This window comes from Lissotriton vulgaris, chromosome 3_2 (assembly GCF_964263255.1).
Source record: "Lissotriton vulgaris chromosome 3_2, aLisVul1.2, whole genome shotgun sequence".
NCBI lineage: Eukaryota > Metazoa > Chordata > Amphibia > Caudata > Salamandridae > Lissotriton > Lissotriton vulgaris.
The window spans coordinates 85,360,707-86,218,984 of NC_141690.1; the positions used below are offsets into that span (position 1 = coordinate 85,360,707).

Consider the following 858,278-nt stretch of genomic DNA (forward strand, 5'->3'; position numbering starts at 1 on the left):
AAATGCAACTCAGCAATAAGCCTGTGAGAAAAGCCAGGTTTTGAGGGAGTGTCTGAAGCTAAGAAGATTACCGCTCAATTTCAATTGTAGAGGAAGGGAATTCCAGGAGGTGGCTGCAAGATGGTCAAAGCAGCAGCCTCCTAGACGCTTCCTTTTATAAGAAGGAACACTCAGTAGAGATTTTTGAGCGGAACGAAGATTTCGGGAAGGATTGTATCTGAGGAACAGATCTTTTATGAACTTTGGGCCAGAATCTTGTAAAGATTTAAATAGGATACACCCTGTTTTGAATGCAACTCGCTGCGCAACAGGCAGCCAATGTAAATGTTTCAACCCAGGTTTATTAGACTGCCTTTTTGGAAGGCTCAGAATTAGTCTGGCAGCCTGATTTTGGACTAGCTGAAGACGTTTAACTCTCCAATTTGGAGCCCCAAATAGAGACTATTGGAGAAATCTAGTTGAGTCAAAACCAAGGCAATTATGACCTGGATGAGGGCAGCCTGTGAGAAAAAACAAGCAATTTTTCTTATTTTCTTTAATTGAAAGAAGCTAGAGGACACTACCGCGCCTACCTGTCTTTTCAAAGAGAGATCCTCACTAATTAGTACTCCCAGACTTTTAACTGAGGACGAACTAGAAGGTGGAGCCCCCATGCCAGATGGCGAAAGGCATGGGCTCCAACTTAATATGCTCTGCCCAGGCAAGACCAATTCAGTCTTGCCTGGGTTGAGTTTCAGATGGTTGCAACTCATCCAAACCTGGATATGTGACATGGTGTTTTGGAATTCCTCCACAGAGTCCTTGGTGTTCAGAGGGAAGATGAGTTGCAGATCGTCTGCATAGTTAAAGATGGTAACTTTCGCATTTCTTAGGGAGTACAGTAGCGGGCGTAGGTACAAATTAAAGAGTAAAGGTGACAAAGATGAGCCCTGAGGTACTCCACCTTTATATCCTTGAATAAACAGTTGAGGTAAGGGTTGTGAGCCGGTGTTCCTCCTTTCCAAAGAAATATTGTGGTTGAAGGGTAATTCCTTGTTCAAGTAACACACATTAATCTGGGTTGGTTTGAGTAAAAATATTTATTTTTATTCACCACATTATTGCGTTCATTTCCCTAGTTTTTAGTTTTTCATAAACAAAATTGTTGGAAAAGTGAGTAGCCAACAGGTGTTTCGCCCTATGTGGTTGATAGAGCCAGGGCTTTCTCTAGGCTAGTCTTTACATTCTAACATCATGATATTACCGATGAGTATGGATATTGTAATTAAAAATCCAAATTCTTTCCATGTGCTGGCTTTTCGGTTGCCGATCAGTAGGAGCAAGCAGCCACTCTGCAGTGGGAGCCAAGGCTCTGGGTCACATGCCGCGCTGCCCCGTGCTCTTCTCCCGGGAGTACTCCCGGTGCAGCGATGTGCACACGCTCAGGACTGGGCTGGGCTGGGCGCGCGTGTCCACCCTGAGTTGGGGTTAGCTGGCCGGATGTGTACTTGTCCAATTTACTTCAAAGGGGTGGTCTCTGTCATAAGCAAATGTTAGGTGACAACTAGAAAGGACTTAGCTTTTGTCCTCACAGCCAAGACAGGCACCAAACTCATTGGAGGGAGCGCTACCCTGAGAACTGGTTTGAAGTGATCAAGGAGAATAGCACTGTTCATTACACAGGCCATACATCTGGATGGATACACAGGCCCTGCATAAGGGGGGGAGGTTTTTAACATCTTTGATTTTAGATGTGAGGGGCACTATGGTTGTATATGTGGTAGGGCATACAGGAACTGCTGCAAAAGCTTGTAGAGTTACCACTGGGGAGTTTTACCTAATTGGTAATAGAGAGGCCAGGTGTCATCTGACCCACTAGCAACTGCAAGGCTGAAACATAGCATCCCCTAGCACCTTCCTCAGAACACAATCTGGACCTGTGGAAGAACAGAAGAGGATGGGGCCTGCTATTTGTGATCTGAGAGGAGCCCTGAAGGACTGAACCTGCCCCCTTGTGCCCAGGACAAAGAAGTGGACTCCAAAGGTCAGTTGTCTGACCTCCTGTGTGGCAACAGGGCTACCAAAAGCTGCAAGAAGCCTTTTCCTGAGGTTCCCATCTGACCAGCACCAACTGGACCTTACCTGGACACTGATGGTTGCCTCTGCTGTAGTTATTCTTGGCCCCCAAGTGCTGATCATGAGGTCCTGGAAGATGGTCAAAGCAGCAGCCTCCTAGACGCTTCCTTTTATAAGAAGGAACACTCAGTAGAGATTTTTGAGCGGAACGAAGATTTCGGGAAGGATTGTATCTGAGGAACAGATCTTTTATGAACTTTGGGCCAGAATCTTGTAAAGATTTAAATAGGATACACCCTGTTTTGAATGCAACTCGCTGCGCAACAGGCAGCCAATGTAAATGTTTCAACCCAGGTTTAATAGACTGCCTTTTTGGAAGGCTCAGAATTAGTCTGGCAGCCTGATTTTGGACTAGCCTTGCTGATTTTGGCTGTGTCTAATTGCACTTGTACCATCACTCCTAAAAACCTGAGAATTAGAAAATGTTGATCTTTCAGACCTCTGTAGGTCCAGGACCAATCATCCCAGACTATCTGCCCAAGGCGCAACCTTGCTAGGCTGAGAAATCTGGTTTCTCTTACTTGGTGCATCTATACAGTAGTTAACTCGGTGAACCCTCTACCAAAAAGTGACATGCTATGTAGAACTCAATGTCAGATACAGCTAGCCTTGCCCTACTGAAGGATTTGAGATCAAAAAAGAGACTAATAGCCTAATTTAATGTTGGGGGTACAGTCTGCCATTCATCCGTCATAGAGCAGTTCATCCGTCCACTAGGCGATGATGTATGACCACAGCATTTAGAGTTTAATCTTAATGTCTGGCATAATGGAGGTGTTACCACCAGTAGACATAGAGTACACTGTTCCTCCATTGACCTCGGTCTGGAGGTTATCCGTCTGTCCGATTTAGAGTTGTACACTGTCGCATATGGACTAAGAGAAGAGTGTAAAAATGCCAGACACTCCATCAAGTCTGATTGGAACATGTTCATGGCTGAAGCATAAGTCCTTGTTCACACATTCTTGATTTGTATCACCTAATACTTTCACCTGAACTAACCACTATAAAAGTGAATCCCCTACCCAGACTTCTCTTGTATCTCTCATATCAGGGCAAGTTACGTGCAGCAGCATGACTCCCGTTACCTTTTCTTATTTGTAATCGAGTTAGATAGTACTCCTAGATTTTTTATACTACCTGACAAAGATTTTAAGAGGACAAATTAACTGTTATTGTAGATGAAATTCTCAAAGCACATCAATATTTATTTGATTCCCTAGTCCAAACCACAAATGTGAATTAGAGAAGGCTAATGTGTGCACTTCCAGTACGTAATACTCCACAGACAGAAGCACAGGCCTAATAGGAAACTTATGAGGGTTTCTTTACTTAGACTGGCTGGGAGTGGTCAACTATATAGATGGCAAATCTAACTTTCTCAGAATGTTCATGTCCAGTTATAGGACGGGAGGTCAATATTCTAAAATTGAAGTACGACTAGTTTGGACATATTCGATTCAATTGGAACATTAAGAGCGTAGAACATTCTGCAAATTACCGACTCTTCAACTATATGTATTATTTCTTAAGCCACTTTTCGTAACCTTTGACAAATCAAATGTGAATTTAGCTTTGAAGAAGTCGTCTTGTGACGAAATACATGTCGGCTGGTTTTCCTGGTTCTAACATGGTATAGAGTCAAAATATCGAGTTTTTATTATTGACTAGACATAATATCGAGTAAAAATAATAGAATAGACATAATATCCACTAGACATAATATAGACTACCAAAATATCGACTAGAAAATTTTAATATCGAATAGAATGGACATAATATCGAATCAAACATATAGAATGGACATAATATCGACTAGACATAATATAGACAACAAAAATATCGAATTTAAGGTAAGTTAACATTAATTTTACATTTTTGTGTAATATAATTCTGTAGCGGGTTGTGGAGAAGTAATTTAATTATTATTAATTAAATGTTATTTTATTTATTTAGAATTAATTGTTAATTAATTATTAATTGGTAATTAATTAAAATATAATTGGTAAATAAGTTTAATTGATAAATATGTTAATTCTAGTAATGTATTATCTGTAGCGGGTTGTGAGATGATAGGGGAATAGGGTGGGAAGTAATTTAATAATAATTAATTAAATATGGTATTTTATTTATTGTTATTTATTTAGAATTAATTGTTAATTAAATATTCATTGGTAATTAATTAAAATATAATTGGTAATGCATTTTAATTGATTAATTGATTAATATGTTAATTTTAGTAATGTATTTTCTGTAGCGGGTTGTGGGTTTATAGAGGAATAGCTTGGGAAGTAATTTAATTGTAAGTAATTACATTTTTTAAATGTTTTTTGTGGGTCTAATTTTTATTTATTTTTATATTGTAAATTAATTTATTTTTAATTGATAAATAATTTGTATTAATAGGTAATTTTTATTATTAGTTAATTTTTATTTGAAATTTTAATTGATTAATTAATATATTTTATAAAATTGTAAAATATTTAAATTATTTTGTAATTGGTATTATTATTTATGTTATTTATATTTCTATATGAAGTATTTACTTTCCCTACTATTGCACTCACTGGAGTGGGAATAGTAATTTTTACCCCCATGCTATCCAACACTTTCCCTACTGTTGCACTCTCCAGAGTTAGAATAGTCATTTTTACCCCTATGCTATCCAACGCTTTCTCTACTGTTGCACTCTCTGGAGTAGGAATAGTAATTTCTACCCCTACGCTATCCAACGCTTTCTCTACTGTTGCACTCACTGGAGTGGGGACAGTAATTTTTACCCCTACGCTATCCAACGCTTTCCCTACTGTTGCACTCTCTGGAGTTGGAATAGTAATTTTTACCCCTACGCTATCCAACGTTTTCCCTACTGTTGCACTCACTGGAGTGGGAATAGTAATTTTTATCTCTACCCTATTCCAACGCTTTCCCTACTGTTGCACTCTCTGGAGTAGGAATAGTAATTTTTATCCCTACGCTATCCAACGCTTTCCCTACTGTTCCACTCACTGGAGTGGGAATAGAAATTTTTACCCATACGCTATCCAACGCTTAACCTACTGGTGTACTCTCTGGAGTTGGAATAGTAATTTTTACCCCTACGCTATCCAACACTTTCCCTAATGTTGCACTCATTGGAGTGGGAATAGTTATTTTTACCCCAAGCTAACTAATGCTTTCCCTACTGTTGCACTCACTGGAGTGGGAATAGTAGTTTGTACCCCTACGCTATCCAACGCTTTCCCTACTGTTGCGCTCACTGGAGTTGGAATATTAATTTTTAACCTTACGCTATCCAACGCTTTCCCTACTGTTGCGCTCTCCGGAGTGGGAATAGTAATTTTTACCCCTACGCTATCCAACGCTTTGCCTACTGTTGCACTCCCTGGAGTGTGAATAGTAAATTTAACCCTCTTGCTATCCTACGGAAAAAATATTGGATATGTTTTGTTAATAATATGTATATATATATATATTTCACCTACCGTACTGATTTTGCGGTTTATGTGCTCCAGTGTACTTGTGGACTCAAGTACATTGGAAGCACTAAATTGCAGGCTTTTAACCGTATCCTTCAGCATCTCAGAGCCATAGTCAATTCAAATGCAAACTATCCTGTGGCACGCCACTTTGAACTGGTCCATAAAAAGTACTTAAATGACCTCAAGTACTTTATCATAGATGCAGTACCCAAGAACATCAGGGGAGGTAATAGGGAGAAAACCCTAAGACAATTGGAAAGTAAATATATTTTGCTTTTAGACACCAGGATTCCGAATGGGATGAATACAAGGGAAGAATTCCACTGTTTTCTATGATTTCATTTAAGATCAGAGTGCTGAGAATCCCCTGTTTTTATAATCAAAGAGTTATTTTTCTACTGTTTTTAGCTACATCCCGATTAGGTTTTCCTGATGTTTACCAATTACCTAACCTCTGTCTGTGTTGGCAATTTTTTGTCTTTGCTGAGAGTATTCCACGCTCCTGCTCGTTCATTAGTTACCTATTAGAGGTCTTGTCATCCATCTCACCTACATTTCAGCCAGCTTCTGTTTTTAGTTGTGCTGTTAATGGATTGGTTATTGGTCTCCGTTTACATCATCATTCTCCTATGGAATTAGGGCACTATGCCATAATTTCTCTAATTCGATAGGCCACCTTGAATATACCCTGTGTCAGTAGTTTAATGTGTTCTCTATAAACAATTGTTTTTTAGCGTCATGTAACCCTCCTTAATAGGGGTTCCAACGTGCTGTCCCAATTGCGTCCCTTATATTCATGAATTGAAATCCTATTTATGGGTTAGGACATTTTGCACTTTGCACGTTTTTGCACTTTATTATTGTTTTTGCACTTGCACTTTCTTACTCAGATTGATTTATCAATAAATCTTCGAGTCAGCATTTTATGAATTGACTGTTTCCACATCAACTAACATAAGTTTTAATATACCTTCCGTTGTATTAGCCATGGTAGGACATTTATATTGAATGTACATTGATGGTCCATGTATTTTGATAGGATCTAATTTTATTTATTATACCTGGTGTACTTGAAGAATTGTATCTTCGGAGGGTGATTTGAAGTCCGTTTTTCATGTCTATTTATTGTTGACGCCCCTTCAATCTGATCATGCACTGTATTTAAAGCACAAATTGTTGGTTCCTACGGTCATGTGATCAAGGCTACCGTGACGTAGCCGAAATGCGTCATGCTGGTGACAAGGGAGCAATAAACCACCTTTGAAAAGTACTCTCTAGCGCTGTTGTGGTCTGTACCTGCGTTGGTTGGATCGGCGCCAAGAGCCGATTAGTAGGAGTTTTGAACGGATATATATATATATATATATATATATATATATATATATATATATATATATATATATATATATATATATATATATATATATATATATATATATATATATATATATATATATTACCTACTGGCGGTCGCCAGTAGGTAGTTATAGTTAGGATTTTTTTCAATGTTAAATCTCATAATTCTATTTGGAATAACTTTGGCGCCGGTTGACAAATCTGCCTCAAAAATTTCTCAAAATAGCCTCGTCGAGCTCCGGTCCTTCCCTGAAACTTTGGGGGGGATTCGTCAAGCGGGGGCTGAGATAAAAGGGGGGTCCCAAAACGTGTTTTCCCCATGTTAATTTCCATAAGGCGGTCGACCTCACTTTTAGCCCGAACGGCTGAATGGATTTCCACCAAACTTGGCAAAATTGTAGGGACTGGTAGCCCGATGTGCCTTTGCTATGTCTCAAGATATGTGGTTCAGTGGATTTGGAGTAATTTAGGTTAAAAAAAATATATATATCTATGGCAGCGCCCCGGTACGCGCACCGGGGCGCGCACCGGGAGCGCCACGCGACTTGCGCACGGAAAGCTGATTGGCTGTCGGGTGTCTGTAAACATTCTAAACAGTCTGGAGCGCCCGCCATCTTGTGTCTCGGTAGGATCGAGACACAAGAGGTGGCAAAAACAAAGGGGGAATTGACCATAAGGGGGCAGAGTAGACCCTCCCTGACCCCCTAGGTTTGATGTGTTTTTTTTTTCGATTTTTGCGGGGGGAGCACCCGGTATGCGCACCAGGGAGCGTACTATGGGGAAAAAGAGTTACAGACTTTTCAAAAATTGTATGTTTATTAATTGCTCTTTTTGTTGTTTTTTTTATTTTATTTTATTTAAGTACCAACATGTAGGTACCAATGCAGAGTCTAAAATTTAATATACACCGTCTCCTTTGTAGATATCTTGCATGTTGTTACAGAAGTTATTGTGGTATATGGAATTCATACCATAGTCTGTCAGGTAAGCAGAAACAATATGGAGGCAGGAGATGATAAAGAGATGTTAAATACACATTGGAGATAATATAGTGGGAGAAAGGAAGTAACTATGAGCAAACTTACTACGTAACACAAAAAAGTTGCACAGTATATTTTAAGTCTCACTTTATATTATATCTATTTTGGTACTATTTCATAATTTACATATAAAAAAGAATAATGTCTCAAACAATTTTTAATTTTTAAATAAAAATTTATTGTTGCAATTTTTCAAAATCTAAAAGAATTTGCAACATTAATTCATCAGGTATGTCCTCCTTTTCATTCCATGATTCAATTTCTTCTACACAATTAATTAAGTCTTGGTCCAGAGAGTGATCCAAAAAGTCTATTTCATCTTTGTCTTCCTTAGGATTGTTTTCCATATTAATTTCAAATTAAATATTAATTTCATTTTGTTGTCCTTCTATTTTCTTGCTGTAAATTGCATAAAAAATAAATATATCCGTAGAGATAGGGCACTGTTGGGTTTAAGTTCAGATAGGTTCTAGTGAGTTTTTATGGAAAGGGGCGACCAACTTGGTCCCCCCGAACGTATGGCTGAGTGCCTCGATCCCCCCAGGAAGCCATTTTTGGGCGGGAGGCGCGTCTCGGCTGGTATGCCCGAAGCGGCGTAGCCGGGGCGCGCCTGTTCCCGCCCTAGAGTGGGCTGGCCTAGACACTGACGCAGCCAGCCACGCCCTCGGGGCAGGCAGAGGCGGGTATACGCCCGCCCTGAAGACGGATAAAAAGGGACGCAAGTCCAGAAGACAGCCTCTTGTTCTTGTGCTCTGAAGCTGCACCTCCTCGCTGCACGTGAGCTCGGGACAGAACGAAGAGCCAATTTTGACCCACCCACCAGCCCCTGAAGACAGCCAGTTGTTTGTAATAAAGTTGATTAATTTTGCTTGTGTTCTCGTTTCCAGGTTGGAGTATCATGTTGATATTGAGTTAATAAAGAATGGTCTGTTTGAGTACGTTTTACCATTAAAGAGATTCAGATTTAGTGTTGAATTTTATGCATGCCCTTTCGGTCATAGTGGCCAATGTATTCTGAGTTTTAGTCAGCACTGTCGTATTTATTTGGTAGGCGGTAAGGTCATGATCGGTGAGCACTAATTAGTAGATCCCTATGAGTGGGCGTCACCCAACACGGATGGGAGCGCTCGGGAGAGGTGGCCATTGGCCCCTCAATGGGGAGGCGGTCCCTTCTAAGGATGGGTCGCCGGAAGTAAAGGAAAGGCGGTCAAGGCCCCTTCCTTTGTAGGAGGGGTTACAGCCCCCTCCTGGGGAATTTCCCGGGGCCAGTGACATCTGCGACGGCAGATGCGGTAAGTTGTGTGGGGTTGGGATAAGGTCTACGGTACCTTCTAGATACCTCACACGAGTATTCGAACGACCTTTAACTGGCGTCGAGTCTTTAGGTGCCCCCGTCAAGTCAAGGGAAATTGGTAATAGTTGCACTTGAGGTACGCCTCCGTGCTGTCGCCCAGCCCAAGTGGGAGGGGTAAGTCTGGTTAGGGATCTTGACACCGGTTATGACCTTGCCGTTGGCCCTTAAACGTTAGGTTGTACAATTTCAATATGTCAAGAAATGTTTTGTAGGATGCTAGTTCGGCTAGGAGAACCTCTGTATTAGAGAATCTGTTAAGGTTAGCCAAACATCGCAATATGGTAATGAAATTGTACATAACATGAAACGTTTAATGTTTTAATTTTTGTTTTAATAAATACGGCCGGGATGGTCACTCCATCCCACTTCCAAAAACTCAAGAACTGTTTCCGGTTTCCCTCCTTTGGGGATTGTGTTGAGAGGGGGTGGCGGGTATCTCGGCCATAACAGTGAAGTTATCTTTGGGCAGTGTATGGTTTCAGGCAAAAAGTAGAACTATTAAAAAGTGCCTGTGATGAAGCCTAAGTAAATTCATAATTATACCAGAGAAGCCTAACTCAATCCATAATTATAATAGTCAAGCCTATCTCAATGTCTAACTCTTACAGAGGGACAGTATATAACTATCTGAAAACGTTTCCCAAATTAACTTAAAGTGCATAACATAGTTCTCCTTTTAAATTAACAACTTACCTTTTTCAAATTAGTTGAAGTTTTCTGTCAAAAATTTTTCCAAATGTACCTTAGGTAGTGTTAGTCAAAATGGCTGTGTTTCCCTCTCATTTTTCATATATATTCATGTACTTAACCAATCAAATGTCAGCACATAAAAGTCCAAAATGTAAGTAACATTTTAATTGGTTGAAAATTCAAACAGTTTCATATGTGTTTGTGTCATGTAATTTACCTCAGGATATTTAGACAGGGCTACAGCCCAAATGGCTCAATGGAATACCACCAAATTTTGGTAAATGGTAGGGACTGCTATGTAGTAGGGCGTATTCTATATTTGGTGTAAGTGTCTCCAGTGTTTTTTCTGTAAATTACTTTCCCACCTTTTTTTTGGGAGCGCTTACCGGTGCGCACCCCGGTACGCGCACCGGCAGCGTTACGGGAGTCCGCCATTTTGTGTTTCGGTACAATTGAGACACAAGATGGAGGACAAACAACGTTGGGAATGAGTAGAAGGGGGCACGGTAGACACTTCCTGACCCTCAGGTTTTTAGAGGGGGGTTTAGAAGGCCCATTTATGTCCCCCCCAAAAGATATTTTAACATTTTTGGCGGGGGGAGCGCCCGGTACGCGCACCAGGGAGCGTACCGGGGAGCGTACTTTGGTGAAAAATAGTGAAAAAAGTTTGAAAAAGAAAATCATTATGAGTGATCAGAGGTAGGGTAGCTCTGAAAAGAGCTTTTGGGTTCTGTGGCTGATTTAAGTACCTACAAGTAGGTTCCAATGCACAGTCTTAAATTCAGGAGGAATATTCTATTCCCCTCATCTGAGAAGTGCACACAATCTCCTCTGTGATGTCTTGCATGTTGTAATGCAAGTTGTTGCTGTATATTGAACCCATTCCATATTCTCTCATGTAAGCAGAAACAGATTTATTCACATGTTTCTGTGCTTTCTCAAATTGTGGACAAAATTGGTTGGACCAGTTCCATTTCTGTCTTTGGCAGATATTGGAATATACCAAGGCAGTTTGTGGAAAAAGTGTCATCAATTGATCAAAGGTGTCCTTTAAAAGCATTTCCAGACCTACCCTAGTCATAGTGCCAAAATCATTTCCACCACAGTGCACTATTAAGAGGTCAGGGTTTTGCAGATGCAAAAAGGTTTTCACCAATGGTATCAATTGGTGACATCTCAATCCTCTCTGGCCAATTCACTTGATTTCCACATTTGATAAATCAAGGTTGTGATAATTTCTGCTTGCTGCATACCTTTGAGCCCAGTGGATGTAGCTATGTCCAATAATCCATACAGAATATATGATGAGAGAAGGTTCTGGTGCAGTCAGATGAAGTGTGGGAATGAAATGGCAGTTGGAATAGTAGGAGTTTACAAAAAAAATTGTGGAGTTTCCCTGCTGTTGAATCACAAGCAATGATTGGTGGATTCTGATAGTTGAAAACTGAAAGTTAGGGTGCATGGTTGTGTTGTGTGTAAGAAGCAATTTGAATGGTTAAGAAAAAGTCACTAAAAGCAATAATGCCCTGGATAAGCTGGTGTATTGAGAGGTCAAACATCCTTGCTGACTTAATTTGCAACATTGTAGAATAAACTTTTGAACCTGAGAGTTCAGGTAGGAGGGAGTTGCTATGGTAACAGATAGAAAGGTCTGAGAGGGGGAAGGGTGTTGGTTTGAAAATAGTGAGGGAAGACTTTTGATTGGTTGAAATAAGGCATATGTGTGTAGAATTAGAGATTTTCTCTGCCAGTCTTGGTTTCAGTGTATTGAGTGCACACCTTTTGCTCTGCTAAAGAAAAATTGGTGTGTGTGTCTGACACTGTTCTCAATCTCCCAAAGCATTTGTAAAGGTAAGTAATGATTCATTTAATTTAGATAGAGACTTGTTTGCTCTATGGAGAATATTTGGAAGCAGATAGTGAAGTTTCAGTAGTGAAATTGATTGCTTGTACATAGGACTTGTGCTGTGTTTGTAAAAAGTTATTTAAAAAACGATTTTGGGGTAAAAGAATGGCTTTTATACTTTTGAGAAGTAATTAATAGTGTTTGCCTCATTAAATAAATCTATTTGAACCTTTTAGAATGATGTCACTTGCATTACCTCAGATTTGGAAGCAGATTGAGATTCTTTTTTATTTGTTTGTGGCATGTTTTTGGGAAATGCTTGCTATGAACATTTGCAAGATAGGGGATTTGTATTTTGTGAAACATTGAGGTTTCAGTAGTGAAATTGAATGCTTGTACATAGGTCCTGTGTTGTGTTTCTAAAATGTTATTCAAAAAACGATTTTGGGGGGAAATCAATGGTATTTACATTTGGGCTTTATTTATGATTGCTTTGTGCTGCCAGTGCATCACTTTAAACATGGGAAAAAAGTGACCCTCTGGTGGCGCACGGCCTTCATAAATAAGGCCCTGCATTTCTTTGCTGTTGGTTTGTGTCTTGCTTTTTGATAATGCTTGCTATGAACATTTGCAAGATAGAGGATTTGTACTTTGGGAAACAGTGAGGTTTCAAAAGTGAAATTGAGTGCTTGTACATAGGTTCTGCGCTGTATTTCTTAAATGTTATTCAAAAAACGATTTTGGGGGAAATCAATGGTATTTACATTTGGCTCTTATTTATGATTGTCTTGTGGCACCAGTATGTCACTTTTAACATGGGAAGAAAGTGATGCACTGGTGGCGCAAGGCCTTCATAAATAAGGCCCTGAGTTTTTTTGTTGGTTTGTGTCTTGCTTTTCGATAATGCTTGATATCAACATTTGCAAGATAGAGGATTCGTATTTTGTGAAATAGTGAGGGTTCAGTAGTGAAATTGAGTGCAATGGTGTCCTTGCCCCGAACCTATTTAATCTATGTATGGCAGACATCAGTAAACACATGCAATCAGACAACTGCCACCCACCGCATCTAGTCAAGGAGCCAATACCCTTCCTACAGTACGGAGACGATATTGTGGTACAGAGCCAAAGCCCTATCGGCTACAAAGAGCGATTAACAACCTAGTAACCTATCTAGACAGAGACAGATTGGAAATAAATAAAGAAAAAAACAAAGTTGTACGTCTTGCTGACCCAAAGAAAAACAAGTTTATATGGCACATAAAAGGACTCCAATAGAAGAACAGGTGGCCTACAAATACCTTGGCTTAAAACTAGGGCGAAGCTCAACATACAAAGAACATAAAATGGACTTAAAGGCAAAAGCACATTCGTTAATCTTTGCGTACAAACTCCTGAATAAAAAATGGGCTGCCCGAGCTATGCACATCTTCTAAAAGTAATGGCAGAACAAATCATACCGACATTGTCATAAGCCCTAGTAGTTTGGCGCGGGAAAGAGGCGGAACTGCTAAATGATCTTCAGACAAGGGTTTGCAAACCTGTTTTTAATTTACCAAAGTCCTCCGCTCCAGCTCAGGTCCAACTGGAGTTCAGCCTTCAGAATCAGAAATTCCGGAGCATGAGCGGCTTCGTGAAACAATGCTACAAATTCCGCGCATCTGAGCAAGGATCATTGAACAACATTTTCAGGCAAGAAATCAAAAGCCAGATGGACCAAGACATGCCACATTCGTGGGGAGCATACCTGACAAAATCACTAGCAGAACTTGATATACAAACAACGTGGGATAGTCCGTTAGAGTGGGTAGCTTTTGGTAAATTGGTAAATAAAACATCAAAGAAGAAGTCCTTCCTGGAAGACAAAATCGCAACTTCAAAATGCAGACATGGGTGGACTGTGAGTAGATCTTATATATCAACAAAGCCTCAGGCATACTTATTAACACATTTTAATACTGAGATAAAAAAGAATTTCCAAAATACCACTTGGGTATGAATGACTCGAAAGATCTACAACCGTCCTGGCGAAGAAACCATCAAACCGCACATGGTCGACTATGCGGCTTCCGTAATGAAACGCTAGCATACCTGCTGTGTGCTTGCCCAGCAGTCAAGGACATAAGGAGGGGGCTTTTAAGACCAATTTTTAACTAATGTAATATTCGCACTTGTAGGCAAGCAGTGATATGTTGGCTGGAATTATCCTCAATTATCTTGGCTTGCCGGGGTGTCAAATACCTAGCAAAAGTAAGGAACCTTTTAATGCAAGCCGATCTAGAGGCCACAAATACAGCATAATCAAGGACGGCAGGGCGCCGCATACATGACAAAGATAAATTGGACATTATATCGCGAATAGGATCTAGCTGAAAGTAAACCAGGACTTTTTCGGACACTACGCAATTCTAAAAGTTTTTTATTAGAATCCCCATAGATCGTTTTAAACTGTTGGATTACATTTTAGGTGTACTATAATGTTGTTTCATATTTTAAAATCTTGGCAACCATGACACTGAAAAGAAGTATTTAATGGAAGATTATGTTAAAAAATGTCTGTTTTGAAAAATGTACATTGTAACGATTTGAATTAATCATATACAATAAACTATTTGACTTGACTTGGCTAGTTATTGGTTAGGCAGGACTGCTAGTTCAAATTGTGAATGTTATATGGGCCCAAGGTGAGTATGGAAAAATTGAGCTAGTTGGTCCCTGCGCGCTCTGTCAGTACCATACTAATTTCAGGAATTGTGGTGTGTTCTAAGGTGATTTTACCATATGAAAACGTTCTTCTGGGATATCATGAAAAATGATTGAGAGAAAACTATTTTCACATGCTTGTCCCATAGAGGTTTGGAAGGTGCTCCAGAAGCTAAAAAATGAAAGCATATTTTCTGTAAATTCACATTATCTTTCTCAGTCATGTGAGAATGAAGTCTGACATTCTCAGTAAAACATGTACATCCAACAAGGGCAGAGGCTGTCACATGATTCCTTGGTGTTTCCATCTTGATTGGAATAAACTGGTAACACTTAAAACATTTAATTTAACACCTTGCCTGCGATACCGATTCTCCCCCGGTGCTGAACATTCCATTTGCGGTTGTGGTCATGACGGAACTGTTCCGTCATGAACACAGCGCAACCAATGCTCATGATGAAACCGTTCCGTCATGAGCATCGAAGGCGTTAAAAAGGAACAAAATGATGGGGTTCATTTTGTCATAGAAATGATTGTTAGTGCTGTAGAAAGAAAAACTAGAACATGTTTCAAGTATGATCTCAAATATCTTCCTGTTATATTTCAACAGGAGCCCGTGGTCAGTTGATGCCTTTGTGTTCTACTGCAGCTTCCCAGAGTGTTCTAAAGAACAACTAGAGAGCTAACAGTTTTACTTATGACGAAATTATGGCACACCTGAAACCATCTTGGTTCGAATAAACTGATAACACCTAAAACATTTAATTTAAAAAAGGAACAAAATGAGGAGGTTCATTTTGCCATAGAAATGATGGTTAGTGCTGCAGAAAGAAAATGTAGGGCATGTTGTAAGTGAGATCTCAAATCCTTTTCTATTTCATCAGAAAATTCTGACATGCAGACTGAAAGAAAAACTTTGAATACCTGCAGTGGACTTCCAGTTAACTCCCCAGTGAGCAGTAGCTTTACTACAGTGATCTAACGAACAACTAGAATGCTAACATTCTGAATTTATGGCAAATGTGTGACACATCTGAATGCCTTCTCGATGGAATCAAAGTAAAAAACGGAGAGCATTTTCTACTAAGGAGACTGCAGTAAATGAGGAAATTAGGAAACTTCATAACAAATAAGTTTTCCAAGATGGCCACCAGAGAAAAAAGAGCCCAAATAGTTTGAAGTTTGAAGTTTTATTAATTTAGCACAGTTACTTAAAACCATTGCTATAAAAACAGCATTATCACATTTATAAAAATAAGCTTTAACACATTTGTCATGTTTTAAAAGAAAGAAACACAAAGATGAGAAACAGCTCTCAAGGCTTAATGTCCGTTGTGCTTCTAAGAAAAACAGTCTTATAGTTGCCGTGTAAACATTTAGCTACGCTAGACCAAAGAAAAAGATGATAAAACCGAAAGGTGCTAAACCACGGGAGAGAAAAAATCTGTAATGAGTTTTTGAGGGGGAGGAGGTGGGAGAGTAGGGGCCGAAGAAGGTGACAGAAGATTGTCCAAGAGTCTCACAAATTTTCCAGACCTTGCGAGCACCTGAGTGTCAGTAGAGGCAAAACAAAGGGCCGAAGCCTCCCAGCATGACCTAATGCCCCATCTTAAGTACAAGGGTTTTAAGAGAGACTTTCTTGGGGCAGCTAGGGCCGGGCAACAACACAGGAGATGCAGCCATGATTCAGAGTGGTAATTGCCCCCCCTCCCTTGTTGGAGCCCATCTGTTAAAAGCTGTCGAACGCAAGCCTAGAAGTCGCATGAACATTATGTTCTTCAGTGCCACTGCGTTTAAGTTTTCCTGGAAATAGGCCTGCGGTTTCCCGGGAAGATATGAAGAGTTCAGGGGAGCAGAATGGTTTTTACGGAGTGCAGATCCATACGATGGGAAATTAATTTGACCTGCCTGTTGATGGCATTTTTCCAGGCTGAGTATGGAATAGTGTCTGAAAAAAGAGATGCATTGTCCATCTCTAACTCTCTTATGGCCTTTGCAATCTGAGTGTTCCAAGGGTTGCCAGGACTGGAAAAGGTTTCTTTTAGCTGGGCTTTTAAAGTATTGTCACCGGCTTTTAATAACCTTATAAAATATGTCAGCGTATCGGCCTCGCAGTAAATTGATTGTCTTTGTAGGCCCAGCTCCAAACTTAGTCTTGCCCGCTTAATGAAGCTTGGAAGGTTGAAGATTTTTTATAGGTGGAGATTTGGGCGAGATCAAGACTGGCAGAGGCCTGATGCCCGTAGGTTAAGGCAGGAAGAAGAGTAGCTTTGATCACCTTCAAAATGGCTTCTGCAGAGGGACTGCTCAGGGACAGGTTCAACTGGGTCAGGGAGTATGTGATTGCTCCTGCTCTCTTTTGCAAGGCAGCTGGGTGAGCTGCAGGTCTAGACGTCTCATTGAACCAGACTCCCAGATAATTATATTTTACGGTTGTATTGATCCAGGCAGGCCCAATATTCCACCTTAAACTTTTCTTATTCTTACATCTGCCAAATATCAGTACCTTAGTCTATGCCTGATTGATTTTCAGGGCATTAGCGATGTTTTATATATGGAGCGTACTTAAAGCTCGTTGGAGACCCGATTTAGCTTGGTCCATTATTACAATGTCATCCGCATATTGTAAAATATGCAAGGACTTTTTAGCAGGGCCCTGTTTTGGCGGGAGAAGATTGCTGTTCTCTAGAAATGTTCTGAGATCGGCTGTATAAAGATTGAACAAGAGAGGGGCAAGAACGCAGCCTTGCTTTAGCCCATCATCAACACTAATTCTTGAAGAAACTGTCTTTGGGCCTGTTTTGATTTGCACCCATGTGTTCTTGTGCAGGGATATGAGTGCTCCTAGGAGGCTCTGCGGAATCCCCCACTTATTCAGTTTCCTCCATAAGATATTCCGAGACTATTTATCGAATGCCGCACTGTAGTCAATAAAACAGCAATAAAGTGGAAGATGGATTTTTTGGGCTGCTTGTTGACTCAGGATGGCTAGAGTGGTGATATTGTCTATTGTGGAGGCCGATGCCCGAAACCCTGTTTGGTAGAATGGTATTATTTAGAATGTTTAGAATGCCCTTCTAAAGGCTGCGGATGACATCAGACCCATACGAGACCAGGAGGGGACAGCACTCCTGGTACTGCTGGATCTTTCGGCGGCCTTCGACACGGTCGACCACAAGATCTTAGTCGACCGTGTCGAACGACTGGGGGTCCAGAAAACTGCTCTGGACCTGCTTGTATCGTTTCTGGCCAATAGATCACAAGCAGTATCTCTAGGACCCTACCAATCATCGAAGGTGTCTCTGCCGTGTGCGGTCCCTCAAGGCTCATCCCTGAGTCCGACACTATTTAATATCTACGTGTCGGACCTTGCAAATGTCATCAAAGCATTGACACCCAATTGGTACTGGCTATCAAAGGGGACGGGGAGGAAGTGGCCAATCGATTCACGAGAGGAATGATGGCAATAGGTGACTGGATGGCCACGAATTGTCTGAAACTCAATTCAGAAAAAACTGAAGTGGTCATCTTCGGTCACCTCTCCCCGGGCTGGTCACCTGTCTGGTGGCCACCATCTTTCGGTCCCCCGCCGAGTCCAGCTAGCAAAGTGAGAAATCTAGGCGTCATCTTCGATGCTGGCCTCAATTTTATGGCACATGCGAATAAAACTGCGGCTTCAGCTCATATGAAATTGAGAATGATTAGGAAAATACTACCTTTCCTACCGAACACGGCCGGGAAAACACTGGTCAGCTCATGGGTATTCGCCGAGCTCTACAAATGTCAATAAATAAATAAATAAATAAATAAATAAATAAATAAATTATGTTAGTGTCTGTGACCCATTTTTCAAGTAACCTAAGAATACATTGTGCATATGCCTTTGCCTCAAGATCTAGCAGTGCGATGAGTCGGTAATTAGCCGGATGCGTGAGTTCTCCTTTCTTGAGTATGGGGCATAGAATCAAACCTAACCATGAGTCTGGTAGCTGGCATGTCGTATACACGTTGTTGTATAGGGGAGTCAAGAGGTCCGCCCACTCTTCCAAGGCACATTTGAATACCCCAGCTGGATGACCGTTGGGCCCTGGAGCACCGCCGTTTTTCATGTTTCGCAGATGCATAGAGACCTCAACTACAGTGGTCAACTCATAAGTTTCTGTTTGAGTGGATTCAGCACGAGCTCGTAATTCAATCACCACGGGGCCCGGGGTATCACTGCGGTATAGTTGGGACATGTGCAGGGCCCAATCTTCTTCACAAACCGCGTTTCCTCTCATCTTGTTCGTGGAACGGAGTTTGTTCATATAACTCCAAAACTGGGACTGGCTGTTGCCCTTGAGCAGGTCGAGTATTTTTAGCCACTCAGTGTGTTCTTTTAGTCTCTTGGTTTCCCATAAAGATTTCTTGAAAGTCTTTCGCAGCGATGCCACGTTATTAGTCGTATGTACAGTTCCGCAGATGATGTGACTCTGTGGGGCCCTCAAGCCTGAAGTTAGGTATTTCTTCCTTAAGCCAAATTCCCACCTTAACAGAACCTAGTGAGTCCCATTTAATTCTTCTAGCCAAGGTGTGGAGTTCGGCCCGCGATGATTGCCCCACTGCTGTTATTTCAGTGGCAACTGGCGTTTGCAAATGCATTGTTACCGTTAGGGGGTTGTGGTCGCTCTCCATACGATCGAGTATTTCCATCCTGGCCAGATTATTGCCCAGAAGCGGTGATAGGAAAATATAATCAATAGTTGAAATGTTTCTAAACGTAGGCAAAAAATGAACACCCGGGTGCTGTTCCAGTGTAATTTGCTGAGCTGACCGGAGGCTTTAAGTTGTTAGAAAAATGGTCATCGCTTCCTGCTCTTTGGTTTTCCTTGCTAAGAGGCTGTTAGTTGCAAGGTATTTGATGTTAAAGTCTCCTAATAACAGTACCTCCGTAATTGCGAATTCCAGTAGAAGATCTTTCAGATGTTTTACTAGTACCTGGTGAAAGGCAGGCTGAACTTTTAGTGACTGGGCTGACACAAGCGAAAGTATTTATTCTCTCTGGGGGTGGACTGGGTACTGTAACAGAGCATGAAGGCTCTTCAACTGTGAATGAAATTTGAGACTCTTGCGGCGGCTCTAGTGGCCCTTCTCCGTTGTTGCGGCACTTCACACTTTTCAGAATTGCACCCAGAATTTCAGGAAGAGACGAAAGTTTGTTGATTATTGGAGAGCAAGGGCAGGAATTTGAGTTGCCCATTAGCGCCGCCAAGCCTTCAAGAGAGGTTATTCTGGAGCCCAAGTCTAATAGTGCTGAGGCCAGAGTTTGCATTAAGTCGATCTGCAGCTCCATTTTCTGCAACTGCCATAACGTGGCTTTAGCAAATGCATCTTGCTTAGCATGAAGAGATGACAGTGAGACCGAGATAGAGTTTGTGGTGTCCGAAGAGGGAAACACTGTAGATTCCCGGTCCTCTAGTAAAGTTCTAAATGAGTTTGAGAGCGGGCTGAAGCCCGGTGAGTGGGCAAGTGATTCTTTGTTTCGTGCTTCTAAGGAGGCCAGGAATCGATTGGATAGTTTGTTGGGTAATGAAAATCCATCGTAATTGAAACTCCTATTTAAAGATGGATGGTCATTATGGCCGGTTAAGGGAGCCCCTGAACATTAACTTGGGCTGTGTTGAGATTGGGGCTTCAGGGTTGGATCAGATGCGTTGCAGTTTTCAGGATGATCTGGAGGTGTTGACTGAACACTGCCGTAGACCTGGGCTTGAACATGCAGCTTAGTCGCGGTGTTTAATACAGTGATGTTTAAAGAGTCTGAGCTAAAGACTGGTGAGGATGAATTTCCCAGGGCTGCAGAGGAGGCACTTAGTGAAACGGAAAGGCTGTCCTGGGTCGTAGTAGCGACCTCCTGAGAAAACCTATGCAGCTGGTATGTCTCAAGTGAGGCAGGGGATTTGGGCGAGGATAGAGAAGGTTTCTCCAGAATTGGGTTTGTAATGTGAGCGGGGCTAGGAGAGCAATGGATTTCACCCTGAGTGTCTGCTTTTAAATCCGCGATGAGCCGTAGTGGATGTGTGGAAGGAGAGCCCTTTTGGAGAGGAATTTTTCCGAAAAAGTCGCTGATCCGAGAGTGCGATGGGGGGCCGCCTGAGTGTAACGTTGTGTCTTGAGGTGGTGGCGACTCCTGTTGAACCTCCCCGGGCGAGGCAAAGCGGAGAGTAGTGCCCTTTCTCCGTGGCAATTTTCTAAGCGGCTTGGTGACTTCCATAGTGAGACCACAGGGTATTGTTTGCGGGCTTGACGGGGCCGAGCCTTACACACCTCCTGTCCCCTCTCGTGAGTGTTGGATGCCCTGAGGTGATGGAAAGGAGCTGCGAAGCTGCAAAGATAGCGACAGCCCAGGAGCAGTCTTAGCAGCTGGCAGTTTGCACCAGGCTCCGCGGCGAACGTCACACCCCCGAGCGACCAATGCAATACCGGCCTGAGCCAACAACCTAGTCACAGATTACACCCCCCGGGCAGCACCGAGCGCCGTACCTTGCCGCCTTAGCGCTGACTCACCGGCTCGCAGATGCTCTTATCCCCTGGCTCCTGGTTTCACCGGACTTTTTCAGTTTATCAGCGGTGGAGCTGGTAAGGGGGCCAAACGCGATGAGGCAAGGCTGCAGCGGTGTTGTTATCACAGCGCTTAGCTCAGCGCTCACACCCGCCTACAGCTGCTGTTCCTCTCGCATATGGCCAGTCGGCTACACTGCTGTACTGCAACCAAAGCGGGTTCGACTCCTTCAACAGCTGGTAGGTTTGGTGGGGGGGCCAGGTGTTGTTGCAGCAAGGTTACAGCGGTGTTGTTATCACAGCACCTGCTCCTCTCGCGCATGGCAGTCGGGTGTGCTGCTTCGAAAGCTTCAAAAGCGGATTCAGCTGCTTCGGCGAGCTGGTAGGTCTGGTGGGGGGACTAAGCGCGGCAAGGCAAGGCTGCGGTGGTGTTGTTATTGCAGCGCTTGACTCAGTGCTCACGCCCGCCTGTAGTTGCTGCTCCTCACGCACGCTGGCTGGTCAGCTGCAACGCCACCACAAAAACGGACCCAACTGCCCTGTCAGCACAGACAGCAGAGCCGACAGCCGAGCCGACAGGCAGCAAATGAAGCCAACGACCGACCGGCCGGCCGACCGGCTGGCAACCAGCTTTCTTTTTTGGTGTAGCGGCTATTCCATTTTCCGTTTCCCTCTGCAGCAGCAGCAGCGGCAACGGTGGAGACTGCATCTGCCTTGAGGCAATGGTGTTCTGGCGTTCTGTCAATTCACTGCTTACGAGCACCCTCTACAGTGCCACTGGAAGAAGCTATAGTGTTGCACCGACTGCTTTCCTTATTGTGCAGGACTGTTTTCTAGGATCTTTAAGGTTGGGGTAATTATTTGATGGAATGAGGTGGCCTTCTTCGCTTCTTTGCTTCCTTAGACTGTCTTTCTCAGTTGTAGTCAGCGTAGTGTAAGCAAGGCAGGATAGCTTTTGTTTTCCTATTGGTAAACCCTTCCCTTGCCCCACCAGGTTCCAATGATGCCTGCTAGCGCCTCACCGCAAGCTGCCTGTACTGGAGATCCACAGGGGTGCCCAAGCGTCCTCCGGTAGCAGTAGCAGCAGCCTGTCTGATCTCCCGCTCCTCGCCTGCTCCTCGCCTGCTCCTCGCCTGCTCCTTCCTCCTTGCAGTCCAGCAATTCGGTTGTTCTGCAATCCTGCAGTGCCACCTAGCGTTCCTGCGGCAACTGTACAACTGTAGCACAAATATCACCCAGATGTAGCCCAATGACAGAAGTGTGCAAAACCCTTTTTAGTTTTAGTTTTTCTGCAGTTTTATATAGTGCAGACTGGTCAGGTATTGGAGCGTTACATCTTACTTTGATCCCTTATTGAGTATTTTGCACAAAGTACATGAGAGTGATCTTGCAAAACATTGAACTTTACAATTGTGTTAACCTGAAGTTGCCCTGAACCGGGCTTTGTAACACCCGTTTTTATTAATTCTCACTGAGTTGTGTTAGGAAAGAGGATTTTCTGTTTTTAGGTACACTTTTATGATCTATGTTTCTAAATCTGATTGAATAAAGTTTAATGAATTCTATGGCAGGACGGAGTCAAGGATTATGCATATCTTTTCTCTCTTAATTTGCATAGCAGTTCAAAGAAAACGTAACACAACAATCATTAAACAAAAGAATACACAGCCCATGAACAATTAGGGCGGTAGTCTCCAAGGCAACTATAGTCCAATCATATCACAGCCCATCATATATAATATTGTGAGGTCCCTTCCGCTTCCTCTTTTTTCACTGCTCGTCAGTCCTTACATTCTTGACTTAATCTGACGTTGTTGCTGTTTGTATAGCGGTTTCCTGTGCACTTTATTAGTATTACTGCCTTGGTATTGTTTCATATTCCCTGTGCAGCAGGCTCTTGCCCGAGTGCGTTCTCCCCCTCACAGTTTCTCCTGCTGTGCGCTCTGCACGCGGAGAGATCCTGTCAGGCATGTCTGATCCGAGCGAGGCAGCTCCATCGAGCGCTCCCGCTGGTCTTTACGCGTGTTTCGGAATACAGCCACTCCTTTAGTGTCCGCTTGATTCCTGACCAACCCTCACCTAATTTTAACACCGCTACGTGGTGATTTCCCCACACGGCCACGTTAGTGACCAGTGCCACCTGGTGATGGTTATTGGTAATGCGCCTCAGTCTATTCGTATAACAGCTTCGGGAAAAGCCCAGCTGTTGGAGGACCGGCGAGGGGGCTGCCTTAAAGATTTTAAGGGCATTTGTTCTGTGCTCACACCCTCTGAAATCATGTCTTCTCCAGAAGACCATTTTTACTCCTCCTACCAGGAAGTGGAGGAGGAATGGCCCCCCAACTTCTACCTCAAGCAATGGACCAAGCCCTTTCTCTGGCTATTTCTAGGGTGCGGGCTCCTTTAAGGGATCAGGTTGATAAGCTGGCGATAAGCATCCCTGGGGTGTTCAGTGACCCAGATCTGGTGGTGGCAGTCCCAGTAGCTCCCAGATGGGGAATAAAAGGGCCGTTAAGCATAACGCGGGGCACTTGGAAGGATTTGATAAACTTATGGAGAGTGCATGAGCGCTAGAAAATGCACCCTGCCAGGAGGAGGAGGAACCCGGAGAAAATTGCGACGCTGTCACCACTATTGCAGACCCTGATGGGGGGTTTCCCTTAGAGGGAGAGGGTGTATTGGAGGACGATTTCTCCTCCGATGAGGATAAGGACTTGGGGTGTCCCTGGCGTCCAGAGTCCCACTCCTCTCAGTCCCCGGTTGGTGACGGGGTCCACTCGAACATGTTCGAGTCTACCTAAATTTACCATCCTAGGTCAGCGGAGTGGACCCCTGACGCCAAAGTGGCAGAGTACGTGGTGTGAAAAATCCATCCACCCCATGAAAGGGAGGTCAGGAATAGGATGAGGGGAGAATGGCCGAGGCCCCCACTGAAGGCGAAGGTGGCACACATGCCTGAAATTGATGAGGAACCAATTACTTTTTTCTCTAAGTATATGAGGGATCCCAAGAAAAGAATTGATAGGTCTTGGACGTGGTAGGGCCCTTGACCCAAATTATTCAATGGGCGGAACGTTCAAAAGAGTCAGTATCCCCTTTGTCCAGGGATATTGTGGCTGGTTGGGCACACTACCCTAAACCCTAAAACACTACCCCCTCCACTAACCAAACACCACTGCACGACCCTAAGCCCTAAAACACTACCCCCAGCAGGACTCCCTACACTACCCAAACACCAATGCACTACCCTAAACCCGAAATCTACCCCCAGCACAACCCCCTTCCCTACACAAACACCACTGCACTGCCTTAAACCCTAAAACACTACCCCCAGCACGACCCCCTTCACTACCTAAACACAACTGCACTACCCTAAACCCTAAAACACTACCCCTAGTACGACTCCCGACACTACCCAAACCCCACTGCACTACCCTAAACCCTAAATCTACCCCAGCACAACCCCCTACATTACACAAACACCACTGCACTACCCTAAACACTAAAACACTACCCCCAGCTTGACCCCCTACACTACACAATCACCACTGCACTACCCTAAAACCTAAAAACTACCCCCAGCACGACCCCCTTCACTACCTAAACACAACTGCATTACACTAAACCCTAAAACACTACCCCCAGCACAACCCCCTGCACTACCCAAACACCACTGCTCTACCCTGAACCCTAAAACACTACCCCAGCACGACCTCCGACACTACAGAAACACCACTGCACTACTATAAACCCAAAACACCACCCCAGCACTACCCCTACACTACCCAAACACCACTGCAATTCCCTAAACCCTAAAACACTACCCCCAGCATGACCCCCTACACTACCCAAACACCACTGCACTACCTGAAACCCTAAAACACTTCTCCCTAGCATGTCTTCCTACAGTACACAAACACCACTTGACTACCCTAAACCCTAAAACACTACCCCCAGTACGACTCCCTACACTACCCGAACACCACTGCACTACACTAAACCCTAAATCTACCCCCAGCATGACCTCCTACACTACACAAACACCACTGCACTACCCTATACCCTAAAACACTACCCCCAGCATGACCCCCTAAACTACCCAAAGACCACTGCACTACCCTAAAACCTAAAACACTAACCCCAGCATGACCCTATACACTACCCAAACACCATTGCACTACCCTATACCCTAATCATGACCCCCAGCACAACCCCCTACACTACACAAATACCACTGTACCACCCTCAACCCTAAATCACTACCCCCAGCAAGACTCCCTACACTACCCAAACACCACTGCTCTACCCTGAACCCTAAATCTACCCCAGCACAACACCCTACACTACACAAACACCACTGCACTACCCTAAACCCTAAAACACTACCCCCAGCTTGTCCCCCTACAATACACAAATACCACTGCACTACCCTAAAACCTAAAACACTACCCCCAGCACGACCCCCTTCGCTACCTAAACACAACTGCATTACCCTAAACACAAAAACACTACCCCAGCACAGCCCATTACACTACCCAAACACCACTGCTCTACCCTAAACCCTAAAACACTACCCCCAGCATGACCCCCACACTACACAAAGACCACTGCACTACCCTAAACCCTAAAACACTAACCCCAGCATGACCCCATACACTACCCAAACACCATTGCACTACCCTATACCCTAATCATGACCCCCAGCACAACCCCCACACTACACAAATACCACTGTACTACCCTACACCCTAAAACACTACCCCTAGCACTATCCTAACCCCTAAATCTACCACCAACACGACCCCCTACACTACGCAAACATCACTGCACTACCCTAAACCATAAAACACTACCCCCAGCATGACCCCCTAGACTACACAAACACCACTACACTACCCTAAACTAACCCTGGGCGGAGTTCGCGGAGTGGGGCTTCGCGGAGCTACGCGAAGTGGGCGAGAAACTACGCCCACCTCCGCACTCCGCGTAGCCCCACTCCGCAAAACCACTGGCCGCCAGCCCCGCCACCCGCCTCCATCCCGCCCTCCCTAAATACTTTAAAATAAAGGAATGCTATAATTTAAAAAGCACTTACCTTGCCGCCGCTGGCCGCCGCGTTCCCCGGGGCTCGTTATCTTCCGTCTTCCGTCTTTGTCAGTAATGCGCATGCGCGGGCGGCCGCGCATGCGCATTTTCTCGTGAAAATGCGCATGCGCGGCCGCCCGCGCATGCGCATTACTGATAAAGACGGAAGACGGAAGATAACGAGCCCCGGGGAACGCGGCGGCCAGCGGCGGCAAGGTAAGTGCTTTTTAAATTATAGCATTCCTTTATTTTAAAGTATTTAGGGAGGGCGGGAGGGAGGCGGGTGGCGGCCAGCTACGCTCCGTCTGCGGAGCGTGCGTAGCGCCGCCTGGCTCCGCCAGCTCCGCAAAATGCGGAGTGGGCGGCACTACGCACACTCCGTGCACGGAGCGTAGCTGGCCGCCCACCCCTACCCTAAACCCTAAAACACTACCACCAGCACAACCCCTACACTCCTCAAACACTACTGCACTACCCTAAACCCTAAAACACAACCCCAGTACAACCCCCTACACTACCCATACACAGCTGCACTACCCTAAACCCTATAACACTACCCCCAGCACGACCACCTACACTACTGCACGACCCTAAACCCTAAAACACTACCCCCAGCATGACCCCCTATACTACCAAACACCACTACACTACCCTAAACCCTAAAACACTACCCCCAGCATGACCCCCTACACTACACAAACACCACTCCACTACCCTAAACTCTAGAAAAGAAACCCTCACCCCATGCCAAATTCCCCTTACCTCTCACTCCTCGTGGTTCCTCTCACCTCATGGTTCTTGCTTCACGTTGTCTCTTAGGGGCAGTGCATGTCGTTGTGAGGAAACAAACAGCCTCTGTTTCCTTACATTGACGTGGATCGTCTACTTGTTTTTTAGAACGCATGGTCATTTACCATACATACCGTTACAACAAAATTTGTTGTAAAGGCATGCGTGGTAAGTAAATGACCATGCGTTCTAAAAAAATACGTAGTAATGACTTCGCGATGTACAACGCGTGCGTGGTAATGCATGCGTTGTAATGGTATCGCAAAGTAAAAAGTTGTTGTAATGGCTGTTTACCGATCAAAGCTGGCCCCTGTTCTTCAGTGAGACGTTTATTTGATTAGTTAGGAGGAAGGAATATGTTTTTTTTTTACCGAAAAGTGCATTCCCAGCTGTTGTATTGTGAAAGTGTCCGTGTGGCCTGGTCTCACTTCCGCTGAGAGAGTGGAGAAGTCTGTTTGGATCTAAAGGAGTTCTGTTGTTGGACAGGGCCAGCGCGACAAGTCATCAGAAAATTATAGCTAATGGAAAGCGTCCTCCCTAAAGTGTGGAGCAGTGCCATGAGAGGTTAATAACTGTTCGTCCCAGTGCAGTATGACCGTACCGCGTGACCCATGTGCTGCCTCCAGGGTATGGGAGGCAGAAGCGGTATTGCAGTTCCTCTTGAAGACCATTGTAACACTTATTCTACATTTTGGTACTAGGGCATTTTAACTTTGTTGTTCCTGCCAGATACAAAGAGAAGATCTTGTATTATTCCATGCCCTCATTACCTTTTTTGTGGGTTGTGGTGCTTCTCACTTCTCTGCCCAGCTGGTGCACCCGGCTAGGCACCCCACCTCGTGTGCCATCTGCAGGGCCTCTGCACTTGGATCACTGGTTTCGGTTTCTGGAGTGACAACATGAACAGTTTCTCCCAAAGGACTAGCCTGAACACTTAGTTGAATATTCCCTGCACCAGCACTCCACAGAAATTCTTTCCTAGCTCTCCCACGTTGACGAGGACATCATAATAGCACAGCTCCGCTCAAGACACCGTATAACGCCATCGGAGCCATAAGAGGACCTCGTCGGCATGCTGACATCAGTTCCACCCATTTTTTCCATGCCACCGAGACAAACAGGTGGACCGAGACATTTTCACATGTATACATAGTATAATAAATACATATATATTCACTGACAAAAACATAGGTTTCAGGCACGTTTTAGTTAGAAATTAGCATTTAAAAACCTTAGAAATTCACTGAAAAAAACAAAGGTTTCAGGCACGTTATAGTTAGACATTAGCATTTAAAAAACCTTAGAAATTCACTGAAAAAACAATAGGTTTCAGGGGCGTTATAGTTAGTTGGACATTTCACTCGTACAAAACCATAGAAATTCCCCCGTTATAGTTAGTTCAGCTAACTATAACTTGTGCGCCCGCAATGCACTGCTGCACTCATGACATGGTCAGTGACATCACTGATGACATCACTGATGTCATGAGTGATGTAATATGTGACGTCATCGGGGGGGCGAGTTATATTTAGCTCAACTAACTAAAACAGGCGAATTTCTCTGGTTTTATTTGTGTCAAATGTTCAACTAACTATAACGTCCTTTGAAACCTATGTTTTTTTGTGATATATATATATATATATATATATATATATATATATATATATATATATATATATATATATATATATATATATATATATATATATATATTATATATATATGCATATATATATGTATATATATATATCCTGGAAACTCGAGCCACTTCCCAATACCACACTTGGCGGTTTTAGGCGAGGAAAGAGACACAGACCTCTGAAAGTTTCTTCTGGGCAGAAATCTTATTTATTAGAGAGACCCAAACACACAACGCGTTTCAAGCCCGTAAGCCCTTGTTCATCTACCATTTAAAGTAAAAACAACCACTCCCCTTGTCTGACATCATAGGTCACATGGTGATAGGTATAGACAACAGACTTTTTATACCACAAAAATAGTTTTGTAGTTCCATACTTAATAGGCAGGATAGCAGCATATGACACACTCTTTATGTATATTCATGTTATTAAAATTGTAAAACATGTAAAGTGCATAAATGTCATAGTATTTATATATATAAAAAAATAAACACTAATTTTCATAAAATTCTCATTGGATAAATCCAAGATTGCCTACATTGTCATTTGAGTTGTCATCAGTGATGTCATCAGTAATGTCACTGACCATGTCATGAATGATGTAATATGTGACATCATCAGCAGTGGATTGCGGGTGCGCGATATATAGTTAGTGCAACTAACTATATATGCGAATTTCAATGGTTTTGTGCAAGTAAAATAAGGTTTTGAAAATGCTAATCCCTAACTATATATGGTGTATAACCTATGGTTTTTTCAGTGAATTTTCAAGGTTTTGTAAATGCTAATTCCTAACTATATATGGTCTATAACCTATGGTTTTTTCAGTGAATTTCAATGTTTCTTTAATAGAAAATATCAAAAGCTGTAAAATGTATTTATTTTTTTTCACCAAAGTACGCTCCCCGGTTCGCTTACTGGTGCGCGTACCGGGCGCTCCCCCGCGAAATTTTAAAATTTTAATTTTTTTTATTTTTGCATGTATCAGCATCCTAATCCCCCCTCTGAAAACCTAGAGGGTCACAAAGTGTCTACCGTGCCCACTTCTACCCATTCCGAACATTGTTTGTCCTCCATTTTAGTCTCAATTCTACCAATACTCAAAATGGAGGACTCCCGTAACGCTGCCGGTTCGCTTACCGGGGAGCGCACCGGTAAGCGCTCGATAAAAAAAGGTGGGAAAGTAATTTACAGAAAAACCACTACAGACACTTTCATCAAATATAGAATAGCCCCTACTACATAGCAGTCCCTACCATTTCCCCAAATTTGATGGAATTTCATTGAGAAAATTATGCTGTAAGCCTGATTAAATATCCTGAGGTAAATTACCTAACCAAAACACTTATGAAGTGTTAGAATTGACAACCAATCAAAATGCTACTTTCAATATCTTCTTTTATTTCATGACATTTGATTGGTTATGTACCTGAATATATATAAAGAAAGAGAGAGAAATACAGCCATTTTGACTACTACTTCTTGAAGTACATATCAAGTGCATTTCAACTGAGAACTTAAACTTCTATTTGAAAGGTAAGATGTTATTTTAAAAACTGAAGTATGTTCTGTACTTTAAGTTAATTAGGAAAACATTTTCTGATAGTTATATACTATCCCTCTGTAATACTTATAGAATAAAATAGACTTCTCTGTTTTAGTTATGGATGGAGTTAGGCTTGTCTTGTATAATTAAGAATTGACTTAGACTTTATCACATACATTTTTTGATATTTCTACTTCCAGTCTGATACCATACACTGCCCAAAGAAAAAATCACTGTTTAAAAAACCAAACTACCTGTCTGTACTTAAACCCAATAGTGCCCTATCTGTACTGATATATTTTTTTTAAATTCATTTTACAGCACAGAAATGGAAGGAGAGCAAAAAAATAACGTGGAAATTGTTGCAGAATGCAACCAAGATACAGAAAATGAATCAGAATTCTTTGATGAATCAATGGACATAGAACTTCTGCAATGTGTTGAAGCTGTGGATTTCTTAATTGAAAATGAGACAAAATCTGACCAAGAATTATTAGAAGTTCTTTTTAATTTTGAAAACAAATCAGAAAAATAAATTTATATATAATAATTCAAAAATTGTTTGAGACATTATTCATTTTTATATGTATTTTTTAAACTAGTAGCAAATTGATTATAATGTAAAATTAGACTTTAAATATACTGTGCAACTTTAAGTTTGCTCATAGTTACTTCCTTTCTTCCACTATATCTTCTCCAATGTGTATTTAACATCTCTTTATCATGTCCTGCCTCCATTGTGTTTCTGCTTTCCTGACAGACTACGCTATGAATTCCATGTACCACAATAACTTCTGAAACAACCTGCAAGATATCTACAAAGGAAACAATGTATTTTTATTTTTAGACTCTGCATTTGTACCTACCAAGCCAATTCTTCACCAGAAAGGAGACAAGCTACCGGGGAAATGCCAGAAACCGGTCCCCGGTAGCTTGTTTCCTTACCAGTATAAGAATTGGCTTGGTAGTTTGGTCTGCCCTGTTCCCATGATGCACTGTGCCAGGGTCAGACTAATTTGCATATAGCCAAGTTCTGAGCAGGGATGGTGCAGTGAGCTAAAAAACGGTGATGGATCAAGCCCTGATCTTTTGACTGGGTAAGAGTGGTCTGCTTAATTCAGACACTCTGTTCATCACCACCCCCTTTTCTGAATCATTTTTGTCCACCATAAGCGTGGAAGGGTATACTCAGATGTGAGTCCCTAGCTCATTGCACCATCAGGATTCAAGCAAGCCGGGCCGAAGACGGCTGAAATGCCAGAAACCGGTCCCCAGTAGCTTGTTTCCTTCCCAGTATAAGAATTGGCTTGGTAGTTTGGTCTGCCCTGTTCCCATGATGCACTGGGCCAGGGTCAGACTAATTTGCATATAGCCAAGTTCTGAGCTGGGATGGTGCAGTGAGCTAAGAAACGGTGATGGATCAAGCCCTGCTCTTTTGACTGGGTAAGAGTGGTCTGCTTAATTCAGACACTCTGTTCATCACCACCCCCTTTTCTGAATAATTTTTGTCCACCATAAGCGTGGAAGGGTATACTCAGATGTGAGTCCCTAGCTCATTGCACCATCAGGATTCAAGCAAGCCGGGCCGAAGACGGCTGAAATGCCAGAAACCGGTCCCCGGTAGCTTGTTTCCTTCCCAGTATAAGAATTGGCTTGGTAGTTTGGTCTGCCCTGTTCCCATGATGCACTGGGCCAGGGTCAGACTAATTTGCATATAGCCAAGTTCTGAGCTGGGATGGTGCAGTGAGCTGAAAAACGGTGATGGATCAAGCCTTGATCTTTGGACTGGGTAAGAGTGGTCTGCTTAATTCAGACACTCTGTTCATCACCACCCCCTTTTCTGAATCATTTTTGTCCACCATAAGCGTGGAAGGGTATACTCAGACATGAGTCCCTTTCTTACTGCACCATCAGGATTCAAGCAAGCTGGGCCGAAGAAGGCTGAAATGCCAGAAACCGGTCCCCGGTAGCTTGTCCCCTTTCTGGTGAAGAATAGGCTTGGTAGTTTAGTCTGCCCTGTTCCCATGATGCACTGGGCCAGGGACAGACTGATTTGCATATAGCCAGGTTCTGAGCTGGGATGGTGCAGTGAGATAAATAACGGTGATGGATCAAGCCCTGATATTTGGACTGGGTAAGAGTGGTCTGCTTAATTCAGACACTCTGTTCATCACCACCCCCCTTTTCTGAATCGTAAAAGATGAAAGGAAGCCCAGCCCAGAGCCACATCTGTATGACAACTGATACAATGGAGCCAAAGATCATGCAGCTCAAACCCCCAACACTTCTCTGCCACCCCCGCCACCAGCCCCTTTTCCACCAAACCCCCCTCATCCCACCACAATCAAATGTGACAGCAACCTTAGGAAATCGGGAAAGTAACAAATTGGCTGTTTTGACACAATTATAATTAAGAAGATGCTTGTGAGATTGGACAAAAAAGTATCACAGTCATCTATGGATTTACATATAAAACGTTTTATTTAAACAAAACTAGGCACAGCCATTTGTGAATCACAGCCTGCAAGACAAAAAGCTAAATAAGATTGTGCATCATGCGTCCATCAAAGGAGAGCGAGAGGGAGAAAGAGAAGAAGAGTGAGAGAGAGGAAGAGAGAGAGAAAGAAGGAAATACAGAGAGAGTGAGAGAGAGAGAGGAAGACAGAGAGTGAGACAGAGAGTAAGAGAGAGAGATAAAGTAAGAATGAGTGAGAAAGGAAGAGACAGAGAAAGAGAGAAAGAGTGTGAGAGAGAGAAAGGAAGAGGTAGAGAGTGAGAGAGAGAGAAAGAGTGTGAGTGACAGAAAGGAAGAGATGGAGAGGGAGAGTGAATGTTGACACTGTGGAGAAAATCCTCACAGCTCACCTTTCTGCCAGTGGTGTGCCTCCAAACACGTGCCAGGATATAGTGCAGCCCTCAAGCTTAGTAATCTGAAACATAGTAGGGAATCAGTAATGGCAGAATACATAAAACTGTGCACACCTAAATCGCTGTCCCTCCTTTGTCCCGCCTTTGTGTATCCAGGCTACTGCACCCCATCCACTTCCACAGGGCAGAGGTGTCTGCCCGCTACTGTGCACCCAGGCTGCTGCATCCCATTCACTTCACTGCCCAGAGGTGTCTGGCCGCTGCTGTCCACCCAGGCTGCTGCACCCCATCCATTCCCACTGCCCATAGGTGTCTGCCTGCCGCTGCGGACCCAAGCTGCTGCACCGCATCCACTCCCACTACCCAGAGGTGTCTGCCCGCTACAGCGCACCCAGGATGCTGCACCCCATACACTCCCACTGCCCGGAGGTGACTTCCTGCCGCTGTGCACCCAGGCTGCTGTACCCCATACACTCCCACTGCCCGGAGGTGAATGCCCGCCACTGTGCAAATAAGCCTCTCTGCTCACCATCTCCCACGGGCCTGTGTCAAAGGGGGTCCACCATGCACCAAAGCAACCTCCCCACCCATTGTGTGCACGCGGTCAAGCGGAGCTCGCAATTCAAAATAGATGTTGATTGCCAGGATGGCCATGCATCATCGCAGGCTGCACACACGCTCAGCTCCGGTGGCAGTAACTCAGTAGAACTGAATTCATCTCCTCGTGGCAGGAGGTCCGTGTCGGGGAGGGTCGTCAATCTGTGAATCACAGCCTGCTAGACAAAAAGCAAGATAAGATTGTGGGTCATGCATCCATCAAAGGAGAGAGAGAGAGAGAGAGAGAGAGAGAGAGAGAGAGAGAGAGAGAGCAAAAGAAAGAAAGAGTGAGAGGAAGACAGAGAGAAAGATAGAAAGAGTAAGAGAGAGGAAGAGAGAAACAGTGAAAGATAAGAAGAGAGAAAGAGACAAACAGTGTGAGAAAGAGGAAGAGAGAAACAGGAAGAGTGAGAGAGAGAGAGAGAGAGAGAGAGAGAAAGAGTGAGAGGAAGAAAGAGAGAGAGAAACAGTGTGAGAGAGAGAAAGAGAAAGAGTGAGAGAGAGAGGAATAGAGGAAGAGAGAGAGAAAGAGTGTGAGGGAGAGAAAGGAAGAGATGTAGAGGGACAGTGAATGCCCACACTGTGGACAAAACCCTCACAGCTCACATTTCCGCCACTGGTGTGTCTCCAACCAAGTGCCAGGACATAGTGGAGCCCTCAAGCTTACTCATCTGAAATGTAGTATGTAATCAGTAATGGCAGAGTACATACAACTGTGCACGCCTAAATCGTTGTCCCTCTGCTGGACACCCAAGCTGCAGCACCCCATCCACTTCCACTACCCAGAGATGTCTGCCCGCTGCTGCGCACCCAGGCTGCTGCACCCCGTCCACTCCCACTGCCCGGAGGTAACCGCCAGTCGCTGCGCACCCAGGCGGTTGCACCCCATGCATTACCATTGCCCGGAGGTGACTGCCCGCCGCTGCGCAAACAAGCCTCTCTGCTCACCCGTACCTCATTGGACCGAAAGTCAACATCCCATGCCGGTGTGCCTGTGCCGGCTGCAGTGAATCCAGTGCGAGCAACTCTACAATGGAGTAGAGCACATGCACCCAGTCTTTTTTATTGGCAGGGTCATGTATCCTGTGACGTCTGTGCTGGATCGGTGTGGTGTGGGTGTATACCAGCCGTGAGGGTGTGGCTGTGGCGTACTGACAGCTAAGCCTGTGACCATCAGATCACTGCAATGAAAACCTGGGCCATGTAGCATTGTTGTCCTTCCCTGTAAGCGTAAGCGGAGTGGGCTGGCCAGGCGTATGACTCCGGAGCTATGGGCGTGGCTCCATCATGAGCTGTATGTGGAATCACTGATGCAGGTGTCCGTGTTGTAGTGCTGCCGTCACCCAGGTCGCACGCGCCAATGTATCACTCTGTGAGCCAAGTCCCACAACATGGCCAACATGGAAGGTATGGGGAATCACTGACCCTACATTCATCTATAGTTCCACACATGAAAGATGGTGGATATGACACATATGTGTGGATATGAATGTTTATTGCAGTGAAGTGTTGCAGTTGTAGCAATACAGCAAAACCAAAGGGGATGATGGACGTAGTGTTGAACATTGCAAGCACTCACCCCCAGTCAACTGATCTGGGTTTAATTCATCATCATTCTTTAGCTCACTCCATCACCCCAGTTCAGACATGGCTATATGCAAATCAGTCTGACCCTGTGCCTCATGGGAACAGTCCAGCCCGAACTGCTAAGCCATGTCTTCCCTGGACCAGAAACAAGCATCCTAGGACCAGTTTCTGGCTAATCAGCCACCATCAGCCAGGCTAGCTTGAATCCAGTGGCAAAGTGAGCAAGGGACCCACCTCTATTCATACACTGCCAACTTAGGTTTTGTTTGCCCCAAGGAGTAATCCTCACAGTAGTGAAAAATGAATGTGGGAGTTTGTTACTACAGGATATTCAAAACTTAAAAGGTGCATGTCTTTCCTTTTACTTACACAGTACTCTGCCCAGTGGACTACCTAGAGCCTACCTTAAGGGTGACTTATCAGTAATAGCAGAGAAGTTTAAGGCTAAGCAAAGGGTCTTTTAAATGCCAAGTCAAAGTGGCAGTAAACTGCACACTCAGGCCTTGCAGCTGCAGACCTGAGACAGGTTTTTAATGCTGCTTGTGTGGGTTGTAGAATCAGTGCTGCAAGCCCATTAGTAGCATTTAATTTACTGGCCCCAGATATATGGTATACCATTATACAAGGGAATTACAGATCAATTAAATATGCCAAGCAGATATAAACCAATCATACCATGTTTAGAGAAGAGAAGCACATGTGCTTGAGCACATGTCAGCAGTGGTAAAGAGCTCAGAGCCAACAAAAAGGTCAGAAAAAAGAGGAAAAAGAAGGAAAAAAGATTGGGGTCACCCTTCAGAGAGGGACTTTTTTCATCTGAGTGCCTTTTCATTTGCGAATGCAAAGTTATTTGGTAATCTGCCCCAATTTATTTATTTATTTTCAAGGCAGACTAGCTGACAAGACGGTAGCTTTTTAAGATAGGAAGGGCAGATTCATCAGAGTGTTTAAAGTGAAAAGCTGTGAAAGTTGTATTGTTCTTGGTTGATTTATAAAAAAAAATGTAAACACATGGGGGCATTTCAGCAAGGGCTGGCGATAATTAGCGCCGGCTAACACTGAATTCTATCGCTGAGATAGCGTGCTATCAGCAACGCTCATCTCCAAAGTGATAGAATTCCATGTGCAAGCTGCCAAATGTGCGATTATCGCTGGAAATCCAGCGATAATCGCACAACATTTGGCAATAGCTTGATGATAGGGCTGGGCAGACTTAGCCATTATACCATGTTCCATTGGATATAATGGCCAAGTCAGATGAAAAGCAGACGTAAGAAAAGTGGCGATTAGCGCGGTTAGCGCTACTTTTCTTATCGCTCTGCGGGTTAGCGTGAAGTCAGATAATTGATGATATGCCCCTTCGATTGTTTTATTTGAATTAGCGCTATATTCAGGTTTTAGGGATGCTTTAACACATTTGAAGTAGTGACGTCTTTTCAAATCTTCCCCTAAAAGTTCACTTATCACCTTTCTAGAAGTACTCCCTGCTCTGTGGTGAAGGTGCTCATGATGGGATAGACTAAGTGAATATGCGGTGTTCGAATATCAATAACCACATGAGTTCTTGGGACATCCCCTTCCACGGTGTAGAGCGTACATGAATAGTGGAGATAGATAAGACGAGAACTTAAAGTGCATCTGTTTTACAATATTGCCAGACTGCCTGGTGGAACTGTAAGTGAACCTATCTAAAAAAACACATGCACGCTTGCAAGAATGTGACTAATACCGGAAGGAATGATTGTTTACAAATGTGTGGTAATTTGTAAGGCTAATTTTCCCAGCTGCATTACTTACTACTTTTATTCGAAAACAGCAGGTGAAAGTGTGAACGGAAAATATTTAGCCTCAAACTATTACACAGATTGTTTTGCATCCAAGTAATTGCAAAGGAATGCTTTGGTCGAACATCCTCCTCATTTTTTATGGCTAATTTTGGCACTAAACCTGCTAATGAGTTAATTGAAAAACATTAGTGGATCAAGCAATAAGAATCCATCTGCTTATAAAACCTCCAAGACTTCTCTAGGGCATACTACACTGAAGACGGAGCTGCTAGTGACTGTACAAACTACCTTCTGAAAATCTGCAATTTTCTGAAGCTTGTAGAGCAACACATGGTATATATTATGCAGAGAAATGTCGAGGAAGCCCGCTGAGTCTCGGTACATGAATATCATATGAAGGCTTTCAAAATTATTATGTGATCTATTTTAGAAAACAAAACCATTCGTATTTCATGATCATATCCCATGACTCCCTCCCTTCTTTAAATGTTGGTTGTCTTTTTATTTGCGTTACATAGCCGGTTAAATACGTAGAGTTACGTAAGAAACGTATTATGAGGCAGAATATGTGTTTCAGGTTCGATGTTTATCAGGGGCGTATGAAAATATAGGCCACAGGGACTCACAGAAGACATGTTCAACTAATGACGTACATAATAAGTGCATGACGAAATAGGGCATTTTAAAATCCCCAAAGCAGGAGTCCTCAATATTATGATTTTTTTTGTCTTTTGATGGCAGTCAACAATATGTTGAAGCACCACTGAGATCAAGACAATAATAGAACATCTGCCAAAATTAGAGGATGCACCCTCCACTCTCCACTTGGTCCTGTGCCCCAAAAGGAAAGTTTAGCCTTGTCTCACCCCTCCTAATGAGCTATGCATATTTGGCGAAGGGTGTTAATAATAAGACAAACCTTATCAACAGAGAACCTACGTCTATTAGTGTAGGGAAGCCAAATAATCACGCAGGAGAAGAGTTAAAGATGGACGAGGGTTTATTTAGATGCTCTCGTCTTAAGTCTCAAGCTTGTAATGCCAATAACAGTTCTCAGCATTTTACTCCCCACATTCCACATATTCAAATAACAACACAGTATCCCAATGCACAAGCTTGTCACGAGCTACCAGACACCTGAGCGCTCGTGACAGCTCACATGAACATATATACATACCCAACACACCTTCCCCCCTTAAAATGAAAACAAAACAAAAAAAAAAACTAGTTCATCACAAAATCATTAAACCGAACTGGTAAACGATGAGAACGTGTAACTCTAGTGTGGTCCGAGTTACATTCAGCATGTACACATTCCCCTTTATCACTCTGTTCCCCAACATCCAAAAAAACATTGCTGTCAAAATCATCCACCGATTGACTAATCCCATTAAACAGAGAAACTCTGGTCAAATTCCACACAGAACCACCATCAACCCTGACCGCATTCCTAAAAACTTCAATCACTTTCCTTGGACTTGACGACACAGGAAAACCTTTACTCACACCCTCTTTCTTTCTAATGCGAACAAGATCACCCACCTTAATAGAATGACTGGACGTAGAGCCAATTCTCTTAACCATATCATGTTTCATCTTATCCTTGTATAACTGAACCCTGTGTTGAACCGCTTCAAAATCCACTTTCAAACAATTCTCAAAACCAGCTAAATTTGTTTTTTAACCACCAAGGAACTAACTTTGTACTGGGCTTCCGTCCTCTTAAAAGCTCAAAAGGAGTGACCAATGTCACTGAGTTAGGTGAAGTCCTGTAAGCTAACAACATAGATTGTAATGCATTTCTCCAATTCAAATTACCCTTGATAGAAAGTTGAATGCCTTCTTTGATCACACGGTTGAACCGTTCAACCTGGCCATTTGCTTCAGGATGGAAAACCGCACTCTTTCTATGAATGATACCACATTTAACAAAAAACTGTTCCATTTCCTTGCTCACGAACTGCGGACCATTGTCAGTTACAACTTCCTGAGGAATGCCCTCTCTGCAAAAAATCGTATCCAAAAACTCTATCACCTGATGAGAAATAACCTCTTTAACCATCTTGACCTCCGGGCATTTGGAATAATAGTCAATAAGGACAATACCAAAAGCTTCCTGTTTGGGTAAACAACCAAACGGGCCAATAATGTCTATCCCCAGTTTCCGCCAAGGACCTGAAGGTAAGTCAATAGGGCAGGGTTCTGGACGTAAAGCAACAGCTGTTTTGTCACTGTTAGAACAAAAAGAACATGAACACACAAAATGGTCCACACAAGAGTCAATCCCTGGCCACCAGAAAGACTCCTTTAAACGTCTTCTGGTGAAAGATATCCCCAAATGTCCCTCATGGGCAATCTCAAGTAGAGTGTTTCTAATAGAAAAAGGTGGGACAATCTTGTCTCCCCGAAGAATTAAATCACTCTCCACAGCAAGTTCTTCCTGAACCTTAAAAAAACCCATCATATTTCCAGATAATTTCCTCTGTTCCGGCCAACCATGCACAAGATACTTCTTGACACTACACAATTCCAAATCTTTACTCATTTCTTCCATCCAAACATCCTCCTGCAAGGGAAACCGTTCACCACACACTAAATTGACATCATGGAAAGTGAAAGCAACCTCACATTCCTCTTCGTTAACCACTTCAGGAGAATTCGTATCAGAAATCAGTCTGGACATGCAATCAGCATGTACATTCGCCTTACCCTGAACATACTCAATACTAATCTTGAAGCTAGTCTTGCAAGACGCGCCGACATAGTTCTGCCTCCACCTGGAGCCATGAGATACACCAGGGGCTTATGATCAGTTTTTATCAAAAATCTAGTACCCCATAGGAAAGGTCTAAAGTGCTCAGCTCCCCAAACACAAGCCAGCAACTCTCTTTCTATGACAGAATAATTCTTTTCGGCATCTCTCAAGGCTCTTGACGCATAGGCAACAACCCATTCTTTATCACTATCCTTCTGCAGAAGTACTCCACCCAGACCAGAAGAACTTGCATCTCCCATAACAATACATCTCACGCCAACCACAAAGGGTTTGAGACACGGAGCATTCACAACAAACATTTTCAAAGACCCAAAAGCCTCTGTCATTTCATCAGTCCAAACGAACTTAGCATTTTTCTTCAATAAACATCTGAAAGGGTCAACCTTAGCTGAAAAATTTTGGATAAACTTAGCATAAAATTCGATAAGACCTAAAAAAGCCACCAGTTGTTCTTTCGATGTAAGCACGGGAGCATTCGTGATACTTTCAAAATGATTTTTCTTCGGTTTGATTCCCATTCCACTAATAGTGTGACCTAGGTATTCCACCTCTTTTTGCCTAAATTTGCATTTGTCAAGACGTAGAGTAAGCCCTTTCTCCGCTAAAGCAGCAATCACACACCTCAAATTATTGTCATGTTCTATGTCATCTTTTCCATGCACCAAAATGTCATCTTGAAATGCTATAGCACCATTCAATCCCTCCAAAGTATCCTTCATAAGCCTCTGGAACACTGAGGCAGCGCTCGCCAACCCAAAAGGCATGCGACAAAACCTGTATAAACCCTCAGGCGTGATAAATGCAGTTATGTTCTTAGACTCCTCAGCTAATACCACCTGATGATAAGCACTGGCCAGATCAACACACAAGAAAACCTGTGCACCAGCCAGGGTCGAAACCATTTCATGAAGGTTAGGTAAAGGATGCGAATCCACCCAAATGGCACCATTAACACTGCGGAGGTCAATGCATAATCTAAGTTCGCCAGAGGACTTAACCGAAATTACAATAGGGGAAACCCAAGGTGAAGATTCTATTGGCTCAATTATGTTTTTTTCACATAAATCTTTCAGCATTTCTTTAAGTTTGATCCTATAAGATAGAGGGACATTTCTTACTCTATGCCTAACAGGAATGGCATCCTCATTTAATTTAATTTGATGACATGTTCGAAACCTTTATACCGACCCAAAATGCCACTAAAAACATTAGGAAAAGATTTACGTAAGCTCTCTACCAGCAGTGAACTATCACCAGAAACACTTGACACATTCAACGGTTGCACAACATAAACAGGAAGATCAGCTCTGGGATCAATTTTCATCCCCAATTGGTGTTGGTGTGGCCAACTTAAAAGTGATAACCCAGATCTTGACACATAAATTTTCCCAGATGTGTGTCGGTAATGTTTTGAACTCTTTTAATGCTATTCCACCCAAACAGTGTTTTAAGAGTGATAATTTCCTTTCTGGTTCACACTCACCCTCTTTTAGGTGTGGAAGCGATGGACACTTAGCGGATTGTAAGAATTGTCCAGCCTTAGGGAAAACATGTTCGAAATGCTACAAGAAAGGCCATTTTACAAGATTTTGTAGGTCATTACCGGGGAAGATGAATTGTATACATGAATGTTGTGAAGGTTATCAATTGGATGATGAAGAAACATTTCAAGTTAATACTGTTATCAACGTATGTGAGGATGGAGATTGTACTAAATTTCCATCTTGTATGATAACTATTGATGATGTGAGATTGGAAATTTTCGTAGATTCATGTGCATGGTATACCATCATTTCTTTAAGTGTTTTTCGGGAAAAATTCCCGAATAGGAAGTTACTCGAATCTGATGTATCCCCTGGTGGCTACACAGGCCACAAGATTGATCTAATAGGTTATTTTATTGCAAATATACAATTTTCTGACCGACACACATCTGGGAAAATTTATGTGTCAAGATCTGGGTTATCACTTTTAAGTTGGCCACACCAACACCAATTGGGGATGAACATTGATCCCAGAGCTGATCCTCCTGTTTATGTTGTGCAACCGTTGAATGTGTCAAGTGTTTCTGGTGATAGTTCACTGCTGGTAGAGAGCTTACGTAAATCTTTTCCTAATGTTTTTAGTGGCACTTTGGGTCGGTATAAAGGTTTCGAACATGTCATCAAATTAAATGAGGATGCCATTCCTGTTAGGCATAGAGTAAGAAATGTCCCTCTATCTTATAGGATCAAACTTAAAGAAATGCTGAAAGATTTATGTGAAAAAAACATAATTGAGCCAATAGAATCTTCACCTTGGGTTTCCCCTATTGTAATTTCGGTTAAGTCCTCTGGCGAACTTAGATTATGCATTGACCTCCGCAGTGTTAATGGTGCCATTTGGGTGGATTCGCATCCTTTACCTAACCTTCATGAAATGGTTTCGACCCTGGCTGGTGCACAGGTTTTCTCGTGTGTTGATCTGGCCAGTGCTTATCATGAGATCTGCTCCAAAAGTCTCTAATGCTCCTACGCTGCGTGAAGGTCGCGCGATGATGTCAGAGGTGGTGCTGGGTCAAAGGTCGTCTCTAATGCTCATGCGCAAACTCTTGCGCGGACCCTGGAAACCAAAGAATGCTCACGAGTCCACAAGATTCGAAGTTGGCAATTTTCAAATAATGCCACCAAAAGTAAGTAAATTTACTTCAATTTTCCTGCTTTAAAAGGAATCAACTTTCCGCTTCCCAAAATATTCCGCTGTTCCGTGGTAATCCTGAAAGAACAAAACGAGTCTCACTACGGAGGTAAAATTCAGGAAAAAAAATCAAAAAAAAAAAGAAATCTTGTTCCTCTGATGCAGGTAACGAATCCCGCCCGTCGCCAGTGTAGGGAAGCCAAATAATCACGCAGGAGAAGAGTTAAAGATGGACGAGGGTTTATTTAGATGCTCTCGTCTTAAGTCTCAAGCTTGTAATGCCAATAACAGTTCTCAGCATTTTACTCCCCACATTCCACATATTCAAATGACAACACAGTATCCCAATGCACGAGCTTGTCACGAGCTACCAGACACCTGAGCGCTCGTGATAGCTCACATGAACATATATGCATACCCAACAATTAGTAAGATATTTTGTTAATGAAGAACAATATTTTAGTCTGTTTCTGTAGATGATATTCTGATAATGAACCCTTATTATGAGTTATTTTCAGTCAAATAATATGAATAGGAATTATTGTCATAATCTTTATTAACTCAGTAAACAAAATGAAGAAAAGATTGAACCCTAACACGCTCCATTGTTGTTATCACACATCTCTAACCAATGTCACACAACACTAACTCCTAAATATCATACCGCTAGCTGATATAAAGCATAGTTTGTCCTGGAATATTCATGCTGATTTACATATTATCCTATATACCTTTATGGCATAAGGCCTAAAGTTGAAGATTCGAATGTTAACACTTTTCCAACATCAGGTCAATTGTTTTTGCTCCACCCTGTTACCATTGTTCAACTGTTCTTTCTGTTTTACTGAACTATGAACAATAATTGTTTCAGGTTTAAGTAAATACACAAAAGTGATTTGATCTTGTCAGTTCTCCTGAAATTGAGCAATGCTGTTTATAGTTGTTGAGCCCTTCGCAAATGCTAGCCATGGCAAAGAGTGGAAAAAGCTTTTTCTCTAACTTCTTAACACAAGCTAAAGAAAAATATAAAAATATGTGGAAATTCAGTACATAAAATGCTAAACATCTTAAGATGCAGCAAGGCAAGTGGTATACATAACATTGTCTGTGTTCTGCTTTTGAAAATGATATCAAGAACTGCAGGTTCTCCATGCTGTTGTGGAAGGTAGGCCAGCAATTATGATTTGTTCTCCTGAACTGGCTTCCCCATAGGACACAGGGACAAGTTGAAGGAAAAGGTCTGCCAAAAAGGTGGTCAGCTCTACATTCTATAGGTGGACATTTGCTGCTATGGACAAGTTATTTTGTCCTTAGCATTGTCCCACTTGTTTAAAGAAAAAAAACAGCTTCTCGGTGCACCAACTGCGGGGAATCGCTCTGGTGCGTGTGCCAAAGTGAATTGCTTTTTCGGTCTCGCCTACACAGCGCGCATGCGCTGATAGGCAAAAATACCTTTTCCGATCGCTTTGGCTTTTCAGCCAAAATCGTGTACGCGTTCCATTGCCATCAATGGCAACGCATGCACGTGATGCAATCTACTTGCGGGAGCGCGCGCCACCATATGGCAGCAATTATCGCTCCCGCAAGTGCAGGCCCCTGCGCCCCCTGCTGCTGCGCCTCCTCCTGCTGCCGCACAAGCTTTTTTTTTTGCTGTCAGTTCCCACGGGGCACCAGCAGGCATCCACTTCTGTCTTTTTGCTGCGATCAGCTGTCCTTACAGAAGTGGATGCCTGTTTGAGCCCCGTGGGAACTGCAGGACTGCTCATCGGCACTGAGTCTCTTGTTTAGGTTGGAATGCCTCCATTGTTTCTTTCCACTCCAGCTTGTCTCCCCTTCTCCCTAACCTCATTTAGATTTCAGTCTCCCCAAAACTCTTTTCTCAGCTACTCCCCAGGGTCTCCCTTCACCACGTCGCTGCTCCCGTGATCACCACTAAATTTAGCGCTTCCATTTTCCAAATACTCCGGAGTGATTATGGCGCTGTATGACCCGTCTGCTACGGCTCAGTATTACCCATGCATTATTCGTTTCATGCTCTCCCAGAGAACCCCAAAACAGACGATAGACACAGAAAACTGAGACATTTCAGAGAGCAATAAACAAACCCAACCCCTCCCAGCCAGATCCTTCTGAGAAGCATTATGCTAATATCATATTTGTATATTGACATGACGGGGCCTTAGCCAAAAAATATACATTACTCACCCGCAGATTACCCATGCTGAAAGATACAAATGCAAATATGCAGATGCATTTGTGCATAAATGGCAAGTTTTTATGTTGGTAAATCATTGATCTCTTTTACATAATTTACCGTTATCCCAAATACGTTTTCAGTGCCATGTCTTTTAGAATAATAAAAGTTAATTTTGCTGCCACCATTAAAGCTATGTAAGAATCTCTTTGTTTGCCCTAGTAGGACCAAGTTTCAGTACAGAGAACTGTGAATATGATCCTTGCTTCTCTTTCAAACCAGAAGAGAGCTTTATAGGATGGGTTTGATGTGTCTATGTTGTGGAGATTTGAGCATAGTCTGGGTGTCTGATTTTGTAGCCTTTGTAGTGTTTTAGTGAGTTTCTTGTGGAGACCAGTGTAAGTGACGTTGAAGTAGTCAATGGGAGCCATGATTTTAGCTCCAGTCATCCTCAATATATCATTGGTTTGTAGAAGTGGAAGGATTTTATGAAGTACAGAGAGCTGTATGTTGATGCTTTTGACTAATGCATTGACTTGGAGAGATGAATCCAAAAGTATTCCTAGGGTGCTGGAGTTTGGGCAGTTGACGCATGGATTCCAAGGTTTCAATGTTGGACAAATGGTGTGAGAGTGGCACTGGCTCAGGTCCACCCATCGCAGGGGGCTAGGTTTTCATGCTGTTCATGCAGAGGACGGTAGTATATAGAGTACATGTTTCAAGCACAAGGAGATATTGGTAGGATTATTTGGTTGGTAGTCTAGGCACAAATGACATATGCTCACTTTTGGCAGTGCTTGGGGTACAACCATAGATGTTAAACAAGAGGCAATAGAAGGATGATCCTTTGAGAATGCATTTGGTCAGCCAGTGTATGGACCTTTCAACTGACCCAGCTCTGATTTGTTTGGGCTGCACTTAGAAAGAACCCAGAACTGAGCATATCCAGATATGGCTGCCCACTGTTCCAGGTTTCCACCAGTGGTATATAGTCAACAATAGGATGCAGGTAGGCAAGGAGTTTCCCATCTTTGCTCATGGAAACAGAGAGCTCATCCTTTATTTTGCTTAGGAATGACTCAGTCAAATAAGTGATTACAGTTGAGCGCCTATGTCATCTCCTTATTACAGGTGACTAAGGATGTCACAACTCACCTATAATAAGGAAAATAGAAACAGGCTTTTATACATGGATGGCAGGCTCCAATGCATTATATACATATAAAGATGTAGTCAAAGTCTGTAAAATGCACTAAGACTTTTTCCCCAGGGAAGAATGCAAAACCTGTATGCCCTGGTTTAGTGTAAGTACCCCAGCCATTTAAAGGATGTCTGTCTCCATTTGTGATACCACACATAATTCTGGGATGTGTTTGGTCAATTAGCTTAAACATTTTCCTGTTCATGTCACTGCTACAGAGCAGCAGATAATTACCTACAGTCATATACCACATATATATTGTAATATTTAATGTATTAAAGGGGAGAAGATGTGTCTTAATTCTTACAGTTGCCAACTTTGGAATTGGGGACCTAGGTTGAGTCCCGCCTTTGTTCACCATCCTCCAATTCTGGGAAAATCACTATCTCCCATACCTAACAATATCTCACTCTCATTTAAAGCACTCAAATATCCTTGGTTCAAGTCACACTATATAAAAACTTCTGAAAAAATAAGAAAAAGATCACATTAGTATGAGAGGGTGTCACTGCTTTCTGAAATATTCACCTCACTTCTGAATCCTTTCGCAATAGAATGAAGAAAATGAATGCACTTAAAGCATACACTTAGCAAGTGTAAGATATTGCCTAAACCTTACCCATTCTGCAACTCTGGTCCACTCTCCAACCATTGCCTGCAAGTATGTGATGCCCGTCTTTGCAAAATCAAGTAAATCATCTGTGGCCTTGATGTGCTCCATTCGTGAAAGCGGCCTCAGGTTACAGCATCATTGATGTCACTGGGATTAACAGTTAAATTCAGAGCTCGCGAAACATGGATTCCCACAACCAGAAGGCACAAACCCATGACCCAAGACGCAATGCGCAAGTGATACAACTGAATGTTCTTCACCCTAAAAGACTTGCACAGACACGTCACGCCAATGCCCATACCGACAGAGACCGGACCAATCACTTTTTGGAAGCACGCCATCCATCCACGGCGTTCCAGTGGACACTGATTGAGCAGCCCGACATTCCTGCACATACTACTGATGTGTCAAAGTATCTTCTAGTCAAAGAGCAGAAGTGGGTCTTTAAATTGGGGACCAATCGGTTGGGTCTGAACGATGAAATATCCGGGGCCCCCCGTTAAACTGGAGGGGTATACTTTCAATAGGTATTAGCCTCTGTAAAAACGTCAAGGGGTTTGTGCTTCCATCTTCTATTGATGGGTACAGTCTGCCATGGTTAGTTTGAGTAAAGCGAGCTTTATCAACACTAGTTTAACTAGTTTAACTGTAGTATGTAAGTATTGTGCTAATTACACTAGCAACCTTGGCATAGTTCTCAGATTTTTTGGAAGGATGTGACAGTAGAATAATCCAGGCGATCTTGTTGGCCACATTCACAACATCAGGGCTTTATAATTTTCAGGTTAGTCATGGCGTCCTTTTTTGCCATGGACACACTAGTGAATAGCACGTGGTGGCAATTGTCTGACGAACCTGTACAACACTGATTGGGTGTGTGATCGCTTTGAAACCTAAGTATTAATAAAGTTTCCTTGTAAAAAATAACAGACTCCGATGGAGCAATGGAGGTTTGTTTGTGGGTTTCCCAGGCAACCTATCAAATGGCAAGTATTCACTTCTTTGTCTGTTGATAGGATAGTCCCTTGGACTATTAGCCAATCAACTTCGACCACATTGTTCGATTTATGCAATGGGTCATGTGATCGGCTTCTAGCCAATGATGCATGGCTTCATATACCGGAGCCAATGCTTGGCTCGGTACATCCCCTGTCGGCTCGGATGCCGGTTTTGGTGTACCGACGGACAGGTAGGCTCTAGGTGTATGAATGCGATGGCATTTTCTGGCATTTTTAAACTTTGTAGAGTGGTAACCGACAGGCATCTTTAATGTTGTAACTTTGCGACACGCTCAGTACCGATGCCTGATAAGGCGTGGCTCTCATGACCCTGGAGCCATCTTTCAGAGCATTGAGCGTTAACTTTCCCAGGCAGGAGGCATAGTCTTGGCAGGGGTTACAAAGGGGAGGTCTCAGTGGTTAGCGTACAGAGGATTATTCTGAGTAACAGAGAGGGGCTCATTCTCATATTGTTTGTGTACTTGTCCCCTTTTCTTCTATAGAGCGGTGCTTCCCTCTTTTCCTGAGCCGTGGCCAGGTGGAGTGAGGTCTGTACCTCTTACGAGTCTGGTAAGACGGTTTTTTTTTTCCATCTTGGAATTTTAAAATTGATCCAGTGATGAGATACTAGCACGCAGGGTTGCAGTGCGCTTGATGTACATGAGTATGGTACACAATACTAAGGTTGATGCACAGGAACCTTGTATTTTTGTGATGTGTACGCGATGTTGATTGACAGGCACCCATATTGATCTCCACTTTTCTTACTGTTTCTGTAGTGGATACACACGACTTAAGAGACGAGAAACAATGTGGACACCTAGTGGATTCTGGTGATCTCTGTATTCGGTTCTTTATTGTTATTTTGATCACTTTTCTTATGTTCAATATCACCACGTTGCATCAGTTGATTGGGTCCTGAAGAAAGCAAAGACATAATATGTCGACAATTGCTGAAACATGTTGACCTCCTAGTACATCTGGGCAGTTAATTTTTGAAACTGTCACAGACTACATTTCAATGTTGGAAGAGTGGGTAGCACCAGAATAAATATGACTTTCAGTACCGCCTCATCCAATTTTATGACACTTTTTTTCTTGTTTTACACACACTTTTTCTGCACTGCGACATCAGTCACTCGTTGTATTAACACCCTCACAACCGAGCAGCAAGACCATAGTGAGACCTGTCTGACCGGATGAGGGCTTTCCTCACCATCTGGGCCCTCCTCTATGAAAGCTAGGGGCACTCCTAGTGGTGGTCTTAAGGAATCCCAAATGATGAAGGGCGGTTCCGTGTGGGACTGATGGGCATCCTTGCCTGACCATTACGTGGGTCTGTCAAAGGGATGACCCTAGATAGAGATACACGTGGTAGGATGTTTAGGTGTTCTTCTTAATTTACACTTTGCGTACACACCAGTTTCTTTTTAGACCCTCTGACATTTTTGTGTAGTTCAATTTGTGCAGGGATCATGTTAGAGCACGGTCTTTAAAAACTCCCTTTGGCCCTAATTAATTGGTTGTGTTTGATAGGGTACAGTTCCCACATCCGACCTGACTAGCTGCCTTTGAGCCTTGCTCCTAAGGTTTTTATTTTCAATTTAACTGAGGGCCATGTTCCCGCAAAGCAAATTACAGGGTTAGTCTATGCCAGGCTTTTCATGGCAGTTATGCACACAGAGGGGCATAACATGTGCCCTCTGTGTGCATGCACATAGGTTCCTTCACGACATGGACTTATAAGTCCATGTCATACAGGAACCTTGTGAGGCAATCCCATTGTGGTGAATTTAAAGTGCATCTCAGGGGGGACTGCAACGCTGCCCCCTCGCCAGACTATGAATACATTGTAATCTGGTGGGTAGCACAAGCTCTGGTGGAGCTGCGGTGCCATTGCGTCACAACTCTGCTAAAATCGCATAATTTGGTCCATAGTGAAAAAAATGCACCATGTCTACTAAGATATGGTGCACTTCTGCTCTCTAATAGTGCAAGTGTGCTTCAGGCAGCCAGCACCAACGCAGGCAACCTTGCACCACGATGCAAGGGTGCCTGCGTTACAAGGCACATTGGCTATGTTCAGTAGAGGATACCTTCCTGCACAAAAACAATCCCTCACGGCATTTCCTCTTTCTATGTGTGCTGCAAAATGTAGCCCACATAGAAAGAGAGAATAACGAGGGGAAAAAAGATTGTTCTCCTTATTACGCCAACCTCTGTGAGATGTGATTTCACGTAATCCCAGTCATTTTCAAATCTCTGAAACGCCCATGCTCCACCCGGAACACAGTGTAATGCAAGGCAGCGAAAGCTGCTGCGCTCCATTTCTTTATAATGCCACACAAAGTAGTGCAAGTCACCCCTTGCGTGGCTTGGTAAATATCTACTACCTGCATCAGTGCATTGTAGTATTCTTTTAGCATAGGGTTTGAATGTTGAAATGTCGACTACTGAAAAATTGTTCTAATAAAATATTGTGGCCAACATAATGAGGACCAGAATATAGAGAAGGTGAGTGTAGAGTTACTACACTTGCCTGGTAGTTCCTATAAAACATATATAGGATCTGCACACTTAGACAACATAGACTGTAGGATGGGTGTCAGATTGATTATAGACACCCCCACCGGGTATTTTAGCTTGTATACCAGCTAGCTCACAGTGCCACTGGTAACCCTTCTTAACAAGGAGAGAATAGTTATTGGCAACTATCCGAACATGACAACCCTGATCTATAAGGACCATGGAAACAGTACAGCTCAGTCCCTAGTGCTTACTGTGTGCAGTGTTGTATCTAGGTAAAAGGTCAGTCCCCAAGAACCGTTATGTGTGTATTGTTGGAAAGAATACAGGTGAAAGGTTAGGATGTTACCTGAGCCCATATTGGCGTACCTATATGGAATATAATGTCCACAACTCATCCAACTGGATGACAATTTTAAATTCTAACGTACAATTTGGCTGTCTAGGCACTGGTACGCAAACAACTATAGTAAAAACAATAATTTTGATAAAACAAATGTTATAAAACTCTAAAAAGTGCTAAAGTAAATTGTCACTCAAGCAATAGCTCTAATGAGTTGGTATATAGTTTGAACAACTACAAGCATCGGAAAGCCATGCAGGTCATAAAAAAGTGTCAGTTGTTTTAGTGTTCCATTTTGAGTTTGTTTAAAAAAGGGCACGTTTTTCCCAGCACACGACGAGCCAAAAGCTTTTGTGTCCTGGTTGGTAGACGCAACATTGCTGTTGCCTTCCTTCGCAGACAATGGCCCTTATAACACCTCGCAGATCACGTCAATTGAGGACAGATGATCTTCCGTACTGACTGCAGCTGATGCTGGGGCAGCCTGTGCGCCATCCAAGGCCTGGGTGTTAGTGAAGATGCTGGTATCCATTCCGACAGGAGCAGAGACTTCCTGTGGTGGCTCTAAGAATGCCGCCATCAACATGAGAATACGCTGGGGACACTGCAGCACAGGCGTCGTTATTAGGTCCAGTAAAGCATCCAAGTCCGGTTGCACAACTGATGGAAGTGTCAGACACTGTTCCAACATGCATTCTTCTCCTCAGAACAGGCATCGGAGAACAGGTAAGACACAGTCCATCCAGACTGGTCTAAATGCCAGGACCCAAGAGGCACCTAGGGCTATATGTAGGTAATTTACAATTACCGATTCGAAAATACAGAATTTTACTGATTCGGTATTTTCGAATCGGTAATTGCAATGTAGATAAAAATTCTGTAACAAATACTGAATCGGTAAAATTCAGTATTTACCTAATCGGTATTTACTTTATTTATTTGCCATTGATTCCTATGGGCCTGGAGGCCCATAGGAATGAATGTCAATTACTGAATCAGTAATTACCGATTCAGTAAAATTGTGAATTAGTCAAGGGTGGCAGGGTGTCACTTTGACACCCTGTTGCACCCCTAATTAGTGTTGGTGTGCACATGTGGCATACATACATGCCCTAAGGGCATGTATGTCTGTCACATGGCACAGGTGTAAATGCGCATTTATGCATTTACATAGGAATTCCTTATTTACCACCAACTAATAGTTGGTGGTAAATAACAAATTCTTAAAGGCCAGAAGCACTCTGTTAAGTGCTTCCTACATCTTATTTACCAATTCGGTAAATTCCGAATCGGTAAATGTTGATTTTGTATTTACCGAATTGGTAAATACAGATTCGGTAAATACAAAATAAACATTTACAGATTCGGGAATTTACCGAATCGGTAAATAAGCCTCTTACATAGGAAAAGGCTTTTACCAGTCGGTAACAGCCAAAATCAGTAAAAGCATACCTACATCTGGCCCTTAGTTCCCATAGGCAAGGTATGCCCAGATTTTGCACCATGTGGTCACAGTATTTACACTCCAGGAGTCCTTTTTCCATCTCCTTGGTGACTGGGATGCCCATTGCGTGGCAGAAAAATTACAATCAGGATACCTGCTATTAGAAACAGGATCAACAGAAGTCCTCCAAAAATGCTTCTGAATATAGAGTGTATAAACTTCGGTATAACTCCCAGGACCATCTGAAAGGTGCTTAACAGTCCCAAACCTATGTTCTTAAATAGGTGAACTATAATTGTCTTATCAGACATGTTAAAGATACGATTAACCATTTCTGTAAAATGGGAGGGGCATTTCGTACATATCAGTGCCTGGATTTCAGCTGAGGACCTTGCGATCTGGAGATCAAAAGTCTCCTGGGCGGAGTTTAAGGACATAGTTTTCTGTAGAAGCATGGCTTTCATTCTGCTTAGAGTATCAAACCGTATAAAGGATACACTCAACGAAGGCCATAGCCGCACCACCCTGACTGTGTGTGTTGGTGGAAACAATACTTGCATCAGCAAGTAACCCTGAAGTTCACTGTGACTAGGAATGCGGTGCCCGGAAGCCTTCCACAACAACCTTGATCGTTCAGCATCAAGTAACGCCTATTTAAAAGCAGCTTGAATACCGGAGTAATCATAATTGCTGGGGTACCTATCAAGTGACAGGAAAGGTTCACCACTGAACCGTTGCAGGCTGCGTGCAGCATAATATCCTGGTATATGAGAGATCCACTTAAGCGTTCTCCTAGTTTGTACCGCTTAGAAACTCTCCTAGATCCCCACTCCTGCATTGATATCTGTACGGGAATTCCCAAGATTCCTTGAAGAAATCCCTACCTATGTCTTCATATCTGCCTGCCTGTTGTGGCTCTAGGAAATACTGAAACTGGAAAGTTGTGAATGGCGGTGTTATAAGGCCATGGATTAACCACTCGGTGCATGGCGATTTTGCCACAGTAAAAGGTAACTTGTTCAATTTTTCAATATGCAGCATTGTATATTTTGCTCCTTTTTGTGCCATTCCTATCAGTTTTTTCGTTAAATTGTTTGCAGAAAACAAGGACGTACTATTGATAAAACACCAAGGCACGTAACCAGTGTGCAATGATTGCAGCGTCCAGCTAGTAGCATAATAGAACGTAGTTGTGATTGCCTGTGCTGTAATATGGACAAATTTTCTTCTAGTACTTCAATAGCAGAAGACAGATGTATGACAGTACGACGCGTACCGTCACAACGCGTGCTTTTACAACGCGTCCCTTACAACGCAAGTCGTTACCACGACTTGCAATAGGGGCGCGGATTGAGAATAGTATAATTTACTATTTTAACACCAGCCCCTGTGGACACGAGGGAAGGTGTTGGAATAGTAAATATACTATTCTTAATCCTGTAGCGCCCTCCAGCTCAAGTCGTGGTTACGACTTGCATTGTAACGGACACGTCGTAAAAGCACTGCGGAGTAAAATCTGCGTCATAAAGGATGTTCCCCCAGAAGACACAATGTTGCCCAGTGAATAAATCCTGGGTGTTAACATAGTCATACCATTGTCAACTACTGCTAACGCCTTCTCTAGGTTAATTCTATCTATTCCTCAAAGTCTCTCCGCTGCTTCTTGTTGGGAGATTTTCCAGATTTACTTATCGACAGCATATGAGAAACGTTTCTGATGTGGCTTTCTGGGACTTAATAACAAATCCTGTAGGTCCACATCATCTGTTAGTAAGGATAAGTAGTATCACCTGGGGTAGGGCGAGGTTTGTACCCTAGCGAGTCATGACTTCCCAACACTCTCTTTGTACGTAGCGTGGGTCTGGCCTATGGACACAGAAGCCTTCGGTGGTATCTCTGAATCTTACTTGACATCTGTTTATCTCTGTGGGCCAAACCGCAATCCCTTCCATTTGGGGTCTGATCTATGGTATTGTAAACGTCATCTAATATAGCCCCTTCTTGTGATGTGAAATTTGCCTCAGTATGTGATGATGTTGGAACCCTAGGTGTGCTCAAATCCTTGTTCTTGGCTACTTGAAGACAGGAAGTCTGTTGAAAAGTATCATTCAGAAAAATTATCTGCTGAGGAATGAGGCATGCTCGAAATAGCACTTCTGTTCCCTGGACTTGCCAGTCTCTACAACCCCAAAACTGATTTTAAGTCTATAGTTACCGTCCATAAGTCGAAACCCTATGCAGACAGTTGGATAATGAATGAAGCAGAATAAATCTGTTTGGTGTTAGTCAGCATATTTTTCTGTGTCGATGTAGGTGAAACCTTATAGTAATATGAAGTTGTGTCTGAAATGTTAAACTTTGAAAAATATGAAAATGTCTCTGCAAAAGTTTTCAAACTACTTTTCGGTGGTGTATGGCAATGTTAGCATTGATGATATGTGAAAAAAATGTCTAGGGGTACAGGATTTGTTTAGAAAATGATAACCATAGTGTTGAGCTTTCACCACGACACTGCTGAGGTTGTTTCCTTTTGTTGCTGCAAACCCCCAACTCCCCCTCGAACAAAACCAAGCACCAAGGATATGAACTCTTGAGTACCTGAATTTATCCGCAAGGGAAAAGGGGAAGTGGATTGAGAAACAAAGAGATAAACACAGGAGCTCTTCTGATCCCGCGTTGTTTCTCAGATAAGTGTGCCGGGCCTTCATAAACTGTAGCGTTGCTGAGTTTTTTCCAGAATTTAGCTACAAATTGAGGTCCTCTGTCTGAAATAATTTTATCTGGTAAACCATGTAGTTTCACTATTTGTTGCAAAAATATCTGACTAAATTCTTCTGCTGATGGGAGTTTCCGTAATGGAATAAAATGCCCCATCTTTGATAGTAGATCCACCACTACCAAGATTGTAGTAAAACCATTAGAGTTTGGCAAGTCCGTGATAAAATCTAGACTAATAGTATGCTAGGGGTATGGTGGTATGGTCATTGGTTGTAGATATCCTCTCGGAGCAGAGTGTAAAGACTTTTGACGAGAACAAACTGGACATGTGTCAATGTATTGTTGTACATCAACAGACATATTTTTCCACCAGAAATGTCTCTGACAAAGTTCCAGGGTCTTGTTGATTCCTGGATGTGCCACAATTCCTAAATAATGATTTCACTTAATTATTAATTGACGTAATTCCTTATCAGGAAGAAACAATTTTTTTTATGAAAGAATAAATCATTATCTATGGAATTGTGTTTTTGAGATAACCAATCTTTTTGATCGAGTGATTGTACTTTATTTTTAAAAGTTCAAGGAAGGTATCAGATGAAATTTCTGCACAGACTTTAACCATTGGAATTATGCTCTGTGAGTTTTTGACTGAATCTTTTTGTTTATCACATACTGGTCTGGAAAGAGTATCTGAAAGTAATTGCTTCTCCCCAGGATGATAAGTGATTATAAAATCAAATTCACTGAAGAATTGTACCATCTCATCTGCCTTGGAGTAAAAGCTTTCACTGTGGAATAAAATTGCTAATTTTTGTGGTCTGAATAATTTGTCACAGTGTGTTTTGCTCCTAAAAGATGATGTCTCCATTCCTGGAAGACTGCTTTAACAGCTAGCAATTCTCTCTCTGCGATAGTATAATGTTGCTCAGCTGGTAATAGTTTTCTTGAATAAAAGGCAATTGGATGTAAATGGCCTGTCTTATTATCCTTTTGCATTAAAACTCCCCCGATTGCTGTTTGGGAAGCATCAGCCTCAACAAAGAAAGGTTTGTCTGGATCTGGGTGAGCCAAAATGGGAGCTGAGGTAAATGTCTTTTTTAAAATTAAAAAGGCTTTTTCAGCTTCCGGAGTCCAAGAGAAAGTTTTCCCTTTTTTTAACAAAGAAGTGATTGGTACCACAATTTCAGAAAATTTTGCAATAAAACGTCTGTAAAAATGTGCAAATCCTAAAATGCGCTGAACATCCTTTACAGATTTTGGTGAAGGCCAATTAAGAATTGCATCTACCTTTTTAGGGTCCATTGTGATACCTTCTGGAGATAACCAGTATCCCAGAAATTTCACTTTAGAGGAATTGAATACACATTTCTCCTGTTTAACAAACAGAGCATTGTCTCTGAGTTTTTTCAACACTAACCATACATGTTCAGTGTGTTCTTCTTGATTTTTTGAGTAAATTAAAATATCGTCAATATATACTATGACGCAGATGTCTAATAGTTCATGCAACACTTCATTAATGAAATATTGAAACGCTGCAGGAGCGTTACATAAGCCGAAGGGCATGACTGTATACTCAAAAAGCCCAAACTTGGTGCGAAAAGCGGTTTTCCACTCGTCGCCCTCTTTTACGCGTTTTAGGTGATAAGCACCGCGTAAGTCCAATTTAGTGTTTATACTTGAGCCTTTTACTTGATTTAGAAGTACAGGGATCAAAGGCAAAGGGTATCGGTTTTTATTGGTTGCCTTGTTAATTGCGCAGTAGTCGATGCAAGCGCGCAAATCACCAGTCTTCTTCACCACGAAGAAAAGAGGCGACAAGACTGGTGAAGTAGAATGCCTTATGAAGCCTAGTTCCAATAACTCATCCAAGTATTTTCTTAAATACTGGTTCTCTGTTTCAGTTAATGCATATATTCTACTACATGGTAGTTTTGCCCCTGGGACCAGATCAATCCTAAAATGGTAGATTCTATGAGGCGGAAGTGTAGTTGCCTTTACTGGGTCAAATACATCACTAAAATCCTGGTACTCAACTGGTAATTCAGGGTTTGAGAACTTTAAAGCAGCACACCATAATGGCATGATAGGCTCTTTGGTATCTTGATAACAGTGTAATCTACAGTGAGCAGAATCTAAAGTCACTGTTCGTTTTATCCAGTCTATTTTAGGATTATGAAACTCCAACCATGGAATGCCAAGGATTACTCAAAAAGATGGAGTATCAATCAAATCGAACACAACATACTCGGAATGAACATTTTCGGCATCAAACAATAATGGTGTGGTGTTAAACCTAATCAGCACTGAAGATAAGGCCGATCCATCTACTGCCCTTACTGGTTCTGGTTCCTTTTTAGGTATCTGGGGTAATTGCAGAGATCTAGCTAAGGTTATGTGAAAGAAATTTACTGTAGCTCCTGAATCAATTAGCACAGGAATACTGTGTCTTTGTTGAGTGGTCAGAATAAGTAGTAATCTTACAGTAAAATGTTTAGGAACTCGAGTTGATGCACAATGTGCATATTGTGGGACCTGATTTAGTGGTCTTCTCAAAGAATCGGTCTCAACATTCTCTGAGATGATTAGTTTTCCGATTCGCAATCGGTATTAACAACCAAAACCTTCTTTTTAACTGGTCGTACCGGACAGTCCTTTGCAAAGTGTCCTGCTTTACCACAATATAAACAAAGATTTCCTTTCCTACGTCTTTTTTTTTCATCATTTGACAATGGTCCTTTTATTCCACCAATATGCGTTGGCTCTATGGGAGAGGATTTATTATCTATATCCTTGCTTTCTGATTTAAAATGAACATTCTTAATATCGTGGGTAGATTTTCGCCTTTACGCTCTCCTAATCTGTGATCCAACTTAACTACAAACTCCTGAAAATCTCTGAAATCATTTGGCAACTCAACAACATGGGCAAGTGAATCTTTAATCTCATCTTTCAAACCCCTGTAAAAAAGTGAAATTCTTTTGTCAACTGGCCAGTGAGTCTCTGCAAGTAACCTATTAAAGGTTGTGATATAAGTCACTAAATCTTTTGATCCCTGACGTAGGCTTAGTAACTCGTTATCTGACGCTTGAAGGAAAACATGTTTAGCAAACAAATTAGTCATAGCTATTTTAAAATAATTTAAATTATGCAAAAGAGGATCATTATTATCTACGAGGGGCATGGCCCAATGAGCAGCCACACCACCCAGGTTTGAAATAATAAAAGAAACCTTAGCTGTATCATTTATAAAAACCTGTGGTTTGCACAAGAAATGAAGATGACATTGGCTCATAAAGGTTGCAAATCTGTGTGAGTCTACAGTGAACCGTTCAGGATTTGCCAAGGGAACAGGAGTGGGAGTTACCACTGTTAATTGTACTGGCTGATCAGAATCCGAAGATGATTGCATTCGAGATGTCTGAGAACCAAACATTGTTGCACCAAATTTAGGTGCTGCTAAAACAGGGCGGCGCCCTTCATCTGAAGAATCTCTCCAAGTCGTGAAACCTGATTTTGTCTTGTCTAATTCTTGTCGTAACAACTGGTTCTCTGAACGCAATTCCTGCATTTCAGTATTCAACCTTTGCACTAACTGAGTCAGTTGCTCAACATCCATGTCTCAAAGTCTTCTTGGTTTGCAGCAATCAAAGGAAACAGTTTTATGGCTTCACTTTCTGTTGAGCTTTCACCACAACACTGCTGAGGTTGTTTCCTTTTGTTGCTGCAAACCCCCAACTCCCCCTCCAACAAAACCAAGCACCAAGGATATGAACTCTTGCGTACCTGAATTTATCCACAAGGGAAAAGGGGAAGTGGATTGAGAAACAAAGAGATAAACACAGGAGCTCTTCTGATCCCGCGTTGTTTCTCAGATAAGTGTGCCGGGCCTTCATAAACTGTAGCGTGAATTATGACATTGATCAATACACTTGATTGTCCCTTAATCTTTACCAGTCATTAAGAATTATTCACATTGAACATTCCTTGTTATTTTCAGCCCTTGCTTACACTTCAACAACAATTCCAAACTCTTCCTTTCTTGAAAAGCCTTTAAATAAAATAAACATTCATGACACTTTGTTCCAATTGCAATTATGAAAACCATCAAGAATTAGTGTATTAGTAGTAACTTTCAACTGTTGTCAACAACTCGGCATACCTGAATTGTTGTTGTCATATTCTGGATTTGGGTTCTGATCTGGAAAAAAAATAAGAACACAACAAAAAAAATATACTGCACCTTAAAGATGCCTGATTACTTGAATGGCCTTGCTTTTAACAATGATTGTTGTTAACCCACAACACTGATTCTAAGTTAGGCTATATTGGCATTCGTTTCTTTCTTTAAATGTTCCAATGCTTATCGTCTATTTTTTGCATTAGTCTAACTTCGACTTTCGAGGAATTAGTCCAAGTCCTCGATCGTTTTTTCAAATGTTAATAAATGTCTTGCGATTTTCTCACCACGAAATCTTTCAAGATGAGCAATTCAAGGAAACTTTGTTCTTTATCTTTCCACAGGAGCTGAGGGGTTAAGAAAACCTTACTTGGGTTCCGGGCGGGGATGACGCACTGGATCGTGGAGAGGGAAGGAAGGAGTCGGAAGGCGGAAATGAAGTGCTCAGTGCAGGGAGATGAGCCTCCAGAGAATCACCGGGAAAGGCAGGAGCCGAAAACACCGTCCAGAGTCTTCGCGAAATCAGGTAAGCTGCCAGGAAGGGAGCGGAAGGCAGGGAACTGCTCCGAGAGGGGCCAGAGCTCAGGATACCAGCTGTGGTATGAAACGAAGTTCAGGAACCAAGACGCGGGTTGCGGGTCCTCCCGAGATGCTCGCGCTGAAGCTCTGATGAAGCGAAGCGTCGTCTCGAACGCCGAGCCAACTTTTATACCTGTTGTTATGTAAATGAGCACATGCTGCATGCGCAGAGCCCCTGACGGTTTACACGTGTTGGTAATCAACGTATTCCCGAACCTTTCAATAGTTTCTTCAGCCAGCAAATCAACAATCATTGGTAAATGCATTCATAAATATAATAAGAAACCACTGTACTTCAGTTTTTTATAAAACAGTGAACATTTGCTGGTTTTATGTTCTTGTACAAATTATAACCTTCATCAACTCAGACTTCCCATTGTATACCTTGAATCCCTAACCACATATTAACCTTTAACACATAGTGTTGACAACAATACATGGTGTTATAGTGTGACGTGTCTCCTAACATTACATTGCTTGAAAATTAGGCAGATTGTTTTAAATCGGACAGCATATTATTTACGGTTTGAAAATCCCAATTATCAGAAAATGTGCTCAAGGTAATGATATAATTTAAGAACATTTTAAATAAATGAGGTTTTTTTAAAAGTTCTGTTAAGACAAATCTATTGGGGCTGATTAACAGAGCTAATCTGAGACAAAATCCTAAACGTACTACTTCTGGTATTCACAGAAGGCACTCACAATTTTTGGTATTCATAGAAATCACTTATGACTCCTAACTTTACGTCCAGTCAGGCTGGAATCTCCGCACCTGGACTATACTCTCCACACCCGGACTGCACTCTTTGCACCCAGACTGTACTTTTCGGCAAGGGCCGTACTCTCCGGCTCGAGCCGCAATCTCCGGCTTGGGCCGGATAAAGTGTAATCAATGGGCTGGAATGCACTTTTTAGAAAAAAAGGACATTAGGAATGTGTGATAAATAGAGGAGGAGGTCATGAAAAATTGTCTGGGAAGGGAAAAGGGTATGGCTGGACACAACATCATAACCCAGAAACATTTGTATCATGGTACATGCAGTGCACAATTTGTTCTCCCCTCAGTGTTGACTGTAGTGTCAACACCACAGTCAACAGTAAGGGCGCTCGGGATGGAATGGAGAGGAGTACTGCAATGCAACACTCAACCTTCCCATGCTTTCCTATAAAGACTCTCAAATCTTTGTGAACAATTCGCGTGTCAGCCGAGCGCTGAGGGCATACCCAGGGGAACTTTGAGCAGGGATCCACTTGGATGTACTTGTGAGCCCCAACAGATTGTAAGAAGCCATAGTGGTCCAAATATATACACTGGAGGGGTCTGTCTGATATTATTGAAGGTGTCCACGCTGGGCATGCTATGGTGGACCCCTTCATCTGCTGACAGATGTTGCACATTAAGGCAATATCTTTGGTCTGCTTTTTAACCCTGGCAACTAGTAGCGTTGTTTTCAGGAAATAAATTGTTGCAGTAACTCCTGCTTGTGCAGAACCCAGACTCTTGTGTGAAGCTCGTATTCAACCTAACCTGCTATCCATGTTTGGTAATACTATATTCCCCACTCCTGGAATGTGAGCAAATGGAACGTTATTTGCACCTAACTTGCAGGAGTACTTGAGTGGAAAACCTTTCAGCATGGCCTTATTGTCTTTGCGTGAAGCAATGACAGCTACCATTTTCACTTCATCTATTCTCGTTTTTGAAGGAGTGATTGCAGCTACGGAAGCAGTTTGTCCTACGCCCTTTGCAGCTTTATCAGCCAATGAATTCCCTTCAACGTGAACGCCATCACGTTGATTGACATATCGTGTACATCACATGAGCTCTTGGCAGTGTGTTTTTCAACTCAGCTACCTGCTCCCATAGCATTTTATGCTTAATTGTGCCACCTTTCGAGTCCTTAAACCCATTTCGTTCCCTGTAGGGAAAATATTCATTGTACGACTGGACACAGTAAAAACAATCGCACATAATTAGTGTGGGGAATTTCTCGATCCGTATTTTCAGTTCCAGTAAAAAGCTTGTAATTCTGCCAGCTGAGCTGTGCAGTCTCCTAGAGACTGTGTTTTTGTACAGCTTGGATGGAACTTGCCGTCCTGCATACGACCTTTTACAATTGCATATGCAGGGCTGTTTTGTTGTTTACTTGCAATGGCAAGCTGAGCAGATTTGTGAGTGTAAATTATGTATTGATACTGATCTAGAGGCATTATTTCATTTGAGGGATCAGATAGATCATCATTGAAATGCATGTTGAAATCACCCAGGATTGTAAATTTGGGGGAGGCACTGGCTAAATTTGCTGCTACATCCGATAGATTCTTCCTGAAAAGACTAGAAGGGCCAGGTGTGCAGTAGATCAAAATCCCCGAAAAGGTATATGTGGGGGTTAGCTCAATCACAAAGGACATACTTTCACAATCCATGACAGGGTTTGCAGTTGTCCTGCAAATGAATTTGTCCTTGTGTATTATGCTAGACCGCCTCCACGGCCTACATTGCGGTCAAGACTTTGAATAGCATAATTTGGGGGAAGTGATTGAACACTATCAAAGTCCATACCCACATTCAACCAAGTCTCAGTTAAAAATAGAGCATCAGGCTTTTTCTCTTCCAGAAGAAGATAAATTTCACTTGAATGTTTGGGAGCGATCGACAGTTAATTAGTAGCATCTTAATCTTTCTTTCAGTGGGAATATCTTGAGTGGAGATTTGAAGGCTAAATTTACAATTGGGGCAACGTGAGCAAATAGTATCAGGCAGCATAACATGGGCACACTTACTATCTGCCTCTGGGCATAAAGTTGTACGGCATTAAAGGTGATTGTTCCCCTCTCTGGACCGGCAGAGATTCCAGCCCCTGGCCCCATAAGGGCGCGGACAGGCGCAGACGGGGTTGTCTTAGGTGCGCCTTCGGCGCGCCAGCGGCACGTCCGCTGTGCGGTCGTGTCTGCTACGCGGTTGCGTCATCTGTCAATTTATTGATGGTCACCCGGGTACTGTATTTCTTTGTGTTAGGGGGAACCTGGGCCTCTGGGACCATCTCACTGTCCCCTAGTGAGACAAGGGTAATTTCTGCGGGGTCCTCACCCTCCTGTGGGTACTGTTTCTCCTCCCAAAGCATTACACTAGCCAACACCTTGGACTGCCCACCAGTGGGTGGCTGTGCCCCCTTGGAGTACCTGGGGTCCCCCTACATATGCCCTTCCTGGTCACAGGCAAAACATTTGAGGGGCAGATCTCAGCAGGCTTTCCTGATGAGACGCCTGTTTCTTATCTCCGGGAGAATAGGAACCTTTACCCTGGGTGTTAGTTTGAGGCCTTTAGAGAACTCCTGTGCTTTACCCTTGTTTCCCCCATTTGTCTGCTGGAGACCCTGCCCACCTTTGGATGAGTCTCCCCAAATGCTTTCTTGTGGACCCTGGTACTCACCCATTGTTCCACTTCCATAGAAAGCTTCCTATGGTCAATCAGCTTACTATCATCTAGGTGCTGCTGCAGATCTGCAAGACATAGACTGGACAAGTGTTCCCATGCAATCAAATTGTAGAGCCTCAGGTAATCTGTCACATTACTGCCCTTAACCCAGCCATCCAGTGACTAGCAAAACACATCCACCCATTCCAACTATCAGACTTCTTACTGGACCTGAACTGATCCCTGTACTTTTCAGGAGTAAGACCATACTTAATGAGGAGGGCATCCTTCATATCTGGATAGGTGAGGTGATACCCCTTACCTAAAGCTCGCTTCTTCAGGGAAGAGAGGCCACAATCCTGCTCCCCAATTCTCCTCAGGGACTCCATTCATGTGGATTGCTGCCTCATACCCCTGAAACCCCCTTTGTATGTCATCTCCCTTCTTGAATTCCTTGCCCACATTCTTAGGGATGTGCACAATTCAGTCTGCTTGTCTTGACGGGTTACTGCCACCATCTGAGCCGGGCTGACTTCTTAGCTCCAGCTCCTTAAAACCTTGTTCATAGTCTAATATCATCTTCCTCTCCCTCATTTCTAGCCTGAGTTTTTCCAACTCGAACTTCCTTGATTTCCCCTTGTCCTCCAGCTCCTCTGGGGACAGGCTACTGCTGCCTGGCCAGAATGGTTCCCCCCTCCCAAAAGCACATCCACCCTAAGAATAGGCCCTTCCGCCACTTCACTAAGATTGCCAGATTGCCCACTTGCATCTCTGGCTGCTACCCAGGCCCTCAGTGCCTTTTGTAGCTCGTCCTTCTAAGTGAGGCCTCTGACTTGAAATTTTAGGCTCTTGCAAATGGATTTCAATTCCCTAATATTGTAGAGTTCCAACCTATCCTCCTCAAAGGCAATTTCCAGGGATGCAACAGATGATGCTCTTGATTCCGGCATGACGAAGTAGCAAGTTCAAACTGGCAAGATCCAAAAATAGGCCAAAAAAAAAAAGACTAGTATGTGGCACGTAATGGTCTGCGATATGGTAGTATTGCACACCAATCACTGTAAGTCAATTGCAAACGCAAGTCCTATCCTTACCGCTGACAACCAGGCAAAAATCTCCACTCTAGTCAGGATAAGGGAGTTACACTCCTAAAACAACCCCTGTTCACCCCCATGGTAGCTTGGAACGAGCAGTCAGACTTATCTTAGAGCCAGTGTGTAAAGCAATTGCACATAGCCCCCAGTAACAGTGTACGCACTACAAAAAGACACCACACCAGTTTAGAAAAATTTCCCATATTTTGATATAATTAAAACAAGACCAAAAACGTCAAAAATCCGCAATACAGTCCTTAAAAATCTACAATCATCAAAATACGCTCTAAAAACAGTTCCTTGAGGTCGATAGCTCCGTGCAGGACTATCACGGCGTCGAGAACAAACAAATCCAATCAGATGCGACTGGTCGCAGCATCACGGATCTGCTATGGTGTCCAAAAGACCCACAAACAATACCTGTTAGAGATGCAGGGTGCTGAGGCCCTTGAGGTCACTCATGTTGCTGGTCGAGCTCCTTTCTGTTGGATCAGGAGCGCTGGCGTCGGCAGGTGTCAGGTGCTGCAGTGCAAAGTGCAGTAGTGCGGGTGCGGTGCCCTCAGGTCGCGGTGCAAGCAGCGGCTTGGTGGTTGTGTCAGATGGTGTCGTCGGTGAGACCAAGGTCGCGGTGCAAGGTGAAGACAGTGCTCGTCATGGTGCTGGCAGCGGCGTTGTCGTTGCTGAAGCACTGTTGTCAGCTGATGAACGGGAGTCAATGGTGCCAGTGTCACTAGGCCAAGGCTGCGGTGCGGGATGAGGGTGGTGCTTCATGTGACATACGAGCAGTGCCCTCGCATCACGGTGCAAGCAGGGGTGTCAATTTTGGCATGGAGTGGCAGCGTCAGAGAGTCCAAGGCATCCTTTTGAAGCAAGGTGTTGCGGAGTGCAGTGCCCACAGGTCGCGGTGCGAGCAGCGGCTCGGTGGCGGCATCAACAGGTATTGTTGGTGAGACCAAGGTCGCAGTGCAGCATTGCGGCGGTGCTCTCTGCGGTGCCAAGGCTTTGGCGTGAAGCAAGGCGGTGTTGAGTGCGAGGCCCACAGGGTGCGGTGCAAGCAGTGGCTCAGTGGTGGCACAGACTCGCATCGTCAGTGAGACCAAGGTTGCGGTGCGGCATTGTGGCGGTGCCCTCTGCGGTGCCTTCAGGACACGGAGTCGGCAGTAGCGTTGTAGACATCATCGGGTTACTTTTCCTCTGATCCGGCACAAAACACACAGTCCCCAGTGCTGTGGGCAGAAGAGCTTGAAGTCTTTGCTGTTCCTGAGACTTTGTGAACAGGGGGCAAGCTCTACTTCAAACCCTTGGAGAGACTCACAAAAGAGGTTGCAGAAAGTCCAGTGCAGGGCTTTCACTGCCCAAGACAGAAGCAGCCACTGCAAGTCAGCCCAGCAAAGCACACAGCAAAGTGATAGTTTCTCCTCACAGCTCCTCCATCTCTTCTTCTTGATCCAGATGAGTTCTGAAGTTCAGGGGTCTGGGCCCCAGTATTTCTACACAAAAATCCTTTGATCTGGCAGGCAGAGGGTATCTGTGCCTGGCCAGAACCAGTTCGGCCTTCTCTGGTGTAATTTCCTGGCAGGGGGTGGAGACGGCATTGTCAGAGGCAGACCAGGCCCTTTGAGGTGCAAGGAAATCTCCTCCCCCTTCTCCCATCACAGCCCAGGTCTATTCAGCCTTTTACTGACCTACCTAGACTGTCTGGAGCCCCTCTGACTCCCCAGTCTTCTGTCATTCAAAGACTCAGACAGGCCATTTACATTCCTGAAGAGGCACACAGGATGACTAAGCAAGAAAATACCTGCTTTCTAAAAGTGGTATTTTCAAACACAGAATGTAAAAATCACCTTAACTAAAAGATGCATTATTATATTCTGAGTTCAGGCATACTATTCGTCTACCTAATTCCTTGGGCCTGTTACGTTTATAAGATGTTATAAACAAACCTTCCATTCTCTCCTATGGAGAACCTGTAGCCTTGCAATAGTGAAAAACAAATTGCCTGTAATTCACTATCAGGATATACGACGCACACACGGGCATGTCCCACCTTTCACAAACACTGCACCCTTTCCACAGGAGTACCTTGGGCCTACCTTAGGGGTATCTGATATGTAAGAAAAGGGAAGATTAGGGACAGGCAAGTGTGTGCACTGGCCAAGACGACATGGCAGTTACAAACTGTGCGCAGACTCTGCAATGGCAGGTCTGAGGTACCTTTACAGGGCTACTCACATGGGTGGCACAATCAGTGCTGCAGGCCCACGAGTAGCATTTGATTCAAAGGCCCTGGCACACTCAGTGCACTTTGCTAGGGACTAACAAGTAAATCAAATATCCAATCGTGGAAACAACAATTCATAACACAATTGACACAGAGAGCGCCTGCACTTTACCACTGATCAGCAGTGCGAAAAGTGCACATAAGCGGTACGCCTGCAAAAACAGAGTCAAAACCGGGAGGTCAGAAAGCAAAAACTCAGGGAAAACACGCCAAAAGATGCCAAGTATAAAAGAAGTAAAATTTGATTTTTGCAAATATTAGATAATCTGCACTAACTGTCAAGGAAAACTAGACCACAACTGCACACTTTCACATCGGATTCACAACATTTTGGAAATGTATCTACTTCCATCAGCACAAAGCCAACTTAATTCACATGAAAGCATTTTAATTTGAACTCTACACCCTTTTCAAAGTATTGTTAGAATGCAATTAAAATCTGGAAGATTCCAGCCACATGAATGGGTATGTGCACTCAAGGAAAAGTTGTGTTTCTTCCATTAGATTGCACTAAAAACATAAACACTTGTGAGATACATCGCAAAAAAATTGGCAACAACTAATAAGCATAGACAATGTTCAGAAAGCTAGAACTTACCTTCAGAAAAACAACACACTACAAAGATTTGAACATGTCTAACTCCATCTCTTCTACCTACCTATCCTTTGAGAAAGAAATTGAAAGTAGACTATTTGAACTAATCAATCAGTAAGAAGCAGAACAAATATATGAACATTACAGTATACACCTACTACACTCAAGAGCAATGATCAGTGATTCTTTAAAACTTTATCAGATTTGGGAAGACAGAGGAAGCCAGAGGAGAGTCTATTAGTGTCTGTGAATACATTTTAGAAGCCAGGTGATATCCATATTTATTTCTGCACCAGAGTACTGAGCAACCACATTATATTCAGAAGATCTTTGCTTTCATCAAGACATTTCTTTACATTTTCACACTGCTGTATTATAGTGAACATTCTGACACGTCTTATGCTGTTGTACATGTTGTGCAATCTACCAGTGCAGGATCTTATTTCAAAGTTGCACAACAAACACGAGAATCTGAAAAATACCTTGAACAAGATTATGGCATGTCAGAAAGAGACAAATGGATATTGTTGTGGAAGACATGGAATATTGAAATTTAGGACCAACTACATCATTTAAGCTGCACAGAATATGCAGGGAGGATTTGTATCAATTTCTACCAGAGCAAATGATAATATTGCAGATATTGACACAAAAACTCCTGCAGAATTATGTTCCCTAAAACCTGATAATGTTAGCATGTTTCAAACACAAATTTCAATACTTAATAATAATGAAGAACCCTTTAGAGAGGTACTTAATTTCTTTTGGAGAGCAAAAGCTGCACAACATATTCATATGCTTCCATTATTCAAAGATGCACCAACGTTTTGAAATGACTCCGATGATTCTGTTCTACATTTTTTTGAATGTTTTGTCATTTGTGATGTACCAAACAAACAATATAATCAGAAACCATTTCAACAAGTGCTACATTATCAGTCACATATGTGTGAACCATACTGCTTAAGGAAATATGATAACAAATTAAAACATTACTGTAAATGTTGGTTAGTATTTACCAGACCGAATCTACAGAAAGGAAGAGTGAAAAATTTCATGTTATCAGTAGCACATGCTGTTGCAGGGAAATCACAAAGGAATACTTACAATCTTAAGAGATCCTTAGGATCGCAATAGATCAAAGAATACAACCCTTTAATTCTTCATATGTTAGATACTAACATGGATAAACAATTTGTTGCAGATAACTGTACAGCAGTTACATGCTATGTGCCTCCCTATATTACAAAAGCTGAAAAGACAGATATGAAGGAAGTGTGGAAGAAATACCTGCTGAGAAAACTTAACATTACAGGTTGTACCAATTTGGTCATAAATGGTATCTCACGAAGAGGTCAGTGGCTATGAAGCATGTGACTGATTAAGTTCTTCAAATGTATACAGTAAATCCCGGGCAAATCTGTGGCTTAGCTGTAGGCTGTCACTAGTACATTGAAGATTTCTCAAAAGCCTTCCTGAAATTGATGATACCTTGCACATTTTGATCTAACAGAGACATTTTAAAAACAAATAATTTGGACACATATTAGAAGTCTTTTGTTAGATCAAAATAATGTAGCAGAAGATCTCAACTATGAAAAATTCCAAATTCAAGGGACCAAGGAACGTTTAATACATCAATCTAAGCCTTCTCTTATTAATCTTTGGAAAATGAGTAGTGGTATAGGAGAAAAGAAAGAAATCCCCTATTTAGTACTCCTACAAACGTTTAAACCATGGGGGAAAGAAGACTTTATAGGTCTCTTTGAATCCCATGAATATGCCTTTCATGTATATAAATTCACACACTTTTGGGGTCGAATCGTTTACGGCTTGTCACAATTCTGACCCTATTCTTTCTGCTCCACGTCAAAAGTAAATTCGAATTGAAAGCGGACTGGAGATTTATATATCTAAGGATGGATGACCTCTGAATGATCAATTTTAACTAGCAACGCATCACTGTATATATATCTTGCTCACTACTAACACTTTTTTGCACCGTCACCTTATCACTTGCGTAGTTTTGTTTATTACTCATAGCAGCTTTTTAGTGTCATTTATACACTATAAAATGTAAAAAGGAAAAACAGTGATTTTCCCTTCAATATATTCTTTTGATCTATTCATGATTGGTGTGTTCCCTTGATTTCTTTTTTTCCATTAACTGTCATGACACAGATGTTTGAGTAATTGTTTATTTCACTAATGTTTTTTATTCAGTAAGCAAAAAAGCATTTTTGTACCCGACAGAACCAACATTACTCCATAATCTTCTTCTTTTTTAGACACCACCCCGATTGGAGACACAACAAGGTTCTCCATAGGCCAATCATTGAATGGTCCTGCCATACTCTTCTTCCTCGCCTCCTTTTCCAATTTGTACCTCACTACCTGCTTGTGATCAGCCAATCAATGGAAATTTTTGGCCCATCTTCGAATCTGTGGAGCCTTGTACCTCAACCTGAACCTGCTCCGCATCTCCCGTTCACCCGTAGAATCACAACCACTACTTCAATGTCTCCAGATTAACCGGAGTATGAGCCCTTCGGACCAGGTCCTTGGCCCCCTCTACCTCCTCTATACCCATACGCTGTTGCTGATGACCCCGTATTTATTTATTTTTATTTATTTTAGGTTTTTCTAGAGCGCGTAGTCACCCAGCGGGTATCCCAGCGCTGAACCTCGTGCTCCCAAGGGATGAAGGTCGGGAATGAAGACGGCTCAAGGGAAGAGTAAGGTTTTAAGAGACTTCCTGAACCGTAGGAGATTAGGTTCTGCTCTGAGGTTCGAGGGGAGTGCGTTCCATTTTTTTCCCGTATTGACAGAAACGGCGGCCACCTGCACGGGCCTTTTTCACCCTGGGGATCATGATGAAGTTTCCATGTTCGGATCGAAGCGCTCTCGTGGGTCTGTAGGGTGTGATCCAGTTGTTGAGGATTGGGGGGCCTGTGTTGTTCAGTACCTTGTGGGCCAGACAGAGGGCCTTGAAAGTTACCCTTTCCCTGATTGGGAGCCAGTGCAGCTTCCTCAGTGTCTGCTGCCAATTTCCTTCTTTTGGTTGCTGAAATGCTCCCCTTGCAAAATAGCAAATGACCAGGTGATGTCTGCCAGAAAACTTAAAGCATTTATGGTGGGATTTGGAATATTCCCACATACACAGCCCTTTGTTAATATCTCTACATGCCCCTCCTGACCCTGACAAAGTCTTTGATGGTCCACCCACCCCTCCATGGGTGGGCCACAGTTGAAAGTGCCGATATATGATGGGCAGCCGCTTGCCATAAATATAATCTTCCCCACTTTTGCAACCCCCATAGTGTGCTGCCAAAGACCAGAGTCCAACTCGCCCCACTTGGCCTCTGGGTCCCACACAAAATGTGCCTGAAACTCATCGTTGTACTTTGGCCACGGGTATCCTCCATTGATTTGCGCCTTCCTAATCATGTCCGTGGACTTAAACATCGCCACACAGTGAACTGGATATTTTTTGCAATAAACACTAGCCTATATTAAGAATGCAGCTGTTCAATTCTCTATTGTAAGGGAAACCTTTGGCCGCTTGGCCAATTCGTATTCCTCCTCCTTAGAGCCCTCTTTCGACTGCTCTTCTCTATGTAGGAGTTTTAGCATTTCAACATACTCCCCTTTCCAAATGCGCTCTTTTGTCGCTAGCATTAAATGGGCACGCAACGGTTTACTCATATATTTGGTAACTTCTGAAACTTCAATTCTTTGCTGTCAGGGCTGTCCTTCTTCCCTTCCCACATGGCAGCCCCCCAAGATCCTTCATTTTGCTGGGCCCCAATGCCTACATTACCTGCCTGTTTCTCTGTGCCCACTCCCACATCAGTCACGTATTTGCCTTTGTGCAGCCTCTCGCCCCCGGCCGCACCAGCACTAGCATCCACGTCTGTGAAAACCATTATAGGAGCTGCAACCTCTTTTACCGCATTACCTGGCACCAAGGTCGGGGCCCGTGCTGGGGCTATCAGCCTCGCCACTCCATTCCATAATGGTCTTCCTGCATAAGTTAGGCCTCTACAAAACAGTACACACTTTCTTAGACGGCCCTGCCCCCCCCACCATCCTCTGGCTCCTCCTCCCGGAGCTCCCCATCCTCCAAGCTGCCCTCCTCATCCAATGTAACCTCCACAAACTCACATTCTTAGTGCCGCACCACAGGTGCCTCACGTGCTGCAAACTTCAACGTGGCACCAAGACGCCTAACATCTGGGGGGCCAAAGTGACCCTGCCCTGCTGGTTTACCGCTGCCCTATGCTCCTTCCCGGTCACTCATGTCCTAGAGGTCATGCGTGTCCTACCAGCGCTGGGGCCAACAAAGTCGCCCAGGGACATTTTGTGTTGACCGCGTCAGGATCCCTTGCTGGTTTCAGGTAGAACATGCAGGGCCCAACCCTCTATTCCCCTTTGTGTGTGGGAGCCTTCCACTGAGCCACTGAGTCTGCTCCTGAGCCCCATCCCTGTCCCTTTTTATGAAGAAAACAGGACTGGTGTGCTGGCTCCCTGAAACCTGCCCCTTACTTCATCTATCCCCCAAGACTCCTTCCCTTCCAAACTCCCACCCTGACTGTGAAACTTCCCTTGGCCCACTGCCAACTCTCCCCAGGGACTAGCCTCCAATGGTGGGTCCCTTGCATATTCCAAAATCCGTGTCTCCTAAATCCTCCCTCCCTGAGCTCTCATACCCAAGATCCTCGCTCCAGTCCAACATTGCTGCGACCATGGCAGATGGTGGACCCCACCCTACACTCTCCTCTCCAACCCTGCATTTTGCCCCCTTTGGACACACCGCCCCAGATTCCCGACTCCGGCAGACCAACCTCTACTGGTGTAGGCATCAAGGCTGGACCCTAAGTCCCCCTCTTTCTATTACTGTGCCCCCCAGACCTCGAAAATGTCCAACTTAGCCCAGTCCTTGCTGGACTCTCCCACATCACAGCCCTCCCTCCTCCCCTTCCTCCTCCGACTCATTTTCCACATCCTAGCATGTCCCCTCTCAATCCCGGGGCCCCTCCTCACCTCCCTTGGTCATTGCCCTCCTGAAACACTTGATCTAGACTAGCCCCCTCAGTCCTCCTGCCCTCTTGCGACTGCTATTTCACATTCCCAGGGCTCCCAGAGGCTGCCTGCCTCATGGATTCCCTCCTTGCCACAAGTGCATGTACAGGGGTGGCTCCTCAGACGCCACCCACTCACTTCTGCTTCTGGCAACTGCAGCCCCGTAAATGTGCACCACACATGCTGGGGCTGCACCTCCCTGCCTCGGCCACTCAGGATCAGCCGCAACCGACACTTGGTCTCCACGTGGACTGGCCAGAACATCGTCAGCCGCATGCGGGCCTACTGCCCTCCCCCTCCTCCCCTGCCCAGCCTTCCCAAAAGAACACGCTGACACAGGCCCAGACTTCCCTGCTCCCATGGCCGCTCCCCGCTGACCAGGGTGGCAGCGAGCACTCACCACCACCACTGCCGCCGGCAGAGTCTGCCCCGACGGGATGGCGAGCAGGCTAAAACTGCTGCAGCCACACCCGCAGTGGCCGTGCTGGGAACACAAGCTGAGCCAGACGACACCTCCGGAACTATGAGGTCTACGCAGCCAGCATCCCTCAAAAAGCGCATTGCCTCAGCCACCAATGCTTCACTATCAATGGTAGTACAAAAGGGGGTGGTGATGGACGGAGCATCTGAATCAATCAAACACTCACACCCAGTCAAAAGATCTGGGTTTCATCCATCACCGTTCTTTAGCCCACTCTACCCCCCCCAGTTCAGACATGGCTATATGCAAATCAGTCTGACCCTGTGCCTCATTGGAACATTCCAGCCCGAACTGCCAAGCCATGTCTTCCCTGGACCGGAAACAAGCTTCCGAGGACCGGTTTCTGGCATTCCAGCCGTCTTCAGCCCGGCTTGCTTGAATCCAGTGGCAAAGTGAGCAAGGGACTCACGTCTGAGCATGCCCTGCCACACTTATGGCGGCCAAAAGCGGTACAAAAGGGAGTGGTGATGGACGGAGCATCTGAATCAATCAAACACTCACACCCAGTCAAAAGATCTGGGTTTAATCCATCACCGTTCTTTAGCCCACTCTGCCACCCCAGTTAAGACATGGCTATATGCAAATCAGTCTGACCCTGTGCCTCATGGGAACAGTCCAGCCCGAACTGCCAAGCCATGTCTTCACTGGACCGGAAACAAGCTTCCGAGGACCGGTTTCTGGCATTCCAGCCGGTCTTCAGCCCGGCTTGCTTGAATCCAGTGGCAAAGTGAGCAAGGGACTCATGTCTGAGCATGCCCTGCCACACTTATGGTGGCCAGAAGCGGTATAAAAGGGGGTGGTGATGGACGGAGCATCTGAATCAATCAAACACTCACACCCAGTCAAAAGATCTGGGTTTAATCCATCACGTTCTTTAGCCCACTCTGCCACCCCAGTTCAGACATGGCTATATGCAAATCAGTCTGACCCTGTGCCTCATGGGAATAGTCCAGCCCGAACTGCCAAGCCATGTCTTCCCTGGACCGGAAACAAGCTTCCGAGGACCCGTTTCTGGCATTCCAGCCGTCTTCAGCTTGGATGCTTGATTCCGGTATAGGAAAGACATGGCTTGGTAGTTCGGGCTGGACTGTTCCCATGAGGCACAGGGTTAAGGCTGATTTGCATATAGCCATTGTCTGACCTAGGGTGGTGTGGAGTGCAAAAAAACGATGGATTTAGGCCCAGATCTTTGTACTGGGGTGAATATAAGACATTGTTCTGCATTCTGTCCATCAACTGTGTTTTTTGCAATTTTCACCCGAGGGGGCTGGGTATGCTCAGACGTGAGTCCCAGGCTCTCCACTTCACTGGAGTCAAGCTATCCAGGCTGAAAAAGGCTGATACCAAGAAACCGGTCCTTGGATGCTTGATTCCGGTCTAGGAAAGACATGTCTTGGTAGTTCGGGCTGGACTGTTCCCATGAGGCACAGGGTCAAGGCTGATTTGCATATAGCCATTGTCTGACCTAGGGTGCTGTGGAGTGCAACAAAACGATGGATTTAGGCCCAGATCTTTGTACTGGGGTGAATGTAAGACATTGTTCTGCATTCTGTCCATCAACTGTTTTTTTTGCAATTTTCACCCCGAGTGGGCTGGATATGCTCAGATGTGAGTCCCAGGCTCTAAACATCACTGGGGTCAAGCTATCCAGGCTGAAGAAGGCTGATAGCCAGAAACCGGTCCTTGGATGCTTGATTCCGGTCTAGGAAAGACATGGCTTGGTAGTTCGGGCTGGACTATTCCCATGAGGCACAGGGTCAAAGGCTGCTTTGCATATAGCCATTGTCTGACCCAGGGTGGTGTGGAGTGCAAAAAAACGATGGATTTAGGCCCAGATCTTTGTACTGGGGTGAATGTAAGACATTGTTCTGCATTCTGTCCATCAACTGTGGATTTTGCAATTTTCACCCCGAGTGGGCTGGGTATGCTCAGACGTGAGTCCCAGGCTCTCCACATCACTGGAGTCAAGCTACCCAGGCGGAAGAAGGCTGATAGCCAGAAACCGGTCCTTGGATGCTTGATTCCGGTCTAGGAAAGACATGGCTTGGTAGTTCCGGCTGGACTGTTCCCATGAGGCACAGGGTCAAGGCTGATTTGCATATAGCCATTGTCTGACCTAGGGTGCTGTGGAGTGCAAAAAAACAATGGATTTAGGCCCAGATCTTTGTACTGGGGTGAATGTAAGACATTGTTCTAAATTCTGTCCATCAACTGTGTTTTTTGCAATTTTCACCCCGAGTGGGCTGGGTATGCTCAGACGTGAGTCCCAGGCTCTCCACATCACTGGAGTCAAGCTATCCAGGCTGAGGAAGGCTGATAGCCAGAAACCGGTCCTTGGATGGTTAATTCCGTTCTAGGAAAGACATGGCTTGGCAGTTCAGACTGGACTGTTCCCATGAGGCACAGGGTCAAGGCTGATTTGCATATAGCCATTGTCTGACCTAGGGTTGTGTGGAGTGCAAATAAACGATGGATTTAGGCCCATATCTTTGTACTGGGTTGAATGTAAGACATTGTTCTGCATTCTGTCCATCAACTGTGTTTTTTGCAATTTTCACCCCGAGTGGGCTGGGGATGCTCAGACGTGAATACCAGGCTCTCCACATCACTGGAGTCAAGCTATCCAGGCAGAAGAAGGCTGATAGCCAGAAACCGGTCCTTGGATGCTTGATTCTGGTCTAGGAAAGGCATGGCTTGGTAGTTCGGGCTGAACTGTTCCCATGAGGCACAGGGTCAAGGCTGATTTGGATATAGCCATTGTCTGACCTAGGGTGGTGTGGAGTGCAAAAAAAACGATGGATTTAGGCCCGATCTTTCTACTGGGGTGAATGTAAAACATTGTTCTGCATTCTGTCCATCAACTGTGTTTTTTTACAATTTTTACCCCGAGTGGGCTGGGTATGCTCAGACGTGAGTCCCAGGCTCTCCACATCACTGGAGTCAAGCTATCCAGGCTGAGGAAGGCTGATAGCCAGAAACCGGTCCTTGGATGGTTAATTCCGTTCTAGGAAAGACATGGCTTGGCAGTTCAGACTGGACTGTTCCCATGAGGCACAGGGTCAAGGCTGATTTGCATATAGCCATTGTCTGACCTAGGGTTGTGTGGAGTGCAAATAAACGATGGATTTAGGCCCATATCTTTGTACTGGGTTGAATGTAAGACATTGTTCTGCATTCTGTCCATCAACTGTGTTTTTTGCAATTTTCACCCCGAGTGGGCTGGGGATGCTCAGACGTGAATACCAGGCTCTCCACATCACTGGAGTCAAGCTATCCAGGCAGAAGAAGGCTGATAGCCAGAAACCGGTCCTTGGATGCTTGATTCTGGTCTAGGAAAGGCATGGCTTGGTAGTTCGGGCTGGACTGTTCCCATGAGGCACAGGGTCAAGGCTGATTTGGATATAGCCATTGTCTGACCTAGGGTGGTGTGGAGTGCAAAAAAAACGATGGATTTAGGCCCGATCTTTCTACTGGGGTGAATGTAAGACATTGTTCTGCATTCTGTCCATCAACTGTGTTTTTTTACAATTTTTACCCCGAGTGGGCTGGGTATGCTCAGACGTGAGTCCCAGGCTCTCCACATCACTGGAGTTAAGCTATCCAGGCTGAAGAAGGCTGATAGCCAGAAACCGGTTCTTGGATGCTTGATTCCGGTCTAGGAAAGACATGGCTTGGTAGTTCGGGCTGGACTATTCCCATGAGGCACAGGGTCAAAGGCTGATTTGCATATAGCCATTGTCTGACCTAGGGTGGTGTGGAGTGCAAAAAAACGATGGATTTAGGCCCGGATCTTTGTACTGGGGTGAATGTAGGACAGTGTTCTGCATTCTGTCCATCAACTGTGTTTTTTTGCATTTTTCACTCCGAGTGGGCTGGGTATGCTCAGACGTGAGTCCCAGGCTCTCCACATCACTGGAGTCAAGCTACCCAGGCTGAAGAAAGCTGATTGCCAGAAACCGGTCCTTGGATGCTTGATTCCGGTCTAGGAAAGACATGGCTTGGTGGTAATCAGACATAATATCGAAAAAATAATATCGACAAGACATAATATTGAAGTTTTTATATCGAAGGTAGATAATATAGAAATATAAAAATATCGAATACAAAAATATCGTAATCAGTAAGTATAATAAAATATCGAAAGCAAGAATATCGTTAGACAAAATATCGACTATAAAAAATATCGTTTTATAGTGAAAAAAAAATTAAAGTACTAAAAAAAGTTAGGAGATTAGAAAAAAGTAATATTCAAAAATATTTAAAAACTATAAAAAAATATATAATAAATAAAATAATTATTAAAAAAACATATCTAGTTTTAAGGAGCAGGTTATTGGGTTTATAGAGGATAAGGGTGGGGAGTGTTTTAAAATATATGTAAAAAAAATATAAAACAAATTAAAAAATAATTATTTAATATTATTATATTTATTATTAAAAATATTAATAAAAATACATATCTAGTTTTAGGAGCGGGTTATTGGGTTTATAGGGGATAAGAGTGGGGAGTAATTTCAAATATATGTAAAAAAAATTAAAATAAATGTTAAAAAAATATTAATAAATAATATTATATTTATAATAAAAATATTATTAAAAAATCATATCTAGTTTTAGGAGCGGGTTATTGGGTTAATAGGGGATAAGGGTGGGGAGTGTTTTAAATATATGTATTAAAAATATTAATTATTTATTAAATTTAATAATTGTTTTTATAATATTTTATTACAAATGTATAAATAATCATATGTATTGATGATAAAAGACATTTCCATTAATTAATATTTTATTCATTAATATGTATTAATATTACATACAAATCATTAGGGGAGGGTAATTGTGTTTATATGGGATAAGGGTGGTAGTGTAATATAAAATATTTACTAAAAATATCTTTAATAAATTATAGTAATTATTATTTAATTAGTGTCCAGCACCTACTTCAATTTAATGTAGACTGGAGTTGGAATAGTAATTATTAATTAATTAGTGTCCAGCACCTACTTCAATTTAATGTAGACAGGAGTTGGAATAGTAATTATTAATTAATTAGTGTCCAGGACCTACTTCAATTAAATGTAGATTGGAGTTGGAATAGTAATTAATAATTAATTAGTGTCCAGCACCTACTTCAATTTAATGTAGACTGGAGTTGGAATAGTAATTATTATTTAATTAGTGTCCAGCACCTACTTCAATTTAATGTAGACTGGAGTTGGAATAGTAATTAGTAATTAATTAGTGTCCAGCACCTACTTAAATTTAATGTAGACTGGAGTAGGAATATTAAATATTAAATAAATATTGTCCAGCACCTACTTAAATTTAATGTAGATTGGAGTTGGAATAGTAATTAATAATTAATTAGTGTCCAGCACCTACTTCAATTTAATGTAGACTGGAGTGGGAATAGTAATTATTATTTAATTAGTGTCCAGCACCTACTTCAATGTAATGTAGACTGGAGTTGGAATAGTAATTAGTAATTAATTAGTGTCCAGCACCTACTTAAATTTAATGTAGACTGGAGTAGGAATATTAAATATTAATTATTAGTGTCCAGCACCTACTCAAATTTAATGTAGATTGGAGTTGGGATAGTAAATATTAATTAATTAGTGTCCAGCACCTACTTCAATTTAATGTAGAGTGGAGTTGGAATATTAATAATTAATTAATTAGTGTCCAGCACCTACTTCAATTTAATGTAGACTGGAGTTGGAATAGTAATTAAAAATTAATTAGTGTCCAGCACCTACTTCAATTTTATGTAGACTGGAGTTGGAATAGTAATTATTATTTAATTAGTGTCCAGCACCTACTTCAATTTAATGTAGACTGGAGTTGGAATAGTAAAGATTATTTAATTAGTGTCCAGCACCTACTTCAATTTAATGTAGAATGGAGTGGGAATAGTAAGTAATATTTTTTTAGTGTTTAGCACCTATTTCTATATTAAGTAGAGTGGAGTTGGAATAATTATTTTTATTACGTTAGTGTCCAGCATAAATTTTAATTTAATGTAGATTGGAGTGGGAATAGTAAGTTACATGTTATTAATATCCTGTACCTAATTGGTATGTGAATAATAATATTGTGAGATTATAGTAATAACAAAATAGAAAAAGTTAAACATGTTTGAAAAAAAATATTTTTAGCAGACATAACATTTTACATCATAATTAATTCACTTTTATGAAACATTTATATTTCTGCTAATAATTTGCAAACACAATTACAATAAAATTAACAGAAGAAGAAGATATAATAAAATGGTTATATCTAATATGTAATATTATTCCTTTATAGTATTACATATTATATAGCAAATAAAATAAAAAATTATTAATACAATAATAATATTATTACTAATATTTTAAACAATTACTTTTGTACATTTAAGTTTCTCTTAAAAAGGGATATTTTTTGTAAACATAATTAGTTCATTTAAACATTGTGTGACATTTTTTTTACATTTCTATACATTGTTGTAATAAATATTATTTCTTTCATAATATTTATTTTTAAAGTTTTTATACATATTTGTAAGTAATTTCATACTAGCAAAAAAGTAACATTTTTTAGCAAATATTAGCAATTTTAAAATGAATTCAGGTAATTTTATATATAATTTCTAATATATTTCTAACTTTGGACTATTTTATTACTTTTGGGTTCTTTATTTTGTAACAGGGTTAGGTCGTTTTGGGTCATTTGGATGAAGAGCAGCTCGGGGTTGGGAGACACTTCACGTCCCTTCAGGTAAGGTTTATTTTATATGTTTTATGTGTATTTTAATGTACTTTTGAGAGTAGTGTGCTGCTATTTAGTGTTCTTACATGTGAGTGAGTTGTGTTTTAGATTTGTAAAACGATTATTTCCGTGTGGTAGATACACGTACTTTTACTTTGTTATAGGATTTTTTACAGAGTAACTTTATCTTGGTTTTAAGTTTATGTGTAGTAGCAAAATTGTGTTTTTACTAATGTTAGTTGTTATTTATGTGTTGGTTAATCTGGGTGTGAATGTCTGTTTTCTATGTTTTTGTTATAGGTGTTCGCCATATCGGAAGTTCCGTTTTTTTTTTTAAAGGAAGGGTTTGTTGGTTTTATTCACCACTGCTTTGCAAACACTTCTTTTAATTTTTCGGTTTTCCTGGAGCGTTTCTTTAACTTTTTACTATTTTTCTGGTTTTTTATGGTTATTCGATGGCTCTTCACACCGTGGATTTGGATATTTTGGTACAGTTGTATTTTTGCATTTTATTTTGGGTTTCATTTGCACTACCTGGATTACTTTGGTGGAGAAGGACGTTATTGGATTTACAACATGATTGGTAAGTCATTTATGTTTGATCTTTTGTGGGTGGGTAATGTGATTATTAATATTGCATTGTTTAATAGTTCTTATTTTTATTTAATGTGTGCATATATGTGATTAATATCTATATATATTGCAGACATTAAATACTTTTAAACATCAAGTTTGAAATGTTATGCATATTTAGGTGATAGTTTTAGTGATTGCTTTGGTGTTGTTATTTATTCAGAGTAGGGTTTTGGCAATGATGTTTAAGTATTCAATGCCTTTTGTACTGGGGTATAATTTCACTTGCTCTTCTAGGTATTTGTGCATTTGGCTTATTTTGTTTTGATGTTTTAGGGACTAGTTCAGTTATGGATTGGTCCATTCTGAATTCCTGGTAGCTTTGTACTTTCTGTAGGCACTTAATAAAATGTTTAGAGAAAAGAACAACAGTGGAGGATTCCCAAAGGAACAGCACCTAGTCAAATATTCTCCAAAAAATGTTTTCTTTTTGACCCACCCTCTAGTACATGGGGCAGTCTGTGTGCACACTTCAAAACACCCACCGTTACAGTGTAGGTTCAAAACATGAACTGTGAAAGGATTTGAAAAAGGTCAAGGTGCACCACTTCAACGTTTTCAGAGACTGTTAACTCTGATAAGGTCAACAGAAATGATCACATCAGCTATTACTTGTATTCTTGAAAGTTCTTTATTCAATTCAGTTGAAAAGATAAGATATACACAGGATCTACAGCCGACGCGTTTCGTCCTCAAGGGACTTCTTCAGGGCAAAATAGTCACTACAGATGATGTTCTTGGATCTTCTCCCGTAGTTATGGGATGCGTAAGTGTGTCCGTTAAATTCTATTGTGGTACAAGTGGCATCCCGTTTTTCAAACAATTATCCGTTGAGGGTTCCATTCTGGCAGATCAGTTCTTATTGATAGGCGGTATATGTCTATTCATAGTCGAGTTCAACCAAATCACACCCGTAATGAGAGGTATTTCAATATTATGCATACAAGCCTCATCAAAGTGAAGGTAATAATCCAATAATGATGGAACCAGGGTAGAAAAAGTGGAAGGGGAATTCCGTCTGTCGTCTACTAATATTTTCTTGTTGTAGGGGGAATATATAATGATCCTCTTGCTTAGACACTCTTGATAAAGTGAGCTACAGCATCCCCTGGTTCCTACGTGGACTGATGAATCAGCGTGCAAAACGACGTCCTCCTCCGTCAAGTACTTAATAAAATGTTCTAGAGTTGGTTTTGTTCTGCCAGTTGATTGTATAAAGGCATTGTGCCAACCTTCTACAGCGTTGTTAGTTTTAGATTCTCCATTTAAGGTGCTTCTGTAAACGTTCCACCAGGGTATTAGGAATTTTGGGTTTCTTCTGTGGCCAGATCTATGGAGTCTGCCTACCCAGGTGTCTTCAAAGTAGTCCAGAAATGGACTCAACTTTGCTTCATTTTGTTTGTAGAAGGGGCTGTCTATAAGAATGTTGTAGTGTTCTGCTACGTCTGTTTCAGGAACATAAGCCAGTGCTATGAGTTTTTTAATTTGGTATGCAAAAGATGAGTTAGTTGAATATTCTACACTTAAGGTAGTTTTTGTAGATGTCTCCATAGACACTGGTTTAAATGATAGTAGCAGCCTTGAATGCAGGTATGGGGTGGATTTTTAGGATGGTTGAAAGCATTGCTTGCTCAAAATCTAGAAATATTTTTTCTGGAGAATAATCATTAGTTTTTTGTTTAATTATATTTAATAATTCCATATATGTGGAACTATTTTTGTTTGGTAGTAGTGCATATAGTAGTGGTATGTTGCAGTTTTGGTAGAGGCCATGTACAGTGTATAATTGGAAAAATGGTTTGGGACAGATGTTAAAAGTCCCATCCATCATCCAATATTGGCTTTGCTGAAGTTTTACTTGATTCATATTGGTCCCAAAAATAATAAGTCTTTTGTCATTGTTTTCATTGTCGTAAATTATATATGGTTGCTTGTTTAAAGTTATAATTTGGTTGGCATCTAAATTGATATCATGATATGTTCTGGGAGCTGGTGTGGTAGCAGTAGTAGCTTTTTTAGTTCGTGCAATAGTTATTTTTAGGGAAAGAATATTTGGCATTTGTGTTGTGGCAGTTTTAGGGATTTTAGGAATAGCTTCTTTTATGACGTTGGTTTGTTTTTGGGAACCTGTACTTGCCTCTTTTATATTTTCCAATGCTGTTCTAACTTCAATTTCAGTTACATTTGGTGGATGATTGTGTTCCCTAGTATACAGTACAGTAGCTTCTCTTGTTGTTGCCCTTCCATAACACTTGTTAGAATAATATTTACAACATTTCCAATTAACTTTCATGCCATATTGCTTTTCTTGTGTATAAGTGTAACCCATGTAGCACAGTAATAGCTTTACTTTCTGGCTGGTTACAACTTCTGCTCCTTCTGTCATTTTGTTGTTTGTATATCTAGAAAATATATATATAATAGTTAATGTCAAGGAAAATGTGTTTATAATTCTAAGTCAGTGATTATTAGTACGTGTTTTAGAAATCAGTGAAATCCTTTGATATGCTTTATTCTTTCGTTGTGGATACTGTTTTCTGATGTTGTTAGAGCTGTTAGGAAAAACATAAAAAGACAATATTATTAACAAATTTTGTGTATGTTTACAATGTTACACCTAATTTCTACTACAAAAGTGGATACTAATAAGTGTAGGATTTTATTTTACATTGTCAAGATACTTACTTATTTTGTTTTAGGTAGGGTTTTCCAGTATAGTTGTATCTTCTTTTTGTGGAAAGTAGATTGTAGTGTTATCTAAAAAAAAAGGTACATATGTGTTAGAAAATTCACCATATTTGTAGGTTTTCAACAACTTAGCAGTTAATTATGTTCTTTAATATACTTACTTAGTGAGTTGTATTTTTGGTATTCCGATTTTGGAGATCTGAATATTTCCAGTATATTTTTCTGTAGTGTTAGCTGTTTTAAAAAAAATAGATAATAGCAACTAATTAGAACAAGTGCTAATGTTTGTCGTTTTTACCACATTGACTTCTGTTTACATATACTTACTTAGTAATATTTCATATAGAAATAGGAATAATGTTCTTGGTTCATTTGTAGTGTAGTTTTCAGTACTAGAATCTGGAGAAAAAAAGTACATATGTGTTTTAAATGTAATTGTTTGTTTGTCTTTAGAATATTTTACAAGTAAATTAAAAGTTACAATTTACTTACTTAGTTATTAGTATCTTTAGTTTTTGGATCTTGTTCACAGTAGTTTTTTGTAGAATTGTCTCTAGTTGTAGTATCTATAAAAACATTTGTATATATAAATAATTACAACATGTGCTGAATTGTGGGGATTGTCACAGTTAATGTAGTGTTAAACCATACTTACTTTGATATTTGTATATTTCTATAAAACGTTAGTAGTATAGTAGTAAGTAGTAGAATTATCTGTAGTGTTAGGAGAGAAATAAAAGAGTTAGGATATGCACATAAGAAAAATATTTTTAAAAAGTTTACAACATTAATGTCATATAGAGATAATTTTAACATTTTTAGTAGTTGTGTGTTTTCAGAAATCAGTGATCTGTTAATTATTATTAGCATGTTCAGTAGTAGTAATAGAAAAGGAGCAGAGGGTATTTAGCTGGTAAGTAATGTTGTAGCAGTTATTTACTTAGTGTTTAATGTATGTACTTACTTGGAAGATTTGATTATATGTTGATAGTCTTGATGTTCTTGTTGGTGTGCTGCAATTCATCCAGAGAAGTATCTCCTTCCGTGACTTTTAGCAAGTAGTTTGTGTTTTGGGTTTAATTGTTTATATAGAGGAGTGTCATTAGTACTTAGTTTGCTATTGGTTGGTTGAAAAAATCTGTGTCTTCATTGGTTAGTTAGTATTTTTGAATTTCAGTTGTGAGTATTATGTAGTAGAAGGGAAAAGAAAAATAATTATATAATGATAAAAGTAGCAGACAATAATTTTCTATGTGTAGGTTATATAATAGATAACATAGAATAGTTTTGAATATTTTATAAGAAAAATAAAAATGTTTAATTAAGTAGTGTGTATTTAATTGGAAATAAAATAATAATATGTTAAATAAATATGCAAATTTATGTATATAAACTGTCGATATATCAGAAAATACGATATTATTGTTGACGATATTATTGATGTCAATATTTAATTTAATGTGTATGTATTTTTAAGAAATTGATATTTATGTACACCGATATCAATGTAGTCGATATTAATGAAAACGGTGTTTTTGTATTTTGATATTAAGTATCCAATATATTTGTATATCTATAGTTAAGTATAGGAAGTCGATAATAGTGTAGTCGATATTTTTGTTCCGATATTAGTGTACAACGATATTCTGTATTTCGATAATATGTCAGACATTCGGCTTGGTAGTTTGGGCTGGACTGTTCCCATGAGGCACAGGGTCAAGGCTGATTTGCATATAGCCATTGTCTGACCTAGGGTGGTGTGGAGTGCAAAAAAACTATGGGTTTAGGCCCAGATCTTTATACTGGGGTGAATGTAAGACATTGTTCTGCATTCTGTCCATCAACTGTGTTTTTTGCAATTTTCACCCCGAGTGGGCTGGGGATGCTCAGACGTGAATCCCAGGCTCTCCACATCACTGGAGCCAAGCTATCCAGGCTGAAGAAGGCTGATAGCCAGAAACCGGTCCTTGGATGCTTGATTCTGGTCTAGGAAAGACATGGCTTGGTAGTTCGGGCTGGACTGTTCCCATGAGGCACAGGGTCAAGGCTGATTTGGATATAGCCATTGTCTGACCTAGGGTGCTGTGGAGTGCAGAAAAACGATGGATTTAGGCCCCGATCTTTGTACTGGGGTGAATGTAAGACATTGTTCTGCATTCTGTCCATCAACTGTGTTTTTTTGCAATTTTTACCCCGAGTGGGCTGGGTATGCTCAGACGTGAGTCCCAGGCTCTCCACATCACTGGAGTTAAGCTATCCAGGCTGAAGAAGGCTGATAGCCAGAAACCGGTTCTTGGATGCTTGATTCTGGTCTAGGAAAGACATGGCTTGGTAGTTCGGGCTGGACTGTTCCCTTGAGGCACAGGGTCAAGGCTGATTTGCATATGGCCATTGTCTGACCTAGGGTGGTGTGGAGTGCAAAAAAATGATGGATTTAGGCCCGGATCTTTGTACTGGGGTGATTGTAAGACATTGTTCTGCATTCTGTCCATCAACCGTGTTTTTTGCAATTTTCACCCCGAGTGGGCTGGGTATGCTCAGACGTGAGTCCCAGGCTCTCCACATCACTGAGTCAAGCTACTCAGGCTGAAGAAGGCTGATAGCCAGAAACCGGTCCTTGGATGCTTGATTCCGGTCTAGGAAAGACATGGCTTGGTAGTTCGGGCTGGACTGTTCCCATGAGGCACAGGGTCAAGGCTGATTTGCATATAGCCATTGCCTGACCTAGGGTGGTGAGGAGTGCAAAAAAACGATGGATTTAGGCCCAGATCTTTGTACTGGGGTGAATGTAAGACATTGTTCTGCATTCTGTCCATCAACTGTGTTTTTTGCAATTTTCACCCCAAGTGGGCTGGGTATGCTCAGACGTGAGTCCCAGGTTCTCCACATCACTGGAGTCAAGCTATCCAGGCTGAAGAAGGCTGATAGCCAGAAACTAAAGTTAAAGCAGGAGAGCAGCTAATTCGCAATGTAATACGATCAATGTAGATACTTCATACTAAGCTCTACTCCAGAGAGGGAAACTCAACGCCACATGGGACTTTCCACGACTACCAGCTAATTCCCAAGTTCATCAAGCTCAGAATACAAAACACTTGACCAAACTGCCAAGGCTGGGTCACATACCATTGAATATCTTCATTTAGCCCCTGTTTCAAGCTGTTAAGGGTGCAAATCTAAAAGGTTTCTCTTTTCTTACGCAATACATCAGTGGGGAAACCTGTTTTGCTTTTTATTTTCTCTAAGACGCACCACGTCATTTTCAGAGCTATCTTTGTCCACACAATGTTCGACAATAGGTGCTGACAGTTTCCTAGTACGTACGGCTGATTTATGCTTGCTAAAGCGTACTTGGAGTTCATGTGCAGGCTCCCCAATGTAGGCTAACCCACATGGACACAAAAGCAGATAGACTATGTTCTGACTTCTACAGTTGGTAAGGTCATGCTGACTAATGTCGCGGCCATTATAGCTTAATTTGTCAGTAACAATGGCAGCCTCACAGGCATGACACGAACCACACTTGTGGTTGCCTGAAATAATCGGTAAACCTGTGATTGAGGTCTGACAAGAGTTACTAACCACAGGTCTCGAGTGAACCAAGATGTCCCGCAGATTCCTGTTTCAATGGTAGGCAACTAAAGGTTGTTCCAATCGGGACGCCTCCCCATCACTATTCAAGATTTTCCAGTTCCTCTGAATGATGTTTTTAATCTTATAGTTGAGGGTGGAATGATTCACAACACAAACGAACGAAGCATCACGGTTATAATACTTGGCTCTTTTATACGCATGACGTACCAGCCTGCGAGGATACCCTCTAGCCAGAAGGCGTGTCCTTAAAGCATCGCCATGTTTGTGGAATTCTGTCATATTCGAGCAATTACGCCGAACCAGCAAGAATTCTCTAAAGGGGATGGAGTCCTTTTGACAGGTCGGATGGTAACTACTGTATTCCAAGATGGTATTCTTAGCAGTGGGCCTCCTGAACAAGCTCACTTCCAGGAAGCCACCGACACCTGATATTACAATATCAAGAAATTCCACACCGAGGGAACTGCTGTTTGAAGTGAATTTCGAAGTTAGGATCACTCACATTCAGCCACAGGATAAACTCCTGTAGTGATGTGTTGTCTCCCTTCCAGATGAAAAAATATCATCAATGAAGCGCCTCCAATGACCAACCTGGTCAAAGAAAGGAGACACTTCATTGAAGATATGTTTAATTTCCCACTCCCCCATGTAAATATTGGCTACGCTAGGAGCGCAAGATGCTCCCATGCTGGTCCCCTTTAATTGTTGAAAAATGATACCATTGAACAAATTTTTTTGAGCACTACTTCCAAGCACTTGAGAATAAAACCATCAGGGCTGTCTCCAACCGATCTTCGTAGTAAGGCAGCGACCGCTTGTAACGCCTGACATTGAGGGATATTCATATATAAAGCCTCAATGTCAAGCGTTACAAGGATCTCAGTGTCTTGATTAAATGGCATGCCCTCAATCTTACTGATAATGTCACCCGTATCGCAGATGTATGAAGCATACGTCTGTGTTAAAGGACACAGATGCGCATCCAACAACTTGGACAGCGGTTCCTTACTGGAACCAATGGTGGAGATAATAGGGCGCATAGGGGGACTTTCCACACTTTTGTGGGTCTTTGGGAGCCCATACAGGCCTGGTGTTTTGGGACATGTTTTGCTAAGGAAATTAAATTCCTCTTCACAGATATATCCAGCTCCAGAGCTCTAGTTGTCATTTCCCCAATAGTGGTTCTCAATTTAATAAGTTCCCTCGGATGTGATCTTTTATAGTGTTCAGGGATTAATTAATTGTGGGGATAGCCAGCATTTGAAGCATCCTATCATTATAGTCTGTCTGTTTCATGAGGACTATCCCCCCACCCTTATCACATGGTTTCACAACAAGATCTTTATTTTCCTGAATATTCTAAATAGCTGTATTCTCAATATGCAATAGATTACCACGCATAGATAGGGGGGGATTCACAATGCGGGCGATCTCTTGGATCGCGTTTTGTTCAAATATCTTTACTTCTGGCGCCACCATATCAAGGGTCAGAGTAAATTGAGACGGAGGCTTGCACTGAGAGTGGTTATCCTCATTGGGCTCAAAGGGTCGGTCGAGGAATAATTTCTTCAATCTCACTTTCTGAAAAAAGGAGAATAAGTCCTCATGTAATTTAAAGACATTAGGGTGGGTGAAAGGAACAAAGGAGAGGCCCAGGCTAAGAACAGATAATTCATCTGAACTCAGGTTGATGGAAGAGCGATTGTAAATCGGCAAAATGTCTTTATTCACTGATCCAGCAACGTGGGGAGGGTCACCTACCACCAGTACTGCTGGTTCCGGGTCTTTAAGTATGGTTGCTGATGTGGAGGGACCATCTGTTGGGAGCCCCCCGAGTCTGGTGCCCATCTCCGATTCCTGCCCATCTCCGATTCCTGCCTCTGTACTGGTCCCTCGGTAAAGAAGGAGATTGGCCACAAAATGGACGTTGGCCTGTTTGCCTCCCTCTAAACTGACGTGAGTCAAAACGATCCCCACCCATCTCATGATCATTTTTATTATCAGGGTCAGATGAGTACGTATCGGAAAAATTATTAACCTTTTTCCTAAAGTTGTTACCTTGAAATCCCTGAGCGTGAACAGGGTCTTAGTTCCACTCTTGGTAGTAGGAAGTTTAAAGGTAGGGGTAAGCTTTCTCCTGGGAGTTCCATCTAATATCTTTCCTTAGTTTTTTCGTTTTTTATTCATCAGGTAAATTTCAAAGTCCTGCATGTCTGTGTTAACATTAGCCAACTTTGTGGTTGCCTCTTTTAAAGCTGTAGAGGCTTTTAATTTGTCTTCCAAGGCCACAATTTCTTGGCTTAAAGCCGCCATGATTTCCTTCACAATTACACTTATGAGAAGCATCCAATCCCTGGAGCAGCGGTTCACAATATAGGACTACCGCTCCAGGAATTTGTGAATTTCCACAAACAATGCAGGAGCATTGCCTACCCTAAGACCCGATGTAATGATACCCGCTCTCAAGTATTTGCGCATGAAGTTCTCATAGGACTCCATACGTTTAAGTTTCTTCCTTAGAGTAAGAAGATGGTTTCATTCAGTATTGGCCCTTTGGTGTGCAGAGGATGAGTTATCACTCAAGATGACCTGGCCCATTAATGCCTAAAAATCTTCATCCGTGAAGCCGAATGTTTTTAGTCCTTTCATAATATTTACTTACCAACACGTCAGGAGATAGCTAAATTCAAGAGAAAGGCCAGAACACCAACACAAAAACTCACTAATATGGACACACAACAAATTCTAAAGAAAAAAACAAAAACCACAACACTAATAAAACATACTTGAAACACAAAATAACCTTTTTACAGACAAAATGCAACAATTAACAACACATAAATAACACTGCAGTGAAACACTAATAAATGCCAAAACAACAGAATAAAGCTGAACCCAATCAATATACTCACCAAAGATAAGAAATGTCCCACAGCTAAAGAACCATGTATGCCAATGCAGTCTGTGGGGCTACAGGATTTTTCCTTGACTGTACAGTGTGTTCCTGGCGCAGGCAACCTTTCAGTGGATTGCCTATCTAGGCATGTTGATTTAGACTATGTTCAGTCTGATTGCTGTGATGATCTGGACCTAGAGGAAGGAGTGAGTGCGTGTTAAGTGACAGAGGGATCCATTAGCGAATCAGAGTGGTTGGATGATCTGATTAAGGATACCACCCTAGTCAAGATTAGAGACATCGTTGCCTCTGGTACAAGGTGTGGTTCCCAATTTAAGGAATTTTCAGGATGCTGGGAAAAGATCTGGGGCAAACTTGCTGTTGATAGAGGGTTCCTGTTGAGGGGGATAAGATTAATTCCACCTAAAAATTTGAGAAGAGTTTTTTTTTAAAGATTAGCCCATGAAGGACACATGGGCATTGTTAAGACTAAAGGAAAGCTCTGGGGAGATTTTTGGTGGCCTACACTTGATCACGATGTAGAGTGTTTGATTAGGGATTGTGTGGAGTGTGCTGTCTCTGATAAGGGACTTAAGACTAATCAACTTCCCATGGTTTTCAGAACTTTACCCAAATATCCTTGGGAAGAAGTTGCAATGGATATTCTAGGACCCATAAGGGTGAGCATGCCACACCTTATGTCATCGTGCTCATGGATTTGTACTCCAGGGGCCTCATTTATGAGGCCTTGCGTCAGTTTTGCGCTGCGGATGCGTCACTTTTCGTGACGCATCTGCGGCGTAAAACATGCGCCTTGTTGCGCCATATTTAAAAAGTGACGCATCTAGGTAGATGCGTCACTTTTTAAACCCCTGCGCCACATTATACCTGCGTCAGGTATAATGTATGCAGAGGGGGCGTTCCCCCGCAAAAAGCCTCGTAATAGTGACGCAGTGAAATCTATGAGATTTCACTGCGTCACTTTTAGGATGCGGTTGCGTCAAAATCTTGCGCCTGCCTCACAGCAGGCGTAAGACTGACGCAAGCCCTTTCACATGGGGCTCTCCCCATGTGAAAGGACGCATTGCTGGAGATGCGTCACTTTTGTGACACACTCCAGCAATGCGTCACTTTTGCGCTTACAGATGCGCCAGAAATACTGACGTATCTGTACGTCCTTGCGACATGATGCGTCATACATTAAATATGACGCATCATTGGTGTCGCAAGGAGTGCGCACTGAAAAGTGACGCATCGCTGTTTTCACGCAGCGATGCGTCACTTTTCATAAATGAGGCCCCAGGTGCGGTGAAGTTTCGTGTGTGCAGGATATCTCTTCGTCAGCAATCATTAGGTTTCAGGAGAATGTATTTATGAGGGAAAGTTTTCCCAGATATCTGCTCACTGATAATGGCATGCAGTTCTGTTCTCACTAAACAAAATTGTTTTTGTAGAAGTGTGGCATTGCTCACAAAAAATCAGCTCTGAATCATCCTCTGACCAATGGTGCCATTGTAAGAGTTATCAAAACTTTAAAGGAGGGTATTCAATTAGCCAGAGCGAATGGACTAGACTGAAAAAAAGAGTTGTCCAAAAGACTTCAGGGTTCTAGATTCTCTCCCCATAGTTCTACCGGGAAGATGCCTTTTGAACTATTCAAAGGTACATCACCTTCCACCTTTGTGTGTCCTGGGTGGATGAAGTGGAGTAAGGTTTGTGTGATTACGAGTGGCTACTGGTGGTACGCCTATGACAAGTATTACTTTTACTAAGTTTGCTTTGTGATGGTTCTCACAGTGGTCCAGTTGGCCATGTCAGGTGTAAATAAACCCTTGTAGATATGACCCAGTGCCAGGTGGCACCATGTATATTATGTATTTACCATTCTAATGTGTTATGAGAATAAAAAGGCTATTTTAGATATAACCTTGTGGGAGTTCCTTTTGTAGTGTGCCTTGGATGTTGTTGCTGTGTGCGTGAGCAAATGCTTTACACATGGCCTCTGGGATAAGCCTGACTGCTCGTGCCAAGCTACCAAGGGGTGAGCAGGGGTTATTTTCAGCGTGCAACTCCCTTGCCCTGACTAGAGTGGAGGTTTCTGCCAGGCTTTGATGCAAGCCTTAGCCAACCAGAAATCCCATTTCTAACAGTGTTTCAATCAGATTTTCACAAATTGGAAGATCAATCGATGAAGTACTCGCCTCAACTTCCGATCCATTGACATTCCTGGCATTATTCAATGGAATTGTCAATTCATGTACTCTCGATATATTCTGATTCTCACTATACAATGGAACTATTGGACCAATTGTTACTGGTACCGATAATGCTTCTGCATTCAAACTCATTTGTCTAATTCTCTGAGTTGACTCCTCTCTCGCCTTATTCAACAAATCAATCTCATTCTCCTGCAACACTCGTGGTCCTGACGAAACTTGTATACTACTGAAACTTGTGTAACCTGTGAAGTATGTGGAGCTTGTGGAACTTCTGGAGCTTGTGGTACCTGAGGAACTTGTATTTCAATCAATGGTTCATTTGAAACTGTTTTCCCCTAAACCTTCCTGTTATGGTGGAGATCTTTTGAAAAATATTTCATCCATTAACTCATCATCAATCTCATCGGGGTCTACATCTTGTCTGCAGGCTCTATGTTATTCTTCTTTTCTTTACATTTACCTCCTGGCTGATCTTCAGCAACTATTATTGGATACTATCCATCTGCACACACATCTCTCCTCCATCTCTTCATTTGATCATCCCATCTAGCCTCAGAATACCTCGAAAATATATTTCTGTACTTCATTCCATTCCTGTCTCTCTCCCTTTTATAAGCCTCATGTTCCCACTCCTCAAGTGCTTCATACTGTGTAGGTCTAGGATTTGGTTTCAATAACTTCATTTGCGCTCTCAAATTCTCCATTAAATGTATCATGCTCCAGAAAAGCTAAACCTCCATCATCTTCTGTATAACTCATCCAATTTTCTAGCCATAAGCACGTATGATATCCATGCTCTAACGACATAAAAGAAGCAGGCGTTCTCAGAGGATGTACAGGAAGTCCCTCTGTAGTAACTATTGACTTCTCTTTTTTAAATAAATCTTTTATTCTATTTACCATCTTAATTTTTAACTATTTTACACTAAATATCTTAGCAAACAAAAATGATTTTGTAATTCTTCTCTTCCAATGCCAAGCAACTCACACCAGCCAACCAATCAGAGCTCTCTACGTATCTCCTATTCTGACCAATAGCAGCACAGCTCAGAGCCACCAACAAATCACAGCTCACTTTATGCCTGATGTCTGACCAATGCCAGCGCAGCCTTTTTGTGACGTCAGTATTACTGTTACTGACCCTCCCATTACAAAATATTACGGCAATGTATTTCTAGGTTTTCTCAACTAATTTCTTGTTAGAAACAACAAACAACAATGCTACTTTGTCTGCTTCACTAATATAAAGATAGTTTTACCTCTCAAAAAGAGATTTCTTTTGTTTCTATTAAAAATAATGACCAGCGCTACTCTATCCTCAATCAAGTTAAAGCAAGACTTGGTACTCCTCTAGGGATACTAGCCAACGTTTCGGAAGAGGACTTTTCATTCAGAAAGAAGTCTTGGTACTCCTTTGGGGATGTAAGGCCAGAGTTTCTGAAGTGGACTCCTCGCTATTTCAAACAGTCTGCTATCAAACGAAAAAGTCCCTAAAATAACATCAACAGCCTTTTGCTGTCCAATATTACAACAAGTTCTTCTACAGTGTGTATAGTTTTCCACACTATTCCTCTGCCACATAGGCTAAAATAACATCATCCTGGGATCTTAGGTAACTCCGTACTGCCAAACAAAATACTAACTATTCATGTTAATAACCAATAAATCAATTATCAATCATTATTACCAAACTAATCAATAATAATTAACCATCCTCTGCTATCAAAACTGATCCAGCGATCAGGGATCGATAATTTTCATAAGCACAGGCCCATTTACAATACCCAACTAGTCCCTTCACGCTGGGGTTCAGTGTGATGCAATTTTAAACCTAACTTACCAATTACACGTTTAGAACTTGCATTTGTCTATACAGTACATTTGTGGCTATGGATACTGTAGTTGACGAGTTGATGGTAATAATTATATATTCATCTATTTAATAATTACAGACTCTGTATGTATATTGTACGACACGCAAAGTAGAACGGATGGAGCAGCAGGTATTATAGAGTAGTTTCACGCGCTCTTGGCAGACTGAAGAATGAAGGGCGGCTGCAAGTAAGCGATCCCGTGCTGATTGAAGTGCTGAGTTCGTGATCGTGTAAAAGAACAGCCGCGTTCCTGACTGTACAAAGGTACCAGTCTCCGCTTCAAAGAAATAAGGTAACGCTTGCCGTCTGCCCTCAGGCGTGTTGTGTTCTTTGAAGAACTGTCACTGGGGGAGAAGAGGAACGTGTGCGGCGAACATGCTAGCAAAAAGCTGATTAACATTACAAGGAAGCGCGAGCAAGGAGCGTGAGGAGGAGTGGCAGCGGCTTAGTGAGGGTTAATTTCTCCGTCCCAGAAGAAGAAGGAAAGGGACGCCTGCCGGCTGTCTGTATCGCGCTGTGGTGAACACGCACGCACGAACTGCCAGTAGTGAACCTGTGACGGGGAATTTTGTGTGCGAGCGAGCGGCTGCTACAGTGGGTGTCTGACTGACATTCTGGACACGCCGGCTAGTAGTTTCCTCAACCAGCTTGTGACGGTCTGTGGGCAGGTAGTGCCGGGTGCGCTTTGACAACACCCTCGAGGGAGGACTGGTGTGGGCTCGTGACAGCCAGTCAGGGAAGCATACTGGGTGCACCCACGTCCAACTTACATGCAGTGCAGCGCCAACGTCAGAGGAAAAGAAAAAGAGATGCACAGAAGGGTTTGAAGTTTCCGCTTTTGTGGGAAGATTACCTGAAATAGTGACTGTAGCGGCGCTATGTTTACCTAACTACCCTCCACTCTCCTCCAGCGGTTGTTGTCCTCACCTGCAAGCTGTCAGAGTGCCTGAACGATTTTCTTTCAGTCATCACCTCACCCTGTAATACGCATTAATGAGACTGTCAGAGTAGCAACGCTTCTCCCCCTGGCGTTTCACTCTCACTAAAAGGATAGCAGTTGCGCCCACCCCGTCGTGAATTGCGTTTTGGGTTTTGGCTTCCTGAATTGTCAGCCTTGGTACAATCCTGAAACTAGCCTGTGGTATTCTGCCCTTAGGGGGGTGCTGGCTGCGTTTGATACTGTAAGGGGACTAAGAAGTTTAAAACTGGGGCCTTCCACTTGTAAGAGAGTGTACTGTGAAAACCCCACAAGAATAACGCTGTCATTTTGTGTGCAAATCAGATATCCACCCTTACTGGCATACTCACCTCTGTTCCTACCAATTCATTTATATGCTCACCGAATGCAAAAGTAGTATTGAGTGCAAATGTATAAAATGCATTTTTGTTATATTTAGTGACTGAAAACAACATTCTGCCATACGTGTACACTTTATACCCACACTTGCTCTCTTGGTTTTCGTTCTGCCTTTTCGCTCAGTGACAATATACCATGCAGAGTGTGACCCCTCCACCTTTTTTCTGACTAACCCAGGTGATCCCACTATTCAATGGAAAAATGGAAAAAAGTGTTTTTGAATTATGCTACTGTGTGTGGGCCAAACCTTGGCCTGAAAAGGAAGATAGCATTATTAGCATATTACCTAGGTGCAGAAGGGGAAGAGGTTTTAGATCACCTCCCAGATTTAGGGACGCAGGAAGCGAGGGATCTAATGAGCTAGAAGTAAGTCTAAAGAAATTGGATTTCCACTACCTCCCCAAGACGAGCACCATTATGGAGAGGTACCACTTTGGGAAAAGAGCACAGAAGGAGGGGGAATCTATTGAAGATTTTTGTCTCTGAATTGAGGAAACTAGCAGCGACATGCAAGTTCGGAGGGGCAAGCGAGGAAAGGATCAGGGATCAGTTTGTATTGGCTTGCAGGATGGAGCGTGTGCGTGAAGAGTTATGGCTTAAGGAAGACCCACCGTTGAGGGAGGGTCTTATTAGAGCAAAACAGGTTGAGCACATGTTACAGTGCGTCAAGGAAATAAAGCAAGACACTGGGGAGAAAAGAAGCGAAGATAAACCCAATGTCAGTGAAGTGGTGACCGAATGTGAGGCTGTGTCGGTGATCAAAGGCCAGAAGATAGCGGGTAGAGAGCAGAAGAAGAGCAAATTGGGAGGATCATTCAAGGGCACCTGCTATAGATGTGGCAAGCAGGGGCATTTTGCTAATGACAAAGAGTGCCCCGCCCTCAGGTTTACATGCAACAAGTGCGGCAAGAAAGGTCACTTCAAGCAGTATTGCAAGAGTGGGCAAGGGTTCAGTAGACAGAGTAGAGACAGGACGAATGTAGTTTGTGACGAAATTGTAGTGCATGTTAAAGAGATGCAGGTCCAAAATCTTAATGACACCACGTGCGAAGAAATTGTGGTGCAGGTTGATGAGGGTCAGGTCAGCAGCCCAAAAGACACCATAAAAGTGGGGAGCACTGTGTTAGAAGCATTGTTCGATTCCTGTTCTAGGATAACAATTATTAATGCAAAATAATTCTCTCGTGTGTCCAAAGGGAAGATGATTTTGAGAAAAATGGACTTGAGGCCTGGAGGGTATGCTGGTCGCCCTATCTCTATGAAAGGTTATTTTTTAGAAAAAATTGAATACAGGAACAGGACAAGAGTGTCCAAAGTGTATGTGTCTACAGTTGGGGATAACATCTTGGGGTGGCAAGCACAGAAGGAGTTGGGGGTCTATCTCAATCCCAATAGTAATCCCCAGATCCTGATACAGGAGATACAGGAACACAAGACAGGCGTAGTGACCGAGTTCAAAGAAGTGTTCAGAGAGGAGCTAGGATATTTAAAAAACTACTGTCACAAGATAAAATTGAAAGAGAACGCAAAGCCGGTCATGGCCAAGGTCAGGAAGCTTCCCATCGCCATCCAAGAAGAGGTGAAGGCTGAACTAGAGAAATTGTGCAAGGCTGGAGTCATCGAACCTGTGGAAGCGACGGAATGGTTAGCACCCATCGTGGCCGCAAAGAAGAAGGATGGGTCGGTTCGGCTCTGCATCGATCTGAGGGCATTGAACAAGGAGGTTGTGGTCGATCGATACCCTCTGCCGAACATCACCCAAATGATGAGCATGCTGGAAGGGGCAAAGGTGTTTTCCACACTCGATCTCACCTCGGCCTACTTTCAGATAAAACTACACGAAGAGTCACAAGAACTCACAGCATTTGTGACACCGATGGGCGCGTACAAGTTCAAAAGGATGCCCTTCGGGTTAGTCTCGGCAGCCGCCGTATTTCAGAGACTAATAGGGAACATTTTGAAAGACATCCCAGGTGTCATGTGTTACCAGGACGGCGTGCTTATATTTGCAAAAAACCATGAAGAGCATGATGAGAGGCTGAGACGCGTGTTGGGAATATTCAGGTCGCAAGGACTAATGGTAAAAAGAGATAAGTGTGTGTTTGGCTGCGCAGAACTGGACTTCTTGGGACACAAGGTGACTGCTGAAGGAATATGTCCCAAAGCTGAGCTACAAAACACCATTGTAAATTTGGCTCCCCCCACAAGCAAGGACGAAATCAAGTCATTTATGGGGATGTTGGAGTTCTACAGAAAATTCATAAAGAACCTGGCAGGAAGGACTTACGCCATCAGGCTGCTGCTAAAGAAAGAGACGGAGTTCAACTCGGGTCAGGAGTGTCAGAGGAAGTTTGAAGATGTAAGGAGGGCACTTGCAGAAGCCCCCAGCTTACAGTCGTACATACCCAACCGGGCAACTGTGGTCACTACCGATGCAAGCGCTAAGGGGCTGGGAGCAGTCCTCACTCAAGTAGGCAAAGACGGAGAAGAAACTATTGCTTTCGCCTCAAGGTCACTCCAGAAGTCCGAAAACAACTACTCGGTGATCGAAAGAGAGGCCCTGGCAGTATCCTGGGCATTGGGGAAATTCAGAGACTTCCCGTGGGGCACACAGTTCACTCTTCGTACTGATCACAAGCCGTTGGTGGAAGTCTTCAGCAAAAAAGGCCTGGATGCCATCTCCAGTAGGATCAGGCGTTGGGTGGTCGGCCTCCAAGAATACACCTTCGGTGTCGAGTACGTCCCGGGAACGCGTAATTTTGCAGCAGACTGTCTGTCAAGACTTGTTAGTGAAAATGAGGCGAAGGAGAAGCAAGGAAAGGTAGAAGATGAAGGGGATGAACATCAGATGGAAAGTGTCTGCGCTATCCAGAGAGCGTTAGGAGAGGAAACATGGAAAACCGCATTGAAGGAAGATGAGATCTTGGAGGAGGTGTCCAAAAGAATAAAAGACAGGTGGAAACACGAAGATAAACGGGAGGAAAATCTGTGGCCATACTGGGTTGTCAAAGATGAGCTGTCCATAGTAGATGAATGCCTGTTCAGGGGGACGAGACTAGTGCCACCCGCATCGGTGAGAGACAACCTTGTTGAGATAGCCCACGAAGGACACATGGGTATCACCAAGACAAAACAAAGACTCAGAGAGAACTATTGGTGGCCAAGCATGGATCTCGCCATTGAAGGGAAAATTAGAGACTGCATTCCGTGCAGTAACAGCGACAAAGTCTTGAAGCAACTGACGCCCCCAATGGTATGCAGGTCGCCACCGTCAGGACCCTGGGAGGAGTTGGCACTGGACATCGTGGGCCCATTGTCTGGGGAACTGCGCACGCGGTATATCCTGGTGCTCATGGACTTGTATTCTAGGTGGCCCGAAATGAAGTTAGTAGGTGAAGTCACTACTAAAACAGTCATTGGGTTCCTGGAAGAGGTGTTCATCAGGGAAGGGTTACCTAGCAGCATACTCACGGATAATGGGGTGCAATTATGTTCAAAAGAAATGGAAGACTTCCTTGGAGAGAGAGACATCAAACACAAGCGTTGCGCTTTGTATCACCCAGAAACAAATGGCATGGTCGGGCGATTTAACAAAACCCTCAAGGAGTGTATCCAGTTAGCCAAGGCCAGTGGCATAAGCTGGAAAGAAGAAGCATGGAGGCGGTTAGAAGCATACAGATTCACACCGCACCAAACGACGGGAGTCACCCCGTTCGAGTTGCTCTGTGCAAGGACACCTAACACCAAGTTATCCCCAGGGTGGATGGGGTGGCACAAGGGATGGTCAGACTGCTCAAAGGAAGCTAAGAGTTTGGTGAAACAAGAGGGGGCCATGGTGGGGAGAAAAGAAAGATACGACAGACTCAACTCTACACAGGAGGCCGGGTTCAAGGTAGGGGATGACATTAAGATCAGGACCCCCACCGGTAGAGCAAATTGGTCAGGATATAGTAGCCCCACCAAGATCACTAAATTGTTCAGGAATGCTGTGAAGACTCAGGAGGGGGAGATCTGGAACCTTGGTAGAGTAGTGAGATTTCACCCACCCGGGCAGGATCCCTGTAGGGGAAAGGTGGTTGGAGACAACACAGTGGAGAGTAAAGATTCAGACGCCAAGAAGCCATTACCGGCTCCCCACCCGGGTGGTAGGTCTAACCGGAGAGTGACCAGACCCCCCAGACATTTTGATCAATATGTAATGATGTGATTCTTTGCAATTCTGTGTTCCTCGTTTACATTTATATGTTTGATTCCACAGGGAAGGGGGATGTGTGGTATCTCCCATCTCCTCGCCCCCGGCGCCTCCGCATGTAATGGTGCTGCTCGCGGTGACATCATTTCGAATGTCACCGCGACCAGCATTCCAAGGCGAGCGCCCGGAGGTCAGAGCGGTACTGCTGTGGGTTGAAGTTGTTGTGGCTGAGGTCGTAAAGATGTATACTTATTAAACTCCCCATGTTTATTACAACTCATCGTCCTGGTATAATTGGCCACTTTCACAGTAAGTCCATCTGTTTGAGTCACTTCTTTCTTAAATATTTCATTTCTTTGTGACTCATTGTATCCTTTGGGATCCAGATTTCCTGCCTGTCCATTTTCCCACCTGATATCCAATGATGTTAGTGGCTAAACCTGGTGAGTTTGTACATGGAATTAGAGATGTAGCAAACATGGGTTGGGGCACACTTTTTACGTTGCATTATATATAGCTAGATACAGTTGTAGGTGTGGGCTAGAGATCATGAAATCCCCAAAGAACAATATAGATAGAAGGGTTATTGACTCAGCCTCTTTGTTGATCCTTTGTAAGGGTGCTTGATTGGGCAGTAGTTGTGTTAGCTCAGCTATGAGTCAGTTCAACTTCTTATGATTGATGGAGGCTTTGTCAAAACAAGTAGGACATGTATTTGCTTAGTGAAATCTTGTGAAAATGTACCATGAAGGGGTTTACATTGTAGATGCTCTGAGAAATACAATAGGGAAGGGTTTTTGTATTGTGAAAAACAGTGATATACACCATAGGAAGGGGCATTACATTTTTTAACATTGAGAGACCATTTAAAGTCGGCCTAAAGAGCCATTGTTTTCATTTGGTACATTTGTAGCATGTTTAATATTTAATTATTGTGATAAAATGTCCTCTTTATTTTTACACAATTGACTGGATATGTTAAAGGTGCTCTACAGATTTATCAGTTTCTAACCAATACCACCTCCCGAAGAAATCTTTGGACTACTCAGCCTCGCTAAAAATGAAAGTCAAGTTCTAATGAGAGGGACTTGCTGCTCAGTTTGAGTCCAATGGTAAGGTAGACCTGAGGACAACAGTGATAAAACACTACAAGTGACACAACTGTAGATCAGTAACCCCTCTTTGCCCTGAGCCACCCCCAAACATGCTATCAATTTCCCACCTGAACTGAAATAGACGTTCATGGTTATAGGCTACTGCTTTAAAGTTAATCAGCCCTGCTTTTCCACACTTCTCCCAGATTCCCCTGCTGTGACACTGTAACTCCAACAAATGCACTCACTGCTGTATGCCACTGAAAAAACAGCAATACCATATGATGTCACCTTTGCCAGCAGCAAGCAGCATGTACAGTACAACATGCAAAAACAACAGTTGATGGACAGAATGCAGAACCATGTCATACATTCACCCCAGTACAGAGATCTGGGCCTAAGTCCATCATTTTTTTGCACTCCACACACCCCAGTTCAGACATGACCATATGCAAATCAGCCAGAAATCGGTCCTAGGATGCTTGATTCCGGTCCAGGGAAGACATGGCTTGGCAGTTCGGGCTGGACTGTTCCCATGAGGCACAGGGTCAAGGCTGATTTGCATATGGCCATGTCTGAACTGGGGTGGTGTGGAGTGCAAAGAAACAATGGATTTAGGCTCAGATCTCTGTACTGGGGTGAATATATGACATTGTTCTGCAATCTGTCCATCAACTGTTGTTTTTGCATTTGTCACCCTGAGTGGGACGGGTATGCTCAGACTTGAGTCCCATGCTCTCCACACCACTGGAGTCAAGCTATCCTGGCTGATGACGGCTGATAGCCAGAAACCGGTCCAAGGATGCTTGATTTCAGTCCAGGGAAGACATGGCTTGGCAGTTCGGGCTAGAATGTTCCCATGAAGCACAGGGTCAAGGCTGATTTGCACATGGCCATGTCTGAACTGGTGTGGTGTGGAGTGCAAAAAAAGGATGGATTTAGACCCCGATCTCTGTACCGATGTGAATTTATGTCATTGTTCTGCATTCTGTCCATCAACTTGTTTTTGCATTTGTTACCCTGAGTGGGACAGGTATGCTCAGACATGAGTCCCATGCTCTCCACACCACTGGAGTCAAGCTATCCTGGCTGATGATGGCTGATAGCCAGAAACCGGTCCTAGGATGCTTGATTCCGGTCCAGGGAAGACATTGCTTGGCAGTTTGGGCTGGACTGTTCCCATGAGGCACAGGGTCAAGGCTGATTTGCATATGGCCATGTCTGAACTGGGGTGGTGTGGAGTGCAAATAAACGATGGATTTAGGCCCAGATCTCTGTACTGGGGTGAATGTATGACATTGTTTAACATTCTGTCCATCAACTGTTGTTTTTGCATTTGTCACCCGAGTGGGACGGGTATGCTCAGACGTGAGTCCCGTGCTCTCCACACCACTGGAGTCAAGCTATCCTGACTGATGACGGCTGATAGCCAGAAACCGGTCCTAGGATGCTTGATTCCGGTCCAGGGAAGACATGGCTTGGCTATTCGGGCTGGACTGTTCCCATGAGGCACAGGGTCAAGGCTGATTTGCATATGGCCATGTCTGAACTGGGGTGGTGTGGAGTGCAAATAAACGATGGATTTAGGCCCAGATCTCTGTACTGGGGTGAATGTATGACATTGTTCTGCATTCTGTCCATCAACTGTTGTTTTTGCCTTTGTCACCCCGAGTGGGACCGGTATGATCAGATGTGAGTCCCGTGCTTTCCACACCACTGGAGTCAAGCTATCCTGGCTGATGACGGCTGATAGCCAGAAACCGGTCCTAGGATGCTTGATTCCGGTCCAGGGAAGACATGGCTTGGCAGTTCGGTCTGGACTGTTCCCAAGAGGCACAGGGTCAAGGCTGATTTGCATATGGCCATGTCTGAACTGGGGTGGTGTGGAGTGCAAAAAAACGATGGATTTAGGCCCAGATCTCTGTACTGGGGTGAATGTGTGACATTGTTCTGCATTCTGTCCATCAACTGTTGTTTTTAGATTTTTCACCCCGAGTCGGACGGGTATCCTCAGACGTGAGTCCCGGGCGCTCCACACCACTGGAGTCAAGCTATCCTGGCTGATGACGCTGATAGCCAGAAACCGGTCCTAGGATGCTTCATTCCGCTCCAGGGAAGACATGGCTTGGCAGTTCAGGCTGGACTGTTCCCATGAGGCGCAGGGTCAAGGCTGATTTGCATATGGCCATGTCTGAACTGGGGTGGTGTGGAGTGCAAACAAAACAATGGATTTAGGCCCAGATCTCTGTACTGGGGTGAATGTATGATATTGTTCTGCATTCTGTCCATCAACTTTTGTTTTTGCATTTGTTCAGTATAACATGGCATGATCCATTGCTGCTTGATCATGTGTTGTACTTGTTCCTGCTACTTATGACAATTCTCTCGACTGACGTTCGTTAGCTAAGCAGGAGTTCTCAGAAGTAGGTCACCTGCCTTCTTTTGTTCCACTATTTGTTTGAGGATGGGCTGCTTTGCTTTCTCTGGGGACTATTCTCTACTCTGCCATGTTGTGCACAGTCACAGATACAGTTCACGATTGATTTCACAGTGGTGGTCGGTTGTATTCTCTCCACTTATGTTTTGTTGTATCTCTTTAAGACTTACATTCTATGTTCCTGATGTCATATTCTACTGTGCTTAGTTTAGATTCTTTCTGGTCAGTTAGCTCCCTGGCTTTCTGATGGGAACACCAGTTATTCTCTGTAGTGCATAATAAATACTTATTATTCCTTTATTTGCCTCACTACTTTATTTACAACACATGGCGACGATGAGCAGAGGGAGCTGAACAACTACAGAGGGAGAGGAACTCCACTGGTGAGAGAAGAACCACTCAAAATCCCTTGGTTAAATTTTGCAACTGAAAGAGCAGTTGACAAGAAGAGAAAATGTTATGCTGAGAGAAATTGTTCTAAAGAAAAGAAAATTACCGAGAGGAGAATCCGAAAGAAATTGTTTTCAAGATTAAGATACTTCAAGTAAAGTGTAGCAGTGAACAAGGAACCGATTTGACTAACCAAAAGAACAGTAGCCCAAGAAAAGAAAGGAAAATCAACCTTTGGAATTTACGGCTTTCCCAAACAACCGGTGAGTTTGAGAGACTTTCCGTTTTATTGCTTACTGGTACTTCAATTGTGACTGTAGTGCTTAAAAAATAAGGAAAAACGCTTATTTAAGGAACTGTAATTATTTTCAAATTACGAAGCGGACCACTACAGTGTTGCCGATTTCAAAGCGAACCACTACAGTGTGCCTAAGCATCTTTCAAGGTTGACTTGCAGTTCGAGCGAAAAGAGAAAAACATTTGAGCAATTTGACGCATCTTTTAAAATGTGCAGCATCTTTTGAAGTTCTGCGCGAGCAGAGAAACACGAGCCTACTTACTGTTGGAACTCTCCTTGTGATACCGTCCGAACGGAGCCATCTGCACTTCTTGACGTCACACAGGAAGAGGAAGCGTACCAGCAATTGGAAACAACGTCAGGCGGAAGTGAAGTAATGACGCTACGTGGTGGCCATTTTGAGTTTAGTTTCCAGTTACTAGGCAACCAATCTTACCCGAGCAAAACGTTGTAGGAGATCTACTGCGTGTTTGGATATAAAAAAAAAGGAGCAACGTGCCAAACAAAACGGAACCATAGGAACAACAAATTTTGCAAAGTTCAGAGTGACTCGAACGGTAAGCAGTATCTGGCGCTATTCACTGAAGTAAACAACTTGTTTTATTTGCTTGATGGGTGATGCGGCAATGAATTGTATTGTCTACTTCAAGTATTATATTGAGACATTGTGAATAGTATTGTAGCATAGTGAACAGTGCTTACAGTATTGAAGAGTGCTTCATTTTAAGGAGGTCCGCATCAAAGACTATAGACCACCAGTGTGCAAACAGGAGCAGCGCCTGCACTATATTAAAAGAGATAGACTGTGAGTGTGTAAACTAGAGGAAGTTTCTTCTTAAAAAAAAAAGAAAAGAAGGACTATTAAAATGGAAAACCTTAATGTTATTGTACCTCCTATGTTCCTACAAACCACTGGAGATCCACCCATTGAGTGGGATGAATGGATATACATTTTTGAAAACTACATAGAAGCACTTGATGGGAAGGCTTTCAGTGCCACAAGAAAAAAAGCTCTTTTATTAAGCGCTTTAGGGAAAGAAGGCCAGCGCTCTTTCAAATATTTACCAGTAGGACTAAACCAAGATGGTAGAGCAATAACTAACGTTTCCACAGAGGCAAAGGCGGGAATGAAGAAACAATATGCAAAGGAAGTAAATATCGTCATGGCGAGACACAAATTCTACACACAACGGCAAAGGGCTGAAGAATCAGTAGATCAATTTGTGGCCAGATTGCGTGAACTGTCTATTAAATGTAATTTCGGGGAAATAAGAGATGAAATGATAAGGGACCAGTTAATAGTACAATGTAGGAATAAAAAAATGCAGGAAAAACTGTGGGCTGTGAAAAACCCTACCTTGCAAATGGCTATCGACATAGCAAAAGTAGTTGAAGAATCGAATGCATGTATGAGAGAGATGGAAAAAAAGGATAATGTAAAGGAGAGCGGGCAAGGGAATGGAGTTTCTTGTGTTGAACAAGATGAAGTTGCTGCTGTAAATAGGAAAAGTGTAGACTCAGGAGAGAGGGGTCCTAGGAGATTTAACACCTGGTTTTCAAGCAGCGAGAGGAATAGATTCCAAGGGAGGATGTGCAGTAGGTGTGGGAGTACTTTTCATACCTCAGATTTCAAGAAATGCTTTGCCATTGACAAAGTGTGTAGAAAGTGTGGGAGGAAAGGTAATTTCTTTAAAATGTGTAGGGGTGTAAATACTGATAAAGTGGCTGTTGTGAAGAAGAGGGAGATAGAGAGAGACGGCGTTGGTGTTGAGGGCGTCAATAAAATACTGTGTTTGGGTGAGGATGGTATGAGTGAAGGTGAACCAGGTAGAAGGCAGAGGCCTAAAGCCCAATTTCTTATTGACCAAAAGGAGGTCCAGTTGATGGTTGATCCAGGGTCGTTTTGGACTATTATCCCTAAAGATATGTACTTGGAAAATTGGAAAGATGTGCAATTACTGACCAGTGATATTAGTCCCTGTGGTTATCAGGGAGAAAGTATAGAACTGATTGGATATATGGTATGTGAAATATCATTTAAGGACCGTTCCGCAAAAGGGAAGGTTTATGTAGCCAAATCGGGTCCTGTGATTTTGGGTTGGGGACAACAGTATGACCTCAGCATTGTCAACCCTAGGGCTGTACAACAAGTGATGGTAGTTGATAGCATAACCACTGAGTCAATTGTTGAAGGGATGACTGGTTTGTTTGATGAGCACATTGGGGAGTTGAAAGGTTACGTGCATAAGATTGTACTGCGTGATGATGCCGTACCTATGCAACACAGGGTGAGGAAGGTTCCATTTATTGCACGTGAAGAAATGAAGAAGATGTTGAAGGAGATGTTAGACCAAGGGGTGATAGAACAGATCGAAACGTCACCCTGGATTTCTCCCGTGGTTATCACGACCAAATCCGACGGAAAATTCCACTTTTGTGTGGACCTTCGCACCTTGAACCAAAACATCGTAGTGGACAACTTCCCGTTACCGAATATCAATGAGTTAGTTTTGTCACTAAAGGGGGGAAAGTATTTTTCTAAGCTGGATCTCCGCAGCGCTTATCATCAAATTAAATTGCATCAAGACTCTAAGGCATTGACAGCTTTGATAACAACTGAGGGAATATATCAGTTCACGCGTATGCCTTTTGGACTTGCCTCTGCAGCTGGGGTATTTCAACGAATGATGGGGGCTGTATTAAAGGGAGTGAACAATGTAGTGTATTTCCAGGACGATGTCTTGATATTTGGAGAGACTGTAGAAGAACACAATTTAATTTTGAAAACTGTTTTGGAGAGGATGGAACAAGCTGGGTTGACTCTAAAGAAGGAGAAATGTAAATTTGCGGTGGAGGAAGTCGAATACCTTGGATATACTCTGTCTGTTGATGGGGTTAAACCCAAGAGAGATTTATTAGAGTCAATTAGAAATGCACCAGCTCTGTCTGATAAAGATCAGTTGAGGTCTTTTCTTGGCCTCATCGAGTACTACGCTAAGTTCGTAAGAAATTTTGCAGGGAAAACTGAAAAGATTAAGGTGTTGTTGAGGAAAGGATGCAAGTTTGTGTGGGATGTGGAACAAGAAGATTGCTTCCAAAAGATCAAAACAGAAATTTCTGAAGCTGGTATCTTAACACCGTTTGATACCAACCGTAAGTCAGTTTTGACAGTGGATGCGAGTGCTGTGGGGGTTGGTGCGATGTTAGCTCAAGTCCATGAGTCTGGACTCAAGACTGTGGCTTTTGCGTCGAGAACGCTCACAACGGCGGAGAGGAATTACTCTATAATTGAGCGGGAAGCTCTAGCAGCAGCATGGGGTTGCGAGTATTACAGAATGTATCTGTGGGGGTTCAAGTTTACGTTGTTGACAGATCACAAACCCTTAGTTAAAATTCTATCACCTGGCGGGGCTGGCAAGGGTTCAGCGAGGTTAGCTAGGCTGGCTGCGAGAATTCAGGAGTATTTGTACACTCTAGAGTATATTCCGGGTTGGAGGAACTGCCAAGCTGATGGTCTTTCTAGACTTCCACTACCTTGGGAGATGGTAGACAAGTTGAGGGTGGAATCACTCAATTCAGAAGGGTCTGTGGCCGCTGTGGAGGAGGTGGTGGATATGTGTGCTGGGGCAGTTAGCAGGAGTTGGTGGAATACCTCCATGGCTAAGGACGAGGTGTTGAGAGAGGTGAAAGACCTAATTGTGAAGGGTCCAAGGAGAGAGAGTTGCTTATCTCCCGCTCTTCGTCCATATCTGAAAGTTCTGGAACATTTGTCTGTCTTGGACAAAGAAGGTCTCATTATTTTAAAGGAGGATACGTTTATTCCTCCGCAGGAGGTGAGGTTTACTCTATTCAAGTTAGCTCATGAGGGTCATCTAGGACAGTCCCTCACTAAGGGGAGAGTGAGAGAGAATTTTTGGTGGCCCGGTATGGACTTGGAGATTTCTCAGTGGGTGGAAAGATGTACAGATTGTGTGGAGAGCGAGAAGAGGCTTAAAGTTGGTAGTCAGTCTGGTTGTGGCACAATAGTAGACCCAGGGTGTCCATGGCACACTATATGTCTTGATTTCATTGGGCCGTTCTACCAGTTGAGTCAAGACATGAGGTTTGGTTTAGTGATTGTTGATGTTTCTTCAAAGTGGTTGGTAGTTAAGTTTACGAAGGAGATCACTACGAGCAGCACTATTACCATGTTGGGTGATATTTTCAGAGAGGAAGGTTTTCCCACGAGGATTATCACTGATAATGGGACGCAATTGACTTCTTTGGAGATGGCTAATTTTTTGGAAAAATGTGGTATTGCACATTCAAGGACCTCACTTTACAACCCGCAGGGGAATGGAATAGTTGAGAGGGCGAACCGGATGGTTAAAGGTGCGATCCAGGTGGCCATTTCATCTAGGGCAGATGTGAGAGGATTGGTCAATGACCTGGTTTGGGCCTATAGAACTACTGAAAATGGTGTGACTGGGAAGATTCCCTTCAGTGTCATGAGAGGGCGTTCAGCTGGTACCAAACTTGTCGCTGCATGGATGAAAGAGTATTTGGGCACTGGCGTCCCTGTGGGCCCTGGTAATGAGAATGAACCAGCCAGTAGGTGTAATTTTGCAGTGAATGAGTGGGTGAAAGTAAAACCTGGACGAGTCATTGTTGGGTTGACGAAGTTCAGGGGGCCGTTTAAGGTCAAGTCTGTCCATAAGAGGTTTGAGACTTTATTTAATGGAGAAAGTTGGAATTTGAGGCGAGTGGCACTGTATAAGAAGGCTGAATGTGGGGTTGGTTTGTCTCCGTCTAACCGCGGGTTGGAGTCAAACAATGGTATTGGTGCTAGTAGAGGTCAGAGAGAGAGGAGACCTCCGAGTTATTTTTTATGCGAAGGGAAGAGGATATGTTGTATTCTCTCCACTTATGTCTTGTTGTATCTCTTTAAGACTTACTTTCTATGTTCCTGATGTCATATTCTACTGTGCTTAGTTTGGATTCTTTCTGGTCAGTTAGCTCCCTGGCTTTCTGATGGGAACACCAGTTATTCTCTGTAGTGCATAATAAATACTTATTATTCCTTTATTTGCCTCACTACTTCATTTACAACATGGTCCCTGGGCTACATGTAGAACACTTACTCCACATTACATGCCTGAAGCAGTGGGGAAGCTGACGACCCATTTTCGGCCATGCAAGGGTATCTGGACTGTCACCTTGTCCGCTAGTCTTTTCACAAGTTTTGTTCTCAACAGTTTTTTTTCTATTCTTTCTTTTCTAACAGCTGCAAAAGCCATTTTTAGGTTTGCTTATGGCTGTATTGTTTTTAATTTGGCCTGTTTTGTTAGTTGATTTCAGATGCTGAGGTGGCTGAACATTTTTAGAGACTGTTGCCATTGTGGGTGATCTATTGTTGTCTTCCTATGGGGTTGTTTTGTCCATCAACTGTGAGATAGTTCCTCAATGCGTAAAGACTCTGTGTGCAGAGTTAAATAAACAGCAATAATATCTAGCAATAAGTGGAGATGACCACACAAAAAGGGCATTTTTCTAGTTAGCAGTCCCAAAATTGGTTAAAGAACACTAAATTGCGCTTTTCAAATGCACAAAAGCCCCTTCAGCGTTTACACAAGATGCACAAGATCAGGAGAAGCAAAACAACTACCTCAGAGTTCAGCGTTCAGCGTTTACAAATAGTGATTCGGTTATATACTGATTAGTTTCATTAACGTTTCCAAATAGTAATTTCTTATTTTCAATTCACAAATAAGGAAGCTCTATTTCAATGTATCAAAATTTCACAATTACTATTTGGAATGGACTTTTTGCACATCCAATTTACGACCAAATGGAATCAGGCGGTAAGCAACTGCGTACTAGAAAAGCAGGGTATATCTGCAGTAGCTGGAGGAATATAGCAATGTGCTGTCACATGTTTCAAAAAATCTCTATAAGCACTTTTAAATACAATTATCTTGTGTAGAACAATTTAAGAAAATGATTGTATCCATTTATGGAACACATGTTTTGATATGTCTTTCTTGTGACATTCGCTTACTACTCAGGTGGTTTACAATTCTGTGCGTTTTGAGTGCACCCTGAGATCCACTCATGTCAAATGCTTAAGCTTGTTCCTTTTAGATTCAGAACTAGAGGTGGCAATTCATTTGCAGTTCTACACACTAAGGCCTGAACCCCCTCCTTAGCCCTTTAACATTAATGGCCTCAGAAACAACCTTTATAAAAGAGCTAAAGATGTGGATCTTTGCAGTCCCCATTACTCTGAGGTAGTTGTTTTGCTTCTCCTGATCTTGTGCATATGTCCCAGTCCTGAGTGATGTGTCAACACCTGCGGGTGTTCTTGGTCAATCATGTGCATGTAACACCATGGTGTATGTATTGTTGACTATGTCACTGTAGAATGTAGGCTTTATTCATGTGGTTATACACTCTTGTTGCTACCAATGCTTGCTCTTTCTTCCATTTCTTGCTGTTGCAGTCAAGCCCGTGCATGTGCACATTCCTAGAGTACTTTGTGTGTTGTCATTGACTTTGGGATCGCGCTAGTGTTCTGGTGAAAGTGCTTGAACTGGTATTGTTTTGAAGCCTGCTGTGAAGCGCTGGACTTGGCACTTTAGGCAGACATTCAAATGACAAAAACTGTAAATATTTAGTGCTTGGCTCTTATACTATTGTGCAAAACATGTTAGATAGTTCACCTCAGTGCCTGTTATCTCCTTGGTATTATAGTGCAGAGCTTACTGACAATTACCATTTGTTTTCCAGGGGGGCACCTACTTGCTAATGTGGGGAACTGTCGCGAGTTCTGCCAATTAACTCTCAGTCCAGAAAGCAATCCGAACTTCTCCAGTAGTCCCTGAGTGCCCACAAGAGCCTCTGTCCTATTTTGTAGGAACCTCAGGAGATCGTCTGCATATAAGGCAATATGGTGAGTTTGTCCGCACATCACTAAGGCCTGATAATTGTTCCCGCCCTGGCACAGCAGGCCAGAAGCTCCATTGCCAAGGAGAACAATAGAGGTGACAGAGGGCAGCCCTGTCTGGAACCTCGTCCCAACCGATATCTCTCCAATATAAACCACCCTGTACTGAGTCTGGCCATGGGTTACGCAAATAGCAACCAGGTCCCGGTTACAAATACTTGCTACATGACACTGTTGGCGAAAGCCAATTCCAGGCTATTGAAAGTCTTCTCTATATCCACTGTGAAGATAGCTGCATCCGGAATAGTGCGGTGAATGAGAATCCTATCATCCCGTCACCGCTGTGAATTTATTTTTCAGAAAAAGGACAACATGTTTCTGCCAGTTGTCCCTATGGGTACATGGCTTTCGTCAGGACCAGATCAAGGGGGGCTCCGATCTTACCAAACATTATTGGCAGAACCGCTGTGTGGGCGTGATCGCTAATCGCACTCCACTGGCTGGGTCCATGGACCTGTAGCAATATATACAAGAGAAAAGTGCATTTTACTAAAAACTTGTGATTAATATATTCGGTCTGAGAATTTTGTAATCCACATTTCTAATTTTGGAATACAATGATGAAAATCAGTTATCAATTATAGTGCTGAAAACTGGAGAGATTTCTTGTTTGAATGTCTTACCCTTCAAAAAGGACGACTTGCCCCATGGGAGGGGGGGAGTTTTCGGAAAATCCCCGTGGTCACACTATGTTGGAGAGAGAAGACGAGGTATAGTATATGCAGAGTTTAAAATATCTAGATGGTAATAATTACCGGTTTCGACTTGTGAGCCCTTAACCCCCTGCATGCTCATGACGAGCTCGTTATGGCCTTTAGACTGCTCGCACGCTGGGCTAATTCCCCTGCGGTGCTGAACGTTCTAAAGAAACAGGTGTGGCCGTGACAAGCTCAGCTCGTCATGAGCACAGGAACACTGTAGCTCATGACGAGCTGAGCTCGGGCGACATGCGCGCTCTATCAGTAATTTTTTGGTAGCAGTAGAATGGTTAGGACTAGTTAAGATAGGTAGATAAGATAGTTGTGAAAAATAAAATGTGCTGCTAAAATATATTGCTGCTAAAATAAGTTTTCTAATGTTGCATTTAAATGTTATAAAGGTTTTGAAATAAGATTTATGAATTGCTGCTATATTATTGCATGTAATTAACATAATTGTCCGTGATTGTTTTATGTTGTGTGGAATCCCCGGGGAAATAGAATAGCAAGTGGTGAGTAGAATCCACTTGGCTGTGAGGTCACTGGCTGGGAGGGAGATTAGTGCATGGTTAGGTAGAACTGGAAGCACTAGTTAGGATTTTCCTGAATGAATTATTGAAAAAATGATAGCTACGAGTCCACTGTTGAAACTCCCGTTGTGATATCACCTAGTAAGGGTCACATGCGGAAGGAGTAATAGGTTCTTCAGAGCTTGAGTGATAGCAGAGCAGTCCACTGGTGAAACTTATGACTTAGTATATATCCCGGAAAGAAGTGGATGAGTCAAAGAAGTAGCAGGAGTGAGAGGATAGGCAGAAAAGGTCTATCAGTGGTGAATGAAAAGTAGACAGAAGTGGTTAACTTGCAGTAAGAGAAAAACCCTTTTTCTTTTTAAAACCCTCAAGTACAGTGGCGAATGTTATACGTTGTTAACTAAATTGAGCACTTTGCACTTTAAGAAAAATTCAAAGTTTCCGTTACCTTGTGAAGGAGGGAGTCGGTCGCAAGGCTGCACTGACGTCACTCCGTGCCACGCTGGTATTGGTGGAGCCAGCGGGTGTGTAGCGAAGCTAGAATTGTAAGGGAGGGGTGAGTGCCGAAGAGTGAGACCGTGTCTAACGAAGGGGCCGCGCACCCATTGGTCAAGAGTGTTTTGCAACCTCTGTGCTGATTGGTTGCTGTGAATTGAAAGACGCGCTAGCATTGGAAGCACCTTAGTAAACAAAATTAATCAATCCGAGCTTGAAGACAGTTTGGAGAGGTGTATGTGGTATCCTGAATTTTTACCTGATCCGAAAAATCTAGGTTTTCATAAGGAGCAGATGCTAAGAGGTAGACCTTACAATATGTACGGAAGCAAGAGAAAAATGTCATTTGCCGAAAAGATTAAGAACTATTTCAAGAAAGACAAGCCCATCAGAACTAGAGAGGGTGTGATCATTCCACCACCTAATACTCCCGCATCATTTATGATGTTTGATAAAGGGTATCATACCTGTGTATGGTTGGAAAATTGGGTAAAATATACTAAAGATGACGGAGTCTTAGCATTTCCCCTCGATGGTACCTTTAATGGTAGAATCCTATTTAATTTGAGAACCCGAATGAATGAACTACACCCCAGACCCAGATTAACGCAATATGAAGCTTTAGAGGAATGGGAGATTGAGGCTCTAGAGCGAGACAGACCCCGAATGGATAAGGGAGTGAGCAAATGGTACCCAAAATTGCAGAGGGAAACAAAGGAGAAAAAGATGAAACAGTGGAGACAGAATATGATGGTTGAGGGACTATTTCCAATGTTTGGGGTAACTGAACACGGGGGAGGAAAAAGGACAGAGAAAACCCAATACTTAATGGCTATGGGGGACTCAGAGGATGAATACCTGGAAGATTTGCTAATGAAAAATCCACCTCCCTATGCTGAAGAGTCTGGGCCCCTAAGCTCGAAAAATCAATTTTTCCGACAACCTAGAAGTAGAAGAGCCAGTGAGACAGATGTAGCTGGTACCGGTAGCAAAGTCAGTGGTAGTGATGGATTCTGTAGGCCTGGCACAGCGGTCCCAAATTATCGACCCTTTGATGATGAACGACCAGGTTTGGCAATCCAACTGCCCCGAGTATATACCCTCCATTAGTACCCCAAGTAATGCATGACAACTCTATGGAAAGAGTTTTGCACGAACGAGAAAAAGAAGCATTGATTAAACAGTGAAATGAATTAATTCAGACTATAGCTCAGATAAACCCCAGTCCTGAAGCATTGACAATTCCAGTCACTATTGGTCCAGTTGTTCCTCTTTATGGGGATAGACAGGCTAGTTCAAGAACTCCAGTTATTACACCGGTTGTAGCACCGCCGAGAAAAGAGCGCTCATAGTTGATGATCAGGCAAGTGATTGTGAGTCTGTGATCTCCCTGATGGACCTGCCCATAAGGGAACCAGGAACCAGTGTACCACGGTCAGGAAATCAGACTAGGGCCAAAGAAGTCCTAATTGAAACAGCTTCAGGGACCCGGAGTGCCACAGTAGTGACTCCAGAGGAACTAGATCGATGGACCCGAGAAATAGAAAAGGAAGCTCCCCAGCCCAAACCTTTAAATATCTACAAACTAAGGATAGAAATGAAGGAACTAATAGCCGGAAATGTGGGATTAGACAGATTGAATACTCTTAGTGAGGAGGAGTTACTGTTTATAAGCAAAAGCCTTACCCGAAACACCAGAGTGTTCCATGAGAAACTAATGGACACTGCAGCCAATATGGGAATAGACGTTAGCAAATCCAAAGTCTTACAAAAGCCCTACAGAGCCGAATTTTCAGATAAAGACCTGGAGAACATGAATGTGTCAGGGAAAAAGGTACAGATAAAAGAATTGTTGAAATTGCTGCAGAAATGGGGGGACTTAGAGAAATGGAAAACCAGGTGGGCAAAGAAAAAGGAAGATAGTAAGGCCAGACCAAAGACTTCTGAATATGTCTTACAAGAAGTTGACAAGGCAGAAAAATTGTGTCCCATGAGAGAAGTACCAGGTGGGAAATATGTACATGTCCCATGGTCCGGACAGGATATTGTGTCCTTTACTAATGATTTCCCAAAATTAAGGGAGAAACCCGTAGAATGGTATAGGCAGGTAGAGCGATTTGTTAAGGTCCAAAAATGTCTCCTGAAGGACCTGGATGGGTTCTTTGACATTGTAGTACCTGTAGATTTGTGGACAGAATGCAAAATTGCCGTAGATTGGCCTAGTGAAGAATATGAGAGAGACTCCAGAACCAGAGCTACCTCGCCAGATGTACTAAGAAAGTATGATAAAGTCATACAATACCTAAAAGAGAAAGTGCCAGCAAAGGAAACTAATTGGACCCGAATTGATAGAACTACCCAAATTTGTGATGAAACCGTGCACTCCTACTATGAACGATTACTACAGGTGTTCAAAACCTACAGTGGAATCGATAATATTGAAATGAAGGATATGACCCATTTCATTTATCGATTCGTGTTGGGGTTGAGGCCTGAAATATCCCAGTGGATCAGAAAACCCATAGATGAGGTCCTAAAGTACGCTAAGTACTGTGAGGATGAGTTGGAGAACAAAAGAAAAGCCCTGAAGGAAAAAGTGATGTTGGCACAAGTAAAATTGGCTGAACAACAGGAGAAACAGTTAAGTAAAATGAATAATAATACTCAAAACGCTACCTCTGGGGGAGGGGGAAAGCCTCGGGTAAAGATGAGTAAAGAAGAGGCCAAGAAGAAGTTTCCTTGCCATGGGTGCGGTCAGATAGGGCACTGGAGAGACGAGTGTCCACATTTGCAGGCTGGTAATGCCCCCATAAATGGTTTAAACCACAGGTGCAGAAAGAGGGGCCACGAAAGAACCAGCAACAGGTAAAACAGCATCCGTTGCCTCGAGCTCCTAGACCTAACTATAAGAATCAGGCTCTGCAAAATGAGGGGGTCGAGGTATGGGAAGGAGGGGATGAGAGAAATGCAGCAACTTCGCAATTCCTGTTAAATGATACATTCCTCTGTGATGAACCATACTGACGGGGCCTGAGGGGGGAGGACGAGGAGTGCGTGTTTGGCGCCTCCTTACCGGTAGACCAGACAGGGCCATACATTGAAGGAAAGGTTGAAGGAAATTATGTCACCTGTCTGTTGGACACTGATGCTACCCGTTCTACTGTGAGAACAGTAGACGTTCCAAACCTCTCGGGAGAAGCCATCCAAGTAGTGGGTGTGTCAAATCAAATAATAAGTACTCCAGTAACTGAACCAATGGAGATTTCTATAGGAAACTTCAAAGAAATGCACAGATTTGTTGTCTGTGACTCTAGTCCAGTGAACCTACTGGGACGTGATTTGTTGTGCAAAATGAACTGTACCATCTTTTGCACACCAAAGGGCATCGAAATTCAGACCCCAGAAGAATATGGACTGTACAAATTGATGTTACTAAGGCCCGACACAGAAATTAAGACACTAACAATACAGGACTTACCTGAAGAGCTCCAACAAAAGTTGATACCAGATGTGTGGGATTTCACTGGGAGAGATGTGGGATTAATGGCAAATGTAGACTCAGTTAAAATAGCCATTAAAACAAATGCTGTTTACCCGAAAACCAGACAGTATAAAATGAGTGCAGAAGTGAAAGCTGGAGTTGCAATTGAAGTGAAAAGGTTGCTAGAGGCAAACATAATACAGGAAGTGATGAGCAGTCCTTGTAATTCACCCATAATTGGAATTAAAAAGCCTAGCGGAAAGTACAGGTTAGTACAGGACCTGCGAAAGATAAACCAGATTGTTGTACCTTGCTGTCCTATTGTGCAGAACCCTGCAGTGATCTTGTACCAGATTCCATGGAATGAGGAATGGTTTACCGTTATTGACTTGTGTCACGCATTCTTTTCCATCCCATTACATCCAGAAAGCAAATTTCTTTTCTCATTTGAATTTGACAGTCATGTCTACGTCTGGAATCGTGTCCCTCAAGGGTGCACAGAAAGTCCTTCGATTTTCAATCAGATTTTAAAAAGATGCCTTGAATCACTAATCTTGCCTAAAGAATCAGTTTTGGTCCAGTACATAGACGACCTTCTGGTGGCGTCTAAAAGTCGGAACGACTGTGTTACTGACACCATTGCCTTATAGAATCATCTAGGTAAAAGAGGACATAAAGTATCACCTGACAAATTGCAGTTCTGTAAGAACTCAGTGAAATATCTGGGGCACCAGATAGAAAAAGGTATCCGAAGGGTCACTTCAGAAAGAATTAGAATAATTTGAGATATGGAGTTACCTAGAACCCAGAAAGAAGTCAGAATGTTCCTAGGAGTTGTAGGGTACTGCAGACAGTGGATTGTGGGATTTGCTGTTTTAGCCAAACCAAGTATAACAGCCTGGATAAAATTGCGGAACTGTCTATGTTCAGCTCCTGCATTAGGAATGCCTGATTATTCCAAGAACTTTGAATTATTTTGTGATACACAAGATAATTGTGCACTCTCAGTCCTAACACAAGAACATGGTCTGACCAGACGTCCGGTGGCCTATTTTTCGGCTACTTTAGATCCGGTGGCTGCTGGATTGCCTGGATGCCTGAAAGCAGTAGCTGCAACTTGCACTAGTCTAGAACAAAGTGAAAACATTGTTATGGGACATCCTGTAACAGTATATGTTCCACATTCAGTTGTGATTCTGCTGGCCCGAACTAAGACTCAGTATCTCACACCCAGTCGGCTGAATAAGTATGAGAGAATTCTTATAGGTGCAGAAAATGTGATAATTTCCCGATGTAATATTCTCAATCCAGCAACCTTGTTACCAAACACCCAAAGTGCAGAAATTGGGGGTGATATGGAGCATAACTGCATTGACTTAACTGAATTTAGCACTAAACCACGTCCTGATATAAAAGAAACAGCCTTACCTGTAGAAGACCTTGTGATGTTTGTGGATGGCGCCTGTTTGAGACATGAGGACAGAGGTCTGAGTGCTGCCTATGCAGTAGTCACTCTAGAAACGACCCTAGAAGCATCCTACTTAAGTGAAATAACATCTGCCCAAGTAGCTGAATTAATTGCCTTGGCAAGAGCTTGTAAACAAGGGAAAAATAAGAGGGTAACCATATATACTGACAGTCAATATGGTTACAGGGTTGTGCATGACTTTGGCCAGTTATGGTTGCAAAGAGAATTTATGACTTCCTCAGGTACCCCTATCAGAAATGGAAAAGTGGTACAGAACCTACTGGAAGCAATCCAGTTGCCCAAAGAATTGGCGGTGGTCAAGTGTGCTGCTTACAAATCTGGCAACGACGATGTGGCAGCCGGAAATCGATATGCTGACCAAATTGCCCAATATTGTGCCCGATACAAAATGTCCCTAAAAATCCAATTATGGGGATGCTGAAACAGCTGCCAACTTATGGTGTTTGAGAATGTATCTACTTGGAGGGAACTGAAAGAGTTGCAGCAAGCAGCAGAACAAGAGGAAAAGGAGAGATGGGAAAAAGATGGATGTCAACCTAGAGATAGGGATGGTGTTGTTGTCTGTGGGAAGGGTATGCCTGTATTGCCAGACAGTATGGTTGCTCCAATGGCCCGATTAATACACGGAGACACACACATAGGAAGGGATGCAATGTGCCGTGTTTTTCAAGAAGTGTGGAACAATTCAAAGTTCAGAAACATTGCAGAGGCAATTTGCCAGTGGTGTTTGATTTGTCAGCAATTTAACCCGGGGAAAAGAACAGTAGTGGACCAAAGTACAATTGGGAAGGCAGAAGGTCCCTTTGTTAGACTACAGGCTGATTTTATTCAATTGCCCATTTGCAAAGGATATAGGTACGTTCTGGTTATAGTCTGCCTGTTTTCAAGATGGGTGGAGGCCTACCCAGCAAAGAAAAATAATGCCATTACTGTAGCCAAATTGTTACTAAGGGAACCAATACCTAGGTACGGTTTTCCAGAAACAATTGAAACAGACAGAGGTGGGCATTTTGCCAACGAAATCTTAGATGATCTTTATAAAGCCTTCAAAATTACCGCAAAACTGCACTGTGCATATCATCCAGAGGCTTCTGGAGTAGTCGAACAGCACTATAAAGTCAAGATTGGCCAAAATGTGTAATTCTACAGGATTGAACTGGATAGAAGCTTTGCCCCTTGTCCTGATGGGATTGAGAAGCATTCCAGACGAAACACAGGCCTGAGTCCCCATGAGATACTAATGGGAAGAGTGATGCGACAGGCATGGGTACCTGGACACAAACTGCTAAGTATTTCTGATGATTTCGTATTAGAATACTGCAAGCAGCTGGGTGACCAAGTGCGTTCTATCTCTCACCAGATTGGGGAGGACGCTGTCGCCTGGCCTACAACTCCAGCTCATAAACTGAAACCTGGTGATTGGGTTGTGTTAAAGAAACACACCCGGAAGAGTTGCCTCGGACCGAAGTGGGGAAAACCGAGACAGGTGATCCTTGTCACTACAACTGCAGTGAAGTGTGCAGGCGTGCCAAAATGGATCCATGCCAGTCATATTAAGCGGGTGACCGGAGAAGAAGCGACTGAAGCTGAAGGTGGTGCAGCTGAGGAATCTCCAGAGGAGGGTCCGGAACTAGCTGATATCGAACTACCGAGCACCAGTCAAGACGTCGAATGGTTCCCAGCAGACGATCTGATTCTTGATCCAATAAGAACCAGAAAGTATTCTTACCTAGATAGAGAGTGGGATAGTGAGGATGAGACAGAAATAGACGGAGAAGATCAGGTTATCGAGAGTCACATCAGACCTGATCGGGAAATAGGTCAAGTAGGGACAGACCAAGTTATCGACACTCCTCCGAAAACTCCAGAAACTGAAAAGGGACAGATAGTAATTAGGGCTGAAGTTCATGCAGAAGAAAATCAAGGGTTCGAAGTGCATGAACAGGAACAGATAGAAATAGACAAACGTGTTCAGGAGGCAGAGCCTGAAACAGTTGAAAACTAAAGACAAATCCAAAATATACCTGAACAAGGCCAGCCTAGAAACCAGGCAGAAGAAACTGAGGAAAGACCTGGGACTAGTCAGACAGGAAGGGAAAAAGATACCGTCAAAGTAACAGTGCCACAACTGAAGGAGAATAAAAAGGCTCGTGAGGAGAGCCAAACTACAGTGACAGCTAAAAGGCTCAAGAAGAAGAGTGAACCCAGATACATAAAAAGACTGAAACTAAGATTAAAGACAGTAGAAGAGAAATTAGAAGACCGAAAAAGGGCTGCCAGTGAAAGACAGACAACAGGAACTCAGCCAAACAGACGAAGTACCAGAATAAAAAGACAAAACAAAAATTATCGGAGTCCTGAATGGACTTACCTGGTATTGGAAGAAATTGAAGATCTCGAAATAAGCGACAAAAGTGACAAAGAATCAATTTCTGATCAGGGTTCCGAAGAAGAAGACCCAACCTGAAAGTGAAACTACGTAAGCCTCTTGTGTAAAGTTACACAGAGGGGTTGGAAAGCTTCTTGTGAGCCAACATTTCTGATTCAAATGTGAATGGAAGACCTAGAGGAAACTGTTGTAAAACATGTTGTAAAATATTCTTATGTAGCGTAGCAATAGTACTGATAGTATGGATAGGACTAACAGTCTTTATACCTTTTATGATAAGTAAAGATACTAACCTGTACCCTACTAAACCAGTGACGCCTGACACAGAAGTTGTACAAACCGAAGAAACACCACGAAGTGTAGAAAGACGTGAGAATGCAGTTAGCCTGAAACAAACTAGACCTGACTTAGATGCATCAGATGAGGGAGGACTATATTATCACAGAATCAAAAACAGAACACATTTAAATGTCTTTGCAAATCTCTTAGTACACTATGTAGAAGCCTTGGAAATAGAAGATTGCTATGTCTGCATGAAGCTACCTACTTCTGTAGCTGAAGGTGTGACCTATCACCATCTACCCCTGACCTATGGAATTTCCTGTAGTATATTAGCAAGCTTATTTTATAGAAGCACCTTACAGTACTACTATTCAAACTCTGACGTAATCTTTTCTGAACTTCCTATTCGGGGAAACCTGAACATTGTACACATTAGAAGTGACGTGACTTGTTATATGGGAGAATATTTTCTGACTATAGGTGACATAGATTTAAATGAAGCACGCAGAAGTAATTTAACTTGTTCATTACATGAACAAGAGAAAATGTTCTTGAAAATGGCAGAAAAGAAAAGGGAGAGTTTCCAGAAAAAGGCAGATGATAAGAGACAGAAAACGCCTAAATGGGCTGAAAACATGGAAAGCACCTCAAATGGTGAAGCTAATCCTGCACTGTTGCTGGACTTCGAACGAAAAGGGAAACTCTGTCTTCGTAGAGCTTTGGTAAGGTGCCATTTGGTGCATTGTTGCTGTTGGAACTGCAGCGCGCTGCGCTTGTCTTATTTTAAAAAATATCCTGTTTTTGCATTTCTGTTCAAATTATTTAGTATTGCCTTGTTTTTAATCTGCATCTTGTCCTGGCCCTATACTTGCACTATAATTGTGCCCCCACTGCGTTTTGGACGGAGTTACTCACCTTCTTGTTGCCTGCTCGTGGCGCCGGTCGCCATCTTGGGGGTGACTATTGAATCACGCGCCACTTGCCTGAGCGTTCTAGCGCTTTGCAGGAGTTCAGGTGAGCTCCTATTTAAGGCGAGCACTTCTGCTGCTCTGCCTTTGGTAAGGTGCCATTTGGTGCATTGTTGCTGTTGGAACTGCAGCGCGCTGCGCTTGTCTTATTTTAAAAAATATCCCGTTTTTGCATTTCTGTTCAAATTATTTAGTATTGCCTTTTTTTTAATCTGCATCTTGTCCTGGCCCTATACTTGCACTATAATTGTGCCCCCACCGCGTTTTGGACGGAGTTACTCACCTTCTTGTTGCCTGCTCGTGGCGCCGGTCGCCATCTTGGGGGTGACTATTGAATCACGCGCCACTTGCCTGAGCGTTCTAGCGCTTTGCAGGAGTTCAGGTGAGCTCCTATTTAAGGCGAGCACTTCTGCTGCTCTGCCTTTGGTAAGGTGCCATTTGGTGCATTGTTGCTGTTGGAACTGCAGCGCGCTGCGCTTGTCTTATTTTAAAAAATATCCCGTTTTTGCATCTCTGTTCAAATTATTTAGTATTGCCTTGTTTTTAATCTGCATCTTGTCCTGGCCCTATACTTGCACTATAATTGTGCCCCCACCGCGTTTTGGACGGAGTTACTCACCTTCTTGTTGCCTGCTCGTGGCGCCGGTCGCCATCTTGGGGGTGACTATTGAATCACGCGCCACTTGCCTGAGCGTTCTAGCGCTTTGCAGGAGTTCAGGTGAGCTCCTATTTAAAGCTCACACAACTCGCGCAGCGGTGATGCCCAGCGGTAGCGCCTGACTCGCGCCGGAGTCAAGCCAGAGTCCTGCCCGTCTGCGCCCGTCCGCGTCTTGGCGGCGGGTGGGGCTCTGTTCACCGAGAATGAGTAATCTGGGCGCTCATTTGGTGCGGTACTCCTCTACGGAGTGGCGCTCCTTGAATTCTAGGGAGAGCTGCTGTTGCACTGTCTTTCCAGGCCACCATAGGGGTAAGTCGCGTTGTCCGGGTTGTGGCTGGCATCCTACCCGGGTTCTGTCATCAGCCCCGCCTATTGACATAGCTGGTGCAGAGTATGCCTGCATGCTGTTAAACACCAGATCAGCTCGCAGCCATGCGCAACACATCTTTGAGCTCCTCGAGACCGAGAAGCCACTTTGTCTTATGTTGATGGAGACTTGGTGGGGTGAAGCTTCTAATCCCGATGTGGCTATGGCCATTCCGCCTGATTTTGACATCTTCAGGAAGGACAGAGCAAAGGGCAGGGGTGGCGGGGTCGCATTGGTGGTAAAGAAGGGCATGCCCTGCACCATCTTGCCTACTGAGGACATCCGCGGCTCGGAATCGCTGGCTTTTTCAATCGTGCTAGCGCCGCATCAATCAGTGAAGGGACTGTTAGTCTACCGCCCCCCTGGTCCGCTTGGGACGTTTTTTGCTGACCTTGATTTGGTGCTGGTGGGTCTAGCCCTGAGAGCAGAACACTGCTTAGTGGCGGGGGACTTTAACATCCGGATGGATGATCCGTCGGACCCCGCCGCTATTAAGCTCTTGGAGGCTATGACTCCGTTGGGTCTTACCCCGCTTTTGCAGGGCCCGACCCACGATAAGGGGCATACCCTTGACCAGGTCTTCTCGACCTCTCCTTTGGTAGTGAAAGAGATTATCCCGGTCCTGTGGTCGGATCATTGGCTTGCCAAATTTGTAATCAGCGGCAATGTCAGGGCGCCTAACCCTGTCTCACAGCAGCGGGGATGAGCCTTTAGAGCATTTAGCAGGGTGACCCCTGAGATGCTGGCTCAGGCTGCTGCGACTCACCCTTGCCCTCTGTCTGGCGAGCTAGAGAGAGACTTGGAGTCCCTGCAAAAATGGCTGACGGAGAGGCTGAATGACCTGGCCCCAGTTCTGCCCCCCCGCCCAACATCTAAGCGGGTCTCGGCCCCTTGGTTTACCACTGCTCTGTGGGCTACGCGGCAGCAGTGCAAGGTAGCCGAAAGGGCCTGGCGGGCACATTATGACAGCAAGGACAGGTCTGCCTACAAGGCTGTGGTTAAAGCTTACCACCGAGACATCCGCCTCGAAAAGAAAGCCTATCTTGCGGGGAGAATCGAAGCAGCTTCGAACTCCAGTAAGGAGATTTTTACCATTGTTCTAGAATTCATCTCACCTCGGACTACCGCCTCGGAAGAGGGCCCCGTAGAATCCTGGGCGGCGGATCTTGCGTGTTTTTTTACAGGCAAGATCAAACTCATCCAGGACTCCTTTCTATCGAGTGGACCGGTCACTTTGCCGATGCCCGAGGCGGGTACGCCTCCCCCAGTCATGCAGGGCACCATATTGGCTGAGTTTCCATCTCTGCCAGCCTCCGCTTCCCTAGCGCTTATGGGCAATTTAAAATCTGGGTCTCCGCTTGACCCCTGCCCAGCTAAGCTCCTGGGTAAATTGGCGGAGGTGGTTAATCCGCTGGCTCACCCTCTTCTCAACCTTTCGTTGAGTCTGGGAGAGGTGCCGCCAGCATGGAAGCAGGCAATGGTCATCCCGTTGCTTAAAAAGCCGGGACTTGACCCGAAAGCCCCAGCCAATTACAGGCCAATTTCGCTGCTGCCGGCTCTTGTAAAAATTTTGGAGAAGCACGTTCAGTCTTACATGACTCCCAGTCGGGCTTCCGTTCAAATCGCAGCACCGAGACCGTGCTCCTGGAGGTTTCTGAAACCATTAAAGGGGTGTTGGATACCGGGGGCAAAGTCATGCTGGTGTTGTTGGACTTGTCGGCGGCTTTTGACACCGTCCCCCATGAGGGCCTGCTCGCAAGACTCTTTGAGATTGGCCTGCGGGGGACGGTGCTCAAATGGTTTTCTTCCTTCTTGGCCGGCCGCCGGCAAACGATCTGGACATCATCTGACACCGCTGTAATGCCGCCTTTGGAAGTCGGGGTCCCTCAGGGCTCTATATTGAGCCCGACCCTTTTTAATATCTATATGACCCCTTTGGCGGCGGTGGCGGAGTCATTTGGTGCCCGGATCGTGTCGTATGCCGACGACACCCAGCTCCTCTTCTCTTGTGAGAGGGGGGCTGACTTTGATGGGGAGAGTATCCAGAATTGCCTTTGGGCTGTGTTCGCATGGTTCCAACTGAACAGCCTCAAGTGCAATTCCGACAAATCGGAGGTACTCTTCTTCGGGTGCGATACGGAGCCCAGCTGGCAGGCCTGGTGGCCCATCGACATGTTCCCTCCGTCCGGCTCTTCTCCCATGGCTAAAAACTTGGGGGTTAAGATGGACAAGGGGCTGACGATGAAAGCCCAGATCCTGGGGGTAACCGGCACCTGCTTCGGCCTTTTAAAAATGTTGCGGAGGTTTCTGCCTCTCTTGTCCGAGGAGCACAGGAGGCTGACGGTGCAGGCTCTGATAGGCTCCAGGTTGGATTATGCCAACATTCTTTACCTGGGCCTGCCAGAGTATCTGCTGCAGAGGCTTCAAGTTGCACAGAACGCAGTGGCCAGGGCCATCTTTGGCCTAAGTAGACGCACCAGCGTCTCTGGGTTGTTGGTGACGCTACACTGGCTACCCATCCGCAAACGGATTGCCTTTAAGGCTCTGACCTTGGCCTACAAAGCGCTCCATGCTGTGGGAGCTAAACATCTCCAAAAGAGACTGACCTTTTACCACCCTACTCGTTCGTTGAGGTCGGAATCTCTACTTTTTGCGGCTGTTCCGCGTGTGAAGAGGGCTCGCCTAGGGGGCCGCTCTTTCAGTCTGTTGGCCCCACAGATGTGGAATTCATTACCGCTCCCTTTGCGGGGGGCGACTACTCTCCTTGATTTTAGAAGAGGTCTCAAAACCTGGCTGTTTTCCCAAAAGGTCTGCCAGTAGTTCCGCTTTTTTTCTGTTTACTTAACCTCTTTTATCTGTGTTGTGTTATTCTGAAATCTGCCCGCCTTACCTAAAGCGCCGGGACACTCTTTTTGAGTAACCGTTGCGCTATACAAAAGAATAAATAACATAACATAACATAACATAACATAGAGAAAAGACTAGTTATTATAACAATGTATTCATCGGTTCCAGTGAATGCGAACACAATTATAAGGTAATTGGAGGTTGGGGTTTCAAAAATGGGTCAGAACCTGTGTTTCCCGAAATTTATTATATATGTGGAAACAAGGCTTATTTCAAATTGCCGGATCACTGGTATGGAAGCTGCTATTTTGGCATTGTCTTCCCGAAAATATACCATGTGAACAACGCCGCTGGAAGCAATGAAAATACTAATGGTTTGGTACGTAGTAGACGAGAAAGTGTAGGAGAAATTATAGGTGATATATTTAGTGCACTGATACCTGGAGTGGGAGTGGTTCTGAATACGCAACAAATTTGCAAATTGTCTACAGTAGTGGATCGGTTATCAACTGACACTGCTGCTGGATTCCTGCTGGTTAATACTGAAATGGTTGCGATCAGATCAATGGTTTTAGAGAATGGACTTGCTCTTGATACCTTATTGGCAAAAGAGGGCTGAGTCTGCAGGATGTTGAAGGCGCAACATTGTTGCACTTACATTCCTGATAAGAGTGTTGAGATTAAGAAATATGTAAGAAAAATTACTAATCTGGAAAAAGAACTCAAACCACTGGAGGTTGATAGTGCCTGGAAGAGACTAACTGATGGTCTCTCCTCTGTAGGTAGTTGGTTTTCTAACATAGGTAGGAGTCTTGTGGGAAAAACACTGATGCCAATGGCTGGAATAAGGTTGATTGTGCTGATTATAATAATTTGCTGCAAATGTCAAAAATGCAGAAAGAAGTACACTGTAAATAGGAGAGGAGTGAAACGGAATGTTGATGAGCAGGAATTAGAAGAGTTAAGAAATCAAATCTATAAAAAGGCCAAAAGTTTCCATCCCAATAAGGATGCTGAGAAGAGGCTCAACAACAAATTTGTAGAGATTGAGATGAATGAGATGTGAGAAAGGAAGTTGGCATCTGTTTCCATTAATAGTGATGATAGTAAATATCATCAAAGAGGGGATTGATGGAGCAAGGATTCGCACGTAAAGCGACTTGCTCGCATTCAAGAACCTCACATAACCATAATGTCATTAACCAACCTGTTTTGTCATTAATATTGCACTTTCACACAACACGTGGGTGTCCCAGAGATGCTTGCCTATATGTCTATTAATCATAACGAAGCTTGCATACTACAGAATCGCTGCTTTGCAGAAATCCAGTCTGCGCATGCGTCGGTCATACCCATGTGATGTGACGCACTCGTAGTTCGGGAGGGATATTTCGCTCATGCTCAGTATTGCTAATATGGCCGCTTTGTTCTTTAACATGCTCTCCGCTTGCTACTGCCGCTTTTGCTCAGCTGTCTATTTCTGCCTAAAACCCTAATGCTATAGATATTATAAAGTAAGGGGTGCAGTGTAGCTAATCATGGTGTACAGTGTATTCATTTTTTCTGTGTTTCTAATTTGTTTTCGCTTACTTTTCATGTACCGCGTATCTGTGGGCCTGGGAGTGGGGAGCCACTCCATCTTTGAAACCCATGTCACCCTAATCACGTGATGAGGGAAAAGCCGAACTGCGCAGAATTGAAACCAGCTGGCTTCTGAATCTGAGATGCGCCTGGGAATGTCACCCTTGCACCAGGAGAAGATTTTGGTTGTACCTAAAATTGATACAAATGTACATATTTTATGTGTGTTCTATTGTATTACACCTTCCACATGCCATGGGAACTGGAATGTAAGGGGTGGGTACGAAAATTAAATATTCATTGTAGGAACACAATTTTTTAGGTGGTGACAATGACCTAACCACCTCTCTTGACCAACCCAAAGTTGGGTATCCTGTCACTTGCAACATTTGTGGGTAGTTTAGGGACCCGAAAATAGTATAACTAGCCTAGTTTTAGCTAGAGAAGTTGTCCGACTTGTCCGAGTAGCAGACCTGTCACCCACCCTACAAACTCTATAGGTGATTGATACAGAGAGCTGCAGAGCACTCTGTCCGTAACTTCCACAAACTCCAAGGGGTGGAATAGTCCTAAGTGCTGGTGGAGCACTTTGCTGGGAGATTCGAGAACCCAATCGGGGTTACCGGCGGATTCCGTGCAGAGAGGGAGTAGCGCAGGCGTTGCATCCGAAGCTGCAGGTGTTGGTCGTGCCCTTTGGTGAGCCCAGTCCCTATCCAAATCCTGAGGGGAATCCTGTCCTGAATGTCCATGAGCAGTACCTGCTCGCCTACTGGTATCCTAAGTCCTTGAGGGTCCTGGTCCTCGCCTTTTCCCAAACTGACCCTTGGCCAGGGTTAGTCTTCATTCCCGTCCTAGGTAAATATCTATTTGTGGGTATTCGTCTATCTATTCTGTTTCTGTCTTTTCCTTTTTAATAAAGCATTCTTGCCCATGGTATTTTCCCTGTCCTCTTCAAAGACTTATGTGAAAAATGTTTATTAGCTATGTTCCATTTTTCCCCTTACCTGTAGGTCATTATTGAAACGGTTTTACTTAAATTAGAGTGATCTAATGTTTCTTGTGTTTAGAATCTAGGTTTAAATTAGCAGTTAGACTAAGATCAGTTTGAAACACTTGTAGGAATTTAGCAATCCACTGACTAATGTTTTAAACTCACTTGCCTTAGTATAAGCCTGAAAACTGAATAGCATGTTCCTTGTTACCCTTACCCTGTAGTTTTCCCTCGCACTCAATGGTACTTGCTCTTATTCATAGTTACATTATAGTTATAATCCTGATTATTGACATTCTAATCTGTATCAATTTTATTCTCATGGCATTTGGATTTTAAACTTACTATATAAAGTCTTTAAACCTTTCAGGTGTCTGTGGTTATTACAAGAAGTATAAAGTGTTATTAAATGTATAAGGTATATTTGCTAGTCTTATGTCTTATCCACTGATAGCTCCTGATCAATCGGAAACATAGGTACCTGTGTCAAGGCGGTAAGTCAGGTACTCTGGTAATAGTGATAAGAAAAACACATTGAATTACTGATGGTGTCGTGCAAACTCGCCCGATTCACAAAACACAGTCTTAAGCACGTCATGGGCCCAATGCATGTAAATTGGTAAATCAAGGAGTCGGGCGACCTGCGCGCTCTATCATCTCCACCTCCCCGACGATACAATGGCTCAGCGGTAGGCGGTAGGCGGTTTTATAGTCATGCCCCAAATTTCAGCGGGATCGTTAAAGGGCTGCAGTCGATCACTAAAAGGCTGCAGCTGAGTGCACGCGCACGGATGATGTTGGGTTTCCTGTGTCCGTACACAGGCCCTCTCCGGAGCCTATATAATCTCTGCACATGCCTGGTAAGGGGCGTATGTGTATGTAAACCCCTGCTGAAGGTGACGCTCCGTCGCACAAAGGTATCACACAAAGGCGTCCGGTGTCCCGTGGTTGTACGCCTGGCGTGCCTGATTCTGCAAAAACCTGGTGTGATTGGCCTGAAGTAACCACGTGGTCTATTACGTGTGTACAGTGTGTTGTGTTAGTGATGTAACCACAGTAACCAGGAGATGCGGTTGCCTAAATGTTATTGGCTGCAGGAGACAGTGGGGCGTATACCATTCCTTCGTCAACTCCCGCGTTCTATTAATCAACTCTGATGATCAGTTGGCGTTTGACGGTAGCCTAAATGTTTTTGGCTACAGGAGACAGAGGGGCGTATAACATACATTCACCACCTCAAGCGTTCTTTTTATAAACACTGATGATCAATTGGTGCTTGACGGTAGCTAATATATACTGCACATAGTCCTGTTCAAATGGAGTAAGGGTTGTGCTCAAGTGTATATGTTATTATCATTATTAATGGGACTATTGAACTTCACTTAACATGTTAGACGAAGGCCCCCGTGTATTAGTGAGCCTTCCAAATGAAAGTGGATGACAACGGGTGAAAAAATAAAGATAATCATGCCTGTTTTTGTAATCAGAAGGGACGTGCATTATGTATTGTTTCAGCCCCCAGAGATTGAAGGTAATTGTCATGACTCTGATAAATCGACAGGCCCTCACCGTCGTTCTAGTAGATAAAGGGGCTCATGGGTACTGTTCTTTAATTCATTTGGAGCCATGGTATGTCATCATTTAATCTGTTTTTTGCGGTATCAAGTCTATATACCCATCGTTGTTCTCTGACATGCAGGGCATGGGCCAGATTGGTTTCTCTTCTCTTTAGCACTTCCAGGATTGTCCATTTCAGATCACATTCTGTGTGTTTCATCTCAAGGAAGTGTCTGGTTAGCTTGCTGTTATCTTTTTTGCACCTGAAGGTGCTGCGGTGTTTATTGATGCGAAGCCTTACTTTCCACGAGGTCATGCCAATATACATCTTCTTGCATGGACAAGTTAACAAGTAAATCACATTGTCAGTGTTGCAGTTACTGAAATTGTCCACGGTCGGCTGGTGCCTATGTCCACTTCTTTCGTCGTGTTGGTGAATTGGAATGCAACGCAGTTCCCACATGGGTAGTGACCCACAGAGTGTTAGTTGGCTTTCTCTTTCTTTGGTTATATTTTTAGTATGCACTAGTTCATCTTGATATTGCGACTCCTTTTGAAAGCAAAGAGTGGTTGCGCCCATTCCTTCTGGCTTGTGTTTAAGATGTACCATTTTTTCCTGATGATATTTTGAATTCTATTTCAGGCCGGAGTGAATGTTGTCACACACACAAGTCTGTCCGCTTTCTCTTTCTGTGTAGTTTCTAAGAGAGCTTCACGATGATTGTTCTTAGCTCGTTTCTTTGCTTTGGTGATTAATTTTTTTGCGTAGTGTCTCGCCAAAAGTTTCCTCTCTAGATCCATTGCTTGTGTATTGTAGTCTGTCAGTTCTGAGCAATTTCTTTGTATTCTCAAGAATTGGCCTACAGGTAGGTTTTGTCTCAGGGACGTAGGGTGATAGCTTTCAAATAGAAGCAGACTATTTTTGTCTGTAGGTTTATTGTGAACTTTAGTCCGTATCCCTTCCGGGGTAAGGGTAATGTCTAAATCCAGGATAATTGCATAGAACGCGGGAGTTGACGAAGGTATGGTATAGGTCCCGCTGTCTTCTGCAGCCAATAACATTTAGGCAACCGCATTTCCTGGTTAACGTGGTTACATCATTAACACAACACACTTTACACACGTGATAGACCATGTGGTTACTTCAGGCCAATCACGCCAGGTTTTTGCAGAATCAGGCACGCCAGGCGTACAACCACGGGACACCGGACGCCGTTGTGTGATACCTTTGTGCGACAGAGCGTCACCTTCAGCAGGGGTTTACATACACATACGCCCCTGACCAGGCAGGTGCAAGGATTAGATAGGCTCCGGAGAGGGCCTGTGTACGCACACGGGAAACCCAACGTCATCCGTGCACGTGCACTCAGCTGCAGCCTTTTAGTGATCAACTGCAGCCCTTTAACGATCCCGCTGGAGGCGGGGAGTAGACGGAGTGTTTTGCATTATAAAAAGTAATTTTGACTTGTAACTAACTGCATGTGAACAAGGGCGGCTATGCCCGAAACGCGTCATTGCTGTTTTTACTACAATTCGTATGCTGCAGTAAAAGAAACTGTTACCTGAATCGTGGTCTGTCTCTGTCTTCGCTTCGCTGTTCCTAGGGGATTGGAAGTAGCGACTGGGAGCTTCATTCTATATATATATATATATATATATATATATATATATATATGGGGTGGCACAATGCCAGTGGAGTACGCCAGTAATTAATAATACAGAAGAATTGAATCCCAATTGTGCGCTCGGATGCCATGCATAAATCACCAAAAGCCAAGGATCATTCAAAGGGCTTTATTGTTGTCATAAACCCAACGTGACACGTTTCACCCTCTGGGGGCTTGTTCACACACCGATATGCCCACCGGCCCATGCTTACATACATTTCTGGTTTTCGCATGAGCATAGACAGAGGACTAGGGGGTCCGTTTCAGGCACCATTGTACAGTGGTAACATTTTGCATGTGGATACAATTATTGCATCTTCGTTTGTTATAATACAGTGGTATCATTTTGCATGTAATTACAATGCTCGCATCTTCATTAGTTACAGGTGCCGTTTAGCGGCGTTAGACTTTGTGCATATTGAATTACAGTTCTCAAACATGACAGCGTTTTGATGCAAATGGATCGTATAACCCTTATATGTACTCCTGTGTCCTAGCTCGTGTTGACAATGTGTGATGAGGGGAGCTATCCATGCACACTGATCTCACCTTGCTGCTTGTGTTGCCCTGCACTGCATGCTGTGTCCCCTGGGAATTGTAGTGCTGAATCACTCTGCTACCCTAATTAGTGGTGAGGTCTATTCCGTTATGTGCACATTTGACGTCTTGTCAGGGTGTTGCCGTGGTGCTCTAGGTGTAGCGTTCTCCCTGGATATGTCAACTGAACTTGTGCGGAAGGATTATTGCTAAGGATTTAGCTCCTGCACGTATATCGATAAAGTGCAACTATGTGACCCTGGTTAGTGGGTAATGCTGGTCTTGCCTTCCGGATGTGTCTATTCGTGACCCTGGTTAAGTCAATTGGATATATCAACTTAACTTGGGCTGAAGGATTTTGCTCCTGCACGCATTATGGTGCAGTGCAACTAGGTGACCCTGGTTAGTGGGTAATGCATGTATTCCCATCCTGGTGTGTCTACTCATGACCCTGGTTAGTGGGTAATGTATGTTTTGCCATCTAGATGTGTCTATGCATTGTCATGTTTGCTTGTCGTTGGCCTCCCTCCATCTGGCTTGAGATGCAGTACGACTAGATTCATGTATGCCTATTGCGGTTGCGCACCCCTTTCTCCCAAACAAAACAAAAATGTGCTGAAGCAATATAATTTAACTTGAATAAAATTTGAGTGAGATCTTATCTGTTCCCTGGGATACAGCCGAAGAAAAGGGTAGACATCCTTGTGTCACGAGCCTGAGACATAGTCCCTTCCTTTCCTCCTGTCAAGATAAAAACATAACACAAAATGTATGTATAAATGTACAGAGCAGCTCAACATCAGCACATAAATATGATTCCATGGTTACCAATACCTGGACACATTTCCACATGAACTGAAATTATGAACTAACACATTTCTGAGAAATTCATTGGAAACACAATAAGAGCTTATGCCAAGATAAAATCTAAACAGGGTCAATTCATTCTGCAATAACTATTCATTCTGTAGGTGTATGGCCATCTTATCATCAATGTTGTGCACATTAGGATGTCGTGTCCCCATCCCTATGATGTGTCTTGACTCACAGTGCCTCATTCTCAATTTCCTATTCCCACCCCTTCTATTGAGCATTACTTGTTTGATCACAAAAAGTAGGAGTTTGGTACAATCTGAGAAATGGTTGGTCTAAAAATGTCGGGCAATAGGATTCTGTCAATCTCTGTTAGTAATGGCCCTCATGTGTTCGAGGACTCTTTTCTTCGCCATGTGTTTTGTGCTCCCTACGTTTCTAAGCTTGCATGGGCATTCAAGTGCATAGATAACGTTGGTGCTGCTACATGTGAGAAATTGTGTGATGCTGACCATTCTAATGGTACTGCTATTCCAAAATTCTTTCTGCATGCGGCTATTACTGCAGGCATTACAATGGCCAAACAGAAAAAAGCCCTGGAGGTCTATGTGTCTTATGTCATTCTCAATGGACAGATCACTGTGCACTAGAAGATCTTTAAGGTTGTGCCCCCTCCTGTAGCTTATCTTCGGTCATATGGGTAGAGAGTTCCCTATGATAGGGTCTCCCCTGAGTAAGTTCCAGTTGCGGGTGACAGTCTTGAGGATTTGGTTGGAGTGCCCATTGAATGTCAAGATCATGCAGGTGTCTAAGTTATCAAGGTCATCAGTCAAATCTGCGGTGGATGGGGTCTCTAATATTGTGTCCCTGTTGACTGTTTTCACCCTCTCAATAGCTTTTCTGAGCACCCAAGAGGGATACCCCATATCCTTGAATCTCATCTATCATGGCTGTTTGTTCCTTTTGGAAACCTGCCTCAGTGCTGCAATTCCATTTGGCTCTGAGCAATTCCCCCCATAGGGGATGCTCCATTTAAATGTGTTCGGGTGGCTACTTAAGGCATGCAGCAAGGTGTTGCCTGCCGTAGTTTTCCGAAACAGAGTTGTGGTTACCTTGTTGTGTACTATCTCCACACATGTATCAAGGTACTCTATCTTGTGTTCGCTGATGGTACAAGTGAGAGTCAAGTTTTTAGTATTCTGGTTGAGTTTGTTGATGAAGGTGAGTGCTTCCTGTTTGCTGCCTTTCCAGACAACAAACACGTCGTTGCTGTATCGTAACCAGAGTTTGACCCTTGCAAACTCATCCTGTAGAATAACCTCCTTACTGATGTCCTCTTCCCAGGCTCCCATGAAGAGATTAGCGAAACTGGGTGCAAAGCTAGTTCCCATTGCAGTACCAAGGGGCTGCTGGAAAAACTTGCTATCGAACATAAAGAAAATATTGACAAGACAGTGTCTGATAATGTCAAGTACCATTTGTGTGTGGTCCCAGTGTCTTATATGTCTGCGTTTGAGGAATATAGTGCAGGCCTCTATACCCTGGTCATGGTTAATAAACATATAGAGGGAGTTGACATTCATTGTTACTAGGAGAAGGACTGATTCCCATTTCAGATAATGTATTTTACCCAGGAAATCTGTTGTGTCTTTTACTTATGAGGGCAGGGTGACTACAAATTCCCACAAGAAGCAATCAGTGTATCAAGAAAGATTCTCCAACACGCACCCCCTGAAAGAAATTATATGCCTATCCGGTGGATTGTCTCTGTTTTTGTGTATCTTAGGGAGCAAATACATCCCTGGGAGGATGGGAAAATCTTTTTTGAGATAATATTCCTCCCACTCTATCAGCCGCTTGTTTTTCCACTCACTCAATGTCTCCCAAATGTTTGTGATGCTGTTGTTGTAATCTAGCCTACTTTACTTAGCGTATGTGTTGGTGTCACTCAATTGGCGTGTTGCTTCTGCTACGTATATCTCTCTGGACTATTGCCATCTTTATCAGCGGGTCTAAGAACAATGTTATAATCCTTGGCTAGTTCTTATATGGATTTCTTCTGGAAGAGGCTTAAGTTATGATTAAATCATTTCCTTTTCCTAGCCCAATTTTTCTGTCTAAAATCCAGTAACTCCCTTCCCATCTGTTCTTGGAACGTATCTCTGTTGTCATGGCTCATAGTTGGTAAAAAAAGTTGACTTGGATTTGAAACTTGAGCAGGCAGCCGTGTCATATCTGATTTCCATTTCATCTAAAATGCGATGGGCCTCATTGCTCGTGCTGGCATCTTCAATGTCATTTTGTAATTCATGTAGTGCCACCAACGTATCAATGTCAACTATTGTGACCTCCTCATTCAACCCTGGTCTTACTCCATGAGGAGTGACCCTGCTCCTGGCTGGTTTCAGTTTATGCCATTTCCTTCATTTCAATTTTCTACAAAATTTAAAAACAGCAATTTAGTCATCAACATAGTTCATAGAGTTAGCTGGGCAGAATGAGAGCCCTAGACAGAGTGTTCTTTTGTCTTTGTTACTGATATGTTTTGTGGAAAGATTGATAATAGTCTGATCTACCGTGCTTTAATCCATTATTGATTCTTCCTGGAGCGTGTTTGTTGTCTTCCCGTTTGCTTTGAGTCATTCTCTTTTCTTTCTCCTCTGTTGGACCCTCTTCCGCCTCTTCCTCTTGCACCCTTTGCTCTTCCTCTTCCCCGTCCTCTCCTTGTTGGTGTATCCTCCCTCTGGCTCACATTGGGAGATGCTTTTTAAAGTTTGCCAGCTCCATCTCAGCAGCCGGTACTCGTCTAAAAAAATCTTCGGGCGGGTTGTGCCATCTCCTTCCGATAGTGATCCCTCGGATGTTGGTGTTTGTTCTGATCCTTCGGTGTTGGTGTCACCCGAGTATTCTGCTTCCTCTTCTTGCCGAATTTATGGTGTTACCTTGATTGGGGCACTACTCTTGTTGCTTTCATAAAGGTGGTCATATTTCCTACTATGAGTCAGGATTCTACCCGACTCGTAGTCGCCACAGTCTCAGTGTATTTTCCGTTGTTTCCTGGATTTTATGTCCTCTTCCACCATTCTTAGCTGTTTCTTCATTTCCTCCAAGAACTTTGTTATCAGTTCTTGTTCAAGATGAGAATTGAGTTCTTCTTTGATGTGTCCTATTTCTTTCTTAATGTTGTCCCTATCTGACCAAGCATATTTGACTAGGATTTTTAACATGTTGCTGGAGCTCTTGGCAGAATTCGCAGACCACTCCTCCAACATGTGTGGATGTAGCGAGTCGTAAGAGGGAGTGATGTAAATTCGCAGCCCGCGAGGCACCATCTCTTCGTCCAGATAGTCTTGAAGGGATGTCACTTCCCACCACTTCGCCATCTCTTGTTTGTACAATTTTTCGTATTTCTTCAGTTTGTCCATAATGGTAGATTCAGTTTGTGTTGTGATGGTGGGTAAGCTGCATCCTACCCCCGGTGCTCTGGCAAACAATGCTTGTGCTGCTGCCCTGCGTTTGCTCTCATCTTCCATATTTACTGGAGTTTAGGTGATCCCAGTAACAGACCCTTGTGTTTGGTGGTACTTGATCCCCCTGTCTTTGTACAGGGTTCCCCTTGCCGTAAAAGTGGTAAATTGCCTGTTTTTATTGTACTTCCCCATTTGGATTCTGCATACGGTTCGACAAGTAGACACTGGCAAATCGGTTGATCCCAAAAGTGTGCGTTCTCACGGGTGTGTTTCTGAGATGTGCACAAAGATCTCCTGTCCAGACATATGCCTGGATGGCTTTGTGCTGGCTCACGGCCTACCTGCCATCATAGTAAATCCCGAGCCTGGGATAGCGTGAGTCAGGGCAGTGTGAGCTTCACTTGCAACCTGTAGCAGACAGATTCTCTGTGTTAGCTCCACACGTGTGTTTGCAAGTGTCAGTCTTGTAATCCTGCGCTCACAACGTGTGTTAACAAGAAACAATCCTGTGTCCCTGCGATGGGGAGTAGGGAGTGTGGGGGGGGGGCAACTGTAACAGCACCTGGTTAGCGTCCCAACCTCTCCTCCCTCCGCTGACCCTGGATTCTTACCTTCACTGTGTATCCCGCTCCTGGTATGGCGTGAGGCTGGGTCCTCCGGATGGGTGTTGGATGTACCACTGCTATGTTTTGTGGAGAATAATACCCTACAAACACAACTGTATAGAAAGCCCACTGCGGACAATGCTGTGTTACACGCAGCAAGCCATCATCCTAAAAGCCTAGTACAAAATATTCCTTTTGGGGAGTTTCTTCGTCTAAAACAGAATTGCTCAGATGTGGGAGACTACCAAAGGGCAAAAGATGAGGCCGATGCTAGGTTCAAGAACAGAGGTTATTCAGGTACCACCTTAAGGAAGGCTGCTGAAAAGGTGGCAAAGGTAGATAGCAAAAATCTACTGGCGGTAAAACCTAAAACTAAAAAAGATGAACCTGCCAGAATGACTACCGATTTTAATATAAAATCAGGGAAAATAGTGCATATCTTTAACAAGAATTGGCATATATTAAAAACGGACAATGTCCTAAGGAAACATCTCCCTGATCACCCTTCTATTACCTACAGATGCTGATAATCTCTTGGGGATCATCTTGTCCATAGCCACTTTAATACTCTGCCGAAACCTTGCAATACAATCAATGTCAAGGGCTTTTATTCTTGCCTTCACTGTAAGGTTTGTAAAAACAGTAAAAAGGTACTGACATATAAAGGAAGACCAGATGACACAAGACCAATAAGAGAAATCAGAAGATTCTTAAACTGTAATTCTGATTTCACGGTATACTGTTTAGAGTGCCCAAAACCATGCATTGGCAGCACAATTCGCCCCACAAAAAAACGAATACTCGGATGTATGAGCGCTATAACAAATAAGGACAAAACATACCCAGTTGCGCAAGACTTTGAACAACATCATCAAAGTAATAGGGACCTACTGACCTTTTATTGTCTAGATCAGGGACAGAAAGGAAAAGGGAGGAGATAGAGTGAAGACACTCAGGATTTTAGAATCCAAATATATTATAGATCTCCAGACAGAGGCCTCTAAAGGGTTGAATACTGATGAAGAATTGTGGGTACATCTATAAGGGGATAAAATAGAGAGAAATAAACATCAAGACTCCTCAAAGAACAAATACCAATACATGTTGGATATAAAAAGTGACATTAATGATATGATATAATTTAAGATCTATTGCTCTTATTGTCACTAATGAGGTTGGCGTTGAAATAATACAAAGAAATTTAAGGATAAGAATATGAACATTATGGTCCATCGTTCTCGATTAGAGACTGAGTTGTTAGCCCATTCAGGGCTAGATAATAAAGTTGGGGAGAACAATATGGTGGACGCTATTGATAAAGGATATATTGCAAATTGCCAAATGCAACTGGTCAAATGTAATATATGAAATGTTAATGCAAAAATTGGTTATATAACAATAGCATTTTCCGCCCAATGAATTTAATAACATATATGTTTTTTTCTCCCCATAATTTACAATTTGTTGTTTTTATCACAATTACACATAGCACTTTCACAAACAACATTTCAATGATTTGCACTAAGATGGCCGCACTATTTGGGAAATGTATTGGAGTCCATCATTACTGTTTACATGGATCTCGTGAGGCTTCACAATATGAAATTGTCATTTGTTTTGCACAGAAACCTAACACTGACGAGGCCATAAGGCAAAACGCGTCTGTTGGGGGGTTGAGGGCGTCTGCAATAAAGCACTTTGCAAGGGATACAAGAGTGCTCTCCTTATTCAGTGATGAGAAAAATACGCTGAAAGTTTTATATATATATATACATTCTATTGGGAATAACTTTGGCGCCGGTTGAGGAATTTGCGTTTAATTTTCCAAAATTTTGGCCAGCTCTGCTCCGCTCCTTCCCTGAAAGTTTTGAGGAGATTCGTGAAGTGGGGGCTGAGAAAAAAGGGGGGTCCCAAAACATGTTTTCCCCATGCAATTTTCCATAGGACGATCTGACACAGCTCGAACCGCTGAACGGATTTACGCCAAAATTTGCAAAATTATTGGGACTGGTACGCAGATGTGCCTTTGCTATATTTGGTGAAATTTGCTCCAGTGGTTTTTAGGAAAATGAACTTCAAAAACACATATATATCTATAGGCGCGCTCCCAGCGCTCACCGGTACGCATACCGGGGAGCGCACCCGGCGCGCTACGGGAGTGCGCGAGCGGAAAGGTGATTGGCTGTCGGATGTCTGTCAACATTCTAAACAGTCCGGAGAGTCTGCCATCTCGGTAAAATCGAGACACCTGAGGTGAAAATAAAAATGGGGAACTGATTAAAAGGGGGCAGGGTAGACACCCTCTGACCCCCTAGATTTTCTAAGGGGGGCCTAGAAGGACCCTGAAGGGCAAAAAAACTATTATTATTCTTTTTTTAATTTTCGCTGGGTAAGCGCTGGGTGCGTTCCCATGTACGCTCACGGGTACACGCACCCTGAGTACAGCACAGGGTAAAACAGTGAAAGAAAATAGTTTTTAATAAGAATTTGGATTGCTTAGAGATAGGGTAGTTCGAAAAAGAGCTGTTGTGTTATGTGGGTGATTTAAGTACCTACAAGTAGGTAGCGATGCAGAGTCTAAAATTCAAGAGAAAGACTCTGTTCTCCTTATCTGAGAAATGTATACCGTCTCTTCTGTAGATTTCTTGCATTTTGTAATGCAAGTTATTGTGGTATATGGAACTCATACCATAGTCTTTCAGGAAAGCAGAAAGAGATCCTTTTGGGACCCCCTGAGAAGGTCTAGGGGGTGAGGGGCAGTCTGCCCTGCTCCCTTTTCACGTTTTAAACTATTATATTTCACTCTCTTCTGTAACTACACAAAATGGCGGCGATAGGGTGTTTCAGAGACAGACAGTGAGAGAAAGGAGGCAGGAGATGAAGAAGAGAGGTAAAATAAACATTGGTAAAAATACAGTGGGAGAAGGGAAGTAAATATGAGTAAAGTTACTATGTAACATAAAAATGTTGCACTCTATACTATAAGTATCACATTATACTGCAATCACTTCGGTTCTACCTCATAAATTAGAAATAACAATGAATAATATGTCAACTAATTTTTAATCTGAAATTAATAATTTATTGTTCATAATTTTCAAAATATACTAGAACTTGTAGCATGTCCTCATCTGGAATTTTCTCTACAATCATATAATTGATCTCCTCATGAAAAGTGTTCATTGATGTTTCTTGGAATTCTATTGTTTCCAAACATTCAATTAATTCTTCATCTAGAGATTCATCCAAAAAATCATTAATGTGTTAAAATGGTGCTTTCAATATCCATGACATTTTCAATTTCAAGATATGTTGTTGTAATTTCAAAAGAAATTTCTTTGGTCTCCTCATTCAGAGCCATTTTAATTTCAAATTTCTTGCTGTGAATTGCAGAAAAAAGTAATCACTTTCATCTATCGTTTATATAAATACATAATATAAAAGTAGCTTCATCAAGTATTTTTTTTTATTAATTGGTAGTGTATAGTATGAGGCAGGAACTAGAATTATAAAGCACTGCATGTGATTAAGTCTATCTTAATCCATAATTATAACAGAATGACTGTAAATAGCTAACAGAAAACATTTTCCAAATTATCTTAAAGTGTACAACATAGTTCCTCTTACATATTAACAACTCATCTTTTTGTAAGTAGGAGAAGAGTTAAAACTGAGTAATTCCAAGTCCAGAAATTGAGCACCCAATATTCTTCTCAAAAGTACCTCAAACAGGAGTATCACAAAATGGCCGTGTTTTCCACTCATTTAAGATATGTACATAACCAATTATTCTTCATCACATACAAATTCAAAACGTAAGTAACATTTTGATTGGTTCTAATTTTCAATAGTTTCAAATGTCTTTTTCCCATGCAGTTTGTCATAGGACATTTACACACGGCTACAGCCCGTAATACTGAATCTAAGTACACCAAACTTAGCAAAATGGTAGGGACTGGTACGTAGTAGGGCCTTTTCCATATTTGTTTAAATTTGCTCCAGTGGTTTTTTTGAAAATTAACTTCAAAAACACATATATATCTATAGGCGCTCCAAGCGCTCACCGGTACGCGTACCGGGGAGCGCACACGGCACGCTACGGAAGTGTGCGAGCGGAAAGCTGATTGGTTGTCGGATGTCTGTCAACATTGAAAACAGTCCGGAGAGTCCGCCATCTTGTGTCTCAGTAGAATCGAGACACATGAGGTAAAAATTATAGGGCGGAAATGATTAAAAGGGGGCAGGGTACGCACCCCCTGACCCTCTAGGTTTTTAGAGGGGGGCCTAGAAGGACCCTGAAGTGCCCAAAAACAATTTTTTTTTTATTTCTCGGGGTGAGCGCTGGGTGCGTTCCCATGTGCGCTCTCCGGTGCACGCACCCTGAGCGCACCAAGGGGAAAAACAGTGTAAAAAATTATACTTAAAAAATAATTTAGAGTGCTTAGAGGTAGGGTAGCTCTGAAAAGAGCTGTTGTGTTATGTGGGTGTTTTTTGTACCTACAAGTAGGTACCAATGCAGAGTCTCAAATTCAAAAGGAAGACTCTATTCCCCTCATCTGTAAAATGGACACCATCTCTCCTATAGATGCCTTGCATGTTGTAACGTAAGTTGTTGTGGTAAATGGAACCCATACCATAGTCCCTGAGGAAAGCAGAAACAGATTTATTCACATGTTTCCTTGCTTTCTCAATCTGTGGACAAAATTGGTTGGACCAGTTCCATTTTTGCCTTAGGCATATATTAGAAAATGCCAAGGCAGTTTTTGGAAAAAGTGACATCAATTGCCCAAAGATGTCCTTTAAAGGCATTTCCAGGCCTACCCCAGTCAAAGTGCCCAGGTCATTGCCACCACAGTGCACAATTATGAGGTCAGGCTGTGGTAGATGCATAAATGATTTTATCAATGTTATCAATTGGTGACTTTTTAATCCTCTCTGTCCAATCCACTCAATGTCCACATTTGGGAAATCAAGGTTGTAAATACCTCTGTTACTTGCAAATTTTTCACTCAGGAAGACAAAACTATGACCCACAAACCAGACGTTTGGCATCTTGAAGGTAAATGTGCTTCTATTCAGATGAGTTGTGGAAATGAAATGGCAGTTTGAAAGTAGGAATTATGAAACAAAGTGGTTGAGATTCAGTGCACTTGAAAAACAAGAAAAGATTGGTGCTTTCTTTAAATTCACCACTGAAAATTAGGGTGCATGTTTTTTTTTAAAGAAGTCATTTAATTGGTTGTGAAAAATTCATTGAAAGATACATTGCACATGATTAGCTAGTACATTGGGAGGTCAAACACCCTTGCTGGATTCTTTTGCAACATAGTATGATGAACTTTTGAACTGTGTGCTGGGTAAGGTGGGAGTTACCATGGTAACAGGGTGAATGAGCATTGGGGGGATGGGTGAATATTATGTGAGTTTCAATGTTTTGAAATGTACAACCAATTACAATGTGCAGTTTGGTTTTGAATTTGTGTGGGGAGAAATTTGATTGGTTGTGTACAAGAATATGGGTCTGAAATGAGAGGTAATCTCTGCCATTATTCTGAGGCTACAGTGACAGAAGCATTATTCAGAGATTCTGCTTAAGAAAATCTGGTGTGTGTGACTGACACTGTTCTACATCTTCCAAAGCATTTTTAAAGGTGAGTAATGATTCTTTTAATAAAGATAGACTGCTGTATGTAGTTTGGGGAAGATTAAGAAGCATATTGTGCTTCTTTATTCCTGCATTGTGTGTCATGTTTTTTTTTAATGCAGTTAAAAAAATGTATAGGGCATATTTGAAATGTATTTTGGAAATGAGTTAGGTTTCTGCCTTGTTTTGTAGAGGTTATTCAATTGGGCTGTGCTCTGTTTTAAAAATAATTTACTATGGAAACATTTTTCTGGTAAACGCCTGGCTTTTAAAATGTGGTCAAAGATGTAACATCCTGGTCATGTGCCTAAGATCACACTGTGAATCAAGCTTGATTTTAAATGGATCTGGGTGAATAATTTGCTTATTTGATGTGTTTAAAAATATGGAAGTACATGTTTTCTTAAACTCAGTTAGGCTTTAGCATATGTAGTAGTAGGGAATCTAAGATAGCATGTCTGTTAGGCGTCTTACTTCTCAAATAGGGTCAGAGCTGTCCAATCAAGATCCAGGGTGTGCTGTTGAAATGAAAAAGGAATGTTATGTCTTGCTTATATATATGTGGTCTGTTTTTTGCCAGTAGAGACAGTGAAATAGTATGAGCAGAGACTCACATACTGCATGTAGAGACAGACTTGGTAGATTACATGTAACATCCTGGTCATGTGCCTAAAATCACACTGTGAGTCAAGCTTGATTTTAAATGGATCTGGGTGAATAATATGGTTAGTTGATGTTTGTAAAAATATGGAAGTACATGTTTTTAAAAGACATGGTAGATTACATGTAACATCCTGGTTATGTGCCTAAGATCACACTGATGGGTGAATGAAGCTTGACTCACAGTGTGATCTTATGCACATGACCAGGATGTTACATGTAATGCGAAATGAATGTTATGTCTTGCTTTCACTAAATAGAAGAACAGAAAGGAACAGGTCTTGCTGTCTCCAAAGTGAAAGAAGAAGTGAAGGAAATGGGTGGGGTTTTCATTAGTTGTAAAAAAAACTGTTAACAACCAATGAAAAGAGTTATTGTAAGGTCACATGACTTGATGCACTGACGCTGCGCGCACCGGAGCGCTTCCGGGGGCGCTTACGCGGCGCGAACATAGGTGCTTCCAGGGGCGCTTACGCGGTGCGAACGTAGGCGCTTCCTGGGGCACTTACGCGGCACGCCTGAATGAAAATTTGCCAGCTTTTCGGAAATGCATTTAATGTTAAAATACGGTTATTTAAAATCAAAAATACTAATTGTATAAGTATGCCACTGAATATCTTGCATTACCATTTAGTATAAATACATACTTTTTTTTCCGCACGCGGAAATAGCGCTCTCGCTGCGCTCTCGGGTGAGCTTACCGGTGCGCACACCCTGAGCGCTACAAGACAAAATAATTTTTTTAAAAACCTTCATGAAAAATACATTGAAAAAAGAATTTTTGAAAAAAAAAATAATAATAATTAATAGTTAAAAAAACAGCTAATAAAAAAAATTCAATTTAAAAATCGTAGGTTACAAACTCGACATACAAAGGAATTAGCTTTTAAAAAACCTTTGAAATTCACAGAAAAAACCATAGGTTTCACAATCGTTATAGTTAGGAATTAGCATTTAAAAAACCTTTGAAATTCACTGAAAAAACCATAGGTTTCACAATTGTTATAGTTAGGAATTAGCATTTAAAAAACCTTTGAAATTCACTGAAAAAACCATAGGTTTCACACCAGTTATAGTTAGCTGAACATTTTACTCATACAAAACCATTGAAATTCCCACGTTATAGTTAGTTGGACTCACTATAACTCGCGCGCCCGCAATCCACTGCTGATGATGTCACATATTACATCATTCATGACATGGTCAGTGACATCACTAATGACATCACTGATGACATCTCAAATGACATCACTGATGACATCATCCATGTGATAATATATTGCACCTCCTCACACTCTAATCTAACCTTTGATACATCCAGTGTTGAATACAGACTACCATTCCTGAAACCATTGACACACCAATACTAGTTACTACATACACAGTCACTGATTCCTAAGTCTACACACACATCCACTCATTCACCCATACAATCACTCATACATACAGTCACTCATCAATACAACACTATCATATGCACTCATACTCCTATACAGACACTGACACACCGCCACTCATCCATGGAGTTACTCACAAACCTAGTCAGTCATGCAAAGAATCAATCACATTCCGATTTCCTCATCTATACAGTTATACACACATAACCTTACTTATTCAAACATATACTAACACATACTTACTCTCTTACAATCACTGATACAAGTACACATTGATCCATACAGTCACTTACGCAATCACAGACTCTCATGTATAGTCATTGATATATGCCAACTCTCACATGCACTGTGTTTTACATATGTACTTACTTGGACATGTAGCACTGAGATATCCATTCACTCACCAACACATCCATGCACACAGTCAACCGCCCATACAGCTGTTTCCACATGCACTCTTGAACCGATACACCAAGTGAATCAACTGCTCACACATCTATGCACAGAGTCACACACCTCCCAGCCACTCCCACACACACTCACCCTCACTTACAAATACTTTGGCAACCAATCAATAACCCATATAGCCACTTATATAGCTACTAATCAACACATGCAGCACCTTACACAACAACAGACATAATGATGTACACATACAGACAGTTTAGTCACTAACCCATGCATTCAGTAAGACACATTTAATCACTTGAATATGTAAAACATATTTAAACTTTACAGTAACACACAAATGATGTATAGAAGTTTACAGAAACACACAGGCACTGGATGATGTCATCAGTGATGTCATCAGTGAGGTCATTTGAGATGTCATCAGTGATGTCATCAGTGATGTCACTGACCATGTCATGAATGATGTAATATGTGACATCATCAGCAGTGGATTGCGGGCGCGCGAGTCATAGTGAGTCCAACTAACTATAACGTTGGAATTTCAATGGTTTCGTATGAGTAAAATGTTCAGCTAACTATAACTGGTGTGAAACCTTTGGTTTTTTCAGTGAATATATATATATATATATATATATATATATATATATATATATATATATATATATATATATATATATATAAAACTATTCACAAAATTCACAATGTAATATTTAATTTCCAATTGAAATATAATTGTTGTTTAATTATTGCTCAATTAACTTGCCGCCCTGTGCCCCTGCAAACCGAGCAACCCACACCTAAACTATAAAAATATATAATAATTACGCTTTACATAATTATTCATCAATTAAATATTGAAGTATACATTAATATTTATTATCATTTATTACTTAATTTCCCATTCTATACCTCTACAAACCTCTTCAATACACCTTGGCGTGTATATATATATATATATAACATTCTTAAACTTTTCACAAACACTCAGTCACTGGATGATGTCATCAGTGATGTCACTGACCATGTCATGAGTGATGTAATATGTGACGTCATTAGCAGTGCATTGTGGGGGCACGAGTTATAGTTAGCTCAACTAACTATAACCAGGGTCCTACTGGCTGTAGCCGGCACCGGGCATTTACCCAGTGGGCCGCCAGGGTGGGGGCCGGTTTTATGTCCTTGGGGGGCTGTTTTTGTCACCAGGAGCCGGCAATATCGGCCCCCTGTCAGAAAATCAGCCAAAATTGGTCCTAGCAAATTGCTCGGCCCACCCCGCAGGGGGGCAGGCTGAACAGTTTGCCAGAGTCAGTTTCGGTTCCTACCCAGGCCCTGACTATAACGCTTAATTTCTCTGGTTTTGAATGAGTGGAATGTCCAATTAACTATAAAGTCCCTGAAACCGGTGTTTCATTCAGTGAATTTCTAAGGTTTTATAAATGCTCATTTCTAACTATAAACTTCCTGAAACCTATGGCTTTTTCAGAGAATTTCAAAGGCTTTTTAAAAGCTAATTACTAACTATAATGTCCCTGAATCCTATTGTTTTTTTAGTAAATTTCTAAGGTTTTTTAAATGCTTATTTCTAACTATAACGTAGTAGTCGAGTTTGCAGAGTGGTGCAGAAAGGAGGTTGGGCCACTGACCAGTGCTCAGGAATTCCACTGAGTAGGACTTACAGGAGGTACCAGGAGGGCTTCTTGGCCACCAAAGTCACTCAGGGGTAAAGTGGACTTCTTCCTCTAATACGTAGTGTGGCAGAAGGCGCATTTGCAGAGTGGTGGAGAAAGGGGGCGTGGCCTCTGAAGACCTCCTACTACCAATACCACGGTGTGGGACTTACTGGAGGTAACAGGAGGGGTAGTTGGCCGCAAGGACATTCTTGGGGGCCAATTATCCCTCCTTTTACCTCCAGTAAGTCGTACACAGCAGCATTGTTAAGTTCACATAGCAGACTATACCCCCTTTGCCCACCACTCTGAAAATGCGCTCCCTGTCATGCTCTTGGATGTGGATTGAAGTCCCCCTCACTGCAGGGGGTCCTTAGGGGCCAACTAGCCTACCTGTTACCTCCAGTAAGCCCCAGATAGTGAGATTGCTAGACAGAGGGACAGGGGCGGTGGGTGACATTTGAAAGTGGTGGGGCGCAAAGTGATTCACATACAGCACTGTAGCGAGCGAGCGCAGCGAGCGATCCCGAACCCCAAAAGGGGAGTTTGGGGGGTCCCCCCCACAAAAATTTTGAAAAAAAAGAAGAAAATCGTGCATTTTCAAGCAAATTTGAGAAAGCAGGAAGGTTGATAAAGCAATTGTGAAAGTGCAGTTATTACATTAATAGATGTCATAACATAGGTAGCTGCTTATTCAGTATAACCACAGAGCTTCATACATTCCGGTCCTATTACGCTCAGGTGCTGAATTCAGACTATAAGACTTTCATGAAAATCTCAGCTCTAAGAGTAGAAGAAGTTGTACAGCAGTTGGGAAACAGCCTTCACAAAGCATTGGTGACGGAAAAGTGCTGACGCAAATGGCGTCTCCTGCGTCCAGGCCCCATTCTGAGATGGGGGCAATCCGTGAGCACAAATACTAGTAGGAGTGCACGTTGCCAGTGATGCTTATCCAATACCTGATTGATAAGCATACCATATGATCATCTGTACAAAAGTTGAAAGAGAGGTGAAGAATGATGCAGATGGAGGCTAAGTGGTTATGGTGGAAAGTGCCTATGAAGTCAGATATGTGTTGATTCTGTCTAAGTAGACTGAACTCTGGGAGATTTCAGTCACACTGTGTAGAGTAGTCGGTGCGCCTCCAGCGGTTCAGCGGCGCATGGTGTTGGAGAGGCAGGTTTGGTGAACAGCAAACAAACACCTACCAGCATCCTGCAGTAGACATGCAACGGCAAGGGCTTTATCAAGGTTACTTCCTTAAAGGAAGGTAAAATTAGGAATTTTCGGTTCCATCTATAGGCCTGGCTGGTGGCTGTGAGGATGGGGTGATGGTTGCACAGTCTCCCGTTGGTCAGTGTCTTGCTTTGAGCAGTAGAAACTTGCTCGTTGAGACCCACAGGCAGCACGCAGTGGCAAGGCACTTCAAAGAAATATTGAAATCCTTAGTAGCAGAAGTAAGGAATTAAAATACACCCTCAAGTCAAATGCAGAGCAATAATATTGTGAACATGAAAGAACCAAGAATACTGCTACTTATGGCATAAAGCACATACACGTGGAAATTAGAGTGCAATATTAAACATAACTTCCAACACTCCATGAAATAAACTATGGAGATTTTATACAGCTCATAAAGTGTCAAGCATTCCAAGACACTTCCAATCTGTTGAAGGAATTTCGCCTTAGGAGCAACTCTTGTTCCCCAGACAATGATGGGTCAATTCAAAGGACGTGGGATGCTACGTTAGGTTTCTAAGACATACTTCCAGAAAACACAGGTAGTATTTTTTATTTTCCCTTGACAAAGCATCAAAAACACTTATTTTCGAGCAGTGATATGCATGACTCCACTCCCTATTTAGCTTTCTGTGCCCATCTGTCCTTGTGGACAAAGATCTAAAGGAACAATGGAATAGGTTTGTCCATGGCAACCACAAAGAGCCTGTTGTGAAATCACAACCTAGGACAAAAGGCCACAAGCTTCTACACAACAAGATGTAAAAACAATGGCAGCCTCCCAGTGCACATCTTCTGAGACCACCGGGCACACACAACCTTTTAGGAAGAATATTTTTGTGTGTGCGAGAGAAATATCAGACTCTGTTCCTCATTCCTGTACACACGCTTTCACAAGAAGGGTGCAAATTGCAAAGCCTTTTTTTCTGTGAATAGTTGTGTCTATGTCTATGTTGATTCCACATAGTTACACAGCTATATATGAGTGAATCTGTTTTCTCTCAGTGCGAGACCTATCAATTTAGCGACGCAATACTTGACACCTGAATGTGCTGTAAGTAAATAAACATTACCATGAAAATGCAAAGCATTCTTGGGGGGTCCATTTTATTTTGTTGTAGTAGAGCCTCATGAGCATTCCCCAAAATTCTAGACAATAAAAGCATTGCAAAGAATACCTCGACAATGATTCACATTTCAGCACCCACCGATGCATGAAATTAAAACAAAAATAAACAAATTAAATACAATTCACATATTTTGTTTTGAGATGCGCAAAATTACAACCGTGGCCTTTGCAGTCAGAGCTTTTATAACCTGCGTGCCTCATAAAACAACATCCATTGTCAGTCGTTGTCACTTTGGTATGTTTGAAAGGCTCCCTGACCTTCCCACGCACCAGAGGGCACTCACCGTCTTCGACATTTCTTGGTAACTTTCCACAACTTCTGCCAGCGGCTCCTGCTGCTCCTCTCGCAGCCCGTCCGGGGGCAACTGGCACCGGGAGGCTGTGGGGGGGGGGGGTCACACACCGGGCCTGGTGGTGAACAGGCTAGTGGGGGCTACAATTTCCATTCACACCTACACCTGCCCTGCATATCTTATCAAGGACACCAGCTCCATTTTTCAGTCTCAAACCACTCATCTCTTCCCAGGTTTCACCCAAACCGATTGCCTCCCATTCTCACAACTAAAGTGCTACCAATTAGCGAACCACTCATTTGTTAAAGGGACACTTTCCAGTGTCAAAGGCCTTTTCCTCAACCACACCCCTTCCTGCACAAATCCATCATTTCTCCTAAACAGGCTCAGTTTCCATTGCCAGACCCAAGCTAGTTTGATATAGTAAATAAAAGCATTTGGAAGTCTCACTGGGAAAGAGGGGAGGTTTAAACATTACCTAAACTCAAGAGCAGATACTGAATATTAATTACCCTTGCGCCACGCAATGTAACTGCTTCAACAAAGCTGTAGATTTTACACTTTAATCAAAGAAGCACGACCAGCCAGCTGACAGATTAAGCAATATTTCATAAACCAAAATCCAGCAACAGACTTTCTCTTCTACCATTTAAATAACAAGATCAAACGGAAGATGTACTGGAATGGTAATGTTGGTATTTTTCAAGGAGGTAGCATTTCAGCAAACACTTAAGGTACTGGTGACGTCCGTCTCAGGGGGGCAACTAGAGCATGTCGGGACTTGGGTGCAAAGCCTGAGAAAGCCCTAAAAGCGGAGGATCGCAAACTTTACTGTTCGCCAATCAGAGCCCCGGAAACGGTCAGGTTATTTTTGAGATAATTACTATTTCCGTTTATCGAGGCATAGAGTCATGCAAGTTAGATGTTATGTTTTATAGATGCATCTCACCTTTCAATGGAGCCACAGAAGACACGTGGGATGGCATTTTTTTTTAAACTCCGGCAGGAGGTGGGGGGAATCTTTCGAGGGAGAACTGGGGTGTGGGGGTGCATTTAGGCGAGAGCAGTGCACAGGCTTGCAGGGTGGCGGGTGTTTGTTCTCCTACCCTTCCATGTCTCCGGTTGCTCTTCAGATCCTGGTTCCTCGGTTCCAGACAGTCCCCTCTCTCCTAACCCGCTGCTTCGGGGCTCTCGCCGGTGTCTGCTTCTCCTCCTGCCCGGGGTCGCGCCACTCTGCCTCCGCCCACCCACGCGTGGCATCCAATAATGGATGTTGCGTAGTGGACCAGCCAATCCTGGCGCTGCATGCGCACCAGGATAAACTATGCAAAAGAGATCAAACCATGAGAATAGCCCACAACAATGAAGGGCAGGTGCCACCTTTTTACATTTAAAATGTTGATGAAACAATCAGGCCCAAGAGGGCTATTATTAACAACAGTGTTTTCCCTCAGGGGTGAGATGCTGGTCCTCTGGGGGACGGGGAATGAGAGGTGGGAAGAATAGCAACCTAATTGACTGCTGCAACACAAAAGAATCGACAGTCCATGACGTGATAATTCAAACGTGAAACTAACAGAATAAATGAATCTATTAAACTATTAGAAAAAACAAATCTATCTCATCTGAGTGGTGCACTAACACCCTCTATGAAGAATGTGAAGAAAAGGGTAGTCAAACCCGTCTGGCTGATTCGGGTAATTTTCTTGAGAACCCGTTTCTTTCCTCCTGTAACAAAATATACAAAAAAAGCATGTTATAATGTTAAGAATCGACAATATGGAAGCAGTCAAGATACTCAGAAAAGCAACCAGGGGGAAAGAGAAGAGAGGAACGAGTGAAGGGGAGTGGGTGGGAAGAGGAGGAAGAGAGGGTAAACAGAAGAGGAGAGGGAAGAGAAAGGGGGAGGGCAGAGGGAAAGGTGGGGGATTAAAGTAGTGGCTGCTGAAAAAAGGGAGCAATCATGTTAGACCAGGCATCATTTAGTGTGGATTTCACCTGTATGTGTTCCTTTGCCTCCTGTTATTTTGATGCTTGTTGGACTTAGTTTTTGCTGGTCTGGATGCTTTCAGCACTTTGCCACTGCTGTTCTGGGCTCCCTCTGTAAATCGTTGTTATGGATTACTGATTCAATGATTAGCAGATTTGATTTATTGGTAAGTCCCTAGTACAGTGCACTGTATGAGCCCAGGGCATATAAATCAAACATTGCTAGTGGGCCTGCAGCACTGATTGTGCCACCCACATGAGCACCCACTGCAGTGGCTGTGCGCTGTTTGGTATTGCCATGTCGACCTGGGAAGCGCACCAAATTGCCAGGCCCTGACCTTCCCTTTTCTTACTTGTGAGTCACCCCTAAGGTAGGCCCAAGATAGACCTGTGGGCAGGTTCCAGTGTAAGTGAAATGTAGGACATGCCCTGATATGAGTGGCATGTCCTGATATTAAAATACTACCAATTTAATTTTTTACTATTGAAAGACTACCTGTCCCATAGGATAGAATGGAAGTTTATTTATAAAATTGTTGTGAAGATATTCAGGTAGGCAACAGGACACTTATTAGTAGTTACAGGATAGGTTTATTAAGTTACAGCAGAGCAACACAACTCCCCAGCTGACCAGACCATCAACTGACAAGTGTGGAACATTCAAGTACAACATAGAATGTATTCAGGCATTCTGGGAGGCTAGTAGGTAGGAGCACAGAGGAAAGTGTGATGACAGCAGGTGACCATGTTGGGAGGAGAACCAGTTTACTCACATCTTCCTCCTTTATCTAGAAAAGACTAATGACCACAGATGGCCATGTTGGGAGGAGCACATGCTTACTACAAAATCTTATAAATATAACTTCCCATTGGGACAAGATAAGAAAATGGAGTTTAGTATGCCTGAACTCAGAATATACAGATTCATCTTTTAGTAAGGATATTTTTTATATTCTGGGTTTTAGAAAGTAGGTATTCTCTTGCTAAGCCATCCAGTGTGCCTGTGCTTTGTTTGTGTATTGACTGTCTGGCGTTGGAGTGGCAGGGGATGGGGATGTGCATTCTGTTCAGACAGCCACTTGGGGGTGAGGTGTGGCCTGCCTTTCCAGGGTAAGTCAGGGCTGGGCTGAATAGGCCTGGCTGCATTCAGAGTAGGGGGAGGAGATTTCTTTTACACCTGAATGAGCCTGGTCTGCCTTGGACAATGCTGCCTCCACGGCTTGCCGGGCAGCTGCACCAGAGAGGACAGAACTGGTTCTGTCTGGGCGAAGACACTCTCTGCCTCCAGAACACAAAGGATGTTATACTATAAAAATTGGGGCCCAGACCCCAGACTTTTAGATCACTTTTGGACTTCAAGAGGAAATTCTGCCAAGGAGAACAGCTGTAAGAAACTGGAGGAGTACTGCCCCTTTGCTGTGTGCTGTCTGGGGTTGGCCTGCAGTAGCTGTTTTTGCCAAGGAGAGGAACTGTGTTTGTATCCTGCTTGGGAAAGTATCTCCAAGGGCTTGGAAGTGGAGCTTGCCCCCTGTTCAAGAGGTCTCAGGAACAGCAAAGACCTCACCATCCTTCTGGGCACTGTCTCTGGAACCACTGGTTTCAGTCGCCGTAGATGAAAAGAGCAGCCGATTCAGCCATCAAGTCCGTGGCAGGTTTTCGTGTCATGAAGGCACTGCAGAAGGCCTGCCACACTTTGCACCTCATCCTTGTTCTCACCGATGCTGTTGGACGAGCATCATCGAGCTGTTGCTTGCACTGCGTCCTGGGGCACCGCACTCTGCACCGCCCGCCTCACCCTGCCTGGACATCCCCAACACTGTTGCTGCACGACCTGAACATCAACCGGCTCCGTCACCTGCACCGCAAAATTTACAGCCTCCCATTGAGCAACGCCTGACCCTACACTGTAAGCCTTGGTTTCACCAACGCCGTCTGGACAATCGTCACCGGGCCGTTGCCTGCACCGCATCGTGAGGGCACTCCTTCCATTTTGCAACGCCACTGCGACAGTTGCCCCAACCGACTCGCACCAAAGTGTTGGCCACAACAAGAAAGGTAATGTTCACAAGTCTGTCAACGCTTTAGCTGTCCTGTACTGACGGAGTCGGCTGGAACTATTAGACTCTGTTGTTTTCAGCATCGAGTTAGCCCCAGATGGAACTACCGACTCAGACGAACTGTGTGTTTCAGCTATTTCTGCAATTTAAAAGGTTATCTTGCTAAGTAACTATTTTTACAGTATTGTATGTTGGATTTTTGTTCTATGTTGTTTTGTTGGAAAGATAAAGTTTTGCTTTTTTTTAACTGATGTGGTATCCATTTGTAGTGTTTTCACTGTGTTACATCATGCATGCACAAATTCTTTACACACTGCCTCTGATATAACCTGACTGCTCATGCTGAGCAACCAAGGGGGTGAGAAGGGGTTATTTTAGATGTGTACCCCCCTTACTTTGACTAGGAAGGACAAAGGTGCAAAGCATTGCCAACTAGAGACCCCCATTTCTAACAATCATCATACAGATACACACTAAGGGCAAGATGTATGTAATTCCCATTTACAGACTCTTAAATACCGAATTTTACCGAATCGGTATTTAAGAGTCTGTAAATGGGAAGGGGCAGATTTAGGTAATTACGAATTTAGGAATACCGAATCTGTAAGATTCGGTATTTACCGATTCGGTAAGTACCGAATCGGTATTGCCCATTGATTCCCATGGGCCTTGAAGCCCATAGGAATCAATGGGAAATAGCGATTCGGCATTTACCGAATCGGTAAATACCGAATCCTGCAAGGGTGCAGGGGGTGTCACTTTGACACCCTCTAGCACCCCAAGTGCAGGCTTGTGTGACATGTGGCACACATACATGCCCTAAGGGCATGTCTGTGTGTCGCATGGCACAGGTGTGCATGCACAGATGTGCATGCACACCTGCATTCGGTATTTTACCACACAATAGGATTGTGTAGTAAAATACAGACTCTTAAGGGCCTGTGGCACTCTCAGGAGTGTCAGCTACATATGGATTTACCATTTCGGTAAATACACCGATTTGGTAGGCCTCCTACATCTGAAAAGCCTAATACCGGTCAGAAACGGCTGAAATCGGCCGTTTCCGACCGGTATTAGGGCTCCTACATCTGGCCCATAGTTCCTTATTAAGGTACAAACCTCCTTTTGGTATTGAGTTCAGTATATACCTGGATTTCCTTTTTCCTAAGTCTCAGTATTCCGTCACCCCCTCTGAAGTTGTGTGGTATTTGCATGATGGCAAAGAAAGTGAGTTTGTTCTAGTCACTGAAATCTTTTTCTTTGAAAAGTCTGACTAAGGGATAATGTGCGTTGCAGCTGTCGATAGCTCTGAGGTGTTCAAGAGCACGTTTCTTGACCATTTGAGTGGTGCTGGCCATGTTTCTCAGGTTACAGTTGCATTAAAGGGCCTAGACCACAAATTTATAGCTACTGGTGAGAAACTGGGTATTTTTGTGGTTCCTCTCCCAATTGGTGAACTTATAATTCTATTTGCTGCCACTATTCTTGAAGGCTTTGCAATGTCCACAAGGAAAAAAGTCTGTAGGCTCAATTCCTTGGTCACGGTGAGTGTGATGCTCGCTATGGACTAGCATGTCTCTCAGGCAGCATCCCTTCCTGTAAGTGATCTTCGGCCTATCACATACCGTGTGGTCTACAGTGGGGTAACTCTTGAAGATATCCCAATTTTTGGTAAGTATCTGATGTCTGGTTTTGGAGATGTTGTTATGTCATCACAACTCTCAGATGAATGGATTCACTGGGAGCAGCGGTTCTGTTATAAAAAAGGGTCTTCATCCTGTTGTTGGCTTTATTGAGAACGTATTGGGGGTAACCTCGTTCACTGAATCGGTTCATAACTACCCTCTCTTCTCTCTTGTAGTGTTACAGTTTCTTCTTGTCCTCAGTAGTTACCCAAAGAGATTACTTCACTTGAGGGTATTGGGGTGCCCACTGAGGGCATGAAGAAGCCTGTTATCGGCTGTGGGTTTTCTGAAGAGACATGTGTGCATCTCATGCTCTATGATCTCGACTCTGACAACTAGGTACTCTACAATGGTTTTACAAGTGGTGAGTGTGAGTACAAGTTTGTGGGTGTTGTCATTGAGTTTGCCGACAAGACTGGTGGCAGACTCAATGGTCGTCTACCAAATGCTGAACGGGTCATCAATGTACCTGAGCCACAGAATAACCTGCTCAAATTTGTGGAAGAGGTGTGGCGCCGCAACCAGGATGACTGATGCTGGACGCTGGGGATCACGGTTCAATCCCTGGCTCTGGCGGCAGGGGTCTTGCCCAGCACCATACGATTCTGGGCAATAGCTCGCTCAATCTTCCCAACGGCCCCCAGTGCCGAGATACCCCCTCAGGGGTGATTCGTGTGCTATACAAATACTAGATAAAAAAATTCAGGAATGTTTTCATTGTCACTGAACACTTGCTCCTACCAGCCTAGGAGCACGTTTGCAAAATTGGGAGCAAAACATGTACCTGTGTAAGGTGAAATTAAAAAGGAAAATGTCATTGAAAAGGCAATGATGGATCATTTAAATGATCATCTCATAATGCACAAGGTATCTGGTGGGCCTAGCCCTTAGGAAGTGTTGCCATGTCATGATGCCATCCTCATGCTCTATAATAGTATGAGTTCAGCTGACATCAAATATCATCAGGATGTTATCATCTGCCCAGCAGAGACATTCAAGCTTACCCAGGAAGTCCTTGGTATCCCTAATGTAATAAGGGAGACTGGTGACAAAAACCCTCAGGAAATTGTAACCCTATTTGGACATGCTCTGTAGGGCATTGCCTTAGGAAGACACAATGGGCCTGCCTGGGGATTTGGCTTATCCTTGTGAACTTTGGGCAGGAGATAAAGGACAAGTAACTTGAGAAATTTTTAGCTGAGGTATCATTACTCTTCCCACTCCAAGAGACGCTTGTCTCTCCAAATGATTAGTTTGTCCCACAACTCAGTGACACTCTTGGAATAGGTATCTCTATTGATGATTTCTTACAAGTGCTGTCACTGAGTTAATGATCCATCCCCAACCCCTTTTCTGAATCGTTTTGTCCACCATAAGTGTGGAAGGGAATACTCAGATGTGAGTCCCTTGCTCATTGCACCATCAGGATTCAAGCAAGCCGGGCCGAAGACGGCTGTAATGCCAGAAACCCGTCCCCGGAAGCTTGTTTCCTTCCCAGTATAAGAATTGGCTTGGTAGTTTGGCCTGCCCTGTTCCCATGATGCACTGGGCCAGGGACAGACTAATTTGCATATAGCCAGGTTCTGAGCTGGGATGGTGCAGTGAGCTAAAAAACGGTGATGGATCAAGCCCGGATCTGTTGACTGGGTATAAGTGTTCTGTTTAATTCAGATACCCTGTCCATCACCACCCCCTTTTCTGAATCGTTTTGTCCACCATAAGCGTGGAAGGGTATACTCAGATGTGTGTCCCTTGCTCATTGCACCATCAGGATTCAAGCAAGCCGGGCCGAAGACGGCTGTAATGCCAGAAACCGGTCCCCGGAAGCTTGTTTCCTTCCCAGTATAAGAATTGGCTTGGTAGTTTGGTCTGCCCTGTTCCCATGATGCACTGGGCCAGGGACAGACTAATTTGCATATAGCCAGGTACTGAGCTGGGATGGTGCAGTGAGCTAAAAAACGGTGATGGATCAAGCCCTGATCTGTTGACTGGGTATGAGTGTTCTGTTTAATTCAGATACTCTGTCCATCACCACCCCCTTTTCTGAATCGTCACTGAGTTAATGCACAGCTTCTTTGATGTACATGTCTCTTGTGCATAAAACTATATTCTCCCCCTTGTTGCCAGGACGTATGATGATATTGGTATTGCTTGCCAATGTCTCCGTAGCCTGCCATTGATCTGAGGAAAAATTGTGTTGCATGTTCCTCAGTTTTTCCTCCTAAGGTTTTTCAGGTCTTTATTGAAAACCTTGTAAAAAAGTGTTGATGTTGTCACGTGGCATGATGGGTGGAAACGTGGATCAAGGATTGAAAGTATTTGAATAGGCATTATCAAATATAATCCCTAAACCAACTAAAATGGTGCAAATATCTTTAGGGACATTATCCTCATTCCCACACATTTCTAATTCATGCAAGGTCAACCGTATGTCCAGCGCGGCTGCTGCAGGTAAGAGCGGTGGGGCCAGGTGAAGGAGGATTTCGAGAGACGATCACAAGGGAAAATGTAATAAATATTTAACTTTCCCTCATGGTCATCTCTCGAAATCCCCCCTCACCTTGCCCCACCGTTCTTGCCTGCAGCGGCCGTGGCTGAGTATGTCAGTGTCATCAATGGTTAGATCACATGCAACAGTACTACCCCGTCAACCTGCGCCATATTTGAGTTTGAGTTTCCTTACAAATTTGCACATGTCTACACATGTTTCAGCATAGTTAAATAATCCTAGAGGACAAAAGGAGAGGCCAAAACAGAGGGCATTTTTTTCAATGTCAGACAGTTTCTATCTGTTAAGTTGATAATGGTTCTGTTTATCATCTCCATGCCCATTAAATTCCTGAATTGGGGCTCCTTGGGCTGGTTCCCATGCACCCTAGTAGTCTTAGTCCACCTCTTCTGTTTCCTCTGGCGGAGTCTTTGTTGTCCCTGCCTGCTCCTCCCCAACCTCTTTCTCTTACACTGCTTTTTGGCCTTGTTTCCCTGCCTCTGTTCTTTAGAGTAGTCAAACTCTGTGCAGTCTATCGGCCTCTTCTGAGAAGCCGGTAAATTAATTCAGAAAGTTACGTGTTTAAAGTGGCGTTCACTTACAGAGGATTAGCTATTCACCATTCCTGATGTATCTGTGTCACTGCCAGTTGCTGTGCCAGTCTCAGAGATAGTAGAGTCATATTGTGCAGCAAGGACTGATGTATCCTTGTTGATGGCATTGTCGTACTTATAGTTGAAAGTCAGAATTCTTCCTCTCTAATAATCATCATTATCCCTTTGGAGTTTCTGTTGTGTGCTTGTTTTTATGTCCCCCTCATGTTTGTCAAGTCTGGTATTCATTGGTGTCATGAATTTATAAATTGTGTTTCTTTAGATCTCAGACTTAATTCGTCCTTGAATGATTTGATCTATTGGAGTAGTAGCTCCCCGTCTGACCAGGCACACATTATCAGTAATTCTGATATGCATTTGGAGCTAACCACGGAATTGTTGGCCCATTCTTCTAGCATTTTGGATAGGTGAATCATAGGATGGGACAGTATAAATATGTGTTCTCCTAGGTACCATCCCTTTATCCACATTAATTTGTAGGAATATTGCCTCATACTAATTTGACAGTTCAGACCTGAATATTTGTCCCTAATCTTTTGAGTTTGTCCTCCAAGTCATGTTCTTTGCTGATGTCTTTCAATAGGCCACTGTCTCTGGGATGTATTTTGCAAAGAGAGCTAGTGCCACTACTCTCCTCTGGGAATCTTGACCCTCTGCCATGCTGACTGAGAAACTGGTCAGTAAACCTCTGAAAAAAGGTAAACAAAATGCATACGCTGTACCCCTGTCAAGTGACTGGTTCCCCTTGTAGCTGAACTAGAGGTAATAATTAAAGCTTAGTCACTGAAGAAAACACAAGCAGAAATGTCAATTAAAAAATCACAGGTATAGGGACTGCTTAGAGACATGAAAACACTCACCAGGGGCCGAACCATCAGAACGGTCAGTCGCTACCTGTCTTTCAACACACTGAGACCTCCTCCCAGGCAGCGTTGCCCAGAAAGGATCACCTCTGTCAGTCGATTGACATTCCCCTGGGCGTTACAATGCAAGAATTTTCTGGTGAAATGCATACGGCGTGTCTAGGTGTGTGCTGCAGTAAGGCCTGTTCCTTGAATAATCTCAGAAAGGCAGCAGTGCCAACATATACTGTTAATCCCATCTCTGATATTCTACTCGTGGACTACACCCCACTATTACTTGATAGTGGGTAAATGAGGTGTGCCTCAATTGACTGAGGATTATGTCTCATTCTCAGAAAAAAAACAGGGCAGTAGCCCCTCATTAGATGCCTTGTATTCATTCCGGTTACAATGCACTGCGCTGTTTGTTGACCTTTGGTCACTGTACATACTGCTGTGGCCAGGACACCTGCCCCATTTATTAATTTGCATTTACACGTCATTCCATTCACGTTTGCATTTCAGTGGATCCGATTGTTATGTCCAAGGACCTCATTGTTATACCTGCTGCTCAGCCAGTGTGACTGTGTTGATAAAATGTTGATGTGTGAGGTGGCAGTGGAATGTCAGTGAGTGAGAGTCAGTTGATGGATGGGCTGCACAGCAGGAAGGCTGCTCCTGGTGGGGTTTCTCTACATTGTAACATCTATACTGAATAAATCAACCATCTTAATATCTACATGGATCAGGCGTGTTTTATTCACAACATTTTGATGACGAGGGTGGGATTTGTTTTCCTCACTTTCCACCATTACTATGGGTAAGGGTGAAGGGTAGTTAGATGCCACATGGTCCGTATGGGGTGGTATCCCACACATACTTGTTTTGGACCCGTCCCCTACCGCGCCTTGTGGTTGGTTCCAGATTTACTCCTTGTGTGTTAGCCTGGCCAGCTGGTATGTGAGTGGCAAAGGGGTTCGGTAGAGTATATGGTTTGTTTTCTTGCATGGTGGAAAGGGAGAAGAGGTGAGTGTTGTGGTACTTATGTGTTTAGAGAAGTTGTGGATTGCATGGGTGTTTTATTCTTTTCCTTAGTTATTTATTGTTATCTTTGCATACATGTATTTCCTCCATCCTTACATGTACTACATTATATTCTCTTGTTGACATTTACCATCTTTACATTTAATATATTATTCATAGTTGCATGCAGTGTCTATTATCATATTTGTATTTAATATGTCAACACGTAACTCCCGTTCATTCAGTACCTTGACGTGTGAGTTGTACATGTTGTAGTAATAATGTTATCTTTGTTTATTTAAAGAAAGGTGATGTTTGATACCTTCTGCTCAGCCAGTGTGACTGTGTTGATGGAGTGTTGGTGTGTTAGGTGGCAGTGGAATGTTGGTGAGTGAGAGAATCAGTTGGTAGATGGGCTGAACAGCAGAAAGGCTGCTCCTGGTGGGGTTACTCTACATTGCAACATGTATCCTGAATAAATCAACCATCTTAATATCTACATGGACCAGGTATGTTTTATTCACAACACTCATGCTATGATATGGACATTCCCAGCATTATGTCCCAGCATTGCATTTACTTGACTCTGGATAGCCAGCAAACCATGCTGCATCACATTTGATGATACATTTTCCTAAATTACACTCTATGCCAAGTTGTACTATACTGTGGGAAACAATGTTTTTTTACAGGAGGATGCGAGCAGCACACAAGTTACTCTTTTGTCCCTAGGGTAATTTTGTTGATCAAATTGTATGTTATTTTAGTTGTGATTACATACATGTTTTAGCATTGAATGTTTCCTGTGTGTACTTTGTCAGTCTAAAAAATGGCCATGTTCGTAGCTCTTTCCAGGTCTTATTCTGGGCTTGACCTTCTTTTATATTATATGGTACTTAACACACACCCTTGTGGTCTGTAAAACTATCATGTGAGCAAGGCTGCTCGCCGGTAAAACGTGTCAGGGTGTTGCAGTAAACTTCTGCTTTTCACTCCAACCTGTTCCTAGTGATGATTTTTTTTAATTTGCTTTATGCTTTTGCCCGTGTACTTCGCTGGCTTGGCGGTCCACCCCTCATGGGTCGGGGTATCCCACAGGAGCTGCTGCCTTTCGAGTATTATTCAAGGAACCTGTTTGACCCCCCACATGCAAGTTGACACATCGCATTTCACCATGAAATGCCTGCATTTCAATGTTCATAATGTGCTTTTCATAGAAGTTAATAATAAAAATGAAACAAAAAAAATGACAATATATTAATAGTCTATATTAAAAATATTTGATTTACTACTTTAAACTATATATATATTCACAGAAAAAAACAGAGGTTTCAGGGGTGTTATAGTTAGCTGGACATTTCACTTGTGCAAAACCATAGAAATTCCACTGATGGCATTACTGATGACTTCATTCAGTGAATGTGGTTTAGTTTGAAATGTAAATATGTATTATATATATACACCAATCTGTATTGAAGATTGAGTGGATATATAACTGTCTGGATGGAGGATTTAGTAGCTGTCTGACTGTTTAAGTGAGTAATTAAAAGTGTCTCACTTAATACATGGATTAGTTACTAAACTATGTGAATGTGTGCATCACTGTCTCTGTTGTTTTTTAACATGCTGCATCAGTTGGTTACTAACTACATGAGTGTTAGTTATTGATTAGTTGGGTGAGTATTTGTATGGGACACTGAGTTTGTGTGTGGATGGATGGGGTGTGTGTGTTATGATAAAGTCCTCAGGATCGGTTTGTTGATTGGTATGCCCACCTCTAGATCGAATCAACGCCTGAATTGCTGTAATGGCACAGAGCATTGAGAAGATCAAGCGAGGGGAAAAATGAACTGATCAGGGAAGGAAAGGAAGGGGACAGCAGGGAGGGAGATCTGAAAGACATAAACAGAGCACACGCATAAGACTATGTTTGCACTCCTTAGAACCAATAAGACATATGAAACAACCATCTAGGAGATATACCTGTAAAGGAAAATATAACTCTTTGTAGATGTGTAGAGGTATCTGGCAGCATAGGAGTTGTTGTGGTGTAACTATAGTAATACAAAAGGCATGTAACCGTGATATGATAATTGTCAATACCTTACAGTGTATCATATATAGCCTGTGTCACATATATATATATAGGAACCTACCTAAGTATCACTCTACTAAACATCACAGGGGAAGAGTGTAAACCATACACCTCCAGAACCCCTGTTAAATAGAAGAGGTAAATACCACAGCTAACACCTATGTATAGTACAATGCACGCTGCCACTCATAGATGATATATCCAGTTCAAAAGAAATCAAACAGAAGAATACCCCTGGAACTCTTGGCAATTCTTAGCACCCAAATAATGCCTCTTAGATGGGTATGGGGGCAGAATCCAATGTTACTAAAAAAACAACCTCACGCTGAGTGTCCTAAACGCTGCTAGTACATAGCAGTATTCTCACCGTTGACCGAAAATGACAACCAAGCAAAATCCTAAATGTTCGAGGTCACAAAACCAGTACCACGGTAACAGCCGTTACGGCGGATCCCAAAGTACTACAAACACGCAGTAATCAGCGATCCCGCTGAAAATGCGCTGTGGTGCAAAGCACCCTTACCGCACCAAGTAATCCCGTTCCTCAGTTACCAAAAACAAGTTCTCTGATGGAATTCCCGACACCGATCCCCAGCCGCCATCCTCCTTATATGTTGTCTCGTGAGAACGCGGCCCGCCGCTAAGGATCACGGGAATTGTAGTTCCGGCCCAGGGCATGCCGGGAAACGTAGTTAAATCATGTTGTGATCGTGACAGTGTGTAACTGTATGCATAGACGTGTGAATGGTTGATTGACTAGGTTTATAGGTTTAAGAGTGCATGTGGAAACATTTGTTTGGGTGACTGAGTATATTTATTTATGTGTTGGTGAGCGAATATATGTTTTAGTTATACATATTCAACAAAGTAAAAAAATAAAAGGCATTGTACGTGGGAGTTGGTGTATATAAATTAGTATATGTATGAGTCAGTGATTGTGAGAGTAACAATATGAATGAGTGTATAATTGTAATGGTGATTTTTTAACATACTAACTATGAGTTACTATGTGTTTAAATAAATGAGGTGTTGTGTATATAATTGTGTAAGTGAGTAAATGTAAGTGTGATTAACTTTTTTTCATGAGTGAGTAGGATGATTGCATAACCGACTAAGATGACTGCTGATGTGTCAATGTCTATATATGTGTATAAGTGCATTTGATAGTGTTCTATTAATTAGTGACTGCATGTATAAATTATTCTGTTGTTGAATGGGTAGTTGTGTGTGTAGACTTAGGAATCAGTGAGTGGATATGTAGTAACTGGTAATGGTGTATCAATGGTGTTAAATATGGTACTCTGTATTTTACAGTGAGTGATGAAAGGTTATACTAGTGTATGATGAGGTGTATCAGATTATCACGTGGATGATGTCATCAGTGATGTAATTTGAGATGTCATGAATGATGTCACTGACCATGTCATGAATGATGTAATATGTGACATTATCAGCAGTGCATTGCAGGCGCAGGCGCGCAAGTTATAGTTAGCAGAACTAACTATAACGGAGGAATTTCTATGGTTTTGTAAGAGTGAAATGTCCAGCTAACTATAACACTTCTGAAATCTATGGTTTTTCCTGTGAATTTCGAAGGTTTTTTAAATGCTAATTTCTAACTATAGCGTCTCTGGAACCAATAGTTTTTTCACTGAATTTCAAAGTTTTTTTAAATGCAAATTTCTAACTATAGCGTCTCTTAAATCTTTGTTTTTTTCAGTGAATTTTAAAGGTTTTTTAACTGCGATTTTTTACTTGTAATACTAGTAATACCTATTTTTGTACTGATTTTCTACAGTTTTTAACTGTTTATTTATTAATATTTTATTCATTAAATAACATTATATATTTTTCTGAAAATTGCAAAAAGATTAATAAAGAAATTCAAACTGAAATATTGATTACTTTTTTGTTTTATTTTTTTATTTTAATATATTGATATTTTCTTTTTTTTTTTTTTAATAAAAAAAAAATCGGAGTCGCGCACCCAAAGCGCACACATCACTGTGGGTGCACGGATTCTAGCCACCATTTTAGAAAAGTGGTGAAGGATCCGCATACGGTGTGTGACGGCTGTGAGTTTTTCAGTTACATCATATACATTTAATATTACGTGATATGCGTGATTGGTATGAGTTCAGTCCGCGACTCCTGAGCATTCACGACACATGCTCATTACGGTACACCACGCTTGCGGGGTGGCAGGTCCCGTGTACCGTCATATATGTGCTGGGGCGCGCTTGGTGCGCGACTCCCGCAAACATTTTTTATGTTTTAAAATGATATGTATGTGTCTTTAATATACATATTAAGAGATTATCTAAGATATTCATAACAATAATATACTTGTACTTATAATAAACTTATATTATTTTTAAATATATTTTCGCGGAGTCGCGTCTGGTGCGTGCATCGTGAGAGCAAAGTGCGCGGGTCCCATGTGACCTCAAAGGAAAGATTTCATTGGTTCATAACATTTCCCGCTGTAACTATTGAAGGACCCCACCCATTTTAATCATTCTTGTTGGAGCATCTTTAGAGAGACATCTCTTTTCCTACAAACCCTTTTTGCTTGTTTTTTTTGGTGTTTTTCAATAAAATATCAAAAAAATTGCATCTGGACAGCAGCAGCAGCAGGAGGAAGTCTCTTCTGAAGAAGAATTCTTGCAGGAGGCACCACGTCCACAGAGGCCGGAATCTGTCGTGTGGAAATTCTTCACTTTTCCACCTGAAGAGAAGAAAGTTAATGCGAGAAAGGTGACGTGCAAAATTTGTGACCGAGTCCTGTCAAGAGGCAGTGAAAAAAAAATACTCTTGTGGCACTGCTTCTATGTACAAGCATCTCCGGACCACACATCCTCTCAATCTTGCTCTGGCGGAAATGAGGCGAGCTACTTTGAACCCCTCACCTGCTGTGGCAAGTACGTTTGGAGCGTCCTCAGGAACCCCTGCAATGGACATTAGGCCAGAATTTGCCTTCCTCGAGCGACACTGCGTGAAGAGTAAGAAACTTATATGTTTCAGTGAGCAGTCGGTGGATGCAGTTTGTGCTGCTCAACGCAACCATCGTTGTTAATTTTTTTGTTTTGTTTTTGGAATGATAAGTAATTCCGAGAGTTTCCTGTTTTATTCGTTCATTTTTTGTTGATTTTGAAAAAAAAAAAAATACAAAATTGTTTAAAAAAAATACAAAGGAAAAAAGAGGGAAAAAAGTTCTTAACAGAACTACCGTATCTGGTTAAAGAAAGAACTATAATTGCAAGGTAAAGTGTGAAAGTTTGGTTGAATATATGTATACAGCATGATTGACTGAAAGAATGCATTAGTAGTGTATGGTGAATTTATAGGTGAAGATTTATGAGGAAGTACTGCAGCGTGACACTGCAAGCTCTTTAGCTGCACTGCACTGTGGCACTTCCGAAGCACAGGGATGTGACATATGTACATGAATATGTTGCAACTCTGTGCTTCCCTCTGCACTGCTGCACAAACTGCAGCCACGCGGTGAGTGACACAGGCACCCTGGCACCATGGTGCAAGGATGTCGGTGTCGTGCGGAGATTGTTTTTGTGCAGGAAGGGACACCTTCCTGCACAAAAACAATCAGTAAAGGTATTTTCCTCTTTCAATGTATGCTGTGGAATGCAGCATTTTGCATTCCACAGCATACATTGAAAGCAGAAAAAATTAGGAGAAATGAAAACAATTCTCCTCGTAGCGCCTTGCAACACTAACTCTAGAACGGCACAGCATTCACACACATCTCCAGATTTACAATTTCTCATAAATCTGGAGATGTGTCTTGTTCTATGGGCGTTGCGTGGGAACATCCACAGCAACACCTAGGAAACGCCCCTTCAACGCAAAGTTCTGTGTATGAAGGGGTCATATTTACAAGGAGAGGAAAAACCACGCAGGGTGGCTTTTCCTCTCCTTGTAAATATGAAGGAGTGCCTGGTGCCATCACTACCTTACAAAAAGGGATTTACTGGTGCTTGTAAATCTGCCCCATAAGTGCTTAGGTATTGGCAGACTGATATAATAAGAACATAGTGCTGGATGGGTGATTGATATTGCATAAGGCTGACAGGAGGTATCCTAAGCTGCATGGGTACTACTTCAGCATTTAATGGAGTGGACCAGTAGTATGTATCTGCTTAGAGATTTGTAGGGATTATGCACAGAATATTTTATGTGTACTTTTGTTGGTGCCTAGGTCATTTTATAAGAATACAACTAGTAATTGGAATGATGACAGTGCTGCAAACACAGTGAACATTTAATTTGTAAGTGTTTACGTATTGGTGAAGTGATAGGATAAGTAGATAGTAGTAGATAAGTGATTAAAGAAGAGCATGGGACAGACTGGACGATTCCTACACTGCATGAGTACTAGCTGGGTATTTAGAAGAGTGTATCATTAGTATGTAGTTAGTTAGAGGTCTGCTTGGATAGTGCACAAAATATTATAGCTGAATGTACTTGTGTTAGTAGCTAGGCCATTCCATAAGTTCATGACTAGTAACTAGATTAATTACAGTATTACAAACAGAGTGTATATTGAATTTATAAGTGCTTACGTATTGTTGGAGTAATAGGATAAGTAGATAGTGCTGGATTAGTGATTGGAGAAATGCATGGGAAAGACAGAAGGATTCCAACACTGCATAGGTATTAACTTGGTATTTAGAAGAGTGTATTAATAGTATGTAGCTTGTTAGAGATCTGCATGCATTGTGTACAAAACATTGTACCTGTACTTGGGTTAGTGTCTAGGCCATTCCTTAAGTATATGACTAATAACTGGAGTAATTTCAGTGCTGCAAAGAGAGTGCATGCTAAATTTATAAGCGCTTAGGTATAGACAGAGTGATAGGATATGTACATAGTGCTGGATCGTTGAATGGACAAGTGCATGGGACAGGCAGAAGGATTCCTAGACTGCATAGGTACTAACTGAGTATTTAAAAGACTGTATTAGAGGTCTGCATGCATAGTGCACAGAATATTGTAGCTGTACTAGTATTGGTGTGTCTATGGTTTCGAGAATGGTAGTCTGTATATTAGGGTGTGAGGAGGTGCATCAGATGTTCACCTGGATGATGTCATCAGTGATGTAATTTGAGATGTCATCAATGATGCCATCAGTGATGTCACTGACCATGTCATGAGTGATGTACTATGTGACATCATCAGCAGTGCATTGCGGGGCGTGAGTTATAGTTAGCACAACTAACTATAACGGCCGAATTTCTCTTGTTTTGTACGAGTGAAATGTCCAACTAACTATGATGTCCATGAAACTTGTGTTTTTTTCTGTGAATTTCTGAGGTTTTTTAAATGCTAATTTCTAATTATAATGTCCCTGAAACTTGTGGTTTTTTTAAGTGAATTTTATATATATGTATTAATCTACTCTCACTCTTACAAGGAAGGAATCAGCACTCAGGTTGTAGTTTGGAAGTATTTAATCTGCAAAGGACGTGATCCACGTGGTTCGGCTCGTCCGAACCTTGATAACGATACAAGATGTCATTGTAGTATTCTTATTTAAATGTACAAATGCCTCCAGTTGCCAACATTAACAAAGGACTACATATTACTTTAATCCAAAAAGCTAGCAGTCATATTGGCCTGGTCAAGATGTGAAAATTCAGGAATTGATACAATAAAGAAAAGAAAACAAGTGTTAATATGCACACAATGTCATTTCAGCATATCTTGCCCTGTGACCGCCATACCTGTATGTTCGTCAACGTGACTTATTCATAATAAACATACTTAGAATTGCAAACATCAACATAAACAATGGACTACACATTACTTTAAAGTGGAAAGCTATCGGCCATATTAATCTGGGCATTTTGCGTCCCTCACCAACGACCCCGCGACCGCCAGAACCAACCTACGCGAAGGGATGAAAGACGTAGCCGAGTGGATGAAGAACAGCCGCCTGAAACTGAATTCAGACAAGACGGAAGTCCTCATCCTGGGATCATCACCCTCTGCCTGGGACGACTCCTGGTGGCCCCCCGCCCTGGGCAGCGCACCCAAACCAACGGACCACGCACGCAACCTGGGCTTCATCCTGGACTCCTCCCTCTCATTGACCAGACAAGTCAACGCCGTCTCATCGTCATGTTTCAACATCCTACGCATGCTCCGAAAGATCTTCCGATGGATTCCCACCGAAACCAGGAAGACGGTCACTCAGGAGCTCGTCACCAGCCGACTGGACTACGGAAACACCCTCTACGCCGGAACCACAGCCAAACTGCAGTAAAGACTCCAACGCATCCAGAACGCCTCAGCACGACTCATCCTGGACATCCCCCGACACAGCCACATCTCCAGACACCTGAGAGACCTGCACTGGCTCCCCATCAGCATTAGAATCACGTTCCGACTCCTCACCCACACAAGCAAGGCCCTCCACGACCTGGGACCCAGGTACCTCAACAACCGCCTGACCTTCTACACTCCCACCCGCCAGCTAAGATCAACCAGCCACTCCCTCGCCGCCGTTCCACGCATCCGAAGAGCCACCACGGGAGGAAGATCTTTCTCCTACCGGGCTGCCAAAACCTGGAACTCCCTCCCCATCCACCTCCATCTGACCCAAGACCACCTCTCCTTCAGGAAGCAACTCAAGACCGGGCTGTTCGAGCAGTAGCGGACCCCCCCTCCCCCAAGCGCCTTGGGACCGTCCAGGTGAGTAGCGCGCGATACAAATGTTATGATTGATTGATTGATTGTATTATAATGGTTCTTAAACGAAAGAAAAGAAGAAAAAGGGGTGTTAATATACACACACTATCCTAAATAAAGTTCTAGTGATTATAATTCCATTCCAGTCACTGTAAAGTGTCCCTGCCACCTCCACCCTGCCTGTCCACATTCCATGCCCTTATCCCCTTCCTCCTGTCCTCCATGGTGCATTTTACTGCCACACTGTTCTGCCCTCCCTGGTCTGTTGTGCTGCAACTGCTCCTCCTGCCTGCCCCGCATGGTATGTTGTGAGGCCCCCTTCCCTTGAACTCTCTTGTCTGTGCCCAGGTCTTGACCCTCCCTTCTATCCTCCATGGTCCTTTGTGCATGCCCCTGCACCCTCCTTTTTGCCCATCATAGCCATTGTGCTTCCACTAACCCTCCCACTTGCCATACATGATCTTCTGTGCTGCCACAGCCCCTCCCACCTTCTCTGTGTGGTCAGCTATCTTCCCCTGACCCCCTCCCACCTTCCCTCCATGTCTGTGTGTATGTCATTATAGTCTCACTGTTGCTCTCCATTGTGTGTCTTGCTTCTAGTGCCCATCCTGCCTGACCTCCATGGTCATCGTACTGCTGCTGCCCTGCCCCCTTGCCCCCAGCTTCCATGTGCAGACCCCTATTCCCTCCCTCCTGGCTTGTCTGTTCCATTGTAATGCCCCTGATTCGTCCCTCCTGCCCTTTATGGTCTGTTATGCTGCAGCTTTCTCTCCTTTCTGTCCATTATGGTCAGCTAGCTACCATTGCCTCTTTGCCCTCTGGTCTCTGTTGTCCATGTGCATGGTCCTGTCCCCTCCCTATTGCTTTCTATGGATTGTTGTGCTGCACTCCCATCCCGCATGCCCTGTGTGGTGTACTGTGCTGCTGCAAACCCTGATGCCTGCCCTGTAGGGTCAGTTTGGTGCACCTCTCCATGTCCCTCCTGTCCGCTGTTATCCGAGTCCATGTCCCTAACCCAATTCCTCCTGCATTCCATAATCCAATGTACCACACTTGCTAACATTTTGAACTTGGTAAGAGGGAGATTTTGAAAACAAACTGGGGTATTGATTTTCCCCTTTGACTTACATTGAGAAAGAGGAGATTGTAGACAGGAAACAGATCAAAATAAGCCCATTTGGGCTTAAAAACATTGGACGTTTCCTGGTTGAATCGGGTCTGTTGGCATGTATGGTTATACTACCACTGCCTCTTCCTTCTGCCCACAATGATCTATTATATTGCCACAGCATCTCTTGCCAGGCCTGTATTGTTGGTTTGTTGCCCCTGCCCCCCTTTCCACTGCCCTCTATACTCTGTTGTGCTGCCACTTCCCTTCCTGCCTGCCCAGTGTGGTCAAATTGTTCCTCTGCACCCTCCTACCTGCCTTCAATTTTCAGAGTCCGTGCCCCTGGTCTCTGCCACTCAACAGTATCCTAATGAACAACTAGATTGCTAACGCTCTATATTTATTACAAAAGTGTGCAACGCCTGACGTCATCTTGATGTATTCAAAACTGTAATACCTAGAGCATTTCCTTTAGAAATTACATATATGAGAAGGTCTTATTTGGATCAAAATTATATGTAGTGCTCTAAAAAACTAAAATGAGTACATATTTTCAATTAGCGACAAAGCACTTTTAAATTATTTGTTCTCTTTATTTTTTTTTATCCAGTTGACCACTTGATTAAATGTTGCACTTAGAGGAGAGGATGTGGTGTTACTTCCAGAGCTGTAGACTTTGGAACTGGGGAACCAGGTTGGCGTTTCTGCTTCAGCTCGACATTCTGAGATTCTGATCAAATCACTTAATCTCCCCATGTCTACAACCAAAATGAATTTGTTCTTGTGTGATGTTACCAATGCTCAAGTAAAGCGCTCCTATACCTGACAAGTCTGCACTATATAAACTGCAAAAACACAAAAAATAAAAAGTGGTTTGCACACTTCTGTCATTGGGCTACATGTGGGCTACATCTGGGTGATATTTGTGCTACATTTAGGCTTTTTGTCTCTGGCCATCTTGGGAGATTTATTTGTTATGAAGTTTCCTAATTTCCTCATTTACTGCAGTCTCCTCAGTAGAAATTTCAGCCGCATTAATCATATTTTCTATGGCACAATGAACCCCCTCATTTTGTTCCTTTGCAAATTAAATGTTTTAAGTGTTACCACTTTATTCCAATCAAGATGGCTTCAGGTGTGCCATACTTTTGTCATAAGTAAGACTGTTAGCGCTCTCGTTCTTTAAAACACTCTGGGACAGTCTGTCATTAGGCTATACTTGGGCTACATCTGGGTGATACTTGTGCTACATTTGGGTTCTTTTGTCTCTGGTGGCCATCTTGGGAGACTTATTTGTTATGAAGTTTCCTAATCTCTTCATTTACTACAATCTCCTCAGTAGGAAAAACTTTCAGTTTTTTTACTTTGATTGCATCAAATAGGCATTCAGATGTGTCACACATTTGCCATAAATTCAGAATGTTAGCACTCTAGTTGCTTATTAGATCACTGTAGTAAAGCTACTGCTCACCAGGGAAGTCTGCTGCTGGTATTGAAAGTGCATGTTTCAGTCTGCATGTCAAAATGTTTTAATGAAATAGAAGAGGATTTGAGAAGTCACTCAAAATGTGCCCTAATGTTTCTTTCTGCAGCACTAATCATACTTTCTATGGCAAAATGAACCCTCTCATTTTGTTCCTTTTTAAATTAAACGCTTTAAGAGTTACCACTTTATTCCAATCAACGTGGCTTCAGGTGTGCAATACGTTTGTCATAAGTAGGACTGTTAGCGCTCTAGTTGTTCTTTAGAACACTCTGGGAAGCTGCAGTAGAACACAAAGGAATCTACTGACAGTCTATTTCCTTGTTGGATGTACATGTTGTACTAAGAATGTCAGACTTCATTCTCACATGACTGAGAAAAAATAATGTGAATATGCTCTCAGTTTAGCTTACAGATCACCTTCCAAAGCTCTATGAGAAAATAGTTTTCTCTCCAACATGATTCATGATATCCCAGCAGAAGACTTTTTCACATGGTAAAATCATCTTAGAACACACCACAATTTCTAAAATGAGTATGGTACCATCAACAAATGATTTATAATGTAACTAATGTCTGAAAACATTCTATTAACTGCAATGCTTTTTAATGAGTGCTATCATGTATATTGGTCCCAAGATGGCTGCCAACACTTCTTGGATGAAGTGCTGACAGCCAGTCAGATCTCACGATGAGATGTGTGGTTAGGCTCCGCCCAGATATATATATTTCTTATCCCAATAATATTTAAAAAACTACTAAACAGATTTACACCATTTAACAAAAAGGACTCTTTCTGAACCAAGGACTACCTTTTTGGCAAATTTGGTGTAATTTCGTTCAGCAGCTGTAGTCGTGTCTAAAGTTTCCTATGGAAAATTGCATGGAGAAAACACGTTTTGGGACCCCCCTTTTTTCTCAGGCCCCCGCTTGCCGAATCACCCCGAAACTTTGACGATAGAAGCGGACCGGAGCGGGCCATAAGTTTTGAAAATTTCGCGAAGATTCGTCAATCGGTGCCAACGTTATTTGGAATAGAATATTGCGATTTTACTATGGTAACTAGGTCCTAACTATAACTACCTACTGACGACCACGAGTAGGTAATATATATCCTGTGAGCAAGGGCGGATGCCCGAAACGCGTCAGATTGTTTGGTTCAGCTCTGAATAAAACCTGTGCCTGAAGTAAGTTATTGGATCTGCGTGATTTCCTGGGTCGCTGCGGTCGGAGCCTGGGAGGTTGCACTTGCTGGATATATACATATATATATTACCTACTGGCGGTCGCCAGTAGGTATATATAGTTAGGATTTTTTCCCTATGGGATTTCTGAAAATTCTATGTCTAATAACTTTGGCGTTTGTGGACGGAATCGGCTGACATTTTCAGGAAAATGGCACATTTTGTTTCTGAGCAGCTCCTGGAAATTTGGGGGGGTTTCGTCAAGGGGGGGCTGAGAAAAAAGGGGGGTCCCAAAACACGTTTTTAACATTGACTTTTCCATAGGGCGGTTGGACTCACTTTTAGCTCGAACGGCTGAATGGATTTGCACGAAACTTGGCAAAATTGTAGGGACTGTTAGCCCGATGTGCCTTTGCTAGGTCTCAATATATGTGCTTCAGTGGATTTTGAGAAATTAACGTTTAAATCAAGATATATATCTGTAACAGCGCTCCGGGCAGCGATCCGGTTCGCGTACTTTTCGCTTATCGGAACTTTGCGAAGCGAAGCTGATTGGCTCTCCGGTGTCTGTCAACATTCTAAACAGTCCGGTGCGGCCGCCATCTTGTCTCTCGGTAGGATCGAGAGACAAGAGGAGGCCAAAACAAAGGAGGAAATGAAGGAAAGGGGGCAAGGTAGACCCCTTCTGACCCCCTAGGATTGATGAGGGGATATTATAGAGCCACGCTGGGCCCAAAAAAAAATTCAGATTTTTTCGCCGTAGAGACGCGTCTTGGTACGCGAACCGGGCAGCTAACCAGGAAGCTAACCGGCAGTGTAACGGGAGTCTGACGAGTAGCTGATTGGCTGTCAACATTGTAAACAGTTCGGAGCGGCCGCCATCTTGTCTCTCGGTAGGATCGAGAGACAAGAGGAGGCCAAAACAAAGGGGGAAATGAAGGAAAGGGGCAAGGTAGACCCCTTCTGACCCCCTAGGATTGATGAGGGGATATTATAGAGCCACGCTGGGCCCAAAAAAAAAATTCCGATTTTTTCGCCGTAGAGACGCGTCTTGGTACGCGAACCGGGCAGCTTACCGGCAGTGTAACGGGAGTCTGAGGAGAAGCTGATTGGCTGTTATCTTTGTAAACAGTCTGGAGCGGCCGCCATCTTGTCTCTCTGTGGGATCGAGAGACAAGAGGTGGAAAAAAGGTGTAAATGAATGAAAGGGGTAAGGCAGACCCCTCCTGAACCCCTAGGATTGATGAGGGGGCTATTAAAGTTCCCTGGGGGGAGAAAAAAAAAATGCGATTTTTCGCGGTAAAGGTGCTTCCTGGTACGTTAACCGGGCAGCTAACCGGCAGCGTAATGGGAGTCCGACATATTGTGTTTTTTGAACGTTTGTGATATGTGCACGTGTGGATTTTGTCTAATTAAGGTTAAAAAAATATATATATATCTTTAAGCGTGTTTTGGCGCGCTTACGTCTTGGGTTTGGTTTGCGCTGCAGAGACGATACGTCACGGTTATGCGATGCATCATGAGGCGTCTCACGGGCTACGTGATACGTCACTTAATAAAGAATATATTTTACAGCTATAGATATTAGCTTTTAAAAAACCAATGAAATTCACAGAAAAAACCATAGGTTATAGACCATATATAGTTAGGAATTTGCATTTACAAAACCTTGAAAATTCACTGAAAAAACCATAGGTTATAGACCATATATAGTTAGGGATTAGCATTTAAAAAACCTTATTTTATTTGCACAAAACCATTGAAATTCCATATATAGTTAGTTGCACTAACTATATATCGCGGACCCGCAATCCACTGCTAATGATGTCACATATTACATCATTCATGACATGGTCAGTGACATCACTGATGACATCACTGATGACATCTCAAATGACATCACTGATGACATCACTGATGAGATCTCAAATGACATCACTGATGACATCACTGACATCTCATTTGACATTACTGATTACATCACTGATGATATCATTTATGTGATAATACATCTTCAGACTCTAATATAACGTTAGATACACTCATTGTAAACAGGCACTCACAGACTGTCACACATCCATGGAGTTACTCACACACCTAGTCAGTCATGCAAAGAATCAATCACACCTCCATTTCCTCAACTATACAGTTATACACACCTTACTTATTCAAACATATACTAACACATATTTACTCTCTTATACAATCACTGATACAAGTTCACAATGATTCATACAGCCACTCTCACATTCACTGGCTCTTATGTTCAGTTATTTATATATGTCAACTCTCACATGGAGTGTGTTTTACATATGTACTTACTTTGACATGTAGAACAGAGATATCCATTCACTCACCAATATACTCATGCACACAGTCAACTGTCCATACAGCTGTTTCTACATGCACTTTTGAAGCCCTACACCTAGGGAATCAACTGCTCACACATCTATGCACAGAGTTATACACCTCCCAGCCACCCACACACATACTCAGTCTCCCATACAAATACTTGGGCAACCATTCAATAACCCATATAGTTACTGATATAGCTACTGATTTAAACATGCAGCAGTTTACAGAAGAACATAAATAATGATTGCCAAATTAAGACACTTAAATCACTAACCCATGCACTCAGTGAGACACATTTAATCATTCTCTCATACAGTCAGTCATGCACCTACTAAATCCTTCATCCAGACACTTATACATCCACTCATTCTTCAATATGTAAGACATATTTTAACTTTACAGAAACATACAGTCACTGGGTGTTGTCATCAGTGATGTCATCAGTGATGTCATTTGAGATGTCATCAGTGATGTCATCAGTGATGTCACTGACCATGTCATGAATGATGTAATATGTGACATCATTAGCAGTGGATTGCGGGTCCGCGATATATAGTTAGTGCAACTAACTATATATGGAATTTCAATGGTTTTGTGCAAATAAAATAAGGTTTTTTAAATGCTAATCCCTAACTATATATGGTCTATAACCTATGGTTTTTTCAGTGAATATATAGATATATAGATATATATCTATATATCTATATATATATATGTGTTTGTGTGTGTGTGTTATGTAACAATATTTACAATGTTTTTCACAATAGTGTGAAACAATATTTCTTTTATATATTTGTGTACTTATAAGGATAGGGACAAGAAATGTTTTAAATAATTTTTTTGACACAATACTTATGTTACATAATATTATTGATTTTGATATTGTGCCGGTGATTCTATTCTTTGGTGGTAAGAGACGGAGATAGCATCTATGAAAGTGTTTTGAACACTTTCTGCTATTCCCAGTGGGTCGCAAATGACCTATCTTATGAACATTAATGAGGTAGGTCGCATTTTACTACCAATTAGGAATCTCAAAAATCACATTGATGTTGGCCTACTAAGGTCAGCGGACCACCATGTCTGTGATTGCTTTTAAATAAAGTAATCTTTCTTTTTGTAAAGCAGCCCATTTTCCTTTACCTTAGGGACCCCTTCCCATTTTTGAATGGGTTACCACCTACTTGAAGTAAGTGGTAAAATGTGAATGTTTTGCGATCTCATTTCAGTCGCAAAACATTCATACTTATCAATGCAATTTGGTACTAGGAAGGGACACCCCTTCGTTATACAGAATCGCAAACCCAAATTGTGATTCAGTAGCAGGTTACGGAATCACAATTTGGGTTTCAGACATGTGAAAGCCTTATTTGCATTTGCAAACAGGTGATTCTGCGAATCGCTCCGTTTGCGACCTCAAAAATGCTTTATACATGCGGCCCTCTGTTATTTACTGGCCTGTGGGTAAACAGCAGACATTTAGCTCTATCTTGCTGGCAGGGCGGCAAAGAAAGTTTGCTATTTAACCAGCCTGTGGCTAAATGGAAAAGATTATGCACTATTTGTCCAGCGACTATGCGAGTTGGCAAGAAACGTCACTCTATACATGGCTGCTGCTAAAATAGCAGACATTATGTACAGTTTGGCATACAGCTATGCAAATAGCAAATAAACTTCATCATACACCTGGCTGAATAGCAGACTTTATGTATTATTTGGCTGGTGCAGTTGCAAATGGCAGACATTTCACTATTTACCTGTCTGCCGGCTAAACAGCAGACATTACGTACTATCTGGATGGCAGTCTTGCAAATAGCAAAAAAAGTCATGCTTTACCTGGTCATTGAGTAAATAGCATAAATCATATACTGTTTGTTATATTAAAAATGAATTTTTTGCGCGCACAGCTACTGAAAAGAGTGTCCCAGTGCGTGCAATGGTAAAGGCAAAAGGTCCCAGAAACATGTCTAAAAGAGGAATGTTTTTAGTTTTTTTTTAAACAGTGCGTGAACTTGAATGCTCCGGAGCGCCAGAGGTAAGGCATTCCACACCAGACTAGCTTTCCTGACAAGTGAACAACCACCAAGCCTATGAAGATTAAATCTGGGGGTCTGCAACAGACGTTGCGAGGAAGAACGCAGCTGACTAGCAGAAGAATAGAAAACAAATCTTTTCTGAAGATAGCTAGGACCTGTATCGTAAAGGGCCCTCTGAGCAATGGAAAGCATCTTAAATTGAATTCGGGAAACCACCGGAAGCCAGTGCAGGGAACGTAAGTGCACACGCACACTACACCGCTTGGACAAGCCTAACAAAAGTCTAGCGGCAGAATTCTGAACAACCTGCAGTTTGCCCAAAAGAAAGCCAGGAATGCCCACATACAGGGCATTCGCGTAGTCCAAGCAAGATAGAATCAGTGCGCGGACCACTGTTTCTTTGGCTAGTCCCGTAAGCAAGGGAAGACATTTTTTCAGAGCTTTCAAGGTCCCAAAGCACGTCCCAACAAGTTTTTTAACTTGTGTTGCAAAATTCAAATTTCAGAAAACCAAATGCCAAGATTTTTCGCAGTAATATTCCCTGCACTAGGCATGGGAAATCCAGGGGGCCATAGCTTCGCTCTGAAGTCGGCTGGGAAAGACCCATACAAGAGCACCTCAGACTTCCCTTCATTGCACTTCAACTGTGCCTGAGCCGGCCACTGAAAAACAGAAGCGAGGCAGTGTTGAGCAGACTGGGTCGAATTATTATCCCTTTCCCAAGAGAACAGCAGTTGGGTGTCGTCAGCATAGGCCATCACCTTAGCCCCCAAAGACTCCGCCAGATACACCAGCGGAGTAACATAGATGTTGAATAACAGGGGGCTAAGCGATGACCCTGTGGGACGCCTGTAGCCAGCTGCTGGGGCTCTGACACAAACGGAGGGTGACAGACCTGTTGCGTTCGAGCATCCAGGAAGGACCTGATCCACTCCCAGACGGCACCAGCGACGTCGATCTCCGAAAGGCGATTAAGAAGCAGCGAATGAGGCACTGTGTCGAACGCCGCCGAGAGGTCAAGCATCCCCAATGCTGCCATCCCGCCGGCGTCCAGGCACTCCCGAATTGCCTCAGCCACCTCTACCAGAGCTGATTCCGTGCTATAGTTCGCCCAGAAACCAGATTGAGCTGGATGCAACAGGCCAAATGACTCCACAAAGTTGGTAAGCTGGTTATTGACCACTTTCTCACAAACCTTAGCTAAACTAGGCAGGAGAGAAATAGGCCTATAATTCTCGAGTATAGAGCGGTCTAGCGACGGTTTCTTGAGGAGAGGGAGAATCAGTACTTTCTTCCATAACGTTGGAACGGTAGCCTCTCTGAGGGACCTATTAATGATTTGGTTGACTTCTGGATTTGGCTAGTAGCCATGCAAATAGCAGAGAAACTACTTACCGGCTGCTTTCTAAAGAGCTGAAATTAGGCATTATTGTGCCGGTCAAGTACTCCACACTTCTTTAGGTGTAACTGAAGATATGTCTAATGAGAAAGACGATTAGATGCTTTGCAGGTGAGGTTGTTTGCCATTCTAAAGCTATGAAGTTGCACTTACTCACAAAGTCATGGCAATGCACCAGGGAAAGATCTAATAATATACAAAAGCTCAGTGTTATGCGAATACTGCTTTACTATCATAAAATAAATCAGTTCATTCTGGTATTAATAATTCTAGTTCATGTCAATTTAACAATTTAGTCTAAAACATCTGAAAAAGTTGAATCCCAGCAACATAGTGCAGTTTGATATGGGGTGGATCTATTAAAAATATAAACAATTGCTTTCGGCTCCTTATGCAGGTCAGCAATGCAGTGTAAATGAGAGGCTTCATTCCAATATCATGACAGAAGGATAAAAAACAGTTTATCTTTAAAATGATAAAAGCTATGTACCTAGTCAAATGTCAGTCAGTGATTTTGTCAGATGCCTTTGAGCTATGTTAGACAAGGAAATGTGGTTGATAATGATATCGTCTTTTGAGTCTATCTCATTTCAAAAGGAGTGCCAAAAACCGTGTATCATGACTATATGCTGTGTAAACTAATTCCAAATATGTGATTCTTGAAGGACATGCACTATGCATTGTCTTTTTACAGCTGTTGACGCAGATGATGTTCCAAACATGTTAGTTGGGATTATACTCTTGTTAAAAACTTTATAGAACATTAACAAATAGTATAGCATTGATTTCATACAGCCAGTACTCAAATTACAGGGTAACACGTATGACTACATAGATGCTCTGTGATTGAGTCTCAGCTTCTCTTATACTTTTTGCTTGTAAATCAGGAGTATTGAGTCATTCGATACGCCAAAGTTAGACCTGACATCCTTGGTGTGGTCTTCCTCCAAACATGTTGCCTTCACTCATATTGCATTCTGACCTTGTTTTTGTTGGCATCAGTACTCTTTGCACTTTACCACTGCTAATCAGTGCGAAAGTGCTTGTGCGCTCTCCCTTAACCCCTTCCAAGCTGATGACGAGCAGGGCTCGTCATGGTGTAGCCTCCTCGTACACTGATGACGAGCCCAGCTCGTCATAAAATAATGTGAAATAGCAATTCCCAGCACAGGAGGGGAATTGCCTTAGCAGCCATGGAGTTAAAGGTGGCAAGAATGGCCTACACCTGTCTGGCACATTTAATTTCCTAGTATATGGCACTACATTGTACAAAGGACCTTTTATTTAAATGCTACTAGTGGGCCTGCAGCACTCATTGTGCCACCCACTAAAGTAACACTTTAAAACATGTATCAGGGCCCGCCATTGCAACCTGTGGTGCAGTTGTAACCTGACAATACAACCTACCAAAATAAACCTTTTGCTAGACCAACTCCTTCCTTTGTAATCTATTTAAGTCACCCCTAAGGTAGGCCCTAAACAGCAAAAGAATAAGGGCTGCACAACATTTAAAAAGTAGGATATCGGTTTTTAGATTTTACATGTCCTGGTAGCGAAAACCTCTTAAATTTGTTTTTCACTACTGTGTGGCCTACCTCTCCATAGGAAAAGATTGGGTTACAATATTACATTCAATTAGTGCTAACTTTTAATTGGCAACAGGTTGAGATATCATGTTTCAACTAAAATAAATTACAATTTAAAATCCCCCTTCATGGTAAAGCATCAGATTTTAAGTCACATTTTTGAAAATTCTACTTTTAGATAGTTGGCATTTTTTGTTGTAACAATTTGGTGCCAGCTGTCAGTGTCCTGGGTCACATGACTGTGAATAGCATAGCTGTGGGGCTTTGTGTATTCCTCTAGACAGTGAGACAACATGGGAGTAAGTGTTGGCAGGGTAAGCCATCCTGCCAGGAAAGCTGGGGGTTGAGCTGTTCCCTGCCCTGCTTAAACTTCCAAGAGATGCCTTCAGCCCACCCACGTAGGAACCTGCCACTAGTCTTTAGTAACTTTAGACTTCTTGAAGCCTTGACAGGGCAAGGGAAGAACTTTCCAGAACCAGATGTGGGTGTAGTCTAGGAGATTCCAATGTTGGCACCAGGAATAAATAATCGACCGTCAGAGCAACTCTTCAGTACATTCTTGGACTTATGGACATTAAAGAAGAAGAACTGCCTCATTCTCCAGAACACAGCCCTGCTGCTTGAAGTCTGTGTTGCTCCTCAGAGGACTGTTCTGCTGCTTGAAGCTTCCATGCTGCCTTGTAAGAAGGAAGCTGGATCTGCTCCCTTCATCCTAGGCTAACATGAGTGACTCGTAGGGAGAGTTGGAAGACCTCCTGTTCTGAGCTACAGGAACACAACAAGCTCCAGAGGCCTCCCTGCACATACTCAGCTGACCTGCTGCACTGGACCTGCCTTGACCTAAATCTGGACCTGGAGTGAGTCCATGATCCCCGTGAGGAGCCTCCCCTGGTCCTGGACTCTTGGTTGATATCAAAGAGCACTCCTCTTTGCTTAAGTGAAGGTTCCATCAAATCCAGCATGAAGAGATGTGAAGCTCCGCAAAGCCTTGCAGCACAGGTGAAAACGTAATCGGCACTGACGCTGAGAGATACAATGCATCAAGAAGCCTCGCCATACAGCTAAAAACATCACTGTAACTGATGCTGAGTCACGCAAGGCACCTCAATCCCTCACTGCACAGCTGCAAGCTTCTTAGGCACTGAAGCTGAGCGACGCAAAGATTCGCCACGCAACTTTATCAGAACCAATACCAGATAACGCAAAACCTTGCAAAATAACACAGAACAGATCTTGCACCAAAGAGATAAGGTACAAATCTCAGCAGGCCCAACCTGGTCCTGTGCCCCACCTACCCTCCATTGCAGTTGTTCTGAACTTGTGACTTTGTCCCTGTCCCAGATACACACAGTTTGCACTTTTTGCTTCTTGTCGCTATTTTTATTTACAAATTTGGGATTGTATATCTCCGGTCTTGCTGATTGGATTTTTGCCATTCTGGTATCATTATATTTATTACAATTGGTCTCTATTTTTCTAAATTGGTTTAAGATTTTTCTTGTGTTGTGTTTCTACTTTATTGCTGTTTGTTTACTGCATAGATACTTTATACATTTCCTATAAGTTGAGCAGGACTTCTTTTGTGCCAGGCTACCAGAGGGCTTAGCACAACTTTATTTACTGTATTTTGTGGTTCACCCTGACAAGATTAGTGGTTGTTGCTTGAGTAGAGTTTTTACCCCCCTCAACCAATAACCCAATTTCTTAGAGCCACTTTCAGTGTCCCATGGACCGACAATGAAATTATTCTTCCATCACTACACCAGTGTTGTGATATTAAGAATGAATGCATTGGGGAAACTTATAGAAACATTTGAAATGTTTTCAGAATAATCATCATGAGGGGTTGAAGCAGGGTGACTATTTCACTAATTATTTCCTTGCACTTCAGAGATCAGAAATGTTTAACTAAATTCATGGAAAGAAAGTCCTCTGCATGGCCCGGAAATGCTGTGCTATCCTGCCCTGCCGCTTATTATGGCTCTTCTCTGTACAATCTTGCATGCCGTCTACAAGTGCTCCATCCATTTGTTTTTCTATGTGGCGGGCTGTGGTGGCTGAGGGATATCCAAACTGTATCCATTCTGAGTGAGACTGGCTACCAATCAATCAACTCAGGCTATTCTGTGACAGGTCCCAGTAGAAACAGATTCATATGGCCCCAGCATTAAACTTAGCCTGTGTCACTGTGGGGAGATACTGACTGTTCAAATTCCCAAACAGTGGTTGCTTGCCTTCTTCATGTATGGAAGCTCAGTATGTGTGCATTACTGATACTGAATAGATGGTGGTGCATATATGAGCTCTGGTGGGTACAGCACAAGTTGGTGGCCCTCTTCCAGCAGACCCACTTTAGTCCATTGGGTGGCATGCTGGCTGGCATTCCCGCTTTCTAAGCCCATCTTTCTGAAATCGGTTGTAGCTGGTGAATGAAGAGAAAATTGCCTTTATATTCCCTTTGTCAAAATAGAACATATTGTGCTGTAGTGAAATCCACCTATGATGGCCTCAGTCTTTGAGGCAATGAGAATGAGACCAGATTGAGAGAGCTGCCTGGCCTGAAGTCAACAAAACACTCTTGGCCAGTTCATAGTAGTCTGAGCAGTGATTCTTGGCAGAGAACCCAGGACAACAAAAGGAAGAAGCATTGCTCCTTGATTGTACAACTTTCTATTGCCAGATTTGCAGAGTGCTACTTGCCCGTGATAAGGTCTCAAAGCACCTCTGGGGTCGTCAGTCAGAAACAGCTCTCCACATAGGGCCAATGTGTGCCCTATGTGGAAACACTGGGTATCATACATAGGGGTTGGAAATGAGCTGACATCATTTCATAGCAATCTTGGGTTTGCACATCAGCATGAAGTCAAGTAAAGAGCTTTAGGAGAGACTGGTTTACATGCATGTTCAGACGTGTCTTCTTGGTGGTTGTGCTTGGTTGGTAGGTTGTTGGTTTGAAGACTGGCCTATATGAAAAGTATCAGGTATGACATAGGAGGCTCAGAGAAACGCTCAATCGAGTGACAACAATTTTGAAGGTACATTTATACATGGAGGGTGACAGAAAAGAGTAAGATGGACTGAGTCATAATTTTGTTTACATATGTCATCCTCACCTATGTATGATCATCTGTATGGAAAAGCAATGGTAATCCCTCTAATAATAAGTGGAGCAACACCATTCAATAATTCAGATTCTTATAATGTAGCCATAAAAGTGGGATTTCAATGTAAAATAATTGTACTATCTGACCAACAATACGCTCGCCATGGCTCACACACCATGTATACATACAAAGAATGAGATGGGTGGCAAAATAGCCTGGTCCTCAGCCAATTACATTGCTTACATATCTCATAGTAACTGACTCAGTTGCACTTCTAGTTAGCAGTTATTCTTATTATGGCAGTAAATATTCCATAATAGATCCTTAAAAAAATTCTCTTTAAAACAGTTGATAATAATTGAAACTATAATCACTTTGTTACAAATATTAGTCTATTTGTGCAACATAATCAACTTAAATTCAGGAGGGTCTTTGGAAATATTGAAACAGATGGTGTAACATTCATGTATGCAACCACACAATCAACAATTCTCAAAAGGATAATCTTTAAAAGTAGAAGCTAAACACTTTTTAAAATATGTATCTTTTATTGTGATTATACTGTAATTGCAAACATGTACACAGTTTACAGGATCATAAAGAAAATGTATTCATTTAAACCTTATTTAAATGTGATGGACATTATACATCGGTCTTATTTCTGTATGAAAACTCTCACCAAAAAGAGCTCAGAACTTAACAGTTAACCAACAGATACAATACTATTTTGTCCAGACCGATGCAAAAAGAAACTGCTTTAATCTCACCACAAAATGAAATATTACACAGATACGAATAACGTTACTGGGCTGTATGGTTCTTAGAGAAACCCTGCAGCCCAACAACATCCTCCTCCACATCTAAATACCACTTGTTCTGTTACATACGGGCTAACGGTGTACCAGGCCATTTCTAAAACTCTCCTGCGGAGCAGGGTACCACATGTAGGAACTTGTAATTTTTCATTGATTCCTGCATGTTTTCCAATTTAAAATTCCCATTTTCATCTAAACATTTACCTGCTTTTAGCAAGTGAAATTTGATGAGAAATCAAACTGGATTCGTGTTTTCTCATCACATTTTGCAATTCCTGATTCAGCGGGAAACAACACCTGTCGCCAGACTAATCTAAAAGTGTAGGCCTTTTGTAATCGGACCCTAAGTCATTCATTGACTTATACTGGTTAATATAGTTGATACTATATGAATAAACGTTTCTCTCATGAATATAATCACAAATTGAGAGTGGAAAGGGGATTTTTGGAAAATGACATGATCCCAGGACTGCACTTTCATGGGAGGGTAAGAATTCATGAGGTAAACTGCTCAACAAGAAAGTCAGACAATCGCGTAAAAGTCATACTTTCACAAGTATGTGCATCTGACATATGCCACGTCCATTGTTCCAATAGGTTAGGAACACATAATGTGAAGAACTTCAGCAGACATTTCCCCAGAGTGCAACCATAACAATCCTAGTTCTGGGGATTTGGATGATCCAGGAGTAAATGTGACCCTGCTCCAAAGCTGTGAAGGTATCACTATTCAACTCCATCATATCAGTGTGCCAGTACCCAAAGAAATGTGGCTGCCACAACAGATAATAAGACACTAGGTCATAAACACATAGGTGACTTCATAGAAACACATGTTCACTAGCATTGAAAAAGACTGACTAGCTTAATAAGAAAAAAACATAACCTACTGAATATAAATGTGAGAGCTGTCATTTGTGCTGTCATTTATTTCAAAATTTGCAGTTACTATAAGGTATATCAGAATTTGCATTTGCTTCATGTTAAGAGAACATACATAAGACTTTTCCAAGATATCAGAAAACACCCCATCCCAAAAAAAGTATGGATTAATACTGTTCAAACATGTGAGGCTTGGTGATTTTAGAGAATTGAACCTATAACAGCTTCAAAAAAGAGATGCAACATTTAATTAGTAAAGAAGGCATGTTTACAATCATATAAATCATCATTGTTTATTTTATCACAATCTTTATTTTACTTGTTACGGAATTCACTAGTTGTAGAACTACATTGGTCATTTATTTTTTTTCATCATCAGACTCTCCTAAACCATTTTGACTAACAACTTTTTTGTATTCCAATGCTGATTTGTATGGAGTTCGTGGCAATTCTGGACTTTCAAAATCCACGTGGTAAAGACCAAATCGTTGATTGTATCCGTAAATCCACTCAAAGTTGTCAAGAAGAGACCAAACAAAATATCCTTTTACATTTACTTCATCAACATGGATACCTGTGAAGATAAGTTAAATCCATTTTAGTTCATGTTAAACTCATGCTAAGTAAGACTATTTTATTATTCTTTTTTAATCGATTTCTGTTTTTCTAAATATTTTATCTTTTAGATAATATGTCTAGTAATAAAAGTGTGGAAGCAAAATGCAATTCATGCAGATTGGCATTCTCAACGGTACACAGAAATGCGAAAAGGATGATAATTCTAGTCAATTGCAGTGTGACGGTTCTATTTTAGTTACTTTTGAGGAAAAAGGGAACACATTCTTTATCTGTGTTTGATCACATGACCTTCATAGCATTTTCTTGGCAGCAACAGCAAATATCCACTCACTACGCATGTCCTTGATCTCTCATCACCATACTAATAAAGCAAAACACCTCAGGCTTGAGGACTTGATAACATCCTACACTCAGTCCTTTTTTTCGATCCGTAAATCTTCAGGATAAAGTACATTGTGCTGCACACAATCATGTTTTTGCGGCATATATGCCCAGCTGTATTTTAATAACATTTATTTGGTTTGCATTCTTCCCAGCTGAAAAAGGTGGAGGATGCCCCATGGGACTACTGTACATTTAAACAAGCATAAGTAAAGTAAGTTGGAACAATTTAGCTATGTACCCTCTAATTATAGGTTCATCTGTAGCTACTCTGATTTGGCTAGCAAGATTTGGCACCAAGGAACCCACGTGTTGAGAAGTGGGTATTGAAGTTCCCGGAAATGACTGCATAACAAAAACTCAAACACCCTCTGAGGCAGGGTGTCATCTGCAGCCCACCATCTTCCAATGCTATCCACCAGTTCTTCCATCACTCACTTTAAGATGGACAAAGGAGAGCCCAGGGTGTATCTTCCTCTGGAAAGTGACAGAAAGGAAGTCAGGTGCATTATATGATCATACACAGATCATTGGACGATGGTCAGGCCTGCCTCCTAGACTTCTCGGCTGCCTTTGGCATGTTAAACCACAGCATCCTGCTAAACACTCTCACAACAGACAGGCATCAACAGCTCTGTCCTTCAGTTGTTCTCCTCCTTTCTAACAAAACAGGTCCTAGTTCTCACTGCAATATTTTATTGATATATAGAAGTCGCTGGTTGCTTATAAATCACACCAGGGAGTTCCTTAATCTAGGGATACTCATGACCTCTCAATCTATTGCTTGAAAAAAAAGCAGCCTCGCTCTGATCTCGACAATACAGGACAACACAAGACTCACATACACTTTGAATGGACCAAAAAAAAAATTTGTGAAGAGCGAGATGGCACCTCACGGGCGCACCACCAATGGGACCCCTGGTTGGTACTCACCAGGATGGCCCTGTTATCATCATTGGTGCCATCAAGCTTTAACGGAAACGTGTCTCAAACCCAAAGTAGAACGACAGTGCGTGGTGCAGTGAACACAACTTATATGTAACAAAAACTAACAACATTAAACATTTAAACATATAAGATACTGTGCAGCCAGGACATTAAACTTTAATTCTGTTCCCATCTTTGTTGCAAACAGTAAAACACTTAATTATAAAAAAGGAGAGTGTGAAGACTACCTATCACTTCACACCCCACTTACAGCCGACATGCCGACATGTTTCATTGCCGTGGTATAAATCAGGCAATTTCCTCAGGGCCACTCAATTTGAATGCCACTGCTAGAGACACTGTGCTGCCAATGCCTTTGCGTGGTTTAACCCCTCATACCAGCCGAGAGGAAAACAAGTAGGAAATATGCCCCCTTTGGTGAGCGAAGTCCTATCTCCCTTCAGTAAGGTTGCAGTGGAGAATAATCGTTCGGCGTCTTCTCATTAATCGAGTAATGAGAAGACGCCGAACGATTATTCTCAAAATTGTATCAGCAAACTCCCCACAATGTCCTTGAACACCTGTCACATAATTTCACCACATATCTATTTGTCCCCCAAATGTACCTTACATATTTCGGCTTATGCATTTTCATACCTTGTTTATCTCATCACTTTCTATCACTATGTATCTGCTTGTACTCCAAAGGTACCTCAAGTATATGCCGCTAACTTTATGAAGCGCTCTGACACAATCGGATCAAATTCGTGCAATTTAAAACTCAGTAAATAAATAAATAAATAAATAAAATTAAAAAAAAAATAAAATAAAGAAGTGATGAAACACCTGAAGCAGACTTTGAATGTAAAAGAATTTGGGAAAAACTCTCCATACACGTTGTGTACGCGCAGCCACTTACACCAACTGACATAGAACACTCATCACAACCTGCTTAGGAACATTCCAAACCCCACATTCCACTTCACTCATCCACCCCCAACATTCTACCAATATACCTATGTGTTCAGAACATCAGGATTGTTGTTAAACAAGTCAAATCAAATCAAACGAAATAAATCTTTATTCGGTTAACAAGTAACTATAAAATATAAAAATAATTCTATAAATACGTAAAAACACCACAGATCAATTTCAGAGAAAAAAGTATACACAGTAAAATACATTACACTCTCTGTGTTACTTCTGTTTAAGATTTTCTAAGGTCCTATGATTCAAACTTTAAAATGCAGAGAATGTAATATATTTTAATATGTATACTTTTTTCTCTGAAATTGATCTCTCAACAGTGGCAAAATATATTTGTGTAGCAAGTTCACAAGATAATCACAAACGTGAGAAAATGCAGCGAGTTCTGGTAGGAAAAAGAATCCCAGCTCAAGGCCCTACATTTTCCACTCTTTGCAGCACTTTGGAATAGCTAAGATGCGAAGTATCTTGTTTAGCCTGAATGTTGTTGATGCAAATCTGTGGTTCGGGTTGGACACTAGCATTAGATAAGATTCTGTGTACGATGTCCCTTTTAACATAGCATGTCTTCGTACAGTTAATTTACACAGTTCTCTCACATCTCTGTTTGCTTGTGCCATACCCATAAAGAGCATTTTCACCCAAGCCGGATCTGACTTCACCATAGATTCAGGGGCGCCAGATAACTCAGGATGGCCCACATCTTTGAGTGCATATTTAACATACTTAACCCAGAGAGAACATTGTTCTTCCTTCTTCCAGGTTCATACACTCGCTTAGGATCAGCAAATTAAGCCCAATCTCCTTGTTCAGCCAAACCGAGATTCATCTGATAATGTGCGGAAAGGCAACCAGGTCTTTGATGAATCCCATGCCCCCTTCCTAATGTAGAATAAAAGAAGGGGTGCATTATGGTAATGATAAGAAGCGCATCAGAAAGTTATTCTCGATCAAAACTCCCAGATAAATGAAGGACTTTACCCTGGTGATTTCAGTTTCGTATGCAGAGTTTTCTGGTTTTAGTGGGCCTTGAGCTTGTTATTAGGGCATGAGATTATTTTTTAACTTAGTGCTTTTATCCAAATTATTAGGAAAACACACACATTAATCTAACAATTTTTGAAGTATGAAGGCAGTTCCTGCTATGAGCAACTCATCAACGGTGAAAAAAAGGCCGGGAATAAGTTGCGAGCCTGCTTGTGGAATATATACACTAGCTGAAGTATTGAGGGCCCAGTTGATTAACATGCAAGGTAAATAGCAGTGGGACAAGTATAAACCTCAATCTCCCTCCTTGTTTAACCTTAAAATCAATAATGCAACTACCATTAGCCAATATCTAACCCCTACAGTGAGGTCCCTATGGTAATAGTGGAAGACATTTATCCCCCAGGTCAAGTAGAATGTCCATAACTTGCATCTATTAACCCTATCAAATGTAGAGGTTAAGTCCATAAATGCCATATGAAGTGAAATACCCTTTGCCACTACATACTTTCCTATAAGCATGTGTAAATTCACACATTGGTCTGAATCCCTGTTGGTGATGTATCTTTTTGGTTTTCTAGGATAGGATCTGATCAGAAGCCAGATGTCCAAATACAAAGAATGGAAGAATCTCTATTGTACGAAGAAAGAGGAAGTACCGTTACTTAGTGGATGCCTTATATGGTTGACTCTATGTTTGGACTGTCGAAAGTTTAGAACAAAGACTGAAGGGATTTGTAGTCTTTATTGTTTTTGTGTTAATGTTATTTTTTCGCTACTGAGCAATAAATGGAGAAAGCTATTGTGTATTGTGTATTGTGTGCCTCCGCGCCCTTAATAGAATTTCAACTTTCCTTCATAATCACTATGAAATTTTACATTCACCAGTTATAGCTACCATAACTTGTGCCCTAAGGAAACCATAAATGGCACCCACCATGCACAGTCTTGTCATCATTGATGTCATTGCAAATATTACAGTGATGTTATCAACAGGTAGACCATGTCATGAGTGATATAATATATGGGGTAGTTAGCTGTGCATGCAGGGGGAGTGCATTAGGGCACAAGTTATAGTTACTAAAGATAACAATAACTGGGGAATTTCAGGGTTTTTTGTTTTTGTTTACAATGTTCAAACAGTAGTCCCTTTCAGATATTGGAATGATGGCCTGGGTGGTAAATAGAGGTCCAACAGCTTAGATATTCAGCAGATAACTCACATAAGGTAATCCCTTAGGGTAGCTGTCTTCTGAAGATCTTTAGGCTTAATACGCCAGTATTTCCAAACCCCGTTCTAACTTGGAACGTTGCAATTGATCTGACATAATTACAAGAACCACCATTTGAATCACTGAAATCAGATCTGTTTGTGTGGCTTTCTTTACAGTCAAAAGTCTTATTTCGGTTTTTTACAGTACCATAAAAGAAAGAAGGACAAAGATCATGCATGGCAATAATCAGAATAAAAGGCACTGTAGATTAAAATACTTCCTATACAGGCTTTTGATAATTTAAAAAAAGGTACAAATTTGGATAAAAAGCTTATCACAAAGATACAATATGTACATAGTGCAAATATAAGCCTATTTCAATATTTAAAAGATGTATCTTAACATCAAATTTAAGATAGCGAGCAATCCAAATATTTACAATCCAAAGTGCTAGTACGAAATACACGCCCATCTGTTCAGATCATTTGGGTTTCAATTCATTTACTTCCTTCAAGTCGATAGGGCCCTCGTTCTAATGGACCATGATTTACCCAGAAATTTTGCTGTTGCACAAGCAAAGAATGGTCTTGTGTCTGACTTCAGAATACGTAGGGCTTCTTTATGACTATGTGTCCCTAAGTATCTACATACAGGGGTAAGTCAGTTCCTTCTGGGTCTGGTGTAGGCAGGACGAGCAAAAAATACATGGCCTATTGTTTCTTTAGGGCAAGAAGGACAGCACTTGGGCTGTGATATATTTGTCCTCCAGGTATTAGTGAAGGCATTGATAGGAAGGCAACCGAGTCTAAATTGAATGTACAATTTCCTATCTTCTGGCACTTTTATTAAATCAAGGAAGCTTTCTAGCTGTCTGCTAGATTTAATATCAAAGAACAGGTCAGTTAAGCAGCCATGTTGTGTATTCATAAAGTTCTTCTGTTCTACCCAAGCCCAAAACTGTGATTTTAGTCTGTCCATAGAGTATGTGGGAGGGTGACCTTCTAGCTCCTTGGGAACACCTATGCCCGCCCGGATGGTATTTATGTAGTTGATACACCCAATTTTATGGGTTTTTTCCGGGGCAGAAACTTCATTAAAAGCAGCTGCGTAGGACATCAGTTCTGGAGTTGTAACTAATCTGTGCCAAAAAAGCAAAGGGTGTAAGCTCAACAGATCATTAATCGAGTTTCAAGGGAAGGAGGGGGTACTCTGTGGGAGCGATAGCAGACTTCTAGGAAACTCATTTTCTATTATCGAAAGAATGTTAACGTTTATAGAGCCCCACAGTTCGGCTCCATAGAGTACACTGCTTACTACCTTCCTGCTATACAGCTTCAGTGTAGGGACTACAGGCCTAGTGTACGAGAGAAAATGTTCCCGTGGCAGGGCCCCAGTTAGCTGGGAAAATTTCAGGGATGCCCTCTCTAGATGTTTCTTTTATACCATACCCTCAGATAACTTGATTCCCAGATAATCAAAGGAGCTCACTCGTTCGACCGGGACTCTGTCAAGAACCAAGTTACCCTTAAAGGATTTGTGAGGATTTAGCATCATCAACTTAGTTTTAGTTGTGTTGATGACCAAACCCCTCTCGTCACAAAAGTTCTTAAAGCAATTTAAAAGCTTCTGTAAGCCAATGGGGGGTTTAGACACTAAGAGAGTGTCATCTGCAAACAACAGAATAGCTATTTTATAATTAGCCAGCAATGGGGCATCGGCCGGAGTAGAGCACAAGAAGTCAGCCACCTGATTTATGTATAGGGAGAAGAGGGTGGGGGCCAAAACACACCCTTGGCGTACCCTCCGCCTGATTTTAAATAGCTCAGTGTTTTGGCCCTGGTTTCCCCACCTTACACAGGCAAAGTTATCCTCGTGTAACCTAATGAGTGGCTCTAAAAGTTCCAGAAGCATACCCATGTCCCGAAGCACCTGCCAAAGCAGATCCCTGGGAACTAGGTCGAAAGCTGTTTTCAAGTCAATAAAGGCAAGTTATAAACTGCCTTTGCCCAACAAAACTACCTTCCAATACAGCAAGATCAGGCGAAACGCCTGATCGGTCGTACCGGTCTTCCGCCGAAAGCCCGCCTGGAGTGGAGAAAGGATGTTATTCTCCTCCATCCAGGTCTGGATTTTAACAAGGAGTGAGCGGCAGAATACCTTCTGGGCACAATCCATCAGGGTAATAGGATGGTAGTTGGTGGGTTTCGACCTGTCCCCTTTCTTGAAAATGGGTACTACCTCTGCCCCCTTCCAGGTGTCCGGGATGCTCCCCCGCTTGAGATGTCATTGGCCAATCTCATAAAATAGGTTGCCCAGTGTTCCCTATCAGCGCGGAAAAGGTCTCCGGGGATGCCATCGGGCCGGGGGCTTTTGCTGGAATAATGGCATCAAGTGAGCACAATTTCTCCTCCTTAGTGAATGTAAGTGTACAAACAGGGAGAGCCATATCATAGAGTATCTGGGAACTGTCAATGTGTGGACCGTTAGAGTATAACTCACTAAAGTGTTTATGCCATTCGACGGCCGGAATGTTATTTGCCAAGGGAGGGGAACGTTCAAAGTTGTGTTTAGATACCAAAGACTAAAGCATCCGACTATCAGGATGCCCAATGGCCTCCCTAACTCCTCCCATCTCCTCTCATCCCATTCTTTTTTTGCTATACACTGTGCCTGTTTGTAGTCTTTCCTAGCCTTCCGAATACTAGTAGGCTCTCGATTTTTGATGGCAACAGTCAAACTCCATCTCAGGGTACTGCACTCTTTGTTGAACCATGAATCTCTTCCCAAGCGTCTTCCCTGGCATAACCTCGGTTTTTTGTTTGGAGCATAGAAAAAACAAGCCAGATGGTCAATGAATTCCATGTGGAGGGTGCTACAACTACTTTGGTTAGATGGATCTGTGGTCACTGGTGCCAAAATTGCTAGGTGCTTTGTAAGGACATTCTTAATCAGTTCGATCTTTAATTCATCTGCCGAAACCACAGGCCATTTGAGGAAACGCTTATCGCTTGTAGGTATTAAAAATGTTGTGCTTAATGGTATCGGCGGCTCTCTCCCAATACCGCCCCAGGGATTTTGGATAGACAGGACGAGAGGGTTATGATCACTGTCACACAATGTAATTATGGCCATTTCCTGTATCAACGGCCAGAATGTGAGGTCCACTAATAAATAGTCAATCCTACTTGACCCATTTGGCCCCACAAAGGTCATTCCTCCTCCTCTATCTATAATTGTTCTTCCATTAGCAGCCCTTAACCTATATTCTAAGGTTAGCGCACTGAGCTGAAGGGCAGCCTGCGACCATTTTCTTTATCGGGGTAAGTTCCAATGGGGGTACCCTCCAAAATGTGTCCTCTTCATTCACATCATTGTCCTCTGCCAAGTCAAGGGGTTCAAAAAAGACATTGAAATCCCCGCCAACTATAAGTGGGTAACTATCAACCCTAGCTTCCAATAGATTATCTAGGGATTGGAGTGTTGGGGAGCTGCCACCTCTGGTACTCCTAGCATATACATTATATATGTCAACCGTCTTGCCCTTACCATTGCTTATCCTGATCCCGAGGATATCTGGGCTGTTCGTAGCCAGCTCTTCAACGTCACAATTTACCGTCAGATTTACAAATATGAGCAGCCCTCCTGACGGCCGGCCGTGATTGGATGGAATAGCTGGACTATGAAAGGTCATAAAGTCTAGTATAAACGTGGTGGAGTAAGCAGATCCCAGTCTGTGCAATGAGTTCTAGCCAGTATGGGTGGTCGAGCATCCTTCTAACACCTGCCTTATTCCATGACGGGATTCTTAACATTTGCCCACTATCTTGTGGAGTGGAAACTAAGGGAAGTATAAAATCATTAAATTTGGGCAATGCTTGGCAATCAATAGCTGGATCTGGACAGCTGGCCCGAGTATGATAATTCATCACTGGAGGCGAGTCAATGGCTAGAGCCGACGGTATAAGACATGGCATACGCTCTTGCTCTCTACATGTCACAACGAGATCAGGAAGTACACAGTTGATGGTGGTCATGGAGCTACTAATAATACTAATAAGTTTGCATTGGGGGACCTTATTTGAGGCCAGAGTTAGTCACTCAACCTGGGATAATGATGAGATGGAAGGGTCCCCAATAAGCAAACGCGTGTTCCCTGCTTGGGCAGGTGTTGGAGGGGTGCATAGTCTCAGCCTAATTTTCGTGGCAGAGTTTGGATGGAATCTAATCTCCAAAGCAATCAGATCGTGCACCAGATGTTCAGACGCTAGTCTTAGCTCAATCACGTCGTCTGAATTTGAGTGTGAAGAGTGCCTTTTAGCATATACAATGTCATCTCTGATTACTGACCTACATCCCCTAGTGTGCCACAACCAGTGTATGGCCATATTTTTTAATACATAAACATTCTCATACTTCATTTGGTGGGAACATTAATCATGTAGATTGACAATGCTAGTGGGTTGCTCTGCTTATTATATATAGATAAGGGAGACTGGCGAGATTAGGACACTCCATTGAATCTTGTGGCCATATTCGGTGCAGATAACCCTGACATTGGACCGTGTCCAACTCGATCCTGGGGCAAACCCATACTTGTCCTACAATGCTCGACATTTGGCCTACGTGACTCCAAAGGTGGACCTTTGAAAGCTCTTGAACTACAAAGTTGTCGATAGTCGGTGGGCAGTGACAAAGCATTGTAATCCAATTGCTTCCCATTAGATGCTAAAGGTTCCTTACTAGGTACAGCATTGGTGGATACAGAAGATGATTGTAATGACTGAGATGGTTGGTGTGAGTGTGATCTAGTGTAGCCATCTAGCTGCTCATTGAGTTTGAATACTAGGGTAGATAGTGCCTCAACACTATTTCTTAAGGCTGCAATTTCCATGTGAAGATCAAGGATCGAAGGTGCAAACCACAATTTCCTTCTCTTTCCCTCTCCCCCTGCAATTTATTTGGACTTGAATCGTTATTGTTAATTACGTTTGTGCTGGAATTAATAATATTGCGCTCTTTGACTGGGCGTGAATCGTCAGCAAGGGGGGCAAATCGATTACTAAGTGGAAACCCATCGGATATAACGCTATCAGAGGGACTTGCTTTCTCTTGGGCAGGTGAGGTGCTTGGTGCATTACTGTTACACATTTCCGCAACTGGGATCGTTTTCTTTTTTCTTGCTGCTTTCTTAAATAGGTTAGGGATATTCCCATATCCTGCAATAGTAGACACGGTAGAGCTAACAAGACATGGGGTCTTGTGGTTTCCTTGGTGGGCGTGGAGGCAATAGGTACAGGTGTGAGTAGTAAATCTTCGCAGTCTGCAACAATGTTCGCTATGCGATCGAGAACGTCTTCCTCTGTCCCTCCATCACACCCAGCTCCCTTTGCCAGCAATTGGTGACGTTTTTTATATTTTTTCCTAATGGTACCTCCCGTCCACGTCTCAGACTCTTTTCTTTTTCCCATTTCGCTAATTAAGCAGTCAACCTCAGCAGGAGCAGGAGTGTAGCAGACAATGCTGACAACCTGAAACAGCAGTGGCCAAAGGCTGTTCAAGAACAGATTAATAGTCCAGTATTAGAGTCCAGTGTCACTAGAGGTTGCAAGGTAGTATGACGTTTTATGCCTCAGAGCAGGGGCCATTCAACAGTACGTAGTTCTCCAACAGTGCTTAATGTCACGCTATCACACCGCACTGCATCTCCCCTTGACGCTTGCCGTGCGTCAGTTTTTTCCCTCAGTGCCTTCTTTCTTCAATGTCCGTTACCGGGGCCCAGACATCAGCACAACACAGGCCCCACAGAGCTCAGCACCTTACCGTGTGGCTTTCTGTAAAAGTGGTATTTGTAATAGCAATCACCTCAGCTAGGTGGCTTGGGGAGCGGGAAGCATTATGTCATATCTATCCATATATGAAATTCTTTGCTGATAGAATGGTTTAAGGCTGGACCCCAAAGTTGTTCCCAAAATCGATTTTTCCTCTCTAAAGCGACAGTACTTTTCTGATTCAGGTATTCCCTTAACAATGGATGTCAGAAAAGCCTATTGGTTTATATTGACTATACAAGAGATTTTTAAGTTTCTAACTCTCTTTTTATTTCATGTGGCGCATACAAGGTCCAAAAGATTTTAGCCCCCACACTAAGTAAATGGGTGATGCAGCCAATAATCCAGTAATGCTGATCAGTTGGTTACAGGATGTTCAGGAGTGATCAACAAGGTTGATTTCAGCTTCCTGGGCTGAAGCTGGAGGTGCATCTTTGCCAGAGATTTGTAGGGCAGCGACCTGGTCACTACTCAAACCTTTGTGAAACATTACAGACTGGATTTATGTCAATCCTCGGAGAACAATTTTGGATCTGCAATAATTGATTCAGCAATTAAGAAACTTTTATTGAGTACATATGTACTTTGTTTCTGCATCACTTTCATGTTGAAGCAAATGTTGTGCTTAGTATATCTCAGTATGGTTAGGGCTGGGATAAGGAAGACTGATGATGATAAATGAAAGAATTACTTATAGTTAATCATCATTACCATGAATCATAGTCCTCCTCGTCCTAGTTCAAGATACCTCCCTCCCTCACTCCGATGTTGGCAATTTTAAGTGTTTTTTATGTGTGCCTTACAGGAGGATGGGATGGGATGGGATGGGAAGAAAAGTGGGAGACTTTTTTTGCCGATGTGATTATAGGCATGAAAAGAAGACTAGTGCATGTGAATGCTCTATCTGTGCATGTTTACAACTCTGTAAGGGAATCGGGACTCTAAATATGCTTAGGACTGAGAGGAGGAGGACTATGATTCAGGGTAATGAAGATTAGCAGTAAGTAATTATTTCATTTAAAATTTTCCCACCGGAGCTTAATGTGACTAATTCATGCACTTTTATTGACATACGTAGCCTACTAGGCAGTAAGATGTATGCGTTCTATCATTAGCTGCCTTTGATACGGTAGATCACGGCATGCTAATCGATCGACTCTGTGAGTCTGGTGTTGGTGGCACGGCCCTCGCATTACTGTAATCATTCCTGCAGGGTAGAGAGCAATTTGTTCAATCGGGTGGCTTTATATCAAAATCTTTTAGAATCCCATGCGGGGTCCCCCAGGGCTCTTCATTGAGCCTCATCCTTTTCAACATTTATGTTTCTCCACTGGCTCGTCTGATAAAAAAGCACGGGTTCAAATTGGTGTCATACACAGATGACACACAGATAATTATTACAATCTCAAGTAACAAGCAGGACACAGCATTAAAATTTAAGGGCTGCACGAGAAGTGTCAGTGAATGGATGGACAAAAACTGCCTCAAATTGAATTAAAATAAAACGGAGGTGTTGCTTTTTGGCAAAAACACTACATTTTGGTCCGCAGATTGGTGGCCTTCAGAACTGGGAGCGGTTCCCACTACAGTGGCCAAAGTTAAAAATCTTGAAGTTATAAAGGATTCCACTCTCTCATTCTCCCTGCACATAAAACGGCTTACCTCATCTATTTTCTTCATCCTGAAAATCTTAAGGAAAGTGCTTCCTTTTATTCCAGGAAACCTACAAAAAACAGTGATGTCAGCCTTAGTCCCATCAAAACTCGACTATTGCAATGGGCTTCTGGTAGGAGTAAACAAATCCGTGTTGATTAAGCTTCAGTTACTTCAGAACTCTGCAGCAAGGCTGCTTTTTGGATTAGCCAAATCCACATCAGCAAAACATGCTCTCAAAACGTTATATTGGTTACCCATGGAAAAGCGCATAATGTTCAAGGCCTTGTGTATTGCCTTCAAGTCATTGCAAAGCTCTGGACCTTGCTATGTGATGAAGCCTTTTGAATTGTATACCCCCTGTCGAACCCTGCGCTCGACCTCATTGAAGCTAATGGAGGAACTCACGTTTCGTCTTCAGAGATGGGGTGGTAAAAGTTTTTTTAGTATTTCCACTAGATGGTGGAATAAGCTACCATTTGATCTTCGAAATGCCCTGATTTGCTATCTTTTAGGAGAGGCCTAAAGACTTGTCTCTTTACCCTGTAACCAGGAGTTGGTCTGAGCTGATGACAGTCAACGTTCACCAGATGTAGTCTCCTCAAGCGCCTTGACGCCTTCTGGTATATGTTGCGCTATATAAATACTTAAATAAAAAGAAATAAATAAATACATTATAAAATACTGAATAAAATACAAAGGCTCATTCAACATGCTGTTCAATGGAAAGGAAAGGCGAACAGTGTTTTTTGTTTAGGCCATCTGCATATCCAGCACCCAAAAGTGCTGACTATGCAATCTGTGGCAATATTTCGATTTGGACTTATCTGTCACTGGCTAGTAATTCCTGTCTACAAAATTATCTGTATAAATCCAGTAATAGACACCGGAAGACCTGCTCAAGGAAAAAAGGCAAAGCTTATCAGAATACCCAGCCATACACTTAAAACTACAAAGAACATTATCTCCATGGATGCTATTTTACTTTCTCGTTAACAAATATTTACAGAAGTAAATTTTCCTTGAAAAATATCTGAAAGGGGCGTGGCAAAAGCAGTTGGAGTAGGATGTGTCTACTGTAGCTCCACATCTATCTGATCAATATAAGCTATATTTGCACCTGCATGTGTCCCACACTCCTGCTGGCATTACCAAGTCGTGGAGTTGCACTGCCTGCAACTGTGGGAAACACAGAGGGGTAAAGGGAGGTCTGCTAAGGAACTGAATGAGCCACAGAGGCTATTTTGAAAAAGCAGAAGTCTGCCTGTATGGCCACCGATGATTGGCTAGACTGGCCGTGGAAAAGGAAAGAAGGCAGGTCCGGACTGGGAACTCAAAGCAGCCAGGGCAATTTTGTGTGAACAGCCCCTGGGGGTATGCGGGGTGGTGAGAGGTGGGGGAGGGGGGTGCAAGTGTGAAGCACTGCTGCTTTTGGTATTGGGAGGGGGGCAATATTGCAGCATCAATGTAAAACCGGCCCCTAGTAACAGAAAACCAGCTCCCTCTGATGCAAAACTGCCCCCTACCCAACCAGCCTCTGGGAAAAATGCCCAATGCCCAGCCCTGAAAGGAGGAAGCAAATTAGGACCGAAAGAATGAATGAATCCCCCCCCCCCAATACTTAAGCGGAAATGGCAGAATGCTGCCAAATCACATTAGATTGTCATATTATCGAGATTGCACGTGTGCATAGTATGTTTATGAATACATATTCTGAGTATGAGAGTTGGTATTCCAATTGACAACAGACATGCTATAAACTGCAGCAGTACTGGAGCAGCTCTTGCATATAACTCAGCTCCTCAAACTAAGGAAATGCTATTTAAGTGGCGTGCCATTTAACCTGTTTGTTTCTAAAACATACATTGGCCCAAAGCACTTCTTCACCACTGCTGGGAGAGGGAGTTTAAAAATGAGAGACTGGGGTCAGACTTGCAGTACACGAGTTAATTGAATATTTAAGTCTCTGGAGCCTGATTTCTATGGTCATATGTGACAATGTAGAGAGGTCCTTTGCACTTGAGAATTAGGTGACAATGAAACAGGTTAATAATATTCCTGAGAACCTGGAAATAAAAAGAAGTTGATACTTGTGACTCTTTGAGGTAGATACTTTCTCAGACTGCAAATTCATCACCTTTTGAATTCCACAGTTGTCTGACTGGATCTTAAACTTTAGAGGCATTTGCGCCCGAAGGCTGACAGGTGCCCCCATCAGAATCCCTGGTGGAATTGCCCCACTGCCTAAAATAATGGCACACAGCCACATATTGGTACCACCCATGTACACTGATTATTATCCAACTCTTCAGAGCCCCGAGATACAGCTCTTCTTTAGTAGTTTACAAACCTGACAGTGTGCAAAACCTAACTTGGAAACTTTTAGAGAATCCTAAAAGACCAGTTTACAGAACGGGGAGGAGGAGGTAAGGATTCTCTGATTAGATTGTGCATCCACCAGTAAAAGCATTTCCGAAGTTAATTAATTTGTTCTTCTGCTGAATGCTTCTAACCACAGGCTACTCATCTCTTGAATAGATACCAAAGCAGTACTTCCCAAAACCTGGAGTGACTGAGGAGTTGAATTGTACCAGGAAGTCCTGCACAATCGAGCAGGCAAAAGGGACCTCTTTGTGAATTTGATAATGGAGAGTAATGCCTGGTGAAGATTTAGAATGAGTCCATACTCCCTCAAGTAGCTCTTTATTGGCGAAGGAAAATCAAATTCATTACATACGGCACATTCAATTTGAACAAGGTGTACATCCTTTGCTACACCAGCAAAACAAATAGCCAGTCCTCCATATGGTATTCTTGAATCTGCTTGTTGTAAAAGTTAAGGGTGCACATGGGACCTAACCGGTGAAGCCTCACAATTTCCTCAGCGGCAGATGGCAGAAAGAAACAAACATAGGAAGGATTATGGGTTGTCTCAGGCAGAACTGAGATACCACCCTTGACAGAAAGGAAGCACAAGACCACAACACCACTTTGTCAGGGAAGAAGGTACCATATGGAGGTTGCACTGACAGCGCCTGCAATTCGTTCTCACAACACAAAAAAGTAACGGAAATATGAAAGGTAGAGTTAGTGGTCAACAGCATCAGAGGACAGCAGTGCTTAGGTTCATAAGATGTTCAAAGAAAAAAGGTGGGAACTAAATGATGGTCACACAATCGTATAACAAATAATGGTAAGTTGGCAAGTGCAGTGAGGAAAATCCAATTCTAGACACTTCCCAGCGAGATTTCTCAATGCGGGCAGTCGCAACCGCTCAGGTTTAGAAACCATCCACTCGCAATGAGGAAGCTGCCGCTCAAGTAGAAATTCTACTTGAGCGGCAGAAAGAAGCATTGCCCTCTTGCGCTGCACATAGTGCTGTTTGCACTGATTTTCCAGCATGAGACATACACCCTGCGCTAAAAATTGGTCATGTAGTGCGGCATAGTTTTTGGGTTTTCCAGGCCTAGGAATAGCATTTAAAAACGCATCAATAAACTGAAAAAAATGAAGATTAAATTTAATTCATGCTCAGTCTAAAGAAAGTTACTTAAAACACAGTAAAATGAAGCTGTGTTTACAAATTAAAACAAAAAAAAACACTGACAGTCACAAGTTATTGTGAGGACCAAAATCCGTATCTTTCACAACAGGCATACAAACCATAACTCGCACACCGAATGCAAAGCTTATGACCTCACAACACTAATGACAATAAATGACAAAACTTGAAAGCAAAATGGAATTAAACAACAACAGCTACTTATAGAAATACATGATAATACATTCATAGTTGTCTCTGTCAAAGCGGTAAGGGTTGTGAGAAGTTAGCCAGGTATATGATGTCCCCTATTCTAGTGGGCGTCTTGCACCAGTCTAATCAAAACTTATTGATGGTAGGTTATAAAGTCAACCTTATAGAAAGCTATCCTTAGTGGTAGCTGTGGAGAGCAGCCTTCAGGCTAAGGATGGAGACCAGTTAAGCAAGTTGTTTTACCATTTATAGTCTCTTGAGTACCAAATTAAAGCACACCACAAGGTATATATCAAATATATATGTATTTATTCTAAACACAACCTCTCTGGACTCTTTATGAGGTCAGAGGGGTAAGTACAATACAAGGAACTTAATTAGCATACGATAAGTTGCACAGTATACGTTTTGCCCTAGGGCCTCACAAACCATCCATACTAATATAATAAAGAGAGAGCCCAAAGCTTTGAGGCGGGTAATGTCAGGAACCACAGCACCAATCACAACACCCAATACAGCGTTGGAAAGGGCAGTTGCAGCAGAAGGACATAGGCTATGCAGACGCCCACCATATACATTTAAAGGGTAAAAGAACCGTGCCAGCAAAGTAGTACCTTGTGGGCGTGTCTGCGTTGTGCTGTGGGCGTGTGTTGGGGCCTGACAAATGTTGGGGGCGTGTGGTATGTTCCGCCCTTCATGCCATGTCTCATATCGTGTGCTAATCCCACCCTGCTCCCTTTAAATACCCCTGCACCCCATAATCATAACCCACCCTTACTTCTTAAAATACCCCAACACTCTTAAACACTAACCCATCTTAATCCTATAAATATACCCTGTACCCCAAAACCCAAACCTACCCCTAAACCCTAAAAAATACCCCTGTACCCCAAAACCCAAACCTAGCCCTGAACCCTATAAATCCCCCTGTACCTCAAAACCCAACCCTACCCCTGAACCCTAAAAGTACCCCTGTACCCCAAAACCCAAACCTAGCCCTGAATCCTAAAAATACCACTGCACCCCAAAACCCAAACCTACCCCTGAACCCTAAAATACCCCTGTACCCCAAAACCCAAACCTAGCCCTGAACCCTAAAAATAACCCTGTACCCCAAACCTAACCCTAAAATACCCCTGTACCCCAAAACCAAAACCTAGCCATGAACCCAAAAATAGCCATGTACCCCAAAACCCAAATCTAGCCCTAAACCCTAAAATACCCCTGTACCCCAAAACCCAAACCTAGCCCTGAACCCTAAAAATACCCCTGTACCCCAAAACCCAAAACTAGCCCTAAACCCTTAAAATACCCCTGACTCCAAAATCTAAACTACCCCTGAACCCTAAAAATATCCTTATACCCCAAAACCCAAACCTAGCCCTGAACTCTAAAAATACCCCTGTACCCCCAGACCATACCTATCCCTAAACCCTAAAACTACCCCTGTACCCCATAACCCAAAACGATATCTGAACCCTTAAACACCCCAAAACATATACCTCAGTACCCCAAAACATACACCCCTATACCCATACTTACCTTATCCAAACATTAAAAAAAAAAACATGCTTTTACCATTCATGCATTTACAACGAATTTCGTTGTAAATGTATGCGTGGTAAAAGCATATAAAATGTAATGCCGTGCGTTATAATGGCATTGGGGTGTCATGGTACTTTCCTAATGAAAGTATGCGGAGTGATGGTATGCGGAAAGAAAGTTGCGGAATAATGGGTGTTTACCCTCTCCCGCTAAGTACATTGGTGGCATGGCGGCCCACATCTCCAGCAACATACTCATATTTTTTCACCACCCATTTGATGGGTATTACAGATAATTTACGACGGCACATATGGTGTTAAAGCACACTTGCCCAGCCTTGACCGTGCTCACTAATGTTTTGGACTGATTAAAACGTTACTGAATTTGAGCTTCAACTCGGGCACCTGCTTTATTTATATCTGTAAGTGCTTCCTGTTGAGGTTTAATTTTTGGCCCACAGGAAGCACTTACAGAGTTAAGGCAGATGCCCGAGTTGAAGCTAACTTTGTAACCATTTTAGAATGGCGCCAGCAAGCACTCTGGCAGCTTGCCGGCGCCATTCTAAAATGGTTACAAAGTTAGCTTCAACTCAAGCACCTGCCTTAACTGTGCTTCCTGTGGGCCCAAAAAAAATCCGCCAGCTCACGAATTTGCAAATTTTTCGGCAATTTCGCGAGATTCCCGGATCGCGAAATTGCCGAAAATTCGCAAATTTCGCGAGCGGAGCGGATTTTTCCACAAACTTATCCTTTACCCATTGGTCACGTAACTTCTGCAGCCGTGGCAAGCCCTACTCAAGCATACGTTTATATAAGCAGGTGACGGCCTTATAAGTGCCGCTGCCATCACTACATACTGGCACGCTGCACTCACCGGTGGTTCCGATAGTCCCTTACCCCAGTACTTTTGGATGGCAGCTATTAAGGCTGTATGGATTAGATAGTGCCCCCGTGAGATCCCAAAGCTCTCCCGCAGTTCACTAAAGTGTAATAAAGCGCCATCTCGATTATAGGTCTCCCACAACCTGCAGTCCAAGGGACTCCCGGTCCGCAAGGGCTGACCAATCCCCACCATGCAATTTTCTCTGACCTGTTGTTGGCTGTTTTATGACTCTGGGCACTTTGCCACTGCTGATCAGTGCTAAAGTGCATATGCTCTCCCTATTGTAAATTGATGTATGGATTAGTGATTCCATGATTGGCTTGTTTGGTTTACCTGTCAGACCCTAGTACAGTGCACTTGTAAATCCAAATGCGGCTGGTGGGCTTGCAGCACTGGTTGTGCCACTCACAGAAGCAGCCTTGTAAAATGTGTCTAAGGTCTGCCATTGCAGAGCCTGTGTGCAGTCTGGTACTGTCATGCTGACTGGGCAAGTGCACCCACTTGCCAGTCCCTGAACCTTCCCTTTCAGACACCCCTATGGTAAGCCCAATGGCAGGGTGCATTGTAAGCATAAGGTAGGACAAGCCCTGATGTGTGTGGCATGTCCTAATAGTGAATTACAGCCATTTCTTTTCACTATTGCAAGGCTACCTGTTCTCCATAGGCCAGAATGGGCAGTAAGATTATTACATCTTATAATCCTAACTGACTCAGGGAACATAGTAGAAATTCAAGTTTAGTATGCCTGAACTCAGAATGATAAAATGCATTTTTTAGTGAAGTTGGTTTTAACATTCTGTGTTTGAAAATACCACTTTTAGAAAGTAGGTATTTTCTTGTCTAACTATCCAAAGCCTGCCTCTGCTAGATTGTGTATTCCTGGGCTGGAGGATTCCAGGAGACAGAATGAGTCTGCCCAGTGGTTAATAGAGAGATCTGCATCTAGATCGGTGGGAGGAGTTGCACCTGGGACCTGAATAGGACAGTACCTGTCCCCCACAGTGCTGGCTCCACCCCCTCTGGTGTGGCTGATGTCTCTGCCCTGCACTGTGAAAGGAGAGAAGGAATCATGTCAACAAAGTGCTCCAGGGCTGTGCTTTCCCTCCATAATGCTGGCTCCACCTCCTTTGATGCATCTGATGTTTCCGCCCTGCACTGTGAAAGGAAAGAAGGAGTCTTGTAAACAGAGTGCTCCAGAACTGGTTTTGACTGGGCAAAGGCCCCTCTGCCCTCAGAGGATAAAGGATTTTGAGGTATAAAATATTGGGACCCTGATCCCAAGAAATTAGGTCACTTTTGGACTACAAGAAGAAACCTCTGCTGGGGAGAGGAACCTGAAGAAACTGAGGAGAGACTATTCCTAAGCTGAAGTGCTGCTTAGGGGATTGGCCTGCAGTGGTTGCCTGGCTGCCAAAGAGAGGAGAAAGAACTTTGTGTGCTTTACTTTCAACTTGTGAAGGATCTCCAGGGGCTTGGAAAAGAGCTTGCCTCCTGCTGAAGTCTCAGGGACAACAAACTTCAACCCCCAGCTACCAAGAGTTCTTTGGAAGTGCCTGCTGCTGTTTTTGGGCCTTCTAAAGGACTGCGTGTCGCAAGGAGTTGGAAGAGCGACTCAGCGAGAAAGAAGCGTGTCGCCATCGCTGCTGCTGCCTTCGCATCTATGAACAAGGGTGTCGCCGCTGTAGCTGTCGCATTGCACTGCATCGACAGAAGTGTCTCGCAACGAGGAAGAAGCGTGTCGCTGTCGCTGCTGCTTCCGTCGCATCTCTGAACAAGGGTGTTGCCGCTGTAGCTGTCGTATTGCACCGCATCGAGAGAAGTGTCTCGAAACGAGGAAGAAGCGTGGCACTGGCACTGCTGCTGCCGTCGCATCTCTGAACAAGGGTGTCTCCGCTGTGGCTGTCGTATTGCACCGCATCGAGGAAAGGGCCTCGCATCCCCGGAGAAGCACGCCTCCGTCGGAGCTGCAGCCGTCGCATTGTGCATGTCGCCAGTGTAGTTGTCGCATTGTGCGGAAGCTTCTCGCAAATGTCGGAGAAGAGTGTTGCCATCGCATCGCTGAACAAGGGTGTCACCGCTGCAGTTGACGCATCTAACCGAGACTTCTCGCATCATCTGAGAAGCATGCCGCATCTGAAAGACCTTCACGTCTTTATTTCTTTGCACTGGAACTTTGCCGCATTTCCATTGCTGCAACATTACTTGTGGAAGAGCAACGCATCGTAAGGTATATTGACGCAAAGTGTCGCATTTTAAGAACTGAACTGAACTAAGCTAAAACTACAATTTTTAAGTATTGTACTGTGGATTTTTGTCGTTTGTGGTCTTGTGTTAAGTCTATATAAAGAATACTTATTTTTAATATACAACTGTGTTGTGTCCATCTGTAGTGTTGTCACTGAGTTACTGTATGTGGTCACAAATGCTTTACACACTGCCTCTGAGATAAGCCTGTCTGCTTGTGCCAAGCTACCAAGGAGGTGAGCAGGGGTTATTTTAGGAGTATAGCCCCTTACCCAGACTAGAGGCAAGGGTCCTTCTTTGTCACAAGTACCTACCTGTGCCAACTAGAGACCCCCACATCTAACAGGCAGTATATGAGGGAATGAATCTGTGGGGGGGCGTGGCTAAGAAGCCGATGGAGCAGGCTGTGTGAGCGCCGAGCTAAACACGGATCCCCACATTAATCCTGAACAAGCATGGTATTCTGGCATGTCGGACGGTGCTGGGACCGATCCGAGGGGTGCTGAGCTTACCTGGCACTCGCACAGATGAAAATTGGGCTCCGAGTTGTACTCTGGGCCGATCTCTCGATGAAGGTTGCTGGCTCCGGTTCGATGCAAAATGGGGGTGGCTCTACTGAAGAATACCCGAGCCCGGACCGGTGGATGGTGAGATCTACCATCTGAAGACAGGAAACCGAGTGAATCGGGGAGGACCTTGCTGGGAATCCTGCGGCGTGCTGGGCTGCACCAGGGAGTTGGAGCATTGAAGGAGGAAGCTCCGTGCACCATGGAGGCATCCAGCGGGAGCTGACTGTTGGGCGGAGCAGACTGAGTCCTGCTGCGAGGTGCCGGGGATCAGGAAGCCTGAGGCTGTGCCGAGCGGACAGGGGAAGGTGTCGCGGAATGACTGGTCCCGGATGCCATTGCGGAGGCTGCGGTGCTACCAAACCTGCTGCAGTGAGTGGGGCGCAATTTAACCCGGGCCCCCGGGGAGTGGTCGCAGCCTGCAAGCTTAGGCGTGGTCGGGGAGCACGTAAAATCGGGAGAAGTGGGCCCTGAGCGGGGGGGACTTCAATTACACAAAGACCCCGCGGATTCCACGTACTTTGGCTGGGCTGCCTTTGGCCCCGTGCAATTGACTGTTGGTGTAAGCCCTGAAGCTCATTTGGAAATTTTATTGCACCGGGTCTGTCCTCCTAGGAACCGGAGATGCCTGATGGGCCTGAGCTCCACTCCCGGACGACCCCCGGTGGAGCTGGAGCAGTGACTGAATCAGGGTTTATTGACATACGCCAGATCTAGGTGCATGGCTCCTTGGTAGTGAACTCTTTTGATGTATGGTGCTGGGTGATCTCTGCGCAACTAAAGTTCCCTGCCCTGATACTAGCTAGAAGCGATTGACACGCCGGTGTACCACCAGGGCTGGGTCTTAAAAACAGCAACCACGTGGCAGATCCCATAGATAGGTTTGAGCCCTGGACTCAACCGCGGTGCTCCCGGCCACTGGATGACCCCTGGATGCTGAGCAAGGTGGCAAGTCTTTAAATATTCGTACATTGTCCGAAGAGTCAAACCATGGGGAAACCCAGAGGGAAACAGGGAGGCGCACCACAAACATCCGACAGCGAAGCACCAGAGACTGACAAATTGAACAACCTGGAGACGCCGCAGGACCCCGCGATGCAGCATGTTGGCTGCTACCTGCCCTTTGTCTATAGATTTACTGTTGTTTTGTCTGGACACACTCTGGTCCTGCTGAAGTTTTCTGATACACTCCTGGAACTTTTGGAGAATCACATGGACACTGAATTCTGTTATAATTGACATTTTAAGAACCTTGCCGACACAATGCAATGCGCCTACTCAAACTGCTGAATGATATTGTCATTGATTGCTTATGTACCTGCTTGCTTAATGATTGTCCAGATGTAGGACAATGTTTATGCTGTATGATTTTTTGGAAAAGCTTAAAATAAATTTTGAAAAAACACAAAAGAAACAATTTGATCGGATACTAGCAGCAATTGCTGATTCTCGCACTGCCTTATAACAAGATATTGCACAGGTGGCAACAGGGCTTGGCCTACTGCGAGCGGATCACTCTAAACTATCAGATAGGGTAAAACAGGTGGAGGCGACACTACAAGAAGTAGCACCGGCTCAGAGTGTGCTGGAGAATAAAATTACGGATGCCCTAGATCGAATACAGTCCTTAGAACGACGTGCCGAGGACGTGGAAAGCCGAAATAGGCACAACAACATTTGCGCGGTTGGTCTGCCCGAAAAGGTAGAGGATACGGACATGGTGCGTTATCTGGAGTACTGGCTGAAGACCGCGGTGGCCGCTGAGGGACTGTCGCCCTTCTACACCTTAGAATGAGCCCACAGAGTACCTGCGAGACCTCCGCAGCCGGGCCGTCCCCCCCCGTCCGATAGTAGCAAGGCTACTGCACTACAAGGATAGAGACTTTTTACTCCAAAAAGCATGAACAGAAGGCCCGTACCACATTGAGAATGGCAAAGTGACTATCTTTCCGGATTATACCCTGGAGACTCAGCGCCGCCGCGCATCTTTCCTGGCAGTTAAGAAAGAGCTGAGGTTAGAGGGCCTCCAATCTACATTGTTATTCCCAGCCAGATTGGAAATAATGTTGGACGGTAGCACCCACTTTCATGATAGCCCGGAAGAAGCCTGTACCTGGTTGACAGCCTATTGATCTGGAACTGAGCTGATGACACAACACCTCCGAGAGCCTGATGTATGTCATTACATCGCATACTAATAACACGCATACCATTACAACACGGGTATTAGTACGCAATGTCAATGACATCGCATGCCATAACATCGCATACTTTTACCACGAGTATGCTTTTACCACGCATGCCATTACAACGCAAAGGCATGCGTGGTAAAGCTATACTTGTGGTAAAAGTATGCAAGGTAAGTACCATCCCTAACACTACACCTACACAACAGACTTCTCCCACCCCTACACTACCCCAACCCAAAAACACTGCCACACTACTACACTACCCACACTACTCCCACCCATACACTACCCTAAAACACTACTACACTACCCACACTACTCCCACCCTTACACCCTTGGGTGAGATATTCGACACAGAGGACATGGAGATAGTAGCCACAAAGATCAACAAGTGGCTTTTAGGAGCCTTAGACACATGTCTGCCACTGGCTCACAAACAAAATAAAACCCATAATTCTCCAGCGCTATGGTACAATGAGTCATTGAAGGCTGCAAAATCCAAGTGTAAACGTCTGGAACGCCTCTGGAGGAAAGATTATTCCCCTGCAGCCTGCTCGACTTATAGAATTGAACTTAAGCTCTACCACAAAGCCCGCACTACAGCTAGAGCCAATTACGTGGCGAAGACAATTTCTGAGGCAACAAGTAAATCAAAAACATTGTTCGATCTAGTAAAGGAGTTAGCAGGCTCCAACACCACAGCCAAACCCCTTCCTTTGAATAATGTTCAATGTGAAGAATTGGCGCAGTTCTTCACAAATAAGATTGAGACCATATATCAGGACATTGTCAAACAGCACCAGGCACAAGCCGCGAGGAATCCAGATCTTGGCCCGAGTGAGGAGGACATCTCCCTTCCGCCAGATCTGTCCTATGAGCCACTTACATCCTGGCCTGGGATAAACGTTCAGGGCCTTCAAGATATCTTAGGGAAAGTAATATCCGGCTCTCCAATCGACCCCCTCCCAATCTCTGTACTCAAACTCCTGGACACTCCACAACTTTCCGTAATCTGCCGGACTTTGAATTTATCCCTCTCCATGGCAAAGGTCCCATCCATGTGGAAACACGCCATGGTCTCACCACTGCTTAAGAAACCATCGGCAGATCCTAAAATCCTGGCCAATTTTCGTCCTATATCCCTCCTACCTGCTTTCTCCAAAGTCTTGGAGAAACAAGTCCATGGTCACTTTGCTAGGTACACGGAGGTTAATGACATACTTCACCCTTCACAATCGGGTTTTCGCCCTGGCTTTTCGACACAGACGACATTGCTTGGGGTGATGGAAAATCTTCGCCTCCTGGTAGACAGAGGGGATTCCGCAGCGCTGATTCTTCTTGACCACAGAGCAGCGTTCAACACCATCTCCCACAACATTCTGTTAAAATCGCTCTCTGCCATGGGCATCAGGGGCAAAGCATTGGACTGGATTGCATCATTTCTGACACTAAGGACATTTCAGATCACTTCCAACACCTCGGCCTCAAATGTCCATCTATCCCCCTACGGAGTCCCCCACGGCTCGGTGTTGAGTCCTTTACTTTTCAACTTATACGTAACCCCTCTCGCCCAGATCGCCCAAGCAGCAGGTCTAAACATGTTCACCTATGAGGATGATTCACAGATTGTTTTTTCACTCTCTAACGGAGATCATGACTCCTCCTCTCTCCTACAATTAGGCCTTAGGAAAATTGCAACTTGGATGAGTGACAATCTGCTCAAACTGAATGGTAGTAAAACGGAGGTTTTAATACTGGGTCCAAATCAGAATCTCTGGAACCCAAGACACTGGCCCTCTGAAATGGGTTCCTTACCCACTCCGTCGCACCAAGTACTCAATCTGGGCATTATCATCGACAATGGCCTAACCATGGAGCCCCAAGTCACTAATTTAACATCTACCTGTTTCACCATTCTGAGGTGGCTCAGGAAAATCATCTGGATGTTGCCTGACGATACACAGAAGTCCGTGGTCAACGCTCTAATCACCTCCCGATTAGACTACGGAAATGTCCTCTACTTGGGGGCATCACAGGCAGTCATGAGACGCCTTTAACTTGTACAGAATGCCGCTGCAAGACTTCTCTGCAAGTGTCACAGAATGGAACGCATGTCCGGTCATCTTAAGGCACTCCACTGGCTAAGAATTGAAAACAGAGTCAAATTCAAGACATTGAGCCTTATGCACAGAATCAAATGGGGAAATGCCCCCAGATACCTACAAGCCCTCGTGCCCTCCTACACGCCGGCTCGTTGCCTGAGATCTTCATCTCAAGGCCTTTTCCGTGTGCCAAAAGTGCGCCGAGCTAAGATCGGGGGAAGATCTTTCTCCCTATTGGGCCCCAAGCTCTGGAATTCTCTCCCTCTGAATATACGCTTGGAAACCCGCTACATCCACTTCCGCAGAGCCATCAAAACATGGCTTTTTAATCAGTAACTTGCTCCCGCCTCTCCTCTGAGCTTTATGATCTGCTCACTGGGTTAGTATCTGTCAGCGCCGGGAAACCCTTGTTGGGTAGCTGTCGTGCTTTAGAAGCCCATTAAATAAATAAATTACACTACCCTAAACCCTAAAATACTACTACGCTACCCACACTACTCCCACCCTTACACTACCCTAAACCCTAAAACACTACAATGATACCCACTACTCCCACCCCTACACTACCCTAAACCCTAAAACACTACAACGCTACCCACACTACTCCCACCCCTACACTACCCTAAACCCTAAAAGACTACTACGCTACCCACACTACTCCCACCCCTACACTAGCCTAAACCACTACTAAGCTACCCACACTACTCGCACCCCTACATACCCTAAAACACTACTAAGCTACCCACACTACTCCCACCCCAACACTACCCTAAACCCTAAAACACTACTACGCTACCCACACTACTCCCACCCCTACACTAACCTAAACCCTAAAACACTACTACACTACCCACACTACTCCCACCCTTACACTACCCTAAACCCTAAAACACTACTACACTACCCACACTACTCCCACCCTTACACTACCCTAAACCCTAAAACACTACTACGCTACCCACACTACTCCCACCCCAACTCTACCCTAAACCCTAAAACACTACTACGCTACCTACACTACTCCCACCCTTACACTACCCTAAACCCTAAAACACTACTACGCTACCCACACTACTCAAACCCCTACACTACCCTAAACCCTAAAACACTACTACGCTACCCACACTACTCCCACCCCTACACTACCCTAAACCCTAAAACACTACTACACTACCCACACTACTCCCACCCTTACACTACCCTAAACCCTAAAACACTACTACGCTACTCACACTACTCCCACCCCTACACTACCCTAAACCCTAAAACACTACTATGCTACCCACACTACTCCCACCCCTACACTACCCTAAACCCTAAAACACTACTATGCTACCCACACTACTCCCACCGCTACACTGCCCTAAACCCTAATACGCTACAATAAACAAACACTACAACACTACACTACCCTAAAACCTAAATCACTACACTACATAAACACTACACTAAACAAACACCACAACACCACAACACACACTAAAACATTTTTAAAACACACACACGCAACACAAACATTACCACACTACATTTAAACTACCCTACACCCTACAAAAGTAACCCCCACCCCACGCACAAACCCCCTTACCTCTTTCCTCTCCAGCATCCCCGTTGGATCCTGCTTCCTCCTTCCAGCTTGCTTCACGTCGTTGTGACGAAACAGCCTGTTTCCTCACAACGACGTGAATAGCCGCCCCGCCGCCGCCATTACACATTACATCGCATGCGTTGTAAAAGCACATCCGATGCATTGGTATGCATGGTTTTACCACGCGTTGTAACATCGCATGCGTTGTAATGCATGCGATATAAAAGCAACACGTGGTAAAACCCGCGTTGTAATGGCTGTTCCCCCCCAAGAGCCATCCGGGGAACCTCTTTGTCACAAGTCACAGCGTATTAGACGCCGCCGGCAGGGTATGTAGAAACCATCTCCGTCCCAGACAGCGATGGAGAGGCAGGAGTTGCTGAAGGTAGTGACGCTTTGTCGGGGGAACAGTCGTTGCAATTACCTGAGAGCACTGATTCGGAGAGTGACAAGGCACAATCTGACACTGAGGCTTCAGAAGCAGGAAGCCTACGGATGCCGCAGTCACCCCGGCCACAGCTGATGGACTTATGGATGAATGAGGTTTGGAGGACTGATCAGGGAGCTGCTAAGGGGGAAGACATGGAATTAGAGACTATCCAAGAGGGAGAATATTATCAGTTTACTGAGCGAGGGGAGCATTGGGAAGTGGAGCCATGATGGACCACTAGAACAGTATCCAATAGCTTAGCACTTTGTGTGGGGGAAAACTGGTATGCCAGAGGAACAGTGTAAAATTAGGGGATCGAAGCGGGAATACTCATTGTGCTTGAGTGGTCACCCGTTGGCTCTAGGCCCCCCCATTGTCCTTCAGGCACAACCACAGTAACTACTGGTGGACATAGGAGTAAATTAGTTTTTGTTTTGAAAAGTTTTGATGGGAACTAGCTATTTTGTTCTAGGGCCTGTTCTTGGGGGTTGGGGGGAAGGAGGGGTTGTGGGAACAGTTGGGACTTTGGGATCGCCGGTGTGTTCAAACAAGTAAAGGAAGGGTCGCACAAGATGATTTACTATGATGGGGACAATACCTGAACTACGATGTATTACTTGGAATGTAAGGGGACTACACACAATGACAAAGCACCATAAGGTCCACACGTATTTGGTCAGGAGAGGGGTACATATTGGATTGCTCCAAGAAACACACTTCACTAAATCAGAGGGTCAAGCTTTGCAGAGAAGGTGGAGGGGGCAGCTATTTAGTACATCCTTCTCTGCATTTGCAAGAGGGAAAATTATTAGGATTAGAGCTGGGGTCCTCTTTCCGGTAACCAAACAAACCATAGATCGGAAGGAAGATTTGTAGCGGTCGAGGGGCATTTATATGGGAGAGACATAGCACTGTGTAGCATCTATGCCCCAAATGTAGATCAGGCGCGATTCCTGGAGCATATATCTGGCACTTTAACACATTATTTTACTGGCCCATTATTGATGGGAGGGGATTTTAAATCAATAACAGAAGTCATTCAAGATAGTTCACATCCTCCCTTATCAGACTCCCCTGTTCATAGGTTATCCAAATATAGACAGGATTGGCAAAATAGATGGAATTTAGTGGATGCATGGAGACTGCACCACCCGCGGGATCGGAATAATTCCTACTTCTCGGCATTACACGAACTTCATATTCGGCTAGATGCGATATTATGTTCGGAAACCATAATGTCCTCCATAATTCACTCTGAGTATCTCACTAGAACACTGTCCGACCACAACCCGTTGTTGATTAGTATGCATTGGACACTAGGAAAGTCGGAAATCCCTACTTGGAGATTACGTCCCAAAACATTAGATGACCCGGTTTTTCAAGAGGAAGTTGGTGAAGGGATAGTGAATAATTGTAATGAAAATGCAGGGACAGCTTCTACTAGAGCAATGGCATGGGACGCCTTCAAGGTTGTAGTGAGAGGGTTGTGTAATAAAATGTATGTAGGAGTGAGGAAAGTATTGATACAGGATGTGGAAAGAGCAGAAAATAGGTTGAGAACAGCAGAAAGAGCTAGACCCGAGCACCCGGAAAAGCAAAGGGAGGTAGTAGAATCTAAGGAGGCGGTCGCTGCAGAAATAGAAAGACCCCAGTGCTTCGATTATAAGAAATATGTTGTAAAGGCACATGTGGAGGGGGACAAAGCGGGGAACTTGCGGGGAACTTGTTGGCATGGTTGGCCAATACCTCCCCGCGTGGCACCCCGATCTTGGCGTTGACGGCACGGTACGGATGTCCAATATATACTCAGAGGGAGATTAATGCACGGTTTTAGAGTATTATGCAGCCTTGTATGAGAGTACACTGGACACGGGGATGAAGACATCGAGTCCTTCCTACAGAACATACCGCTCCTGCAGTTAGAGGAGGAACACATGGCCCATAATAAAACACCGGGAGTAGATGGGTTACCAATAGAATTTTACTCACATTACTTAGATTTGTTGGCCCGAGGATGCAGGAGGTCTATAGGGAGGCGCGCGACCTTGGCCATCTCCCTGTGAGCATACGAGAGACCCTTATTATTCCATTATTAAAGCCAGGGAGAGAGAGCACAGACGCTGTGGCTTATCGCCCATTGTCCATGATGTCCACTGACTATAAGATTTTAAGTCGGATCTTGGCGTCACGCTTGCTTCAGTATATGACCAGATTAGTTTATGGGGACCAGGCTGGGTTTATCCCAACTCGAAATACAGCTACAAATACGCGGAGGTTACTACGAGTTCTGGGCGAGGACCACCTTGTCTACCTACAGGCCTGGGTACTTTCCGTGGATATAGAGAAGGCTTTTGACAGCCTAAAATGGCCCTACCTGTATAAAGCAATGGGCCGTTTTGGGTTGGGGAGACGTTCATAGATTGGACGAAAGTGTTGTATACCTCGGCAGAGGCAAGGGTGAAAGTTGGAGCGGTGATTTCTCCCCGGTATCAAGTGTCCTGTGGGACGAGGCAGGGCTGCCCAATCTCCCCGTTGCTATTTGCGTTAGCCATTGAACCTCTGGCTATGAGGGTTTGCCTTTCAGAGGCGATCAGCAATATATCTCGCTATATGCGAGTGATCTGCTGATGTTCCTGGCTGATACTGAGGGGGCGCTGGTGGGTGCGGCAGAACTGCTCTCGGAGTTTGATGATATACTGGGGTTAAGAGTGAATTGGACTAAGACGTGCTTGTTTACCGTGAACCCCGGAAGAGTAGTACCTGCCTTAACGCGAAGATACCCTGGGAACCCACCTCCTACACATATTTACCATGAAGCCAGTGCTATTCTGGAAGGGAACATTGGTAGGTGTATACGAGCACTTAGAGGTAGCATTCTGGAGTACGCTTCCTTTGTCAGTGACGGGAAGGGCCGCCTTCCTGAAGATGGTGGCATTGCCACGGCTACTATATTTTTTGCGGACTTTACCCATATGGATACTGAGCTCGTTGTTTAGGTTGCTCAATACTATGATAGTAGGATTCCTTTGAGGAACTGGTAGACGAAGAGTGGAGCTAAAAACAATGATGAGACCGAAGCAGAGGGAGGTCTCGCGGTCCCTGACCTAGAGCTTTATTATATAGCAGCCCAGCTACAGGTCCTTACGCATGCAGTTGCAAGAGAATTTAGGGGCCCAGAGGACATGAAAGGTAAAGGACTACCAAGACACATCATATCTTTTATAATATTACAACAAAGGCTTGACCTTAGGGATCTATCCCTGGAAGAGAAAACATTAAGATTATGTTGGAATCTAAATCAGCGGAGAGCAGGAGTGACACATCCATATGCCCCTGAAACACCGTTGGGGATGGTTACAGCACTGCCCCATGGTGGAGACTGAACGACCTTGCTTGAGTGGGAACAGGCTGGGGTGCAGGTACTGGGAGATTTATAGGAGGGCGGTGAATTATTAACGTACCAGGCCTTACAGGAACGATTTGACCTCCCCAGATTCCTGGTACATGATGCCCTGGGGTGCGCACTTCAAAATCATTGGAAGGAGGGATTAGCTGAGTCCAAAACAACGATGGCATGTCAATATGTTGTGATGGCAGCAGGTACATTTAAGGCAGTTACATGCCTATATGGGCGAATGCTGGATGAGGGGTTGGCTCCACTAGAAACATTACGATTGAAATGGGAGGTTGGATTCGGGAAGCCCATCCCAGAATCGGACTGGGGACATATCATTCGCAAGACCTTGAAAAGCTTTAGGAATCCACGATTCCAGCTGGTGCACTTTTTCATATTGAACAGAGCGTATCATACCCCTGGTAAGATTAAAAAATACTTCAAGGTTGACAGTGCTGTATGCCCCAGATGCACAAAGGAGGCAGTGGAACTTGAACATATGTTATGGGACTGCCCTAAACTGGGGAATTATTGGTCTGAAATAGGAGACTTATTAAATTCAGTTACTGATCACCAGATAGATTTTGACATAGCCACATGTATATTGCACTGGTTTCCCCATACCTCTAAGACTAAGGTAACAAGTAAATTCGTAGATATGGGTCTGCAACTGGCAAAGCGCGAAACACCACACACTGGAAGTCAAAAGAGGGACCTTAGCGGCAGGAGATGGAAAGCAGAACTAATTAAATGGGCAGGCAGTGAAAGTAGCGTTCGGTTTCAGCAGGCGAGACGCTTTAATAATGAGAAAGCTCTGGAATCTGCGAGTGCGTGGGAGGGGCTGGTGCAAGCCATGACTGACCTGCAATAAGTGGGGGATGCAATTCAGGGGGGTCCCAACCGAGACAAATGGTAAAATAGCCACTGCAGGAAGTTCTGGTATTTGACTATTATGTGATAAACGATGTAGACGCAATGAAAGTTTCGAACACACCGGTAAAAGAGGGAGGGGGAGGGCTGTTGCATGGTTTTGGGGGTAAATAACTGATTTTGTTGATTATTGTAACGCATTGGGCTTGGGTTTTATTATAGGATGAGAGCGGTGGGAACATCTCCTTTCTTTCACCTTGGGGAGGTGAATTGTTGACATATTCTATTTATGTTGCCTGGCTCGTTTGGGTCAGGACCACAGCGGGGGGGGGGGTTATAGATGTAGGAGATGTCATTAATTACTGCTCAGTGATTTAACATGTTGTAAAATCAATAACATTTGTTTTAAAAAAAATTGAGGAAATGTCTCTGTCTATGTGTCATCAAGAAACCATACACAGAGCGCATTTTTTGTAGGCCAAAGCACAGCAACAACCCACTTGCACACATTGACTGGTGTTGGCTGATTTACCTGCTCTGCACCATTCCAAATGGGGAGAGAAAACAAAACGCATGTGACAGAGAGCATATTATAATTAAGTGTAAAAGTTATGCCTCCTCTCAATGCCTACCTAATTCTTCCCCTTGAAACAATGCAAACCTGCTGCTTGACATCAAGCTTCTGTGTCTGTTTATGGCAAGAAAGTTACTGAGATTTCATGGAATGGGTAAACTATTATATTTTACATCTTACCTTTCCACTGGAAAAGAGATACCCACATCAATGGTGAAATAAAACACTTTTACACAGCATGCAGCATCGATATTTGTAGTTAGTATGTTAATGAGAGTGTTCTGTATGATTATATTAATCTCAAATGGGACTGGTACTAGTTATACCACCAGGAAAAATTGGATGGCTACAAGGAAAATTATAAATCACAGAAACGCAATATAATGTGGAACAGTAAATGAGTATGCAAATTCAGGCAGGCCACGATAGGATTGATAGGAAGTTACAATGCTTCCACATGAATGCACATAATTCGCCATTGTCCCTGTAAGATTTCGAACTGAGGCAGACTTCAAAAGATAAAACATGCAATATTGTCAAAGGTAAGCAAAATTCACTGGCAAATTTGAAAATCCCTTGTCCAAATGCCTTAGTATAAAGAAGGGTAAATATAAAAGATCAACGTTATATTGCAGCCAATAGGTATCTAATGCCCTGTCAAATTACTCATAATATTGAAGGATAATGTTCTCGTGATGTAAGTCCATGACTGCTGCTTGGAGTATATTACATTTATTGTCCAGTGCCAAATAAATTATGGACCCCAAGGATGTTTTACTTCGCTATAAAATGCATTGCTGCAGCTCGGACAAGTGTAATTCAGAACACAATCCTGCATCTCATGGTGAGTCTAACCGATTTTCCAATGAAGCGTGATTTTAATTTACTGTCAAAGAAGTTTTGTACCGTAGGATAATTTAAGATGCTGCCAAATGCAGGCAAAAAATGATTGACTGTGCTGCACATCAGGAAAAAACTGCTCCTGAATCAGTGAGCAAACTGAACACCGTATATTACAAGGGTTTTAAAATTTGAATTATCAACTACATAGTGTTGCCTATACAGATATGGGGTTGATAAGCTGAACATATGCAAACCTACGACAATGCACCACCGTCAGTCACTCCAGAAAATAGCATCTAGCGGCTTGAAGCATGTCAACACTGGAATCAGCAAGCAAGGGGCAAAGTTTGCTTGAGATGTCATGAAGGTACAGCCACTCTGCACACTTCTCAGCTCTGCTCCAAAGTTTCCTTTTAAACTGGGAAAATTCTTGGTCACCGCCTCATAATAACTAGGAGAGGTAAGTGATGGCGTGAAAAACGTGACAAAAGGCAACCCTACTGTGAAAAGACACAGTCGCGACCACACGCTGGATGGAGAAAAGCCTGAGAGGCCAGGAGTGGACTTTGAAGGGAGGAGGCTTTGGGAGTGGATAATGGGTGTGACACAAGATGATCTGTCTTTCGGTATTTCATGGTGTGTAGTGGCGTAACTGGAGAGGTTGCTTTACAGTGCACCGAGTTCATACTGGCAATGACCGGGGGAAGAGGAATAGGAGGGTCTTTCTGGACCAGCGCAGCTTTCTAGCTGCTCCTGACCTGGGGACTGGGGCAGAAGATAGTAAAAGTTGGGTTCTTTAATACATCGCAATGTCTGACAAGCACCAGCAGTGAGATAAACAAGACCAACAGAGGAGGACGTGTGGACATAAGTAGATGTTGAAGTGAAGTCATTTGTAGAAAGAGATGATGGCAGCACTGGAGGCAATCATTAAAAACTGGATAAAGTTGAGCTGTGAAATCATATTTGCTGACTCTGATGCGTCTTAAGAGCAGAAGCGGAAGGTGCTGTGACTGAAACCTATAGTGGGAAATATGGAGGCCATGCTGCATGTTTCCGGTACTATGGTTGAGTGTGTGGCATTGGATGGGTTTGCATTTACAATATAATTTGCTTCATTATTGTCTTAGTACACTAACCACTAAACAGGGACCTTGTATTGAGCCTTTTTATTGCACATTTTGTTTCTACCCACCTTAAGATTGCCTCTGTTCCCACTGAACTGTCTTGCTGTATCACTGAACTATCATCCTTCCATCCTTGCCTTCTGCAAGCTCCAATGCTTCTCAGAGTCTCTACCTTCTGCAGGGGTTAAGTGGGGGTGGACATTTCGAGAAGTGGAACCCTCTGACCAACATAAGCAAATCATCTCCCCACCCCTGGTCCATCCCCCCTCACAGCACCTTGGACTTTTGAAGATAGTGACTTCAAATGGTCACTGGCCACAGCACTCTCTGAGCCATAGGCCTGCCCCTAAATGCAATTGCCAAACTGGTTCATTTCCAAGAAAATGTTAAAAGGGATTTCTGGAGAGAACGGGAGCAGACGTCAAACATTGTAAAAACATAAAATCTGGAGAAGAGTGAAAATATGGCCAAATTAAAATATATTTGCACCTGTGAACTTTGTAACCACAGAGAAGCAAATGCTAAACTCTTTGAAGGGAGGAGGCTTTGGGAGTGGATAATGGGTGTGACACGAGATGATCGGTCTTTCGGTATTTCATGGTGTGTAGTGGCGTAACTGGAGAGGTTGCTTTACAGTGCACCGAGTTCAGACTGGCAATGACCGGTGGAAGAGGAATAGGAGGGTCTTTCTGGACCAGCGCAGCTTTCTACCTGCTCCTGACCTGGGGACGGGGGCAGAAGATAGTAAAAGTTGGGTTCTTTAATACATCGCAATGTCTGACAAGCACCAGCAGTGAGATAAACAAGACAGACCAACAGAGGAGGACGTGTGGACATAAGTAGATGTTGAAGTGAAGTCATTTTTAGAAAGAGATGATGGCAGCACTGGAGGCAATCATTAAAAACTGGATAAAGTTGAGCTGTGAAATCATATTTGCTGACTCTGATGCGTCTTAAGAGCAGAAGCTGAAGGTGCTGTGACTGAAACCTATAGTGGGAAATATGGAGGCCATGCTGCATGTTTCCGGTACTATGGTTGAATGTGTGGCATTGGATGGGTTTGCATTTACAATATAATTTGCTTCATTATTGTCTTAGTACACTAACCACTAAACAGGGACCTTGTATTGAGCCTTTTTATTGCACATTTTGTTTCTACCCACCTTAAGATTGCCTTTGTTCCCACTGAACTGTCTTGCTGTATCACTGAACTATCATCCATCCATCCTTGCCTTCTGCAAGCTCCAATGCTTCTCAGAGTCTCTACCTTCTGCAGGGGTTAAGTGGGGGTGGACATTTCGAGAAGTGGAACCCTCTGACCAACATAAGCAAATCATCTCCCCACCCCTGGTCCATCCCCCCTCACAGCACCTTGGACTTTTGAAGATAGTGACTTCAAATGGTCACTGGCCACAGCACTCTCTGAGCCATAGGCCTGCCTCTAAATGCAATTGCCAAACTGGTTCATTTCCAAGAAAATGTTAAAAGGGCTTTCTGGAGAGAATGGGAGCAGACGTCAAACATTGTAAAAACATAAAATCTGGAGAAGAGTGAAAATATGGCCAAATTAAAATATATTTGCACCTGTGAACTTTGTAACCACAGAGAAGCAAATGCTAAACTCTTTTATGGGCTTAACCAATGCCAATTGTTTTTTTAATACAGGTTTTACCTACAGTCTGAATACAGTAAAGCACTACTGTAAGAAATTGGATTACTGGTTGAAGACTGTGAAACCCTACTTGAGCAGCAACCAGAGAAGAATGTAATAAATGATTTAAGACCAGAACAACAAAAATCTAATCACGAGGACTGGAGATATCTAATTTGAAAGATTTAGGTGAAAACAGCACCGAAAAGCACCCCCTGTGGCTATCTGGTCACACCAGACTAAGACAAAGGCATACGTTTTGGCCAATTGCGATGGAGTGCAGACTGACTACAGGGATCCAGTTAGGCTCGCTGAACAAAAGTACCTTAAGTGCTGGCTGAGGAGTGCTGCGTAGAGGATACGTTGCACAGCATCAATTCCTACGAGTTGTGAAGCTGAGATGCGGGGTCCTGCATCATCGCTGACAATGCCCGCGCTGGGTGGGTGGGGGGCTTGTGCTGCAAAGTCCTGCGTCCTGCAAAGCTGTGGGAGGCGAAGTCCTGCACTGGAGATGAACCACACAGTGGTCCTGACATGGAGTTTGATAAAGCAATGCATCGCACAGAGGCTCAGATGCGGAATTTCTAGTTGGTGATGTGTTGCACTGGAGCTCTGATGCATCAGTTCTGCTGGGACCATATTTGGAGCTAGTAGAGTACCTTCAGGTCCATATCCAAGGGTCCAGGGCTGGGGTAGCACCACTTGGGAGGGTAGGACTCACAGCTGGCAGGTGCTGAGTAGAACATGGAGGAAGCCTGCTCTGTCCCTGAACCTTCTGATCAGGAGGACAGGCAGACACACCTTGGAGCCACTGTAGTTGTCCTTGTTTCAAGATACACATCAAGTCCTTCACTCAGGCAGGAGGAAAACAGGGAAGCACAGCATGGCAGCAGACAATCAGCTGTTGCTTTCTTCTTATTTAGACACAGAATAACTTTGCGGCACCTAGTAAAATCGAGTGACTGAATCAGATTGTTTTTGCTATGAGTAGGTGTAACTAGTTCTTATACTACCGCCCGGTTTAACCTCCCGCTCCTGCCCCGTCACTTCTCCTGCTATATCACTTCTCCTGCTTCATCACTTCTCCTCCCAGTCACCTCTCCTGCCCCGTCACTTCTCCTGTCCGGTCACTATTCCTGCCCATCATGTCACCTGCCTGTCACCTCTCCTTTCCTGTTGCCTCTTCTGTCACTGCTCCTGCCCAGTCACTGCTCCTGCCCCGTCACTTTTCCTGCCCTGTCACTTTTCCTGCCCTGTCACTTTTCCTGCCCCGTCACCACTCCTGCCCATTCACTGCTCTTGCCCGTTCACTGCTCTTGCCCGTTCACTGCTCCTGCCTGTTCACTGCTCCTGTCTGGTCAGCACTCCTGCTCATGCCCGATCAATTCTCATGCCCCGCTCACTGCTCCTATCAGTTCACTGCTCCTGTCCGTTCACTGCTCCTGGACTGTAACCGCTTATGCTCATGCATAATCACCGCTCCTGCCCATCACTTATCCTCCCCCTTCACTTCTCCTGCCCGGTCACCTCACCGGCCCCATCACCTCTCCTTTCCTGTTGCCTCTCCTGTCCCGTCACTGCTCCTGCCCTGTCACCTCTCCTGCCCTATCACTTCCCCTGCCCGGTCACCTCTCCTGCCTGATCCCCTCTCCTGTCCTGTCGCCTCTCCTGTCCCGTCACTGCCCCTGCCCCATCATCTCTCCTGCCCCATCACTTCTCTTGCCTGGTCACCTCTCCTGCCCCATCACCTCTCCTTACTGTCGCCTCTTCTGTCCTGCCACTTCTTCTGCCCAGTTCACTCTGTGTACAATACTAACAAACTACACAAGGGGGCAAGTTCCCCACAGTACTCTGTTTGGGCACAGCTCTTCTGTAATCTCTAACTACGATCTCACTGGCACATGATATGCTTTCGCATTGTCATTCGAAAGCAGGGGATAATCGGCCTCAGTCAGAATTAAATGAAATGAAATTAAAAATGATATTTGTATAGCGCGTAACTACCCGGAGGCCTCGCCTCCACAGTCTGCTCTGCCCACAGTCTGTGAGAGCTCAGGGAGGGGCTGCTGCAGCCTCAGAAGTTCAACAGAGAAGTGCAAGCTGGCCCTTGAGAATTTTAAATCTCTTGGGGCTTCTCGCAGGGTACTATGTAATTAATGTCCAAAATTACGGACACAAGGCATCCGTAAAAGGAATGATTACAACCAACGGATATCACACCAAAATGACGGACGGTTGGTCACCCTAACGTAAGATGCTCTTAAAAGCGACCTCTGTGATTCCCGGCATATATAGTATTGGGACTGCCTAACTCCTTAATGTTCCTGTTGAAATCTCTCAAGGGGAAACAGATGGGAATGGCCTTGGGGCAGTGCTCTAAAATATACTGAAATACTGGGGTACGCAAACTATACCTACATTCCTCGTTTGGCTAAACAGAGTATGGTATATCATGGGGATGGAGCGAATACACGCCTCCCTCACAAATTCCTAAGAAGCATTTAAGGAAGTGTGGGAGCCGCTCATTGGGCTGCTATCAATGGAATTCCACGAAATCACCTGTTTGAAATATCTCCGCCTCCTTTGGATAACAAACATTGGAGAACCCCCTGAGACCCACAGATGCAGACAGAAGAGTACCAGTGGGGGATGGGAGGGGGTAGGGAACTGTTTGAAGTCTGGTTTTGTTGTACCTTTTTCTTAGGTTTTTGCTTGTTTCATATAAGACATATATGATGTATAAGCTGTATGACGTAAAAGGCAGATGCCAGTAAAAAAAAATCTAATTTGAGTTGAGCAATGCCGTAGAACGGGTGTGTACTACATATTGTGAAAAGTGTCATAAAATGACTATTATTGCTAAATAAAAAACAAAGTTAAACAAAAAAAAGACCACTGTGGAGTTCTCCGAGGTTGTGTTGCCTAAGAAGCCCCTCATTCTGAGCTGCTCAGAATTCCAAATTGGGTGAAAACTACTGTAGTACTGGGTCACGGCCTACCATGACTGAGTCCACCTTTTCCCAGAAAATAGAGAAAAGGTCCAGTAAAGGGCTACACATGTCTAAACAGGAAGGTGGAAAGCAATAGAGAGGGACAAATGCAACTAGGTATAGCCATCACAGCAGGGTGCCTGCCAGCATATGCATGTCATGGTGGTCTTCTTACAGTGAGAAGGTCTAGAACCTTTGAAATGACTCCCCTAGGCAACCTCACCTTCCTGTGAATGTACACTGCCTGCACTACTGTAAAACAATAAGGTCTAGTCTTAATGAACTAGAAACGTATCAGGAGCATTAAAACATGGTACTTAACTATAAATCCTAAAATAGATATTGAAAAGTGGGTGTCAGGGCAAGTAAATAAAGACTTCAAAGAGGAATTAGATATGTGTCCTATGACCAAGGGCTTAGGTTGAGGATTAGGGGATAACAAGAAAACACATACGTTAAAGTATAGTTATACATAATTTACACATTTAATTTAAAAGTACTTTTTCTTACAATTGTCTAATTTACTCTTTTAAGGCTGAAAGTAAATGTAACTTTAGCTACATAGTACAATGCTTGGATTTACAGAATGATGATTCACAAATATTTCAGAGAACTGGCTTTTGGTGTATGCAATGTTTGATATGCATAGCTTTAGAGGTTTTTTAATATTTCAATTCTTTATTGGGTATATTTAAATTCAAACATATACTGAATTTAATGGTAAACGACAAAATAATCTGTCTATTACAGTACTACTGATACTGAAAGAGCCGCCATCTGTGAGACAGACAGGCTTATCAAAGGCAATGTGCCAACACTCTAATCCATTACCATGAGAATCAAAGGATTCCAAGGGGATTGCGAATAGCCCTCAAACCAATGCTTTGCAAGAATAGCAAGAAATATATCAAAAAGTGGTACCAAATTCTCAATAAATGTTCACTGGACCTCATTCTCTTAATTATAGAAGAATGAGCCAAAGTACTCAAAGAGCTAGAGGAAGAACTAGCAAATATTAAAAGAGAACTTAACAAACACCAAGATCTTCAAACACTTCTTGAGGACATCAATAACAAATTAGAAAAATACACCAAAGAAGTAAATTACCGAAAAGTGAGGAAGTATTGTCGCGATACTATAGATTATAAACTTGAAGAAGTGTACACGTGGGCAGAAATTTACAATCAAAAGAAATGGCAACAGCCTCAACAAAAATCAAACATGGGCTCTTCGCAGGAAAGTGTAGTATCAGAATCAGACATCACCCAGGCAAAAGAAAACAATCTCTATCACATCAAAACCAACAGAGAAACAACTGCAACCAAGTCAGATTCAACAACCAGCTTTTTTAGAAATAAGCCCTGCAGCCAACGCACCTCCTCATTTAGAAAAACAAGGAGAGGAAAGGGAAACAGAAGAAGAACGAGTCAGGAGAGTTACAAGAAGCCAAACGAAGGTGACCTAGTCATCAACATCTCTACAATAGAACTCACTAAACCACAAATCGCGGTTTTAAATAAAGGCACTTTGTTTGTCCTCACTTACAAATCTAACTTACCTGAAACTGAAATAGCCCTTTTCAAATTTTTCAGGACACTGAAACTACGCTACTTCTTTAAAGAGAATCAAAATATTCCAGAGAAAGAGCCAGACTCTACCCTCAAAGAATTTAAACCCAAAAGCTCTTTGTGTGCACCATTTACCTACAAAACGATTGAAGCCTTCGAAAGAACAGTCCTCACAGAAGTTCAACAGATCAATTTCACTAAACCGAAGACGTCAAATCTGTCTAAACACGAATGGAATACTCTGAAAAATTTAAGTCAAGACAGTGATCTAACCTTCCAACGAGCAGACGAGTTAGGTGCACTCATAGTGATGGACACCAATTTCTTAAATCAGACCCTACCAATGAATATCAAAAAACTTTACAATCAATAGTGGACCACGCTCTTGAAATGAATCGGAACAAAAAAACACATGCATTTTTTAAGGCCAAATTTCCACGTCGTCCAAAACTTTATATGCTACCAAAAATTAATAAAGAATCGACAAACCCTCCATTCAGACCCATAGTCTCAGCCTGTGGCTCCTTCTCCGAACCTATCAGAAAATACATAGATTGGTATCTACAACCTATAGTACAAAAGGCAGTACATACATCAAGGATACCACAGCTTTTCTCAACCTCCTCAAAGATGTAACTCTTGATCCAGGATCAGAATACTGGCTGTGTACTGTGGTTGTCACAGCATTATACACTTCAATCCCTCACAACGAAGGACTTGAAGCCCTAGAATGGGCTTTACTCAACGAAGATATTGAAGACACTCAAAACATCTTTTTACTTGAACTTATGCATTTCGCGTTATTCCACAGTTATTTCGAATGGCAAAGCAACTTTTTCAACCAATGTAATGGAACATCCATGGGCTTCGGAGCGGCCCCTTCGTATGCCTGCATCTATATGTCTAAATTGGAAACCGATCACATTCTCCACAATCCAGATTGGACAGAAAATTTGATTATCTATAAACATTATATCAATGACATTTTCATCCTTTGGAAAGGTGATAAAAATAAACTTGAAAGAAACATTGTCAGAATCAACACAGTGAATGAATTAAATTCACGCACAACATAGATGACCAAACATTAGCATTTCTGGATGTAAAAGTCAATATAACCGATGACAAACTGATCACTCGAGTACACACAAAAACAACAGACAGAAATTCGAGCCTACTCTACCAAAGTTTCCATCCCGATACATTGAAGAAACGTCTTCCAACCTCTCAATTCATTAGACTTAAGAGGATTACATCTGACCCAAATATCCTTCAAGAAGCGTTCACTGAACAGACTATAAAATACCATCAGAGAGGATATCCCCAGGAAGTCTTACAAGAATCGATAAAAAGAGTTACCAATATCTCAAGAGAACAATTGCTAACACCGAGACCCGTTACACCAGAACATAAAACAGTTTATGTATTAAAATTCTCTACAGATGCGTTTAAAATCAAAAGAATAATTAACAATCACTGGTCTCGAATCAACATGGAACCTGATCTTAAAGGCTTGTATACTGATCATATAACTTATGCTTTCCAAAGGTCAAAAAATTTGAAAGAAATTTTAACTACGACATAAAAGAACAAGATTGTCCACAGGGGGATGTCAAGATGTTTAAACTGTGTGCATTGCAATAACGTTATGGTAGGCAAAATCCTCATGCACCCTAAGCTCGTCATGAATAAAGGGGAAAATCACTTTTCAGCACAGGAGGGGAAACGTCTTAGCAGTCATGTGGTTAATCCTTCTTGTTCCGTGTTTCATTTATGCCTGTTACGATCTATATTGATTGTACATTCCACGTCACTCTTACTAAACGCTCACTCATATCATATTTTTTTCTTTTTCTTTTTCACCATTAATTCATCGCCCTTTATGCGTTTTTCCGCTTCCGTACAAAGCCCCATGACCTTTGATCACGTGATTAGCCCCTAGGCTACTTCAGTCTTGTTCAGTCACTTTCCGGTAGCTTCCCGCATTTCCACTTCATTTTGAGCATCGGACGCGATCTTTCAGACTTATCCTGAGTAAGTCTACGATTTCATCTAACAGCTTTACCGCTTCACCGTTAATTTTGTGCCCCCACCTAATCGCTTCCCACGTCAGTTATTTTGCTTTCTATCTCTGTTTATTCACCTCCTGTCTTTTGTTTCTCTCACGGAACACTGCCCTACCACCCTCTTTTATTGATCCGAGTACTATTTCTGATGACACTTATTCTTTACCGCGTTTATCTTCACTGATAGCTTTTTTGTATCTTGGCCATTATCTCTCCATTACCGAAAGCATGCCCTAATCACTAATCACATACAAGGCATGTTCACTTTTACTGTAATATGTATTCAGCAGTTTCTCCATAATCGTGTTTGCTAAGGTCCTGTATTATGTTATTTGTAGGCCCCTGAAGAAGGGTAATTTCGACCCGAAATGCATCGGGCAAAGGATTAAACATTGATGTGGAAAAAAAGATGAAAAATGTGTTCTTATGAAGTACAATAAGAAATAAATATTTGGATGCAATAAACATCTGATAAACTATGGAAAAAGCCTCATTGATTAATCTTTGAATTGTTCACCATCATAGAAGAGAAGAAACCTAGCAGTTTCGTGTTGATTGAGCGCACGTCTTCGTGAAAGGGTCACCCCCTATCACATATAAGTATTTCATACGTATAAGGCACGGTAAGGCACCGTGTGTCAGACGCAGCACCCACCCAAGTAGGATTATCTTTGGTAACTTGGATCACCAAAGTGCAAAGGGATCACAATTCTATTAAGTATTGACAGAGCGCCATGTTCTTTTGAAAATTGTAAATTGTAGGGGTGCACCATAATCCCAAGTAGTCAGCACCCGCATATTTAGAGGGCCATGTTATTGTGTGATTTTATAATGTAGTACTAGGCTGGGCATCAGTGCAATAGGTAGTTGTGTGCTTATATCATTTGAATACTAATGTAGTGCCATGTTCGAGAATATGCCTTAAATAACATAAAATTATTGATTTATGTTTAAAATGTTGTATTAGATTTGAACGTGCCATATTAAAGCTGCACGTGTAGGTTGCTTATTATTAAACGTGTGATGCTCTAACATGAAAAGGAATAATGTTTAGAAATGTAATGAAATACTGCTTTAGAGTGGTTTAAATGTAATGTTAGGTCTGATTAATGATCGTCTATGTTGTAGTTTTAAAATTGCGTTTAAATGTGCAAGGGCCTTGACATGAAATTGCGAGCAGAGGCCTAACTGAAGTTTTCTTAGCATAACTAGAAAGGCAGCAGTGAATGTTTCACTTGGGAAAAGGCTCCTGTTCGCAGATGAATTTCGAAATGTAACTTAGAGCGTGTACAGGATTGTTTCTCATATATTTCTTTTGCAGGTGCAAGGCCATGTAGCTCGTTAGGTAGAATAATTCATTGTTTTAGGAGTTAGGTTGGTAGGAGTGAGAACGAAGGGAGTCTACTGGTATGCAAAACTGCAACATTTGGCGGAGAAGGTGCCTGGGACCCAAGGACACAGCAACGGTTTTTGGACAAGGATGGAATTGTGGTGGAAAACTCCAAAAGCAGACACCTGCCCAGAGTGGGTGTAACAAGGGCGTGTCTACTGTTTTGGGATTTTGTATTAGGGAAAGTACCCCGAGGGTGGAGAGTCAGTTGCAGTCGCAGGCGTAGTAGCAGGTAGTCGTGGAGGGAGTTAATATAAGTGCTGTCTAAGGCAGTACAATTGGAAATGCAGTTAGACAGGGGTCTCAGTGGGAAATAGGCAGCAGAAATTAAGGAGCATCTTAGAACGAGCTTGGTAGCTTGGGTTATTTACCTGGAAAAAGTGAATGTGCTTTATAGGGAGCCTTCACAGCTGACACCTTTTCTCTTGCCTGGGAGATATGCTAAGTAGGGATGTCATCTTACAGTTAGTGAAGGGACAGACTAATCTTTTCTTTTCCTTTGGAGCAGATGCACTTGAGACGTCCAGTGGGAACTGGTATTGCCTGCCTAATACTTCTTGAACTTATGTTGCTTTTTATTCTGAGTCATCTGAGACTTCTGCGTAGGACTATGTTTGTATTAGTGCCAGTTTATTTCTTGAACCTCTTGCTGAGGTGCTTGTATGTTCAGTTATTTTTGGCTTTGTAATAAATCTTTAAACTTTACTTCGTAGCCAGTGGTCCTTTGGATTGGGATGTATTTGGTCTTTGGGAAATTGTCATGAGTGTGAAAATAAAGAACTTCCCGTTACACTTCTTTGCAGACTAAAGAGATTCAATCGGCCAGGAACTCCAAGGATTGGTAAGGAAAAATCTGTATGTGAATCCCAGCGTCATCAGTGTTTATACCAACACTCACAGTAACACAGTGAAAACACCACAAATGGACTCCACACCAGTTTAGAAAAATAAAGTATCTTTATCTAAACTACACAAGACCAAAACGACAAAAATCCAACATACACTGTTCCAAAATAAGTCTTTAAAAAGAGTTCAAAGGTTTGCACCAAAATAATCCACAGTTGCATCACTTTTAGCCCAAAGTACCAGTAGATGCAACAAAAGTCCCAAGCGGCAGCTGCAGCATCAGAAAACAAGCAATGCGTCACTCCTGAGACCCTGGGGAGGCAATGTGACAACATCGCTGCACGCAGTGGGTGGGTTGCGTCGAATCCGGTCTGTATGGGGAGCGATACAATACCTTGTATGGATTCCGGTTAGCAGGTTCTCCGGTAAGAAGCATCTCGCACAGTCATGCTGCGACGCTCTTTGGGACAACGACAATCTTCGGTGCAGCAGCGATGCGCGGCACAGCGTTCATCCTCTTCTGTTGTGGCCCCTCGATGCGTTGGTGCTGTACTCTGCGACGATGTTCGCAGTGACGAGATACGGTCCACAAGCAAGCGGTGCGACGGTTCTCACAGTGACGACAGGCTCTGCGACGATATTTGCAGCGACAGGAATCTTCCCGCACTGGGGCGATGCGCTCCGCAGGCGAACGAGGCGTTGGTTCTTGCAGCGGCAACAGGCGCTGCGACGATCTTCGCGGCAACAGAAATCTTCTCACACTGTCGACGATGCGCTCTGCAAGTGAGCGATGCATGCAAAATTGTAGTTGTTCTTTTCCAGCTCCCCAAACAGCAGGAAACAACCCCCAGAGGCCCCACAAACGGATCAAGCACTCTAGGCAGGTCAGAACTCACACAGCAGAGTTCAGGGGGGAAAGCTGGGGGTGAAGTCCTTTTGTTCCTGGGACTGCATAACAGGTGGCCAACTCTCCTCAGGCCCTTGGAGATCTCTTCAAGCAGGGGACACAGCAACAGCAAAGTCCTTCCCCTCTCTTTGGCAGAATAGCAACTGCAGGTCAGCCTACACACACAGCAGGGCAGTGCTTCCTCTTCAGTCGTCCAGATTTTCTCCTTGGCAGAGGTTCCTTCTTGATTGAAGGATGATCTAAAGTTCTTCGGTCTGGGTATCCCTTTTTATACCAATATTTTCTTTGTTCTGTAAAGGCAAAGAGGCTTTTGCCTAGTCCAAACCAGTTCTGGTCAGTCTTCGAGCACTCTGTTTCCCATGACTCCTTCTTTCCTTTGAGAGAGAGGGTAGGGTCGTCAACCACCCAGCAGGAGGTGGAGCCAGCATTGTGGAAGGCAGGCACTGCCCTATACAGGTCTAAGTGCTATCCCCTCCCACCTCTCAAGATGCAAATGGAGCTATTCAGCCCAGTGCTGACTCATCCAGCCTCCTGGAGCCACCCCAGCCTCTGTCACTCACAAACCAGACAGTCAATTCACAAACAGGCAGAAGCACACAGAAACGTTAGACAAAAAAACAGTCACTTTCTAAAAGTGTTGTTTTCAAACACATGATTTAAAAAACATCCTTCCTAAAAGATGGGTTATTAAATTCTGAGTTCAGGGATACCAGACTTCAACTTTCTATCTTGTTCCTATGGGAAGATATACAGGTAAACATCATGCACAGCATTTCCCATTCTAGCCGATGGGCAAGATAGCCTTTCAATAGTGAAAAACGAAATTGGCAGTATTTCACTATCAGAGCATGTCACTCACACTAGTACATGCTCTACCGTTCACATACACTGCACTCTGCCCAGGGGGTACCTGGGGCCTTCCATAGGGGTGTCCAATGTGTACAGAAAGGGAAGGATTAGGCCTGGCCAGTGGGGACACTGGTCAGGTTTGCATGGCAATTAGCAACTACACACACTCACTGAGGTAGCAGGCCTGGGAGACCATTTTAGGGCTACTCATGTGGGTGGCACAATTAGTGCTGCAGGCCCACTAGTAGCATTTGAATCACCAGCAATGGCACACTCAGTGCACATTACTAGGGACCTACTGATGAAACAAATCTGCCAATCATGGATAACCAATCATAACAGCAATTTACCCAGGGAGCACTTGCACTTTGACACTGATCAGCAGTGGCAAAGTGCCCAAAGCATCTACACCAGCAAAAACGAAATCCAGCACAGCATCAAAAATACAGGAGCCAGAGACAAAAAGTCAGGGGAAACCACGCCGAAGATGCCAGGTCTAACAGAGGCATAAAACAAGTGGGTGGAAAAAGAGGGGAAGGGGGCAAGTGTGGGTGGGGAGTGAAATGAAGGGGCAGGTGGGGATTGTGGGCTTCTAGAATCCCCTGTTGCCCAGTATGAAAACACTCTTCCTCACAGTGACTGCCTTGAAATCTTAAAACACAATGCTAATTACAGGGTCTACACATGTCCTGTATGCTTAAAGAGAGGTAGGTGGGTCTCATCCTGCCTGGAACATGTAAATGCATTGGAGCGAGTGACCTCGGTTACTCAATGTCAGCACTATTCCACCATCTCGGGGTGTGCCTCAGGGCTCTTTGGTTCAGAAATGGACACAGTTCTATGTGCCTCATTGACAAAAACGTAGGTAGGTGATTTCAGATCCTTGTGTACAAAAGAGACGCATACTTCTTCGAATATGTGCATTTTGTTGCTAAATTTGAATATAATCTCTTCGTAGGAAGACATGTCAAACATATCGGATAGCAAAAGACAGACAGATGATGGACGGAATGCAAAGCAAATCAAACATTCGTCCCCAGTCAAGAGATCTGAGTTAAATCCATCATTATTTTGTGCACCATGCCATCCTAGTTGAGACCCAGCCATATGCAAATCAGTCTTGACCCTGTGCCTCATGGGAACAGTCCAGTCCAAAATTGCCAAACCAGGTCCTCCCTGGACCGGAAACAAACATCACCCGTCATCAGCCATGATAACTTGACTCCAGTGTCATGGAGAGCACTGGACCCACATATGGGCATACATGTCCCACTCGGGTGACACACGCCTCAAGAGAAAAGTAAGATCAAAATGCAAACGCCTCCTCCTAACAAAAGGATCTGAAGTTGGGCTGCCTTTCTGTCCGAAATCTTGATTTATGTGAGGACAATCAGATACATACTAAATTTTCAAAATTATGTGTAAGTTCTTAGTATTTCAGTTTGGAACATAAATGCAGCCCAAATTTCCTGGAAATCTGCTTTATAAATTCTGCGGCACAGCATCAACATTCTAAAAGACATTTTTCTAAGCTTGGTTAAAATGAATATACAGATCTCAATTATTAGAAAGATGGGTTGCACTGGCATTAGATTTTGTAACCATCCTTAATAAACACTACCTTATTGTGACTTGTGCGTACCCCCCTGTTCTAACTGCTCAACAGGCAAACAGTAGAGTGTGGTATTTACCAGGTGTGTAATCACTTGATCATTCAAGATTCAGACCAGAGAATGGGTTAATAATATGACAATATCGAATCCTGTCTTACTTGTGTTGAGGTTCAGGGAAGACCTGGCATGGTTATTCAGGCTGGAATGTTCCTATGAGGAGCAGGGTCAAGACTGATTTGCATATAGCTGAACCAAACTGAATTGGCATGGTGGGCGAAAACCAATAGATTGTGATGTGGCCCAAGCCACTGACTGAGGTTAATTCAAAGATTCCACCCATCACCCTGTTGCTTTTGCATATATTGCGCTTTCACTCATTCTGAGGGAGCCAATTTGGAAACAGCTGTGTTTGCTAGCAAGATTTTATCCAGTTGTTACCTTGTGATAATCTAGCAGGCAAGACCTTGAGGAGATTGGCACTACCAGGCCAGCTAGAGTCCTGTTTCAGGCGCAAAGGCACCTAAATATACAAGAAGAAAGATGGCAATACTGTTAAATTATCTGGAAAATTAAGAGATATGAGAAGTGTCGAATTGAGAAAGATTTGTAAGACGGTGTGTTATTTTAACTTCGCACTGCTTGCATGGGAGGACACATTGAAGTCAATTATAAAAGAAAGTAGAAACGCCCCATTTAAATTTTGCAAAATATACAGAAGAAACCAGCTATAGAAATGCAAATACATCCTTAACCTTTTGCCTAAGTCTTCTGTTGGGGATGTCATTTACTTGCTCACTGTTACAAAGTGATCCTCCATAAATAGACACCACCATGTCTCACGACTTTAATGTCATCATTTGAAATAGAATTGTCCTTCACTAGAACTGTTATCTGTGGCCAGGTCACCTTTCATGTGTTTGACAAAGTGGTCAGAGTTTGAAAGAAATAGATCTTGAAAGCTGCCAATAATTGAAAACTTCTTGTCCTGGGGGCAAAGTAACATGATCATTCCACACAAAAATAAAATGTGTGTAGAAACTGCAAGGGGAGCAAACGTAAGATTGACAGTGATGGATTAGGGAGGGTTTGTAGAAAATCTGTCACTGGAAGAGTAATCCATGGAGCACCGCTATCATTAACGACCTAAAAAATATCTGATTTATTGTCTCGAGACACTGGGATAGGAATAGATATCACTGGCAACGACGAAACACCGCGATGTTTCTACGCATAAGCAGTGTACTTCTGATGAGGCTACTGTTGTGGCCAGCAAGAGGCAAATATACTTATAACCCGTGCTCCAATAAATGTCCCATATGTCAATATAAAAAACATAATTACATTAAAAAAAGGGAAAAAAGAAACAGATGCGCGAGGAAGAGCGCTTCACAATGCATGAACATCGCCTCTATTACGTCAACAATATTCAAGACTGTAACTCCAGGCAGACCCTGAATCCAGATATGTGCTTTATCTTCAAACAAAAGACGGCGACCAGTTCATGCACAATCTAAACACATTTAAAAGGTTTAAAGTCAACATGCTGTAAGTGACTATGAAAGCACAATAGCCAGGACAACCGCCCTCAAATCTGGGGAACCGCGTTCGAGTCTCAGCACTAACGCTGAACATCCTGTGATTCTGGGCAAGTCACTTAATCTCCCTTTGCCTAACAAAAATGAATGCGTCCACATGTAACGCAACTGGGGCTCGAGTAAAGTGCTCTGATATCCAGTACCCTCGTGTTAAGTTTGCGCTATTCAAAACCTCAGCAACAAAAAACGAATATATGATTATACAACGCTTACCTGTACCACACATGGCTTTACCACGCGAATTTTACTTCGCATGTGTCTTTACCACGCAGCAATTGATAACGCAGGATTCTACTCCGCAAATTTTACGTTAACTAACCTCTTACGTCCCTTCTAAATTTACATAATGATGCTGATAGCTACAAAAACATTTTCAAAACTGCTGAACAAAGTAAGTAAAATATTGTTTATATCAAACCAATACTACATATTACCTTACATTTTAAATTTGTTTCAATTTACAATGCGCTTAATTTATTTTTTAAGTTTTAACTTTTGATCCTTATCTCACCTCTCCATGCCTTTCACCAGCAGCCCTTCACGGAAACGAGTGTAAAAAGTAACACGTCTTTAAGAATAGAGATAGGACTTCTATAATGACGTACACGCCATGTCACTGGGTCGGCTCTTTCCTTGATCGTCAGAGACACTTATTATCGTTTTTTTTCTAAGTTTTCTTCTTTTTTTTTTACATTCTGCTTGTTCATTTTGGGAGGGGGGGGGGGGAAACACCCCCAGCCCCCTCAAGCCTCCTTTTTTTATTTTTCCTTTTTCTAAATTATGAACACGCAGGATGAAGGAAGACTGGAAGGATTGATCGTTGCGTGGTAAAGACGGTCGTGGAATGCACCCGCATTGAAAAGACGTTTGCGTGGTAAGTTACCCATAGTAAACGTAACGCGTGGTAATGACTTCGTAGTAAATGATGTTTCCCCAAAAGACAGTGCACAACATTACCATGCAATGCCATTTACAATAATTAAAACTACCTTTACTACACATAACTTTACATCTGTACAATGCAATTTATTTTCCTACTAAATTCAAATTTTAAATATTTTTAAACTTATTAATTAAATTAATCAGTCACTCAAATCATAATTTAATGAAATAAGCAAAAGTAACTAATTTTGTGACATCGAAAATCGCCCCAACCAAGTTGGCTAACCACTTAACATGAGAAGGTCACAATTTAAACATTAACATCCATTCAGTGTTTAAATTACAAGTGTAGTCCTATATAAGAAGGATTAATGCACATTTCAAGTTATAAATACACGTTTTTTGACAAAAGTACCATGAAATGGGTGTCACCATTTAGTGATCACTAGGACAATAACCACAGAAATGACCATACACACAGAACAGAAAAGTAGATAATAACAGACAGACTTCATTCCCACACTGCCATCTACTGCTTTATGTGAGTATTACTACAGTAAAAATATAAAAAATATGAGTAATACTGAAGTAATTTGTTGAAATTATTTATACTAACAATAAACATATCTTTTTTATTAGTACTCTATACAAATTACCTCAAAACCTGTTGCTCAGAACGCACAGTAGTATGAGTCCTATGGTGTGTGCTTTGTACATACTTTTATTGCCTGATTCAAACTGGGGCAGTTTTTAACTTTGTTTTTAACTCGGCCTCACTGGGGTAGTATTTGAAATTTTAAAACGGTAATTTGCTCATTTGCACAATATCTTTTGCACGTATTGTCTGTTATTGCTGCTATTTCCTGTGCTAGAGTGCTAACGTGGTGCCTGGGACGTTTTCCCGACCTGCTAGAAGATTAGCACTCTAGTTATTCAGGGCTGACTCGGCTCTCTGACTCCCCCCCCCCCTACACTTCCGGTTTTCTACTTAGACCAGGATGCTGCGACCGCGCAGCGGGCGCGCCCGGCGGCGCTGAAGGCGCGCCCAAGGCAAGCCCGTCTGCGTCCGTCCGCGCTAAGATTGCGACAGGCGCAGGCCATGCTTGTAAAAATTCCCCTCACCTGAGCTATCAGGCGAATGTACTTAGAGAGTTTAATGACGACATCAAGTGCGAGTGCCTTCTCCCTATGACGAACTTATGGGGCCCTATCACCTGTAGAACTTGTGGATGGACAAAGTCCTGGCAAGTATCTGAAAGGCAGACCCATACCTCCCCTTCTCAATGTAGCATCAAAGGAGGGCTTATAAATGCTCGATCTTTGTGTAAACATAGCGAAGATATTAAGGACCTGATTTTGAAGCATCACCTTGACTTTCTTTTTATAACTGAGGCTCAAAGAATGGAGCGCCCCGACCTATCTGTTGCCCTGCCACCTGATTATTTCATATTTGGAGTGGACAGGCTGAAAGACAGGGGAGGAGGGTTAGCTATAATAATTAAAAATTATTGGAAGTGTCATACGTTCAGCCTTGATCATATCAAAGGGGCGGAAAGCATTGGCTTTTCCATCTCCCTCCATGCCTTGTTGTCTTTCACAGGCGGACTGATATATCATCCCCCGGGCAGCGCCTCTGGATTTATGGAATCTCTGGGCGAATTCTTAGGCCAGCAGCTACTTCGGTACCCTCATTTTACTCTCCTGGGAGATTTCAATTTGCATCTTGAATCGAAGACTGATCCCCAAGTTGAAAATTTTCTACACACCCTTGCAATTTTGGGACTTTCTCAAAGAATAGTAAATGCAACGCATTTAGCTGGTCACACTTTGGATGGTATATGTTCCAACTTGCCATCATTAGTAGATCATCCTCCTATACCCCAAATATGGTCTGATCATTGCTTTATTCCTTTTAGCATAACTGTCTATCGTCCGCCTAAAGTCGGAAAAAAAATAATCCGACAACTTATCACCACCTCACAAAATTGGACAGCTATTGCCAAGAGTACCTAACTTATGCAATCAGCCCAGGCACAAGCCTATGATCGGCGACATTGAGCAAGACTCCAAAAGCTTTCATACCTGGATACAGTCTGCAACGTACGATCTGGTACCACCAAAGCACCTTAGGAAAAATGATAAGCGCACCATGGTACTCGCTGGCCCTTTCTGAAATTCGTCTCCATTGTAGAAAAAGCGAACGGAAATGGAGAAAGGACTATGACCCTGCAGCAAAAGATCTTTTTATAAAAAAAAGGAATTAATATTTTGCACATATAAAAACGGGCAAGAAAAATTACTACATTAAAATGATTTCTGAGGCCCAAAAAAAATAAAAAAACGTATTCGCTATAGTGAAATCTTTTACACATCCAAAAGCTTCTTCAAACAGAAATTCCTCCCTCTCAGGTTCTCTGCGACCAGATCGCGGATTACTTTGAGGAGAAAATAAGTCTCATCCAGAAGGACTTTCCTCAAATAACCTTGTCTAATTTAAAAGAAATAACCTGAGGATGTTTAGGCCTGCCACTCTTGCCCTTACAAGGGATGCCATCATATCCTGTAAATCGGGATCACCTTTAGACGTTTGTCCTCCGTTTATTCACCATCAAATTGTGGACATAGTAAATCCTTACATCAACAGAATAGTTAACGCTTCTTAGAGTTCAGGTACTGTATCCAGAGATTGGAAAAAAGCTACAGTTAAAACTTTAATGAAAAAAACAAATAAAAATATGACCGAGCTCTCCAATTTACGTCCCATTTCCCTCCTGCCAATACTTGGTAAGATAACTGAAGCCATGGTGCATCAAGAACTTTCAAATTTCATGGAAACTCATAATATCCTTCATCATCAACAATCTGGCTTCCGGTCCAAGCATTCCACGGAAACTGCTCTCATGGAATTAACCGATTCCATAAAATTCATTCAAGATGAGGGAATGACAAGCGCAAGCCTAAACAAGCGCGCACTTAGGACCCGGCCCCCCGGCCCTCGCCCCTACCTCATCTAGAGTTCCTGGCGGCTGGTCAGCCCAGCGAGGTGGCCGGCCGCGTAAGTCCTTCCGGGGTATCCGGTGACACTTTTCCTGTGAGGCAGAGGGCCGGGACTGGGGACCTATTTAGGTCCCTGGGGCAGGGACCTCAGTCTCTTTGCCCTCTGTTACACCGGACCGGTTGCTGGTCGCAAAAGCGTCCCCCCTCACTTCCTGCCTTTTCCAGTTTAACTTACTTCCCGCCTTTCTTAAGTTTAACTCCCCCCCCCATGCGAATTGAAGCGGAGGTCGGGGGATCCTCGTGTGGCGGCGATTCGGCGCAGCAGAGTCCATGGAGAGGGGCGAGGAGGAGAAGAGCGTCAGGGTCGAAGGCCGTCCATCTCGCCAGGTAGGGAGTCAGGTGTGCTCGGGGGGCCTGGGTGCAGCCGCGGAGTATTGGTATGTGGTGCGGGGTTTGGGGTTTGCTTCGGTGGTCTGCGGCTGCCAGCAGGGCCCCTGGGCTCGCGGGCTCCTTCCTGGGCGACGTGGACGGGCCGGGGTAGGGACCGGGTGCGGGGATCTCCTTCCATCGTGGGCTGGCGACATCATCTCCAGCGGGGGAACTTTCTCTAACTCGGGCAATTTTAGCAGTCAGATAAGGGAGCGCTGCAATGTTTCTGGCGGCGCTCTATTAGGAGAGGTTAGCAGATTTGGGCCCGGCATGGGGCTCGTGCAGTCAGAACTTTATGCTGAAAGTAGACATAAGCATGGTTACCGAGCTAATGAGCCATTGTATAGGTTACGAAACTAAGAAATTTAATTATATACTCCACTGATTTTAACACTTCCATTCATTTTAACACGTCTATCAATGTCAAAGGGGAAGGATTGAATCGATTAAGTGGCGTCCGCTTTTAAGTCACCTGGATGTTTAACTGTAAGCTATCTGTGGTGATGCGTTACAATCTTTTGACCGGAGTGCTGCAGAACAGCACTCAGCTGAAGGTTATTGAGAAGGTTACAACACCTTTCTGAAGTTGACAAAAATGTCCGAGACCAATAATGTGGATCGTCAACGTTAGATGTCGATAGTTATTTGAGTATTCGTTTTTTCCTTAAAATGCCACTAGGGGACGCCCATGCATTGTTAGGGGCCTGCCAAGAAGCCTGAAATGACGGACAGCCAGGCTGTACTAATCGTAAAGTGTGGTATGGGCCACGAGCTTGCACAAGCCTGACAACTTCATAAAAAATTACAGGGGTAAATAACAGACCATTCAATGGCCCTAATTTTAATCTCTGAGAGATAAGCGGTATCCTCATCATTTTCATTTAAAGATAACTGCGTTGTGTGGCGTTTCTGCACTGAATTGCAGAAATTTACAAAGACGAATTCGGCAGAAGCCAAACACAGGTACCGCAGCGGCCATATTGCGGAGAAGGAACTTCCCTGGTGCCGTCCTTTGTGCTGGTAAAAACGCAGTCAACAGGGAAAACAAAAGATGGTGTGTTAGGGCGGTAAGGACACGAGAGTAGAGCAGTGCTTCTGTGCCTCCACATTCCATCAGTCCTTTCACCCGGCCAATATTTGCCACAGTTATGAGAGGCTCCATCAAGGTCAGGGGAAGAGTGTCCTTTGAGAAAGGCTCGAGCGCGACCACACGACCGAGACTTCAGCCCAAGGCTTTTAATTGAGATATATGGGAGGGTGGTGGTGGCGTGTGGAATTGAAAAGGGTGTGGCTTGTGTGTAGTTATAGGGGGGCTTAAACATAAGCACTACATTCCTGTGTTTCCTGCAGCGGTGTCTTTCTTAAAGTGATGGTATTTGCATTCAGATATACAACACGATAACTGACGCACCTTAAACCAGTCTGCACTGGGGGCCTAGTCAAGGGTTAGTGGTGCCTTTGTACACACATGTAGTGATGGTGATGCGATGCACCAATGTTACGTACAAAATAATTTAACACACTAGAATATCGTCTATATGCTTCTTGAGCAAGCCACATTCCCCTACTCACTTACTTGCGAACTTACAGGGTTTTAAAGGCTGGCAACTTATGCCTCCGCCAACAGGTGGAACCTGTAGCGCGATGCTTAGCTGTTTGATAAATGAAACGAGAAATGTTACGACACCATTACACAGCTTTCTGCCGGTTGGAAAGTGCCCGGTGCGAGTTTAATGGCAAAAAGGGCATACCAGAGACCACTTTCATCAAACAATACTGTCCCTAGTCCCCAACTGTACCAGGCCAAAAAAGGCCGGTTTAACCTTCAGACAGTGCCCTATAAATCGTATTTAGGGGTATTACAGTGACTGTTATACCTGCCTTGAGGGATGACACTGTGCCCGATTGACACCCGTTTGTGGTGGTGAAGGGCTTTCCTGACGCGGCTTGGGAGAGAACAAAGTGCACAAAAAACCCCTTGCTTGGGAATGATGGGTGTGCTATTGGCAATCCGAATAAGTGAAGGAAAACTGGGAGTGTGAATTTTTCAGTGGGAAAAGTGCACCATGACAGGATGGCTCTACTCCTAGTCATAAATCAGGGAAAAATGCCCCAGTCAATAGTCATTAATAGGACTCCCATAGCGGGATAGGCCACTGCATTACCCTTAGGTCAAACACAACTACAAGAGAAAAAAGTCTTCAGTTTTCAAATAGCGCCTGGTTAGCACTGTTTCAAATAGCGCCTGGTTAGCACCGTAGCGGGATAGGCCCTTGCATTACCCTTAGGTCAAACACAACTGCAAGAGAAAAACGTCTTCAGTTTTCAAATAGCGCCTGGTTAGTACTATAAATCGAACTAGGGTTAAATACAGTGAGCGGCAGCTCTCTTACCACATGTGTGTGTGGTTAGAATATCTCGCACAAATATATGGCACTACCTATTTGTCTTGAGTAACTTAAGGGGGCAACGAAACTCACATTTCTAGAGACATAGGTTTGCACGGCAGGGAACTCCAGTGACGGCAGAGTTGTGTTTAATAATACAGCCCCCCCCTTTACACATTAAAAAACGTTTCAGAGAGATTCCCGCATCGGTGCGTTTGCACTGCTGGGCTTTGCTCCATTGAACCCCATGCAATCATAGTATACGCGGTACTGCATTTCATTTAATAGTTCCTTAGGGCCCTGGTACAATATTGTTGGGTCTGATTGAACTCTCAGGTTTGTTATGCTAGAGGCATGTAGTGACTATCGCGCTGGGTCTGACCGAACCTGTGAGGTCATAGTTAGCATAGTAAAGCTATGTATCACATTTACTACTGTAACCGGCGGAACCCGCTGTGATCATAGTTGATACATGGTCGGGTCATGACTTGCATGGTAATGATTGTAACACAATACTGTGTCCAATCGAACCCGTGGGGGGTATTTTACACAACAGAGCCGTGCAATCCACAATGTGCTTGGTGGAATACCGAGGCTATATAATAATACTGTGCTGGGTGGTTTCAGTTTACTGCATGTCCGTGTGGCACGGACAGAACCCGGTGTATTAACAGTATGCCTGGGAAGAGTCCGTTACGATAGCACAGCGCCTCACGGCCCGGCGGAGTCCTGTGTGATACTATTGTGCCTGGCTTAGTCCTGTATGATGACAACACAGCTACATACCTGGTGGTCAGCTGCATCCTTAACACGGGGTTTAGAGCTCTGGTCGTGCAAACCAAGGGTAGAGACTTCAGATCTCACTGGGGGCCTCACTTACCTTTGGACCGGTGTACGAATACTATGCCTCAGTGCCCAAAGTGGGTCCGGCACGACGACTCTGCCTCACTGCCTGGGGGCGTCCTGAGTGATTATACGGTGCCGGGTGGAGTCAGTTATGATAACACTGCGCATATATACATAGAACTGGACGAACAATGGTACGATTATAGTAGCGCATCTTTTAGGTTTGAATTACACAAGCCAGTCCTTGCCGTTTGAGGGTCAGGAGAACCTAGCACTCTACTCCAGCAGATGCTTCAGTCTGCGGGGGCGCACAACTTTGCACTAATGAGCCGACGGCCCCGGGGCATTCTGTTAGAATTGGGGCGGCTGCTCTGGCGGCAAGGCGGGACCAGCATCCGTCACCGGGATGAAATTGGGGGCTGGTGTTCGGCTTGTTTTGCCACATATCAAGCCAGGGTGACGGGTAAACAATGGTTGCGATTTGGTCATGACTGTGCCTGAATGTCTATTTCTCTCCTGTGCATTAGTGTGCCTGGTCGAGGCGGAAGAGTTACTGGAGAGCCTGGCGGTCAAAGAGGCGCTGCTGAATGAGTATGCCCTGTAAGTGCAGCCAGGAGCCGTGAGGGTTTCCTTGAAGCAACCCATGGGGGAATGGGCCAAGTTGCGCTCAGAGAAGGGCCACTTGCGTCACTTTCCGCACCGAATGAATTTTGGTAAGTTGAGGTATCACAAGGAATGGCCCGTAGCACGGCCAAGAGCCTGGAATGTCTCGAGGGAGGCGGCTCAAGGGGGAATAGGCCGGGTTGTGCTCAGTGAAGGGCCGCCTGTCGCGCGTTCCACACCTAATGGTCTACAGTGAGGTGATGCATCACAAAGATGGAGTACAGTTAGCGGGCATTTCTACGGATACTGGGATTAAAGACTGTAGGTCTTTCATTTAGAGCGCTGGTGGGGAAGGTGACGGACCTGTGGGCCCTGGTCACCTTTGTGGCGGTAGAAAGACCTTGCAACAGTAAAATTGACCGACGAATGGACGGAAGTCCGCCTTGCGTACTCCCTAGGCCAGCACTGAGGGGGGGAGACGGTAAGCTCTCCGGTGGAAAATATGACCCCGGCTGGGGAGGCTAGGGCAACAGGTTACGAGCCTCCTGGGTCCCTGGGCAGCCTGGTGGTCTGAGGGCGGGCCCCTGGTGAGAACGGACAAGGATCAGAGGTTTGGGGCCCAATCCTCATGGGCGCAGGTGCGTTGCACCTTGGGTGGATGCTCGGCAGGGAAGATGCGAGCTCGATGGCCCCTTAGTGCTGGAGGATTAGAATCTTGCTGAAGAAGATAGGGAAAGTCAATAATAAAATTATGTTGATATAAATAATAAAATTATGTTGATATAACTGTGCATAATGGATTTGAAATGCATTGTCATGTTTATGAAATGTCAAATAATAAACATGGCCGTTTTACACCCACGCAAATCTCTGTCGATGATTTAATGTGGGTATCAGGTTATCAGAAGGGAGCGGGGAGCATGCTGGGGGATCCGGGTCCTATGACAAGCGCAAGCCTAAACAAGCGCGCACTTAGGACCCGGCCCCCCGGCCCCCGCCCCTACCTCATCTAGAGTTCCTGGCGGCTGGTCAGCCCAACGGTGTGGCCGGCCGCGTAAGTCCTTCCGGGGTATCCGGTGACGCGTTTCCGGTGAGGCAGAGGGCGGGGACTGGGGACCTATTTAGGTCCCTGGGGCAGGGACCTCAGTCTCTTCGCCCTCTGTTACACCGGACTGGTTGCTGGTCGCAGAAGCGTCCCCCCTCACTTCCCGCCTTTTCCAGTTTAACTCCCACCCACCCGTCCCTTTAGCTCAGTAGTTTAGACGGGCGTATTGCGGTAGAAAGACCTTGCAACAGTAAAATTGACCGACGGAATGGACGGAAGTCCGCCTTGCGTACTCCCTAGGCCAGCACTGAGGGGGGGAGACAGTAAGCTCTCCGGTGGAAAATATGACCCCGGCTGGGGAGGCTAGGGCGACAGGTTACGAGCCTCCTGGGTCCCTAGGCAGCCTGGTGGTCTGAGGGCGGGCCCCTGGTGAGAACGGACAAGGATCAGAGGTTTGGGGCCCAATCCTCATGGGCGCAGGTGCGTTGCACCTTGCGTGGATGCTTGGTAGGGAAGATGCGAGCTGGATGGCCCCTTAGTGCTGGAGGATTAGAATCTTGCTGAAGAAGATAGGGAAAGTCAATAATAAAATTATGTTGATATAAATAATAAAATTATGTTGATATAACTGTCAATAATGAATTTGAAATGCATTGTCATGTTTATGAAATGTCAAATAATAAACATGGCCATTTTACACCCACGCAAATCTCTGTCGATGATTTAATGTGGATATCAGGTTATCAGGAGGGAGCGGGGAGCATGCTGGGGGATCCGGGTCCTATGACAAGCGCAAGCCTAAACAAGCGCACACTTAGGACCCGGCCCCCCAGCCCCCGCCCCTACCTCATCTAGAGTTCCTGGCGGCTGGTCAGCCCAACGGGGTGGCCGGCTGCGTAAGTCCTTCCGGGGTATCCGGTGACGCGTTTCCGGTGAGGCAGAGGGCGGGGACTGGGGACCTATTTAGGTCCCTGGGGCAGGGACCTCAGTCTCTTCGCCCTCTGTTACACCGGACCGGTTACTGGTCGCAGAAGCGTCCCCCCTCACTTCCCGCCTTTTCAAGTTTAACTCCCACCCACCCGTCCCTTTAGCTCAGTAGTTTAGAGGGGCGTATTGCGGTAGAAAGACCTTGCAACAGTAAAATTGACCGACGGAATGGACGGAAGTCCGCCTTGCGTACGCCCTAGGCCAGCACTGAGGGGGGGGCGGTAAGCTCTCCGGTGGAAAATATGACCCCGGCTGGGGAGGCTAGGGCGACAGGTTACGAGCCTCCTGGGTCCCTGGGCAGCCTGGTGGTCTGAGGGCGGGCCCCTGGTGAGAACGGACAAGGATCAGAGGTTTGGGGCCCAATCCTCATGGGCGCAGGTGCGTTGCACCTTGCGTGGATGCTCGGCAGGGAAGATGCATGATGGATGGCCCCTTAGTGCTGGAGGATTAGAATCTTGCTGAAGAAGATAGGGAAAGTCAATATTAAAATTATGTTGATATAAATAATAAAATTATGTTGATATAACTGTGAATAATGAATTTGAAATGCATTGTCATGTTTATGAAATGTCAAATAATAAACATGGCCGTTTTACACCCACGCAAATCTGTGTCGATGATTTAATGTGGGTATCAGGTTATCAGGAGGGAGCGGGGAGCATGCGGGGGGATCCGGGTCCTAAGAACGCTGTCTTGATACTGCTTGACTTATCGGCGGCATTCAATACCATCTTCCACGACATACTCATTGACAGATTGAGAGGAAATGGTATAACTGACAGAGCTCTTGATTGGATCGGCTTTTTCCTCTCGGAGAGAACACACATTATATCATTAGGATCTTTTTCCTCAAAGGAGAAACAAATTACTGCAGGAGTCCCTCAGGGCTCTATTTGGAGTCCCCTGCTTTTAATATATATGTCACCTCTCATTACTCTCATTGAATCACGTGGTATATGTGTCACTTCATATGCAGATGACACGCAAGTGATTGTTTCCCTTGAAAAAAATTCAACCAGACTTGAACGAAATTTCCAAATTTGCTTGACAGAGATTTTCCAGTGGATGGAAAATAACCATCTAAAATGTAATTCAAGCAAAACGGAAATCTTGCCTATTGGAAAAACCATTGAGTTCTGCCCCAGCAAATGGTGGCCTGATGGCACCACTCCGCCTCCTGTCTCGGTGGAGTCGGCACGGAATCTGGGTATCTTCTATGATTCCTCACTATCTTTTGACCTCCATGTAAGAAATTTGGCAGGCTGCTGCTTCAATATCATAAAATCCTTGAAGAAATATTTTGATTTTCTCCCTATCAAAGCTAGAAAGTCTGTCGCAGTCTCTTATAGTCTCTCGCCTTGATTATTGTAACGGGCTGATGGCATGGGTAAAGAAACAAACACTTAAGAAGTTAGAGAGCGTCCAGCATGCAGCAGCGCGGCGGGTGCTCAAACTTCCTAGAAAATCTTCAGCGTCTGCAGCTCTCAGAACTCTGCATTGGCTGCTGATCCACAAAAAAATTCTTTTTAAGATTCTACTGGCCATTTTTAGATCTCTAAATGATATCGGACCAAGGTATCTAATAAATAGGTTTACCTGCTATAATCCCACCAGAGCTTTGTGGTCAGCAGGGCATAATCTTTCTAACATCCCGAAATTTCTTCGCAAAACGAAAGGCGGCAAAACACTAGGGCCCAGATGTAGGTAAATCTGATTTACCGACTCTAGAATACCGAATTTTACCGATTCAGTATTCTAGATTCGGTAAATCAGATGTAGGTAAAAATTCAATAATTTTTACCCAATCTGTATGATTCGGTAATTACCGAATCGGTATTTACCGATTCGGTAATTGCCATTGATTCCTATGGGCCTACAATTGACATCAATGTCAATTGTAGGTAAATACCGATTCGGTAAAATTACCGATTTTGCAAGGGTGACAGGGTGTCACTTTGACTCCCTGTTGCACCCCTGATTTTGCCTTGTGTGCCATGTGACACACATACATGCCCTTAGGGCATGTCTGTGTGCCACATGGCACAGGTGTACATGCACAGATGTGCATGTACACTGGAATTCGTTATTTACCATGTAATAGAATTACATGGTAAATAATGAATCGGTAATGGCCTGTGGCACTGTTTTCAGTGCCACCTACATCTGTATTTACTGATTCGGTAAATTTACCGATTCGGTATTTTACAGAATCGGTAAATTTACAGAATCGGTAAATATACCTATTCTGTAAATTAAGCCTACCTACATGTCAGATCCCAAATACCGGTCGGTAACGGCCGAAATCGGCCGTTACCGACAGGTAATTGGCGACCTACATCAGGCTCTAGGGTTTTTGGCCTCCAAGACCTGGAATCTGATGCCAAATGATCTTAGAATGCAACCTACGGAGGCCGCTTTCAGGAAAAGGCTTAAAACTTGGCTATATAATCTGACAGACACCTATGTACTGACCATCATCTAGTGCCTTCTCACAGTTCTTCTCTACCTTTCCATAGCGCCAGGATGCTCCTTTCAGAGCAACAGTTTTGCGCTTTAAAAATACCACATAAGGTTAACATTAACATTAAAACATCCAATTTACATTTTCAACCTTTTGGAAATTGGTTTACTGGTTGAGGGAGGTGAAACCCAATTCAAGCCGAAACCGCAATCTCTGTCAGGGTGAAACACAAGCCATTCCCAAATTAACCAGAGCTTAACCTTGTGGTAGCTTGGCACAAAGCAGTGAGGCTTAACTTAGATGAAATGTGTAAAGTATTTATGCAGCACTTCAAACAGTAAAAAGCAAAGACACAACACAAGAGAAAACCCATACCAATTTAGAAAACTAGATTTAAATTTACTAAATTAGTTGTGACCAAAACAACAGAAAAACAATCCGTAAAACCAGAGATATGCAGCTGCAAGGTTTTCAGTAAAAACAGTGATTAGAAATGGTGATCTGGTCACGTCGGACCGGGACAAAGTACCAAGTTCAGGCCAGTTGAAATAGATTTAGGATTTTCGTAAGTCTTCAATGAAGTTAGGTCCTCTGAACAATGTAAGGTAAAAACTGATTTGAGGAGCATTGCAAGATCCAGCAATTAGGTTGAATTGTGCAGCGGATGTTCTGAAGAACTACGAGACTGCGATCCTAGGTCTGCATCGTCTTCAAGGATGCCGTCGATGAGGGTCTTGCGAAGCAAAGTTCTGCATCAAAGATGCGCAGCACACCATTAGTTCTGATGAAGCGGTAGACATGTGATGCGAAGTCCTGTGTCATCATCCATAATGCAATCGACAAGGGGTTTGTAATGCGAAGGCCTGCATTGAGGATGCATTGTGCAGCAGCGGTTCCAAGGAGGCTGCATTGCAAGGTTCAGTGCTGCAAGGAAAAACAAGGAATTGCGTTGTGCTGCTATGGTGCCAGCCACAGCTGGACTGGCAGAACCCCTTCAGGCCCACTTTCAAGGGTTCAGGACTGGGGTGGCACTACTTGGTGGGGGTGGGAGGTATAACCAAGAGCAGACAGGAGTCCAGGTACGGGGCCCAAGGTGGCACGGGCTGTTCATTCTTTTTGCCTTGGTCACCCTTATTTTTTGACTTATACTGGTGGTAACTGACCTTGACCGCGGTCTGGGCTCTGCAAACTAGGACCAGGGCCAGTGCTCTAATTAAAAAGGTATATTATAATTAGGTGTAATTGTAAATGCCACTGCCAACCTACCTGTAAGTAGCTAGTATACAGTAGGGCATGTAGATATAAAGACCCAAACCTTTTCTGCACTTAAGTGTGCTCTGCTGCGATGCCTGCTATCATTCTAAAAAATCAGCCCTGCTGTGCCAACTGCTTTAAAATTAAAATTACATACAAATTCAACTTTGGATGTAGAGGTACATCCAAAGTATTAAACTAATGTATATATATATATTCACTTAAAAACACATTTTAATCATTCTTCAATATGTAAAACATATTTAAACTTCACAGAAACACAGGGCCCGATTCACAGAATGAACTTAAGACTAAATCCTAAACTTACTACTATTTGGTATTCACAGAATGCACTTACTACTTTCGGGATTCACAGAGTGAACTTACTACTTTCGGGATTCACAGAATGAACTTACTACTTTCGGTATTCACAGAATAGACTTAAGACTACTAACTTTACGTCCGAACTCGGGCCGTAAATTACGGCCCCGGGGCGGAATTTCCGGCTTGGGGGCGGAGCTTGCGGCCCGGAGGCGGAGCTTCCGGGCCGGAGGCGGAGCTTGCGGCCCAGAAGTGGGGATTTAGGCATGGCTGAAATGCCCACCTCTGGGCCGCAAGCTCCGCCTCCGGCCCGGAAGCTCCGCCTCCAGCCCGGAAGCTCCGCCTCCGGGCCGCAAGCTCCGCCCCCACGCCGTAAATTCCGCCCCCGGGCCGTAATTTACGGCCCGAGTTCGGACGTAAAGTTAGTAGTCTTAAGTCTATTCTGTGAATACCGAAAGTAGTAAGTTCATTCTGTGAATCCCGAAAGTAGTAAGTTCACTCTGTGAATCCCGAAAGTAGTAAGTGCATTATGTGAATACCAAATAGTAGTAAGTTTAGGATTTAGTCTTAAGTTCATTCTGTGAATCGGGCCCCAAGTTATTGGATGATGTCATCAGTGATGTCAAATGAGATGTCATCCGTGATGTCATCAGTGATGTCATTTGAGATGTCATCAGTGATGCCATCAGTGATGTCACTGACCATGTCATGAATGGATGTAATATGTGACATCATCAGCAGTGGATTGCGGGTGCACGAAATATAGTTACTACAACTAACTATATAGGAGCAATTTCAATGGTTTTTTAAATGCTAATTAATAACTATATAAGGGCTGAAACCTATGGTTTTTTAAAGTTAATTTGCAAGGTTTTTAAAATGCTAATTCCTAACTATACAAGGCTTGAAAGATATGGTTTTTTAAGTGAATTTGCAAGGTTTTTTAAATGCTAATTCCTAACTATATAAGGCCTGAAACCTGTGGTTTTTTAAGTGAATTTGCAAGGTTTTTAAATGCTAATTCCTAACTATATAAGGCTTGAAACCTATGGCTTTTTCAGTGAATTTGCAAGGTTTTTTAAATGCTAATTCCTAACTATATCAGACGTGAAACCTATATTTTTTTTCAATAAATTTCAAAGGTTTTGTAAATGCTAATTCTATTAGCGGATAACGTTTATATAATGTTATTATCCTTCTGGGACCACCTGAGCAGCCATCTTGTTTCTCAGGAAAAGTGAGGCACAAGAAAGCACAAAACAAGAGTGGAAAACGCGAAAAGAGGGCAGGGTTGAGACCCCCTGACCACCTAGCCCTTCTCAGGGGGTCCCAGAAGGGGTACGCGCACGGTACGAGTACCGTACGTGTACGGTGCGCGTACCCTGCGATTTTTTTGAATTTTTATTTTTGAATTTTGCCCTTGGGTGTCCTTTTGGAACCCCCTGAGAAGGGCTAGAGGGTTGGGGGTCTCTACCCTGCCCCCTTTTCGTGTTTTCCACTCTTGTTTTGGGCTCTTGTGTGCCTCAGTTCTCCTGAAAAACAAGATGGTGGCCAACACTTCCTGGTTTGGACAGTTTGGAATGTTGACAGTCGACTGCCAGCCAATCAGAAACTCGCTCGCGCACGTAAGGGTACGCGCACGTATGCGTACTGTATGCTTACGGTGCGTGTACGGTGAGCGCATATAGATATATAATTTGCTCAAATTCAATTTTCTCAACAACTACTGGAGGGATTTTCACAAAATATAGAAAAGGCACTACTGCATACCTGTCCCTACCTTTTTGCCAAGTTTGGTGTAATTCCGTTCAGCCGTTCGGGCTGTAGCCGTGTCTAAAGGTCCCATAGAAAATGCCATTTGAAAAATTTCTAATTCGATTTTCTTAAGAACTACTGGAGGGATTTTCACCAAACATAGCAAAGGCATATCTGCATACCAGGCCCTACCATTTCGCCAAGTTTGGTGTATTTCCATTCAGCTGTTCGGGCTGTAGCCGTGTCTAAAGGTCCCTATGGAAATTAACATGGGGAAAACACGTTTTGGGACCCCTCTTTCGGCCCCCGCTTGACAAATACCCCCGGAACTTTCAGGGAAGGAGCGGAGCGGAGCTGGCCAAAATTCTGGAAAATTACACACATATTCCTCAATCGGCGCCAAAGTTATTCCCAATAGAATGTTGAGCGCATATAGATATATAATTTGCTCAAATTCAATTTTCTCAACAACTACTGGAGGGATTTTCACCAAATATAGAAAAGGCACTACTGCATACCTGTCCCTACCATTTTGCCAAGTTTGGTGTAATTCCGTTCAGCCGTTCGGGCTGTAGCCGTGTCTAAAGGTCCCATAGAAATTGCCATGTGAAAAATTTCAAATTCAATTTTCTCAAGAACTACTGGAGGGATGTTCACCAAACATAGCAAAGGCACATCTGAATACCAGGCCCTACCATTTTGCCAAGTTTGGTGTAATTCCATTCAGCCGTTCGGGCTGTAGCCGTGTCTAAAGGTCCCTATGGAAATTACCATGGGGGAAACAAGTTTTGGGACCTCCCTTTTTTCTCGGCCCCCACTTGAGGAATCCCCCCAAAACTTTTAGGGAAGGAGCAGAGTGGAGCGAAGCAATTTCAAATAAAATGACACGCAGATTCCTCAATCGGCGCCAAAGTTATTCCCAATAGAATGTTGGGGATTTCCTTTGGTAACTAGGTCCTAACTATATATACCTACTGGCGACCGCCAGTAGGTAATATATATATATATATCCCCTAAGGCCTACCCTAGGTGCCCTCAAGGTAGGGCACCATGTAAAAACAAGCAGAGACATTTTAAAAGATGTTTTATATGCCCTGGTGAGGGAAAGACTACCAATATAGTTTTTTCCCCATTGTAGCCTCTTGGCTCCATAGGCTAACATGGGAATCATTAAATATACTGTTGATAGGAGTGAGCTAAAATAATATTTCATTCAAGTAAAAGATTGGTAATGATAAATCCAACAACTTGCCACCGTTCAATCTCTCATAACTAGTACAGAGAAGGTGTTATCAAACTTTCTTTCCTGTGAATCAAATTCCAGCCTTCTAGCAGCCTCTCATGATTGGCCAGTCTTGCCAGGCGGAGCCAAACTGATTTTATGAGGTGATAAGTAGCCTGCATGGAGACAGAGGTAATCTGCAGAAATCAGGAAGGAGGCAGGGTAATCAAAGTGATACCCTTTCTTCTTAGGACAAATGAATTTAACCCAAATTTATTCAGAATTCATTGTTTGTTTGCGTAGCACTTTTCATCCTAAGTGGGATGGGTATGCTCAGACGTGGTTCCCTTGATCCCTGTGCCACTGGATTCAAGCTAGCCTGGCTGATGAGGGTTAATACTGCGAAACCAGTCTAGGATGCTTGTTTCCAGGGCAAGGAAGGACCTGGCTTGGCAGTTCAGATTGGACTGTTCCCATGAGGAAGAAGGGTCAAGACTTATTTTCGTATGTCTGGGTCTAAACTGGTATGGAGTGGTGCTCAAAAGAACAATGGATTTAACCCAGATCTACCCCAGATGTGACTGGGGTAGAATGTATGATTTATTTAACATTCTGTCAATCATTTGTTTGCGTAGCACTATTAGAACGTTGCAATTTTCCGGTCCCAACTATTTGGTGCCTGCAGCCAGTTGACTGGGTCATATGACTAGGTGTAGTTTCAGTTGGTTCTTTGTATATTGCTCCCAGAGAGTAAGACAAAGGAGCATAGGTGTAGGCAGGATAATTTATTATTACCAACTCCACCTGCTGCAAATTTGAGGAAGGTGCTAGACACTGGTAGGGGGAAGATGTACTATTCACAACTCCACCCTGTGCCAACCCGAGGAAGTTGGTGAACACTAGGATAGGGGCAGATTTACTATTCCTAACTCCTCCCTGTGCCAACTCAAGGAAGGTGCTAGACACTGGAAAGAGGATAGATTTACTATTCCCATTTCTATACTGTGTGAACTTTGGGGATGTACTGAAAACTGTAAAACATAAACATATTAAACATGTCAGTAAAAAAGGATAACGTTTTCTTTTTTTAAAATACTAGGTTCTAACAATCCAGACACAAACATTGAGAAAACCAACATTGAAATTAAATTAACTTTCACATCAAATTGCAAATCACTAAATCATCAGGTAAACTATTTCTCAAACAGTTCCAATATTCACTTTCTACGAGCAGAATAAAAACACAAACATAAAATATTTATTTTTGCATACTGTGGTTCAAAATTAGAACATAATATTTAATTTCAACTGTTTAACTAGCATAACTAGCATAAAAGAAACTTATCGAAAGCTTTTCAACTTTAAATTATTTATCAACAGCAACCTCTTAAAACCTGAAGAAAACCAATCACCAACTTTCTAAGAAGAATGCAGAAGAAGATTCTCATCTAACAGCAAAACTCAATTCCAAAAGGTAAACATCTTCACATTTCAATCAAGAGAACAAAATGATTACTTTTTTCAAACAAAAAAAAGGCAGCCTTTAAAATCTTTCCTCCTACAGAATTCCAGCAACTAACAATTTTAATTCCACAAGGACAGTTTGAAAAAACTAACTTGTTTCATTTTCCAGGGGATAACGCAAAACATATTAAACACTTCCATAACATATTACTAACATATTGATTTTCTGTATCTGAGAACAAAAACATGGAAAATGCAAGACAGTTACATACATTTTATGTAAAACAGGCATTAAACTTCTTAAATATGTTGGGTACCTTTATTGTAAGAAGAAACATACTAAGCCCAAGGGTCATTAAATGTAAATGTATTGGCATTTATATAGCGCACTACGTACCCGTAGGGTCCCAAGGCGCTTCGACCTCTGCGAAACCCTTCCTGGCTTCCCTGAGAGATGGTCCCTTAATGGGTATCTCCAGGGTGAGACCAGGCATCCCCGGCGGTCTGGTGGGGCCATTAGTGAAGATGAGGCAAGCTAATGCCCAGAGTTGCCGAGTGTGATCGCTGATCAGAGTGGGCACCGAGGCGAGAGAATTATCGAGTCCGCTGACCCTGGTCCAGAAACCTGCCGCGCTGGGAATCGACCCCTGGTCCCGGGCCGTCCTCTGCTCTCGGGTCTGCCGCCTCTAACCAGTGAGCCACACTACTTCACTCTTCACTCACTACTTCATTGGAGGTATGTGGACTATTTCTCAACCTGTTGTAAAGGCAGAGCTGTTACAGTTGGTGGTATAATTAAAAAACTACATAGCGAGCAACTCCACCTTTACAATGGAGGTAGAAGTGAGAGAAAATGTATAGCACACTAAAGTACTTAGTGCAACCTCCAATGTACCCTGTGGCTCAATATGGAGGGAGGTAGCCCAGAACATCCAAATGCGTGTTGCTAGCCATATGGCCACAATCCTAAATTTAAGAAGAATGGTGCAACATCAGAAGCCACATGAAGGCTTGGCTGATTATGGGTTTGAGGTTGCAATAAGAACTTCAGCTAGGTCAGGCCTCAGACTTGAGCCAAGCTTGAGCTCTCAGTGGCTCGCCCACCTCTACATAAAACAATTACTCGAAAGACAGTTATCAAGACCAAGATTGCTGAATAAGAGCAGATGTCAATCCAAGTAGTAGTTAAAAATAAGGCGCCTACGGAAAATAAATAAAGTGAGAAGAGTAGTGTACCATTGATAGGGAAACAAGCTCTGTAATATAGCACCAACAAACTCTTGGATAAACTCTGGTGCACATTTTCTCTTGTGAGTGGCCGAAAACAGTGGCATACTTGGCTGATGTGCTTTGAATTTATGTTCTGCGTATTCCTTCTTCCTACTAGTCTCTCTGTTTCCCTAGCTTCATAGAGGATACTATGCTTGCTGCAGACAGCACAGTGTTATATTTTAAGGTGCCTGGGTTGCAGAGTGATGTTGGTCTAGGAATGGGTTCTGCCACGGTACTAGAGTGACAGTGTTGAGGAGTGATGCAAGGTAGGAAGGATTCCAAGTGTACTAGAAGCCTGAAAATAGGCAGAACTAGCGTCACCTGATCCACAACTCCGCACTGCATATTTACTTAGTGTTGTGTGGTGCACTGCAAATAAGTTCTAGTGAAGTGGGTAGTTCTTAAATTGCTGGGTTAGGAAGACACTTTTTTCCTCAGCTCAGCATTATATCCCAATATACGTTGTCTCAGTCCCAATCCTTTTCTGTATACTGCTGTCTTTCCTGGTCAACACCCCGGAGCAGTATTTTCTTCTATGTGCAGCTGTGTTTCATAGTTACAGTTGTCTCAGCTCTCATTCCCTCCTCGTCACTGCTACTTTCCAGGCAAGGTTTCTTTCCTTGCGGTCTCATTTTCTTTGTGCAACAACCTCTCACAATTAAAGCTCTCCTATCTTCAGTTCCCTAATCACTACAGACTACAGTGACCATTATACACTTAAGAAAGTCTCTTGATTCTCTGCCTGGCTCTCAGACCCAATGCCCTCTGTCACCGGTGTCCCACCAGGCAGACCCTCCTAGCACAGTCTCTTCTTGTTGTAATGTTACTTTGCCAACATTTGGAAGGCTTGCTTCAAACTACCTGCTTGCCTCACATACACTGTCCTTCCTTACTGCCTGGAATATCAAAGCTGCCCTATATTTTAATTTCTTCATTATCTGTCTTAGCACCATCGCTGCTGATGGTATCCTCCTCCTGTGCCGGACCCTAATGTAAATGGGTGTGGTCATGACGAGCTCAGCTCGTCATGAGCACAAGAGAACTGTGCCTCATGACGAGCTGAGCTCGTCATGAGCATCAAAGGGGTTAATTCCGTTTTTTCTCATGCATCCACTTAAGCCTAAGAAGGATGGGGAAAGGGGTGAGAATGCATTCTCCTTGGCAGCACTCCTACTCCTACAGGTTGGGCTTTACAGGTCCTATTCTGTGTCTAGTTCTCCCCAAAGACTCTGCCTGAGGGTAAGGTGAGGTCTGTGCCTCTGAAAAAGGGGGGGGGGCGTATATTTATGTTAGTGTAGGGTGAGAGCTGTTTCTGTGTGAGTGCACATAAGCAGTGTGCATGTTTAAGGGCAGGGTGAGCAGTGTACCTGAGTATAGGGTGAGGAATGCATTTTTGAGTGGAGGGTGAGGTGTGTCCCATTGTGAATTTACAGTGAGTACTGGGTTAGTGGTGTGAATAGTGAATGCCAGAGGATGTGAGTCAGTACAACTGCATAGTGAAGGGATTTTCGACATGGGTGTCATTTGGGTATAGTCAGTGGTCACAAAGGAAGTGCCAGGAATAGCAGGGAGCAAGCTAGTAGTCACAGCTCGGACCCCTGACTACTCCAAATGACGTCCATGATTTTCGATTGTCTGTATACTTGCAAGGTAAGCAGTCTGTCTATGTGAGAATAAGAAGTGTTCAGTCTGTAAGCTAAGTGTATTTTGAGTGCAGGTTGAATGGTGTGTATTGTGGGGTTTAGGTCTACCTTTGTGAGTATAAAATTAGCAGTCTGCTTGCATGAGTGCAGTGAGAGCAATGTGAGTCCAGGGTGAATTTTGTACATTGGGAGTTCAGGGTGAGGAATTGTTTGCGGGGTATCGCATAAGTGGTGTGCATGTTTGAGTGGGGTGACTCTGTTCTGTGTGAGAGTAGAATCAATGGGGTGTGTGTGTGTGTGTGTGTGTGAGTACAGTGAATAATGTGCCTGAATGCAGAGTTTTGATGTGTTTATGAGTGCATCTATGCGGGGTAAGCACAGTGTTTGAATGTGGGGTAAGCAATGTGTCTGTGTGAATGTAGGGTAGGTGGTGTATCTTTGTAAGTGTAAGGTGAGTGGTGTGCTTTGTGATTGCACAGTGAGTAATGTGCCTCAGTGCAAGTCCTTAGTGTGTATTGGGAGTGCAGGATGAGTGGTGTGCCTGCTTAAGTACAGGGTGCAGTACATTAAACACAGACCTATTGGGATTACAAATACTTGTTAAACAATTTAGCAGGGAAATGTGCTTTCAATTCACTCTTTAATTTTTAAATATTTGGGTAGGTGTCTTTTCGAATATATACTGCTACTTTTCATACTTTACATCGCTTGCTTTTACAATGAGGTCGTTACAACAACCGGGTTGTTACAACGCGAGCCATTACATGGCAAGTAGTTTAAACAACTTGCTGTAGGGGGCGCACTGGACTTAGGAATAGTTTCATTTATTATTCCTACTCCTGTTTGCGCTACAGCGGGGAGGTGTTGGATTGTACATCCAACACCAGTGCGGCCCCTACAGCAAGTCGTTGAAACGACCTGCGACGTAATGGCTCACGTTGTTGTAACGACCATGTTGTTAAAGCATGGGATTTAAAAGCATGCAATGTTATGGCTGTTTCCCGTCCTTTCTAGTCTCAATAGAAAGTGGTATAATTTTTGCTAGTATCACTCAGTTGTGCCCACAAACAAGAACTATGTGCACACAAACAAGTCACTGCTACACAAATATACAAATAATTAGAGGGAACACTGCCTGGAGTCCAAAACAATTGTGGCTCTACTTAAATAATTTCATGCTCCAAGAATGACAATTCTCCCTCAGTAAAACCGGTATTTCTCCTCAGTACCATTATCAATTAATAAACTTAAATAAATTTAATAACCCAAAAGAAAATACATTGAAAAATAAAAAAATAAAATCTGACTTCACTGAAAGATTTCTCATGAACAATGTTCTGCTGCTGTGCAATGGCAAAGGATCATTGTCTGAAATGGAGTTTGTTATAAAGTGCAGTATTCAGGTAAAAACAACTAGCTAAAACACATCAGGTGGGTGAAGCTAGCATCCATCCAAAAGCCACAGGAATAGAATGATGTTGAGCGTGTACTGTGATGCAATCCTGCCATCAGGAATCGGCCGCTAGGACAACACCAAGACAGCTGAGAAATTAATCAATCAGGATTTATAAAGCATGGATAATTACCCGATAGGGTATCCAAGAGCTTGCATGCCCCGGAGGCGTATTCAACAGCCATGTCTTGAGGGCCATTCTGAATTCTGGAAATGAGGTGATGGTCCAGGAGTGTGTGGGGACGCTGCTTTAGGTCTTTGCTGCAATGTTAGAGAAGGAGCATCCTCACTTCTGCTTTGTTAGCGTGGGGAGTATGGGCATGTGAAAGGGAGGTGGTGCCTAGCCTTTCCAATGGTTGTTGGAATGTTAAGCGGGGGTTTATGTAGGCGGGTTCTTGGTTGTGTAGAGCCCTGTGTGGTTGGGTCAGCAGCTTGAATTTGTATCTCTTCTGTATGGGGAACCAGTGAAGTTTTCTGAAGTGGGATTTGATAAGGGTTCATCGGAGAAGGCCAAGGATGAGCTAGGCTGCGGTGTTCTGTACGGTCTGAAGTCTCTGTATTAGGTGTGCAGTGATTCCTACGTAGAGGGCGTTGCGTTAGAATAGTCATCTGGTGATGGTGGCTTGTGTCACGGTGCACCTTGTATGTAGGGGTAGCCACTTGAAGATCTTACGTAGTGTCTACTACATGCAAGCACGACGGCAAGGTATATGATGCTGCACCGACTACCAGTGTTTGTTATAAACAATAAAAAAAAATACTCCATATAATTGCTAACGATCAATGCCCTCCTCCCGAAACCTGCCACCGACTAAGGTTTCAAATACAACAGAAAAACAAAAAAGATGAGCGAGGCATTGTTACAAAGGCAAAAAAATTATCGGGTTCAAATCCCACAAATGATGAAGGATGGTGATAACAGAAATGGTCAATCTTTCAACTAGATGGTTTTGTGGATTATTTTATTCACGATTTGATGCACAACAGCCAACACGTTTCACCCTGGCGGGCTTCTTCAGGGTGAGTAAATAGTTCACAATGTCGAAAAAGGTGTCCAATTCGTTCGACACTTTCTTAAGTGTTTAACTTCAATTGCAGAGTTTGAAAATGTGTTTTCAATGTGCACTGATTCGTAGTAACTTATCCCATTCAGGGACTAAGGTGTTTTGCGCTCTCTATCGCCTGCCTATTCACGCGGCCATCTGAGAAATCGCGGCGTGAATATGCTGGCGAGCGTCTAGCATTTGCTCAGCTCCACGCGGCTGATGTCCAGCAGCGATAGTGATGGACTGTGTGATTGTGGACTAGTACACATTTACAAGTAAAGGAGGTTGCAGGTATGCTCATGATGGGCAACTACCCGGTATAAAAAACAGATAAAAATTGGTGCAGTGTGGTGAAAACTGACCCTCTTTGGCAATGAAACATGTTGGCCCTCGATAACTAAGTAGATAGTAGGCAACAGTGTGTCCTGGTTTTAAAGTGAGCAGACCCACAGCACATAATAAAATAATATAGCCTGTGGTTGTCTAGCTCGTTTTTAGATTAGGAATAGCGGTACTTAAGTCCAGATCCCGCTACTCCTCACAGGGTTGGTACCGCCGAATGCCCATATAAGCTATCCATGCACTGGCAACACACAATACCACACTGAGCACTTTGTTTCTTTTTCTTATTTCTCCACAATTTTTTGTGGGTTGGCAGTCGGTGATGATGAGAACCTCAGGATGCAGGCGAGTACCAGTCTGCAAACTCTCATGGTGTTACTCCTGTGAGTCACTGCCAACCTTTTTCACCACTTTTTCTTCTCCATCAATGTTTGGTCATTAACATTAGAGGGTGGTACAGACCATGGGAGACAGAGCCCATCGACACATCTTTTTTTAAAGAATAGCAAGTGACCTAGGACTCCCTAGGAAAGACTGCATAAGTATAGCCACTGTTCAGTCACACAAAGTTGGGTGACCTTAGACTTATGGAGAGATCTCCGAACATTTAATTCACCTACAGAACAGGTCTATTTTTGGTTATAATTCAGTGAGTGGGGGGCGACCTGTTCTTTACCCCCTTCACCTCCTTTGTGTATATAACTACACTGATAAGACTTTAGCTTAATTCAATTAGGTGGCAGAAAGTTGGGAGGATATCACAGATTTTAGGTATTAGCGTTTACAACAGTGACGCAACAAAATCTAGAAAAACTCTAATAAATGATTTTGGAAGAATATTCTGCATCGCTCTCAGGGCAACCAGTCAATAGTTTGTTAAAAAGATACACCTAATGCCAGGTTTGTTTATCTGTCCATCTAGACTCCCATAAATACACATTTAGAAGTATACTACTCAGTTAAAATCTGACTGATGTAGGATAAACAAGTTTGTAGTAGATGTAAGCTACAATGAAAGTCAAGCAAGCATTCAGGCGTTGGATGCCTTCACATGGACATGTCTAATATGTATAAATACACCAGCCATTTAATCTAAAGCAATATTGCAAACCTTATCAAAGATGTGATGCAGTCAGGATAGTAAAAAAAAACAAAGAAATTGCTAGTCGGTGGCAGAGGTGTGAACTCAAAGTGAAAATATTTTTAAGTTGTAAATTTCTTGCTGCTATGCAGAGTTGCTTGCCTGTTTACTAATGTCTATTTCTAATAGACAAGTGCAAGACATTTCTGGCGACTATGTGGCGTGCTACATTGGAATTACATTGAAACAATCAGTAATTAATCCCGTAGCTTTATAAAACATCTCTGTTGCCCATTCACCCTCTTCTGAATAAAGTGTTCCCCAATGTCCAACCCCTCCTTGGCAGTAAGGGCCCTATAATCGAGTCAACATCATCTGTAGCGCATAACTGTAAAGGGGCAGTATTAAAGTCTAAACATCACTTTTCCCGAACACATAATATGAACATCCTAAAGGGTCCGGCAGATATACAGATGAACATGGTGGATCCATTGCCAGTCCCGCCTCAGCCCTTCCCCCTCTCTGTTCCTCGCACCATAAATCTTTAAAGTGGCTTAGAAATGCCGTAGTCTTATTTAAAAAAATTAAAAAAATACATAAGCAATTAGTTCCAATATTTCCTTGATGCAATGATATCTTTTTTTTTAGATCAACAGAGGTTTACTTAGGCACATTTCGCTAAATTCAAACACATTTCAGCAACCACATCCCCAAGTATTCTCAGCACCTTCAATAACAGAACAAAGAATTTTAACTTTTGTTAGTGTCATCTAGAAGAGATACTGATGCTATGATACCCCTTCTACAGCCTCTGATGAGATCGGGGCCCCCCCATTCTAAAGAATACATTCAGAGTAATCAGGTACAGACTACAATTATCCTTACTTGAGAACAAGGGCCACAGAATGTGTAAGCGAACCCAGCTGAACAACACCGCTGCACAGCACGGTGCCAGTGATGACTCGGTAACATGCCCAGAGCCCTCTTGCCAGTTAGGCAATAACTGGGCACTTGCAAATAGCAGATGGTTACATGTTTACATACTGTTACAATTGAATTCATATTTTGCCTCTATTATGAAATGAAGTAGTGCCTGTGTTTAAGATACATAGATTAATGGAACCACCATATGAAACAATGTGTGTGGAAGAATAATAAAGATGCAAGGCAGACGTGTTGCATCTGCCAATGTTTTTTACAGTTTGTTAGCTTTATTTTCATCTATTAAAGCGTCCCTCAGGAATACGATGGCAGATCTCTGCAATTTAAGAAAGCTAAGATTTATTTTTGTATGTTCAATACAACAAAGACAGTTTTGCAATCAATTTCGAAGAACTAGTTAAATGATTCCTAAATCAAAAGAGACAATACACTTTAAGCGGAATGTAGCAGATACCAACGCACGCTCTTGTTATAAAGACAGGTGGAAAACACAAAATGTGACAGCTGTAAGAAGGAGAAGGAAAGAAAATACAAAATGAATAACTACTTTCGTAAATCGTTTTTAAAAATAGAAATTGCAGATACATTCTTAAACTAAACGTTTAGGATAGAATGTAAAAAATCGGAATAAAAGAGCTGTTCTTAAAACACCGTAATATTTTTTTTAATTAAAAATCGTTATTAAACTTCTCTAACACAAGCTCTTGAAACCAAAGCTAATCAAAAAGTGTTCTTATAGAGACAGAATACATTGTCTTCATTGTCAATAAATAGTGGGTACTGTACCAGTGCACCAAAGTTCTACCAGTTCACGGCACTAAAACAACAATCTATGAATGCAAAGTTGACATTCTTAGTAGGACTTTACATTCATTAATTGCCCTTAGGAATGTAGAAAATCTGTCAATTTGACCGAATTGCCTCATTTACTGATTAGTGATTATGGAAGCGTCAGCCGGTATTCGGGGTTTCCCATAACAATAAAGTAATGCTAGGGAAGCATAGAGGATAGCAAGTAGGTGTTTACCTCTTTCCCACCCTCCCAGCATTGGGTGAACTGATGTATTATTCTGAACACTACCTACATCTTGTTTTCTTGAGAGTGCAGATTTGGTAAGTTAACAAAGTAACATGAGAATTTAAGCTTAGTAATAAACTCCAGATGGACCCCAGGGGGACTCCAGCCCACGTTATGCATACCTAGTAAGGTAAAGGTGAGTTCTTGTTTATAAAGAATTGTGTCAAGTGCATGGAGAATGACAGAAACAGCTAATTTTCTGAAGACAGTACCTTTAAAATCTAACTCATAAATGATCTTCAAAGAAAACGTAAAACAAACCAAGAATAAAACCTCCCAAAAAGAATGTCTGTCTTTCCAGAATTGGCATGAGGAGGCCTAAAATCGCTCACAAGAATCTCAGGTAAATGATCTTAAAGACACCCACGAGAAATTGAGGAACCAAATGTGTCATATTTTGGCATATGAAAGATAGGCCACAACCTTACTTACACATGGCAATGCTTCCTCGTGTTTTTTTCCCAAATCACCAATGAAGTTAAAAAGGATGGGGAGGAGGGTCTTCTAGATATTCTACATTTTAGTATCCCAGGAGACTGAGTGGAAGGCGCACTAGCTAGAGCACAGCTACATGTGCAACACCAGCCAGTGGGCAAATTGACAGTTCACAAGCAGGGGCAGCAAGGGGGAAAATTAGTGTAGTGGGTGGGGTGAGAGGCAGCACAGCTGATAGCATTGCGATGAGCGCGAGAGTTATAAGGAAAGCTGATGCTATGATACCCAATTTACAGCCGAACCCAAAGGGGATAATGGACGGAGTGTTAAACATTGCAAGCACTCACCCCCAGTCAACTGATCTGGGTTTAATCCATCGTCATTCTTTAACTCACTCCGCCACCCCAGTTCAGACATGGCTATATGCAAATCAGTCTGACCCTGTGCCTCATGGGAACAGTCCAGTCCGAACTGCCAAGCCATGTCTTCCCTGGACCGGAAACAATTGCTTCCCTGGACCCAACAACAAACGGTGCATTACATGAGGAAAAAGTGGCGGGTAGGAGATGTGAGCGTAGATGAAATACAGGCGGGGAGGAGCAGTGAGCATTAAATGAAGCAAAAGAGGTAGCAAACCGTGCATCACAAAAGTGAGTGCATTACAAAAGTGAGAATTGCTAGCAAACGGTGCATTACATGAGCAAAATGTGACGTGTGCAGGTTACAAAAGCGTACAAAGTAAACATAGAGGTATAATACTGCAATATATGAAGGAAGGATCCGGGGGACCCACGGACAACGTTGGGGTGGGCGGGGGCCCTGAAGCATGATTGCTCCCAGACAAGGTCGGGACGGGCTGGGCTGCTAGTATATATATATATATATATATATATATATATATATATATATATATATATATATATATATATATATATATATATATAGATAGATAGATATATAGATAGATAGATAGATAGATAGATAGATAGATAGATAGATAGATAGATAGATAGATAGATAGATAGATAGATAGATAGTTGATAGATAGTTGATAGATAGGTTTTTATTGTTTCCAGTTGTTTAAAACCATCACATTATAGCAAACGCCTGTAGAAGAACAGTTAAAACAGCAGGAAGTCAGATGATGTCTTGCTTAGCTCAATCATGCTTATTCCTATCAATTAAATGCATTCTCAAAGTGTTTGTACCTTGTGTCTCTAAAATATGATTCTAAAACAACAACAACAGATCCGTGTACTATACCTAAATACTCGCTCTCTGGTCAGGCATCAAGCCGACATCTTTCATTTACTCATGACTGAGAGACCAGACGTTCTCCTACTATCTGAGACCTGGTTTACCGACGATTCCCTTCCCGATATCCTGGCAGCGTTACCCCCAGATTACTATCTGTTGAACACCAACCGTCCGGGGGGCCGCCCCGGGGGAGGGGTGGCAGCGGTAATACGTAAGAATCTAAAGATTATCGCCTCCGCTTCCATGACTCTCCCTGAAGTAGACAACCTGGTTCTCAATCTTGGGACTGAGGTGGGTGCAGTTACCCTTATGGTACTCTACCGCCCCCCTCACCCCATGCCTTCCTTCCCTTCATCTTTTATCGAACAGCTGACTAATCTCGCCACTTCCTCCCCCCGCATTGCTATTGTCGGTGACTTCAATTACTGGTTCCAGCACAAGGACGCTGGTCCCCATGCCTCCGAACTGTTCGAGCTTGAACTTCACTCAATTAGTTAGGTCCGCCATTCATAGTGGTGGCCACATTCTTGACCACATCTGGGTCCACGGGGTTAAGTCCTCCTGTCCGCTCATAACACCTTGTGTGTGGTCTGATCATTTTCTGATTGACACCACAATTTCGGCTGTCGGCCAGATCAGGATCCCCCCGCGGGAGGGCGGTACCGCCCGTAAGTGGAGGGCCGCTGACTCCTCTAAATTGTTATCTCACCTATCACAAACCTGCCCCCTCTTTCCCAATGATATCGGTACCAACGAGCTTTATGGTCATATCTCTGACTGGCTTACGACAGCCAGCGATATCTTTGCCCCCCTTACTAAGTTCCCCCGATCCCGACACAGCAACTCCCACAAATGGTTCACCCCCCAACTTAAAACCCTACAATTGGAACTCCGCCAATTAGAGCGCAAGTGGAGGAGAGACTATTGCTCGTCAAGCAGAGACGTCTATGTGGCCGCCCGCAACAAGTACAAAACAGCCATCTCTGCAGCCAAAAAAGCTTACGCCTCAGAGAGAATCTTATTAGCCCCTTGCAAGTCAAAAGAGATTTTTAAAGTTCTCAACGAATTCACCTCCGACCCCAGGACGCTCCCGACTCAGGCCCCCACACAGGAATCTTGTAATGCGCTCAGTACATTTTTTATTCAGAAAATTGTTTTGATTAAGGACACTATCCCGGTCACCCCCCCTGGCGCTGATTCTGTCTCTCCCCCTCACAACGCCCTTTCTTTCACACAGTTCCCTCCTTTAGATCCCGCATCCTTGGCTACACTGGCCGTCCGCATTAAGTCCGGATCTCCAGACGACTGCTGTCCCCCTTCCATACTTAGGGACATCTGCCATTCTTTACCCGACTGCATCCTTCCCTTGCTGAACTCCTCTCTTTCCTCCGGTACGGTGCCCAGCTCCTTCAAGGAGGCCGTTTTGGTGCCTCTATTGAAGAAGCCTGGAGCTGACCCCGCCGTTCCGGCGAACTATCTTCCCATCTCCCTCCTGCCCTCCTTCTCTAAAATCTTGGAAGCTCACGTCACCGCCTGTCTCTCACAGTTCATCGAGAGCTCCAACTTTCTCGAGGCCAACCAGGCCGGCTTTAGACCCGGCCACTCTACGGAGACTGTGATCTTGGCCGTGTTGGATGCCTTGAGAGACGGCGCTGACAAGGGTACCCCCCAGGCCTTGGTATTATTAGATCTGTCAGCCGCTTTCGACACGGTGGACCACAACATCCTCCTCCACCGTGTCGAGCAGGCTGGCATCCAGGGCCTGGCGCTGGCATGGGTCAAATCCTTCCTGACCGGGAGGTCTCAGACCCTCAGCCTGGGCACTTTCAGGGCTCCGAGGGAGCACTCGCCCTGTGGGGTCCCCAGGGCTCCTCCTTATCCCCTCTTCTCTTTAACCTTTATCTTCGACCCCTTCTTTCTTCTCTGAGGCAGTGGGACGTCACCGTCTTCAACTACGCGGACGACCTGCAACTCATATTTCCTCTCAACTCCCCTTCTGCTATCCCCAATTTCCAGGCAGCTATGTCCCACATCCTCCAGTGGATGTGTCAAAACCAACTTAAATTGAACCCCGGAAAGACGGAGCTCCTTCTCCCTGGCAGGAGCTCTACCCACTGGGGTCCGCACTTTTGGCCGGCAGAACTTGGCCCCCCTCCCACCCCCGTGGCCACGGTGAAAAGTCTCGGGGTCATTATCGACTCCGGCCTATCTCTTGGGCCCCAGGTGGGGACGGTGGTCTCCTCCTGCATGTACCAGCTGCGCAGGATCAGGAAGGTGGCTTATCTCCTTACTCCTGAAGCCCTACTGCAAGTCATCATGGCCCTTGTCCTCTCCCGCTTGGATTTTTTGAACTCTATCTACCACGGTCTGCCCAAATCATCTCTCTCCAGACTGCAATCTGTTCAAAACCAAGCGGCGAGATTGGCCTTTGGGATCCCGAAATGGCAATCTGCCAAACCCCTCCTTTCCAAACTGCACTGGCTCCCTGTCATTTCGAGGGCAGCCTTTAAGATCTGCTGCCTCACTTTCAAATCTTTATCTGGTTCTTGCCCCGCCTTTCTGAAATCCCTCATCAGGCCCTACAGTCCATCACGCAATCTGAGATCTTCTCACCTTCACCTCCTGGTCGTCCCCCCTATCAAACTCTGCAGATCTGGAGGCCGGAGATTTGCTTACCTGGCCCCTAAACTCTGGAACACCTTTCCTCCCTCTGTCAAAACCTCTAATTCTCTTATCCTTTTTTGTAAATCCTTAAAAACATGGCTCTTCCCTCAATCCAGCTAAGTTCCTCTGTCCCCTCTGCATCCGACCAGCGCCAGGAAACCCATGGTGACAGTGCGCTTTACAAGCACCCCTTAACATAACATAACATAACATAACAAAAAGTCCTGCTTCTTTAAATGGGTTGGAAGTAACACGAGGATCACTGGGTCGCGGAAGGCAGAGTTAACCCCCCTCAAGTCATATGGGGACATAGGCCATGGAATAAGATGGCAATTACAATAAAAAAAATTAATGAAGAGCATATTGAATCCTGCAGATTTTGACTAAATCTGGTCCTTACTGTCTTGGAGCTGCATGTTCTTAAGCCAGTTGCTACTGCGTGCAGTGCATTACCTGTGGCTTCACAGACTGGAACACTGGCCAGGGAGTAAAGTGCAGACTGCAGTCAACATAACTATAATAACGAGTCTCTTGTAACACTGTGTGATGTGTTCATTTTCGCTTGCTCCAATGCCAGCGTCCTGGGTGGGCCAGATCATGAAGGGCCAATTGGTGCGATGTGCAAGACGATTTTATTTAGCTCTGCAAGCCAAGATGATTCCTATTTAGTCTGCAAGGTTCTTTTATACTGGAGACCAGGAAATAAAATGCAAAAGAGCAAACAGATTCAATTTAAGAAAGTGCATGTTGCAATGTCATCTGACATGTTAATTTGGATGGGCTCCATTGAGTAGAGGCCAGTAGCTAAAGTCCAGACTGCAATCTGCTTGATTTTAATAGAGTGAAAATGTGACATGTGGCAGATTAGTTTTGGCTTGCTCTAACAGTGTGATTCTTTTGAGATGAAATAGGGCCAGCTGTGCCTTAACTCGACTAGACTAGGCCAGCACGGACCAGGCCACTGCATGCCACAAATGGAAATACCTCATAAGATTGATATGGGTGGCACTGCTTCATAATGCTGTGAAGCCAAGAAACTTTTACACTTTTAGCTGCTGGCAGGTCATGAATCCTGTAGCTTGAGTGCTTCTCTGAGGAATTTCAGACACCCGGCTGAAAGCTGTGCATCAGTTCCACTCAGACACGTGATAATGACAGCATTGCATTGTGTGATAAACTCAAGACCTGGCTGTTCGAGCAGTAGCGGCCCCCTTCCCCCAAGCGCCTTGAGACCCTTCCGGGTGAGTAGCGCGCTATACAAGTGTTATGATTGATTGATTGATTGTGATACCCAAGTGATGGAATATTGGTTTCAACCAGTAGCACCTTTAGCTCTTTAATCTGTGACAGATGCAAACCACATGCATCATTGATTCTGTCTTATAGTCACACAATCGTCAGTTGTGTTCTGAAGATAGCGCTAAATGCTAAAATGTATGTCCTTTTAAGGGAATTAGCCCGCATCCCAGCCTCATGAGCTCTTTTTGAAGGCCAGTTCCATAGGGCTGGATAGGTGTAATGTTTTTCCCTGTTCTTGGCACAGGCTACCACACCAGTCGGAACAGGCCTTAGTTGAAAGCTCTTTCCTTTTTTTGTCTCTAGATTTTAGTGATGCAATTTTGGCCAGCAATTTTGTGGTTAACTTTACAGTCAGATTTTTTTTGTAGATATTCTGGGGGTTCAATGGATTAGATTGAGTCCTCACGTAGGGATCCCACTGGAGATTTTTTTTATCTTGAATGTTTGTCTTATCCCTTCTTTAAGCGACATTCTGGGGGTGGTCTTGAGCTTCGCATAATATCGGAAGAACAGTATTTTTAGCACTTGCGATTGTTTACAAACGCCGAATTCCAGCTGTACTTGGGACGACGGTGCAGTGTCAGGCAGGTTGACGGATGTCTATAGCAACTTGTTTGGGCTTTGTCCAGTCATATGTGGCCTGTATGTGATAGTTTGCATTAGTTTGGCATTGATTAATTTACAGATGCCAGTAAGGTCTGGACCGTGCATCTTTTTCTGTCAATTCTTTAAGCTTATTATCATGGACATGGTGGTTTCTTTTAGGCTGGAGAGTTGTGTTACATGAGAACCCCGCTGATTGAAGTAGATGCCTAGATTTTTAAGGCTCGCCACTTGTTCCAGAATCACATAGCTCACAGAGAATTTAAATTTGGGGGCGTGTTTGTTTCCTGCTCGGCATACCATGATTTTCTTTTTGGCGTGATTATCTGCGCCAACATTTCTTCGCAATAGAGTATTTGTGTTCCCATTGATCGCGGATCTCTATTGCCATATGGTCGAATAATAGCGTGTCGTCTGACTGGAGGCATTGAATAGGTGTGCCAGCGAGTTTGGGAGGAAAGGCATAAGAGAAAGCCAGTGCCTTATTCATGTCCACCAGATAAAGGTTAAACAGAATTGGGGGTTGTATGATGTTACAACGCGAACAAAATGATCGTGGTACATCACAACACATCTTTTACAACGCAAGTCGTTACCACGACTTGCGCTGTAGAGTGCTGGACTTAGGAATAGTAAGATTTACTATTTCAACTCCAGCCTACGTACAGTAGGGAAAGTGTTGGAATAGTAAATCTACAATTCCTTAGTCTAGAGCGCCCTCCAGCCCAAGTCGTGGTAACGACTTGCGTTGTAAAAGACGCGTCGTAATGGCACTGCGGTGTTTTGGCCGCGTTGTGAAGGATGTTCCCCGAATTGGGTCTAGGATGCAGCCGTGTTCTACACCCGAGTTAGTCCAGATCTTATGGTATGTGACTCTGTTGGCCGTGGTTTTCACCTTTACCCACGTCCTGGTGTATAGGCTCCTAATGGCTCTTAGTAGATTTTTCACAATGCCCGAGCTGAACAACTTCTGCCAAAGTCTCTGTCTGTCCATTGTAGCCAATGCAGTGGTAAAGTTTAGCGGAGGAGTCATTTTCATGTTAGCGGCTTTGATCAAGAAGCAAAAATGATCAAGTTGTCCTGTGTGACATGACCTCACCTGAAATCAAATTGAGTGATGGGTGTTAGACCATTCCTCTAGCTCCCTGTTCAGGATTTTTGTGAAGCATTTGCCTCAATATCAAGAAGGTCAGTAAGCCTAAAGTTGGCTGGGTTGTTACTTGTAATACACAAAGTGTGGCCTCACCCTCAAGACACTAATAAATGTGTTACTGCTGGACCTAAGAAGTGGGACTGCCCAATTTCATACAGTACCCGTACTCTTGTGTAGTACAACAATACACTTAGGTCGCGGTATCTTACTTTATAAAAAATAGAAATGGAACATGTCAACTACCATCCAAAAATCCCACTCAACATATAATAAAGAAAATATGTGGGAAAAGAGAGAGAGTACCTCACAGTAGAACCACTGAACGGGTCGCTGGCTAACAATTTGCCAATTTTGGAACTTCCTTTACATTCTTCCAAATATATGTATGCACCAGAATATGCGGAGAGCACAAATCTGACCACATGGATACTTGTAACCCTTCACACCTACCACACATTTGGGAGGATGATACAGATCATCCCTGACTCACTCTGATTCACACTCCTTGACACCACATACCACTAAACCACCTACAAAATTACTGTCATTATCACTTTCTTCATGTGCATCTCCACTTACACGTGCTCTTATCAAATTACTCTTATTCTTGCTCGTGCTCCTGTGCTCCTGTTTTCCATCCTGCACACCCATGGAAAATGGCCTTTCTTCCTTCATTTATAGAAACGAGTATTGATAGCTGTACCTCTAGTAGACTCAGCCAAATAGTGCGTACTACCACACCTAAAAAATTGCTTCCTAAAACCCTCCCTTTGTAGTTCTTTGTTAATCTTGATGTCACCCTTTTGTTTGATCCCCCTTGGTCCCGCTTTTCTGCACAGCACTCATGTTTTATTCATCTGCTTTATACTTGTCCTTACTATCTTTCAACACCGACATACCGACATGTGTCCCCAATGTGACGTGTTAAATTTGTATCTAATGACAGATCCTTCATTTGGAGTAATTTTTCTTGGATCTTCAAGTTACTCATCCTATTTATTAACTGGTCCTTTATTATTTCTTCTTGCAACTCCCTAAATTTGCAAGAAACTGAAACCTCCTCAACACAGGCACATACTGTTCGATCGTTCCACTGGTCATATGTTCTATTGTTTTGCCAGGATTTTGATCTGGTGAACAAAACATATGGCGTTCTACCACAGTACTCAACTATTTATCATAGTTATCCTTCAAGGCCCTCATAGCCATTACATTTACATCTTCAGAACTTTCCTACACATCACACGTCACCTACATTTTCCCCTTCATCAATAGGTACAGGTAAAGTCTTCAAAACCTTCCTTCCCTCAACCTCAAGACTATTTTTCATCAGAGCAAGCTTCCTTTTTGCTACAAATGCATGGCCACCTATCCCCTCAAATATGTCTCAAACAATTAAGCATAAACATAGGAGGAGCCGGTATCGTTTGCACAGCTATACGTAGACATTTGAATGGACAAATGTGTACAGAATTGCACCTATTGGAATGTATAATGTCACACCCGGAACACAATTACCTAACAAAACAAAAGTAGTCACAGTTATCAAATTGAACAAAACAAGTTAACATAAGAAAAGTGGTCACTGTTGTCAATGCTGAATCCTTCCTTCACAAAAAGTACAGCTATATTTTGAACTTCACAGCATACAATGTCAGAAGCTTATTTCTTCTATTATTCCAGCTGCCTAAAGTAATAAAGTCCTTCTTTAGTTCAAATGACTCACAGAACAAGTCAGTTCTCTTTTTCAATGTCCCAGGACTTTTCAACCAATCAGGAAGTTGCTTCCACTCCCCTTTATTGCCTACTACACTTGACGCTTCCCTCACTGCTATCTGGATATAAATGGCAACCCAAAGCTTCCTAAATGCTGCATATATCCAACACTACAAGTAAGTGCTGCAACTCCAGCTGGCTGATCCCTTCCTTTTAGTCCAACTAGAGTTGTTCCTTATTTGCTGTCCAACAGCTACACTAATGTGGGGACTGAGATATACTCCGACACTTCGAGGGTACACACACTTGTAACATCAAAGGGGTCAAGGATCGATTGGGCCACACACGCAAGTAGCCAATAGAGGGCCAACCACACAGTAGCTTGGTAGTGTGGACCGGAAGTCTCGAGCGACCCCGGCCAGTTTATTTAAGCTCTCTTGATACACTGTTGGGGTTTGCTTCCTGTTCTCTGCCGGAGGGCAGAAACACTAGAGTGCTACATCCCATCCCAAATCAGTCTTTTATTTACATCTCGAATATTAGTTATTTAGCACATTAAGTTTGCAAGTCTCTGGCTGGGTAGAGGGTTCGTCCTGAGATGGTACGGTCGTTGACGTTCTTCGCCACGCTGTCCAGAGCTCGCTTCTCCGCCTGAAGGCACTGACCGCACAGGGCTGGCTGTCAGAGATTCACTACCGCCAGCGTCCGAGATGTTCCAGTCAGGTTTGGCACTTGCTGGTGGATCACCTGGTTGAGGTACGCCGGATGTCAGTGGTATTTGCTTGAACAAGGACACCTTGCGCGTCACTACTTCTCCATCCCTCTCTGCAGTGACAGTTGTGCCTTATGTGGATCTCACAGTCTATGGTCCCGCCTCATAGGGGGTGCGGAACTTTTCGCCAGGTCGCCGGGTGCGTATCAGTACGGAGTTCCCGGGGACCAACAACCGGGAGCGAGCCCTCAGTCGCTGACTGGCTTTGTCGTCGGTGTTGCGTCTTCTCTCTTGGGTTGCCTGTGGGTCGTACAGTTCCACGATCCATGTATCTGCCATGGGTAGCATGTCCCGCCGAGGACCGGCTAATATGAGTGACCAAGGAGATCGTTGCGTGGTGCAGTGCGGGGTGCTCCTGTATTCCCATAGGAAGTTTTGGAGAGCTGTCTCTGGGTCCTTTTCCTCTGCCGTTCTGATGCGTAGCACCTTATTAATGGTTCGCATAAACCGCTCGACCTCCCCATTTGCTTGGGGCCATTGCCGCGTGATTCAGTGGTGCTTGATTCCAAGGTTTCCCACAAAGTCTCTGAATTCGCTGCCCTGGAACGGGGGCACGTTGTCCGTCTTGATAACCTGTGGTATTCCGAATAGCTCAAACGACTTGGCCAGGATCGGTTGCACGTTGGTGAAACTTGTTGATGGGGCAACCTCCACTATTGGATACTTGGTGTAGCTGTCGACCAAAACAACGGTGATCCTCCCATCACGGAAGCTTCCGAAGTCAAGACTCACCCACGACCATGGTGACGGCGCTGGATCCTCTGTGATGACGGGGGCTGGGTTTTCTGAGCTGCTGGTGAGTTGGCAGGACCCGCAGTTGCGAACCACGGTGTAAACACTCTCTTCGAGATTGGGGAACCACACCTTCTCCCACATCCTTGACTTCATCCGTCTTGTGCCTTGGGGGCCTTCATGAGCAAGGATCGTGGCTTGTTCTTGCAAATCATTAGGGATCACAATTTGCGCCCCTCTCAGGATGATGCCATTGTCAGCGACGCTGAGTTAGTCATGAACCTTCCAGAATTGTGCCAATCGGTTCCTTTCCGCTTCGCTCCAGCCATGGACGTTCTTGAGGAAACCTTCCCACGAACCGCTGGTGAGGGCTTGAGCAACTCTCGTGAGTATAGGGTCGGCGTCGAGGTGTGCTTTGATCACTTCGATGCCCGAGGTCACGCACATTGGGACACCATGTTGATGAACTCCTCAGTTCTCGACTCTTGATCAGCGTCCGATTCACTCGTCTGAGTAGGGTGGCAGGACAAGAAGTCAGCTGAGTTCTTGGCTCCCGGGCGGTACACCAAGTCCATTTGGTATTGTTGCACCTGTATCGCCCATCACTCTATTCTGGGAGCAGGATGGCGAGCTGTCCCTTTGAACAATGGAAAAAGCGCCTGATGGTCGGTCACCACCCGGAATGGGTGTCCGCTTACATAGAGGTGAAAGTGGTTGCACGCCCACATCACATCGAGCGCTTCCCTCTCAATCTGCGAGAACCGTGACTCCGTTGCGGTGAGAGCCTTGCTCGCAAATGTCAAGGGGGCCCACATTCCTGGCTCTGTCTCTTGGATGAGTAGCGCTCCCAAGCCAACTGGGCTGGCATTGACTAGGATCTCCGTGGGTTTGGAAGTGTCATAGTAGGCCATTGTGGTGCTGTCTAGCAGCGCTGACTTCACCTGCTTGAATGCCTTGCTCTCAGCAGGAGTCTATTTCCACAGGGTTTTTTTCTTCATGAGGTTGTGGAGTGGCTCAGCGATGGTTGCCAGATTCGGGAGGAACCTTGCGCAATAAGTTGCCATCCCCAGGAAACTCCTGACTTCAGATGCGGTAGTCGGGGCAGGGGCGCCCTGGATTGCTTGCGATTTTCTGGGGACTACCTTGACTCCGTTGGAGCTGAACACGTAACCAAAGAAATCAATGGTTTTCTGGAAAAACTGACACTTCTCCTTGTGGAGGTCACTCCATGTTGCGCCAGCCATTGCAACGTGGCTCTGAGTCGCCGATGATGTTCTTCGACTGTCTTTGAGTGGATCAGGATATCTTCGCTCACGTTGAGTACGCCTTGGAGGCCTGAAAGGATCTCTTTCACAGTGTTATGGAATATCTCGGCGGCCGATGAAATACCAAAGTTGAGCCGTCTTGTAACGGCGGAGTCCGAGATGGGTTGAGAATGTCGTAATATATCTACTCTCTTCCGCTAGTCTCAGTTGGTGATAGCCGGCATTGAGATCCAGCTTGGAGAACCATTGCGAGCCATTCAGGTCGGCAAGGATGTCATCTACTGTTGGTGTGAGGTGTCTCTCCCGTTTGATGGCTCTGTTCGGCATTCATATGTCAATGCAGATTCTAATCTTGCCTTGCTGCATCGGTTTTTCGGCGATGACCATGGGCGATACCCATGTGGTGGGGCCGGATACCTTTTCAATCACGCCTTGCTGTTCTAGTTTCAGTAGCTCCTGCTCGACTAGCGGTCTCGGATGAAATGGGACTCGTCGGTGTCGTAGTGCCACTGGCTGCACTGCTTTGTCGATGTGGAGATTCACTGTTTTTTTTTTGATGGTTCCTAGCCCTTCAAAGAGTTGCGGGTATAACTCTAAGATGTCTCCCGTCTGGAGCATCTTGACCGCATTTGCGAATGCTATTAGTTGGAGGTCTTCTGCGGTGTGGCTCCCTACCAGTAGGTCTGCCTCTCTGTCTACAACGTGGAATGTTGTTGTGACTTCTTTAGCTTCCGCTTTCACTTGGACTAACATTTTTCCTCGGAAGGGAAGCGGTTTCTGGCATCCATATGTTAAAATCCGGGTTTTGGACGGTGTGAGCTGCGGTCTTGGGTTTAGGCTTTTATAGTGTTGCAGGCCCATCACATTGACGGTGGCTCCCGTGTCAATCTGGCCTGTTACTGATGACCCATCTATTTCAATGTTGTATTTTGGCTGCAGCCTCCGTTTTCTCTTTAGATCACTTGCGAATGACACGAAGTAGCATTCTCCTTCTTCATCAGACGAGGAGTCATCAAGGCGCTGATAGTTCCAAGATGGTGCCTTCGATGACCGTGATGTTGTTGGTTCCTCTAGCGACAGGTGCCTCACTGAGCCTGCTGCTGACTTTCTCCCCACGGTGTTCTTGCCTTGGAATCCTCTCCGGCACACACTTGCGAAATGATTAGGGATTCCGCACTTGGAACACGTCTTGCCTCGCGCAGGGCAGCCGTCTGGATTGTGTTCCTCCTTCCCACAATACCCACACGGGGTACGTCGCGTCGCTTTGCTGGGCCACAGTCCTCGTCCGCTACGAGTTGGAGTGCGAATGGCATCTATTCCCTCTGTCTTCACGTGGGTGTTCAGATCTATCTGCTGATTGAGCGCGGCTTCCATTGCCATCACGCGAATATCAGATAATTCATGCGATCGTGCAAGGAGCAGGATCTCATCTAGGGTGATGTGCGGTTGCCTGAGTATGAGTGTCCTCAATGCCTTATTGTGGCATCCTTGGTCGGGTCATCTTCAGTGCACGTGCTCACTAGTTCCCTGAGCCGGGCGTGGAATGCGTCCATCGACTCCCCTTCTCTTTGCCTGGACTACCTAAACTTGAAGCGTTCGTAGTGAGGGTTGAGGTGCGGGTCAAAGTGAGCATTTAGGGCTCTGACCGCTGCGTCATAGTTATTTGGTGCACCGGTATTCGGGAGGTGTGTGAATAGCTTATAAATTTTGTGTCCTCCAAAGTGTAGAAGTAGCGACCTCTTCACGGTGTCGTCTGTTTCCCTGGTGGCAATGAAGTAGTTGTTAAGGCGCCCAATCCAGACTGCCCACCTCGGGCTGCGGTCGACGGGTCAATTCGTTCACTGAAGGGTGGCAGTGCATGAATATGCGAGTGCGCCGGTGGAGGGGGCGGATGAGCAGGTGCTGCATCTTGCTGCTGCGCAGCATTTGGGGTTGGCTGGTTTGACATGGCGTGACCTTCTGTCGCTAGCACTTCCCTGTTCGGTCAGCCGTCTTGTTCTGTTCCAATACTTGTTATTGATGCCCCCCTTTTGTGAGAATGACTGCTTTGCCTTTGCCACTGCTTGTTGTATCTGTGTTGCTGGTCGCTTTGGCGAACGACTGCTTGCCTTTGCTACTGCTTGTTATGTTCGTGTTGTTGGTCGCTTTGCCTTTACCACTGCTTATTGGGTTCTAGCATTGGCTCACTGTTTTGTTCTTTTGCATTAGCCCGTGCTTGTTGGGTGCTGGCCTTATGCTTTATCTGAGTCCCTCTGCCGGCAGATGACAGTTCAGCCTGTCCGGTGCCTGGGGAAGCCTCTCTCCCGTCCCAGACTGCTTCGGTTGCACGTGGTGGTGGGCGGCTTGAATGCCCGGCCTTTCGCGCTCTCTTCGTGCTTCCCCTAGATAGCTGGTGTCAGCTCCTCACTGCGCATGCGCGCATTCTTTGGTTGGGCCGCAGAGCGTCTCGGCCTAATTACGGGCTCTTCCGCGCAGTGCACGCGCTCTTCATCCGCTGCCCCAGGTGAGCCTCTGCAGTCTGTTGTTTCGCGCACAGCTTACCGGTCTCGCTACTGCTGATTTGGGGCTTCGGGTCTCACCCCTTGCGGGCGCCAGTCTTGTCGGGCGTGTCCTGCTTTCCGCGGCGCTATCACACGGTCTTGTGTGGTAGCGGGACAGTTGCGGGTGACGCGGCTTGCTGCATCCCACCCTCGTCGCCAGTGTGGGGACTGAGATATACTCCGACACTTCGAGGGTACACACACTTGGAACACCAAAGGGGTCAAGGATCGATTGGGCCACACACGCAAGTAGCTAATAGAGGGACAACCACACAGTAGCTTGGTAGTGTGGACCGGAAGTCTCGAGCGACCCCGGCCCATTTATTTAAGCTCTCTGGTCACGCCTGGCCAGAGAGTGATACACTGTTGGGGTTTGCGTCCTGTTCTCTGCCCGAGGGCAGAAACACTAGAGCGCTACAACTAACACCGCACACAACACCAGGGAGCTTCCTAACACAATAAAAATGGTTCTTGAAATTGCTCCTTAACCCGCTACACATACAAGTTTGTTGTCATTGCGCCACATACATTACAAAAGTGACTCAACTCATGTTGCTAAGTACTCATTAATTCATGTGGCCTTGGTCTATGCCTTGGGGCTGCTGCTTGAGCCAATACAAGCGGCTCCACAAGCGTTGCTAGGCGGCAGGCTCAGTAGTTTACAAGGCCTTGATCTATGCTCCGTAGCTGCTGATTGAGCCAACACATGGAAGCAGAAGATTTGCAGGTCACGTGCATGAACAGCAGCCCGCTTGTTCTCAAATGTTTTAAATCAATTAAGGAAAGGGACTCCTAATTAAGGTAAAAAGCTTTACCTTTACTTGTGCCGCTTCAGGCTAGAACACTGACCATTTTCCAATTAAAAAACAGTATTTTCTCCTGCGTCTGCCCTTATCTTGTTACTCCTCCATGGGTAACTCGATGGGGTTGATCCTTTCTGTACTCTAATTAAGAGAATCCCATCCTCGTTGGCAGTTAGTTTTAAGACTACACAGAGATGTGGTTGAAGTGATTTATTTGAAAGATAAGCTCACACAACCAACCCTAGGTAGGCCGGACTCCAAATGACCTGCCCTGGAAACTACTGTCTCCAAGGAGACACAAAGAACTATTACACAGAACACAGAATGGAACAACAGTGTCCCCCTTTGGTTGATGGTTCGACTGCTGATAACAATTCATTATGGTCCTGCTAGGCTATGGTGGCCAACTGCCAAGTTTCTTGTAGACAGATTATATACTTTTTCCGATTTTCTTCCATCGCGTCAATGTTGCTCAAGAGGATGTTTAAGCCATGGATGTTCCAGGAACAGATTTGCAAGTCACAATTGTGTATTTGAGAATTTGTGGTACTACCATTAATGTTCCTTTGTATTGCTCTATGGTTTGTCGAATTTCAGTTGGAGCTACCGGATAACCAGCACACCCTTTTGTTGGTGACATGTTCCTTTGTGATTGTGATTAGTTCTACTATATGTCGTGAATTTTGGGGGCCAGTGGAGCAGCAGAGAACATAGTTTTGCTGGCAATGCTAATGGGTGTTTTTTGCCAGGAACCAAGGATACTTTGGTTTTGACACTTTGCTTATGCTTCCCCATTCATGGAGTGTCTCTCCACCCACCTGACTAACCCCACATTTCCGAACCGTACTTTCGTGGCCTCCTTGGGACTGCCTTTTTTACCAGAGATGAATGCAATGTAGACCAGGTCTTTAGATTCCAAGATGCCAAACCGCGGAGAGCCGAGAGGGTTTTGAGTATATTACACCTATTCAGGATGTCTTCCTGGCCATGGGAGATGTATTCAGGGTGGGATAGCAGAATCTCCTTGCCGGTTCTCTATTTTATGTGTTAGATTCCGCTTCAGTGGCAAGGGCACTTCGTCCCACTGTGTTACGATCGCGGAGGTACCGCGAACTACAATTTCCGGCATCCTCCGGGTAAGAACTACAGCTCCCGGCATCCCTTGCGGCGCATCACGCTTCCGCGATGCTGTACAAAAGGGGAATGGCGGCCGGAGCGAGTTGTCGGTGATTCCGGACCTGTAGCTGTCCTCGACCTCGGAGTTCTGTTCTGCTTGGTGTGGTAAGAGTGTTGTTACCGCGACGCTGTGTGTCTGAACTCAGTGGCGGTTTGTATCCTACCCACCTCCGGCTGTGATGTCATATTTTGGAGACCTTGTCTAGTTCTGGTGTTTTGCTTTGGGGATTATATTGGATTTGTCCCGGTTGGTATTTTCGGCCAACGGCGGTGTTTCTGTTGTAACTATCGAACATTGGATAGTTACTCCTTTTGGGGTGCTTTTTTTTTTTTGTACATAAGACTATTCCTGGAACCCAGCTAAGAGACATTAGTTGGGGATTCCACCTTGGGATCTCCAGAGGAGCTTTGTGAGACATAAAAAACACTGTGTGTGAAAGGGTATCACGGAGTATATATGTACAGATGTGTAACTTGATGTTTGACTTTTCTATCAACAGGGGATTAGGAGGTGTGGATCACATTCTACCCCTGTGAGGTTTAGTGGAGTCTTATCTAGTTACAGCATATCCAACCCTACGTTGCCTCTACACATCCATAAGGCTTTGTCTTTTCTTTTACAGGTATGAACCCTCATAGCAACAGTTATAGAAGCTAAACGTTACCGTGTAGGGATTTAGTCTTATGCCTGTGTTTTGTTTATGTCTTTCAGATCTCCCTCCCTGCTGTCCCCATCCTTTCCTTCCTTGATATTCCTTATTTTTTCCCCTCACTTAATCCTGGCAACACTCTGTGCTATAAAGGCTATCCAGGTGTTGGCTAGATTTAGAGGTGGGTTTACCTTTCAACAAACCGATCCTGAGGACTATTCGTAACACACTGCGGGTTCCTCGGTCTGGGCCCGAGTAGTCACTGTTCCCTTTAGGACACTTGGCAGATGGCGGATTACAGCAATGCCCCTTTTAGTGTTTTCTATTGCTCTCATTGGTCCAATACTTGGGGGAGTTTGAGTTACTTTGCAAAAAAGTTGTAAGTCCCTTGGCAAGATGCTGTCCTGATCCAGGTTACCTTCAGTGGACTAGCGGTCCTTTCCTTGTGCCCTTGCGAGGTGTTTCCGAACATGGGAAAGAGTTTGGATTTTGGATGATATTTTTGTTTTTTGTTTAGCATTTTCTGTTCTTCTTCAAAGCTTAATTGAGGGTGGATTACTACTTGCAAAATTGGATGATTCTATGCTTGAAGGGTCTAATACGCTCTCTTTCAACGGAAGAATTGAAGCATTTTGGTCAGAGGTCAAGTCCGGGGTGAAAATATGGAATGGGGAGGGCAATGCCCTGTTGTTAGTGGCCAGGTTTTCTGATAAGGATCTTGACCTACAATTGTTGTTTCTCGCTTTGTATTCTGTCAATAAATCTGACATGACTCAAGGCTAAGCCAAGATTATTTCTAGGAGTAGTAAGCAATAACAAGGGTTGGTGGACTTGTTCACCGACTGCTGTGCTTTCATTATTGGAGATGAGTAGGAGAGCTAGTGTCTTGATGCCTTCTTATGGCCAAATCCCTGTGTGGCTTCCTGTGGAAACCAACTTGATTTGATTGCTGCAGTGAAAGTCGAAAGGGCCCGTTGCCTTGAGGAGCTCCGCATCCTTTATACAGAGCTCCTCCAACTTTATGCACTCTGATTGTATTGTGACAAGGGCTTGCATGTTTCTGATATTCTAGCCATAGCTTAGTCTCCATTAGGCGTACTGGTTTCACTAGTATAGGTGCCCCAAAAGGCCTTGTCATGATCACAGTTGGTACTGCAGGTTGTCTTTGGTTCAGTAAAATCCTGAATGAATTCGCCTCTTGCTGGATCCATCCTCTCTGGAGGTCAGCATGTAAGCGTTGGCATTGTTATGACCTCTGCTGCCCAATTTGTAGCTTGGTGGGTGAGCGTGTGACCTGTACCGGAGAGACTGCAGTTTGGGGCTTCCCCTCCTGGCGTCACCATGTCGTGTTCTATCTAGGACCCCGATCAATATTGTGACCTTATGCCCCTATACAGCTATAATCAATACATACCCCTATAATGGCATAAACGATCAGAGCCATATTTCAGAAACTCATCTCTGCAGCTCATTACAGTATATTACACAGCAGAAGCCTCTATCTTAGATTCTTAGATTACACACCGGGTTCTTTCAACAGATAAAACCCCCAGCATCCTGGGAAAGACCCGCTTGCTATGTTTTGATTAGTAATAGAACTCTAATGAGCACTGTAAGAACGACCGGTTCTTAGTGACATCTTTATTGACGTCTTATGTCCAAAAACTTACGTCAAACAAGGCACCTTCCAGGTATAAATATTACCAACGTTGCCTTAAGCAAACACAGCGGTGGTGGTTGTGAATACAGGAGCAGAACAGTTGTCCCTTGCAGAGCCCAGCAGATGTGAGAAGCCCACGGACGCTGCCCCTCCTCCTCCTTGACGCGCTGAGAAAGACGCTGTCTTTTCTCCTGCCGATAAATTCCACCTCTGGCGTTTCCAGCCTACCCTTGCGGGTAACTGGGATATCGAGTCCTGAGGGGAGATACCAGACCTCCAACATTCTATTCCAGAGGTACAGTGTTGACTAAACCCTTAGAGAGAATTCTTGAAGCAAACCCTTGGCAAAACCAACTTAACTTAAATTGCTACTTACTTACTCCCTCCCAAGTATTAGGCTTAGGTCAGGTACACTGGGGTAGGCGTAGTTAGAAGCACCAGTTGAGGACGTTAGCTAAATGTATATATGAATGTATATATTTTACTCATTTTAACCATTGTATGGCTAAGAAACCATATCAATGCTTTTACAGTATTATTTCGCAATCCTCCTTTTACTGTACGCACTTTTTATAATAACAAGTCTTGCAATTGTGGCAATTCATTTCTCTTGCATGAGAAGAAAGACTGTTCAATAAATAATACCTTTTATTGAAAACGCCCGTCTCTCTATTCTCTGCATACTGGTGAAAGTAATTCTTGCACAACTGACTGAGTGAAATAGCTGTCTTTTGTTTCACACGACTCTAGAGATTGACTCTTATTCTAAGGAGCAAAGTTGTCATGTTTATGCGGTTGTTGGAAAACTGAATCCCTTCTTGTCTGAGCCAGGGAAGCTGATCACTTCCTATTCAGTCAAGAAAGTTTCCAGTGACCTCTGAGCTAGTTGGTACAAACCCAATTAAGTCTAACATAGTCAGTAGAGACCTGGAAGACCGCACTTCTACGTCTACACTGCTGTTTATGTTATTCCAATGCGCAGGGCCTATAGGGAAAATAGGAACTACACTACAACCACTGGTGGCTGCCTCCTTGTAGGTGCATTGAGTCCCTTCCTGGGATGTGAGTAAGCGGCGCACTTCCTCCTTTGATTGAGGTCTTAAGTTCCCACCAACCACTTGGTGGGCATAATCCGCTTGAATGAAGAGTCCATCAATAGCTTTAAGGTTTTGTATGGCAGGTGATAAGTGCAAGTTGGGATCTGTGTCAGGAGATCCTGTGAAGTCTTTTTTGCTTAATAATATTTTATTTTCCCACCCGGGGTATTAACCAGGATCTCCACTATTTTGCTTTTTTTAAAAGGTTGTCTCGGTGCCCTGATTCACTTCAAAGAGGCCTCCCCAGTCACAAGCAGATGTCATATTACACCTGGACCTTAATACACCTCAACTAATTAACCACTTTCTCACACCTCTGTTAACAAGAATGCTCAAATATTTCAGGAGAGATTTCAGACATTTAAAAAGTGTGGCATGTAGTGAGGCCCTAGTGGTACCTTTAATCTTTGAGAATCCTTGATATTTTATACTACATCCCAAAAATATGGAGAAGGCAGAGATTTAAGAAATAAGACATGTAACAGAAATGTCAGATATTGTTAATGCAACTAATACGCCATCAGCATACAACATCATCTGCTCTTGCCCACTGCGGTTTGAACCCCATGTATTTCTTTATTCTGACCAATCACTGCTGGCCATTTGACTTTCAACAGGACAAGAAACAACGATATTCAATTCTGCCATGTTCATAACTGTGGTAATTGATATACATTATTCCCTGGGTCTTTTGATGTTCATTACTATCTGGGTCAATGATGTTCTCATTGATATACGTACTACCTGATTCCACTGACGGGGTTGGATCGGCCCAACCTGTTCCTGCATGGAGGTAAAAATGTGCTGTGTGGTCTTTTCTCCTTGTAGAGCATGTAACCAAGGAAAAGTAAGAAACACAAATGTTGGCTCATGGCCATAGCTCTTCTAGCTTCCACAACGCTTCTCCCCCCACTAAACCTTCCACTGAATCTTTAACCATTTGTTATCCTGTGGTTCTGATTAAGATAATAGTCCCTGTTTCCATGATTAGCTCATTGCCTACTTCATAAGTACTTTCAACCCACTCGGAAATAACAAATCTTCCAATCTGAAGTTTCACTTAGGCACCAGTAGAGCAACAGTAACCCACTTGTTGAGCGAGCAATGTACGTCTTACCATACTCACCCCACTCTTTCTTGTTTCCCAACCCCTACTTGCTTGTTTTGTCCGACTCTTCATTTTTCCCCCACCACTAACACATGTATGCTAACAATGACTGCAAAATTGTAATGTATTAATTACTATGCAGCACATCTGGCCAATATGATAAAATAAATTAATAAAAGCACATGTTTAGGACACCTCATGTGGGTTGATTTTGTTTGAATAAAGACGGTCTTTTATAGCATAAGATGGTACACGCCTTAAATGCACTGTAACCCAAGTATAAGCCTGGGTCAAAAAAGCGTATGGCTTTAAACTGTATTTTATTTAGAATTAATAGGATTTATAAAGTTCAAAATAACTTTAAGGACAATTCATATAAAGAAAATATGTAATTCTTCAAAGCAAGTGAGGACAGAGAAAGAGAGAGAAATAATCCAGGCTGCACAATTACATTTTCTAAGGAAGCCAGTATTCTCCCAACTCCCAAAAATCTGAATTACTCCCCCTAAAATTTGACCTTTATTTTGTAGGCAATTCAATGGCGATTTTAAATTATATTCGTTTACTAACTTGTACCACATGCATGTATTATCATTTTATTTGGAATACAAATTATATGAGTTTCCTAACAAAATGTTTTATCATTTTCTCCACTGCCAGTCCTACATATTTACAGGACAGCATTACAAACACACCCAGAATAACAGGTTTAAGTATGGATGTGTCAAATGCATTAATTCAGCAATTAGTTAAAATATGCAATGTCACAAATGAGCTAACATTACAGTACCAAATTGTTTCTCTTGAACTACAGAAAATGACACTTTGCATGCATCCATATATTACCTTTCAAAACACACATACCTAAACGAATACATTTAAATGGTACCTTTTAAAACTTCCAACAACGTCTGCCTGAAGTACTCCCAGCGCTGAGAATCATCAAGTTGGGCTGGATCACTTTGAGCAAACCCATTCTCAGTAATATATATTTCAGGGTCATTGAAGGTGTCCTACAAAGAAACAACAGAGCTTTCCTTAAAGAAACACAACCATTTGATCATCCTTTACTGTTCTTGTTTAAGAACCGATTGGGATACATGCAGAAGTCGAAGAAAGTTATGGGCATTTGTTGCCAAGTATATTCAGGAACGTGCACTATTACACAGTTAAGCCTTCGCTGGTATTCATTCCATTAACAATGCATTTGGTTGTCTCATTCTGGAATCTTCATCCCTAACATTTACACACCAACCTTTTGCCTCCCAATATTTCTGTCACAATCAGAAGATTCTTTTGCGAGGTTTGCTAAATTCGTTGTTTTATGTTTTGAAAATAAGTTTTAGATCTTTTGGGGATGTCCTGAAGGTGTTGCACTAATCCCAATAGAGATTTGTCTATGTGCAAAATGCCTGCTTGATGAGGTCTTACCTATAAACCGCTTTAGCTGCCTGGTGAGAGGTATTGTCAACACACAATAAACAACACAAAAGAAAACACACAATCTGCACATATATCTAGAGGAGGGGGTTTAGACGGCCCCTGTCAGCCATTGGCTACTTTGTTTTAGTTGGTTTAGGCACTGGCTCACAGGGCTGTCCATGAGTACTGGTGTCAGACCTCGGCAGTAGGCAGGTGTGAACATCCAATAAATTGTGCCTCTTGTCATTGTTATACACAAAGGCAGGGTACCTGGCCAGGAGCCCTTCAAAACCCAATATCTGTCCCTCTCTTCATGTTCCTCTGCTAGGCCACTCCTCCTCAGGAGCCGCAGTGGATCCCTTCAAGCAGTTTCCACGAGCTCTCCTTCCACCCACCGACCGATTGACAGCTCACTTCACGAATGCCCAGCAGGGCCCTCGAAGAATCTTTGGCTGCTCTCTTTGCTCCTGCTGGACTGTTTCACTCCAGACAAGTCTGATGGTTCTTTTAATCACCTTTTATTTTAAAGATTTCTATGTAGCGCAAACTAGACCCGAGACACCAGGTTTAGGAGCGCTTTACATGAGCACCGTTTTGTTACAGATGGACACATTCATTATTGTTATGCACGGGGAGGTAAAGTGGTTTGCTCAAAATCACAAGATGTTGAGCTTCGTTGCGGAGGCTCGAACCCGGTTCCCCATCTCCGAAGTTGACTGCTCTAGCTGTAAGGCTACATCCTCTCCCTTCCGCGGGTTTCCTTCCAACTATCAAGCAACTCCTTTCATGAGAACCTAGAGGGGACCTTTAAAGAACCTCCGGAATGCTCTTTTTGTGCATGCTTGGAGTGTACCTTTGCTCTCCTTCCTCTCACTAGACCACTCCATTGATGTACACCTAAATCCCACCATACAATATCAAAACATACATCTATGATCACAAGTATTGTTCTAGAATTCTCCTATAAATCACTGATACCTCCAGCCAATTGTCCCTGTGATCCAATCGCTGGCAACAAGGAGTCTAGCTGCAGCACCTAAACATGTTGGTTGCCCAGAAAGGGACACTTTAAAACAATGAACTTATACTCCATGAAACCAATATGACCACCACCCTTGTAAGACTTGTGAGTCCTGTGTAGTTTTCCCAGGCTCCACTTATATGTTTCGCATAATTTAACACTTCCAAACATGAAGCCTCACACTAAGCCATCACCCACACTTGGCACATACTGTTTACTTCTGCAGCAACTAAAAGCTCAAACAACTAAGAAGTTAGGACGAGCGCATCTCCCTGTCTCCTCAGTGGATACAGGTGAATACGGGCCACACATCATGACACACCGCCTGTTACATCGTTTGCCAGTAACAAGAGAAGTAAATCAGTCAAGTGTGATTTTAGACAAAGAATCCTCAACAATAAGATTACTAATCAGTCTATATTACTATACAATGGTTATTTTTTTAATTGGTAAGTATACAGTCCACAATTTGCCATTAGTTTATAAAACAAGTGGCAATGCCATTAAAAGGTGCTAAATATTTCATCGAGTAAATGTAATTACTATTTCATTAATAATGCTTTATTTGCTTTGGTTTCATATGACTGAAATATTGTTTTCCTAATATATGTTGTTGGAAATGGCACTTTTTGTCTTCCTCCTCCTACTTTTTGCTGAATTCGTTTTTGTGGGCTTAAGGACTTGAAGCAGTTTGCCACTGCTAACCAATGCTAAGGTCCATTTGCTCTCTCCTCTAAACATGGTAATATTGGCTCATCCCCAATGGGCATATTTGATTTACTTACAAGTCCCTAGTAAAGTAGTTCTGTGAGTGCACCAGGCCTGTAAACTAATTGCTATAAGTGAGCCTGCAGCACTAATTGTGCCACCCACTTAAGTAGCAAGCCCAAACCTTCCTTTTTAATACATATAACTTACTCCTATGGGAGGCCCTTGACAGCCCAGAGAGCAAGGTGCATTGTTTGAAAAAAAAAGCAGGATATATATTTTTCAGTTTTACATATCCTGGTAGTGAAAAACACTTAAATTAGATTTTCACTACTGGAAGGCCTAAAACGCCCATAGGGTATCATTGGGATTACTTCATTACACTTTATAAGTGTGATTTCCAAATGGGAAGATATACTTGGTACAAGTTTGGTGTCACTGGAATCCTAATTTAAGATCCTAATGTATTGTCTAATCTGATCTTAAATTACAATTCTGAAAATTGCACTTTAGAAAGTTGGCATTTTCTTACCGTAGCCATTTGGGGCACCCAACGTGTATCTGGTCACATGACTGGATGTAGTTGGCAGTTGGGCTTTGTGTATTCCTCCTAGACAGCCAAACACTAAGGGAGCTTAGGTGTGACTTAGTGGGCCATCATTGGCAGGATGGGAGAGAGGAGCTGGGCCCAGCCTCACTTATACCTGAATAGGCTGTGTATTGTTCTCACACAAGGGGATGCATAATTCCAGTAGTTAGTCTGGAGCCGAAGCAGGGAAGGTAAGGCATCTGTGCTATTCAAAAGCAATCTTCTAGAAGCATGCCCCAACTTCAATTGCACAACTGTTTATGAAAGAAAGGACCTCAGACGCCATCACTTTAGTACACTTCTGGATCTGTGAACACTCTGCCAGGAAGAAGGAATGCTGTGCTACTGAAGGACTCTGGTACACTTTACACTACTGGACTGCTGCTTTGCTGTGCTGACCTGCTGCCCTCTTGCCTGGGTGAGAAGGACTGGACCTGCATCTCTTGATTCCAAAGTGACTCCAAGGTATAGCTGGTTGGCCTCCTGATCTAAAGCCTCGGGGACATAACAGGTGTTCAACAACCTTGCACCGGCACCTGGACTGTGAGTCTACCCTGCCAACTGGAGCGACCCCAGTTCTTCACCCCTTGGCAGTGGGCCTAAAGTGCTTGCCAGTGAAACCGAGGCATCTTCACTGCTGAGCGACGCATCCCATAGCAGATACGATGTATCTCCTTGGCTGAGCGACGCATCTCCAAGCAGAACCACTGCATTGCAGCTGCAGCATGAATGGTTCCATCGCAAAGACCGGTATCGCCCACGCAGTCCTAAGAACCAATACATTGCCTGATAGCGTCCTACATCAACCTTTCAGGTCCTCACATCTCTTGTCAACAGCAGCCTCGATGACTATGCCAGACTCCGCATCGCAGCTCCTCAGAACCGACGTGTCGCCAACTGCATGCCACTGGGCTGACACCGGACTTCCCATAGCAAGCCCCGTCGACAGGATCATCGACGATGATGTACCAGGACCTCACACAGCAGCATCACCGCATCTTGGAACCGATGCATTGCTCAGGCTGAGCAGCACATCTTCGACACAGTTCTGTGCAACGCTCTGCAACCAGTACTTAGTCAGCTGGCCCAACTGGGTCCCTGTAACTAGCCCACGCTCCATCGTGGTCAGACTGAACTTGTGACTTTGTCCCAGGCCAACACACCCAGATATCCACAGTTGGCACTTTGTGGATCTATTTTGACCTAAAACTTTCAAATTGGACATCTCTTGGATTTTTATTGTCTTGGTCTTGTTTTATTTATTACATTAAGCTTTGTTTTCCTAACCTGGTGTGGGATTTTTGTGTGCGGCCCTTTCACTGTTGAACTGTTTGAAGTACCTAGTAGCATGATTCACCAGAACCAGGGAAAACCTATTATATGATGCAGTCTGGGGATTCATTAGACCTACAATGTCGATGCCCAACCTCTCAAAGGGGGTGCTAATGACAGGCAAGGGATTAAGGAAGCACAGGGTCAAAACTGATTTGCTTATGGCTGGGTTCAAACTGGAATGGCGAGCAAAAAAACGATGGATTTAGGCCCAGGTCTCTGCACCGGGGTGAATTTTTTACATTGTTCTACCTTCTGTCCATCAATTGTTCTTTTTTGCATTTGTCACCCCTAGTGGGACGGGTATGCCCAGACTTGGGTCCGATGCTCTCAATGCCACTAGAGTCAAGCTATCCTGGCTGAGGATCACTGAAATAATATCGAGGGACAAAATATCGACTTGCCAAAATATCGTGGACAAAATATCGACAGTCAAAATATCGAGTTTGTATCTACAAACAGGTAAGTACAAAAATATCGAGTACAAAATATCGTTAACAATAATATAGATGTAAAAAATATCGACTTTATTAAAAACAGTGTTAAATTAAATTAATATTACATTTTAATTACTAAAATATACTTGAAAATACTTAAATTAAATTATAATAATTAAATAATAAATGAAAATAATAAAAATAATGTTTTACAATCTTATTTGTTGACCCTGAACCCTAAAAATACCCCTTTACCCAAAAACCCAAAACTGACCCTGAACTCTAAAAATACCCCTTTACCCAAAAACTGAAAACTGACCCTGAACCCTAAAAATGCCCCTTTACCCAAAAACTGAAAACTGACCCTGAACCCTAAAAATACCCCTTTACCCAAGAACTGAAAACTGACCCTGAACCCTAAAAATAGCCCTTTACCCATGAACTGAAAACTGACCCTGAACCCTAAAAATACCCCTTTACCCTAAAACTGAAAACTGACCCTGAACCCTAAAAATGCCCCTTTACCCAAAAACTGAAAACTGACCCTGAACCCCAAAAATACCCCTTTACCCTAAAACTGAAAACTGACCCTGAACCCTAAAAATGCTCCTTTACCCAAAATGTATCAATATTATTTAATTACCAATTAATTATTAATTAACAATAACAATAAAGTAAATATATTAGCACATTAGCTGTAATTATTTTAATAATTAATATTATTTTTTCCCAATTAATTACTTAACAAAATAACACAAAATTATATATATTAAAATTTTACTCTAATTAATGTAATTAACTAATTACAATGAATCAATTACCAATTAATTACTAATACAAAATATGTTCAAAATTATATTAATTAATTAACTAATTAATATTAATTAATTATCAATTAATTATTAATTAAAAATATTAACAAACATATATTAATTAATTAATTATTATTAAATTACTTCCCACCCTATTCCCCTATAAACCCACAACCCGATACAGAATTACATTACGCAATTATTATAAAAACAAAATTCATTTAATAAAATATTTTATAACATTAAGACACACTTTTCACACATATTATTACATAAAAATACACTATAAAATATTATATATTATTAAAAATTCGATATTTTTGCTATCTATATTTTATACAGTCGATATTACTTCACTTACCTGAAAAACGATATTTTTGTAGTCGATATTATGTCCAGTCGATATTTTGTCCAGTCTATATTTAAAACTTGATATTATGTCCAGTCGATATTTTGGAGTCGATATTTTGTCTGTACACCCCTGGCTGATGAGGGTGGAACCCCAAAACAGGTCCTAGGACGCTTGTTTCCAGTCCAGGGAGGCCTGGCCTGGCAGTTATGGCTAGACTGTACCCAAGAGGCACAGGGTTAAGACTGATTTCCATTTGGCTGAGTTCAAACTGGAATGGCATGGTGAGCAAAAACACAATGGATTTAGGCCCAGATCTCTGCACTGGGATGAATGTATGACATTGTTCTTCATTCTGTCCATCAAGTGTTCTTTTTGCAAGGGATTAAGGAGGCCTTTAAGCCTCCGCGATGCCTTCCTGTTAGCCTGGTAGGTCACACAAGGCCTGCAGAATGCATCTGAGGAATGCTTGATCCTAGGCCATAGAAATGGGGGACAAGCCTTTGAAAGGACTTGCATTGGCCTTGGTGTCATGCCAAGGGAATCTCGTGAGCCAGATCCAGTATGAAGGCCCTATATCATTGGAGGACCACTGGGGTCTTGTTGTCCCATGCCCATTAGTCTTAGGCTCACTGTACAGGAGGTTGTCTGCCCTGTAAATGTGGTGACTGCCAGCAGCATTACCTGCTGCAAGGGCTTCAGCCAGTTGCCTCATGCTGTCAAGGGTTGGGCACTCCCTTTGTGCCCTACAGAACTCCTCCTTGTGGGTCCTCCTCCCTCATGCCATCCAGTAAGCTCAGGAGCGTCACCAAGGGAAGCAATTTCCTCTTCAGTGGACTCTGGGAAGGCCACAGCAAGTGTAGCATCCCTCTCACTGGAGGTAAATTCAGACCCCCTACTCAAATGGAACAAGGGCCACAGGAAAGTGACCCTCTCTGTTGTGGAATGCATTAGTAATTACCTGCTTTGGCAACACCAGCTGGCTCCTTACCATAGTCATACTGTTTCCAGTATCCCTCAGAGCCTCCACACCATGCCCAGTGCTGGTGACCTATTGTCTATACTTAGTAGTATTTGATGGCATGTGGATCTTAAGAACCATCTCACTGTCACCCAGGGACACTAGGCTAACCCTTGTAAACCTCCCTCCTACATTACCTGGGACAAACTCCTCCCCCAGCACCACGCTAGCTACTCCTGGAATCTTTCATCCAGTGAGAGGGGCTGCTCTTTTTGGACACTCTGAGTGCCCTTGTAGTGTCCATACTCATAGCACTTGATGGGCTTGGGCTGCTGTCAGTTTTCTTCTGGTGGGAAGATTGGAAATGGGAACCAGTCCCTTTTCCCTCTGAGCCCTTTTTATCTCCCGCCTCCTTCTTCTGGTTAGGACCCTACCTACCCTTTTGGGAGTCCCCCCCAGATACCTTTTTGGACACTCTGCTGTTGGCCAAGTGGTCCGCCTCCTCAGCAAGCTTCCTGGCATCAATAAGCTTGCTATCAACCAGGTGCTGGTGCAGCTCTATAAAACAAGTATCATGAATGTGCTCCTTCAATACAACCCTTCATAGCCCTTCATAATCATTATTATGGGCCCCTCACCCAGCCCTTCAGTGATTTAACAGCATAGTCTAAGAAATCCAACCATGTTTGAATAGTGAGTTTGTGACTAGGCTTGAACTGTTGCTTGTACTTCTCAGGTGTCAAGCCAAACTTCGGATTAAATTGGTCTTCATGGCAGTGTAGTTTGTCTGGTCCCCCACCTCTAGTGTAAGAAGTGTGTCCCTCCCTACTGTGGGCATGTTCCACCAAAGACTAACCCCTCCCTCCGAACTCTTCTGGGACCCCATACACTTACAAATCCACTTTACAGTGACAACCATTTATCTATGTCATCCCTCACATTGTAACTGGGTACCATATCTTTTGGTATATGCCATTTGGACTCAAGTGCAGACATTGCAGATATGCTGCCACCCTTATTTTTGTCGCTGGCCCCCAATTGGAGGGCTCTGAATAGTCCTGTGTGGTGAACTTTGCAGCAGAGTTTTTCACCGCCCGCAATAGTAAATGGTAATTTCCTGATCGCTAATGGTAAGTTTGCGAGCACGAACTGCCGGTCGGGTAGAATTTCTACCCGAGCTGCAGGAATACCAGTACAAATTGCAGTCCGCCCTGCAATCTGCCACTCGCGGAACTTCGCTGAGTTTTTTTGTAACTTTGCAGAGTTCTGCATAGCAAAACCCAGCGAACTATGCCCAGGCCTAGCTCTGATATGCAGTTCTCTGAGGCTTAACTCATGGGCCATATTCTGTTCTTCCATGGCTAGCCTCCTCTTTTCTAGAGCTTGTTCCTTCTCAAGCTTAGCAAGGGCTTGCTCCCTGTCAATCTTATCAAGCTCTAGTTTGAGTCTCCTCTCCTCCCTCCTCTCCGCCAGCTCCTCTGGAGACAAGCTCTTTAAGGACAGACTGCTGCCCGCTCTAGAGTGGACTACCAGTTCTAGGACGAAATAGCTCCCCCCTCTGTAGGCTGTATTTCAAGATCCTCTGTAAGGTGCCTCTCTGATCCTTTGTCAGAAACAGATCCCTTCTCATCCATTTCTCCTGGTTGGGCCTCTGCCATGCTCTCAAGGCTTTCTAAAGCTCTGCCTCCCTAGCACTTCCCTTGTGTAACACTCCTTTTTCCTGGCAGAACCCCTGAAGTTGAACCACTGTGTATGCTTTTAGGTTGGCAAGTCTGAATTCCATCTTGCCAGGTGGGACCACTGATGTTGCAGAGAAAAATGGGACATGGGCATCAGGACTTTGAGAAAATCAAAAGATATCAGAATAGGGAGAGTTGAAAAAAGGCTCGAATTGGTCTAAGCAAAGAGTTGTAGTGAACAATGAGTTACTATTTGGTTTTGCACAAACCCAAGTCCAATCCTCACCACTGATCACCAATGTTAGAAATGGGATTTCCAGTAGGCTGAGGTATGCACCCAGGCCAGGCAGGAACCATCACTCTATTTGCAGTAAGCTGGATAAACACTAAAAGATAACTTGTGCTCACCCTCTGGTAGCTTGGCACAGAGCAGTCAGGCGTATCTAAAGAGACAATGTGTAAAGTATCTGTGCAACACACACACACATAACACAATTTAAACACCACAAAAAACTCCACACAGGTTTAGATAAAAAGAGAACAGTCATCTGACCAAAATTACACCAAAACAACATAAACATAATATGAATCTGTAAGGATTAAATGAAAATATAGTGCTTAGAAGTCACTTGCGGTGAAAAGGTTATTTGAGGTCGCGAGGGACCGGTGCAAATCAAAAGTTTAGGCGGATCGCAATCGACAGCAGGCTGGCTACAAGACCTCGACAGGTCCCGCTGAAAAAAATACCTTAGCTGGAGCAAGTGTTGATGTTGCGAGTCTACTGAGCCATCATTAGCCACGCAAAGAAGTCCTAAATTGTCGTTGAGCTCCGTTGAAGTGAATGCGACGTGTCATCGTTGAGCCATGCCTCTACTTCAGTATCAAAGAGCGATGCAGCGGTTTTCTCACAAGGACGATGCAATGCGATTTGTTAGCAGAAATCAGCTGCAGAACCCACTTCTAAGGCCCAGAACTTGGGGGCACCTCAGGCAAGGGTATGTCTCACAGACAGCCCAGTCTAGCAGAACCAGAAAAATTGCAGGAAGTCTTTTGTGTCCCTGAGATGTCAGAAAATTGAATCAAGCCAGCATGCCCTTGGAGAGCTCTTAGAGGTAAGGTAGAGTCCTTATAGTAGAGTCAGGGAGTGGCAGGCAGCAAACAGCAGGACAAAAAGCAGAAAAGCAGTCCTTCCAGAAAAGCAGTCCAGTTAAGCACTTTAAGCAGCTTAGCAGTCCTTCTGACAGAGGTTCAATTGAAGGTCCAGAAGTGCCTGATTCTAGGGGGTCAGAGACCCAGTACTTATACCTAAAAGTATCTTTGAATTAGGGGGCTGCCCATTTCTTTTAGCCCCATTGTAGGTACTTCAAGGACTTAAAAGATTGGCATTGATGAATGCAACAACTTGCCTCTGTTGAATTTGTCATAACCAGTACAGAAAAATTGTATAAGACTTTCTTTTATGTGATCCGACATACAGACTTTTGGCAGTCTCCCATGATTGATCAGCTCTAGCAGGCTTAGTCAAGCTATTTTGATTAGATGATAAGTGCCTTGGCCGGAACAGAGATTATCTGATGGTGGGAGTTCTGCAGCTGCATAAACCAGTCCAGGCAGCAGGATGGGTAATAAAACCTGGGCTTCAAAGAGAGGACAGTTAAGGAATGCCAGGCCTACCTACCCCCTCATCCTGTACCCCAAGCAAGATAGCAGGCCTAGGACAGGGATTTGCAGAGGTCAAAAGGAGAGGAGCTGATGGAAATGAGCCACACTGTGGGTTGGTTTAGCTCTTACTCCTCTGGAGAGAATTTACCCTGCATCTGACTATTCCCAATATTTTACTGTGAGCGCAGTACATATTTTTAATATTTTTTTACGATTGAGTGAGCACCTTTAATCTTTTACTTTGTCTCTTACCTCATTTCTCTCTGGACACTTTGATCCCCCGCGGGACAACCGTTTGTGTGGAGAGAGTTCCTTTAATTTTTAACTCTTACCTCGGGCTGGCCACCAACTTGGAAGATGGCAGTGCAACCCGTTTTGCACTTCCGGCTTCGGGGGGCATTAAAAGAACATTCATTCCCGAACGCGCAGAGGACACATGGAGCAGTAAGACGCACCCTGCATTGGACTATTCCTCATATTTTACTGTGAGCATAGCACATATTTTTTATATTTTATTACGATTGAGTGAACATTCTAATCTTTTGCTTTGTCTCTTACCTCATTTGTCTCTGGACTCTTCAGTCCACTGCTGGGCAACCCATTTGTGTGGAGTGAGTACATTTACTTTTTTAACTTTTACCGCAAGCTGGCTGGCATCTTGGAAGTTGGCAGTCCAGGCTGTTTTGCACTTTCGGCTCCGGGGGGGGGGGGGCATTATAAGAGCATGCATTCCCAAGCGCGCAGTGGTTGTGCTGCGCCCGTCCACACCTGGATGGTGCCAGGCATGCTGCCTATTTTCTCTCAGGATACAAAAGTATCCTCGAAAGAACCTACTATAGGACACAAATGCTTGAGCTGCACCCTACACTTCAGCATGGGGGTTGCACAGATAGGGTCAACCTCAACACAGGGGAGGCAGGGCATCATCGGCACTGTAACTTCTGCCCTATTAACGGTTTGGCTTCCATCCAGGGCTCCCTCGGATGGTCTCAGAAGCCAGGAGTAGAAAAGGCAAACGAGTACAAAAGCAAGGTTGGGCTTGGATCCAGCTCAATCAGGGGGGCATTGATAAATGCTCACTCAATGCCCAAACGCAAAAATGAATTTGCCCTTACCATCCAAACACTCAACTTGGACTGTATTTTAATCACTGAGACATGGGCCACGAACAACTCAAGCCCTGACTTGGCAGACGCTGTCCGGCCAGGCTACATTATTCTTAGATGGGAACGCCTTGACAGAAGAGGAGGTGGCCTAGCCCTGGTGGCCAAAGACTCCATTAGATATACCCTTAGCAATGTGGAAGGCTCTCTACTGGAAGCAGCCATGTTCGGAAGTAAGCTATCCAAGAACTGTAACCTTTCAGGCCTTCTGGAATATCGTCCTCTAGGGCCAAGAGCCAAGCTTTTGGAGATATGGTACAAAACTCTAGAACCATTTGTTATCACAGCTCATTACACCATCCTTGGGGATTTCAATTTTCATCTTGAAAACAAATAAGGCAATGACTCTCCTCACCTTTTAGATCTCGGAGTTTGAGCAACTAGTTCGCTCTCCCACCCATAGTGCCGGCCACACCTTGGATGGCATTTTTGCTAACCATAATAATTTAACAATCGAGGCAGTTCAGCCGCTTAGCTGGTTTGAACACTGGCTAGTAGAGTTCAAAATAATTTTTTCCTCATCTCACTATAGCGAATAAGGGTTCCCCTGAAAACGTATACATTGCAGAGGACTGAACAAGGTCACAGCCACCAACTGAAAGGCCATCTTAGCTTCAGTTTCTGATGGGAATAACATCACTCATCCTCCCATGGCAGAGGGCTTTCGCAGTTGGATCACAGAGGCTTTAGACATAGTTGCTCCATTCAAAAACGGTGTCATTAAAAGAGCAAAATTCTCGACTCCATGGATCTCGGAAGAGCTCATAGCTCTCAGGTGTCAATGCAGTAGATAAGAACTAAATGGCATCCTGACCCTTGCTCTAGGAAAAACAGCCAAGCAGAAATCTTTTCTATGGAAATAGAATCATGCCATCTTCCAGGCCAAATTCTGTTCCTTACTGAAAAGATTGTGTCGGCAGACAAATCCACCAGCATGCTATTCAAAGTCGTAAGGGAGATTGCTGAGCCACCAGGACAAAGCTGTTGAGCCCCTCCCAAGACTTTTGTGACAGAGTAGTAATCTACTTCCAGGACTAGGGGCCATATGTATCAAAATCTTCTTTTTAGATTCTCAAATAGCGATTTTTTTGAGAATCGCTATTTGAGAATTGCAAAATGCAATGTATGTAGGATTTGCAATAAATTTTGCGAATCCTACATATTCCTTCATTGCGAATCTCAAATTGCGATTCGCAATTAAGGAATACCTCCCCATTCATTCCTATGGGCCTAGAGGCCCATAGGAATAAATGGTAAGACATTCTCAATTTGCGTTTAGCAATTAGAGAATCGCAAATTGAGAATGCAATTTCAAGGGTGCAAGGGTGTGAAAAGGACACCCTATTTGCACCCCTGAAATAAGCATGGGTGCCCATGTGGCGCACAAACATGCCCTAAGGGCGTGTATGTGCTTCACATTGCACGTTGAAAAATGCAAAACAGTGCATTTTTCTAAGAAATCGCAAGTTACCATCAACCTGAAGTTGGTGGTAATTAGCGATTCCTTAAGGCCAAATTGCACTTTTTTGGTGCTTCTTACATTGCATTTAGGGAATCGCAAAATTTGTGATTCCGTAAATGAAATCGCAAAATAAGGAATCGCAAATTTTCCGATTCCTTATTTTACACGCAGTTTTACCTTAACACATACCACTAAGCAAAATTGCAATCGCAAACGCAAAAATTCAGCGAATTTCGGCGTTTGCAATCGCAATTTTGCTTGATACATATGGCCTAAAGTCCTTAAGATCTTTCATGAGTACATACCTACTGAAGGTGATGAACCAACCACTGGGGTAATCGAAGGGAAAAGCGATGATCTTTCTAAGGGGAAAGTTACCCAGGTCTTGCTGGAAGTATGCCCTGTCCTCTTCTTTCACAAATCACAGATCTGCAAACTAAGGAACTCTTACTTGGCTAAAAATCCGATGCTCCCTCAGACCCTTGTATGCCCTCCATACTCAGATTTTGCTCATGACCTAATAGTCAACTTCCTGTGCAAGGTCTTCAATGACACACTCCTGTCCGGCAACTAACCTGCCACCTGGAATAAAGCAATTGTTTCAGCTCTCCTTAAAAATCTAATGCCGACCCCTCCGATTTGAAAAACTGTCTACCAATCTCCCCTCTCCCCACTCCTGCAAAAATCTTGGAAAAATTCATCAATATTGAACTGATGAAACACATTAAATCCCAGCAAATCCTTGACAGCTCTCAGAACCAGTGTTACATTCTCTCTGTCATGTGTTGATCTTTTCATTATTAATATTTGTGCACTGTTAGCTGGAACATGGAATGTAATGATGCTTCCCTGCATCTTACATACTAGGTTCCAAGTTCCACGAAGTACAGTTTACTGGATTTACTTTGACTGCTAGACGTGCTGTGTTTTATCTCTTTTACTTTAAAATAAATATTCAAATTTTTACTATATACGGTGGATTTCCGTTTTAATATTGGCGACAAGGGACTCATTATACTTTCCTGCCACGTCTAATTCTTGCACAGGAGCGGAAAATATATCGAATCCACGAAGGAAGCTTCGGATGATCTACCTTACCTTGAATATTTAGGAGGTGTTGTCTTCCATTTTCATCGAATTCCGATGATTTTGCGATCTTCTGTTGTGAAAATCTACATTTTTAAGCAATTTGTGCAGTTGCCGGTGAGATTTTTCAACATTCTACTAGAAGCTGCATCTGGAATCATCGTGCACGTCATGATGTGTACACACCTTTACGTCATAACGGGTTGGTGTCGTTACAACGCAGGCTATTACAACGCCTGCTGTTACAACGCGGTTTTTACATCGCATACCACTACAACGCATAGTGCTTTTAAGCGCTGGATAGTGATTTATTTAATTTACTATTCCAACTCCAGTCCCCGTGGATAGTAGGGAAGGTGTTGGATAGTAAATTAAATATATTCCCTATCCTAGAGCGCCCCCCAGCGCAATGCGTTGTAATGGTTTGCGTTGTAATGGTTGGTTTGTAATGGTAGTGCGTTGTAATAAATGCGTTGTAAGTGATGTTTACCCGTCAACACGCACACTAAACAGCGTGTATCCACCATGTTGTTTCCATGGTAACCAACTCGTACCGTGTTACAGGAGATGGAAAAGAAATGTGCGTACATCACAGCCCTCAGCTCTATTACAATTTCATGAGCAGGTACGGCATTACGATGTTGATTCCTTGCGCATAGAACATTGACTTTGTTTTAGCACTATTATGTGCGAACAAACCTATTTTTGAACATCTTCAGAGTGGCATGTGCGTTTTTGACATTAGAGATTCACTTGTGTTTATATTCATTCTTCGCTGTAACACAGCATAGTGCATTTTGAGCCATTATCGCACTTTAATCTGATGTTGCAGCAGTGTTGCTTGTTTGCCATCTACTGGATGTTTTGGGACATTGCATCCTAATAATTTTGGATAACTATGGAAAGTGCTTAGAAATTGCATCCTAATTATTTTGGATAACTTTGGGAAGTACTTACTGCATTTACAGCATTTTTATTTAAACATTTTAAGGTGGCAACTTTCTTTTAACTTCACAAACTGTACTTTGATCAAGACTTGGGTTTTATTTCCTAATTTTTGTTTTTATTCCCATTGACAATGCAATTCGACCCTCCATCCAAATTTTTACAAACTAAAGGTGATCCTCCCATTGCATGGACAAGATGGAAGGAGGAATTTTTTACTTACCTCAAAGCTATGGATGGAGAGCGGATGTCTGCAGAGAGGAAAAAGAATATATTTTTACATTGTCTTGGTTCAGAAGGACAATTAGTTTTTAGAACATTACCACCGGTTAGGTCAGGTGGTGATGCTAATGTGTATGATGACGCTGTGTTAAGAATCAAAGGTAGATTCAAACCTATTACTAGTGTGGCACTTAATAGATTCAAATTCTACACTAGGGTTCAAGATGATAATGAGTGTTTTGATGACTTTCTTACTGCCCTGCGTGCACTATCCTTACACTTTAACTTTGGTCTTATGACTGACGAAATGATCAGAGACCAGATCATTGTGCACGTAAAAAGTAAGAAAGTTCAGGAACAACTCTGGATCTTAGGTGACCCAAGCTTAGCAATAGCTATCAGTACAGCCAAAGCACTTGAGCAATCTGATAAGTGGATCAAATCTCTAGATAAGGTTACTGCTAGTGCTACTCTTAGTGCTTCTACTTCTAGCAGTGAAGTTAGCACTGTAAAATCTCATGAACCAAAGAATTTTTACAATTATAAAATGGATAGCAAGGGTAAGCAATACTATTGTTACAGATACGGGAACCCTGACCATATTGCTTCTTTTCCACAATGTCCTGCCATTAACAAGCAGTGTAACAAATGTGGGCGGTGAGGACATTTTTCCAAAATGTGGAAAAATATGGTCAATTCTTTTAATGATGCTAAAAGACTTTCTTTTTCTTCATCCAGAATTCCTAATGGTAAAGTTTCCTTTGTTTCTGATGAGAGTAAGAGTGCTTCTGAAATTATGGAATCTGGTATTGTTGTGTCCATCCAAGATTCATTTGATATTTCGCAGACTGACAAAATTCCTCCTCCTAAATGTCTGGTAAATATTTTGGGTAGGGTCTTGGAATTGATGGCAGATTCTGGTTCTCCATGGACAATAATTACATGTGAATATTGCACAGAATCATTTGGAGATTTAGTAAATATCAATACTTTATGCGCACCTGATATTAAGGGTTACAATTTTAATGGTTCTATAATTGACTTTATTGGATTTAAAAATGTGTCTATCTCTTTCAAATGTAATTCAGCTAATATCAAATTATATATTGCTTACAAAGGTGTAAATGTACTAGGTTGGCGTGATGAAGCCGAACCAGGGATCACTTTGAATCCTAGGTTGAAAGACCCTGTTTCTGTTCTAGCTGTGTCAATGCCTGATGTTGATTCTAATACTTTACCTGTTTCCACTGATTTTTCCAAACATTTTCCAAAAGTATTTTCCGATACTTTGGGAAAACTAAAAGGATTCAGTCACAGAATCAAAGTGAAACCTGATGCTATTCCCATTAGACAAAAATTAAGAGGAGTTCCCATTAGTATTAGAAATGAACTCAGAGATATGTTAGATACCATGGTTAAAGACGATGTAATTGAGGAGGTAGAGTCCTCCAAATGGGTTTCTCCCATTGTTTTAGCACTTAAACCTGATAAAAGTATTAGGTTATGTATGGATTTGAGAGCACTGAACTCAAATTTAGTTACTTACTGTCATCCACTTCCTAACATTAATGAAATGGTTTGCATGTTAGATGGTGCATATGTGTTTTCCACATTAGATCTCAGGTCTGCATATCATCAGATCGAGCTTACTGAGGACTCTAAACACTTTACAGCCTTTATCACTCTGCATGGCCTATTCCAATTCAAGAGGATGCCTTTTGGTTTGGCTTCGGCCGCTTCGGTTTTTCAAAGAGCCATGTACCATATTTTTAAAGATGTGGGATCATATGTCAAATGCTTTCAGGATGATATCCTTATTTTTTCAAAAAATGACAGTGAACATCACATTCACCTTAAAGAGGTTTGTTCCTGGCTAGAACAATTTGGGTTAACACTCAAGGCTAGTAAATGTAAGTTTTTTTGTAAATCAGTGGAGTATTTGGGGCATACTCTTTCTGGTGAGGGAGTTGTACCAAAAAAAAGTCTTGTTGATGCTATTGTGAAAGCCCCTGCTCCTGATAATAAGGAGAAGCTATTGTCTTTCGCAGGTTTATGCGAATATTACAGCAAGTTTATTCAAAATTTTGCCACCAAAATAGAACCTCTTAGAAAGTTGACCAGGAATTCAACTAATTATGTTTGGACTGACAAACAGGATCTTGCCTTTAAACAGATTAAGAATGAGATTATCAATGCTCCCACTCTTAAGTCATTCTGCATTAATAAAACATGTGTTATCACTGTGGATGCCAGCCTGTATGGGGTGGGAGGGGTTCTTAGTCAGTGCTCCGGTAAAGAGGAGTGGTGTGTTCCATTTGCGTCCTGAACTTTGTCCTCCACAGAAAGGAGATATTCAGTGATTGAGAAAGAGCTTTTAGCGTGTATTTGGGCAGTGGAACATTTTCGAAATTATGTATGGGGAAATAGATTCACTCTTAGAACGGATCATAAGCCTCTTGTGGGGATTTTATCCCCTGGTGGTGGGTGGAATTCCACCGCGCGGATAGCACGTTTGACTTTCCGTCTTCAAGAGTATGATTTTGAAACTCTTTATGTACCTGGAAAAAATAATGGTACTGCTGATTTTCTTTCGAGATTACCTTGTAGTGATGATAACATTGCTGTGGTTGAGCAAGATGATGATGTTGTTGCTTCTATTGAGGATTGTGTTTCTCCGGAGTTTCTGACTTTAAGTGACGAAGAGTGGTTTGAGGAATTGAGCAAGGATGTGTTGTGCCAGCAAATTTTTAGTTATGTAAGGGAAGGATGGCCCAAAGAAAAATATATGTCTGCGGATTTAGCTCCTTTTGGTCAGGTTTATTCCGAAATTGAGGAGTTTGGTGGTCTGTTGTTCAAAGCTGGTAAAATCATTCCTCCTTGTTCATTACGGGAAAAAAATGTGTTGTTGTCTCACCAAGGACATATAGGTATGTCTTCCATGAAACGCCTTGTTAGGGCAAACCTTTGGTGGCCTGGCATTGATAAGATGGTGGACAGAATGGTAAGAGAATGCCCACAATGTATAAACAGTGATAAGATGCTCCACGTGTCTTCTGCTCCTCTCAAACCAGTGTCTTGGCCAAGTTTTCCTTGGCAGGAAATAGCTTTCGATATCTCTGGTCCTTTCAAACATCTTCCCTTTAATGCTCGTTATGCCTTGGTCATGATAGACTATCATTCTAAGTGGCCTGAGGTGAAGTTTGTTGGTAATGCTTCATCTCAAGTGATAATTACTTTCTTAAAAGAGATTTTTGCTCGTGAGGGTGTTCCAGAGACTTTTGTTTCGGATAATGGTACGCAACTTATTTCTTCTGATGTAGAAGAATTTCTTACATGTTGTAATATCAAACATCATACTACGTCTTTATATGAACCTAGGGAGAACGGCCAGGTGGAACGCTTTAATCGTGTTCTTAAGGATTGTATTCAGGGTGCTGTTTCTTCTGGTGAAGATTGGTTGGAGGTTGTAAGGAAAAGGTTATGGATGTATCGAATTACTCCCCATTCAGTCACCGGTGTGAGTCCTTTTGTGCTTCTTTTTTTTTTTAAATATATTTTTATTGCAGAATTATAAACCACAGGATACAATTAATCAGCCAGTACACTTGTGAGATCCCCCCATCCAATAAGAATTCCCAGTCGTACACAGCCATTCAGCCCGCATCCCGGAGGCCGGGCGGCATATTACGTCGTTCAAGAGGAACACATCACAGTGCACGTCCCATAGGGACCCTGGTTGAAAGATCGTTTTGCGTATCTGCTTTTACCCCCCACCCACAACAACACTCCCGTCAGCCATCCCAGTGATAATCAGTGATATCGCCCTTGTCGGGACCTGCCCTAGGCGCTCTGGGTCGTCACACCTGGCCGCTCTACCCAGCCATTCCACACTCCACATAGTACCCACCGTCCCAGTAGATCCAAGGCCCTAACAAGCGACCATCTAATGGCTTCCGGCCCTTCCCAAACACCCTTCAACCAGCCCCCCAAAGCCCCCCCTCCCCTGGCAACCGCTAAGGTGTGTGCCTCGTCCTGTCGAATTGGATGGGTCCACTACAGTGCGTGGTACCATACTTCTGTGTTCGCCCCGCGGTGTCCAGCGGCTTAGTTCTCGCCTTCCTCATCCTCTACCAAAGAATCACACAAAGCCTGTACCACTAATTCCCATGCACGCGCCGCATCCAATGCCCTCTCATTCCCCAACTTTACAGCTTGCTTCATCCGGAGCACACTCTCGCAGTCAGACCACCGCAGCAGCTCATTCTTCCATCTACGCAGTGAGGGTCCCCCCCTGGACTTCCAATGCCACGATATTTCCCTCTGTGCCAATATCAGGCCCAGGTCTATGAATTTGCTTGTCACCTTGGTGCGTTTAGTATGCGGGAACCAGAACAGTAGGCACGCCGCCATATCGAATTCCACCTCCCTGTCAGTCACTTCATTCAGAAGCTCCCCTACCTCCGCCCAATAGGTCCCCAGTTGTGGGCACCCCCAAAACAAGTGGTCCATGTCCGCTCCCGGGGACGAACACCGTGGGCAACAGGCATCCGGCACCTGAAAGTACCGCTGTAATTTCTCAGGAGTCAAATAAGCCCTATGAAGCACATAGAAATGTACCTGCTGAAAGCGCGCATTTCTAGTGCCCTTCCACGTGCGCCGCAGGATGTGGCCCCATGCCGTATCCGGTATGGGCCGGCCTACGCTCACCTCCCATTTAGCCTTGAGCCCTTGGAGTGGTTCCAGCCCCTCGTTCAGCATCCTATTATGGAGGCACGTCACAGCTTTGAACGTACCAGCCGCCATCACCACATATTGGCACGCCATAGTCGTCGTGGGTTCCATGAGCCCCCCTTTCCAGTGCTTTTGTATGGCAGCCACTACTGCCGCGTGTAGGAGGAAGCCCCCATCAGGCAGCCCGAACTGGTCCCGGAGCACTTCGAACGGCGCCAAAGCCCCGTCTATGTACAAGTCGCCCACCATCTGCAGTCCCGCCTCTTCCCAATCCAACAACGGGGACCAATCTCCTCCGTGCGGCAAAGCCGTCAACATCCCGAGCGGGATCTCCGGGGCATAAGGCCGCGATGCCCTCGCCCTCCGAAGGCTCCTCTGCCAGCACAGCCGGAGCGTCCGCTCTTCCATGGTGAGGGCCCGTAACTCGAGCCTCTGCTGCATGATGATGTAGGACAGCACGTGGCGTTGTATTCCCCGATCCCGGTCCTCCTCCGGGCCCCGGAACACCCTGGCCACGTTCTGTGTAAGGACCTGCAACTGCGCCGCAAGATAATACAGCTCGAGGTCGGGCACAGCCATGCCCCCTTCTATCTTGGGGCGAAGTAGCGTGCTCAGGGCCACTCTGCGGCGGCCATGCCCCCATAGAAAGCCAATTATCATTGACCGCAGTTCTCTAAACACCCTCTGGGGAATCCAGACAGGCAGCGTTCGGAAATAATAGAGGAAGCGGGGGAGCGCCACCATTTTCAACAGTGCAATTCTGCCCAGGACTGTCAGCGGGAGGGTCGACCAGAAAGACAAGCTGCCCCGCAGCGCCCGGACACAGCGGCCAATGTTGCCCTCCAATAGGTCCGCAGTCGCGTGGTAAATGCGGACACCCAAATAGGTGATGCAAGAGGGTTCCCATACCACATCCAAATCGCTGCTAGGGACTGGCGATCCCGCTCGCAGCGGGAACACACAGGTCTTCGCCCAATTGACCTTAAGGCCCGACAGCCGGCCGAACTCAGACAACAGATCCATCGCTCCGACCAACGCCCCCGAGGCGTCAGCTAGATACAGGAGCAAGTCATCCGCATATAGCGATATATAATGCCACTGCCCGCCGCTGACTATCCCCGCGTATCGGTCACCTGACCTCGCATGGACCGCCAAGGGTTCCATCGCCAGGGCAAACAATAGGGGGGAGAGAGAACATCCCTGTCGTGTTCCCCTGCCCACCGGGTATGCCGCAGACACCAGGCTGCCCAATCGTCCTCTCGCCGTCGCCGAGGTATATAAGACCCTCGTCCACCTACAAAACCCCTCGCCCATTCCAAACCTCTCTAACACTCCATCCAGGAAAGACCATTCCAAACTATCAAAGGCCTTCTCGATGTCCACAGACAGAACCGCCGGGGTTCCCTCCCCGTCCAAGATGGTGTCCATTATTCCCACCAGGCGGCGGATATTCAGCGCCGTGCTCCTCGTGGGTATAAACCCGGCCTGGTCCCTGTGTACCAGGCCCGTCATATGCGGGGCCAGCCTGGTGGCCAGGATTCGGCTCAGGATCTTATAATCCACCGTCAGCATGGACAGCGGGCGATAAGACCTCACATCCGCGGCATCCCGGCCAGGCTTGAGGAGCGGTACAATCAAGGCCTCCCGCATGGACCCAGGCAATGCCCCCGTCTCGAAAGCTTCCGTATACACCACCAGCAGCCTGGGCGCCAAGCTGTCCACATATTGTTGATAAAATTCAATCGGCAGTCCGTCCACCCCGGGCGTCTTGTTGGGGGCCATATGTTTGATGGCCACCCGTATTTCCGTGAGCGTGATCGGGCTACCCAGCTCCCTCGCGTCTTCCTCGTCCACGACCGGAAGCTGCCTCTCCCCCAAGTATTCCGCGATGTCCTGAACCCCCACTCCCAGCTGACTCTGGTATAATTCCTCATAATACCCCCTAAATCGTTCCAATACCGCTGCCTGGGAGTACACCGTCTCTCCCTGCGCATTATTAATGCTGAGGATCGGGCAGCCCCTAAGTTCCGGGTTAGCTAGTCTGGCCAAGAGGGTACCCACCTTGTCCCTTTCTGCATGTGCTCTGATGATGTACTGCCTATAGTCATAACACCTTAAACGTTCCGTCTCGGTGGCAACCACTTCCTTCGCTTCCAACAACTGGGCCTGTAGATCTGGCCTAGCCGGCCTGCGGCGCTCCAGGTCTCTCAAAGTTTCTTCCGCTTTCATTAGGTCATTCAGCACAGTCGTGCGAGCATTCGAGAACCTACCCAAACACACCCCTCTCACCACCACTTTCATTGCATCCCATTCAGTGGACCTACTCGTAGCCGTGCCCTCATTCACTCCGAAATAACTATCAATGCCTTGCCGAACCGCGTCGCTGAACACAGAATCCTCAAGCGTCTCCGGCCGAAGCCGCCATGTTGGTATCACTGAGCGCTCTCTCTGCCACTGAATGTGCACCAATAGGGGGTTATGATCGGATATAGTTCTAGCCAGGTACTCCGCATGGGAAATCAATGGGGCTAGGGATCCCCCGCAGAGCACCGAATCTATCCTGACATGCAGATCATGGAGAGCGGAATAAAAGGAATAATCCCTGGCTCCCCTGTGCCGCTCCCTCCAGACATCCAGCAACCCCCATCGTTCCTGCCAGTCCTTCCTGTGCGCGGCCAGCCTGCGCACCGGAGAGTCTACTAGGGGGGGATGGGACCTATCCAGAGCAACATCCGTGATCGAGTTGAAGTCCCCCCCTAACACTATCGGACCCGCCAGGAAAGAGGCCAAGGACCCCGAGAGACTATCAAAGTATCGGCCTTGGTCAGTGTTCGGTGCATAGACACAGCAGAAAACCACATCCCGTCCATATAACCTCCCCTCCACCGCCACAAACCTGCCATCCGGATCTACTACTTGATTCAGCACTTGAAAGGGTATCCCCGCCCTCACCCAGATCAACACCCCCCTGGCATACGCTGAGTAAGTGGTGCCAAACACCTGGCCCGCCATCTTTTTTGCAAGGCAGCGCACTCTTTTTTGGTGAGATGAGTCTCCTGGAGCATAGCGATCTGAACCCCCCTGCGTACCAGATATGCATGTACTTTGTGACGTTTCACCATAGTCCGCAGCCCCCGGACATTCCACGTTAGGCATTTCAAATTAGGTAATGTCCCCATTCCAACCTCGTACAGTCCGATTCAAATAACGAAGGTCCATGGCCCCCCCAATGCAGTTGCCCCCCCCCGAACATTCCCAAAACTGAAACACTTCCCAAACCCCACTCCCCAGGACAGAGCACACAAACCCAATGGCCGCCCCCATCCAAACCTTGAACCAACTTCTCACACTCTTACCCTGTGGTCTCCACCACAGTCGGCCTTAAGGGCCCAAGGGGGGTGAGTCGCCGCCGACCCCAGCTAGCGGAGCCCGCGCCCCGCACCTTCATCCCCTCCAAAGCACACAGCTCCCCCTCCCGGCAACCCGCCCTCCATCAACAGGATATCACCCTACCATGAAGTCTCGATCTAGTCCCAATTCTATCTCAGCCGCAGAAAATACCATCCGATGTCTGTGGGGTTACTATCGGCCCCTTCGAGCTTTCCGCCTCTGAAAGTTCCTCTCCCGTCCTGCTGCCTTCCCCTCCCGAGTCCGTTTCTGCCCGTTCACTGTTCTGTTGCGACCCTGTAATGGTCGCCGTCGCTACGAGCGCATCCCTCTTCTCCGCCGCCATTTGAGCTTCCCGTTTCTCCCGCTGGCGCCTGTTGCGGGATCTGATGCGTTGTGACTGCCTCACCCGGGGCTGCTCGGGTTGGTCTCGCCTACTTTTATGCGATCTGTCCGTCCCCGCTCTATATGACTCGAGCCATTGCCAAACTTCGTCCGGAGACTGAAAAAAGTGCGTAGTGCCATCCATAATGATCCGCAGCTTGGCTGGGTAAAGCAAGGAGTACTGGATGCTTTCCTCCCTAAGCTCCTTCTTCACCGCGAGGAACGATGCCCTGTTCTTCTGGACCGCTTGAGTGTAATCCGGGAAGATCGTTACCTTACTGTTCTCCACCTCATACGGGCCCGACATCCTGGCCCGCTGGATGAGGAGATCCCGGTCCTTGTAGTGGAGGAGCCGCACCACCATCGGTCGGGGGGGCGTCCAAGCCCCGGCGGGCGAGCAGGCACCCGGTGAGCTCGCTCCAGAGTGAAAAAAGGAGTAAGCCCCTCCGGTGCCACCACAGTGCGGAACCAGTTCTCCATGTAGGCCACCGCATCCTCCCCCTCAATCCGTTCCGGCAGGCCTACGACCCGCACGTTGTTCCGTCTATTGTGGCCTTCGGCATCCTCCGCCCTCCGCTCCAGTGAGTCCAGTCGGGCCAAAATGTCCGTGATCCTGTGCTCCGCGGTCACCACCGATGGCTTCAGGTCCAGCAGCAGTTGGTCATGGTCCTTGACCCTGTCCGCCAGCTTCGCGTGATCCGCGCGTAGCAGCCCCAGGCCCGTGGCCACTTGGGCAATGTCATGGTGCAACGCTTCCTTAGTGGAGGTGATCGCATCAAGGATGGCATCCAAACGCCGGTTCAGCCGCTGTTCCTGATCAAGCTCCGGGGAGGGACTCTCACTCAGCCGAGTCGATGTCGCCGAGTCCCCCTCGCAACTCCCGGGCATCGGCCCTCCGATCGCCGCCATGCCAGGGTGCTGCGTCACAAGTCCAGTCGCCCGTTGTGCGATTACGCCCGTGGTTCCGTGCCGGTCTCCGGGCACCGGGCAGTGCAATGTCCCCGCCGACGCTCTCAGGAGCAGTGGCCAGGTGGACGGGCTCCGTTCCGTCACCCCCCTCCGAAGCCTGAGGGGGGAAGGATGAGTCTTAGGGCGGTGGCCAACGAAGGTCCCCGGGCTCCTGGGTGAATCAGGTCAGCGTCCCCTGGTCTCAGGACACAGTACCGCCGATCCTAGTGCCTCGGGCAGCCGAGTGCAGGATCTCTTGCCACTTGGCGACAACTTGGCTCAGGGCTGAAGTTCGGGACCGTCCGACCTCCTCGCCGCCATTTTCTTCTCACCCTCGGCAACACCTCGGCCACCTCTTCTCACGATCTTTTCGGGGCCAGCAGTCCCCCAACGACCCTCCGATTGCGCCCAGCTGTCCCCTTACACTTCAGAGGGCAGGAACGTCATCTTCGGGTCGCCTAGGGTCCCGAAAACAGGAGAATTAGCGGGATTCCGCGCAGAGCTGCGAGCTCACGCCGCCATCCCGATCGGCGTCCAAGCCACGCCCCCTCCCTTTTGTGCTTCTTAAAGGTAGGGAACCTTCCTCTGATATTTGTCCTTGGTGGATCAAAAAATTGAATAAAAACAATACTATTGTTAATGTTGAGAATATTGCTAAGCATGTTGAGGATAAACAACAGAAAATGAAAATGTTTTTTGATTCTAAAATGAATGTCAAAGTTCCTGATTTTGTGGTGGGAGAATGGGTAAGGATCAAAAAACCTGGATTTTTAGTCAAAGGATGTTTTAAATTTTATCCTCCCATCAAAGTAGTAAAAGTCTTCAAAAACAGTGTTGTCTCTCAAGATGGGAGAATTTGGAATGTTCGTAGAGTTGCTAAATGTAGTGATTTCAACATTGTGCATAAGCCACAGATTTCTCATTCAGAGGACAACTATGGAAACCTTGTACATAACTTGAAGAGTCTTCCTCAGAATTTTGTGCAACAAGATTTTTCCATTGCTTTCAGAGTCAAAGGTAATATTAGACCTAAAAGACTACCTAGCAGATATCTAAATTAATTGTTTTTGTTTAGGGATAAGATGTGTTACATTCTCTCTGTCATGTGTTGCTCTTTTCATTATTAATATTTGTGCACTGTTTGCTGGAACATGGAATGTAATGATGCTTCCCTGCGTCTTACATACTAGTTCCAAGTTCCACGAAGTACAGTTTACTGGATTTACTTTGACTGCTAGACGTGCTGTGCTTTATCTCTTTTACTTTAAAATAAATATTCTAATTTGTACTATATACGGTGGATTTCCGTTTTAATAACCGGTTTTACGCCAGTCACAGCACCGAAACTGCCCTAGTAGTGGCCTCTGACTGTATTCGCACGCAGGTTGACCAAGGTGGATCTGTGGTGCTGATTTTGCTCGCCCTTTCGGCGCATTCAACACCATCTCCCCAGTGCACATGGACTAGCGACTGCAGGAAGTGGGAGTTACTGGAAGGGCCTTGCAGCTTTTCCCCTCTTTTATGACCGGCAGAATGCACAATCATCAGTTGTCGGCCTTTCCTGTGGGGTCCCCAAGGGATCTTCGCTGAGCCCCACTCTTTTTAACCTCTATGTGAACCCTCTGGCTGAGTTGGTGGGATCGTTCAGATTCCAGGTGCTCTCCCACACGGGAGACACACAGATCATTGTTTCCATCGCAAATGATTTACAGTCTGTCGCTCAAAGGTTTAATCAATGTATGTGCAGCATTATATGCTGAATGAAGGGCAACTCATTAAAGATCAATGCAGACAAAACCGAGGTGCTAGTTTTTGGCACACAGAATTCAATCTGGCCAACTGTCTGGTGGCCTTCAGACTGAATCCCCCTTCCTGTCCCGGTCAGGCCACAAAACAATCTAGGGGTCATCTTTGACGAGGCTCTGACCTTCGATGCCCAATTCAGCCGTACAGTCAGCATCTGTTTCTACATCTTAAGAACCCTGAGAAAGGTGCTGCCTTATATTCCATCTGAACTGCATTGGGTCCACTATCATCGCACTATGCACCTCCTGGCTGGACTACTGCAAAACTCTGTACCTTAACATCAATACAGCTTCCCTAAACAAGCTTCAGGTGGTACAAAATGCAGCAGCAAGGCTGATTCTTAACATCCCAAATTAGCAGTCAGCCAGGGAAGGGATTAGAGCCTTTCATTGGCTCCCCATCAGGAAGCGCTTTTCCTTCAAGGTCCTGAATATGGTATATAAGGCTATGCATAGCAAAGGCTCATCACATTTGAAAACCATATTTCAGTGGTCCACTCCAGGGAGGATCTTGAGATCCTCCTCACAGAAAAAACTGTTTTCTCCTAGATTTCACAGGTCCAGATAGGGCGCTATATGCCTTTAAGCACTAGAAAGTGTTGATTCTTATCTGTGGCTTCATACACTGGATTTCTGCCATTTTGGTGTCTATTTGTTCATAGGAATATAACTTATATTTATACATTCATAAATCTGTGTGGGATTTTTATTGTGTTTGGTGTCTTACCTATTTAATGTATTGGTGTTTTAAAATCCTTTACACTTCTGTTTCCTATATCATGCCTAACTGCTCGCTGCCAGCTACCAAGAGTTGAGCATGGGACTAATTTATTGAGACCTTTACTGGACCTTACACTGTGTTAGTGGCCTTATTGATAGTGGTAGGTGCATACTTACCCCTACCAATAGCCCAATTTCCAACAATTATACAGACTGTGAATACTGGGGTCTTCAAATCCTGTGGAGGATCCTTAAGTCCCACTGTAGCCTGCTAGTCAGATAGCTCCCTGTGGGATAGGATTGACTGTGCCTTGTGATGGGGGGGGAATACCGTTCACCACGGTATTTTAACCAGTAATCTCAATAGTGTGTCCCTGGTGGGGAACAGACGTAGTAGCACAAATCAATCAACACTGACCCAAATGGCTGAAAAAGTAAATCTTTAGTATACAGCTTTCTCAATATGTTTTACTTATATCAAGCATTAGTTGTGCTGTCCAAAATACAAGTAGACATATACAGTGCAATACATCTTGATTTGTGAAGGACTAATATAGGTTACAAAACATAAACATAAATATATGAAGGTTGCAATTATTCAAGGTTGTCAACTGTAAACACAATAGTCATTAGGCAAAACGATTTATTTTGTTCCTACCCGACTTTGTACAGTTAGAGCTATAACATGGTGTGTCGATGTTACAACCCTAGAGGTGATGCGCTGACTACGTGCATCAGGGGCGGGTCTTCATCAGGACTGGGACAACGGTTGGACAGCCTATGGATAAGAATAACAGGGTGTCAGGGCTTTCCAAGGTTCAGTGAGGAATCTGCTTACTGTATGGGGCACCTTACAATGTGCTCACCTTGTTAATATTTCTTCCTTTGAGTTTCTTTAGGTGTCTGTCAGCCACCTAGGCATGCTGGATGCGGTAGGGTTGCTTCTCCTAATAATTGATATACAGTGGACCTTAATATTTGTCTGGTAGGTGGTACTGTGGTAGTGCTATTATTGTTTACATTACCCACATACCTTGAGAGTATCTTCAAAGGCAACCAGTGGGGAAATTTACTGGTCAATGGACGCCTAGGATGCTGCCTGAAATGATAAGCTAGGTCTCAGACTCAACATTTTTTAGGATCATAACTGGAGTGTGTGTGATGTGAAGAGGCGCTGTTATTCACCCGTGCGAATTTAACATGAGGCAATCCGTTTTACTGAAAACATTTATGAGGATTAATCAGGTTTAAAAAGTCCCTTGTGTGTGTCAACACATCGTGACTATACCGTCCCCTACTGTAAAAAAAGGTCGTGATAAACTACTTGTAATGTTCAATGCGATTCAAAGGGCAGAGAGTGTATCTATACGTGTGACAGTGCCAGCTACTACTCCGGTAATTGCAATCATGATGAGCTCGATGTGGATGTACTGATTGTAGTATCACTGAGTAAAATTACACAGAATTGACAGGGCCGAGTTCCTTAAAGTGCCAAATACCTACCCGCTGGCGGCGTGGTTGTTTTAAAAAAACGAGAGAAGCAGGGTGAAACAGTGAACCCACCGATTGTGGGTTAACCAGCGTGAAAGTGCAACACCATGGTACTTTAAAGAAACCGCATGTGTTTTAAAAGAGGAAGAAGACTCTTCATAACAACTAAACGAGTAGCGTGCGCCGAGTGTAATGCCGATCCCCTTTTAGAGTTAAAAAACATAAATGTGAGGCCCCTAAGCATCTACAATTATCGAGGAATTCCAACTTACTCGAGCGCGAGAAAAGAGCAACCGTCTCCTTCAGATTCTTCGCCGTGAGTGCCGACAAGAGATTCTCCAGTCATGCTATTTGACCTGCGCCCGTTTCTCTATGCGCGCGTGTGAAACGTGACTGACGGGCCATGTCACGTTTAACTCTTGCGAATCTAGAACTGTATTCAGCTGATACTTGGGAACTACGTGTTTCTATAACAATGTTAAGTAAGGATTATTTCTGTGCACATAATAAATCCGTCTAGCGTAACCGTTTTATAAATTCTCAGTTCTACTTATTGACAACCCGAGGATATGGACGGGATCCATGGTCATTTCAACATGTTAGTTACATTTGTGCATTACTGTTGGTCTATCCCAGGTTGTCACTGTTACAATTACATGGGCATGTACACGGTGTTCTCGTTCACTCATCAAGATGGATTACTATGATAAACAGTATTCTGCTGTGACATCAAGGCCATATGTTTCCATCACAATGCAATTTCTACAGTTGAAATGTTATTTATAGTTCCTAACAAGAACAGTTGTGGACCGAATTTAGTCTTAACATTAAACAGTTGAGGAATGGATCCCTCACATTTTCAATTCATTGTCCCAAATTTTAGTTACAAGTACATTAGAATGCACATGGTATTCTCACCTGCATACATCATTGATTTAAAACTGTGCCTGTGAGGTGTTTCTTATAATTACTCTTTGTTTATATACATTGTCCCTATCGTTTGTGAAGGAATTAAGTTTCCTCAGAATCCCTCAGCGAAGGTTGACAATGATATGAAGGTACTCCTTAGCAATATACAGCTTCGCCTCACGTCTATCAACCGAAAGATCGAATCGCTAACCATCCATATGGACAAGACAATGCAGAAAATGCAGAACACTATGGTTGCCTCTCGGACGCAGAGCAACAGATCTCCTATGTAGAAGATAACCCACACTCACATAACAAAAACTGCTGCAAATGGATTAAGTCCCATCATTAATTAAAACCAAGATGTAGGACTTAGAAGTGAGCTCCAGAAGACCAAACTACATTTAATGTGGGTGTTGGAGTCGATCTCAAGTGAGAAAATGGTAAACTTTGTAGTGGTCTAATTCCTATTTGGTGGCAAGAACTTTTCCAGACTGCCAATAGTGGAGTGTGCCAATAGTGCACGCACACAGTGCCCGCCTCCAGTGGTGCCCACCAAGCCCATCATTGCCAGACTGCAGAATTTTAAGGACCAAGATAAGGCCCTACAGCTGGTGAGAGACAAGAAAGACCTGAAATATAAATGCTGCATTGTCTTATTCTACCCTGACTTCACATGGCGAGTGAGACGCCAAGCAAAGATTTCTGTCGAAAAGCTCCAGACTCTAAACATACAGTATGGAATGCTGTACCTAGCCCCTTGAAAGAAATCAGGGCACACATACAATTCTGCACACTCCATAACAGGCAAATAACCTCCTGAGGGGCTTGAAGTCCTATAGAGCTAGCCCTCCTTGATAGGACTGCGACCACTGAGACACTGACACTGATGAGGACTAACTGCGAGGCTGAGGTCACATTTGGGACTTGAGCGCTTTTTGCACTTAAAAGAACGTGGCTGTGTCAGGCTGGCTGGCGCACCGGACACTACAATCTAATGGACCTGAAGCTGTAAAACCATAGTTTCATTAGACACTTGGAAACATTGATCGCCGCGCTAGCAGAGAACAAAAGTTGCACTGTAAATTTATATGTTCCATGCACTGCTAGAAATACAACTATCATGGTCTGTTGCACACCTCTCTGTATGGTAAACCCCAGGTTTCCTACTTTTGAATTTGTTGCTGCCTGACTGAGAATCAAGATTTTTGTTGTTAAATGACTTATGGTTTGGTAAGAGTGGGGGAGGTTAACTGTCTAGTTGGGGTATCTGGTGTGTGAGGGGTAGAAGGGACATATCGTGCATCAATGATAGCACCTGCACTGACAAACCATGTGGGGCAGGACAAGATTACTATCTGTTCCCGGTAGGATCGTTATATATGGAAACAATCATAAAGTCCATCTCAGTAACACTTTAACGATGACCACTAACACTCCGTATGGCAGAACCTATAAGATTCTCACCTGGAATGTGCAAGGCCTGAATAACCCCACAAAGGCGAAAATGATATAAACATATCTCCAAAGATAGAAGGTTGATGTAGCTTTTCTCCTAGTGACACACCTCCTACCTCGTGCTGAAGCATATATTTCAGAAATGGGTAGCACTCAGTGTCACTATCAACTACTCAAGCTATACCAGGGGTTTGCAATCTTCGTTAGAAAGGGGGCCCTTTTTGAATGACTGCAGGAATCAGAGACGACGTAGGCAGATACAGCATCATACAAGGGACCCTCTACACTATGCATGTTACCTGGTTAAATGTCTATGGCCCAAATAGTGATGACCCTGACTTCTACCACTCGTTCGGGGGGAAAGTCCAGGAACTCCAACCCACTTCTGTTCTCTGGGGGGTAGAAGAGGGGGGGTGCATTCAATACAGAACGCAGATGCCACATGGGCCACTTGCACCACACTTAATGGCATCATTAAGGACCATGATCTCATAGATATATGGGGACACCGATACTAGACTACAGAAGAGGGTATGTTTTACTCAGCAGTCCAATCAATGTGGTCGAGACAATATTACTGGCTTCTCAGACAGGATGTAGGCACATCGGTGGAGATGATGACCAATTAGGCGCATACATTGTATGACCACTTACCAATAAAGCTGGACATAACTGTTCCCAACAAATGCCCCACAACTAAACTGTGGTGACTTTTTCCAAGGGTGCTGCTGGACACAGCATTCCAAACTGAAAAATGACAAGCTATTTCAAATTATTTCACTAAAAACCATAGGTCAGAACCTATGAACGCCACCTTGTGAGAGACGTTTAAGGTGGTACTGAGAAGGTACTGTATAGCCAAGCCGCACAGAGAACTCAGAACGCTGAGAAATACCCTCCAGACATTAGATACCAAAATCAAATACATAGAGATTGGGGCAGTGAAATATTGGAGGTACACAATACATGGAAGAGCTTAGGCAACTCATAATGGATAACAGTAAAACTGCAAAAGGGAGGGTAACGAGGCAAATATGCCCAAGCTCGGGCATACGGCAAGGGAGACAAGCCAGGAATAGAACTTGCTGCCTTAGTTAGAAAACCTCATACTGAGAAGAATATTCTCCAAATCATATATACAGGTGGCCAGCCATGGCATGAAGTTTCAGAGGTAAGTGAAATATTTCAAGACTATTTATTACACCTGGCATCCTTAGCGTCATTTTCCCCCAACTTTTTGTTTTGCTTTCAGACCTCCTGTTTTTACTGACTTTGTGTTTTTGCTGGCCTTAGGACTCCAAACACTTTTTCACATCTAACCAGTGCTAAAGTGCTTGTGCTGTCTCCTTAAAATGTCGTAGAATTGGCTCCTACCCAATTGCCATATTTGCTTTACTTATAAGTTCCTGGTAACTGTGTACTACATGTGCCCAATTCTTGTAAATTGAATGCTACTAGTGGGTCTGCAGCACTGATTGTGCTCCCTATTTAGGTAGTCCTTTAAACATGTCTCAGACCTGCAATTGGAGAGCCTGTGTGTGCAGTTGTAACATGAGATTTAGACCTGGCAAAATAAACCATTTGGGTAATCAAAAGAGTGTACAGAGTTCCCCACCGAGAGTTGGTTAGGTGAAGGGAATGATTCTCTCTCTAGAAGGTGTGTAGGTAGGGATTAAGGTAATCCCTTGACGGAATCAAGGACACCTCACACAATTCAAAGGTTGGACGACTGTTGCCATCCCACCCGATGATTGTTTTGTGTCATCGTTGGCCTCCTGCTCCAACGGCAGGCTGGCGGTGCAATGCCTGTCGGGTAGCACTGGGTGCTACTCTTTAGTGGAGATCTTCTATTCCTCAGCCATTTGATGCATGTGTGTGAGGGGCCAAAAGGGGAGTGCAGTTGTGAGTGTGAGTGAAAAGTTAAAAAAGGTCAGTAGAGTCCATTAAGAACCTTTAATGATATGGCTCACTGCCTCGTTAAAAAGTGGTGAAGGGAGGGGTACCGAGGCACAGAGAGTAAGGTGATCTTGCCTCGTTCAACCCTCGCCTATGGTGCGGTCAACATGTTTCATGCCACTCAGGCAATTATTCAGGACCTAAATGCTCATCAACATGTAAAGATTTTTATACAACCTGCAGGGTATCGCAGGATGAGATCCTGCGTGGTTTCCCGCCCTAGGTGTTAGGAAAGAAGGAGATAAGGCTCAGTCAATGTTGTGCCTTACACCAGGACAATTATACAAGTGTAGTCAACATGTATAAGCGGTAAGGTACAGTAAACCCACCAAAAAACGAAGTGTTGGTGATAGAGAGAGAATTTACTTACAGAGTAAGCGGGAAAAGGATTTGCATTTTAAGTGCCAAATGTCATCAGTAGTGAGGTTGCATACAGACGATGTACATAAAGGCTATACACTCCATGCTTAGTCACTCTTTTGTGGTTTACAGCCAAGGGGTATGGTATTCGTAAATTTGGGAGTTAAAAGTTTAAAAATCAGAACCAAAAGCACTTCAACCGGTGGCAAACGGAAACATCAGGGTCAAATATTCTCAAGAGGTTCTTACCCTGAGTCCCTGGTAGACGGACCCCACTGACTGTCCTTGTGGGGCCTGAGCTGAAAGGTAGTTACCTGAATAGAATAAATGTTCCGGTTATGATTGTGATTCACGGAGCAAGATGGTTCTGAGTTGGTCCCTGGTGGTTAAGCCTAGGGAGAAAGCCAACTGATGGCATACAGAACCATCGTCTCCGCAAACCACATCTTACCTTGTATGCTCGAGGCACTGGGCTTGTAAGCACCTACCCCTACCACAGCGGCGAGATCGCAGGACAGCCGGTGAATCGGTGTCTGGATTATCTGGCTAGCATATTCCAAGGCACAGAATCATGTAAACCATGTTCATCTGTTTGGAGACGATGCACCCATCGCTGTTCCATTCTGAATAATGCCTGTTGGTTAATGGATGGGTGGCATTCAAGGATGGTCCATTTAATGTTTTCCGCCAGGTGGTTATGTTGCTTACAGTGTTCATACAGCCTGGTGTGTGTCTTTTTACAGCGGATGTTGCTGTTGTGTTCCATGATGCGTAGTTTCACGGTGCGCATCGTCATGCCGATGTAGAACATCTTACATGGGCATATCAGCAAGTAGATGCATCTTGCGCTGTTGCAGTTTGTATGCTTGTTGAGGTGCCAGGTGAAACCATTTGGAAGTTCTATGGTTTTATCTTGGATGGTCTGAGGGCAAACAACACAGGAACCACAACGGTAATGTCCCGTCACTGGTGGCAGGTCCCAAAGTGTATTAATTGGGCGGTTGCTCGTTTTCTTCGGGCGGGTATGGATCTAAGTGACCTTGAGGTTTTATGTCCTCTTAAATGCAAAACGCGGCTGGGGTATTTCAAGGCCTGCCGTATTGAGGATTCCCCAATGTGAGTTCATGGTCTTTTTAATGAAATTGGAGTTTCTTGTGTAAGATGTTACACATGTGATTGTGTCGTCTTGCTCCTTAGTATGGACTTCCAGCAGTGAGTCTCTGTTATTGTTGAGAGCCCTTTTGGATGATGACTTAAGAAGTCAAGTCGGGTACCCCCTATCCCGAAGCTTGTGTTGGAGGTTATTTGCTTCTTGTTTGTAGTCAGTTGTTGATGTACAATTTCTGCGGAGCCGCAGGAATTGCCCAAAAGGCAGGTTGTCCTTCAGGGCTCTGGTATGGTGTGGTGGCTGTTGTACAAGAGCAAGCTGTTCCTGTCTGTCCCTTTCTTAAACAGCGTTGTTGTGATTGCTGTGGGTTCCAGTTTGATTGTCAGGTCAAGGAAGGGTACAGACACCTCAGAGATCGTCCCTGTAAATTTCAAAAAGGGGTCTTGCAGGTTAATCCATGCACAAAATGCTTCGCAGCTGGTCCGATCACCTTTCCAGAAGACTAAGATATCGTCGATATATCGACGCCAGAGTGTGAGATGTTCTCGGAACGGGTTCTGCTCGGGTGGGTAGATGTGATTTTTTTTAAAGGTTGCCATATAGATGCAGGCCAGGCTCGGTGCAAACGTCGAACCCATCGAGGTGCCGTGGATCTGGTGGTAGATTTGCGACTCATACCTGAAGAAGTTTTCAGTGAGGGCTATATGGGCTAGCTCCATGATGAAGGCTATCGGGGTGGAGGAGCACCACTCTTCAATAAACCATTTGCCAGGCCCCAACCTTCCTTTTTAATACATAAAAGTGATCCCCCAAGGTAGGCTCTGTACAGCCCCATGGCATGGTGCAGAGTATTTAAAAAGTTGGACATGTACTGTTAGGTTTCACATGTCCTGGTAGGGAAAAACTCTTAACACTTTTACTGCTGGGCTTCCCTTTGCCCCCAGTGCTGAGGCCTTTTTTGGGGTATTTGGGGAAGTTCATGCTTAAGGCTCCAGAACCTTTTTTCCACATGAGGTATCCATGTCACATTTGTGTCATTTTTCTCCAACATCTTGGAGACTCTAAAAGTACCCAGGGTTGGTGAATTTCCAAGGATGGGACGGAGAAAATAGGCAAAATATTGCTTAATTCTGAGTTTTGGGGGAAAAATACTGAAAAAAGTGCTCTGGATAGAGTGTCTGTTTTTTTTCTAAATAATTGCATCAGCAACTGGTTTGCTTTGTTAAGGTCACAGATCTTCCCAGCTTTCAGGAACATGTAGAGCTGAATAAAAAGAACACGTTTTTTTACCACAGTTTTGGCATTTTTTAAAGAGATAGACCATTTTACCTATTTTTTGAGCCCTCGAACTACTTCCAGTTTGTGGTGGAAACCAGAGAGGAAACCTTGGATGATACAGAAAAGCCAGGGATTTATGAAAAGCAGACAAAATTCCAAATTCAACAAGGTGTCATATGTGTAGCTGCCTCAATGTTTTTTTCAAAGAAACAAACTGTTGAAATAAATACTGAAAATGATTAGGAAAAAACAGCTATTTGTGCCAACATATTCATTTGTAAATTTCTGTCTCAATAGCTAATTTACAACAGCAATATACCATTACATTCTCTAGGACCTTCCAGTTGCTGGATGTATATGGAGGGTTTGTAGGTGTTCCAGTAACCCAAGGTACCCAGAGATGGCAACTAAGCTACACCGTCATTGTGTACTGAGTATAGACCAATTCATATGGTGAAATATGTAGAGTGAAAAATGGCTATCAAGGAAATCTATGTATTTCTGGAATGGGAAAAAGATAGGGAGTTTAGGAGAAGTAGCTATTTGTACAACTCTTTGTGGGTACCCACACTAGCACATAATTTTGAGAGTGTTTTCAAAATTTCTTCTTTCTTACACACTGGTTTACCTTTGGAAGGCACAAATGAAGTGAAATGCAATTGTTAATAACGAATAACGAATATCCCACTATTCTATGCTCCCACATTCTTCTGATAAAAATGGGCCCTCACATAAATGGATAGACTAGTGCCCGCGAAAAAAAGCGTCCCAAAATGACCTATTTTTAGCAATGTAGGTAGCTGTGAATTTTGGGTCCTAGTTCATACGGCACCTAAGGAAACCTAGCAAATCTGTACATTTTAAAAACTAAGCACCTAGGGAAATACAGGATGGGGTGATTTGCATGGCTCTGACAGGGGGTTTTACCCAGAATCCCCTGTAAACCTCAGTCTTTGACTAAAAAAAAAATTTTCCTCACACTTTTGTGATGGAAAGTTCTGGTATCTGTGGGGAGCCAAAAACCTCCTCCCACCCAGAATTCCCCTAGGTCTTCTGATAAAAATGGTACCTCACTTGTGTGTTTAGTCCTAGTGCCCTCGACAGGAAACTGCCCACAACGCAACATGGATACATCAAATTTCTTTAAACTAAACTGAGGTTTTCATAAAGTGGGGAGCTGTGGATTTTTGGCTCTAGCTCAGCCGGCAATTTAGTAAACCTAACAAACCTGTAAAAAAAATTTAACTAGACACATAGGGGAAGACAAGGAAGGGTAACTTGCCTGCATCCCATGAGTTTTTTTTTTTTTTACACACAATGCCCTGCAAACCGCAAACTTTGCCTGAAATCAGCATTTTCCTTACATTTCTGAAGGAACTTCCAGAATTCAAAATTCCTACCACCCCACCTGTGCCAATAAAAACGCTGCCCCACTTGTGTAGCTGGGCCTAGTGCCCGCAGCAGGAATGGATCAAACCAAGGTCAACGAGAGCCGTTAATTGTGGAACCCTAACTATGGGACTTGATACTATGTACTGATATGCTGCCTATTCTTATTGCGTTATACATGTTTCTTTCCAATTATAATGTAATCTTGAGTGAACCCCAATAAAGGAAAAGTTCATTTAAAAAAGTGTCTCCTTAAGATGGTTACAGAAAAGAGGAAAAAAATATAGGACAGTAGAAAAGCCCTCTGGCAAACTTGTAAGTCTTTTTTGAATAGGAAGATTCAAGACAGCGTGCATTACGCACAAAGCCCTGCATCAATGCATCCCGCAGTACCTCACATTTAAACTTCATAAAGCCGTCTGCTCTAGATCACTGAGGAACTCCAACACCCTCGCTGTTTTCCCTCCTCTACTTAACAAAAAATCCACACAATCTCGCTCCTTTTCCGAGAATGCACCTTACATCTGGAATTCCCTTCCCAAAGATCTTTGCTGCAACCCCTCTTACGCCAGCGTCAAAAAAGACTCCTCCTGCTCTAATATTATCCCTTGGCTTGCCAGTACTCAATGGTGTTTCACCTTTCCTGTATTCAAAAATCCTTCCTTCTATATCTTCAAGATTCATTAACTTCTGCCATCACAAGTACGTGACCATCACCGACGTGTTCGTCTATATAACAAAGTCAATTTCTGCTCGCGTAGAGACGAACACGTTGGAGATGGTCATGTACTCGTGATGCAAGAAGTTACTTTATTTATCTATGTTTAGCTGTCTAATATCGCCTTAACTTTCCCCCTCCCTTGCCTCCCCCCGTTCCCATACCCCTCCCCCTCTTTTACTTCCCCTGCCTCTCTCTCTAGCCTAATCTCTCTTGATTATTTTGAACTCTTTGGCAATTTGTTTGTTTAATTGTGTAATATTTAATTTTCTTACCACCATTCTGTATTCTGTATTGGGTTCTGGATACTACCTTATTGTAAATGTTTCTATACTGCAATGAAAACTCGTGTAAAGCTCTCTGATACCCACGGGCCAAGCCAGCGCTATATAAAACATGATAAATAAATACATAAATAAGAGTAGTACTAAATATACATTTCTAGTGACATTACAATAAAAAAATTAGTCAATCAAGGACACTCAGAGGCTTGATATATAAGAAGTTCTAACTACAAGGAGGCGCAATCAGGGACAAAAATGACAGTAAGAGGGGTTAAGATTGCAACAACAAATAAGGAAACTTGTATGTTGCAATACATCATTCATGTGGACCTTCCCCTTTGTGTATAGCGCTGTCATCACAGGAAAGGACTGCCCCTTATCTTGGATTGGTCACTTCAGTTGATATCATAAGGCACACCAGCATCTTGAAAAGCACAGGTTGTATTGCTGGTCCACAACTCTTTTGTGAAAAGAATGGTGTTGGGCTTGGTAAACGATGAAGCCCATGTTTGATATAGTTCACCCACTGCAGCATTTGGGTACCATTCTGCAGCTTGCAGAGCACTCTAGCGTAGACCTCGATGTATCTGCACTTGTCACCTGGATGGTTCAGGCTCTGCAAGAGTTCAGCCACATGTTAAATGAGATGTCTCAGAACACGTCGATTGACAACACCCACTTTGCTCCTTCCTATTCATCCCGCAGAGGGCCACAACTATGCTCTTGGCTTAGATATAGCATTGTGGTACTGTAGAGATGACTATATATTTCATCAGCAATGGCTCGACTTGAGGGTGATGTTGGGATCAACAGTTCCATAGTTTAACGATGACAATGATATTTAGCAGATTGAACGTCCAGGGTATTTCTTGAATGATTAGTTAGATAGGAATGTGATAAACTGTTGTTAGCACAATAATTCCTGTCAAAAACAGATTGCACCTTACTAGGGCCTAGTTGGAAAATAAACACAGAGAGGTGCTACAGGCTCTCCTCACAAAAAAAAAATAGCTAACACAATCCAAAGCATGCCAAAAAGTAGGGCACCTGCCAGGGATGACTTGACTGTTCCTTTTTACAAAGAATTTTTAAGAGCAGTGACCCCAGGCTTAATGTAATTTCTTTGAACAAGTGATGCAGAATGACTGCTTCCCGCCACTAATAGTCACTGTATTGAAGACTGACAAGCATTGGACCAGAGCTCATTGTATCAAATGTTATTATTAAATACTGACAATAATATATTTTCAAAAATATTAGCAAACCAGATTATCCTAATAATGTTGGGTCTGGTTCTTCAAGAACAGTCTAGATTCATACTGAGCTGATCCACATTGCTCGATCTTCAAATATTCTTTAACGCAGTCTGTTGGTTAAGATTGCATGCACAAAAGTTGAGTCAGAGGAAAAAAAAACCTCCAAGCATGTACTTCTATCATAAACTATATACACACAAAAGGTGCTTAGGTATTTTTGATACTTAGAGAGGCAACATTATTTCCTTAAATGTCTTGATGCTAATAAAACATTTGACTCAGTTTTGATTTTGATTAGGGTTGGAGAAACATTTTTAAAATGAGCGCGCTTACTATACACCTACCCCGTGGTCTGTGATGTAGCACAAATCAATTTCCGTTTGTTGGGGTGCATTATAATCACATGTGTAGAACAACAATCTTTTGTCGTGTTAACCTAATTGTCAGGCTCTCGCAATGTAATAATTTAAACGTGATGTGGTTAAGCCATTATGTCAAAGATGTCAAGAAGTAATGTGCAAAACCAAATGCAGCTAGTAGAAAACATTAACAGAAACACTTGTGTTGTTCAACTGACAATCATTTATTATTGAACGTGTTTATTAATCGTGTCATTTTATATGTAGGTAGGAATTTTAACTAAATGTTCCTTATATTCAGTGTAATTTTGCAATGCTCATGCACTATTTCTCTTATGTTATCTCGATCTTGTAGGCCTAAATTCAATTTTCCCTGGAAGCTGTTTCATTAGAATTATTAGTTTGAATTTCATATGCATGTTGGAGTTTGCTCTTTTTACGTTTTTGTTGCAGGTGGAAGAAGCATCCTTGTTAGTTAGGATAATGTCTTTGTTTTAAAAGTTAGGCAAGGAGAGAAGAGGATACATTGGTAGGTAATGCCGATAAGGAGAACAGTTGTATTTTCTCACCGGAGAAGGCCTTGGAATCAAGGTAATCTTGTTACTGTTCGAGAGTGTTAGAACCGGCTGTCTCTAGTTGGCAGAGGTATACACTTCTGACAAATAGGGACACACCTTTTCTAGTCAGGGCAAGGGGATCACACCCTTTGATAACCCCTGCTCACCCCCTTGGTAGCTTGGCAGAGCAGACAGGCTTATCTCAGAGGCTGAGTGTTAAGCATTTATGACCGCATACAGTAATAAAGTGAATACACTACAAATGGACACGACACAGTTGTATTATAAAAATAAGGATTTTTATGTAAGGCTTAGCACACGACCAAATAACGACAAAAAGATACCAGAATCTTAATAAATACTCTTGGACGGAAAAATAATAGTTCAAGTGTAGTTTCTTCTTAGCACAAAGTCTTTAGTATCAAAAGCAACTCTTCTTCTTTAAAACACTGTTCTTGGCAACAATGTAACCCACACGGGAGTCACACGACGTCGAGGCAAAGTTAATCCAAAGAGTTTGGCGTCGACCGTGAGGAGCGCTACGTCGAGCCCGGAGTCGCACAGACCCCCACCACACAGTATCTTGGAAAAGCGAAGCACATGATGATCAGCGGCGTCGAGATGTCTGGCGTCGCGTCTTCGGCATCGATCCGGCCTCGGAGTCGGGGCGACCTGCAGCGGCGGCGACAGATGTCAGGCAGGAGCAGCGCTCACGAGGTGAAGCAGGATACAGCGTCGTCGTCGATGTCGATGATGAAGTTGCAAGAGTGAGCAGCGCTCACGGCATCGAGAGGGCACAAAGTCGATGCGATCAGCAGCGGTGCAGACCTGGGTCACTTGGAGCTGGAGCCGAACTCGCTAATCACTGGCGGTGCTGCTGGCGTCGATAGGGCCCGGCGGCCGGCGTCGAGGAAGCGGGACACTGGAGCCGTTACTCACGATGTCGAGCTGGATTCGGCGACGTCCGTCGGCGTCGAGGTTGCTGGTTTCTTTCAGAGGTGCTGGATTTTCAAGCTCCAGCAACAAGCACTTTTAGCAGATGAAGTCCTTTAGCCCTGTGACTTCAACAGGATGCTGGCACTCTTCCAACCCTTGGAGATTTTCTTAGCAAAGCTTGAGAGTACACACACAGTTCCTCTCTCCTGGATCCTTGGCAAAAATAAAGAAGCAACTGCAGGATTCCCCCAACAAACAGCACACTGGCAGAAGGGGTAGGCAAGTCCTTGGATCAGCAGGCTTCTTGTCCTTGGTTCAGGTTTCCTTGTCAGAAGTGATCTAAAATCTTGGTTCAGGGCTCCTTCTCTTATACCCCTTTTTGGCTTTGATCCCTTTGTCCATGCAGGGGAATTTCCCAACATCCTGGGTTTGTTGTGGGTGTAGCCAGGCAGAGGCACCTGGCCTATTCACTGTGCAGGGCTGGGTCCTCAGACGCCCAGCAGGAGGTGGAGCCAGCATTGTCACTTTCAGGAGCAGAGCTATCGGCCTTCTGGAAGGAGGTGGAGCCAGCATTGTATCAGGCAGGGCAGGCTATCAGGAACTACTCTCCCCCTACTCTCAATGCAAATGCCCCACTCATCCCACGCTGACTCACTCAGACCTCTGGAGCCACCCAGCTCCTGTCACACACACACCAAACCAGCAGAAACCAGAAATAGTTAGACAAGAAAATAGCCACTTTCTAAAAGTGCTATTTTCAAACCCAGAGTCCAAAAACCATCCATACAAACGGATGCGTTATTAAACCCCGAGTTCAGGGATACCAAACTCAACATTGCACCATGCTCCCCGAGCCGGCTAGGATTATAGCATTAATAATCCTGGCAGCCCATTCTAACTAATGGAGAGCAGGTTACCTCGCAATAGTGAAAAACGAATATGGCTGTAATTCACTATTAGGACATGCCAACTTGGTCAGGCCTGTCCTACCTTATACTTACAATGCACCCTGCCCGTGGGCCTACCATACGGGTGGCTAACATGAAGTTAAGGGAAGGTTTAGGGACTGGCAGTAGGTGTACTTGCGCAGTCAGCGTGACAGTACCAGATTGCACGTAGGTCTAGCAATGGTAGACCTGTAGTCATACTTTTACTAGGCCGCTCTTGTGGGTGGCACAACATGTGCTGCAAGCCCACTAGCAGCATTTGTATTTACAAGCCCTGGCACTCCTGGTGCACTAGACTAGGGACTGACAGTAAACCAAATAAGCCAAACATGGAATTCAATCAATACAGCAATTTTACATAGGGAGCACTTGCACTGTGGCACTGATCAGCCATGGCACAGTGCCCAAAGCGGTATACCAGCAAAAACATTGTAAACAGAGGAGGCAAACAGAAAAAAATGGAGGAGAGACTCAAGCCAATGATGTCAGGTCTAACAGAGAGCATCTGTGTCCTTTGGAAAACTACCTATGGAAATGTGGCCTAATCAGATGGCATGACCCAATAGGAATCCTGGGAAGACACCTGTGATATTGGAACATGGCAAGTAGTATTCTCCATCTTTTGAAAAAAAGCATTTTGGAACAAGCTCTGTTTCAGTAGCTACAAGCTACCTGACCCACTGAAGTTGAGAAACTTCTAAGGAAGACACCATAGCTGACACCTTAACCTATCTTGCCCAAAAGTCTGCTTAAGTAGGGATGTCATATTACTGTTTATGTAGGTACACATTAATGCTTTATTTTCATCAACCCTCAATGCAGGGTAACTTCGACTCATTTTGTTTTCTAATTTTCTGCATCCTAATTCTTGAATTAATTGTCTTGTGCATGCTGCACCACCTCAACCTTAATTTGCAGATTTGGCTTTATGTGAGTCCCAATGTATTTCTACACCATCGTCTTGAGGTATCTGTAGGTTATTATTTTTGGCTTAGTAATAAATCAACTAATCATACTTAGTAGTCTGTGGTTACTATGAGTCTAGAGAAACTGAATTTGGACATTGTTAATGTTTAGTCTCCATGCCAGGTTTTCATGCTGAGAAAAAGTACCATTGACCTGAGGTTCTGGAGCAGAAACAACATGTACGGGCAGTCTCTTTCAGTTGGTAGCAGAGGATGGTTCTCACATGACGCAAGGGGAGGATCTAGAAAATTCCAGAAAAGAGACCTAGAAGCCTAGAGCCCCAAAAATAGAGCCCAATGATTCAAAACGGAGAGCAACGGTATTTGGCACAGCTTGATGGTGCGGGGAGAACAGCAGCGAATGGAGAAGTGAGTATCAATAGGGATGTGTTGTGTGATAGATTGCGGGAAGGAAGTGATTGTGTGATGTCTGGCGGAGTTGGTGTGAGTGTCGAGTGAATGTGGTTGTGGCCCGGACATGGTCCAAGGATTGAGATTTGAGTATCAGGTCCTGAATTTGCCTAAGAGCCCAGGATATATTAAATGGTGTAGAAGACGCAGAGTTATTGTGATTGTCTGACCAAAGATTTGAGGAGTTATCGTGAGACGTCATTGAGAGTTTCATCTAAGAGAGGAAATTTTGTGTGAGTGGGACGAATGGAAATCGTTTGGCAAACCTTCTGGGATTTGTTTAGGAGTGATCATGGAGTTGTTACTCAAGTGGGCGATGAAGCGCCACCCAAGGATACTCCAGAACATTGCATGGCGACCAAAGTAGGACCTATAGCACATAATGAACAAGGAAGGCAACAAAGAAGAGAAACAGAACAAAAAAGAAAAAAAGGTCAACTCAGAAGCATGACCATGTTAAAACGAGAACCCTCACTCACCCTAGGGTGACATGCTTCATCATAGGGTTCCCTATTCACACTGGGACCACAAGGTACCCAGTGTGGCCTACAACTCTCCCATAGGAGAGGAGCGGGTTTTTTTTTGTCATCCACACTACGAGTTTTCTTTATCGTGTATGGGAGAGAGAGAAAGAGTGCAAAACAAAGACTAATGTGTGAGTTTAAAACTATCTCTTGGTGGGTGAGGATAACTTTGATTCTGGTAACCCCAACGGATAGACTTAAAAACCAGGTCAGTGAGAAAGGGATAAAGTACCCTACATTATATTCTGGTCAACATGTTTCTGCCTACAGAGACCGACAGTCACTGCTTTAAATAAAAATAAAAGTGAAAACCATACTTTTACTGGTATGGAGCACTCTCATGGTACCAACATCTAGTAAGATCTACAAGATGCTGTAAAATATGAACACAGAAACAAATCAAAACACAATATATAACATTCTCCATATTTCACCACATCAGTGTCCGTCACCAACACTGCAAACCAAATGTGACACAGTTGTTTTTCAATAACCAACTCAATCAACCCTTACCATTTGTAACCTAAAAAATAAGCACCATCTTCATTAGTCCCTTCATGGCAGGTCGTAGCAATAAGGGTATACAAAGGTTGGTAACAAAGGTCATTTAGGTGCAACTACAAGGTTCCTTAACTTCTTCCAACACACCCAATACAGGTCAACTCACAAGCAGTTCCTCTGGTAATAAAAGAATGGGGGCCATGTCCTAGTCAAACATATGTGTGTAGGTCTCAACCTCCCAAAACAACTATCCCAAGTTACCTGAAACCAATAGTCTCTATGCCTCATTAAGTTAGGCTGAAAACAAACCTCCAATGGTCACTTATTCTTCTCTGCCTATAACTCAGGTATGGTTAGATAGCAAAGTGTTCAAAGGTAGAGAAAATATATCATAAAGAATTTTTTTTACGGATAAGAATAAATTGGTAGGTACTCTCTCTAACCATCCATAAGGAAGTGATCGGCTCTATCAGACCGTTGATCAAAAAGCAAAAATTCAAATATGTGTTTTTAATGACTGCAACAGCCTGATACGGCAAAGATACACATATGGCAATTTATTTAGAAAAGAAGCATATGTCCTCCCCACCCTTCCACAAGTGAGTGGTAGGATCTACTGGGTCACAAAGCGAGAGACAGAATGCTTGTTTTAGAGTTTTAAAAAACGTATAACGGTATAGATACCCATAATAATGTTAGTGTCCGTCATAGGCAGCACAACTGAAATTGACTAAAAGCGCTGCAGGGAAGCATCTTACCTCTATGGTCTTGACTGCTGTGTCTGTGAAGGCCCGGCAGGGTAGAGACATTGGAAGTCGCTCCACTTTAAGTGCAGTCCGGCGGAAGTGACCTACGTGTCCCATTCTAAACCCAGAATGTCACAGGGATTGTGGGAGCTGTAATACTAACACTATGGAGACAATCTTAATCTTAATCATAAAACAACTTAAATGGAAACCATTGATCATGGAAACAATATGACTGAAACTATTTTGAGACTGAAAGAAGTAAAAATGTATAATATTTACTTAAAGGATTACTCAATTGACAGTTTTTATCTAAAAAGGGGATCCTTGTGATTATAAACTGTAGATAGCTTATATGTGTAGCATGTAACGGAAGTGCATCTATCATCTCTAATAATAGGGACCTAGTATGATGGACATGTGTCCTTCATGTGACCTCTACACTTCATAAGATTGTGTGAGCTGTCTCTGCATAAAGGACTTAATGCATTATTTAAGAGGCTCATGTTAGAATGTTAGAAGATGGATGAAAACAAGACAATTGTTTCTTAGACAATCCCACAGACAAAATGATACAAGTCATCCAGGTCTAGAAAAGTTAAGTGTTGCATGTGTCATATGGTTGTATGTCCCATAAAGGTATTATCAAATGGGCAGTTCAGTTTACAACGTTGGTATAGAGAAGAAAATATCTCAGAAGTTGTGAACTTGAAGAAACAGACATCATATAGGGGCTTTATTTGATAATAAACTCACTCACAAGGAACACTAAAGAATATCATCGTTAAATCCCCTCTTTTAACTACCTATTCTGAATACCCAACGTAGCTACCTCCGAAAGAGAATCTTATCTAGAGGGCCCATTTGTGTATCGTAGTTGGGTTTGTCCAAGCTAGATCATCCTCAGTGTGCCCTAACTCAAGGAAGTGTCTTGTCAGTTTGGTGTTAGATTTCTTACACCTAGTGGAACTGGGATGTTCAACAATCCTGTTCCTCAATTTGTGAGTGGTCATGCCCGCATACATGAGGGCACTGGGGCACTTAATCAGGTAGATGATACCCCATGAGTTACAATTGGTATGCTCTGTTAAGATCCATGGTGTCCTAAGCTCCAGATCTATCTGCTTAGTCCAGAGTTCTTCAATTTGTGGGGTGCGTCGACACCATCTCAGAGGGGCCGTGCACTCCCCACTAGGATTTTACCTTTGTTGGTCCTTCACTGTCCCCAGGTGTGGCAATCCTTCACTCATTTCAAATGGGAATTTTTTATTGGCGAGCTACGATAACAGAGGGTTGGAGGGGAGAGGGAGGAGAAATAGATAAGGCACAGATTGCACTTTTGTCCTGTAAAGAGCTAACAGTTAACCTTCCCAGGAGGGGGTTAATTAGTAGAGCTGAAATGCTTCAGTTGCAGTGGATGGCAGGGTCTCCTCTGCTAAAAACGAAAGCAAAGCAGGAGACAGTCCTGTTCCTTCGCGTTTGATTTCAAAGCAGAGGAGACTCCTTGCCTCCCACTGCAGCTGAAATGACTGTCTGCTCCTTTCTTTCAGTTTTAGCAAAGGAGATATCCTGCCTCCCACTGCAGCTGAAGCATTTCAGCTCTATGAGTTTAACCCCGTCCTGGGAGGGTTAGCTCTTAGCAGAAAGGAGACAAAGTTTCATTTCAATTTACACTGGCAGGCGTTGCTGCAAAACCCACAGGGCTTCAAGTTACTAACAGAAAAATGCCAGCAAGCCAAGTGTTTTTTTAAAAAGCCTGCAAATTGCTTGTCTTGACACTAAAGATGCTTATAAATAAATAAGTATATATACATTTGAAATGTTACTTTTCTGTCTTTGTTCCATTTTATTATCAGTCATGGGCCATTCAGGCAGCCCTAGAACACAATTAAAAGTCTTACTATTTAGCGACCCTTGACCCCACCAGGAAGGTCGCTCCCCCTCCACACAGCACCGCCTGTGTCTCCCTGCCCCAGCTGCCACTGCTGAGGAAGTTCGAGGCCCTCCACCACCCCCAGGCTACCAGTTGCGCCTCATCCCTGGTCACCTGCGCCTCATCCCTGGTGGCCAGTGATAGGTCGTAGGTAGGTTTGTTCATCATCCACTTTATTGCTTTTATTGTATTGCCTGTATTTCATTGTTGTGTCTGTGACTGCTGTTGTCTGTCTTCCCCCGCTGCCTGTACGTGGTCCGTGCCCCTTTTTCCTTCCCTCTGTTCCCCTCGCTGCACCCGTGTCTCTGCCCGTTTTTTCCTCCTGTTCCCCTCGCTGCCCCGTGTCTCTGCCCGGTTTTCCCTTCTGTTCCCCTCGCTGCCCCCGTGTCTCTACCTAGCTTTCCCTTCTGTTCCCCTCGCTGCCCCGTGCCTCTCTGCCCATTCTGACTTCTGTTCCTAGCTGCCCCTGTATTTCTGTGTTCTGTATTTTGCCTCTGTGCTACTCATTTTTCCGGTATTTCTGTGCCCTTTTGCCTTCTGTGCCACTCGTTTCCCCCTCGTTTTTGTGCCCCTTTGCCCTCTGTTCCACTCGTTTTTTGTGCCCGTCTGCCTTCTGTGCCACTCTTTTTTTACCTTGTTTTTGTGCCCCTTTTGCCTTTGGTTCCACTCGTTTTTTGTGCCCATCTGCCCTCTGTTCCGCTCATTTATTTTGTGCCCTTCCGCCCTCTGTGTCACTCGTTTTTCCATTGTTTTTATGTCCCTTTTGCCTTCTGTTCCACTCATTTTTTGTGCCCTTCTGCCCTCTGTGCCACTCGTTTTCCCCCTGTTTTGTGCTGTTGTGGAACATTTTAGGACCCTTTTATAATTTTCCCGATTTATGCCCATATATAGGTATAATTCACTGTAACCCTATATAGGCATACAAATCATACCCATATTTAGACATAGCTCATGCTGTCCAAATACGACAGGGTTACTTCCACTAGTTCCAAAAATCTACAACGATTTCTTAGAAAACTCAGCTTCAGCGGCTAGGGACTTCCCCTTGCTCGAATACTGACTTGTCCAAGAACTCCTTGAGTTTTCTAAGAACTGAGAGTCTTTAATGACAATATTATGTCCACCTTTACGTCAGACTCTGCAACTTCAAGGTACAAATATGCCCTCACTTGCTTTAGCAAACACATGGTGGTTCGGAGCAGTTTGACTATCTACTTGCCCGACGCGCCCTGCTACTGCAAGAGCCGAAGGAAGCAGACCCTCCAGCAAACATACTAAGAGAGACGCTGTCTTTTCTCCTGCCGAGAAATCCAGCTCCAGTGTTTCCAAGCTACCCTTGTGGGTTGTTGGGAAATCGAGTCCTGAGCCTGACCTTCTTCATTCCAAATTAAGGTACGGAGCTGATTAGACACTAAGAGAAATCTTGGACAGATTATTGGCAAAAGAATAATATATTTATTCTACACCTAACTTACTTCTTCCCTCGTACTAAGCTTAGGTTAGGTACATCGGGGTAGGCGTATTTTAGAAGCACCGGTTGAGTATTTTTAGCCTCTGTTATTTATGTATGTATTTTGTTATGGTTTAGGAACCATACAATGCTCTTACAGTATTATTTTATTCTAATCTTTCTACTGTATGCATTATATTTTGCAACCAGTTTTACTTTTGTAGCAGTTCACTTCTTATGCTTGAGAATGAAGACTATTCAATAAATCTTTTTTATTGAAAACGCCCGCCTATCTATTTTCTCTGCACCTCTGGTGAAACGAAGCATGCAAGATTGCCTGAGTGAAATATCTATCTATTGTTTCCATGACTCTGATGATCAGTTTTATCTTGGGGAAAAAAAGTTGTCATGTGTATGCGGTTGTCAGAAACTAATCCCTTCTTGTGAACTCCAGAAAGTTTTTACTGACCTCTGAACTAGCTGGCACTCACATTTAAGTATAATATATTTGATAGAGACCTAGTAGACATAAGTCCTACGTCACATCTATAGGATATATTATTCCAATGCGCAGAGCCTATTGGGAATATAGGAACTACACTACATGGCACCCAACATTTGGTAAGGCACTAATTTAACGCTAGATACTAGAGTAACTCAGTCGTGCTTTTCAGAGAGACCCCTTTATCCCGTAAAAAAACTCCTATAGATGTCTGGAGTGGGTTAAAGGTTAGAAAATATCCACCCAAAAATTAGTAGGTCGAAAAATCATTGCCCACATGCATCAAACTCCCGTTTTGCGATTCCAAATTTGCGATTTTTACCGAATCGCAAATAAGGAATCGCAAAACGGGATGCATTATTGAAAGTGCATAATATTTGCGATTCGGTAAAAATCGCAATTTTTACCGAATCGCAAATATTATGGGAATTCCAATTTGCGATTTCGCAATTCCCATTGATTCCTATGGGCCAAAAGGCCCATAGGAATCAATGGTAATTGCGAATTTGCAAATTGGAATTCGCAAAATGTTGATGCATTCCATGGGTGCAGGGGTGGGTCCAAAGGACCCCCCCCCGGCACCCCTAAAATGTATTTTAACATGGATGTTTCACACACACATGTCCTAAGGACATGTGTGTCTGTAACATGACAGTGTTTAAAATGCTAATTTGAGCATTTTAAACATTTTTCGCAAAGTACCACGAGGTTCAACCTCGTGGTAATTTGCACTTGTAATCTTTAAATTCGCAATTTTTTTAAGAATGATGCATTGCATTTAAGGAATCGCAAAAATGCGATTCCTTAAATGCAATCGCATTTTAGAAAATCGCAAAATTCGCGATTTTAAACAAAAACAAATGATGCATCTCAAAAAGCATTTTTGGAATCGCAAACAGCCGATTTTAAGGAATCGCACCGTTTGCAACTGCAAAAATGCTTTATGCATGTGGGCACATATGTATTAGTTTTAGTTTTGTTCAACGTTGAAGGATACAGTGTTCCAAAATATTGTGCACCTTATCTTTATTTCCTTGAAACTTGCTCTACAAACTTTCATTAAACAATGTCGACTAACGACAGCACCGAAGCCTGGAACTCATCAACGAGGTCTTGACACCACAGACTTTAATGAAGACGACGTGGATACTATAATCATACCGGAAAATTTAAGGAAAACCATAGCTATATAGCTTATAGAAAATGGCCTATCAGTAGAGGTGGTAGGGTACATTTTTGTCATAGAGGCACATGAATATTGGCAGACAGAGGTATTCTATTCATGGATTATCTTTCCACAAGCAAATTCAACAACACATGTGTTCCACTTCTACAAGATAGAGGAACACCCAGCGGAATATGTTCCTTTCGAGAACATTGAAATTCCACTAACTTACCAAGAGCATCAGCTCTGGTTTAAAGGTACTCTACAACATCAAAATCACATTACCAGGCTCGGTCCATTAGGTAGACCAGGAGCAACATGGCCGGTACTAGCCAGCTATAAACCACATCCTGACATTGAGAGAATGTCAGATGTAGAACTGTTAGCTCAGCTAAAACAATTAATTAAAATCCATAGACAATTGGTAAAATATGTCATGCGGACTCTAACAGTCCAACCTGCTTTAAGAATTCCGCAGCACACCCTTCATCAGGGGAACACAAACAAAATCACACCACAGACTATACAATCAATCATCGATAAATTACCCGCAAAAAGGGAACAAATTCCTTTCTGGTTAGTTCATAAAATTACTCAAATAGAGGCAGTATTTCCGAATAGTACACCTCATGAGAAACACAGGATTCTAAAAATCTGTTTACCAATGGGGATAGCTCCACACATGGAGGATTGTGACACTTGGGGTCCATTCTTTGATTCAATCTACACAAAAACACATGGTGTCCCGTCTATGGCGGTAATACCAGACGTCCTCAAACAGATTTAAAATGATTACGGACCAGAACCTGCCTTGAATCATGGTATGAAATTACTAAAAGATTACAAACAGATCTCGGCTACATTATTAGCTAACATTAAAGGTGAACAGCATCCGTGGCAATCTGCCAAAAATGAAAAGAACTAGATATTACTGAGCAACCGTTTGAACTTGCCAGAATTATTAAAAAATCCAATGACGAACTAGGAAGGGATAGTTTGGGGGGAAACCAGTAAAACCTGAACTGACAGAAAATCCTGAAAAAGTTTTTATCAAAAACAATCTCACTATACCTAAAAAGAAATGGGAAAATGGTAGACAGTCACTTCCTAAAGAGAAGCGCTCTCAGTCCAGAGGTAGATCTCCTCAAAAGGAGCACTCTGAAAAAAGGTATAACCTCAGAAATAGGGATAATTTGAGAAAACCTGATAGATATCAAGATACTGATACACGCTCCTCTCGTAACTTTCAGACTTCCCTGCAGAACTCCGAAAGAAGAGGACGATCAGAACACAAAGAATACCGCGTGAAGTCCAAAGACGATCAACACGTTCCAAAATATAAGAAAACTCAATTCTCCAAAAAGAAGGTAGCAAGTATTAAAATCAGACATGCCGAGGATCTTGAGGACACAACTCAAGAACGGGGAGTGGGCCCAGACAATGCTGGACAGCGCAGCAGAGGTCACCATAGCTCGCAGGATCCTGAAAGATCATCTGGAGACAGTGGATCTGAATGAATACATTCAGGTTGAAACTGCCAACACCAGGGTTAGTGTACTCCACAAGTTATACAAAGTGACACTCCGGATAGAGGGGGATATAACTAGGAAAATAAAAGTGCTCCTTTGAGAAAAACTATCTAAGGGCTATGACATCCTTTTGACTGAACAAGACTGGCCACCTGAATTTGTCAGGGAGTGCCCACATGGCGAAGAAATCATTATGCCAGCCTTCTCTAATCATATTCCTATTCATTAAAAATACACCTATGCCAGAAAATGGGCAGTGGCCCAGGCTCCAGCATTATATTAAAATCATGTGGGATGGGATGAGGACTCTCCTCACCATAAAATCCAGTTAAAAAATCAACCTACTGCTTAGAGGCAGTATCCAGTAAAACAAGTCAGGGAGATCTTAGATCAACTTGAATACCAAGGGGAGATTGAAACATGCACCTCGTCAATGAGCAATCCTTTGTTTCCTGTCTCCAAACCAGACAATATATACCATCTAGTATTGGATTACAGACATTTAAACTCCTGCTGCAAAACCTTTGCAGTACAAAATTCACACAGTGCAGCACTGATGAATAGTATAATTCGCAAAAAATACAAAAATGACATTCGATATTTCAAACGGTTTCTTCTGTCAAAACATTGCATCAGAAAGCAGAAAACTGTCTGCTTTCTCAATAATGGGGACACAGACACGTTTGTCGTCTCCCCCAGGGGTTCAAGAACAGTCCTGGATTATTTCCAGCCAGAGTAACAGAGTTACTACAAATGTATGAGGATGAGGCATTATCTTATGTCGATGACATCTTTCTTACAGCTGATGACTTGGACTGGCACTTGACCAGGGTAAACACCATAATACTTGGTTTCGCCTCTGAAGGGTATGAATTCAACTTTAAAAAATCAAGAATTGCCCACCTCAACGTCCTATTCTTGGGATACGAACTTTCAAGTGAAGGCAAAAGCTTGGCAGCAGACTTTTTAGAAAAATGTGCGCTGCTCCAACCTTCAAAAACGCTGAAAAACTTACAGTCAGTACTAGGATTCCTGAATTTCAGAAGAACTTACATTCTAAACTACGCAAAAAGGGTTAAACCTCTCTACAAACTAATCAAACCTGATTTCAAACCTACTAATTGGACTCAAAAACACACAGAAATTTTGCGTTCAGTGCACACAGACATGTTAGCGTTAAAAACACTTGCAAACACGCGACAATGTATGTAACCTTGTAATCCGAATCATCCCAGGGAGATGCGGATTCACATACCTAACCTTTAATGAAGGTGAAAAGGTACCAATAGCTTACAAGTCACACTTGTACACACAAGCTGAAATGAAATTTACTTCAACGGAAAAAATTCTGACACCGGTTCAGACTGCAGTAGCAAAAGAAAGAGCCCTCACACAGGGTAAACGCATAAAAATCGTTACTCCTGTACCTGCCCTAGAGGCAGTGACAAAGGCAAGCATTCCGAATGCAAAAGCTTTACATCCAAGATGGATACAATGGGTTGATTCTCTTGCTGCAACAGACGTTGAATACGTTTTCGATCCTTACTTGAAGACACAAGAATGTCTCCAATACGTACCAGAATGTCCTCTGCCCACTGAAATTCTGCCTCTAGAACATTACGGCTGTATAATTTATACAGACAGATCAGCACAACCCACAATTGGGGGAAAACAGGCTTATAGTGCTGCATGCACGATTGTTAAAGGTCGCTGGCACGAAGGTAAATTCAGACCTATGGTCACAAAAACTCAATCCCTAGGAGACTGTACAGCTTAGCGAGCTGAACTCCAAGCTTTCAAGATGGCGCTTGAAAATACCGATCGCGAATTCCCCACACTAACAGTGTGCGATTCGTATTACTGCGTCCAGTCTTACAATTAATATCTGCAGAACTGGGTTCAACATGGTTTTAAAGACGCAAAAGGTGGCACAATCAAGCATAAAATGATTTTGGAACAAGTAGTTCTTTTACAGGAAGAACTACAAATGACTCACGTGATCCATACACTGAGTCATCAGTGTGATGGCGTTCACGTTAAAGGTAATTAATTGGCTGATAAATCCGCGAAGGCAGCTGTGCAAACAGCTTCCGTAGCTGCAATCACTCGTTCAAAAACGAAAATAGACAGCGAAATAAAGCAAGCAGTCACTGCTTCAATAAAAGATAGTGGTAAAACATTACCGAAAGGCTTTCCACTCAAGTACTCATATATAACTGATGCAAATAATGTTCCTTTTGCTTGAATCCCTGGAGTGGGGGATAGATTAATCCCAAACATGGAAGACAGGTTAGGACTAATCTTAGCAGCACATGAAGGGCTTGCCTCTGCACATGCAGGTGTTTCCGCCACAGTTTCATTAATAAAACAGCGATACAGGTGGCCATGAAAGAGGAAAAAAACCAGAAACTATGTTTTGGGATGTGAAATCTGCCAGAAAATGAAAGTTTCAACAGTGAAATGCCCGGCGCAGACGCCCATTTTAATATCAGATAAACCATTAGCATGTGTTTACCTGGACCACTGTGGTCCCCTACAAAGGGATGGTAACTATAAATACATCATGGTCACATTGGATTCATGCTTAAGATTCATTTGGATGTGGCCTCAGCGCTCGGCTGACGCCCGAACTGTTATAAAAGATTTGCGAGTCTTTATCGGCACATACGCAATCAGCACGCTACATTCTGACCAGGGTCCTGAGTTTAGCTCCAAAGCTTACAAGGAAGCCATGGCCAATCTGGGCGTTGCATTGAGATTTTCAAGCCCATTCCATCCCCAGGAAAATTTGGTTGTGGAGAGAAAAAACCGTGACATAAAGCAATCTATGACAGCTAGGGTATTAAGTTCGGGTGATGGGTGGGTCAAACATCCAATAAGTGTCCAACGTAGTCTTAATAACCTGCCAAGAAATTCTCTGGGTGGAATCACTCCATATGAAATCCTTTTTGGTACTAGAATGTTGGTTGAAGACCTCGATCGTCATACTTCAGTGGTGGAAAAAAGCATTTTGATATCAAAGATTGTTTGGCTGTTTTACAGGACTTAAATGAAATTAAAAGAAGTCTAAGCAACACCAGCGAAAAGCCGACGACCACTGAAGAAAAACCACCTGTCCCAGCAATACCTGTCTGGATTCCAAAGATTGGGGATCTGGTCAGAGAAAAAATAGTGGGCAAGAAGGAATTTGGGCCTTCTTGCAGAAAACCAGTACCTGTACTAGCCGCCCCTTGCTGGAAGAAAGGAGAACCGGTCTGTATCCATTTACCTGGTAAAACCACATCGTGTGGCCGATAATAAGTAGTAGGCCCAGTGGACTCCCAAGAAGTAGCAGAGAACGAAATCTTGCTACTATCCAAGAGGTTCAAACTGAAAGACTCATCACCTTTGAAGATTCTGCAGTGAGAAAAGAAGGACTATGAAATAAAGCCATGGAACTCGTGCCTCTTGAAACCCAAATTACAGTTCATCAAGAAACTCCCGTCTACAATGATGTAGCATCTGACTATACAAACATGTCAAAGGAACAAGCAGCTACGGCGATTTCAAATAATCCGGATGCAATACCAACTATTGACAGAACAGCCTCTGGCTATTTCATCAACTTTGATACCTTTTCTGAGGATCCCAGTGAACCTGAAACAGCGCAAACAAACAAAACCTTCAAGGAACAATTAACGGAACTTGGTCAAGAGCTTGCAAAAATATATCTAGTTTCACCATGGGTTGAATTTTGGATTGGGTTAGGTGTACTATATCTCCTGCTATGGCTCATTCTTGTTTTAAGTTTGGGAAAGCTGATAGATGGAAAACACATTAAAATGGACACAGCAAGTAAGAGCATCAACTTGCTCCTGAAATTACACAAATTATCTCATTGTGAACGAGACCCGTCATCAGTGAACATCACAGCGGTTCCACTACCTGGTGGAATAGAATGGGATAGAACTGATAATGCCATTTATGGCCCTGTAGAGCTGTTGAAAATTCCACACCAATATAAGGTTTCCTTGAGTGATTTTGATTTACCTAGTACATTTTCTGATGATTGGGACTTTGAAACTGTTAATAACATGATGGCAAACTTAGAAATGTCAGCAAAATTTACAACTCATGATTACTTAATAGGTTCATCAGCTTATGAACACATGTATTGTTTTAATCATTTTGGTCACCAATATTTGCACAAATCTACAAACCCTAGAAATGTTTTAACTTATAATCAATGGGAACATTGTCCGACACCTCCAAAGGGTAGTTCTAAAACATTATATAAAACATTTCCATATTTTACAGGTTTTAATGTCACAAACCCAGAAAGCTTTTACTTCAAAAACGTTAATAAGACAGGCATGAAAAATATGCTGACAAATACTAAACAAATTTAGTCTGTGGCCTTTTATGCTCAATTGTCCACATTAGGCTTTGACTTTTGGAAAGACAACATTGAGACGAAAACAGTGTGGGGCACAAAACACTGGCAGGTACAGGGTTTAGAAGCATTGTTCAGAGCCTGCATCATCCCAGAACAAATACTGTTCTCAAATGAAACTGTTCAACAGGCATCTTGTCTTGGCCTGGCTAAGATAAAAGATTTAAACAAACCGTCCATACCTAAGCCCACACCTGATAGTATTTTAAATTCAGATGAGGAGGTAGACGTACATTACATTTTTTCTTCAAAACAGAACAAATCCAGAATGGAAAAAATGGTTAATCTGGCCACAGACACGAATATCTGCCAAGATAGATTCGTCAACAAGACACATGGGTTTACAGTAACTCGGCCAGATCCAAGATATGTCCAGAGACAACATCCAGGGATAATACCAACTTACAGTGTAGGAAAACTGTGCCTTGAATGGCTACAGAAATCTACACTCCCAGATATAAAACAACACTTATACTTACTTAAAGATGGCGTTGATTTGCGAGAACTCTCACTTGGTCCCCGCAAACCATGTCAGAAACGTTTCATATACGCCGGTATATACACTGCTTACAATGAAGCATGGAATGTCACGCAAATGGAAACAGCTGAAAGAATACGAGAAATTGATCGTATTAATTTAGAGAAAACACTCTCTGTAGTTGACAATGGGTTAACGACTCTGTCGTCCAGAATTTATTCTTTGGACAGCATTGCATCCTCTGCCATAGACATAATGGAACAGGACTTGCTAATGTCACAACATGGCCAGTCTCAATTACGTTCTATAATTCTTCCAATGGAAGCTACATAATGCTGAATGATCACAGCTGTTGTGTCATGATGCCAGGGACAGCATATCTCGTAAATGTGTCAGCCAGGGTCCCTTGTTGTATGCAAGTATTGTTTCCTAAATCTAAGACAGACGGGGAGTCGCCACTATGGCCTTCACTGAACATCTATTCTATTCAAATTGATACTTTAAGCAGAATAAAAGCCTTTCTTTTACAAAAAACTGTGCCACTGACCTCGTCCAGGGAGACATATGATCTGCAGGTTGGAAGGACTTCTGCAGAGATACATGCATTATTATCAACAAACTGCCCAATACATTTTGCAGAAATGTTAGGTCGTATCTTAAACATGACTGATACCAGTGGTATTGACAATGTATTTAAGGCGATTTTTTCGGGACTGTTAGCACCCTTTGAAGCAGTCCTGGGCATTTTTCTAACTTCGTACACTCTGTGTTCAGCGGTCCGCCTCTCATCTTGGGACTCGTATCAGGGATCCTATTTTTATTCCTCCTGCTCCGTTATGGCAAGTCCGGCCACCAGCGATACCCAAGTCACCATGGAGAATGCTCTCCAGGCCATGCGGTATCGTGACAGAATAACACAGATCCTTGGCTTGGCTCGTTTGAGAGATCTGAATACCACATGGCTCCTGTCATTCAGACCAATCTGGCAAGATTGCATCTTATCTGTTCTACGATGCCTGCTTTGTAGAGAGGAATGCGTGTTAGATATCTGTCTAACACTACCATCGGCAATGCCAACGGATGTTGAAGCATTACTGGGTCCGGTATTAGCTCATGTGTTGTGTTGCCCCAAACGGCTACCAATCCTGATGACGTCATTCATTGAGATCTCACTGGCAAATCCAACTGGAGGTGAGATACGCGGACCAACAGGCACACAGGTACCATCTGCTATGAACATTGCTAATGCGACTGATGCTGACGGTGGTGCTTCACATCTGTGTACAACTCACCTTCTTAATGAAGTGGTTAAACTTTCATCTACTGTGGTAGACGATTTCTTTGCCAGCCTTGATGACTTAATGTTTTCTCCTGACACCCAGAATAACTTTTGAAGTTAGCACACAGCGTCCTTTTCAACTCTGAAATTCGATCTTCACTTTTTCAAAACATAGACTTCTAACTTTGGAACAATATATTTTTTTCTCTTCGATTTGATTTGACCTTTTTCCTTAACAAAATGTACTTTCGCATAATGCAATCTGCTTAAAGTAAACTTATTCTTAGAGAACAAGAATTCTTTTAATACTTCCTGGGAATAATATTGACCTAATACACATACCAAAGTGAAAACAGTTTGTATATTCTGCTGTGGGATGGTCTCGACCGTTTTTCTGTATTTAGAGCCATTTCATGAATGTAAATTTCGTGATTCATTCGGTTAGTATTAACATTATCATATAATATGCTTACAAATTAGATTGTTGCTTTTAAATGCGTACTGTACAAATGCTCATTTTATGTACGGCCATTTTTTTAATGCATTTCACGTACTTTTGGGTGGGATTGTAAAAAACATGCTCTAGATTATATGTTTTAGTGCTTAAACTTAGATGAACATGATAACGTGGAGTGGGTGTTGTGGAACATTTTAGGACCCTATTGTAATTTTCCCGATTCATGCCCATATATAGGTATAATTCACTGTATCTTTATATTGGCATAAGAATCATAACCATATTTAGACATAGCTCATGCAGTCCAAATACGGCAGGGCTACTTCCACTAGTTCCAAAAATCTACAAAGATTTCTTGGAAAACTCAGAGACAAGGATTTCGAATCTGGAGGATCATGTGTCTGATGTTAAAAAAGAGGTGTCATCTCTTTCTAAGACCTCTAAGTCTCTAGAAATAAAGCTTGACGAAATTGAAAATTATAACAGGAGGTCGAACCTTAGAATCGTGGGAGTCCCAGAGAAAATTGAAGGATCTAATATAATACAGTGGCTTACCTCCTTCTTCCTCCACGAGGTCATTCCAGAATTTAAAGGGGATTTGACGATCACACAAGCACATCGTGTTCCTGCTCAACCATTTCCAAATTCCTCTCTACCCAGGACTATCCTTGTCAACTTTGCAGATATCCGAGTAAAAGAAACTATCCTGTCTAAGGCCTTTAAGCAGAGGCAATTCTCAGCTAACCCCTCCACTAAATGTCGGATCTTTTCGGATATGTCCGCTGCAGCAGCTAGAAGGAGGAAGGAATTCGTAAAAATGTTACAATTGTTCAAGGATAGGGGAGCGCAAGCTAAGATTGCTCAGCAATCAAAACTGAAAGTTCGGGTTAAGGGCAAATTTCATTTATTTTCGGATATTGATGAAGCACAGGGGCTGTTAACCATGATCTCTAAGGACCATTGAATTTGTACTGTGAAACTGCCCTTTGAACTTTGGTATAGAAGTTTCTTTGTGAATCTGTAAATTTGGGTTTTCTTTGGAAGTGTATCGGCAGGCAGAGAAGATTACCTATCTTGCCGCATGCTTTAAAAAAAAAGAGAAAAGAAAGAAAGGGGGTTTTTTTTTGTGACGGGGAGGAGGCGGGGGACTGGACTTCGAGAAAGGTTAAGGGGTGCTATTTCAAGGCACCTCATGGGTTGGGGAGGGACTGAATGGCGGGCGTGGGGGAAGAGCCATAAGGATGGGGGGATTAGAGGGAGAGGGAGGGGAGGGGGGGGGTGCTATGGGGCAAGAAATAAAAAAAAAGAAGTCTTGGATGATTTTATATATCTACTTGTGCACAGTTGGAAGTCTAAGAATGTTGTTAATTCTGAAGGGTGGTACTTCTGGCAATGTTGGGCTTAATAATGGTCTGTTATCAGATTTGGGGATCAGCTATGTAGTGATTTTCATTTGTCAAGATTTTCGAGTATGGGGGTGAAAATTATTTCCTTTAACGTAAATGGTTTAAATAATAGGATAAAAATGAGAGCAATAGAATTATGGGTTAAAACGCAACAGCCGGATGTGATTCTGTTACAGGAAACCCATATACCCAGGTCTAAAATTGATGAATTCTCTATGTATAAAAGTTGGGCATCTTGTAGAGTATTTTCTGCATGTTCTGAGTCACAGAAGGGAGTTGCACTATTTTTGAGTAAAAAACTAGAAGCCCAAGTGGCTCAGGTGGAGCATGATGGGATGGGCCGATGGTGTTGGGCCACCTGCGTTATTCCTAACAGAAACAACCCCCTGACGTTTGTCAGTTTCTATGCTCCAACGGAGGATAGACCAGAGGTATATGAGGAGCTTTTTCATTCCTTGCTAATGGTTAGGGGGGAAATTCTTATAGGCGGGGATTTTAATATTGCAATGAATAAAGTGCTGGATTCATCCAGCAAGTCGATGGTTCAATATAAGCCTAAATCCCTTAGATCGTTGAGGAATAATATGGCGCTTTTTAATTTATGGGACCCCTGGCGTAATCAAAACCCGGATAAAAGGGAATATACCTGTTGGTCCGGCAGGTACAAATCTTTCTCTCGAATTGATTTATTTATAATTTCACGTCAAATTATTTTTTCTAAACAGATGATGCTTTATAACGGATTCTCCGATCATGCTATGATTATTATGGAAGTCGGATCGGTAGATAGGGTAAGAACCCCGAAGCGTTGGGTCTTTAATAAGAAATATCTGACCGATGAGACCTGGGTTGAGGGTATCAAAACAGAAATTGCAGATTTTCTCGCTCGGAATGTGGGTACAGCCCCCCTCAACTATGTTTGGGACTCTCTGAAGGCATTTATCCGAGGGCTAGTCATTGGGAGAGATGCAGTTGATTCATTGGCCGCTAAGAATAGGAATAAAGCGCTTCAACAGAAAATACAGGATTTGACTATATGTATGCAATATAACTTAGATAGATTGCTATATGACCAACTAATTGCGGCCAAAAGAGAGTTCTCTCAGGAGCTCTATACTCAGAGTGAGGAGATTTTTCATAAGAGCTCTCAAAAAATTTATGAAGAAAGTAATTTTACTGGTAAACTCTTGGCGTGGCAGGCCAGGGAACAAGCCTCGTCGAATTTAATACATTCTTTGAACTCTCCTGAGACTTTTAGAAACACTTCGGATCCAACCGAAATTGGCGATATTATGGTCAAACATTATAAGAAAATTTATGACACACAAGCGTCGATAGACCATCAAAATTTATTGAAGTACTTGGAAAAACAATCTCTTCCTACTCTTTCCTCATTTGATCAAACGAGTATGGTGATAAATTTAAAATAGATAATATATAAAAAGGAAAACTCTGCTTCAGCGGCTAGGGACTTCCCCTTGCTCGAATACTGACTTGTCCAAGAACTCCTGGAGTTTTCAAAGAACTAAGAGTCTTTAATGATGCTATTATGTCCACCTTTACGTCAAACTCGACAACTTCAAGGTATAAATATGCCCACACTTGCCTTAGCAACCACACAGGGGTTTGGAGCAGTTCGACTATCTACTTGCCCGATGCGCCCTGCCACCGCAGGTGCCAAAGGAAGCCGACCCTCCAGCAGACGCACTAAGAGAGACGCTGTCTTTTCTCCTGCCGAGAAATCTAGCTCCAGTGTTTCCAAGCTACCCTTGCGGGTTGTTGGGAAATCGAGTCCTGAGCCTGACCTTCTTCATTCCAAATTAAGGTACAGAGCTGATTAGACCCTAGGAGAAATCTTGGACAGATTCTTGGCAAAAGAATAATATATTTGTTCTACACCTCACTTACTTCTTCCCTCGTACTAAGCTTAGGTTAGGTACCTCGGGGTAGGCGTATTTTAGAAGCACCAGTTGAGTATTTTTAGCCTCTGTTATTTATGTATGTATTTCATTACAGTATTATTTTATTCTACTCTTTCTACTGTATGCATTATATTTTGCAACCAGTTTTACGATTGTAGCAGTTCACTTCTCATGCTTGAGAAAGAAGACTTTCAATAAATCCTTTTTATTGAAAACGCCAGTCTATCTATTTTCTCTGCACCCCTGGTGAAACGAAGCATGCTCGATTGACTGAGTAAAATATCTATTGTTTCCACGACTCTGATGATCAGTTTTATCTTGGGGAAACATAGTTGTCATGTTTATGAGGTTGTCAGACACTAATCCCTTCTTATGAACTCGAGAAAGTTTCTAGTGCTCACCTGTTCCCTTAATTTTAACTTTCCTCCATCTGAAACCTGTCCCCCCCCCTTTCAGCCGCCGAACCCACAGATGTAGGGATCTTTAGCGCTGGGATACCTCAGGGTGACTACGCGCTCTATAATTTTTTTTAATAATAATAATAATAATAGTGACCTCTGAGCTAGCTGGCACTCACAATTAAGTCTAATATATTCAATAGAAACCTAGTAGACATAAGTCCTACGTCACATCTATAGGATATATTATTCCAGAGCGCAGAGCCTATTGGGAATATAGTAACTACTCTACAGTGCCCCGTTTGCCTTCTGTTCCACTCGTTTTTTATGCCCTTCTGCCTTCTGTGCCACTCATTTTCCCTTGTTTTTGTGCTCCTTTTGCCTTCTGTTCCACTCATTTTTTGTGCCCTTCTGCCCTCTGTTTCACTCGTTTTTTGTGCCCTTCTGCCCTCTGTGCCACTCGTTTTTCCCTCATTTCTGTGCCCCTTTTGCGTTCTGTTCCACTCATTTTTGTGCCCTTCTGCCCTCCTCTGTGCCACTTGTTTTTCCCTCGTTTTTGTGCCCCTTTTGCCTTCTGTTCTGCTCATTTTTTGTGCCCTTCTGCCTTCTGTGCCACTAGTTTTTCCCTTGTTTTTGTGCCCCTTTTGCCTTCTGTTCCAATCGTTTTTTGTGCCCTTCTGCCCTCTGTTCCACTCGTTTTTTGTGCCCTTCTGCCCTCTGTGCCACTTGTTTTTCCCTCGTTTCTGTGCCCCTTTTGCCTTCTGTTCCACTCGTTTTTTGTGCCCTTTTGTCTTTTGTGCCACTAATTTTTCCCTCGATTTTGTGCCCCTTTTTCCTTCTGTTACCTTCGTTGTCTCTCATCGCCCTCGCCGCTGCGTCCCCTGCAGCCCTGCCCCCCTGACGGCCCACTGCCCATTCGCTGCCCCCGCCTCCCGCCTCCCAGCTCCTCCTCTCTCCCACCTCCCCATATGTGCCGGCCGCTGTGTGGCCGCACCACTGGCACGCCAAAGGCGTGCCTAAGGGAAACCTGTCTGCGTCCGTCCGTGCCTGGACCGCACCCAGCTCCAGAACCACTGGCCCCTGCACCCGCCACGACGACCGCAGCAATTACGACGCCAGTCTGCATGCTCTCAACTCCGGATGGAGCTACACCTGCTTCAACACACACAGCCCCTTCACTGCCGGAACTGCAGCTACACCAGCCTCAGAGACGACGAACCACCTGCCAAGTAAGTCCCCAACCACCTCCGATGCATACTACTGAACACCCGCTCCGCAAGCAAGCATGCCGTCGAGCTCTGGGACTTGCTCGACACAACATCCCAGGACGTCGCCTTCCTGACAGAGACCTGGTTTAACGACTCCTCCGCACCCGACATCGCCATAGCCATTCAAGATGGCTACAAGATCACCCGTAGAGACAGCACCAACGGAGTCGGAGGAGGAATCGCCATCGTCCACAAGAACAGCATCAGGGTCTCGACTAGCACCAACGATGCGCTAAGCACCGCCGAACACAAGCATTTCCAGATCCACATTTCCAGATCCACACAGCCCTTAACTCCACCCTCAGAGGCACCCTCATCCACTGACCCCCCGGATCCTGCCCCCAGTTCAGTGACTCCATCGCCGACTTGATCAGCCCGCACGCCCTGACCTCCACCGACTACATCCTCCTCTGAGACCTGAACTTTTACCTTGAGAACAACAACGACAACAACGACACAACCCTGATTGATAAACTCACCAACCTCAGGCTGAAGCAACTCATCTCAACGCCCACCCACTCCGCTGGCCACACGCTCGACCCGTCTTCTCCTCAAGCCTGCACGTCTCCGTCAGCCACACCACCGAACTCCTCTGGACTGACCATCACTGAATCGACTTCGCCTTCCAGAAGCCGACCACACGCCACCTCACCCAACAGATCCACCACCGCTGCTGGAGCAAAATAGCTGAAGACCAATTACATGCAAACCTCGCTCTCAGCCCACCCACTGAACCCTCCAACAGCGACGACGCTGCCCACGCTCGTTCGAGGACTGCACCAACACCCTCGCCCCGATGAAGAAACCCCCCCACAGAGACACCAGCAGGAGGCCCAGCTGGTTCACCCCAGAACTCGTAGCCTCCAAGCAAGCCTGCTGGAAACTAGAGAAGAAATGGCACAGTAAACAAACTCCGGACAGCCACGCAGCACACAAGGACGCTATCCGCAACCACCACCACCTCGTCAGGGCGGCCAAGAGGACCTCCTTCAAAGACCGCCTCAACAACAATGCACACAATAGCAAGGAGCTCTTCAACATTGTGAAGGAACTCTCCAACACCAACGACATCCCGCTGTCAAAAGCCCTGTGCAACTCCCTTGCCACCTTCTTCCGCCGCAAGATAGCAGACATCCAAAACAGTTTCAACACCCAGACAGCCCCAACAGACAGCAGCACAACAGACCCCCCGCACACCATCGACCACGACCCCCTGCTAGTCTGGGCCAGCGTGAGCATCGATAACACCATCAAGACTATGCGCACAATCCACTCCGGCTCTCCGTCAGACCCATTCCTGCACCACTTCTTCAACAGAGCAAGCAGATCCATTGCACCCCACTTGCGCAACGTCATCAATCTCTCCCTCAAGACCGCGACCTTCCCAGAGATCTGGAAACACGCCAAGATCAACGCACTACTCAAAAAACCTAAGGCAGACCCAAGAGACCTCAAGAACCTCCGGCCCATCTCTCTGCTCCCCTTCCCGGCCAAGTTCATTGAGAAAGTCGTCAACAGACAGCTAACCCGATACCTCGAAGAAAACAGAATCCTGGACCCTTCCCAGTCAGAGTTCTGCAGCAACCACAGCACCGAGACTGCCCTCAACGCCGCCACTGATTACATCAGGACCCTGCTGGACAACGGCAAGACCACAGCACTCATCCTCCTAGACCTCTCTGCCGCCTTCGACGCCGTCTGCCACCGTACACTACGCGCACGCCTACACGCCGCAGGGATCAGAGACAAGGCTCTGGATTGGACCACCTCCTTCCTCTCCTGCAGAACCCAGAGCGTCCGCCTCCCCATTCCATTCCAAAGCCTGCGAGATCATCTGCGGCGTCCTCCAGGGATCCTACCTCAGCCCGACGCTGTTCAACATTTACATGGCCTCGCTCGCACACGTAGCCTGACAGCACGACCTCAACATATTTTCCTACGCCGACGACACTCAGTTGATCCTCCCCCTCACCAAGGACCCCGTCACCGCTGAAGCCAACTTCCACGAAGGAATGAAGGCCGTCGCCAACTGGATGAAGACCAGCCATCTGAAGCTGCACTCGGACAAGATGGAAGTCCTCATCCTTGGCTCCAACCCTTCAGCCTGGGACAACTCCTGTTGGCCGACGGCACTGGGGGCAGCCCCGACACTCACCGACCACACACGCAACCTAGGAATCATCCTCGACTCAACGCTCTTAGTGACCAATCAAGTCAACGTCGTCTCCTCCTCCGGCTTTAACACCCTCCTCATGCTCCACAAGATCTACAGATGGATCCCGACAGATACAAGAAAGACAGTCACCCAGGCCCTCGTCAGAAGCAGATTCGACTACGGAAACCCCCTCTACGCGGGAGCCCCGACCAAGCTCATCAAACAACTACAACGCATCCAAAACGCCTCGGCACAACTGACCCTCGACGTACCATGCCACGGCCACATCTCCACCCCCCTGAGAAACCTGCACTGGCTCCCCGTCAACGAGAGGATATCCTTCAAGCTCCTCACCCACGCACACAAGGCACTCCACAAGACCGGCCCAGCCTACCTCAACAGACGGCACTCCTTCTACATCCCCAACCACCAGCTACGCTCCGCCGACCTCTTACTCGCCACCGTCCCGCACATCCGAAGAACAACCACCGGTGGGAGATCCTTCTCCCACCTCGCTGCCAAGACATAGAACACCCTCCCACTGAGCCTAAGACAGACCCAAGACCTGCTGACCTTCAGGAGGATACTTAAGACCTGGCTGTTCGATCAGTAGCGCCCCCCCTCCCCCACAGCGCCTTGAGACCCTTGCGGGTATGTAGTGCGCTTTACAAATGATTGATTGATTGATATTTGCTGTTCAAAGTATACACAGACAAGTGCTGACAATACATCTTTAGGGGACTGTTTATTTTTGTACTGCATGGGACATCAAAATAATGAGCAGGCAACCCTAATCATAAGACTGGACGTTTGTAGCAAGATCTGCACATTTATTTCTTCCACCCTGATCCCTGGTTAATGCCATAATAGCAATAGTTTAACATATCTGAAACACTACGTCACCGTCAATAACCTACTGAGGTACTTCAAGTGTCTGGGAATGCACCATGCATTCATACAACTTGCTCCTCATTCTTGCACTTCACTTTCATGCTCACACTGCCTTCCCAGCGATCACAATGCACTCACACTGATCACCATGCACTCACACTCTGCACTTACATCTGCACAAAATTCATATGGTCACCTCACACACCCTGCAGTCACTCTTCTTTCCCTACTCTCACACTGTTGCATGGCTCATCTTGCATTCACATGGGTACTCCTGCCTCCCACACAGCGCAGAGGTTTAATGTGCCAGCTACAAAGAATATGTACCATCCAGATCAAAGAACTGAGTGTGGGTAAACTATGAGAAACGCTATAAAAAAATGAAATGCTTTCCAGAAAGGTGCTGTAGCGAGATGGGGTGCATTGTTGGTGAGTGGTAGTGAGGAAATTCATGGAGAAGGAGGAAATGAGGGAGGGGAGCCAAAACAGACTGTTGCACTGTGTGCGATTAGTGCTAGGGCCAGCCCTGGATGGGAGTGTTAGCACCCCCTGAAGTTCTGGTCTAGTTGCGTCCCTGTACACAAGTATAGGCATGTCATGCCCCATCAAGGTTTTCGTCCTAACTTACAAAAGGACATATTTACATGCACTGCAATCCAGCCTTTCAGGGGGCTCCTTGATAGAGGCACCTCTGTTTTTGCCCTGATGGCCTGGAATAATTCATAAAGATATTCTTGTAAATACTGTTTTGTTTCATTATTTTTTGATGTGATTAATGTGACAGAGTCTATTACTATTTACAGAGAAATGTTTTTGTTTCATGCAGCAACCATAAAAAAGTTTATTTTAGATCAAAACCGGTTCTCATATATGAGAAATTGGAGGGTATCCCAAATATTATTTGCTGTAAAATTAATGGGCTGTTGCTTTGTTACAACATTGAAAACACATCACTATCTCTGAATATTAGATGTAAACACTTTTAGAATTTCGTCCATAGTGCCTGTGCACCGTTAGTAGCTTGGCTAAAGAGGGTATGGCAGAGCTGAAAGTGAATCATTTAATCTCAAAGCTGTTCTGAACAGGGGCTCCCAAAATAGTATTGGCCCAGTGCATCCAAACTCCCTAACATGTCCCTGCCACCACAAAGTCTGCCTGACAACATAGGTCTGAAGTAAAATAGGCAACATCATTATTTTATTATCGGTTCTATTATTTTTTAAACATAAGCCTGACGTGTCCTAAACCCCCACTATTTCAGGCAAGCAACTTATCGTACCAATAAGGAATTCTCAATTAGGTATTCTTTCAGCACCCTCTCTGTGGACTTTCACCTTTCTTTTTAGATCCGTAACTGGTTGGTGGGCAATTACCCCATTATAATGCTGCCTTAAACATTTGTGAATGGTTTCTAGAGAATAATTGTTTCTCGTGTACCAACTCTGAGCTAGGGAGTGCTAATCTGATAACACTGTCTCCCTTACAGTCACTGTTTTGGCTGAAAGTGTCTGCAGAATATTCAGCTTTGAGAGAAACTGCTATAAAAACTCTCTTCCCTTTCAGCTCGTCCTACTTATGTGAGATTGGGTTCTCAGCACTTGTGGTATTAAAGACTAAGGGCCAGATGTAGGTAGGCGAATACCGGTCGGTAACGGCCCAAAATCGGTAAAATCGGCCGTTACCAACCGGTATTTAGAAAACGAGATGTAGGTGTAAAAAATGTACCGAATCGGAAAATATGAATCGGTAAAATACCAAATCTGTATTTACCAATTACATATTTTCCGAATCGGTATTTACCGATACCTTATTTACCGAGTCCTTATTCACCGAATCGGTAAATAAGAATTCGGAAAAAATGCCCACCGAGATGTAGGAAAGGAGAAAAATACCGAATTCAATGAAATTCGGTATTTAAGAGTCGGTATTTACCATGGACTGAAAGCAGGTGGTAACCAGGTGCAGGCTATAAAAATGGGCCCAAAATGCAACAGTGTTGCAAGAATGGCGGCAGTCTCTGTGATTGCGAGGAGGCAAAGGCTACAGGCTGCAGGTCAGAGGGTATGGAGAAAAGGGGAGCAGGTGTACAGGCAGAGGAACACCCTGTTCCAATTGACTGAGCCTGAGATTCTTCAGAGGTATAGGCTGCACCCCAGAACCATCATGGACTTAATAAGGGACCTCCACCCATACCTGGATCACCCAACACCCAGGGCCCACGCCATCCCACCCCATGTGCAGGTGCTATGTAGCTTACACCTGCTTGCCTCTGGGAGCTACCAGAGTGTGATAGCAGCAGTAGGTGGTGTTTTCAGGAAGTTTCTGGATGCCATGACGCAGAGAATGGAACATTACATCCGGTTCCCTGACACACCTGCGGAACTTGCAAAAACAAAAACTGACTTCTATGGACTGGGACACTTCTCGCATGTGATAGGCTGCATAGATGGCACCCACATTCCCCTATACCCACCTGCAGCCACTGAACACATCTACAGAAACCGTAAGTCAACGCACTCCATCAATGTGCAGGTGATATGCAATGCCGGAAACATCATCATAGACAAAGTGGACACATTTCCTGGGAGCACGCACGACTCCTACATCTTCCAGAACAGCGGAATATACACAAGGCTTGTTGCTGAAGATTTTGGTGATGGATATCTGCTAGGTAAATAAGTGTAACACACCCTAAAATGAATGGCAGCTGAATGTGACATGCGAATGTAACTCATGTACCTCTCATTTCCTCCTAGGCGATAGTGCATATGCCCTGCGTTCCTTTATGCTCACACCGTACCTCAACCCAACTAACAGAGACGAAAGGCAATACAATGAGGCATACAGGTCAACTCGCAACGTAGTGGAGCGAACATTTGGACTCCTCAAGAGCAGGTTTCGGTGCCTCCACAAGAGTGGAGGTGCTCGCCAGTACACCCCCATCCGGTGATGCAAGCTAATAGTGACCTGTGCCATTTTGCACAATCTTGCCACCAAAGAAGGCACAGAGGTGGAGGTGACCTATCACGAAGACATTGATGATGACCAAGAACATGCAGACCCCCAAGCAACAGGACCAGCAGCAACAGTTGGGAGATTGAGACGGACAGAAATTACACGTCGATATTTCTAGGTAATGTATGACTCATAGACAGGTATAGTGTTTGACAAGTGTAGTTTAATAGTCACTACATCATCATCACATAGGAAAAGCCATTGTCCATCAAAGCATATGTCCATGACTGTTTGTGCTCAGTTGCCGTCACTGTCTGCAGTTGTGTGGAACTGCGGCATTGGTCAGTGTTTACGTCCACGCACCACATTGCGTGGTTAATGTGGCTGGCTATCAATATCTCGGCTGGGGCCAGACTCAGCATGGCTACGCCTGCTGCTCCTGCGCACCTCTGGTACAGGTGTGCTGGAGCCACTCCTGCTGGTTGACCCCTCTGTCTCCTCCACACCCGTGTCACCAGCATTGCCTGTGTTAGTGGTTAGCATTTGCTCCATCGCAGAGGTCACCCTTCCCATGCCCCGTGTCAAGTCTGTGCAGCAGTTCACAATTGCATCCTGCATGGATATTGAGCGTCGGCAAAGTAGTGACGTAGCAGAAGCAAATCTGTTCATTGCCTTTGTCTGCTGCTGCATGTACTGCCGCTCCCTACCACACTGTAGTTGATCCCTGTCCAACTTATCTGACAGTACACCCATGTATGTGGAGGTGTCTGTTATCCCCTTTGATATTGCCTCCAAACTACATGCTATGTGGCCTATTCCTTTGTCCATGTTGGTCATTTTGTAATTCATGCAGCGAACCTGCCTATGCACGGCTAACAGTGCTTTGGCCTGCACGCGCTGCACTTTGACCATTGTGGCCTCCAGGCCACAGAAGACACTCTCACCTTCCTGCCCCTCGCCACCCTCACGTGCCCTCCTGCCAAGGACACTGGTGCGTGCAGCGCCTGCTGTAATCTGTGGTCTGGCCTTGTCGGCCATAGGTGCAATTGTTTGAGGTACAACTTCCTCACCCTCCGAATCAGAGGTTTGCAGGATCCTCTGAGGGGGCTCATCAGTCCTACTTGCCCTTCCCTGCATGGCCAACCTGGACGTTGCTATGGTTGTAGGCGGTGTGCTTAACAAATCAGGAGATCCAAACAACAACGGTGATTGTGGGACAGGTGTTGTGGCTCGCTCTGGTGATAAGGCTTCCTGGGTGGTGGTGTTGCCTCCTTCTACAGCGCTGTGACCTGTTTGTTTTTTTCTTCTCTTTCTCCCTTCTCTTAGCTGCTGGTGCCCTCTCCTCCCTTGCTGGTGCTGGAGTGCGTGAGGACTCTCCTGTGGAATCAAATTGACATAGGGTCAATGTTTTTGTTCACCTGTGTGTATTTCTTGAATAAATCATTTACACACCTTTGCACATTGTACATTGTGTGTTTGGTGATGTGTATGGCATGGGTTGCAGAGTCTTGTAGTGTATGCATTGCATCTATGTACTCATGACTACGTGTACCATGATGCATTGCTGGCACCAAGTATGAGCTGTGCAGCAGTGTAATGTTTCTAAACAGTGGGGTACGGGTTCAGGTTGATGGTTGTGGATTAGGGTACATGCCTCTTACCTTGTTTCTTTGTTGCTTTTGCTGTGCTGTCCAGGTCTCCAATCCCATGGATGCATTCTGGCTCCATGGTGGTTTCAACAAGCTCTTCCAACTTAGTCAGCTTTGGTGCTTTGCCCCTGCCACCTCCTGTCAGTCCAGCATGCTTTTTTAGTGCAGCAATCTTCCTCTTGGTTATGATGCGCAGGTCATACCATCGTTTTTTTATGTCCTCGATGTCCCGGTGGGTCACACCAATGGCATTCACTTTGCCCTGTATGCCAAGCCATATGTTCCTCTTCACAGTCTCTGCAACATGCAGAGACTGTCTCCCGAAAATCTGGTTGTAGTGGCTTACAATTTCCTCCACTGCCACCTGAAGTTTTTCTTGGCTGAACTTAATCTATCTTTTGCGCTCCCCACCATCCTTTGGGCCATCATGTGACTCCATTCTGTAGCACTGCTTGGCTGTGGATGCTCTGCTCCTCTCACCTCAGCTCAATTGTTTGTTCAGTTGGTGTGCACCTGCATGGATGTGGCCACTCCCAGGTACTGGGGAGGGGTACTTCATTCTGATTGGTTGGATTCTCTGGGCCTTGGTTGAGGGGTGTGTAGGGTAACCCTGATTGGTTGGCAGGCTCACATGTCGTTTTTTGAAGTTTCCGAATCAGTATTTACCGAATTGGTAAATTCCGAATCGGTAAATTCCGATTTGGAAAAACCCATTCATTCCTATGGGCCAGGAAGCCCATAGGAATGCATGGGTTTTACTGATACGGATTTTACTGATTCGGAATTTACCGATTCGGTATTTACCGAAATGAAATACTGAGTCATTCCGAATCGGTAAGTTTTACCGAATTTTTTGCTACATACCATTTTCCGATTCTGAAATACCGATTCGGTATGAGTCGGTATTTAAGAATCGGTAAATGGCAATTACCTACATCTGGCCCTAAGTACTGTTCAAGACTGGATGTGGAGCACAACCTGAGGATGGCAGTAGCAAAAATCCATCCACAGATTGACAGTCTATGTGGCTAAAAACCGGCACACCCTTCACATTTATGTTGTTGGTGTTATTATTATTCTATGTCCTGTGTAAAACAAAGCATCCTAGTAAAAAGAATTTGCGCACATTTTATCTTGGAAAATTGTGTTTTGTGCTGTGTAATAAGCCTTTGTCATTTCACCACACCCATTCACAAACCTGCACTTTACTAAACACTCTTATTGTGTTGAACATTATTTACCGGATATGGCCTGTGATATGCACGTGGCAGTCGATTATGTAGTGTACCAGATTCCAGAAATTTCTGTCAGGCAGTGGGGGGGCCCAACATCTAAAAAAATTCAGCTGGGGGGGTCAACCTACAAAAGTTTGAAGACCTCTGACTTAGTCTGTTGTTTAAAGGCACACATGGAACAGGACCCGCAAGATAAGTGTCCCATGATCTGGGGCCTCTGCAAAGTGACTTTTGAGTCACCTGCCCTTTCCCACTTCCTGGTCTTGTACGGAGTAACATGTCCTCCAGGTTACTGCTCCACTTCGGAGTGAACAGGGGTTTATCCAAAACCATGTCCCCTTTATTAAGAATGTGCCTGTTTTTATTTACAACCTTCTAGACAGTGTCCGTTAAATGACTGTACATGCTCACACAGTCTATCCTCTCTGTTTTGGCTTTGGGTTACGTCTCTAATAGGGCATCGCTGTTAATATTCTGCGCCCTTTTAGACGACCTGCGAATCAAATATTTTGGGTATTGGCATGTTGTAATTCTGCACTCATGTTTGCAGCATGTTGTTTATATTTCTCTATTTCTGTACAATTCCTCCTCAAGCTGAGAAACTGTCCCACACGGAGATTTTTAAGTAAAGCCAGTGGGTGAATGCTTGATTAGCTAAGTACAGAGTTGCGTCCCATTGGTTTCTGATATAACTCAGTGTAAATCTTGCGTTTATTTGGATATAAAACCAGGTCCAAAAAGGAGAGTTATTCTTTACTGGATTCACCAGTGAAACGCAGATTAGGGTCCAGATTGTTTAGCCATGTTGAGAACGTATCCAGAGATATGCGATTTCCCTCCCAGATGACCAAGTTATCATCAATGTATCTCTTCCATAATCTCAGGTTCATCTTGAGGGGGTTGGTTGCCAAATAGATATGTGTAGTCTCAAACCTGTGCATGTACATGTTTGTCATGCTTCGGGCACAGGTACTGCCCATGGATATGTAATTCACTTGCCAGTACAATTGGCCTTTCAAAAAGGAAAAAGTTCTCCTTCATAGCCAAGGTAGCACAGTTCATGATAAATGTAGTTGGTGTCTGATCCTGTTGAGTATGTTGTCCTAACAGATGGTTTATAGTTTGTAGTGCATCATCCTGTGGAATATTAGTGTATACGTATTCCATATTGTATGTCACCAAAAGCTGTATGTCACGATCAAATGCAATCATATCAAGGAAGGATAACACATGCTTGGTATCTTGTAGAGACAAGGGCATCTCTGAAACGAGTGGTCGGACAAAACGGTCTACAAACCGAGAGAGAGGTTCAAGTATTGTACCTATCCAAGAGAAAGTAGGTCTTCCCAGTGGTGGTGTCTGGGTCTTATGGATCTTAGGGATAAAATAAAAAGCTGGAGTTCTTGGATGGTTTTGAACAAGAAACTCGCCCTCTCCCTTCGTAATCAAACACGATTCTCTCCCTCTATTCACCATAGTCATTATTTCTCCCTGTAGTCTCAATGTCGGATCTCATTGAATGGGTGTATAGTACTTAGTATTATTATTTTGTTTCAGGCATTCTGTGCGGTAAACTTCTGTGTCCAGAATCACAGTTGCCACTTATTTTTTACTGGATCACAGAGTACGGCACTGTATTCTTCTACAGAGGATGGAGATCCTTCCTTTAAACATATACATAGCAAAGTGGAATAACTCTGAAAACACAACAGGGCTCTGTGATTTGTGCAAGGAAGGACCACAAGATCTACCTCATGTACTGACAGTTTGCCCTAATCCAGCACTGGTAGAAGCCTGGTGGCAGTATTTAAGGACCATTTGTCTCAGATACCAAGTCTCTTCTACACAATGTCTAATTAAATCACCACCTGATGAATTTGCCTGTTGTCAACTGTATATGTTTTTAAGGAGTTTTTAAAAATTATTTTAAAGTCTAATATGATAAATGTCATACAATTATAAATGCTTAAAGTTATTTTTAAGTGTATTACTATCAATGTTTTAACCCCTTGCATGCTGATGACAGAACGGTTCTGTCATCAGCTACGGGTGAGCTGTGCTGATGATGGAACCGTTCCGTCATGACTCCGCCCGCGCAAGCCGGAGTCAGCATGGGCGGGGAATTCCCGCCGCACGCAAGGGGTTAAAACTATGTCTATGTATTTGTTGACCTTAGTAGAGGTCTTTGCCAAATTTAATAAACCTTGACTATGACCTACTACAGAAAAGATCGACAGAGATGGAACATGGAACAGGCACTCAGATAAAAAACTCTGTATGATAATATATATACAAACACCTGGCAAATTGAACATACACTGTGTTTTGTTTGATCCCTCGTTTAACCTAATACCGATACTGTATTCTAACCAACTGAAATATGGCAAGTTGACTGTGCTGTACTATGTTCCTAACCTCCCAAACTCTGTAAATACTAACACTGTACCTGTATCTGAGACACAATGTTTGAGTATCTCTAGTTGTGATGTGTATAATGGAAACTTGTAAACAAAAGACAGATTGCACGAATCACTCCGTGTCAAATGTCCTATAGACCTATGAAGTGGAACTGATAGCCAGATATAATACTGTTACCCCGGCGAGCGATATTTAGCCAGTTTAGTAATTCCTACTAGGTAAGGACGAATTTTGCGGATTTGTGGTCCGCGAAATCTCGGGAAATGGCAAAAAAATCAGCGAGTTTGCAGGAAAATCCGCCAACTCACGGATTTGCACAAATATATGTGACCACGTGTGTCTGTAACTTTTGCCACCGCGCTGAAAGGCATCGAGGTCCCTCGAGTGAGCTGTCCATCATAGCGAGGAAAGGGCGCAAAGACGTTGTATACCCTAGTGTGTGTGGGGCGGGGCCAGGGCTTCCATGCGAGTTCACATGCCTCTTGTTTATATAGGGTCAAAGACCGATCAAAGCAGCAGATGAGAAGAAAGCAGCGTCCTGGTCACTGCAAGTACATGAGGATTGCGCTTGAGAAACTTGTGGATGCAAAGACCTCCATCAAGGATTACATCCAATTGTAGGCAGTAGATATGGGGAGGAAGCACACCTGCCTAGTCTCGACCATGCTCACTAGTTGTTTGGGCTGGTCACAGGAAGTACACGGGGATTGCGCTCGAGAAACTCGTGGATGCAAAGACCTCCATCAAGGATTACATCTAATTGTAGGCGGTAGATATGGGGAGGAAGCACACCTGCCTAGCCTAGACCATGCTCACTCATTTTGTAGGCTGAACGTTACTGAATTTGAGCTTCAATTCGGGCATGTGCTCACTAGTTGTTTGGGCTGATTATAATGTGTTACTGAATTTGAGCTTCAAATCGGGCACCTGCTTTATTTATATCTGTAAGTGCTTCCTGTTGAGGCTTAATTTTTGTGACAGGAGCATCGTGCCAGAATGAATCCTGCCTGCATATTTATCCACGAAGATGCCACCCTGTTGTACCATACCTCTACTCAACTGGAGTACTTTCTACTGGCTAATCAGTAAGTGCTACCTCATTGGGTAAATGTATAGTGCTTTTGCTGCACTACAGCTGCGTAAAGGGCCAGAAGAGTTGTCTCCAGTGACCACGTGTGTCTGTAATTTTTCTACCGTGCCGAAAGGCGCTGAGGTCCCTCGAGTGAGCTGTCCATCTTAGTGAGGAAAGGGCGGGAAGACGTTGCATACCCTAGTGTGTGTGGGGCGGGGCCAAAACGGTGGAGCTTCCATGCGAGTTCACATGCCTCTTGTTTAGAAAGGGTCAGAGACCGATCAGAGCAGCAGATGAGAAGGAAGCAGCCTCCTGGTCACAGGAAGTATACGGGGATTGCGCTTGAGAAACTCGTGGATGCAAAGACCTCCATCAAGGATTACATCTAATTGTAGGCGGTAGATATAGGGAGGAAGCACACCTGCCTAGCCTCGACCATGCTCACTAATTTTTTAGGCTGAACGTTACTGAATTTGAGCTTCAATTCGGGCATGTGCAAAAAAAAAGAATAATAATAATCTGCCCGCAAGCGGATTTTTCAGAAATTTCGCGAGATTCGCAGATCGCAAAATTGCAGAAAATCCACAAATTCCGCAAGCGGGGCCAGAAGAGTTGTCTCCAGTGAGCACGTGTGTCTGTAATTTTTCCACCGCGCCGAAAGGCGCTGAGGTCCCTCGAGTGAGCTGTCCATCTTAGTGAGGAAAGGGCGGGAAGACGTTGCATACCCTAGTGTGTGTGGGGCGGGGCCAAAAGGGTGGAGCTTCCATGCGAGTTCACATGTCTCTTGTTTATAAAGGGTCAGAGACCGATCAGAGCAGCAGATGAGAAGGAAGCAGCCTCCTGGTCACAGGAAGTACACGGGGATTGCGCTCGAGAAACTCGTGGATGCAAAGACCTCCATCAAGGATTACATCTAATTGTAGGTGGTAGATATGGGGAGGAAGCACACCTGCCTAGCCTAGACCATGCTCACTCATTTTTTAGGCTGAACGTTACTGAATTTGAGCTTCAATTCGGGCATGTGCTCACTAGTTGTTTGGGCTGATTATAATGTGTTACTGAATTTGAGCTTCAAATCGGGCACATGCTTTATTTATATCTGTAAGTGCTTCCTGTTGAGGTTTAATTTTTGTGACAGGAGCATCGTGCCAGAATGAATCCTGCCTGCATATTTATCCACGAAGATGCCACCCTGTTGTACCATACCTCTACTCAACTGGAGTACTTTCTACTGGCTAATCAGTAAGTGCTACCTCATTGGGTAAATGTATAGTGCTTTTGCTGCACTACAGCTGCGTAAAGGGCCAGAAGAGTTGTCTCCAGTGACCACGTGTGTCTGTAATTTTTCTACCGCGCCGAAAGGCGCTGAGGTCCCTCGAGTGAGCTGTCCATCTTAGTGAGGAAAGGGCGGGAAGACGTTGCATACCCTAGTGTGTGTGGGGCGGGGCCAAAAGGGTGGAGCTTCCATGCGAGTTCACATGCCTCTTGTTTAGAAAGTGTCAGAGACCGATCAGAGCAGCAGATGAGAAGGAAGCAGCCTCCTGGTCACAGGAAGTATACGGGGATTGCGCTTGAGAAACTCGTGGATGCAAAGACCTCCATCAAGGATTACATCTAATTGTAGGCGGTAGATATAGGGAGGAAGCACACCTGCCTAGCCTCGACCATGCTCACTAATTTTTTAGGCTGAACGTTACTGAATTTGAGCTTCAATTCGGGCATGTGCAAAAAAAAAATAATAATAATCTGCCCGCGAGCGGATTTTTCAGAAATTTCGCGAGATTCGCAGATCGCAAAATTGCAGAAAATCCACAAATTCCGCAAGCGGGGCCAGAAGAGTTGTCTCCAGTGAGCACGTGTGTCTGTAATTTTTCCACCGCGCCGAAAGGCGCTGAGGTCCCTCGAGTGAGCTGTCCATCTTAGTGAGGAAAGGGCGGGAAGACGTTGCATACCCTAGTGTGTGTGGGGCGGGGCCAAAAGGGTGGAGCTTCCATGCGAGTTCACATGTCTCTTGTTTATAAAGGGTCAGAGACCGATCAGAGTGGCAGATGAGAAGGAAGCAGCCTCCTGGTCACAGGAAGTACACGGGGATTGCGCTCGAGAAACTCGTGGATGCAAAGACCTCCATCAAGGATTACATCTAATTGTAGGTGGTAGATATGGGGAGGAAGCACACCTGCCTAGCCTAGACCATGCTCACTCATTTTTTAGGCTGAACGTTACTGAATTTGAGCTTCAATTCGGGCATGTGCTCACTAGTTGTTTGGGCTGATTATAATGTGTTACTGAATTTGAGCTTCAAATCGGGCACCTGCTTTATTTATATCTGTAAGTGCTTCCTGTTGAGGTTTAATTTTTGTGACAGGAGCATTGTGCCAGAATGAATCCTGCCTGCATATTTATCCACGAAGATGCCACCCTGTTGTACCATACCTCTACTCAACTGGAGTACTTTCTACTGGCTAATCAGTAAGTGCTACCTCATTGGGTAAATGTATAGTGCTTTTGCTGCACTACAGCTGCGTGAAGGGCCAGAAGAGTTGTCTCCAGTGACCACGTGTGTCTGTAATTTTTCCACCGTGCCGAAAGGCACTGAGGCCCCTTGAGTGAGCTGTCCATCTTAGTGAGGAAAGGGCGGGAAGACGTTGCATACCCTAGTGTGTGTGGGGCGGGCCAAAAGGGTGGAGTTTCCATGCGAGTTCACATGCCTCTTGTTTAGAAAGGGTCAGAGACCGATCAGAGCAGCAGATGAGAAGGAAGCAGCCTCCTGGTCACAGGAAGTACACGGGGATTGCGCTTGAGAAACTCGTGGATGCAAAGACCTCCATCAAGGATTACATCTAATTGTAGGCGGTAGATATAGGGAGGAAGCACACCTGCCTAGCCTCGACCGTGCTCGCAAATTTTTTAGGCTGAACGTTACTGAATTTGAGCTTCAATTCGGGCATGTGCAAAAAAATAATAATAATATTCTGCCCGCGAGCTGATTTTTCAGAAATTTCGCGAGATTCGCAGATCGCAAAATTGCAGAAAATCCACAAATTCCGCAAGCGGGGCCAGAAGAGTTGTCTCCAGTGAGCATGTGTGTCTGTAATTTTTCCACCGCGCCGAAAGGCGCTGAGGTCCCTCGAGTGAGCTGTCCATCTTAGTGAGGAAAGGGCGGGAAGACGTTGCACACCCTAGTGTGTGTGGGGCGGGGCCAAAAGGGTGGAGCTTCCATGCGAGTTCACATGTCTCTTGTTTATAAAGGGTCAGAGACCGATCAGAGCGGCAGATGAGAAGGAAGCAGCCTCCTGGTCACAGGAAGTACACGGGAATTGCGCTCGAGAAACTCGTGGATGCAAAGACCTCCATCAAGGATTACATCTAATTGTAGGCGGTAGATATAGGGAGGAAGCACACCTGCCTAGCCTCGACCGTGCTCACAAATTTTTTATGCTGAACGTTACTGAATTTGAGCTTCAATTCGGGCATGTGCAAAAAAATAATAACAATAATCTGCCCGCGAGCGGATTTTTCAGAAATTTCGCGAGATTCGCAGAATTCTGCAAAATTGCAGAAAATCCACAAATTCCGCAAGCGGAACAGAGTTTGCACCCATACTTAATTCCTACATAGTCTGTGTTTAGCAGGACGGAATTAGGCATAATAAGAAGTATTGGTATTGTGTGCATGTTACTGAATGTTTACATATTTTACAAATACTTTCACAAGTTTTTCATAAAAAATGTGTCGGAGGCAAATTGTAGGTGTTGGGTAATTACCTCATGCAATAATTCCCCTTGCAATATTTAGCAACCAACTAAAAACTGTGATTTGAGCGCAAACTTCTGTTTGCAAATAAATCGGAATATGGACCATAGTGTTTATTAGCCAACTGGGTGTCAGAAACCGAGTGAAAGGTTTGTGAATATCCACACAGTTATATGGGGGGACGGGGTTATCACTCCTGTAAGCACAAACTCTGAGAATACGTGTCAGCAGATCACAAATCACTAAATGTGGGGTTTACATCTCTAACGCAGAACTCATTTGACTCTGCAATTAATGTTCGAAACCTGAACCTACTTTTTTGCCTTTTCATTATTATTTTGCTTGAATCAGACAGTACTTGGCCTACTTATGGAAATTTAACAACAGGTTCTCTAAAAACAACTTGTCAGGCTTTCAGAATTTCTAGAAATGTTTTACACCAAAACATATCCGTTTTAGGCAATTTTAGCAGTATTCCACAGTGATGGAGTGGTAATGAGAACCCACCCCAGTTTTGTCTCCCAAGGTGGGTTCAGACTTATATTTTAAGCAAAAATCCTTGCCTACCTTTTTTGCCAAACCTGTCAACTCCAGCTGAGAGATCTTTACATTCACTAGATGTAAAGTGAGTTTTACATTTTTAACAGGACAAAATAAAAAGAATAAGCAATCATAATCGTTTCATAAATTACAGTCCAGTAAGAACTGGTTTACATTCTACAAAACAGTCCATTTCTAGATGGCTATTTTCATTTTTTTTAATTAAATTGTTATTGAGCAAAGCATTAGGTTCATAAAAATACATGATGTACTTCAAAACATTTTCACAAATTACCCTTAAAACCAGTTACAAAGAATTAGATTGACAGCCAGATAAAAGTATGAAACAAACAAGTGGGCTAAAACTAAAGCAGCTAATTATGTTTTCTTCCACAAAGACAAATACAACTTTGTCCTGAGACGCACTAGCGAAAAGAGCATTCCCAACTATTCTCCAAAAGGTACAAATAAAGTGCTAGTGCCATCTTATCGCCTGAACCCCACATTGATATAATATGTTTCTATTTTGTGGTAGTAACGATATCTTTCACCCTTGATCAAAGTGCAGGGTGCATTCTATAAAGTGCAAGAAGAAGTATTATTGTCGCTAGAGTGCAATAAAAATAAAGTGCTAGTGCAATTTACCAAAAGGCTGCCTTATAGATTAGCTTTCCCTCGTACTATGATCTCCCTTTAAACTCCTCCAATACGTTAAAAAACGTCCAATTCTGCTCGAATTTCTTAATGGCTCCAACCCTCCTAGCGTAAGCTTCATCACATTTTTGGGTTATTTTCATTTTATTAAACCACTTCAGATGAGAAGGTATTTCCCTGGATATCCAGTTCTGTAAAATCAGGGAGCGAGCGACAATACATGAAATAAATAAGAAGGCCTTTTCCGGCCCGGATAGTATCTTTTCAAACAGTACAGCTTCAGCCTCGAGCGGGATGCTCTTCTCGAATGTTTTCCCGATATCCGAAAAAACCTCTTCCCAGAACGACCTAAGTACTGAACATGCAGAAAAAAATATGGTGCCACCCGCCTTCCTCATCTAATTGGCAGCGAAAGCACCTATTTTCTACGCCTGGAAATCTTTTGTTCAGAGCATCCGGAGTTAGATAAGATAGCCACCGTGACAGGAAGGCCATCCTTTTAAAATTTGCAGCACGCAAGGATTTACTTCCTAAAAGGCATATAGATTCCCACTTCTTCATATTCAGTCTACACCCGGTCTCCCAAGTTATTTTGTCTAAATGAGTCTCTATCACAGAAGCCATTCCCTCCTTATGTAACAACTTATACCAGTTCCCCACCCCTTTAATATTGGCCCCATAAAGAGCTATCATGAGATGACTAGGGGTGTCCAGAATACCACTGGTATTTGTTATCCAATGGACAACGCGCAGATATTCGAGAAAAGTCAGCTTTCAATGGCTTTCCGCCCTTGCTGTTATTTCTTGCCAAGAAATTGTCCTATTTTGGATTATAAAATGCCTCAACTCGAAAAATCCACAGCCTTCCCAAATGCTTATATGCCTTGATTTTAACTGGAGGCCGAGACTCATACCCTCTCTTAATTTTAAATACTGGAGACTAGAGGAGCCCATCTTCTTAAAAAAGGATTGGAGTCTAAAAGTATAATCTTTTAGGGCCAGATGTAGGTATCCAAATACCGGTCGGTAATGGCAGAAAATACAGTTTTTCGGCTGTTACCGACCGGTATTTGGATACTGAGATGTAGGGGCACCTAAAATACAGATTCGGTAATTTTACCGATTCTGTAAAATTACAGAACCGGTAAAATTACTGAATCTGTATTTTGCGATTTAAGTAGCACAGGGCTTTAAGAATTCGTTATTTACCACCAACTAGAAGTTGGTGGTAAATAATGAAAAGCCTTGAAAAAGCATTTTTTTTGCTTTTTAAACGCTGCCATGTTGCAGACATACATGCCCTGATGGCACGTATGTCTGCAACATGTGCACCCATACACGATTGAGGGGTGCAACAGGGTGTCAAAGTGACACCCTGCCACCGTTCAATGTTACCCCCAATTACCGAACCGGTATTTACCGATTCTGTAATTGACATTCATTCCTATGGGCCTACAGGCACATAGGAATGAATGGCAATTACCGAATCGAATTACCGAATCTTACCGATTCAGTAATTGAAAAAGAGAAATTACCTACATCCCATTTACCTATTCTTAAATACCGAATCGGTATGATTCAGTATTTAAGAGTAGGTAAATCGAGATTACCTACATCTGGCCCATAAAGTCTTATAACATGTCTTTTTTAGGACTTTAGAAGTTTTTAAAAACACTTGGGTTAGAGATCCAATTTCATGTGTCATTTTGTTATAAAAAAACTGTCGTTAATACAATTAAATCCTATCAAGCCAGATACTAAATCCAATAAGGCAGCCTCATAGTATGTCCTCAATTGAGGTAGCGCTAAGCCCCCTTGCCCTACGGATAGTTGAACCACATTTAATTTTACCCTCGGAGCTTTCCTACCCCAAATGATTTCCCTGAATATAGTATCCATTTCAAATAAAATATGACTGATTTATTTTAATTGGAACATTAGAAAATAGAAAAATAAGCAGAGGGAGTACAGACATTTTAAGCATTGAGACTATACCCACAATCGAGAGAGGGAGTAATGTCCATTGTTCTAACAGTTTCATGATCTTGCTCTCAATTTTTAAATAATTCAGTTCAAATAACTGATGATACTGATTCTATACATAAATCCCGAGATATCTTATCTTATAGGGTACGTTTTTGTTGCTTGAAAGGAGTTCAGATCGGCATTGAGGGCCAAAACCTCGGTTTTCCTAGCGTTTATTTTATATCCACCTATTTGTTGAAACTCCGAAAATTCTGTCAGCGCTGTTTCGAGATTTTCTCTGTCGGGAATCAGGTATAAAATGATGTCATCTGCAAAAAGTTTTACTTTCGCCATACCGGGAATCAGGGGTTGGATAGCAGCATTATTTTGAATCTTTAAAACCAGAGGTTCTATAAAAAAAGTTAAAAGTAAAGGCGAAAGCGGGCAACCCTGCCTGGTTCCACAATTTATGTTTATGGCTCCTGCACAGTTTGAGTTAATTATAACCTGGGCGGTAGCCTCCTGGTATATGTTACGTAGCATATTAACTACCTGTGCGGGAATCCCAAACAGGCCCAGGGTAAAAAACAAAGTTTCCCAGTTCACAAGGTCGCAGGCTTTCTCCGCATCGGCCATTACAATGCTAGCCGGGATTGAGTTTGTGTTGAAATAATCCAATGCATGTATTAAGAACTGGGTATTAGTTGTCATTAACCTCCCGGCTATAAAGCCGGTTTGATCCCTATGTATTATTTCTTGAGCGGACAATAAAAAACGTTTTGCACATACCTTCATCAAGATTTTATAAACAGAATTCAGCAGACTAATAGGCCTGTATGAATTCACTTCTTCTACACTTTTATCCTTTTTTACAAAAGAAACAATTATTGCCTCTTTAAAAACCTCTGGGACTTCACTGCCTTTTTTAATAAAGATAAATACATTTTTCAACGGGGTAGCGAGTTCTTTTAAAAACACTTTATATAACTCGATAGGGAAGCCATCCTGCCCACAAGCTTTTGCCCCAGTTGTTGATTTAATGGATGCAAAAATCTCAATTGCTTCTACTTCCCTTCCTAATTCACCAATCCAATTATCTGATAATTGGGGATATTCATATGAATAAAATATTGCTGAATTTCCTCCTCATCCAATAAGTACTCAGTAGAGTATAGTTGGCGGAAATGTTCCCAAAAAATCTGTGAAATATTATCGCTATCAGCAATTTTTTGCCTAGTCAGCGGATCGGTAATTTTAGTTATTATAGATGATTCTTGTTTTTTCCTAGTGGAATTTGCCAATTAACTGGCTTTCTTTATAGACCAGCTGTTGAAAAATGCGCAAATTGCAAACCTTTTCCAAAATAAAAAAGTCCCTCAATGCTACTCTTGCCTGTTCATATCGATTTGGAAGAAGCTTAAGTTTAAGAGCATACTCTCGATCCACTTCGATTTACAGCTGAGCTATCTTAGTCCTTCGGGTACTAGACTGGGCAGCCATATAGGCTATTATCTGTCCACGGGCGGCTGCCTTAAACCCCCCCACACAGAAAAAGGGGAAGCCGTATTGGAAAGGACAGTTGCAGCAGATGGACATAGGCTATACAGCTGCCCACCATATACATTAGAAACTTAAAGAACCTTACCGGCAAAGTAGTCCCTTGTGGGCGTGGACGGGGCGTGACATGACAACAAATAAAAAGCGTTCCTTAAACGTGTGCGTTGTGCTGGGGCGTGAACAAGGCCAATGGGCGCGGCAATTGCAATTGCGCGGCACTAAGGGGTGTGGCCAATGGGCGCGCCAAACGGCAACAATCGCGCGGCACATCCCCCAAAAAATAAACGTGACTTGAGGGCCTGTGGAAAACAAACGTGTGCGTTGGGCCGGGGGCATGGCCAGTGCCAATGGGTGCGGCAATTGCGCGGGAGCAAGGGGCGCGGCAATTGCCTGGGCTTAGGCGGGGGAAGACGGGACTGATCGTGCCTGCGGGGACAATAACTGCACAGTATCCTGCGCGCTGTCAGCCAGTCAACTCTCTGCATAAAGGAACGTGCCTGCAGGGACACTAACTGCAGTGTCTCCTGCGCGCTGTCACACACTCAACTCTCTGCATAAACAAATTGACACCAGGCGCACAACATCAACCAGTGCTGGAGCCGAGCTCAGGCTGTGGATGACGCGAGCAAGTGCGCCTGCTGGGAGACTAACCTTTGAAATGACTGCATTTTCCCACATGCGCAGCGTCTTCAGCGCGCGCTATCACCCACTCAACTCTCTGCATCAACGACTTTACACCACAAGCACAACATCGAAAAAAACTGGATCCGGGCATCAAACGGGGGATGACGTGATTCAGCGTTCCTGCGGGGACACATAATTTACAACTGAATGCACTTTCACACACGCTTACCTACGGAAGTGGAGTACATACACACTAGAGACATCTGCTAATACTTCTTACTCCAAGGTACACACAGTATCTGTACACACATGCCTAACTATTGTGACACTTCATGCTAAAAATGTTGGCTACCGCGAGATTTTAAAATAAATTTCCCTTACCTATTACACACATTGCACACATTCTATTTCATACCCGGACAACGTCGGGATGGGCTGCTAGTAATTTATAAAATGTAACCTTTCCCCCTGTAACTTAGCTGCTACCCATATCCACCTCCCAAGTATAGCCCTATGTATTTGTATAAATTCCCAAGGGAGTTTACTAGAAAAGTAGATGGCTACCCCTCTAACCGCAGAACCAGAAGATGCAAAAAAAGCCTTAGAAAAAATCTTAGGTATGAACACGTTGGGGGAATTAGATTTCAAGTGCATCTCCTGTAAAAACAAGACTTGGGGATTAAATGAAGATAACCATCTGATGAGAGCGCCATATTTCCTTTTGTTTAATAATCCATTAGTATTGACTGGCAGGATCTTGCATTTACTGGTCTCCATAGTTAACCCTAGCTTGTGCATTTCCTATACTTTCTAAACTTTTTGCTTGTGCTCTTTTTCCTGCAGTGCCCTGCTTCCCACCCCAAAAAAGAGATACCCACCCCTTGGAATGCAGGAAACCCCTCCCACGCTACCCACATTTCACCCCTCCCCAAAAATTTCCTGGGTGTCATGGAATTACACCCTCAGTGACCATACAAACCCCGTTCCCCCCAAAACACTTCAATAAAAAAAAAGAGAGGAAAGATGTATTTTCCTCTTTTTTTTTTTAAGTGTGTACCAAAATCAATACGAAAGACATGAGGGGACCCCTTTATGATTTTACCAAAAGGCTACTCTAAATACAAGCCGATAGCAATCGACAGTTGCCCGCCCGTCAAGGCATTTCCTTACCAGCCCAACTTGTATCTTGGGAAGAGCGCCCTTAATATTGCCATTGCTACTAAAAATGCCTCAATATATATCAATATTGACATATTAGACCCTTTTGAAATCTTTTATCGTACACACCTGGGTCTATATACCATGTACAGGGAAATCCCTCTATGATTTACAAAAAAAAAAGGACACCCTGAATCATATCATTATTACTGGAGATTTTCCCCATTTAATTGCTGGGGGATTGATGACTGCGCACCATGAGCTTTAAACAAATGCAGCATTTTTACAAATTATTTTCTCCTGCGTGCTGCCACAGCGTCATATTAGAGAATATATGACACTTGGTAGTCTCGTTGACAAAAAACTGTCTCTGCTGGATAGCTTTTGACAAGATCCTCTCCTTTATTCGGAAATCTGAAACCAAATCCGAAATAACCAAAGGCGACACCTAGGGGGTAGGGCCGGTGACCTTCTTGATGACCCCAAGATCCTCTAGCGCCTGTAATTCTCATTTGACCTGAGGCCTCAGATGGAAGGGGAACCTTTTAATTCTCGAGCTGTGGGCTTGAAGGAGGTGTCAATGTGGAGTTTTAACTGTTTGTTCTTTAATTTGTTTAGCTCTTTGAACAGTTGCAGAAAATCTGCTAGGATGGAGTCAGCATGGGATTCATGAATTAGGTTCACAAATAACACCAACTCAAGTCTTCAGAGGTGTCGCAGCTTAACAGCGTGCCTTTCTTGCCCTCAGTGACATGGAACCTTTTCAGGTTGTCTGTTTGTCACTGGTCACATCCACTTTGATTACTCCTTGCAGTGGCAGGGGTTCTGTCTCCCGTGTGTATAGATCTTTGCTTTGATATGAGTAAATAGAGGGCATAGTGTGAGGATCTCATACTGCTCAGAGTCAATCACCTTCACTGACAACCCTGTGTCTCTGAGGGCTCTCACGGTCATGTTCACAACCTTGACAGTACACATAGGGGTGGCTGCAGCCTGTGATTCGTGCAGCCAGCAAACAATACTACAAATACGTCTTCCTCTTCATCGTCCACGTTGACCCCGGATTCATCCATCGTTAGGTGCTTGAGGGCTGCCGCTGCCTCACGTGGTTTGCCAAATGGCGTTTGAAGCCTTCAGCTGCTGCATACCATGGCAAAATGGGTTGGCTTCCCACATTTAGAGTACATCTTGCCCTTCTTAAAGCACACACCTGGCGTGAAATGTTCTAGCCTACAGTTACCGCAGGGTCCACCGGAGGGCTGTCACTGTGGCGGGTGTGTTTGGCATGTATGGACATGGCATGGATGGGTGTTTGTTGGGAGCTGCTTCCATTTCTTCATCTCTCGAGTTTGACAATTTGTGTGACCGAGCTAGTATGACAATCTCATACAGGGATATTCCTGGTTGTCTTAAAATTAGCCCGCGAACATTGCAGTCCAACACGCTTGGATGACCTGCACTCATATCTCTTCCAGTTGATCATGGAAGGTCCACATGCTTCCCAACTTCACAGGCCATGCATAGAACATGTCCAGTGATTCTGTGTAAGACTGCATGGCTTGGAAGGTATGGCTTGTGTGGACCTGCCAAAGTTTTCCTACCCAGAATTCCCTGCAAATCTGGGATCACTGCACCAGCACAAATGTCCTACCACTCTGCGTTCCCCTCATTCTTCCGAGTATAATTATACCTCACTAGTGTGGGTGGGCCAAGGGCCTGCGACAGGAAGGAAGGTGACGGTCAGGGGATGAACCAAGGCCTATCTCCTCAATAGCTGAACAGAGCAGCTCCACCTTTTAGGAAGATGGGAGAATCCGGAAGGAGGTACCGGCCGGCCTTTTGTTTTACAATATTTAATCCATGCCGGGGCATCGCTAACCCATTTAAGGCAGGGGCCTGGAGGGGTAGGTGCACCAGTACCGGTACTTGATGTATACTCCCGATTAGGTATGGGTGTTTATTGTCTCCAGTCAGTGGAGTTTTTTCCCCGAAAGTGATGGGTTTTCTCAGGAGTGGCCTCTACCATATCAGCGCTAAATGGCCAGATTCTCCTTGGAAAGTGCTCGGCAGATCTAAAACAGTGAAGGTCTCTCCTGGTAATTGTATTGTGTGCATTGATGGTAGGATGTGCATTGTTGGGCTGTGCGAGTCCCTGATGCCAGGACCTTGCCTTCCAAGAGTCCTAACTAAACTCTTCCTTACATAATCCTACCAGGACTGTGTCTGACCTCAAGATGGCGTCTGGAATTCATTTGGACCATGGTTTCTCCCCCCCCCAAATCTGACAATCTCTGAGTACTCCTGATCTCCACACTGACAGCGGAGTCCGAGCACTATGTCCGATGCCCTGTGGAGCTGCTCTGTTCAGCTATTGAGGAGATCGGCCTTGGTTCATCCCTTTGACCGTCACCTACCCAGCTGAACTTTGGGCACAGTTTTTCTCCCTGTCTCCCTGTCTCACCCTCCCCCCATCATATTTCTGTAACTATTCTTTTTCCTTGTCTCCTATCTATATATCTGTTCCCATTTAGCACACTTTCTCTCATTGTCTACTTCCTTTGCTCCTATCCCCTCTCACCTGAATCCTTCCCCTTGCCCGCTACACCGCCTAGCCCCCTGTCCTTTTGTACCCTTTAACGAAGCACTCTTCTCCCCTTGTTGGGGAAAGATCCATTATTTATACTCTGGAGTCTCAGCAAACCCACTGAGAGAGTCCACTGCGCCAAGGGAGCCACTCACAGCTGAGGTATGGTATGGCACCCCTGGCCAAAGCACTCCCTCTCCCCTTTTTGGGGAAGGATCCAGTATGTAGGCCAGAGTCCACTGCGTTTAGGGAGCCTCTTGCAACAGAGATGGGGAAATGATACCACTTTCCCTGGGATCACAGTCTACTGGGCTTTGGACGCAGCTCAGACACGTCTACCGGTTTGTGTCCCCGTCACCTTCCCCACCCCTCTTTCCATGCTGTATTTTATCACCCTACCCTCCCCTCCTCTTCCCCTTCTCCATTCTCTCTACTTCCCCTGCTCTTACCCTCTCCTCTCCTGAATATCTCCCCTTGCCTGCTTTTTCCTATACGTATATACCATTTGTTTGTCTCGACCTTACTTGTCACTATGTTGCCAGGCTCTAATAACTGTGTAAACTTTTGTAACAATGTAACTTTCAATTTATGGTCTGATACTCATGTAAAGCGCTCTGATACCTCCGGGTCTAGCCAGCGCTAAATAAAACTTTTAAAATAAATAAATAAAAATAAAGGGATTGAGGGATAGCACAGCGAACTCTCAGTGCTATATTCTTTTTTATACGTTTTTAGCCGATTCTGCATTGGACACCCACACAAGTAAGGAATCATTTTTATTGGAAGACCAAGGAAAACACTGGGTGGTAGAACGTTTGTGCCGACGCCATGATCCCCCGCAGAAATGTAAGGAAAATATGATTTGTTTAGCTAAATTTGAGGTTTGCAGGAGATTCTGGATAGGAAAACATTGGGGGATCCAATCCATGTAAGTCACACTTCCCTGGACTCCCCCAGGTGTCTCGTTGTCAGAAATGTGTGGATTTGGTTGGTTTCCCTAGATGGCTGATGAGCCTGAGCCCAAAAACACAGGTGGCCACCTTGCAAAAGCAGGTCGTTTTGTGCTAGATAATTTTGATGTTCCCACAATAAACTTTGGGCCCTTGCCTGCCGGGGGTACTTGGCCCACCCACACAAGTGAGGTACCATTTTTATCGGTAGACCTGGGCGAATGCTGTATGGTAGGAAACATGTTCCAGTCCGGTGATCCTACAATTTTCCCAAGCAGAAATGTGCCATTTTTTTATTTTATTTCAACTAAATTTGAGGGGATTCGGAGTAGGAAAACTTTGGGGGATCCATGGAAGTCCACCCCCCTGGAGTCCACCGGGTGTCTAGTTTTCAGAAATGTCTGGGATTGGCAGGTTTCCATAGATAGCCGCCAAGCCTGAGATGAAAAACGCAGTCGGCTCCCTCGTAAAAATAGGTATTTTTGTAATTGATAATTGTGAAGTCTTCACAATATGTTTGGAGCTGTTTCACATTACAGGCACTGGGTCTAACCACAAAAATGAGGTACCATTATTATCTGGAGAATTGGGGTAATGCTGGGTTGGTGGAAGTTTGTGGCTCCCATTAGATTCCAGAACTTTCCATCACAGAAATGTGTGGAAAATGTAAGTTTTTTTAATGAAGTTTGAGGTTTGCTAGAGATTCTGGGTAACAGAACCTGGTAAGAGGCACACAAGTCGCCCCATCCTGGATTCCCCTGGGTGTCTAGTTTTACAAAATGTACATGGTTGCTAGGTCTCCCTAGGTGCCAGCTGAGCTAGTGCCCAAAATCCACAGATAGGCACATTGCCAAAAAAGGGTCAGTTTTCAAGTGGAAATGTGTCCCTGTCCCATTTTGGGCCATTACTTGGCATGTGTTCTAGGCCTACCCACACAAGTGAGGCACTATTTTTATTGGGTGACTTGGGGGAATGCTGGGTGTGTGGAAGTTAGTAGCTCCATGCAGATTCCAGAACTTTCTATCACAGAAATGTGAGGAGAATGTGTTTTTGTGGACAAAGTTTGAGGTTTGCAAGGGATTCTGGGTAACAGAACCTGTTGAGAGTCCCATCAGTCAACCCATCCTGAAATCCTCTGGGTGTTTAGTTTTTAAAAATGCACAGGTTTGATAGGTTTCCCTAGATGTGGCTGAGCTAGGGTACCAAATCCAAAGCTAGGCACATTGCAAAAAAGGGCCGTTTCCTGTCATAGGCACGAGACCTACCCACACATGTTAAGTACCATTTTTATCGAGATACTTAAGGGAATGCTGGGTGGGCGGAAGTCTGTGTCTCCCTCCAGATTCCAGAACATTCCATCACAGAAATTTGAGGAAAATACTTATATATATATTTTTTTTCCCCAAACTTTGAGATTTGCAAGAGATTCTGGGTAACAGAACCTGGTAAGAGCCACACAAGTCACCACATCCTGGCTTCCCCTAGAGATCTAGTTTTCATAAATGTATAGGTTGGCTAGGTTTTCCTAGGCGCAAACAGAGCTAGCGTCCCAAATCCAGAGCTCAGCACATCGTTTTTAACTGGAAAATTTGATGTGTCTAAGAATTGGCGGAAAATCCGTTCCGCTCGCGGATTTTGTGGATTTTCTGTAAATTCGCAATCCGCGAACTCTCGCGAATTTACCGAAAATCCGCAAATTCGCACGCAGCAAATTTTTTTTCTGGGTGATACAATATTGCGGCGTGCGGCGTTCACTTACCGTCATTCAGCGTTTGCCGAGTTGTTTTTCTCGATACTTTGCGAGTGCTGCGCCATTTTGGATCTTGCTTCGGGATCCAGCGGGAGTTTGGCAACGCATCGCGAGAGTTCGCAATTGCGAACATGTAGGTGCGGCGGGCAGCAACAATCTCGCACTCGCGAAATTACAAAATTTGCAATTCTGCACAAGAAATCCACTAGCAAGCAGCATAGACCTTCTGAAAATGATGATTTTTATCAGAATAACTCCTCAGGTTGACATTTGCCTGCACTTTTTGGGATTTGAGGCCTTTTGACTTTCTTTGGATCACTTTTGGATTAGAAATCAACTTTCACAAGTAAGTTTGTTTGGGGCATTACAGTTACTGTTCTGCAGAAAAACGAATTTTGCAAAACTGAAAGCACTCAGCAGGTGCAAAAGTTCACTCATCATTAGTAACCATTCCCTGCAATACTTCCTGAGGGGCCCCTCCAGAGTTCAGTTGCCTATGTTTGTTTGGGGCATTACAGTTGCTGTTCTGCAGAAAAACGAGTTTTGCAAAACTGAAAGCACTCAGCAGGTGCAAAAGTTCAACTTCAAACTCATCATTAGTAACCATTCCCTGTAGTGCTTCCTGAGTGGGGCCCCTCCAGAGTTCAGTTGCTAGTTGCAACAATTCTATGACCCTGCTCTGACCCTCACAGCAGGCTCATAGAATAGCTACAAGTAGGCCACAAAGGTCCTGGAGAAAGAAAATTGCACTGCAACAGAAAGCAAATTACAGATAAGGAAGCAGGTGCCAGACTGGAATTTTAAAACAGTGACACATTAATAAATCAACCCCAAATTAATTCATGTCAGTTAAGGCAGGGCAGGTGTGCTTGCTTTTCCCCCCCATAATCTACAGTGATGAACCAGAGGGTGGCATTGATGTACCAGAGGGTGGCATGGGTGAAACAGAGGGTGGCAGTGGTGAAACAGAGGGTGCTGGGAACCTGTGATGATGAACCAGACGTAAAAACAACATAGTCGTGACCGTTGCGAGCCGACAAGTAAGTTCACAATTGCGAACTGGTACAAAACCCTCGCGAACTGGCAAAAACCCTTGCGAACACAAAAAAAAGAAAAAAATCCGCAAATTCGCGAGAATTCGCCGATTTTGCGTATTGCGAGTTCTCAAATACGCAAATTCGCGAACGCCAGATTCGCAAAATTCGCCCATGCTTAGATGTGTCCATGATGCGTTGTGGTCTGTTTCCTGTCGCGGGTACTAGGCCTACCCGCACAAGTGAGGTACCATTTTTTGGGGGGACTTGGAGGAATGCTGGGTGGGTGGAAGTTTGAGGGTCCATGCAGATTCCAGAACTTTCTATAACAGAAATGTGAGGAAAGTGTGTTTTTGTGGACAAAGTTTGAGGTTTGCAAGGGATTCTGGGTAACAGAACCTGCTGAGAGGTACACAAGTCTACCCATCCTAGATTTCCTTAGGTGTCTGGTTTTTTAAAAATGTACAGGTTTGCGAGGTTTCCCTAGGTGCCAGCTGAGCTAGGGTCACAAATCCACAGCTAGGCACTTTTCAGAAAAAGGGTCAGTTTTCTGTGGAATAATTTGATGTGTCCACATTGCGTTTTGGCCATTTCCTGTCACAGGCACTAGGCCTACCCAAATAAGTGAGGTACCATTTTTACCGCAAGACTTAATGGAATTCTGGGTGAGTGAAAGTTTGTGGCTGTCTCCAGATTCTAGAACGTTCCATCACAGAAATATGAGAAAAATATATATTTTTTTTTTTACAAAGTTTGAGATTTGCAAGGGATTCTGGGTAACAGAATCTAGTGAGAGCCACACAAAACACCCCATCCTGAATTTCCCTTAATGTCTAGTTTTCAAAAATGTGTAGGTTTGCTAGGTTTCCTTAGGTGCCGGCTGAGCTAGGGTGCAAAATCCACAGCTAGACACATTGCAATAAAATGGTCAGTTTTCAGTGAACAATTGTGATTCGGGCCATTAACCTGTCACAGGCACTAGGCCTACCCACACAAGTGAGGTACCATTTTTATCAAGAGACTTAGGGCAAAACAGAACAGTAGAAGAAGTGTTATAGCCAATTGAATTTCTTTGCATTTCTGCCTTCCAAATGTAGGACAGTGTGTAAAAAAGAAGTAATTTTGAAAGATGTCCTCTAATTCACATTCTTGTGTGGGTACCTACAATTTCAGAGCTCTGCAAATAACCACTGTTTCTAACCTCTAAATTTTGTTTCGACTTCGGAAATAAAAAGGTTTCCTTTATACCTATTTCCACTCTTCAAATTTTACCAAATGAATTGCTATATACCCGGTACACAATGAAAAACCACTGCAAGATGCAGTTCAATTATTGGCTCTGGGTTCCTCGGGTTCTTGGTGAACCTCCAAGTCCTATATAACCCCACAATCAGAAGGTCCAGCAGATGGTAAATTGCTTTAAAAAATGTGTCATACTCAGGAGAAGTTACAGGTTAAAATGTGGCAAAAATGACTGCTTTTATTTCAACACAATTTCAATATTTTTTATTTTCAACGTTTAGTTTCTATTAAAAACCTTGAAGGGTCTACACAAATGAATTCTTGCTGAATTTATAATGTTGTCTACTTTTCAGAAATATAAAGTTTTCCGGGATCCATTATTGCTTAAACACCCATTTCTAAGACTAACTGGAAGAAGGTTGAAAGCACAAAAAATAGGAAAAATAGGTTATGTCCCTGTAAAAAGCCAAACCTGTGAAGAAAATGTTGGTTTTCTGACAAATGTCTACCTGTTCCTGAAAGCTGGGAAGATGGTGATTTGAGCACCACAAACCCTTTGTTGATACCTTTTGCAGTTAAAAAAAAACAGATGTTTGCTTCTGCAGCACTTTTTCTTGCAATGTTTCTGAAAAAATCTAAAATTAGCTGTATTTTGGCCAATATCATGATCCCCTCCAGGGGAATCTACAAACCTGGGAAACTTTAGAACCCACAAGATGTTGGAAGAAAAGGACATAAATTTGGCGCGAATACCTTATGGGGACAAAATGAGTTACAGGGGCCTAAGTGCGAGCAACCCCAAATAGGCATAAAAAGGCTCAGCACCGGGGTGGGGCGATCTAACAGCAAATGTGTTAATGTTATGCAGTCAATATTTTTATACTTACCATTATAAGTATAAAGAAACGCTATTTTTGTAATTGATATATTTTGCGCCGTTATTTCTTTATCACAACATTGTTGTGGTCAATATTATGTCTGTGATCTGTATATACCTCTTATACTGCTCAACAAGGTTAATTATTCAGACTGGCTAGACCAGCAGTGCTAACTTCTCACTCAATGATGGGCTTTCTTCACTTCAGCTCTAGCTTCATTCACTAAGTTTTATGGACCTTATCGACAAAAAGAATATTTTATTTTGTAACTAAATTCCTACATTGTGTTAGGGGGTATACCTTCATCGACCCACCCTGATAACTCTTTTTCATTTCATATTGTATTAACTATTTATTTAGTAAAACTTCCGCTAATCTAATTGAATACATTTGTGTTGAGCCTGTTGTAGTTAGAATATCTTTGTAAATAAACGATATGACAATCCTGGTCTCTGAATTTTATTAATGATATGGACCACTTCAAATTATACTTGTGCTAATGATCTATTACTTTAATTTGAAAATAAATATTTGGCAGTGCCCATAATATTTCAGCCAACTTCTGTATTGTTTTAATTGGTCTACAGACCTCACACAGGCCAGCAACGGTTGTGGGCGTCTGTCTGTGAGGCACCCAAGTGCATTCTAGAGGAGAAAGGAGCACAGTGTGGAATGTGTATTTTATTTGAAATACATCTATCTCTTCATGAGTAGTGACTGGTTGGCTGTTTTTTTTTCGATTTAGAGGAGCTGGAGGAGAGACCTTGGATTGTTTTCTGAAAGTGAATAGACCTTGAGTAGCTGTCTCGAGGTGTGTACATGTGATGCTCGAGTTGTTTTCCTAACAGCAACAAAATTGGTTGTGGTGTTGTTCAGGAAGCCTTTTCTAGGTAGCTTGGGTTAAGCATCAGAATCTATGGAGGGTTTGTAGAGGTGAAGTATTTGCAAAATGGCTTAGGTGTTTTAAGACAATTTACATTTAAGCTACTTTGTTAGTGTTGCTATAGTGTGTGGTATCTCAGTAGATGGATTTATGTGTGATGACAACAAGCTTGAACACGAAGCCAGAGCAGGAAACACAACACTGGAATATCTCCATCAATCTGCCCTACCACAAACTCTGAGGTCTTAAAGGGTTATAGACAGATCTATGTGTTTAAAACATTAGCAGTGCTTAGTGTCTACCCTTCATTTTCTTTTACAGAAGTGGGACTAATGGGTTATTCGAAAGAAATGGCACAAATAACAGACTTTGAGAGCAAGTCTACTAATGACACAGCGGACAGAAAATTCTGCAAAATGTACATCAGTCATTAGAAAAGTGTGGATTCAATTTAAGCTCATGTTTGTGGTCGAACAGACAGCACAAAGGGAAAGTAGGAATCTCCATTATTTTAAAGGCCATAACTTGTGCATAATTCAACCTTTTTTATATTATACCAGGTGAGTTTTAGAAGTGGCAGCAGTGTGGGTGTCTGTGGGTTTGAGGTGTTGACCGGGGAGTTGGGTAGTGTTAAGTCCAACTGTAACCATGCTATCCCAGTGCTGTCAATATTGTCATACCTAGGACAGCATCAAACCAATACAATTCCATTACAAACAAAGACAAAGGAAACAATACCTTGACATATTTCAGCAGTTTGCGCAACCCCCATGGTACGACAGCCAGCCATTCGATGCCAGGTACAGGCCAGGATGGGTCCTGGATTGCTACAACATCTTGGTCGGTTTCAAATCCAGGCTCCCCTTGAGAGTTATCTTGATGTTTTATTTTACGAGTGGTATAATAGTTTAAACAAAAGAAATCTGCTGTACCCTGAACCATCTTCTTTTCTTCTTCTGTAAACTCTGGAAGTCTTGATGTGGGGGATCCTTGCTTTTTACTCTTTGCACTCATCTGGGACTTTAACACCTCTGGGTAGTCACCACTGATGAAAATTGGCTCAGCAAGCCAGCCGAGGTTGAAGGCAAGGTAACGTTTCGCTGCTTCCTGATCTTCCACAGAGGTTGGATCAAAGGGTTCTGCCCAATGGGAATCTAGAGCTATTGATACACGACCATGCTGCGTCTCCTTGAATAGCAAGTGGTAGACATGCCAAGCTTTAGCATGAGCCTTGATCATGTTATGTGCTGCCTGGTAAGCTCCTGTTCCAGGGTCCCGAATTCCTGGAGCAAAGTAGCCTTCTTCATAGCCAAACCGAGCAAGAATATGAGGCTCATTGATAGTAATCCACCATTTAACTTTGCTCCCAAATGTGTTAAAGCAAAAACGTGCATATTCGGTAAATAAGTCGACAGTTTTTTTTGCTTTCCAACCACCCTGATCTTCTATACCTTGAGGCATATCAAAGTGGTATAATGTCACCAACGGAGTAATACCATTCGCTAACAGGTCATCGATAACCTTGTCGTAGTAGGCAATTCCTACAGAAATAAAAAAAAAATACAAATACTGCATTTCTAATTGGAGGTTTTGAAAACATAAAATACCAGTTCTGTAATGACTACCCTGCTATGCTTTCCAGTACATCTACACTCATTTATCAGACAATATGAGCACGTGTCTGAAACTACCGGAAGCTAAGTGTAGGAAGGACCACCTTTTCTAATGTATTACTTTTTCCTGAATATTGTACACATATTTATTAATTAAACATTATGAAAAGAAAATGGCGATGTCTGTAGCATGAGGCTGAGTAAGATGCAGGTGGGTGAAAGTGGGCTTAGATTGAATAAAGTCAGCAGCAATAAGCTTAGAAATGTCATGCAGAAAGTTGAGCCAGAGAAAAAGTCAAACGATATAACCCACAACAGATGTATGTATAGGCATTTATATAGCGCACTACTTTCCCGGAGGGTCCCAAGGCGCTGCAAAACCCTTCCTGGCTTCCCTGAGAGATGGTCCCTTAATGGGTATCTCCAGGGTGAGACCAGGCATCCCCGGCGGTCTGGTGGGGCCGTTAGTGAAGATGAGGCAAGCTAATGCCCAGAGTTGCCGAGTGTGATCGCTGATCAGAGTGGGCACCGAGTTGAGAGTATTATCGAGTCCGCTGACCCTGGTCCAGAAACCTGCCGCGCCGGGAATCGAACCCTGGTCCCGGGCCGCCCTCTGCTCTCGGGTCTGCCGCCTCTAACCAGTGAGCCACACTACCTCACAGATGGAAACTTTTTTGCAACTGCATGATACTGTTTACAGGGTCCGATGTTCAAAGACGTATTCACGAACCCAGATGTGTAATTTGCACCCTAACTGGTTCCGTGAACCTTTATGCAATTTATAAATTAACGTATGCACTCATAAGTTGCTTCAAAATTCCTACAGTCTCAAGGGCTAGCAAAACCACCTTCCAAATGAATAATAATCAGGTAGGTCGTAATGTGCAACCCTCTAAGAATGGCTCCAGCCGCATAGAGTGTAGCCTGCATGGGAGAGTAGACCACTATCCTTGCATTTGAAATTGCCAAACAGGAACCTTTTTTTTATTTATTTTTTTAAAGCCCTTGCCGAATAAACAGACCGGTGCTACTTATAAAAAAAATGTTTCTCGTTGTAGATCCCTTCGGGGAACAATCATTTCTTCCTAGGAGCATTCCTTGGTCTATGATGCTGCTTGACAGAATTACCAAATGGGAAGTGTAAACGTGGATTGCTTAAAAGTCAATGCTTGGAGTGTAAGAATTCATATTTTAGCTTCCTTAGGATAAATTAGCCCATGTTGTCCATCTTCACTGTGACACAGAACTTGAACTGCTGGTTATTCTTTGTGAAAATAAAGAACTCGAATGCTTCAGTAGACGAGAAAGTGATTTCAGGAGCTACCTAAGCAGAGTGAATCTTCAAAAGACAGTGTGATTGTCCCAAGCTAAGGGCCTTATTAAAGTTTGGCGGTCCCATGGGCCACTGTATCAGCTGTGGGGGTCAGAGCGCTGTCAGCTCGGCGGTCCCACCACTGTATTACGAGTTGGGCAGATCAGCATTGTGAAGACTATCACAGGACTGCAGAGACTGCCAACAGACCGCCAATCACCTAGTTCACAATCAGAGAAAGGATGCCTCCATAGAGCAGTACAGGGGAGCTGCACCGCTGTGCGTATTACAAGTTGCCTGGTCCACAAGCAGACCGTGATGGTCCGACTGCCTGCTTCAAGGTGGTGGTGACGAAGGATTTGGGGTGCATGCTCACCCCTTACTTCTGCTTCCAGGCACATTCCAACATGGATCTGTTTCTCCTGGTCCCCCCTTCACAGTAGGACCTTCCCTCAGAGGATTGCAATCCTGTGTGTAGTGATATACAGGTCAATGTGTTTCGTACCATGTACCTATTGCCAGGACTGCCAACATATGGTCCGAACCCTGGTAATGGGTAAATGGTATTGTCCCACATATATTGTGCATATGTGTGCATCGGACACATGCAGGTGAAATACACACACAGGCGTCAATATACTTGGTAACAGTACTTACCACTACTGCAAATTTTCCACCTCCACACCCCCTTGGCCAACTTGGAATACAGCAGTCTTTGAACTGCAAGCGCCGTGGGCCGTTGGGGGGGGCGCGGAAATAGTCCTACGGCAGTCTGACCGCCAAACTCACACTAAGGCACTAAGGGCTAGATGTAGGTATCCAAATACCGGTCGGTAATGGCCGAAAATACCGATTTTCGGCCGTTACCGACCGGTATTTGGATACGGAGATGTAGGGCATCTTCAAATACAGATTCAGTAATTTTACCGAATCAGTAATTTTACTGAATCAGTAAATTTACCGATTCAGTAAAATTACCGATTCGGTAAAATTACAGAATCTGTATATTAAGATGTAGGTGGCACTGTAAACAGTGCACAGGGCTTTGAGGATTTGTTACTTACCACCAACTATTAGTTGGTGGTAAATAATGAATATGTGTGTATATGCAAATCTGTGCATCACACCTGGCACACATACATGCCCTTGGGGCATGTATGTGTGCCACATGGCACACAAGCCCTAATCAGGGCTGCAACAGGGTGTTAAAGTGACACCCTGCTACCCTTGAATTATTCGGTATTTACCGAATATCATTCGATATTTTAGAATCTGTAAATCTGATGTAGGTAAATTTTCGGTATTTTTTACCGAATCGGTAATAAGCAGTAATTATCGAATCGGTATTTGCCTGGAGGCCCATAGGAATGAATGTCAATTACCGAATCGGTAATTACCGAATCTGTAAATACCGATTATTCAAGGGTGGCAGGGTGTCACTTTGACACCCTGTTGCACCCCTGTTTGGGCTTGAGTGCCACACATACATGCCCTTAGGGCATGTATGTGTGCCACATGGCACATGTCATGCACAGATTTGCATACACACAGGTATTCGTTATTTACCACCAACTAATAGTTGGTGGTAAGTAACGAATCCTTAAAGCCCTGTGGCACTGTTTACAGTGCCACCCACATCTTAAAATACAGATTCGGTAATTTTACCGAATCTGTAAATTTACCAATTCTGTAAAATTACCGATTCTGTAAAATTACCGAATCTGTATTTTAAGATGCTCCACATCTCAGTATCCAAATACCGGTCGGTAACGACCGAAAATCGGTATTTTCGGCCGTTACCGACCGAAATTTGGATACCTACATCTGGCCCTATGAGCTGAGAACAGAAGTAGTGAACACCAGTATTTGGCACAGTACAATAGTGAGAAAATCTTCAAATGTATTCCATTGCAACTGTTGCTCCTTTGCGTGATTTCGATTGGTTAGAAGCATGTGAACCATGTATTAATGTAGTAAATGTATGAAGCTTTGTTTAAAGTCCTAGAAAAGAGTATGGTTTATCCATGCCGGAGCAGACCCTTTCCCCACCGTGCGAAAGCAAATTTATGCTGTATTTTTACTACTCTTTACTGAGTTCTTTGCTGTATTCTCTATTGAATTGTATACTTACTGACTATATCATCTGATGGCCCACCTTAAGCATTTCTGTACTTTATCTAATTGAGTAAATCTTGGAAATTATGATCCTTGTCTGTCATGCTTTAACAAAAATGCCTTACTCTTGCCTTCTGCACCTTCTCAAATTAGCTGACCAAGAGAGAAGGGTCCAGTAAGGAGCACAATAGTCTGTTAGGGACTACACCCCTCTCCTGATCCTGTGCCAGCGCGTTCAGGAAAGTAAACTAAGATGTGGGTTAGCACGACTGATAGAAGATGTCCCGTGTAGACGTCTTTCCCTTTGCAACTCAGTTACAACACACCTCAAGGTGCCTGGGATTTTTCAATGATTTGCAACCAAAACTACAGTAATCAAGCATTGATACATATCATTGCAAATATAAAAATCCTTTTTGTGAGTCGGAAAGGCTTTTGCCAAACCTGTGATTTTGAAATCACAGGGTTGTATGAATACTGCATTGTTTAGTACATCAGGTTCCTAGCTCTTTAATTGACTATATGATTTTACTTCTATATTCCGATCCCTCCTGTACTATTTTCTATTTCTCATAACATATACATTTTACATAGACCGTACATAGCCTGAATGTTTTAGATTGTATCATTACTGAGTCCAGCCAGCTTTGTAGCAGCCACTCTCCTAAAAGCATAACTGGAGTTGCATACAATGAAGTAGTGTGGCTCACTGGTTAGAGGCGGCAGACCCGAGAGCAGCGGACGGCCCGGGACCAGGGTTCGATTCCCGGCGCGGCAGGTTTCTGGACCAGGGTCAGCGGACTCGATAATTCTCTCGCCTCGGTGCCCACTCTGATCAGCGATCACACTCGGCAACTCTGGGCATTAGCTTGCCTCATCTTCATTAACGGCCCCACCAGACCGCTGGGGATGCCTGGTCTCACCCTGGAGATACCCATTAAGGGACCATCTCTCAGGGAAGCCAGGAAGGGTTTCGCAGCGGTCGAAGCACCTTGGGACACTACGGGTAAGTAGTGCGCTATATAAATGCCTATACATTTACATACATTTACATTTGTAATTAGATTTTAATTATTCTGTTACTTCAAGAGATATGAAGGAACAGAATTTACCTTAGTTTTCAGTATGAGTGAAAGACATGTTATAATTATATTGCAAATGTTGATGCACAGCATTTTAAGACACAAAGGATGGGTTTTCTGATAGTGTTATATTGAAGAATAAGGGAGGGAAATCCAAAAGTGCTATACTTATCATGCCCACTGGTGTTATCTTCTGCAGCTCAGCCAGTTTGTGTTAGAGGCTGAGGAAAACGTTCTGCTCACAACAACCCAGCAGTGGCTGCTCTGCTAAGGCGCGCTGCCCCACTGCAAACTGAGCAGTAGAAAAAAGCAAAAGAAAATGATAATAACACTATGCTATTATTATTTTATTTTTCCTATGTCAGGAATGTTTGAGGGGCAGGGTTTCGCTCTCAACATAGCCAGCAGGGGAGGAGTGGTTGGGGCACTTAAGTGCGCATGACGGTTTGGCCAGCCGTCTTGGGCCTGCCAAAAAGTCATGCACATTTTGCATGTTCCCCACAAGGCTGTAATAGACAGCCTGGTGGGGAACATGCAGAGTCTGACTTTCCCCATCCAAATGCCACGGCATTCAGACCAATCACAACGCTGCTTTGCATCGTTGTGATTGGCTTAGGGGAGCCTGTGTGTATTTCCTGCTTCAAGGAGAAACAGAAGAGGATGATGCAAGGTGAGTTGGCGGTCCGGCAGCAAGGTAAGTAATGTAAAAAGAAATATCTAGGACCCCCTCCCTCACCTCACCCATGCTCCTCAGTAGCAGACGCTAATGCAACTGTCATGAGTAAATGAGTTGCTGACTAGGAAACAGCAAGATTCCTCATTAGATATTGTTGCATTAAGCGCTACGAGAGAGAGTAGGGGGCATTTGAGCCTACATTTGAATCTTTATTTGAGCTGTAACTCAGCATGGTATGAGGGTCAGGGAAAGCACCTTTTTAGGTTGTGAAGTGTCCTACCCCATCAACACCGACACTGCCGCCCGCAACCTCAGGCAATGGATCGACAACTGCGGCAACATTCTCGCCCGATCAAAAAACCCTCCAACAGAAGGACCGACAGGAAAACCAGCTGGTTCACCGCTGACTTCCAGGCCTACAAGCGGACCTGCCGAAAGCTCGAGGAGAAATGGCACCATGAACAGGCATCGGACAGCTACGCTGCCCACAAGAACGCCATCCGCAGGCACAATCACCTAATCCGAACCGCCAAAAGGATCTCCTGCAAAGACCATCTCGACAACAACGCGCACAACAGCAAAGCGCTCTTCAACATCGTGAAGGAACTTGCCAACTCCAGAGCCAACACCAACGACATCCCACCATCACAAGACCTGTGCGACTCCCTGGCCACCTTCTTTCATCGCAAGATTGGAGACATCCAAAACAGCTTAAACTACCAGACCCCCGACAGCCACCAACACCTCAGACCCACCGCCCACGGCCAGCACCAACCCACTGCTCGCCTGGACCAATGTGAACAACGATGACACCACCAAAATCATCCACTCCAGCTCTCCGTCAGACCCATGCCTGCACCATATATTCAACAAAGCTAGCGCCACCATCACACCCCATCTCCGCAGATCATGAACATCTCCTTTGATACAGCAACCTTCCAGGAGAGCTGGAAGCACGGCGAGATCAACGCCTTACTCAAAAACCCCAAGGCGGACCTGAGGGACCTCAAGAACTCCCGGCGAAGGTCATCGAAAAGAGTGTCAACAAACAACTAACCCGCTACCTCGAAGAGAACAACATCCTGGACCCGTTACAGTCCCGGTTCTGCAGCAACCACAGTACCAAAACTGCCCTTATCGCCACCACCGACGACATCAGGCCCCTGCTGGACAACGGAGAAACCGCGGCCCTCATCCTCCTGGACCTCTTAGCCGCCTTTGACACCGTCTGCCACCACACTCTACGCACACAACTCCACAACACAGGGATCCGAGACAAGGCCCTGGAATGGACCACTTCCTTCCTCCCCGGCAGAGCCCAGAGTATCCTCCTCCCGCCATTCCGATCCAAAGCCTCCGAGATCATCTACGGCGTACCCCAAGGATCATCCCTCAGCCCAACACTGTTCAACATCTACAAGGCACAGCTCGCCCACATAGCCCTATCACACAACCTCAACATCATCTCCTATTCCGACGACACCCAGCTGATCCTCTCCCTCACCAAGGACCCCTCTACCGCCAAAACCAACCTCCACAAAGGAATGAAGGCCGTCGTCGAATGGATGAAGGACAGCTGACTGAAACTGAACTCGGACAAGGCAGAGGTCCTCATCCTAGGCTCCACCCCCTCTGCCTGGGACGACTCCTGGTGGCTGACCACTCTGGGAGAAGCACCAGCCCCCACTGACCACGCACTCAACCTGGGGTTCATCCCCGATTCAGCCATCTCCATGACCAAACACGTCAACGCCGTCTCATCCTCCTGCTTCAACACCCTCCGCATGCTCCGAAAGATCTACAGATGGATTCCCACTGAAACCAGATGGACGGTCACCCAGGCCCTTGTCAACAGCAGGTTGGACAATGGCAATGCCCTCTACACAGAAGCCTCGACCAAACTCCTGAAACGCCTACAACGAATACAGAACGCCTCTGCACGCCTCATCCTCAGCGGTAAACACCCTAAATATCGATTCCAAAATATCGAATGGACAGAATATCGAATCAAAAATATAGAATAGACAGAATATCGAATTATCAAAATATAGATAGGACAGAATATCGAAATTGGGGTAGGAAATATCGAATTCCACAATATCGAATTTTATAATATAGATTCCCACAATATCGAATTGTATAATATAGATTCCCATAATATCGATTTCTTTTTAGTGTGTTATGTATGGTAGTATATGTGTTAAAGTTATGTATTATTTTTCTAATGTATGTTTAATTTTTTTAAGTAATGAATGTTATGTAATGTAATTTTTGTGTAATTTAATTCTGTAGCAGGTTGTGGGTTTATAGGGGAATAGGGTGGGAAGTAATTTAATTATAGTAAATTAAATATTACATGTTATTTATATGTATTGATAATTAATTAATTGATAATTAATTATTAATTGGTCATTCATGTTTAATAATTGGTAATTAATTTTTATAAATCAGAAAATAATTTTTATTAATTGATTAGTTGATGATTATGTTAATTGAATTTTTCATTATTAGGAGCGGGTTGTGGGTTTATAGGGGAAATGGGTGGGAAGTAATTTATTTGTAATAAAGTTAATATTTATTTTTATTTATATGTATTGATAATTAATTGATAACTAATTATTCATTGGTAATTAATTTATTAATTGGTAATAAAAAATATTTAATTGGTCATTAATTGGTATTAATTGGTCCTTATTTTTTATACATTTTTTATTGGTATTGATAATTAATTTAAACTTATTTTAATATTAAATCATTTCTTTCTCTACTGTTACACTCTCTGGAGTGGGAATAGCAATTTTTACCTCTACGCTATCCAACGTTTTCCCTACTGTTGCACTCTCTGGAGTGGAAATAGTAATTTTTACCTCTACACTATCCAACGCTTTCCCTACTGTTGCACTCTCTTGAGTGGGAATAGTAATTTTTACCCCCCCCCCGCTATCCAACGCTTTCCCTACTGTTGCACTGTTTGGAGTGGGAATAGTAATTGTTAACCCTACGCTATCCAACGCTTTCCCTATTGTTGCACTCTCTGGAGTGGGAATAGTAATTTTTGCCCCTACGCTATCCAACGCTTTCCCTACTGTTGCACTCACTGGATTGGGAATAGTAATTTTTACCCCTACACTATCCAACGCTTTCCCTACTGTTGCACTCACTGGAGTGGGAATAGTAATTTTTGCCCCTACGCTATCCAATGCTTTCCCTACTGTTGCACTCACTGGAGTAGGTATAGCAATTTTTACCCCTATGCTACCCAACACTTTCCCTACTGTTGCACTCGCTGGAGTGGGAATAGTAATTTTTACCGCTACGGTATCCAGCGCTTTCCGTACTTTTCCACTCTCTGGAGTGGGAATAGTAATTTTTACCCTCCCGCTATCCAATGCTTTCCCTACTGTTGCACTCTCTGGAGTGGTGTGGTAAATAAAGTATTACCCTGTCATAATTTCTATACTTAAACAAAGGGTCATGCATAAAATGAGAGGCAGAGTCCGTGGTGTCCGATTCAAAAGGGCTTTATTTCAATAACTCGAGTTAAGGGAGAATCGGTTCCATCACCACTAAGGTTCAGGAAGGGTCATCTAAACTTTATTCACAGAGTACAATATTTATACATTCAATCTCGTACATAGAGGAGGAGTGCTCCAGGCAGAGCAAGAGAAAGAGAGATAAGAGCATGTGGGTGTGCATATGGGCGTACATGTGGGCGTTCACTTGATGAGTCATAGGTGAGTCATAGGTGGGTGGATGCATGGAAGAGGGTTGCATGGCCAGCTTGAACTTCGCCCTACTTGTGTGCGCAACTTGATCATGACGTGCAATTGACGTGTAACTGAGGGAAGCTGGGGGAAGCTGACTTTCGGTCTAGTAGGGAGGCCTTCAGTGTCAGGGCGACCAGCACGTCTGGTATTATCTGATATCTTATGCCCGGGGATGTATTATCTGAAGCAAAGGTCGCTCTTCACCAAGAGCCAGTGTGGGCATATATTTCTTCGTTCATTGCGTCGGGCCGTGGGCTTTCTATGGACGCGAGCTCTGCAAATCACTTAAACGGAGACAGAAAGGCTAGGCCCTATCTCTGCAGACGGGTTCTGTTTACCTTCTTCACCAGGCAGGAATGTGATTCTGTAGAGCAAGCAGATAACTGTTGTGCAAAATACTGTCTTGGCACCCCGGGCTGGGCCCCTCTCGGCTGAGCAAAAAGTATGCGAGGTCAGGGACGCGTAGCTGCAGCCCTCAGAGTGTCTGGAGGCATGAAAACCTGAATTCGGGAACTGGCTCTGGCTGAGCCACAAAATGGGTTTTTCGTGATACATTAAAAGTGCATAATGCAAACACATGGGCCACATGGGCCTCAGTGCAATATTAACGTTTCTTTCATGAGGGACTTGGTGACTGGCATCCTAATGTGGGACGGAAATGCAGAGGCATCATTATTGCAGGCCATAGAGGGAAAATGCATGGGTGACATGCACGTACACTAAACGTTGGGGTACAAGCAGGGGACACATTGGTCATGTAAAATTTCTTTTTCCTCAGTGGGAATAGTAATTTTTACCGCTACGGTATCCAACGTTTTCCCTACTGTTGCACTCTCTGGAGTGAGAATAGTAATTTTTACCCTCCCGCTATCTAATACTTTCCCTACTGTTGCACTCTTTGGATTGGAAATGGTAATTTTCACCCCTTCGCTATCCAACGTTTTCACTACTGTTGCACTCATTATTAATTCCTATAATAATTTTTTTTAAATAATGTAATTATATTTTATTTATTTTCATATTTATATAATATGTTTATTTATATATTTATGTCAACATATTTTTATTAATGTTCTAAATATTTTATAATTAAGATTAATAATTATTTTATAATAATAAGTAAATTTATATTAAAAACATTTTTTACCTTTCATTTATTATTTTTACATTTTAAACTTTTTTACATTATTTAATTATGTTTTATTTAATTATGTTCATTATTTGATTACATTCCTAGTATTTTTCATACATCTAAAAAATGTGATATTTTAGTTAACTATATTTTAACATTCTATATTTTGGAATCAATATTTTAGTACTTACCTGTTTGTAGATAGGCATCCTATATTCTTGTCCCTCGATATTTTGGCGTCGATATTTTGATAATTCAATATTTTGTCCCTCGATATTTCAATACTGATCCATACTCGATATCACTCGCCGCAGCCACATCACACCCCACCTGGGAGTCTTGCACTGGCTCCCCGTCAACAAGAGGATTACCTTTTAGCTCCTCACCCACACTCAGAAGGCACTTCACAACACTGGACCCACATACCTCAACAGACGACTCACCTTCTACACCCCCGAACTGCCAGCTCTGCTCCTCCGACCTCGCTGTCGCCACAATCCCCCGCATCGGAAGAGCAACCTCCAGCGGCAGATCATTCTCCCACCTCGCCGCCAAGACCTGGAACACCCTCCCCATCCAGATGCGGCAGACCTAGGATCTGCTAACCTTCAGGAGACTGCTCTAGAACTGGCTGTTCGAGCAGTAGTGGCACCCCCCCCCCCCAGCCCCCCAGCGCCTTGAGACCCTCACGGTTAAGTAGTGCGCTTTACAAATAATTGATTGATTGAAGCTTTCAAGCTAATACTGGTGTACCAATAGAGAGCAGGCAAACACATACCACAAATGAACAGGCACAAACTGTAAGGGACAAGGACAGGAACAAGACAGAGAAAGCAAGACAACCCTAATGTCTACAAACTGAAAATTGGACCAATACTGGACAAACACACTAGATTACCACTAGGATTGTAAACAGGCAAATCTCACAAGTTCCCAGAGGAAAAGAGGATGTCAACATACCTGCGTTTTACTCTTACAGTCCAGGCCGCAAGAAAGTAACTCGCTCAGTCGCTAGGGCGAGTCAGATTTTATCAGGACAAGCTATTTTTATGGCCTACTGGCTAGTTCTGGTGAGTTGACAAAAACAGGTGTTTTGTTTGATTAGAGAGTGAATGAGCCATAATGATGCCTTTACATATTGTTTTTATCTTGTCACATTTGCACAGAGCCAGGGGTTAAATGTCAGCTTATATCTTCTTAAAATGTGCATCTTATTTCATCCTCGAGGTTGGTGTCTGCTTTTCTTTCTCTGACTGCAATGTTAGAAGATTTTGTAAAGTGAACTGTCAGACAATCAAGCTGTACAAAGAGTGTGAAATGAAAAGCTGTAGGATGTAATTTTTTTGTTACACAGAACATCTAAATAGCTCGTTAATGAACGGTAGAAACATTTTAACAGTTATAAAAGCACATATTTTGTCACTCTGTGTGATAGAAAAAACATTTTAATAGATGAAAACAAATCCAAAAACGTTACTTGGTGATGTGCAAATGATAAATATTTTTTCTGAAACCCAGTTTTCAAAGGTAATTTTTATTATTGTCTATGCGCTATTTAGTATTATTTGTCGAACAGCATGTTAGTGTGAAGAATTGTGGCATTTCAATTGACATTGTGCTGTTTGTGAATGATAGTGTGCTCTCACATCATGCTTTAGCAATATATTTACTAAACGTGAGTGTTTAAGCATGAGCCAAGAAACATTTCCCCTCCTCTACTGATATGGTCTCCTTTGCTGTATTGAGGATATCAGAAACCAGAAGGGAGAAGAACAAGCATCAACCATTTTGTGGTATAATACACAAGGCAAGGCTTGCCTTCTGGTATATGCAGTGTAACGGTGAGCTGGACCTGTGTGAGTCAGATGGACAGATGACTAGGTGTATTTTTGGGGGGGCTGTAACGTCCTTTAGTGACACCTATCCACACAGTGGAGGCGCTATGCCTCAGCCCACGGCCCACTGAAAAACATAGCGACGAACATATTGTGGCTTCACTGAGCTAAGAGTGAGGGACTAAAGATGCTGGTGTTGTATGGAGAGAGCTACTACAGAGGGTTAGCTAGAAATATTAAAGATGTATTCTGGAAGTCAGTATGTTTGACTTCGGGCCCATGGACACACACAAGAAGGCCCTTAAACACCTTGCTTGCGGGAGGAATTCCAGCCCGGTGCTGGACATTCCAATCGCGGGCGTGGTCGTGACGGAACCCACCCGTCATGCGCACAGGCCACCCGTGGCTCATGACGGCTGGGTTCTGTCATGAGCATCGAAGGTGTTAAAAAGGAGCGCCTTGTTTACTTTCTCTCTTGTAAATATTTTTATATCATCATCATTGAGAAGATGATCTGGACTTATCCCGTTGTGCCTGCGATGGTGAATGATGGGTACGCACCTGCAATGCAAGATCTCGGTATTCCTCATGGATTTCACCACAGGTATATATACAGGCTGTTGGCTCCAGTTCAACATGTCTTGTTGAACACAGTTATCCTTTGTAACCGAGTGCTGTTAGGGCGTTCTAATTCTAGTATCAGAGCAAAACACTACTCGCCTTTGCCCAGACTCCTTTCAGGTGTTGTCTCCCGCTCCCTGTCTGCACTCCCCTATTGCACAGGGACGTGCTGATCCAGGCTACCCTAACCGAATCTGCCGTTTCCCCCCATAAACGCTGTGGTTATTCTTCCAATGTTGCTTTACAATCCAATGATTTCCAACAGTAGGTTTTGGTAATGACCAAGTTATTTTATGTCAAAATGTGTAGATTTCCTTGAATCAAAAGATATTTTCGTAGTTTCTTTATGAAGTTTAAGCCAAACACTGGCAGCAGTGAGAGGGTGCTGCAGTTCCCTTTAGGGAGTGAACTATAAGCCTTCTATATTGATTAAAAAAACAAAAACATTATCACCTTTATAATCATACAAACTTTTACGCCATATTCCTTCAAATCGTGTGCTGCCCCAAAAATCTACCTCTTCTCATATTCACTCAAGTCATTCATTGTGGGGTTTTAGCCAGTGTATCAGCAAGGCTCCAAGCTGGGCCAGCATCGCCAGAGCCACCAGTATTATGGACTGCTGCAGAGATCCAGCCCTGTATTCTTAGCCAGTTCTGTAATAATTTCTAATAGCCGAGAGCCAGAATATCTGAACTGCTGCACACCACTACAACAAGTATATCATTTCAGCCTTGTTTGGTGTACTTTTCTGGCTTCCTTAGATTGTTCCTGGATTTTTCTTATGCACAACCCTTCTTATGAGATGAGTTGGATTCATTTTAGTTTTGGTTCATATCTTGCACCATTTAGAATCTATAATTTCAGAGATCTTTTCACACGCTCCCTGTCCCTTAGTTGGTCTATCTCCATACCATTCAGCAGTCCTCTGTAAATGGATTTTTTTTTTCATAATTCACTTAATTTTCATTAAGAATTTAAGGGTCAGTATTTCTTTTTTGATCCAGTAGAGCTTCTAATTTCCACCAGTCTTTCTCTATTGTAGGAAATTACCCCTGCAAACATTTGAAATGATTCTATTCTGGTGGACATATACACAGAGGCAAGATGGCGTCCACGCTAGACGTATGAGCAAGCTGCTCCTGCCGGACCTCACGGGACGATAGGCTGCTCGAGTCAGGAGCGGGCTGAGGAGACCACCTGAACATCGCTTCTGCTTCAGTGCTTAGTTCTGCTATGAGCAGGGTGCGATAAAATCATCTTTACCGGTGTTATTGTGGTGGTTGCGGGTAGCGGCAGCGAGCGGAGCCAGACTACGGACCCTGCGGCTCTATCAGTGGGCGGCGCTTTGGAGGCAGTTCAGGTGTCTCACCTGGTCAGGAGTTGACGGCGCAGCCCCTGGGAGTTGCGGTGTGGCCGTTGGAGACGCGAGTGCCGTGGAGGGAGTGCAGGAAGGAGCAATAGCTCCTAAAGGTCAAAAAGGACGTGGACAGGGAAATGCTCCCTCCGATGCACAGGGCGGACAAGAGGCTCTGAGTGCTGCTGCTGCACAAATTGATACACGCAGCAAGGACCCAGAAAAGACAGTAAGAATGGTGACTCGAGGTAAAGAAACTGTGGAAGTAAATGTTGTTAAACAACCAAAGGGGATCCCGGAATTATTTTCATCTATGAAGCAAAAGGAAAAACAGGGTCTACTAAGTGCTGATAAACCCGGGGAGAGTCCAGCTGTAATGACTGCTGAAATGACTTTAGCACTGAACGGGGGGACTGATGTTGGGCAGACAAGTGAGAGTGGGGAAACGGTAGTAGATGGAGCTCAGGGAACCGAGAAAGTGATTGGTTTGGAGACTGGCTTGGAGAATATGAACGATTCAGTTACTATTCAGAGTAATGCTGAAGTAATAAATGTCACAATGCTACATGAGAGCGAACTAGAACTAGAACTGCTCCCAGATCCTGAGCTAACTACTAACTTGATTACCCAGACTATTCGGACTCCGCCTAGTATGGATGGCCCCTTGACAGAGGGGGGCTCACAAGGGGGTGCCTCACATGTCTCACTGGTCCCTAATATTACCGAATCCGACTCTGCAGATTTATTTTCTCTTTCGGAGCAATCTATGTCTTCCACTTAAGACCTTGCACAGCAATATGCTACGTATATGAGTATTGATAACGGCAGTATTCATAGTAGTTTCGACTTGGAAGGCTCTGACCCCCCTACTGTTCGTAGACGTCAATTAAATCAGACTGGAGTAACAAGACTAGGAGAAACACAAAAGGATGCAGACGCTACATTAGCTCCATTGGGGATGGAGGAACCATCAGAAGAGATTTCATTAGAGCTGATTTATAGGACCATGATGCAGCATAGGCATGAACCTCGTGAAGACAGTCTGAGAGTGCAGAATTTGTGCAAGAAACTTCAGAATTCAGTCTGGCGTCTTGCCAAGTCACACTCAGAGTTTGTTGAGAGAGCTAATGAAGCCGAGGCAGGCATATCCACTCTCGAGGATGAACTGGTCCAACAAAAGAAAGTAATTGAACTACAACTTGCTATAAGGAGGATATCAACTGGAAATTGACTGACCTAGAAAATTGGTCACATAGAAATAACCTAAGATTTTTGCAGATTCCGGAGGGCAAGGAGGGGTCAGATCCTAGAGGATTTATAATTGAATTGTTAAAAAAAGCCTTTGCAGAATCTACTAGGTGGGATTGGGACAGGGAGGTGGAGCGGGCACACCGGTTTCCATTTAACATTAGAGCTAACCAACGGGATCAGAAACCTAGAGCTATATTAGTAGCTTTTAATAGCTTTTTGGTTCGTGAGGAAATTTTTATGAAAGCACGGCCAGATAAAAAGAGAAGTGGGCTTGGTTGTGATTTTTTTGTCCGCCCTGATCTTTGTAAGCAGTCAGTTGACTCACAATGGCAGTTTCGACAAATTATACCAGACTTCCAAGCCAAGGGTGCACAGGCGTTCTTGCTGTTTCCAGCCAAAATGAAAGTTATCTTTAAGGAGCGCACCCATTACTTTATGACTGCCTTAGCCGCTAAGGAATTTTTGGGTAAAATGTAATCAGCATAGATTCTTAAAATTTGTAGGTTATTTGTTTATGTTCGGGTGCTCTCTTGATTATGCTCTGCTTCTCCTTGAGTAGCAAGGAATTTTTCTTTTCTTGGTTTCATAATTTTTGAAGGACAATCCCCCGTGGGGAAAAGCAGGAGGTTGGGGGTAGGCTCGCATCTAAAGGACCATAAGTCCTAAAGCCCCTCTATTCAGGGTTGGGGGGTGTTAGTTGAGTAGGGGGGTGCACAGGGGGTTAGGTATTTGAAGGGTAGGGGTTGGGTGGAAGCACGAGGGGGGGTGGGAAAAAAGGGGAAAAATGTTCACAGCAAATTGCGCAACAAATGTTTTTTAATAGCTGCCATCAGATCGAATTGGGATCCATCTGATTTATTTTCTGAATTTAGTAAAAAGGTGATATCAGAAGAAGTTTTTGTATTATTATGTCTGCCTTTTTCATTTTTGATCATAAGTAAAAAATGGCAACAAAAGGGTTAAGGATTTGTTCCCTAAATGTTTCTGGTTTGAATAATGTTATAAAGAGACAGAAGGTCGCAGCGGAGCTTAGATATGTATCACCACATCTACTCTGTGTACAGGAAACTCATATCCCTTGGTCGAAACGGGAGGTGTTAAAAGAACTTGGATTTTCCTTAGTGGTTGCAACAGGGCAATCTAGTATGATAAGGGGAGGAGCTATTCTTAGTAAAGGAAACCATGTTAAAACAGGGCGGAAATTAATGGACAAGAAAGGACGATGGGCAATAGCAGAATGTAGCTTTGAGGGAAAAACGCTGACACTATGCACGGTCTATGGAGCTAATTTAGATGATCCTGAACCTTTAACTGAGGTAAATTTGGAATTGGCAACCTGGCCCTGGCCGGTGGTGGTTTGTGGAGATATGAATATTAACCTGACTAATAGGGCACTACAGGAAGGGGTGGCCTCATACAGTGGGCGTAAGCCAAAAGTATATAAAGCTTTGTATAATTTGGCACAGGATCACGGGCTGGTGGACGTGTGGGGTAATTTGAGGGGACAAGATAGTGGGTATACATTTCATTCTTACCCTCACAAGAAACTGGTTAGACTGGACTATTTTTTACCCCAGTCTCATTACTGGACGGTGCAACAGTCAGTGTTTATCCCAGAATTACTTCAGATCACGCACCCATTGTATTAGAGATACAGGGGGGTTTAAGTAAACCAAAATGCTTACGTTTTACATTTGATAGAAAGCTGGGATTAAACAATGATTTTGAAACTCATATTTTCAGGAAAATAAGGGGAAGGCCAGCCCAGGCATTGTCTGGGATACTTTTAAAGCCGGCTTTTGTGGCGAATATATGAGTTTCACGTTTCGGCAGCAAAAGAAAGCTAGACAATAGCTAGGTATCTTATACCAGCGCTTAGTACAGGCTGAAACTCTATTAATGAATGGGGTAGCTACTGGCTTGAACGACTTAAGCAGCCTTGAGGATCAAGTAGCCAAATGTAGAGCTAAAGTGGTGGGCTACTGGTGTGTAGAAAACGCAAGGAAGAATTTAACATCAAGGATGGAAAAACATGAATATTCTGATACAATTGGTAAAAGGTTGGCAATCCAACTTCGGATGAAGGAGTCGGCCAGAAACATTGTTGCAATGAAGGATGTTACGGGTGTGTCCCACTCTGACCCTTATGAAATCCTTCGGATTTTCCAGCAGTTTTATACTGCATTATATGCAGGGACTGACTGCCATGGGTTGGATTGGTTGGAAATGCTTGAAGGAGGTTAAAAAAAAGCTGGATCCTATAGTGGCGCAGAGTCTGGAGGCTCTGATTGCTGAGGAGGAGTTGGAAAGGGCTGTAAAGGGTCTACAGATTGGCAAGGCTGCTGGCCCTGATAGAATACCCAGTGAGGTCTATAGACAATTTTACAATATTATTAAAGATGAGTTATTACTGGTCATTCAGAAGGCCCATCAGGGAGCTCCTCCTAGATCTTGGTCAGATGCTACCATAGCGGTTTTTTGTAAGAAGGGGAAACAGCTGGATCTAGTAGGATCCTATAGACCAATATCTTTACTAAATGCTGACAATAAAATCTACTCGGACATACTAGCAAACCGACTCTCTGACTGTATGGCCCCCTTAGTCTCACATCAACAGCATGGTTTTATTCCAAAAAGAGGGACAGTAGAGAACGTTAACAAGGTCATTACACTATTTGACATTGCTGCTGTAAAAAAAAATGATCTTGCTCCTATTCTATTAGACGCAGAAAAAGCGTTAGACCGGGTGCAATGGGGGTATATGTGGAAGCTAATGCAGAAAATGGGGTTTGGACCAAAATATATTGTTGCTATTCAGTTCTTATATCAAACACCTTTGTCCAAGATTTCCGCTATGGGCCTACTCTCAGACTCTGTGAATATTACACGTGACACACATCAAGGATGCCCGTGCTCCCCTCTTTTGTTTACTTTATACATTAACCCTTTTTTAGAAAAATTAACTGGCAATACCCTGATCCCACCATATCAAGTGTCTGAGTATTATTTTTCTGTGTTCGCCTATGCGGACGATATTGCGGTGACAACGATAAACCCTGGCACCGCCATCAAAGAAATTGAGAGGTTGGCAAAGGAGTTTGGGCGAGTAGCAGGATATAAACTAAACGTGTCAAAAACACAGATCTTGTGCTCGGAGTCTGTAGTATGGCAAGATAGTAGAGTGGTGAAGGAGGCTACATATCTAGGTATTTAACTGCGGGCTAATATGACAGAATTAGTTGAGGTTAATTGGATAACATTGATGACTAAAATTAGGAACTCCTTGGACAGGTGGGAACGATTATATTTAACCATTATTGGACCGTCGAATGTTATAAAAATGAATGTGCTACCAAAAGTTTTATATCTATTTAGGTCCACACCCTTAGAGATTGCAAAAGATAAGTTACAGGCTCTGCAGCGGTAAATTTATTTGGAGTCCAGGGAGACCTAGTTGGGCAATGAAGTTTATGACATTACCAACTGCTAGAGGAGGGATAGGGGTGCCAGATTTTTTTTTGTATTATGTATCTTTTTTTTTACTGAAGATGAGGTTCTTGATAACTGGGGAGACAGAGCAGGATATTGCTTCTGCCCCTTCTATTTTTGAAATACAGTTAGGGTCTGTAGCAAACCAATCACTATTTAAGGAGATTGATGGGAGCTATTACAAGCGGGCTTGCTTTAAGGTAGTGATGGCCGCGGTTAAGGTATGGAAGTGGGTTGTTAAGACAACAGCGATAGGGAAAATATCTTATTACACGCCTTTGAATACTTACAGACTCCTACCTGGTATATTTTCTGATGACATGGCATAAAGATGGCAGCGGAAAGGGGTTAGATGGTTAGGAGACAAGTATAAGGATGAAGGGATTTGTAAATCTTTTGATGAGCTAAAAGATCAGTTTCTGTTTCCTAGAAGCTTTTTTTTTTTAATTTCTGCAAATACGAGATTATTTATCCCACTGAAAAGCGGTGCTTCAGCCAAATAAAGTTGTGGAAGGAATTAGGAGGCTAGTGAAAATCGGAACGCTTTACCAACTGCTACTTAGTGATCAGAGTGAGGATTTAGAAAAAGTAAGGATAAAATGGGTGGGCGCATTGGAAGATCAAGAATTAGATATAAATGACTTATTATTATTATCTAAGGAGGCACTAATGTCGGCAAATTTAAAAGCCCCATTTTTTAAGACTTTGTTTGATTTCTATTACACCCCGATTCGAATGTCAAAATGGGGTGGAGGGAATGATGGCAAGTGTTTTCGATGCAGTGCTGATGACGCGGATAGTGTTCATATCTTTTATAGCTGTGCCAAACTTCAATGTTTTATTACTGATCTTGAGAAGTTCTTATCCCTTGTAATTGGAATACCTTTAGTTATTACTCCGGCTATGCTGTTATTGGGGAAAATACCAAAGGACAGAGCAATTGAGCCTTCATATCAACATCGGTATTTTATTTTCTTTGCAATGACTGTAGCACGTTTATGCATAGCCACTGAGTGGCTTCAGGAACACCCACCTGTTTTTCATGAATGGAGTGCTAAAATGCTTAGTATATACAACTTGGAGTGGGGACTTTTTTCTATCAAGGGTGTAAGGAAGAAAAGATTGGGCATAAAAATATGGAGTGCGTTCCGAGATTATTACGAGGATTAAGAATGGAAGATGAAATGTTTATGAATTTTGATGGAATTTTGATGGAACAACAGAAATTGGCCATTTTTCTTTGTTTATAAAATTGCTGCAATGTATTGGTAATGTATTTGAACTTGTCAATTTTGAATTGCAATTTTGCTGTGAACGCTTAATAAAAAAAAAAAGAAAAAATGAAATGATTCTATTCTTAACCTGTGGTCCATGTACCCTTAGGGTTTTTGATGGTGCATACTCAGGGGGTCAACGACTGCGTACAAAATTAAATAAAAACATTAATTAAGTGTATATATAGATGAAAAAAGAAAAATTTTAAATTAAAAATAATAAAGTGTTCTTTAAATATGGAGGATTTTGAAATTGGTGGTTGAAAGTTACCTTAGCATGAATTTTGGAAGCAGTACATTACACAGAACCTGTTATGGTTAATGGTCACCTTATTTGAAGCACTGGTGTGGTTGGACTAAAAGAGAGCACGCATTCAGAGCAAAAAAGAGTGATAGCCTAGCAATATTGCTTGAGCTTTTAAAAATAAATACACATTTTGAAAAGGTCCAGCCTTCGTGTATTTTCTTTTTACAGATTTTTTATTTGTGAATTAAAATAATTCCGAATGTTTGTATTTGTTTCTATATGTTTGTGTACCGTTTGAGGTTCAAATCAGAGAAACTGCTTAGGCTGGGGTCCCCGCTTCCAGCAGTGATTCAGCAGGGGTACCCAGACGTCCAAAGGGTAAGAACCGTGGATCTATTGTTTAAACATCGAACTCTTAAGAACTTAAATGGGTTACATCATTTTACTGCCCCATTAATGCTACAATGGTGTATGTATTTTTCTTTCTGCTTGTGCAAACGGCCCAATCTAAATAGCTTTGCTGCTTGCAAATACACATTCATTTGTGTTAGCCACCATCGGTGGATGACGTGGTATCATTTAATTAACGACAGCGAGGGTAACGTAAGTTATGTAACTCACATCCCAGATGGATGTGTGTACGGGGGCTTGTAGCGCGGGGCCCCCCGCAACGTGGTAACTGCGAGGGCCTGTGTTATGCCCCTGAACTCAGTGGCAAGATTCATACTTGACCTGGCCGCACAGTCCTCACCATTAGGGTGGAGCTGGTCATTGTCATGCGCATGCCGCTTTGCATAATTAAAAGTGCGCGTGAGGTGCGATGGAGACCATGCGGCCATAATTTAATTAGTGCTAGCCCGTGGCTAACTTTGCCCAGTCTTCTGCCGCCGACTCGAGCCTGCCACTGAAACTGCAGGTCAAGCCAGAGGTGAGTCTGTCAGAGGAGTCTCCGAGGGTGGGTTCGGGTGGGCAGCATACTGGACATGCCAGTCACGTGCATCATGGGGCCAGGCATAAAACGTAATATAGGCCCCGCATCCCCCATGTTCCAGCATCCAGGGTCCCCATCAGCGCAGTAGTTGTAGCGCGCATGGGTGCAGTGAAGATGGGTTGCCCCTCCCCTCTCTCCTGTTTACCAGCCCTGCATCATCGTCTTTGTAGCACATTCTGATGACCAAGTTATAGATAGAGCCACACAACCCAGTGTGCCATTTATGTATTATCCTTCTATCTGTGTTTGGTACTCTTTTGTACTCAGGTTATATTGAGCTGTTATCTTTGTTATAGTTGATTCAATGTCCATTAGATTGCCAATGTTAGACTAATGTTCTGTTTTGTTACCTTTGCCTCAAGTTGTAAAGCGCTCTGATATCCTTCGGGATCAAGTTCGCGCTACATAAAACTTTTTAAATAAATAAATGTGTACCCTATATATAGGCTAGATTCTTAATACATATGATCAGAGCAAAAGTTCAGTCTATTAAATCAAACAAAAGAGTTTTTTGTTCCACAGAAAAAGCTGAACTCACATATTAGAGGGTATCATTGTTATGATTTTTCAAGGCCTGCAGTCACCTTGCAAATCCCTTTGAAAGGAGGCATCAGATTTGATTCCCAATCTCGACCCTCGGAAACAAACAAGGATTGTACTAAAATACATTAAAAAAAGCCCCCATAGTCTAACTGAAGACACAGTGGAAATTACCATGAAAATAGCAATACCACACTATCACAATTAAGACACTTAAGACTACGGGGCCTATTTCCATGGAGGTTGAAAAGCCTCTGACCTTCGGTCACTTGCGAGGGTCAGCAGACCCTTGCGGGTGATAGTGTGCTTTACAAATACAGATAACTTAACAAATGAAGATGCCATCAGGACATCAACGCAAGGTTAAAATCCTAATGTTGAACAATATACAGAGTGGGAGGGAACAAATAAAGCATACATGTCCCGAAACATGCCATTAGAGGCAATCTAAACATATAAGTTTGTCAGAAAGACATATTAACGTTGATGGAGCTGCCAAGTAGACTTTAACTGTAGCCACAGCCATAATTTCCAGCAGCCTGCCTTCATAAATTTGGTGGCAAGCTTCCTATATGCCAAGATAACATCTGTGAATCTTGATTATAGTCAAATGATTATAGTTGCATCACTTATTCCCCTTGCATGCAGATGCTGTGTCTCAAGATTGGAGAGGAGCACTGATAATCTTGAAGACAGAGAAAAAACACTTTCTGTGGGAGTGGAAAAGGGAGCTGAATGCTAAGTGCCATTAGATTGGCCTAACAGTTTCTTACCAACCAGTTTGGAGCAATCATCTGTAGAGGCATCTGTGCCGGATTCCTCTGCACTTGTCACATTACTTAAGACAGAAGCGCTATCGTTCAGAACAGGTATAGCAGGCTTTGAGACAAGATGAACCTAGAGGCACCCACCAGGAGACCATCTAGCAAAAGGTGCACGGGACAAATGTGAGGACACTTCCTGCTCCAGAATGTGGCTAAGAGAGCAATGAAGAGAAAGACTGTGCAGCCAGACTTTGAACATATGGGGCATAATTACCATCAGATGCTGCTCTGACACATATCCATGACCACAGTATCCTGGGCCTGCACAGGTCTCAATATGTAACCCCTCAAATGATCTAAGGAGCCCATCCATCACTGCAGATCCTGATGCATCGACTGGAAAAGCTTGACTGTACTGGAGGCTCTCATCTGCCACCTGGTGACTTACCTTTGTGGGAGGTAGGCTCACGGCAGACAGTCGCCAATAATTACTAGAACTCCTGCTCTCTGGGGGCCTTTAGGTACATGGAAATGCAAGAGTTACAGGTTGTTGCATCATGTCCTGACTCCAGACAACACATAGAGTTGTCATGAGGGTCTAAAAGGACATATTTCATCTGCACTGACAGCAAGGTTTAAACCTTGAGGTATTTCCTGGAGGCATTTGACTTAGTCACCTTCGAAGCTGAGGATTTCTAGTTTGTATTTTTAAGATGTACCAATCAATTTAAAGGTCATTTACATTTAATTCATCGTAAAAAAATCCATATGTCATAAAGACATCATTCATGAATAATTAATTATCTGAAGCACAGAGAAACATGCTAAAAAACAGTACTCCAAGGATCGACCGGTATTCTCCCAGGAGAGACGAAGGCAGCTGCCATTCAGAGAGTGCATGAGGTCTAGAGATTTGACTGTGGGACCCTGGGGACAAAGAAGGGCAGACAGGAGGAAGCGGTTATCCAATTTAAGCCCAGTGGCCGTGGCGGGTGTCAGAAAGCACTAAATATACATTCCAGATCCAACAGGAATAATTAATGTTTCCACACCTCCTTAAATCTACAGCCAACCATACCCAAATAATGTGTTGGTTAGTAGTAGATCTGGGGAAAAGGTAATGGTATAAGAGAGAACACAGAGACACCGGATATCTGGACTTAACATTAAGAGGAGCACTCTCTTCAAGTGAATATGTGTTGATATCTAGAGAACAGAGCTTTAATATTGCATCAATCTTGCTACAGAGTCTAATACTCTCCATGATATAAGATATAGCCTCTACACATCCCTGTGTTTGTGAACCTGCTGGGCATGATACACAAAGATATGGTCAACATTTGAGTAAGTTTACACTTTGTAACAAGTTTACTACTTTTTGTATTCACAAACTCAGTGTGTAAACCTACTGCAAAAGTATAAGGTACATGTCTCTACTCCCAAAGTTAAGATATTTGCTTACTCTTGTGTGGGTGGATGAAACTCCAAACCTGTCGCTGACGTTTCCTAAACGTGCTTGGATTCCTAAGAATACATCCCTGTATTCATTCAGTTCCAAAGATGATCATTGTTTCAAAGGTTTTCCCATAACTGTAAAGAAAGTCCTGGACACAGCAGCAATGGATCTTGACTACCTAGCAAGGACACTGTGGACCACAAGGAACATATACTCAGTAAATTCAAAATGGCTGCAGCCACTTGCAAAGCTCTTGAGAGGCGTGTGACTTCGTGGGACACTTAGTTTATTTGATTCTTCTAAGGCATCTCATTTATTGCATTTAAAGTTGCCATGAAGCCTCTCTTTAAGTGGCACCAACAAGTGTGCACACATCAGCATTTCCACTGTCTCAATGCATACACTGTTTGCCAGTTTTGGAGTATCAAGCTTCAGCACTTCGCATGTGCAAAGAGGTGGCTTCACACTATGAATCATAGCAATGCCTTCCTCTAATGACTGCTGTTTTTGAAGTGAAGTTCCTGATTTATCCACATTACTGGTACAGAACTCATGCAGCAAAAGTGAGGCATGAAGACTAGATGCCAGTTCTCAAGATCACTCCTCATGGCCGAACTCCTTTCAATCTTCTAAAAGCTAGAATTGCTTTATAAAATGTTTGTGCATCCGGAATCCTATCTACTTCATATTTTATCCAAATCAACAAAAGGAGAGGTAGGGAGAATGTGGATGCACTCTTAGTCCCCTGTTGTATTGTTCAACAAAAAAAAGAGTGTCCAAAATCAAATGTATTTTTATTTATTTTATTTATTTATGACATTTATAGAGCGCACTGTTACCCTTGGGCGTCCTGGCGCTATGTGAAATCTGTCCAGAGGGACAAAGCCAAGAATGATACTTAATTAACTATTCCAAAAACAGCCAAGTCTTTAAAGCCTTTCGAAAGATGAAGAGTTTTGAAATAGCTGTAAGCCGATGGGGAAGCTTGTTCCATGCTTTGGCTGCATTTGCCACAAAGCTTCTTACCACCCCAGGTGGCCTTTCTGACAAATGGCACATGAACCAAATTGGCATCTGATGAGCGTAATAATATGCTTGGCATATACCAATAAAGGCGTTCTTTTAGATAGGCCGACCCTACTTCGTAAGGGCCTTATGTACCAGAGACATCGCCTTGAACATGGTGCGCTTCCTGAGTGGCAGCCAGTGTAATTTTCGAATCTCATCCGCTATTAGAGCATATTTAGGAATGCCCAACAGGAGTCTAGCAGCTGCATTCTGTAGAAGTCGCAGCTTCTGCATTGAACCTTCCTGAATGGTGAAGTACAGACTATTACAAAGGAGCAAGAAAAAGGAAAGAAAATACAGAACCCCATTCAGGTTTGTATGGAAGGCCCTCACTCACCAACCTGGTTGGTGACATGCTTCATCATCGGGCCCGACTGGAGAGGCTGAATGCTTCTCCAGTGTGCTTCAACGCCAGGTTTACTGCGGAGCGGGTTTTGGTGAATAGATGTGAAGTGAGTGATATTTACTGGTAGTGATAGTTAAAAATGTCTAAAATTGTATCAAAAAAAGTATTTAATGTTTGATCAAGTGGACATATTAAAAACACAGTGTGGGAAATTATGCCAAATAAATTGTTTGGTTATTTCCAGTAGTTAATCAGTAGGTCAACATGTTTCTGCCTTGAAACGGTGTGAATTTACCAGGCATTCATCAGGACCGTGTGTGGACTAAACCCCGGCGGTATGGGCACGCTAAGACCGACCCTACCTAGGGACGTGAAAGTTAAAATAGTGTCAAAAAAGTGCATAAAGAAGGAAAAAATTCCTCCTGTGGTACTCTCAATTTGAGGGACCTCAAAAATTAGTGTAATGCACCTGTGGAAGAAGTGACAAGGACATACATATAAGAGACAGAACAAACAATTGCAAATTATTCTATGCTCATGGGTATATCTACAGTGATCTAGTTGATTAAAAGATCTGGTGCTCCAGTTGTTGTTAAGGGACTTTCTGGATGGTGAGATATAGCAGTATTGTTAACACCATACCAGGTCACAGGGGATATTACCAACACCAAAGGGGTGTAAAATGGACTAGTGAAGGTATATAAATGTATTCACATGCTGACTAGCCCATTACACAAAGATAGGCATGTGTAGCATAGAGGATCAATGGACCAAACTGGCCAGTGACCCCACCTGAAAACAGCACAGAAATCTAAAAAAAATATCTCACTTGAATGGTGAGAAGAAAGTACACCATGGATCTCGGGAGGAGGGTGGTGGCATAATCGGCACACCCTTGGGGATGAAAAAGACATACTTCAACAGTTCATAAAGGCAGTACTTAGCTCAGTGTAGTAGATCGGTGGGTGGGTGGGTGGTATCAGGCGCTCGACTTATGCCCTCGACGCCAGGGTAGTATGAGCGAGTATGGGTGATTGACAGGTCGGGGGACCACACCGCTGCCATAAGGGGGCGGACTGTTGCTTTCATGATCTCGGGGAGCAAAATAGGTTTGCAGGTATCGAAAGAGAACATGAGCGGAAACAACTGGAAGCTCATTAGAGCTTTGGCAAAGGACTACAACTTCGCCGAGGTAGTGGAACCCATCTGTGGGGAAATGGCAGCACTACAAATCCCAGGCGGCCCATCTGTGGGCGTGATACCATAAAAGCATGAGACTTTGTGTGCAGGCATCAATCTACTTAACATGCCTGTGATCAAGGGGAAGGATCCCCGAAACGCATTGGGCTTCGGCACATCCATTTGTACCTGCCTGTGTTTTATGAATAAAGGATCCTGTGGGAGACTGCGGGACCCGCCTGAAATCGAGTGTGGTTCCGTTTGTTGTATATATATATATATATATAACAATCCAGCCGGTAACCGCGCCAAAGTTCCAAGCGCAGAATCCAGCCCGTAGACACAGAAAATACGCCCAAAGCCAGTCTTGCGATATTAGTTGCTTTTATTCAATCATGAGGTGCAGGGTGAAGAAAAATGCCGAACAGACGCGTTTCGGACAGAGCGTCCTTGCTCACTGTTGGCGGGGATGTGGACCACAATTCATATATATAGCAAACATTTCACGTTACCGCGCCCACATTCGAAAACATTTGTATGGAAATGGACATAGGACTCACACATTGCCTAAGCCTATATTGGAACGAAAATGGGCGCCATTTTGGAATGGTACAAGTACAATACTGTCAAAGTATAAAATGCCATTACAAATAATTGTTGTACCACTATATATTAATAGTATGTGCTAAGGCAATTGCAAGATTATACATATCGGAACAAATCACGCAGATAACAATGCAAATATCAATTGATAAAAACAATGACCGTACAAATACATGTGTAATAAATACTTTACACTAATGTGTGTCAAAAGTAATGGATCAATCTACCCACACAATGTATTCGGTAAAACAACTATAGGGAATTATATATAATGGACTGGAACAGCACATTAATTCATATATCAATGTTCATTTTTTGGATCAAAGAAATAGGAGACATTATATAATAAAGTGCATAGTGCAATATGTAAACATCCATATGTGCAAAATTTTTGCATAATAAAGTGCGAAAATGCAAAAGTGCTGCTTTATCTTACTGTGCAAATACGCATTAATGTCCGCCTATAGTATTTATTGTTATCGGCATGATAATAAAATCCTTAAATGTGCAAAAAGCTCTTCTATTCAAATTTATTTTCATTTTCAAAAAATAATTTCCCTGTAGTCTACAACACATATATTGCATGAAAAGTAGGGCGAATGATGTCCTGATATTAAATCGAAGCACATACTAAATAAAGTCTATCTAACTGCTAAAGTTCTTTTAAAGGTAGTCTATATGTGATCAACTTGAATCAAAATAATAATAATATGTGAGGAGAAAAACGTGACAACTAAAAAGTGTTATATAGGGTAGTCATTCAAAAAACTTCTGTTTGAATAGATTGGACCCTATTTCACTACATTATGTAAAATATATGAATAAAAATAGAAATAAAAAGAATATCAAAAATCTGCTGTAAAGAGGGCATGAGGTACATACGGCAATTATTTTTATCATCAAATAGATGTCTATTAATCATGGTGGACTCAAACTCAGAGAAAACTATATCTGTAAAGATTCTTAAAATACTGAAACCAAGGTAAGCAATGTAGGCCATAAGGTTCTCACAAAAAATTGCTTAGATCTTCCCCCATGTTTAAACCCCCCGGTGTTTTACTATTAAGTTGCACTATATATCGTGATTCGAGCTGCCTGAGTTTAGTTTCATAATCTCCACCTTTTTTGGAGGTGGTCACAGCATCGATCACATCATATTTCAAATGTGCCAGGTTCTTATTGTGAAATTGCTGGAAATGTCTCGCTACTGGGTAGCTTTCGTCCGCATTCACAATGGCCCTTAGATGTTGTAATATACGTTGGTGCACGGGTAGTTTGGTGGACCCAACGTATCTCAAGTTGCAACTGCAAGTAAGCACATATACTGCCAGTTCTGTCCTACAGGTATAATGTGCATGTAGAAAAAACGGTTTTGTACTGAAGGGGGTTATATATGACTTGGTTTTGATTCCGAAATTGCAAGCCCTGCAAGAGCTGCATCGGAAAAAGCCCTTTTGTGTGGATAGCCAATTGTCACTTTTGGACAGCTCAGGGCTGCTGGTGATTAGTTCATTGCGCATCCCAAATCTTCGCCTATTTGTGATAGTTGGAGAGTTGGGCAGAATGTCTCTAAGTACAGGGTCGGTAAGAATGACTGGCCACTGTGATTTGACCATGGAAACAATTTGTCGAGCTTGACGACTACAACCAGTAATTAGTCTGATGTTGTTAGTCTCCTGGACCTCACTCGTTTGTGAATTTGATACTCTTAGGGGGTCTAATAGTTCAAGACGATTAAGACGGTTGGCCTTTTGCCTTGCCACATCGAGGGCGTGAGAATTGTAACCCCTCGCTATCAGTCTAGCTTTTGCTTCTAGCTGATGATGATCACGAAGTGTGGTGGAACTACAGGCCCTGTGTATCCTCAAAAATTCACCATAAGGGATGGCTCCAATGGTGTGCTGTGGATGGAAGCTTTGCGCATGCAATATTGAATTATATATATATATGAAAAAAGCAGTCCCTGTTCCGTCAATGGTCGGCGGAACACAACAGGTTTAGACCTCCAATGGCCCCACAGAATGCAGCGAAAATCAGGCCAAGAAACCAATCAAGCCTCAAGTGAGTTGCAGAATGGCGATTTAATCAATAAGAGATGACGCGTTTCACTCCACTAGGGAGCTTGTTCACATAGCGCGCTCAGAGCCATTTTAGACACATATATAGTGGAAATAAAGGTGGGACAATACAAAAAAGTGTACACACCCTCTCTGCATTTTGTAATAGAAATAGTAAATAGACTGACTACACTGCAAGTGCAAGAGAATGAAAAAAGACAGACTGCTAATTACAAGAACAATATACAATTCATGTGTGAAGAGTGTGATCAAAAAAATAACAAAGGATTAAATATAAACAATGGATGTACAATTCATTAATCAATTATATAATCAAATAAATGTTGAATATTTCATTTGAGAGGTAAAACAAACCCAGAAATTTCTTTTCAACATAATACCGGCATAGTGCCTTTTTGAATAGAAAAGATCAAAGGTATTTACCATGATTCATTGAAAAACAGCACAGCTTATGTTGCGACATAGTGACTTATTCCATAGTTAAGCAATGATCACATTATAAAATTGAAACTGAGATAACTTGTCTGTCTAATAAAGATGATCTAACACAGAGATGTGGTGAAAAATAACGTGTTGAAAAAGCATAATAGACAAACAGTATTGTAATGTACTAAACCATAAAGTTAAGAAAATCTTAATCTAAAGGAAGCATACAGCGAAAAAATATGGTATATGCAAGACAAACTTTATACCAACTAATATAAGCTACTATAGCAATAGTGTAATAGAACACTCTATTCCCAAATCATATTTCAATGTATTTCTATTTACAAAAATGTACAAGTGGGATAGTCACCAGCCAGTGACTGATCCAAGGCAGTCACACCCTAGAGGCCAACAATAATGTAGAAACAAGATGGTAACAATGAGAAAAAGGTGCGCCCTAAGGAAAGGCAAAGACAATAGATAAGGAAGCACGGAAGCCAGTTTATAGGAGGTTACTCAGATCTTCCGTCAGATTAAGGCCATTTGGGGCCTTGGTGTCCAAGGACATTATAAGATGTGACTCTTTCTGTCTAAGTAGCTTCATCCGGTTCCCCACCCGACTGGGCTGAGGTACCGAACATAAAACAGTATACTCAAAGTCTTTGAGTTTTTTGTCATGTACTGCACCAAAATGCCTAGCTACAGGATAATTACTGTCGCTGTTGATGATTGCACGAATGTGCTGAAGAATACGTTGATGTACTGGGAGCTTAGTGCTCCCGATGTATTCAAGATTGCAAGTGCATCTTAGTTTATACACAACGAATTCAGACCTGCAGGTGAGGTATTCACGAATGGGTATAGGTGTTGTTCTGAAAGCAGAAACATAGTGTGTACTGTTTTTGGCGAATGTGCAAGCGCGGCAGGAGGTGCACTTAAAGAATCCCGTTTTATACACAAGACTCTTTTTAAGTGGACCTTCTGGCGTTGCCTGTCTAATGCATCACGCATAAAGGGCGCCCTTCTGAATGTTATGGTGGGTGTTTTTGAAAGTAATTGTCCACGAATGACATCAGTCAGAATTATGGGCCATTCTGTACAGATGATACGTCTAATCTTGCGTTCCTGTGTGCTGAAATTGGTTATAAGTCTCACAGTAAATTCGGAGGCTGGAATATTAGGGGCCTTTGGTGCAAGGAGTGTATCTCGTCCAATTGAACATGCTTTCTGAAGGGCTTGTTCTAGAATTTTAGCAGAATAGCCTCTATTAAGAAAACGTATATATATATATATATATATATATATATATATATATATATATATATATATATATATATATATATATATATATATATATATATATATATATATATATATATATATATATATATATATATATATATATATATATATATATATATGTATATATATATATATATATATATATATATATATATATATATATATATATATATATCAACCACGGTTCTCTCCCTGTTTGGAGAGATGAGGAGACGCACACGGTACACAGGATGCAGGCAGCATATTTATTAGGCAGTATGAGGCACCTGACGCGTTTCGTTTTGGATAAAACTTCTTCAGAGGTCTTGCCTCAGTCCGTGAGAGTTCAAAATGGGTTACAGGTGTGGTTTTTAACTTGTATGCCAAGCCCTCTAGTGGACACCCTCATTGTGGCGGTTTGCTCGGCATCATGGTACCTGAAGTCTCACATGTGTTGTTTATCTCGTAACTCTCCTTTGCCACTTTTCAAAAAGGGTTTTGCCTCAATTCAATAGAGTGCCGTGTGGATTGCAGTGAAAGTTAATTCCAACATTGCCAGTCCCCTCCATGAGCGGTTAACTCGGCATGCTGATTCCTGCAGTTCCTCGCTTGCTGTTTATGTAATGGCTCTCTGTGAGATGGTACGTGAAATCTTCACTGTCTTTCCTGGAAGTACAAGTTTCAAGTTTCCAGGTCTGTGTAACTTCCTTGTTGCTTCCCAAGCTTTAGTGGGACTGCGGGGGAACCATACCCGACTCCGGTGTCAGGCGGCAGCCTGTTTCCCCTTGACTTCGGTTTTGCCGAGATGTGCAGTAGAGGTTCAAATCGGGGAAACTTTTTGGCGCTCTCACTGGTGGTGCGTGTTCTCTGCGACAGAACCACGTCGCTATGTATCAACCAACGTTCTCTCCCTGTTTGGAGAGATGAGGAGACGCACATGGTACACAGGATGCAGGCAGCATATTTATTAGGCAGTATGAGGCACCTGACGTGTGTCATTTTGGATAAAACTTCTTCAGAGGTCTTGCCTCAGTCCGTGAGAGTTCAAAATGGGTTACAGGTTTGGTTTTTAACTTGTATGCCAGCCCTCTAGTGGACACCCTCATTGTGGCGGTTTGCTCGGCATCATGGTACCTGAAGCCCCGCATGTGTTGTTTATCTCGTAACTCTCCTTTGCCACTTTTCAAAAAGGGTTTTGCCTCAATTCAATAGAGTGCTGTGTGGATTGCAGTTAACTCGGCATGCTGATTCCTGCAGTTCCTCGCTTGCTGTTTACGTAATGGCTCTCTGTGAGATGGTCGGTGAAATCTTCACTGTCTTTCCTGGAACAAGTTTCCAGGTCTGTGTAACTCCCTTGTTGCTTCCCAAGCTTTAGTGGGACTGCGGGGGAACCATACCCGACTCCGGTGTGTATATATATATATATATATATATATATGTATATCCTTCACCAAAAGAGAATATTCTTGCACTCGCCCAGTTCAAAACTTTAGGTTTATTTTAAGAGGCTATTGCCAGCACTCTGTGACACTGTGACCAAGACCTGTTGGTCGAAACGCGTAGGTGTGGGGAGTGCTGGCAATAGCCTCCTAAAATAAGCCTGACGTTTTGAACTGGGCGAGTGCAAGCATATTCTTTTTTGGTGAAGGATTACCCTCGGGGAAAGACTGTCCTCGCTGCTTGCACCGGCTGTGCAAAGTGCGTCCTCCGAACATGGACCAATTTGGTGAGAAATATATATATATATATTCACCAACGCGTTTCGTTCTAACCTAGAACTTGATCAAGTTCTAGGTTAGAACGAAAAGCGTTGGTGTTTGTTTGTTCGGAAAAATAATAATAAAAATCTGAGATTTACCAAGAAGCTTGCTGTGGTGCGATCCGTTGCTTTTCATCAGGAAAGTGTGGGGAATATGGAGCGGGTTGCTCACCCGCGGGATATATATATTGACTCACTCACACAGCAATACAAAAGGGGATGATGGACGGAGCGTTTGAGCAAATCAAACACTCACCCCCAGTCAACTGATCTGGGTTTAATCCATCGCCATTCTGTAGCTCACTCCGCCACCCTAGTTCAGACATGGCCATATGCAAATCAGTCTGACACTGTGCCTCATGGGAACAGTCCAGCCCGAACTGCCAAGCCATGTTTTCCCTGGACCGGAAACAAGCATCCTGGGACCGGTTTCGGATTAATAATCCTCATCAGCCAAGCTATCTTGAATCCAGTGGCCAAGTGAGCAAGGAACTCACGTCTGAGCATACCCTGCCAACTTAGGGCGAACAAAGCGATACAAAAGGGGATGACGGACTGAGCGTTTGAGCAAATCAAACACTCACCCCCAGTCAACTGATCTGGGTTTAATCCATCACCATTCTTTAGCTCACTCAGCCACCCCAGTTCAGACATGGCCATATGCAAATCAGTCTGACCCTGTGCCTCATGGGAACAATCCAGCCCGAACTGCAAAGCCATGTCTTCCCTGGATCGGAAACAAGCATCCTGATACCGGTTTTGGATTCATAATCCTCATCAGCCATGAGGCACAGGGTCAGACTGATTTGCATATGGCCATGTCTGAACTGGGGTGGCTGAGTGAGCTAAAGAATGGTGATGGATAAAACCCAGATCAGTTGACTGGGGGTGAGTGCTTGATTTGCTCAAACGCTCCGTCCATCATCCACTTCTGTATCGCTTTGACTCACTCACACATCACAAAGAAAACACATCAAATTATCAATGCCATTGGCCAAACATCACAATGGCAATAACCAAAACGCAATATTTCACCTGGTGCAAACACATCATCTCAGCCCACTCCTGACTGGGGAAGTTAAACAGCTGTGATTGAGAGCCTCAGCAACCAGGGTCCATGCTCCGAGGTAGACGTGTCCATCCCCACTCTGAGTCCAAACTCCAGGTTTCTTAGTCAACAACCCTCAGCTATATAATCTCAAACACAGTAGAAGGTTCAAGAAAGATCTCCCCCCATTCCAGAGGAATCTTACCAGAACTGGCCAGGTTCCAAGCAAGCATTCCCATGGCAGGAAGGAGTTCTCACGTCCCCTTCTCCAAATCGCGCATGTTCCAGCCTTTATTTTGACGAAGCTCACAAAAGCCTTCATGGTACAAAAACAATCCTTGAACGTGAATAACCCAAACAACTTGCAAGCACTGCTGTGCACGCAGAAAAAGCTCAAGCAAGGCAGAGTCAGGAAAAAGGATGGCATGAGGCCATGTCAATGCCAATAGTAAGAACTTCATAATTCTCATCCATGTACAACACAATGCACAGTTGTGCACAACTGCTTATAGATTCACATACTTCATCTCTCAATGTACAATACTGAGCACAGGTGTGCAACACTGCCCACAATTGAGACCAAAAAGTACATTTCACACCTCTGTTCTTGGCAAGGCTGTCCTACTCCATAAGAGCTCCCACTGAAAGACAGCAAGATTAGAAGAAAGAAACTTGTAAGAGAAGCAAGGCATATGCAGGACCTTCGTACATCAAGGCTAGGATAAAATAACACACTAAAGTCAGTTAAAATAATGGTAGTCAAAGGTCATCACAGGGTGTCAGACCACAAGAGGGCCTCTAGCACTACAACTGTTGTGTGTCGATTTAGATACCGTATATAGGTTTCCCGAGTTATGCCCTTATATAGGCACAATTTGCATTGCCCTTATTTAGGCATAGAAATCCAACCCTTATTTAGGCATTTTCCATGCAAACCAAATACAGGCATGGCCATCTACCAAAGTCCATCTACGTCACAAAAAGTTCTTGGAAAACCAGACTCTTAAGCCTTTAGGACTTCCCCTTGCTTGGATTATTGATTTCTCCAAGAACTCATTTATTATGCATGAACATCTATTCCTTAGGGGTTCATTCTTGATGTTTTTCTGCCTGACTTTTACTTCAATACTGGCATTCCTAAACACCTTCAAGGTATAAATATACCGTCACTTGCCATGGCAAACCAGGGTTCGGCTGCATACTTGCACGACACGACTCGCCATGGCAAGTTCGGAAGGAATTCGAGTCCCCGCCTGACGCAGTGACCAGACGCTGTCATACTCCTCGCAGAGAATCCAGCTCCAGTGTTTCTGACTCCCCTTGTTAGAGATTGATACCTGGAAAGAGATTCCAACCACTCGCATTCTAAGGTATGGAGCGGACTAGAACCTAGAGGGACTTTTGGCAAATCTTGGCAACACCAATCTTAACTGTAGCTAAACTAGACTATAGACAAACAGCATCTACTTCTTATCTCGTACTACACTTAGGTTAGGTACCCTGAGGTAGAACTAGCTAGGAGCATCAGATAAGTATTCACATTTTAGACTGTGTTATTTATGTATGTATTTTTATGAATATATGTCATAGCTACAAACCATGCTATTGCAGTATTATTTTATCTTACTGCTAACGCTGTACGCATTATACTTCGCATTCTGTGTAACGATTGTAGCAGTTCATATCTCTTGCACGAGAAATAAGACTGTTCAATAAACCCCTTTTTATTGAAACACCCGTCTATCTATTTCTGTGTAAACTCTGTAGAAATGAAGCATGCACGATTGACTGAGTAAAACTGTTATCTATTGTTTCCACGATTCTGAGACTGTTCCGATTCTAAGGGAAACAAAGGTATCATGTTTATGCGGTTGTCAGAAACTAATCCCTTCTTGTTTATTCGAGAAGTTTCTAGTGACCTCTGAGTTAGCTGGCACATACAAGTAATTAAGTTTAATGTACTCGATAGAGACATACTGACCACAGTCCTATGTCAAAATCATAGTGTTTATTTTTCCAATGCGCAGAGCCTATCAGGATATAAGAACCACACTACATAACATGGAATATGCGATATATTTTCATGGACTGTAGAAGAGGGGGTTGGGGGTTGGGGATACCAGATGTCCAAATTTATTGTTGGGCTTTTCAGCTCAAGAATTATAGAATGTTATTCTCTTGTCCAGACAAGAAATTAATTGGTGCCATCTATAGAGCAATGCTCTCAGGTTTATCTAAGGAGGGCTTTACCTACAAATTCGAGGTACCAAATTATTTTAAGAAGGTCAGAATAAAATGTCTACAAGCAGGAGTAAAAACTTGGTTTGAGGTCAGATCACTTCTGGGTAGTGCATACTACAGTAAGCTGTCTCTGATCTGGAACTCTTCAGGCACCCAGGAATGCTTGCTGGATACTCTGATGGACCCCCCTTAAACAGTGTGGGATAAACAGATGGAGGCAACTGTTAGATGAGGGGCAGTACTTAACCTGGGAATACTGGAGAAATAGGACTGAAAGGAGAATCTCTAGGTTTAAAAACTATCAAGTGAACTTGTGGCCGAAGAGGCAAGATTGGACAGGAGTGGAAACTAGCCAGATGGATATGGACCTCCAAGATTGCCGGTTTAAGAAAAAGAAAGTGGCGCTGTGATGCCAGTATCTACTCACAGCTGCAAATGACAAGATGAGGGCTCCATTTTCCGTTAGGGACGGATACTTGCTGGACGTCGAGTTGTAAGAATTATGGCAGGTATCTTTATCTATACTTTATTCGATAGTTAAACCTGTTGCATTAAGGAAGAACCATTTTTTTACTCTCTATAGAATCTAGTAGAGTCCAGAAAGACTGGCGAAAATAAGGGGAAATGGCGACCCAATCTGTAAATAGTGCGGAAGTAACAAGTCAGACGACATGAATATGTTCGCTACCTGTTCAAAGTAAGAAGAATTTTGGCTTGCTGTGGTAAGACTATATCCCTCTCACTGGATATCTCTATGGAGGTAAGCATTATCCTAATTATGTTTGGGAAAAGGCAACATAATGTGGGATGTCCTTGTCTAAAGATGAAGCAAAGAAATGTAATATTTTATTTAATCTTGATTGCGAGAAGAGAAATTTGCAAGGTATTGGCCTAATCCTCTCCGCTTTCTTGGCATGCTCGGAAAACGTCAGTGGCCTTCTTTAAGAAGAAGGATAGGTGGCAAAATAAGAGAAAGGATGGTGAGGACTTCTGGGATATGATGAGGTTTTGATCGAATTCTATCCGTCCAATGATCACATCTTCTCAGAGCAGTTGGGCTATGGAGTAAGATAGAACCGAGGGAGCCCAGTAAATTTGCTTGAAGAAGAGAATCCAATTATAGGAGTACTTGGACCCTAGAAGTTGGAATGGTGGTTATATCCTTAATTGGAGATGTTATGAGGACTTAAAAAAATATATATTACGGTATAATTGATCTTTTGCATTTCTTCTATAAAATCCATGGCTACTCTATGCCAGGGTGTGAGTGGAACAAGCCACGATCTCAAAAGATATACAGCTTAGTATGGGAAATCTTCATCTGGGAGCAAATGGAACAGTTTAGACATATTGTTAAATAGATACATATAACATTCACCACCAAAACCATTTCCTACCTTCTGCTAATGTTTTAGGTGTTCTTGGATTCTGAGTAGTTTTAGAATCATGAAACAAACTCATGGTCTGTCTAACCTGAATTTTAGGCGCATATGGAGCCGTTCCATGATAAAGTATCACACCCTTCTCACTTCAACAATAAGGTTCTCAGACCCAAGCTTCTTTATCAATATAGTGTACTTTTTCTGTACTTTTGTTAAACAAGCTTGTACACTGGTTTTGGCTTTAGAGTAGTGCATTACGAGTCTAAGATGGTGAAATTAACAGATGGTCACTGATCACTATATTTTCAGGTTGATTAAAGTGTCTGCCTTAACATTGTTTGAACCTGGCTTGTAATTAATCACAAAATCATAAACAGAAAATAACAAGGTCCATCTAAACTGTCTATAAGTCAATGCTTTGGCTCATTTAAAACAAGCATTTGCAATGTAATAGGTCTCGCATTAGGAAAGTTAGAGGTATTGGTATTGCAAATGGTAAATATTTTATTTATGTGTTTGTATTGAAAGTGGGGAAATTATTAGCTTTGTTATTTTTAATGGCAATATTTTAAATTTTTGCAAAAGTGATATATGCATGCAATATGTTTTGTATTTATATGATATAGAAGTATTAATATTATAAACTAGCAGCCCGCCCCAGCGTTGCCTGGGGCAGAAAGGGGCTGGGGGCAGCATTTGAGGCTTGCATGCACTTCTGCCCCCGGCCCCCTCCCACCCCTGACCGTCCCGGCCCATCCCGGCCCGTCCCGGCTCCCTCCAGTCCCGGCCCCCCCTCCCGCCTGATCCTTACCTCAGCCGCCGGCCCGCTCCAGGTGCCCCGCCCGCACAGGCCGCCACTCTCCATGCGCCCCGCCCACAGTCCTCCCAGCAGGTCGCGATCTTCTGCGCCATTTCCGGAGTGTTGCCAGGGAGCGCAAACGCAAATGATGTCATCACGCAGACGTCGCAGCCGGCGCTACTTGCAAGGGACTACTTTATTTTTATTTCGAAATTTTTTAAACAACGTATATATTTTACTTTTAATAGCCTATGTCCTTCTGCTTGCCCTGAGGTTTTCAAAGATGTCTTGGGTGTTTTGCTTGGTGGTGTACTTTTCGGATTTACCTGGCTCGTAGGTTTGTGTTCTCTCTTTATAATAGTAGTATAGATGTGAATTGTGTTTATTTTTATAAATAATTATTAATTAATGAAAAGTTAATGTAATGTATAGTGGCAAAATTTTAAAGTTTTGTAAATAAGTAATGGGAAGATTATGTTTAGTGTATTTAACTGTGAGGCAAATTGAAGATTATAAGTGGAATATTGTTTTTTGTTTTAATATTTGTTACTAAAGCTTAAAACATGGAGATAACATCTTAGAACCATTTGTTGTTGATGATTTTTAAAGAGTGATGCTGTTGCGTTCAGTGATGCTTTGGCCTTTTGTGTTGCTGAGTGATGCTGTGTCTTTTAGTAGTTTTGGGCGATGCTGTGGGCTTTAGTGGTGCAGAGTGATGCTGTGTCCTTTAGTGGTGCTGATGTATGATGTGGCCTTCAGTGTTGTGGAGTTTTGCTGTGCTATTAAGTGTTGCTATTTTGTTGAGTGGTGCTGTGGTGTTGATTGTTGTTGTGGCGTTGAGTGGCGTTGAGTGATGCAGTGGCGTTGAGTGATGTGGTGTTGTTGAGTGGTGCTGTGTTGTTGACTGTTGCTGTGGCGTTGAGTGGAGCTATGGCGTTGAGTGGTGATGTTGTGTTTATTGGTGTAGTTGCATCGAGTGGTGATGTTGCGTTGCGTGGTGCAGTGACTTTGAGTGGTGAAGTGGCGTTGATTGTTTCTGTTGCGTTGAGTGGTGATGTTGCGTTAAGTGTTGCTGTGGTGTTGAGTGGTGCTGTGGCGTTCAGTGGTGCTGTTGTGTTGAGTGGTGTTGTGTTGTGTTCTGCTGGTTTGTGTTATTGAGTGTTGCAGTGGCATTAAGTGGTGCTGTGGCATTGATTTGTGAAGTGTCATTGAGGGGTGTAGTTGGAGGTTGGAGTTGGAGGTTGGAGTTTGAGTGTGGCGTTGGAGGGTGGCATTGGAGGGTGGCATTTGAGGGTGGCGTGTGAAGGTGGAGTTGGAGGGTGGAGTTGGAGGGTGGAGTTGGAGGGTGGAGTTGGAGGGTGGATTCGGAGGGTGGATTCGGAGGGTGGAGTTGGAGGGTGGAGTGGGAGGGTGGAGTGGGAGGGTGGAGTGGGAGGGTGGAGTCAGAGGGTGGAGTCGGAGGGTAGAGTCGTAGGGTGGAGTTGTTGGGTGGAGTTGTAGGGTGGATTTGTAGGGTGGAATTGGATGGTGGAGTTGGAGGGTGGAGTTGGAGGGTGGAGTTGGAGTGTTGATTTGGAGGGTGGAGTTTGAAGTTGGAGTTGGAAGGTGTAGTTGGATGGTAGAGTTGGAGGGTGGAGTTGGAGGGTGGAGTTGGAGAGGGTGTAGTGGGTGTGTGAGTTTGTGAGGGTTAGTGAGGGTGATTGTGAGTGAGGGTAGTTAGGGTGTGAGGGGTTGTGAGGGGGTGAGGGCGAGTGAGTGTTTGTGAGGATGAGTGGGGTGGGTGGGTGAGGGTGTGTGAGGATGAGTGGGTAGGGGGTGTGTGTGATGGTGAGTGAGGATGAGCGTGAGTGAGGGTGGTCAGGGTGTGATGGCGATTGTAGGTGTATGAGGGTTGTGAGGGGGTGAGGCTGAGTGAAGGTGTGTGAGGGTGGGTGAGGGTGTGGAGGTGTGAGGGTGAGGGAGGGTGTGGGTGAGTGAGGGTGGTTAGGGTGTGAGGGTGAGTGTAGGTGTGTGAGGGGTTGTGAGGGTGAGTGGTGTTTGAGGGTGAGGGGGTGTGAGGTTGAGGGGGTGTGAGGTTGAGGGGGTGATGTTGAGTGGGTGTGTGAAGGTGAGTGTGTGTGTGAAGGTGAGTGGGTGTGCGAGGGTGAGTGGGTGTGTGAGAGTGAGTGAGTTTCGAGTGTTTTTGTGAGGGTGAGTGAGTGTGTGAGGGAGAGTCTGTGGGTGAGTGGGTTAGTGTGTGTGAGTGGGTGTGTGAGGGTGTGAAGGTGTGTGTGGGTGTGTGAGGGTGTGGAGGTGTGAGGGTGAGTGAGGGTGTGGGTGAGTGAGAGTGGTTAGGGTGTGGGTGAGTGAGGCTTGTTAGGGTGTGAGGGTGAGTGTAGGTGTGTGAGGTGTTGTGAGGGTATGCGAGAGTGAGTGATGGTGTGTGAAGGTGTGAGGGTGAGGGGGTGTGAGTTTGAGGGGGTGAAGGATGAGTGGGTGTGTGAAGGTGATTGTGTGTGAAGGTGAGTGGGTGTGCGAGGGTGAGTGGGTGTGTGAGGGTGAGTGACTTTTGAGTGTGTTTGTGAGGGTGAGTTGTTGTGTGAGGGAGAGTCTGTGGGTGAGTGTGTGTGAGTGGTTGTGTGAGGGTGAGTGAGGGTGTGAGGGTGAGTGTGAAGGTGAGTGAGTGTGTGTGAGTGTGTGTGAGTGTGTGTGAGGGTGAGGAGGTGTGAGAGTGGGTGAGGGTGTATGAGGCTGGGTGAGGATGAGGAGGTGTGTGGGTCAGTGAGGTTGATGGTGATTGAGGGTGGTAAGGTTGTGAGGGTGAGTGTATGTGTGTGAGGTGTTGTGAGGTGTTAGGGGTGTGTGAATGTGAGTGATGGTGTGTGAAGGTGTGAGGGGGTGTTAGGGTGAAGGGGTTGATGTTTATTGATGCTGTTTGACGGTGTGTGAAGTTGAGGGTGTGAGGGTATGTGAGGGGGGTGAGTGTTTTTAAGTCGTTTTGAGTGTAATTTTGTTGTGATGATGTGTGAGGGTGAGTGAGGGTGAGTGTTGTGATGGTGAGGGTGTAAGGGTGAGGGTGAGTGTGTGTGAGGGTGAGGTGGTGTGAGGGTGAGGGGGTGTGAGTGTGAGGGGGTGAGGTTGTGTGAGAGTGAGTGGCTGTGTGAGGGTAAGTGGCTGTGAGGGTGTGTGGGTGTGCGATGGTGAGTGGGTGTGTGAAGGTGAGTGATTGTATGAGGGTGAGTGAGTGTGTGAAGGTGAGTGGGTGTTTGAGGGTGGTTGAGGAGGTGTGAGGGTGAGTGAGGGTGGTTAGGGTGTGAGTTTGACTGTAGGTGTGTGAGGGCTTGTGAGGGGGTGTCAGGGTGAGTGATGGTGTGTGAGGAGGTGTGAGAGGGTGAGGGGGCGATGGTGTGTGAGGGTGGGTGAGGGTGTGTGAGGGTGAGTAAGGAAGTGTGAGGGTGTGAGAGGGGTTTAGTGTTCGAGTTAGGGGGTGTGAGGGTGAGGGTGTGAGGGTGACTGAGGGTGTGTGAGGGTGAGGGGATGAGGCTAAGGGTGTGTGAGGGTGAGGTGTGATGATGGTCAGATGGTGCGAGGGTGAGGGGGTGAGTGTGTGTGAGGGTGTGTGAGTGTGAGGGAGTGAGGTGTAGTGAGTGTGAGAGGGTTGTGAGGGGTGTGAGTGTGTGAGGGGAGCGACGGTGTGTGAGGGTGAGGGGGTGTGAGTGTGTGTGAGGGTGAGTGAGGGGGTGTGAGTCTGAGGGTGTGTGACGGTGTGTGAGGGTGAGGGTGTGTGAGGGTGATTGTGGGTGAGTGAGGGTGTGTGTTGGTGTTTGTGTGTGAGTGTTTATGAGGATGAGTGTGTGTGACGTTGTGTGAGGCTGAGTGTGTGTGAGGGTGAGTGAGGGGGTGTGATGGTGCGGGTGTGTGACGGTGTGTGTGGGTCAGGGTGTGTGAGGGTGATTGATGGTGTGTCAGGGTGTGTTAGGGGGTGAGGTGAGAGTTAGGGGGTGTGAGGGTGATGGTGTGAGGGTGTGTATGTTTCTATGTAATTTAAATGTGTGTGTGTTTTATAATATGTGTAGTATTCAAAAAAATGTGTTTGAGCTTCCCTTTAGAATTGGCCTGCCTTATGTGTATTTTTATATGTAATTTAAATGTGTGCGTGTATTGTAATATGTGTTGTGTTATGTGTGTGTTTTGTGTTTGTTGACTCCCGTATGAAAGTGAATAATTTTAAAATGGAGGACGCAATGCGTCACCTTGAAGCTACCTACGTTAGCGTTCTAGTTTTTTTTTCTATTGTGAATGATTGTTTTTGATTGACGTTTATATTTAGCCAATCGGAGCGCTACGTTTTTGACGTTGCTTTCCGATTTGCTTACGTCAACGGTGGAATTCCCCAGAAGATCGAGAATTGTCGGGCGCGGAAGGCGTGTTCTTGTTCATGTGCTGTTGCTGCGTCGTTTGACAGGTAAGAGTTTCTTTGTAAGTGTTTTGTTATTTAATGTAATGTAGTATGCACAGTACGTATAAAGTAATTATTGATTATGAGTGTATTTATATAAATTTTGAAATATTTTGTTAGCGATTCGAATTATTGTCATTTATTTATGTAAATGAAATTTAATTAACTTTATTTATTGTTGATATATAATGTATATGTTAGTGACAACTCTAATTTGTTCATTTTTTAGCTGGTGTTAGTTATTTGAGGTAACTGAAATGTTTTTAGCACTTAGAAGGGCTATTTCTTTTTGAGTGTATTTATGCATTAAGAGGATGTACTGTAATTTAAAGTGTTTATTTCTAAATTTTTTCAAACTGTTATTTTGAAATTGTATGTAATAATGTTTGTGATATTTTTATATATTAATATCCGTATAGATATTTACCCCGAGATACCTAAGGGTGGCATTTGGCTGTACTCCTACAACCGAAGCAGGTTGATTCCAAACCATAATGTCGGTTTTGGATGCGTTCACTTCATATCCGGATATTGCCCCAAACTCTTCTGCAATAGATATGACCGTAGGGAAAGCTGAACTTAACTCAGATGAAAAGATAAGGACATCATCCGCGAATAGTGCGACTTTCCGCTCCCAACCTTCAAAATTAAAAGGTTTTATATTAGTATTGTCCCGAATTAGTTGAGCAAAAGGCTCGATATATAAATCAAATAAAAGTGGTGAGAGGGGACACCCTTGACCGGTTCCTCGTGTAATATCGAATGGCTCCGTAAGCTCCCCGTTAACCAATAATGAAGCAGAAGGGTTTTTGTATAGCAGTTTTACTGCTCGTCTAAAATTGTCTACCAGATTGAACTTTTTTAACACTTCTTCTAAATACACCCAGTTTACCCTGTCAAAGGCTTTGGTGGCATCAAGAGTGAAAACTGCTAAAGGAAGTGATGCTGAGATGGCCATATCTATTGCACCAATGAGGTCATACGTCAGTTCGTGCAGTTGCCTCTCTTTTACAAAACCTTTCTGATCCATATGCAAGATGTTATTTGCTACGCCACTCAATCTATTCGCAAGTACGGCTGCAAAAATGTTATAATCCGTACTAAGAATTTAAATTGGTCTATATGACCCACAGTTGGATGCGGGTTTGCTGGGCTTTAAAATCAGGGTTATGGAGGCCCTGTCCCAGGAAGCAGGAGGTAGAGCACCTTCTAATAAGATGTTATTGAACAGATTTGTTAAGTAGGGAAGAATAGTTGGACGTATTACTTTGTATATTTCCGAGGGTAACCCATCTGGTCCTGCTGCTTTTCCTTTTTTACTTTTCGAGATGGCAAAGCTAACTTCCTCCGATGTAATAGGGCCATCTAAAATTTCCATTTGTTCAGGGACCAGAACCGGTAAAGCGATCCTGGATAACCAGTCCCTTGCTTGAGTAGGTTGTACATCTCTATCTTCTTGGTATATCTCACTGAAGAAACTTCTAAAGGCGCCACTAATTCCCTCATCTGTAGAGTGTAGTACACCATCTTTACTGATGGCACTAATATTATTTCGGACCCTATCAGTCTTCGACTTCCAGGCGAGGAGCTTACCGGCTCCTTCCCCATATTCGAAGTGGGCCAGTCTACTAGCCTCCCATCTCTCTAATACCCGTGCACTCAAGACTGAGGAAAGATCTCCCTTTAGGACTGTTAATTTATCTTGCATCCCAACAGGTGTGGACCCTATTGAAGCTGAATTCGAGATAATCTCTTCTTGAAGTTTTGCTATCTCAAATTCAAGAGAGGCTACTGCTTCCCTATAGATCTTATTTTTATATGCTGACATATTGGTTAGATAGCCCCTTAGAGTTGCTTTAAATGCGTCCCATGTTATTCCAGGTGGCGCAGACCCCTGGTTAAACTCCCAAAAGAGTTTAACTTCCTGATTTAATGCCTCTGAGATGTCCGGAGTGGAGAGTATTGATCTATCGAACGACCAATGTTTTAACAATGGCCTAGATGGAACCTCAAGCTCAAGCAAGATGGCAGTATGGTCTGAGAGATGGAAAGGTAAATGCGCAACTGATTTTACGTATTTAACTAAAGTGTGATTAATCAGAAAGAAGTCTATCCGAGACTGGTGATGAAATTTATAATTTTTAAAAGTGACCCCCTTCGAGACCCGTGTAGAGTCCTCCATATATCGATATAGTTCAATGTTTTCATATTATTTAATAAAAACGTCCTAGTCTTGGATAAAGTTATAGCCCTGTTAGCGGATGACTTATCTAATAATGGATCTAGAACTATGTTAAAGTCGCCTGCTAGAATAACCGGCTCTGAAAATGCATATAGTTCTGAGAAGAGAGATACCAATACTGATGGATCATCTTGATTTGGACCGTAGTAACCTACTATGGTGAATGGTGAACCCGAAATAATAACAGAAGCTATTACCCATCGACCATACGGGTCTACCTGTTTGGCGACTAGCCTAGCCTTGATAGATGTTTTAAAAAGAATGGCCACCCCCCTAATGTGTGAGGTTTGAGTTGTTATAACTCCAAAATCTATCCATCTATTCTTACTCAAGAGGTTTTGCATTTCCGTTTCTGCAAGATGTGTCTCCTGGAGCACTAATACCTGTGCAGCCGAATCTCGTAAATATTGCATAATATTATTTCTTCTCGGAAAAGTGCGAAGACCATTAGTGTTCCAGGACAAAATACGTAGATTATGCATTACAGTAAAAGAAAAATATCCTATAACTCAAAGACCAATACTGCCAAACTCCAAAGAGAAAGCTAAGGAAGCTCGAAGATTGCTGAGATCATGGTCAGCTCTTCCTATTTCCCTGATAGGTAGATCTAATTTGGTCAAAATGACCATTTTACCCAAGATTATGTTTTTGTTGAACAATATTCCTCTCTTTTTTGATCCATCTTTGACTGCCAAACTCCAAACGGAATTAAATAGATTTATTTGGAATAGCCGTACGCCCAGGTTATCATGGAAAAAGATCAGACGGCGTCGTGAAAAAGGAGGCCTGGCAGCACCAGACCTCCAGATATACGGCTGGGCTTTCCAGTTTTCTCACATTAGGATGCTTTTAAAGACCCCCAATAACGTAGGGAGCGGAAAATTATTCGTAGCACTTCTTATAGGGGAAAAAATTGGGCCAACAAACTTTTTGTTAAAATTTGGGGACCCAAAATACTTTAAGAAGGTCAAGTTAAAGGTGTTGAGGGACTTAGCCAGAACATGGACAAATCTAAGACGTACACTCAATTTGGATTACTATCAGAGTCGGGCCCCGCTATGGGACTCGCCAGGTGCTCCATCTTGGCTTTTGGATAGTTTAGCCCTCCCAGCTAGAGAGGCTGGGATCTCAGCTTGGGGTGAGCTGTTTGTTGAGGGAGTATTACTTCCATGGGAGACCTTGAGCTCAATAATAGGAATTCGCTTTTCACGCTTTAAATACCTTCAAATCCAGAGTTGGTCCCAAGCTTACAGCCTAGGACGGGGTAGGCATAAACTAGGTGCTGATAACAATCTAGTATCCTATCTGATGGACAAACCTCCATTTAAAAAAGAGATAACATTTTGGTATAACCTTATACTAGACGAGATTGATGGCGAATTCCTGCTACCCCACTCCCTTTGGGGATCATATGTACCTAACACTGATGTAGAGGGCTTGTGGCTCAAATCATTTAATATTCTGGGGGAGACCGTAAAACCATCTTGGCTTCGTCGAAACCACTTGTTCACACTACATAGAGCGTATTATTCTCCACTACGCTTATCAAAGTTCACCAATAACACTCAGGTCTCATGCCCTAGATGTGGTTTAGCAGCAGCATCAGATACACATATGTTCTTTGAGTGTCCCTATATAACATCTTTTTGGAATGAAATCTGTGCTTCCCTCTCACTAGCAATTGATATACAAGTTAGTCCCTGCCCCACGTTAGTTTTCTTTGGTATTATACCCGAGATTGAAGGTATAAGTAAAAAACTGGTCTTTTATAGTTGTTTATTAGCTAGAAGAGAAATTTATAAACACTGGAAAGACAAGACTCCTCCTCTCTATACAGTTTGGCGAGCAGCGATGTTACAGATGTCTAAACTAGATCTGGCTAGAGCAGGCAACCAACACAAGAGGAGATTTTGGCTACTTTTGAACTGGTAACTATAGGCCAGAACATTACGGGTTTTTTTTTCCCCAAGTCCTATGATTGTGCTGCTTGGATGGATCATTTGTTCTTTTTGATCCCTTTTTGCTTTACATACCCTATATATGCGACTCTGGCTATAAAATGGGTTGTATATAGCAGTTCACCAACCCTGTTGGTACCATTAGATGAGGATAAAGTTGGGATGCATGGCATTTTGGGATACGCTGTCAGGTACCATCTAAATCCCCCCCAGTATACCTGGGCCAGTGCCTTAGTCATCTTCTATATTTCTTCGTCACTACATGGTTACCAAGGGCGAATATGAGGACAAAAAAAAAAATGTTTGTGATATTTTTAATGCAGGGTATGTAATTATTGTGTTCTTGTTGTGTAACAGTCTATTTTAATCCTTACCGATGGGATTTTTTTCTGAGATAGTGTAGTGAAGAAAGTGTTTTTTGTGCAGTCTAAGTGTATTTTTTATTTTGCACTTTATAGAAAGTTATTGTGAAAAGACAGTTATAAATGTTCTGGCCCTTGTTAAGTAAGCTTTGTTCCATGTACCTTTGCATGTTAATGGTCACTGTCTATAACCAGCTTTACTAACAATGTGCAAGTTTATCCATCTTGTGACTGATGATTAGATGACCGTGTATTTTTTCTAATCATTTCTCTTTGTATTAGACCGTTTATTATTGGACTCAAGTTGTTGCTTGTAGACAGCTTCTTCCCTTATTTTTTCACATACCTTAATGAATTCTTTAGATTCCTTTGCTTACTTTGGGTTGAATACTTTTTTGTAGTTGTGGACGAATTGCAATTAGACTGTGAAGTTCCGTTGTTTTCTGATTACGCATTTTTTTTTGTTTTTGATGTATTCCGGCATTGTATAATGTATTATTTTCCCTTACTTTATTAAGTGCTTTATGTTGTGAATTGGTGTCCTTTTATATGGCTTTGTCCACTTTTAAAGTGTTGTATTATTTGCTGTGTATGCAGATGTTTCCCTATTTTGTGTGCATTTATGTTTTGTGTTAAGAATTTATTTTATTTTACAATCTCTTTCAGCATTGTTGTGTATAAATTGCTGCACTGTCCTTGCGTTGCATTAAGTTTTAATTTTTGAATAGCTACAAGTGTGTTATCGTATTTTTATGTATTAAAATAAATGTTGCCTAACACTATTTATGTGTGGAGTTGGATGGTGGAGTTGTAGTGGAAGGGTAGAGTTGTAAGGTGGTATTGTAGTTATAGGGTGTAGTTGGAGGGTGGACTTGGATAGTGTGAGTGTGACCGTTAGTGGATCTGAGGGTCCGGGGGTATGTGATGGTGTGTGAGGGTGATTGAGTGTGACGTTTTAGTATGAGTGAGTGTGTGAGTGTTGTGAGTGAGTGTGAGGATGAGGGGGTGAGGGTAAGGGGGTGTGAGAGTGTGTGATGATAGGTGTTGGTGAGTGAGGCTGAGAGTCTGAGGGTGACTGTTGTGAGGTTGTGAAGGTGAGTGAGGGTGTGCGATTTTGAATGTTGAGTGTGTGAGTGAGGGTGAGTGTTTCTGAGGGTGAGGTTGTGTGAGGGGGTGTGAGGGTGAGTGGGTGATGTTGAGTGATGGTGTGTGATGGTGTGAGAGGGTGAGTGAGGGTGTGTGAGGGTGAGGGAGTTGATGTTGTGAGTGAGGTTGAGGGTGTGTTGGTGAGTGATGGTGTCTGAGGGTGTGAGGGTGTTATGTAGGGTGATGATGTTAGAGGGTGTGTGAGGCTGAGGGTCAGGGTGTCATTGGGTGTGAGTGTAAGTTGTTGTGATGATGCTTCTTTTTTTTGTTTGTTTTATCCATGAATATTGTCACAGAGACATACAGGCATTAGAACACCAAAGCACAGGGACAAGGAATCATATGTAGCATGAGAAACGAAAACGGAAGTGAAAGAGAGATAGGGATAGGAAAGTAAGGCAGAGAATGTGAAACACGGGTGACCCAAAACAGGTAGATGAGGCTAGATAATAAGTGTATCCAGCAGGTGTTTGTGACAATTATACCTTGCGAAGAGCACATGTGTTTGTGAAAAAATTGACCTGGGGTGTTGAAATTTTGAACAGATGGACTAGTAATATACATGTGAGTTTGAGTGTGTTGCATGTTTTGTTGATTTTGAACGTTTTTGTGTATTATTTATATGTACGTATTTGCACAGTGTGTTAATGTGTAGTGTTGTAACGTTTTTAATAAAGTTTTTGTTTTTTAAAATGACGGACGCGATGTGTGCCCTTCACGTTTTTTACGTTTTTGTTGTTGCGTTCTAGTTTTACTTTAGATGTTGTTATTAGTTGAGGTATGACGTAATTTAGAGCCAATCGCAGCGCTATTTTTTGGTGACGTAGCGTTGCGTTTGACGTCCCTAAAAGTTCACTTTAGTAGATGTTATTGAACCGTCGCGTGGAAAAGGCGCCTTGTTCTTGCGGTATTTTTTCTGCGTCGTTTGGCAGTTAAGTCTAAATTGTACTATAATATAGATTATTTTGCGAATGTGTTTGCCATTTTGTTGAATTATTTGTTTAGTCATGGACGGAATATGTAGCAGTCGATTTCCAGAGTATGTGTGACTTTGTAGTAGTGTATGCAGTCTATTTTCTTATTGAAACGTGTTTATTGTTGTTTTGCTTTCTATGTGTTAGATAATAAAGTGTATGCCAACTATGTTTGCTGTATGCAACAGTGGGCATAAGGGTGTTGCTTGTTATTTATGTGCATAAGGGGATATGTGGTTGTATGTTTTTGTCTTTTTGGACTTTCCTAGATGTTCGTGAACAGTTGCGTGGGAAAGCCACGTTGTTCTCCCGCTTTTGTTCCTGCGTCGTTAGATAGGTAAGTTTAAATTTTAATAGTCAATACTTAAATATGAGAAAGAATTATCTATTTTATAGATGTTGTTAATGTCTAACAATGTGTTTTTAATAATTTGCAAGCTTTGTGTCTACATTTTTGGTTTCGTTAGCCGATGTACTTATTATTTAGTGATATACATATGTAAATGTGTTGCTTGTTCGTGTTATATGTCCTGCTTTTTACTATATGGAAGTATGCTGCTTTTGTGTATTTTATATTTGCCTTTACAGTCTATTGCGAACATTTATTAGAACACTATGTGCAATCGCAGCATTAGTCATAGGAACACCAGCATCACTATACAACACATGCAGCATCACTTACCACCACCCTAGCAACACTTACCAAAACACCAGCATCACTTATTAAACCATAGGATCATTGTTGGGTTGCTGAATGTTTATGTGGTGTTGCTGAGTGGTGTTGTGATGGTGCTGAGTACTGTTGTTTTTGGGAGTGTTGGTGTGGTGCTGTATAGTGTTAATGTGGTGTTTGCGAGTGATGATGTGGTGCTGGAGGCTGATGTTGGTGTGGTGCTGAGCGATGTTGTAGTGTTGCAGAGTGATAATGTTAATGTGCTGCAGCATCATTTAGAGCAACACCAGCATGACTATGCAACACATGCAGGATGACTCCCCACCACCCTAGCAACACTTAGCAACACACCAGCATAACTAATTTATACCATATTCTCACTTTTCTTCACCTCAGCATCACTTAGCAGTATAACAGTAACATTTTGCACCACAACAGCATTACTTAACACCAGTACAGCATCACTTATTAGCACAACAGCATCACTGTGCACCACTGTAGCATAATTGAGCATGCTTAGTGATGCTTGTGTATGTTAGATGTAGCTATTATTTATTAAACCATTGGATCATTGTTGTGTTGCTGAATGTTTATGTGGTGATGCTGAGTGGTGTTGTGATTGTGCTGAGTACTGTTGTTTTTTGGAGTGTTGGTGTGGTGCTGTATAGTGTTAATGTGGTGTTTGCGAGTGATGATGTGGTGCTGGAGGGTGATGTTGGTGTTGTGCTGAGCGATGTTGTAGTGTTGCAGAGTGATAATGTTAATGTGCTGACTGGTGTTGTGTTGGTGCATTGTGTGAATGTGGTGTTGCTGAGTGATAATGTTGTGCTGATGAGTGGTGTTGTGGTGGTGGTTAGTGGTGCTGTTGTGTTGCTGATTTGTGCTATGTTGATGCTGAGTGATGCTGTTTTGTTGCACGGTGTTCCTGTGGTGGTGCACTTAGCACCACCAAAACACTTAGTGCAACAGCAGCATCATTTAGAGCAACACTAGCATGACTATGCAACACATGCAGGATGACTCCCCTCCACCCTAGCAACACTTAGCAACACACCAGCATGACTCATTGATAGCATATTCTCACTCTTCATCACCTCTGCATCACTTTGCAGTATAACAGTAACATTTTGCACCACAACAGCATTACTTAACACCAGTACAGCAGCACTTATGTGTGAGGCAGGGAGCATGTGTGAGGGAGGGAGCATGTGTGAGGGAGGGAGCATGTGTGAGGGAGGGAGCATGTGTGAGGAAGGGAGCATGTGTGAGGGAGGAAGCATGTGTGAGTGAGGGAGCATGTCTGAGAGAGGGATCGTGTGAGGGAGAAGGCAGAGTCTGTGTGAGGGAGGGAGCGTGTGAGTGAGGGAGCGTATGAGTGAGGGAGCATGTGAGGGATGGTGCAGAGTATGTGTGAGGGAGGGAGCGAGTGAGGGAGAGTGAGAGAGGGATCGTGTGAGGGAGGACGCAGAGTCTGTGTGAGGGAGGGAGCGTATGAGTGAGGGAGCGTGTGAGGGATGGTGCAGAGTATGTGTGAGGGAGGGAGCGTGTGAGGGAGAGTGTGAGAGAGGGAGTGTGTGAGGGAGGGAGCGTGTGAGGGAGGAGGCAGAGTATGTGTGAGGAAGGGAGCGTGTGAGGGAGGAGGCAGAGTATGTGTGAGGGAGGGATCGTGTGAGGGAGGGAGCGTGTGAGTGAGGGTGCAGAGTATGTGTGAGGGAGGGTGCAGAGTATGTGTGAGGGAGGGAGCGTGTGAGGTAGGGAGCATGTGAGGGTGGGAGCGTGTGAGTGAGGCGGCAGAGTATGTGTGAGGGAGGGAGCGTGTGAGGGAGGAGGCGGAGTATGTGTGAGGGAGGGAGGGAGCGTGTGAGGGAGGGAGCGTGTGATGGAGGGAGCATGTGTGATGGAGGAAGCATGTGTGAGTGAAGGAGCATGTGTGAGGGAGGGAGGGAGTGTGTGAGGGAGGGAGCGTGTGAGGGAGGAGGCAGAGTATGTGTGAGGGAGAGAGCATGTGAGGGAGGGAGCGTGTGAGGGAGGAGGCTGAGTATGTGTGAGGGAGGGAGGGAGCATGTGAGGGAGGAAGCGTGTGATGGAGGGAGCATGTGTGAGGGAGGGAGCATGTATGAGTGAGGGAGCATGTGTGAGGGAGGAAACATGTGTGAGTGAGGGAGCATGTGTGAGAAAAGGGGCATCTGAAAATGGTGCACCCAAGTCCAGTGATGTGTATGTCCGTTGAATGCATGCACAGATCACCGATGGTGTCTGTGTCTGCTGAAAGCTTGCAATGACGTCCGGTGGCGTCTATGCCTGGTGAATGGGTGCACTGATGTCTGTTGGTGTGTGTGTGTGCATGCTGTGAATGTGCACTGACTGGCGGTGGTGTGTATGCCTGTTCATATCATGCCACACTTTTACTGATGTTGTGACTTGTGATGCAAGGACGGATACAGCCAAATCGAAATCGTGCGCCACAATTTGTACTTATGTTGTAACTTGTATCACATGAAAAGTTTGTCTGTCATTCAGAATTACTACAGCTAAATGTTGTCGTGCTAGAGAAGGGGAGTGCATGTGTGGGGCAGGGAGCATGTGTGAGGCAGGGAGCATGTGTGAGGGAGGGAGCGTGTGAGGTAGCGTGTGAGGTAGGGAGCATGTGAGGGTGGGAGCGTGTGAGGGAGGATGCAGAGTATGTGTGAGGGAGGGAGCGTGTGAGGGAGGAGGCAGAGTATGTGTGAGGGAGGGAGCGTGTGAGTGAAGGGAGCGTGTGAGTGAAGGGAGCATGTGAGGGAGGAGGCAGAGTATGTGTGAGGGAGGGAGCATGTGAGGGAGGGAGCGTGTGAGTGAAGTAGCGTGTGAGTGAGGGAGTGTGTGAGGGAGGGAGCGTGTGAGGGAGGATGCAGAGTATGAGTGAGGGAGAGAGCATGTGAGGGAGGGAGCGTGTGAGGGAGGAGGCAGAGTATGTGTGAGGGAGGTAGCGTGTGAGGGAGGGAGCGTGTGAGTGAAGGGAGCGTGTGATGGAGGGAGCATGTGAGTGAAGGTAGCGTGTGAGGAAGGGAGTGTATGAGGGAGGGAGCATGTGAGGGAGGATGCAGAGTATGTGTGAGAGAGGGAGCGTGTCAGGGTGTGAGTGTTGTATTAAATGTCGACTTGTATCACCGAAAAGAATTGGACGCAAGTAATGAAGTCTGTGTCGTGAGTCTTGTGGTTGTCGAACAAAGACCGTGCCTGAGAGGGAGGGGGTGAGGTGGAGTGGACGAACGAGCAGCTGAGTGATCGGTAGGCTGTGGTGTGTGTGTTTGCATGTTTCTCCCTAAAATGTATTGATGAATCTGTGGCCAAATGAATATTTTCAGTGTTAAATAAAATAAATGAGACCAAGGAGTATGTGGCTTGCGTATTGTATTGGGAGTGCGAAGACCGTGCATTAGAGGGTGGGGGGGGTGTGTTGGAGTGGACGAAAAATTGAGATAGGTTTGGGGGTGTTGGAATGTACGAATAAGTGAGATAGGTTGTCGTCTGCGTGTTAGCTTTTATTTCAGAAAAACTCCCAAAAGCTTGTAACTTGTATCATATATCGAGATGCAATACCAAAAAGAGCAAAGTACCAGCCGGTGCGCCACACTTGCTACTTTTGATGTGACTGCAGATGTGCCGTTGTTTCGTTTCATTTAGCTCCAATTTGCATTTCACAGGGGATGTCCGCCAACAGATAAAAATCTTTATGGCTGTGCTTAATATAAGATTAAAGTATGTAAATTAACAAAAGCAGCAAACTTGTCTCTTATCTTTACATGCAATAACCTATACAGCAAAATCCAAGTGATGCGACACACTTTGTACTTATGATCAGAAAAGTATAAGGAAGGAGTTTTGTGGCCTTTCTCTGAGGCTCTCGCACACATGAGCCACGCAAACAAAGTGAAAGATACCCTGGGTTTGTCACCAACGTTTTTTCCCGGTGAAGCAAGGGGAGTAGAAGAGGGCATCTGAAAATGTTGCACCCAAGTCCAGTGATGTGTATGTCCGTTGAATGCATGCACAGATCACTGATGGTGTCTGTATCTGCCGAAAGCATGCAATGATGTCCTGTGGTGTCTATGCCTGGTGAATGGGTGCACTGATGTCTGTTGGTGTGTGCATGCTGTGAATGTGCACTGACTGGCGGTGGTGTGTATGCCTGTTCATATCGTGTCACACTTTTACTGATGTTGTGACTTGTGATGCAAGGACGGATACAGCCAAATGCAATTTGTGCGCCACACTTTGCACATATGTTGTAACTTGTATCACATTATAAGGTTGTCCGCCATTCTGAATTATTACAGCTAAATGTTGTCCTGCTAGAGAAGGGGGGGGGCAGATGAATGTGAAAGAAGTGCACGTGCGTGTTGCCGCGAGTTGAAAGGCAGGAAGTCGTATTCTTGGAAAGAGTGCACGTCTGAATGTTGTCGTGCTACAGAGAAAGGGGTGGGTTCAGCAAAAGGCGCGCGCTGGACCTTTGAGAGGGTAGAAGGAAGAATCAGGTGGTGTTACTACAGCTAAATGTTTTCCTGCTAGAGAAGGGGGGGAGGGCGGGCAGAAACGTATCTGAAACCAGAGCAAGGCTACGGCCTTGGATAGGATTCCTTTGAGCAAATATTGATGTGTGCGGTATATCTGCCAATATAATGAAATGTTAAGTGTTGAATGAATGAATGACTACTCATTTGTATAGCGCATGGTTACCCGGGGGCATCCCAGCGCTTCAGTGGTCCAATTCATCCCCGAAGATTTAGGGAAATAGGAAGGTTTTCAGCATGTTTCTGAATCTAAGATGGTTCTCCCCCATCCGAATAGAGTCAGGCAGGCTGTTCCAAAGTTTTGCTGACTGAACAGCAAAACGCCTGCCACCCGTATGGCTTCTCCTTATTCTGGGAACTGCAAGAAAGTTCTTATTGCTGGATCTAAGGGTCCTGTTGGTTTGATAGGGACAAAACAAAGGTTGAATAAGATCAAGCCCTGTTTTGGTTAGGGCTTTGTGGACAATGGTCATAGCCTTAAATTCAATCCTTTGTTGAACCGGCAGCCAGTGAAGTTGCCGGAGCGCTGGTTTGGCTGAGGTTCTACGAGGAATCTGTAGTAGCATCCGGGCTGCACAGTTCTGTACAGTCTGCAGGACCCTAAGTGTCCCCTGTGGGGCCCCTAGGTAGACTGCGTTGGCGCAGTCAAGGCGCGTTAAAATCAGGACCTGGACTAATATCCGCCTTGCTTCAAACGGGAGCAGCCCAATGATTTTCCTGAGTGATCTCATCAAAGCGTAGCAAGTGGCTGCTACTTTCTGGGCTTGCCCCAGAAAATTAAGCGCTGGGTCCAGCCACACTCCCAGACTCTTGATTTTCTTTTTTTTGGGGGGGGGGGCTGGCCCAGAGTGTTAGGCCACCAGCCATCCACCGGTGCGTCATGCCCTAGCATCATGATCTCCGTCTTTGCTCCGTTAAGTTTTAGGAAGGAGTTATCCATCCATTCATGGACTCTGCTAAGGCAGGAGGAAAGTCTGTCATAGGTCGACATCTGCCCGGAGAGCGTGTTGATAAGCTGAGTATCATCAGCGTATGTCACTAGTTGCACCCCCCAGGGCAGCACCACCTCAGCCAATGGTCTCATATATATATTAAATAGGGTTGGGCTGAGGGATGAACCCTGGGGAACGCCACAGTGTAAATGCATAGGAGGGGAAGAGATGTCGTCCTCAAATACCGAGAAAGTACGCCCAGAGAGGAAGGACTGCAGCCACCCCAGTGCGGTCCCAGTGACATCCACATCATTCATCCTTTGGATCAGAATAGAATGGTTAATGGTGTCAAAGGCCGCACTGAGATCTAATAACAGTATGGCTGCACAACCACCACCATCAACAATCTTCCTCGCTTCCTCAACTACTGCAATCAGGGCAGTTTCGGTACCTTGTTTGCACCTGAATCCGGTCTGGGTAGGATGTCATAGGTTGTTGTTTTCTAAATGGCTGGATATCAGGGAGTTTACATATTTTTCTGTAAGCTTGCTGATTGTGGGCAGCAGGGAGATAGGGCGATATTTTGCCCAATCATCAGGATTGAGATTGAGCTTCTTCAATAACGCTTTTACTCTTGCCTGTTTCCAGTGGAGAGGGACTACGCCAGTAGACAGGGAGGTATTAATCACCTCCTGAATTACCGGGGCCACAGTGTCTGCGACCAGGTTAAGGACAGTGAGGGGTGCTACATCAGCCGGTGAGCCTGATTTCAGGTTACCCAAAAGGGACTGAACCTTCATACAGTCCTGAGGGTGGAAAGTCTCAAGGAAGGTCACATCCGGACCTGGGGCCGGAGGTAGTGCTACCAGGGGGCCACGGAATGTTGAATAGATATCAGTTATCTTTGAGGCAAAGAAGTTTGCTAACTCCCTGCAGCGTGTGTGAGCAAGAAGGGGGTCAATCGTGGGGATGGGAGGGGTAACTAAGGACTTGAATATTTTGAAGATTTCCCTGGAGGAGCTGGAAGCAGAGGTAATTTTGTCTAGATAGTAATTAGACTGAGTGGCTTTGATAGCTTTTTTGTAATAACGTAGCGCGGCCCTCTAACTATTTTTACTGTTCCCACTTGATTTGCCCGTTGCCCATATCTATATTGGGAAAGGGAAGTGTAGAACTCAGAGGGAAGAGGCAAAACTTCGACCAGTTCATGTCCAAGCCAGACACGATTTTGAATTTCTGCAAAATTGCTATTGAGGAGGTGTCCACATAAACACATATAATGTGCAACAACAATAAGTGTACAATGGGATTGCATGTGTAGAGTCCGGCAGTAGAATGCCCCAGTTACAATCCAACAGCCAAATTTTACAGCAAATTACTCCATGTTTAAGGTGAACAATATAGGCAATAGAGGGATCCATGACAGATCTTACTGAGGATTTTATAGTCATTATTTAAAAAAAAAATGTAATTGTTTTTATTGCATTTTAAAAGAAGTCGAATGTGGAGAGTACAAGTGTTCAGCCCCCAGGAACCTTCCTCTTTTGAAGGGCTGAATAAGTGTTTTCCAGCCCACCTGTGCTTCATCTCCCGCCCAAATCAGCCATGTCAGCAGTCCCCGGAGGGTTTTAAAAAAGGAAACTGAGTGGGATTGGCATATTTAAAAACAGATATAAAAACCTGGGCAGCACAACCATCTTGATGATCGCAATGCGACCCACTATCGATAGGGGCAATGTAATCCAGCGATCTATCTGCCCGGAAAGACGATCTATGGTCGGGCCATAGTTGAGTCGCACAACCTCTGAGGCCATGCGATGTATGGTCACCCAGAGGTATCTAGGGGGATCATTGCACCAGCGCAGCAGGAATTCCAATGTAAATGGAGTGGTGGCATCTGTTAGAGGGAATATTTTAGATTTTTTCCAATTCATGACCAGTCTGGAGGAAGCACCAAACCGCACCACCTCTCTCATAATAGGAGGAAGATTTAGGGACGGCTCCCAGACGAACAGAAGGATGCCGTCTGCATATAATGATGTGAGTAGGGTACCCTGATGAAATCCTATTCCCCTCTGAAGGTGCAGTTTCTGCAGATGCCGCACAGGTTGGTCTATCGCGATGATAAAAAGCAGGGGTGAAAGTGAGCAGCCCTGCCGGGTGCCCCACAACAACGTAAATCTTTTAGATAATAACCCATTTATACGTAGTAGTGCGACTGGATTGATGTATAAAACGCAGACCAAGGGCCGGAAATTTTGAGGAAAGCCAAGTTTGCTTAACGCTGCGTGTAAGAACTCCCACTCAAGGGAATCAAATTCTTTTTCTGAATCAAATAATATCACCTCAGCAGGAAGGGCAGGTTTAATCTGATTGATGACTGCCAACAGTGCATGTATATTTACCGAAGTCGACCGGTTCGGCATAAATCCCAACTGGAAAGGGGATATGATCTGCATAATTATTAGCGAAATACTCGTGGCCAATACTTTAGCTAGTATTTTATAATCCTGTTTTAACAGGGACAGTGGCCTATAAGAGGCCCAGTTGTCAGACAGTTTGCTTGGCTTTTGAGTAAGATTACTATCGCCTCACCTATAGTGAGGAAGTACATTAGATAAGGGTCAGTGTTTGAACATAATCAAATGTGAGAAAACTAATGAAAAAACAAACTACAAAAAAGTTCACCACAATACTATCTCACATGTCATATTTAATAAACTGACAAATTCTGGAGAATCACTAAAACAATTTTTATCGTTTCAAAATGAGTGAATCAAAACATGTTTAAGAACAATTCCGTGTTTCAGAATTGCCCAACTGCATATATAACTCTTGCATATTAAAGTTATCTATCTCATATTAAAATATGAACGTGCTCACAGTGAGAAAGAGAAAAGTGATGGGGTAGGATGGGAGTGATAAGGTAAGTGTGGGACTGGGTAAAGGTGGTGTGACCATAACACAATCACAAAATCATTAAAGAAAGACCTTTACAGTCTAATATGATCATTAGTTCCCTATTTATCTTCACATATAGGGTGGTATCTCGATACAGTTGGATCCTATAATGTGAGACAGTAGTAAAGTCAGTATACGTTTCGACTCCGCTTGATTAAAGGGCTATTTGCGCCTCATTCTGGAGTCTTCATCAGGACGTATTAGGATAGGAGCACATTAGAGAGCGGCCTCTCAATGACCGTCTTTATGGGTCCTCACAGCGATGGTGACGATACGCAGATCCACCATCAGGGCCTGATTATATCAGTGACCCATGTAGGCTGATTGACCCAGGTCAGGTAGTTTTTCAGAGTACACCCCATTGAAACTCAACACTTGCGTATAGTGAGGGCCGGCTCACCAGATTCTAATGCTTCTGCATAAACCTCCAGTAATTGCGGGACAAGTTGCACCTTATTAGCCTTATAAAACATGCCAAGCTATCTATGGCCTCAATAATCTCGTCTGTGCCAATTAGTGAAGCAAGGAACTCTTTCTGTCCCCTCTCCACCCACACCATTGGTATTTCATTTAGATAATCTGTCAGCGCTTCGCCCATCAGTGGTGAGCATGTTGTGTAGAGGCTAGTATAATTGGACAAGAAGCTCGATTGGATAACAGTGCCATCCATGATATGAGTGCCGTCTGTTGCCTGGAGCTGCGTGATATATGTAGCTTGGCACCTGGGAGTGAGCAACAGGCCAAAGTACGTCCCAATCTTTCTCCCTCCCCGTGCACTTGGGTGCGGTGCATTTCCCCAGGTAGGTTGTTTCCCGCTATGCCAGTTCCTGGAACTATCCCCGTGATTTAGCACAATGATGCGACGGAGAGGGAGTAGCACCTGTTAGTGCCCGGGCATCCAGATCTCGTAGTTCCCGCTCAGCAGCATCAAGGTCTTGGCGTATCATGTGAAGCAGCCCAGCTTGCTTAGAAAAACAAATTCCCCTGATGTATAGCTTAAAGGCCTCCCACAGGGTAGCGTAGCGAGGCACAGAGCCCGTATTGATCTGAAAGTATTTCACAATTGCGTCCTGCACTTCACTCCTAAAAACGGTGTCTAGCAATTTCTTGGTTGGGAAGCGCCAAGATGCAGACGGGTGCACAACAGTGGGCAGGACAAGCGACAACAACACCAGTGAGTGATCCGATAGAGTGCTTGGCAAATGATCCACCTCCTGTGTGTTGAGGAGCAAGTCAGAAGTAACATACCATTGGTCTATATGGGACCAGTGCCATGTGGTGCCGAATAGAAGGAATATCCCCCAGTAGATGGGTGTCGGTGCCACCAGGCATCTGCCAGGAGATGTGTGTGTAGCAATGTCTGTAGTTCCCTTGTGGAGTAGGGTTTAGTGTTGAGTCCTGGACCATGATGTCGGACTAGGGTTGTAGTGTGAGGTTATAGTCCCCCCCAAATATAATAGATTCCGTTGGCATGCCAGCAATGTGAGTTGAGATATTAGTGAGGAAGCCTCTGGCATCCACATTAGGAGGGTAAACATTTAAGAAAAGTAGATGCTGCACCCCTATGGATGCCGCTACCAGTAAATAGCGGCCCTCTGGGTCCCTGACCACAGTCTGTGTCGTAAAGTGAAGTGACTTACAAATCAATACACAGACTCCCCTGGAGTAACTACTATACCCAGCAAAAAATCGATTACTTCCCCAGGTGGCTGCAAATCCATTATCTTATTTCGGGGCCCAATGAGTCTCCTGCAATAAAGCCACTTGTATCTTGTGCCTAGCTAGGTAAGCAAGTACCTGCCGGCCCTTACGACCGTTTGATAGTCCTCGAACATTCCATGTTATACAGGGCAGTTCAGGTCCTCCGGGTCGCCCTCTTGCCGTCACTACTCTAGGCGTGATTCTATATAGCCTGATTTGACATTATGGCCACATTTGGGTAGCCAGCCAACCCTGGTATTTTTCCAAGGCCTGTAAACAAAAAAACAAAACAAGCATTTTCAACCAGGACTCCCACCCCCCAAGCCCCATCCACATCGGATATCCACGCAACCAATATCCGGTGAATCCCAACACATTTTAACTTAATAGAAGAGAGAAAAGAAGAAAACAATCCCAAACCCAATATGAGTAGAAGGAGATCTCCATGGGTGGCAGCAACGCCCGAGCATACCATGAGTATGGTAACAATACAACATAATTTACATGTAGCTGCACTCATAAAATAACGATATGATAAGCGTGTTTCTGAAAAAAAAACAAAGGGGAAAAAGGGGAAGCATCCCAGCATTACATTCTGTAAATGTTTGTGAGTTCGTGTCGAGGATAGGGGTCCTCTGAGGGTTCGATGCACACCCCAATGATAAGTCCATGATCTCAGCATACAAAGCCCTACTTTCAAGGGGAGGAGCCTCAAACTCCACCGCTCCAAGATTCTGGGTGTGGGCTGGAAGTACATTAATCACTTCGCCGCACCAGACCATTTAATAATAATCATGGCCCCTCTTCTACTTTATTGCACTGCCTCCAGGTGTTGTGCTCTGTATTTGCACCAGCAGTAAGGGGGTCACAGGAGTGAACATCTACCCGGGGGACCTCTGCAAGTATCCAACATCCCCATTAGAGACATACAGGCTGCCAATCCTGGCCGTGGTCCGTGCACTGTGCCCGTCTCATTCAAAGGGCGTATTCGAGAGCTAGCCCCTCGCGACCACGATGGAATAGCCCATGGCTCCCTGGTCTTGATTAATTCCTGCAGCCACTCTCAGTGATAGCCGGCGCCTCCCTCAGGCTCACCCGCGACCCCTGACAACACGGGGCCATCGAGGACCGCATCAGGCTACCGTTGTGAGGCAGCCACTTTGGATGCTACAGGGCGCTCTCACCGCCCACACTGCTCTCCCCGCATGCCTGGCTGTCTCAGCCCACCAGCACAGCTCCCTAAGGATTTAGTTTGACACGCTGATGCATCTCTGGGAAGCTTTGTCCGCACAGTAGCTCGGGAGCTTCATGGTCAGGCCACCATCTTGGTGCTCGACCAGGCCATGCCTCCATAGTCATTATTTAAGATGGCTAGGGACTTGTGCGATGCATAATCAAGGGGGCCCTTATCAGGTTTAAGAAGACGACCAAGGCTTCTCTCAATGCACGCCGAAGTAGCCCCGATTCCGCCACAGCATGATAAACTTTTGCTAGTCAGGAACCAATTGAGCCATGTAATATTTATATAGCTCTATCTATCCATCTAATTCAGGGGTTTTACCAGAGGCCAACTTCCTAATCAGCATACGAAACTTATGTTCTGGTATCGGCTCCTCTAAGCACTCACTAAGCTCTGGGGATATACTGGGTAGTTGTAGATCCTGCAGAGAGGAATTTATAGCTGCAGCTAGACTGTCTAGTACTCCACCATGTAGCCTGCAGTAATATGAATGAAAAGCTGTGTGAAAATCTTGCTAGGTATAGGACATGGCAACCAGAAAGGAAAGAATAAATGTAACCGGGGATATTGTGTTCTCCTGCCCAGCCAGATGTGCTAATAGTCTACTCACCTTTTCTGCTTTAAAATGAGACCATTGACGTAGGCATATCATCTCAAGACTTCTATTAAATATGCATGTTGTTCCCTTGCTGTAGCCAGGGAGGCCCTGTTAACGTCACTACCCAAGGCTGTGTCCTCAAGATGTTTCAGAAAGACCGTAAGTGTATCCAATTTTATTATTATGCACTGGTGTGCACCCACCTTAAAATATATACAGTGATCCCTCAGGAAGGACATATAAGCCTCCCATCTGGAAAGAGGGAGCCGGAGGTGCCCTAATTTATTGCAAAATATTAGTCGATATGTTTACCAATGGTGCCTTTAAATGTTGATTAATCCAACATGGCACATTGTAACTTCCAAGTAAGTACAGGAGTTTGAGGTTTAACGCAATGCATACTAACTAACAATGGATTGTGGTCTGAGATTGCCTTACACATGCATTCAGTATGACAAACTAATAGCAGCATGGTAATACAGAGAAGACAGCAATCTAATTGAACATTGAAATCATTTGAGGATGAGTAGAAATCGTACTTCCTATCATACAGGTGACAAGACCTCTATACTTTGGCTAGGGTCTAGTGCTCTACATTGTGACAAGGCTCTGGCATTTTGAATTGTCACCATACAAGCAAGTGGCAGGTGTGACCAGCCCGAATTGCTTTCTAGAACTCATTTGTAGTCGTCACCCAGGGTAGATGCAACAATTTTGTGAGTTCTGAGGATAACTTAGGGAAATAATTTGTCTGTTCAATGTTAGTGGCATACATGTTGCTGAGTAGTATTGCTACACCATCCAGTATCCCCTCTTTCAACCCACAACGGTTCTCTTTGTCCAATTCTGTTGAGAGCAGCCTGAATAGAACCCTGGATCTCATGCAGGTGTTGACACTCCTGGCATATGCAGAAAAATAACTAGGAAAGCATTGGCCCCACCATCTCTTCTGCAGTATGATAGTTTCTGAATCTGTGCAGTGGGATTCCTGAAGGAATGCAACATCACCAACCCTGCATTCAAGCAAGAAATATATGCGGTGACGTTTTTTCATTGTTGACATACCCCTGACATTGCAGGTCATGAAAGATATTCTGATTTTGTGTGATGATAATGGTACAGTTATGATTGCAGCATGGCAGACACTTCAATGACACCCACTAACGGTATTTGGAAAAGGCTTTATTAGATACAATTACGGAGGAAGACAGGATTAGCCTGGAGACAAAATTTACCCGAGAAGAAATTCAAATGGCCTTTAACGGTCTACTATCAGGGAAAGCTGTAGGACCCGATTCTATACCCTTAGAATTTTATAAGAAATTTTATGCAATACTAGAGGGGGACATTAATACACTTATGGTCTCGATTCAGGAAGGAGCTGAACCGTCTGGATCCTGGAGTGAAGCGACAATGGTGTTTTTCTTAAAAAAGAATAACATTTCTACTGATCCCGGGTCATATAGACCGATTAGCCTAATGAATAGTGACACTAAGGCTTATTCGAAAATACTGGCTAATAGGCTGAGCTCGATAATTGGCAAGGCTGTTTCACCCCGCCAACATGGGTTTATTCCAGGCAGGGGGACAGCCGATCATATCAGAAGGGTAATTACCTTGTTTGATGGAACGACAGCCTCACGAGACCCTATGTCTTTAATACTTTTGGACGTGGGGCTTTCTTTGGACAACAATGTATAAACTTAACTTCGGGCAAAAGTGTATAGGGGGATTGAAAGCGCTATATAAAAGCCCGATCATAAAGTTTAGAGTAGCGGGAGAACAGAGCGTAAATTTTAACATCATGCGAGGGACGAGGAAGGTCTGCCCTTGCTCACCATTGCTCTTTGCCTGTTACATTGATTCTTTTATAAGACATATAGAAAGAAACAGGCTGATACTTCCTATTGTATTGAATGGCTATGAGACGAAAATCTTGGGCTATGCAGATGACCTAGCAATTATGTCACCCACTCCAGCAGCAGCGATAGTGGAAATAGAAAAAGAAGCAAAGAAATATGGGTCTTGTTCTGGGTATAAACTGAACCAGAATAAAACACAGATATCATTAATCAATTTGCCACAATAAATGATGAAAGAGTTATAGAGTCAGCTGTCTACCTGGGCATAACTATAACATCCAATTTATCTAAGCTGGTTGAGGAAAACTTGACTCCGGTCATCAGAAAGGCCAAACAAGACTTAGATAGGATGGACAACTTACATCTTACAATAACTGGACGCTGCAATGTAATTAAGATGATGCTTCTTCCCAAGATGCTTTATTTCTTTCGAACTATTCCTTTAATATTTCACAATAATTAGTTTAAGGACATTGAAAGGGTTTGTAATCGATTTATATGGGCAAAAGGTAAAACTCGGAGGTCTATAAAAATGCTGGCACTTTCTAAGGAAAAGGGAGGCTTAGCAGTTCCAGATTTTAAAGGATATTATTTAGCAGCATCCTTGCAGTATCTTAGAGGACTTCTCGGGGGAAATACTAACGATAGATGGCGGGACGATCTTAATATACCAGATACATATGATTTATTAGCTAGAGATTCTAATAAAGGACTACTTACATTTAAAGAATTTAATTATTACAAAAGAACAAAGTTTAAGGTCTTTGCAGCAGCTAAATAAGTGTGGTCTATGGTATGGAAAAAAATTAAGCTAGGACGGATGAGTTTCTATACACCTCTATATAAAAACGAACTCCTCCCTGAAGTGTTTAATGACCAAGTCATGAAAAGATGGGAGAGCTCCGGGGTGTGTACTATAGGAGATATTATAGATGATTCTGGTATAATCTAATTCGAAAGGGCATGCCAATTATATAAACTAGAGCGGTACGCTATTCCGCGAGAGAGGATCGAGTGCAGAGAGAATATCTGGCGTGATTTGGAGACGCCTCCGGTTGCTGGACACTGTTTGAATTAATTCTTTCGTCCAGAGTTGAACACGCGATTCAACCACGTGTTGTGGACACAAGGTGTTTCGCTGATATGAAGAATTGCCAAGTGATATACTGGGTGTGAGATACATTAGCGAATACAAGTCTGATAAATAGGCTGGGATTAAATACCGGTTTTGACGCGGTAAAGTACTGCTTGTTTTGTCTGCCCATTGTCCTGATGAGGCCTGAAACTGCCTGACAGGCCGAAACGCGTCGACTGTTTATTATTGATTTCGACACACTTTGTTTGACTCAGAAACAATACGGGATATATTCCCTAGGAGTTGGACTGATTTGAGAAGCCACTAAATCATTGAGTTGTGCTTCACCGATTCCTAGATACAATTGTGGTGTTCGAAGAAGGAATTTAGGTCATAAGAAACATTACCGTTTTTCCTTATTTAAAAGCTTTTGGGCTTCAGACATAACCCATGGAACAAGGGTCCACGTTTGTATATCTTTATTTGTTTATTGTTGTTTTTTCTACCTGTATGTCTTGTTAAAATTGTTCGAGAAAAGAAATATTATCTACAAAAAAATTTTTTAAAAATACTACTAAAAGAGTATTAGATTATACTTATGTGTTTTGTGTTTTTTTCAGAGAATTAGCCATAGATGAACAACATAACAGAACAGTCGATTTAGTCATTTATAAATGTGCATGGTTGAGATGGATAATTGATGGTATCTTTCTCCTCAAATAAGTACGTCCAACTTGATACCATTGGCATCACCTGTATTTTGTTAATTATATAAACTAGATCGTAGAGACTTTTTTAAATTCCTGCAGATTAGGTCAGTAATACAAAGGAAACTGCCCGGGAGAGATAATTTTAAAAGAGAGGATCTGATGGAATATATCCAAAATGAGAGGGGCTGCTCAATCTCACAATTATATGGGGTATTGAGTGAATGCAAAGAAGACAATAGGATTAAAGTCTTTGATAAATGGAGGACAAAGTTGAATTTAGTGGGAAACGAGGGGGAAAAATCGCTGCAGTTAGCCAATTCTATTGTTAAGGTTGCCAATTTACAAGCACAATGTTATAAAACTTTTCATGAATTATACTACACGCCTCATAAAATAGCACAATGGGGGGGAACTAGTGGAATATCCTGTCCCAGATGTCAAAGTACACAAGCTGACACTATTCATATGTTCTCAGCATGTCCAAAATTAAATCCTTTTAAACAAGCGACTGAAATATTCTTTAGTGATGAACTAGGGTTATCAATTAACTTAAAAAATGAGATTGTGATTTTGGGTGTAGGAAGAGAAGAGCAAGATATCCCCCATCAAGAATTTATATATATTGCGATGGCGATATCTCGACTTTGTATAGCAACCCTGTGGAAGGATCTTAATCCCCCGTCTTTTAACCAATGGCTTATAAGAATGTTATCAATGTGTACACTGGAGAAATCTTTGTATGAAAAAAAAGGTTGCAAAGCGATGCAATTAGGAAAACGGATTTGGGCACCGGTAGAGCATTGGAAATTTAGAATAGAGGCGTAATCTATTCTAAATTATTATAATAATTTTCACTTTTTGTTTTTCGCTCTCATGAACTTTAACTAATTTGTGTAAAGATTTATTTGATCTGAGAATTTTCTCAATGATGCACATCTGCTAAATGGAATGTGTATATTGAACAAAATAATTGGTTGGAACCGTGTGGAACTGTATTTCCTGATGATGAACAATAAAAAAAATTTAATTAAAAAAGACACCCACTAACGGTAAATGCACCAACAAATTTGCTTTAGGTGGTAGACCAGCAGTTAGTTGAAATCTCAAGTGTGAACTTGTACATGATTTGAAAAAGAAAAAACTGCCTTGCTTCCCACCCTAAGACAGAGGACAAAATGCAACCGCCCAAACATGACAACATTAACAGTGACCTTAGTATGTGATCAGGGACGAGTGAGGGGGTGAGGTGTTCACAACCAGGCAGGTGTCAATAATACAGTGGCCTGCATGATTAAGAACAGGCTAAAGTGTGAGTATCAGCAGAGTAAGAGATGATGACTCAAACACAGGACAGCAACTGGGCTGGGCAAAGTATGAGGCAAGCCTACAATGAGTGAGGAGCCTGTTGGCACATGAAAATTAAACTAGGCAAAAAGGCATCCGTCAATGGCATCCAAGGCATTCATCCAGGGCGCTGGCATATATCAATAATGAACCTTAGGTACTGCCCAACAATACAAAACTACAGAAGGCACAACCATGTACTAGGCACTTCAGGAGCAGACAGAGCAACTGTGAGGTAAAACATCACACGGTGTATTCACACCACTGAGCAAGCACCATATTGTGTTGGATGACACTGGTGTACATATGGGGACTAGAATGCAATACAGTATAATGAGTGGGAAACTAATGACTGACTGATATCTAAATGAAAAACGATAAAGGTAGTATTGTGGATAAGTAGAACAGCATGATCGCACACTGTATAAAGAAAACCATATATTTGCTGAGCAGTTATAATAAATAATCAACTGTCTGTAGAGTGATAATGGAAAGCCAAACAGAATCTGCACTACTTGAAGATTCAACAGCACCCTCGTCAATTAGCCTCAAAGCGAGCAGAGGGTCTACCAGGGGATAGCTTATAAAACTGTGAAGCAGGGACCACTGCAGCTTCCTCTCTTCACGAGTGCATGATGTTCAGACCGAGCGTGGTAGCCAAGAGTGTGCACCCAGCAGAGGAGGAGTTGTACTGCTCCGCCAAGTATCATGCCTCCTCCGGTTCTGTGAAAAAAAGAGTGCACTGGTCTGTCAGTATCTTCGGCTTTGCAAAAAAGAGAAAGGGATATCTCAGACCAAGTTCCCTGAGTTTCTGCTTCTCTCCCAAGAAAGACATAAAATGGTGCTGTACAGCTAGAACGTTATCCAAAAAGATCATGATCGTGTTGCCCTCAGTGGAGAATTGTCTAAACTTAGTGTTCAGGTCTAAACTTAGACTTCAGGCATAAACTTAGACTTTCGGTCTAAAATTAGATTTTAGGTCTAAAGTTAAACTTTAAGTCTAAAATTTCACTCCAGGTCTAAAGTTAGAATTCTTGTCTAAGTTTACCTTTATAAATCAGGCCCTTTGTATTTTTAGGTCTCACATGCGCTGCATAGGAGAGACCTCTTGGAATCAATTCCCTTTTTAGGCCAAAAACATGCATGCACTGCATTGCTTTCAATGCAACGCGTGCACGTTTGGCAGTTCCCTTGCGGGAGCGAGCTTTGAAACCATCTGTTTGTAATTAACTTTCAAACGTATGGTTTCAAAGCTCACTCCTGCAAGGGAAACAGGCACAGGCCCCGGGCTTTCTCCCCTTCCCCTGCTGCCTCCTCCTCTCCTAGTCTCATTTAGTTTGTTTCTGGCCTTCTTGTTTTTAAAGTGGTTATTGTAACACACCACCATGCACCGCTATTTTTGATTTATACTTTTTATTTGATTTTGAAAACAAAAACAAGAATCACTACAAAAACTTTTGACTAAATATACATTGAGACAATCAAAGCTGGAGGAAACCATCTCACCTTGCAATGACTGCTGTATCCTTGTGCCGACATCATAGACATAGAAGACCCGCCTATTCAGAGTCTACATTTCACACTGATGCGTGTTATGAAAGTTGATCCTAGACTTTGCTGGACTAAACCACTGTCTATAAGCCAAGCATATCCACGCGTGCATATTTCCAGGATTGTGCATTCTGTAGAGGGGACAGTGCGGCTGGCGACTCTGGTTTGTTTGCCACTACAGCATCTCCCTCTGCCCTGCATGAAGTGGACTCGCCGGGTCTTGTCAGGTGTGCGCTTGCGCGACCGTATGCAATCAGAGTGGATGTTGGGAGGAGGACGAGAATTTGGAGAGGGAAATATGGCGTCTACCAGTAAGTAACGGAAGGGCTCACTTGGCCTGTTTTTGTGCTTTCTAACTTGCGCCTATGCACCACTTAGTGTCCCTCGATTGTGCTCCTGCCGGCTTCAGCCGCTACAAAAGTATCAATCTCGGTACTATTATCTAGGCGTGTTTCCAGAAGACGGTTCTCTACCAATCTGCTTTTTAGGCCCCAGAGGCTGATTTCTGGCAATGGGTACAGGCGTGTTTCCGCCATACAAGGGTTTGGGGTGACATCCCCTTGCCTGTCGATGTTGGTATGATGATTAGTAAATCGGTGTCATCACCCCTGCGATAACCAGTAGGAACTCCTTCCCTCACCACCTCGATTGAATATACAAATAGTTTCCAACTCCCAGACGCTTACGTATTAAAATAGTTTTGAAGGTTGGCGGAGCTGCTTATATCAGCATCACAAATTCAATATCCTAGTATTGTTGTGGATCGGTGACTTGTAACTTTATTGTGTGTCTTTTGTGTAACTCAATGTAGCATTTTCTTAAGGGGTGTAATCAGGTAGGTGCTACCTTTCCTTCTCTTGAGCAGTGAACAAAGAAGTAACTGAAAAATCAACAAGAAACATGTTTCTTAGAGGCTAAATTTACAGCAGAAGAGAAATTACTTTAAACTCGTCCAACTCAAACAACATGTTTTCGGCGACGTGGTGTGGCGACCCAGTGTCCTCAGCTTACTATGCACTCAAGTCCTCACAAATCGAGCAAGGGTGAGATTTTATGACAGTCTTTATCTCTCATTTTCCGGCAGTTTACGACATTCGTCCGACTCTGCCTGTCTTCCGGCAGCGTGACAGTCCTAGCATGCTCAGCTGACGCACTGTTGTTTTCAGTGTCTTGGTGGCCTTAAACCACACCTTTTCAGTTCCCAAGCGATCCTGCTTTCACCAGGAGTGTGCATGACCTGTTTAGGGGCTTCTTCAAAGTCCCGGGAAGGAGGTAAGAGGCTATACACCGCCCCACCATACAAAACTACTAATGGCAAGTGACACGCACTTGTCCAGTGCTCTTGCTTTTAACGTTCACACCTGACCTTCCCATATACAAAGCTGTGTGCTTAACTTGAAACCAACTACAGGCTTTGGAAGGAGCACTGCTGGCCACACCAGAGCCACATGTAAGGGGTTCCAACCCCAAACACACCAATAGAGGTAGTAACAGCTGACACAGAGTCTCTCGCACAGACTGCATTGTTTCAAAGGTGTGCACTAGCAAAGAATGACTTCCGAAGTGAGAGGGAACTGCTCCACGGGAGCGTGGGGAAGCCAGTGTTCACCCAACTACAATAGCTAGAACAACCTCCTCTTCCTGCACAGAGGGAGTCGTTAGCTGCCACTCTACAAGTTGTTGTGCTGGGGGCGTTAGAAACTGATAAAAGGTCTGACTCATGTATTTCAAGGGCCTCTCATGTGTGGTAATGAAGAACAAGCATTGGCATAGTCAATAGGTCACGCTTTTGGGACCTTATAAGTGTTTGGTTATCCAGTACAATATCCTTGGTGCAGCAACATCAACTGTTGCATGGCTAAACACTTATAAGGTCCCAAAGGCCAGTGCTTGTTTTTATTTTTGTAACCTTTGTGTAGGCAACTGCACATTACTCCTACTTGAAAAACCAACGTTTCAATGCCAGGGTTCATATCAGAACTGAGGATCTGTTTAGGGTTTGATTATAGTCGGAGGAAAACCGTAAATCTATGGTTTCCCTGATCCATTAAACCTACTGGCTATGCTGGCGATAATCCTTTACACAGCATTCTGTCTGTCACAGGACTACTGAATCAAGTTGACTGTTGTTCTACCCTTTATAGGACTGGAGGACTTATTTTCCCTACCTATGCACGGCATGCATGTCATACAAAAACGGAAAGTGAAAAACCTCCTTCTTTTTGGGTAACCATTACATTTTTGTTCAGAAAAAAACCTCCTTCTCTGAACAAAAAATGGCCTGGTGAGAGCGTACTACACAAACTTCACTGCTGGTAAGAGAGTCACCAAGGCAGCATCTCCCTTCTTAGTAGAGAGATTTCAGCCAGGCAGGTGAGGAGTTCTAAATGCTACAAGCCACTCCTCCACTGGCGTTGGAGGACATCACCTCCTCCTCTCTGGCAAAAACACCTACTAAGACATAAAAAGGCCCTAAGTCTGGTTTCGAAGGCCATAACTGCATAAAGATGTCCTCAAATTTACATGAGGTGTGCAGACAAGTTATGCAAGTGCCAGACTTTCAATATTTTTGTCTACAAAATACATGTGGCATTTCCAAAATATACAACTTAATGATAAAAATATTCAGGGCCTCAAGCTAACCTTGATTTTTCTCATGCTAGCCAAACCAACTGTGTATTTGATTCTGAATATATACTGCCCTCTAAGAAACAGGGACAACATGAAGTTTAGGCAGCTCACAAAATCTATCCTGTTTCTACACCAGGACCCACCAGATTGGTTACTAATAGTAGGTGATTTCAATACTAAAATACATTTCTAATTATCTCATTGATATTTGCAGAGATAAGAAAATTGAGGCATCTTGGGCAATTCCACTGATTATTTGGGAAAGATTCTGTCTAAATAAGGTATTAGGATGGTTCATTTTTCATGGTTATTTTGAGGAATTTTCCTCTAGAAAACCCACTAGATATAGTCCCACCAGCTCCTCAATAATAGATTATATGGCCTTCAAATTTGCTCTTTTTACCTATTATTGGATGTAAAGGTAAAATAACACATGGAGTGATTGTGCTATGTTTTCAGTGAGATTACATTAGCTTATACTGAAGAATAAAACTTGGAATCCTTATGGCAAATTGGTTGAAGTGGCCAAGAAAGGAAGGGTATTTTGGAATGATAAAGCCATCTCCTTGGAAGAGGGCTTGTTGCCTAGCTTCCTGAGCAAGATCATTCAATCCACAGGTAATAACATGATTTAACTGTTTGAGCACTGGATAGAAATAGTAGCCTTAAATGCTCATTGCCCAAGAAAAATAAATTATGATAAAGGGGAAAAGGTAAAGTAAGATCAAAACAATTACAATCAGAGGCAGATCTTCTATGGCTGCAAGGGAAACACATTTGAAGACATTTCGACAAATTATGGCAACTCAGGGTCAGACGAGATCAAAACCTTCAGCAGATGCCATTCCCAAGGAATAATGGGTGCTATGCCTTGCCCATTTATATAAGGGCAATTCCACTCATTCTAAACTCCTAACAGAATCTCTGTCAACACAGGAAAAAGCCAAGTTACATCCTTTGGCTCCATTTGCATTACAGAATGAAAAGTTTATTTCTATAGCAAGGCACTCAGGAGCAACTGAACCTAGTAAAATTCTGATACCTGTATCACATTCACTGAAAAAGTATGGAGTAACCTCCTAGAGCACTTATTTGCATGCTGTTATTGCTCTGGAAACAAACCTGCACCTTGAACAGGGAGTACAATACTTCCATTATTAAAATAGGTTATACAAATATTCGCCACAACTATAAGCAGATTGCTTTATTGGATGCTGTGGGTAAGATCTTTGCTAAGAGTATATGTAAGCATCACGTTGACTTAGCAAAAAAGGAAAACTGTTTTACTGTGTGAACAATCTAAAAGAGTCATTCTACAATGGATAACATAGTGGTTCTTCAACCCATTCTTGACAAATAGGTGAAGCAGAAAACTCAACGTTTTTATGCTGCTTTTATTGACTTTTCCAAGATTTTCGACATTTTGATCTTCCCCTTATGTGGCAAAAAGTAGAATTGGTAGGATTGCCAAGGACTCTGCCTTTTATACCTCAACCTGGAGTAAAGTCCTAATGTGGGGAGCCACAGGACTTTCTGAGCCAAACTATAAATCAATAACAGCCTAAATCATAGGTACAATTTAGCTCCTTTACTTTTTTCACTTTGTTTAGGTGATTTATCCAACTTCTTCCACTGTAATATTAACTTTCCCTCCCGAATTGGGAAATTTTAGGTGTCATTCCCTTCGCTGATCAATTAACTTGGCTTCCATTGACTTACAAAGAATCTTTTAAGTACTGAAACCATGAAAAAATTCGCATTTGGTCCAAATTTTCGGAGATCAATTGGACTCTTATATGCAAATCCCAGTGCAAGTATTATGGTTAATGGTGTGTGTACCCAGCCCTTTCTGATCACTAGGGGGACAAGACAGGGTTGTCCCCTGTCCCCTTTACTTTTTAACATATACATTGAGCCACTTGCACAATCTTTTAGGGACGATTCAAGAATTTCTTCATTTAAATTTGGCGGTTGGGAAAGGAAAGTAGGGCTATACGCCGATGATATCGTAATTTATACCAGTGATCCAGCAAATGCTTTTCCCATAGTGGTCGAAAAAGCCAAGGGATTTGGAGGTATTTCAGGCTACGACATTAATGCCGATAAGACCGAGGTAATGACATGGAATATTGCCAATCCGGGTGTTGGGGTGACGCCCTCAACTCGCTCAATACGTTACCTTGGAGTTAAAATAACACAAGATATTGAAGCCTTAGCAAAAACAAACCTAGACCTGGTCGCCAAAGAGTGTAGGGCCCTTTTGAGATCCTGGGTAGGTCTTAGATTATCAATTTTTGGGAGGGTTAACATCGTAAAGATGTCTATCCTTCCGAAACTGACTTTTATTTTTAACACAATTCCCATTGCATTTAACTCTAAGCAACTTCTTAAGTGCCAACAAGAAATAAATTCTTTCATCTGGGGCTACAAAGCCACGAGGTTGGCTTGGAAAAAACTGAGGAGGAGGAGGGAAAAAGGTGGATTGGCCCACCCAGATTTGCAGTACTATTCCTGGGCGTTTCAGCTTTCCCATTCAAGAATGCTTTTGAAGTCACCAGATCTTACTTCAAATGGGAAGCTATTTAAAGCTATGTTGGTTGGGGCAAACCTCCCATTGGATGGGTTTCTATTCAAGTTTGGAGATCGAATGTTTTTCAAGAAGGTGAGGCTGAAGACTCTACTAACACAACTGAAGTCATGGGTACAAATTAAACGTAGAGTGGGGTTGGCGTACTACTCTAATCATGCACAAATTTGGGACTCTCCCGGGCTTCCACCGTGCCTGCAGGATTCTCTGACAACCCCCCTAATTACAGCTGGGCTTTCTAGATGGGGTGACTTGCTATGTGGAGGCATCTTGATACCGTGGGAAGTTCTTAGGGAGAAAGTAGGGCAGACACTGTCAAGATTTAAATACACACAAATTAGCAGCTGGGCCAGAGAATTAATCAGGAAAGTCCCTATTATCGGGAAAATTAGTCCTCTAGAACAACAGCTAGTCGAAAAGCAGATAGGAGGTAAGGAGGTGGCTCTTTGGTATTGGTCCATACAGGAAGAGATAGATGGGGACTTTCATCTCCCAATGGAGCTATGGGGTAGAGAAATTGCGGCATTGGATGAGGACAGGTGGATAGAATCCTTTACCCTTTTGTATAAATTGGTAAAACCCGCTTGGCTTAGACGAAACCATCTGTTTACTTTACATCGGGCATATCTCACCCCCTTACGTCTATCCAAATATCAAGAGGGGAAATGCTGTAATAAATGCCAACTGCCCTCAGCATCTGACATTCATATGTTCTGGGAATGCCCCCATATAGCTACCTACTGGATGGAGATCAAAGTAACTTTGGATTCAATTATTAAAACCAACATTTCCTTATCCTTACCATTTGTCATTCTTGGTTTCGACCAGAACATCACTGGGGCAGCACGGTCTTTTTTGTTTTACGCCATCCTGCTGGCAAGACGGCAGATATGCATGCACTGGGTGGACACCACCCCTCCCACTCACTCAGCATGGCTAACCTCATTATATGAAACCTCAAAGGTAGACTTGAAAAGATCATTTAGAGTCCAGAAACTCACATTTTGGAAACTTTTGACAGAGTGGAAGTGAAGTCCTTTTGGAGTTTTTTGTTTTTTTTCCCCCCAAATATCCGATGATTAAGCCCATCTACTCAGCAGTTCAGTATTGTGGTCTGCCCAGATTCCGACATCTATATACTGACTTTTCTGGCACGAAGTTGCCTTGAGACATCGTCACAAGATGTATGGTTGTTCTCACCAACTCATAAAATTCTCTGCCGAGTTGTGAAGCGGCTCAATCTCCAGGGCATTGCTCCCAAAGGCAGTGAGATGGTTGGGTGGTTCTCTCCGCATCTAAGGGACGTGTGTGGGGCAGATGATCATAAATAAAAAAAAAATTAAAAAAAATAAAAAAAAAGAATCTTTTAAGTACTGCATAAATATTCTGAGAAACACTATCTTAACATTAATGTGCAGAAAAGCAAAGTTATAGTGTTCACTGGAAGTAAGAAAACTAACATTAAAGGAAAACGGAATGCATCTAAAAAACAAAAGGAAACTTTTATTTTTTTAATTTTTAATTTTTATTTGTTTAATTTTTTAAGGGCATGTAGTGGTCCCTGGGACCACTGCCTAACCCTAAAACATATTTTCCTCTGCATTTGCAAATGGAAAGGGGTCCTCTGGCGACCCCTTCTCATTTGGGAGTGCATTACCACCCTCTTGAAGAGGGTCGTAAACTGCGAGTGTTTTGCAATTGCAGTCGCAAAACAATCCTACATGGCTTGTGGGGTGGCTATTAGGAAGGTAACGCTCCTTCCCAATAGCAAGTCGTGAAACACTTTTTGCAAGTCGCAAATTATTTGGCCCACAGGATTTTTGCCTGCGCTAACGGGTTGCAAACCCATTGGGGCATGCAATTTTCTGACGTACATCTGGCCCTTAATCCATTTTCAGAAGTTAGGTACAAAATCTAAAATTGCGTGCATTTACTCGAAAGCTATAATCCGCAATGCAGTAAGAAATGCATTTTATAAATCTGTTTCGAAAAGGCATTTTAAAAATTGTATTCGGAGTGTAAATATCTCAAAGATTTATATAGCTAAAATTACACCAACTCTGTCCTACAGAATAGAATACACTTAACATAGATATTGGCCTTTAGTGCAAAAAAACGGAGGAAGAAATGCTATGCTCATTTCTCAATTGTCCTGAAAGTATTTTGGGGCACATTTGTCCCCCTCATTGTAGTGCTATTTTTCAAATCTGGTTCAAAGAGCTGATATAAAGTATGAGCTTTGCCACTTGGAAAAGGGAAGGTATTGAGTCCAAAACACTGGCTATAGGCTGTGTTGCCACAGTTAACGTTGAGTCCTTGCAGGCCCAGGAGTCGGAGATTATTGCAGGTATTCGCTCCATTACCTGCACCAGCGGGGTCAATGTGAAAGGAACCAGAGCAGGGTGTGGTGTAGGAACCAAAGTTGGCACCAAAGCCAGTGCAGAACCTGAAGCGGGTTCAAGTGATGCAAATGGAGCCAAGGGTAAAACTGCCAGCCGAACCCAAATTGGGTGCCTGTGAATATCCTTGGGATGCAAAGGTATACCAGAGGGACCTGAAGCATTCCAAAAATGTGCAGTAGGGCCTCCCTAGATGCTGTCAAGTCACGGCACCTGACAATTCGGGTTGCATTTGGACCAAATTCAGAAATGAACCAGGAGTTTGGGTGTGTGAGACCGAGAGGCACGTTGTCAACCTTTCCCCCTCTCTGGAGTCCAAGAGGGATGACAAAGAGCTAATTTCTACTTTGATTTCTTATTCTTTTTTTTCCTTCTTACATAACGACTCTGACCACTACAAGGCACCGCTGCAGGAACAACTTTGGGAATGGTAGTGAGACCCTCTTTCGACTTAAATCGATCATGGGCTAAGTTGTCTGATACTTGCTGATGTAGAGTTTTATCTTGCAGAGCGGTATAGTCTTTGCATTTATCTAGGCACAGTTGTCGCAGGCCGTGGAGTTGTGCTCCAGCCCCGAGCCCCACAGGTGTACCTTATGGGGGTCTATCATAGACACTTAATTGTGACAGTCCCTACAAGGTTTACCCTTTACTTCTGGTGGGTGGCATATTTCCCTTGAAACCTGGTGAAAGGTAGAATTCAAGTGAAAAATACTCAAAGTTAAGAGCAGCGGAGCTCCAGATCTGCGTCTGAAGGTGTGGAAATAAATGAACCAACGTCAGTGTGCCTGGAGGGTGCTTATATGAGGCCCGGTTGTCACTTATAGTACAGAATGACATTGGTGTTGAGCAGAGGGACACCACCTACAGGCACACATTATGTCTTGGGAATTCTGGATCCAGTCAGACATCTGGGGGATATTCACAAGGTGAGAAATCCTCAGTTAGAATGATCTATCAGAGAACCTCTGCCCTGAGTGCACGTGTATCTAGTATCCCGATGTCACAATATTCTAAGCTTTACTGTAGAGGCCCAACCTTGTACCTTACTATGCAAGTTCATGGACCTGTCCTGTGACCTAGAGGGTTGCACCAAGCAAAGGACTAGGACTACTGTCCCTGTCTTGAGAACACATGAAGGGGTGTTGGCACTATATGAGGTTTTGAGATTAAAACTTTGATCAAACTTTTTTACTACATCACTGAGCGTGTCCTACAGATCCCTCTTGTGTGAATACCCAAAACCTTGCACTGAAAAAACATCAATGTGAAGAAATGAATGCCTGAATTAATCTCAGTTACTAGCAACCACTCTGAAACGCATTCCAGACTATCTGTTTTTGCCCACTGTGCCATTCTAGACCCGCCTTGTGGAAATCAGTCTTGCTACTGCTCCAATAGAACAGTCCAGCCCGAACTGCCAGATCAGGTCCTCTTCAAGCTGCAGATATTATGTGGAAGGCCAGGATATTTTTGAATGCTTGGTGAGTTTTTAGACTGCTTGTATACTGCAGGCTGTAAATGAGGCTGTTAAGGCAATCACTTTTATGAGTCACTTGCTTACAAAAGATACAGCAGTCTGTTGATCAAATGAACTATGAGCAAATGAAGAAAGCTGCAATCAGATGGTTTCGGCTGAGAGCAGACCAGAATGCATTCTGTTTGAAAATTACATACATGCATGATTGAAATGAGTGGGTGAGAGAGATGGGCCTGGAACGTTCTGACCCTTAACCAGTTGATGGGGACAGGGCAACTCAAGGAGGAGTGCTCTACTCCACTTAGGCAATACTTACCACCTCTGTCAGAGTTGATAGAGAGGGCTCGACAAACGTTTTGCAGTGTTGGCTAAGATATGGTGAACTAATCAAGTTAACAAAGGGCTGAAGCACCAGGACTCTAAGCCAAATGGTGAGAAGAACTCTACACAAACTGGTTCCAAACCGGAGGCTCAGGGCCTGGGAAATTCACATGGGTCCAATGGAGGGCACAAGAAAAAAATAAAATTGCATTCACAGTCAGAAAGACAAGGAGAAGAACCTTCTAAATCTAAGGTGATAACTTGTTATAAAGATCACACGTTAGTAGAGCTATTGAGATGCGTGGTAAGTGTAACAATGGTTTTATTGTATTATTAACTGACGGTTAAAAAGTTGTTAATTTTTTTTCATCATTTGCTCTTGGGCATTTGGGCCAGTTGGGCTGCATTGTTTAGGCTTTTTTGCCATGCATAGGAGATCGTGATGCAGAGCACAATCCATCAGGAGAAGATCTGCTTCTGCACTGAAATATATTTTGGCCTTAAAGAGTGGCAACCAATGTACTTAAACAGGTTTCTAAGTGTTTCTTAACCAACTCTTTCTTCTATTTGCATATATGTGTCTAAACAGTAGTGCCTTGTAAAAGTATGTATTCCCTTCCAGGTCCCTGCTTTACAAATTTCCAAAATTAGAACATGTCTAAGCCAGGCTGTGGTTGCTGCTTTATCTCTTGTTGAGTGAGACCTGAGTGTACCTAGAAGTGTTTTGCTGGCAATTTGTAAGCATAAAGAAACACAAATCCATCTCAAGATTTTTGTTTTGAAGTTGCTAAACCTTGCCTCGAAGAACCATAGTTTACAAAGAGTTGATGTGTTTTCCTGACATCTTTTGACGTGGCTAAATAAAAACGGAGAACCCTTTTTATAACTAGGACATGTAAATATCTTTCTGCTGCCATTGAAGTGTTAGTTAAAAAGGTAGGCAGTGTAATGGCCAATGTGAAAATCAGATACTACTTTTGGCAAAAATGAGGGATGAGTTTGCAACACTACTCTTTTATGATGAGATACAGTAAAGGGTTCTATTGCTGAAAGTGTCATTCCTTAACTTTGCAGGCTGATGTAAATAGTATTAAAAAGGCAGTCTTCCATGACAGATGTTGTAAGGATGCTTTGTGAATTAGTTCAACGATTGGACCCATTCATTTTGAAAGCACTAATTTTAGTTCCCAGGGAGTTGAAGGTCTGGTAATTGGAAGAAAAACCTTCAAGAGGCCCTTGAGAAAATCTTTTATTACAGGAATTCAGAAAAAAGATGTTTGGTTTGGTGATTCCCTATATGCCGTACTGGCTACTAAGTGAACCCTCATTGGTGAGAATTGTTGTTTGGATTTGGCTAAGTGAATAAAATATTGAAGAATTACATTTTCAAGACCAGTAATAGGATTAAGTCCATTGTTTTGATACAGGATAAAAAATCTCTTCCATAAGTGCATAGCAGGATCTTGTGGAAGGAACCCTTTGGCTCCTTGAGAATATTTATATATTGAGTTGGCAAATTTAAGTGACCATATTGCATAATTTTTAGGAGCCATGCTGCCAAATTCAAAGATTGAAGGGACGGATTTAATATTAGACCCAGTAGTCTGGATAGAAGGGCTGGTCTAAGTGGAAGATGTTTGTGTCATCTTGTAGATAGCTGAAGAAGGTCCAAGCCGATCAGAATAATTTTCAGGTTCGATTTATGCAATTTGTGTATCGTTAGCATTATTAATGTTAACTGTAGAAAAGCATGGACAAATGGAATCGACCAGTTAATCAAAAGGGCATTGCCCACTGAATGTGGTTCTGGCATTCTGGATTTGATGGCTTTGCATGTTTATTTTGTGCTAGTGATGAATAAATCTAATGTTGGAGTACCCCATTCTGCAAAAATGTTTTGTAAGATTTGGTCATTGAGAACCCATTAGTGATTTTCTTTGTGGTAACAGCTGAGAACATTTTCATTCAACATTTTGCATTCCTGCTATGTGAAAAATGGTGAAAGACAAGCCTCTTGCTAGTGCTCAATGCCAGTGTGGTAGAAAGATGGTTTATGCATTCTTCGGCAAGTCTAACTAGGATGAGTTGGGGACAGCACTGACTAGGGTGAGGTGTGTCGAAAAGGTGGTACCTCCTTTTCAAGACTCATTTGCCGTCCAAATCTCTTCCCCGAGGCACATTCTCTTTCAGAATGCTTGCATCCTAACTCCAAAAACAGTGCATGACATAAGAGAATTTTTTTTTAAATGTATATTTCGAATTAAATAAATTAGATTACATGTAATTAAAATTAAAATATGTATTTTTAAATGTTTGCCAAGACTTCATTAATCTGGCATAGATCTAACGAAATATATAGAGTCTAATGTTTTTCTTTCCTATTCAATTAGAACAAAGAGCGCTTTCCTGTACTTCAAAGCAAGTGTATTCGAAGTCTTGTATTTGTATTATTTCTACAGGCAACCCATCAATATAAGATGTAGGCCTCAACTCATTTACTTTTAGAAACATTGGGTATTGTGCCTCTATTAAATTGGCCTACGCCTTGTATGCTCTTCAAAGTGTTGCTCCATTTTCTCTCAGTGCAGCCCTTTTAACATGAAACGGGTCCTACACTTTAAAAGGTCACTAGAAGCAAGAGTGTAAGTTAATTCTGGGCATTGGACTACGCTACGCCTGCGGTGCATGCGTAGTTTGCGCTACTATGCGCTACACGAATTGCATGTAGCACTGTGCAAAAATGCGTAGCGTAGCATAGCGGGGATTTTTTTTGCTTGCTTGCGGTCCTCAACGTCAAGTTGGCAACCGCGAGCAAGCAAAATCAACATCCCGCGAGACTTTTTCCTCTTTCGCAATATACAACATCAAGTTGCCGATTTGGAGCGTGGAAAATATACCTCCCGGCGAGATTCTCAACGCAGGGAGGCCCGGTTTCTCATTGCAAGTGGTCGCGTATGCTCGCGACCCCTTGCAATAACAAACTACCAGTCCGCGTTGAGAAAGCTGCAGCTCCAGTAAAAATCTACTTGATCGGCAGAAAACGACCGCTTGCACTGTGCAAGATGCCGTTTGCAATGATTGCACAGTGCAGACAAGCATCTTGCACTGTGCAATCTGTGCGATCAGCATTTTTCCTACCGCACTACGCAGTTCGCGTAGCTCGTGTAGTGCGAAGTACACTTCGCGTAGCTACGCATAGCGCTACTATGCAAACTACGCTCAGGGTTAGTGTAAGTACCTGTGTGGGTGTATTTGAAACTTTTCCTGTAATTGCAAAGCAATAGAGATTCAGGTAGCTGCCTTTCTGTCAAACAAAAGCACCATCATGATGAGGGTTATGAACAAGTGCCAAAGCATTATCATTCATACATGTAAAACTGACAATAACAGCAATACAAATATATTCTGCAGAAAATAATTGGACAAACAGCAAGAAAGGAAATGAATTGAAAGGGGGACTAATTTGCAAAAATACAAGAGTGAGGCAACGTTTGACATAATTAGGCCTTTTCTTGATTACATTTATATCTTTTCTGCTGTTAGTCAGTTCATTGCCAAGATACCTTAGGATGCTTGTTGGACTTATTAAGTAACTACTTAACGCATATCTTGCAGGTGTAGGTTTTCAGTACGCAAGTCAGTGCCCTGAAGCCTTAATTGCTGGGTTGATGGCAATATTAGATGAAATTCTGCAGAAATTATGGTTTGTGACTCTTGTCCTTTGGTGATGAAGCACTATTACCTGACCAATGGGTAGATTGGAGCTAGCTCAGGAATGTGAAGCCTGTACAAATAATTTTTGTCGGACCGAAGGCCTCCCGCTACCACCTAAAAAAAATAACTCTAAGATCAGAACAGATCAGATCAGATCAGAGCACACACGAATTTGCTTTATCGTATGAATAGTGAACTTTTTCTCAAGGATGGGGTTTATAGAGAAGAAGTACACCAGCAAGCACTTCCCGCGAATAAGCAATGCATTGTTATGTAATGTTATGTTATGTTATGTAATGTCTCTTTTATAGCGCACGGCTACGCCGAGGGGTGTCCCGGCGCTTTGGCAAAGAGAACTGAGGAAGAGAAACACAACACAGCTACTCGCAGAGGTCGCTAAGAATCATACGTAAAAAAGCCAGGTCTTCAGCTCCTTTCTAAAAGAAAGGAGACTGTTAGCTTTCCTTAAGGAAACCGGAAGCTCATTCCAGCAACGTGCAGCCAAGTAACGGAAGGAACGACCTCCGATCCGGGCGAATCTGATAGGAGGAACAACGGCTTTGGCCAACAAGGCCGACCATAGCATCCTTCTTGGCGCATAAAAGGCCATGCGCTTCCCGATGTATTTAGGGCCAATTGAATGAAGGGCCTTAAAAGCAAGGGTCAAGATCTTAAATGTAATTCTTTTAGCGATAGGCAGCCAATGCAGTCTATTGAGCAATTCGGATGCTTTTGCCCTACGCGGAAGACCAAAAATGGCTCTTGCCGCCGAATTCTGCACAATTTGCAGATGGGCCAGCAGCTATTTAGGCAGCCCAGATAAAGGGCATTAGCATAATCCAATCGCGATCCTATTAACGCCTGTACAATGATTTTTTTGTGTTGCAGGGACAGCAGCGGAAGAAACTTTCGAAGCATTTTCAAAATGCCGAAACATTTCCCAGACAACCCGATGATCTGGGGTCTGAAAGATAGGCCGTCATCACACAACACACCAAGGTTTTTTGCTTTTGTAGAGGCCAATCCGGAGGAAACATGTCCTGGGGCCACCATGTTTTCCAGCAGGGATCAGGCGGACATCCGAAAAAAAGCAGCTCCGACTTATCGGAGTTGCATTTCAGACTGTGCCGCTGAAACCAGTCAAAGACCGCACCCAGGCAATCTTTGATGTTACTGCCATCAAAAGCCTCTCCCTTCTTACACATAAAAAGCAGCTGGGTGTCATCAGTGTAAGATATGATCTGGGCACCGAAAGCCTCCGCTACCGCCGCCAGAGGGGCCATATAGATATTAAAAAGGGTGGGGCTCAGGATAGACCCCTGAGGAACCCCCACCTCTAGCGGCGGCATTTCAGCGGAAAACGGAAGTGCCCAGACCACCTGTCGACGACCGGACAAAAAAGATTTAAACCAGTCCAACACCGTCCCACGAAGCCCGATCTCCCAGAGTCTTAAAAGGAGACCGTCATGGGGGACGGTGTCGAAAGCCACCGACAAGTCTAGCATAACCAGGATAGCCTTTCCCCCAAGGTCAAGAGTTTCTCTGATGGCTTCGGTGATCTCAAGAAGGGCTGTCTCCCTGCTATAATTAGCACGGAAGCCCGATTGAGAATCATGTAGGATGTTGTTGCTCTCAATTAAGTTGGTAATAGAGAGCTGCACATGTTTCTCAATCACCTTTGCCTGAGCAGGGAGAAGGGAGATCGGCCTGTAGTTAGCATGAACAAGGGGATCTAAAGTAGGCTTTTTGAGTAGCGGCAAGATCAAAGCATGTTTCCACGCCTAAGGAACCACTCCTGTGCTCAGGGAGAGGTTAAGCAGTGGATTAAGCAAGATGTTAACTGCCGTCGCTACTCTACCCAGACATTTCACTGGACAAGGATCCAGTGGCGAGCCAGAATGAAGCCCGGACAAAAGATCAAGAGAGGAAGCAGAGGACAAAGGTGGAAAAACCAAAAGAACAGGACGTTTCTCTTCCGATGGTAAGGGGAGAGAGGTCGGTTTACAAACCGTTGGAATAGGGCCCGCATCCGGAAAAGAGTCCTGAATAGACTTACTTTTATGTACAAAAAAAATCCCCAAGTTGGCTAATCCAAACTTCGGAATGAGAATGAGATGACGAGCTCAGGGAAGGGGAAACAAACTCCTTTACTATCCTAAAGAGTTCTTTACTGATATTTTCTGCTTCATCAATTCTGCGCTCCAGATATACTTTTTTACCATCAAAGATGTGCTTATGATAAAGCCTAATCGCATCCCGATATTTTAGTTTATCACCCGGATCATATTTGCGCCGCCACACTCTTTCGGCTTTTTTACAATCTTGACGCATTCTCCTTAAGGAAGGGGTAAACCAAGGGGCAGAGACTTGACTAGCCGCGGATTTAGCTGGGCTAGCTCATCAAATCTGGCTATCAGCCACTTCTGAACAGAGTCTAGATTTTCCTCCAGGTCATCCATTGCTGAGTCCTACCTCTTCATGAATGTGTAGTTTGGCAGCAAAATGTTTGTGATGCCTTATTCTGCTGGTAAACCAAACCTGAGTCTGTCAAAAGCAACTTAACTCTGATGTTGGGTATGATAGGTTGCAATGCATATGCATTGCTCAATGAAAACACTACATTGTACACTGCTTTTCCTGTATTACAATGACAAATTGATAACCACATTGCCCATTTGCAGTGTCTCTTGTGGCCCATTCAAGGCTGTCCCTTTCTCTTCCCAGGCCAGACTAACTGCTGTAAGTAGAATACACATTTAGGAACAACAATAATAGAGAATATGATCACTCTTCTTAAAGGTAACAACAATGCCCCTGCAGAAAGTAACATTGATTTTTTTGTGGATTTGAAACTTTGTGTGGAACTGCTTCAAAACAGAATTTTAACATATGCTATAAAGAGACACTATTTCTGTTTCCATTGAGAAGACCTCTTTGCAGGACATTACCCATCTGCTACAAATTGCATGTGTACTGAAGCTTGATGAAATATTAGTATCATTGCATGCAGGAACACTATTTGTTGCAACATGATGGAAGACAACTACCTTTTTGCCAGTCCTTTAGGCAAGATAACTTTCAGCATGTATGTAACTCAGTCATCTCAGATGATCTCAGATGAGAACCGCTTAATGTATAGAGCTATCAACAAATATTTAAATTTGATAAAGAACAGCACAGATTCCTGATAATTAACATGGGATAATATTGCCTAATGGATGGCACCTACTTTTTCATTCTCAGGAGGAATAAAAGATGCTTTGGGAATAAGTCACTCACGCCCAAATCAGGTGAGTTAACCCACTAAGTACAAAATTCTGAGACCTGTAAATGTGTGCAGCCTCGTCCTGATGAGCAGTCTGAAAATATACCTTTGGTCACCAGTCAGGCAGGAGCATCTTTTTGAAGATGGAATGAAAAATACTTTGTGGGCTCACTGTCATTAATCGTTTTGGTGGTCTTGACGGAATGGTTCCGTGTATGAGCACCAGTGCTCCGGTGCTCATGACGAACCATTCCGTCATGAGTACAGGGGCACTAAATCCCTCTGCTGCAGTCAGCAGAGGGTTTTCCCTTTTTTTGGGCCTCGACAGGTTGGGGAAGAGCTTTCAAAACCTCCTGAGGCCGTTTTGCATTTCCAATTCAATGACAAACGTGTGCATGGCACGCTGACTTCATTGCATTGAAAATAAAACTGAAACTTGTTTCGAAGCTTATGGAGCTATCCCAGCCCCCTTGCACCAAAACACTTGGGAGAGGTATTGATGGAAAGTGAGGTTCCATTTTTATCGGAAGACTTTGGGGAATGCGGATGGGTGAAATTTTGTGGATCCACGCAGATTCCAGAATTATCCATCACAGAAACGTGAGGAAAATGTGGGGTTTGTTTAACAAAGTTTGAGGTTTACAAGGGATTCTGGGTAACAGAACTTGGTGAGAGCCACACAAGTCACCCCATCCTGGAATCCCCTGGGTGTCTACTTTTCAAAAATGTATAGATTTGCTAGGTTTCCCTAGGTACCAGCAGAGCTAGGGTTCAAATCTACAGCTAGGCACTTTGCAAAAATAGGGTCAGTTTTCACTGTAAAAATGTGGAGTGTCCACGTTATGTTTTGGGCCGTTTCCTGTCACAGTCTTTAGGACTACCCTACAAGTGAGGTAACATTTTTATCGGGAGACTTAGGAAAACACAGAATTGTGGTGCAACTGTTATTACCTATTGAATGTGAATGCATTTCTGCCTTCCAAATGTAAGACAATGTGTAAAAAAAGAAGTCACTTTGAAAAATGTCCTATTTTTCACATGCTAGTATGGGTACCCACAATTTCGGAGATGTGTAAATAGCTACTGTTTATAAACTCTATACTTTGTTCCCATTTCGGAAATAGGTAGGTGTCTTTCATACCGATTTTTCAGTTTTTATTTTCCCAAATGAATTGCTATATACCCAGTACACAATATAAAAACTCTGCAAGACACTGCTCAGTTATTGGCTCTGGGTTACTCTGGTTCAAGTCCTATATATCCCCACAAACAAAAGGGTCCAGCATATGTAACGGTATATTGCTTTCAAATATCTGTCCTACTTGGAAGAAGTTACAGGTAAAAACGTTGGCACAAATGGCTGTTTTTTTCAACTCATTTTCAATTTTTCCTATTTTTAGCTATTAGTTTCTATAAAAATAAAAACCTTGAAGGATCTACACAAATGACCCCTTGCTGAATCCAGAATTTTGAATAATTTTCTGGAATGTATAGCTTACCAGGATCCATTATTGCTTTTATACCCATTTCTACCATTAACTGGAAGGAGGTTGAAAACACAAAAAATAGCAATAATAAGCTATGTCCCAGTGAAATGCCAAAACTGTATAAAAATGTTGGTTTTATGGCATAAGTATGTCAGTAAGAGGGGTAGAGAGGAGCAAGGATCTAGATAAAGCATGCAGAACACACACAGTGTTTGTAAAAGTTGCCCTCAGTCACACACAAAATTGTGTGTGACATGCTTCATCATCGGGTCTGTTTACAATATACCCTGGCGTATCCACGCACAGGGTGGAGCATAGGGATGGGGGTAACATAAAACAGTGCAAACAAACAAAAACGTTCATAAGCAGAAGGTGAGAACAAACCTGATGGGAAAATGTGATAAGGACAAGTGCAGTGGAAGTGATGTTAAAACTGCCTCATGGTTACTCTATCCATTATCCTTGCTCCTCCCTACCCCTCGTAGTGTGCTAAGGTTATTATTAGAGGGTTGAGGTAGTGGAGTAGAATACCCTCTCCCCCTTATTTTTGTGTAAGATAAGTATGTCAGTCTCTGAAAGCTGGGAAGATGGTGATTTCAGCAGCACAAACCTGTTGTTGATGCCATTTGCAGGGCAAAAACCAGACACTTGCTTCTGCAGCACCTTTTTCCCATTCCCCGGCCCATAAAAACTATTCACTGTATTTTGGCAAATGTCTGGGTCTCCTCCAGGGGAATCACTAAACGCTGGGTACCTTTAAAAGCGTCATGATGTTGGAAGAAAAGGAAACAAATTTGGCATGGATACCTTATGTGGTCAAAATGTTACAGGGGGCTAGGCGTGAACCACCCCAAATAGCCAAAAGAAGGCTTAGCACGGGGGGGAGGCCTAGCAGCGAAGGGGTTAACATTGGAAAAAGGGCTGTCACCTTGCAATAGCTCTGCAAAAAATTTATTCTAAAGTTCTCCAAATTGAAATCTGTAAAACTATTTTTAGTTGTCAAATCACTCTATCTCATTTTTAAAGATTTCTGTCAGTAGACTATAAAAAGAGTAAAATCCACTAAATCATGTTGTAAATATATCAGGCTTCACCAGTATATTCAAAATGCAAAATGTATCACTCTATTTACTAATATCGCCTCTAAGAATAGCAATAGCCCATTGTTTGCACTGCTAAGCCCACCTCCATAGGTTGATCTGTTATCCCCCTCTCAGAAGTTCGAGTCTAGTTACGCCCCTGTCTATGACTTCAAAGTGACTACTGTCTGTTAACCTGCAATAATTCATTGCAATGAATCCTATTGAAAATATGTTTGCCAAATCCTCACTAGATTGCAGAAAATTCTTTGGGCCAGTCAAAGAAAACAGAGCTGTATCCTCTTTACCAAGAAGCAGCTAAAACAGACACTTCAGTAGCAGAGAAACACATAAGCGTCATGCAGGTTACTGCAAACAATTTCATATATTCACTCATTCATTCTTGGGTTAATGAAAAAAGCAACACATTAACAGGAGCAATACACCTTCATTGCTTGCATCAGCCTTTTACAAAAGAAAGGTAAATGCTCAAGACAATCTAAAGCACTAAAAAGTTATATAAGGAGCTCTGGCGAAAAGACTAGAATCTTGAAAGAAAAGTTATAATTTAAAAGCCATGCTGCAGAGCAGGCTGAATTAAGTGTTCCAGACTGTAGCAATAACCTTGAATTAAAGCTGCTGCCTTCTATTTTTAAGAAACAATTACCTTTCTGGTTGATGAAACCTGTCGTCCCATCAGGTAACAGACGTGACCAGGAAAGGGAGAAGCGATAATGAGTCAATCCAAGCTGTTTGATACATTTCAGGTCCTCTTCCCACAGAGTGTAGCTGCCACAAGCCACGTCGCCAGTCTGGTCCTTGTAAACACGTCCACCTCCCTGATGGGTAAAGGTGTCCCAGACACTGGGACCTTTTCCATCTGCAGCCCAGCCTCCTGATTAAAAGGAAAACAGAGTTGCCATTATACTCTGCATTAAAATATCGCCAAAGGTCTCAGGATATTCCATGCACCTTTTTTATTTATAGACAGCAATAAATTGACTTTATATTAGGGACAGATATTCTATGTGCTTTTCGATTATGTACTTAAGTTTGACTGGTTTATTATTTAGAGATTTCGCATCAGAGATTAGGGCAGCCATTGAGTTCATTATTGTCACAAGCATAAGTTAAATGGGTAAGTTTTGATAGGGCTCAAATCGGGGCGGGTTGGTGTCCTTCCAATACTGTCAGATAGGGGACGCCGCTTCCTATTAGTGCAATGCTGAGATAGCTTGGAGGTATCCACAGTTCTTCTCTAGACAACCAATGTGGCAGAAACAAGACAATATATTATTGATGACTTGCCGAATAATTGTATACGTGAATAATACATTTGGAAGAGACACAACTTTAAACTTTTTAGGTACAAATTGTCCTAATAAATGTAAACTTTAAAAATCTGCAATAATAAAAAGGCACAAATATATGATGTTGATAACCAACAATACAGTTTCTTTCTCATATGTTAGCGCATTGAATTGTTAGCTCACAAACGTATGACATTTATTTACGCTTTGAACCTGCATCTAGGGCCTGCTCAATCCAATCTAGTGGTTCTTAACCTTTTCACTTCTGGGGACTCACGCTACTACAGGAGTCCGGGTATCCCAGCCCAAGCAATTTCCAAGATTTGAACTTCAAAACGATAAAAATGCAGAAACAATATTAGATTGAACAATTACATATACTATACATTTTTTGTTTAATTCACAAACAAATATAACAAGAATTTTTGTTTTAATGGGAAGGTTGAAGCTTTTGTGCATTTGGGTTTACTTCTAAAAAATGAAGCAAAATGCTGACCTCTATCATACCACTTAGTCTTTTTTTGCTCCTTGTCAGAACTCCTTTCAGAGGGTCAGAGGGAACACATACTGTGACCAACTGAGGTGATTGAAGTCTTTTACTCCTGCTGTCTAGTGGCCTGATCTACAAAGGACCATGAGCAACTGAGACAAGTACCCCTTCTGCACTTGACTCGCATTGGTAGCTGTGGATGGAAAGTCAAAAACTCCTTCACGGGGGAAGTTTATTTACAGGTTAGTGAACACAACTCTTAACTCAAAGTGCACACAGTGCGGCCATTAAATCAATATCCAGTGAAATGCTTGTTTTTATAAGAAAAAGTATTGTATCTCTTACTCGACACATGCAAAGGAATACCGACATTCGTCAGAAACAAAGCAATGCCCTTGAGGTGGGGGCTTTAGTGGTTGTCAGTCAAATCCCTGTCCCACCTTCTTCCTTGTAACATGGTCGGAATTATTCCCTATTCACTGGTGGCTGCATTAAGGAAATGCTCACTAGCAGGTGGTGCTCAAGAGTTCCTTGAGGACTCTTTAGGTCTATGGTACCACAGCACCATCAGAAGAGAGTACCCCGGGGGTCCACAGGCCCTTTTAAAGTCATACTCGCTTCTGCATCACAAAACATTCAGCGCTGCATTTAGGGCCCTGACTGGGTGCACTCCCAAAACTGAATCCCGTTCAGAGAAATTGCACTGGACAAGGTACATGCAGCAGCCCAGATGAAAGCTGATTTCTACCAGAGATCGAAGAAGCTCCCAGCTCGCAAAGAGGCCGTAAGGCAATCTTCCACACATGGGGGGGGGGGGGGGGGGTGGACGAGTGGGAAATGTGATCTTCCAGCTCCTGACCAGAGGCTAGTGAAGGTGTGCTGTCTTCTGTGGCATCCTTGACAGTCCTCGAGGGTCAGTCATGGGCAGTTCTCGATGTCCAGGATCAACCCGCTGATCGCAGCCTCAGTCTTTTCCCAGGCAACGGTCCAAACTTCCGGGCAACATTGGTATCTGCAGTCCTTCCTGGCATACGAGGTTGCAGAGATCGCTTAATGTTCATGTGTAGACTGCTCACACCATGGCGGCCCCTCCTGGCACACAGGGCCATCATTAAGACGGTCACAAGCTTTAGCATGCTTGTAGCAATCCCTTTAACAGTGGCTCCCTCTCCCATACAGGGTCACCGCAACGAAGCAGTAAGGACTTGTCACTTCCCACACAGCACTCAATGAATGGCTCAATCCATGGTGGCCCTCTCCTGGCATACAGTGGTTACCAAATCAGTTCTGCAGAGGGCTACGGCCCGATCGATGCAAAGCCACTTCCTCATATCTTCCTCATGGACTCCTATTTATATGCCTTCCCACTGCACCTCGCTTCCTCCAATGCTCTCCTTTTCCTCACAGGGCACACTGGCCTTGGCAAGCAGGCGGTTGCTGTGGCACCAGGACAGGTGGTCTTGGTTTCCCTAAGTAATGTTCCCTCACTCAGCAGGGAGACTAGCAGCCCTTGGACCCCAGTCCTGCTCACAGACGGAAGTCTTGCAGTGCTTCCTCTTCTTACACAGTCCGTCTGGCTGCTTGGCAGATTACCAAATTTGGGGTCTCAAACTCCCCTTCTTACATTCCCTTTACAGACACCAAATGTGATTTAGAGTCTGAGACCTTGAAATGTTATGTTGGTTTCTGCCAGTTTCCTTTCTCTTCTTTCCTCTTGAAAGGTTGTCTGGCACTGCAGGAAAGACTCTGAAGCTGATTGTCGCACAACCGAGGTTGTGGGAGTACCCAGAATACAAATCTGGATGTCAGCCACAGTGATATGTGCATCAAAAGGTTAATCTGGGCTCCAAGCCTTACTCCTTATGATTTTGTTATTAGGACCATCTCCTTACCAGGATAGATCACAAGGAAAAGGTCTGGACACTTCACTAAATCAAAGATCAACCTTTTGAAGTGTAAAGGAGGAGCATATTTCTCCCTTCCTCCAGTGTGTGTCCCACCCAGCTCACAGGAATGTAGCAATGCACAAACATTTCTGGGGCAATTCAGGGAACCCAGTGTCCTTCATGTAATGTACCATTGCAGGCACACTTTTGCTCAGTGTGCATACACTTTGCAAAGCTAAGGAGTTAGGCCCTGGGACATGGAGTGGGCTCGACCTTATTAATCAGAGAAATACGAAAAGTGCCCACACCAAACTTATTTTCAAACAATCAACTTAAGAATCAAACCAAAAAATCCTTTTAGTTTGTTCGGGTACTTTTATTTATACCCTTTGGCTTTCGTGCAGTTTCTCCTTATACGCAGGAGCTGCCCATATGGAAGGTTAGCTTTTAAGTTCCTGGGATGTGCACTTTTGTGGTGTAAGATGGTGTTTTTGTCAGTACTTTCCTTGTACAAAGATGATTTAAGTTGTCCCACTACACATGTTAATTCTAAATCCAAAAATGGCATCCTGGTTTGGCTATACTCAATAGAAAATTTTATATCTTGATGTCTGGCATTGAGCCGTTCATGGAATGCTAGTAACTCAGTATCTGAGTCATACAGGTTTTAATTAAGTATCTCGAGACACTGGACATCGAGTTCCATCACCACTAAGGTTCAGGAAGGGATATTCAACATTTTAATGACATCACACATTATACATAGTAAAACTGTATAATGGAAATGAATACAGTAGGCGTAACAAGTGAAAAGAGAGAAGATAAGAACACATGTGCGCAAAAGAAGGCGTGTACAGGGGCGTACACGGAGGTGTGTGCAGGAAACGTCACAGAAGTGTCATAGGTGGGTGGATACATAGAGAGATTCTGCAGGGTCAGCAGAAACCTTTGTCCTGGATGTGTGCACAACTAAGAATGACGTGTAACTGGGGAGAGCTGGGGGGCTTGACTTTAGCACTAGTAGAGGAGTCTAGTGTCTGGGGTGTCAGAACAACCCGCACCTATAACATATCTGATATCTTATGTTTGGAGGAAGTGTTGTCTGAAGTAAAAGGTCTCTCGGGCAGAGGCCGTTCAATACTGAATGCTAGTGCGTGCATATAGTTCTTCATGCAATGCGCGGGGGCCATGGGTCTACCATGGTAACGGGTGCAGTAAATTACGTGCAAAGAGACAGGAAAGCTGGGCCCTTTGCTCTGCAGGCTGGAATATGTTTACCTATTTCACTGAACTGGAATGTGTTTTTGCGGAGGCTGAGCAGATAACTTGTAGGCAAAATACCGTCTTGGCAGGCAGGCCAGGCCGAGCCGAGCACCGCTCGCCTGAGCAGGAAGTAAGGTAAAGGTCAGGGATGCATAACTAAACTGTAGCTTTCAGAGGCAGAAGAGACTCGGAGCCTCAATTAAGGGCCTGGCTCGGCTGAGCCAGGAAAACGTGAAGAACATGTGCTTTGCGATATTTTAAAAGTGTACCATGTAAAGACGTTGGCACCATAGGCCTAAAAGCCAAATTAACGTGGTTTTCTTGGAGAACTGAATAACCGACATGTTAACGTTGGACGCAAACACATATGCGTCTTCATGGCAGGCACGGGAAGGGAATTATACAACATACATGGAACATGGGTGCATGGATGGGGTGCGAGTGGGGGACACATTGGCTTCCTAAAAAATTCTATTTCCTCATTCCCTCCTTGGCCCCTACTGCGCCCTTCAGGATATATCTATTTTCATGAGACCATCTATCTGTTCATATAACATCATTTGCTCATCTTTCTTCATTCGGGAACGGGAACGTGGACTTGGACGGGGAATACATGACGTGGCGCACAAGCCGCAAATCGCTGGCCCACATTGCAGACAGAGACAACAACTGAATACTATGAGCAGTATTATTCCTAGGAATGACAGTACTTTCCATCCCCAGGCGGATATCACATTCCAGAGCCAACCGGACCATGTCCAGGTGCCTGGATTCTGGTGCATCTGATGAGCTATTTCATGAAGCCTTGTTATGGCTTTGTATACTGACGGTGCGTTATTAGGAATAAACACACAACAACTAGATCCGATCACTCTACAAGCCCCGCCCCTATCGGCCAGGATGACGTCAAGGACAAGGCGGTTTTGAAGAACAACAAGTCTCATAGCAGACTGTTCTTCGGTCAAGTTACCTAAGGCAAAGGTAGTTTCGTTCACTACTGCCTCAAGAGTCCTGGTTAGCCTACTTATTATTTTACTGTTCTGTACCGGGCCTATGAACCAGAAATATCCTTTAATGTAATCCTTATATTGATCCCATGCTGACTCGGAGTAATCGATAACCGGAGGAAGGTCTCTCTTGTGTCTTACATGAGTGAGTTGGGAATTCCGATGATAATCATGTGGGGCTAGAAAAACAGGTGGTAATAGGAACGCAATATAACACGTTCCATCCCAATCTAAGGGCAGACGTACATAAGCTGTCTGACCACAAATAAAATAGGAATGGCGGGAAGCTTTGAAAGTAGACTTTCCTTTATCACCGAATTCGACCACAGTATTACAATCACTGTGTCCTAGATGTACTGAACCATTCTTTCTAACGCATAATTCGCCTGTTACTGGTAAAACTGTTATAAACGGCAAATCCGAATTAGTCTCGGATTGAACGTTCAGAATCATGAGATTGAGGGTAAAATTTCCTAATCCATAAACTTCATTTTCTAGATCGGTCCCTGTCCTTTGGGGAAGACCGTCCTTGTCTGGTAAACATGCTTTATTCATAACCGTATTCAGATTTCCCCATATCCAATTGCCTTGGGAAACTTTGGACTCACTGTCTAAAGAGGACATTAAAGTAAACCATGCACCGCACAAACCATTATGTGTAAACGGGTAAGGATAGAGGGGCAGAGCTCCCTTGTATTTCTGATAGGGAGGGAGTCGGCCACATACCCAGCAATTTGTGGCATTGCTGGTTTGATGTGAATGGTGTAACATACGGATAAAAGTGTTGTTGCGCAGTGCTAAACGATAGGACAGTTCATGAGGGGGCAGGTCACTGAAAGTATGCTCGATGGTGTCATTAGAAGAAGAATGTACATGTGAACCAAGAGGAAAGAAAATATGTAACGTCCAGCTTATACATATGATCGTAATACTCAGAAAAAACATAAAAAGTAATGTTATGATACATCTGCTTCGCAGATCTTTACAGTATTTCATTTTCTTGACTTTCTGTCTATCTCTCTGACTATTGGGGTCTATCTCATACATGTCAGAAACCTGTTTAACCGCTTCACCCGAGGGGGACTTAAACAATTAAACGCTGTCTGACTTACTAGACCTCAACTCTAATTTATACTCCTGCTGCGGAGTTTTCTCTAACAGGGGGAGTTTAGAGTCCGTGTCGGAAACGGGGCAGTCCTTGGGAAAAGTTTCTGGTTTCAGTCCATGAAAGCGTTTTATGTGGCTGGAATGGATCCAGCCTTTCCGTCCTTCGATCTTCACGGCGGTCCTCGTGGTCATCAACACCAGTTTCGGTTCCTTCCACCTGGGCTCCAGAGGGCTTGAACGGTCAAAGTTGCGGATATGTATGTATTCTCCAGGAACGATTTCATGCGGTTTCACTTGGGTGTTGTCCGGGAAGGCAGCCGCGACCTGTGAACGACATGATAGTAGTGCAGACATCAAGGAAGCCAGGTAATCTGTCAGCATATTACAGTTAACATCAGTAATTTTACGCGGCATAGGCGTCCCCCACATATTCGGTGGTCTGCCAAAGACCACTTCGTACAGGGATAGCCCTGTTCTGGAATGAGCTACCATTCGCATGTAAAAGAGGGCAACCGGCAAGGCTACCATCCATTCTACACCTTTTTCTGCACAGACTTTCGCTAAACGTGTTTTCAGGGTCTGATTATGTCTCTCAACGAGACCTGCTGCTTCGGGGTGTCGTACACAGTGAAATTTCCACTGGTATCCTAACAGGAGTGATACCTGTTTCATGAGCTCGGACGAGAATGGCTGTCCATTATCTGAGTATACGACACGAGGCAAGCCGTATCGCGGAAAGAATTCACGAACCAGCTGCTTGGCAGTGGTTACAGCAGTGTAATCTGGGGCTGGGTAAGCTTCTGTCCATCGGGAAAGGGCACATACGACTACGAGGACATACTTGAATCCTCGGCATCTGTCCATCTGGATATAATCCATCTGGAGGACTTCAAAAGGATGATCAGGAGGATGAAATCCACCTTGTTCCACGGGAATGCCTTTGCCTGGATTGAACTGACAACAGATCATGCAGGTACGCACTTTCTGTTTCGCTGCTGCTCGTAAATGCTTGTTGAACCAAATATTCTGAATACTGTCTAACATGGCTTTTTCTCCTAAGTGTGCTGGACTATGTGCTGTATTAATGATAACTTGAACCATAGAGTCGGGGAGAAACCATGTGGCTTTTCCCTTCGTCATCCATCCCTGATCTGTCTGGACCCCTCCTTGTTCAGTCCATTTCTTTATTTCGTCCGGAGTAGCATGTGTCTGTATGTCGAGTACATCTTGTGTGGGATCCCTGACTGTCATGCAATGTGTCAGTGGCGTTACTTCAGTCTTTGTCATGTCAGTCGATAGGTCTGTTTGAGTCTGAGCTGTAAGTTTAGCTGTTCGATCTGCCAGGTCGTTACCCTAGGAAATTGTGTCTGTAACCTTAGTATGTGCTTTGCACTTCATGATGGCTATGGCTGTAGGCAAATGTATTGCTTCTAACAGAGCTTGAATGAGGGGACCATGCCGGATCTTGGCTCCGTGGGATGTCAAAAAACCTCTCTCTTGCCAGAGAACGCCGAAGTCGTGTACGACTCCGAATGCATACTGTGAATCTGTGTATATGTTTACTTTCAGGTTCTTGGCTCGTATACAGGCTTGGGTCAGAGCGATGAGCTCTGCTGCTTGAGCAGACAGTGTGTCAATACGATGTGTTTCTATGACTTCAGTCTCAGTGGTCACTGCATATGCGGCCACTAACTCTCCTGTGCTTGTTCTCATACATGAACCATCCACATAAAGTGTCAGGTCCGGGTCGGGTAAGGCAATGTCTGTCAAGTCTTGTCTTGGTTTCGTAATTGTGTCAATGACTTCCACACAGTCATGTGGTGTAGGGTCTGTTGTGCTTGAGGGTAACAATGTAGCAGGGTTTAATGTATTGCAAAGTCTGATCTCGATGTGTGGCTGAAACAGTGTCAATTCATATCCTGTCAGTCGTGCTATGGTCAAGTGCTGAGTCTGTGTCCTGTTTAGGAGAACTTCCACGGAATGTGGAACCTGTACTGTCAAGGGATGTCCTAACACTATTGAGTCGCTTTGTCTGATTGCTAGAGCTGTTGCTGCAACTGATTTTAGGCACGCAGGCAGAGCCTGGGCTACTGGATCCAAGGTACTAGAAAAATAAGCACAAGGCTTGTGTTTTCCTGCTTGATCTTGTGTCAGAACAGATAATGCTGTGCCATCGCGTTCAGTAACAAAAAGTGTAAAAGGTTTGCTGTAACATGGTGTCGCTAAAACAGGTGCTTGACATAGGGCTTTCTTTAGTTCGTCAAAAGCTTGTGTATGTTCCTGAGTCCAAGGGAGGACAGTCGAAGTCGCTGCCTCCTGTGTTGTTAACTGTATGAGTGGTTTTGCTAGATATGCATACTGAGGAATCCATTGTCTGCAGTAAGAAGTGAGGCCAATGAAGGCCCGTACTTCCTTTTGTGTCTTGGGCTGTGGAAGATGTGCAATTAACTGGATACGGTCAGGTGTCAACTGTCTACCCCTCTTGGACAGCAAGTGTCCAAGGTATACCACTTGCTGGGCACAGAATTGTAGCTTCGAAGGGGACACCTTGTGCCCCTTTTCGGCCAAGAAATATAAGACAGTCAGTGATGCATGTTCGCAGTCACGTTCGGTCCGTGCTGTAATTAACAGATCATCAACATATTGGAGTAGGGCAGTGTCAGTAGGCATGTGAATACTGTCTAGTTGTCGTTTCAATGCTTGGCTGTAGATACTAGGGCTTTCTGTGAATCCTTGAGGACCACGTGCAAATTTGAAGCTTCGGCCATTTAAACAGAAACCGAAAAGATATTGGCTCTCTGGGTGAATGGGGACACTAAAGAAGGCGTTCTTGAGATCGATTACAGTAAAGAACACCGCTTCTGAGTCAATAGCAGTTAATAGTGACGAAATATCGGGGACCACAGGGTACTGCGGTATTATGCATTTATTTAATTCTCGAAGATCAATCACCAATCTGTAGACCGGTGGTGCATTTGGGTCAGTTCGTTTAAGAATCGGAATGATAGGGGAATTACATACATTGGAGTCAGTTTCTACAACCACTCCTTGTGCAATAAGCTCGTCAACAATTTTCAGTAAAGCTACTACAGCATCAGGTGGTAACTTATATTTTCGGATTCGGGGTAGTACAACTCCTTGTTTGAGAGTAACACGGTATGGTGTAATGTGCATACAACCTACATCAGTTGGACCTTGCGCCCATAAATGCTGTGGAACATTCTGGAGTCTTGGATCGAAATCTCTCAAAACATAATGACCTTTAAAATCACGTAAAAACAATCTCACTCCTTCCGGAGAACAACAAATCACTGCACCTAATGCTTTCAACGTTTTAATACCAAGCAAATTTTCAGGGCATGATTTCGTAAGTAACAAGTCTGTAGTACGGGATAACGGACCAACTTCTAGGGGAACTGGTTTTGACACTTCATTAACAATAGGCTTTCCTGAAAATCCCAGGGAAACATTCTGTGAGCCTGAGAGGGGTGCCCCTGGAACCTCGTCATGACTGATGGTAGTTCTGCTCGCCCCTGTGTCAATCAAAAATTTTCTGTCTTTCCCTAATACCTGACTATGTACATAGGGACCCTCTTGATCTACAGGAACCTCAATAAGGGGCAAGCCAACCTCCCTCTCTAGGCTGTTTCATGAGTACTGCTGATAATCTGGGTAGTCTGACTGTGCATACTGGTACATTTGTTGAGTGACATGTTGTGTAGTAGCAATAGGTTGAGGCTGGGGTACAGCTACTGTCTGTTGTGGATTCTGTGGAGGTTGCGTGTTCTGCGGAATACTTTGTGGAACAGGTTCTTGTCTAGGTGGACGCGGTCTTTCTTTCGTTTTGCCTGTAGCTATATTATGTCTCAGAACGGCACATTCATTTATATAGTGACCTGGCTGTTTACAGTAGTTGCAGTTCCCTTTAACAGGAGCTGCAGGATGACTGGACGATGTCGTACCCCTCTTCTGACCGTCAGCTGGGACAGACTGAGCAACTAGTACTTTCATTTTCGTGTCTTTAATACGTCTCTGTTCGTGTTCGTGTTCTTCTCTAATTCGGTTTTGATGGTACTGTAAAATTTGTAACATTTGTGAAGGGGTATTAGCTTGCCAGGTGCTCTCTACCTTTAGTACTCTATTTTTAACTTGTGGTAAGGAATTCTCTACTAATTTGGTCACAAAAAGATGTGGGTATGATTCACTACTTGTCTTCAGACCGCTATTAATAATAAAACATTTCTCGAATCTGGAATAAAAATCGCTAGTGTCTTCATCTTGTTTCTGTTTGCAGGCTGAGATTGCATCCCAGTCTTCCTTTTTAGTTGTCAATAACCTCGGCAAGACCTGTACTAATAATCCTGGTAATGCTTTGGCTTTGTCCCCAAGACCAGTACCAGGGACTCGCGTATTTTCTTCGTCTTCTAATTCTGTCCAAACAATCTTTTTATCTCCCACCTCCCATTCTTTTTCTTTAAGTTTTTCGTAAATGCCAGCAGGCAACAGAACTTTCAACATTTTAAGGATATCGGGATAAGTATACTCCCCCATGTGGAGCATGTCTTTAAATTCACGGTGAAACCCTGTTGGATCTTTATCGTGACAGGGTACTAATTTTTTCATTTCTAATAATTCCATCTTCGTTAAAGGTGTGTATACGAATACTCGTTCAAGCGTATCATCTGCCCTGCGGACTGGATGAACTTCTCGTAAAGGATTCTGTCTATGTAAAATGTTTTTCGTACTGGGGGTGGAACGGGAACAAAATGTGGAGTCAGGAAAGTTCTGTACTTGTGTCGCTGTTCTAGAATGACATTAATTAAATCGGTACCTAGGCCTCTCCATCTACCTAGGAGTAACTCGTCCAATATATTATATACGGGGCCTGGATCAGAATGTTGACTTTCATACAATGTAATCAGGTGTTGAATCATGTACATACCAGCTAATCGCTGTTCGTCTGGGGAAAGGTTCAAAAATGTTTGCGCTACTGAATCATCTTTATATACGTTAGTATTGCCAGCCCATTGTACTGCTGACCGGGCTAGTTCTTGTTCATGCATGGAACTAAGTTCACTGTAACCTATTCGTTGTTTTAGTACTTTATCAGTGGCTTGGAATAGATGCTCAAGAGAACATTGTTCTGGTATGGGAGAAAGAAAACGTTTCTTGCTTTCTAAGTGTATGGGTTTGTCAAAGGGCCTTGCCCTACCTACGTACGCTATTTTATCCGGGTTATCGGGATTTTCAATTGGTACATCATCATCTTCTGAAACTACATCATCAACTTCTCCATCGGCCTCTCTCTCTACTCTTTCCCTTTCGTGTATGTCTATAATTACCTTACGAATCTTTCGGTACATGGCTTCTATACAAGCCTGTCTACTATGCTTGCCATCGGCTATGTTGTCACTCCATTTAGTCAGAACTCTCATCTCTTCTTTATTATAACCGGGCTGGTCTCGTTACCTTATTAAACAATTTATCAGAAACTGTAAGATCATATTTTGAGTCTCCAGCTTTCTGTGTGCCATGGCTTCCTGAATACTGTCTGGTCTCTCCCCTGTTCTGATAAAATGGTATATGTTATCTAAATGTTCTTGCATATCTGGAAAAATAGTCAAGTAGTTTGTAACCCGTCGTAAACGTATTGAATATAGGATCATCTGGTCTTCGCCAGGTACTGCATCATATCTACAATCAGTAAGGTACTATTTAAGGGCTGCGTACGTAGTTACTTTTGGTGTGCGTTGTAATGCTGCTTCTCTGAGTGTGGTTCGTTTTACTTGAGGCGGGGTGATAGGGAGACCTCCAGCTGCTCCTCCTGGAGTGTGATCGTCAACTAATACTGGTTGTGCTGTCGGTGGTAGTAATGGAGCTGGTAAAGTAGGTGTAGTAACAGTAGGTTGGCCTTGACTATTTTTCCAGATATGTAAGAACATTTAGATAACATATACCATTTTATCAGAACAGGGGAGAGACCAGACAGTATTCAGGAAGCCATGGCACACAGAAAGGTGGAGACTCGAAATATGATCTTACAGTTTCTGATAAATTGTTTAATAAGGGAACGAGACCAGCCCGGTTATAATAAAGAAGAGGTGAGAGTTCTGACTAAATGGAGTGACAACATAGCCGATGGCAAGCATAGTAGATAGGCTTGTATAGAAGCCATGTACCGAAAGATTCGTAAGGTAATTATAGACATACACGAAAGGGAAAGAGTAGAGAGAGAGGCCAATGGAGAAGTTGATGATGTAGTTTCAGAAGATGATGATGTACCAATTGAAAATCCCGATAACCCGGATAAAATAGCGTACGTAGGTAGGGCAAGGCCCTTTGACAAACCCATACACTTAGAAAGCAAGAAACGTTTTCTTTCTCCCATACCAGAACAATGTTCTCTTGAGCATCTATTCCAAGCCACTGATAAAGTACTAAAACAACGAATAGGTTACAGTGAACTTAGTTCCATACATGAACAAGAACTAGCCCGGTCAGCAGTACAATGGGCTGGCAATACTAACGTATATAAAGATGATTCAGTAGCGCAAACATTTTTGAACCTTTCCCCAGACGAACAGCGATTAGCTGGTATGTACATGATTCAACACCTGATTACATTGTATGAAAGTCAACATTCTGATCCAGGCCCCCTATATAATATATTGGACGAGTTACTCCTAGGTAGATCGAGAGGCCTAGGTACCGATTTAATTAATGTCATTCTAGAACAGCGACACAAGTACAGAACTTTCCTGACTCCACATTTTGTTCCCGTTCCACCCCCAGTACGAAAAACATTTTACATAGACAGACAGAATCCTTTACGAGAAGTTCATCCAGTCCGCAGTGCAGATGATACGCTTGAACGAGTATTCGTATACACACCTTTAACGAAGATGGAATTATTAGAAATGAAAAAATTAATACCCTGTCACGATAAAGATCCAACAGGGTTTCACCGTGAATTAAAAGACATTCTCCACATGGGGGAGTATACGTATCCCGATATCCTTAAAATGTTGAAAGTTCTGTTGCCTGCTGGCATTTACGAAAAACTTAAAGAAAAAGAATGGGAGGTGGGATATAAAAAGATTGTTTGGACAGAATTAGAAGACGAAGAAAATACGCAAGTCCCTGGTACTGGTCTTGGGGACAAAGCCAAAGCATTACCAGGATTATTAGTACAGGTCTTGCCGAGGTTATTGACAACTAAAAAGGAAGACTGGGATGCAATCTCAGCCTGCAAACAGAAACAAGATGAAGACACTAGCGATTTTTATTCCAGATTTGAGAAATGTTTTATTATTAATAGCGGTCTGAAGACAAGTAGTGAATCATACCCACATCTTTTTGTGATCAAATTAGTAGAGAATTCCTTACCACAAGTTAAAAATAGAGTACTAAAGGTAGAGTGCACCTGGCAAGCTAATACCCCTTCACAAATGTTACAAATGTTACAGTACCATCAAAACCGAATTAGAGAAGAACACGAACATGAACAGAGATGTATTAAAGACACGAAAATGAAAGTACTAGTTGCTCAGTCTGTCCCAGCTAACGGTCAGAAGAGGGGTACGACATCGTCCAGTCATCCTGCAGCTCCTGTTAAAGGGAACTGCAACTACTGTAAACAGCCAGGTCACTATATAAATGAATGTGCCGTTCTGATACATAATATAGCTACAGGCAAAACGAAAGAAAGACCGCGTCCACCTAGACAAGAACCTGTTCCACAAAGTATTCCGCAGAACACGCAACCTCCACAGAATCCACAACAGACAGTAGCTGTACCCCAGCCTCAACCTATTGCTGCCACACAACATGTCACTCAACAAATGTACCAGTATGCACAGTCAGACTACCCAGATTATCAGCAGTACTCATGAAACAGCCTAGAGAGGGAGGTTGGCTTGCCCCTTATTGAGGTTCCTGTAGATCAAGAGGGTCCCTATGTACATAGTCAGGTATTAGGGAAAGACAGAAAATTTTTGATTGACACAGGGGCGAGCAGAACTACCATCAGTCATGACGAGGTTCCAGGGGCACCCCTCTCAGGCTCACAGAATGTTTCCCTGGGATTTTCAGGAAAGCCTATTGTTAATGAAGTGTCAAAACCAGTTCCCCTAGAAGTTGGTCCGTTATCCCGTACTACAGACTTGTTACTTACGAAATCATGCCCTGAAAATTTGCTTGGTATTAAAACGTTGAAAGCATTAGGTGCAGTGATTTGTTGTTCTCCGGAAGGAGTGAGATTGTTTTTACGTGATTTTAAAGGTCATTATGTTTTGAGAGATTTCGATCCAAGACTCCAGAATGTTCCACAGCATTTATGGGCGCAAGGTCCAACTGATGTAGGTTGTATGTACATTACACCATACTGTGTTACTCTCAAACAAGGAGTTGTACTACCCCGAATCCGACAATATAAGTTACCACCTGATGCTGTAGTAGCTTTACTGAAAATTGTTGACGAGCTCATTGCACAAGGAGTGGTTGTAGAAACTGACTCCAATGTATGTAATTCCCCTCTCATTCCGATTCTTAAACGAACTGACCCAAATGCACCACCGGTCTACAGATTGGTGATTGATCTTCGAGAATTAAATAAATGCATAATACCGCAGTACCCTGTGGTCCCCGATATTTCGTCACTATTAACTGCTATTGACTCAGAAGCGGTGTTCTTTACTGTAATCTATCTCAAGAACGCCTTCTTTAGTGTCCCCATTCACCCGGAGAGCCAATATCTTTTTGGTTTCTGTTTAAATGGCCGAAGCTTCAAATTTGCACGTGCTCCTCAAGGATTCACAGAAAGCCCTAGTATCTACAGCCAAGCATTGAAACGACAACTAGACAGTATTCACATGCCTACTGACACTGCCCTACTCCAATATGTTGATGATCTGTTAATTACAGCACGGACCGAACGTGACTGCGAACGTGCATCACTGACTGTCTTATATTTCTTGGCCGAAAAGGGGCACAAGGTGTCCCCTTCGAAGCTACAATTCTGTGCCCAGCAAGTGGTATACCTTGGACACTTGCTGTCCAAGAGGGGTAGACAGTTGACACCTGACCGTATCCAGTTAATTGCACATCTTCCACAGCCCAAGACACAAAAGGAAGTACGGGCCTTCATTGGCCTCACTTCTTACTGCAGACAATGGATTCCTCAGTATGCATATCTAGCAAAACCACTCATACAGTTAACAACACAGGAGGCAGCGACTTCGACTGTCCTCCCTTGGACTCAGGAACATACACAAGCTTTTGACGAACTAAAGAAAGCCCTATGTCAAGCACCTGTTTTAGCGACACCATGTTACAGCAAACCTTTTACACTTTTTGTTACTGAACGCGATGGCACAGCATTATCTGTTCTGACACAAGATCAAACAGGAAAACACAAGCCTTGTGCTTATTTTTCTAGTACCTTGGATCCAGTAGCCCAGGCTCTGCCTGCGTGCCTAAAATCAGTTGCAGCAACAGCTCTAGAAATCAGACAAAGCGACTCAATAGTGTTAGGACATCCCTTGACAGCACAGGTTCCACATTCCGTGGAAGTTCTCCTAAACAGGACACAGACTCAGCACTTGACCATAGCACGACTGACAGGATATGAATTGACACTGTTTCAGCCACACATCGAGATCAGACGTTGCAATACATTAAACCCTGCTACATTGTTACCCTCAAGCACAACAGACCCTACACCACATGACTGTGTGGAAGTCATTGACACAATTACGAAACCAAGACAAGACTTGACAGACATTGCCTTACCCGACCCGGACCTGACACTTTATGTGGATGGTTCATGTATGAGAACAAGCACAGGAGAGTTAGTGGCCGCGTATGCAGTGACCACTGAGACTGAAGTCATAGAAACACATCGTATAGACACACTGTCTGCTCAAGCAGCAGAGCTCATCGCTCTGACCCAAGCCTGTATACGAGCCAAGAACCTGAAAGTAAACATATACACAGATTCACAGTATGCATTCGGAGTTGTACACGACTTCGGCGTTCTCTGGCAAGAGAGAGGTTTTTTGACCTCCCACGGAGCCAAGATCCGGCATGGTCCCCTCATTCAAGCTCTGTTAGAAGCAATACATTTGCCTACAGCCATAGCCATCATGAAGTGCAAAGCACATACTAAGGTTACAGACACAATTTCCCTGGGTAACGACCTGGCAGATCGAACAGCTAAACTCACAGCTCAGACTCAAACAGACCTATCGACTGACATGACAAAGACTGAAGTAACGCCACTGACACATTGCATGACAGTCAGGGATCCCACACAAGATGTACTCGACATACAGACACATGCTACTCCGGACGAAATAAAGAAATGGACTGAAAAAGGAGGGGTCCAGACAGATCAGGGATGGATGACGAAGGGAAAAGCCACATGGTTTCTCCCCGAATCTATGGTTCAAGCTATCATTAATACAGCACATAGTCCAGCACACTTAGGAGAAAAAGCCATGTTAGACAGTATTCAGAATATTTGGTTCAACAAGCATTTACGAGCAGCAGCGAAACAGAAAGTGCGTACCTGCATGATCTGTTGTCAGTTCAATCCAGTCAAAGGCATTCCCGTGGAACAAGGTGGATTTCATCCTCCTGACCATCCTTTTGAAGTCCTCCAGATGGATTATATCCAGATGGACAGATGCCGAGGATTCAAGTATGTCCTCGTAGTCGTATGTGCCCTTTCCCGATGGACAGAAGCTTACCCAGTCCCATATTACACTGCTGTAACCACTGCCAAGCAGCTGGTTCGTGAATTCTTTCCGCGATACGGCTTGCCCCATGTCGTATACTCAGATAATGGACAGCCATTCTCGTCCGAGCTCATGAAACAGGTATCACTCCTGTTAGGATACCAGTGGAAATTTCACTGTGTACGACACCCCGAAGCAGCAGGTCTCGTTGAGAGACATAATCAGACCCTGAAAACACGTTTAGCGAAAATCTGTGCATAAAAAGGTGTAGATTGGATGGTAGCCTTGCCGGTTGCCCTCTTTTACATGCGAATGGTAGCTCATTCCAGAACAGGGCTATCCCCGTACGAAGTGGTCTTTGGCAGACCACCGAATATGTGGGGGACGCCTATGCCGCGTAAAATTACTGATGTTAACTGTAATATGCTGACAGATTACCTGGCTTCCTTGATGTCTGCACTACTATCATGTCGTTCACAGGTCGCGGCTGCCTTCCCGGACAACACCCAAGTGAAACCGCATGAAATCGTTCCTGGAGAATACGTACATATCCGCAACTTTGACCGTTCAAGCCCTCTGGAGCCCAGGTGGAAGGAACCGAAACTGGTGTTGATGACCACGAGGACCGCCGTGAAGATCGAAGGACGGAAAGGCTGGATCCATTCCAGCCACATAAAACGCTTTCATGGACTGAAACCAGAAACTTTTCCCAAGGACTGCCCCGTTTCCGACACGGACTCTAAACTCCCCCTGTTAGAGAAAACTCCGCACCAGGAGTATAAATTAAAGTTGAGGTCTAGTAAGTCAGACAGCGTTTAATTGTTTAAGCCCCCCTCGGGTGAAGCGGTTAGATAGGTTTCTGACATGTATGAGATAGACCCCAATAGTCAGAGAGATAGACAGAAAGTCAAGAAAATGAAATACTGTAAAGATCTGCGAAGCAGATGTATCATAACATTACTTTTTATGTTTTTTCTGAGTATTACGATCATATGTATAAGCTGGACGTTACATATTTTCTTTCCTCTTGGTTCACATGTACATTCTTCTTCTAATGACACCATCGAGCATACTTTCAGTGACCTGCCCCCTCATGAACTGTCCTATCGTTTAGCACTGCGCAACAACACTTTTATCCGTATGTTACACCATTCACATCAAACCAGCAATGCCTATGCCGCGTAAAATTACTGATGTTAACTGTAATATGCTGACAGATTACCTGGCTTCCTTGATGTCTGCACTACTATCATGTCGTTCACAGGTCACGGCTGCCTTCCCGGACAACACCCAAGTGAAACCGCATGAAATCGTTCCTGGAGAATACGTACATATCCGCAACTTTGACCGTTCAAGCCCTCTGGAGCCCAGGTGGAAGGAACCGAAACTGGTGTTGATGACCACGAGGACCGCCGTGAAGATCGAAGGACGGAAAGGCTGGATCCATTCCAGCCACATAAAACGCTTTCATGGACTGAAACCAGAAACTTTTCCCAAGGACTGCCCCGTTTCCGACACAGACTCTAAACTCCCCCTGTTAGAGAAAACTCCGCAGCAGGAGTATAAATTAAAGTTGAGGTCTAGTAAGTCAGACAGCGTTTAATTGTTTAAGTCCCCCTCGGGTGAAGCGGTTAGACAGGTTTCTGACATGTATGAGATAGACCCCAATAGTCAGAGAGATAGACAGAAAGTCAAGAAAATGAAATACTGTAAAGATCTGCTAAGCAGATGTATCATAACATTACTTTTTATGTTTTTTCTGAGTATTACGATCATATGTATAAGCTGGACGTTACATATTTTCTTTCCTCTTGGTTCACATGTACATTCTTCTTCTAATGACACCATCGAGCATACTTTCAGTGACCTGCCCCCTCATGAACTGTCCTATCGTTTAGCACTGCGCAACAACACTTTTATCCGTATGTTACACCATTCACATCAAACCAGCAATGCCACGAATTGCTGGGTATGTGGCCGACTCCCTCCCTATCAGAAATACAAGGGAGCTCTGCCCCTCTATCCTTACCCGTTTACACATAATGGTTCGTGCGGTGCATGGTTTACTTTAATGTCCTCTTTAGACAGTGAGTCCAAAGTTTCCCAAGGCAATTGGATATGGGGAAATCTGAATACGGTTATGAATAAAGCATGTTTCCCAGACAAGGACGGTCTTCCCCAAAGGACAGGGACCGATCTAGAAAATGAAGTTTATGGATTAGGAAATTTTACCCTCAATCTCATGATTCTGAACGTTCAATCCGAGACTAATTCGGATTTGCCGTTTATAACAGTTTTACCAGTAACAGGCGAATTATGCGTTAGAAAGAATGGTTCAGTACATCTAGGACACAGTGATTGTAATACTGTGGTCGAATTCGGTGATAAAGGAAAGTCTACTTTCAAAGCTTCCCGCCATTCCTATTTTATTTGTGGTCAGACAGCTTATGTACGTCTGCCCTTAGATTGGGATGGAACGTGTTATATTGCGTTCCTATTACCACCTGTTTTTCTAGCCCCACATGATTATCATCGGAATTCCCAACTCACTCATGTAAGACACAAGAGAGACCTTCCTCCTGTTATCGATTACTCCGAGTCAGCATGGGATCAATATAAGGATTACATTAAAGGATATTTCTGGTTCATAGGCCCGGTACAGAACAGTAAAATAATACGTAGGCTAACCAGGACTCTTGAGGCAGTAGTGAACGAAACTACCTTTGCCTTAGGTAATTTGACCGAAGAACAGTCTGCTATGAGACTTGTTGTTATTCAAAACCGCCTTGTCCTTGACGTCATCCTGGCCGATAGGGGCGGGGCTTGTAGAGTGATCGGATCTAGTTGTTGTGTGTTTATTCCTAATAACGCACCGTCAGTATACAAAGCCATAACAAGGCTTCATGAAATAGCTCATCAGATGCACCAGAATCCAGGCACCTGGACATGGTCCGGTTAGCTCTGGAATGTGATATCCGCCTGGGGATGGAAAGTACTGTCATTCCTAGGAATAATACTGCTCATAGTATTCAGTTGTTGTCTCTGCAATGTGGGCCAGCGATTTGCAGCTTGTGCGCCACGTCATGTATTCCGCGTCCAAGTCCACGTTCCCGTTCCCGAATGAAGAAAGATGAGTAAATGATGTTATATGAACAGATAGATGGTCTCATGAAAATAGATATATCCTGAAGGGCGCAGTAGGGGCCAAGGAGGGAATGAGGAAATAGACATTTTTAGGTAGCCAATGTGTCCCCCACTCGCACCCCATCCATGCACCCATGTTCCATGTATGTTGTATAATTCCCTTCCCGTGCCTGCCATGAAGACGCATATTTTGTTTGCGTCCAACGTTAACATGTCGGTTATTCAGTTCTCCAAGAAAACCACGTTAATTTGGCTTTTAGGCCTATGGTGCCAACGTCTTTACATGGTACACTTTTAAAATATCGCAAAGCACACGTTCTTCACGTTTTCCTGGCTCAGCCGAGCCAGGCCCTTAATTGAGGCTCCGAGTCTCTTCTGCCTCTGAAAGCTACAGTTTAGTTATGCATCCCTGACCTTTACCTTACTTCCTGCTCAGGCGAGCGGTGCTCGGCTCGGCCTGGCCTGCCTGCCAAGACGGTATTTTGCCTACAAGTTATCTGCTCAGCCTCCGCAAAAACATATTCCAGTTCAGTGAAATAGGTAAACATATTCCAGCCTGCAGAGCAAAGGGCCCAGCTTTCCTGTCTCTTTGCACGTAATTTACTGCACCCGTTACCATGGTAGACCCATGGCCCCCGCGCATTGCATGAAGAACTATATGCACGCACTAGCATTCAGTATTGAACGGCCTCTGCCCGAGAGACCTTTTACTTCAGACAACACTTCCTCCAAACATAAGATATCAGATATGTTATAGGTGCAGGTCGTTCTGACACCCCAGACACCAGACTCCTCTACTAGTGCTAAAGTCAAGCCCCCCAGCTCTCCCCAGTTACACGTCATGCTTAGTTGCGCACGCATCCAGGACAAAGGTTTCTGCTGACCCTGCAGAATCTCTCTATGTATCCACCCACCTATGACACTTCTGTGACGTTTCCTGCACACACCTCCGTGTACGCCCCTGTACACGCCTTCTTTTGCGCACTTGTGTTCTTATCTTCTCTCTTTTCACTTGTCACGCCTACTGTATTCATTTCCATTATACAGTTTTACTATATATAATGTGTGATGTCAATAAAATGTTGAATATCCCTTCCTGAACCTTAATCCTGATGGAACTCGATGTCCAGTGTCTCGAGATACTTAATTAAAACCCGTATGACTCAGATACCATGGACTCTGCCTCTCATTTTTGAGCTATCTTTATTGTCATGTAATGTATAGAAAAATAGTCCGGTAAAATTATTTACCACAGCCCTCTCCTGGCATACAGTGGTTACCAAATCAGTTCTGCAGAGGGCTACGGCCCGATCGATGCAAAGCCACTTCCTCATATCTTCCTCATGGACTCCTATTTATATGCTTCCCACTGCACCTCGCTTCCTCCAATGCTCTCCTTTTCCTCACAGGGCACACTGGCCTTGGCAAGCAGGCGGTTGCTGTGGCACCAGGACAGGTGGTCTTGGTTTCCCTAAGTAATGTTCCCTCACTCAGCAGGGAGACTAGCAGCCCTTGGACCCCAGTCCTACTCACAGACGGAAGTCTTGCAGTGCTTCCTCTTCTTACACAGTCCGTCTGGCTGCTTGGCAGATTACCAAATTTGGGGTCTCAAACTCCCCTTCTTACATTTCCTTTACAGACACCAAATGTGATTTAGAGTCTGAGACCTTGAAATGTTATGTTTGTTTCTGCCAGTTTTCTTTCTCTTCTTTCCTCTTGAAAGGTTGTCTGGCACTGCAGGAAAGACTCTGAAGCTGATTGTCGCACAACAGAGGTTGTGGGAGTACCCAGAATACAAATCTGGATGTCATCCACAGTGATATGTGCATCAAAAGGTTAATCTGGGCTCCAAGCCTTACTCCTTATGATTTTGTTATTAGGACCATCTCCTTACCAGGATAGATCACAAGGAAAAGGTCTGGACACTTCACTAAATCAAAGATCAACCTTTTTAAGTGTAAAGGAGGAGCATATAACTCCCTTCCTCCAGTGTGAGTCCCACCTAGCTCACAGGAATGTAGCAATGCACAAACATTTCTGGGGCAATTCAGGGAACCCAGTGTCCTTCATGTAATGTACCATTGCAGGCACACTTTTGCTCAGTGTGCATACACTTTGCAAAGCTAAGGAGTTAGGCCCTGGGACATGGAGTGGGCTCGACCTTATTAATCAGAGAAATACGAAAAGTGCCCACACCAAACTTATTTTCAAACAATCAACTTAAGAATCAAACTAAAAAATCCTTTTAGTTTGTTCGGGTACTTTTATTTATACCCTTTGGCTTTTGTGCAGTTTCTCCTTATACGCAGGAGCTGCCCATATGGAAGGTTAGCTTTTAAGTTCCTGGGATGTGCACTTTTGTGGTGTAAGATGGTGTTTTTGTCAGTACTTTTCTTGTACAAAGATGATTTAAGTTGTCCCACTACACATGTTAATTCTAAATCCAAAAATGTCATCCTGGTTTGGCTATACTCAATAGAAAATGTTATATCTTGATGTCTGGCATTGAGCCGTTCATGGAATGCTAGTAACTCAGCCTGGCTCCCCTGCCACGTGAGCCAGAGTTCGTCAATATAGCGGAACCATTGGCTGATATGATCTTTAAATGGATTATTAGTAATGCTGTGTATTATTTATATGTGTTTGTAAAGTTTGTTGTATATAAGTGTAAATAGCACTGAATGTATAAACGTTCCTTTTTCATACATAAATGTGATAAAAAGAATCTATAAAAAAGAATTGAAAAAAGTCAAAGGGTATAAATAAAAGTACCCCAACAAACTAAAAGGATGTTTTGGTTTGATTCTTAAGTTGATTGTTTGAAAATAAGTTTGGTGCGGGCACTTTTCGTATTTCTCAGTGTGCATACACAGCACACATACTTTCCAGTACTGTCAGCTCCACACATTGTGCCATCACCGACACACATGCACTCAGCACACACATTCAATCTGTGTTCACTGGTCAGTGCTGTCGCTTTTCTGTACTGCACCAGGTTGTGCTATTAGCAAATGCACATGCTGCCAGCACACACTCACCATGTCCACGCTGCGCAAAACTTCACCATGAATGCAATGTACTTCTCGTATGCACACATGCAGACATACCTACACTTGTTATATGCACTAACCATTTATATACTAAACAGTAGTGCTTTACCCCTGTATTGTACACTTCCCAAACACACATACATTCAGCACAGGGTCACTACTATGCTGCGCAGTACTCTACATTTACCTGATGTATGCCAAGAGTGAGCTAAGCAGATAGCCTCGGAACTTTAAAAAGATGAGTGACGCTGTAGGCCTCACTTCAGTGGCAGAGGGTAAAAAGGAACTGTTTACTCCTACTGATCACTACTACACAGAATGCTGCCACAATCACGCTTATGAACTATGAGGTTTGGGTGCCCCCTTCCATTCCATCAGGACAGCAATCCACGAGACAGGCATATGTCATGGCATATGCATGAACAGTGTTTGCCTATGACAACAAAAATCAGCAGGAGGGATCAGGAGCGGACTATAACCCAAAGCAGCACCGGCCCCCATACGGCGCACAGCGAGAGAGCCTAACTGCAACAAGGGGTTTGGAAGTCTTCCAACACAAAGAACATTTGGGGAAAAATGGTGCATTCTACAACACATTTTTTATTTCATATTAAATTGTATACGTTTTTAAATCATAGTAAATGATGACCTTACAGTGCACCAGAACACAGCAATCTTTATTGGTGCTCATCAATGATTCCTGCATCATCACCCTTTAATAGTGTCTTGAATCTCTCCATAGCCCCTCTCTAACATGTCTTTCATTGGTTTTATGGCACCTCTCTGCCAGCGTAGGGTGTCAGAGCATTTTACATCACACACACACACACATACAGAGAAAATTAATCACACGTGTGCAAATCAGTGTATAGAAAATGTTACATAATACAAAGGGGACTACAAGGTGTAGGATTCGCGACAGTCATACTGATAGGCTTTTTTTAAGAGTCCTTATCCTCTGGAAGCACAAACTCAGGATCCAGAAAGTAACACAGTGGTTAGGGTTCACTTTACTAATAAGAATGTATTTCTACCCAAACAAACCCTTTTTAACAAAATTAGGATAATGAAAGACACGAAGAAGAAAAACTAAGTTTCTAACCTAGATTACAAATTGTAACATGATGTGCTCACTAACGATATACCCACTGAGCTACGCACATAAAATACTGTTCTGTGATCTGCATAGTATACACTCTTTGCAGCAGGCATATTAACCTTCTGCGCTACCTTAGATAGGTTAAACTGACACCAGACAAAACTAGGATCTCTCTCCAGCAGGTACTTTAATCACCAGAGTTATCTCCGCCCTTTTGTTGTTTCCTGAAAACTGCTAGATATGGAAGGAATACTGCACAGCTGCACTGCTACAAAACAGGCCCCCGGTAATAGAAGCGGCTACCCTCCTGCCAGCCTCCAAGGATAACGCCAGATGCCAGGTACGGCCAGTCCAGCCTGGTTAAGGATACAAACAACTGTACAGTTAGGCACTCAGGAAAGGGGTAGACAATGTTTCTCTTACAGAGGACTTTTCCTTCTGACACTAATAATGCATGCTCTTTGCTTCAAGTGAGACCACCAGCTGTCAATAATAGATTCCATTCTCTGATCCACCAGAAAGTCATTACCGTGGGTAAGCAGAATTTGCTCCTGATTCGTAATACTACCCACAGATTCCTCACAATTAAAACGAGTTGTGCAGCAAAGTCCACTTTGGAGGTGGGATTGAATAGTACCAATTAATCAAGGAAGTGATGGATCACAGCCCCAGTAAACTATGAATCACTATATGCCTAAGCTGAGAGACGTTTTTCCCTTGGTGAGAATGGTTGAAGCTGCCATGGTCCTCATGGAATGTTCACAGATGTCACCCAGACGATCTCTCTTGGGTAAGTCATAACAGATCTTTACACACAAGGTGACCCAATATGAAATTGTATGTTCGGTGGCAGCCTCGCTTTTCTTGGCTCCAGCAAATCCCACAAATAGCAGGTTGTCCATTCTATCACGTCTTGTGTGTCCACAGCATGTCAGGGGTCCAGTCTTTGTGATCTTTTCTTTTCCTTGGTTGGGAGCTCAGGTGGAAAGAAAGATTGAGAGGGATGAACTGACCAGTGTGGAAGGCAGACATGACCTTTGGTAGACGAGATGAACAGATGAAAAAACACCAACTTGTCTGCACAGAAAGCAGTGAAAGGTGATCATTCCAAAGAGCCTTTAATTCGATGGCCCAGTAATAAGACAGTTTTCAAATTAATCAAACAAACTGAGTAACTGGCATATTATTACATATACAAAATACAAAACTGACTAAAAAGAAGCTGGGGTGGATAGACTTTAAAAAAAAAGTTTAGTGAAGATTCGTCAAACTGCTACAAATGTATAAGCAAAACAATAAATACCATTCCTATGGCAACTCAGACTTAAGTATAACTCCACAGTCCCGACTGCTACTGTGGAATATAGGACGGGTAACACTAAGTTCAACTCCCACTGCGGGACAATGGAAGGAGTGGGAGGAAACAAGTATTACAGGACTGATTAAGAAAAAGTGATCAAAACAAAAAGGGTTGATTGGGGGACACAAGCAGTGCTTAATTTGTATTTTAAAAAAGTGCTTGCCCCTTGACAGGAGGCCAAGTTAGCTTGCACCACACATTGCCACTGTACTCACACAACTGCTAACCATCACACTACTTCAAGTGTCACAAATCAGAATGTTCGAGACCGCCAAAGCTTTAAGAATTGCTTGGGTGGCAGTATTAGTTGTTTTAATATATATTGAATTAACAAACAACTGTTTTTCTGCTCATCTTTAAATTACACAAACAGCAGCACCATGTAGCAACTGTAATAAGAGCTGGTGATGAGCACTGAAAACCACAGGCTCAAATTAAGCACTGCACACAAGACAATTGACAAACCAGCCAAATATCCCTTCAGAATGGTGACCGCCAAACCCAGTCAGGTATGGTAAAGCACAAAGCGTAGAAGGCCGGGGAGGCAAGACTTGAAGGATTCCAACCCTCTGACTCACACCAATTAACAATCTTGGACCTGAAGCCATATATAAAGTTTTCAGGCATCACTCAATCACTGCATGTGCAGGCAAAGCGTCTTAGGAATGGGGTGGGAAAACTAACCATCTTGCTGCAAAAGAAGGTCTACCCTCAGTGGGAGAGGTGTGGTAAATTAATTAATTACCCTGTCAGAGTTTCTATACATTAATAAGGATCATGCATATAATGAGAGGCAGAGTCTGTGGTGTCCGATTCAGAAGGGCTTTAATTCAGTAACTCGAGTTAAGGGAGAATCGGGTTCCATCACCACTAGGGATCAGGAAGGATCGTCATCTGAATCTTTATTCACAGAACACATTATATATAGTTAAAACATACATTGACTTGGATAGAGAAGGCGGAGCGCTCCAGGCGGAGCAAGTGAAAGAGAGAGATAAGAGCACATGGGCGGGAGAAAGGGCGTGTAAGGAGGCGTACACGTGGGTGTACACTTGATGTGTCATAGGTGGGTGGATACATGGAGGGGGTCTGCATGGTCAGCAGGAACCTTTACCCTACTTGTGCGCGCAAAATTGGTCATGACGTGGAATTGACGTGTAACTGGGGGAAGCTGGGGGGAGCTGACTTTAGGGCTAGTAAAGGAGTCTTGGATGTCAGAACGACCTGCACCCCTGGCATTATCTGATATCTTGTGTTTGGAGGATGTATTGTCTGAAGTAAAGGTCGCTCGAGCAAAGGCTGCTCATCACTAAATGCTAGTGTGTGCATATATTTCTTCGTGCATTGCGTGGGGGCCATGGGCCTTCTATGGATGCGGGTTCTGTAAATCACTTGGATGGAGACAGAAAGGCTAGGCCCTATCTTCTGCAGGCGGAATATGTTTACCCCTTTCATTAGACAGGAATGTGGAGCAGAGCAGATAACTGTAGGCAAAATACTGTCTTGGCAGGCTAGGCTGGGCACCTCTCGGCTGAGTAGGAAGTATGTGAGAGGTCAGGGATACATAACTAAACTGCAGCTTTCAGAGTATCAGGAGGCTTGGAGCCTGAATTCGGGTCCTGGCTCGGCTGTGCCACAAAAACGAGTTCATCTCGATTTTTAAACGTGTACCATGTAAATGCATTGGCAACATAGGCCTCAGTGCAGAATTAACGTTTAATACATGGAGGGCCTGATAACTGACATGCTAACATTGGACGGAAATGCAGAGGCATTATTATTACAGGCATGAGAAGGGAATTGTATGATGACATGGACATACACGGGGTATATGTACATACATAGGGTGCATGTAGGGGACACACTGGCCACGTAAAATTTCTATTTCCTCATTCCCTCATTGTCCCCTACTGTGCCCTTCAGGACACATCTATATTCATGATACCATATATCTGATCATACAGCATCATTTGCTCGTCTTTATTCTTTTGTACACGTGGACGTGGATGGGGAATACAGGCAGTGGCACACAAGCCGCAAATCGCTGGGCCACATTGCAGACAGAGACAGCAACTGAATATAACTAGTTGTATCAGCCCTAGGAAGGACAACACTGTCCAACCCCATCCCGATATTACACTCCAGAGCCAACCGGACCAAGACCATGGGTCTTGATGCATTTCATGAGCTATCTTGTGGAGCCTTGTTATTGCTGCATACACGGATGGCGCGTTATTAGGAATAAACACGCAACAACTGGAGCCGATCACTCTACAAGCCCCGCCCCTATCTGCCAGGATGACATCAAGAACAAGGCGATTCTGAAGAACAACAAGTCTCATAGCTGACTGCTCCTCCGTCAAGTTCCCTAAAGCAGAAGTAGTCTCATTCATTACTGCTTCCAAAGTTCTTGTTAACCTGCGTATGAGTTTACTGTTTTGGACGGGACCTATGAACCAGAAGTATCCTTTAATGAAATCTTTATATTGCTCCCAAGGTGTCTCAGTCTGATCAACTACTGGGGAATCGGTCTCCCTCTTGTGTCTAACATGTACTAGTCGTGAATCTCGATGATAATGGGATGGAGCTAGAAAAACAGGTGGCAGTAGGAACGCTATATAACACGTCCCACCCCAGTCTAAGGGCAGACGTACATAGGCTGTCTGACCGCAAATGAAATAGGAATGGCGGGAAGCTTTGAAAGTAGACTTTCCTTTATCATTAAACTCGACCACAGTATTACAATCACTGTGTCCTAAATGCACTGAGCCTTTCTTTCTAACGCATAATTCACCTTTTACTGGTAAGACTGTTATGAACGGTGAACCTATATTTGTCTCGGACTGGACATTCAGAATCATAAGGTTAAGGGAAACATTTCCTAGTTCATACACTTCATTTTCTAGATTGGTTCCTTTCCTTTGGGGAAAACCATCTCTGTCTGGGAAACATGCCTTATTCATTACTATATTCAAATCTCCCCAAATCCATTCACTCTGGGAATCTGTGAACTTTCTGTCTTGTGATGACATTAAAGCAAACTATGCTCCGCACGAACCATTGTGCGAGAACGGGTAAGGAAAGAGGGGCAGAACTCCCTTCGTTTTCTGATAAGGGGGGAGTCGGCCACATACCCAACAATTCGTTACATTGCTAGCCTGATGAGAATCGTGCAACATTCGAATAAAAGTATTGTTGCGCAGTGCTAGTCGATATGACAGTTCATGGGGTGGCAGATCACTGAATGTGTGCTCTACAGTGTCGTTAAAGGAAGAATGTATATGTGAACCAAGAGGAGGAAAGAAAACATGTAGCGTCAAGCTTATACATATAACCAATATACTTAGAAGAAACATAATGATCAGAGTTACTATGCATCTGCTGCGTAAGGTCTTGCAGTATTTCTCTTTCCTATCTCTCTGTCTATTATTCTGGTCTACGATCTTATACATGTCAGGAACCTGTCTAACCGATTCACCACAGGGTGGACTTAAACAATTAAACGCTGTCTGACTTACTAGACCATAACTTTGACCTATTGACTCCTGTTGCGGAGTCTTTTCTAGCAAAGGAAGTTTTGAGTCACTGGTTTCTGGGCAGTCCTTAGTTTCGATTACAGTTCCGTGTCCATGGAATCTTTTGACGTGTTGGGCATGGATCCAGCCCTTCCTTCCCTCGACCTTGACGGCGGTCCTCATTGTGAGAAGTACTAACTTCGGTGTTCGCCAGCGGGGCTCGAGAGGACTTGAACGATCAAAGTTCCATACTAACACTGTATCTCCAGGAACAATGGAGTGTTCCTTCACTTGGGTGTTGTCGGGGAAGGCGGCTGCAACCTGTGAACGACAAGAGAGGAGTGCAGACATCAAGGAAGCCAGGTAATCTGTCAGCATATTACTGTCAACATCGGTAATTCTCTTTGGCATAGGTGTACCCCACATATTCGGCGGTCTACCAAAAACCACCTCGTAAGGGGACAGTCCTGTGCTGGAATAAGCTACCATATGCATGTAAAAGAGGGCAACCGGCAAGGCTACTGTCCAATCCACGCCTTTTTCTGCACAGACTTTCGCTAATTTTGTCTTAAGTGTCTGATTGTGTCTCTCAACAAGGCCTGCTGCCTCTGGGTGTCGTACGCAATGGAACTTCCACTGGTACCCTAACAGAAGAGATACTTGTTTCATTAATTCAGAGGAGAATGGCTGACCGTTATCTGAGTACACGACACGGGGCAAGCCGTACCGCGGAAAGAACTCTTGAACCAACTGCCTGGCAGTGGTCACAGCAGTGTAATCTGGGACTGGGTACGCTTCTGTCCATCTAGATAGTGCACATACAACTACTAGGACATATTTGTATCCTCGACATCTGTCCATCTGGATATAATCCATCTGGAGGACTTCAAAAGGGTGGTCAGGAGGATGAAATCCACCTTGTTCCACTGGAATGCCTTTGCCTGGATTGAACTGGCAACAGATCATGCAGGTACGCAATTTCTGTTTTACTGCTGCACGCAGGTGCTTGTTGAACCAAATATTCTGTAAACTGTCTAACATTGCCTTTTCTCCTAAGTGTGCTGGACTATGTGCTGTATTTATGATGACTTGAACCATGGAGTCAGGAAGAAACCATGTAGCTTTGCCTTTTGTCATCCAACCCTGGTCAGTCTGGACGCCTCCTTGTTCGGTCCATTTCTTTATTTCGTCTGGAGTGGCATGTGTCTGTATGTCGAGTACATCTTGTGAGGGATCCCTGACTGTCCTGCAGTTTGCCAGTGATGGTGCTTTTGTCTTTGTCGTGTCTGTTGGAATGTCTGTTGGAGTCTGGGCTGTAAGTTTAGCTGTTCGATCTGCCAGGTCGTTACCCTGGGAAATGGTGTCGGTGACTTTAGTATGTGCTTTGCACTTCATGATGGCTATGGCTGTAGGCAAGTGTATTGCTTCTAACAGAGCCTGAATGAGGGGGCCATGCTGAATTTTGGCCCCATGAGAGGTCAGAAAACCTCTCTCCTGCCACAAAACTCCGAAGTCGTGAACGACTCCGAAGGCATACTGTGAATCTGTGTATATGTTTACTTTCAAGTTCTTGGATCGTATGCAGGCTTGTGTCAGAGCGATGAGCTCTGCTGCTTGGGCTGACAGTGTGTCAATTCGATGTGTCTCTATGACTTCAGTATCAGTGGTCACTGCATATGCGGCCACTAACTCTCCTGTGCTTGTTCTCATGCATGAACCATCCACATAAAGTGTCAGGTCTGGGTCTGGCAGTGCAATGTCTGTCAAGTCTTGTCTTGGCTTCGTTACTGTATTAATTACTTCCACACAGTCATGTGGTGCAGTGTCTGCTGTGCTTGAGGGCAAGAGTGTAGCAGGGTTTAAAGTGTTGCATCGTCTGATCTCTATGTGTGGCTGGAATAATGTCAGTTCATATCCTGTCAGTCTCGCTATAGTCAGATGTTGTGTCTGAGTCCTGTTCAAGAGAACTTCCACTGAGTGTGGAACCTGTTTTGTCAGGGGGTGTCCTAACACTATGGAATCACTCTGTCTTATTGCTAGGGCTGTTGCAGCAACTGATTTCAGGCACGCAGGCAGAGCCTGGGCCACTGGATCCAATGTACTAGAAAAATAAGCACAAGGCTTGTGTTTTCCTGCTTAATCTTGTGTAAGGACAGATAATGCTGCACCTTCTGGTTCAGTGACAAAAAGTGTAAAAGGCTTGCTGTAACACTGAGTCGCTAAAACTGGTGCTTGACATAGTGCTTTTTTCAATTCTTCAAATGCAAGTGTATGTTCTTGTGTCCAAGGGAGGACAGTCGAAGACGCTGCCTCCTGTGTTGTTAACTGTATGAGTGGTTTGGCTAGATATGCATACTGGGGAATCCATTGTCTGCAGTAAGAAGTGAGGCCAATGAAGGCCCGTACTTCCTTTTGTGTCTTGGGCTGTGAAAGATTTGCAATTAACTGAATGCGGTCTTGTGTCAGCTGTCTACCCCTCTTGGACAGCAAGTGTCCAAGGTACACCACTTGCTGTGCACAGAATTGTAACTTTGAAGGGGACACTTTGTGCCCCTTGTCTGCCAGAAAGTATAAGACTGTTAGTGATGCACGTTCGCAGTCTCGTTCTGTTCGTGCTGTGATCAGGATATCGTCCACGTATTGGAGCAGTGCGGTGTTGGCAGGCATGTGAATACTGTCTAGTTGTCTTTTCAATGCTTGACTGTAAATACTAGGACTTTCTGTGAATCCTTGAGGAGCCCTCGTAAATTTAAAACTGCGTCCATTTAAACAGAATCCGAAGAGGTACTGGCTCTCTGGATGTATTGGGACACTGAAGAAGGCGTTCTTTAAATCGATTACAGTAAAGAACGTCGCCTCGGAATCAATTGCAGTCAGTAATGAAGAAATGTCTGGGACCACTGGGTACTGGGGTATTATGCACTTGTTCTGTTCTCGGAGGTCAATCACTAGTCTGTAGACCGGTGGTGCATTTGGGTCAGTTCGTTTAAGAATAGGGATGACAGGTGAATTACATACATTTGAGTCAGTTTCTACTACCACTCCCTGTGCAATAAGTTCGTCAACAATTTTCAGTAAGGCTACTACGGCATCAGGTGGTAACTTGTATTGTCGGATTCGTGGCAGTACAACTCCTTGTTTGAGAGTGACACGGTGTGGCGTAATGTGCATGTAACCTACATCAGTCGGACCTTGCGCCCATAAATGCTGTGGTACATTCTGGAGTCGGGGATCGAAATCTCTCAACACATAATGTCCTTTAAAATCACGTAAAAACAATCTCACTCCTTCCGGAGAACAACAAATAACTGCTACTAGTTCTTTCAATGTCTTTATACCAAGCAAATTTTCTGGACATGACTTAGTAAGTAACAAGTCTGTAGTACGAGACAATGGACCGACTCCTAGGGAAACTGGCTTTGACACTTCGTTAACAATAGGCTTTCCTGAAAATCCCAGGGAAATATTCTGTGAGCCTGAGAGGGGTGCCCCTGGAACCTCGTTATGACTGATGGTAGTTCTGCTCGCCCCTGTGTCAATCAGAAATTTTCTGTCTTTTCCCAATACACGACTATGTACATAGGGACCCTCTTGATCTACAGGAACCTCAATAAGGGGCAAGCCAACCTCCCTCTCTAGGCTATTTCATGAGTACTGTTGATATTCTGGATAGTCTGACTGTGCGTACTGGTACATTTGTTGCGTGACATGTTGTGTGGCAGCTATTGGTTGCGGTAGAGCTACTGTCTGCTGCGAGTTCTGTGGCGTTTGCGTGTTCTGTGGAGTGCTATTCTGTCTAGGAAGATGCGGTCTTTCTTTTGTCTTGCCTGTAGCTATATTGTGTTTCAGGACAGCACATTCATTTACATAGTGACCTGGTTGCTTGCAATAATTACAGTTCCCCTTAACAGGTGCTGTGCCCTTTTTATGTCCATCAGCTGGTACTGATTGTGCAACTAGCACTTTCATTTTCGTATCTTTCATGCGTCTCTTTTCATGTTCCTGTTCCTCTCTAATTCGGTTCTGATGGTATTGTAACATTTGTAACATTTGGGAAGGGCTATTTGCTTGCCAGGTACTCTCAACCTTCAGTACTCTATTTTTGATCGGGGGCAAGGAATTTTCTACTAATTTGCTCACAAAAAGATGTGGACACGATTCACTATTTGGCTTAAGGCCACTATTAATAGTAAAACATTTTTCGAATCTAGAATAAAAATCACTGGTGTCTTCATCTTGTTTCTGTTTACAGGCTGAAATAGCATCCCAATCTTCCTTTTTAGTAACTAATAATCTCGGCAGGACCTGTATCAATAGTTCAGGTAGTTCTTTGGCTTTGTCCCCGAGACCAACACCAGGGTCCCGGCCTTTATCCTCATCTTCCAATTCTGTCCAATTTATCTTTTTCTCTCCCACTTCCCAGTCTTTTTCTTTTAGCTTTTCATAAATGCCTGCTGGTAACAATACCTTTAATAATTTAATGATGTCAGCGTATGTGTAATCCCCTATGCGGAGAATGTCTTTTAATTCACGGTGGAATCCCCCGGGTCTTTATCATGGCAGGGCAGCAACTTTTTCATTTCCAGTATTTCTATTTTCGTCAAGGGTGTGTAAACATATACTCGTTAAGCTCATTATTTGCATTTTTGACGGGATGTACCTCTCGTAGGGGGTTCTGTCTGTCTATGTGTAAGATCTTTCTGTCGTGGTGTGGGGCAGGAATCAGGTGCGTGGTCAGAAAAGTCAAGTACTTATGTTGTTAGTCTAGAATGACATTAATTAATTCGGTACCTAGGCCTCTCCATCTCTCTAGGAGTATATCGTCCAGTAATTTGTACAAGGGACCGGGATCAGAACGTTGACTCTCGTACAACGTGATCAGATGTTGAACCATGTAAATACCAGCCAAACGCTGTTCTTCCGCAGGAAGGCTTAAAAAGGTTTGCGCCACTACGTCATCATTATATATATTAGAATTAGACGCCCATTGAACGGCTGACCGGGCTAGTTCCTGTTCATGTATAGTGTGGGGTCTACCGCCCCCGCCCCCTGCTCGTCTTTTCAGTGCATTCTCGGTAGCTTGGAATAGGTGTTCGAGAGAATATCTTTCTGGTATGGGAGGTCCATGTTTACTGTAATCGAGACCCTTGGGCCTGTCAAACTGTCTTGCTCTGCCTACGTAATTCATTTTATTCATTTCCTCTGTTTCGGGCTCAGCATCATCTGATGCTAAGTCGTCCTCTTTCTCGTCTGACTCTTTCCTGTGTAAGTTTAGAATTTCTTTACGTATTTTCCTGTACATGCATTCTATCTTTGCCATTGTATCATGTTTACAGGCAGCTATGTTGTCACTCCAATCAATCATACCGCTAGTTACTCCTTTATCTGGTTGGTCTTGTTCCCTAATCAGACAATTAATTAAAAAACTTAAAACCTCCACCTTTCTTTGTGCCATGGCCTCATGTATACTCTCGGGTCCCTCCCCCGTTCTAATGAAGTGGTATATTTTGTCTAGATTGTCCTTCATGCCTGGTAATGTGATCAGATACTCCGCAACGCGTCTTAATCGTAGTGAGTACATGAGCATTGGGCCCACACCTGGTACTGGATCATATATACAGTGTGAAATCGTTACATTTTGTTTATAGGGTGATGCTGTCATTTGTGGCGTTCATTGTAGTGCTAGCTCTTGGAGTGCTCGTGTTGGTGGGGGTGTTTGCGGTATGTTTGTGGGCCCCCTCCCACTGCCCCTTGGCCTGAGTCGTCTTTCACGGTCAGTGGAGGCCGCGGTTGTGTAAACTGTTCCTGTGATGCGGGCAGGGGGAGAAAAGGATTGTTGCCAGGAGGAGGAGGAGGAAAACCTGCATCAACATAATCCGGAGCGGCCTCTTCTAAATAGGAGGAAATAAAAGCCTCAGCTGCTGTCTATTTATGACTACGTACTTTGGTCGGGATCAATGGTGGCGGCAAATTACCGGGTACTTCCGGGGTCACTTTAGCTAGTCCTTCAGCGAGGACAGGATACATGCCTTTAATAAGGGCATTTCTTTCTCTATCTGCTTGTTCTGCCTTGACCCGTTCCCCCTCTTCCTTTAGCTCTTTTTCTCTGGCTTTTTCTGCTGCTTCTTTACTTCTCTCTGCTTTGTGGAATTCTTTCTCTGCTCTCCTATGCGCTTCTTTACGCCATAACTCAATGGCATCTTTCTGGGACTGTCTAGCTTTCTTTTTCCATAGTGCTTCCTCTACTCTCATAATGCAATCAGCATCCCATGTTCCTGAGGCAGGCCATCTATATTTCTCGTCCAGATCCTTCGTGTAATCTAACCATAAGTCTAAAAACAGTATGGCATCTAACCCATGCTTCTGGTACATGAAATGGCCAGGTGTGTCTCTAGGCGGGACGGGGACTGCCTCTTCGAGTATCCCTTTCCTGGTCCCTATCTGACGTAATTTCGAAAACAGTGGCATGTTGGAACTAACTTGAACGAAAACACAATATGCACAAGAATAGACTGGAAACAACCATTCACACTACAACATTAAAACATTAAAAACAGATACATCCTAACCCGTACATAGAAGAAAAAACATGATCCTGAGAAACTGTTTACTTTATGTACTGCAAAACAATACAACCATACCGGTCTCATAAAGAGACACGTCTTTACCGCGTCCACCAAAATGGACACGTCTCTACCGTGCCTGTGTACCCAGACACGTCTTTACCGGGCTCAAATAAATGAACCCGTCTCTATGCGTTCCCAATAACGTTACTCACCGGGAAGCAGAACTGAAGGCCTCGGAAACTCGATACTGCGTGACTGCTACTGGTGCTGCTGCTGCGCCTGCGCATGCGCCTCGGAACAGGTGGACCTCGGGATACCTCGGACCTTGCTCTCTCGGCTTGGGCTCTGGTTGGGATGGTCCGCGATCCTCACCGCCTCGTGTGGATGCCTGGTCGCAGTCTTCGTCTCCTCCGTGGGCCTGAGGGAGTAGGCAGGAAGTCCCGCTGTTGTGTACACTTGAAGTCCGTCACGGCTGTAGAAGGGGGCAGGGGGCTGGACCTACATCGCCGGCGCGTGGGGAAGGGGAATTGGTCCTGTTCGGGCGCCAGATTAATGTGGTAAATTAATTAATTACCCTGTCAGAGTTTCTATACATTAATAAGGATCATGCATGTAATGCGAGGCAGAGTCCGTGGGGTCCGATTCAGAAGGGCTTTAATTCAGTAACTCGATTTAAGGGAGAATCGGGTTCCATCACCACTAGGGATCAGGAAGGATCGTCATCTGAATCTTTATTCACAGAACACATTATATATAGTTAAAACATACATTGACTTGGATAGAGAAGGCGGAGCGCTCCAGGCGGAGCAAGTGAAAGAGAGAGATAAGAGCACATGGGCGTGAGAAAGGGCGGGTAAGGAGGCGTACACGTGGGTGTACACTTGATGTGTCATAGGTGTGTCATAGGTGGGTGGATACATTGAGGGGGTCTGCATGGTCAGCAGGAACCTTTACCCTACTTGTGCGCACAAAATTGGTCATGATGTGGAATTGACGTGTAACTGGGGAAAGCTGGGGGGAGCTGACTTTAGTGCTAGTAAAGGAGTCTTGGATGTCAGAATGACCTGCACCCCTGGCATTATCTGATATCTTGTGTTTGGAGGATGTATTGTCTGAAGTAAAGGTCGCTCGAGCAAAGGCTGCTCATCACTAAATGCTAGTGTGTGCATATATTTCTTCGTGCATTGCGTGGGGGCCATGGGCCTTCTATGGATGCGGGTTCTGTAAATCACTTGGATGGAGACAGAAAGGCTAGGCCCTATCTTCTGCAGGTGGAATATGTTTACCCCTTTCATTAGACAGGAATGTGTTTCTGTGGAGCAGAGCAGATAACTGTAGGCAAAATACTGTCTTGGCAGGCTAGGCTGGGCACCTCTCAGCTCAGCAGGAAGTATGTGAGAGGTCAGGGATTCATAACTAAACTGCAGCTTTCAGAGTATCAGGAGGCTTGGAGCCTGAATTCGGGTCCTGGCTCGGCTGTGCCACAAAAAAGAGTTCATCTCGATTTTCAAACGTGTACCATGTAAATGCATTGGCAACATAGGCCTCAGTGCAGAATTAACGTTTCATTCATGGAGGGCCTGATAACTGACATGCTAACCTTGGACGGAAATGCAGAGGCATTATTATTACAGGCATGAGAAGGGAATTGTATGATAACATGGACATACACGGGGTATATGTACATACATAGGGTGCATGTAGGGGACACACTGGCCACGTAAAATTTCTATTTCCTCAGAGGAAGAATCTGAATTTCAAAAGATTTGCTAAAAAATCATTCTTGCACTTGTGCTTGATCCTCTGGCCCCTTCTGCAGGATTTGTGAAAGAAGTGAAATCAGTGGCAAGGAGTAGAGCAGAGCCTGTGACAGGCTGAACTTGCAAGCATTCACGCTAGGGTGACCAACTGGCATTGGTGCAAATTCAGGAAGGTGAGTGTAAAAATTCAGGACAAAGGTTCATTATTCAGGACACAAATTCAGGACAGGAGGTCAAAATTCAGGACAATTGGATAAGTTTTACAGACACGTCAAAGGTCGCGCAATAGTATATAGGTAAGCCCAACCATATCCAAACATATTCAACCATTTGCAAACCTATCCATCATGTATCCTTCCATCTATCCTTTCACTCATCCATCCCTTCATCCAACCTTTATCCGTCCATCCACCCTTTCACCCTAGCCATCTGTACACTCATACATCCACTCTTCTACCCATCCATCCATCCACTCATCCATCCCTCCATCCACCCTTTCACTCATCCATCCATTATCCATTCATCCACCCTTTCACCCCATCCATCTGTACACTCCTTCATCCACTCTTCTACCCATCATCCATTCACTCATCCATCCATCCAGCCATTTATCCACCCAGCCATCCTTTCACTTACTCATCCATCCACTCAGTTACTCATCCTCCCTCAAATCCACCCTTTCAGTCATCTATCCATCCTCCCTTCCTCTCTCCATCGACCCTTTCACTTAGCCATCCTTCCTTCCATCCATCCACCCACCCATCCATCTACTCATCCACTCATGAATCCATCCATTGACCCCATCACTCATCCATCCTTTCTCTCATCCATTTATCCTTTCACTCCTTCACTCATCTATTCATCCTTTAGTCCATCTACCATCCCTTTCACTCACTCATCCATCCCTACATCCACCCTTACATCCACCCTTTCACTCATCCATCCATCCATTCACCCTTGCACTTATCAATTCATCAATCCATCCATCTTTTCACTCATCCATCCATCCATCCACTCACTCATCCACCTTTTTACTCATCCATCCTTTCCCTCATCCATCCACCCTTTTACCCGTCCAGCTACCCTTCCACCCATACATCCAGCTATTTACCCTTTCTCCCTTCCATCCTTCCACCACTCACTCATCAATCCACCCATCCTCTTTTATTATCCATCTATTCAATCTTTCATTCATCCATTCACCCTTTTACTAAGTCATCCAGCCATCCACCCATCCCTTCACTTACTCACTCGCCCACCTTTTCATATTAATTTTGAACTGAGCGTTTTTGAGCTGCAGGAGCCATTCCTGGACTGGGACAGAAGCCACCCAGGGCAGAGACAGGGTCCACCACAGGTGGGGATGAGGGGGAGGGACAGGAGCCATCACTGGGGGAGGGTAGGCAGGTGGGGGACCAGGATCCACCAGGGCGGGCACAGGGGTGGGCATGCGGTTTTCTAGTATCATCTTGGTCTCTTCCAGGGTGGTATAGGGCTCCTCACCCCTCCTGGACAAGACAATTAGAAGTCAGTCTCTCTTTCCAAAGTGTTACTTTTGTCATACCCCACTGTGATGTACAGCACTTAAAGGAGATACTCCAAGAGAACTAATTTATCCGTTTGTCCTCCATACTTTGTTAGTGTGGGTGCGATTGTGCCATTTCTTTATTTTATTATATTAAAGACTGCATGTTTGAAGAATCGAGGTTTGTTTACAATTTAGTGACAGTAATTAAGCTCTGTGCTGTGAAGAGCGTGCTGCCTCGGTGTAATCCAGACCGGTTGTAGGATGTTTGGGGCCCTGGGCAGAAAGGGAATGTCTCACACAAATTGCAGAGCCATGACGCATTCAGGGCTGTTTGCATCTGAATAGATGCCCCCTGCTCCTGAAGCTACAGCCCCCCCCCCTCAGTCACCTTCGAGCACCTCTTAACAGCTCATCAAGGGCTGGAGGTGTGAGGGGTGGAGGCTCCAGCTTCAAGAGCAGGGGCATCTATTCAGATGCAAACAGCCCTGAATGCGTCATGTCACGTCAAGAAGGGAGGTGAGTGGAAGCTGTGCCGGCTTTAGGGAAGTGCGACCGGTGCCCGGTTAAAATTACGGACAAATGGCGTACGTTAAAGAATCCTTCACGGACAACGTACAGACGGCCGAAATTACGGACTGTCCGTGAAATTTACGGACGGTTGGTCACCCTAATTCACGCAGGGAACCAGTCGGACGGAGTAAAGTGTATGGCAACTAAACAATGGCACATTCTATTCACGTTATCCCAAAGAGATCTACGCATGGACACTAGAATCAGCAGAAGATCATGTCTTTTACTTCAAAATGAATTTCCCTCATGGTCCTCTAGTGAGAGGTGACTTGGTGTTACGATTTAACAGATCTGTCTAAGATTTGTTTAAAAGTTATAATAGTGACTAACAACATATGAACTATTTGAGAAAGTTTTAACTACTGGGAGATGGGGCCCAAGAGCTGAAGTTGCATGACTTTCTGTTCGAGGAGGGCCCAAAGCAAGCTTCCCTTAGGCACGGAAATCCTAGGTATTAGATTTACTTAACAAATTGTTGGCTAAAAGTATTTGTATGCACTCTTTTTTCTCTTGTGTTTTCAAGATTCCTTTTATATGTACACACATTTGCAAAGTTAATTTGTTCATTTAAATAACAACAACACTTGAACTTTGTTCTCTCCTGAGAGGTGTACCCCTGCCTGCACTGAAGATACCCGCAAAGTGGGGTGGCAGTAGGAAAATCCATGGGCAAACGACCTACTGTTGGGCAACTGCTACCCTCAAAAGGCCTCAGACTACAGGGTCCAAGTACCCACACCATCCTGTTTTTTGATATAATAGACTGTTTTTTACCGGACCGGATTTAATGGTGCTCCCTGAGATGGAGGGAGAAATGTCTTGAGGGCAAGATGGACCACTCGCAGCTCCAGCATACTGACACGCAGCTGTTCTGACACTGACCAAGGGTGTGTGCTGTCATTTCCCCAAAATAGGAGTCACTGCAAAATAAGAAGGTGTCAATATCAACACTGGCCTGCGTTTGTGGACTAATGGAGGGGCGATCCACCATCAGGCTGAAAAGGCACATCCACCAATAGAGGTCCAGGAGTTCAAATTGGAATATTTGCACCCAGGTCAAAAGACTCCCCATATGCTGGAGCCACTGATGTCTCAGACACCACTGAAGGGCCTGCGTACGTCATTTAGTGTGCATGAAGCCATGATGGGCTTTAAAGCAGTTTGTGTATAGAACTACCTCTATGACTTTCAACCTCTGCATGGGGGAAAAGTAGGACTTTTGGGCTGTTATGAAAAAGTCCAGGTAGTGCAGAAGCGTCATAGTATGGTGAAGATGATCTATGACAAGAACAAGGTGCCCCACTTTCACAAGCTAGTCGTACAAAAATATTTGGACTCCTGACCTGAGGCAAGCTGCCACAACAGCCAACATTTTGGTAAATAATCTGTGCCCATCAGGGGGGTGGGGGGTGCTAGAGGGTGCACTGCAGGATGGCTGGCTAATGCGGCTGCTCCGCCGGACAGCTCCATGATCCGTGTCTTTACACCGAAATAAGGGCGATTTCCGTGTATCCAGCAACAATATCGGAAATCGGACGGCGCAGTGACAATGTGGTGTGCTGTGCACGAGTGAAAGACTGTCGATATGCAGAGAACAACCTGTCGACTCTGCCGACAGCTACGCTCGGAGGCTGGCAAAATGGCGGGTTTTTGCTTGTAGGAATCAGGAGGCGGGAGACTAGCCTTCAAATCGGTAGTCTCACGCCTGAATCGGGAGGGTTGGCATGTCTGCTATCATTATAGAGGAGATTGCAGGAGAAAGCAGCAAGTTTGCCAGCCTATATGAAGGTTAGAACAACAAGCAAACCGAGAAGACAGGGCATGAAACAAGATGGCGGCGCCCAGTGCCTTTTAGATGTAAATCACCGCGAGTAGCAGATAGAGCGTGTATACAACGGCAATCGCACCAACAACATCACGCAGGCAAAGCTTAGAGTTGTGCTCCTGAGGCGGAAGCCGGGAGCGAGGCACTTCTTTTAAAAAACTTATTGTCACAGATTTACTTGCATTTTTAAAATCCGATTGTCACAGATTACTTGTGCATTTTTATCACTTACTTGGAAACTAGCTGTCAGTCGCAGCGGAGCCAGCGTTGACGCTGCACGCTAAACACCAATACTCCTTGGCGCCTCTCGCCACGAGCAGAGGCCTCGCCCCTTTTTAAGCCACGCCCCCAAGCCGACTCCTACATAAAGACGCCGATTCAGGGCGCCAGGCAAAGCTTAGAGTTGTGCTCCTGAGGCGGAAGCCGGGAGCGAGGCACTTCTTTTAAAAAACATATTGTCACAGATTTACTTGTATTTTTAAAATCCGATTGTCACAGATTACTTGTGCATTTTTATCACTTACTTGGAAACTAGCTGTCAGTTGCAGCTGAGCCAGCGCTGATGCTGCACGCTAAACACCAATACTCCTTTGCGCCTCTCGCCACGAGCAGATGCCACGCCCCTTTTTAGGCCACGCCCCCAAGTCGACTCCTACATAAAGACTCCGATTCAGGGCACCAGGCAAAGCTTAGAGTTGTGCTCCTGAGGCGGAAGCCGGGAGCGAGGCACTTCTTTTAAAAAACCTATTGTCACAGATTTACTTGTATTTTTAAAATCCGATTGTCACAAATTACTTGTGCATTTTTATCACTTACTTGGAAACTAGCTGTCAGTCGCAGTGGAGCCAGTGCTGACGCTTCACGCTAAACACCAATACTCCTTGGCGCCTCTCGCCACGAGCAGAGGCCACGCCCCTTTTAGGCCACGCCCCCAATCCGACTCCTACATAAAGACGCCGATTCAGGGCGCAAGGCAAAGCTTAGAGTTGTGCTCCTGAGGCGGAAGCCGGGAGCGAGGCACTTCTTTCAAAAAACTTATTGTCACAGATTTACTTGTATTTTTAAAATCAGATTGTCACAGATTACTTGTGCATTTTTATCACTTACTTCGAAACTAGCTGTCAGTCGCAGCGGAGCCAGCGCTGACGCTGCACGCTAAACACCAATACTCCTTCGCGCCTCTCGCCACAAGCAGAGGCCACGCCCCTTTTTCGGCCACGCCCCCAAGCCGATACACACTCCGCAGTGGTATAAATCATGTGCATATTCCGGTCGCGCAGCGGACGAGTGCAGCGGGCGCGTCGTTTGCGCGCCGAAGGCACGCCTAAGGCAAGCCCGTCTGCGCCCGTCCGCGACCGACCGGGGCCACGGGCCACCCCCCCTGCTCAAGCATCATCCCAGACCCTCACCTACCACCCGCAGCTCCTGCACCAACTAAACCAGACAGTAAGTCCACCCTGTCTACACACATGGGACCTCTCTATCCAACACACCGTCTGTAATCAGTGTGGTTTTCATTTCTCCCACAGCATAAAGAAACCTACTTCAATTTTGATGCTGCTGCTTAACTGCCGCTCACTCCCCAAACACTCTACGCAAATCTCCCTATTGTTGGAGGAGATGAACCCAGACGTTCTCTTTGCCACAGAAACGTGGCTACAAGAACACTCTGAACCTGACCTGGTACATGCGCTACCACCTGGTTATCAAATACTTCGCCTAGACCGCAAAAAAGGCATTGGCGGTGGCCTGGCAGTAATTCATAAATCAGATTACGTGGTCACTAGCACCCCCATAAACTTCCCTGACTGTGAATGCCTCCCTTTCTTTATAAAATTCAGCGCCACACATACCTTTTTGGGTATGCTCATTTATCGGCCGCCAGGACCACATGGGCAATTTCTTCCGGATCTTGCCTCGATAACGGCAATTCTCGCAGTGAACTCTGCCAATTTTACAATCTTAGGCGACCTTAACATCCACCTAGATGACCCTAATGACTCTACAGCCAGAGAACTCTCCTCTAGCTTAATTGCCCTCGAATTACACCAACATGTCACTGGGCCTACCCACCAGAAAGGCCACCTTCTAGATCCTATCTTTAGCAACTGCAAAAACCTTCAAGTTGGAAATCCCTCCCCCCTTCCATGGTCTGACCACTCCCTCATCCCGTTCACTTGGACCTTGCCCCTTCACCTCCCCCCCAAACCCTCGACAACCCTCCGCTCCTGCAACTGGTCCAAACTCCCTCTGAGTGGCAGGATCTCCTACAGAGCACCAAACCCACTAGCCTATCCACTCCCACCCAAGATAATGAGAACTATAACGAGTGGATCACCAGTTCCTTAGATGTTGTACTACCACTAAAAAACCTCCATCCCAAACGGGGCAATCTCACAGCCCCGTGGTATACAAATGATCTACGAGAGGCTAAACATATCTGTGAACGACTTGAAAGGAAATGGCGCCTCAGCTACCTCCCAGCAGACAAAGCGAGCTATCGAATGGCAATAAAAAACTACAAACTAAATATTCATCTAGCTAGGGCCAAATACTTCGAACTCAAGATCGAGAAGGCAGCCTCCAAACCCAGGGAGATATATCAGATAGCCAAATCCCTTCTGCAACTTCCGGACGCCCCAAAACTTCAAAATAACACCCAGACCCACTGCGAGGTGGGACGTCGCGGATCTGAGTGGGCGAGAGGGTAGGCAGGCTTCCACCAGGGGGAGTTGATAGAGGGGCCTGTTCCCCAGTAGGAGCGGTGTGCGATGCACATGCTCTTGAACGCGATCCTGGATCTTACAGGGAGCCAGTGTAAGAATCGAGGTTTGTTTACAATTTAGTGACAGTAATTAAGCTCTGTGCTGTGAAGAGCGTGCTGCCTCGGTGTAATCCAGACCGGTTGTAGGATGTTTGGGGCCCTGGGCAGAAAGGGAATGTCTCACACAAATTGCAGAGCCATGACGCATTCAGGGCTGTTTGCATCTGAATAGATGCCCCCTGCTCCTGAAGCTACAGCCCCCCCCCCCTCAGTCACCTTCGAGCACCTCTTAACAGCTCATCAAGGGCTGGAGGTGTGAGGGGTGGGGGCTCCAGCTTCAAGAGCAGGGGCATCTATTCAGATGCAAACAGCCCTGAATGCGTCATGTCACGTCAAGAAGGGAGGTGAGTGGAAGCTGTGCCGGCTTTAGGGAAGTGCGACCGGTGCCCGGTTAAAATTACGGACAAATGGCGTACGTTAAAGAATCCTTCACGGACAACGTACAGACGGCCGAAATTACGGACTGTCCGTGAAATTTACGGACGGTTGGTCACCCTAATTCACGCAGGGAACCAGTCGGACGGAGTAAAGTGTATGGCAACTAAACAATGGCACATTCTATTCACGTTATCCCAAAGAGATCTACGCATGGACACTAGAATCAGCAGAAGATCATGTCTTTTACTTCAAAATGAATTTCCCTCATGGTCCTCTAGTGAGAGGTGACTTGGTGTTACGATTTAACAGATCTGTCTAAGATTTGTTTAAAAGTTATAATAGTGACTAACAACATATGAACTATTTGAGAAAGTTTTAACTACTGGGAGATGGGGCCCAAGAGCTGAAGTTGCATGACTTTCTGTTCGAGGAGGGCCCAAAGCAAGCTTCCCTTAGGCACGGAAATCCTAGGTATTAGATTTACTTAACAAATTGTTGGCTAAAAGTATTTGTATGCACTCTTTTTTCTCTTGTGTTTTCAAGATTCCTTTTATATGTACACACATTTGCAAAGTTAATTTGTTCATTTAAATAACAACAACACTTGAACTTTGTTCTCTCCTGAGAGGTGTACCCCTGCCTGCACTGAAGATACCCGCAAAGTGGGGTGGCAGTAGGAAAATCCATGGGCAAACGACCTACTGTTGGGCAACTGCTACCCTCAAAAGGCCTCAGACTACAGGGTCCAAGTACCCACACCATCCTGTTTTTTGATATAATAGACTGTTTTTTACCGGACCGGATTTAATGGTGCTCCCTGAGATGGAGGGAGAAATGTCTTGAGGGCAAGATGGACCACTCGCAGCTCCAGCATACTGACACGCAGCTGTTCTGACACTGACCAAGGGTGTGTGCTGTCATTTCCCCAAAATAGGAGTCACTGCAAAATAAGAAGGTGTCAATATCAACACTGGCCTGCGTTTGTGGACTAATGGAGGGGCGATCCACCATCAGGCTGAAAAGGCACATCCACCAATAGAGGTCCAGGAGTTCAAATTGGAATATTTGCACCCAGGTCAAAAGACTCCCCATATGCTGGAGCCACTGATGTCTCAGACACCACTGAAGGGCCTGCGTACGTCATTTAGTGTGCATGAAGCCATGATGGGCTTTAAAGCAGTTTGTGTATAGAACTACCTCTATGACTTTCAACCTCTGCATGGGGGAAAAGTAGGACTTTTGGGCTGTTATGAAAAAGTCCAGGTAGTGCAGAAGCGTCATAGTATGGTGAAGATGATCTATGACAAGAACAAGGTGCCCCACTTTCACAAGCTAGTCGTACAAAAATATTTGGACTCCTGACCTGAGGCAAGCTGCCACAACAGCCAACATTTTGGTAAATAATCTGTGCCCATCAGGGGGGTGGGGGGTGCTAGAGGGTGCACTGCAGGATGGCTGGCTAATGCGGCTGCTCCGCCGGACAGCTCCATGATCCGTGTCTTTACACCGAAATAAGGGCGATTTCCGTGTATCCAGCAACAATATCGGAAATCGGACGGCGCAGTGACAATGTGGTGTGCTGTGCACGAGTGAAAGACTGTCGATATGCAGAGAACAACCTGTCGACTCTGCCGACAGCTACGCTCGGAGGCTGGCAAAATGGCGGGTTTTTGCTTGTAGGAATCAGGAGGCGGGAGACTAGCCTTCAAATCGGTAGTCTCACGCCTGAATCGGGAGGGTTGGCATGTCTGCTATCATTATAGAGGAGATTGCAGGAGAAAGCAGCAAGCTTGCCAGCCTATATGAAGGTTAGAACAACAAGCAAACCGAGAAGACAGGGCATGAAACAAGATGGCGGCGCCCAGTGCCTTTTAGATGTAAATCACCGCGAGTAGCAGATAGAGCGTGTATACAACGGCAATCGCACCAACAACATCACGCAGGCAAAGCTTAGAGTTGTGCTCCTGAGGCGGAAGCCGGGAGCGAGGCACTTCTTTTAAAAAACTTATTGTCACAGATTTACTTGCATTTTTAAAATCCGATTGTCACAGATTACTTGTGCATTTTTATCACTTACTTGGAAACTAGCTGTCAGTCGCTTCGGAGCCAGCGTTGACGCTGCACGCTAAACACCAATACTCCTTGGCGCCTCTCGCCACGAGCAGAGGCCTCGCCCCTTTTTAAGCCACGCCCCCAAGCCGACTCCTACATAAAGACGCCGATTCAGGGCGCCAGGCAAAGCTTAGAGTTGTGCTCCTGAGGCGGAAGCCGGGAGCGAGGCACTTCTTTTAAAAAACATATTGTCACAGATTTACTTGTATTTTTAAAATCCGATTGTCACAGATTACTTGTGCATTTTTATCACTTACTTGGAAACTAGCTGTCAGTTGCAGCTGAGCCAGCGCTGATGCTGCACGCTAAACACCAATACTCCTTTGCGCCTCTCGCCACGAGCAGATGCCACGCCCCTTTTTAGGCCACGCCCCCAAGTCGACTCCTACATAAAGACTCCGATTCAGGGCACCAGGCAAAGCTTAGAGTTGTGCTCCTGAGGCGGAAGCCGGGAGCGAGGCACTTCTTTTAAAAAACCTATTGTCACAGATTTACTTGTATTTTTAAAATCCGATTGTCACAAATTACTTGTGCATTTTTATCACTTACTTGGAAACTAGCTGTCAGTCGCAGTGGAGCCAGTGCTGACGCTTCACGCTAAACACCAATACTCCTTGGCGCCTCTCGCCACGAGCAGAGGCCACGCCCCTTTTAGGCCACGCCCCCAATCCGACTCCTACATAAAGACGCCGATTCAGGGCGCAGGGCAAAGCTTAGAGTTGTGCTCCTGAGGCGGAAGCCGGGAGCGAGGCACTTCTTTCAAAAAACTTATTGTCACAGATTTACTTGTATTTTTAAAATCAGATTGTCACAGATTACTTGTGCATTTTTATCACTTACTTCGAAACTAGCTGTCAGTCGCAGCGGAGCCAGCGCTGACGCTGCACGCTAAACACCAATACTCCTTCGCGCCTCTCGCCACAAGCAGAGGCCACGCCCCTTTTTCGGCCACGCCCCCAAGCCGATACACACTCCGCAGTGGTATAAATCATGTGCATATTCCGGTCGCGCAGCGGACGAGTGCAGCGGGCGCGTCGTTTGCGCGCCGAAGGCACGCCTAAGGCAAGCCCGTCTGCGCCCGTCCGCGACCGACCGGGGCCACGGGCCACCCCCCCTGCTCAAGCATCATCCCAGACCCTCACCTACCACCCGCAGCTCCTGCACCAACTAAACCAGACAGTAAGTCCACCCTGTCTACACACATGGGACCTCTCTATCCAACACACCGTCTGTAATCAGTGTGGTTTTCATTTCTCCCACAGCATAAAGAAACCTACTTCAATTTTGATGCTGCTGCTTAACTGCCGCTCACTCCCCAAACACTCTACGCAAATCTCCCTATTGTTGGAGGAGATGAACCCAGACGTTCTCTTTGCCACAGAAACGTGGCTACAAGAACACTCTGAACCTGACCTGGTACATGCGCTACCACCTGGTTATCAAATACTTCGCCTAGACCGCAAAAAAGGCATTGGCGGTGGCCTGGCAGTAATTCATAAATCAGATTACGTGGTCACTAGCACCCCCATAAACTTCCCTGACTGTGAATGCCTCCCTTTCTTTATAAAATTCAGCGCCACACATACCTTTTTGGGTATGCTCATTTATCGGCCGCCAGGACCACATGGGCAATTTCTTCCGGATCTTGCCTCGATAACGGCAATTCTCGCAGTGAACTCTGCCAATTTTACAATCTTAGGCGACCTTAACATCCACCTAGATGACCCTAATGACTCTACAGCCAGAGAACTCTCCTCTAGCTTAATTGCCCTCGAATTACACCAACATGTCACTGGGCCTACCCACCAGAAAGGCCACCTTCTAGATCCTATCTTTAGCAACTGCAAAAACCTTCAAGTTGGAAATCCCTCCCCCCTTCCATGGTCTGACCACTCCCTCATCCCGTTCACTTGGACCTTGCCCCTTCACTTCCCCCCCAAACCCTCGACAACCCTCCGCTCCTGCAACTGGTCCAAACTCCCTCTGAGTGGCAGGATCTCCTACAGAGCACCAAACCCACTAGCCTATCCACTCCCACCCAAGATAATGAGAACTATAACGAGTGGATCACCAGTTCCTTAGATGTTGTACTACCACTAAAAAACCTCCATCCCAAACGGGGCAATCTCACAGCCCCGTGGTATACAAATGATCTACGAGAGGCTAAACGTATCTGTGAACGACTTGAAAGGAAATGGCGCCTCAGCTACCTCCCAGCAGACAAAGCGAGCTATCGAATGGCAATAAAAAACTACAAACTAAATATTCATCTAGCTAGGGCCAAATACTTCGAACTCAAGATCGAGAAGGCAGCCTCCAAACCCAGGGAGATATATCAGATAGCCAAATCCCTTCTGCAACTTCCGGACGCCCCAAAACTTCAAAATAACACCCAGACCCACTGCGAGGAAATAGCGGAGTTCTTCTACCAGAAGATAGAAACCATCAACTCTTCTTTTCCCCCCACTGCCACTCTATCCACAGACTCTGTCAACACAGGCTGCACGACTACTCCCCCTTGTGTTCTTAATAGCTTCCCCTCCTTAGAACTTATTAACCTGGAAAAACTCATGAGCCAGGTTAAATCTGGATCACCTACTGACCCAGCTCCTCCCAGTACTCTCACCCAGATATTCCATCTGATCTTACCCACCATCCAAGATCTTCTCAATTCCTCCCTCCAGACTGGTATCGTTCCACCTCCATGGAAGAGAGCAATGGTAAAAGCTTTATTAAAAAAACCTAGTCTCGACCAATCCAACCCCGCTAACTATCGACCCATCTCTCTCCTGCCATGGCTTAGCAAACTCCTAGAGAAGCATGTTAACATCGCCCTCACTGCGCTTTCTGGAAGCCAATAACATACTAGACCTCTCTCAGACTGGCTTCAGGCCCCGTCACAGTACGAAGACTGCACTGATTGCAGTGACGGAGGAGGCCAGGAAGATCTTGGACGATGGCAGGTCCACGGCCATCGTCCTACTCGAACTAAGTGCCGGCTTCGACACTGTCAATCATAATATTCTACTCCATCGTCTTGAGGAAATAGGAGTGTCGGGCATAGCACTCAATTGGCTGAGGTCTTTCCTCTCAGACAGGTCTTTCCAAGTCTTTGAGAGGGACTTCACCTCTGCCAGTAGACCCCTCAGGTTTGGAGTGCCTCTGGGATCCTCCCTGAGCCCCACCCTTTTTAATGTCTACCTACGCCCCCTAGCTGATGTCGTCCGCCCTTTCGGGGTGAAGATCGTTACTTATGCGGACGACACGCAGCTAGTGGTAGCACTGGACCCCCCCCTGGACTCTCATCACAGTCTACACACATGCCTTGAAGCTGTCGCTGCCTGGATGTCTGGCTCTTGTCTTAAACTTAACGGGGACAAAACAGAGAAAATGCTCCTTGGAAATAACATCGCGAAACCCATCGATTATATCTGGCCCCTCTGTTTAGGAAATCCCCCGCATCCCAAGGAGCAAATCAAGAGCCTAGGCATCTGGCTCGACCACACCCTAACCTTCAATTATCAAGCCACCAAGCTTGCCGCCACCTGCTTTGGGCTGATGACGCTACTTCGTAAAATTCTCCCTCTCCTTCCGTTCCACTCAAGACGGATTATGGTTCAAGGACTGATCCTTTCCCGTCTAGATTGTGGAAACACCCTATATCTTGGGGCCCCACAATCTACACTTAACAGACTCCAGGTCATCCAAAATTGTGCAGAAAAAATTCTCCTGGACATTCCCCGCCGAACTTCAGTTAGAGCCCGACTGAGAGACCTCCACTGGCTCCCTGTAAGATCCAGGATCGCGTTCAAGAGCATGTGCATCGCACACCGCTCCTACTGGGGAACAGGCCCCTCTATCAACTCCCCCTGGTGGAAGCCTGCCTACCCTCTCGCCCACTCAGATCCGCGACCTCCCACCTCGCCTCAGTCCCACGCATCAGGAAGGCCAGATGTGGAGCCCGCATGCTCTCTTATAAGCTAGCCAAGATGTGGAACTCCCTTCCCCTCCACATCAGATCTGAACCCAACCTTCTCACTTTCCGCAAACTGTTAAAAACCTGGCTTTTCAGTAAAACTTCTAATTAACTCTTCACTCAGCCTCTCCCCCCAACCCTCCGGCACTATTCATTCTTTTTCTACAGCGCTGGGACGCCCCTGGGTAGCCATCGCGCTTTACAAATCCTAATTCCATTCCAGGTGGTAAGTGCCCACCAGGCGACCATGCGTGGGCCAAATCACTGTCAGTGCGAGTCGGAATAACTACTTGGCAGCTGTGCAGCCATCTGTCTCTTCACTATGAGCTCGTTTTTAGTATCACATCGGTGCATATGTAACTGAGCTGGGCTCATGACCTTCAGTGATACATGCCCATTGATCTGAGGTTGCAGCGATCTGTATATTACATTGGACACACAGCAAGGAACTTATACAGGAGGATGTGGCTGCATGTATGGTGCCTGAGCTAATGGGAGACAATGAGGGCGGCCATTTTGGACATTAAATATTTGCGCGCCAGCTAGGAAACGAGTGCTAATGCGGCAGGAACGCAGCAAGACAATACGTTGAGGCATCCAGATGTCAAAACGATCCATGCTATCCAAGGAGTTGCTATGAAATAACATGTGACATTACCGGAGCTTCCTCGGTTTTCGTATATGAAGTGCCATGACCGCCAGCATTGGTAGTATATAAAATGCTTGCTCCCTACCGGTAAGCCACTGACGATGGGCTCCTATCCAGATCTCCGTTCGTAATTCTGGAAACCCTTCCTGCTACTCCTCACGCTAACAACACAGAAGGCCTAACCGAGAGATTGTGGGAAAATAACACGACCTATCACACGGCCCTTGGGCACGACATTAAGGATTGTGAAAGAAGGTTCTGACTGCACAATATACGTACGCCGCTGCTGGAGTATTGGGAAGGAAATCGACGTTGCACGAGATGGGGAAGCCCGACAGGCAACAATCGAAACTGACTTTTGAGCCGCGGAAAACAGGACGAGGCCAAGCGAATCAGTCAGATACTGAAACAGAAGTTGAAAATACACCGGAAAATGGTATGGAATCCATCCTGAAAGCGATCCAGTCTAGTCTTCAATACATAAATAATCTGTGCTCATCAGACCAAATCAGTGCTTAACTTGAACCAGTGTTTGCTGGTAGGGTCCACTGGTATGTATTTTTGGGGACCGGCACTTATTTTTCTGCATCAGTTATTTCCAGAGAGTAAAAAAGGTAAAAATCACACAAATTTAAAAGACGAATGACGCAAATACCCTCACAGAGGGAGAAAGTAGGTTCTTGCAAGAGTCTGATTTTGGTGCAAGAACTGCCTGGTACTGGATAAAGAGGCTTATGTTTAAATTTCACCGGCCACAAACCTATGAGCAGGAGCTTCAAGCCACAACACTTATTTACAAATCAAGAAATCAAGAACTGGACCAAATGGTAGGAGAACAAACTAGTAGTTTTCGGACTTTGTGGTAAATTGGAAAAACTGCATTTCCAAGGACACGAGTCAGTCCTCCATATTGAGGGTTAGAAAGTTCTGGCTCAGGGTCATCATTTTGCAATTATCCTCTCAAATAAAGAGGTCTAAGAGCCATAGTTATAGAATTGAACTGAGACGGCAGTCCTTTTTGGGAACCAATTAGTACAGGGAGTAAAATGTTGTGTCCTCTGCTCCAAGAGCACCACTTCCATGGCCCCTTTGTACAACAGACAAGAACCTCTGCCTCGACAAAGATTAAACTAGGGTCGCTTAAGGTCTGCGACCCCCGAGGCAAGCTGTTCCGAATTCTGATGCTCTGCTTGCAACCACTGGTTCCAACTAACCTCAGGACACTGGTAAGTTTACTACGCTCATTAAAATGCCAAGCATTGGTATCCCTCCAGAGCAATGGGAACAGCTGTGGTGAGATATTCCCAAGACATACAGAAGCACCACCCAACAGGGGTCGGCTTTAAAGTTATGAGCCGCTGGTATTACACACCAGTCTGCCTCCAGAAAATGTTCCCCACTTCCGCATCCCAGTGTTGGCGTTGCAACTCTGACATGGGCTCATAAATACATATTTGGTGGGCTAGCCCACTATTAACTCTCTTCTGAAAGGAGGTGCTGAGCCACATCAAAGACGCGGTGGGGTTCCACATCCAGAGCATGCCGCACCTAATGAGGCTTAAGATCCGACCCCAAACTCTTAAAGCTATGATCCATTCTGACTGGCATGTGATCCTACACATGCTAGGGCAGCCAAGCAGGTTATCCCCTAGCACTGGAAGAAACCCTTGACCCCGTCAACTTTGATGTGGCTCACCACCTCTGGCACGCTATGGCAATGGATCTCTTAACGAGCTGCATCACACACTCTGATACTCAATTTACACATGTATGGCAACCACTAATACTGCATTTGTCTAAGCTGGAGCACTGCCGCTTTCTCCTTCCTCACTTGCGTGCTCTGCAGCTCTTTGACGACGCTTTGCTACCACGAGGGGCTGCACTCCTAGAATAAAGCAGACCACATCTACGTAGAGGATACCCCACTACTTAATCACCCCTCCCTTTTATTACATTACTCTTATCTCTTGATGCCACTATAAATTTTAATTAATGACTATAGAATGGCCTCAAGAGGCGACCTCCTTTGATCCTTCCCCTTCTGTTTTCCTTCACGATGCTCTCCCTAGTTCTTCTTGAACACTGGCAGAAATCGGCCTTTGTGGCAAACCCCTTTCTTTTGCCTGGGTTAAATAGCTATGCCATGTACGCTCCTCTAGAAACATTCCCTACTGTATACGAATGCTGTGTTCGGCTGTGGTCCTATAGACTTTCTTGTACAGCCAAAAGCGTACTTGCTGATCCACCAAGATGTTACTTGTTTGTATGATTATTAATAACATTGTATGTGTCATAAATATGTACACAGTTATGTGGAAAATAATAAAAACAGATTTAAAACAAAAACAATTCCACGCATTAAGCTGCTTCATTGCATAAATGAAATAGTTGTATGGGATGGCCTCAGACTCGGAAGTCAGCAACCTCGCCAACATGAATACAGTGGTGCTATGGAGTGCTCAATGTACACATGTGCCTGCCTAGGCATGGTGGGTGGGTGTCAGAGCATCTTCAACACAATTCTCCACTACAAAATTCAATGGAAAGTTCAGTCAAGGAGGCGCTCCCTATAACTTGGCAAAGAGATGTAGAATGTGCAATTGGGCCTGACAGTGGCAGGTCGCTAATGCCCAGGCCAGCTCCCCAGTCCAAGAGCATGGCATGAGTGTTAGGAAGGAAAATATTAAATGATTTAATTTGTGTTAAAATGCCCAATTCCTTAATTTTTTAGTACACCTTAGCATGTTGATTTTAAAAGGATTGTTTGAGCAAAGACACAAAAAGCCACCCCTTTCACCTTAACACTAGTCTGCCTCTGTTCAGAATCCGAGATCATGCTGTACACAGCGAGTGTAGCCTAGGAGTAAAGGTAATAAAGCTGTTGTACTTCATGACATCCACTTATACAGTGACTGATTCCTGCCAGCAGGCTGTAAGCAGGACACTTTCAAATTGGCACCTAGGAGGCCCTATTTTCATATACTTAACTTTACAAGCAAAAGCACTTTGATTGATTTCACAAACGTGACTATAACAACCTTTAAGGTAATTAATGGCAGAGATGCAGTCACGTTTTACTTTACCTTGCATTCCTTAAATGTATTTTTCTTTTTCTGTCTGCTGCTATCTTTCCATAATATTTTTTGTATGCAACATACAAAACATGCTTTTTAGGTCGAGCATTCAAGACCTCTTGTATATACTTATATACTTTAGTAAATACTTATATGTGTGTGTCCTTTGTGGGCTCTGGAGATCAGCCCTAGGGACTTTTTTTCTGTTCAACTGTCTCTATTTAACTGTATTGATAACAAACAGTAGAGGTCATTAAAATACCAGAATTGCTTTATGCTGAGGCACTTTCTTTTTAGGTCTCGCCTACGCAGCATGCATGCGCTGCATAGGAGGAGACCTTTAGGAATCGATTCACTTTTTCTGCCAAAAACGTGCATGCTTTGCATTGCTTTCAATGGCAATGGGTGCATGTTTGGCGATTCCCTTGCGGGAGTGAGCTTTATAACCATCCGTTTGTAATTAACTTTCAAACAGATGGTGCCCCGACTCGCTCCTGCAAGGGAAACATGCGCAGGCCGCCTCCTCTTTCCCCTCCCCCTGTTGCCTCCTCCTCTCCTCGTCAAACTTGTTTAGTTGGTTTCTGCCCATCATGTTTTTAAAGTGGTTATTATAACACACCACCATGCACAGCTATTTTGGAGTAATACTTTTTATTTGATTTAGAAAACAAAAACAAGAATCACTACAAAAACGTTTGACCAAATATACATTGAGACAATCAACACTGGAGGAAACCATCTTACCTTGCAATGCCTGCCGTCTCCTTGTGCTGACGTCATAGAAGACCTGCTTATTCAGAGTCTACAGTTCACAGCGGTGCATGGTATGAAAGTCGATCCCTGACTTTGCTGGACTAAACCACTGTCTGCAAATCCAGCATATCCATGTGTGCATATCTTCTGACCCCCGGAAATGTGCATTCTGTAGAGGGGACAGCGAGGCTGGAGACTCTGGTTTGTTTGCCACTATCGCATCTCCCTATTGCCCTGCATTAAGTGTGAGGTGTGCCCTTGCGCGACCATGTGCAGTCAGAGTGGACGTTGGGACAACGAGCATTTGGAGAGGGAAAGAATGTGTCTACCGGTCAGTAACGGAAGGGCTCCCTTGGCCTATTTTTGTGCTTTCTAACTTGCGCCTATGCACCACTTAGTGTCCCTCGATTGTTCTCCTGCCGGCTTGAGCCGCTCCAAAATTATCAACCTCTGTACTATTATCGAGGCGCGTTTCCCCAAAAAGACGGTGCTCTACTAATCTGCTTTTTAGGCCCTAGTGGCTGATTTCTGGCAGTGGGTACAGGCGTGTTTCTGCCCTACAAGGGATTGGGGTGACATCCTCTGGCTTGTCGATGTTGGGAACTGGCCCCAACACGTGGAAACACAAAATGTCGGCTGAGGTAGCAGCCGTTCTGCAGGTATTTGGGGAGCACCAGGAGGTATTGATAGGAAAGGTCTCCAGGGTGTTGGAGGGCTTCCTTCCAGTACCTATACCAAAGGCCTTTTTCTATGGAACTTTCCATGTGAGATTCAACTTGTTTTAAAACTGCCAGTGCTGAGCACAATAACAGGTAATAGGTGCCAACAAGGGAATTTGTTTGCAATAAATTTATCTCAATATAGAATCACTTGAAAGGTTAGTCCATCTGGAACTAACACCCAGGTGTCAATAGACAAACATCAACCAATGAATTTAATAAGCATAAAAACACAAAAAACAGAAAAACACAGGAAATCCTAATTCTTTGAAAGTACAGATTTGTTTTTATAAAGCAATAATCAAATGGGACTACATACATATGAAATAAATCAGCAAAAGATCATGAAAGGAAGTAAAATCAAATTATACTAACAGTTTATGACCAGCAACCATTCCAACAAAATATATACGGCAAATCTCCTAATGAAAAATTGTGTCGCAAGAGAATCACACAATTTCTCCGGAATAGAAGGTGGAGTCGACGATTCGATCTTGTGGTTTCAATTCTTCAGACCATCTTCAGGACAATGATATTTGCTAAAAAAGACTCTTCTGTGTATCAACACATATGGCCAAAAATCATGAGAGGGATCGATGGTCACAGCTGTCAAATTTAACACTGACGTCTAATAAGCGTGCAACTAGTTAGAGTCCAGTACAAACGTTCAGGTCAAGCAAGATTATAACCTTCCATGCGTTGAATGTATTAATCATTCAGGCAGGACCCGGCCCGCTTAAAGCCCTGTGTAGGCAGTACCAATACAACCCCATGCCAGATTAGTAAATCGGTGGCATCACCCCTGCAATACCCAGCAGGAACTCCTTCCCTCACAACCTCGATGGAATATACATTTAGTTTCCAACTTCCAGACACAAACATATTAAAATATTTTTGAAGGATGGCGGTGCTGCTTGTAGCATTTTCCTAAGGGGTGTAATCAGGTTAGGTGCTACCTCTACTTCTCTTGAGCAGTGAACAAGGAAGTAACTGAAAAACCAACCAGAAACATGTTTCTTAGAGGCTAAATTTACAGCAGAATAAAAATTATTTTAAACTCGTACAACTCAAACAGCACTTTTTCGGCGACGTGGTGAGGTCGACCCGCTGGCCTCAGCTTACGATGCACTCGAGTCCTCACAAATCGAGCACAGTGAGATTTTACGACAGTCTTTACCTCTCGTTTTACAGCAGTGTCACAGTTTACGACATTCGTCCGACTCTGCCTGTCTTTCGGCAGCGTAACAGTCCTAGCAGGCTCAGCTGACGCACTATTGGTTTCAGTGTCTCGTGGCCTTAAACCATACCTTTTTCAGTTCACGAGGGATCCTGCTTTCACCATGAGTGTGTATGACCTGTTTAGGGGCTTCTACTGAGTCCTGGGAAGGAGGTAAAAGGATATACACCCACCCATCATACAACACTAATAAGGGCAAGTGACGCTTTTAACGTTCACACCTGACCTTCCCACATACAAAGCTGTGTGTTTAACTTGTAACCAACTACAGGCTTTGGAAGTAGCACTGCTGGCCACACCAGATCCACATGTAAGGGGTTCCACCCCCAAACACAACAATAGAGGCAGTAACAGCTGACGCAGAGTCTCTCACACAGACTGCATCATCTCAAAGGTGTGAACTGGCAAAGAATGACTTCCGAAGTGAGAGGGAACTGCCCCACAGGAGGGTGGGGAAGCCAGTGTTCACCCACCTACAATAGCTGGAACAAACTCCTCTTCTTGCACAGAGGGAGTCTTTAACTGCCATTCTACAAGTTGTTGTGCTGCGGGTGGTGATAAAAGGTCTGACTCATGTATTTCAAGGGCCTTTCATGTGTGGTAATGAAGAACAAGCATTGGTCTCGCCTTTGGGACCTTATAAGTGTTTAGTTATTCAGCACAATATCCTTGGTGCAACAACATCAACTGTTGCATGGCTAAAAACTTATAAGGTCCCAAAGGCGAGACCTATTGGCTATGCCGATGCTTGTTTTAATTTTTCTGGCAACTGCCTTTATTTAACTTTCTTGATAGAAAATGATCAGCAGAGGTCAGCAAAATACCAGAATTACTTTAGCATTCTCTAGATTCCAGTCCATATAAATTGTCTTGGACAATAATATTTATTTCAAATCTTGTATTTTCAGTGATATGACCACCGAAGGCCCTGATTTGACATTAAAAACAGAGCTTTGGACTATACCATTTCACGCTGAAAGGCAATATTTTTCTCCATGTGTTTCCATACCTAGTGTGTCATGCAGTTTGGCGCTTACTTTCCCTCCATGTTAAAGAACAGTAGATGTTTCAGTACCTGGGCTAATGTGCTGCATGGCTAAATACATATGAGGTCCCAAAGACGAGACTAATTGCATTGCAAATGCTTGTTTCTATAGTGCACACTTTGAACAGAGTCATGCCCAGGTATCTGATGAAAGCTATAGAGCAGAGGATGAAGAAAGCCAAAGTCTGTCACAGTGCCTGTCAGTGGATCTAAAGATGTTCAGATGACATGCACATCCAATCCTAGCCTCTGTGCAGAGTGCAGACAGTAATGGTCACATATATGCCAACTGTAAATGTGGGAAAATGTGTAAAGAAGGTACAATACTGTATAAATAAGGACAGTGCCAAAGGAAAAGAACATGCAGTATCAACAGTGCATGTATTCGCAGATGGAACACAAATTTCTGCAACGGTGCTAAACTCAATTAGCTAGCTTGCCAACAATGAATTCAAGACAAGAGACAAATGCTCTCAAGACAGTCTCTTTTCACCTTGAAGAACACCGAAGCTGTATGACCACTTCAGCTAGTCATCGCAGAATCCAATCCCCTATGCATGAGTATGAAGACAGCATCTATCATGCTGAGAAGCACTAGCATCAAAACACCAGCTTGCTGTCCAGTTACTTTCTTCCTGTCACAATGGATGTGCATCCTTGCAGATCAGCTAGTCACATGTATGGATACAAAAACAGCAATTCCTAGCACTGGTTGCCTCATTTTGATTTCTGCCCTTTCAAAATGCAGTCCAGTGCTGTATCATCTCTTCATTAAACATGGAAATAGCATTTATTCAACAGCTGCTCATTGAAGACACCTACAAGCCTGCTTGTAAACACTACAGAGAACACCTTGCAGCGCTGTTCACTTTCTCCTAATTTTATACTAGCCAAGCAACTTCTCATTCCTCAGTCTCTTATTGTAATGACCAATCAGCATCATTACTGGAGTTAATCATAGCAGAATACAGTATCTAGTCCATGAACATATATTAAGGATTTACCACGTGCCCTCGTACGGTCCTTCTCCTTTGTTTTCTGATAGCCATTTAATAATTTGCCATCCAATCAGCTCTTGTCAAGTCAACCAAGTAGCATGAGCAATGCTTCTGGTCCCTGTCATCAGAATTATATCCAGGGACATGAAAACAACATCTATCATGCTGGCAAGCATTAGATACCCCACCTTGATTTCCTGCCAATCAAGCATAACCTGCTGTCTAGCACAGCTTTTTCTTCTCTTCTACAATACTAAGCATAAGTACAGCAACTATTCCTTGTAGTAGCTAATCTATACTACTATTATAAATAGAGAACAGAAAACTTTTGGCAAGGTAAACTCGGGAACCACAGCGCCAATCCACACACCCAATACATTGTTGTAATCCTCAGGGTGTGTAGATGGACATAGGCTGCATAAAATAAAAAAGAAACGTAAATTAAAAAATTAAAGTTTAAAAACAAAGTAGTCCCCTAAAACAAGCGCCGGCCGCGACGTAGCGCTGACTGCGACCGACACCTGCGTGATGACGACAGGCTGGGAGGAGCGGTGACAAGCTGCTACGTGTGGTGAGGAGTGGCACGGCGGCTCAGGTAAGGCGAGGCGGTCCGGGCAATGTCGGGGCGGGCGGGGGCCCGGGAGTGGGGGCTAAGTCCGAGCGCGGCTGAAGTACAGCAGAGGCGGGAGGCGGGAGGCGGCCGATAGGCAGGCGGGCGGGCAGCGGTATAGGCAATGTTGGTGGCAGGCGGGCGGGAGGGCAGGAGGGCGGGGGGCCCAGCCGGGACTAAAGAAATGCTCAAAATGCAGCCCCCAACCCCCTTCTGCCCCCGGGCAACGCCGGGGCGGGCTGCTAGTATGGTATATAGAGGGATATGTAAAACATATATCCTGCACTAACAGCCAACTTCTTGATTTCATAATCTCCATGCATCAACTTACCCTGGGGTCAGTCTCCTCATATAATAACACAATAGGTTACTGAAGGAGTAACTTGTGTATACTCTAAGTTGAGTTGGTATAGAAATCCAAACTATGTTAATACAAAATATAATGAGCAGCCAAAGCTGGCTCCAAGAGTATTTTGATGAATGCCAGCATAGGATCTGGAGTCGAAGGCATCAGCAGGATTTCAGTCAAAAACTTTGGACTTAGTGTTTCAGCAGTAGGTAAGGGTGCCTGAAGCGTCTCAGCTGCTTTCCATACAACATTCTCAACCTTGAAAAGATTTGCGGATAAGGTTGAAAACACTGGAGAACAGAGCTGACAAATCTCCAAAATGGTCCTCAGAAAAAAAAGAAGAAGAAGAAGAAAATAATATGAAAGACTGCTTGGGAGTATCCTTGCTTGCTGTTGCCAAAAATAACTTGGCTTTCCATTTACAGATTGTGTTCAGGTGCATGGATGAGCAACAGCCAGAGGCCGAAGGTTTGTGGTGAGATGCCAGACATGATACAGATGTTATGTGGATTAAATAAGAGCAACTTATTGCGGAATCTTCAAAAGGGGTTAACTCCCAAAACCTTAAAAGCAATATTTTACTTAGGTACAGTCACATTCCCTGAGGCATTATGTATGTAAAAACCAAGACTAGTTTTGCATCCACATAAATGAGGCATGTAAAAACATGGCAGTGCACAGTGGTATAACTTAAGTCCTGAAATGTGTTGGTGGGTGGCAGAGGAATTGCAATAGACTTTATAACTCTCACCTTGATTTAGTGGTGTCCTTTCTGTCAGTGCTGAACTGGAGTGCATGTATAGCTATAGTTCTAGTAACATCATAGTGTGAAAGCAGGTCTGAGTAGGTGAAGAGGGTTTTATTTCATTTTTGTTTAATCTCACCCTGCTTGTTAATACCACATAAGCAATAAAATATACCTCCCACCCTATCAGCCAGTAAACTATATAGTCCTTCTCATTTTCATTACATTAAGTCAGTTGCATCAGTCAATTAAGCAGTTAATCCTATTAAGCATGTTTTTACTTTGAGAGATAAACTTAGGAAACCTTGCATCCTTTGACTTCGAGAGCAGTATGAACTTTCAGAGATGCATACTTGTTAACAATACTTTTAAGGTTTTAGATTGTAGTAGCTCAATTCAATTACTATTTATTATGATTTAGAATTCCGAAGAATTCCACATAAAATACATAAATAAAATAAAGTAGTAACTCATTTTGGCTTATGCCCACAACATTATTTACCTGTTTTCAGAGGTCAATAGCAGTGAGCTATCTTTCATTTGCCTTTGACGTTTGTCCACTGGTAGAAAAATATTAAATTGTTTCTTATTTCCGCAGATTTGGCAGTGTACACCTGTGCCAGAATTAATCTGCATCTCAGGACCCAAATAGACAATGAGTACGTTCACTTATTGGATGAAACTCCACAAATATACTAGAGTCTTTATTCAGAGTATTTCAGTGGAGGGATGCACTCTGCCGAGCTGGTGGAAGACTGACCGCCATTCTTCGAGATCACAGCTAGGGAGGTGGAGAGCTCTGTGCCTCAGAAAAAACATCATCACAGTGCCTCCACTGAAGACACTGAGCAAAGATTTCTGTTTTTCAAAACTAACTTCCCAAAATGTAAAAAACTAAAAAGAAATATCCCAAACATGCTGGGAGTTTTCTCCCAGCATGTGGGAGTCATATAATTAGGTTCCTATTTGGTAAGACCAGGACTACCCTGCAAATCCAAACGAGGAAAATGGTATGCTTGAATCTCCACACTAAATCGGTGGACAGTCTGAAGCACATTGACCATCAGCCCAATAAACAACAGGCCCTCAGGGAAGCAATACTAACGCTCCATTGTCAGGGTGCTTACATAACTCGAAATAGAGTGGGGGAAACACACGTTTGAGGACATTGGCCACTTTAGTGATGAAGTGCCTTGTCCACCAAATTCTAAATAAGGCCTTTCGTACCAAAAAGCAAAGAATTAAACTAGCCAAGAATGCTAAGTGAAATTGCGATACAAAAGGGGATGATGGACAGAGCGTTTGAGCAAATTAAACACTCACCCCCATTCAACTGATCTGGGTTTAATCCATCACCATTCTTTAGCTCACTCAGCCACCCCAGTTCAGACATGCCATATGCAAATCAGTCTGACCCTGTGCCTCATGGGAACAGTCCAGCCCGAACTGCCAAGCCATGTCTTCCCTGGACCGGAAACAAGCATCCTGGGACCGGTTTCGGATTCATAATCCTCATCAGCCAGGCTATCTTGAATCTAGTGGCCAAGTGAGCAAGGGACTCACGTCTGAGCATACCCTGCCAATTTAGGGCGTACAAAGCGATACAAAAGGGGATGATGCTAAGTGAAATTGCAACAATGTAGAAAAGGTGATTCAGTAAAATGGATTGAGACAAGAATTGCTTCTCAAGGTTATATACATAGAAACCTTCTGCCTGGTTCAGAGAGATGTTTAATGTCAAGCATGCTGAAAGAGATGACCTGCTGATACTACTTCTAGATGTCCGTGGGGGAGTAGCTGACCCTGATTGTGTGCCTCTCTGTTGGGGCTCCTTTTTTGCTGACTGGAAGGTGTGGATGGGAGCAAGGTTGACTACAATTTGCAACTGTTTCCCTGAGATCACAAGTCTGTGTGAGTGGCGATTGACGCACAGTGTCTGGAAACTACTTTTAAAGATTCTTTAAGATCCAGCCAACATACTGAAATGTGACTCTGCCTTGTCAGGACACTCAAATAGAGTTACATTGATGATTCCAACTCTTAAACCTGGTTCTAATCATTCCAACCACACCCTTCTCAAACTGACTCGCACCATCTTAATATCTGGAAGACCAACAATTCTATAGAGACTTGCAGCACCTGCATCTGATGTAACTTGGCTTCCTGGGCAACAGTGGTAGTTCCAGGCGTCAGGTTTCTTTGTCCTCAGCACGCTCAGAAGTCTTTCTTGCTGTTTCTTTATAACAGAGCTGCTGTTCACAGGGGACCCAGTCTTTGTTGAAGGCAGTCGATCCTCCCAGGGGTTCTGGAGGTCGCTGGCTGCAGGAAAGATGACTTTTGGTGCAAGATCTCTCGAAACTGCAGATGGACTGGCTGGGGCCAAGTAGTGCTGGGGCCATGTAAGTTCTTCTCTGCAGTATCCTTTGCTGGGCGTCTTCTTTCGTCCTTCTTTGTAGGCTGAGAGAATCTGTCTTCTTGCTTCAGAGCTGCCCCTAAATACTGTATTTAGTGGTCATTTTAGGGGTCTCGAGGTCAGTAGCCAATGGGTTACTAACCATAGGGTGAATACACCCTCGGTGTGCTCACCCCACGTGGGGGGTTGGCACAATCCCTAATCCTGATTGGAGAGTGCCTGCCATCTGCAAGATGGCGGGCCCTGAAGAATGGGCTTCTCCTCGCCTCCCCCACCTGAGGGTGGGGTTCGCAGAGGGGGGCACACCGTCTGGGCTGTGCTAATCTTTTCCGCCTATCTTCCCGCCAAAAAGGAGGGGAGAACGGAAGGGGGCCTGTTGCTGATAGCAGGAGAGGTTGGGGGTCACCAAACAAAGGCAGCAAGGCCTCTGAAGCTCCCCTGCCACAGACGGCTCTTCCTGACCTGGGGGAGGTGTGACTACCTCTGCCCAGGAAAGGCTTTGTTTCGGGGCTCAGAGAGCAAAGGCTCCAACCGCAAGGGTCCAGAGACAGGTCTCGTGGTGGCAGGCTGGTGTGTTCCAGTCAGGCTGGTGATTTTTCAGGGGACATCTCTAAGATGCACTCTGAGTAAATTTTTCATCATCTCCCACACAGCCATCAGTGTGGGTTTAATGTGCGGAGAAGTTTCATACCAAACTTCCCGGGTTTTCAGTAAAGCCATCATGGTGCTGTGGAGTTCATAGCTACAAACTCCCAGCACCATATACTCTTAATGTCATTACTGCACTTACATGGTCTAAGAATTAGTCTAGACACTGTAGGGGTACAGAGGTAATGCACCTGTACCCTCACCACTGGTATAGTGCACCCAGCTAGACGGGTGGCTGACCTATGCCAGGTTAGTGGGCTGTAAGCCTGGCACACAGGGATGTGTGCCATGTCGACTCTTCACTTTGTTCTGCACCAAAGCACGCAGCCTGCACTGGCAGTGTGTGTGTGTGTGTGTAAAGGTACAGGGCCTCTATGGGTGGCAGTATAAGTGCTGCAGCCCTTAGAGTCCTTCCCAGGCCACAGTGCCCTTGGTACCCATGGTACCTTTTACAAGGGACTGACATGTAGCCAGAGAGGTGCCAATTGGGGGTACAAGGTACGTTTTTGGGAACAAACACAGGCCTTGGGAACCTGATTGGCAGGGACCCAGGGCACATAAAGACAAAGTGCATCAGTATTCTGGCAAAAAGTGGGGGGTTACTGCAACAGAAACACAGCTTCCTACAACTGCTAGGAAAATATCAGAGAAAAGGTAAATATCACTCAAAATATCTTTGGATTCCCATGACCATTCCCACAGAAAGGAAGAGTCAACAATGTAATGTCATCTTTATGACATGAGGTAACTGGCAAATCACAGAAAAACACTTATTAATCTTAGAAGGCCACAAGCATTACAACCGATCAATGACTACAACCCGTTAATTCTACATATGCTGGATGCTAACACAGATAAACATTTTGTTGCAGATAACTCAACACTGGTTGCACGTTATGTTACTTCCCATATTACAAATACAGTAAAAAATGATATGAAGGAAGATTGTATAGATTTAGGGGCACATGCATCAAGATAAGGAATTGCGATTCCTTTTTAAGGAATCGCTATTTGGGAGTCGCAATTCCTTATGCATGTAGGTTTCGTAAAAATATTAGTGATTCCTACACATTCCCTAATAGCGGATCACAAATTGCGATTTGCTATAAGGGAATGCTTTCTCATTGATGGGAAAGCATTCGCAATTTGTGAATACCAAATAGGTAATCGCAAATTGCAAATGCAATTGAAGGGGTGCTACGGGGCCTATGGCCCCCCTGATTCACCACATGGCACTTTAAAAAATGCAATATTGTGCATTTTTCCAAGGATTTACAAATTAATATCAACTTGAAGTTGATGTTAATTTACAATTCCTTAATGCAAAGTCGCCTTTTGAAAATGCTTTTTGAACTTCATTTAGGCAATTGCACCACTGTGACATATTGGGTCAAAATTATTATAGGACCATAACCTCTTCCTCATAGTGGAAATTATAGGTTTATCAGTAGTCAAAGCTAAATTTATCCTCTTTGAGGCAGGGCTTAAAAAGCTCGACTTGCCCATTACACTGGGGATCATATAAGAAGTGGTTATGTGAGAGATGTTACGTGCACCAAGAAATCTAGTTGTTTAACGTGATTTCAATTGCACAGTATTGTCGACAACCAATTTTATTGAAAACCTCCATCAAAAATTCGATTACAATCGAGGTAAAGATACTGTCCATAAATTTAACCTCAGGCCACTTGGAAAGTTAATTATTGAGACCGATGGTGCATCTTAGTGTTGGAGGAAGTTTCTTAAATAGACCCATATGTTTGAGTTTTTTCCATCCATGCTGGGCCAAGTGACAAGTTCCAATGGTGCAGTAGAGCATCTGAAACATCTATTGCAACTAGCAAAAAAATCATAATTCCCGACAAAACATTTTGCATCCATATTCCTGCAAAGCCTCAGAAAACGTGTTCTAACAAGGAGCCTATGCATATTCTGGGGGGGAACACATTTGTCATTCTGAAAAAACTAGGTCTTCAGAAAATTGAGCAAAGGAATGAAGGGAACTCTACAGGGTCTTGAGTATTGTCCAACTTTCCTGAGTGTATTGTTTGACTTTTTCAAAGATAGCATGATTAGAGTCTTCAGACTCACACTTTCCTTCTGTTGTGGGGGAGCCAGGCAAGGCGCACACTTCCTTCCCCTTTGGTTACAACATCCATCTCCACGCTGTAACACATTTCACCCTCCCCATCCCTACACGGTAAGCATGATAAACAGTCAGTTCTTTGTTTCTTTTCCCCGGTACATAAAAAGTCTCAAAAGGGTATTTCTGCATTTTGAAACATAATCTGCAATACATGTAGTGGCTCACAACCCTCCCCCTGGTGACAGTATACAGCAGTATGCAAACCAGAGGCTTCAACTCTGTTGTCACCTTTGCCATTTTCTTGCGACAACATAGCTCCCCGTCCTTAAGCATTTGTGTTTCCCCAGGGAAAGGATTCTAACATTTATTTATTTATTTATTTAGTTGGATTTGTAAAGCGCGTAGCTGCCACAGCAACGAGGCGTCCCCTAACATGGGGGTTCACGCACTTTGTTCCTTGACCTTTTCAATAGCAGATTGTTGATCCTTTCTTAATGAACTTCTCGTCCTTACGTAATATGCGCTTCATAGGCAAAGTGTTACACAAATTTGAAGTATTATTCAGATAAACCCAAAAAAGAGCAAAAGACTTTCCTCGTTGTTTGATGGGGATGCTTCTTCTATATCTCATGCAAAGGTCATTTTCGGAACCTCTCCACTGGCTGAAATGGAGTGTCCTAAATAGTCAAACATTTGATTTGAAAAGTTTGCATTTCTCGGGTGGTAGCACAAGCCCTTTAAGTTCCAATCGAAACAAACTGCTTTCTAATACTTCCATATGCTCCTTCTGATTCCTTGTGTAGATTAAATTATCATCCTGAAAAACACTTAACTTTGTTATCCAAGTCCTTGAAAATAAGGAACATGGCCTGCTAGAATACTGTTAAGGCTGATACAAGCCAAAAGGCATTTTTTAATATCGAAACATACCAACAGCTGTTATCAAGGACATTAAGTGTCTCGATTCCTCTGCCAATTCTATCTGGTTGTAAGCTTGGTAGAGGTTGGGGATATAAAACCTGGTTGCACCATCGAGAAGCCAAATCATCTCAATTATCTTAGGCAAGAGATGTGCGTCCATCACACTGGAAGCATTCAAAGCTCTTAAATCCACACATGAATGTAACTCCTCCACTGTTTTTTTTTTTGCCAGAACGATGACGGTGATCTACTCAAAGGGTTCGGTTTCCTCTATAATGTCCTCTCATTGTAGAGCTTCTAATCGATCTTGCAGTTTTTTGGAAACAACCAAAGATACTTACCTAAGTTACTGACAGAAAGGTGTAGTATGCACCATGATTTTGATAGAGTACACAAAGTTTCCCCACTCCAATACTAAATATGTTAGGATACAGAATATAAGACTTGATTGTCATTGCCCAAACCATTTACAGATAGAGCATGATCTGGCAAGAAGGGGTCCAGACTGTGTTTTCTAATTGCTGGTCCTTCCAGACCAGTAAGCACACCCCTCTGTTGGTCATGGAGATCTTAGCTCACCAGCCCTTGAACTTAATGTGAGTGGATAAGTGCCCCATAAACTAATTGAGTCTTCCAGCAAATAACACAGCTCTTAACTCTAGTTCTCACCTCATCTGCATCAAGTCAAGTCAAGTCAAAACCACTTTATTCGATTAATAAAAATCATAAAAGTATGCTATACATATACAATACAATTACAAATATTTAAAAGAAGTGTATATACAGATAAAAAATACTGTACAAGTTCATTTTACAATCATCAACAATCATTTAAAGTGCAATTGGGTAATGTACTTCAGCTGTTTTTAGGCGAACTGGGTTTCTTGTGCTGCTTTCAGTCTCGCCCTCCTACTTCTAACCGAAATGGCAAAAAAGCTAGCAACACAAAACATAGTTAAAGGGGATTCCAACAATTGTAGAAACAATAAGGCTGGTCTACACTGAATAAAATGCATATTCTTCAGTAAAGGGAGAATAAACATTTTCCTAGCATCGTGGTACAAAGGACAAAAAAATGTAAAATGCAAAGTATCTTGGGGGGAAAAGTCATCACATTTGCACAGAGCTGCTACTTCAGGTCTACTCCACCCATGCAAATCCCACAATACCATATGTATTTGGTTAAACCGGAATTTTGTCAGTAACCATCTACGGAAGGAATTGGTCGCTGTTGGCAGATAGGGAGACATCATTAATGGCACGGTAACCAGAACATGGCCCCTAACTGATGGTTTACTTAGTTCTGTAGCTTCCCACTCTGCCTCCCTTAGCATAGTAAAATTAGTTTTTACCCACACGATATCTGACTTACATAAAGATTCTGGTTTGTGGAAAATTTCCGGTCTCCCCAAATATACTGCTAACATTTTTATGTAGGCCAGCCACTGAATTTCCATTGTATTATCTAGGTTGATACAATCCTTTAAGATCTTATGGTTTAAGGAAAGATTCGGATTCAACCAGATCCTAATCCATAGCAGATGGGGGCTATATTAATTATATCTGCTATATACCCTATACCCAATTCAAGGTGGATAGAATGGGTAGCTGTTGATTGCGGGAGGCCTAGAAGTGTCCGTAGGAATTTATTTTCTTCTATTTGTATGTGGTCTGGTTTGGTAAAAACCCCATATTGCTGCCCCATATCTTGCAATAGCCAGGGTCTTAGCCCTGTAGATTGCCAGGATCGCCTCAAAGGGTTTCCCCCCCAACCTTTTCGCAAAACCTAGCACTGCCTCCGAGGAACTTCTCACAGCATTTACCTTCAATGAGACCTGTGGGGACCACGTACCCCTGTCATCAAAGACTAGTCCCAAATGGGTAAAAACCTTTACTCTGGAGATTTCTTCCTTTCCACAGAAAAATGCCTTAACTTTGTTTTTAGAGACACCCAATGACATGACTTGTGATTTGCCATTGTTTACTACCAGATCCAGGTTTTTCATAAAATTCCCGAATGCATCCAGCAATCTTTGCAGAGCCAACGGGGTCCTAACTAGTAATAAGGCGTCGTCCGCATATAGGAGCACCGGAATCGGGGTGCCACCCATACGAGGGACTTCGGGCGTAGCTGTTAACAGGTTTACCTCTAACGAATTTACATTTAGCGTGAACAGCATGGGAGCCAAAATACATCCCTGGCGTACCCCTCTGCCAGAGTTAAAACTTGATGTACATTTCCCCTCGTTAGTCATCCTGATCGAGGCCTTTAGATCTCTATGCAACTCGGCCAGAAAATACACTAAGGACCGGTCGAGACCCATCTTCAAGAGCATAGTCCACAGCTTTGACCTGTTGACAAGGTCAAAAGCTGTGGACAGATCTATAAAACCCAGGAAGATAGAGCCCCTGGCCTCCCTGGTGTATTTAGCTATGATCAGGTGAAGGTTCAGGCATTGGTCTTCCGTGCTCCTCCCTGCTCTAAAGCCGTATTGAGCGTCGGACAGTATGTTATTGACCGAGGCCCACTTAGTGATCCTTGCTAAGATAACCTTTCCCAAGATTTTTATGGAGGAATCTAGCAGGGATATAGGCCTATAGCATCTGGGGTCTCCTCTTTGACCTTTTTTGAACACTGGGATTATTGTTGATCGAGACCAAGACTTGGAGGTCCCACACAGGCCGAAGTATTAAAGACATTGGTCAAGATGTTTGCCCAGTACAAGGGATTTGCCTTGTACATATCTGAGGGTACTCCGTCTGGGCCCAATGCCTTTCGCCCTGCTGTGCCCTCTATTGCTTTAATGACTTCCGCTATATGAAACTTTATTGGCGTAACAGGGGGTTCCGAGGTTGGGGCAACAAAGATATCCAGGTCCATATGGCTTCCATATATTTTTTCAAAATGGTTCAACCAATCCTCCTCAGAAATATTTACTTCTAGTGCATTGTTTTGGGAACAAGAAAACAGAGGAGTATTAATAATGAACCAGAACTTTGCACTATCTTTTAAGGTAGCTTTGTCCATAAAGTCCGCCCATGCATCCTGTTTAATTTCATTTTTCCTTACTTGCACAGTTTTTGAATACTCTCTTCTAAGCTGGGCTACCCGGGCTTTGTTCTTAGGGCGCATCTGAAGAGCTTTTTTAAGGAGGTTATGGGATTTAGTACATTTATGGTCGAACCAGCCCATTACCACTTTATTTTTAGCTGGTCGGCTATTGATAGTAAGACCTTTAGCCACCTGGGCGCAGATGGCCTCAAATGAAGTTATTACTTCCTCCCCATTGGAGAGGATATCCTCACAGATGTTTAGATCAAATGCCACCTTATTGGTAATGGAGATAAAAAACTTCTCCGGCACAATTTTACTCCACTTTAGCCTCCTCCCCTGATCTTTAGCCTTAACCTCCACTATTGCCCGTGGCGTAGCAGTTTTGTTTAAAAGGGAAATGCCATCTACCAGCTCAATCATCACGGGATTGTGATCGCTAAAAGATGAGTTTATAGCATTATACGCAATAACATATCTTAAAAGTCCTTGAGAGAGAAAAATTTAATCAATTATTGTTTCACAATCCCTGCCAATATACGTGGCTATACGGGTGCTTTTATCGGAAAACCCTGCTTCATACAGGTCATTTGTAGACAGGAGTTTTTCCAAAGCTTTCCCCTTATTAGTATGTTCAAAATGCTGCGGGGATGTGAAATTTGGACCATCATAATCAAATAAAAAACAGTTCTCACTACAAAGATGTACATTAAAATCACCCAACAATATATATTGGCAAAAAGTGGTTTGCTTTACATTATAGGTATTTAAAAATTCTGTCAACCAAGCCAGATGTTCATTAGGGGAATCGCCTTGCTGGGAGTTATAACAATTCACAAGAATCAATTTGGTGTTATCTGGTAGACTTATTTCTAAGACAAGAAAGTTATATGTAGCACAATCTACCCTTTTCACTTTTCCCCTTATATTCACAGTTACTCATAACATAAGACCCCCTCTGTCCCTTCCTGCTGTTGACCTCAATGCTGGGACAAAATGCGAGGTGTAACCATCCACCCAGAAGTCACATTCCCTGTCCCAAGTCTCTTGGAGAGCCACTATATCATATTTTTTAACAACGTTTAACCAGTTGCTATCCTCTCTATTAGTTCGCAGACCAGCAATGTTCCAGCTTATCATCTTAACTGTTTCCCCCACATCTTTGTACTTTGTTACTGGAATACAGTGGGCGATCACAGGGGTCGGTATAATTTGGTCTGATGTTAAGGAAACCAGTGCTGGGAGTGGCTCTTCACTGGGTCCCTCAATGACCTCTTGTCAATCACACAGTTCTAGCCCTGAGAGAGCATCAAATCTATTTTGCGTGACAATATTATGACCATAATTAAAATAATTTTCTCCTCCTGTTCCCTGTGCAGAGCCAGGTGTCTGGACCAAAGCTGGTGTATAAGGTCTCCTGGTCATGCTGTGTTGGGATGCTCTAGCTAGGTGATTATAAAAGAAGCCAAGTGGTCGCACTCCAATATTATTTGCATCTTGCGTCATGGAGGCTGCCCTTAACAGGACGGTAGCTAGATGTTGTGGGTGTCTAAAATTTACAACTACGCAGTCTCCTGTGCAGTTCTTCCTAGTAGGCCCAATCCAGTTTGCCCTTCTAGTTGTTATTATATCTGGGGCAAATTTAATGGGAAAACCACACTTCCTGTTTAGCCATGCCACAGTTTTGTTTTTAAGGGAGTCGTGCGTCTCCTCAGGAGTCTGGGCAGAATGCGTGTCCTGAGATGGAACATTGGTTAATATCACTACATAGGGGCTACATTCTGGGGGGAGATTTAGATATTTACTTCTCCTCACCGGTAGGTTACTAGCTATTGCTTCAGGCCTCATTATTGGACGTGTGACAGCACTTATCGCTGTGGGACAAGCCTCTGTTACTAGGTCAGGACTTAATATCGGGGTGGGTGGTGGCTGGATCTCAGACGTAGTTTTCTGCTTTTTCCCACCCATGCCTTTTCCCAACGATTTTGTACTATCTACTACCAGCGGTTGTTTAGCTAGCAGCTTACACTGTCAAGTTTGCTAACCAGGAGTTGAACATACTGGAGTAATTTTGTCTCAAATGTGGCCTCCATAGAACGAAATAATTGGGCAATTTGGTCTGAGCAAAGTTTGTTATTGGACATAGTGCTCTCTTCTTGTACTATACTAGACTCATCGGAGTTAGTCTTTGATGGTCTATGTGTAGCTGCCCTTTTTTTGGCATGCTTACCCCCCCCCTTTTGCTTAATTGCTTCCTACAGTTCCTAACTGGTCTTGTAGGAGGCAGAACTTCTTCATTGTCATCGCTCCCAGTGTTGAGATCCATAGGGGGCGGCTCAGTGTGAATCTGGGCAACCACCATAGTACCCCCCGTATTATCCAACAATGTAGTAGCAACCACAGGGGTAATCTCAGAGTGAGTGGGGGGGGTCTTCGACAGTGTTTGGTGGTTTACTCCTACCTAGTGAGGCTCTCCTATCACGGTTTATTTTATTCACCATCTTTACTAGGTAATTGTCGATAGGGCCTCCCCCGTGATAAATTTCTCCTTTGAAGCACTTGGCATGATTTAACCTGATGCCCTGTGTAGTGAATACAGCAAAAGGTAAGACCACCGTTCATCAGGATGAATCCAGGGGTAAAATGTCAACTGACCAGATGTCTAGATGCAAATACCTTAAATCGCCAGTGGTCCCGACACAAATCGTCTAGAGTTTATGGCCCAGCCCTGCCTCTTCCTGTCTATGACTGTCATAGACTGTCCCGCCTTGTCCCGGGCTTCTCCCGGGCGCGTCCCGCGGGACGAGGGACCAGGGAAGCCTTTAAGCGCCTCCTTGCGCCTTCAGTTCGGCGTCAGCGGCGTCCTTGCCGCGCTGGGGCTGCTGGGGATTGTAGTTAGCAACGGCCCGGCGGAGCCAAGCCCAGCCAGACCCAGAGCGGAGCTAAGCCCGGCTCGCAATTCACAGAGGAGGACAGGAAGCACAGCGGAACCAAGCCCAGCCGTCAGCAGCACTCCCGGTTAGCTGCAGGTGGTTCCCCTCATCTGCATCAATGAGGTAGATGATCACTGAAATTCCTCTATGGTTATGACAGTGCAAGGAGAACCTGAATATGTCATTACAAGTTCCTTACCCATGACGTTCAATGTACACATTGGAAATGTGTCTAATCTAGTGTCTTTGAAGTCTTTTACATCATAATACACAAGTACATTTTTTTTTGTTTCTAATTCCAAGTCTTCCTTCACAAAACAAGATGCAGCTTTGTCTTCCAACATGCTTGAACTATCCTTGAGTGTGTATGGTGTTTTCCTTCCATGAAATCATTTGCAAAATACCCTACTACGCTACAGATTGTGTTTAAGGCAGGGTACTACTTGAAGGATGGTAGATGGAATGTGTTCCCACACTGGTAACTGTTGCTTCGAGTTCCTATCTGTTTGTATCTTGAAAAATCACTAATTTCTTGTTTGCTTACAGCATAAATCTCATGTTGCTTCTTTTACATGCCATCTGCTAACTTCCTTTACTAAAGGCACAGATTGCTCCATAGGCTTCCTAGATTTTATTCCTTCATCAAGATCTGAGTTAACTAGGACCCACAACTTCTTCTGAATGCATTTACTGCAAGTGTTGACCCTGGCTTGGTCTTGCAAAATGTCATTGTTTTTTCTTTCAAAATCTCAAGTTACTGAAAGTCCAGTGAAATCACTGAAATACCTCTCCTTCCTTCCTCCATGTATAGAAGTGGTATCTTTAAAGTGTAATGCTTATTTTATTTTTTGTCCTCACTAGACTCAGATTCACCTTCCACAGCACATTTGTCCGAATATCTTGCCCATTGGTTCTGATACTGCCCCAACGTCCATAACCTGCCAAATGCACTTCAAAGCATTCTCCCTTCCACTCAGCTCTCCCATCAGAACAAATGGAAAGAGACCGAGAAAGAAAGCAAAAGGGGGGAGTAGCATGTGCTTGTACTGAGGTCTGGTTATGCGTAATCGTTGGACAGTCCCTTCCTATTCCTTATCCCTCCCTTGCCAGCCAATACGCCACAGGAAGCCAAAAGGCATATCTCTTCTTCTCTGGGGATACTGCATCCAACCTAAATATGTTTTCTATGGACTGTCTCCACTCATTATACATAGGGGGATTCGTCCAAGTCCGCTTCCTGCCCAATTCTCTCCATGCCAGCAGAACTGCATAGAAGATTAATTTTAGCTTCTCCTTATCAGACTCCCTTACATCCGAAGCCACACCAAAGAAGACAAGGAGAGGGCTTACCGGAGGCTGTACATTCAGAATGTCTGCAATAACCTTACTCACATCACCCCAGAATACCTGAATCATGGGACACTCCAAGAACATGTGCAGATCGTCTGCCATCCTCTGACCACATTTGGGACATGCCACAACTCCTCCGTTTCCAAATGTCGATAACTTATATGTATACTCTATGAATTGAAAAAAGATGGTTTCTTCTTGAATAGGCAGGCTAAATCACTTGATAAAGCATAGAAAAAGATACTTGCCATAACTTCTCCAACGCTGCTTCTGGCAAGCATCTCCCCACAGCTCTTGCGGCAGCGTGAACGTCTCATCCGTTTCTTCCATCAGCAGCCAGTATCAGTATGAAGTTTCCTTCTTCTTTGGTATATCAAAAATCTAACTTTCTTCAAACTGGTTTGATGGCTGGAACCAGCTCTGGATTTGTAAATATTTAAACCTTGAGACTTGATGGTTTGTTTTACGTTGAAGTTCCTCCCATGAGATCAGTTGTTCTCTCTCCAGTAGGTCCTTCTATCTCACGATGCCAGCTTTCATCAACAGACCTGCCAATTTATCCTTAGTCCAGACCGGAGATCCTGGTGAATCCCAGATAGGGGCAAGATAGCTGTAGTATGGCAGTTTTAGTTTCCTTTTAATCCTATACCAAGTTTCCGCCATGCCTAGGAGAATTTTTTACCTCACCTTTTTAAAGTATCTTTGGTCTGCAAAGTACATCATAATGCCAGGATTATCTCCTTGTACTCCTTTTAACATTCCTGAGAAAGACATGACAATTTCAGGAGCATGAGGGTTTGTCAAGAAGAATCCTAACATTTTTAAGTAAAAAAGCCCACACATAAAATTGCAAATCCGGAAGAGCAAACCCTCCTTTTTCTCTCCTCTTCCTCAGCTTCCAGGAAATATGCGTCACTTTTGCTGCCCAAATAAAAATACTGGTCTTACCCTGTAATTTCATAAACCACCCTTCTTTAAACGGCAGGGGTATTGCATTAAAGAGAAAAGTAAACTTCTGGAGTATGACCATTTTCACTAAATTTGCTCTTCCATAAATCGTTAAAGGAAGGTATGCCCAGCTTGCCATCAAATCACACCTCTTTCTTTACTCTATTAAAAGGGGGGGGCGTGGCCAAGATGGCGGCCTGAGGAGACGTGTTTGCCGGAGGCTCCTCGTCCGATCCCCCTCACAGCAACGTTTTCACGGTCTCCCCTGCCTCCCACTAATCGCATCGGCGGTGCAGCCAGTGGGGAGCCGAGTGGAGGCACATAGGGAGCCGCGAGAAGCCAGATTCGGCGTGTCCGGGACTGGGCACGGGACGAGGGCCGGCACCGCGGCGGAGTCCCGGGGGGCCTAGTGGCCGGAGGCCGAGCGCGGGTCGGCCAGCAATGGAAGCGAAGACGCCGGCAGGGCCGACTGGGGGACCTTTGACCGGGACACGAGTAAGGCGGCCTGGAACAGCGCGGACCCCCACACGATAAGCTGCGGTGTGGCCCTGCTGTGAGGAGAGACGCTGGGCCGAAGGGGGCGCAACGCGGGGCCCAGTCGGCGGAGCGCGACAGCCCACAGAGGGCCCAGAGCACCGGATTCGGCGTGGACCCCGCAGCGACGTAGAGTGAGATGAGGAGGAAAGCGGCGGAGCGCGAGGCCGGGGATGTGCCGCCGAGCCCGGGCGGAAGAGCCTTCCGACGGAGGGCTAAATCGAGGCCCGGGCTTCGGCCTACACAGCGACGCGCAGCCCCCACGAGGGCGGCCCGATCCTCGAGAGGCAGCAAGGGTTGGGCGGCAACGGCGCAAGAAAAGCGGTGTCCGTGGCAGGGGAGACCGGCCTCAGGAGCTCGGGGCGGTGATTCGGGCCCCCAGTGAACGCGGCGGTCACGGAGCAGAGCATCAAGGCCTGCAGTTGGTCCGCGGCCTGGGGCGGCGGGCCCACAGCAGCGACACCACCGGCACTGAGAGGGCAGACCATCTGCCCGCGAGGCGGCTATCGGGGGGCAGTGACCGGACCCCCGGCGGAGAACTGTGAGGGCCAGGCCGGGAGAAGGGTTAGGACCAGGCCCAAGCACTACAAGAGACCAGGGAAGTGCACTTCTCCCTCCCACGAGGGGGACCCACGCAGAGGGGGGCGATAAGCCGGGCCCCCGGCAAGAAGAGACGCCAGACTGAAAAGCGGGGTCACCTTTCAGCGAACAGACACTGTGTGACGACGCGGACGGCATTGGGGCGGCCTGGGCTCGGGGAGTACCCCGCGGGCACACTGGGCAGAGCTGCGGGGGACCACGCCGAGAGTGGACCCACGGTCGCTACACAGAGGTGCCGAAGGGAGAGCCGGCAATGACAGGTTGCATACGGAGCATGAGGTAGTGGAGTGCACGGCGCACAGTGGTCGGAGACGATGTCCTCAAGTGCTCGCAGAGGGACACACACAATCCACGACATGTTGTCCAAAGGCTCAGCGAAAGGGGATAAGAGCCCGGACAAACCGACAACATCCATGCCGCCCAAGGAGAAAGACAGCGAAGGAGGGGATGCCCCTGCTACGAAATCCTTTATGGAGTCTCTCTTTACCTCCCTGAAGGAGAACATCCAAACCCTCAAGCAAGACATGGCGGGAAATTACAAGGAGCTGCGTAAGGATGTTGACGAGCTCCGAGAACGAGTGGAGGCAGTAGAGGCCTCCGGCCACGCTAGAGACGAGGAGGTGGACATTTTGAGACAGGAAATCCTCAGACTGCACGATCAGCAGACGGACCTGCAGTCTCACACCGAAGACCTTGAGAACCGCTCGAGACGCAATAACATTAGGGTTCGAAATGTGCCATCTAGGGCGGAGGGGGACAACATCACGCTATACCTACAGGAGATGTTTAGGGAAATTCTGCAGGAGGATGAGGACTTTGTGGTTCGCATCGACAGGGCCCATAGGGTGGGCCTCCCTCGCAGAACGCCTGCTCCCCCTCCGGACATATTAGCGTTTTTACCGGGCTACCCTCTCAAAGAACGCATCTTGCAAGCGGCGAGGAAGGCGCAACCTATCAACTTCAAGGGTCACACAGTGGAGCTCTTCCAAGATCTCGCCGCAATCATCCTACAGAAACGACGAGCATTCAGAGTGGCCACTACCTTCCTGCGAGACAAAGGGGTCCGCTACTCCTGGGGCCACCCATTCAGACTTATATTCGAATGGAACGGCTCTCTCCACCAGTTGCGGTCACTGAAGGACACTTGCTCTCTGCTGGGTATCCAACCGGAAGGCGACGAGTCAGACGATGACAAGGAACCAAGATCCACGCTATCCACGACGTCGCAAAAGTCCAGGGACGGTTGGCAGAAAGTGAGGCGACGTCGCCCGGCCAAGAAAGGATTCAAACCAGACCCAGAAACGGTGGCGCAGGGCCACGAGGCAGCAATTCAGGAAGTCGCTAAGGACACGGTAGCTGCATAGAGGGACCAGGACTATGCCCGTGATCTTTCACAGTACCACATTGGGGGGGGGGGGGAGACTGGGGGCCTCGAGGCCACCATTGCCACACATTCCCTTCCATTGACACTTTACCACAGGCCTGAACTGTTGCTGTACAGGCCTTGGACAATGTTCACCAGTTGGGGATTGGGAGTTGGGATCGGGGAAGAGGGGGTGGGAGGGGTGGTTGGGGCTGGGGGGGACCTCGAGGGGAGGGGCCAGTTGGGTTTCGGGGGGCCCTGAAGTGGGGGGGTGTCTTAACAGGTTTTTTGGCTATATTTTGGAGTGATAAAGACTTTAAACTTGCTCACACCTATAGGCTGTATTTTTACCTTGTGTTGGCCCTTTTAAGCCCTTTCTTCAAGACCTAGAAGAGGATAGCTGCTTTATATGATGATAGATCCCTTATTCTTGACTCTAATAGAGGGTGGATCCTGTGGTCCTGACTTTATATTACACATTGGTATGGTTTGTGTAGGTACTCTGACAGAGCTAAGGGTTATTTCATCCTTCTTAGGCCTACAAGGCCCGAACTAGAGAGACTCCATTTTGCTTTCTATCCCTGCAGAGCTGAGATGCTTGAAGGGGAAAGGTAATGTTTATAGTTAAGCCTGTTGTGTGCTAGGGGAAAACCAGCCAGGACTGGTTCTTATCCGAGGAATTGTTTTGTCTCTTGGGCCCAGACGTAACATGCAGATGGCCACCGCGGTTGCGCAGAGAGCTCTGGAGCTAGCACAGGAATTCGGTGGGAGGCAGCCCTCTGTTGGAAATTTCCATGAGGGGAGAGGAATCTATATCAGCGAAGTGCAGAAGCGGAGGAGTGGTCAGTTTGGTTCTTGAAGAGTGGAGAGTAGGATGTCTGCTGGAGCTGCAGAGTACAGTGCAGTTCTATTGGTTTTCTGGAATGGAGAAAGAAGGCAGATGATTGCTGAAGCTGAAGAGAGCATTAAAGCAGATGGAGGAGTTGAGGCTGTCAGCTGAAGCAGTTGAGCCAGAGGCGTGGAGCTGTGGTGACGGAGGGAGAGACAGAGAGCCCTGATCCTACCAGAGAGAGAGATATTCCCTCTAATAGGTGAGGTAGTCTAAATTAGCTTGCTTTACACTTACACCTTAATCTGGTCTTTATTCCCTAGGCTATTGTATGTCTAATCCCTTTTCTTTCAGCGGTGTGTTAAAAGTTCCTGTTAGTCACAGAGACCCCGCAGATAACATTGTCCCTCTTATATTGTATGCCTAATCCTTTTCTTTCAGGGGTGTGTTAAAGTTCCTGTTAGTTATAGAAACCCCGCAGATCTGTGTATGTGTATTCTATTGTTATTGTAATAAAGATACCCCAGTTCTTAGTGAACTAGTGTGCATGTGTTATTCTTATGATAAAGCTAGCCTTTCTTCGAACCAGATGCTTTAGCAACTGATGGATCAAAAGGAAATAGGAGCGTTTAAATCAGGGAATAACTCTGGCATACAGTGTGTGTCTATTGTTCTTAAAGCACAGGTAACCTTTCCTTCTAGTCAGGTGTTACAGCCAGAACAGATGCTGCCCCTGATCCGGTAAGTAGCCACTGAATAATTAGGGAGAGAGAGGAGCCCTTGAGCTAGGGAATTATTGACACTAAGTGATTCGGCCATCCCATAATATTATTGTAGTAGCGAACCCTTAGTGAATAGTGAGAGAGACTTCCCAACATAGAGAGAGAGCTGAAGGTATTCATAGGAAAGTGGTCGTCAATGGTAAGTGGCGTTAGTGAGAGCACTGATTGTGGTCAGTGTGTATACCCGCAAGATTGCGGCTTGAGAGAGCACCGGGGGGATACGGTGTGTAATGAGATCGCCTCTAGGGAAAGTGGCGTTAGTGAGAGCATCAGGTGGAAGCCGGATGTGTAGGTCCGCCGGATTGTGGACCGGATAAAAAGAGAGCGAGAGCACTGGGGCTGCAGCCCAGTGTGTATGGCACGCCGGATTGCGTGTCGAGTGAGCACTGAGGGTTATCAGTGTGTAATGGTAAATAATCAGAACTGCCCTAGGGTAGATTAGTCTGGACCCATGTGGTCGCGAGACTATGAGGTATGAGTGTGGTGTAGGGCATGGATGTCCTTAGTAATCAGTGAGTATTCCTAGTAATCCCTATAGATTTAGTGGTGTTTCTTATGATATGAGCTTGTATATTGCGAGTTCCCCATCCTCAGGTAGGTACCCAGGTGCCTGGATAGATGGGTCCCTCCTCAGGTGGTTAGTGAAGTAGTGTGGCTCACTGGTTAGAGGCGGCAGACCCGAGAGCAGAGGACGGCCCGGGACCAGGGTTCGATTCCCGGCGCGGCAGGTTTCTGGACCAGGGTCAGCGGACTCGATAATTCTCTCGCCTCGGTGCCCACTCTGATCAGCGATCACACTCGGCAACTCTGGGCATTAGCTTGCCTCATCTTCACTAACGGCCCCACCAGACCGCCGGGGATGCCTGGTCTCACCCTGGAGATACCCAATAAGGGACCATCTCTCAGGGAAGCCAGGAAGGGTTTCGCAGCGGTTGAAGCGCCTTGGGACCCTACGGGTAAGTAGTGCGCTATATAAATGCCTATACATTTACATTTACATTTACGTTCCGGCTGGGTTGGAGGTGCTCCAAGGAGCTGATCCCATCTGGTCTGAGAACCCGGTCGTTACAGGGGGGCTCAGGGTGTTCGTTCCAGAGAGGCAAGACAAGCAGGGACCCGAGGGGGCTCCGTACAGAGGTTTGCGGCGATAGACACAAGAGCCCGAGGGCGCATCAGGAACAGGCAAGGTGGTAGCAGGGCAGGGCCTAATCCCCCGAATGGCATCTGATACTTTGCAGGTCCTAACTCTAAACGTTAAGGGCCTCAATAACCCAATTAAACGGCGGGTGGTGCTCTCATACTTAGAGAACTCCGGCGCAGCAATTTGCCTCCTACAGGAGACACATTTGCTGGCAAAGGACTGGCATCGTATGCGATCCAGGGCCTTCCCGACGCAACTCTATTCCTCCACTATGGAGAAGAAAGCAGGGGTGGCCATTTTGTTCGCTAAGCACTTCAAGGGCCAGGTAAGAGATAAGGTGGCAGAAATAAAGGGTAGACTGCTAGCGCACACGGTTAGCATTGGTAATGTGGAGTTCACAGTGGGATCCATTTACGCACCCAACACTAAGCAAGAATCATTTCTCACGGGGGCGTTGTTGGAGGTTCTGGGGACGGCGGCAAAGTATACACTGGTGGGAGGGGACCTGAATCTGGTGATGGATAATGTGTTAGACAGGTCAGGGCACAGATTTGGCGACTCCGGTGGGACCAGGACTATGCCCGTGATCTTTCACAGTACCACATTGGGGGGGGGGGGGGGGGAGACTGGGGGCCTCGAGGCCACCATTGCCACACATTCCCTTCCATTGACACTTTACCACAGGCCTGAACTGTTGCTGTACAGGCCTTGGACAATGTTCACCAGTTGGGGATTGGGAGTTGGGATCGGGGAAGAGGGGGTGGGCGGGGTGGTTGGGGCTGGGGGGGACCTCGAGGGGAGGGGCCAGTTGGGTTTCGGGGGGCCCTGAAGTGGGGGGGTGTCTTAACAGGTTTTTTGGCTCTATTTTGGAGTGATAAAGACTTTAAACTTGCTCACACCTATAGGCTGTATTCTTACCTTGTGTTGGCCCTTTTAAGCCCTTTCTTCAAGACCTAGAAGAGGATAGCTGCTTTATATGTATGGCACGCTGGATTGCGGTGGGAGGGGACCTGAATCAGGTGATGGATAATGTGTTAGACAGGTCAGGGCACAGATTTGGCGACTCCGGTGCTCTCTCTACAGAAGGGAAGCGCTGGCTCGCCAGCAGAGGCTTCCGGGATGCATGGAGGGAGGTACATCACACAGCTCCGGGGTACACCTTTTACTCGCATGTACATCGGACATAGGCCAGGATAGATCACTTCCTTAATTCGGCAGATATGGCCCTTATGGTAAAGGACGTAGAGGTCACACCTGCAGCCCTTTCCGATCACAACACAATACTACTACACCTGCAAGTCCCCCGCATCCACTCACACAAAGGTAGATGGCGGCTCAGGGAGTCCCTGCTCACGCGTAAGGGGGTCGCGCAGCAACTCTCCCAGAATATATCGGACTACCTTAGCAGGAATGACACAGGTGAGGTAGCCATGCCTGCGGTATGGGGGGCACTCAAGGCAGTGGTCAGAGGGGAACTGATGGCGATTTCTGCCGCAGATAACAAGGTACAAAAAGAAAGACGCCAGGAACTAACCGCACAGGTACTAGAACTAGAGCGAGTGCTTTGCCGGACGGGGGCCCCCAGGATATGGCGCCAACTGAAGGATGCTAGAGCGCATCTTGCAAGTCTTGACTTGGACAGGGTAGAATATGCGGCGCTACGCCTCAAGCACACTTATTATCTGGGGGGAGATAGGACCGGTCGCCTGCTGGCCAGCAAATTCAAAGCGCAGACAGTCAATGCCAAGGTGCAAGTCATACGCGAGGAAGACGGAAGTGAGCCCTGCGAAGACAAGCGCATAGCCGAGGCTTTCAGGGCATTTTACGCCAAGCTATACGAGGCCGATCCGGCCTCGGAGGAAGAGGTCGGGACAGAGTATTTGAATGAAGCCAACGTAACCGCACTGAATGGTGCGAATTCCGATGCGCTAGACGCTCCCATTCGCCTGGAGGAGGTGGTCTCTGCTATCGCGCGCCTTAAACCACTCAAGGCGCCAGGCCCAGATGGGTTCTCCGCGGGCTTTTACAAAGCCTTTTGCCAACTTCTGGCCCCGCTGTTAACGAAACTCTTTAACTCATTTCGAGGCCCAGGCTCGATCCCACAAGAGATGCTCGAGGCAGACATAATCGTCCTGCCAAAACCCAGAAAAGACACCTCTAAATGCGCGGCATACCGGCCAATATCGCTTCTGAATGTTGATCTGAAGCTTTTTACCGGAATCCTAGCTGCAAGGCTGAGGCCATGTCTCCCAGGCATAATTGAACCAGACCAGGCGGGTTTTATACCCTCACGTCAATGCGCAGACAACACCAAACGCCGGATGCACGTGATCGATAAGGCCCACTACAATGATTCGGATGCTGCCTTACTGTCAGTCGACGCTGAAAAAGCGTTTGACAGAGTGGACTGGACTCACCTCGATAGGACACTGTCGAGATTCGGTCTAGGGGAGAGATTGAGAGCCTGGGTGGCAAGCTGTTACGCGAACCCCCGTGCAACTATTAGGGTGAACAGGACGGGTTCCAAGACACTGGACATCCGGCGAGGCACGCCGATGTTATTCACCCTTTACATGGAACCGTTTGCCCAATGAGTGCGAGATAACCAGAACATCAAGGGCGTCACCTTTGGAGGCGAGGAACAGACCATCAGCTTGTACGCAGACGACATTCTGGTCGCTGTTGAGAACCCGGGGATCCCGCTCCCAGCATTTCTGCAAGAAATGGAGCGATTTGGGAAGTTTTCGGGCTTTAAGATGAGTATCCAGAAATCCATGATCCTACCGCTGGGGTCCAATGCGCGACAGCCTCATAGAGGTTCGCTCCGGATCAGAGGGCTACAAGAACATCTGGAACTACCATATTTAGGAATAGACCTGTCTCCCTCGACAGTCCAAACGGTGGAAAATAACTATACCAAGCTCTTTCACCGTATTCAAGGAGATCTCCTCCGATGGCGACACAAACCGTTGTCATGGCTAGGCCGGGTGGCTGCCGTCAAGATGTCTGTGCTGCCGAGGGTGCTATACCTGTTTCAGACTATCCCGGTCACTCCCCCATTGGGCATGATTAAAAAGCTGCAAGACGCCATACAGCAGTATGTCTGGGCCTTGAAACGCCCTAGAATGCGGCTCGATCTCATCTCACGGTAGCAAGCCGAAGGGGGGCTAGGGGTCCCTGACCTGCATCGTTACTTCCAAGCTACCCAGCTGCGCTACCTTTTGGAGTGGTCCAGACCGACCTCGGAGAAAAGGTGGCTCTTTCAAGATAGGGCAATGCCACTCTGGCGAGTCCCATTCCTGGCAAGACGCGACAGACCGGCATATATCAAGAAATCCCCTATCACCAGAACACTCTTACAAGTGTGGGACGCGGTAGCAACAACTAGAGATCTCACCTCCTTTCCGTCGCCGATGACGCCCCTTTTCGATAATCCGGTGTTCGTTCCCGGGACGGCCCCTGGCGCCTTTTCTCAGTGGCGGTCTACAGAATGTAGCTCGGCAGGACACTTGTTTGACCGGCAGGGCTTTATGACATTGGAGGCTCTCAAGGAGAGCTACGGGATAGCATGCCCGCACAACTTCCAATATTTTCAACTACGACACTGGCTCACTCACAAAGTCGTCGCCCCGCAGGTGGGCCGCTACCTCACACCCTTTGAGAAGTGGCTTTTGGCCAAATCAGACGATAAGAGGGTGATCACCGAACTCTACAAATTATTGACCCCACCAACGCCGGTAGCTAGGTCAGCAGGGCAGAAAAGGTGGGAGAAAGAGCTAGGGCGGGCACTCTATGACAGGGAATGGCACAATATATTTTCCAGGGCCCATCACACGGCTAGGAACATGGCGAATAGGGAGGCCGCGGTCAAAGTGGCTTGTTACTGGCACCTGACTCCGGAACGCCTCCGCCAGAGCAACCCTAGACGAGACCCTAAGTGTTGGAGGGGATGCAGACAGACTGGGACCATGATCCATCTGTTGTGGGAATGCCTAGAGGTGCAAGACTACTGGGAGGAGGTACTGAGAGATATAGATTTGCACTTTGAAACGGAGATCCCACGCTTCCCGGCGTACATGATTTTAGGTCTGCCTAACAAATTGACTTTTCCACTCAAATCAATCCGGGGAAAGCAGATGGGGCTAGCAATGGGCGCAGCGACACAACACATCCTCTCACTGTGGGGCAGCCCGCGCAAACCCTCTCACACGGGATGGCTCCACAAAATTTGGTTTATAATGGGGATGGAGCGCATACAGGCCTCTCTCATGCAAACCACGGACACGTTCCAGGAGATATGGTCGCCCTTGATTGCACTACTCACCACTGAATTCCACGAGCTGACATGCCCCAAATACCTCAAAGTTCTCAGACTAGTTGCTGAGTTCCACAAACCTCAAGATGCTCAAGGAAAGACGAACAAACGACGAAAGCCCAGGTGATTCCCTAATAAAGTCTCGGCAGAACACACCGGGGAGGGAGGGTGGGGAGAGGGGGGGGCGGGACGGGGTATACTGTTGTTGAGGTGCGAGGGGTTACGGGTGGGGGGTTGGGGAGGGGGGTTTGTTGGTGTATCTTGTTGCTTGAAAATGGCTTCCCCTGCATACATGGACACATGGCCCGAGGCCCTACAATTTTGGAGCCCCATACCGGGAGCCCTAGGTGGAGCACACAAGGTTTGGAAGATTGCATTTGTCCTATCACTGTACTGTACTACGTTGTTGCCAATAAAAACAAATTTGATCAAAAATGTGTTTCTGAGAGTTTCGTAATGTCTTGTGTCACTCTAACTCCCAAAAATCTCATCTCAGTTTTGAATCTCTCTGGAACCCGGTCTATGTTCCAAATCATAATCTCTGTCTTCCCCCTATTTATCTCATATCCTGAGACTTCCTAAAGTCCTCAGCTATTCAACCCGTCTGCCTTATTGAGGCCTGCAGATCCGCAGTATAGATCATCAGATTACCAGCATACAGTGCTTGGTTTTTTTACCCAACCCTTGCATTGATAGGTGCAATCCTCAGTTCTGCCTTCAGTTTTTTCGCCAGTGGTTCTGTATACAAATCAAACAACAACAGAGACAAAAGGCACCCTTGTCTTGTCCCTCTCATGATCTTAAATGATGGTGTCAATATGCCATTCACAAGGACTTTTGGCCTTGGTGCCTTATAGATTTCCGCTATTGTTTTGCAAAATCTGTCTCCTATATTAGCGGCTTTTCAAAAGTGCCACCGGCCTATATGAATGGCAACTTTTTTCACTCTTCCCAGGTTTCAAGATCAAATAAATTGTAGCATCTGACCAAAACGCTGGTTGAGGTGCCCCATCCATAAAGATTTCATTCAACAGTTTGTTTACTCTGAGAGAACATGGCGGCGGCTAGTGGCGGGTCACGGGAGCTCCTCCGAGTGTGCAAGCTAGAGTGACTATGGGAGACTCCAAGTGGATTCTTCGGATTGATGATGGATGAGGAAGTTATCTAATTGAAAGAGAAAAGTAGGAAGAGGACTACAATTGATTGGGAGTCTGACTCTGAAACACGGCTGTGGCGAGGGCTTTGCACGGCATTCTCACAACTGGTGGGGGTTGCCTTAGGCTGCCCTAGGTTTTGTCTATGAGCCGAGGGTTGTGTGGAGGAGGATGGCGTACATTTGGCACTCACCGGCTTTTGGGGTTCTGAAAACTCCAGGGTATTGTGAAGTTGTGGCCGCGGAGCCAGAGAAAATTGAAAGCGGCAGCCACGGCGGGTGTTGACAACAGTGAGCAGTGCTAGTCGAGAACCGTGTTGGGGGTCAGGAGAGGGAGGAAGGCTGCAGCAAGGATTTCCTTCTGAGTTAGGGGAGGCGGAGAAGGCCTCAGAGCATTATTGATGGCAGACCCGAGGGAAACTGAGAAAAGTGATGTTGGGCAGCAAGACGAGGAGCAACGACAGAAGGCTAGAGGAGAGGGGAAAATGCGGCATCAGGGGGCTCAAGGACACACAGTGGACTTAAGGAGCAGGAACAAAAGTGAGGTTAATCCGCTGGGTCTGGGGAGGTATACACTGAGGAATGCGAAGAAGGGACTTGCATTTAGATGGAAGGGTAAAGGAAGTAAGAGCGGAAAGGAAAACCCCAGTAGTGAGTAAGACAGTCGTAAAGAGGTCAGAGAAGCTAGACGGGCTGGTAAAGAAGCATATGAACACATCCCAGAAGGTGAAGGTCACTCGATCTCTTATGACTTTTTTTAAAGGTACTCCCAAAGACTCTAATACTAAGTGAGGTAGGGATGTCAGGAAGGAGGGGAAAGGGAGCAGGGTGGGGAGAGACAGTCGATCACCCAGTAGAGGAGGCACTGGCCGGTTGGGGGAGTGTTTGCAGCCTCAATAGGTTTGAGTCACTGCAGGTGGATGATCCAGGTGTTTTAGAGAGCCCTGAAAATTTGGATTTCATCAGAACCCCTCAACGAGACCCAGAGGTGGGAGAGGCCACTCTTGCTGGGCTGGCTGGTAAGCCTGGCTTAGTACATAGCTCGATCTTGGAGGGGAGAAAGGACGAGGTAAAGAGTGGGTGGAAGGAAGTGAGTCTAGGGGGGGCAGCATTGGGGGAGTTGATTACAGCTCTCAGAGATAAGGAGCAGGTTTGAAGTTTCAGAGGGGAACCAGAAAGAGATCAATTTGGCTTGAGAGGCTTTAAAGAAAAAGATTGATGACCTGGGGGGGAGAATGACGGTCCTAGAGACAACAGTGGAGGAGCTTAAAGGCAAGGTGCAAATGAATAAAGAGGATATAAAAGCCTTAAAGTTGAAAGAACAGAGACACCAGGAATGCGAGGAAAGGATGGAAAACAATCAAATGAGAAATAATTTATGGATCCTAAATGTGCCGATCTGAAAGGCTTCATAGTTAAGTTGATTAAAACAGGGCTACAACTAGAAGAGTCAGATCAGGAGATTGGCAGAGATATTGAGAGAGAGTTCATAGGGATCCTTTTAGGCTTAACTCGAACAGAAGCAAACCAAGGAAGGTCCTGGTAAATTTCCTTACTTACTCTATGGAAGAAAAGGCATCATCTTGAGCATTGAAATTGAAAGCAGTCAAAGTAGATGGGCTTTCTTGCGAAATCAGATAAGATCTTTCTGACATCACATCTAACAGACAATCGAAATTCAGGAAGAGAATGGACCAATTGAAGAAGTTAGGGGCCTCAGTGCAGATGAAGTTTCCGGCGGTGCTAAAAATAATGATGAACAACAAGATGCGCAACTTTAGAGTCGTACGTGAAGTGGACAACTTCATAGAGTCTTGCAAACAGGCAGCATGAATACAAAGAAATTGAATATAGAATGGAAGAATAGTCCTCCTGATGTTTATTTGGTTTTTGAGTAAGGCACACTCTGAGGGTAACCAAAAGCTAAGGCCATTCAGTTGGGGGGGTAGGTTCTCCATGGGGGGAGGGTGTGGGGGTCACTGGGTGAGGAGCATTCAGGGGGAAAAAACTAGGAAAATTCCTCAGGAGCCGACAAGTTACCGACTGTGAAATGCATCAGAGAGGCGTATGGGTGACGGGCAGAAGCTAAATCTTAAGATTCTATCCTGGGAACATGAATGGGTTAAGGGTGAGGGCAAGGAGGGAGTGGATTTTACAATATATTAAAGATTCTCCTGTCCAGGTCTTTATTTTTCGGGAGACACACCTGATAGAGAAAGAGTGCAAGGAGATATTTAAGTCTCAAATGTGGGTGCAGCAACTGGTGTGTACTAAGCACACACTGGTAACTAAAGGGGTGGCAATTCTGAGAAAAAAAGAGACTACAAGATCACTATCATAGGTAGCATTACTGACAGCAGAGGCAGGTGAGTTGTAGCGAAATCGAGAGCGGGTGACAAGGCTTCACAATGGCAGGGTATTAAAGGCCAAACATAGATGATATAACACCTCTAAAAGAGCTGTTGGTGGAGTAACCCTGCTATTCTGATCAGATTATTCTGGCCAGAGATTTCAACGCGGTGCTAGATAATTCCTTGGATCGATCAATGAGTAGAGCAATTGTTATTTATAAGATGGTGGCCCAGATAAAATTAATGATGAACCACTGGGTTTGTGTGATGTCTGGAGATGGAAAATGGGGGACAGAGGAGGGCATACATACTCCAATAGGAAATTCAGTCATCAATGCAGGATAGATTACTTTCTATTAGACTCTGGACTAAAAGATCAATTACAAGCTATTAAACATAGTGGGGCTCAGTCATTAGACCACTCAGCGGTTCTGTTAGAGATAGCTCTTGCAGAGGATAGAATATCGACTAGGTGGACTATGGACAGTACTCTGTTATTGGATCAGGTAGTAGTGGAGAGATTGAAGGAGGAGACTGCTGAGGTTTTTTTTTCAACTGGGGCTCTGCCCCTGCTGGAGTAGTGTGGGATACGTACAACGCTTATTCGAGGGGGAAGCTAATAACCGATTTGGCAGCTAAGAGGAGAGTCTTCCGGGAAGCAGTTAGGAAGATAGAAGAAAAGATAAGACTATCAGAAGATGAAATGGCAAGTACAAACCAGAGAGTCTAGACAGCCTGAATTATCTGATTTGAAGCTTAAATTAGCTACCATTCTCGAAAAAGGTCAGGAAGAGGTGGTAATCAAACTTGCGCATTTTGAGTATGGGGAGATTGTGGCCAGCTATAAGCGTGGCAAACCAAGAAAGATCAGGTGAAGAATCCAATACAAGAATACAGGAACATTGATAACAAACAGAAAAGAGGTTGAGGGAGTCTTTTACAGCTACTTCATGAATCTGTAAAAAAGGGGATCTGGTGACTTCAGAAGAAGAGAGGGGCAATTGGTTGAATCAGGGTTCAGTAAACTCGATTTTAAATGCACAACTCTAGGTATATGAAGAAGTGGAGCAGGCACTGAAGAAGAGAAAATGGGGGAAAGCCCCAGGTCCAGATGGTCTCCCACAGGAAGTTTACAGTGCATCAGCGGGTACCTTGACTCTGATTCTAAAGTGTAATGCATATTGTTGGATTGTTGAATCAGAAATTATCAGGGCAAGCTATTTTTAGGGCCTTTTGGCCAGAAGTGAGAAGAAAGCTTGAGCTGACCTAGAACAGGTGTTTTGCTCATTTAGAAAGCAAGTATTATTTTTATCTTGTCACATTTACTGTGCTTTCAAAGACAGAGGTCAAATAGCAACTTTTGCCTTCTTACAAACTGCTACTTATTTTAATATGGAGATTGGTGTTTACTTTTCTTTACCGGACTGCAAAGCTACAAGGTCTTGTAAAGTAAAGTGTCTGACAATTTACTTGGCTATTAGAAGGGTGAAATGAAAGACTATAGGAGATCAGATTTTTTTTCTAACACTCAACATTTGAAAAACTTGTAAATGAACAGTACAAATATTTTCAAAATATATCTCCTTTTTTGGAAAGAACATTTATTTGGAATTCAGAAGGGTGAACGAAACAAAGAATTTAAAAGGGTTAGGCCAAATCAGAACACTTTACTTGTTGATGTGCAAATGCTAAATATTTTCTCAAACATGATTTCTAAACAATGTTTATACGTTACATTGTTTTCTCAATAAAACTGCATGCCAGAGGGAAATTTTGTGGCCATTTAATTTGTGAAGCAATTTTAACTATTTTTGGCATGTTAAAAAATCATTATGACTCAAATTACTGAAGCCAAACACGTCCTCTCACATTTGTAACCTTATCGTTTTATGCTTGCATTAACATCTCAATGCACCTTTACCTCAGCCTGCTCTTCAGGAAAGTCTTTAAATTCACCAGGGCACATACAAGTTAAACGTTCATGTCCATAATTATAAATACACTGCACCCTGCACTCTGAGCTGTTCACGACCCATCCCAGGAGTGACATTTATTAAAAGGGAAGGTTTGTGCCTGGCAAAAGGTTAAGTTTGCCCGGTCGAATTGGATTAAAACTGCACACACAGGCTGCAATGACAGGCCTGCGACATGTTTAAAGGGCTAATAAATTGGTGGCAGAATAAGTGCTGTAGGTCCATTAGCACAGGCCCAAGGTACATGTAGTACCACTTTTCTAAGAACTTACAAGTTAATTATATTTGCCAATTCAGAGTAAGCCAATTCTACCATGCTTAAAGGAGAGAACACAAGCAGCTTAGCACTGGTTAGGAGTGGTAAAATGCACAGTCATAAGGCCAACAAAAACGAGATCAGCATAAATGGGAGGGGTGAAGGCAAAAGTTTTGGGGGAAGACCACCCTAGGCTGACAGGTCTAACAGGGAGCAAGTAGGAATGTCAAGATCGAAGTCTAAAGAATTATAATTTAAAACCTTCTTTAGTGGTAAAGTTGGATTTTAAGTCACAATTCAGAAAATGCCACTTTTAGTCAATGGGCATTTTCTCGTTAATTGGCAGTCTTCGTGTACTGCTCCCAGACAGTAAGGCAAAGGAGGATAGGTATTGGTAGGGCCATCTCTGATTCGATGAGAGGGAGGAGGATACATTTGCACAACACAAAGCATCTGCCTGAGCACACTCACAAAAGGTTATACATTTTTTTTTTGAGCCGAGACAAGCTGGGGCCAGGGCAAAAAAACAAGAATTTCCAAGAACCTCTGGGGGTGGAAACCTCTAGAACCTTTTCCTACTTGAAAGTGGGCACCAGTTATAAATAATGCACCCTAATTTCTAACTCTTCCCTACACCTTTGGTTCTGTGGAAGATTCAGAAGGACTCTGCTGCTCTGCAAGAAGAACTGAAACTTTGTTGCCCTGCAGCCTGAGTGAAAAGGACACAACCTGCATTTTGATTCCAGGACCACCAGAGTGACTCCAATGCCTAGTTGGTTAGCATTTGCCTCTTAGCTGATGCCCGATGCCTCGCTGGTCTCTCTAGAGGTTTGCTGAAGAGCCGGGCGGAGACTCACCGTCCTGTCTCTGGACCAGATTGCTGCTGCCTTTCTCTTCAGACTGCTTTGCCTCTTTACAGGACCTGGAAACACATGGTGGAGGTGAGAGGGTATCGGCGCCGCTCTCCATGGCTGCTCTGAGCCCCTCATACTTAAACCTTATCGGAGAGGCGCCCCCTCCGATTCTTTTAACGTCTCTGCTGCTTCACCTCCTTGCTAGACTTCGGGCCGATTTGAGTCACAACGGAGGTTTGGAAGTTGCACTTCTCTCCACGACTATGCTTGAGCCCATCTTTCTACTATCGTTCCGGTGAGAGGGCCCCTCCTGCTTCCCTTTAAACTTTGTTTTTGACTTTGCTGCCTCCCATTCTGCGAACAGCTGCCTTGGCGCCTGTGGTCTTTCTTCCCTGACACCCGGTTTCCGGATTGGACTCCTCTGCACCAGCTCCTCATGGACGATGAGGCTGTGACTTTGGGGTGGACTGCCTTTCTCCCACCGGACTTGCTGGCTATTGCAGCCCTCTTCCTGGACTTTCGGACTTAGACCGCTGTGCTTCCCGCCATTTTCTTTTTATGACTCGCTTCTTCTTCTACCTTTCTCCTGATCTGCCATTTTAGCGATCTCTGACCTCCCCCTCTGTCCTAGCGACCTTTCTATTGTCTCTCCTATCGCCTCTGACACACTCCTCGCTGTCTTACTCGTTACTATCTGCTTCCCTCTCTCGTTTGTCTCACTTTCCTGCCCTTCTCTGTCTTACTTCTCCTTTCTCACTCTCCCCCCCTCGTCCCACCCCTGCTCCTTAGATTCTTCTGGTCTCTTACTGTCTGCCGCTTTTACAACTATCTCACTGCTTTTCGTTACCTCACCCAGAGTCTTCGTTTCTGCCTTCCTCGAGTATTCTCATTTCCCTACCCCCCTCCCGTTTCTTTAAATGTGTAACTTTTTTTTCAATGTGTAACTTTATGTAATTTATTGTACTTCTGTGGTTACTCTTGTAAAGCGCTCTGATACCTCCCGATCAAGCCAGCGCTATTTAAAACTCTAGTAAATAACAATCCTGATCAGAGCATAAAGGAAAGAAAGGGCTCCAACCACCTTGCACCCAGCATCTGGACTCTAGCTGCTTCAAGTCTTGCCCCAATTGATGCCACCCCAGTCCTGGACCCTTGGAAGTGTGCCTGAAGATGATCTGCTAGGCCAGATGTGGTCCTGTAAGCAGAACCGATACAGTACAATGCATCTCCTCGTAGCCCCATGGGAGCACCCTGGAGCATGTCCCTGCCCGCAGTCTTCCCTGAACCACCGCTGCATGTCGCATCTTGACACATGTCTTCGCATCGCAGCCCCACAGCTTTTCAGGACCGCCGCTAGGTGACACATCATCAATGCGGGATCTTTCAATGCTCCGCAAACCAGGATTGAAGGCACTTTGTTCAGCAGGCTTAACTTGGTCCATGTATCTAGCCCGCGCTCCTTCGAGGTCAGCCTGAACTTGCGACCAGATAACCCTAGTTGGCGCTTTGTGCTTCTACACACTATTTTCAAGTAAGATTTTTCAAACTGCATATCTCTGGTTCTACTGATTAGATCTTTGCCATTTTGGTCTCAAATACTTTATTGCATTTTACACCATTTTTCTCCATTACTGTGGGAATTTTCTTGTGCTGCGTTTTCACTTTGCCGCTAAGTTTAGCCTGTCTACTTGTGCAAAGGTACCAGAGGGTGAAGCACAAGCTAATTTGGGGTTTGCTTGTGACTTCACCCTGCCAGGTATTATGGTTGTTGCTTGAGTAGAGTTTAACCCCCCATCCCACAATCAATAACCCAATTCACTCTGCCAGGTATTATGGTTGTTGCTTGAGTAGAGTTTAACCCCCCATCCCACAACCAATAACCCAATTCACTCTGCCAGGTATTATGGTTGTTGCTTGAGTAGAGTTTAACCCCCCATCCCACAACCAATAACCCAATTCACCCTGCCAGGTATTGTGGTTGTTGCTTGAGTAGAGTTTAACCCCCATCTCACAACCAATAACCCAATTCACTCTGCCAGGTATTATGGTTGTTGCTTGAGTAGAATTTCACTCCCGTCCCCCAACCAATAATCCATTTTCAAACAATAAGCAAATACTATGTTCTAAACTTTATATTTAGAAACTCTTATAACTTTCAGAGAAATGTTATTACGCTGGCGTACCAGTATTTATTTGGCAATGGGTTATATGTGAAATTGTAGCGCATAGTGTAGGCAGAAGAGCCACATTTTCCCATCTCACTCCAAGATATGGGTTTTGAGGGTGCATGAAACAAACTAATTGGGTCAGCACAATAACCCAAGTTGATCTACAAAGCACATATCCCCTTGGGCTAACAACAAACCCACCTAATGCAGACACACAAACAACAGCTTATATCATGTAAAAGGGAGTTGTTACCTTCAATCTGATAGGCTGCCGTGGATGCTCCCCATGCAAACCCCACTGGGAAAGAGGAATTGTGATGCTTGCTGCATGAATCCATTTGTAGAATCGCCTGCACTTATAACCAAGTAGTGGGAAAGTTCAACTCTTTCCACTTTTGATCTTCAGTCTTTGATTGAATATGGGACTGTATCCAGTTGAAAACAGTAAATAGAAATAAGCTATTAGTTATATATAATTGACATTTAAATATCCATTCAATGCTATTTAAATTAATTCCATTGGCTACATACCCGTCATGCCACATGCAGATTTCAAGTACTTAGGAGATTTATTGTTATCAATTCGTCAACACTTAAAGACTTTACTCAATTGTATTAAGTTAAACATTTGTGCACACAGATCAGGGTATTTCTGATTCAGCTGGTTAGGCAAAATAAGGCGCTTAAATTTAGTTAACTCTGGAGAACGAAGCAGGAAGCTAATCGTATTAAAAAAAATACACTACCTGGTCCTATCCCCTGGTTGCAGGGGTTCACCCCTGGTAATGCCCTCGAAAGCGCTGCTGTCTCTCCTCCTGGTTACTAGTAAGAGCTTGCTGGCTGGCGGTGCCAGTGGAGTTTGCCCTGCCTCGTGTGCAGGGTCTTACATTTCACACTGGTCACGAGTTCTGATTGCTTTATAGACCATACAAATCTGACAACAGCAGACCTTTGCACAAAATGTGCTCTATTAATAATAAGACCATTGTACGCAGTTAGCATGTTTCAGAAGGCCATAAAATGTTAAAAGCATTATTTTGAAAGTAGCAGGATGTGCAGCCAGCAACACAGCTGCAGAATGAAAATGCCAAGCAATTATTTTTTATCACTAAGATGAAGGAGCACAAGCCCCACCACGAAGCCTTAACACAGGTGTGTGTGTTTATCATAGTGGTGGTTGGGTCACTGGGGAGCGAGGGCGCATCCCAACAAGAGAGTGCCCCCAAACTAAGAGATCCAGAGACAGGCAGCGTCAGCAATGATGACAAAGGATCCCTTCGGGCACGTCTCAAGCTGAACAATCATTTTCCAACACATATTGTGCATACCATTGACTTGCTTCAGTATACTTGAATAATGCATGTGTATATGTGTTTGGGAGCAGGATTCTCTTTACATCCGATTAAGGCTGTATTCATTTCTTGCAGCAGTAAGAAGAGACTGCTTTTACTTTCCTGGCCCATGCTTCACCAAGGCTAGGGTAAGATTAGGAACGCATTGATAGAAGGCAAGGCAAGAAGGCAGTATGGTGGTGGGAGTCTTATCACCCGCGGAAGTGCAAACCAGCAGACCCCACTTTACGGAGAATCGATATCAGACTGAAGACCCCATATTCATCTCCGATTATCAAGAAAGACCAGGACATTTTCCACTAAACAAAAGGAAATAAAAGAAAGACATGGATTCCCCCAAATAATGAGGAACTATAGAAGTGTTAAACTAAACAGAGCAAATCAAGGACGATAGAATTACTGCGCAAAAGATTTATTTTCCCGGCACCTGAACTGAGATTATTACGTGGATGCGTACTGGAGGACAATATGTACTAAGGTGTCTATGACCTTCACTCCCCGTAAAATCAATCTTGTGCACAGCTACAGACAACAAGGGGCATTCAAAGAGAGAAAAAAATACCAGTGTTATACATATTTCGACGATATTCTACAGATACTAAAAATAATCAAACAGGTTTTTTGAAAAAATCAGAGTCTACGCTTCATCAAAATAAGTTAAAGTTCATGTTGTACACCAGTCTATATGTAATATACGAATGATGGTCACCTGACGAAGGCCTTTTGGCCAAAACGCGTTGTGTTCCATTCTACCGCATTTGCCTTCTTCACAAAACTTTTCCAACGACTGAATATATCGTATAGCACTTTTTTGTATCTGTGTTGATATTGTTTTGTTTTCTGTCAATATGTGTACTATATGTCATTGAATGTTATTAATGTGAATTACATATGTCTTTTATGAACTAAGTGAGATAAAAATGATAAAGAGTTCTTTTCTATATCAAAAAATACAAAAAGTAAATAAATAGAATGAAAAATAAAATAATCAAATAATTTTGATATATTACTGTCTCAGCGAATTATTATTGTCTATTACATAGAATTTGAAATAAGGTCGAAATAAGGGCGATATAATTATCATTGGTTTGCTAATCATTTTCTTTCTCAAATGGTGGGAGTCTTATCTTCATCCTAGGGATGCATGCCATAAAAAACTAAGAAACCCTGGAAGAGGTACCTTGAGGCCTGGCCCTAATCAGGTCTGGCCTACTCAATTATCCAATGTGTTGTTGCGTAACTTTCCTGATGTATATCTGTATCTACAAATTTACACTGCTTTCTCGGCCAGTGCATTTGAGCTGGTGTTGTCCCTCCTCTGCTCATATGCTCTGTCATTATGGGCTATTTAGAGTCTGCCAGCCTAAGTAGCCTCAGGATGCATCACAGATGAGTCGAACACTGATGTGTGTATTAGCTTGTATCTAATAGGTTAGGGCAATGTGCCCCTTTCCTTTTTTTCACCTACATTTGCTCAGGTGACTCCATTTTTACCTTGGGTGCCTCGAATTTCTTGAACAAAGCGGCAGTCTGGCATATGTTTTTATCAAGAAATGTCAGGCCTAAGAGAAGTATCAAATGATCCAGGAGTGTTCATCGGAAGATTACTGGCTGTGATCGCTGCCTCATCCTTTTCAGCAGAATCGATACTTCTTTAATAAGCACATATACACTACAATAATATGTTATTTATGTATATGTTATTTGCAAGCCTAAAGATAAACGCACTGGAAAAGCTGAGTTGCTGCAGCACAATGTCCCCTCAGTTGCATGTAACAAGCAATGACTGGGCACTTAGCTGCACTTCTTCGCTGCTCATATTCATAGGACGGATTACCTTAGTTCTCGTCTACATGCGCAAAGAGCCACCTATATATGTGACTGCCTGCGGACAGGGCTGTCAGTGCCTTGAGAAATTAATGTGCAGTCTTGCTCAATGTATATTATCAGGCACAGTAGATGAGATGTTCCTATCTTGTTTATATTATGGAGAAGTGGGGTTCAGGTTGCGCTCTACCCTTTGGACCAGGGGTCAGAAGCAAGAAAAAGGCTGAAGATGGAGCTTTGAGAAACCCGAAAGAGATGCGGGATGGCCGAGACTTTTAGTCCACACAACATGCATGGCTGGTTTTTTATGTACTAGATTGATTTGTAAATCATACACCAAGCCCTTTCCTTCCTCTATACTGACGAGATAATAAAACATTTAAAATAAAAGGATCAGGCTATCAAAAACAAGGTTACACGATTCCAGTAATATTATTTCACCAAAAGATGGGAGCCCCGCGAGAAAGGAGACACCTACAATTTAAGGTTGGATGCGATAAGAGTTTGTTCTGTTGAACGATGCACAAAGCAAGTAAATTGTGGTGAATAAGACTTTAATCACGATGAGTAAAAAACACACCATCAACTGCCAACAATGGAATGTGGATAATCCCAGTGCAGGAGTAGAACCTTGTAGTAAAGCTCTATTAAAGCATTCTGAATTCTACACAAACAATTACAAAGCATAACATATTAGCTCCTGTTTTTTAACAAATAAAATAAAACGCAATATAACTAAAAATAGAGAAAGAAATAAACTAAAAACAATAAAATAAGTTGTAATGTACAATAAGACAGCAACAATACCAAAAAAGAATTATACCAAGATCACTTGAATATTTAACACCAAGTCGATCGTATGTGTGAACTATGATACCAACTTACACGGCACGTATCTCGTATGAGTGGAACTCCTTAATCCCACTTCAGTGGAGACTTCACTCGACTTAAGCAAGCTGTGGTTGTTGACATTCCTGCTTTACTACATGACATCAGAGTATCATCTTGCATTTTTACAATCTTACCAATATTCCACCAAAGACCACCCTCTACCCATTGCAGCAGTTCCACATACTTGTTTTACTTTCACTGAATCTCCTTTTTTATTTTTAAAAACTTTAATTTCTTTACTGAGTACCTTTGATGAATTGCTAATATTAACCCCTTCGCTGCTCATGACGAGCTCAGCTCGTCATGCAGTACACTGGTCGTGTGCTTATGACGAGCTGAGCTCGTCATGACCCATGGGATATAGGAACTTCCAGCACAGGAGGGGAATTGCCTTAGCAGTCAAAGTGTTAACATCTCCATCTGACAAATTTTGAGTCAGTACAGAACCTAATCCGCACTTACTCAAATCCACTGTAATGTTACAAGGTATGCAGGGATCATAGGCTTTCAATGCCTTGGGATTTGCCATTTACGATTGAACTTTGGTAAATGTATCCTGGCAATCTTTATCCCACACAAGCTGAACTTTGTTCCTCAACATGTTAGTCAAACTTTTCTTTTTTGTTGCATATCCTGGAATAAATCAGGCATTAAACTCACACAGTCCAATAAACAAGCATGATATGTCTTTATTCCTGGGACTGGGGCACTCAACCACTGCCCTGACTAGCCTCAGCCTTGAACTACTGGCTTCACACGAGATACTATGTCCTAAAAATTCAATGTCCCTCTTCCAGAACTCACTTTTCCCTTTTTACCAACCCCACCACATTATTCTCAAAAATGTAAAGTACTACTCTGGACACCCTATCATGATCTTCTAAGTGTTTTGCGAAAATCAGGACAATGTGCTAGAATACTAGGGCCCCTTGAATATTTCCCAACCGCAATTGCTGAATGATTTTCTGAAAGACAGAGGCATATGCCAGCCCAAATGGTATTCAGAAAAATTGAAAAGATCCAAACGGCGAGTTGAAAACAGTGTAATCATGGGAAGATTATTCCAGCATCACCTGATGGTATGCTGACGCCAAATCAATTCTGCACAACCATTCCACCTCTCTTAGCTCTTCTAAAAGATCACTAATCTTGGGTTGTGGATGGGAATCTACCCAGATTTCTCTATTGAGACTCCTGAAATCAATACGTAAACACATTTCTCCATCGTGCTTACGGGCACAGCCAGAAGTGACATTTATCAAGTTCAAGTTTTCAGTCTTCCCTGAGACTAAATGGAACATATGTAATGGAACATATGTAATCTGGTTCTTAACTTTGGGAAACTCATTGTAAATCATATCTGATGAAGATACGTCTTTGATAGCCATAACTTGTACAGTAGCACCTGGTTTGAGCACTATCCAAAGTTATTTGAAAAAACTTTGAGAAACTCATTGTAAATCATATGTGATGAAGATAAGTCTTTGATGACCATAACTTGTACAGTAGCAACCCTGATAAAACCACCGTAAAATATTGAGTCCTCTAACTGCTACATAAATCTTCCCTTGGATTTTGCATCCTTTGAATTCTAAGATGTTACCATCCAATTCTATCTTCCTACCATCATACGAAACTAGTGCAATATCAGGCGTGAACAACATCCTTCACCCCATGTCTTTTGAAATAGCTGGGACTTCACCATCGTAATACGCACTCCTGAATCCACCAACAAATGCACAAATGTATCTCCCACCACTATGTCAACATGGGGTTCTACACACTTGCTCCGATCACAGCTGACCACTTCTTCATCAGTCACCACTACCATCATGTCCTGAAATTCCTTTACTATGTTATGTTCAGTTGGGCAGTCCTACTTTACCACATCTATGAAATGATACTTTTTTGGCAGGACACCCTTTGCGTTCCTTATCATATGGTAGATTTCTGCATCAAAAACATATGTTGGTACGTTTGAAAACCTCTTCTCTGTATTTTTGGTATCTTACGTAAAGGATGGCTGTTGGTTCCAACCCTAACATTCTCTTTTGAAGGTTGTGCACCCAATTGTTTAATTGATAGTTGAGCCAACTCCACACTTTTAGTCACCTAAATCACATCTTCCAAAGTTGGATCCTCAATTGTTAATAAGTTTTGTTGATTTTGTCTGTCTGAACAGTGACCAATGACCTGGTCCCTTACCAGTTGATCATAAAAAGCTCCAAATTAGCATGCTAATATATGCATCAACATTTTATCTCAGTATCTGCGTTCTTTTGAAAAATGTATGAGGTAATACTACTATACTGGATTGCACGTCAAACCTCGTGACTAATTATTTTATTACTTATTCTCAAAAACAAGTTTCAAAATTATTTTATTACTTTTGGTAGTCCTCTAACTCATCCCCCTCAGTCAAAACTACATCTGGAAGAGATTTAAAAACTTCACTACCTTCAAACCCTAATAAATACAGTAGTAAGAATTTTTCTATTTCTGGTCTGAAGTAAGACGCCCAGATCGCTCCAAGATACATTTCAAAGGCATCAAACCATTATGTCCAGGGAATGGTTGGATTGCCTGGCGACTTTAAGAATGGAGGAGGAGGATTTGCTGATTACATGTCTGTATGCACCAACTAATCCCTCAAAGCTGAATGCAACACTTACATATACATAAACTCGTTACACCAACTAATCTCTCAAAGATGAAAGCAATACTTACATATACATAGACCTGTGTTACAATACTTAAATTATCAAGAACGTAATGAAATTGAGCTTTAGTACAACTCGTTGTGAAAATGTGTTGCTGAATCATGTGGTGAAAAACAACCCTGCAAGCTAGTCCAGGTACCCTATTGTTTAAGAGCTCTAACAAATGCTGTTGGCATCAAATTACGCATATTGTGATTAAAATGTACTGTTATAAATGACCTTAAGAGGATTGTCATGGATGTACAAACCATGCAGGTAATATTTCTCAAATTGCAGAACGAACACCAGCCTTAATAAGCTGAATGAAAATATGCTTTCAACTACCGGTGTGCATGTCACCTTAGCAGTTTGCGACACATTCAAATGGTTTTAATGTACAATATTGTGTGCGCGTCACCGTTGACAAATTACACACCTGTTTATTTGAGTAAAATAAGGTGTGTGCATCACAGATAAAACAAGCCACGCCTGTTTAATTGGAGGGAAGTGGCGTGTGCGCCATCGTATAAAATGACAGGCCTGGAAAGTCAATGTGGGCGGAGAGGTGTGCATGACACTGAGATAAAATCTGTAATGGAGACTGATGTGCGTGTCACCATTGATTTCTTATCTCGAAGATATGCCGAAATCTGGATTATTTTTCTCCTGGGTTCCAGTTACCTAAAATGGCATATAGAAGGTGTGTCACATTTCCAAAGCAACGTAACCGAAGTAGCGTGGAATTGCTTAGTTGCTAATGAGTACTGGTCGCTAGTTAACCAACACTTGTGACGCTGGTCACAATTCTGCATGCAGAGAAAATAGCCTGATTGATCGACCACCCTCGGAGGCACCCAATAGATTCATAGCTACAAATGGCTGTTAGAAGGTACTTGTGCCGCCCTGGACGAGATCTATACAGTGACGTCTGCAAAGTTGAGCCACTCGAGATACACCACAAGTCGGACCATCAATTTCCTCATAACACTCTAATACAATATTCTGAATTATACTCAGACTTAAAAAGCATAGAGTTATTCCTTACTCAATGCAAACTGCCATTCACAAATTCTACCACTGAGGCTAAGATAGCTGATGAACCTAAAAAGTTCTGGCCTGGACTATCCCACATTTTGGCGCAAATGACTGTGTAGAAGAACATGATGAGGGAAGTTTGGTTTGAAAAACATTATGTAAAAACAGTCTCCCTCATGGAAGTTTATATCAATCAAACGGTTCGAGAATTGCCTCAGTCAAATTAATTTCACATTTTTTACCAACAATCATGCAAATTTACTAAAAGGCTTGCTTCAGTTCACTGCGACAACACCAGAATGTTGTATTGTGCCATATCTATTCAGCATTGCATGTTAATGATAATAGTGCATGCGCATATGTAAAACATAACTTGCAGCATGCAACACAAGCGTGATGTACACTCAAACAGCATTGAATCGTGGAGCAAAAAATAACTACAGTACAAATCCACCAATTTTAGTGGTGGTGAGTCAGTTCAGAGGAACCACCCAGGACCTCTGCAGGTGAAAACGAAGAGTACAGACTGAGAGGAAGGAAAGTCAGGACTAGTCTGGAAGCGAGGAACCAAATGGTAATGAAGGAAGAAAAAGATGCAGTTTGCAAATGAGAAGGTCAAAATCATGAGTTCTGAGTACAAAACTTCCACGAACAAGCTCTGTAAATTCTACAATTGCCCCTGGGAAAAAAACGTAATTGTGGAGTGACAGCCTAGAAAAACCATAAGTGGTCAATTGCAAGATGACTATAAAAGAAATGTTTAAAAAGTGATGTGACATGATGCACTGAACAAAGGAGTAATTGGAGGAAAAAATAAAGTCAAAGCAGACAACAGGTGGGAGATCCGATACCCAGGAAGGATTCGCTGCAAATGAAGAACAGGTAGACGCTACTATTGCATCAGAAACGTGATTGGAATTGAAGGTACAAGCATAGCTGGTAAGAAGAATGAACCAACACCAACGAAGAATGTCCATTAATACAGATGTAGAACTTACAGCCTTTGCGGTCACATTCCAAGGTGTCTTCACTTTTTCATGTCCAATTCTATATCCTCTAATACTTATCCCTCAGCGCCAGTAAACATCCAATGTTGCTCGAGAAAATTAAACAATGCAATGGATACATGCCAAGAAGAAGGGTTTAGGGGTGCAGACATGGCATTTATCTGGATTGAAGAAGTTACAACCATGCAAACATTTAACATGACAAGTCACACTGGGACAGTAATTAATCAACCATCTGAATGAAAGTGTTTATCATTTGGGAGGCATGGACCAGCAAAATGCCAGTCTTTCCACTTGCACAGAAGATAGTATTTAAGAAAAGTGGTAACATAAAAAAATCAGCATACAACTTCAAAGGAAAAAGATATACACTGCAACCTATTGGTCATAAAATCAGTGCATGTGTGAGGTCCGTCAAAGGTCATCGTCAAACAGTGTTCCTTTCCAATATGTTTAACGCCCTTTCTAATACATTTAATGCAACATGTGACACATTAAAATGGTGTTTTTTTTTACTGGTCATGGACATTTATTTTCATAACTCCATTAACATTCTAGCACATCTTTAAATGTAAGCTGTCACTGATGATGTCACTTATGTAAGGCATGATGAAACAACAATATGCAACATCTATTGTTCATCTTCTGCCTAGGTGGAAACAGTACAGCAGACAAATGGGACAGACGTTTCTGAAAAGATTTCCATGACACCACCAATAATCAAACCATGTAATTGCTAGAGACTACAAAAAGCAGCCTCATTACAAGTGGCCCAGAGCGGTATCCTCAAAGGAGGTATGCCCCAGGGTCATTCCAAACTGACTGGTCTCTCTGTCTTTGGAAATACCAAGTCCACAAATGCCAGAAACACCGAACCCGTGTACTGAGGTTCACAGGCTGTGGATAGTTGCTGCACCTGTGCCCTCCTGCCCTGGTCCAGCAGAATGGTGGGAGATGCAAGTGATCCTCCCTTTTCTCTCCCACACCTGGTCTACTCTACACCTAACCATCCTGACTCCCACATCATTTGCCTCCACAAAGCCCCATACTCATTCGCCACCTTATACAAGCAGGTGATAAATGGATACGGATTTGAGGCTGTTACTTCTCACAGACAGGTATTCCCGGGTTTATGTGTTAGTTAGTATTCAAGGGTAAATAATGTATAATTCCTAGGTTTAGGTCGAGATGCAATCCAGAATTTGTACATTTACCCACTCCCCTGTTTGCCTGGTTTAATTGCACCGAAAGTTGGGGATTTCATAATGCAGGCCTAAGTCTCCACAAAGAAAATACAAGCACCTATGGAATCAAGCTCCGCGTCAAACTAAACATTGATGACAGTGACAGCCACTAATAAAGCGGTGCCCCAAAAATTGCAATCCATTGGGATGTCGACAAAAACACAAAACGATCCCACTGACTTTAAGAACAGGATAACTGATTGTCAGACAGACACTGCCACTGCTTTGAAGATCTCTTACCATAGGTTCATGCAGATTTTGAAGCATCCAAAATAACCAAAAGCCCTTGAATGCAGTGTCCAAGGGGGCAGAGTACTACAGCACCTTTATGACAGGAATGGAGCATGCCTGGCAGAACAGTAAGGTAGCCCTGCTGGGCAGTGCAGCACCAAAGGCCACTGCGAATTTCCTGCTACTCCATAAAACTGTTGGATAATTGGTAGAAGATTTTAAGAATGCAATGGATCAAATGACTACTGACAGTAAGAAGTCACTTATGATAATGAGTGGGAAGATCAGCTAATCAGGCATGTGTGATACATGTCTTGGCAGGTGTACGCTGAACATAAATGCCCAGATACATAACCTAAGGGAACACAGCCATGGCTCTGCAATAAGCGGCCCTCAGGAGTTCTCCTGAGTTTCAGACCAAGAGTGAGACAACTGTCCATAGCTGAACCACTATCAACCACCGAGGCAAAGCAACGATTACACCAACAGCATGGAATTAAGATTACTGACTTTGTGACAAATGGAATACAGTTTACATGTTGAAACTGAATTCCTTCTTGAAAAAACGATTTAGCAAAGTATTGTTTTATTGCTCTTCAGTTGACTAAGGATCATTGTGATATCATTTGTACTTGTGAGCTGTGTTTGATAGATCTATGCCAGTTTATATAAGAGAGACACAGGTTGATTTTGTGACTCTACATTTCTTTTTATTACTTTTTTTTATTTATAAATATGCAACAAAGAACAATAAGTGTAATAATGCTAAACAGTGTCACGCCACCTTCCACCCTCCACTCTCCAATCTAGAACAATATACATTTGCCGCAAGCGGGGAGACCCATTTACTTTTAAACAGTAATCACAGTTAAGCTTTCAGACTTAATACTGGTCTTAATAATAAAATAAAATACTTAAAGTGCATGTACATAGAGTACGGAACCATAAAACATTATTATACTACGATTCTCAGGGAAAATTGTATTAAATATAAAGTGAACAGTGCTTCTGAGTAAGAAAAGCAAACAGACGACATCAGACAAGATTAGTGTATGCCGAATATCGGGTAAGGTCGATCTGCTAGTGATTAAAGTGCAAAAGTACAGTCATCGGGTTCAATAAATAAACCTTTCAATTTTTTAAAGAATGCAACTTTTCTGTCCAAAAAAAGTATTTAAAAAAAAACTAAAAAAGGATGAGCTGGGAGTTTGTCTGGTTAAGCCACCTAGATAGGGGTTCTCAAATTACTAAACCCTTTTTTTTTGGCCAGGATACCTTTTTTTGCATAGATAGCCTTCCCAAGGTTGCAAGTCGCAACTACTCGATCCAACCACTGAGAAAATAAGGGGGGATTTCAGTCTATCCATGTCGATGTTATACATAGCCTGTAAATTGTCATGGCAACAAAAATTAAAGCCCCACCACTCTTCCTATTGATCATATCTTGAATACCCAGCAGGATGGTCGTAGGGGTTAGCTGAAGACCACGTAATAGGACTACCCTAAGAAAGTATGAATCTTATTAAGCAATGGTCCAAGTTCTACACAGGTGGCAAACATATGAACAGAGTTGCGCTAAATTCACGACATCTAGGACAATGTGTGTCTTTACCGGTCACCATTTTGCAATTCTGCTGGGTATAATGTATAGGGAAAAAGCCCGTTTTCTAAAACTGTGCCTGTAATTTAGCAGATAACAAATCGCTCTGAGCGAATCGCAAAGTTAGATGAAAGACGCTGTTAGAAGTGAAGAACCGGATTAACCCACTTACTGGGTCTCGGCGGCGAGGGAACCGCCCAAGTCTTCCATACCCTCCATACGTAGTAAAAGGAGACACAGGAGCCTTCGTCTGCAGGAGGGACCCAGATTTATTCAAATAGCCCGGGCTATGGAACAGAGTCCCAAGCTCGTCAGAAACAAAACAGAGGAGGCTGCTGCTTTACTCTGCAGCTTACAAGCCTTTTATACTTTTTCATCTCAGTCTTTTAGCTGTTAGTTCATTGTTCAATCAAGGCAGTGTTTGTAGTTTATAACCAGATCCAGACGACGTTTGTAGATGGTGACCTGGTCAATGCTTGGCACACAAATCATTGTTCACTCGGCTTGATCAAGGCTCAGTCTTTAAGGTCATTGTTTAATCCCCTTGATCAAAGCCCGGTCTTTCAGGTCATTGTTTAATCACCCTGATCAAGGCCCATCAGTCAGACCATTGTCCAGATAACCTGATCACGGTGTCTAGGATGTTTACCAGTTTGGGAGCAGGAGATGGAAAACAAATCATTTACACAGGGTGTGAGTTTCTCATGGCTTTCTGTTGAACTGCAGGAACAGGGGGAGTGGGGGGGGGGGGGTTTCTGCGACAGTTCCTGCGCAGAAATGCAGGCTGCAAGATGGCTGTTGTCGTGTTAGTTAGATTTTCCTCGGGCATCAGCAGAAACGACTAGGTGGGTTGTGTGGAAGTGTTTGACACGAGATGGCAATGAAAAAACAGTGGTGTCTTGGTACAAATGATGCCGATCAGAAGAACACTTTTCCTCAGAAGTATCCAATTTTTGTTGCCAATTGCTTGCAATTTTGTCCAAGTCGTCAGGCATTTGGCTATTCAGTATAAAATAGGTGTTTCCAATACAAGGTGTGATAGGCTCGTTTAGTCTATTAATAAGATCATTTTGCACAAGCCCCGTGGGCCGACCCGCCTTGCCTACCAAAAAGTCCCTGATAGCAAGATATTTGAAAACCTCACTATGGCTCAGGTTAAATTGGGTTTTAAGATCGTTGAAGGGCTAGATTCCTTCGGCCGAATACAAGAGTTCCAATTTTAGTATGCCCAAATTGAACCAGTTCTGAAGATATGATCTCCCAAAGATGGCAGGCAAGTTTGGGTTGTTATTAATAGGAGTATAGTGGTTCAATCTGCCTAAACCTAAGAGCTTGCGCACAGCGGAAAAGACCCCAAAGGTTCCCATCAGGGTCTTAAATCTGACCCTCTTGTAGTACCCAACTTACCGCCACAGGCAACCCCAGGCCTCGGACCCAAGTAATAGTTCAAAAGGAGACGGGCCCTGTTGTTAAAATAGAGGGTTCTTCTTGCATCAGTATAGTACAATTCTGCAAAACGACGGCCCAAAAATATAATCTTACATTTGGGAGAGCCCAACTCCGTCTTTCATGAGGGAGAAATAAAAAAGCAAATGATCTCCTTGGCTGAGAGTATGCCCAGATAAATTGAGAAGAAAGCCGTTCGAATCTCTGCAGCATTACATTTTGTGAATTCAAGGGGGATAGCTCTAAAAAAATAAATATGTTTGGGGAAAAAAATCCTCTTGAGAATATTACTCCAGCCCACTATGGTCAGATGTGGATTATGTGGATTATTAACCGGTTAGGTGCTCTTTTTGTCTCTTTTTGACAATTAGGTCAGTGTCAGCCACAATGTTTACTCCTAAGTATTTGTCCCTAGGGACCTCTCTGCTGTCTATCCATTTAATTTTCTCATTTAAGATTATCTAAGTCTTTCCTTTATTTAATGCGTACCCAGAGATCTTCTCAAATCCTTAAGACTCTCGCTCTATATCAAAAATATCTTTCTCTGGGTCCGGAGTCACCAAGGCTGCATAAGCCATCATTTTAGTTTCTAAACCAAGTCTACTTACAGCCAGGATTTCTAAATTGTTTAGAGTTTTTTTATGAAATGATCTCTATATATGGCAAAGAGCAGCAGGGACAACCCTGCTGAGTCCCACGTGGGATTTAAATCTGCTCCATTAGTTGCCCGTTTATTGAAATCCTGGTTGTAGGGTTAAGATAAAAGGCTTGAATAGCTTGAATAGCCTTGGGCCCAAAATACATCTTCCTCTTGACGCACCAGAGAAATTGCCAGGACAGCCGATCAAATGGTTTTTCAGGATTGAGTTGAATTAATGCAATTAAATTCCCCGTAATCTGTGCCATGTCAAATAAGGTGATGGTCCGCAAGATGTGGTCTATAGTGCCTTTCTTAGGAATGAACCCATGCTGCCACTTAGAAAAAAGATGGTCACTTGTGGAGGATATCCTGGATGCGAAGATTTTAGAATAGACTTAGGAGTCTCCATTGATGAGCGTAGTTGACCGATAGGAACCCATTTCTTGAGGTGATTTATCTTTCTTTGGGAAGATTATAATCTTAGCTGTTGACCATGAAGTGGGTGGAGGGGCATCGTTAAAGATTAAAACAACTAAGGTAGTGAAAAAATCATTTAGCTAAGAAGATAAGATTTTATAAAATGCTACCGGGATGCAGTCGGAGCCAGACGCTTTAGCTTCTGGTAGATTTTATAATGCTGTAGCGATTTCCTCCCATGATGGAGGGTCTTCTAGTTGATGGTGGGCTTCTGCACTAAGTTGCATTAAAGGGACTAAGTCTAGGTAGTTAGTGATCCCTTCCTGCCAAGATTCCGGTGGGCGGAGTCCTCTTCTGTGTACAGGCCTTTATAAAAATCCAGAAAACCCCTCTAATTTTATTCAGCTCGCTATTGATCTCCACTGTGGAAACGTGTATCAAGTGTATTTCATTGGTGGTAACCTGCTGCCTAGTCCTAATGACCAACTGATGGCCAATTAGCTCGCTGCACTCGTATATTTTTTCCCGAGCTGAGGCCCATTTTGCCGCAACTTTCTCTGCAAGTATTAACCAGATTTCAGCTTTAATGGCTGCGGCTTCTAGATGTGCTGTTTCAATTTCAACCCCCCCAACTAGACCTCCCCAGTTAGTTTCTCTTCTCCATTTTTCAGCTTGTTCTGGAGCTCCAAGATCTGTGCTTTTTCTAGTTTATTTTTCCTTATGGAGTACCGTGAGGTCTCCCCGCGGATGCAAGTTTTCAGCGTATCCCATACAACAGTAGCTGGGGCAGACCCAGTGTTTCCTTCAAGGAACTCCTGAATCCAGCTTTTCATACAAGCCTGGTAACCAGTATCGTACAAAAGTGCTCTCTCGAAGCTCCAGGACGAGATTTCTTTGCGGGACGCCAAGCCTTTTATATCTAGAATAAGCAGATTTTGATCTGACAGATATTGCAGGCGGAGGCAATAGCACAGTCACAAATCCGAGATGACGAAACCAAGAAATATTCTAGCCTTACTGGGATAGAGGTGCAGTGCTGAGTAATTTGTAAAACCCGTCTGATTTGGTTTGAGATTAGCCAACACATCGATGTGCCCATGAGCATGTATTAAGTTTCTTAAAGCTTGGTGTACTTTTGTCTTCCGGACTGTATACCTCCACTGATTATACACTCTCCAGTTGCTGGGTAAATTGATATTGAGGTTCCGCATATAACAACTGAGAGAGGCCAATGGGCTAATTCCCCTGCGATCCAATTAATTACCCCCGGGGTCATCAACAGTGCTCCTGTATATGGAGCATAAAGTATAGGAAAATTAGATTGACAGCCGGCTTTCTGATATAACCCATCTCCCAAGAGAGTCGGACTTCATACGAGTGGATTGTAGTAAATGATTCAGTTGGTCGAAAAACCCTACGCCTCTCACCCGCGCTCCCCGAGATGTCCCCCCAATTACTCAATACCCCAAAGAGTTTAAAAGGTGTATCAGCGATCCCTAAATATGTGCTTCTGGAGGCAGATGACGTCGCTCCCCAGCAATCGCAACCAGTGGGACACATTGTCAATCTTCTGAACGTCATTTAAGCCACAAGTATTGGCGGAAACAATTCTAAAACTGGTTGGATTATTCATGTTAAAGTGTTTATAAAATTAAAAGAATGAACAGTATTAAAAGTGCATCCGAAATATGTCTGATGCCAACCAGTGCAACTGTACACTTAGTGGCCCTGAGAATACCATTATCCTGATACAGTGACACACACATTTTTTTTTTACTTTTTCAAGTTCTGCTCTTTTTCCTACATTTAAACTTAAAGTGACTACAAATAAACAAATTAGAACTAAATTCCCCCCTAGCACGACCTTACCTACCCTACCCCCAGCCCACCATGCCCCCACCCCCTTCCAGATTGGAGCAATCAGGAAAAACCTGAATGATGGTCACCTATTGTAAGTCCCCGCCACCTAATCACCCGTTTTTATCAGACGGAGGTTTCTGAGTTTTGTAGGCCAGTAAAAGCCACCATAAAACCATTAGAGAGAAGAGAAAAAATAACTAACTAAGTGCCAAATTTATCAAATAGAGTATTAATTAACTGTGCCCCTTTCTTGGCTTCATTTCTTCAAGGAATTCTTGTGCTTTAATTTCTGACATGAAGGTGCGAGTAGCCCCATTCAGAATAACTTAGTCTAGCAGGATTCATTAAGAAAACTGGGGCACCCAGCTGCTGGAAGGGGACGAATAGTTGGCGAAGACGCCACCTCTGATCTACCGTAGTGTGGCAAAAATCAGGCTTTGTAAAAAAAGACACCCCATCAAAGCCTTTTTGAGAATTGGGTCGGGTCTGGTCGTAGACCAACTGTCTGAGCAAAAGGTTCCCAAAAAACACCAAAAAGGCCCTATGTTTTTCCTCACTGTAGTTGCTGCCATCACGCTGATTCTTCAAGTTGAAGGGGAAGCAGTAGGCTTGTTGCACCTCATGGTCCCAGGTCCAATCTGAGTTTGCAGGATTTTCACAATGAAGCGCAGCGGATCAGACATGCTTTAGATGTAGCTCAAATGTATGCAAGGTTTTTTAATTTTCAGAGGATTCAAGCAAGTAAAGACGTGTGTGATTTCGTTTCTCCTCATTGGTCAACCCTGTGAGTGTCTATCACTGTGGTTGTAGTCTGTGTAGATGCCATCACCATAATTCTGCTCTGTACATAGTCTACTCTCAGCAAGGTTTAGACATGTGTCTTTCCATCCTTACATGTGTGGAATTGGCTATAGCACAGACGATATCCTTCGCTTTTGAAGACTAGCGCCTGGAGGTTGTGAGGTCCTGTGTTGTAAAGGGCAAGTCTACCTTTAGAACACTTAACAGGGATGCGAATAAACTACTGATGCATATATGCTTTATTAGGAACCTGATACAAGCAGGTGTAATACTGGTATTAATTTGACATTTGATGGGATTGTGAACTAACTACCAAACAGTCTCACCCTCATTTTTTGTTTCTTCCCTATGCAGCAGTCCTATGAGGGAAATGTGTGACAAATTGCACACCACTTTCGATTATGCTTTTATGTCTTCAGGGGTTGCCACAGTTTCCAGACCCCACTATTCCCTTTAAGACTACAATACAGGTTCTATCTCTCCACCACAGTTCTGCTATGTCCCTACACATTTCCATGTCGCTCTGCCCAGTTCACTGACTTCTTCGCCGCCAACCAACTGTGGCTTTCTTTCCGAGGGGCCATTTCAGCTTCGCCACATTCCACCCACTCACACGTCCCTTACCAGGGCCTTTCATGACCATCTTAGTTTTTGCAGAGCAGGAGGGAGGCCACACTCTTTTGCTCACTGCTTCACCACCAAGCTTCAGTTTGAAGCAAAACTTGTACTGTACAATGGAGAATCGTTTACCTGCACTAAATGTTTATTCAGAGGGTGTTGGATGACCTTTTAAACAACAGGATTATTAAAGGATATCGATTGGGGACTTAATGTCCGGCAATTTTCCCACTACTGCAGCCACACTCTAGAATCCCCAATTTTTATTATGAAGGTGTCCACCATCACCTCAGGGTTTATCGGGAATCTTTTCCTCCAGTTTTAAGGTCCCCCGCAGACCGGGAGCTGCTAAGCTGCAACAACAATTCAGCAAATCCGTGAAGCTTATGCAGCTGGCACCGCCTTTGAATAGTGCCCTCAGTCTTGTAGCGTGGTGTGCGCAACTTGTGGCACAGAATGTGAAAGCAGAAGCACCAGGGCCTGCCACTGTGGGCTAACCCGGAAGTAGCTTGACACAAACCCGTTATATATAACTATCTTTGTAATATATTTATTAAAACTCTATTTCCACCAGTGAATTATATTTTTTATCAATATTCCATTGGTGTATCATTGATTACTGTAGCATTTTCCTAGCCTGGGTTACAATTAAATGACTTTTATTCAAAAGCAGACTAAAAGTAGGCATATCCCACATTTGCACATTACGTACCACTGCTTTGTGGGCTCCGAGGCACTTACTACTTTACTCGGAGAAATTAAGGGCTATAGTGGTGGGAATACTTTAATATGTATATAAGTGGTGGTGTAACAGTAAACTGCAGCCCAAATGGGATATTTCCCTTTCTAGCCACTAGTGCATTTCTTGTGCCATGTTATTGTGGCTTTAGTTATAAGGTAATTGGAGTTAGCTCGATTTATACCATGTTTTTGTATCAGAAGGCATGCACTGGGAGGCATGATAGAAGTCTACAATTGCTCAGAGTTAAGATGCAAGGAGAACCTAGCTCAAAGTAATGAGGATACCATTCACAAAGATGCTTTCCTTACACATCTTCTAGATCACTCGAAGGAGTATGGTCACTTGTGTTGCTGAACATAAACTTTCACTGCACAAGATTAATAATTCCTCTGAAAGACTGTGGAAATTGGCAAGCAAAGCTGTAAAAACAGGGGTTGAACCCTAGGAACAAGGTATTTGATTCATTTATAAAATCATAAAACATTGTGTTTTGTAATTATATATTTTTGTAATCACCTTTAGGTGGGGGTATATTTGATCAAAACCATTATTTAAATAATGTGTCCACAATTGCACTACTGCTGGGTACCCTTCCCTTTTGGAAATGAGTTACCACCCCAACACGGGAGTCGGTAACTTCAATGGTTTGCAACCGGAATTCTGTTCACAAAACCACTGATACACTGGGATCCAAATTACAATTTGAAGGTGACACCCACAAAACATCCTATTAGACACGACATCCTTGGAGTGGAATTACCCCAAACGCTTTTGACTTCCCTTTCTTACTTTGCTGAACTCTTTTTTTGTTCGATTTAAGAGTTTGTGCACTTTACCACCGCTAACCATAGTTAAAATGCTTGTGCTCTATCAATAAAAAATGGTAAACTTGGCCTGCACCTAATTGGAACACTGAAATAGTTTCCACTTCTCTCAACTAACAACCCAATTTCTTACAAACCCCGTACAAATTGTGATAAGGTATCCATTCAGAAAGACATTTCTGGAATGTGTCAGAAATAACCCACTCCTAAAATTGGTTTAGTTACATATTGTGAATTGGAGTGTTTGCGACCACTAAAATGTTTCATGCGTGTGGCTCCTGGTCTTTTTCTAGAGGTGAAAGTCTTCCAGTGAGGCAAGGGCCAAGACTGAAGCTGATGAGAGTCCCTCCACATCAGATACGTTGTCATTGAGCTCCTATTAAATCTGTTGATTTAACAGCAAAAGCTTAGACTGGGACATAGCTTGACTTGGTTTCTGACAAGGTTGCTTCACCGCTCAGAAGAATTTGCCATCTTGCCCTGGTACACATTTTACTTTTGCTTTAGTCACTTTTTTAGTTTTCAAAAAATCCTCCAGTGGGCCAATGCTAGAAGAAGCAGCCGGACAGGGCTCCACTGAATCTGTCTTTCCTGCCGACATTGGATGCAACCTCCCTGATCAAGCACCTTATTCCAGCTCCAGAGATGGAAATAATTACTGAATCCCACTTTTCTCCAACAGCTGGGACAGTTCCCCCTGTCACTCAAGCATCCTTCATGACCTTAAGGTAGGCTTCTCGGCACCAGTTTAATCTCCAGCCAGGGTTTCTGCAGGGTGCAGTCGCCTGTGGTCAGGTGGGCCCTCTTCGAATCAGGAGTCCTTCTTTCTATATCTCTAAAGCAAGAACACAGGAGGTTAGCGTCCTGACCATATCATAGCAGTTACACTGCCTGGGTGCAGGCAGGAGTAAGGAGTCTTTCTTCACATGTGGCCTTCCCAAGTCAAGTAATGTTCTTAAGAGGAGGTAATGAGGTGTGAATCTTATCCTGTGCAAACACTATTGATTAAAGAATCTTCCCTTCCACAACCCTCTCTACTTTATCACCATATTCAGCACTTCCTCTTTGCTTTACATTGAAAATACCATGAAGCCCTAAATTCAAAATGGCTACCCCTTCTTCCACCAGGAGGGTCTCTGGCTCTTCCTAAATCACTCCCCTATGAGGTAACATCACCTATGTCAAGGTCAAAACTGTTACTCTCTCCTGCTGAAGTTGGAGCCTTAAAGTTTTGGAGGGCCCTGAGAAAAAATCGGATCAGATCATGAGAGCCTAATTTGGCACCTCTAACTCAAAAGAGGTAGTGTTAAGATTGTCCCTTCTTCTACCAGCTCTTTCTGTTCCACTCACAGATGTCTTTGTCTGCTTTGAGGCTACTTGTTGATAACATCCCTGCTCTCCAGGACCCAGAAGCATAGCCATTGTCAACAGAAGTCTACAGTTGTGAACTCCAGCCAGGAATGAGAATTGAGCCTCTGAATGTGAGATGAATGGCAAATCTTTTTTAACCAGTGTCAACGTTCAGTATTCTTTATTTGGCCAACTGACTGTAAAATGTTTTTGATAGTACTGTCTCTTTTCCCCTTGTTCCTGCCATTCGGGTCTTTCAGTGTCAAAATGGGCCAGGCAGGAAATCATGACATATTTGCTGTGGGTTTACTTTCCTGGGATGCGCTTCAATTTTATCACAGGTGGTCTCACCTTTTCCACCCAAAGGCCCTTTCTGGATAGGAATTTCTTTCTCTCACAACATTGGTGTAGTGATGCTCTGCTCTAGGAGATATGTGTTGCCATCTGCTTGCGATGTGCGTTTCCTTTGTGTTAGGAGAGCCTCATATGAGTTATTCATGTAACTCCGGTCTCCCCTCTGTAAAGCCACCAGGTCTCTACCCACCAGTGTGGAGTTGACTTTCTATGTAGGCCTTTTTATAGTTGGTGCTTCTGAAGTCCAACCCCTTAGTGGATGAGGGAGGACCCCAAAGGCCACCACCCATGTGTCAGTCTCTTGGGGTTCTGGTTGGATTTCAGATATTCAGCCTGTCAAGGTTTCCCACTCCTTACTCACTCATCAGAGAACTGTCCGTTGTCTGTGGGGCCAAAAGGATGCTTTCTTTAGGGTCTGATCCACCCTCACGATAGTAGTGGGTTCACCTGTGATCACTCTCCAGGCTCACCGTGCTCTCCTGCTCTTCTGGTGGCTAGGCTTGGCACCTCGACTCATAGGGTCCCTCTTTTCCACCTTGAGTCTCTTTGGCCAAGATTTAGTTCATCCTAATTCACAGATGTGCCATGTCTGACGCCCTTTTCTGTGACATTCGGTCCTTTGAAATGGCAGTGGCGGGAAAATGCTTGCATGGTCCCTGGATCCAGTCCTCCGGCATAGCTCTGCCCCTTCTGTGATGACCTCCTCTGCTCTTCACCACTACTTTATGGGGACCCATATAACTACCACTGTCCTTTAACAATTCCAGTGCGTCATGCGTCCCCAGGGGACTCTGATGCTCATGGGATTTGGTCTGGCTTCTTCTACTTTGCCGCCCCTGGTGCAGGTCAGAATTACCTTTGACCTGCATTCAATCTTTATTTATGCCTACAGGAGCAAGTCCTCTCCCAAGTTCTGCAGCCCTCCCTCATTGCTTTCTCCAAACCTAGGATGCTGACTCAGCCCCTTGTAAAAATATTATCTCCCATGCCCTCCAGTGGGCCCCTAGGCCTGGGATCGCAGACACTGTTCCCCCCTCTGATTCATTTAATAAGCATAGTTGGGTCTGCGACTATTGTCAGCCCCAGTCTTCTTACACCATTTTCTCCTCACCGTCTGAGTTAGAACTGTGTTATTTCTCTCCAGCCCTTCTCCATGTTCATTTGTGAGATTATGTTGTGTTGTTCCCTTTGTGGTTTCCCGTGGTGCCCCTGTCTCTAGCGGCTGCTGTTTGGGACCTCACTGTGCGATGAGATTTGTAGTTGCCTTTGAAGTCTGGCCACAGCCCTCTCTCACCCTGTTTTGGCTCAGGAAGCAAATTACATTTTTTATAAAGATCATTTTGATTAATTTCGATGGTGCCTTCCCAAACGGAGTCACAAATTTAAATCTTAATTATGCCTAGGCCTGTTCATGTATGTAACGTAAACGTACAAAGTGAAAACAGGTTTTGAAATGTGACAGCACACTATTGCAAATCTGAATGTGCCCCTATCTTGTATATTAAATGCATTACTCTGTGGGTTTACAGGGCACACTTTTGGGGTGACTTATTAATAGTTAAAAATAGGTTTTCCTCCATGGTAAAGGCACTTTAGACTGCTAGTGCCACTGCGGTTATTATAAACTGCAGCCCAGCCAAAGTACCAATGTGGTCCTGGAAGCCATATATTTTTGTCACGTACGTGGGTGGTGTAAGTAAACACTGCAGCCCACGTATAACTTTTAACTCCCATGCATTTGGTGCATTTTCTGTGCCATATACCGTGGCCTTGCAGGGAATGTAAATAGACCAAATGGGTGAAACCAATTTTTACAGAACCATTTTAGGTCCAGAGCACAAGCGTTGTGGCTAGATTAGCAGCCCTGCAAAGTGCCTCACAAAAGGGTTAGACTATCACAGTTTAATGTGGTGCTCTGCATCACCACACTAAACTGCAGAGTTAAGTGCACACTATGCTGCCAGCCGAGCCTCTATGCTGTACAAGAACTCACAAAAAAGTTGGCACAGACTAAGACATGACCTGGGGGCTCAGCCGTGCTAGCAGCATTCATCACTCAGCCAAGTCACTCTCTCAGCTGATGAGACATCACATGCCTGGATGTCAGACAAACAACACACAACAACAAGAAAAACATCCTAGAGTGATCAGATCACCCTGACGTGCACCTTACCTGAATGATGCAGGGGTGGAGTCTTGTCTTGTTGTATTTCCGGCAACTGACGCCACCCCCTCACTGCAGCCGTCAGTCAGTGTCTCAGTGAGTGAATGACCGAATACTGGCAAGCAAAACTTTTTTTCTTGTTGAAGCACGCGCTGCAGGCAGTGAAGTGAGTAAGTGAAGTTGGAGCCCTCTGTTTAATTTGGCTGAAATCCTGCTGGCCTGGGCTCCCAGAAAGACATTGCTGCAACCCAGACAACTGTATAATGTCATCATGTCGACAAGTGACACCAGCAGAGCACCATTGACTTCTGAGGCACCAAATGGGAGCTCCGAGGACTGCACAGAGTGACAACACACTGACTCTGGATGACGTTTGCAGCAGCCCTGAGGTAGTCTAAGAGAGATCCTCTGCCCCGCCTACAGCACAACGCCAGCCAGCAATCAGCAGCACAACAAGCACTGGCAGAGACCAGTGGCAGCTCCACAGCATTTCGTACTGGTAAGTGGCCACGCAAGTCCTGGAGCCCATCCTGTGCAGTTTAGGCAAGTAGCAAAAGTGGCCATTCCAGCCCTTTTGAGAAGAGTCTCTACCTAACTCTTACACTTTCTGTCAGTAGCTTTTTATCACTAAACACTTTGCATGCTGGGACTTGTAGTTTTCTATTTCTTGTCGTACTGAATGGGTATGATACAAATCCTAGCAGTTGAAGTACACCGGGATTAAAAATAAATAAACAACAGGACTTTGTGGTCATGTGGGCGGCTTCCTCACTGGCGCTATCGGAGTTTGGGGAGCTCCTTAGCATGCGTGACCTTCCATTACAGGTTCTCTGCAACAGTTTAAAGATATTTTTAGTGCTACTTTTTGGTCAAAATGGTGCAATTTCTAATATTTATCTCTTTCTATGGACTTCATTGCTTGGTTTTGCTTTGAAGAAAATGTCACTCAAAGTGTTAAAAATGTGGTCACTGAGTGTCACTCATAAGAAGTACATAGGCATCATAGAAATGTCATGCATTAGCAATAAAAAAACTTGGCAACCATGGGCTGGCCTTATTTTACTGGCACAGCCAACATTTTAATGGCCCAGACGCTACAAAAATCAGGACAATCACCTAACACCGGATTTTTTTCCATTTATCAGTGTATACTTGGAACTGTATATACAAGAACAAAGCTATTGAAAGTGTGTTCCTCGGCTACCGTAATGATCCCTTACTGCACACTATTTTTGCTAGTATTAAGACTAAGAAAAATTGGGTCAACTAAAAAGCAAAAATTCTAAGGTGATCCTGCATGAATGTAATATTTCTTGCACTGTTGCATCCAATCTTTTTGGGAGGACCTGGAATATAATGTTTAAATGTGCCCTGCGACCTATGACCAACCACCAGCAACGGATTGGTAACGCAGGGACTTGGGCAATGCCCGAGGGGCCGGTATCCGAATTCCAGCCGTGTGCTGCTTTTTTGAGCAGCCCGGGAGGGCGATTTGGGTGGTGTCTGCGTTGTTGGATGCCACCAGCGGCCCAGTGGGTGCCCGAGTGGCCTTTCTGGAGAGAGATGGGCGTCCATTACCTCCCTTTTATCAAGGGGCAGAGGCGTCACTCCCTTAATCTCGCTGGGGCCGGCCCATTAATGTATGCATATTGAGCGGGAGCAGGGGGGCCTGAGAAGATGTGGCCTCACTTGTTTCAGATGTGTGTTTCACCAATGTGAACTAATCTGTGCCTTTTTTTTACCCCCCCTACCCCTACTTTTTTTATAAATACATTTTCGCGAAGCAGTGTTCTGCGGAAAAGCAATATGCAAATGTGTGCCACCTTTTTTTGTGTGTCCGGGACGATTTTTAATCCCATTCCAACCCTGGTAGCCACCACAGACTGATAACTTTTGAACTGCCATACACTGCATTATTATGTTACATAGCTATTTATAAACAGGGTATCCTGCAATAAAACAGACTACACTTTTCCTTCCAAATAAAACACCACAAGTGAAAGTGAATTCGCTATGCTATAAACGAAGAAAGACTGTTACTAGCTTAACCCACTTGGGGGCACTGTTGTAAAAAAAAAAAGCCTCAAAGTATTTCCAAGTGGGACGAGTAACACCCCCATATCGTTTTTTGCGAATTATATAGCGCGAACGCGAGCCGAAGGAATAGCACCGCTGTACAGGAGCACCAGGTACAAAACCCAAGGTCACATTCATTTTGTTTTGTACTTGATAGGCAACTGAATACTCTGTGGTGTCGCGCTCTAGCCTACGGCCGTCAACGCGATGACGCGTTAAGCACGTAGCTAGAGCGTGAGACGCGCGCATGCGCAGAAGAACAGATTGAAAGGCGCGAACAGTGTTTAACGGCAAATAGCGACTGGAGCTTGCAGTAGTTAGACGCTCGGCGCTCTATGGCAGTGTATCTTGTTCTCTTGTTAAATAAATTACAAAGCAACATCAGTAAGGCTCAGTGTACTGTCTGGGGACCAACATACATCATTACAGTGGCGACGAGGACTGGGAGCACCCCACTGTCTCCACACTGCCTCACTGGAGATCGGCGACCTGAGCTCCAGACAGCAGATCCAGGCCTATGATGACCCAGCACATGTAACAGTGCTCTTGTGACCCATAGAGCGTGGCAGCAGCATCTAACCAGTACAGAGGGCTGGCGTGTGCACCTACTTTCAAGCAGCTCGGCAGAGGAACCAATCGCAGACCACCGAAGCAAGGTCAGTGCTGTCCCGGAGTGCAGAGGGTCCTTAAGCCAGTGCCCTGGCAGCGAAAGGAGACACCCAGAAGACAGAGGAGGGCGAGCATTCCCTCAGCCTCCCGCAAGGTGCTACAAATAGCACACCAGGCAGCCCCAGAGGCCCGGGAGATTCCACAAGAGGGTTAGGATCCCCTAGTGCGCCAGGCAGTCCAAGAAACCAGCCAGGGGCACCCAGGACGCAGCCCAGAATGGCCAACCAGGCATCTGCTCTGACGGCTCCCGTCCCCTTCCTACCCAGACCAGGTGAACCCCAAATGAAGTGGGAAGACTGGAGGGAGTACTTCAGGAACTACGTAGAAGCCTTGGAGGATGAGAACGGAGAGCCATACCCCAATGCTCGGAAAAAGAGGCTGCTACTGCACAACCTGGGCCCAGAGGGGGTACGTGTGTTTGCTAACATCGTGCCTAAAGAACGGGCTGCAACAGAAGATGACGTCTTCAAAAACGCTTTGGAAGATCTAGACAACCACTATCGTCCGGCAGTGTGTGTGTCCATTGACCGGTACAACTTCCAGCAAAGGAAACAGGAAGCAGGAGAATCGATAGATGACTATGTGGCAGCGCTACGACGACTAGCCATCACATGCAATTATGGGCAACTTCAAGACGAGTATATCAAGGACCAGATCGTCATGCACACTACCAACAAGTCAGTCCAGGACAAACTTTAGGCGCAAAGTGAAGCCTCGCTCAAAGATGTCATAGCCATGGTGAAGAAGGCAGAGTTGTCCAGGCGCTGTGCTGATGCTGCCAAAAGAGAAAGCGCGCATAAGCTGATGGTTAACAAAATCGACGAAGCCGCGGCGGCATACAAGCCAAAAGGATCCTCAGGAGAACAGAGGCAAGATTCGAGATGGTCAGGGAAGCAAACAGGGCCAGGACGACAAACCACTGACAACAAGTTCGCATGTTACAGGTGCGGAAGCACGGCCCACTCAGCTCAGGACAAACGGTGCCCGGCGTTTCGCGCCAGATTCGCGTTCTGTAGCCTGGTCGGCCATTTTGAGAAGGTGTGCCGCAAGAAGGGGAAGAAGTCCATGGTTAAGTGCATGGAACCTGCGCAGTCAGAAGCGGTAGCGGAGGAAGATCTAGAGGATGAAGACTGGGTTCTGTGTGTAGAAGGTCAAGTGCTGGATGTAACAGGCAAACGCTCAGACAAGCCACGCACGGACATGCTCATCGGAGGGGTAAAGGTACACATTGCGATTGACTCAGGATCCCCTTGGACAATAGTACAGCGATCAGTTTGGGAAGAGGACTTTGTGCCCAAGTTAGGACCGAAGCTACACCCACCGGATATCCGTCCCATCTCGTACACCAGCATGCCATCCCCATAGTGGGTTTCCGCCCCCTGAAGTTTGAATTCAGAGGTAGAACAGCCACCTGCAAGTTATATGTGGCGGAGAAGGGACCCTCGGTGCTTGGTTGGAGAGATGCTGGAGACTTAGGGATCAAGTTAGATCCTGGTGGCAAAGAGCAGATCCTGTTAACGGAAGATGGCCAGTCACCCCAACGAGAAGAACTAAAACAGGCCTATCCCAATGTCTTTGGAGGCACAGTAGGTAAATTGGACAAGTTTGTACACAAGATACTACTCAAGGAAGGTGCCCGCCCGGTTTCGCACAAAGTCAGGAACATTCCCATTTCCATAAAGGAGGCTGTACAAATGGAACTCCAGAGATTGGAGCGACAAGGAATCATCGAGCCGATAGACAGTTCCGAATGGTTAGTCCCATTGGTCGTAGCCAAGAAACCCAATGGAAATGTCCGTTTATGTGTGGACCTACGCGAACTCAACAAGTGCCTGATAGTGGAAAAGTTTCCTCTACCAAGGATTGAGGAAATGTTGGCAAGAACGAAAGGAGTTTCATGGTTTTCCACCATTGACCTCACATCGGCGTATCACCAAATCGACTCGCACCCAATGAGCAGGAAGTACACCTCATTCATCACACCATTCGGGTGCTATCAGTTTCGCCGCATGCCCTTTGGCCTGGCCTCTGCCGCCGCCGTGTTCCAGAAACTTATGCATCGTCTGTTCAAAGACCTACCGGGAGTCCAATATTTTCAGGACGACATCCTAATAATGGGAACAAACCAGGAAGACCATGACAGCAAACTGACCAAAGTACTCACGGTACTGCAAGACAAGGGCCTCACAGCAGAATGGAGCAAATGCAAGATAGGCATGTCATCCGTCACATACCTAGGACACGAGATCGGGAGTCAAGGCATATCACCCAAACGACAGAATGTGAGAGCCATCAATGATGCAAGAGCCCCAATCAACAAAGAAGAAGTTCGGTCGTTCCTCGGAATGGCCGAATACTACAGCAAATTTGTAAGACACTTTGCCACCAAGACGCATAAGCTTCGCCAGCTCATTAGAGACAAATCAAAGTTTGAGTGGGACGTGGAAGCACAAAGTGAATTCGATGGACTGAAGAAAGACATCAGCGAAGCAGTGCCCTTACAGGGCTATGACCCCAATGGCAGCACCATCCTAAGGACGGACGCCAGCGACAAAGGATTGGGGGCAGTACTCGCTCAAGAAAGAGAAGATGGCACAGTGGAAACCATTAGTTTCGCATCTCGCGCCCTGTCTCCCACCGAACAGAAATATAGCGTTATCGAGAAAGAAATGCTGGCAGTCACATGGGCGATGGGAAAGTTTAGGCAATTCATCTGGGGCACCAGGTTCAAACTACAAACCGACCACAAGCCATTGGTCAAAGTCCTGACGTCATCCGGCCACGATACAGCCACACCACGCATTGCCAAGATGAAGCTCAAGTTGTTGGACTACACGTATGATGTGGAGTACCTGCCAGGGACACAGAACAAAGTGGCAGACTATTTAAGTAGAGCTTCCGCCATGGAGGACGCCCCTGTGACCTCACCGGACACGGACGAGATGGTAGCAGACATGGTCGACACGGAGACGACGATAAGCAGGCATGAATGGGCCGAAGCGTACATGCAGGACTGCGAGATAGCAGAAGTCAAGCAATATCTCACCTCTGGTTGGCCTGACAAGCGGAACCTAAAAGCGGAATTGAGAAAGTATTATGAGATCCGGGAAGAGTTGTCGTTAAGTGATTCAGGCATATTCTTGTACCGAGGAGACAGAGTGATACCGCCGGAAACCATAATTCCTATACTGTTGAAACAACTTCACGAGGGGCACCTTGACATCGTAAATACAAAAATCAGAGTGAAGCAGATGTACTGGTGGCCAGGCATGGACAGTCAGATAGAAAGACAAGTAAGAGAATGCGTTCAATGCCAGGGAGCTGATAAAATACTCCGGCCACTGAGACCTGCGCTGGGAGTATTTGACTGTCCCCTGAACCCGTGGGAGGATATTGCAGTGGACATCCTAGGACCGGTGCTCGACAACAGAGGCATTAACAAATACCTGTGCGTAGTCATAGACAAATACTCCAAATGGCCCGAGATAAATGTGCAGGAATCCATGGACACAGACACAATACTAAAATTCCTCACCACACTGTTCTTGAGGGAAGGAATACCAAAGACAATACTAAGTGACAATGGACCACAATTCGTCTCAGATAAATGGATCAGGTACATGACAAGAAATGGAATAAAGTCTAAGCACACAGCAATCTATCATCCGGCTTGTAATGGACAAGTGGAGCGGTTCAACCGAGTACTGATGGGGTCGATACAAGCCGCCATAATGCAAGGTAAAGATTGGGAAACCGAAGTCAGAGCATGTTGTGGGCATACAGGATTACCCCGACGGCACTAGGGTACAGCCCTTTCCAGATCTTAAGGGGCCGCTTCCCCTTCACGAGAGACAATGTAGTGTGGAGAGAGAAAACTGTGACAAGTAAATGGTCTCCAGCGGTGGTGCAGCACAATTTGGAAAAGGCTCAAAAGGTGTATGCTGCTCACTACAACAGACGGCACAACACCAAAGAAGTGTTGCTGGAAAAGGGAGAGTGGGTCAGGGTCAAACTCCCAACTCTTCAAAAGAAAGGTGAAAGCAAGTACAGTCAACCCTTACAAGTTAAAGAAGTGCGTGGTAGAGCAGCCTTACTCAGCGATGGTAAAGTGTGGTCCCAAGACCGCATGGCAAGAGTCAACAGGATCATGAAATGGCCTGTGGTCAAGGCAGAGGAGCAGCAATCCGGAGGAGAAGAGGAAATACAAATAGGTGAAAGTATCAAGGAGGAAGAGCTCGCGGAAAGGCATGAGGAAGGGAATGAAGAATCACGGACACCGGCGGAGGTAGGAAACAACGAAGTCCCGACTGGAGTCATAGAGAGTGGTAACCAGGTGGACACCAGGAGTCTCCCCGATGGAGGCAACAGTGAAGAACACCACCTGGTAAGGCGCACCCGCATGGAGAGGACAGTGACCCTGCCTTCCCGATTCAGAGACTACGACATGAGTGAACATTGATTTAAGACTCTAGCAATTGTTATTGTTTGGATTAAAAAGGGGGAGATATGTGGTGTCGCGCTCTAGCCTACGGCCGTCAACGCGATGACGCGTTACGCACGTAGCTAGAGCGTGAGACGCGCGCATGCGCAGAAGAACAGATTGAAAGGCGCGAACAGTGTTTAACGGCAAATAGCGACCGGAGCTTGCAGTAGTTAGACGCTCGGCGCTCTATGGCAGTGTATCTTGTTCTCTTGGTAAATAAATTACAAAGCAACATCTGTAAGGCTCAGTGTACTGTGTGGGGACCAGCATACATCATTACATACTCTGCACAAGGTTATGGTCTAACCCTAATATCAGATGGGTAATGTGCAATTAAATTACTCGCCTGTATACTTTACCTTGCATAATGGCAACTCACCTCCCTGTCGGTTGATCGTGTCACGTGTGAAAGTCCCTTATTGCTGAAACAGATGTTTGCTTCCAGGGAAGAGGAGCCCAACTAATTGTTGGGTGGGGTTCCCTCCCACATGAATACGCGCACTTCTAGAGCACGTCCATCGGCAACGGACATTTTACGAATAAAAGGAGGATCAAGGCGCTTCATGAATGTAAAAAAGGTTTTATACCAATATTTCCAATTCACAAAATTAAAACATAGACATCACTCTTGTATCTGAGTGGGTGGATATTTTATACAGGGAATACACATAATAAACATCTGAAGCAGAATCACGCAGAAGTTAAGCCGAGTATTTTAAATATGCGTGCATTACAATAGTGGTACTGACCCATTATGTTTATAAACACATATTGTAATATGGCCGCTGCGTTTGAGTCCTCGGAAGCAAACATGGGAAAGTTAGTCGAATGACTTTTAAACCATGTGGCCATAGTACGAGTATTAGGCAAACATCAAAAAGGTTCTTCCCGCGTTCATGTCGCATATAAAAGTAATTCCCACAATACAGCTTTAAAGATACTGTCATTTACGGAAGGCTTAAAATGGTGCCTCACTAAGACTTATTTTGTAATTTTACCTTCTTAAAAATTAAACAACGAAAGCAACCCGTAAAATACGTGAAATGCATGAGTTAGGCTTCCCACCTTTCCATAAGAAACAAGCATTTCGAATGCATTAGGTCTCGCAATTACGCGAGTTTCATCCATTGGCATTGTAAATGCCTTTTGTTTATGTTTTGTTTTTTAAAACATAAATAAAAGGCATTGTCATTTACAATGCCAATAGCTTAAACTCGCATAAATGCGAGACCTGTTGTATTGCAAATGCTTGTTTAAAAGCTGATCCGGAAAGCTGGCCGTTACTTGGCCATACACGCTCCCATTTTTCCACTGCAGATTTATATAGCGCAAACTCTACCCGAAGGTATGGAGCACTTTACTTAAGCACCAGCTACGTTACACAAGGACACCATCATTTTTTGGTAGGCATGGGGAGATTAAGTGATTTGCCCAGAACCATAAGAAGCTGAGCCGACGCTAAGGCCCCAACCTTGTTCCCCAACTACAAAGTTGGCTTCTCTCTCCCTTCCATGAATACTGGAACCCAGGGTCGAATTGGTAAGGCGGGCATTCAGGCAATGGCCAATGGGAGGCCGGTATCCGAGTTCCAGCTATGGGCTGCTTTTTTGGGCAGCCTGGGGGGCCCGCTTTGGGCGGTGTCTGTGTTGTTGGGATGCCACCAGCAGCACAGAAGGTGCCTGAGTGGCCATTCTGGGGACAGATGGGCATCCATTAACTCCCTTTTATCAAAGGGCAGAGGTGTCACTCCCTTTCTTTCACTGGAACCGCCCATTAATGCATGCATATTGAGCGGGGGCAGGAGGACTGAGCAAAAGTGTCCTCACCTGTTTTCAGGTGTGTTTCACCAGTGTGAACTAATCCATGCATTTTTTTGTTCTATCTAAGTACAATGACCCCCTCCCGCCCCCCCCCCCCCCCCCCTTATTTTAATAAAACTTGGCCAAAGCAGTGCTTTGCAGAAAGGCAATATGCAAATGTGGTTCACTTCTTTTTAGCTTGCCCTGGCCAATATTTATCCCATTCCAACCCTGCTGGGGGCTCCGATTACAGGCAGTAAAAAGACAGTTGTGGAAAAACAGGCTTAGCAGGGAGCTGTTCTGTGCCCTCAAGGGAATGCAGCGCTCATTTTGTATAACCTGCCCATAAATTATCCAACGCTGAGGGGTGAATACCGTTCCTACGACTGGCCCATGTGCTCTACTACATATGTTTGAAAAGAAACGGAGGTCCCAGTGACAAGTGAAAGAAGAGCTGCGTGGGACGGTAATGTGGATGTTATGGGTGATCAAAGCGCTGCACTTGTGTTGATAATATGAAAGCAGGCTCTGTGCTGTGAGAGGAGGAATAATATTGAGCAGTCAGCAGGCCACCATGGTTGAAGCTAAAGCACAGCGTGTCGGCTGCTTTCAAAACCAGCTGAAACAGCGCATGTTGTGCTTTCAGTAAGAGAAACTCATTAAAGAAAATAGTGCTTACAGACTAAATAACACGTACTGTGTAACAACTGAAGTAAAAGGGCCAGTCCTTATGGGAGGTTACAAATGAAGACAAGGCAGTATTAAGGAGGGACTACCAGGCCTATTTACGAATCTGAAAGCAGAATTTATGAAGGAGAATGACACAAGCCAATAAAAAATGTGGGTGGAGAGTGAGCCGGGCTTCAAGTACATACACCAATACTGCATGCCTTGCAGCAGCGTATGCTTTCCAGGCTCGAACTAAATATACTGGCCATTTGTTCTAAGAGACTGCAAAGGTCAGGAGGTGATACCTAAAAACAATTTTCCATAAAAGAATCTGTATTTATTTATAACATCTTTAGTGTTTTTGTTTTCTTTAATTATCAGTCAGGGTTCGTTAGGCAGTTCTAGAACATGTTTTTAAAGCACTTTCTTTTTCTATTTGCAGTTTGAATTATGTCATGAAAAAAGGGTAAAATGCCAGGTTTTGCTGCTTTTTCTAATTTTTTTTACCAGCTGGGGCACTAAAATATCCGCCCAGGTGGCAACTCTATTTGAAACGTTGTATACAACATGACAGGCATGATACGCTTCTTTGTTATATTTTGAACATTTCTCAATATTTGTTATCCCTTAGAAATAGGATGCTCAACTTCCCATTATCAAGTTGCAGGACACTTTGCTTGCGCGGGAACCCTGTGCATGCAGGTGCACCAGAAACTGCCTGTGTGCGAGAGCGAGTATGAGTCGAGGGTGCATTTTCAGGATTATATTCCATAATTACTTCCTCTAAAACATGTCTTTTAAAAGATATACTTTACTGCCTATTGAGCTTATTGTGTGCGATTACTGTGTCGTACTGCATTTAAGTTAAAATTCCTTGACCTCCATCCAGGGTTGGATTGGGATTAAAAATCGGCCCGGGCACGCATAAAAAAACATCCCACGTTCGCACAATGCCTTCCCTCAAATCACTGCTTTCAGCGTAATTTTACATAAAAGGGGAGGGGTGGGGGGTTTAAAAAAAAAAACGCACGCATCAGTTTACACTAGTGAAACACACCTGAAAACAAGTGAGGCCACTTCTGCTCAGGCCCCCTGCCCCGCCCAGTATGCCTACATTAATGGGAGGCCCAGCGAAAGAAATGGGGTGACACCTCTACCTGTTGCTGCTATACAGGAGGTAATGAGCACCCATCTCCCTCCAGAAAGGCCACTCAGACACCCACTGGGCCGCTGGTGGTATAGTCGAACAACATAGACACCGCCCAAATTCGCCCACAGGCTGCTCAAAAGCGGCCCTCAGCTGTAACTCGGACACCGGCCCCTCGGGCATTGCCCGAATGCCCCCGTTACTAATCCGACTCTGCCTCCATCCGACTGAAGTAAGCCTTGCTCGGTATGCCACCTTTAGTGAGACACATTTACAAAATGAAGAACTATGTTATTCAAATGATATGAAGTTAGGGTTCCCACCTTTCCCACAAAAAATACCAGACATTTACTTTTTAGATATTCTGGAACAGCCAGGATTTGGTAGCATAAAATTATAGGGATTCTTTAGTAAGGTGGCAATTATCAACCCATTAACAATCATTCTGAAACAGTTTAGACAGCTCTCAAACACGTTTCTTAACTGATTTCTTCATGTTAGGTTTTTATTTCAGAAAGGAAAAGAATACCAAATTTCACTTCTTTCCCCAATATTTTTTCAGGCCTGTACTTAAAAATACAGGCCACACTGTTAACAAGAATTTGCAATGCGATAGGCCTCGCATTTGTCAGAGTTAGAGCTATTGGCATTGTAAATTACAATGTCTTTTATCTATGTGTTTGGTTTGGAGTGTTGTGGATGTATGAAAAGAGACACAGCTGCATCACTGACTAGAGGATTTAGAATGAGAAATTACCATTGGGACAAGAGAAGCAGCTGCAGAACTATCTAGAGGACATAGAATGAGGAATTAGTGAGGAGACCAGAGAAACAGGTAGCAGCACTATGTAGAGGACTAACCGACAGGACCAGAAAAGCAGCTAGCAGCACTGCCTGGAGGACTTAGAATGAAGAATGACCGACAGGGTGAGAGAAGCAGCTATCATCACTGTCTAGAGCAGAGGTCTTCAATCTGTGGGGCGCGACCCCCAGGGGGGTCGTGGAGTCCTTGGAGGGGGGTCGCAGATTCTGTCAGGGGCATGCAATTCCTGGCGTCGAGGTGTGAAAAACATCAAAGGCTCATTAACAAGTAGAAGGTATTTTAAAGATATGTCAAGTACTCGGGTGTGGCTGTGTGTGTGTGTGTCCCTGAAACGGTTTCAGCCGGGCTCACACACACACACGAGCTGGGGGACGGGGGGAAAGTGGGTGGGGGTGGGGTCTGGGGGAGCAGGCTGTAGTGTAGCCCTTTGAGTATAATGGATGTTGAGCGCCTGGAGCTGTGGGTCCCGTGACACGTCGCCCCTCCCGCCCCCAGCAGGGAGGCACAGATATGCCCTTCCAGGGAAAGAAGGAAGACGAAGCTGAGATACTGACCCCCCCTTACCCCCTCCATGAGAGAGGCACACAAAAGGTGGGTGGATGAATGATGGGTGGATGGATGGATGTAAGGATGAAGGATGGATGGATATGTGAAACGGTGGGTGGATGAATGATGGGTGGATGGATGGATGGATGAAAGGGTGGATGGATGGTTGAAAGGGTGGATGGATGGAAGGATGAAAGGGTGGATGGATGGAAGGATGAAAGGGTGGATGGATGGATGAAAGGGTGGCTGGATGGAAGGATGGAAGGGTAGATGAATGAATGAAGGATGTATGGATGGATAAAAGGTTGCATGGATGAATGATGGATGGATGGATGGATGTGTAAAAAGATGGGTGGATGAATGATGGGTGAATGGATGGATGAAAGGGTGGATGGATGAAGGATGGATGTATGGATGGAAGGGTGAAAGGGTGAATGGGTGAAGGATAGAGGGATGAAGGATAGATGTAGGGATGTAAGGAAGAAAGGGTGGATGGATGAACGATAGATGAATGTTTGAAAGGGTAGATGGATGGAAGGATGAAAGGGTGGATGGATGAAGGATGGATGGATGGATGAAAGGGTGGATGGATGTATGGATGGATAAAAGGTTGCATGGATGAATAATGGATGGATGTGTGAAAAGGTGGGTGGATGAATGATGGGTGGATGGATGGAAGGGTGGATGGGTAAAGGATGGATGGAAGGATGAAAGGGTGGATGGTTGAAGGATGGATGTAAGGATGGATGGAAGGATGAAAGGAAGGATGAAAGGATGGATGGATGTGTGAAAGTGTGGGTGGATGAATGATGGATGGATGTGATCTAACAGGCGCATTTATGGTTGTCAAAAGTTGATGATGAGGAGTACCAGTTTCTAGAAACTTTTGTCGGAAGGGGTCGTTACGCCTAAAAAGGTTTTGCAAGGGGGTCTCGGCATCAAAAAGTTTGAAGACCTCTGGTCTAGAGGGCTTAAAATAAGGAATTACTGACAGGACCAGAGAGGCAGCTAGCAGCACTGCCTAGAGGTCTAAGGATGAGGAATTACCACTGGGTGCAGAGAAGCAGTTGCAGCACTGTCTAGAGGCGTTAGAATGAGGAATTACCACTGGGGCCAGAGATGAAGCTGCAACACTGTCTAAAGGACTAAGAATGAGGAATTATCACTGGAACCAGAGAGGCAGCTAACAGCACTGTCTAGAGGACTGAGAATGAAGAATTACCACTGGGAACAGAGACACAGCTAGCAGCACTGTCTAGAGCAGAGATCTTCAAACTGTGGGGTGAACTCCTCTGGGGGGGGGGGGGGGGTGGATGGGTTACCAGGGGGGCACAAATGATAGAGCAAGGATTTGCACGTTACGCGACTTGCTTGTATTCATGAACCTCGAATAACGTTAACGTCATAATCAACCTGTTTGTCTTATTAATATTGCACTTTTTCACTACACGAGGGTGTCCGAGTGAGGCTTGCCTATGTGTTTAACTAATCCTAACTACGCTTGCACCTAAAATGGTTGCTGCTATGCGGGATTCTAGTCTGCGCATGCGTCGGTCATACCCATGTGATGTGACGCACTCGCAGTTCTGGAGGGAACTTGTCGCTCATGCGCAGTACTGCTAAAGATGGCTGCTTTGTTTCTCACATGCTCTTCGCTTGCACTGCTGCTTTTGCTCAGCCGTTTTGTTCTACTTAACTCCTAATGCTATAGTTATTATAAAGTAAGGGATGTAGTATAGCCAATCATGGTATACAGTGTATTCATTTTTTTGTGTTTCTAATTTGTTTTCGCTTACTTTTCATGTATCAATCTTTGCGGGCCTGGGAGAGGTGTGCCACTCCATCTTTGAAGCCTGTGCGTTACTAATCACGTGATGAGGGAAAAGAGAGTCTTGCAGCAGAGGAAATCAGCCAGCTGGCTGCCGGAGCTAAGATGCTCCTGGGAAAGTGACCCATGCCCAGGGAGAAGACTTCAACTCGTACCTGCACTCGATACATTTTGTGATATTTTCTGTATGCTCTATTGTATTCTGAATTTCTATGCCATGGGAACTGGAATGTGAGGGGTGGGTTCGAAAATTGAATATTTAATCTGGGAAAGCGAAAATTATAGGTGGTGTCATGACCTAACCACCTCTCCCGTCCAATCCGAAGTTGGGGATCCTTACACTTGCAACATTGGTGGGTGGTACACTGACCCAAAAACAATATAAGTAGCCTAGGTTTAGCTAGAGAAATTGTCCGACTTGTCCGAATAGCTGACCTGTCACTGACCCTGCGAACTCTATAGGTGATTGATACAGAGAGCTGCGGAGCACTCTGTCCGTAATTTCCACAAACTCAGTCTGGGGGGGAGAAACCTGAAGTGCTGGCGAAGCACTTTGCTGGGAGATTCGAGAACCCAATCGGGGTTATTGGCAGATTCCTTGCAGAGAGGGCTTAGCGCAGGCGTTGCATCCGAAGATGCAGGTGTTGGTCGTACGCTTTGGTGAGCCCAGTCCTGATCCAAATCCTGGGGTTATCCTGACTGTCCATGACCTGTACCTGCTAGCCTACTGGCATTCTAAGTCCTTGAGGGTCCTTTCCCACCTTTCCCAGCTAACTCGTGGCCAGGGTTAATCTCCGTCCTGTTCTAGGTAAATATATCCTGTGTGGGTGTGTGTCTATCTAAACCCTTTCTCTTTTCTTAAATAAAGCAAACTTGCCTATGTAAATCTCTCTGTCATTAGACTCTCACGTAAAGTATTTTACTAGCATGTTCCATTTTCTTCTCCCTACCTTTAGTCAAATACTGAACTGTCTGCATATATAGCATGTTCCCATTTTTTCCTTCCTATAGAAAATAAGCACATCTTGATAAGTTTCGTTTTTCCTCTGAATCATTAGTATATTTCAAGTCAACATTGATTAGTATGTTCCCTTGGTCTTACCCACCTTTAGTAACGTTATGAAAGTCTGTTAGACACAATTAGCGTGCTCCTTATTTTCCCTTTCCTTTATTCTTCGATTTATAGATGATTCTTACTTTGATTCATAGTTACACTATATTCTTGATTTTAGTTATTGATGTTTTGATCTGTGTAAATTTCATTCTCAAGGCATATGAAGAAAATGATGATTAGATAAAGGTTTTGAAAACGTCTTGCGTTTGTGGTTATTACAAAAAGTACAAACATTATTCAAACGTATATGGTATTTGGTTTGTGTTATCTTCCTACCCTCTGATAGCTCCTGATCCATTGTGATCTTAGGTACCTGTGACAAGGAGTGGTAAGTCAGGTACACGGAAATAAATTTAAGTGAACAAGAATTACTGATAGCGGTGTGTAAGTTACCTGACCAATAAATTATTGTGATAAACACGTTATGTGCCCAGGAGAGCATATTTGGTAGAATAGGAGTTGGGTGACCTGCGCGCTCTATCACAAAGGCCTCTGCAAATACATGTAAATGAAGATGGCCTGGAAGTGCAACAATGTTTATTTGCTGCTTTTTCAGGCTGTCTTACATGGGGCCGGAGGTCAGAGAGTGTGCTGCTGGGAGCTTGGCTGGGCAGTGTCTGGAGCCTCATCTCTGGCAAGCCCGAGTTTTTCGCAGGTCTTTAAGGACCATTTGCACAACTTTGTAAACTGGTTACTGAGGCTTAGTTTTTTCTGTTTCCTGTACCCCCTGGACCCCCACTCTGCCTATTCCTTACATTTGTATTTTACATTTACTGCTTTAGTGTGAAAATGCCTTTTATGAAAAGGAATATAAAGTAGGGCTGCCAAGAGAAAAAATGCCAGCCATGTATGTTTAAAGAGCCTGCAAAGACCTTATCTTGGCACTGAATATGGTTATAAATAAAAAGGTATGTATTCATTTGTAATGTGACTTGTTTGCCTGTTCCCTTTAATTGTCAGTCATAAATCATTCAGGCCACGCTAGAGCACAAAAAGTGCTTTCTATTTATATTTGCTGTTCGAAGTACGCACAGATAAGTGCTAAAAATAGGGCTTTAGGTGACTGTTTATTTTTGTGCCGTTTGCGACATCAAAATAATGAGCTGGCAATCCTAATCATAAAACTGGAAGTTTGTTACAGGATCAGCACATTATTTATTTCCTTCACCCTCAATCCCTGATTAATGCCATAATAGCAACAGTTTAACTTATAGCTGAAACCCTACGCCCCATTAATGCTGATTTACTTCAAGTGTCTGAGAATGCACCCAGCATTCATACAACTCACTCCTCATTCTCACGCTTCACTTACACGCTCACCCTGATTTCACAGTGCATAGTTATGGATTTCCAGCATTTGCCACATAATCCATTTTCTGCTGCATAATTTGCAGAATTAAGCTTAAAGGGTTGAAAAGTTACAAAAATGCAGCAACACATATTATCTCACTGTGGAAGGTCCTTTCCAAAGGTTGACTTGTCACCTTTCTGTTGCTTATTGCTATATGTGGGTGTTAATGTGGTACTTATGATGGGCAATAAAGGCCAGGGCAGTGTTAATACGTGTAAAAATAGCAAAATGATGCAGTACTGCTATCACAAAATATGCAGCATTATGCAGCATAATTCCCCTTTGCTTGCTGCAGAATTTAGTCAACCATGCTGCATAATTTGGCCTTCTCCTGCCACACAATTCCAATGGCCCTGGTCACAGTGATATGAGGACCCAGCCTGTGGCAGAAACACTGTGAATATGTAAGTCATTATTTTAAAACAGTATTTACATACTCTAAGCTAGGCTGCTGCAAAATGATGCAGTGATGAGATAAAACAAGTTCTTACAAAATATACTTTTTAGTAGTAAGTAATCAAACGGTATCTAATGTAGACATTTGTGTAAGCGTCTCCACTATTCCACATCTCAGCTGATAACACCCTTACATTACATCTCAAAAAGAATAGATCTTTGCCACCATGAAGCTTTGAGCAGAGCCACTGGAATTATTCAGCAGAAGAGGACAACATTATGTGGCAGGTTTGACTAAATGATGCAACAAGAAAAGGTAAATTATGCGGCATAATGCCCTACATTTTGTGGTTAGCATTTCTTCATTATTTTGTCATTTTAACTCAAGGTAACATTGTCAGGAGAGATATTTCACCTCATTAGTACCAGTTTAACTCCCAAATACAGCAGCAAGCCACCAAAAGTTTACCAGTCAATCTTTGCAAAGGGCCTTCCACTGCTCCAGAACACTTTGTCACTCTTTAAGTAACTTTGTTTCCGTTTGACATTTAATCCACAAACAAGCAGAGGTACGCAGAATGGTTAAATAAAAAAATGCTTACTTTATAAAAGTGGCATTTTTAAATTCACAATTTAAAAACCACTTTACTAAAATATGTGTAAGTAAATTCTGAGTTCAGAGAGCCTAAACATTATTCCTCAATCTTGTCCCAGTGAAAGTTATACTTGTAAGATGTTACAAATGTCCCACAGGTACCCATTCCTGCTGCACAGGCACAAAATGTACCACTACAGATGGGTCAGCAGGGACATGCACCTTTAGTACCCATTTTAAATGTACGAATCCTTCCTGCTCCATTACCAGGTCAGTAGTTATGGAGTACAAGGGTACCCCATTAGTAAAACCTGGGGTTGAAGTAATTGTAGGGAAAACAATGGTTTTTGGTGGCCTCAAAAGGTCCTGGTAGAGTAGGGTATAACTATGTTACTAGAATCAATCCTGGGAGAGAGTTTTGTAGGGTAACATACAAATAGAATACTTTATTTTTGTTTTATAGTACAAGATATTTTTCAGGTGCTCACACGAGTGACAAAGTGCTTATAGTGACTGAGTGAAAAATTAAAATAAAACTATATACAAAGTGTCACAAACAAGGGTATTCCCCGCAAAAAATATATACAATAGGGTAGGGGAGTTTCCTTGAATGGGTTGACGGCGTTTCGATCTAAACAACTTTAGATCATCATCAGGACGTGGTGAGCTTTCCTGAAATAGTGTTGAAATAAAGCAATTTTAGTACTATGTCCCTACATATCTTGTTTCTTAACATAGTGGTATAGTGCTCCCAGTGGCATATAAATCATGCACAATTCTTTATAATTAATAGAATTGGGCAAACGTGAATTAAACGCGCTTTTTAAAAAAAAGGGATTGATTAGAAGAGAAAGGTTGGTTACGCGCTTTATAGGTAACATGCTTGGTTGCGCGCTTTTCAAGGAAAAGATGGCTTACTTCGATGGATGGTAGAATTAATTTCCATCAGGTGTATGGATTCGAGATTCACAGGCTTTAATAAATAATTCCAACGGCCTGAAAGATAAGGGAAGGATGGAATCATTCATGTAGTGATCACCACGGAGGTTCACTGTGATCACTTTTAATAAAATGGAAAACTTACTAGGTATACTATTGTCAGGGCTAGACCGATTTACTCTAGGTATAGTTTTCAATTTCATCTGGGTATAGCGTTTTCAACACTGTATATGACCAAAACAAACATTAGATTTGACTATATACAGATTCTAATTGGTGGAAAATTTATTAGACGAAAATTTATTAAAAAGGTATTTATAAAAGTTACCCATAGCATTCCGGTATTGTTTGCGGCAGTTAAAGTGATTTATAATTTGTGCAGGGTAGATCTAAAATGGCAATGAGGGTAAGTTTAGAAACGATGATTAATTGTGAGCCATGCTTTTAGGCATATTCAAACAAATGAAAACCGTTACCAATTAATAGTAGTGGTACATCGTCCCGGCGGGAGCTGTGGACAAAGAATAAGGATAGTGTTAAGGTATAACCTTTAAATAGGGATACGAGCAAGCCACATCTGTAGTCTCGTAGAAGGAGTGGGGGCATTCTCTTGGTTAACGCGTGTACTTACTGGATCACCGTGGTCCGCGGTTCAACTATCCCTGCCTCGCTGCTCTGGCGTTCGGTCTACCGCTGTTTAACCGCGTACTAGTATTTACTTCCTGGTTTTAAGCAGGCACATGCGTGGTAGAGTTTCTGTTACGCGCATGTGCCTCGGGCTGTTAAAGCGCGCATGCCTGGGGGACAGTCCACTAATAGCGTGACTACAGATTAGGCATTTCATGGAGATTAAGCAATTCAGCATACAGGTCGTAGTACATTACATATCATAATACAATATAATAAGTACTGGTAAATGTAGCTTTTGCTTTTGTATTGCGAACCCATTTCGAGCAATTTTTCTGCATGAGTAATGTTGGTGATAATAGTACATGAAGTGTAGATTTTTGACTTAGCCACAGCTGTTCCACTCGTCCAGAGTGTTGAATCCTTTCTCAATGCTTTTACATAAGAAAATCCATTTGCATTCAAGGCGGTTAAAGATTCTCTGTTGATTGCCCCCTTTTGCATTGGGCAGTAGCTGGTCAACAACCTGCCAACGTAGATCGTTTTCAGAGTGTCCATATTCCACATAATGTTCCACTAGGGGTGCAGTTGTCACCTTGCAGCGAATTCTGCTCCTATGTTGCGAGATCCTGGTCTTTATATGTTGAGTGGTTTGGCCAATATACAGTTTTTGGCACGGACATTGGATACAGTACATGGCGTTTTTCGAATTACAGTTAGTAAAAGATTTTAATTTATGTTTACAGTTTTCATATTCAAACACTTTTGTATTGGTCGTGAAATCGCATGCAGTGCAGTTGTTACATTTGTAATGTCCTACAATAGGTGGAAGATTTAGACATGTCTCAATGGTGGTATTTTTATTGGTTGTGGTGGCAGCTCTCACTAAATGATCTTTGAGATTGCGTCCTCTTTTAAAGGAGAATAAAGGGGCCCCTGTGCCAAGTTCTAAGGGATCTAGTACAGACCAATGTTTTCTGATTGCTTTACAGAGCTTGTTGCTAACTGTATTGAATGTGGTGACACAGGTGATTCTTTTTAAGGGGTCTTTCTTTTGTGGTTGTAATAGATGTTCTCTGTGGGCATACCAAGCCCGTTTCATAGCTCTTCTTACAAGTTTTCTGGGGTAGCCTCTGTTCATCAGTTTAGTACATAGGGTTTCAGCCTCTAAAAAGAAGTCCTGTTTGAACTTACAATTGCGCTTAATTCTGAGGAACTGGCCGTAGGGAAGGCCATCCCTGAGGGCCCTTGGATGTGCACTATGATATTCTAGGAGCGTATTAAGCTCTGTAGGCTTTCTGAAGAGTGTGGTATACAGCTCTTCTTCATGACATTTGATTGTGACATCTAGGTAGTCGACCTGGTGCCTATCAAAATTGTAGGTACATTTAAGATCTGGTTGACTGTTATTGAGCCACTCGCAATAGTCTTTTAGTGTGCCTTCATCCCCTTTCCAGATCATGAGCACATCATCTATGTACCTGCGCCAACTAAGGATGTTGTCACGATATGGGTTGTTAGATTCGAGGTCATCTACAAAAAGTATGGCAAAGTTGGGGCCAAAAATGGCCCCCATGGAAGTACCTTTGCATTGTCTGTAATAAGTATCTTTGAACATGAAATAATTTTTGGTAAGGGCGATCTCAAGTAAGTTCATTATGAAGTCTGTAGGGACTTGGTGGGGCGCAGGTCGGTTATTGAGGTGTTTACGGATCACATCCATCCCCTTCTGTTGGGGAATATTTGTGTATAAAGAGTTCTGAGTCAGGATGGTATGGATGTGATTCAATGAGGGTTTTTAGATGTGTTGTGTCTTTGATATAGGTCTTTTACCTAATCTTTAATGAAGAAATCAATATATTTCCCTAAGGGTTCTACAATTGAACCGCAACCTGAAAGGATGGGTCTACCTGGTGGAGCTTCCATATTTTTATGTAGTTTGGGAAGTGTATAAAGTACTGGGGTCTGGGGTTCCCTATTGTTTAGGAACAGATATTCATTTTTGCTAATGTAACTGTCCTCTAGGGCTTCCTGAGTGATCTGCTGGATGGTTTCACTGATACTTTTTGCAGGGTTATGTCTCCGTTTCTCATAATGTGTCGTGTTGTTAATTTGACGTTGAATTTCAGCTTCATAGGAGGTGCGGTTTTGAATGGCAATCCCGCCGCCTTTGTCACATGGTTTTATCACGATGTTGTTGTTCTGTCTAAGTTCTGTGAGGCTATTTCTTTCCTCTCTACTGATATTGTATGGTGTAAATCTGTAGTCTATTTTCAAATTGTCCAGTTCTCGAAGGATCAGGTGTTCGAAAGTGATCACCTCAGGCGGCATAGTACCACTTGCTGGGTTAAACGTCGAGTTAGGGCGTAGTCCTGTGGTGTCATGTTTTTGGGCAGCTTCTCTGTCTTTAAAGAAGGCTTGTAGTCTTATTTTTCTAAAAAAGAGTAGAATCTCCAACTGAATATTGAACCAATTAGGTTTTTCTGAAAGAACGAAGGATAGTCCTCTACTTAATAGGGAGGTGTCTGTGGAGTTTAGTTGGTGCCTAGAGAGGTTGAATATGGGTATAGTTTCCATATTGGATTGAGGAGGTGTTTCAATGTTTAATATTGGTAACCCCATTGGTAGAAGCGGTTCCTGGTTTGGCGCTCCCCCGGGGAAAAGTTGTACCTCGGTCTGGTTCTGTCTCTCCCTCTCCCTCTGCCTCTGGGGGGGAACTGTGTTCTTCTGCTGTTCCCTGCCTAAAAAATGGGGGTTGTTGTGGGCTGAGGTTCTAGGACCTTCTGCTGTTTCTGAACCGTCAGATTCGGCTGAAGAGTCTGAGAAAGTAACAGGGGCTCTGTTTTTAAAGCGGCCCCAGGTGCCTGTTGGAAATCTTGTTGCGCCTGGGGGCCTACAGTGAAAAAATCTTCCTGGAGGTAGGGGTAGTTTATTTCTCTGTTGTAGTTCTTAATATCTTTAGTTACTTTAGTAGTTTTTTTGTGTAATTCAAAGGCTTCGAAATCTTGAATGGTACGATCGATTTTTTCAAGACAGGCTTTGGCATCAGCCAAAGTGTCTAGTTCTCTTATGGCCTGTTCTAATGCCTGAATTTCCTCCAGTTCTTGTTTCTTATGTTCTATCGCTGTATCGATACCAAGCACCATCCAGTGGCGTGAACAAGTCATGCCAATGTGGGCAAAACCTTTCTTGAATTTTGGGTCCTGGATAAAAATGGCAGGAGCGTTTCGCACTCGGAGGCCCACTGGTATGACTTCTGCTCTTAGATAGTCTGTTAACATACGGGCATGGAGCTCTGTCCGTACGTGTTTTTTCTTTAGGCGCTCAAGTTCAGAGAGTTTATCATTAGCTGGGTCTGTGGTGGTTCTAGTACTTAGTAGCGGGCCCTGGAGCAAGGAAGGGCCAGTGAGTTTACTTGCTATATATTCTTCTGTGTAGGTTGTACCTACTTGTATAGACATTTCCAGCTTAATTGGACTCGAATAGTGTGTCTACAATTAGATTCACTGACTTAACATATAGCCACTCGATGAGTGGAACCCTTGCAGTGTAGCCATTACCAGGTCAGCAACTGCCTGTCCCACCCAGACCAATACTTAATCCGTCTGCTGTTCAACAGCAGTAACAAGCAGGACACGCGATACCTGCACCAAATGTGTTGACTATTCCTCGGGTACATTTTTTACCAAGACTAGTGACTGGGCAAACCCCTTCTGCGTCCCAATCTGCTGGAAATATGCCTGCAGGTACCCCACCTTTGGTTCACAAGCATAGTAGTAATTTGAGAGATAGGGATAGGTTTTTGGAGGGACAGACCTAATACTAGATATAGATAACCGAGAGCAGATCCAGAAGAGTAAACACTATAGCCCATAGATGAATGGATGACATAAATAATGCCACCATGAATACTGTAATGCCAACTGCAAATTGGTTTGATAGTTTTCAGTAAAACTTACTCATTCAATATATGACGGAAATGATAGAGACTGGTGGACATGGTGTAATAAAAATAATCCACAAGCAGTGTTACAAACGTGGCAAGGTCACATGATCTCTTCCCCAGATGTCCCACAGGCTGTTGAATGTTGTTTGCATTGGGGTGTTAAAGTTAGAAGAAAATATCAAAAAATGAAAGGGGAATATCCCATGAGGCAAATACACCCCCTTCCTGCACCCCCTGCTGCTGTCGGTATTCCTGTTCAGAACCCCATTCCTCAATTTGTTTATACCCCGTGAAGTAGGTATGAATTAATGGCAATAAAGAAAGATTTGCCAGACTTTAGGAAAACCCAAAGGGGTTTTATGAAGCCTTATAATCAGCCACATTATGTGTAAAGACATTCAAGGACTTGGATCTATTTTTGATGCCTTACTCCCCAGAGAAATATGGAATGGAATACGTATACATGATGATGTAGCACACTTTGGATATGCTTGGGTACATTTTGAAAATCTTGACACACAAAGAAGACCAGGAGACAGACCAGACCTATTTATACTTGATTAACCTGATCCTATTATTGCTAAATTGCTACGAATAATACCATGGGAAGATGTAAATTGGGATAAAATAGCAGCTTGTTAACAAAAACCTACAGAAAAAGTCTCAGACTATTACACTAGGATGGAGGAAATATTCAGGGCTCATAGTGATCAGGATTTGGCAGCTGTCATAGGGAAATGAATGTTTGCTGACGAATTGTGAATAATTTGACTAAAGAATTAGGAGAGTTGATTAAAGTATCAGAGAGCACCTGGCCAACTAAAGAACCTGCAGATCTTTTGGTAATGGCTACATATTATGAGTATTACCAGAAAATAAAGAAAGAAAAGAATGATAAGAAACTGACAGAAATAAAAACAAAGCTTTTGCTACAGCAAGTATTCCCAGACAGGGGAAGACAAAGGGGTATGGGAAATGTGAGGGGAGGTGGACGTGGAAGAGGGGCTGGCAAAGCCTCATCAGCTCCTGAGCAGCAACACAGAGCAGGATTAGGCCAAAATCAGTGTGCCTATTGCTTTCAAGAGGGTCATTGGAAGGATGAATACCCTAGCCCACAGGGCCAAGCAACTGTGGCAAGGGTAAGAGGTAGTTCAGTGCCAAAGGGTACAGGGAGAGGGTCACAAATAGGCAAGATTTCACCCAGCTTCAGAATGACAACAGAGGTCAGAATAATTTTGATAGTCAACAAGTCAACCAAAGTTTTTGTACTGAAGATTTTACTGACATTGATTTCAATTCCTTTGAGTATTCACAATAGGACAGCAATGGAAAGGGTGGAAATAGGGTCATGATTCCAGTTAATCAATCAGGTCCATATGTCACCATGGATATAGAAGGGGCAGTACGCGAGTTCCTTGTTGATACAGGTGCCACTCGCACCTCTGTGGCTCATGACCAATTTCCAGGGTCTCTCCTCTCAGGCAGAATGAATCCATCAGTTGGATTCTCAGGTAGAGCCCCATCTCTAAACTCTAGATGTTACTATAGAGTCCTTCACCACCTCTGTCCCATTTGGGCTTACTAAAAATTGTGCTGAGAACTTATTAGGTCTGGACCTATTGAAAAGACTGAATGCTAACATTTATTGTTCGTCTGATGGTGTCTTTATATAAATAGCTTCTGATCATTTTAGCAACTGTTTTACAGTGACAGATGTAATAACCTTCCACCTGAATTACAGGCAATTGATAAAACGGTCTGGGCATCAGAAGATAATCATGTTGGTAAAATGGACATAGATCCCATAGTAATCACTGTTAAAAAAGGCGTTCCCTTACCCCGGATTCCTCAATACAAAATGTCCCAGGAGGGAGAGGAAGGTCTCAAAGAGGTTATCTCTGATTTATTACATAAGGGGATAATAAAAGAAACAGAAGGTAGCCCATGTAATAGTCCTATAATACCTGTTCTGAAAAAAAACCACAGAGGGAATCCCTGATAAATATAGATTAGTGATTGATCTTCGAGCTATAAATAAAATTGTAGTACCCCAATATCCTGTTGTTCCTGACATGAATTCTATTTTTACCATGATTCTGTTGTAGTGTAGTTCCTATATCTCTGGTAGGCTCTGCACATTGGAATACTATACACTATAGATTTGACATAGGAGTGAGGTCAAATCTGTAATAGTACATACATAAATAAGGCAGGCTAAAATGTGAATACTCATCTGATGCTTCTAGTTAGTTCTACCCCAGTGTACCTAACCTAAGTGTAGTATGATGTAAGAAGTAGGTGTTGTAAACTAAAGTATAGCTAGCTATAGTTTAGTTTTGCCAGAGTTGCCAAGAGTCCCTCTAGGTTCTAGTCTGCTCCATACCTTAGAATGAGAGAGGTTGGAATCTCTTTCCGGGTCTTGATCTCTAACACCTCGCAATGGAAGTCAAAAACATTGGAACTGGATTCTCTGCGAGGAGTATGACAGCATCTGGTCAGTGCGTCAGGAGGGGACTTGATTTCCTTCCGAACTTGCCTTGGCGAGCCGCGTCGTGCAAGTAGGCAGCCGAACCGTGGTTTGCCATGGCAAGTGAAGGTATATTTATACCTCGAAGGTGTTTAGGAATGCCAGTATGGAAGTAAAAGTTGAGCAGAAGAACGTCATGAATGAACCCTCAGCTATAGATGTTCATGCAGAGTAAATTAGTTCTTGGAGAAATCAATAATCCAAGCGAGGGAAAGTCCTAAAGGCTTAAGAGTCTGGCTTTCCAAGAACTCGTTGTGACGTTGATGGACAGATGTAGGTGGTGATGCCTCTCTTTGGTTAGCATGGATAATGCCTAAATAAGGGTAAGATTTCTATGCCTAAATAAGGGCAATGCGAATTGTGGCTGTATAAGGGTATAAATCGGGAAACCTATATATATCGTATCTAAATCGACATACAACACCGTCTTCAGCCAAATATTTTACTGTGCTTGATTTAAAAAATGCTTTTTTTGTGTGCCCATTGCTAAAGGAAGTCAATAACTGTTTTCAGTTTTATTCCAAGAGCATTCCCTAGCATGGACACTTGCTCCTCAAGGGTATACCAAAAGCCCTAGTATATATAGTTAAGCCTTGAAAAACACAATTAGATCTTTTTCCCCCCTCAAAAGGCTCTGTATTACTCCAATACATTGATGATCTATTAATTGCCTCAGATACCGAGGAAGGTTGTACGGAAACAACAGGTAATTTGTTGCATCATTTAGCACTCCTAGGACATAAAGTGTCCTTAACTAAAATTCAATGTTGTCAACAGAAGGTTGCCTATTTAGGTCGCCTCCTGTCAAAAGGGGGTAGAAGACTGCACCCTCAAAGAATAAATTTGGTACAGAAAATGAAACGTTCGTGTTTTTATAGGTATGACTTCCTTTTGCAGGCAGTGGATACCTAATTTCTCTTTAATTGCAAAACCTGTGATTGCTCTCACATCTAAGAATATTAGTAACCCACTCCCTTGGACGGATGAGTGTGAGCATGCTTTTCAACAACTAAAAAACAATTTATGCAATGCACCTGCTTTGGGTAACCCTGATTATACTAAGGATTTTTTTTGTCCATGAGAAAGATGGATGTGGTCTATCGGTTTTAACACAAACCCATGGAGGGAGGAATAAACCTGGTGCTTATTTTTCCTCCACATTGAATCTAGTAGCTATGGCTTTGCCAAATTGTTTGCACTCAGTAGCAGCTGCTGCTATTGCAGTCAAACAATCTGAAATATACATTCTAGGTCACAATTTGACAGGTATGGTACCACATACTGTGGATGTGCTACTAAACAAAACTCAGACCCAGTACCTGACCAGTGTACATTTAACAGGGTATGAGTAACAGATTTTGCTCCAAATATCATTCTGAAACGTTGCAATGTTTTGAACCTTGCCACAATGCTACCTCTCCGCAGTGATTTAGGGGAAGAACACCATGATTGTGTCTGCACCACTGAAGAAGAGACCAAGGGACGGGTAGACCCAACAGATACTCCCATGTCTGACCCACATGGATAGTTGTTTGTAGATGGTCCATGTTTCAAATTACCAGATGGTACAAACACTGCTGCACATGCTATCACCACTTTGAAAACAGTGGTAGAGTCATGTAAAATACCGGAAATGCCAGCACAAGCAGCATAAGTAATTGCCCTTACATGGGCATGTGAATTAAGTAAAGATCAGATTGTAAATATTTATACTGACAGTCAGTATGCCTTTGGTGTTGCCCACTCATTGGGTGATCAAGGAAAAAATAGGCTTTTTGACCTCACATGGTAGTAGGTTACAATATGGGGAGTTAATAGTAAAATTATTGGATGCTCTGATGTTACCAAAAAAAGTTGCCATTGTTGAATGCAGTGCCCATAAAACAGTTATTGATGAGGTAGCTCAGGGAAATGCTTTTGCAGATGAAACAGCCAAGCAAACAGCCAGATATGAATATAAATTAATGTATGTTACAGGCCCCGACATAGGGGTCCCTGATGTACCAATGTTTAACAATACCTTAGAATGTGTTAGAGAGATACAACAAGAAACTACCATGGAAGAGAAAGAGCCATGGCAGATGTATGGTAGATTAGATGATACCGGATGTTGGATAGATTGGTCAGAGAAACAAAGATGGATGCTTCCTAATTGTTATGCTAACGCTATTGTTCCTATGGCACATAACCCAGCTCACATTGTTGCCAAAGGAACAGTGGCAACATTAGACCACGTTTGGTTCAACAAACTGATTCCCAGGGTTGCAGAGTCCCATGTCAAAAGATGCATGATATGCTCTATTTAGAAACCAGGAAAAGGTACCCCAGTCCCGATAGGCCATTTTGCACCTCCAGAATTGCCCTTTGAAGTCATTCAAATGAATTTCTTAGAATTGGAACGAGTGGCTAAGCTTAAGTATGTCTTAGTGGTGGTTTGCACCTTTAGTAGGTGGGTGGAGGCTTACGCTCGACAAGATAACACAGATTTAAGTACTGCAAAAATACTCCCGAAGGAGTACTTCTCAAGCTTTGGTTTGGCCAGAGTGCCCTGGGGTGACAATGGGTCACACTTTATTGGCCAAGTGATGGACTTAATCTGCAAAGGCTTGCAAATAAGGCAAAAGTTTCATGCTGCCCACTATCCAAAGGCTTCAGGCCTAGTGGAAAGATAAATGGTATCTTGAAAGGAAAACTGGGAAAGATATGTGCTGAAACAAGATTACAATGGCCTAATGCTTTGCCCATAGCTTTGTTTTCAACGCGCAATACTGAACACATGAAAATGGGGTTATCCCCATTCCAGGTAGAAATGGGGTTGCCTGCAAATGTGTGGGGTGTACTAAACCTAGGAAATTTGGTGAAATTGAACATACTCTGCTTGTTGATAATTGTGACCAATTGACTAAAGAATTGCGTTTGATTCATTCACAGGTGAAGGCCAGTCTCCCTCCTCGTCTTGAAGGTTCAGGTCATAAGCTGAAGCCTGCAGATTGGGTCTTTACCCTTCACTTTCAGAGGAAATCCAGTCTTGAGCCACGCTGGAAGGGAACAGTTCAAGTACTACTTGCCACTCAGACTGCTGTAAAGCGCATGGAAAACAAACATTGGCTCCATGCCCAACATGTTAAGAAAGCTCCATCGCCTTTGTTCTATGATCAATGTGTGAAGCGAGGAATTCCTCCACAGCAAGTATCTTTTAATAATGGTGAGCTGATTGAAGAAGGAGCAGTAGCACATCCACTGGTCAACTTCACTCCTGTTGAGCCCAAATTGATACCAATACCTCTATTTGAGTATCCGGATTGGGATTCACCTAGGTTAATTTGAGACCTAGGGCTGTCAAAAACTATAGACTTTGAATAAAAAAATATCTCTGGAGAGAAAGCAGCCCATGTCGGTGGTCAAGACCGCCAACATCTGAACCTGTACATAAGCTTGCCAGTGAGACTTTGAAGTAAAGGACATTTGGAAACGCTTGATGTTCTTTGGTAGAAAAGATAGGGGTTTGTTTAGGAGGTCTTAGCCACGTTACTTTGGTTTTGGCTGTTAGTTGCTTTTGATTTGGTTCTCTTTTTGGAAAAGAAGAGGAAAAAAGGATGTTGGTCTGAGCATAAAGAAAAAATATTAGGAGAAGCATCACTCATCAAGAAGAGGTATTTGTACATCACACACAAATAATACAATAGGGGTAAGACAAGGAGTATTGAACTGAGACCGTTTGAGAAATCACCCTCTAATTCAGGGGTCTTCAAACTGTAGGGCGCGACCCCAAGGGGGGCCGTGGAGTGATAGGAAGGGGGTCGCGCATTCCCTTCACACTTCTGCCCATTCCCACAGCTTCAGCCCCCCTCCTTCCCCGTCCTGTGTCTCAGCCCGGGCTGCTGCATCGCAGCTCACTCTGCTGGGGCTCGGCTGGGAGGTGTCTGGAGTCTTATCTCCAGCCAGCTTTTCACAGGTCTTTAAAGACCATTTGCACATTTACATGCCTTTGTTAACTGGTTACCTAGGCTTAGTTTTTTTAATGGTTCCAGTACCCCCTAGTCCCCCACTCTGCCTATTCCTTACATTTGTATTTTTACACTTACTGCTGTAGTGTAAGAATGCATTTAATGAAAAGAAATATAAAGTTGGGTAGCCAAAAGAAAAATGCCTGCTGTGTGTTGTTTAAAGAGCCCGCAGAGACCTGCTCTTGACACTAAACAGAGTTATAAATAAAAAAGTATGTATTAATTAACTATGTGACTTTTCTGTCTTTGTTCTCTTTAAGTATCAGTCATGGATCATTGAGGCAGCCCTAGAACACAATTAAAAGTGTTTTCTATTTATATTTCTGTTCTAAGTATTCACAGATAAGTGCTAAAAATACAGCTTTAGGCGACTGCTTATTTCTGGGCCATCAAAATAATGAGCTGTATCAGCACATTATTTATTTCCTCCACCCTGTATCCCGGATTATTGCCATTATAGCAATAGTTTAAATTTTATCTGAAATCCTACACTTCAAGTTTGTAGGCATGCACCCTGCATTCAGACAACTCACTCCTCATTCTCGCCTTCACTTTCACACTCGCCTTGCACTCACCCTGATCACCATGCACTAATAGTGATTACAATTCACTCACAGCGATCACAATGCTCTCACACTGATCACAATTCTCACACTGATCACAATGCTCTCACACTGGTCACAATGCTCTCACACTGATCACAATCCACTCACACTGATCACCATGCACTCACACTATTCACCTGCTCACCCTGCACTCACAGTGATCACAATGCACTCACTCTGATCACCGTGCACTCACACCATTCACCCGCTCACCCTGCACTCACAGTGATCACAATGCACTCACACTGATCACCGTGCACTCACAACATTCACCCGCTCACCCTGCACTCACAATGATCACTGTGCACTAACAATGCGCTTGCCTTGTTCACCCTGTACCTTACCCTGCAGTCACATGAGCACACTACTCACCCTGCACTCATGTGACACTTCACTCACCTGTCCCCCCCTCACTGCTCAATCTGTAGCTCACTCAAACAAGGCCATCACTAACCGTGCATTAATTCGCCCCACTCTGCACATACAGCCGAACCCAAATTCATATGGTCACCTCACTCACCCTGCAGTCACTCCTTTTACCCTACCTTCACACTGTTGCATCGCTCACCGTGCAGTCACTTGGGTACTCTTGTCACCCACACTGGGTTCAGAAATTTTGTCAGGAGGGGGTCCTTAACCCTGAAAATGTTGACAGGGGGGTCTCGGCATCCAAAAGTTTGAAGACCTCTGCTCTAATTCATGGCAGGAGGAGAAGACTCGAGTGTCTGGTATATAACAATGTTGGACCAAGAAAGTGAAAATGATTTGGCTTCTGTGTGTTTTGATAATAATATTAGGAATGCTAGGGTTTGTCTGGTGGTTAGAAGAAAACCACCCAGTCTCTACATCAGTGACATCAGTCACCACACCAATACCAGAGTATCAGTACATAACCCTTGCCCATCATAAGCAAGCACACCACTTGCAATATGTGAATAATACATTCAATCAGGTTTTACATAACGTACATCTTGGATATAATGCTACAGATTGTTGGATATGTGGTTTTCTGCCATCTTCAGTCAAAAGGAAGGCACCTCTTATACCTCTACCTTTATCCTATAATGGGCCTTGTAGTGCCTGGTGTGAACTAAAAACTGCTCCTCATATCAAAGTTACTAATAAAGCAGTACAGAGCCAGCGTAGGGATTACCTTTATTATCTATGCTGGCCAGATGCTGAATTGATCAGAGTAGTGGAAGCTGTTATTAATGAGAATACTGGTGCACATTACTGTAGAAATGACTTAGAAATTACATTATATTACTGCAGAAATGCAAGCTACTCATCTTGTTTTCCTTCTAAACCGGATTGTATTGGACATTCTTTTAGCAGAGAATGGGGGGGGGGTATGCAAATTAATTGGCAGCTCCTCCTGTGTATATATCCCAGATAACAATCCTAATGTGAATTTGACCATTCAAAAAGTTCAGAAAATTGCCAAATCAAATTATCTATCATTGATTCTTTAGGTTAGTGATAGCAGGCAATTGGTAAATGTTGAACTCATGTTCTAGGACCATTTGAGGAAAAGGTTATATATTATGAACATGAGTGCAGACATTTCTTCAAAATCAACCTGACTTTCTACAACGTTGTTGGAGGAATTTTCAATGCTCTTCTGACATTGTACATTCTTTTATTTTTTCCTCTCCATTTCCTTGGAAAAGTACAGAGTGGCTGTTAAAATAATTACACTTTTTTAATCATTTGTGTTTCTCTGAGATGGAAAGTCACACTGGTCTTTTTCCTTTCAATTTGCAATTAAGCAATGGCTTATGATCACTTATCTTGAAAATGTAGTGTGGTTAGCATTTCATTTTGTGTGTATAACTGGAAGGAATTTTCCAATAGATTAGGGGAAAGGAAGTGAAGGGGAGTAGGCAGACTTGTTTAAAGTAAGCATGGGCGAATTTTGCGAATTTGCAATTTGCGAATTTGCGGATTTGCGAATTCGCAATCTGCAAAATTTGCGAATTTGTCCGAATTTGCGGATTTTTTAGACCATGATACGCCCTCTGGTTCATCACTGCCACCTTCTCGTTTTTTATGCCCTTCTGTCCTCTGTACCACTCGTTTTTGTGCCTTACTGCCCTCTGCCCCACTCGTGTTTGTGCCCTTTTGCCCTCTGTCCCACTCGTTTTTGTGCTCTTCTGCCCTCTGCCCAACTCGTTTTTGTGGTCTTCTGCCCTCTGCCCCACTCGTTTCTGCCCTCTGTCCCACTCGTTTTTGTGCTCTTCTGCCCTCTGCCCCACTCGTTTTTGTCCCCTTCTGCCCTCTGCCCCACTCATTTCTGTGCCCTTCTGCCCTCTGCCCCACTCGTTTGTCCCCTTCTGCCCTCTGTCCCACTATGTGCCCTTCTGCCCTCAGCCCTACTTAGAATGGCGTAGGCAAGATGCCAGCGTCATTCTAAAATAGCTAACAAGTGTCAGCTTCAACAGGAAGCACTAATAGATAAAGTAAAGCAGGTGCTCGAGTTGAAGGTCAAATTAAGTTACACAATCATTATGCACCCCAAGTTTGGGGTGATTAATGATTGTGTAACTGAATTTGAGCTTCAACTCCAGCACCTGCTTTACTTTATCTATTAGTGCTTCCTGTTGAAGCTGACTTTTGTAACTATTTTAGAATGGCTCTGGCAGCTTGCTGGCAGCTTGCCGGCGCCATTCTAAAATAGTTACAAAAGTCAGCTTCAACTTTTGACCCAATCCGTTGCGCTCGCGGATTTTGCGGGAAATTCGCGAATCTCGCGGATTGCGAATTTGCAGAAAATCCGCAAAATCCGCGAACTGAACGGATTTTCCCCCCCATGCTTAGTTTAAAGTATAGTATAAATATGAAAGGAGAATTCTGTGTGGTCATTAATTACCTACACGGAATAGTTTTTTCTTTGTTGGATTTGCATTTGTTCAAGCTTGAATAAACCAAATGTATTACCTCCGACTCCCTGTACTACTTTTGATATAAAGTAGACAGGAGGTGCGTTTTCTCAATACCATGCCAAGGATGGCAAGTCTAACACACCCAGAACAACCAATGACAAGTGATGGGCCAGCTTGAAGCCCATGTACTGAATACACCATGCCTTGACCAAAAAACGAATCAATCCTGGTTTCACACTTGACCTAATTGCATTATCGCACACTATATTTCACTCATCCTCCTTTTCCTTGTCAATCAAATATGACTACATGTTGTACAAACATTGAGTAACTAGAGTGTTATTCATGTATAAGAATCTAGGCCACACATAGGGAACAGATGATGCCTTGCCTTTTCGCTAACCAATAGTGCTGCCGCCCGTGGGGGGGAGGTGAGGGGAAGAGAAGAAGTTTGTGTTTATAAGCTATCACTTAATACTCCTCACTGCAGTGATATAATCTGGAGGTACCAAGGTAAAATGCTTCTGCATGTTAAATACTTTTTCTAATTCTAAAGAGATCATATTTTTACTTTTTTTATATGATTTGCATACCAAATATTTTCAGGGCTCGTCTCGTGCATGGTCACTCTTGGCCCTCCATGTAAATTTGTTGGCTCTTCCACCTCCATTTTAGGATGAGTTTGATTTAAGGTTATGGAGCGCTGGCAAGGAAGCCACCAAACTACTGAGGATTTTATTTTTAATTACCTCGAGAACTCCACAGTTCTTGTGACTGAACAATTTCAGTAGCACACTCGACTTCAATAAGAATTCACAATTCAATCTGATGGGCAGATTACTTCCAATGTGGGGAGTCTTTCGGCATTTATTAGCTAGACAGCACTTATACAGTAGTAACTGAACTCTAAGATTGTCAATGGTGGTTTTCAGTCGGAGGTGGACTAGCTATCATGAGGATGTTTAAGAAGATGGATGGGGTGGGAAATTCAAACTTCTTCCACATTAAGTAATGTTTGTAAGATGGTTGCATTTATTGCAGGCAACAAAATCAATAAATCACTGCTAATCTGCGATTTGCATGGCAAATATACCATTAAATGGAGCACAATCAATACAAGTTTAATACAAGATCAGTTGAACTAAGCCTTAGGCTTGGAAAAGGAATGTATTCTGTCACACAATCAAGTTTTCCAAATCGGGTATTAAAGTTGGATGGCTTACCCCAAAAAAAAGACCAGGGATTGCTAAGCATATCAACGGTAGGGAGGTCTGCAACGAATGACAGAGGGGGACTGGTGTGGTAGATAACAGATAGGTAAAGGTAGTTTTTGAAGCAAGATAGGTTTGGTATGAGGGAAGCAATGATTTGCATATAAAAATGGCTGGTGCCTAGCAGCAGAAGTGAGATACAAATGGAGAAAGCAGGTGTCCAGGGGTAAAATCTCACCTGGGGATTCAAATTTAGGATGGGTATTTGAGTAAAGTGGGAGAAAAGGGATGTAGGTTAGATATTTAATATGTGAGCAGGTGTGATTAGTTAATACAGGAACAGAAAGGTTGCGACCTAAATGTCAAGAAATATTTCCCTAGAATGGTTAATATTTTCAAACATTCTGAACATTTCTGATTTGAAACATAGACACAGCACTTACCAGAAATTTACTTTTGGTGCTTGACACAAATAGGCCTCTATTCAACTTTCTTTTCTAAAGAAGCCATGCGTTTTCACTCTTCTGTTCCTCACATAATCAAAATGTGCGCCAGCTATGCTTCGTATTGACTTGTTGTTCAAGGGATCACTGCAAAATGCTTTTCAACATTCAAGGCATTCCTGTATGGCTTCCATCGTTTTGGAACTAGGTTGTAATGCCTATTGCTGGAACGGTGGCATTAAATGGCACTGTATAATTTTATGGTGTGAGTCGCAAATTGATGGCTACATTTGCTTACCCTATGCTGACTTTGTGACCTCTAGGGACACAATGTCCCATATATGTTTGAGGTTAAACAATTCCCCAACTTAATCTGGCACGATAGCATCAAAACTATAGCGGCTACTAAAAGGTAAATATTTTCTATAATTTCCGGTTTTACAGCAATTGTTACTCTATGTGTCCTTCAGGTGATACAAGGAAGTTTAAGAACATTAATTAGTTGGCTGGGTAATATTACAGTGATGCCAACTGGATGAACACAAAGAACATTGAAACGCAAGGAAAACAGAAAAAAACTACAAGTCATGTTTTCACACATTTTGAGACTTGCATCTAAATTGTAAGAAATCTGACCCAAAAAGGCCTGTCATAGCCAGGGAGAATCATTAAGGGTAACACCAGTAAAGGTTTGTGTGCTAAAAAAATTACCAGTATTTCGCTTTACTGGATTTGAATCCACATTGCCCCATGTCCTACATGCACTCAGTTTCCCGTCGACCAATTCACCCTTGGATTATATTGTAAGAGAGGCTCGTAGACTCGTTGATGGTTCTTCACTTCTTCTTTATTTCAGAAAGTAAAGATAATACAGCGGCACGAACACAACAGCATCCTCCACCCTCTCCTTCAGCAACTGTCTCCCTACCCACTACATTCTTCCAAGCATACATTCCACGCATTCCACACGTGCACACACATACGCGCGCCAACACACACACGAGACATACACGCGCACAACACTACATATATAACCAATACCACACACCCTCCTCCTGAATAGCTTAAGTCACCACTAAAAGAATTACCCTAATTTGAAATCAGAAAACCGGACAGGCATCTTCCTTGTTCTATCACCACGGCGAAGAGTCTCACCTCCAACACCAATATTGGTACAAGATGACCCAACATCAGCAATATCTCTAACATCACTTCCCGTATCACAACTAGTACTACAACCACCCGTACTGCCAGTTGACGCCACCTCGTTTACTAATCCAAAATCATCACCTAACATATAACCACTACATGCCCCATCATCAACACCACCAGATCGTGAACCTACCACACCATTCCTCTCATTGCAAAAACTCAATTGCCGAAAATTCCAGCTCTTACCATCTTCCATTTCTACAGCACTACCAAACACCTTCATTACTCTCAAGGGTTTGGACCATACACTTTCACCCTTCAACACTATCCTAGGATTCTTCACTCTAACCATCTGACCTATCTTAACCAAAGGCCAACCACATTTACCTCCATAAAACTGCTGATTGCGATCTTGATTCTTTTTGACCTCAGATCTGATTTCTTTATCAATATCCTTGTCATTGCACTGCATTTTATCATTCCTTTTCCTCAACCACCAAGGAACCAAACCAGTAAATGGTTTCCTACCTCTCAAAACTTCAAAGGGTGTTTTCCCTGTAGCAGAATGCGGGGTAACACGATATGCAGTCAATCTCTCTTGTAGAGCTTTCCTCCAAGGTAAACCTGCACTCAATGCCAATTCAATCACTTCCTTAACCACCCTGTTGAAGCGCTCAACTTGACCGTTACCTTCCGGATGATATAGTGACGATTTGATGTGCTTGATGCCCATTACCACTAGGAACTCATCCATCTTTTGTGACACAAACTGAGGACCATTATCCGAAACTATAACTTCTGGTACTCCTTCCCTTGAAAACACATCCTCTAAAAACTCAATGACCACATCCGTAGTCATCCCACTTACCATTCTTACCTCGGGCCATTTTGAATAGTAATCAACTAATACAATAGCATAACAATCCTTAGACGATAAAGCTGAAAATGGCCCCATGAAATCAATAGCCACCTTTTGCCATGGATACTCAGGTAACTCCACCATGGTTAAAGGCACACTTAATGGCTTTGCCACTTTATCACTAGCACCACAAACTTTGCAATCCCTCACTAATCGATCCACCATGGAATCAACACCTGGCCACCAAAACCACTCTTTAACCCTCCTTTGTGTACTGGACATACCACCATGCCCCAAGTGACTCTTCTCAACAATATTCTTCCTTATGCCAACTGGAGGCACAATTCTGTCACCTCTTAAGACAATATCATTAACAACACACAGTTCTTCTTTAATCTTTGAAAACGCAGCACATTCACCACGTAAGTTGGATTCTCTTGGCCAACCATCAACTATAAATCGTTTAACCTCTTTCAAAACAACATCCTTGTCCATCTCACTCATTCGAGACGCCTCAGATACACTACTATCAACATCCCTATCACCTATCAGAAACACATCCTTAGTGGTAAACGCTATCTCACAATCAGTATTAGTTCCAATTCCTGTTGAATCTACATTAGGTAACCTTGACAGACCATCCGCAACTACGTTATCCTTACCCGGAATATACTCTATATCAAAACTGAACATTTGCAGCTTTGAAGCTAAGCGAGCCAACCTTGGAGTTAAATTCTTCCCACCTTCAGGTCTTAAAATATTCACCAATGGTTTATGATCAGTACAAATTTTGAACTTCCTCCCCCACACATACATCCTGAATCTCTCAGCAGCCCATGAAGCAGCCAACAACTCCTTTTCTATTACGGAATAATTTCGTTCCGATTTTGTTAACATGCATGAAGCATACGCCACTACCCACTTCTCTGATTTAACATGTTGAGAAAACACAGCACCAATTCCATACCCAGACGCATCCACAGACAGAATACATTCAGCAGTTGGCAAGAAGGGTTTCAAACATGGTGTTGTGATTATTTCTTTCTTCACCTTCTCAAAACATAGTTTTTTTTGGTCACCCCATGTAAACACTACACCTCTTTTTAACAATGATCTCAACGGTTCAACTTTCGAGGCATAATTTTCACTAAAACGTGAGTAAAATTCTGTTAATCCCAGAAACAACATCAATTGTTCCCTATTTGTAGGTTCAGGAACAGCTCAAATAGCATCAACATGACAGATTTTTGGTCGAATACCATCTTTGGATATGACATGTCCCAAATACTCTACTTCAGATTTCCCGAACACACATTTCTCATTTTTGATAGTTAATCCAGTATTTCTTAATGCATCTAGAACAGCATATAAACTTTCATCATGACATTCCTTGTTCTTCCCATATATTAAAATGTCATCCTGAAATACTTTAGCGTTTTTAATGCCTTGTAGGACCCTGCACATTTCTCTTTGAAAAACCGCAGATGCGCTTGCAAGACCAAATGGCATACGTTTATATCTAAACATTCCCTCTGTGGTAATGAAAGCAGTGCAATGTTTAGAATCATCCTCTAAAACAATTTGGTGATATGCACTTGTCAAATCTATCTTGGAGAACCAAGAAGATCCACCAACGGAAGATGTAAGCTCTTGCAAATTTGGAAGAGGAAATGTATCAACCCAAATAGCTTCATTTAAACACCTTAGGTCGACACATAAACGCAAATTGCCATTAGATTTAAGAGAAATCATGACTGGCGAAACCCAAACTGAACTCTCAACTGGTTCCACAATTCCATCTTTGCACAATTTCTTAAGTATTTCACCCAATGTTTCTCTATAGCTAATAGGTACGTTCCTAAGTTTTTGCCGAACAGGACATGCACCTTCTCTTAAGATGATTCTATGCTTGAATCCAATCATCTTACCAATACCATTAGAAAATACATCAGGAAATTTTTCCTGAAGATTTGAGTAACTATCCCTCTCAAAACAATCATTCTGAATAGAATAAACAGGACAATCCAAACTAGGATCAATTTTCATACTTAAGTCAAATATATGTGGCCACCCCAAAATGGTTGCACCTTTGTTAGCCACATAAATTTTACCTTGACACGAATTGTGTCCAAAACTTATTTTGGCTTATATAAAACCTTCTAAACGTATTTTGTGACCAGTGTAACTCCCGGGGTGTACATCAGGTCCCAATAATGACCCGTTGGGCCAAAGAGATTTAAACAAATCCATGCCCATAATGGTATACCACGCACAAGAGTCCACCATAACTTTTACCTCTAGACCATCAATTTTGCCAAAGCACGATGGTAACTTTTTAACCTTACGCGTCCCTTTAATTGACTCATCATGTACACTACATATTTCACCTACAACATGAAAAGTATTGTCTTGACTATCCAATTGGACACAATTAATGTCATCTTGCTCATCGTCTTGGAGAAAATTGACCTTAGCTTTAAAGTTACGACACACTCTAGTGAAATGTCCCTTTTTTTTTACAATTAGTACATATTTTATCAAGAGCAGGGCACCACTTATAGTTTGCTAAGTGGCTAGAAGATCCACACCTATAACACGCAAACTTCTTTAGCTCATTACCTTTCTCATAACTTTTTTCATTGCTTTTCTTATTAGGATAGGAAGGATAATTAGTTGACTTATTATCATTCTTGAATTTGGATTTGTCACCCTTATTTATCACGTTAACTGAACCAGACTCTGAATCATTTTTCTCATTTCTGACCTCGCGAATACATTGGTCCGAAATCTCTACACCTCTAGCTACTTCAATAGCATTTTTTAATGAAGTACTCCCTGATGACCATAACTTTTCCTGAATTTTTTTTGATTTAGTCTTCATAAGAATTTGATCACGTAAAACCTGGTCATAAGTCATACTTTCAAACTCACACGTAACAGCTAAACCCCTCAAAGCTGAAACATACTGATCAATTGACTCATCTACTTTTTGAGCCCTCGAATAAAACTTAAACCTCTCCATAACGACATTGATCTTCCTTCCAAACCTCTCCTGCATTTGTTTAACAGCACATTGATAAACACCCATGTCACCAGCATTTTCAATTTTAGGTACATTTTTGAACTCCCTTAACCCTACTGCACCAAGTCTATGTTTAAGAAAAGACACTTGTCTTTCTTGAGAAGATTCTTCTTCAGCTAAAACCTCAACATAAGCTTCGAACATGTCAAGCCATAAATCCCATGCAATAGGAGGTTCACCGGACTCTGCCAAAAAAAACGGCGGTGGATGAATTGAAGACATTTGAATTAAACAAAAGAAAATATATATACAGTCAAAACAACAAATCACAACCGGAAAAAAAAATATTTTCCTTATAAATACAATTCTTGCGCAAAAAGTTCACCAAAGTTCAAATTGTGTTAATAGTTATTATCCATTTTGGGCAAAATGTTCACCAAAGTTTGTAGTTAAATTCTGTCATTTGTCAGAAAAAGAACACTTTTCTAAAAAGTAAATTAATGTAAATTCAAAGAATTTACATGGACTCTGAGCTGCGAACAATAAATAAAAAAAAAATCACTAAATATGTTCAGCAATAATAGTAAACAGCAACAAAAAAAATGAAGCGTTGACACCACCAGCGTTGAAATCGGCACTCAGTTGACACCAGCAACGTTGAAATCGGCACTCGGAAATAAATGTTAGATACGAGGTGCTTGTTGCTAGGATACTGTAAATAAATTCAAGATGGCCGCCACGTTGTGTTGTGATGCGTGATGACGATGCAGCGACGTAAACAATCCACTACGGAAACCCAAAGGAATGTTTTTGATCAAGCTGCAACAATCCACTCGCGCGGAGCGCTCATGCACCATCCACTCGCGCAGGAATCTACTCGTGCAGAAGATAGATTGAAAAATGCACCACACAACGGGTGAACGTTGCCGAAGGTAAACGTTTCGAAAATAAAAATGTTACCGCTCAGAAGTTCCACTCAGAAGCTCAGTCGTAGTAAGTAGAAGTCAAATCCAATTCTAAGGATGGCAATTCTTAAATAATGAAGAAAAAAAATAATTCGAGAAATTCGATGAAACTGTGTTCAATGCCGCTACGAAATCCCACCCTCGTCGCCATGTATTGTAAGAGAGGCTCGTAGACTCGTTGATGGTTCTTCACTTCTTATTTATTTCAGAAATTAAAGATAATACAGCGGCACGAACACAACAGCATCCTCCACCCTCTCCTTCAGCAACTGTCTCCCTACCCACTACATTCTTCCAAGCATACATTCCACGCATTCCACACGTGCACACACATACGCGCGCCAACACACACACGAGACATACACGCGCACAACACTACATATATAACCAACACCACAGATTACTAACCTGGGCTCACAAAAAACACAGGATGTTGGAACTGCATGTTTCACGAAGATTTATAATCCGATTTAAAGTGGGTGCATTCTTAAGCGTTGAGTAATTGCAGCAATAGAATGTATTGGTTCTAGGCAGCTCCCACAATCTCATGAAAACACAACAAACTGGTTATCACATTAATCTTTAACAGATGTATGTGCTAACTTATTAGAACATAAACAGATTCAGGTGTCCACTAACGATTGGAGGCCCGCATGTGCTGCAGTGGTGTGGAACAATTAAGTAAAACTTGATTTGAAAGAAAAGGAGGGAGAAAAGAATCCCGGACTCTGCAAGCATGTGTTTTGTACACTGGTCACCACTCCCCCTCTCGCACCCTCCCCTGAATTGTCAGTTGGCCTCCGGTGAGAGGGGTGGGAGTGAGAAGCGCACTGCCCAGGAGTTTGGAGGTGTTGGCGATGGGGAGCATGTGACCTGCTGAGGAGAGAGCGTCTGTTTGAGGGGGGTATCAGGTTACTCAGGAGCTGAATCTAGGCGTCAGGGGATGCAGCATGACGGAAAGGGCTGGGATTCATTAGCATTCAAAAAGAAACACTGAGGCTCAATTTAAGATGCATTTTAATGGGCATGTTGCAAACAAAGCAAACTATTTGTAACAGTCAGGATGACTAGAAAAACACAACCAACCCCTGTGGCACATGCACGGGGAGTGGAAATCCTCTGACTTTGAAGTCAGAGTCAAAATCACAATTTACAGCCCTGTTTACAAAAAAGCTTGTAGCTAGTCAAAACACATCTACTCAGGAGAAATGTGATTCAGATGTAAAAATAAAGTCCCTGAGCCAGTAACTAAGATGGAACAAGTGGAAGCCTACAAGAAATGGGGGCCTGCTCCATGGGAGGGAACAATAACCACTTAGAAACAAGGGTTTTTAAGGACACTGAATAATAAAAGCAGGGGCTGCGCCATAAGCCCACAACACAGAATTCAACATGTTTCGAAGAGATAGACACGCACTGTCTAGGCTGGACCTAAACAAAATGGTTACGTGGCAACCCTAAATGAAATAGTCTTCACTGAAGCATCAATCATAAACAACAGTGTATTTTAAAGATAACGGCCAGTAAACACCAACTCTCCCAGGACCCAAAGAAAAGGTCTCACAATCTACTTCTGACCTTTTCTCATTACATGAAAATATTGGGTACACTTAGAGATAGGCTTACTACGGGTTCAGCGTGCTACTAAAAAAATCATGACAGGACTCATAAGAAGGTGGCAAATTCACTGCGAGGGGCAGACACACTGGCTACATGTGGTCTAGTGCATTGATGTTAGCCACAGAACTGAGAGATTTGACATCTAAGCCCAACTTTATCACACTGCCTGAATATGATTGAAATAAGTACTTTATTATAAATCTTGGCAGGTTCAATAATACAGTGATATTCCCCTAGGAAAAGGGGTCCCTTGACCTTATTTTACACAAAAAGAAGAGCCTTTGCACAGTCTCCCAGACCAACATGAGTCTCAACACAATATATGGAAGGGCCAATTTCCAGTCAATCCTTCTTTTAAGGCCTAACAAGAACTAGTACAGAAATATTTGAGATATTATAGAAGACGCATCACCCGTCAAATGGTGGTATGTGCCATCATTGGTGCATCCCCTCAATTGGGTAGGTAAATGCCTTCCAGAGGCCTCACCCAAAAGTGGAACTCGTAACAAGATATTTTTCTGTATTAGTGCAGTATTAGTGCAGACTTTCAGTTAAGTAAAAACGACAATGGGTAAACCCCAGATATTGCTTCTCTATCAAATCGGTTCTATTCACAATTAAAAACCAAGTCTGGATGTGTATTGAAATGTAATGGTTCATACATCCAAAAAGAATAACTTTGCCTATATGCTTCAGTCGAAAACAACTTGCCCAATCGGGTCAATCAATCAATCAATCAAGCTTGTGTAAAGCGTACTACATACCCATGAGGGTCTCAAGGCGCTGGGTGGTGGGGAATGCTGCTACTGCTCGAAGAGCCAGGTCATGAGGAGTCTTCTGAAGGTCAGCAGATCTTGGGTCTGCCGTAGGTGGATGGGGAGGATGTTCCAGGCCTTGGCGGCGAGGTGGGAGAAAGATCTGCCACCGTAGGTCGTTCTTCGGATGCGGGGGACTGTGGCGAGGGCGAGGGTGGCGGAGCGAAGCTGGCGGGTGGGCAGGGTAGAAGCTGAGTTTGCTGTTGAGGTATGCTGGTCCGGTGTTGTGGAGTGCCTTGTGTGCGTGGGTGAGGAGCTTGAAGGTTATCCTCTTGTTGATAGGGAACAAGTGCAGGTCTCTCAGGCCTGTGTGGCATTCTGGATGCGTTTAAGCCATTTCAGGAGTTTGGCCGAGGCTCCTGCGTAGAGGGAGTTTCCGTAGTCAAACCTGCTGCTGACGAGGGCCTGGGTGACCGTTCTTCTTATTTCAGTGGGGATCCACTTGTAGATCTTGCTGAGCATGCGGAGGGTGTTGAAGCAGGAGGAAGAGACAGCGTTGACCTGCTTAGTCATGGAGAGGGTGGAGTCGAGAATGAACCCTAGGTTGCGTGCATGGTGGGTGTTGGAGCTGTTCCCAGTGTGGTCGGCCACCAGGAGCCGTTCCAAGCCGAGGGGGTGGGTCCAAGGATGAGGACCTCTGTCTTGTCCAAGTTGAGCTTCAGTTGAGCTTCAGTTGGCTGTTCCTCATCCATTCGGCGACGGCCTTCATTCCTTCGTGAAGGTTTTGGCGGTGTGGGGGTCCTTGATGAGGGAAATGATCAGCTGGGTGTCATTGGCCTAGGAGATGATGTTGAGGTCGTGCAGTCGGGCGACTTGGGTAAGTGGTGCCATGTAGATGTTGAACAGCATTGGGCTAAGGAAAGAGCCCTGGGGTACACTGCAGATGATCTCGGTGGTTTTGGAGTGGAAGGGGGAAGGCGGACTGTGTTCTGCCGGAGAGAAAGGAGGTGGTCCAGTCCAGAGCCTTCTCTTGGATCCCGGCATCATGGAGGCGTGTTCGTAGTGTGCGTTGGCAGACGGTGCCGAAGGCGGCCTACAGGTCCAGGTAGATGACGGCCGCGTTTTCTCCGTTGCCTCGCAGGGTCCTGATGTCATCATTGGCGGCGATGAGGGCAGTCTCGGTACTCTGGTTGCTGCGGAACCCGGAATGGGACGGGTCAAGGATGCTGTACTTCTCGAGGTAGCAGGTCAGTTGTTTGATGACAGTCTTTTCGATGACCTTCGCTGGAAACGGGAGCAGGGAGATGGGCTGGAAGTTCTTGAGGTCCTTTGGCTTTGCCTTGGGTTTATTGAGTAAGGCATTGACCTTGGCGTTCTTCCAAGTCTCCGGGAAGGTTGTTGTCTCGAAGGAGATGTTAAGGGCTTTCTGGAGGTGGGGTGCGATGTTGGTGCTGGCTTTGTTGAAGATGTGGTGTGGGCATGGGTCTGATGGAGATCTGGAGTGGCTGGTGTTCATGGTCTTGATGGGTTCGCCGTCGTTGATGTTGGTCCAGGAGAGAAGGCGGTGCGGATTGTGGCCGTGGGGGCGGCAGTCTCAGTGGATGTCAGGCAGTCGTGGTGTTGAAGCTGTCATGGATGTCTGCGATCTTGCGATGAAAGAAGGTAGCGAGCGAGTCGCACAGTTCTTCTGAAGGTGGGATGTCGTTGGTGTTGAAACTGGGTTTGGAGAGTTCTTTCACGATGTTGAAGAGCTCTTTGCTGTTGTGTGCGTTGTTGTCTAGTCGGTCTTTGAAGGATGCTCTTTTGGCTGATCTGATGAGGTGACGGTGTCTGCGGGTGGCGTTTCTGTGGGCTATGTACTTGTCCGATGTTCGTTCAAGGAGCCACCTCTTCTCCAGTTTTCAACAGGTTTGCTTGGAGGCCTGGAGGTCTTCGGTGAACCAGCTTGATTTCTTGCAGGTGTGATTGTTGGAGGATTGATTGAGTTGGGTGAAGGTGTTGGCGCAGTCATCGATCCACTATCTGAGGTTGCAGATGGCAGTGTCGCCGGGTAGGCTTTGGGTGAGGGTGCCTGTTAGCTGGTCTTCAGTGACTTTGCCCCAGCAGCGACTGAGCATCCTTTGGGTGCAGGTGGCCTTCCTGAGGGTGAAGTGGAAGCAGTGATGGTCAGTCAGTGAGGTTTGGTGGCATGGTTGAAGGAAACGTGGGGGCTTGCAGAAAAGATGGGGTCAAGTGTGTGGCCGGCGGCGTGGGTGGGTGTAGTCACGAGCTGTCTGAGTCCAAGGTTGGCGAGGTTGTTGATTAGGGTGTTGGAGTTGGTGTCATTGTTCTCGAGGTGAGGTCAGGTCCCCGAGGAGGATGTAGTCCATGGAGACGAGGGCGTGTGTACTGATGAAGTCAGCGATGGAGTTGCAGAACTGTGTTCAGGGTCCGGGGGGTCTGTAGACAAGGGTTCCTCTGAGGGTGGTGTTGGGGTCGGTGTGGATCTGGAAGTGCAGGTGTTCCCCGGTGCTGAGGGTGTCGTCGGTGTTGGTCGAGACTCTGAGGGTGTCCTTGTGGACGACGGCGATTCCTCCTCGTACTCCGTTAGTGCAGTCCCTGCGTGTGATCTTGAAGCCTTCCGGGATGGCTATGGCGATGTCAGGAGCTAAGGCGGGATTCAGCCAGGTCTCCGCCAGGAAGGTGACGTCTGGGGAGGTTGAGTCAAGAAGGTCCCAGAGTTCAACGGCGTGTTTGCGGGTGGAGCGGGTGTTGAGGAGGATGCACCTTAGGAAGTTGGGTTCATTCCTGGGCAGAGGTTTGGCGGGTCGGATGCTCGTGAAGCTGCAGTTCCGGCAGGTGAAGGGCCCGGTAGCAGGCGCGTTCTTGTCCGGGGTTGAGTGCATGGAGGGTGCTGGCATCATAGCGCAGTCGGGGGTTGTACTGTTTGCGGGGTCCAGGGGTTCTGGCACGGTCCAGGCACGGACGGGCGCAGACAGGCTTGCCGCACCAGCGGCGCGGCCGCTAGTCGGCTGCCATAAGAAGGGGAGGTGGGAGGGAGGATTAGCGGGGAGGGGGTAGCGGACTAATGGGAGCGGGGGACAAGGCCGCAGGGGACGCATCGGCGGGAGAACACAAGGCAAAGCTGGCACAAACGGGCAACGAGGGGAATACAATAACAATAAATACAATATTGGGCAACCAGAGGGGCACAAAAAAACAAGCACAATAAGCGTGCAAAAGCAAGTGCAGAAGAGGAAAAAGCAAACCTAAGGCACAAAAACAAGCACAGTAACATGGGCAAAAGCAGGTACAGAAGCCGAAAAAGCAAACCTAAGGCCTACCACTGGCCACCAGGGATGAGCGCAGGTTGTAGCCTGGGGTGGAGGTGGGCCTCAAACTATGCAGCAGCTGGGCTGGTGCAGGGGCGCAGTCCGGTGGAGCTACGTGGCATGGGAGCGACCTTTTTGGCAACAGGGTCAAAGGTCGCTCTCACTGCCGCGTGGTGGCCGCCATAAGAAGGGGAGGTGGGAGGGAGGATCAGCTGGGAGGGGGAAGCGGACTAATGGAAGTGGGGGGGCGGGCCGCATGGGACGCAGCGGCGGGAAGCGGGACCGGCGGGGGAACACAAGGCAAAGCGGGCACAAAGGGACAACAAGGGCAATACAATAACAATAAATACAATATTGGACAACCAGAGGGGCACAAAAAACAAGCACAATAAGCAGGCAAGAGCAAGTTCAGAAGGGGAAAAAGCTAACCTAAGGCACAAAAACAAGCAAAATAACATGGTCAAAAGCAGGTATAGGAGCAGAAAAGGCAAATCTAAGGCCTACCACTGGCCACCAGGGATGAGGCGTAGGTGGTAGCCTGCGGGTGGAGGCAGGCCTCGAACTAGACAGCAGCTGGGCTGGAGCACGGGCGCAGTCCGGTGGAGCTACGTGGCGTGGGACAGACCTGCCTGGCAACAGGGTCAAGGGTCACTCAGCTATCATCAGGGCTTAGACCTCTCTGCCCACCTACTGCTAACTCTAAAGGAGTGTGCTTTAAAAGGAGGCCCACCAATCTATTGTAATAAACCCATAGAACACATAATAAAAATAAAACAAAATAATGAGTATCTTGTACCCTTCTTGGAAAATCAATTGTAAACCCTACTGTGAAACCTTATAACCCCATAGAAGTATGTGTGAACATTACACACTATAGCATTTTAAAAACACACAGCACACTGCCAGTACATATATATTTATAAGCTAACAGATATGTGTGTCACTGATAAGTGCATTTCTATATAACTAAATGATGCTGTAACTTACCCACTTCGGATTTCAGATTCAAGCTCCAGAGTTATGAGGAAGTGGGCTCTTCCTTGTAGTCAAACACTTCATACATAATTATTAAGTGACTTTCAATAACAAGGCATTGTACAAACCTATTGTATGCATTCATGTCTGTAAATACTGTCCTCACAATATTCTTTTGACAACATGTGCTCCTGATACATCCATCACACACATGCATATAAACATGCTATTCACACCCTATTGCATATAACATATGTTTGTACATTTGTCACTCAATCACTTTGGAGGTGGTATTGGTTGTGCCTACAGTGTGTACTCTCCCAGTTTTTATGCAGATAGAGTATATGGTACTCACATGAGCACGTAGCAACACTCATGACAAACAACACACATTGGGGTTGACCTTGCTTGAGCCTGCAATCAGGTTAAAATATGCATGGGTGTTGCGCGCCTGTATGTAGCATACACTCAATCTAAAAGCCTGCAGGAATCGTAGTTGATGGCGCGCTGATCCTGCATTTGGCCTGAATTATATATATATATTAGTCTCACGTAAACTCATCCCCCATGTTTTTTTGTTTAAATCTGTTTATTGCTTTTTGAAGTATTACACTCGCAGAAATGGCAGGAGCGCTGCATACAATAGTAATGGCAGTTAACAAGTACACATTATGTCTTGGAAAGAACAACATTGACAGGACAGGTTGAGTTGTTAGCTATTTAGAGCAGGGACTGAAAGGATAACACTTAGTACCTGTAGAGTCAATTGAAAGCAAATGGGCAGAAGGCATACACATGAAAATGGGCACTTCAATGCAAAAGCAACATTACAACAAATGAGGGTATGCTCTGTTCTCAATAAGCAATAATAAGCAATGTCAGAAATAAAAAGTTAAGGATCCCAGCAAGGAACAAGCATTTGCAATGCAATAGGTCTCGCATTAGGAAAGTTTGAGCTATTGGTATTGTAAATGACACATTTTTTATTAATGTGTTGGTTTTGAAAATAGCTAAATTAATAGCTTTGTCATTTACAATGCCAATAGTTTTAACTTTCGCAAATGTGACACCTAAAGCATTTGTAATGCACTATGGGCCCGATGTAGGTAGGGCTTTACCGATCGGTATCGGCCGAAAATACCGATTTTTGGCCCTTACCGATCGGTAAACAGCCATCGAGATGTAGGGACCCAAAAACAGAACGAATCGGATAGAAAACCGATTCCGAATGTGTACCGAATGTGAAAGAATCCGATACGTACATACCGAAAATCGGATATGTAACGAATCGGAAAAACACCGATTCGGTTACAAAGACCGAATCGGTCCATGTACCGATTCGTTAGTGACACCGAATCGGAAAATCACCGATTCGGTCCATGTACCGAATCGGAAAAAATACCGATTCGGACATGATCCGAATCGGAAAACATGCCGATTCGTATGAATCTCCGATCGGGAAATTCCCCGATTCCGACAGTTGGGGAGATGTAGGGAGGCACAGAAACACCGAAATCGGCTCAAAATCGGTAGAATTCACTCGGTATTTACCATGGATTGCAATCAGGTGGTAACCAACTCCAACCCATATAAACAGTCCCAAAATGCATTGCAACTTGCAGGATGGCAGCTTTCTATGTCATTGCGAGGCGGCTACGGCTACAGCAGGAAGGACAGAGGGAATGGCTAAGAAATGAACAGGTGTACAGACAGAGGATAACCCTGTTCATGCTCACTGAGGCTGAGATCCTACAGAGATACAGGCTGGACTCTGACACCATACTTGAGCTCATCAGGGACCTTAAGCCATACTTGGACCACCACACCCCAAGGGCACATGCCATCCCTGCGCACGTCCAGGTGCTATGCAGCCTACACCTGGTAGCGTCTGGCAGCTATCAAAGTGGAGTAGCAGCAGCAGGAGGGGTGAGCCAGAGCAGCCTGTCAAGGTTCTTCCACATATTCCTTGACGCCATGATAGACAGGATGGACCAATACATCTCATTCCCTGCAACCCACGCAGAACTGCTACAAACCAAAGCGGACTTCTACCAGATGGCACACTTTCCCCAAGTCATCGGTTGCATAGATGGCACGCATATTCCGATTTGCCCACCAGCGGACACCGAATACATATACCGCAATCGGAAATCTACACACACCATCAACGTGCAGGTGATCTGCAATGCCAAGTGCACCATCACAGACCTGGTAGCAAAATTTCCAGGAAGTACCCATGACTCATATATATTCCAACAGAGCGGCATATATGCACGGCTGATGGCTGGCGATTTTGGAGAAGGATACCTCCTAGGTGAGCCACATCATCAGACCCCCATAACACATAGTAGGTAGGTGTAATACATGTATGCATGTGTCTAATGTGACCCCTTTCTCTTCCAGGCGACAGTGCATATGCCCTCCGCTCATTCATACTCACCCCCTACCTCAACCCCTCCACACCCAGCCAAAGGAGGTATAACCGGGCCCACATACGCACCAGGAATGTTGTTGAACGGACCTTTGGCATCTGGAAAAGTAGATTCAGATGCCTGCACAAGAGTGGAGGTGCAAGGCAGTATACCCCCATCACCTGCTGCAAGATCATAGCTGTATGTGCAATGTTACACAACCTTGCGGTCAAGAAGGGCACTGAGGTGGAGTTGTCTGACTACGAGGACTATGACGACGACGAAGCTGTGCCACTGACACAGCCAGCTGGGGTGTGTACGCCATGTGATGGCAGATACAGACGTGAGGAGATCACTGAGAACTATTTCTGACTGAGTACAGATGCAAAGACAGCTAAATGTTGCTTGGAAAAAAAAAGTTTTAATAATGATGCACCACAGTTACAGCACTGATGTGCATCAAATAATGGAGATTGTTAACGAAAATAAAGTCCAGGGTTCTGGTGTGCTCATCCCCCCTTGCCAGCCTATTTTTTGGCCCGCTTTCCAGACCCACTGGGGTGTCCCTCGGCCCCCTCCGAATGGCCAGCAGCATCAGCGGATCGCCTGGTGCTCCTCCTTGGCTCTGAAGCAGCGCTGGCCGGGCTGCTGCGGCTGCTGCTGTCTCCAGCATCACCCAGGTCCAGGGCAGGATTGGAGGCGGCGTTTGATATTAACATGGCCTCCATGGCCGTGGTGATCCTGGCCATCCCCCTAGTCAGCTCAGCTGTATGCTGACTGAGTGCCGATTCCTGATTTGAGCTGCGATGGCACAGCTGTGCGGTCGCCGCTGCAAGGCGGGCCATGGCCCGGTTGAGCACCCGGGCATCCCTCCTGCGCGCAACCTCATGCTCCTCCTGCCTGGCAGAGGAGTGGGTGATGGCAGTGGTCAGCCTGCCCAACCCTGCTGCCACCTCCTTGTTGCTGTCCACAACAGCCTGGAACCCCTTCACCAACTCCCCCATCTGCAGGTTGTGCTGCAGGAGCTGGCGTTGGCAGGCCATGGTGGATTTGGCCTGTTGGCGCTGGATTTTTACCATCTGGCCCTCCAGGCCCAGGAACACACTGCCCTCCCGTGCTGGTGCAGCAGTGGTGGTGGTGGTGGCACGGCGTCTGGCACTGCTGCCTCCGGCCTGCTGAGTGGGCTGGGGTGCCACTGGTGGTGGTGTGGTGCTGGCCGGTCCCGGAGCCCCTGCTCCCACGACAGGTTGGACGGGTGGCAAGGCCACGGTTGTGGCAGGAGCTGTTGTCGGCGGAATGGTCTGCCTTGTAGGGGAGTTGTATGGTGAAAATTGCAAGGGGGGTGAGCTGGGCAGTACTGGGGAGTGCACTGCCTGGAAATCAATCACCAGGACTCCCTCCATTCCAAGCCCTGGGGTGTCTCCTTCCTCATCCTCATCCTCCTCCTCCTGGCCAGGCTGGCTGGTGCTCGGCCCTGCCACTGCAGTATTTGAAGTCGAAGCTCCCTCTGCTGCCACAGTGGTGCTGCCTGATGGTGCCCCTAGGTACAAAGAAGCATTTGTAAACTGAGTGCCGATGTATTACAGTCAGTACAATTATGGCATTCCACATGTCCTTGCATCTCCTTACACCGTGTCACACTGTTTCCTGTCTTGTGATTCTGCACTGACATATTTGGCTAACTTCTGCTGACTACATGTACCATGATGCTTGTCTCTTGTATGTTGGTGACAGTACAGTGCTGGTGTTTGCCTATGCATTGTGTCTAATGGGGAGGTGTCTGGTAGGGTGTGTCATGATGCGCATGCTTCTTACCTGTAGCTGTGGCCATCGCAGTGCTGTCCAGGGTCCCGATCCCTACGATGCTCGCCCTCTCGATGGTGCTGGAGACAATTTCCTCCAGCTCGGTGAGGGGTGGCGCCGGGTTCTTGCCTCCTCCGGTGTGTCCAGCCTGCCTTTGGAGGTCGGCCAGCTTCCTCTTCGTGAGGCTGCGGAGGTCATAAAACCTTTTCTTAAGTTCCTCAATGGACCTGGGGGTGACTCCAGCAGCATTGACCTTCTGGGCGATGTCGGCCCACAATCTCCTCTTGGTGCTGTCTGGCACGTTGAGGGACAGCTTGCCAAAGAGCTGGCGGTGCACCCTCACCACCTCCTCAACCAGCACCTGAAGTTCTGTGGTGGTGAATTTGGGCTTCCTCTTTTGGGAGGACTTCTGGCTTCCTGCCTGATCTGCCATATTCTCCTGCTCCTGCTCAGTCTGCAACCTCCTTCTCCCACTGCTGCTAACTGTGTGTTGGGCTCAGGCAGGCTTTCCAGAAACTTCTAGAAACTTCTTAATTGGCTGCACCTGCCAGGGTTGCCACTCCCTGTTTGGGTGGGGGAGGGGGAGCCACCTCATTGGCTGAATCGCCTATTGCCGATTCGGCTTTTACCGATTCGGTAAAATCCGATTCGGTAAAATCCGAATCGGTATTATCCGAATCGGTAAAAGCCGAATCGGTTCATGCAATGCATTCCTATGGGCTTTTTCGCCATGGGTCTATGATTGCCGAATCGGTTTTTACCGATTCGGCTTTTACCGAATCGGTATTCGCCGAATCGGAAATATCCGATTCGGTGGTAGCCGATTCGGTGTTTTCCGATTCGTTGTTGGCCGATTCGGTAATTTCCGATTCGGACAGAGCTGAATCGGAACGTACCGAATCTCATTACCGATGCCGACCGAATCGGTTTTCAATCGGTATTTTTTTCCTACATCTCGTTTTCCGATTTCAGAATACCGATTCGGCCCGCCTCGGTATTTTGAAATCGGAAAATCGCGTTTACCTACATCGGGCCCTATGTGTTGTATATACGTTACTTAGATGTATTGATATTACAAATAAAAATGGCTTTTAATTTTTTTAAAATGATTAATACTTAAATAAAAGTTATTGTAATTTATACTGGCAATAGCTTAAACTTTTGTAAATAACTTTTGTGAAGATTATGTTCAGTGTATTTTATTGTGACGAAAATCCAAGAACAGAAGTGAAATATTAACATCTTTTTGTAACATTTGTAATAAAGCTTGTAACATTGAGAGAACATATTTGAACCATTTGTTGAATGGTTGCACAGATTGATGCTGTGGTGGCGCTGAGTGATTTTGTGGTTGCGACGAGTGATACTGTGGCATTCAGTGATGCTGTGGTAGCGCATAGTGATGCTGTGGTGCCCCTGAGTGATGCTGTGGTGCCCCTGAGTGATGCGATAGATAGATAGAGTGAGGGCGATATATAGATAGAGGGAGGGCGATAGATAGAGGGAGGGTGATAGATAGAGTGAGGGCGATAGATAGAGGGAGGGCGATTGGGGGTAGACAGTATGTAAATCAGGAGTTGGCGTCTTAGCCTTATTTGATGCCTCCAAATGGCTGGTCAAGTCCATGGTGGTTCAAATTCAGCCAGCGAGTCGGTAGGCAGAGGTACCGAGTCCCTCCTTACTGCCGAGCGAGTGAGTACCCCTAATCTTCTGTCTTGAAAAAGACCCGCCGCGACTTCCAACTGGGGCGCCTTAGGGTCGAAAGGTCGACGCCCAATAGAGGTCCAGAAACTCCAGGATCCACAAAAAAATCTATAGGATTCCTTGGATGTAAAATAGCTTCTGGCCAATCTAACTTCTGTATATAATTGTACACATGTATTATTGGATTTCACTGTACATTGTTTCATGTACTGAGCACCTTTCACCCATTGTCACCAAATTTCACTTGTTATTGACAGTCAAAGTATGAATCAAATGTTAACATTGAATGAAGCAATTCAAATATAACATGAATGAATTCTGATACAAAATTACATGAAACTCACTACTTGGCTATATGAAATTTATCTTTAGATTGCTTGAGTATTTATTCCTCATTGCATTTGTGTATCAGAGAGTTTGTACATACGAATTGCTTTTAATAGCAATATCAAAGTAATGTGTCTTACCCAACAGAACCATTCTTGTATTTAACCATTAACTACCCAGGTTCTGAGGGACACAGGGTTACCCCTCTTTCTTTAAACATTCCTGTTTGTCTGGGTCTCCAGCTGTATATGTTTTTCCAGAAACACAATGTGTCAGGATGACTTTCAAATATATTTTTTCCTGGGTAGGCTAATTTGGCTCAGTCCTGTGAAGAGGTGAGTAGTCAGAACTTACAGAAGCTTCTCCTGAATGATATAGGATGGAGTATATTCCTATGAAGCTGGTCTTAATGTAACTGCTGTTGACTCACCGGGAGACATTGCCAGACATCGTGGGGAGCTTTGCCACAGGGTCAGCTTGCATAAGTTACTTGATATATACAAGGGCAGACATATGAGAAGATAGACAGATATAGGGGGCTTGGATCAGATGGTGAGACAGTGAGAAGCTTCTTTGAGGACAGTTTAATGGTTCTGGGCTGCATGGATGATAAGCTTACTTCACATGAACTGATGAAGTGAAAAGGTTGATGCGCACGAGGCGTGAAATGTGGTGCTCATGAACAGAGCGTGAGAAGCTTTGGGCACATGAACATTCACAGTGAGGAGTATGGAGCACTTGGTAGACAATGTGAGGAGTGTAGGGTACACGACAGACATACAGTGGGGGGGAGCTTCTGCACACGAACAAATTGACGTTTTTCGGAAGCATGAACAACAGCTAGAGGCGCTTAGAACACTTGACCTGATGAAGCAGAAAGATTGATGCTTATGGACCAACAACACGAGGTCCATGTTACTTAGTCTCAGACATATACATTTAGAGGTGTGTGCACATGGACAGGCAGTGTGCTAGCTTGGGGCACCTTGAAAGACACTGCGAGGAGCTAATTGCGTAAGACAAGAAGTTATGAATTGAAGGGGGTACATGATCAGCCACGGTGAGGTGATTGAGCAAAATGATAGAGAATGTGAGGAGTTTGCAGTGCCTCGATAAAGGAATTGGCCTCTAACTCACTGCAGCTAGCACTTTTCACAAGTAATCCCACTCCCAGGTGACTTTTACGTGTAATCTCACGTAAATCATTATTGTGTTTAGTGTGTCTCTTATATTTCGGGTGCGGGTGCTTGGCTCTCAAAATGTAACAAGAAGCCAACATTTTAGAAGGGAGCGGCCTCGCCTGTAAATAAAACCAATAAAAAACTAAGTGTTGATATTTATCTACAGCGCCTTGATTCAGATTTGTTGGAGCTCTATAAATCGATTTATATTGCACCCATAAAGCGGATTACTATATGACAGGAGGCTGTTTAACAGAAACGCCGCCCTTTGGCGGGGATGCAGAATGCCCTGAGGCCCAGTGAATGTGCGTGATGGTGCACATGGGGCATTTCCTTGAGGCCAAAAGAAGTGTAGTATAACGTACTTGATGTACCTGCAGGGGGCTCATGGCAGCTGTGCGAGGGGATTCTGGGGTGCAAAAAGGGGCCCTGAGGCAGCGGGGGATGGGGGGCAATGGAGCACAGAACTACAGGACTACTGGGGTAGCAGCGGGGTTCAGGTGACAGGGTAGATCACTAGAGGGGCTCAGAAAAGCCCAGAGGCAATAGAGTGGCTCGGTCCGAGAAGAGCTGAGGCTGGAAGGGGTTAATATACCACAATGGCTGTATAAAGGTGAGAGGAAGACGGAGCCTCGGTGGGTCCATAAAGTGCTGGGAGGGCGCTGGAGCAACAAAGCAGCAGGGCGTGCGGTTTGAAGAGGCCTGAGGCTGTATGGGGAGGCAGGGACACCAGAAGCTGGGACTGCCCATTCATACCTGGGAGAGAGGAGCCACAAGGCTGCAGCAGACTCTGATCACCACTGAAACTGTTGGAGAGGAAGTAGAAAGCTGCACACACGAGTTTGGGTGGGGGGGGGGATGAATCAGATGTTGAACATGCATTGGCTGCCGCAAAATTAAATTAAAATAAAAGCGGCTGCAAAATGAAATCAAAAGCGGCCGGGAAATGAAATTAAAAGCATGCAGGTGCGTGCCTTTCTACGTCATGAGCTGGAGCAGTGCGTTCCTGCGGGGGTGCAGAATCAAATCATGTTGCAGAGCTGGTTGAATTCAGCCTAGGAAAGCTAATGATGTAACATGTTATGCAAGTGCATTCTCTGTTGTGGAACATTCTGTGGGATTATTTTGTAGCCACCATCACATATTCACATGCTTATTTGTTGACGTCGAACATATTTCAGACCTTTAAAATGCAGAACTTTCTTTTTTTTAGACAGAGATCTCTATCTACTCATCTGAGAGCACATGAAACGCTTTACGCATTATGTAAATAAAAAAACGGTTTTCCAAACAACATTCAACTCTTCTGATGAATATGTCAACTAAGTTTCAAACCCCCGCCCCTCGTGTTGTGTGTGGAACTGGCAGAAAGATTTTGTAAAGATTCAATGTGACTTCTAACGTGAGAGTGCGGCAGACAGGTTTATAAAGACATGCTCTTTACAGAATAAAAGAGAGATGAAAGAGAAAAAGAAAAACAAGCTCTTGGCATTGCTGTGGTGGGGGGGGCGAGGGAGCGGCAGCCTTTGAAGTCTGATGCCGAGGCACAGACAAATGGTGGAGTGAGATGTGCACGCAGGGGGGCGGGGGAGCCGCAGCCTTGCAAGGCCAGCAAGTTGGAAGGGCATTCCTTTGAAGTCGGATGGGGGGACATCAAAGGAAGGGTGAGAGGGAGCGAGCATATGGGGTGTGGGAGGGAGTACAAGCATATGGGGTGTTAGCGATAACGAAAGTAAGAGGGGGAGCAGGAAGTGAGGCCGAGCGCGCGCTGGCGAAGGCAGTCCAGATGTCAGCTTCGCTCTTGAATGCCTCACATGCACTGGCCATAATCCGCATTCCAAAGCCCTCTTGGTAGGATTTTCTGGTGCCCCTCTATATCTCTCACCAGCAATGCGCAAGCGCATTGGCAAGCGAGCCCTAAAAATGGGAACACATAAAAGAGAAGAATCTTAGTAGTAGCTTTCATGCAAGCCCTAACTCCGTGACACACCCCACCAACAGACAGCTCCGCCCACCTAGTTGCTAATTGGATTGCACGTGACTGTCACCATAGATGATGTCAGTGGGGCCGGAATCCTGTGGAGGGGCGAATCCTCTGCAGTATGCCTGACAGTTGCAGTGGCGACAGGGGGCAGCGATCTCGCATCCCAGCTCCTGCCTTGTCATCGCGGGGCAGCAGGGCAGCTGGTGATGGGGGAGTATCAGGTATGTCAGTGTGTAAACAGTGTATTAAAAAAAAAGAGAGAGCACTCATCTTGCGCTCTCACTGTCACACTGCCGAAAGTAGGAATCAACCCTACCAGTATATTCCTCATTTCCCCAGGTACTCAAATGTAAACTCTTTATAAACAAAGATTTTTGTTGTCCAAAATTAAATCCGTACACTTTTATTCTTTCATCACAACGGAGACAGTGTGATTGAATCTGCGATCTTTATTGACTACTTCTAATACCAACTGCACGCCAATCCAGGCTTTATGCACAGGTGCGTTCAAATCAATCACATTTTGCAGTTGAAACGCTGTGTAATATCCAATGCATTTCGAGCCTACTTGGCTCTTCGTCAGGGATTGCTAGGACAAACACAATAAACAGCTTAATCACATATATGAACGATGTTTAAATGTAAAAAACAATGTTAGTATGGGACAATCTCCTAAACACCCCTGTATCCGCAATCCTAATCAAACGTATTTTAAATACACAAGATTACTACCCCATGCACCTTCCTATACCACCCTATTCTGAGATTACCCTCCCTGTGCTATAAACATAAGAACCCCCCCATTCAACAATAGACCCATTCTCCTACTCATACCCTTTCCCTGTGCACTTCACGCTCCAACTCGATCCCCCCATCTCCATGTCCCTCTTTTTTACCTTTCACAAATGGTCACCATCAGTGTTAAGGCTTCTCACCCTGTCCTCCATCTACACAGTGTGTAAACAGGCCATGAAGATGTCCTAGCTTTTGCCCAGTTGGTGAATTGCTGCATCCAGGCTGTGAGATGTGGAGAATCAGGGGATTTCTATCTGTGATACTTTTTGGCTGTTATTTTGCCCAGATCTATGAAGGAGGACGTGGCTTTGTGCTTCATGCTCCTACTATACAGTCCACGCACATATACCTCCCGTGTGTTAGAGAGAGCAATGTCAGTACAATCTACGAAGCGGATCATCACTCCCCGCAAATAGCACTGCAAGTGTGGGCATGCCCAGAGCATATCTATTATAGCCGCATTTACAAATCTGCATTGGGGACAGGTGGCATCTGTGTAGTGAAAGTATATATTGATGTTGGAAGTAGTGAGGTAGGCCCTGTGCCAATGAATAGCTTAATCAAATAAAAATGGGCATTGAGAGGTATGTGAGTAGGACCCTCTAATATGTTGGGCCATTCCTTGACCGTGCAGGGATAAGTGAGGTCAGCCTGTCATTGCGTGCAGAGATATGTAAATGTTGGAGCTGTGTGCAAGTACATAGAGGCATGTTAACAAGATAAGCATTAAAAAATACACATCGCACATTTCACTATCGCCTGCTATCGCCAGATTTTTTCGCTGTGTTAGCGCAATATTATCAACGCACAACACGTAGGCGATAGTAAATCCTGCGATAGCCGGTGATAGTGAACATTAGCGCTTGAAAACAAGCGTTGTTTTCACGCGCTAATGTGTGCCTTGATAATATGAGGGGCGGGGGGGAGGTCAATTCAGCTTTATGATCCACACCCCGATGTTAACAATGCATAACGCCTGGTCAGAGCAGGCGTTCGGAGACCTGCGATAAACAAGTTTATCGCAGGTCTTTTCCTCTCAACGCCTGCCTTTGTGATAGTGTGTTCCCACCTCCAACCACATTTAACATGTGGTTGGACGTGGGAACGCCCACTTTGCATGTCATTAGCGATGTTTCTCGCTGACATGCAAAGTGGACTTGTGGCAGGCGTTGCAATGCCCTTGTTCATAGGGAGCTGGAAGTATCGCCGCTTTCTCGGTGAATTGTGCCGAGAAAGCGGCGATACTTCAGCTTGTTAATATGCCCCATAGCCTTAGCCAACCAGCTCACAAAGTGTATTCCCTGACCCATAACATGCAGGTGTTGCCCCGTGCCCCTATTAAAGAAATGTGTAGGAGAAACTGAAAAGAAGGAAAACCAGATTCTTCTACCAGCGTCTCATAGGATAAGCACTCACCGTCTATTTAGAGATGGCCTACTGACTGGACTCCTGCTTCAGACCAAGCGTTCAATTACGATGTTTGTGGTGTAGCACTGTCCACGTGGCATGCCCATGAGTGCTAGAGCAGGCACATAAGATGTACTATGTCTTGTGAGGTAGAGGCTGTGTCTGAAGCAGCGATTTGCCACCAACAGAAGTGTAGGCTTGGGTGGTAGTGGCCGAGCACAGAGGTGGAACAACTGAAAGAATCTGGCCAAAGTCCAGGCTGGCAACAATGTGGCAGAGTCCACTAATTGCAAAGCAACGAGCCACTCTGCCACCCACTAAAGCTAGGATGCCAAGTAATATTGTTCAAAGTTGGGGACCACCAAAGCCCCGAGTCTGTAGGCTGGTAAAGCTTATATAGCACTACACAACACATGAAAGTGTTCCAGATGAAGTTGCTGACCACTCCTTTAAAGGAGCTGAAAAAGGAGGCACGTATATATAAGAGCAGGTTAATAAAATAGTACAGAAGTTGGGAGAGTACGACCATCTTGGTCAGAGCAATTCTCTGCCTGCGACGGACAGGTGCAAAGTCTTCCAGAAGGTCATCTAGACATGCAGTGAGGTGGCAGCATGAGTCAAATTACTGTCATGTAAATTTGCAGGTGAATGATAGACTTGGATTTCCAAATATCTGTATGTATTGGGCTGCTAGGCGAGGGGGGTTACAAGCATGTCAATTCCCGGGCTAGGACTTGTCGGGGAGAATGGGAAAAGGCAGGATTTGGCACAGTTGACTTTTAGGCCAGAAAGATCAGGAAATTGGCAGAGAAATGTTCCTAAAGTAGATGATAAGATCATCAGCATAGGGGGGGTACACGTCACTCTGCACCCTGCACATGCAGGTAAGCTCCCAACGGTTCCACAGCTAGGGAGAAGAGCATTGGAGAGAGGGGACACCCCTGTGCATGCCTCTACCTATGTAAATGGAATCCGAAATGAAGGAGCCAGTCTTTACCCAGATCAATGGTAGTCTGTATAGTCAGCGTATCAGCTTCAGAAAGTCTCAGAAATCTGTCTCCAAAACCATATTGGAGCAGCACCACAAATATAGAAGGCCATTCTAAATAATTTAAAAGGCCCTTTCCGAATCGAAGAACAAAAAGCCTGTATGAGGCTATTTGAGAGGGGCATGTTCCACAATGTGGAAAACTACTGCAGATTAAGTGAGGTTGTGCGGGCCGGAACTAACCCGTTTTGATCGGTGTGTTCTAAGTTATAAACCAATGTTGCCAATCGGCCTGCCAGAATTTTTACCAGGATCATGTAGTCAGAAATCTGCAGTGCTAGCGGCTTGTACAAACCCAAGGCTTCAGGATCTTTGCTCAGTTTAGGCAGAGCAATGAGGAGCACCTAGCAGAGAGTGGCTTGGAGGCAGGAGGTTTCCAATGCTTCGGCATACAGCGACTGTCAGTGGGTAATCAACAGTGAAGTGTAGGCCTTATGCAATTCGGCTGTCAACCAATGCTCTGGTGTGATGCTGGGGAGGGGCACAGTGGTGAGGAAGGAGTAAATATCATCTGGGGTGGCCCTGGTGACTGATTGATAAAAGGAGGTGTAGTGATGCATGAATCAGCAGTGCGCAGTGACGTGATAGGGCTGCTAAACCGATCTTGATGTATTAGCGATGCTGGTTTGATCCGGACCTGTCCGCCGTAGCATGGGATTTGGCTGAGTGGGCAGCATACTTGTGACACCGTACGCATTATAGGAGAGCCTCCTGTTCCTGCTGTGCTTCTGCCAGTCTGCTGGGACTGGGAACTGGGCCTGAAAACGTTGTGCCCACAAGGTGGAGGAGCTGGCACTCTATGTGCAGTATAGTCAGTGACTAGTTGCCGGCAAATGTTTCAAAGCAACCCCATACAGTGCCCCTGCAGCATCACCTTAAAGGCATCCCACTCAGTGGATCTTGCAGGAGTAGAATCTGCATTTAGATCAAAATAGCCTTTGATGGCCGCGGCGACAGAGGAGTGAAAGTGTGGATCCTCCAGCGCCACTGGCTGTAGATGCCATGTGGGGATTGGCGGGTGTTAGATTTGGGGGTCTCAAGTTGGCACAGGTAGGTACTTGTGAAAAATAGGGACCCTCTCCTCTAGTCAGGATATGGGGATTACACTCCTAAAATAACCCCTGCTCACCCCCTTGGTAGCTTGGCATGAGCAGAAGGGCTTTACTTCAGAGGCGTTGTATGTTAAGCAGTTGTGACCACATACAGTAACCCAGTGACAACACTACAAATGGACACCACACCGGTTTTATATAAAAAATAAGTATACTTTATATAGAGTTACCACAAGACAATAAACGTCAAAAATGCACACTATGATTACTTTAAGATGGTAGATTTAAGCTTAGTTCACTTCAGTTCTTAGATGCGACACTCTGCGTCAATGTACCTTAAGTTGCGTTGCGCTTCCACGACAAGCAATGTCGCAGCGATGGGAAATCCGGCAAAGTTCAGATACAAAGAAATAAAGACGTAAAGATCTTCCAGATGCAGCACGCTTCTAGGGGATGCGAAAAGTTCTCGGTTCGATGCGTGGACTGCAGCGGCAACACCCGAACAATGCGACAACAACAGCTACAGCGGCAACGCTCTTCTCCCACGATGCGTGAAGCTTCCGCTCGATGCAACGACTACAGCGGAGACATCCAAGATGCGACGGCAGCAGCTCCGACGGTGGCGCACTTCTCAGGGATGCCAGGTGCTCTTAGTCGATACGGTGCAATGCGACAGTTCCAGCGGCGACACCCTCCTTTGGAGTTGCGACAGCAAGCACAGCGACAGCGACACGCTCCAACCTTGTTGCGAAATTCTTCTCCTGATGCGGTGCAGTGCGACAACTACAGCGGCGACACCCTCCTTTGGAGTTGCGACGGCAGCGACGGCGACACGCTTCCTCTTCGTTGCAGGACGCTTCTCTCCGGTGCGGTGCAGTGCGACAGTTCCAGCGGCGACACCCTCCTTCGGAGTTGAGACGGCAGGCCCAGCGACGGCGGCACGCTTCTTCTCGTTGAGTCGCACTTCCAGCTCCTTGCAACACACAGTTCCTCGGAAGACCCAAAACAGCAGCAGGCACTTCCAAAAGAACTCTGAGGAGCTGGGGGGGTGAAGTCTGTTATCCCTGACACTTCAGCAGGAGGCAAGCTCTTTTCCAAGCCCTTGGAGATCCTTCACAAGTTGAAAGCAAAGTACACAAAGTTCCTTTCTCCTCCCTTTGGCAGTAAGGCAACCACTGCAGGCCAATCCCCCAAGCAGCAATTCAGCTTTGGAATAGTCTCTCCTCAGTTTCTTCAGGTTCCTCTCCTCAGTAAAGGTTTCTACTTGTAGTCCAAAAGTGATCCTACTTCATGGGATCAGGGTCCCACTATTTACACCCCAAAATCCTTTGTTCTCTGAGGGGAGAGGGGCATTTGTCCAGTCCAAACCAGTTCTGAAGCACTCTGTTTACCAGACTTCTTTCCTTTCACAGTGCAGGGCATGCACATCAGACACCCCACAGGAGGTGGAGCCAGCATTGGAGAAGGCAAGTACAGTCCTGGAGGACTTTGTTTACAGGACTCTTTCTCTTCTTTCAGTGTGCAGGGCAGAGACATCAGCAGCTCCCCCGGGGGTGGAGCCATTATTGTGGAAGGCAGGCACAGCCCTATTGAAGGTTCAGGTGTAATTCCTCCCACCCATCTATATGCAGATCTCTCTATTCACCACTGGGGGACTCAGCCTGTCTCCTGGAATTCCCTATCCCCGTCACTCACAAAACCAGACATAGGAATACACAACCTAGCAGAGGCAGGTTTGAATGGTTAGACAAGCAAATACCTACTTTCTAAAAGTGGTATTTGCAAACACAGAATATTAAAACCAACTTCACTAAAAGATGTATTTTATTATTTTGAGTTCAGGCATACTAAACTCGAATATCCACCATTTTCTCTGAGACAGTTAGGATTATAAAATGTAATAACTCTAACAGCCCATTCTGGCTTATGGAGAACAGGTAGCCTTGCAATAGTGAAAAACGAAAATAGCTGTAATTCACTATTAGGACATGCCACACACATCAGGGCTTGTCCTACCTTATACAATGCACCCTGCCCTTCGGCCTACCATAGGGGTGACTGCTATGAAGAAAAGGGAAGGTTTAGGGACCGGCAAGTGGGTGCACTTTCCCACTCAGCATGACAGTACCAGACTGCATGCAGGCTCTGCAATGGCAGACCTTAGACACATTTTACAGGGCTGCTTCTGTGGGTGGCACAACCAGTGCTGCAGGCCCACTAGCAGCATTTGGATGTACTCGCCCTGGGCCCACTCAGTGCACTAGACTAGGGTCTGACAAGTAAACCAAATAGCCAAACATGGAAACACTGATTAATATATCAATTTACTATAGGGAGCACTTGCACTGTGGCACTGAATAGCAATGTCCCAGCGCCCAAAGCATCTAACACCAGCAAAAATACATGAGGCAACAGTAAAAATGGAAGGGAGACCCAGGCCAATGATGTCAGGTCTAACAGGGGCGCACTAGTATTTCACTCAAACTGTAAATATAGTGGGTTGTGATCGGATTGGGTAAGGCTGAGGTAATTGATGCGGGTGACACAGTGGGCAAGTTCCAAAGTACTAAGTAGCCTGTCAATCCTCAGCTGTAAAGAGAGATGTGCAGAGTAAAAGGAATACACTCTGGCAGTCTCATTGCAATTGCACCAGAGGTCGGCTACACCCCAGTTCTGTAACCAGGTCTTAAGCCCTTGAGCATTTGAGGAGGCACCCATGCCATACAGCGGGGGGAACAAACGATCAAGAGTAGTGTCCATCAGGCTATTAAAACCAGCCACCACAGGAATCCACTCTAGTGTGACAGAACCCTGGAGAGTGAGTGCAAGAATGTCGCCTGATCAGTTTTGATGGCATATATGCTGCTCAGCAAGATGTGTTGGCCGTCCAGCCACCCTTTGCAAGGACATATCTCCCCTCTGGGTCTGGCTTGAACAGTGTACCCCGTGGCACTCATATCAACGTTCCATGGGCAAGGAGAAATCAGTGGTCAATATTTGCCCACGCCAGCGCTGCTGCAGTTTAATTGCTTCAGGGCACGTCAAATGGGACTTCTGCAATAGTGCAACAACAACAGAGTGGTGTCTAAGATAAGAGTAGATGGCATATCTGCGTGCGAGGGTGTGGATCCTGCGGACATTCTAGGTTAACACGTTAATGGATGTCTTATTTTCTAATGTAACTGAGGGAGGGATGAGTGATGTCTCATAGAAGCTAAGGCTGCTACGCATGCCAGGGATCCTGAAGAACCGGAATAACCCACTTACCGGGTCTCAGCGGCGGGGGAACTGCCCAAGCCTTCCATACCCTTCATACGTAGTAAAAGGGGACACAGGAGCCTTCGTGTGCAGGAGGAACCCAGATTTATTCAAATAGCCAGGGCTATGGAACAGAGTCCCAAGCTCGTCTGAAACAAGACAGAGGAGGCTGTTGCTTTACTCTGCAGCTTACAAGCCTTTTATACTTTTTCATTCTGATATTTTGGCTGTTAGTTCATTGTTCAATCAGGGCAGTGTTTGCAGTTGATTACCAGATCCAGATGATGTTTGTAGATGGTGACCTGGTCAAGGCTTGGTACACAAATCATTGTTCACTCAGTTTGATCAAAGCTCGGTCTTTCAGGTCATTGTCCACTCAGCTTGATCAAAGCCCAGTCTTTCAGGTCATTGTTTAATCACCCTGATCAAGGCCCAGCAGTCAGGCCATTGTCCAGATAACCTGATCACGGTGTCAAGGACGTTTACCAGGCTGAGATCAGGAGATGGAAACAAATCATTTACACAGGGTGAACTGCAAAGAACAGGGAGGGGGTTGGGTGTGCGACAGTTCCTGGGCAGAAATGCAGGCTGCAAGATGGTTGTTGTCGTGTTAGTTAGATTTTCCACAGGCATCAGCAGAAATGACCAGGTGGGTCGTGTGGCAGTGTTTGACACGAGATGGCAATGAAAAAGCAATGAAGTCCCGGTACAAATGATGTAGATCAGAAGAACACTTTTCCTCAATCTCTCAAGCAAATCAGGGGATGGGGGGGACCAAGAGCGACATGCAGTGACCCAGCACGGAGGTAATCCTGCAGGATCTGGCGTTTAGAGTGACTAGGTGGGCCCAGAATGCATCATTTACAACAGAAGAATAGTTGGGGGATTAGAACCGGCGCCAACAAAAGGTGAATGCATGTGCCCCAAGCACAACCAATGAGCCAATGCAGAGGAACTAGAATGCATGTTGGCATGGAGAAGCAGCGTAATTCGGGGCTCTCAGGGTCAGAGGAGCACCACAGCATACAGGAGGCACAATAGGGCCTAAGCGAACTACTGTGTCGAATCCGCTCTCCTGGCAGCCAGGTCACTCAGTCCTTCCAGATGTTGGCTGTAATGGCAGCTAGTTCAGAAGCAAGACAAGCACAGCAGGCCAACGTTGTACTTAGACCCGGAGAAGCCATGAGCAGTCCCTTGTAAGGTTAAAAGGTAATGGCGGGGACTAGGTCTGAATCAAACCCCAGTCACCCCACCCCACTCACCAGCATCCAGAAGAGATTTAAAGAGCCCCAGAACAACGCAGGAAGATCATGGATGCTGATTCCAGTAGCGATGTTGCATGGAGGCCACACTACCGCCTGTGGTGGACGCCTGGGTCTGAACCGACCCCTGTACCACAACCATTAAGCTCAGTTCAGTTCAAAGGCTTTATTTCGATAAAATCATATCATAAAAGCATCACAGTGATATAAAAAACATTTACACAAAGACAATTTTTCTTTTACAATTGGGACCACACCTTTTAAAACTTTTTAAAAAATAGGGTATAAAACAAGCAGATTAAACATTTAACGCAAGCCTTTTTGCTCTGATGGACCATATCCACGATAAGAACTTGGATAGACCACAGATATATAGTGTACGGGTGTCGGATATTAGGATGCGGAGTGCTTCACTTGAATGCTTGGTGCCCATAGCCTGACAAATGGGTTTAAGCCACCGTTGCCTTGGGAGTACATAAGCCGGGCAAACAAATAGAATATGTGGAACAGTCTCAATGCTAGTTGTACAAAAGGGGCAAAAAGGTGTAGTTTGGGATGTGGTTTTCCAGTGGGCCATTAATGCACGCACGGGGAGAGCCCCAACCCTGAATCTAAAGTGAAGGGCACTATCATAAGGTTTCCAGACAATATCTAGATAGAGCTCTCGGAATGGTGCATCCTTATATTTTAGAAACTCTTCCGTTAGCCTGCCAAGAGATGGGTCAGTGGTGGTTCTAGTGGCAGCCCATTTCCAGTAAAGGATCTTTAGGGTGGCTTTCGGGGGAGAAGACCGGCTAGTCCAGGCTTCACTAAGTCCTAACTCCCCAAGTAAGGATTTAAGATCTCTAAGCCATTTTATTTGTTGCCATCCTACCATTGACAGTACCTCCGCTAGCTTCTTAGCATACTTGGTAAGTTCAGGGGTTCGCCACAGTCTAGCCCACAGGAGCAACGGCCGATATTTTGCTAGCTCGCTAATGGGCTGGCAGCCTAGGTCGAACAGCAATGGTAGCGTTGAATTGCTCTGCGGAAGTGACATAATGCCCCTTAAAAACTTGTTCTCAGACCTAGTTAATAGATCAGTATTAGAAAAGCCCCAAAGCTCAGCGCCATACAAGACAGCACTGACGTCCTTGGCCTTATAGATCTCAATAACAGGGGCAATCGGCCTGGTCATTGAGGAGTACTGCTCTTTAAGGAGCGCCCCCGTAACCCTCTTATGACTTAGCAACATTTTGGAAAGGTGAGGGGCCCATTGCATGGTATCCGTGATACGAATACCTAAATAGACAAATACAGTGACCCTCTCAAGGGATACTTGGTTTAAAATAGGGGGTCGCCCACGTTTTTTGGGGGGATTTAGCACCAGATACTTGGACTTCTCTGTGTTAATTACCAGACCACGCTTGGTGCAAAAAGCCTGAAAGCTGTCTAGAAGGCCTTGAAGGCCCACCGGGGTCTTAGATAGTAGGAGCGTATCATCAGCGAATAAGAGTGTAGGGATTCGCTCCCCCGCCAGGGATGGTGCATCTGATGGTTTTTCAAGCAGATGTTCAACAACCCCATTCACATATAGTGAGAAGAGGGTTGGGGCAAGGACGCATCCCTGGCGGACCCCTCTCCCCACCGGTATCCTGTTAGTTTTCTGCCCCTCAGTGCCCCACCTAACTTGTGCAAAGCTACCCTCATGTAGCCTCACTAGGATAGACAGAATGTTAGGGGGGATCCCCATGTCTGACAGCACCCCCCATAGGCGACCTCTAGGTACAAGGTCAAAGGCAGTCTTTAAGTCGATGAACGCGAGATAAAGACTGCCTTTGCCTATAACCACTATTTTCCAATAAATTAACAACAGTCTAAAAGCCTGCTCTATTGTGCCAGTGCCGGCTTGATAATCAGAGAGAATCTCGTTATCTTTAGCCCATAAGTGTATTCTCTTTAATATCACCTTTCCCACAACCTTCTGGGTAGAATCTAATAAGCTAATTGGGCGGTAGTTGGAAGGGTCATCCCTTTGGCCCTTTTTATAAATAGGGACGACCTCAGCCCCCTTCCAGGATGCTGGGATTGCAGCGCCATTGTCGATAGCATTAAGTAAGGTAGGAATGAGCTTCCCCCACTTTGACAAATTTAAGCGAACCGACCCCTGTGCGCCACATCTGCAATGTTTCTCCTCTGCTGTGCTGCAAAGAGAGAGAGCAGGTTCTATTCAATTTACCTTCAACCATGTTAGTTGCAGCGTGTCAGATTATTCAAAATTTCCTAGGCAACAAGTGACCTGAAAATGTTCTGGTTAGATAAGGAACTGAGGATAGAGTAGAAGCCTCAATGCACTGACCACAACAATTTGCTTGATAAAAAAATATATATATATATTGACAAGTGGCATTAGATTAACAGCAACTGATGTGGAAGGAGTGTTGGCAGCACAAGCACTAGAAGGAAACATCAATGATGAAGTTGAGAACAACATATCTACTCAACAACATCTACAACTGGCATCAATAAATCAGTTGGGGGCAGGTAGAAGTCCTTTCAAACCGAAATCAGTGTTTGTACCAATTGACATCTTCCACGACAGAGTAACGGAAGACATAAAAGATCTGTATCATTGTGTCAATCATCACCCCAAAAAGTTGAGTTCCAATCAATTGCAATACAATCGATTAATGACCAAACTAGGAAATAACACCGAAGTAATTGTGAAGGCCTCAGATAAAGGCGGCAACCTAGTCTTGTGGCCCAAACAAGACTACCTGATGGAAGCAAATCGACAGTTGTCAGATACCGAGTGCTATGTGGAAAGTAACAACAAAGAATACACGAAAGCTTTGGAAACATTGAGGAAACATCTTCTACAATGTAAAAGGGACAACATGATTTCAAAAGACGAATATGCTTTTCTATGGAATGAATCACCTGTACTACCATCCATACACTTTCTCCCCAAAACCCACAAAGAGAGGACACCAGTGCCAGGACGCCCAATAATATCGGCTATTGAAAGTGCCAGTGAGCACCTATCATAGTACATTGACTATTATTTGCAAGATCTGGTCAAAGAATTGCCATCATATGTAAAAGACACCGGTGATTTTTTAACCAAAATTAGCAATGTTGAATGGGAAGATGGCATGAAAATGATAACAATGGATATTGAATCCCTATACACTTGCATAGATCATCAAGTGGGATTATATGCGATCAAACACTTCCTATCGACAAGACCAATTGAGAATTATGAACATAACAAAATGATCATAAAGAGTATTGACTGGTGCCTTAACAACAACTACTTTGCATTTGCCAAGAAGATATATAGACAATGCAGAGGTGTGGTGATGGGGTCTTGCTTCTCCCCCAGCTATGCCTGTTTAGTGGTTGGCTGGTGGGAGGAGCAGACACTTAGGCAAGAACTGTCCTCAAAATATGGCGACCAAATAAAAGTATGGTTACGCTTTATAGACGATGTTTTTGTTTTGTGGAAGGGGAGTAATGAAAGTGCCAATGATTTTATACGTGACATCAATGTAAATCAGATGAATCTTAATTTCACTTCAAATATAAGTTGTAATGAAGTAGATTTTTTGGACACAAGAGTATATGTAGAAAATGGTGGACTGAGAACAACTCTACATAGAAAATCTACTGCCGGTAACTCAACGTTACATGCCTCGAGTGCTCACCCGAGACATTTAATTGATAGCATTCCCTACGGAGAGCTTCTCAGGATTAAACGCATATGCAGTAGTGTAGAACAACAAAACATATGCATGCGAGAAGCAATTGAAAGATTCCGTAGAAGAGGCTACTCGGCATACAGTCTACAAAAGGCTTTGGATAAAGGCAATAGTAGATCTAGGGAATCACTGCTGTCTAATTTGGAAAGAAATGAATTGCAGAAAAGTGAGGAAACCTCCAATACACCCAGGTTAATCCTAACTTATAATAACCAGCATCGCCAAATTCGATCTATAATCAATCGAAATTGGTCGATAGCACAGACAGATGCAGTCATGACACCAGAGTTGCCTGAGAAACCCACAATAACATACCGCAGAGGCATCTCTATAAGAAGTGAAATAGCTAAAAGCATCCCAGACCTTAGTAACAAAAAGAGAAGTACCTTTTGGTTACCTGAAAAACAGGGTTTTTACAAATGCTCTTCATGTCGGGCTTGTAAATTTGGCGTAACAACCAAGAAATACAATACACCATTTAGCCCGAAGGAGCAAAAAATTCAGGGATGCTACGACTGCAAAACTGAATATGCAGTTTACATCCTCACGCGCACTTGTGGGCTTAGGTATGTGGGTAGTACCAAGCAGCAAGTGCACGTCAGAATCCTGCAACACTTGCGTGCTATCGTTAATCCACCAAAACAATCTAGCGAATTTAAAATATTTTGTTATCGGAGCTGTGAAGGATAATCCGCGAGGTGGCAATAGAGAAAAGTGCTTGCGGCAGTTGGAATCCAAATTCATTATTGAATTGGACTGTAGACAGCCAAATGGATTAAACAACACAGAGGACTTACATTATTTCCTCTGATGTTCTATCCATTAGCTATATGTTCCCAAACTCCTGTATCTAAAAATAACTTTGATAATATTACTGTGGCCCCTGTTCCATTCCATTTTTGTCTCAATAATGTTTTTAGTCTTTCACATTATAAGCATAATTTATTTTTTGCTTATAAGTTTTAAAACACTCATCTTGAAAATGTCAAGATTTTGTTTAGTAAGAAGCACAAATTTAGTGAAGTTTAGTAATTATCACATCACTATTTTGCACTTTACTTAAGGAAATACCTTCATGCTGCTATAAAACAATGCAAAGTTTGCACTTAGTTTGTATTTTTGCACATTGCGTAGTCTTGCACGTCTTTTTGACATTTGACCAATTTTGGTCAATATGGTTAGCAAAAACATGTGTTCAGGAATTTATTCCATGATATCCATGTATAAAATTGTAGAGTGTCAATATTTTAAATAGAATATTTCTATTTTTATATTGTATTCTGTATATATGAAATATTTATTTATTTGTTGTTTTTTACTATAAAAAGAATGATAGATATATATTTTCAATAATATCTTTTTGTATTGCATATTTTATCAATGTATATATTTATTTATTTATTTATACTCATTGAAAAAATATATAATGAAATTGGCAACCTATTCAAAACAAAACGTGATTTTGAAATAATGTCATGATAATTGTGCATTACGCTATTGTTTATAAAACTGCATTCATGCGGTAATGTTATGCAAACTTAAAATGCTAGCAATCTAATGAGGCTTTTTTTAACAACTACAAGTCCCAGCATGCATACCTTTTTAGTATTTCCTCTATCTCTACACATCACAAAGGGGAGGTGAAAGCATCACACAAAAAACAGTATAAAAACTGAAAGTGGACTATTCGTTTGTTAATTGAGAAAGAATACAAGGGTATTCGAAACGCGTCTGACAAACCTGAAATAAAGACCTGCATTTTCCACAATACTTTGGAGTCTGTATTTCGTCCGTTGGTTGTGTTCCGGCTGGGCACTACAGAGAGGTTCGGAGATATATATATATATATATATATATATATATATATATATATATATATATATATATATATATATTACCTTACCAGAGACGAAACAGTGATAGTACCGCAACCGGTCACAACCAATTGCAAAGTGCTATTCTCCCAACTGGAAAAACTGATGAGAAAAGAGATCTCCAGAGAATGGGAAATTCTAACACTAGAAAAATATGTTGAACTGAAAATGGTACCTAGGGGTTTGCGTATTTTCACCTTGCCAAACCACCCTGATACAAAACCCGAAATGCTCGAAGAATGGGGCAACAACAACATGAGCTGCTCAAAAAACATGATGCTCATAATTATAAAATATGCAAGAATCGAAGTTGAGGACCTACATAAAAGAATTGAAGACATAGAATCAAAAATAACGGCTCTGAACGAAGAAAGTGGCACGATCAAAAAACTAAGGAGCGAAATGGAAAAGAATTTAGACAATCATGAAGAGGATGTACAAAACCGCAAAGAACGCAAATTCCGCCGTGATAGGGATGATTACAAATATGGCACAATCCTAACATTTGCTAGGAAATATGACATTTATAAACAGCAATGGGCAACAGGAATACCAACCCCAGGCGAACAAACAAGCGGTTCGGAATCTGATTGGAGTGAAGGCGAACAAAGATGCCCAGGTCTACGCAAAATGTCTTTTTTAGACGAAATTCAGCTGCTCTACCATGTGCAGCAAACTCCTCAAGGCAACACCAGAGGCAGAGGGCAGTACCAGAATCGACCAAGAGGAAGAAAAACTCAAGCCCCAGGAAACGCCAGCGCAAAACCAGACGCGGCAAACGTGGATGGAAGCCGTTACAACCTCAGAGCCCGAACAATCAGGAGGAAATAGAATCACAATGCAACCAGACCCCCAACTTAGTAATAAATCTTTCTAAGTACAATCCAACAATTTCAGAAACGAAATTACTAAACAAGGGGCTTTCCTTCTGTCCAGAGACTCATCATGATCTAACAGAAACCAAAATAGACTTATATAAATACACAAGAAAATTAAAGTTGAAAAAATTCTTTTCCAAACGGAACACTAGTAGACCTACTGTGCCACAAGACAGAGAACAGAGTGTCACAAATACTGAATACTCAATCTCAGAAATTCCATGTCTAAGAGTAGCTCATGAACTGGCGAATGAAATGGAACAAACAAACATCTCTGACACACAAGTACTGGATGAAATGAACATTCGAACCAACGCAAGACAACCCACGACCTTCAAACCAAAATCTAAATTTTGCCCGATCCTATATCCCGGCAATAAAATTGACATTTTTCACGAACTAGTGACCAATGAGATAGAAGAAATGCCGAAAAACGTTAACAAAAATAGGAAAGAAAACCTAACGATTGGAGAACGCCAAGCCATTTCAAGTCTCAAAAACAATGCCCAAATTGAAATAAAACCTGCGGATAAGGGCGGGAATATAGTGATCCTGGATAAAGCAAATTATGTAGAAGAAGCCATGCGTCAATTAACCAACAAAAAGAACTACACAGTACTGAAGAAAAATCCAACTGAAGACATGAAACTTGAACTACAAACTAAGCTAGATGGCTGGTTCTCAAAGGGCCTCATCACAGACAGTGAAAAGAAATATTTGATGGTTGACAACCCGATCCTCCCGACAATTTACTTTTTACCAAAAGTACATAAGACTCTGAATAACCCTCCTGGGAGGCCAATAATTTCCAGTTGTGGAGGCCTGTACGAGAACGTGTCTAGCTACGTAGATTTTTTCATTGCCCCGATAGTACCTACTCTCAGCTCACACATAAAGGATACTGGCGATTTTATTCGCACGCTAATGGAAACCGAATGGCAACCGGACTATCTATTGGTGACGATCGATGTGGTCTCACTTTACACGTCAATAGACCACAACATTGGTCTCACAGCAATGAAATACTTTCTGGACCAGCAACCGATCTCCCAAAGAGAACATTCAAAAATGATTACAGAAATGATAAGCCTTTGCTTACACAACAACATCTTCATATTCAATAAAACCATCTACCAACAATGCTGCGGAACAGCAATGGGAGTTTCCTTTTCTCCAAGCTACGCTAATCTCACCATGGGCTGGTGGGAGAAATGCGTGGCTTGGAGGGAAGAAAATGAACACCATATGGCCAAAGTAGCACTCTGGCTACGGTTCATAGATGATTTGTTCCTCCTGTGGAAGGGCAGCGAAAATGAATTTGTCACCTTCTTTAATATCCTCAACCAGAATTCAGAGGGACTGAAGTTCACGTATACCATCAATTCCAAAGAAGTTGTATTTCTTGACACCAAAGTATACATTGCAGGAAATAAAATTCAAACAACTGTTCACAGGAAAGAGACAGCCACAAACAGCATCCTGCACAGATTAAGCTTCCACCCTCAAAAACTTGTGAAAAGCATTCCGTACGGAGAACTTTTACGGATGAAAAGAAATTGTTCGGAAGAAAAGGAGATGGAATTAAAGTTCAAAGAAACAAAAGAACGCTTCAGACAAAGAGGGTACAAACAGGCGGACTTAAGAAATTGTGAAATAAGAGCAAGAAGTAAAACCAGAGCAGAAACACTGATACCTAAGGAACATCCCGTGCCTTCGCAACTAGCTGAACATGACAGATCTAACCAACCAAGGATGGTAATGACATTCAGTAAAGAAAGTCACAAAATTCAAAATGCAATGAAAAAGTACTGGCCAGTACTTAAGAAAGACCCGGATATTGGGACAACGATAGGAGACTACCCATTGGTTTCCTATAGAAGGGCTCGCAATCTAGCAGATGAGCTGACCCAAAGTCACTTTGAATACAAAAAAGTACCATCGTGGTTGGAAATGAGAAAACAAGGCTTCAACAAATGCCCAAATTGCAAAGCATGCAAAATAGGCCAAAATATGAAAAGCCTCAAAGATGCAAGTAGTAAGAGCTTCATAATCAAAGGCAATATCAACTGTGACTCTTCCTTCGTAGTGTACATGATCCAATGTTTTTGTGGAAAATCCTACATTGGTAGCACCACTTGTTCCCTGAAAATACGGATTTTACAACACATCCGTGCAATCCAGAATCATGACAACTCATATGCCATCGCGAAACATCTTGCTCATCATGACAATAGAACATGGCAGGATGTGAGATATTTTGGTTTAGCTGTGATCGCACCAAATGAAAGAGGTGGCAACCGCATTCAACAACTGAGAAGACTTGAATCAAAGTTGATCATGAGGTTCAAGACCAAACAACCTGGAGGCCTCAATGGCGATGAGGAACTTTATGTACACATATGAGGGATATTACTAATGATCCTTATGATTAGCCAAGTTGGGACTCTTCTTTTCCACTTTCCTATAATACGTAATATGTGTGTTTATTGAGACTTATCACTGACACTACAACAGAGTTGCATTATGTTATTTGTTAAGCATACAGTTGATCTTCTAATTTTGCCCAATTAATTTCTTATAAGACAGTCATGGGTGGACGCTAACATTGGGGACGTAGGGCACTCAGCCCTTTATTTAAAATGGAGCATCTCCATACAAGCTACACATCATGGGAGCCAGCCCCCCCTTAATCGGGTGGCCGACTCAACACGCACATGTTATCATGTGCGTCACAAAGCGCAATTTGCCCTGGCTAACAGAGGGCCCGCTTTGAGATGGTGTAGCGCTAAACTCGCCCCAATGCAGCTAATCCCCATGACTCACACTGTAAATTGTGTTGGCTTAAACCAAGTAGAACTACATGTCCCAGCATGCCCCAAAACTCAGGGGCGTGCCCTACAGGCATAATTGTACTAAAACAATGAAGGGACTACACAAATTGGCTACCGTGAACACGAACTAGGTGTTTTGTCACGTTTTGAATAATAAAACTGCAAACTGAAAACCAAGGCGAGTGCGGCGATTTTTTGGTAAAAATACTAATCTGGGACACTGCCCTGGTCCCATCGCAAGCACCGGCTGTAACTGCGCTCCCGCTGCGACAGGACAAGTTGTATGCAATATATATATATATATATATATATTACCTACTGGCAGTCGCCAGTAGGTAGTTATAGTTAGGATTTTTTTCAATGTTAAATCTCAAAATTCTATTTGGAATAACTTTGGCACCGGTTGACGAATCTGCCTGAAAATTTCCTGAAAATGGCCTCGTCGAGCTCCGGTCCTTCCTTTAAAGTTTGGGGGGGATACGTCAAGCGGGGGCCGAGATAAAAGGGGGGTCCCAAAACGCGTTTTCCCCATGTTAATTTCCATAGGGCGGTCGATTTCACTTTTAACCCGAACGGCTGAATGGATTTCCACCAAATGTGGCAAAATTGTAGGGATTGGTAGCCTGATGTGCCTTTGCTATGTCTCAAGATATGTGCTGCAGTGGATTTTGAGTAATTTAGGTTCCAAAAAATATATATATCTATAGCAGCGCACCGGTGCGCGCACCAGGGAGCGCTCCGGGCGCGTGACGCGAGGTGCGCATGGAAAGCTGATTGGCTCTCGGGTGTCTGTAAACATTCGAAACAGTCCAGAGTGGCCGCCATCTTGTGTCTCGGTAAAATCGAGACATAAGAGGTGGCTAAAACAAAGGGGGAACTGACCATAAGGCGTCAGGGATAGACCCCTTTGACCCCCTAGGTTTGATGTGGGGGCTATAAAAGGGCCCCGCGGAGCAATTAAAATATTTTTTTTTTTTCGTTTTGCGCGGGGGAAGCGCCCGGTGCGCGCACCGGGGAGCGGCCCTGGGAGCGTACTATGAGGAAAAAAGGTGACAGAGTTTTTAAAAAATGAAGTTTTGATTTAGAAATTGGAGGTAGTTCTAAAAAGAACTTTTTTTTTTCTTCTTTTTGTTGTTTTATATTGTTTTTGTGTTTTTTGAACTTTTTGAACTTTTTTTGGCTTTTCAAAACAGTTTTATATTTTTTTTGTATTTTTTTAGGGGGAGAAACAAAAAAAGGGAATTGAAACTGGCTCAACTGGAGCAAAAAAACAAAAAACCCAAAAAATTACTTCTTTTTGGGGCACTTGTGATTATCACCTGCAAGGACGATGAGCTTAACGCTTTTTTCGCCATAGGCGATAAGCTTGCCACATGCAGAACAAGTGATTTTAAAATCAGCAAATCTCGGCTGAATGCAAGGCATCACCTCGGATGTTTCTGGTTCTGATGAAGTGGGTTGGTTTCTTTGGGAGGGGGTCCTTGATGACTGGGGGAGGTTACTGGCCAGTTCCCTGAACTCTGCACGAGAGTAGTTGTTTGGGTGCTTTCTGGTCATGTGCCGAATCATGGTATAGTTACCAAAAGAATATTTTTTGTTTGGGTTGCCCCGTGAAAGTTCATCATTGCAGATGAGGCAAGTCACCTTGGGCGCATTCACCTTTTTTTTCCCCTCTGGGATTGAAAAAAACTGCCATACAATGTGTGGTTTGGGTTTGTAAGGGGTATTTTCTTCTGGCAGCCATCTTCTTCTCCCCTCCTCCTCTTCCTCTTCCTCCTCCTCCTGTTCTTGACCACCAATATAATTTGGAGCTGGTCCTCTTGGTGGTTGTGGTGGTGGTGGTGGGGCAGATGCACCAGCTGATGCTACTACTGAAGCCATTATTTGGAGCAAAAAAGTAGAGAGAGCAACAAACAGGTCTTCCTCAGTCAAGGGACAAAGTCAGAATAAGGAAAAAAGGTGGGGTCTTTCATCATTTAGAAAAAAAAACTGTCCTGAACCAATGAGAAGTGTTATTTTCAGGTCACAAGACCAGGGGCTTCATCATTATGAAACTAAAACTGTTATGAACCAATGAAAAGTGTTATTTTCTGCTCACATGACCCGACGCGCTTACGCTACGCGCCCCGGGTCGCGCAGCGTAAGCGCGTCGGAAGTTTACGTTGTGCGATCGTATTCGCTCGAGTACTTCCGGGTGCGCTTACGCCGTGCGTATCACGCGGTCGCGGCTACGCGATACGTCACGATCATGTTTTCGTTTGCGATATTGGCGCTCACGGGACGCTCCCCGGAGCGCGCCCCGGGGCGCTTTTCAGAAATACGCTTTTCGGGTGCTCCCCGGGGCGCGCTCCGGGAGCGCTCCCCCAAAAAATAAAAAAAAAAAAAGGGATAATTGTAGGGACAGGTAGCCCTATTCTGAAGTGGTTTGTAAAAAAATTAACTTTAGAAAAATATGTATTGTGCTACATTGGGCTTAATATATGTTAGAGCCAAAATGTAGCCCAAATGTAGCCCAAAGTAGCCCAATGTAGCCCAAAGATGGCCACCAGAGACCAAAAATTGTAAATGTAGCCCAAATTTCAACTAGATGTAGCCCAACTGTAGCCCAATGACAGAATGTACCAGAGTGTTAAAAAGAACAACTAGAGTGCTAACAGTCTTATTTATAAAGTGAAACTTATAGTTAGGAATTAGCATTAACAAAACCTATGAAATTCACTGAAAAACCATAGGTTTCACACCAGTTATAGTTAGGAATTAGCATTTAAAAAACCTATGAAATTCACTGAAAAAACCATAGGTTTCACACCGGTTATAGTTAGGAATTAGCATTTAAAAAACCTATTAAATTCACTGAAAAAACCATGTGATGCTTTTCATTTGGTGAAAATGTATGGCTGGAATTTGCATAATAACTATTGATAATATACCAAAGCAAGAAAGCATGATATAACGTTACTAATCTCAAAACCATGTATGTACAATGAACAGAAGTGAGCTTGAAGCTACAGCATACCTGAGAATACTATTATCAGTTGGCCTAAAGCAATCAGATGGACATATACAGATGAGGTAGCGAACAAATCCCCAATCGTTGTAAGTTTCAAATGAAGTGCTTCAGCTTACGTTGATGGTCTGCGAACACATATCTATTTGTATCTGGAGGGACGCTGAGCAGTCCACACTCAGAGCAGATCTAAATCAGGACAGAGATCAATTGCTCTATAAGTTCTCTTTTAAGTACTGCACACACATATAAAACATAAATTAAATGTGCATAAGCTCTTTGGTACCTTTATGTGTTGTTTCTCAGGTCTTTGTGTATTTATCGTGTTAAATATGACCGGTAGAAAGCTTCCTAGATTAATTAAACATAAATGACACAAAGAGAAACAAACAGATACAGAGATTAAATATATGTACTGCCTAGAAATCGCATTCCTAGTTAGATACAAACATCATGTTGCAAATATACTGTTCTTTTACTTTGCGGAATGAAGTAAAAGTATATATAGCTTCTGGATGATGTCAGTTGTATACAATAGACAGCGTTCTATGTAAGGAAAGTAACGAAAGAGATGAACGGAGGGACATTTGTATTAGCTGTATATGTTAGCTTATAGTTAGTACCAAGTTGGCATCTACTGTCATAATGGATATCTACCTTTTTTAAAAACCATAAGAGGTGAGCAAAGGATAAATGTCGCCTCTGTCTCGATAGATAAATTCAGTGATGGCGAACCGGAAACCACGGGTTGGATGAACTAAGCACAAGGACAAAAGATCCATACATAATGATTACTGTGATGTTCGTAGGATTCAAGCTGTAGGAACGCTTTGATAAAGACGAACAAGCGTAGCTGCTATACTTACAATTGATGTGTGGGGTAACAGTGCGTCGTGTTCTTATAGTGATAAAGCCCAAATGTGGCCACCATACCGATTATATTGGCCTGCGTCCAGCGTGCTGCGCCGTCATGACGCCGTTGGGATCATGTGATCCATATTTTGATGTTTACGTGAGCTGGAACGCTAACCGTTCTCTGTGAGGTGATTACTAGCCTCGTAATAGAAATAAACGTCGGACTACCTTTCACTTGTCGGAAATGTTTTAGTACTCCGAGATTAAAAAGAGGGGGAGGGTTTATTCCCCAAGCGTTACAGTTGGTTTTATTTATAGAGACTAGAATTTTAACAAATATATTAGTATCAATGCTAACTGAAAGATAACGAACCTTGACATGCTAGATCCAGAGGTTCAAGTCTTTGAACATACAATACTTAATTGTCTCAAGAAAGCCACTAAGTTTGTACCCAAACCCCTGTACAATTTGACCAAAGAGTGTAGTTCCGTAGTTTGTGGGTGAGGTTCGGTGGTTCCGAACCCATTCAATAAAGAACGTCGGAAATAGACGATTTTGGTGTCAGCAGACCACAAATCACAAGTGTAGTGTGTGCGAGTGTTTTCGCATTAATCGATTAATGAGAACACTACGTATTCAGGAATTTTCGTTTGAACCTCCGGGTTCCATTTTGTGTACGACAACCATTTTGTGTGGTTGCCCTCACATAGGCCGATGACTACGGCCGAACGAGTCCTTGGGACACGTACACCTTAGCTGACTTCTGGGTGACCTGGCCGAACTGACTCCCTTGCCCGAGGCTGACCTCGCTGAGCCAGTTCCTTGTTAAGCAGCTGGTCAGATAAAGATCACGCCGAAGTTTATGGGACACTGCACCCACCTTTCTATCTTGCTCCCAATCTGTTTCTGCTCCTTCCTTTACGACATAATCACTGATTTGGGTTGAGGGTTTTATGATGGGTTTGTCCGGCCTGATCGAACAAGAATATTGGAATGTGCTTGGTCATTTCTGGTGGGCTGGACAACGGAAAGTGGGATTGTCGTCATACGCTACTTTCAAAATGTCACATTTCCATTGGTCAATTTGTATGAACCCAATGCTAATTTGGAATGCTGCCTGAGGCTTGATTTTTTGGCATAAAAGACCATGCTCCGCTCATTGAATTTGTGCAGTCTCTAGCGAACCACCCGTGCGTGCTTCCTAGACCTCTGTTCCTGGTTGCAGCCAATAAACTTTGGTCTTTGACGTCATCAAGAAGTGCCCTGTGTCTCTGTTTGCCAAGGCAGGGGAACTCGAAGGCATCGGACGGTTTCACTGGGGCCGCTGAGTTCTAAAACCCGGTCCTTCAGTTGGCGCCCAACGTAGGGCGACTTCAGCGGTACCGGTCCAAGCCCGAAGATCGTGGAGAGCTTTGTGGGAAAATTCTGGAGGAAGGCCAACCACTTCATCGACTCCTGTATGTCGTCGTGGTCCGAAAGTCTTTGCTGCGAGGTTCCCCGCTTTCCGATGGCTATGAAGGACTGCTGCCCTGACTGTCACCCTGTCTTGGAGCCTTAGACGTTTGTAGAGCGAGACGATTGACGGGTCGTCTGGTGACGCCATCGACATTTCAGTTAAGTATGAGTGGAGTGTCTCCTAGTCCTTAGTTTGTTTTGGTATCCCTTTAGTGGATCGCTTTGATTTGGTACCTGCAGGCCACAAAGCCAAGGGACTCGTGTATTCGCGAGACTATAGTTTTGAGATTTCCCATGTAGTTTGAAGCTAGACTAGTGAGCAAGATGCCTGGTCTTAGCAGACTTGGAAAGATATTTGGTTGTGGTTGTTCTAAGGATTCCTGGTTAGAGGATTTGTATCCGGTTCCTCCAATTGGAACTCCTACATATGAATTATATGTGAAGCATGGTGTGGGCCCTATTAGTTATAATGAGATCTGGGTAAAATATACGAGAAAAGGCGGTGTCCTACAGTGGCCCCGTTACGGTAGTTTTGAAGCTGAGATTTTAGACAATCTCGAAGTGAAGCTGTTCAAGAAGAAAGCCCGGTCGGCAATGTTTGACTCTTTCCGCATATGGCGCAAAGAAGCCAAACAGAAAAAAATTAAATTAGCGAAGAAGAATAAACGAGAACGAGGTATGTCAATGGTGCAAGCTGCTATTGCGTATAGGGATAATGAGGAAGAGCAAGAGAATGAACAGATGCTTAGGGTGAAGAAGTTAGCGGTTGATAGATGCAACCCAGTTTTGCCGCTTAAAGAGCAGGAAGAAAAGAAAGATCTTGCGAAATATCCTTTAATGTCGCATCTATTGAGTTCGCCACCCCCTTATGCACAGAATGCTACGTTACCACCGCCACCAGTTGCGGCTGTGCAACCTCCAGTTGTTGTGCCACCTTCGATTCCTCCACAGCCACCTCTTTTTACGTTGGCTACTGTTCCTTTGGCGCAGCCTCCTCAGGGGCCGCCAACTTTGCCTCCTCCTTTGTCTGCTACTCCTATGCCTGTCCCTAATACTAGGGCGGCAGACCCGGATAGAGGCGGCAGACCCGGAGTGGAGAAGTGTGGCTCAGGGGTTAGAGGCGGCAGACCCGGAAGCTGAGATCGGCCCTGGACCAGGGTTCAATTCCCCGCCTCGGCGGGTCTTGGGCTCAAAAAATTCCACGGACTCGATAATTCTCGCTCCGGTGCCTTCTCAACTCACGGGTTCACACTCTGCGACTCTGGGCAATAGCTTGCTTAATCTCCACAACGGCCCCTCGCGGCGGGATGCCTGGCTTTCACCTTGTGGATACCCTGCTGGGGTTATCTCACAGGGGAATACCAGGACGGGTTCCCTAAGCAAGCGCCGGGAAACCCTTTGTGGGTAGCTAATCGCTATATAAGCTCAAATACATTTACATTACATTTACTCCTTCTGTTCTGACTTTGGATTCTTCTACTATTTTTCCGTCTTCCCTTATTCTTCCATCTTCTCCTTCTACTAGACAGAGAGTGACTGCTGCTTTTTCTGGTTTCCTTTCTCCTTTGTTGGGACAATTGGGTATGTCTCCTGCAAATGAGCAAAGACAATCACGTAGTCAATTGCCTGATACAGATGAACATACAGTTTTGGATCACATGGCGCGTAGATGGGTTACGTATACTTCCCAGTATGATCTTGAGGGTATTATGGATGTTTTCCGGCAATGGAAAGCACCAAAGCAACGGTATGTCTTTGAAATGATGTGTGTGTTCCTCCATGAACAATGGGTTGACGAAGTAGGTCAAGCTCCTACTGAGTTGTACCGTATACGTTCCGAGTTTGCGAAAGGGACCATTGTGAGTCTCCTCGACATTGAGAGAGCAGTTGCGACGTTGTTGTCATTTCGTAATAACACTCCTTCTGAGCGATTGTTTGAGCCAAATTCGTCAGTTGGGAGAGCAGCGCGTCCATATCCGATGCGTGAGGTTCCTCCAGTTTGGAGACCTGGTGATGCAGCTGCTAATCCACCCATTCTGCCATACTTTCAGCGAGTATGGGTACATGTTCCTTGGAAGCGTGCGGAAGTCCTAGCGGTTAAGCAGTCTTTACCTGATCCGCGCAAAAATCCGGCGGGATATTATAAAGAGCTCACTCAAACTGTGGGTTCGTGAATTTAGCAGACATAGACATGTTGTTTGGCAATGTTGTTCCACAGCCCATCTGGAATGTGATTCGACACACGGATCATGATAATGAATTGGGTGATACATGGGTTAATATTGTTGCTGCGAATGATAGACAAGTTGGAGGTGCTAAGCCTGAAGATCTGATTGCTCAACTCCCTGGTAGGATTATTAACTATATGAAGATTTTGATGCCTGAAGTGCGTGTTAATTGGGACAAGTTGTCTACTTGTAAGCAGAAGAAAGACGAGACTGTGTCTGACTTTTTCACGCGGTTTGAAGAGACTTTTGTAGATCATAGTGGTCAGGATATCGAGGGTGCCCAGAGATTGTTTGTTGACAAATTCGTACACAATCTGCTTCCTGAGTTGTGCACTAAGTTGAAGGATTCCGAGAGTGCTTGGCCCGTTTCCACGTCCGCGCAGATTTTAGCTACGGCCCAGTACTATGAAAATAGGCGCAAAGATGAGTTAGAGAAAGCGGATAGGAAGACTAAGGAATTGAAGACTAAAGTTCTTCTACAACAAGCTTATCCACCCCGTACTAATAATCAGCGCGATTATCAGCAACCTCAGCAATATTTGAGAAACTCGCAAAGGAACGAGTCTTCTCAACAGCGTTTCCCGTATGGGCCTAATCAGTGTGCGTATTGCAAAGAAGAGGGCCATTTCTAGAATAGTTGTCCGGTTTTGTTACAGCGCACGAATGGTGCTTCTGGTATGAGAGGTAGAGGTGCTCAACAGGCACCTAGAGGTAGAGGTCGAGGACAAAATGGACGTTCTTTGCCTCCACAGAACTCAATGAATAGTTTTGATCAGCAGCAAGATTCGTCTGGTAGGACAGCACAGTATTATATGGATGATTACTATGTTGAAGGTGACGAAGCGAATGGTAATGATTGTTAGGACAGCCATGGACAAAGAGAGGGAGTTGTTTCAGTTCCAGTAGATCAGAATGGACCCTATGTTGAGGTGATTGCGTCAGGTGTGTCAGAACCTTTTCTGTTAGATACTGGTGCTACAAAGAGTTCTATTATGCACTCTAAACTGGCGCACCTTTGTCTGGCTTTGATAATGTCTCCGTAGGTTTTTCTGGCGCTCCGGTTACAAATCCGATTTCTGCTCCATTGTCTCCTTCTGTTGGACCTCGTAAGTTCGAAGCACCCCTTCTTTTGACTACAGGTTGTAATGAGAATCTGTTGGGATTGGATTTATTGAAGAGATTGTATGCGACGCTGTATTGTTCTCCGTTAGGAGTACATCTTACCTTGGGTGAGAGAGTGATCTCTCCGATGTACATATCGAAAGATAGTCTTCCACCTGAATTGTCTTCTTTACCAGATTCATTGTGGGCTACTGGTCCGAACGATGTGGGCCTACTGGAAATTCCCCCATATGTTGTGACATTGAAGGCAAATGCTAAGTTACCGCGCATTCCACAGTACCGTATCTCGAGTGATGGTGAGCGTGCACTTTTAGCGATTATTTATGATCTGATTGAAAAGGGTGTCATTGAGGAAACGAGAGGTAATGTGTGCAATAGTCCTGTTTTGCCTGTTCTGAAGAGAACTGATTCTTCACATTCCTGTATATAGGTTTGTGATCGATCTTCGCGAAGTGAACAAGATTGTTGTTCCACAATTTCCTGTTGTGCCAGATATCACTGCTTTGTTGACTCTGATTCCGGCTACTGCCACATGGTTTTCAGTGATAGACTTGAAGAATGCTTTCTTCAGTATCCCGATTGCCATGGAGAGTAGGGACATCTTTGGATTCTCTTTAGGAAGACGAAGTTTCCGCTTTAAGCGCGCTCCTCAAGGCTATTGCGAGAGTCCATCGATCTATAGTCAAACTTTGAAAACACAACTTGATCTGTTGGTTTTACCTGATGGTGCAGCCCTTATTTAATATGTTGATGACTTGCTAGTGGCCGCTGATACTGAAGAGATTTGTAGGGAAGCCACTTTGTCGTTGTTACGCCACTTGTCTGATTTTCATCACAATGTTTCTCTCTCCAAGTTGCAATATTGTCGACAAGAAGTAACCTACTTAGGTCACCTCTTATCGAAGGAGGGAAGGAAACTGACCCCAGAGAGAATTCAAGCTATTGCGAAAATGAGGGTGCCTACGACACAGAGAGAAGTACGTGCGTTTTTGGGTATTACGTCGTACTGTAGACAGTGGATTCCTAATTTTTCTTTGTTAGCAAAGCCTTTGATAGCTCTTACTGTTATGGATACTCCAAATCCTATTCCTTGGACTGATGAATGTCAAAAGAGCTTTTCTGAATTACTCAATGCGTTGTGTTCGGCTCCTGTGTTGGGTACTCCCGACTACAGTAAGCCTTTAACATTGTATGTTCATGAGAGAGAGGGATGTGCATTGTCAGTGTTGACTCAGCATTTTGGCGATTAGCAACGCCCGTGTGCTTACTTTTCGTCGACTTTAGATCCAGTAGCTAGAGCGTTGCCGAGTTGCTTGAGAGCTACGGCGGCAGCGGCTGTTTCAATTCGACAGTCTGCTGGTTTGGTTATGGACAATACGTTAGTGGTAATGGTTCCACATGCAGTGGATACCTTGTTGAACCGTACGAAGACACAGCATTTAACTAGTGCTCGGTTGTCGGGTTACGAGTTGACGTTGTTAGCGAGTCATGTGAACATTAAACGATGCAACACGTTGAATCCAGCCACGTTGTTGCCAATTGCAGTTGAGACAGATATTAAAGAACAACATGATTGTTGTCTGAGAACTGAAGAAGAATTGAAAGGAGGATAGACTTAAGAGATACTCCTCTTCCAGAGTTTAATGGTACTTTGTGGGTTGATGGTTCGTGCTTTAAGTTGCCGAATGGTGATACGACTGCGGCATATGCTGTTACGACTTTGCATACGATTGTTGAAGCTGCACTTATCCCACATAATTCAGCACAAGCAGCTGAGTTGATTGCATTAACGAGAGCATGTGTGTTGGCGAAAGGAAAACGAGTGAATGTGTATACTGACAGCCAATATGCCTTTGGCGTGGCTCATCGCTTTGGGCGTTTGTGGGTTGAACATGGATTCTTGACTTCGCATGGAATGAAGATTCAGCATGGGCAGTTGGTGAATGAACTTCTTGAATCTCTTACTTTGCCATTGCAAGTAGCGATGGTGAAATGTAGTGCCCATAAGAAAGTTACGGATGATGTTGGTCGTGGAAATGCGTTTGCGGATGAAGTCGCGAAAGAAACTGCGAGGAATGTAATGAGTCGAATGTATGTTGCAGGTCCGGCGAGATGGGTTCCAGAGAAGAGTATGTGTGAAGATACGATTGAGAGTGTGAAATCCATTCAAGCTGAAGCTACAGAGAAAGAGTTGAATGAATGGAGAGAAAGTAAGGGTAGATTGGATTCGAATGGTTGTTGGACTGATTTGTCAGGGCACCAGAGATGGTTGTTGCCTGATGCGTATGTGCTTCCAGTTGTTACAATGGCTCATGGCATGGCACATATCAGCGTGAAAGGGATTTGCAAGTTGTTGGCTCCAGTTTGGCAGAATGCGGGAATTCCAAAATGTGCAGAGAATTTGGTTAAGAACTGTATGGTGTGTTTGATGTATAATCCTGGTAAGGGAACTCCAACACCAGCTGGTCATTTTGCTCCTCCTACGTATCTGTTCGAGGCTTTGCAGCTAGATTTCATCCACATGGAGAGATGCAACTTGAAATATGTTTTAGTGGTTGTTTGCTCTTTTTCTAGACGGGTAGAAGCCTACCCCCTTAAGGACAATACTGCCTTTTCCACAGCGAAAGTCCTGATAAAGGAATTTTTCCCAAGATTTGTAATGCCGAGAATTATCTGGAGTGACAATGGGAGTGAAATTGTGGGTCAAGTCATGAAGAGAGTGTGTGAGGGACTAGGTATCCAGCAGAAGTTCCATGCTGCAAATCATCCCCAATCAGCTGGTTTAGTCGAGTGCTATAATGGTACTTTAAAGCTAAAGTTAGCTAAAATCCAAGCGAGCACTGGTTTACTATGGCCAGATGCTTTGCCTTTAGCGCTTTTGTCCACAAGAATGGCTGTGCATTCAAGAATGGGTCTGAGTCCATACGAGGTGGTCTTTGGCCGCCCAGCAAATATTTGGGGTGTGCCAAGGCCAACCAGGTTTAGTGAAATTGTGTTGCTTGATTACTTGCGCGAACGGACGACTAAATTGCGTGTTTTACACCAACAGGTGCACGATAGCCTACCACAAGCTTCTGAGGATCCAGGCCACGCTATTGAATCTAGAAGTTGGGTGTTTATCAAGAATTTTCAACGGAGCAAGAACGATCAGCCCCGCTGGACGGGACCCTACCAAGTGCTCCTGTCTACACGTTCTGCAGTTTGAGTGCAAGGCAAGAAAAACTGGATCCACGGCGTACAATGTAAGCGAGCACCATTGCCCTTACCGTACGATCAGTGGGTCCAGGAGGGACTTCCAGAGTCTGAAACCAAAACTGTTCCACGATTTTTGCCATTCAGCGATGCTCGTCTGATTGGTACGAACTCTGAGAGACAAAGTGACGATCTTTTACAAGAAGCTGTGCCTCCTTCGAATCGATTGAACACTACCGAGCCTGATTTGTTGTTTAAAGACCAAACATTTTCTGGAAAGGACCGTTACAAGTTGCGACCAAGAGTCGTGGGACAAATAAAGTACAAATAAAATTTTATGATTTTTCTGTTTGCAAGTTAACTCTCCACCGAGGATCTACTCATTTTTGTTTTTCGAACCGTCATCCGGGTTCAGCTGTAGGGTCGCGGTGCCTAAGTCTTTGGAGTGCAAGCCTGAGACACTAGGTCAAAGGTTCTGGTTGGCCTAAAGGAGTTGCCCTGGGTTGACAGAGGCATTCCTTAGCATAGAACATCTTACCATCGCGAGCAGCATATTTAGTTAGGATAGATTTCTTTTAGTTGGAGAGACCTGCAAGGACAATGGTTTTTAAAAAGAAGATATACAAACTGATATCAAAGAAAAGTTTTTTAATACCGTGTTTATTTTTGCTATTGAGTTTAATGATATTCATAATTGGTTATGTGACATTCTCTTTTAAAGTGACGTTTGTTCCCACTGTGCAACCTACACCTCCACCCACTATTTCTTCTCATTCTTTTCATCCTTTGCTTGAACATGAGGTAGTTAGACGACTGGAATTTGCCAACAATTCCTTTATTCAAGTTTTGCATCAACACCAGTTAGTGATGAACACGACAAACTGTTGGATCTGTGGTCTAATGCCCCATACGACTGATAAGGGTATTCCGTACTTGGTTTTGCCTTTTAGTTTGAATGGTTCGATTTGGGCTTACAGAACGATGTTCATTTATGCCCATAGTGTCTATCCCCAACGTTCACCTAAGGATAATCCGAAGAATAGTGCTGTTGCTAGAGGCATAGTCGACATGGTTAAAGGGACTAATGCCGTTGAAACTATTCCAATAGATGAGAAGCAACCATATAGTGGTTGGGATATTACTGGGTATGAAGTTAGTCTGAGTGTTAACCAGCGAGCGAAAAGTTCTCCACCGATTTGGATAGTGCCTCATCAGGGTCACTATTGTCTGCAGGGTAATGGCAAGAATCCGAGAGCTCAGCTAGGGAAGAGCGTTTGTACTGATACTTACGTATTTGCGTCCCAGTCTTCCCCAGCATTTCTAGCCGCTAAGGGTACCTACTTTGTGTGCTATGACAAAGCGTATACATGGTTGGCCCCTGATTTTTCGGGCACATGTTTTGTTTCTTCCCTGTTGCCTCCCACTTTTACAGCTGCGGCAGATTACCATAAGACGAGAGTTGCTAGAGGTGTCTTTAGTCAGGAAGACACTACAGGGCAAGAGTTGGGAGATTTCTTTAAGGGTTTTCTGCCGTTCTGGGGACCGATGGCTAACAGCAGGAACATTCACCAGTTGACGAGAGTGGTTGAGTCCACCATAGTTGAAACTGCCGGGTGCCCTTAGTAATTTGACTGCTGAGCTCCAGTCGGATAGACTTATAACACTTCAAAATAGAGTTGCCCTTGATATCATACTAGCAGATCGAGGTGGAGTATGCAAACTGATTCAATTGAGCTGCTGCGTTTTCATTCCAGACAACGCTCCATCAGTCTTCCAGGCCATTTCCAAGCTACATAAGATCTCCGATTCTGTCCATTTGGATAAAAGGGATTGGTCGTTGATGGGATGGTTATGGGGATTCATATCCACTTGGGGTTGGAAGATTTTGATGGTCATTGGGATGGTCTTAGCTATCCTTTTCCTGTTCTGTCTCTGTGAACAGTGTGCTCCTGCTATTTGTGGCCTCTGCGCTACTTCGTGTGCAAGGAGACCTGTCCAGAGAGAGGTACTAAGTAATAGGATGATGCTACAGCAACATATCGATGATCTGATGAATATAGTTCCAGATTCAGATTGACATGGGTTTGGGTCTGTTGACTATGTAAGGGCAAAAGGAGGGTCTGTAGTTCCGTAGTTTGTGGGTGAGGTTCGGTGGTTCCGAACCCGTTCAATAAAGAACGTCGGAAATAGACGATTTTGGTGTCAGCAGACCGCAAATCACGAGTGTGGTTGTATGAGTGTTTTTGCATTAATCGATTAATGAGAACACTACGTATTCAGGGATTTTCGTTTGAACCTCCGGGTTCCTTTTTGTGTACGGCAGCCATTTTGTGTGGTTGCCCTCACATAGGCCGATGACTACGGCCGAACGAGTCCTTGGGACACGTACACCTTAGCTGACTTCTGGGTGACCGGGCCGAACTGACTCCCTTGCCCAAGGCTGACCTCGCTGAGCCAGTTCCTTGTTAAGCAGCTGGTCAGATAAAGATCAAAGAACAGGGCACGCCGAAGTTTATGGTACACTGCACCCACCTTTCTATCTTGCTCCCAATCTGTTTCTGCTCCTTCCTTTACGACATAATCACTGATTTGGGTTGAGGGTTTTATGATGGGTTTGTCCGGCCTGATCGAACAAGAATATTGGAATGTGCTTGGTCATTTCTGGTGGGCTGGACAACGGAAAGTGGGATTGTCGTCATACACTACTTTCAAAATGTCACATTTCTATTAGTCAGTTTGTATGAACCCAATGCTAATTTAGAATGCTGCCCGAGGCTTGATTTTTTTTTGCATAAAAGACCATGCTCCGCTCATTGAATTTGTGCAGTGTCTAGCGAACCACCCGTGTGTGCTTCATAGACCTCTGTTCCTGGTTGCAGCCAATAAACTTTGGTCTTTGACATCATCAAGAAGTGTCCCGTGTCTCTGTTTGCCAAGGCAGGGGAACTCGAAGGCATCGGGCGGTTTCCCTGATGCCGCTGGGTTCTAAAACCTGGTCCTTCAGTAGGAATATGGTTGTCTCCAAACGATATCTAAAGATAACAACCTTACGGTCAAGGCGTGTTATAAAGGAGGAGGTATTGTTCTCATTGATACTCAAGCATATGAACAAAAAATGAAGTCTATGCGAAGTGATAAACACTTTTACATCCTATTACAAAAGGACACCTCGACACTAGTTAAAAGGCATATTTTAGCTTTAACAACAATAGCACAGGAGAATCATGATATCTGCGAAAAAGAGTTTCAATATTTGAATCAATCTTCCTTCACTATGCCCTGTATTTATGGAATCCATAAGATTCATAAAGATACACTTGATCCGCTGTATTGCCAAATAGTTTCGACGATCGGCTCAATTACTGAGCCCCTCTCGAAATATTCGGACGCTTTATTAAGACCACATATATCTAAAACACCATCTTACATCATGGATACAACCTCTATCATCAACAAAGTGGAAGGTATTCCCTTCAACCAGTCTAATAACATCCTTGTCACACTGGGCATAGAAGCACTATATAGTAATATTCTGCAAGACAGCGCTCTTACTGATATCGACTAGTTTATAGATGAATATCAAGTCCCCTGCCCTAAATCCTTTCTACTTGAATGTATACAAATAGTACTCACCGAAAACACATTCCAATTTGGAAATAGCCTATATTAACAAATCAAGGGCGTGAGCATGGGGGCCTCGGTAGCCCCCTCGGTAGCCAACATCTTTATGGCTAAATTTGAACATACCCATATATACAATCAAGTGGCACCATTCTTCAAGTCTATCTATATGTGGTCACGCTATATAGATGACATTTTCTTCATCTGGACAGACACTAATGAAATGCAGGAATTTTTAATGTGGCTTAACACTTGTGACACAAACCTTCATTTCACATCTCATACCAGCAGGGATTCAGGTGAATTCTTATACATTAAGATCAAACATAATGAGGGCACACTAGAAGTAGATTGATTCATAAAACCCACAGCAGGTAATACATTGCTTCATTTTGATAGCTACCATCCAAGAGCACAAAAAGAAGGTATCCCCTTTAGTCGATTTCTCAGATTGCGCCGCAATTGCTCCAACATACGAGATTTTGACAGGCAATCGGGTATCTTAAAAACGAAATTTCTTGCAATTGGCTATCCCCACAGACTGGTACGGATGTCATTAAAACGGGCTCGTTTTTATGACCGTGACTCTCTATTACAACCAAAAATGAAAGAGAACTCTAACTGTTTAGTCTGCATCACTAAACATTCTACTATGAACAATCAGATACGTCAAATGGTCAACTCCAATTGGCACATCTTAAACAGTAATCTAGAAGATGGAGAAAAAATCCCCAAACCCATCTTCGCACATCGGAGAAATAAGATTATTAAGGACCATGTCACTCGCTCCAGATTTACTGAGGACATTCCTTTTCTGCAAAAAACCATTGATGGTATTGCACCTACAGGCACATACAAATGCAATACCTGCAAAGCATGCGATATGGCCATTACAGGAAAGAGTTTTAATTACCAAGGGTTCAATATTTACCCTCGCAAATTTTCTAATTGCAAGTCAAAAAATGTCATCTACTTGTTAATCTGTCCCTGTAACTTAGGATACGTAGGTGAGACCGCAAGAGCCTGCTGCCCACGGTTTACTGAACATCGGTCAGCCATACATACTTCAAAAATTAACGCCCCTCTGGTTAAACACTGTATGGACTTGAAACACAATCCTAATGAATTTAGAAGGTATATTGTAGAAAATTTAGATAGCCATCTCCACAACAATACAGAAGAATACAGGAAAAAACATGAAGTCTTCTGGATTTTTACGTTGTCATCACACACTCAATAGTGAGATCCCCTGGGAAAACGCGATTAAGTATATCACTAAATGATTATAAGAATTTTGCTACTACTATCCATTTATTTGTAAACCTTTTAGTACTTACATACGGAATTATGAACATTTTACACATAGATTGGGGTGCCCTTTATTGAATTATTCCTCTGTTTTCATTTTTTCAAGACATATATCCCTTATATGCTTATTGGTTATCTACATTTATGTTTTATTTAAAACTTTAACCCAACCTAAGGTTTCTTTTAATCCGCATATGATCGACTACCATATTATGAGATGGTCAGAAATAAATCAAGGCTTATAGGCCTAAATTATCCACTTGTAGATCATTTCTTACTTTAAGCTCTAGGATCATCCAGGGAACACCATCAATATTTTCATTCTGGATACATGGAAGCGGTTAGCGATCGTTATCTTTCAGTTAGCATTGATACTAATATATTTGTTAACATTCTTGTCTCTATAAATAAAACCAACTGTAACGCTTGGGGGATAAACCCCCCTCCCCTCTTTTTAATCTCGGAGTACTAAAACATTTCCGACAAGTGAAAGGTAGTCCGACGTTTATTTCTATGACGAGGCTAGTAATCACCTCACAGAGAACGGTTAGCGTTCCAGCTCACGAAACATCAAAATATGGATCACATGATCCCAACGGCATCATAACGGCGCAGCACGCTGGACGCAGGCCAATATAATCAACATGGCGGCCACATTTGGGCTTTATCACTATAAGAACACAGCGCATGGTTAACACGCACATCAATTGTAAGTATAGCAGCTACGCTTGTACGTCTTTATCAAAGCGTTCCTACAGCTTGAATCCTACGAACATCACAGTAATCATTATGTATGGATCTTTTGTCCTTGTGCTTAGTTCATCCAACCCGTGGTTTCCGTTCCGCCATCACCGAATTTATCTATCGAGACAGAGCAACATTTATCCTTGGCTCACCTCTTATGGTTTTTAAAAAAGGTATATATCCATTATGACAGTAGATGCGAACTTGGTATTAACTATAAGCTAACATATACAGTTAATACCAATGTCCGTCCGTTCATCTTTTTCGTTATTTTCCTTACATAGAACGCTGTCTATCGTATACAACTGACGTCATCCAGAAGCTATATATACTTTTACTTCATTCCGCAAAGTAAAATAAAGGTATATTTGCAACATGATGTTTGTATCTAACTAGGACTGCGATTTCTAGGCAGTACATATATTTAATCTCAGTATCTCTTTGTTTCTCTTTGTGTCATTTATGTTTAATTAATCTAGGACGCTTTCTACCCGTCATATTTAACGCGATAAATACACAAAGAACTGAGAAAAAACACATAAAGATACCAAAGAGCTTATGCACATTTAATTTATGTTTTAATATGTGTGCGCAGTACTTAAAAGAGAACTTATAGAGCAATTGATCTCTGTCCTGATTTAGATCTACTTTGAGTGTGGACTGCTCAGCGTCCCTCCAGATACAAATAGATCTGTGTTCGCAGACCATCAACGTAAGCTGAAGCACTTCATTTTAAACTTACAACGATTGGGGATTTGTTCGCTACCTCATCTGTATATGTCCATCTGATTGCTTTAGGCCAACTGGGAAAGGAAAGGAAATGGAGGCATAGCTATGCCAGCGAAGAAAGTCAGTTCGCAGGGTCTATAAGAAAACCTTATTGGCGGCTAAGACCTTGTACTTTTCTACAAAGGTGCCTGCTGCCCCTAACAAACCTAGAGAAATCTTTAGGATTGTAAACGACCTTAGCAGCGATGACAGAATTTTACCTTGCTTGACCCCTACCCAAGAGCGGTGTAATGCATTGAATAGTTTCTTTGTGGACAAGATCGAAATGATTAGGGCGAGTATCCCCTCTCCAGTGCATGGGGAGCCTTTAGAGGTCAATCCTTATAATCCATCTATAAATGATCAATTTTCTAATATAGGCCCTGATACTTTATTAGAACTTATGTCTTGTGTCAAGTCGGGCTCCCCCAAAGATTGCTGTCCTCCCTCTATTCTGAGGGAAGTATTCTCAGCCTTACCGCACAGCCTCCTCCCCCTTCTAAATGAATCTCTTAGCAAAGGGGAAGTACCTATTGCGCTTAAAAAGGCTGTCTTAGTTCCTCTGCTCAAGAAGCCAGGAGTGGATCCATCTGTTTCTTCGAACTACCGCCCGATTTCTCTTCTCCCCTTTTTTTCAAAAATACTGGAGGCCCATGTGGCCAGGTGCCTTTCTAAATTTATTGAAAATTCCGATTATCTGGAACTTAATCAAGCCGGTTTTCGGCCGGCCCATTCCACAGAGTCCGTGATCCTGGCAGTGATGGATACCTTGAGAGCTAACGCTGATAAGGGGATCCCGCAGGCACTTGTGCTCCTGGATCTGTCGGCTGCGTTCGACACGGTCGACCATAACATCTTATTGTACCGTGTCGAACAAGCGGGGATCCGGGGAACAGCCTATGGGTGGATAAAATCTTTTTTAACGGGCAGAACCCAGGCAGTGCTGCTTGGGAGCTATACGGCCCCTAACCTGACTACCTCATGTGGAGTTCCACAGGGTTCATCCCTGCCTCCACTATTGTTTAATTTGTATATCCGCCCCTTGATTCACTCACTTAATATCAGGAAAACAACAGTTTTTAACTATGCTGACGATCTCCAGCTAGTTATTAAGTTGGACTCCCAAAATGCAGCCGCTGAATTTCAAGCTACAATGTTGCATATCCAACGTTGGATAGACCAAAACCAATTGAAGCTCAATCCCGGCAAAATAGAACTGGTGTTGCCTGGGAAGAGCTCCACTTGCTGGGGACCTAATTTCTGGCCGGGCAAATTAGGCTCTCCACATCTCCCGTCTTCATCAGTGAAGAGTCTGGGGGTACCGGAATCTTTGACCCGGCCGGGGAGGACCATGTTAGTTTAAGTGCCGACATTTATGGGCCTAAGTTACCCCTGGAGATTACATTACTAGAAGTTGATAATGCTATCCGTAACAGCAAGGGAGGGAAGGCCCCAGGACCGGACGGAGTTCCGGTCGACCTGTATAAAACTGATTTATCGTTATGGAGCCCCCTCCTGACCCAGGTCTTTAATGCCTCTGTCAAAGAAAGTACACCCTCTACATGGGGTGAATCCATAATTTTGCCGATTTACAAGAAGGGAGATAGAGGAGAGGCCAAGAACTACCGCCCTATCTCCCTCCTAGATTCTTCGTTGAAAATTATGAGTAGGGTCCTATTACTACATCTGGAGGAATGGGCTGAAGCTAAGAGTATCCTTGCGGATTCCCAATTTGGTTTTCGCAAGGGTCTTGGCACTATTGAGCAGTGTATCAATTTAGATCTATCATCGGGAAATACACTAAAGCTAAACAGGGCTCTTATTTCTCTGCTTCGCAGATCTTACCAGTGCCTTTGACCTGGTGGATCACGCTCTTTTGTGGTCCACATTACTCGAAATGGGAGCCCCCGCTACAATTATTTATTTTCTGGCCAGATTATATAACAAGTTGTCAGCGCAGATTCGCTTTGGCCAAGCGGGGAATGCACAAAGAAAATCAAGGTCAAATCTGATATCAGGCAAGGTGTGTTTTAGCCCCGTTACTTTTCTCCCTTTTAATAAATGCCGTGGACTCTGATTTGAAGAAGGTCCAAGCAGATGCTCCCCAAGTAGAGGGTCAAGCAATTCCGGTACTGCTTTACGCAGACGGCTCTGTCCTACTCTCGAGAACACCTATTGGTCTGCAAAGATTAATGAACCATTTTTATGATTTTATAATGGGGAGGAATTTAAAAATGAATAATTCTAAAACTTTTATTATGGCTTGCAGGAAAAAGGTGAAACAGCTTAAACCGTTCCACTTTAAGGATCACAGAATTGAAGTGGTGGACAAATTCTGCTATTTAGGAATTACCTTCAGCAACAGTGGCTCGTTACTTAACATTAAGACCAAGATGGCCAAGGGGTCCTCAGGAGTTTTTCGATTTGCCTCAAAATTAGGCAGTCGGACCATACTTGATATGCTAAATGTTTACCGGCATAGATGCGCTTCAGTTGCTCTTTACGGTTCGGGTGTATGGGGACACTGCCAACAAGGGGAATTGCAAGTAGTCGAAAATAAATTTTTAAAGAGGCTCCTTTGTCTCCCAACATCGGTATCTACCGAACTGATTCATAATGAGGTGGGGTTGGAATACTTGACTGATTTAACTGGATTGAGGCCCCTCATGGCCTGGAGGTCAAACTGGGCCAAGGATGAAACAGGTTTTACCAGGCGAATAATACAAGATTGCCTTCGCCTGGATAAAGTCAGTCAGATCCCTTGGCTAAAATATGTTCTGACTACTTATAAAGAAGTGTGTGATCTGGATGTTTCTAGTGACCCTGTAAGTGCCACCAATATATCTAAACAGGAGCTCAAACGTGTCTTTTTGGGGGATAAATCCAAACTGCGTAAAGAATTCTGTTGCCACTTTACCACTCATTTATTTTATAATTCTAACAATGTGGTAGGTTATGGCATTCCAAAGTACCTAAAAGTAATTACGAAGCAATCTCACCAGTTTGTTCTCACTAGGTTGAGATTAGGTAGTGTTCATAACCTGGTGGCATTCCCCTGGATGAAAAAACATACCTCAACTCCCTGTCCATGTGACGGAACCACTAAACAGAGCACGCTGCACTTTATGCTAATATGCCCCCTGTATTTGCATCTCCGTATTTTCTATCTTAAACCCCTTTTTATGAAATACTCTGTGTTCACAGTTACAACTGCTATGAGACTCTTATTTGCACTTGATGTTTCAGATGTATGTTTTTATACTGCGACCTTTATTCTAAAATCAATGTCCACTAGAAAAAGCCTCGAATTCTAATTGTGTCCTTCCTGTATTAATTGCTGCCTTGTCTATTATATTTCTTCCCCTTGAACTGTTTTAAATCATGTATTATACTGTAAACGTTTTAACAATTTTTATTGGGGCTGTATCTAATATTCTGTGTGCTTTTATGATTGTTCATTGAATAGTCGAATAAAGCTTTCAAAGTTAACTGAGTCTCGGGGTGACCATAGATGCTGATCTCTCTCTGAAGGGACTTGTGGGCACCGTGGTCTCCTCCTCTCTTTTCCAATTACGCAAAATAAGGAAGATCGCATACCTGTTGTCTCATCAAGCTTTGATACAGGTGGTGATAGCACTGGTGATTTCTCGTCTTGATTTTTCCAACTCTCTTTACACTGGCCTCCCTTTGGACCTGCTTAATTCCCTTCAAATAATTCAAAATCAGGCGGCTAGACTGATCTATAGACAGCCGAGATGGCAGTCAGCCAGGATATTGCTGCGTAACCTACATTGGTTACCTATAGCGCAACGCACCGCTTTCAAGTCTGGATGTATAATCTTGAAGGCACTGCGCTGCATGAGCCCTAAGTTTCTCAATAGCCTAATTACTAGACATGTCCCTACATGCAATCTTCGTTCCGCCCAACTTCATCTTTTGTCTATCCCACTAATTAAATTGAAACAACAAGGCGGGCGTAGGTTTTCCTATTTGGCTCCTAGGCTCTGAAATTCACTTCCACTCTCAGTCAGGAACTGTGATAGTCTTTTGGGCTTCAGAAAGGCCTTGAAAACCTGGCTCTTTGTGCAATCCTGCTAAATTGATTCTCTGCAGCCGCTAGTGTATGAATAGCGCCATGAAGCCTATGCTGTAAGTGCGCTTGATAAATTTATCTTAACATAACATAACATAACATAACATAACATAACATAACATAACATAACATAACTAATAATAAGATTCTCAGGTATGCTGTAGCTTCAAGCTCACCTCCGTTCATTGTACATACATGGTTTTGAGATTAGTAACGGTATATCATGCATTCTGGTTTTGGTATATTATCAATAGATATTCTGCACATTCCAGCCATACATTTTCACCAAATGAAAGCATCAACATATTCGAGACCAGTAAGAGCAGAAAAGGAATCCTCTGGGTTTTTTGCTTGTAGGCTCTTGAACTAAGAGCATCACTATCTTTAAATTAAAATGTTTATAAAAATTTCAGTTTATCCCCTTGAATAGCGAGTCTTAGCTAGGTTGTCTAAACTTTTTTCTATCACTGGGGTTTTTTGATTTTATCCTGTTCTTTTAATACAAAATCTAATCTTCTTTGAACTACTAATGGGTTACATGGATTGAAGCTATATCACTTTTCCAGTTTTCATTCTGATCACAGGCTTTCTTTTTATCGTTTTATCTTAATCTTCTTCTGCTGTTCTAGCACCAAAATTAAGTAGGAGAGCCAAATGTGTACCTGGATGTATTTTGTATCATTCTAGCCTCATTGCACTATTGTCCCTATAAATATGCAATATATACTTGTTCTTTATCTTTTTGAACAAACAAGCTATTCTCATGAAGAAGGCGGTTATTCGCGCGTAGAGACTGATGACGACATTAAATGGACTGTATAGATATTAATATTTGTGTTTTAGCTATATGAACAGTATTTAACAAATATTAATCTGTATTGTGTTTTTCATGATATTGCGCACATGCTTTATGTTTTTAAATACTAAAGGAGCGACATTTATGTTAATGTGACCAACTCCTGATTTGTTTAAAATTTTTGATTTACTGTGTTTGAGGTGCATGCTGTAATTTTGAATAAATATATATATATATATATTGTTATCAAGTAAATTGTTGTGGTCAGTGCATTGAGGCTTCTACTCTATCCTCAGTTCCTAATCTAACCTGAACATTTTCAGGTCACTTGTTGCCTAGGAAATTTTGAATAATCTGTATTTGCCCTGTCCTAGGAACATTATGTGGAATCAGGGGGACCTTGTTTTATTGTAAGTTGCAGCGCGTCATGCAAACGGTGCTGGCTGCATAGGGCTTCAAGACTCATGGGGATTGTAGGACCTGTTTTTCATTGAGGCCTCCATCGCGCATCAATCGCATCAGGCCTCAAGACTTATGAGAAATGTAGTATATGTTTCCTGTCAATACCATGATGGTAAAACTCAGGGCTTCACGGGCTCTAGACCATACCTACATAGGCTATGACGTGTATTGACGTGTATTGTATGGGTGATAGACGTGATGATGATTAAATATTGACATGACATTTTTGTTCACAGTGTCACTTCAACTATTCTGGTTACTGATATTAGCGAGTCACTCAACCGTTGACAATATGAATTATGTTAGATCTATTACTGTAAGTCCTCTAAGTGGAATTTTGTATTTAATGAGTGTATCCATCTTCACCATTCCAATATTCCCAGACTCATAGGGTGGTTGGAGACATTCCATTTGGTATAGTATTATGTAAATCCTGGAGTTTCTTATAGTGTGCATTTGTTAAAAAAGCACATGGTCTGTCTTTCGTCATTGTTTGAGGAAAAGGCTTTACAATGTCATAAGTGATGTCCATGCATTTAAATAGCTTATGGTTTTAAAACCATGTGCTGGGTTCTAAAACCCGGTTCTTCAGTTGGCGCCCAACGTAGGGCGACTTCAGTGGTACCGGTTCAAGCCTGAAGATCGTGAGGAGCTTCGTGTGAAAATTCTGGAGGAAGGCCTGCCACTTCATCGACCCCTGTATGTCATCGTGGTCCGAAAGTCTTTACTGCGAGGTTCCCCGCTTTCCGACGGCTACGAAGGACTGCTGCCCTGACTGTCGCCTTGTCTTGGAGCCTTTTGACGATTTGTAGAGCGAGACAATAGACGGGTCTTCTGGCGACGTCATCGATATTTCAGTTAAGTCTGAGTGGAGCGTCTCCCAGTCCTTAGTTTTGTTTTGGGTATCCCCTTGGGATCTTTGATTTGGGACTTGCAAGATCCAAAGCTGAGGGACTCGTGTATTCGCGAGGCTATCGTATTCGATATTCCCTTGAAGTTTGAAGCTAGACTAGTGAGCGAAGATGCCTGGTCTTAGCAGACTTGGAAAGATATTTTGTTGTGGTTGTAATAGGGATTCCCGATTGGAGGACCCGTGTCCGGTGCCTCCGATTGGAACTCCAACCTATGAGCTCTATTTAAAACATGGTGTGGGCCCTATCACGTATAATGAAGTATGGATTAGATATACTAGGAAGGATGGTGTCCTAAAGTGGCCCCAATATGGTAGTTATGATACGGAGATTTTAGATAATCTAGAAGTTAAACTTTTCAAGAAGAAAGCCCGGCCGACGATGTTTGACTCTTTCCGCCTCTGGCGAAAGGAAGCCAAACAGAAAGAAATTAAGTTAGCGAAGAGAAATAAAAGAGAGAAAGGTATTTTGATAATGCAAGCTGCTATACAGTTTAAAGATAATGAAGAAGAACAAGCAAGTGAGCAGTTGCACAGGCAACGTAAAATGGGGATTGATAAGTGTTATCCAGCTTTGCCACCTCAACAGCAAGGTGCAATGAAGGACCTTGAGAAAGATCCTTTGATGTCACATTTGTTGAGTTCGCCCCCCACTTATGTGCAGAGTGCTACAGCACCTCCGCAACCTCCGGTTGCTTTGCCACCTGTTGTTCTACAACCGCCAGCTCCTCTTCAGTTGGCTCCTATTCCTTAGGCGCAGCCTTCTCAAGGGCCGCCGACTTTGCTACCTGTTCCGTCTCCAACTCCTATGACTTTGTCTCCGGTACTTGCTGCTTCGTCTGCTACTGTTCCTACGTTGGTTTCCTCTTAGTCTGCTTTGTCTCCTGTTCTCTTTTCAACTTCTCCTTCTGTTCGACAGAGAATGACTGATACTGTTACTGGTTTCTTTTCTCCTCTCTTTGGGTCATTAGGTATGACCCCTGTTTTGGTGCGTACACAGTTGAGTAGCCAACTGCCTGGTCCCGATGAGCTGGAAGTATTGGATCATTTAGCACCTAAATGGATTACTCCTCCTTTAAGATATGATTTAGAGTCTGTTATGGATGTCTTCCGCCAATGGGAAGCACCGAAGCAGAGATATGTTTTCGAGAAGATGTGCACTTTCCTTCGTGAAGAATGGGAAGATGGTGATTTGGGACAGACTCCGCCTGAGTTGTTCTGTGTACAGTCCGTGTTTGCGAAGGGAACTATAGTGGGTTTCGAAGTTGAAAAAGCCGTTGCGACATTGTTGTTGTTTAGGAGTGAGTCTCCTTCTCAGCCGTTGTTTGAACCTGATCCTTCTTTTAGGAGGACAGTGCGTCAATATCCGATGAGAGAGGTTCCCCCAGTTTGGAGAGCGGGAGATGTAGCTGCTAATCCACCTATTCTGCCACATTTTCAGCGTGTTTGGGTACATGTTCCATGGAAGCGAGCTGAAGTTTTGGCCCTTAAGCAGACTTTGCCTGATCCTCGTAAAAATCATGCAGGGTACTATAAGGAATTATCACAGACTGCAGACTCATGTATTATGAATTTAGAGGATATAGACATGTTGTTTGGAAATGTAGTTCCACAGCCTTTATAGGGACTTATTCGTCATACGGATCATGCGCAGGAATTAGGTGATACATGGGCTAATATTGGCGCCGCGGATGGCTGACAAGTTGGTGGTGCTAAACCTGAGCCTTTAGTTGCAGAACTCCCTGGTAGGATTATTAATTACATGAAGACTTTGATGCCTGCTATGCGAGTAAACTGGGACAAATTGTCTGCATGTAAGCAGAAGAAAGACGAAAGTGTGTCTGATTTCTTCACTAGGTTTGAAGAGACGTTTGTCGACCATAGTGGTCAGGACATGAGTACGGAAGGTGGTCAACGGTTGTTCGTCGATAAATTTGTGCATAATTTGCTTCCAGGTTTGTGTACTAAGTTGAAGGATTCTGAGAGTTCTTGGGCTGTTTCTTCGTCAGCGCAGATATTGGCTACTGCACAGTACTACGAGAATAGGGATAAGGATGAGAAAGATAGAGCCGACAAGAAGACTAAAGAGTTAAAGACGAAGGTTCTTTTGCAGCAAGCGTATCCGCCTCGTAATAATCAGCGTGATTATCAGAAACCTCAGCAGTATCAGAGAAACTTGCAAAGGGTCAAGTCTTCTCAACAGCGTTTTCTTGTAGGACCTAATCAATGTGCGTATTGTAAAGAAGAGGGTCATTTCAAGAATAGTTTTTCGGTTCTGTTACTGCACACAAATGGTGCTTCTGGTGTGAGAGGTCGAGGTGTTCAGCAAGCTCCTACAGGTAGAGGACGTGGTGTGTTTCCTCAGAATGCGTGTTCCTTGCCTCCACAGAATTCTATGAACAGTTTTGATCAGCAGAATGGTGCGTCTGGTAGGACGGCTCAGTACTATGCGGACGACTACTATGTTGAAGGTGGGAATATGGATGGTAATGATTGCTAGGACAGCCATAGACAAAGAGAGGGAGTTGTTTCAGTTCCAGTAGATCAGAGTGGACCTTATGTTGAAGTGTTTGCATCAGGTGTGTCAGAGCCTTTTCTGTTGGATACTGGTGCTGCGAAGAGTTCTATTATGCACTCTAAACTCCCTGGCGCACCTTTGTCTGGCTTGACGAATGTTTCAGTAGGTTTTTCTGGCGCCCCGGTTAGTAATCCGATTTCTAGTCCGTTGTCTCTTTCTGTTGAACCTTGTGAATTCGAAGCACCCCTTATTCTGACGACAGGTTGTGGTGAGAACTTGTTGGGATTGGATTTGTTGAAAAGATTGTATGCAACGCTACATTGCTCTCCTTCAGGAGTACAGCTTACTTTAGGTAAGAGAGTGATCTCTCTGATGTATTTGTCTAAAGATCGACTTCCAGTAGAATTGTCTTCTCTCCCTGATTCTCTTTGGGCTGCTGGTCCTCATGATGTGAGTCTTTTGGAGATTCCACCATATGTTGTGACGCTGAAAGCGAATGCTAGATTGCCACGTATTCCCCAATATAGGATCTCTAGTGATGGTGAAAGAGCACTTCTAGCGATTATCTATGATTTGATTGAGAAAGGTGTGACTGAAGAAACGAGAGATAATGTGTGCAATAGTCCGGTTTTGCCTGTTCTAAAACATACCGATTCTTCACAACCGCCTATGTATATGTTTGTGATCGATCTTCGCGAGGTGAATAAGATTGTAGTTCCGCAGTTTCCTGTTGTGTCAGATATCACTGCTTTACTGACTTTGATTCCAGCTTCTGCTACCTGGTTTTCGGTGATTGACTTGAAGAATGCTTTCTTCAGCATCCCGATTGCCGAGGAGAGTAGGGATATTTTTAGCTTCTCTTTAGGAGGCCGGAGTTTCCGGTTCAAGCGCACTCCTCCAGGCTATTGTTAGAGTCCATCGATTTATAGTCAGGCTTTGAAAACACAGCTTGATACATTTGTTTTACCTAATGGTGCTGCCCTTGTTAGTTGCTGCTCATAATGAAGAGATTTGTAAAGAGGCAATTCTGTCGCTACTGCGTTATTTGTCTGATTTCCATCATAAGGTGTCTCTTTTGAAGTTGCAGTATTGTCGACAAGAAGTGACCTACTTAGGTCATCTCTTATCGAAGGAGGGAAGAAGATTGACCCCAGAAACAATTCAAGCGATTGCGAAAATTAGTGTGCCAACGACACAGAGAGAAGTCCGTGCTTTCCTAGGTATTACGTCATATTGTAGACATTGGATTCTGAATTTTTCGCTTTTTGCGAAGCCTTTGATAGCCCTTACTGTTAAGGACACTCCAAATCCTATTCCTTGGACTGATGAATGTCAGAAGAGTTTTTCAGAATTGCGTGATGCGCTGTGTTCGGCTCCTGTGTTGGGTACTCCCGATTACAGTAAACCTTTTGCACTCTATGTCCACGAGAGAGAGGGTTGTGCATTGTCAGTTTTGACACAGCAGTTCGGCGATAAGCAACGTCCATGTGCGTATTTTTCATCGACTTTGGATCCGGTAGCTAGAGCATTGCCGAGTTGTTTGAGAGCTACAGTGGCAGCGGCTGTCTCTATTCGACAGTCTGCTGGTTTGGTGATGGATAATATGTTGATTGTGATGGTTCCACATGCAGTGAATGCCTTGTTGTACAGGACCAAGACACAGCTCTTAACTAGTGCTCGGTTGTCAGGTTACGAGTTGACACTCTTAGCGAGTCATGTGCACATAAAGAGATTCAACACGTTGAATCCAGCTACATTGTTGCCGATTTCAGTTGAGACAGATGTTTCTGAACAGCACAATTGCCTTCTTAGGACAGAGGAGGAAATGAAAGGGAGAATAGACCTTAGGGACACTCCTCTTGTAGAGTGTGATGGTACCTTATGGGCTTCCGAATGGTGATACGACTGCGGCATATGCTGTTACGACTTTGCATACCATTGTTGAAGCTGCACGTATCCCACATAATTCAGCGCAAGCAGCAGAGTTGATTGCATTGACAAGAGCGTGTGTGTTGTCGAAAGGGAAATGAGTGACTGTGTACACTGATAGCCAGTATGCGTTTGGTGTGGCTCATAGTTTTGGAAGTTTGTGGAAAAAGCGTGGGTTCCTGACTTCGCATGGAACTAAGATTCAGCATGGTCAGTTGGTGAATGAAATTCTTGAGTCATTTACTTTCCCGTTGCAAGTTGCGATTGTGAAATGCAGTGCGCATAAGAAAGTTACTGATGATGTTGGTCGTGGTAATGCGTTTGCAAATGAAGTTGCGAAAGAAACGGCGAGAGATGTGATGAGTCGAATGTATGTTGCGGGTCCGGCGAGATGGGTTCCGGATAGAAGTATGTGTGAAGATACGATAGAGAGTGTGAAGTCCATTCAAGCTGAAGCTACAGAGAAAGAGTTGAATGAATGGAGAGAAAGTAAGGGTAAATTGGATTCGAATGGTTGTTGGGTTGAGTTGTCAGAGCATCAGCGATGGTTGTTACCCGATGCGTATGTGCTTCCAGTTGTTACGATGGCGCATGGAATGGCTCATATCAGTGTGAAAGGGATTTGTAAGTTGTTAGCTCCAGTATGGCAAAATGCAGGAATTCCTAAGTGTGCAGAGAATCTGGTTAAGAATTGTATGGTTTGTCTGATGTACAATACTGGTAAGGGAACTCCAACTCCAGCTGGTCATTTTGCGCCTCTGACGTATCCGTTTGAGGTTTTGCAGCTAGATTTCATCCACATGGAGAGGTGCAACAACTTAAAATATGTGCTCGTGGTTGTTTGTGCCTTTTCGAGATGGGTAGAAGCATATCCCCTGAAAGATAACACTGCCTTGTCCACAGCTAAAGCCCTTGTTAAAGAATTTTTCCCTAGATTTGGTTTGCCGAGAATGGTCTGGAGTGGCAATGGGAGTGAACTTGTGGGTCAAGTGATGAAGAGAGTGTGTGATGGTTTAGGAATCCGTCAGAAATTTCATGCTGCAAATCACCCCCAATCAGCTGGTTTGGTAGAATGCTATAATGGCACCCTTAAGCTGAAACTGGCCAAGATTCAGGCGAGCTCTGGTCTACAATGGCCCGATGCCTTGCCATTAGCACTTCTGTCAACAAGAATGACTGTACATTCACGAATGGGACTTAGTCCCTATGAAGTAGTTTTTGGTGGCCCGGCAAACATATGGGGAGTGCCGCGGCCGACCACATTTAGTGAAATAGAGCACCCTGTATTGCTTGATTACCTTTACGAATTGACGGCTAAATTGCGTGTTTTGCACCAACAGGTTCATGATACATTGCCACAAGCATCTGAAGATCCAGGACATGTTAATGAACCTGGCTCCTGGATTCTGATAAAGAACTTCCAGCGGACTAAGAACGATCAGCCCCGCTGGATTGGACCCTACTTTGTGCTACTGTCCACGTGGTCAGCAATGCTAGTGCGCGGTAAAAAGAACTGGATCCACGGCGTACATTGTAAGAGGGCTCCTTTGCCTCTGCCGTACGACCAGTGGGTCCAGAATGGTATTCCTGACTCTGAAACTGAAACCGTGCCTCGTTTTCTGCCTTTTAGCGATGCACGTTTGAATGGGACGAACTTTGAACGAGAAAGCGACGATCTTCTGTAAGAAGCTGTGCCTCCGTCAAATTGTTTGGACACTTCCGAACCTGAACTTTTGTTCTGTGACCAGACATTGCCTGAAAAAGGCCGTTATAATTTGAGACCAAGAGTCGTGGGACAAATAAAATGAAATTCTTTCTTTTCGATTTTTGAAATTGTGTTCTCTCCTCCGAGGAACTGTTTTGATTTTTGTTTTTCGAACCGCCATCCTGGTTCAGCTGTAAGGCGCGGTGCAAAGACTTGGGAGTGCAAGCCGAAGACACAAGATCGACGGTTCTGGTTGGCTGGTTGGTCTTAGGGCGTTCCCTGGAATGACAGACACAATCCTTAGCACGGAAGACCCAACCCCAACGCGAACAGCACGGTTAAAGGATGGAGTTTTTCGAGATGGAGAGACCTGTTGAAAGAATGAGCTTTAAGAGCAAAATGTGTAAAGTAATAAGCAAAAAAAGTTTTTTAATATTATGTTTGTTGATGTTATTTAGTTTAATGATGTTTCTGATGGGATATATTATATTCTCTTTTCAAGTGACGTTTGCCACCACTACACAACCTATGCCTCCTCCTACTGTTTCTTCACATTCTTTTCACCCTCTGCCTGAACAAGAGTCCATTAGGAGATTGGTATTCGTTAATAATTCCTTTGTTCAGCTTCTGCACCAACACCAGCTAGTAGTGAACATGACTAATTGTTGGGTGTATGCCTCATACTACTGATAAAGGTATTCCTTACCTGGTCCTGCCATTTAGTTATAATGGTTCTGTGTGGGCATACAGAACGATGTTCATCTATGCTCGTGAAGTTTACCCCCTACGTTCTGTGAAGGATATTCCAAAGAATAGTGCTCTAGTGAAGGGTATAGTCGATATGATTAGAGGAATTAGTTCCTATGAGACTATCCCGAGAGATGAGACACTAGCGTATATTGGATGGAACGTTACTGGATATGGAATTAGTCTGAGTGAGAACCAGCGAGCGAAAAGATCCTCTCCAATTTAGATTGTACCCCATCAGGGTCATTATTGTCTGCAAGGTAATGGCAAGAATGCGAGAGCTCAGTTAGGAAAGAGTGTTTGCACTGAGACGTATGTTTTTGCGTCCCAGACTTCCCCATCGTTTTTAGCAGCTAAGGGTACCTATTTCATCTGCTATGACAGAGCGTACACATGGTTGCCGCCTGATTTCTCGGGCACATGTTTTGTTTCGTTCCTGTTGCCTCCTACGTATACAGCTGCGGCAGATTACCACAAGACGAGAGTTGTTATAGGTGTCTTCAGTAAGGAAGATACTGCAGGACAAGAATTAGGAGATTTTTTGAAGGGTTTTCTGCTATTTTGGGGATCTATGGTTAACAGCAGGAACATTCGACAGCTGACGAGAGTGGTTGAGTCCACCATAGCTGAGACTGCCGGTGCCCTTAGTAACTTGACTGCTGAGCTCCAGTCGGATCGCCTTATGACTCTTCAGAACAGAGTTGCGTTAGATGTCATACTTGCAGATAGAGGAGGGGTATGCAAATTGATTCAATCGAGCTGCTGCGTTTTCATTCCAGACAATGTACCAAGCCATTTCCAAGCTACATAAGGTCTCTGAGTCTGTACATGTGGACGAAGGAGATTGGTCGTTAATGGGATGGTTTTGGCGTGTTGTTAACCACCTAGGGATGGAAGATTCTGATGGTCATTGGGATGATCTTAGCTATCCTTTTCCTGTTCTGTCTTTGCGTTCAGTTTGCTGCTGCTATATGTGGCCTCTGTGCTACTTCGTGTGCAAGGAGACCTGTCCAGAGAGAGCTACTAAGTAATAGGATGATGCTACAGCAACATCTTGATGACCTGATGAATATAGACCTGGATCAGACTGACATGAGTTTGGGTTTATTGCCTATGTAAGGGCAAAAGGAGGGTCTGAGGTTCCGTGATTCTGAACCCGTTCAATAAAGGTCGTCGTAACGTGACGATTTTGGTATCAGCGGACCGCAAATGACGAGTGCGGTATGTACGAGTGTTTTCGTCATGTTCGATTGATGGATACACTGCATATTCAGGGATTTCGTTCGAACCTTCGGGTTCCATTTTGTGTACGGCAGCCATTTTGTGGTTGCCCTCACATAGGCCGATGAGTGCGGCCGAATGAGTCTTTGGGACATATACACCTTTAGCTAACTTCTGTGTGACCTGAGCGAACTGACTCCATTGCCCCAAGCTGACCTTGTTGAGCCAGTTCCTTGTTAGGCAGCTGGTCAGATAGAGATCAAAGAACAGGACATTGCTGAGTTTAAGGTACACGCACACACCCTTCTATCTTGCTTCTCATCTGTTTCTGTTCCTTCTTTTATGGCCTATTTATGGTTTGGGTTGAGGTCCTTTTATTATGGGTTTCGTCCGGCCTGTCCGAGCAAGAATGTTATATTTTGCCTTGTCATTTATGGTGGACTCGACAACTGAAAGTGGGCTTGTCGTTATGCGATATCTTTTGATATGTCACTACGTGATTGGACAGTTCGTAAGTATTTGATGCTAGTCAGGAATGCGATTTTTAGCATAAAAGATGATGTCTCACAATACGAAAGTTGTACAGTCTCTGACGAACCACCCGTGCCATGCTTCGTAGACCTCTGTTCCTGGTTGCAACCAATAAATTTGGTCTTTGACGTCGCAGAGAAGTATCCCGTGTCTCTGTATTCTTAGACAGGTGAACCCGAAGACATTGGGCGTGCCCCTGGCGCCGCTGGGTTCTAAAACCCGGTTCTTCACCACTTTCACATTTCATGTGGTCCTGCTCCCAGCTGATCGCCCTCCCCCGACCCCTAGTTAATGGCTGCCGCCGCACGGCAAGAAGAGCAAGACCTCTGACCTTCCTGGTCAGTGTGCCAGCCCCAGCACAGCTCCACCGTTGAGGCCCTGCCCTTGAGCCCGAGCTCCTTGCCAGGTAGGTGTTTGAGGCCCTCCTCCACCTGAATGCTCCTGCCTGCGCCTCATCCCTGGTGGTTTAGTGGAAGAGCACCCTATTTGGCTCTGTTCTGTGTCCTCAGTTCTCTTTCCTGTTTTATCTTTTTCTCTTTTCCCTCTTTTTTCTCTTTTGCCTATTTCCCTTCTGCCCGTTGTCGCTCCCTCTTCCCACGCTCCCCGCCTCTGCTGCCCTGTGACGCCTCCCCCAGAGTGTCACTCCCGTCTCCCAGCTGTTTGCCCTCCCCCAACCCCCAGGTAATGGTGGCCGAAGACAAGTCTGCGCCTGTCTGCGCCTGTCTGTGCCTGTCCGCGACCAGACCGCGACCAGCGCCCTGGTCCCCGACTCCAGCCCCATCAAGGCTTTCAACCCCAGATGCAATAACAACTGCCAGCTCTTAACGCCGAGCAACACCAAAGGCCTGATCTTCTGCCAACACTGCTGATGCACCTTCACTCTCCTCCGGACACCACCAGCAGTCCCCAGCCCACCGAACGCCAGTGCACACAGACCACTGTACTGCATACTCATCATTGTGCGCTCCCTGCACAGACAAGCCAAATAAATCTGTGACCTCCTCAACACACAGAGGCCCAACTTCGCCTTCCTCACAGAGACGTGGACCAACGCCAGCTCTAGACCCGACATCGCAAATACCATCCCCCACGGATACAAGATCCTGAGGAAAGACTGCCCTGCCCGCCCAGGAGAAGGCCTCACAATCGACCACTCAGCACCCTCTGCACAACAACCACTGACTCGGTTCACCAACATCATTGCTGTCCTCATCGCACCCCACGCCCTCGCCTCCACAGACTACAACTTCCACCTGTACAACCACGATGAACCCTACACCAACGCCCTCCTAGAGAACCTCACCAACATAGAACTTCTCTCTGCCCAAACTCACAAAGCAAGACACACACTCGACCCTGTCTTCGCAGGAGGAAACAGCATCTATTTCAGCCACACCACAGAACTGCTCTGTACTGACCACCACTGCATCCATTTCTCTTTCAGAAAGCCCACCACTCCCAAGCACAGGTGCTCCCGAATCTGGAACAAAGTCTAAAAGAATACCTCACCTCCACCCTCACCTGCACTCCACCCCCAACTATGATAGACGGTAACACGGCATCAGGCAACCTCCACCAATGGATCGGCAACTGTGCCAACACACTTGCCCCTCTCACTACAGATTGACACAACAAGAAAGCAAACTGGTTAACCACAGCAATCGAAGCACTCCTGCCGGCGACTGGAAAAGACATGGAGAAACAGCAAAACTACAGAAACATGAACCGCCTACAAAAAAGCCACCATGGCAAAACACAAACTCATCAAATCCACAAAGAAGAATTTCCTTCAAGACAGAATCCTCTCCAACACCCACAGCCCCAAATAACTCTTCTCCGTCATACAGGAATTTGCCAAACCCAACAGCGAAACAACAGACGTCCCTCCCTCCCAACATACTTAGCTCCTTCTTTCACCTCAAGATCATGACTCTCTACGACAACTTCGACGATCAAGATCTCTGCACTGCCTCAACCCCCACCCCCAGCAAGCGCACCCAACAGACCCTACTTACTTGCACCCCACTAATGACAGAAGACACCCTTAAGACCATGAAGAGTACCCACTCCGGAGCACCTTCAAAACCCCTGTCCTCCACACATCTTCCACAGGGCCTCCACAGCCATCGCACCTGAGCTACATCAAACCATCAACTGCTCACTTGAGACTGCCACAATCCCCCACAACTGGAAGCATGCCAAAGTCAACCCCGTCCTAAAGAAACCCTCCACGGACCCAAAAGACCTCAAGGACTTCAGGCCCATCTTGCTGCTTCCTTTCGCAGCCAAGGTCATCGAAGAGATTTTTATAAGTATCACCCAACTAGCATGCTTCATCGAAGCCAACAACATCCTATACACCTCCCAATCCGGATTTCACAGCACTGAGACTGCCCTCCTCACTGCCACAAATGACACCCATGCCCTCCTTGACCAAGGCCAAACGGCAGCCCTCATTCTCCTGGACCTATCAGCAGCCTTCAACACCATCTCCCACCACAATAGCCACCAGACTCCACAACACCGGCATCCAAGTAAAGCGCTAGAGTGTATACACTCATTCCTTACTGGCAGAACACGGAGAATAAGAGTCCTGCACTTCCTCTCTGAACTGAAAGAGACTAGATGCAGAGTACCCCAAGGATCCTCCCTTAACCCCACCCTTTTCAACATCGACATGGCCCCCTCGCAGCCATCGCCAGAAACCATGGGCACATCATCGTCTCTTACACCGACGAGACCCAACTCATCCTCTCCCTCACCAAGGAACCCGACATCACCAGGCACAATTTCAAGATGGGGTGAAAGCCGTCGCAACCTGGATAAAGAACAGCTGCCTGAAACTCAACTCAGAGAAAACAGAATTCCTCATCCTCAGCTCCACCCCCTCCCCTTGGGACAACACCTGGTGGCCAGCCTCAAACACCCACCATGCATGTAACCTCTGCATCATACTGGACTCATCGCTCAACCATAAATCACCAGATCAATGCCAACTTCTCCGTACAACATTCAAATGGATACCCTCTGACTCCAGGAAAATGGTCACTCACACCCTCATCGCCAGCAGACTACTACGGCAATGCCGTCTACACTGGAATCAACAAAAAACTCCTCAGGAAACTCCAGACCATCCAGAAGGCTGCAGTCAGACTAATCCTCAATGTCCAATGGCACAACCACATCACCAAACAACTCAGCGACCTCCACTGGATCCCTGTTGAAGGAAGAATAACTTTCAAGCTGCTCACGCACGCCTACAAGGCCCTCCACAACATCGGACCACAATACCTCAACAACTGCCTCCCCTTCCATGTCCCCAAGAGATACCTCTGCTCAGCCTACCTATCCCTAGCCACCGTCCCATGCTTCTATAGGAACAGGGTGGTTGGAAGGTCTTTCTCCTGCCTTGCAGCCAAAACCTGGAACGAGCTCCCCCTTTACCTCCGGCAGAGCCAGACTGCACCAATTCAGGAAAGACCTCAAGACCTGGCTCTTCAAATGACCCCAACTGAGCTGCACACCCCCTACTCCCCAGCACCTTGAGACCCTAACGAATGAGTAGTGCGCTCTACAAACCCCTAATTGATTGATTGATTGATTGCTACTTACATAGTGTAGGCTACATGGACATATAAAACTGTATCTAACATTTTCTGATTTATGAGTTGAATGGGATTTGAGGATCCATGGTGGTTTCAAATGCAAATCTAGTTCCTTTTCTTTAAGCTTTAATAGATACACATTAAAGTTTCCACATGGGTAATATACTTGGATTGTGGATAAATTCCACATAGATCGTTGTGAGAAGTTGGCCTGGTATATGCTGTCCACTAGTTATAGTGGCCACCCTGTACCAGTCCAAACAACCCCTTAGAGGTGATAGGTTAAGTGCAACCTTTATTGAAAGCTATCCTAGTGTTAGCTATGGAGAGCAGCCTTCAGGCTAAGTCTTGAAGGAATGTAAAGCAGCTTGTTTTACCAGTCTATATTCTCTTGAATGGCTAAATGAAAGGACAACCACACCAGGTATATATATAAAATATATGTATTTATTATAAACACACCCTACTAGTCTCTTTATGAGGCTAGAGGTCAAAACACATAAGTTACACTTAATATCACACAGTAAATTAGCACAATATACATTGAGCCCTAGGAGGGTACCAAACCATATATTAAGAAAGTGGTTTAAGAACCACAACTGGGGGCGGAGCTTGCCAGCGACTGAGATGGCCGCTTTAACCCTGGGCTCCGCCGCGTTGTCCCTAATATCCTTAACTATCCTGCATCATTCAAGCCTCACAGATAAAAGGAGGTGCCCCTTCGCAACCGGACTGGTGTGGCTGCCGGTAAAAGTGGAGGGCGCCGTTCCAGAGTGCCGCAGCTCGAAGTTACAAAAACAACAATTGATGGACAGAATGCAGAACAATGTCATACATTCACCCCAGTACAGAGATCTGGGCCTAAATCCATAGTTTTTTTGCACTCCACACCACCCCAGTTCAGACATGGCCATATGCAAATCAGCCTTGATCCTGTGCCTCATGGGAACAGTCCAGCCCGAACTGCCAAGCCATGTCTTTCCTGGACCGGAATTAAGCATCCTAGGACCGGTTTCTGGCTATCAGCCGTCTTCAGCCAGGATAGCTTGACTCCAGTGGTGTAGAGAGCCTTGGACTCACGTCTGAGCATACCCATCCCACTCGGGGTGACAAATGCAAAAAAAACAAGTGATGGACAGAATGCAGAACAATGTCATACATTCACCTCGGTACAGAGACCAGGTAAATATATAAAATATATGTATTTATTATAAACACACCCTACTAGTCTCTTTATGAGGCTAGAGGTCAAAACACATAAGTTACACTTAATATCACACAGTAAATTAGCACAATATACATTGAGCCCTAGGAGGGTACCAAACCATATATTAAGAAAGTGGTTTAAGAACCACAACTGGAGGCGGAGCTTGCCAGCAACTGAGATGGCCGCTTAAGCCCCGGGCTCTGCCGCATTGTCCCTAATATCCTTAACTATCTTGCATCATTCAAGCCTCACAGATAAAAAGAGGTGCCCCTTCGCAACCGGACTGGTGTGGCTGCCGGTAAAAGTGGAGCGCGGCGTTCCAGAGTGCCACAGCTCGAAGTTACAGCACGGAGACGAGCGAGGAGGAGGGGGCCGCAAAGCCGCAGATTGGGGGGCTGAGTGGAGCCGCTCTGTGTCACAGTGCATGCGGCACAGGCTCCTGCGTTGTCCGGATGATCTCCCGACAAGAGGTGGCTTGGTGGCCTAGACTGCGGGAGTAGCTGTGTCCTCCCTACGCCAGATGCCAGACGCAAACTAGAAGTCGGTCAACCACCCTTACCTGACTGCGGGCCGACTACAAAGAAGACCCTTGCTGTTAATTGCTGGGGAGCCGGCGGAGACACGTGGCGCTTGGCGTGGGAGCGCGACTCAGAAGGCCCGATAGGTACGGAAGAAACGCTGACGCGGTCGAACAGCGGACGGCATCCACGGAGTCGGGCACTAAGCCAGGAGCGGGCTGGGCATTGTACGGGAGCCTTACCACAGCTCCATTTTCTTTGGCTACCGGAACTGTATAGATGTCGTGTGAGTCCCTGAACAAAATGGGCAGAGGCGATAAGACGCAGACCAAACTCAATGGACAGTTGTCACTTTCACTCTGTAAACTCAATAAAATATTTACAAAAAAAAGAACCACATCTTGACTAGACACAAGGCTTAGAGCCTGTAGAATCGCTGGGACCACAAGGAACCACCCAAGGTAGTGGCACAGGGGACACATGCAGTGTGAGAACACAGCCCCAAATCACCGTTAGCTTTTATGGGGAAAGTCGCGGTTGGAAATTTAAAGCTTAGGGACACTTAGGCGAAGACTTTGAGCACACCCCTTTAGACTTAAGGGGTTCTAGGGCCAACACCCATCGGAGCACCGGAGTACTCGAGTAACCTCAACCAGGGAAGCCGGGTGCATAGGTGTCTTTTGGTGTCGGGAATCATCGTCATTTTCAATGGCGATCTGCTGCAAAGTGCTGCTGCCATCGAAGTGGAAAGTGTCTGGTGTGATCCAAGCCTGAATTGAAGATCAGAAGAACCTGAAAGCAGAGGGTACAGAGTCTGGGTCACTTGTCCGTGACAAGGGGCACGATAGTCGAATGCCCACCGTTGTCGGGTGATTTCAGGTTGAAGAGGTGAAGCTTGACTCTGCAGCCATGAGGACCAGGAGGCGTCAACAACAACCAGGAGCTGGATTCGAGCTGTCCCACAAAGGATGTGGAGTACTGCGGTGTCAGTGACCGGATTGGACCCAACAAGCCTTGGCAACAGCAACCCACGCAGAAAGTGAAGAAATGCTTCGGTGCGGACCAGCAAGGTCCAAGGGACTCACTAAGTAGTGGAGAGTCAGGGCACGTCTAGAGCAACCAGGGAAACCCAATTAAAGTTAAAATTGCCTTCTGAGGGACCCACCAGTCTATGGACCAGGGATTGCGAAGGTACCTCAGGCTGAAATGCAAAGAGCGGGGTCACAGAACAATCATGGAGTGTAGGCCCATAATCTTCAGTGCAAAAGGTGCTTGGGGTCTGTGCTACAAGTAACCCAATGCACAGCCTCAACAGTTATTGGGAAGCTGATGCACTTGCAAATGTGCACGGTGGCCAGGGGTTCCCACAAGAGCCACGGGTCTCAGCTTTGCTGGGGAATCGGTTCGGCTTCGAGGAAATCTGGAATTCCACCTATGGTGTTGCAAAGTCTTCAGAGTCCGGCGGGAGCTTTAGAGTTGCAGACCGGTCAGATGTGTCTTAGGTGCCTGCCACCTAAGACACTCCTAAGTAACTCCTTTACTCCAAGAGAGATTCTTCAGTCATCTAGTTGTTTAGATCGTTGAAGTTCCAGGATATCTGTAGCAGACTTTCATCCAGGTGTAATCTAAAGTCCTGTAGCCAGGGGTTCTTTCCTTATACTCAAGGAAGGGGTTGGACATATTCTGGGGACCACCTATTGGATGGTTTGGAAAGAGGGGTGACTACACCCATTTCCTTTGTCCAGTTTCACGCCAGAGCAGGGGATGGTAGCCTCTGCAACCGGTTTGAACTGGCTATGCACAGGGACACCAAATGTGCCCTCGGTGCACACTTCAAAGCACTCTCAGAGTGCACCCACCCAGCCCCAATACACTAAAGCTTGTCTGGGAGTTGGTTACACCTCCCTGTGACAGAAAACCTATTGTCCAGGCCTCCCCTGCCGGAGTTTCGTCCAGCAGCAGGAGGCCAGACTCGTGTCTGTGGCTGCAGTATCCATTTTATGATGCCAGGGTTCTTTTAAACTGTTACCGGGTATACCGGTGTGGACATGTCTCTCCTTCTAGAAGGGTGGAATTCTACCCCCGCTGCCAGGACTGGCGTGGGGAGAGAGTAGGATTCCAAAGTGTTTGACACTAAAAACGACATGTTTCCGTGCAGCCATTCCAAAGTTAGCATTTACAGCAAGGTCATAATACACTTAAGAATATATGGTCTGGCTGCATCACAGAGCATCCCCATAGAATAGGTTCCGAAGGCTGAAGAGGGGCCCTGCTCAAGCATGGACACCCTCTCACACAAACCCCAGCACCCTGCCTTTAGGATTGATAGGGGCTGCCATGGGGTGACTGATAGGTTTATATGTGCAGTGATTTAAGGTAGATATGGGTAACTTATATCTACATAAGGGGTGAATGCACCACCTTACCCAGGCTGCAGTAGTAGTCCTGTGGTGTCATTTTGGAAGGTTTCCCAGGGGTGGCATAATACATGCTGCAGCCCCTTTTAGGCCTCTTGGGTACCTATGTCCTTATACCTAAGGTACCATATACTAGGAACTCATAAGGGTACCCCAGTAAGAAAAATTGGAGTGTACCTAAAGTACTTGGAATCAATTTAGAGAGGAAGCAGCTAGGCTGGGGTCCAGGATAGCAGGGCCCTAGCCAGACTAAAGTCGAAAAACAGTGAAACATCAGCAAAAAGTGGGGGTAATCATAAGAGCAGATCCTACTCCCCTACAATCGTATGTCTATGATTGGTTTATTATTTGTCTTCATTAGTCTTGTGTGTACAACTATGTCTCTAAAAAATGTACCTCCTTTTTTTGCTGAGCTTGAGAATCTTTGGAATTAGTTTAAAAGCAGCTATTACTTCTGTGATTAGAAAAAAATCTAACGGGCTGGATAATACCCATGTGTGGGGGGGGGGGCTGAGGAGCAGGTAGTGAGCTGGTCAGCAATGAGTTGCATGTTCTGTTCACCAAAATTCCTGAAAACGTAAATGGAGGTAAAGTTCCACTTACCAGCAAATGATTATTTCGGGTCTACCACCCTAAAGCACAAAACCCTTCTGGTGCTTTCTTTTTAATATTTTTTTTGTCAACAACGCGCATCACAGTTATTGGTCGGTGCCATCAGGTGCCGACTGTATTCATTTTGAATGGTGCTCACTGAGCATAAATCTGCTTCCTGGGCACTGCTTTAAGTGGAAGAGTTACCTCTGGAAAGGGGTCAGTGTCCCTTTTCTAGAGGTATCGCTATCTAATGGATACTTGCCTGGGGTTTGTCCCAGGGCTGCAATCCAGTGAGGGAGGGAGCACCCACCCATGAACAGGTAAGCACGTCCTCCCTAAAAAAAGAAAATCTTTGTGCCCCCTTACAGGCTGAGTTGACACATTTTCCTCACATTTCCGTGAGGAAAAGTTCTGGAATTAGCAGGAATCCACAAAATTCTTACGACACCTCACTTGTGTGGATGGGCTTATCACGTGATAAGAACAGATGAAAACTGTGACTTTATAAAATCAATGTAGTCTTTATGGTCTCTTGTTTGATCCATTCTTGTCCTAGGTAGTTGACATAGCTACACAAGAGAGTGTTGGACTTAGCCAATTTGGCAGGTTCACCCCTAAACTTTTTGCATTCTCCTAGCCTTTTTCTGTTACCTGGTGTTGGTGGTTTTAGGCCTCTGGGCACTTTAGCACTGTAGTCCAGTGTAAAGTGTGTGCGCTCTCTGTTTTACATTGGTGAGATTGGCCTGCCCTCCCATAGGAATGCATTGGGGATTCCCTGATCAGTGTGTGGCAGTGGTAATTCATGGTATGGGAGGAGCAGAGTGGTCGAGTTTGGTATGTATGAAATTGTGAGAATAATTGCTGCGCAATGGTGTTCGCAGATTTATTATGACTATGGGAGAAATGCCACTTTTAGAAGTTGGCATTTCTGTGTGCTATGTGTCTGCCTGCCTGCTTGCCGGATGTGAATTGCATGGCTGGCTTGTGAGTGACAGGGTCTGAGAGGTGTGTGTGGCTCCAGAAGGGGCAGGGTGAGTCAGCGCTGGACTGAATAGGACATCTGTGCTGGGAGTAGTGGGAGGAGTAATCCCCTGACTCTGAATAGGAGTGTGCCTGTCCTGTACAATGCTGGCTCTGCCCCCTGTGGTGTGTCTGATCACCTAGCCCCCACCTGACAAAGGGGAGGAGGAGAGGCGGCCAAGTCCGCCGATGGCAGAGCGGGGTTCCCGTGAGTGAAGGGAAACCCCACGTGCAGGAGAAGTTGCAGCCAGCGTGAAAGAAGTCCTGGGTCTCGGAGGGGACCCGGGTGAGGAGAGCTTGCACCACAGCCTAGTGAATGGATATGGCTGGAGGGGACACGAGGTCGGGGCACAGTGTCGGTGCCCATTTCCTCAGCGGCCGCCTGGTAGAGGGATGCTCCAACTTGGGGTACATTTGTTTAAAGCGCCCCAGTGGGGCCCGAGGACACAGATGTGCTAGGGACCCTTCACTTTGTTTATCTCAGCTGCCCGCTTGCAGAGGAGAGCTGAACTAATGGGGTAATTTAATTTAAAGAGGCTCAGTGGGGCTGAAGGGGCACAGATGTGCCAGGGGCCCTATACCTTATTCCCAGCTGTGCCGCAACAGCGGGGCAGCTGCAGCGAGATGGGCATATTTGTTAGAAGTCCCTGAGTGGGGGCTCAGAAGGCACAGTGAGTGCCAGTGCCTTTATTTGATTCACAGCTACACGGCAATTAGCGTCAGCTGAAACGTTTAGGCTGTTAGTTCTATGGGGGTGGAAAACAACACTGGGTGTGGGCTTCCCACGCTAAGGCCAAGCCTCTGTTTAACAACAAAACTGAATAATTGCCAATACTGTAACCTCAGTACATCACCTCTATTTTTTCGGCATTGGAATTAAACTCAATGTGCGAGCAAGACTTACAGTTCAGTCTGAATAAATCACTTTTTATTAATACATTTTTAATTCATTTGTTGGTTCTGATTAACCAATTAGACATTGATAAGCTGCAACAATACACACAAAAAGAACAAATTTGTGATAAAAACTAACACAAATTCATACTTTACTTTCATCCTCTGTTGATCAACAATCCAGTATACATTCTCACACTCTCACACATACCCAACTGTCAAACTTTATATACAATTCAATTTACATTAATACATTTAGTCATCACCAGAGATAACAATATTTCTGTTCAAAACAACTTTTTGAATGGTAATATGAGTTTTAGAGATCTTATGGTGCAGAAATAGCGGTCTACGCGTTTCGAACTCCTATTTAGTGGGGAGTTCTCATCAGGACCTCATAGCTTGGATTGCCTGTAGCATGACCCGACGTCAAAACAATTGCCCAGTGTCTTTCTCGTGTGGTAAACTTTTATTGTTTCTTTCTCACATGGGGAACGCTATCTTCAGAACCTTCGAATAGCGCTGCAGCAGCCGAATGCTTTGTCTTTCGAAAAAACTGCGTTTTCTTGGATCTACGCGGCTCCAAACTTTTAAACGTCTATCGCTTCCTGAGTCTCAGCGATAATCACCCTCACTGGTGAGAGGTCAAGTGTGGTGGTTCCATGACTGATGTGTAATTATATCTTTCAACTTCAGCATGTCACTATCGTGGCTCGTGGAAATAATTATCTGGGCAGGCGAAATGCCTGCTGGTGTGTTTGATTTTACGATAAAGTTGAGATAAGCTTCAGCTGACTTGGACGGGATATATGACGTTACAACGGGTCCCTCTTTTACAACGCATACCATGACCACGGATCTATTACAACACAGGTCATGTTACAACGGATCCCTTTACAACGCTATTCACTACAACGCAGGTACTATTACAACGCAATACCATTACATCGTAAGTATAATTACAGGTAAGTAAATAAAATTAATATTTAATGTAAATAATTAGTAATGTATTATTAATTTAAATTATTTATTATTAAAAAAATAAAACATATATTAATACAAATAATTTTAATTTTTTAAATTGTAAATATATATTAAAAATAACCCTGTACCCCAAAACCCAAACCCAGCCCTAAAACCTAAAAATACCCCTGTACCCCAAAACCCAAACCCAGCCCTAAAACCTAATATTACCCCTGTACCCCAAAACCCAAACCCAGCCCTAAAACCTAAAAATACCCCTGTACCCCAAAACCCAAACCCAGCCCTAAAACCTAATATTACCCCTGTACCACAAAACCCAAACCCAGCCCTAAAACCTAAAAATACCCCTGTACCCCAAAACCCAAACCCAGCCCTAAAACCTAAAAATACCCCTGTACCCCAAAACCCATACCCAGCCCTAAAACCTAAAAGTACCCCTGTACCCCAAAACCCAAACCCATCCCTAAAACCTAAAAATACCCCTGTACCCCCAAACCCAGCCCAAAACCTAAAAATACCCCTGTACCCCAAAACCCAAACCCAGCCCTAAAACCTAAAAATACCCCTGTACCCCAAAACCCATACCCAGCCATAAAACCTAAAAATACCCTGTACCCCAAAACCCAAACCCAGCCCTAAAACCTAAAAATACCCCTGTACCCCAAAACCCAAACCCAACACAAAAACCTAAAAATACCCCTGTACCCCAAAACCCAAACCCAGCCCTAAAACCTAAAAATACCCCTGTACCCCAAAACCCAAACCCAGCCCTAAAACCTAAAAATACCCCTGTACCCCAAAACCCAAACCCAGCCCTAAAACCTAAAAATACCCCTGTACCCCAAAACCCAAACCCAGCCCTAAAACCTAAAAATACCCCTGTACCCCAAAACCCATACCCAGCCCTAAAACCTAAAAGTACCCCTGTACCCCAAAACCCAAACCCAGCCCTAAAACCTAAAAATACCCCTGTACCCCAAAACCCAAACCCAGTCCTAAAACCTAAAAATACCCCTGTACCCCAAAACCCCAAAAAAGATAACCTTACCTATAATTATACTTACGATGTAATGGTATTGCGTTGTAATAGTACCTGCGTTGTAGTGAATAGCGTTGTAAAAGGATCCGTTGTAACATGACCTGCGTTGTAAAAAATCCGTGGTCATGGAATCCGTTGTAAAAAATCCGTGGTAACAGTTGTACACCACTTGGACGGAGTGCCGTGACCTTATATAGACATTCTGGAAAAGTAGTCAGCAGGGTTCTGGTCATTTCCTGGAAAATGCACAATGTTATGATTGTACTCTTGTAGCCAAGGTCCCCAGCCTTTAATGTGAGGAGGCATCTTGGCCTATAGTTTGCCATATATTGTTAGTAAAGCTTGATGATCAGTTAATCAGTTAACAGCGTAAAATGCTTTCCGTACAGGAATACATGGACGTGTTCACATGCCGTAGCATTGATAAACTTTCTTTTTCAAGTTGTGAGTAAGCATGTTCTGGTTGTGACAAACTCCAACTTGCATACAATATATAATGCCTTTGAGCATTCAGGTTTCCACTATGCTATGCAAACACTTAACCCAACTGGGCTAGTGTCAACAACAACCTCTGTATGACGTTTAGGATTTAAATAAGTCATTTCTGTAGCATTCTCAATGGCTTGTTTGATATTCCTAAAACTGTACTCCCATTCATGTAACCACTGAAATGAAACATTCTGTTTTCGTCAGCTTTCTCAGTGGAGCACTTACAGTAGAAAAGTCTTGTTTATATCTAGAAAAGTAGCTGGCCATGCCACGATTGGAGAAACCCATGGCATTGGACCATTAGAACGCTCAATGATATCATGCTTAAGTAACGATCATGTTCTTTTTTCAATAGCATCTTGTAAATGAAAAGCAATTTGCCTATGTCGCTAAGCAACAGGACAGATGTCCTCATTAATATGCAACTTTACTTTATAGTCTTCAGCTTTCCCAAACTACGAAACAATAAAGGAAACTGACTTACTATTTCATGGTGACATTAATGATGTAGTTCACAGAAATCAATCCTATATCAGCAGCTGTACTGAAGATAAGCAGACAGGCACTTGATGCTGTCAATTGAAGCAAATGAATGGGTACTTGCACCTTCATTTTCTTGTGTTTCATCATCGCTACAAAACAACCTTGACTTTTTGAGGGTGTTGATGCAGCTCATGCATACGCTTTGGTTTTTGACAGCATAAGTTGTGGTTAGGGATGCAATTCATTATAATTCTACTCAGGCATAATGTTTATGAATGCACCACTGTTGAGAATGAAAGGTATCGAACAACCATTTACTATCCGTGTAATTTTTGGACAATGTTTGAATGACTTTGGTGCTTTGGCAAGTCGACTTTTCTTTGACTGACATTTTTTTTCGCATGCGGCCAGTCCAACATGCGCATGCTTTTCTAAAGTAAACATCAACATGGCACAACCATGTTCTTCACTTTCACTTGATACTGATATGGAGGAACTGATTGACGATGATTTAGATGACAATCAACTTCGTTCAGTGTCAATTTGTTGTACTTAGCATCTCCACTGTGCCTCGTGGGTATGTGTTGAATGTTGCTTCTGGAGCGTTTGGTCAGGCATTTTGTCTTCGCTCCATCATGCACTTGTTTTTTCCTTTGCTTTTCACACTATCGCAAAATGGTTCTCCTTCCACAGTCTGTACATATCTGTCCAATGGCGGGACATTTGTTGATGTGTGGAAATTAAAATCTAGATCAAAAATATAACTCCTTCTTTCCTTCTTTTCAGTGGACATCCTGTGAAGAATGTACTCATGAACTAATGTATGAGATTCTTTGTCATATAAAAGAGTGTAACTTCTCTACCTAAGGAGTTTGCCCTTTCCCCATTGCTTGAAGGCAAATCTATGCCAGTTTGCCTACTTACAAGCTATCAGCACTTAGACTTAAACTTGCTATTGATTTTCATGCTCATTCAACTTGCAAATTAATGACCCAGCCAATGCATTTCTTTAGCTGATATGTGTTAAATATGAAATATGAAATATGATATGAAATAGTAAGTCATTAAGTGTTTAAACTTCAGTTATAGTCTGTTGTTCTTTAGCAGAAATGATTTTGTTCAATGTTCTATGAATATGGTTTAACAATTTGAGAACAGGTCCAGCAGGGAGCACCCAGGTGCGATAGGAACAACACCATTCCCGGTCCAGCAGCTGGCCCACTCTAGTGAGATAACTTTTTTATAGAATTGCATGTCAACACTGCCATAAAGCGAATACATTCAACAGATCATCCATGACTAGCACTTTGAAGCTATTTAGAACAGTCCAGCAGCACATGGTAATCCTTTCTGCTCACTCCTATGGCTTAAAAATCAGGAGCATCGATTTTGTCAAACTCATAAGGTATGACAGGATAAGTAAATGGCTGTGACTGTCAGTTCCTCATTAGTTGTTGCCTCTCTGTAGCCCGTTTAAATGAGCAAACCAACAGAAGTAAAGTAAACTGTATCCCACAAAAGCCAAATCCCTCTCCTGAAGTCTGTTTGTCAGATGTCATTTGAGATGTCATCAATGATGTCACTGACCATGTCATGAATGATGTAATATGTGACATCATGTCAAGTCAAGTCAAGTCATAAAATTTGTATAGCGCACTACATACCCAGAGGGTTTCAAGGCGCTTAGGAAAGGGAGGGATTATTTGTCGAATATCCACGTTTTAAGCTGCTTTCTGAACGCTAGGTGATTCTGGGTGAGGCGAAGGTAGGCGGGGAGTGAGTTCCATGTTTTGGCCGCCAGGTATGAAAAGGATCTGCCTCCCATGGTGGTCTTGTTGATGCGAGGTACAGTGGCGAAGGCTTGGCTGGAAGAGCGAAGTTGGCGGGAGGGGGTGTAGAAGGACAGTCGAGAGTTGAGGCAATCTGGTCCGATGTCGTAGAGTGATTTGTGTGCGTGGGTAAGCAGTCGGAAAGTGATCCTCTTATTGACGGGTAGCCAGTGGAGGTCTTTAAGGTGACCAGAGATGTGTTCGTTGCGTGGGATGTCTAATATGAGTCTGGCTGAGGCGTTTTGGATTCGTTGTAGTTTCTTCTGGAGTTTAGCGGTGGTGCCTGCGTAGAGGGTGTTTCCGTAGTCCAGTCGGCTCGTGACTAGAGCGTGGGTGACTGTTTTCCTTGTTTCGGAGGGGATCCAGTGAAATGTTTTTCTGAGCATGCGAAGAATGTTAAAGCAGGAGGAGGATACGGCGCTGACTTGTCTGTTCATTGAGAGTGAAGAGTCCAGGATGACGCCAAGGTTCCGTGCGTGGTTTGTCGGGATGGGTGCTTTTCCAAGGGCTTCCGGCCACCAGGAGTCGTCCCATGCAGAGGGGGATGTGCCTAAGATGAGGACTTCTGTTTTGTCTGAGTTCAGTTTCAGACGGCTTTGTTTCATCCATTCGGCGACTTCTTTCATTCCTTCGTGTAGGTTAGTTTTGGCGGTGCTGGGGTCCTTGGTGAGAGAGAGGATCAGTTGAGTGTCGTCTGCGTAAGAGATGATGTTGAGGTTGTGTTGGCGGGCGATGGCCGCAAGGGGGCTCATATATACGTTGAAGAGGGTGGGACTAAGAGATGATCCTTGTGGTACGCCGCAGATGATTTCAAAGGCCTTGGACTTGTATGGTGGGAGGCGGACTCTCTGGGTTCTTCCGGTGAGGAACGAGGTGATCCATTCCAGTGCTTTTCTTGGATTCCGATGTCTCTGAGGCGTTGTAGAAGGGTGCTGTGGCAGGCTGTATCGAAGGCTGCGGATAGGTCGAGGAGGATGAGGGCGACTGTGTCTCCATTGTCCAGTAGAGTTCGAATGTCGTCTGTTGTTGCGATGAGGGCGGTCTCAGTGCTGTGTTTAGCTCGGAAGCCAGATTGTGAGGGGTCCAGTGATTTGTTGGCTTCGAGGAAGGCGGCGAGTTGGTTGTTGACGGCTTTCTCGATGACTTTGGCCGGGAATGGAAGAAGTGAGATGGGGCGGTAGTTTTTGAGTTCGGTGGGGTCCGCTGTTGGTTTTTTCAGAAGGGCGGTGAGTTCAGCGTGTTTCCAGTCTTCTGGGAAGGTAGCGGAGTTGAAGGAGCAGTTGATGACATCTCGGAGGTGCGGGGCTATGATGGAGTCTGCTTTGTTGAAGATGTGGTGAGGGCATGGGTCTGTGGGGGATCCGGAGTGGATGGAATTCATCAGGCGGATGGTGTCCTCAGTGGAGATTGGTTTCCAGTCGTTAAGGGTGTTAACGGGGGGAAGATGGTCAGCAGATGGTAGGGTGGGTTGGCTACCGGGTTGGTTGTGAAAGCTGTTGTGGATGTCAGCAATCTTGTTGTGGAAGAATGAGGCTAGGGAGTCGCAGAGGAATTGAGAGGGGGTGACTGTGCAAATTCCTTTAACGCAATTTGCACAGTCCCCAGCCTCACCTCGGACTTTTGGTGAACACAGCTCCCTGTTGCCGCTGTTACCGCGACGCCTGGCCGGACCCGCTTCGCGGGTCCCGCTGCGCGGTTAGCAGCCTTGCTACCTTGTAATTCCAGCAAAGGTTTGGGCGTTCCTGCTGACCGGCAGGGCTGCGAGCTCCTCGCGGGGGACTCCGAGGACCAGGAGCCCCCGCGCGCCCATTACCACCTGGGCTGCTCTCCCTGCCGGCTCCACCCCCATCCTTCATAAACGGCGGCTCAACCTCTGACCAGTGGATTCCTTTAACGCAATTTGCACAGTCCCCAGCCTCACCTCGGACTTTTGGTGAACACAGCTCTCTGTTGCCGCTGTTACCGTGACGCCTGGCCGGACCCGCTTCGCGGGTCCCGCTGCGCGGTTAGCAGCCTTGCTACCTTGTAATTCCAGCAAAGGTTTGGGCGTTCCTGCTGACCGGCAGGGCTGCGAGCTCCTCGCGGGGGACTCCGAGGACCAGGAGCCCCCGCGCGCCCATTACCACCTGGGCTGCTCTCCCTGCCGGCTCCACCCCCATCCTTCATAAACGGCGGCTCAACCTCTGACCAGTGGATTCCTTTAACGCAATTTGCACAGTCCCCAGCCTCACCTCGGACTTTTGGTGAACACAGCTCTCTGTTGCCGCTGTTACCGCGACGCCTGGCCGGACCCGCTTCGCGGGTCACGCTGCGCGGTTAGCAGCCTTGCTACCTTGTAATTCCAGCAAAGGTTTGGGCGTTCCTGCTGACCGGCAGGGCTGCGAGCTCCTCGCGGGGGACTCCGAGGACCAGAAGCCCCCGCGCCTTAATCGGCAGTTTCATAGACATAAAAGCAAAGTAACTTCCCCGCTGCGCGGGAGCGCGCGGGAGGGCGCCGGGAGAAGCCCGGGACAAGGGCGGGACCGTCTGTGGCCGTCCGTGGTCGGGCGAGGTTGGGTTGGGTCCAGAATCGTCGAAAAATTGTTGTTTTAATATTTATGCGATTAAGTATCTAGAGGCTTAAACATCTGCCCCTAAAAATGGCCCTTAGATCTGGAAAACAGCGCCTAGTGCACATTCAAACTTCGAAGGGGGTCGTTTCAGGCCCCCTAGATGCTTTTATTACCAGAGCAACCGGTATATTGGAAAAAGAAATTGAACTGGTTGAACATAGACTGTCCCTGGATTTAGTTACGGGGAAACGTTCCTCAATAGGTGATTTAGCACGTGTTAAAAGCCCTTTAACTAACGCAGCTTTTAATTGTATTACAACATCAGATACTGACATAATTGTCCATGAAGAAGGGATCGAAACCACTACATCTAGGCTACATGAAAACATGGATTTGGTCTCCAATAGTAATGTGACCAGCATAGATGAGAATAGCCAATCTATTGAGAAAGATGATGGGTCTATTCTGCTTGAAGCTTCTCAATTAAATGCCACTGCTTTACTTGGTACCCCGGTCCCGTCAATAGAAATTACCAAACAGGCACCACGGAAAAGAAAACATGTATCTAGCCCCCAGGGAGGAAAGACACAGAAACAACCTAAAATAGATTCCGTGAACAGTTCCTCCCACTCCAAGTCCATCCTAATACCCCCGATAGTGTATTGTCCATCATTGGCCCATTCAGGGTCCTCTAACCCTTGCCCAACCTGCTTCAGTAGTGATGACATCCTGTTGGCAAAAATGGAAACAATAGTTAAAAATTTACTGCTTCCGGCTCTAGAAAATATAAGGATAATGTCCGCCAAAATAGATGTTCTAGAAGCGGCAATTAATATTAATATGGACCTCTTACAAAATCTATCCGGCACTAAGCCAAGGGGCCCAATTCCAAAAGGGGGTTCTACCCAAAGTACAGGGACAACCACAACTATTCCCGTAGTGACATCATCTACAAACACTAATAAGAAACCATTAACAGGGGCAAAAACTACATCTACAAGCAGAGCTACCATTAAAGACACACCGAAGGTCAAATATGCATCGGTAGCCAATAACGCTCAGGGGGTAAAATATCAAGCCAATGCTGCACCAAAGCAACCAAAAAATACCCCAGCAAGCGCCCCTGCTTTGAGTAAAACCCCATACTCAGATAGGAACAAGAGGCTAGATAATAGAAACACACGGAAGCCTCAGAGGGTCAACCTACCACCAGAAGCGGCCCAATATACTATTGTGCTAACAGGAGTGGCTCCACTTAAAGAGGGTATTAGAGAATCCCAGGTGGACCTGCGGAATAAGGTTACATTCTGGTTGAATAAACATCGCCCACTCCCTCCGTCGTCCCCCACCGAAATTCTATACGTAAGGAGAGTAGATTGGGTTGGAAAGGGTGAAAAAGACCTTGAAGGGGACTGCATTTTAATTTCATTTAGAGACCCTTGGGTAGTGGATAGAATACAAAGGAAAGCTAGATTTGCCCGTTTGGGAGATGTTCAGACTTTACATCTAGGCTACTTTTATCCCCACACTCACCAAACAAACCATATGGGATATAATCCATGGAAAGTCAATGGGGGAAGACCCCGAGAGCCCGTAATACATCACCCCCCATATTATCCCCCCGTCTACAACCATTTTGATGCACTGTCTGACCTAGAATGGGTTGACTGACTATGTGCACCAAATCAGTCACCCAATCTAGCACTAGTGGAAGATGAAGGAGCCCATACCTCATCCACCCACACCCCAGAACCGGTAGAAGGGCAACAGCTCATGCCCTATAATAGCAGGTCAGTAAGGGGACCTTTGGGGGTTAAAGGCACCTCCCCCAATGCAGAAGAACTAGGTCTAACAAACATCCATCTACCGAGTCCTCAATCCCCCTTCTCTATTAGCGATAATCACGCAGAGTCAGATTTGTTACTTTCACACTTGGTGTCCTGGAACGTCGCTGGAGCCAAGTCACGCTTGGTATCTGACGACTGGTCGGGGTTTATAGGTAACTATGAGGTGGTACTACTGCAGGAAACGTGGGCTACAGCTCCGTTCTACATGGCTGGTTATATAAATTTTTTTAAACCGGCAGTAAAGGCTGTAAAGGGGCGGGCGTCCGGGGGCTTAACCACATGGGTTAAACAGGCCTGGGGTTTTTCAGCTTCTGAACTGTATGTGGATAACCCTGATATACTGGCTGTAAGGTTGAGCAAAGCAGGGGGGCAGGATTTGCTCATTATTAACATATATTCCAGAGGTCTCCCCGGCGGCAGATGCCCCAAATTGATAGGTGAATTAGATACACTGTTAACGGGCTGGGACAAAGCCTCCCTTATTATGTTAGCAGGTGACATTAACTGCACGATTGAGCCTTTGTATCAGCCAGAGGACAACTGGGGGTTCGAAGAAGATGTCACGTGGAAAATTCCTGAACTTTCCAATAAAACTTTAGTTAAAACAACGGAGGCTGCCCTGAACTGGACAGCCTTCTGCCTCACATGGGGTTTAAGGGCCGTGAACGGTCGCACAAAATCAGATTTTGGAGCAAACCCTACCTTTGATAATGGTGTGAGGAAGAGTCGCATCGATTACATTTTTATAAAAATGGAACATTGGAATGTAATCGATGATATGGAAATTATAATACGACCTGAGAGTGACCATAACCCCTTGTCCTTGAAATTTTTGACGTGTGATCAGACAAGATTAAGGGAACCTGATCCTAGGGGGCAAGGGGTGATAACTATATCAAATGACCGGAGGAGATTGAAGTGGTCACTAATTTCAAACGATGTAAGGATTCAGTCCAACATTGAAAATGTGGTGACATGTGCTCTAAACAACATGAAGTCTGTCGTTGTCGAAAAGGGTCAGGATGATCTACATAAATTGATGGAATTTCACGATAAATGTTTTTCCGAACTTAAATTTATCTTATCAAAGCCATGTAATCATAATACTGGGCATCTGAACCCCCCAAGAAGTAAATGGTATAATAGAGAATGTAGAGAGGCACATAGCCATCTCATAGAAAAAGTTAAAACCAGAGACACTTGTGCCGTTAAAGAGGCTAGGAAAAGGTACAAAAAAGTGCAATGGGTGGCAAAAAAGGAATGGGAAGACGAATTTTGGGCAGATCTTCTGGAAGCCAGTAAATCGAATGACCAGGTCAAATTCTGGGACATTGTCAAATGTGGAAAGGATGGTGAGTTTCGTACTCCATCCAACCATGTTTGCCCGGAAGACTGGATCAAACATTATTCTACCCAATTCTGTCCGGTAGCCTTTGATTCCCCGCCCAGACTGACTATGCTGCCGGTAACAACTTCCGGCAATCTGACCCTGTCCTTCACCGAAGCAGAAACAGAATATGCATTGGGGCTAACAAAGAGGGGGAAGGCACCTGGATTGGACCAAATCCCGGCAGACCTCTTTAAAGCGAATACAGGTCTCTGGGTACCTTATTTAACATATATAGCTAACATCATTGCGAGAGGTGCCCACATTCCCAAGACTTGGAAAGGGGCGGAGATACTCCCCATACACAAAAAGGGCGATAGAACAAACCCAGGGAACTATCGCCCTATTAGCCTAATTGATTGCTTCCAAAAGGTTTTTGCCCGCATGATTTTGGTGAGGGTTCATGGGTGGATGGAAATAGAAGGAATATTATCCCCATTACAGGCGGGCTTTAGACCCGGTACAAGCACCATAGACCAGGTCCTGAGGTTTTGCATGATTTTCTGGAAATTTGTCATACTTGGCGGCGGTACCATCTTTGCTGCATTTATAGACCTAAAATCAGCATTCGATTTGGTGCCGAGGGGAAAATTATGGCAGGTTTTAAGGGACCTAGGAATGCCGGGGGAGTTAGTGGAAATTATCATTAGACTACATGAAGATAATTTCGCTAGGGTCAGATGGGGAGCACAAGGCCAATATACGGACTCTTTTCCAGTCTCTCGAGGAGTCCGCCAGGGGTGCGTTCTCGCACCCACCTTATTTTTACTCTTTATAGACCAGGTTGTGAAATTTTTTGGGTCAATTAACACCGATGCTCCGTCTCTGGCGGGGACAAAATTCCCATTGTTGATCTTTGCGGACGACACCCTCCTCTTATCTAAGACGAGAGGGGGTCTGCAGAGGGCACTAAATCATTTTGAGGAATACTGTAACCGAAATGACCTTCAGATAAATGTGGGGAAAACCAAATTTATGGTTTTCTCCAGGAAAAAACCGATACGTAGTAGTGTACAACTTAATGGGGTTAACCTAGAACAAGTTGACACGATGACGTATCTGGGGGTCACTCTGGATTGCCGATTGTCCTGGAAACCACAAATAGAGACCCAGCATTTAAAACTGTCCCAACTCACTGGCTGTCTTTTGCGGGAGCAAAAGAAATCGATTACCAAAAGGGTTGCCCCGGCTTTACAAATTTATGATGTTAAAATTAATGCTGCGACATTGTATGGGGCAGAGCTATGGGGTTTTATGGATCTTTCAAGTTTGTACAAAATCCAGTGCAGGTTCCTTCGCAGTTTGGTGGGACTCCCCCAATCTACACCACTGATCCCTCTTTGTCACGACATGGGTTGCCGTCCAATAACGGACATGGCTCGATATAGAGCAGTGTCTACCTGGAGGCGTCTATGGACCACGGAGGAGTTGTCACTCTTTGCAAAGGAGGTATCCGAGGTGAAGGCTATTGGGGGCTCAGAGAGAATCCCATGGCTGCAGATGGTGAGAAAGTCCCTGGTTGACATGGGCCTTAGCCACCTGTGGTCCTCGCCAGGCACTAGCAACTTCCCCTCAAAAAAGGATTTTAAGAGTTTATTTTGGGCTTCTACCCGCCATTCTCTGGCCCAGGCATCCAGTTCTGAAGATCTGACAGGGCGTTTTTTAAGATTTAAATTGGATCCGGTTCGTGAGCTATATTGGGATCTTATCTCAAAGTCCTTAGACAAAAAATGGTATCACCAATTTTGGGTGGGCACTTTACCCCTCAATTCCTTTACAGCAACGTGGAATAACAAAACTAGTAATCAATGTAGCCACTGCCCTGGGTGTAAGGAAACAGAGGGTCATTTTTTGTTTGTTTGCCCACGATATAGCGAACCCCGTTCAAAATGGCTAAAACCCATCTTTAAACGCATGAACTGTAATAAATCCTCAGACGCAATATGGGTCTTAAAAACAAACACAACCGATTTTATTGTGATATGCTTGGCTAAATATCTAGGTTGGGCCTGGGTAATCAGAGCAAGAAGGAATCCAACCGCTATCTGATTAAATAAAGAGTGTAAGCTGTATAGTGCCCACCACCAATATTTGCCATATCTATTTTAGAGTTTTAAGTATTATGATCCTATATATGGAACACATAATGTCTTGATTTTGATTTTGCTGTAAAATGGTTTAATAACTTTTTAACCTCGGATTCAAGTTTGATGCATAGTGTTGATTTTACATACATAGGCACAACTATCTTTTTTTCTTTATATATAAGATTTTGCTTTGTAACATGAATTGATGTTGACACTGTTGTAAATGTTTTGCTAAAGTTGTCTTTTATGATTTTATTTATCGAAATAAAGACATTAAAACCTGAGAGGGGGTGATGTCGTTGGAGTTGGCCGAGGGGTTGGAAAATTCCTTGACGATGTTGAAAAGTTCCTTGCTGTTGTGGGCGTTGTTGTCAAGTCGATCCTTGAATGCTCATCAGCAGTGGATTGTGGGTGCGCGAGTTATAGTTAGTCGAACTAACTATAACGGAGGAATTTCAATGGTTTTGTACGAGTGAAATGTCCAACTAACTATAACACCCCTAAAACCTATGTTTTTTTTAAGTGAATTTCTAAGGCTTTATAAATGCTAATTCCTAACTATAACATGTCTGAAACCTATGTTTTTTTCAGGGAATTTCAAAGGTTTTTTAAATGCTAATTCCTAACTATAACATGTCTGAAACCTATGGTTTTTTCAGTGAATTTCAAATGTTTTGTAAATGACAATTTTTCAATGTATTAATTCTTATATTTATTTTTTTTATACTGATTTACTACAATTTTTTTTAACTATTTATTTTTAGATTCAGTCCTGGGACATCTCCTGTCAACAGTTGAGTAAAAGCGTTTTGGTTACAGTAGAGATTTTTAAGGAATATTATTGTATTTTAAAAGTTGACACTGAAACTTTTTCACATAGAATCACCAATGTTATCCTATGGGAGGAAATTCACTTAGCAAGTAAGTAGTGTTATCGTTACTTTATCTTACTCAGTGGTGGATTCTGGATCCAGCACTGGTGCATCTCCTGTAAACAGTTGAAATAATGCGTTTAAGTCATACAGGTGATTTTTTGTGAATATTTGTAGTTTGTGAAAATAGACACTTAGAAACTTTTCTGGTGAAAACCAGACAATGGAGTAAATCGGAATTCGTTGTTCGGATGATTTGAGGTGAATATTTAAAAGTTCCAAAACTCCACACTTAGAAGAATTTCCAAGTGAAACCAGTCAATGTTAGCCTATGGAAGGAAATTCAAGTTACTGGTAAGTATTGTAAGAATAACTTTTCAGGATCATTACTGGGCTCAAAGATGTTGCACTGAGGTCTCTCCTGATAACAGGTGAGTGAATTGGAATGCGTAGTACATCCAGTAAGCACCACAGAGCTGCGTAGCAGAAAAATGGTGCGTTTTAAGTTGAGGAATTAATTCCTCTTCAATCTTGAGGGTCCCTGGGGGCCAACTAGCCCACCAGGTACCTCCAGTAAGCGCCACAGAGCTGCGTTGCGGAGAGGTGTAAAAAGGGGCGTGGCCTCTGAACACCTCACTGCAACACAGCTTCCTAGTGCAAACTGGAGGTTCCTGGTGGGCTAGTTGGCCCCCAGGGACCCCCAGTGTTCAAGGGGAATTTGTGGTGGTGCAAGGAGGAGGCGTGGCCTCTGGCCCGATCCCGCCTTTTTTTTTTTAAAGAAGGGGGGCTGTGTAGCCCCCTTCTTTTTCTAATGTATTGGCCCTGGAGACCCCATCCCCCAGGGCCTGCCCACAATTTTAAATTAAAAAAAAATCCAGAAGGGGGCATGGGGAGCAGCTAACGTACTGCTCCCCCTGTGGAAAAGTAATCTGCTTTCCTATTTGGAAGAGAGAGCAGGTTTCCTGCTCTCTCTTCCAAATAGGAAAGCAGTTTGCAATGACAGAGTGGGCGCTGCGAAGCTCCCGCCCTGTCATTGCAAACCACAGTGTCCCGGGGTGGGCACCCCAGGACACTGCAGGAGCCGGCCCTGGGGGGTGGCAGTCCCCAGGGCCTAGACAAGGCTTCAGGAGGGGGGCTTCGCGGCCCCCTCCCACATTTTGAAGAAGCCACGGGGGCAGTGTGGGGGGATTGGGACACCCCCACACTATTTTTTTGATAATGCCCCCGGGTTTTGGCCGCCCGGGGGCAAATTAGCATATTTAGTGTGGAAGACAGCATATCCTGAGCGCATTCTCCAGTTTTTTTTTTAAAGAAATTTTTGGGGGGCCTTGGGGGTCCTTGTGGGACCCTCTGAGCAGGCCGAGGGGGTCAGGGTGTTTCTACCCTGCCCCCTTTTTGCGTTTTGTGACTTTTTGGGGGGGTTCTTGTGCCTCGGTTCTTCTGACAGACAATTAAAATACAGCTCATGCATGGCAGGGTGTGCTTAGGCTGCGCTTAGGTTACGCGGACCCTCCGAGGCCACAGATATATATATATATATATATATATATATGTATATATATATATATATATATATATATATATATATATATATATATATATATATATATATATATATATATATTTAACTACTTATTTGCCAAATTTGGTGTAATTCTGTTCAGCAGTTCGGGCTGTAACTGCGGATAAAGGTCCTATGGGAAATTGCATGGGGAAAACGTGTTTTGGGACCCCCTTTTTTCACAGCCCCCGCTTGACGAATCACCATGAAACTTTCAGGATAGGAGCGGACCGGAGCTGGCCAAATGTTTTGAAAATTTCACAAAGATTCATCATCCGGCCCCAAAGTTATTCTAAATAGAGTGTTGCGGATTTCCTTTGGATAATAGGTCCTAACTATAACTACCTACTGGCGACTGGCAGTAGGTAATGTGTATGTGTGTATATATATATATATACATATATGTGTGTGTTTGTGTGTATGTGTATATATTTATGTTTATGTGTATATTAACTACTGGCTGTCACCAGAAGGTAGTTATTGTTAGGACCTAGTTTTCATTGGACAAAAAAAAGAAAGTTGCCACTCTTCAGGGTGAGAAAAAAGGATGTCCACAAACACATTTTCCCCATGCATTTTCCCATAGGGATTTTGAACATGACTACAGCCCGAACCACTGAATGGAATTACACCAAATTTGACAGGAAGCTAGATGTTGGTGTAAATCCATTCAGTAGTTTTCGAGATATTCAAGGTTAAAAAATAAAGATATCTGGGGATTTGGATGCTTGCAGTGGACTCGCAGATCCACAGTCCCGGGCGCTGAAATTTGATTGGCTTCCAACCCTTCGACCAGGAAGGGTTGGCAGCCATCTGGGGACTCTGCTTCAATCAGAGTCCCACAACGAAATGTATAAAATAAAGAGAAGGGTCAGTATAGGACTTCCCTGGCCCCCAGATATGGTGGGGGGTCCCACAAGGACCCTGCATTGGGTTAAAAGCATTTTGTAAGATTCAATGTTGTGGCAAATCTGTGGGTGGATCTGGACGTCTTTTTACAGGAAGCCCCTGGGTGGGCCAAATCCTGGGGACATTTACAAAATAAAGGAGGGGGCGCATGGAGCCCCCCTCCCAGGGTTTATCAAAACCTCAGGGACCACTAACTCCACGAGGTAATACTGATGTTATGCGCCCCCCCCATCCCCGGGGACTGCCAGCTCCCCGGGGCTATTTATAAAATGAGTGCGAGGGAGGCCCTTATGGCCGCCCCACAGCCCTGGGGACCACCACCTCCCCATGGCTAATGTAAGTCAAATGGGTGGGACCTTGAGGACCTTCCATGCTCTGGGGACCACCACCACCTACCCGGTGCTGTTTATTTTGTAATGGGGGCCCTAAGAGACACCCCCAGGGACCACCACCTACCCGGGGCCCAAATGTTCCATGATTTTTTTTGTTAAATGGGAAGGGGGCCGCATAGCCCCCATCCCAGGCTGTTCTTGGCCCTGGGGACCACAACCACCTGAATGGGCAGGCCCTAGAAGAAGAAGAGAGGTGGACCATGCAGCACCCCTCCTGGAGCCATAGATGGCCCTGGTGACCGACATAGGCTCCTGGTATGCCCCGGGGTTCACACCCCTGGAAATAGCTGTCTGCTATGTTTTGGGTGAGCTTTACCACTCCTACCAAGCCATAGCAAACTGTGCTTCACTTTCAGCTAGCTAGAGCATGTTCAGGAGCTCTCTCTGTGAAAACAATGCCAGCTCCTGCAGGAGGCAGGGAGCTTGTAGGGAATGCAGGGGCCTTGAGGCTCCCCCCATGATCCCCAACAGAGTGGGTGCCCTGGGTGGCACCAGGGCACTCATAATAGAAGCTGGGCCCTGGGGGATGGGGTGCCCAGAGCCATAATCAGCCCAGGGACCCGACCCTATTACACATACTGTGATTACACACCAACTTATCCACCCATAGAGCCTCTCACACCGCCACTCACTCACCCATACAGCCACTGATACACCGACCCACTCACTCACCAATACGGCCACACACACAGCAACTCACTCACACACACAGCTACTCACACACCCACTTATACACCCATATAGCCACTCACACACCCATACTCACAGGGATACATTCAGTCACACACCCACTCATAAAATATATATTGGAAGTAGTATCACTAGGAAGTAGTGACTTTTGTAGTAGTTTAGTATATATGGCTAACAATCATAAAATAATTACACTCACTAAAAAATATCACCAGTGATGTCATTTGAGATGTCATCAATGATGTCATGAGTGATGTCACTGACCATGTCATGAGTGATGTATTCATTCATTCATAAATTGTTAATTTGTTATTAAATTTACCATAAATAATACAAAGCGAAAACTTCAGTATCAGGTTCATAGTTAATAAATAGGAGACAATAATCTCACTCATAATACAATGGACACAAGATTAAGTAGTCAGGTCTCGATATCCTAGACACCAAAACTGCTTGCTAGAAGGATAAAACAGTAAAAATAACATAATCAGTGGGAAGTGTCCATAGATACATCACAGATGGCCTGACTTGGTTAAAATTCAATGATTTCAGCAGGGGAATTGAAAATCGCCAGCTTCTGCCAGCTAATATAGGAGCAACACTTTATAAAATGCAGCGTGTCCTGTGGAGAATTATTGTCGCAGCCGCAGGGTGCCTCTGCCTCCGGCTGTGCCCACCTACATGGAGATGCCAAGCGATGATGCAGTTGGCTAAACCTAAACCTGGCCAAAAAAAGCTAATGAGATATGCTCCATGCCCTGCACGGTTTTTAACAGCATATGATCCCAAACTGATGATTTCTGAAGTACTAAACGCTCTGTTTCCAGCTGAGAGCATTCTAAAAACAGCCTTTTAACACACCCCAGCTCACGCATAAAGTTGGAGGGGGGTCATCATAAATATTGGGCCTTCCTATGAGAGTAAAAGCTGCCTTAACTTGGGATTTCCACAGTATTCTGTGTGCCTGGTCAAAAGCCAAACAGTCCTCAAGGATCAACCAGTTTAACTTCAGTTCAGCTCTACTAGAGATCTTAATCCAGCACAGAAGCATGCTTTGAGATATCAGGTCTCACACTTGTGCGGACCCAAGCTCCGCCCGCATGGAAACAGCTGGAGTAGAGTGTGGAACCTGTACCATCTTGCGTAGAGAGATGTTCTTCCCCAATTGAATCTGTCCTACCTTGGCATACCCCCATACCTCACTACCATACCGAAGCTCTGAAATACATTTGATCTGATACATTTTAAAAAGATCCCTGGGCACCCTAGAGCCTACCCTGTGTGTGAAACTAAAAACCGTCCCCTTGGTTTTGACAAAATCTGATCTTTTTGCCTCAACCAATGGTTTACAACAGTTTTTAACATCAAATAAAACACCCCGGTGAGGGTATGCCATGACTTTACCCAGGGTAGAATTAGCAACCTTAACACCTTGGCTGCTATGGCTTTTCCCCTCCTGTGCTGGAAAAGCTCGAAAGGCATTATTTCATGACGAGATCACCTTGTCATAAGCACAGTTCCAGTGTGCCTCATGACGAGCTGAGCTCGTCATGAGCATGGAAGGGGTTAAAGGGCTTAATAATTGTTAATTTAGTCCGACTACCATAAACGTATGACTTTGACAAATATAGGTTCCCCATAAAAGACACATACCTGACCAAGAGTAAATTCAACCCTTCTGCAGTCCAGACCATAAGGACCATATCATCGACATATAATAAAACAGGGAGAGATCTATCACCAACCTTAAGGCAATCTGCCAAAAACTGATAACAGTGCCGACTCAAGCTCATTGACATACAGAGTAAACAAAAAAGGAGCAAGTATGCATCCTTGACAAACATCAACACTCACTAGGAATGAGTGAGTACAGTTAGTGCTCTAAGAGAAATGCACTGAGGCAGAGGTCTTTGAGTGAAGAGTGGCGGAAAGAGCCACAATGTTAGAATCAACCCCCATCTCGCTGAGCAACGCCTAGAGTTTCACACGGTTCACCCTGTTGAATGCGGACATCAGGTTCATAAATGCAAGATGTAATAATTCAGACCCGTACACCATATATTTATTAATGATTAAATGAAGATTCAGGCTTTGGTCTGAAGTGGACCTCCCTGCACTAAAACCAAATTGAACATCGCTCAGAATGTTGTTTTCTTCTGCCCAATCTCCCATCCTATTTAAAAATATTCCTTGCCAGAACCTTGACCGTTGCGTACAATAACGATATTGATCGATAGCATTGTGGATTGTCTTTGTCCCCCTTTTTAAAACGGGAATGGGCTATCCATAGTATTCTGTGTGCCTGGTCAAAAGCCAAACAGTCCTCAAGGATCAACCGGTTTAACTTCAGTTCAGCTCTACTAGAGATCTTACTCCAGCACAGAAGCATGCTTTGAGATATCAGGTCTCACACTTGTGCGGACCCAAGTTCCGCCCGCATGGAAAAAGCTGGAGTAGAGTGTGGAACCTGTACCATCTTGCGTAGAAAGATGTTCTTCCCCAATTGAATCTGATCTACCTTGGCATACCCCCATACCTCACTACCATACCGAAGCTCTGAAATACATCTGACCTGATACATTTTTAAAAGATCCCTGGGCACCCTAGAGCCTACCCTGTGTGTGAAACTAAAAACCGTCCCCTTGGTTTTGACAAACTCTGATCTTTTTGCCTCAACAAATGGTTTACAACAGTTTTTAACATCAAATAAAACACCCCGGTAAGGGTATGCCATGACTTTACCCAGGGTAGAATTAGCAACCTTAAAGGTCTTAATAATTGTTAATTTAGGCCGACTACCATCACGTATGACTTTGACAAATCTAGGTTCCCCATAAAAGACACATACCTGACCAAGAGTAAATTCAACCCTTCTGCAGTCCAGACCTTAAGGACCGTATCATCGACATATAATAAAACAGGGAGAGATCTATCACCAACCTTAAGGCAATCTGCCAAAAACTGATAACAGTGCCGACTCAAGCTCATTGACATACAGAGTAAACAAAAAAGGAGCAAGTATGCATCCTTGACAAACATCAACACTCACTAGGAATGAGTGAGTACAGTTAGTGCTCTGAGAGAAACGCACTGAGGCAGAGGTCTTTGAGTGAAGAGGGGCTGAAAGAGCCACAATGTTAGAATCAACACCCATCTCACTGAGTAATGTCTAGAGTTTCACGCGGTTCACCCTGTTGAATGCGGACATCAGGTCCATAAATGCAAGATGTAAGAATTCAGACCCGTACACCATATATTTATTAATGATTAAATGAAGATTCAGGCTTTGGTCTGAAGTGGACCTCCCTGCACTAAAACCAAATTGAACATCGCTCAGAATGTGGTTTTCTTCTGCCCAATCGCCCAGCCTATTTAAAAATATTCCTTGCCAGAACCTTGACCATTGCGTACAATAACGATATTGATCGATAGCATTGTGGATTGTCTTTGTCCCCCTTTTTGAAAACGGGAATGGGCTATCCATAGTATTCTGTGTGCCTGGTCAAAAGCCAAACAGTCCTCAAGTATCAACCGATTTAACTTTAGTTCAGTTTTACTAGAGATCTTAATCCAGCACAGAAGCATGCTTTGAGATATCAGGTCTCACACTTGTGCGGACCCAAGCTCCGCCCGCATGGAAAAAGCTGGAGTAGAGTGTGGAACCTGTATCATCTTGCGCAGAAAGATATTCTTCCCCAATTGAATCTGATCTACCTTGGCATACCCCCATACCTCACTGCCATACCGAAGCTCTGAAATACAATTGACCTGATACATTTTTAAAAGATCCCTGGGCACCCTAGAGCCTACCCTGTGTGTGAAACTAAAAACCGTCCCCTTGGTTTTGACAAACTGATCTTTTTGCCTCAACCAATGGTTTACAACAGTTTTTAACATCAAATAAAACACCCCGTAAGGGTATGCCATGACTTTACCCAGGGTAGAATTAGCAACCTTAAAGGTCTTAATAATGGTTCATTTAGGCTGACTACCATCACGTATGACTTTGACAAATCTAGGTTCCCCATAAAAGACATATACCTGACCAAGAGTAAATTCAACCCTTCTGCAGTCCAGACCATAAGGACCGTATCATCGACATATAATAAAACAGGGAGAGATCTATCACCAACCTTAAGGCAAGCTGCCAAAAACTGATAACAGCGCCAACTAAAGCTCATTGACATACAGAGTAAACAAAAAAGGAGCAAGTATGCATCCTTGACAAACATCAACACTCACTAGGAATGAGTGAGTACAGTCAGTGCTCTGAGAGAAACGCACTGAGGCAGAGGTCTTTGAGTGAAGAGTGGCGGAAAGAGCCACAATGTTAGAATCAACCCCCATCTCACTGAGCAACCCCCAGAGTTTCACGCGGTTCATCCTGTTGAATGCGGACATCAGGTCCATAAATGCAAGATGTAAGAATTCAGACCCGTACACCATATATTTATTAATGATTCAATGAAGATTCAGGCTTTGGTCTGAAGTGGACCTCCCTGCACTAAAACCAAAATGAACATCGCTCAGATATTGTTTTCTTCTGCCCAATCGCCAAGCCTATTTGAAAGTATTCCTTGCCAGAACCTTGACCGTTGCGTACAATAGCTATATTGATTGATAGCATTGTGGATTGTCTATGTCCCCCTTTTTGAAAACAGGAATGATCACAGCAACATCCCCTCCCGGGCAACCACATTCAGGGCCTGGGTTAAGAGTGGATCCCAGACCTATATATTAGCTTTAAACAGATCTGGTGGAATACTGTCAGGACTTGGGGCCTTATTACTCGACAGTGCTACTTCATCTAAGGGAAATACCACAAGGTTACAGGCTGCAATTAATCCAGCAGGAATTTTAGCTCCCCCCACAATCCCCCTGATTATAAACACTTTCAAAATGAGCAATCCACGGCTGTTCTGAAATGTGATGGCATAAGAGTGGGCCAAAGCCTCAGCAAAGCAAAGCAAGGCCTGTTGACCACTTTCCAGAAGAGAGAGCTAACTGCAGTCTCAAAAGCTTGGCAAAGCTCCACCCAGGCTAGGTACTGCAGATTGTTTGCAGGTAATTTGAGCGTGGTTATAGACCTGCCTGCAGTCTTTAATTAGTTGCCCGTCCCTCGGTGACCTTCATGTGGCGCAGGGTTCTCGAACAGTCCCTATCGAACCATTTTGGGTTTTCTAAAACCCAACTTCTAGAGACTGTAACCCTCATTAGTTTAAGAACCCCAAGGCTATGCCTTTAAAAGCTTTCAAGATCTTCCTACACCCTGCATCACTGTCAAGACAAATTTTGATTTCCCGAGAACAAATTCCAAAAATGGGAGCTTGGAGGCACTGAGTGTCCATCTGGGACCATTTCAGCCTTCTCCCCTGATCAGCAATGGAGAGCCTCATTACAGCCCCCCTTTACGGTGTTAGCAACATCCAAAGTTAAGTATAAAGGATTGTGGTCACAAAAGGTGCTACAAATTATGTTAAATGGGAGATCAACAAGGATAATGGGGCTGAAACAAGTATAAAATCATTAAGCGACGTACCACCCCCCCCCCCCTTTAAAGGTCAGGCAAATCACAGGATACAAAGAGTTCACCTGTTTCTCCATGTTGAAGGCCAAGTTATGAGAATCTAGGGGCTCATTGAGCTCCCAGCCTTCATGTAAATATACAAAGTGTAACCCCTCTCTCAGCAGATACCTACAATTTAGGCATCACCATCTTGAGGGGGGTTGCATAAATGACAGTTAAAATCACCAGAAAGCATGAATAAATCTTGAACATCTCCATTACCTGATTCAGAACTCAAGGCTCAAAACTACCTTGCTTGATGTTATAAACATTAATTAGCAGCAATGATAAACAGCCTGGTAGTGATAACCGTATCCCCTGCATAGTGTGCACCTGCCAGTGGAGGTCAGAGATATAACCACTTAATTCCACTGTAACAAACACGATTAAACCCCCTTCGCCCTGCCCACCATTGAGGCTACAGAAGGTTCAAAGTAAGTCAAGTCAAGTCAAGTCAAAAGAATTTATATAGCGCGCTACATACCCAGAGGGTCTCAAGGCGCTTGAGGAAGGGTGGGGGGATTACTTGTCGAATATCCAAGTTTTAAGTTGCTTTCTGAATGCTAGATGGTTCTGGGTGAGACGAAGGTGAGTGGGGAGTGAGTTCCAGGTCTTAGCGGCCAGGTAGGAGAAGGATCTACCTCCCATGGTGGTTTTATTGATGCGAGGTACCGGTAGCAAAGGCTTGGCTGGAGGAACGTAGCTGGCGGGGGGGGGGGTGTAGAAGGAAAGTCGAGTGTTGAGGCAATCGGGTCCGAGTTCGTAAAGTGATTTGTGTGCGTGGGTAAGGAGGCGGAAAGTAATCCTCTTATTGACGGGGAGCCAGTGGAGTTTTTTCAGTTGACTGGTGATGTGGTCTTTACGTGGGATGTTGAGTATTAGTCTGGCTGATGCGTTCTGGATGCGTTGGAGTTTTTTCTGGAGTTTTGCGGTGGTGCCGGCGTATAGGGTGTTTCCGTAGTCCAGGCGGCTTGTAACCAGTGCATGGGTGACCGTTTTTCTGGTTTCGGTGGGGATCCAGCGAAATGTCTTTTTGAGCATGCGAAGAATGTTGAAGCAAGATGATGAGACGGCGTTGACCTGTCTGGACATCGAGAGTGAGGAGTCTAAAATGACGCCCAGGTTCTGTGCGTGATCCATCGGGATGGGTGCTTTTCCAAGAGCCTCTGGCCACCAGGAGTCATCCCAGGCGGAGGGGGAGGTTCCTAAGATAAGGACTTCTGTTTTATCTGAGTTACGTTTTAGACGGCTATGCTTCATCCATTTGGCTACTTCTTTCATTCCTTCATGAAGGTTGGTTTTGGCGGTATTAGGGTCTTTGGTGAGTGAGAGGATCAGTTGGGTGTCATCTGCGTAGGAGATGATGTTGAGGTTGTGTTGGCGTGCGATGGCTGCGAGGGGGCTCATGTATACGTTGAAGAGGGTGGGGCTGAGTGAAGATCCTTGTGGCACGCTGCAGATGACTTCAGTGGCCTCTGACTTGAATGGTGGGAGGCGGACTCTCTGGGTTCTTCCGGTGAGTACCGAAGTGATCCATTCCAGTGCTTTTCCTTGGATTCCGATGTTTCTGAGGCGCTGTAGAAGGATGCTATGGCAGACTGTGTCGAAGGCTGCGGAGAGGTCGAGGAGGATGAGGGCGACTGTGTCTCCATTGTCCAGTAGAGTTCGAATGTCGTCTGTTGCGGCGATGAGGGCGGTCTCTGTGCTGTGTTTGGCTCGGAAGCCGGACTGTGAAGGGTCGAGGGATTTGTTGGTTTCGAGGAAGGCGGCGAGCTGGTTGTTGACAGCTTTCTCGATGACTTTGGCCGGGAATGGCAGAAGCGAGATGGGGCGGTAGTTTTTGAGTTCGGTGGGGTCAGCTGTGGGTTTTTTCAGAAGGGCACTGAGTTCGGCGTGTTTCCAGATTTCTGGGAAGGTGCCGGAGTTGAGGGAGCAGTTGATGACGTCTCGGAGGTGTGGTGCTATGATGGAGTCTGCTTTGTTGAAGATGTGGTGAGGGCATGGGTCTGTTGGGGATCCTGAGTGAATGGAGTTCATCAGACGGATGGTGTCCTCAGTGGAGATGGCGTTCCAGTCATTGAGGATGTTCAAGGGGGGTAAGGGTGTGGCAGAAGGTTGGGTGGGTTGGTCTCCGGGTTGGTTGTCGAAGCTGTTGTGGATGTCTGCGATTTTGTCGTGGAAGAACGAAGCTAGGGAATCGCAAAGGGTTTGCAAGGGAGTGATGTCGTTGGAGTTGGCAGAGGGGTTGGTAAATTCTTTGACGATGTTGAATAATTCCTTGCTGTTGTGGGCGTTGTTATCAAGTCGGTCTTTGAATGCGGCTTTCTTGGCAGTCCGGATCAGTTGGTGGTGTATGCGGGTGGCGTTTTTGAAGGCGTCCCTGGTTCTGGTGTTTGGGTCTTTTTTCCAGGCTTTCTCGAGGGATCTACAGAGTTTCTTAGATTTCTTAAGATCATCGTTGAACCAGGAGGCGTTTTTACTGCCTAGTTTGGTTTGACGTCTTTTCAACGGTGTTAGGATGTCGGCGCTGTTGGATAGCCATTGGGAGAGGTTAGTGGCTGCTTGGTCGGGGTTTGAGGAGTGGGCAGGGGGGTTTTGGAGAAGCGATGAGGAGATCTGGTCGATGGTGATTTTGTTCCAGTTTCTTCGTAGAGTGGGTTGAGGGAGGATGTGAGATGTGGTCTTGTTGTAGGTAAAGTGAACGCAGCTGTGGTCCGTCCAATGTAGAGTTGTGGTGTGACTGAAGGAGATATGTTTGCTGGAGGTGAAGATGGGGTCGAGTGTGTGACCTGCGATGTGGGTGGGGGTATTAACAATTTGTTTGAGTCCGAGGTTGGCGAGATTGTCCAGGAGGGTGGTGGTGTTGCAGTCGAAGCTCTTTTCCAGTTGGAAGTTGAGGTCTCCAGTAGAATGTAATCCTCGGAGGGGAGAGCGTGAGGGGTGATAAAGTCGGTGATGTCGTCACTGAATTGTGCGCGGGATCCTGGCGGTCGGTAGAGGAGGGTGCCTCTGAGTGTGGTCTTGGGGTCGGTGTGGATCTGGAAGTGAAGGTGTTCGGCGCTGTTAAGGTTGACGTCTGAGCTGGTAGAGATACGGATGGAGTTCTTATGAACGATGGCGATGCCTCCTCCAGTTTGGTCTGTGAGGTCCTTACGAATGATCTTGTATCCTTCCGGGATGGCAATGGTGATGTCTGGGGCTGAGGAGGCGTTCATCCATGTTTCTGTAAGGAAGGCGACGTCCGGAGAGATGGTGTCTAGTAGATTCCAAAGGTCGATGGCGTGTCTGTGGACCGATCGGGTGTTGAGCAGGATGCATTTAAGGTGGTTAGTGTCGGAGCTCTGTTTGGTGTTCGAGGGTGAGGAGTTGGTCTTGGTGCCGTCGAACTTGCAGGAATTGCAGGAGAAGGGTCCATGGGTGTGTCGAGGGGCGGCTTGGGCGCAGTTGGGGAGTCGTCCGGGGTTAAGGGCTAGGAGTGTGGAGGCGTCGTATGTAATGCGGGAGGGGTGGGTGGTACGAGGGCCATTGGGTTGGCGCTGGGCGCGGTCTTGGCGCGGACGGGCGTAGACGGGCTTACCTTTGGCGCACCATCGGCGCGGCCGTAGCGCGTGGACGCTGCGCGTTGGGACATGTGGCATATATGGAGAGTGGAGGGGGCGGAGCGTGGGAGGGGCAGCAGGGAGGCGGTAGTGTGGCTGAGGGGCGGGCCAGGGGATATCAACAACAACAAAATGGAGGGTCAGAGGGAAAGGCAGTCAGGGGCAGCAAAAACAGAAATACGACGAGTGAGCAGCACAATCAGAGCAAATGCGCAGTTTAAATGAAACACAATTACAAACGATCGAGTGAGCAGTGCTCTAAAATCAAATGCACAGACAAGCCTAGAATGATTCCAACAGCCTGAGCGAGGTCGCGCTGAATGAGGCAGATAGTAGCAGTGGCGCTATGCGTGTGAGGCGCTATAAAGCAAAGGTAACAGCAGTCCTGTGTAAAGCGCGCTATAACGATACCAGGGAGCGTTTCAGCTGAAAAACAGGAGGAGCGTGGTGGAGCGACCGTCCTGAAGCAGGTCCAGGTGGTCACAGTTAGGCTGGGAGAGAGGAAGGCTCGATGAACGTGGGTGGGAGGGGCAGCAGGGAGGCGGTAGTGTGGCTGAGGGGCGGGCCAGGGGATATCAACAACAACAAAATGGAGGGTCAGAGGGAAAGGCAGTCAGGGGCAGCAAAAACAGAAATACGACGAGTGAGCAGCACAATCAGAGCAAATGCGCAGTTTAAATGAAACACAATTACAAACGATCGAGTGAGCAGTGCTCTAAAATCAAATGCACAGACAAGCCTAGAATGATTCCAACAGCCTGAGCGAGGTCGCGCTGAATGAGGCAGATAGTAGCAGTGGCGCTATGCGTGTGAGGCGCTATAAAGCAAAGGTAACAGCAGTCCTGTGTAAAGCGCGCTATAACGATACCAGGGAGCGTTTCAGCTGATGAACAGGAGGAGCGTGGTGGAGCGACCGTCCTGAAGCAGGTCCAGGTGGTCACAGTTAGGCTGGGAGAGAGGAAGGCTCGATGAACGTGGGTGGGAGGGGCAGCAGGGAGGCGGTAGTGTGGCTGAGGGGCTGGCCAGGGGATATCAACAACAACAAAATGGAGGGTCAGAGGGAAAGGCAGTCAGGGGCAGCAAAAACAGAAATACGACGAGTGAGCAGCACAATCAGAGCAAATGCGCAGTTTAAATGAAACACAAATACAAACGATCGAGTGAGCAGTGCTCTAAAATCAAATGCACAGACAAGCCTAGAATGATTCCAACAGCCTGAGCGAGGTCGCGCTGAATGAGGCAGATAGTAGCAGTGGCGCTATGCGTGTGAGGCGCTATAAAGCAAAGGTAACAGCAGTCCTGTGTAAAGCGCGCTATAACGATACCAGGGAGCGTTTCAGCTGATGAACAGGAGGAGCGTGGTGGAGCGACCGTCCTGAAGCAAAGAAAAAATATATTTTTGCTTTTTCCAGGTTTCTTGGAGACAAATGATGTGGAAATATCTACCAAACTGCACCCACCTGGGATCAATAAACTTAGAGGAGTGACCTGCAATATTCCATGACAAAAAGCCCACCATTGAGGCTACAGAAGGTTCAAAGTAAGTCATATATCTCTCAAGAAAAAATATATTTTTGCTTTCCCAGGTTTCTTGGAGACAAATGATGTGGAAATATCTGCCAAACTGCACCGACCTGGGATCAATAAACTTAGAGGAGTGACCTGCAATATTCCACGACAAAAAGGTGTGTCCTTTTGAAGATTGAGAAGGGGCTAACATAGGGTCAGGTACAGGAGGGGGGGCACACAAACCTGGAGAGTCACATAAATCCCGTCAATCACAGGACTCCAAATCTCTCAAGGGATGAAATCTATTGGGGGTGGGCACACGAGGGAGTGGCCTTATTACAGGGCACTTATTGACGGAACAAGACCCCTAAAAAGGAGATGAGAATCTTTGAACAAGCTGAACTACCCAGTCTATAATAAAACCCCAGAAAGAGGGCAACAGCTGCAAGAAGTACACATTGCCAAGAGTTATTAAAATTGACCACCATGCAGTCGCCCTCCAATGGTTTCCTATTCTTGCCTACCCATCTTACTCTGCGAGCCATGATAATGGAGTCCGCTAACTCCCTGCTACAAGACAAATGCGAGCTAACCCAATGCACTAACTTGTTCCTAAGTTCCTGAAATGATTCACCAATAGAACTGGAGCGGGGAAGCACATTCCCCAAAACAATAACATAGAGAGTTGCTTCAGGAGTTCAGGAGCACTTCCCCTGAGTTGATGGGAGACCTGGGACGCAGGCTGCCCTCTTTCTCACCCAGGGGATTAGGGAGAGCAACTGTATTCTGAGTTACTCCCCCATTCCCTAGCTCTGGTACAACCGGGATAAGCAATATACTCAAAACACAAGATTTCTACCTGTACGGATCCAAAAGTGCATCACTACTTAAAAGTAAACTAACAGCCCATGTCAGAGAATGTGACCAGAAAACTCTAATTTAATATCAAAACATTTTTTCATTGTTATTTTATCATTTGTTTATTCAACGTTTCCACTTTTTAAATATATCAACATAATAAAATTATTCATCCAGAACATCCCAAACCACAGTCATTCACCACATCAACATTCAGACTCATATCCATGCAAACTACTACTTCCATTTGAATCAGACATTCGATAGCATATCTTGTTTATGATATGTAGCTTTATTATATTATCCTGTAAAGATACTGACTGGTGTCCACTATTTGTCCCATTGCCACTGTTTCTTGGTTCATGCGTCCTGAGGAAGGTGAGACCCATAGTCGGGTCTAACACCGAAACGCGCATCGGCGCTTAAATTTTGACGTGGGCCTCTCTGATCTAACTTTTGATCTGTTTTATTACGTCATGCCACCAATTTGATGTATTATTGTATGACCATAGTATAGATTATTACTGATTCATTGCTCTGAATTGCTTCACTTGTTATTTCCATAAGATTTGAAACAGTAGAATTACATTCTCAGAATAATTGTTTTTTCTGGGAACATTGTCCACGTCTCTTCATCTATTCTTTTTGCACTATGGAATGTCTGATTCGAATGGAAGTAGTATGCATGGTTATGAGTTTGAATGCTTGATGTGTGGAATGGTGTAGTTTGGTATGTTCTCGATGAATCATTTAAAAAGTAGAAACGTTGAATAAACAAATTATAAAATAACAATAAAAAAGTGTTCTCATACTTACTTGGCATGTTCTCTGACATGGGTAGTTAGTTTACTTTTAAGTAGTGAAGTATTGCACTTTTGGATCTGTACAGGTAGAGATCTTGTGTTTTGAGTATATTGCTGTTTTCTCCTGTTTCTCTCTACCTTATCTTGCATCAGGGGCCCCCTTTTCTCGAGTGGACAACCAGGATGAGGTCCGCGTCAACAGTAGCATGATTTCACAAAGGCCCTATCCCAGGGCAGATGGAATTGATTGACCTCCATAGCTCATCTGAAGTACCCTCCTCCAGACAATCCTCACACCCTTTCCTCCCCTAGTTCATCGGGGATAATAACTCTAAGACCCTGCCTTCAATATGGGAAATCCTCGCAAGAATTGGATAAAATGTATTATTTAGCAGTGACTCAAAATCCCTGAGAGAAACATACCTGAGAGAAAAGCCCCCCATCTCACCAGATTGATAAGGAATGGATCGCCCATCTGGCTTAGCCTCAATAGGTGGCTGGGCAGTTGCAGATGTTTTCTGTTTCTGCTTACACCTCGGGCTGTTAACTGGTGTTGAAAACTTTCTATGGTGGAAGCTCGAGGGGGCGGTGGGTGGGAGCAGACTTTTAAAAGAAGATCCTTTCTTTTTTCCCATGCTCGCAGAACCTTTACGTACCATTTGTCCCCTTGGCAGGTTAAAACCAACACACTGTTACCAAGGAAAGATCACGCAGCAGGTAACCAAGTGAGGCAGTCAGACATAACAGTCTGACGGCCGCTGCAGGGTGCTTCTGGTGGATTTAAGGTGCTCCGGCGCCTGGATGCAGCGTTGCGGCCTCCTCCCCGTAAGAGGAATGCTGGGGAGTGTAGTCTCCTTCCCCAAACAGAGTCCTGGGCAGCACAACAACAACAAGGGTGTGAGTGAAGTAATATGTGCGGTCATAAGAAGTGCAGTGCGGGGCGTAAGTTATAATTAGCTCAGGTAACTATAACTGCTAAATTCCCCTGGTTTTGTATGAGTGAAATCTGAGCCTAACTATAACATCCCTGTAACCTTTAAAGTTTTCAGTGAATATATATATGTGTATGTGTGTGTATATGTATGTGTATTTACTTATGTGTGTATGACGTGTGAATATATGCCGTCGGTAGTAGCAGCCGCTACTCTTAATTATCCACAAGTACTGGATCCCCTAGTTAGGAGGACACAGAGATGGCACACCAGGAGGTCTTTGCACAAATCCTTTATTGTGCACTCGTAAATCAAGGACGACGCGTTTCGGCGTAAGCCTTTTTCAAGTAGCCACCATTTTGCATTTCCACATATTAAAGTCCTACTTTCATGTCATGACCCATAAACAGAAAGAAAATACTTCCGTATATACACAAAACACAATAGTAAAAATCGATACTATATACATATATACATCTCCTCAATAAGGTTATAATGTATTCATGAGTGTTTGTAATCCATGATGTGTCTAATGGGCTGGACATGGAGGTAACAATGTAATTGTACGCTGTTCGTGTTACCCAGCTATATGATAATGGACTACTCAACCGCATAGTCTATCGGGGGTTGAAGTTTCTAGCTGTCAGGAAAGCCACGCGACTAGGAACTACAGAAGTCGCTGTGTTCATCGGGAAATGTGGTTCAGTGCGTGCCTCACGGGCAGGGTTCGGGACCATTGTCCGATGTTTTAATTTTGTGTAACTATTGTGTTTTGTGTATATACGGAAATATTTTCTTTCTGTTTATGGGTCATGACATGAAAGTAGGACTTTAATATATGGAAATGCAAAATGGTGGCTACTTGAAAAAGGCTTACGCCGAAACGCGTCGTCCTTGATTTACGAGTGCACAATAATGGATTTGTGCAAAGACCTCCTGGTGTGCCGTCTCTGTGTCCTCCTAACTAGTGGGATCCAGTACTTGTGGATATATATATATATATATATTTATATATATCCAAGTTACTCAAAAATCCGCTCCCAATTTTCGGGTGGTGTGAAATCGGTAAAGAGAACCAGTAATCACTATTTCCAAAAAGACCGCAGTTGCAATCACGCTCTCAGAGTTAGACTGACACACGACAACCAGGAAAGGTGCAGCAAATTGGGGGTTTATTCACGTCATAAACTCACCGGCGGGTTTATGACGTGAATAAGCCCCCATAAACCTACCGCCGGGTTTATGACGTGAATAAACCCCCAATTTGCTGCACCTTTCCTGGTTGTCTTGTGTCAGTCTAACTCTGAGATCGTGATTGCAACTGCGGTCTTTTTGGAAATATATATATATATAGATATATAGATATGTATGTATATATCTACATATAAATATATATGTCTTGCACGTCCGTACTGGATGTTAGTTATCGTGAATGTCAAATTGCCTCTTTAGTACTTGACCTTTCTGAATCTTAACCATCTTGTTCCCTTGTGCAGGCTTCTCCCTTTAGATCCCCTTTCTCCTCTGACTCCCTATGTGATCCTAGGCAGCGTTGTACTCCTCTTTTACCTTACTTTTTCTACCCAGCCATTAGTACTAGCCCAAGTCCCTGGCAGTGCCCCGGACAGCCCTGACAGATTGTGCTGTTGTGGAGGGAGTTGCTCTAGTGGAGCTGAGGGTCTGGCAGTCTCACAAATCTTTGTACAACTTGTTGCCTCGAGACAGAAAGTGAGTACAACAAGCTGTATAAATGATTTACTTTGCTGTCAATTATTTCACACTGTTTGTACAACAGCGAAGTAGCAGAGAGCAGCAAACATTTTTAGCAGTAATCAGAAGAACTTGAAAAAAAGATCACAGCAATAACCTCAAACCATCTTTCACTCCCTTTCATTGCTGTACACCTTTACTCATGTAAAATACCCCAGGGCCTAATTTATGGTGCTTTTGACATAGGACAGCAAAGCAGGCCTTGCCGCTGGGCTGGCCTATGGTAAAAGAAAAGGGCAGAAATGCACTATATTTATTAGATATGGCGCATTTCTGACCTTTTCCCTTGCACCGGCGCACAATGGGCTGCCGTGTGCAAACGCACGCACCTTTGCACCAAGGTGCAAGGGTGTCTGCATTACCGGAATGATTATTTTTGTGCTGTACGGGAAACCTTCCTGCACATAAACAATCACAAGAGACTTTTTCCTCTGCAGCACACATAGAGGAAAAACGAGGAGAAATAAAGATATTTCTCCTCATTGTGCCTCCCTTACACCTCCTCTGGTAGGCTTACGTTTTTGGCTCTGGCTCAGACTTACGATTTCTCATAAATCTGGGGCAGTGTCTAAAAGCCATGGATATTGCTGGGAATGCCCCCAGAAACCCCCATGGAATGCCCCTTTGACTCAGTTTTCTGTGTGAAAAGGGCACATATTTATAATGCTATGTGCCAGTGGCACATTGCGCCTCTGGAATGTCAAAAAAGTGTGTCTTTAGTAGAGCTGCTGTGAGTTTGCAAAACAGCCTGAATCCCGCCTAATAATTTTACCTTCTCTCTAGCGTTGCTTCAGCCTCACCTTTTTTACTCCTATTGATGAGTGAGAGATTCAGAAAACTCCTTGGTCTCACTGTTACTCCAGATTTCATAGCTCCTTAAAACCCATTCAGTGTCTCCTAAAACAGCTGCTCTTTAGTGCAGCATTAATTTTCGACGAATGCTGTCCTGGCAGTGCAGGGCGAGGGAAATGGCAGTCTGCCGTGTTTAGTTTATCCCTGTTTAAATAAAACACCCGTCATCAAATCAGAAACTGAGCTGCCCAGGTCCAAAGTGCAAACGTGAAAACAGAAACTTACATGGGATATCTTGAGAGGCCTGAAAGCAGTAAACAGAAACCGAAGTATACATTCCTCAGTTTAGTATCCCTCTTATGTCACTCATACTGGAGTGCCACACCCACAGACCACCCCATAGGCAAAATGAGCTCATTCTGACACATTTGATTTCGAGCTGCAGTAACCGCACCACTTCACACAAAGGCACATAGACTTCCCATCAGACAGAAGCTGGACCACTTCCAGGGCTCAGAGGGCAGGCAGCTGACGACGCTCCCTGCACGTCCACCGCTCGGTGACCTCTAGCCACAATTTTCGGGGGGAGGCTGAGTCTTCCAGCAATAGGCGGAGTGGAGATGCAGCGGCTTTAAAACAAGGTGAAAAACAACATAGTGCCAATATCAGCAACATACACCTCCTGCAAACACAGGAATCCCGTAATAAAGAACACACAAGACACATTGTTTGTTGGAGAAAACATTTCTGCAGGTTTATTTGCATAATAAATATGCCAACATGGTGGGTCAACTTACGGGCAAACCAAGGGCAGGCAGCATTGAAACCCCTGAGCTGCCCTGCCAACTTGAAGAGCCAAATTGCACCGTGGGCCTAACCAATCGGTGCTCACCTTTTTGGGGGATTACCCCTTACATCAGTCCACCCATTTTTTTCACTCCCCTTGAAGGGGCGGAGCGTATTCAGGCAAACCCCGTTGCTCAGGTTTACAACCACCAGCAGGACTAACGGGGCGCAGTCATTCCTCCAGGGTCCTGCCGTAAGGACCTCCTGGGGTTCTTTGGCATTTGCACCCTTGTTGTGCTCCTGAAAAGGGTACCCCTATGTAGCGATCAGCCTGTAAATTTGTCATGGTCTGAGTGTGGCATCTGTCACACCCAGGCCCCCACCCACAAAGGCAGGCATTCTTACTTAGCATTCTTACTTACACCCGGCTGATTCTAAAGCATCTGCCAGGTCCAACAGAAACAGGTCCATGCCTACTCTAGACAAATAACCCAGTCCACAATAAAACATCCTGTGGACTTGGCATGCAAGAAAACCGTATGTAATTCAAAAAGGAGCCCAGGGGGATTTTTAAGGGTACCAACGGGATAGCCCCCCACTCAACAAGTTTCAATATCAAAGAATCCCCGTACCCTGGACACAGGTTAGCAATAGTCTAAAAGGCAGCCAAACGATCTTCACTGGAAACAATACACTAGTCATTTGAATCCAATCTTACCCCTACTATATATTGTTGGGTGTGTTCTGTCTATGCCTAACAGTCCAAATCAAACAGTTGTTTGTGGAGAAGAGAGGAAGGTCTTAACCAGAATTCAACTTGACAATTCCTGTGATGGCTGCTTCACTGTAAACAGTACATCCAACCACACTTAACAGTCAATTACCCAAAAAAATGTGCGATGAAAAAGAATGGCACCTCACAGGCGAACAACCCTCGGGGCCCTTGGCAGATGTTAACATTTTCCAGCCCCTTTCTCATCATCGGTTGCCATTCCTTCTCAAAAGAAAAAGGAGAAATGAGTGTCCAAAAGAATAGAACCAAAAGTATTGGTAAAAAAGAAGAACAGGTGCACGATAAAAGAATCAAGGACTCTCTCCTTGATGTGACAAAGACTGTGATTAAAATCAACAGCTACACCAATAGCACAACTTTATTCATAGATTTGGTGTAAACTGGAGAAATAAAAAGGCTGGTAGCTTAAAATCGCATACCACTACCTGTAGCCGACATGTTTCACTGCCTGATAAACTTTATGGCAGATTCATCCGGGCTCACCATACAGTCACTGCAGCAGAGTTGGACATCATCTGTGTAGGAACTGTCGAGTTGAAAAGAACCTCAATTAAAAAAACCAATGGACCCGCACCTCACATTACTACTGTGTTCGCAATCCTTCCATGTAAAATAGAAGACATGTTAGCCTTGCGCAGCCCCGTCCACTCGTACCAGCTGGCAACGGAAGGCTCTCTACCCTACTGTCGATTGTTGCATCAATCTGTAGATAAACATAACACAGTGTCAACCAGCCACTCCCCTTCACATCGGACTCTGTACACAGCCCCTTTGTTGAAATCGGGCACCACACTGTATACACTGTACTCCCCGCAACTTTTGCGTGTCATTTAAAAAAAACGTTTTCACCCCGTGGCATCTCGGATGTTAATCGGGGTTCTAATGCCATGTCCTTCCAGTGACCAGTCATGCTCTTTGCGTGTCGGGCTCATCATATAATCCTGTTATTAAAGCAGTGCCTCCGACGGCCCCGTGTTTGATGTGCCCGACACCCACCAAACATCTATTATCATCTACAAACATCTCTCTCCTGCTGGGCCATTGACACGTAAAAATCACTAGTGCTTTGACGTGCCAATGGCCCTGTACTTAACCTGTGTGACTTTACCTTTTGTGTGCTGCAAAGCTCCATGAATAATTTCACACCTCGTTCTCGCTACCCCAGCTGCCTGCAGTCTGCACTTCAGGACAAAGGGAGAGAAATCGTTTGTTTATTGCTGTCTGCATCCTGCCCTTCCGCAGCACGGACCTGACCTTATTCAAGCTACCTGCGCAATTCAGTCACTCAAAGGCTACTGTTCTGCTTAAATGTTTATTTTAAGCAGTTGAAACTCACCCTGGAACATTAAAACAAATTAGCATTAGTCGTAGTCTAAGCACGCATCTGGGTTACGTTGTGACAGATGTGTTAGTCTGTCCTAATACTTACACAAATAATTGAAATACCACTATTTTGTCTTATTTTTTTTTATAGCGCTACTCAACCCCATCCCGGGTGTTGGAGCGCTGTACATCACTCATACACATTATACTTTAACAAAAAAAATATGTGTAAATCCTTTTACAGGATGTGTTCCATAAGATAGTGAGCATTAAAAGGTGTAGGAGTCACATGTGCTTTAATTAATAGGTTACGGTGCAATATTCGAAAGATTACAATGTATGAAACGCAAGCACTTAAAGGATCTCTTTGTTAAATGCAGTTCCTCACTTACCCAGCGACATAAAAAAAATCTATCATCTGTGTGTCACATGATGTTCTCTGTGGGAGACATATTAACCCTCTATGCCACTCTGATTAAAAACTGGAACTAGACAAAATCCTTGTCTGTCCAGCAAGTACATTAACCTCCAGAATTATCTCACCATTATTTCCTCAGATTTACTGGATACATATTGATCTCAGCAGCAGGTCCCTTAGCCCCATGAGATATTTTAAAATGCAAACTTAGTAACCAATTAAGCAGAACAGATTTACTGCCACATTTCTCCTTGTTGTCGATTTCTTTCTGGCAGAGTTTGAATTAATAAATGTCTAAGTGGAGGCCAAGATCTTGCGCCGGTGTTGCATCACTTTTTTTGACCCAGCTCCAACGCAAAATCTTATTTGTTAAATATTGTAATGCGCTCACATGTACTCATGATAGAAGCACTTAACGTATGAGAGGTCATAGAAGCTGATGTCATTTTTTGTGATATCACTTCCTGCGAGGTCATGTGCGATGTCACACACTGTGATGTCACTTACAATGACACATAAAAATCTTTCAAAATAATCAGGTAAGTAGCACAAATATACACTGGTTTCCATGGGGAGACCAAACCATAAACTAAGAAAGTGGAATGCGAACTACAAAGGACAACAGAACTTGAATCAGAAGACTCAGAGTTGCTAGGGAGACAAGGAACCACCCAAGGTAAGTACCCAGGAACCCCACAGAGGTTGTGGGCAAAGTGGAAACAAGCTGCATGCCCAATGGAAGTGAATGGAGAAGTCGCAGTTGCAATTTTAAAGAAGGACCTTTCCCAGAGGACCCCGGAGAGACCCTTTGTAAGACTGGAGGTGGGAGATGCCCCGGGAACCAGGTTACTTGCACCAGAAAAGCCGGGTGGGGTGATGTGACGTTGGAACCTGCCTTAGACAAAAATGGAAGACTCCGAAGATGATACCTCTGGGGAGGCCTGTGAAGGAGTCCAGTGGAATCCAAGAGTGGATTTTTGAGGAAGAGAACCTGCAACTAGAGGTGAGAGTCTATGCCACTCAGAAGTGACCAGGAGTCACGGAAGCACAAGGCCCACCGATGACGGGAGGTTGAAGAGTGAAGACTGTGACATTGTTGCTGCAGCTATGAGAACCAGGCAGCATTGAGGAAGACCAGGAGCCAAGCACGAGCTGTCCCATATCAGGCTTTGGTGTTCAGGGGTCGGAGTCCAGTGGGAGCAGCAAAAAGCCTTAGTAGCCGCAACTAGTGTGGTGAGCAAAAAGATGCAAACATTGGGACCAGCAAGGTGTAGGAGAGTCAGAGCAGGCCAGTGCAATCAGGGGAGCCCACTGAAGGAAAGGAATATCCTCAAGAGGACCCACAGGCCAAAGGCACAGAAGTTGCAAGAGGACCTCAGGCAGCTCACCAAAGATGGAGATCCACGGTGCAGAGGATGCAGTGAGGATGCTGATTTTTAAGGGATGAGGTGCTAGAAGCTGGTGCCTCTTATAGCCTGAAGATTTCTAGAGTGCAGAGCCAACAATCCTTGGCAATGGAAAGTCAACATGGTGCACAGGGGTCTGGTCCCAGCAGCGTTAACAAGGGATAATGTCCTCACAATTTCAGAGAAGACTGGTCAGACCTCTAGGGAGCTGCAGAACCACCACCTGTGTTGTTGGACCTTGGGAAGTCAGCAGCATGACCGGTCAGCTTCGCTGCGGTGCCTGAAGATGTAGGGAAGTGACTTCTTCACTCCAAGGGAGATCACTTTGGATGTCCTTGATGCCCACAGGCCTTCTGGAGAACCTGGATGAAGCACAGAGACAGAAGACAGGATGCCCCTTCCGGAGCGACAGGTTGCGCTTTACAAATACTCACATACAAATACAAATACAAATACAAGACGCAGAAGACTTGAAGAACCAGGAAACCAGGAGCAGCAAGAGTCTTCCTTGATGCACTCTCAGTTTCAGTCAAAGGCCGAAAAAGTCCAAGCGTCCAGATGTTCGAAGAATGTTTTGGTTTCAGAAGTGAGTCTTGTTCCATGACAAATCTGAGGACCCACCCACAGGGGAGCCCCTCGGGAAAGAGTTGGTACAACTTTGTGGTTCCTCCCAGAAGAGGGGCTGGACAGAGGGGAGGATACTCCCCTGTCCTTTTTCGAGTTTCGCACCAGAGTGAGAACCAAAGGTTCCTGATCTGGCTCAAACTGGAGTATGCATGGAAGACATCAAATCTGCCCTTCAAAGAAGTCTGTTGGCCCCGGAGGGCACACCCATCCCAGCCCAATACACTAAGTTCTGTCTAGGAGGCGGTCATACCGCCCAGTGACAGAAAACCTATTGTTCGACCTTTCCCTGCTCAAGCTAAGCTCAGCAGCAGGAGGGCAAAATCATGTCTGTGGTCGACAGAAGCACAAGCTTGCTGGCAGACCCTGAAATGCTATTATCAGGAGTCTGTCCCTTAAGGAGTCCCCCAGTACATGGGATCATACTTCCAGCACTGGAATCGGTTGCTGGGGTATGATTTCATGATGTTTGATTACTCTAGGTAATATCTTTTTAGAGGAACAGCATCCACATTTGTTTGATTGATCTGACTAGGCACTGCTGTTGGACCTCTTCAAAAAGTCCTCTAGTCCCCTCCTTTGATAAACGGATACCAAATATGACCAGGTTCAATGCAGCAGTATATAGTTAGATATCTTGTAATAACTGATGTCCACTATATACCTTAACCCCTTCGATGCTCATGATGAGCTCAGCTCGTCATGAGGCACGGTTGAGCTGTGCTCATGACGAGCTGAGCTCGTCATGAAACTATAGGGTTCTAGATCTATTAGCACAGGGGGGGGAAACCATTAGCAGCCAAGGTGTTAAAATGGCTGACCACACTTACAAAGCCTGCAAAATCGTATCTGGAATTTGTATTGGTATCCTGCTCATCCTCAAATTTGTAACCAAGCACCCTGCCTTCCATAGGGGTGACTTAAGTGCAGTGACCTCAGATATAGAGAAACTTGTATCTGTCATGAGAGGTGCAAGCAACATCTCACAAAGGCTGCAATGGCAGGCATGTAGCTGGAGTTTAAGTGGCCTCTCATAGGTGGCACATGCTGCAGCCCACGAGAGCACCCTAGTGTACCCATGCCCTGGGTACCTTAGTACCATACACTAGCAACCTACCAGGGTACACCAGTAGCCAATTGTGAATTTACCAAAGTACTTACCAGAGCCAATTTTGGGGAGAGAGCACAGTTGCTGGGGTCCCGATTAGCAGGATCCCAGCAAACTACAGTCAAAACACGCTTACACCAGGCAAAAATTGGGGTTAACGATGGAAGCAGATCCTACTTACCTACAAAACCCCCCACCAAATGTAAGGACATGAGATAGCCTTGCCCAGTTGAGCCTTCTTTTTCTAAGTAGAAATATTTGGAAAGTCCATCTGCATTGGCATGATTATTCCAAGGTCTATGTTCCACTGTATAGTCAATCCCTTGTAGAGAAATAGACCACCTCAAAAATGTAGGGTTTTCATCCTTCATCTGTTTAAGCCATAAGAAGGGATTGTGGTCTGTCCGAACAATGAAGTGAGTGCCAAAGAGGTATGGTCTCAACTTCTTCAAGGTCCCGACCATAGCAAAGGCCTCCTGCTCAAGAGCTGACCAACGCTGGTCCCGGGAAGTCAACCTTCTGCTTATAAACACTACTGGTTGATCATGGCCCTCTGCATTAAGCTATGACAACACTGCACCTACCCATATATCAAAAGCATCTGTATGGACAATGAATGGTTTGGAGTGGGACCTACTAACATTCCCTGCTTCCTCAGCAGCAGCTTGCTGTCTGAGTTGTTCAAAAAGGGGCAGGCCTTCTGCTCCAGACTCAAGGCTTCCCTGGAAGGAACCTTGCCCCCGTAGCTCTGCCTTATCAGGGCTAAGCTCCTCTGTGACAAGGTTCTGAGATCCAGCCCCCTCATGAGGCTGATTCTCACTGGGAGACTTAGAGATGGATAAATATTTACCCTTCCTGCTCCTTCTTTTGGGAGCAGGCTGGTCCATTATTCTCAAGATCCAGGGCTCCCCTAGTGTCTAACGTCTAGGACTGAGCTCAACTGACAGCAAACACACAGACTGAATTTCTCATAAATTCTGCATGAGTCAATTACTCCCCGTCAGACCAAGCTGACGTTTCCCAATCTTTGCCCAGTAGGCAATCCACAGGTAGGTCTGAGGATACCACAACTCTCTTTGGACCAGTTACCCTTCTCCAGATGAGATTAACAACTGCCATGGAATGATCTGTCCTGCCCATTGATGAGAGGCTGTTGTCTGCACTTGCCCAAGTTAGTGGGACTTACAATAAGGGTGGCAAGCTCAGTGCCACCATCACAGACTAAATCAGTCTGAGTGGCTGTTCTGACTAGGCCAGAACCCACTTCAGCACCCCAGGTTAACTCAGCTATACGTTTGGGGGCACTACTACTACCAGTGGTATTACTAGGGGCACTAGAAGGTTGAGGGGTAGTAGTAGCTGTATTGGTGCTAGACTTAGAGCAATTGGCATCACTTGCCCTGTGGCCTTTTTCCTTACACAAATAGCACCAAGGTGTTGTATTAGAGGAGGAAGAGGAATGGGTACTACCCCCAGAGGAAGATTTTTGGGGACCTTCAGAAGACTCTTTTTTTAGATTTCTCCCCACCTTTCGCCTGGGCCTTAGAAGCACCTTGCCTCTTCTGACCACGACCACCATGAGACTTTTGTGTCACCCTGGTACAGACCCACATGTCTGCCATCTTTCCCAATTCTTGGGTAGAGGTCAGATCCGAGTCCACCTGGTACTGGTGCAGGTGCTGATTTTAAAAGACACACAGATGATGGACGGAATGCAGAGCAAATCAAACATTCAACCCCAGTCAATAGATCTGGGTTAAATCCATCATTCTTTTGCTCACCATGCCACCTCAGTTTAGACCTAGCCATATGATAATCAGGCTTGACTCTGTGCCTCATGGGACCAGTCAGCCCAAACCACCAAGCTAGTCCTCCCTGGACTGGAAGCAAGCATACTGGGACCAGATTCGGGGCATAACCCCTCATCAATCAGTAACACAGTGAGCAGGTGCTGATTTTGACAGTTATTAAGGATAGCTCACTAACAAGTAAATTGTTCAGTCCCTCATAATCATGCACATTACTTCCCTGAAGCAGCCTTCTAGAGCCTTAATAGCACTATCTACAAAACCTACCTTCTGTGTGTCCCTAAACTTAACCCTGTATTGCTCAGTGGTTAACCCAAACCCATCTATGAGGGCAGTCTTCAAGACTTTGTAATTGTCTGTATATTCTTCCTTTACAGTCAAGAGTGTGTCCCTACATTTGTTAGTAAAGGAGAACCACAGGATAGCTGCCCTCTGCCCTTGAGAAACCCCTTCTGAACTTTACAGGCCTTCTATAAAGCAGAAATCCACTTATGAATGTCATCACCCTCCTGGTAAGGAGGGACTATCCAGCTCAAGTTACCAGTGTCAAAGGATTGTTCCCTAACTCTAGGTGCACTAGTGCCAACACCATGGGATTTTAATCCCAAATTTTTCCAAGCCCTCTGGACTTTTAGGGTTTCCTTGTCTTGGGCGAACTGTTCTTACTTGATTCTGAGAAGGTAGTATTTCCTTTCTGAAGAATCTTCCCTCTTCCTATAGATGAAGGTCCATATTGAAGTGACAGAGGAAGTAGAATTAACTGAGGAGGGCCTGGACCACCCCTGACCCCTTTGTACCCTCCGAGGAGTAATAAAGGGGTCCTACCGCTAAGGCATCCCTCCGGGTCAAAATAAATATTCCCTGAGGGACTAGAGTTCTCCAGTAAGGGGTCTTCAGAATCCTCCTGGACATGCTCAGAAGCAGAGGCATGCGTGTTGGACACCCCTGGCTCATCTTCTGGAGCGTCACTACCTATATCCCGTTATCCAAGTTATCCTGCCATATGACCTTTTTTCTTGGTAGCAATACCTATTCCCCAAAGATTGCTTCACTGTTAATACGCAACTCTCCAAATGTCATTTGTAAATAAATCATCATAGTCTTGAGCAAGGCCTCCACACCTTCAATCATTGTTTCAATTAAATGCTTATTTTTTGGGCTCGAATAATCCTAGCATGATGCACATTTGCTAGTTTTGAGTATTTTTTATAGTTTTTGTGAGCCTACCATATAGCAAAGTTTGTAACCTTCCACCCACTGTATTCATTTGTAAGCTTCACACACAAACACTATGGTTCTTGTGTTCATTACTAAAAACTCATATCTGAGCTTTGCCATACACCTCATCCTGCTTATCTTACTATATCTATTTTCTGTGAGTTTCTCATATGTGTCTCGCCTCACAATGCATGGTTTCTTTTACATTGGGAAGCATCTTCCACACAAACACAGTACATCTCATTTTTTTTAGCATCCCACACAAGGTTAATTCTTATTGCAAATGTATCTCATGGGGCTTCTTATACGTTTGTGCAAGATAATGTGGTTTAAGTACACTCTACACTCATAACATACATCTGCAATAAAGCTTCTCATAGATTAGACAACAAACGTTTTGGTATTGTGTTGTATATTTTTCAATGCATTATGGTTTTCTCCACCCTCCAGCCTCAGGAATGCAGGCGATAAACTTCCACTGTTTGAGAAACCATTCTCGCTCTCCTTCTTGTGCCCTGCTAAACCAGAGTTTTCCAAAATGTATCTGACTGAATTCAATATTAAAACAGACAAACAAAATCCTATACAATACTATTAGACCTGTCAGCCTTAGGGTGGTCTTCCGCCAAACTTTGTGGCTGCTTACCTCCTTTTTCTGCTGATTATTTTTGTTAGACATAGGGCTCTGAGTAACTTATCACTGCTGACCAGTGTTATATTGCATGTTCTTCTCCCCTAAACATGGTAACATTGGTGTATACACAACTGGCAAATTTTATTTACTTGTAAGTACATTGTGCAGTGGTATACCATATACCCAGGGCCTGTAAATTAATGCTACTAGTGGGTCTGGAGCACTGATTGTGCAACAAACACAAGTAGCTCTTTAAACATGTCTCCGGTCTGCCATTGAAGAGCCTGTTTGTGCAGTTTTACTGCCATGTCGACTTGGTATTAAAAACTCCTTCTCAAGCCTCGAACTTCTCTTCTATTACACATACATCACTTCTAAAGTAGGCCCTTGATAGCCCATAGGGCAGTTTGCTATTTTACTAAAAGGTAAGACATGTACTTTTAGGTTTTGCATGCCTATGTAGTGAAAAACACCTACATTCATTTTTCACTACTGTGAAGCATAATCCTCTCATAGATTAACATTGGGAATTCCTACATACTTTCTTTTAAGCTGTAATTCATGGTTAGAAAGGAGTAGCTGTGCCATGTTTACATCTTTGGAATCGCAATGATAAATCCTCTCTACTGGTAAGGCTGGATTTCATATTACTATTTTAGACATGCTACTTTTACAAGGTGGACATTTCTATGCTCTTACAGCTGTGTGTGCTTGTAGCTTGTCTCCAATAAACTCCAATATTAATCCAATTGCATTTTGAGGTTTAGGAATGTCACAAAGAGGATTTAGTTTATTCTTCCTTTTTTTCGTCCCATCTTTGTTGCTTGGTGCATTCAAATGTAAGGTTCAAAAACAGGTTTTTCACATTTGTTCTAATTACTTTGTGAATGTAAATAATAATTAAAGCATACTTGCAAACTGTGACTACATGCCTGCCTTTATCAATGTTTCACTACAAAACCATGCGATTCTATTGGTTTAACCGAGCTTATGGCTCCTAGACAATGAGCGATTTGTATAGGGTCACTGGGAAGTTCAAAAAAATTGTCTTTGTCCCCCCCAGAAATTTAGTGTCTCCTACGCCCCTGGACTTCCCATCAGACAGAAGCTGGACCACTTTCAGGGCTCAGAGGGCAGGCAGCTGACGACGCTCCCTGTACGTCCACCGCTCGGTGACCTCTAGCCACGGGATCCCAATGGACAGGGCATTGCTTGGGAGAATGTTTTCACATGCATGTGCACGGCCCTGACAGACTGCCACAGAAAGCTCCATTGGCACATCTCACCAGACTTTGCAAAGTCAGCTCTGAGTGCGTTAAATAAAATGTCGCCAAACTTTCTGTCAGAGTGAAGCGGCTCGAGGGCATGAACCGGCTTCATTGCTTGAAACACGAAGTCTGGCACAAGCTTTTGATACCTTTCCATTACTTTAAGTGTTTAAAAAGCAATCCACTTTGTACCGTGAAACGAACAGTGTACGTGCATGAGCTGCAATCACAAAAAAGTGCAATGAGGTGAGAGTTGTTTGTAAATGGGACTATTTCTAGTGCGGAGCGAGGGTGTTTGGCTTCCTTTACTGGGTGTTTGTGTACGGGATGCCTCTCTGATAACAACAAGCAAGAGCAGGGGAAGCGTAATGCCCCATGGCACCCACCATCCGCAGGAACTGGCAACTTACAATGGCTCTGTGTGGAGACGATCCGAAAGTTAAAATATACAACGTGAAACCGTGGCACAGCATATCTCAATAACAAGTACTTACTGTGTATTGGCCCTACTGGGAAATCAACGTCTGGATCAGCCTTCTGCAAACTCCAGGATATGCAGTGCAGCATGTAGATTCTGTGCATTAAGTTGTTTCAATGGCAGTGCCTCCCCAGCCCTCTCTGACTTTAGTTCGGAGACGTGATCTCCTGACCAACCCTCCTGTTAGCACACATGGTGTGCCACAGCCCGCCCCAGCCCTGTCATGAGCTGGAAGCTGCTGTCTGTGTGCGTGCAACGAGGCACAACTAGAGCCACATTTCGAGGAGGGGGGAGGTGGGGGGGGGGGGGGCTACTACAATATTCGGGGGGAGGCTGAGTCTTCCAGCAATAGGCGGAGTGGAGATGCAGCGGCTTTAAAACAAGGTGAAAAACAACATAGTGCCAATATCAGCAACATACACCTCCTGCAAACACAGGAATCCCGTAATAAAGAACACACAAGACACATTGTTTGTTGGAGAAAACATTTCTGCAGGTTTATTTGCATAATAAATATGCCAACATGGTGGGTCAACTTACGGGCAAACCAAGGGCAGGCAGCATTGAAACCCCTGAGCTGCCCTGCCAACTTGAAGAGCCAAATTGCACCGTGGGCCTAACCAATCGGTGCTCACCTTTTTGGGGGATTACCCCTTACATCAGTCCACCCATTTTTTTCACTCCCCTTGAAGGGGCGGAGCGTATTCAGGCAAACCCCGTTGCTCAGGTTTACAACCACCAGCAGGACTAACGGGGCGCAGTCATTCCTCCAGGGTCCTGCCGTAAGGACCTCCTGGGGTTCTTTGGCATTTGCACCCTTGTTGTGCTCCTGAAAAGGGTACCCCTATGTAGCGATCAGCCTGTAAATTTGTCATGGTCTGAGTGTGGCATCTGTCACACCCAGGCCCCCACCCACAAAGGCAGGCATTCTTACTTAGCATTCTTACTTACACCCGGCTGATTCTAAAGCATCTGCCAGGTCCAACAGAAACAGGTCCATGCCTACTCTAGACAAATAACCCAGTCCACAATAAAACATCCTGTGGACTTGGCATGCAAGAAAACCGTATGTAATTCAAAAAGGAGCCCAGGGGGATTTTTAAGGGTACCAACGGGATAGCCCCCCACTCAACAAGTTTCAATATCAAAGAATCCCCGTACCCTGGACAAAGGTTAGCAATAGTCTAAAAGGCAGCCAAACGATCTTCACTGGAAACAATACACTAGTCATTTGAATCCAATCTTACCCCTACTATATATTGTTGGGTGTGTTCTGTCTATGCCTAACAGTCCAAATCAAACATTTGTTTGTGGAGAAGAGAGGAAGGTCTTAACCAGAATTCAACTTGACAATTCCCGTGATGGCTGCTTCACTGTAAACAGTACATCCAACCACACTTAACAGTCAATTACCCAAAAAAATGTGCGATGAAAAAGAATGGCACCTCACGGGCGAACAACCCTCGGGGCCCTTGGCAGATGTTAACATTTTCCAGCCCCTTTCTCATCATCGGTTGCCATTCCTTCTCAAAAGAAAAAGGAGAAATGAGTGTCCAAAAGAATAGAACCAAAACTATTGGTAAAAAAGAAGAACATGTGCACGATAAAAGAATCAAGGACTCTCTCCTTGATGTGACAAAGACTGTGATTAAAATCAACAGCTACACCAATAGCACAACTTTATTCATAGATTTGGTGTAAACTGGAGAAATAAAAAGGCTGGTAGCTTAAAATCGCATACCACTACCTGTAGCCGACATGTTTCACTGCCTGATAAACTTTATGGCAGATTCATCCGGGCTCACCATACAGTCACTGCAGCAGAGTTGGACATCATCTGTGTAGGAACTGTCGAGTTGAAAAGAACCTCAATTAAAAAAACCAATGGACCCGCACCTCACATTACTACTGTGTTCGCAATCCTTCCATGTAAAATAGAAGACATGTTAGCCTTGCGCAGCCCCGTCCACTCGTACCAGCTGGCAACGGAAGGCTCTCTACCCTACTGTCGATTGTTGCATCAATCTGTAGATAAACATAACACAGTGTCAACCAGCCACTCCCCTTCACATCGGACTCTGTACACAGCCCCTTTGTTGAAATCGGGCACCACACTGTATACACTGTACTCCCCGCAACTTTTGCGCGTCATTTTAAAAAAACGTTTTCACCCCGTGGCATCTCGGATGTTAATCGGGGTTCTAATGCCATGTCCTTCCAGTGACCAGTCATGCTCTTTGCGTGTCGGGCTCATCATATCATCCTGTTATTAAAGCAGTGCCTCCGACGGCCCCGTGTTTGATGTGCCCGACACCCACCAAACATCTATTATCAATCAGTGCTTCCCATATGCAGCAATTTAAGTTACAAATACGCGCTGTTCATTAAAGCAATCTGCCCCCAACTCCTCACAGTACAGGTCTGTTGCCTAGGACCTTAAATCATCCCAGGAACGCCAAGATTTCTCTTGGTGTGCATTTTAAGCCCCTTGGGTTTCCGGACACGGGACTCGGTCACGTGGGAGACCCCTAGCATGTGACCCTGGAGTTTTTCACTGGCGCTATCTTTAAACAGGCTCATACATCATTCCAACCTGTGACCTATGTATGATATTTAAAAGTCTACTCGCTCATCGCGCTCCAATAGATATTTTCGTGATGAGCTAAAATGTTCCAGGTCTATTATCATCCATATCCGTATCATTGCCTGCACATGTACAACGACAATGCAGATCGGCAAACTGAAAACTGAAACTCCTGAAACTGAACTCAGATAAGACGGAAGTCCTCATCCTGGGACGACTCCTGGTGGCCCCCGCCCTAGGCAGCGCACCCAAACCAACAGACCACGCACGCAACCTGGGCTTCATCCTGGACCCCTCCCTCTCCATGACCAGACAAGTCAACGCCGTCTCCTCGTCGTGCTTCAACATCCTGCGCATGCTACGTAAGATCTTCCGGTGGATCTCCACCGAGACCAGGAAGACGGTCACCCAGGCCCTCGTCACCAGCCGTCTGGACTACGGCAACACCCTCTACGCCGGAACCACCGCCAAACTCCAGCGGATCCAGAACGCCTCAGCACGACTCATCCTGGACATCCCCCGTCGCAGCCACATCTCCGGACACCTGACAGATCTGCATTGGCTCCCGGTCAACAAGAGAATCACCTTCCGTCTCCTCACCCTCGCACACAAAGCCCTACACAGCCAAGGCCCAGGATACCTCAACAGCCGCCTCAACTTCTACACTCCCAAACGCCAGCTTCGTTCGACCAGCCACGCCCTCGCCGCCGTCCCCCGCATCCGTAGAACCACCACAGGGGGACGGTCCTTCTCCTACCTCGCCGCCAAGACTTGGAACTCCCTCCCCACCCACCTCCGCCTGACCCAGGACCACCTCGCCTTCAGGAAGCAACTCAAGACCTGGTTGTTCGAGCAGTAGCAGATCCCCCCCTTCCAGCGCCTTAAGACCCTCTGGGTAAGTAGTGCGCTATATAAATACGATGATTGATTGATTGATTGATTGATTGATTGATTGATTGATTGACCCTAGGTCTATCCGCGGGCGCCATCTTTGTACAGGATCAGGCGAGTGCAAATCTGCATCTCCCAACCTAATCCATGTTCTACTAAGTCGTAGCGCCTCTCCCATTCCATTGCTAATGCACTGCTCTTAACTGCTAATACAGTCCAGTGTCAGCAGTGTACTCTTGCTGTTATCTCTATGGTAACATGCAATTGTTTGTAACGACTATTTACAGCGATTCCTTAATTCCAACCATTAGACTGAATTAAGACCTTACCCTGAACCCACGGTTCCCAGCTCACGTTTTACCTTGCAGGGCAACATCACATCACACCTCTCTTTCCGCTGTTTCCTTAAGTCCAACCGTTGCCTTGAGTTAAGAACATTAGGACTTGGATGACATGAACCCAGAATATTATAATGGTTCGCTAGTCAGTCCCATCATTCCGGTCAGCAGTTCAGTTGGACTGGATATATATAAAATATATATATTTCACCCTGAAGGACACCAAGGACTCCAGGAAATCCAAAACAAGATTATGAATCAAAGGGCGAAGATACCTTTCCATTTCACTTCACTTTGTTCCATTCAATAATCTCATTTAGACCTCGGGTATCACTTTTCTCTCTACAAATCCACCTGGCTTCCTTTGCTAGTAACACAGCTTCAATGTTAGTAGGGTTACTCGTGACTCTTTCTAACACGGTCCACGTGAAAGTATACTTCTGTTGCGAACAGTGCTGTACCAATTTCGTTGTTAATTTGGCTGCCTTTATAGTACTCAGGTGTTCCTGTATGCGTACTTTTATTTTTCTAGAGGTAAGACCAATATATTGTAGACCACAACTGCACAGTAATCTATAGACCACATTGGTGGTGTTGCAGTTGCTAAAATGGTTTAAAAAACACTCTTTACCGTCGGCCAGTTTCACACTGCTGCATTTCTTAGTAACTGGGCACACGGAGCAATGTAAAACGTGAGGTTGGAACCGTGGGTTCAGAGTAAGGTCTTAATTCAGTCTAAAGGTTGGAATTGAGGAATCGCTGTAAATAGTTGTTACATACAATTGCATGTTACCATAGAGATAACAGCAAGAGTACACTGCTGACACTGGACTGTATTAGCAGTTAAGAGCAGTGCATTAGCAATGAAATGGGCGAGGCACTACGACTTAGTAGAACATGGATTAGGTTGGGAGAAGCAGATTTGCACTCGCCTGATCCTATTCAAAGATGGCGCCCGTGGATAGACCTAGGGTGATATACTGCCGATCTGCATTGTTGTTGTACACGTGCAGGCAATGATACGGATAAGGATGATAATAGACCTGAAACATTTTAGCTCATCACGAAAATATCTGGTGGAGCACGATGAGCGAGTACACTTTTAAATATCAGACTTAGGTCACAGGTTGGAATGATGTATGAGCCCGCTTAAAGGTGGCGCCGGTGAAAAACTCCAGGGTCACATGCTAGGGGTCTCCCACGTGACCGAGTCCCGTGTCCGGAAACCTGAGGGGCTTAAAACGCACACCGAGAGCAATCTCGGCGTTCCTGGGATGATTTAAGGTCCTAGGCAACAGACCGGTACGGTGAGGAATTGGGGACAGATTGCTTTGACGAACAGCGCGTATTTGTAACTTAAATTGCTGCATATGAGAAGCGCTGATTGATAATAGATGTTTGGTGGGTGTCGAGCACATCAAACACGGGGCCGTCGGAGGCACTGCTTTAATAACAGGATTATATGATGAGCCCGACACGCAAAGAGCATGACTTGTCACTGGAAGGACATGGCATTAGAACCCCGATTAACATCCAAGATGCCATGGGGTGAAAACGTTTTTTTAAAATGACGCGCAAAAGTTGTGGGGAGTACAGTGTATACAGTGTGGTGCCCGATTTCAACAAAGGGGCTGTGTACAGAGTCCGATGTGAAGGGGAGTGGCTGGTTGACACTGTGTTATGTTTATCTACAGATTGATGCAACAATCGACAGTAGTGTAGAGAGCCATTTGTTGCCAGCCCGTACGAGTGGACGGGGCTGCGCAAGGGTAACATGCCTTCTATTTTACATGGAAGGATTGCAAACACAGTATGAATGTGAGGTGTGGGTCCATTGGTTTTTTAATTGAGGTTATGTTTTCAACTCGACATTTCCTACACGGATGATGTCCAACTCTGGTGCAGTGACTGAATGGTGAGCCCTGATGAATCTGCCATAAAGTTTATCAGGCAGTGAAACATGTCGGCTACAGGTAGTGGTATGCGATTTTAAGCTACCAGCCTTTTTATTTCTCCAGTTTACACCAAATCTATGAATAAAGTTGTGCTATTGGTGTAGCTGTTGATTTTAATCACAGTCTTTGTCACATCAAGGAAGGAGTCCTTGATTCTTTTATCGTGCACCTGTTCTTCTTTTTTACCAATACTTTTGGTTCTTTTCTTTTGGACACTCAATTCTCCTTTTTCTTTTGAGAAGGAATGGCAACCGATGATGAGAAAGGGGCTGGAAAATGGTAACATCTGCCAAGGGCCCCGAGGGTTGTTCGCCCGTAAGGTGCCATTCTTTTTCATCACACATTTTTTTGGGTAATTGACTGTTAAGTGTGGTCGGATGTACTGTTTACAGTGAAGCAGCCATCATGGGAATTGTCGAGTTGAATTCTGGTTAAGACCTTCCTCTCTTCTCCACAAACAAATGCTTGATTTGGACGGTTAGGCATAGACAGAACACACCCAACAATATATAGTAGGGGTGAGATTGGATTCAAATGACTAGTGTATTGTTTCCAGTAAAGAGCGTTTGGCTGCCTCTTAGACTATTGCTAACCTGTGTCCAATGCAAGAGACCCTGTCTGATAAGGACACAAGCTCTTCTTACTTTATGTGATTCTGCATTCAAATTGCATTAAACCCTCCTGCTTAATGGGCTTGTGCATGGCTTATTTACCCAATTGAAGGCAAGTCTGCTGGCCTCCACTTAAATTGGGGACTATGGGTATTTTACAACCACGGATATATTTACCCCTCCATGTGGATGTTCGATGGCCTGCCCGGAAATAAAACAACTGCTCTCTACTTTGAGCGCAGTTCTGGGTGAAAAGCCCTATAATGCACTGTGGCAAAATGGGCCTACTTGTTCGGTAATGCCGGGTTGTGCATTACCCAACACTGCCCAGTCACTGATTTCAGAATACGCTGAAAAACATATTGGAGTTCTCCCCCCTGGCACAAAGTGTATTTTTTAACAAGTTATTGATTGTGTCCAACACTGTAGTGCAGGCAGGGCCTTGCGTGCACACATTGCTATGTTAGCTTAGCCTTTTAGTTGTTTAAATGTCATTGTGCCACTTTGCAGCTTTTGCACACAACACTGCATGTATCTGTTATTGTAAGTTAAACTGTTTGACTTTTCTTCACATGAGAAAACCTTGCTTTCGACATCCCTAGACTTGCACCGCGATCTCTGTCTGTACAGTGTGTGCAAAAGTCTCCAAGGTTAACAAAACAATGTAAGCTGTTATTCAGGCTGATCGGCTCACGCGCTAGAAACAACATGCACACAGCTGCGGCTGACTGAAATTCTAGTGCCTTTAATTTTGCACTGCATGCATGATTGGAACACATGGAGAAAATCTGTTTCCAGAGAGAGAGAGAGAGCTTTTGCCGATCCTGATGTGATTCACCTCTACTGATCTTTGAGGTATTGGGTTCCACATTCAAGCCCAAGAGGCCTTCTAATATTATATAAAACCTAGTTCCTAGCTAGGGAGGGTGGCATACAATGCCCTGTAGGACCTGTTTCCACTATCATTATAATATGATTTCTCGCTTTGTGTTTTATGGAATTGTAACAATGCTGATTGTATTATTTTTAATCATGTGCCTGCTTATGTTAGCAAAAATACTGCATCTTAGAGCACGTCATTAAAATAAATATTGTAAACTTTATTGTGTCTCTTTTTACCCATGTTGTGGACTGGTATGAGAATAAAACGAAAGAGTGTTCTTGATTCCCACCATTCCTGAGTGTATCCCAAGTCGCATGTTCTGGGTTGTCTAATCATTGGTATCTTTGCTATAGGACGAAGATCTAATGAGACACTGATGCTAGTCGTTTAGGGGTTCTAGGCACTGAGGTGAGTTTTTTGGTCCACCACAATTCACTTAGGTCCTGGGTCTCTGTGCACAGTTCTGTGTATGAGCAGAATCCCTGCAACAACATTATCCCATTCTCTCTACCAGCTGGCCTCCTCCTGTATAGGAGTACCACGCCGGCCAGAATTCTTACCCAAATAGGAATGCAAAACTACTGCTCTTCGTAACCCTGATGCTGTCTGATTTAAAATATTGTGCACTGCGTGCAATATAGTGTCTAACATTCAGGGTTGACTAGGCCCTTGTTTACCCCGTAATTGATTCTTTCCAAAATTGGGGGTTCAACCTGATAACCATGTACTGCACCAGCAGTGAAAATTTAATTTACCTGCTCCTTCCAACTTGAATTTTCTTAATAATGGACATGCCAAATATTCTTAATAGCCTTTTTGTGCTTTAACACCTTGTTTCCCCAACTTTTGGGACAGCAGCACACTTGTTAGATGACAGCTTCCACAACCAGCCTAGCTACTATGGCTATCAGGGCGGGGTAATTATTGCTTAACTGAAGCAACCTGTAACATGCCCTCGGATCTAGAGTGCACATACTTTGCTCAGTTTGACCAGACATTTGCACAGCCTTTTCGTTTGCTGACCCATGGCGAAACACATTAATGGTGTCAAATCTGGTGTCAGGGAAAGTATGTTTTGTGCCCACTATTGCACTCCCCACACCATATCTTGTAGTGCAAACTTACCCAGCCCACCAGGGTTGTTTCACTGCAGTCCAATCACAGACGCACACTACCTGCTAACCAGCTGTGACCCTTAGTGCCTAATCCCGCTAAGGACCTAGTTCACTTAGTTTTACCCTGGAATTGATTGCCCTCCATAGAATCAAAGCTGGGAACGGCTTACCTTCTAGTCACCTTGTAATTCATGTTGGAACTTTTATTACCCAGCATAGCCAGATGGTCTTGTGTATTATTGATCCAATGATGATGTCGGAATCAAAGATTTCCAGTTTCATGTTTTGAGCAGCCCATCATTTTGTTGGTCCACTGGGACCCCTCTGCCTCCCTGCAAGTAACTGTGTTAATTAATACAGCTCCCTTAATGCACTTGCATGTCATCCCAAGACACCTGGCAACAACATGATGCCCTGCAGCTTGGTGAAGATGATTTCTTTGCCAAACGTACCCCAGTCAGTGTTTTCAGCATTTATCCTTTATAGAGGCTCCAGTTCACGTGAAGTGTGTGTCAATGTTCTGACATGGCATACTGTAATAACTCGAAGGCAAAGGTTGAGTTTAAAGATATAGTTTTATTAAGTTCCCACTGGAGCAACGGAACACAATGGCTGCACAGCTCCAGTCGGGGTAAAACCAACTGTCAACAATCAACTGTCACAGAACACCTCGCAGGCACATAGGCGGCGCGAACCAAGCGCAATTCAGTGTCCTCGCGCGAGGCACACGATGGGCGAGACCATTACATATATCTCCTTCCCTTAACGGAAAAGGGACGAGGGCAAAGAAGAGGGGGGAAGGAGGAAGAAGAAGGAAGAGAATGAAAGAGGGTAAAAACGGCAGGATAGAGAGAGAGCGAAGAAGCGAGGAAATGGACAGAAGGCTGACAGTAAAGAGGGTTGAGAGGAGGAAGGAAAAAGAAATCACTAACGCCTGTATCTGGCAGGCAAACGGACCACTCTAAAGCTCCTCCTGGAGTTAGCAGGAGGATGGGATGAATCAGACACCAAACTGCCACGTGGTACAACATTAAATGAACCATCTAATTCACCATTTAGGTTACACATATCACTGTTCAAATATTTGGCTATTACAATCTTGTTCATATTCCACCAATTGCGTCCATTGACGTGAACAGCACTACCACACACCTTGTCTACACTAACGGGTTTGCTGAGCTTGGACTCGCCTTTTTTTACAAAGCCCTGTTTCTTTATTTTGACGAGGTCTCCTACTGCGAAGTCCCTGCTGACAACCCTCATCCTCTCATCAAAGTTTTTTTTTTAATTGGATTGAGTTTCACCAACGTTGTGTCTGACTCTTTCATCCAGATCTTTTGGAGTACTGTTGGATCTGAACCATTGAGACATCCACGCAGGTCTAAATTCTGTGCAAGGTTTTCTGCGTCTTAGAAGTTCGAAAGAAGAAATGCCTGTAGATGAGTAGGTGGTTGTCCTGTAGAACCATAACATGGTCCTTACTGTGGGGGGGTATCATCCTGTTGTGTTGAATTGCCCAATTGACACAATCTCCCACAACCCTATTAAGCCTTTCAATCAACCCATTAGTTTGGGGATGGTACAGGGAGCTTCTGAGGTGGTTGACAGAAGATTCTCTAAGGAATTCTTCCACTTCGGCAGGCACAAATTGAACCCCATTATCGGAAATGATCGATTTGGGGAAGCCCTCTCTCATGAAAATTTCTTTCAAAAAGTCCAGAATCTCTTGGGAGTCAGCTCTGGGTCCGAACCTTACTTCTGGCTATTTTGTGTAGTAGTCCATCATTACAATGGCGAATTTGCACTTATGGGGCAAAGTGTGGAAGGGACTTAGTACATCAATGCCCAGTTTCTCCCAAGGGGCCTCAGGAAGGGGTATGGGGGTGAGAGGGGGAACAGATGTGCGGAGACACTTGTCACTAGTGGCACAAATAGGGCACTCCAACACAAAGGCTTCAATGTCCCTATCTATTTGTGGCCACCAAAAGTATTCACGTACTCTGCATTTGGTGAGAGAGGCTCCCAAGTGCCCCTCATGTGCTTTGTTAAGGATAGTGGGTCTGATGCTCACTGGAGGAATTAACTTGTCTGATCTGAACACTAGTCCATCCTCTAATGACAATTCATCACTGATCTTTACAAAAGGTTGTAAGTCAACCTCAACATTTCTTTCTTTTGGCCGTCCCTGTATTATGTATTTCTTTACTTCATTTAAAATTACATCACTTTCCATGGCAGCATACCAAACGCCTTCCATCACTGAACATACATTTCTCAACTCTACACTAGCTATTATACAGTCCTCTTTGTCATCATACTCAACTTCATCATCACACTGCACAGAGTTACTTGGAGTAGGAGGTAAGCGAGACAGAGCATCAGCCCTAACATTTTTTCCGCCTGCTATATATATGATTTCAAACTTGAATTGCAGAAGTTTAGACGCTAGGCGAGCTATACGTGGCATAGCATTGCTGTTGTTGACATTTCCCAAGATGGTAACTAATGGTTTATAGTCAGTTTGCAAAGTGAATTTCTTGCCCCACAGATAGTTCCTGAACTTTTCAATACCCCACCAACATGCCAAAAGTTATTTTTCTATAACTGAGTAATGTGTTTCTGCATCCCTTAATACCCTTGATGCAAAACCAATGGTGAGTTCCTGATTACCAACTTCCTGTGTCAAAATTGCTCCCAGCCCGTAGCTGCTAGCATCCAGTCAGTGTACATGGAAGAGAGGGTTCAAATGGTTTCCATGCTCTGACCATGCTCAGTTGTTCCTTGAGCCATATAAATGATTGTTCACACTCAGTGTCCCACACAAATTCATTCTTCTCTTTCAGTAACTTTGAGATGGGACAGATTTTAGTGGCATAATCTTGAATGAAGTTGGCATAAAAATCCGTCAAATCAAGCAAGGATTTGACGCCTGCTTTATCTTTGGGAGCAGATGCATCAAGAATGGCTTGTACCAAGCTGGGCTTTGGTGTGACGCCATCACTGGAAATGGTGTGACCTGAGTACTCCACTTTGTCTCTAAAGAACACGCATTTCTCACGTTTGGGAACTACTCCGTACTCTTGGAAGATGGAGAGAATTTTGTTCAAAGTCACATCATGTTCATCTTTATCTTTAGCAAATATAAGGACATCATCCTGAAAAATCGCAACATGTCTTTGAGTAAATTGACCATGACTCTTTGGAAAACTGAGGCGGCCGAAGCCAGGCTGAATGGCATACGACAGAATTGGAACATGCCTGAAGGGGAGTTGAAAGCTGTGAAGTGCCGTGAATCCTTATCGAACTCTATTTGGTGGTAGGCAGAGGCTAGATCTAACTTTGTGAACACTTTTGCCCCTGCTGCTACTCCAAGCATTTCTGTAATGTTTGGTAAGGGGTGTGAGTCCACCCAAATCACCTTATTGAGACTGCGTTAGTCAATACAGATTCTCAGTTTGTTATTTGTCCTTCTTGCTATCACTAAAGACGAAGCCCAATCTGAAGATTCAATGGGTTCAATCACACTCCTTTTGTGCATGGACTTGAGCTCTTTATCCAAGTCATCCCTAATACTAAAGGGAACACTTCTGATTTTATTTTTGACGGGAACAGCATCATTTCTTATTTTTATTTTATGACTGAACCCTTTGATTTTTCCCAATTCACCAGAGAACACTTTGGGATATTTGTTAAGTAAGACTTCCACATGATCGTGATCACGTACCGCTAACACCTGCTCTCTTGCACCAGGACATAACATCATACTAAACAGGCCTTGATGGAACCAACCTAATATGTTCAGACCTTGTATAGCCACATATATCTTTCCATGAATGTGTCTATTTCTAAACATCATGACGCACTCAAAGTATCCAATGAGGTCAATTTTCCGTCCTTCACATGATACTGGTTCTCCATCAGGTGGATGAAGAGGTCTCTCTGCCCACTTCTCTCTAAAGAGGTATTCCGTAATCATGGGGATGCGTGCACCAGAGTCTACTAGGAGTCTTAGACTCTTGTCACCAACCTCAATCACAACATATGGATCAACGCAAGCATTAGGATCCCCTCTTTTGACTCCACCATCATTTACCACCAGCACCATGCCCTTCAATTCACTGAGGGAGTCATCATTATCGCTGTTGCTTGAGTCTTTTACACATCCTACCCAAAAATGTCCTTTTTTCTGAGTCTGACATACTTTGTCAAAATGCCCCACCTTCCCACAAGAGCGGCATACAGCATTTTTTGCAGGGCAAGGTCTACCACTTTTTGCGTGTAATGGGTATCCGCACCTGAAGCAAATGTCAGTTCTTTTGAAGAAATTATTTTGTTGGAATTCTTTCTTTTTCTTGAAATTTGATAGGCGCACGGGAGTGACCTTTGATGGATGTCTGTGATGTTTCTATGCTCTTTACAATGCGAATGGATTCATCCAAGGAAGGATTTTCAAGAGATAATAGTTTTTGTCTAATGGACTTGTCACTACATTTGCTAATAAACTGATCATGAACCAGTTGTTCACTGAAGTTTTCAAATTCGCATTCTGCAACCATTTTCCTAAGTGCAGTTATGTACGTATCAACATCCTTCTCTGTGTTTTGAGCCCTTTTAAAAAAATTGTGTCTCATCACCATTATACTGGGTTGTTTGTCATACCTTTTCTCTAGTTTTCTCACTGTGCTTTTATATTCATCAATTTTCTCCTCCCCTTCATTTTCATGTACTGGTAAATGTTTGAGAGTGTACCTTCCTTCAAACCCAAGGAGTGTAACAACAGAAACTTTTTCCGTTCTGGTCTGAATCTATGCGCACCAATTTCCCCAAGGTAATTCTCAAAAGCGTCAAACCATTTTCTCCACACAATGAGCGGTTCTGCAGAAGCATCAAGAAATGGGGGTGGAGGGTGGACAGATTGCATGTTGTGGTAAATAAAAGCAATAGTGGACGATAAATTATAAAACTGTGTCTCTTGAAGAAACTGAGGAGATGTAAGTATATCTTCTATTGTATATTTCTTTCCCTTTTTTTTTTAAACTCACACTTCAAATTTGACACTGTGGTGCTGTGGTATATATGTATATTAACCCCATTTTTTTTTATAAAGCTATTATCATAATATTAAAATTTTTTAAGGTGTGCATGTCACCGTGTTTATCGTTGCACACCGTAAATATAGCTTAATAGCAGTCACACTCTCTCTACCTGTTCCTCAAGAGCGCTGAATCGGAACAGTTTTCCCAATGTTCGGGAATACCTCATTTGTTTAGTCTGTGCTCCCTCGCCAAAAGGGTTAACCAGAGAGACAGTGGGAGGGAGTAGGGCGGTGCCTACAAGCATTTGATGCAGCCCACATCTTCCTTGAACAGCGAGAGAAAGGATCGCCTCACACGCTGACGAGCGCCACCCCAACGCCGCTGATCCCTTTCAACTTTTGCGCTGAACCAAGACGTGAAGGACTCACGCGTGGCCTCTCTGGCTCCACTTGGTTCTGCTCTGCTTCTGGGGAGTTCATTAGTTATTTTCCTCACCAATCTTCTTTAATCTTTCTTCGTGGGTTTGATGTTGGGAACTCATTACCTTCATCGCCATAATCGAGTGTAATAACTGAAAGGCAAAGGTTGAGTTTAAAGATATAGTTTTATTAAGTTCCCACTAGAGCAACGGAACAAAATGGCTGCACAGCTCCAGCTGGGGTAAAACCAACTGTCAACAATCAACTGTCACAGAACACTTCGCACGCACGTAGGCGGCGCGAGGCCAGCGCAATTCAGTGTTCGCGCGCAAGGCACGCGATGGGCGAGACCATTACACATACCCAATGGCCTGTTCCACTTTGGTGACTGTCCTCCTATGATGTGTAAAGGCTCAAATATCCGATTAGCTTAAACCTTAAGCAAGGGAGTCCTCGTATACTTGCCATGTATCCCTCCTTTCTTACAGGAAATGTGCTTGTTCAGTTTAATCTGTGGTATTTGCCTCCATACTTCCGAGGCTGCTAAGTGCTGCTTTTAATGGGGGACTCTCCCGTTACCAACTTCAAATGTTCACCGCTAAATTTTACGCTGCCCACCTTAATGTGCAATGTTGTAAGCGATTATTTACCTAACCTATATCTCTTCCCCTTGCAAGGATCCCACAAACCGCTTCGATCCTGACAACCTTAATAAGCACAAAATGTACCACGGACATACCTCTAAATGTCTCTGAGGTGGGTCGGCCAAAGAACACAAGACACAGGCAGTTTGCAAAATGAGAATAGTTCTACACAGCCATAAGACCAGAGATATACACACAATAAACCCACAGATACACCTATGAGGTATGCTAACCTACCCCAAAGTCTGCTTCTGCCTTCTCTGAACCTGGAACATATTAAATGGAAGTACAACCCGTCAGCCTCTGAAACTCTCAATGATAGCAGCTGGCTGAAACTGCAACTAACTGCATTACATTTGTTTGCCCAGACCTGTTGAAAGTAAATAATATTCCATTATTTGGAGTCTGGGTAACCTTGAGTTGGGTGGGGGGGGGGACAAATACCTGCCTTTGAAGAAGTAGGCTATTGTTTAAACCAATTTTAAGGGACAGCTGCTCCAGAAAATGGCCCCTCAGATCTCTGATTCTAGCCAACTGGAGCAGAAACTTGTGGCATTTTCCTAAGAAACATCCAGATTTAAAGCATGAAGCCAAATGGTGCTTTTACTGGAACCTGGAAGAGTAGGAAAATGGAGGATCCATGTGCCTCTCTATTCATAGGGACTTTTGCATTCTAGGCCACGTGATACACTCTGTTATGGAGCCCCCAAAAGAACAGCCGGCTGTAGCTTAATAGGTAGGTGAAAGTGTATCCCAATCCTGCTGCCTGGAAATTGAGTGAATTTGCTGCAGTCAGGTGCTGAATGAAAGGTGCCCTTGTCCATACTTCTGGGACTTGAACCCTTGACTTTGACAGGGCCCCTGACACCAGATGCGAAACACCTTACCACAGAGCTGTAGGTCATGGATGTAACCCAGTTACTACCTATGCTACAGGCAGACTAGTGGATAGCTGCGGACCTCCTGCCAACTAATCACCCAAGCTCCCTCTGGGTTTCCTAAGCACCAGTTTCACACGTCGAAAGGTTCATCCACTTTTCTCATCCTCTGCAGTCCTTTTGCTTATACGAGAAAAGGAGTTGTTAGCTTCTGCGCTCCTTAATATCACTTCACCATGGTGTACTTGGAAATCAAGTAAACGTTTGGAAACAGTCCTTCCACCTGTCCTGATTACAAAACCTGACCCAGATTTTGAGAACTCTATGCCTTTCGGGCCGGGCCCACCTTGCCACAGTAATGACGCTATGTGATCTATCTTGAGGATCCAGCTATTTCATTAAAGAGTTTGCCATAGGCGAGTGGGACCACAAAATGTGCGAGCTTGCAACAAACATCTAGAAAGGCAGGCCAACAAACGGACCATCTCCAGCACCCAAGAGTCACACAGCCAATCATTGGCCTGATTACTCAACCCAGTTTAGTTTATGGTAAAACCAAACGCAGGGTAGCATGCGAGGCGAAGAAATCACCTGCCCCTGCGAGCAGTCCAAGCATACCTTCCTCCCCGAGCCATCCAAACGGTCAATGCTACATAATAGCTATTGGGTACTCGACCCCACCCAACTTAGACAAGCTGGACCTGAACAAATTACAGATCGAAGAATAATTGTTAGGGGCATATCTGAATTAGAAAAATCATCTAACTGAGCAAAGTAATTTAACCAAGCTTGTTTGTCTATTTTTTTTAAATCGTCCCCATTGGACTGGCATAAAGTATACCTTACAGAAAAGTTAGCATGTACCCTTTTTAATTGTGACAGCCCCACGTTCCAACGTACTTTATCATGTCACCAGTGGCCTGATAATTCTGGCCTGAACAATTGGGCTCTCTCTTTGGCATTAGATTAAAACATTTTAGCCTACAAATTTTGTTTGGCCTAGACTAGAATGCATAGTTATGCCTCATCTGCCCTTGTATCCATATATTTGCTCGACACGTAACCTTACACTTACAGCAATTCAGGACTATTGGCTTAGTCAATGATTGTTAGTTGCATAAGGTACATAAGCAACAACTTATGGCTTAGCTGTGAGAATATTGTCCAGTTACACCCTACAACATTATACAATACACCTTCCCGTTGGTATTATTGGCTTTGTCAATGCCTGTTAGTTGCATAAGATAACTAAGCCCCAATTATGGCTTTGTTCCATAGCTCACTTGCATCACCATTAAAAGACATCCTCCCTGTGTCCTCCTATGTCTCATAGGCACCATCCGCAAAGAAGCGCTTACACTTCACGCCAGTGGAAATCATATGAATGGATCAATCTTGGTGAATAAATATCATTAACATCTTCTCAAATACTCCAAATTTCTAATACCAAACATTCGCTGTTTGATTGAATGCATTTGGAGCTATATAAACATAACGTGTTTTGGTGGAATCCTATTAAGGACAGAACTCATAGGCCATTGTTTCTTAATTTTTATTATTTGTTTTTTTAATACAATTCTGATTTGTCTAAATTTCATCATTGAACTGAACAGCCCTAGCACTGCTGTTCTGGTGTTCAAACTCAAGATCTGAGCTCTCACCTCACCTCCGGGCCGTGCTAGTCAAGTGTGTCATCTCTAGACCCCTCACCTACCCTGTTAATCGCCCCTTCTCCTGAAACAAAATATTGATAAAAAATGAGCATGCTCATCTATTGTGCAGATCCTCCCCATTTGACTGGTTAAAATATTTAAGCTGAAATCTTTGCTACGCATAGACCTGCCTCTTCAGTCATTGCATCCAGCTATATATTCTACACGTAACATTAAGCCTCCAGCAAGCCAGGACTATTGACTTTGCCACTGGTAGATAGTTGCATGAGTTAAATAAGCAACTACTATGGTTTCTATGTAAATGACTGAAAATGCTTCAATTCTGGCTCATAGGCCAATGATGAGGCTGTGCAAGATCTATAATTAGTCACTTTGAAGTCACATCATAGTCACCAAATTCTCAAAACTATAACTTTCTCGCAGTGTTAATCCAGTCTGCGCTCCCTGACCGCGTACAGTGCATATATGGCAGCTAAGCAGCACTCGAAATCTTCAGTGGAGGACCAGATATTTTCTTGGCCCACCTCAAGTGGGAGGGGTGTCCTTGAAAACTGCTCACTTGTAACCTCGTACAGTGTGTGCAGTGTGGCACTCTAGGACAGGCTCCCTAGTTTACATTAAAGCCCAGCGGCAGTGAAACTGACTGCACAAGTCTGACCGGGAGCCACATCCTGCAATAATGTATGGGTGAGTGGTGTCTGCCTGCTTAATAGCATGCTTGCTCCAAAGCGTAAACTTTTTGGACTGTTTGCAGAGCGCCTCCTCGAATAGTTTTGGTCTGATTGCAATCTGGTATGGCCATAAATAGGGTACCACATGAAGGAGGCCGATAGGCCCCACATTCTTATTTTTCCCCATTGCCGAATCACACTCTCAGAAGTAAGAAAACCAAAACCTCAGCTGCATCTTGGCGGGGCCAACCAGCACACAAGGAAACCAAGGCAAGATGGAGCTGTACCCAAGACCCTGAGGTCTTTATGTACTGCAACCGGTCCTTTTGTACGCGCTCCGACACCTTCTGGTACAGTTTGTGCTATCTAATATCATATTAACTATATCAATACATAACACAGATAATACATGATGCAGACAAGGGGGTCACTCAGGGTGCAAGAGGCATGGCCCCACATTCACTGCCAACTACGACACAACATGACACCGCCTACTGCGTGTGCCTTGAAGGTGGCAAATCTGGCCCTGCATGCAGCCCTCTTCAATTAATGTGCAGCTCCTGGGTCGCACCGCACTCTTGCAGGCGAGGGAAGGAGCAGGTGTGCACAGCAAGTGCAACCTGCAACGCAAGGGTGCTCCCCCGGAGAGACAAGGTAGCAGGGGAGCACAGCCTGCCATGAGTAAAGCGGCCCCATCTGGACACACCTGCAAACCCACCTAACAAGTAAGATGCCCACAACGCCAGAGGGCCTCAGAACACCGTGCTGCAGGAGGACACAGGCCACCCACAGCCCCATTGGACAACACTCATAGAATGGCAGAGGTAAGCGCCCCCTGACAAGCCTGTTTTACCGCTGGCATCCAACAACCTATCGGGACCTTGACCCATGTCGCTCCCCAACTGAATAGAGAGCAAGGGGGCGTGGCCTGCTGCACAGCAGAATGGCCGCTTTTTGAGTGCGCTCCACCGGCCGGGACCAAATCCTGTATTAATCCTGCAATTCAGATCGATGTTGAACTGCCCTGACCCACTTCATGCATGGCTGATGGTGTGGGGACCCCGAAGAGAACAATTTGAAAGCACGCCTGAGTTCCCCCAAGCGTGTCCCAAAAAGCCCAGAGGCAGGAAGGGGGGAATGCCAGGAGGCTGAAAGCAATTGCCCAGGATTCACCGCATAAACACCAACGCTACCTGCAGGCACAAGAGTGCGACAAACGGGACACTAGGGCAGCCTGCCAGAGAGACAGCTTGTCCAGAGAGGGACAATGAGCTCGCCACTCTGTAAGTCAAAACGGTGTGAAGTCTCGGTGAATAGGATCGCCAGGTGGGTGGGAGGGGTTGATACACCTGGCTCCCCGTCCACTGGCACGCCGGAAATGACATATGACGCACCTGACCCAAGAAGGTCCAAACACTAGACCAGATGGCTATGTGGCACTAAGGATGGCCCTAAGGTGGCCGCCCTTCTTGGGCCGCAGGAAACATCAAAGCCTTGTTAACAAGTAAATGGTCTTTTAAAGACCTGCGAAGTATGAAATAAATAATGCTTAAATGCAGGCGAGCCGCGGTATGTTTTTTTACAGCACTAGGCTAGCACTACCTAACTGGAGATGAAACATAGTGTGTAGTTGATGTCAGGGATTTGCTACCCCACCGCACTGCTCACCACAATTAAGAGGCTCGGGATACAGAAACAAGGAGAAGTTGGAATTTGTTGATAAAGCCTTACCCACCCTGCCATTGCTACAAATTTATTGGCATATTGAAACTCGGCGTCAACATATTAGAAGAACAAGCGCCCACTGTTCGGTAAGGAGGAAGAGGGGAGGTGTCGGAGTGCACCTGTTCTTGACACCTCTGAACTAAATGGGCCAGTTATTTGCCAAAAATATTTCGGTGAAAACGCCTGCTTTCTATATTTGGTGGGGTAGCTATACGGCAATACTCAGTCCGGAGTTAAATTCTTCCAAGCTGGGGAATGGAAGAATGTAACTAATGCAGAGGACGATTCTTGGGGACTAAGGAAATAAGTATCCTTCAGAAGTGGCAGTAACGAGTGATTCAAAACGAAGGGAGGCTGCAGACAAATTGTTTGCCGTATCGGCGGTCACAGATATCGAGAACTAGGGAACTAATAACGAACACAATGACATGTACAATAAAAAACTGCTTTGGAACAAGCTTTGGAAAGTACTGAAAAAAGAACAATCTAAATGGTGCGAGGTAACCTCATTACAGAAGTATGTAGAGTGTGGCAGAGTCCCAAGAGGACTGAGAATCTCATTACTCCCAAATTAAATAGCTCAGATCCTGAAATTACGGAAGAATGGGCAACTAATAACCATCAATGCTCGATGACGATGTTAAAAATATTGATAAAATATGTTAAAAAGGAATGTGACAGATTATCACTAGAAATTATTGAATGTACCAATAAACTTAAAGAAAAATACAGCAAAAAGGAATTTGAAAATGAAATGACTAAACTTGACACAAAATTGGAGAAAATTGAGGAGGAAATAAAAGCTAATAAAAAATGACAGAAATTCTACAGAGATCAAGTGGATTATGAAAGAAGCCAGATTCTAACCTTTGGTAAGAAGTTTGAATATTTGCGTAATACGACAAGTGAAATAACAGGTCAGGAACAACCGACAACCTCCAAGGACAGTGCAACTAAAATCTCCAAACAACAAGTTGGTAAAGAGGTTGTTCAAATCAAAACAATGGAGAGTGACGATAGCGAAATTGATGTCTCAGTTCAATTTGATACCCTTCAAGTAAAGGGCAGAATTTTAAAGGAGTTCGACCTGATGGCCTGAGGAAGATTAACAAACAGAAGTACACAGGAGTACAAAGGTCACAGTCGTGGAGGCAAACAAGGCAACAAAGGCAAAGCAAAGCAAAAGAACAATCAAGAAAGCCTGATGGGAATACAAATAAGAGGGCAAAAATCTGGAAACTGAAGGATACAAAAACAGTGGTAAATCATTCTCTTGTTACGCTTACTAATGCACAAATTGAAGTTTAGTCTTTAGGTCTATACTTTTGTCCCACTTCACAATTTGACTATACTCAAAGTCGTATAGACCTTTTTCATTTTACAAGAAAAATTTAAATTAAAAAAATTGTATGCTAAGAAATGTCCAGCCATGAATTTGAATGTTTGAGAGAGGCCTATTAACTTAAATATGAATGCTGTGGAGGTATTCCATACTATGAATGCACTAAAAGGTAATGGTAATTTCATAAATGAACCTTTTTTTGAGTTTAGTAAATGATGACATTGATGTAAATACGTGTTAAACCAGTGGGTTCAACCATAAATTTATTTTCATACCACAATTAGTCAATGGTGCCATTGATACTTTTGAGAGAGGCGTAATTAAGGGATTCAAGAAAATGGACAAAAAGAAAGATTTTGTTAAAAGTAATTTGAATAATTCACACATAGAAGCCATCAAAGAGTTGAAAAATTATAAGAACATTGTCATTAAGAAATCAGAGAAAGGTGGCAATGTAGTTGTGATACCTCTAGAAATTTACCTGAATGAAGGGTATAAACAACTAAGTGGCACTGATAGATATGAACTATCCATTAGCCAAATACACGATGATGCAAACAAAATGTATCTTAACAGATTAATTGAATGGAGGGATAGAAGTACATTAGAATGCAAAGCATACCAATCCCTGGTGTGCAAATCATCTAAAATTCCAGCATTATACCTGCTACCAAAATTTCTCAAGGGCCTAATTAATCCACCTTGCAGACCTATTTTATCATCTATGTTAGAAAATACCTCGAAGTATGTTGCTTACTTTCTATGGCCTTCTGTACAATCACTCCCTTCATACATTGAGGATACGGGAGATTTATTAAGGCTGATAAATGATACCATAGGGTAAGACAACTATACACTGATGTGTACTGATGTTAATAGCATATGTACATGCATTCCACATGATTTGGGAATTGAGGCAAGCAGGCACTTTCTGAGAGCTAGGTCTCTCTCCTATTCATTCCACACAGACATGTTTTGGATATGAGGCACACATGTCTCACTCACAATTTCTTCATTTTCCAAAAACAAATATAACAGACAAACCGAGGAACGGCGATGGGGACCTGCTTCGCCCCAAGTTATGCCGGGTTGTGCCTAGGCTGGTGGGAGGACTAGGTCGTAAGTAACATCAGACACTCTGACAACCATGTCGTCCAAGGGGAATGGATATTTTTTGCATATGGAAGGGTGACAAAGAACAAGCATATGATTTTATCAACATACTGAATGATAATTCTATAAATTTGACATTCACACGTCAGATGCATATGACTACCATATTTTTTTTAATCTAAAGTTGGAACTGAAAGGCAAAAAATTGAAAAGTTATTTGTTCCATAAAACTACGTCAGGAAATAGTTTATTGCATGGGGAAAGCTGCCACCCTAAAACATCTGGTTCACAGTGTTCCCTTTGGAGAGTTATTAAGGGTAAAACGTAATTGCAACTCAATAGAAGGATTTGAACTAGAAAAACAAACCTTGATTAACAGATTTTTGGAAAGAGGCTAAGCCAAAATAAACTACTAAACTACTAAACAGGCTGTGCAAAAGGTGGATAAATGTGAAAGAACTGAGTTAGTGGCTTTTAAATCCAACACCACTAGTAACGAACAATCATTGAGGTTCATTACTTCCTACCATAATCAAGGGTAGGACTTTCAATGATGTATGAAGAAGTCCTGGGACATCTTGAAAACTGATTCGTAACTAGAGACAATAATTGGTAATAATCCTCTAGTTACATTTAAAAGAGCTAGATCTCTAAATGATATGTTATGCCAAAGTACAGTGAGTTGTAATATGCAAACTAATGTGATACAAGTTTGTTTCACCTGTGGTAGCTGTAAAGCGTGTAAAAATAGTTCCAACTGTAAAATGATCAAGTAATCAGCAGGCCACCAGCCTTTCAGAATAGCCAAACATCTCATGTGTAATTCGGATTATGAAGTCTATGCATTGAGCTGTCCATGTAACAAATATTACATTGGAAGTTCAGTTCACAAGGCTAAAAAAGAGTATTAGAACATCATAGGGTGGTAAAGAAGGAAGATAAACAATACCCTAATTCCAGACATTTTAAAGCACAGCACAACCAAACACTAATTTATTCAAATTCTGTATGCTAGATAGAATTCCGATCAGAGAATGGGGTGTTAACAGAGTACAATAAATAAGATGATTGGAATCAAAGCTAATAATCAAGGACAATACTCTTCACACTGTTAGACTGAATTTGGATAAAGAATTATCAGTACACCTGGGTTAAGACTAACATCGTTCAATATGTTATTTTTTCCTGTAACATCCCTTGTAAAGAAAATCGATTTATGATGGCATTTTAATGATGAAAAACGTTTTAATGTGATTTGGTTTGTTTGTTACAGAAGATAAAAATTAGATCAACATCCGAATGCAGGAAAGCTAACTATATCTGTTTGTATTTCAAAATTACACTAGCCCTAGGCTAGTACTACCTAACTGGAGATAAAACATAGTGTGTTGGTGATGTTCAGGGGTTCGCTACCCCACTACGCTGCTCACTTTAATTAAGAGGCTCCGGATACAGCGACAAGGAAAAGTTGAAATATATATATGCATCAATAAACTTACTGATGCTGATTCGTTGTGGTCCGTCTCCCTTTGTTTGCTGGCGTGCAAGGCTGTGCTGGGTCTGAGACGCCGAGAAATTCGAGGAGGAGTCACGTGGTATATATATATATATATATATATATATATATATATATATATATATATATATATATATATATATATATATATATATATATATATATATATATATATATATATATATATATATATTTTTTTTTCTCTCAAACGCCCTGTAGCAGTGAGAGGGCACACAGCAACATCCCGCCCTCCGGCTCTGTATTGCTTTCCGCATTCAACAACCTCACTTGTTCTCCATGCCGACGCGTTTCGAAGCCTACAGCTTCTTCTTCTTGGGCGGCCATGAATTTCACAAATGAGTCGCATTGGCAATCAAAGGATTTTATTGGAAACAGTGCCTCCCTCAAGGGCGTGTCCTTTCTTCAACGACCATGATGAATTGTGGGGCATGTAGTCTTCCAATGCGATAATGGCAGAAGAAGAAGCTGTAGGCTTCGAAACGCGTCGGCATGGAGAACAAGCGAGGTTGTTGAATGCGGAAAGCAATACAGAGCCGGAGGGCGGGATGTTGCTGTGTGCCCTCTCACTGCTACAGGGCGTTTGAGAGAAAACATTACACGCGGCTGCCCCGGCCGCGGAGAGGAGCACCACCATTAGCTGGAGACAAACAAATCCCTGTCTGAACGTGGCTGACAGTTCCAACTGCTGGAGCACAGACAGCGCAACGTCCCAAATGCACGTGTTTCCGCATAAACATCCCCAGAACCTACTCAAGGTAAAGAAAAATACTACAATTGTGCCATAATTAGGATCTCACTGTTGAACTTACCCAAAGTTAAAAACATTATCGCATTGGAAGACTACATGCCCCACAATTCATCATGGTCGTTGAAGAAAGGACTCGCCCTTGAGGGAGGCCCTGTTTCCAATAAAATCCTTTGATTGCCAATGCGACTCATTTGTGAAATTCATGGCAGCCCAAGAAGAAGAAGCTGTAGGCTTCGAAACGCGTCGGCATGGAGAACAAGTGAGGTTGTTGAATGCGGAAAGCAATACAGAGCCGGAGGGCGGGATGTTGCTGTGTGCCCTCTCACTGCTACAGGGCGTTTGAGAGAAAACATTACACTCGGCTGCCCCGGCCGCGGAGAGGAGCACCACCATTAGCTGGAGACAAACAAATCCCTGTCTGAACGTGGCTGACAGTTCCAACTGCTGGAGCACAGACAGCGCAACGTCCCAAATGCACGTGTTTCCGCATAAACATCCCCAGAACCTACTCAAGGTAAAGAAAAATACTACAATTGTGCCATAATTAGGATCTCACTGTTGAACTTACCCAAAGTTAAAAACATTATCGCATTGGAAGACTACATGCCCCACAATTCATCATGGTCGTTGAAGAAAGGACTCGCCCTTGAGGGAGGCCCTGTTTCCAATAAAATCCTTTGATTGCCAATGCGACTCATTTGTGAAATTCATGGCAGCCCAAGAAGAAGAAGCTGTAGGCTTCGAAACGCGTCGGCATGGAGAACAAGTGAGGTTGTTGAATGCGGAAAGCAATACAGAGCCGGAGGGCGGGATGTTGCTGTGTGCCCTCTCACTGCTACAGGGCGTTTGAGAGAAAACATTACACGCGGCTGCCCCGGCCGCGGAGAGGAGCACCACCATTAGCTGGAGACAAACAAATCCCTGGCTGAACGTGGCTGACAGTTACAACTGCTGGAGCACAGACAGCGCAACGTCCCAAATGCACGTGTTTCCGCATAAACATCCCCAGAACCTACTCAAGGTAAAGAAAAATACTACAATTGTGCCATAATTAGGATCTCACTGTTGAACTTACCCAAAGTTAAAAACATTATCGCATTGGAAGACTACATGCCCCACAATTCATCATGGTCGTTGAAGAAAGGACACGCCCTTAAGGGAGGCACTGTTTCCAATAAAATCCTTTGATTGCCAATGCGACTCATTTGTGAAATTCATGGCAGCCCAAGAAGAAGAAGCTGTAGGCTTTGAAACGCGTCGGCATGGAGAACAAGTGAGGTTGTTGAATGCGGAAAGCAATACAGAGCCGGAGGGCGGGATGTTGCTGTGTGCCCTCTCACTGCTGTGGTAAATATTTTACCGTATACGAGTTTGCCATATAATTTCAGACAGGTATAAAGAATAGCTCAATCAAATGAGAGGCAGAGTCCGTGGTGTCTGAGTCTTAAGGGCTTTAATTCAGAGTGACTCGAGTCATGGAAATCAATTCCATCAATACAAGGGTTCGGGGGTATATGCAATGATGGCAAAAAGATGTCAACGATTTATTAACAGTACATGATATATATAGTAAAATGACACAATGGCAGTGAATACAGTAGGCGTGACAAGTGAAATGTATATGATAAGAACACATGTGCGTAGCAAAAAAGGCGTGATCAAGGGTGTGCACAGAGGCGTGTACTAGAAACGTCACAGAAAAGTGTCATAAGTGGGTGGATACATAGAGAATTCTGCAGAGTCAGCTGGAAACTGTAACTTGGGTGCGCGCGCAGCTAGTATGACGTGTGATTGACGTGTATCTGGAGAAAGCTAAGGGTCTGACTTTTAGCACTAGTAGAAGGGACAGACGTCTGGCATGTCAGACCGACCTGTTCCTACAACATGTCTGATATCTGGTATTTGGGGAAGGCGTAATCTGAAGTAAAAGGTCTCTCGGGCAGAGGCTATTCTATACGAGATGCATATGTGTCTAAGTGCAATGCGCGGGGCCATGGGCCTACCATGGTAACGGGAGCTATGAATTACATGAGGGAGACAGGGAGGCTTGGCCCTTTGCTCTGCAGCCGGGGAGCTGTTTACCTATTTCACTAGACAGGAATGTGTTTTCGAGGAGGCTGAGACGGCTACACTGATATCTTGAAGGCAAAATACTGTTTGGCAGGCAGGCCAGGCCAAGCCAGGCACCGCTTCGCTTGACAGGAAGTAAGGCAGAGGTCAGGGATGCATCTTCACGCTGCAGCTTTTCGGCGACAGAGACAGAAAGTGGTTCGAGGGCAGGAATCAGGGCCTAGCTCTGCAGAGCCAGGAAAACGTGAAAGTACACCATGTAAAGACGGTGGCACGGCATACTTAGGAACTGAATTATCAATCCATTCATGGTGGATCTGATAGAGGACATGTTAACGTTGGACGCAAATGTATTTGCGTCTTCAAATACGGTTGCGGAGGGAAGTTACATGCACCTTAATCTCGTACATGGAGACGATGGGGTACTCGTTAGGGGACATACCTGACCATAAAAATTTCAATTACCTCATTCCCTCCTTGTCCCCTACGGACCCATTAGGATATATCTATTTTCATGAGACCATCTATTTGTTCATATAACATCATCTGTTCTTCTTTCTTTAAACGGGAGTGGGAACGTGAACCTGAGCGGGGAATACAAGCTGTGGCGCACAAGCCGCAAATCGCTGGCCCACATTGGAGACATAGACAACAACTGAATACTATGGCCAATATAATCCCTAGGAATGACAATAGCTTCCATCCCCAGGCTGTTATTACACTCCAGAGCCAACCGGACCAAGTCCAGGAGCCTGGATTCTGGTGTATCTGATGGGCAATTTCGTGAAGTCTGGTGATGGCCTTATAGACTGATGGCGCGTTATTAGGAATAAACACGCAACAACTGGATCCGATGACTCTACAAGCTCCGCCCCTATCAGCCAGGATGACGTCAAGGACAAGGCGGTTCTGAAGAACAACAAGTCTCATAGCAGACTGCTCCTCGGTTAAGTTGCCCAAAGCTGAAGTAGTCTCATTCACTACTGCTTCGAGAATTCTGGTTAATTTGCGTATCAGTTTACTATTGGAGACAGTGCCTAAATAGGGAAAGAATCCTTTATTGAAATCTGTATATTGTTCCCATGCGGTTTCAGTCTGATCTACTAATGGGAGATCTCTCTTGTGCCTAACAAGATTGAGGCGGGAATTCCTGTGATAGTCAGATGGGGCTAGAAAAACTGGTGGCAATAGGAATGCAATGAAACAAGTACCATCCCAGTCTAGAGGTAAACGTACATAAGCTGTATGGCCACAAACAAAATAGGAATGTCGGGTAGCTGTGAATGTAGACTTGCCTTCATCACTAAATTCGACCACAGTAGTACAGTCACTATGGCCTAGATGTACTGAACCATTCTTTCTGACGCATAATACACCTTTTGCTGGTAAAACTGATATAGATGGCAAGTCTGGACTAGTTTCTGACTGAACATTTAGAATCATGAGGTTGAGTGTAAAGTTGCCTAATCCATATACTTCATTTTCTAAATCGGTCCCTGTCATTTGTGGAAGACCTTCTTCATCTGGGAAACATGCTTTGTTCATGACTGTGTTCAGGTTCCCCCATATCCATTTGCCTTGGGAAACCCTTGATTCAGTGTCTAAAGAGGATATTAAACTAAACCATGCACCACAGGAACCATTATGTGTAAACGGGTAAGGAAAAAGGGGCAGAGCTCCCTTGTAATTCTGATAGGGAGGGAGTCGGCCACATATCCAACAGTTAGTAGCATTGTTGATCTGGTGTGAATGGTGTAACATACGAATGAATGTATTGTTGCGCAGCGCAAGTCGATAAGACAATTCGTGTGGGGGTAGCTCACTAAACGTGTGTTCTGCAGTGTCATTACAAAATGAATGTGCAAGAGGGAAATACATGTATAACATCCAACTCATAGCAATAATCGCGAGACTCAGAAAAAACATAATAATCAGGGTGCAGATGCACCGACTACGGAAATTCTTACAATAACGATTTCGTTTCAGGATCTCCTGTCTATCTCTCTCTCTATTTGGGTCTAACCTGTACATTGTCAGAAACTGCCTAACCGCTTCACCCAGGAGGGGACTTAAACAATTAAACTGTCTGACTTACTAGACCTCAACTTCATGCGGAACTCCTGCTGAGGAGTTTTCTCTACCAGGGGGAGTTTAGTATCAGTCTCTGGAATGTGGCAGGGCTGGGAACCAGTCTTTGGCGGAAGTCCATGAAAGCGTTTCACATGACTGGAGTGAACCCAGCCCTTCCTCCCCTCCAATTTAACTGCAGTCCTGGTTGTTAACAAAACGATCTTCGGCTCCTTCCAGCGGGGCTCCAGAGGGCTTGACCTGTCGAAATTTCAGACCACAACGACGTCCCCCGGGACCAGTTCATGTGGTTTCACCTCGGTATTGTCTGGGAAGGCTGCCGCAACCTGTGAACGACATGATTGTAGTGCAGACATCAAGGAAGCAAGGTAATCTGTCAGCATATTACTGTCAACATCAGTGATTTTGCGCGGCAGAGGCGTCCCCCACATATTAGGAGGTCTACCGAAGACCACCTCATACGGGGATAGCCCTGTCCTAGAATGGGCTACCATTCGCATATAAAAAAGAGCAACAGGTAAAGCTACTATCCAATCTACGCCCTTCTCTTTACATACTTTAGCAAGACGTGTTTTCAGAGTCTGATTATGACGCTCCACGAGACCTGCTGCCTCAGGATGTCGGACACAGTGGAATTTCCACTGATATGCCAAAAGAAGGGAGACCTGCTTCATAAGTTCAGATGAGAATGGCTGACCGTTATCTGAATACACGACACGGGGCAAACCGTATCGAGGGAAAAGCTCACGAACCAGCTGCTTGGCAGTGGTCGGGGCAGTGTAATCTGGGACGGGATATGCTTCTGTCCATCGGGATAGGGCACATACAACTACGAGGACATATTTAAAACCTCGGCATATTTCCATCTGGATATAATCCATCTGGAGGACTTCAAAAGGATGGTCGGGAGGATGAAATCCACCTCGTTCCACGGGAATACCTTTTCCTGGGTTGAACTGACAACAGATCATGCAGGTACGCACTTTCTGTTTTGCTGCTGCTCGTAAATGTTTGTTGAACCAGAGGTTCTGTAAACTGTCTAACATGGCTTTTTCTCTTAAATGTGCTGGACTATGTACTGTGTTGATGATAACCTGAACCATGGAGTCGGGGAGAAACCATGTGGTCTTTCCCCTTGTCATCCATCCCTGGTCTGTCTGGACCCCTCCTTGTTCAGCCCATTGCTTTATTTTGTCTGGAGTAGCATGTGTCTGTATGTCAATGACATCTTGTGTGGGGTCTCTGACTGTCATGCAATGTGTCAGTGATGATACGTCAGTCTTTGTCATGTCAGTAGTATGAGTATGAGTCTGTGCTGTATGTTTCGCTGTTCGATCTGCAAAGTCGTTGCCCTGAGACATCTTGTCTGTGACCTTTGTATGTGCCTTGCACTTCATGATGGCTATGGCTATAGGCAGATGTATTGCTTCTAACAGAGCTTGAATGAGGGGACCATGCTGGATTTTGGCTCCATGAGAGGTCAGAAAACCTCTTTCTTGCCAGAGGACACCGAAGTCGTGTACGACTCCGAATGCATAACGCGAATCTGTGTATATGTTAACTTTCAAGTTCTTGGCTCGTATACAGGCTTGAGTCAGAGCAATGAGCTCTGCTGCTTGAGCTGACAGGGTGTCAATGCAAAGCGTTTCTAAGACTTCAGTTTCAGTGGTCACTGCATATGCGGCCACTAACTCTCCTGTACTTGTTCTCATACATGAACCGTCCACATAAAGTGTCAGGTCTGGATCTGGTAAGGCCACATCTGTCAAGTCTTGTCTGGGCTTCGTGATAGTATCAATGACTTCCACGCAGTCATGTGGAGTAGGATCTGTGCTGCTCGATGGTAGAAGTGTAGCAGGATTCAATGTATTGCAACGTCTGATTTCTATGTGTGGTTGGAATAATGTCAGTTCATAACCTGTCAGTCGTGCTATGGTCAAGTGTTGAGTCTGTGTTCTGTTTAGGAGGACTTCCACAGAGTGTGGAACTTGTACTGTCAATTGATGTCCTAACACAATGGAGTCACTTTGTCTGATTGCTAGAGCTGTTGCTGCAACTGACTTTAAGCACGCAGGCAAGGCCTGGTCTACTGGATCCAATGTCCTCGAAAAATAAGCACACGGTCTGTGTTTGTCTGCTTGAAGCTGAGTGAGAACCGACAATGCTGTGCCATCGCGTTCTGTGACAAACAGTGTAAAAGGTTTGCTGTAACATGGTGTCGCTAAAACAGGTGCTTGACATAAGGCTTTCTTTAATTTGTCAAAGGCTTGTGTATGTTCCTGAGTCCATGGGAGGACAGCCGAAGACGCTGCCTCTTGTGTTGTCAACTGTATAAGTGGTTTAGCTAGAAATGCGTATTGGGGAATCCATTGTCTGCAATAGGAAGTGAGTCCAATAAAGGCTCGTACTTCTTTCTGTGTCTTGGGTTGTGTAAGATGTGCTATTAACTGTATACGATCTGGTGTCAACTGTCTTCCTTCCTTGGATAGCAAGTGCCCAAGGTACACCACTTGCTGGGCACAGAATTGTAGCTTCGAAGGAGACACCTTGTGTCCCTTGTCCGCCAGGAAAAACAAAACTGTCAGTGATGCTTGTTCGCATTCTGGTTCACTTCGGGCGGTGATCAATAGATCATTGGCGTATTGGAGCAGGGCAGTATTAGGAGGCATGTGAATATTGTCAAGTTGTCGTTTCAATGCTTGGCTATAGATGCTGGGGCTTTCTGTGAATCCTTGAGGGGCGCGTGCAAATTTGAAGCTTCGGCCATTTAAACAGAATCCGAAGGGATACTGGCTTTCCGGATCAATGGGGACACTGAAGAAGGCGTTCTTGAGATCGATTACAGTAAAGAACGTCGCCTCTGAATCAATAGATGTCAATAACGAAGAGATGTCTGAGACCACAGGATACTGTGGTATAATGCATTTATTCAATTCTCGTAAATCAATCACCAGTCGATAAACTGGAGGTGCATTTGGATCAGTACGTTTAAGAATCGGGATGATAGGGGAATTACAAACATTGGAGTCGGTCTCTACAACCACTCCTTGTGCAATGAGCTCGTCAATGATTTTCAGTAAAGCCACTACAGCATTAGGTGGTAACTTGTATTGTCGGATTCGGGGCAGTACTACTCCTGGCTTGAGTGTGACACGGTATGGTGTAATGTGCATACAACCTACATCAGTGGGGCCTTGTGCCCATAAATGTGCAGGAACATTCTGTAACCTGGGATCAAAATCTCTCAACACATAATGGCCCTTGAAATCACGAAGACACAACCTTACTCCTTCCGGAGAACAACAAATTACAGCTCCTAGAGCTTTCAGAGTTTTTATACCAAGCAGGTTTTCTGGACATGATTTCGTAAGCAACAGATCAGTAGTACGGGATAATGGACCAACTGCAAGGGGGACAGGTTTCGATACTTCGTTAACAATAGGCTTTCCTGAAAATCCAAGGGAAACGTTCTGTGAGCCTGAGAGGGGTGCCCCTGGGACCTCGTCATGACTGATGGTAGTTCTGCTTGCCCCTGTGTCAATCAAAAACTTTCTATCTTTCCCTAATACCTGACTATGTACATAAGGACCCTCTTGATCTACAGGAACCTCAATAAGAGGCAAGCCAACCTCCCTCTCTAGGCTGTTTCATGTGTACTGCTGATAATCAGGGTAGTCGGATTGTGCATACTGGTACATCTGTTGTGTAACATGTTGTGTTGCGGCAATGGGTTGGGGCTGTGGTACCGCTACGGCCTGTTGTGGAATCTGCATAGGCTGAATATTCTGCGGAACGTGTTGTTGGACCTGGTCCTGTCGGGGAGGACGCGGTCTCTCTTTAGTTTTACCTGTAGCTATGTTGTGTTTCAAAACTGCACAGTCGTTTACATAATGGCCTGGCTGTTTACAATAATTGCATGTCCCTTTAACGGGAGCCGCCGAATTATTGGACTGTGTCGTACCCTTTTTCTGACCATCAGCTGGAACTGACTGGGCAACTAGCATTTTCATTTTCGTGTCTTTCATACGTCTCTGTTCGTGATCATGTTCTTCCCTAATTCTGTTCTGGTGGTACTGCAACATTTGTAACATTTGGGAAGGTGTATTAGCTTGCCATGTGCTCTCGACTTTCAATACACGGTTCTTAACCTGAGGCAAGGAATTCTCGACTAATTTGGTTACAAATAGATGTGGGTATGACTCGCTACTTGTTTTCAGGCCACTATTAATGATAAAACATTTCTCGAATCTGGAGTAAAAATCACTAGTGTCTTCATCGTGTTTCTGTTTACAGGCTGAGATCGCATCCCAGTCCTCCTTTTTAGTTGTCAACAATCTTGGTAAGACCTGTACTAATAATCCTGGTAAAGCTTTAGTTTTCTCCCCAAGACCTAAACCTGGGGTTCGACCAGTTTCTTCGTTTTCTAATTCAGTCCAATTAATCTTTTTGTCTCCCACCTCCCATTCTTTTTCTTTGAGTTTCTCGTAGATACCGGCAGGCAATAATACTTTCAATATTTTCATAATGTCGGGATAGGTGTAATCTCCCATGAGTAACATGTCTTTTATTTCACGGTGAAAACCTGCAGGGTCTTTATCATGACTTGGCACTATTTTCTTCATTTCCAATAATTCCATTTGAGTTATGGCCGTGTATACAAACACGCATTCCAATGTATTATCTGGTTTCCTGACTGGATGTACTTCTCGTAAAGGATTCTGTTTGTCTAGGTGATATGATTGCCTAACTGGGGGTGGGACGGAAACAAGATGTGGAGTCAAGAAACTTCTATATTTGTGACGTTGTTCCAAAATGATGTCAATTAAATCGGTACCTAGACCTCTCCATCTTCTCAGGAGTAAGTCTTTCAATAAATTGTATAATGGACCTGGATCAGATGCTTGATTTTCATACTGTACAATGAGATGTTGAGTCATGTATATACCAGCCAATCGTTGTTCTTCTGGAGTAAGACTTAAAAATGTTTGCACTACTGAATCGTCTTTATATATGCTGTCATCCCCGGCCCACTGGACTGCGGACCGGGCTAGTTCCTGATCACGTAAGGTATTGAGTTCTTGATAACCTACTCGTTCTTTCAGCATTTTATCACTGATTTGGAAAACATGCTCAAGAGTACATCGCTCTGGTATCGGACAAAGGTAACGTTTCTTGTTTTCTAAACGAATGGGTCTGTCAAAGGGCCTATCAAGAGGATACTGTCTAGGGAGTTTCTCTCTACCTACGTATGCTAACAGGTCTCCCCTCGCCGGTTGCGAGGTTTCTGCGGCATCCTCTGGTTCTTCTTCATCTGAGGTTTCCTTATCGTCTGACTCGAGATGTCTTTCAGACTCTCGTCGGGCATGTATTGCTACTATTACTTTACGGATTTTTCTAGTCATAGCCTCTATACATTTCTCTTTATCATGTTTGCACTCTGCTATATTCTGACTCCATTTTGACAATCCCTCCATCTCTTCTTGCGGAAAATTGGGCTGGTCTTGTTCCCTTATCAAACAATTAATTAAAAGTCGCATTATTAAAGTTTTTGTCTCGACTTTCTGATGTGCCATGGCTTCACGAATACTCTCTGGTCTCTCTCCTGTTCTGATAAAATGATATATATTGTCTAGATGTTCTGGCATTTCTGGTAGTAACATCAAATAATCTGTAACCCGTCTTAAACGTAATGAGGCTAACATCATGGGTCCTACTCTGCCAGGCACTGTATCATATCTGCAATCTGTAAGATATTCTTTACGTTTTTCGGCTGGGGTTGCTTTAGGTGTACGCTGCATTGCTAATTCTCTCATTGTCATACGTCGTACATGTGGCGGGGTGCGATAACCTCCTGTAGCACCTCCTGAGGCAGAAGCTTGAGCATAACCTGTCTGTAGGGTCGGTATCTGTAACGGAGTTGAACCCTGAGTAGCAGCGGGCCCAAAAGGATTAAGCGGATGAATACCAGGAGGAACAGTAGGGGCAGTAACAACAGGTGCGGGAAGTTGGTGATGTGGAGGGGTCATGGCTTGATCAGCAGGAATCTGCTGTTGCAGGTTATTATTAACAGGCGGAGGCAGATTATCGTTAACAGGTTGTACGGGTATTTTGGTATATGCGGGAGCTACATCGTCTAAATAAGAAGAAAGGAAAATGTCTGCTGCGGTCTTATTATGACGTAATCTCGTCGGAACCAATGGAGGGGGCAGATCTTTCGGTATTTCCGGGGTCGCCTTGGGCAGGCCCTCGGCCACAACTGGATACAGTCCTGTTATAATTGCATTACTCTGCCTGTCGTGTTGTTCCATTCTGACTCGCTGTCCTTCTTCTAGTAGTTCTTTTTCTTTCGCTTTTTCGGAATCCTCTCTACTTTTCTCTGCTTTTCTGAGTGCTTTCTCTGTCCGTCTATGTGATTCTTTACGCCACAATTCAATGGCGTCCTTCTGTGACTGTCTGGCTTTCTTTTTCCATAACGCTTCTTCAACTCTCATGATGCACTCGGCATCCCATGTCCCTGTAACGGGCCATCTCTGATTCTCTGCCAGGTCTTTAGTATAGTCTACCCATAAGTCTAAGAACAGTATGGCATCTAAGCCATGTTTGTGGTACATAAAATGTCATGGAGTGTCCCTAGGTGGGATGGGAACTGCTTCTTCAAGTATCCCTTTCCTAGTTCCTATCTGTCGTAACTTTGAAAACAAAGGCATTGCTGCCTCTAAATTGAACGCAAACACAATGAACACAGTAAAATATGCAAACAATCACTCATACCACGACATTAAACACATTGAAACATTTTGAACAGATATTGACTACCCATAAGTTCTATAACGAGAACAAAACTGAATCGTTGAATAATTGTATTACTCGATGTACTGCTAAACAGCACAGATACACTGCTAAAACAGTGCAGACCGGATCTGTGTACCCAAACCCATCTTGACCGGATACAAATTAATGCACCCGTCTTGATGCGTCCCCAGCAACGGTACTCACCGGGAAGCACGGAACGGAAGGCCTCGGAAACTCGACTGGACTGGACCGCTACGACGTCACTGCTGCTGCTGCGCACTACGCATGCGCCTCGACACTACAGGTGGGCCTCTCGATACCTCGGACACTGCTCTCTCGGCTGGGCTCTGGTCGGGATCCTCCGCACCCCTCACCGCCTCGTCTGGATGTCGACCGCAGTCTCCGTCACCTCCATAGGCCTGAGGGAGATACAGGAAAACCTGCAGATGCGCATGAGGTCCGTCACGGCTGTAGTCGGGGGCAAAGTCTGTGACGCATCACCGGCGCGTGGGGTGGGGGAGGGGTCCCTATTCGGGCGCCAAATTATGTGGTAAATATTTTACCGTATACGAGTTTGCCATATAATTTCAGACAGGTATAAAGAATAGCTCAATCAAATGAGAGGCAGAGTCCGTGGTGTCTGAGTCTTAAGGGCTTTAATTCAGAATGACTCGAGTCATGGAAATCAATTCCATCAATACAAGGGTTCGGGGGTATATGCAATGATGGCAAAAAGATGTCAACGATTTATTAACAGTACATGACATATATAGTAAAATGACACAATGGCAGTGAATACAGTAGGCGTGACAAGTGAAATGTATATGATAAGAACACATGTGCGTAGCAAAAAAGGCGTGATCAAGGGTGTGCACAGAGGCGTGTACTAGAAACGTCACAGAAAAGTGTCATAAGTGGGTGGATACATAGAGAATTCTGCAGAGTCAGCTGGAAACTGTAACTTGGGTGCGCGCCCAGCTAGTATGACGTGTGATTGACGTGTATCTGGAGAAAGCTAAGGGTCTGACTTTTAGCACTAGTAGAAGGGACAGACGTCTGGCATGTCAGACCGACCTGTTCCTATAACATGTCTGATATCTGGTATTTGGGGTAGGCGTAATCTGAAGTAAAAGGTCTCTCGGGCAGAGGCTATTCTATACGAGATGCATATGTGTCTAAGTGCAATGCGCGGGGCCATGGGCCTACCATGGTAACGGGAGCTATGAATTACATAAGGGAGACAGGGAGGCTTGGCCCTTTGCTCTGCAGCCGGGGAGCTGTTTACCTATTTCACTAGACAGGAATGTGTTTTCGAGGAGGCTGAGCCGGCTACACTGATATCTTGAAGGCAAAATACTGTTTGGCAGGCAGGCCAGGCCGAGCCAGGCACCGCTTCACTTGACAGGAAGTAAGGCAGAGGTCAGGGATGCATCTTCACGCTGCAGCTTTTCGGAGACAGAGACAGAAAGTGGTTCGAGGGCAGGAATCAGGGCCTAGCTCTGCAGAGCCAGGAAAACGTGAAAGTACACCATGTAAAGACGGTGGCACGGCATACTTAGGAACTGAATTATCAATCCATTCATGGTGGATCTGATAGAGGACATGTTAACGTTGGACGCAAATGTATTTGCGTCTTCAAATACGGTTGCGGAGGGAAGTTACATGCACCTTAATCTCGTACATGGAGACGATGGGGTACTCGTTAGGGGACATACCTGACCATAAATATTTCAATTACCTCACTGCTACAGGGCGTTTGAGAGAAAACATTACACGCGGCTGCCCCGGCCGCGGAGAGGAGCACCACCATTAGCTGGAGACAAACAAATCCCTGGCTGAACGTGGCTGACAGTTCCAACTGCTGGAGCACAGACAGCGCAACGTCCCAAATGCACGTGTTTCCGCATAAAAATCCCCAGAACCTACTCAAGGTAAAGAAAAATACTACAATTGTGCCATAATTAGGATCTCACTGTTGAACTTACCCAAAGTTAAAAACATTATCGCATTGGAAGACTACATGCCCCACAATTCATCATGGTCGTTGAAGAAAGGACACGCCCTTGAGGGAGGCACTGTTTCCAATAAAATCCTTTGATTGCCAATGCGACTCATTTGTGAAATTCATGGCAGCCCAAGAAGAAGAAGCTGTAGGCTTTGAAACGCGTCGGCATGGAGAACAAGTGAGGTTGTTGAATGCGGAAAGCAATAAAGAGCCGGAGGGCGGGATGTTGCTGTGTGCCCTCTCACTGCTACAGGGCGTTTGAGAGAAAACATTACACGCGGCTGCCCCGGCCACGGAGAGGAGCACCACCATTAGCTGGAGACGAACAAATCCCTGGCTGAACGTGGCTGACAGTTCCAACTGCTGGAGCACAGACAGCGCAACGTCCCAAATGCACGTGTTTCCGCATAAACATCCCCAGAACCTACTCAAGGTAAAGAAAAATACTACAATTGTGCCATAATTAGGATCTCACTGTTGAACTTACCCAAAGTTAAAAACATTATCGCATTGGAAGACTACATGCCCCACAATTCATCATGGTCGTTGAAGAAAGGACACGCCCTTGAGGGAGGCACTGTTTCCAATAAAATCCTTTGATTGCCAATGCGACTCATTTGTGAAATTCATGGCAGCCCAAGAAGAAGAAGCTGTAGGCTTCGAAACGCGTCGGCATGGAGAACAAGTGAGGTTGTTGAATGCGGAAAGCAATACAGAGCCGGAGGGCGGGATGTTGCTGTGTGCCCTCTCACTGCTACAGGGCGTTTGAGAGAAAACATTACACGCGGCTGCCCCGGCCGCGGAGAGGAGCACCACCATTAGCTGGAGACAAACAAATCCCTGGCTGAACGTGGCTGACAGTTCCAACTGCTGGAGCACAGACAGCGCAACGTCCCAAATGCACGTGTTTCCGCATAAACATCCCCAGAACCTACTCAAGGTAAAGAAAAATACTACAATTGTGCCATAATTAGGATCTCACTGTTGAACTTACCCAAAGTTAAAAACATTATCGCATTGGAAGACTACATGCCCCACAATTCATCATGGTCGTTGAAGAAAGGACACGCCCTTGAGGGAGGCACTGTTTCCAATAAAATCCTTTGATTGCCAATGCGACTCATTTGTGAAATTCATGGCAGCCCAAGAAGAAGAAGCTGTAGGCTTCGAAACGCGTCTGCATGGGGAACAAGTGAGGTTGTTGAATGCGGAAAGCAATACAGAGCCGGAGGGTGGGATGTTGCTGTGTGCCCTCTCACTGCTACAGGGCGTTTGAGAGAAAACATTACACGCGGCTGCCCCGGCCGCGGAGAGGAGCACCACCATTAGCTGGAGACAAACAAATCCCTGGCTGAACGTGGCTGACAGTTCCAACTGCTGGAGCACAGACAGCGCAACGTCCCAAATGCACGTGTTTCCGCATAAACATCCCCAGAACCTACTCAAGGTAAAGAAAAATACTACAATTGTGCCATAATTAGGATCTCACTGTTGAACTTACCCAAAGTTAAAAACATTATCGCATTGGAAGACTACATGCCCCACAATTCATCATGGTCGTTGAAGAAAGGACACGCCCTTGAGGGAGGCACTGTTTCCAATAAAAATCCTTTGATTGCCAATGCGACTCATTTGTGAAATTCATCGCAGCCCAAGAAGAAGAAGCTGTAGGCTTCGAAACGCGTCGGCATGGAGAACAAGTGAGGTTGTTGAATGCGGAAAGCAATACAGAGCCGGAGGGCGGGATGTTGCTGTGTGCCCTCTCACTGCTACAGGGCGTTTGAGAGAAAACATTACACGCGGCTGCCCCGGCCGCGGTGAGGAGCACCACCATTAGCTGGAGACAAACTAATCCCTGGCTGAACGTGGCTGACAGTTCCAACTGCTGGAGCACAGACAGCGCAACGTCCCAAATGCACGTGTTTCTGCATAAACATCCCCAGAACCTACTCAAGGTAAAGAAAAATACTACAATTGTGCCATAATTAGGATCTCACTGTTGAACTTACCCAAAGTTAAAAACATTATCGCATTGGAAGACTACATGCCCCACAATTCATCATGGTCGTTGAAGAAAGGACACGCCCTTGAGGGAGGCACTGTTTCCAATAAAATCCTTTGATTGCCAATGCGACTCATTTGTGAAATTCATGGCAGCCCAAGAAGAAGAAGCTGTAGGCTTCGAAACGCGTCGGCATGGAGAACAAGTGAGGTTGTTGAATGCGGAAAGCAATACAGAGCCGGAGGGCGGGATGTTGCTGTGTGCCCTCTCACTGCTACAGGGCGTTTGAGAGAAAACATTACACGCGGCTGCCCCGGCCGCGGAGAGGAGCACCACCATTAGCTGGAGACAAACAAATCCCTGGCTGAACGTGGCTGACAGTTCCAACTGCTGGAGCACAGACAGCGCAACGTCCCAAATGCACGTGTTTCCGCATAAACATCCCCAGAACCTACTCAAGGTAAATAAAAATACTACAATTGTGCCATAATTAGGATCTCACTGTTGAACTTACCCAAAGTTAAAAACATTATCGCATTGGAAGACTACATGCCCCACAATTCATCATGGTCGTTGAAGAAAGGACACGCCCTTGAGGGAGGCACTGTTTCCAATAAAATCCTTTGATTGCCAATGCGACTCATTTGTGAAATTCATGGCAGCCCAAGAAGAAGAAGCTGTAGGCTTCGAAACGCGTCGGCATGGAGAACAAGTGAGGTTGTTGAATGCGGAAAGCAATACAGAACCGGAGGGCGGGATGTTGCTGTGTGCCCTCTCACTGCTACAGGGCGTTTGAGAGAAAAAAAAAAAAAATATATATATATATATATATATATATATATATATATATATGTATATATATATATATATATATATATATATTTCAACTTAATCTACACCACTTAGAAATGGTGGCTTGTATAGCACATGAGTCCTTTCTTCATTTCTGTTGATTGGATGTATTTAAACACTGCCTGATGGTGGCGCCGGTCTCTAATTGAAAAAGGCGGTTGCTGAAACGCGTCTGTGAGAGTGTTTGCCCAATAAATAAATTTATTGGACCTGTCCCCGTGAGTGCTATGTACTTTGTGCAAGGAGGTTTGGTCTCAGCGTGACCCGCGGGTTCCGTCAACCGCTGCTACAGCACCCGGCCGTGAGTGAAGGGGAGTTGACGCATAGTGAGCCTAATTGAAATTTCCCTGCACCGCCAAGTACTGACGGAGAGCTGATCAAGAGCCGACAACGTAGATATCTGGCTATAGAGGCAAGCGTTTCAAGCGCTGGTGTTTCCAAGGCGTCAAGATATAAAGCGGGAGAGGAAGAACGCGAAAGCTGAAAGCTGTGGCAACAGTGTTGCAATTCCCTGATGAAGCCGCGCTTTGAAGCTGAGCGGCTTTTCAAGAAACGCGAGAAAGACTTTTTGACGTTTGAAACCCGAACGGGCTTAGGAATTCAAGGCATTGCAACAAACGCCGATATACGGCGCCAGCCCACAAACAGTTATTTGGCAGACCGAGGGGACAACACTCATTAACAAGTCGATATTAACGTATGTCACGCAGCATGCTCGACGAAGAGGCACGGCTGGAGGCAGCCACGGAAATGTTTAAAGGCGCAGGACTGCAATCTTGTAAAGACAAAGGCGGTGCCAGTAAACAGAAAACGAGTGGTGATGCACTGAAAGATCTCTTCAGTAAACTTGAAAGACTCTGTGAGCGGGAGACCTGTAAATGGTGGGAGCCAACCTCCCTCCAGAAGTACGTGGAGTGTGATCGAGTGCCACAGGGTTTCAGGATTTATACTGTTCCTGCCTACGAAAACCCCAATCCGCAGCTGCTGAAGGAATGGGCAGATCTATCGGCTCATTCATCAAAGGGCATGTTAATGTTGCTGATTAAACTCGCATGGTGTGACATAGATATAACACTACGCAAAATTGCGGAACTGGAGGAAGAGATCACATAGAATGCAGATAAAGAGAGGCAAACTGATTTAAGGGAAGCAATGAACAAACGCCTCCAAGCGTACGAGCAAAAGATCAAACAACGCAAACAGGATAAATTTGAGAGGGATGAGAGAGATTATTTACAAGGTCGGATACTAACATTCTCCCAAAAATATGATTAACCAAGAAAAAGGATTATGAGTCACAAAAATATGGCACATGTCCAGACCTCTGAATCAGATGGTACTGAAAATGAACAAAGTGAAGAAGAAAGAGAAGGCGGTGCCCCTGGAACATCAGGTAGTGTGGCATCAGCACCAACGATGGTATCTACATCTGCGCCTTTTTTAGACGACTTTCAGGTGATCAGGGAAACACGGACTACTGGGCGACGGGGATGGGGCAAACCGATGGAACCAAAGCCTCAAAGAAAAAAGAAAGCAAACGCAGGACAAGGCGCGGTGGGTGGAACAAATGTCAGCGACGCATCACCAAAGATGACCAGGAGCAAGAAATTCTGGAACAGGCGATAGATACCCAAGATATAACAGTCATTAACCTTACGTCAAGAATTTTATCTGAAGACGAGGAACAGGTTTTACGACTGGGGTTGAATTTTTGCCCGAACAAGGATTCTGAATACACACAATTGAGAATTGATCTCTTCAAGTTTTGTAGAAAAATCAAACTACTAAAATATTTCAAAGGCAAAACACGTCCTGACAAACCCAAATCCTCTGAAGAAATACCAGATCTGACTGCGGGGGATATCGAAGATCTCTCGGTTATGAATGAGCTGGCAGAGTAGGGAGATCCTATGACCATGATACCACCGATAGTCCAAAGCAGGAATTGGGCAGGTGTGACTCAAACTAAACTAGATAGTCCCTTTAAGCCTAAATCACGGTTTTGTCCCATGATGCCAGCAGATGCCATTGACACCTTTGCAGATGTGATGGTCAAGGACCTTTGGAGACATTGCAACAGAACAAGAAAGAAGAAATCAGGCAATGGCAACCTCACACAACAGCAGAGGAAAGCAATACATGACTTGGAAAAAGATGATAAGATCATATACAAACCATCCGATAAGGGTGGAAATGTTGTTTTGATGACAAGGGATTTCTATATCAAGGAAGCCCTATCCCAATTGGAGGATCAAAAGAACTATATAAGGGTGACCAGAAAGACATTTGATGACAGTGTTCACGCTTATCGCTCCCTACTCAACAAATGGTATCACAATGGGATGCTCAGCAAGGAGGAGTTTGCCTTCCTGGAATGTAAGCATCCGACGGTACCAACTTTCTACCATTTGCCTAAGCTGCATAAGCATCCTACAAGTCTACCCGGACGTCCAATTGTTTCGTCTGTGGGAAGCCTGACGGAGCAAATGTCAAGGTTTGTGGACTACTTTCTATACGATTTTGTGAAAATGTTAAAATCATACATAAAGGACACAACAGACTTTCTCCTCAAAATTGATGAACTAAACTGAACTAATGACTTGGTAATGATGACACTCGACATCTTGAGCCTCTACACAAGTATTGATCATCTCCAAGGGGTAGAAGCAATAAAATGGTACCTGGAGAAAAGGCCCATCAATCTTACGGCACATAATGAAATGTTACTTGAGTGTATAACATTTTGCTAAGTAACAATATATTCTTGTTCTAGGATCAATTTTACAAACAGTTGTGTGGCACCGCGATGGGCACCTGCTTCGCCCCCAGCTACGCAAATCTTTTCATTGGCTGGTGGGAGGAGCAGGTGGCCTGGGCAGCTGAGAATGCCGTTTGGACAGAGAGAGTGATATCCTGGAACAGGTACATAGACGATTTGTTTATTGTCTATCGAGGGACGAAAGAATGTGCCAATGCTTATGTTGATGTACTAAATAAGAACAATCTTAATCTCAGATTTACTGGTGAAGTTAGCACTGAGACAGCCAATTTTCTGGACCTTAAGGTGTTCGCAGCTGAAGGGAAGATCTGTACTGCATTACACAGAAAACCCACAGCTGGGAACTCTGTGCTGCATGCCAGTAGTTGCCAACCAGGGAAAACTATATCCAGTATACCCTATGGCGAGTTACTGAGAATAAAAAGGAATTGTACACGACAGGAGGACTATAAGAGAGCGGCCAGGGAAAGTATAATGAGGTTTCAAGTGAGAGCATACAATAAAGAAACACTACATGAAGCAAAGCTGAAAGTTGATAAGAAGTTGAGATCAGAACTAATTTAAAAAAACAGCATAGTGGTATCCAAAAAGCAAACGGCCGATAAGAATAGTATGAGACTGATTACAAACTATTCTAGTGATGCCCATGAAATCAGAAAGAAATGTGTAAAGAATTGGCACATACTCAAATCTGATCCGATTATCGGAAATGACTTACCTAAATCTCCACTAATAACTTTCAGGAGAGCCAGGTCATTGGCTTCTAGTATTGTGCATAGCCACTGTAGAAAAAAAGAAAAATACTCGCCATTTGGCAAATTGACCGGTTTCTATCCCTGCCTTAAATGTAAAGCAGGGATGAAAGAGCCCGAGACGATCACTAGTTTAATGAACTGTAACACAAGCCACACGGTGTACTGTTTGGTATGTCCGTGTGGCTTGCGTTACATTGGAAGCACAACTCATCCTATCAAGATTAGGATCTTGGAACACCTGAGGGCTATACAAAACAGGGATCCCACCTACACAGTGGCGAGACACTTTAGAGTGTTTCACCAAAGTAACAGAGAACTCCTTAGCTTTTACTGCATGGATCAGGTGCCTGCAGAGATAAGGGGAGGGAACAGGTTGCTCCAGCTAAGAAGGTTAGAGTCTCGCCATAAACCAGGTGCCCTCAATGCTGGAGAGAAGTTAACAGTCCATTTATGATTTTCTTTTGGAATTGACTCTTCCTAATACTGTATGTTGTATAGTATAGTGCGCTTTAACATTTCCGTGTGTATGCCCATTCAGGGCTAAATTGTACTGTATTGCTGATTATAATATTTTGTGCTTTACTGATTATATTTGCCCATCCAGGGCTCAATTGTGCCAGTGATTGTAACTGAATCTACACCACTTAGTAATGGTGGCTTGTATAGCACATGAGTCCTTTCTTCATATCTGTTATTTGGATGTATTTAAACACTGCCTGATGGTGGCGCCGGCCTCTAATTGAAAAAGGCGGTTGCCGAAACGCGTCTGTGAGAGTGTTTGCCCAATAAATAAATTTATTGGACCTGTCCCCATGAGTGCTATGTACTTTGTGCAAGGAGCTTTGGTCTCAGCGTGACCCGCGGGTTCCGTCACCCACTGCCACAGCACACGGCCGTGAGTGAAGGGGAGTTGACGGATAGTGAGCCTAATATATATTTATATTTATATATATATATATATATACATACATCTCCTATTAGAAGTAAGGAGTTTGGTATTAACCATAAAACAATAATAATAATAAACAATAATAACAAAATTCAGACCAGTCAACTTACATACCAATGTCCCCATATGACACCATTGATGTTTTTGAAGAAGCAGTAAACCAGGATCTATTAAAAATTAGAGCATTACCAGCACCCAATTTGAAAGGTAACCTGACAAAAGGAGAACAAAAGGCTCTACAAGAACTGCAGGACGACCAGGACACGATATATAAACCATCAGATAAAGGTGGTAATATTGTTTTGATGTCACAGGAATTCTATACCCAGGAAGCATTTCGCCAACTATCAGATACAAATTGTTATCAAAAGATTACAAAGGGCAAATACGTTACCAGCATCAACCAATACTATGACCTCATTTCAAAATGGGCTAACAGGAACATGATTAATGCAAATGAACATACATTTCTTTCCTGTCCAAATCCAGTAACATCTACCTTTTACCACCTGCTTGCCCAAAATCCACAAGGATCCCAAGAGGCCACTCGGTCGACCTATTGTTTCTTCCATTGGATGCATTGTCATGTTTGCTTGTCATTGGTCCTCCCTCCATCTGGCTTGAGATGCAGTACGACTAGATTCATGTATCCCTATTGCGGTGGCACACCCCTTTCTCACAAACAAAACAAAAATGTGCTGAAGCAATATCATTTAACTTGAATAAAATTTGAGTGAGATCTTATCTGTTCCCTGGGATGCAGCCAAAGAAAAGGGTAGAGATCCTTGTGTCAGGAGCCCGAGACATAGTCCCTTCCTTTCCTCCTGTGAAGATAAAAACATAACACAAAATGTATGTATAAATGTACAGAGCAGCTCAACATCAGCACATAACTATGATTCCATGGTTACTAATACCTGGACAAATTTCCACATGAACTGAAATTATGAACTAACACATTTCTGAGAAATTAATTGGAAAAGCAATAAGAGCTTATGTCAAGATAGAATCTAAACAGGGTCAATTCATTCTGCAATAACTATTCATTCTGTAGGTGTTAGACCATCTCCTCATCAGTGTTGTGCACATTAGAATGTCATGTCCCCATCCCTATGATGTGTCTTGACTCACGTTGCCTCAGTCTCAATGTCCTATTCCCACTCTTCTATTTAGCATTACTTGCTTGCTCAAAAAGAAGGACAGTTTGGTACAATCTGAGAAATGGTTGGTCTCAAAATGGCGGGCAATAGGATGCTGTCAATCTCTGTTGGTAATGGCCCTCATGTGTTCGAGGACTCTTTTCTTCGCCAGGTGTGTTGTGCTCCCTACATATCTAAGCTTGCAGGGGCATTTGAGTACATAGATAACGTTGGTGCTGCTACATGTGAGAAATTGTGTGATGCTGACCATTCTACTGGTACTGCTATTCCAGAATTCTTTCTGCATGCAGCTATTACCGCAGGCCTTACAATGGCCACACAGAAAAAAGCCCTGGTGGTCTATGTCTCTTATGTCGTTCTTATTGGACAGATCACTGTGCACCAGAAGATCTTTAAGGTTGCGCCCCCTCCTGTAGCTTATCTTTGGTCATATGGGTAAAGAGTTCCCTATGATTGGGTCTCCCCTGAGTAAGTTCCAGTTATGGGTGACAGTCTTGCGGATTTGGTCGGAGTGCCCATTGAATGTCAAGATCATGCGGTTGTCTAAGTTATCAAGGTCATCGGTCATATCTGCGGTGGATGGGGTCTTTAATATTGTGTTCCTGTTGACTGTATTCACCCTCTCGATAGCTTTTCTGAGCACCCAAGAGGGATACCCCCTATCCTTGAATCTCATCTATCATGGCTGTCTGTTCCTTTTGGAAACCTGCCTCAGTGCTGCAATTCCTTTTGGCTCGTAGCAATTCCCCATAGGGGATGCTCCATTTGAGTGTGTTTGAGTGGCTACTTAAGGCATGCAGCAAGGTGTTGCCTGCCGTCGCTTTCTGAAACAGAGTTGTGGTTATCTCGTTGTGTACTATCTCCACGCATGTATCAAGGTACTCTACCTTTTGTTCGCTGATGGTACAAGTGAGGGTCAAGTTTTTAGTATTCTTGTTGAGTTTGTTGACGAAGGTGAGTGCTTCCTGTTTGCTGCTTTTCCAGACAGCAAACACGTTGTTGCTGTATCGTAACCAGAGTTTGACCCTTGCAAATTCATCCTGTAGAATAACCTCCTTACTGATGTCCTCTTCCCAGGCTCCCATGAAGAGATTAGCGAAATTGGGTGCAAAGCTGGTTCCCATTGCAGTACCAAGGGACTGCTGGAAAATCTCGCCATCGAACATAAAGAAATTATTGTCAAGACAGTGTCTGATAATGTCAAGTACCATTTGTGTGTGGTCCCAGTGTCTTATGTGTCTGCGTTTGAGGAATCTAGTGCAGGCCTCCATACCCTGGTCATGGTTAATAACCGTATAGAGGGAGTTGACATCCATTGTTACTAGGAGAAGGACTGATTCTCATTTCAGATCATGTATTTTACCCAGGAAATCTTTTGTATCTTTTACGTATGAGGGCAGGGTGACTAGAAATTCCCGCAAGAAGTAATCAGTGTATCGAGAAAGATTCCCCGTCAAGCACCCCCTGAAAGAAATGATATGCCTGTCCGGTGGATTGTCTCTGCTTTTGTGTATCTTAGGGAGCAAATACATCACTGGGAGGATGGGAAAATCTTTTTTGAGATAATTTTCCTCCCACTCTATCAGGCGCTTGTCTTTCCACTCACTCAATCCCCCCCAAATGTTTGTGATGCTGTTGTTGTATTCTAGCCGACTTAACTTAGCGTATGTGTTGGTGTCATTCAATTGGCATGTTGCTTCTGCTACATAGATCTCTCTGGACAAAATGACAATATTGCCGTCTTTATCAGCGGGTCTAAGAACAATGTTATAAACCTTGGCTAGTTCGTGTATGGATTTCTTCTGGAATTATGAATTTATGAATTAATCCTTTCCTTTTCTTAGCCCAATTTTCTGTCTAAATTCCAGTAACTCCCTTCCCACCTGTTCTTGGAACGTATCACTGTTGTCATGGCTCATAGTTGGTAAAAAGGTTGACTTGGGTTTGAAACCCGAGCAGGCAGCCGTGTCATATCTGATTTCCATGTAATCTAAAATGCGATGGGCCCCATTGCCCGTGCTGGCATCTTCAGTGTCGTTTTGTAATTCATGTAGTGCCACCAACGTATCAATGTCACCTATTGTGAGCTCCACATTTGACCCTGGTCTTACTCCATGGGGAGTGCCCCTGCTCCTGGCTGGTTTCAGTTTATGCCATTTCCTTAATTTCAATTTCCTACAAAATGTAAAAACATCAATTTTGTCATCAACATAGGTCATAGAGTTAGCTGGGCAGATTGAGAGCCCTAGACAGAGGGTTCTTTTGTCTTTGTTACTGATATGTTTTGTGGAAAGATTGATAATAGTCTGATCTACCGTGCTTTAATCCATTATTGATTCTTCCTGGAGCTTGTTTGTTGTCTTCCCGCTTGCTCCAAGTCGTTCTCTTTTCTTTCTCCTCTGTTGGACCCTCCTCCGCCTCTTCCTCTTGCACACTTTGCTCTTCCTCTTCCCCCTCCTCCCCTTGTTGGTGTATCCTCCCTCTGGCTCACATTGGGAGTTGCTTTTAAAGTTTGCCAGCTCCGTCTCATGAGCCGGTACTCGTCTAAAAAAGTCTTCGGGCGTGTTGTGCCATCTCCTTCCAATAGTGATCCCTCGGATGTTGGTGTTTTTTCTGATACTTCTGTGTTGGTGTCACCTGAGTATTCTGCTTCCTCTTCTTGCCCAATTTGTGGTGTTAACTTGATTGGGGCACTACTCTTGTCGCTCTCACAAAGGTGGTCATATTTCCTACTATGAGTCAGGATTCTACCCGACTCGTAGTCGCCACAGTCTCGATGGAGTTTCCGTTGTTTCCTGGCTTTTATGTCCTCTTCCACGGTTCTTAGTTATTACTTCCAAGAACTTCATTATCAGTTCTTGTTCAAGATTAGATTTGAGTTCTTCTTTGATGTGTCCTATTTATTTCTTAATGTTGTTCCTATCTGACCAAGTATATTTGACTAGGATTTTCAACATGTTGCTGGAGCTCTTGGCAGAATTCGCAGACCACTCCTCCAACATGTGTGGATCTGGCAAATCGTAAGAGGGAGTGATGTAAATTCGTAGCCCGCGAGGCACCATCTCTTTGTCCATATAGTCTTGAAGGGATGTCACTTCCCACCACTTCGCCATCTCTTGTTTGTGCAATTTTCCGCATTTCTTCAGTTTGTCCATAATGGTAGATTCAGTTTGTGTTGGAATGCTGGGTAAGCTGCATTCTACCCCCGGTGCTCTGACAAACAACACTTATGCTGCTGCCCTGCGTTTGTTCTCATCTTCCATATTTGCTGGAGTTTAGGTGATACCAGTAACAGATCCTTGTGTTTGGTGGCACTTGATCCCCCTGTCTTTGTACAGGGTTCGTTGTAGTGGTTCCCCTTGCCGCAAAATTGATAAATTGCCTCTTTTTATTGTACTTCCCGCTTTGGATTCTGGATACGGTTCAACAAGTAGACACTGGCAAATCTGTTAATCCTAAACGTGTGCGTTCTCACAGGTGTGTTTTTGAGATGTGCGCAAAGATCTCCTGACCAGACATATGCCTGGATGGGTTTGCACCGCTTTGTGCCGGCTCACGGTCTTCTTGCCATCATCGTAAATCCCGAGCCTGGGATAGTCAGGGCAGTGTGAGCTTCACTTGCAACCTGTAGCAGACAGTTTCTCCGTGTTAGCTCCACACACGTGTTTGCAAGTGTCCCTGCAATGGGGAGTAGGAAATGTGGGGGGGCAACTGCAACAGCACCTGGTTAGCGTCCCAACCTCTCCTCCCTCCGCTGGCCCTGGATTCTTACCTTCACGGTGTATCCCGCTCCTGGTATGGCGTGAGGCTGGTTCCTCTGGATGGGTGCAGGATGTACCACTGCTGTGTCTTTGTGGAGAATAATACCCTACAAACACAACTGTATAGAAAACCCACTGCGGGCAATGCCGTGTTACACAAAGCAAGCCATCATCCTAAAAGCCTAGTACAAAATATTCCTTTTGGGGAGTAAAATCAGGGAAAATAGTGTATATCTTTAACAAGAATTGGCATATATTAAAAACTGGCAATGTCCTAAGGAAACATCTCCCTGATCACCCTTCTATTACCTACAGACGCTGCCAATCTCTTGGGGATCATCTTGTCCATAGCCACTTTACTACTCTGTCGAAACCTCGCAATACAATCAATGTCAAGGGCTTTTATCCTTGCCTTCATTGTAAGGTTTGAAAAAACAGTAAAAAGGCACTGACATAAAAAGGAAGACTAGATGACACAAGACCAATAAGAGAAATCAGAAGATTCTTAAACTGTAATTCTGATTTCACGGTATACTGTTTAGAGCGCCATACATTGGCAGCACAATTCACCCCACAAAAAAAAAAACTCGAACATATGAGCACTATAACAAATAAGGACAAAACATACCCAGTTGTGCGACACTTTGAACAACATCATCAAAGTAATAGGGACCTACTGACCTTTTATTGTCTAGATCAGGTGGACAGAAAGGAAAGGGGAGGAGATAGAGTGAAGACACTCAGGATTTTAGAATACAAATATATGATCGATCTCCAGACAAAGGCCCTTAAAGGGTTGAATACTGATGAAGAATTGTGGGTACATCTATAAGGGGATAAACAGAGAGAAATAAACATCAAGACTCCTCAAAGAACAAATACCAATACATGTTGGATATAAAAAGTGACATTAATGATACGATATAATTTAAGATATATTGCTATTATTGTCACTAATGAGGTCGGCGTTGAAAAAATACAAAGAAATATGAGGATAAGAATATGAGCTTTATGGTCCATCGTTCTCGATTACAGACTGAAGCGTTAGCCCTTTCAGGGCTAGATAATAAAGTTGGGGAGAACAATATGGTGGACGCTATTGATTAAGGATATATTGGAAATTGCCAAATGCAACTGGTCAAATGTAATATATGCAATGTTAATGCAAAAATAGGTTATATAGCAATAGCATATTCCGCCCAATGAATTTAATAACATATATGTTTTTTTCTCCCCATAACTTACAATTTGTTTTTTTTATCACAATTACACACTGCACTTTCACAAACAACATTTCAATGATTTGAACTTTATGGAACATGTTCTAAGATGGCCGAACTATTTGGGAAATATATTGAAGTCCATCATTACTGTTTACATGGATCTCGTGAGGCTTCACAATATGAAATTGTTGTTTGTTTTGCACAGAAACCTAACACTGACGAAACCGTAAGGCGAAACGCGTCTGTTGGGGGGTTGAGGGCATCTACAATAAAGCACTTTGCAAGGGATACAAGTGTGCTCTCCTTATTCGGCGATGAAGAAAATACGCCGAAAGTTTTATATATATATATATATATATATATATATATATATATATATATATATATATATATATATATATAAAAACTATTCACAAAATTCACAAACATTGTAATAATTAATTTTCAATTGAAAGATAATTGTTGTCTAATTATTGCTCAATTAACTTACCACCCTGTGCCCCTGCAAACCGAGCAACCCACACCTAAACTATAAAAATATATAATGATTACAATTTCCATAATTATTAATCAATTAAATATTGAAGTATAAATTAATAAATATTATGATTTATTATTAAATTTCCCACTCTATACCTCTACAAACCTCTTCAATACACCTTGGTGTGTATATATATATAACATTCTTAAACTTTTCACAAACACTCAGTCACTGGATGATGTCATCAGTGAGGTCACTGACCATGTCATGAGTGATGTAATATGTGACGTAATTAGCAGTGCTTTGCGGGGGCGCGAGTTATAGTTAGCCAGGGTCGGACTGGCCGTAGCAGACACCGGGCATTTCCCCAGTGGGCCGCCAGGGTGGTGGCCGGTTTTAGGCCCTTGGGGGGCTGTTTTTGTCACCAGGCGCCGGCAATATCGGCCCCCTGCAACAAAATCGGCCAAAATCGGTCCTAGCAAATAGCTCAGCTCAGAGTCAGTTTCGGTTCCTAGTCAGGCCCTGACTATAACGGCTTAATTTCTCTGGTTTTGTATGAGTGAAATGTCCAGCTAACTATAACGTCCCTGAAACCGGTGTTTCATTCAATGAATTTCTAAGGTTTTATAAATGCTAATTTCTAACTATAACCTCCCTGAAACCTATGGCGTTTTCAGAGAATTTCAAAGGCTTTTTAAAAGCTAATTACTAACTATAATGTCCCTGAATCCTATTGTTTTTTCAGTGAATTTCTAAAGCTTTTTAAATGCTAATTTCTAACTATAACGTAGTAGTCGAGTTTGCAGAGTGGTGCAGAAAGGAGGTTGGGCCACTGACCAGTGCTCAGGAATTCCACTGCGTAGGACTTACAGGAGGTACCAGGTGGGCTTCTTGGCCCCCAAAGTCACTCAGGAGTAAAGTGGACTTCTTCCTCTAATACGTAGTGTGGCAGAAGGGGCATTTGCAGAGTGGTGGAGAAAGGGGGTGTGGCCTCTGAAGACCTCCTAGCAATACCACGGTGTGGGACTTTCTGAAGGTAACAGGAGGGGTAGTTGGCACCCAACGACGTTCTTGGGGGCCAATTATCCCTCCTATTACCTCCAGTAAGTCCCACACAGCAGCATTGTTTAGTTCACATAGCAGGCCATACCCCCTTTGCCCACTGCTCTGAAAATGCACTCCCTGTCATGCTCTTGGATGTGGATTGAAGTCCCCCTCACTGCAGGGGGTCCTTAGGGGCCAACTAGCCTACCTGTTACCTCCAGTAAGCCCCAGATAGTGAGATTGCTAGACACAGGGAGTGGTGCAGGGAGAGGGCAGGGCCTTCGGAGAGAAGCCAGCTTTTCTTTTTTCTTTTTTTTTATTATAATGGGGGCTGTGTGACCCCCTTACTCTTAATATTTTGTGGGCCCTGGGGACCCCATCACCCAGGTCTGACCCATTTACAAAAAACAAAATGGGAAGGGGGCCACGTGGCCCATTTCCAGAGGCCTATTTCAGCTCCAGGGACCCCATCCCCCGGGGCACGGCCACATATTTATATCTGAATTTTATATCTTTTTTTAAGGAGGGGCCCCTCCAGAGGCCACCTTGCCTCATTTTTTAAATAAATATTTTTGCGGGCGGGGGGCCGCATGGCCCTCCTTCTTGCCCGGGGCCCAATCTCTCGGGGCATAGCCTTTATGTTAGAGACCGTGTGGGAAGCCCTAATGCCTCCACAGTCCCTGCCAGCTCGCCAGCTCCCCATCTCCCCGCCTCCTGCGCTAGCCGGCATTGCTATTGGACAAAGGAAGCTGCTGACATTCAGCTCCCGTTGTCCAAAAGCAATATGATTTGCTTCCATGAAGCAAAGCAGTGTCTGACATGACATGGTCAGTGACATCACTCATGACATCACTGATGACACCATCCAGTGAATGTGTGCCTTTCTGAAAAATAAATATTTTTTATATATGTATATGTAAAGGTAGATGGAAAAATAAATGTTTAAATAAGTGTGTAAATGGATGTTTTTTTTAAAAAAAATGATTGGTTAACTGGCTTATTAAGTGTATCTTAGTGAATACATATATTAACGAGTAATGTTTAAATATTTAAATATATGTATCAGTGTTTCACTTTGTGTATAAGTTGCTGCATGGGTTGGTGAGTAGCTACATGTGTGTGTATATAGATTATTAGATTTTTTTTAGTATCAGTATGAGTGTCTGTATGGTTTGGTGGGAGTGTTACTTAGCACATAGATGCATCATTGACTGACTCACTGTTTGTATGTGTTTTGAAGACGGCATTTGTGCAGGACTGTATGGGTGGATGAATGTGTATATGTGTGTGTTAGTGAGTGAATGACTGTCTCATTAGTGTCTTTATCAGTAACTACATATGTTTTAATCTAGTATATGTGAGTATTGATGTATATGAGTGAGTATATGTTAGAGTGAGAGATTGAAAGAGTTCTTGTTTAAATAAGTATGTGTTTCTATAAGTGATTGTTTAAGAGAGTAAGTATGTGTAAGTTTCCTTAGAAGTAAGGTGGTAGTGTGTGTATAGCTGTATATGCAAATAAATGGATGTTCAATAGTTTATTTGCATGTGTGAGTATGTGTGTGAGTAACTTTTGGATGACTGTCGGTGTGTAACAGGATGTATAGGTGTATCACTACATATGATGAGTGTATATATGTATGAGTGACTATATAGAACTGTTGGTGAATGAGTGAATGTGTATATAGATGGTGGAATTATTGAATTGGTTGTTGTAACTGGTATGGGTATCTCCATTTTAAAAATAAATTTGATTTATATTTTTCAATATGTGTTTTATGGGTTACATTACAGTGAAAGGAGGTCTGTCACTCTGTCACAAGGATGATGTCATAAGTGATGTCATGAGTGATGTCACTGACCATGTCATGAGTGATGTAATATGTGACGTCATCAGCAGTGCATTACACGTGCAAGTTATAGTGAGTCCAACTAACTATAACGTGGAATTTCAATGGTTTTATGTCAGTAAAATTTCCAGCTAACTATAACTAATGTGAAACCTATGGTTTTTTTAGTGAATTTATTAGGTTTTTTAAATGCTAATTCCTAACTATAACTGGTGTGAAACCTATGGTTTTTTCAGTGAATTTCATAGGTTTTTTAAATGCTAATTCCTAACTATAACTGGTCTGAAACCTATGGTTTTTTCAGTAAATTTCATAGGTTTTTTTAATGCTAATTCCTAACTATAAGTCTCATTTTATAAGTAAGACTGTTAGCGCTCTAGTTGTTTAGAACACTCTGGTACATTCTGTCATTGGGCTATATTTTTTTTTGTCTCTGGTGGCCATCTTTGGGCTACATTGGGCTACATTGGGTTACATTTGGGCTATATTTTGGCTCTAACATATATATAGCCCAATGTAGCACAATACATATTTTTTCAAAATTAATTTTTGTAAAAACCACTTAAGAATAGGGCTACCAGTCCCTACAATTTTTCCCTTTTGGAGCGCTCCCGGTGCGCGCCCCGAAGAGCGTACTTCTATAAAGCGCCCCGGGGGCGCGCTTCGGGGAGCGTCCCGTAAGCGCCAATATTGCGAACGAAAACATGATTGTGACGTATCGCGTAGCCGCGTCCACGTGATACGCACGGCGTAAGCGCACCCGGAAGTACTCGAGCGAATACGATTGCGCAACGTAAACATCCGACGCGCTTACGCGACCCGGGGCGTGCCCGGGGGCGCATAGCGTAAGCGCGTCGGGTCATGTGACCTGAAAATTACACTTTTCATTGGTTCATAACAGTTTTGGTTTCATAATGATGAAGCCCCTAGTCTTGTGACCTGAAAATAACACTTCTCATTGGTTCAGTACAGTTTTTTTTTCCAAATGATGAAACACCCCACCTTTTTTCCTTATTCTGACTTTGTCCTTTGACTGAGGAAGACCTGTTTGTACCTCTCTGTACCTTTTTGATCTTTATAATGGCATCAGTAGCAGCAGCAGCTGGTGCATCTGCCCCACCACCACCACCACAACAACCAAGAGGACCAGCTCAAGATTACATTGGTGGTCAACAAGAGGAGGAGGAGGAAGAGGAAGAGGAGGATGATGAAAGATGGCTGCCTGAACAAAATACCCCATACAAGCCCAAGTCACACATTGTATGGGAGTTTTTTTCACTCCCAGAGGGCAAGAAAAAAGTGAATGCGGCCAAGGTTACTTGCCTAATCTGTAAGGAAGAACTCTCAAGGGGCAACCCAAACAAAAAATATTCCTTTGGTAACTATACCATGATTCGACATATGACCCGTAAGCACCCTAACAACTATTCTCGTGCAGAGCTCAGGGAACTGGCCAGTAACCTCCCCTAGTCTTCAAGGACCACCTCCCAAAGAAACGAACCCACTTAATCGGGACCAGAAACATCAGAGATGATGCCTTGTATTCAGCCACGATTTGCTGATTTTAAAATCACTTGTTCTGCATGTGGCAAGCTTATCGCCTATGGTGAAAAAAGCGTAAAGCTCATCGTCCTTGCAGGTGATAATCACAAGTGCCCCAAAAAGAAGTAATTTTTTGGGTTTTTGTTTTTTTTGCTCCAGTTGAGCCAGTTTCAATTCCTTTTTTTTTGTTTCTCCCCCTAAAAAAATCCCCAAAAAATATAAAACTGTTTTGAAAAGCCAAAAAAAGTACAAAATGTTAAAAAACACAAAAAAATATATAAAACAACAAAACGAAGAAAAAAAAGTTATTTTTAGAACTACCTCCAATTTCTAAAAAAAAGGCTTCATTTTTTAAAAAAGTTGTCATCTTTTTTCCTCATAGTACGCTCCCCGGTCCGCTCCCCGGTGCGCGTACCGGGCGCTCCCCCCGTGCAAAACGAAAAAAAAAAAATATTTTAAATGCCCCGCGGGGCCCTTTTATAGCCCCCACATCAAACCTAGTGGTTCAAAGGGGGTCTATCCCTGACGCCTTATGGTCAATTCCCCCTTTGTTTTAGCCACCTCTTGTGTCTCGATTTTACTGAGACACAAGATGGCGGCCGCTCCGGACTGTTTTGAATGTTTACAGACACCCGAGAGCCAATCAGCTTTCCGTGCGCACCTCGTGTGGCGCGCCCGGAGCGCTCCCCGGGGCGCGTACCGGGGCGCTGCTATAGATATATATATTTTTTTTAACCTAAATTACTCAAAATCCACTGGAGCACATATCTTGAGACATAGCAAAGGCACATCGGGATACCAGTCCCTACAATTTTGCCAAATTTGGTGGAAATCCATTCAGCCGTTCAGGCTAAAAGTGAAATCGACCGCCCTATGGAAATTAACATGGGGAAAACGCGTTTTGGGACCCCCCTTTTATCTCGGCCCCCGCTTGACGAATCCCCCCCAAACTTTCAGGGAAAGACCGGAACGCCGCGAGGCCATTTTGAGGAAATTTTCAGTCAGATTCGTCAACCGGCGCCAAAGTTATTCCAAATAGAATTTTGAGATTTAACATTGAAAAAAATCCTAACTATAACTACCTACTGGCGACCGCCAATAGGTAATATATATATATATATATATATATATATATATATATATATATATATATATATATATATATATATATATATATATATATATATATATATATATATATATATATATATATATATATATATATATATATATATATATATATATTCACTGAAAAAAACCATAGGTTATAGACCATATATAGTTAGGAATTAGCATTTACAAAACCTTGAAAATTCACTGAAAAAACCATAGGTTATAGACCATATATAGTTAGGAATTAGCATTTACAAAACCTTATTTTACTCACACAAAACCATTGAAATTCGCATATATAGTTAGTTGCACTAACTATATATCACGCACCCGCAATCCACTGCTGCTCATGTCACATATTACATCATTCATGACATGGTCAGTGACATCACTGATGACATTACTGATGACATCTCAAATGACATCACTGATGACATCTCAAATGACATCACTGATGACATCACTGATGACATCTCAAATGACATCACTGATGACATCATTGATGACATCTCATTTGACATTACTGATCACATCACTGATGACATCATTCATGTGATAATATGATGAACCTCTTCAGACTCTAATATAACCTTAGATACACTCAGTGTAAACAGACACTCACAGACTGTCACTCATCCATGGAGTTACTCACACACCTAGTCAGTCATGCAAAGAATCAATCACACCTCCATTTCCTCAACTATACAGTTATACACACCTTACTTATTCAGACATATACTAACACATATTTACTCTCTTATACAATCCCTGATACAAGTTCACAATGATCCATACAGCCACTCACACATTCACTGGCTCTTATGCACAGTTATTTATATATGTCAACTCTCACATGTACTGTGTTTTACATATGTACTTACTTTGACATGTAGCACTGAGATATCCATTCACTCACCAATACACTCATGCACACAGTCAACCGCCCATACAGCTGTTTCCACATGCACTTTTGAACCCATACATCTAGTGAATCAACTGCTCACAAATCTATGCACAGAGTCATACACCTCCCAGCCACCCACACACACACTCAGTCTCCCATACAAATACTTGGGCAACCAATCAATAACCCATATAGTTACTCATATAGCTACTGATCAACACATGCAGCAGTTTACAGAACAATAGACATAATGATGCACAAATTAAGACAGTTTAGTCACTAACCCACGCACTCAGTGAGACACATTTAATCACTCACTCATACAGTCAATCATGCACCTACTAAATACTTCATCCAGACACTTATGTCAGGATCGCACTCCGCAGGATCCGCATGCAGAAGAATGCTCCACCTCCGGACCCCCCAAACACCCCGACTGTATATCACAGGGTGTTTAGGCGATACGGTGAGGGAAAAAACCCAAAAAGGGGAAAAAACCCAAAAGAAAAGAATAGAAGGAAGGGTCAGCAGGGGAAAAGAAGCGGCAAAAGAAATACACAAACTTTAGTAATGTTCTTAATGCTACTCTCATTAAATTCTCGCTATATGGTACACATTCTAATTCACCTGTCAATATACTCGTGTTTGCCACTTCACACAGCTGTGACTTCTTATTTCCCGCCTGCCCCTGGAAAACACAAGAAGCACACAATGAAACAAAAAGGGGAAAAAAACAGGACCTTCCTATAGACTGTTGTCACTCTAGATACATACCCCCACATATAATGTAATCTAACTCTTAAGGCAAGCACTGCAAAGGAAAATCGATGACTTCAGTCAGGAGTCCTCAGATAAAAGGAGAATTGAAGCAAAGTAGCCAAGAATAAGCAGAAACCTCCTCTGCTATGAAAAAGTAGCAATATGATTCCCAAGAATATCCAAAATCAAGAAAGAACTAAAAACGGCATGATGTAGTTAAACTCACTACCATCATCCGCTTTAGTATTTGTAATCCGATATGGTGAGTCAATGTCCGGTAATACTGTAATTCGTGCCGGGATTGCGGAGGACTTCCCCCTGCAATCCGTCACTGGAATGCACTCATGCAACCCCCATCCGGAGATCGCTAGCAAAGTTATACAACCCAGCTTGGTAAGTCTTCTAACACAAACGGTGTCAGTCTCTCGCAGCCGCGAGGTTTTGAAATGACTCGTGCAGGAAGTAGCTGCCGGTCATATGCCACAGAAAAATAAGCAATGCGCGATAGCGCTAACACATTACCCAATAGTTCTCCCTTTTGTGGGCCTCAGACACCTCAGAGTTCTCGGGAGGCAAAGCGCGCAAGGTAACAGGAAAGTATCAGGAAACAGACCTCCTTCAGGAAACAAGCAGAATCACGAGCACTGTCCCATGGTCCCGCCCCGCTATATCCTGGGACCGCAAAGGAGCATGGGACCTGTAGTTTTAGCCCGGAAATCATGGGAGTTGTAGTTTTAGGTAGGCGCGGTTACGAACTAGATCCTGACAACTTATACATCCACTCATTCTTCAATATGTAAGACATTGTTTAACTTTACAGAAACATACAGTCACTGGATGTTGTCATCAGTGATGTCATCAGTGATGTCATTTGAGATGTCATCAGTGATGTCATCAGTGATGTCACTGACCATGTCATGAATGATGTAATATGTGACATGAGCAGCAGTGGATTGCGGGTGAGCGATATATAGTTAGTGCAACTAACTATATATGCGAATTTCAATGGTTTTGTGTGAGTAAAATAAGGTTTTGTAAATGCTAATTCCTAACTATATATGGTCTATAACCTATGGTTTTTTCAGTGAATTTTCAAGGTTTTGTAAATGCAAATTCCTAACTAAATATGGTCTATAACCTATGGTTTTTCCAGTGAATTTCAATGGTTTTTTAATAGCAAATATCAAAAGCTGTAAAATGTATTCTTCTTTTAAAGGAAAAATATATTTTATATGTATTTAATATAATTTTTTTATGTATATAAATGTTTTGAGGGAACGAATTTATCAACTATCATGCTGAAGAAGAGTGTGGGGAAAAAAAACCAAAGAGGAGGACTAAGAGGAAAGAACAATCAGTTCAAAAATACAATTGCTTTAAAGCATGAAGTGCTTTTCCACACATTTACATTTAAATAACCCATATTAGAACATACAAAATATCTACAGAGGAGACGGTGTACATTGAATTTTAGACTCTTCATTGGTACCTACATGTTGGTACTTACATCACCCACAAAACACAACAGCTCTATTCAGAGCTACCCTACCTCAAAGCACTCTAAAATATTATTTTACTATTTCCCTTGGTTTTCCCCTTGTTACGCTTTCCGGAACGCTACCCGGTGCGCGGACCGGGCGCTAACTGTGCGAAAATTTGGAAAAAAAAGGTGGGTTTTTTTACATATATGGGCCTCCTCAAACACCCTCAGAAAACTTAGGGAGTCAGGATATGTCTCCCGTGCCCCCTTATACCCATTCCCAACATTGTTTATCCTCCACCTTGTGACTAAATTCGTCCGAAACACAAGATGGCGGACTCCCGTTACGCTACCTGTGAGCTACCCGGTTCGCGTACCGGGTAGCGCTTCCACCGCGAAAAATGGAAAAAAAATGCATTTTATTTTTTTGCCCCACTGGGCCCTTTAACAGCCCCCACATCAATCCTAGGGGGTCAGGAGGGGTCTACCTTGCCCCTTTCATTCATTTCCCCATTCATTTATTTCCAACTCCGACCGAGAGACAAGATGGCGGCCGCTCCGGACTGTTTAGAATGTTGAGAGTCACCGGAGAGCCAATCCGCTTCTCCTTGCGAAGATCCGTTACGCATCTGGTACGCGAACCGGGGCGCTAACCGGGACGCTGTCACAGATATATATATTTTTTTGAAAGTTAATTTCTCAAAATCCACTGGAGCACATATCTTGAGACCTAGCAAAGGCACATCGGGCAAACAGTCTCTACAATTTTGCCAAGTTTCATAGAAATCCATTAAGCCGTTCGAGCTAAAAGTGAGTCCAACCGCCCTATGGAAAACTCAATGTTAAAAACACGTTTTGGGACCCCCCTTTTTTCTCGGCCCCCGCTTGACGAAACCCCCCAAACTTTCAGGGGACACTCAGAAACAAAATGTGCCATTTTCCTGAAAATTTCAGCCAATTCCGTCCATCAACGCCAAAGTTATTCAACATAGAATTTTCAGAAATCCCTATTCAAAAAAATCCTAACTATATATACCTACTGGCGACCGCCAGTAGGTAATATTTATATATATATATATAGATATATATACACCACACAGAATTTGGCTGGCTTAAGCCGCTTGCAACGGCGGGCTCCCGGCGGAATTGCCACTTCCTTGTTATTATACCTTTCCCTGGTATACCACGATTTTTCATCAAAAAACCAGTGCCGAGGCCCAAATGGTGCTTGATGTTAGTATTTATTGGCTCACGAAAAAAACAACCCAACGCGTTTCGAAGCCAAGCTTCTTGCTTACGGGTAACATTGCTTAAAGCGGCCATTCTATTTAAAGTGACATGATACAAAGTAACGTGCACGTGTTTGCAAGGACATGAAAGAAATACTTTGCTACAATGTTTTCTTTTTTCTTTTTGTAACAATTACCAAACGTGAATTAACAAATTCTAGAGAAACACGTTCCATTAATAATGATTGTCCTTGATGGCATTTTTACACCAGTTCGTGTGCGTGTGTAAACCCAAGTGGGTAATGATTTCAGCCAAAAGGCTCCCATTTCGTGATACCTCACAATAAGCCACAAAGTCAATCCAAAAAATAATTCTTCGTCAAGTTGACGTTGTTTCTCAAATCAAAGTCATTAATCAGACTGTGTGCTACCCAAGTGGGTGATTTTTAAGCAGTCACGTTCCAGGATGACATCTGTAAATAAAGAAAAACACGAATATATGCAATAATTTTTAAAAAGTCCTTGCACCAAAGTGAATTTAAAACATTCATAGACTTCAAGAATGGAAAATGATGGAGAACAGTGAACAGCTATTGATACATTTTCAGGTTTGCAAATGAACAGCCAATTCTTCCCCCAAATTATGCCCATTCGGATGTGTGGTGTTATACCGTATGATGTAACGGGACTCGAGTTTTCGCAGAGCCAACAACCTGTTCCCACCCCTTTCTTTCTTTTCCACACAGTCAATCACCGTGAATCTCAGCAGATCAGGATTTTGGTTATGTACAGAGGCAAAATGCCTTGCCACCGGATACTGTGGATTGACATTTTTAATGGCCCTCATGTGTTCCAATACCCTTAATTTGGCTTTTTTTGTGGTCATCCCTATATAACATTTGTTACAGGGACAATGTAACGCGTATACAGCGAATTCAGTGTTGCACCCCGGTTGTTTCGTGATTTTTTGTTCTTCTTGGTCTTGGGAGCGTAAAAATCTCCCAAGACCAAGAAGAACATAAAATCACGAAACAACTGGGGTGCAACACTGAATTCGCTGTATACGCGTTACATTGTCCCTGTAACAAATGTTATATAGGGATGACCACAAAAAAAGCCAAATTAAGGGTATTGGAACACATGAGGGCCATTAAAAATGTCAATCCACAGTATCCGGTGGCAAGGCATTTTGCCTCTGTACATAACCAAAATCCTGATCTGCTGAGATTCACGGTGATTGACTGTGTGGAAAAGAAAGAAAGGGGTGGGAACAGGTTGTTGGCTCTGCGAAAACTCGAGTCCCGTTACATCATACGGTATAACACCACACATCCGAATGGGCATAATTTGGGGGAAGAATTGGCTGTTCATTTGCAAACCTGAAAATGTATCAATAGCTGTTCACTGTTCTCCATCATTTTCCATTCTTGAAGTCTATGAATGTTTTAAATTCACTTTGGTGCAAGGACTTTTTAAAAATTATTGCATATATTCGTGTTTTTCTTTATTTACAGATGTCATCCTGGAACGTGACTGCTTAAAAATCACCCACTTGGGTAGCACACAGTCTGATTAATGACTTTGATTTGAGAAACAACGTCAACTTGACGAAGAATTATTTTTTGGATTGACTTTGTGGCTTATTGTGAGGTATCACGAAATGGGAGCCTTTTGGCTGAAATCATTACCCACTTGGGTTTACACACGCACACGAACTGGTGTAAAAATGCCATCAAGGACAATCATTATTAATGGAACGTGTTTCTCTAGAATTTGTTAATTCACGTTTGGTAATTGTTACAAAAAGAAAAAAGAAAACATTGTAGCAAAGTATTTCTTTCATGTCCTTGCAAACACGTGCACGTTACTTTGTATCATGTCACTTTAAATAGAATGGCCGCTTTAAGCAATGTTACCCGTGAGCAAGAAGCTTGGCTTCGAAACGCATTGGGTTGTTTTTTTCGTGAGCCAATAAATACTAACATCAAGCACCATTTGGGCCTCGGCACTGGTTTTTTGATGAAAAATCGTGGTATACCAGGGAAAGGTATAATATAGATATATATATATATCTATATATATATATATATATTCCAGCAATAAGTCTCCGTATAGGAACCCGACGGATGCAAATGTGCCCGGAATTGAAAAATGAAGGAAAAAGCCATTGCACAAACCAAAATGAAATAATTCAAAGTTTAATAAAGATTCCCAACACTCACTTTGACTTTAAGACCAGAGAACATATAGGGTGGTCTAGCAACGTAGATTGGAACACGTGGTCACTATGTGAGAGAAAGAAACGGCTGCCTATGATTAAGACTCGCCACAGGAGTTGAAACGCGTCAGGCTGAGAAATCTGTTGCTGCGATGCAAGTTGTGAAATAAATTGCCCATGTTTTTTCACCTACCAAGGCGTACGGCGTACTTCTTATTTGGGGAAGTGTGGCTGGTATATATATATATATATGCACAAGCGAATCCAAAATTAAAATGCTCACTCAGAACAGGATGCAGTAAAAAACTAAATTTCACTCGAACACCAGGACGCGTTCGCTCAGCGAGCAACCTTGCTCAAATGATAGTTTTATAGAATAAAAGGGTGTGTGTTAAGTATCATATAACATAAATGAAGGACAAGCCACAAGTAGACCTGGAAAGTGATACAAACATGGCCGTCCAGTTAACCAGACAAAGTACATACAGGAAACATTCAGTGATAATCACTGTGAGCAAAGAGTTATCCACATGTAGCATAAGGAGAACAAACAGTGCAATGCACTGTAACCGGAATAGAGACAGGGCATCTAATGAGGGGCAAGTGTCCTTGTGTGTGTGTGTGTGAGGATGAGACATATGATCCTCAGTCAATTGAGGGAAAGCTCGTGTACCCACAATCGGGTAATAGTGAGGTATAATTTACAGGGAGAACACTGGCGATGCGATAACCTGTGTATGTTGGCGCCTGAATGGAGTGTTTCAGACCTGGTGAGCATGTCTGCCAGGAGGGCCATAGTTTAAGTAAAAGATATCAAACCATGAGAATTGCCCACAACAATGAAGGGCAGGTGCCACCTTTTTACATTTAAACTGTTGATGAAACAATCAGGCCCAAGAGGGCTATTATTAACAACAGTGTTTTCCCTCAGGGGTGAGACGCTGGGCCTCTGGGGGACGGGGGTGAGGGGTGGGAAGAATAGCAACCGAGTTGACTGCTGCAACACAAAAGAATTCACAGTCCATGACGTGATAATTCAAACGTGAAACTTACAGAATAAATGAATCTATGAAACTATTAGAAAAAACAAATCTATCTCATCTGAGTGGTGAACTAACACCCTATATGAAGAACGTGACGAAAATGGTAAGCAAACCCGCCTGGCTGATTCGGGTAATTTTCTTGAGAACCTGTTTCTTTCCTCCTGTATCAAAATATACCAAAAAAAAGCATGTTAGAAATGTTAAGGATCGACAATATGGAAGCAGTCAAGATACTCAGAAAAGAAACCAGGGGGAAAGAGAAGAGAGGAAGGAGTGAAGGGGAGTGGGTGGGAAGGGGAGGAAGAGAGGGTAAACAGGAGAGGAGAGGGAAGAGAAAGGGGTAGGGCAAGGGAAAAGGTGGTGGATTAAAGTAGTGGCAGCTGCAAAAAGGGATAAATCATTGTTAGACCAGGCATCATTGGTGTGGATTTCCCCTGTATTTGTGCCTTTGCCTCCTGTTATTTTGCTGCTTGTTGGACTTCGTTTTTGCTGGTCTAGATGCTTTGAGCACTTTGCCACTGCTGTTCTGGGCTCCGTCTGTAAATTCTTGTTATGGATTGGTGATCCTATGATTAGCAGATTTGATTTACTGGTAAGTCCCTACTACAGTGCACTGTGTGAGCTCAGGGCATATAAATCAAACACTGCTAGTGGGCCCGCAGCACTGATTGTGCCACCCACATGAGCACCCACTGCAGTGGCTGTGCGCAGTTTGGTATTGCCATGTCAACCAGGGAAGTGCACCAAATTGCCAGGCCCTGACCTTCCCTTTTCTTACTTGTGAGTCACCCCTAAGGTAGGCCCAAGATAACCCTGTGGGCAGGGTGCAGTGTAAGTGAAATGTAGGACATGCCCTGATGTGAGTTTCACGTCCTGATAGTAAAATACTACCAATTACATTTTTTACTATTGAAAGGCTACCTGTCCCATAGGATAGAATGGAAGTTTATTTATAAAATTGGTGTGAAGATGTTCAGGTAGGCAGCAGGACACTTCTTAGTAGTCACAGGATAGGTTTATTAAGTTACATCAGAGCAACACAACTCCCCAGCTGACCAGACCATCAACTGACAAGTGTGGAACATTTAAGTACAACATAGAATGTAGACAGGCATTCTGGGATGCTAATTGGTAGGAGTACAGAGGAAAGTGTGATGACAGCAGGTGGCCATGTTGGGAGGAGAACCAGTTTACTACCCATCCTCCTCCTTTATCTAGAAAAGACTAATGACCACAGATGGCCATGTTGGGAGGAGCACGTGCTTACTACAGTATATTATAAATATAACTTCCCATTGGGACAAGATAGGAAAATGGAGTTTAGTATGCCTGAACTCAGAATATACAGATTCATCTTTTAGTAAGGATATTTTTTATATTCTGGGTTTGAAAATACCCCTTTTAGAAAGTAGGCATTCTCTTGCTAAGCTATCCAGTGTGCCTTTGCTAGGTTTGTGTATTGACTGTCTGGCTTTGGAGTGGCACGGGATGTGCATTCTGTAAAGACAGCCACTTGGGGGTAAGGTGTGTCCTGCCTTTCCAGGGTAAGTCAGGGCTGGTCTGAATAGGCCTGGCTGTATTCAGAGTAGGGGGAGGAGATTTCTTTTACACCTGAATGAGCCTGGTCTGCCTTGGACAATGCTGTCTCCACGGCTTGCTGGGCAGCTCCACCAGAGAGGACAGAACTGGTTCTGTCTGGGCGAAGACACTCTCTGCCTCCAGAACACAAAGGAATTTATACTATGAAAAGTGGGGCCTAGACCCCAGACTTTTAGATCACTTTGGACTTCAAGAGGAAACTCTGCCAAGGAGAACAGCTGTAAGACACTGGAGGGGGGAAACAACAACCGGACACCAACCCTAGGAGGGGTCACAGCACTGCACTGACCTGTGTGAACACCGCCGCGCCGCTGGGTTCCTGATGCTGTGGTCGCCCCCGCCGCTGAGCAGCTCCATCGCACGGCCGCAGAGCGGGGCGGACCACAGCTTCCAGCCTGCCCTGCAACAACAGCGACCACTTCCTGTCTCCAGCGCCAGGAGGCGCACAAAAGGAAGCAGCTCCCACTGAGGAGCGGGGGAAACAACAACCGGACACCGACCCTAGGAGGGGTCAGAGCAATGCACTGACCTGTGTGAACACCGCCACGCCGCTGGGTTCCTGACGCTGTGGTCACCCCTGCCGCCGAGCAGCTCCATCGCACGGCCGTAGATCGGGGCGGACCACAGCTCCCAGCCTGCCCTGCAACAACAGCGACCACTTCCTGTCTCCAGCGCCAGGAGGCGCACAAAAGGAAGCAGCTTCCTCCGCGTCGCGGACGCGCGCGGGCGGCGCCGGGCTGAGCCCGGGCAGAGGGCGGGCCGTCTGTGGCCGTCAGGGGCCGAAGGAGGCTGGGCTGGGCCAACTCGCTAACATTTAACATCCAAGATGGGTAAGAGAAAGAAACACTCAACCATGGAGGAGGGAGGTAATAATGCCAAAATGCCTAGGCATTCAAACTCCATCATGTCTTACCTTTCCTCTGCAGTAGGGGCATTAACGAAGGAGATCGCTAATGCTGAGCAAGAACTTGCCATTGCACTGACGTCCCCGAGAATACCATCAGCATCGCTTACAGCTGAGGCCGTAGTCCCCTCTCCTAGTACTTCATCCTGTGTCCCTCTGGAACCCCTCGTGACCATTGTCAATCCTCCACCCCATGCCCAACCAGCAAGCGAACCTGCACCCAGGCCATCTGTTACACCTCCAAGAGCCCAACCTCAGATGGCCACAAAAAACAAACATTCGTAAGAAAGGGAAAAAAGCTAACACCATGCCAGTTATTGTTGACAATTCAGTCAATTTGGAGGAAAAACTGGAGGAACTCTTCGTGGCTAGGATTGAACCGCTGTTGGTGGGCATCGCCAAAGACATTGTGGACACCCTAAACACATGCCTGGAAGGACTATTAAAGAAGTGTTCCCTCATTGACAGAATGATTCACTCGCTCCCCTCTAACAGCATTTTAACGAGCGAGGGCAAACTTGAGGAGGCGGGTAGGGGCAGGAGAGTAGAGGGGGCCATACCCACGACCAATTCCACAGGCGGAACTCTGCCTAATGAGATTATGCCTCAGGTTGCTTTTACATCCCTTCAGCAGGCCACGGCAATTGATCCAAATGCGGCACCTGAGCCACTGCTATTGTCCCAAAAGTAACAACCACCTAGGACAAGGGTCACCCCAAGTACATACAAACTTCACCTCCCACCGGAAGCGTCCCCACTGGTGGCAGTGTTTATTTGGGTAGACCCCCTGGGGGAAGGGGAACGGGAATCAACCAGGGAACTTATGGCTAAAGTTAAGTGTTGGAGTGGCGAGAAATGTTGTGGGGGAAATATAGCGGACTTGATTATCCATGCAAGGAGGGTGGGCTGGATTGGCAAACAACCAAAAATAACATATGGTGATTGTGTGGTTGTAAATTTTTGTAGGGCTGACGTGGCTGATAGACTTTTTTGGGACGGTACACCAATATCAGATGGGGATCGTTTAAGACCAGTTCCCCTAGGTTTTTTCTATCAACCGCCAACCTTCCATAAACTCAAAACAAATTATCAGGCCAGATGGCAGGGTATGAGGTTAGCAGCGGCACGTAGAAACCCAAATGAGCTCACTCAAACACAATCAGTAATAGCTCTACCTGCCCCTCTCACATTGACACATCATGTCCCTCAGGTCTTAACTAAGGAGGGCGGGTCGAGTGTGAGCCTAAGTAACCAGTATTCTCCTCTGTCTGGCCTGGATGACATGGACTGACTACCCAGGGAAGAGTTAACCACGCCCTCTGAGGAAAGAAGGGCTACTAAGGAAGCCACTAAGGAAGTAGGTTGTAAAATACTTAGCTGGAACATCGCAGGAATTGGCTCAAAAATGAGTGACACTGAATGGGTTTCTTTTGTTTCAGACCACAATGTCATTGCCCTGCAGGAAACGTGGGATATGACATCCCGCTTTTAGTTGGACGGTTTCGCAGGCTTCACAGTCGCGGCTAGTCCTAGTAATGCAGGTAGAGCGAGGGGAGGCCTCCTGACTCTTTTTTCTCTTGATCTTATTGGATCTTTGAAACAGATTAAATATGATTCTCCAAACTGCTTAATTGTAGAAAGGCAAACTAGCCCGTCAAAGAATATTTTGTTTATTCATTTTTGTAATTCTGTAAACAAGGAATATGGTGGGGACAACATCTCAAAATTGGATGCCTTCTTAAATCTATTTAGCCAAAATACTCATACTAGTTATGAATTTGTGTTAATGGGTGATTTTAATATCCATCCTTGTTATTTTGGTTGTACTGTAATTGAATGTATGGAGACACGGGATCAGGAGGGGCCGCACTTTGAGCATACTAGGGCAGGGGAGGAACTGGAGGATCTCCTGGCCAATTTCAACCTCTATGAATTTATTGTGCAGGAGGGGAAACCTAGAACACCAACGTTTAAGGGGTCATCCCTGGGGACTGTCATTGATTATATTGTTGTGACCCCTGCTATTCTCAATTATACTATTTCTTATTGCACCGTCCCATCCCCATTTAGTGATCATAACCCTGTCCTTTTGATCGTGTCCTGGGGGGATTCTATGGGCCCTAAGCCAGGACAGGCCAGACCCGGACCTACCCTACGCTCAATAGACCAGGGTAGACGGTTGAAGTGGGGGAATGTGGTTCCTGGTGATTTTTACTTTGACATTGGCCAGCAGATAAATGATCAGATTTCGATCTGCCTAGACCCTTCCTCACAAGGCCATGATATCATGGACGCCTTCCAGTCAATATGCAGTATAGTATCTTCCAACCTTACGGCGCCACGGGGCAGGGGAGAGTCAAAACACTATAGGTGGTTTGATCCCGCCTGCACCAAAGCACTTAAAGCCTTAAAATTTGCCCTTAAAGCAAACCCTAGGGACAGGGCCTTGGTTGCAAATTTGCGAAAAGAATACAGGAAGGCTACTAAGAACAGACGGGACTGCATTAAACAGGAGGCGTGGGAACAACTATCTTCCACCGACATATTGCGGGACAGCAGGCAATTCTGGGCTGTAATCAACCATCCATATTTCTCTGAGTCACCCAACACAGATACTGACTGCGTAATACCAGACGAGAAGTGGCTGGCTCATTTCAGCTCCGTCTATGGTGATAGTGGCAACTCCACCCATCTACAAAATATGTCCGGTTTGGTGGTCACACCCCTACACTTTAATAGTGGGGAGGTGGAAAAGGCAATTTGTGCAACCACAAGGAACAAAGCCCCCGGCCCAGACGGGGTGCCGGCCGATTTTTATATACATTCACCAAAACTATGGGCTGGCATCCTGGCAAATGTGATCACAGCCGCAAACAGTACGCCTCCTCCAACTACATGGGCGACCTCCACAATAGTCCCCATATTTAAAAAGGGCCAAAGAGATGACCCAGGGTGTTACCAGCCCATATCCCTTCTGGACTCTACTATAAAGATCGTGGGCAGAGTCCTTTTGGCAAGGTTAAGGGATAGTTCGGAAGGATGTGGCGGTTTGGCCGACATTCAGTGCGGCTTCAGGGAAAAAAGAGGCACGATTGAACAGTGTTCAAACTTACATCTGCTGACCGCTAAGTATACGGTGGCCAAGGAGGGGTCCTTGTACTTAGCATTTATGGACCTCTCCTCGGCCTTCGACCTGGTCAACAGATCAAAGTTATGGGAAATTTTGTTGAAGTTGGGGATTGACGAAGACCTGGTGGGGTTCATAGCGTCCCTCCACCGGTATCTATTTGCCGCAGTGAGGGTAACAAAAGAAGGCAGATGCACGACCCGTTTGAATTCGAAAAGGGGTGTTAGGCAAGGCTGCATATTAGCAACCCTGCTATTTACAATTTATATAAACAGCCTAGGTAAGCACCTAGAAGGGGCATCAAGAGACGTTCCGCGTGTAGGAGAAGTTAAGATCCCTGCTCTCCTATACGCGGACGCCGCCGTTCTCATAGCTCGCATAGGGATGTGTCTCCAAAAGCTGCTGGACGCATTTGGCTCCTTTATGGACCAGCTTGATTTGAGGGTCAATGCTGCTAAATCCCACACCATGGTCGTTGGACCACAAAAGAGAAAGGCCAAGGCAAAAACATTTTTTTGTAAAGGAGAGGTAGTCTCTAGTGTTCCTGTTTTCCCCTACCTGGGTGTGCTCTTTGATAGCAAGGGTACCTGGGGACCCCAGATACGAGCCAAAAGCCTAGCGGTAACAAGGACATCAATGGCCATTCTGGGTACCGCTCAAAGGTTGGGTCATAGACCAATGAAAGCCATCATAAAGGCGTATAACAGCAAATCCCTCCCTGTGGCTTTATATGGCGCGCCTTTATGGGGCTATGTACGCTTGGATAAAATTCAGCTAGCAGAGAATAGATTTTTACGTTCCCTTTTGTGCCTTCCCCAATCCTCCCTGACTTTTTCTATTCACATGGAACTGGGTTTGGATTATGTACAGGATAAACTGAGATTGGCACCTTTAACATATTGGCTCAAGACCTGGCTAAACACAGAACTAACGCTAAACCACATGATTATGAGGGATGTGATGAGTTTGGAGAATAGTAGCATGATTCCATGGCTGGCCTACCTAAAAAAATCTTTTAATGACTTGGGACGTCCTGACTTATTTACTGTTCCCTCTGGTATTACAAAACAGGATGTGGATGTAATTAAAAAACAGTTCATGGCAAGGGAAAGTTTGTTGTGAGAAGAAACAGAATTGTTAAAGCCCACAGTACGACTGCATTATTTGTCACTTCATTCACTTGCAATTGAGCCCTGTTTATGTTTTGTCACAAACCCTTTTCATAGGTTTCTGTTAACAAAATTCAGGTTCAACCTTATTCACTTTTATTTGGGCAATTTTAACTCTTCGATTAAACCAGAGTTAGCACCACCTTGCACTTGTGACAATTTTTCAGTTCAAGACACGATGCACGTTATTATGTTTTGTGATTTCTTCTCCGCAAAAAGAAAAAAATACCTGTTACCTGTTTTAAGGGAAGCTGGCTTCTCCCAGGTGAGACCAGCCATGCTTTATTTACAATCTCTGGGAAATATACGGATCACATTCGCCATGGCAAACTTTCTAGTGGCAGCGGCCAGATCAAGAAGATGTAAGAACTTGTCAAATCAGTGTGTATAACCCGTTTTTAGTGATTTTAAAATTGTTTTTATTGTAATACCATGTCAAATGAACTCGATTGTAAAGAAATTGTTTAATCCTATTTTATTTGTATATAACACTGTTTTTATGTCCTTTGTATGATTTTAACCGAATCAAATAAAGTTAATTTGACTGACTGACACTGGAGGAGCACTGCCCCTTTGCTGTGTGCTGTCTGGGGTTGGCCTGCAGTAGCTGTTTCTGTCAAGGAGAGGAACTGTGTGTGTATCCTGCTTGGGAAAGTAGCTCCAAGGGCTTGGAAGTGGAGCTTGCCCCCTGTTCAAGAGTTCAGGAACAGCAAAGACCTCACCATCCTTCTGGGCACTGTCTCTGGAACCACTGATTTCAGTCGCCATAGAACAAAGGAGCAGCTGATTCAGCCATCAAGCCCGTGGCAGGTTTTCGTGTCATGAAGGCACTGCAGAAGGCCTGCCACAGTTTGCACCTCATCCTTGTTCTCACCGATGCTGTCTGAAAGAGCATCATCGAGCTGTTGCTTGCACCGCGTCCTGTGGGCACCGCACTCTGCACCACCCGCCTCACGCTGCCTGGACGTCCCCAACACCGTTGCTGCACGACCTGAACATCAACCGGCTCCGTCACCTGCATTGTAAAATTGACTGACAGCACCCCATTGAGCAATGCCTGACCCTACACTGTAAGCCTTGGTTTCACGAACGCCGTCTGGACAATCGTCACCGGGCCGCTGCCTGCACCGCGTCGTGAGGGCACTCCTTCCATTTTGCAAAGCAACCGCGACGGTTGCCCCGACCGACTCGCACCAATGTGTTGGCCGCAACAAGAAAGGTAATGTCCACAAGTCTGTCAACGCTTCAGCTGTCCTGTACTGACGGAGTCAGCTGGAACTATTAGACTCTGCTGTTTTCAGCATCGCGGTAGTCCAGATAGAACTACCGACTCAGACGAACTGTGTGTTTCAGGTATTTCTGCAATTTAAAAGGTTATCTTGCTAAGTAACTATTTTACAGTATTGTATGTTGGATGTTTGTCATATGTAGTCTTATTGGTTTAGATAAAGTTTTGCTTTTTTTTCTAAACTGGTGTTGTATCCATTTGTAGTGTTTTCACTGTGCTACTTCATGCATGCACAAATGCTTTACACACTGCCTCTGATATAAGCCTGACTGCTCATGCTGATCTACCAAGGGGGTGAGAAGGAAGGGGTTATTTTAGGAGTGTACCCCCTTACTGTGACTAGGAAGAAGGGTCTCTACTTGGACAAAGGTGCAAAGCATTGCCAACTAGAGACCCCCATTTCTAACAATCATCATACAGATACACACTAAATTCCTTATTAAAGTACATACCTCCTTATGGTATTGAGTTCCAGTATATACCTGGATTTCCTTTTCCTAAGTCTCAGTATTCTGTCACCTCCTCTGAAGTTGTGTGGTATTTGCTAGATGGCAAAGAAAGTGAGTTTGTTCTAGTCACTGAAATCTTTTTCTTTGAAAAGTCTGACTAAGGGATAATGTGGGTTGCAAATGTCGATAGCTCTGAGGTGTTCAAGAGCACGTTTCTTGACCATTTGAGTGGTGCGGCCCATGTATCTCAGGTTACAGTTGCATTAAAGTGCCTAGACCACAAATTTGTAGCTACCGGTGAGAAACTGGGTAATTTTGTGGTTTCTCTCCCAATTGGTGAACTTATATTTCTATTTGCTGCCACTATTCTTGCAGGCTTTGCAATGTCCACAAGGAAAAAAGTCTGTAGGCTCAATTTCTTGGTCATGGTGAGTGTGATGTTCGCTATGGACTAGCATGTCTCTCAGGTAGCATCCCTTCCTGTAAGTGATCTTCAGCCTATCACATATCGTGTGGTCTACAGTGGGGTAACTCTTGATGATATCCCAATTTTTGGTAAGTATCTGATGTCTGGTTTTGGAGATGTTGTTATGTCATCACAACTCTCAGATGAATGGATTCACTGGGAGCAGCGGTTCTGTTATAAAAAAGGATCTTAATACTGTTGTTGGCTTTATTGAGGCCCTATTCGGGGTAACCTCGTTCACTGAATCTGTTCATCACTACCCTCTCCTCTCTCTTGTAGTGTTACAGATTAAATATGATTCTCCAAACTGCTTAATTGTAGAAAGGCAAACTAGCCCGTCAAAGAATATTTTGTTTATTCATTTTTGTAATTCTGTAAACAAGGAATATGGTGGGGACAACATCTCAAAATTGGATGCCTTCTTAAATCTATTTAGCCAAAATACTCATACTAGTTATGAATTTGTGTTAATGGGTGATTTTAATATCCATCCTTGTTATTTTGGTTGTACTGTAATTGAATGTATGGAGACACGGGATCAGGAGGGGCCGCACTTTGAGCATACTAGGGCAGGGGAGGAACTGGAGGATCTCCTGGCCAATTTCAACCTCTATGAATTTATTGTGCAGGAGGGGAAACCTAGAACACCAACGTTTAAGGGGTCATCCCTGGGGACTGTCATTGATTATATTGTTGTGACCCCTGCTATTCTCAATTATACTATTTCTTATTGCACCGTCCCATCCCCATTTAGTGATCATAACCCTGTCCTTTTGATCGTGTCCTGGGGGGATTCTATGGGCCCTAAGCCAGGACAGGCCAGACCCGGACCTACCCTACGCTCAATAGACCAGGGTAGACGGTTGAAGTGGGGGAATGTGGTTCCTGGTGATTTTTACTTTGACATTGGCCAGCAGATAAATGATCAGATTTCGATCTGCCTAGACCCTTCCTCACAAGGCCATGATATCATGGACGCCTTCCAGTCAATATGCAGTATAGTATCTTCCAACCTTACGGCGCCACGGGGCAGGGGAGAGTCAAAACACTATAGGTGGTTTGATCCCGCCTGCACCAAAGCACTTAAAGCCTTAAAATTTGCCCTTAAAGCAAACCCTAGGGACAGGGCCTTGGTTGCAAATTTGCGAAAAGAATACAGGAAGGCTACTAAGAACAGACGGGACTGCATTAAACAGGAGGCGTGGGAACAACTATCTTCCACCGACATATTGCGGGACAGCAGGCAATTCTGGGCTGTAATCAACCATCCATATTTCTCTGAGTCACCCAACACAGATACTGACTGCGTAATACCAGACGAGAAGTGGCTGGCTCATTTCAGCTCCGTCTATGGTGATAGTGGCGACTCCACCCATCTACAAAATATGTCCGGTTTGGTGGTCACACCCCTACACTTTAATAGTGGGGAGGTGGAAAAGGCAATTTGTGCAACCACAAGGAACAAAGCCCCCGGCCCAGACGGGGTGCCGGCCGATTTTTATATACATTCACCAAAACTATGGGCTGGCATCCTGGCAAATGTGATCACAGCCGCAAACAGTACGCCTCCTCCAACTACATGGGCGACCTCCACAATAGTCCCCATATTTAAAAAGGGCCAAAGAGACGACCCAGGGTGTTACCAGCCCATATCCCTTCTGGACTCTACTATAAAGATCGTGGGCAGAGTCCTTTTGGCAAGGTTAAGGGATAGTTCGGAAGGATGTGGCGGTTTGGCCGACATTCAGTGCGGCTTCAGGGAAAAAAGAGGCACGATTGAACAGTGTTCAAACTTACATCTGCTGACCGCTAAGTATACGGTGGCCAAGGAGGGGTCCTTGTACTTAGCATTTATGGACCTCTCCTCGGCCTTCGACCTGGTCAACAGATCAAAGTTATGGGAAATTTTGTTGAAGTTGGGGATTGACGAAGACCTGGTGGGGTTCATAGCGTCCCTCCACCGGTATCTATTTGCCGCAGTGAGGGTAACAAAAGAAGGCAGATGCACGACCCGTTTGAATTCGAAAAGGGGTGTTAGGCAAGGCTGCATATTAGCAACCCTGCTATTTACAATTTATATAAACAGCCTAGGTAAGCACCTAGAAGGGGCATCAAGAGACGTTCCGCGTGTAGGAGAAGTTAAGATCCCTGCTCTCCTATACGCGGACGCCGCCGTTCTCATAGCTCGCATAGGGATGTGTCTCCAAAAGCTGCTGGACGCATTTGGCTCCTTTATGGACCAGCTTGATTTGAGGGTCAATGCTGCTAAATCCCACACCATGGTCGTTGGACCACAAAAGAGAAAGGCCAAGGCAAAAACATTTTTTTGTAAAGGAGAGGTAGTCTCTAGTGTTCCTGTTTTCCCCTACCTGGGTGTGCTCTTTGATAGCAAGGGTACCTGGGGACCCCAGATACGAGCCAAAAGCCTAGCGGTAACAAGGACATCAATGGCCATTCTGGGTTCCGCTCAAAGGTTGGGTCATAGACCAATGAAAGCCATCATAAAGGCGTATAACAGCAAATCCCTCCCTGTGGCTTTATATGGCGCGCCTTTATGGGGCTATGTACGCTTGGATAAAATTCAGCTAGCAGAGAATAGATTTTTACGTTCCCTTTTGTGCCTTCCCCAATCCTCCCTGACTTTTTCTATTCACATGGAACTGGGTTTGGATTATGTACAGGATAAACTGAGATTGGCACCTTTAACATATTGGCTCAAGACCTGGCTAAACACAGAACTAACGCTAAACCACATGATTATGAGGGATGTGATGAGTTTGGAGAATAGTAGCATGATTCCATGGCTGGCCTACCTAAAAAAATCTTTTAATGACTTGGGACGTCCTGACTTATTTACTGTTCCCTCTGGTATTACAAAACAGGATGTGGATGTAATTAAAAAACAGTTCATGGCAAGGGAAAGTTTGTTGTGAGAAGAAACAGAATTGTTAAAGCCCACAGTACGACTGCATTATTTGTCACTTCATTCACTTGCAATTGAGCCCTGTTTATGTTTTGTCACAAACCCTTTTCATAGGTTTCTGTTAACAAAATTCAGGTTCAACCTTATTCACTTTTATTTGGGCAATTTTAACTCTTCGATTAAACCAGAGTTAGCACCACCTTGCACTTGTGACAATTTTTCAGTTCAAGACACGATGCACGTTATTATGTTTTGTGATTTCTTCTCCGCAAAAAGAAAAAAATACCTGTTACCTGTTTTAAGGGAAGCTGGCTTCTCCCAGGTGAGACCAGCCATGCTTTATTTACAATCTCTGGGAAATATACGGATCACATTCGCCATGGCAAACTTTCTAGTGGCAGCGGCCAGATCAAGAAGATGTAAGAACTTGTCAAATCAGTGTGTATAACCCGTTTTTAGTGATTTTAAAATTGTTTTTATTGTAATACCATGTCAAATGAACTCGATTGTAAAGAAATTGTTTAATCCTATTTTATTTGTATATAACACTGTTTTTATGTCCTTTGTATGATTTTAACCGAATCAAATAAAGTTAATTTGACTGACTGACACTGGAGGAGCACTGCCCCTTTGCTGTGTGCTGTCTGGGGTTGGCCTGCAGTAGCTGTTTCTGTCAAGGAGAGGAACTGTGTGTGTATCCTGCTTGGGAAAGTAGCTCCAAGGGCTTGGAAGTGGAGCTTGCCCCCTGTTCAAGAGTTCAGGAACAGCAAAGACCTCACCATCCTTCTGGGCACTGTCTCTGGAACCACTGATTTCAGTCGCCATAGAACAAAGGAGCAGCTGATTCAGCCATCAAGCCCGTGGCAGGTTTTCGTGTCATGAAGGCACTGCAGAAGGCCTGCCACAGTTTGCACCTCATCCTTGTTCTCACCGATGCTGTCTGAAAGAGCATCATCGAGCTGTTGCTTGCACCGCGTCCTGTGGGCACCGCACTCTGCACCACCCGCCTCACGCTGCCTGGACGTCCCCAACACCGTTGCTGCACGACCTGAACATCAACCGGCTCCGTCACCTGCATTGTAAAATTGACTGACAGCACCCCATTGAGCAATGCCTGACCCTACACTGTAAGCCTTGGTTTCACGAACGCCGTCTGGACAATCGTCACCGGGCCGCTGCCTGCACCGCGTCGTGAGGGCACTCCTTCCATTTTGCAAAGCAACCGCGACGGTTGCCCCGACCGACTCGCACCAATGTGTTGGCCGCAACAAGAAAGGTAATGTCCACAAGTCTGTCAACGCTTCAGCTGTCCTGTACTGACGGAGTCAGCTGGAACTATTAGACTCTGCTGTTTTCAGCATCGCGGTAGTCCAGATAGAACTACCGACTCAGACGAACTGTGTGTTTCAGGTATTTCTGCAATTTAAAAGGTTATCTTGCTAAGTAACTATTTTACAGTATTGTATGTTGGATGTTTGTCATATGTAGTCTTATTGGTTTAGATAAAGTTTTGCTTTTTTTTCTAAACTGGTGTTGTATCCATTTGTAGTGTTTTCACTGTGCTACTTCATGCATGCACAAATGCTTTACACACTGCCTCTGATATAAGCCTGACTGCTCATGCTGATCTACCAAGGGGGTGAGAAGGAAGGGGTTATTTTAGGAGTGTACCCCCTTACTGTGACTAGGAAGAAGGGTCTCTACTTGGACAAAGGTGCAAAGCATTGCCAACTAGAGACCCCCATTTCTAACAATCATCATACAGATACACACTAAATTCCTTATTAAAGTACATACCTCCTTATGGTATTGAGTTCCAGTATATACCTGGATTTCCTTTTCCTAAGTCTCAGTATTCTGTCACCTCCTCTGAAGTTGTGTGGTATTTGCTAGATGGCAAAGAAAGTGAGTTTGTTCTAGTCACTGAAATCTTTTTCTTTGAAAAGTCTGACTAAGGGATAATGTGGGTTGCAAATGTCGATAGCTCTGAGGTGTTCAAGAGCACGTTTCTTGACCATTTGAGTGGTGCGGCCCATGTATCTCAGGTTACAGTTGCATTAAAGTGCCTAGACCACAAATTTGTAGCTACCGGTGAGAAACTGGGTAATTTTGTGGTTTCTCTCCCAATTGGTGAACTTATAGTTCTATTTGCTGCCACTATTCTTGCAGGCTTTGCAATGTCCACAAGGAAAAAAGTCTGTAGGCTCAATTTCTTGGTCATGGTGAGTGTGATGTTCGCTATGGACTAGCATGTCTCTCAGGTAGCATCCCTTCCTGTAAGTGATCTTCAGCCTATCACATATCGTGTGGTCTACAGTGGGGTAACTCTTGATGATATCCCAATTTTTGGTAAGTATCTGATGTCTGGTTTTGGAGATGTTGTTATGTCATCACAACTCTCAGATGAATGGATTCACTGGGAGCAGCGGTTCTGTTATAAAAAAGGATCTTAATACTGTTGTTGGCTTTATTGAGGCCCTATTCGGGGTAACCTCGTTCACTGAATCTGTTCATCACTACCCTCTCCTCTCTCTTGTAGTGTTACAGTTTCTTCTTGTCCTCAGTAGTTACCCAAAGAGATTACTTCACTTGAGGGTATCGGGGTGCCAACTGAGGGCATGAAGAACCCTGTTATCGGCTGTGGGTTTTCTGAAGAGACATGTGTGCATCTCATGCTCTATGATCTCAACTGTGACAACTAGGTACCCTACAATGGTTTTACAAGTGGTGAGTGTGAGTACAAGTTTGTGGGTGTTGTCATTGAGTTTGCCGACAAGACTGGTGGTAGACTCAATGGTCGTCTACCAAATGTTGAACGGGTCATCAATGTACCTGAGCCACAGAATGACCTGCTCAAATTTGTGGAAGAGGCATGGCGCCGCGGCCAGGGCGACTGATGCTTGACGCTGGAGATCAAGGTTCAATCCCTAGCTCCAGCGGCAGGGGTCTGCCCAGCACCATGCGACTCTGGGCATTAGCTCGCTCAATCTTCCCAACGGCCCCCAGCGCCGAGATACACCTTCAGGGGTGATTCGTGCATTATACAAGTACTGGAAAAAAATTCAGGAATGTTTTCGTTGTCACTGAACATATGCTCCTTCCAGCCCAGGAACACGTTTGCAAAATTGGGAGCAAAACATGTACCTGTGTAAGGTGCAATTAAAAAGGATAATGCCATTGAAAAGGCAATGGTGGATCGTTTAAATGATCATCTCATAATGCACAAGGTATCTGGTGGGCCTAGCCCATAGGAAGTGTTGCCATGTCATGGTGCTTTTCTCATGCTCTATAATGGTATGAGTTGAGCTGACATCAAATATCATCAGGATGTTATCATCTGCCCAGCAGAGACCTTCAAGCTTACGCAGGAAGTCTTTGGTATCCCTCATGTAATAAGGGAGACTGTTGACAAAAACCCTCAGGAAATTGTAACCATATTTGGACATGTTCTGTAGGGCAGTGCCCTAGAAGGACACAATGGGCCTGCCTGGGGATTTGACTTATCCTTGTGAACTTTGGGCAGGAGATAAAGGACAAGTAACTTGAGAAATATTTACCTGATGCATCATTACTCTTTCCACTCCAAGAGACACTTGTCTCTCCAAATGATTAGTTTGTCCCACAACTCAGTGACACTCTTGGAATAGGTATCTCTATTGATGATTTCATAAAAAGTGCTGTCACTGAGTTGGTGCACAGCTTCTTTGATGTACATTTCTCTTGTGAGTAAAACTATATTCTCCCCCTTGTTGGCAGGACGTATGATGATATTGGTATTGCTTGCCAATGTCTCCATAGCCTGCCTTTGATCTGAGGATAAATTGTGTTGCATGTTCTTCATTTTTTCCTCCCAAGCTTTTTCAGGTCTTTGTTGAAAACCTTGTAAGAAGTGTTGATGTTGTCATGTGGCATGGTGGGTGGAAACGTGGATCAAGACTGGAATAGGCATTATCAAATATAATCCCTAAACTAACTAAAATGGTGTAAATATCTCTAGGGACATTATCCTCATTCCCACACATTTCTAATTCATGCAAGGTCAACCGTATGTCCAGCGTGGCTGCTGCAGGTAAGAGCGGTAAAGCAAGGTGAAGGGGGATTTTGACTAAATAATTAACTTTCCCTCATGGTCATCTCTCGAAATCCCCCCTCACCTGGCCCCGCCGCTCTTACCTGCAGCGGCCATGGCGGAGTATGTCAGTGTCACCAATGGTTAGATCACATGGAACAGTACAACCCCGTCAACCTGTGCCATATTTGAGTTTGAGTTTCCTTACAAATTTGAAAATATCTACAAATGTTTCAGCATAGTTAAATAATCCTAGAGGACAAAAGGAGAGGCCAAAACGGGGGGTATTCTTTTCAAAGTCAGACAGTGTTCTATCTGTTAAGTTAATAATGGTTCTGTATCGTTTACAAAAATATAGTTTACAAAAATATCGATTTTTTAATAATGATATGTATTTTAGTGTTTTTAATGAGAATTGTTTGTCATTTTATTACATGTTGTAGAATTTTATTAGGTATTAATGTATTTTATGTTGAATTTTGTGTTATTAGTTCCATAGCGGGTTGTGGGTTTATAGGGGAATAGGGTGGGAAGTAATTTAAATATATAAAATTAATTGATTAATTAATGTGTTAATTTAATATTAATTGTTTAATAATTATTTGTTAATTAATTTCAATTAGTCAATTATTAATTATTTATGTTAATTAATTATGTTAATTTTAGGTGTGTGTAGTGGAGTTTATATATGAAAATGGTGTGAAGTAATTAAATTTTTATTGAATAATTATTAAATACTTTATAAATTAATTATCATTAAGTAATTATTATTTGTAGAAGAGTAAATAATTTTAGGTTTGAGTTGTGGTGTTTATAAGTGTATATGGTGTGAAAGCTGTCAATTAATTAATCAATTAATTAAATTTAAAAATACATTAATTTTCATTAATTTAATAGTAAATATTAAATGTAATTGAGTAATGAATTTTAGGTGTGTAGGTCTTAGTTAATAATATATTTAAATGTATATATTAATTATGTTTATATTTTAAATTAAATTTAATAACAAATGTGATAGTTTTTTTTTATTGTTTTGAGTTCCAGTGCTTTCCCTACTGTTGTACCCTGTGGAGTGGGAATAGTAATTTTTACCCCTACGTGATCCAACGCTTTCCCTACTGTTGCATTCATTGGAGTGGGAATAGTAATTTTTACCCCTACGCTATCCAACGCTTTCCCTACTGTTGCACCCTTTGGAGTGGGAATAGTAATTTTTACCCCTACGCTATCCATCGCTTTCCCTACTGTTGCACCCTTTGGAGTGGGAATAGTAATTTTTACCCCTACGCTATCCAACGCTTTCCCTACTGTTGCACCCCCTGGAGTGGGAATAGTAATGTTTACCCCTACGCTATCCAGCACTTTCCCTACTGTTGCACCCTTTGGAGTGGGAATAGTAATTTTTACCCCTAAGCTATTCAGCGCTTTTCCTACTGTTGCACCCTTTGGAGTGGGAATAGTAATTTTTACCCCTACGCTATCCAACGCTTTCCCTACTGTTGTACCCTTTGGAGTGGGAATAGTAATTTTTACCCCTAGCCTATCTAACGCTATCTAACGCTTTCCCTACTGTTGCACTCACTGGAGTTGTAATAGTAATTTTTACCCCTACGCTATCCTACGCTTTCCCTACTGTTGCACCCTTTGGAGTGGGAATAGTAATTTTAACCGCTACGCTATCCAACGCTATCCCTACTGTTGCACCCTCTGGAGTGGGAATAGTAATTTTTACCCCTATGCTATCCAGCTCTTTCCCTACTGTTGCACCCTTTGGAGTGGGAATAGTAATTTTTACCCCTACGCTATCCAATGCTTTCCCTACTGTTGCACTCACTAGAGTTGGAATAGTAATTTATAACCCTACGCTATCCAACGCGTTCCCTACTGTTGCACCCTCTGGAGTGGGAATAGTAATTTTTACCCCTACGCTATCCAGCGCTTTCCCTACTGTTGCACCCTCTAGTGTGGGAATAGTAATTTTTAGCCCTACGCTACCCAGCGGTTTCCCTACTGTTGCACCCTTTGGAGTGGGAATAGTAATTTTTACTCCTACGCTATCCAGCGCTTTCCCTACTGTTGCAGCGCTTTCCCTACTGTTGCACTCACTGGAGTGGGAATAGTAACTTTTTACCCCTTCGCTATCAAATGTTTTAACTACTAATGTTTTTGTATTGTTAATAAATGTATGTATTATTATTTTTATATACTTTTATGTGTTAAATATATGTATATGTACACATTTATTAACTTTATATTGATTAAATTAAGTTCATTTGTTATAAATAGTTAAAATATAAAAGTAATGCAATTTATTTTGTTAATAATATTATTACTATTTAATTTAGGTTATAATATTTATTAAAGTCGATATTTTTTACATCTATATTTTTTACATCTATATTTATTAGTCGATATTTATGTACTTACCTGTTTAAGTATAGGGAGTCGATATTTTTGTAATGGATATTTTTACATCTATATTTTTGTTATCGATATTTAAACATGGAACCGCAGCAAGGACTGGTGTATCCTTGTTGATGGCATTGTCGTACTTATGGTTGAAAGTCAGAATTCTTCCTCTCTAATAATCATCATTATCCCTTTGGATTTTCTGTTGTTTGCTTGTTTCTATGTCCCCCTCATGTTTGTCAAGTCTGGTATTCATTGGTGTCATGAATTTATAAATTGAGTTTTTTTAGATCTCAGACTTAATTAGTCCTTGAATAATTTGATCCCTTGGAGTAGTAGCTCCCTGTCTGATCAGGCACACATTATCAGTAATTCTGATATACATTTGTAGCTAACCACGGAATTGTTGGCCCATTCTTCTAGCATTTTGGGATAGGTGAATCATAGGATGGGACAGAATAAATGCGTGTTTTCCTAGGTAAAATCCCTTTATCCACATTAATTTGTAGAAATATTGCCTCATACTAATTTGACAGTTCGGACCTGAATATTTGACCCTAATCTTTTGAGTTTGTCCTCCAAGTCATGTTCTTTGCTGATGACTGTCCCTGGGATGTATTTTTGCAAAGAGAGCTAGTGCCACTACTCTCCTCTGGAAATCTTGACCCTCTGCCATGCTGACTGAGAAGCTGGTCAGTAAACTTCTGAAAAAGGTCAACAAAATGCATACGCTCTACCCCTGTCAAGTGACTGGTTCCCCTTGTAGCTGAACTAGAGTTAATAATTAAAGCTTAGTCACTGAAGAAAACAAGCAGAAATGTCAATTAAAAAATCGCAGGTGTAGGGACTGCTCAGAGACATGAAAACACTCACCAGGGGCCGAACCATCAGAACGGTCAGTCGCTACCTGTCTTTCAACACACTAAGACCTCCTCCCAGGCAGCCGTTTCCCAGAAAGTATCACCTCTGCCAGTCGATTGACATTCCCTTGGGCGTTACAATGGAAGAATTTTCTGGTGAAATGCATACGGTGTGTCCAGTTGTGTGCTGGGGTAAGGCCTGTTCCTTGAATAATCTCAGAAAGGCAGCAGCGCCAACATATACTGCTTATCCCATCTCTGGTATTCTACTCATGGACTACACCCCACTATTACTTGATAGTGGGTAAATGGGGTTTCCCTCAATTGACTGAGGATTATGTCTCATTCTCACACACACACCCAGGGCAGTAGTCCCTCGTTAGATGCCTTGTATTAATTACGGTTACAATGCACTGCGCTGTTTGTTGACCTTTGGTTACTGCACTTACTGCTGTGGCCAGGACACCTGCCCCATTTATTCAGTTGCATTTACACGTCATTCCATCCACGTTTGCATTCCAGTGGATCCGATTGTTATGTCCAAGGACCTCATTGTTATACCTGCTGCTCAGCCAGCGTGACTGTGTTGATGAAATGTTGATGTATGAGGTGGCAGTGGAATGTCAGTGAGTGAGAGTCAGTTGATGGATGGGCTGCACAGCAGGAAGGCTGCTCCTGGTGGGGTTTCTCTACATTGTAACATCTATACTGAATAAATCAACCATCCTAATATCTACATGGAAAAGCGTGTTTTATTCACATTTTGATGACGAGGGTGGGATTCGTTTTCCTCACTTTCCACCATTACTACGGGTAACGGTGAAGGGTAGTTAGATGCCACATGGTCCGTATGGGGAGGTATCCCACACATACTTGTTTTGGACCGTCCCCTACCGCGCCTTGTGGTTGGTTCCAGATTTACTCCTTGTGTGTTAGCTTGGTCATCTGGTATGTGAGTAGCACAGAGGTTTGGTAGAGTATATGGTTGTTTTCTTGCATGATGGAAAGGGAGAAGAGGTGAGTGTTGTGGTACTTATGTGTTTAGAGAAGTTGTGGATTGCATGGTGTGTTTTATTCTTTTCCTCAGTTATTTATTGTTATCTTAGCATACATGTATTTCCTCCATCCTTACATGTACTACATTATATTCTCTTGTTGACATGTACCATCTTTAAATTTAATATATTATTCATAGTTGCATGCAGTGTCTATTATCATCTTTGTATTTAATATGTCAACACGTAACTCCCGTTCATTCAGTACTCTGACGTGCGAGTTGTACATGTAGTAGTAAGAATGTTATCTTTGTTTATTTAAAGAAAGGAGATGTTTGATACCTGCTGCTCAGCCAATGTGACTGTGTTGATGGAGTGTTGGTGTGTTAGGTGGCACTGGAATGTTGGTGAGTGAGAGAATCAGTTGGTAGATAGGCTGAGCAGCAGAAAGGCTGCTCCTGGTGGGGTTACTCTACATTGTAATATTTATCCTGAATAAATCAACCATCTTAATATCTAAATGGACCAGGTGTGTTTTATTCACAACACTCATGCTATGATATGGACCTTCCCAGCATTATGTCCCAGTATTGCATTAACTTGACTCTGGATAGCCAGCAAACCATGCTGCATCACATTTGATGCTACATTTTCGTAAACTACACTCTATGCCAAGTTGTACTATACTGTGGGAAACTATGTTTTACAGGAGGATGCGAGCAGCACACAAGTCCCTAGGGTAATTTTGTGGATCACATTTTATGTTATTTTAGATGTGATTACATACATATTTTAGCATTGAATGTTTTCTGTGTGTACTCTGTCAGTCTAAAAAATTGCCATGTTCGTAGCTCTTTCCAGGTCTTACTCTGGCCTTGACCTTCTTTTATATTATATGCTACTTAACACACACCCTTGTGGTCTGTAAAACTATCACGTGAGCAAGGCTGCTCACCGGCAAAACGTGTCATGGTGTTGCAGTAAACTTCTGCTTTTCACTGCATCCTGTTCCTAGTGAAGATTTTATTTTAAATTTGCTTTATGCTTTTGCCCGTGTACTTCGCTGGCTTGGCGCTGCACCCCTCATGGGTTCAGGGTATCCCACAGGAGCTGCTGCCTTTTGAGTATTATTCAAGGAATCTGTTTGACCCGCCGCATGCAAGTTGACACATCACATTTCACCAGGAAATGCCTGCATTGCACTGTTCATAACGAGCTTTTTATAGTAGTTAATAATAAAAATGAAACAAAAAAATGACAATATATTAATAGTCTATATTAAAAACATTTGATTTACTACTTTAAACTGTATATGTATTCACAGAAAAATCCATAGGTTTCAGGGGTGTTATAGTTAGCTGGACATTTCACTTGTACAAAACCATAGAAATTCCTCTGTAATAGTTAGTTCTGCTAACTATAACTTGCGCGCCCGCAATGCACTGCTGATGATGTCACATATTGCATCATTCATGACATGGTCAGTGACATCACTGAAGACATCAGTGATGACATCTCAAATGACATCACTGATGACATCACTGATGACTTTATCCAGTGAATGTGGTTTAGTTTGAAATGTAAATATGTATTAAATATATACCAATCTGTATAGAAGATTGAGTGGATATAAAACTATCTGGATGGAGGATTAATAGCTGTCTGACTGTTTAAGTGAGTAATTAAAAGTGTCTCACTTAATACATGGATAAGTAACTAAACTATGTGAATGTGTGCATCACTGTCTCTGTTGTTGTTTAACATGCTGCATCAGTTCGTTACTAACTACATGAGATTGTATATTAGTTATTGATTAGTTGGGTGAGTATTTGTATGGGACACTGAGTTTGTGTGTGGTTGGATGGGGTGTGTGTAACTCTATGCATAGATGTGTGCATGGTTGATTGACTAGGTGTATAGGTTTAAGAGTGCATGTGGAAAGAGTTCTTTGGGTGACTGACTATATTTATTTGTGTGTTGGTGAGCGAATATATGTTTTAGTTGTACATCTTCAACAAAGTAAAAAAATAAAAGGCATTGTATGTGGGAGTTGGCGTATTTAAATAGGTATATGTATGAGTCAGTGATTGTGAGAGTAACAATATGAATGAGTGTATAATTGTAATGGTGATTTTTTAACATATTAACTATGAGTCACTATGTGTTTTAATAAATGAGGTGTTATGTGTATAATTGTGTAAGTGAGTAAATGTAAGTGTGATTCATTTTTTTCATGAGTGAGTAGGTTGACTGCATAACCGACTAAGATGACTGCTGATGTGTCAATGTCTATATATGTGTATAAGTGCATTTGATAGTGTTCTATTAATTAGTGACTGCATGTATAAATTATTCTGTTGTTGAATGGGTAGTTGTGTGTGTAGACTTAGGAATCAGTGAGTGGGTATGAAGTAACTGGTAATGGTGTATCAATGGTTTCAAATATGGTACTCTGTATTTTACAGTGAGTGATGAAAGGTTATACTAGTGTATGACGAGGTTTATCAGATTGTCACGTGGATGATGCCATCAGTGATGTCATCAGTGATGTCATTTGAGATTTCATCAGTGATGTCACTGAACATGTCATGAATTATGTAATATGTGACATCATCAACAGTGCATTGCGGGCGCCGAGTTATAGTTAGCAGAACTAACTATAACGGGGGAATTTCTATAGTTTTGTACAAGTAGAATGTCCAGCTAACTATAACACCCCTGAAACTCATAGTTTTTCCTGTGAATTTCTAAGGTTTTTTAAATGCTAATTTTTAACTATAGCATCTCTGAAACCTATGTTTTTTTCACTGAATTTCAAAGGTTTTTTAAATGCAAATTTTTAAGTTTAATAATAGTTATACCTATTTGTGTATTGATTTTCTACAGTTTTCTAACTGTTTATTTATAAAGATGTTATTCATTAAATAACATTATATATTTTTACAGAAAATTGCAAAAAAATTAATAAAAAAATTCAAACTGAAATATTGATTACTTTTTTGTTTTATTTTTTATTTTAATATATTGATATATATATATATATATATATATATATATATATATATATATATATATATATATATATATATATATATATATATATATATATATATAGATATATATTTCTTTTTTTTTAAATGTAAAAAAATTTCGGGGTCGCGCACCCAAAGCATATACATCACGGTGGGTGCGCAGATTCTAGCCGCCATTTTGGAAAAGTGGTGAAGGATCCGCATACGGTGTGCGACGGCTGTGTGTTTTTCAGTTACATCATATACATATAATATTACCTGACATGCACGATTGGTATGAGATCAGTCCGCGACTCCTGCTCCCACGCATTCGCGACTCTTGTGCAGTACGGTATGCCACGCTTGCACGGTGGCAGGTCCCGCGTACCGTAATATACGTGCTGGGGCGCGCTTGGTGCGCGACTCCCGCAAACATATTTTATGTTCTAAAATGATATGTATGTGTCTTTAATATACTTATTAGGGCAAGAGATTATCTAAGATATTCATAAAAATAATATATTTGTACTTATAATATACATATTATTTTTAGATATATTTTCGCGGAGTCGCGTCGGGTGCGTGCATCGTGAGCGCAGAGAGCGCGGGTCCCATGTGACCTCAAAAGAAAGATTTCATTGGTTCATACCATTTCCCGCTGTAACTACTGAAGAACCCCACCCATTTTAATCATTCTTGTTGGAGCATCTTTAGAGAGACATCTCTTTTCCTACAAACCCTTTTTGCTTGTTTTTTTTTTGGTGTTTTTCAAAAAATATCAAACAAAATGGCACCTGGACCGCAGCAGCAGGAGGAAATATCTTCTGAAGAAGAATTCTTGCAGGAAGCACCACATCCACAGAGGCCGGAATCTGTTGTGTGGAAATTCTTCACTTTTCCACCTGGAGAGAAGAAAGTAAATGCGAGAAAGGTGACATGCAAAATTTGTGACAGAGTCCTGTCAAGAGGCAGTGAAAAATAATACTCTTGTGGCACTGCTTCAATGTACAAGCCTCTCCGGACCACACATCCTCTCAATCTTGCTCGGGAGGAAATGAGGCGAGCTACTTTGAACCCCTCACCTTCTGTGGCAAGTACGTCTGGAGTGTCCTCAGGAACACCTGCAATGGACATTAGGCCAGAATTTGACTTTCTCAAGCAACACTGCATGAAGAGTAAGAAACTTATATGCTTCAGTGAGCAGTCGTGGATGCAGTTTGTGCAGCTCAACGCAACCATCGTTGTTAATTTTTTTGGTTTTGTTTTTGGAATGATAAGTAATTCCAAAAGTTTCCTTTTTTATTCGGTCATTTTTTGTTCATTTTGGGGAAAAAAATACAAAGAAAAAAAGAAAAAAAAGTTCTTAACAGAACTACCTTATGTGGTTAAAGAAAGAACTATAATTGCAAGGTAATGTGTGAAAGTTTGGTTGAATATATGTATACAGCATGATTGACTGAAAGAATGCATTAGTAGTGTATGGTGAATTTATAGGTGAAGATTTATGAGGAAGTACTGCAGCGTGACACTGCAAGCTCTTTAGCTGCACTGCACTGTGGCACTTCCGAAGCACAGGGATGTGACATATGTACATGAATATGTTGCAACGCTGTGCTTCCCTCTGCACTGCTGCACAAAGTGCAACCATGCGGTGACACAGGCACCCTTGCACCATGGTGCAAGGATGTCTGTGTCGTGCGGTGATTGTTTTTGTGCAGGAAGGGACACCAGTAAAGGCATTTTCCTCTTTCAATGTATGCTGTGGAATGCAGCATTTTTTCCTCATTTAATGCATGCTGCATTCCACAGCATACATTGAAAGCGGACAAAATATTAGGAGATATGAAAACAATTCTCCTCCTTGCGCCTTGCAACACCAACTCTAGAATGGCGCAGCATTCACACACATCTCCAGATTTACAATTTCTCATAAATCTGGAGATTTGTCTTGTTTTATGGGTGTTGCGTGGGAACATCCACAGCAACACCTATGGAACACCCCTTCAACGCAAAGTTCTGTGTATGAAGGGGTCATATTAACAAGGACAGGAAAAAACATGCAGGGTGGCTTTTCCTCTCCTTGTAAATATGAAGGAGTGCCTGGTGCCATCACTACGTTACAAAAAGTGACGTACTGGTGGTGCAGGGTGCTTGTAAATCTGCCCCATAAGTGCTTTGCTATTGGAAGACTGATATGACAAGAACATAGTGCTGGATGGGTGATTGAAGAATTGCATAAGACTGACAGGAGGTATCCTACGCTGAATGGGTACTACTTCAGCATTTAATGGAGTGCACCAGTAGTATGTATCTGCTTAGAGATTTGTAGGGATTATGCACAGAATATTTTATGTGTACTTGTGTTGGTGCCTAGGTCATTTTATGAGAATACCACTAGTAACTGGAATGATGACAGTGCTGCAAACAGAGTGAATAATTAATTTATAATTGTTTACGTATTGGTGAAGTGATAGGATAAGTAGATAGTGGTAGATAAGTGATTAAAGAAGTGCATGGGACAGACTGGAAGATTCGTACACTGCATGAGTACTAACTGGGTATTTGGAAGAATGTATCAATAGTATGTAGCTAGTTAGAGGTCTGCTTGGACAGTGCACAAAATATTATAGCTGTATGTACTTGTGTTAGTAGCTAGGCCATTCCATAAGTTCATGACTAGTAACTAGATTAATTACAGTATTACAAACAGAGTGTATATTGAATTTAATGGTGCTTACGTATTGGTGGAGTAATAGGATAAGAAGATAGTGTTGGATTGGTGATTGGAGAAAAGCATGGGACAGACAGGAGGATACCTACATTGCATAGGTACTAACTGGATACTTAGAAGCGCGTATCAATAGTATGTAGATGGTTAAAGGTCTGCATGCATAGTGTACAAACTATTGTACCTGCACATGTATTAGTGGCTAGGCCATTCTTTAAGTATATGAGTAATAACTGGAGTAATTTCATTGCTGCAAAGAGAGTGCATGCTCAATTTATAAGTGCTTAGGTATTGCTGAAGTGATAGGATATGTAGATAGTGCTGGATGGATGAATGGAGAACTACATGGGACAGACAGAAGGATTCCTAGACTGTATAGGTACTAACTGAGTATTTAAAAGACTGTATCAATGCAATGTAGCTGATTAGAGGTCTGCATACATAGTGCACAGAATATTGTAGCTGTACTAGTTTTTCTGGCTAGGCCATTCCTTAGGTACATGACTAGTAACTAGAATAATTTCAGTGCTGCAAAGAGAGTACAAGTTGAATTTATAAGTGCTTAGGTATTGGCGGAGTGATAGGATACGTAGATAGTGCTGGATGGGTGATTGGAGAAATACATGGCACAGACAGAAGGATTCCAACACTGCATAGGTATTAACTCGGTATTTGGAAGAGTGTATTAATAGTATGTAGCTTGTTCGAGATCTACATGCATAGTGTACAAAACATTGTACCTGTACTTGGGTTAGTGGCTAGGCCATTTCTTAAGTATATGACTAATAACTGTAGTAATTTCAGTGCTGCAGAGAGTGCATGCTAAATTTATATGTACTTAAGTATTGACAGAGTGATAGGATACGTACATAGTGCTGGATGGGTGAATGGACAAGTGCATGGGACAGGCAGAAGGATATCTAAACTGCATAGGTACTAACTGAGCATTTAAAAGACTGTATCAATGCTATATAGCTGATTAGAGGTCTGCATGCATAGTGGACAGAATATTGTAGCTGTACTAGTATTGGTGTGGCTATGGTTTCGAGAATTGTAGTCTGTATTTTAGGGTGTGTAAGTAAGTAAAGTACATTTTTATTATGTTTAGTTAATTAAAACCAATACAGTCATTACATTTACAACAATTTCCTAAAATGTGGTAAAAGAATAGTCTGTGTGATTGTCCTTATCAAAGACCATGCAGTGAGAGACCGAGAGTAGTTGTCTAGCAGTGTACCCTGAGCCGGGGCATTTCTAGCCCAAAGTTCGTACGTTAGGTGCCAGAACCAATGATTGCTGCAAGTTGTAAGTTTGAAAGTCTTTGCTCTATCGTGGTCAGATACTGGACTCATCTACAATTTTGTGTACGCAGGGTTCAAGCATGCAAGCACAGCCTGCCTTCACGTGCTGGTCCCAATCTGCTTGAACTGGTCCTTTAATAGCTGTCGGCGGACTTGTTGGAGCTCTTCGCAGAGACAGGTCATGTGGAGTATGTCTCCCGTTGCTAGGTTGCAGAGCGGACAAACCTCTTGGCCATTGCTCCTGAGCCATGGTGGTTGGTGCTCTCTGCTAGGCAGGATCCCTAATCTGTATTTCAAAAACTTCAGTTTAGTGATTTTTGGGTAGCCCTGACTGAAGTAAAGTTGTGGTGTCAGGGATTTGTACGTGTTTAGTGTCATCCACACATGGTTTCTTTTAGCAAAAGCAGCCTTATCTTCTATTAGGGAAAGAGTTTTTACGTTTTTCCAAACCACTTTTTAAAAGGCTTGTGCCCCAGTTGCATGTCCCAAAGTGCAGATGCCTTGACAGCCCCCAATGCTGCCGTCAAGTAGGAGCGTGCCTGAGAAACATCCCTGCTTTGTATGTCTTGCCACAGCATCGCGTTTAAGGTGTCATTGGAGGCAGAGCGGAGTTTCTGGCAGCAGATAGTGTAGGCTCCTTGTCTTGCAAGGTCTTGTTTTTTTAGGCCGAACTCCAGCCTTATTTGGGCAGGCGAGGTGTAAGACGGAAGTGAGAACAGAGTTCTATATGCTTTTACCTGGATGTTATCTAGGTTCCAGGAGTCTCTTCCTCGTAGTGCCTCGCTGCCGTAGGAAATTGAGGGGAGCAATTTAGCCTGAATGACTTTTATTTTAGGGTGTGAGGAGGTGCATCAGATGATCACGTGGAGGATGTCATCAGTGATGTCATTTGAGATGTCATCAGTGATGTCACTGACCATGTCATGAGTGATGTAATATGTGACGTCATCAGCAGTGCATTACGGGGGCGCGAGTTATAGTTAGCATAACTAACTAGAACGGCCAAATTTCTCATGTTTTGTACGAGTGAAATGTCTAACTAACTATGACATCCATGAAACCTGTGGTTTTTTCAGTGAATTTCTGAGGTTGTTTAAATGCTAATTTCTAATTATAATGTCCCTGAAACTTGTGGTTTTTTAAGTGAATTTTATATATATGTATTAATCTCCTCTCACTCTTACAAGGAAGGAATCTGCACTCAGTTTGTAGTTTGGAAGTATTTAATCTGCAAAGGACGTGATCCATGCGGTTCGGCTCGTCCGAACCTTGATAAAGATATAAGACATCATTGTAGAATCCTTACTTAAATGTACAAATGCCTCCAGTTGCCAACATTAACAAAGGACTACATATTACTTTAATACAAAAAGCTAGCGGCTATATTGGCCTAGTCAAGATGAGAAAATTCAGGAATTGATACAATAAAGAAAAGAAAACAAGAGTTAATATGCACACAATGTCATTTTAGCATATCTTGCTCCGTGACCGACATACCTGTATGTTTGTCAACGTGACTTATTCATAATAAACATACTTAGAATTGCAAACATCAACATAAACAATGGACTATACATTACTTTAAAGTGAAAGACTATCGGCCATATTAATCTGGACATGTTGCGTATTATAATGGTTCTTACACAGAAGAAAAGAAAAAAAGGGGTGTTAATATACACACACTATCCCTAAATAAAGTTCTAGCGATTATAATTCCATTCCAGTCACAGCTCATTTGAGATGTTATGAGTGATGTCATGAGTGATGTAACTGACCATGTCATGAATGATGTAATGTCTGAGGTCATTAGCAGTACATTGCAGGGGCGTAAGTTATAGTTAGTTTAGGTAACTATAACTGCTGAATTTCACTGGTTGTGTATGAGTGAAATCTGAGTCTAACTATACTGTCCCTGTAACCTTTGTTTTTTTCAGAAAATTTCTAGTTGTTTTTTCAACGTTAAGTAAGCTGCAAATATCACAATGGATCGTGGGGGGTTGGAAGCAGGGCCTGGCATTTTGCTGCCCCCACCCAAGCTTGCTGCTCCTGCCTTCCCTCCACCTAGCCAAACAGTTTTCAAGTCCATGTCCCTGCTCCCTTATTACAGCCCTGTGTGGCCGTTGTTCTGCCACTAGCCTTCCCGCCTTTTCTGAACAGTTAGTTTGCTACCCCATCCACCTCCTCCCTATCATCTGTTGTCTGGATCCATGGACTAGCCTCCAGCCTCCTGCCATGCATGGTCTGATGTCCTGCCACTGCCCTCCATTTAGCATTATGTACCAATCCACTCATCCTGCCCTCCATTGCTCAATTCTATGCCCATCATTGACCTCCTGCTTAGCCTCTGTGCTTAGCTTGCTGCCCCTATTCTCCTTCCCCCTGCCCTCCAATGTATGTGTGCATGCCCCTGCTCCATCCTTTTTGCCCACAATGTTCCATGGACCTGCCACTCCGATCCACTCTGAGTGTTCTGTTGAACTGGCGCTCCCCTCCCACCTGCCTAGCATTGTCAGATGACTGTAACGTGTCCCTGCCACCTCCACCCTGCCTGTCCACATTCCATGCCCTTATCCCCTTCCTCCTGTCCTCCATGGTGCATTTTACTGCCACACCCTTCTGCCCTCCCTGGTCTGTTGTGCTGCAACTGCTCCTCCTGCCTGTCTGTTGTGAGTCCCCTTCCCTTGAACTCTCTTGTCTGTGCCTAGGTCCTGACCCTCCCTTCCATCCTCCATGGTCCTTTGTGCATGCCCCTGCACCCTCCTTCTTGCCCATCAAAGCCATTGTGCTGCAACTAACCACCCCGCTTGCCATGCATGATCTTCTGTGCTGCCACGGCCGCTCCCACCTTCTCTGTGTGGTCAGCTAGCTACCCCTGACCCCCCCACCTTCCCTCCATGGTCTGTGTATATGTCATTATAGTCTCACTGTTGCTCTCCAATGTGTGTCTTGCTTCTAGTGCCCATCCTGCCTGACCTCCATGGTCATCTTGCTGCTCATGCCCTGCCCCCTTGCCCCCAGCCCTCTGTTTTCATGTGCAGATCCCTATTCCCTCCCTCCTGGCTTGTCTGTTCCATTGTAATGCCCCTGATTCATCCCTCCTGCCCTTTATGGCGTGTTATGCTGCAGCTTTCTCTCTGTCTGTTCATTATGGTCAACTAGCTACCATTGCCTCTTTGCCCTCTGTTGTCCATGTGCATGGTCCTGTCCCCTCCCTATTGCTTTCTATGGATTTTTGTGCTGCACTCCCGTCCTGCTTGCCCTGTGTGGTGTATTGTGCTGCTGCAAACCCTGATGCCTGCCCTGTAGGGTCAGTTTGGTGCACCTCTCCATGTCCCTCCTGTCCTCTGTTATCCGAGTCCATGTCCCTAACCCAATTCCTCCTGCCTTCCATGATCCAATGTGCCATACTTGCTATCATTTTGAACTTGGTAAGAGAGAGATTTTGAAAAAAAACTGGGGTATTGATTTTCCCCTTTGACTTACATTGAGAAAGAGGAGATTGTAGACAGGAAACAGATCAAATAAAGCCCATTTGGGCTTAAAAACATTGGATGTTTCCTGGCTGAATCGGGTCTGTTGGCATGTATGGTTATACTACCACTGCCTCTACCTTCTGCCCACAATGGTCTATTATATTGCCACAGCCTCTCTTGCCAGTCCTGTATTGTTGGTTTGTTGCCCCTGCACCCCTTTCCACTGCCCTCTATACTCTGTTGTGCTACCACTGCCCTTCCCCAGTGTGGTCAAATTGTTGCCTCTGCACCTTCCTACCTGCCTTCAATTTTCAGAGTCCATGCCCCTGACCTCTGCCACTCAACAGTATCCTAATGAACAACTAGAATTCTAACATTCTATATTTATTACAAAAGTGTGTAACTCCTCACAGCATCTTGATGTAATCAAAACTGTAATACCTAGAGCATTTCCTTTAGAAATTACATATTAGAGAGGGTCTTATTTGGATCAAAATCATATGTAGTGCTCTAAAAAACTAAAATGAGGACATATTTTCTGAGTTTTCAATTAGCGACAAAGTTTAAATGATTTGTTCTCTTTATTTTTTTTATCCAGTTGACCACTTGATTAAATGTTGCACTTAGAGGAGAGGGTGTGGTGTTACTTCCAGAGCTGCAGACTTTGCAACTGGGGAACCAGGTTGGCGTTTCTGCTTCAGCTCGACATTCTGTGATTCTGGTCAAATCACTTAATCTCCCCATGTCTAAAACTAAATGAATTTGTTTTTGTGTAATGTAACCAATGCTCATGTAAAGCACTCCAATACCTGACAAGTCTGCACTATATAAACTGCAAAAACACAAAAAATAAAAAGTGTTTTGCACACTTCTGTCATTGGGCTACATGTGGGCTACACCTGGGTGATATTTGTGCTACATTTGGCTCTTTTGTCTCTGGTGGGCATCTTGGGAGATGTATTTGTTATGAATTTTCCTCATTTCCTCGTTTACTGCAGTCTCCTCAGTAGTAAATGCTTTCAGTTTTGTACTTTGAATCAATCAAGAAGGTATTCAGATATGTCACACATTTGCCATAAATTCTGAATGTTAGCACTCTAGTTGCTCATTAGATCACTGTAGTAAAGCTACTGCTCACCACGGAATCCTGCTGCTGGTATTAAAAGTTCATGTTTCAGTCTGCATGTCGAAATGTTTTAATTAAATAGAAGATGATTTGAGAAGTCAAAATGTGCCCTAATTTTTCTTTCTGCAGCATTAATCATATTTTCTATGGCACAATGAACCCCCTCATTTTGTTCCTTTGCAAATTAAATGTTTTAAGTGTTACCACTTTATTCCAATCAAGATGGCTTCGGGTGTGCCATACTTTTGTCATAAGTAAGACTGTTAGCACTCTAGTTGTACTTTAGAACACTCTGGGACAGTCTGTCATTGGGCTATACTTAGGCTACATCTGTTTGATATTTGTGCTATATTTGGGCTCTTTAGACTCTGGTGGCCATCTTGGGAGACTTATTTGTTATGAAGTTTCCTAATTTCCTCATTTACTACAGTCACCTCAGTAGGAAATACTTTCAGTTTTTTACTTTGATTGCATCAAGAAGGCATATAGATGTGTCACACATTTGCCATAAATTCAGAATATTAGCACTCTAGTTGCTTATTAGATCACTGTAGTAAAGCAACTGCTCACCAGGGAAGTCTGCTGCTGGTATTGAAAGTGCATGTTTCAGTCTGCATGTCAAAATGTTTTAATGAAATAGAAGATGATTTGAGAAGTCACTCAAAATGTGCCCTAATGTTTCTTTCTGCAGCACTAATCATACTTTCTATGGCAAAATGAACCCCCTCATTTTGTTCCTTTTTAAATTAAACGTTTTAAGAGTTACCACTTTATTCCAATCAAGATGGCTTCAGGTGTACAATACGTTTGTCATAAGTAGGACTGTTAGCGCTCTATTTGTTCTTTAGAACACTCTGGGAAGCTGCAGTAGAACACAAAGGAATCTACTGACAGTCTCTGTCCTTGTTGGATGTATATGTTTTACTGAGAATGTCAGACTTCATTCTCACATGACTGAGAAAGATAATGTGAATTTACAGAAAATATAGGAACAAGACATTTTTGAAATTATTTTTTTGACACAATACTTCTGTTACATAATATTATTGATTTTGATATTGTGCCGGTGATTCTGTTCTTTGGTGGTGAGAGACGGATATGTTTAGTGAAATACATTGCACTCGATACGTGCATTTTTTAACATCACTCTCTTAAAAAATCAAGAATGAGTGTGAAAATGGGTCTACCTTCTTTATAATCTAACTATAATTCACTTTTACTCTTGACGCACAATTTGTGCACACTTTACAGTTCACTGAGGTAAGAGTCTTAAATGGCAGCTAATTTGTCTAAAAAATTACCGAGTGAGTTTAAAGAGAAAAAATACACACGCAAAGAGGTCCTAACTGTCAACTACTCTGGCAAAAGAAAATGGTTTACTATTCAAAAAGATAGATTATCGTACAATTCATTTTGCTTTGAGTATTTGCCAGTGAACTTGATCAGTATAGTGAGGATATGAGTTTAATATAGAAAACAGACATTCTTGAGAAAACTGCATAGAATAGCAGTTTTCATTAAGGTGGGTGGCTATTTAGCCCACTGCTGGGCACATAGTGAATTTTATCTGCTGATTTACTGGACGCTGGCAAAATAGTAGACATTATTCACTAGCTAAATAAAAAAGATTCTACACTGCTAGGCCAGTAAACAAACAGACAGAGAGAAGCTTCAAAATGTATCTAACTTCTAGCTAAATAGCAGAGATTTATGTACTGTTTGGCAGGCAACCATACAAATAGCAAATACGCTCTGGCCCAGATGTATGAAGAAAACGTTTTGCGATTCCCAAATTTACGGGTCCTTGCGATTTGCAATTAGGAGATAGCATCTATGAAAGTGTTTTGAACACTTTCTGTGATTCCCAGTGGGTCGCAAATGACCTATCTCATGAACATTAATGAGGTAGGTCGCATTTTGCTACCGATCAGGAATCTCAAAAATCACATTAATCACATACTGAGGGCAGCAGACCACCATGTCTGTTATTGCTTTTAAATAAAGCAATCTTTATTTTTGTAAAGCAGCCCCTTTTCCTTTACCTTGGGGACCCCTTATCATTTGTGAATGGGTTACCACCTACTTGGAGTAAGTGGTAAAATGTGAATGTTTTGAGATCACATTTCAGTCGCAAAACATTCATACTTATCAATGCAATTTGGTACTAGGAAGGGACACCCCTTCGTTATACAGAATCGCAAACCCAAATTGTGATTCAGTAGCAGATTACGGAATCACAATTTGGGTTTCAGACATGTGAAAAGCCTTATTTGCATTTGCAAATGGGCTGATTCTACGAATCGCCCCGTTTGCGACCTCAAAACATGTGGCACTCTGTTATTTACGGTCCTGTGGCTAAACAGCAGACATTTAGCGCTATCTGGCTGGCAGGTCGGCAAAGAAACTTTGCTATTGACCCAGCCTGTGGCTAAATGGAAAAGATTATGCACGATTTGTCCAGCGACTATGCGAGTTGACAAGAAACGTCACTCTATACCTGGCTGCTGCTAACATAGCAGACATTATGTACAGTTTGGCATACAGCTATGCAAATAGCAAATAAACTTATTCATACAGCTGGCTAAATAGCAGACTTTATCTATTATTTGTCTGGTGCCGTTGCAAATGGCAAACATTTCACTATTTACCTGTCTGCCGGGCTAAACAGCAGACATTACGTACTATCTGGATGGCAGTCTTGCAAATAGCAAAAAAAGTCATGCTTTACCTGGTCACTGAGTAAATAGCATAAATCAAGTACTGTTTGTTATGTTATGTTATGTTAAATTATTTTGTAGCGTGCAAAGCTACTCAAAATGGTAAAGGCAAAAGCTCCCAGAAACATGTCTAAAAAGGAATGTTTTTAGTTTTTTTTTTAAACAGTGCGTGATCCTGAATGCTCCGGAGCACCAGAGGTAAGGCATTCCACGTCAGACTAGCTTTCCTGACAAGTGAACAACCACCAAGCCTATGACAATTAAATCTGGGGGTCTGCAACAGAAGTTGCGAGGAAGAACGCAGCTGTCTAGCAGGAGAATAGAAAACAAATCTTTTCTGAAGATAGCTAGGACCTGTATCGTAAATGGCCCTATGAGCAATGGAAAGAATTTGGGACACCACCGGAAGCCAGTGCAGGGAACGTAAGTGCACACGCACACTACACCGCTTGGACAAGCCCAACAAAAGTCTAACGGCAGAATTCTGAACAACCTACAGTTACCTACAGTTTGCCCAAAAGAAAGCCAGGAATGCCCACATACATTCGCGTAGGCCAAGCGAGATAGAATCAGTGCACGGACCACTGTTTCTTTGGCTGGTCCCGGAAGCAAGGGAAGACATTTTTTCAGAGCTTTCAAGGTCCCAAAGCACGTCCAACAAGTTTTTTAAATTGTCTTGAAAAATTCAAATTCTCAGAAAACCAAATGCCAAGATTTTTCGCAGTAATATTCCCTGCACTAGGCATGGGAAATCCGGGGGGGCCATAGCTTCGCTCTGAAGTCGGCTGGGAAAGACCCATACAAGAGAACCTCAGACTTCCCTTGCACTTCAACTGTGCCTGAGCCAGCCACTGAAAAACAGAAGCGAGGCAGTGTTGAGCAGACTGGGTCGAATTATCATCCCTTTCCCAAGAGAACAGCAGCTGAGTGCCGTCAGCATAGGCCATCACCTTAGCCCCCAAAGACTCCGCCAGATACACCAGCGGAGTAACATAGATGTTGAATAACAGGGGGCTAAGTGATGACCCCTGTGGGACACCAGTAGCCAGCTGCTGGGGCTCTGACACACACGGAGGGAGCCAGACCTGTTGCGTTCCAGTATCCAGGAAGGACCTGATCCACTCCCAGACGGCACCAGTGACGCCGATCTCCGAAAGGCGATTAAGAAGCAGCGATTGAGGCACTGTGTCGAACGCCGCCGAGAGGTCAAGCATCACCAATGCTTCCTTCCCGCCGGCGTCCAGGCACTCCCAAATTGGCTCAGCCACCTCCACCAAAGCTGATTCCGTGCTATAGTTCGCCCGGAAACCAGATTGAGCTGGATGCAACAGGCCAAATGACTCCACAAAGTTGATAAGCTGGTTATTGACCACTTTCTCACAAACCTTAGCTAAACTAGGCAGGAGAGAAATAGGCCTATAATTCCCGGGTATAGAGGGGTCTAGCGACGGTTTCTTGAGGAGAGGGAGAGCAGTACTTGCTTCCATAACGTTGGAACAGTAGCCTCGCTGAGGGACCTTTTAATTATTTGTTTGACTTCCGGATTTGGCTAGTAGCCATGCAAATAGCAGAGAAACTACTTACCGGCTGCTTTCTAAACAGCTGAAATTAGGCATTATTGTGCCGGTCAAGTACTCCACACTTCTTTAGGTGTATCTGAAGATGTGTCTAATGAGAAAGACGATTAGATGCTTTGCAGGTGAGGTTGTTTGCCATTCTAAAGCAATGAAGTCGCTCTTACTCACAAAGTCATGGTAATGCACCAGGGAAAGATCTAATAATATCGAAAAGCTCAGTGTTATGCTAATACTGCTTTACTATCATGAAATAAATCAGTTCATTCTGGTATTAATAATTCTAGTTCAGGTCAATTTAACAATTCAGTCTAAAACATCTGGAAAAGCTGAATTCCAGCAACATAGTGCCGTTTGATAAGTGGGTTGTTTTATTAAAAATATAAACAATTGCTTTCGGCTGCAGGTCAGCAATGCAGTGTAAATTAGAGGCTTCATTCAAATATCATGACAGAAGGATAAAAAACAGTTTATCTCTAAAATGATAAAAGCTATGTACCTAGTCAAATTTCTGTCAGTGGTTTTATCAGATTCCTTTGAGCTATGTTAGACAAGGAAATGTTGTCTTTGTGGTTGATAATGACATCGTCGTTTGAGTCTATCTCATTTCAAAAGGAGTGCCAGAAACCATGTATCATGGCTATATGCTGTGTAAACTAATTCCAAGATTCTTGAAGGACATGCACTATGCATTGTCTTTTTACACCTGTTTACGCAGATGATGTTCCAAACATGTTAGTTGTGATTATTCTCTTGTTAAAAACGTTACAGAATATTAACAAATAGTGTAGCATTGATTTCATACAGCCAGTACTCAAATTACAGGGTTAACAAGTATGACCACATAGATGCTCTGCGATTGAGCCTCAGCTTCTCTTATACTTTCTGCTTGTAAATCCGGAGTATTGAGTCATTCGATACGCCAAAGCTAGACCTGACATTCTTGGTGTGGTCTTCCCCCAAACATTTTGCCTTCACTCATATTGCATTCTGACCTTGTTTTTGTTGGCGTCAGTACTCTGTGCACGTTACCACTGCTAATCAGTGCGAAAGTGCTTGTGTGCTCTCCCTTAAAGGTGGCAAGAATGGCCTACACCTGTCTGGCACATTTAATTCCCTAGTATATGGCAATATATTGTACAAAGGACCTGTTATTTAAATGCTATTAGTGGGCCTGCAGCACTCATTGTGCCACCCACTAAAGTAACACTTTAAAACATGGATCAGGGCCTGCCATTGCAACCTGTAGTGCAGTTGTAACCTGACAATTCGACCTATCAAAATAAACCTTTTGCTAGACCCAGTCCTTCCTTTTTAATTTTTTTAAGTCACCCCTAAGGTAGGCCCTAAACAGCAAATAATAAGGGGGGCACTGCATTTAAAAAGTAGGATATCGGTTTTTAGATTTTACATGTCCTGGTAGCGAAAACCTCTTAAATTTATTTTTCACTACTGTATGGCCTACCTCTCCAAAGGAAAAGATTGGGTTACAATATTACATTCAATCAATGCTAACTTTTAATTGGCAACAGGTAGATATATCATGTTTCAACTAAAATACATTGCAATTTAAAATCCTCCTTCATGGTAAAGCATCATATTTTAAGTCACATTTCTAAAAATTCTAATTCTAGATAGTTGGCATTTTTTGTTGCAACAATTTGGTGCCAGCGGTCAGTGTCCTGGGTCACATGACTGTGAATAGCATAGCTGTGGGGCTTTGTGTATTCCCCCTGACAGTGAGACAAAATGGGAGTAAGTGTTGGCAGGGTGGATAGCTGGGGTGGAGCTGTACCGTGCCCTGCTTAAACTTCCATGAGATGTGAAATAATGTAATAATCTTCTTGGAGTCAAGGTGTAGTTCCAAGTTAGTATTTATTGTAGTTGAAGTTACAGATGGTATAGGTGAACCAAGATGGTAGTTAATTGGTCAAGTAAGTAGGTAAGATAGCAGTTAAGTTAGCCCCACCAGGAGCTGTCCTCCTGGACACTCAGCCTTCCATCACCAAGTGAAGGCCCATCTCATAGCCAGCATTCTATGACATACATAGCATTCTAAATACAGACAAGCTGGAAAGCATGAGAAGGCAGATGACAGATAAGGAGATTAAGAAACACTTTACAACATATCCCCTTTCCTTACACTAGAGAAGAGAAACAAAGAAGGAATAAGAAAAGAATGAAGCATAAGAAATGTAAATAACGGTATACAAACAACAGGAAGAAATGATAATGTAGAAAAATAGAACTAATAAGAATCGAGAACAGATATGTCTAGAAATAGAATAAAATAGAAAAAGGTAATGAATTAAAACACAAGACACAAGACACACACGTCCCCTTTCCTTACACTAGAGAAGAAAAAAAAAACATTAATAAGAAGATGAACAACCAACACAAAGTACACGGGATCGTCAACCACACCAATTGGCCAGACTGGCGTAATTGTGAAACCAAGTAGAGAAAGATAGAACAAGAATGAATAAATATAATTCAAGTAAAGGTGAAAGAATAACACCTAACGATAACATAAACAGCAGAAAAGTTATAAGTAAGAATAAATGAATAGAGCAATCACGATTGTGAAGGAGTTCACGTCTCCCACCTCTTATTCACCTCCGCCTGTTTCACCTGATGCGTGGGCGCATGATCTTGCCACCTTTTTCACCGACAAGATTAAGGCTATTCAGGCCTCCTTCTCGGAGAGCACGGCGGAGGGTTGCTGTGATCTTGGGGCAGGACTTGGAACATCGGCCATGCCCATGGCTATCCTGGAGGACTTTCCATCTGTCTCCAGTGACATGTCCCGGACTCTGCTAGCCAGTCTTAAATCTGGATCCCCACTTGACCCCTGCCCCGCCAAATTTTTGGCCGGGATGGCGGCAGTGGTGAATCCTCTGGTCAACCCGATCCTCAACGCCTCCTTGAGCGAGGGGAGTGTCCCACGCACCTGGAAAAGGGCGATGGTGATCCCCCTCCTGAAAAAGCCTGGTCTTGATGCCGAGGTCTTGGCCAATTATAGGCCAATTTCACTTCTCCCGGCCTTGGCCAAGATTACTGAGAAACATGTTCATGGCGTCTTGTCGAACTTCCTGGAGTCTAACAATCTGCTCCATCCATCCCAATCCGGTTTCCGTCCGAATTTCAGTACGGAAACAGCGTTGGTGGAGGTCTCTGAGATCATCAGGGAGACCTTGGATGGGGGTGGCAAGGCCATGCTAGTCATGATGGACCTGTCGGCGGCTTTCGACACCGTCCCCCATAAGGCGCTGCTCGCCAGGCTTTACGACATCGGCCTAAGGGGGACGGTGCTCAGATGGTTTACATCTTTCCTGGAGGGCCGCCGCCAGACGGTCTGGGTTTCCCAGAGCTCCGCCGAGATGCCGCCATTGGGTGTTGGGGTTCCACAGGGTTCTGTGTTGAGCCCGACATTATTTAACATCTTTATGTCCCCCCTGGCGGCTGTGGTTGAGGCTTACGGAGCCCAGATCGTGTCCTACGCCGATGACACACAACTCCTCTTCACATGTGAAAAAGACCAGACATTTGATGGGGAGAGAATCCGGGACTGCTTGGACAGGGTCTTCAGCTGGTTCCAGCTAAATTGTCTGAAGGCCAACTCCAGCAAGTCGGAGGTTCTATTCTTCGGCTGTGCCTCCGATCCCGAGTGGCGGCAGTGGTAGCCGGCCGCCATGTGTCCTCCGGCACAATCATCCTTGGTTGCCAAGAACTTGGGTGTTAAGCTTGATAACAAACTTTCTCTGAGAGCGCACATCCTTGGCCTGTCCGGCACCTGCTTCGGCATCCTCAGAATGCTCCGCAAGTTTCTTCCCTTACTGTCTGCGGAGCACAGACGGATTACGGTGCAGGCGCTCATCGGATCTAGGCTTGACTATGCTAATGCCCTCTTCTTAGGCCTCCCGGACTATCTGGTTCAGGGTCTGCAGGTGGCACAGAACTCGGCAGCCCGGGCAATCTGCACAGACGAGCACGGGCTTCTGTGTTGCTACAGACGCTCCATTGGCTTCCAATCCGGAAGCGGATTGTTTTCAAATCTATGACGCTGATGCACAAGGCTTTGTTTGGCTCAGGCGCTGGATATCTGAAGAAAAGATTAGCTTTCTATCGCCCGGCTCGCTCACTGCGTTCAGAATCCCTTTTCACTGCTGTGGTTCCACGCGTGAGGAAGGCCCGCATTGGGGGGCGCTCTTTCAGCCTTAAGGCCTCCCAGCTGTGGAACTCGCTTCCATTGGCACTTCGTAGCACTCCCAACTTGCTTCAATTTAGGAAGAATTTGAAGACGTGGCTTTTTAATCACTCTGTTTAGGTGGGTTTCTTTCTCCTTCTCTTTTGGGTTCTGTTTTACTTGTTATGTTGATTACACACTGTAAGTTGCCTGTGGAAAGCGCCGGGACACTCTTTTAGAGTAGCCGAGCGCTATAAAAATGTACTTTAACATAACATAACATAACATAACATAACATAACATAACATAACATAACAATAAAAGAAAAGCATAAAGCTCAAGTATCAGGAATATAATAAAACCAAAGTTCCATGTGACGTACGTCTACGCACAGGAAACAATCAGAAGTAGTAAAACTATTTTGCGCAAAAAGAAGATAATAATAATAATAGGGCTCGAGCTCAAAAACAGAACTGAATTGAAAGGATGACATAAGAAAAACGTATTTCAAACCGGTAACAGTAGACAAAAATATTGCCCATTCATAAGACATGCATCCATAGAATAATAACGTAAATATCCTTTTAAAACCGGTAACTGTAGACTGTCGACTCATAAAACATGCATCCATTGAATAATAACGTAAATATCATTTTTAAAAACCGGTAACTGTAGACTGTCGACTCATAAAACATGCATTCCTTGAATAATGACGTAAATATCATTTTTAAAACCGGTAACTGTAAGCAAAAATATTGTCGACTCATAAAACATGCATCCATTGAATAATGACGTAAATATCATTTTAAACCAACAGGGGTAGACAAACAGTGTCCACTCATGAAATATGCATAAATGTAATAATGACATGAAATATCATTTTAAACCAAAGGCGTAGGCAAATAGTGTCCACTCATCAAATATGCATAAAAGAAATAATGACAGAACATATCAAACTCAAATACATTTGAAACAGAAATAAGTAGAAGAAATCTCACTATCAAAAAGTGATGATTAATAATTAAAACAATAAATTAAAATAAATAAAGTTGTCAGCATTGTCAAAGCACTAAGAAGATACAAGCTGTGCGAATCAGCGTAGAGGATTCGCAGTTGAGTGATGATATTAATAAATAATTGGTGATGAAAGAACCTGACAACTGTAGACTGAAAAACGGAAAACATGCTTGGCATTGTAGTTCAAATAGAATTGAAGCAGTACCTGCGCTGAAATAAATGATAAAATGTACTCCATGCACTTCCCCATGTGAAGAAATAGTAATTCCGAATACCATGAGAGACATGCAGATAGAATGGTACCACCACAGAATTTAAGCAGGCCAAAACAGAGGAACTGAACTTGAAGGAAACACGTCTGGAAGAGGTGCAGGTTATGACGTGCTGAATAAAAAAACACTTTGAAGTATTATGAAGATGGCAGCACGTTTCCTCACGTCGTGCCGGGTGGTTAAAGGCACAGTAATGTACTCCATAGCTAAAGCGCAGTGACATTGACGCTAAAGGCACATCATCGAGGCTGCAGGCAAGATGAACGCGCTGAATGCACGCGCTGGTGCCACATTTAAATGAACTGATGGCGGTTGAACTGCCGAGGTGAACAGGCAAGTTAAAAGTAAATCTTTTATTTATTAAATAAAAAAAATAGTTTGTAATCCAAATAGTTGAAGTGTACATTCATCTTTCATGTCACGCTGTAAATAGGAAATAGATATCACGCACGAAGTGAAAAGCTCTCCAAATGCCTTCACTTTGCCCAGCTGCCCCATAAATCTGTAATCACCAGACAAGCAGGGTCGGAAAGGGCACAGCAACAACAGATGGTGACAGATGAAACCCATAACTGGGCGGGTGCAGTAATGAAACCTTTCCTTTTAGAAAGTTACAGCCTTATTCATGAAGGGGCCGTTTTGCGAGCCCCTAATAGCGAATCATAGCGATTCGCTATTAAGGACTCGCAAAACGGTAATCATGTAGGAATCGCATAATAAAATGCGATTCCTACTGATTCCTTATTTGCGATTAGCAAATTGCTAATCGCAAATAAGGAATAACTCGCCATTCATTCCTATGGGCCAAAAGGCCCATAGGAATGAATGGGGAGGATTCCTTATTTGCGATTAGCAATTAGCTAATCGCAAATAAGATTGCGATTTGAAGGGTGCCAGGGGTGTCCACAGGACACCCTGTAGCACCCCTCAAATGATCTGTGACACAGGTGTTGCACACACACATGTCCAAAGGACATGTGTGTGTGTGTAACATGCAACTCAGAAAAATGCATTTAAATGCATTTTTCTGAGTTTTCGCAATTTACCGCGAGGTCTGACCTCGCGGTAAATTGCGCCTAGAAATAGCGAAAATGCAAATTGAAATAGGATGTTGAATAGCATTTAAGGAATCTCAAATAGAGATTCCTTAAATGTCATTTCCTCGCACATTTGCGACATCGCAATTAGCGATTTTTGCTTTTGGTATGCTGAATCCCAAAAGCAAAAATCGCACTCGCAAAGGGCCGGATTCTCAGAATCCGGCCCTTTGCGAGCCGATTTAGCCTTCATGAATAAGGCTGTATATACTTTAAGTTGCAGGAATCCATGGAAATAAAACACACTGAAGGCTTATGAATAAGCACAGTGAAAACTGAATTAACGTTTTTTTAAAAAAAATAAACAGGTTTGTGATGATGGTTTAAACAAGTCAAGCATAGTCAGGCAGTCTCTTCTGAATCAGTCAGGCAGTCTCTTTTGAATCAGTCTCTTTTGAATCAGGAGAATGAATTTTAAAACAGGAGCAAAGGCTTTAAAAATCAGATGCAGCAGTAAATAATTTAAAAACTACGAAATAAGTAGAGAACTCACCAAGCTTAAGTTGATGTTGGCAAGCCTACGGGTGAGGATGACCGTTGACAGTTGGTCACTGGTGGGGCACGGGCAGCCAACGATGTATAGTTGCAGGTAAGTGCTTGGGTTCTTAGTTGTAGAGTTAGAGTTCTTAGATGTAGTTGAAGACTTTGAATGTAAACCTTTGAATGTAGACCTTTAAAATAGCATCCACGCAGGGTTGGTAGTCCAAAACGTTGCCAATGAAATAATGTAATAATCTTCTTGGAGTCAAGGTGTAGTTCCAAGTTAGTATTTATTGTAGTTGAAGTTACAGATGGTATCGGTGAACCAAGATGGTAGTTAATTGGTCAAGTAAGTAGGTAAGATAGCAGTTAAGTTAGCCCCACCAGGAGCTGTCCTCCTGGACACTCAGCCTTCCATCACCAAGTGAAGGCCCATCTCATAGCCAGCATTCTATGACATACATAGCATTCTAAATACAGACAAGCTGGAAAGCATGAGAAGGCAGATGACAGATAAGGAGATTAAGAAACACTTTACAACAAGATGCCTTCAGCCCACACACATAGGAAACTGCCACTAGTATTTAGTAACTCTAGACTTCTTGAAGCCTTGACAGGGCAAGGGAAGAACTTTCCTGAACCAGATGTGGGGGTAGTTTGGGAGATTCCAATGTTGGCACCAGGAATAAATAATCGACCGTCAGAGCAACTCTTCAGTACACTCTTGGACTTATGGACATTACAGAAGAAGAACTGCCTTATTCTCCAGAACACAGCCCTGCTGCTTGAAGTCTGCGTTGCCCCTCAGAGGACTGTTTTGCTGCTTGAAGCCTTCCATGCTGCCCTGTAAGAAGGAAGCTGGATCTGCTCCCTTCATCCTAGGCTAACATGAGTGACTCTAAGGGACAGTTGGAAGACCTCCTGTTCTGAGATACAGGAACACAACAAGCTCCGGAGGCCTCCCTGCACATACCCAGCTGACCTGCTGCACTGGACCTGCCTTGACCTGAATCTGGACCTGGAGTGAATCCATGATCACCGAGAGGAGCCTCCCCGGGTCCTGGACTCTTGGTTGATATTAAAGATCACTTCTCTTTGCTTAAGTGAAGGTTCCATCAAATCCAGCATGAAGAGATGTGAAGTTCCACAAAGCCTTGTAGCACAGCTGAAAACGTAATCGGCACTGAAGCTGAGAGATACAATTCATCAAGAAGCCTCGCCGTACAGTTGAAAACATCACTGTAACTGATGCTGAGTCATGCAAGGCACCTCAATCCCTCACTGCACAGCTGCAAGCTTCATAGGCACTGAAGCTGAGCGACGCAAAGCCTCGCCATGCAACTTTATCAGAACCAATACCAGATTGAGCAAAACCTTGCAAAATAACACAGAGCAGATCTTGCACCAAAGAGATAAGGTACAGATCTCAGCAGCCCCACCTACCCTCCATTGCAGTTGTCCTGAGCTTGTGACTTTGTCCCTGTCCCAGATACACACTGTTGGCACTTTTTGCTTCTTGTCACTATTTTTATTTACTTGAGATTGTATATCTCTGGTCCTGCTGATTGGATTTTTGCCATTCTGGTATCATTATATTTATTACAATTGGTCTCTATTTTTCTGAATTGGTTTAAGATTTTTCTTGTGTTGTGTTTCTACTTTATTGCTGTGTGTTTGCTGCATAGATACTTTACACATTTCCTATAAGTTGAGCAGGACTTCTTTTGTGCCAGGTTATCAGAGGGCTTAGCACAACTTTATTTAGTGTATTTTGTGGTTCTCCTTGACAAGGTTAGTGGTTGTTGCTTGAGTAGGGTTTTTACCCCCCTCAACCAATAACTCAATTTCTTAGAGCCACTTTCAGTGTCCTGTGGACCGACAATGAAATTATTCTTCCATCACTACACCAGTGTTGTGATATTAAGAATGAATGTATTGGGGAAACTTATAGAAACATTTGAAATGTTTTCAAAATAATCGTCATGAGGGGTCGAAGCAGGATGACTATTTCATTAATTATTTCCTTGCACTTCAGAGATCAGAAATGTTTAACTAAATTCATGGAAAGAAAGTCCTCTGCATGGCCCAGAAATGCTGTGCTATCCTGCCCTGCCACTTATTATGGCTCTTCTCTGTACAATCCTGCATGCCCTCTACAAGTGCTCCATCCATTTGTTTTTCTATTTGGCGGGCTGTGGTGGCTGGGGGATATTCAAACTGTATCCATTCTGATTGAGACTGGCTACCAACCAATCAACTCAGGCTTTTCTGTGACAGGTCCTAGTAGAAACAGATTCATATGGCCCCAGCCTGTCACTGTGGCTGTTCAAATTCCCAAACAGCGATTGCATGCCTTCGTCATGTATGGAAGCTCAGTATGTGTGCATTACTGGTACTGAATAGATGGTGGTGCATATATGAGCTCTGGTGTGTACAGCACAAGTTGGTAGCCCTCTTCCAGCAGACCCACTTTAGTCCATTGGGTGGCATGCTAGCTGGCATTCCCGCTTTCTAAGCCCATCTTTCCGAAATCAGTTGTAGCTGGTGAATGAAGAGAAAATTGCCAATATATTCCCTTTGTCAAAATAGGACTTATTGTGCTGTATTGAAATCCACCTATGATGGCCTCAGTCTTTGAGGCAATGAGAATGAGACCAGATTGAGAGAGCTGCCGGCCTGAAGTCAACAAAACACTCTTGGCCAGTTCATAGTAGTCTGAGCAGTGATTATTGGCAGAGAACCCAGGACAACAAAGGAAGAAGCATTGCTCCTGGATTGTACGACTTTCTATTGCCAAATTTGTAGAGTGCTATTTGCCTGTGATAAGGTCTCAAAGCACCTCTGGGGTTGTCAGTCAGAAACAGCTCTCTTTGTTGTTCATTGCTGCCAATGTGTGCCCTATGTGGAAACACTGGGTATCATACATAGGGGTTGGAAATTAGCTGAAATCATTTCATAGCAATCTTGGGTTTGCACATCAGCATGAAGTCAAGTAAAGATCTTTAGGAGAGACTGGTTTACATGCATGCTCAGATGTGTCTTCTTGATGGTTGTGCTTGGTTGGTAGGTTGTTGGTTTGAAGACTGGCCTATATGAAAAGTATCAGGTATGACATAGGAGGCTCAGAGAAACGCTCAATCGAGTGACAACAATTTTGAAGGTACATTTATGCATGGAGGGTGACAGAAAAGAGTAAGATGGACTGAGTCATAATTTTGTTTACATATGTCACCCTCACCTATGTATGATCATCTGTATGGAAAAGCAATGGTTATCCCTCTAATAATAAGTGGAGCAACACCATTCAATAATCCAGATTCTTATAATGTAGCCATAAAAGTGAGATTTCAATGTAAAATAATTGTACTATCTGACCAACAATACGCTCGCCATGGCTCACACACCATGTATACATACAAAGAATTAGATGGGTGGCAAAGTAGC

General features: G+C 43.9%; 2 protein-coding genes across 6 annotated transcripts; both read right to left on the bottom strand.

Annotated features, from left to right (window-relative positions):
• Positions 1–182,976: 182,976 nt before the first annotated feature.
• On the bottom strand, positions 182,977–747,531 carry LOC147725355 (cytosolic beta-glucosidase-like). Of its 5 annotated transcripts, XM_086964028.1 has the most exons (8): positions 747,349–747,511; positions 603,065–603,099; positions 602,568–602,645; positions 561,305–561,476; positions 467,364–467,591; positions 378,420–379,222; positions 282,427–282,550; positions 182,977–183,532 (listed from the first exon to the last, which is right to left on the bottom strand). In XM_086964028.1, the coding sequence occupies exons 4-8, from the start codon at positions 561,387–561,389 to the stop codon at positions 183,318–183,320; spliced, it is 1,455 nt and encodes a 484-aa protein (XP_086820154.1). In that variant the 5' UTR covers positions 561,390–561,476; positions 602,568–602,645; positions 603,065–603,099; positions 747,349–747,511; the 3' UTR covers positions 182,977–183,317. The 5 variants fall into 5 exon arrangements, with proteins under 5 accessions (XP_086820154.1, XP_086820155.1, XP_086820156.1 ...); XM_086964029.1 differs by lacking the exons at positions 602,568–602,645; positions 603,065–603,099 and having other exon boundaries at positions 747,349–747,531; XM_086964030.1 differs by lacking the exons at positions 602,568–602,645; positions 603,065–603,099; positions 747,349–747,511 and adding an exon at positions 584,163–584,270.
• LOC147725356 (uncharacterized) lies at positions 634,306–636,266 on the bottom strand. The gene is made up of 2 exons (XM_086964032.1): positions 635,722–636,266; positions 634,306–635,446 (listed from the first exon to the last, which is right to left on the bottom strand). The coding sequence occupies exons 1-2, from the start codon at positions 636,140–636,142 to the stop codon at positions 634,434–634,436; spliced, it is 1,434 nt and encodes a 477-aa protein (XP_086820158.1). The 5' UTR covers positions 636,143–636,266; the 3' UTR covers positions 634,306–634,433.
• Positions 747,532–858,278: the final 110,747 nt, after the last annotated feature.

Excerpts from the sequence above, each read along its gene's own strand:
- LOC147725355 (XM_086964029.1), bottom strand. The coding sequence starts at position 561,389 with ATGGATTCATGCAGCAAGCATCACAATTCCTCTTTCCCAGTGGGGTTT. Across the intron at positions 467,592-561,304 it reads GGCAGCCTATCAGATTGAAG|GAGGCTGGGCTGCAGATGGA; the intron begins GTAACAACTCCC and ends CCTTTTAATCAG. Across the intron at positions 183,533-282,426 it reads GTTGTTGGAAGTTTTAAAAG|GTATCCATGTTGATGAAGTA; the intron begins GTACCATTTAAA and ends TTATCTTCACAG.
- LOC147725356 (XM_086964032.1), bottom strand. The coding sequence starts at position 636,142 with ATGGCAGATCAGGCAGGAAGCCAGAAGTCCTCCCAAAAGAGGAAGCCC. Across the intron at positions 635,447-635,721 it reads TGCGATGGCCACAGCTACAG|GGGCACCATCAGGCAGCACC; the intron begins GTAAGAAGCATG and ends CTTTGTACCTAG.